The sequence below is a fragment of the Loxodonta africana genome, chromosome 13 (assembly GCF_030014295.1).
Source record: "Loxodonta africana isolate mLoxAfr1 chromosome 13, mLoxAfr1.hap2, whole genome shotgun sequence".
Classification (NCBI taxonomy): Eukaryota; Metazoa; Chordata; class Mammalia; order Proboscidea; family Elephantidae; genus Loxodonta; species Loxodonta africana.
In genome coordinates, this window is record NC_087354.1 from 15,636,814 (window position 1) to 16,790,246 (window position 1,153,433).

General features: G+C 43.1%; 3 protein-coding genes, 3 long non-coding RNA genes and 1 other non-coding gene across 9 annotated transcripts; 4 read left to right on the forward strand and 3 right to left on the reverse strand.

The window, feature by feature from the left end:
* The first annotated feature begins 22,838 nt into the window (after positions 1-22,838).
* LOC111751644 (U7 small nuclear RNA) lies at positions 22,839-22,900 on the forward strand. The gene has a single exon (XR_002786765.1). It is a non-coding gene; the product is annotated as a U7 small nuclear RNA (small nuclear RNA).
* Positions 22,901-42,576: 19,676 nt separating this feature from the next.
* LOC111751636 (uncharacterized) lies at positions 42,577-67,758 on the reverse strand. 2 transcript variants are annotated; one of them, XR_002786759.2, is made up of 4 exons: positions 66,703-67,758; positions 59,192-59,298; positions 44,568-44,737; positions 42,577-44,091 (listed from the first exon to the last, which is right to left on the reverse strand). It is a non-coding gene; the product is annotated as an uncharacterized LOC111751636 (long non-coding RNA). The 2 variants fall into 2 exon arrangements; XR_002786758.2 differs by lacking the exon at positions 42,577-44,091 and having other exon boundaries at positions 44,411-44,737.
* A 35,392-nt stretch (positions 67,759-103,150) lies between these two features.
* Positions 103,151-114,010, reverse strand: LOC111751608 (uncharacterized). 2 transcript variants are annotated; one of them, XR_010317357.1, is made up of 4 exons: positions 107,259-114,010; positions 106,619-106,807; positions 106,341-106,474; positions 103,151-104,047 (listed from the first exon to the last, which is right to left on the reverse strand). It is a non-coding gene; the product is annotated as an uncharacterized LOC111751608 (long non-coding RNA). The 2 variants fall into 2 exon arrangements; XR_002786725.2 differs by having other exon boundaries at positions 106,619-114,010.
* Positions 114,011-115,612: 1,602 nt separating this feature from the next.
* On the forward strand, positions 115,613-468,337 carry IGF1R (insulin like growth factor 1 receptor). Its single transcript, XM_010593853.3, has 22 exons — positions 115,613-115,743; positions 115,859-116,259; positions 178,661-179,206; positions 386,706-387,018; positions 395,442-395,590; positions 400,643-400,787; positions 412,162-412,376; positions 414,800-414,926; positions 416,522-416,760; positions 420,452-420,619; positions 420,795-420,999; positions 425,129-425,412; positions 426,714-426,850; positions 427,515-427,674; positions 433,022-433,127; positions 433,614-433,684; positions 439,040-439,269; positions 439,570-439,680; positions 443,485-443,644; positions 446,482-446,611; positions 451,913-452,047; positions 460,903-468,337. Exons 2-22 carry the CDS (start codon positions 116,166-116,168, stop codon positions 461,282-461,284), a joined length of 4,107 nt encoding a protein of 1,368 aa, XP_010592155.1. The 5' UTR covers positions 115,613-115,743; positions 115,859-116,165; the 3' UTR covers positions 461,285-468,337.
* A 103-nt stretch (positions 468,338-468,440) lies between these two features.
* On the reverse strand, positions 468,441-560,584 carry PGPEP1L (pyroglutamyl-peptidase I like). Its single transcript, XM_023553060.2, is given in 6 exon segments — positions 468,441-471,214; positions 471,216-471,369; positions 473,034-473,260; positions 474,108-474,230; positions 508,746-508,798; positions 559,978-560,584. Coding segments are annotated over 6 exon segments (726 nt in total). The 5' UTR covers positions 560,030-560,584; the 3' UTR covers positions 468,441-471,097.
* LOC135227252 (uncharacterized) lies at positions 523,786-534,977 on the forward strand. The gene is made up of 3 exons (XR_010317358.1): positions 523,786-523,978; positions 524,101-524,172; positions 534,467-534,977. It is a non-coding gene; the product is annotated as an uncharacterized LOC135227252 (long non-coding RNA).
* FAM169B (Protein) lies at positions 549,079-671,141 on the forward strand. Its single transcript, XM_064267068.1, has 9 exons — positions 549,079-549,137; positions 609,772-609,905; positions 612,792-612,891; positions 636,235-636,320; positions 645,552-645,729; positions 655,719-655,901; positions 659,178-659,309; positions 664,898-664,989; positions 666,534-671,141. The coding sequence occupies exons 1-9, from the start codon at positions 549,107-549,109 to the stop codon at positions 666,618-666,620; spliced, it is 1,023 nt and encodes a 340-aa protein (XP_064123138.1). The 5' UTR covers positions 549,079-549,106; the 3' UTR covers positions 666,621-671,141.
* Positions 671,142-1,153,433: the final 482,292 nt, after the last annotated feature.

Sequence of the window (1,153,433 nt, forward strand, 5' to 3'; positions counted from 1 at the left end):
TGTTTCTTCATGTTGCCAGTGAAGTTCTATTGTTTCTGTGACAATTATTAATGTATGTAATATATTCAGTCCTATCGCATACAGATAGACACAGAGATGTGGAGTTGACAGCACACTGAAATAATTGCTCACTCACTTGGTTACCTTTCAAAATTGTAGCACCATTGTTCCCTTGGGCTAATCACTTAAGTGTTAAGACACCTTTTTTTTCTTAATCAAGTTAATTTTATTTGTTTCTTTTTTATCCCCTCCCCTTTTTTTATTGTGCTTTAGGTGAAAGTTTATAGCTCAAATTAATTTCTCATTAAAAATTTATGCATATTGTTTTGTGACATTGGTAAGACACATTTTCTTTTTAATCAGGGAACATACTGAGAACCTGTATGTGCCAGGACCAATGCCAGGTGTCGGACATGCAAAGGGAAGTAAGGGGAGGTCCTTGCCTCCGGGAGAATCTGGTGATGGTGGTAAAATGTGAGCAGACCTGATCCATGGCAGCCCTGTGGTAGGAAGAAGTGCCAGGGAAGCCAGAGGAGGGGCAGCTGATCAGCTTTGGGAGGTCAGGATGGCTTCCCAAAGTAGATGGCACCTCAGCTGAGTGTCACAGAAAAAAAAATTGGCACTAGTTAGAAGAATAGGCCAATCAGTTAAGGTGGTGCTTGAAGCCCTCTTTACATAAGTTAGGCTCTTGTTTATCTGCAAATGACAAAGTTCATTTCTCTCTCAGATAAACAAAGACCAGAGGCGATTTGGAGTCCCTGGGTGGCACAAATGGCTAAGTGCTCGACTGCTAGCTGAAAGTTTGGTGGTTTGAACCCACCCAGAAGTGCATTGGGAGACAGGCCTGACTATCTGCTTCTGAAAGGTCACAGCCTTGAAATCCCTATGGAGCAAGTCTACTCTGCCCACATGGGGTCGCCATCAGTCAGAATCGACCTGATGGCAATTGATAACCACAACAACGTGGAGTCAGCCCACCACTCGTCTGCAAGTTTGTCATACTGTGGTGGCTTGCATGTTGCTCTGATGCTGGAAGCTATGCCATTGGTATTTTAAATACCAACAGGGTCACCCATGATAGGCAGGTTTTGGTGGAGCTTCCAGACTAAAACAGACTAGGGAGAAAGGCCTGGTGATCTACTTCTAAAAATTAACCAATGAAAACTCTATGGATTACAACAGAATATTATTTGATATAGTGTTGGAAGATGAGCTCTCTAGGTTGGAAGTCACTCAAAATGCACAGTGGCTACGACAATGGACTAAAGCATACCAATGATAATGATGATGGCACGAGGACCAGGCAACATTTCGTTCTGTTGCCATGAATTGGAACAGCAACTAACAACAATAACGCATGGTATCAGCAACCAACCTCCTCCTACCTTGTTGCACTGCCATGCATGACTTCCGTTCCTCACATCACCTCTTGGTCCAGGATGGTTGCAGGAGCTCCAGCCATGAAAGCCTCATTCAAGACAGCAGGAATGTGAAAGGAAAGGAAGGAAGGACTTCTCCTTTTAGGAAGGCCTCCCACTATGCAATACTTTTCTACTGACTAAAACTTACCACTTTGTCCCACATAGCTGCAAGGGATGCTGGAGAATGAGGTCTTTTAACTGCATTGCAATATCTCCAGGTAAAAGTCAGGTTGTTACTAAGGAAGAAAAGGAGATGCTGGGAAGCTACTAGCTGTTTCTGCAATACTAGTGATTGTGGGTGGAGAGCAGGCTGTGTGAGCAAGGAGGGAAGGAGAACTTATCTTGTTTTAGGGAATAGATAAAGTAGGTCAATTTTGTTTATAATTTGGTTTGCCAAGAGATAAGGCTAAAGAACAAGCAAATTCTAGGTCATGGGAGGTCTTGTAAGCTGGAGTTTCATCCCAAGAGCCATGGGCAGCCATAGAAGGAATTTCATCACTGAGGCAGAGGGAAAGATGCGCTAGGAGGTGAGGCAGGGACAGGGTAGATTAACCAGTAAGCAAGGTATGCACGGGCTTAATTGTGTTTATTACTAATCTGTAGTGAACAATGTCAAAGATGTGGTGAAGATGTGCACTACCGATTAGTAAGTAAGCACAAGTAAGCCCGTGCATACCTTGCTTATTGGGTAATCCATCCCGCGGGGGCATCATTAGGTGGCAATCACAGCATTTCAAGAGATACTATGACAGCCTGACCCAGGTAATGGCTTCAGGGATGGGGAAATGTGGTCAGACTCAAAAGATACTGAAGAGGTAGAACTGGTCAGATGTGGAGAGCAACTGGATAGAGGTGGTGAGAGAGAAGTGACTGAAGATGGCAGACAGCCAGGCCACTGGGCAGGTATGACACCATTCACTGAGATAACACAGGATGCTAGAGACGTTTTGGTGGAGAAGCGAGCTGGGGTTTGGACATTTTGTGCCAAACATTATATCTATGCACAGATATCTGGTTGAATGGTTTATTTTTCTAAATTTTATTAATTTTTTTGTTGTTGTTGAGAATATACACAGCAAAGCTACACCAGTTCAACAGTTTCTACATGTACCATTTAGTGATATTGATTACATCCTTCAAGTTGTGCAAATATTCTCACCGTCTTTTTCTGAGTTGTTCCTCCCTCGTCAATATAAACTTACTGCCCGTAAGGTTCCTATCTAATCTTTCGAGTTGCTGTTGTCAACTTGATGCCATATAGATAGTTCTTAAAGGAGCATAATGCTGAAGGCAGACCTTTTTTACTAGTTAAGGTAAACTATTGCTCAGTTTTAAGATGAATTCCAGATATATTTTTGGTTTAAAGTTTAAAGATTATCTCAGGGCAATAGTTTCAGGAGTTCATCTACCCTCCATGGCTCCAGAAAGTCTAGAGTCTATGAGAATTTTAAATTCTGTTCTACATTTTCTCCTTTTTGGTCAGGATTCTTCTTCTTTGGAATCTTCGATCAAAATGTTCAGTGATGGTCAAAACCAAAAAACCAAACCCATTGTTGTTGAGTAGATTCTGACTCATAGTGACTCTATAGGACAGAGTATAACTGCCCCACAGAGTTTCCAAGGAGAGGCTGGTAGATTCGAACTGCTGACCTTTTGGTTAGCAGTGGAGCTCTTAATCACTATGCTGCCACAGCTCCTTCAGTAATGGTAGTTAGGCACTATCCAGCTCTTCTGGTCCCGTGGCCAAGGAGGCAGTTGTTCATGGAGGTAATTAGCCACACATTCCATATCCTCCTCCTATTCCTGACTCTCCCTCTTCCACTGTTGCTCCAAGTGAATAGAGACCAATTATTGTGCCTTGGATGGCTGCTTGCAAGCTTTTAAGAACCCATACCCTACACAATGAACTAGGAGGTAGAAAAGAAGCAGTAAACAGGTTATTAGGCCGATTGATTGGGATCCGCTGATGCACTTTTATTTAGAAACTTCATTGAAGTATAATTTATATATCATAAAATTCACCTATTTTAAGTACATAATCTCATGAGTTTTGTAAATTTATATTTGCTTTTATCTAACCATTATCCAGTTCTGGAGCACTTCCACCACCCTAGAACTTTCCCTTACACACATTTATAGTCAATACCTGCTCCCACCCCTAGCTCCAGGGAATCACTGACTTGCTTTCTATAGGATCCATTTTTTAAAGAGTAAATTTAATGAAATGATTAGTGCAGTGGTTTTCTGGTGGGAAGGGTGGGACGTGATCCCCCAGAAGCATCTACAAAAATCACCTAGGGGGCTTTTTCAGAGGACAAACCTGTCCCACGCCCCATCAAGGGCCATGCTCCCTCTCTCCCTCCATCCCTCCCCTATAGTGAACCACTATTAGAGTTGGGGATAAACTATTTTCTTCAAGTATATAAGCAAGAAAATGCTAGAAAACCCCGGAGTTTGTGGGTTTGGGATAACTTGCTTGGTAGGTATTAAATTTTGTTGCTTTCAGCCAGATGTTTTGGTGATTATCTAGAGCTCAGATTTGGTCCCAAATAAGGATAAGATGGAGCTCTGGTGGTGCAGTGGTGAAGAGCTCAGTTGCTAACCAAAAGGTCAGCAGTTTGAATCCACCAGCCACTCCTTGGAAACCCTATGGGGCAGTTCTACTCTGCTATGTGTTGGAATGGACTTGACACCAATGGGTTTTTAAGGATAAGATGGTGCTCAAAAGCACTTTTTGAATAATATAATAGCTTTTTGAGACCACGCTTATGTTTTCCCAGTGAGAGTCTCAGTAGTCCTGAGGTACTAACCCTATAGCCACTCCTTTGGTAATAGTTTTCAAGTACAGCACAGCAATTTACAAACCCAAAGGGTGACCCAGCCTCTCTTGGTACTCTAACCCTACCTTACAGTTGCAAATGATTCCCCATGTAAACACAGACAGATGACTCCTTTTTGGTGGCAGTGCAGCCCCACAGAATGGTGTGCTGACAACATTGGATTGAGTGTCCCCAGTTTTCTGCAGGAAGACTGTTCGATCAGGAACACATTTTCTTAGTACTTGACTTTAAGCTTATTATAGCCATCTCACGTTCTCTCTCAGGCTCTATTTCAATTTTCTCTATCTTGAGTAATGTTAAGATTTCTTAATTAGTTACTAATACCATCAATGATAGGAAGCCTAAGACTAGTGCTTAAGAGATGAAAATTATAAGGCACTTTTTTCTCTGCTCCCTTAATTATCTCAAAGCATGAAGGATTCAACGTGGCTTTTGGATGAGACCATAGCTCTAACACGTTTCCATTCCTCAAAGTGACTTCTCCACTGTTTTAACCTCCCCTGATTTTTCTGCCACTAATTTTAAGTGATATTAAGGACTGTAGCATCCAGAAACATAAAAACCGTCATACCCAACATCCTCTAAATTCAGCTTTCCTCCTAGCAAGCAGCACTGGCATTGCAGCTCATTAAAATCAATGCACAGCTTCTCTGGGAAAGGTGGCAAAAGGAGGTTCCCATGCATTCCTTCATTCCACATATATTTTGGGGGCACCTAATAAGTGCCAGGAGCAGTGGCAGCTCAGCGGTAGAATTCTTGCCTTCCATGTGGGAGACCCTGGTTTGATTCCTGGTCACATACCTAAAGGGCAGCCACCACCCATCTGTCAGTGGAAGCTTGAGTGTTGCTAGACTGCTGAACAAGTTTCAGCAGGGCTTCCAGACTTAGACTAGGAAGAAAGGCCTGGACATCTACTTCTGAAAAAATCAGTCATGAAAACCCTATGAATCACAATGATCTGATGTGCAACTGATCATGGGAATGGAGCAGGACGGGGCAGCATTTCCTACCATTGTGCATGGCGTCGCCATGAAGTGGGGGCCGACTCGGCAGCTGCTAACAACAACCACACTATGTACCAGGACTTGTACTAGGCTCGGGGGTACAGCAAAGGTAGCTGCTTTCTTGGGCTTACATCCTGGCAAGAAATACACAATAAATAAGCAAAAAACCCAAAGTAGGAAGTGAAGGAAATAGACTGACGTGTAGGTGAGTGGCTTAGGGATCACCCTTGCTTAGAAGGGTGATCAGGAAAGGCCTTTGCTAGAGGGAAACTCACACAGAGCCCCAGAGAAGAGAAAGAGGCAGCTAAGGTCAGGAGGAGGACCATTCTAGAAAGAGGGCTCAGGAGGGAGGTGACTTGGCACCCTTGGGAGAGGCACAGAGGGAAGGCGGGGTGTTTGCAGAAGAGCCATCTAGGGAGAAAGGAGTGTGCTATGTGACCCCACTACTGGGTGGGACCCAGATCATGTCACCTTGCAGACTATGGCACAACATGTGAGCTCTGTTCTAAGGGCCAGAGACAGCCACTAAGTCATTGGAGGGCTTCCTCCAGCTGCTGAGCGAAGGAGGAGGCAGGGAGGCAGGTTAGGAAGCTATTGCATAATGAGGGGAGAGGTGGCTGTGGCTCTGACCTGGATGGCGATGATGGAGGTGGTGAGAAGTACTGGGACCGGAACTATTTTCTGGAATCAGAGCACTGGCATGCAGGGAGGGACAGAACGGGATGTGAGGAAAGAGAGGAGTCAAACGTGACTCCAAAGTTGCATTTGGGCAACTGCATGGATGGTGATATATGACTGTGTTTTCTGGAGTGAGAGGGGGCTGCTGTGGAGAATGTGGGGTATCGATAGTTCTGTTTTGAATGTATAACGTCTGAGATGTCCATTCATTCATACATTAACTCATTCATTCATCTCTCTTAGCAGGCACACTCTGTTCCGGACCTCAAGCGTGTTCGTGGGGGGATCATAAAAATAAACAAGCCAGAGGCCCTGTTTTCAGGATAGTCCTAGTCTAGGAGACCAGGCAGACATAAAGGAAAAGGGTTGTTATTCAGGGTGATCGGTGATATCGTAGAGGCGTGTCGAGGGGAGTTACTGCAGTTGGGAGTTGGGGGAGTGACAGCAGTGGGTGAGTTTGCCAATAAGGGGTTTCCCCTGGGCACTGGGGCTGGGAGCTGTGGGGTCAATGGTTCAGCCCGGCAGGGAGGACTGCGAGGGGTGTGACCCCCGAGAGGAGCCATAGAACAACAGTGGCTACAGTATTTCTGGTGAACCTGGACCAAACTGAGATATTAGCATGTACTGGATAATATTGATTTTAGAAATCGTTGTATGGACAAATATACCATGTTGCATGGCCAAAAATAAGAATCATGGAAAGGAAAGTGTGTTTTCATTAGTATTTTTGGAGATTTCCCTCCACATATGGATGGGCATAGAGAGGTTAAGGAATTCGCCCACTATCACTCCAGTGATAAGAGTGCCAAGCCAGGATCCAACTCCGGGAGACCTGTCTCCACAGCCCAATCTTGTCCCCACCCCCATGCATCATCGTGGAAAGGTTAGCAAGTGAAAATGAGGACATTGCGGAACCGTGTTCAGCATGGTCATGATCCCAATTACGTTTATAGGGGGAAAAAGACATTTACCTACAAATATATATTCATGTAAAAACCAAAAAACCCGTTGCTATTGAGTCGGTTCCGATTCATAGCAACCCTGTAAGACAGAGTAGAACTGCCCCATAGAGTTTCCAAGGAGCAGTTGGTAGACTTGAACTGCCGGCCTTTTTGGTTAGCAGTTGTAGCTCTTACCCACTGTGCCACCAGGGCTATATATATTTATGTATACATCTCTATTATATATGCATAGAATTTTTCTAGGAGGATTGAAAAAATTAACAGTGGTCACCTTTGGGGAGATAGACTAGAGCTGGAGGGAGAGAACACATTTATTTTCAATTTTATATCCTTCTGCTTGAAATTTTTGAAAAGTGACTTAGGTATTAACTTACCATAAAATGTTAAAAGTAAGCAGTCTGGGAGGGGGCACAGCAGTATTCTGGCCTACCTTGCTGACCACCTGTTCCACCTTTGTAGAATTTTTAGGATACTGGATCATTTTCCCTCCGAAGTCTGTACTTGGGTACTTAGGACAGTCCCTTCCGAAAGCTCAGCTTTCGAAAATCTCATTCCCGAATCGTCTTGCTTGCACCTCGCACCAAGCTCTGTTGCTCTCAGTGTGGAGCCCAAGGTCCAGAGAAGTCATCAAATTGCTTCATTATCCTCTCAGGAGGAAAGTTCGCTGTTGTTTTATCCTATGGAATTGAACACAGGCCAGGGATGTTTTAGGGGTAGAAGCCCCATCTATCAGGTGATCCTGGATGAGCAGGGATGACTAGTGAGTACAGATACCCGAAGTGGTGCACCTCCACACGATAAAGAGGGAAAGAAGGAATTGAAGTTCACACATTTTTCTACCTTATTTGCCTGACACCATCTCAGTGTGATAAATACCTTAACTATGGATGTGATAAAAAGGTTTTACCATAGTACCGAATCCATTCAATTGCTTTTGCCTTCCAGGTCCATTCAGTTGAGAAAAATTCTGAGTTTAAGTCTGAGCTCTGCAGAAAAGAGGAATTGATGATAGATTAGTGATGTCTGCCACAGGCAAGGTGTAGATAATCAAAGTATATACGCCAGGCAGTCTCATCCCTGCTTTAGTTCAGTTCTGCCTTTGGCATTCTCCTCAGATGAGATGAGTAATTCAGATTTTCCCAGGTGATATTTATCTCGTTATTCCCACTCCACTCTTAGCACTTGTTTCATGCTTCTGGGACCACGGCCTGCCTTGTGTCTGAATTAGTCACAAGTGTGTTTGTCTCTCTCCCTAACTCATTGCTCCTGAGGACAGGAGCCACGTCATATTCTCACTCCTCCCTTTCTCCTTCCCTCCCTTCTTTCCTTTCTCCTCTCTATCTCATTTTTATGTGCAACTGTCACCACTATCAATTTCCAAATTTTTCTGTTACCCTTAACAGCAGTTCAGTGCCCCCTCATGTCATATTCACGTTTCTGTACTCTCATGAAATCCTACACACAGTAGGCACAAAAAAGAACATTTGTGGAGTTGAACTAGATGGAACTAACTTGGCGGGGGGTGGGGGCGTCCTGAGACACAAGCAACCAGAGAGTCCTGAGAAACACAGCCAGTGGAGGAGGGGAGATGCTGGGAAAAGGGAGGGGTCGACCCAAAGCTTCAGTTGGAAAGACATTTCTATTTCATTTACTGTCCTTCCTATTAGTTTTCTATGGTTGCTGTAACATATCACCACCAACTGGCGGCTTAAAGCAACTGGGATTTATTGTCTCACCATTCTGCAGGTTAGGAAAAAATCAAGGTTCCTCCTGGAAACTATGAGAGAACTCTGTATCTTTGCCTTTTCCAGTTTCTACAGGCCATCCGCATCCTTTGGCTCATGTCCCCCTTCCATCTTCAAAGCCAGCAATGTAGCATCTTCAAAACTCTTTATGATTCTCTCCTTCTAAATGCCTCTTCTATTTTTAAGGATGGTTGTGGTCCCTGGATGGTACAAATGGTTAACTGTTAACACACTTAGATGCTAACTGAAAGGTTAGAGGTCTGAGTTGACCCAGAGGCACCTCGGAAGAAAGGCCTGGTGATGTCCTTCCAAAAAAGCAGCCATTGAAAATCATATGGAGCATAGTTCTATCCTAACACACATGGGGTTACCATGAGTCGGAGTTGGCTCGATGGCGCTGGTACTGGTTATAACATTGAGCCCATCTGGATAATCCAGGATGGTCTCCTGATTTCAAGGTCAGCTGATAATCGATCTTAATTCCGTCTGCATTCTTAATTTCCCTTTGCCCTGTATGGTAACTTATTCATAAGTTCCAGGGATTAGGATGCGGACATCTTTACCAAAAACTAAACCCGTTGCCATCAAGTCAATTCCAGCTCACAGCAACCCTGTAGGACAGAGTAGAACTGCCCCAGAGGGTTTCCAAGGAGCGGCTGGTGGATTTGAACTGCTGACCTTTTGGTTTGCAGGTGTTATTCTATGTATCACATCTTTAAATAAACTTACGGACACGTCTGAACCCACAACAGGTGGAGCTGGAAAATTTCACCTAGCTCACTACGGTCAGGGAGAGCCATATGGCACCAGGGGCATGGTAACCCATTACCCATTGCCGTTCAATTCTGACTCATAGCGACCCTGTAGGGGCATGGTAAGACGGCCATTAAACCCTGTCCACCGTGGTGGCTATGGAGACAGTATCACCCAAGCTTCGAAGTCCTCACTGGATGCTTTCAGCTTCTTTATAGCTTATGAATTGTCCAGTCTGGGAAACTCACAAGGGAGATTGAGCTTTCCTGGGGACCCCCCAGGAGTCTTTCCTCCCCTTCGAAGATTCTCCTCTTTCTTCCATTCCTGCTTTGGGATCTCAAGCAAAACCTGTCCAATGAACTTGGAAAATTTTCATGACAAGACCCTCCTCCACCAGACACATATACTTTCAGCTTTCAGTGCCTGAAAGTAAGGACCCGGAGGTAAGGAATTACAAAAGACTACTGGCTTGGAAATAGGGTAGGCAAGGACAAACACAAAGAAGGAAACATACATTAATACCTCAAAAATGTCTCAAGCCACACCTTTTGCCCGGTGTTGCCTGGGCCGTCTTGGCACCATAAATGCCTCATGGCAACACTGCCTGGGGCTGCTTTCTTCGTCTAGGCTGCCCAGCCCTGGGCAGGCAGCAGCCACAACGGTGCCCAGGCGAGGCCAGGCACGACAGAGCATCCCCCAGGAGCTGAGCATGTTTGCAGCCCTGGCACGGAGGCCGCCCCGCGTGTGAAGAGTGGCCTGTTCAGAGAGGAACGCCCGGAAGGATTGATGGAGGGCCAGCCCTGAAATAGAGCAGTCATTAAGGAGAGGCGGCAGCCGTTGGAAGCGGGAATATTTAGTAATGACCTGGGCGCAAACATTGGTCAGGGAGGGCCTTCCTAGAATGTGCTGTTTTCTATTTGCTTTGTGGGGGAGGAGCGTCTGCTGCCTTTTTTTGGAAAGCAGGGATAAAAATATGCGAATTTAGTGCTTATGAGAGGCAGAGAAGAGCCCTGGAAACAAACTTCCTTAATTTGGCCCTCAAGGCACAAGCATGTAGCTGAGTCCTGGGGAGAAGTCACAGGGTGGATGGGCCCTGGAGACCCCTCAGGTAAATCATGCCCCCAGAACCAGTGAGAGAGACTTCCAGTGTTTTCATCTAGCCTGCACTTCATTTCACCTCCAAGACCAGCAAGACAAGCTGTCACCCTTTCTCTTTTAGGTCTTTACCTCAGAGTCTAAGGCTTGGACTGAGACCATTTCCACACCTGCTTCTTAAAGCATTCACAAACTCTTCCTGAAACTTTCATTACCTTTTTGCTTTGACTTTCACTAGGCATTGGTAACTGCCTCAGAAACAATTTCCCTAGTAAATTCCTGAAATTGGAAGCCCCAAGCTGTGAAAATGTGTTTATGTCTGCCCAGCACCCCTTTCTTTGGGGAACAACCTCCCTCATCTATGTGGTTCTGCTGGTCTGTTGATTATGGGACTCTATCTCCTTCCAAAAAGATGGGCACATAACCCAGAGGAACACAGTGATTCTTCAGTGGTAAACACATGACCTAGGCCTGGCCAATCAGAGGACCACTCCCTCTGGACTCAGTGATTGGTCTAGGATGAGCACATGATCCAAGCAACGGCAAAGAGAGCTCCTTTGAGGGATCCATACACAGAAATTTAGAAAGAGGTGTGCTTTCTGCAAGGAGCCTGGGTGGTGCAAGCAGTTTGCAATTGGCTACTAACCTAAAGGTTGGTGGTTCAAACCTACCCAATGGCTCTGCAGAAGATACACCTTGCGAACTGCTTCCGTAAAGATCACAGTCAGGAAAACCCTATGGAGTAGTTCTACTCCGACACACATGGGGTTGTCATGAGTCAAAATTGAATTGATGGCAGTGGGTTTGGGGGTATTAACCTGGGCCACCTTATCTGGCCACAGGAGGTAGTCCGTCTAGAGAAGGAGAGAATGGAACCATGGCACAAGAGAAGCAGAATGGAGACAGGGAGGGCAGAGGGACCTGAAGTCAGCATCTGCGCCCTGGGCTTCTTTGATGGGTGAGCTGAGAAATTCCCTTTTCATGTTAAAGCTCTTTGGAGATAGGTTTTTATCACTTGCAACCTAATGTGCCCTAGTGCATTTGGAAAATGCAGTTTTAAAAATGGAAAGACGTTTTGTATATCCAAATGACCATTTGAAATATTATTTTCTCAGTTTCTTTTCTTCACTCACAATGGCTCATTGGTCTTGTGTGTAACTAATTCAAAGGCCACCAAGACATCCTCATCTGTCCTTTCCCACTGAGAAACAGGCCACTTGTTCTTGCCCCAGCTTGCACCTGCAGGACCTCATCCCAGCCCTTTTGGCCAGTATATCCGGTGGAGGAGCAGCTTAAAGGAGCCACTCTGTTGCTGGTGGTTAAATGCCCATCACGAGAATGAAAGTGTATGTGATGGGTGTGTGCCCTGATGCTTTCAGGCTGCCCCGGAATGGTGTGAAGCAAGGGAAGTTAGTCAGCTGGGAGGCAGAATGGTGTAGCACTTCAGGGTGTGGTCTCTGGAGCCAGAATAACAGTGGTCCAATCCCAGGTCTACCACTTAACAATTGAGTAAGCTGGGACCAGTTACCTGAGCTTCTGTGCCTCAACAACCCCATCTGTTAAATGGGCTGGTCATCACATCTCACCCATAGGGCTGGGCTGGGGATTCGATGAGTTATTCTTGTTGCTAACTGAACCCCAGAGTGGCCCAGACTCTTACAAAATCTTTCATAAAATTCTAGTTCAGGCTCAGCCCTCTCCTAACTGTGTAACTTTGGTGAGTCCCTTAATGTCTCTAAGCCCAGTTTTCCTGCCTGAGAACAGAAGAGAATCATGACACCTTCCCCTACAGGAAAGTGTGAGGACTAGTGAAACAGTGCTTGTCAAATGCTTGGCACATAGTAAGTACTCAGTACACATCAGCTATCACAGTGACGATCACACACACTCACATGCATGTACATACATGCATACATGCATGCAACATGTGCACGCACACGTGTGTAGACATATACACCCATGCATGCAACATGTGTACACACATACGTGTACACACACACACGTGCACACAAATACCTTGCTTCTGAGGCCTCTGCCTTTTCATGGACAAGAGGTGATTGCTGTCACAGTTGGTTCCAATATTTTCTGTTAGTTTATTACCTATTTTAATTCAAATGGAATACCCTGATGCCTTGCACTAAGGGTTGTTTCCTTGTGCTGTTTTCACACAACACTCTCCATTTTTCTAGGTCAGGAAATTCATTTCCTTGAAGCCTTACTGTCCTTAAAAAGGTCTATTTTTGAAGAGTTTGATTATATTATTGTGTAGATATAAATCAATTTAACTTATTTTCATCCAACTGGCTTGACAGTAGTCATGTTTCACCATTAACTAACTTTTTGATCTGATATATATTTGATAATATGAGACATTGCATAGTTTAAAATGTACTATCCTTATCCTAACTTTTCTGAGTAGTGCACGCAGTTTGCAATTGACTACTAAGATGTGCGTCTGGGTTGTATCTCCTCACCATACCTATTCAATCTGTATGCTGAGCAAATAATCCCAGAAGCTGGACTCTATGAAGAAGAATGGGGCATTAGGATTGGAGGAAGACTCATTAACAACCTGCGTTATGCAGATGACACAACCTTGCTTGCTGAAAGTGAAGGGGACTTTAAGCACTTACTGATGAAGACCAAAGACCACAGCCTTCAGTATGTCTCACACCTCAACATAAAGAAAACAAAAATCTTCACAACTGGACCAATAAGCAACATCATGATAAACAGGGAAAAGACTGAAGTTGTCAAGGATTTCGTTTTACTTGGATCCACAATCAACACCCATGGAAGCAGCAGTCAAGAAATCAAAAGATGTGTTGCATTGGGTAAATCTGCTGCAAAAGACCTCTTCAAAGTGTTAAAAAGCAAATACGTCACTTTAAGGAATAAGGTGCCCCTGACCCAAGTCATGGTGTTTTCAACCATCTCATATGCATGCAAAAGCTGGACAATGAGTAAGGAAGACTGAAGAAGAATTGACACCTTTGAATTGTGGTGTTGGCGAAGAATATTGAATATACCATGGACTGCCAAAAGAGCAATAAATCTGCCTTTGAAGAAGTACAGCCAGAATGCTCCTTAGTAGAGAGGGTGGTGAGACTTTGTCTCACATACTTTGGACATGCTATCAGGAGGGATCAATCCCTAGAAAAATGACATCATGCTTGGTAAGGCAGAGAGTCAGTGAAAAAGAGGAAGACCTTCAATGAGATGTATTGACACAGTGGCTGCAACAATGAGCTCAAGCATAACAACGATCATGAGGATGGTGCAGGACTGGGCAGCGTTTGTTCTGTTGTACATAGGGTTGCTGCGAGTCAGAACTGACTCGATGGCACCTAACAACACAACCACCTAAACTAAAAGTTGGCAGTTTGAATCCACCCAGCAGCACTGTGGAAAAAAGTCCCAGCAATCTGCTTCCGTAAAGATTACAACCAAGAAAACCCTACCGAGCAGTTCTACTTTGAAACAATGGGGTCGCCATGAGTCAGAATCGACTCGACAGCAAAGGGTTTTTGCTTGTCATTACTCTAAGGTGATTTGGCATAGCACACTTCATCCTCTCTGTCAGAGAAATGCTAACCCTCTGGAAACAAACAATTATCAAGCTTTTATTTCTTTTTAAGATTTTTTTTTTTTTGCATTCTTCAGGCGAAAGTATACGGCTCAAGTTAATTTCTCATTCAAAAATTTAAACACATACTGTTTTGTGACATTGGTTGCAACCCCCACAGTGTGACAACACACTCCCCTTTCCACACCAGGTTCCCTGTGCCCATTTGTCCAGTTGTTGTCCCTTCCTTTGGACAGATGTTGCCCATGTGATCTTGGATATTTGATTGAACTAAGAAGGACTTTCCTCACGTGTGTTATTGTTTGTTTTATAGGCCTGTCTAATCTTTGTCTGAAAAGTGGGCTTTGGGAATGGATTCAATTCTGGGTTAGCAGAGTGTCCAGGGGCCATAGCCTCAGGGGTTCCTCCAGTCTCTGTCGTACCAGTAAGTCTGGTCTTCTCTCGTGAATTTGAATTCTGTTCTATCTTTTTCTTCTGCTTTGTCCGGAACTCTCTGTTGTGATCTCTGTCAGAGCAGTCGTTAGTGGTAGCCGGGCACCATCTAATTCTTCTGGTCTCAGGTTGGTGGAGTCTCTTGTTCATGTGGTCCTTAATCCTTTGGGCTACTATTTTCCTTGTGTCTTTGGTTTTCTTAATTCTTCTTTGCTCCGGATGGGATGGGACCAATAGATTTATCTTACATGGCCACTCACAAGCTTTTAAGGCCCCAGATGCTACTGACCAAAGTGCGATGCAGAATATTTTCTTTATGAACTGTGCTATGCCAATTGACCTAGATGTCCCCCGAGACTATGGTCCCCAGCCCCAGCCCCAACTACTTGGTCCCTCATAGTGTTTGAATGTGTCTAGGAAACTTCCATGCTTTTGCTTTGGTCCAGTTGTGCTGACTTCCCCTGTATTGTGTGTTGCCTTCCCTTCATTAAAGTTAACGCTTGTCTACTGTCTAGTTAGTGATTTCCCCTCCCTGCTTTCCTCACCCTCCTAACCTTCAAAGAATGCTTTTTTCTGTATGTAAACCTTTTCCTTAGTTTCTTACAATAGTGGTCTCATATAATATTTGTCCTTTTGTGATTGACTTATTTCACTCAATGTAAAACCCCCCAAATTCATCCATGTTGTGAGGTGTTTCGAGGATTCATCATTGTTCTTTATCGTTGTGTAGTATTCCATTGTGCGTACCATAATTTTTTTATTCATTCATCTGTTGATGGACATTTAGGTTGTTTTCATCTTTTTGCTATTTCGAATAACGATGCAATGAACTAAGCTTTATTTTTTAAAGAACACCAATAGGCTTTTTAGTACTCCTAAAGCCAAAACCAAACAAATACTGACATATTCAATATTTGTGGTTACATAACAGAAACATGCCTGCTAACCATTTTTTCAAGGACAAAAAATATGGGGAATTGGTAGAAGCAACAATGTTTCTAAACCATCTCAAGTGAGAGGATAGGAAATCATAGTGTAAAATAGCCCTGCCAAAGGATGGAGAGAGAAATCCGTGGAGAAGGAAATGTCGGCAGGCAGGACACCGGTGCTGGCTAGAGCTCCTGCGGCACAGAGGAACCCTCTGCAGATCTGCCCTCAGGCTTTATGGGCAGGTGACTGGGAGTGAATGAAAATGCCATTCATATGAGCCTTTTCAGTGCCCAGGTCAATGAGCCGTGGTGTAACCACAGACGGACAGCCACCTGTGAGACGAAACATAAATCCAGGGTACTGCCAGAATGTTCCACCAAGGGATTGGGCAGCCACCGCACACGTCCTGAAGTAGCCATGTGTTGTATTCTAAGTTTTCCTTATCGATGCCAAATGTTTTGGCCCTCCAGCGTTCCGTTCAGCATGCTGTCCTAATCTGCCTTGTGTTTCCTTCTTGTGTCTATATTTTCTCTCCCCAGCCTGGCTAAGAGGCAGGACTGGGCAGTAAAACCAGCCCAAGTTTGAAAACCAACAAACTGGACTGTGAATCCCAGCTGAGAGCCTTAACCACCGGGAAGAACTGAACACATGCTTACTGTCTATACATTTGTCAGTTTTACATTTAACACCCCTTCTGGGCCTCAATTTCCTCCTTTATAAAATAATAGTGGAGTTGTTGCTAGTTACCTTCGAGTTGGCTTTGTCTAGGCTCCAACTCATAACAATAGTTTAACAGAATGAATGTTGCCCCGTCCTGCACCATTCTCAGGGTCATTGGTATGCTTGAGTCCATTTTTATGGCTATTGTGTCAATCCATCTCATGGAGAGTTTCCCTTGTTTTCGCTGACCCTCTGCTCACCAATCATGATGTCCATTGCTAGCAATTGGTCAGTTGTGTCAGGTGCTGTTGGTCTGGTACTTGCCTTGTAGGTTTATTGTGAGGTTTAAGTGAGGTAACCCAGAGATGACATGAAGGCTGGCACATATTAGCTATCATTATTTGTGAAGTCCCTGGGTAGTGCAAATGGTTAATGTGCTTGGCTGTTAACTGAAAGTTTAGAGGTTTGAGTCCACCCTGAGGCACCCCTGAAGAAAGGCCTGGAGATCTGCTTCTGAAAAATCAACCATTGCTCTGACACACATGGAATCTCCGTGAGTCAGAATTGACCCAATGGCAACTGGTTTATCATTATTTGTTTTCTTTATTATTATCACTGGAAGAAAAGAGTTGCCTTCAAAGATTTCAAATGCCCTACTTTGAACAATAGCCACTCAATGACTAGCTTCTTGTATGATGATAAAAAGCAAGCCTCATTACCTTATGGCCTCATGTCATTACAACCCCGTATCATCTATAGGACATGACACCTCTTAAGTCTGAGGACAACAAGGGATAAGGCAAATACCAGTTCAGTGTTTCCACCTAGCAGCATAAAAAAGATGGAGAAGGAGGGACATATATGTGAGAGGTTCTATTTAAAATAAATTTTACTATCCTTATCCCATATTCTCCCCGTGTCATTTGGTCGGTAGTTTCAAACAGAAATTCCCTGGAAGTTCTTTTGATTACTTTGTTGCCCATTGGAATTCCATCACAGGATGTGTGCAGGCCCCTGCTTGATTTCCTCTTGGGGCCTCTTCAGCATACCTGTTGTGTGACATGAACCTGGCCCATTAGGCACTTATATTCCTCTGGCTACAGTGACTGGTTCATGGATGGGCACGTGGCCCAAACCAGGCCAATCAGAGAATCAGTTCCAGACTTTTCTGGAATATTGTAATACAGAGTTTGCAGAGACAGGAGGATATAAGCCTGGTGCTGCCAGCAGCCATCTTGACCTCAGGAAGGGGAGCCTGCTGAGGGTGGATACCACCTAGAAGGTGGGCTGAGATATGGAGAAACAAGGAGACCCAGTCCTGCTGATATAGTTTGAACCCCTAGTTCCAGCAAACCTGAAAATTTCTTTGAGAGCCAAAGGGGGGCACATCTGAATCTTGAGTGATTGTAGTCTCAATGTTTGATTTCATTTTAGTCATGAATTTTAATTCCAACTAATATTGAGTGGAAGCGTCCAAGTTTTAGGTGTAACTGACACGTTGAATGGACATGATGTTTGGGATACAATCAAAATACAACTTTATTTTTTCTATCCCACTGTTTCTTCAAAATTTATCCAGGAGCATAACTTAGATAGGATCCCTGGGCTGTGCAAACAGTTAATGTGCTTGACTGCTAGCCAGAAGGTTGGAGGCGTGAGTCCACCCGAGGTGCTTCAGAAGAAAGGCCCTGGTGACCCACAGAAAAATCAGCCCCTGAAAATCCTATGGAGCATAATTCTACACGGATACACAGGGGGTCACCATGAGTTGGAGTTGCCTCAACAGCAACGGCTTATTTTTATAACTTAGGTTGGCCCCATGCCTTTCTGTTCACTCTTCAGTCACTTTTAATCACAGATTAAACGCATCTAGGCCAAGACACTAGTCAACGTTGTAATTGTCATTCAAAGCTAAGACTTCTCCCCTTCAGGCAGCTAAGGGCAAGGTGACTACACATCCAGGTTTGCCTAGTTCATTTCTGTTGTCCTGGTGTTCTGCCCTTGTTAGCATTTTTTCCGATTTACTATTTTTAATGAAGTATTATTAGTGATAGTTGCATTAAGATAAGCCAGGGTGAGTTTGGTAGGTCTTAACTTGGTCATTTTAGTTCTTCCAGGGTCCCTACTAGACCCATGTGAGGCTCGTACAATGAATGTATGTACAATACACATACGCAATGTGAGAACTGAAAGATGAGTGAAATTGCCAACTCGGTCCAGACTTAACATAACCAACACCATCCTCTCAGGGACAGCATGCAGATGGTGGCTGGTAGAAAAAAGTGCTCACACGTGAGCAGTTCGGGACAGCTGGGTCCTTCAAGTCTCAAATGGTAGTGGGAAAATAATCAATGCTGCTGGGTTAACTGGCCACTTGGTGTACCACAAGCCATGCCATGGCCCGAGCTGAGTCACGAAGCTGCCAGGCTTCCAGTTGGCAGAGTCAGCAGAAGTGGGGAAATCATAGGTTAGGTGTGAACAAAATATGTGCTTAAAATAGGAGCTGAGAAATCCTGCTAGAGGGTTCTGAGAGACAAGTCTAAAAATTCTTTTTATGATGGTATTGTCACTTATTATATGGTGTAAATATACAACTATTATTAATTGATGATGTTTTTTGTTTTGTAATAAACATTTTCAGGCAGCAATTATCTCAGAAGCAATACCAGTACATGTTTGATGAAATATTAAGTACTGTATTTCCATTCCTTAAGGAATTTGATGATGAATATATAACTTGCACAAAATGTCAACATTTGCCATCCACTAGAGGCTCTTTTAGGGGCTCTAGTGGAGCCCCAGTGGCACAGTGGTTAAGAGCTTGGCTGCTAACCAAAAGGCCAGTACTTTGAATTCACCAGCCGCTCCTTGGAAACCCTATGGGGGCTGTTCTACTGTCCTATAGGGTCGCTATGAGTCAGAATCAACTTGGCAATGGTTTTTTTTAAAAAAAAAAAACGGGTTTAGGGGCTCTAGCAATATCATTGTCCACATGAAAACCGAAAGACACCAATCTGATGAAAAAAAGCACTAATATCTATTGTATTTAAGGCATGCAACTGCAGAAGGAATGTTTACGTGTCAGTCTGTGAAACATGACTTTTCATTTAGATCAAACGTCTTTCTTCTTAAACTAATTTGCTGACTTCCAAGCCTGCATTTTCTTTTGCACACCAGTGAAATGATAGCTGTTAATGTATTAGCTCCATCAGCAGAAGAATTTAGCAAACAGTTACGTGATGCAACATCAGAGGCTTCAAACTGAAAGCCAGTTAATTCTAATAATAATTTAAGATTTTCATCCAAGTCATGGAATCAGAGTTTTTTGAAGTTCACTTTGTCAACAGTGAAATGTCTGACATTATGCGGATACTTTTGCAAACCCAGATAAGAAGTTCAACATTGAGGATAAAATGGTTTGTACAGCGATAATAGGATTATAAATTTTGGTATAGTATTGTGATAAAAACATTGTCATTTCTAAATTGAAGAATTTATGGAGCAGAAATGTACTTGGAATTGATTTTGATGCACAGTTAATTTATAACCAGGTCTAAACAAGCTGAGATATTTTATTATTCAAAATAGAAGCCATGGTTATTAAAAATAGAAATATATGTATATTATATACAGGTAATTGAACTACAAAATTTTTGCAACCAAGTTTACATGTGAGTACAAAAACAAATTTCAGCTTGGTACTAAGTACTTAAGTATTTTTGCTGTCTGCCATCAGTACAATTTTAGAAATGTTAGAGCCTTGGAGGAAATATTTTGAGAATCAATCAAAATATCCTATAATAGGATTAAATATTTCTGAAGATGCATCCTTTAAATGCTGGTTGCACTTTGGTCTTTTTTTTTTGTTTGTTTAATAATTCTTGACAAAAAAAAAAAAAAAGCCTCCATGAATTCTCCCATGTTACTGAGTGAGACAATGCTGTCATTTGCTGGTAGATCATTGTTTAGAAATTTCAAGGAACAGAATTTCAAAAGCTAGAAGGAGTCATAAGAACTCTATTATAAAAAAAATATCTTTTTTTATAATATTGACATACAGGTTTTCCAAGTAAGATGTCACTGAAAAAAAAAAAAAAGAATAACAGCTAAAAATAATATGGAATTACTGCTGAGGCACATAAATGAGTAGAGACTTGCTAGATTATAGAAAAATCTGAATTTAAAATTATCATAATTTATCATTGCTGCCACCTGAGATATAATCATTAATATATGTATATTTTATTATCAACATAAATGATTTTTAGTAAGTGTTATGGTAGCTGGTAACTTAATTGCTTGTACAAAGAATTTGGAAATCATCTTTTCTAAAAAAGGTTTTTGAGTTGAAGAACATACAAAATTGAAATAACATGAATAAGAAACAACTAACTTGATAAGTATAGGTAGTTTCATATTTGTCTCTTCTTGTGTTCATTCTAAATGCTTCAAGCATACCACATTTCTAGCTTTTCATTAACAAATAGTACACGTATTGTTTTGTGATGTTGGTTACCAACCCCACATAACATGTCAACACTCTCTTCTCAACCTTGGGTTACCTATTAACTAGCTTTCCTTTTCTATCTTTTTGCTATTGTGAACAGTGCTGCAGTGAACACGGGTGTGTATATGTCTATTCATGTGATGACTCTTATTTCTCTAGGATATATTCCTAGAAGTGGGATTGCTGAATCACATATTTCTGTTTCTAACTTTCTAAGGAAATGTCACATCGTTTCCCAAAATGGTTATATCATTTTGCATTCCCACCAGCAGTGTGTAAGAGTTCCAATCTCTCTGTAGCCTCGCCAACATTTGTTATTTCCTGTTTTTTTAGCTATCTCATAGTGGTTTTTATTTGCATTTCTCTTATGGCTAGTGATTGCGAGCATTTCCTCATGTGTCTGTTAGCCACTTGAATGTCTTCTTTGGTAAAGTGTCTGTTCATTTTCTTTGCCCATTTTTTAATTGGATTATTTGTCTTTTTGTTTTAGAGGTGTTGGATTTTCCTATAGATTTTAGAAATTAGACCTTTGTCTGATTTGTAATAGCCAAATTTTTTTTTTCCCAGACTGTAGGTTCTCTTTTTACTCTTTTGGTGAATTCTTTTGATGAGCTTAAGCACTTAATTTTTAGAAGATCCCACTTATTTAGCTTATCTTTTGGAGTTTATGTGTTGTTAGTTATGGTTCATATCCTGTTAATGCCATATATTAGGGCCTCTAGCATTGGTCCTATTTTTTCTTCTATGATCATTGTAGTTTTGGGGTTTATATTTGGGTCTTTGATCCATTTTGAATTAGTTTTTGTATATGCTGTGAGGTATGGGTTCTGTTTCATTTTTTTGCAGATAGACATCCAGTTTTACCAGCACCATTTGTCAAAAAGATTGTCTTTTCCCCATTTGATGGACTTTGGGCTCCTGTGGAAGATCAGGTGACCATAGGTGGTTAGATTTACATCTGGGTTCTCAATTCTGTTCCATCGATCAATATATCTGTCATTGTACCAGTGCCAGGCTGTTCAGACTACTGTAGCTGTACAGTAGTTTCTGAGGTTCAGGTAGTTCAAGTCCTCCTACTTTATTCTTCTTCTTCAATAGAGCTTTGCTTATCTGGGGCTTCTTCCCTTTCCATATAAAGTTAATGATTAGTTTTTCCATCTTTTTAGAGAATGCAGTTGGCATTTGGATTGGGATTGCATTGTATTTGTAGATTGCTTTGGGCAGAATTGACATTTTCACCATGTCGAGTCTACCTATCCACGAGCATTGTATGCTTTTCCATTTATGTAGATCTCTTTTGGTTTCTTGCAGTAGGGTGCTGTAGTTTTCTTTGTATGGGTCTTATACATCCCTGGTTAGATTATTCCTAAGTATTTTATTTGTTTAGGGCCTATTATAAATGGTATTGTTTTCCTGATTTCCTTTTCATCGTCCTCTCTATTGGTGTATAGGGAGCCATTTCGGTCGTATTTTGTTCAAAATATATTCAATTGGAAATATCCAATCAAATATTCAATGACTGGAGCAACATAAGATACCAAATTTTGAAGTTTTTTAGTAAATTGCCATTACTGAAAACAAAGTTTGCATACAGGAACATATTATTTCCCACAAAAGCAAGGGATGAATAGAACGTATTAAAATAACTGATTTACGAGATTTAACTTTGAAATTCTGTAATTGTGCTTTGGAATATCCTGACTCGTGGAAAGAATCTTTTGCTGGGGCTCCTATTTTTCATTTGATGTTTAGTATTATTTTCAGTAACAAAATGAAATGAAATTGAAAAGGACTAAATTTTACGGCATCTAAGTTTGATGGAACATTGGAATCATCCATGGAAACAATTTATTAGATGGGTTTTGTCTTGGGCAAATATTTGTCAAGGAAAAGTTCTCTGGGTGGATGCGAAATGACCATACCTGTGAAAATATTTTGTCTAAAATATTTGCACATTTTAAATATTGAAAAATTAAATACTATTTAACAGAATTTTCTCTGAAGTTACCAGGTACCTCAGCATCTGCAGAGAGAGTATTTTATAATTAAAATTATTATGGCCTACAGAGAAAATTCAATTGAGGATGTCACAAATTTCAAATTTATTTTAAAATGTGTCTTTGAAGATGACTACAAAAAAGTTTATTTAAAAAAATAAGATCACATTTTAAAAATATGTGATTAGAGCAGATAAGACTAAGAAATTGATAAAAGTATGTGACTATGAGTGTTGCAGCTCTTTCAGAATTTGTCTAGCAGGTTTTCTGGTTCTTTCTGGAAGACTCGCCTAACCCCTTCCTGCAAAAAAAGTATATGGCAATGTACCAAGGTGAGTTATTCTGCTTATGTTGGTTTTTTTTTTTAATGCTCAGATAATCAACATAGGGGAGTTTTTATCTTTTCCTTTCATATACATATGTATATATATATTTTAAAATAAATAATTATATTTAAAAATTTTTTAATAGAGCTATTTTACAGGTCCACCAATATAATAAAGCCAACTATTAGCCAATAAATAGTCCAAAAAGCATATAATTTTACTTGTGTTTAACGCCCCTTTTCACTCTCAAAAGTGTCCTTGTTTAGACCGTCAGTCATATGTGATCATACCAACAAAGGCCTGGAAGACAGGAGAAGAGGATGTGGTTCACTTCTATCTGTTCCATTTCCAGCCTTCTCCTCCTGCATTGGCTAAAGAAGAGGGGGATAAGAAAGTCTTCATCCAACTTGATGTTTTGAGCTCTCTAGGTCTGGAAGATGTTTGAAATGGACTCTTTCATGGGCACTTTAATGAGCTCTTTGAAGATTCCCTTGCTTTGGGAACATCCACTGAAGATCCCAAAAAGTGGACAAGCTCCCCTCCTGGCTTCCCACTGGTACCATATTTTTTCCCTTCTGACTTTGGCTATTAGAGTCATGTCATTCTTCCAGGTGGTCCTCTTAGACTTAGGGCAGGACTTAAAATAGCTCTAGGAACAGCTCAAATACCCACCACTGGGGACTGGTTGAATAAACTGTGGTACCTGCACACAATGAAGCATGACTATCATGTGGAGGTAAAGAAGAATGATGGAGCTCTCTGTATAGAGATATAAGACAATCTTTTGATATGCTAAGTGAAAAATGCAAGACAGACAACAAAATTTGAAGAATTTTCCTTTTTGTGTAGTAAAGGGGAGAAGGAATTAAAAAATATATTTATTTGCTTTTAGTTTCAAAAAGAAATAATGGAAAGATAAATCAAAAACAATTCACCCCGCTGCCACCAGCACTGACATCTCTGACAGGGATCACAACAGAGAGTCCCAGACAGAACAGGAGAAAAATATAGAACAGAATTCAAATTGATGAAAAAAGACCAGACTTACTGGTCTGACAGAGACTGGAGGAACCCCCAAGACTATGACTTCTGGACACCCTGCTAACTTAGAACTGAAACCACTTCTGTAGCCCACTTTTCAAAGATTAGACAAGCCTATAAAACAAACAATAACACACATGAGGAAAGTGCTTCCTGGCTCAATCAAATATCTGAGACCATATGGGCAGCTCCTGCCCAAAAGCAAGATGAAAAAGCAGGAAGGGACAGTAACTGGATGAATGGACACAGGGAACCCTTGGTAGAAAGGTAGAGTGTGCTGTCACATTGTGGAGATTGCAACCAATGTCACAAAATAATATGTGTATAAATTTTTGAATGAGAAATTAACTTGAGCTGTAAACTTTCACCTAAATCACAATAAATAAATAAATCCACCAACACATAAAAAAAAATTCAAATGGTTTTCTATGGAAGAAGGGAGAGAGGAGGGTGGAAGTGAAAATATGAATGGACCTTGGTATAGAGTTACTATTTTAGAACCAAAATATGTGTTTATTTTACGTACTTTTAAAACAAAGTTAAGTCAAATGGGTGAAAACAAGCCCCACAACTTTGAAAACTGATGGAAATGATGAAACCTACCTGTTTGTTGTGTTGATAGCATAACCATATAAAGAAAGAAATTACTCCAAGAGATTTTAAAGCATGATTCTACATGCCAGTGAGATATAACCTAAGGACCAAAAAGAACCATTAAGAAATCGTAACCTGCATTCAATAGCCTTATTGTTAATAGTAAAATCGGTATTTTATTTTGGAACTGTATTGTAATATAGGTAATTATGTTAATGTTGTTAAGCTGAAACCCGTTGCCGTGGAGTCAATTCTGACTCTTAGTGACCCTATAGGATAGAGTAGAACTGCCCTAGAGTTTCCTAGGACCACCTGGTAGATTCGAACTGCTGACTTTCTGGTTAGCAGCCATAGCACTTAACTACTATGGCAGCCAGAGTTTCTGGATTAATGTCGTTAGGAACGAAGATTTTCAACAGAAAAGTATACAGCAAAAGATGTTAAGAATTTAGTAATTTTAAACTGGATTTGGAAATGCAACTATGAGCTTATGATTTTGTTTTTCTTCAAAATGTGTTTACTAGCTCTGTCCACAGAAAAGGCTTGGAAGCAACAATGATGACCCAGTAGCACGAACATCTCTAGTGTCCTGACTGTCATCTCTAAATGCCGCTTCTCATGGTAAGGAACCAGAGCTCATCAGAAAAATGGTTGATTCCAGGTCAGAACCAGGAAATGTACAAGATTTTCCTGGAACATCACATGCCAAAAAGCAAGGAAATGCTCAAAGCCTAATGTTGTCATGTCAAAAGACTCAAGAGCCCATTTGAAGGCATTCCCACCAGCCACATTTAGGACAATTTGCAAGCGTCAAGGAATAATGACTGTGATTGATAAAAACTTAATGAATAAAAATTTATCAATGTGTAAGCAAAAATTTATGGGTACCAGAAAAGGAAGTTTTTCTTTACAGAAAAGTGTCAGCTGACAAATGGAGATAGAGTTGTAAAACTAGAAAATCGCCATTTCGTAAACCCCAGTTTAAGAGCTGATTCAGGCAAGGATCTTCAATGGCTGGCAAAGCCATTAAGTGAAAAGTTTTTGGGATACTGGATATTTTCACAGTATCAAAGCATCACTCTAAGGATTACTTACTAACTGCAAAGGAGAAAAGATATCTTTATAGTAGAGAGTTCTGGGGGTGACCATCTTAAATGATCAAGTTTAACATTACCAACTGTGGTAATGTCAGATGCTGTCTGCTATTTCATATGCCCTCTGTTCTTGTCAGGTGCCATCAAGCCAGTTCCGACTCACAGCGACCCTATGCACAACAGCACCAAACACTGCCCAGTCCTGCGCCACCCTCACAATCCTTGTTATGCTTGAGTTCCTTGTTGCAGGCACTGTGTCAATCCATCTTGTTGAGGGTCTTCCTGTCTTTCACTGATCTCTGCTTTACCATGCATAATGTCCTTCTCCAGGGACTGGTCCCTTCTGACAACATGTCCAAAGTATGTGAGACGTAGTCTCTCATCCTTTCTTCTGAGGAGCATTCTGGCTGTACTTCTTCCAAGTCAAATTCGTTTGTTCTTTTGGCAGTTCGTGGCATATTCAATATTCTTCGCCAACACCATAATTCAAAGGCATCTGTTCTTCTCCCTTATTCCGTATTCATTGTCCAGTTTTCACATGTGTACGAGGTGATTGAAAACACCATGGCTTGGGTCAGGCGTAGATACACTGCTACAGCCAATTCTGAATGATCTTCAGCAAAATTTTACTTGCATGTGATATTAATGACACTGTTCAATAATCTCCACATTTAGTTGGATCACCTTTCTTGGGAATAGGCATAAATATGGATCTCCTCCAGTCAGTTGGCCAGGTAGCTGTCTTCCAAATTTCTTGGCACAGACGAGTGAGCACCTCCAGCGCTGCATCCGTTTGTTGAAACATCTCAATTGGTATTCCGTCAATTCCTGGAGACTGGTTTTTTGCCAATGCCTTCAGTGCAGCTTGGATCTCTTCCTTCAGTACCATTGGTTCTTGACTGTATGCTACCTCCTGAAATGACTGAATGTCAACCGATTGTTTTTGGTACAGTGACTTTGTGTATTCTTTCCTTCTTCATTTGAGGCTTTCTGCATTGTTCAGTATTTTGCCCATAAAATTCTTCACTACTGTAACTTGAGGCTTGAATTTTTTTCTTCAGTTCTTTCAGCTTGATAAATGCTGAGCAAGTTCTTCCCTTTTGATTTTCTAACTCCAGGTCTTTGCACATGTTATTATAATACTTTACTTTGTCTTCTCAAGCCGCCCTTTGAAATCTTCTGTTCATCTCTTTTACTTCATCGTTCCTTCTGTTTGCTTTAGTTCCTCTAAGTTCAAGAGCAAGTTTCAGAGTCTCTTCTGACATCCATTTTGATCTTTCTTTCTTTTCTGTCTTTTTAATGACCTCTTGCTTTCTTCATGTATGATGTCCTTGATGTCATCCCACAACTCATCTGCTCTTTGGTCATTAGTGTTCAGAGTCAAATCTATTCTTGAGATGGTCTCTAAATTCAGGTGGGATATATTCAAGGTCGTACTTTGGCTCTCGTGGACTTGTTGTAATTTTCTTCAGCTTCAATGTGAACTTGCATATAAACAATTGGTGGTCTGTTCCGCAGTTGGAACTGATAAGATTTGTTCTGACTGATAAGATTGAGATTTCTATCATCTCTTTCCACATGTAGACGATCTGATTCCTGTATTCCACCTGCCAAGGTCCATGTGTATAGTCTCTGTGTTGGTGAAAAAGGATGTTTGCAATGAAGAAGTCAGTCTTCTATCATGCAATCTGCAGCATTGTTTCTATCACCAAGGCCATATTTTTCAACTACCAATCCTTGTTTCCAACTTTTGCATTCCAATCACCAGTAATTATCAGTGCATGCTGATTGCATGTTTGATCAATTTCAGACTGCAGAAGCTGGTAAAAATCTTCAGTTTCTTCATTTTTGTCCCTAGCAGTTAGTGTGTAAATTTGAATAATAGTCACCTCAGTATCTATAGTTTCATCTTTAAATACCATTTCCTATTAAAAGGAATCAGAAATCCTTAGACAAATGTCCAGTTCCAAGAAGAATCTATAACTTGTACCAGAAAACAAGGAAGCCACCAAAGTCTACTGGGTTCATGTTAAAAGAAGACAGGTACCACCTTGAAGAGGCTCTCGCTGGCCAAAATTGACAGTCTGCGCAACAATAACAATAACACTGCAAAGAATTGAAACCCATCAAGTAAGTTAAAAGTCAATGAGGTCATGTTTTTTTTTTTTTTTCCTTATCACGATTACCACTAGCATTGCTAAACACTAACTCATTACTCTAAAACTTGATAAAGACAAAGAATCATGCATTTATATAGTCTTTCTTTTATGAAATTTATTTCAAAGCTATTAAATAGTTTATGATGGTAGTATCTTCTTTATAGATGTATTCCAGCTAATAAACGAAGAAGGCATGATGGAAGTATCACTGCTTTGCATCCTCTGATGAAATAATGGATCTAGGCAACGAATCAATAGCTACTAAATACACAATGTGAGATGCTGATGCGGGACTTTATAATGATGGACTGGGCTGACGGCACCTGACCCCACTGGTCAATCATAACATCAAAGAGACAACCAGACATAATGGACCTCTTAAAGTGATGCACCAGGAGGTACACAGTGCCACCTATCCAGTATTCTTGCCAAAATACTGAGCCTGAATCTGATTAAGTCTTGATAACTAACCTTCAGTTTACAGGAAATATAGGGGGCAGGGGAACATGCTAGAATGATATGAGCGTAGTCAGCAAGATCCAGAACGTGGGAACCTCTACAGACAAATCCCAGTTTCAAAAAATGAGTTTAAATTAAAAACAGTGCTTCAAACCACGTTTGTTCTGGTTTGAACCCCTGCTAAGAATTTGCATTTCTAACAACTTTCCTACTGAGAATCTGCATTTCTAACAGGTTCACAGAAGGTTATACATAAGAATCACCTGGGAATCTTGTTAAAATGTAGATTCTGATTTAGTAGATCTGGGATGGAAATGCAAATTCTCAGCAGGGGGTTGAAGTAGAACAAAGCCCTGGTTAAAAATAGTAGAGAGCAGGATGAGCGCATAGATTCAAAATGTCTAAGGAGACACAGCACCTAATGTAATGTGTGGACCTTGTTTGGATCCTGATTCAACCAAAACCATTGGGGGGAGGGAAAAAAAGTTATCACTGAGTCTTTTTTTTTTTTTTTTTTTGTACTTTAGATGAAGTTTTACGGAACAAACTAGTTTCTCATTAAACAGTTAGTACACATAGTGTTTTATGACATTGGTTAACAACCCCACAACATGTGAACGCTCTCCCTTCTCGACCTTGGGTTCCCTATTATCAGCTTTCCTGTCCCCTCCTGCCTTCTAGTCCTTGACCCTGGGCTGGTGTGCCTCTTTAGCCTTGTTTTTGTTTTATGGGCCTGTCTAATCTCTGGCTGAAGGGTGAACCTCAGGAGTGACTTCATTACTGAGCTAAAAGGGTGTCCAGGGGCCGTGTTCTTGGGGTTTCTCCAGTCTCTGTGAGGCCAGTAAGTCTGGGTTTTTTTTGTTGTTGTTGTTAGAATTTTGTTCTACATTTTTTTCCAGCTCTGCCTGGGACCCTCTATTGTGATTGACCCCTGTCAGAGCAGTCAGTGGTGGTAACCAGGCACCATCTAGCTGTACTGGACTCAGTCTGGTGCAGGCCATAGTAGATGTGGCCCATCAGTCCTTTGGACTAAAATTTCCCTTGTATGTTTAGTTTTCTTCATTCTTCCTTGCTCCCGAATGGGTGAGACCAGTGGAGTATCTTAGATGGCTGCTCACAAGCTTTTAAGATCCCAGACACTACTCACCAAAGTAGAATGTAGAACATTTTATTCATAAACTGTGTTATGCCAATTGAGCTAGGTGTGCCCCGAGGCCATGGTCCCCACAACCCTCAGCCCAGCAATTCAGTCCCTCAGGGAGTTTGGATGTGTCTATGGAGCTTCCATGACCTTGCCTTGTACAAGTTGTGCTGGCTTCCCCAGTATTGTGTACTGTCTTACCACTTCACCAACGTTACCACTTATTTATTTTCTATTTAGTATTTTTCCATCCTCATCCCTCCCCTCCCTCGTAACCATCAAAATTTGTTTCCTTTTGTGTGTAAACATTTTAATGAGTTTTTACAGTAGTGATCTCATACAATATTTGTCCTTTCATGATTGACTTATTTCACTCAGCATAATGCCCTCTAGATTCATCCATGTTGTGAGATGCTTCTCAGATTCATCATTGTTCTTTATTGGTGCATAGTACTCCATTGTGTGTATGTACTACAGTTTGTTTATCCATTCATCTGTTGATGGGCATCTAGGTTGTTTCCGTCTTTTTGCTGTTGTTAACTATGCTGTAATGAACATGGGTGTGCATATGCCTATTTGTGTGATGACTCTTATCTCTCTAGGATATATTCGTAGGAGTGGAATTGCTGGATCCCATGGTATTTCTAGTTCTAGCTTTCTAAGGAAGCGCCACATCATTTTCCAAAATGGTTGTATCATTTTGTATTCCCACCAGCAGTGTATAAGAGTTCCGATCTCCCCACAGCCTCTCCAACATTTGTTATTTCCTGTTTTTTTGACTCGAGCCAGTAATTCAAGGGTGAGGTGGTGTCTCATTGTGGTTTTGATTTGCATTTCTCTAGTGGCTAGTGATTGTGAGCATTTCCTCATGTGTCAGTTAGCCACTTGAATGTCTTCTTTGGTGAAGTGTCCATTCATTACATTTGCCCATTTTTTAATTGGATTATTTCTGTTTTTTGTTGTAGAGGTGTTGGATTTTCCTGTAGATTTTAGGGATTAGACCTTTGTCTGATTTGTAATAACCAAATTTTTTTTTCCCAGTCTGTAGGTTCTCTGTTTATCCTTTTGGTGAAGTTTTTCATTAGCATAAGTGTTTAATTTTTAGAAGATCCCAGTTACCTAGTTTATCTTCTGGAGTTTGTGTGTTGTTGATTATGGTTTGTATTCTGTTAACACCATGTATTAGGGCCTCTAGCATTGATCCTATGAACTTTATGGAAACCCTGGTGGCATAGTGGTTAAGTGCTACGGCTGCTAACGAAAAGGTCAGCAGTTCGAATCCGCCAGGGGCTCCTTGGAAATCCTATGGGGCAGTTCTACTCTGTCCTGTAGGGTTGCTATGAGTCAGAATTGACTCGATGACAATGGGTTTGGTTTTTAGGTTTTATGAACCTTATAGTTTTTGGCTTCGTGTTTAAGTCTTTGATCTATTTTGAGTTATTTTTTGTGTATTGTGTGAGGTATGGGTCCTGTTTCGTTTTTTTTTGCAGATGGATATACAGTTTTGCCAGCACCATTTGTTAAAAAGACTCTTTTCCTCATCTGATGGACTTTGGGCCCTCATAGAAGATCAAGTGACTATAGGTGGTTGGGTTTATATCTGGGTTCTCAATTCTGTTCCATTGGTAAATGTATCTGTCATTGTACCAGTACCAAGCTGTTTTGACTACAATAGTTGTATAGCAGTCTCTGAGGTCAGATAGTGCAATTCCTCCTACTTTATTCTTCTTCTTCAATAGTGCTTTACTTATCAGGACCCCTTCCCTTTCCATATAAAGTTAATGATTAGTTTTTCCGTCTTTTTAGAGAATGCTGTTGGCATTTGGATCAGAATTGCACTGTATTTGTAAATTTCTTTGGGTAGAATTGACATTTTCACAATGTTGAGTCTACCTATCCATGAGCATGGTACACATTTCCATTTATGTAGATCTCTTTTGGTTTCTTGCAGTAGGGTGCTGTAGTTTTCTTTGTATAGGTCTTATACATCCCTGGTTAGATTTATTCCTAAGTATTTTATTTTTTTAGAGACTATTGTAAATGCTATTGTTTTCCTGGTTTTCTTTGTTGGTGTATAGGAATCCTACTGATTTTTTGTATGTTTACCTTGTATCCTGCCACTCTGCTGAAACTTTCTATTAGTTCCAGTAGTTCTCTTGTGGAGTCTTTTGGGTTTTCTGTGTATAGTATCGTATCATCTGCAGATGGGGTAAGTTTAACTTCTTCATTACCAATTTGGATGCCCTTTATTTCTTTTTCTTGCCTTATTGCTCTAGCTAGGACTTCCAGCACAATATTAAATAGGAGTGGTGATAAAGGGCATCCTTGTCTTGTTCCTGTTCTAAAGGGGAATATTTTCAGCCTCTCTCCATTAAGAAGAATGTTGGTCATTGGTTTTATATAGATGCGCTTTGTTATGTTGAGAAATTCCCTTCTGTACCTATTTTATTGAGAATTTTTACCAGGAATCAGTATCGGACTTTGTTGAATGCCTTTTCTGGATCAATTGAGATGATCGTGTGATTCTTTTCTTTCCTTTTATTTATGCAGTGGATTACATTGATTGATTTTCTAATGCTGAACTCCCCTTGCATACCTGGTATGAATCCTATTTAATCATGGTGTATTATTTTTTCTTTATGTGATGCTGAATTCTACTGGCTATAATTTTGTTGAGAATTTTTGCATCTATATTCAGGAGAGATATTCATCTGTAATTTTCTTTTTTTGTGGTGTCTTTGCCCGTTTTTGGTATCAGCGTTGTGCTGGCTTCATAGAATGAATTTGGAAGTATCACTTCCTTTTCTATGTTCTGAAATAGTTTTAGTAGTACTGGTGTAGGTTCTTCTCTGAATGTTTGGTAGAATTCTCCAGTGAAACCATCTGGGCCAGAGGTTTTTTTGTTGTTGCTGTTGGGAGGGTTTTTTTTTTTTTTTTTTTTTACCTTTTCGATCTCTTGTTATGGGTCTGTTCAGATTTTCGCCATCACTTTGTGTTAGTTTGGGTAGGTAATGTGCTTCTAGACATTTGTCCATTTCCTCTAGGTTTTCAAATTTGTTAGAGTATCAGTTGAATTGATTTTTTGAATTGATGTTGACTCACGGCCACTCCATGTGTGTCAGAATAGAACTGTGCTGCAGGGGGTTTTCAATGGCTGATTTTTCAGAAGTGGGTTTCCAGGCCTTTCTTCAAGGTACCTCTGGGTGAACTCCAGCCTCCAACCTTTCAGTTAGCACCTGAGTGTGTTAACTGTTTGCACCGCCCAGGGATTCATTGGAGAAAAGGAGATAATCAGGGAAATCTGAATACTGACTGATATTATGGAATTGTCGTTTCCTGTTAGGTGTGTTATTGGTGTGGCGGTTAGGTTAAAAAAAAATTCTTGTCAGTTAGAATAATGAAATATATTTATAGGTAGAATGACACAATGTCTGAGTTTATTTTCAAATATTCTGCGAAAGAAAGAAAAAGAGAGAGGGACAGAGAGATAGAGGAATGGAGGGAAGTAGGGAGGCCACAAAGAGAGAGAGGTGATGAGCAGATTAAGATGAACAAGATTTGCAAAGTTTTGATGATGACTGAAGCTGAGTGGTGGGTACCGGGGAGCAGGGAGGATTCATTATACTGTTTTCTTGAAATAAAAATTAAATTTTTGGCTTGTTCTCTTTCTCACAAGGTCTACATCTTGTTCAAGGAAAATTACCCTCTTGAATCCTTTGCCCTGACAAGCCCTGGGGTTGCAGGCCTGTCCCAGAACACCTGTCCTTATCCTACAATCTACTTCACTTTTCTCAGGAGTGGGTAAAGGTTCAGTGATCTCAGTACTCCAACTCCCCATGACACTTATTTTGAGATTTTCCCAAGATTTTGACCTCCTCACTCAAGGCAGGGAGGGATGGAGCAGAACTAAGAGCATGGCAGCAGCTCTATCAGGAGAAATGCCCTCAGAAATCTATCTCCACTATTTGTTGTTGTTGTTGTTGGCTGCCCTTGAGTTAGATCCCAACTCATGGCAACCCCATGCACAACAGAACAAAACACAGCCTGGTCCTGCGCCACCTTCACAGTCATTGGTATGCTCTAGTCCATTGTTGTGGCCACTGTGCATTCTGAGTGCCTTCTAACCTAGGGGGCCTCATCTTCTAGCACCATACTGGACAATTTTCTGTTGTGATCCATGGTATTTTCATTGGCTAGTTTTTGGAAGTAGATCATCAGGCCTTTCTCCCTAGTTTGTCTTGGTCTGGAAACTTCACTGAAACCTGTCCATCATGGATGACCCTATTGGTATTTAAAATCATGATGACAGAGCTTCCAGCATCACAGCAGCATGCAAGTCACCACAGTATGACAAACTGACAGATGGGTAGTGGAGTTTGGGTTTAGTCTAAGAAAAGTTCTTCTAAATCTTACAGATCATATGTAAAATAAATTTGATGGAACTTTCCCCAAATCTGACCATAATCTCTCAAATGTACATGATATTACCAATAATGAGTTATAAAGCTTTGAAGAAAACATTTCAAAACTATCAGTAAAAAAAATAAAATTTCATCAACCAGTGCTAGAATAGGTGTTGTCTTTCTATAGTTCTACACAGAACATCTATTACAAAAATTTTACCGTATGAGAATGTGATCAACAAGTATGCAAAAAAAAAAAAATGTTCTAGAGGTATTCAGAAAATTAATTAATAAAAATATTATGCTACATTTTGTAGGGGGATTTTATGTTGTGGCATTCCCAACTTCAAAAAATTTAAAATCTGTTGTCATTTATTTCCTCATTCTAAATACTCACTTTTGCATCTAACTTTATATTTGTAAGTTTGTGCTTTTTTCGTCAAAAGGACCCTCACTTATACAACTTCAAGTTCTATAAGATAGAATCCCCCAGGTATGCCTTACTAGAATCCCAAGACTAGGTGGAGTTCTCTTGCTAATGCCACAAAGGCCCCTCATGTTTTTGCTTGACAGCTCTTACTGTGGTTTGCAGTTACATTTTCAGGGTGAAAATTTGATTGACATTTACCTCCCTCCCTACCTACCCCTAAGCTCTATGAGAACAAGAACCACTTCTCGTTTTGCTCCCAATTACATTCCCAGTGCTCAGCACAGTGCCAGGTGCAGTAAATGCTCAATAAATGTTTGTTGACTGACTGAATTAATTAATATATAAATATGACTTCTCTCCTTATCAACATCAAGCCATCTGTTACTCCATCATTTCTGATTGTGCCATTTTTGTAGTTTCACTTGGAGATCTGAATTTTGAAGTTAGTAAAATATTGTCTTGGCATGTTTTCTAGGCATTAGCTGTCTCTATATATTTATTTTTTAAAAGACAGTTCATCATAAAGCTTTGTTTTATATCTACAAAATGTTATACTCCAGTAAGACTTCTACTTTGTTAGTTAAAAAGAAACACTATTCTTTTTAGTCTTCTCAAAAAATGTGTATTATATCCTGCATGTGGCAAGCTTTCTATGCTTTCATAACTTGTGCTATAAATTTCCCTGAAATACTATCTTCTTGTATGAAAATTAAATACATCAGACGAGTCATTCAGAAAGCTGAAGGACTTTCAGGAAGTGTGGTGTGTAGGGAGCCTGGGGTAGTCCCAGCAATGTATGTCAGGTTGACCAGAAAACCACACTCTAAAATAGGGGGAGTAGAATTCCCATATAGGGTTGTTGTGAGTCAGAATTGACTTGACGGCACCTAACAACAACAACAACATACTTGCCAGGGTGGTTCTGAGGATGCTTTGTTTGAACGTGTTTTGAAAATTGTGCAAATGTTAGCAGTTCTACTCCTCCTCCCCTTCCTTCTTCTTCCTCATTGCGATGGTTTACCAAGGTTTTGACTTGGCTAAATTGTGTAACGTACACAAACTCAATGTATTTACAGGAAAAATCTTGAAGAAATAGAATTTTGGATATTTATTTCTTTTATTACAACACATAATGAAAACCATCTTTTCATTTAAATGAATTTTTTTCTGTTGTAAAACAAAGTTATGATAATTTTGTATATACTATAGTTCAATTTTTTTTAATTGGAAGTTTTTAGGAATAATTTTCCCAAAACAATAATCCTCTTATTTCATTTTATAGAATCCACTGACAGTTTATTCTTTACTAACTTTATCTGACGGGGAGGTTTGATTTCTTCCAATACCAGTGTCTTTTGATGTCTAGTATCTCATGAGGTAGAATATAGAATTGTTTTCTCAATGATAAAACACGCTTTTGTTGAAAAGACTTGGAATATAAATATCAGTCTTGTCCCATTGTAAACAGTAGTAGGGGTACAATGTATGTATGAATGCTTGAAAGCAAGGAAGCCCCATATCGACTCTCTTAACCTAATGTCAACAAGAAAAGGTTTTAAAATGCTCCTTTTTAAAAATTGAAAATAAATACAATAACATGAATTTGACCCAAGACATTTCTGTTCAGCTCTGAGTTTGCTTATCCACCATTACTCATTACTCATAATCATTAATCGTTACTCATAAAACCTCCCAGGGTTGGAGTCATTGACAGACACCAAACAATACCTAAGATTCCCTCCTCTCTTACTGAAAACTATCACAAAAATACAAATATTTTACTGTTACTGTATTTTTTTCTGAAATGAGGCAATAAGTAGAGGAGACGTTTCTTCCTCTTTACCCCTTGTCGTGGATTGAATTGTGTCCCCCCCCAAAATATGTGTCAGCTTGGCTAGGCCATGATTCCCCGTGTTGTGTGGTCATCCTCCATTTTGTGATCTGATATGATTATCCTACGTGTCGTAAATCCTAGCCTCTATGCCTGTGGTTATAAACCTATTTGGGAGTGAGATACCCATTATGTTAATGAGTCAGGACACAACTTAATCTACAGGATGAGGTTTTATCTTGAGTCAATCTCTTTAAAAAGCATTGGATGAGTAATCTCAATTACTTCCTGTTAGTTGCTGTCCAGCTGGGTCTGACTCATGGTGATATTACGTATATTGTTGTTGTGAGTTGCTGTTGAGTCAATTCCAACTCCTGGTGATTGCGTGTGTGCAGAGTAGGGTTTTCAAGGCTGTGACTTTTCAGAAGCAGATCACTAGGCCTGTCTTCTGAGGCGCCTTTGTGTGGGCTTGAATACCAACCTTTCAGCTAGTAGTTGAGGACTTAAACATTTTTGCCACTCAAGGACTCTGATATTATGTATATGCCAGGTCCTATACCATCCTCACAATCAATGGTATGTTTGAGTCCATTGTTGTAGGTATTTTGACAATCCATTTCAGTGAGGGTTTCCCTCTACTTTATGGCCTTGGAAACCCTATGACGCAATTCTACTCCATACTACAGGTTCACTATGAGTCGGAATCAACTCTACAGCAGTGGGTGTTTTTCTGTTTTATCAACCATGATGCTTTTTTCTAGTGTTGAGTCTTTCCTGGTGACATGTTCAAAATAAGCTACCCAAAGTCTCACATCGTTGCTTCTAAGGAACATTCTTTTTGTATCTCTTCTAAGACAGGTTTGTTTGTTCTTCCGGCAGTCCATGGTCTATGCAATATTCTTCACCAACACCACAATTCAATTGCATCTGTTCTTCTTTTGTCTTCCTTTTCCATTGTCCAGCTTTCACAGCCATGCGAGGTGATAGAAAAGGCCATAGCTTGGGTCTGGTGAACACTAGCCATCAAAGTGACATCTTTGCTCTTTGACACTTTTAAGAGGTCTTTTGCAGCAGATTTTCCCGATGCAATACATCCGTTAATTTCTTGACTGCTGCTTCCATGGGCATGGATTGTTGATCCGAGTAGAATGAAATCTTTGACAACTTCAATTTTTTCTCCATTTATACAGTTGTGAGGATTTTTGTTTTCTTCATGTTCAGGCATAGCCCATTTTGAAGTGTGTAGTCTTTGACCTTCGTTAGTAAGTAGGTCAAGTCGTCTTGATTTTTGGCAAGCAAGGTTGTGTCATCTGCATATCGTAGGTTGTTAATGAGTCTTCCTCCAATCCTGATGTCACACTCTTCTTCATATAGTCCAGCTTCTCAGCTGATTTGTTCAGCATACAGATTGAATAAATTAGGTGGAAGGATATAACCCTGCCACATATCTTTTCCAATTTTAAACCATGCATTATCGCCTTATTCTATTTACTAACGACTGACTTTGGATCCATGTACAAGTTCCACATGAGCAAAATTAAGTGTTCTGGAATTCCCATTCTTAATGCTATCCATAATTTGTTATGATTCACATAGCTGAATGCTTTCAGGTAGGGGATGAAACACAGGTAAACATCTTTCTGATATTCTCTGCTTTCAGCCAAGGTCCATCTGACATCAGCAATTATATCCCTTGTCTCATGTCGCACTCTGAATCTGGCTTGAACTTCTGGCAGTTCCTTGTCATTTTATGCCTGCAGTTGCTTCACATAATTTAAACCCCAGGTGTGTTACTTATCCACATTCTCACAGACATTTGATATTATCATTAAAGCAGCAACAAACTTATAGGCAAAAAATTACTATTATTTTAATTTGTCTCTTTGACAGTGAGTTTGAATGTTGAAAATATATATTCATTGATAATTCATATATATATATATATATATATATTTTTTAATTGGGAATCACCTTTCCACGTCTACTAAGGCAAAGACTTGTCTTCTACTTATTGATTTGCGTGAATGAGCCTAGTTTTTGCAAATGGCAACAGAAGACAAATTTCCAGGGAAGCAGAACAGGCAGGTTGGTGATGGGCAGATTGTTTGTTACACTGCAAGAATACCGTTCCCTTCCTTGGCTAAAACACTCACTGAGCATGAAAGTACATTCAGCCATGGTGATCTGCCACTACACTGCTAAACCATTATAACCACTCCCTCACTCCCTGGCATTTCAATGGGAAATCTGAGGAATAGGGTCCAGCTCTCACTTCCTCCAGACAGACCCCTTGCAAGGGCCCATGGCATTTCCAAGGGCACTGCTCTGGCCCGTGACCACATTTCTGTCAGGAACACTTCTCTGTGATCTGGTCCCAGGGAGGGGTGGGAATGTCCCTTCTTGCATACGTTGCCATAGAGCACATGGTGTCAGACAAGCCCCACCATGTACCAGCTGGATGACCCTGGTAGCATTGAAGCTGCCTTTCCAGGGCAGCCTCAATGACCTCAACTGCAGAATAGAAATATTGTAGCAGCCAGGTCATTGAGTTGTGGTGAGTAACAAATCAGCTAAGACAGCTAAAGCCCTTTGTGTAACACACAAGAAAAAAAAAAAAAAACAGTTGCCATTCAGTTGATTCAGGCTCATGGCGACCCCATGTGTTTCAAAGTAGAATTGTGTTCTGTAGGGTTTTCTATGGCTGATTTTTCAGAAGCTGATTGCCAAGCCTTTCTCTGGAGGCACCTCTGGGTGGGCTCAAACTGACAACCTTTTTTCAGTCTGCTCCACCCAGGGGCTCACAGCATGTATTAAATGTTTAATAAATCTTCCAGCTGCAGGGAGTTTTCTTACTGATTTATAAGAAAACCTTTCTATTTTAGAAATAGCAGCCAACTAAATTTCCAGGATGACTTAACTAGCTGGTTGGTTGCTGACGATCCAATTATAGGTTCAAATGCCAATAATATCATACTCCTTTCTTGAATGAAACATTCATCAAGCACCAAAAGTGTTATTATCTCTACTATTTCTCTGTAAGACTGGCAGATGGGGAGAATGAAAGCACGTAGAGGGAAGAGGGAAGTGGGCTATGCTGAGTCCCACTTGGCACCATTTTGGCGAGGTAAGGAGCCCTGGCAGTGCAATGGTTAAGCACTCAGCTGCTAACCGAAAGCTTGGCAGTTTGAACCCACCCAGCTGCTCCTCCAGATGAAAACCTGGCAATCTGCTGTCCTAAAGGTTATAGTCTAGGAAATCCTATAGAGCAGCTCTACTCTGTCGCATGGGTTGCTGTGAGTCGGAAATCAACTAGAAGGCAAGCAACAACAACAGGGTCAGGTAATACCCTACCCACGCACCCACAAACAACCCCTGCCACCTTCTCAGGGTGGATAATCCCGGTCAGCCTCATCACTAAGCTGCACTTCATTCTCTTCTCCTGAAAAGGTACACAAAATGCTGATCCATTGGGTGCAAAAGGCCTTCTGTGCCTCCAGTCTGACCCGATGTTGACTCTTACCCAACGTGGCAGAGCTGAAGCCACGTGGAAAACATAAATGGAGCCCACATCCCCTGCAGAAAGGCTCGCTGCAGCCAGGCAGCTGGCCAGGACAGCTTGTTGCTGGAGGATGTACGTGCCACTGAGGATTGCAAGGAATTCGAGTTGTTCCACGCTCTGCCTCTCCGGCGAAACGATTTCTACTTGTTCCCTGCCTTACGAGCTCGCTCAGTTATGTGAAGTGGTGGTACCCCTTCCCGGCACAATTGACAACACTAATAAAAATAGAGAACGTATTTTTAAAACCTACAGCAGATTGTCATGGCAATAAATAATTGTATCACGTAGCTGTCATAGCAACAAAGTCTGGGTAACAGAGACAAATCAAGCCTATATGGAATTTTTCTAAATTTAGGTTACTTGAAAAGAGTTAAAATAGTCGATAGTCCTAGGGAAGTACATTTATTAAAAAAAAAAAAAAGACCAAATCCTTAACATTTATTGGAAAATATTTTTTAATCATTTTTAAAAATCTGGAGTACTTATTGTTGTAGCTCTCCATTCAGTGTATATTATAAAACTGGATGTCCTTTTTTGTCCATAACATATATTCTTAAGGCCATTCATGTGCAATGAAAGAGTGAAGAGGATTCTCTTTCGCTCTCTCTCCCTCTGATTCTCTCTCTCTTCTTCAAAAGTAATTTCTGAGTCAGTCCATCATAACTCTTCTGCTCTCCCATGGCAGCTAATAACAAAATATTAGTGGAATAAAAAGTTACAGTAGCTAAACACCATACCAAACTGATAGCTAGTTCCCATATTCTTGACTTCATTTTTTTTTTTTTTTAAAGCATTACTTCATGATACCCGGTGTGTCCTTAAGAGCTACAAACTACTGGAGCAGACTATAATTGCTGTATTTTCACTTTTTGGTAAGGTCCTTTGATGAATGTAAGTTTTTAGTTTTTATGAGGCACCATTTATTTATTTTGTCTTTTGCTGTTTGTGCTTCTGTTATTATATTGGATAATCCATTGTTCAAAGCTAGGCCTGACAGCATCATATGGTTTTCATTTGCTGATTTTCAGAAGCAGACCACGAGCCTTTCTTCCTAGTCCATCTCAGTCTGGAAACTGCACCGAAACCTGTTCAGCTTCATAGTAATACGCAAGCTGCCACTGACAGATGGGTGGTAGTTGCGCATGAAGTGCACTGGCGGGGAACTGAACCTGAGTGTCCTGCATGGAAGGTGAGAATTCTACCACTGAGCTGCCACTGCCCCCATAAACATAAGTACCGTATTTTTATGGAAATAATGCACGCATTATACATTTTTTTGCCAACCTCGCAACCCCTACACACATTATTTTCCTAGGTGCACTATGCACGGTATGTGTGGTGCATTACCTGTGAAAAATATGGTAATAAGTATTATAAATGAGTGCCTCTAATAATATTACTTTTTTAATATGTTCCTTTATAATCGTTTTCATGACTTATTTTTTTCAGGCAAACCTTTTTTAAAGGTAACTGTCAAAGAGTGAACAGACTCTGGCTTTAGACAGAGTGGGGGAGATGTTGTCAGGTGTTACAGTGCTCACCCCACTGTTGGCCACTGGTTTCCTGCCTGGTTCTGGAGCAAGCAGGACTTTCTAGAAAGCAGGAGGCAAATCTATACCTCTGTGTGGCCCTAGTTCTACACCAAAAACCTACCTGATGGCTGAAAATAAAGGTCTGTTGGAGAAACCTGTGAAGGAATTAGAGAGATTACTGGACCAAATCTGTTTGTATAAATAAGATGTGCAACAGGCCCAGGATAGAAGGTCACCTCCGTGAGGATCCCTGCCCAGAACTGAGCTAGGACCACTCTTTACAGGCTTGTTTTTCTCTTGTGTCAGCTCTATGCAGGCACAAGTGTTAACTCAATGTGCTTGGAGAGGGAAAACTTATTTTCAGGTGTGGTAGCTTCTTCTTTTCTACTTAATAGAGGATTCTTTTTCACCTTTATTCTCTGGGGTTTTGTTTGTTTGTTTCATTTTGTTTTGTGTTTAAGAGAATTTAAATGCCATCAAAGAACAATCCAACTTTTTGATAATACTTTATAAGCAAGTCATGCCTTTTAAAGTTATACACCCATAGAAAGTTACTGTGAGTGGGAAAAATACTTCACCAAACGCATTAAATATGCATGGCCCTGTCCTCATTGTAAAATCTAATTTCATAGAATTACCACCCCACTTACATAGGACATGAATTTTAAAATATACTTCTAAAGAAAGAAGGAAAAAATAAAATAAAATTAACAGATGTTATTTCTAAGTGATGGTCCTAGGGATGATTTTTATTTTCCTCTTCATATTTTGTCACATTCCTATAACTTATATTTTATCTGGAAAAAGAACATTCTGTAGGAGAAATCAAATTCATCTTCACTTATATCAATTGCCCTGCTGTAATTAGAAATCAAATTGAGATGATGGAGCTCGGTCAGATGAATCCTGTGACCCCCTTCAGCTTTTAGATCCTCTGGGTACAGTTTCCACAACTATCCATGCCAAATGGGAAGAGGTGGGAGAGATAAAATCATCCCATTTATCCCCTTCATTATTATATTTATTGTTTTGGTGTTATCATTAATAGTATCATTACGTTGTATGTCATATTTTTAAACCCTTTCAATTGTTTTTTTACCCATTTTACAGGAAATGAGACTGAGTCACAGGATGTAAATGACTTGTCTCCAGCCCATTCCCCCCTCCCCATCCTATTCAGTTTACTGTAACCACTCCTCATTCTGTCTTTCTAGGAAATCCAAAGCCATTTAGGGCTGACACTGACTTGTGTGTGTGTGAGATGGCAGCAAATTTATCTTCCTAATCATGTGTTGCTTGGGCTAACAGAAAAATCGGCTTGCATTCTCTGTGCATTTGACAACTGCAAAGTAGAGAGCATTTTGTGATGGGGGAAGCTAGCTGGAGATTCAAACTTGGCCATGTTAAAAAAAAAAAAAAAAGAGGAAAAACTTTTGTGGCAAACATGACCAAGAGTTTAATATCTTTATTATTATCGAGCTTACACAACACTAAAACCCCAGAGATAAAATGGGCTGTGTTTTCTATTAATGAGAAAACTAAATATTTCTAGCCAAAAATATAGAAGTGTTTTGCCCAACAATATCATTTTGCTCAAGCCAGCTAGTAATTAAATAAATTCAATTTAAACCAAAATGGAGAGAGACACCTTTTAAAATAAGCATTTGGAAATATAAAATCAATATACTTAATCTTGAAAATTACTATTTTTTTGAAAATCAATTTATCAATATATATTAAGAGCCATCAAAATGCCGAAAGCCTTTAACCCAGTGATTCTACAATTTAAGGCAACAATTATATATACGGACAATACAAAGAGACATTTGTGAGATGTACAAGGGCTATCTGGCAATGTGGAAAGATGATCCTGATAAAATGTTCACTACGAGTCCAGCCCAAACCAAAGCCATTGCCGTCGAGTCATAGTGACCCTATAGGACACAGTAGAACTGTCCCCATAGAGTTTCCAAGGAGCACCTAGTAGATTCACACTGCCGAACTTTTGGTTAGCAGCCGTAGTTCTTAACCACTACGCCACCAGGGTTTCCTCACTAGGAGAAAGAGTACGAAATTGCATGTATATTAAAATTACTACCATAAAAAAGTAAATAAGGGGACATGATGGAGAAGAAAGATACCAGCATAACAGTGACTGTGGATTTTTTATGTGTTTTACACTTTTTTTTTTTCTCCAATAGTGATTGTGGGGATTTTTTTCCTCCTCTTTTAGTTTTGATTATTTCCATCTCTTTCTCTTTTCCATGCTTTAATGACATGTGTGGGAGATCAGCCCCTGGGAAGCCCAATGTGGGTCTGCCCCACCAGGAATGAGGGGTGAATAGACCAGTCAGCCCTCTAGGTTGAAGGACAGTTAAGTGTCACCCTAGAAAACAATAGGAATGGTCAAAGGTTTTACATAGAAGGACTTCTTTTTTTTTGTATGCATTTTTATCATCAGGTCTACAGGATCTCTGAAATGCCTTAACTCAATTGCTGCTTAAGGACTTCTATAGAAGGTAATTCTGAGAATTATCTCTTTGAATGGAATTTCTCTGTCTTGTACAATGATAGCTGAAAATGTTGTCTGGGTCACTCTATTGCCCTTTTACAAGGATCCATGTGATAAATGAGTCTGATACAGGAGTCTGAGTTTAGTTCTAGGAAAAATTTTACAGAAGTAGCCTAATTTTCATGTTCACTTCTTTAAACAACAGCAACACTGTAGCCCAATCGCAAGGAGAAATTTTTTTCTCTGTTATCCAGGAGTCGCCAGGGAGCCTGGAGCCAAAGCCAGTGCCTATTTGACTCTTATCAGCTCTGAGCATCTCTGTCTTCTGTTTCCTGCAGGTTATCTGCGCCCTGCGGTTTTAATGCTTTGATGTTTTATCTTGAAGTTTTCTCAGAAGTAGCTAGGAACAAAAATTGAAAATAAACAAACGAATACAGGGTTTTTTACTATAAAAACAAAGCATACTAATTGTGCTTTATAAAGATACAAACAATCTAAAAGAGTAGAAAATGAGAAAAGCAAAGTGTCCCTCCATCCAATCCCAGTCTAGAGGCAATCACCTCAGCTTGGAGTATATCCTTTCAGATCTATGAATAGACAAAAAAAAAAGTTTCTTTTTTCTTCCTAAAACAAAAGGAACATACTGAAAATATTTGTTTTAAACACTGAGTTTAATGTAGTCTTGAAAAGTTAAACTTTTTTTTTTAATTTATGCTTTTTAAAAACAGACCATAACATTGCAGGTGTACATGATTCGTTACCATGCCCACTGCACAGGTGAGGCACGCCAAGATTCAAGTGTGTTTTCCAAAAATCAAATAATTGTGTTCTGTGTGACAGACAGGCTAAAATTTTACACATAGATTAAGAAATTACCCTTCAATCCAAATATTTAATCAAACTCCTCTTGAAGAATCTGAGCCGCTTAGATTTGCAAATTCAGATAAAAACTTCCGCAAAACATAGGCTTGGGCAGCCTTCGTGGCTGGTGAGCTTGATTGTTGCGTGTTTGGCTTTTGTCTTTGTCTCTGGTAGGAAGGCACCTTCTGTGAAGAAAAGCAATGATTTCTAGAGACTGCTTTGGGTCAGTTTTATTGTTCACCCTCTTTTCACAGATGCTGTCTTAACAGGGGAACCCTGGTGGCACAGTGCTTAAGAGCTCGGCTGCTAAATCAAAAGGTTAGCAGTTCAAATCCACCAGCCGCTCCTTAGAAACCCCATGGGGCCGTTCTACTCTGTCCTATAGGGTCGCTATGAGTCGGAATCCACTTGATGGCAACGGGTTATTCTTCACAGGAACCGCTAACTGACTCCTGGAAAAGAGTGGTCACAGACTCTACAAACTTTTTTAAATTATGTTAAGTATATATATAACAAAAGCGTTTGCCATTTCAACATCTTTCACAGGTACAATTCAGTGACATCGATTACATTCATCATGCCGTGCAAGCATTACCACTGTTTGTTTCCAGATTTTTCCACTACACTTACCAGAAGCTCAGTGTCCCCCAAGCAAAGATTCTCTCTCTTCCCCTCTCTGGTCATCACTAATAATCTCATTAGTATCCATACATTTGCCTATTATAGCTATTTCATATAAATAGGATCATATAATATTTGTCCTTTTGTGCCTGGCTTCTTTCACTCAGCATTATGTTTTCAAGGTTCATCCACGCCATAGCACGTATCACTACTTCGTTTCCTTTATGGCTGAATAATATTCCATTGGATGTATGTATGAGTTTTAAACCTTTTTTTAGTGACAAGGAAGTGACATTATTAATAATGATTTTGGTTGATGTAGAAGATATAGAGACAGCTGGAATATACATTACACTTCACACTATGAAATTTGGAGTCACAGTTGAAAGCTTAAGGAAATTTTTTTTTTTTTAATTAAGCTCAGAAATATAATAAAGCTATCACAGGGTTTTTTTTTTTTTTTTTTTTACAGGGTTACATAAATGTTAATAAATAAAATGACCTGAAATTATTACAGTTCTTTCCAGAGATATTAAAGGGGATTTTAAATCAGAGATAATTGATATTCCTATGTTTGTTTGTTTGTTTGTTTGTTTTTACATTTAACAGTGATAAGAAAATAATATATCTACAATTTGTCAAAAATGGGTAACTGTCTTATTACGAATTAATGAAAATAGAAAAACATGAGTTTGGTTGCATTGTCTAAATGACTTTTGATGCTTTAAAATCCCTTTCAATAAAAAGTGAAGGTGTTATCCCCGTTAAAAATAAAAAATGATTTATTCAACAGTCCATTATTCCATCTGCAAAAGCAAGCTAAAAAAGTCTACATCACTTACAAAAGAGGCAGTTCATTTATTTAAACGGCTATATTCTTTTAAGGTAGTTATTCAATGTAATAATCTAAAATTTTATCTGAAGACTGGCTGGACATATTGCATCAGGTGACTAAAGGATAGGGTTATGATACTGTATTTACTCACAGGAAAAAACAATCATAGAAAATCAAGAGTGTATATATATATATATATATATATATATATATATATAAAGGCAAACAATGTTCATTTTAAGTATCCAGGTGGTCACTACAAAATTTTTTATGTGGCACCAACTCTCTTCTTCACTTGATGGTCATGTTAGTTTTAGGTAATAACTGGGAAGTACCCTGCCATGATTCAGAGAAACTTACCCCAAACCACAAAATCCAAAAACGCACACACACATCTTAAAAACAAAGCTTTCTTTCAACTTTTTGTATAAGGAGGATTTCAAAAATACATTTGATTTTTTGTTTTTAGTTCAGCATGAATTTCACTCTTAAAAAATTGCATCATCTTAGAGTGAATGGTTAAACAAACTGGTACATCCATAACATGTAATACTGTTAAGCAATAAAAAGGAAGGAGCTATTGGTACATAAAACTTGCATGGACCCCAAGGAAATTATGCTGAGTTTAAAAAAAAAAAAATCCCCAAAGGTTATATTCTGTATGATTCTATTCATATAACATTCCTGAAATGCAAAATTAAAGAAATGGAGAAGAGACTGGTAGTTGTTATGGGTTAAGAAGGAGGCTGAGGGCAGGAAGGAGGCAGGCAGGACTATAAAAGGGCAGCATGCAGTATTTCATGGTGGGGAACTGTTCTGTATCTTGACTGTGGCAGTAGATATAGAAACTTATGGATGTAAATAAAACTGCAGAGAAGCCAGTTCTGAAAGACGTTCAGCCTTCACTGAAGCCATATTCGTGACCATTCCAAAAAAAGGAGATCGAACAGAATACAGAAATTTTTGAACAATAGCATTAATAGCCCATGCTAGTAAAATTTTGCTTAAGATAATTCAAAAACAACTGCAGCCATATTTCAACAGGGAACTGCCAGAAGTTCAAGCCACAACAGAAGAGGACATAAAATGCAGGATATCATTACTGATGTCAAATGAATCTTGGTCAAAAGAATAGCAGAGAGATGTTTTCTTGATTACAAGAAGGCATTAGACTGTGTGGATCATAACAAATTACGGATAACATTAAAAAAATAAGAATTGCAAAACACTTAATGGTGCTCATGTAGAACCTGTACATGGATCAAGAGACAGTCATTTGAACAGAGCAAGGGGATACTGTGTGTTTCCAGGTTAGAAAAGGTGTGTAGCACAGTTGTATCTTTTCACTTTACTTATTCAATCTGTATGCTGACCAAATAACCTTTGAATCTGGACTATATGAAGAAGAATGCGGCATCAGGATTGGAGAAAGACTCATTAACAACCTGCAATATGCAGATGATGCAACCTCATTTGCTGAAAATGAAGACAATTTGAAGCACTTACTGATGAAGGTCAAAGACTAGTGTTCAGTATGTTACACTTGAACATGAAGAAAATTAAAATCCTCTCAACCAGACTGATAAACAATGTCATTATAAATGAAGAAGATACTGAAGCTGTCAAAGACTTCATTCTATTTGGATCAACCATCAATGTCTTTGGAAGCAGTAGTTAAGAAATCAAAGGAAAGAGGTGGGGCCAAGAAGACAAACTAGCCAGAAGCTTCTGCTGAGCCCTCTTACAACAAAGATCCCCCCCAAAAAAACAAGTGAATCGATTATATATATGACAAGCTAGAAACCCTGAGCATCAAAGGCAAAATTAAGAAATCAGTTTGAGTGACGGGGGAGGGAGAGACAGTGCAGACACAGTGACGAGTTGCTGATCCCACAAAGCGCCTCAGCTCCAAATCCTTGGCGCCATTCTTTGGTGTGACTGTGGCAGGGCTAATGGTGGTTCCCTGAGACACCGCAGCTTCAGCAAAAGAAGGCAAGCACAGTGGTGCACCCCTGACACTGTGGCATGTCTACAACAGGGATGGCTGCAGAGTTTAGGAAGAGGCTGCTTCAGTGAAAGAAAGCAACTGAAGTGCCAGCACCCCGACCCCCTGGTGTGATGGTCGCAGAACTGGCAGTGGAGTTTAGGACACAGCTGCTTCATTGAAAGAAAGCAAGCACAGGACACAGCCCTAACCTCCTGGGGCAATCTTGGTGGGGATGTAACCAGCACATACAGGCTACACAAGCCTCTGGAATCTATGATAAAACAACGCTCTTGACACAAGTGATTTTGTCTAATTTACCACTCGCAGGTCTAACAGCTCCTCTTTTGAAAGAACTCTCTCCTATCTATCTGATCCCTCCCCCCCTCTGCCCCAGCCAGCTTCATTAACAATTGATTTCCCTGGGCCTAAAATAGAATCTACTGTGCTCCCTGAGCCATTCTCCTGGCCTGGGAGAAGGAACAAAATAACAAACAGGGGGAAAAGTACTCTACAGACCCCGCTGATCTGGAAGTTCAGAGCAGAAGCAGCTCCAGTCCAGGCATAAGCGATCCACAGACTTTGTCTTCACCCCTGCATAGGTACAGGTGGCCCTGTTACAGCGTATAGGATCTGGCTGTTATATTGCAAGGGTGAATCTGTTTGAGGTCTGACTGTAATTACTTCATCTGTGTGGTAGAGGGGCAGGCTTTGGAGGTCTGATACCACTCTGCCTATTAAAGAGGGCCTTCACCACCCACAGCAGGGGCCTGAGGACTGTAGGCTCCATCCATGCCACCTAGTCACCTGTGAAAGGATAGTGGTGCCTACCAGTCCTTACAGGTATAAGCACTGGGTGCCTAAGGTACAGCTGCAGAGCCTACCCACCAGAGTGCTCTAGAAAACAGAGATGCTCCTTCCTCACTGACACTTGGGGGAAAGCTGTCAGCCCCTGCCTTCCTCAGAGTGTGAACCCCTGCCACTACCAGAAACCAGTGCATACATCCATCACCACTGCTCCTCTAAGATAGTAGGTGAGAGCCTACACCACACACTAGGTGACCAATTATCAGGACACCTGAGCTGAATCTATACAACAATAATGAAAGGATTCCCAGGCTCATATACCTGGTAACAGCTCTAGCCATCTGGTAACAGGACATTAGTGCTTCAAAGGCTCCACTACCCAAGTTAGCTCACTCAAGTAGCCTATTTGGCTATATCAAAACAAAACAAAGTAAGAAACTGGGACACAGTGAGCAAACATAAAATGAATTAATACAATAACTTATAGATGGCTTGGAGACAATAGTCAATATTAAATCACATAATGAAGCGGACCATGATTGCTTCAACAAACTCCCAAAACAGAGAATCAAGGACTCCCCCAGATGAAGATGTGTTCCTGGAATTACCAGGTGTAGAATACGAAAGATTAACATACAGAACACTTCAAGACATCAGGAACGAGGTCAGGCAAAAAACAGAAAAAGCAAAGGAATGCACAGATAAAGCAGTTGAAGAAATTAAAAAGATTATTCAAGAACATAGTGAAAAATTTAATAAACTGCAAGAATCCATAGAGAGATAGCATTCAGAAGATTAAACAATAAAATTACAGCATTAGACAACTCAACATAAAGTCAGAAGAGCAGAATTGAGGAACTGGAATGCAGAACCTGTGAGATTGGAGATAAATCACTTGTCACCAATATATCTGAAGAAAAATCAGATAAAAGAATTAAAAAAAAAAAATGAAGAAACCCTAAGAATCACGTGGGACTCTATCAAGAAGACTAACTTGTGAGTGATTGGAATGCCAGAACAGGGAGTGCTAATAGCAAATACAGAGAGAATTGATGAAGATTTATTGGCAGAAAACTTCCCTGATATCATGAAAGATGAAAGGATATTGATCCAAGATGCTCACCGAACCCCATAGAAGGTAGATCTCAAAAGAAATTTACCAAGACATAGTATCATCAAACTTACCAAAACCAAAGATAAAGAGAAAACTTTAAGAGCAGCCAGGGATAAGCAAAAAATCACCTACAAAGGAGAATCAATAAGAATAAATTCGGACTACCTGGCAGAAACCATGCAGGCAAGAAGGCAGTAGGATGACATATATAAAGCATTGAAGGAGAAAAACTGCCAGCCAAGAATCATATATCCAGCAAAACTGTCTCTCAAATTTGAAGGTGATATTAAGACATTTACAGATAAACAGAAGCTTTGGGAATTTGTAAAAACCAAACCAAAACTACAGGAAATACTAAAGGGAATTCTCTGGATAGAAAATCAATAATATCAGATATCAACCCGACACAGTACAGGGCATCCAGATATCAATTAGGATAGGGAAATCACGAAAATAAATCAAGATAAAAAAAAAAAAACACTCGAAACAGGGTATCAGTGATGTCATTATGTAAAGGATGACAGTAGTCAATAAAGAGGGACTAAAAAAGTAGGCATAGATCTTCCATATGGAGGGGAAATCAAGGCAATATAGGGAGATACAAGTTAGGTTTAAACTTAGAAAAACAGGAGTAAATATCAAGGTAACCACAAAGAAGACTAACAATCCTACACTTCAAAATAAAAAGCAAGATAAACCTAAAGACTCAGGAAAAAACAAATTCAACCAAAATGAAAAAGAGGAACATACAATTTATGAACAAAAAACTTCTCAGCACAAAAAAGCAAGTGGAAAAATGAAACTGTCAACAACACATAACAAAGGCATCAAAATGACAGCACTAAATTCATACCTATCTATAATCACACTGAATGTAAATGGACTAAATGCACCAATAAAGAGACAGAGAGTGACAGAATGGGTAAAAAAACATGATCTGGCTATGTGCTGCCTTCAAAGGATGGAAAAAAATATATCAAGCAAACAACAATCAAATAAGAGCAGGAATGACTAGACTAATTTCTGACAAAACAGACTTCAAATGTAAATCTACCACAAAGGATAAGGAAGGACAGCAAATAATGATCAAAGGGACAATATACCAGGAGGATATAACCATATTAAATATTTATACACCCAACAGCAGGGCTTCAAGATACATAAAACAAACTCTAACAGCACTGAAAAATGAGATAGACAACTCCACAATAATGGCAGGAGACTTCAACACACCACTTTCGGTGAAGGACAGGACATCCAGAAAGAAGCTCAATAAAGACACGGAAGAGCTAAATGCCACAATCAACCAACTTGACCTCACAGACATATACAGAACACTCCACCTAACAGCAGCCAAGTATCTTTTTTTTCCAAGGCACATGGAACATTCTCTAGGATAAAACTCTCACTCACTGCCGTCCCGTATTCTCTAGGATAGACCACATATTAGGCCATAAAGCAAGCCTTAACAGAATCCAAAACACTGAAATATTACAATGCATCTTCTCTGTCCATAAGGCCATAAAAGTAGAAGTTAATAACAGAAAAGGCAGGGAAAAGAAATCAAACACTTGGAAACTGAACTATACTCTGCTCAAAAAAGACTGGGTTATAAAAGACATCAAGATGGAATAAAGAAATTCATAGAATCAAATGAGAATGAAAACACTTCCTATCAGAACCTTTGGGACACATCGAAAGCAAGGCTCAGCGGTCAATTTGTATCAATAAATGCACACATCCAAAAAGAAAAAAGGGCCAAAATCAAAGAATTATCCCTACAGCTTGAACAAATAAAAAGAGAGCAGCAAAAGAAACCTTCAGGTACCAGAAAAAAACAAATAAAAATTAGAGCAGAATTAAATGAAATAGAAAACAGAAAAACAATTGAAAGAGTTAACAAGACCAAAAGCTTGTTCTTTGAAAAGATTAACAAAATCGATAAACCATTGGCCACACTGACAAAGAAAAACAGGAGATGAAGCAAATAATTTGAATAAGAAAAGAGATGAGCGATATCATGATAGACCCAACTGAAATGAAAAGAATCATAACAGAGTACTATGAAAAGTTGTACTCTCACAAATTTGAAAACCTAGAGGAAATGGACAAATTTCTAGAAACACACTACCTACCTAAACTAACACAGAGACAGAACAACTAAATAAACCTATAACAAAAGAAGAGATTGAAAAAGTAATCAAAAAACTCCCAATGAAAAAAAGCCCTGGCCCTAATGGCTTCACTGGAAGAATTCTACCAAGCTTTGAGGGAAGAGTTAACACCACTACTAGTAAAGGTATTTTAGAGCATAGAAAAGGACGGAATACTCTCCAACTCATTCTATGAAGCCAGCATAACCCTGATCCAAAACCAGGTAAGACTCCACAAAAAAAGAAAACTACTGGGCAATATCCCCCATGAACTTAGATGCAAAAATCCTCAACAAAATTCTAGCCAATAGAATTCAACAACATATTGAAAAAATAATTCATCACGACCAAGTGGAATTCATACCAGGTATGCAGGGATGGTTCAACATTAGGAAAACAATCAATATAATCCATCACATAACTAAAACAAAAGACAAGAACCACATGATCTTATCAGTTGATGCAGAAAAGGCATTTGACAAAGTCCAACACCCATTCATGATAAAAACTCTCAGCAAAAGAGGAACAGAAGGAAAATTTCCTAAACATTATAAAGGGCATTTACACAAAGCCAACAGCAACATCATCCTAAATGGAGAGAGATTGAAACCATTCCCACTGAGAACTGGAACCAGTTCTCTTATTCAACATTGTGCTGGAGGTCCTAGCCAGAGATATATATTAAAAAAAAAAAAAAAAAAAAAAGGAGGCCCTAGCCAGAGCTATAAGGCTAGATAAAGAAATAAAGTGCATCCAAATTGGCAAAGAAGAAATAAAAGTATCTCTGTTCGCAGATGACATGACCTTACACACAGAGAAACCTAAAGAATCCTTAAGAAAACTACTGAAACTAATAGAAGAGTTCACAAGAGTTTCAGGATACAAGATAAACATACATAAATCATTTGGATTCCTCTACATCAACAAAGACAGCCACGAAGAGGAAATCACCAAATCAATACCATTTACAATAGCCCCTAAGAAGATAAAGTACTTAGGAATAAATCTAACCAGAGACATAAAAGGCCTAAACAAAGAAAACTCAAGATGCTACTGCAAGAAACCAAAAGAGACCTTCATAAGTGGAAAAACATACCTGGCTTATAGATAGGAAGACTCAATACTGTAAAACGTCTATTCTGCCCAAAGCAATCTATAGGTACAATGGAATCCTGATCCAACTATCAGTGACATTTTTTAATGAGATGGAGAAACAAATCACCAACTTCATATGGAAAGGAAAGAGGCCCTGGGTAAGTAAAAGCATTACTGAAAAAGAAGAACAAAGTGAGAGACCTCACACTACCTGACTTTAGAAAATATTATACCGCCGTGGTAGTCAAAATAGCCTGGTACTGGTACAACAACAATATACACAGACCAATGGAACAGAATTGAGAATCCAGACATAAATCCATCCAGGTATGAGCAACTGATATTTGACAAAGGCCCAAAGTCTGTTAAATGGGGAAAAGACAGTCTCTTTAACAAATGGTGCTGGCAGAACTGGATATCCATCTGCAGAAAAATGAAACAAGACCCATACCTCACACCATGCACAAAAACTAACTCAAAATGGATCAAAGACCTAAATATAAAATCTAAAACAAAAAAGTTCATGCAAGAAAAAATAGGAACAACACTAGGAGGCCTAATACATGGCATAAACAGTATACAAAGTATTAGTAGAACTGCAAAAACAGCAAAAGGGAAAATTAGGTAACTGGGAGCTCCTAAAAGTCAAACACCTATGCTTATCCAAAGACTTCACCAAAAGAGTAAAAAGATTACCTACAGATTGGGAAAAAGTTTTTAGCTATGACATCTCCGATCAGCGGCTGATCTCTAAAATCTACATATTACTGCAAAAACTGAACAACAAAAAGATAACCCAATTTAAAAATGGGCAAAGGATATGAACAGGCACTTCAGTAAAGAAGACATTCAGGTATCTAACAGATACATGAGGAAATGCTCACGTTCATTAGCCATTAGAGAAATGCAAATCAAAACTACAATGAGATTCCATCTCACTCCAGCAAGGCTGGCATTAATCCAAAAAACACAAAATAGTAAATGTTGGAGAGGTTGTGGAGAGACTGGAACACTTACACGCTGCTGGTGGGAATGTAAAATGGTACAACCACTTTGGAAATCGATTTGGTGCTTCCTTAAAAAGCTAGAAATAGAACTACCATATGATCCAGCAATCTCACTGCTTGGAATATATTCTGGAGAAGAGCCTTTACATGAACAGATATATGCACACCCATGCTTATTGCAGCACTGTTTATAATAGCAAAAAGATGGAAGCAACTAAGGTGCCCATCAATGGATGAGTGGATAAATAAATTATGGTATAGTCACACAATAGAATACTATGCATTGATAAAGAACAACGATGAATCTGTGAAATATTTCAATAACATGGAGGAACCTGGAAGGCATTACGCTGAGTGAAATTAGTCAGTTGCAAAAGGACAAATATTGTATGAGACCACTATTATAAGAACTCAAGAAACACTTTAAACAGAGAAAATATTCTTTGATGGTTAGAAGAAGGGGGAGGGAGAGAGGGAAGGAGAGGGGAATTCACTAATTAGATGGTAGACAAGAACTAATTTAGGTGAAGGGATGGACAACACACAATACAGGAGAGGTCAGCACAACTGGACTAAACCAAAAGCAAAGAAATTTCCTGAATAAACCAAACACTTCAAAGGCCAGAGTAGCAGGGACAGGGGTTTGGGGACCATGGTTTCAGGGGACATCTAGGTCGATTGCCGTAATAAAAACCATTAAGAAAACATTCTGCATCCCATTTTGGAGAGTGGCATCTGGGGTCTTAAATGCTAGCAAGTGGCCATATAAGATGTAAGAATTGGTCTTAACCCTCCTGGAGCAAAGGAGAATGAGGAACACCAAAGACGCAAGGTAAGTGTGAGCACGAGAGTCAGAGGGGGCCACAGAAATCAGAAACTACATCAGCCTGAGACCAGAAGAACTAGATCGTGTCTGGCTACAAGCAATGACTGCCATGACAGGAACCACAACAGAGAATCCCTGAAGGAGCAGGAGAGCAGCGGGATGTAGACCCCAAATTCTTGTAAAAAGACCAGACTTAATGGTCTGACTGAGACCAGAGGGACCCCAGAGGTCATGGTACCCAGACCTTCTGTTAGCCCAAAAAAAAAAAAAAATTTTTTTTTTTAGGAATTATTCTTGAGGCTAACTCTTCAGACAGGGATTGGACTGGACTACAAGACAGAAAATGATACTGGTAAGGAGTGGGCTTCTTGGGTCAAGTAGACACATGAGACTATCTGCGCAGCTCCTGTCTGGAGGGGAGATGGGGAGGCCGAGGGGGACAGAAGCTGGCTGAATGGACACGGACACAGAGGGTGGAGAGAAGGAATGTGCTGTCTCATTACAAGGAGAGAAACTAGGAGTATATAGCAAGGTGTATATAAGGTTTTGTATGAGAGACTGACTTGATTTGTAAACTTTCACTTAAAGCACAATAAAAATTAAAAAAAAAAAAGAAATCAAAGGACATATTATATTGGTAAAATCTGCTGCAAAAGACCTCTGTTAAAAAGCAAAGAAATGTCACTTTGATGACTAAGATGCACCTGAGCCAAGCCATGGTCTTTTTGATCTCCTTATTCTGGGTTTTATATCCATATGAAAACTGGACAATAACAAAAGGAAAAGGATCGATACATTCAAATCGTGGTGTTGGTGAAGAATATTGGATATACCATGACTGCCAGAAGAACAAATCAGACTTAGAGAAAATAGAACCAGAACATTCCTTAGAAGCAAGGATGGTGAGTCTTTGGCTTACTTACTTTGGATACGAAAAGGACATCATGTTTGGTAGTGAGTTAGTGAAAACAGGGAAACCCTCAACGAAATAGATTGACACAGTGCTTGTGACAATGGACTCAAACACACCAAGGATCATGGAGATGGCACAGGGCCAGGCAATATTTCGTTCGGTTATACGTAAAGCTGCCGTGAGTCAGAACCATCTCGACGGCAACTAAAACAACAACAAATACATACACACATGTACACACACACACAAATGTGTACAAGTAAAACTGGGGAAATCTGAAGAGAATTGATAGATTGCATCAATGTCAATATCCTGGTTGTGATAGTGTACTTCAGTTTTGTAAGGTGTTATCACTGAGGGAAACTGGAGAAAGGGCTCAAGGGGTCTCTCAATATTATTTCTTACAACTGCATGGGAATCTACAATTACCTCAAAATTAAAAGTTCAATTTAAAAAGAAAAATACAGTGTTTTAGAATCGTGCCTCCTAACCTGAATTAAAACGTGTTTCCTCTTCGAATATGAATATCAGGAAGACATGCTAGTGAAATACATAACATCCCCACGTGCCCTGCATCCTTCACTGGAGCTGAAGACACACAAAATGGATCTGAATAGGCTTTCATCCTTTGAAGCAAAACAATTCCAACCCATGAGAACTCCAGAAAACATTCAGAAGCCCCAGGTCCCAATAGAGTTCCCCCTAGTCCCAATAGAGGTTCAGTGACATCCTTTCAGATACTCTAGAACAAAGTTTGAATCTTCTTGGTATCAAGTATAAAAATATCAAGCTTCAAAAAGCACACGTTTCAGAGATTACATCAGCCTGGGACCAGAAGAACTAGATGGTGCCTGGCTACAACCAATGACTGCCCTGGCACAGAGCACAACAGAGAATCCCTGAAGGAGCAGGAGACCAGTGTGACGCAGACCCCACATTCTCATAAAAAGACCAGACTTAATGGTTTCACTGAGACTAGAGGGACCCGGAGGTCATGGTTTGATATAGTGCTGGAAGGTGAGCCCACTAGGTTGGAAACCAAAACCAAATCCATTGCTGTCTAGTCGATTCTGTCTCATAGTGACCCTGTAGGACAGAGCAGAACTGCCCCATAGGGTTTCCAAGGAGTGGCTGGTAGATTTAAACTAAACCATTCGGTTAGCAGCCGAGCTCTTAACCACTGTGCCACCAAGTCTCCACTGTGTTGGAAGGAACCCAAAATACACAGTGGCTGCAACAATGAACTCAAGCATACCAGTGATCATGAAGATAGTGCAAGACTAGACAATGTTTTGTTTGTTGTACCTGGGGACACCATGATTCAGAACCGACTTTACGGCAACCAACAGCAACAACAATTTGGACTAGGTCCAAGGAAACAATCCTTTGAAAGGCCCTACAAAATGTGGCTCTGAGCTTCCTGTTGGGAAGATCTCTTTGGTCCTCCTTGCCAAGCTTCAAAACTACATTGTAAGTCTCCAAACCAGCTGGTCTGGCAGGAGAAACTGTTAACAACTGCTCTAGAAAGAAACAGCTCTTGCTGTTTCTAAAGTCAAATGTTTTGGCCATCAACACACTTAATGGTTCTCCTAATTCATCTCTTTCTCTGCCAGAACCTGTCCAATTCTTGGCCCTGGTTCGGTTTTCACTGTCGTTTACTTGTGTTCTTTCCTACTTCCTCCTGCTTTCATCTCACAGAAAGCATGCCTATTTCTCTTTATCCTTTCCCCTCCAAGTCTGTTTAGCCACGCATCTCCATAGCCACTAATTCAACAGGTCTCTCCAGGGAGGGTGTCCCCACCTCTGCCACCTTGTCATAGATGTAGCCTAGGAGCATGATGTCCTGTTGTTGTTGTTGTAGGGGATGAGCTACTAAAGCTGCTGACGCAAAGAGAGCTGCTGAGATCCTTGCAGACAAGTTGATGCAAGAATTGTTAACATTCTCATCTGTTCGGAGCAGGCGTGGTATACACTCCATGAGAGTGATACTTACAGGTTGTCTCCCAGCAAAGCCAGGGTGAATTCAGATCTTCGAGCACTTTAAACAATAATTCCAGGGCACTTTGTCATAGGTTATATAACATAGTTTTGAAGCTTTCCTGTCTTTGATCTGCCTGCCCTGAGAGTTTTGGCACATTAAAAAACATTCCCCTCTTGGTGGTATTTCATATGAGTTGGGGGGAGGTTCCTACTCTGTTCTCTTCGTGATTCAGACTCAGCCCTGCCTGAGGTAAGGTGTGAAGATACTCACTGTTCTCCAGGCTCTATCACCTCACTGCTCGTGTGTGGGTCTCCATGGTTCCATTAGAAAGGTGGCAGTTAATAGGGGCCACCCAGCCAGTGATGGGCATACCCTCCTGGGGGGCAGGGCTGGCCACTCCTCCACCATCTGGTTAAAGAGGTTCCTCTCCCTTCTGTGTTTCCCCACCCCATCCGTGGTCCACCTTGTGGCAGACCAGATGTAGCAGAGAGAGACCCAGGTCAGCAAGCTAGGCAGCAGAGGGGCTTACTCTGGGAGGCAGCTGGATCCAGAATCGCCTTTCTAGTCCAGGTTTAGATCTAGACTGGAAGTCCAGTCCCTATTCACCTGATTGACATACAGCTTGGATTCCATCCAGCTCTTTCTTAAAGGCTTTCTGACTGGGTGGCCCCCATCCTCCATCACCTCTACTCTCCCTGCTAGTCCCCTTGGGTTTCATGAGAAAGGGCCTGGGCAATTGATTATATTGTATTTCCTAGCTCTGTTTTCAGCTCTTATACTCACAACATTGTAAAAGAAAACAAAATTTAAAATGGAAGTTAATTCTGATAAAATTTTGTGCATTGTAGGGCTAGGCATTTTGATGACAAGACAGACACAAAGAGTGGTCATCTGGGGCCTCTGGGACCTAATTAAGGCAGTCCACGTGGAAGGAAGCATTGGCTTCCAGCCAAGTCAACCCACTCAGGGAAGTCACTCTTCGTTTTTCAGGTCTCATTTTCTCCTTTTGGAAAACAGGACATTGAAACGCTGATTTCTGAGGTTGCTTTCAGCGCTAACCTCCTATGATTCTAAGATAACGTAAATGAATGCACTGGAAGAAGGTTAAAAGGTAGTTCCTGGGAAATTCAATACCATGTAAAAAGAATGAGCAAATCCATGCATTAAAAGAAAACTGAAATTAGATTTCCATATGAATGATCCACCTATCTGAATATTCGCATCTAAGAACTAAGTTAAAAGCTCCATGGGGAAGCAAAAGTCATCACAACATGGAAGATGGACTAATGAAGTGATCACTTACAGTATTTATTCTCACATGGACATCCATAATGGTAACACCTACGTGAGCCCATCACGTCCATGCTGCTATAGGTCGTCCCTCTCTGATGGCAACAGTGCTGCAAATACCTAAAACACAAAACAAACAAAAACAAATTGACCACAAAGTGAAGCTATGAATTGTAAAAAAAGTGCTGCAAAAGTCAGCCCTGATGTTAAAAATGAAAAATCATAGTATTCTATCATTCTAGGATGGTTTTGGCAAACTGAAGCCCTACCACCAAAAACTATAGTTCAGTCATTCTTTGCTCTGAATATCTGACTTGGTTGCTGTTGTTACCAAGGACATTAACTAGATAATCAATTTTGGAGTAATCTTTTAGTTATTTTTTGGTATTAAGTCCCAATTAAACTTGTGCTCCTCCCGCACCATTATTCACTATAAAATTTGGTTCCTTTTTAAAGTGAATTCATTTTAAGAGATGTCCTCGTACCCCGGGATCAATCCTCAGGCAATGACCCACCCACTGCTATCGGGTTGATTCGGATTCATAGCGACCATATGGGACCGAATAGAACTGCCCTATAGGGTTTCCAAGGCTGGAATCTTTACAGAAACAGACTGCCACATCTTTCTTCATTGTGGCAGCTGGTGGGTTTGAACTACCAACCTTTCACTTAGCAGCCAAGTGCTTTACCCACTGTACCACCAGGGGTCCTTAAGAACCCCCTAAACTTACTAAAGAAGACCAAGAGAGTGTGTCAATTTAGAAATAGTGGTAGATAAGCCCAAAGGAAACTCCAGGTACAATGAACCACCCAAACCTCAGTCCAGGATATCAGTGCAAAAGGGGCTTGGGGCTGCAGTCCCCTGGGAAGAGGCTCTAGGGAACTTGTCCTAAATTCTGTTTGGATAACAATAGGTATCTCTTATTGAGAGTTTCCTTTACCTCACATTTCACATATACCATCTCTTTTAATCCGCACAACAAACGTATAAACCCCAGTTTTACAGACCAGGAAACCAGCATGGAGCTGTCCCAAATCCATACATTTTCAAAGGGGCTGGGAGCATTGGCGTTTCAGCGACAGAGTCCTCACCTCCCATGCTCGAGACCTGGGTTTGACTCCTGGCCAGTGAGCCTCATGTGCAGCCACCACCTGCCTGTCAGTTATCATGCTGAACCAACCATTCCAAGGGAAAAAGATGTGGTATTTTGCATCCATAAAAATTACAGCCTTGGAAACCCTATGGGGCAGTTCTACTCTGTCCTATGGGGTCACTATGAGTCAGAATCAATACATCATTTTGTTTTGTTTTGTTTTTGGTTGATGATGCCGAACAGGTTTCAGCAGAGCTTCCGGACTAAGACTTGGAAGAAGGGCCTTGAAGACCAGCCAATGAAAACGCTATGGATCACAACAACCTGATCCATACCCAATTGTGGGGATGGCACAGGACTGGGCAGTGTTTTGTTCCTTTGTGCATGGGGTTGCCATGAGTCGGGAGCCAGCTCAATGACAACTACAACTGTAATAGGCTCAGGGAGCTGTACACCAGGCAGTCTGGCTCCAGAGCCCTCGTACATTTAGGCCAGAGGTTCTTTAACTACATTGATCCAGCTAGAGGTGGGGTTGGTCCTCTTGAAGGTTCCCGCGCAGCCAGGAGGAGAAACGTTGGCTTACTGCAGCACCTCTCTAGCCATAACACACACACACATCCTGGGAGATCTTGTTAAAATGCAGATTCTGGTTCAGAGCTCTGAAGATTCTGAGATCCTGTAGTTCCACTAAACTTCTAGGAGAAGCTGATGCTACTGGTCCCTGGACCACACCTAGAGGAGCAACTTAGAAGGCCTTTCCATTTGGGTTGGGTTTGAAGGGGCTGATAGAAGTTCTGTGCAAGCTAAAGCCCCGCCTGTTCTATAAGCCACCCTAGGTGGCCAGGAACCCTTGAAAACTCACCCACAGCAAATTTTCCACAAGTGTCCTACCTCACTTCAAGGGGCAGCGGAAATAAAGGAAAAGTTTGTCTTCCATTGTCTTGAGACACAGAAATGCCAATTTGACATAAGTAGGAATGAGTCCCTGGGTGGTGCAAACGGTAAACACACTCGGCTGCTAACCCAAATGGAGGCTTGAGTTCAGCCAGAGGAGCCTCAGAAGAAAGGCTTGGGAGTCTACTTCCAAAAAATCAGTCAGTGAGAACTCTGTGGATCTCAGTTCTACTCTGATACACATGACACATGGGGTCACTATGAGTTGGTGTCAGAGTTGGCTCGATGGCAACCGGTTTAGGAATGAAGAGGAAAAATCACCTGGTGACGCCATCCCCAGCTCCTCTCAAGGCTATTGTGGGCTTTATCATCAACCTGAAGAGCCGCCTACCATTACCCAGATTGAAGAAACTCTGTCGGTTCCGGACTTCAAGGACAAACTCTATTTTCCAAAAGGGAGCCTGAGATCTCTTTTCTTCTGGAGCACCCAGCTCGGTACCAATGGCAAAAGAATGGATGCACTCCAAACTGGTGCCTGTGAAAGACCAAAAACCCTTTGAGAAGCATTCCAACCTCCTCCTCTTAGCTCCTGCTGCCCTCAAATCAGCCTTGTCTCCCTTGACGCACATGTTGCTGCTATTAAATAACTATTGTTTAAAAGTAACTGAATACATTGTGTACAGAGAGATACAGTCATTACCAGATGGACCTGACATCTAAACACTACAAACAAGCACCAAACAGACACATTGAGTAAGCATGTGCGCAAGTGAGTTACATAAGGCTAGAGTAGACGATGAGTCACAAGGACTGCAAGATGTTGATTGTCATGACGATATCTGTGGAAAGAAGCTTTGTGGTTTGACTTCAAAGTGGACATTAAGGGCAGTTGTATACGTTTGAGAGCTGATGAGACAAAGCTTAAATGCTGGGAGCTCAAACCATTTGGCTTTCACCGCTTTCAGAAGGATACGTGCATATGCACGTGTGTGCATGTATACCTGTGTGCATGCCTGTGCGTGTACAGGCCTGTGTGTGTGTGTGCACATGCATGCATGTATTTGTGTGTGTGAATCTGCATATGCATGTGTGTGTGTGTTTAAAAGGGGGTGATGGTATGTAGAGAAATTGGAACCCTCATTTATTGCTGGTGGAAAACAGTGTGGAAGTTCCTCAAAAATTTAAACATAGAATTTCCATACCAAACCAAACCATTTGCCGTTGAATGGATTCTGACTCCCAGCGAGCCTTATAGGACAGGGTAGAACTGCCCTATACGGTTTCCAAGGACTGGCTGCTGACCCTTTGGTTAGTAGCCAAGCTCTTAACCACTGTGCCACCAGGGCTGTATATATGACCCAGCAATTCCACTCTTGACTATTGTCTTAGGCTGGATCTCTAGAGAAGCAAAACAAGTAAAGCATATATATACACACACACACATACACAGAGATTTATATCAAGGAATTGGCTCAAGCAGTTGTAGAGGCTAGAACATCCCAAGTCAGCAGGTCAGGATAGAGGCTCCTCCTGATGCACATAGCTGCAGGGACTGATGAACCCAAGACTGGCAGGTCGGAGAGCAGGACTCTTGCTCACAGGCTGCAAAGATCAACAGATCCCAAGATTGGCAGGCAAGACCTCAGGTAAGCTGCTAGCTCAAGTCCCAAGAACCAGCGGTCAGACAAACAGCAGCCAGCTGCAGGATCCAGAACAAGCAAAAGTCCACAAGCCTTTCCAGAATATCCGCTTATGTTCAAAGCAGGCCACATGCCCAAGGAAGCTCCCTTTCAACTGACTGGCTGCTCACAGCAGATCTCATCATGGAGGTGATCACATAACATCAACTTTCATCACGGAAGTGATCACACCATCATATGACTGTCAAACGACTGAGAATCATGGCCCAGCCAAGATGACGCACAACCTTAACCATCCCAGGTATATACCCAAAAGACTTTAAAGCAGAGACTTAAACAGATACTATACACCAATGTTCACGGAGGCTTCATTCACAATAGCCAAAAGGTGGAAGCAAACCAAGTGTTCATCAACGGATGAATGGAATATTATCCAGCCATAAAAAATGAAGTTTGTTACACGCTATGACATAGATGAAATTTGAGATGAAATTTGAAAGCTGGATGAAATAATTTGGACACAAAAGGACAAGTACTGTATGATCCCGTTGATATGAAATACCTAGTATAGGGTGATGCATAGAGACAAAAGTAGATTAGTGGTTACCATAGGCTAGGGGCAGGGAGGAATGGGGACCTATCTTATTAGATGATCTTATTCCAGCCTGACAACTCTTTTTAGTACGATTATCATAATCACCATCCCTACTTGACAGATGAGGATAGCGAGGTAAAATCGTTGCCCAGGGGCACACAGCCAGTAAGTTATTGTTAAATGGGCGCTGAGTTTCTGTTTGGGGTGATGAAAAAGTTGTGGAAACAAATAGTGGTCAAGGTTGCACAGCATTATGAGTCTGATCAATGCCAGTGAACTGTACACTCAAAAATAGTTAAAAGGGCAAAATTTTGTTAGATGTATTTTACCACAATATTTTTTTAAAGGGGGAATGATGGAGAGGGTGTTGTCCTTCCCTTATGCCGAATTCTATCTGGAGCTGCATTCCACAGTTGCAGCATCTGTGCCATGATGCTATGTTGCTTACCTACAGCAAGCCCTCAAATACCCTTCTGTGTTTGGAAAGGGGCCAAGGAGAAGAGCAGCATTGCACACCACCCTGAAAACTTCCCACCTGGGTGGGAAGAAGGCTTCTCTCTCTAGAGGGTGCACCGGGAATGGTTTTTATTTGTGTTTGTTTTATTTGTTTTTGCTGTTTTGTTGTTTTAGTTGGAAGGCTTGTGAAGCCCTAGTAGCTGGCAGGACATCAGAAGTGAACCTGTGGTTTGGAGCCTCAGTCATTGCTGACACCCAGCCTGGTGCTCCCCAGTCCCACAGCTGCTGCCTCGCCAAACTGTCACCATTTTCAGTACTGGGATCCTTTTTCTGGAAGCCTCAGCCCGAGTCACCTTACTTTAATGAACTGCCCCTCAGCCACCCCCGGCCTCGTCAGTTAACTTTCTTAGGGACCCTCTCCCCTCCCAAAACCTTCCCAGAGCAGAACCAACAATTCATGTGGACGAGGGAGCCCACTGTTCTGAGCCCTCTAAATGCAGAAAATTAAGAACAGGAATAATACAGTTTCCAGAGAAATGTCTGGGAATGCCTTCAGGGAAGCTAATGGCATCTGAAAGGAAAAGTTAGGACCCTCTGGATTCTCAATAGCCCTGTGAAATCAAACATACATTTAAAAGGAATCCTAACATCTGCCAGCCATTGCTAAATCCAAAATTCTCACAGAGATGACATTTTGCTCCAAAAGATTCCAGTCGACATTTAAAGACATTTCTTAAAAAAAAAAGCTACTTAAATATCTGATGTGTGAAAAGCACTACATTAAATCTGCAGTCTCTAATTGGAACTTCCATTGAGCCCAGCTTTGTCAACAAGCTTTATGTTGAAATGTGTGCAAATATACAGACTCTTAGTGAACACACAGAGCATGTGTAGCTGAAGAGATTTATGAAAATATATCACATATAATTCCATAAAACAACAATTTCTCAGGCAAAAGAAAAAAAAAAAACACAGTTCAAGGTAAATTTTTGAAGAGTTTTAAAACTGTAGATAAGAGTTGGCTTTGTGAAAAGGCACTCGCCTCTGTTTGTCTTGTCCAGAGAGGCTGGTGTTTGGCCATCACAGGTTAATTTGTATAACTGGTGTATTTCCCACCGACTGTGCACTCCATAGTCTGGGAGGTGGGTGTGTCTGTTTTGTTCATTCCTACCTCCCCAGCACCCAGCTCAACACGTGGCAGCACAGGGAGGTTCTATAAGCTTTTGTTGAATCAATGAATTCAGACCTAACTGCTAAGAAAGTCCACCCACTGCATTAAGAAAAGAAAACAAAACAAAAAAAAGCATTACAGCTATCAAATGGATTTATTTAATTCTGCCCCCAGAAGAGCATTCGTTTAGCTGGAAGTTTCAGCTCTGGTTGAATATGCACATTTTAGGCATAAGGTTGTTGTTAGTTGCCTTTAAATCGGCTCCTACACATATATAACCTGTAGGACAGAACAAACGTGTATAACAGAGCAAACGTTGCCCAGTCCTGCGCCATCTTCAAGATCACTGGTACATCGGAGTCCACTGTTATGGCTATGGTCTTAATCTGTCTAGCTGAAGGTTTTCTTTGTTTTCATTGGCCCTCTGCTTTACCAAACATGATGTCCTTTTCTAGTGATTGGTCTTTCTGATGACATTTCCAAAATAAGCCAGCCAAAGTCTCACCATCCTTGCTTCTAAGGAGCATTCTGGTTGTATTTCTCCTAAGAGTGGTAGAACTGCCCCACAGGGTTTCCAAGAAGTGCCTGGTGGATTCAAACTGACAACCTTTTGGTTAGCAGCTGTACTTTTAACCTCTATGCCACGAGGATCACCTTATTTGATTCTGACAACCCCTTTTTAGGTAGATAAAATTATCATCATCACCATCCCTGTTTTGTAGATGAGCACGGTGAGATGAAATTGTCACCCCAGGTCACACTGCCAGCAAGTGATACAGCCAGAATTCAAGCCCAAGCGTCTGGCTCCCACCATACAGCCCCACCCCCAGGCTTAATTGCTGTAGACGCTGTTCTGCACATCCTTAACTGGACAAGAATCCTTTCAACCCTGGAGTAGGGGAGGAGCTGAAAGAAAAGCTTTTGGATCATAAAAACAAACTGCTTCCCCCAAATTATATGTTTTGAATTTAAAAGCCAAAGCTACCAGACGAGAGACTGGGCTTCCAAATCAGACCTTGTTGTGTTAGCTGTTGTGAAGTCCCCCTGACTCATGGCGACCCTGACTCATGGTGACCCCATGCACAATGAAACAAAACGCCGCCCCGTTCTGCACCATTCCCATGATTTGTTGCAAATGAGACAGTGATTATCGACAGGGTTTTCACTGGCTGAATTTTGGAAGTAAATCACCAAACCCTTCTCCCTGGTCTGTCTTAGTCTGGAAGCTCCACCGAAGCCTGTTCAGCATCATGGTGACACACCAGCTTCCACTGACAGATGGATGGTGGCCGTGCATGAGTTGCACTGACTGGGACTCAAACCTGGGTCTCCTGCATGAAAGGTGTGAACCACCACTGCCCTCAAATCAGGACCTTCTGGGCTCAGTCCGAGCTCAAAAACTGTAACTTTGAACATCTGAAAAAGCATCTGTCTCCTAGAGATGATGCACAGAACCTCCAGCACATAGTAGGTGCACGACTAGTGATGGCTAAGTTCATTTTATATCATTCAAATGCAGAGAGTCCTGGGCAAAGCCCATGGCTCGTAGCAGGTCCTTGGTGTGCATTTCTTCCCTCTCCTCCTTCTATCTTCATCTACCCTCGTGGAGGAGTATGGATTTTACATCTGTATCATTGAGATAAAAGATACTTATTGACAAATAATTACACTTACCAACAGGAAGCAGAGAGCAGAGCGTGGGCTTCAGGGTCCACATAAATGCAGATAGCAGGGATGCGATAACATCCACCCTGCAAATATTTGGTGCCTAAGTGCTGGGGCTGCAAAACAAACCGCTCCTATTTATAGCTGCGGGTAGACAGCCGGCAGGCTTTGCAACTGCGCTTTCCCCTAGCTGCTCAGGATGAATGGGGGTTTCAGACCAGTCCCAAGTTGCTAACAACAATCCGCACCAAGTTTTAGGTTTAACATTTCCAGAGTTCCCATGTCATGAACTAAATATGTGAAGTTCAAAAAAACTGGAATAGATTTAATTCCCAGAAGAAACCAGGACCTTTTGGAAGTAACTGAGAACCTGGGATGCCTATAATTCATACGCATGTGCAGAAGAGAGCCTGAAGTATGAAGGTATATCTGAGGCCTCCTTAAAAAAAAGAAAAAAACTAGTTAAATACAATTCTGAGAACAAGCAGGTCCCTATACTCCTTGAGCTGTATGTTGTAATTGGGCATACAGGTATGTTTACAGAGGCTGGACTCACGGAGGAGTTTCTGAATAAAAGACTGAAAAAAAATCTCAATGGGAAATGCTGCCTCCCCACCTCCCACCCCTCCTCTGTCTCTCTGTCTGCACACACACACACACACACACACACACACATATACACAGCCCCACCAGCGCTTTCGTCCTCAAGATTGCCACCTTCTGTGGGTGGTCCCTACCCAAAATATGTGCTGTTTGGGGTTCTCCTGCTAGGAAGCTCCCCATTCCTCTCTCCTGGCCTCTGGTCTACTTTCTGTCCATCATTTTTACTTGCACTTTCTCTCAGCTGGAGCCCTTTCCTGACTTATACTGACAGTCTGGAACCCTACAAATTCCAAGCTGCCGTACATTGCCCACAGTAAGCACATACTGTGGTATTTAATTTTTTCTCAACCTACAAAAATATTTCCTTAAAAACAATGGTAACAAGAACTTGGCTACATTTTGCAAAGAGAAATACTGAAGGGGCCAAGGAAAACGTCAATAAAAGCTCGAGGAGAGCATACATACCAGTCCTTTTACATACAGTTGTAGTTCCTTACAAAACCTTTGCCTCCGTAACTTTGCGTATTAGAACACTGAAGGCCAGCGGTCACAGATCACTTTGAAATAGCAGTCAGCATGCAGGAATTGCAGAAAGGTCTATAATTTGAATTGTTTCAGGCTTCTTCTTTATTTAATACTATCTCGTTGTCAAGAAAACAAAAAGATAACTCACCAAACAAGAGAAAATATTGACAAGTCATGTATTTGCTAAAGGACTGCTATCGAGACTATACAGCCGATCCTCGTTACCTGCTGATCCCGTATTTGTGACTTCACCTACTTGCTAACATTTATTTGTCACTCCCAAATCAAACTCATGGCACTTTCACAGTTATTGGTAGACAGGCACACAACAGTGAAAGTTTTCAGTTGCCCAAGGCACACATCCCCAGCTGAGGTTGAACAAGGGGGTGGTCTGCCGGCTTTTATTCAGCTCTCATACTGTAAACAAGTGTCCTTTTCACAGTCCACTTAGATTTTCATGTGTTTTCCCACATTTTTTTTTTGGTGCTTTTTGTAGGTGATTTCATTGTTTAAAATGGACCCCAAACATAGTGCCAAAGTGCTTTCTAGTGTTCTTAAGGGCAAGAAGGCTGTAATGTGCCTTATGGAGAAAATATGTATCAGATAAGCTTCACCAGCGTAAATGATAGCACTGTTGGCCATTGAGTTCAATGTTAATGACTCAACAATATATATTCAATAAATTGTCTTTAAACAAAAGCACACATAAAACAAGGTTATACATTTAGCAGTTGATGAAAATGTTGTAATCAGAGGCTTGCAAGAAGCTAACTTTGTATTTCTTCCAGGAGCCATAATTCAGTATTTGCTAGTTAAGTGTTTGCAGCAACTTTATAGAACATTACAGTGAATATCAAGAATCGACTGTATAAAGAACTCTTACAATTCAATAATAAAAAACCAAATGTTGTTATTGTCAGGTCCGATGAGTTGGTTCCAACTCACAGCAACTCCATGTACAACAGAATGAAATACCCTCACAGTCCTTGCTACCGTTGAGCCCATTGTTGCAGCCACTGTGTCAATCCATCTTACTGGTCTTCCTCTTTTTTGCTTACCCTCTACTTTATCAAGCATGATGTCCTTCTTCAGAGACTGGTCCCTTCTGATAACATGTCCAAATTATGTAACGTGAAGTTTTGACATTCTCCCTTCCAAGGAGCTTTCTGGCTGTACTTCTTCGTAGACAGATTTGTTTGATCTTCTGGCAGTTCATGGTATATTCGATATTCTTCAATAACATCATAATCCAAAGGCATCAATTCTTCCTCAGTCTTCCTCACTCATTGTCCAACTTTCTCATGCATATGAGGCAATCGAAAAGGCCATGGCTTGGATCAGGTGCGCCTTAGTCCTCAAAGTGACATCTTTGCTTTTTTAACACTTTAAAGAGGTCTTTTGCAACAGATTTGCCCAGTGCGATACATCATTTGATTTCTTGACTGCCACTTCCATGGATGTTGACTGTGGATTCAAGTAAAAAGAAATGCTTGACAACTTCAATCTTGTTGTCCATTTAGCAGGATGTTGCTCGTTGATCCATTTGTGAGGATTTTTGTTTTCTTTATGTTGAGGTGTAATCCATACTGAAGGGTGTAGCCCTTGATCTTCATCAGTAAGTGCTTCAAGTCTTCTTCACTTTAAGCAGCAAGGTTGTGTCATCTGCATATCGCATGTTGTTAATCAGCCTTCCTCCAGTCCTGATGCCTCGCTCTTCTCCATGTAGTCGCCCTTCTCAGATTATTTGCTGTCTTAGTTATCTGGTGCTACAGTAACAGAAATACCACAAGCAGATGGCTTCAACAAACAAAAGTTTATTCTCTCACAGTCTAGTAGGCTAGAAGTACAAATTCAGTGTATCAGCTTTCTCTCTCTGTCAGCTCTGGAGAAAGATCCTTGTCATCAAACTTTCCCTGGACTAGGAGCTTCTGAGAGCAGGAATTCCAGGTCCCAGGGATGCACTCCGCTCCCAGCACTACTTTCTTGGTGGTATGAGGTCCCCATGTTTCTCTGCTTGCTTCTCTCTTTTATATCTCAAAAGATTTTGACTTAAGACACAACCTATTCTTGTAGATTGAGTTCTGTCTCACTAACATAACTGCTGCTGATTCCACCTCAGTAACATCATAGAGGTAGGATTTACAACACAAAGGAAAATCACATCAGATGACAAAACGGTGGACAATCACACAATACTGGAAAACTAGCCAAGTTGACACACATTTTTGCGGGACATGATTCATTCCATGACACTTACTTAGCATACAGACTGAATAGGTATGGTGAAAGGATACAACTTTGATTCACACCTTTTCTGAGTTTAAACCAAGCAGTATTCTCTTCCTCTGTTCGAATGACTGCCTCTTGGTTTACTTACAGGTGCCTTATGAGCACAATTAAGTGTTCTGGAATTCCCATTGTTATGATCCACAAAGTTGAATGCCTTTGCATAGTCAATAAAGCACTTTCTGGTATTATCTGCTTTCAGCCAAGATCCATCTGACATCAACAATGATATCCCTCATTCCACATCCTCTTCTGAATCTGGCTTGACTTTCTGGCAGTTCCCCGTCAATGTACTGCTGCAACCACTTTTTAATTATCTTTAGCAAGATTTTACTTGCATACGATATTAATGACATTGTTCCATAATTTCTGCATTCTATTGGATCACCTTTCTTTGGAATGGGCACAAATATAGATCTCTTCCAGTTGATTGGCCATGTAGCTGTCTTCCAAATGTCTTGGCATAGACTAGTGAGTGCTGGAAGCATTGCATTCGTTTGTAGAAACATCTCAGTTGGTATTCCATCAATTCCTGGAGCCTTGTTTTTTGCCAATGTCTTTTTTTTTTTTTCTTCAGTGCAGCTTGTACTTCTTCCTTCAATACCATCAATTCTTTATCATATGCTACCTCCTGAAATGGTCGAATATTGACCAATTCTTTTTGATACAGTGACTCTTCCACCTTCTTTTGATGCTTCCTGAGTCATTCAATATTTTGCCCAAAGAATCCTTCAAAATTACAACTTGAGGCTTGAATTTTTTCTTCAGTTCTTTCAGCTTAAGAAATGCCACATCTATGCTTCCCTTTTGGTTTTCTAACTCCAGGTCTTTGCACATTTCACTGTTTATACTTTACTTTGTCTTCTCGATCTGCCCTTCGGAATCTTCTGTTCAGCTCTTTTGCTTCATCATTTCTTCCTTTTGCTGTAGACACTCTATGTTCAAGAGCAACTTTCAGAGTCTTTTCTGACATCCATTTTGGTCTTTTATTTCTTTCCTGTCTTTTTAATGAGCTTTTGCATTCTTCATGTACGATGTCCTTGATGTCATTCCACAACTCATCTGTTCTTCTGTCATTAGTGTTCAATGCATCAAACCTGTTGACATGGTCTCTAAATTCAGGTGGGATATACTCAAAGTTGTACTTTGGCTTTTTTGGACTTGTTTTCATTTTCTTCAGTTTCAACTTGAACTTGCATATGAACAATCGATGGTCTGTTTCTCAGCCAACCCCTGGTCTTCTAACTGATGATCTTGAGCTTCTCCACAGATGCAGTTGATTTGATTCTTGTGTATTCCATCTGGAGAGGCTTATGTGTATGGTTGCCATTTATGTTGTTGAAAAAAGGTATTTCCAATGAATAATAACTCATTGGTCTTGCAAAATTTTTTCATAAGATCTCTGGCATCATTTTTACCATCACAGCCATATTTTCCAGCTCTGATCCTTCTTTTTTCCAACTTTTGCATTCCAATCACCAGTAATTATCAATGCAACTTGATTGCATGTTTGATCAATTTCAGATTGAAGAAGTTGATAAAAATCTTTAATTTCTTCATCTTTGGCATTAGTGGTTGGTGTGTAAATTGAATAATAGTTGTATTAACCAATCTTACTTGTACATGTACGGATATTATCCTATCACTGACAGTATTGTATTTCAGGATAGATCTGAAATGTTCTTTTTAACAATGAATGTGACACCAGCCCTATTCAATTTGTCATTCCCAGAATAGTAGGCCATATGATTGTCCAATTCAAAATGGCCAATACCAGTTCATTTTAGCTCACTCATGTCTGGGATATCAATCTTCCAACGTTCCACTTCATTTTTGACAGTTTCTAATTTTCCTAGATTCATACTTTGTACATTCCATGTTCCAATTACTAATGGATATTTGTAGCCATTTCTTCTCATTTTCAGTTGTGCCACATCAGCAAATGAAGGCCCCAAAAGCTTGACTCCATCCAAGTCATTAAGGTCAACTCTACTTTGAGGAAGCAGCTCTTCCTGAGTCATATTTTGAGTGCCCCCCAACCTGAGGGGCTCATCTGCTGGCACTATATCAGACAATGTTCTGCTGCTATTCATAGGGTTGCCACTGCCCAATTTTTTCAGAAGCAGATTGCCACATCCTTCTTTCCAGTCCATCTTAGCCTGGAAGCTCTGCTATAACCTGTCCACCGTAAGTAACTCTGCTGGCATTTGAAATACCAGTAGCATAGCTTCCAGCATTACAGCATTATGCAAGCCACTGCAGTATGACAAACTGACAGACAAGTGGTGAAAACACACACACACAAATAACACGATTGAAAAATGGGCAAACGATTTGAAGACATTTGTTTCAAAGAAGATACACGATGGCCGATAAGCACGTGAGAGATGCTCAACATAATTAGGCATTAGGGAAATACAAATCCAAAGTGCTGTAAGATATCACTTCATATCCTCTGCAATGGCTATGATAAAAAAACAAGTGTTGGCAAAAATGTGGAGAAATTAGAACCCTCATACTTTGCTGTAGGAATGTAAAATGGTGAATCTTTAACCTCAAAAAGTTAAACATAGCATTACTATATGACCCAGAAATTCTACTCCTAGATACATACCCAAGAGAAATGAAAATGTATGTTTACAAAAACACTTGTATATGAATGTTTATAGCAGCACTATTTATAAGAGCCAGAAAGTGGGAGCAACCCAGATGTCCATCAACTGATGAATGGAGAAATAAAATGTAATTATTTCCTTACAACAGAAAGTTATTCAGCCAAAAAAGGAATGAAGTTCTGATACATGCTACAACATGGATGAATCTTCAAAACAGGACAAGAAAAGTCAGACTCAAAAGGCTACATATTGTATGATTCAATTTATATGAAATGTCTCAAACAGGAAAATCTATAGAGACAGAAGATAGATTAGTGTGTTACTAGGAGCTGGCAGGGAGGGAAGTGGATAGTGACTGCTAATGGGTACAGGTTTTCTTTTTGGGGTGATAAAAATGTTTTAAAATTAGATCATGGTGATGGTCACACAACTCTATGAACATAACACCACTGAATTTTATGCTTTAAATGGATGAATTTTATGACATGTGAGTTATATCTCAATTGAGATGTTTTTTAAAATAAAATAAATACCTTGTTAAAATTTCTGGAACTCTGTGCTAAAATTTTTAATTTATCATCTTGTTCATAATACACCTCAGTACACCTATTAGACTATTTCTATCCTTACTGGTTAAAAAAAAAAAAAAAGTTTTCACATTAGCATTTGAAAAAAATGACAATGCAAAGAGTTAAACTTTTCCACTTTTTTCATATAAGTACTAGGAAATGGCATCATGCCAGCAGCAGAACTGGTTTTTTTTGGAGAGCAGAGAAGGGTATACTTTTTAAGGTCTTTCCAGCTGAAGAATGTTTAGCATTTTTTAAAAAATAATTCTTTTGAAAATCAGAAACACCACCTAACTGTTTTTCCAAAGCTGTAAAATCAACACACCTTAATAATTACTTTTGACCACCCATTTATCAGTTTGTCATACTGTGGTGGCTTGTGTGTTGCTATGCCACCAGTATGTCAAATACCAGCAGGGTCATCCATGGTGGGCAGGTTTAACAAAGCTTCCAGAATAAGACAGACTAGAAAGAAAGACCTGGAGATCTACTTCTGAAAATTAGCCAATGAAAACCTTATAGATCACAACAGAACATTGTCCAACAGAGTGCTAGAAGATGAGCTCCCTAGGTTGAAAGGCACTCAGAACACAGCAGCTGCAACAGTGGACTTGAGCACCCTAAGGATAGTGAAGACTGCAGGACCTGGCAACCTCTCGCTCTGTTGTACATGGAGTGGGGGGGGGGGGGGCGCGGTTCACCATGAATCACAGTTGACTAGACTGCGGCTGGTCTACAAGTCAGAGAATTGTGTGGAGCTTTTTGAAGATTGGGGGACTAGAATTTTCCCAGAAGGGAATTCAAATAATGAGATTGGAGCTGGTATGGGAGTCAAAACAGCGGGTATTTTGCACAGAAAACACCAGCTCTTCACTCTCCCCAGAATGCACCTGCCTCTCCACTCATCAGTTAATCCTGACCCTCACTGCCAGGCTCTGTTTAAAACTTTCCTGCTCGAGAGCCTTCCCTGAGCACACCCACCACCCCTAGGTAGGACCAGCTGGCTGCACCTCTCTCCCTAGTTCTATGGAGTCTCCCATCTCCTCTTCTCCCTGCCCTCACTGTGCTGGGCCATCATCACTAGTCTTTCCCTTGACCAGGCTATTCTGGAGAGCAGAGGCTGACCCAGGCATTATCCTTGTGTCCCCAGCTTCTAGCACTATGCCCAGCACATGGCCACCTCCCAACAAATGTTTGCTGAGTGAAAAACCAACTGTATCTTTGGTACCTGATAGTAATTCCAGACGGGAAAGGCCACCATTGAAATAGTTTCTTCTTTGTGTTTTCTGTTTGCTTTAACATCATCTCATTTCCTTTGTCCTCATTGGGGCCTGTCTGGTCCCTGGCCAGAGACTTGACCCCTTGGCTGTGGTTGTTCAGATGAATCAGAGAATAAAAATGTGTCAGGACCTAGGGGGACCCAAAAATCACCTGATCTAACCCCTTACTTTTATAGATGAGAAAACAGGACCCTATCTTCAGATTCCAGCCCAGTGTTCTTAGTTATAACCTGTTATGTATGAAGATAGATGGTTACTGGGTAGAACGGCTCCTAGAATTGCATGAAGTGACAGTAAGATGGCCAGCTGTCGAGGCAGGAGACCTGGACTTGAGTCACAGCTCCTCTACAGCTTTGGGCAAGTCAAGTAAATTTTCAGCCTCAGTCTCACCATCTAGGAAACGGACATGAATTTTGATGATTATTATATTTCATCACAAGACTATTGTGAGACATTTTATCTGAAGGCTCTTTGAAACTGGTCATCATCTGATAAATGTTAGTTATTGTTATTTTCAGTAAATCCAGGGCTCTTTGAGAAGGGAGGGTGTCTATTGCAGTTTGCCAGTAAAGCCTCTATGAGTGTTATAAATGCAGAAAGAAGATAAAGATGGGAAACCTGAGAATGTGCAGGACTGCCGGGTTTATAAAGCCTTCCTTAGGACATGCTGGACTCACATATGCTGTGAGGTTGTCAGGTGTTGGCTGATCTGGTTGAGTAAAAGCCCAGGGCAATGGGATGTGGCATGTTGGGGCCACTGGTGTGATTCTTCCCACACCCTCTTGGCCCAGGCTCAGATTTCTGGCTCATCCCAGAGGGAGGGAGGTGTCCGTTGCCTTACTGCCTGCCTGCAATGCTGTGACTTGGGTGTGTTTGTATCCTTGGAGAACACAGGATAGGATAGCCCTAGGTTGTTGCATATTAGCAAAAGGTTTTCAAGGATGAATTGTACAAACCAGGATTGCACGTGTCAAGAGAACTAAGTCAAACAAGTTGAGATTGACTCAGAAGGCTGCAAAACTGACTCAGGCCCTGGACGTAATCTTAGACTCGTTCTAGCTCGTTCCTCCAGAAGCAGGTGCCGGCTTCCTGGGCATTCTCAACATGATCATCTGTGCCTACCATTTACCTTCCTTCAGCCAGCTTTTTCTGCCCAGCTGCAAAGAGAAAAATAATGCCCCCTCCCCACCTCACTTTGGGGGACAACTGAGTGAGGAAACAGGAGCAGTTGTGAGGTCATGGCCACAGGATGCTGGCGTGGCCCTCTATCCCCACGGCTCACTTGTTTGGAGAGTATAGAAACTCATCATACGACTCAGGCTCTGCCACTTGGCACCTGATTTTACATTTTCTCCCCTAAAGGAATTGCAAATAATTTTCAACCTCACACCATTCATAAATTACCAGGTTCAATGGCTGAGACAATATGGTAAGTTTTGGAGTTTTATCCCCTATCATAAGGAGCCCTAGTGGCACAGTGCTTAAGTGCTTGGCTGCTAACCGAAAGATCGGCAGTTCAAACCCACCAGCCACTTCACAGGAGAAAGATGTGGCGTCTGCTTCCATACAGATTACAACCTTGGAAACCCTATGGGGCAGTCCTACTCTGCCCTTTAGGGTTAGGGTTGCTATAAGTTTTTAAATTTCCTGTCATTTCAGTGTTCTTACAGTCTCGCTTTTTTGACTTAAACTCTCTTTTAATTTTACATCGTGGCAAAACTCAGAGGTGACCACAGAGAATGTTTGCAGCCAGGTCTTCCCTTGCTCTGCATCCTGCTAGCAGAACCAAAGTTGAACACTGTCTCTATTCTACTTCCCATATCACCGTTTATAACCATTTCCTCCAAATGCTAAAACAATATATGCTCAAGACATGCATTTATTCATTTACCAACGTATTTATCAGGTACCCACTCTGAGCCAAGCACTGTTCCAGGCCCTGGGGAAACACTAGTGAGCTAAAGAGACAAACACCCCTGCCCTTTGTACCCCAGCGTTCACCGCAGCACTGCTCACAATGGCCAAAGGTGGACACCAGACCAATTAGATTAGCGTTTCAGGAGGAGAGGCCCAGGCATTGACGTTTAAGCTCCACAGCTGTTCCAATGGGCAACCAGGCTGGGGACCTGGCTCAGAGTTTTTCGAAATGAGTCCGTCTAGATGGGCATATGAATTGAGTTGTGGTATATAGGCTGCTTTTGCAATTCCAATTTCGGGGGACATGGCTGTCAGCAGGTTTGTTTTTAAGATCATGGGTGTTTAATACAAGTCTGAAAGCATAGCAACCAAAATGTTACTAAACCAAATCCATTGCCATCACGTTGATTCCTATCATGAGGACTGCATGTGTGTCAGAGCAGACCTGTGCTCCGTAGGGTTTTCAGTGGCGGATTTTTCCAGTCGATCACCAGGCTTTTCTTCTGTGGTTCTTCTGGGTGGACCCCAACCTCCAATCTTTTGATTAGTAGCTAAGTGCAAATCCTCTGCACCACCTAGGGACCTTTCAAAATGTTACTAGAGATTAGAAATCAGGTTAGTGCTCACAGTTTGGGGTGGGTGATGACTAGAAGGGGCACCATCTGGGTGCTAGTGACACTGGTGTGTTCAGTTTGCAAAAATTCTTGGAGTCGTACATTGGCGGTGTGTGCACTTTACTGGGGGGGTTGTATTCTGATAAAAGTTCTAAAAATTATACACACACATAAAAAACTGCCACAGAAGTAAGGATAGTTACCTTTCAGGTGGTGAGCTTTCAAGTAATTTAGGCTTTTTCTTCTGCATTTTTCTGCATTGTTTGAATATTTTGCACTGACTAGGTATCGTTTTAAAAAATATGTATTTATTTAAAAGAAAGTTAATAAGGAAGATAGGGCACAGAAAGAGAGAGAAGAGGGAGAGATATTTTATCATTTATCAGCAGGGTTTTGTTGGTGTCTCATGTTTAAGCACATAGGTCCAGTGGTAGCGTTCTCATCTTCCGCTCAAGAGACCTGGGATCAATGCCCAGGCAATGTACTTTATGTGCAACCACCCTCCAACCGTCAGTGGAGGCTTGCATGTTGCTATGATGCTGAACAGGTTTCAGCAGAGCTTCCAGACTAAGACAGACTAGGAAGAAAGACCCAGTGACCTACTTCTGAAAATCAGCCAGTGAAAACCCTGTGGATCACAACAGTCAGATCCGTCACTGAGCACAGAGATGGTGCAGGACCGGGCAGCGTTTTGTTCTGTTGTGCATGGGGTTGCCATGAGTCAGGGGCTGACCTGACAGCAGTTACGCACAACCACAATTTGATTGCTTCTTATTGCAGGCCGTTGCAGGCCGTTGCCTAGCAAGTGGTGAAGCCCAGTCCCCGTTAATGACCTTCAACTCTCTTCTCGAATGTCTCACCTAAGTCCTGAGATCCAACCTCAGCTCTCAGCCTTAGAACAGTGGCTCCTTGGATCTTTTCTGTACCCGTGTAAGGTCCTTGTCCCATTTTAAGCAAGAGCAGAGGGATGCTCACTGCAGGCATCTGCCCAGGTGTCTCCCTTAGGGATCGGTTACGGGGCCGGGGAAGTCCAGGCACAAGTTACAACAGGGGAGGTCTATGATGTGTGGAACTATATCACCCCATCGGGCATACACCTGCGCTTCCGGGATTTCATTTGGCTAGTTTCATAAATGCAAAATGAATTTTCCTTCTTAAACTTCATGCCCCATCAGAAGAATCCCTCTGCTAGATAGAGGAGGGAAAGGAGCAGGTGCTAACTAGCCACCAAGGTCATCTGACAGCATGAAAAATGTAGCAGTGATCACCTCAGATGTAGAGAAAGTGCTCCGGAACAATTTTAATTAACTCTTTTTGGGGGCTACTTAGTGAATGATTGATTGATTGGTGGAGGAGGACAAAAGCGCCGTAGTTTCATTACTATCCATCCCATTTTAGTTGGATGATGAAACAAACAGAAAACTGTAATTGTTCTCCAGTCCAGAATTCTATAGGCGAGGAGCATTATAGACAGCACAGGAAATTTAAGACACGAAAAATGGAGGTGAGGTTTGGCCTTGAATAGGATTATAAACTAAAAAAAAAAAAAAAAAAGTAGTGGCACCATTGAGCATTGCCCTGTTAGCAGTGACCAGATTCCCATTTCAGGGAGAATTACCCACAGCTGTGTCAACAGAGGTTCTGCACTCCCTGCCCCCCAGTCTGACCGCCCAAAACATTTTGAGAAATAGGTGGAAAAATCCCCCTGCCCAATTCGAGCATGGCTATGGGCTTCTCCTGGCTCCTTCAGAGTCAGAATCAAACCAGGTGAAAAGAACCTGGGCTCCCATCTCCCAGCACCTACTCAGAAGGCTGTATAAGGTGAGTAGAGAGGGTGGAGCCTGCAGGGTTAGGATCCCCAACTCCCAACCCCTGCAAAGCATGCTCTGAGAAAATGAGCGCTGTGCAGAGGCAGGTTTCTTTGTATGCATGCGCTTGGTTTCCGTGGCTGAACTTACTGTGCCCACTAGGATCTTACCATCTCTTTCCTACTTGGGTGAGTGCACAGGGGAAAACACCAGATTAACAGAGGACCCGAGTTCAAGTGCAGGCTCTGTGATTGACCACTTATGTTACCTTGAGCAAGTTTGAGCCTTGAGTCCCTTACTTCTGAAATGGGGACAACATTTGGGGATGATATTTTTTCTCTGAAGCTGTTGGGAGGGTTCTATGAGCTAGGACAAGTGAGAGTACCTTAGAGTCTGTAAACCACCATATAGTAAAGCATGGTTTGCTGGGAATGTGTTCTAATTCCCTGTTAACCCGTCTTCTATTCTCCACCTGGAATTCCTCAGTGGCGCAAACAGTTAACACATTTGGCTGCTAACGGGAAGGCTGGAGATCTAAGTCCACCCAGAGGCACCTCAGAAGAAAGGCTTGGTGATCTACTTCTGAAAATGCAATCATCGAAAACCCTACGGATCACAGTTCTACTGTGACACACATGGGGTCATCATGAGTTGGAGACAATGGGATGGCAACTGGTTTTGTTTAATCCAGCCCTGGCTACCATCTTCCTGGCACTCCTTCTGACTCAGGGGGTTTGCTCAGGGTGAAGATTAGCTTGACTGGGCTTGGAGGATGAGAGAGAAGGGGCTGAATAGTGTGTTTTTATACTTATTTATCTCATCACATTGGAATGTCAGCCCCATGGAAGCAGTAGTTCACTGTCTGCTGTGTTCAGTGCAGTTTCCCAGTCTCTAGAACAATGCCTTTATCAATATTAACAACATATGGAAGGTTTGTTGAATATTTGTATGTATGTATCTGCTGAATGAGTGAAAAGATGCTCATCAGCACACTCCCAGCAAGGAGAAATGCCCGGGACACAATGGCCTGGAGGACAGCACGGAGAGCTCTACCCCAGCTTGGCTCAAAGGTCCCAGCACGCCACCATAACACTCAGACTTCAGGCTTCAGTGCTGCCAGTGCCTCCACGGTGTGCAACCTTAGATAGATAGATAATCCGCTCTCTAGTCAACTCCAACTTATGGTGAACTTGTATACAACAGAACAGAATGTCATCTGGTCCTGCATCAGCCTCAAAACCACTGGCATATTTGAGTACATAGTTGTGGCTAATGTGCCAAGCAATCTCACCAAGGCTCTCCCTTACCTTTGCTGGCCTTCTACTTTACCAAACATGGCGTCCTTCTCTAGTGATTGATCCCTCCTGATGGTGTGTCCAAAGCAAGTGAGTCAGATAATGTTCTGTTGTGATCTATAAGGTTTTCATTGGCTAATTTTTACAAGTAGATCTCCAGGCCTTTCTTCCTAGTCTGCCTTAGTCTGGAAGCTCCACTGAAACCTGTCCACCATGGGTGACTCTGCTGGTATTTGAAATATCAGTGGCATAGCTTCCAGCATTACAGCAACACACAAGCCACCAAAGTACCACAAACTGACAGGTGGGTGGTAGGTGTGCAGCCCTAAGGCCCTATCAGTCTTTGGGGTTGCTCTCCCCTCACTGTTGGACTAAGCTAGAATGCTATGCTTTACATTTGTTCTCATCAAAATCTCCCCAAAGCTTCCATAGCTCTCCCTAGGAAACTTCCTGCTATCTTAATAGTTTTTTATTCTATGTGAAATATCTAAAGCCTATTAAAAAAAAAATTCCATTGGTCCCAAACCCACTTTACATTGTTGGGAAAATTTCCCCTGCTGGGAAGCTGTAAGGGCTGGAAGTTCCATAAGGCATGTCTTTGAGTGGAAGCTCTACCTACAAAGTAAAGAGTGAATTATCCTGGGATTTCCGTCATTCCTTAGGGAGCCAGATATATTGGGTCTAGTAGGGAAGTGGGAAGGTATTTCCAGTGCCTGGTAAATGCCCATCCCATTTTAGTTGGATGATGAAACAAACAGAAAACTGTAATTGTTCTCCAGTCCAGAATTCTATAGGCGAGGAGCATTATAGACAGCACAGGAAATTTAAGATACGAAAAATGGAGGTGAGGTTTGGCCTTGAATAGGATTAGCTAGGAGGCTACCTGCTGGAAATCACAAGACAAGGGGCAACCATGAGAAAAGTCCCAGACCAGAGGGAAAGAAAACGCAACCAACCAATTGGGGACTGGAGTTCAGATGTCAACGAATCAGAAGGGCAGAACTTCACCTTGCTTCCTTTTTCCACTTGCCCAGCTTTCCTGAATCTTCCTGCCTTCTGAACTTTATTTCTGAGTGCGTGCTACCCTTTTAGTCTTGTACATTTGAATGTTCTGAGGAGCTCATTCCTCACCGGTGTTAGTACTTGCGTTATAGGCTTGCCTATTGTTTGGCTGAAAGGTGATCTCTGGGAATGGGTTCAATGTCAATACATAAAATATGACAACATTAAAACAAAAAAAGAGGGACTAAAAAATGTAGTCATAGATCTTTCATATGGAGAGGAAGTCCAGGCGATATAAAGAAATGAAAGACTGGCTTAAACTTAGAAAAATAGGGGTAAATATTAAGGTAATCACAAAGGAAACTAACAATCCTATACATTAAATTAAAAACAAGAAAAACATAAAGACTCAGCAAATACAAAATCAGCAACAATGAAAAAAGTGAAAAGAAAATACATAAAGAAAAACAACTCAGCACAGAAAATTAAGTGGAACAAAGAAACTGTCAACCACACACAAAAAAAGATATCAAAATGACAGCACTAAACTCATAGTTCAGTGAGTCACAGTCAACTCATAGTTTATCAATAATTACGCTGAATGTAAATGGACTAAATGGACCAATAAAGAGACAGAGAGTGGCCGAATGGATTAAAAGAATATGATCTGTCTATATGCTGCCTACAAGAGACACACCTTGGACTTAAAGACACAAACAAACTAAAACTCAGAGAATGGAAAAAAATGTATTAAGCAAACAACAATCAAAAAAGACCAGGAGTGGCAATATAAATCTCTGACAAAATAGACTTTAAAGTAAAATCCACCACAAAGAATAAGGAAAACCACAAAGAATAAGGAAGGACACTATATACTGATTAAAAGCTCAAAACACCAGGAGGACACAACCATAAGTATTTGTGTACCCAACGACAGGGCTGCACAATACATAAAACAAATCCTAACAGCATTGAAAAGAGAGATAGACAGCTCCACAACAAAAGTAGACTTCAACCCACCACTTTTGGTGAAAGACAGAACATCCAGAAAGCTCAGTAAAGACACGGAAGATCTAAATGCTACAATCAACTATAGCGATCTCATAGACATATACAGAAGACTCTACCCAACAGCAGCCAAGTATACTTTCTTTTCCAATGCATGTGGAACATTCTCCAGAATGGGAGTGGGTTCAGTTCCAAGTTTGAAAGTCGTCTAAGGACCACAGTCTCAGGGGTTCCTCTGGTCTCTTTCAGACCAGTAAGTCTTTTTTTTTTTTTTTTTTTTTTTATGTATTTAAGTTTTGTTCTGCATTTTTCTCCCACTCTGCGTGGGACCCTCGATTGTGATCCCAATCAGAGCAGTTGCTAGTGGTAGCCTTGCAGCATGTAGTTCTTCTGGTCTCAGGCTACAGTAGGCTGTGATTTGTGTGGTCCATTAGTCCTCTGGACTCATCATTTTCTTCAGTCTTTCGTTTTCTTTGTTCTTCTTTGCTCTGGACAGGGAGAGACCAATAGATGTATCTTAGATGGCCACTCCCAAGCTTTTAAGACCCTAGTCTGTACTCACCAAAATAGGATGTAGATTATATTATGCCAGTTGACCTAGATGTCCCCATGTTCTAGCCTTCAAGCCCAGTAACTCAACCCTTGAGGTGTTTGGTTATGGCTAAGAAGTTTTCATGGCTATGCCCCCTGTGTGCTCTATTATATTCATGGATATATTTGCAATACATGCAAATATGTTTGTAGAAACATCCACTGCCAGATCTATATATGCACATGGGTGTATTCCCATACGCCATCCCCCATCTGTTCAGCTTACATATCTACTTAGGTACCCACTTGTAAATTATTGTTTGTTTTTACTGTTGTTGCGGGATTGTATGTATAGTATTATTTACCATGTTGTCTTTTACCTTTGCATACCTCTCAGTGTCTTCCTTTCCCTTGGTCATATTTTGCTGACTTTCCCTTGGTCATGTTTTGCTGACTTTCCCTTGGTCATATTTTGCTGACTTTCCCTATATTGTGTATTTTCTTTCCTTTCACCAAAGTTAACACATGTCTACTATCTAGCTGGTGATTTTTCCCCCCTTCCTCTCCCATCCCTGGTGACTATCAAAGAATATTTCTTTCTGTATGTACACCTTTTTTTTAATTAATTTTTTTTGTGCTTTAAGAGAAAGTTTACAAATCAAGTCAGTCTCTCATACAAAAATTTATACACTCCTAATTGCTCTCCCTCTAATGAGACAGCACACTCCTTCCTTCCACTCTCTCTCCTCATGTCCCTTCAGGCAGCTTCTGACCCCCTCTGCCCTCTCATCTCCCCTCCAGACAGGAGATGCCAACACAGTCTCCTGTGTCTATTTGATCCAAGAAGCCCATTCTCCACCAGTATCATTTTCCATCCCATATTCCAGTCCAATCCCTATCTGAAGAGTTAACCCCAGGAATGGTTCCTGTCGTAGGCTAACAGAAGGTCCGGGGACCATGACCTCCAAGGTCCTTCTAGTTCCAGTCTGACCATTAAGTCTGGTCTTTTTATGAGAATTTGGGGTCTGCGTCCCACTGCTCTCCTGCTCCCTCAGAGGTTCTCTGTTTTGTTCCCTGTCAGGGAAGCCATCAGTTGTGGCTGGGCACCATCTAGTTCTTCAGGTGGCTGGCTGATGTAGTCTCTGGTTTATGTGGTCCTTTCTGTCTCTTAGGCTCATAATTACGTTGTGTCTTTGGTGTTCTTCAAGCTTCCTTGCTCCAGGTGGGTTGAGACCAACTGATGCATCTCAGATGGCCACTTGCCAGTGTGTAAACCTTTTCTTGACTTTTTATAATAGTGGTCTCATACAATATTTGTCCTTTTGTGATTGACGTCTTTCACTCAGTATAACACCCTCCAGGTTCATCCATGTTGTGAGATGTTTCGCAGGTTCATCGTTGTTCTTTAACTTTGTGTAGTACTCCACTGTGAAATGTACCATAGTTTGTTAATCCATTCGTTAATGGGTACTTAGGTTTTTTCCTTTTTTTTTTGCTATTGTGAGTAATGATGCAATGAACATGGGTATGCATATGTCTATTTCCATCCCAGCTCTTACTTCTCTAGGATATATGCTGTCATGGATTGAATTATGTTCCCTGAAAAACATGTATATCAATTTGGCTAGGCTATGATTCCCAGTACTGTGTGGTTGTCCTTCATTTTGTGATTGTAATTTTATGTTAAAGAGGATTAGGGTAGGATTGTAACACCCTTACTAAGGTCACATCCTTGATCCAATGTAAAGTGAGTTTCCCTGGGGTGTGGCCTGCATCATCTTTTATCTTACAAGACAGAAAAGGGAAGCAAGCAGAGAGTGGGGGACTTCATACCACCAAGAAAGCAGTGCCAGGAGCAGAGCACATCCTTTGGACCTGGGGCTCCTTTGCAGAGAAGCTCCTAGTCCAGGGGAAGATGGATAACAAGGACCCTCCTCCAGAGCCAACAGAAAGGGAAAGCCTTGCCCTGGAGCTGTTGCCCTGAATTTGGATTTGTGGCCTACTAGACTGTGAGAGAATAAATTTCTCTTTGTTAAAGCCGTCCGCTTGTGGTATTTCTGTTATAGTAGCACTAGATGACTAAGACGTATACCTAGCAGTAGTATTGCTGGATCATATGGTAATTTTTATTTCTAGCTTTTTAAGGAAGTGCTGTACTATTTCCACAGTGGCTGTACAATTTTACTTTCCCACCAGCAGTACATGAAATTTCCAGTCTCCCCACAGCCTCATCAGCATTTGTTTTCTGTTTTTTGTTTTTTTTTTTCAATCAGTTCCATTGTTGTCAGTATGAGATCGTATCTCATTGTAGTTTTGATTTGCGACTCTCTAATGACTGGGCAATGGCTAAAGATTGTGAGCATTTCTCCATGTATTTGTTGGCCTCCTTCGTGTCTTCTTTGGTGAATTGTCTGTTCATGCCCTTTGCCCATTTTTTAATTGGGTTGTTTATCTTTTTGTTGTTGAGGTCTTGAAGTTTTCTAAAAATTTTGAGATTAGTCTCTTGTCAGATACACCATTGCCAAAAAAGTTTTTTTCCCAGCCTGTAGTTTCTCTTTTTTACTCTTCTGGAAAAGTCTTTTGATGCATATAAGTATTTATTTTTTAGAAGGTCTCAGTTATCTAGTTTCTCTCCTGCTGTTTGTGCATTATTAGTTACGTTGATAGTCTACTTATGCCATAAGTTAGAGCCCTTAGGTTTCTGGATGTTTTCTGGACCCAGAGACAAAGAGAGGAGGAAACCCGGCTCCAACAAGGGCTGTGAGCGCCCAGCACATGTGTGTGTAGCCTGAGCCCATGGAGCACTTTCTTCCCTTTTAAAGTCCAAACAAGCCTGTTATGCTGTCAAGGTCAGCTAGAGAGAATCAACTGAACCCCAGTAAGGAGGAAAAAACTGGAAGGGAGCCCACCAGGACATCTCCCCCTCCCAAGCTGGGAGACAGCCCCTCAGCCAGCATTTTCCAAAGTGGTCCTGAGAACCAGGGTACTCTGGGGTGTGGGCAGCCGTTTCTGAAATAAAAGGTTTCAAGATCAAAGCAGAGAAGTGGGTGTTACCATAGGACTTCTCAGTACCGTTTCTACCTGCAGCAGGCTGGATAGTGGACCCCAGAAATAGCCAGGTCCAAATTCCTACAACCTGTCAATGTTACCTTATATGATCAAAGGGTCTTTGTAGGCATGATTGAGTTCAGGATCTTGAGATGGGGAGATTATTTTGGATTACCTGGAAGAGCTCTAAATGCAATCATAAATGTCCTTGTCAGTGGGTGGCGGAATGAGATTACACACAGACGGAAGAGGAGAAAACATACACACAGAAGAGGCCATGTGACCACGGAGGCAGAAGCTGGAGTGATGCGGTCACAAGCCAAAAAATGCAGCAGCCACGGGAAGCTGGAAGAGTCAAGGAATAGGTCCTCCGCTAGAGCCTCCAGATGCCTTGATTTCAGCTCAGTGAAACTGATGTTGCACTTTTGGCTTTTAGAAATGTGAGTGAATATGTATTGTTTTAAGCCACCAAATTTGTGGTAATTTGTTACACCAGCCATGGGCAACTAATAAACCACCAAAAGCAAGCCCACTGCCGTCAAGTCGATTCCTATTCACAGTGGTCCTTTAGGACAGAGTAGAACTGCCCCATAGGGCTTCCAAGGCGGGAATCTTTAGGAAAGCAGACTGCCACATCTTCCCCTGCAGAGTAGCGGGCAGGTTTGAACCACCGACCTTTCAGTTAGCAGCTAAGTGCTTAACCACTGTACCACCAGGGCTCCTCCGGAAAATAACTAAGAAACTAATAAGACGATGCTAATTTAAATCCAAATTATAAAATTTCTGAAGGATTAGAGACCCAGTCTGATTTGTCTCCTGTTTAATCTCTACTCCCTAAATAATATTGGTCCTTGGTACATGCTAAATACACACTGGTGAGATAAGTGTTGAATGTACGTGGGTCCCCAAGGAGAAGGTGCTGTTTGTGGTGATTCTCAAACTTCTTTGCTAACAGAACACTTTTCAAGAACCATCTCTTGGTATAAGGATTGCTCATTTTGGGAAACACTGCATCTTTGAAAAGATTTTGGGGGGTGTTTTAAATGGTGGATTTCGCATAGTCCTGGTTCGTTAACTAGTAACCATTGCTTCTCATCCTTGGAATGCCCAGCACTTTGCAACGTGTCCCGTTTTTAGGAGGTAATGGGAAATGCTGCGGCTGTTGGTGCTCAGCTTATGAGGAAAAATGTTTATGGGAGTGAATGGCTCTGATCACACATTTGTATTAACAAAAAACGGGATGCTTTGAAAATGTTTAAATGCTACCCAGGCACTATTAATAGCTCCTCCGTTTAAAAGGAGAGACAGTCAGAAATGGCATGCTTGCTCAGCTTTGCAGTAATAACACTATTTATTGCAGGGATACAAATAGTAATGCTAGAAATATTTAGCAGTGGCCTCCAGCTTCCCTTTCACAGTGCCTGCTAACGCAGTATTTTGTGTGTCAACTGCAAATTATCAATTACAGTTCTCCTGGAGGGGCCAGCTCCCTTTCTTCTAGAGGGCCACTGGCAGCATATGCAAGAATGAGAGAAGCCCTCACTCTCTTTGCCTTCCCTGACGTTTTATTTTAGGATTTAAAAAGAAAATGCACACAGATGCTGCTCAGATTTTTGGGGATTGTGAGGTGGTGAGACAGGGCCTCTAGTGGGTGCAGCTCTTTCACCCTGGGACCAGAGACCCAGTGGCGGTTCGCGTTGCGCCCAGTACGCATGTTGTTTTATATTTATTCACCAGATGCACTGCTGGGAAGACCAAGAATTACAGGGGGCAACTGAGAATAAGTCAATGGAAGAGGCTGGGGCGGGTAATGAGGGCAGGTGGGTGGGGAGGTGGGATGAGGGTGGTGGGGAGCTGGTAATAGTAGTGATGAAACCATTTCAAGTCTCTGCTTAAGAACAATACTTTCTTCTTGTTGTTGTTCAAAGTGCTTGTTCTTTCCCCAAGAAAAGGTAACTATATTGGCAAATTCTAAGAAGTTCTGTAAGAGGGGAAATTTCATACCCAGATGGAAATATGTTACCGAGAAGCAGACAGAAATTATATTTAAGTGATTAGTAATAAAAGGTCAAATTCAGAAATCACAAGGTGGCTACGGGAAAAAGAGGTTTTTTAACTTTAAGACCACAGGACTTGGAGAGTGAAATACATTCTCGTGTAAGCCTCTGTGTGAATAATAGCCAACATACAACTAATTTCCTAAATGTGAAGATAACTCATACCCCACTTTCTCACTTCATCATTCTGACTCCAGCCACCCACGTGGCACTCTCTTTCTCTGACCCTGAACACCTAGAGCTGGATGTCCACAAGTTAGGACTCTATCCCAGCTCCTGCCACAGGGGCAGCTTAACCAGTAAGGAAGGTACACACTGGCATACGTTAAGCAAGATATGCGTGGGCTTATTTGTGTTTATTTACTAATCTGTTGTGCTCAATTTCACATGGTTTTCACCACATCAAAGCTGTGGTGAAAACAGGTGAAATTGTGCACAACAGATTAGTAACTGAGCACAAGTAAGCCCGTGGGTACCTTGCTTATTGGTAATCTGTTCCTGCCCTGTCAAAGAAACAAATGCCAGACTCTCTGCTGGCTCTCACTACTCCTGGTGGTTTTGATAATTTGCTAGAATAACTCACAGAACTCACAGAGGCTATTACCTATGCTTGCAGTTACCTGTTTATTACACTCAGAAAGGATACAGATACAAGCGTAGAGACGCATAAGGCAAGGTCTAGAAAAGGTCCCAGTAAGAGGCTTCCTTTGTCCCCAGGGGTGTGCCACACCCTCTCCGAAGCATGGATGTTCTCATCAATCCCAGAACCCCCAAAGAGAGAGCTCCAAGGTCCAGAGTCCTATGATTGGAGCCTTAATGCATAGTTATGATTGATCCAATCAACGCATATGCATGACTGCATCATGCCCCCTCCCTTTCTAGGTATTATTGCCAGGGTCTGTGTAGCCTCTACTTATTTATAAGTGTTTAAATGTAGCCTAGCTGCTTTAGGAAGACAAAGAGCACCTTGAGTGCTCAGGCGAATTTTCTAAAACCAGCGATAAAAAGCCAAACTCAGTTCTTTGTCCCACAAGCTCCCTCTCCAATAAAGTCAAGGATATTTAGCTATGTTTTGTTACCAATGTCAGTTATAGTAATGGACAATATTTGTTGTTTCACACCACCGTAGTTTGCATTTGTTTCCAGTTCTTTTAGTAAAGCCAGGTCGTTTGGAAAGAACAATGTTCTGAGTAGATGATGGAGCAAGGGGTTTTGCAGGGTAACTTCTCTCTGTTAAGACCATGAAGATGCCAATGAAAATATCAGTGCCTTAGTTACCTAGTGCTGCCATAACAAAAATGCCACAAGCGGGTGGCTATAAAGAACAAAAATTTATTTTCTCACAGTTCTGGAGGCTACAAGTCCACATCAGGATCTCAGCTAAGTCAACTCCTTCCTTGTTGGTAGCCTTGGCGTTCCTTGATGTTCCTTGGCTCGTAGACAATCCTCATATGCCATCTGTCTTCCCCTGTGTGTGTCTGTCTGTCTATTCTGTTCTTTTTACAGCTTAGCGGTGATTTGATGTATGATCCACCCTACTCTAATTGATGTGGCTGCATTAATATAACAAAAGAAAATTCACAGTTCTAAACAGGGTCATATTTACAGGTATAGGGTTAGGATTTCAATACTCATTTTGTTTGTTTGTTTGTTTTGAGGGGGTGGGGAGAGATGATTCAACTCCTAACAATCAGGAATCTAGAAACTCCTGAGTGGATATGTAAAACCTCAAGAGAGAAAGAAATCAGCCCTTTTTAGGGGCTACATACCAAGAAAGAAGAGCAAATACTCTAAAAGTAATGAAAACCATATTGAGTACACACTATTAATAGCAGGGAAACCCCTAAAATTACTGTCCCTTTTCCTAAAAAGAACAACTGCAAGAATCACTATCAGAACATAGATGACCCTCATTCTCAAATAAAAAGGAGTGGGACAGAACAAACATTGAGCCTGCTGGGGTTTTAAAAAACATAAAATGTAGTGATGGCTTCAACAGAACAATTTTGAACACTCTGCAAACAGTAAAAAAAAGAAAAGAAAAGAAAAAAGACAATGCTTCAGAATATTGAATCAATAAAACAAAGGACAAACTGGAAAATTAGGTGTAAGATAAAAGATTAAATCCTTCCTGGATATCACTAAAGAAAACAATGTGAGGGACTCCACAGTGAAAGCCTGGTTTTCCAAACCTTTAAGCAAGGCAGAGTGTAGCAAGAGGTCAATGTTAGCCATTGCTGATGCCGTTATTCCTGAGGAAATGGAATATATCAGTGCTCCAGTACCCTAATCTAAGCTATATGCAAGTAAAGTTGCCAGAATTGGTTAAAGAACTTAGACTAGAAGCTGACACACAGTGGAGTGTGTACACATGATTCCATAGGCATTTAAAATATTCCACATCTCACTCCAAAAAAAGAATCTAAGCTGAGCAGGGCAGTTACATAACTGACAAACTGGAAAGAAAGAAAGAATTAGACCAATCAATACATAAATGAAAGGAGGCACTGGGATGGCGGGACTGTCACCAACGTTGGCTCGTGTGACCACTCTCAGCAACTCTTTGAGTATCTCCATTTTTTTAGAAGACACAACAGCCAGTGGTAGAGCTAAAGTTTTAATTATAAACTCCAGGCTCATCCCAGCAAGGGCCCATGGAGTCTGACAATCACAGAAAGGCAGCTAACTAGTAACTCTAAACTTAGTTTTCTACTGAAAACAGAGAACACAGACATGTCGTCTAGGTGCTAAGTGTGAAATGGATATAAGCCGTCAGCGTAAGTTTTTACCTGTGCAATCCACGTTCTCTTATACAAAGTGTACAAAAGAGGGGTGATTTCCTGCTTGTAAAAAGTGCTTTAGATTCAAATGAGATCAAATCTAGCAGTTGAGACGGTACCTTCCCTAAGGCCATGGAAAATTATCTACAGGAAAAAAAAAAAAGGGAGGAAGTAGGGAATACTCATAGATTGGCCATCAGATTGGATAGCAGAAAACCCTGCAGAAACTCCTTAGCCATACACCCCACTTCCAAACAGTATTTGCAGAGTTACGACAATAAACCATCAGCATGAGTGACAGGAAACTGTAAAATAAAAAATTAAGTTAAAAAAAACCCAAAAAACCTCAGATATATAAGCTATGACGAAGAGAAAACGAAAAGAAAGAAAGTATAAATTCAATGGTGCAAAATTCTAAGTATCTTGCTTTTTCTCAAGTTACTACTCTATATTTATAAAACTTCCAATATTTGCTTCACATTTCTTTTCAGAACTAAACGAAATAAAAGAAGCTTAAATATGATACCTTCCCAAGCAAACAAAATATATATACCAAAAAACAAACAAACAAACAAAAATAGAATATGGTCAGAATGTTGTAAATACAATATTGTAAGAATATATGTCAATGGGTCAAATTTTCCTATTTTTTAAAAAGCGTTTCAGGTTGGTTTAAGTCGAAAAAAACAAGAATATTCTATTTAAAGGAAAAAGACAAATAGGTGTGGAAAGAGGACAAATAATTAGTTTGACCAGATCATATCTATCAAACATATTATGATATTAAAGGGAAATATAAAGCAAAAAGAGTTCAGCACCAGAAGTTAATTTATTATATAATGATAAGAGGCAAAATAATCAATGAAAACAAAAAACATTAAATTTACATGACCTAACACACATTGCAACAAAGTACATAAAAGACACTTAGAGTTGCAAGATTAAATTGCAAGATTATCTCTACTAAGGTATTTTAAAACATTCATATCCTGAAATCGAGAGGAACAGAATTGTAGCAGAAATCTTTATTCCATCCTGAGAACTATACAGATAAAGGAAAAAAATAAATAATTTTCAAAACTGAGCAGTACTATTAAGAAGGTTGAATGAGCAATTTTATGGTGAGAATTAAAGAGAAACGCAGAATATGGAAAACCTTTAGAGAAAAAAATTACAAATATTTTCGATTAAAAAAAAGACACCAAAAATTATACACACTACATTATATAGTCTCACTGTATAATGTATATACATTTTAAAGTATAAAGTTAATACTTCATTGTAAACAAACAAAAAGTAACTAATTCCAATGAAACAAAGATTCTATCACCTGGTCAGAGAAGAAATTTAAAATATAATAATAAACCATATTTACCTATCAAATCTTTGAACTTAAAGAAAAAGGCATGTTTAGAGAAAACTTATTGATTTAAATGTTTTTATTAACAAGGAAAATAAATTTTTAAAAACTAAAAATATTCTTTAAAATTCTTGAAAAAGAACCAAGCAAAAACCTTAAGGAAAAAAATACATGCAGAAGTAAACAAATCGGAAAAGAAAGATTCAGTAAAATACTAAAACAGATATTTTACTTTGAAAAGACAAGAAAATTGGACTTACCGACAAATTTAACGACAATACAATAAAGAAAAAATTTAAAAACCAATAAAAAGAGGTGAAAGTCATTAGACAATATGTGGCTTACTTACAACTATGATGCATTTGGACATTTAAGTAAAATGATGATTTTACAAAAGCTGCAGGATTAAAAATGATACACAAAAAGGCTAAGAATGTGAGTAGACCAGTAGCTAGAAGAAATTGAAATGGTTACCTGAGAAACTTGTTTCCCCTGCCACAATGAGTTAGCTGGAAATTTTTTCAAAATTTCAAACAAAAACTAACTTTAGCTCAGAAAACTTTTTCGTACTAAATAGTTCTTAGAATTCTAACAGGCAGATATGATCATGCTCTTAAAACCTGGTAACACAACAATTTATCTCCAGCCAAAACTCTTATAAATGTGAAAATACATGTAAATAGAATATGACCCTATTTTTAAAGAATAGTTTACTATAAACAGGTACGGGTTGTCATAGTAATATGTTTAGTTTCATTCGAATAAAGCTATGAATAAAGTACACAATTTAAATAAATTGAAGAATAAAATGTATATGATCTTCTAGGTAGGAATAGGAAAATAATTCGTTAACATGATAAAACCTACTAGGCTGTAATAGAGAAACTTTTGAGGCATTCCATTTACAAGCAGATAAAAACAAAGATTTTTTTTGTTCTTAAAATCACCTAGCGTAGCTTTGTAAATTCTTGTCCTCATAACAAGGCAACAAAATGCACCAGAGAATCAAGGTTATAAAAGAAGAAACATTATCTGAAGTGTAGCCTGAAAAAACTAAGAATTCCAACTAAAAGTATTAGAAATAAAGAGTTCAGGAAAGAACTCAGGCGAATGCTAAATCCACAAAAATTATCGGTATTTCTAGCAAAAACTGCAAGTAACTGGTAATTGGTTTGAGATGATCCCATTCATAATACTGACAAAAATTTTATAATATTCAAGAATTACCCTAACTTGAAACATGCAATTAAAAAAATTAATTAAATAAATTTTAAAAAAAAACAAAACATTGAAAGGAGACAAAGAAAGACAAGCAACTTTACTCCATGGGGTGACTGAATATAAAAAATAACATATTTTCCCACATATTAATTTTTAGGTGTGCTTTACTTTCAACTAAACCTAAACAAATACTTATACAATCTGATTAAAATCATCCGAAAATTATATCTTTAAAATGAATAGGTTCAAATGGCAAATACAATTTTTAAAGCTTTTTCCTCATTATAAAATACCACAAACAAATAAAATAAAATTTATGTTTGTTGAAAACATTTAGAAAACACAGAGAAGTGTAAATAAGAACGTAAGTCACTTAGGATCCCTCTATGCTATCAGCAGTTTTCTGTTTAGCCTTAAAGACCTGAAATATTATTTGTGAGGCACAGTGTGAAACAGATTCCACTAATAAACAGTAATCTATGGTTTTGGTTTCAACGACAACAAAAATAATAATAATAAAACAGAAACAAATTTAAACATCATAATGTAGCAGTAGATTACCATGTATAAGAATCTGGTAGATAATGAAAAAATAAAAAGCAAATGGAGAACTAATAATTATTGAATGAGTGCTTTGGGATACTTGGAAATCAGAATAATTAAAAAAAAAAATTAACTTAGAGCTAGACCTCAAACCCATTACCACAATAAACAGCGAGTAGGTGAAACAGTTAGATGATAATAATAATAACAGGAAAACCAGGAAAAAACAGAGTAGAACTATGTATGAATATGATTTTCTGATTATTGAAGCAACAGAAAAGGCAGGTTGATATAACTGGACTTCTAAAAAACATGAAAGAATAGTGAACAATAATTGAAATAAATGATAGGTAAATGCTTACTACCTAGAATAGGTAAAGAATTTATACAAATTCATTAGAACAAGATCAAACACGAAATAGTCAAGAGACAAATGTTAAAAGAAAAACCCTAGTAGGAAACCAGCATCCAGGAAAACCACCACCTTTTTCTAGTATTTAAAGACATTCAAATTGAATCAATTCATTACCATTTCACACCTATTAAATTTACTTTAAGTAAGTAAAGAAAATTACAAAATTCACTACTGGCAGGGCATTGGGGAAACAGAGGACTTGTTGATAACCCTGAAAATTGGTGCTTCTGAAAAGAAATCTGACAATGCATATCACAAATCAAAAAAGAAAAAAAAATGTTCCTCCCAGAAAAATTTGCTTCTCAGAATTTATCTTAATGAAATTAATTTAAAAGGAAAAAAATTATACACAAAAGATCATTATAAGAGTATTGCTCAAAATTTCAAGCACTGAAAACAATTGTGTAGAAAAGGAGAATTGTAAAGGTTGAAATTAACTACCCCAATGGGATATTCAAGACTGGTTGGGCAGTCTACCACATTTCATAGGATATTGTTTAATAAAAGAAATGTTCTGAAAATAAGACAGTTTAAAAGCTACTTCTTTTAAAAATAATTTAAAAGATGATTCAGATGCATTGGAAAATATGTAAAAATAATTAAAAAGGGGGAAAAGTCAGGAAATAAGTACATGAAAATATGTAAAAACATAAAGATGGTGTGAAGTTAATAAACATGGATAAAATTTTTAAAAAGCCTTGAAGTAGTATAAATAGTTGAATGATTTAGTCAGAAAATGTGAACATTGTTTTAAAAGTATTTTATTAATAAATAGAATGAAACTCATAGGTTAAAAAATAGAAAAGGAAAAGAAACAATGTACCTTAAAACTCCCACTACTGCAAACATAGCCTGCTTTCTGGTATGCAGTTTTTAAATTACACCTTAGCAAGACCACATACTGGACTAAAAAGTAGATTTACTCCATTTGGGGGACAAAGCAAAAGAAAAGTATTTTAGATCTGGGACCTCTGCCACTTGTCTCATTCATTTCCTAGGAACCTTGTTACTTGAGCAAAAATGCTCAGAGAAGAACTGTGGGTTGTTCAAGCAATCTGAAGCCAACTCTCTTGATTTATTGGTGTTTATAATGTGCCAGTGTCTATAGTGTTATCCATGGTATGAAGTAATATGATATTAGCTTAAATATCTTTATATTCTGTTTAAAAAGTAAAAACAAAAAAAAAGCACCATCCTTCCACTCTCTCTTATTGATCTAATGTGTGTGTGTGTGTGCGTGTGTGTTATTCCAGGAGGCTATGGGAAAGTGTAGGGGTCCTCTGGTCTTCTTGCTTGCCCAGCCAAAGGAGTCTCTGAGGACAAGGACCATGTGAGTTTCATCTCCCTATGACAGCCCAACCCAGTGCAGCAACTGTATATACTGCTATTGATGAAAATAACCAAATGAAACAAAATACTAAGATAATTAGAAAGGGAAATGATGAATTAGAAGGATAGACTAGCTAGCAGTAAAACAAAAAAGAATGTAAACTCTATTTGGACTCCTGAAGAAAATTTACCCTAAACTATTTATTTTAAAAACATTTTCTAAGCCATTTATTATTTAAGATACCACTTGGCAATTTTCATCCTTAGATCATCTACAATACTAACTACCATCACCACGTTTCCGCACATTTTAACCCCTTTCTTTCAGAAAGGGAAAACAAAACCCTTTCTTAAATTCTTTTCAGAAGAAACCATTTGAATGTAAACCCTTGTAGCAGTTACTTCTTTCTAAACTTTGCACCTTGACATGACGTTCACATCAAAAACCAAATCCATAGCTGCCGAGTTGATCCCGACTCACAGCGACCCTATAGGACAGAGTACAACTGCTCCATGGAGTTTCCAAGGACTGGGTGGTGGATTTGAACTGCCTAATTTTTGGTTAGTAGCCGTAGCTTGACGTAGCTCTTAATCACCATGCCACCAGTGCTCATTCACATCTGAGGGTCGTATTTCTGGAAGAATAGCTCAGGAGGCTGTGGTGAAGAGCAATGAGGCGTGAGCTCTGAAGCTTTGAGGGTAAGTTCCTGCTTTGTCCAGCTGGTGTGGCTATAAACCAGCCACTTCCCCTTCCCGAGCCTCAGAGTCCACACATGTAAAATAGGGTAATAATGATGTTGAAGACCCTAGGTGGTGCAAATGGTAATGCGCTAGGTTGCTAATCAAAAGGTTGGAGGTCCAAGTCCACCCCAAGCATGTTGGAACAAAGTCCTAGCGAGCTACTTCTGCAAAATTAGCCATTGAAAACCCTATGGAGCACAGTTCTGCTCTGACACACATGGGGTTGCCATGAATTGGAGTCAACTCCTTGGCAGCTAGTTTGGTTTGGGTTAGTAATTATGGCAATGCCTGTACTACCAATTTCACACATTAGTTCTAAGACACAAAGAAAATTTAAACTGGATAACATATGTAAATGTTAAGGTGCTATTACAAACCCAAGCTATTCATTTATAATACCAGAAGACAATATTTCCTGTATTTAAAACTCTAAATACTGTTCAAGGAATTGAGTACGTATAAAAGGTACCATCTTTACGTAAAGAATTCGGTCTGCCCATCCCACCCAGCCCCTCATGCCTTGCCTCCCAAGCCTGGGCCATCTGGTGCATCAGCAGCCCTGCCAGCCCTCCACATCCGTTCACTCTCAGCTTGCCTCCTAACCAGATCCCACCATCAGCATTGTCTCAGTCAGCATTCTGTGGTGCTGACATCCCCCAGACTCCCTCGGAGCTTACGTTATAAGAACTTACCAAGCCTGCCCGTTTGTGGGTTGCATTTGCACCTATGCTTTTTTTTCTCCCTTCGGGCCCTCACTGCTCCACTCGTGGCCCATGGAGGTTGACTAGATATAGATTGTGACAAATGAACGGGTCTGTCCTTGAGGAAGTGAGAGAGGGAAGTATTTTGTGACAAAGAGGATGGCAGGAGCAAAGGCAGAGAGGCTGGGAGATGCTGCTCAGCCCATGGGTGTGGCTGGAGGGGACTCGCATGGCAGAACAAGGACACCAGGTGTTACCTGCTAACAATGGGAGCCCTAAGGGTTTAGACCAGAGAGCAGAGTCTGTCCTTAGCAAAAAAAAAAAAAAAAAAAATGACCAAACCTCTATTGATTCCTTTTTTTAGTTTATAAAAGTTATCTTTTTCTTTTCTTTTCTAAGCCAGTACTATTGTTAGTTCAGTGTCATTACATTTCTATGGAATTCATTCTTATCAATTTGGAAGAGATTTTAGAAAATGGAATGCTGAGTATTGGTGGGAATGCAACAAATTCTCACACATGACTGCTGAAAATGTAAGTAAAAGTTTCTGCAGGACAAATTAATAGTATATCTCTATTAAGATATTTTAAGACACTCATATTCTTTGATCCAGTAATTATTCTTTGAGGAATTTATCCTAAGGAAATAATCAAGTGCTCACAAACGGCATGTATTAGGATGTTCACTACAAAGTTATTTAAAATTGAAAAGAATTAAAAATAATTTACATACCCAACAAGATAGAGCTGAATAAATTAAGGTACACCCATAAGGCTGGATTCTATTTATTGTTACAATATGAAGTGAGAAAAGCATGATACTGCATGGTGTAATCCTACGTGTATGTGTGCATCTGTATACACGTGACTAGAAGGAAACAAACAAAAACCAGCTTATTAATCTCGTGTTATCACTACGTGGTGAAAAAGCAGGTGGTTTTAAATGTATTATGTTTTGTAAGTTTTCCAAGCTTTCTGTAGTAAGTATTCGTTGCCTTTTTATCAGAAGAAAATAACATTTTAAATTTCAGTGTGATTCATCTTCCAAGGCTATCAGAAGAGGCAGATCGCTGTCCATATCTATTTGTTGTAAAAATTGAATACCTCCAAACGTTCTATGCTTGACACGTGCCCACATCAGCTGGAAACATAGGCCAAATTTAGAAAAAGTCAATATAAATTTAATTTATCCAAATATCTGTAAGGGCTCCACGTATGCCAAGCATTTCAGGGCTAGAAGCTAAAAGAAGCTTTGTGATCGGTAACTCTTTTTGGAATGTTTCAAGTTGCAAAATCACCCCTTAGAAAACCGCATCATTTACTTTATTGCAATCTTTTGCCAACATTTAGATCTTTTCCTCACATTTCCACACGCTAAATTTCCAGTTCCAGGCAAACTCCGAATATTTTCTTTTAGGATTTAGGTGTCTGGTTTTTTTTTTTTTCTTTTATTAGAATGTCACTTTTTAAGTTTAGTCTGAAATTCGATTCTGCTAAGTTTAAAGAGCTTTCTCTTAGGTAACTTGTCAGAAAAGTATGATGAATTACTTATGACCTGAATATTTAAAAATGAGAATCATGGAATTTAATAAAATAAATTTTTTTTCTCTTGGGCTTAAGACACCTTCAAAGGATACAATTCAAATATGATGTTTAACCTTCCTAAGTGTTTTCCACAAAATCCTTTTTTTTTTTTTTTTATGTTAATCTAGCAAAAGAAGTAAGTCTGACCAACAATGGGCAGGACAGGGGACATCCCTTTTTGTCTGCTTTGAAAACTCTTGTACATACAGAGAAGGTTCTATAAATAAGAGAATGTGTGGATAGGAAAATAAGAATATTTAGGAGCATTTTGGTTTCAGACTTTTCTAGTTGTACAACCTAATTGTATAATCGAAAATTGCAGGGACCTAGGAGAAAAATTTAATCCTATATGTTTTATGTTGGGCAGACCTGTAATAAACAGGCCTATACAGAGTGGAGACTTTGAGGGTGGAACAAAAAAATCGAAATTTAATAGACAAAGGATTCATATCTAGAATATATGAAGGATTTCTATAAATCAGTAAGAAACAACAAAGAATTAAAGCTTAAAAACTGGCAATGGGTTGAACTGGCAATACTCAGAAGAGGAAAGGGAAATTGCCAGTAAGTATATGTTCGCCCTCACCAGTAATTAAAACAAACAAAAAACAAACCTGTTGCCATCGAGTTGATTCTGGCTCATAGTGACCCTGTAGGACAGAGTAGAACTGCCCCATAGGGTTTCCATGGCTGCAATCTTTACAGAAGCAGACTGTCAGGTCCTTCTCCTGTGGAGCGGCTGGTGAATTTGAACTGACAACCTCTCGGTTAGTGGCCAGTCATGTCACCACCATGCCACTAGAGCTCCTTCTATTAGTAATTAGGAAATGCCTATGAAAGCAACCACAAGAGGTCATTTTATACCTACCATATTGATTAAAAAAAAAAAAAAGAAAAAAGTCTAACAACATGAGGTCTTAACTGAAAGATAATTTGGCACAATTGAGAGTAGTTGAAACTGTACATGCCCGGGACCCAGCAGTAATTCTCCTGGGTGTCTACCTAGAGAAACCCTACACAGGCACTCAAGGAGACAAGAACACGCATTTCTGTGATAACAGGACTTAACAGGAAAGCTTATGTGTTCCTGAAGAAATCTGGCTTTGTACAAAATCCTCTGCTAAAAATAGCAAGGCTGGGGGGGGGGAAGAATTGGAGCAGACCACTCAAAATCTAAGGAACTTCATCACCTAAACACTAACAAAAACAAAAATACATATTAAAAATTCCTGACCAAGAAAAAAAAAATACAGTACAGTTAAACCACTGCTGGCGTTTGGATCTCACAACCCAGGTGCTCACCCATCGCAGCCTTCTTCCTTGGACAGGTAGGTGTGGGTAAGCAACCAGCTCTAATAGACACATTTCCATTAAAATTTCAGATGTGGTCCTGGGATAACCTTCTTCATTAGTTCATTGTTTTAATATGGAGGCGGGGTGTGGGTGTTTCCAATGTCTTTATATGTATATCCCACAAAAATATTTTATTAGATTTTTGGTGAAAGTGTACACAATTTCTTAGTCTTTGTCATCTGCACTGGCAGCATTGTTAGATTAACAGTGGGAAGTTTAGCATTTTTGAAGCTGCTAAACCTGTCACAATTTGCTCCAAAGAAAGTTTTGTAAATGTTTTCACCTTCCGGTCTTTATTTATTGCTAAAGCTTTTCACCTTTAATCGCTTCAAAGCAGTAACATGCTGGGAAAAGTCACATATGAGCCAACACGACTTCCATGTTCTACCAACATCCTTCCCCTATTTACCAACTGTGTATTAGGTAATTTGTACACAAGAAACCTGAATTGTAGCAGACCAGGGAGTATGAGGATGTCCATTGCAGCATTATTATAGAGAAAAGTTGAGCACAGGAACCCTAGTTGCCCCTCAGGATTTGAATATACCATGTTTTACTGATCCATGGAGATATTGTCCTCAGATATTACATAGTATCTAAAACAAATGAACTAGATATGTATGTATCGACATGAAAATATCTTGGGAACATGAATTTCCTTTCGGGTAAATTTTAAAAACTCATATGAAACAATACTAAGGAATATATGCAGTAAGAGGAGAAAAATACAGTTCAGAAAGCTAGATACCCAGAGAATGATCATAGTTTTCTCTGCAGTGGCCAGGGAAAGGAGCAAAGGGAATTTCTACTTTATCTGTTACATTTTATTTCTTTTGAACAAAGATCTAAAGCAAAAAGTGGAAAATATTTTCACTTGCTAATCCTGGCTCATGGGTAATGTGCCTCTTTAATATTTTACTCCATTTTTTTTTTTTTTGGTATTAAAATTTTTCCAGTTAAAAAAGTAGGAATTTAACTCAGTTTGGCAGACATGTACTGAATGGCTGATAAGTGTGACCATGCCTCTAGGTGACACCGGTGGAGGAAATCAGGCACAAATTCTGCCTAAGAATCATTTGCACTGAGTGGAGGCGCTAAATAGAGTGTGAGGGTATGGAGAAGGAAAATTGAATTCTGCCTCTAGGGACTCAGGGCTGCTCCTTTCTGGAAGGCATGAAGGCAAAGGTAGTCAAAGTGGAGGGAACGGCATGAGCAGGGAACAGAAGGGGGAACTGCAAGGAGGCAAGTACATAATAGGTACTATGGCGTGCCTTAGCAGGACATCGGTGGTTCAGTGGTAGAATTCTCGCCTCCCATGCAGGAGACCTGGGTTCGATTCCTGGCCAATGTGCTTCATGAACAGCCCCCCCAGTACCCATCTGTCAATGGAGGCTTGCGTGTTGCTACGATGCTAAACAGGTTTCAGCTGAGATTCTGGACTAAGATAGATTAGGAAGGAAGGCCTGGTGATGTACTTCCAAAAATTAGCCCAGTAGCACCTATAGATCACAACAGTTCTATCTACAACCAATCACGGGGGTGGCACAGGACAGGGCAGCCTTTTGTTCCATTGTACATGGGATTGTCATGAGTCTGGGGCCAACTCTGCAATAATACAAAAACAACATGACATGTCTTAATGTGGTTAGAACCTTGGAGAAGAGGTGGAAGGAGAAGATAACCAACAGTAAATGAGGTCTTTTCACAAATAATATACAACATCAATCTATTTTGCTGCTCATCTAAGGAATTATTAAAATTACCTTGACTGTAAGTGCCTATGAGCTGTGACAGGTTCCGGGGACAGATTTTCTTCTGGGACTGGGCATGTGATAGTGTCTAGCAAGGGTTAGTGGAGTAAATGAGTGAATAGGGGTCAACAGTGTTCAAAATATAAGAATAGAAATGGAAGAGGGCTATGGCGACCTGAATATATCAGCACACACATTTTCTTCTCAGACATGGCGCTCTTTGAGGAATGCCATGTTCTACAAATACAGGAGTTAATTGATTTTCTTCTTATTAATTTCTAAGTGAAAACCCAAGGAAATTAGACAAAGAAACCCAATGAAACAAATATAAGTAGCACAAGTTAAATGCTATTCTAATAAGACAGGATCAGATTTCTCCCATGGAAAGAAGTTAACTTTGCTCTGCCAAATAAATTCATTTTGTAAACAGTACAAAAAAGGTTCATTGTTGGAAGAAGACTTTTTTTTTTCTTTAAACACAAGCTGTATAACCTTGGGACCATCTCTTATCCTCTCCCCGTGCTTCAGTTTCCACATCTATTAAAAAGGATGTGATGACAAAGACCACTTCTGTCAGTTGAGAAGGGAGATGGTAGACCGAGCACAATGCCTGTTCCCGAGCAAGCACTCATAAAAGGCATGTTCTGTTCCTTCTCTTCTAGAAGAGTCTATGTCTCTGCAAGCAATATCTTTGGTGCACTCATTACAAGTTGTTCTAATCCATTCATTAAAGTAAAATTTCATTACAATGTGTCATTCTGATAAGAATTATTTTTAGAATTTTGAAAATAGTGGCCACAGCCCCTTTAAAAGTTTCTGCATTTCAAATACTCCCCCATTTTCTTTTAACACAAGGACAATGAACGTGGGGTTCAACAAATGTCCACAGAGGGCTAAGAGGTCCATAAACTCTGGAAATTGCTCACAAAATTGTGTGTTTGAATAGAGACAAATATTTCCAGAAAGAGGGTCCGTATCTTTTATCTGATGACCCTGCCCCACTTCCGCTGAAATCTTATGTTGTTTATCTCCTACTATGGTACAGCTTTGCAAATATATACAAAATTGAAAATAACCTGCTTGTCCTTATGGTAATTAAAAAAAGAAGGAGAGAAATGGGCGAGGGGTATGGTGATCTGAACACATCAGCACACACGTTTTCTTCGCAGATGGGCGATTTTCCCGTGGGCGGAGGAGGGCAGCCTTTGAGGATTATGCAGAGAACAAATGCGACAGGATTTCCTCGAGTCTGGTGGTGGGATTATAGCAGCTCTCAGAGTCGGCTCTAAAGCGAGGGCCTTGGCGGCTCTGTCTTTAGGGAGCCATAGGAACCCCACGACCCTAGGATGCGAGGCCACATGGGAAGTGTGCAGGACAAGCCAGTTTGAAGCCCCCACTGACCTGAGACTTCCTCCCCCGACACTTACTCTCTGCCTCCCACCCCCTCCTCCCTCCAGCACACGTTCTCCTTTTTGGGGATCTTGTAACAAACAGGCAGTGGGTTTTAAACTTTTTTTTTTTTTTTTTAAGTAATGGAATCATTTTTTCCAAATGAACTACTGAGCCAAAATCCAATCTATAAAACAGCTTGAAGCAGAGCCAACCTGGAGTTTGGGCAGGGGAACTGGTCATGTCTTTAAGACTTCTTTCTACCCCCTCCCAGCCTGGGCAGAACTTTGCAGCCCTCTTCCAAATTCCTGGAACACCACAGAGGAACCCTTGGTGGAAGGAAACAAAGCAGTCGTTGGTCACCATCCCTGTCAGGGTAATTGATCACAGACAACAGAATCCAATTCTAGGCACCTTGATTCGATTAGTTAAAGCATTTCCCTGCAGCTTTTATTTTTCTTCTTTTAAAAAAATTATAAATTGAACCATTAAGTAAATGGATGGCAGATGGTGGGATCCAGGTTTCTCACTGTGGGAGTGGGAATTTACAGACAAGAACATAGAATAGGCTAGAACCATCTACATGGAACTGGATTAGAGTTGGAGACATCAGAATGAGCTCATGTTTAGCTTCATATGAACTGTATAAAAAAAAACTGTATAGTTGGTTTAATATATATCAAACCATCAGTGAGATGGATTGACAAGGTGGCTGCAACAATGGGCTGAAGCACACTAATGATTGTGAAGATTGTGCAATGTTTCATTCTGTTGTACATAGGGTCACATTGAGTTGAAGCAACCCAACCACACCTAACAACAACAAACATATATCAGTGTACTGGAACCACTTGCCGTTGAGTTGATCCTAATCCGTATGTTTCAGAGTAGAACTGTGCTCTACAGGGTTTTCAATGGCTGATTTTTCAGAAGTAGATCATTAGGCCATTCTTTCGAGGCACCTCTGGGTGGACTCCAAACTCCAAATTTTGGGGACCAGGGCTCCTTGAAGAAATAGTTGATTTGAGGACTAGAACAGGAAATACAAAAGATGAGCATGGAACATTTTATAGCGCCAAGAAGTGCTTAAAAAAGAAAAAATCCCACAATGATGGGCTATATCACAGAAATATAAAGCCAACTGAAAGAGCTCTCAATGGCCAAAGCCAGAACATATGAGCAAAAGAACATAGAAAGTAGTTTTGGATTATAACACAAAGTATGAAATAAATACCCATGAGTCTATAATGATATAAATAATTGATTAAATAAACCAATAAATGAGTGAGAATAGATAAATCTCCTGTGCAGATTTCCAAATGATTTATATTGGTATTCCACCCTTAAGGGAGCCTACCTCTCCACTCCTTAAATGTGCGCTGTGGATGGTGGCTTTCTTTTGAAGAATACAGTAAGAAAAGAGAGGGGAAAAGAAGAGTAACGTTACAGTGGAGAAATCTGACAAACACTATCTCAAGCCAGGTGGCCAAGGTCAACACCAACAGTGATAAGTCATACTGATAAACATGTTCCCTTGATATGAAGTAATGAGAATGTCACTTTACTTCTGTGGTCTTCATTGTCAGAACACATTACCACAGTCTAGTCATGAGAGAAAAACATAAGGCAAATTTCAGTTGAGGAATATTCTGCAAAACACCTGACCAGTAATCCTCAAAACTGTCAAGGTCATAAAAAGCTAGGAAAGTCTGAGAAACTGCCACAGTCAAGAGGAGTCCAAGGAGACAAGAAATCTAAACGTGATGTGGTATCCTGGATGGGATCCCAGGAGAAAAGGAATATTAGGGGAAACTGAGGAAATATGAATTTAATAATTATGTATCAGTATTTGTTCATTAATTGTGACAAATGTACCATACTAACGTAAGAAGTGAATAACAAGGGAAACTGGGCGGGGGGAGGAAGGCTGTGTATAGAGACTCTGTATTGTCTTTGCAATAATTCTGTAAATCTAAAACCATTCTAAAATAAAAACCTTATTTTAAAAAAGACGAATAAAAAAAAACTATGAAATAGTTAAAAAAACCAAAACCCACTGCCATCCAGTCCAAGTACAGCAGATAATGTAACAGACACACAGGCACTCCCCACCTAGGTTTAACAAATGTTAACATTTTGTTAGCAATAAAGTCAAAGCTACTCTATCCTTTTGTAAAGGAGCCCTGGTGGTGACTGGGTAAGCTCTTGGCTGCTAACCAAAAGGTTGGCGTTTGGAACCCACCAGCCACTCCACAGAGAAAGATGTGGGAGACAGTGGCAGTCTGCTTCTGTGAAGATGACAGCCTTGGAAAGTCTATGGGGGCAGTTCTACTCTGTGCTATCGGGTTGCTATGAGTCAGAATCAAGTTGATGGCAAGGGATTTTTGCCTTGCCATTGTTATTCCCAGGGATAACAACGTCTGAGGTGGTTGTTTATCATTCCTACGCACATTTGATGCTTTGCTACATATGTATCTATCTGTTAACAATACATACTACTTGTTTTTGTGTTAATAGTTACATAAATGGTAGCACACGGTTGTGTAATTTTTGCAAATTGGTCTTTCACACTGTGTTACTTTTTAAATTTATCTGCGCTGATTCCCTTAAATCTAATTCACTCATTTTAACTGGTGTGTGGTATTCTATTGTATGAATAAACCAATATTCATTCTTCTCCAGGGGGGCAATTAGACTGTTTCCAGTTACTCACTATTGTAAACAGTGTTCCAGTGAACATTCTCGGGAGCGTCTCATGGTGCACATGTTAAGAGTTTTTAGTATATACTCTTTATGAGTAAAATTGTTGGGTTGCAGGTATGTGTATCTTTAACCTTATGGGTATTACCAAATTGCTCTTCAGGGTGGATGTATTAATCTATCTTTCACTCGTGCTGTGAACAGTTGGTACTGTCCAATTCTTAATTTTGCCAGTCTGGTTGCTGAGTATATTTTCATATTCATGGAGCATTCTGATTTCTTCTTCTGTGAATTGCCTGTTCATAGCTATTGCCACCTTTTTTTGTACTTACAATTTTATTACTGAAAACATATTTAATTCATTAAAAAAGCAACAGAAGGTTCTCAGATATTTTAACCCAGTGGTGTACTGGAGTTAGCCCACAAGGGCTCCCAAAAGCCGATTGTACACATCTTTTCAGAATTGTGTGTTCAGCGACCTCACGTTGGTAGCTTAAATTGTCCATGGTGGGAATATTTACACAACATGAATTGGCAAACTCTACAAATCAATGCTCTCCTTTCTCCCCACCCTGAGAGCCCATTGTTGAACATTTACCAGACAATACTATCCTAAACCTCACCTTGGTTCCCTCTTGCCTCAGCCATCTCCCACAATATATCTGGTTTGACAGCAATAATTGATCTCTTAACTCGACATTTCAGGCTTTTGGAAGTGGGCCTTGAGCTTCTTTCAGGAGCTATTTCGTCGGAGTTTCTAGGATATAAGATAAATTCAATATCCTATTGAAATAACGCACCTTCAACTTTAAAGCTGATCACCATTCATTTAAAGCAAAGCCAGGCGCCTTCAGCAGCCCGACAGACACAGTGATCCAAGACAGAAGTGGAATCCACGTACCTGTGATCCCGGGACTGGAAGAAACCTCAGAGATTACCCTGTCATCCTCTCCATCATCCCAGCATGTCTCTGGACAGTTTCCGCAGTTGTGGATTCTGTTTCTACATGGACATTTCAGTGACGGAGAGCTCTCCCTGAGTACAAGGCAGTGCTCCAAGCAGACTGCAAGGTAGTGCTAAGTACTTGCTCCTATTGGCGAAGACGAAAACTTTTGAAAAAGAGCTGAAATCTGTCTTCCTTCCTGTTGGTCTAGTTCTACCTGTTGGAGTCGTATGAATCAAGCCCAATTGTGATTTTTCAGGTGCTGGAAACTAGAAGTCATATAACCCTCTCAAGACCGAATTATTTTTTGCTTTGAAACTTTTTGTTTATACCAAGTGTTTTTCTTAATAGAAGCATGCTGAATCACTGAGTGTTGTTGAATTTTGGGTAGGTACTATGAATTTTTTTTTTTTCTTGGCCTCTCCCACAAGCTTACCCTTAGAGCCCAGAGGAACATACATTGTCTCACTAATTCTCCCATCCTGAGTCCACTGGGACATATGTGTCCCTCCAAAATTTTCAAAATTTCTATTTTGCCTACCAAAAATGCACATACCTCATAAAACTCCCTCTAGAAACAGTAATTTGTGGCACATACCTATTTTTTCAGTTTCAAACAACCATAAAGCCCCCTGTCTTGAAGCAGCGTGCACTATCAGTGGGAAAGCAGCTTCCCAATGAACCTGAGAGATAGAAAGTATTGGTGAGCAATTGTACATTCCACTGGCCATGAAAAGGTTTAACGCTTCCCTTCCTGGTAGGGCAAACTAGTTTCTTTTTCTGTTGTCTTTTCCATTTCTCATGGGGTGTAGTACCAGCTGCTTTCCTGTTCTGGTGCCTGCATCAGTATTCTGTCCTCTGGTTGGTCAATAGTTTTCCAAGGACAAATGCAAATGAACTTTGGTTCACCAGATGAGGTATCCGCACCACAGAGTAGCAGTCATCTGCATAATTTCAAGATCTTGCTTGTTCCTAACCTGTCTGTGAGGCCAGACACAGAATTTGTTGCTAGTAGAAAGCCTGGCACATCAAAGTTTCTAAATAAATATTTGCTGAATAAATGTACAAACATATTCTACAGAATAAGGTTCCACTAGAGCTTAATATGCACTTGTGGTTCGGTGGTACAGTCCTTGTCTTCCATGTGGGAGATGTGGGCTTTACTCCTGGCCAATGCACCTCAGTGGAGACTTGTGTGTTGCTAAGATGCTGAACAGGTTTCAGCAGAGCTTCTAAACTCAGATGGACTAGGAGGAAATGCCTGGTGACCTACTTCTGAAAACCAGGCGATGAAAACCCAATGGATCACAATTGTTCACCTGCAGCTGATCGTGGGGATGGTGCAGGACTGGGTAGCATTTCTTTCTGTTGTACACGGGGTTGTTACGAGTTGGGGGCTGACTCAGCGGCAGCTAAGAACAATAATAACAGAACTTAATATTCCAAAAAGAACATTTTGCAGAAACATTCCCCCTGATCAGTTGCGAGATGAGCGCCTTTGTTGATGATCTGTGGCCCCTTCTCCCTGCCATGGTGATGTTTCTACTTGTCTTTCCACACTCTTATTCTTAGGAAAATAAATATGAGAATTCAGCACTGCTAAAAAAAATGTGTACTTCTCTAAGAAACCCTAACGTGTGAAAAATATGCATTAATAAAACAAATTATGAAGCGATTATTCCCTGAGCTTGACTGCTACTGCCTGTGCGTTGATTTATAGACTATTAACTACTAGACAGAGAGGGCAGAGTTAGGAGACCAAACAAACCAAACTCGTTGCCATCAAGTTGATTGTGATTCATAGTGACCTTATAAAGCTATAAAGGTAAGAAACATATAGCTAAAGTATGAGGTCCCAAAGTACCACCTGTCAATTAAAAACTAAACAAATGAGGAATCATGGCATTTTAGAGCAGGAAGGTCTACTCCAACAGGGTCATTTTGCAGAGGAGAAAACAGAGGCGAAGTGACCTGCAGAAAGTCACACAGCTTTGCCGAGTGGGGCAGGGCAGGGCAGACATGTACTGCTGATAAAACATCTCAGAGCAGGTGACATTCATCAGAGGGAACAGAAATTTTGATTTAACTCCACTTTTTTTTTTCAGGTGTATCCATGATGCATTTCAAAAATGAAGAGGCATCATTTCGCACTCTCTGCCAGGCAGAGATCCTTACTATTGACACGTTTGAAAAGTAATTACGTGGAAGACTTAAAAGGGCACACCCATCTCAGAGACGGACCACCAGGAATGACAAGTGACACAGCAGAGGCACTATTACAGCGTTCCCTGTTGTCATTTGCCATCAAATCAGCTCCAGCTCATAGCAACCTTACGTATAACAGAAGAAAATGTTGCCTGCTTGTGTGCCATCCTCATAATCGTCACTATGTTTCAGCCTATTGTTGCAACCACTGTGTCAATCCATTTCCTTTAGGCTCTTCCTCTCTTTTGCTGACCCTCTACTTCACCAACCATGGTGTTCTTCCCCAGCGATTGGTGCCTCCCGATGATGAGTCCAAAGTAAGCAAGGTGAAGTCCTGACATCCTCACTTTTAAGGAGCATTGTTGTTGTATTTCTTCTAAGACTGATTTGTTTGTTCTTCTGGCACTTAATAGTACAGTCATATTCTTAATCAATACCAACAAATCAAATGCCAGCACTCCTAACAGTACTTAATGACCATGTGGGGGAGTCCAGCATGCCCACCCTTAAAGCACTGGCACAGGCTCATGCCCGTCTGTGGAGGCCCATGCCCAGAGCATTGGTGCAGAGATGGGAAGCTTCCAGTCTGCACCTTGAGTCTATAGAGGTCCCAAGCATGCTTGTTACTCCGGGATAAGGCCTGGGTTTTCCAAGGACTTCCCTTATTGATGTTTTGCTGAACACGGTGCTGAAAGTAGTCACAAAAGACATCAATCTGGCTATTTCTGCCCAAATGCTCTCAGAAACCTCCACATTGCTTCTGAAGTATCCGGGAGGAATGTCAGCATTTTGGCCCTGTGAGCTGTCTATCTCTGCAGAGCTAGTTTCTTCTCAAGCTGAGTGTACACAGATCTCAAGGAGATAGAGACTCACATTGTTTGTGGCTATGTTGGACTGGAGCCAACTCGTGCATCACTCGTGTCTTGTCTGCTCCTGGACTGCACTCGTGGAAACCTCTTCTTTGGCACCTTGCACAGCTAAAGCCTCTTGCAGGGCACCTGAGGCAGATACACCTCTGAAAAGTCCATCCTTCTAAAGACACAGCTGCGGATGGGAAGCTTGGAGGAGAGCATCTCTACTACATACACTCACGTAAGAAAAAATGAGAAGAATTACGTTACAGTTTATTCGAACAGCTGCAACATTTCTAAGTTACATAATGCACTCTTCAATTTTTATTTTTTTGAGATATGATATGTGCCCATTTCAAGGGTATAGTTCTGTGTTTTTGATAAATACATACACAAATATAGCCAACGGAAACCCTGGTGGCGTAGCGCCTAAGAGCTATGGCTGCTAACCAAGAGATCAGCAGTTCGAATCTACCAGGCGCTCCTTGGAGACCCCATGGGGCAGTTCTACTCTGTCCTATAGGGTCACTAGGAGTTGGAAGCAACTCTACAGCAAAGGGTTTTTTTTTTTTTTTTTTAGTTTGGCCAACACACCAATTGAGATGTGTTGTTGTTAGGTGCTGTTAAGTGGATTCTGACCCAGAGCAACCCTGTGTGACAGAGTAGAAATGCCCCGAAGGTTTTTTTTTTAATCTCTACAGCAGTAGAACACCAGGTTTCTCTCCCTCAGAGCCACTGAGTGGGTTTGAACCACCAACCTTTCAGTTAGCAGCCAAGCGTTTAACCATGGCTCCACCAGAGCTCCTTAATCAAGATACAGAGCATTGCAAAAAATAAAAAAAGATACAGAGCATTGCCATCATCCTAGAACGTTCTCTGTTCTTCTCTGTGCCTAGTCACCTCCCTCTGCCTCTGCCAGAGGTAATCATGGTTCTGGTTTCTAGCTCACAGGTCCGTTTTGCCTGTTCTTGAATTTCATGTAAATGGCCTAATACAATGTGTACTATTTGGTGTCAGATTTCTTTCACTCAGAATCATGCTTTTGAGACTCATACATGTTTTTGGATGTGTTACTAGTTTGTCCCTCTTTATCGATAAACAGTATCATATTGAATGGCTACGTCGAAATTTGTTTGTCCTTTTTCCCTTTGATGTACATTTCGGTTGTTTCCAGTTTTTTGCTGTTATGAATAAAGCAGCTATGGACATTCCCATACAGATATTTTTGTGGATATATGTTTTCATTTCTTTTGGGTAAATACCTAGGGGTTGAACTGCTAGGTCATAAGTTTAACATTATAGGAAACTGCCACGTAGTTTACGTGTTGTTATTATTAGGTGCCCTCAAGTCAGTTCCAACTCATAGTGAACCTATGTACAACAGAACGAAACATTGCCTGGTCTCGTGCCATCCTCACAATCTTTGCCCATTGTCGCAGCCATTGTGTCAATCCATCTCTTTGAGGCTCTTCCTTTCTTTCACTGATCCTCTACTTTACCAAGCATAATGTCATTCCCCAGGGACTGGTCCCTCCTGATCCAAAAAAAGACCAAACCCAGTGCTGTCAAGTCGATTCCCACTCATAGCGACCCTATAGGACAAAAGCAGAACTGCCCCATAGAGTTTCCAAGGAGCGCATGGCAGATTTGAACTGCCGACCCTTTGGTTAGCAGCCGTAGCACTTAACCACTGCATCATCAGGGTTTCCTCCCTCCTGATAACATGTCCAAATTACACGAGACGAAATCTTGCTACCCTCGCTTCCAAGGAGCATTCTGGCTGTACTTCTTCCAAGACAGATTTGTTTGTTCTTATGTAATGCACTCTTAATTAATTAACTCAATTACCTATGAAGTCAATAATTATTTTAAAATTTTTTGTTCCGCTATTTGTTTGTGTCTTAAATTGCATTGATATGATATGGATACACATTCTTCTCAAATGTATCCTTAAGGAAAAGATCTAGATTAAGTGTTTATCACTCCAGTAGTTCTCCAACGCTTCCAAGCTTATTTCTACAAACAGCTTGGAATCTGGAAGAATCATCAGAAAACTGGGATGATCTCTTTCATGAATCTCTTATTTTTCTTTGTCTTCTTTAATATTTTATACTTCCAAATATGTATAGCATATGTGTTAGTTATAAAGCAAAGTAATTAAAACAAAATCTATAAATTCACTATCCCCAAGAATGAGAGCTTTTCCAAGATCATTGTTTATGGCCATGGGCTTTTCCTGTCTCCTCCTCCCAGAGTCAGCTGCGATCCTGAATTTTGGGTCCTTCATTCACCCTCTTGCTGGAACAAAACAAACAAAAATTTATCACATATTTAATTTCCTTGCTTAAAAATTTTTTTATCATATATTTTTAGTTTTGTTTGTTTTTGAGGTTTATAAAATGCCATTTAGAATGTTCTGGAACTTGCCTATTTCACTCAACATTGTGTTCCATGTTGTGTGTAGCTTGTAGTCTATTAGTTTTTCATGATGAGTAACACTCCATTCTGGGAGTATATCACAATATTATCACTTGTCATTTAGTTGTTTCTCATATTTTTACTTGATACGTGTTACAGTTTGGGAGAGTCTGGTATGTTTAGAAAGATAATTTCAGATAAGCAGAGTTTTTAAGAAATGAAAACAAGTAACCTGTTTCTGTTCCAAAAGTGGGGGCATCAATAAGACATTTGGGGAAAATTGTGAAAAACAAAAAGTGTGATGCATTGTTAATGCAGTCATAAAGCAAAGATTACAATTAAATTTTTTCTATGTGATTTTTTAATCCAAGGTTTAAAAAAGAAGTTTGACTTCGGTAGGTAGAGCATAACTGAAGAAATAAAAATCACCCTCTTTGTTCATGTGGTCAAATTAGTTTGCATTTTCAACCAAAATTTTTTGCCACCTTCATTTTGATTTTTCCCTAAAATCCTAAGTTATATAAAATATACTAAAATACTAAGCTAAATACACTTTCTAAAATACCTTAATCCTATTGATTTCCCACTACTTCAAGAAAACAGATAATTTTTAAAATTCACAAATGAAAAATTGTTTTGAATAAAAAAAACTAAACCCTACAATTTAGCTAACTGCATGCATTTCTCTTTATATTCCTCCTTATGTTCTTAGAAATAATTCATTAGGCACTAAAAATATATTATGTAGGAATTAAAGGTTTTATATTAGCCTTTAAAAAGTAGGCTCTAAAATTTGTTGTAATTTACAAGTATCTATTAAAAATTCTGGGCACTAAATATAATAAGCACATAATATTGATATTGCTTTACATCTAACACCAAAGTGGATTTATAGGTATGAAGATCAACCTCAAGCTGAAAATCTCTGAAGAAATATTTAGAAATTAGCAGCATAAATTCTAATTATTCAGTTTATAATTTTAATTGATATATGCCAAATTTAAGTTTCTTTTTTATGATTATATTTCTTTGTTAAAATCCAGGAACACCTAACACTAAAATATTTTATTTAAAAATTAACTTGAATTTCAAATAAACAAAACAATCTCAAATGAATAACTCTCTTAAATAAAAAAAGGTTTATTTCCCTTCTATACAACTGACTTGCTGAATTGAACGAAAAATTTCCAAGAGGAAGAATGATCTAGGGAATAAATATAGTGAAAAATAAGGCTAAGTTTCCGTTATGATAGCTTTTGGTTTGTTTTCAGCTCTTAACAATTTCAAAATTAACATGAATGACAGGATGCATAACGTCACGCGGAAACCTTTTACAATTAGAGTCATAGAAAAAACCCACCTTTCCTTTAGAACAAACCCCCTTACCCAACCGTGATTGCTTTTGAGACAAAACACTTCTAGTGGATCTAGACATTCACAACTCTTTTATTAGCCATCTCCTTCTTATTTATTATTGACACCAATTAGCCTGAGTCATGAGCGGGCCACATTAAAGGCGACACGTGGTCCAATCCCTGTTTTTAAAAGTCCACGCATTTCAAACTCTTCCTCCTGCCAGGGCTGCGCTGTCCCCCTCTGAGGACCTGGGCTCCGCAGCAGTTATTCATTAGATGGCAGTGGTAGGGCAGTCTCGCCTCGGAAAAACCTCTCCTCTCCTCCAGAAAACCACGGAGGCGACTTGGAGTTGGTGCTGGTACCTAGTCACTTACGTAGCAAATCGAGCAAGAGAGACGTGCCCAGGAGGACCGGAGGCAGGTGCGGGTGAGTGTCCGCAGCGGCCAGGGATCCTGCCGGGCGTGTGCGGCTTGGTCCTGGGTCCCGACCGGAGCCCGGAGACGCACCCCGGCCCGGCAGCTCCACTCCCGGGACCCCTCGGTCACGCCCCCCAGCCCCTGGGCCCCGCAGCCCCGAGCCGCCGCGCGCCCCGGGCGCTCCTGGCAGCCGCCCACGTGGTGGAGCCCGGAGAAGCGCGAGGCCGCGGGGAGCGTTCGGGCCGAGAGGCCGCGCTCGCGCGACCCGGCCCGCCGTCCCCTAGGCGGACCCCCAGCTCGGGCCCCCGCGTTTCCTCCCCCGGAGGGAGGGAGGAGGCGACACGGCGCCGGCCGGCCCTCCCTGGTGCCCGCCGCGCCCCCTGGCGGCCGCCGCGGGACGCGCCCTGGGCACGCGGAGCCGCCTGTCGGGGCCCCCCTTCCCGGCTCCGGGTCAGCGGCGGGCGGCGGGCCCGCTCCCCTCGCGCCCCCGGCCGAGCCGCCGGGGCCGCGCCCTTGCACCGCAGCCGCTCGCGGACCCCGAAACTCCGGCCTCCCCGGCCACGACGTCGCGACCGTCCCCATCATTGCGTGAAAGTGTCCGCCGTAGTAGCGCGGGGTCCCCTTTCTGCCAGGTGTGCCCCCTCCCGCCCCGTTGGGCTTTGGAGCCCACTGCGAAAAAATGCCGCATGCACGCACTTATTTATTTATTTTGCAACAGCTGCAAGAAACAATGAAGCTTTTCAAGAACCGGGAAACGCGCTTTCCAGCCGCGCCGTTGTTGTTTTCAATGAAGCTCTCCGGGCCCCGCGCGCCCCGCCCACCGCGCCCCCTCCCCTGCGCTCGGCTCGGCGCCCGGCTCCCCCTCGGCTGGGCAGGGGCCGGCGCCGGGGGCATTGTTTTTGGAATCCTGCGGGAGGGGAGGGCGCGTGCGGGGTAGCCGGCGCAGTGCGGGTGGGGGCCAGAGCGTGTGCGCGCGCGCGCGTGTTTGTGTGTATGTGTGTGCGCGCGCGCGTGTGTGCCGGCGCGGGAGGGGGCGGGGGCGGTGCCTTGCCAACTGGCGCCCCACGCCCCGGCTCCGCTCCGCACGTCCCGGGATCCCGGGCTCCGGCTCTTGGCGCGTGCCGCTTGGGCCGGGCCCTCGGCGCGTCGCGGCTGCGGCTGTGGGCGCTCCAGTGTGCGCGCGGGCGCGTGTGCACGGCTCTGGCGGCGCGAGCGAGCCCCCAGTGTGTGGCAGCGGCGGCGGCAGCGGCGCGGCGAGGCTGAGGCTCTTGTTTACCAGCGTTAACTCCGCTGAGCGGAAAAAAAAAAAAAAAAGGGGGAAAAACCCCGAGGAGAAGCGAGCGCACCAGGCGAACTCGAGAGAGGGCGAGCGAGCTAGAGGGACGCTGCCAGCGAGCCTGCCCCGGCGCCCGCGGCCGGCGCCCGCAGACCCTTTGCCCCGCTCCCGGACCCCCTCCCGCGCCCTCCACGCCCCTCCTTGGCGAGGGGAGCCCACGGCGCGCCGCGCGCCGCAGCTTTGACCTTCAGCGAGCCGGAGCCCCCCGCGCGCAGGGCGGGGGCGAGGGGCGGGGGCCGGCGCGGGGCCCGGGCGGCGCGGCGGGAGTGCTGAGCGCCTCGCGGCCGGCCCGCCGCTTTGTGTGTGTCCTGGATTTGGGAAGGAGCTTGTGGCGGCGGCGGCGGCGGCGGCGGTGGCGCTGAGGGAGGAGGCGGCGGCGAGCGAGCCCGGCGGAGGAGGAGGAGGAGAAGGAGGAGGAGGGGGACGTCTCATTCATTTCTGCTCTGCATTTCTGCCCCTCGCCGGCCTCTCCGCGACCCGGACTTGGGGGAAGATTGCGAAGTGCGTCGCGCCCTCCCGCCGCGGGGGCTCGGGCGTCGGGCAGCTCCCGCTCTGCCTCGGGTTGGGTTGGTTTTTCCTCGCCAAGACTCATTTGGGCTTTCCCCTCTCTTTGCAGTTTTCCCCTTTCTGCCTCTGGGTTTGAAAATGGAGGCCGACGACGCCGACATCCCGGCCCGGCGCGCCTCGGGTTCCCGACTCCACCGAGCCCTGGGCCGCGGCTGCCGGCGCTAAGGGGCCGCGCGAACCCCGCGCCGCCGACCGCAACCCGCGCGGCTCTCACGGCCGGCGCCTCCTTCGGATTCTTGTTTCCTTCGCCCTGGTTTTCGGAGGAGGGAGCGAAGACTGAGTTGGCGACTTTTATTTTTCTTCCCCCTCCCCCTTTTTATTTTTGAGTGAGGGGAGTTTCGTCCCAAATCAAAGGAATGAAGTCTGGCTCCGGAGAAGGGTCCCCGACCTCGCTGTGGGGGCTCTTGTTCCTCTCCGCGGCGCTCTCGCTCTGGCCGACGAGTGGAGAAAGTGAGTATGGGCCCCGCCGCCCGCGGCCACTGCGGGAACTTTTCCTCCGAGGGGCTGCGCCCTGTTTGCGAAACCCGAGTTGCCACCGTCGCAGCTGTCGGCCCCCGGGCCCGGGAGCGGCCGGGCGGGGCGCGGAGGGCCCAGCCGGAGCGGCCCCGGGGCTGAGCTTGGGAGTTTGGAGCCCGCGGGCCCTGGCTCAGCGCATCCCGCTCGGGAAGAGCCTCGTGGCTTTCCCGTTCGCCGTCCCAAGAGTCCTGCCCCGCGAGCCCGGCTGCTCCGCAGCGCTCACTCTGCGGCGGCCTGCTGGCTGGGCCAGGCGCGGGGCTCCTTGGGGAAGTTAGAGCGAGGCCAGCCCCACGCTCCTCGGGGTCCGCCTCCAGCACCTCGCCCTTCCCGGCGCGCGGGGCCGCTCCGCACACAGCGCTGGCCCCGCGCGGCGCGCAGGCAGCGGTGAGAGCGTCGGCGGCCGCACCGCACCCTCGTTGCTGGAGCCGACGCGGGGGCCGGTGGCCAGGAGCGGGGAGCCGCCCGGCCCGCTGGGTGCAAGTTGCCCTGGAGGGAGAGGTGCCCCGCGCGGAGCCCCGCAGCCCGAGAGCGTGTTTCCAAACATCCCGGGGCTGCGCAGCGTGGCTTCCCATCCCTCAATGTGCTTCGCCCATTGGGCGTTTCTGATCCCTCAAGTAGCTCTCTGGTGGTGTGCGCGCCTAGGGTTCCTGGCCTTTGCCGGCACTTCGCCCGCTTCGCGGCGGGTTACCTGCCCGGAATGATCTGCCCCTGGCGTCCCCGACGCGGCCGGTTTTGGGGGGACGTTCCTGCCTCGCCCCAGGCCAGACCTTTGGCAAGTGCGGGGTCGGGTCTCTCATCAACCAGACCCTTTCGGGAAGCGCGTAGGTGCCCCAGTTCAGAGGGTTCTAGGACCTTCTCCCAGTTTCTACCCTGGTCTGGGCGCCTTCTCTCCTCCGGGGGGCTGGGCTGGGGGCTAGGGTAGCATCCGAGTGAACGTTCGCGGGTGCTGTGGTCGGAGCCGACGTGCGTATCTACAGGCAAGCTCTCGACCCGGAGGGTAGCAGCCCCCACAGGGCCCCCGGCGAGAGGTGTCCTGTGCTGTCATTTCAGAAGCGCCAGGATCGGCATGTGTGGTTGCGGGGGGGGGGGGTGTTTTGCCAGCGCCGAGCCCTGGCCTCCGTTTTGTTGTGGCCAGAGTTGTGCTGCGCCCCCGCCCCCCGGCTGCCCTGCACTTCCTTTGTACTTAGTTAATAAGCGGTATCGGTCCACACGCGCTATCGCTTGCAACTTGATAGCTTTTGTTTTGGTAGTGTCGGGTAGGGTTAGAGAATCGCGGTGAGAGAGAGAAGGAGCGAGAACTTAGAGCCGCACGGTGTGTGGAGGGAGGAGGAGGAGAGAGTTTTATTCTTCTCAAAGAAGTCAAGTGGCTTAGGGTACGCTCGAGATGGTAGGGTGGATGGGTAATTTGAAGACGATTAGAAGTTGAAATGCAGTCGCAGAGCTGCGGCTGAGAACGGTGAGGGCGTGCTGGTGAGTAATGGTTGCTCAGGGTATGCAGGTGGTGCCGATTAACTTTGAAAGATCACGACTGAACCTTGAAGAGTGAGAGGGAGAAGCGGGAGGCTGGGGGCAGGGGGGGGGTGCCTGGCCCCATCAAAAGGGCAGTTCATCGAGGTGGTTTCTATAAACAAACCCTTCTCAAACGTCTTCTGAGAAACGAGTTCCCGCTGGAGTAGGAGCGAGTCTTTATGGAATTAGCGTGTTTACTGCAGAGTTGCTGGAAGACACAGATGGGGTCCGGGACCTTCCACGAGTCTGCACCCCTCTGCTCTTTGTCTTCCGAACTTTCAGTATGCTGGATTGGGCGAAAGCCTCCCGGCCCCTTGTACTTCGTTTAGGTGGTGTTGGGGGTGGGGGGGGGCGGAACTGGAAAGGGTTTCTAGCTTTTAAAAGCTAAGACAGGAGAGCTAATCTATGCTAATATGGCATGCCATTGAACTGTGTAGTTTCTCTAATTTTATTTTTTAGTGTTAGTAAGTTCTGAAAAGTCAAAATAGCAGTGATGGCCTCGTTTCTCCCAAGCAGGAGTCTGGCATTTTAAAATAGGATGACTTGTTTGGAGCTGTGTTCATAAAAATACTCTTTGTAAAAAGCAGTTCTTTCTAGTGAAAACAGGGAGGAGGAGAAGAGGCATATTAATGTATGTTTATCATTTCCTGACACCAAAGCGTTTCCCAAATATCCCTATAAAATGGCTGGTTCCTTAACACTTGGTGGATGGCCAGAAGGCACCCCAGATCCCGGCTCTGGCTTGTTGAGGTCCTGACTCTGTACCTGCCCCTCCCTGCATCTCTCTCTATAGTTCTGAGGATTAAATGGTGTGCTCAGTGTGAACACACGGTCGGTTTTCAGTTGGAAAGGAGCTAGTGAGAAATAAGTTACAGATGAGGGCATTCTCTTGGCCGTTGTCTAATACGGTGATGAAGATCAGGGTGTTTTCTGTAGAGAGGTAGGGGACATAAGGATTAGCGTCTCCTCTGCCAGCGTGAGAGCAACAGGATGGGTTTTTTCCCCCTTAAGTTTGAAAATATAGAAGTTTTTCAAGCAAAGGAAGTTATATGGACCGGTTTGTATATCAAAATAACGTGGACAGAGCATCTAAATAAGGGAGGCTTGGGAGCTATGAGTTAATAGCGGAATAATCTGATGGCTCCTTTTTTTCCCCTTAAGATTAACATTCACTTCCCATTTACGTAGCCATTTCATCAAAAGGACTGAGGGGATTCAGCCATCTCTCCCCCAACCCCCCGCCGCCCCGTGATAATATCTTATTGTCAGAGAAACATAGGTATGTGAAACGTTGGTGTTTAAAGAAGTTAGTGTTTTCCTATCAGAAGGGGAACCCAGAATAAGAATTTTTAAAAGTCTAAATAGCAAATTATAGTTTAGACTTTCTAGAGAGAAATGCAAGGATATGGTATTTTGAGGAGAAGTGGGGTATAGGTCAAGGTTCCAAGTTTCAAAGGTCATACGTTTGATTTTTCAAAAGGGTTGGAAAAGTCCAACCTTGAGAAACATGCCAAGGTTGAATGGATGAACCATAAAAACATGGTGCTAACTGAGAGAAGGCAGTCACAAAAGATCACATGTGGTATGATTCCATTTACTGTGTGGAGTGTCCAGAATAGGCACGTCCGTAAAGACAAAGTAGCTTAGTGGTTGCCAGGGGCTGGGAGACGAAGGAATGGGGAACGACTGCTAATGGGTACAGGATTTCTTCTGGGGTGAGGAAATATTCTAAAATTAGATTGCGGTGATGGTTGCACCGCTCTAAATATATCAAATATACTACAAAACATGACTTTAATGTATATCTCAATAAAGCCATGTTTTGTTTTATTTTGTTTTTAAAGAAATATGTGAAGGTTGAAACGAACGCATTGTGCTACCTTGAATGCAGAAGGTAGGCTAAAATTAAGTAAATTTGCCCTGCAGGTTGCTGTCTGTCTCTCTTTTTTAATGTATGGGGTTTTTCTGATCCGTGAAGTCCAGCAATACACAAAACTGGTCATTGACACTCTGGCAGTAGGGATTCAGTGCCTTGGTAGAAATGGACAAGCAGGCGAAAAGGACCTTGGTTATGCATAGCTCGAGTTAAGGAGTGAGTTAAAAAACACGAGTGCTAGTGAAAGTCAGATTTGTTACAGTAAAATCCTCAACTGAATATGAAATGGCGTTGGTCTGTTCAAGATAAAGTTTGGCTTTAGGAGCTGACTCTAGATGGCTGTTTGTATTTCCAGTTTTCTTACTTATGTTCGCCAACAAAGAAATAATGTTTTATGACGATAAAGAATTTCCACTGTTTTTTGATATTCTGTATTAACCACAAGTGGTAGTAAAGACCCAGGATGAACTGTTCATTTTAACGCAGGTTTTTTTTTTTTCTTTTTTTTTCTCCCTTTGTTGCTTATTTTATTTTTTAAATGGCTCCAGGATCTGAGTGGGAAAAGGAATCTTTCTAGGATATCGTAGTTGTTTCAGGCTTACAAGTGACTTAAAAAAAAAAAATGAAAATTTCTTATGGAGCAAAAGATTTAAAGTATGGCGAAGACATTTTCTTTTTCACTATTGAGCCTTTATCCAAAATTTTATCTTGGTGCTCAAGTAGGAAAAGACCTAGAGAATAACTGTTGTTTACATTTGTTTTTGGTCTTTGTCTAAGGCTTAGTTCACTAAAAAAGTGTTTCCTGCCCTTCCTATTGTTGAAAGATCAGGACAGTAATGAAAATCAACTGTGTCATTTTTACTGACTGTCTCAGAGCTTTGCCAGGGGAAGCCCTCAAGGGAGAATAGTGTCGTTTTTAACCTGGGTTTTGTTTTATAAGCACGTCTTGCAGGAAGCAGCTGAATCCAGCCAGCACATACTGGGCGCCTACTGTATGAAAGGTGGGTCCTGTATAGGCAATGTTTGAGCTTACCAAGAAAGACGACTTTTCTTTTGCCCTTATGGCATCTCATATACTCCTGTTTGGAACCCTGGTGGCGCAGTGGTTAAGAGCTCGGCAGTTCGAATCCACCAGCCACTGCTTGGAAACACTATGGGGCAGTTCTACACTGTCCTTTAAGGTCGTTATGAGTCGAAATTGACTCAAGGGCAACAGGCTTGGCTTGGGCAGGAAACAAAGTTGCTTGACAGTTCAGATCTTTTTCAGAGTCAGTATAGGAAACACAGTTTTCACATCCCCAACGAGCAGCGCGCCATCTTTTAAAGGCTCTTTAAAAAGCATTTCTGTAAACTTAAAACGAAGTAAACTACCGTTGATCCTTGGAGAGCTTGTTCTTCGCCATTCTTGTGTTATTGATACTTTCCCTTGAATTGGAACGTCACTGCAGGCCATGACATACAGGAGACATTTGTCCATCTTGATCAGCAGCACTGCCTTCTAACATTGGTTATGACAGTTGTGGTTTAAAATGTGCTCTGGTGTAGCCTACCTCCACGCCAAAACTTTAGGAGTCCGAAGTGTATACACGAACGTTGCAGGGGGCGTTTTGAGTTGATGGGACTTATTTCAAAAGCTTTCTGGTGTTACGCATCGCTTAGTTACTTAGCTTTCTGGAGATCGTAAGGAAACTCATACCTTTAAGAATTTGTATAATTTAAAATAACTTGCTTGTTTCAAAAGTGTGAGAGGTACCAGTGAGATCGAGGGGTTAATAAAATCCTAAGGGTTTTTTCTTGTAAAACGTCCAAGCCCTGTTTTGTTTTCAAAACTCATTTAGAAGTCACCCCTAGTTCACAGGAGAGGCATTTGTGCCCCCAAGCCAGCTTGCTTCGATGCTACTTTTCTTAGCCAGCTCACAACAGGTGCCGTGAGCCCCAGAGACGAGCTCCTCTCAATTGTACTAAATATGTCGTAGTTGCATACATGCTTGGGGTCTAGTGGCTAGATTTCTCTGGAATGTTCCGAAGGAAAAATCTCAACACTTTAAAGACAGCAATGTGAATAATGAATGATGTACTCTGACCTCTCTTGTTAGGCATGAAATTATCAAGAGGACACTCTCCAATTATTAAAGATGTGATTTGGCTAAAACTTAGGAGTGTGTGTGTGTGTGAACAAGCCTGATGTTTGTGGGCATTGAGACCTGTGGACATTTTGGGAGCATAACTGATTTTCAGTATTTGGAAAGATTAAAACTTTTAAATATGTAAACATCCTTTCTCACCCGCCCTTCCCCCCCTCCCCATCTGTAAAGTAGTTGATTGGTTCTGAGGACAGAGCATTATGTTTTGCATAAAATGGCTGGTAAGCTAAGGTTAGGTTGTTATCTCAATAGATGCATGTTCCCTTAGCATGAATGAAGTTTCTCTTCTAAAATTGCTTTGGTTTTGTTTGTCTCAAAATATTAACTATATCTTTGAGACTTTTGGACTTTTGAAGGTTAAGTTTTTCTGTTTTTAAATGGCTAATTTTACTATGTTTGAAAGTCCCAGATACAAACTGAAGATTTCCCTATTTCTTTTTCACTTTACTATGGCTCCTGAAGTTAGTTTTAAACTCTTGGCAATACGGATATTTCTGTATTTGAATTGAGAAATTGTTTTCTTCTCTCTGTTTTCTTCCTTAATAAATATATGTTGAGTATTTATTGGGGTCAATTCTTCAGGCTTAAAAATTATTTCTAATGCTATAAAATATTTTGTAAGTTTTAAAGATGTGAATCAAACTATAGAGATTACTTGCAGTGCTTATTTAAAATACTAAAGAAACAAAACTAGCAAACAAGCCTTTCATTTTTTTTTAACCTTTTCCTGGCTTGGACGTATAGAAATTTCAAACTTATATATTCAGATTTTACTAAGACTCAACAGAAAGTGATTTTTTTTTAATGAACGCCTGTGATTGCAACAACCTTTACGATGTTTCGTTGCTATTATATATGACTTGGAAAAAGTAAGCATGGACTGCCTTTATTCTCATATTTATCCTCTCCCTGGCTAAAGCTGCTGATGGTTTAGTTTATAAAGACACGTGTTGGGGGAATGTGTCCATGAGCTAAGTGACTGCCCCTGGTATGATGGCTGGTGTCCTGAAGTCCACACTTTCTTACTGAAATAAATCCGGCTAGCTATGTTTTTTTAGCTCTGTAGGGACAGCGTGCAGACCTGTGAGCGGTGCCATCCTGTACCGCAAAGATAGCTCTGCTTACTTTGAATGTGTGCATTGTAATAGGCTGGGCGTCTGTCTTTTTTTTTTTTTTTTTCTTCCTTAAAGCATATATATTTTAAAGACTTTAGGAAGTATTATATTACTAGTCCAGAATTGCTGCGGAGAGTTGAAATGAACTTTAGTCTTCTATCTCACTCTTCATCATCTTAACCCCTTGATAAAACAGCCTTCTACTTCAGTAATAGCTATGATAATGCAATTTGTTCAGAATGATGTGTGTATGTATCTCCATCCATCCGACTGTCCGTCTATCGGTCGGTCCATCCATCCATCCACCCATCCATCCAAATGCGGACAGTTTTGAATGCAGGCTTGTGATGTCCATTATTGTTGCTATTTGTACAATTTTGTTGGGCCACGTTCTTTTAACATGGTGCCAGCTTTCTCTGTACCGGCCTTGTGGACTTGGTTGTCAGTTTGGTAGCTCAGGTGTGCACACTGCTTTTTAAATTACACTTGACGTGGGAGAGCAAATATATTTTGACAGTCTTAAAGCATAAATGGTTTTACAAAGCAGAACTTCTAAGTTCTCCTGAGAGATTTTGAATGTTTAACTTCAGCTTGTCCTCCCCTGTAAAATATAGTCAGTGTTTTGCCTCAATAAAATTGATTATGGGAAATACATCTTTGACTACATGAAGGAGATATCACCAATTTGAGTTAGGCAAATTTTAGATAATAGTACTTGCAAGGAACAGAAGTCTGAAAATTGGGGAGAGAGGCGTCGCGTATAACAGTTTCTCCCAAATGAGCAGTATCAGAGCGGTCTTTACCAACTTCTCGAGGGAGATGCTGTGGAAAAGGTAGGAAGGATGCCATGAAAGACCAGCCAGGAGAAAGGTGAGTGGTCGGTGACCCAGCTAGCTCTGTCAGCTTGCAAACAGTCTTCTGACTCGTTAGAGATGAATTGTGTTTAGATTGTAAAATCCTCATCGATTGTGCTCATATTTATCAGTTCTTTCCCAAGTCTGTTCTCTCGCCTAATTTTCCTGGGTCTCACGGTACCAGAGCAGTACATGCTTTCAGACTCAGGACGTGAAGGAGAAGCACAGCTTGCTGCGAAGGCACGCAGACAGAGGGAGGTTTCCTGTGCCAGTTTTCTGTGATTCTGTGGACGATGAGTACATGGCGTATGTTAGGTCACTATGTAGTATAGTTTAATCACAGGAAATTCGGTTTTTATCATAGCCCTGGTCGCTGAGGTGACGTATTTGGAATTTTCCTTCTTACCTGCACCTCAATAAGGTTTTTTAGCAACAAAGGTTTGGTCAGGGTGGACATTCTAGTTAAATTTCAGTTTTTCAAACCATCCTTTTCTGGGGAGCCTGGTTAATCGAATGTTTCCTTTCTGCCTCACGGAGTCCCTTGAGAATGTTCTAATTTGCTGTGTTTCTGGCTCCACCTGGGTCCCACCTTGGTCCAGCCTACACCTGTGTTAGCTCTTTGGTTAGATGCTCAGTTGGTATCTAAACTGGCCTTTCACACTCCTGTGCAGTTCCTCTGCCTTGATGGAGAAAGAGTTGCCAGCCCCAGATTCTCAAAATTGTGTGTCATTGTGGTCTAAGAATCAAGCGCAAGACTCCTAATGCTGGGCTGTAATGCTTCTTCATTTGACTTTGCTGTAGGCATCCAGTGTTAATTTCCAGGACCTGCCGGTGCCTGTGTTTTAGCTCTGTGGTAGGTAAGCCCTGCCGTTCCTGTCTCTATGCTCTCACTCCCACTGTTTCTGTGCCCGGGAATGCCTACTCATTGCTTTGCTACCCATGGACTCCAGTGGAAAGTGTTCCTCTAGAGCATAGCAAAGTAACCTAGTTCTGTTCCTCCTTAGCTTCCAGTTAGTTCTTTGGTTTTGAGCAAGTTACTTCACTTTTTCTGAGTCTTAACAGAAATCGTAAAGGCTTAAAAAAAAAAATGGGGGGATTTCTTCTTTTTTGACAAAACAACATTAAACGTTTTCTAAAATATTTAGAAAACTATATTCAGTTGTACAAACGAAGCTGTAACTGAAGCTGGAGCACGAAATCAGTTGATTTCTTTTTCCTCCAATACCTTTCTGTGGTTTTAGTAGATTTGAGATACATACCATCCTTTAAGTTCTAACTCAGATTCCTTGTCCTTCCTAAAGCTTTCCCTGTCGTCCTAGCTTCTGTAGCCCTGATTTCCTTCTCCCTACTCCTTTTGTATCATAAATGCTACCATGCTGGTTAACAGTGATATGTTTTGTCTTGTTCTTTGGCTTTTGTCACTTTAAGAGGCTGTAGAGGGCTGCGGAGGAGTCCCCGCGTGGTATAAATTGTTAATGTGCCGAGCCGCTATAAGCAAAGGGTTGGAGGTTTGAGTCTACCCAGAGGCACATTGGGAGAGAGGTCTGGTGATCTCCTTCTGAAAAATCAGCCATTGAAAACCCTGTGGAGCACAGTACTACTCTGACACACACGGTTCGTCATGAGTTGGAGTCAACTTGATGGGCAAGTGGTAGAGGAGAGTGGAGCTAATGCCTGGTTTAATCTCAGCTTCTTGGTGGCTGAGGTAGCAGGCAGATTATTTCATTGTCATGTGCCTCAGCTTCTTCATCTGTGGGGTCATGATTGTCTAATAGGGCCTGACTCATACATTTATTCATAAATGTAGAATGAGTTAATACACTTTTTTTTTTTTTTTAAAGTGCTTAGAGGAAACCCTGGTGGTGTAGTGGTTAAGTGCTATCGCTGCAAACCAAAGGGTCGGCAGTTGGAATCCACCAGGCGCTCCTTGGAAACTCTATGGGGCGGTTCTACTCTGTCCTATAGGGTCTCTATGAGTCAGAATTGACTCGATGGCACTTGGTTTTGGTTCAAGTGCTTAGAACAGTAAGCCTTCAGATTTTAGCTGCTCCTGATCTTACAGATGTGACAAACTTGAACAGAGACGTTCTTTGGTTAGTGCCAGAAGTAGAGGTCACATTTGAGATTTGACTGGCCTTGTCATTTGTGTGACACAGAGCCTGGCGCTTAGTAGGTGCTCCATAGGTGTTTGGTCTGTAATAAAACTTTGTTTCGCACAGGTGTTTCACAAGAAGATTACGTTTTACTTGTTAAACACAGCTGTGTGGCATTACCTTTTGCAGTAAAGCAATGGCCAGCCCTTGCAGTTCACCTCTCATTTCAGAGAGCTGTTTATTATGTTTTCTCCATTAATCTCTTCATTTGTCAGTTTCTACTGGTGTTTCAGAAGTGTCCAGGGCGCACTTTGGCCACCTCACCAATGTGTAGGCGCCATCTAGTGGTCAGAAAGAAAATGCAGCCTCTTATATGGCTGAATTTTGTGTTAAGGGTGGAAATTGGAGCTCTGGTGGTGCAGTGGTTAAGAGCTCAGCTGCTAACTAGCAGCTCCTTGGAAATCCTATGAGGCAGTTCTGCTCTGTCCTATAAGAGTTGCTATGAGTCGGGATCGACTTGACAGCAACGGGTTCGGTTTTGGTTTGAGGATAGAAATCAGGGCTTCAGACCTTTCGTTCTGGCTTGAACCCCTGCAGAGAATTTGCATTTTTAACAAGTTCTCAGGTGATGCTAATGATGCTGACCAGTTGTGAGAACCACTAGTAGAGCCAAAACCAACCTGCTGCCACGGAGTTGATTCCAACTCATAGCTGCCCTGTAGGACGGTAGAACTGCCCCATAGGGTTTCCAAGGCTGTAAATCTTTCCGGAAGCAGACTGCCACATTTTTCTCCGGGGAGCTGCTGGTGGGTTCGAACCGCTGGCCTTTCGGTTAGCAGCCGAGCACTTTAACCGTTACACCACCGGGGCTCCTCCTAGTAGAGCAGTGGTTCTCAAAACTTATTATCCATAAAAATCACCTGGGGAATCTTGTTAAACTGTAGATTCTGATTCAGGGTATCTGGGGTGAAGGCAGATTCTCTGCAGGGGCTCCTACTGGGACAAACTGGTTTGAAGCCCTGATGGAAACAAGAGATTTTCCTCTCTAGATCTTGCTTTCTGGCTTAGTCCCACTTGAAGGAAAATGTGGAGACTTGAGGCTTCTGTACAAATTGTTGGGATCTGGTTTTGGATTAAAGTTGCTCTACTGTGCCCATGAGCTAGTGTGAGAAATTTCGTGTCTTCGTGAATGTTGTGAACAGACATAGTTCAGCTCTTTAGCAGAGCTTTCAGATGTCTTCACAGGACTTTAGTAAGCGAACTATTCTAACATACAGGCATTTCTTTTCAGATTAGAAGTGAAGAACTCCTGGTTCATTTTGGAAAACAAAGCGTGATTCACCTTCCATCGCTCCATCTTAATGCGTGTTAACACTTTAATTATCATGCTTGTGCGTCTCTTTTTGGGCTGTTTTACGTAGTGAAGATGCTTCAGAGCCAGAAGTCCTAATAGAAAATGAAAACAGCTTCCGTTACTGGTGTCAGGCCCTCCTTGGCTGCGTTTCGTTAGCTGTTTTTCTGTATTTGGTTTCGAATCTCATTGGTGTTTTCAGAATTCACTTTCTCATTTTCTTGGTGAGACCATACTACTTCATGTATAGGTGATTAGTCACTTTTCTGTTACAAATGTTCTAAACCTGTTTCCCTGTGATTGCCTTCTATGATTTTTAATTTAGAAATCGTCTGTCTGGCTATCTGAGAGAGGGCGTCAGCCCACCTTCCTCCCAGACCTTCTGAGCGACTCCGGCTGTTTCCGCAGCACGTGGAACTCCCTCGGGTTGCTGGCTTGGCAGGCAGGTGGAGGTCCTGGGATGACAATGTCTGCCTGCTGGCAGACTCCTTTGAGAGTTAGCTACACTTCCACCCTTTCTGGTAGCCTTGCTTCTGCATGGGTGGTGGTTGCTCCAAGCACAGCACCTCTCTTTACAGCTCTCTTAGCACGATGCCCCTGTATGTTTTCCTCCATGGGACGGCGACAGGCATGGTCTCTTGGCCATCTTTGAGTCCCCAGAATGTGGACCTGTGCCTGGTGCATAAGAGGAGCTCACGAAATGAAAGCCTTCTTAAATTAATGCACTTTTCACCTCGAAGCTCTGTTTGTATACAACAGATGTAATTATTTTTATCTACTCATTGTAACTCTACCAGCTGAAACATTTTATCACGGCACTTACTATTAGGTGTAACTCGAAAGGAAGACGTTGTCTTTAAAATTATTATTTCATTAGGCTTCTTACATATTCAGGTAAATAAAAACAATTACTGCTTCTAGAATGGTTGCTTGTGAGTCTTGCCTTGCGTCCAGCCTGCCACAGCCCCACAGAGACCCTGTTTCATTAAGTTCCCAGTGGACATGATTTAATGAATAATTCATCAGCATCCCCTTGCATTCATAGTGTGCTTTACACCATTGTGGAGGCTGGTGCCTGATAGAAAGGTGGCACCTTCAGGCGGGGCTTTGCTTGTCCCGGTCTGCGGGCAAACTTGGGGTTAAGGGGGTCAGACTTCTCTGCCACCGCTGACTGCCTGCTCTCAGCGGCAAGTGGGACAGGGCAGTTTCTCATGGCCCTTCAGCTCGCATCTCAGACACATGGTAGAGGTTGGGGCTCTTAGGAACATCTGGTTGGAACTAGCAGAACCACCGTGAACAGAAGTTTGCTTTTGTCTGTTGCATTGTTGCTTGGCGAGGGCAGTAAACTTTGTCTTGAATCCTAGCAGGGGCAGTAGCCAGGTCTGAAAGGGCTCCCTTCTCTAGCCCTTTAGGAGCAAACAATCTAAATTGGCCCCTTAGTGTGTGGCCTCTGACTCCAGGCATCGCAGAAGAGGCTCTGAAGGGAACAGGGTAAGTGAGTGCCAAGTACACAGGCATGGCCCTGGCCCTCAGTATCTCATGGTGGGGCCATCATAGAAGGTGGAGCCTGCTCCTGCTTCTGACACGAGAAAGTTTGCCTAGGAGGGTATAATGTGGACTTCTGAACTTAATTAGCACCTAAGAAATTATCGTTAAAAGCTATGATGCTCCCGAGGAGAATTGCGAGATGTGATGTTTCCTACAGAAAATGTAAACGTAATCATTTGAACCTGGCATGTTAATTTCAAGTGCAGCCTGTGAAAAAGCGTCTTGTAAAAATCCTCATATGAGTGTTGAGCAGGGTAGATGTGCACCTGCCAGATGAGCCGGGACAAGACAGGACCTTGGCCGCCTTTCATCTGTGCTTTCCGTGGGGGTGGGGTGCGTATGGGCAACACTCCCTCTGAAGGTGGCTTCTCTGGGATGAGAACTACCTCTCCTGTCCCCCTCAGCCTCCCTGTCAAAGAGGCAAAGGGAGCTACAAGCCTCAGTATCTTCACCTGTAATTTGGAATAGTACTGCTCTGGCCAGGGATGGGGTCCCCTGCTGGCTCAGTGGTTAAGAGCTTGGCTGCTAACCAAAAGGTCAGCAGTTCCAGGCCACCAGCCACTCCTTGGAAACCCTACGGGGCAGTTCTGCTGTATCCTATGGGGTCATTATGAGTTGGAATCCACTCGATGGCAACAGGTTTGGTTTTTTGGTTTGCCCAGTGATGAGGAGTCCTGGGTGGTGTAAACAGCTAAGCGCTCAGCTACTAACCAAACAAGTTGGCAGTTTGAACCCACCCAGAGGAAGAAAGCCTAGTGATCTGCTTGGAAAAGGTCACAGCCTTGAAAACTCTGTGGAGCAGTTACACTCTGTACACATGGGGCTGAGATTAGTCAGAACTGAGCTCTGCGGTAACTGGTCTGGAGCCCCGGTGGCACAGTGCTTAAGAGCTTGGCTGCTATCAGAAAGTCAGCAGCTTGAATTTACTAGCTCCTCCTTGGAAACCCCATGGGGCATTTCTTCTCTGTCCTGTAGGGTCGCTATGAGTTGGAATTGACTCAACGGCAGCGGGTTTGGTTTTGGTTTTTTGGCTTGGCCAGGGATGATGGGAGGATTGGCAATAATGTATCTAAAGTGTCCAGCAGAGCCGGCCAATAGAAAGCACCCCACACATGGATGCTTTGACCATTTTGCACCCCTCTCTCTCTCTGGGGCTCCTGCAACCCCCCCCCCCGCCACGACTGGGGCATAGTCATCACTCATGGAGTGACTTCGTTTTCCATATTGACAATCAAGTTTGAATCCTGGAAGTTCGAGCTTGAGCCCAGCGATTGGAACCACCAATCAGGCTGGCCCAGGTGGATCCTAACATTCAAGGTCATCTCCTCACAGAGGAGGAGGAGGAGGGTGGGAGCGGAACAGTGGGGCGAGGACCAAGCTTTGCTTGCCATTCAAAGCTTTGAGGGCTTCCAGTGGCCTCAGGTCTGTGGGAAGCATAGGAAAAAAACGAGTGATTTTTTTTTTTTTTTTCTCCTTGGGGAGCTTGCTGTCTAGTTGGGAAAATCTAAGTACAGGTGAACAGTAACAAGTGGTATGTATTCAGTGCTAAATTATGTGTGGGCTGTAGGGGGCGGAGTCTTTAAGCTACTGTATAGCTCAAGCCAGCTTTCTAGAAGATGTTTGACTTCTGTGTGCCCTGTATATTTGACTTGCAAAGTCCAAGGAAACAGCACCATTGGTGGCCCAGAGGAAGACTGCGTGGTGTGTGGGTAGCAGCGAGGGTGCCTGCGTGACAGAGCGGAGAGTGGGTGTCAGAGCCAGAGGGGCACCAGGAGAATGAACTTGACAGGTAGAGACATGAGCTTTGAAAACCGTATGAGCACTGGGGACTGCTCTGGTCCCTTGATGTGGTTGGGATTGGGGAGGATCTGAGATAGGAGCCCTGGGTGTGAACCAGTGAGGGCATAGATGAGGAGGTGATGAGGGGCCAAGGGAGCAGGAGGTGACAGGACCCTGTTTGGCCTGGATGTAGGATGAGGGGATGACCGGTGAGACCAGGGTCTTCAGTGTGATGGCTAGGTTGCTGGAGGAGCTAGTGACCAAGGCTCGGGGTGGGGGGGGGCCACAGTCTAGATAGATGGTAAGGCAGAAGCAGCATGGCCCTAGGATTGGCTGGAGAACAGGGACAGGAGCACGGGGCAACCCCTCAAGAAAGCTCCTGGCACCTTGTAGATACTGCGCGGGGAGACCTAGGAGGAGTGAACTTCCAGTGCAGCAGTTTGCATAGCATAACCGTTTAGAAACAGCAACATTCGACCTTTTCTCCCCCTTGAGCTGGACTTCAGAGAAACTCCCATGGAGAGTGAACCTCTGACCTTTGTTAGAGACAGGTAAGGTCTAGGACCAGTGCACACCTGTGGGTGCAGTAGGTACTTCAAACTTAAAAGTGAAAACAAGACCTTTTCACGTGAGCATCCTTAGCGTTCATTTGCTGGGAGTTCATTTGATTACAACTTGGAAACCTAATCTGGATTAGTGATGACCCTTGTTTCCTTCTGCACTGGGTCCGGTGGCCCCAAGCTGGTGGTGGGATGGGGTGTCCCAGGGCCTTGGCTGGCCTGTCTGAGGCTGCCCTGCAGTGCTGGCCAGCCTTGAAGGGGCTATTTCTAGCCCTCTACCCCCATAGGAGCCCAGAGGAAAGATTTGTTTCCAAGAGGGTGCCAACATTGTGTCTAGGTGTGGGATTTGCTAACTGGTACCTTTAGCTTGTGTTGATTTGTGTTTAAATTGACTGGGAACATTGTAGTTCTTGATGAGAAGCAACTGCCCATTCTTAGTCCAGGGTCAGTGCTACTAGGTGGAAGCTGCCTGTTTTGCAACTGTATCTGTTTGTTTTCACTCAACAAGTAACATTAAAAAAAACAGTAATGCAAGATGCTTCGTAGGAGGGTGATATCGTTTGGCCTGTGGGCTTTTGTCTTATTTTCCTACCACCAGGACAGTGAATTCTAAATTTTAAATCATTCTCCACCTGTCCTAGCATGTAGAGCCTAAGCGTTCACACAATATCAGTTTCCCCCAATTGGAAAGGAAACCTCCTGCCTGGTGCCATACAACTTTTTCCCTGGTCTTGTTCGGTGGTCATGATTCTCTTTTTAATTTTTTCAAATACACTTTATTTTTCAGGGCAGTCTTGCTTTACAGAAAAATTGTGCAGGAATTATGGAGAGTTCCCATTTCCCCCCACTCTCCTCCCCCAACACAGTTTCTGCTATTATGAACATATTGCATTCCTGTGGTATATTGGTTATAATTGAGGTACCAGTATGGATACAATATTATCATTACCTGAAGTCTGAAGTTTAATTAGGGGTCAGTCTTTGTGTCGCCCAGTCCTGTGAGTTCTAACAAAGGCATAATGTCATCTGTCCACCTTTACAGTATCCTGCAGAATAGTGTCACTGCCCTAAACATGCACAGTGCTGCACCTATTCACCTCTGCCCCTTTGGGTTCCCTTTTAAGCTGTCAGTTAGAGCCCAGAGACTCTCAGGAGAGGCTCCTATTGGCTGTGCCTGGGCATGTTCAACCTTTCTGCCCTGCTTCCTCCTGGTAAAATGGGAGATAGTAACAGTGCCCATCTCAGGGTTGCTGCAAGTATTTCATGAGCTAATACAGGTAAACCGCTTAGAACATAGCGCGTGCCATCAGCACTCGGAGTTAGCTAGTGTTGTTAAGGATGGAGGAAGTAACGCTGGGAGTTGTTTATTATGAGTTTGTTCCATTAAGTTGGTTGAGTAAGTGGTTTGGACTCAAAACACATTTCCCTTGGAAACACCACCAAAGGTGATAGACTCCACACCAGCAGGACTAAGCCTGAATTCTGGGTCCTGGGAAGCAGAAGTCCCATTGGGGCAGAGCAAAAGGGTAGTTTGTCTCACTTTCCTAGAGGAAGACTCTCCAACAAAATAGTTAAAAAAAAAAAAAAAAAAGCAGTACCCTCCTGGATGTTGATAGATTTTGATGTTCTGCTCTTAGCTACATTCACTGTTTCTGACCTTTAGTTTTAGACTCTAGCTTCATTTTATGTCAAGTTTCACAAACACCATGTAGAGCTTTTTCTTCTCTGGGGAAGAAACACACCTGCCTACCTTTGCTACCCCTCTCTCCTTCCTGACCCAGCTGCTGTGCCTCTGGTAGGGGGATGGGGACTCAGGTCTCCTTCCTGAGCCCTTGGCCTCACAGTGAATTGTTTGGATTACAGGCATCCTGTTAAGAAGGTGGATGTATGGGGCGACGAATGGCAGGAACTGTTCCTTCTCATACTAGGTGCCCTATGTAAATTCGTCCACTCTCTACCTGCCTGAAAGGGAGGCAGGGCTTCTGGGGAAGAGCCCGACAGGGATGTTCAGGGGACAGGAGACCTGTAAAGCATGAATCTAACTGACCAGAAAACAAGAATATTTTAGAGAGTGGGGAAGATTGAGAGCCTGTGGCCCTTGTGAGCAGCCCAGATGGTGCAGTGGTTAAGCTCAGCTGCTACCTGAAAGATCAGTGGTTCAAACTCACAGGCCGCTATGCAGGAGGACGATGTGGCAGTCTCCTTCCTTAAAGATTTACAGCTTTGAAAATCCTATGGGGCAGTTCTACTTCATGTAGTAGGGCTGCTGTGAGCGGAATCAGTCTTTTTTTTTTTAATGAGTTGGAATGGGGTTTTTGGTGACTCTTGTACCTTGAGGGCTGCTCACAGGGACAAGAGTCCTGAGAGACTGGGCCCCTTGCCTGCAGAAGGGGGCTCAGCTGGGGTGCAGGCAGCCAGCTGCAGATATGTGGCCTGATTTGTAAAAATTAAAGAATAAAATTTGTTGTGGTAAATACACGTATCACAAAATATTTGCCATTCTGGCTATTCTTAAGTATATAATTCAGTGCCATTAATTCCATTCACCATGTTGTACAACCATCACCGCTGCCCGTTTCCAAATGTTTTTCATCCCCCCCAAACAGAAACTGAGTGCCCCGTAAGCATTAGCTTCCTATTCCCTCCTCCCCCAGCCCTCGGTAACCACGGGTAGACTTCTGTGTGTCTGCCCATTGATCCTACACAATCTGTCCCTTCATTTTGACTGATTTTACCCAGCAGCATGTTTTCCAGGTACACGCATGTCATAGCATGTACCAGAACTTCGTTTCTCTTTATGGCTGAATAATATTGATGAGTAAACATTTTGCTGGAGAGTCTTCCTCTAGGATAGCGAGACTAAACTACCCTCTTGCTCTGCCCCCTTTGATGGCATGGGATTTCTGCTTCCCAGGACCCGGAATTCAGGCTTAGTGCTGCTGGTTTGGAGTCTGTCACCTTTGGTAGTGTTTCCAAGGGAGATGTATTTTGAGCGTAAACCACTTAACCAACTTAATGGAACAAACTCATAAGTGACAGCGCTCTTTATCTTTTGTGATACGAGCTCTCTCAAAAGGAGGAGTTGATTCCTTTGGTTTAAAACATACGCCTTTATTGATTTCCTGTGAGTGTGTACTTGTGGGATGGTGGGGGGTGGGGGGAGGACGATTCTGGAAGCCCAGTCCCTGCCCATGGAGACCAGCCCTGAGGAGCTGAACAGAGGGGTGAGTGCCTTTGAGGTATTGCAGGTGCCAGGGGAACGTGGTGGAGGAAGTGTGAGGTCAGGGGAGGCTTCACAAGAAACTGTGGATTTGAGCCGAGTCACGAGGGATGGGTTTGTTTTCTATAATGAGCAAGTGGAGCAGATAATGTTTTCCTTTCAAGGAAGGCAAGTCAGGAGTCAAACTCTCGTGCCATCATCGTCACAAATGAAATTTATTGCTAATCAGCCATGTGATGTGTAATTGCTTTTTCATTTTCTTATTTTTCCAGAAGAGAGATTTGTTTAGATATTTGGTTCCCTCACTGATTATATTGGAAGTTGTTCGTTTGTTTTGACAGCTCAATTCTTTATTGCAAGCTGACTCCCTGGTTACATAATGAGCCCTGAAGGAGAGAGCTTGACCTCTGCAGGCAAGAATCTGAGCATCTCAAAATCAGAAAGGAGCCAGGCCTTCCACTTTACAGATGAGCAAACGGAGGCTCTGAGGGCTGTGCCACTTGGGGGCTGCCTGTCTTCATCCCTGCGGACACACTCTGGGGCCAGTTCTTTGTACCAAGCTGTCACCCACTCTTTTAACCAGGCACCAAGGCTTTAGTCCTGGACCTGCTGGATTACAAACAAGATAGCCAGGTGGCGAGGTCTATTGGGGGCCTTACAAGAGAGGTGCCTCCCTAGCCCTGCCCATGGGAGCAGCTCTTCCTGGTCTGGGACTTGCAGCAGGAGGCTTGCTGCTGGCTGGTGATCTGTGTTGCAAGTTGGACTGTGGTTTTCCTTGCAGTGGGTGGGTTTTTTGTTTTTTTTTTTTAATCTTTACAGAAGCAGATCTTTAGGCCTTTCTTCAGTGGTGCTGCTGGGTGGGTTCGAACCACCAACCTTTTGGTTAGTAGCGCAAAAACCGTTTATGCTACCCAGGACCAAGCTTTGTCCAGATGCTTGAAATATGCAATTCATCTTCTGTGCACCCTGTTGCTTTTCTTGAAGCGAATGCTGTTTAAGTAACACAAAATTATTGGGGAATATCACATGATTCTGTTTTCTTCGTTTGCAAGATACCCATTGCCGTCAAATCGATTCCAACTCATAGCGACCCTATAGGACAGAGTAGAACTGCCCTATAGGGTTTCCAAGGAGTGGCTGGCTGGTGGATTCAAACTGCCAACCTTGCAGTTACCAGCCAGGTTCTTAATCACTGTACCACCAGGGCTTCCATTTGCAAGATAATACCTTCTTTTAAAGTTTTCAGAAGCTACGTAGAGAAAAATTATACTCCAGGACAGCTTAACTTTCATTTTTTGAAAACTCAGTTCCTGGTAAGTATTATATCACCCCTAAATTTTTTTTTTTTCCCTACCTTGGTGAGCACACACCTATTTTAATCCAATCGAAAGTAGTTCTTCTTTACAGTTCCCTGGGACTGCTTGGTAAAGCTGACACTGTTGTCACTGGGGGTGGAGCGGGGTTTTGATGGGAAGACAGACTAGCCCAGCAGCAGCCCACTTCAGAGTGTCTAACTGTGCTTCCCTCCCAGCAAATCCAGAAGGCAGGGCAGGTGACTGTTAATTGTTTACAAGCATTCATTGTTTACAAGTCATGCTTGCTATTTTAAATCTGACCCTGCTATTATGTTGTTTTGTTTTTGTTCACAGCTGAGTTTTAAGCGGGGTGGAATTGAATGGTGAGTCACTCCCATGACGGTAAAATCAGTATCGATCAAGCTTTCCTGCTAATCCTGTAAGCAGTTTAGAGACAGATGAGACGGTCTTAGGGTTTCTGCCAGCATGGAGCCCTGAGCAGGGCGAGGCTTCCTGAGAACTCCGTTAGCCCCTTTTATCCGCTCATCTGAAATCTTCAAGGGGCATTTAATGTGCTTCTTGGAACCTCAGCTGTCTGAGAATGCGGAGTGTTTAAACGAAGGGGATAAAAGCCCCTGAGAGTTTTCTGCGCCCTCCCTTTCTCCCTGAACTCCACCCTGGTTTCTCTTTTGAACTTCTGTGAAGGAGTGTGTCAGCTATTTGCGGGGGATTCACGATCCTTTTTTCCCACTGTGGGCTCTGAATTGAAGGCGAGTTTGTTACCAGTTTCTTTTCTTTGTCAGAAAGTTGCACCCAGGTTGATATACACAGGGCTGCTGTGAATTCTTATTGATGGCATCTGAGAGAAAGGTTGAGGGTGGGATATATCTGGACACTGAGCAGGGACGGATGGCATCTGAGAGAAAGGTTGAGGGTGGGATATCTCCAGACACTGAGCAGGGACGGATGGCATCTGAGAGAAGGGTTGAGGGTGGGAAATCTCCGGACACTGAGCAGGGACGGATGGCATCTGAGAGAAGGGTTGAGGGTGGGATATCTCCGGACACTGAGCAGGGAAGGATGGCATCTGAGAGAAGGGTTGAGGGTGGGATATCTCCGGACACTGAGCAGGGACGGATGGCATCTGAGAGAAGGGTTGAGGGTGGGATATCTCTGGACACTGAGCAAGGATGGATGGCATCTGAGAGAAGGATTGAGGGTGGGATATCTCTGGACACTGAGCGGGGACGTCAAGATCCTCCACTTCTTGGCTCTGGGAATCCAGGCCGCTGACTCCTGTTAAGGCAGTGGGTGAAGCACCCACACCTACCTTCCTTCCTTCCTCTCACAGCCTTGCCAGGTAGGGATGGAGGGTGAGGGGTGCCCGCCCAGGGCTGCGCAGCCAACTCTGTCTTCAGCTCGCTGGTTCCGGTGTTGGCCGCTTGGTGAGGAAGCCACACAAGGCACGGAGGGCCGTTCTGCTCCTGGCAGGGGTCCTGTTCACTCAGCTCGGCCTTCTCCCTGATGCCAAGCCTGCCCAGGGCGCCGATGAGAGCATGGGCTGAGAATGTCACTTGGATTCCGCTGCAGTGGGCAGCAGGGGCGGCGGGGGGGAGGTGTTTGGTTTTGCTTTTTCCAGAGCAGAGGAGGCCAGCGGGGCAGACCAGGGGCCTGTGTGTGGGGGGGGGGGTGGGGCAGAGCTGGGTGGAGAGACTTTGCCTTAGGAGGGGTTGCAGAGAGACAGTTCTTAACTGGCTGGCTGGGGGCCTGGTGGGAGGTGAGTGAGGCTTGTAAAATTCAGCCCCTGCCTCAGGCAGAGTTTATGGTGTAGCTGAGGTGAGGTATACACAGCTGCTGGAGTAGGGCCGGAGTGAGACTAGTAAGTGCGGGGTAGGAAAGGAGACCGTGGAAATTGAGGAAGAGCTCTTTCCTCCTGGCATGATCCGGAGTCGGGAGATGCTTGGAGGAGCCGAAGTTTTTTTTACCAGATTGGAGGTTGGGCACTGCAGTCAGGGATGGGGCTTGAAGCAAGGCTGGAGAGGAAAGATTGGGTAGTAGTCGGGGATGAAGCTGGGGACAAATTGGGGACAGATTTTTTTAGAGATCAGGCTGGAGTCCTTGGATAGTGCAAATGGTTCACATGCTCACCTGCTAACTGAAAGGTTGGAGGTTCAAGTCCACCCAGAGGTGCCTCAGAAGAAGGGCCTGGCAATCTACTTCCAGAAAATAAGCCACTGGAAACCCTATGGAGCATGGTTCTACTCTGACACACGCGGAGTCATCATGAGTTGGAGTCGAATTGATGGCAGCTGGGTTTTAGAGGCCAGCTAGGGACTGTGGTTGTTTCCTGACTGAAAGCAAGAAGAATCTATTTGAGACTGGTTCTCCCGTTCATACTCAGTGAAAGCAACATAGTAGAGGTTACTGGTCTTTGTGAAAGGTCCCAGAGCCTTTGTGGTGGTGAGTGCGTAGAGGAGGGTATGGAGAATGGGCTGGTCCCAGGGGACACGAGTAGCATCCAAGTGGGCTGTCTTTCATCGTGGGAGATCCCCTTGGTAGGAAGCCAGAAAAGACCTCCCAAGTTACTGCAACTCCTGTAAGTACGTAAATAGAAACACCTTTTGTATTTCCTTCTGTTTTCTTTTGCTTTCCACCTCGGACAACTATAGTTTAAACCTGTCATCTAAATGACCTGCTAATAGAGGTGGTATGTCTGACGGAGAATGACTGGAAATATTTTACAGGCCCTGGTAGCTTTCAGGTGTTCGGATTGTGAGGACTTGAGGATGGAAAGAAGTTTCCGATTGCGTTGTTCCTTTTTGGAAGGCGGATGATGGTGCGCTCTTTTTCTTTGCTCAGCACGATGTGCCTTCCCACTGTTTGTTGGGTGTCTCGCGTTGATGCACGTTTGGTTTTTCTGAGAGCAAGCCCTGCACGGGGACTGGAGCTCCACTGGAAACCAGGGAGCTAAAAACGGAGCCCTCCCCTCAGCCTGCAGGTCTGAAAGCATTTTTGTTGGGTGGGCCTTTGTATTTTCTCAGACTTTGCAGAATTTTTTTTTTTTTTTAATCAGGTATGGTCTTCCCTGAAACCAAAAGCGACCCTTGTTTTTAATCCACAGGAGGGCGTTTCGAGATGTGAAATATTTAGGGTCCTGCATCTATTCCAGGTTCAACACTGGGATGGAAAGGGAAGGCTGAAGGCAGCTCTAGAAAGCAAACATGGGAGCAGGCTTCATCTGTGGAAACCATGAGCGCCCACCCCCTGCTCCTTAGGAGCCTTGTAAACAAAACCCCATTTGTAGAGAGCCAGATTCCTGCTGAGCCTTTAATTATGGGGCAGGTATTTGTGGTGGTTGGGGCTTAAAGCCAGAGGCGAGGGGCTTACTTGCTGGTTCCTTTTCCCTGGCCCTTCTCAAGTCTCAGCTCTTAGGATTCAGAAAATATTGCAAAATGCCTAAGATTGCTGAAATTCCTGACCTTGGAGACTTGAAGACATAAAAGAGCCAGGGTGTCAGGCTGGTCACTTCGCATCAGCCATTACCCACTTCCTGATTCATAGCTTCCAGGATTTGTATTGCCTTCAGACTCTTTTTTTTTTCTCTCTCATTTAAAAGCAGCCATTGAAAGAAAAAATAAATAGCAAAATCTCTGTCCCAGAAGGTCTACTTCCTGTTGTATTATTGAGCTCTGAAAAATGGCTTTGCAAGTTGAGGCCCTTGTTTGGGCTATTTCAAAGGAGTTCTTGAGATCTTTTTGTTTGGACAGGCTGTCTGAAGGCGATAAGTTAAAAGAGCTGTGGCTTAATCAGCACAGAGGTGCCAAGACTAAATTTTAGGTTCGTTCTGAAAAAAAAAAATTTTTTTTTTTTTTCTTAGCTTTATGGTGTGTATATGAATATAATCCAAGTGGCAGTGAGCTGCTTGGTCAAGGTACGCAGACCGTTCCAACAACGCCAGTTGTTTCCCTCTTAATGTTTCATGTTGATTTTACAAGACTTGTTCAGATACAAATTACATTTTGTGAATATAAAAGAGTTGGGAATATTTATGATTTCTGCAACAAGGGAGAAAGATCCAAAGTCGTAAAGCAAGTGATGGGATGGCAGACATCAACCCTTTTCGTTAAATAAAATTCATGCTTCCAGGCCACCCATTTTATTCCTCCTATTTGAAAATTCAGCCTAATTTGTGACGAAAGTCAAAATTTGAGAAATACAAATCTTTGACAACATTAGCTTTGAGGGGTGCTGGCTTGGCGACTCAGGTGGTCCTGATTAAGCTAATGCTCGTTCCAGCATCATTTGATCTGTGGGAAATGGATTTGTTATGTTTTGTTTGTTTTGTGTGTGTCTGCCTGTGTGTGTGTTTTTGCAAATCCAAGTGCCTAAAAAGTTGAGCCAGGGTATCTCATGATGCGTGATCTTGGCTTCACAAGGATTAACACAAACATATCTGGGTGGAATTCCCAATGCCCAGCTCCTATTGTGTAGCTTGCTGACTTTCCTAGGAGAAGCAGGGCTGTGTTAACAGCCAGGAACATCGTAAAGTGCTGTTTTCTTTCTTCCCTGGGGTTCCTGTAGGGTCCCCTTTGGTACTCACGTGGGTTTTTGAAACACAGGTTGAGCAGCCAGCCTTCTGGAGGACTCTTCCCTGCACACACCTCCCCTCAGTGGCCAGCTTAACTAGTTGCTGTCAGGTTGACTCCGACTCACGGTGACCGCATGTGCTCCATAGGGTTTTCATGGCTGTGACCTTTCAAAAGCAGATTGCCAGGCCCTTCTTCAGAGGTGCCTCTTGTTGGATTCAAACTGCCAACCTTTATGGTTAATAGCAGAGCACCTAACCATTTGCACCACCCAGGCACTCGATCCAGTGGCTGACTAGAGGCCATCAAGTGAATAGAAGACTATCTTTCTGACTCTGGTTTGTCTTCCTTCAGCTGCCCATCCACTGGGGAAGAAAAGCTGTCCTAGCGGTAGTTTTTGGGGGGCTCTTTAAACAATAGCAAATTGGGAAGAAGACTCAGATCCCTGGTTGGTGACTTTCTAGTTTTATTTAGCAGAAACACCTTTAACTCTTATAGCCTTAGAGATCATCTTTGAAAACACCTTTGTAACGGCTGGACTCTCCCTTGCCAGGTACGTGCTCTGTAATTACAGTCAGACTCTCCTGGGCTCACCTTTGGCTTGTGAAGAAATCTTTTCAATTTCTATTGGTAGTATAGAGCTCCTGGGAGCTGGTACTGTGAATGAGAAGATGAGGTGACTGCTAACTTTTTTGGGCCACTCTTGATTATGCACAACAGTTGATGTGCACTTTCCAGATAAGCACTCCTCTGTGTCAGGCTCTGGGCTAATAATCAGTCTTGTGTGTTGCATGTTGCAGGCCAGCCTCTTTTTCTCTCTGTAAATCTAAACAGCTGCCATTGAGTTGATGCCGACTCACGGTAGCCCCAAGTGTAGGCTCTTTTTCCTCCTCATTCGGTCAACTTTCCACTGTGGATGCAATGTCTCTAAAAAATATTTGGACAGACTCTAGAGCCGTGTTCCTCTTGTACAGTGAAGACTCTCTGGAGAGCTTAAACGGGCTTCAAGGGAAGAGTGAATAGGTGATGCCTTCTGGATGGTCAAACCATGAATGCTTTCTGTAGGTTGTAGAAAATACGTATGTTTAAAAGGAAGGTCACGGTCTCAGCTTTATGGGAGAGTAGATCTTAGACATCTTGTTTCAAAATAGGTTCCTGTAAACCGAATCCAGTTCTTTCACTGAAACAGGATTTGTTATTAAATCATAATTAGAAATGCCAAAAAGGGCAAAACTCTAATGTCATTTCTGCTTTAACTTAAAATTTTGGAAAGAGAAACTAAGGTCTGTGAAAGCAAGAACCATGTTCACCATTGGACCCGCAGTACCTGGTACACGGCAGGGGTCCTGTCGGTGTTAAATAAACAGAAGTCCAGAGAGTTCCCAGGTGATAGGCAAGATTGCACCTCAGGGCTTCCTGCCTTCTTCCAGTGGCTGCACTCCCCAGCACAGCCCATGGCCTCCTGTGTACCAGGTCTACCAAGCGGATTCCAGTAGCCCAGTATTGAGTCTACGATCAAGGTAATGATTTCATGTAGTCAGCATACTTAAAGGTCATGTGCAGCCGTGATCAACAGTGAGTCTTTACTAGGGGCAAATTTGCCTGCCGCCTTACGCTACAATTATTACATTTGCTGCTGCTTTTTCAAGTTATAAAAGTAATAAATGGTTATGATGGGGGAAATTAGAGAATATAGTTAGGAATAAAGGAAAATAAAAACCGTCCTTAGTCAGTCAGTCCAGAGATAATCATTGTTAACATTTTGTTGTATTTTCCTGAGGTCTTTTTTTCCCCTAAGCTTGTGTCTGTGTATTTTAACAATTTCAATCGTTATGTTAGCGTATGGTTTTTTACTATAAGTATTATATATTATACTATATATACAGTTTTTTTATCATTGTTTTCCCACTTTGTATGACATTGTGAATTTTTGTCTGTTAAGTTATATTTTTATCATTCAGAATATAGTCTTTGATGAAATAATTAACATAATTATTCTGTAACTGCTAAATTTAAGCAGTATACAAATTTTGCCACTAAAAATAATGTGATAAAAATCATTTTATACTAACAGTATACAGAACATTAGTAACAATGCAGAAGAGAAACCAGATAACTGAGTGCTCCTAAAAATCAAACACCTATGCTCATCCAAAGACTTCACCAAAAGAGTACAAACTGGGAAAAGGTTTTTAGCTATGACATTTCCGAAGAGCGTCTGATCTCTAAAATCCACATGATACTGCAAAAACTCAACAACAAAAAGACAAATAACCCAATTAAAAAATGGGCAAAGGATATGAACAGACACTACACTAAAGAAGACATTCAGGTGACTAACAGATACATTAGGAAATGCTCACGATCATAAGCCATTAGAGAAATGCTAATCAAAACTACAATGAGATTCCATCTCACTCCAACAAGGCTGGCATTAATCCAAAAAAAAAAACTAATAAATGTTGGAGATGTTGTGGAGAGACTGGAACACTTACACACTGCTGGCGGGAATGTAAAATGGTACGACCACTTTGGAAATTGATTTGGGACTTCCTTAAAAAACCAGAAATAGAACTACCATACAATCCAGCAATCCCACTCCTTGGAATATATCCTAGAGAAGTAAGAGCCTTTACATGAGCAGGTATATGCACACCCATGTTCATTGCAGCACTTTTCAATAGCAAAAACATGGAAGCAACCAAGGTGCCCATCAACAGATGAATGGATGAATAAATTATGGTATATTCATGCATTGCAATACTACACATTGATAAAGAGCAATGATGAATCCGTGAAACATTTCATAACATGGAGGAATCTGGAAGGCATTATGCTGAGTGAAATTAGTCAGTTGCAAAAGGACAAAGATTGTATGAGACCACTATTATAGTACCTGGAGAAATAGTTTAAACAGAATATTCTTTGATGGTTACGAGAGGGGGGAGGGAGGAAGGGAGAGGGTTTTCACTAATTAGATTGTAGATAAGAACTATTTTAGGTGAAGGAAAAGACAACACAATACAGGACAGGTCAGTACAACTGGACTAAACCAAAAGCAAAGCAGTTTCCTGAATAAATGGAATGCTTCGAAGGCCATTGTAGCAGGGGCACGGGTTTGGGGACCATGGTTTCAGGGGACATCTGAGTCAACTGGCATAATAGAATTTATTAAGAAAACATTCTGCATCCCACTTCGGAGAGCGGTGTTGGGTCTTAAATGCTGGCAAGCGGCCATCTAAGATGTATCAATTGGTCTCAACCTACCTGGAGCAAAGGAAAATGAAGAACACCAAGGACACAAGGTAATTATAGCCCAAGAGGCAGAAAGGGCCACATAAAGCAGAGACTACATTAGCTTGAGACCAGAGAACGAGATGGTGCCTAGCTACAACTGATGACTGCCCTGACAGGAAACACAACAGAGAACCCCTGAGGAAGCAGGACGGCAGTGGGATTCAGACACCAAATTCTTATAAAAAGACCAGACTTAATGGTCTAACTGAGACTAGAACGACCCTGGAGGTCATGGCCCCCAGTCCTTCTGTTGGCCCAAGACAGGAACCATTCCCAAAGCCAACTCTTCAGACAGGGATTGGACTGGACTATGTTTTTTTATGGCATAGAAATGATACTGGGGAAGAATGAGCTGCTTAGATCAGGTAGATACCTGAGACAATGTTGGTATCTCCTATCTGAAGGGGAGATGAGAGGGTGGGGGGGTCAGAAGCTGGCCGGGTGGACACGATAAGATTGAGAGTGGAGGGAAGGAGTGTGCTGTCTCATTAGGGGGAGAGCAATTAGGAGTATATAGGAAGGTGTTTATAAGTTTTTGTATGCAAGTCTGACTTGATTTGTAAACTTTCACTTAAAGCACAATAAAAAAAAAATCCTTTTATACTACTGTTGACATGCCATTGTGATTATTTCTTTGGGTTAAAAGAAAACAAACCAAACCCATTGCCGTAGGGTCGATTCTGACTCATAGCAACCCTATAGGTCAGAGTAGAACTACCCCATAGGGTTTCCAAGGAGCGCCTGTGGATTCGAACTGCTGACCTTTTGGTTAGCAGCTGAACTGTTAACCACTATACCACCAGGATTTCCTTCTGTGGGGTAGATTCCTAAAAGTTGGAAGTGTGAAATACTAAGAAATTCATATGTGTGAATGCTTATGATGCTGAGCAAATACTGCCAAATTGCTTCCCAGAAAAATTCTAGTTTATTCTCCCAGCAGCACTGCATGTCACACTGACTGTTCACCAGTATTGAGCATTGTCTGATTCTTGGTAATTTAAAAAAAAAAAAAATTTTTTTAGCATTAAAAAATTGTATCTCACTGCAACAATTGGTCTCAACCCACCTGGAGCAAAGGAAAATGAAGAACACCAAAGACACAAGGAAAATATGAACCCAAGAGACAGAAAGGGCCACATAAACCAGAGACTCCATCAGCCTGAGACCGGAAGAACTAGATGGTGCCCAGCTACCACCAGCGACTGCCCTGACAGGGAACACATCAGAGAATCCCTGATGGAGCTGGAGAAAAGTGGGATGCAGACCTCAAATTCTAGTAAAAAAAGACCAGACTTAATGGTCCGAGACTAGAGGGACCCCAGAGGTCATGGCCCCTGGGCTCTGTGTTAGCCCAAAATTAAACCATTCCCAAAGCCAACTCTTTTTAGACAAAGATTTTTTTTTTATAAGACATAAAATGATACTGATGAGGAATGTCCTTCTTAGCTCATGGGACTATGTGGGCAGCTCCTGTCTGGAGGCGAGATAAGGCAGAGGGGGAGAAGAGCTGGTTGAATGGACAGGGGAAATACAGGGCAGAGAGAAGGAGTGTGCTATTGCATTATAGGGAGAGCACCTAGGGTCACATAACACGTGTGTAAGTTTTTGTATGAGAAGCTGTCTTGATTTGTAAATTTTCACTTAAAGCACAATAAAAGAAATATTTCTACAGAAAAATTGTCTCACAATTACAAAAATATATCTCACTTTTTAAAAATTATTGGTAGGATCTTTTTCTCATTTTTTGCTTTGGTTATCAATGCATTCTTCTAAATTTGTATTGGCACTTTATATTGTAAAGATTTTGTCCTGTGTATTTCAAATGTTTTCCCTGGATTGGTGTTCACTGTTAATTTTTTGACTTGTTGAGTTGTGCAGTTTTTCATTTTAAATAGTCTCTTTAGTCTTTGTAGAGCCCTAGTGGTGCAGTGGTTAAGAGCTCAGCTGCCAACTGAAAGACTGGCAGTTCATATCCACCAGCAGCTCCTTGGAAACCCTATGAGGCAGTTCTACTCTGTCCTATAGGGTCACTATGAGTCAGAATTGACTTGATGGCAACTGGTTTGGTTTGGTTTTTGGTTTTAGTCTTTAGTTCTCTTGCCTAGAAAATTTATAGTCATGTCAGAATCAGTTAAATATAATCACTCATGTTAACTTCGGATTTAGGTTTTATTTGTTTAATTTAACTCTTTAGTGTTTTTAAAATTTGTCTTGTATTTAAATGAAGTGTGATACTTCTCCTCCCCACCCCCCGCATTGATTATTCAAGTTTCCCAACACTGTGCAGTTTTACTTTTTCATCATTGGTTTGTAATGCTTCTTTTACCATCATGTAATAATCTTGTACATTATAGGGTCTGTTTTAGAGCTGGAGTCCTTTGGCACAGTGGTTAAAGTGCTTGGCTGCTAACCAGGAGGTCAGTGGTTCAAACCCACCAGCTACTCCAAGAGAGAAAGGTGTGACATAATCATGTTTCCGTAAAAATTTTTTTTCTGCAAGTGGCCTTCTCTACCACCTTCCAGAATCCACCGAATTTTGATTGTGATTGTTAATAAATCAATTTGGGGAGAAATGACATTTCCAAACATTTGGGTTTCTTTCTTAAGGGCATGTCCGGTTGCTGCATTTATTCAGCTTTCATTTATCTAAAGTCAGTTGTATTTTCCATAGTAGAGGTTGTAGACTTTTGCTTTTGGGTTATTCCCAGGTAATTAACACTTTTTTTGTTCTTCTTGTGGAGGAAATCTATTCCTCATTATATGTTTTAACTGATGATTGGTTGTATGTGAGGAAAGCTGTGGGATTTTGTATATTTACCTTGTACCAACCCAATTAGTTACTTGTTCTTGTTAGTTATACTAATTTTTCAGTTGATTGTCCTGATTTTTTGTGCAGAGACTCATTGATTACAAATAAGAATACTTTTATTTCCATTTTTCCGGTGATTACACGTCTTAAGTCTGTTTAAGATGTGTATTATTTAGGTATGCAAATGGCTGCAAGGAACAGGAAACCTGCCTAATAAAGGCTTAATTAAACAGTCAAGGCCTGGTTTTTCTCAGATGCTGGGAAGTCTGGAGGGGAGGAGGGCCTGGAGCACCCAGATTCCTTTTGGCTTCTGATTCTCCATCCTTAGCATATTGCTTTTGTCCTCATGGTCACAAAATGGCCCCTGTACTTGCAGGCATCACATGTATGTTTCAGGTAGGAAGAAGGGGAAAGGGACAAAGGCAAAGGGCAGAATGGCATGCCAGCAAGCCCTGCTCAGCAAACTGCCCCTCCACTCTTACTGGCTGGAACTGAGCTCCCTGGCCACCTCTTGCTTAGCAGGTGGAAGATGACTAGTGGGCTGGTCTTGGGGGTTCGGTCAGCCAAGTTGGGCGGCCCAAGGTGTGTATGCCACAAGGTTTTGTTGCATTGGCTAGTATGTCCAGATGGTATTAAATGCTGATTACGGGCATATTTTTCTTTCTTGCCTATATTAATGGTAATACCTTTCATGTTTCTCAGTATGTATGATATCTTTTGGTTTTAAGAAAGGTTTTTATCATGTTGAATAATTATCTGTCTAATTTCTGGGGGTGATTTATTAGGGATGGGTGTTGAATACAGGAGATGTTGTTTTGAGATCCATTTAGATTCTAAATTTGTTGTTGTACCTGTTAATGTGATGAAGGAGTGTTGTTGTTAGGTGCTGTCAACTTGATTTCAACTCAAAGCAGCTTTATATGCAACAGAACGAAACACTGTCCGGTCCTGCACCATCCTCGCAATCGTTGCTATGTTTGAGCCCATTGTTGCAGCCACTGTGTCCATCTCATTGAGGGTCTTCCTTTTTTTTTTTTTTTTTGCTGATCCCCTACCTTACCAAGCATGATGTCTTTCTCTAGGGACTGGTCTCTCCCAATAACATGTCCAAAACCAAACCAAACTACCTAATATCAATCCCTGCCCCAATTCCTGGGATAGACTGTGTTTGGTTGTAGTGGGTGGGTGACTGTTTAAATTTGTAGTTATAATTTGGTTTGTTCACATTATATTTAAATTTTTTCAACTGTAATTTTAAGTGGGATGGTTTTATGGTTTTCTTTATATGTTGTCTTTTCTAAACTTTGATAACAAGATTTTGCTAGCTTTGTAAAATGAATTGACTTTACTCTTTACCTTCGTCTCTGGAACAGTTTATGTAGTGGGGCAATAAACTGTCTTTTGAAGACTTGAGAGAACTCACTTGTTAAACAGTTGGAGGTTGTCACTTTTAAAAACGAATAGTTCTTTAAAAAGAGCTTTAAAAAATCCTTCTGTGGGTGTTGGTCTGTTCCGGGTTTCTGGTTCTTTTTGAATCAGTTTTGACAATTTACAAATCTCCAACAAATCAATTTCTTCACATTTAAAAATGATGTCTCAGTTGTATATATTATTTTCTTTATGGTGTTTATTTCCTAGGTATCTGTTTTCTCTTTTTTCAGCTGCTTTTCCCTTTTATTCTTGATTAGATCTGCCCGAGCTTTCCTCATTTTGTGGCCTGTTCCCCCCCACCCCCCGCAGGTATCCGGGATTAGTTACTTCCTTCTCTGATCTCCCATTGTTATCTCCTCTTGAGTGGGCCCCTGATTTATGGCAACCAACAAAACGCTGCCTAGTCGTGCGCCATCTCCACGATCAAGTGCAGATTGGACTGTTAGGAAAACCATGGGGTTTTCACTGGCTGATTTTCAGAAGTAGATCACCAGGCCTTTCTTTTTAGTCCTTGTTAGTCTGGAAGCTCCACAGAAACCTGTTCAGCATCATAGCACCCTGCAAGCCTCTAGCTGGTAGATGGGTGGAGGCTGCGCATAAGGTGTATTGGCTGGGAATTGAACCCAGATTTTCCATATGGAAGGCAAGAATTTTACCACCAAACCACCAATGCCTCATTCCCAAGGGTAGTCCCTGAATAAGTCTCTTAAGTTGATGTAGTGCTATCGTTTGCTGAGTATTTGGGGAGCCACAGAAGGTACGTTGGCTGGCCTCTGATGGTTCCTGGCTGCAGGATGGTAGCCGACTTGGGACACCAGCACCCTGGGGTAGTTGTATGTGAGGCAAGCCTTGGAACACCCTAAGTGTCTCATGCTGCCACCTCAGGGCTTTTCTTGGAGGTGCTGTGTCCTCCCCTTTACCTCACTGGAGCATCTTGGTCCAAGCATTGGTAAAGGTCAGTCTGGCTCAGTTAATAGATTTAATTGGAATATCCTGTTCATATCTCTGCCTTAAGACCTACATCAGACTGATAATTGAATTTAGGATCTTTCTCTGATGCCATTTGAATTACTGTTTGGGACATTTGACCATGAGGAGACTTGTTATTCCACGTGGATGGGGAAGAACTGCCATGATTTCTGTTGGGTCATGTGAAGTCAATTTGGAATTGTGATGGAGTCTTGTACACTTCACCTGGAGCCAGGTAATCGTCTGTGTCGAGTGGAGAATAGTCAGGAACGAGTACACCAGCATCAGGGTTGTCAGGCCCACTGTCTGTCTAGGAGCAAGAGAGATGAATCAAGGATAGGGTTTGGTCATTCTCTTCCCAGGAGGGCCCAGACAATGACGCATCACCTCTTGGCCTCTGTTTGACTTAGAAGACCTAAACGTGGAGATTTTCCAACTTTTTAGACTTGGTTTGAGTTCTCCCTTTTGTGTGTGTCTGGGAGAGAGGGATTTAAGCCTTATTTCTAGCCCAATCTTCTTGGCTAGGATGCTTTAGAACCTGTCTTAGCTTTTATCTCAGGATAGTTCAGGTACCTCCTAACTTTTCTCCTCCAGACCAAGTATCATGCTAGAAAGCATTCGGTGGTGATCTTTTTTGAAACGAATTTGAGTAATCTTGCATCTATCAAATAGTACTAGGATTCTTTCATCCACTAAAGCTGTCTGAGCTGGGAAAATTCCAGAAGAAAGACTAGGGCCTCTGTTTGTTTTGGTTATGGTATTCCTGTTCGGTGAACTGGTGTTCCACTTAGGGCCTGGAGAGACCTTCACAACTGAGGAAACTTACCTGTGCTCATGGGTGATTTTTTCACGAGGAAAAGCGTCAAATGTAATTATAAGAGGAACCTCTTTGTTTAAATGGTTAGTTTAGAAATGTCGGTTTTATTGAAGAACTTGTCTACATTTTTTGCATTCTCAGAGGCCCAGAAACAAATATCTTTGTCTCGGTTGCTTTTTAAATTTATAGTTAATGTCTTATTTGGTTCTCAAATGTGATGAGTGGTTATACTTTTTGTGCCACGCATTGTTCTCTGAGTTGGTTCTTGGGCGTCATTCCTCTCCATGAAGTTGATTAACCCTTTCGTGTCAGCAGCCACCCTACCATGAATACACTGCTAGTTATACTGACCACATGGTAATGGGAAGATTTGACTCTCTCTCTCCCCTCTGTTATTATGGGGGTTCTTTAGGAGCAGGGAACCTATTGTTTCCCCAATGTCTGACGAAGTACCTGGCACTTAGTAGCCATTCATTAGAACAGGTGGCGTTGGATTGATATCACAAGGGGAAGAAGAGGCCCCTGGATAGTGCAGATGGTAATGTGGTCATTCAGTAACCAAAAGGTTGAAGGTTTGAGTCTACCCTGAGGTGCCTTGGAATAAAGGCCTGGCGGTCTAGTTCTGAAAACTTAGCTAATGCAAACCCTGTGAAGCGCAGTTTACTCTGGCACACATAGAGTCTCTGTGAATCAAAGTCAACTCCATGGAACTGCTTCTTGTTTTGTTTTATTTTAGAAAGCATCTATCCAGTTTGATTGTGTGACTTCAAAAGGAGTTAATGCCTCTTCATGGATACACCTCAGTGACTTTTCAAGTGATCCACCCGTTTCTTTAGGATTCAAAGAGCAAAGTGTGTTCCGTTGAGCAGACTGAGTCTTTGACAATCTGATGTTATCCAGTTTTGTTAAGCCTCCTCTATAGTCCTCTTGACGGGTGGGGAAGTTGGTGGAAAGTCCCCTGGGTTTGTAAAGGGATGTGAGCTTGTCTGGGCACTTCCCAGTTAGGTGACAGCTTGTTTACTGCTGATGGTTTTTAAGGGATGAGGTCACCTCAGCTTAGTTTAATACACAACAGTTTTGTTTGTTGAGGAAATCGTTGCTTCTTGAAGTTTTGAAGATGTTGGGGACCTTACGCTTTGCAATCAAGCGAGTGTCCTCTTACATAAGTGCCTCTGACAAGCCGATTTCACAAGCACATCTCATCAGTCACAGTTGGATGACAAGGTTTATTGTTTAAAGTTTGTATTTTTTTGAAGATGGGAAAGGAAGCTTTTATATGGAAACCAAATGGTTTCAGAGGCCAGGAAATGGCATGAAGACATGGGTGGTTGGAAATCTGAACGTAATTCCCCATTCTTCTTAGTCTCTGCTGATCACTGGGAGACTGAGATAGTTGTGAATTGAACTCTTGTTCAAAATGTTTGAAATGTAGCGAAATGCGAGTGCCGTGATGACCTGGCCGGTTTAGGTCCCTGGGATGGTCCTAGAGGCCGTGGAGGCTGCTCTCTGCAGTGTCTTCACCAGCTGGGCCTCTGAGCCGAGCCACGTAATGGTGACCATTCTGAGACCTCCTTGCCCATCCCTCAGCCAGTTGTGAAATCACTTTGGATGTGTTGACAGCCTCAAAAAGTCACAACTTAAAAAAAAAAAAAAAGGTCAGATAAAGAAAAAGGTAAGGAAATGATATCCTGGTGAGACAACTTCTGCCTAAAAAATAAAAGCTTCTAAGACATAAATTCCGTGTTATAAACAACTTGTAATTTTCATAGTCTTCCGTTTTAGCTCCAGCAGCCTCTATGATAGATCTTAAATGTGTTTATCACAGCTGGAAAAATGTTTTACTGTCACCCTGCTTTATCACAATATGCCACCTCCTCTGGCTGTGTCTTACAACCGTAGATCTTCTTTTTTGGTTTTATGCTTTTTAATGAGGGCGGGAGGGGCAGATGAATATAAATGATACCTAGAAATTGCAACAGAAAAAAAAAAAAATGTATTCGGCCAGTCCTCTTTCCAGGTTATAGCTAGACGCCTGTTGGCAGCCTCCACACTGTGGTTTATTGAATAAGAACTTAATGCTTAGCACAGGCCTCAGTGAGGATCTTCTTATGGCCTTTTCTGCGTGTTCTGCAAACGAAACTGCAGCCTGTCCAGATGAGGAGGGGGAACTCTATTTCCTTCATTTGTAAAGGGAGTGAATCTGGCTATTGGGATGCTGCAGCTCAAGGAGTCAGAGGCAAGTGCAGCCACGGGGAGACCTGCCATTGGTGAGAGGAATGTGTGTGGGCCTTGGCCTTGGCCAGTCTGGGCTGGAATCCCATCCAGTGCTAATATTTACTGACTGTGATTTGGGGCAAATGATTTAGCCCCCCTGAGCATCAGGTGTCTGGGAAACCTTGTGAGGAGTTGGGCCCCAGGTTACCAGTTAAACCAGTTGCCGTTGAGTTAACTCTGACTCACGGTCACCCCATGTGTGTCAGAGTAGAGTTGTGCTCCACAGGGTTTTCAATGGCCGATTTTTAGGAAGTAGATCACTAGACCTTTCTTTTGAGGTACCTTGAACCGTCAACTTGAACTTGAACCACCAACTTTTTGGTTAACAGCCAAGTGCTTAACCATCTGCACCACCCAGGAATGTCCATATACATTTCTTCTCCCTCTTGTTCCCTCAACTGAAGATCCCTCCCTGGGCTTTTCTGAGCGCAGATTTCACTCTGCCACTCTGCACGTAATTGAGTGGTATCTGTTAACATAATTTCAAAATTGAAAATTCATTTTAATCCCATCTTAGGCAAAGTTTAATAGAGGGAAATCAGTTTTATGGGCCAAAGTCATGTAACAGTGCTAAGTGGAAACCGATTTTAGATTGTCTTAGTTGTTCAGTTTCTCTGCCATCCCATCAGGAAGCATGCTGCTTTGGTGGCAGGATGGAGGGTGCGTTACAGAGCGTTAGACCAGAGGCCTAGGCCCCAGGCGTGTGCTGTGTGGTACCCAGGGAAGCAGTGGTGGTGGCTGCCTGAACCAGGATGTGGCATAGATGCTGTAGAATCCCAGTGATGTCATTGTTAATGGCCAAATGGACTAAGGAATAAAGTTTTCAAAAGTTTCTAGCTGTGGGACATGCTTTCTCTTTTTGCTGTCATATTTTGGCTTTGTCATCCCTGTCTCTGATGGAAGGTGGAAGTCACTTATTTTTTCAGCTGGGAGTGAAGCCCCTCATGATCACTGCCCCTGGTTGGAGCTGTGACTTGAGTGTTGCTTTACCCGAAACCTTTTGCCTGTGGGCGTTGCAGTAGATGATACCTGTGCCCTGTGGTTTGCAGCCTGAAAGGAGGCTGTTGGAAGGGTGTTTGGGTCCCAGTGGCTGAGGACCTCTGTGTGGCTGCTGTGCTATCTGAGGAAGGACACTGTGGCTGCCCACGGGCTTCCTAGTGTGTTCTCTGGAGATCAGAACTTGGATTCTTGTTTCATGGGTAGATGCTGGGTTTTGGGTTGTGGATCCCAGGGTTGGCCCAAGTTCATAGTAACAGCTCCCTGGCTCACTACACAGATTTTTACCTGCCTCTGTGTGTGATAATGTCAGTTTATCACTTCACGTACGTATCATCGTGTGGCGTTAGTGCATATGAGGATAACGCTAGAATCCTTTTATTCACGGTCGAGGCTAACCTCTGCTGGGTGTGCTGCATTTTTTTCTAGAAAAATCTCTGCTCTGGCAACATGAGACCAGGGCTCTGGTTTCCTCCCTGCCACCAGCTAGTGGGGGAATTTTGAAAAAGTCACCTTATCTCTCTCAACCTCAGCTTATTCATCTGTAAAATGGTATTACAGATGCTGAAAGCTCAAGACAGGTTCATGACTCAGGAGACCTGTAGAGGGATTCAGAGGACCCCTTGAAATTGCGTGCAAACTCTGTATTTCCTTTTTTGGAGAGAGGGCCCAGCTCGTATCACAGTTTCCTAGAGACCCAGGCCCTAAGGAAGAAACAGTGTTTAGTTTCGGAGGGCTGCCTCTCACCTCCCTTTCGTCGGTGTCTGCCTGTTCTCGGCCTGTCCCATGGCCAGGTGTTTTCGTGCCTTCCTTCTCTCCGAGAGGGTGGCAGCTCTGCCTTGCCCAGATGTTAAGATCGAGTAAGCAGAAGCTCAGTCACTGTGAAATCAAATCACTCTGCAAAATCAATGGTAGTGAGATTAGGTCACTTGATCTTAAAAGCAGCGTGGGATCGCAGCTTTTCATCTCCATTATGCTGTGTTCTCCCCCTAGATAGTCCAGTCTTTGGTTTTTTGTTTTGGTGTCCTTTTCAAGGAGAAGCAGTTTGTCCTGTGTCTCCTTTGCCTAAAGGTTGACCTAGAGACCTTGATGGGGGGGCCGTTGGTGGAGCTTGCTCAAGGTGTTGCCCAGGTCCCACCCCACCCCCTGGCCTCTACCCTGCTCCCTGACATCCCACGAACACCTTTTTTTTATTTCCCCATAACTTGCTGTCTACCTGCTATGGTGCTGTGGGTGGGCTACGGGTTAGGTGTCAAAGGCAGGGACCACGATGAGCAGAAGGCGGCAGATGTGGGGTGCTCTTGACCAGGAATGAATGAGCCTTGACCCTGCTTGTAGGGGTGCTGCCTCTGTGTGAGTGGAGGGATGGGATATTCCACTCTTGTGGGGATTTGAAGCTTTTGTTCAGATATTTTTTCTCCTCTGCAGATGACTTCATTTTAATCGCATACGTTGAGCTTTATTCCATGGCAGGTCCCTGAGAAGCCTGGTTCAGACAGCTTCTGAGCATGGTGGCTCTGTCTGCGGAATGCAGAGGAGGCTGTGGATGTAGCTGAGGTTCTCTGCGACTCCCCGCTTCCCCTGTGCATGACAGCAAGGGCCGGCCGCCTGCTTGTCTGCACATTGGGAGTGGGCACTGTCTCCCGCAGGGGCAGGTCCGTTCCCCGATGGGATGACGGTCTGTTCTGTGTGTTTCCCTGCTGTCAAGGGTAGGATTCTTAGTGGCTGCCCTGCATTATCCTAGAGAGGGGGAATGGAAGAGTGTGTGTTACCGAGGGTTATGACAGGGCCAGTTGGTAGTACCTGTGTCATTTCTGGTCACTCTTTGGAAATGTGTCAATTATCTGGTGCAAAGGAGCATTTGAGTTTATCCCATTACACTTAATTGCCACTTACGTCTCAGGGTTTTCTTCTAGCACATTTGTTCTCGTCTGTATGGTGTATTGTGCTGCTGACTTCTAAACAAACGAATGCAGCTTGTGCTGGGGTGTAAGGCTGCGGGAAAACTAAACCCGAGGGTGATCAGAGGGACGAACAGATCCTCAAAGACCCCTGCACATTATTTATTCACAGGCACCGTTATGAGCACCCCTTTAATTCTCCACAGCAGTTCATCGTGTGGGCACTCATGTACCCCTTCCCCAGTGAGAATCAGGCTCGGGGGTGGGGGGCTCAGGGACCCCCACATTATACCTCCGTTTGGCTTCATGAGTGTCTGCTGCCTTCCTGGATTGACGCAGTCATGGGTAGCCTGGCTTTCCACCCTTCTCTTGGGACCTCAGCCTGCAGCGTTCTTGGAAGGCCCAGGGGAAAAGGGGGTGACCACATTCGAAGTAGGGGGGATATCAACACTGGCAGCTGCTGTTTGGTGTCTTGTGCTTCACTGAGTGAGTGGTTTGCTTTAAAGGCACAGGTTGCTCGTGCTTATCAGAGTTCTCCATATACTTGAGCATTATGTTGATCTCAACCTGAACTTGTAAAGAAAGAAAAAGATTTTCTTCTCAATTGCTGTGATAGAACGTACAGGTATTTTTTTTTTTTTTTTGGTGAGGCTGTACCTCTCTTAATGTTTGATGTGAGTATCGGTATCAAATAATGTATTGTTGAGGTCAGGGAGGCTGGCTTATTTCTGGCTTCTAGGGGAAAGTTTGAACTCTTCTAACTGTTACAAATAGCCATTCATGGTAGGAAAACTACATTTGAATGTCAAGATAAAGCTGGGCGTATGATTTAATAGAAACACAAGGAAGGATGAGCAGCTCTTGTCTGATGGAGCTGAAGTCCTGTGTTCCAAGTCTGTGAGATCCATCTCTGTCCTCCAAAGAAAACATCATATGTGCAGGAAGAGTTCTGTCGTTGGACTAGGTTGTGTTTTTCTCTTTATTTTTTTTCCCATGGGCTGTGAACAGAAACAAGAGCTGGGCATTCTGCAGTGAGTTAGCTTGTGGAAGCAGTATATGCTTTGCAGTGGAATGCAAGGTCTAGTACAATAGCAGTTTCCCCAGGAAGTCAGTGTTTTGTCCCTTGCATGTAGACTGGGAGCCATCTGTAAAACTCTGGACAGGGTTCCTTTGTTGTCTCCCTGGAGGACCTCAGGGCATTGTACTGGACAAGCAGCCTAGCCTTGGAGTCTTTAAAGAGGGGTCCACACTGGCCAGGTGACTCCAGGGTGCAGGATGGTTGGGAGAGCCCCTTCCAGTCAAACACGCACTCGGCTGCAGTCTTCTCTGGAGCACCCTTGTCAGCCTTGAGGTGTCTCCAAAGAGGAATTTTCTTCACCAGACTGTGTACAGCAGCCTGGATTTAAGGTCCAGCTCTGATCAATGTGTGATCCCAAGTAGGTCATTTGGCCTGTTTTGACCCTCGGTATAATAATTTCCTAAGGCTGCTGGAACAAACAAGTAGTTTATAAAAACATAAATTCACTCTCTCAGTTCTGAGCACTAGAAGGCCACATCAGTCCGTTGATTCCTTCTGAGGGCTCTGGTGACAGCAAGTGAGCCTTGGTGTTCCTTGTCACTTCAGTCCCTGTCTCTACCTTCATGTAGCTGTCTTCCCCCAGTGTCCTTGTATCTCTTCTGCTTTATAAGACAACACTCATTGGCTTAGAGCCCACCCAACTCCAGTAAGACCTCATGTTAACCTAACCAATAGCCTCTTCATTGACCCTGTTTCCAAACAAGGTCACAGTCACATTCACAGGTACTGGCGGCTAGGACTCTAGCATATCTTTTGGGGAACATAAGATAAGGAGCTCTGGTGGTACACTAGTTAAGTGCTCGGCTGTTAACCGAAAGGTCGGTGGTTCAAACTCACGAGCGGCTCCAAGGAGAAAAGATGTGGCCATCTGCTTCCGTAAAGATTTACAGCCTTGGAAACCCTGTGGGGCAGTTCTGCTGTGTCCTGTGGGTTCACTATGAGTCAGAATTGACTCGACGGCAGTGGGTTTAGTTGGGGTTTTGTTAGCTGTAAAACAGGGCAAATACCATCCCTGAAGAGTTATCAGCAGTACCTGCTTTTAAAATCTCTTGATGTGTACAGCTCCACAAAAATTGTTATGACCTCTGTAGGCTGTCCATTCTGTTTTCAGAAAACACCTCCTACTGTGTATTCTTAGCTGGAACCCAAACCCTTCTCCCTGTGTGGGTGCTGGTTCTTTGACCCAGTGCCCCAACAGGGCCACTTAGAACCTGACCAGCCCTCCTCCCTGTGAATACTCCTATAATTGATTTCTGCAGCCACTCTTTATGAGATAGGATTTCAGGGTCCCTCTCTTTCCTGGCTGTCACTTGGGTGTTCCCCCACTGGAGTCAGAAATAAGCTCAGTTCTTGGGGGTGGCCCCTTACTGTACTTAAATCTCCCTTAGTACAGTCTAAGACCGCCTGACTTTTTTTTTTTTTTTTGGCAGCCACAACACCCCATCATCACATAGAGAAATTATATCCAATTAAATCTCCAAAGTCTTTTTCACACCTCCTACATTCATGCATTTCTTTTTTTTGCACCCAAGTGTCCAAATAACATTATTTCCTCTCTATTGCAGCTTCAATCTGTTGATCTTTTTAGCTCTCAACTCTCTCATTTAATGCATTTGCCATCCCTCCTGGAGACTGGTCGTTCTTTTATTAGATAAGCATTTTTATCTGTGCCACCGTTCCAGGAGTTGGAAAAAATGCTGAAACAGGGCACAGAAAGAGCCGAGCGGCCTTGCACTAGAGACCTTCCTCGGGCCATTTCTTACTCGCTTTTAAGGGTGAATTGTGCATTTGCCAAGCTGTACAAATGTAGTTCATGTTTCTTCACCTTGTCGACAAAGATACGATGAGATTTTAGAAGGCACTGTCGACAAGTCTTGTATCCCTGCAATCTACCAATTAAAAAAAAAATATGCCTGGGGGGAACACTCAAAAATCCCAAGTCATTGTGGTTTATGGTTATGACTCTGGCTTTACTTTGGGGGCAGCTTTTTTCTTCTATTTCTTCTTTAATAATACTCTTAGAGTGCAGGTGAAGGAATGTTACCTCCACATGGCTGGGTGCTGGGCTGTGATTAGCTGTTACAGAGAGCAGAGAGGGACTGAGGTGCTGGGGAGGAAGGTGTTTAAATGGTCCCTCTTGGGGAGCCGAGACTGGAAGCCCAGGGTTTGGACATCCTTTCCTGGCAGGATGCAGGGGTGGAGAACCCCTTAGTGCAGAGGGTCAGTGGTCTTACTTAAAATCACTGCGAGCGTCTGTAGAGAAATCACGGATATGCGGGTTGGTCTCCAGGTGCTCGGGGAGCACAAAATGGAAAAGGTCCTCCTTGGGAGGAGAGGAGAATCTGGAGGTGCTACAACAGAGCAGTTAGTAAATGTGGAAGTCATTGAAGATAAAAAGGCCTTTGCAAGAGTAGGAGCAGTTACTTAAGGGAAGGCAGGGCTTGGGGGGACAGGCTGGAGCAGTGACGACCCAGCCTTCTCATGTCTCCTCCACAAGATCCTAACAGAGGAGAGCTAGGCTGAGGTACAGATAGACCTGCTTTAAGAAAACAGTATGTGAACCCCCCCCGCATTAGAAAATGGCTAGAGTAGGGTGATAATTCTGCCCCTGAGTCACATCAGAGGGTGAGGTTCAGCCCCAGTTTAGTTTGTACAGTTGGTTTGCATGTGGTTGGTAGTACCTCCTTGCTGCATATTGAGGTGCATGTGGGTACCGACCTGCCTGCCTGCGGGGCCAAGTGCCCGGAGTCCGTTTCCCTGGGGAGTCTGTGCAGGACCCTTTCTAGGCACCCCTTCCTGTTTGTGTCCTGTCGTCTCTGGCTGTGCAGGGCATGTGCTCCAGCTGCACTGCCCTGGGTTATGTTTCTCCTCATGCCTGGCCGATGCTTCCTCTGTCTGTGGCAGAACTGGGGCCAAACCTGCTTTCCTTCCAGTCTTGATGTCTCCTGGGTCCTTGGTGGTGGACGGCCATGTGGCCTGTCTCCAGCTGCCTGTTTACACTGGTTGACCCACACGAGGGGCAGGATTAAATAATAGCCAATATTTTTCCCTATACTTTTATTTGAGCACTAGACACTGCTCCCATGGCCATTTTGAAGCTCCATCTTTATGAGATACTCGTGCTCAGGACCCTCCACTGGCTGTGGTGTGGATGCTGGGCCCTGCATGCTGCTGAGGTTTTCCCCCTGGTTTTTAGTGCCTTCTATGCTAGGCCTTCCTGTGCCCTTCCTGGCCATGCCTCACCTCTTCCTGCTCCCCCTAGGTCACTACCTCTCCTTTCTTCTCTACTGTGAGTCTCTGCCCTCCAAGGCCCAGCTCTATGCAGCCCTTTGAAGAGTACCTCTTTCTCTGAGCTCCAGCTTTGTGGGTGTTCAGTGGGTGCTCAATTGTTGGGGTAACCCCCTCTCTGGGTGTCGGTGTCTTGAGATCTAGTGTCCTGTCATACTTTGTATCCCCCTCCCCATAGTAGGCAGGTGTTGATTTAGTTGGCATCCAGTAGGAGCGGTTACCTGTGTCTGGATCTGCATCGGCGCGTGATGTTCACCTTGTCCATGATGTCCATTCTGGGTCATTGGACATGGAGTGGGGTAGGTCTTAGGGCCCATCAAGAAGAAACCGCGTGAAAGAAGGACTTTATTGTTTTTGTTGCCTATTGAATTCCTGGCACCAGGAAAGTGTGTAGCACATGGTAGGTGCTCTGTAAATATTTGTTGGAGGAATGAATGTCATCCCAAATCTGCATTTGAATTGCAAGGAAACTGAGGCACAGGGTGATGAAGTGACTAACCTCAGGCCGTGTGGTGGGTGGTTAGTGATGGAACTGAGACTTACCTGGTCCTTGAGTCCTAACACAGAGTCTTCGGGTGGTGCAAGCAGTTAACCTGCTCGGTTACTAACTGAAAGGTTGAAGGTTCAGGTCCACCCAGCGGTGACTTGGAAGAAAGGCCTGATGATCTATTTTGGAAAAACCAGCCATTGAGAACCCTGTGGAGCACAGTTCTACTCTGGCATATATAGGGTGCCATGAGTTGGAGTTAACTCTATGGCAACTGGGTTTTGAGTCCTAACTCAGTATGCTTCCTCTCTAGAAAGCCCCTGAGGCAAATAAAAAGCCTCCACTGTTCAAGGGTCTGGTATGTTAACACCCTCCCATTAAGATTCACACTGCCTGTAGGGGAACAGGTGAATGGGGTTTCTCCACTGTCTATCATCAGCTTGATACAGGTAACCAGCTAGTTGAGAGAAAGAGTAAATAAAGGTCACTTTTTTTTTTTTTTTTTAAGGAAACTGGGACACCTTGGTGGTGTGGTGGTTAAGAGCTACAGCTGCTAAACAAAAGGTTGGCAGTTCAGATCCACCAGGCACTCCTTGGAAGCTCTATGGGGCAGTTCTACTTTGTCCTATAGGGTCACTATGAGTTAGAATTGACTTGATGGCAGAGGGTTTCATTTGGTTTTTTGGGAAGAAAACTGGACCATTGTAGGGCAAAGTTAAATTCTTCTTTAACGAGGAGGTAAACTTCACTATAACAGGTATGCTGTGACATGTGCTACAAAACTAAGCCAGTGGGAGAAGAACAAGCACAGAACGACTTCTGTCTTAGAACACTTGCCTGGTCCAGAGCAGAAAATCAAAAATCATGAGACAGGAGGGTGTATCCAAGATGGCAGAATAGCCAGATGCTTCCTGCAGTCACTCTTACAACAAAGACCTGAAAAAACAAGTGAAACGATTATGACAAGCTAGGTGCCCTGAACGTCAAAGGCAAAGTTAGAAAATGGACTGAGCGGCAGGGGGAGGGAGAGACAGTTCAGAAGCAGAGAGAAGTTACTGGACCTGAATTGCCAGGAACCCTCAGGCACCATTCCCGGGAGCGGCTGCAGTGGGCTGGTACCAGCGTTTGGTCGCAGTTTCCTCAGGGAGAAGCAGCCAGCCACACAGCCTCCTCACACCTGGAACCAGAGAAGAACGGAGCTCTTGGTAAAAGCTAACTACTTGTGTATATTTTACCACGCCCCAGCCCCTAAGCCAGCTTTGGTGGCTGTTGATTCCCCTGGGCCTGAGATAGGCCGCGTTGAGTGCCTGGAGCCATCCTCCGGGCCTTGGAATAGGAATAAATTCATAACTGGGGGAAAAGATAATTTGCCAGCTCCACTAACCAGGGGAGCTCAGGACACAAGCAGCTCCTGTCCAGGCATAAACGATCCATGGACTTTGAATACCTTTTCCCCCTGCATGGACCTGTGTGGGCCTATTTCAGGAGAATAGGACCTTGTTGGCAGACTACAACTGTGTCAGCTGTGCAGTGAAGAGTTGGGTGTTTGACACCGCTTTGCATATTAAATAGGGTCCTCATCTACCCACATCAGTGTCGTAAGGACTGGTGGCTCCACGCAGGTCACCCAGGCACCAGCGATGGGTCCAGGGATAACTGGTACCTCCCGGTCCTTAAAAACAAAAGCATTGGGTACCCATGGTCCATCTGCAGAACCCACCCACCTGTACACTCCAGGGAACAGGGACACGCTTTCCTCACAGACATTCGGGGGATGGTTCTCAGCCCCCTGCCTTGTTCAGAGCATGATGCCCTGCAGCAACCAGATACCAGTACCTACAATCACCCCTGCCCCTCTAAGACTGTAGGACAGAGCCTGTACCACACACTGTCTGATGATCAGCTACCTGGACACCTGAGCTGAATTCATACAAGAAAAGTGAATGGACTCCTAGACTGATATACCTGGTAACAGCTCTAGCCATCTGGTGACAGGATGTCAGAGGTCCAAAGGCGAAAATAATCAAGCTAGCTCACTCAAGCAACCCATTTGGGCATATAAAAACAAAACAAAGCAAGAAGCTACAGCACAATAAGCAAACATAAAATAAACTCATACAATAACTTATATGAAGACAACAGTCTATATCGAGTCACATAAAAAAGCAGACCATGATCGCCTTAGCAAACTCTCAAAACAAAGAATCAAGGGATCTTCTGGATGAGGTGCCATCCTGGAATTACTGGATGTAAAATTCCAAAGATTAATATACAGAACTCTTCAAGATATCAGGAACGAAATTAGGAAGGAGGTCAGGCAATATGCAGAACAAGCCAAGGAACACCGAGATAAAGTAGTTGAAGAAATTAAAAAGGTTATTCAGGAACATAATGAAAAATGAGCCGCAAGAATCCATAGAGAGACAGCAATCAGAAATTCAGAAGGTTAATAATAAAATTACAGATTTAGACAACTCAGGAGAAAGTCAGAGGAGCAGAATTGAGCAAGTGGAAGACAGAATTGGTGAGCTTGAAGATAAAGCACTTGGCACCAATATAGTTGAAGAAAAATCAGATAATAAAAAAAAGGAAGAAAACTTAAGAATCATGTGGGACTCTATCAAGAGAAGTAGCCTACAAGTGTTTGAAGTACCAGAACAGGGAGGGATAACAGAAAATACAGAGAATTGTTGAAGATTTGTTGGCAGAAAACGTCCCTGATGTTGGGAAAGATGAGAAGATATCTATCCAAGATGCTTGTCGAACTCCACATAAGGTAGATTATAAAAGAAAGTCACCAAGACATATTATAGTCAAACTTGCCAAAACCAAAGATAGAGTATTAAGACCAGCTAGGGATAAACAAAAAATCACCTACAAAGGAGAGTCAATAAGAATAAGCTCGGACTACTCGGCAGAAACCATGCAGGCAAGAAGGCAATGGGATAACTTATATAAAGCATTGAAGGAAAAAATTGCCATCCAAGAATCATATCTCCAGCAAAACTGTTTCTCAAATATGAAGGTGAAATTAGGACATTCCAGATAAACAGAAGTTTAGGGAATTTGTAAAAACCAAACCAAAACTAGAAGAAATACTAAAGGGAGTTCTTTGGTTAGAAGATCAATAATATTAGGTATAAACCCAAGACTAGAACACTGGACGGAGCAATCAGATGTCAACCCAGACAGGGAAATTACAAAAATAAATCAAGATGAAAAAATGCTCACAAAAGGGAAACAGGGATGTTGTTATGTAAAAGAAGACAACATTAAAATAAAGAGGGACTAAGAAATGTAGTCATAGATCTTTCATATGAAGAGGAAGACAAGGCGATATAAAGAAATAAAAGTTAGGTTTGAACTTAGAAAAATAGGAGTAAATATTAAGGTAAACACAAAGGAGATTGACTATCCTACTCATCAAAATAAAATACAACAAAAAAATGGAGACTCAGCAGAAACAAAATCAACAACAAAGAGTAAGAGGAAAAGAAGATATATAAACTACTCAGCACAAAAAATTAAGTGGGAAAAAAACTGTCAACAACACACAAAAAAAGACATCAAAACAACAGCACTAAACTCATACCGATCTATAATTATGCTGAATGTAAATGGACTCAAAGCACTAATGAAGAAACAGAGAGTGGCAGAATGGATTAAAAAAAAACATGATCCGTGTATATGTTGCCTAGAAGAGGCACACCTTAGACTTAGAAACACAAACAAACTAAAACTCAAAGGATGGAAAAAAAATATCAAACAGCAATCAAAAAAGAGCAGGAGTGGCAATATTAACTTCTGATAAAACAGACTTTAAATCCACTGCAAAGGACAAGGAAGGATAGTATGTAATGATTAAAGAGACAGTATACCAGGAGGATATAACCATATTAAATATTTATGCACCCAATGACAGGGCTGCAAGATACATAAAACAAACTCTAACAGCATTGAGAAGTGAGATAGACAGCTCCACAATAATAGTAGGAGACTTCAACACAGCACTTTCGATGAAGGACAGGACATCCAGAAAGAAGTTCAATAAAGACACGGAAGATCTAAATGCTACAGTCAACCAGCTTGACCTCATAGACATGTACAGAACACTCCACCTAACAGCAGCCAAATAAACTTTCTTTTCTAGTGCACATGGAACATTCTCTAGAATAGACCACATATTAGGTCATAAAGCCAGCCTTAGCAGAATCTGAAACATGGAAATATTACAAAGCATCTTCTCTGACCATAAGGCCATGAAGATGGAAATCAATAACAGAAAAAGCAGGGAAAAGAAATCAAACACTTGAAAACTGACCAATATCCTACCCAAAAAAGACTGGATTATAGAAGACGTTAAGGATGGAATAAAGAAACTCATGGAATCCAGTGAGAATGAAAACACTTCCTATCAGAACCTTTGGGACACAGCAAAAGTAGTGCTCAGAGGCCAATTTATATCAATAAATGCACACATCCGAAAAGAAGAAAGGGCCAAAATCAAAGAATTATCCCTACAACTTGAACAAATAGAGAGCAACAAAAGAAACCCACAGGCACCAGAAGAAAAACAAATAATAAAAATTAGAGCAGCATTAAGTGAAATAGAAAACAGAAAAACAGTTGAAAGAGTTAACAAGACCAAAGGCTGGTTCTTTGAAGAAATTAACAAAATCGATAAACCATTGACCAAACTGACAAAAGAAAAACAGGAGAGGAAGCAAATAACCCAAATAAGAAATGAGATGGCCATTATTACAACAGACGCAACTAAAATTAAAAGAATCATATCAGATTACTATGAAAAACTGTACTCAAAACAAATTTGAAAACCTAGAAGAAATGAGTGAGTTCCTAGAAACACACTCCGTACCTAAACTAACATAAACAGAGGTATAACAAGTAAATAGACCCATAACAAAAGAAGAGATTAAAAAGGTAACCAAAAAACTCCCAACAAAAAAAAGCCCTGGCCCGGAGAGCTTCACTGCAGAGTTCTACCAAACTTTTGGAGAAGAATTAACACCACTACTGCTAAAGGTGTTTTAGAGCATAGAAAAGAATCAATAATCTCAAACTCGTTCTATGAAGCCAGCATGTCCCTGATACCAAAACCAGGTAAAGACTGCACAAAAAAAATTACAGACCTAATACACTCATGAACTTACATGCAAAAATCCTGAAAATTCTAGCCAATACAATTCAAGAACATATCAAAAAGGTAATTCACCATGACCAAGTGGGATTCATACTAGGTATGCAGGGATGGTTCAACGTTAGAAAAACAATGCAATCCATCATATAAATAAAACAAACGACAAGAATCACATGATTTTATCAATTGATGCAGAAAAGGCATTTGACAAGTTCAACACCCATTCGTGATAAAAACTCTCGCAAAATAGGAATAGAAGGGAAATTCCTCAACATAATAAAGGGGTTTTGAACAAAACCAACAGCTAACATCATCCTAAATGGAGAGAGTCTGAAAGCATTCCCATTGAGATCGGAAACCAGACAAGGTTGCCCTTTATCACCACTCTTACTCAACATTGTGCTGGAGGTCCTCGCCAGAGCAATTAGGCTAGATAAAGAAGTAAAGGGCATCCAGATTGGTAAGGGAAAAGTAGAAGTATCTCTGTTTGCAGATGACATGATCTAATACATAGAAAACTCTAAAAAAATCCTCAAGAAAACTACTGAAACTGATAGAAGAGTTCAGCAGAGTATCGGGATACAAGATAAACATAGAAAAATCAGTTGGATTCCTCTACACCAACAAAAAGAACATCGAGGAGGAAATCACCAAATCAATGCCATTTACAGTAGCCCCCAAGAAGATAAAATACTTAGGAATAAATCTTACCAGAGATGTAAAAGACTTGTACAAAGAAAACTGCAGTACACTTCTCCCAGGAATCAGAAGAGACATAACTGGAAGAACATACTTTGCTTGTGGATAGGAAGACTTAACATTATAAAAATGTCCATTCTACCAAAAGCGACCTGTACATTCAATGCAATTCTGATTCAAATCTCAACGACATTCTTTAATGAGATGGAGAAACAAATTATCAACTTCATATGGAAGGAAAAGAGGCCCCGGATAAATAAGGCATTACTGAAAAAGAACAAAGTGGGAGGCCTTATTTTACCTGATTTTAGAACCTATTATACTGCCACAGTAGTCAAAACAGCCTGGTACTGGTTCAACAACAGATACATGGACCAATGGAACAGAATTGAGAATCCAGACATAAATCCATCCACATATGAGCAGCTGTTACTTGACAAAGGCCCAAAGTCAGTTAAATGGGGAAAAGATAGTCTGTTTAACCAATGGTGCTGGCATAACTGGATGTCCATTTGCAAAAAATGAAACAAGACCCATACCTCACACCATGCAGAAAAACTAGCTCAAAATGGATCAAAGACCTAAAGATAAAATCTAAAACGATAAAGATCATGGAAGAAAAAATAGGGACAATGTTAGGAGCCCTAATACATGGCATAAACAGTATACAAAACATTACTAACAGTGCAGAAGAGAAAGTAGATAACTAGGAGCTCCTAAAAATCAAACACCTATGCTCATCCAAAGACTTCACCAGAAGAGTAAAAAGACTACCTACAGACTGGGAAAAAGTTTTTAGCTATGACATTTCTGATCAGTGCCTGATCTCTAAAATCTACATGATACTGCAGAAACTCAACTGCAGAAAGACAAATAACCCAATTAAAAAATGGGCAAAAGATATGAATAGACACTTCACTAAAGAAGACATTCAGGTTGCTAACATATATATGACACAGTGTTCACGATCACTAGCCATTAGAGAAATGCACATCAAAACAACAATGAGATTTCATCTCACTCCAACAAGGCTGGCATTAATCCAAAAAACACAAAATAAATGTTGGACAGGCTGTGGAGAGATTGGAACACTTATACACTGCTGGTGGGAATGTAAAATGGTAGAACCACTTTGCAAATAGATTTGGCGCTTCCTTAAAAAGCTAGAAATAGAACTACCATAAAAAAAAAAAAAAAAGATCCAGCAATCCCACTCCTCGGAATATGTCCTAGAGAAATAAGAGCCTTTACAGGAACAGATATATGCACACCCATGTTTATTGCAGCACTGTTTACAATAGCAAAAGATGGAAGGAACCAAGGTGCCCATTAACAGATGAATGGATAAATAAATTATGGTATATTCACACAATTGAATACTACACATTGATAAAGAACAGTGAGGAATCTGTGAAACATTTCATAACATGAAGGAACCTGGAAGGCATTATGCTGAGTGAAATTAGTTGCAAAAGGACAAATATTTTATAAGACCACTATTATAGGAACATGAGAAATAGTTTAAACTGAGTAGAAAATATTCTTTATTGGTTACGCAAGGGGGTAGGGAGGGAGGGTGGGAGCGGGGCATTCACTAATTAGATAGTAGATAAGAACCACTTTAGGTGAAGGGAAAGACAGTAAATACAGGGGAGGTCAGCACAATTGGACTAAACCAAAAGCAAAGAAGTTTCCTGAATAAACTGAATGCTTCGAAGGCCAGTGTGGCAGGGGCAGGGGTCTGGGGACCATGGTTTCAGGTGACATCTAAGTCAATTGGCATAAATAAAATCTATTAAAACATTCTGCATCCCACTTTGAAGAGTAACATCTGGGGTCTTAAACGCTAGCAAGCAGCCATCTAAGATGCATTAATTGGTCTCAACCCACGTGGATCAAAGGAGAATGAAGAACACCAAGGACACAAGGCGATTACAAGCCCAAGAGACAGAAGGGGCTACATGAACCAGAGACTACATCATCCTGAGACCAGAAGAAGTAGATGGTGCCCAGGTGCAACCAATGACTGCCCTGACAGGGAACACAACAGAGAACCTCTGAGGGAGCAGGAGAGCAGTGGGATGCAGAACACAAATTCTCTTAAAAAGACCAGACTTAATGGTGTGACTGAGACCAGAAGGGCCGCAGTGGTCATGGCCCCCAGACCTTCTGTTTGCCCAGGACAGGAGCCGTTCCCGAAGCCAGCTGTTCAGACATGGATTGGACTAGACAATGGGTTGGAGAGGGATGCTGGTGAGGAGTGAGCTGCTCAGATCAGGTGGACACTTGAGACTATGTTGGCATCTCCTGCCTGGAGGGGAGATGAGTGGGTAGATGGGGTTAGAAGCTGGCGAAATGGACATGAAAAGGGAGAGTGGAGGGAGACAGCGTGCTGTCTCATTAGGGGGAGAGTAACTGGGAGTGTGTGGCAAGGTGTATATGGGTTTTTGTGTGAGAGACTGACTTTGATTTGTAAACTTTGACTTAAAGCACGATAAAAATCATATTAAAAAAAATTCCTCTTCCCACCTTGGAGAGTGGCTTCTGGGGTCTTAATTGCTGGCAAACAGCTATCTAAGATGCATTAATGGTCTCAGCCCACCTGGAGTAAAAGAGAATGAAGAACCCAAAGACACAAGGTAATTATGAGCCCAAGAGACAGAAACTAAAAACCAAACCAAATCCAGTGCCGTCGATTCAATTCCGACTCATAGCGACCCTATAGGACAGAGTAGAACTGCCCCATAGAGTTTCCAAGGAGTGCCTGGTGGATTTGAACTGCTGACTCTTTGGTTCGTAGCCGTAGCACTTAACCACTACACCACCAGGGTTTCCAAGGGACAGAAAGGACTACATAAACCAGAGACTACATCGGCCTGAGACCAGAAGAACTAGGTGGTGCCTGGCTACAACTAATGACTGCCCTGACAGGGAACACAACAGAGATCCCCTGATGGAACAGGAGAGCAGTGAGATGCAGACCCCAAATTGTTGTAAAAGGACCAGACTTAATGAGACTAGAAGGACTGTGGAGGTCATGGTCCCCAGACCTTCCATTAGCCCAAGACAGGAAACTGTCCCAAAGGCAACTGGCCAGACAGGGACTGGAGTGGACTATGGGATAGAAAATGATACTGTTTGTTGATGAGTGTGATTCTTGGGTTAAGTAGACACGTGAGACTATGTTGGCATCTCATGTCTGGGGGGGAGATGAGAGGGCAGAGGGGGTCAGAAGCTGGCTGAATGGACATGAAAATAGAGAGTGGAGGGAAGGAGTGTGCTGTCTCATCAGGGGGAGAGCAACTAGGAGTATATACCAAGGGGTGTATAAATTTTTGTATGAGGCTGACCTGATTTGTAAACTTTCATTTAAAGCACAGTAAAAATTAAACAACAACAACAACAAAAACATCATGAGACAGGAGGAGAAGGGCAGAATGGATCCCATTTGCTTGTCAGGCTGCAGCCATACGGACCTTGCGGGCTGCCTGGTGCCATTCTGGCCCTTCCTGGCTCTCCCTGTGCTCCCCCTCAGTGCCTGGCCCACAGCATCGTCCTCTGCTGCAAGAAATTCCACGTCTTGAGGTTCAGAGGGCTGGCTGCTGTGCGTCCATTGGGCCTCTGGAGTGGGGATGAGGTACTTGAGTGACATGCAGTGACCACCCCTGGGGTCCCTTCCACTGAGGCGAAGGTCTTGTGCATGACATAGGCTTCTAGAGGGTTCCAGCAATCTGAGTGTGTGGTTGGATTGGTGTGGAACCCAGGGAATACAGTCCTGTATGCTGCTTCATCAGCAGTCAACTATCTGTCTAAATGCAAATAATTTGAAGTGATTAGATGCTCTTCAAGAGCTTAAAAAAAAAAAAAAAAATCACAGGGCAGTGGTAGTTCAGTGCTAGAATTCTCACCTTTCATGTGGGAGAACTGGGTTCAATTCCTGGCCAGTGCACTTTATGCGCGGGTACTACCATCTGTCCGTGGGGGCTTGAGTGTTGTTATGATGCTGAACAGGTTTCAGCAAAGTGTTCAGCATGTGCTGAGCTAGGAAGAAAAGCCTGGTAATCTACTTCTGCAGATCAGCCAGTGAAAACCCTGTGAATCACAACAGTCCAGTTCCATTGCGTGTGGAGTCGCCATGAGTCGGGGGTGAATGGTGACGGCAGCTAACAACAGCAGAGAGAGTGCTGGACTTCTGGATATTTGCAGATCAGAAAGGAATTTGGAGACACTGTCAGAGTGGGTGAAGTTTTTATGAAGATCCGTGAACACAGTTGATGCTGTTCTGCTAAAGTGGATAAAGCTTTGTTCTGACCCACGCTGTTTGGCTAGAGGTGTGTTAAGTGGAGGGGACGGAGGGGCTTGGTTCCCTGCAGTGTTTGCGTTAATTCCTGGCAAAGTTTCCATTTAATTGGCATGGCAGGGTGTAAACACCTCACCGTCTTTGTCAAGTCTTCCCTGTGTTGTAGTGCTCAGCTGTATGTTTCTGGTCTTCAGGATTACGTTTTATGGAGTTTTGTGGAGCATATATGGAGTTTTAGATGATTTTTATGTGTAAAATAGAGACCGACCTCTTTTGTAGGACAGTGAAGAACCATTTGCAAAGTGGAAAGTTATACTTAATTTTTAATCTCTAGTCTCGAAGTGGGAAAACCTGGTGGCGTAGTAGTTAAGAGCTATGGCTGCTAACCAAAAGGCTGACAGTTCGAATTCACCAGGCGCTCCTTGGAAACCCTATGGGACAGTTCTGCCCTGTCCTATAGGACTGCAATGAGTTGGAATCGACTTGACAGCAACGGGTTTGGTTTTTGGTTTAGTCTCAGAGTCATGTGCGTAAGGGAATCCTTCCATTATCACAGTTGTCCTTTTTTATTGACTATGTCAAGTGGCCCAGACTGCTGTCTGGGTGAAATATAAATGCACATATACAATGTAAACACATCCTCTTTGACACATGAAGATAAAAGATTTAACATAAATTGTGTCTGTTTACACTTACACAGAAAACCCTACTATAACGAACTCTCCAGAATCTGTAGTGTTTGTTATCATAACACTGCCTTTTTTTTCATCCTGATCTCTGGCTTTCTGGTTAGTTGCAGTAACCTGCTTAGGGTAGAGGACCAAAGGAAACCCACACCTGTCTCTTCTTGTGTGTGGAGGACGGAGGACAAGGGGAAAGGGGTGCAAATTCACCAGCCATGGGAGGACTTGGTCTCCACCCCGTGTTTTTTAGCCTGTGCTGTTTCATGTATGGTTTTTAATGGGTTGCTTGGGGGTTTTCTGGGAGAATGAAGATCAAATTAAGCAATATAGATGCACAGGCTTTAACTGCACCACGCTGCAAGTATCGGTGGGTGGGCAGGGATGGTAGTGCCAAGTGACGGGGTGTTAAGGGTTATTTTCTAGTACAGTGGTTCTCACAGCATGGTGTCCAGACCAGCACCTGGGAACTTAGAAAACAAACTCTTGGGCCCCAGCCCTCTGTTTTACTGGGCCCTCCAGGTGATTCCAATGTGTGTGCAAGTTTTGAACACTGTCCTAGTGCTAACAAAATAAAGTTGAACTTCTGAGCACTTGTCTCAGTCTGCTTTCAGGCAGCTGTCCCGCTATTGCTCTTCTCTCCCTGCCACACAGGCTGCACCCCTGGGGTTCCCCTGAACTGCAGCCAGTCTGTCTCTCACCTCCAGCTGCCTCCCAGGCGTGGGTGCCTCCTCCTGCCTGCAGCACCCCTGGTCATTGCCGCTCATCCTCAGACTGCCATTGGGGGTCCCCTCTTTTGGAAAGCCTTCTGGACCTTCCAGAGCTAGGCAGTCATGGGTTCCTCATTGCATCCCCAGAGCCCTGTCCAGAGATCTACGAAAGCTTGTATTTCATTGACTTTGCCACTTGCTGGAGAGGCAGTGGTTCTCTCTCCATTGTGCGGAGTTCAGCTAAATATTAACCCTCTCCTAACCTCTTTACTCACGTTGACCTTAACTTTCACAGAAAATCAGCAAGTGGTAGGGACTAAAGAAAGTTTTTGAGTATGAAGTTATTGGTTTCAAAGAATCCATTTTAAGAGAAGTGAAGAACTCTTATGGTGGACACTGGCTGAGACACAGTGGGCTCATTCTGTAAAGCCCAAGGATCTTTGTTACACTGGATTTTGCTATGTGAACTGGGGATGATGACAAGTTCACAGATGTGTTTCACCTTGGCTGTGTGTTTACAGCCCAGCAGTAGCCTAATGCTAATCATGTGTTTAGCCCCTTTTATTCCAACTATAAGCTAAGACTGTCCTGTGTTTTTTAATAAAAATCTATCAGGTTTGAAGAAATTTTAATTATGTAGATGACTGTGTCTCATACTCTTTAATGGAAGTGGTGACAGGAGAGTAATCAGTGTTTGTGCTACTTTTTCCCCCATTTTTGCATATTAGTAATTGGTTTGGGGGAGCAAGTGGGTAGGTATTTTCATTAATATTTCATTTATGTAGCAACCTTGCCTAGAGCTTTATTACTTTCAACAGGAGTAGAAAAGCATTTGTTTGATCCTATGACAGCTTCTCAAGGGTGGAGTTCTATGGGGCAGCCCATTTCACAGGTGAGGACGATGAGGCTGAGACAGGATGTGCTCTGTTAAGGGCAAAAAACCAAACAAAAAGAAAACACTGCCATTGAATTGATTCTGATCCATAGTGACCCCATAGGGTTTCCGAGGCTGTGAATCTCTATGGAAGCAGACTGCCACATCTTTCTACCATGAAGCTGCCAGTGGTTTTGAACCGCCAACCTTTCAGGCAGGAGTTTAAGGGCAGGAGCTGGTAAATGGTGCTGCTGGAACATGGACCCGACTCATCCTGCTTTTTCTTTTTTCAGAGTTATATAATCAGGGAAGAACAGCTATTAGAAAAGGACATCATATCTGGTAAAGCAGAGGGTCAACAAAAAGGAGGGAAACCCTCCATAAGCTGGACTGACACAGTGGCTGTAACAGTGGGCTCAAGCATACCAAAGATTGTGAGGGTGGCACAGGACAGGCGGTGTTTCGTTCTGTTACTCATAAGATCACCACGAGTGGCGGCAACTCAACGGCGGCTAACAACAGCAACAACAAAGGTTGTATTTAAGGCAGAGCATATGAAAAACATTTAATTGCATTTCTTTATATCCCTTCGGAATACTTAGACACACAGCCTTTTGGTCGTTTTCTCAGCCAAATGCTGTCATTAGTTTTTCTCATATTAGCAGTTCTTAGGGGTTTGTTTTCCAAATATATGTAGTTTGTTTTTGCCATTCACTTAAATTCTTGGAGGAGAAATTCTGCCTTTTGATCTCTTTAAATACTGAGAAGTTTTTGGAGAACAGTGTTCCTTTCAACTGAAGCACTGTATGGAAAATAGTATCTTTCGGGAGGGAGTCCTCCACAGGCCCTCGCCAGCCTCCATGGTGGCCTGGCTTGGGTACCAGGCCTTCCCTCTCCCTCCTCCCATTCTTCCTGGTGTTCCCTGTGTTGGCGGCTGTCCACTCGTTTTGGTTTTGTGCTGCTGTTCTCTGGCTTACCGTGGCACATGGTGGGAACCATTGCAGAGGCCCCAACCCTACTGACCCGCCCCGTCCTTCTACTTTCCTTCATTTCCATAAACTTCTTTACAGGCCAGCCTGGGATTTCACATTCTAAGGCCTTCCTGAAAGGTTTTGGGTTTTTTGGATCATGCTGAAATTGGTTGCTTTTAAGAGGAAGAAATGGTGTTTTGCAGTTTCCTCCTAATCATCAGTGAGGAATAGCAGGGCACGTCTCCCTTCTAGTGCCCTGTCCAAGCCAGCTCCCTTCGTTCCCTGGTTATTTCACGGCACACGTGGAGGCTGCTGCGTTTTCGCTTTCCTGTGTGCGGCTTGTGTGCTTTGAACATCGTGTAGCGTTCACTGTCCAGCTTGGTTTTCCTTTTTCTGTTTCTATCACTAAACACTCCAGAGACCAACTGTCTCACTCCCAGACTCCCGAATGGCTGGCTGCTGGGCTCTGCCTCACACTTGGTGGCTGGGGCTTGCCTTCAGGAGTAAGTGGGTAGTTCTTCTGACTTTTTTTTTTTTCTATAAATGGGGAAAAGTGTCAAGTGTGGAGGCTGCTGTTTCATCCCAAGGAGTGGCTGTCCCGGCTGTGCAGCGGGCTGTATGCAGGCCTTGGACGGGACCCCACAGGAAAGCAGATTCTTCCTTAGTGTCTGCATTTTGATTGAGATGTAAACGTTTAGACAAACTTTGATTATGAGTCTCCGTGCTCATTTATTGGGTGCTGAATGTATGTGGTATGTTGGAAATGATAGCAAATAGTCAGTGGCTAACCCAAGCAGAATGCAATGGTGGAGCCCATTCTACTGCAGCTGTATACAAACTTGGGCAGGTGAATATACTTCATTTCTAATGCCATTGGAGGAGTAAGAATTCTTAGGCTGGGCAGAGGAAAAAAGAAAAGTACTCCCCCCCCTCAAAAAAAAAGACTTGTCATGTGAGTCATTGACCTGAAGTGGGGTGAGGACATGATTTGGAGAATGCTCCCGTAGCACATACCTGATTGAGACCTTGGTCCCTCCATTCCTCTTTAGGTGAACTTAACTCAAGAGGGGAAACCAAGGTCCTGGGCTCACCTTGGCCCACAGTCAGGCTGCAGGTGTTTGAGGGAGTTGCTTTGTGCCCAGGAGATGGAACAGAAAGTAGTGTACAGGGCCACTGCTCCCAGGGCATGAGCCTCGGTGGGAGATCACAGACAGTAGCCACGAGGCTAAGTGCATCCTTTCAGGTACTGACACTTTTCAGATACAACAAGTGCTAAGAAAAAGATGAAATAGAGAAATGAGAGACAGAGAGGGGGAGAGGGAGAGGAAGGGAACTTGGGGGACCAGTAGGGGGACTGCTGACTCTAGGGTATCTGGGCAAAGTGTCTCTGAGGAGGTGGAATTTGAACTGAGACCTGGATGATAAGGAGGCAGCCATGTGAAGGGGGAGTATCCCAGGCAGAGGGTATGAGAGGAAGGAGTAGGTATGTCGGAGGTTAGTGTCCAGAGTGTGCTGAGCAAGGAGAAGGTGCTGGGAGATGAAGTAGATGTAGGCAGGGATGGGCTCCTATAGAGCCTTGTAGCCTGGGCAAGGAGATTGGGTTTTATTTTGAGTGTCCTAGGAAGGCACTGGGTCACCAATGCCCCCTTCCCCCAGGGAATGATAAGATCTGATTTATGCTTTACAAAGATCACTCTGGCTCCTGGGTCAGGGATGGACTCAGAGGCTTCATCATGGTTAGGCTGCTGTTGTAGTCCAGGCTGGAGATGACAGTGGCTCAGATCATAGATGAGAGTTGGAGTAGTGGGGACAGACAGACATGAAATTCACTCATTCAGCATGTGTGGCTGGTGGGTCTGACATGCACCAAGGACTGTTTTAGGCACTGGGGAGAGAGGTAGGTAGGTAGGTTGATAGATAGATAGATAGCCACCTGCCTGCCGTGGAATTGGCTCCAACTCATGGTGACCCATGCACATTAGAACAAAATGTTGCCTGGTCCTGGTCATCCTCAGGATTGCCAGCATGTTTGAGTCCATCACTGTGGCTGTTGTGCCAATCCATCTCTCCAAGGGTCTCCTTTGTCCTCGCTGGCCCCCTACTTCACCAAACATGATGTCTTCCTCCAGCGATTGATCCCTCCTGATGACATGTCCAAAGCAGGAGAGTAGGACATTGTTCTGTTGTGATCCATAAGGCTTTCATTGGCTAATTTCTGGAAGTAGATCACCAGGCCTTTCCTTCTAGTCTCTTTCAGTCTGGAAGCTCTACTGAAACCTGCCTACCATAGGTGACCCTGCTGGTATTTGAAATATCGGGGTCATAGCTTCACAGCAACATGCAAGCCACCACAGTAGAGCAAGCTGACAGACAAGTGGTAGGGGGTATGTATAGTAGTGAAGTAAATGAAAATAATTCTCTGTCCTCATGGTGCTGAAATTGTGTTGGAAGCAGTCAGAGCAGGAAGGAAGGCAGAGCTAGGTCTTGAGAAGGGTATATGTGCACTGGGAAGGAAGTGAATGGGATGAAGAAGTAGGGGCATGATTATGTGAAGATCAACAAAGATTTCAAAAGACTTGGAGGCCAGAGCCAAGAGGACTTGTTGCTGGATTGAATGTGTGTGGTGTGAAAGAGAGAAGGATCAAGAATGACTCTTAAATTGTTGGCATGAGTTGGCATGAGTAATTCAGAGAATGGGGGTACCGTTTACCAAGATATGGAAGCTCTAGAGGAAGAAGTTTTGGGGAAGGAGACGAGTTATTAGACACTTAAGTACAAGAGGCAGATGGATGTACAATGCCAAAGCTCAGAGGATCTGGGCCGGTGACGTGTATTTGAGAACCATCCGGTGTACGGGTGGCACAGGAAGCCACAAGTCTGGGTGAGGTCATGGAGAATGAGGAGAAGGCTGAGGATAGTCACCAACGTTGGAGTTTGGGTAGCAGAGGAGATGTGGTCAGTGCACGTGTGGAAGCGTAGAGAAGGAGGAGATGTCAAATAACTGGAAGGGTCAAGTAAGACAAGGGCAGGCAGATGTCACTGGCTTTGAGAGTGTCATTGGGGATTCAGCTAAGAGTTATTCAGTGTCATGGTAGGGCCAGAGGCTCACTCAGAGTGGGTTGGAGATATCAGGAAGTAAGGACTCTGAGAGCTGGGACTTCTGACAGACCTTATGTGGAGTTTTGCTATGAAAGGACTGCTGTCTGTCGTACATGATATTATATGAATGCTTTGACTTCTCCAAATCTATGTCCTCACCTTCAAAATGGCAGTTATGTTACCTAGCTTATTGTTGAGAGCATCTCATGAGGCTAAACAAAATGACGCATCAGTGCTTCTGGCACAGCCTCTGTCTGGCACGTGGATGTCCCGAGAGTGCTGGTTTCTCCCATGCTCTATCTCAGGGGCTTCATTTCTCATCAGCAAATGAGGCATTGGACCAAACGAAGTTTCACTTTCTAGGTTCTCAGGCTTTGCCCACTCCTCAGCCCTAGCACCATCTGCTGTCACTCGCCCCCACCACTGCTTCACTCCCATCCATTGCTTTAACCCCCAGCTGGATGCTTCTCCTTTCTCTCATCTACTCTGCTTTGATCCTGCCCTGCCCTTTGGCCCCTGGATTAATCCCCTGAAGGACCAGCCTGGGCTTCTCTCCCACTCGAGAGCCTTCAGTGGGCCTCCTTCCTGATCTGGGCACACGTGATCCTCTGTGATTTGGCCTCTAGCAGACTCCTTTCCTCTGTTCTTCTCTATGTCCCTGAACCATCAGATTTGCTCTTCCTTGGGTGTATTTTTTTCTGCCTTGTCTCTGGCCTGTGGAACATTCTACCCAGTTTTAAATATCGTCCATCTTTTAAGAGCCAGCTCATGTACAAAGCTCCCCGCAGCGCTGTAACAGAAAGGACCTTGACCCTGCACGAAACTCTTGTCTGTCTTGCCTAATTCAGTTACACATCTAGAGGGGACTTGCTAGTCTACCTACTAGTGGACCCTGGTGTGTGCACATCGCTACACACCTCCTGCCTCACCTGCCAGCTGTTTACAATGGGTCATCTCTCCTGGCCCTCATTGTCAGGTTCCTTAGAGTGTGGGCCCTGCTTCTTTGCATCCCTCATTGTGCCATACATATTGGGTGCTTAACCAATTAATGAACTACATCAATCAGAAGACCTAACTGTCTGGGAAGCTTTAATAGTGAGTCTGGAGATTATTATATCCTAAGAAGTGACAGTAACAAAGGGTTTTATGTGTCTGGAATTTAAAAAATAAAACCAAATACACCAGTTTTATGAAAAACTTTAAAATCTGCAAAGGCATTGGCCCAGCAGTTCCATTTTTAGGGAATAATACTATAAAAATCGTCTTTCGTATCTGCTGAGAATGATCATTGAAGTAAATTTGCAGTGTGAAAACCTTGGGATAACCTAAATGTCCAAAAATAGGGGATTGGTTTAAAAAAAGAAAAGAACTTGGGGTACATATTTAGGCCCTAAAATTATTATCAGCTTTTTCTAAGGATTATATAGAACATTTATTGACCCAGTAAACTGTTCATACTAAGTGAAGGAAATAAGTTTGAAAACATACTATTGTCTGATTTCATTTACATTAAAATATCTACAGAGAAAGAATAATGGGTGTAGGCAGTGTTAACAGTGATTATATTTGGATGTCGAGATTATTGCTTGTTCTTACTATGTTTTTGGTATCTATTGCCTAATGTTTCTACAGGAAGCATGGCTTCCTTGTTTAATAAAACTTTATTAAAATTAGAATTGTATACCTCTTTGATTCATATGGAAACCCTGGTGGCATAGTGGTTAAGAGCTAGGACGGCTAACCATAAAGGTCAACAGTTCGAATCTACCAGGCAGTCCTTGGAAACCCTGTGGGGCAGTTCCTCTGTGTCCTATATGGTTGCTGTGAGTCAGTATCAACCTAATGGTGACAGGTTTGGTTTTTTTGATTCATATAAATCACATTAAAAAAAAAAATCTTTGCTGTCTAATTAGCTTTTCTATCTTACTGTTGATTTAACCTTTATGCAGAGTTGGGGAGAACCCAAGGCCACCTGGTCCATGTCAAAGGGTAGCAGAAAACATGGGACGTGTTCCTTTGTGTCCCCACTTTTCTGGTCCCAGTGACTGGTCTCCAGTGTAGACGCGATTGCTTGATGTCCTTCAGGATGATTGTAGCAATTGGTTGATGGCTACTTAAGTAGACTGCAGAGTTTTGTCCAGGGACACCAGTCCTGCACCATGACGGTTGGGATGCTCAAGTCCATGGCTGCAGCCACTGTGTATTTTGAGTGCCTTCATCTTCCAGCAGTGTTTCAGGCAATAGTCTGTTGTGCTCCATAGGATTTTCATTGGCTAATTTTAGAAAGTACATCACCAGGCCTTTCTTCCTAGTCTCATTTAGTTTGGAAGCTCTGCTGACACCTGTCCACCATGGGTGACCACGCTGGTAGTTGAAATACTGGTGGCAGAGCTTCCAGCACCACAGCAATGTACAAGCGACCACAATGCGACAGAGAGATGGGTGGTGGAATAATAATAATATATAGGTTTCTTAAAAATTGGCCATGTTGTGGGTTTGAAAATCCTTGTAACAATGATTTCCTTTTAACTGAGACATGTCTCACCTTGTCCTCTTCTCTCCCTCAGTCTGCGGGCCAGGCATCGACATCCGCAATGACTACCAGCAGCTGAGGCGCCTGGAGAACTGCACGGTGATCGAGGGCTACCTGCACATCCTGCTCATCTCCAAGGCGGAGGACTACCGCAGCTACCGCTTCCCCAAGCTCACCGTCATCACTGAGTACTTGCTGCTCTTCCGCGTGGCCGGCCTCGAGAGTCTCGGCGACCTCTTCCCGAACCTCACGGTCATCCGCGGCTGGAAGCTCTTCTACAACTATGCCCTGGTCATCTTCGAGATGACCAACCTCAAGGATATTGGGCTTTACAACCTGAGGAACATTACTCGGGGGGCCATCAGGATTGAAAAGAATGCTGACCTCTGCTACCTCTCCACTGTGGACTGGTCCCTGATCCTGGATGCTGTGTCCAATAACTACATCGTGGGCAACAAACCCCCGAAGGAGTGTGGGGACCTGTGTCCGGGAACGATGGAGGAGAAGCCATTGTGTGAGAAGACCACCATTAACAATGAGTACAACTACCGCTGCTGGACCACCAACCGCTGCCAGAAAAGTAAGAATCCTGCTGACTGTGGCTTTCCTTCCGCTCCTCTTCCTTCCTGTCTGCTCTCCCTTGCCCTCCTCCTCTTCTGCATGCCTGTGCTCCCTGGGTGGGGTGTGGTTGTATTGCATTGAGGACCTGGCACCCCGGCCGTGGAGCGGCTGTTCCCAGTGGGTGCCTTGGCTTTCTTTTGCACTTGGGAACTCATGGAATGCCAGGTGGTGGCATGGCCGAAGGCCACATGGCTGCTTTCAAAACATTAAAGTCATATGTTATAGTAGTTCACTGCGCTGCTGGGCAAGAAACTTGTGGACCTTCAGCTTTGAATTCCTGATGAGAAAGGTGGCCTGTTGTTCTTGGAAGTCCGTCAGCCTTGGCAGCCGGGGCCTGGTTAGGTAGCAATTCTTTCATCCTTTGCATGACAGGGTATTGTTTTGGTACTGCCAGACTTCCTCAGCATGAGTGTACTCGGGGTGTGTTTGAAAAAAGGAAAAGTCGACAGCTAATTCATGTCCTGTGAAAGTGGTGGCCTCGGCCCCGCCCTTGGCGTTTAATGGCGACGTTAGGACACTCAGGCATTCTGGTTTATTCTAGAGCACCTGCCAGGTGGGAGAGTCTGAACCAGCCTCCAGGCATCCTAGCACCTTGTTCTGGCTGAGCTTCCAGGTAGCTGCTTAGCAGGGTGCATTTTAGACTCCCAGGCTCTGTTTCCTTACATTATACCTCTTTAAGAAGGAGTTGTAAAAATCATGTAACATCATTTATATGAAAGAAGGTTGAAGGATGCTCACCGCTCTTGGGGAAGGTGGTGGTATGCTGAAGCTTCTCCTGAATTATATGGGAATATGCCTATTTTTCCCTTCGGTATAACTGAAATTGCCTTAATGGAATCAACATCTTCAGAGCCAAGTTCTATGGTATTAAAATGTGACTCGGGGCCTTGGCCTTATTGCTTTCAGCCATGTTTAGGAGTCTTGGCCAGGAAGGTTCCCCCCCGATTGGAAGTCAGTATGGTAGCTATAAATAGGTATTATTTAACGTTGGCCCAGTTACAAGGCCAAGAAGCCCGTGTGCTCTAGCCAGTCTTGAGGAGCCAAGAAATCCCAAATTGGTAGGCTTGCCTGCCCCGTGAAGTGTGTAAGGTAAACAGATGGAAAGCCAGGCCCCACAGGCAGCATTGTTCTAATTCCCCCAGCCAGTGCTGAAGCAGGAAAGGGGTGCTTGCTTTAACCCCGCATGTCTTTCTACCCTCTGTGCTACTGTTCAATCCGTACATACGTGAACATCTGATAAGGGAAGGGGGTCCCACTGGCTGCAACCAGCGCCTTGTTGAGCCGAGAACTCAATCAGGCTGTTTCCTAAAACCGCTCTTGGCTAGAGGCGGCAGAAGGTACTGTACCAGAGTCGTGTTTATGATTGCTTAAAGGTCACTCACTGGTTTGAGAAAACAACTAAATGCATCTTTAAAGTAGTCTTGAAAATACATATATATTTTTTACTTTAAAAGAAAAAACCTCAGCCATCAAGGGAGGCAGGATGGTGCAGTGGAAAGGTGTTGGATGCAGTGATCAGAGGGCTGGGCGACTGGGGCCGAGTCAGCCCCTCTGTGCCATAGTTGGGCATCTTGAAGTGTTCCGAGGACGGCCTCATATTCTCCCTTAGTGTGATCCAATGTGTGCATGGAAGTGTTTGGAAAGCTTATAAGCTCTGTACAAAAAACAGAGTGCTATTTAGAAAGCCCTGGTGGCACAGTGCTTGAGAGGTTGGCAGTTCAAATCCACCAGCCACTCCTTGGAGACCCTTTGGGGCAGTTTTACACTGTCCTACAGGGTCGTTCTGAGTTGGAATTGACTCGACGGCAACAGGTTGTTTTTTTTTTTAATTAGAAAATCTTTAGTGGGCACTTGATTCAGTAGACACTTAATTTGGTCACACTGGAATTTTTGGCTGTTTTCGGACTTGTTGAAGAAGCCCAAAGGAGGGATGAGGCCTGAGTGAGTTCTGGGTCCAAGTCTGGTACCCAGGATTGGAAATGAGCACGTAATTTAAGTTGCCTGACCCTCAGTTTTTGCATCTGCAAAATGGGATAGATACTGTCTTCCTCATAGGGTTGTTGGAAGATTCGAAGGGGCAAGAGGAAAAGAACCACGAAAAAGTAACGTGGCTTAGAAATTGGGCTCCAGTGCTGGTGTGGCTGGTGCTGACAAGCCCCTGGGCTGGCTGCTCGCTTTCCCAAGACTGCGCTCTGCAGTCTTCTCCTTGGCCAGTGGTCTCAGTCCTGATGATGTTTTTTATGGTGTCACGATACAGTACGTACTGTAACTGGTAACAGCGTACAGAGAAATTGTCTTCCCTTCACCTGGTCCTGAAAACTTAGGCCCGGGCAGGTTTCTTAGCAGTTTTCTAGTTGAACCTGGACTCTTGCCCTTTGCAGACATCCCTTTAAACTTGTGCTGTCCAGCGTGGTGGCCACCAGCCACATATGGCTGTGAAGTATTGCAATGTGGCCTGACCAAACTGAGACCTGCTATAAGTGTTAATAGACACCCTGGATTTCAAAGGCTAAGTGTGAACAAAAAAATGCATTATCTCATTAACTTTTTTTTTAAAATATTGATGGCATGTTGAAATGATAATATTTTGGATATATTAGATTAATTTTCACTTAAAAAATTTTTTTAATATGGTTACTGGAAAATTTTAAATTACAAATGTAACTTGCATTCTTCTGTTGAAGAGCGCTACGTTAGATTTTTCATCCTGAGGCCATGAGTTCGTTTTCCTGGCTGACCACTGCAGTGCTGTGATATTCTTACACGTCGGTGCCAGGTGAAGGGCACAGAATCCAGTCAGAATGTCTACCTTGAGTTCCACGTAAGCATCGAGGTAGCCATTTCAAAGGTTACGTACAGAAGAATCTTGCGCAGACATTCTTCAGACCGGCTATGGAAGGTGGAAGAATGTCTACAAAGATACTCAAATCAAGGGTTCGTGTGCAGTCTTTGACATATTGGAGAAACACTCAGCTATGTAGTACCGATACACAGTTCTTACCTGACACTGTCATTTTAAACCCCCTCTTTTATTTAATGTGACTTTGCAGTGGCAGGTAGCTTCACAGACAGCCGCATTAAGGAAATTACTGCTTCATGGGTTCTCTGCACAGTTCCATATTCCTTAGTTCATTCTTACAATTTGAGGAGAGATTTTATTCAGGGTTGAATTATTCATAAAACAGAATTGACCTTTAAAAAGTTGCGCGCAGCTTTTCCGTCCCGCACGAGCTTAGCTGTTTGGTGCCCTTCTGACGTTGACAGGGTCGATGGTTCCACCTCACCTCCTGATCTCTCCTCTTCGGCTTTTCTTGCTCCTTTTCTCCTGACCAGTCTTTAATAGCATGTAGTTCAGAGCTCCAGCCTAGTTTCTCTTCTCACTTTCCTTGTGCCCTAGAACCTCTTAACCACATGTTGTCCCACCTGCATCCAGCTTCCATATAGCCTTTCCAGCCAGACCTCTGTGCGTAGCCACACCACCCTTGGGTTTTCATCTGTGGTGGTCTTCCCTGTCTCTTCGCTGCTAACCTGTTGTTTCCCTGCAGTCCCTCTCTGGGTCGGTAGCACTTTTGTTTCCTTAGTTCCCATGTCAGGAACTTGGGTGGCATTTGAACTGTTCTTTCTTCAAGTGGACACTGAGTCCTTCCATCCTAAATGTTTCTGCCGTCTCTCAGCTCTGTCGTCCTTGCCTGTCCCCACTGCCCACTCAGGTAGTGGCACTGCCTCCTCCCCAGCCACCCTGCTGAGCCCTGCCTGCCCTGCTTTTCTACCTTGGCCTCAGTGATCTTCCCAGCACTCTGACCAATAGCCAACCAGTACCCAGATGCTGTCAAGTTGTCTCCAATTCATGGCGACCCCATGTGTGTCAGAGTAGAACTGTGCTCCAAAGGGTTTCCAAGGGCCCATTTTTAGACATAGATTGCCAGGCCTTTCTTCCAAGGTGCCTCTGCGTGGACTCCAACCTCCAACCTTTTGGTTAGTAGCTGAGCATGGAAACCATTTATACCTCCCAAGGACTGCTGACCAGCATGCTCACCTACCTGAGGTTCTGCAATAGGGCCCTATAGGTGAGCACCTTGGTACACCATGAAGCTCCTTGGTCTCCTTCCACCCTACCCCATGAGACCTTTGCTCCTGGACTCCACACCCATGCACCTGGCCTCCTCCTGCGCTGTCCCAGCCTGCCGGGGCACTCTTCACTGACTCGTTGGCTGCCACTCATTGCACTCGCCTTACCCTTCCAGGCTGGACTCCAGCAGTGCTTCCTCTACTGTCCCCACCCCAAGGACTTTGTGTCTCCTTGCAGCCCCTGGTGGGAGGTGCTTTTTGAAATACATTGTAAATTCTGGGTGTACCCTCTATCTCCTGGAGAGCATAGCTGTCGCACTGGGGGGTAAGCGTAGCACCTCTTTCGTGAGGGATTTAGTGTCAGGAAGATACATCCCTCCCCACATCCCCCACCCCCACCTGGAGCAGAGAGCACTGTGTAGCAGTTCTTGGCGAGCCAGAAGAGCCTGGGATTATGAAATACGGATGTTTCCCCTGTCATTTTCACGGTCATTGCTTCTGATGAGCATTGTCACCAAAGCCATCTCCAGCGCTTAATTGGCAGAGGCGGTCACCCATGGATGGTAGCTGTTTCCTCTCCTGCTATTGTCGAAACGACTCAAGGCCAAAGATTATGGAGAAGTATGAATGTTATCCCAAAAGTTGAAGCGTGGCCTGTGCAGCTGTTCATAGCTGGTGTGGAGCTGTTTGTTGGAGGCCCACTGTGCCAGGAAGGGGACAGAGAGGAGGCCGTCCTCTGAAGCACCTGTGGGTTTCTTACTTCCCAGGGTATTTGCTTTGGCGGTACACGGTGTATGTTTGCCATAGGGTTCTCCAGGACTCAATTTCAGGTATAGACACCCCCCCAAAAAAAAAGCAACCCCCAACCGTACTGCTAAACTTAGTCTCTGAGTACTTTTTAAGCTATCAGGACGAACAGTTCGTGGTCTGTGCACATCACTGATTGTGTGTGAGAAGGCCAGGTCTTTGCCAGGAAACCCATGACTGTGACCAGCCTGGCTATGTTGGAAGCGGACTTTGCTGGTGGGTGCAGTTTTATGTCGATTAAAAGGGCATTGACTGAGAACAGTGGTCCCGGGGTTTGTTGCATTTCATATTGCCTTCAGAATGAGAAACCAGGAAAATAGCAGATGGGAGCCTTCGGGTGAGAAGGCAGTAAATGGCTCCCTTTATTGACAAAAGGAAAACATTTTACTGCTATCTGACTGATGGGACCACAGACTTAGATTGAAGGCAGGTGGTGGAAAAAAGAAAATCCTACTTTTTTTTTTTTTAACCTTCAGGTTCTTGTTTTCTTGTTTATCAGAAGCGCTCTTGAGGGCAGTACGGGTGTGTGGGGTGGGATTATTTCCGTCTCAGTTTCCTATAGGTTGGTACGTCCAGCCCTCCAGGTCAAGGTGGGTGACTTGTTAATCAAAAAATTCTGTGGCTGTCGAGTTGATTTCAAGTTATAGTGACCCCACGTGTTACAGAGTAGATTTGCCCCACAGGGTTTTCTTGGCTGTAATCTTTATGGAAACAGATCTCCAGGCCTTGCTTCCACAGTGTGCTGGGTGGGTTCCAGCGGGCAACCTTTAGGTTACTAGTAGAGTGCAAACATTATGCACCACCCAGGAAGCTCTCGGGGACTTGTTGAGCATTTGTACACCAACTGCTGGTTTGTGGGGCACATTCACTGCCCTGAACCCCCACTGGCTCGATGTGCCTTGTTTCATGTTAACACCTTTTTAAAGAAAAAAAAAAAAAAAAAACGGAAGATGCCTGTGAGGACCCGGGACGTTTCTTTCTTTCTGTTAAATGCTGTGTGGTCTGCAGCCAGGCTCCTCCTGCGCACCTGGCCCTCCAGACTGCCAGATGTGGTTCTGATATGGGTGTGCCCACAGGAGAAGAGCGCTTTTGAAGGTGGGTCCCAGAGCTCTCGGGAGGAGCTGGCCTTCCTCCCCTGGAAGGCCCCTGCTCTGGTCAGCTGCTCCCAGTGTGGGGGTGATCTTTATTTAGAAGGGCTCACGTGCCCCCAGCCTCCTTTCTCTGCCTTTTATAGTCAGGCACGGAGATGACATTCTGTCCTCCCGATTGCTGACCGATGTTACCAAGATGGTGAAGCAGTTGGCGTGCATGTTCCTTTGGGACGTCCCTTAGCCAGCCCTATTGCCCTGTTGCTTAGCTGCCTGTATCTCCTTCCTGAATGATTTTGTTCTTGTCTCATTGTCATTTAATTGAGATGTCACTCTTCTGATCCCCCTTCAGAAGCTTTTTTAAAAATTTTAAATAGGGATGTCATCTTAGAGACGACATAGATTTCAGAATGACCCTCCTAGGGTGAATTTTATAATTCTAGATATTTGGAAAATATTTGTAGTACCAGTTAAGCCTATTTGTAAGATCATTCTGGTTTCTTGCTATTCCTAAAAGTCTCTTTCTTTGGTGCATTCATGTTTCTGCAGGACTTCAGGTTTGGTCTGGTTATAAACCCTGCTGAGAATTTGCATTTCTAGCAAGTTCCCAGGCGATGCTAATACTGCTGGTTAGGGACCAATTCTGAGAACCACTAGTAGAGCAGTGGTTCTCAAAATTTATTAGACATAAGGAGCCCTGGTGGTGCAGTGGTGAAAAGCTCAGCTGCTAACCAAAAGGTCTGAAGTTCAAATCTACCAGCCCGTCCTTGGAAACCCGATGGGGCAGTTCTCCTCTGTCCTATAGGGTTGCTATGAGTGGGAATCCACTCAGTGGCAATGTTTCTTTCTTTTTTTTTAAGAATCACCTGGGGATCTTGTTAAAATGTAGTTTCAGGTTCAGTGTATCTGGGATGGAAATGTCAACTTCTCAGCCAGGGTTTGAACCGGTTCAGAGCCCTGCATTTCTGTTGTGCTTTTATCATGTGTGACATTGTCTACAAGAGGAAGGCATGACACAGAGTGTGTGGACCTCTGGCTAATCTTTTCTTGGATTGTGTTGCTCAACTCGAATTTATAGGGTGGTTCAAACGTTAAGTTTGGCTAGTGGTGGAGTTGGACGCACACCTCCTTCTAAAGGCATATGGTGAGAATCAGGGATATAAAAGACAGTGCCTCGGATCACCATCCTAGGGTGCAGTGCTCCCCTGACTTTGAGGAAGCGAGTGACAGGTAGAGCAAGGCATTCCAAGGAGGTGGGTGGGCAGGCAAGGGACACACAGGATACTCGACAGAACAGTAAAGGCTGAGGTATGCTGACAACTGTTAGAAGCTCCTGGAGCCTGGGAAACCACCTTCCTTGAGGAAGTTTGCCTACAAACCAGCTCCCATGGTGCCATGATCACCATCCTAATCTAAAGGCATGAGGGGGGTGTGTGGGGATGACAGGCCTGGTCTGGGGGCTTGGGCAGCTGGGTTCAGCTCTGCCTTTCCCAAGGGCGTTGTCAAACCACTTTTTTGCTCTGTGCCTCAATTCCCTTTCTCTGAACTAGAAGGCTTGTGTGGGATGACTTCTGATACTTCCTCAAGCTCAGAAAATCAGGGATTTACCAAAATCATCTCTGCAACCCCTGCATAGCTCTGATGGACCTGTGTTTGGACGGTTTGATGTTTTTTGCTCGTCTGTTTGTGTCCATGTGGGTTGGTCTCTCTCTTTCTTTTGATTTATTATACTCAAACAAGGTATATCTATCCTTTAAAATTTTCGTAACCTGTGAAATGGCATAGAGACCACCTTGCATAACTTGTGTATAAGAATTTTAGAGATACTTTGTGTGGAAGAAGAACTCCAGATGGAAATCCTAAATCGAGACCATTCCAGGTTCTGGTCTGTATCTGCGGCTCACACGTGACTTTGAGCTGGACACGAGAGCAAGAGCGGAGGCTTCTTCCTGTTCCAAATGGCTCAGCCTCGCTGTCTTTGGGAAAGTAGCTCACGGCGAAGTGTCAGTGACCAGTTCTTTCTGGTTCGAGCCCCTGCTGAGAATTTGCATTTCCATCCCAGATACACCGAATCAGAATCTTACGTATAATAACTAAGAGTCTTACGTATAATGAATTTTGAGAACCACTCCTCTATTACTGGTTCTCAGAATTAGTCCTAACCAGTGGTATTAGCATTGCCTGGGAAGCTTATTAGAAATGCAAATTCTCAGCAGAGGTTAGAAGCCCTGCTTTGGAGTTGCAGTTTCCTTGTGAGCCTGACAGGCTTCTTGTTGGGCAGTTCAGCCTCTTTCAGGTTTCGTCTTCCATCTTGGAAACAGGGATGGTGTGCCCTGTCGATGGTAGAGGGGGTCAGAGATAGTACCGGATAGGTTGCCCAGCATGTGGTAGGTTCTTGGTAATGGCAGCAGCCGCTGCTTTTTTTTAAAATTAAACAAAGCTATCTAAGACTTATGCTCAGAACCAAAAAACCAAAAACCAAACCCAGTGCTGTAGAGTCGATTCCGGCTTGTGGCGACCCTATATGACAGAGGAGAACTGCCCCATAGAATTTCCAGGGAGCACCTGGCAGATTTGAACTGCTGACCCTTTGGTTGGCAGCTGTAGCACTTAACCACTATGCCACCAGGGTTTCCCTACACTCAGAAACCATCTAAAATTCTCAATGTTAGGCTGGATTGACTATGTATGTTTACTTCCATATCTTAAATGGTCTTTCTCTATTGCTTTTTCTAAATTGCAAAAATTCAGTTATCATAAATAGCAGGATATAGTTTAGGAGTGGTTCTTTCTTATTTAGTCCAAATTGTTCACATTATTGTGTCTCTAGATAAGCCATATCTTTAAAGAACATTCAGTAAGGTACGTAAGTCTGTATCCGGGTGCTGGTGGGGCCTCTGTAGTTACATGCAAACTCTATTTATTTGGTTATCAAACTAGAAATTTATTTGGCTTGCGAGCTTAGTATTTGAAAGAATTTAAGAGCTATAAACAGATTCTTATTTGATACTGACATTAAGCATTATCTTTTTACAGGTTTTTTTTTGTGTGTGTGTGTGGACAGCATTGAAGCGGTTACACAGTAGGCAGAATTTTTGGTGAAGATAACAATATTTTTATTTGTGAAAACTGCAGGTCCTACTTAGTAAAGGTAGCAAACCATCTACCCCAGGTCGAAACATGCACCCTACTTCTTCTGTCTTTTGGAAAATACTAGTGCTCTGTGTGTGTGTGTGCATGTGTGTGTTTGCATCTGTTGTGTATTATTTGTGTGTGTGTCTCTGTTTATGTCTGTATATGTGTTATTTGTATCTTTGTATGTGTATGTATATATCCTTAAGTGTGTATTTTGTGTGTGTGTGTGTGTGTGTGTGTATTCTACTTCACCCCCCACCCAGCCTCCTCTCCTGTTTTGTTTCATTTCCCCCCCTCACCCCCATTGCAGGGAACACACACTCTCTGTCCTCCCTTCCACCTTCCTTCCGTTCCAGGGGATCAGGTGGGTGGGAGAATGTTGTGTAGGAATGCCAGGCCTTCTCCCGGAAGCCAGGCTTCTGTTTAATCTCATTATTGAACAGAAGTTGCTTTTTGTTTCTTTGTCTTGGTCACAAACAACAACCCTGTCCTCTCTGTTTTCTTTGTGCCGTTTTTCACGGAATCCACGTGGGCTGGGAGCAGAGGCAGTGTGTTTGGGGTTTCTGAGTGGCTTGGTACTTGCAGCCTAGTTTAGAAAAACTGTGCAGATGGACCCAAGGCGGAGCTGCCTCGAGTTGGGTTTTGAAAATCGTAATAGCTTGGATACATTTGTGAGGTTGTAGTGGCTGGAGCCCATGCAGGCAGGTCCATGGCTGTGGTCTGAGGCTCCCGGGGCCATTGTGCTGTCTGTGTTCGAGGGCGGGGAGGAGGGGCCCAGCCATGACACCCATACATACATCTGCCCTTGGCAGCACATCTATGGACTGAGACGGCCGTTCTGGATTTCCAGATAAATGCAAAGTGCTGGGATGGTTTTTAGCAGCTGCCGAGACCAGGGAGTCAGGCTCAGTAGTAAAAAGGGGAGGAAAAAAAAAGAAGATTGGGAAGCAAATAGCCTATGATACAAAAGAGGCAATTGGTATTATTAGAAACACTTCCTGAGCAGCGCTCCTGTTTGAGCTGGGATTTTTTTTCAAAAGGTATTAGTGGTTATGTGGAGACAGATGGGAATGAGTCCAGTCCCTAGTTCTCGCTTTGTCCCTGGGGCGGTGCCTGGCGTGATGTTTTCCATTGTGATTTCTGGACCTCGAAATGGCCATTTATGCTTTGCCTAGTAGGTGATATTATTAGGTTCTTAGACTACTCAGATAAGATGTACTTTAAAAAATCTGCTGCTGCTGAGTCGATCGTGACTCATAGCGACCCTGTAGGACAGGGTAGAACTGCCCCATAGGGTTTCCAAGGCTGTAATCTTTATGAAAGCAGATTGCCACATCTTTCTCCCACGGAGCAGCTGGTGGGTTTGAACCACCGACCTTTTGGTTACCAGCTGAGTGCTTAACCACTGTGCTACCAGGGCTCCTTCAGATAGGATGCAGGGGATATACTTTTGTTCTCTTCCTCAGTGAATTTGAAATGATTGGATTATTTCGTAATACGTTGATACTTTTAGAAGCTTTGGAATACAAGCTGTGTCAGACAAGCTTTAAAACAGGTTTTAAGCAAAGTTGCGGAAAATGTACCACAGGCTTTCTGTTACTTGAGAGTTGGAGGAGCTGAGGTGCAGGAGGGTGTGTCTGGGACTCCCTCTTTGCAGTTCCACACGCAGGACGCAGGCTCAGTCTAGGCAGCAAGGTGTCGTCTTCTACCGTCACTGGCTCTCCTGCCCCTCCTCCTACTGCCCCCATCCCCTCCTTCTCCATCCTTTATGACCACCGTGGCAATCAGGATTCAGAGGGACTTGACGTCATAGTCGCTCGTGAATGGAATCCTGAGACTGTCATTTTCTCAGAAGAACGCTTCTTAGCTCCACAAATATTTGTTTTTTTAAAAATTCCTTGGAGAAGTCACTGTATGCCAGAAGTAGGTGATGAGGAGGAGGGAGGGGCCTTCTGGGTGTGCTTTTAAGCAAAGCAGCATCTATGAATAGACTTGATCAAGCAGCAGAAGCTGACTTCACAGAGATTTGTTTTGCAGAATGAATTTGATATTGGTTTTACTGCTGGCCATACCATCATGGCAGCTGTAGTTGGCTCGCTGTGCCCTCTGCCCATTACAATGCAGAGCAAGCGTTCAGGCTTCGGCCACAGGTTCCCTGAACTTCATGTTGATATGCTGGGACATAGAGGTTACTTCAGACCCTCCACTTGATTTGGTCCCACTGGAAACCTTGTGCTGTTTATTTGGATAACTGCGACTCTGGTCCTGAAAATACCGCCAATCTTGTTGGGCAGTGTAAAAAAAAAAAAAAAAAAAATCCAGTGCCGTAAAGTCAGCCCTTACTGCAACTCTTGGTGACCCCATGTGTGTCAGGGTAGAACTGTGCTCTGTAGGGTTTTCAATGGCTGATATTTTTTGTGGAACTGGGTCACCAGGTCTTTCTTCCGAGGCATCTGAGTGGACCTGAACTGCCCACCTTTCAGCTAGCAGCTGGGCATGTCAACCATTTGCACCCTAGTGTTTTATGTGTTTGCACTAGTGGTTGTCCTAATCATGGGAAGCCTCAGAGTACAGACAACGAGCAGCTGAAGAGGCGTGAGAGGGGATTATGTGGTCATCAGGGAGAGACAGTATTCCGGATGGTGTTCAGATGCCACTTCAGCTGATAAATAAAAGGCAAATGACTTGTGAATGGTTTCATGTGAACTAGGTCAAATTCTTTTTTTTTTTTTTTTGCAAACAAGCATGGTGTATGTTGTGCGTTTTTGGAAGTATAAAGCCTCAATTCCACATGGCAGGTTCCCAGCCTCCTGTAACTTCACTCTCAGAGTTCCCCCAATATGATTTGGACTCCTCTGGGTTTGGGGTACAAGGCCTTCCTGATTTTGTTCCTGCCCTTCTCTACAGTGTCACCTTCCTCCTACAACTTCCTTGCCCTCCTCACGCTTTTCCCCTAGCACCACCTTCCACCTAGAGGGCTGCTCTTCTCTCTCAGCTTGGCCAACTTGATTTCTTCTTTGGGGCCCAGATTAAATGTCACCATCTTCATGGATCTTGACCCTTCCCACAAAATTGTCCTCCCTTCTTTTATGCTATGAATTTCTCACTCCAGAAGCCACACCCCTAAGTGGGAGTATTTGTTTGCATGTTCCTGTCTTTGAGGGCAGGAACCTGTCTTAATTACCTTGCTAGCCTTAGTGTCTTAACAGAATATCTGGTCCTTACTAGGCAACCATGAGGTCTCAGGGGGTGGTGCGAAAGGTTAGCGCTCTTGGCTGCTAGCTGAATGGTTGGAGGTTCGTGTCTACCCAGAAGTGCCTTGGAAGAAAGACCTGGCAATCTATATCCAAAAAAACCAGCCATTGAAAACCCTATGGAGCACAGTTCTACTCTGGCACACATGGGGTCGCCATGAGTCAAAATCGAGTCCGTGGCAACTGGTTTTAGTAGGCAGCAGGGAATGAGGGAATGAATGATACAGACCAGGAGCCTTCAACTTTTCCTTTTCTGAGTATGTGTGTGTTCCTCTCCCTGTGCCACCATCTCTTGCCTTTCTCCTTCTCTGAGTGGTTACAGAGGTGGAAATTTAGGCATCTTGAAGTTTGTTTCTGGCACTTAAAATATTTTTTCAAGGTAAATTGCCAACTTTCATTTTCATGAAAACAAAATGACCCAGATGATGAACCATTTTGAAAAAGAAATGAGACTTTGCTGTAGTTAGGGAACCCATTGCTGTAGTTAGGGCACCCTTGCTGTAGTTGGGGCACCCTTGCTGTAGTTAGGGTACATGATGGTTATAGACTTGCAGGAGAGTAGTACAAGAAACACGTATACTAGATACACTATATTTCTGATCCATTTGGAATTCACTCTATGTTTAATATGGTCTCTTAGCTATTTATTTAGACTAAATTATCAAAGTCTCCATAATATATCGAAATCATAGAATTAAAATGGTTTTCCTTGAGTGCTAGTAGGGTGATGAAGCCAGATCTTAGATTTTCTTAGTTGGCTTACAATGTTCCAAGTACCTTTATTTTACATCCAGTTTTTGACATGGGGATGTTTCCTTAAAAACCTGTAACTTCACAGTTAATTTTGCTCCCAAAAGGTCCCTCTCAGAGGTAGTTATAGACCTTGAAGTCAGGAATGACTTGGATAAGATGGAAAAATATGGATCCATTTATAGTTGCATGAGCATGTATTCTCCCAAAGCCTTGATGACTGTGATATCAGCCTGGCCCAGGGGTAGTTCTGGGGGATGCGCCCCAGGGCTCTATTCTGACCCAGCCTTTATCGTGCAGCACTGAAATAAAGACCTGGTGAGGCATTTGTCCAGGTTGGGAGGCTGCACTGCTGGGAGGAATAACACTGGAGTCCCTTGTAGAAGCTGCAGCCTAGCCGAGCCAGGCGGAGAGGCAAGTGGCTTGGATAGTCACGTGGTGGTAAGGTTAAGGGGCAGCCCAGCCTCAGGATCAGATGGAACGGGCCCTTGCTCCTCTCTGCCTCATGCATGTTGTTAAAATGCATGGTGTTAGATAAACCCAAAAACCAAACCCACTGCCGTCGAGTAGATTCCAACTCCTAGCGACCCAACAGGACAGAGTGGAACTGCCCCACAGAGGTTCCAAGGAGTGCCTGGTGGATCCAAACTGCCGACCTCTTGGGTAGCAGCCGTAGCACTTAACCACTATGCCACCAGGGTGTTAGATAGCAACTGTTAAGTACAGCCTTATCCTAACCTAGGTTTTGTGGAGACCAGAATGCTGATTCTTCATTCTGCTGCTGTTAATATCCAAGAACCATTGTGGTCATTAACGAACCCTTTATTTAGCTTGTGCTCTCTGCCAGGCATACGAGGACACACAAGACTCTCAGGTCCATTTAGAGATAGATCTCGAGTGTCATTCAGTGGGATTAGGGGCAAAGATCATTAAAGAATAGCATTTAGTTTATTCTGTTTGTGTGAAAATTATGTATACATAATCATCATTGTTCATTGCAGAGACCTCTCATCTGACCCTCCCCCATGACAGCTTAGCTGAATGGCCCGAAGCCAGCCACTTACCCTCCTGGCTCCTTGATTTCCTCATGTTTTGAACTAAGTGAACTCTAATTCCCTTCCAGCTCCGAGATTCAGTGATGGGGACTGTGGATGGATCCATTGGCTCTGGCTTTCCATAGACTTTACTAGAGACTGAAAACAGACATTCTACCTGGCAATGGTGTGAAGTGGTCGACCTCTTCAGGATGGGCCCTGTGCGCCCTTGGGTGGCGCAGACGGTTAAGCGCTTGGGTATTAACCAAAAGTCTGGCAGCTTAAATCCACCTCGAGGCACCTTGGAAGAAAGGTCTAGTGATCTGCTTCTGAAAGGTCACAGCCATCGATAACCCTATGAAGTGCTGTTAACTCTGACGTACCCAGAATCAACTTGATGTCAACTGGTAACTGGCATGTTTAGGGACAGGATCCAAGTGTCATAGAAGGGTAGGCTGTGGACTCCCAGGAGGTGGCTGTCATTCATGAACTCCATTTTGCTCATGGAGGAGCAGCAGATGTAGAATAGGAGGCACCTGGAGCGTCTCAGTGGAAGGGTAGAAATAAAAGTGATTGGAGGAAGGAGTTGAGAGAAGGCAATTCACGCAGGATTTGTGTTAGGTCTTGTATTTTTGAAGTGTCTTTCTGATCTGGCTTTCGCTGTTACCAAAGTGAATTATTCATAAGCACTTAGGAGAAACACCGGTGTAATTCAATTACACTGAGCGAATTTAAATTCATTTAAATCATTCTTTTTAGCTAAAGTAAGCTTTCCCTCATCCAGAATCTGAGCAACCCAGAAGCCCTACAAGAGTGTCCTCTATCATGGGTACAACTGACATCTACTGTGATACTACAGAGATCTGAAGGACCCTAGAGTGGTTTTTGAGTGATCAAGGAGAAGTTAAAGACCTTTCTAAGTAGTGTGAATGTTGGGTGCTTTGGTAATTGGTAGTCTAGGCTTGGTGTGCACGCGTGTGAGTGTCAGCTGGAGCAAACATGAACCCATAAGGCCATATGCTTCTTGGTCTCAACTTGAACATCATCCATTTGTCCTTTAAAGCTTGACTCAAGGCTATTCTCTGGAGTCTGCCAGGGTCTCCCTTATTGAGGGCAAACCCCTCCAAGGTGCTCATATGCTTTTATGGCATCATCCCATGTTGTTATTGGTCTGGGATCATTACTTCTCTCTGCCCTGTATCGTAGTTTCAGAATATCTTGTTTACTTGACATTGGTCTCTCTCCCCAAATAGGTGGTATACCACTTGTGGTATAGGACTTGTGCCCTGTTTATAATTTTTTGTTCTCTATCCACACAGCCAGCAGAAGGCCAGGGGAGGAGACCTGTGAAAACTCATCTCACAAATGGGCTTGACCCTACATAGTGTCTGTGTGGCTCGGCTCTATAATGATTGGGAGGGTAGGTAAAAGGATGAGAGACCTCTAGGATACAGAGTTCAACGAAGCACCCCCTTCTCAGGGTGGGTGCAAGTATGAATGTGAGCCACCCATAAATTGGTGCCACCCAGGCACCAATCTTGCCACACTCCAGTCTCGGCCCTGATAGGTACAGAAATTTAAAAAAGGGATTTGTGAAATATTTTTGGATGATCAAAATGACCCCCAGTTCTAGCTTGAATAAATAAATCAACTAAATCACAGAGTTGAAGAGCACTTGAATGAGTGAGAGAGAGAGAGAGAATATGAGCATATATATGGTTTGGAGGAGTTCTGAACTTTCAGTGAGTTATAAATTACTTAGGGTCTCATGCTTCTCCCTAACATTCTCGTTACTATCAATCTAGTGTCATGAATGAAGTACAGAAGAACAGATTAGTGCGTATCATTTGTGTGGTAAGAGAGAATGTTGAAGAGGTTTGAATTATACTAGGTAACATCTAAGTTAGGTCTCCAGGTATGTGTGCAGGTTTTCACACTTGTCACTTGGCCAGGAAAGAAGAAAAGGAAGCAGAGTTTGCGTTGTACCCATCAATCAGCCGATTGGGTGCCCACTATTGTGAAAGCCCGTTGTGCTAGGCAAAAAAAAAAAACCATATGAGATGACAAAAACTTATGATTTTGCTGGTGAGATAACACATGAGCCTAACAAAATGAGTCAATGTATGCTGTGTAAGGAGGCACTCCACAGATTTTGCCAAAAGAGAAGTAGAGGCAGCTTCTGCCAGGAGCTCAGAAGAGGGTGAGTTCTGTGTTTACAGCTTTGCACTGAGATTCTTTGGCTAACGTGAAATGGAGGCCTTTCGTTAATAGTGTCCACACTTGCTTGGTACTGTTTGCCCAGTATTGTATACACGGCCCTCAACTCGTGAATGGGTTGTACTCCAGAACTTTGCAAGACGTTTGGAATGTGGAGTATATTAGTTCATAAAAACAGAGGTCTGAATGGTGGTTGAAGTGGCTGAGGTCCCAGGCCAGCCCCCTCCCCCGCATGTTCGGCTTAGGTATTATTTATACTTAACTACTGTCCACTATAGGGTCGCTATGAGTTGGAATCAACTCAGCGGCAGCGGGTTTGGTTTTTTCTTTGGTTTTACTGTCCGCAGCGTTGTTCCTATGGGTAAAAAGTCTTGCTGAGCTCCTCCGCAGGGCAGTGTTTTCGGCTCTCTGATGGATGGGGCAGGGGTGGTTGTGGGAAGCTGGTAGCTTCCATTTGTGTTGCTGTTAGCCGCTGTGGAGCCAGCTCCCCACTTACAGGGACCTCATGCACAATGGGAGGAAATGCTGCCCGGTCCTGTGTCATCCCTGTGAATGGTTGGGGATCAGACTGTTGTGATCTATAGGGTTTTCACTGGCTGCTTTTCAGAAGCATATCACCAACCCTTTCTTCCTAGTCTGTCTTAGTCTGGAAGCATCAGTCCCCAAAAAACCCCATTGCTGTCGAGTCGGTTTCGACTCATAGCAACCCTATAAGACAGAGTAGAACTGCCCCATAGAGTTTCCAAGGAGCACCTGGTAGATTCGAACTGCTGACCGTTTGGTTAGCAGCTGTAGCACTTCACCACTACGCCACCAGGGTTTCCGTCAATAGTTAACAAGCAGTCCTCCAGTGACATATGGGTGGTCGCTGTGCTTGAGGGGCATCGGCTGGAATCGAACCCCGGTCTCGTGCATGGAAGGCGAGAATTCTCCCACTGAACCACTGCTGCCTCCTGTTAAAAGATGACCTCTCTGAGTGCTTAGCACTCCGCAGATGTTCAGGATTGGGGGAACAAAGAAGTTGCCTTTGAAGGGGTCTTTAGGCATGCAGGAATAGGATCTTGGACTCAGAACTCCTTGCGTTTTGCTTGCCTGGGTAGGAGGTTCAGTGTCAAATCTGGAACATCTCCACCAGGTGTTGGAGGAGGTAAAAAGTAGGTGTGATTTTTGCCCTGGAAGGACTTGTGCTAGTTTCTGAATGGGTGGTTCATTACATTTACTCTCCTGTCATGATTTTTATGAAGTGTGGACTTGTGGTACGCTTCTGGGTAAACTTCCTGCCCTACCACCAGGGCCACTGAGAAAGCTTTATAACATGAGATCAGGAACGTGTCCACCAGTGTCTGAAACCAGAATATGCGGAATATATTTTAGTTTCCTCTCCTTGCTGCTCTGAATCTGTAGTGTGGGGGCGCTGACTTAAGCTTTTTATAACTTTTCTTATTGAGAACCGTTCTCCGGAGTTGTCTGCAAGAACAGAGGGATTCCAGACACCCTCCTCCCTCTCTCGGTGTCTTTTCTGTCCTCCAGTCAAAGAAAAACTCAGTGTATGATCTCTGCTTAGAGAAATATTAAATCTATTCTAAGTACGCAGGCGTGAATGGGCAAAGGAAGGTTTTGTGGCAAAGAGGATCTGCTGAAACAAATAAGTAATGTAAATGGGCAGAAAGAAATATTGAATTGATTACCTCTTTTAGCTCCTGGGACTTAAAGTGAAGATAAAGCAGTGGAAAAAGGTCATTTGAAGTAATGGAAAGATGAGGGAGTTTCAAAGCTGACTGGAATTTTTCTGCTTCTTCCTAGAGAGAGTTGGATTACAGAACGCGAAAGTGAAGATGTTTGAGTAGGGCAGTTCCATCTGGTGTGGATGGATCGAGATCCTGCTTTCTGACCAATCTCTTAAAGCAGAAGAAACTGAAATCCCAGACCTGGGAGATACTGAACAACAGCCCATTAATCTCGTGTCAGATGCTTTCATTTAGCATCATGGGAAGACTTGCAATATCTACATTTTGAAGCCATTTAGATTTTTTTTTTAAATGCATATGCTTACCTTTTTTGTTGTCGTTTTGTTTATTAAATGGGGCAATAAGTTAATGCTGAGTGGATTTTATTCTCTTGTGTGGTGTAGTATGCTCAGAAGCTTAAGGTTTCCCAGAATTTTTTTTATGGTAGTGAGAGCAAATTTAATTAGTAGGTTGGAAACGCTTTGGAGCAGTTTAAGCCGATATGCAGTTAATCGTATCAGTGATTAATATTTTGAGAAAATGGAAAGAATTGAACAAATTTCATCTAAGATTTTTTTTCTTATTATCTAACCAGTTAACCAAATGACACCGAGTTGACCCAACTCATGGCAACCCATGTGTGTCAGAGTGGAAGTGTTTGTATTCTGTAGGATTTTCAATGGCTGATTTTTCAGAAGTAGGTCACCAGGTCTTTCCTTCTGAGGTGCCTCTGGGTAGGCTTGAACCACCAACCTTTTGGTTAGGGGTGGATTGTGTTCATTGTTTTTGTCACCCAGGCTCTCTTATCATCTAAGGTGAGGATAAATGAGTAAATTTTTGAACTAAGACTAAAGCAAACTACAGCAGCTTCCTCTATAAAATTATTCCATTAGTATCTCGATCTTCTATGAACCAAGAACCTATGTGCCTGGAAAATTGACTTTTAAGAAGACTCAACTTTTTGATGTTCACATTAAGGAAATTTTAGATGTGGGCCTCAGAGATAGCATTTTCCTGGCAGGGGAGTGGAGTGGCTGTCTCTTTGGGTGCCTTGCTGGCACTGACACTGTGAAGCAGTGGCTACAAGTGGGGATAAAGAAGCCAGTTCAGGGAAAAGCCATGATCTGTGGCTTTCAAACCTGGCTTAGTTCAGGAGTCCCTTTTCCAGTAACCTCTGCAAGACCTCTCATTTGTATGCCCGTTGTCATTGTAAATAACACTATCACTATGAACCTCTCCCTGGGCCAAAGCTTCATTTTCTGATTAAGCTGGCCTTGGTAACAGACCCTCTTGTGAGTTTTCCTTGTTTCTAATGGTATGCTTGACTGGCGGTGGGTCTTTCAGCTTGGAGGCCTGAGATAGAGAAAATAGAGCTTTGTGGCTCCAGTGCACTTTGCCTTTGTAGGGAATCTTGTCTGGCTTAGGAAGTGAGAAGAGGGTTTTCCTGATTCACCGAAGGCTTTCTGTGTAAGGAGAGAGAAGACAACAGGAGGCTGGCCCCACGCCTCCTTGTCACTGGGAAGCAGGACCCTTCACACCTGTCCAGTGTCTACGGATTTGGTTATGCAAGTGTGTGCTGCCATGAAAACAAAGGAAAAGGCAGTAGACCTGGAAGTTCACTTGTGACTTCGTATCTGGGCACACTTTTGCATCCCCTGCTTATCCCTCCAGAAAAAGCCACAGAAGAGTTAGCATTGAAAATGACTGTAGTCCATCCTCTGAGATTCTATGTGGGGAAACTGCAGCTTGGAAAAGACCTGGATGATTTAGCTAAGGCCATGCCCTCAGCTCCGAGGGCCAAGCCTGGACCAGAACCTAGGACATCCATTGGTCCGCTGTCTCCTGTTAGGCTGGTATCATCCTTCCCTTCACGTCCAGTCCATTTTCTAATCGCAAGGGCTAATGAGGAAGGTGAGCAAGTACAGTAAGCTACGATAGTATTTTGTGAAAGATGCCAAGTGGTCGTCTGACTGTAGAAACAGAGCGAGGGCATCTTATTAGGTGAAAGTCTTTGACTTTTCTTCTAGTACTACTCCTTATGCAATTCACTGCTTTTTTGGAGAGGAGAAAAAAATCCACATTTAATCTCTAGATATTTAATAATGTTGACAGAAGGGCATTTTTGCAAATCTGTGGTTAAAGCTCTTTAAAACTCTTTTGAAGATTCCCCATAAGTTTTGGAATTTTGCAAATTAGAGCCCCAGTTCCCCCTTACCCCAGTGATTCTGCAAGTCCAGCAGCGAGCTAGACCCATTGGACACCGGAGTGTGGAGGGGGGTTATAGCAGGATCAGGTGGGAGATGGGTTCTTTTGCTTCCTATTCCTGCATGGGTGAACTGACATGAGTCCCCTTCTGGATTCCAATGGCAATTAATCCCTTAGAAAGAGTGTGCTATGATCATGACTGGCATTTATTAAGCGATCACCTAGGGCTCCCTTATCGTCTAAGGTGATAATAAAGGAGTAAACTATGGTTAAGAGCTTGGCTGCTAACCAAAAGGCTGGCAGTTCGAATTCACCAGGCACTCCTTGGAAACCCTACAGGGCGGTTCTATGGGGTCGCTATGAGTTGGAATCGACTCGACACAACAGTGGTTTTTTTTTAATGGGCCAGGTAGGTGCCTCTCAGGTATTCTCATTTAAACTTCATCACAGCCTGTAGGGTAGATGTGATTATGTATTCCCTTTTTGTAGACGGGAAAACGCACATACAGAGACCTTGCCTAAGGGACCACGCAGCTATGAAGTAACCGGCCAGAATTCACACCTACTTTCCTCTGATTCCATAGCTCCTTACCCCTCCCCATCCCACCACACCGTTTCCCAGGGACCCCGCACGAACACACACCGAGCAATGACTTGGTGGCTTGTCTTACCCTGGAGAAGATGAGACGCTGTGTTTCCCCAGTTCCTTAAGATGTCTTGCTCTAGCCAAGCAGATTTTATATCTTTGGGGCTTTAGCACCACATCTCCTAAATGTGGAGTAAACGTGTGTCTGTTAGCTGAGTTTCTCTCATATTCTCCTTCTTTCTCTCTCTTCTTCCTCTCTCTCTCCCTTGACATGATCAGAGAAAATCTATGACTCGCCGGACAAAAATGGAAGAGTAACATAAGCACAGTCAAATTAAAGATGCTTAATTATCAAACACCTTGTTTCTGAGTTTTAATACTTTGCTTTTGTCTGAGTCTTTAAGTTATTTTTCCCCTAGGCAAGATCGGAGGAATTATTTTCATGTGGGGCGCCAAACTTTGATGCTGATCAGTGATCAGGTGCCTTTGTTTGGCCGATTTATAACCAGGAGGCCTCTTTCTCTTTAAAACCCTTCTTCATCTTGTAAAAACACCTTTAAACGGGCGGAGGCTTGAGCTCTGATAAATGGCAGGTTGTGGTAAAGGAAGAAAGGGATGTGGCTTACAGTCAACTTTTTATTCTTTTATAAAAAATCTAACAGTCACACCAGGACTAAAATGTAAAGTGTCAGGAAATGATTTATTGAAATCAGATCTCGGACTGCTGATTTTACCGTGAGTTAGGTGACTGAAAAAATAATTTAGCCATGTGGCCTTACATTTTAGTTTTTCTTGTATTTATTGGGCAAACCGAACTTGTGGTTGCATGCCCAGGGTTTAATTCTGCCTCCCTTTTTGGGCAAACCAGAAGCATTTCCTTGGAGTCTTGGATCAAGACGTGAAAGCACTCATGTGACTCGGCGTTAGGAAACCAGTTTGCCGCTGAGTTAACTCTGACTCCGGGTGACCTCGTGCGTGTCTGAGTGGAACTCTGCTCCACAGGATTTTCAGTGGCTAAGTTTTTGGACGTAGATTGCCAAGGCTTTCTTCTGAGGCTCCTTCGCGTGGACTCCAGCCTCTCTCTTTTTGGTTAACAACCCAGTTGGTTAACGTTTGTACCACTCAGGGACTCCTCAGCTTTAGACTCCCTCCACACAGCAGTCCCCAGCTGCTTCCGCAAGGCCTTGTGTGGTAGCACTGGGCTTTTTTTCACCTGTGCTCAGGTAGGAGGCTGCTTCTGGCTCGGGTGGCTTTCTGAGTGGAGTTTGTATCTTCACCGTCTGGACAGTAGAAGTGACCCCCCCCCCCCGCCCGCCTCCTGTGCACCCTGAAGGGCTTGAGGGTGGAAGCACAAGTTTACTTGGGGCGATGGGCTTTCACCCTGTCCCTGCTAGGGTGGGGTCACCTTGGCCAGGATGTGTGCAGGCTTATTCAGGGCAATGGTGGCAGGATCAGATGGGGGAACCAAGGCCCTAATGCTCGCCGCCCTCGTCACCTTGTCACCCCGAAGGAATGTGGGCCAGGCAGGCAGGTAGTGAGCGCCAAGGGTTCTCCTCTAAGTTATGTTGCCAAATCCCGTCCCCACCCCTTTGCTTTATCCCATCAGAGAACAAAGGAACAGGAAGCATAGCCATTTTTATTGTTGAAGATTAAGTATTAATTTTTTAATAAGTGCTGGTGTGTTACACAGTCTTTGACCTATAAACACACCTACAACTATTGAGATACAAGTTTTGGTGAAAAGTTATATGTCTGAAGAGAAACCCAGCCTATTATTTAGTCTTTGTCCATCATAAGTTCTTCTTTCTACCTGCCAGTGGCTGGCTGGGTCGTGTACCAGGTGTGAACAGCCAGGTACACTGGCATCAGCCTGGGCTGGAGAGGCCTGGGCTCCCTCCTTCCCTGCTTCCAGAGCCTGCTGCGATGAGGGATGGCCTTGCTAGCTCTGACTGCCAGCCAGTGGGACTGACTTGGCATTTCCACCGCTGCCAGCCCCTCCGCAGTGCTCTGCTCGGTTGCCTTGAGCAGCTCTGATGGCACCTGCCCAGAGAGCAGTGATCAGCTGCAGGCATTGGGGGCAGATTTCTTTGAAATGGGATATGTTGTCTGAGTCGGTCACTTAGCCGTTTTAACCTGGCCCAGGGGAGACCCCTGTTCTACTGCCTGGTGCCTCTGTGAACAGCCAGGCCCCCGCCCTCCCGCATCCTAGCTGTCCAGCTGATTCTGCCCTCTCCATGAAAGCCAGCTACTAGGTGAGACCCCAAGGGGTTGATGGTCTCCCTTTCTCTGCTACAAGGTTTTTTCTTTTAATTGCGGTAAATATATAAGTAATAAAACACTTGGCATTTCAACAGTCTTCACACGTCCAATTCTGTAACATTACTCATTTTCATCATGTTGTTGAGCTGTCACCCTGATCTGTTCCCTGATTTTTCCATCACTCATCACAGAAGCTCAGTGTCCCCTAAGTGTTACGTCCTCCCCCCCGCCCCCCGGCCTCCGTCCACCCGAGAACCTCTAATAAACTTTGGTCTCTGTACATTGGCCTCTTCTAGATATTTCATGTAAGTCTGCCACATTTTTTAAGTGGCTTCCTGTTTTGTGTGTGTCAATAAAGTACTTTGTCAGGAGCCCTGGTGGCACAGTAGTTAAAGTGCGTGGTTGCTAACTAAAAGATTGGTGGTTCAAACCCACCAGCTTCTCCGAGAAAGATGTGGCAGTTCGTTTCTGTAAGGATCACAGCCTTGGAAGCCTAATGGGGCGGTTCTACTCTGTCCCGTAGGATCTCTATGAGTCAAGATCGACTCAAGGGCGATGGGTTAAAGCTCTTTATAAAAAAAAAAAAAAGTGTAGAATCGGAGCCCTGGTGGTGCAGTGGTTAAGAGCTCAGGCTGCTAACGAAAAGGTCAGCAGTTTGAATCCACCAGCTGCTCCTTGGAAACCCTTTGGGGCAGTTCTGCTCTGTCCTGTAAGGTCACTATGAGTTGGAATCGACTGATGGCACACAGCAACAACAATTTGTAGAATCAGACGGATCTGGCTTAACATCTTGGCTCTGTTCCCTTCTGGCTGTGACACCTTGGGTCAAGACAGTGTACCTCTAAGGCTCTTCATCTGTAAAATGGTGACACTAGCTCCCTCCAAAGTGGTTGTGAGGACTAAATGATGTTTGTGCAACGTGCTTAGCACAGAGCTGCACGCTTGGCAGTTTCTCTACTAAATACCAGCTGAGACTATATAATATTCTTGTATTTCTATAGGTCTAATTGTTAAAGGATGAAAGGATTACAAAATAGGCACGAAATATTGCATATTGGATTGCTTCTGATGTATACATTTTCCGAAGGGTAGATTCTCACTGTACAGCCATTTAGATCTTGGTATGCTGATATAATGAAGTGAGAGAAAGTGCGGAGTATCGTGTAAAACGTGACTCTTCAGGTATAACTGTAAAAGGAGCATATATGCTGGTATGACCATTAAAAAGTGTTTCAGAAGGAATGCCGGAGAGTAATAAGCACTTACTTTTGTGGAACGGGGCTGGAGATGCAGGGTGACCTTCAGGACTCACCTTGGGCTCTTTCTTGGTTCCGTTTGGATTTTCTAGCCATGTGCTTGTATTGCTTTTATTTTTTTTGAAGGTCAACAGGTGTTATCTGGGCAATAGGGTTATGATCCATTTTCTGTTTTCTTCATTACGCTACTTGGCATTAAAACAGCAACAGCTTAATGTATTTCTTTAAAGCTGACTTTTCCACCTCTGGTTATCCTACAGTAAGAGCAGGCTCTGGGTGAGGTCTAAGTAATGCCCAGCTGCCTGGGCACATGACTGTGGGCCTCCTTGTCCTTCCCATTGAGAACTGAGCTTTCTGAGGAGGAGCCTGTGACACGCTTCATGTTCTGTAAGAGCCCGAATAGTAGGCCCTGGCAGGGGCTTGCCCTCACCAGCCAGCTGCCATGCCCTGGCCTGCCTTGGTCTAGAACGCCCTGGGGACCACAGGAGTGAGGAGTGAGTGAGTGAGTGTGTATGTCTTTCCTTGGTAGTTGGCCTTGAAACTGCAATGTGTTTTGGCAGGCTTGGTCAGGTTTTCCCAGTGGAATAGTTAGAAAGCGCAATCCTCACTTGTAACACCCTGTTTCTGCAGGTCCATGATATAGTAATTAAAATTTATGGGATCACAAGGGTCCATTTCAGGGGCATCTGGTCTGACGGTTCAGTTAAAAGCAAAATTTGTTGCAGTGGTTCCCTTAATTCCTTAAATTATGGTTATTTGTAAATTCACCCATCTGGATGCTTGTGTTGAATGTTCTATTGATGAAAGAGGCAAGCCTACAGAAAGGACAGAACATTTAAGAACCAGGGAGCCCGGTTTCTAATGCCCGCGTGTAGCACTGCGTGTGAGTTATTATCTTGCCAGGTCACCTCACCTCTTTGGGAAATGAATGTGCTGTACCAGGTCAGTAATTTTCTAACTTTTTTGACCAGACCCACAGTAAGACATAAATTTACATCATGACACAGGAGAAAATAGGCATTTAACTGAAATAAAGAGTTTCCAAAGCTCTTCCGATCTGAAACAACGCTCACCCTTACTGCCTGTGTATACTAGAGTGTTTTCTTATTCTATTCTAGTGCTACTAAGAGATGCATTAAGTTGATTTTGAGACCTACCGGTAGGTTGCAACTACTGGTTTGAAAGCATATTATTAAGGTCTTTTCCAGCTCTGAATGGGAGTGCATTGGCTGTGAGCCAAAAAAACCAAAGTCACTGCCGTCGAGTCAATTCTGACTCATAGCAACCCTGTAGGACAGAGTAGAACTGCCCCATGGGGTTCCCAAGGAGCACCTGGGGGATTCAAACTGCTGACCTTTTGGTTAGCAGCTGTAGCTCTTAACTACTACGCCACCAGGGTTTCCATTGAGAGAGGACCAAATACTAGTACATACTGAATGGGCCTTCGAGGCCAACCTGTTGGTTACTAACGAAAATGGTGAGCAGAATGGGATTACTTGTTTCGTAATGGCTACCACTGACTTAAAGAGACTGAGGAATCTAATAATCTGAGTATATATTCCAAATAATAAAAACCGTGTGCTGTTGAGTCAGTTTCTAACTCATAGTGACCCCATGTGTATCCGAGTAGAACTGTGTACTGTGGGGTTTTCAGTGGCTGATTTTTGGGAAGTAGATAGCCAGGTCTTTCTTCCAAGGTACCTGTGTGTAGACTGGAACCTCCAGCCTTTGGGTAGCAGCCGAGTGTGTTAATGGCTTTCACCACCCAGGGGCTCTTTCCCAGGAATAGGATCTATTTTATGTCCATGCAGCATTTTTGAATATTTGAAATCTGCTTTGTCTTGGATAATTTAAATCAATTCCCATTTTATAAAATAAAGTCAGTTATTGAAGTGACAGACATAATGGCATTTTTTAAACCTCTCTGTTTTGCCGTTAAATACACACAAAAAAATTACAGCATGTGATCTCCTAGTCAGTGTCATCACCAGCAGGTTATTTACTAAAGACTTTTTCTTATAAGAGAGCCTGATGCAGAGGGCTGGTAGGTCAGATTTCAGTGCATAGGATGTACACAACCCTATTAGCTAACTAAGTCCTAGGAAGGCTTTTTTAGGGATTTGGAATCATTGGACAATTTGAAAATAACTTGATTTGTTCTCAAAGGCCCTGCTAGTCCATAACTGTTATATTCTGGTGCCTGGTAACTTTGAGGGCCATTTTGAAATGTTACCATAGTGATAATTCTTTTGGAATCTAAAGTCATTAAAAGTGATATGGCTAACTCTGGGCTGTGTTGCTATAAAAATAGGTGTCATGGGATGTGTGAATCCTTTTTTCAACATTATAGTTTATACCAGAAGGAACGTTTCAGTCGAGCCCTGGACATTTTTAGGGGCTAGTTGCTTTCCTGGCTTTTTTTTTCTTCTCTACCTAAATCATCTATCCATGTAATCATTAACCCCTAAGAATGAATGGCATCTTAGTTAGAAATGGTTCAGTTTTCTCCTCATTTGACTTCAGTTATTTTGCCCTTTGATTCCAGTGAATTTTTCAAAAGTTGTATTATGACAAAAGATGAATCATCATTGACATTGCTTCCATAGATTTATTTGATTAAACACCATCTGATGTTCCTGGGTTCTGTGGACGGGAGTTACTGCATCTCACCCACAGCTCTGGAGTCTCTTCTGGAAGGCCTGGATGTTGGCAGCAGATTGTGTTCTGAGGATACTTCAGTGGGTAGTACACTGTTTCAGCTTTCTGCTGCCCTTTCTCCTTCTGAGCCGTGAGGTAAACAATTAGAAGAGTCTATATTAGTTCCTTCTCCAGTTTGAGGAATACAGGTTGTTGTTGTTGTTGTCGTTAGGTGCCATCATGTCGGTTCTGACTCACAGTAAGTGACCTTATGTACAAGAGAACAAAACACTGCCCTGTCCGGCAGCATCCTCACAATTGTTGCTGTGTTTGAGCCCATTGTTGCAGCCACTGTGTCAGTCCATCTCCTTGAGGGCCGCCTTCTTTCTTTGCTGATCCTCTACTTTACTAAGTATGATGTCCTTCACCAGGGACTGGTCCCTCCTGATAACTTGTCCAAAGTACATAAGACGAAGTCTCGCCATCCTCACTTCTAAGGGGCATTCTGGCTATACTTCTTCTAAGGTAGATTCGTTCATTCTTCTGGCAGTCCTTGGTATATTCAGTATTTGGAACACAGGTTGGAGACTTACAAGTAAGTGATTAACCGGCTGGTCCAGGGCATGAAGTGGGCTTGGGAAATGCAGTTAGCAATGGCAGCTACAGCCTGTGTCTTCACAGTTGTGCTGTTAGGCTCTAGGTGTTGATGGGAGGGACTGGCACTGGGGAAAGCCTGACTTCACTTAGGCAAGTGGGTGTTTTTAGACCAGTTGCATTTATTTCATAGACACAGCCTTTACCTCCAAACTCTTATCACTGAGCTTGCAGCATTCATATTCAGCAAATGTTTCCAGATCTCTGGCCTCTGCCAAGTGCTGAGCTGGGCTCTGGAAATCCAAAGGTGCCTAAGACATGGTCACTTCCCTGGAGGAGCCTCAGCCTAGTGGGGAGACTGATGCGTCAGCACACCACGTAGCACTGTGGCCCGCACTTTACTAGGCCTGTGGGTGACACCCTGTAGGAGCTGGGAGGAAGGAGCAGATGGGAGTGGAAGGGTCAGAGAGGGGCCGCCATATGAGCAGGGCCTCAGAGGATGCAGAGAAGCCTGCCCAGAACAGAGCTTGCAGGTTGTGGGGGGACCATTTTATGAACTGAGGCAAAGGATAATTCCATAGAGACAGATGGCCTCCAAGAGTTTGGATGGGAAGGCTGGTAGAGACCCAGTTGTGGTGGCCCCTGTCTGCTTCTCCTGAGGAGATTGGCCCTGACTTGGGGGGTGGGGTGGTTGTGAAGCAGGAGAAAGCGCTACACAAATCTGTGTCTCATAAAGGTTCTCTGATTGTCATTTGGAAGATGGTTTTGGGAAGAGAGAGAAGCTGGCAGAGCTGGTGCGTAGGGGTGGCTGCAACCGCAGTGGAGAATGAATGAAGAAAAGGGATCTCAGAGACATTTTGGAGATAGATTTAACAGGACCTGGGAGTGGATGGGGTTGTCTCTGTGTGGTGCGGATGGTTAAGCACTCGGCTACTAAAAGGTTGGGAGTTTAAATCTACCCAGAGGCTCCTTGGAAGAAGTCCTGGTGACCTACTTCCGAAAGATTACAGCCATTGAAAACCCTGTGGACACAGTTTTACCCTGACACACGGGGGGCCACCATGAGTTGGCGTCGACTAGTTTGGGGGTGAACAGAGCTAATGGGGAAGGTAGAAGAAAAGCAAAGAGCTGAAGGGTGACTAAGGACTAAGTGGAGAAGCTGGTTGATCACTGAGGCCATTGATGAGGATAGGGAATGATAGAGGATGGAAGGGATGAGAGAGAAGATGGTTTCGTGGTTGAGTTTGAGGTACTTGTAGCATGAACAAGTAGAGCTGGTTTAGGAGTTTTTGGAAATTCTCACCTGGCTGGAGAGAGAGAGAGAGAGGACTGGACAGATGCACCTCATCCCTGTGCTTTGGAGAGGTTGTGGGGAGTGGGTGGAGTAGAACCCTCCCCGCACCTTGGGCCCGTGTTTCAGTGTAGATGTTGTTCTTTTGAATGCTATGTATAAGAAGAAGGAGCTGATACACGAGGACAGTGGTGACTCAGTGGTAGAACTCTCACCCTCTATGCGAGAGACCCTGTTTGATTTTCGGGCAATGCACCTCACGTGCAGCCGCCGCCCTTCTGTCAGTCGAGGCTTGTGTGTTGCTGTGATGCTAAACAAGTTTCACTGAAGCTTCCAAAGACAGACTAGGAAGAAAGGCCTGGCGATCTACTTCCAAAAATCAGCCAATGGAAACCCTGTGGATCACAAGGGTGAAGAGCAGCTAACAACAACAGTAACAGTCTTAGTGGAGGCAAGTACAGCAAAGCTACTTGAAAAGGAGGAGAAATGATGGACCCAGCAAAATTTTTACATGAGTTGGCTTTGAAACACAGGACTTCTTGCAAGCTCCTTCTGTTCCACAGTCAACAAGATGAGGGACCTGCAATAGTCTACTGAAAGGATCTTTGGGAGGCAAAGCCTAGGGATTAGTCTTGTTTGCCCCTGCTCATCTCTTCCTTCCCGTTTCTCGCAAGTCGCATGTCTTGATAATTCACTGCATTTGATCTACTAACAGGCAGGGCCATAACGGGCTGATATTACACACCCTGAACGTCCTTTTACAGGCAGACTGCAGTCGTCACAGAATGGTTTCCCTAGTGGTAGGTAACATTAGGCTGCCTTGTGGGACCTTCAAACGGGTCATATCTGTCCAACTCTTAGATGTAAAAGACTGGGCATCAAATTCATATAAACTGTACTTCTATTTCCATTTGAATTCTCTGTTCTACTGTAAATTTCTTTGAGCTGTATATTTTCCACCTTGGCATCACGTAATGGGAAGTTGACTTTGGCTTTGTAACTGGACATACTAACAGGTATTCTCAGTTAGTCATAGTGCTCACTACTATTAACCTAAAGCCCTGGGACGTGCATTTTTTAATTCAACCTTTTTTTTTTTTTTAATTTTGAAAATTGTCAGCTGTAAATGCATCCTCTTTTATTTAAAGTAGGTCAGCCTCAATCAGGTCTCAGCATCTCCTTTCCTGTTGTTTTTTTCTTCAAATAAAACGTACACGGAGGAGGTAGCTTGTTTCTGTCCTTTGGTTGCCCGGAAGGCTATAGCATCCACGTACCTGGAGGCTTCAGAGTGGTGGCATTAACTTTACAGTAAAGTAACTGACCCCAGACCTTGGTCACTCCAAGCTTAGTCAAGCGCTCAGAGAGCAACTTAGAATGTAAACAGAGGTGTTAGCTTGCTAAATAAGGGAGAGCTCTGGACTAATTGGTCACCACCATCCTGAACATTAACTGCTCTTTGAACTTCAGTGTTGGTGCCAGGCAGCCAGTTGTATGACCTTTGAATGCCTCCCTGAGTTTCAGGAAGGACTAAAATACAGAGCCTTCCTATTTCTGATGACTTTTGGGGAGCCTGGACATCACTTCCTTCTAGATGGGACATTTGGTTTGTTTAGTTTTATTTTTGATCTGAATTAGGTATCTGCCATCTATGTCAAGATAAATTTGTAGGTTAAACTTAAAAAAAAAATATATTATGCTGCCTATATGTAAAAACTGGTCCAGAAGGGTTATAGCACTCTACTTCCAGTTTCCTATGTTCTTGAACAAAAAAAGTCATGGCAGCAATATCCGTCCTTGTCTTGGCTTCCTGGTAATGATGGGAAATTCTGAAATGCCCCAGTGGCAGTACTGATTGGATCGTAGCTGGGGTTCACCCAAGGGTTCCAAATTTGGGGAACATGAAGGTAGTTGCTCACTGAAGGGTTCTCGTCCTCAGGGGCTCCTGCAGCATGAGGGGTGGTGAGCACCCCTAATTCAGGCACTCCCTGTTCCTTCAAGGCTAGGGGAGGCTTTGTGACATTGTTGGAAATATCCCCATTTTAATTTCCAAGTGGAAAAAAAAATTCAACTGTTTTATGGGAAATGGGGCATTTTGAGCTAACTTATCGGAAAAGTCCAGGGGTGCACAGGCTTTAGGAGGACCTCCGGAGACTGTGTCCTGTGACTCTGTGTGCCTCCATATTGGCTTCATTCTAAGGATTCATGTGGTAGCAAAATCATTGCCGGCAGCTTTAGCCCTACATCCCCTACACTTCAGGTTCAATGCAAAAGGTACAAATGCAGTTTAACACGGCCCTCTGCTGTGATGGGGCAGCAGCCCCTTCCCTCTGCCCGTCAGTGCATTCCAGAGAAATGATGCTTTGATTGGCCAGCCCAAGTCACTGGGTCGCCCAGCCTGATTGAGGAAGAGGAGGGACAAGGTAGTACCTCAGAACATTTGGACGTTCTAATCAGAAGAAACAAACAAAAAACTGAAAACAAAAAGCCAGTTGCCATCCAGTCGATTCTGACTCATGGAGGCCCCATGTGTTTCAGAGTAGGACTGTGCTCCATAGGAACTTCAGTGGCTGATTTTTTGGAAGTAGATCACTAGGCCCTTCTTCTGAGTCATCTCTGGGTAGACTTGAACCTCCAACCTTTTGGTTAGCAGCTGAGGGTGTTAACCAGTTGTACTACCCAGGAACTGATCAGAAGAAACCCAAAACCAAGCCTGTTGCTGTCGAGTGGATTCTGACTCATAGAGACCCTATAAGACACAGTAGAACTGCCCCATAGAGTTTTCAAGGGAGCACCTGGTGGATTCGGACTGCTGACTTTTTTGTTAGCAGCTGTAGCTCTTAACGCCACCAGGGTTTCCATCAGAAGAAAGGAGGTAGCAAAACAACAAACACTCACCGTAGATAGGCAGTACAGGATTTATGGAAATATACTTGGAGGTGCTTCCAAGGGTGAACACATGGGGAAAGTGTCAGCTTTGGTGTATTTCTCTTAATGACACTGTGTCATTTGCATGAGACACTTATTCTAGGGCACAAGAAGCAACCACTATCTTGGCCCACATACAGCCTCTCACTTCTCTCTCCACCTGTCTAAGTCACCTCCTCACTCCACTCACAGCTTTTTGCCCTGGAAGAGTCTCGTGCCATTGCTCTATTGTCAGGATTGTATTGAGCAGGCACATCAAATTAAAAACTTCTGGGATTGCTCACCAAAATGGTTTCCTGTACAGTCCTTCCCTGAGGGGGGATAACAAGTAGTTATCCCTCCATTTTGTTGCTCTGTCATCTTTAGTAAAAAGGAAAGAAAAAAAAAATGCAACCAAGAGAGGAGGTGCAGCCAGCTGCCTGAAGAGTGGAGATGATGGGAGAAGATATTGTGATTACGTTAATCCATATCCTGTTAGTTCGCTTTGCTTCTGTTGCTGCTGCTGGTGAAGTTACTAATGTGAACTAATTACATTTGCTCTGAAAAGCCAGCGTTTTTAATGCATCTCAGCAAGAAAGGTTAATATTATCAATTTAACAGCATGAATGAAACATTGTGTGTATTGGACTTGTACTGTCCTAAAACCTGGATCATAAAAACCCAGTGGCTTCTTTTGTAACTCACCGAATAAACAGCTACTGGTGAGATGTAGGTAATGCTTTCTTCTCCTCTTTTAAGTTTTACGAGGGTGATAGGCAGTCAGCAATAGGTACCGTCTGCTTACAGGCTGATCAGATAACTGTGTGTGACATAGTAGACCATGTTAAAGAGGTACTCCTCTTTTCAAAAGCGTTGCAAGGGTTCTACCTATATTTTCCTAGTCAGTGGGGTATTTTTAAAGAGAAAAACAGATACCTCACCCAAAAAGGGTAACAGATTCTCTGCTTTAAAAGCATCTGTGAATTACCAAGAAGAGCAGCAACAGTGGACTCAAATATACCAAGATTGTGAAGGTCGTTCAGGACTGGGCAGTTTTTTGTTCTGTTATACATGGGGTCGCCATAGTTGGAGCTGACTTGATGGTAACTAACAACAACAACAAAGTGGCACGAGATGCCTTAAAAAGTCATTTCTCTGGAACAGACCCAGCCCCTGAAGACAGTGCTTTGGAGAGTGGGATCTTTGGGGCAGGATGCCTCATCTGCAGGGACTTAAAAGGCAGAGACTCTTGCCCACACACGTGGTGGCTGCAGTATCTCTTATCGTTAATCATTTCCTGCTTTGGCATGTCTCAGTCAGCAGTAAACAAGGAGGAACGGAGCAGCAGCGGCCACTGTGTGCCTCCATCGTCTTGGGAACCACAGCGTGGCATTCTCCCTGGGGCAGGGTGTCAGTTTTTGGCTGATGACATTTGGATGGCCAGTTGTCTCCTTGATGTCTTTCAGTGTAGAGATTAGAAACTGAGAGAGGATTTAGAACTCAGGAGTTTGTTCTCTCGAGAACATGACTTGTCTCCTGCCCGAGAGTGCTCAAGTAAGTTGATAAAAATAGCAGCTAGAAATACTCTTTGGGATGGGACTCATCCAAAAGGGTGGGCTGAGTCACAGTAAATGCCAGTCGTCCTCAGGTAAATTTTTCAATTGAGATTTCTCAAAAAGAAGTATTTAATTTTAAGAAGAAAAATCAAGCATTTGTCCTCTGCCTTCTCTTCCCATTTCCCCTTTCTGCCCATCTCACACACACACACACACACACACACACACACACACACGCTACAGGAGAGAATAGTGGAATGGAGTGGGCAGAGGACAGGGAGATATCTGTGAGGAGGTACAAATGGAGGAAGGTTGGAATGTTCTGGAACCTTCTGGAATCTCTCTCAGTCTCAAGCCAGCCCTTCAGGACTTGTGCCATTTGTGCTGCATTGACAGGGAAAGGCACACTCAAGCTTTGACGTTTGTGGGAAGAGCACCTGGATCTAGGCCTGTCAGACATTGCTTGTGAGACCTGTTGCTGCGTGGTTTGGACGATGGCTCTAGGCAGGCTCTTTCCTTGGGCCGCAGTCATCACTGCAGGTTTTTCTGTGGTGCTTCATCATGCTCATGTGTCTAGATTAAAACCCTGTGACAGTATACCTGTTTCATATATAAATTTGTTCAGCTTGTAGAGGTTCGAACCCACTCAGAGGCACCTTGGAAGAAAGGCCTAGCAGTCTACTTCTGAAAAACCAGCCAGTGAAAACCCTGTGGAGCACAGTTCTAGTCTGACACAAATGAAATCTCCAGGAGTTGGTATAACTCAGTGGCAACGGGTTGGTTTGTTGTAGATGCCCTAGGCCCTTGTCTCAGGCATTCAGTGTCTGTGGCAGATGCCGTTGCTAGGCGAGGGTGCGTATCCATCCTTGCCACCGGATACCACAAGGCTGACCCTCCACGCTGGGCGCAGGATCCAGGCCTGGTAAATATCTTTGTGTGAAAGGGAGAAGCTCTATTTATGGGGTGAGTTTGGTCTTTTTTTTTTTTTAAGTTCCAGAACAAATTGATATCTGAGCTAGAAAACTGCCCCATTTAATTTTAGCCCTAACTCATGTATTGCTTGGCAGTTGTATCTGAGCCTGGGGTCTAAGTCCCAGACCGTGTGCAGTCAGAATTCGGGTGGATAAATCCCAGTTTCATTTTCAGGTGAATTTCTCTATTAAGTTTATAGAAGACCAGAATAACCCGAAGTTCCAGTTTGTGCTGGAATACCTAAGGATGACCCCCCTTCTGTTGGATTCCATTTTACTGTTTGCAGTCCATTTTCTCCACATGCTCAGGGCTGCTGGGAGATCAGGGGAGTGTGCGGAGAAAAGGAATTCTGAGGCCTGGAATCTGAATTCAGGGCTTGGCTCTAGGGGATGAGCCTCCTTTGTTTCTTTCAGCTTCTAGTAGCTGCCTGGAGTCCTTGGTCTTCATGCATGTTGACCTGCATGTTCCCCCATGTGTGTCTGTGTTTCTATGCCCCTTTATAAGACCCCACTCTGAAGGGATTATGTATACAACCCACCCTACTCCATATGACCTCGTTAACATAACAAGAGAAACTCTTTCCAAACAGGATCACCTTCATAGAACTATAGTTAAGACTTCAACATATATTTTTTGGAGACAGTTCAATCCATAACACTGATATACTGGAACACTAGCAAACAGAGTAACAAAACTCAGAGCTCTAAACAGTGTTTTATTCTAGTTAACAATGTTTAAGTTTACATTACTTTTTAAAATAGTGTTTTATTGTATTTTCAGTGAAAGTTTACGTAGCAAATTAGATTTCTGCGTAACAGTTTCTGTGCAGATTGTTCAGTGACATTGGTTATGTTTTCCACAATGTATCAATGCTCTCATGATTTCTGTTCTGCTTGTTCTATTTCCAGTTATCTGGTTTCCCTGCCCCCTTACCTCCCCATCTTTGCTTTAGAGAAATTGTTGACCTTTTGATCTCATATAGATGATTTTTTAAAGGAGCACAGTACTCATGAGTAATATTCTTTATTTTATGAGCACATCAGTTATTTAGCTACAAGGTGACCTTAGGGAATAGTTTCGGTTCAAGGTTTAAAGAGTATCTTAGGGCCATAATCTCGGGGAGTACTCTAGTCTCAAGTGGTTGGTAGGCCTGGACTTTTCAAGAACTTGAGTTCTGGTCCAGATTTTCCTCCCATTCTATCAGGATCCATCTCTGGTGGCCCAGATCAGAATGTTTGGTGATGGTAGCCAGGCACCATCTAGTTTTTCTGGTCTCAGGATAGATGAGGCTGTGGTTCGGGTAGACTATTAGACCTGTAAACTAGTTTCTTCTGTATAACATTTTGCAACATTTACCAAAAACATCCTTTGTTCTTGTGTGCTTCTAAGTGACATCATTTACCCTGGTCAAGCTGTGACTGCTTCAGTCACTATATGTGTTATTTTTCCCATCACCAAAAAAAAAAAACAAGTATTGTTTTTTACCATCTAGAGAAGGAGCCCTGGTGGTGCAGTGGTTAAGTGCTTGACTTCTAACTGGAAGGTTGGTGGTTTGAGCCTGTGAGCCACTCTGCAGGAGAGAGATGTGCTGTTTGCTTCCATAAAGATTTACAGCCTTGGAAACCCTGTAGGGCGATTCTACTCTTTCTTACAGTGTTACTATGAGTCGGAATCAACTCGATGGCAGTGGTTTTAGTTTGGGTTACTATTTGGATATTGAGTCTCCCTTCCCCCATCCAACTCTGGTAACCACCAATGAACGTTGGTTTCTGCGTGTGTACCTATTTTTGTCTTTTTGTAAAAGATCATACAATATTTTTTGTTTTATAATTGACTTATTTCACTTAGCATAGTGTCTCCCAGATTCATCCACATTGTAAGATATTTTGAGGATTGATCATTATTCTTTATTGCTGTGTAGTAGTATTCCATTGGATGTATGTACCATGTTTTGTTTATCCATTCATCCATTGATGGGCACTTAGGTTGTTTCCATCACTTTGCTGTTGTGAATAGTGCTGCAGTAAACATAAGTGTGCATATGTCTGTTCGTATCTCTTCTATTAGACCTCTAGGGTGTATAATTAGAAGTGGGATTGCTGGATCATAAGGTACTCTTGAGGAGGCGCCGTCTTGTTTTCCATGGTGTTTGTACCATTTTACAATCCCACCAGCAGTGGCTAAGAGTTCCAATCTCCCCGCATCCTCACCAGCGTTTGTTGTTTTCTGTTTTTTTAGTCAGTGCCATTTTAGCAGGGATGAGATGGGTATCTCATTATAGTTTTGATTTGCATCTCTTTAGTGGTGGTGCAGGAAACCCTGGTGGCGTAGTGGTTAAGAGCTACGACTGTTAACCAAAAGGTCAGCAGTTCGAATCTACCAGGCATTCCTTGGAAACTACGGAGCAGTCCTGTAGGGTCACTATGAATTGGAATCAACTTGACGGCAGTGAGTTTTTTTTTTTTTTTTTTTTGAGGGTGGTGGTGCAGTGATTAAGAGCTCAAGCTGCAAACGAAAAGGTCAGTTTGAATCCACCAACCACTCCTTGGAAACCCTATGGGGCCCTTCTGCTTTGCCCTATAGGGTCACTTTGAGTCAGAATCAACTCGATGGTGATGGGTTAATGGCTCATGTTCCCAAGCATCTTTTCTTGTACTTGTTGGCCACTTGAATATTTTCTTTGGTGAAGTGTGTGTTCATATCCGTTACCCATGTTTTAATTGGGTTGTTTCTTTTTTGTTGTTCAGTTGTTGAAGTTTTCTATATATTTTAGAGACTAGGCCCTTACAGATATGTCATTCCTGAAGAGTTTTTCCCAGTCTGTAGGTTGTCTTTTTACTCTTTTGATAAAGTCTTTTGATGAGCATTAAGAAAAAAAAACAAAAAAAACCTGTTGTCATTGAGTTGATTCTGACTCATAGCGACCCTGTAGGATGGAGTAGAACTGCCCCATAGAGTTTCCAAGGAGTGCCTGGTGGGTTTGAACTGCTGACCTTTTGGTTAGCAGCCATAGCTCTTAACCGCTACGCCACCAGGGTTTCCACTGATGAGCATAGTATCCAGTTTTTTGTGAGGTTCCAGTTATCTAGTTTATCTTCTGCTGTTTGTGCATTTGTAGTTCTGTTTGCTAATCAATTAAAAAAAAATTAGTTCTCATAGTTTTGTCCCTGGGTTTTTTTTGAAGAACTTTATAGTTTTAGGTTTAACGTTTAGGCCTATGATCCACTTCGAGTTAGTTTTTGTGTATGGTGTGAGGAATGGGTAGTTTACATTATGTTTAAAAAGTATTGTAACTTTGTGAGAAGAACATGCAGTTTTTATGCTTTTACTTTGCTGTCTGGGGTCTGCAATCCTTGCATTTTAGACAGATGTCGCTTTCGTCAATACTTGACTCAGGAACTGTGCAGAGCCTCCAGGGAACGGTGGTGGTTGAACTTGATGGTTGTTTTGTGAAATTTAGGATTCTCATGCCACATTATCTGGGTGATGTGTCGAAGGTCTAGTGTGAGAGAACCTACTGCCTTCATGTTTTCACAGCCTTCCTGGTGGCTCTTACACATATTTATTCTTTTTAGTCTTTTCATCATTTTCTTCAAAGTAATACTTTGGAGTTCTTTGCAAAGTCAAAGTTATAACTGTGGATATTTATCACTGACAAAATTGTAAATTGACAGGACATTATACCCTTTGGTACCAAACGGCAACTCTTCAGTGACTGATCAGACAGTCTCTTAAAGATGTTTCTTGTAAGCCCGCACTACCTACACAAGATAATTACGAAAGAAGAAAATAGCCTGTGATTCATGTAATTGGTGTCGCTGAATTGTACATGTAAAAAATGTCAAATTGGTAAATGTGTTACGTATATATTTTACGACAATAAAAAAATGATGCCTTAACTATAATATTATCATCACAGCAGGAGTCAATCTGAAAGGACGGCTGGGAGTCCTGTGACTGTGCAGGATCTGTCTTCGTCCCCTCTGCTGGGGGCGTTTGCAAAAGAGAAGGGGTAGCAGGTCTGAAAGGAACACTGATGTGGGCCACAGAATAACCCTGAGGAGAACATCCTTAGGTTCTGTCACTTTCTCCTTAAATTATTTCAGCGCATTATTTATTGGAAAGTGAAAGCATTAAGGCTAAATGTCCTATTAAGTTTCGGGTTAACTATCTTAATGTTTTAAAATGCATTTGCATTTCTACACTTGCTTTGTGTGTGGCGTGGTTTTGCCCTAATTTACCCACCTGTGTACGGAGCCCCAGTGGTGCAGCGATTAAGAGCTAGGGCTGCTAACCAGAAGGTCAGCAGTTTGAATCTATCAGCTTCTTCTTGCAAACCTTATGGAGCAGTTCTCCTCTGACCTCCAGGGTCACTCTGAGTTGGAATTGACCCAACGGCAACGGGTTTAGTTTTGGTTTAGTGCGTGATTAATTCACCGTGGGACACACGTGACTTTATGACCTTCCTTTCCAGTGTTTCCGTTAGAGAATCTCATGGCTGTGGTTAATAAGATGATAAATGGGACCAAGAGTAAATACAGGCTGAAAAAAAAACATTTAACAGGTCAAGGATCTGAAGCTTTTAAGAAGGAAAAAAAAAAAGTAAACAAGAAGCCTAAACAACGCCCAAACGTAGCATTGAAGCACAAGTTTCAGCAGTCACTGTACCCTTGCCGCCACATCACACTAAAAGGGTCTCGTGGTTAGTTCTGTATGACATAGGGTATCAGTGTGTCTCAGCAAAGTAGGATTTCTCTTTTTGAAGGACAAAAATAAAGGGAAATGTTTTATGTAGAGATCTCTTATTTACGATAAATACGTGGCTTGCCATATCTATAGGACAAAGACAAGGTGTGTAGTGTTTTGAGGCAGGATAAAGGAGGGTATTAAACTGTCTGTGTTGATCCTTGCATTAGGGCTGCACGTGTGAAAACATACTAGAATTCACATGGTTCTAACAAAGTGGTTGAAGTAGGAAATACTTCTTTGTGTTCCTTGGCATTCCCCAGGTTCCCCTTGCCTGACCTGTGGCCCTACCCCCACCCCTCAGTTAATGAATCTGGGTTGGTTTTTTAAAGGGATAGAGTCAAATTTAATTATCTAAGGAAACCCCACTTCATCACAAGTATAGGATCCCATGAAGGGGAGTCTTTCTGGCCAGCAGATCTTCATTGAGTGCATTCATGGTTCACAAGATACTTCAGTAAAAAGACCAGACTTAAGGTCTGACTGAGACTAGAAGGACCCCGGTAGTCATGGCCCCCAGACCTTCTGTTGGCCCAGGACAGGAACCATTCCCGAAGCCAACTCTTCAGACATGGATTGGACTGGACAATGGGTTGGAGAGGGACGCTGGTAAAGAGTGAGCTTCTCAGATCAGGTGGACACATGAGACTATATTGGCATCTCCTGCCTGGAGGAGAGATGAGAGGGTGGAGGGGGTTAGAAGATGGCAAAATGGATATGAAAAGAGAGAGTGGAGGGAGAGAGCGGGCTGTCTCATTAGAGGGAGAGCAATTGGGAATATGTAGTAAGGTGTATATGGGTTTTTGTGTGAGAGACTGACTTGATTTGCAAACTTTCACTTAAAGCACAATAAAAATTAAAAAACAAAAAAATATCCTTCCAGAGTAGAATTATCAAAGGATGATGTCTTAGGCATCTAGTGCTGCTGTAACAGATACTACCAGTGGATGGCTTTAACAAACAGAAATTTATTTGGTCACAGTCAAGTAGGCTAGAAGTCCAAGTTCAGTGTGTCAGCTCCAGAAGATGGCTTTCTGGAGGGAGAGCTTTGTCATCAGTCTTCCGCTGGCCAAGGAGCTTCTCAGGCGCAGGGACCCCAGGTCCAAAGAACATACGTTGCTTCCAGTGCTGCTTTCCTGGTGGTATGAGATCCCCCACTCTCTGCTTGCTTCCCTTTCCTTTTATCTCTTGTAAGATAAAAGGTGGTGCGGGCCACGCCCCTGGGGAATTCTCTTTACATTGAATCAGGGATGTGGCCTGAGCAAGGATGTTACATCCCACCCTAATCCTCTTTAACCACAGGCAGAGATTATGATTTGTAACACACAGGAAAATCACAAAATGGCGGACAACCACGCAATACTGGAAATCATGGGCTAACCAAGTTGACACATATTTTGGGCGGGACACAGTTCAATCAATGACAGATAATATTTAATAATTCTTACAATTTTACTTCAAAAGTTTTAGCTCTATACATTTCAATCTAATGTCACATTTCTGAACTTGATATTTTAGAAGAACTATTTTGGGTAAGTTGTTAGCAAGAAATTCTGTATTGACATGTCCATTTTCCTTTCCATTAAGCTGTCTCCTTTGCATGTTTTTTGATATGGCTTAAATATAGTTTTCCTGAGCATTTTGTATCACTGGAAATCTGTGCATTCTGAAAAACTCTTGGATTTTTGATCTATGTCATTTCCTGAAACTCTTACATTCTAGATATAGAAGAGGCCTTCTTCAGAAGTAAGTAAATACTTCCTTTTAGGATAAGATTTGCCGTTCAGTCTTGCCGCCTGATTTGCTCATTTCATTCTTTACAGGGCAGTGGGAGGCTGCATAATGCCTTTTTTATACCAGTGATTAAGAGCTCGGCTGCTAATCAAAAGGTTGGCAGTTCGAATCTACCAGCTGCTCTTTGGAAACCCTATGGGGCAGTTAAGCTCTGTCCTGTAGGGTCCATGTGAGTTGGAATCAACTTGATGGCAACGGTTTTGGTTTTTTTTCTTTTTGGTGACCCAGAGGGTGGAGCCTCTGGGTGGTATAAATGGTTAAGTGCTCAGCTGTTAATTGAAAAATTGGAGGTGCGAGTCCACCCAGAGGCACCTTGGAAGAAAGGTCTGGTGATCTATTTCCAAAAAAATCAGTCATTGAAAACGCTTTGGAGAAAAGTTCTACTCTGATGCAGGTGCGGTCGCCATCAGTTGGAATTGACTCAGAGCACCTGGCTTACCCAGAAGGTCATGTTGAAAAATAGCAGACTGTCAGCAAAAATACCCCCCACCCCTACTGAGAATACATTGCCAAGCCCTTCTAGCTCCCTGAGGGGTGCTTTAGGCTCGCATGTCCACGTGTTGGAGAGCAAACGGGTGCTCGCATACGACCAGTGCGGGTCCATGGCTGCCTCACATGACTGACATTCTGCCCCTTTTGAAGCACCGTCGTCCTGCTGAGACTAGAGCACCTCACAGAGTTGTTGGATTTCCTCAGGAGAGACTGGGGAAGATCATAAAAATAAAGAAATAAAACCAAGGTTTGGTCCAAAATTTTCTTTCAATAAATAGGTTTAAAGAGATACCTCTGTTTTTCTCTTCCTACATACAGATTTTTATGTAGTTGTTAATAAAACTGTTCATGTTTATTTGCCTAAATTTCTATGTTCTTTGTGTGTGTGTATGCCTGTGTCTGTGTATGTTTGTATTTGTATATAAAGAGATAGAAAAAAAATTTGACTCTAACTCATGGTGATCCCACGAGTGTTGGAGTAGAACTGTGCTCCAAAGGCTTTTCAGTGGCTGATTTTTTTTTTTTTTTAAAGTAGATCACCAGGCCTTCCTTCTGAGGTGTCTCTGGGTAGACTCGAACATCCAGCCTTTTGGTTAGCAGCTGAGTGCAGTAACTGTGTGCACCAGCCAGGGACTCCAGAGAGATAGACATTTATACATATCTCCAAGATATATAGGTATAGATCCAAGTGAGACTTTTTCACCGTGTTTGAAAGGATTGAGATGCCTAGTTTACGGTAATCTCCAGGTGATATCAAGTGAACGGGAGGCAGAAGTCTTGAGGGGGTGTGAGGCAGGGAACTGTCCTTGGAACACCGAGACCGTAAAGGCTGGGCACTGAAATGGTTCATTCTACATTCAGCTGGGCGTGGAAGAAGTCTGTCTAAAGCCCTCTGCTCTTCTTCCTGAGGAGTGTCTAGCCCTCCCACGTGCATGTTCTGTTAAATGTCAGTTCAGCACTGGACCAGGCTTGGAGTATGGACAACATGAAGCCAGGTCTAAAGCAGATCAGTTTGTGGGTAAACTAGGAATATAACGTTTTTTCCAAATTTCAAATAATAATTTGAAACTAAATCCAGCAGAACTAGTGCCTCTCTTGGGCATCGTGAAAGCTAGCAGAGACGGTGAGTAGCTCATACTGGCTGAGATGTAAAATGCTCAAAGGGAAGGTGGGACTGGGGGGGCTCATGGAGAATATGCAGGCCAAGTGGCCCTGACACTGTTGAGGTTTTTGTAAAACTTTCTGGAATGATTAAAATAATGAGGGGCGCATTAACCAGTAAGCAAAGTAGGCACGGGCTTACTTGGGTTTACTTACTAATCTATAGTGCACAGTGCCACATGGGTTTCACCGCATCTTGGATGAAACTATGCACTACAGATTAGTAAGTAAGCACAAGTAAGCCTGTGCTTACCTTGGTTATTGGGTAATCCGTCCCTGAAAATGTAGAGTTAACTCTAGGCAGATAACTCTGCCATTATGGTAATATAAGATTTGCTGAAATTCAAATTTTAAATATAATTTTTTTTTTCCCAAAAAGGAGCCATTTCGTCATTTATTTCAGTTCCATCATTTTGTATTGTTTGTAAGTAATAGTGTTTTCACTTGTTACAAAGCTGACTCACCTGAGTGGAATTCCACTGATAATGAATTGCTCTTCTGGGTAACTTCCCTTAAAGAAATCTATTCAGTTCATCATGATTTTATAGTAAGTAGGTAACGTTTTAGATCTTTTTCTTCTTTTACCACCCCTCCTGCCAGTGACTAGCATTTCATGCTCTGCCTTTTGAAGATAAAGTACAAATCTGATGCACGTAAACCTAAGGAAGGTAAGATGGAAACGCGCTGCTGCTTCTGTAATTTGCTGCTGGTACAATTTATAAACATAAACACGGTAAACTGTTTTCATGACAGACGCATATCATCAGGTTCTTAACCCACGCCTCTGAGGTAACTGGGACTTTCCTGCCATTTGGAATTGGGCAGCCAATGATTGATTCATCTATTCTTTCACTGGGTCCTTTATTAGTTAGACATACACATTTCACACCTACTGAGCACCGACGAGTCGTTTGCGTTCGTTGGCACCTCCCTTCATGGACTGTTGGGAGACATATTAATCAATACAGTGCATGTGACCAGTGCAAAGAAATAGAAAATTGCATCTGTTGTTAGTGCCACAAAGGCGAGGCGTGGTGCTGTGAGGCCGAGAGGGGATGGAAGAATACTGAGCGGAAGGAAGTTATGTGCAAAGGGCCTGTGGTAGGAACGGACAGGTGGGATTGGGGAAGAAGATGGGTGTCCAGTGGGTAGAAGCCTGACCATGCAGGGCCCCAGAAGCCATGTTGGGGCGTGGCGCAGGAGCAATGGGAAATGAATGTAGAATATGAAGTAGATGTGGAGTGCGTGTGTGTGACTGTATCAGGGTAGCTATCTAATGACTCTTTTAGCTCAGTAAAATTTAATATTAGTCTGGTGTTTTCGGGGTTGGATGCATTTATTTTAATGATTAGTTCTTTTTCCAGTAACAAATGAAGTAGGGAGAGTATAGTGCCCAATATAGTGTGGGAAGACGAGCCCCGTAGGTTAGAAGGCACTCAAAATACACAGCGGTTGCAGCAATGGACTTGAGCATACCAGCAATCGTGAAAATGGCACAAGACTGGGCAGTGTTTCCTTCTGCTGTGCGTGGGGTTGCCATCAGTTGGAGCTGAGCCCGATGCCAGCTAACAGAGAGGGGAAGTTAAATGTTCTTCAAGTAAAGCCACAGTATGTGGCTGATGTACCAGACTGAGCTTTCTACTAGATTACAGAGGTTAGTTCTTGTTTGTTATACTCTTGGTAGTAGGAATAGTAGTCATGCATTTATTGTAACATGGCAGTCGTCACCCTTTACTGGGGTGCGTGCCTGTACCCTCACTGCACCAAGCGGTTGCTTATGTGACCCCCGTGTGATCCCAAGGGCAGCCCTGTGTGGTCTGTGTGGCATCACGGGCCACCTGCCACAGGTGAGAACCTGGGAGGGCAGTGTCAGGACCTCCCAAGTGGCAGAGCCATCTCTCCCTCCTGCATCCCTGCCCCCTTCTATTTCACCTCTCACTTGAAATCAGAGAGAAAATTGGAAATTGGCCTGCATGGGGGCTTTACCAGGGCAGGAGCTGTATCCTTCTCTCTGGTATTGTTAGAGTGTCCTGAAGATAAAGAAGAAAAAAAAAAATCTTTGAGGAATTGCAGATGCCGTGTGAAAGATGGCAGGCTGAAACTCCTGGCAGTCATTCAGACTCATCTGTGAAGAAACTTCTGTGCTGTCTTTCTTCCCTCTTTTGGGGCTAAAGCTGCTCTGAGATCTGAAAAGTTTGTCAACAATCTCTCTTGTTAAGACTTTGGAGGAACGAGCGCTCTCCTACTTTGCTTTTGGGGGCGTAGTCAATCCAACCCTCCCAGAAGGCAGTTTGGCAGTATCTATCAAAGTTATAAAGACACGAACCTTTGACCCAGAAGTCTCATTTCTGGGAATTTATCCTACGAATACACCTGTACACACACAGAATGACAAGGGTACAAGGTCATTTATTGCAGCATGGTTTGTGATAGGTTATAGATTGGAAACCACCCAAATGTCCTGCAGGAGGGGCCTGATTAATAAACTAGGATAATAGTCCCAGCATGCTTTGCAGCTGAAAAAATCAGGAGGGCACTCTGTTTTGTACAAATGATCTATAGGATTTTAAGTGAAGAAGGCAGGGCATACTTCTTTTTGTAAAATTAAGGAGGAAAAAATAAGATATTTGCATTTGCTTGTGTTTGTACAGACCAGCATGAGAAGGAAGCCCAGGAAAATAATCAACATGATTGATAACACACAAGGGCAGGTGGGAGCAAAACTAGGTGGGACCAGGGATGGGAGCAGCGCATCTCAGTGAACATCTGTGTAGTCGTTTTTAAAGCTTTGTGCTCATATTATGTCTTAAAGCTTGTTTTAAAAACTCCTGGGCTCTCTCCTGCCCAGTGCAGGGGACTTTGGCAGTCCCTCTAGGTCAGTCTGAGGGGACAGTCCCTGAGACCAGCTCCGCTGGGTCCAGGGCATTCCATACACTTTCAGGAGAACCAAGTGTGTGGTGACAATCCACACCATTTGGATGGATTTATTTTTATGTAGCTGAATATGCCATTAAGTTACTCCAGGTTGTCCTGGGATGTTTCTCAGAGAAATCCCCTGGCAGCCCTTGCTCCATGCATGCTTCTCCCACAATCACTTCCGTCTTTCTGAAATTACACACGCCAGCAGAGGGCTCCTTGAGTGGTGCAAAGAGTTAGCTCGCATGGCTGCTAACGGAAAGGTTGGAAGCTCGAGTCCACCCACAGGCCTCTCAGAGAAAGTCCTGGTGATCTCCTTCCAAAAATCGAACCATTGAAGACCCTGTGGACACACACGGGGTTGCCACGAGTCAGAGCTGACTTAACAGCAACTGGTAGTAGAGGGGAAGCTAGCGTATTTCCCTAGCTTGCAGTCAGAGATATTTCCAGATGATGTGTTTCTCCTTCTACTTGCCATCATTGACTTCGTAAGGTCTGCTCTTTAGATATGCCCCACGTGTTTTCAAAGAAGTTGCTTTTTGGTTGTTTCGTTTTGCTTCTAATTCGGGAGTCGAGGTCCTAGGTGCGTATGGTAAGGACTTCAAAGGGCCAAATGGGTGTGTCTTATTAGGCTTTCCTTTGAACTTCTTCTTGGCACTGAGGGATATCGGTGTTTTCACTAATTAGCGTTGGTGAATAAACTCTTTGAACATGGGTTTAGAGCTGTGTTGTTCTCACACAATGTCTTGAGTTGACCCTATGCTCTTTTGATGAACGAACTTGTAATTCATCAGGTTCATGGGTCACTGTGATTAATTTTTCAAACTATCAGCTATTTAACTCTAGTGGCAAATGTTCAGGAAACCCTGTAAATTCAGTGTAATGTAAATTCAAGCTGGTGATTCCAGCCGTTTATCGTTCAGATCATAGCTCTGTCAGTTCCCATGTTTACACCCTTTTCCTACTCAATTTGTAATCAGAGAGGAGACGCCATGTTTGGTGCTACGGCAGTTAATTGAACGTGGGTGATTTTGTACCTTAGATTCTCTCTCACGGGTAATCTCGTAAGAAGGGGTGCAAGTGTGAGAACTATATGGTGTGGTTCCTGGAGGACAGTTGATAGTGCATTAGAAGGGCATTTGGGATTAAAAAAATTCAAAAGCTTTCCCAAAGTGTAACCCCTGTTCAGGCAAATTGATTGGTAGATTGTCACTCTGTGATTGCGACTACTTGGAGAGTCCATAAATTCTGCTGTCTCTCTTAGGAGCTAGAGAGCGACAATAATATAGCCCGATGCGGGATGGCTGTGTGGCAGCACTTGGTTGGTACTGGTGTCATAGCTTGTAGGGAAAATGACTCCTTCCTTAGTCCCTCTTGAAAATATCACCCATCACGTTAGCCTTAGTAGCAAAATGTTTCAGCTATACTTTTGAGGGGGATGGTTTCATTAAGCCAAAGATTTTTTAAATATGTTTGGAGGACAACAATGTTTACCTGTTAAATGATTCTAAAACTAAAAATAATCTTCCATTTTTATTTCCCATTTGCTTATTGCTGTCAGAGAGTGATCCCTGTATGACCAAAGTATGCTTTCAAATTTATTGATATATCTACAGCTTGTCTTTGCTTTTACCCACTAGGTTAATTTCTTACCAGTTTTATGTAAAATGAAAATGTGTGCAAATCATTTTTTTCCTATCGATTTTCATTGTAAAACCTGAAACCTGCAGGGTCTGAAGCAAACACTAGCCGTGATTGCTAATAGTCACTTGTAGAACAACTAACTTGCCATTTTCTGCATTCAGGATGCTTCAAAAATTTTTAAGTAGAGTTAGTCCGTTGCCACTTACTCTGTATGCTGCTATCTTCATTACAAACATTTAGCTAATTACTTCTTGTTGCTGCTGTTTGTTTGTTTGAGCCATTCTTGCTCCACTCCCAGGACTTGATTTTCAGCAGCTACAATGATTGTACCAGCAGTTATTGAAGAGTCAGAGAGGGCTGCTTTTGAAGCTGCATGCAGGCTGGGCTGGCACAGTGTGTATTGTAGTTGGCGTACGCCTCACGGACTCGATGTGGAGAGTCAGAGGGGTTGCTTGCTGTAGGGCTGGGGTCGAGAGAAAGCCATCTGAATGCATCTGTTTTCTTTTCATTAGTGAAGTGCTTCCGGTTGGCCTGTTATGCAACAAGTATTTATTGTCCCTAGAGATACTGTTGCCTGTTTCCCCCTGTTAGCTTCAAAAATTTAGGTGGAGTTAATGTAACATTGTAAGTGAACAGCTTATTTACCACCTCTCTGAAGCTGTATCTTCGTCTTTGATCTGGGACTACTACTACCACCAGTCTAACTGGCTGAGATCCTGCAGGTTGACACCCTTTTGAGTGCCAAGTACCACACACTGGGAGCCAGTAACTGAGAAGTTGATTTTAATGACGCTGTGGTTCCATTTTTAGGTTCATTTATGATGGGGGAGAGGTGCTGATGCGTTAGCTTGGGTTTCTCTCTTCTTTGTTGACACCCTCCTTATTAATTAATGTTTTATAAACTTCATACCAGTACCCAGTAGGAGCCACAGAGTAAGTCCTGTTATAATTTGCTGTTGTTGGTGGTGGTGGTTCCCGTCGATTCCAACTCACGATGACCCCATGTGTGCAGAATAGAGCTTCTTCATAAGGTTTTCAGCAGTGTGACCTTTCAGAAGCAGATCTCCAGGACTGCCTTGAGGCCCCACGGGGTGGGTGTGAACCACCAGCCTTTTGGTTAGTAGTCCTGCACTTGACCATTTGCACCACCCAGAACCCTTTAATATACCTATTTGGGTTTTTGTGCTTAATATGTCGTAGAGAGCCAAGGAAGAATGCCCTGTTTTTTGGTGCAGAGGTAGAAGTCAAAGCTGTACCTTAAATATTTGTATTTCTGTTTGTTCTTGGTGACACAGAGTGATTCAGGGCATTCTGACATTTAATGGAGTTAAACATTGTGGCTTTTGGGGAATACGTTTAGCAGGTAATCTGAGAACTAGATATTTGGTAACACAGCTGAGACATTTCTTCAGGATTAATTTCTCAAGCACCTCTTGCCCACCTTGCCTTTGATTTTTATTTTTCTATGTTTCCTTTAGCAACTGTGGCCTCATTTGTTATTTAATAATGAATGGTTACAAATTGTTTTTGTGTTTTGTAATTAGAATGTGATAGCAGTCATCTACCAGATGAGCTGACATTGTAATGACATGAAGTCAGTAACAATTATGCCTAACAGGAAAATTAATTATGTAATCCTATCATTCCACATTTCACATTTCACCTAGGAGATTAGATTTGGCTGTTACTAGGCTGCTCCAGGCAGGTGACAGCATGGTGTACCTCTCATTTTTCTGGATAGACTTGTTAACCGTAATGTTCATTGTGTCCCCCTGGGAAAATCATTTGATCAATTTAGATTTCTAAAATAAATATTTTCAGGCCTTTTGATTTTGTGCTGAAAACAAAAAAATATAGAATCTCTTCTGTTCAGGGCTTTTAATTCTCCTGGTTTGGCACTAAACAAAGAGATTGGCTCGATTCCTATCAGCATGGGCCACCCCTTCTTCTCCCCTTTCCTTACCTGCGAGGGACACTGAGTCGTGAGAGTCAACTGTTGGCGTACAGCAGTACCATTTTGACTCCAGCAGCAGTTCTTACCTTTCGTATTCAGTTGCCTGGGGCATGGTGCCCCTTTCCTCACCCGCCAACATGAGGAACCCATTCCTTGGGCACCTGTGGCAGGGACTAGACCAGCTGAGGGGGCCTCATCAGGTGACATTGGAGCATCTCACCTGGCCTCCCCTGGGGACCCTGGCCTGGGCAGACCTACTCCTCTGCTCTCGTTGCTCCCTTGAGCCCTGAAACTTTCTGAGTCCTGGCAAGGACGGACCTTCCAGGCCAGGGTGCACTCTGTGTGAGGAAGGGACCCTGGAATTGCTCTTCTCACCTTGCAGGTGCAAAGACTGATGATCTGAGATGTTGAGAGTTTTGTCCAAGGGCAGCAGGAGGACCGCAGCTCCAGTCTTCTGAGCCAGGTCTGCTCTTCTTTCCATCAGACCAATTGCTGCCCGGTTGATTCTGACTCGTGGTGACCCTGTGTGTGTCAGAGTAGAACTACGCTCCATAGGGTTTCCAGTGGATGATTTTCAGAAGTAGATCTCCAGGCCTTTCTTCCCAAGGTACCTCTGGGTAGACTTGAAGCTCCAATCTTTCAGTTAGCAGCTGGTAACCATTTGCAGCACCCACGGGCTCCTCTTTCAATCATATCTTGTTTTTATTTTTAAATTGCCAAAAGCCACTCAGCATATAGGAATAAAAATCTGTTTCAAAGATTAAAAAAATGGAAAAAACAGCAAACAGCACAGCAAAGCCCTCTGGAACTCCATCAGTGTGAACCAACCAGAAAAACCAAACCAGTTGCCATTGAGTGGATGCTGACTCATAGGAAGGAATCCTATAGGACAGAGTAGAACTGCCCTATAGGGTTTCCATGGAGCTGCCAGTGGATTCGAACTGCTGAACTTTTGGTTAGCAGCGCTGTGCCACCAGGGCTCCCAACTAGTGATTAGATATATAATATTAAATTTACATTGATATTTGGAAATGATACATAATTAAATTTGAACCAAAATGTATTAATTTCAATCAATATGAAGTATTGAGGAAGAAAAACCTAAAATAGTAGTGAGACAACCGCTTGGATAAGATGAAGGTCTGTATTTGGAGCTGGAGAATTAAGTAAATTTTGATATAAATTCCTGCTGTTAAAGGAAACGTGGGTTTTTTTTTTTTTTTCCCTAAGAGTCTATTTACAAAGTTAATTGGATTTTACGTAAGAGAAGAAACTTTTGAATCGTTTCACTTAGTTTTGGCTTTCTTTTTAACCCAGTTTATCATCTGGGATGGAGTTGGGAAGAATTCCCTGTTGGCCAAACCATGGTAAATTTGTTTCTTGTGGGTGGTTTTCTCTTCTTTTTTTAATAATATTATTGGGATCATGAAACAAGTGTCTTGGAAAACATGAGATACACAGATGTGAGCTTGGAGATCTCTCTTGCACGTAAGTTTTTTGTGTATTAAGGGATACTTTCAGTGTAAGCTGAGATGGCTCTCCTTTTCACCCTTGACTTGTGTCTTCCTTGCAAGGAGCTTCCTTACCAGACTTTCTCTGCCCTGCCTCCTCCTCCTCTGAATCTGTGTCTTGACAGCTCGATGCTTGCCTTTCTCAAAGCCAGCCTATTTCTTGGTGAAGCCCTGATTTCCTTTCTCTGAAATTTAAATGGATGTTAAACACGTAAGTTCCCTGTTGATACTTTGTCCTTTTCCTTCTTTGGTTCTTAATTTATATTATCTTACAGAACGGGATTAGTATCAGGACTGGAAGATGACCAGGTCTCACACTCTCCCCTTTACTTTTTCTCTTTTGCTTTTAATAACCCTTAATTAATCCAGGCAGCTTGGAAGCAATAACTGTGGCTCTTATTGAGGTTTTCTCTGCATTTCCATCTGGAGGGGAACCTGATGAGTCTTTGGAAGCAGAGGGTGGCTGGCGTTGCCTTTGTCTTTTTCTCAGCATCCAAGAGTCTTAAGTGGGCTTCTCCAGGAAACCCCTGGCCACTGCTCACAGTTTGCTTGTAAGTATTTGAGAAAAACTGCTGCTTTTGAGATACCAGTCCAGAAGTCGAAGGCAGGGGCTGTGACTGTGATCCGCTCCAGCAGGACAGCTAAAGACAACCAGCATTTTCAGGTCACCTTTGATTGACTTGCCCTGCCAGCACAGTAACAGTGAAAAGGAGTTCACACAAAACCTTGACTGTATTTGGAAGTAGCCAAAGCCGTGGTTAGGTACTGCCAGGCAGTCCTTGGAAACCCACAGAGGGGAGAGACGTTGGCTTAATTCCTTCTGTGCTTATTTTTGAGCACTAATAATGACTGGTTTTCCAGGCTAGGTATAAACATTTAATCCGTATAACAAGCCACTGAGCAGTAGGAGTTACTATCCCCATCTTACAGATGGAGAAACAGAGTCTCAGAGAGACTAAGTAACTTGTTACTAAGTGAAGGCAGGCTTGAAATCTCGGTTGATCTGATGCCACCTGTTGCAACATGTACTCCCTTCTTACCTTTGCAAGAAGTAAAAATCCGTAGAAAAGTCTCTTTAATTTTGTGTGCCTAGAAGGTATTTTGTGCCATCAAACTTCGGTCTCTTTAAATTTCTCTTTAACAAAATAAAAGCAATTAAAAATTAATGTGAGTGAAAAATAGAAGATAAGCTGTATTTTTATGCAAATAATGCACATTATATGTTTTTGTCCACTGCACCTTCCTCCGTTGAGGTTGGCCCAAAAAAAAAAAAAAAGTATCACATGTGTTATTTGTGTAAAAATACTACACACACGTATATATAGTTTACAGTTTTTATAAAATGGGATCATGCTCTACATATAGTATTTTGTGGTTTTTTGTTTATTTTTCTTAAGTATGGATATCACTTTAGGTCAATAAGAGTTAAAATTACAGCACTTTATAGTATGGACCATAATTTAGTTATCCATTTCATGTTGATTCCCAGTCATATTGCTTCTTGTTTTGTTTGTCTTTGCTTTTCTTTCTTTCTGTGGTTTGTTTTGCCACTGAAACAGGATAGCGTTAAACTTCCTTGTATGCACGTACATCCACCCTTGTTTGTTTGCTGGCATTTTTGTTTCTGAGGACAAGATCATTGCTGTCTTATTCTTGATTTTAATGAAGATGTGTTTTCACATTGAATATGTTTGTTGAATGTAATTTACCGTATTTAAGTAATTGCAGCCCAGTCATTCATGTTTTAGTTTTTATTGGAAGAAGCTGATAAATTTTATTAATCACCTCTTTGGCATGGTATAGTTGTGAGTTTTGCCTTTATTTTGTGGCATAATAAACTACGATGATTAGATTTCCAAATATTGAATCATCTTTGTATTCCTGGAATAAACCCTAGTTTATTATGGTGTGGTATTTTTTGATATGTTACTAAACTTGTTTTTATTTAATTTTTGTAACTGCAGGCTTGGAATGGTTCTATAGTTTTCTTATTTGCACTGTATCAGATATTGTTAGTAGGAGTATGTTTTGAAAATGATTTAGGAAAAATTTCTTCAGTTTCTGTGGTCTGGAAACATTTATATTATATAGGAAATAATCTCATTTTTAAAGATTAAAGAGAAATCAACTGGAAAACCATCTGGGCTTGCTTTCTGCTCCCACCTCCCCATAACCTTTTAAAATGGAAGCTCTTTAGTTTTCCAGACTGTTTTACAGTTGTTCTATTCAACTGTGTTCCTCTTGGTTTTCATATTTCTACTTTGCTAGGAAATGGTTTATTTTACGTAAAGTTTAAGTTTATTGCACGAAGTTATACATAATATTTTAATTTTTTGGGTATTCATGGTATTCATTTCAAATGCATATTTTTGCTTTTGTTTCTTTTTCTCCTTAATTGAGCTTGTTAGAGGTTTACGTATTTTATTCTCTTCAAAAAACTAGGTATTTTATATTCATCTTATTTTCTAATTTAATTTCCGTATTTAATCATCATTTTCCCCTTTCACTACTTTTTTTTTTTGAGTTTATTAAGTTGAATGCCTGTCTCATTTGCTTTTCAGTCCTCTTAAAATAATAGCATTTAAGGCTATAATTTTCTTTGAGAAGAGCTTTAGCTATATATGCCTTTGGTTTTAGGGAATTAATCTCGATTTTGTTATTTTCTGGATGGTTGGTAATTAAAATACTTACCTGATCTTTGATTCTGGGATTATTAGGAAGTATTTACCTGCTCTTTGATTCTGGGATTATTAGGAAGTGTCACTGAATTTTTCTTTCGCTCCTCTTTTGATATTTTGTTCTGATCTATGAATGTACCTCTGAAATTTCTTAGGGAATTTATTAAGGTTTACTTACATGATCTATTTTTAAATGTTCCACGGGCATTAAAACAATTCTTATTTGTAATACAAAGGCTTACTTTCTGTATTTAGTAAATCAAACCTACTGATAGTGTTATATTCATATCCCCCAAATTCATGTTGTTTTTTCCTTAACTGTCAAGTTGAGGTATGTTAAAGTAACCCAGAACCCAGGGCCGTCGAGATGATTCCGACTCATAGCGACCCTATAGGATAGAGTAGAACTGCCCCATAGAGTTTCCAAGGAGCACCTGGCGGATTTGAACTGCCGACCCTTTGGTTAGCAGCTGTAGCACTTAACCACTACGCCACCAGGGTTTCCATGTGTTAAAGTATCTTTCATCATTTTTAAACTTTCATGTTTCTAAGAACTTTTGTGTAGTATAATCACCTGCTGTTTTGTTTGATGTATACAGATATGTAATTCTTGTATTTGCCTCATAGTTTCTAAATTTATCTTAATATTCCTCTTTGTCCAGTTTAATGCTTATGGTCTCCAGTTCTTTGTTTGATTTTCGTACTGCCCATCTTAATTTTTTTTTAATTTGCATTTGCCTGGTATTTTAACCTTTCTTTGTTACTTTGTTTTGAGTAAGTTTTTTTTTTTTAGTAGAATTTGACTTTTTAACCTAATACTGAAGTGTTTGTATTTAATAGGAGAAATGCAACTATCTATCTTAATTGCGATAACAGTTATTTAGCTTTATTGCTTTCATCTTATTCATTGGTTGCCACTGATCTTTGCTTTATTTTTCTCAATTCTGTTTCCCCGTTGTTAATTCGAAAGTTGTTTTACTTTCCAGTCCTGCTAGTACCTAACAGTTGGAAGTAAATCTGTATTTATTTACTAGCATACCATCATTAAATACGATTCTTCCACCAGGTTGTGTGCTTGCCGAATCTTCTGGCATTCCTCTCACTCTCTCTGCATCACCTGGCTCTGTCCTCCAAGGCTGTTATCTTTTCATTGATGAATTCCATGTTCTTAGTCCTTTCTTTGATGCCCACATTTCTTCTACTTAATCCTTCACAACATTAATTTGTTGCTGAGGAGTCATCGTTCTTTCCTCCGTTGAAATTGAAAATTTTTCAATTTTTTCTTTTTTTTTTAGATTCCGGAAAGTTTTTAGATGCTAACTGCATCTCCATGTGTGTTCTCATTGCTTTTCTGTTAAAGTTCTTTTCTGTCTTTTCTGTTAATTCTATGTCAGGAGGTGTTGTCTCTTGCAGTTCAGCTTGATCTCCCGCCTTCAGGTTCCTGAGTCTTCTTCAGGGAGTCATGATTATTCTTTGCCTACTTATGCTTGTGGTCGCCCTCAGGTCATGTGTCAATGTCACTCAAACAGTGACATATAAGCAGGTGGTAGGTTACAGAAGTCAGGAAATGGATTCTCCGCTGCTAAGTTGCTCAGCTCCAGGTCTCACCAAGCCACAAGCGGAAACCCTCATTCGCCTTTGCTTTCTGGTGGGTCAGTGGAATGAGCATCTCCACTTTAGATGGGCCCTCAGCTGCAGTGACTGTGGAGAACCATGCCTGCTCTCTCTCCTGAGGCTTTGGGGACACTCAGGACCTCAGGTACCCCACCCCAGACCCTGCCTGAAAGCCCTTTAGATTGTTGGGCCGTAGCTCCAGAGTGGATGCTGGGAGGCAGGCAGGATCAAGTACATGTTCTCAGGCCATCATCTTCCCCGTAAAAAAGGTGTTAAAGTAAAGTTTTATTTGTGGTATGGTGGTATATAAGTAAAAGTAAGATATGCGTCCCTGCGTTTTGAAGCAGGTCTAAGACTGATGATACCTCGACGGGGCTGATTGGCACTTAGTTTAACTGCAGGAAATGAGGATCGTATGTAAAGCTAGCACAGTACAGTATGTTTCTCTTATAGGAAGGACTCTATTTCTTACCCTTATCCCCAGCAGCCTCCCCTCACATCACTCAGTAAAGGGAACAACAAACGTGTCAGAATAGAACTATGTTCCATAGAGTTTTCAGTGGCTGAATTTTTGGAAGTAGATCACCAAGCCGTTCTTCCCAGGTGCCTTTGTGTGGACACGAACCTCCAACTTTTTGATTAGCAGCCAGATGCATTCACGGTTTGCACCAAGTAGGAATTCCCTGTGGGAATGATACATCCTATCAATAGGGTAATCTCTGTCAATAACATCAATTATATGCCTATAGGTATACACACACACACAGGTGGCATTTCCTGTTTTCACAGCTGGAAAACATGAGGCAAAATGCCTAACCTTCGTGGCCCAAACGTGAAGGTGTTAGTATCGGCGTTGCAGCGCGGATGTCTGTGGCTTGTGTTCGAGGTCTATTTATATAAAGTGGCACCAGGGTGTGCCAGAAAGTACTGCAGCACTAGACTAGGGCTGTGTATGTTTAATTTTAAAGGAAGTCTTGTCTTTGGAGTTACTTAGTGTGTTTTCCCATTTTTCAATATCTTGAGTAAGTGTGTCTCTGTGGATCAGTTGAATTTAGGAAATACCTTCCCCGGCATCACAGGAGAAGGGCCCAGGTGGGTGGTCTGTTTGACGAACACATGTATTATTTCAGCAAGGCACTGTAGACATACTTTCATGTCCTTGCAAAATTTCCAGTGCAAGTAAGAACCTGGAAATTGTTGCTTTTTTGTCTGTGTCAGATGATTTCTTAACCATGTCTATACTGAATACAGACTTTTTATTTTCAGGTTTTGTGAGGATCTGGAGCAATAGGTCAGATAAGAGGAAGATAGTGCAGGCAGTTTTAGTTCCTTGGGCACGTGTCTTGTTTAGAATTTCTCTGTGTATTAGGGCTAGAAGTGCCTGCAGCCTGCTAATGAAAGGCAGCGGCCACCTAAGCTTCGACCACAGTGGGTCTTGCAGAGTTACTTAATGTTGCTAGCTTTGAATGCTGCAGATGGCTGAGCTGACCGCCCCACAGCACTTCGAGGTTTGCTTCTTCAGATTGACCAGCAGGTAGGGCCACTGCCTTTGCCGCCACATTTTGCTTGGTTATCGTGAGATGGCACCATTGTTTTTCTCTTTTCTAATGAAGCATTAGGTCCGTTTACATCGTGAAGGATGCAGTAATTATTGCAGCCATGGCACTTTGCCTAAGTCATCTTGAGAACTGAATGCAGAATCTTTTTAATAGCCCCATAATGGTCTCTTGAAGTGTTACAGATTTTTGTAATGATAGCAGTAATACAAGTGCTGTTATTTACTGTGCGACTTGGGCATTTTGACCGTTTGCGTGGGTACTTCTGCATCTCCCGGTGAGCTGAGTGTGGATCACTGTGGACAGGTGCGTGCTGGCTTCTGCAGTGGGTGGCCTGCCAGGTCTCTCGGGCAGGAGGAGGAGGCTAGATTCTCACTGTCTTGTGGTGATTGCATGGTGCCTGGTCCAGTTCTCTACGTCGGAGGTCTGAGGACCTTCGTCTTTGGCACGATGGAGATTTTGTTTTGGGAACTCCAGGTCACTGCCCAGCATGGAGAGTGTTATGTAAGAAGTTACATGTCTTGTGCTTTTTGATTACCCATCATTTGATACAGACCAAACAGAGAACAAGTCCAGTGACCAAAAAGGAAAAGGAACTGTTGCTCAACTCTCTTCTTGGCTGGTGTCATTTGCTTTTTGATGTCTAGTTTATTTAACTGTTTTAAAGTGACATGTATTCTGAACAACCTCTTCCTGCCAAATGCAAAACCAGCTAGAGAGGCACTCAGCACAGAGCTGTGTGGGTCTGTGCCCTCCTGCTAGAGTCTGGGCCAGAGCACCACCTGGCCTCCGAGCCATTGGCTGGGATGACCAGCCCTGTTGTGGGGACTCTGGCTCTGTGTCTAGGGTAACCCTGGCCAAGCCTTCCAGAATGTTCTCCTGTGCATGGTCTGCAAGAGCATGTGGACGTTTGCATGTCTGTTCTTGGCTCACATTGGCTTTGATGGCCTGAGGTCTCATGGGAACCACATCATGCCACCCACTCGGTTGGGCCTGTCTGTCTCTGCATAGCTCTCAAGAGCTCCATGTAGCATCCTAAATAAGTTTCAGGGACAGAAGGCAGAGAGAGAGAGAAAGAAAACAATCATAGCCACACCGAGAAAGGAAAGAGCTGCAAAGTCAGGAAGGGAGGGAGGATAGAAACGGAAGGAGTAACGTTCAGTACAACTGTGCAAGTAGTGAAATAATTTCAGTGTAGTGGTTCACAGAGAACATAAACAAAACAAACAACAACAACAAAAACCAGCTGCCTTCAAGTTGACGCTGACTCACGGCACCCCCATGTATGTCAGAGCAGAACTGTGTTCATCGGGTTTTCAGTGACTAATATTTTGCAGGCGGATCACCAGCCCTTTCTTCTGAGGGTCCTCTGGGTAGATTCAAACTGCCAGTCTTTTGGTTAGTAATCAAGTGCTTAACTCTTTCCATCACACAGGATCCTTAAGAGAAGAACGTAGGCAAAGGTTAAAACCTCATAACCTGACTTGTGGCTTGCCTGAGACTGGCTACAGTGGTTTTAGTTGGCCAGAGCTACCAAAACAGATTGGACGCGCCCTCTCTCAGGCTGGGAGAGCCCATTTGAAAGCCTACACCTCTGTGGGAACTTGCTCTTCCCCCCTGAGGTTTGAGACAGGCTCTCTAATCACATTTCCATCAAGCAGCCCAATGATCTCACCTGCTTGGTGGTACCTTTGCCCCAGCCAGAAATGCCTGCCCTTCTGGGGGTGTCTCCAAATTCTTCCCTTCCTTCAGGTTGCATTCAGTCCCTAACTCCTCCATGATGGATTGTTGGTGGCTTCACTCATTCAAAAAACATTCAGTGATCACCTGTTACCTGCCAGATTCTGTGTTAGGTACAGGGAGTGGGGGGCGGGGGGCGGTGCGTACAGTGATGAACAAGTCACCATTCCTGCCTTCAGGGAGCATACAGTCTGGTGGAAGAAACAGACAAGCTGACATCTTAATTATAGAGACTTTTCTTGTTGTTTGTTTTATCAGCTAGTCTTGGCTTCCTAACCCTTATTCCCATTTTTGGAGCATGTATGATGTTTAAGCTTTTCAGTATAGGAACTGCAACATGGATTTTCCCACCCCCTGTAATGACGATGTCACCGACTTGGTCCAACCACAACAGTAATTACTGCGTGTGTAGAGCGACCATTGCTTACATTTGTATAAAGAAACACTGGAAGGGTAGACAAGAGACTACTAAAAGTGGTCACCTCTAAAATGTGTACCTGTTTATATCCTTGTGATTTGTGAACATTACGAATATGTCACCTATTCTAAAAATGTTTTAATTTTTTAAAAACTACGTTCAAAAATGAATATATTCCTAAGGTTTTGTTTTGTTTTTTTCTTTTTCCCTCTCTCTTACGGACATCAGATTCAACTAAATTTAATGTTTGAATCTGATCTCTATAACAGTAAAGGTAAATTTAGTTAACTGTTTCTAATAGAAAAAGGGAACATTCGAGAGAAAATCCAAACCAATGTATTGTGTATAAATGCAGGCTTTGTTAAGCTCTTCTTAGTTAATATTACATTTTCTCCGGTGGTAACCTTACATAGGCTAGCTCAGGAAGTATTTTCTGTTTTTCTCAGTCTAACGTTGTTTTTCTGTAAGTGTTTTTTAGATGCTTCCCCATTTTGTTGTATTAATTTTTGGAGTTGTGCTTCAGGATATGGATTAAGTGCCGCGAATAATCATTAAAAGCAAATATTCTGAGAGCTCTGGTTTGTTTCAGTGTAGTGGTTCACAGAGAACATAAAACCAACAACAACAGAAACCAGCTGCCTTCAGGTTGGCCCTGACTCACGGCACCCCCAAGTATGTCAGAGCAGAACTGTGTTCATCGGGTTTTCAGTGACTGATTTTTGCAGGTGGATGACCAGACGTTTCTTCCGAGTCTCCTCTGGGTAGACTCTGTGTTTTCAGCAACAGTTGACTTTGTACAGCTGAGGTGGCTGGGACCACTGTGGTCATTTGAGAACAAAGAATTCTGTTCCTTGTTATCCTGGTGTGGAGCCAGGTGGCCTTCCCCCACCCACCTACCCAGCTACCTACCTGTCCTTGGGGGTCTGTGGGGGATTGTAAACCGTGAGAATGCAGAGCATGCATAGAATCCTGGAAGGCTGTAGGGTTCCTGTAGAAACCTCTCCTGAGAGGTTGGTTTAGCTCAAGTTGTCGTCTTAAGTTTTGGTACAGATTCACTTGTTAAAACTGGATTTAGTGGTTTTAACCACTTTCGTGCCTTCGTTTGGGCTGCTTGACCTTGAAAGCACCTTAACGAAACCAGTTGCCCTTGAGTCAACACTGAGTCATGGCTACCCCATGTGTGTCAGAGTAGAACCATGCTGATTTTTTTAGAAGTAGATTGCCAGGCCTTTCTTCCGAGTCACGTCTGGGTGGATCTGAACTCCCAACCTTTGGGTTAGCAGCCGAGCATGGAAAGCACCTTAGAGACCACCTAATTATATACTGATGAAAACTTTGTCCTTAAGGGTGGTCGACCACCCAGATATTCCCAGTAAATGCCATGCACTTCTAACTGGCCCTGCAGCTGTGATGTGTCTTACTGGTATGACCCCATTAACATTGATATGGCATTCATAGAGAGTGGGTCTTGTTTTTAAAGCGTTCTTTGCCACTGTGGTTACTTGGGAGCAGCTGCCGGTGCAGGGCCTGAGAGCTCTGTGTCTTGTTCCTGTGCCAGGTAGGGTTACATACTTTAGTTTTTCCATTCTTCTGAAGAAAATAAATGTTGTTCGTGGGAAAACTTGGCATTGCATGTGATTCCTTCTTGTGGCTGCTATATTAGCAATAAATAGATACTCAGTTTGCATTTTTAACACCCCTTCTTCCCTCAGCCCACACTTCTTCACTACAGAGTTAGCTTTTCGTTACTTAGTAAAGCTTTTAATTACAGAAGGCTTCTGTGTCTTTACTGGGATATAACTTTTTTTCCTTATTAACTAGAAGAAGTCACGAAAAATATTGCAATTTATAGTGGACTGGAGGACTAGTTACAAGTAAGCTTCTCCCTGCCCCCCCCCGCCCCCGACGTTATCACAAGACAAGGAAAAAAGGGTACTTTTGGAAGTAAAAAATAAGTGATTCATTTGCTAAAATCATTAACTTACATGAGTAACGTTACATGGAATGTTGGTCTAGTGTTTGGAGCAAAGGAATTTCATACAGGGGAATGCTGGGGACTTCTCCTGAATAAGGGAAGTTAGATTTCATTACAGACAGAGGCTTTCAGCACAGAGAAAGGGGAGCACTTTACAGATAGTGTGAAGATTTCACAGAGAGTAAAATAATGGCGAATACTAAACCAGTTTAAAGAACTTGTAGGATGTATTTTTAATGACACTAAGTGCTTGAATGGTAATTCCTTATACCATGGTGCTAATATATCCAGTTGTCGTTGAAGCAGTTTCGGCTCATGGTGACTCTGTGTGTGTCGGAGTAGAACCGTGTTCCTTAGGGTTTTCAATGGCTCGCTTTTTGGAAGTAGATCGCCAGCCCTTTCTTCTGACGAGCCTCTGAGTGGGCTCCAACCTCCAGCCTTTTAATTAGCAGCCGAGTATGTTAACTCTTGAACCACCCAGGGAACCCTCAGCTAGTACAGTGCAGGTTTAGTGCCACCGATATGCCTGTGTGGCTTTGGAGCCACTGGTAGCCTGCGTTAGACTTCCTTTCTCACCTAGCTGGTGGAAGATTTCCTTTCCATTGCATAAACTCAGGACTTCAGATCTCAGTCTTTGTTCTGGAATGGACATGTCAGTATATCTGTCAGTCTGCCCCTCTCTCTTTCTGAAACTAAGCAATCATGTCGGCACTTCTTATCACAAAGATATGGTAAGAGTTAAAACAGTAGAAAGTAAAGCACTTCCAAGAGAAAAAAAATTTTTTTAATTACTAGATAACTTGTGTTTCTATGCTTTAGGTTAATCTTATGTTAATTTAGGATGGCTAGTGATCTGCCATTGCAGAGGAGTCTCTGGGTGGTGCAAGCAGTTAATGTGCTAAGATGCTAACTAAAAAGTTGGAGGTTCTAGTCCACCCAGAGGTGCCTCAGAAGAAAGGCCTGGCAATCTACCTCAAAACAAACCAGCCATTGACAAGGCCATGTAGCTCCATAGACATCAAAACTCCCTGAGGGACCAAATTGCTGGGCTGAGGGCTCTAGGGACCATGGTCTCAGAGAACATCTCACTCCATTAGCATAACAATTTATAAAGAAAATGTTCTACATTCTACTTTGGTGAGTAACATCTGGGGTCTTAAAAGCCTGTGAGCAACTATCTAGAACACTCCACTCGTCTCGCCCCTTCGGGAGCAAGGAAGAATGAAGAAAACTAAAGACACAAGGGAAAGCTTAGTCCAAAGGACTAATGGACCACATCTACCACGGCCTCCGCCAGACTGAGTCAAGTACAATTAGATGGTGCCTGTCTACCACCACTGACTGCTCTGACAGGGATCACAATAGACAGTCCCGGGCAGAGCTGGAGAAAAATGTAGAACAAAATTCTAACTCAAAAAGAAAGACCAGACTTCCTGGCCTGACAGAGACTGGAGAAACCCTGAGAGTATGGCCCCTGGATACCTTTTCAGCTCAATAACGAGGCCACTCCTGAGGTTCACCCTTCAGCCAAGGATTGAAGAGGCCTGTGGAACAAAACAAGACTAAAGGGGCGCACCAGCCCTGGGGCAGGGACTGGAAAGTAGGAGGGAACAGGAAAGCTGGTAATAGGGGAATCCAGGGTTGAGACAGGAGAGTGTTGACATGTTGTGGGGTTGTTAACCAATGTCATACAACAATGTGTATACTGTTTGATTAGAAACTTGTTCTGTAAACCTTCATCTAAAGTTCAATAAAAAATAGAGAACAGGTTAAAAAAAAATGAATTGAGGACTTTACTCTTAAAAAAAAAAAGGAAGGAATTAATTTAGTTATGGTTTGATCATATGCAACTTCTACATTTATTCTTCTGTTCTTCCTAAATGTTTTACAAACAGCAACATTACTTATATAATATAAATATTGAGATCATATAGAAAATAAAATACTCCAGTTTTATTTAGATACCCCCCCCCCAAAAAAAAAAAAGAAAAACAAAGAACCCAAAGCAGCCATTGAAAACCCTGTGGAGCACAGTTCTCCTCAGACGTACATGGAGTTGCCATGAGTCAGAACAGACAACACGGGAACTGGTACTAGTATGGATGCAGGATGTTCTTCCATAATATGAAAGCTCACTGCTTTTCAGCCAGCATGTATTCATCATCAGCTGTGAGCCAGACACTGCCTTCAAGGACTGCCTGCAAGATGCTCCCGGTCCCTCAGGGGTCGGGGATGACAAATGGGTATGTCATGTGGTGGGCATACTGATGGGACACACAGGAGAGAGTTTCCGGGGCTGGTCTGCACTGTGGCTTGGGAAAGCCTCCCAGAGGTGGAGACGGGGCACCAGGCTCGGGCAGGAGGGAGAAGGGTATTCTGTGTAGAGTGTGGGGGAAGCTGCATGCCCAGTGAAAGGGGCTGGACTGGAAGGTGAGGTGAGACCACAGGTGGCTCAGAGGCTTTAGTGTCTAGCAGAGTGGTTGGATGCCATTCTTCAGGCATCAGAGTACCTGGGAGGGGCTTTCCATTGAAACAGAATCTCCCCAATTCGTGAATTGTAAAGCTTGCATGATTTCTGTAACAATAATCTTGTCCATCGCCTAAGCGATGAATTTCATTCTGCACGCTTTCCAGATTGATTTTGCTGTGCACAAGTCCATACTACCAAATGTCTTTGTTCTTCTGATGCCCATCGTCACTTTTCTGATTACTGTTTTTATACTGTAATAAACTAAAGATTAAAATTCCAGTTTTATGAATGGTTAACAAGGAGAACATTTATCCATTGAAAGATTAAATAGTGATTCCTTTCTATATTTTCAGAGTCATTCTTAATATACCTGGAGGCTGTGAGTAGTAGAGTTGGGACCAGATATCTAATTTTTTGATTATGTAACTCTCTGTGGATCTATAAGGACCTGCCATTATATCCTTGAAGTCCCCTTTTAATCCTCGTAAAGATTTTACAATGTGAGGCTCTGTCAAGTTGATGACGTTATTGGGGGTGGTGTGAAACGGCCCTCTCGATTGATTCTTGTAGTGGTTAGAAGTATTACCACCTGAAACTGGTTTGTCTTGATCATCTTGTATCTAAAATCCTGTGCTAAGTCAGTTACTTTATTAATTCAAGTTACTTTATCAATTCAAGGAGCCCTGGTGGTGCAGCGGTTATGCACTTGACTGCTAACTGAAGGGTCAGTGGTTTTAACCCACCAGTTGCTCCATGGGAGAAAGATGCAACAACCTGCTTCTGTAAAGATTACAGCCTTGGTCTCCAGGATAGACCACATCTTAGGCCACAAAGCAACCCTGAACAAACTCCAAAACATTAAGATAATGCAAAGCATCTTCTCTGATCACAACATCATAAAAGTAGAACTTAATAACAAGAAGAGCAAGGAAAAAAAAATCAAATACATGGAAACTGAATAACACCTTGCTTAAAAACCACTAGGTAATAGAAGAAATCAAAACGGAATAAAAAAAATTCCTAGAATCAAATGAGAATGAAAACATGTCTTACCGAAACCTTTGGGACATAGCAAAGGCAATGCTCATAGGTCAGTTTATAGCAATAGATGCACACATCAAAAAAGAAGAAAGGGACAAAATCAAAACATTAGTTATACAACTCAAACAAATAGAAGAGAACAGCAAAAGAAGTCCACATGCACCAGAAGAAAGGAAATTATAAAGACCAGGGTGGAAATAAATGAAATAGAGAATAGAAAAACAGTAGAAAGAATCAACAAAACCAAAAGTTGGTTCTTTGAAAGGAAGGATCGACAAAATCAATAAACTATCGGCCAAATTGACAAAAGAAAAGCAGGAGAGGATGCAGATAAGCCAAATAAGAAATGAAATGGGGAACAATACAGCAGAGCCAACTGAAATAAAAAGGATCATAACAGAGTATTATGAAAAAGTAAATTCCAACAAATTTGAAAACCTAGAAGAAATGGATAAATTTTTAGAAACACACTACCTACCTAAACTAGGACAAACTGAGGTTGAAAATCTGAACAGACTCATAACAAGAGATGAGATTGAAAAGATAATGATAATAATAATAAAAAAAACTCTGAACAAAAAGAAGCCCTGGCCCAGATGGTGTCACTGGAAAATTCTACCAAATATTCAGAAAAGAGCTTATACCAGTACTACTCAAACTGTTTCGGAACACAGAAAAGGAGGGGATACTTCTGAATTCATTCTATGAATCCAGCATAACCCTGATACCAAAACCAGGCAAAGACACCACCAAAAAAAAAAAAAGAAGAAAGAAAAGAAAAAAAAAAATGACAGACCAGTATCTCTCATGAAAATGGATGCAAAAATTCTCAACAAAATTCTAACCAATAGAATTCAGCATCATAGAAAGAAAAAAAATACACCCCGACCAAGTGGGATTCATACCAGGTATGCAAGGGTGGTACATGAGAAAATCAACCAACGTAATCCACCACATAAATAAAAGAATCACATGATCATCTCAAGTGACGCAGAAAAGGTGTTTGATAAAGTCCAACACCCATTCCTGATAAAAACTGTCAATAAAATAGGTGTAGAAGGGAGATTCCTCAACACGATAAAGGGCATCTATACAAAACCAACAGCCAACATCATTCTTAATGGAGAGAGGCTGAAAACATTCCCCCTGAGAACAAGACAAGGATGCCCTTTATCACCACTCCTATTTAACATTGTGCTGGAAGTCCTAGCTAGAGCAGTAAGGCAAGAAAAAGAAATAAAGGGCATCCAAATTGGTAATGCAGAAGTAAAACTGTCCCTATTTGCAGATAATATGATACTGTACATAGAGAACCCACAGGACTCCACAAGAAAACCACTGGAAGTAATAGAAAGATTGAACAGAGTCGCAGGATACAAGATAAACATATAAAAATCAGTTGAATTCCTATACACCAATAAAGAGAACTACAAAAGGGCATCAGGAAAGGAACACTATTTATAATAGCCCCTAAAATAATAAAATACTTGGAATAAATCTAACCAGGGACGTACAAGAGCTATATGAAGAAAACTGTAAAGCTGTACTGCAGGAAACCAAACAAGACCTACATAAATGGAAAAACATACCATGCTCATGGATAGGTAGACTTAACATTGTGAAAATGTCAATTCTACCCAAAGCAGTCCCGATCCAAATACCAACAGCATTCTTTAACGAGATGGAAAAACTAAGTGTTAACTTTATATGGAAAGGAAGGAGGCCCCAGATAAGTAAAGCACTCTTGAAGAAAAAGAATAAAGTTGGAGGACTTGCACTACCTGACCTCAGAACCTAGTATACAGCTACAGTAGTCAAAACAGCCTGGTATTGGTGCAACAACAGACACATTGATCAGTGGAACAGAATCAAGAATTCAGATGTAAATCCACCCACCTACTGTCACCTGATCTTCAACAAAGGCCTAAAGTCCATTAAATGGGGAAGAGACAGTCTTTTAACAAATGGTGCTGGCAAAACTTGATGTTCATCTGTAAAAAAATGAAACAGGACCCGTAACTCACACCACACACAAAAACTAATTCAAAACGTATCAAAGACTTAAGTATAAATCCAAAAACTATAAAGATCCTTGAAGAAAAAATAGGGTCAATGCTGGAGGCCCTAATACACAGCATGAACAGTATACAAACCATAACTAAAAATACAGAAACACCAGAAGATAAGCTAGATAACTGGGATCTTCTAAAAATTAAACACATGCTCATCAAAAGACTTCACCAAAAGAGTAAAAAAAGGAACCTACAGACTTGGAAAAATAATTTTGGCTATGACAAATCTGAGAGAGTTCTAATCTCTAAAATCTATAGGAAAATCCAACACCTCTACAACAAAAAGACAAATAATCCAATTAAAAAATGAGCAAAGGCAATGAGACACTTCACCAAAGAAGACATTCAGGCGGCTAACAGACACATGAGGAAATGCTCGTGATCATTAGCCATTAAAAAAAAATTAGAGAAGTGCAAATCAAAACAATAATGAGATACCATCTCACCCCAACATTACTGGCATGAATCAAATAAACAGAGCATAACAATTATTGGAGAGGCTGCAGGGAGGTTGAAACTTATGCACTGCTGGTGGAAATGTGAAATGGTACAACCATTTTGGAAAATGAACACACCGCTTCTTTAAAAAGCTTGAAATAGAAATACCATATGATTCAGCAATCCCACTCCTAGTAATGTATCCTAGAGACATAAGAGCCATTACACGAATAGACATATACACACCTATGTTAACGGCAGCATTATTCACAGTAGCAAAAAGATGGAAACAGTATAAGTGCCCGTCAGCAGATGAATGGATAAACAAATATGGTAGATACACACAATGGAATACTATGAAATGATAAAGAACAATGATGCATCTGGGAAACATCTCACAACATGGGTGAATCTGGAGGGCATTATGCTGAGTGAAATAAGTCAGTCACAAAAGGACAAATATTGTATCAGACCACTATTATAAAAACTCATGAGGAGGTTTACATACATACAGAAACAATCTTTGGTGGTTACTACGGAGGAGAAACTTGGGGAGGAAAAACACTAACTAGACCATAGAGAAGTCGTAACTTTGGTGAAGAGTAGGACCATACACAATACTGGGAAAGTCAGAACAACTTGACCAGGAAAAGGTCATGGAAGCTTCCTAGACACATCCAAACTCCCTGAGGGATGAATTACTGGACTCGGGGTTGGGGACCATGGTCTTGGGAGATGTGTAGCTCAATTGACATAACGTAGTTTATAAAGAAAATGTTCTACATCTTACTTTGGTGAGTAGTGTTTGGGGTCTTAAAAGCTTGTGAGCGGCCATCTGAGATAATCCATGGGTCCCATCCCATCTGGAGCAAGGGAGAAAGAAGAAAACCAAAGACACAAAGAAAAGATTAGTCTGAAGGACTAATGGACTACCAGTACCACAGCCTCCACCAGACTGAGTCCAGAACAACTAGATGGTGCCTGGTACCACCACTGACTGCTCTGACAGGGATCATAATAGAAGGCCCTGGACAGAACGGGAGAAAAATGTAGAACAAAATTCTAACTCACCAAAAAAAAAAAAAAAACCAGACTTACCAGTCTGACAAAGACTGGAGAAACCCTGAGAGCATGGCCTCCGAAAACCTTTTTACCTCAGTACTGAAATCACTCCTGAGGTCCATTTTTCAGCCAAAGATTAGACAGGCCCATAAAACAAAATGAGACTAAATGGTCAAGGTCGGGAAGGCAGGAGGAGACAAGAAAGCTGGTAACGGGGAACCCAGATTTGAGAAGGGGAGAGTGTTGACACCTTGTGGAGTTGGCAACCAATGTCAGAAAACAGTGTCTTAATTGTTTAATAGGAACTAATTTGCTCTGTAAACTTTCATCTAAAGTACAATAAAAAAATAATTGGAGAAAAAAAAGATGACAGCCTTGGAAACCCTATGGGGCAGTTGTACTCTGTCCTGTAGGGTGCTATGAGTCGGAATCAACTCAGCAGCAGTGGGTGTATTAATTCAGTTACTTTATTAATTCAGTAGGAGGTTACTTAAGCAAGTGACACATTTATAATTCTGTATGTAGAAAAACTGCAGCTCATCTAGCCAGCCACATTATCACAGGCACATCCTTTGTCATCGTGGGGTTCCGACTGGATTGCTGTTGACTTCTTCCTTTTTCACTTGGTTGTCCACATTCCCAGGACTGCCCCAGGAGCTAGTAGGAATCCGTGGTTCATCACCAGTTGCCCTGGAGTCCATTCAGACTCACAGCGACCATTCAGAACCGAGTAGACCTGCGTCATAGAGTTTCCAGGGCTGCGAATCCTTCAGGAGCCTGACTGCCACAGCCTTCTCCCTCAGAGGAGCTGGTGCGTTCAAACCACAGACGTTTTGGTTACTAGCTGAGTACTTAATCGCTGTGCCACCAGGGCTCCTGCCGTGGTTCCTTGGAAATCCTTTATCATGTGTGTTTTTCTTTGTGTTCTCTGGGTCATTAGTTATCAGTAGTTACTTCTTACTCACAGGTGTCAGATTCTTCCTGTAATCTCTTAATCAGTGAGTGCACTAGGGGGTGAGTCATCACTGCGTTATTATTTTTAATAGTTTGGGTTAGTTCTGTGTTATTGCACTTCTCATATCTTTTCTGAGCACAGCTTTTCTGTTCCATTTTTCTTGTCTGGGCAGGCTCTCATTCCTGCCGGCCTAGCTCTGTGCTGTGGTCCTATTTGGGGTGTGTGGTTGTCAGGGTGCTTCTGTAGTGCAGGAATGAAGGGTTCGTTGATACGGAAGGCATGATTACACTTACCTGGTTGGGCTTGAGCTGCATTATTTCCCACCTCTTCATCAAATGTTGAAAATTTGAGACCAAAAGTTTCATTTTTCCCCTTTAAAAGCTATTTTAAAATTAAAATGTAACTGGGTAAAAGATTTTATTAATGTTTGAAATAAGCCAGAGGTTTTTTTTTTTTTTTAATTATTGTGGACATTCAACAGTTTGGAAGTGTGGTGATCTTGTATGTAGGTCTCTTGCCTTGGGTTAGTTTTAGAAATGATGTAATTTCTAAATTTCATGAAAATATATTGTTGTTATTAGCTGCTGTCGATTCATGGCGGTCCCATGCACAAAGGAACGGAAAGTTGCCCAGTCCTGTAGCATCCCCACACTCGGTTGCGGATCAGACTTAAAATAGGATGGGAATGGAGAAGAGTGCAGGAGGACAGGACTTTCCACTGGAGCCCATGTTGTTTTGTCTCAGTTGCTAGGCGCCCACCTCCTGCTGGTGCTGTTATGGTAGGGGAGATGTTGGGAACACTATGCCTGACTTATCTCCAAAGTCACAGCCTTAGCATTGTTCGAATATTTGTGTATTTGTGTGGGGGTGATGTTTTCCTGAGAATGTTGCTAAATAATAGAAATTCCTAGAGTTCCTCATTCTACAGACTATATAGCCAAGTGGTATGGATCTTCTAGTAATGAGGCGAAGCTTAGATAAAATTCAAGTTAATAGGAAGACAGTCTTTTAGAGTTAGTCCTTGGGTGGCCCAAACGGTTATGTGCTGGGTGACTAACTGGAAGGTTGGTGGTTCCAACTCACCCCAAGGTGATATGCAGGAAAGACCTGATGATCTGCTTCTAAAAGATCACAGCCTTGAAAACCCTATGGAACATAGTTCTACTTTGACACACATGGAGTCCCCAAGAGTTAAAACTGACGCTGTGGCAACTGGTTACTGTTCTAGACTACACTGCTAGAGAAAATGGCAGCAAATGAAAAGCCACTCTCTACGGGTTCTGCCCTCATTTTCACACCAACCTGCAGAACCCCGAGTGAATTCACTGGCCCAGCAAGTTGGGCCGAGGTCTCCTGATCTCTTCTCTCCACTGAGATTTTGTTGTAACTTTGATTTTCGATACATAGTCTCTCAAAAGAAAATATTTATTGGGTGTCCTTGCTACACTGTGGCGTTGTACTGAAACTGAACCCATTGCCGTGGAGTTGATCCCGGCTCATAGCTGCCCTGTAGCTGCCCAGGGGAACTGCCCCATAGCGTTTCCAAGGAGTGCCTGGTGGATTCAAACTGCCAGCCTTTTGGTTAGCAGCCGTAGCACTTGACCACTATGCCACAGGGTTTCCTGGCACTGTACTAGAGGTATCAAATATTAACATAAAAGTGCACGACCGTAGCCCCCTCAGAGTTTACATATTAATACATTTAGAATATGTGAAATGTGAACCCACTTATTATTTGTTTCAAAAAGCTTACTCGTTATTTTAGCTTTTGATACAGAATCTGTGTATGAAAAGAATTAGCAACAACTTTAAACAGTTTTAATTACCTATTTTTCTCAGTTTTGTGAAAATTTTTAAACAAAAAGACTTCCTCTTTTCTTTGTGAGCGAATAGCACCAAGAGCAACATTTTCCTGCCTTTATGGTATACATCTTGTAGCAGATTTGTCCACAACGGGGGATACGCTTTGAATTTTGTTGTTTGAATCACTTAAACCCTTCAAAGTGTTGCCAAGCTCGCCTATTTTTGTTCCAAGTGTAAGGTGTCAGAAAATGAATGGAAATTAACTCATATTCTCACCTTTTCAGCTGACTTCCATCTCTTCTTTTTCTGTAAAAGTTCACATCACTGTGTGTCCAGGCCTGCTTAAAAAAAAAATTCTAGAGACCCTTTAAACCTTAGATCTGGTGACAGCACTGTGTGTGTGCAGGGATAAAGACACGATGTCATCATCTCTTCCTTTTAGACCTGGTAAAAAAATGTATTAAACGTATCAGGTGCTCGCAGAATCACAGCATGTCATGCCGCTTGTAATTAAAACTGAAGCCCAAATTGAATAATAATTTTTTTATTGATTGCTGGCATTTGTGAAAAAGCTTTAATTAGACCAGGATACGAAGGGAAGAACTTCTTGGTACTTTCATTAGCCATTGCTGACATGCTGTTTTCTGTGTCTCATTTTGCTTAGGAACTTAGGGTTCTCTTCCACCTTCTTACAAATGTGTCAGTAGCCCTACTTCTCTGCTTATTAGCCATAGCTGGTGGGTTTTTTTTTTTTTTTCCTCCCCCATAGCTGGTGTGTTTTTGTATTTGTTTTTTTGGCTTAGAAATGTATGCTCAAGGATTTTTCCAGGTGAAATTTCTTTAAAGCAGTATTTGAGATTTTCTTTCCCCTTGTGTTGTGGGCTGTTCCCATGACTGTTAATCTCCCATCTCTCAGCCTCTCTATGGTCTGCAGGTTGCTTCCCTGCTCTTTGTACATCACTAGGTGCAAGTGGGCTGCTGGCTGTGAGAGTCAGAGACAGCTGCCTGCACCCTCTTCCCAGCCCTGCCCTGGCTCTGCCTGCTGGCCAGTCCTAACTTGGCACTCCTTTCAGATGTAGATTCCTGGGTGTCTACCATTTCAAGGTGACCTCCAAGTTTGGAGGTGATCATAATGGCCTTGGGCTGACTGAATGTCTCTGCTGAAATTTCAATTTAGGAGAAAGAGGGGTTGAGCATAGATTTTTACCTTTGATCTAAGAAATCAAAGGAAAGTTTTGGGGTGTGAGGAGTCCATGAATCCCTCAATATCATGTTCAGAGTTTGCCCGTATGCATTTTTCTGGGCAAAATGGTCCCCCTTGGCCATTAGATTCCCAGAGATATTTTTGACCCCTAAACCTTTAGAGAACCCCTGGTGGTATGGTGGCTAAGAGCTCAAGCAGCTAACCAAAAGGTCAGCAGTTTGAATCCACCAGCCACTCCTTAGAAACCTTATGGGGTAGTTCTGCTCTGTCCTATAGGATTGCCGTAAGTTGGAATCGACTCAACAGCAATGGGTCTTAAATCTTTAGAAATTACCAGTTAATAAGAAGGTCTGAGTTGGGTATTATTGTTTATTCCCTTTAACCGGGTATTAGAACACTCAAAGTTGAAGAATGGCTGCTTGTGGCCAGATCCCATGAATAGAGTTTTGAGTGGGGATTGCAAGTGAGACTTGGATCATCTTTGTGTGATGAAGTACAGCTTGTAATCTAATGGGGTCTTCAGAGCTGGGAAGTTGGTTGTAGTACTGCTGTTTCTGTTTACTCCTCCCTCCGTCCCTCCGATCTGTCTGTCCATCCGTGCGTCCGTCCATCCATCCATCCATCCATCCAAGATTAGAAAGATGACCAAGATACAGACCCTGATGCTCTGGTTTTCCTAATATGTGGTAGAAGAATTTGTATTAGTTCACTGAAAAACAGTGATAATTAGGATTCATAGGTGTTTTCTCTGAATGCTGTCCTGTTTGCCCATCTTGCCCTCTCTCCCTATCCCCACTGTGTGTTGTTTCTCGAGGGTTCCCAAAGTGCTGTGACTAGAGTAGCCCCATGTGTGCCTGCACCCACCCATGCCGGGGTACGCACAGAGGAAAGAGGGACGTGCACAGGATTTTAACTAGTCAGCTGAGAAGTCTTATAGTGAAACCCGGGAAATGGTAATATTGAGGATGAGGCCCTGGATCCAGCACAATGTTTTCCGGACCAGAACACGTCCTGAGAGGAAGAATACATCCCAGGGCTTGACCAGGGCTTGAGTTTCCCTCTCTGGGCCACTTCTTAACCACTGCGCCACCAGGGCTCTTACCTTCTGCCGTTCATCTGTGAAGAAGCACCAACACACGCAAGAGATGTGGCCTTTGTTTCAGAATGAACATTTTTCAGTGATGGAGGAGAGCAGAAATCTTAAGGGCAGGGTAAAGTCAGGGTTCTTTGCTTATTTGCTTCATTACTGGCAATTGTTCTAAAGCCCTTGGTGTTCTTTGTTTACTAGGAGTGCACTTATCAAGTTACTTATGTTCAAAGCTCGCCTGCCCTCCCTTCCTCCCTCCCTCCTTGACTTCTCCTACTCCACTGACAGTTTTTTTTTAAGTAGGCAGGAAAGCATTTCATTTTTTATCAGTATGAGAATAGCTGAAGTGTCCACCCTCTTGTGTGTTCACGGCAGCTTAGGTGAAGAGAGACCCATTTGCACAGTAGAGTTCACAGCCCCCAACATTCTTATGTTCTTTATAAACATCCCGAGGTCCCCTCCGTTGAATCAAACCCTCAACCTCTGGGGAGGGGGGGAAACCCATAGAATTTTACTTTAACTAAAAGCATGAATATTTATCTTTAAGATATGGCCCTGCTGCATCTGTGGAAATATTTGAAATTTTCTGAAAACATGAAACAGATGTTCATCGACAGGAAATTTTCTGACTTTAAAAGTTGTGAAATAAATTTTATATCCACTTGATTACAAAGCGCTAGTTTAGATTTTGAAATATTTCTTACAGTTGATTGACGAATAATTTCTAGCCTGTGGAAAAGAGGAACTTTTTAAAAGTGGCTGATGTATTTGCTATGGCATATATATATTTTTTTAATTGACCGCTCATGATGTGGTAGGCTGTGTTCCCTGGAATTAATATTGCACGGTCTGTTCTGCGCAGAAGGAAGGTTTGTGAAGAATTAGAATGAAGGAAAACTTCAAAAGGTAATTTTCTGGAGCTCAAGGGGAGGGGAAAGGGGAATAGGAGCAGCAGTTCCAGCGTGGTCTTTGTATTTCCATGGCAGACAGATAAAGGTGGGACCACAGCATGCTGATCACAGGATCGAGTTTGATTTTGAGTAGGGGGGGGTTGGTGGTGGTGGTAGAGGGGTTGCTGAAAGACAAGTGGTTATAGTCATTCTTGCCCCTCCAGGTAGAGCACTGTGCTCCTGGATTCAAACAGCTCTTTATCATATAAGTTATGAATAAATGGATTTATGTTCTAGCCTCAGAATTACATAATCTTTTCTCATATTTACACGCTGCTGTTTGCTGAAGTTAAGTAACTTGTTATGATCCATATCTCAGGTCATTTGTGGCCAAGTATAGATAAGAGAATTAGAGAATTGTTTCCATTGTCAGGGCTTGCGTCATTTTCTTCTCTGACGAGAGTACCCCAGTACTCCCCCCCACATTAGATAAGTATCTCATGTTTCAGAAGTTCTCTCCCGACCCCACCCAAATCTCCAGACCCACTGTCGCTTCAGGGAATGTCGGGAGCAGTGCAAAGCTTGAGATGAAGAGTGACTGCCATTTTCCTGAAAGATGGACGTGGTTGCTGTTGGCTTGAAAGTCCAACTATCTAAAAATACAATTAGAGACAATCAAGGCATCTGTGAACTCTAACTTGATCATAGGAAACCAGTCCATTTCCTAACTGGGAGCAAAGGACAAAAGTTAACCTGTTAGATACTTAATTACTCCAGTCAATCAATGCTCAAGTATGTGAAATTTTGGCACGGTTAACTTGGAGTAATGGTGTTACTGAAGCCATGAGGTGCTTTAAGGGAATGCATCAGCAACCATTTCTTCTTGATCATAGTTCTCAGATTTTCCTTTGGGGACCACCTTATCTCCACTGTGTAGCACCATATATTTGGGGTGAGCTTAATCCTAAACTTGGCATATGCTAATCAGAGCATCTGCCCTTACCCAAGGATGCTATCGCTCAGGCCTAGGCTGATCAGACCTTTGATGATTCTGTAAGGCGTGCTCACCCTGGGTGTGAATAAGGATATGCATATTTGAAGTTGTCTTATGATCAGGAGGGAAGCCAACATGAGAACAAAGCCAACCGGGAGGGTGGGACCAGAAACCAAAACACCAAACCTATTGGGATCACATCAGTTTTGATTCATGGCAACCCCATGTGTTACAGTGTGGAACTGCTCCATTGGGTTTTCTTGGCTGTAATCTTCACTCAGGCAGATTGCCAGGCCTTTCTTCTGTGGTGCCGCTAGGTGGGTCTGAACTGCCAACCTTTAGGTTAGTAGTTGAGTACACACTGTGCCACCCAGGACCTGAGAGAGGGACAGGACTGGACAGTCTCTGAAAAACAGAGCAGAAGCCCAGAGTGAACTATGCCTGAAACCCACCCTATTTCTGCATTTTTCAGTTTTGAGCAAATCCCCTTTATTGTGTAATCTGTTCTAATCAATTATTTTTATTACTTGTTCTATGTCAATAGTTCAGAAATAGCTGAAGATCTCAGCTATGGGTTAGATAAAATACTATGAAAAAAAGAGAGGATCTTAAAGAGGAGTGTCAGGGGAGGCACTGGCTGAAGTTTTATGAGACATCCTTCAGTCCTTTCTAGTCAGAGTAAGTTCTTTCCGTTCCAAGTCTTCTGTGTTAGAAACGTTGCCTGTCAAGTCTCCTCGTTGTGATTGAGGCTGTGTAAAAGTGGATTCTGCTGGTCTAAATTCGGGGTCAAAATACAAGGCAGAGATAGAAAAGTGGGGAATATCTGCAAATGTCCACACAAAGGATTGCAGACTTTGTTTACAGCTCATCACACAAGAGCTAGTATATGTGTTCAGGCATGGGGAGTGTAGAGCTAGGCCCTGGAGTCCAGGTTTTGAATTGACAGTTGCCTCTGTAAGAGAAGATGCACTCAGCTGGTTGTGGGCTATAGCTCAGGGAGCCTGTGGGTCCAGTCTCACATGCTCATTTTACAGATTAGGAACCTGGGACCAAACTCACACAGCTAGCCAGGCTGTCCTGGGTTCAAATCCTGGCTGCAGTTAGTGGTGGGTGGACTGGACATATTACTAAACTGCCATAGCTCCGGATTCCTCGAAGGAAAATAGGGTTGATGATAACTGAGGTGGTTTGCACCCAACCCTTCGCAGCATGCCAGACCCACAGGAACACTGGCTGCACAACCATTCCCACTCTGTCCCAGCCACACTTCAGTCCTGGAGCCCCCCTCACACAGGACCCATCCCAGCCACCTCCTCTAGCCCCCTCATCCACTGTAATGTGCCTCTCAGGTGCCAGCCTGTCTGTTTTAACCGTCTCAGGTCAGAAAGAAGACTCGCACTTGTGTGCACGTTATAATCACCCAGGGATCTTTTGAAAATTACAAAACTCAGGCTAACCCCCCAGCCCCCCAAACTGAACCACCGTTTCTGGGGGTGGGACAAGGCATCGGTATCTTTAAAGCCCCCAGGAAAGACCAGTCTTTCGAAAAGGACATCATAGTTGGTGAAGTAGAGGGTCAGTGAGATGGATTTACACAATAGCCACACAGTGACCATGAAGATGGCGCTGGACCAGGCGAAGTTTCATTCTGTTATACATAAGGTCGCCATGCGTCGTTGCCGACTGGATGGCAGCAAACAACAACAGGTGAATACGGTGTGCAAACAAGTGTGAGAGCTGATGCCCCAGACAACGTCCTGCTCCCTCAGTATCAGTCTGGGTCTTCTGCCACCTCCGGCACCACAGTTTTACCACCAATGTAATGTCCCCAGCCCACTTGTGGGCCAAGTCTTTGTGGAGGGTTCTTGGGGCTCCTTTGAGGCTGTGGAAGAGAGCAGCACTGGGATTAGGGGAGAGCTGTGTGCACTCAGCCCAACTGAAGCTGGCTGTGCCGGTAGTGTGACCAAGGGCCACCGTGTTCCTCTAATGTGGATCCCAGTCCCCTGGAGGGCTTGTGGCCACTCAGATGCAGGGCCCCATCCCAGTGCTCCTGAGGCAGCAGGTCTCGTGTGGAGGTGCTGAGAACTTGCATTTCTATCAAGATCCCAGGTGATGCTGCTGCTGCTGCTGCTGCTGCTGCTGGTCAGAGAGCTCTTTGAGAACCACTGGCCTAAAGAACAAATCTTTGCATAATGGGGATGTGTGTTGTGGGAGGAAGAGAACCGAGAGTTGGGAGAGTGTTTGCTTAATTACATTGCCGAGTGTTTGCCAAGTGCTCAGTCTTCTCTCTGGCTTTAATCATACATAGACTTTGTAAATCACATGTAATTGCACATCCTTTAAGCAGCTTCGGACCGACTTTGGTTTTCTCTCTATGGCGATTTTTCCCTAAACTCATGAAGGGATAGGTGGGGGCAGAGGGTGAGTGGGCAAGAGTGATTTTCTTTCTTTAAAAAATAAACCTCTTAATTATTAGTAGAGTTGCATTCCAAGTCCTTGATTTCATAAGCTTTATGTTTAAGAGCCTCTTCAGACACCCCCCCCCCCCACCTCAGTGGAGTTGCGGGTCTCTGTGAGGGCAGACCTGGTAACCTAGTCATTACTGCAGGTCTGCCCTCCCTGCCTTCACCTGGGCCGCTGTGAGAAAGGGTGTGGTCTGTCTTGTCTTAAGCATGTTTTCAAAGTGGTTGTTTGGTCTATGTCTGGATGTTACTCCCCAGATAAACCCCAAAGGGACCCATATGTTAAGATGCTTGTGACCTTGAATGGTCTTCCCGGAGGGGTGGCTTGACTGGTCCTCTTGTCGTCTCAGGTACGTGTCAAGCCTGCCGTTGTTTCAGCGCAGGACACAGGTGCTTAGGAAAATTCCTTACCGAAGGGCTTTTGGGATTTACAAGTTCTTGTTTTTGTGACCTTGTGTGGTTTCTGGTTTCACAGGAGCCTTTGTTTCTGGGCTGCAGTCAGCCTTGCCTTATAATCACGGGGCGCCAGGGAGGGCTGCGGTCTGTTTCCTGGGGTGTGCTCAGATACCGTGTCAGTCCCCGTGTGTTCCCTCAGTGGCCGGGCAGGGGGCGGGGGAGGAGCAGCACACACAATTGCTAATCACAGCCTTCATTTAAATTTTGCACTTTCCCCAGATGGAGAGTCGCCTTTGAGACACTCAGTGGGGTTTGTTTTAAATGGGCCATCCCTTAGATTCCTGTGACCCTGGAAGGTGGTGGGGTAAGCGTGTGTGCTTGCCAAATTGACAGGTTAGGTGTTATTATCAGAGGGATGGAACTTGCCTTGAATTGTATTTCGGGGTTTGGGGGAGACAGTTTGGGGGGGCAAGGGAGGCTCTTAAGAAATCAAGTGTTAGTTAAGGATGTGGCCTTATGACCTTTATCAAAAGCCTTTAGTACCCTAAGAACGGTGACCAAAGGGGGGTCTCAGGTGCTGGGGACTCTGGGGTCCTAGGATGCACATCTTAGTTATGGGAAGACCAGCTAAGGAGTCGTGCACCTGGGGGAGACCGTATGAAGTCATCTAAGGGACAGGCAGACTGTGTAGCGGCCTGGGGTGGGAGTGGGCACGAGGGCCGGACTGGCACCCCTGGACAGCTACAGGAGGGAGTAGCCTAAGAAAAAGAGCAGCACACAGGCTCGAGATCGAGTCTGCAGGCACTCACCCTGGACATGGAGAAAAATAGCTAGGGGCAGAGGACTTTGCTCTAAAAAGCAGCACATGTTAGCTTTAAGGTTCTCAAACATGGATCATGACAGTGAGCCCTAGATGAGTGGTTTGATAATGGGCCGATAGGGGAGGAGGAAGTAGAAACTCCAGGTATAAGGACCATAAATGCCATTTTGTTATTTGGGGGATGTGTGTGTGGGGCAGGGAGAGGTGACAGATATTGTCATTATAGAGTACCTACCACATGCCATGTGCAGTATTCGGCAGTGACAGTGCAGAGCTTAATGAAAGCAGGCTCTGGGCTAAGGTGGAGGGGGAAACAGGGCAGAAATGGGTGATTAAACTTTTGAGGACCAACTCTACTTGAGGGCCACTGAAGGCTTCACAGAAGAGGTGACATCTGCGCTTGGCCTTGAGTCAAAGTCCTGCTCTGTGGTGCCTTGTTTTCCCAGCAGTAATGGGAAAACGAGAAGCTGGAAGGCTTGTTGAGCGCCTTTCTTGACTTCAGTTTTATTATATGGAAAAAAATCAAGTGTCCAGACTCCTTTTGTTTCTTTCTCACAATCCTTGGCATTAAGCTATGGACTTAGTTTATGGTGACTCATTTTATTTCCATTACTCAGGGCCTCTATTCATTTTGGAGGTTATAAACTCCCAATCCCCCATCCCCATTTCATAGATGAGAAAACGGAGACCCAGAGAGGGCTGTGATTTGCAATTGGCCGAACAGTGCAGAACCCCACAAGGAAGGGCCTCATGGGGGGTGGTGGGGGGGGAGGGAATGGGAGGACTCTGGGTCAGGTGGCCATACCACACAGCTGTGTGACCCTGGGCAGATCCCCTCCCTTGACCCCTGAGTCTGTTCCATCTAAGTAAGGAGGAAGGACTGCTCCCCTCCAGCCCTAATGGCATTCTCTTCCACCTGCTGCTCTGAGCCACACGGGCACCTAGCAGGAACCTGATGCTGGCCTTGAGTGGGAGCTGGTGGATCACATGTGGTAGCTCTGGCGGTGACCTTTCCTGAGTGACTTCCACTGCCTGATTCCTGTAGAGAACCTGGAAGTTAGCATGTGGGTAGCTCTCTGTCTTTTGAAAACAATGGAAAAACCCCACCAGCTCAAAAACCAGCTGTCTTTCTGCTGATGAATAGACAGCAAACCCTGAAGAGTAGCTTGTTGTAAGTGTGCTGGGAGTGCATAATACATTTTAAATGTGATTAAAAATTATGTATAATTCTTACACACTAGCATCGCTGTCAGATGATTGAGCGTGAGAGCCTTCGGTGCTGTGTGCTAGGTACGAAGAGGTCGCATCAGTTCAACGCTCAGTACATCCACTTTGTTCAAGAACGATGTATTCAAGGTCAGTGTATTTTGGCTGTGCTGCAGAGTTCTAGAAACTCCCAAGAGAATAAGTTTTTCGTCTGTTACATAATCCAGCAGAAGTGACTGTGTAGCAGCAACCTCATGTTTAATAATGACTTCAAAAATACAACTGATTCTAAAATTCAGCTTGTTAAAAGTTTAGCTTTTTTTTTTTTTTTTAATTCCTCTTATGGGTTAGGGTTCTCTTTGTTTATTTAAGAAATACTTAGTACTACTTTGTGCCAGGTACCCTTCTAAGCACTTTACAAATGCTAATTAATCCTCAGCCTCACTAGATAAGTATTTTTATTCCCATTTTCCAGATGAGGAAACTGAGGCACAGAGTGGTTAAAGTAAGTTGCTCAAGTTACAATGCTAGTTAGTAGTTTTGATTACTTTTTCAAGCTTCAGATAACCACTGTGAAATTTTACTATCTTGAACTACACAGTTCAAAATCTCTTATGAGGCCAAACTTCCATCAACCAATACTTTTCTCTTGAGTCAAATATGAATAACACAGTAGCACTTGACTCCAGCTTGTTTTCTGGAGGAGGACAGCATCCTGGGTGCCGAGGCAGGGACTCTGGTACCACAACCCCCTGGTGGAGGGAACATGAGAATAGGCTGCCCGTCAATGTCCCTGTGGATTCAGGGGCTCGTCCTTCACACCAGAGTGGTGGTGGCTGTGGTGGACCAGGGTGAAGGTGGACAGAGAGGACCCAAGCAAGGAAAGGTTAGCGATGAATTAATTAAGCAGCAGAGTTTTCCTGTCAGACATCAGTGGGCAAGTCTGTGTTGGGACCTGGAACTCCCTGTTCTCTTGTGGCCTCAGATACACTCACTGAATCTCTGGCTTGGGGGTGTCCAGCTACTGTAGTGTCCTGCATGCACCCCTATGAGGGCTGTTTTGTGGGGGAGCCCTGGACCTGAGGGCAACCTCCTGGTGGAGGTGTAGCCAGCTTTACTTGTTAGACACACTTCCCTCAGACAATTGCACTGTACCTCTTCAGAGTTGAAGACCAAAGGAGGAGCCGGGTTGACCTTTATCTATGTAAAATAACAGACATTTGTATTTATGGAATATTTATCTCTGTGTGTCAGATACTTTTCAAAGTGCTTTGCAATGCATTATCTCATTTACTATTTCTTGGTAGTGTAGGTTAATATAGTAAATAAGATTATAAGCTGACTATGTAAATTATTTGATAAAACTCTTTAGTACCTTGAAGAGTTTTATAATCTCCTATTTGCAGATGAAATTAACATACTAATTACCAATCATTTTTCACGATTCACTCAGACAGGCCACCTCCTTAAGGTTTTAGATGGATAACTTAATTGAATTGCTTAATGTATTTGGAAGTAATAAAACTGCATTTCTTTTTAATTATATAATCCAGATAACAAGGAAGTATGCAGGACACATTTATGGAAAATCTACGGCATTTTACTGAGCAAAATATAAAAAAAAATTTAAATGATGTGAAATGCCATTTTTCTTCCTAGGTGAGAAGCTAGAATGTAATCAGTGCCAATCTTTCCCAAATTGATTTATAATTTGAAAACAATTTCGGTGCTTTTGGCATAGTGGCTAAGAGCTATGGCTGCTAACCAGAAGGTCGGCAGTTTGAATCCACCAGGTGCTCCTCGGAAGCTCTGTGGGCCGGTTCTACTCTGTCCTGCAGGGGTGCTGTGAGTCGGAATTGACTCAATGGCAAGGAGTCTGATATTTGGTTTGTTGGTTGGTTTGGAGCTGGATTCAGTGATTTTAAAGCTTATTTTGAAACTTTAATAGGTGAAACTAGCTTAAAATCTTTTGGGGGAAAAGAGGAGAATGAATAAGAGGGTGTGAAGGTGATTTATCTGATCATTTTTGTTAAAATTAAATGCCCCGCCCCCCTGAGTTACTCATGCTTTATGTCGAATCATATTTAAATTCATTAGATTTTACCTTCTACGGGAAACTGCCAGATAATCGGTGAAGCCTGTGCTTATGATGTGAGTAACTCCATTTCTCGGATTTCAGTTTAGATTTATTTCAATGGGACTTTTGTAAAGTGGTACTTGACTTTATTTTTGCTATTTATCCAATGTCTTTTGAATAGAAATATTGAATTACCTCATTTAATCTTTTTTCTAAAGCAGAGTTTAGACTGTAGGGCAAATATGTAAAGTACTTCCAGCTTTAATATACCTCATAGATTTTATAAATCCTATTTACATATTCAGGTGCCATCTGCTTATATGTAGAGTGCTGGCCTCCTGTCATTGTGAAGTCCTGTCCTCAGGGACTTAACTTGGACCACACTGGGGTATTGCAAAGGTAAGGGAATCAAGTTTCACCATTTCTCAGACTGAAATCCACCAACCATCCCTTCACACGCTGCCCTAAACAAGCTTCCACGGCCAAGTGAAAGGCTGAGTACCTTATTCCCCTCCTGTTTATGCTTTTAACAGCATTTCCTGAACCTATTTGAGCAAAGAACATTCCTGTTAGCATGTAGGGTTCCTTGAAGGAGTTGAGTTTGTGAGTCACTGGTCTAGTCACTTTTAAAGAAAGAACAACTCAGTGACAGATTTGGATAAAAACCATGAATATGTGTATTCTGGGTAGATATGAAAGGAAGGAAATTCTTTTACCCAGTTTAATTAAGTGGAAAACAAATTCTTACTGTAATCACAATTGACTGGTAGAAATCTAAATTTGTTGTGTGTTTTGTTTGAATTTTCTTTTAATGATGAGAATATCTTTTTTCAAAGTACAGAGCATGAAGTTATTCTTCCTTCACTCATTGGAGTCACCGTCTCCCTCCTTAATTCCTCAGTACAAATAATTTTGAAAATATTCTATTTCTATTCATTTACATCATATATGCACATATTCAAATATAGGGTTTTAAAGGCTTCGGTAGATCATTCTTTTGCACTGTTCTATACCTTTTTTCAGTTTATTTACCTTAATTATCATCAACTGTCAGTACATGTAGATGTACTTTGTGATTTTTAATGATTGTGTAGTTCTAAATGATGGACACAATTTCTAATTACTCTAAATTAGACATTTAGGTGGTTTCTCATTTTTTTAGTATTACAAACAGCTCTGCAATAAACATGTCTTAGTCTACATTCTTTTAGTTCAAAATAGTCTTGTTCAATAATCGAGTAAGAAATTCTTTTGTGCTCATTATCGCGATTGCTTGTTTTTGAGCTTTTCCTTGTTTTCACAGTATATCATTCTAAACTATCATAACCAAAATAGTCCTTTTGCTAAGAATGTGTTTTAGCTTAAAGATGGGATTTCTAAATAGAGACTTTAAAATTAACCTCGTGGGAGCTGTGGACTCCCTGATGAAGTGGTAACGCACAGGCTGAATACATTTTACATCTGGATAGCCGACATCAGAAATGGTGAGGTCTGCCAGGAGCTATACGCTCGTTTTACTAGGCAGCTGGAGGATGGAAAGTTAACTTATTTGTTGTTGGGAGACTATTTTTCCATATCTTCTCAAACTTTTTATTTTGAGATAATTGTAGATTCATATGGACCTGTAAGAAATAATGCAGACTGATTCCATGTACGCTTTATCCAGTGTCCCCCGGTGGTAACACCTTGCGAAATGTAGTACAGTGTCACAACCGGGATGTTGACATTGATACCTTCAACAAGGGACCTTCATGTTGGTGCTCTTGTTCTTTTATAATCCCACCTGCTTCCCTCCCACCCCTTCCTTAGCCCCTGGAACCACTAATGTGTTCTCCATCTGTCTTAATTTTGTCATTTCAAAACTTTTCTATAAAGGGAATCATACAGTATGTAACCTTTTGGAATTGGCTTTATTCACTCAAAATAATTGTGTGGAGATTCATCAAGGTTGTTGCAACAAGTACTTTGTTCCTTTTCTAGCTGAGTAGTGTTCTGTGGTATGGATGTACCACGGTTAATTTAACCATTCACCTGCCAAAGGATAGCTAAGGTTGTTTCCAGTTTTTGTTTTCGACAGATAAAGCTATGTACAGGTTTTTGTGTGAAAGTCAGTTGTCATTTCTCTGGGATAAATGCCCAGGAGCAGAACTGCTGGGTCATATGGTAGTGCCATGTTTAGTTCTTTAAGAAATGGCTAACGTGTTTTCCAGAGTGTCTATTATTTTACGTTCCCACCAGCAATGTATGAGTGGTTCAGTTTCCCTATATCCTTGCCAGGATTTGGTGTTGTCACTGTTTATTATCTTAGTCATTCTAATAGGGGTATAGTGATATCCCAATATCCCATTGTGGTTTTAATCTACATTTTCCTGTGAGTTGAAATCTACAGCAATGGGTCGTTTTTAATGGTCGATAATGTTGACCATCTTCTCATGTGCTTGTTATCTGTATATCCTCTTCAGTGAAGTGTCTCTTCATTGTCTATTCTCTAATTGAATCTTTTTTTTTTTTTTTTTTACTGCTATGTTTTGAGAGTTTTTTTTTTTTTTTTAAATATAATCTAGATACTAACCCTTTGAAATCAGTTGGGCATATTTGTGTGGGCCTGTTTCTGGGTTCTCTATTTGTTGCATTGCTGTATGTGTCTATTCCTCTCTCAATAGCTGCAGTCTTAATTACTGTAGCTATAAGTCTTGAGGAGGCCCTGGTGACATAGTGGTTAAGTGCTACGGCTACTAACTAAAAGGTCGGCAGTTCAGATCCACCAGGTGCTCCTTGGAAACTCTATGGGGCAGTTCTTCTCTGTCTTATAGGGTTGCTATGAGTCGAAATCAACTCAACAGCAATGGGTTTGGTTTTTTTTTTTAATAAGTGTTGAAGTTGGGTAGACTGTTTAGCTTTGTTTTTCTTCAGAATTGTTTAAGCTCTTCTAGATTCTTTGCCTTTCCTTATAAATTTTAGAATAACTTTGTCTATACCTACAAAAAGCCTTGGTGGATTTTTGATAGGAATTGTGTTAAACCTGTGTATCAGTTTCGGGAGAATCAGCACCTTTTCTGTGTTGTGCCTTTCAATCCATGAACACAGTGTGTGTCTTTCCATTTACTTAGTTTTTCTCTGATCAACATTTTGTGGTTTTTAGCATAGGAGTCCTGTACGTATGTTGTTACATTTACACCTAAGTATTTAAATGTTGCGAGTGATTATAAATGGTATTGTATTTAATTTTGTTGTCTACAGGGTCATTGCTACTATACAGAAATGTAACTGCTAGTATATACAAATACAAATAGAAATATGATTTTATATATTCATCTGTATTCTGTATTCATGCAACCTTGCTGAACTCACCGGTCTTAGGAGTTTTTTTTTTAAATAGATTTCTTGAGATTTTCTATGTAGACAATCATGTGATTTGCAAATAGGAACAGTTCTGTTTCTTTGTGATCTGTATTTCTTTGGTTCCCTCTTCCTGCCTTACTGAGCTGACTGAATAAGGATGAGGAGAGTGAACACCCTTGTCTTGTTCACTGTCTTAGAAGAAATCCCATTTTTTTTTTTTAACCTTAACCTGAAGGAAAACCTTATCTTTCTTAAAGATAGAATAGAATTTTTTTTATTTGAATGTATTTTCCCGTACTAGATAGTACCAGCAAATGCCTGCATCACTCTAGATTAATTTTAATCTAGAGGAATTAGGATATGCGGGGTGTATGTAAACTCCTGTTATTTGTATTAGACGCCAGTTGATTAATTTGTGGAGCATCCATCCAGATGCTATTTCTAAGAAAGGGTGTCTGTCAAAAAGTGAGTTTATGTATGTTTTATGCTACTGTATGTAAAATTCCTCCTTTCTTCCTAGTATGGTTTAGAAGTTATTTATGTATTATGGCACATACAGTTTTTGATTGGGAAATCACGTAAATAAAAATTTTACATGTGAAAGTCATTCTCCAATTTGGGATTAGCTAAAGTTTGGTACAGAGACCTGGCATCCTTCTCTTGGTGGCAGTAAACAGAGCGAACACCTAGGAGAACCCTCTGCATTTGGGGAGTAAAGGGTAACTGAAGAATCTTTTTTTTTTTTTTTTTTCCTTTCACTGCTAGAAAAAATAGTATCGGGACAAGGTATCAACCTAGGTGCTCAGAGTTGGCCAAAATAAAATTTTCCTGCTAAACAGTTCAGGCCACGTCATCTCAGACTTGACCGCATGCCTTAGGTTAGGATCTGGTTTGTGGGTCCGCTTTACTGCAGACATTCTAATTCTAATAATTTATCATTTAAAACTGGGCCCTAGTTTGACAACTTGGGTTCAACCAGGAAGAATATGAGCCTGCGTGTGTCTAGAAGGGGACAGCAGTTGAACAGGAGAGTAGCTCCGAGTAGCTTGCCATTGTATAATTACAATTCTAAAATGCATTTTTGCAACCCAAATTTGACTTGATTGGTTAGTGCCTTAGAGTAATTAACCTCCAACTCGTCCAGGCAACATCTTGTTCCAAGGAATTGAATCTGATTTTCTAATGTATATCTAGTTTGTACCACAGATTGATTGTACCCAGTCAGGTGTTTGTAGATTCTTTTTTTTTTTTACATGTAGACCAGTTTATTAGTCATAGACACACAGCCTGGGGAGGAAGTCCCTGCACACCTGCAGAGCCACGGGGGGATTGCACTCCGGCCCAGGGTGAAACAGTGGGGCTTGGGAGGCAGGCTGGGTGATGTCGAAAGGGTGCGTTCCCCCGTTCCACAGGAGGATGTGATTGTAGGATATCACAAAAAACGTTTCAAAAGATGATTCATGAGTTCATCAGCTTCACTACTGAGAAGCTTCTTGGTGTCCTCCGTGACCTTCCCATACACGGGTTCTTCCTTAACAACTCTTGACTCTCTGGTTCTGAATCTGCTTCAAGCCAACTTTCATGAAGTCCTCCAGGTTTCGGGCCAATTTGTGCAACTGATCTTCATCAAATGCTTAAACAACTCTGAGTTCCCCAACCAGGAGGACCAGTTGTAACAAGGGTGCCAGGCAGTAGAGGTGATCCACGGTGCCGAGAACCACCATCTTCTCAGGTGGGGGCAAATAGAAACTCTTCCAGAATTCCAGCACGTTCTCCTGGTCTGCATAAACAGTCGCTATGAAACCGCAGATTTTCCACTGGAGATTTCCAGGGAGGTTGTTCAGTAACTCTTCAGTCCTGTTGTTTTGCTGGGACAAACCAGCTGTATGGGGCGGTGTGGGGCCGGGAAATGCAGCTCCAGTCCTAGTTCCAGCCGCTAGCTGGTGTTTTTGTTTTTTTGGTAGATTCTTTTTGACACGAGCTTTTTTATCTTTCTTTCTATCAGATGTCACGGTTCCCTTTCCCCCGGTAGCATGTGAAAGTAGTTGTATATGCCCTGAATTTGTGAACATCAACTAACAGAATCATTAGAAAATACTCACTGATTACAATGCCAGGCAGTCCAGAATTAGAATTATATAATAACTCCCATTTAGAGGGGCAGTCACATTTACATTTGAATGATAACAATAATAGGAGGCAGTTTTATCCATTCACAGGGACATGGGCTTTGGAATCCAACAGACTTTGTGGCTCTGAGGGGTTATATAACTTGTCCAGAATCCTCATTAGTACACGGGGAATAAAAAAATAATACTTTCCTGGATATTTTGAGGATTGAATGAGCTCATGTGTGTAAAGCAGCCCAGTTTGTTGTTGTTATATCATTAATGTTAATACCCAGTAGCCTGTGTTGTTTCCCCTGGAGCTCCCTCTGGCACAAATGCCCCCACCCCCAGGGCACCCTGGCCCCAGACAGTGAGGGAAAAAGGCAAGAGGTGTGGCCAAGTGAGATGCCAGTAATGGATCTACATTGTAAATCTGGAATGTAGCTATTGGGTTTCCTTAAAACAAAGCACACCTGCGTGACCGTTAGCTGGAGCGCAGGGTGGTCTGGATCCCATGAAAGCATTACTGGTGTTGGCTGTCTAATCCAATTATGAATGGTTCCACAGCACCCAGCCTTCCAGCTGCTGCCCCTCGCCCCTGCAGACCCTGCCTTTCTCACCCTTCCTTTCCGGCGCTTGGTCTGTGGCCACCCCCGAAGTCACGTGCTCCTGTGGGCTTCAGCAGACAGCCTCAGTAATCCCAGGCGTCAAAAGCAAGTTGCCAAGGTCTAGAGATGAGGATTAGGTTTCCCGGCAGGTTGACCTCAGTACAGGTTTTGTTTGTGTCAGTCATTTGGGGCTAACACATGTTTGAAGCCAGGAGGTTTAGAGCAAGGTGAGGGAAAGCTGAAGGTATGACATGATTTCCTGGGCTCATCGAACTCAGAACAGAATAATTACCATTGTTGCAAACTGCCCTGACTCTATGGCTTGTTAACCAGGGAGTTAAACGTTTTTAAAAAATGAAAAAGACAAAGGTCTAGACCTTTCTTACCAGATCATCCACTTGAAAGAAAGCCCCTTGGTGCAGGAAAAAGCAGTTACTTGGATTAGGAAGAGCTAGGTCTTCACCTCGTGGAGCTGCCCTTGCGCCACTTTCCAGCTTTGTGAGATACTTGTTTTGTGCTCGGTCGTATATTTGAGGACTTCTGGAAGAATAAAGATTTATATGCCTATTCCAGTCTTTTCATATGTTATAAGGGAACCAAGGAACGTTGGTGAATTCTGTATTGACTCTTCAATACAATGGAAATATATACCTGTGTCATTTATCTCTGTTGGGAAACAAAGCTCAGGTATGCATATATATTGTCACTGACAGAGCTTGTGTGAGTGGTTTGGGGAGGACATTGTAGTCCGGACGTAACCAGTCCATGTCCCCGGTCACAAGACGATGAAGCAGGTGCACACGCTATTGAAGAGGACTCGGGACTGGAGAGTGACAGATCCTTTCCTGACATGTGACCGCTGTCCATGCTTTGTCGCCATCCTAACCTTTCCTTTGGTCGTTGAGAACTGATCCTGACGTAGGCATTCCTTACGTCCCTCACCCACTTGAGAGTATTGCTCAGAGCCTGGGTTCGGGATTGAAATGACACTATTTCTGGTTGTTGATGACAACATTCACTAAGCTCTCAGTGCAGTTTGAATATCCATGAGAGTGCCCTGCATCCATCAGCACCCTTTAATCATTGGTCATGAGACTTGGGCCCCTGCAGGCTGGGATTGGGGTGCGGAGGAGCTGGGAAGAGCTGCTCTGCCCTGGCTTCTGGGAAGGATTCCAGGCACAGCAGTGGGACTGCAGCCTGTTGAGGTTGCGCAGGTTCCTCCATTATCCTTCCTCTCCTAGATCCATCTGGTCCACAGAGCAGAGTGAAGCCACCCTCCATTCTACTCTTTGCCAGCATGACTTTCTTACATTAGGGACTTGGGTACGAGGTGCCCCCCACCCGAACCCTCCCAAATAAAATGCCATCAAACAAACCCAAGAAAACTCACAGTCTCAAAACCACCCACTTCAAGTTTGTGAAATCGGGCTAAATCCAGGAGAAGACACTGGAGTCTGAGCAAATGTAAACTGATTAAAGAGAGATTTGTTTGCTTTTCATATCTAAATAATAAGTTATATAACCCCCCAGTCTTTTGCTAGAGCCCCTGAGATCTTGGATAATGAATATGAAATATATTATTTTTATTGCTTCTGAAAAAGAGGGCCCTGCCCCCACCCTTGGCCCAGGTATATTTCTAACTTCAATGGGTTCTGTACTGGAAGTACTCTGCAGAGGCTTTGAGTATCCTCACATCAGAGGGAAAGAATTGGAGTACTCAGCTGGAAGTTTCTGGTGGGCATCTGTGTTTGCTTTTTGAATGGGTTTCATATACTTTTATAGATGTGCTTGGAGGTCATCAGAGGCCTGACGACATTTAATTTGAAGCCTGGAAAAGGGGGTAGAAGAGAAGTGGGGGAGATTTTCAGGACACTCTCTGTGAGGGAGAGTGGGGTTTTCAGTTTGTACACGAGGCAAACTGAAAATGACATTTTCCTCATGATCTATAGGTGGCATTACAATGGTAGGTTGAGATTGTGTGTGTGTGAGAGAGAGAGAAGGACACTGACTCTGTGGTAGCTGGAATTAGTGGTGATTGCTGATTTAGGAGACCCTGGGTGATGCAAACAGCTAACACACTTGGCTTCTAACCAAAAGGCTGGTGGTTCAGATCCACCCAGAGGTACCTCTGAAGAAAGATCCGGGAGATCTGCTTCTAAAAATCAGCCACTGAAATCCCTACAGAGGACAGTTCTACTCTGACACACATGGGGTTGCCATGAATCAGAATCGATTTGATGTTTTTTTTTTTTTCTGGTCTCCAGAATGCTGGAGTGACCCACATATTATATTGAGGGGCTTTGTGCAGTAGCTTCCCTTGTGAGCAAATGCTTGATACTCTCTGAATAGATAGATTTTAGTTTGAAAGTTTCAGGTGATGTGCCACTTCCAAAGTTAGAAAGAAATCTGCTCACCAACAGGGACGCTCTGGTTGCCCTAATTCGAGGCTTCCAAGTGCATAGACATGTCAGGTGTCAGATGAACAGGTGTGGGGGTCTCTCCTCAGGTGGAGGGCAGAGACAGGGCATGTCTCTTCAGTTTCTGAGTCATGAATTGGGACCAGGGGAAAATCAAAGAAAGAGTTGTCATGATGTCTTCTTCTAAGTCACAGACTCCCTTTCTCGTCTCTGAGCCCTGTCACTTATCCACGGCGCTTCTTCCTCAGAAGTACCAGTTTCTGATTACCTATCAAGTACTTGGAGCGCAGGTGGAACAGTGGTTAAAGTGCTTAGTTGCTAACCTAGAGGTCAGCAATTTGAACCCACCAGCCGCTCCAAGGGAGAAAGATGTGGCAGCCTGCATCCATAAAGATTACAGCCTTGGGAACCCAATGGGGGCAGTTCTACCCTGTCCTATAGGGTCACTATGAGTCGGCATCAACTCGATGACAGTGGGTTTTGGTTTATCAAGTATTTGTCTACCGTTAAAGGGTTTTGAAGGCATTTGTCTAATACAAGGAGCCCTACTGGCGCAGTGGTTAAGGGCTCAGCTGCTAACCAGAAGGTCAATGGTTTGAACCCACCAGCCACTCCGAGGGAGAAAGATGTGGCCTGGAGATCTGCTTCTGAAAAACCAGCCACTGAAATCCCTACAGAGGACAGTTCTACTCTGACACACATGGGGTTGTCTCCGAGGGAGAAAGATGTGGCAGTCTGCTTCCACAAAGATTTACAGCCTTGGAAACCCTATGAGGCAGATCTACTCTGACCTGTAGGGTCGTTACGTGGGAATTGACTCGATGGCATGGTTTTGGGTTTGTCTAATATGAGTCTGTGTCTATCAGGGCAAGCACTTCCCTGATTGCGTGTCAGTAAAGATAACAGCTGCAGTTTGTGTAGTTTTTCCAAACTGTTATCTTTACTGCTGGCCTTGATGGCAGCTCCGTGAGGATATCCCTATTGTGCTGAGCACTGAGAGCTTGGGGAGTGTGGAGAGGGGCTGTCTTCTTCCCTGCCTTTGGCCGTGTCCTAGCCCCGGGGAGGGGATTCAGCCCGAGGGTCCAGGCTGCTCAGATGCAGCTCCAGTCATCTCTTAGAAGACCAACTTTCTTGCTCCTTTTTCTTTTTCTCCTGCTGCTTTCCTTGATTTTCAGGCGTTTATCCCTGTGGTCTCTCAACAGTTACTTCCAGCATCTACTTCCAGCGATTAAGGCAAATAAAGCATTTTTGTGTCCGGTAGTCAGTTAAACATTAATTTCTCTGACTTTTAACTTAAAACTAGTTTTTCACTGGCTTTTTTCCCCCCCAACTTTTTGACGCCAGATCATGCTTACAATAGGAAGGAACAGGTGGGCCCCTAGGTTAGTTTTCCCCTTCACTTTCCTGCACGTTTACCTTTCTGTGAAATGGAAAGACAAACCAACTCCGATCACGATTGCCAACTTTTTCCTTTGCACATAGTAGTTATATTATTTCTAGGTTATGCCTTCTTTCTTTATCTTTGAAAAGGAAAAAAAAAAAACCTGACACTGTTTACGAGAACTCATTGTTCTGCTTTCGTACAATGGTGTCTGTGAGACTTTCCTCCAGTTGAAGCCATGGGGGGTGATAAGGTTTGGTGTCAACTGGCTAGCCTGGTTTTCTGTTTTGTTTCTTAAGACAAAAACCCCACAATTTTAATGTACACCACAATAATTTTCATTCCTATGTATGTAGTAGTTTGTTTCTCAGGAAAACATCACAATCCCAGCTCCAGTGACCAAGCACTGGCTTTTCTTTCTCCTTTTCTCTGCTCACCTCCCCCCTGCCCTTAACTTCAGTCCTGCCCTGGGGGGAAGAGGCTGCCTTTTGTTTCAAAATGTTGTACCTTACAGAGAAGGTGATGTGCCATTCCTTAAACATAATTAGATGGAACAGTGACTTTTGAAGTGGACCTTTCAAATCATGCCGTTGAACTTGTTTTTCTTTTGAGGAAGGCCTTTTCAAATTGGATGATGATCTTACAGGTTAATAAGGAAAAAAAATTAACAGGCAGTGCAGGGCATGTGTTCTTAAATTCTTTGACCTGGGTGAGTACCCCCGGGGCTTGATGGGTGTCTGGGGGAAAGCGCCGTTGGAGGAAAATGGTCAGAGAAGGAGTTACTGGAGCTCAGAGAGAAAGGTGTGCTGGGAAGTTGACTTCTGGTGCTGAAATAATGCTGCTATGAAGACCTTGTGGGTCTGGCTGCTCTTGTAGGCTTTTGCACCATTTGTCAAATGTAACTAATATTACCCTGGATTCTTATTAAAAAAAAAAATTTTTTTTTTTTTATCTTGAAAGACTTCAGGTAGCAACAACTGACTTTGTGTTTTTCTCTTTCATAAGTGATTTTTTAAAACTTATTAAAGACTTTACTTTTGTGTTCAGTTTTACTCATAAAAGATGAAGTTGAGAGTGGTGATCTGTTAAAGTAAAATTATTGTTAATGACCAATTACCATGTAACATGTGACTCTTAGCTCTGAAAGAGGAAAGTTTCCCAGCTCCAAGCACCCATCAGTCTTACAGGTTGACAAGTTATTTTACTCTCTGATAAGAAGAAAAATATAAGGATGAACCTTGAAAACGGTGCGCCAACTGAAAGAAGCTAGTCACGAGACCACATATTGGATAACTCCATTTTAAGTTGTAAATTGGTGAAAATCCTGTGCGACCAATAAGGGCTGAGCATATTTTAGTAAATAAGTTATAGTGCTATAAAAAAAAAAAAAAAGTGCTATAGTGTGATAAAATTCCCAGGTACTGTTCTTTTTTTGTGTGATATAGTTAACGACATGCATAATCATTGTGTTGCATGGCAACTATGCACAAATAGAAGATAGTACATGTAGGGTTCCTATTGTTTTAGACAAACACAAACGGAGTTTCAGGGTCTAATTAGGGAAGGGGCTAATTAGAGGAGAGAAGAAGAAAAGTTGGCGGTGTGGAAATCTGTTCTCAAATCCTCTGTGCATAATCTAGGTATCTGTCCTAACCTGCCAAGGCGTAAGGCCGAAGGGTTGGACAGGGTGGTTAGGTTTATACAATTACCACCCTTCCCAGCACCAACCAGGTTGTTAAGAGAAAAAATTATTTTTACTTCCCTGTTACCTTTTTTTTTCTTTTGTTACCTTAAATGGAAACCCTGGTGGCGTAGAGGTTAACTGCTACGGCCGCTAACCAAAGGATCGGCAGTTCAAATCTGCCAGGCGCTCCTTGGAAACTCTATGGGGCAGTTGCACTCTGTCCTGTAGGGTTTGCTATGAGTTGGAATTGACTTGATGGCACTGGGTTTTTTTATTACCTTAAAAATTCTACTTCACGTAGAATGCATGAATCAGATTGCCTTTCTAACATTTAGGTTTAAGGTGTGAATGGCTAAGAGGTCTCTTCTCTCAGCAAACCCCTCCCCCACTTAGTTGCTAATGGAAATAAGTATTTAATTGGCAGGATATCGTAAGTGTAGTGATGAGATCTGAAGTGTGTGTGTATGTCTGTGTATACACACACACATTTAAACACACCTAGACTCAGTGAGGAAACCCTGGTGGCGTAGTGGTTAAGTGCTGCGGCTGCAAACCAAAGGATTGGCAGTTCAGATCCACCAGGTGCTCCTTGGAAACTCTTTGGGGCAGTTCTACTCCATCCTATAGGGTCGCTATGAGTCGGAATTGACTTGATGGCACTGGGTTTGGTTTTGGTTTTGGTTAGTCTCAGTGAGAAGGGGAGGCAGCTGACACCCACACACCTTAGCATTTATAAGGTGAAGACAAGGATTTCAGAATGTAATTCATCTTTGGGAATTTAGAAGGCAAATGATCAAAATCTAATTTTAAAATGGCTTTTTGATTTCATATCTGTTTATTTGCCTGGAAAAAGACTTTTAAGATAAAAGCTATCAATGTATGGCCATTATCTTCAAAGGATAAATTCTGGTAGGTGGGTGTTACTACCCAGGTTAAGAGCTGGTCCAAATTGTGGGGTCACTGTCTCTCTATATGTATATACTTATATATATATATACACACACACATGCGCGCATTTAAAGTTTAATCTTTTTTTATTAACATCCCTAGGTTGAAAAAATTTTTTTTTAGGTTGAGATGGGAGGGAGGGAGGTAGGCCAAACTCTCAAAACCGCTTAATTATTGGCTGCTTCCTTGAGTTTGCTGTATTTTGCTTTTCGAAGAGTTAGCTTTAGTTTCTGAATATTTTGTGCCTGAACAAAATTTTTGTTTTTGATTTTCAATAATAGCTAATATGTTGTTGAGGCTTGCTTCCTGGGAGAGTCCAAATACAGATGTGAGTTCAGCAGGCTTCTTAACTGGATGTTACTATATGCTGAAGCTCTGTAAATGTGTGTAGCTTTGTCGACCAAAGTGTATCGCTTTATTGATTTTTCTTCTCCTGAAAAGCTGTGGCCTGTGCTATGCTGATACAAAGGCCAGCCTTTCCCCCACGGCCCCCGCGAGAGAACCTCTGGGGTGTGTGCCGTTAGGTATTACTGTTTGCAGAATCGCCCTGAATTCCTGTGCACCTGATCATCAAGCCCTGTCAAGGTTCAAGCTTATATAAAGTGTCTTTGTCAAAAAGAAGAGGTGTTTATTCAACAGATCCAGTTGAGTACTTGACGATGTGAGGATTACCAAATACCAGAATGTCTCCCCTTCATAAAAGGGAAGCGGGTACTTAAAAATAAAATAAAATCTTGTATTGTCAATAAGCAAATCCATTTTAAAAGCATTTTGAACATTAGTGATGGAAATGGAGGCCTTCTGACGTTTCAGGGTTTACTGAGAGTTTCTATGTAATCATCAAATGCTCCTGTTACTGTTATCACCGTCGTATGATGGCCTTGCCCTGCCCTTTAAGGCAAGGGCTCAGGTTACTCCTGGTTTTAACTGCAGTCAGGGTACATTTTTTCTTTCCAAAAGAAAAGAGCCTGGATCCTAGTGCCTTTTTATACTCAAACAGGAAGAGAGGCTAGCCTCTTCAAGGGACAGTGTAGATATTGTTATTTTGAAAGAAATATTAGTAAATGTGTCATATTACCCCTTGCTAAATATTTATAACCTAGAATGTGTACTCTGATGCATCATATTTTATGAGAGAAATATCCTTTGCCTCAAATCTCTTCAACTGTATGGATACCCAACTGTAATTTGCACCCAGAGATCTGCAGAACAAAAAAGACTATATTAAGAACTTTTTATTTCAGCAAAGATGAAACTCCATCCCCAAAAGGAACCCCTTTGAATCTTTGGGATTCTTAAAAGGTAGAAATGCATGGGTTCACCCCCTTGCAAGAGGTTAAATAGCTTCATTTTTGCAAACAGGCATAAAGTGAGGGGGATTTTAGATGTAAGTTTTTATTTGTGAGAGGAAGCAAGGTGTACAACGATCGGTTACCTGATCGTGGGACTCACGTGGCAGCCATTACAAGTGTCCCATGTTCCCGTCAAGGAAGGGAATGCTCTGTGAACATGGTGCTGCCCTCTGCGTTCAGATCTGTCACTGAAAGACATCGTTCAACAGCTGTGGGTTTGTAAGTCATCACACACAGCGTACTTTTCTCTAGCTCGTTTAGGAAAACCAGCCGAGACTTCTGCAGTGTTGGATTCATGGCCATAGTTTTTATTAGATGGCTCTCAGAGGTACTCTCCAGGTGGACATTGATTTCATGCCAGGTGTCTGAGATGATTTTCCCTAAAAATGTACAGGCGTATACTATACATTCTGTATGACAGGGTGGATGTTGTCCACGGTGGTGCTCAGATAGATGGTGTGTGAGAAGGAAAAGACGAGATGAGAGGAGGAAAACTGGGCCTCCCATACTGCTCTGTTGACAGCTTAGTGATTCCCTAGGATGGACCTATTATTGTTTTTATTTACAAAATAGGCTTGAAAATTAATGAGTAAACAAACTGTCTCCATCAGACAAGTGGCGCATTCCGATTTGGCTGTGCTAAGTTCCATTTCCAAAGTAATGAACTCAAAAGCACTTCTTTGGACTACTGCAGGCTGCCGTACAGATGTTTGCTGGTGCCTGAAATCAGTCATGAATTTCAAAGTGGAATAATTTCAGAGCCCTTCATGTACAGTAGTTTGGAAAACACTTGAAATGCCTAGTAATCTTAATTTACTGCAAGCTGTCTAACCAGAAAAGGGACCTTGTGGTTCCTTTGGAGTCCAGGGATGGTACAAATAGTTAACGCACTTGGCTCCTAATTGAAAGGGTCAAGGTTCACGCCCAGCCAGTGGTACCATAGGAGAAAGGCCTGGATATCTACTTCTGTGGAAAACCTCAAGGAGCACAGTTCTACTCTGACATCCATGGGGTCGCCATGAGTTGGAGCCAACTCAGCAGCAGCTGCTTAGTGTCTTCCTTTAAGCAAGAGTCCCTTGCCTCTCAGCCCTCTCCAACTTTGGCTTGAGTCTTCAGTCTGTTTTGTAGGCATCAGCATTCACACTGTGTAATCTTTGACCTTCTCCCCATCTTCCAAGCTATGATTTGATCGTTAACCTTTGCATTGCTGTGAATTTGGACCAGAAGGCACGAATCCTCCCAGCTCTTTGACCTTACTTACCCTTGTTATGTGTCTGCTCAAGGAAGAAGCAGGATTCGCTGATGTATAAATACTGAAATGTGAAAATTAGTAAGATTTAACCTTCAAATCCAGAAGCAGAATAAATGGGAAAATAAAGAATAGAGTACAGTTCTAATAGAATACTGTTCTAATAGTCATAGATTCTGTTTAGGAAGTAGCGAAAAGATAAGTTTTTCTTCAACTAAAGTTTAAAAAGAGTGAGATGGGAGGAGAGTGGGAAAGGGAAACCTTATTAAGAAAACTCATTTGAACTTGCATACTGTATTATTTTAGCTTTTGCATTGTAGACTTGGATTGTTGTTGTTGTGTGCCGTCGAGTCCATTCCGACTCATAGTGACTGTGTAGGACAGAGTAGAACTGCCCTGTAGGGTTTCCAAGGAGCAGCTGGTGGATTCAAACTGCCAACCTTCTGGTTAACATCTGAATTCTTAACCACCTTGCCACCAGGGCTCCACAAACTTGGATTAGTCATATTTTTGTTTTTAAATATATTCATATGTATTACTAACTTAAAATTCTGAAAGTGCACAAACTATTAGAATTATTGTTTCTTGAAGAAATTATCTAGTTTTAGTATGCACATCATACAAATGCTGTTTCCTGAGAGCTCTAGATGTGCTGCCATGCCAAATATTTGTGGGTAATTCCTTCTGTGTTGTCCACGCTTTCTTCCTAATTGTGCGAAACACCTATTTAAATTACCTTTGGCGAAGAAAATAACCAAACCACCATGACAGCATACTTTCCGAATATCCAAAAAATATCGACATATGAAAATTCAGAGCCTGCTCCGCTCAAACAGTTTGCCCCATCTCTGTCTTCTGAGGGCAGACTGGTACCCCCGCACGGCCCTGTGCCCAGCACGATGACCTCTGGGGAGGCACAAAGGAAGCGGCATCTCTGTAGCAGGAGGGCATCGGGCCTTGGACACAGACTGTGTGGACAAAGCCCTTCATTGGGCACTGTGCTGGGGAGCCCATGGCCTGTAGTAAAGGCTGGTCAGTGGTAGATTTTGTGTGGTCCTAGGAAGGCCAGGGGGTCAGGAGAATAATAGACGTGTCTGGAGGGGGTCTGTGTGTGCCGTGTGCGTGTGCCCATAGATACATTCTTGCATGCTGAGGGTGATTTTGAGTGAGTGTTGGTGAGTTGTTTGTTTGGGATTTGTTGTGAGAGCCCCACTTCTCACCCTTGGGAGAATTACAGTCAAACCAAGGGAGTCATCTGCCAGCAGTGTTGGAAAAGAGAGAACTTGTGGTAGGTGAGTGCTTCATCAAATGCCTGCTGTGAGCCCCTAAGGCCTGCAGGCCTCTTCCTGAGCTGGGAACAGAAGGGAGGAAGGTCTTGTGATCCTGGTTTTTGCATTCCAGTGCAGACACTTTCTCTGCTTTGCCCATGTAGGGTGGGTCCTAAACCTAATCACTTCTGAGTTATGTACAGAGCAGATTAGACACAGAGATTCAGGCACACACAGGGGAAAGACAGATATCATGTGACCATCCTCTACAAGCCAAACAACCAAGGAACACCTGCAACTACCTATAAGGAAGAATCCACAGGTCCTAGACTCTGATTTAGACTTTTAGCCTCCTGAACTGTGAGACAATAAATTTCTGTACTTTAAAGCCACGCATTCGTGGTATTTCTGTTCCAGTGGGAGTTGGTAACTAAGACATCTATCCAATAGGGTGACCTTGCCAGTGCCTCTCAACTCTGCGTCCGTGATTGTTGGATCAGGCACAGTTGTGACATAAATCCAGAATCCCTGAGTGGAGCAAACGATTAAGCACTCAACTACTAGCCAAAGGTTTGAACCCACCCAGAGGTGACTCAGAAGACAGGCCTGGTGATCTGCTTCTGAAAGGTCACGGCCTTGGAAACCCTATATAGCCGTTCGACTCTGCACGCATGTGGTTGCCATGAGTCAGGGTCACTCCATGGCAGCTGAGAACAACAATAACAACAGCATATGATTTAATTTACTTAATGCTTATGTCTGTGGTTTATACTCCCCCCTGACACACCCACCCCCCCATACACACTAGAAGAGCAGCTTTACAAGGGCAAGAATCTTATCTTGTATTTTTCTTATTCTCTCTTGTAGCCCCTGGACCCAGAGCAGAGCCTGGCGCAAAGCAGAGGCTCAGTAAATATTGGGGATTATGTCGTCACACTGGATTTGTATAGCTTCCCATTTAGGAATCCTGTTTGAGTTTTGAGAGTGCATCTTGCCTTACAAGCCAGGATCGTGATCTCCTGGGGTGACTGAGTCGTCTCCATCTGGTGTGCAGGGATCACACTCTGATGGTCTGATGGCTCCCGACTCTGCCCTTTGCAGGGTGGGAAAGCTCTGTGTACACAGAGTCACACTTGGGGTCACTGGCTTCCCCGTGGTCACGATCGCAGCCCCGTTAAATGTCACAGCTGCTTTTTCAGTCGCCTTGTGGGCTGATTTTCCTCTTGAAGGAAGTCACCTGATGTTTTCGCTGTGTAGGAGATGCGCGCAGGGCTGCAGGAGCTGGGCATTAGTAGGCCAGCCCCGTCGGCAGCGCGTTTCCCGGGCAGGCCTGATGACTGCTTTAAAGCCCAGTCAGGGGGAAGGTAACCCTGACGCCGGCTGTTTGGACAGTTCCCGCCGCCTGGGGATCCTTGGCTGTGGGGAAGGTTGTTTATCTGTGGTGACAGATGTTGGACAGTTATTTAGTAACTTAGATTTGTTTTCTTCAGTGCACCAGCTATTGCTCCATTCTGAGCGCTTCAGTCAGGGAGAGGAGCACGTTGTTGATCAGGTGGGGAGTTTCAGGTGTGCCATTGAAAGAGAACCTTCAGAGTACATGTCAACGGGTAAGATGCAGCCGGCATAGCCCTTCTCCCAAATCCTTGTGTTCATTTTTTAAAAAGAATGTCAGTATATGTGCCACCTTTTACTCAACAAATAAGCATGTCTGGCATGGTCGTAGCCACTGGGGATACGTAGACAAACAAAGGCAAGCCCTCACACTCTAACAGGAGAAACAGACAATGAATAAGCAAACAAACAAGAATGTCGGGCAGGGCTAAGTACTGTGAAGGAACAAATACAGAATAGCTGGTGAGGGCTGGGACTTTACATTGGGTTCTCAGAGAAGGCCCTTCTGACAGGTGGGGGCAGGGGGGACATTTGCTCTGAGAGTTGAATAGAAAGGACTCAGCCATGAGAAGATGTGGACAGGTAGCATTCAAGGGAAGGAGCCGGAAGTGGAAAGGACCTCATGTGGGTAGGATCTCAGGGCAGGATTCTTATTCACTCCCTATTGGTGGAGCACTTGCTATGTAGGAGTCCCTGAGTGGCACAAAGGGCTAATGTGCTCAGCTGCTAACCAAAAGGTTGGGGGTTCAAGTCCACCCAGAGGTGCCCTGGAAGACAGGCCTGGCAGTCTACTTCTGAAAAATCAGGCATTGAAAAACCCTATAGAGCACGGTTCTATTCTGACACACATTGAGTCATCATGAGTCAGAATTGATTTGGCGGTAACTGGTTTGTTAAAAACCTTGATTCAATTATGTGTACCCTAGTGTGTATTTTATTGTTCCTTTAGAGAAGTTATGGTGTCTTTGGGTAACTATGCCTACACCCGAAGGCTTAAGAAACATATTAGTTTCCCTGTCGTCTAGAATGTGACCCAGCCAGAGCTGGACTCACAAGGACCCACAAGGACACGTCAGCTGGGCCCTGAGGTATAAAGACAATAGCTAGGACAATCTTGGGAACATCTTTTAGGGAACCTTTCACATAGATCATAAACAGCACAAAATACCTACATACTTTCCACTCTTATCTTTTTTTATTAGCATTTAAGTGAATAATAAGATTTGTTGGACCAATGAAGCCTCTCCACTCATTACAGAAACCTGTACCAATAATTAAGGAAGACAACTCAAAATGTAGAATCATGGTGACTTGGCAGTTTTTAGCCAATCTGGGAAAAGGTGAAGCTTTCAATGGTTTTGCCCACGGTAACATTGATACGTATACTGGTCATTCTTGGATTCAGGCAGACATGGCTGGGGCTGCATGCTTGCCTCTTTCCTACTTTGTTTTGTCTCTGAATATATGCTGACTAAAACTTTCTTTTTGCTTTCTAAAAAAAAAGGAAGAAACATGTTGGTGATCAAAACAAAACAAAAAAACCAAACCTGTTGCCGTTGAGTCGATTCCAACTCATAGTGACCCCAGAGGACAGAGTAAAACTGCCCCAAATGGTTTCCAAGGAGTGCCTGATGGGTTCGGACTGCCAACCCTTTGGTCAGCAGCCATAGCTCTTAACCACTACCCTACCAGGGTTTCCTGTTGGTGATCAGCAGGAGATAATTTGGGAGTGGGACCAGAGACACTAAGCCTATATCCATTATATAATGCATGTACCCCCTTCTCTTGTGGGCACCTCAAAAATGATCATGGATATATTTTCTTTACCTGTAAAATACCTTACGTGCACGGAAAACTCACAGGTACAGGGGAACTTTGAAAGGATGACAGGAAGGTTGGAGACAAGGAAAATAAAACTGCTCTGGGTTCCTAGTTGGAGCAGCTTGAAGGCATGGGGTAATCTCTTTAAAAAACGTGGCATAATTTCTATAGGAGTTGTCTGTTTTGCCATTAGCTTGTTCCCTTGACATTTTTGCCGTTGAAGAGGGTGTCCAATTATTGCGATTTAATCACAGAACAGGTATTTCACAAGATGCATTTGGTATCTCCATAGTATTTTCTTTTTTCTTTGTCCTTGGGTAGAGGTGTGGGGACTGGCGGCGGGGAGGGGCAGAAAGTGCGTACAGATTAAGGTTTACGCTCAAGGGCAGCACAGAGGGCTTCTGTCACAGTCCAGATTCTTGGGGGAGAGTGTGGAGGGACCTCATCAATCCTGGTCCCCTCTACTGATGAGGAAGATAAGATTTTGGAGGGGTTGTGTTGCTAAAGTTAATGCGTTCTAGAAGCATAACAATTTTTTTCCCCATATGAGATTCTGAAGCCCTATTTATGTTCTTAGGAGTCCTGGTGGCCCCAGTGGTTAAGAGCTACGGTGACCTACGGCTGCTTACCGTAAAGGTTGGCAGTTTGGATCCACCAGCAGCTCCTTGGAAACCCTATGGGGCAGTTCTATTCAGTCCTGTAAGGTCGCGATGAGTTGGAATTGACTCCACAGCAACGGGTTTGTATTTATGTTCACAAGAGTTGAGAGGGGAACACCAAATACCATGGATTGCCTTGTCTCTGGAGAGAATTTATATCTCAGCTCACTGGAAGACAACCCTGTTCTTATTCAATTCTTTCATTAAAACCATTCCTGGTAAATGAGAACATGCCCTTGTGTTCAGGCCCTGGTTTTCTGAAGGGGTGCTGAGTCTCAAAGATTTGATAGCCTCCCATTTGTTGATCATAGTGGCTGCTGAAGCTCCTGAGCTACTTCGTGCTCTAGCAGAGCTTGTTCGCTTGCAAAAGTCAGTCTCCCTGGGTTGGCTGTGGCTGGGAAGGGTGGCCACGGAAAAGGATAATTTTTGTCAAGAAACAGCTAATTGTTGCTATTTTTCCCCCTTAAATTTGAAAAATAATATTAAGAGTAAAAGTTATGCCTTAACTTCTCTGCTGCCTTGCGTGGGTTTAAAAGCTTAGGGATGGTAATATGAATTTAAAAGTGGGCAATTAAATGATTCCATCTCTTTGGCCCAGTTTGACAGTTTTAAAATAAACCGGCAGCCCCCATTTTACCAAAGAAGAACTTTTGATTAAAAAAAAATAAAGATGACAGGGAGGTGAACTATAGGCTGTGTGACTCAGCAGACGGGAATGACTTTAATAACATGCTGGGTGTTCACATCACGACTGCCGCTGACACACGGCCCTGCAAAATGCTCCCCCAGCCCCGGCCTGTTAGGGTAACAGACCGGGAGCCCAGAGAGGAAGCAGCGAACTTCCCACAAGAGGGCAAGCGAGGCGGCAGGGATCTGCCCCGTTCTCTTTGTTTCCCTTGTTCTCTGTCTCCAGAATGCGGACACTGCCCGGCCTGCTTCCTGCAGCTGTTGGGGCCAAGCAGCTTTTTATGAATGAGGCCCCAGAAGGGGGAGGAGAGGGCTTGTGTTACACCAGCCGTTGGGTAATACATTTCATTCACTCCCAGCCATCTAGCTAAGGGTTGATTTTAAAGGATATTGTTGATTTTTGGCAATTTGGGTCAGACTTCTTTTTCCCCTGTATAACTGTCGATAAGTTGGAACGCGAAGCATGTGAGTTAATTTCTTTGAGTGTTTGCTCCTTTAGTTGGGGGAAATAGTAGAAGAGGCAGAGGCTCTGTCACCCTCCCCAGGCCATCCACCTAAGAAGAAATGAGATGGGGCCCCTCGACCAGGCCTGCAGAACTCTGTGCAGCCCCTGACAGCTGACCTTGTGCCAGAAGGTGACTTTTACCTGGAGTCTCCTCAGGTTGCCATGTGTATCCTCTCCGTCCTGCTGATGGCAAGTGACCCTGTATTTGTGGCCCTGGAGGCCCATTGTTGTGACCATGGAAAACTGGATTGGAAGCTTGGTGACAATGCTGACCCGCCTCTCTGCCACCGCTTCCTCTGGGAGCAGAATGAAGAGGGCAGGCATTGTCTTGGGCATAAATGAGCCTCTATCAAAACAAACACCCAGAGAGAGGGGCAGCCGGGTTCCAGGCTGTGTGTGCCCCGGCCGCAGGCCTGCTCTGCACAATGGATGCTTTCAGGCCCGGAAGAGGCCTTTCCTTGATGACCGTCCTGGGCATTGGGCACAAACCACCCCTCACTCAAAACAAAGCCAGCCCCAAACTGACTGGCTTTTGCACCATCCTCTGACGGTGACTTCTCCAGTCAGAAATGCTGGGTTTGTGTCCTTGAGTGCTTTTTCGGAGATGAGAGTTACCCTTCTGGACCATCGTAACTATCATATATATGGAATATAATTCTGTTTTAACGTTCTGCCGAAGAGGCTAAGGCACTCCTTCCTCCAAGGTAAATAAAAATAGGGTTGTTGTTAGCTGTGGTCCAGTCGGCCCCTGACTCCTGACAGCCCCATGCACAGCAGAACAAAGTGCTGCCTGGTCCTGTACCGTCCCCGTGGATCTAATATGGATCAGACTGTTGTGATCCATAGGGTTTTCATGGGCTGATTTTTGGAAGTGGATCGTCCGGCCGTTCTTCCTAGTCCATCTTAGTCTGGAAGCTTCGCCAAAGCCTGTTCAGCATCACAGCAACGTGCATGGGGTACATTAACTGGGAATGGGACCTGCGTCTCCTGCATGGAAGGCAAGAGTTGTACCAGTGAACCACCACTGCCCTCATGAGAATAGGGTTAGAGAGCACGAAGCATGTGTTTCTGCTCCAGTCAAATGACCACTTACTTGTATGTTTATTAACCAAGAGGTGGCAGGGATTGCATTCATTCCTGAGCAGGGATTCTGGGATCCTTGACTCCAGGCTCTGGCTTTTGAATGGTAGCCCCCTCCCTTCATTGCTAGCAGCAGCCAGGTGTTTGAAGACATCTAATTCTGACATCACGTACAAAGGATCTCCAAGTGAGGCATAGGCTGACATTGTTCATTTGCTCTCCATGTTGTGATGTTGTATAAACACAACTGGTAATAACCGTAAAGCACCATTTCCCAGCATAGTGTGGGTGTTTGCCATTATATACCAGTCACCAGTCTGTGCAGCAGATCCGACTTTACTCGGGGCCCTGGTTACTCTCCTGTGTGGCATCATGTTTCCTGTTACCACAGCGTGGCCCCTCCCATCCTTGAATGTGACATCTGGGCTGTTTTAAGGATGGGCAATAGGAGCTGGTATTTCTTACCATAAAAGGAAAGGCAGAATTGATTGATGGTCACTTCATGGCAGTCACACCAAAGAATGGTATGAGAAGGGAATAGATGAAGACTTGATACAAACAACTGGTCTTGCATCCTTATTGTTGTGCCTGTCTTTTTGGCTGATAGACAACAGGGTGCTACTAGGTCCAAGGTCCTGGAAGTCTTGATTAAAGCCACATGGTGGGTGCCAGCTCCAAGGTGCAGCCAGTGCTTGGGCTTTGGGGTTGGTTCCTGATGAGAAGAAAGGGTGAAGCCTTGCAGGGCGTGGCTGGCAGGCTCTAAGACGGACTCTCTTCCCTGCCTCATGGCTGACCACAGCTGGCTGGGCGCTGGGGAGACTCGACGGGCTTCAGAATTTAAGGAGGGAAAAGGGTCAGAGGAGGGTTGCAGTAAGAAACGAAAGGAGAAACAGGAAAGAGCTGTCATAAAAGGAGAGCAAAGGAAATATTTCAGGAAGGGGAACGGTCATGGCAGGAGGCTGAGGCGCTCTCTTAGGTGACTTACTCAGTAGAGAGCAGAACCTGCGTGGCCGGGAGCCCTGCGCCAGCAGAGGCAGCAGATGCAGGCTTCACTTTCTGAAAGACTGGCGGAAAGTAAAAGTGGGGAGATGAAGCAGAATTGAGGAAGGCGTTTGCTTTTGTTTCTTTTGGGGGTGGGGCTTGAGGAAGGGGGATTTGTGTGTGTACGTTGTTTTAAAATTAAAATGTTTAAGCCATTTTTGTAGACTGACAAAACACAGAATGTAGGTAGCAGAGAGAAAATGGACAGGGCAGGTCCTTGAGGAGGCTGGGAAGGGATATGGTCAAGAACACAAGTGTGCATGTGTGTGAGGGATGACTCTTGAGAGGAAGAACAGTTGCTTATCTAAGAAGGGGAGGAAGGGGAAGAGAAGGAGGGAAGTGAATGAAGCGCCCTTTGCATCTTGTTCTCTTCGAGCCAGGCTGTGACTAGGCCACCTCGGAGTTGGGAGTGGCCAGCAGGCCCTGCTGGAGAGGAACACAGAGAGAGCCGTGGCTGCCCACACACTGTGTCAATTATGGCCAAACGACAGCAATTCAGAGCTACTCAGAGGATCCATTTGAGCCTGGATAACCTGTGCTTATGACGAATTTGACAAACCCGGTTTGCATTTTCCCCCAGCAATCCAAGAAGAGTCAAAGTGGATGACTTAGGGCCATCTTCTCAGAAATCCTACCCCAGGGTACATTTCATTTCTAGAATCAGTTCACGGTTGCTGTCGAGTTGACTCCAACTCATGGCAACCCCACGTGTTTCAGAGTAGAACTGGGCTCCGTAGGGTTTTCAGTGGCTGATATTTTATGGAAGTAGGTTGCCAGGCTTTTCTTCTAAGGTTCCTCTGGATGGGCTTGAACGATTTATACCACCCAGGGACTCCAGAAACATCCGAGAGTGGCTCCAGTAGGAAGAGCTGTAAGGTGGGGTGGGGATGGGGGTGTTGGCAGAGTGAAATCAGGAGAGCCAGAATTTGTTAGGATCAATAGCAACTTTATGGAGCCGAGTTTATATAAGCTTTGAAAGGTTAGGTTCTCTTGTGTGTATAAATTCACATTTAAAAAATGCGTTCCTTTGTAGCTGCAGTGTCTCTGTACCTGAAGACATTTACATGTGCATTTTATTTGTGGAGCATCATTGAGGAGCCCTGGTGGTGCAGTGGCTAAGAGGTTGGCTGCTAACCGGAAGGCTGACATTTCAAATCCACCAGCCGTTCCTTGGAACCCTGTGGGGGCAGTTCTGCTCTGTCCTACAGGGTCAGTATGAATCGGAATCGACTCGACGGCAACAATTTTTTTTTTTTTTTTAGCATCATTGGAACAGAAGTTTTTTTTGCTTGAGTTGATTTTCCAAGTAATTGAAGCTTACTGCTCAGAGCACGATATTTAGATTTTTTTCTCTTCGTTGTTATTGATTCTCAGCACTTTGCTGTCTTAAATAATAGATCATTTTCTCGGTAACCCAGAACTCCCTTATGAAATCTGATGCCTCAGAATCTCTTTGCTCTGATTTACCTAAAATTAAGTGCCTGTAGACATCTACTCATGTTTGTGTTTAGTACGTTGCTTGTATTCTCCCTGTATCCTGGGATCATAAATTCCAATCTTAAACTATCTCTATCTAAGTGAAATAGGTAACTTTTTTTTTTTTTAGTTGCCAGTGGTGTTCCATGAAGTTCAGAGGATTTTTTGTGATTGCTGTTAAGTTGGCATCAGCTTCCAAGTGTTTTATGGTTGAGTTACTAGAATACTGTCCATCAGATACATGGAGCATTACTGTCAGCATGTGTTTAGACATAAACTGCAAGTGGGAAAGATTTAAAAGTTCATGGTCTTAGATTTCTAAAACCAATTCTGTTTACATGATTGTGTTTTTCTCTCATATGTCGGTGATCTTTAGTGAGTCAGACCCCCTAAGCATTTTTGGTTCCTTTATCTTACTTTCCCTACACGTAACCCCTTCGTGTTTTCCCGGATAGGAACTGTGCTACCGCCAACAAAAAGTCAGTGTCATATGTAATGTTCTATTGGTAATTGTTTGTTCCCATTTTAAGTTGACACAGAGCTGATGACTTTTTAATTGTCGCTGACTTGAAATACAATGAAAAAGTGGCTTCCTGCAGCTTTTTGTGTTTTTAAAACTGGATTCAGTAACTTGAAAGTAATTAAAAATGTCCAGCTCTCGGTAATATATTTATATTCCACAGTCACAGCTTAATCAAGCAGTGCTTATGCCTGATAGCTCGATGGAACGCAGAACTTGGAGGAAACAAACAGCGTGTTTTATTACATTATTGTTTATTTCGAGAAATTAAAAAAAAAAGTGTTGCTTCACTCTGTGGTTCTAGAATGACAGGTGTGACTAGTTGGGGCATTCTCCTACCATTTTCCAAGATAACCTTCCATTTCTCAGTAGTGTTATATGTAGCTGGCTTTCTGAGGGTTGGTTTGGGATTAAGGCAAGGAATTTAGGGGGCCCAAGTGGAGGAACCCAGCCCATTTCTTCTTAAGAGAAGGACGATAGCTGGCATGTTGAATCAGCACTGAGAACACAGAGGACGAGGGTATATTCCAGGTTATGGAAAGGGGGGAGTAACCCTGAAGAGGAAGGAGGTGGGGGGTACACGGGCTTACAGGACATATGTGTGAATGTGATTGTTCGTTGCTAACAACAGTGCTAAGACCATCATAGACACCCAACAGTGCTAAGACCATCATAGACACCCAGAAAATAATTGGTAATCCACTTTTTCAAAGATATAGTGAACTGGCAAGGATTTTTAAAGAAATGGTGGATTCTCGCCAATAGAAAATACGGGATCATCATTTGCCAAAGTTTGAACTTATCGTTCTATTCAAGGACGTTCTCTTCATGGGTGGCTTTCTACTTAAGGGTTTCATGGAGATGAAATAATTCTTGAGGTATTAGTGATGCACTGCTGGGGAATCTCATAGGTATGCGGGTTAAATTTAATTTCAAGGTATTCCTGTTTAAACTTTCTGCTGTTGGAGTTGGCAGTCTCAGTAGGTGAAAAGTTAAAAGAAATCCTGATGAGTCTTGTTCTCCGCCTCTCTCCACCCTCCAAAAAAAAAAAAGCTGATTGTCATTTTAGGTGAAATGTGTCTTATCTTTCACAGAGCGAATGTTTCTCTAGGGCTGTTTTCCTTGAAGTATGTACTTCCCGCCCCTGTATTTGGGCACAGCAACAAGACCAGACTACTTCCAAATGGCACACTGCATTTTAATAGGCTTCTCACCCGTCCCCTCCAGAAGGTGCCAGAGTGTTTATCTGTTACCTTTTTTGTGTGTATGTGATTGATGCAAGACACTCAAGAATGCGTTGTAACTACCCCCCATCGCCTTTACTACCCCTGAATTCAGCTCCTCTGCAGCATTTATCTTAGCTGTCCTGAAGGTAACAAGTTCCTTCGTGGGGTAAATGGCTAATGCGCTCGCCTGCTAACCAAAAGGTCGGAAGTTCCAGTCCACCCCAACATGCCTCAGAAGAAAGGCCTGGCAGTCTTCTTCTGAAAATTAGCCAGTGAAAACCCTGTGGATCACAGGGGTTCCATCCCATTGTGCACGGGGTTGGGGTGGATCAGGGGCCAACACCAGGGCAGCTGACAACAACAGCTTCTGTGTGATGTTTAAGCTGACGCAGGTGGACCAGCACAGGGTCCGATCACAACCCTCACTCCTCATGGGCCACCTCAGCTGGGGTCGTAGCCATGGAAATACCACCCCTTCCTTCCCCGTTTTTTTCTTCTTTGGGGAGAACAAAAAGGCACCTTTATTTCGTCATATGAGGAAATGGATTCACTTGGTGCTTCTTGCTGCCAAGATTGCTCCTCCCCTTTTTGCTTGATAGGACCTAAAATATTTGAAAGTCTGGTTGAATGACAGCAGCCTGTCTATGTAATCAGCTTGTGTAGGAATAAATATTAAATAAACACCTTCTAACAGGTGTTATCAAGACTCCTACGGAAATTCTCTCACAGTGTTCTCAGGATGTGAAAAGAAAAGCTGACTCCCAGGGATACCTCCTAGGCATCCATCCTGTGGGCCCTCTTGTTGAAAGCTAAGAGTGGTACGGTGGCTGAGAACATGCATTCTCTGCCTCACTTTCTGGCATTAGTAAAAGCAAGGTAGGAGATAGCCAGGGGTGTGTACATACCACTCTCCGCCCAGGGCATCCGCAGGATATTGACTCAAGAGTTTTGGGGCACAACTGACTCTGAACCTGATGTTATATATAGTATCATACAACTTGAAAAAATACAATACCTGATACCATGTGTTCTTGGTGCAGCTGGTTGACACACTCAACTGATAACAAAAAGGTTGGAGGTTCAAGTCCACCCAGAGGCGCCTCAGAAGAGAGGCCTGGTGATCTACTTCTGAAAAATCAGCTATTGAAAACCCTGTGGAGCAGAGTTCTTCTCTGACACACATCGGGTCACCATCAGTCCGAGCAACTCCGTGGCAACTGGTTCTAGGCATTAAAGACAGAGCTGCTTTACTCACCTCTGGGCCTCCCCAGCTCATTGCACTGTGGCTGGCTCAATACCATGCTTTTTTAGTTGTAGCATTGCGGAACTTTTATAAATCCAAGTAACTTGGAAGTAGTTGTCACATTTTTAGAAGCTGAAAACATATCAATCCTAGAGCTCAGGTTCCTCTAAGTGGGATGTCCAGTGCAGCCTGCGTCCTGGATGTATTAATAGATGAAGCAGATCATGGGCACAGATGACAGATTCTTTGTCCCCCAGGACTGCCCTTGGTGTGGATGTTGGTAGTAAATGTGTAGGGTCTGGGCAGCTTTCTAGGGACTTTTTTGTTGTGCAGCACCCTGCAATAAATGTGTTCCTTTGTGATATCTGCGGTATTTGGGTTGTACTGAGCTTGGTAGAGTTAAATTTAGATTCTCAGCATATTTTAGGGTGGAATGCATCCTCTGAGACGGTGGGTAGGGCAGGGGTTAAGAGCATCCATGTGGCTGCCTGGTGGGGTTCCATCCTGTCTCTGCCATTTACTGCATGAAACCCATACAAGTTACACAATTTCTCTGGGCCTCTGTCTTCTCCTCTGTAAGACAGGTTAGTACCCACGTTGGGGGATTGTTTGTTGTGAGATTTAAATGACCTAGTCCACGTGAGGAGCTCACGGCAGTGCCTGAATGGTAGGAAAATGCCATCGCATAAATGTTAGCCGTCGTCACTTTTGTCAACATCATGGCTGGCCTCACCTCATGCTTGCTTTCTAACAGTGAGATTTTCTCTCAGAGGAAAGGAAGCCTCTGTGTTTTTACACAGTGTAAATGTAGAAGAAGCAATAGCTACTGTGTGATACAGTAACTCCCCACACAAAGTAGTCAGTGTGAATATTTGATCCATGAGCTGTAGTTACAAACATTGCCTTACGATTAGAAGATTCTCTCCAGGTACCACCAGTGGACGTTATTTTTGGTTGGCTGAGGGGCCGCTTCTGTGCAATAAAGAAGTTGTGAGATCAAAGACTTTGAGCACACGATGTCCAGGAAGGGTGCTCAGGACAGTGTGGCTTGGGGGAGAATGATGTTGGCACGTTCCTTAGAACAACCAAAGGGAAAGTCTCATTTTTTGGTGTAAAATACATTAATATTAAAAATAATTCTAAAGTAATAAGATATTGGGATATCAGTTAGCCACTAATTAAATAACTATAGCTTCATAGCCTCTCATTAATCTCAAAACCTAAAATTGAAAGATTTTCATTTTTGTTGCCAATATTTTAATCACCTTTTTAAAACCTCCCTCAGAAAATGTTTGCAGTTTTGGGAAAAAAACTAAATAAACAAAAAACAAACGCACTGCCGTTGAGTCAATTCTGACTCATAGCAACCCTATAGTACAGAGTAGAACTACCCCGTGGGGTTTCCAAGGAGTGGCTGGTGAGTTCAAACTGCCAACCTTTTGGTTAACAGATGAGCTCTTAGCCCCTGCGCCACCAGGGCTTCAGTTTTGGGATAAACCGTGGGTAGTTATTTCACTTTGATTTTTAGTCTTGCCTGTGTGGTGGTTTTGCATTGATGGCACCGTGGGTGTGAGGTGACGATTATTCAGTGACCTGGGATCCCCATGTGTAGCCGTGTCATCATCAACATGCGGGGACTTAGAAAGCAGATTAGTTTCATATACATCTAATGAGAACACACTCTAGGACTTTTTGCTTTTTGGTGCTGGGGTCGAGATGATGACTGTGACATGGTCCTCACCCTTGCAGTGCTTAGAGTCACCTGGAGCCTAGAGTCCATGCAGGGAAGGACAAGCATATTGTTGAAAGATTCCTATCAGATATTTAAAATATGAGGCTGTTCAAGATGCTCACCTACAATCCTGAGTATTTTCGTCCCTCAAGGTACCATGTCGGTATGATGTTTTGGTGTGGAAAATAAAGCTCACCACAGTGCACATGAATTCCAGGTTTTCTCTGAGACCCTTTGGCATTGCACAGGTGCCCTTGCTCTGACCTTGACTCTCCCCTGGCAGCTCTGGGATAGAGGCAACCTCAGGGTATGACAGGGGATGCCAGCCTGGCCAGCAGCACTTCAGGGTGCTGGAAGCTTGTAGTAGCCTTTTCCTAGGCAATCCAGACTGGGCTTCTTTAGCTCAGGGCCTTGGGAGCCTGGACTGGTTTGCTTCTTCTAAGGTAAGTCTGGGAGAGGAGCCATGAAATCGGTGTGAGCTCTGCTGCTTCCCAAGTTCTGCCGGCTCAAGAGGCCTGCCTAGTGCCAAGGGTTTGGGCATTTGGGAGCGTTGCCTGGCCTGCCGGGCAAGAAACGTGAACCACCGCAGTGAACTGGCAGTGAATTAACAGGCTCTTTAACTGCCATTTTTTCCCCACTTCATGTTTTTATAAAGCCGCTGAGTAGACACCAGATTATAAATCCTGTGCAAATAGTCTTAGAGTTTCTGGATTCAACCCCAGAGAAGACTGGTTTGGGTTTTGAGGAATACTTAAAGAAAATGTTTGGTGGTTATAATTTCCAATGTAAAGTGCTGCACAAGGGCTCGGCAGTGAGGCCAGAGAGGACCTGTGTGGACTCAGCTACTTCGGAAGCAAGTTGTTCCAGTGGGTTTCCCACCTTCCATCCTAGTTGCTAAAATTATGTTTTATTTTGCTAATGAAATGGGAGCCTCCCACCTCTACCACGGGGTCCAGGTGGGAAAAGGACAGGTACACACGGGAGCAGCCACAGGCTTGGCACGGGTTTGGTACAGGTGCTCCATACTGAGGGACAGCAGCATGACCCCAAGAGATCCTTGCTCTGGGTTTTTTTTTTTAAGTGGAAACCCTGGTGGTGCAGTGGTTAAGTGCTGTGGCTGCTAACCAAAAGGTTGGCAGTTTGAATCTACCAGGCACTCCTTGGAAGCTCTACGGGGCAGTTCTGCGGTGTCCTGCAGGGTCGCTATGAGTTGGAATCCACTCAGTGGCAATGGGCTTAAGTGAAGGTAAGTCATGAGAGCAATGCTGAGTCTTTTTTTGTTTGTTTGTTTCAGTAAAGGCTGCAACACACCCCAGTCTTGGGAAATGGGGCCCAGCATATCCAACCTTATGGTGGACGGAATGGGGGTGGAGGTATTTTTTTCCCCTGCATCCCTAAGGAATCTGACTAGTCCACTGATCTCTGCTTTCTGAGAGTGAGTGGTTAGGTTGGTGGTTTGTTTAATGTGTGCATTATATAAACCTTGTGCTAGAACTTGGCTGTACTCCCGGTTACCATACCTAGTAAAGCTAGCATGGACATATTTCAGCTCTGTACGTGCCTCCCCCCATTGTTCTAAAGCCCTGCTATTTCAAGGTGAAAAGTCAGCATTTTTAATTTTAGCATCTTTAGATAAATTATCTTGGGAAAAGAGGACTCATTGAACATGTATTTATGTATATGGGCATGCCTTTATACCCTATACATGTTGTTTTTGTTGTGTCCCATCAAGTTGGTTCCAACTCACAGCGACCCCATGTGACACAATAGAACTGCCCCATAGGGTTTCCCAGGCTGTAATCCTTACAGGAGCAGATCACTAGGTCTTTTCTCCCACTGAGCAGCTGGTAGGTTCAAACCGTTGATCTTTCAACATTTTGGTTAGCAGCGGAGCACTTAACCCTTGCGCCACCAGGGTTTCTACCCTCTATATAACCTGTTGCTGTCAAGTTGATTCCAATTCATAGCCCCATAGGGTTCCCAAGGAGTACCTGGTGGATTCAAACTGCCGACCTTTTGGTTAGCAGCTGTAGCCCTTAAATAGTGCGCCGCCAGGGTATCTACCCTATATATAAAAAAGGGGACCTTAATGAGCAACTCTCATGTAATATCAAAGGCTCTAAATTATTTTCAGTGTTTTCAAGGTTAGCAAGGTATAGTCCACTCTACCAAATCTGTTCTGCCACCCGCTTTTGTAAATAAAGTTTTTTTGGAACACACTCACTCATTCGTTTATATGTTGCCTGTGGCTGCTCTCACGCTGCAATGGCTGAGTTGAGTATTTGGGACAGACATCCTTTAGCTTGCAAAACCTTTTTATAGAAAAGTTTGCTGACCACTAGTGTAGTTGGCAGAGGGCTGGCTAGTTTCTACTTGAACACCTTCATACTAAGAATCTCATCATCTTATGAAGGAACTCATTCCATTTTCAGGCAACTTAAATAGAGAGTTAGAAAATTCTGCTTTTATAGAAATAAACGAAACCCTACTTCCCTAAAGCATGTATATGTTGGTTCAGTTTGTAGCACATGAACCATGAAAAATTCTGTACCCGCTGAATAGTTTTGTCTTCAGATTAAACATTTCCAATTCTTTTACCCATCTTTATTTCAGAGTTTTTAATTTCCACCCGATAAATTCTAGTTTAATGAACCTCTAAACCATGTCACTGAGAATTTAAAAGTCAGTTGGATGTAACTAGTAGAAACTAGACCGTGACTGTTGACTGCCTTTACTTTGGATGCTGTGGTTCTAGGGGAGAACTGAGGATGACCGGTGTATCGCCTTCCGTGGGGTCCTCTTGCATGGCTGACTCACGGACATGAGCCTGCGAAGCTCCTTGAACTCTCTAACTCTGCCAGCTGTGAGCCGTGTTGCAACCGTTACTCTGCTTACATTGTTGTTATCCTTTTACAGCTTTTCAAAACTTTGTTATGTAAGGTTTGGGTCATCTTTCCAAATTTAATCTTTTTATGTCATATTTTTTTTAGGTTAACGAATTTACTCTTGCTCCCACCTTTATCTTTGAATTTGATATGTCTGGGCTTCTGTTTGAGGCATTGTCCTTGGTCTTATTACTGGATAATTCTACATGGACTTGGCCCCAAACAAGCTATCTTTACAATTGTCATGAAACGTACTATTGTTGACAGACGACTGACACTCCCACTATCTTACAGCCATAGATGCACATCCTTTCTCTTACCTTGTTCCAATCTTCAGCTTAAAGCGGTGATTTAAATGGCTTTTCCAAATGATTGTGGATTGCTTGCCTACATCTTGTTGAGAAATCAAGATTAAAGTTTAAAATATATTTTGGTTAAGTTACTCTTACTGGCATGTAGGCAGTCAAGAAATATAGCTATATATTGCATTGAGAAAATCTACTCCAAAAGACGCCTTTGAAGTGTTAAAAAGCAAAGCTGTCACTTTGACAACTAAGGTGCGCCCGACCCAAACCATGTTTCTTCAGTTGCCTCGTACGCATGTGAAAGCTGGACAATGAAAAGGGAAGACTGAAGAAGAGTTGGCATATTTGAATGGTGGTGTTGGTGAAGAATATTGAGTACACTGTGGACTTCTATAAAAGAGCAAACAAATCAGTTTTGGAGGAAGTACAGCCATACTGCTCCTTAGAAGTGAGGATGGTGAGACTTCATCTTACTTACTTTGGACACATCATCAGGAAAGACCAGTTGCTAGAAAAGGACGTCATGGTTGGTAAAGCAGAGGGTCAGCAAAACAAGGGAAATCCTCAGTGAGATGGATTGATGCAATAGCTGCCATTATAGGCTCAAACATACCAACAATTAGGAGGATGGTGCAGGACTGGGCAGTGCTCCATTCTGTTATACATAAGGTCACCAAGAGTCGAAGACAACTCAGCAGCAGCATTCAGATGTTCTCATCATCCCCCTTGACTTGCTGAGGGTTACTACCTGGAGCCATGGAAAGTTAGACGTAACTGACTTTGCCCTACCTTTGAGCTAATCGAGAAGCTAATGAGGTTGAGGGAAATTTACAGGCTGCAGAGTGGTTCCTTATGACTGAGCTCTGAGACTTTAGAAGAGGTGTAGATGAGCCGGAGTACTCAGAGTTACCTTCTCATTTTTTGTGGGTTGAAGATACATGAACCTCCTGCATCATTATGGCGCCATATTTTGAAAAATACAATGAATTTTAACAACATAGCTCAATCCATTGGAACAAAGGCTCAGAATAGAGATTCTGCCTACCATACTGAAAACTCACTGCCGTAGAGTTAGTTCCGATTCGTAGCAACCCTGTAGGACAAAGTAGAACTGCCTCAGAGCGTTTCCAAGGAGCAGCTGGTGGATTCGAACTGCTGACCTTTTGGTTTGCAGCTGAGATCTTAACCACTGCACCGCCAGGGCTCCCTGTCTCCTGTAGTATATGCTTTTTACTTTCAGTGCAGAAGGCCAAGCAAATGCAAAAGCATCTCTCAAACATTTTCTAAATCAGAAGATAACTGGACTATGGGAGCTGGTGAATAAACCAGCGTCTCCTACTAAGCTTTATAACAAATGAAGCACATGACTGTGAATTGCTTGCCTCACTAGATCATGTCAGAAACTGGTACCTCCCAGTCCTTACAACCAAAAACTTTGGGTGCCCATGGTCCCTCTGCAGAACCCACCCACCAGCACGCTCTAGGGAACAGAGACGCATTTTCCTCAGAGACACTTGGAGGTCGGCTCTCAGCCCCCTGCCTCGTTCAGAGCGTGACCCCCTGCTGCAATCAGATACCGGTATATATGCCAATCACCCCTGCCCCTCTAAGACTGTAGGACAGAGCTTGTACCACACACTTGATGATCAGCTAACTGGAGACCTGAGCTGAATTCATAGAAGAAAACTGAGTGGACTCCGAGACTGATACAACTGGTAACAGCTCTAGCCAGCTGGGGACAGGACACCAGAGCTCCAAAGGCGAAAACAGTCAAGCTAGTTCACTCAAGCAACCCAGAGGGGTATACCAAAACAAAACAAAGCAAGCAGCTACGACACAGTAAGCAAGCGTAAACTAATACAATAAATTATAGATGGCTCAGAGACAACAGTCAATATCAAGTCACATAAAGAAACAGACCATGATCACCTCAACAGGCTCTCAGAACAAAGAATCCAGGGATCTTCTAGATGAAAGTGCATTCCTGGAATTACCAGATGCAGAATACAAAAGTTTGATATACAGAACCCTTCAAGACATCAGGAAGGAAATGAGGCAATACGCAGAACAAGCCAAAGAACACACAGATAAAGCAACTGAAGAAATTAGAAAGATAATTCAGGAACATAATGAAAAGTTTAATAAGCTGGAAAAATCCATAGACAGACAGCAATCAGAAATTCAGAAGATTAACAACAAAATTACAGAATTAGACAACTCAATAGAAAGTCAGAGGAACAGAATTGAGCAAGTAGAAGTCAGAATTTCTGAACTTGAAGATAAATCACTTGGCACTAATATATTCGAAGAACAATCACATAAAAGAATTAAAAAAAATGAAGAAACCTTAAGAATCATGTGGGACTCTATCAAGAGAAATAACCTACAAGTGACTGGAGTACCAGAACAGGGAGGGATGACAGAAAATACAGAGAGAATTGTGGAAGATTTTTTGGCAGAAAACTTCCCTGATATTGTGAAAGATAAGAAGATATCTATCAAAGATGCTCATCGAGCTCCACATGAGGTAGATGTTAAAAGAAAGTCACCAAGATATATTATAATCAGACTTGCCCAAACCAAAGGTAGAGAATTATAAGAGCAGCGAGGGATAAATGAAAAGTCACCTACAAAGGAGAGCCAATAAGAATAAGCTCAGACTACTCGGCAGAAACCATGCAGGCAAGAAGGCAATGGGATGACATATTTAAAAAATTGGAGGAAAAATTTGCCTGCCAAGAATCATATGTCCATCAAAACTGTCTCTTAAATATGAAGGTGAAATTAAGACATTTCCAGATAAACACATGTTTAGGGAATTCATAAAAGCCAAACGAAAATGACAAGAAATACTAAAGGGAGTTCTTTGGTTAGAAAATCAATCATATCAGGTAGCAACCTAAGACTAGAACGCTGGGCAGAGCAACCAGAAGTCAACCCAGAGAGGGAAATCCAAAAAAACAAAGCACGATTAAAAAAAAAAAAAAAAAGGCCCAACACAGGGTAACGGCGATGTTGTTATATAAAAGAAGATAACATTAAAATAATAAAGAGGGACTAAGAAATGTAATCATACACCTTCCATATGGAGAGGAAGATATGGCGATACAAAGAAATAAAAGTTAGTTTTAAATTTAGAAAAATAGGGGTAAATAATAACGTAACCACAAAGGAGACAAACTATCCTACTCATCAAAATAAAATACAAGGGAAAAATACAGACTCAGCAGAAACAAAATCAACAACAACAAATATAAGGAAAGGACAATAGATAAAGAAAATCTACTCAGTACATAAAATCAAGTGGGGAAAAAGAACTGTCAACAACACAGAAAAAAGACATCCAAATGATAGCACTAAATTCATACCTATCCATAATTACCCTGAATGTAAATGGACTAAATGCACCAATAAAGAGACAGAGAATGGCAGAATGGATTAAAAAACAAGATCCGTCTATATGCTGCCTACAAGAGACACACCTTAGACTTAGAGACACAAACAAACTAAAACTCAAAGGATGAAAAAATATATATCAAGCACACAACAATCAAAAGAGAGCAGGAGTGGCAATATTAGTTTTTTTTTCAATATTAATTTTTGGCAAAATAGACTTTAAAGTTAAATCCAGCATAAAGGATAAGGAAGGACACTATATCATGATTAAAGGGACAATGCACCAAGAAGATATAACCATATTAAATATTTATGCACCCAATGACAGGGCTGCAAGATATATAAAACAAACTATTTTTTTATCAGCATTGAAAAGTGAGGTAGACAGCTCCACAATAATAGTAGGAGACTTCAACACACCACTTTTGGTAAAGGACAGGACATCCAGAAAGAAGTTCAATAAAGACACGGAAGATCTAAATGCCACAATAAACCAACTTGACCTCGTAGACATATACAGAACACTCCACCCAACAGCAGCCAAGTATACTTTCTTTTCTAGTGCACATGGAACATTCTCTAGAATAGACCACGTATTAGGGCACAAAGCAAGCCTTAGCAGAATCCAAAACATTGAAATATTACAAAGCATCTTCTCTGACCATAAGGCCATAAAAGTGGAAATCAATAACAGGAAAAACAGGGAAAAGAAATCAAACACTTGAAAACTGAACAACACCCTGCTCAAAAAAGACTGGATTATAGAAGACATTAAGGATGAAATAAAGAAATTCAGAGAATCCAATGAGAATTAAAACATTTTCTATCACAACCTTTGGGCCACAGCAAAAGCGGTGCTCAGAGGCCAATTTATATCAATAAATGCACACATCCAAGAAGAAGAAAGGGCCAAAATCAAAGAACTATCCCTGCAACTGGAACAAATAGGAAGACGGCAACAAAAGAAACCCACAGGCACCAGAAGAAAAAAAATTAATAAAAATTAGAGCTGAACTAAATGAAATAGAAAACAGAAAAATAATTGAAAGAATTAATGACCAAAACCTGGTTTTTTGAAAAAATCAACAAAATTGATAAACCACTGGCCAAACTGACAAAAGAAAAACAGGAGAGGAAGCAAATAACCCGAATAAGAAATGAGAGGGGTAATACTACAACAGACCCAACTGAAATGAAAAGAATCATATCAGATTACTATGAAAAACTATACTTAAACAAATTTGAAAACCTAGAAGAAATGGGTGAATTCCTAGAAAGACACTACCTACCTAAACTAATGCAAACAGAGGTAGAACAACTAAATAGACCCATAACAAAAGAAGGGATTGAAAAGGTAATCAAAAAACTCCCAACAAAAAAAAAGCCCTGGCCTGTACGGCTTCACTGCAGAGTTCTACCAAACTTTTGGGTAAGAGTTAACACCACTACTACTAAAGGTATTTCAGAGCATAGTAAAGTACGGAATACTACCAAACTCATTCTATGAAGGCAGCATATCCCTGATACCAAAACCAGGTAAAGACACCACAAGAAAAGAAAATTATAGACCTATATCCCTCATGAATGTAGATGCAAAAATCCTCAACAAAATTCTAGCCAATAGAATTCAACAACATATCAAAAAAATAAGTCACTGTGACCAAGTGGGATTCATACCAGGTATGCAGGGATGGTTCAACATGAGAAAAACAATTAATGTAATCCACCATATAAATAAAACAAAAGACAAGAATCACATGATTTTATCAGTTGTTGCAGAAAAGGCATTTGACGAAGTTCAGCATTCATTCATGATAAAAAAAACTCTCAGCAAAATAGGAATAGAAGGAAAATTCCCCGACATAATAAAGGGCATTTATACAAAGCCAGCAGCCAACATCACCCTAAATGGAGAGAGCCTGAAAGCATTCCCACTGAGATCGGGAACCAGACAAGGATGCCCTTTATCACCACTCTTATTCAACATTGTGCTGGAAGTCCTAGCCAGAGCAATTAGGCTAGATAAAGAAATAAAGGTCATCAAGATTGGCAAGAAAGAAGTCAAAGTATCTCTATCTGCAGATGACATGATCTTATACACAGAAAACCCTAAAGAATCCTCCAGAAAACTACTGAAACTAGTAGAAGAGTTCTGCAGAATATCAGGATACAAGATAAACATACAAAAATCAGTTGGATTCCTCTACGCCAACAAAAAGAACATTGAAGAGGGAATCACCAAATCAATGCCATTTACAGTAGCCCCCAAGAAGATAAAATACTTAGGAATAAATCTTACCAGAGATGTAAAAGACTTATACAAAGAAAACTGCAGTACTCTTCTGCAAGAAACCAAAAGAGACTGACGTAAATGGAAGAACATACCTTGCTCGTGGATAGGAAGACTTAACATTATAAAAATGTCTGTTCTACCAAAAGTGATCTATACATTTAATGCAATTCCGATCCAGATCCCAATGATATTCTTTAATGACATGGAGAAACAAATCACCAACTTCATATGGAAGGGAAAGAGGCCCCAGATAAATAAGGCATTACTGAAAAAGAAGAACAAAGTGGGGGGCCTTACTTTACCTGATTTTAGAACCTTTTATACTGCCACGGTAGTCAAAACAGCCTGGTACTGGTACAGCAGCAGATACATGGACCAATGGAACAGAATTGAGAATCCAGACGTAAATCTGTCCACATATGAGCAGTTGATATTTGACAAAGGCCCCAAAACAGTTAAATGGGGAAAAGACAGTCTTTTTAACAAATGGTGCTGGCACAACTGGATATCCATCTGCAGAAAAATGAAACAAGACCCATACCTCACTCCATGCACAAAAACTAACTCAAAATGGATCAAAGACCTAAATATAAAATCTAAAATGATAAAGATCATGGAAGAAAAAATAGGGACAACGTTAGGAGCCCTAATACATGGCATAAACAGTATATAAAACATTATAAAGAATGTAGAAGAAAAACTAGATAACTAAAAAAAAAAGGAGCTCCTAAAAATCATACACCTATGTTTATCCAAAGAGTTCAGCAAAAGAGTAAAAAGACTACCTACAGTCTGGGAAAAAGTTTTTAGCTATGACATTTCTGATCAGTGCCTGATCTCTAAAATCTACATGATACTGCAAAAACTCAACTGCAAAAAGACAAATAACCCAATTAAAAAATGGGCTAAAGATATGAACAGACACTTCCCTAAAGAAGACATTCAGGTAGCTAACATATATATGAGGAAGTGTTGACCGTCATTAGCCATTAGAGAAATGCAGATCAAAACAACAATGAGATTTCATCTCACTCCAGCAAGGCTGGCATTAATCAAAAAAACACAAAATAATAAATGTTGGAGAGACTGGAGAGATTGGAACACTTATACACTGCTGGTGGGAATGTCAAATGGCAGAACCACTTTGGAAATCAATTTGGCTCTTCCTTAAAAAGGTAGGAAAAGAACTACCATAGGATCCAGCAATCCCACTCCTCAGGATATATCCTAGAGAAATAAGAGCCTTTACCCGAACAGATATGTGCACACCCATATTTATTGCAGCACTGTTTATAATAGCAAAAAGACGGAAGCAACCAAGGTGCCCATCAATGGATGAATGGATAAATTATGGTATATTCACACAATGGAGTACTACGCATATATAAAAAACAGTGAGGAATCTGTGAAACATTTCATAATGTGGGGGAACCTGGATGGCATTATGCTGAGTGAAATTAGTCAGTTGCAAAAGCAGAAATATTGCATAAGACCACTATTATAAGAACTTGAGAAATAGCTTAAACTGAGAAAAAAAACACTCGTTTGTGGTTACTTGAGGGGGGAGGGAGGGAGGGTGGGAGAGGGGTATTCACTAATTAGATAGTAGATAAGAACTACTTTAGGTGAAGGGAAAGACAGCACACAATACAGGGGAGGTCAGCACAATTGGACTAAACCAAAAGCAAAGAAGTTTCCTGAATAAACTGAATGCTTCGAAGGCCAGCGTAGCAGGGGCAGGGCTCTGGGGACCATGGTTTCAGGGGACATCCAAGTCAATTGGCATAATAAAATCTATTAAGAAAACATTCTGCATCCCACTTTGAAGATTGGCGTCTGGGGTCTTAAACAGTAGCAAGCAGCCGTCTAAGATGCATCAATTGGTCTCAACCCACCTGGATCAAAGAAGAATGAAGAACACCAAGGACACAAGGCGATTACGAGCCCAAGAGACAGAAAGGGCCAAATGAACCAGAGACTGCATCAGCCTGAGACCAGAAGAATGAGATGGTGCCCGGCTACAAGCGATGAGTGCCCTGACAGGGAACACAATGAAGATGTAGACCCCAGATTCTCATAAGACCAGACTTAATGGTCTGACTGTGACTGGAAGGACCCCGGTGGTCATGGCCCCGAGACCTTCTTTTGGCCCAGGATAGGAAACATTCCTGAAGCCAACTGTTCAGACAGGGATTGGACTGGACAATGGGTTGGAGAGGGATGCTGGTGAGGAGTGAGCTGCTTGGATCAGGTGGACCCTTGAGACTATGTTGGCATCTCCTGCCTGGAGGGGAGATGAGAGGGTGGAGGGGGTTAGAAGCTGGCGAAATGGACACGAAAAGAGAGAGTGGAGGGAGAGAGCTGGCTGTCTCATTAGGGGGAGAGTAAGTGGGAGTGTGTAGCAAGGTGTATATGGGTTTTTGTGTGAGAGACTGACTGGATTTGTAATCTTTCACTTAAAGCACAATAAAAATAAAGAAATTAATATTAAACTTTAAAATACATTTTGGCTAAGTTACTTTTACTGGCATGAATGATAAATCAGTTCCAAACAACACATTATTGTGCAGCTAGAGGTCCTTTTTATGCCCAGGGTAACACTGGTCTCTATTGCTTTATATGGTTTGTTTATATTGTTTTAAAAGCAAACATATGTATACTCCCAAAATGGCCATCAGGGGGATGATTCGTGTCTTGGCTATTTGTTACTCCATTCATTTGACTTTGTATGTCTTCTTACAAGCAAAATTCTAAGAGCAAAAGGGGTAGAAAATGGAAGACCATAAAATGGCGGTGGTGGTGGTGGAGGGGATCTTCCTGCGTCTAAAGTTGGTGGCTTCTGACTGGGAGAATGGCCGTTGCGAATTAGTAGAAATATGAAGAAGTCTTCTTAGCTACCTTAATGGAAGTATCATAACCGGCAAATAAGGACATTTCTGGCTGAGGTGTTTTCATGGACCTGTGGAGGAAAATCAAACTTAAATTCTGAAAAGAAACTTAATGCTTTCTTTTTTCAAGCACAAAAGAATGTGTTTTCCAGATAGCAGCTCTGAAAAAAAAGTGATGAGTTTTATCCTTCAGATGTTTTTTACCAATAAAAATAATTGGTCTCACAAAAGTGTCTGCATTCATTTTAAGTCTTCTTCATTCTGAAACTAGCGTGAAGGTACAAGATAGAGAAGCAGGAACATTTTAAAAAGTTAATTATTACAATTTAAAATCACATTTGAAATTAATACCCAGACCCGGTTGCCTCTGAGTTGATCCTGACTTGTGATGACCCATGTGCCAGGGTAGAACTCTGCGCCCCAGGGTGTTCAGTGGCTGAATTTTGGTTTTTCAGACGTGGATCACCAGGCCTTTATTCTGAGGCACCTGTGGGTGGACTCAAACGGGCAACCTTTTGGTTAGCAGCCAAGTGCAGTAACCATTTACACCACTCAGGGACTCCTTGAAAGTTAATAAAACGTTTAAAAGAAATCACCAGCATAAAATTGTGTAACTCGGGTTTTTGAGCAAATGGCCTTCTGGCAAAAGAAGAACTTTCTGTGTGAGGTTGAAAGGCAACAGAAAATTTGGGAAACAATGGCTGTTCTCTTCAGTGGGAGTTATTCCTTTCCCTTGTGGGGACAGCCTCTTCCTGTTGCTCCCTTGATGCACATGCAGGGGTGCAGTGAAGCGGTTGGAGACACGGGGTGGAGAGGGTACCCATCGTCCTGCCCTGCAGAGGCCGTGTGAAAGGAGGGCTTTGTGTGCTCTGGGCTGGGCTCGGGGCAGGCAGGGCACAATCAGGCTATTGTTTGTTTGGGAAAAGCTACGGCATCCTGTTGCAATTATTTATGGAAGAAAATATTTGATGTTTTTGGAAGAGATCGGATAGGGGGCATAAGAGAGGGAAGAGAGGGAGGCTGGGTTTACCTCTTGTCCTGTCCACTCCAAATCTCCTGGTGTGTAGGAAGGGGGCCCACACAGGCCAAAGCAGAGAATTTTACTTGACTCCATGTGCCTGAGCATTACCGGCGACAAAACATAACACATCTCTGGCTTTGGTCCTGGGAACGAGAGGGAATCACCTCACTCCACATAAGGAAGAAGTGGAGCACTTTGTTGTTTTCGCCTTCCAGCTCCTACACCCCCCTTTTGGCGTTTTCAGTGTATTGTTGCCCACACCCTGCTCTGCCGTGGGTCAAGTCTGAATGTGCCGTATTGATTCTCAACTATTTATTATTGGGAAAGACCAAAACATTTGCTGTACTTCTTCTCCCCCTCCATTTCCATTTATATAGTTGAACACTCTTTCGCACTGAATTGGGGCTTCCTCCCAGGGGGAGTTCCCACACGCCTCTTCCCCGGGTATCTCATGGTCTGTCCTTTTGACCTCTCCAGCTTCTCTTTCCTGATCCTTCCTCACTTTGAGCCCCAGGTTCTAATGCTTCCAGTCCTCTTGCCTGGCTCACTTCATCTCCTTGGATACATCTTTCTCTTTCTCCTATGGTGTTGATCACACTCTCCTCCCTCAGTGGTTTCCGGAGGCTTCTCTGAAAACTGTAGCACGTGTGTCACCGTTGTTCACCTGTGTATCTGTGAGTCCAGGCAGAGCAGAGCTCTCAGCAGCCAGCCCTCCTCAGGACTCTCCTAGAAACTCCAAAACAACTCCAAGAGCTATTTGGCACCTCTCACATAGTAGTTGTTCTTAGCCGCTCATGTTTAAGAAGCCATGCAAACTTGCCTTGCCCCATAACCCACCCTACCCACCCCAGCTCAGGTGGAGTTGCTCTCCCTACATGGTGACGCCATGCACAATGGAAAGTAAACACTGCCCAGTCCACGTGATTGGTTGCAGCTCAGACTGTTGTGATCTATAGGGCTTTCGCTGGCTGATTTTCAGTAGATTGCCAGGCCTTTCTTCCTTGTCCGTTTTAGCCTGGAAACTCCATTGAAACCTATTCAGCGTCGTAGCAACATCCAAGCCTCCACTGGCAATTTGGAGGTGGCTGCACACAAGGTGCATTGGCCAGGAACTGAACGGAGGTCTCCCACATGGAAGGCAAAAACCCTACCACCGAACCACAGCTGCCCCCTTGCACTACGAGGCAGCTGGGAATTCAAGAGTTTCCTGTGCCTGCGTACATTTTCCTTCATGGAATCACTGTCCTTCACACTGCCTCGTGTGTCCAAATCTCACTTTACAAAAAGCTGGTAATTCAAGAGGCCCTGCCTGTATTGAACGCAGCAGAAAGACCAAGTGTCACTCCTGGTTGTCCGGCCACTCCCCATAAGCTCACCTTTTCCTTCTTTGCTGCCATGACTTGTCTTCGGTTTCTTTAGACAGCTCAAAGTTGAGCCCTGAGAAGTTGCCTGTAGGTCTTAGTCTGTGGCTGCAGGTGATAACCATTGAGGACTTCCCCTCACGGCTTCTCTGTACTCGGATGATTCTTCCTGCTGTGCAAGGGGCAGGCCCATGTTTGAACATAACCTTGAGCCTTGATATGCTCCATGGAGGAAGAGAATACGGGTAACTCCCCACTGTGCCCATTGCAGGTAAGTTCCTTGGTCCTCAGGGCAATGAGATTGGCACCAACTTTCCTTGGGTAGCCTGAGCTGGGGGGTGAGGTGAGTTGTGGGGCAAGGCATGTTTGCATGGCTCCTTAAGCAGACCGGCTAGTTTAAATTCGAGACCCATGAAGGCAGGCCCGTTCACCTGTTTATTTGAACAGATCTTAACCACCTACCCTGTGTCTTGTCTGTTGACACAGCAGTGAGCAAGACAATACATTCTCACATTCTGTACCCGGGAGGAAGACTGGCAATCAGCAAACAGTATGCTGGTGAGGATGTCTAGGAAGGAAATACAGAACAGGGTCCTCTAGCCAAGAGTGCAGGAGTGCTGGGTGGCGCCTGTGTGCTTGAGGGGAACGAGAGCACGAGGCCGTGAGGTGGGGACAGACTGATGACCCTTGAGGCTGCAACTTGGCAGATTAGGGAAACTGAGTCACATGCAGAGCGGTTGTCAAGGGCCAGATCAGGGAGGGACTGTGGTCCCTGGCAACAGTGCGCATTTTTACCCGAAGTGCAGGGGGAAGCCGGTGGTGGATTAGAAGCCGAACAGTGGCATACACTGCTTTCTGTCTTACAATAATCTTTCTAGCTGCTGTGTGGAGAACAGGCCAGGATGAGGGGAGGAAAGTGAGGGTGGAAAGCAGGGAGACTGGCTAGGAAGCTGTGGAAATAATTCAGTTAGAAATGATGGTGGCTGGGACCAGAGCAGGGTTTCTCACCTTGTGCTATCGGTGTGTTGAGCTGGATAATTCTTCCTTGTGTGTGTGTGTGGGGGGGGGAGGGTGCTGTCCTGTGTGTTGTTTGACATTTAGCAGCATCCCTGGCCTCTATCGCCTACATGCTAGTAGCAACCCCCTCCCCCAAGATGTGACAATAAAAAATGTCTCCAGACATTGCCAGATGTTCCATGGGGGGCAGAATCACCCCCAGTTGAGAAGAACTGGACAAGAGTGATAGTGATTGGTAGTGGATAGATTTAAGATTATTTGAGGACTTCTAAAATATAGAATGTGGGGAATGGATGGAACAAAACAATTCAAATTTTTCCCTTTATGCTGATGAAACATTTGGCAACGGATATTGGTGATGGGGAAACCCTGGTGGTGTAGTGGTTAAGTGCTACGGCAGCTAACTAAAGTGTGGGCAGCTTGAATCCGCCAGGCGCTCTTGGAAACTCTATGGCCCAGTTCTGTTCTGTCCAGTAGGGTTGCTATGAGTCGGGATCGACTTGATGGCATGGGGTTTGGTTTGGTTTTGGTATTGGTGATGGTTGTACACCGTGATTGATGTAATTGGTGTCGCTGAATTGGGTATGTGAAAAATGTTGGCAAATGTCATGCCATCGATATTTTTACAATTAAAGAAAAAAAAAAAATGAATGTAAGATGACTCTCAGACTCTTGGTGTGGAGAGAATGTGGATGGACGTACCAGCTCATGTGCAGGAAGAAGGAGCGAGGAGACGTGTGGTGGAGAAGCTGAGGAGCAGGGGGCTCTGTGTGGCCTATTAAGACTGAAATGCCCCTTAGGCTCCAGATGGGGTTAAGGAGACAGTCGGCTGTAGGTGTATGGGGCTCAGTGGATGAGATAAATGTTGGGGGGGCATCTGCCTGTAGCTGCCGTCTGAGGAAGGAGAGCACCTAGGACAGTGGTTTTCAGACTTGTTGGTCTCGGAACCCCTTCGTTGTGCTTGTGTGCCCTTGAGTCGGCTCTGACTCATAGGGACCCCAGAGGACAGAGTAGAACTGCCCTGTAGTGTTTCCTAGGCTGTTATCTTTACAGGAGCATGCCAGGTCTTTTTTCCTGCAGTTGGTGGGTTTGCTGTTGCAAATCATTGGGGACTCTGAAGAGCTTTTGTTGTCGTGCATTGTGTCTATTGATATTTGCCATATAAGGAATTAATAGAGAACAATTTGAAAATATTAATTCATTTAAAATAATAATAAACCCATTACATGTTAATATATTTTTGTGGGGAAAAACTATACTTCCCAAAACAAGCAAACAGAGTAGTGAGAAGAATGGCATCATCTTACACATTTGAGACTTTGTCTCATGTCTGGCTCGATAGAAGGCGGCTAAATCCTCATACCTGCTTCTGCGCTCAGTCTGCTGAGAGTCAATCGGCAAATCATGCCTTAGTAATAGTGTGAAAGAAGTTTGATCTGCTGGACCACCTGAAAGGCTCTTAGGACCCTCAGGGACCCCTGGGCCACCCTTGGAGAACTCCAGGGATACAGTTCCCCAAATTTTATTCTGCTGAGAGTGTGGGTGAGGCTCAGATCGCTCGCTCTTCACAGGTAATGAGTTCCACGCCACAAACAGATACTTGAGAATTTGGTGCCCTCTTACTAAGAGTTGCGAAAGCCTCTTTTATAGAAGTGTAATTCCAACTTTTCTCTCTGGGGACTCAGGAGACGTAGGTACTTCCGTATCACAAAAACGTATCCTGAACAGCAGAGGATTCCAAGAACACGGGGGAAAACTTTTCATTATTTTGATGATGACTGAGTTACCTGGCTGGTGAAAAGAGTCATCTTTTTTCTTTTTTTTAATTGTACTTTAGGTGAAGGTTTACAGAACTAACTAGTTTCTCATTAAACAGCACACATATTGTTTTATGACATTGGTTAACAACCCATGACTTACCAGCACTCTCCCTTCTCAACCTTGGGTTCCCTAGTACCAGCTTTCCTGTCCCTTCCTGCCTTCTCATCTTTCCCCCGGGGCTGGACCCCTTTAGTGGAAAGAGTCATCTTTTTTAAGCAATGCAATGAAAATAATTATTTTTAGAGGAAATATTTTCTGAAGTATATTTCACAGTGCTTGCATTGAAGAGGATATAATGAACGTAATCGAACCTTTTCTCAATCCATGCTCAAGGTTATCACTGTGAAAATAACTCCATTGTGTGGTGAGATGACGAGGGATGCTCTCAGGTGCGTGGGGCAGTGTTTTTCACCTGTGGTAATTGAGCCACCCTTTTTAAAAGATGAAAGACACATTTACTGACCCTAAGTGTCACTATAAAATGACTTTAATATGAGGATAGTTAAATACCTACAACCAGAAAACTAGGCATAAACTTGGCTATGCTTATAGATCTTTTTACAACTATAAATTAAATATTTACAAGTTAAATGCAGATGAAACAAAAAAATTCAAAACATAAATTTAATGGCATTGGTGATATTTTGCCGAAACTTAATCACCACTCAAAATGTGAATAAACTACTGACCTAAACCAAAAACCAAACCAAACCCAGTGCCATCAAGTAGATTCCAACTCATAGCGACCCTATAGGACAGAGGAGAACTGCCCCATAGAGTTTCCAAGGAGCGCCTGGCAGATTGAAACTGCTGACCCTTTGGTTAGCAGCCATAGCACTTAACCACTACGCCACCAGGGTTTCCTGATAATGGAATGCCTTTCCTTGCTCTTTGAATTGACTTTTCTCTTAAAGTATTACAAAGCCTCAATTCACACAGAGTAAGTCTCTGTGTGGTGCAGATGGTTAACATGCTCCACTGCTAACCTAAAGGTTGGAGGTTCAAGTCTACCCAGAAATAAAACTACTTCAGAAAAATCAGCCATTGAGTCAGCCTTGGCTTTTCGACTCTGACACACCATGAGTTGGAATTGATTCAGCGGCAGCTGGTTACTGGGACCATGACCTAATTTGGTCTTCACTTGGTATGTCAGTGCATATTTATACATTAAATGCACCTTTTGTTTTTGGTGTACAATAGCCAGAGTAATACAGTTTGTTTCCTCTGTGTGTTTTGTGCACTAGGTTATAAGGTTAAATAGATGAACTGGGAAGGAAGGAAGGCAGGCAAAATGAAAGCAAAACAAATCAGAAATGGTTATGGAGAACCATCAAAAATATGCAGAACAACTTCTGGTGTGAGAAGCACCACTACAGTGTGCTAAATGGCCTGTGAGTGCCTGGCTTTTGAATTCTTGTGTTGGCTTTTATAGTTGTCTTTTTTTTGCATCCCTCATTTTGTCCCTTGGTTTTGCTACATTCATCATCACTGCCTTTAAAAGAGGCAGATACCTAGAATTGGCTGCTTCTGGTCTACTTTGAGCTTGGATCTTAAGTATTAACCTTGCTAAAAGTATATACAAAGTAACATTAAGTAGACCATGAATGTAGATGAGTAAAACAGAATCACGCGTACGTAGTTACCAGATCCCTTCTTTGCTGGATTTTAAGTTTGTAGCCATTTTATGAGGGTGGGGAAGGGGAAAGGGTGGTTTACCAGCCTGTTGACTTATGGGTAGGAGAGGTACATAATCCTCTGAAATGTACTGTCATGGATTGAATTGTGTCCCCCCCCCCCCCCAGAATATCTGTCAACTTGGCTGGGTCCTGATTCCTAGTATTGAATGATTGTCTACCATTTTGTCGTTTGCTGTGATTTCCCTCTGTGTTGTAAATGCTATCACTATGATATAATGAGATGGATTAGTGGCAGTTATATTGATGAGACCTACAAGATTAGGTAGTGTCTGAGGCCAGTCTCTTTTGAGATATAAAAGAGAGACTCGAGCAGAGACATGGGGACCTTATACCATCAAGAATGAAGAACAGGAGTGCATGCCCTTTGGACCCAGGGTCCCTTTGCTGAGAAGCTTCTTCACCAGGGGAAGATTGATGACAAGGACCTTCCTCCAGAGGCAAGAAGAGAAAGCCTTCCTCTGGAGCCAATACCCTGAATTTGAACTTGTAGTCTACTAGATGGTGAGAGAATAAATTTCTCTTTGTTGAAGACATCCACTTGTGGTATTTCTGTTATAGCAGCACTGGATGACTAAGACATGCACCTTTTTTTTTTTTTTCTTTTTTATTACAGTATGGCCTCTCTTCCACAGATGATGATACCAAGGCAGGACATTGTTAGTGGTAAAGATGGAACTGATTTATTAATGAAAATAGACTTCAACTTACTAGGCCATTCCTGTGATAACATAGTTGCTTGATTTGATATTTGCAAGGAGCTTCAGGCATAGGATGCCTGGGGCTAACGAGCCAAGACTTGAGGTGTGAAAGGGTCTAAGGGAATTATCTTTGGGCAACAGCGCAAGGAGGACCACCCATGTATTCATGCACACGTGTGCACGAATACACACATACATGCTTGTATTCATGGTTGCGTGTTGATTCTGACTCCAGGCAAGCTCACACCCCTTCACAAGTAGTTATACCACAGAGGCTGAGGTTGAAGTGCTGGAAATATTTGCAGACTCTGTTGCAAATATGAACTGTGCTATAAATAATAATTGACTGGCGTGTCTGGGCAGAGCCAATCAGTGAAATGACAAGAAAAGAGAGGTTAGGCCTCAAAAAGGTAGAAAATGTTCTTTGTCTTTGCAGAGACACAGTAAAGCATTGAATCTCCCTCAAATAGTTACCTGGTGAGAGCTGCACAGACAGATCAGCCCTGAGAGTGAGGACCTTCCTGAGGCCCTGCCTTCCTGCCGGTCTGCATGGAGTGCAGCGATCCCGTGTTGTGGCCAACCCTGCACCCGCCCATGCAGGCACAGGCAGAGCTCCCCTGAGTGTGGGCACTCATTCCTTGGTATTATCTCTGGCAGGGGGCAAGTGGGTGCAAGGTTGGGGTGAGGGCATCTTTTCAGTTTTGAGGTGGCTATGTATGTTTGGTTAATGTCACTACATTTCCTGCAGGATGATTTAGTGCTAGAGTGATAGTAGTTCCTCTTTTGCAAGATCCCAGTGAGAATGTACCTAACTTAGAACATAAAATGCGTTTTGACCCGTTGGTATCCAGAAGTTGGCCTAACCCCGTGCTGGTGAGCCACTGGGCTTCTCAGTTGGTTTGGGTTTATAAATCCTGTGAAGTTTTTTTGTTTTGTTTTTAACCCAAACCTCTTGGGAAGCTTTTTCCTTTGAACTGAGTGTAAGAAATTAATAATGTCGCACTGGGTGCTTAGACTATATATTTTGTGACTTCTGTGATAACTCACTCTCTGGAAGATGGAAAAATCAGACTGTTCCATTTTCCAAATCAGAAAGAAATTGCCCCAACTTCTGGTGGTCTCATCGTTAAAGTAGAAGTAGTAGAGTTAGGTGAAACAAATGAAAACTAGTTATTTCGGAGAAAGAGAGGTAGTTTTTTACTAAGCTAGAAAGATTCTGAGTTTTAGACAGGGCTTTGAACCGGTTCAGTCACAGCTGAGAGAAACAAGGCGGCGCTTCAGACTGGTTCAGTCAGGGCCAAAGGAAACAATGATAGCTTACTTGTTGCAAAGCAACCAGATATCTTGCCGCTGTTGGCTTTTGACTCGAGTAGTAACAGGCAGTGGTGCCCCATTCAAAGATGGCTGCCGACCACCCTGCTTTGAAGGCGTGTCACTCTCCACAGTCCTGCCAATAATCCAGTCTCCCGCATCAGGCCCCTGAAAGTTTCCTGAAGTGGAGGATTGGCTTATTGGCTCCTGAAGGTTTCCTGATGCGGAAGATTTGATTATTGGCAGGACTGTGAAGAGCGACTCAGCATTCAAAGTGGTGCAGTTGGCCACCATCTTTGAGCAAGGCACTACTGCCTCTTTCCTATACTGTCAGAGGTGTACACGAAAGAGATTTGGTTGTGATGCAACGCTCACGCTGCGCTCGTTTCCATCGGCCGTGACTGAGCCTGTTAAGAACCCCCTTGAAACCCTGGTTTTAGAAGTGTGAATGATTTAAATGAGGCTCCAGCGTAGGATTGCATGTGGTTTCCATTTTACAGTTTTCAAGCTTTAAGACAAACTTTCAGGATGTTTATTTAAGTCGATCAGTTTTAACTTACTAAAGGCTTAGTAGCAACCTTTTACGCCTCTTCCTGTTCGCTTCCGTATGCTGTGAAGAAGTTAATGCACCCTTTCGGTATTGATTAAAACGTTTATTTTCCTAGTTCTCCTGATATAGACCGGGCTGAGAAAAAAAAGGACATTTGGCACTTCATGACCATCTAAGACATCCTTCTTCCTCTCTCTTTATCTTCTAAGACAACCTGGTCCTGTGAGACCCTAAAGCCCCTGAAAAGGGGGAAACTGAAATACAAACAAAATTGTATAATAAAGTGATGTCACTCTGAACCAATAGGAAGAGTTGGTATCATGTGTCTGACAGCTACTTCAAATACCCACACAAGAAAAAAAGAGTAATGGCTTAAGCCATTCTTTGCCTTCTCTCCCCCTCACCCCCGCCCATAACCATCAGCTGACTGCTAGAGAACAGATGTGGAACAGTGATTCCACCAGGCCTAGTCATACGTGAAGGATGCATCTTAACAGTTAGTAGGTTTTTGCAAAGCATTAAGACGAATTCAAAATTTCCTTTAGTTTTTTGCCCTACCAGCATGGCAAAACCCATTTCTTATTGAGTAAGAAATGGGAATGTGATCAGGTGTGATTCCATTGGAGGTACTGAACCTAGGCAGGGCTCATCTATATGGGGCTCATCTGTGGGCACATTTCAGGGGAACAGAGCCATGATCTTAAACTAACATTTCGTGAGCTTAAAAGTAATAACTTCTTGGTTTCATTATCACAGAGGCTTCTGCATAGCCTCCACACATTTTTTGTTTGTGATCCAGTACTTAAAACTCTCCCAGAAAGTCAGCACAACCTAGCTAAGGCAAAGGCAGACACTTAAAGGAACACAAGTTAAAAAAAAAAAAAGAGGCAAACAGTAAATACTGTAGCATATACAATCCTACAACAGCAGTAAGAACAATAACTTCCAAGCAGATACATATGTTAAATAGGAAAAGAGGGGCGTATAGGAGTGTATCCACATACACATATAAGTTGTTGTTAGGTGCCATCGAGTCAATTCTGACGCATAGCGGCCCTGTGTACAATAGAATGAAACGCTGCCTGGTCCTGCACAATCCTCACAATTCTTGCTATATCTGAGCCCATTGTTGCAGCCAGTGTGTCAGTCTATTTTGTCGAGGGTCTTCCTCCTTTTCACTGGACCTTCTACCTTACCAACTGTGATGTCCGTTTCCAGGGACTGGTCCCTCCTTGATAACATGTCCAAAGTATGTGAAATAAAGTCTTTCCATCCTTGTTTCCAAGGAGTACTCTGGCTGTACTTCTTCCAAGACAGTCTTGTTAGTTTTTCGGGCAGTTCATGGCATACTCATTATTCTACGCCAGCACGATAATTCAGAGGCATCACTTTTTCTTTAGTCTTCCTTAGTCATTGTCCAGCTTTCACATGCGTATGAGGCAATTGAAAATACAGTGGCTTGACTCAGGCGCACCTTAGTCTTCAAGGTGACATCTTTGCTTTTCAAAATTTAAAGAGGTCTTTTGCAGCAGATTTGCCCAGTGCAGTCTATCCCCTGATTCCTTGACTGCTGCTTCCATGGGCATTTATTGTGGATCCAAGTAAAATGAAATCCTTGACAACCTCAGCCTTTTCTGCATTTATCGTGATGTTGCTTATTGGTCCAGTTGTGAGGGATTTTGTTTTCTTTATGTTGAGGTGTAATCCATACTGAAAGCTGTGGCCTTTGGTGTTCATCAGTAAATGCTTCAAGTCCTCTTCACTTTCAGCAAGCAAGGTTATGTCATCTGCATATCATAGATTGTTAATGAGTCTTCCACCAATCCTGATGCTCTATTCTTCGTCATACAGTTCAGTTTTTCGGATTATTTGCTCACCATACAGATTGAATAAGTGTGGTGAACGTATATAACTCTGACACACACCTTTCTTGGTTTTAAACCACGAAGTATCTGCTTGTTCTGTTCAAATAGCTGCCTCTTGGTCTATGTACAGGTTCCACATGAGCACAATTAAGTGTTCTGGAATTCCTGTTGTTCACAATGTTATCCATAATTTGTTACGACCCACACAGTCAAATGATTTTGCATAGTCAATAAAACACAGGTAAACATCTTTCTGGTATTCTCTGCTTTCAGCCAAGATCCATCTGACATCAGCAGATACTCTCATTTCATGTCCTCTTCTGAATCCTGCTTGAATTTCTGGCAGCTCCCTGTCCATGTCTGCTGTAATCATTTTTGAGTTATCTTTAGCAAAATTTTACTTGGATGTGATATTAATGATATTGTTCAATAATTTCCGTGTTCTGTTGGATCACCTTTGTTTGGAATTGGTGCAGATATGAATCTCTTCCAGTCAGTTGGCCTAGGTAGCTGTCTTCCAAATTTCTTGGCATAGACAAGTGAGCACCTCCAGGGCTGCATCTGTTTGTTGGAACATCTCAATTGGTATTCCACCAGTTCCTGGAGCCTTGTTTTTCACCAGTGCCTTCAGTGCAGCTTGGACTTCTTCCTTCAGTACCATAAGTTCTTGATCAGATGATACCTCCTGAAATGATTGAACATTGACTAATTCTTTTTGGTATGATGACTGTATTCTTTCCATCTTCTTTTGATACTCCCTGTGCCATTCAATATTTTGTCCATAGAATCCTTTAATATTGCAACTCGAGGCATGAATTTTTCTTCAGTTCTTCAGTTCTTTCAGCTTGAAAAATTCTAACTGTATGTTCGTCCCCTTTGGTTGACGTGCCGGGTCTTCGTGCACATCATTACAGTACTTTGTGTTCTCGAGCCACCCTTTGAAATTTTCTGTTCATCTCTTTTATATCCTCATTTCTTTTACTTCCTCATTTATAGGTTAGGCTGCGGATGTTTTTACATATGTACTTGTATGTACAGCATGTATATTCATACATATAATGGAGCACAAAGGGGGCACAGTCATAGAAGCTTCTTAGACATATCCAGACACCTTGAGGGACTGAGTTACTGGGGCTGAGGGCTGGGGACCATGGTTTTGGAGGACATCTAAGTCAATTGGTATGACATAGTTCATAAACAAAATGTTCTACGTCATACTTTGGTGAGTAGCTTCTGGGATCCCATCCCACCCAGAGCAAAGGAGAATGAAGAAAACCAAAGACACAAAGAAAATATTAGCCCAAAGGACTAATGGACCACGTGAGCCACAGCCTCCACCAGCCTGAGCCCAGAAGAACTAAATGGTTACCACCGTGACCAGTGGCTCTGGCAGGGATCACAATAGAGGGTCCTGGACAGGGCAGGAGAAAAACGTAGAACAAAATTCAGATTCACAGAGACTGGAGGAATCCCCAAGACTATGGCCTGCTAATTTAGAACTGAAGCTACTCCTGAAGTCCACCTTTCAGCCAAAGATTGGACAGGCCTATCAAAGAGTTAACACACCTGAGGAACATGCTTCTTAGTTCAATCAAGTATTGAGATCAATTGGGCAACCCCTGCCCAAAAGCAAAGCCAAGAAGGGACAGGAAAAACTGGACGAATGGACAAGGGGAAGGGGGAGAGTGCTGACACATTGCGGGGATTGCAACCCATGTCACAAAACAATTTGTGTATAAGTTTTTGAAAGAGAGTTTACTTTGTGCTGTAAACTTCTACCCAAAGGGGAAAAAAAAAATCTATCTCAGAAAATACTTCTTGCTCTGAACTACCCTGGTTTATAGAAGGAAAACAACCACCACAAAAAAATGAACTTGGTTAATTACGACTTTAAGGGATATTGGTGGGGGAGGGGGGAGGGACTAACCATCCTAAAACCAAGCAGCATTATTTTTGGAATTGTGTTGACTTTTTATCACTCTGTCATTTGTGAATGATGTAGTTCAGACAAAATGGAAATGAGTGATGTTTCTCTTTGAAAACATTTGCGGAGCCTTCATTCAGATGTGGAAGGTAGCATTCGCACACTGTGGTGACTCTCAGACTGAGCAGTTGGCTGCAGCCCAGTTATGGTGAAACATCTTGACTGTTAGCAGTGCCCTGTAGTCCCAGATGGAAGAGAGCAAATGACCATGCCAGTGGGCACACACCTTTCTCCCTTCGTTCTTCCCCATCAGTATCAGCTGGCTCATTGTAATTAGGCAGAACTCGGAATTTTCCTCCCTGCCAATTTCCATCATTTCTTTCTGGAAGCAACACTTATGTTGCCTTTCACTCTTTCAGTCCCAGCATCTCTACCCTAATGCAGCCTCCTGGTTGGTCTCCTCACTTTCAGTTTTTCCTACCCTCTAACGCATCGTGGACCCTGGTGGCGCCGTGGTTAAGAGCTCAACCGCTGACCAAAAAATCTGCAGTTTGAATCCACTGCTGCTCCTCGGAAACCCTATGGGGTAGTTCTACTCTGTCCTGTAGGGTCTCTAAGAGTCGGAATCGACTCGATGCCCATGGGTTCGATTCGGTTTTTTAATGCATCCTATAAATTACTGCCAGACTATTTGATGTAAAATGCTGTTTTGGTTAAGACACTCACCTGCTTGAAATCATCTTGGCTTCATATCATCTGTGATGTGAAGTCCAACCTGTTCAGTTTTGCTTTTCCACAGATACCTAGGCTTACCTTTTGCTGCTCCCCAGAAACATGGGCCGCTAAACTGGTTCCTTTAAGGTTCTGCTAAAATGTTCTGTCCTTGCCTCCCACCCCATGCCTCCTCCCCCTTGACTGGAATTTCTTCCCGTGCTGCAGATTAACCCATGTTTGCCTTTTGCTTTCCTTGGTGGCCACTGACCCTTGCCCCCTAGGTAAGGGCTATTTTTTTCTGAGCACTTTATTGTGGTGTAGTCTGCAGTCAAGGTCCCTAGGTGGTGCAAACCAGCATATGCTTGGCTATTAACCTAAAGGCTGGTGGTTCGAACTCTCCCAGTGGTACTGTGGAAGAAGAGGCGTGGCAGTCTGCTTCCATTATGATTATAGCCAAGAAAACCCTATGGAGTAGCTCTGCTATGAAACAGGTGGAGTCACCATGAATCAGAACACCAGCAGCCTGCAGTCACTCCACCAAGACTTAATCATACACTGTACTGTTTTGTTCTTTAATTTCACAAACAACGTAGCCTGGAAGACAGCCTAGTGATGCATATACTGGCCAACTCTATGGGTCTCTAGGGGTCAATGAGATCCTGCAGCATTTATCAGCTGTGTGGCTCTCAGCATCAGTTCCTACATCTTTCAAATGGGATAATAGTCTCCACCTCTCAGAAATGTCGTGGGGATGAATGGTATAATATATGCCTGTGGCATGTGATAACCGAACCAGTTGCCATTCTGTTGATTCCCACTTGTGGCGACTCCAAGTGTATCAGAGTAGAACTGTGCTCCACAGAGTTTTCAATGGCTGATTTTTTGGAATTAGATCACCAGGCCTTTTTCTGAGGAGCTTCTGGACGGACTCCAACCACCAACCTTTCGGTTAGCAGCTGAGCACGTAAACTGTCTGCACCACCCAGGGACTATGGCATGTACTAAGTGCCCCTTAAAGCAACCGGTCGTGATGAACTCCTTGAAATCATGGATCCCCAAATCCCTTCCTGGGTCTGGACTCCTGCGTATTGCAGGAGTTCAATAAATATGTGTTGGTTTTGATGCTCGCTGGCATGCCCTGAAAGAACCCAAACATTGAAAAACCAACCCAACGGTGACAGCAGTGCCTGGAGTTCTATTTGACAATTTCTTCAGGGATTGAACTTCCTGAATGTAAGAGACTAAATGATAGAATATGTAAGCTGTATTCTTTTACTGTACACACTGTCCATGTTGCAACTTAAATTAAACATTTTTGGAAAGCAATGTAAAAAAGTGATTTACTGCCCTATAATTGCTTTCCTGAAAGCAAAAGGATATTTATTTGAGCTGCCATGTAAGATGCAGCTACTGTAATTTATCGTTGAAGGGTATTTCCAAAGTATTTGGAGTGACCAAAGCTTAAGTGTACTACTAAGTGTAACTATTCCAGAGGAAGACATATTTAGGCTGTAAATCCGTAGCCTTCCTTTGGAATTTGTTTTTCTTCTTCTCTGCCAGGTATATGAAGGTTTTAAGTCCTCAGGCCTCAGCAGGAGGAGATTTAAGGTTCCGAGAGTATGTTTGTACCTCTTTTCAATTTTCTATTGTTTATCAATGACATATATAAATGCTTTAGGGAAGTGTTTACTCTGACATTACCCACTTTAGCTCGGTGTGGTTGTCTGGCAACCAGTGTGATAAAGACAGAAGGAAGTACTGTATTTTGCCACTGACAAGTGTATCTCCAAAGTGCTAGAGCATCTGAATAGGCAGTGAAATATTGAGAGTTGCTCCCAGGGCCACGTGCTCTCTGTGACGTGTGACAGTCTGAGGGGTTTGTCATCAGTCTGGCCATAGAATGCACAGGATTACACTTTCGTCATATCATTTGAAACACTCCCCTTAGAAGAAAGAGCAAGGCGATAGTTTACATTAAAGCCTAAAGTGCTATGTTATTGAGATTTGAGTCTGAGTACCTAGAATAAGCCACTTTCTGTTAGAGATTGGTTAGCTAAACGTTTTCAATCTAACCTGCCTCTACTATCCCCCAAACAAAATCAGAGAAGAAAAAACAAACATGATAGTGAAATTCAATGCCAGCATTTTCGCCCCTCTGTTTAGGGATTTCAGAGAGAAGGATTCTTAGGGAAAATGCTGACCACATTGACGTGGGCATTCGTAGCCACCCTAGGAACCTGTGAAGGACTTCCATTATTGTGTCACAGACTGTTGTTAACACAGGGTTTGCATACATACCTCAAGACGCAGTTCCATGAAGATGCCATCTCATCCAGATTACCTAGTTTCCTGTAAGTGATGTTTAATGAACCGGAGAGGAAGTAGTTATGGGAAAAGAGCCAGAGCTAGATCTCATTCCAGTGCTTACAACCGTCAGACTTGGTGAACCAAGTGTGAGCTGGTTTAGGCCATTTACTACTTTGTAAATAGCCTTCTAAACCAACTCAACACTTATCTGATTAAATGTGGTCATTTAAACTGCTAGTAACAATCAGAAGGAAAAACAATTCTTATTGTGGACAGTCAGGGTTGAAAAGACATCTTCTTCTCCCACTCACTGCCAGTGTACCTGTTGAAGGCTGATTGGTCAGATACTGAGTTTTCACTGTTAGTACTAAGCCTCCAAAGTTCTTTGGGGGAAATGATTAGAGAAAAGCTCAGAGATCGGGAGAAAGCTCAGCCCAACATGGGATGCTTTAGCATATGGACCCACATGCCCCTTGGTGTCGTCACTCCACCACATTTTTGAATGAATAAGAATCTCCTGTTTTTAACACAACCCATTGCTGTCAAGTAGGTTCCCACTCATAATGACCCTATAGGACAGAGTAGAACTGCCTGTTTCGAAGGCTGTAAATCTTTATGGAAGCAGACTGCCACATCTTTCTCCCATGTAGTGGCTTGTGGGTTTGAACCGCCGATCTTTCAGTTAACAGCTGAGAGCTTTACCCACTGCATAGGCAGGACACCTTGAAAGGAGTTAGTTCTAATGTTGTTCCCAGCCGCCTATCTGCTTGGGCTTAAACGGTTCACAGTTAAACTTTAGCTGCAGAAAGGACTGTTAGTAACTTTTCTTTGGTTCCCAATTCATTGGACTGCAGCCAGAAATCTGAAAAGGCTGCCAGGGCCCTCCTGCCCAGCTATGGAAGACCCAGGGCTTTTGCCAAAGCCGTTGTGACTGACCAGGGATGGTTTGGCCTTGGTTGCAAAGGGGGCCAAACCAAACCAAACCTGTTGCCATCGAGTAGAGTCCGACTCCTAGTGACCCCATAGGACAGAGTATAAATGCCTCATAGGGTTTCCAAGGAGCACCTGGTGGATTCGAACTGCCGACCTTTTGGTTAGCAGCCGAGCTCTTAACCACCTTGCCACCAGGGCTCCACAAAGAGGGCCAAACCAAACCTGTTGCCATCGAGTCAATTCCAACTCATAGCTACCCTATAGGACAGAGTAGAACTGCCCCATAGGGTTTCCAAGGAGCACCTGGTGAATTTGAACTGCTGACCCTTTGGTTAGCAGCTGTAGCACTTCGGCGTAGTGCTTAAGTACTTAAACACTACACCACCAGGGTTTCCGACACAAAGAGGGCAAAAAATAAATAAATAAATAAAATGACTCCTTTGTGGCTTCGTCTTGTTATACTTCTGACTAGGTGGATTCCAGTTGGTAGATGGGAGCCAAGGGGGAGGAGGGGAAGTGGAGTGTCTTTTGAGTCACATTCCCATTGATCTTCAGTTCCAGTGCTTGGCCCATGTGGCTTTTGCATCCCAACTTCTCTGCAAAGTGATTAATGATCTGTGAAAAAGCATTTACAAGGAAGAGTAGGATCTACCTATAAAAGAGTCTGGCAATGAGTATTTTTTTAATACGTATTTATCCCAATGAATTTGCTTTGCAAATTTTTTTTCTTCTTCCCTTCCTATTTTAAATTTTTTATTTTTTTAACCTAGGAAATGCCTAGTACATATTGTTTAGGGCTTTTGTTCGCCTATACTACCCTTGTGTATCTCAGAATTGACCAAAGAATCCTTTATGTCAACTCGATGTTGGAACTACTTGAAAACAACTACTTTTAAGCCCTCAGAAGCACTTAGTTACAATTGTTGGGCTAATTACACATTATTCTTATTCATTGAAACCAGTCGGGAGGGCTTCTTAAGATACTGCTTCTTGGTATTATACACCCTTCTTGTTATAAGTCCTGACAAGTAGAAAAACTTCATTAATTTAAAAATAATCTCCAATTCAGACACTTACTCAAGCTAGCCATTTGACCAGCAAGCCCAGCTTACGGAGCGTTTTCCCACATTTGATGTGCTTAGTGGGAGAAGCGTATTTTTGCCAGTTGCCCTGTGTGTTACTGTGTTCCGTGCCGACGTCCCTGTACCTTCTCGCCTTTAGCGTCAACCGTAGCGAGATAATGTGATGCTAAGTAACAGATTTGATTGAATTGCTCTGCGATTTCTCTGCAGCAATAACTGCTATTACCTTAAAAAAAAAAAAGCCTTGAATTTTTTTTTTCCTTGATCCGGGTGTTATGCAAATAGGTCACTAGACCGTTTGGAGGTTACAGATGGCAAACAATGACTCCACCTTTAAGAAGGCATTTGCAAGCCTCTTGGTGTGAGTCTGCAGGGGAGTGGTAGCGCCTTTGCTTCGGTTTGTATAATAATTTTAACGTTTCTATTTAGCATTCGTGGTTCTCTGCATAAAAGCAAGAGAACACTGTAGCTCCCCGGAGAAGCAGGCCCCCGCTGTTTGAGGACAGTCTGTGACTTGCAATCTTTTAATATGCAATATGCAGTAATTACGACCTTGAAAAACGGGTGGCTCTAATACGGGCGTTAGTTGACTTGAAAAATGTTTAATGCACGGATGCCAGAGACCAGATCATTTCAGATGAACCAGAATTGTCCACTGTTGTTGCTGTGTTTTGAGCACAGTGTTTTTAGTGAAACCTGATGCCCACTCTTTTGCTCACATGCCTTTTTTTAATTGGAAAATTGTTTATTTATGAAAATAACTGAATGAGGAAAACAGTATAATTGAATTTAAGGGGCAATTCTGTTGCAGCCCTTGAGTGGTACAGTTAAGCACTCAGCTGCTAACCCAGAGGTTGGAGGTTCAAGCTCACACAGAGGTGCCTCCGAAGAAAAGCCTGGTGATCTACTTCTGAAAAATCAGCCACTGAAAACCCTGCGGAGCACAGCTCTACTCTGATGCCCATGGGGCGACGGCGACTCAGAGTTGACTCCGTGACATGACTCCATATGCTTGTAACTAATTGCTTATCCAGTGTCCACCAGAAAGATGGTTTCCTGATTCGGAGACACCGGGGCAGGGTAGTCCTTTGATGTCTTGTTTATTTTTTTCCCAGTGTTTCCTGGCCTGGGACACCCTTTCCTTCTCTTTGGCAAGATGAAGTTCGAACTAACTTTTGAGCCCAGTTAAGCCTCACCCTTCAGGGGTGGTGCCCTTCCCATCCACCTGGACTTGGCTCCAAGTTTCTGAAGCCACGTTCATGTCTCCTTTGCCAGGTTCTTCCTCCTTCCTGATCTGACTGGGCAGCTCCCTCGCTGGGCCGGGCGGGAGGGGAAGAGTCTTCCCAGAGAGCTCTTGCCCACCATCATGGGGTCAGCCGTCGCTGCCTCACAGAGGTTCCACCTGGACCTGTTTTTCCAAGCTTCCCAGTAGACGCGTGCACTGGGGAAGCCTTCTGTCATCTCACATTCAAAATGTAAAAATCCCAACTCATTGGTTCTCGGAGCCTGTCCGCATTCTGGACCGCACGGTGGTTACTGGGCTCAGCTCAAAACTATGAACTCTGCCGTCAGTTACTAAGTTCTGCTGATTATTTTCTACTTAAAAAGGTCTCTTTCATTTGTCCCACACCTGTCCTACCCTAGGATTTCTACGGTATCCTAAATGACCTTCCTACGTTCAGTTTCTCCCCACCTGAATCCATCTTGCCTCCACCTACCAATTTAACACTCCTTTGCATAAACTCTGCCCAGCTGTGAGTGTCCTTCAGCACTACCAGCTCTAGAACCCAGACCCTGCTTTCTGCCTTACGTACCCCTGACTCTTGGCAACTCCACGTGCAACGGGAGTGAAATGAGTGGAGGCGGGTTAGACTGTTGTGATCCATAGGGTTTCACTGGCTGATTCTTGGAAATAGATTGCCAGGCCTTTCTTCCTAGTCCCTCTTAATCTGGAAGCTCTGCTGAAACCTGTTCAGCATCCCAGCAACACAGGAGCCTCCACTGTCAGGTGGGCAGTGGCCGTGCATGGGGAGCGTTGTCTGGGAATGAAGCCAGGCCTCCCACATGGAAGGTAAGAATTCTACCACTACCCCTCCATCCCCCAGCACTCTACTTCTATTTAATCGTATTACTACACACAGGTTCTGTTTTGTGCCCAAGAAGATTGTAAACTAGATTATGTCTTAAAACACTGGAAGGTAAACACATGTCTTAAAACACCCCTGCAGCCCTAGCTACACTCATGGGTGCAGGACTCACAGGTGTCTTATTCATCTCGAGCACCTGGCACATTCTAGGAGCTTCTTACATATTTAAATGAATAAGGGAAGGAGAGAGACTGGGAAGGAAAATTTATAAAACTTTCCACTATTAGGCTATCTCTTAGGTGTTTGACCTCCTTGCATGTTGGATTTTTTGAGCCTTGGTCTAGGCATTTTATTCCTACTCAAAAAGCCTGAAAGTTTAAGGCTAATCCTTTTACCGATGTATGTTGACACATCTCTGAATATGAATTAACTTCTGAAATCTTGATTGCCTTTCTTGAGTGCACAGTTTTCACTAGAAAAGCAAATTTAAGTTAGGTGGGATGCCTAATGAAGTTCCAGGCACCTTTCTCTTCTCTTTTAAGATACAGTTAATTACCTTATGCTAAATGGAAATATAAGAATTGGCTTTCTAAACTGTGTTTGCTTGCTGTGTCTATTAAAAAAAAAATTGATGGAATATAAGCCATGGTTTACAAGATTTCTGGCACATTCACTGGGTCCCTGTTGCTCAAAGCTTGTGAAACCGATTTCTTATTGCAAATAGTTCTGTTATCAATTTAATGGCTTCAGATCCTAAGCTGTCTGTATCTGTGATAGTAGTTGCATTTATTCATGGCCTTGCCTGGGCACCTGAATGCTCAACTAGAGCTGTAGGCTTAGATCTGGCCGTGCTTATTGGGAAGAGATGGCAGGAACGGCCTTACAGGCCTTCCCTCCGATTTAAAACTGTCAGAGACAAGCCAGTCGGCCACTTTGTGTGGAAGCGTTCATTGGTGCCCTCCCCTGAAACTCAGTGAAATAATGCAGTGTGGTGGATTGTAAAAACCAAAAACCCATTGCTGTCAAGTTGATTCTGACCCATATAGACCCTATAGCACACAGCGGAACTTGCCAGGGTTTCCAAGGCTGTCTTTACAGAAACAGACTGCCACGTCTTTCTAACGTGGAGTGGATGGTGGGTTCGAACTACAGACCTTTTGGTTAGCGCCAAGCACTTAACCACTGCGGCACCATGGATCTCCTTGTGGTGGATCATGCTAGGGATAAACACAAAGAACAAAACCTTGGTTCTTGTCTCAGCTCTACTTAGCTCTAGCCCCAACTTCTGGTGTGCTATGATTCAACTCACTTGACTCTTTCCTACCTTCCTCTCCTCAGTTGTCAAACAAAGGGTTTGGACCAGATAACCTCTGTGTTCCCACCTAGAAAATTTAAGAGCCACCATTTATGGCTGTGCCATACTCTCTGTTCTAGACCTTTTATTATTTCTAAGAGCCCTGTTAAGTGAGGTGATTTTATCCCCAGTGTTACAGAAGATGACAAGGACGGTTCTTAGTACAGTAATGAATTGGCTGGTTGAGTCAGTCCTAGTGATTGATCAGGTCGACCTGATCAGGTCCAGCCTCCAAGTGAGTTTACAAGGAAACAGCTTTCTGTTTTTGTTCCAAGCAAACAGCTAGAGCACTGTATTTGAATCAGCTGTTTTGTGGAAGTAATTGATTCTCTCTTGTGGTAATACCTCTGGAATTTCATGTGAATGACTTGACAATGGTTCGGTTTTTGAATGACCGGTTGACAGCTGTAGTCCAAAATCTTCCAGAAATCACACAAGGACTTTCTGGAGAGAGTGGGAGTATGAAGGGCCATATCACTTCCAAAAGAATATTTGGGGCAATTAGAAGCTGTTAGGAAATGTCACCTAACAGTAACACAGATTCCCAACCTTATAGTGTCACAGAGATCATTAATCTTGCATGCTTTTGACGTGAAGACTATTTTTGAGGTTTTAAAAAGAAAAATTTTAAAAGCTTAAACTTGTTTGTTAGCTTGTTTTTTTTTTTTTTTTTGGAAGTGCTTTGGGGCCCGTAATCTAACCTGTTTCTCATAAACATGCTAACTTGAGGCAGCCAAAAGAAAAAATCATGCTTACGTAGTTGGGGTCCTCAAATGAACTTATGTGTCAGATCATGATAACGCTAATAATTACTTGAATTATCCTTGTTGAGAAAGAGTATGCACGCTGCATAGAGGAGTTTTATTTATACGGCCAGATGTCTGCTGGGCTGTGAAGACTCTGTAAGTGCCATCTCCTAAAACCCTTCTTTACCCTTACAAAGCACCCTTCTTAACCTCCCCCTCCCCAGGAAATGAACCCATTTTGTCTCCATAGCATGTGACAGTTTGTGTCATAGTTACTTGTTCACAGCTTGGTCTTTGGCTTGATTGTGGCTTTTTAAGTGCAGAAACTGACTTTTATTTATCTTTGTGTTCCCAGCATCACCATGGTGCCTGGCACGTAGTAGGGCCTTGTATTTGTTGACAGTAGAAACATCAGGAGGAATCACTTCTTCGGATGCTGACAGCTGCCATCTATGTTTAGGGGGGAAATGCTCTTAAGACAATGGAGGCATTAAACGCTCCAGCTTCAACAATATAATCTGCACTTTTATCATCTGAATCATCTCACTAAATAATGAGTTGCTAGTGAAAATTCTTACGTTCGCATTTTTTCACGTTCAGTTCATGCCTCATTCACTACTTATTTCTACCAGAATGGACACATGAGGTCAATGACAATAAGGCTCCAGTCCCATTGGGACAAAAAAGCTAGTTGGAAAGACACTAGACTTGGGATTGCCAGAAATACCTGAAGATAATGCAGTTACTGGTGGGTGGAGGGGGTTTCTGAGCGTCTTCACCTTTGCAGATCTGTGTAACAGCTCTGAAAGACAGAGCATCACAGGGTGAGCTGGGCAAAGCAATCCTGGATGGTTCTGTTGGCTCAAGCGTTGGAGATCAAGGGCACCACCCTGTACGTGGACTTGGAGCAGAGTGAGAAAGGCAAAGAAGAGTTTTAATTGGAAGGTGGCATTTGGGACATCCTCATAAACTGGCAGACACAAACATAGCTATATAAATCCAACCCCTGCCTTCAGGGTGCATGCTGTTACTTTTGCTTCGGCTGTTGTCACTGTTAACGGTGGTGTTGGGGATTTTGGGGGGTGGCAGGGGCATACCCAGATGCTTGTCTGTGATTGTAAGAGGGAGACTGTGGAGCTGTTTTATAATCTTTTGTTGAGCTGAATACCACTGTGATCCTTTGCCAAAGGTAACTCAGCTTTTTTTAGGCGGCCAGGGCAAGAGAAAACACACCATGTACAATCACACATACATACATTAGCGGTGCTGCTGAGAGGGGCTTTAAGTAGGAAATGCCTAATACAACTGTTGCTTTTATGTGTAGGTAACAGGAGGAAACCCTGGGGGCGTAGTGCTTAAGTAGTATGGCTGCTACCCAAGAGATCGGCAGTTCGAATCCTCCAGGCGCTTCTTGGAAACTCTGTGGGGCAGTTCTACTCTGTCCTAGAGGGTTGCTATGAGTGGAATCAACTCAATGGCAGTGAGTTTTTTGGTTTTAACAGGTAGAACTGTTGTTATTGTTGTTAGGTGCCGTCGAGTCGACTCCGACTCATAGTGACCCTATGCACAACAGAACGAAACACTGCCCAGTCCTGTGCCATCCTTACAATCGTTGTTATGCTTGAGCTCATTGTTGCAGCCACTGTGCCAATCCTCAAACCTCATTGAGGGCCTTCCCTTTTTCTGCTGACCCTGTACTCTGCCAAACATGATGTCCTTCTCCAGGGACTGATCCCTCCTGACAACATGTCCAAAGTATGTAAGACGCAGTCTCGCCATCCTTGCTTCTAAGGAGCATTCTGGTCGTACTTTTTCTAAGATGGATTTGTTCGTTCTTTTGGCAGTCCATGGTATAGTCAATATTCTTCGCCAACACCACAGTTCAAAGGCGTCAACTCTTCTTTGGTCTTCGTTATTCATTGTCCAGCTTTCACATGCGTATCAGGCAATTGAAAACACCATGGCTTGGGTCAGGCACACCTTAGTCCTTAGAGTGACATCTTTGCTCTTCAACACTTTGAAGAGGTCCTTTGCAGTAGATTTGCCCAATGCAATGCGTCTTTTGATTTCTTGACTGCTGCTTCCATGGCTGTTGATTGTGGATCCAAGTAAAATGAAATCCTGGACGACTTCAATCTTTTCTCCATTTATCATGACGTTGCTCATTGGTCCAGTTGTGAGGATTTTTGTTTTCTTTATGTTGAGGTGTAATCCACACTGAAGGCTGTGGTCTTTGATCTTCATTAGTAAGTGCTTCAAGTCCCCTTCGCTTTCAGCAAGCAAGGTTGTGTCATCTGCGTAACGCAGGTTGTTAATGAACAGGTAGAACTAAAAAAAAAACCTGTCGGTAATTCTTAGCAACCTATTGACGAACTGAAAGCACTCATCTTTTTTTTTTCCATTCTTCCCCTTTCGAACAAAAGTTTTGGAAGCTGGGAAAGGGGAGGCTTTAATTGTGCCTTTAAAGTGGACGTTTCTTCCAGGAAGACTGGTTCCTCTCAGCCATGGGTAAGTAGACTTTCATAGTTGTTTAAAACTGTTTTGTTCACACCAAGAGTCAACCTAGGGCAAGGAGGATGAACTCTCTTTGGTGTAGGAAAATGAGATTTTTGGCATAACAGGTTAAAGAGTGGGAAAATGCTGCAGTTCCTGGAAACGAGCGACATTAGCCTAGTCTCTGTGGGGGTCACATAGGAGTTGAAGCTGGAGTCGGGATGGCCGCATTAGATGTGGTTGGGATCGAGAAAGGACTCTGGTTCCCAAGTCCCCTCTGCACCTAATTTCTGTGAAAGGAAGCCCTTGCCTTGGGGTCTGCATTCATTCTGTTAGGCCTGCATGTTCTACAAAGCCAAGTTCTGAATAGGAGTGTTTGTGTTGGACTGTAGCCAAATTACTGAAGTATCGTCAAGGGAGAATTGCCCGTGGAAGGGGCAGGAGACAGGCATAGGGTGGTAACATGGACTGTGACGCTGGTGTATTTTGAATTTTAAAATTTCTCAATAACTTCTCTTCCTTCAGTGTCAGTGCAATTTCTTTTTTCACGTTCTCCCTTCACTCCCATTCCAATTTGAATTTCAACTGTGTCATATCAGTGGTACCGACGGTTATAAGATCCATCAAGTGAAGAAAACCTGAAGAGCTAGAACCCAAACCAGTGACTTGGTAGTGAAGATGAGCCAGAGGCATTTTTTTTTTTTTTTGAAATAATTTTAACCTTACAAAAAAACAGAAAAGGCAGCACAAAGAGTTTCTGTAACGTCACCCAGCTTTCCCTGATGTTTAACGTCTTACATAACCGGAGTACAATGATCAAAACCAAGAAATTAACATTGTTGCAATGCTGTTAGCTACAGACTTCCTTTGGGTTTCGCCAGTGTTTTTGTCCCTAGTGCCCTTTTTTAGTTGCAGGATCCCTCATTGCCTTTGTCTATTATGTCTACTTCCTCTCCCGCAATCTCTCACAGTTCCCCATCTTTTCTTGTTTTCCGTGACCTTGACACGTTTGAAGATTGCTGTTGTTAGGTGCTGTCGAGTCAATTCCAACTCACAGTGACCCTGTGTACAACAGAATGAAACGCTGCTCCGGTCCCGCGCTATCCTCACAATCCTTGTTAGGCTTGAGCCCATTGTTGCAGCCACCGTGTCAGTCCACCTTGTTGAGGGCCTTCCTCTTTTTCGCTGACCCTCTACTTTACCAAGCGTGATGTCCTTCTCCAGGGACTGACCAGTAAATAAAGATTACTAGTCAGTTATTTTGCAGACTGCCCCTCAATTTGGATTTCTCTGATGTTTCTCATAATTAGACCAAGTTTATACCTTTCCAGTAAGAATACCACAGGAATGATGAGTCCTTCTCAGCACAGCGTATCATGGGGCACACGATGTCAATATGTCTCATGGCTGGTGATATTAACCTTGACCACTTGGTTCAGGTGGTGTCCGTCAGGTTTGTCCACTGTAAATCCACTACTTTGCCCTGTGTAACTAATGTCTTGGGGGAGATAGTTTCTGACTGTACAAATATCCTGTTTCTCGTCATACTTTCTCTCACTAATTTTGGCATTCTTTGGCAGATGTACCTGCAACAGTTTTACAGCGGTGTTCTAGCAGAGATTTTCTGTTTCCTTCTACGCTGATTAGTTGGGATTTTTCTGTAAGGAAGAGCTGCCCCTTCTCCCATGAACGGTGTCTTTCATCATACTTTTCTCCAAGTGACTTTCTGTGTGGCTGAGGGTGATCTGGAGCCCTGGTGGCACAATGGTTGAGAGCTTGGCTGCTAACCAAAAGGTCGGCAGTTCAAATCCACCAGCCGCTCCTTGGAAGCCCTGAGGGGCAGTTCTGTTCTGTCCTGTAGGGTCGCTATGAGTTGTAATTGACTTGAGGAGCCTGGGTTTGTTTTTTTGTTTTTGCTTTTGAGGGTGGTTTTTAAAGAATAGAGATATCTTTTAAATGCTGAACGGACAGCAATCTACTGAATCCCAGGAATGCCTTCTTCCCCTGGCATCTATGAGTTGCCTTTGTCAGTTTTCATTTGGATCTATTGGATTTCCAGGCCTGTTGGAACATTTTCAAAGTTGTTTTCATAGCTGGAACATCTCTCTCAGAATGGCTTATTTCAGTTACTTTACAGAGAGATTTTATTTAGTAAGACATTATAGAACATGTTTTGGGTTCACTTTTATTGAAAAGACTTTAGGTTTTCTACTTTTATTTAGCCTTTTCATTTTCGGTCACTAGTGATCTAGGATATTATCCAGGCCCTTTGCTTTTTCATCCATCTGCCAATGGACTGTTGCTCTGCTTGTCAGCACCTTCATCAGAGGGTTGGAAGATCAATGAATTAAATGATCTATATCATTTGAGTTTTATCAGGAAACCAAAAACCAAACCCATTGCCGTCAAGTCAATTCCCACTCATAGGGACCCTATAGGACAGAGTAGAACTGCTCCATAGGGTTTCCAAGGAATAGCTGGTGGATTTGAACTGTTGACCTTTTAGTTAGCGGCCACTGTGCTACCAGGGCTCCTGTATCAGAAGTGCTAGCTAAAGATTAAGAAGGGAGGAAGTTGATATTATTGGCTAAAAGGAGTTTCTGAGATTATCTGTAGATTCAATTAGCCATGCACTTGGGCCTGAAATATGACAGATTTTCAGAAGGTGGCTGTACTGCAATGCGATAATAGAGATGATTTGCCATATATTCTACCAAATAATGATAGCGGTATGTTATTAAAGTGCAGCTGCTAGAATTGGGGAGTCAAGGTAGAGTCCTCCGCAGGCCTTGGCAGCCAAACTTACTATATTTAGAAAGATGGAAATGAAAATGCCCTCTGCATCTTGCATGTCAAGCAATGCAAACTAACATGAGGGCCATGTTAGGAACTAAAAGTATTTGAGGACTTCTGGAGTATGGATATTTAAGGGATGGGGCGGTAGGGATGTCTAAAATGGCTTCTTTGAATTCTAAACTAGCTGTTGTTTAGAAGGTCGATGGCAGCTTATTTGTAGGGGGCAAGGCTTCCAAAGGACTGGGTGAGGCCTGTGTCCCTGCAGCACAGGGCCCCTCATGTTCTCGCCCATAAAGACCTTCCAGGCTGATCTGATCACTGTGGTACTCTTGCCACACTAACCTCTACTTATTCGGAGCTTCCAGTACCCAGAGCATCCCTTTAGCACCCAGAAGTGGAACGTAAGACAAATAAGCCTTAGGGCAGATGGCTGTAGCCTGGGGGAGGTGCTTGGGCTCCTTGTGACAGCCTGAGGCTCTGTCCTCCAGCCCCTGCTACTCTGCTTTGTGACCACTCAGCAGACCCTGGAAAAATACAAGAATCTATTCCTCAGCATTTATCAAAGAAACCAGGCTCCTGGTTTTGCTGAGAGAATTTCAGTTGTCCCAATCCTAATCAAACCCCAACTCCTGACCAGGCCATCAAGGACAAGGGAACTGGAGGACAGACTAAGGGTGACGAGGTGACAAGGGTTTCACAGGCTGCACTACCAGCCAAGCTCTAGCTCGTTAGGCACCAAAAGAATATTATAGAGAGAAAGAGGGAGTCATTACTGGGGGGAGCACTGAGCTTCTGTTAAGGATGACGGAAAATTTTGGGAACAGACAATAGTGATAGTTGCATAACACAATGAACATAATGTCACTGAATTGTATGTGTAAAAAGCTGAAATGGCAAATTTTTTGTTTTATGTATGTGTATACACACACACACATATATATATACCCATCATAATAAAAATTTAAGTTAAAAGAATATTATAATAATAGCTGATAATACTTAATTTATGCCAGGTATTATTCTGTGCACTTGACACCTACTAACTCAGTTTTCACATAAATACAATATTATCCCTACTTTAGAGATGAGAAAAGGGAGGCAGAGATAGGTTAAGTAACTTGCTCAAGCGAGCACGAGCTAATCAATGGCAGACTTGGGACTTCACCCCAATCAATCTGGCTTCAGAATTCAGACGCTTAGACCCTACTCTGTATTGCCTATTGTTAGAACCATCCCCTTCACCCCAACACAACGCTCCCCTGAATTTAGCTGGATGAATCAGATGGCTGGAAATGACAGCTCAGCCCTGTGTCCTCAGACTACAATGTTGGGTTCAGACACCACTCAGACTTCACATTGTCTGCTAGTTTTGGGTAGAAGAAGAAGAAATGTTCAGAGAGAGACACAGCCTTTCTTTATCACAAGATTGTTCAGGTCATCCCTGCCTTATGATGGGATCCCGTTCTGACGACGCCACTGTAAGTTGGTTCTGACATAAGTTGAATACCTCATTTTTTTTTAGTTTTTGTTGTTGCCTTTTATTATCAGTAACTTCATAAATCCAATCTTTATTGTTCTTTGGGAGTTGGAAGCATTACATATAAACTCACAGATGCTAAAGATGGGCTGTACCAAAAAAAAAAAGAACACGCAGTCCTAAGTGCAGTTCGTCATAACTCGAATACGAGGTAAATGGGGCACTACCTGTGTGCACCTTCTAGATATAGTGGTAACAGCAGTGCCCTGAATGGTGGAGGTGGCGGTGGTAGACGAAATACAGCAATGCCCAGATCCTTGTTTCCCTGTTAATTACAGGTCTGAGAAAGCCATGCTTCATTCGTTCATTAAACAGACGTCTCTCAACCAGCTCTGCAGTGCTGGTGGTGGTATCCAGGACACTCCACATGCCCCTTCTTCCAGCCAGCCACGCTCCATGTGGCATGGGGCTCATCTCCCTCGCCGCTTCCATATGCTGCTTTCACTGGGGCCTCTGCCACATCACGACTGGATGAATGTCTTTGCACAAATGGTCCCTGGTCTTCATTTCCTTCTGGAAGGAAAATCATTTGCCTGCTGTTATTTTGTCTGTAACCTTAAGAAAACTAATGGTACGATCCAGGCTTTTTACCATCTTATTTACCTTGCATTTATTGTTTTTCAAGTCCCTTCTGAAAACTCAGTTGTTCCATGAAGGTTTGACATGGTCCTAGTGATTAGCTTTTGCCCACATAAATCACTCTCCTCTTGTAGTTTTAATTGCATGTTCTGTTCTTTCCGCCCTTCCTGGACATCACTGCTAGGCAGACTATCAGCCCCTCCGCAGGATGGGGGCATTGTAGCGGGGTGTACTCACCGAGCCTGGCACACCCAATGTGAGAGCCCTTGTTGATGCAAGATACTGTAAAAACGGTGTATGCTGTTATCTTAACGTGCTGCTTTCTGTGGTGGCAAAATAAGCTTTTTATAGTGCCCTGTTTCTTCCTGTATAATCTAAACCAATGGAAAAAGGTGAGTGAGTAACCTTTAGAAGAAAAGTGAAGGTAGGGGAGAAAATGTACTGGAGGCCTTGCTTTACCAGTAAGTTGTTTTTAAAAGGTGTGTGTGTGTATTTTGAAAAATAATCTTACTGCCATCATAATGATGTTACCTAGTGCATTTCTACAGGAAGCCCTGGTGGCGTAGTGGTTAAGTGCTACGGCTGCTAACCAAAAGGTCAGCAGTTTGAATCCGCTAGGCGCTCCTTGGAAACTCCGAGGGCACTGGGTAGAGCATTTCTACAAGCTCTCAAGAAAGCTGGATTCCCTGGATAATGCAAACGTTAATGTGCTTGACTGCTAACCAAAAGGCTGGAGGTTTGAGTCCACCCAGAGGCACCTTGGAAGAAAGGCCTAGCAATCTACTTCCAAAAAACCAGCCATTGGAAACCCTATAGAGTACAGTACTACTCAGACGCACGAGTTGCCGTGAGCCAGAGTCAACTCAGCAGCATCTAATATCAAGAGAGCTAGTTCCTGGGGGTAGAGGGAAACCGAGACACTGGAGCCTCATACTAGGATGTACTGATATGTCTCCGACCCCAATGAGACGAGTTCACCCTTGTTCAAAGAAAATTATTGTGATTTCTGCCAGCCCTTTCAGTATTGAATCAAATGGGGTCTCTGTCCACTTGGCTCTACAGCTTCCCGTTTTCTGGCTCTGTGTTTATCCTGGAAATCATAGGGGGGGAGTTTGAGTTGATTTGTCTTTTCTGGTCACTCTTCCGATGTTTAGCAAACACTCTGGGTGTTGAGTGGCTTCAAAATAAAGAAACAGACAACTTGTGGGAGCATTTAGAAAGTGAGTTTGAGAAATGAGCTGCTTCTCTGTGAATGGGAGCTTATGTTTCCCTTTGCCATTGCCCTGGACACCCACTGCTGGGGCAGAGCTGTGGGCTGTTCTCTGCCTTGACACATGCGGGCCTCCCCTCTGCTGTGCTCCTCCATTTAAGAAGAAGTTCATCTGCTCCTTGACAGGTTCTGGAGGAGGGGGTTCTCCACCTACATTCCAGCATATTCTCTTCTACAGTGTTTGCTTCCCGAGGAGAACTGTTACTGTTTCTGTCATCCAGGAAAGGAGCGATTCCGGGCATCTTCTTTCTAGATAAACTTCTTGCCACCACTCCTTTAGAAGAAATATTCTGTGTGTTTTGCTATGTTTTGTTTATTCATTCCTGTAGGCAGGAGTAACAAAATTCCCCAATATAATAGCTAAAATGGCCTCCCTGGAAAATTCCAGAACAAACCCCTTAATCTCTGTCCCTAGAGAGAAGTAGAAGCAGGTGACACGCTTTCCTGGCAGGTCCCGTATCCACCACTTTTGTACAATCTAAACTTAGAAAACTTATGCTATATACGTTCTTTTTTTTAATTTGAAAGCAGAAGAGCCTTCCTTGTTAAACCTAATTTTACTCTAAGGGGCCAAGAGAAAAACAATCTATTGTCCCATAGAGGTCAAGGCTGTCCTCAACAATGGGACCATTGTGTGGTTGTAATTCCGTTTGTGGGTCAGGGGGAATGTTTATAAAAACAAACTTTTTGAAAACAGAGACAGTGAAAGGGTTTGTTTACCTGACACTCTGAACGTAATGTCCCTCTTTTGCCGGAAGAATAATGAAATGCAGAGTTGTAATTAGAAAAGGTTGATGTAACTGATGGGTTAGCAACCTCTGTTGGAGGTTGTCTTTTTCTCCTGTTCAGGACAGTCAAGCAGCCGTTTTTCTGAAGCCAAAATCAGAACCGTCAGTGGAAGGCAGAAACAGGCCTCAGGAGACACTGTCTTTTGGCAAAGAAAGACAAAAATCCTTGTTCTCTCGGCCAGTGTGTGTAGTATGTGTGTAACGTTTTAAAGAACAATTTTGAAATGAACTCTTAGAATGAAACACTGTGCAGGCATTCCACTGTGAACCTAAGATTTTCAAACTTGAAATACAGTCATAAAAATGTCTTGTTCGCTTTGAAAATCAACTGGACGGCGGTGGGTTTGGTTTTATCTCAGTCTGGGAGTGAACATTTGTGGGAAAATATATAGAAACTGAATGTACTTTTTATTAGCAAATGGCTATCTACTGATCCATTTATATTTATCTATCTGGAGCCCTGGTGGCATAGTGGTTAAGAGCTCAGTGGCTAACCAAAAAGGTCGGCTGTTCAAATCCACCAGCTGCTCCTTGGAAACCCTATGGGGCAGTTCTACTCTGTCCTTCAGGGCTGCTATGAGTTGGAATTGACTGGACGGCATTTTTTTTTTTTTTTTTTAATTATCTGTCTGAAATGTGATGAATGGGTTTTTAAGTTTTCTTTTTGTTATTAGGTTTAGAATTTAATTTTAGAAGGTGCAAGTTAAACGCCCTCCTTCTTGCACCGGTAAGGCGCGTCTTTTGTTTGCTCACTCTCTGTCATGCGTCTTCTTGTGTGATTTTGGTTACTGAAAATTCCCCTACCATTCTTTTATTCTTTAGCCTGTGAAGCTGTATTTCAAGACCCCAAACTGCTATTTATTTTTGTTCAAAATCTGCATGCTAGGCTTTTTCTTTTTTGCATCTTGTATTTTTCCCAAAAATTGGAATATTGGCACTTCACTGGTGTTATTGAAATTCTCACCTGATGCTGCAGTATGTTCTCTTAGCAGCATTGTCGAGGCTGGATAAATTCACGCTAAAGGATTAGCGCTGTCAGACCACCAGCATGAGGGTCTGCCATATGGGTGCTGCGTGCTGAGTGCAGCCCTGGAGGTTACAGAAAGAGGACAGCACATTTTTCTTGTTTATATTTCTCTTTCATTGGTTTACAGTCTTGCCAGTTCTGGGTTGCATTGAAAAGGCAATTTCCCATGTACAGAATAGACAGTTTAAAATCATTTTCAAAGCTCTTGTTTAGCACTCACTTGCCCTAAGTAAGATAGGATACCTAGCATCTTAGCTGCCTAGTGCTGCTATAACACAAATACCACAAGTGAGTGGCTTTAAAGAAAAGGCATTTGCTAACCAAAAGGTTGGAGGTTCAAGTACAGTTGGAGGAGCCTCAGAAGAAAGACCTGGCAATCTGATTCTCACAATTTTGGAGGCCAAAAGTCCAAATCAGGTTCTCACCCGCCTAGATTCCATCCTTGTTGGTAGCCCCGGGTGTTCCTTGGCTCCTTAGCTTATAGACCATCCTCACGTGGCACCTGTGTTCCCCTGTGTGTGTTTGCTTCTGGTTCTAGTCTGCTTTCTGTAACTCAGAAGTGATTACGTTTTGGATCCACTTTACACTGGCGTGACCTCAACTGATTGATTAGATTGCATCCACAGGTGTAGAGGTTATAATTCCAACACATACGTGGGGAAACACAACTCAGCCCGTAGCACCCTGCTCTTCTTCCTTCTTAACCTGACCGTGATGCACAGCCCTTCAAGAAGAAAAACTTAGCCATTTGAGGTTTCTTTTGCTCCCAGCGAGCAAAGCAGGAGAAATTCACTACCGGTTAGTCTTCAGGGCTTTCTTTATAGTGGGATTGTTTTTTAATTGTATGGTAAGTAATAGTATATTAAATTAACACTTGCTAGAGGAGAAACTAAATCTCGATAGAGAATTCCGTTCAGGTCGGCAGTGCGTTTTCATACTAGTGGTGGGAAAACTCCATTCTCACCAGCAGCTGAAACATATAATTCTGCAGACATTCCTGTGAACCGTGCGTGTGCGGTTGCTTCCCTTTGCTTGTTTGTCTTCCGAGCAGATGGGCTTGTTTGCTTTTTGCTTAAACATTAATCAAAAATCAATTTATGGCTATGTAAGTGGCATTAGATAATTCTCATTCCGACTACAGTAAATAATATCTATTTGTTCGTGTTAGATAAGTCTGGGTGGCGGTGAAATGTAAAATAGAATTACATGAGATCTGACATATGGCTCTATGTTTTATAAATTCATGCTTTCATGCATGTGGGAGGAGAAGTAATTGAGCTTATTGACAAAAGGAAAAGCCAAGGAAATTCCAGAGGAAGAACAGGATTCTAAGTCTAAATAAATTTGGAAGATGAAGAGAAAAGGATAATTTAGTTAAATCTTTATGGCAGATCATCCCAATTTATATATTGAGATAAGAACCATAAGAAAAGGCACATTTTTATGTATTCCAAAGATATTTTTACACTTCTTCTGCTAACAACAACGACAAATGCATGTGGGCATCGGAGCGGGGGCATGCCACACCATAGAGCTGAATACATTTTTTCCTAATCTTCTGGCAGAAATGTCTATTTGTAAATATATCGCTTAAGCTAGTCATGTTTGCTCAAATATAACTGACATTTCCTCGAGATTAGAAAACAGACAGTTAAGTTTTCCTGAGTAATTCGTGAACGATTTGATAATGGTTATAATTTGAAATATCTAGAAAAAGTGAAAGATTACTGACATTGTCATAAATGCTCTTTTTTTCCCCCACAGATCTAGGTCTCTTAAAACAGAAAACTGTTTTAAATTAATCAATGGGAACCTTTCCGTTCTTCCCTAAGATTCATTTAGCTTTGAAAAGGCCAGAAGTTTAATGAAATTTGTAAATGCCGGCCTTTCCCTCCTCCTGTTGAGAATTAGCTTCAGCTATAATTATATTTGCATTGTTTAAAATAGTAGTAATTTTACAGCCAGACCTCTGAGATAGCTGAGAAACGTAAAAACCAAGCTTGAAGACATCATCAGGCACCTTTGATACCCTCTCCACGTACCACAGGTGCAGTGGTGGTTGAGTGGTAGAATGCTTGCCTTCCAGGGGGAGACCCAGGTTCAGGTACCAGCCAACGCACTTAACGGGCAGCCAACGCGTCTGATTCCCACTTGATGGTGGGGATGACCCAGAACCAGGCAGCATTTTGTCCTGTTGTGCGTGGCATTGCCATGAAGTCAGTGCTGACTTGTTGGCAGCTAATAACCACAGCCACAGCACACCACATGCTGGCACCACCAAAGGGCTTCACATGATGTATTGACCCAGAAGGATCTGGTCAGTGTCCAGAACTTTGCAAACTCTTTTTGTACCTTGTGGACAGTAGGAGCTCAATAACTGACGGCAGGGAGAATAATAAACGTGCTTCTGATGCTTTGGTCAGTGTATTTTATTAACAGAGTAAAGATGCTGACTTTGCCTGTGAATTGTGCCCCTGCACTTAACTTTCCATTGAACATGATTTGGGATCAGATCTGCGATGATAACCTTTGAGGAGCTTGGTATATGTGCAGTTTGGAAATTGAGTCAGTCTGTCTCTCTCTTGCAACCCTTGCTGTCACTTGAGATGAGGCTTTGAAGCACTTTACTTGCAATTGATTGGCAACTTTCTCTCCTCCTCCTAGCACTGTGGCTGAATCATCTCTCGCTTCCATCAATTTCCTGAACGCCTCACATAGCGCTCGTGGTGGGGAAATTACAGTGATTAGAGCTCCAACTCTTGTTTGCCCATAAGTGTTCCAAAGTAGTATTTAAAAAAAGAAAAAAAAAAACCTCTTCTGAGCTATTCTCTCATCTCATAGTAGATACAGTGCACATTAAACATAGCCTATTAATTGACTACATTTTTTATACTATAAAATCGAATTGGCAGCTTTACAAAATAAAAGGTTAGAGGTGTGAGCTTGATTAGACTCAGAATTTGCAAGTTACCTTGGGTTGCCTTGCCTTTCATATTTTTGCTCTTTTGTTACCTGGCTGCCGTCAGTGGTTATTTTCATTTCACCTTTTGTTTTTCTAAGAGAGAGGTTGATAATTTTCAGGGCTTCTCTGATACCAGCTGGAGGAAAGAAACTCCCTTTGATGATATATATTCCTCCCCACCATCTTCTTTGACATTAATATCAAAAGTTTGCTCTTTCAAATGGCTTATAAAAATTTAAAATTACACCAGTTTCATAAGCCATGCATAAAAAGCAGACTTCTACACGTGCTGAAAATCCATTTATATTTTATGTTGTTTAGCGAGTTTTAACATCTTCAGTTAATTTTTTGTGCTTCTGCTGGCTGTGTCACTGAAGAAGCTATCGCAGGTTTCCTTGGAAACATTGATGCTTCCCTGGGCTATGATGGTTAACATCCTTGGCTGGTAACCCAAAGGTGGATGGCTCGAATGCACCCAGAAGGGCCTCAGAAGAAAGGCCTGGAGATCTACTGGTGAAAACTCTGCCATTGAAAATCTTAAGAAGACTAGTTCTACTCTGATACGCATGGGGTCACCATGAATTAGAGTTGACTTGATGATAACTGGTTGGCCTATGACCGCGGGAGAAGGTGCCACAGCCTGGCCTTACTAAATTTGGAAGTAATCAACGAGACAGGAGAGAATTTGAGAGTAATGTAGTTAGATGTAATTGATCTTTACTTTCATGCATACAACTTAAACTGCAGAGGAAGATATTTAAGGTCAGGAAAAGTTTCAGTTCTATTCCCAGCAGCACCTCTAAAGAGTTAGGTGACTTTGGGCAGGTCTGTTCTTCTGTGTCGTTAGCCATACCACACAGTGGTGATACCAGAAACGCTGTTCAGTCTCTGGTTGATGGAGCCGGGTTTCTCAGAGGCCTCTCTGTAGGGCCTGCCGAGTGGAACAAAAGGCAGCACTGCTGTGCTCAGGGACCCAGTTCAGCCGCAGCAACACTGCTCCTCTTACCCTGACTTACAAAAAAAAAAAAAAAAAGATTTGAAAGCTATTGGGTAACTCCTCCATCCCCACCCAAGATTAACGTTAACAGTCTAATCAATCACTGTTATCAAGGTAAATTCCACAAACACCTTCTAGGGATATTTTGAAACAAATGCATTGAATATACTCTTGTTGACGTGGCATAAATCAAGTTAAGCCTTGGCCCAGGAACTGTGTGCATGGTTGCCAATTACTACATCTCATTGTAAGACAAAGGTAAAACAATTCATTGTTGAAAGGAGCCATCAATATAGGCACAGAAGCACCAGAGGTACCATGCTGCCCAAACCACACCAGCTCCTTGATCCTGAACCAATGAAGAGGGCCCTCGCTGGACTGATAAGCTAAGAGTGTTGGATAGTGTATGACCAAGGAAAGGAGAAAGGCTTTGGAGTCAGTAACCAAAAAAACCAAACCAGCTGGTGTCCAGTTGACTTCAGCTCGTGGAACTCCCATGTGTGTCAGTAGAACTGTATTCCATAGGGTTTTCAACAGCTGACTTTGTTTGCTTTTTGTTGAGCTTTGGGTAAAAGTTTTCAGTGCAAAGTAGTATTGCGTCAGCACTTTTTTCCTTCCTCGTTACACCCTGGATTCCCTATGTCCATTCCTCCAGTTTTTCCTGGCCCTTCCTGCCTTGTTGTCTTTCTTTTGGGAAGGAGTTGCCCCTTTGGTCTTGTATATTTGACTAAACTAAGAAGCACGTTGCTCATGGTACTATTGTTTGTTTTATAGACCTGTCTAATCTTTGGCTGAAAGGGGCAGCTTCAGTTCTGAGTTAGCACGGTGTCCGGGGGCCATAGTTTCAGGGGTTCCTCCAGTCTCTGTCAGACCAGTAAGTCTGGCCTTTTTTAATGAATTTGAATTTTGCTCTACATTTTTCTCCTGCTCTGTCCAGGATTCTGTGTTGTGATCCCTGTCAGTTTTTGGTGGAACCATCTAGTTCTTCTGGGCCCAGGCTGGTGGAGGCTGTGGTTCATGTGGTCTGTTAGTCCTTTGGACTAATATTTTCCTTGTGTTTTTGTTTTTCTTCATTCTCCTTTGCTCCGGATGGGATGGGACTAATAGATGTATCTTAGATGGGCATTCGAAAGCTTTTAAGACCTCAGATGCTTCTCACCAAAGTAGAATGTAGAAGATGTTCTTTATAAACTATGTTATGTCAGTTGGCTCCTGAGATGTCCCCCAAGAATATGGCCCTCAGCCCCAGTAAGTCTGTCCCTTAAGGTGTTTGGATATGTCTAGGAAGCGTCTATGGTGTTGCCTTGGTTAAGTTGTGCTGACTTCCCTTATATTGTGTATCGACTTTCTGTTCACCAAAGTTAACACTTTGTCTACTATCTGGTTAATTATTTCCCCTTCCCTCCTGTCTCCTCCCTCATAACCATCCAAGATTTTTTTTTCTGTGTGTAAACCTTTTCTTGGGTTTTATGATAGTAGTCTCATACAATATTCGTACTTTTGTCATTGACTTATTTCATTCAGCATAATGCCCTCCAGATTCATCCATGTTGTACGATGTTTCATGGATTCATTGTTGTTCTTTATCGTTACGTAGTATTCCATTGTATGTATGTACTACAATTTGTTTATCCATTCATCTGTTGACGGGCACTTAGGTTGTTTCCATCTTTTTGCTATTGTGAATAATGTTGCAATAAATGTGGGTGTGCATGTGTGTATTCATGTGATGGTTCTTATTTCTCTAGGATATATTCCTAGAAGTAGGATTGCTGGATCGTATGGTATTTCTATTTCTGGCTTTTTAAGGAAGCGCTGTATCATTTTCCATAGTGGTTATACCAATTTGCATTCCCATCAGCAGTGCATAAGGACTTCAGTCTCCCTGCAACCTCTCCCACATTTGTCATTTTCTGTTTTTCTTTTTATTAGTGCTGGTAATGTTGGTATCTTATTGTAGTTTTGATTTGTATTTCTCAAATGGCTGATGATCATGAGCATTTCCTCATGCGTCTGTTAGCTGCCTGGATGTCTTCATTGGTGAAGTGTCTATTCAGATCCTTTGCCCATTTTTTAATTGCACTGTTTGTCTTTTTGTTGAGCTGTTGAAGTCCTCCATAGATTTTAGAGATAAGACCATTGTCAGATACGTTGTAGCCAAAGTTTTTCTCCCAGTCTGTAGGTTCTCTTTTTACTCTTTTGGCCAATGGCTGATCTTTTGGCAGTGAATCGCCAGGGTTTTCCTCCAGGGCACCTCTGGGTGGACTTGAACCTCCAACCTTTTGGTTAGCAGCCAAGCACATTAATCCATTTGTTCGACCCAGAGGCTCCCCAGAGTGAAATAAACCTGCCTAAATTTGGATCTGGTTTCTACCACTTATTTACATCAGGTGTTATGTCTCTGAGCATTAGTTTACATTTATGTAAAATGGAAATAATAATACCTGCCACCCAGAATGGACACGAGGAGTAAATTTAACCAGGTCGACTGTGTAAGTTCCCAGCATGCAGTGAATGCTCGCTTATGTCCACAGAAGGTTGGAGGACTTCTAAACTTGAAGAAGCTAACCTCTGAGATACATTTGAGTTGAGTTTTATATGATTTGAGGCCTCTCTACTTTGGATTACAGGGTTGTCTGGTCCTACATTATGTGAGGATTTTATTCCTTCCTCTTTCCCCAAAATTTGATAAACACCTTTCTCGCAGGTTGGGTTCTCCAGCAGGCAGAATCTGAGATGAAGTTAAGAATGCACAAGCTTATTTAGGAGTAACACGTGTGAAAGGAGGCCAGGAGTAAGATGATGGGAGGGAAGGAGGTAGCCTTCAGACCAGGATGCTGATCTGACAAAGGCTCTGCCAGCCTGAGGGGAGCCCAGAGCCAAGACTGTCGAGTAGAGGAGTCCCTTGTTGGACAGAAACATCCAGGCCCATGTACCATCACCATGTTCAGTTATTAGCCAGGAGCTGCCCTAAGGAAAGTGTGACCTCAGTCGAGAACTGAAGTGGACCCTAGAAGAGCAGAAGTAGAGGTCGTCAGCAAATGACGCCCCGGGGGTGGGCAGCCAGTTCTTTCTGAAAGGGGATCAGAGCCCTGCAGCTCTGTGCCTGCCACAGCCTCCATGTTTAAAGTGTGGCTTCAAATCAGTTCTGCCCAGTTCAGTTATGGCTGACAAAGTGAAACTCAAATGGACCCAAATTTTTAAAATGTGAGCGAACCGGTACAGGAAAAATTATAGGTCGAAGCCCTCCCAGAAACTTACCTCCCTCTTAGTAAACAAGGGCAGTGTGCACATTGCATAGCAACCAAATCTCCTTGACTGGCAGAGTCGGAAACAGCGGTGCCCTGCTCAGAGATGGCAACTGACCAGGCTGCTTTGAATGTGTGCCTTTCTCCACAGTCCTGGCAATAATCCAACCTGCATCAGCCTCAGAAGGGCTCACTGCGCCTCTTGCAACTCCCCCATTCCAGGGCTTTGACCTGTAATTTTTTCCATTCTGGTTATTGTTCCACTTCACCCAAATTTAAAAAATTCAGGTTTGTTCTACCTTCTCTTTGTCAGCCATGACTGAACTGGTTTGAATCAGTTCAAAGCCCAGGTTTAATAGTTGGAACCTCTAGACTTGATGAGTATGTCTGGATGTGTTTTATTATCCTTAAAGGAGCATGTAGCTATGAAAGAGGAAACTTGTTCTTTGCTTGTGAGATACCGGCCGAACCTTGTAATGATCAGAAATGCAGTCCATCATCAGTAGGTTGTGTGTTCACAATGAGGTGCCAATCTCTTTATGAATTTGACCTGGTTTAGATAGATGCATTGCTAATATGGTTAGCCTGGTGGTTTGAGTCCACCCAGAAGCTCCTCGGAAGAAAGGCCTGGTGATCTCCTTCTGGAACATCAGCCCTTGGAAACCCTGTGGATGGAGCACAGTTCTGCTGTGACACACACGGAGTCACCGTGCGTTGGAGTCAACGTGGTAGCAGCTGGTTGAATATGGTCAGCCTGGCCAAGACAGGACCCTCTTCAAGAACCCACGAAGGCCTGAAGTCAGATTTTCATAAATGTGAGACCCATCCTTAAATTTTTTCCTGCTTCTTCCCCTAAAAAAAAGCCTCTCTGAATTCGTTGGTTTGGAAGCGTGAGGAACACCATCTTCTTTTTGCCAGAATCTGGCCTTAGTCATTCAGGTAATACGCCCCTACGCTTATTGCGTGAATACCAACGCTTGATTAGGATCTCAACCTTTTTTTTTTTTTATTATTGTTAAGAATTTTTAACTTTGATTTTTCCCCCTTCCCATTGTATTCTTCTAAAAGCACAGAATAGAATGTCCTCTGCTAGAAATAACATCAACAGAGCTGCCATAATACAACCCTACGATATGCAAATAACTTTTTAGAAGCTATGATAGAAGAAAAGACTATGAAAACAAAAAGGGAAAACAGCTAAGAATTAACAAGAAAACTCTAAAATACTATTAAAAGATACAAAAGACAACTTTAACATATGGAAAAACACACCATATTACTAGATAGGAATAATCAGTATTATTGTGTAGTTAATTCTCCCTGAGGTAATCTGTAAATTTAATATCCAAATACCAAGATTTTTGTTTACATAAACAGACTAATTCTGAAGCGATCACGAAAAACAAAAAGGTACAGCCAAGAGAACACTGAACAAGAGCAAGGAGTTGGGCCTTATATGTATTGAAATATTCCATACCAAAAACCAAACCCACTGCCATCGAGTCAGTTTGTGCGTTGAAATATTCCACGTTGTTGTTGTTAGGTGCCATTGAGTCAGCTCCGACTCATAGCAACCCTGTGTGCAATAGAAGGAAAACACTGCCTGGTCCTGCGCCATTCTCACATTGTTATGCTTGAGCCCATTGTTGCAGCCACTGTGTCAGTCCATCTCTTTGAGGGTCTTCCTCTTTTCCACGTACCTTCTACTTTGTCAAGCATGATGCCCCTCTCATAGAGCCTAAATAATTACAACAACGAGGTGCCAGTGCATGAATGGACACACTCATGGAACAGAATAGATAATCCAAATATAGATGCAAGAACATACAGAAATTTTGTGTTTATATAAAGTTGCCATCACAAACCAGTGGGATAAAGATAGACTATTTATGTACTTAATGGTATTGGGGCAACAGGTACCATCTGGAAAAGAAACACAAGTGTGCCTATATATTTTATCATACTGTAAAAAAAAAAATTTTTTTCTTATGCTACGTTAAACTCTAAATGGGTCCAGAATAAAAATGAAAACAACAAAACTATACCAGTATGAGAGAGTACACGTGGAGTTTCTTTATAACTCTGGAGTAGGGAAGGGCTTTCTAGTTTTTACTCAAAAAACCAGAAAAGAGAACTTTTGTAAAAATTGAATAAATTTTTTAAAATCTGCATAGCCCAAAACCGTAGGCAAAGACATGCCAAAATGGGGAAGATATTTGTAACTCCTGTAGACAAGGAGCAATCTCCCTAATTAAAAAACAACAGAGCTCCTAGCATCGAGAAGGAAAAGGCTAACAACTGAGTAGGATTGGAGTTGAAAGATTGAGCAGACAGTTCACAGAAGAGGAAACACAAATAGCTATTAAACATGCTAAAAAAAAGTTTAATCTCACTCAGAATTGCAAACTGAAACTATACCAAAATACCATGTTTTTACCTGTCGTATTGGAAAAATTCCAACACTGTGGGCAAACCTGTGGGAAAACAGCCCCACGCTGTGGGGAGGACTAAATGGTCCAGTACCTGTGGAGGGGAATTTGATAGTTCCTGTCGGGTTGTCAATGGCCATACCCTTTGACTCAGCTTTGTGGAGCATTTACACCCTACAGCTACTCGTGTGAAATTACAAGTGTGCAAAGTTATTCATTGTAGCATTATTTGAAGTTGCAAGATAGAAAATAATGCAAATACTCATCAATAAAGAATGGACAAATAAATTAGGACCATAAAACAGATAAACAAGTCCCAAACTTGTCTGCTTATTAGAATCACTCAGGGATTCTTTAAAATTCCAAAACTCGGGTCATATCCCAGACCAATTAAATCAGTTTTTGGGGTGACAGATATTTTTGAAGCTCCCCAAATGATTCCAAAGGCAGACAATCTTGGGAATTACTGAATTAGGGTTTACCCGTACAGTGGAATATTATTTAGTTGTTAAAATTGAATGAAGAAGTTTTTCCTTTGCTATATGGAGAGATTGCCAAGATAGGTTTTAAATGAAAAAAAATTACATGTAGAACAGTGTGTACAGAGATGACTATTTGTGTAAAAAGGGGGAAGTAAAAATATCTGTATTTGCCTCTCTGTGAAAAAAATACTGAAAACGGAGTGGGGGAGAGAAGATTCTGTGCCGTATCATATATACCAAATATACCCATACACTTATAATTAATTAATTTTAATTATAAATATATATTTTTAAATTTCTGTAACAGTAAAGTTATTACCTATACCAAAATTTTTTAATTAAAAAATAAGTACCTGTAATAAGCAGCTTAAAGCTGTTTTTTAATTACTGAGAGGGCCAACTTTGTGAATGATTTTATCCTTTCTTGCCATTAATCTGTGTCCGTTTGGGACTGCAGATGGGATGACACCACCGTGCCAGGGCAGAGCATTGAGCAGGCCTCACAGACAGAGGCCACCAGCTGGGGAGCCCTGGGATTTTCAGGACACCTGTGTGTCCTCGGATCCAGTGAGGCAGACAGATAGGGCATAGTCTGGTCTTCCTGAGAAATACAGTGTGTCAGACTGAGGGTCCCTAATGCAGCAAAGCCCTGCTAAAAGACAGTCTAGGAAGGAGATGTCCTTCTCTAGTAATTGGCCTTTCCTGATGACGTGTTCAAAGTAAGCAAACTAAAGTCTCACCATCCTTGTTTGTTCTGGTTATATTTCCTCTAAGACTGATTTGCTTGTTCTTCTCGGAGTCCATGGTATATTCAGTATTCTTTACCAACACCACATTCAAACGCATAAATTCTTCTGTCTTCATTTTTCATTTTCCGGCTTTCGCATACATAGGAGGCAATTGAAAGGACTAAGGCTTGGGGGATCATAGTCATCAAAGTGACATCTTTGCTTTTTAAGACCTTAAAGATATCTTTTACAACAAACGGATTTGCCCAATGCAACACGTCATTTGATTTCTTGACTGTTGCTTCCGTAGGCATTGATTGTTGATCCAAGTAGAATAAAATCCTGACGACTTCATTTATCGTGATGTTATTTATCAGTTCAGTTGTGAGGATTTTAATGTCTGGTAGAGTGTCAGAGAAAATGAGGGAAACCCCGAATGAGATTGGCCCGACACAACAGCTGCAACGATGGACTCAGACATACCAACGATCATGAAGATGGTACCAGACTGGGCGGTGGTTCATTCTGTTACACATAAGGTTGCCTTGAGTTGGAGCTGACTTGACAGCAACTCACAGCAACAACAACAGGAAGAATAACAGCTAGATTTCATGAAGAAAATAAAGCAGAGCTATGTGGTCATGGCTGATAGGTGATAGTGGTGGGAGAGTGGCATCAAGGGTCTCTTAGAGGAAATGACATTTGAGCTGAGACCTGAGGGATAAGAGGGAACCAGCCACTCCCAGATATAGAAGAGAGCTTCGGGCAGAGGGACCAGAGAGACCACGTGGCTGGGGAAAAGCTGGAAACATGGTGCTGCTCCCGTGGCTGTAGACTGGAATGTTTTCGTTCTGTAGACATATGGGTGGCATCTCCTCATAGATTTACCATTCAGCCCGTGGTGTTTCACTGGTTCTTCCAGCAAACACATAGGTGCCAGCAGAGGCAAGCTGTAGGTATGCCCTGGTGAGAGAGTAGCTGATGGAAGGAGGCCCCTCTGAGATGCTCTGAGGGGACAGGGGAATGGGTTGCAGCTTGTGGAGAGTAGTGGAAGGAGATGATTTTTAGGCAGAACAGGAATTTTCCAAATGGAGAAGGCAGAAAAGGGCATAACTGGCAGAGGGAACAGCGTAAGCAAGAACAATTGTATGTGTGCAGGGAACCACTGAAAAGATGGGTAGGGCCAATCTGCAAGGGCCTCAGCATCAGGCTGGAGACGGATTTTAGCAGGGGGCAATGGGAGCTATTGTGGAGAATGTGGTTGAGAGGGGAGAACATGATAGCAAAGAGAAAGTTAGGACAGTGGAATTGATGTGGAGGGAGGAGATGAGGACTGAGTCCAAAAGTTTGGCAAATGTAGAGTGAGTGTTGTGGGCCTGTGCCTCTTACAGAGACACAGATCAGAATGTAGCAGTGTCTTTGCCTTCAAGAAGTTCTGGGTCTAGTGAGGTGGTGTATGAATAACTTCAAATACAAGAATCAGCACAAAGCCACTTTCTGTGAAGGGGAGGTCAAGTATATCTCAGATTTCCACATTATCCAAGCTGCTATACCACTCCACTTCTGACATGGGCCACACTCTGCTTCTCTTCTGGGTTCAACAGTCTGCTGTAGTGGCCACACAGAACTCACAGACCATACTTACAGTGAACTTGGGATCAGGATCAAGAAACATGTAAACAAAGTCTCTTTTAGCACAGACAGCTCTCTCAGCTCCTCTGGGCCACGCAGGCCTCCTCTCAAGCCCCTCGGGACAGGCTCCTCTTGGCCCTGCCATCTCTTACTACCTAGTCTGCTGCAGGGCCCCTTCCAGGCCTATAGCCACCAGCTCTGCCACTAGGCCCCTTCTGGGCCTCTCACTGTCTTCAGTGCTACAGCCCTTGACCCATGTCATAGCTCTTTTAGGAGGTTGCTTGCCTCCCCTCTTCTCTCTTCCTTCTGCTTCCCACTGCTTCTCTTCTTTCTGACTCTGAAACCTCTATGGGGTTGGCTGCTTATATATACAAACTCGTGGTCAATTTCAAGGCATGGCCCTCCCAACAGGGCCACAAACTGGCCAATCCCCTCTTGGTAGGCCATAGACACTTCATTTGCATAGTCTATTGACCAGTCCCTGCAAGGCACATACCAGTCACAGGGCAGGCTGTAGCTGAGGACCAGACAAAAAGTTTCAAACCACGGTTGTTTACAGCTTACCCAGGAAATGTCAACCAGCCTGGACAAAGGTAACAAACCCTCTGGTATAGGAAACTAGGGCTTAGGGGAAATTTTCTCAAGCTGTTTTTCCAAAGAACCAAGGCATAAGGCTATTTAAAGGAACTCATTTCACCACAGGTGGACCTATGTCATCTATGACATTCACGTAACTATTACTGAAACAGATTTCAAAGCATTTCTGCAGAGGTGAGCGGCAGGGAGAGCTGCGGAGAATAGTGGCGTCACCCAGGACAGATGGGGGTGAGGCCTAGAAAACAGGAATGATCTGAGTGAAGGGTGTGTGTGGTCATGTAGGGTCCTGTGACAAGAGGCTGGAGGGGCTGAAGGGTGGGGCATTTGGAGGGTGGATAAGGCTGTGCCCACATGTGGGCTGGGACCAGGCTGAAAGGGCCAGACTGTCCTAACAGAAGTGGTGACAGGTGGGGATGAGGGTTTCTTGGGCCTGCGTTGGGCGAGGCTGGATTGTGTCAGCAGACCCCTGAGGCTGGTGAGACAGAGGGTCCTCATGTGGCCAGTTCACCCCAGGTTGCTTCTGATCAAGGAGAACTTTGTACCCGTTAGGTTTTAAGTGTGGGTAGCCTGGCTGTGTGGCTTACTTCGGAGTGTAGCCACAGAGTCAAGAGACATGGGGATTCCTCTGGGGGTGCAGCCTCCCTGTTCCTTCTTCTAGCCTTCCCTGCCCTCGACCAGCACACCGAGGGGTCTCTAAGGAGTCTCAGCTCTGGAAGGTGGTTTATGTAGACATGGGAGGTGGCGGTGCATATCCTGGAGGCAGCCCAGGGCTGCCCAGCTTGGGGAGGCGGGGCAGCACCTCCGTGCTAGAAGGTTAGAGGGCTGCTTGCTAAGGTATTGTGACCATGGTGAGGCCAGAGGAGGAGTGGATTGTGATTCAAGTCCAGCAGATGGGGAATTACCATCTAAGTCCTGAGTGAACTACACCCCCTATGGAAAACACGCTTTAACTGCTTCTTGCTTCTCAAGCGAGCTTAATACCACCATCTCAATTTCTTTTTATGTATGTTTCTGAACTCAGGCACCTCTGCCTGCAATCACAGCTCTAGAAACTTGCGATGAGGTCTAAGGCGACATGCGATTCACCCCGTGCCATTAATGGCGTATTATATGTGAGTAAGAAAACAGTTTTTACTGCAGGAATTTGATACAACTTCTAAAAAGATAGAACTAATAATTACTTTGAGAAGGGGGCAGCAGGGCGGACGATCAACCAAATTGGATATCACTCCCTTTGGAGAGTTTTAAGAATAAGGATAAGCACAGAATTATGGAAAAAAAAAAAAAAAAACCTTTGCGGTTTTCCACAGAACAAAAATGATGGGAGGCTGCAAGTCAGCAGTTCTCGCTCGGGGCTCGAAAGGACGCCCACTTGTGTTTGCATTTTGGCGCGACCCTTCCTCTCCTCACCCTGGGTGGGTTTCTTTTGTCTCGGGCGCTCCCCACTCTCCCTGTCGGGGGAGAGAGAGCAGGCATCCCGCGCCCTCCCGCAGCTCTGGACCAAGGTTGTTTACTACTTTCTACTCCGACTAACACGCCAATCACGAGGGCCCGCCCTCCGTGCTGCCCAATCCGCTCGTTGGGAAAGTCCACCTTTCCGTGTGGCGCAAGCGGTGACTGGCTGCGAGAAGTGTCAGTCAAGCGGGCATCCCGCAAGGATGCAGCAGGAGTATTAAGAGCGCGATCACCAGAGCGGAGGAGGAGTAACCTTCCCCATAAACAAGATGTGGGCCCCCCCAATAAAGCAGGGGGCGGGGAGCAGCAGCACGGCCCAGCCCGGGGCCCCAGCCGAGCGGGGCTGCGCAGAGTCGGGGAATCCCTCCCTCCCTCCCTCCCTGCGCCCGCCCGCCCGCCCGCCGCTGCTGCAGTTGTAAACACGTTTCCCTCCATGTCTGTTTTCCGTTCTCTCTAACAGTGGCCATTACAGTTGGCTGTTTACAAAAATCCTCCAGGCTAGTAACATCTACCACTGCCTGCCTGCACTCCCCTGGCCTCCCTGCCCTGATTTTGGCCTTGTTCCTTTTCTCTTCTGGTAAACAGAGTATAGGAGGCTGCTGGTTTTCTTTTATTGATCTCCATGTGGGAAAAGTCATGCTTTGTCAACATGCACCATTTTCTACCTCTGTCGTGCTTCCTCGTTACACTGCGTGGATGGGCTAGGTTGATTCTGATTAGTAATGCTGCAGCTGAAAACAGAAGCAGCCCTTGAAGGAATGGGTGTTTCGTTGTTGTTGTTGTTACTGCTGCTGTTGTTTTGGGTCGCATCACATGCTATTTTATAATTCTGCGTTTTCTTCCAAGATCAGCCTTGAATGCTTTGCATATTCGTAGGTTCGAGATGCTACGTCCCCACCCCCGCCTTTTCTTTTTGTTTTGTTTTGTTTTTTAGGAAAGGCAGCATTGTGTGGAGCTGAATGTTTTTCTACCTTCCTCTGTGATCAGAATCAGGTTTCCCGTTCCCAGCAGTACAATGTGGTTGTATTCAGTGTGATGGGGCGTAGTGGACATGAATTATTTGCGACGCGGCTGCCTGGAAGATGCGGAGCGGAGTTTACGTGGCCTGGAGCAGCTCCGGAGTCTGAGGCTGCTCTGTTACATGGCCTCCAAGCAGGAAGCGCCTGCAAAATGGCAAAATACAGCATGTGGCATTCAGTTCAAAAAGGCCCTTTTTCAAGCACTGTTACTCCAGATGATACTCAGTTTTATTTAGTTTTTCTTTTAAAAAGAAAGGGAAAAATAGTCTATGAAGATGGCTTATTTTGGATGTTTTGCGCGAAGCTGAACTACAGATAGGATTATTAGCCTCATCAACATAAAAATGATTTTAAGGTTCTGGTTTCCCAAGTGGAGGTTCTGCCTCCCTCGTGTTTTTGAAACGCCCTGATAGACGGAGAAGGCAGCCGCTTTTGAGTTTGTAGGAAATTGTAGCTACGTATAATGGGGCTGCCTCTGGCCACAGGGCTGGAGGGAGCCTTTGGCGTCCTCAGCCCTTTCTGTCCCTTGATGTTGATTTCTTCAGTGATGGAGTAGAAGGGAGGGCATGCGGAAAATGAAAAGGTGAGGAATGGTGCGTGGTGGCCAGGATTGGCAAGAGCAGCTTCCAGACGTACTTAAGCCCCAGGAAACATGTTCTATTGCAGGTTAGCCACACCATTTAATTTGAATCTCTCTCTCTCTCACCACACCATTTAATTTGAATCTCTCTCTCTCTCACTCACTGTCTCTCGCTCTTCCTTCTCTTCCAGTTGTCTATTCATACTCTCCCCCTAGCAGCCTCTACATTGCCAGCAGGTCACGTCTGAATAACCAAAGTGTGGTTACTCTGCTGGATAATGCCAAAACTAAGGTATATGATAGTACTATTGTTAGAACAAATTCATCTTTTGCTTCGTGTGTTAAGAAAAATGGTTCTTGTGTATACTGTGGTGGTTTGGGCAGTTGATATTGTTAGATGCCCTTGAACCGACGTGGTAAACCCATTGCCATCAGAACCGACGTGGTAGGAGTACATAAATGAGCGGGCCAGGGCTGGTTCAGTGGTCTGCTCCTGGCACGATCATACCACCTCATGAATTTACAGACTGAACAGTTGAGGGAGGGCAGAAAGACACCAGTGAGGTATGCTGTGATGGTGCGTGCTCAGCTTCTGTCCTTATCAACAGTGTCATCTGGGTTAGTGATTTCCCTCCCTGAGCCTCAGTGTTGCTCTGTGTGAGATGGGTGCAGTGATGTCTATGCAGTGTTGGGAGGACTGAATGGAATGCTTTGGCGGTGTGCCTGACACTCTGCTGGCCGTGGAGGGGTTCCAGACCTTGGACATACCCTCTGCTCTTCAATAAATCAACTCCCCGTTGTTCTTCTGTGGCCTTTCACAGGAGCCCCCTACTTGTTCACAGTGGTGTGCGGAGCTCATCCTTTGCTGGGTTTCTGTGGCACCTGCTCCTCTTTGGCCAGGTCAGCCTGTTCATTTTTCCATGCCAGCAGCCCCTGCAGTGCCAGTAAGTCACGTCTGAATAACCAAAGCATGTTACTCGGCTGGGTAACGCCAGGGCAGGCGGGTCTGAGAGCCAAGTGGCTTTCTCCTGCTCAGATAAGTGGAGGAAACCCAAGAGCCCAGGCTGCTTTGCTCCTTTGTGACTTGAGACAAGCCATTCGTGTTGACTAACACACTGAATCTTCCAAAATCGTGACCTTAATCCCCACCACCACCCCAGTGTTCAGTAACCATCACTGGTTCCCCTTTGCCACATGACACAGCCCAGGTGTCTTGGCCTGGCTTTGACTTCCATGTGACCTGGCTTTAGCCTTTGCCTCCATGGTCCACAACAGACTGCTAAAGGCTCCTGTGACCACAGGATACACAGGGCCCCTGTCTCTGTCCTGTACTGTCTTTCCAGGTCTTGACTGGCATCCCAATATGCCAGACCTCCCCAGTTCCCAGGACTCCATCTCAGGCCACCCCTCCACTAGCTCCTAGTCCTTTCGTGTGAGTCTTCCTCCCTTGAGGGCCATCATTGTGGTCTTGTGGTGTGTCCTCTGGGGGTCCCGTGCTTGTCTGTAACAGGAGCTTGGGGTAGTTTCTGTGTGTTTCTCCGCCAGGGTGAAAGGCAGTCCTACATATGGCATGATGGGCTGTGGAGCTGGGTAGACCTGCACTTCCATCTCCATCTGTCACTCTTACCTGAGCACCAACACCTTGGGCAAATCGTTGACCCTTGGAGCTTCTTAACCTGTAGAAAGGAGCAATCATACCTATCCCTTGGGGTAATTGTGAAGATTAACCATGCTTGGCATTGTGTTTGCACTTAATAGGTACTCAGTAAATGTTAGTAGCTATTGTAAGCATTGCTTTTTTATCACCTGTAAATGGATTAAATGGGTAATAACCTACTTAATAGGACTGCTGAGAGAATAAGTGAGAATTATGTATAGTCACTAGGGGCTTAATATGTATTGGTTTACCTTTCCTCCATAATGACCAGTTACCACACTGGTTACCAGTTGCTGTCGAGTCAGTTCTGACTCGCGGTGCCGCGTGTGTTTCAAACTAAAACCGTGCTCTGTAGGTTTCAATGGCCGAGTTTTCGGAAGTAGATCACGAGGCCTTCCTTCTGAGGTGCTCAGGGTGGGCACAAACCTCCAACCTTTCCATTGGCAGCCAATGCATTAACTGTTTGCCCCACTCTTATTGTAATTTTGTACTCCCCACATGGCAAGCCCTCAATAAGTATTTGTTAAACTAAGAATTAGTTCTTTCTGTATATAAATTTAGGACTCATCGCTTTGCCAATATTGATTTTTATCAAAATGCATACTTACAGGTCAGACTTCTGGAAACCATCATCTGAAAGAACCGGACCAAATGGGAAAGTGTGACCCTTGAAGCAGAGTTGTTTGACCGACACCTGGGGCACAATGGGTCCTTACTAAATTACTGTCAAGTGTGTTTTCAAAATAATGGGGTAATTGAGTGGAAGTTCTGAGTAGCAAGAAAAAAGGTAATGCTTGAAGTGCCGCCGTCGTTCCCTACCCCCTCTCCCCCGCCCCCAATGCCCTGCAGTGGATGATTTGAAGAGGCCAGCCAGCCGGCCAGGTGGCCTGTGATCTCCCTGTCACTGTTGGAGGGTGGTGGGGTCACTGAGCTCTGCTGTAACCTAGAGGGGATCTTCCCTAAGGCCAGATGTCCCTGAGTCTTCGGGACTGTTGAGTCTTCTCAGCAAACCTTTGTGGAATGCCTGCAGGCTAGGTGCTCAGGCAGGAGTTAAAAAGAAGCACAGCAGTGCCCTTCCTTAAAGGAGTGTCCAGGACCATTGTAGCCTTCCTGACCCAAGCAGGAATTGTCCCAGAAGGCAGTTATTACAGCATGGCCCATCGTCCTCACCAGGGGAGCTTTCCCAACTATACTTCTGTACCAAAACCAAACCAAACCTACTACTGTTGATTCGATTCTGGCTCGTAGTGACCCCACAGGGCTTCCAAGGCTGTAAATCTTTAGAGAAAAAGACTGCCACATCTTTCCCCAGCAGAGTGGCTGATGGGTTTGAACCGCCGAACTTTTGGTTAGCAGTCGAGTGCTTTAACCACTGCACCACTAGGACTCTTTCATGGACCGTGGGATATATATGCAAGTGTAATATCTTCGGCCCCTGGAGGTTTATTGGCAGGCATTTGAGCCACTTCAGTATGTCCTGGCGTGGTGGCAGACACGTGCACCTGTGTAAAAGACAGGGTGGTTGGTCTGTGCCACATTTGAGTGTTGAGAGCCATTCATGTGAGGGGATGCCTCTTGGAGGAGGGATTGTGTAAAGCTTTTGTGTCTTTTGGCTTGTGTACAGTGAGATAAGGCTTGCAGGTATGTTTACCGTTTCCTTTGTGTTATTGGGAAGATACAGGTACCAGCATTTGGAAATATTCAACTAAATGAGCTTTGGGGCGAAAACAGTTTGTGATGTACTTCCTGGGCCATGGGACCAACATGTCCTGTGTGTGTGGTGTGCTGCAGGGAACGTGGGACCGGTATGGCCCACTCTAAATCAAACTGATAACAGTCACGTGCGGCAAGTACAACGTTTATTATTTTATGTGTATTTTTGTTCATTTTTTGAAAGCTGTGTAAGATATTTCATGGCTAAAGTGTAACCAGGAAGTTTTGGCTCAGGCGATGCGCCATGGGACCGTATGTCCCATGTGTGGGCTGTGCTTCATAGAATATGAGGCTGATATGTCCCACTGGCATTTGGCACCCCATTTTTTCAAATGATAAAAAACTACCAACAAACAATGATTCAGCATCCACTCCATTCGTGAAAAAACATGGTATCACCAAAAAATTCCTGAAGAAATAATTTATCCATGAAAGGTTTATCATTCTGTACCGAGGCAGAACCGGTAAGCAAGGTACACATGGGCTTAATTGTGTTTACTTAGTAATCTTTAGTGCACAATTTCACATGGGTTTCACCACATCTTTGACTTGGTGAAAAGCAGGTGAAATTGTACACTGCAGATAAGTACGTAAACACAAGTAAACCCGTTGGTACCTTGCTTACTGGGTAATCCGTCCCGGCTTCTATAGCTTTGTGACTTTGGACAAGTCACTCACTTTCCTTGTGACTTAGTTTCCTTCGTAGAGAGAATATCAATGTGGGAGTAGATGAAATTACCTATGTAAAATGCTTAGCACTGGGCCCGCCTCGTAACTGCAATGAATCGATAACTCTTCTACTGCTATGGCATGGATACTCTGCTTGTTGGAAGGAGCCATTGCCCAGTATGGAAGATACGGAACTGTAGCATGCAAATGGGGATGAATCAGCCTGCTGAGTTATTTTAAGTTTGCATTTGAAAATAAAGGGTGGATTGCTATCCAAATATAAAGAATTGGATCCAGGCTCTAAAAGGATGTTTGCTGTTCTTTAGCAAAATACCATTCTTCTTAAGTTTCATTCAATCATTCCACAAAAATGTGAGCATCTGTTTTGTCCCAGGCACTGTGCTTGGTGAGTGGTGTACAACAGCAAGCAGAACACTTGCTTTCTGCTCTCACAGAGCTGACAGTTCGGCAGGGAATGTAGACCTTAAATAAATGTTTAAGTGTGATAATGGTCATATAGGGGAAGCCCTCGGGGCTACCTGCCATGTGTATTAATATTTACATGTATCTTGGAAAGGTCTCTCCATCCAAAAATAACAATTGGCCCTTTTGCTTGCAAATAAGTTCTTTCCCTGTAAGCAATAGAAATCCTATTCAAGTTTTGGGTGGGGGGGGGGCCGGTTCTGTTGCTAGGGGAGAGAGAGGTTTTACAATTGAAAGTAAACTGAAGATGATGCTGTAGAGAGACTTCTGTGTTGGATTGTGCCTGAGAGATGCTCAGAAAAAGCAGTTGCGTCCAAATGGGAAGATGAGTACTTTAAGGGGGCTCCATAGTTCAGGTAAATCATTTTGAGTCCATCTTGTAAAAAACTGTAAATACTGCAGCTCACAGCTGTGTTCTCCCACCTAGTCCAGCCCTATTCTCTGGAACTTACTGCAGTGATGGAAAGGCTCTGTGTCTACTGTCCATTAAGGGACCCCATGTGGGCTGCGTGCAGTGTTGCTAGTGCTACTGAGGAACTGCATTTCTGCTTTTATTTAATTTGAATTTAAATCACCACCATGCAGATCTAGACAGAAGATTAACTGACAAAAGTCTTTCCTCTTAAAATATGTTTATTTTGTAAGAGTCGCTAAGACCTGTATGTTTCATTTTTCCTGTCATATTTAGGGATATTAAAGAGGGTATACAAAATTTTGTAAAGGTAACACAATTAGACCAGTTAGCTAATTGTACCTATTTGCTGGAGGTGATGGTGTTGATCACTGGCAAATACTAAATACTTCTAAAGACCTGGGAACTGTAAGTCATCTCCTATAACTGAATGTCATTGGGTTAAAGTGTTGTGGAAAATGGCTGAGAGAAAACCAAGAAAGTCTTGATGGTTATACCAAGTATATTTTACCCAGCTATTGATTAATGGAGATTCAGAAGCTTTTGTTCTTGTCAAAATAAGCTGGATGTTGAAAATTTTGAAATGAAATTGGAACTCTGATTTGAGTTTAAGTCTTTAGATGGGCTGATTTTTATTTCTTCTTTTGGTTCATTTGTGTGTTTCTCCCTGCTTTGTTGTCTCATCAGGTTTGAAGAATAAAGCCTAGCTGGTCAGTTTCAATTTTATTTAAATTCATTTTGTCTTCATTCCTTCTAATCTGCTGCAGTCCTGTGATATATTGGGATCAGAGTGCTCCAGGGAAACATTGAAATATAAAAAACATTTTCATGAAAACATTTCCACTTATATTTAATTTTTCTTCTCAATAGAAAAATATTTCCAACTTAATCCTCCCTCCGCCCTCTTGAAATGAATTGCATGCTTTAGAAATAACATCAATCCACCCAAATACAGAAGGACATCCTCAACCATTTAACGTAGATACAAAGGTTCAGAGAGCCCTGGGCTGCAGAGGCACAGATTCTGCCTTTCAAGACCCTGATAAATGTGGGTGCTGGGCCGTCTGTCCCCGCATCGAGCATAGACCTAACCAGCGCAGAACTTAGCTCAGGGCCTGCCACAGACAAATCTTTCTCCTTCTTAAACATCATCCTTATCATCACTGTCATCCGAGTTTTATTTTGAACAACTTGCAAGTATCTGCCAAGGCTAGTAGATGTTGAAACTTACTCTTTGCAAACCTTACCTGACATTTGGGACCAGCTATACCAGAATGTGTTTGAACACGCTGTGGAGGGCTCCCAGCTGCCTGAGGGAAGCGAAGGGAAGCAAGCCCCTCTGAGGGGCAGAATTCCCCCCTCACTCTACCCTTTTATTTTGTTGTTGTTGTTCCTTGGTAACCTCGTTCAGCTTACTCGGAAGCCCAGGCTCAGGGGAAGGTGAACCTCTCTTCCAAGGAAAGAGTAAGAATTTATAAAGAAAAAAGTGATCCAACCTAGAAATAATACATCTAGTTTGAAAGCTACTGTGATATCATTCCAGTTACAAAGTCTGTGTATATTGGGGTCTGTGTAAAAAACTAACACACTTAACCTGCATAAAGGAGTCTCTGGGTGGCACAAATGTTAAGCACTTGACCATTAACTGAAAGGTTGGAAGTTCAAGACCACCCAGAGGCATCTTAGAAGACAGACCTGGCAATCTACGAGTTCCATTCTCAAGTGTGTCCTTAAATCGAATTTGTACATAAGTCAGAAGGTTAGATACTGTTCATACCTTACATGAGTTAATTAAATGTTTGTCTTAGTATATAGTGTACCTTTCTTTGCATAAAAAAAAATTAAACACTTTCAGATACACTAAAACATTTCTAATGTAATAATACAGTAATGTTCAATGCATGTTGCAAAGTAGCACCCATTTGTTATTACAAACTATTATATGTACCTCAAATTTTTAATGTAAGAATAGGCTTTACAGAGCTTGGTTCATAAATTAAGTCAGACATCTGTAATCTAGAACTGCCTGTACTTTTCTGAAAAATCAGCCTTTAAAAACCCTGTGAAGCCTAATTCTACTCTGACGCACACGGAGTCTCCATGAGTCAGAGGAGACCAGAAGACAACTGGTTTTGGTTACCTGCATAATAGGGAACAATACACTGGTCCTGCAAATTTCATTTAATTTTTGCAGTGATTTGAGGTAGATTCTACCAACAGTGATTCACAGATGAGCAAAGGGAGGCTCAGGAAGATAAATTGTCCAAGGTCACGTAGCAGGTAGGTAGGTGGTAGAGGCAGGGTAGGAACCCAGGTGTACCTGATCTGCAAATATGTGCTTTTCCTTGGCTCTGTTGCATCTACAGTCCTTGCACTCAGACATTTGGGACATTTTCTATTGTTTTCCCCCAAGAAGTAGCCCCTTAAAACTACAGTTTCCAGTTGGTCAGCTTTGTCCTCAAGAGTGAAAAGAAACTCTTGGGTTTCTAAAACACTAAGAAGATGAAAACTAACTTTATTGTATGTGGAGTTTCTGGCTTCATTATGGTATTTTGTGATCTTGTGGCTTTTTCAAGCAGTATTGAAATATCTAGGTTTTTTTTTCCTTCTGAAAAATGGAGTCACTTTTTAAAACGCAAATGACATTTGTAAATGTGATGATGAAATATATAGTGACAGTTTTAGGTAGGATGTCATAGTCTACACAGGACAATGCATGTGTGTTAGAACTGACGTCCTCAACAAGGAGAAAGAGCTGGAAAATTCAGGAATTGTAGTTTGGTTAGCTTTTTGTGTTCTTATGCAGGCCTTGGTCATAGGTACTGGTTCTTATTGACTAATCTTTGACTCCTAAGTATATGATGGAAGACTTATGAAATGTCACAGTGTTTCTGAACCCTAAGGCCAATTTCAGTTGCTCTACCCAAAAATGAACACAGCACACAGCACTGAGCCCAGAAGTCTCAGTGTGCCCGTGTGAATTCTCCTGGTAGATCTTGAGTATTTTAGATACTTCCTAGACTGTGAACTCAATGAGGAAAGGCGTCAGTGTCTTTCAAAACAGCCTAGTGTGGTCAGTAAATATTTGTTGACTGAAAGAATGAGCAGTGAAGTACAGTAAAACCTTAGGGTTACCTGAGACTGTTGCACCACTTCTGTACAGTGTCATGATGGAAATGTTGCCAACATGTATTATGTACTTCTTTGCTTCTTACTCTACTGAATATAATTTAATAATTTCTGGCCAACTCAGGGACGTCCGTGAGCATAAATTGTGCTATGCATAATATAGCGAGACCCTTCAGGCCGAGTGGGAGGTAGCTTGCCCAATACTGAATATTTATTTCTTGTGCTTTTTGTATTCTTATTATCTGGTTTTATCATTTTTATGTCTCCATTTCTGTTTAATAGACTTATTGCAGAAAGAAGAGAAAGCTGTCTCAATCAGCTCCTCTGTAGGTGATTGTTTGCTCCTGCTTCTTTGCTCTGGGTACTTTGCAAACAGATTTCCAAGCTTGTTAGAATCGTGGGTAAGAGTAGGCAGTAAATGAAATCTAGCTTTCTTTTGGTCCTTGTCTATACCCCAGAAATATGCATTAGCCGGACAGTTGGGCTCTGGAGGGGTGAGGCATCAGTCCATGAGAAGTTTTTTCACCTCCTTTCCTCCCCTCATCAGTCTCCATCCATATCTGTACATGTATGTGTATATCTGTCTCTCCCTGCCCTCTGTGCGCGCACACACACACACACACGCATGCACGCACGGATAGTTGCTGGAGTCAATTAAATGAATATAACACATTTACCCACCCTGAAGCCTGACTCAGTGGTCAAAAACCATCTTCAAAATGCATGCGGTCTGCGCTGCTGCATCCTAGACAATCCCTCGGCACCTAGTTTAATGACATAGTATGTCAGAAGGGCCCCCTTGTACCTTACTCTTAGATAAATATACCTGAAGGAGCTCTTCTCATAAGCTTGCCCTTCAGGGAGCTCCCCGCTCCTGTCTCTCGGCCGCTTCAGCCCAGCTAGGTAGGCTTCTTCTCATACCCCCAAGGAGTGGCACTTGTGTTCCTGGTGCTCATCCTCCCTTGCCCAGTTTTTAAGCACTCCTTGGGAGCCCTGGTGGTGAAGTGGTTAAGTGCTTGACTGACAATCAAAAGGTTGGCAGTTTGAATCCCCAGCCGCTCCTTGGAAACCCTATGGAGGAACTCTATTCTGTCTTATAGGGTCGCTGTGAGCCAGAATCGACTCAACAGCACAGGTTTGGCTTGGGTTTTGGTTTCTCCAGGAATCCCACGTTAAGCCCTCCTTCTGGTGGCGCACTGGCCTTCCATCTTCCATACCACCGTACTCCCCTCCCTTGTTGCAGCCTTTGCACTTACCTTATTTGATTTTGGAGGCAACATGGTATAACAGAGCATGGATCCTGGAGTGAGGCCGTCCTGAACCCACATCGCACCTTCACCTCGCCCTGGATCTCTGACCCTTGGCAAGGGATTTAACCAGAAAGGCCTAGCAAAGTTCCAGGTGCACACCTGGCCTGTTGGTAATACTGCCTGTATGTGGTCTCTTTACCTAAACCAGCTGCTGTCCGGTTGATTCCAACTCCTGGTGACCTGTGTATGTTGGAGTAGAACTAGATCCTGTAGGGTTTTTAGTGGCTGATTTTTTGGAAGTGCATCACCAGGCCTTTCTTCCGCGGCATCTCTGGTTGGACTAGAGCCTCCCACCTTTCGGTTAGCAGCCCAATATGCTAACCGTTTGCACCACCAGGGGCTCCCCCGTTACCTAAACCCAAAACCCATTGCTGTCGAGTCGATTCTGACTCATAGGGACCCTGTAGCACGGAGTAGAACTGCCCCATGTGTTTCTAAGGAGCAGCGGGTGGATTCGAACTGCTGACATCTTGGTTAGCAGCCAAATGCTTAACCACTGCACCACCAGGGCTCTGCCTTTACATAAGAGGGTGGTAAATTCCTTGACAGCAGAATTGTCATTTTGTTGTTCTTGTTGTTGCATCCCCCATGCTGCTGGGAACACCAGAGTAAAAATGGTAGCTTTTGTACATTAATTTTTGGCCCCAATTTTCCATTATTCCCCAGTGAGGATCATTTCATTTGAGGCTAGTATCTGAAAAGCAGCAGATCAAGCTTTTTAGATGAGGCTTTAGGGAAGCCCTGACACACTCTTTGTGTTGCCTTCGCTACCACACAGTGGTAGATCCGGAAAGTGTAGAGCCTGTGATGCTGGGACATTGCTGCTTGTGCAGGAAGATTTGTCATTGAAATAATTTGGTCTGCTTTATGCTTAACATGTAGAGAGCAGAAGCATCTGTCATCTGCAGCTGATGAGAGACTAGCATGTATGTCCGAGTTGAAAAATATGGTAATCACTACACTTAAGCAAAAAGACCGTTGTTTAAACGTCCAAGGATCCAGGAGAATCATATGCAATTTTTTTGAGGCTGAAGGTCCGTTTTGTTGTTTCTGTTTGCATTTTTCAATCATCTTCCCACTTCTGCCTTTTCAAACGGTGAGCCTAAGATAAAGTAAATGTGAGGCAATGTGTCAGAAAGGAAGGCGCCCTCAACCTGGATGCCTGAGTAACCTCCAAGCAGCTGATATTTCTCTGAGTATCACCTGTAAAACGTAGAGATTTGCATTATCTCTAAATTAGGGGTTTACCTGATCTGTGCAATTCTGTCAGTGACATCCTCATGGGGAGATGTTAGTAACTCAGGTACAAGTGGGAGGAACACAGAGTTAAATATGCCATTCAAAGTGAGGTTTATGAGATTACCAACGATAGGCACGCATGCTTGTAACTCAAGGGCACTTTTTAATTTAGCTGATGATCATGCTATAAGTTGCCTTCTTTTCCTTATGTACTTTCTTCTTCTTTTTTTTTTTTTTACATTCTGTAACTTCTACATTTGAAATAATTTCCAACTTACAAAAAAAGTTTACCAAAAGAATACCAAGAGCTCCCACATGCCCTTCACTCAGCTTCCCCAAATGTTAACATCTTACATAATCATAGTACAGCTATTAAAACCGTGACACCAACAGTGATACCACATTGTTAACTAATCTCCAGACCTTATTCCAATTTCACCAGCTTTACCACTGGTCCCAGATCCAAGAGAAGATTCCATTTTGCATTTGTTGTTGTACCTTCTGGCTTTGCTCCATCTGGGACATTTTCCTCAGTCTCTCACGGCCTTCACACTTTCAAAGAGCGTGGGCCAGTATTTAGTAGAATGTCCTTCAATTTGAGTTTGTGTATGTTTCATCATGATTAAATTCAGGTTACGCATTTTAGCAAGACATTCTTCTGTGTGCTTAGTATAGAGACAAGAGTTGCCCACATATTTTATTTCTAGTGATGTTAACTTTCATCAGCTGGTTAAGATAGTCTCTGTGGTTCCTCCATTGTCACTACTATTTTCACCTTTGTAATTAGGAAGCAGCTTTTGGGGGAGGTTACTTGAGACCACCTCTAAAACATCAAGTTCATTACTTTCACCCACTAATTTTAACATTATTACTTTGGGGTCTGCCAAATGGTGGTTTTCTGTTTCCATTTTCTACACTTACTAATTGGATCTCTACTCTCAGGACTTTATGTATCTTTTTTTATTATTATTTTTATTGAGGGACATAAAGCTTTTGAAATGGCTGTGGTGGTTCCACTTTTATCTGGGAGGACAATTGTAAGTGATAGGAAGCAGAAAAATAAGCAGATGTCTAAGAAATCCCAAATATGAATGCTATTTGAAATATCCTTGCCATTTTCCCCTCTTTGGAGGAGGTGAAGGACAAGGGAGGAGTTGGAATTGCCAAAAAAAGTCCCGTTGGTTTTAGCCCTGGCCACAAGTTTTTCTTGCTTTTGAGGACTCAAAAGAGAGAACAGGGCTGGAGAACCCAGTATGAAGCACAGCCCTGAATGATTTAGGAGGGTTTACCTAACAACAAAAACTTAATTCATACTATGAAATTCTCTCTGAGCCTTTTTTTTTTTTAAACTGTAATTGAAAGTGCTCGAGAGGTAGTTTCCGTCCTTAAAATACATTATCAGTGACACTGCAAAGGTTCTGGAGGGTTTCCTTCTATTTAATTAAATTTCAACAGTCTGAATCAAAATTTTCGTGAAGAAAACAACTCTGAATTTTCCACCGGTAAAAGAGTAAAATAATTATCTGTTCTGAAGAGAGTATTTTTTTTTTTAATTGGGCGGTTTTATTCGTTGACGTTAATCCTACAAATGTGATCTTTTACGTTCTTTTTATCTGTACTTTCAAAGCGTTAAGACGTATTTATGCTCCTCAATCCTAATATTTTATCAGATCTCATCTATGTTTGGTAGAAGTGTAAATGGTTACTTTTAATATCCTGTACTTTATACCAGTTTGTAATTTTATTAAAGCACTCAGACAAGATCACTCTAGGTCCACGGAGCCTTCTGCGGCCCCCGATTTTCCTCACTGATATTTATAACTCCTCAGAAATGAAATTCGAGTAGTTTAAAATGCAGTCGGGATCGACTGAAGGCGATTTGTTTCTTACTGGTTTAAGCTAGAAAGGAAAAAACGAATCTCGCACATCTCAAACTATGGACGCTTAAAGCTATAGACCGTCAGGACACTCATATTTGCTGAAACGAGGAGGAATTTTGATGGCCGAGTTATTAGTCTTAGCTTGTACGTTAAGTATATGTCGCTTTTAAACGCGTGGCTACGTGGAATCCGCATCGAGGATTATTTCTTTTTGCTTGGTAATTTCTTGGTGAATGATTTTAGCGTTGGCTGCAGAACTGAACGGAGGCAGGCAACGTTTATTTGTTTGTTACTTCCGGACCCTGAGGCTGAAGTCGGAGCGAGCCCCAGTGTCCCCTTTAAAACTACTGCACGTGTCCGTGCGGACGCGCGTTCCCAAACGCTGGCGCCATCCCTCGTGCTGCGCGGCGCCGGAGGCGGGGCTCGGTGCGCGTGTCCGCGGGAGGCGGGGCGGACGCGACACACGTGACCGCCGGCCACGCCCGCCGCCGCCTGGCGGGTCCCGGGAGCTGGGCGCTGGCGTGGGGCGCGGGAGGTGGAGGGGAGACAGCGGCGCGGGTTCGGGTGTGGCGGCCCGGTTTTGGAAGACGTTCCCATCCTGACTTTGGGTGGTTTTTTTCTTTTTTTTGGTAATTCCTTAACTTCGCAATAGCTAAGAATGAATCGAGTTTCGCAAGACTGTCCAAACATGTCCTCTGAACATACCAGGGGTTGAGATTCCCCTCCCTAAATACGGGCTGGGCCATACGGGATCCCACAGCCACGCCATTTTCCTCGGAACATGTGGGCTTGGGTCTCCTGAGTGTTGACGGTCCCTTTTACACGGAAAACGTAAAGTCCTTCCAACTATTTCACCGCAAACGCTCGTTTCTTCTTAAAGATAAATTTCGTTGGGACAGAAAGCGAGCAGTCCTAAATCGTTAAGGGGACGGCGCGTTACCACTTTCACTCGGGAGGTCGAGTAACTTATCCCGGTGGCGCGAGTTGCTAACGTCCGTGCAAGCGTTGTACAAATTGAACTGAAAGTGAAAGACCCAGATGTGTTTGTCAGGGTCCGGGCAGGCATCCCCAGCTGCAGTCGCCCCGGGAAGTTGGGGTTTCCCCAGTGCCCCGTGCTGCGCCCCAGCCACTCCGGGAGAGCCCGGCCTCCGCCGAACGGCGGCGCATACCATCCACGGGGAGACGTGCCGGGCCGCACCCCACCCCCAGCCACACACGTAGCGCCTCATGTCCTTGCAGTGTCCTTCCTGCGGGTAGATGCACGGAGCCCTGGTTGCGCAACGGTTAAGCGCGTGACTGTAACCAAAAGGGCGGTTGAGTGGAGAAGGACCCGGTGATCTGATCCCGGAAAGATTATAGCCTTGAAAACTCCATGGGGCAAATCTGCCCCGTCACATGGGGTCCATACTAGTTGGAATCCACTTCTCGGAATTTGAAGACGGAAACGCCAACAACGCACACTCATTTTTTCCCATTCCGCGTGAGAATTTAAAGTCCTTTTCCGTTTACTTTCCGTTCACTTTCATGAAAATGCTATAAAGCAAGAAGTTTATTAACGGAGACCCCAGTGGATAGGCAATTTGTTGAAAAGAAAGTCTGGAAAGAGTGAATTTCATTTCAAACATCAGAAACACTCTTGTTATTAATAACTTTAAAAATGAGAATCCAACTTCTGATAAATTATTTCAGAGGAGTAGGTAGTTCTGGGGAGCAGGCGTGTGGTAGGTAATCCTGTGTCTGGTCATCAATTATCTTGATTTCCTTGTATCAGTTCCAGAAAATCAGAATATTCATGAGCTTTCTGGTCTGACTCAGACCTTCAGGAGCCATGAAATTTTCCTCTTGTGACGAGAGTAAATGCTGGCCGGACATTTTGGCAGCTTCATGCAGTGCAGAAATAGATAAGCGCAAGAGCTTGGTGATGCCCACTTGTTTGATCCCGTCTTGCTTTTTTAATTCGTGCCGGTTAAAAGTTTCATAGCTATTGAACGTGTGATCCTTTTTAGAATTCACTGGATACAATTAGGACACGCTGTTTTTTGCAGCTTTGTTTAGAACAATGACTGGGCTTTTTGTTTTTCACTCTGTCTGGCCACGCAGCATTGCCACACTTTTTAAAAAATTCCTGCAGCACTGAGCATGAGCCGGCTTTTCAGCCCTCCTCTTCTTTTGTGATGGGGAGCAGAAAAGGAGGCAGACACCAGTGGCGCCTCTCACAATGGGGATTTGTTTGTTTATTTTTTAATTTAATGGAGGGATTGTAAACAGTTTAACATTTTCTCGTACCGGGACTGAAAGACAAAAAAGGAAGAGTCATTAGCTTGTTCTAAACAATTTCAGGGAGGGATGACCCATAGAGGTATTAACTTTGGACCACAACAGAGCCTCCTCCTGAACCTTGTTCTGTGATTTTTTTTTTTTTTTAAGGAGGTTTGATGAAAGGGTATTGTAGAAAAGACAAAATGCAGAGAGTGAATTTTTAAGAATTTTGAGTCGGGTATTAGTAAAAGGTGACGGTTTAGAATTTTCTGCTGAAATATATGGCTCTGCGAATCTCCCCGGCCCCCCCACCCCCCAGCATTGCTGCCCTGGCCATCCTGCCTTGCACGCGCCCTTCCATTCCGTGGTCCTCTCAGCTGGAAATGTCTTGCCCTCCTGAGTCGTACCTCTGATGACACGAATGTGCGTTTTACCTTGAATTGTGATCTGGGTCTGCATCTCATCTCCAGCAGCAGACTGCAAGGCCTTGTGCTTTTCTGTGAGCCCTCGGGCACCCGGCATGTCTTACAGACAAGTGCAGTCAGGTGTTAAATGAACAAATACTTAATTCCTAAGAACTTACAAAAAGAAAAAGCCCTTCGAATTAGTACTTTAAAAAGCCGCGGTGATTAAGCATTATGTCTGGCATAATGCTAAATCTGCGCTCTACCAAATTGCCTGAATTATGGCATTCGAAGTAAAAACAATTGAGAAATCTTTTAAATTAGGTTAAGCATGGTAGTAAAGCTTCCACTTTTTATGAAAGCCAAATTCTTTGCTTTTTGGTCCTTTGGGATAACCCAAAATGGCCCTGACAAGCCTTCATGTCTGCAAATCAGCCTTATGTCATCTTCGGCCAGCCGAACTGCCAGGGGTCAGTACTTGCCCTGTGATTATTAGCTCTGTCTCCCTGGGCAAGCAGCGGTCTCTCTGATCCTAAGTCTTCTCATCAGGGAAATAATGCCAATTCCCTTCCTGCTGAGTGGGTCGGGAGAATCGCAGGAAAACTCTCTGACATGTACAGGTGCACTCTATAGCATGCTGGGTGAGAACATCAACCCTAGAGTCAGATCACCTGGATTTGCATGCCAGCTCTGCCTCCCATGAGCAGTGTGGTTCTGAACAAGTATCTCTCTCGCTGTCTCTCTTTGTATGTGTGTGCCTGCCTCCGGCCCTGGTTAAGAAGAAAGGAAAATAGCAGGAGCTCCCTCTCCAGGTTGTTGCGGAGATTAAATCAGGCAGTACATGCCAAGCTCCTAGCACATGTAGCAATGAGTGCCCCATAAATGGGAGCGAGTCCCTCCTGGCAATAACGTAAACAGTAATTGGGCTCTTCCCTTCTTGTGCCTTCAGCATTTACTCATTCTGAGCCCTTGAAAGAGAGAATTATTTTCATTACAAAGGTTTTAGTCTGTCCAAAAGCCAGTGTAAAGGATCACAGATCTGAAGGAGGGCTGTGGCTTGTTGTTAGGTCTGATGATTTTTTGGTTATTCTCGGGGAAAATTAGCAAAGAAATACAGAAGACTGAAGGTCGCTTCAGTCCTCATCACCTAAAAGTGGCTTCTCTGGCTGTTGTCATTTTTTTCGTTTTTTTTTTTTTTTTTTTAGGAGGGGTTAGGGAGTGTAATTTTTCACATTACTTTTGTCATCAGCTATTCATTTAATAAAAACTTACTTTCAAAGTGTAGAAAATTACTAAATTCTGCAGGAAACTCTTTTGTTACTTGTTTTACATTTGTATGTTACCTAATTCCAAAGAGAATCTGAGGTGGCTTTGCAGAAGAAACATGAGTGACATAGGGCTTTTTAGAGTTAGCCAGATGACCACACCACGCCACAGAGAGATTTTCCTTCCCGGAATCTGGTTCCTCTGGGGTTCTTAGCAGCCAAGGCAAAAAGAGGTTTGCTTTTGCAAAGTTTGCGTAAGTAATAACCAAGGGTTAAATTAACACCTGACTTGTGTGTGAGGAGCCCTGGTGACGCAGTGGTTAAGCTCAACTGCTAATCGAAAGGCAGTGGTTCGAACCCACCAGCCGCTCTGAGGGAGAAAGATGTGGCAGTCTGCTTCCATAAAGATGTACAGCCAAGGGAACCTGAAGGGGTTGTTCTGATCCCTCCTATACGGTTGCTATGAGTCAGGATTATCTCAGTGCCAATGGGTATATTTGTGTGTAGGGGGCAGTGGCGGTTTAGTGGTAGAATTCTCGCCCTCCATGCAGAAAACCCAGGTTCGATTCCCTGCCAGTGCACCTCAAGTGCAGCCATTACCCTCTGTCAGTGGAGGCTGTGTGTTGCCATGGTGCTGAACAGGTTTCACTGGGGCTTCCAGACTAACGTGAATTGGGAAGAAAGGACTGGCAATCTACTTCTGAAAAATCAGCCAATGAAAGCCCAATGGATCACAATGGTCCAATCTCATTGTGCTTGGAGTCACCATGAATCAGAGACTGACTCGATGGCAGCTGACACCAACAATGTATTTGTGTGTAAGACTCTGTGGAAGGAGCTGTAGGGCAAATAAAAACGCAAGGAATGCCCTCAAAAAGCTTGCAGTTTAATAGGAACCATACGTGCATATCATTGAGTCCTCGAACTACTATACACTGAGCACCCAGGTTCTGGGAGCACAGGTCTGAGAGACAGATCGGCGTCCTGCCCCAGCGCAGGGTCCAGTCTAGCGGAAGACAAAGAGGGCCACTAAACACGAAAATGAGCCCTCAATGGTAACTGTGGTCAGTGCTTTAAAGGGAATGGAGAGGATGTCCTGATATAAAATGAGAGGGTAGCAGGGAGGGCACCTACCCCAAGGCTGGTCAAGAGAGGCTCCCAGAGTTGAGGACAGCCAGGTTCAGCACTTCAGGCTGAGAAGGCAGGTCCCAGAAGGAGGAGTTGTAAGCCAGGCAGAGGGAAGAAACAGCAGGTGTGTAGGTCCAGAGTCAGGAAAAGGGTGTGCCTCCTTCAAGAAAGGGAAAGGAGGCAATGTGGTTGGAGCCATGGCCAGGCAAGCAAGAAGTGTGTGTGTATGCATGTGTGTGCGTGAAGGTCAGTAAGTTACCTCCCCTGTGTGTCCCCTGTGCAGCCTGGAGTACCCTGGATACAAATTCCCTGCTGTATCCTAGCACCCAGCAGGGCCTGCACCAGGGAATCACTGAGTGGATGTGTGAATGCATGTGACTTGCTACAGGCCCAGAGGGGGGAGTGGTGGGAGGGTGGTTGGCACACTGGACGTCCTTACTCCTGTCACCGAAGCCCTGAGTGATGGGGTCAGGATAAAGGAGTGCCCTCAGGCGCTGGCATCAGGGATTATTTCTGTGAAGCAACACCAGAAGGTTCTGGAAGGCAGAGGTGCAGGGAGATGGTCTGACAGTTTTCCAGCCTGCTGGCCATCCTTCTCATCTCCACAAGGAGGAGCTAGCCATGGGCTGCCTGTGGACAAAGACAGTGGGTTCCCCTCGCCTCCCAAACAGCCTGCATTGTTCGTGGGTGCAACTCGGAGGTCTGGCCCCTGGATCCTGGAAGAGAGTGGATTCCATTGACCTTGAAAATCTTTAATAGCATATATTTTTACTCAGCCCTCAAGAAGCTCTTGTGGAACTCCTAATTTTGAGTAGCTTCTGCCTAAACCTGTTAGCAGCAGCCAGTTAGAGCCCTTTGGATGGAATTCTGTAGCACCACCCATTTATTTGAGCGTTGAGGAATGTCTTTTCCAAACGTTGACATCACCACAGTGTTTACCCTTACCCTCTCCATCTCAGCCCAGTAATTAACAACAAGGGAGACCCTTCTTCGCCTATCTTTACTGGTTGTAGGGATTTTTCATTGTCATAGAGGAAGGAGCTCATATATATTTCATTGTAGTGGAGGGAAAGTCTTCATTTACTCCACTAAAAGTCAAATAAAGTTATTTAGGAGCAAATGGTACTGGGAGTTATTTGTTTGTTTTTTGAATCTCCAGGTAAAGTCTTCTGAAACAAGATTTTTTCCTTCACTAAAAGTAGTTTACTTCCTATTGAAAGTTTAGCTTTTATGTCTGTGAAAGCTTTCTTGGAAGGCTTTGGAAAGTATAAGCTACCCATAGGCTCAGCAAAACCCCTCAGTCTCTACCTGCATCATGGAGGCCCTTCAAAATAGAATATGACCTACAGGGAACCTTCGAATGCTGTTGTCTTGGGTAAGTTAGTGACCACCATGCACAGAATGAAGATTATTTAGGGGCAAGTGGATTTAAGAACAGTACTGAGAAACTGGAATTAGAAAGCCAGGTTGATCTGAAATTTATAACATTTTGATTTGTTTGAGTGGAGATGGAATTTAAACTATTCTAGGATTTTGTCCTTTGGTTTTCTTTTCCTTTTTTTTTTTTCCTCAGCCACATAACCTTACCCCCAAAATGAAATCTTGCGTGGGTCTCTAATATAGGAAACTGATGAAAGGTAAGGCCCTCGGACTGCCCTTTACCTCCTTCCCAGCACATTCTGACCCATAGGCCCCTGGGGCAGGGATTAGCTAGAGATCACGGGTCACAGAATGGACTGCTCATCTGTTCTGTCCCATTTACAGCAGGACTAGAACCCCAGGACCTTAAATCCAGCCTGTTGTTGCTGTTGTTGTTTTTACCTGCCGTGGAGTCGGCCCCCAACTCATGGCATCGTCTACAAAATGAATAAAACACTGCCTGGTCGAGCGCTATCCCTGTGACCAGATGCAGTACAGACCGTTGTGATCCTTAGGGTCCTCGCTGGCTGATTTTTGGGAGTAGCTCTCCCAGCCTTTTTCCCTACTCTATCTCAGCCTGGGAGCTCCGCTGAAACCTGTTCAGCGCCACAGCAATACAAGGCACATTGGTCGGGAATTGAACTCATGTCTTCCACATGGAAGGAGAGAATTCTGCCACTGAACCACCATTGGTAGCTCAGGTTTACAGAGCATGTACCATATACCAGGAGACGTACTCATTGCGTGTATATGCGCTGCCACGTTTCAGCTTGCACCTGTAGCACAGGTGGTGTTATTTATCACATACCTATACCAAGGAAGCAGAGTTCTTTGCCACACAGCAGCCAGTGAGTGACAAAACTGGGATATAAACTTATTTTGCCTGACCCCACAGTCCAAGCTCTTCTCTAATCTTAAAACTGCCTGTTCTCTCATGCTCCGTCTCTTAAATGGAGAATGAACTTAAGCGTCTTAAGATCCTCAACACTGAATCTCCTGAAAACCAGTTGTGAAAAAGTAGACAGACAGACAAACATGACTTGGCCCCTTAAAAATGTGGTCAAGCTGGCACATAAATGGGCGTAGGCTGCTTCTAAATTGTTGCTTTAAATTCTGCCAGGATAGCTCTGGGGTGGTAGTTTTGTTTGCTTTCTAATATATTTTTGACACTATCTGTGTGCAAAAGGATGCTCTCATGTGCCATTGTGTCCCTCCTCACTGAGGGCAACCCAGGGCTGTGAGGGAGCACACTAAGGGACGTGCACCTGGAAGGCAGGACTGCCCTGGCAGGAGGGGGAATAGCAATGCCAGAGGGCTGGTATATTCTAAAATGGAGTGTCTCTCAAAGACGTACGGACACATGTTATAGGTAACGTAAGACACAGCAGTGTTTTTTCCTATTCTTTGTTTGTGTTTTCATTGATACTTGTTTCAAAAATATTTCCCGTAAGATCAAGTTAAAGGGTTATCCCTAGATAAATAGGTTTGTATTCTTGACATCCATCATCATCTAGTGTGAAGATAGAGGTGGGAAACCCCAAATTAAAGGAAACAAGATCGCTGCCTTCTTTCTCTTGACTGCTTTTGGTGTGTACCAATTTGCGGACTGTATCTGGAGTCCCCAGGTAGTGCAAAGGATGAACACATTTGAGTGTTAACCAAAAGGTTGGAAGTCTGAGTCTACCCAGACATGTCTTGGAAGAAAGGCCTGGCAATCTACTTCCCCCAAAATCAGCCATCAACTGTACTCTATGGAGTACAGTTCTACTTCGACACACATGGCGTTGCCATGCGTGGGGTTACCTTGACGGCAGCTGGTTTGTATGCACCTAAAATGCAAAAGCCTACGCAGGGCCAAAGACCTGCACCCATTGAACCTCTGCTCCTGTACGCACCAGAAGACTTGATGGTGATCCAGAATTTGAAAATATTGGATTGGGGTACTCTTATTTCTTTAAACACCTGGCTAATTTAATAAAAAGTGTTTACAGTTCGTTTTTTCTGGCAGTGGGTTTTCTATGTAGGTGGTAGAGATTTCCTGTAAGTTTTGCAGGTCCTGGGGCAAGGAGAGTTGCGATATGTACCCTCTGTGGTCATAGTAACATGAAGAGCAATTTCTTCATCACTGTTGGTACCACGTGTGTAGGTGGGTGCTAGATATTGCAGAGGGTGTCTTTTGAACCCCTAGACTAGTGCAGGTTCACTGGTTTGTTAATACAAATTAATAAGAATGATGTTTTTAGGAATTCTAAATATTGAGTCTTAGAGAAAGAGAATCTTTTCCCTAAATGTGGCTCCATAGGAATTGCTGTCTACAATACCTCGTGGATGAAACGGATATTTGGAGCATGACTGAGCTTATTAAGAGTCCTGGGGCACTTCCTCTGCTGGCTTTTAGAAATTTCAAAGGATGGGGCGGGGGAGGGAGCAATTGTGGGCATGTGATGTAGTGAGGGCAGGAGGATGGAAGTAACAGGTTCAAAACATATCCTCTGGGCTCCTGCCAGTGCCTGCGTGGGCTGAGAATGTTAATTCTGGAAGATGAGGTCTTGCCATCTGAGGAAGAGGAGAGAGTGGACTTGGGGGAAAGTTTAGCCTGCATTTCCTTAGACCAGAAGTATGGCGGAGGAAGGGGCAAACGCAATTGGGGAAAAATGCATTTAATGGGCAGTTTCTAAATTGGAAAATGGAAAAATAAATCCATTTCAAAATTTCCAACAGTATTAAAGGCTGTTTTGAGTTGCTTATTGAAAGAGATCGTGCCTATTAAAGTTGGGAGATGCAGCTCTTTGCCGGGGAGAAGAAGGGTTGGGGACATGGTAGTGTGACAAGAGCTCTGGGCTTTTAGGCTAGAGACCCGCGTGCTTGCCCTAGCGCTTTTGCCCGTGGTGTGACTTGCAGAGTCAACTCACTGGCTTCACTCTGGCTGCCAGCTGAAGACACCACCGGCTTCCAGTGCTGGGGTTGCTTTGAGCTCCAGAATGTGATGACTCCATCCTTTCGGCATTCGTCTCATTTCAAAGATGTGCCGCGGCTCAGCGATGAAGCAAGGCAGAATAAAGCAGCCCAGGCTGGGAGTGGGTGTGCAGCCCCCTCCCCATCCCCGGGCCTTAGATGAAAAGTCTGCTGGGTGAGGGGGACCAAGAAGCCTTGTCTCCTTCAGAGAACTCTGCTTAACAAGCGCTGCACAGTCTGGCTGGGGCTGCTGTTCACAAACGCTGACTTCAGCCTTCACCCTGGGTTTCAGGTCACTCTGATTGTTTGCAAAACATGTTATTTTTTTGTCACTTGCCAGTACTTGTTCTCCCTGTGAGTAAAACGCAAACACATCCTGAGAGACGCTGTGCGCTGGCGTGCAGTGCCGTGGCTTCCTCGTCCTGGCCTCCCAGGCTGTTTGCTGCATGGGGATGCTCTGTGAATGCCGGAGACCACGGCTGTTTTGACAGAAGAGTTGAATTTCAAGGAAATTGCTACATAGCTTATTCTTTTGCAGAAGAAAAACAAAAAAAAGATAATGTGAAGGTTTTCAGATCCTTGTTTTCAGGTTACTCAAGGTTAGGATTTTGGATACAATTTTCAAAGAAGGGATTTATGCTTGAGGTCCTCCCTCCCCACTCCCCTTTTCTTAAAATGACCTGGCTGGCCTTTGTTGGACAGTGTTCAGGGAAAAGGTTAAGAATTTGATTGGGGAAGCACAACCATGTGTTCTAAAAGTTGCTGTCCCCGGCTGCTTTCACTTAGCAATTTACCTTACACACTCTCATGGTACATCGACCATGTGGTTCATGGGCGCGATCCTGGGCGTATCCGTGTTATGGGGCCCCATTTTATATTTATGCACTTTTTGTGCAAATTACTTCTGTCTTCAAGCCAAGGATGGAATGAAAGCATGATCTGTGGATATGGTTTCCAAGCTTGGGGTCTCGTTTATGCTTTGTCTTCTACAGCTGCTCCTGCCAGTTTTTAATAAAGTTATTCCTGAGTGTCAAGTTCTTGTCTCTCAAAGCATCTTCCTTTGAACCCAGAAAATCAGGCTGTATTATCTATCAGGAAATGTTTGGTAGGCAATTAAGTGAATGTGGGGTGGGGTGAGGGCTGCTCAAACTGGAAGGGAAAAAGACCCCCCTCTTCCACATCTCCCAGTACCATGTCGGGGCCGACCTTCAGTCGGCACAGAGGGGCTAGGTAACATGCAGGGTTACAGGGCAACTGTGAGGGTTGGTGACACGCTTCACACCACACGGACCTGATGGGAAAGCCCTTAAACTTCCCATTCTACTTCTCAGGGGAACAGTAGCTTTGTCATACTTTTCTTCAATTTCCGAATAATGTTGGGCGGGCCTGCAGCAGTATAATTCACCTTATAATTTGGATAATGCTCTGGGAGAACCCTAAAACTGGAAAATCATACTAGATTTTTGATGGTTCAGAGATCAAATAAAAATTTACTGTCAAACATTTCCTAATTAACTTGAAAAAACAGAAGGTGCCCATGAGCCCACCTCCAGCGTTTGGGACCTGACAGCTACTGAGGATCTGTGTATTTACAACTGAAGCACACACTTCCAGCTGCTACTTCTCTGATGCCTGTGTTGGCTCTTCAGGTGGTCAGTTAAACCCAACTATACCTGTCATTTTAAGGAGCCCTGGTGGCACAGTGGCTCAAGCAATCAACTGCTAACCAAATGAACCGAAAGGTCAACAGTTAGAAACCACCAGCGGCTCCACGGGCGAAAGATGTGGCAGTCTGCTTTTGTAGAGATTTACAGCCTTGGAAACCCTATGAGGTCGCTGTGAATCTGCATCAACTCAGCGGCAGTGGGTTCATACCTGTCATTTACAACAGTCAGTCAGTCAGTACCTCAGCAAATGTCGGTGGGTCGTTAGTTGCTGTCGAATCAACTCGTGGCAACCCCATGTGTGCCGAGTACATAGGGTTGTCAAGGCTGTGACCTGTCAGAAACAGATTACCAGGCCTGTCTTCTGAGGCGCCTCTGGGTAAGTTCAAGCTGCCAACCTTTCAGTTACTAGTTGAGTGTTTAACTATTTGCGCCACCCAGGAAGCTACCACCTCATCTGTTGGGAGCAGGGGAGGTCGGTGGGAGGAAAAGGCTTAAATTTTGAAATCCTTTAGTCAGCCTTTCCCAAATATAGAGTTGGGGTGCCTTCCCCGAGGTCAAAACGAGGAAACGATCGTGTCCAGCGTGGTTGGGTTGGTAGTGCCAAGATAGGATTTTTAGCACTTTTTAACATATCCTGGCAAGGTCGATACATTCTTATCAAGTGGACTGCCCTACCTACCACTGCCACTGCCTCCACCACCCACAAAAATAAAAGTGAAGCAAAACAAGATACGAACCAATAGGATTCTACAGAATTGGCAGGAAAGTGTTTTTTGTTGTTTAAATACTAGACTTTACGAAGACATTCCAATGATGATGGTTCTACCCATGTATGTTTTTCTGAAGTACATTTGAATCATCAGATAGTTTAAATATAAATTGCACGCATTGTTTCGTGTAGCTGTTCTGTGGTCCCATTCTCTAAAAACCGGTTCTCATAAGATTTGTGTGGTCATTCTGTTAACCAGAATGTGCGATTCTCTGGGACACCCCATTCTCCCAGCCATCCTGGGTAACAGAGTTTACTGTACTTTAAACGTCTGGCTGATGTTTCGTGGTTTTTACACAGTAGTAAAAGTGCTTTCACTTCAGGAGATGGAGCAATCAGATATGATAATGGAAAAGAACGATGTGCATTCTAGTATGAGATATGCTCTAAAATAAATGTTTACAAGTCCAAAAGTATGTCATCAGGAAGTAACAAAAGCAAAGGAGAGAAGACGCTGGAAAATAATAAGTGAACAGGCTTTTAAAGGTGACTGAGCCAGGCTCTCTGGGTTTAGTTAATTACCCCCCGCCCCCCCAAAAAAGAAAGAAAAGAACCTCTAAAGCATTTTTTCTGAAGCTACAACACTATGTATAAAAAGCATATACTTCTTTAAGAGTCCAAACAAATTTAAATGCACAGTCAAAATTTAAGATCCCAAGAAGAAAATGGCCCAGAGGTGGTTAAGAGGTGATACACGTGGCCAAGAAATCCAGGAAAGGAGCGTCTAACCTCAGCGGTGGCCACAGAATTAAGAGGTGATACGTCTTTACCCTTTGGACATTAGCAAAGGCAGATAAGCAGGGGTACGAGCCATTTTTTCCTTCCTTTTACAGAGATTTGACACTCTTAGGGCTGTATCAAAGCCTGTACTATATAGTGTCTAGAAGCATTTTTCAAAAGAGGGATTCCGAAAGTGTTTTCATAAAACCGTGAGGTCATGGAATAGGTGCGTATCTTCCTAAAGAGGCAGCTTTGGGGGAGCTGTTTTTATACGCATATTCAGCACCTGTGAAGACGCTTCCTGTTCATGATGCAGATATGTGTACAGGTGTACGCATAAAATCTAAATTCCATAAAAAATTCCGTAGGTACTGTCAAAAGCTGCCCTCTCAGACATCTTGTGCATTTGCCACCGTTTGCTGGTAAACGATTCTGCTGTTGGTAATAAAACGTTCTCACTGTATGCTGTTGTATGAACAGGAGTTTTCCTACACGTGCTATGTTCCGTGAAGTCATCTAAATTATTTTCAGTTGCCGCCGAGTAGATTCTGACTCATGGCCACCCCACGTGTCAGAGTAGAACTGTGCTCCATAGGGTTTTCAATGGCTGATTTTTTGGAAGTAGATCGATCACCAGACTCTTCTTGTGAGTCACCTCTGGGTAGACTTGAACCAACTTTTCAGTTAGCAGCTGAGCACGTTAACCATTTGCATCACCCAGAGGCTCCCATTTAAATGAAGCTGATGTAAACGCTTGTGTGAGTGGAGAAGCGTTTTGTATGGGTATGGTGAAGCATTGCATCTTTTTGGAGTAGCAGTTTCTACCCAGATAAAATTGAGAAGGTGATGTGTGTAGCCACAGTTGTAGGGCATTGAGCTTTGAATGGATGTGTGCAGTGGACAATGTGTCAAGTGCATTAATAACTTTGGTTAATGCCAGTCAGGCAAGTAATTGCCCAGAAATGGGCGCTAACGTCAGTTCTGAGAGATGCTGCTAAAGCCACCAAAGCTGGAGGCCTCTCCTTCTGCATTTGGCCTCCACTCGGACAAAACAGCCCCCAGTTAGTCCCTATGGGATACAGGCCTGCCTTGTTAGGAAAGCAGCAACATTTAGGGGCACACAATACCTTACATAACTCTGTGTACAGTAAGAGAGCGGAGCTTGGGCTGTAAGCACGAACAACCAGACAAGTTATAAATATAGAGTACTCTCTCAATTCCACTTTAGTTAGTCATGGAGGGACAGTGTGAGTTTTATAAACTTATAAGGAATATACAAACAGTTCCAAATTTAAAATAACTTGGAATAATTTTTAAGTGTGTGAAAAGATTGTTTTCCACTTTGCCTGTTTGAGCATCTGTGACAGGCAATACTAAGTGATTGGTGTCTTCATGTGCGCATGTCTGTTGGTCACAGCGCTGGGGGGGGAGAATTTCAGAAGAGTCACTCATTCTGCAATTATTTTTCTCTTCTGTTTTGAGTCTCTGGGTGGTACAAACAGTAAAAGTGCTTGGCTGCTAATGGAAAGGCTGGAAGTTCAAGGCCCCCCAGAGGTACCTGGGAAGAAATGCCTGGCTGTCTGCTTCTGGAAAATCAGCCGTTGAAAACCCTGTGAGGCACAGTGACACTCATGAGATTGCCATGAGTCGGAGTCAACTCAACAGCAACTGGGTTTTCTTTTTTGAGAAAGACTGTAAGAGAGGTGAAGGAGAGGGGTGCGTTGTGTGTAAGGGAGACTGTTGTGTGTGAGACACTGTGTGTGTTCACATGTGGAAGAAACCCACCTCGCACTGGCCTCACCACAGCTGGTTGGAGCGGCGCAGATCCTGCCTGGACACCCAGAATGTTTGCCACCCTTGCCCTCCATCTTTAAACTTGTCTGCCTTTCTGGAGGGGACAGGAAAGCTGGTAACAGGGAACCCAAGGTCGAGAGGGGAGAGTGTCGACATGGCATGGGGTTGGCAACCAATGTCACAAAACAGTATGTGTATTAATTGTTTAACGAGAAACTAATTTGTCCTGTAAGCCTTCATCTGAAGTACAGTTTACAAAAAAAGCTGTCCGGCTTTCCCAAATCTGTCTGTAAGCTTTGAATATGAGTTTTAGAAGAAAGAATTTGTTGGACAACTTTCAAGTATGTTAGGATAGTTTTTCTTTATGAAAGAATAGTCTGTAGATAGCACAGGAGTGGGAGGTCAGATTCTTCCCCTTCCATAATACCTGACTTCATTCATTCTCTTTTCCACTCACTTCCTTCGGTGCTGCAGTTTTTAGCTGTTGCAGGATTAAAGAATTAGAGAAAAAAATCAAAAAGCTAATGTCTTCCGAAGCTGAATGCCACACTTGAGCCCTAAAACGTACATATGCCACCTAAAGTAAGTCCACCACATTTTACTGGCACCTTAGTTTGTCAGGCCTTTATATATAGATCAGGGTCATTGGCATACTGTACCCTCCACCACGGGAGCAGACAACATGCAGCCACAGAGCACAGAAAAGCTGCACAGAATCAGTGACTTTTCCATAAGGTCACCGTTCCTCATTTTTTTCTTTATACCAAAACAATAGCAGCCTTTAGTCAATTCGATAAAGCTTTCAAGTCCATTTCTTCCCGTTGAATAAATCAGAATGTGACTAGATTCTAGGGTCCAAATGGGCCTCTCCGCCAACTTCCAACTCACGTCCCTTTGACTTCACTACACAATAAGAGAAGGGATACAGGGTTAATTTTGCCACCTGTGGATCATGAAAGTCAACATTTATGAGGGAAGATAAAAAAAAAAAAGAATGAAGTCTGGATATATACACAACTGGATGAACCTTGAAAACTTTATGCTCAGTGAAAGAAGTGAGACACGAAAGGCCACCTGCTGTGTGGCTCCATTTATACGAAATGTCTAGAATAGAGACAGAGACAGAAAGTAGCTTAGAGGTTGCCTAGGACTGGGAGTGACTGCTGATGGAATCGGGATCTCTTCTGTGGTGATGTTTGTACAAACCGTGAGTATGCCGAAAGCCTTCAAATTGTGCACTCTCAATGGGTGGCTTGTGTGGTACGTAAATCCTATCTAAGTAAAGACTGTTAGAACAAAAAATTATGAAGGAAGAAAAAGATTTCATAACCCAAAGCATCCTAAACCAACAGCTCAGCTGGAGAAGGACTTCTGAACTGGCTTTTGTTCCTCACTTGGCCTTTGGTGTTAATTGTCGTTTCCTGCATTTTATCTTTGGATTGATGGCTTCCTTTTGTTTATGCTTACTGAGTAATTCCGGAAATCTTTATTTAATAATGATACTATGTGTGACTTCCTTCCCTCTAGTTTCTTGGTTGCCGTTTTGAGGGGTTTGTTCTTGTTTTCTGAATATTCTGGCCAGCTTTGTTTTTTGGTTCCTAAGACACAAATGATCCGATGGGCATTGTTAGAAAGCAGTTAATTTATTTTGCTTATTAATGAAATGTTCACAGCTGCATACTCAACTTCTTGGCTCACCTTTATGCTAGACAGTGAGCGTCTGCTTGGACCTCGGGTATCTCCAGGAGCCTTGATTGTATTTGTTTGTATACCGGACCCAGGAGAGGGTACACAATGAGGCTGCTGCTTCTCTGTGTCTGAGCTCTTGGTCTTGCTGAACCATATGAATTGCTGAAGGGGATGAACTCTTGGTATCTAATCTCATTAGACTTGTTTGGGTGGAACTGGTCCTCTGGGTCATCAAGTCTCTTTGGGCCTTGGTGGCTGGTTTCCTGATAGCACTTTCACTGGTCGTTTATACATCATTACATTTGCCCTACGGAATGAGCCGTAACTAAGTGCCGTACCCGAGAAGGGCTGCCTCTTCAATCTTGAAATTTAGCAGTGCAGTTAAACCTGCCAAGACTGAGCTTTGCAGGTTTGTGCTGGGAAAATGCCCTTGAGGGTTCCGCTTGCTATAACTGAGGAAGTAAAGAAGGTTCAAGGGGCACGTACATATTACGTCCTTCATATAACCTGGGACTTGACCCTTTTCCAGAGTGTCATGTTTCATGGGTTTTGTCCTTCAGACTGAATGATACGCCAGGAAAAAGAGGTGCTAGGACTTGTGATTTATTTCTTCCTGGCAGATATGCATGCTTAAAAAGAAAAGCAACATGGGAGGAGATCCGACAGCCCCTTCCTTTCAGACAGCAGAGATGGCTGAAACAGCCGCCATCTTGGAACAGCGTGGGCGAATCGGGTGTGATAGGCAGGCAGAGCTGGAAGCCCCTTCCCCTGGAAAGACATCCTGATTACCTTTTGCTGGGCCCTCTGGAATTTCACTGCTCAGCCTAAGTGGGGGTAAGCCTTTTGAAGGCTGAGTTCTCTACCTGCCATGTCTTCAGGATGTAGTCTAAGGGTTGGTGACAAGGCTGATGGATTTAATGGTCAGAAGGAGCATTTCTAGTTGTCTTACAGTAGACAAGTGTGCTCTCGAGAGCCTCCAAGAATGTCCACAGCATGGGTGGACTTCTGGGTGTACTGGGGAGACCCCAGTGAGTCAACTGACCCTTCTCTCCTCCGTTTTCTCTCCCCAAAGTATCTGCTGGAGTCAACTCTTTTTGCAAGGCAAGAGAACCACAACATTTCTCTGGACAAGGTGTCTCCCTGGTGCACTTTGGAGTTGAAGCTCACCCCCCTGGACTTAGAGCAGTTAACTTTATGTGCAGTAAAACCCAACACACCAAATCTGTTGCTGCTGAGTCGATTTTGACTCATAGCGACCCTATAGGATAGAGTAGAGCTTCCCCCTAGGGTTTCCAAGGATCTGCTGGTAGATTTGAACTGCCAACCTTTTGGTTGGCAGCCATAACTCTTACCCACTGTGCTGCCAGGGCTCCTTATGTACAATGATACATGCCTTTTAGGAAGGTCACCACTTTCTTTGAGAATACCGGTGCTTCACTTCAGGTAAGCTCAGGAATAACTATGATGTCACTCAACTAGGTTGTATTTTGATTCAGAAGGTTTACCTTACTTAAACATGCAAATAAATTAGCTCTGTCCTTTAGAAATTATTTGGGATACACAAAATAAAGAGAAAAGAACATTTGCCATCAAGTAGATTATGCTTCATGGCGATCCCACGTGTGTCAGAGTAGAACTGTGCTCTGTAGGATTTTCACTGGCTGATTTGTCAAAAGTAGATTGCCAGGCCTTTCTTTCAAGGTGCCTCTGAGTGGGTTCAGACTGCCAACGTTTTGCCTAGTAGCCGAGAGCTTAAAAAGTTGTTTGAACTTTTTGAAACTGTGTGGCTAAGTGACCCCTCTCGGTCTTTTTGTTCCTTGTGAAGAGGCGGGTTCTTCCCTTTGCTCTTCCAGCAGAGTACTTTATTAGCATGGATCTTTAAAAGTGGTTTCTCTGAGGAAAAAAAACTTAGAAGAACTTACTGGCAAGAACGAAAGCAAATTTTTAAAAATCCTAGAAGGAATTTAATAAATACAAGGACTACGGGAAAGGAGAGAATTAAAGGCTGATGTGTGTGACTTTTTTTCCTCTCTCCAAACTGAAGAAAATGAGTTTTTAAAAGCAGTGCCTCATTTTTATGTGATTGCAACCCTTTTAGTGGTCGATGGGGGACATGTTAGCTTTTCCAACAGTTTAGATGTGCTTTTGTTTTTATTGCTAGTCATTGTAAGAATTCCAGCAGAATAGAAAGAGCTTGTAGGCAAAATCAAGTTCCTTTTTACCTCGGAATCTTTGTTAGTGTGTAGCAGCTTCAGTTTTCCTCTTGTCTTATTTTTAAAGGCAGTACTGCCTTCAATCACTCTAGGGCTGCCCCTCGTTCATGGAAGCAGGGAAGGGGTTCCCTTCCCTTCCCCCGCAGTGCCGTCATCGGAAATTTGGTTGCTATGCTGAATTTTAAGTTTTGGCACTCATGTTCGGCAGCCATTCATCTGCTGGCGAGACACACTGCCCGGGGCTTTTCAAGAAATCCCTTAATAGTCCTGAACACTAATAATATTTATATACATTGAGATGAGACAGAATTTACAGCAGGCTTCTGGGGTTGGCTCCAGGACTCCCTAATCCCAAACTTCCTCATGCACCCCTGTCTGCTGCATCCCAGAATCCTGTCAGGCTCCTGCCTCAGCAAGGTGGGCCCCGGCTCCCCTGCTGCAGCTGCCTCCTCTTGATGAAGTGTTTGCTTTAGTAAACAAATCACTCCTCTCGCTGCTCTTCTCGCCCTCTCCCCTGGTGTACCCCCTTTTTGTCCCCCATGGGTGTTTGCTGTGTGTCGGTGCCTAGTTTGCATCGTGTAACATACAGGACCCCTTTATCTGTGGTGTCTGTAAGAGGAATTGTTCTGTCTATAAAGAAAATGATGTTACCTAATTTAAGCCTGAAGGCGGCGGTGGGTCAGTGGTCGAATTCTCGTCTTCCACACGGGAGACCCAGGTCCAGTTTCCGGCCAGTGCGCCTCATGTTCAGCCACCGCCCATCCATCAGTGGAGTCTTTCGTGTTGCTGTGATGCTAAACAGGTTTCAGGGGAACTTTCAGACCAAGAAGAACTAAGAAGAAATACCTGGTCATCTCCTTCTGAAAATCAACCAGTGAAGACTCTGTGGGTCACAATGGTCTAGTCTGTCACCAATCATGGGGATGGCCCAGGACCAGGCAGCGTTTTGTTCCTTTGTGTGTGGGGTCGCCATGAGTTGGAGGCTAACTTGACGGCAGCTAACTACAAGGATTTAAGCTTTAGTGGTATTCCTTCACAAGTAGCCCCCACCACTGAAATAAAACCCTATGTCCCTGCCCTGTGTATTGGTTGGGGCATGAGCTGATGGCCATGCATCTCCGTTTAAACACCCCTTTGAGGGTCTAAATGGGATCACTGCCCTCCTCCCGATTATAGGTATGTTTGAGCCTGTTGCAGCCACTGCGTCAGTCCATCTCATTGAAGGTTTTCTTTTCTCTGATCCTTTACTTTACCAAGCATGATGTCCTCCAGAAATCGGCCCCTCCTGATAACATGTCCAAAGTATGTGAGACAAAGTCTTGCTATCCTCTCTTCTAAGGAGCATCCTGAATATACTTCCTCCGAGACAGATTTGTTCATTCTTCTGGCAATCCGTGGTATATTCAGCATTCTTTACCAGCACCATAATTCAAAATGTGTCAGTTCTTCTTTGGTCTTCCTTGTTCGTGGTCCAGTTTTCACATGCATGTAAGGCAGCTGCAAAGACCATGGCTTGGGTCAGACCCACCTTAGTCATGAAAATGACATCTTTGCTTTCTAAGATTTTAAAGCGGTCTTTTGTAACAAATGTGTCCTTTATGAGTAGATTAGTTTTGGGAAATAGCGAGAAGTGGTTTGTTCTGGTGAACAGAATCAATTAATAGGATGAGGATGTGATATAAACCCAAAAGAATGGTTTTCTTCTTGGCTTATACATACCTGTGAAGTTGTGTCTTAGTTGGGATTGGTTCAGTGACATGTAACAAGTAACTGTCATTTAAAGAAGAGAAATTTATTTCTCTCACACGCAAACAAGTCTGGAAGTAAGCAGCCCAGGGTTGTCCTTGGTGGCCCCACAGTCATGAGGGACCCAAGCTCCTTTTATCATGCTCCACCATTCTTATTGTGCTGCCTTATGGTCTAAGGTAGCTGCTTGAGCTCCAGACATTACTCCTACTTTCAAGCCAGCAAGAAAGAGGAAGGGCATGCTTTTCTATTTTAAAGAGCCGTCTAGAGAGTTCCATGCAAAAAGTTTGCTTATATCTCATTGGCCAGAACTTCAGTCACATGGCCACTTCTAGCTACAAGGGAGGCTAGGAGATGTAATATCTAGGTGGATGGCAATATAATATGTCTCACCAAAAATCAAGGTTATGTTACTTAAAAAGAATAAATAATAAAGACAATCTCTTGTCTCCGTCAAAGAATAATTTCAAAGGAGAAAGTTGCAGAATGTTGTCGAGCTGTCATTATCATGAGATTGTTCTCTTCCAAGATGACACCGTCTATCGAATGTCCACCCTCTGATATCTGTGTTTAAACTCACCTGCTTACAGTGAAGCAGGGATTCTTGGACACAGCTAGTGGGAGCGTAAGTTGGTGCAAATGTTCCAGAGGACAGTTGGTCCTGCAAGAATCAGCTCTGGAAATTTATCCTGATGAAATAATTAAGGATGCTCCTGAAGAGTGCAGTCCTGATGTAACAATGAAAAGTTGGGGGTAGAGGAAGTGGTTAAGAGTAGGAGACTGGCTCTAATTGAGGATGTATTGGACAATGGGACGCAAAGCAGCTGTTAAATGATAGTGGGATTCACAACATATTCAAAGCAAAAAGAAGGAAAAGGCTTTCAGAATGACCTGACCCTTTTTTGTGGATACTTATATTTACACATGCTTGCACATGCATGGGGAAGGGACTTGGGAGGGTCCACACGAAGTTATTGATGAGAGGCCATTTCTGGTCAGGTAGCCTGCGTATTCTTTATATCCTCGTCCTACTGGCGATGGTTTTTTTTACTGGTGATCTCTGATTTTTTTCGAGCAGGTATCTTTAAGAAAAAGCAATAGTAGAATCTTCACTAAGTAATGCATATTAGAGTCAAAGTATACATATTTAAATAATTCTGTGTTGTTTTCCAACTCAGAAAATATACGAAATGTATAATGCAAGCCAGATCACATGTTTTGTTAATTTGTGCTTTATTTGTGTGGAAGGCCAACAGCCCATACAGTGTGATCATTAAAGCATTGTGATGAAAATAGATGCCAGCTCATCTGACCGGGAGATGAATTGTGGCTCTGTCATTATAAGATACTGCTTTCACTTAACTTTAGCAGGAGGGGCTCAGAGGAGAGGGCTTCTAATGTCATGTGGTTCTCGTGGCTTATAGACAACTGGACCCACCCACTTTCTTTCTTTTTGGGAACCAGGTTGAATCAAATAAAAATGCAAGCATGTTCGTTTTCCCTGCATGAGGAAAAATAACTTCTCTTCCCTTTAAAAAAATTTTTTTTAATTAATTTTTATTGTGCTTTAAGTGAAAATTTACAAATCAGGTCAGCCTCTCGTACAAAAATTTATATGCACTTTGCTCCCACCAAAAACACCTTGCTATACGCTCCTAATTGCTCTCCCTCTAATGAGATAGCACAGTTCTTCCCTCCACTCTCTCTGCTCATGTCCATTTGGGTAGCTTCTGGCCCCCTCTGTCCTCTCATCTCCCCTCCGGACAGGAGATGCCAGCATAGTCTCATGTGTCCACTTGATCCAAGAACCTTGTTCTTCACCAGTATCATTTTCCATCCCCTATTCCAGTCCAATCCCTGTCTGAAGAGTTAGCTTTGGGATTGGTCCCTGTCTTGGGCTAACAGAAGGTCTGGGGACCATGGCCTCCGGGGTCCCTCCAGTCCCAGTCTGACCATTAAGTCTGGTCTTTTTATGAGAATTTGGGGTCTGTATCCCACTGCTCTCCTGCTCCCCCAGGGTTTCTCTGTTGAGTTACCTGTCAGGGCAGTCATTGGTTGTGGCCAGGCACCATCTAGCTCTTCTGGTCTTTTAGTACTTTCTTGTACTAAAAGAATAACCATCAGGTATGGTAACGTCTCCGTGATAATACATTAGGATATATAAAGAAGTTGGTAGTTAATATCATTGCTTGTTTCTCATTGGGTGAAAACCTTTGGTACGTTACCACAAGCAGACACAAATTCTGTAAAACCGTTTTATAGGCCCTAGAACCGTATTCTCTTTACTATATTGTAGTTTCATCGTTCTTAAAATAAAGCAGAATTTCTGCATACTAAAGCTTATGAAGAGATTTCAGTAAGGAACATGTTTGAGATGCAGAATGAGAAAAGCATTATATGCTTTTTGAAAAGTAATAATAAACCATTGTTCATGTAAGACTTACACATTATCACCTATTTCTCAAGCAACCCGCTAATGTGAACATGATTACCCCCATTTTAAAGACAAGAAAAGAGAGAATCAAGGTCAAAGAAGCAAATAACTTGTCCCAGGCCAAAGAATGAATAAGTGGAAGAGCCTGGACTTTAAACCCTGGCCTTCTGACTCGGCATAGGGTCTGTGGTACTGTCATCATCAAGTCTAAGAGGAATGAAGGGCACAGGGATTGTCCTTTTGGGATTGCAAGGAGTTGTTGGTTTTTCTTTGTATGTTCAACGGAGCAATCTGATGCTGGTGATAGTGAAGACCCAGAACCTGCTGGGCGGCCTGGGAACCCTGCCAGTCTAACCGTCTCCCCTCTGTCCCCAGTGTGCCCGAGTGCCTGCGGAAAGCGAGCGTGCACCGAGAACAACGAGTGCTGCCATGCCGAGTGCCTGGGCAGCTGCAGCGCACCCGACAACGCCACGGCCTGCGTCGCCTGCCGCCACTACTACTACGCAGGCATCTGCGTGCCCACCTGCCCACCCAACACCTACAAGTTTGAGGGCTGGCGCTGCGTGGACCGGGACTTCTGCGCCAACATCCCCAATGCTGAGAGCAACGACGCCGAGGGCTTCGTCATCCACGATGGGGAGTGCATGCAGGAGTGCCCATCGGGGTTCATCCGGAACGGGACCCAGAGGTCAGTCACCGGGGCTGCAGACGGCTTCCCCGCCAGCAGTCACCTGTCCTGGTCATTCTGGTGACTCCAGTTCTGTCTGGGTGGGACCATCAGGAGGTAATGGCTGGTGGGTCCTTTTGAGAGGGCTAGCATAGCTGGTAGTTCAGTGGTGGAATTCTCGCCTTTGATGCAGGAGACCCAGGTTCGATTCCCAGGCAGTGTACTTCATGCAGAGCCATCACCCATCTGTCAGTGACAGTTTGTGTGTTGTCAGAATGCTCGATGCTGAACTGATTCCAGGGGAACATTCAGACTAAGATGGACTAGAAAGAAAGGCCTGGAGATCTCTTTCTGAAAATCAGCCATCAGAAACACCTATGGAGTATAATTTTATTCTGACACACATGGGGTCTCTGTGTGTCACAATCAACTCTGTGGCCAAAAAAAAAGAAAAGAACTCACTGTGGAAGCAAAAGAAGCAGAGGTTTGGGGTTGCTGTGTCTCTCTTCTAGAGCAGAGCAGAGCAAAGAACTTTTAAGAAAGGTTAGTTCAGCCACAAGGGGCCAGATGTCTCCTTTATGACCAGCACCTTGGGACCCTCATGTTTTGGGCTCTTCAAAATAAAACTGTTCCCGAATATAAAATACCATTAGACAAGCACACATGAATTTTGAATATGATATGGGACTTACCTGACTTTTGCTGCAGTCTGTTTCAGGTAAGTCTTTATAAAAGGGGCTTTGTTTCTGGTGTAATCTTTGAAAATGTTGCTCCTGCCACAGGCTTACCTTCAAATCTGCCATCAAAGATAAAACTCACTGTTGTGCACAATATTACATATACAACAGGAGTCCCCAGGTGGTGCAGGTGGTTAAGTGCTCAGCTACTAGCTGAAAGGTTGGTGCCACCTAGAGACACCTCAGAAGACAGGCCTGGCAAACTTCTTCTGAAAGGTCACGGCCTTGAAAACCGCATGGTGGTTCTGCTCTGCACACAGGGTCACCATGAGTCAGAATCGACTCAGTGGCAAATAATAACAACAAGATATGCAGCGGCTTTCTGCCTGTTAAAATTTCTGTAACTATTATGACAGAAAAATAATTAAATACTTTAAAATGATAGATTAGCCAAGGATTCCAGTGAGCTGTCAAGTATACATACCCAAAAAAGTGTACCACGTTTTATTCTGTTGGTGGCCTTAAAACAAAAAGGTCTTTACCACTGCACACCTTGGGCCCCGTGGTGGTGTCTGGAACTGAGTCAAGGCTCGGCCACATTCAGATGTTGTATTCCTCCTGAGAGTGGGATGGGGACAGGGTAGCTGGTCCATGAACTTGGTGTGATAGTGTCTTTCTCCTGTGGGTCCGTTTCCTCTGATGTTTGGAGGCGTTCAGTCCTCAGAGTCGTGGGCAGAGTGGAAACGCTGTGCGTTTGGACAGTGCTCTGTTGTTCCTTCTGTGATGGTGCTGCCCTCAAAGAATTGAGCCATTTTCTTCCAGCCCATTCTTGGAGTCTGTTCTAAGCTATAGATCTACCTTTCCTGTTTTAAAATACAGCACCATCAGGGAGTAATCCCTGTCTCAGCCTTTAAGGCCTATTTGACACTTCTTTATTTATTTGTTTATACTATTCATACCCTCTCTGTTCCTGGATGGATTTGAGGAAGCCTAATTTATAAACATGTAATCAGAGGCCTTCCTTAGAAAAACGCTTAAGTGCTAGATTATTCCTAGACACTTTAAGAAAGGTGGCTTGGTTTAAAAATTGTATATTAAAAATTGGTGGGAGGAGTCTAAACCTACACATACCTTACAACCCAGCTATTTCACTTCTGTGCTGGTGGTTCAGTGATAGAATTCTCACCTTACATGTGGAAGACCCAAGTTCGATTCCTGGCCAGTGTACCTCATGCACGGCTATTACCCATCTGTCAGTGGAATTTGCATGAAAACTTGCAAATCATGTACAAAAATCTGTACATGATTGTTCATAGTGGCTTATTTATAATAGCCCCAAACTGGAAGCAATTCAGATGTCCTACAATGGGTAAATGATTAAACAAAACCTGGTTGCAGAAAAATAGGGTAGAGATGGAGTCTGACTTCCTCTCTCTTCACAAGGGGGAAAGAGAATCAAGGTCAACAGCCCCCAAGGCTGATTCCTGTGAGGCGGAGCTCAGACATGCCTCCTCTCTCCGCCATCTTTACCATTTCTGACACCAACTGTCCCTGCCACAGCACTCCCTGCTTCTTTGCTGGGTTTGATAACCTGGCCACCCACAACTAACAGACATTACTTACGATTATGGGGTTTATTAGGGAAGTAACAGTTATAATTCAGACTCAAGAACACTCAGAATATAGTTCTTCCATCAGGACAGACTCTTCCCAGCCATGCTTGCAGGCACACCTCTCCCTGGCCCTCAGTCTTAGCCCAGAAAAGCACTCAGCTTTCTCTCTCCCTGGGATGGGAAGCCCACCATGCCATCTCCTGCTGCTGAATCGCTGTTGCCACCACTTCGCACCATCTTCAGGGTTACAGCTCGATCACTCCGTCTTCTGCTTCCAGGAGCTTCTCAGCGTAGGGATCCCAGGTCCAAAGGACTTGCTGGCTCCTGGCTGTTCTTCCTGGGTAGTGGTGGAGTCTTCTCTCCTCCCACCTCTGGGTGGCTCATTTCAAACCCAGCAGGATGGCAAAACTGACCAGTCCCATTGATGGGCCGCAATTATACTATCGCATAGTCCCGCCCAGTCACTTGGATGGGAGTTACAAGACTATGGCTAGGAAGAACATAAAAGTGATCCGTCGCACTGCAAGCCACCCTCCGTCTTTTCTAGCCATGGTTCCTTCGTATTTGGAGGATAACTTTCCCCTCTCAAGCACTTTAATTGTCCGAAACAGTCAGTAACAATTAGTCCTTCAACAGAGAAAGATTCCACCAAAAAAAAAAAAAAAAAAACCAAACCCACTGCCGTTGAGTCAATTCCAACTCATAGCAACCCTGTAGGACAGAGTAGTACTGCCCCATAGAGTTTCCAAGGAGCGTCTGGCGGATTTGAACTGCCAGCCTCTTGGTTAGCAGCCGTAGCACTTAACCACCATGCCACCAGAGTTTCCAAGGAGTCTGCAGGGTGATGTTATTCAGGTATCATCCATTCAGGTCTGCTATGAGTGTCCATCTGATGTGGTATGTTTTCCAAAGGTCATCTCGGCTTCACCCTTCCTGGTATCTGATAAATATATAATTGAGAGAAGGTTATTCCCTTCCTCTGAATCTCATGAGGCATCAGCATAGCAAAACCTTTAAGGGACTTTAGGTTCAGCCACTGTACTCAAGCCCAGCTGTACCTCCCCCTTAGTCCACTCTTTGACACTTAGGGCTCCAACAATTACAGTTTTTACAATCCCAGTTAACTCTGTTAATAACCAGTACTCACAATGAATCATATAATCCTATCAACATCTTCCCCCACCCTTTCTTCCCCAGACCCATTAGGAAAAAAGGAAACTATTCAGTGGGGATTCTGCCTTGCCCCCCTCATCTAATGTGAGCACACTCATGAAAGTGTGTAAAGCCACTTCATGCCTTTGTCTCCCCCGTTTACATAGTCAGTGTTTTAGTTGCACATCACTATCAAACTAGTACTGAGGAGACAAGCATGTTCCTGGTCTTGAAGAATCTTCTCTTCTCATTGGAACTTTGAGTATCTGCATCCATAAGCAAAGTCCTGTCCAGAGCAAGCCATCAAATTGTAGCAGTTTACACCAGCTCACCATGTCAAACATCTTTCTCTTCATTGGGTCGGGTTCTGGTCAGCTCATCCCTAGCCATCCAAGCTAGGTCACAATGGGTAGCAGCCTTAGGTTCGAGAGTTTACACACACCTCCCAGCACTTGGGACAGTCCCTTCACACTGTCATCCCTGTCCCCCGTGGGGTAGGTCAGTGGGTTCCACCCATAAACATAGGAGTCCACATAACTCCCTTTACTTCTGACTAGCCAGCCCTTCCTCTCACTCTCTCATCCCTAGCCCCCATAGGCTGGGTCCATAGGTAGCGCTGGAACATGTCCAAACTCAGCCCATCTCTTTATTTGCTGTACTTCTCTTACTTCCATTCATTGAGTGGACCCAGGTGGTTACCACAAGTGAGCAGGCCAAGCTGTCTACTTGCTGGCTCCCTTTAAATTCCAGTCCTGGAAGGGGGTTCCTTCCAATGGGCAGTGATTTTTCCTGCCTAGATGCATCCAACAGCAAACTACTTGCTGGAAATTCAAAAAGCAAAAGTCACTTTTTGTTTTGGCAGGTCCTTCATTCAAATGCAGATCTTCCGTCCTCTCAGCAGTTCTAGGTGGTTCTGCATGTCTTTTCAAATGCAAAATCCGGGTGGGGCTCATGTTTGTGACCTAAGCAAGCACTCTATACATAAGGCTACTGGCTTGAAACAAAAGCCTGTGTTTCCCCTGGGCAAATTCTAGTTCCCCTTTTAGCATATCCAATCAAGTATTGGCTGACGGCAGAGTTACATGCTGTCTATAATCTGTAATACCCAGTATTCATTTCTTTCATTTAGGTCTGTTTTTACAACACTAGCTAGGAGAAACATTCAGTATCCATAGTACATTCAATTAGACACATAATCCTAAACTCATTACTTTATTTTTTCTTATTGTACTTTAGACGAAGTTTTACAGAACTAGCTTTTTTTTGAACAATTAGTACACATACTGTTTTGTGACATTGGTTGCCACCTCCATGACATGTCAACACTCTCCCCTTCTTGACTTTGGGTTTCCTATTAGCAGCTTTCCTGTCCCTTCCTGCCTTTTCATCCTTGCCCTTGGGCTGGTTTGCCCGTTTAGTCTTGTTTTGTTTTATGGGCCTGTCTAATCTTTGGCTTTGAAGGATAAACCTTAGGAGTGACTTCAGTACTGAGCTAATAGGGTGTCCAGGGGCCGTACTCTCAGGGTTTCTCCAGTCTTTGTCAGACCAGTAAGTCTGGTCTTTGTGTGTGTGTGTGAGAGAGAGTTAGAATTTCATTCTGTATTTTTCTCTAGCTCTGTCCAGGACCCTGTATCGTGATTCCTGTCAGACCACTCGGCAATGGTAGCCAGGCATCATCTAGTTGTGCTGGACTCAGTCTGGTGGAGGCTGTAGTACTTGTGGTCCATTAGACATTTGGGCTAATCTTTCCCTTGTCTTTGGTTTTCTTCATTCTCCCATGGTCCAGATGGGGTGAGACCAGTAGAGTATCTTAGATGGCCACTCACAAGCTTTTAAGACCCAGACACTACTCACCAAAGTAGGATATAGAACATTTTCTTTATAGACTGTGTTAGCCAGTTGAGGTAGATGTTCCCCAAGACCGTGGTCCCCACAGCCTCAGCCCACTAATTTGGTTCCTCAGGGAGTTTGGATGTGTCTGTGGACCTTCCATGACCTTGCCTTGGACAAGTTGTGCTGGCTTCCTCAGCAAACACATAACCCTTTTAAAAATATTCCAGTTTTGTCTTCTCTTCTTAACTATCTTCCCATTCATATGCATATGGCCTTGGGCCTCTGCCTGGGTGGAACCAGTAGACCCTGGTCCCCCTATCAATCATCCTGCTTATCTGGCCTGGCTTTTGTCCCAGGCCACTCCAAGTGGGGCTTTTCTCCCCTCAGCTGCAACATAACCTTCCCTTCAGCCATTACAGGCAACAGCAACCGAAGCAGCCACCCAAGAATCAAAAGCTTCACCTCCTGAGCCTCTTTGCTCTTTCTCTTACAAAGTCCGTGCTCTCATGAGTCTGGAGCCATTGCAAAGAATCTCGCTTCTGACACCAACTCTAAAAACAGCGTAGAGGCAGAGTCTGACCTCCTCTCTCTTCATAAGGGGGAAGGAGAATCAAGATCAACAGCCCAAGGCTGATTCCTATGAGGTAGAGGTCAGTCGTGGCTCTTCTTTCTGCCATCTTTACCAATTCTGACACCAAATGTCCCTCCCACGACACACCTCTACTTCTCTACTGGGTTTGATAATTCATTGCAATGGCCACACAGAACTCACAGACAATACTCTTGATTATTGGGGTTATTATGGAAGTAACAGTTACAGTTCAGGCACAGGAACACTCAGTATACAGTTCTTCCATCAGGACAGTCTCTTCCAGTCGTGCTCACAGTCGTGTCTCTCCCTGGCCCTAGGCCTCTGCCTAAACGTACTCAGCTTTCTCTCTCCATGGGATGGGAAACCCACCACGCCATCTCCTGCTGCCAGGTCTCTGCTGCCACCACTTCTCACCATGTTTAGGGTTACAGCTCACTCTCTCCCTCTCTGTCTCCTGCTTCCGAGAGCTTCTCAGCACAGGGATCCCGGGTCCAAGGGACATGCTGGCTCCTGGCTGTTCTTCCTTGGTAGCAGTGGGCTCTTCTTTCTTTCCCACCTCTGAAGTGGCTCATTTTAAACCCAGCAGGATGGCAAAACTGACCAATCCCTTTGGTGGGCCACAATTACCCTATTACAGTCCCATCCAGTCACTTGGGTGGCAGTTACAAGACCATGGCTAAAAAGGACCCAAAAGTGATCCATTGCATGGTACTGATACCACACCACTGAGTATTACTTGGCAGTAAGAAAGAATGAATTATTTATGCACGTAACAACATGAAGGGGTCTCAAGGACATTATACTGAGTAAAAAAGTCAGTCTCAGAAAGTCTCATTCTATGTTATTCCATTTATATAACATTCTTGAGATAAAATTATAGAGATGGAGAACAGGCTAGTGGTTGCCAGGGGTAGGGATAGAGGAAGGGAGGTGTGACTGTGAAGGGGTGGCATGAGGGAGGTCTCTGTGGTGATGGAAGAATTGTGTCTTGGTTTCCCTGGGGGTTACACAGATCTACAGTGTGACAAACAACAGAACTCTGCACACACATTGTACCAGTGTCGACTCCCTGGTTTTAGTGATTGTATTATCGTTATATAAGATGTAAACTTTGGAGGAAACTGGGTGAAGGGTACGTGGGACCTCTCTGCACTTCCTTCCAACTTCCTGTGAATCTGTAATTATTTCAAAATAAAAAGCTTTTAAAAAGGGAGGTTGGGGGGATAATATGGGCATGTTGATAAATTAGAAACAATAGAAGACCAAAACACAGAGCTGAAGGGAAGTTGCTACCCACCTCGAAATGTGGATGCTGAGTATGGTGTCCAAGGTAGGAGGACTCTGTGCTCCACTGGGAGGCCCAGGTCTTGCTGGACTCTATGGAACCTTGCCTCTCATTCTCCCAACATGAAATAAGAAAATACCAGGGCAATTTTCTTAAGTAAAGCAAAACAAAACCCTGCATCTTTGGCTTAATTATGCAACAAAAGTTCTAAAGGGAAAAAATAGACTCTAATGAAAAGAGCTGTAACTGACACTATTTTCCTGAATGTCCTTTATCTTTATGAGGTTTTAAAAGATCATTTAAGAACAATAATGTAAATTTATTGACTTCCAACTCACCATCCTGTTACACATCCCATCAGGTTGTAGTATTTATTTTGTTTAGAAATTGACCCAATTTTCTGATTCTTGTTCTGTGTACAAGCTGTAGAGCCCACAGGTTCAGCAGCCCTGAGTGGGTTAGCATCTTGTTCCCTGTTTCCTAAGTGACAGTAGAGAGCAGGAGAAGTGCCAGCCCCTCCTCTGCACTTAACTCATGTGCCACTCAACCATCCTTGACTTTTGGTGGCTTGTGGCATATTGAGGATAACATGTGAAATAGGAGCCTATTACAAAGTAATGGAAATTCCTTGCTTTTATTGTGTATGCCGAGAAAACAACATTTGGATCAATTTACAAGTTTCTGCAAAACACTGTCAAGAAATAATTTCAGTTGTGCTTTAGCAAGAAAATCAGGGATCTCTGCTGTACCACATGCCTTTGGAATCCGTCACTGAGCTTTGCTGGGCACTGATTGCCGGGGTTGGACTCCTGTTAGTGGCAGAGACACTGCCATCCCTTTGCGGTCCCTGTTGACTCTCCCAGCAGAGGCCACGCCATCCAAAAAGCAGTTCTGTTCTCCTTGGGAGCCCCCAGGGCTTCCTCTCCGTGAGGCTGTTTCTCCCACATGGAACCATCTGGCTCCCCAGTCAACAGCCTATGATACACACATGCCTCAAGGATGCATCATGGATTTTGTCCGGAAACAAGCAACAGGCTTTTCCTTTGTAGGCACTTTCACCGTTTGGTTGCAGCATGAGTGGATTATCCCAGGTGGGCTTGGGGAGGAGATATTCTGTGATCACCTGAAAGCCTTCAGACTAATTGCAAACTAGCTGCCTTTTTTTTTTTTTTTAACAACCTGTACTGTGAAAACAGCAATGAAAATAAGAGCATAAACTTAACAAATTTTTCAGATGCAAGGAGGCAGACTCAATTCTCTGTGTGTTTTGTTTGGTTCTTTCTCTCCCACAGCATGTACTGTATCCCTTGCGAAGGTCCTTGCCCCAAAGTCTGTGAGGAAGAGAAGAAAACAAAGACCATTGATTCTGTGACTTCTGCACAAATGCTGCAAGGATGCACCATCTTCAAGGGCAACTTGCTCATCAATATTCGACGAGGCAGTAAGTGTTCTGTCCGCTGGGAGAGATGGCTGGGTCTCTTGGTTTTCTTTTGTTGCTGCTTCCTTGTCTGTGAGTCACAACTAAAATATGGGCCTAGAAAAACAATGGTACATAAACCCCATGCACAAGGCTTCTCCTTTGAGTTTCCCTCAAAGATTTAAAAAGAAAAAAAGTTTTGAAAGACAAGACTGTCTTTCTTAGCGATCGGCACAGAGTTTATACCGGTAAAGAGGGCCATCCCTCCTTTCTGGTAGTCACATCTTAATGTAGGAGACACCCGTCCCGGTGCATACAAACCGCAGAAGAGACCAATGGATCAGAGGTACGACTCGCGGAGCAGACTCCCACTGTAGCCAGATCCAAACATCTTTTAGTACAAAGAGTTTTGGTTAGCACTTAAGTTGATTGAGATGATTGAGTAAAGGAAAGAGATTAGTGGTAGCACTTTAAAGGTCTTGTGAAGTCCAAAAGAGTGTTTGAGCTCCACATTTATATCTGAGAATGTGAGGTTCACAAGTATGTGCCATCTTGTACTTGAGACTGAGTCTCACCCCTGTAGGATCCACCACTATTTACAGCAGACGGAATTCCTGGTAAGTTGCTTCTGAACTGCGTTTGTGCGAATCATTTCCCATTGACTTCTTATTCTGTGATATTTTCCCTGCCAAACTTTAATTGACAAGGGCTTCAAATACTGTTGCCTTCAATTCTCTGCCACTGGGACTGCCAAGATACTGATAGTTTCACAAGCTAGAATAAATACAGTAAGAACACCTCGAAGTTGAAAGGGAATTTCTTTATAAATCCTTTTGTGAAGAAATTTCTTTTATGGTTTTTTAAAAAAGAAATGACCAATGTATCTATCCTCTGAAATTTGCTTTTTCTTAATAATTTTTTTATATGAGTGAATTACCTTCTAATGGTTTGCAGATGACAGAAACAAGTATTTGCTTGGTTCTTTTGAGTTTTTCTGATATCCTTGGTTTTTCTTAATGCCCCCTACACCTCCACAAGGGAGGTAATTTTGCTTCCACACAGCTAGAACTTCTTACCTTCAAAATATTTCTAAAGTTTTATTCTTTAGCTTTTACTATGTTTCTTGATTTATTCTTGATTTTCTCATTCCTTAGACCATACCTTTTAAGTATCCAATCCTTTTTCATCCTCCTATCCTGAAGCTTGCTCTTGAATGTCGAGCAGCTAAAGCAAAAGGAAGAAATGATGAAGTAAAAGAACTGAATAGAAGATTTCAAAGGGTGGCTTGAGAAGACAAAGTATTATAATGACATTTTCAAAGAGCTGGAGATAGAAAACCAAAAGGGAGAAACACACTCAGTGTTTCTCAAGCTGAGAGAACTAAAGAAAAAATTGAAGCCTCAAGTTGCAATAGTGAAGGATCCTATGGGGAAAATATTAATGCAGGAAGCATCAAAAGAAGATGGAAGGAATACACAGAATCGTTATACCAGAAAGAATTAGTTGACATCCAACCATTTAAAGAGGTAACATATGATCAGAAACTGATGGTACTGAAGAAAGAAGTCCAAGCTGCACTGAAGGCATTGGCGAAAAACAAGGCTACAGGAATGGACGGAATATCAATTGAGATGTTTCAACAAACAGAATCAGCACTGAATGCTCACTTGTCTATGCCAAGAAATATGGAAGGCAGTTTCCTGGCCAACTGACTGGAAGAGATCCATATTTATGCCTATTCCCAAGAAAGGTGATCCAACCAAATGTGGAAATTATTAGGAACAATATCATTAATATCACATGCAAGCAAAATTTTGCTGAAGATTGTTCAAAATTGGCTGCAGCAGTATATCGACAGGGAACTGCCAGAAATTGAGGCCAGATTCAGAAGAGGACGTGGAACCAGGGATATCATTGCTGATGTCAGAGGGATCTTGGCTGAAAGCAGAGAATACCAGAAAGATGTTTACCTGTGTTTTATTGACTATACGGAGGCATTCAACTGTGTGGATCATAAAAAATTGTGGATAACATTGCAAAGAATGGGGATCCCAAAACACTTAATTGTACTCATGAGGAACTGTATTGTACATAGATCAAAAGGCAGTTGTTTGGACAGAACAAGGGGATAATGGTTTAAAATCAGGAATGGTGTGCCTCAGGGTTGTATCCTTTCACCATACCTACTCAATCTGTGTGCTGAGCACAAATAATCCAAGAAGCTGGACTGTATGAAGAAGAACGGGGCATCAGGATTGGAGGAAGACTGATTAACAACCTGCGTTATGCAGATGACACAACCTTGCTTGCTGAAAGTGAAGAGGACTTTAAGTACTTACTGATGAAGATCAAAGACCACAGTCTTCAATATGGATCACACCTCAACATAAAGAAAACAGAAATCCTCACAACTGGACCAGTAAACAACATCATGATAAATGGAGAGAAGATTAAGTTGTCAAGGATTTCATTTTACTTGGATCCACAATCAACACACATGGAAGCAGCAGTCAGGAAATCAAAAGATACATTGCATTGGGCAGATCTGCTGCAAAGGACCTCTCTAAAGTGTTGAAAAGCCAAGATGTCACCTTGAAGACTAAGGTGAGTCTGACCCAAGCCATGGTATTTTCGGTCGCATCATAGGCACGTGAAAGCTGGACAGTAAATAAGGAAGACAGAAGAAGAATTGATGCCTTTGAATTGTGGTGTTGTCGAAGATATTGAATATGCTATGGACTGCCAAAAGAACAAACCAAATCTGTCTTGGAGGAAGTACACCCAGAATGCTCCATAGAAGAAAGGATGGCGGGACTGCGTCTTACATACTTCAGACGTGTTGTCAGGAGGGGTCAGTCCCTGGAGAAGCACATCATGCTTGGTAAAGTACAGGGTCAGTGGAAAAGAGAAAGACCCTCAACAAGATGCATTGACACAGTGGCTGCAACAGTGGGTTCAAGCATACCACCAATTATAAGGATGACACAGGACCAGGCAGTGTTCTGTTGTGTTATGCATGGGGTCGCTACAACAACAATCCTGAAGAGAAAAACTTAATCCATGTCCTGACGCATGCCACAACATGGATGAAACCTTGAATATGTTATACTGAGAAAAATAAACCAGTCGAAAAAGGACAAGTACTGTATGATCTCACTTATATGAAATAAGCAGATGTACAGAAACCAAAGATTATTAGTGGTTATCAGGGGTAGGAAGGAGGGGAAAAGGGGGAATTTTTGCTTAGGGGACATTGATTTTATGTTAATAGTGGTGAAATGATTTGGAAAATGATAGCAGTAATGGTTGTGCAAAATGGAGGATGTAGTCAGTGTTAGTGAATTATGTAGTAATTGCTGAATTGGTGAATGTTTTGTTGTACATATTTTCACCACAATAAAAAAATAATAATCCATGAATTTAATCCATGGAGAAGTGTAATTTGAGGAGAAATTGGTACATATTTATGCGTGACGATGAAATGTGTCTTCAGTATATGTACAATATAGGAAATCAGTCAGATTTAGGATGATGGGACAGCTCACGGAAAGGCCTTGCCCCATCCTTGGCTAAAATGCTTGTATCCTGCCCTAAAATTAAAGAGCTCTTCCTTGAAACATCAACTGCAAACAATCTTTAGTCTTTATACCTTGAGTTTCTCCTCGATTTCTCATGGAAGGCCATTAAACTATACATTAAGTATAGGGCCTTATGTACAGAGAAGAACTTGCTCCATAGGGTTTTCAAGGCAGTGTCCTTTTGGAAGCAGGTCTTCAGGTCTTCAGACCACCAGTTTTTTGATTAACCACCTTTTAACCATTTGCGCCACCTGGGGACTCCATGAACCTCCAGAAAAAGAGCCTTTTTTTTTTTTTTTTCCAATTCAAAGTCAAATACAACCTTCTATTAAGTAAACCATCATGAATTAGATACAGTAAAACCCCATTGATTGAATCACACTCAATTCATTATTATATTTATTATAATTTTGGCCTAAGTTGAACTGAAGTTTACTTTTTTTTTATTGACTGTGAGAAAAAGGTAGGCTCAATAAGGTTAAGAGAAATAGTGGTTTATTGTAGATCAATTGTTTTTTTCTTATGCATTAGCAACGATTTTTCCAACCCTTTTCTGATTATGAAACTAATACAGGCGCATTAGAGAAAACCTAGAAACACAGAAACGAGTTCTTTAGGTCACCTACAGATAGCCATTGTTAACATTTTGGTGTGTTTTCTTCCAGTCTTAGTAAGACGGAATCTTTAAATATAGATTCCTGTATCTTAGGAACTAGAATTCAAAGGCGGCAATGGGAGTTGGTAATGAGACCGAGAAAGCGTTTATTTAGCCATGCCCTTGAACTGTGGGGGCAGTGCTGTCTGTTGACAGAGTGTGTTAAAAGACGTCCCCTGGATTTGTCAGCCCTCACTAATTGGCAGTCTGGTATTTATGATTTTGCGTTCTGTTCATCAGCCTGGGAAGCTGCAGCACCTAGTCCTGTAGAAACTGCCTCTCAGGCCTTACCTGGGAGTGGTTGTGGAAGGAAGGCCAGCCCTAGGGAAGTGCCTTTTTGGGAAAAGAAAAGTCCTGAACATCTCAGCCTGCCCTACCCAAACAAGACCTGCCACTTAATTGTTCTCCAGAGGTGTATTTTAAAAACAAACCATGAAAACACTATGCTGAGTAAAGTAAGCCAGTCACAAAAGGACAAATATTGGGTGATCCCACTTCGATGAAATACCTAGAATAGGCAAATGCATAGAGACCAAAGTTTATGAGTGGTCACCGGGGTGGGCGGGGGAAGGGAGACAAGGTGGTGTCGTTGCTTGGAGGACACTGAGCTTCTGGTAATAATTTAGGGTGATAGGGAAATTTGGAAACAGATAGTAACGGTGGTTGAACAGCTTGATGAACATAATGAATAACGGTGAATTGTACACGTGGAGATTGTTGAAGTGGTAAATGTTTTGTTTCATATCTGTTTACCACAATTAAAAAAAAAACAAAAAAAAACCCCCGAAGTGTGTCACCCTTAGGCTAAGTGAGCTGGTAGTAACACTGCCCCTCTTTGTTTAGATAACATTGCCTCGGAGCTGGAGAACTTCATGGGTCTCATCGAGGTTGTGACGGGCTACGTGAAGATCCGCCATTCCCACGCCTTGGTCTCCCTGTCTTTCCTGAAAAATCTCCGCCAGATTTTAGGGGAGGAGCAGCTAGAAGGGTAAGGACTCCCAGTTTCATGAGCTGGCATTCTCGTTTTACAGAACAGGTAGTGTGCCTGTAAAATCTGGGTTACTAGGGTATTAACCTTTTTTTTCTTTTTAACAGAAGGGAGATGTGCTGGTCAGGCCGGTGCCGCCTGGGTCAGGCCCCACCTTGCCTGAGGGTCCACCTCCTTGCCAACAGTCATGATGCCCTGTCTTTAGGATATTGCTGTTTTGGAAAATAAGGATGTTTTCACTCTTACTGTGTCATGACCCATCAGCCAAGGGTTGCACGTCTGACTTGGGGGCTCTTCCAGCCAGGAAGTCTATCCAATATGCTTAGCTCACAGAGAAATCATCATCCCATGACCCGTATCTGCCTTGGATACTGGACTCGACTCTAAAAGTCATTCCAGCTTTGCAAAATACATTGGAACACGAGATCTGGAGACTCATGAACAGTTCGTTTTGTTACAAAGAAGTCTTGATTTACGAATTTGTTTTCATTGATTAGCTTATAGGATTTGCACTACTGATGGGATTTTTGCCTCCTGCAGGGACGTGCTGTGTGATAGGAGTTTTAAAGTAACTGTTGGCTTTTCACTGGAGGCTAGATAGAAACCTGTGCATACTGCTCGCATACTTTCTTCCTGGGAGTCAGCCCGGGTGTACCTTTGCATATATGTTTTTCTCTTATATCCGCCCTTTTAAATACAGCTCATGCCTGGCTTTAAGCTAACACTTTGAGATAAGAGGCAACTCATCTATTAATGAGTGAATTCCTTATAAAGTGAATTTAGGGAAGTAATTTAGGGGGAAAAAGGAGATGGGAAGGTCATGGGAAGGGTTGTCCTTGCTGATTCTTGGCCCCAACCGGATAAAGTTAACCGTTTAAAGGTTTCTGTACAGCTGCCCAGTTTTTCTCAGGCTAACTCTTAGGCAGTCTTAAATTTTTAAATTCCACCATCTCATATGGCTGAAGAGAGAGGAAAGCTCTTCCTTCTGTCTTTGAAAAGCTCAGTATCCTCCCTACTGGGAGCACTGATTCTTTAGAAAAACATCTTTCTTTTTTAATTGTGCTTTACACGAAGGTTTACAGAACAAACTAGTTTCTTATTAAACAGTTAATACACATATTGTTTTGTGACATTGGTGGCCAACCCCATGATGTGTCAACACTTTCCCCTTCTCAGCCTTGAGTTCCCCATTACCTGACCCCTCCTCCCTTCACATCCTTGCCCCTTGGCTGGTGTGCCCCTTTAGTCTCATTTTGTCTTATGGACCTGTCTAATCTTTGGCTAAAGGGTGAACCTTAGGAGTGACTTCCCTACTGAGTCAAAGCGGTGTCCAGGGACCATACTCTCGGCATTTCTCCAGTCCCTGTCAGATGAATAAATCTGGTCTTTTTTTGTGAGTTTGAATTTTGTTCTACATTTGTCTTCAGTTCTGTCCAGGACCCTCAGTTGTGATCCCTGTCAGAGCAGTCAGTGGTAGCTGGATACCATGTAGTTGTGCTGGACTCAGTCTGGTGGAGGCTGTGGTAGTTGTGGTCCATTAATTATTTGGACTAATCTTTCCCTCGTGTCTTCGGTTTTCTTCATTCTCCCTTGCTCCAGAGGGGGCGGGGCAGGTGGAGTATCTTAGATGGCTGCTCACAAGCTTTTAATACTCCAGACGCTACTCACTGAAGTAGGATGTAGAACATTTTCTTTATAAACTATGTATGGTAGTTGAGCTAGATTTCCCCTGAGACCATGGTACCCAGCCCTCAGCCCAGTAATTTGTTCTCTCAGGGAGTTTGGGTGTGTCTCTGAAGCTTCCATAACCTTTCCTTGGTCAAGTTGTGCTGACTTCCCCAGTATTGTGTACTATCTTACCCTTCACCAACATTACCACTTATCTGTTATCCATTTAGTGAAGAAAACTTTTCTTGTTGCAGATCCAGGAAGGCTACCCCTGTGCCCAGCCCAGAGTGACTCTGGTCACCTGTGTGGCAAGGCAATTTGAGGTGGTGCTTAGTGATTATTGTATCAAGTATTTACATGAACTGTAGCTTGGCTTTTTCCTCCAAGTGGTGTTTGTGTTTATGGAATCCCCCACGTCAGGAAGCACTTTTTCTGTGGCAGATGGGGATTTTTCACCTTTCCTGCTGGTTAGACACTTTTTTTTACTCAGTCTGAGCAGTTGATAGACAGGTGAAAAGTGAGAGGAGAGTTTCATTCATTCTTATTAACAATTACCTTTTAGTTGTGTGTTGACTACAAGTATATGTGCCTAAAGATAGTTGAAAATTAAATCCAGATTTTTATTTGCAAGAATGTTGTTGGTGTATTCCTTATTGTCTAAACTTTTATAAATCCTGAAGTATCAGTGGGATCTTTTTAAGGATTCATGTTGTTGCTCAGGTGTCTTGGGGGGTTTCACAGGTAAGTTCCCAGGCCTCTGCCCGGCTGTTAGTGTTGGAGGTGGGAGCAGAGGGCAAAGGGGCCTCAGGTTTTCACAACGTGCTGCTCATCGATAGCCCTGTGGAAGGGCTTCCAGCCTTTGACTCCCGCCTGCTCCTTCTCAGAGACTTGGTCCTTCTATAGCTGGGGCTCTAGAGAATCTTGCCTTTCTTTTTATTTATTAAAATATTCTATTGTGTGTTTGGAGAAAATGTACCTGACAAATTAGGTTCTCATTTAACAATTTCTCTACATACTACTCAGTGACATTGGTTACACTTTTCACAGCGTGTTGGCACTCTCATTCGTATCCATCCATGTAACAACACACATATTTTTAGGTTACTCTTGCTGTTGTTGCAAAATCGTACATGTTGTGGCTTTTCCCAAAACCATGCCTTCTTCTTGCGTGCTTCTTAGTGTCATCTTTTACCTTGGTCAAGTTGTGGAGATTTCACCCTTACTCGGTATTGCCTTACCCGTCATCACAATTAACGAAAATGTTTCCCCTTCCTGCTTCCTCCCATCCCTGGTAACCACCAAAGAATGTTGCTTTCTGCACATGTACCTATTCTTGTCTTTTTATAATAGTGAGATCATACAGTATTTGTCTTTTTGTGATTGACTTATTTCACTCAGCATAATGTTCTCCAGGAGCCCTGGTGGCACAGTGGGTAAGTGATAGAGCTGCTGACCAAAAGGTCTGCAGGTTAAATCCACCAGCCACTCCTTGGAAGCCCTATGGGGCAGCTGTACTGTGTCATTTAGGGTTCCTATGGGTCAAAATCAACTCGACAGCAACAGGTTTGGTTTGTTTTGGTTTTTAATGTCCTCCAGGTTTGTCCATGTTGTAATGTGTCTTGAGAATTTATCATTATTTTTTATGGCTGCATAGTATTCTACTGTGTGTACCTACCACAGTTTGCTTATTCACTCGTCTGCTGATAGGCAGTTAGATTGTTTCTATCTTTTTGCTATTGTGAATAATGCTGCAGTGAACACTGGTGTGCATATATCTGTTCATGTCAGTAGTTTTAGTTCTGTAGGAGTGGAATTGCTGGATCATAGGGTATTTCTATTTCTAGTTTTTTGAGGAAGCACCATACCTTTTCCCGTAATTGTTGAAGCAATTTACAATCCTACCAGCAGTGGAGCAGGGTTCCAGTCTCTCCCCAACCTTGCCAGCATTTGTTGTTTGCTGTTTTTTTTTTTTTTTTGATCAGCGTCATTATTACAGGGGTGAGATGGTATTTCATTGTGGTTTTGATTTGCATCTCTCTGGCTAATGTTCAAAAGCATCTTTTCATATGTTTATTGGCTGCTTGAATGTCCTCTTTGGTGAAATGTTTGTTCATGTCCTTTTAATTGGGTTGTTTGTCTTTTTGTTGTTGAGTTTTCTATATAATTTAGAGATAAGACCCTTACCAGATATATCATTTCCAAAGATTTTTTTTCTCAATCTGTAGGTTCTGTTTTTACTCTTTTGATAAAGTCTTTTGATGAGCATAAGTATTTAATTTTTAGGAGCTCTCAGTTATCTGACTTGTTTTCTGTTGGCTCATGCATTTGTGGTTGTGTTTGGTAACCTATTACTGAAAATAATTAGGTCTCATAGTTTTGTCCGTGTATTATCTTTGAGGAACTTTATAGTTTTAGCTTTAACATGTAGGTCTTTGATCCATTTTGAGTTATTTTTTGTGTATGATATTAGGTTTGGATCCTGTTTCATTTTTCTGCATGTGGATATCCAGTTTTGCCAGCACCATTTGTTAAAGAGACTGCTAATGGACTTTGACTCCTTGTCGAAAATATCGGCTGCCTATTTTTATATAGATGGGTGGATTTATCTCTCGGCTCTCAGTTCTACTCCCTTGGCCTATGTGTCTATCATTGAACCAGTACCAGGCTGTTTTGATTACTGTAGCTCTATAGTATGTTTTGAAATTGGGGAGTGTGAGGCCTCCCACTTTGCTTTTCTTCTTCAATATTGCTTTAGCTATTCAGGGCCTCTTTCCTTTCCTTATGAAGTTGGTGATAATGTTTTTCCATTTCAGTAAAGAATTTTATTGGGGATCTTGCTGTTCTTAATGGGAGTTGGGGGTCTCTCACCTGTGACCAAAAAAAGTGCAGCTCAGCCTCACTGTGATTAACTCCACAGGAGCTAATTTCTTGTGTGGCCAGTAGCAATAACTGCTTTCTTTGACTCAGGAACAGTTAGCTCCTGCCCATTTACCTGCTCCCTGCCCGCCTTAAGAAGGGAAGAGAGGAAAGGAAGATGATAAGTAGATAAATGTGGAGAGCACAAAGCAGAACTTGCAAAGTACCAGGAGGGAAATATAAGGAACATGCCATGGGCATGAAGGAGAGTCACCTATCTGATTGAGAAGACCAGAGAGGCTTCTGAGAAGAGGTGGCCTCTGAGGTGGGCCTTGAAGGGTTTACAGAAACACTCAGAAAGCAAAGGGTGAAAAAGGGCAGTTCAGGGAAGGGCAGCAGATACAAAGGCAATGAGTCGGGGCATCCTGGGTTTGGCAGATACTGCTGGAGAGGTTAAGTGGCATTAGGATTACGTAAGGTGTTATGCATCCAGGTGTGAAGGTTATAATCTGGGTAGGCAGTGGAACGTATTCGAGGTTTTTGAGTTGAGGAGCGTTAGCGGAGCTGTCTGCAAGTTTAATTTGTGTGTGCTTTGGGTTTAATCCAAGGTAACTTTTATCGCAGTGGTTCTCAAACTTTGCTACACATTAGAATCAACTGAGGAGCTTTTAAAAAATCCTGATGCCCGGATTGTGTCCTGTCCCAGTTAAAGCAGAATGGCCAGGGGTGCGACCCAGGCATCAGTCTCTTTTTTCTAAAGATTCCTAGGTGGCTTCAGTGTGCGGGAAAACTTGGGAACCACTGCTTTATTTCTTCTCACATACCTGTCCCAAAGCACCTTCCTTTTTTTTCCCTGTACGTAAACATTCTCTCATCACGCTGCTGCCTTCAGTGTGCCATTTTCCTTGAGCCTCTGTTATAGCCGGTGAGAACATAAATAGGATGAAAATAGGCTCAATAGGACAAAAGTTTTTCATCTTTTATTTGATGGAGAGCAAAAAAATTCAAAGTGTGGAGATCCTTCACTTACCTGACAACCTCTGCTTTTCAGTGTGTCACTGGGACCCGCCCCAAGAAGTCTCCTGAGCAGCCAGATTACTGGTGTCAGGGCCAGCACATGGAGTCCAAGCATGTTACCTAGGGGAATGAGGCAGTGGTGGATCGGTGGTAGACTTCTCGCCTTCCATGAGGGAGACCCAAGTTTGATTCCCAGCCAGTGTACCTCATGCCCAGCTACCTACCACCTGTCTGTCATTGGAGGCTTGTGTGCTGTTACAATGCTGAATAGGTTTCAGCAGAGCTTCCAGACTAAGACAGACTAGGAAGAAAGGCCTGGCGATCTTCTGAAAATCAGCCAATGACAACCCTGTGGACCTGGAGAGTCAGATCCACAACCCATTATGGGGATGGCACGGGATTGGACAACGTTGTGTTCAGTCATGCATGAGTCTGGGGCCAACTCGATGGCACCTAACAACAACAACAGTGCCCTCTGCTTCTCAGTCAGAGCCAATTACCTTCACATCACTCTCAGTTTGAGCCGATTTTAGAGTCTGACTTCTGAACTGGCCGCATGTAGGCAGCATCACAACAGAGCAGAGCCAGGGGGGTCCACTGAAGATGGGGACGCAGGCAGCACCAGGCAGCCTTCCGTTTGCCTGGAAGAGCCCAGACAGCCCAGCTGCCCTTGAGGGCATTGCCCACTTCAGGCAATTTGACTTATTTCCAGGGTCATGACCTTGTACAGTAAGATAACCAGGATGGTTCTGCTGTGTGCAAAAGAAATGGATTTCATAATCCAGGTGTATGAGATTTCTATAAAATGGCTCATTTTTAAGCACTTGAATAAGAGTATTTCAGGTGTCTGTAAAACTTCCGTATTTGGAAAACCTTATTTTCTGATGATATCCGATAAATAAAGATTCAAAATTCAAATTCTTTGGTGCTACCAAGGACTGTTGCCCTAAAATAGGTGGAGGCGGTAGGTTAGGAGAATGGAAATTCTCAGATTCACACAAGTACCTCTGTGCTCGTGACTCCACCACTGGGCCTTATAATGCTCTCTGTTTCACTCCACTTTCCTGTGGCTCAAAGACTGGGAAAATGTGTCCACACAAGACTCGTATGCAGATGTTCACAGCAGTATAATTCATAATAGCCTGCTTTCCCCCTCCCTCCCCGAAATACCCACTGGGAACAATCCAAATGGCTATCAGTAGATGAATGGATAAACAAAACGTGGTGCAGTGGAATACTAAAAAACCAAAAACCAAACCCACTGCCGTCGAGTCGATTCTGACTCATAGCAACTACTCAACAATAAAAAGGATTCAACTACAGATCCATGTAACAACACGGGCAAACTGCAGAAACATGCTGAGTGAACACTGCCAGACACAAGGCTACATGTTATATGATCCCATTAATATGTAATTTCTAGAAAAGGCAAACACTGTGGAGACAAAAAGCAGAACAGTGGTAGCTGTGGGTGGGAGCAGGGATTGACCACAAATGGACATGAGGGAACTTTTGGGGTGATGGGCATGTTCTAAAACTGGGGGGTTGTAGGTGGACAGCTGTGTAAATTTACGGGAGCTCATGGAACTGTGCAGTAGGTAAGTTGTACTGCAGTAAAGGTGTTACATTTTCCGAGTATCTGCAAGGCACTTGTGCTGTTGCACTTGCTGAACCCCAAGATGGCCTAAGTATTGGACTTACAGGGGTTGTGTAAACCAGCCCATTTGCAGATTGGATGAAGGAGCACCTCTGCAAAGGGCCAGATCCTTCCTGAAGAGTCCTGTGAGGCTGGAGACAGCACCGTGTGCTGGGCTCTGATGCCCCCTAGAGACGGCCATGAAGAGAGGCCATTTCTCCTCCGAGAAATGAAAGGGGGTGTCTGATTGGTTGTGTATTTGCACATTTTTTCTCAGTATGTCAGGGCTCTAATACGTCTGCCCGGGCTGGAAAGAGGGGAATGTCCCTCCCACATCCTCAGTCTGGAGACCTTGGCCTCAGCCCATGTCCAGGGGACAGGGCTTTCCTGTTCTCTGGGACTTTGTTGCAAGGGACTTTGACACTTCAGAGAGCAATTCCCCCACACATTTGTGAGGTGGTTTTAAGTTCATAGTATCCTTCTATATTACCTCGTTCACGTCTTCATGCTGGCGTGAGGCCGGAAGAACAGGAAACCTCTCCAGTTTGCAGTTGAGAAACTCCAAACCAGAAGTCACTTCAGAGCTTTGCCATAGAGTTGTTGCTTAGGAGATGGCAAAGGTGAGGCCCAAACCCTGAACACCCAAAGGTAATGTTCCCAACCCTGTACCTAGGGTTGTCTTTTGAGTACCATTCAAATCAGTAGTAGTTACAACGACTCTTTTCTTCCCCACGGACTCTTTTCTTCCCCACCTTCCTGCCTTTTGTTGGAGCAGGTGGGGCGATGGTGGTGTTGACAAACAAGAGGTAAGACAGCCACCAATAGAACGAGTAAGTGCATAACACATGGCATTTAGAATATCAATACAAATCATATACACATGTCCTCCAGGAGACAACTCTTCTGAAAGAAGGGGGAGCCTAACCCAAGTGTGTCCTCTCACCTGGAGATCTGTCTGTAGGTTGGCAGGTGGGGCCTACCCAAGTATAGACACAAAACAGCAATAAATAAGTTTTTAAAAATATTTTTTGAATGTAAAGGCAATGAACTTAGAAACAATTTGGAAATAACATTTAATGAGTAATTTATTCAAATAACTATTTCATCCAGGAAACAATGGAAATTTAAGGCACGTGTATTTTGAAGATGTGCAGACCAGTCTCTATCCTTAGGCCATGACTTCGTTCTCACCTGACCATGGAAGGAATGTGGGGGGAGCCGGCCCCAAGCTGGGGTATGAAACACAAGGACAGTATTGACAGGCATCGCATGGATGGCTTGATTATTATTTTGATGAGGGTCTCCTTTTTATTTTTCTTTAGCTTTCACAGCCTCTATAATGCGTGGGTTTTATTAATATTGGTATCCTGGCTTCCAGCCTTCTTGATGTTGTAAAAAATGTTTGTGTTTACTGTGAAGAGATAATCTTGCCTTTGAAAGTGATTAATCAAATACATGGCGTTTCAGTGTGCCTGCCATTCATTTGTCACGTTGCTAATGTATAATTCAGGCTTCCCCCGTGGGGAGAGGGGTGTGTGGCTCAGAAGCCATTCAGGTGCAAATTCATGCCTTGCTAGTGAAATTAGTTAGGAGGAGCCTCACCCTGGCTGAGACGGAAGTTTGACCAGAGGGAGCCACCTCGGCACAGTGGTTAAGCTCTTGGGTGCCACCTGAAAGGTTGGCAGTTGGAACCCACCAACACTCCATGGGAGAAAGATGTGACAGTCTGTTTCTGGAGAGATTTACAGCCTTGGAAGCCTTGTGGGGCAGTTCTACTCTGTCCAATAGGGTCACTGTGAGTCGGAATTGACTTGATAGCAATGGGGAGATGGGTTTTCCTGGTCCAGAGATTTCTTCACCAGCAAGGAGATTTGGTTCCATGAGGCTAACTCAGGTGCCCAGGGGAAGCCAGACATATTGAGGGTGCTGTCAGACCTGCAGAGCCTTCTTCAGAGCCAGGAAGATTCTGCAGACACGAATGTGGCCTGGTGATGACATGGTTGACGTCAAATCAACTGTGACTCATGATGACTCCGACTCATGACCCATGTTTGTATCATAGGAGGCATCTGTTTCCACCTCCAACCCTCTTTTTCAGCTCCTCAACTGCACTGATGCCCCTTACCCGGCAGTGAGAGAGAGGAGAAATGGACGGGTCTGGCCCAGGGACATAGATCTGACCATGCCTGTCCCAGAGCTTCCTCCTGGACACAGGGCCTTTGTTGCATATACCGTGTCTGGATTCATGTGGATACCACCTTAAGTTGCAAGTTCTTAACACTCTGTTTGGTGACTGTTAACACGTGAAGATACTTAAAGGAGGGTTTGTGTGGAGCCTGGACTGGAATGGAGGAGCTGTTTTTGGCTGTGCTTGTTGGTTCACTGAACCCTTTACAGTCAGGACTCCAGCCTCCCCTACCCCCATCGCAACCATCCCTACCACCATCACCTCCCCCACCACCACTCCCATCTACCCCGCCCCCCACCATCACCCAGCACGTGTGGGGCTGGGGAACCCAGTGCCTGGGAGGTGTTGGACTCCAGGCTGACTGGGCGGATTCTGCCTCAGCTCTATCATTCCTTTTGGGCAAGAGAGTCATTAGCAGGCTCACTTGTTAGCTGCTCAAACCCCTTTTCCTACAAATGACTGAAGTGGGCGTCAGAGCACACTGAGCGCCCTCCGCGCCTGTGTGGCTCATCAGTGAGCCTCTGCTCCTGGATCCCGTCTCTGCCCCCCGTCTGACAGGGACAGTCTCTGCGACTTCCCAGAGAAATGCCACAGTCTGCTTGGCAGCGTTCTAACTGGGTCTCAAGCTCCAGCCTAAATGCGTGTGGGCCGAGGGCTGGACAGGTGCTTAGGGGTCCCCGCGTGGGGGTAAAGAGGACATTCTCCAGAGAGGTGTCCTGACGGCCGTGTCATCCAGGGCAGACGGGCTTTGGGGTGACAGTCCTGGCTCTGTAAAGGGGCTGGGCTCCTTCTGTACTGTGTGTTTGTGTGTTGGATCTGTGCATAAATCTCAAAAACAGTTCTAAGTGCTGTGCTAACTGCTAAACTCAGTTGCCTACATAAGGCATGTGAATGTGTCTCAGAAAGACACTGAGGCTAGGGAGCAGGAGGGCGAGGGGGTATTTGAGGGAGGTGGAAGCAGAACCTAGTGCACAGAGGACTCGGACTGCAGCCTGGTGCTGCCACCTTGCTCCCCAGGGAGCCAGAGAGGAAGGTGCGCTGCTGTGTGTGCTCGCCTCCCCGGAGTGGAAATCCCTGGTACCAGGGGAGCCTGCTTAGATGCTGCCTGCTTCCATCTCCCCTCTGGTGGACCCTGGGTGTGCTGCTGCCTGGTTACTCTCTGGGGCAGGAGCTGGGTCTGCCTGGTCAGCTTTGGGCCTCCAGAACCTTACCCACCCACCCCCCCTCCACCCCGTGTTCAGTACCCCTGACAGCAGTGGTTCTCAAAGTCCAGTCCTTGGACCAGCAATATGAGCATCACCTGGGAACCCACCCTAGACCTGCCGAATGAGAATCTCTGCTTTCCAGGTGATGCACTGCACACTTAAGCTTTGAGGACCTCTGCGTAAGACACGGTGGCTGTTGCCTGGACAGGTGGCCCACGGAGACTGCCACCCTGGGCTGTTTCTCACCCCCATGTCTTCTCCAGGGCCCCAAGCTGGGGCTTTGCAGGGTGGGGCGAGGTAGGAGGAGTGAGCAGGCCCACGGCTGGTCCACTGTGAGTCTGTCTCCCTGTCCTGTCCTGCCTGCTGTTTCACCGTACCCTCCTGATTAGGCACGGATGTGATTTACTCCCGAGGATAATAGGAGACTTTCCACAGCAAATATGTAAGCCGTTCTGGTTGGGTAGCAGCGCGTGTCTGTTCTCCCAGGTCCCCCTCACAAGCACATTGTACATGCTCTGAGAAAAATAACCCAAGGCAGTTCTAGGGAATGAATCGAGTAACATCCTCCAACTTGGGAAGCATTATTTTTGGTAACAGAGATCGTAAAATTAGTGTACTCTTGATTTCAATATGCTGTCCTTGAACCAGTTGGTTGCCACTGTTAACAGTAACTTTCCCTCGTTATAGAGTGTTAATAGCTAAGTTGATGATTGGCAAGAGGACCACGTTATGGAGCCGCGTGCTGAGGAGGGGCTGGGTCCATGGGAAAGGTGAGTGCACTGATGTCCTTTTCTTTTCTTCTAGGAATTACTCCTTCTACGTCCTGGACAACCAGAACCTGCAGCAGCTGTGGGACTGGGACCACCGCAACCTGACAATCAAAGCAGGGAAAATGTACTTCGCTTTTAATCCCAAGTTGTGCGTTTCCGAAATTTACCGCATGGAGGAAGTGACAGGGACTAAAGGGCGCCAGAGCAAAGGGGACATAAACACAAGGAACAACGGAGAAAGAGCCTCTTGTGAGTGGATGGTGCGACAGTTACAGACCTGTGTAAAATGGCGACTTCATGGGTTTCCCTGCTTGTTTTACTGGGGGAGGGGGGCACACAACGCCACCTTCACTAGCCCTCTGCTCCTGCATATATATCCCTGAAACCAATAGTGGGGCAGGTTCATGACACTTTCATATTTGCAGATATTCCTTAGCATCTCTCTGAGTGTGGTAAACGTTTATAAACAGGTTCTCACTCCGATTTTAAAGGGGTGTTTACAGCATACAGGTAGTAACTGTCTCTTTATATACTGGCATACCGTTAGATTACTTTTCGAAGAGCCAGCCCTCTCCTGTCCTGAGAGTGAACTCACTGGGCCCTCACTGTCCCTTCAATGTCCCCCAGAGTGCCAGTGGGAAGGGGCAAGAGGGGGCCCAGCTACCAGCACAGCCCATGTAGGCCAGCAGGTTCCCATCCCTTGGACAGAGCTTTCACCCCAACACAGGAAAGGTGGAGGGACCCGGCACCTCTGAGGTGATCTTGCTTTTAAAATTTATAACCTGGTATCTATTATACAACTTTTACTCTCGTATCTGAGAGATAAAAGTACATTCCTCTCCTAACCCTGTATATAAAACTGGATTCTGTTGTTGTGGGTCTGCAGAGTTAAAATTTTTTTTCTCCCTCCACCATTGGCTTTTAATAAGGAAAAAAAATGAGAAAAAGTAGGGTGATTTAAATAATCAAGGGTGATTTGCACACATATACACAAAGAGGAAGTGAATCTGTACAACTATTAGCGTTTGGGTTGGTTTTCTGGTGTCTGGATTTACCTGGTAGACACCTAAGTTGCTCAGAAAGTGTTTTAGAGCAAAGACAGCGAGTGCAAAGCTGGAGGGCGTCTTTACCTCCTTGGACCCCAGTGCTTGTTCTTTTCCCCTATCCCACCTGCTAAAGTCCCTGGCACGCTGCCCTTTCAAACCATGGCAAAAGGTAGATGCATCAGAGGGTTTTCAAAGAGCTTTTGTCCTTAGGGTAAGCCAGTCTGACCTATCAGATCATGAATATAGCAGCCACTTGTTTTCCTTTAAAAGCAAAGTCATGGTTTTCTTTCTAAATAACATTTCACTGGGAACCCTGGAACATTTTCCTGATCTTCATGAGCATTTGAAACCCTAGAGTCTTCCTGTTTGGGACTGCCTTTAGTCTCTCAGCCTCACCCCGTGCGTGGAGTGGGATCAGGCAAATATGGGGGTGGAAGACAACCTGTAGGAGGGCCTGGGATCTCCCTGAGGACAGGCAGTTGGGTCTCCCATCAGTAATTCTGCCCTGCTTCTCCTTGTAGATTGAATCTGGTCCAGAAACAAGAGGGCAGGGGGCAAGTTCCCTGTCGGGCCTCATCTGGGAAGGCTTCCTCCCATAGAGATGAGATGGTTCCGCAGGGCATTGTTCCTGTCCATGCTGAATCCATTTCTCATGTGTCAGTGCTAGCTGGAGGCCTCAAAGAAGTTCCTGTGTCCTTCCAGTTTGTTACCGAGTTTAGACGAAGGGAAGATCCCTTCCGCAGCACTCTTGTCTATTATCTGTCCTTGGTAAAGGTTGTCCAAGAGCAGGCAGCTCCATAACTCCAAGACAGGTGTCACTATCTCTAAGAAGATTGAGCCTGGCTTAAGGGTTTACTCTCACCTTACCTGGGCCTTTTGGGTAGCCAGTATCTCAGGGACCAAGAAGAAAGATAAGGCCACCTTACCCACTGAAGTGGGCCTTGTCTTTCAGGTTAGGAAACTCTCAGCAGGTCCACTGCCAATCCTCTGGGCAAGTAGCCACTGCATTTTGATGGCACTAAACCAACGTAGGAGCCCTGCGTGGTACACATGGTTAATGAGCTTGGTGGTAACCAAAATGTCAACAGTTTGAATCCACCAGCAGTTCCTTGGAAACCCTATGGGGCAAGTCTACTCTGTCTTATAGGATTGCTGTGAGACAGAATCAACTCAACAGCAATGTGTTTGGTTTTTGGTTAAACCAGCATAGGAGTCCCTGGGTGGTACAAATGGTTAATGAGCTCAGCTGCTAACCAAAAGGTTGGAGGTTTGAGTCCACTCAGAGGTACCTCGGAAGAAAAGTCTAGTGGTCTGCTTCCAAAACATCAGCTGTTGAAAACCCTGTGGAGCACAGTTCTACTCTGACCCACAGGGAGTCACCATGATTCGGGGTCTTCTTGACAGCAGCTCTTTTTTTGTGAACAACATACCGAACCCATTGACGCTATCTGCATAATAAGGTATACGGGTTCTTGTAGAAATAAGAAAATCACCTAGGAAAAGGACTTAAGGGGTACAACCGGCCTTGGAGAAGAGGGAAATGGTGCCCGGACAGGTGACTTTTCAGAGAGACAGGAAGGAAAATGGCATTGACAATTGTCCCTGACAGCTGTACCTCTGCCCCAGGTGAAAGCGATGTGCTGCATTTCACCTCCACCACCACGTGGAAGAATCGGATTATCATCACCTGGCACCGCTACCGGCCCCCTGACTACAGGGATCTCATCAGCTTCACTGTGTACTATAAGGAAGCGTGAGTTTCTGCGTTTGGTGACGCCATTCTGTTGGTAGGGCTGGGAGTGGGTCAAGTCCCTCCTGTGACGGTCCTTCACATTAGCTGAATGGAGGAGGCGGGGAGTCAGCTGTCCCAGGGAGAATGGTGCTGAGTGCCCTTGCTTCACCCTCTGGTGGTGTCCTGCTGGCTGACCTGTGATGGTCATCATGACCAGTGACCACCACAAATGGAAAAGTGTTAACGTGAGGCCTTTCATTCTTTAGTGGCTAATTAGAGATGTTTGAATAAAATAAACACAAAGGGGAAAGGCTTGCTTTCCAGAGAATTGGGTTAGTCCAAACTTTTATAACCGTGGCAGTAAAAATGTTGTTCCACCCTTCATGCTCTCCACCGCTACTCCAGGAATTCCCCGCAGAATGCATGGCACCCTGAGTAACCCAAGGGTTGCTCCATGGTCTTATTTCTGCCATTCTGTCTGTGGAGCCCTCCAGACAAGGGAGAGGAAATGGAGACTAACCGACCATCGTGCCTGGGACCTTCCATGGCTTCTCCCAAAGCCTCCAGGGAGGCTCTTCTCGTGCCATCAGATAATATTCACTTGCTGAAACAGACCGCAGCTCCTTTTAGTCTCCCTCCACTTTTCTTGGCACCCAGTATCCAGGTGTTTCCCCGAGTCTACTTAGTCCTCCCCTTACTCAAGTCATATCTTAATGCCGTGGGTCTTTTCCCAAGGTGCTTGGCTTCTGCAGAGCAGGGACAGGACTCACCAGTGGTGGCAGCTTCTACTCTTATCCCCCTGCTGGAGCTGGGGCCCTGGGGAGGGGTCATAACCAATGAGAAGAGGGGTTAGGATTACTAGGCATTCGGTCTTCATATGTATGGGACCCACTCATGGCCTCCCATCATGTCGGCAGCCAGGTTCTGTTCATGTCTATTTCAGGACCCCATGCCCAACAACAGTCCAGCGCTTTCATCTGATAGATGTGGAATTCCTACCCAACCATGCATGTGTGCAAAACACTGTTCTCTCTCTCTGATAGTCTTACCAATGCTTGGCAATGTCAGCTAGTAATTTTGTTCAAGAGGTGATGATAGTTTCTGAGACAGCCTGGAAAAAAAATATTTGAATATTATAAGATACTTAAGCATCAGAAATTGTTAATGAAAAAATTAGATATTATAAGCTGCTTCTGTTTTTCTGTGGGGAAGTCATTTCTCTCCAAAAGTTATACTTTATCAATATATGATGTTTGCATTGCTTGCCCTTGCTTTTTCTTAATGGTGAAAAATGACCTTAAAATACCACAATAGCAAGAGAGGAAAATAACCTTTGTGTATATTGCTAAGAAAAAACATATTATATTATCAACCCCAGTAACTATAGAATTTGCTTTTCCTGAGGCAGAGTATTCGATTCTGTAGGGCATAACTGTGGTGAAACCAGGAGTGGAGTTGCTAAATTTTGTTCTTCTATAAAAATCTAATTGATTATTTGTTTTATTTAGAACTCCCACTATAGAAAGTGTGACATGGTAGGCCACTAGGGGAGGTTTTTGAGAGCTCTGAGGTCTGTGCCCTGGAGCATTCTCTGAGCTTTATTGACTGTCTTCCAGCCCCTTTAAAAACGTGACGGAGTATGACGGGCAGGACGCCTGTGGCTCCAACAGCTGGAACATGGTGGACGTGGACCTCCCCACCAACAAGGACATCGAGCCAGGCATTTTACTGCACGGACTGAAGCCCTGGACTCAGTACGCCGTTTACGTCAAGGCAGTGACTCTCACCATGGTGGAGAACGACCACATCCGCGGGGCCAAGAGTGAAATCTTATACATTCGCACCAATGCATCAGGTATCCAGGCAGTAGACCAGCCCCCGCATCCCACACTACTTCTTTAGCTCGCTTTACTTGCTTACTGTAGGATATAGTTGTAAGGCTAGCAATGAAATGTGCCTATTGACTTTCTTTGCCCTGGGCCATTCTGTCTTTTATATGTCACTCATGTAAATATGCAGTGCAGTTATTATTAGCTGCTGCTTAGTCATTCCGAGTCATGGTGACCCTGTGTACAACAGAACCAAATGTCTAGCCCTGCGTCATCCTCACAGTCGCCAACGTGTTCAAGTTTATCAGTGTGGCTTTTGTGCCAGTCCATCTCACTGAGGGTCTCCCACATCCTTGCTGGCCCTCTCTTTCCCCAAACATGATGTCCTCTAGTGATTGATCCCTCCTGATGACGTGTCCAAAGCAAGTGAGTCAGGTAATATTCTCTCGTGGGCCATAAAGTTTTCATTGACTAATTTTCTGAAGTAGATCTCTAAGCCTTTCTTCCTAGTCTGTCTGAATCTGGAAGCTGTCCTTGAAACCTTGAAACTTACTACTGCTCCAGACCCAGCCCCAGAGCTGTGGCCATGCTGATAAACCAGCATGAAGTACCAGCATCACAGGAGCACGGAAGCCATCACTGTATGACAAACTGACAGATGAGTTGTGGGAATATGTAAAACTTTCTCTTATTCTTTTTCCCACTTCTAACAGCCATTTTCTGGACTTTCATGCCATTTTCTGGACTTGGTTCCATCTTCTGTCATCTCTCTGTCTGCTCTGTGCTGATGAGCCCTGGTCCTTCAGGTACTTGGTTGGTTTTACTGGAAGGCCTGGCCAGGACACAGCTCACTATGGTGGCCCTTTTAAATATTTCAACCTCTGAGAGTTGAAACCATGATGTTCAGTGTTCCCATTACCTCACATGGCTCATTGGTTTTTCAACTTCATTCTGTAGTCTCTGAAATTCCCCAGGGATAGACAGAAGTGGAAAACTACAGACATAATATGTTGTGAATATTCAAAGCATTCACTGATGAAAATGTCCCTCCTTCTCCCTTTATCTTCATTTTCTAAACCACTTCATTTATCATTTCCAGAATCTGGAAACAATAAAAATAAACATTTGTGAATAGTTTCCAAGTATATAAAGACCAGTTTAGAAGTTCATATTGGAAAATGCACTTCATTTTTTAAAGACACCAATGAACATTCTTTGACCCAAAGCCATTGTTATAATGGGTGGAGTGTTACAAAACAACCGTAAGTCAGAACAAAATAAGTTAAATGGCAGAGAGGGTGAGAAAAAGACGGTTGTGGGGAAAACTGCTCACGCATGCCTGCCTCCTCCCCTCTTCAGTCAAGTCAGTGACCATAAAGTGTGTGTAGAAAGAAGAACGGCGCAGGCTTTCTGTCCTGCAGGTGGGCTGGGTGGTATAGCAGAGGCACGGATGTAGCAAGGTAAGTCGTTCACCATAAACATCGGAAGTAACACTTCCCAGCCATTCACCATAGCAAGTTTGGGAAAAGTAGAAATCTCTCTTTCTTATGGCAAATTCTTAAGAAATCTGTTTCCTTTCCCCAAAGACAGAAAACCAAACACTGTATAAATTGAGTTAATTCCCTACATCTTAGCCTGCCCTTACAAGTGGTGAGAACAGCCAGTAGAGCCAATATGCCTCTGCTATTTTGTGGCACCCGTCATTGAATTGTGTAGGGATAAGCCATTTGTTTTTCAATACTAAGTTTTGGAAACCTTAATGTGGCCAGCATCTGGTGGTTGTGTTTACTCTGAAAAACCTAGCGTTAGTCACATTTTTCTCCCATTTTTAAAGGTGCTTAGAACGTTGCGTGTATTATATACTTTAAAGCATCTTTAAGTGGCTTGCCCCCTCAGGTTGAATGAAAACGTTGTTTAAGTGGCCTAGGGTGACGGTGCCTCTTAGGCTTTGGAAAAATCAAAATCAGTGCTTTTTTTTTTTTTTTTTTTTGGTGAATCCAAAGGAGAACAAGATTTCAGTGGTACTGGGATGCATTTAAGGGAACCTCGTGGCACAGTGGTTATAGCAGTCAAATGCTAACCAAAAGGGTGGTGGTTCGAAACCCCAGCGACTCCTCAGGGGAAAGATGTGGCAGTCTGCTTCGGTAGAGATTTACAGCCTTGGAAACGCTGTGAGGTTGCTGTGAGTTGGAATCGACTGGACGGCAGTGGGTTTCATTTTTTCTTGAGGGGTGGGGTGCATTTGGAGGTCCTGGGTGGTGCAGACAGTTAATGTGCTCTATTATTAACTGAAGGTTTGAAGGTTTAAGTCCACCCAGAGGCGCCTCACCGGAAAGGCCTGGCAAGATACTTCTGAAAATCAGCCATTGAAAACCCTGTGGAGCACATGGCTGTACACTGACACACGTGGGGTTGCCACAAACCGGAGTCAACTTGACGGCATCTGCTTTGGGATACACTTGCCCTTTATTCACACGACAGCTGTGCGGGGTGGGTTCAGAGCAGTAGTGAGTGAGTCACGCTCACCAGGTTACGATGCGTTGCCTCTAAATCAGTATTCTTTTTGCTGGAGATAGAGCCTGTTTTTGAAGTCAGGGCTTAGGTCTGTCTGGATTTCCAGACTGCTTTTCATAGTCATGTATTAAGCATTCCATTCAAGCATGTGTATAGAATTGGTGGATTTCCATGCCCTTTGCATCACTTTCTCGTCCCTATTCCTCTTGCACACACACATGAACACGCGTGCACATGTGCACACACATGCGCACGCGAGCACACCTTCTCTTCTGCCCCTTTTCTGCATGCCACCCTTACATTTTGGCTTCTTGCCATTTTTATCAGAGAGTCAAAATCTCAGATGAAAAGCAAGCCAGTCAATTTTGCCATTTGTTAAGACTGCTGAGATGAAACGTTTTGGAAAATGGCAGTTGTGATCAATAAGAACAATTCGATGTTTGAGTTAGCTGTCGCTTTTAAGTCATCTGTTCCCACCCTGGTTGTGCCTCCACAACTGTTTGCGTTTGCAACTCTGAAATGTTTCTTTTCCCAGGGATTCCCTGAGAATACACATTATAAAGAAGAATGTTGGCGTTTAAATTAACACTATTTCAGTTTTCATTTTGCGTTTTTGTGTTCATTGTGATCTTCTTATTCAGGTCAAACCTGCAGCTTTTTGTGAGTTTGCATTGAGTGTCACTAAAAAACCATGAAGGTCTTCACTTCATATAAAAATTTCTTAATTTAACAAAACTTCACTTACTTCCCATAATGTTAGCAGCAGTTTATTTCTCATCCCAAAAATAACAGCTAAGAGAGAAAATTCTTGTAGTAAAGAACAACCTTCTTCTGCACTCACACACACACACACACACACACAGTACATACACACCCACACACCATACACCACGCACACACACATTTTGCAAATTTATATGACCAGGCTTTTCCAGTTTTTACCTAACAAATTAGTGCTGTGGACTAGTGAATTACTAAGATATAAATATAAAAATTTTAACAGTTCAAAATGTTTCTTTTCATGCCTCAATTATGCTATATTAATATGGGTTTTATTCATTTAGGGAAGTCAGATGTGGCTTAGAGTGTCAGCTGGCTTTGGGGAGACGTGTGTCAAGTGGTATGAGGATTAACAGGCCAGGCTGACAACCTGGATTTCAGATTCACTCCATTTCCTAAAACACACTTCATTCTTCTTGCCAGTTCCTTCCATCCCCCTGGATGTTCTTTCAGCATCAAACTCCTCTTCTCAATTGATTGTGAAGTGGAACCCACCCTCCCTGCCAAACGGTAACCTGAGCTACTACATAGTGAGGTGGCAGCGGCAGCCTCAGGACAGCTACCTTTACCGGCACAATTACTGCTCCAAAGGTAAGGATGCTCACCCCATTGTTTGAGAATTTCAGAGCAGCCCCCGACATTAAGAATAACCAGTGAATCCCTTAGTTAGAAACCAGCTCCAGCCTCCAGTAAAGGTGCTGAGAGCTGTTATTTTTCTCACAAGCACGCATGACTATTCTCACTTTGCCTTCTCCTCTCCGAGAAGACAAAATCCCTATCAGGAAGTACGCCGACGGCACCATCGATGTTGAGGAGGTGACAGAGAATCCCAAGACCGAGGTGTGTGGTGGAGAGAAAGGGCCTTGCTGCGCCTGCCCCAAAACTGAGGCTGAGAAGCAGGCCGAGAAGGAGGAGGCCGAGTACCGGAAGGTCTTTGAGAATTTCCTGCACAACTCCATCTTCGTGCCCAGGTACCATTATCTTCTGAGAAAGCATGTAGACGGTGCTTCTCTGGTTGGTCCCATTGCTACTCTCCTCCCCCTCCCCCCGCCTGTCCCCTGGGTAGTTTTAGGTGAATAGGTATGGCCAGAAGAGTGAGCCACAGGATGTCACATTGATTTGGTCACATGGAGTTACTGTGAAAGCCTGTTACCCCTGAGGGAAAGCGGTCAGGGTTCCTTTTATTGGGGTCACTGGTTTGAGAGGTCACATAGTCACCTATAGAGGGCCAGCCACTCACCTTTGTGAGGCAGGAAGACAGGAAAACAGCTAGGGAGTCCTAAATTACTGCCCACAGTAACGGCAACCACTGAGTGGGCGAGCAGAGATCTGAGCCCAACTCTGCCCTCTCTGTTTCTCCCTACCACCTCGTCTTGGCAGAGAACGGTTGAAGGAAGAGAGAAAAAATCAGGATAGGTTTTGAAAGGGGCCAACTTCAACTTGGGAAGCAGGGTAGAAGGCAGCCTACCAACGCACAGCAGCTTCTGCCTCCAGGTACCCTATCTGCCACCGTTTTCCAGTCTCAGTGTCTGCCACATGGGGATGGAGGTGGGGGCAAGTTCACAGAGCAGCCCAGCTCTGTCTGGGAAAGCAGACGGTGAGTGCGGTGGTAGACCATGGTCCCATTGCTTCTTGAAAGATCATAGTCCGGAGATTGGAAACAGCCTCGTGCCTCAAGTATAGACAGAGGAAATCAATTCAAAGCCAGCATCGTACCTATGTGCTCCCAGTTGCACCATCCCCAAATGCAGGAGCAGCCAGCAGCCTCCAGCATGCTGCCACCCAGCCGTGTCCTCTTCCACTGTGATTGCTCCTCCTCCTCACCACAGCTTGTCCTGAGAGGGCCCAGGAAGCCTGTACCAGTAAAAACCAGTAGATTCTGATTCATGATAACCTCATGTGTGTCAGAGTAGAACTGTGCTGTGTAGGCTTTTCAGTGGCTGATTTTTCAGTAGTAGATTGCCCGGCCTTTCTTTTGAGGCACCTCTGGATAGACTCAGACCTCTAGCCTTTTGATTAGCAGGTAACTGTTGGTGCTACCAGGGCACTGCCTGCAAGCTGGAGTGGCTATTTACGCTGTACTTACTTCACCCTTAAAGGCTTTAAGTGGTAATAACAAATGGTTTTTAAAATTTTTTTGGTTTGGTGGTTCTGTTTTTTTTTTTTTTGTCAAGTGACCTTTCTGAAATTTCCGTAATGCTTCTGAAGCCAGCAGTCTTAATTTGAAAAGTCAGTAAAACGAGAAAGACATTTTAGAATGGGAGATGGTATTTTCTTTTTCAGTATTAATCTTGTCATTGTGTAGTAGCTCTCTTCCCCTCCTTGCCTGTCTAGCAGTTGAAACCAGTAGGACTTTGAGGGTATAGAACCCACTATGGGGCCTCCCGACCACCCCACTGGGTTATTTGATGTCTGTGTCTCCAGTCTGTCGGTAGTTCAGGGGCCGATGTTTCTGGGTGGCACAAACAGCTTGCATTTGACTACTCACCTAAAGGTTGGTGGTCCAGACCTACCCAGCAGTACCACGGAAGAAAGCCCTGCCCATGTGCTTTCATTAAGGTTGCAGTTTAAAAAAACAAAAAACCTGTGGAACACATCCACTCTGTAACACACGCGGTCACCATGAGTCTGAGTCAACTCTGCAGCAAGAGATTTGTTTCTGGGGGTTTTGGTTTAAATTTTAGCCCAGGTATTCCGGATTTTATGTGTGGTTCCTAGACTCAGAAAGTTCTAGAACTGGAAAAGGGTTCAAAGATGTTTGAAAACTGAAATTCAGAGAGGTATGACCTCTTCAAGACCCTAATTAATTCACAGTCACTGTGGGACTTGGCCCTAAATTCCCATACACCATAGCTCTTTCCCCTTCATTGCATTGCTTACTAACACAGTCCACTCCCCCCAGGTCAGTAGAGGGCTCATGGGTGGCAGTGCCTCTTGCTGCCAAAAAGGGTGTCCCAGACAGGCTGGACAGAAAGTCAGCTGCTTATTCTTCTTCCAGGCTGTTTGGTTACCTTAATGCTTATCCCACCAACCTGCCAGAGGTTCAGGGAGGTGAGTCCTCGGGGTCAGAGAAGGTAGAAAGGTTTTAATAGCTTTCAGTTTGTAGTTGTAAGGCAATACCTTTTTTCTCATTAGATGGAGAGCCTAAGATCAGGTGATGCGAAGGCAAAGTTGTGGGTGACACACACGATTTATGCACGGTTATGCCGTTGGTGAAAGTTTTCATCCAGCCTTGCAGGCCTGATCCCACACACCTACAAAGTTCTAAAGATCCCTGGGTGGTGCAAATGATTTGCACTTGTCTACTCACCAGAAGGTTGGTGGTTCAAACCCACCCAGTGGCAGCAGAGAAGACCTGGTGATCTGTGTCAGTAAAGATCACAGCCAAGAAGATCCTATGGAGCAGTTCTACTCTGTAACACATGGGGTTGCCATGAATTGGAATTGACTTGACAGCGTGGGTTTGGTTTGGTTTTCTAAGACAAGCTCAGCTTGCTCTTACCTCTTTTTATTTGATGTATATAAATACCATATCTTGCTCCATGGTCAGAGGCCACAATTTTATAACTTAATATTTTATTTTATGCCTCCCACAGAGGGAAATGGAGTGCTGGTGGCACAGTGGTTAAGAGCTAGGCTGTAACCAAAAGGTTGTCAGTTCAAAGCCACCAGCCACTCCTTAGAAAGCCTATGGGGCAGTTCTACCCTGTCCTTACAGGGTCGCAATGGGTCGGTATCGACTCAAGGGCAACAGGACAGACGGGAACTGTAAGTTATTTACTGCTGACTGATACAAATGGTACAGACAGACGTGGGAGGGGCAGGGAGAATAAATCAGAGTACTCATTTTTCCCTTACAGTCTGAGGCCCTCGTAAGTTCCAGGGAAAAGGAGTGTGCAGATGACAGAATGACTGAGTCACAATGGAGGGCTTTCTCTCACACAGCAAAATTGTCTGAAAATGGTTTTTATTCATTCTAAGAACAATTTATTTTGAGGCTAGAACCAGTTAACGTTAGATTTAGCACGCTGTGTGTTGTGCGGTACATCCACTCTGTTTTGAAGTAAAATGAAAGCTAGAGTTTGGAAAGTTGCTTTGTGACGTTGATTTTTGGTGGTGAATGCCTTCCGTTTACTGTTGCCTTTATTTTTTAAGCAACATAGTTTGGTTTAACTAGCTGAAACATGGAAGACATGGAGAAGTGAAGGGTTTTCCAACAGCAGTAGGTGGTATCATGGGGTGGGAGTGGGGAAGTTGGTGTGCTATTTGCTGTTGGCCACCCCATTTGGCAATGTAGCTGTTTACAAAAGATTACTTAAGGGCCATTCTGTTTATCTCAGACTTTGTCTTCCTGTTTGATGCTCTGTGGTGCCTTCCCTCCCCAGTCCTTCACTTGATGTCAGCAGTAACAACTATGCAATCCCCAGAAGTGTGGTGTTCATAAATAAATAAGAAACTATTGAGCGGACTTAATGGTGTCATTCCAGTTAAATGGGAGAGAGGTTTTCATACAGTAGTATTTTGTAGGGGATTAAAGCTAAGCAACTTCTAACTTCCAGCTGTAACCAGGTATGTGTGTTGTGTTGATTTGAAGGGAAGGCAGGAAATAAGTTACGGTGTGTGTCCAAAAAAAGGTCTCCCTAGCAATAAATGTGGTGTCTTAAGTTCTTCCCTTCAGGGTGGGTTGGCTGGCTTGGAGGGTGTGAGGACGGATAGTTTGTCAGCCTCATTTCCTAACCTCCATGCCCCTCCCCAGAATTGTGAACACATGCCCTGACCTTGGGGTTTTCCCTCTGTTGGAGTGGGCACATCTGTGTTGGGACATCACCCTGCCCTGGCCGGTTTATGCTGTGGGTGGGGCCTAGCATGTCACTGCACAGAGGTGGTGACTGTTTCTGCCGGGGATGCATGGGTCGAGCAGCCTGCACTCTCCCCAGACGCCCGGCTTCCGCTTTCCGGGACTTTCCCTTCTAGACAAATAAGGGCCAGTAGGAAGCCTGCTGGTAGTCAGCCGCTTTCTCTCTGTAACTTTTGTCCACGTCACAGAAAAGACAAAATAAATAGAAGTACTTAAGAACCCAGTTTCCCTTTTTCTTGCAGACCTGAGAGGAAGCGGAGGGATGTCATGCAAGTTGCCAACCCCACCATGTCCAGCCGGAGCAGGAACACTACGATGGCAGATACCTACAACGTCACAGACCCAGAAGAGCTCGAGACGGAGTTCCCATTCTTTGAGAGCAGAGTGGATAACAAGGAGAGAACCGTCATTTCCAACCTGCGACCTTTCACACTGTACCGCATCGATATTCACAGCTGCAATCACGAGGCTGAGAAGCTGGGCTGCAGCGCCTCCAACTTCGTCTTTGCAAGGACCATGCCAGCAGGTATGGCATAATCCAGCTCACCCCGCTCCTGACTCCCTCACAGCCTCACAGTGGGAAAGATAGCATTGTGTGGACAGAGTCTGACACCCAGGGCAATGACACAGTCTCAGTCCTGCTTGCTTACAAATGTGTGATCCTTGGTAGGCAGCACGGTAAACCAGCAGCCCAGGGACCACAGCCTGTGCTCTCATGGTGGCATTGCTCCTGTGGTGGCATTGCTGTGGTGACACTGCTCCCGTGGTGGCATTGCTCCTGTGGTGACATTGCTCCCTTGGTGGCTTTGCTCCGGTGGTGACAGTGCTCCCATGGTGGCATCACTCCTATGGTGGCATTGCTTCCATGGTGGTGCTCCTGTGGTGACACTGCTCCTGTGGTGACGTTCCCATGGTGACGTTGTTCCTGTGGTGACACTGCTCCTGTGGTGGCATTTCTCCCGTGGTGACCCTGCTCCTTTGGCGGTACTGCTCCCATGGTGGCTCCTGTGGTGACACTGCTCCTGTGGTGACATTGTTCCCATGGTGACACTGCTCCTTTGGTGGCATTGTTTCTGTGGTGACACTGCTCCTGTGGTGGCATTTCTCCCATGGTGACCCTGCTCCTTTGGTGGTACTGCTCCCGGAGTGACACTGCTCCTATAGTGGCACTGCTCCCGTGGTGACACTGCTCCCGTGGCGACACTGCTCCTGTGGTGGCACTGCTCCCGTGGTGGCACTGCTCCCGTGGCGACACTGCTCCTGTAGTGGCACTGCTCCTGTAGTGGCACTGCTCCCGTGGCGACACTGCTCCCGTGGCGGCACTGCTCCTGTGGTGGCACTGCTCCCGCGGTGACATTACATCTGTGGTGACACTGCTCCTGTGGTGGCACTACTGTGGTGGTATTGCTCCTGTGGTGACGTTGCATTCACAGGGACATTGCTCCTGTGCCATGCTCTCCATAGAAAGCAGTGTGCTCACCTCCAAGGTCAACTTTCCTGGTTCTCCTTGGTTCACACGGTGTATTCACCTGTCCATTTTCCGATTGTGCACAGGTAGATTGGTCTAGACCTTCCAGAATTCTCACAGATTTAGTGAAGTCCCCAGGAAAACTGGTTTGACTCAGAGTGACCATTGCTCCTGTGTCAGTGTTGTCTAGAGAAGCAGAACCAGCGAGATATGTAGGTACAGATACATACATACATACATACGCGGAGAAAGAGAGAGCGATTGCTGTGTGGGCATCCAGCTTGCACAGTTAGCCTGTGTTGGTCTCCCTCCTTGGGGACCCGAATCTGGCTTTCCCACTTTTGTGAATTGTTTTCCAGAAGGAGCAGATGACATTCCTGGGCCAGTGACCTGGGAGTCAAGGCCTGAAAACTCCATCTTTCTAAAGTGGCCAGAACCAGAGAATCCCAATGGATTGATCCTAATGTATGAAATAAAATATGGATCACAAGTCGAGGTAAGACTGGGGCAGTCGTCCAGGTTTGGGTGTGTATCTATCACAGTTTAAGGCATATGTTACATTACAATACAGCTTACATCCTGGCTAACTGAGACTTAAAAAAAAAAATTAATTAATGTGGTAAATCAATGAGGGTTTAGACCTTTCTCCCAACTTAGCATTCTAAGAGGAATATAACAGGAGGAGTGGTATAAATGGTTCATGTGCTTGGCTGCTAACCGAAAGGTTGGCAGTTCAGGTCCACCCAGAGGCACCTTGGGAGAAAGCCTAGTAACCTTCTTCCAAAAAAACAAGCCATCGAAAACCCTGTGGAGCTGAGTAATACTCTGACATACAAGGCGTTGCCATGAGTCGGAGTCAACTCCAAGGCAGCTGGTTTATGCAGGGAGAAGGACTTGGTCTTACCCTCAAGGAGCTGCCTATTTAATTGCAGAAAATGACCTTTCCACATATGCTGTTTTAATAACTTTTAATCCTTCTAGAATTCTTTTTGTTTACAAAAAAGTTTTGGTTAAAACTTGGGTGTGCTTAAGGTGACTGGAGGACTGCGTGTCAACACTTGCTTTCTTCCCTTTGAGTGAAGCTATGGTACGGTGAGCTTTGGTGGAAGCACAGATTGCTCACATGTGGGGGGCATTGACGTGTATTCTACTTCCCCCAGGATCAGCGGGAGTGTGTTTCCAGACAGGAGTACCGGAAGTATGGAGGGGCCAAGCTTAACCGGCTAAACCCAGGGAACTACACAGCCCGGATTCAGGCCACTTCCCTTTCTGGGAACGGGTCGTGGACAGAGCCTGTGTTCTTCTACGTACCGACCAAAAGTAAGCTTTGGGTAGGGCACTGCGTGGTAAAGCCAGAAGCAGGTTGGGCTGGGATTCGGGAAGCCTGGGTTGTGACTTTCTTATTTTTGGATTTTCTGTTCAGTGTTGGCTGGCATTCAGAAAGGTCACACTAAGGGTAAGGGGGGGTCATTCTCAGGCTGGGGGATGCTGAACTTTGAGCACCTACCTCATCTTACAGCTGGGGCATGGGTCTGCGCCGTAGTTTGAGATGATTCAGCCACTGTAGAGTCGGCAAGAGACCTTTGCTTTCAACTTAGATGATTTCTAAGCCATTTTACAAAGCATTGAATTGACCATACCACCTCCTCTGCCTTATCAGTCATGCTGGTTTGGACTTGAGGACTTAGAATCCTAGAAGTTGGGGGGAAAAAAAAAAACTTATGGATCATCTAGTCCAGCCTGCTTCCAGGGCAGAAATCTCTACAACAGCACCTCGGCAAATACAGTGTTCACAGGTAACTACAGATACTGGGTCATGTTATGAGCTTATGCTCAAACCATTGACAAGACAGATGTTTTTTAGACCATTCTGAATGATGATTTCACATTCTAACACTGAATCTTGTAAAATGTATAAGCACAACAGTGGCCACATCCTGGTGATTTGATCAAGAAAAGTTAGTATTTTACTGGGTGAAATATACGTTCCTCATTATTTCCATAATGAGTTTTCATTATTTCCTATTAGAAACTCAACTTTTTAGATTATTTCGTGTTTAGATAATGGGATCAAATTTGGCATAACACTGTTACTTACTGTACCCCACAAAAATGCCTGCCCTTGAAGAGTGGTGGTACTTTGGGGTCTAGTGGACAGCTCCCACTGGACTGGTCCTTTGTGGTATCTGCTTTTGTACTGCTCTGATTTGGAATCTAGCTTAAAAGAAGGAATCAACAGATCCAGTAGCCCACCTGGTCAGCACCTAATATCCTAAGAAGTGCAGATATTTGAAAATCCTAGGAGTGACAGTTATCAAAAGAAGTCTGGGCATATGTAGAACTGCAAACCTTGAGACCACATTTTATGTGCCTGTGCCTGTGCGTGTGCCTGCTTTCAGGTTACAGTGGTAAACAGGTGCTCAGTGGATAGCTTCATGGATAAGAATCGGCATGAATCCAATCCCCAAAATGTGGAGGTTGGTCCTGTCCCTACTTCCCACCTTTCAGTCATTACTGACACCAGTCACCCACATAGCACACTGTGTCTCTGACACACACACTGTCCACCAGGGCTAGGACAGGTCTTACAGGTAAAAATGACTCTGCCCTTTAGATTGATGAATAGGCAGACACTAGCCACAAGTTCAGGAGTCTACATGACACCCTCACTTTCACCTGCTGGCTTCTCCTTTGAGTTCCATAAGTCACTGGAACAACTCACAGAACTCACAGGAAGTGTAATATACTTAGAATTATGGATCTGTTACAGTAAAAGGATGTAAATCAGGATCATCGTAAGGGAGAGATGCATAGGTGAGGTCTGGGAGGGTTTCCAATGTGGAGCTTCTATGCCTCATAGAGGGCACATCAGCCTCCCTTCACCAACCAGGAAGCTCTTCCAGCCTCTGTGTCCAGAGCTTTTATCAGCCAATCATGTTTGAGCCTCCTTGCATATGTATGATAGGCTGAATCATGACTACTGAGGTTAGTTGACATTGGTCTCCAAGGTGAATCTTTTCTGGTCTGGCCAGCCCCTACTTGTTAGCACACATCCTCAAGTCTGGTCTGGAGGTTTTAGATAAAGGCACTTCAGTTACTCCCGGGGTTATTTCACAGATACCAAGGAAAAAAGCCACCTTATTTTGGATTAAGCTAAATTCTTTACCCCACAGGTCTTAGGCAGGTAATTCAGCTATTAAAATAGCGTGAATTCTCCCATTTAAGCCACTGAACCTATTCTCACCAGTGGGCCTAGTCTAGTGCCTGGAACATTCGTAATATTCATACAGCCCTACTCAGAATAATGACTTGCCCTGTCTCTGCCATCTGGCTCTGTATGTCAGTCTCCTAGCAATAGGGCCTGGATTTGGAGGTCTTGCCTTTGGGCTATGTTCTTTGAAATAGCAGGCTTGGCTTCTGGGGTCGAGTGAACTTGGCTTGTCTTCAGAAATGGCATCTTCTGTGGCTGCTCCCTTTTTAACCTTGTGAGTGCTAGGATACCCATGGACAATCCAAGAGCCCCTCTGATGGAGTTTTTCCAGCAGAAGTTGGCATGCACCACAGGGAAATTAAATCGGCATGTCTGCTTTGCTGTTGGGAAGTTTTTCCTCATGTCAAACAAGACTCTCTCCTGGTACAGTTTACTCTCATTTCCTCTTGTTTAATCCTCAGAGGAGGTGGAAGCTTTGGAAGCTCTCTGGCAACTGCCCTCCTTTTAGAAACCCTTCATGGGCTTGAATACTATTAAATTACCCTTCAGACATCTCTTCTTCAGACTAAATAATCTCAGGTCTTTTGGCCTTCTCTTGTAGTCCAATCCCATAGACCAATTTTCTAGCCATTTAATCATTTTGTTCTTCTTTGGATATGTTCCAATTTCTCCATATCCCTGTTAAAATGTGAAACTTAAAAAGAACACAGTACAACCTGACCAGTAGTATAAGTGATACAAATGTAAGAAATAGTCCTCAGGGGAAAAAACGAACATCTGCTAGCTTCCCAGTGGTGTTGGTAACTTGTGAGTATTTTCAGGAATTGGAAAATAGGAGACCGCATCTATTTTGAGAGATGTTTAATAAAAATACCTTAAATTAAAAATGAAAATAGCTCCAATGGCCTTTAAAAATAATAATGGCTTGTAGTGGTAGACTACTTATCAATGGATGACTTAAAATAGATACAACGTGGTCTCCAGTGAGTTCCAAGCCCATTTTCACTTAAGCATCTCTACGTGGATGTCCCATAAGATGTCCCTCAAGTTCCTCATGTACACAACCAAAATCACAGTTGCTACCCTCAAAACATCTCTCTCTCTCTCTCCTATGTTCCTTAGCTAAATTAATGACTCACATAATCTACTCTTTACCAAAGCCTGGAGCTTCACAGGCATCCGTAACTTTTCTTTCTTTGCAACCACCCCATTTCTTTTCAAACCCAGGTCCCATTGATTCTGCCTTTTAAGTATTTCTTCAGTCCATCGTCTCCTTGGCCATCAATACAGCCTGAGCTCAGAGCCTCCAGGTAGCCTGCTTCACGTGCAATGTATGAGCTGTGGGTATAGGAAGCCTGGGTTCCCATCCCAGGTGTGACTTAACCGAGCTCCCTGTGTCACCTTGTGAGCCTTCTCTTCCATGGCTGTAGAAAGGGAGCAGCAATTTCTTCATGAGGTCTGAACTGGGTGGTATAGAACAATGCTTAGCTCCCCCAGCACTGCTGAGGGCATGGCAGGTACCCCTCCAGACTGCCCCAGCACAGCCACCTCTGTGGTACCCAAGTTAGATCCACTCACTCCTGGGCTTGAAAGCTCTCACTGGCTCCTTTTAATCCGTAGAACAGAGTTAAAATTGCTTAGCATGCACAAGGCACCTTGTGAGCCAGCCCTAACTTCTCTCCAGTATCATTTCCAAGTCATTCCTTTGCTTGGGAAGCTCTTTGTCCCCAAGGAAAGCATGTCTTTTTCCTTTAAGACACAGGCTAAATGAATTCTTTGGGATGCTTCTTTTGACTCCTTTCTTTCCTTCTGCCTTCTCTGCATCCACACCATCTGTGCAGTCCACTGTTCTAGTTGTTAAGTTACCTACTGACTTACTGATTTTCGTGTCTGGCATATTTACAGGGTGTGATTCATCATCTCCAGTGCCCAGCCTAGCATCTGTCATATAAGTGCTTGGTGAGGGTAATGAGTAAGTGCTGCAGAGGGCGCAGTGTCTCATACCTATAACTAGATCGTAACGTCTGGGGAGAATTCAGAGCAGCTTTGGCACAGAGTGCTGTCTTAGTCTCCTAGGGCTACCATAACAAAGTACCACAAACTGGGCGACTTAGGAAGAAGAGAAATTCTTCGTCTCACAGTTCTAGGGGTTCAGAGTACCTGCCCTGTTGATCTTTCTGAGAGCCCTAAAGGAGAATCTGTTCCATGCTTCTCTCCTAGCTTCTGATTATGGCTGGCAACCTTTGACGTTCCTAGACTTGTAGATGCGTCACTACAAATCTCTACCTCCATCTTCACATGGCCATCTTCCCTCTTTGTGTCCCTGTGCCTCTTGTATTTTATAAGGACACCACTCAGATTGGATTCTTGTTGTTAGCTGCCATCGAGTCAGCTTTGGTTCATGGTGACCTTATGTATAGTAGAAGAAAACGTTGCCCAGTCCTGTGCCATCTCCCAAAAAACCAAACTCATTGCCATCAAGTCAGTTCTGACTCATGGTGACCCTATAAGACAAAGTAAAGCTGCCCCATAGGATTTCCAACGACCCTATATGACAGAGTAGAACTGCCCCATAGAGTTTCCAGGGAGTGCCTAGTGAATTCGAACTGCCAACATTTTGGTTAACAGCTGAGCTCTAAACCACTGCACCACCAGGGCTTTGTGCCATCTCCATGATCTTTGATGTATTTGAACCCATTGTTGAGGCTGTTGTCAAGCCATCTCATTGAGAGTTTCCTCATTTTTGCCAACCTTCTACTTTACCAAACATCGTGTTCTTTTCTAGCAATTGGTCTTTCCTTATGATGTATCCAAAGTAAGCAGGACAAAGTCTCACCATCCTCTATTCTAAGGAGCATTCCAGTTGCACAGTTTGGATTAGGACCCACCGTACTCCAGCAGACCTCCTATTAACTGATAACATCTTCAAAGACCCTTTTTCCAAACAAGGTCGAATTCACAGGAACAAGGGTTATGTCATCCACATAATCTTTTTTGGAAGACACGGCCTAATCTATAACAGGTACTATCCAGCCTTTTGTTTTTTCTAATTGTGGAGCTGTCTTAAGACAGGAAGGTCAGTATGGCTTGAATATGGCTTCAGCTCTCTCTATATAACAATTTCTGTTCATTTATCTTAACAAGTGTGTGGACTTCCATTAACCAGTCACAACTGCACACAAAGATTATTCTACTTCAGTCCATTATTTGAACTATTATGTCAAAATACACTGAACTTTAAGAAATGAGTATATTTCTTGGTCTCCACTTATTTAATTTTTTTTTTCAAATACCTTAGATTTTAAGTAATGTTTATCTTTAGGAATTCCTAATTAATGGCAGTTCAATAAAGGAATATTCCAGGAATATTTTTTCATACTTTCAACTGAATATAAAAAATGAAAGGAACAGGTTGTTCACCTGGTGACATCTTGTCATTTTCCCTTGTTTCTGCAGTAAGACCGTATGAAAACTTCATCCATCTGATCATCTCCGTGCCCGTGGCTGCCCTGTTGATAGTGGGAGGGCTGGTTATAATGCTATACGTCTTCCACAGGAAGAGGTGAGTACCTTGGTGAAACATGAAGTCATGTTTTGTGGCTAAGTGGTTTGATAATTTGAACTGGAGTTGAGGTAATCTTCTTGAGGACTTTGAGAAATTTTATACATTGGAAAACCAGATTGGGACAGACCTTCCTCCTTCCCAGTTGCTCTTATCACACAGGTACTGTTCCTTACGTTAAGCTTTGCCAAACTTGATATTTGAGTCCTCTGAACCAAATAAGCCTTTTTGTTTCCAGTGAAGTAAAGAAACTAAAGGTTCTTAAAAAGCCCTAATCTGAGAGCACGGAAGGGGCTAAAGGCATGTTAGCACATGTCTGCTGGCCCAGCTGGGCCTGAACCGTCCATGTCGATAAGAGGTGTGATAAGCAGTGAAGTTACCTCACTCAACCAAAACCAATCAAACCGATGTCGCCAAGATGCAAGTGTATACAGGAATGTGTAGATAGGGTTTTTTCTTTAACTTCCATTTTATCCTTTCTGACAGAAATAACAGCAGGCTGGGGAATGGAGTGCTGTACGCCTCTGTGAACCCAGAATACTTCAGCGCAGCTGACGGTAAGCTTCCCAGCTACATTCACTGCCTGGGGGGCCCAGATGGGGAGCTTTCGTGAGTGTTGCTAATTTAGGGGATGTAGTTGGCATTGTCGAGGTACCTTTGGCCTCAGATCTGGCTTCATTAACACTTTCTTTTTTTTTTTTTAAATCAAAGTTTTTAGCAGTTCACTGAATATGCCAAAAATTCTGGAACGGTATGGTATGCCCCAAGGAAAAACAGGCTTCAGAGAAGGAGGAGGCCCACACTAACTGATTTACTTAATTGCTTAAGATTTTATGCTAGAATGCAAAAAGCTGTCTACTTGTAAACATCTAGTCAGAGAACACTCTTGAACGTAGAGTAGCTAAAGCAAACAGAGGAAATAATGACGTAAAAGAGCTGAACAGAAGATTTAAAGGCCAGCTTCAGAAGACAGAGTGAAGTATTATAATGGAAGTATACAAAGACCTGGAGTTAGAAAACCAGAAGGGAAGAACATGCTCGGCATTTCTCAAGCTGAAAGAACTGAAGGAAAAATTCAACCTTCAAGTTGCAGTATTGAAGAATTCTGTGGGCAAAATACTGAACGATGCAGGAAGCATTGAAAGAAAATGGAAGGAATACAGAGTCACTGTACCAAAAAGAATTGGTTGATGTCCAGTCATTTCAGGAGGTAGCATATGATCAAGCTGCACTGAGGACACTGGCAAAAAACAAGGCTTTAGGAACTGACAGAATACCAATTAAGATGTTTCAACAAATGGATGCAGCACTGGAAGCACTCACTTGTCTATGCCAAGAAATTTGGAAGACAGCTTACCTGGCCAACCAACTGGAAGAGATCCAAGTACATCCCCATTCCAAAGAAAGGTGATCCAACAGAATGCAGAAATTATTGAACAATATCATTAACACTACATGCAAGTAAAATTTTGCCAAAGATAATTAAAAAATGGTTTGCAGCAGTATATCCACAGGGAACTGCCAAAAATTCAGGCCGGTTTCAGAAGAGGACGTGGAACCAGGGATATCATTGCTGATGTCAGATGGATCCTGGCTGAGAGCAGAGAATACCAGAAGGATGTTTACCTGTGCCTGTGTTTTATTGACTGTGCAAAGGCATTCAACTATGTGGATCATAACAAATTCTGAATAACATTTTGAAGATGGGAATTCCAGAACACTTAAAATCAGGGAAGGTGTGTGTCAGGGTTGTACCCTTTCCCCATACTTACTCAGTTGGTATGCTGAGCAGATAATCTGAGAAGCTGAACTATATTAAGAAGGATGTGACATTAGGATTGGAGGAAGGCTTATTAATCTGCAATGTGCAGATGACACACTCTTGCTTGCTGAGAGCAAAGAGGACTTCAAGCACTTACTGATGAAGATCAAAGACTACAGCCTTCAGTATGGATTACACCTCAGCATAAGAAAACAAAAATTCTCACAACTGGACCGGTAAGCAACACCATGATTAATGGAGAAAATATTGAAGTTGTCAAGGATTTCTTTTTTACTTAGATCCATTATCAGTGCACATGGAAGCAGCAGTCAAAAAATCAAACAACATATTGCATTAAGCAAATCTGCCAAAGACCTCTCTAAAGTGTTAAAAAGCAAAGATGTCACACTGAGGACTAAGGTGTGCCTGACTCAAGCCATGGTATTTTCAGTTGCCTCAAGATGCATGTGAAAACTGGACGATGAATAAGGAAGACCAAAGAAGAATTGATGCTTTTGAATTAATGGTGTTGGTGAAGAATATTGAATATATTATGGACTTCCAGAAGAACAAACAAATCTATCTTGGAAGAAGTACAGCTAGGATGCTCCTTAGAAGGGAGGATGGCGAGACTTCGTTGTAATGTAATTTTGCCAAACATGATGTCCTTCTCTAGGAACTGGTCCCTCCTGATAAATGTCCAAATTACATACTTGGGTCACACCATTTGTACGCTCAGGACCATTCACACTCCCTTCAGTAATAACTAATGAAGGCAATTTAGTGAAACAGCTTCAAGAAGTTGACTTGAAAGTTGAGTCATACTCAGTAAAAACAATGCCTTTTTGCTCTCTTTTCTTCCTTGTCTGCTTGAGTCCAAACCTTTTAAGTAAGGGGGGGTTGGTCTGTAGCTCTAGGGATATTAGCTACAGTTAACTGGCACCCTGCTAGGGGCTTTTACAAACATAATTCCATTCAATCCTTATATGCCCGTAAAGTGGATTTTCTTATGAGGCTCAGAGAAGAAACTCGCTCAGGATCCCATAGCTAGTTATTTGAGAACCCAGGGTTAGAACCCGGTCCCTGGCTCTTTCTGCTGCATCTTGTGGCCAGTGTGATGTAGTCACCGTGGGAAAGAGTTGTGAGGTCCTCAGGGCAGGGCAGTGAAGCTGGCCCACAGGGGGCATGGATCAGGTTTGTCAAATGCATAAAATAAGTACATGAAATTGGAGGTGTGTGTTTAGAAAAAGTATTTGCTTCCTTCTTGCTTCAGGAGAAGAGCAACTAGGTATGCCCGCCCACTGCCGTTGAGTAATTCCAGTTCATAGAGACCCTATAGGACACCGTAAACCTGCCCTATAGGGTTTTCAAGGGTGTAATGTTTACGGAAACAGATTGCCACATCTTTCTCTCGTGGAGCAACTAGGGGTTCGAGCCGCCAACCTTTCAGTAGCAGCTGAGTGCTTAATCACTGCACCACCAGGGCTCCTTAAGTAGACCTGCAGTAGATGTGAAATAAAGCAAGACGCGTGATTATTCTAATTGATTATCCTGATCAAATGAGAATATATAAGAAAAGCACTATATCAGTGTGTGAGGTTTTATGCTGGGTTCTTTAAACATTTCTAATTCAATCATGTTTATGAGAAAGCCCATCAAAAGCAGCCTCCTGTAAATGAGAATCAGGTACAAATAGTGACGTTATTCCTATTTCCATAAAGGTCTCCGAAAGTTGTGTTTTTATATAGGCAAATACATATATAGCTGTGTATGTGTATAAGGCATAGAAAACATTCTGGAAGGATAGACACCAGAGTTACAAGAAAACTTACTAAGAAACTGTTTCCCTTTTTTTAAAAATACCAAGAAGAGATGTATTCGTTGTTCATATAAGTACTAGCTTAAAAAAGAAAGGGATCAAGTGAGGGAAGGAGTTCGTCGCACCGATAATGGGGATTTATAGGGAAAATGCAAGGCCACCCCTTCCCCTTCTCTGTCAGGGTGGGATCCAGTTAAAGCTGTTCTAGAGAATCGGCTCAGCTTTGAAATGAGGTGCAGAGAGTTGGCATTTGTAGCTCTGACTGTGATTTGTCCAGGAAGTTTAGGGAAAGCATTGATAAAAAAAAAAATCAGCTTCTCTAATGAGGATTTGAATTCAAATGTTGTGTCTTTCCAGAGATGCTTTTATAATCTGTCTCGATCCATCTTTAAAAAACAAATTTATTGTCACCCAGGCCAATGAGTGGGGACACTGTAACCTCATTTGACCTTAATTTATTCAGCTGTTTTGACAAACCATATAGCCAGTTTCCTTAAGGAGTGACTAAGTGACACCGCAGTTCTAAAGTGCTTAAAAAACTTCCCCAAAAGCTAATCTGCATGTCACCAGTCTCTGGAGTACACGGAAAATCCCCTCCAGGAAAGTGCTGATAACACTGTGCAGGTAAACCTCAGCTGCTGGCGGAGCTGCGGCCTTCTGGTGAAAGCGGGAGCTGTCGAAGTGAATTCTGAGAGAAGATTTGAGATTATCGACTTCAGGGACCACCCAAGGAATGAATTTGATTGGTTTTAACTCCCTTGTTTTATGCCATATGACATAGTCAATTCTGATGAAAAACAAGCCTGAACGTTCAGAGATGGATGGATACAGACAGCATCCTTTTATACTTTCTGAGGGGTGTTGTAAAGAGTCTTAACTACTGGGTTGTCTTGCGGGCTTACCCTTGTAAGCAAGCATTGGCCTCTTTTTCAAAGGTGCAAACCTTCTAAGCTATACACGGACGGTAGAGTTTTATTGGTGAAATTTCTAAATACATATGTACTATGAAATACATAGTATATGTGAAAGAAAATTTGAGATTGACGTGTAGTCCATATTGGACACCCCCAAGAGGTGTAAATTGGTGGTGGCTTCTGGGCCTGGTTTATAAACGTCTTCATAAATAGTGAAGTCCTTTAAGGCTTTGCTTAGATGTAAATACTTGGGGTGTGGTGGTGGTAGCAGTAGAGTTGTCAGCCCTCTGCTTCTCTCCCATCCAGGGCAGTCCTGTGGACAACATCCGAAAGTGAAAAAGCAAACACAAGGGCAGTCCCAGGTGCCCAGTCTGACTGCATTTCTGAGCCAGGGCCCTTTCTCTGCTCGTCAGTGTTTCTCTCTGGCCGCTAAGACTCCCTTCAGGGCCAGCAGCTCAGTTACTCCAGCACCTCACTAGAGCCCCAGGGGTCTCTGGCAAGACCAGGGGGCCCTTTGTCTAGACTAGAGCACCGCTACCCAGTAGAAACATAATGCAAGCCACAGAAGTAACTTTGAATTTTCCAGTAGCCACGTTAAAGTAAAAAGAAACAGGTGAAATAAATTTTAATGATAAATTTATTTAACCCAGTGTATTTTATCGAAATACTGTCATTACAACTTGTAATCGGTATATAAATTATTTTGTGTGTATGTGCTGAGTCCTTGAAATCCACTCCATATTTATACTTAGAACACATCTCAAAATGGATTGGCCGTATTTCAAGTGTTCAATAGCCATCTGTGGCAAGTGGCTGTCATATTGGAAGCTCAGGTCTAGAGTTAGAGAATCCTAACACCTGCTTTGGATTTACTCAGAAAGTAGCTCACATGCCTGCCCCCACCCCCATGGCACTGACCATTTCCGTCATCTAGAATGAAAACTTCCCTCTTTTCCTGTCCCCCCTCTTTTCTGATTTGGGTTTTAATCTATTGATGAATATAGGTAAAATCCAAACCTTCTAGGATCCTGGTTGACCATTTCATCCTGTGGTTAACTGGTTTTTCTTAAGTTACGGTTTGTTTCAGTGATGCAGGGGGTGGGAGGGGTCACTGCTTTCTATTCTAGCCTAGACCTCTTTGCTTCTTCCTGGTTCTTACATGCTGTTAGTGTCCTCGAACTATCTGGGAGTTCTCCAAGGTTTGAATTTCCATTATTTGACAGTACAGTTGTCTTGTCAAATCCGTAGCATTTGGGAGAATTTTAGGGCAAGCTGTGTCACGGTCTCCTGATAGTCACTTTAGTGGGTTTTAGGAAATGGCACCTTGTATCCTTAGGCCCAGAGCTCCCTGCAAAAGCTTGTCTGTTTCAGGGCTCGTTTCTATACCTGTTTCCAATTCCCGTTTCTTCTTCTCCAGTGTATGTCCCAGATGAGTGGGAAGTGGCCCGAGAGAAGATCACTATGAGCCGAGAGCTTGGGCAGGGGTCGTTTGGAATGGTGTATGAAGGAGTTGCCAAGGGTGTCGTCAAAGATGAGCCTGAAACCAGGGTGGCCATTAAAACGGTGAATGAGGCTGCGAGCATGCGAGAAAGGATTGAATTTCTCAACGAGGCTTCAGTGATGAAGGAGTTCAATTGTCACCATGTGGTAAGAAAAGGTCCCTGAAAAGCCAAAGTCTGACACAGGGAAAACGCTGCCCCAGAGCCTCCCAGCGCATCCATGGCCTCACTGCAGGCTTGGTGTGTCTCCCTCTCTCTTGTGTGTAGTTCCCCCATCCTCTCACTGTTGCCCGCGGACACCTGTGTGCACAATGCTTCCAGCCCCTTCAGCCCTCGCAAGCTGGGCTCTACTCATGGCCCCCAGGTCCCACACCACACAGAGAACAGTGGGGCAGGGGAACAGCACAGGCAACCCTCAGCCTCTGAGTCCTTCTCTTTTTGGTTCCAGGTGCGGTTGTTGGGCGTGGTGTCCCAGGGCCAGCCAACGCTGGTCATCATGGAACTGATGACACGGGGGGATCTCAAAAGTTACCTCAGGTCTCTGAGGCCAGAAATGGAGGTCAGTTTTTATTTTAACCAACTTCACACGTTATCTTGCCCGTTCTCTTCCCTTTAGAACCCCCCTACAGGAAAATATCATGTCTGTAAATCAAGTTTTCATCATTGTTTCTCGCGGTGTGCTTAATAACAGCTGCTTTACATAAAGGATTTTCCCCAACTGGAGGTAGCTCTTGATCTTTTGCAAGAGGTACTCAGCATTCCTGAAATACTCAAACACCCCATGTCTTTGTTATTGCATCCTCTCTCCCTCCACTTATGCCCCCTAATCTTTCCCTAACATCTACCTCCCAGACCCACGACAGCCGCTCTTCCTCCATGAAGCATTTCCTGATCCCCTGGGGCAGGAGCAGCCATCTCCTCTGCTAACTTGTCAGCGCACTTCTCTCATCTCCTAGCGCTTTTCTCTTGTGGCTCTGTGTGTGCATTTCCTGCCTGCCCTATTTTGTTCAGCATTTCATCCCAGACACAGCATGTGATTCAGGCCCATGTTCGTGGCAGACATTCTTTCAATAAACATTAGGTTGACTCAATTCTTGCCCTTAATTCTTGGCTGCCTCTGGGAAATTTCTGGAGTGATTCTCCATCCAGCTCTGCACACAAGACATCCATTTATTCACGAGCAAGCCCGCCCCCACCCCCGCCATGCACACACACGCACAGACATACACACCACCTCCCCACCTGGTCAGCCAGGAAGCTCAAATTCTCAAACTCTGCATCCACCTTTCAAGTTGGATCTCAAGTCAGTGCCTTGCTTGCACTGTTGAGTGGTAATCCCCTCAGCGACACCATCTCTGCTTAGTCCAGTAAAAATAGCAGTTTGAGGTATGCATGTCAAATTCTAGACCTGCGAAAGTCCTGTGTGATTTTTTTATTAGTCACTGTATGTCTCCACTTCTGTAGCATGAACCTACAAGCCAGGGAGGCGTGACTTCTAGTGACTTAATTCTAAGGAAAAACTGGTAGATAAATGTTTAGAAATAGTACCAGCAACAACCGCCTTTTCATTTGCCTGCCTCGGTGGGTCTACAGTCCTCCCTTTGGCCCTGACTTTGCTGCTTGTTGGATAAGCATTGTGTCTGCTTGCACTCCCAAGAAGTTGTAATTTCCCTTTCTCTACTCCTTTTCAATTTCTGTATCCTTTCTCTTTTTTAACATAAGTCTGTTCTGTTTTCCTCTTTAAATTTTCAACTTAATCACCTCCCAAGTAGCAGCTCCTTGCTTTAACTCATGAGTGCCTGTTCATGCAGGGCCTCTTATGTTGACCGCAGGTGATGTTTGTGGTCATGTACAGGCTACGAGGCCGAGTGTGGACTGAGGCCCGAGTGGGGCGGCTCACAGCCTCTCTATCGGCTCTGCTGGCAGTGGTCCCAGCTCCTGGGGAGTTAGTGCCCTTTCCTGGCTTGTTCTGGTAATTCACCAGCCAGCACAGAAGAGAAAAGGCTGGATTGCCAGGTGTTAGAGACAGGGTGGTATACATCTTAACAGCGTCATCTGAGGCACCTCGGAGAAGCGTGAAGCACTTGCTGCTCCCTCCTGCCCCAACTTTGGGCGCAGAAAAAAAAACCCAGAAAACTCGGTCTTCATTCTGGCTCTGCCACTAGCTGCCTCAGTCCTTGGGTAGGTCAGGTCCCTGGGCCTCAGTTTCCTCCTGCATAAAGTAAGAGGCTTGGACAAGATGATTGCTGAAGTCCTTTTCAGATCTCAGATTCGCTTTAGATTGGTCAGATAGGGACCTTTTCTATCTCAAGCCAAGTACAAAAATGTGCATTCCTGCAGTCCCATGATACTCTCTTTGGCCCACCTTAAGTTAGGGTGTGCTTACAGAGGTCACTAAGTGCCTACATGTCTTAAGTAGCTCTAATCAAATTAAGGGTTTCTGCCCTCTGAGACGTCTGAAAGAGGGGTAGCATTACAGTGTGAACTGAGAGAATGTCAGCCCTGTCTCCCAAGTACTTAAAATAAGCTCCTTTTGTTGATTCTGTTTTTCAAGTTAATTATGAAGGACGATTTCATAGTGAACACCTGTACTTAAAACTCAAATACTTAAGTATTAGGAGCATATGCTTAACATTTCACCTGCAAATTTCCTAGCGTTCTCTGCATACTTAAAGCCCTGAGAAAGGTTAGAAGGAAATGTTAGGTCCTGAGGGAAAATAAGCATACAAAAGCAAGGCTCCCAGATAAAAGAAAGTAGTGATTTAAGCCTCACCCTCAGGGTGATGTAGCTTCTCCAGATAACTTAGTGGAATCAAACCAAAAAAAAAAAAAACAGTTGCTGTCAAGTTAATTCTGACTTACGGCGACCCCATGTGTGTCAGAGTAGAACTGTGCTCCATAGGGTTTTCAATGGCTGATTTTTCAGAAGTAGATCACCAGGCTTTTCTTCCAAGGCACCTCTAGGTGGCCTTGAACCTCCAACCTTTAGGTTAGCAGCTGAGCACATTAACCGTTTGCACCATGCAGGGACACACCTCAGTGATAAATATTTTAAATCACCGGAGTCTTGATAGTCTCTTCAGAGTTAAAATGTGTGTCAAGTCCTGGGAAGCCACCTAGTAATCGTTGGAGAGTTGCTATACTGCTTCTAGAAGGTGGCTGTCAGTGGAAACTAGCACCTCCCCGGGCGATGGCCCTGAGCATGGACCCCTGGACCAGGGGCCATTGGGCACTCTGTAAAGTGGTCCCAGGCCACCTCCCAGTGGTGGCCCCATCGTGATCCCCAGATGGAAGAGCCTAGGCAGTCCTGTCCCAATGCCCAGGCATGCTCTTCTGGGGCCCACAGAGTTCGAGCTAGGATGGGGACACGTCGGAGCTGTCAGAGAGATGGCTTTGCGTGTGTTGTATGAGATGCCTTGTGGTCGGGGAAACCAGGTAAAATCTACTCTAGCAACATAAGCAAGAAGCAGTCAGCATCTAGTCTCTCCGGTAGTGATAGGTTTTGCATTCTTTTTAGGATGGAGAGACTTTGGCAAATGTTTAATAGACAACTTTTTTCCAACTGGATTTATTATTTGCAGATAATTCTTTACAATTCCAAAGCAAGTATATTGCCCACCTCTGCAAAGAGGAAATTCCTATCCGTATTAGTCTTCACAGTTTCACCTTGGGCTCCCTCAGTGATAAGATTCAGCTGGCCTTAAAATAATGGTCGAGTGCTGATTTTCCGCAGGGCCCTGGGAAAATAGTCATCCAAGGGATGACCCATCGCAAGGTGAAAAAAAATTAATCTTGTGTCTTCACGCATTAAAAAAAAAGTTGAAGGGAAAGAAAAAAATAATTTGTCACAATGCTTATATGAGGAAACACACAGCGTCCCAGTAAAACATACACAGAAAACACATTTGCGTATTTCCATACCACATGCGTTTAAAACCATGGAAATGTGCGCTCCTTCCTTTACCTGTACTTTGATTATGGGGGGCAAAAAGGAACATGCAAACTAATAGGAATTTGAGCACCCAGGAAACCTTAATATCAAAAACTGCTTCTTTCACTTTAAAATAATTTTTGTCCTACCCGAAATAGAACATGCTGGTCCCAAGGAGCACTAATTGGTGTTTCTGTCTGCAGCTCTGTGTGATGTGGCCTGGAGCAAGCACATGACTTCACCACTAAGCAGATGCTATGGTCTCCATAATCATATGTTCCCTTCTGAGCAAGTTCTGATTTCTTAGCAGAATGACCCATGGTGCTCAGATTGAACAAAAATGGGCTTATAGATTCTGAAAGAACTTGGGATGGAGAAGATTCTTAAATTCTCATGTGAGGTTTTTTGTTGTTGTTGTTTAATCTCCAACAGAATAATCCAGCCCTAGCACCTCCAAGCCTAAGCAAGATGATTCAGATGGCGGGCGAGATTGCGGATGGCATGGCATACCTCAACGCTAACAAGTTCGTTCACAGAGACCTGGCCGCCCGGAACTGCATGGTGGCTGAAGACTTCACAGTCAAAATCGGAGGTGTGTCCTTGGCTTTCCAGGTCTGAGCAAGGCCCCACACCGCACATGTTTGTGGGACCGTGTTGGCATTAACCTCGCCCTAGAGAGGGTTTTCAGTGTATTGCTTGAGCGCAAAGGCTTGCTCTTGGAAACTGATTGTCTCCAGCTGACAGTCAAGCACAGACCCAACGGGGCTGGCTAGAATCCTGACCGCACATATTGGCATGGTCTTCCAGGTCGTGGGCAAGGACAGGCCTGGGCTTTGGACCCTGCAGGCTCCACTCCTGGCTCCTGAGGCATCTGTTGGGAGAATATTTGGTTATATGCAGAAATAATCCAGACAAATAAAAGGCACTAGCCAAACTATCTGCCTTCCTGTCAACTTTCCTAGCTTATAGGGAGCATTGCCCCCAACCCGGGAGTTCTGAGTTTTCTAAGAGGTGAGGGACCCTAACAGTGAAGCCCTTGCACAGAGCAAGACAGTGACAGGGACAGAGTTACTGAGTTTTACACACACGGCTGGTCAGCCTCAAAGCTCTCAGAAGGGGAGTTTCTGCCCAGCGGTTAGAAATTTAGTTCTGCCTTTCAGTGTGTGTTTTGGTCTTTAGTTTGCCTGTGGAAACACACAGCATCAGGGTGCTCAGGAAACCACCTGCTTTTACTAGGACCCTCATCTTTGCACTGTGATCTGCTGGTTCAGAAAAATACCAAATTTTCATCCTGAGAAACTGCGGGGAAAAGTTTATATGCCAAGAAACCTATTGAAAATTAACCTGTTTGTCTGGCTCTAGAACTACTTGTTCTGGAATTGTTCACCTTCCTTTCGCAGGATTGCTTTTTCCTTTAGTAATACTTTGTGAATGAAATGTCTGCTCCTATAGCGAACAATGAGTATCCTTTCAAGAATGACTTCCAAAGAAGAGGTGAACGTCCCGACTTTTTTGCACCTGGTGGATTGAAACTGCTGAACCTTTTGCTTAGCAGCCATAGCTCTTAACCACTGTGCCACCAGGGTTTCCTTTCATTTGTAGGAGCTCCAGCTATTGAGAGGAAGCCACGTGGCTAGGTTGTCAGCTGTTACTCATTCAGGATCCACAGTGTATCCCTAGGTTTGGCTCCCTAGGTTCTGCACACTAGGTGCCCCTTAAAGCCCACCTTGGCCGAGGGAAGAGCCTTAGAGAAGTGGGTGGGACAGGAGCTGCTGGCCTGCCCTGGAGTTCTCAGGGAGGAGCTGCTCTGACCACCACCTGCCCTCTCCTCTCCCTGGGGATTCAGATGGTTTCCGCAAGATACCAGTCATCTTACCTTCCCCAGCCAGAGGAAGGCAGAGGCTGGGGACTCAGGTGAGCCTGAACTCTAATCTCTGTTCTGCCGTTAGCAGATGGAGAGACTTCGGGCAAGAGCCTTAAGTCCTGTGAGCCTTAGTTTCTTTCTCTCTGAAATGGGGGTGCTAATATAACCGGTTGCATGAGGTGGCTGGAAGGACCTGGTGCAGGAAAGTGCCAAGCACACACTGGGAGGTGGCCTATCCTCAGTAAATGCTAGTTGTTCTCCTCCTCTGCTTCTACCTCCTCCCTACCATTGTCCTGGCACGTGGCAGGAGCTCGGTCCACGCATCAGTGTGAGCCGTTTCTCTGCCACGTGCCATGTTAAGCCCAAATCAGCAGAACTGTGTTTGCTCTCTGTGGGTCGTAGTTACAGCAACATTTTCTTTTTTTTCTTCCTAGAATTTTAGATTTTTGTGTGTATGTTTAGGAGGAGACCGTTTGCTTGTCTCCTGAATTTTTTTTTTCCCCCTTTTTGTGCAAGTAAAGCGAAATCCTGCCATTTGCATGTCACTGAGTTAATTCTGAGGTAAGATGTTAGCGGTTCAGTTTTATATCTCTGCACTGGGGCTCGAAACTGTTTTTCCACTGCCCAGTGTTCATGGATTACAAATGAAGATAAGCCATTCTCCTGGAGGCAGTGTGATGGTCCTCAGTACGGTACAAGCAGATTATGTTGGTCAGCGTCCAGGGAATTTTGTTCTCCATGTTTGCTTTTGTCATCTTACCTCTTGTGGCATAGTTAAAGAGACAAGAATGAACATTTGAAAAAGCAGAACAGCCCTCTCCCCTGGCAAGGAGAATAGCAGAGTCCGTGTAAGAAACAGCTGTACCTTTGAGTGGAAAATAAAAATCTTGGAAAGAAGCAATGATTGAGGATTATAAAGCAAGGCTGCCATCAAACATAATTATGTGACATCTTATAGACGCATCAAAAATGGGAGAAATTTTCAGAAAAGGTTGGAAGTGTTACGTTGAAAAACGTTACAGAATAATAGCTTCAGGGGCCTAGTAAATAGCATGTCTTAGGCATCTTATGTGTCACTTTTCCGTCGTGAATCATTATTCTCGTTATTTTCCCCCTTCGTAAGCAGCGAAACTACTTCCTTTGCTCTGGCAATGGGGCATTGCCACCAAGTGAGTACGAGCCTACACCCTTCTGTTAATTTTCTCAGATTTTAAAACCAAGAATAAATGACTCTTGGCCCTCGCAGTGCAGAATTTCCTGATAAATGGGGGGACTCAATCATCTTAAAAGCACAAAGGAATCACTCCTTTAAAGGAGTCAGATTAGAAATGTATGAAAGAGCAGAGATTTCTTGGCATTTGCTTATCATGTGACTAACCATCCCCGGCTATTTCCACCTTAGAACATTGCAATCGTTAATACTGGGGCTCCTGAAAGTGGAGCCTTCTGCGTCTCGCCCTGGAACACAGTGTGGGGTCGTCTTCTGCGGCAGAGATGGTACATCTTTGCTTCTCCGCAAGAGCTGCTGGAACAGTTAACTCCGGTGCTTTCTCTCTGCCTTACAGATTTTGGCATGACGAGAGATATTTATGAGACAGACTATTACCGGAAAGGAGGGAAAGGGCTGCTGCCTGTGCGCTGGATGTCTCCCGAGTCGCTCAAGGATGGAGTCTTCACCACGCATTCTGACGTCTGGTAATGACAGACTTTTCCTGCCGTGCAAGCCCATTACCCTCCAGCTTCCACAAGTCCCAGTGGCCCAGTCTTTTGTTTCTCTGTTGTCTGTTCTCACCCATTGCCAGCTTTTGTTAAGTATCATGTGGGCCATACTCCTTCATCCTTAAAGTATTCCTATTGCCAGTGGGCTAGCTAAGAACAGAGGACTAAGGGACCAACATTTCTTCCGATCCTTAGCAGCTATCCTTTCTGCTCATTAAGTGGCTAAGAGCCATTGAAATAGAACACCACATCATGGTCCCAAGAGTCATCATGCCAGAGCTCTCCACTTCTCTCTGCTTCTCCCCCTGCCTGCCTGCTCTCCCTTCTCCCCTCTCTCAGTACATAGATACTACGTACTCCCATAATTTAACCTTCAGATTACAGACAGTCCTTTATTTGGGCCCAAAGCTTATGAGTCTTGATTGTGTTTTCCTGTTGGTTCCATCGGTTGTTTGTCCTCTTCCAATGGGCATTCTCAGTTGTTGGCCCAGGGATGGTAGGGGAAGCCAGATATTTCCCTTAGTAATAAAAGTGTCTTGAGGTAGAAGCTCATCATCTGAGGAAGCAGAGGATTCTCACTAGTATTATTTATTGCAATTCCTCAGCAACTTTGTGGAGAGGTGGTCAAGTTCTGAAGTGTGACTGGGGTTCTTGGCAGCCACGCCTAGCTTCTAGAACATCAACTAGCTTCTTGGCCTTCCTCTCGAGAGATCCCATTGCTGATGTGTTATAGAGATGGTAGTTGTTTACTCCAACTGTCTGGATGACCACATGGAGGAACTATTTAAATAGTGATCAACATCATTTTTTTTTTTAACCTCATGAACCTTTCACAGTTCAAGGGCCTTGGATCTTATTTTGCAGACAGGTGCAAATTGGAAATAGAATTTGAATATGACCCAGCAAAACCTGATTGCTTCTTGAGCTCTAGTAGATTTGTTTTGCGAGATGGTTTTCTTTTTCCCTGTCACACCAGCGAGCACTGCACCATTTTTAATGGTGGAGATGACAAGGGAGAGGACCAGCTTGGGCGTAAGCATACATCTGTTTAGGCACCATCCCTCCAAAAGCTTTGAGGTCATCATACAGTACAATGAAAGAGAAATCTGTAAGTCACAGAACACAGAGGTAGGGTAGGAAGATAAAACTAGAATTGTTAATATCTACAGGCTGATTTTACCCAAATTCTGGTAAGCAGCTATTGCTACCAACAGTAACAAAGAGACATGTAGCGTGTTCAGTGACTACACCACCATAATGAACCAATAAGAAAAACACAAATCAGCGAGAGGAGGCATTTGGTACTCATTCTATCGTTCAAGCATTGACAGCACGTTACTTTTGTTTTGTTTTTTTTTTTAACCTAGGAGACTAACAGGAAGGGGCCAGGATCTGGTGTATATGAAAGGTTTCTCAGCCATCCTGGCACTAAAGTGAAGCCGTCCCTTTTGAAGGAATGGAAATCATTATATTAAATAGCCCAAAAGAATCACTCCTACTAGTTAGAATCTAGAAAGACAAAGAATTTTCTTTGGCCTTGTAGAAGAGGCCAGAGAGTCTTAGGATTGGAAGGTCTCTCTGAGGTCAGGTCCAATCCCTGTATCCCATCTACAGTGGGGTGTTGAGCTTCTGCTCAGCTCTTTCCAGGGACTGCATGTTCACTCCCTCACAAAGACAGACCACCCTAATTCTCAAGACATTCTTGTTCTTAGCAAGTCTTCCTCATGTTATGGTCAAGTCGTCTTCTCTCTGACACCCCTTCTCTCTGTAGTAGAATTGCACATCTTGCTGGTTTTTGATGAGACAAGTCTTCAAGGCGCCCCCAAGGCCATGGTCTCTTTTCTCTGGGATGAACATCTCCAGATTGTCCTGCTGTCACCCGAGCCTTTATTCCTAGGCCTTTGGGTCCTGTGGTCACTTCTCCTCCACTGTTCCCTCATAGCTCCACATCCTTCTGAAATGGCTGGTTTGGGTTAGAAGACACAGATGTGCCCCCTTGGTCTGGAGGAAACCAGGGAAAGGACTGGGGAATTGTAACCCACAGCTTAAAGCTGTGTCCCCTCTCTGAGCATCTGGATCGCCCTACGGATATGCCTTCATTTCTTGACTTACTAAGAACCTTTCCAAACCGTCAAATCCAGGGCTAGTTGCACCCTCTTAGAATAATTTGCTTCTTTAGTGGCTAATTAACATCAGTGGGGAATGGGGATTCCTTTGTAGGTATCGATTTGCTGGCAGATGGGACATTCACCTTCCAGGTGTGGGGAAGTGTATTGAGGGAGACTCAAACCAAGTTGTCCATGATTTGGGAGAAACAATCCCAGCGTTTGTAATTAGAAAATCCTCCACATGGAGATATTTACCTAATGTTTAAAGAATAAACCTGTCCACAAAATTCAAGATTTAATTTTATATGATGGTACTAATAGTCAGTGCCACATAGAAAACACTTGCTTTGAAGAACATGGAGGTGTTACCTCTTTCTCAGTACCTCCGACTGGTTGTGTGGACTTAGTCAAATCTCAGGGCTCCCCTGGGCTTTGGTTGCTCCATCTGTAAAGTGAGGTTTATTGAGGGATGTCTGCGTTCCTTTCTAGTTCTGCGGTGCCTTCATAGACATTTAAATGGCTCCTCGTGAGAACTGGTGATGCCAGGGAGGAACCTTGGTGTTAGGTATAGATGTCTGGCCTCCATTGCTTGGGGCACAAAAGGAACTGGACTCAACCTGGGCATGCTTAGCTGTTAAGGATGACCATGGAGTCTAGCAATTAACTAGACCTTACCAACAGGTGATACATCAGGCAAGAGATGTTTGGGGAAAGCTTTTCTAGTTTCACTGTACAAGCATTGATGGGAGGCTGGTCTGTTGCCTCCTGTATAAGTTCATGCATGTACACTTGAGGACCTGGTGTGGACCAGGCACAGTGCTCAATGTATGGGAGATGCAGGGATGAGTAGACACAGTTCCTGCACCTGTAAGTGGGAATGCAGTCTTCGGGAAAAGAGAAAGTAACCCTGAAAGGGTGGTTTCACGGAAGCTTTCCCAGAAGAGATGACGCCATGGAGGCGCCGTGGAGTATGAGATGGCTTGTGAAATGGAGAAAGAGAATTTCTGGCAATAGGGATGCTGAGGAGACACATGGCGGTGGGAAGTGCCAGCGTGTGGAGGACGGTGAGATTTCCTCAAGGGGATTAGGTTGAAGAGAGGGCAAGTAAGGCCTTGGGTATTGTGTTGGGTATTTTGGACTTATGCTACAGGCTCTGGAAAGACTTTTAAGGTTTCTGAGTAAGGGAGTGACCAATGTGTTTGAAGAAGTTCAGTTTAGTTACAGTGTAAGGATGTATTGAATGAGATGTCGGAGCCAAAAAAGAGAAACGCTGTAGGCCAGGAGAAGAGGCCCACTGGAGCCATCAGGAGTAAGGAAGGGCTGGAGAAATGAGCGGAAGGGACCACACCTCAGTCTTGGTGGGCCTCTGAGGAAGCCGGAGAAAGTGAAGGGGCAAGGACAGCCCAGGTTGACTGCTCAGGTGGATTGGGACTTCACTGACTGCAGTAGAAGCAGGAGGAAGAACCGGGTTGCAAGAGAGAGCTCGGTTTGAGACACGTTGAATTTGTGGATAAGCAAGTAACCTGAAGCAGGAAATATAGCAGTCGAGACTGAGAGGATTAACATGGGAGCCACCCAGCAACAAGCAGGTGCTTGGAAGCAGGTGGCACAGCCAGGGGAAGGGTGTGGAGCAAGGGGAGAAAGTGAACCACATCCTCAGATTGCTTCTCAGACCCAGCCTGAAGTCAGTAAAGGAGGAAAGCTCGTCATTTCTTGTGCCCTGTCTCAGACCGGCAGAATTGGGGCAGACTTTGGAATGCCAACATCTTTGGAGAAGCCCTGTTGCCCTGTGCCCAGGCCTTTTGTATCGGGGCCGTGTCCTCTGGGTCTTCAGCTTTTCCCGATCTCCCGTGCCATGTAAAGACTATTTCTTGGTTACTGGAAGTTAATAAGGTCCTCGGGTGGGTAAGCCCTCTTGGATTGCTAAGATCCTATTTATGTCTAACATCTGCTTTTAGTATCAAATTTGTACAAAAACCTTTTGTTTATGGAAAGTAGCTGAAGCAGCAAATAAAACATTCTGATAGAGAGTCAGAGGCCCTTGGGGCCAAGATCCCAAGATCTCTGGGTAGGAAGCACCCTGTCCTGAGTTTTTGGGTGAGGCTTTGCCAGCACCCCTTGCCTGTGATGGGTCCACTAAGAAGTCCCTGGGGCCACCTGATAATGAGTAAGTAATGAGTAGCTTGCTGTATTCAGTGGAATAAACTAGACCCGAAGGCAAATAGACCAGGGAGCATTTGTGAGTGACCAGGGTTTGCTCTGGGAAGGCCCCTGGATTTCGCAGAGTCTAGCGTTGCCTTATTTAACATCTGTCTGAAATACCAGCGTGTGCATACTATCAGTTTACATTTGCTTCCCGGTAGCTCGATCCTCAGAACTGACAGGCAAAAGCCGCACGTGTGGTAGAGCTCTCACTGCCCGGCCGGTGATCTGATTCCACGGCTGCCCCGTTTTCTCCTTTAGGCCGCGCTCTGGGCTTAGGGATTCTTCGTGTCTGTGACATCCCCCACCAGCCCGTGCAGCCCACTGAGACTCCCTGGCCGCTCGCAGGCCAGCAGCACTCAGGATCCCTGTAGAGCTTCTCTACATTCCAAGGCACAGCCCCCACCCCAGGCCCATGAAATCAGAACTTCTGTTGGGGGCCCAGGCCTCAGTATGTTTGAAAAGATCCCCAGGAGGTTGTCACATGCAGCCAGTGCTGAGATCATCTGATGGTCAGAATCACCTGGGGAGCTTGTTAAAGAGAAGAGATGGTCCCAGGCGTCATGTGAGGCACCAAATCAATGTCCAGGCAGCAACCTGGCAATCTGCAGTGTATTATTCTTGGGAAGCAAGTTTGGGAAGCTGTGCCCTGCTGGTGAAATGATTGGGGCTAGGCCGTGAGCTCAGTGTGCCCTGGGCCCAAAGCAAAGATCAGGGACTTCTTGACTATGCAGCTGAGCTTCAGCTCCCCAATTGTGCAATGAGGGCTGTATTTACAGCAAACAGCAGAGCAACAGATGAGGGCACTGTTAATGCATTTAGCCCCGCACCCGGTGTGTGGTCTCTGATGGGGTCAGTCACAACAGTGAAGACATGTTTGCAGTGCCCAGGTCAGAGGAGGCTGGAAGGGGAGGGGTGTGGTCTGTCCATCCCTTTCCCAGCTGTTTACTCTGTCTTCTCTCTGTAGGTCCTTCGGGGTGGTCCTCTGGGAGATCGCCACATTGGCCGAGCAGCCATACCAGGGCTTATCCAACGAGCAAGTCCTTCGCTTTGTCATGGAAGGCGGACTTCTGGACAAGCCAGACAACTGCCCAGACATGCTGTACGTATCTTGTGCCCCTCAGCTCTCCGTCGGGTCCTCAGATAACCATGTTCCCGCGTTACATGAAATGAGTCATTCCGGGAGCAAATCCAGTTGCAGCAGGGACTGGGCTGGTTGGGAGCAGTTTAGAAGGGGGGTTATCTTGACAGAAGGAAGCTGTCACCGTAATCCACCCCTTATTCCTCAATCTTTTAGTTATGATTTGCACTTTGCACTGTGGTTTCTCTGGCCAGATGTTCCTCTTAGGTCACGTTCAAGAATCTCCCCAGCCTTCCGCAGGCCTGAGGGAACCACCACAGTTGGTGCACACAAGGCTTTATGGTCAGGAATCCTTCATGGACCGTGCAGGGTAAACCTCAGACCTCTTCCCATGGACATTGCCAACATACTGCCACTGCTGCGGTGGCCCTCAAGGTTTCTCTTCTGTTAAGTGTTTATAAAAATCGTAAAGTGACATGCTCTCCAGGGCTCCAGTCGGTGGCCCGTGTGGACCTGGAACATGATCTAGCTGACCCCCCTGCAGACATGTCCCTGGGTACACACAGCTGTGGGGGCTGGAAATTTCTCTCTTCGAACCACTTTCTTGAAGGAAAACCTTACCACTTTTAGTTCCTGAGATTTGTCAGAGAATAAGAATGTCCATGAGGTCTCATGGTCATGGTGGCTCAGCATTCTGAGGAAAAGACCCTCTTTTGGTGGAGAGCTTGCTCTGGTGCCAGGGAATAGCGTTTTGCCGGAAATTGGAACTCCTGAAGGTGAACAGGCCTCCTTGTCTTTCTTCGTCAGAGGGCCGTGAAGGTGCTCTGCGCTGGGATCATCATGTGCAGGGCAAGCACAGTTGGAAGCGGTGGGCTTTTTTGACATGTACATTAGACAGGCTTCGGAGATTCTTCTGGATCCCAGGAGGTGATCTTGAAGGTAGGCTACCACTAGGACCTCCAGACCAATTTATGAGTTTTCCAGGAGTACCTTTCAGGACAGTGTCCGCGGCACCGACACACAGGAATTCTTGGGCTGCTTTTAGCTCTACGTAGAAGATATCTAGCCAGATCTACCCACCCACCTGTCCCCCTGCCTCGAGTGACCACTGACTCCTGCTGGGGCCCACGGTGGTGGAATGACTTGCAAATATGAGTCAGACATGCATGTCAGGCGAGTACAGGAGCAACTGACCCCAGCAGCCACGGGTCAGGAACGCAGGCCCAGGTGTGCAGAGTGTCTGCTCAGGGTCTGAAGAGGCTGAAACCAAGGAGTCAGCTGGGGCTGCAGTCACATCTCAGGCTCAGGGTCCTCTCCCAAGCTCATTCAGGTTATTGGTAGAATTTAGTTCCTTGTTTAAGACTGAGGTCCTCATTTGCTTGCTGGTTCTTTCCCAGCTCTAGAGACTGCTGTCAGGGCCTTGACAGAGATCCCCTTCCATAGACCCTCTTACAACACAGCAGCTTACTTAAAGGTGTGTAGAAGAATCTCTCTGCAACTTTTCAGGTTCTTCAACTGATTAAGCCGGACCCACCCAGGAACATCTCTCTTTTGATGAGCCCAACTGCCATCTATTAATAACCTAATTAAAAGAGTGAAATACCATCGTACATACAAGTCCAACCCACACTTAAGAGGAGGGATTATACAGGACAGGTACAGCAAGGGCAGGAGTCCTCACGGCCGTCCTAGAATTCTGGCTGCCGCAGTCTCCCAAGCAGGAACCATAGATGGTAGTTGTGTAGCAAGCCAAGGTTTTGTTTTTGTTTTTATTTTTTATTTCAAAGCACTTTTGAGTGTTGCTACCAAGACTGAATCCCTGAGCTCCATATGGAGGTGGTGGGCCTTGTTCTCCTGACTCTGGCCGTGATTCTGAAGGGAATACGGGGCGAGGGAGAGTCAATGGAGCACCCCTGTGCCTCAGGAGTATATTATCTAGGCATTATGTTCATTGGCTGCTGCTTCTGAACAGTTGTTCAGCCGAAGCCTGTTCTATCCCATGGCCAGTTTGCATGGAATTAAAAAAGTGGGCTGGGAGAAGATGCCAGCAGATGTCACACAGGGAAAGCATCATGCCCACATTGGCTAGCGTACATGGGAGATGCTCCTTATCTCAGCAGGAGCCTGGTCTAGGAAAGCAGCATGTACCTGGGCCTGGAGGAGCAGTCTGGGCAGGCCACCAAGGCCAGAAGGCTCCATTTTCCAGAGGGGCGTGCATATGGGCAGAGGAGCTTTGGGTTCTCTCTGCTTGCCTGTATTGGCTACTTATTGCAACATAATAAATTACTCTGAAACCTGACAGTTAAAACAACCATAAACATTTGTTATCTCACAGAATTTCTGAAGGTCAGAAATTCAGAAGGTCCTGGTTCGAAGTCTCTCGTGAGGTTTCAGTCTAGTTATCTGCTGGGGCTGCAGTCATCTGAAGGCTTGACTGGGACTGGTGGACCCACTTCCAGGGTGGCACATGCACATGGTTCCACGCCACTGAGGCCTTAGTTCCTACGTGGACCTTTCCATAGCGCTGAGGGAGTGTCTGTATGACATGGCAGCTGGCTCTTCCAGAGCGGGGCTCGGCAGACTTTCTCTAAAGGACCAGATAGTAAATAGTTTCAGGTCTGCAGACCACATGGTCTCTCAGCTCTACTGTTGTAGCGTAAACGCAGCCATAGACATGACGTAGCTGTGGCTGCCCTCTAATGGAACTTTATTTTTGGTTACCAAAATTTGAATTTCAGCTCATTTTCATGTGTCATGAAATACTGTGATTTTTATTCAACCATTTGCAAATGGGAAAACTATTCTTAGTTCACAGACCTTCCACAAGCAAGCAGAAGTCTGGATGTGGCCCCCAGGTCCCAGTTTTACTACCCTGTCCTAGAGTCAGTGACCCGAGAGCAGAGCAGAAGCTGCAGTGTCGTTTATGACCCAGCCTCCAAGTCACACTCCACCTCCTCCCTCACCTGTGGGTTATGGGGTCAGCCCTATTCTAAGTGGAAGGGGATTACCCAGGGGTGTGACTACCAGGAGGTGAGACCACTGGGGGGGTCTTGGAAGCTGGCTCATACCCCTCACCCCCTTTTCCTCACAGCTGACTGTCTGCTCTCCACTTTGAACACTGCAGCCACTGTATTCTTACCAGCCTGTTAGGAGAAAAATCTTCTTTTAGAGCCAAAATATAAGAAAGGCAGTATGAGGTCTGCTGCCCACTGAATTTGCATAAAGGCATGTGAGGCCAGAATAGAGGGATCCTAGCATCAGTGGCGTTCTGGCAAGCTGAGAAACAGCCCTGGAGAGCAGGTGTGAGTTTCGTTCCTGTGGGTGGAGGTGGGGCAGAGAGCGGTATTGTCTGTGTGCTGTCTCATTTGACTCTGTAAACATTGTCTCTGAGAAACTTGTGAGGCTGCTGAAGTTGATCCGCCCCCAGAGGACTGGTGTTTTGGTATTAACTGAATATACCTGGGAAGTAGCCCATCTGCCCTGGGAAAGGCAGGATACTTCCTGTTCCCAGCAGAGTGACAAGGAAATTTACATGGAGAGCTTACTCTTGGATATTACATGTTTGATTCAGGAGGCTTTTTCTGCTTTGCCATCCAGAACCCCCTTGGCAAATTTTTCTCCTTTCTGAGAAAAGGCCCCGAGCACTGGTGGTGCAGTGGTTAAGCACTCAGCTGCAAACCAGGTCAGTGGTTTGAACCCACCAGCTGCTCCGTGGCAGAAAGATGTGGCAGTCTTTTTCCATCAAGATGTTACAGACTCATAAACTCTCTGGGTCAGTTTTGCTCTGTCCTGTAGGGTTGCTGTAAGTTGGAATTGACTCGACGGCAGTGGGTTTGGATTTGGGTTAAGAAAAGACCAAAGTGAAAGGAGGCCAACTGGTTTCCAAGGAGTGCCTGTGTTGTCCTGAGTGTATAGATGAACTTAGGTAAGGAGGAAGTACTCCAGGAGAGGGATTCTTTCGTTACCAGAAATGAAAGAATGGGCCAAGTTGATTCCCCTCCCATCCCCCGTTACCGTCCAGTGGATTCCTACTCATAGCGACCCTATAGGACAGAGTAGAACTACCCAATAGGGCTTCTAAGGAGCAGCTGGGGGATTTGAACTGCCAACCTTTTGGTTAACAGCCAGGCTCCTAACCACTGAGTAGACGAAACTAGGGCTTTGAACCAGTTTGTCCAGATTCAAACTCTTGCTGATAATTTGCATTTCCGTCCTAGATATACCGAATCCAAATCTACATTTTACCAGGTGATTTTTATGTATAGCAAGTTTTGAGAACCTCTACCCTACTAGTGGTTCTCAGAATTGGTCCCTAACCAACAGCATTAGCATCGCCTGGGAACTTCTTAGAAATGTACATTCTCAGCAGGGCTTCCAAGCCCTGAAGGACACCCTGGGAGGTGCCTGAAATGTCTGCAGGGAGCACTTACCTGTGGGAGAGAAACTGCTTCAGTGATAAGGTTCCAGAGGCCTAAAGGAGGACCCTAGGGAAACGTGGGGGGCAGAGAGGCTGCTGAGGGGTTCCAGCGCAGCACCAGAAGAACCTCAGCTGTTGAGGGATGCCTACAAGGGAAACAGGTTGCGTTGGGAGCAGCCAAATCCCTGCCCCCACTCCCTGTCACAGAATGCTCAGGCCGAGCTGAGGGCTTCGTACGTAGCCCAAGGCACAGAATATCAGGTCTCTGAGGCTCGGTTTGAATTCAGTCAGCAAGTATCACAGAATCAGATTCAGGCTGTGGTGTGCCGGTGGGTCCACAATATAATTTGACAACCAGGCCCATCCCTGAAACCCTCTCACACTCCTAGCACAATACTTTGCCCCAAATGGTATTGAGCCCGTCTGGGTACGTGCCAATGGCTGACGTCTGGAAGATGAGTAAGGATGGTCCTGGCTTTCACAAAGTCTGGCAGAGTAAGAGGAACCGGCCCGAAAGCTACAGACAGGGTAAGGCTAGCGCAGGGGTGTAATCTAACCCTTAACAGCTCCAGCAAAGCGGCCGTTTGTCCTGCTGGTAAAACTTCCCCAACTCCGCTGGTCAGGACTCCTGCCAGCAAAGGCTTCAGTATGCAGAATTCAGGAAAGATTTGGCAATTTTTAGCCCAAAGAGTCGTCAACTCATAGATGAGTTTGAAATAAACTCAGTTAGAATCCAATTGTTTATGCAGTTTTCAAAACATGTTTTTTTTTCCTGTCGCTGATTAAGGTCCTCACGTTGCTGGGAATTCCTGGGCTGGTTTTGTGGGAATCAAGTGCTTGAGTGGGGTCTAATCAGGCAGTAACGGCCACTTCCTGCCCAATTGGCCCTGGGACGAGCTTTCCCATGGTAAACAGGCCCTGCATGTGAGCTTGGCCTGGACACAGAGTGACCCGGGGTGTGGAGGAGGAGCACGCCCAGCCCCCTAGGTCCTTTCTGGAATCAGGTCTCTCTGTTATGAGTTTCATCACCTGCACTGAGGCTGTGCTAACGGTGAACAGCAGGAATGCTTTGATATTGAGCTGCCGGTGTACACCTCGGCCTGCTGGTCTCCTGCACAGATCACAGCCTGTCCGGTTCACACCGCCGCACCAGGACCAGAGGGCAGAGAGCAGTGTGGGAATTGGGGGTCCTCTGTGTGTCTAGGATGGAAGGGCCAGTGCAGGAGCCCCTCCTTTCTACACCCTTGACCATCACTCAGCCTCCTGAAGTGACGAATGTCTCATGTTAAGATGCTGCACAGCTGGGACAGGAATCCAGTCACTTCTTGGTTCTACCCCAGCTGAAGGGCTGGGTGCTCACATCCTCTGTGTGTAGGGAGCCTCGATAGCACAGAGCGGCTCAGGATGCACCAGAGCTGACTAGTTATTTTAAAAAATGTGCTTTTATAAAGAAGAGTTTTATCAGCTCATAAATCATTTAGAGTCTGCTGGGAAGTTTTCCTGTTGAGACAGTGTAAACAGGGTCTCGAATCCCACAGAGTAAAAAAAAAAACCTCCTTTTATGGGCAGCACTGAAAAGGGCTGTGAATCTGGAATGGTTTAAAAGAGGCATCACGTGGCTTGTTTGTGTTGATGTCACCACATCGCTCCTCTGTCCGTGGCACCTCCATAGTCCCCCCTGGGCCACAAGGGCCCAGAGCCAGGGCACAGCACGTGTCCTTGGCCCAGCTGTGCTTCTATTCAGGGAGAAGCCAGTCAGCCAGAGGAAATTGCAGCAGAGCAACAGAGAGGGATTTCATGTGTTTATGGCCCATTTAAAGAAAAAAAAAATTGTCCTTTTTCTTAGAGAGTGATGGGGGGGTACGGGCAGGCAGGCGGGCTTATTTGCCACCTGACCACAGGGAAACAACAACAAACTAGGTACCAGTCTATCAGTGCAGACTCTGGCAACATCTGGGAAGGTCTCCTGGCAGGACCATGGCTATTCATTTAGTTTGAGAGAAAATTCATTTTTCTAAGGAAGGTGGAGATCAAAGTGTAGCCATGTTGTTTGACAGAGAGCTCCAGCCCAGCTCCACCCCTCACTAGTTTTGTAACCTTGGGCAGAGTATTTGATCTTTTGGTGCTTCTGTTTTCTCATCTGTAGAATGGGAATAATAATAGTACCCTCTTTACAGACTTGGGAGGATTCAGGTGGCTCACATACATGAAACTCTGACTGCCCGACAGACTTAGCACTACCATTGCTCACATGAAACACATGCTGGCTCCTCCTGTTGTGCTTAGCTGGTAGCCTTGGTACGGGGTGTCGGGGGAGCTTGGTTGGGAGGGGGAAAGAACTAGTCAGCCTTCATGTTTTGGCTTCTTTTTCCCCTAGAGCAGGAGTCAGCAAACTTTTTCCGTAAAGGGCCAGACAGTAAATATTTCAGGCTTGCGGCCCATATGGTTTCTCCCACAACTACTCAACTCACAGTTGTAGCTTGAAAAAAAGCCAAACCTGTTGTGTTGATTCTGACTCATGGCGACCCTATAGGACAGCGTAGAACTGCCCAATAGGGTCTCCAAGGAGCAGAGGGTGGATCTGAACTGCCGACCTTTTCGTTAGCAGCTGAGCTCTTAACTGCTGTGCCACCCGGGCCTGTGTAGCTTGAAAGCAGCCCCTAAACAATGGGCATGGCTGTTCCAATAAAACCGTATTTACAGAAACAGGTAGTAGGCTAGGGTTGGCCCCAGCTGTAGTTTGTTGACCCCTGAGGTAGAATACTGAATCTGGATGGATCTCCCTCCTGCTCATTCCCACCCTTCCTCTCAAGGTCATGTGCTCCTCCACCTGACATTGACTTGATACATCTTCTAAGGTAGTCTGGCCAGGTCTGCATATACTTCTTCTCTCCAGGCAAGCTTCCATGCTCAGTGGGCTTCTGTTACATCCTATTTCTCCCGTTGGAATTTTCCCTGGCACCATATGTAAGCAGTGGTCTGTTGGCCAAGTGGTCATTGTGACAGAAGGCTGGATGCCAGTTTGGGGTACTGTGAGCTTCCTGGATATGTGGACTTCCATTGGGCCATTTTTATTGAAAAGCATCTCTTTAGCCAGAATTTTTTAAACAAAACAAAGAGTAAAATTTTCTGGAGAGAACAGAGGTGGAAGGGAAGGCTCTTTGTTTGCAAGCTTACATGAAAGGAGACCGGAGACTGCTGGCCTGGAACCATGGCTCCCTCCGCACTCTGGGCCCAGCCTGGATGCTGCTCCTGCACCTTTTTTGCTTCGAAGACCTTTTTAGCTGTGTTTGTGCACGCTAGGTTACTAAGAAGCATCCCCTTCTTCTGCAGCCATTCTGAACTCATTAAAACCTTGGCATTTCCTGGGTCCGGGCAGCTGGCTGCACCAGCACAGCGTTCCTGCTTTCTTCCGTGTGGCCTCCTACTCTCGTGAGGGGTCAGTCCCATTGCTGGGAAGACTCCCCTCCAGCCCACGTGACTCTGTGAAGGCTTCACAAAGGTGCCACTATGACCCAGCTGACAAGACCAGAGCACAGCATGGCTTTATTCCCTGCTCCTTGCCTGTCCCTTGCTGGGTAGAGGAGACCCTTCCACAGGTTCTCCATCTCTGGCCTCAGGTCTGCACTGAGACACTAATTCTGCTCCATTCGCCTGGGTCATGGGCCCAGGTTCTGCCTTGGGGGGACCTTGGAGCAAGCAGCCTCAGCCCCCAGGTGCTAAATTGAGACCGCAGACTTGGAACACAAGGTCCTTCTGTTTTGCAGCTATGCCACCTTGCAATGCCTGCACCCTTGGGTTCTCAGCCAGTGATATCCCTGCTACCATGAGGAAGCTTGGAAATAGTAGAGGTGGGATCAAAAGAGAGACTGCTGTCAGGAAAGTTGTGATTGCCTCATCTACCTTAGTGAGAAACTTGAAGTTGCCTGCATTCAAATTCTTGAAATCACGTTTGAACCGGTGGCTGCACGAGATGCTTCAGATAGAAAGCTAGTTATCTTTATTTTTACTTCTTAGCACTGTCACCTTAAATAATCCATGTAATAACAACCTAGATTGGACTTCCTCAAAAGAGTGTACATTTTCTGCCACTGTGGGTCAGAGGTCACGGACCAGTAAGTGGGATGTGAACTGTCAGACAGGAGAAGCGGAAGGCTACGTAGGCCATCAGGAGAGGCCAGAGCCTTCAGGAGAGGCCAGAGCCTTCAGGAGAGGCGGCAGTTGATTTTCACTGACCTCACTGCACATGTGTCTGGGGCGGAGGCCGCAGCAGGTGGGCTGGGCCACTCGGCCCCCGACCCCTTTTCAGGCCCCGACCCCTTTTCAGGCCCCGACCCCTTTTCAGGCCCCGACCCCTTTTCAGGCCCCGACCCCTTTTCAGGCCCCGACCCCTTTTCAGCCCCGACCCCTTTTCAGCCCCGACCCCTTTTCAGCCCGGCCCGTCTCTGTCTCCCCTCAGGTTTGAGCTGATGCGCATGTGCTGGCAGTACAACCCCAAGATGAGGCCCTCCTTCCTGGAGATCATCGGCAGCGTCAAGGACGAGATGGAGCCCGGCTTCCGGGAGGTCTCCTTCTACTACAGCGAGGAGAACAAGCCGCCCGAGCCGGAGGAGCTGGACCTGGAGCCGGAGAACATGGAGAGTGTCCCCCTGGACCCCTCCGCCTCCTCGTCCTCCCTGCCGCTGCCCGACAGACACTCGGGACACAAGGCTGAGAACGGCCCGGGTCCCGGTGTGCTGGTTCTCCGAGCCAGCTTCGACGAGAGACAGCCTTACGCGCACATGAACGGGGGACGCAAGAACGAGAGGGCCTTGCCCCTGCCCCAGTCTTCAACCTGCTGATCCTTGGATCCCGAAACCCGTGCAAACCGTAATGTGTGTGTGCACGCTCGGCGGTGGGGTGGGGGGAGGAAGAGAGGACGTTTTCACAATATATTCAAAAGCCTCCTGTACCTCAGTGGATCTTCAGAACTGCCATTGCTGCCCGCAGGAGACAGCTTCTCTTCAGTAAACACATTTGGGATGTTCGTTTTTTCAGTATGCAAGCAGCTTTTTATTTCCCTAACCAAACCCTCCAACTGACATGGGCCTTTAAGAACCTTAAAGACAACACGTAACAGCAACAGAGCACTTGAGAACCCATCCTCCTCGCTCTTTCCCTGTCTCTTTTTTTCATGTCTCTCTCTGACGTATTTCTCTTTTTCTCTGCTTCATAGTGGAAACACATTCGCCACAAGTCCAGCCGTGACACCCTTTTTACCAGATTGAGGAAATGGCTGTCCAGGTGGTTTGCAGTACCCCTCTCAGCTCCTGCCTCACGCTGTAGGTCTTTATAAAAACCAGTTGGGACTGAATTTTTTAACTGTCTCTTTAACCTTTTGAGGGACTTACGAAACTTAAAAAGGGCCATCATTCATCCAAGCGTGTTAACCATTTTAACGCTGCCAAATTTTACCAAAATCTAGAACTTTCTCCCTCACAGCACCTGCACTTAATTTCGTATTTCCTGAGGCATGGAGAGAGCATGGTATTTAGTTACTCCATTTAAGAGAAATATTGGTGATGCCCTCTATCTGAGCACTCCGTGGTGTTCTTTTAAGTCTCACATTCACAGTGATCTAATAGCTTTTGGCTAGCTAAGTGTTTGGGGGAACTAGAGAAAAATGGGACGTCCTGTCAGTGGAGGTGGGGAGAAGCTGAACTGGCTTCCCTGCTCCGCTTCCCAGAATGGGCCCTGAGAGCCTGAGACACAAGCTCTGAGCAAAAGTCATCCTCGTGGCACTCTCCCCGCCCCGCCCCTCCCAGCCCCAAGGACACAGAGGGGAAGGGGTTTCCAGGGACTCAGCCCAGTCCTTCATGCAGGTTTGCAAGGAAAAAAACATTCAGACACCACCACCACAATACGAAGACAAGCAGTACATGGAGTCAAGCATTCTGAGCTTTGTTGACGTTTTCTCTGTCACTAGGACTTCTTCATGGGTCTCACAGTTCTATGTCAGACCGTGAAACATTTGCATACACATCGTCTTTAATGTCACTTTTATAACTTTTTTACGGTTCAGATATTCATCTATACGTCTGTACAGAAAAAAAAAAAAAGCTGCTATTTTTTTTGTTCTTTATCTTTGTGGATTTAATCTATGAAAACCTTCAGGTCTACCCTTCCTCCCTTTCTGCTCACTCCAAGAAACTTCTTATGCTTTGTACTAGAGTGCGTGACTTCCTTCCTCTTTTCCCAGTAATTGATACTCACGTAACATCATTTGCCATGAACTGTTTGATGCCTTTTATAAACACGTCCTCCCCTCCCCACTCCCCTGCCCTATTAGTTGTTTTCTAACCTGTAGGCTCTGTGGGCACGAGGTTGGTGAGGGAGAAGGGTTGGGGGAAGACCAACCGGAGCCCGCCCTGCCCGGGGGGCCTGGCCTGGTTGGCAGAGCCCCCCTCTTTCCTTAGCTGGCCCTCACACAGCATCCGAGTCTGTTACAGTACAAGACATGATACAAACTCAGGTCAGAAAAAAAAAAGGTTCAGTCTTTTGCACATCCTTGTTCAGTGTTTCTATCCACCATCATTGCAAAGTCTCACCTTCGCTTTCCCTTGCCTTTGTTCTGGTCGTGACACGCATATATATATTTTTTTAATTCTTGGGTACAACAGCAGTTTTAACTGCAGACACTAGGCATTTAGGTTCCTATTTTTTTAAGTGGATATTTAACCCTTCCATCCCGTGAGAAACAGCTGCTGAGTCCAAGGGTGTAGCTGAGTGTGGTCCAGCAGGCCCCCCTGTGGCTTTTGTCCCCACCCTCACCAAACCGACCTACCTGTCTTCAGAGTCAGAAACTCCCACGGGCCAGGCCGTTCTTGGCGCTGGCAGGAGACTGAGCCCAGGCTCCCCAGGCTCCAGGACAGCAGCCTCAGGGGGGTTGGCGGGACCCCTCCCTTTGGCTGTGGAGCGCCAGGTCGGGGCAGAGTAACATCAGAGGGGCCGAGGAGCTCTGAGCTTACTCCCAGGGGACCAGATCCCTGGCCCATAGCTCTCTCCCTCAGCCAGGAATCCAAGTCCTCGGAGTCGGGGTTTTGTTGTGTTTTGTTTTTAGCACTTCTCACCAGAGTGATGACAGCACAAGGGTTGCTTCTGGGATCGAAATATTTAAATTATGAGGAAGAAGAAAGCTAAAATATGATGAGTGCTAGTTGTGACTGGAGAGTAAACACAGAAGAGAAGGCTTATAGTGCTTTTTTACTTGTCAGTAATTGCAGTCCCACTATTCTCTCTAGCCTCTGTCCCAGAATTTTCCCCTTTAAAAAAAATAAGAAAAAAAAGTTAATTAAGAAGGTATTATATGTAGGCATTTTCTTTTAATTTATTTTGTGACACCAGTTTTAGTCACTGGAGAGAAGCCCCATTGTGAATCTGTACTGAGAAAAGGGTTTTTGCGTGTGTGTTTAAGATGGGACAGTATTTTAATTTTATTTTTCAAACATTTATCTACCTCACTCTTATTTTTTTATATGCATATATATAAAAAAGAATACATCTCACATTTCTCAGCACCTGACAATATGCCATTGATACTGGTAACCTCATCCACGCCACAGGCCACACACACCAGGTGACGAGGGGAGAGGCCAGGCTGTATTCCGGGGTCAAAGCAGCACTCCAGCTCATCTCTCCACTCATTTCCAAACAGCTTGCCTTTTTCTGAGATGGCTTGTTTTGGTTGCTTTTGTTCCTTTTTTCAACTTGGTGAGAGGTGGCAAGGTGTTTGGTTTTCCTTCTCCCAACCCAGCGGCCCCAAGAGCTCAGGGCTCTCGGCACTCCGCAGTGAGGCCCATGAGACTGCGGCTCAAAGCAGGGAGGCCATCCCGGGCTGTATTTGAAACAAAGGACTTCATGCAGATTGAATGATGAACAAGTTTCCTCATGGAAAGAGCAGTTGTGTTCCGGGTTTTGAGGACAGCAAAGGGGATGCCAATGGTGGCAGGTCTGTCTGTTAGAATCCCATGTGCAAGTGGGCAGTGTTTGGGGTTCCCCCTCACAGCTGTTCCTCATGCACCCTGGGCCAGGACCTGCAGCACAGCAGGGACATGCTGCTGTATTTGGTACACTCAGCGGGACACCCATGTAGGCAGTATGAGAGCACGGACCGCCCACTCTTTGATGGGAGAACACAGAGGTTCCTGGCCAAAAAGCCAATCTGATAATGTACTGAGGAGAAAAAAGGCCCCTTCTCCCTCTCCAGACTGTCCTCTCAACTTCACCCTCACCTCCTCCCCCTGGGGAGAACAGAGAGGGCCGGTGGTCTCATGGAGCCTCCTACCACGGCTCTGTCCTGCTGCTCACAGAGGTGGAGGGTGCTCTTATAGCCCCTGGGGATTGGATCTGGAAAACATGCTGGCTGGTTCTCCCAAAGCCTGGATGTTCCTTAAAATCCCAGTCCTGCAGTTAAGCTCAGGAGCATTTTCCCTCCTGCAAAAAACACTACCCTCCGTTCCCAAGTCCCCTGGGATCTCAAGGTAATTGAGAAATAGTTTGATCAGGGTTTCTTTTCACACTCTCGGTGACCCCTCGGAATAGTGACCTCTCCTCTCTTTTGCACATACCTACCGGTTTCCACAACTGGATTTCTGCAGATCATTCAGCTGGTTATAAGGGTTTTATTTAAACTGTCCGAGTTGTTGGTGTCATTTTGTTTTTGTTTTATGTAGGTGGTTTTTCTCTAAGTAGGAAGAATACACTAACAGTATAGTGCCCATCATAATAAATGCTAGAAACACTTAAAGAAAATTTTGCTTGCGTGATGGTGCAGTCGTTTTACTGGACCAAATCACCACCCTGACTACACCAAGGCATCATCTCCTCACAGTTCTAGCCTACCTTTATGCTGATTTTCCCACCTCTTCTTGATTTTTCTCTTTTGTATGCTCCAAATAATTTTATAAATCTGAGTTGTGGCATCTTTCCATGCAACCTCCTTCTGCCAGCAGATCACACTGCTTGAAATGACGTGAACCACTGAGGCCCATCATTGAATTGATGCGAGCATGAAAACATTACCACCCACGGCCCTGCTCTGAGGTGGCAGGAGCCGGAGACATTGTTGAACTTCAACTGGGTGAGACCTAGGCCACCCCTGGTCTCCCGTATGTGATGGCAGGATGCTGACATTTGACATGCCATTGGAATGAGCTTCCTCCTTGGAAGATACAAGACAGCATTCACTGGCCTCCCCTCCAGCTTATTTCTTATGACTCTGAAAAACATATCAATGGTAGGAAAAGTGGCTTAGCAAAAAAGAAAAGTGGTTATTGTGGAACTACCAAATGGCAGAATGCTTGGTACGAAGGGGTGTGTTTCAGTTGGGATGACAAATTTTTGAGCTAAGTATGCTGCCAAATTCTAGGCCAGTTTGTTCCACCAAAGCCTCTTTCTCAGCAGCTCGCCTCTGTCTGCCGGTGGTTGTACTCCATGCGGGCTGCCGTGGTCCCAAGGCCACACTGAGCTCAGACCAGTGAGAGGCCAGGGTGCCCGGTCCAAGGTCTGCAGCTGCCACTGTGGGGTCCTCCCAGGGCAGCCAGACGGTATTGAAGGTGACTCCTTTCTAAAACAATGGCACCTTCCAGTTGACAGTAACATGCCATGCTATGCCTTGGCCCATTCTAGCATTGCATTTAAAGTTTAGGGTTTGTTCTCTTTTGTTAATGTTACTTTTGTGTCTGTCAGCTGTTTTTCATTGTCTGGGCTAAGCAGCATTGGAGATAAAGACTAGAGATCCACTCCTTAAGCACCAGTGATGAAAGTCAAACTTTGCTAACTCCACTCTGAAGTAGGTGGTGGTACAAATGAGAACTTCAGGAGACGATGTTGCTTAGATTGAACCTCTGATGCCAGAGATGCTGAAGATACAGACCTTGGACAGGCCAGAGTGTTGCCCGTTGGCCTCCCGTTCAGACGACTAGTCACTCATTTGGAGAAAAAGCAAATGTTCCTTGATGGTGGAATGATCAGGTGGTAGGAAACCACTGTAACAGGGACTGTGTGTGACATGAAGAGAAGAATTGTGAGAAGGGTACAGGGCTCCGAAGAAGTGTGGGCGATGTTTTGAACTTGATGGTTTCTGAAGGCAGCAGACCACATCAAGGCTCAACACTCACCGATGGGCATTTGGTTAAATAAACTCAACATCCTACGTTAGAAACTGTTATCGAGGAGTTAAGTCAAATTGTCCAAGAATATGAATATCGCACTTGTCAGCTGTCAGTTCTGGGGCATAACTTTAGGGTTTTGCTTTGTTTTTGCAAGAACATAACGATCACTCATTTGTCTGTCCACGTTTGTACGTCTGCATCCCTTTGGTAAGCATTGTTTTAATTAGTCACTCATTAGCATTTTCAATAGGGCTCTTAAGTCCAGTAGATTACGGGTAGTCAGTTGACGAAGATCTGGTTTACAAGAACTAATTAAATGTTTCATTGCATTTTTGTAAGAACATAGAATAATTTTATAAAATGTTTGTAGTTTATAATTGCCGAAAATAATTTAAAGACACCTTTTTTTCTCTGTGTGCAAATGTGTGTTTGTGATCCATTTTTTTTTTTTTTTTTTCTGGGACACCTATTTCCTAGCTAGCTTTACAGTATGCCAAAAAAAAATTTTTTTTTTCCCTGACCCAAGCTGTGGTTCACCCCCTTTCTCCCATGCTTTGTGCCCTAGTTTATAACAAAGGAATGATGATTTTAAAAAGTAGTTCTGTATCTTCAGTATCTTGGTCTTCTAGAACCTTCTGGTTGGAAAGGGGATCATCTTTTACTGGTCATTTCCCTTCGGAGTGTAGCTACTCTAACGGACTGAAAGAACCTCATTGGCCATGCAGACAGCAGAGGTGTTGCAGCCCAGCGGGGCACATGCATTGTTCAGCATCCCATTTGGTTTGGTTGTTGAAATTGTTGTGCAATGCCATAGAGATGGCACACAGAGACAGTTTTCACAGTGATCACACAGCATACAGACTTATCTCAAGAAAGATAATTCTGATGCACACGGGCCATTTGCTTACATGCCTCATACCATGATTAATGCTTTGTTACAAGGAAGAGACCCTATTTTTTTTTTAATGCAGAACACCGAAGATACATGTTTCCAGTACAAAAGGAGTCCTTGCTAATAAAAACTATACACACACACACACAAAAAAAAATGTTCAAGTTTGACTCCATTTCCTCTGGCTCCCAATAGATTGTTGGCCATGTCTACAACTTCACAAACTTCCCATCACTGGAAACTTCTGGACGTTTTCCACTAAGTAGAAGAAAGGTCCAGAAACAATTTGTTTTTAACTTTTCAATTGGAGGTTTGACGTTGCGTAGACACTTCCCCAGGTGGATAGATGCCTGGTGAAAACACCTGTCTGCTTTCTAAACCAGTGAGGTTGAGATGAGAGGATTGCCAGAGTTTGTCTACCTCTGGGATAAAAATCAAACCAGAAGGTGCGATGGAATGGATGCATCGCAAATAATGCATTTTCTGAGTTTTCTTGTTTAAATAACGTTTTTTAAGGAAAAAAAGGCAAAAAAATTTAAAAAAGGTAATCACATGGCCAATTTGTTACATAAAATGATTTTCTGTGTATAAATTATTCCTAAAAAAAATTCCTGTGTTTATATAAAAAATCAGTAGATGAAAAAAATTTCAAAATGTTTTTGTATATTCTGTTGTAAGAATTTATTCCTGTTATTGCGATATACTCTGAATCTTTACATGATTGAAAAAAAAAAAACTTTGTCTATTTTGAATGGCTGAAGCTAAGGCAACTTTAGTTTCTCTTACTCTGCTTTTTTCTAGTAGTTAAAAGTACTACATGATTTAAGTTAAATAAAAGAATTCTGTATGTATTTTTTGTCTCCAATTTTGTCTCCCTCACCTCCCTCCGCTCTTACTTTACGGAAGAGTCACCACACTTCAGCGAAGGGAAGCTGAGCTTTGTGGGGCACATGTGTTCACACGTCACCGGGAAGCGTTGTGTGAGAAGGCTTTGCTGATTGCTGACAGCTGAACCTCCTCAGCATGCAAATTGCTGGTGAAGAGCGGAAAGCTATTCTATTTCTCACTATTAAAGCAGCTAAAAGAAAATCTGAATACATAAAATACAGGAATCTGTGCTTCATTTTTGACTGATTTGTAGACTTTTTTCTTATGCGTTCCGCTGACACAAGTCAGGCCAAGGCAGGTTTCATCTGGGTGACTCTGGGGCAAAGGACTTTACTCTTCACATTTCCACTTCCTTGTTGGTACCTCCCAGCTAACCTGCCTACCGCCAGGCGTGCAGGTGAGGACCGATGTGGCAGGACATGTTGCTGGAGGCGTTTGAAAATGTTCCTTTCTAGCTGATGATTGGAGATCTGGGCCCAACAGCCCAGGCACAGTTACGGTGGAGAATGTAATTGTACCGTCAAAGGAAACAAGCTGTAAATGTTCTAGAATCAGACCAGAGGTACATAAATATAACATCAGGAGAACAAGCTGATCATTTCACTAAAATATGATCATGGGACGTTATACTCCAGTCACAAAACCAGGTCTTTGGATGAAGGGCTAACTAGCCAAGTGTAGGCAGTAGAAACAAAGCAAAGGCCATGGTTACCTAAGACCTGAGGAGTCACAAGTACCTGGACTTGAAAACAAAAGGCTCTTCCAAAAGAGGATGCTCATACCTGGTGTTGCCCAGGTTTTTGCTCACCACTGTCACTTGAGTGCCTGGCACGCAGGACCTTCACCAGATGATTGCTGACTAAAGGAAGGCTCGCTTCAGAGGCTGGGATTTCTGGGCTGCTGGCAGGTGGGCACAGGGAAGCCAGAGGGGTGAGCCCACTCGGCTGGACGGGTTGACGCTGCGCTTCCCAGGTGCCAAAGTGCACGCTTCACTTGTCCTGTTCAGTCAGAGGAAACAGCAGTTTCTTAAAAGGCAACTGCTGGGTCATTAGAAGCATTAGACACCCCTCCCCCCCATCCCCCATGTCAAGACCACAAACCCAGCAAGGCGATGTCCTTATTTGGCCACACAGGTCCAGCTACAAGTCCATACTCGGTAAGGTGTGTATTTTGTAGTGTACTATTGTCACTAAAAGCATTTCAAGTCCCTTATTGAATGTTCATACCCACCCTGCAAAGGAAGGATTTTTATGACTGTTTTATAGATGAGCAAACCATAAAGACATCCCCAAGCCCCCCAAGCTATTAAATAACCAAACTAGCTTTGCTTCTAATACCAGATTTTATGGTTGGGGCTTTTAAACGCACTCAGAAATGCCGAGGATCAGCCACAAATAAACAGGCCCCCTGGATGTTGCCGGGGGAGGCCGTGCCATTGCACAGACCAGGAGGTGACGGGGCCTTCGGGGGTTCTCCCAAGTGGAGCCCTAGAGGCCAGAGAGGAGGGGATGATGGGCAAGCTCATCAAGGGGGAGCTCTGGGGCTCCCAACCAGATAACATCTACAGGTTGTTCAAACGTGCCTGGCATGTCGCCAAGCACCCTAACATGCTGGAGCACCGTCAGGGGCCCGCTGCTACTGGTGTCCCGGGGCAGCAGCTGCAGCAAGGGGGCGGGGGGCCTGGGCAGCTGCCATCGGCCTACGAGGGGCCTACAAGGGCAGAAGGAACTGCGCATTGAACATCTGTGTGGTGGTGGTACCTGTGTGTGCTGGCCAGCACCACCCACCCACCTGCTGGCTTTGATCTGCTGCAGTGTCACCTGGATCTGTTTGTCAAATGATCCAGTTTTAATTCAGAGGAGGTCCTACCCAAAGTATTCCAAGGGCACAGATGCTCTGGAGACCTAGCAGAGGCCTTCAAGGCTTGTCTACTTCCTTTGTGGTGTGGATGTATCTGTGCACGAAATGACTTCTTTAAAATGTAATTAAGTTGAAAAAGTGCTCGTCGTGAGCATTGAAACATAACAAAAAATTTCCCAGCGCTTAACCACTTCACCCCCTTCCTCCAAAACCACTGTTGCCAATAGGGCTCCCTATAGACCATGGCGCCCAGAAAACACTGGACACATAAACTCGCTGTGAGCAGCTTGGCACGAGGCCCAACGTGCTGTCGGAGAGGCAAGATGAGGGATGTAAAGATGGGGGTTCTGTTTTTTAAGTTAGGGAAAACACTGACCACAGCAGAGAAGCTAAGCCCTACTGTGAACCTTGGCTTTTTGCACCAACTTTGGCTTAAACACTAGAGACTCAGTGGCCAGAAGCTGCCCAGGATACCCAGAGGCATGAACTTGGGGGCCGAAAACGGGGCACCCCAGGGGGTAGCTACACCTGTGCTTCCCAGTAACCAGGAGCCTGTGGATGAACCCACCCTGCAAGGGCCTGCAGAACAGGTTTGCGGGCCCAGCAGTCCGGGTAGGATCACACAGGCCCATTGCATTGTGTTTTGGGAGTAAAAAAATTACTAAGATTTCATTTTATTGTCACGAAAACCATAACTGAAAGCTACTTAATTCCTTGTGAAATGTCTGCCTTTCAGAGTGTTCTGTCTTCTGACAATAAAATAACCCTTTGTGATTTCATTTGGCCTAATTCAGAATTTTTTCCTCTGTATAAACTGTTTTATAAGCAATTTTTTTTAAAGCCTCTCAAAACACAGTTGAGCTCTACACACAGTATTGAAACATTTCATTTTCTAGAAAGAATCTGAGCCCCAAGTGGTTCCCCTTGGCTCGAAGCACCAGGGTAGAGTTTTCTGCAAGCCAGGCTTTGAGCTCGGGCTTTCGCCACCTCCTCCAGCAGCTCCTGGACAAGGGCTTGCAAGGCTTTTCCCAGCAGGCCGGCCGGGAGCCGAGGTGATAACGGTGGGACGTGGATGAGCACTGCGCGCCCATTTCCATGATGCAGCGACAGGTAGTAGGTGTAATCACAGACATATCTGCAACCAGACGAAATGCTACGTTACTCCCAGGACCAGCCTCTAACAGCCATGAAATGGAAGCATAAGAGACAATGCAACATCAACAACACATGTGGAGGCAAGCCTGCCATGGGGAGCCTTGACTGAGTTTTGTTCTTTGGCCCTAGGAAGAACATGGTGCTGGGAATGCGTGAGGAACGACTGGCTCATGGACCAGCAAGTGGCCCAGCTGGGGGCGGGGGGAGGACCAGATTTCCAATCAACTTGGGGTCGCCATGAATCAGAACTGATTTCAATGGTAACTAACAACAAGAAGTCCCAAGAATACCTTTACCACAGTGAACCCCTCTCTTGTCACCACTGAATCATTTATTATTTCATTCATTCATTGGGGGGAAGAGAAATTGCCTACTGAGGTCAGTGTTTGAAGAAACAAAGGTAAATTAATCTTTTATCGACAGTTAAATCAGTATAGCCAACTCACAATTTCGGTAAAAAAACAAACAAAAAATCCACAAAATAATATGTTGTTGTTCCAAAAAAACCAACACCAAACCCGTTGCCGTCGAGTCGATTCCGACTCATAGTGACCCTACAGGACAGAGGAGAACTGCCCCACAGAGTTTCCAAGGAGCACCTGGTGGATTTGAGCTGCTGACCCTTTGGTTAGCAGCTGTAGCACTTAACCACTATGCCACCAGGGCTTCCGTGTTGTTGTTAGGTGCTATCAAATCAGTTCCGACACACAGTGACCCTATGTCCAACAGAATAAAACACTGCCTGGTCTGCATCATCCTCACAATCATAATGTTTGAGCCCACTGTCGCAGCCACTGTGTCAGGTCATCTTGTTCAGGGTCTTCCTCTTTTTCTCCGCCCCTTCACTTTACCAAGCATGATGTCCTTCTCTAAGGACTAGTCTGTCCTGGTAATATGTCCAAAGTATGTAAGACGAAGTCTCAACATCCTCATTTCCAAGGAGCATTCTGGCTGTACTTCTTCCAAGGCAGATTTGTTTGTTCTTCTGGCAGTCCATGGTATATTCAATATTCTTCACCAGCACCACAGTTCAAAGGCATCAATTCTTCTTTGGTCTTCCTTATTCCCTGTCCAGCTTTCACATGCATATGAAGTGATTGAAAATAGCATGGCTTGGGTCAGCTGCACCTTAGTCCTCAAAGTGACATTTTTGCTTTTCAACACTTTAAAGAGGTCTCTTGCAGCAGATTTGCCCAATGCAATTCGTCTTTTATTTCCTGACTGCTGCTTCCAGGGGCTCTGATTGTGGATCCAAGTAAAATGAAATCCTTGACAACTTCAGCCTTTTCTCTGTTTATCATTATGTTGTTTATTGGTCCAATTGTGAGTATACTCCATACTGAAGGCTGTAGTCTTTGATCTTCATCAGTAAAAAATTTAGTGGCTGTCAAAGCATGGCTTCCTATCTCTTCCATGTCCCTGCACCAAAGGCCCAAAGGCTGTGGGGGGAGTGGAAGGGGACGGGGCCAAGTCTGGAGACCAGACTGGGGGCGCGGTTTGAGCTCCAGGCCCAGCTGGACAGCGAGGGGTGGCCCTCTTCCCGGGGTGGGGAGGGGGTAACATGGGACGTTGGGGCTTGGCCAGAGGACCCTGGGGGCCTTTCTTTTCCCTGCCTGCTCAGAGACCGACACCCACAGAACGTACCTGCCCGCGTCTCGGGAAAAGATCACCTCGATGCCTTCCAGCGCAACACGCCGGCAGACGGCCCTCACGCTGACCTCCGACAGGATCACTTCCGGGCCACCAGGCAGGCACACGCCCCCCTCTGGCCGGAAGCCCCGGATGTCCGCCTGCCGGTAGCCTGTGTTCTTGCCACACTGTTCCAGAACGATCGCCTTCGCGCAGGAGTCCACGCCCACGTGCACGGCGAGCTATTGAAACAGAGGCGACAGCGCGGGAGATGAGAGAAACGGAGGCCATCTATGGTCATCAGATGTCACAGAAAGGCCGGACCCGCGAGAGCCCAGCTCAAGGGGCAAACGTTTCAAACCCCAAGTCCAGCGCGAAACCCCATCCCCTGCCCGTTTCCCCTAATCGGGCTGGAACAGAAAACAACAGGTCTCTTTTTTTAGCTGACTAGATACCCGTGTTGCATCTAAATTTAAATACTTTCATATTTTAAAGTCCTCTTACACGGTAATGTATTCCCTTTTTTCGGGGAGGCGGGCTGGTATCTAAGACTACCACGGGAGAAGCTCAGCGTTTCGCTGGAGCCTTACATCTATTTTAATGAAACTTTAATGAAGGAAGTTAGTAACAGCCTAATAAAATCCTGTTAGAGCTGTTTTTTTTTTTTTTTTTTTTTTTGAAAAATAGCTGTTGCTTATTTTATCAAAATATTTGGGGCATTGTCTTAGCAACTTGGTGATGTATGTTTTATTGCCTTCATCGTCTGTTTTTTTTTTTTTTTATGTTTGTATTGTTGTATAGTAACTATATTCAAAAGATAAAATTAGAGCGCACTGAAGATGGGTCCACCCCGTGTGAGCCTCGACCTTCGGCTCTCACAGATCCTCACCTCAGGTCCCATTTCGACAGTAGGACACAGAACAGGACCTGGAAGGGCCTACTCTGTGAGGAGGAAACTCTCTGAGGCCTGACTGGGACGGGGGTGCGCTTCAGCCATCAAACCCTAGAGTCAGGATGCTGGGGTTTCACGGCCCTGGGGCTCCACCACCTCCTGGGCTGCCACCTCCCTGCCTCCCCACTTGTCGTTACGTGTGGTTGAAGATCTTCCCAGATTCTGGTAACCCTCTGCGCGGCCTCCCTGTAATCCACTGGCAGCTGAAGTGTCCGCAGCTCCAGCTCCGTGTCACCCCCCAGGCCCAGCTTGGAGAGCACCTGGAGAACAAAGCAGGTAGCCTGAGCTCATGGGGGCAGGGAATATCTCTGAAAACTCAACACTTGGGCTCATCCACTCACTCGCAGGGGTCTTCTGTGGCCTGGGCCTGGACCTGTCCTCAAGGAGCTTACGCTGGGGGAGGGCCCCACAGAGCACACCCACTGCGGGCCCAGTAAGGCAAGTGCCCATGCAGCTGCTTCTGTTGAGGTGGGGAGGTCCCAGAGGCATGGCTGACCTAGTTTTGGGGTCAGGATACAATTCCCACAGGGGATTTGGGTGAGCTCTAAGGGACAGATGTCGGTCAGCCAGATGAAGGAGTTGAGGGAGGGTACGGCCGGCAGAGGAATCATAAAGGTGAAGGTCTTGGGGAGCACAAGAGCTGGAGGCCTTTGGGAAGGCCATTTGGTGTGACATGGCACTCTCATGGAGTCCCTGGGTGGCACAAAAGGTTAAGTTCTTGAGCACTAGCCCAAAGGTTGGCAGTTTGAACTCTCCCGGAGCACCTCAGAAGACAGCCCTGGCAATCTGCTTCCAAACCCTATGGAGCATTTCTACTCTGCACACATGGGGTGCCATGAGCCAGACTCTACGCCATGGCAATTAACAACAACCCATAGTCTGGGTGGGGCTGAAGCGTGTGTCCTGCACATCAAGAACAAGGCATTTAACACCTGGCTCTGATCTGGGCACCAACTGCATGTAGCACCCCCAAGCAGGTCCCTGGGGGCACAAAGAGTTTGCCCTGGACTATTAATCTTATTATTGGTGGTTGGAATCCACCCCCTCCCCCCCGCTACCAGGAGTGCTGAATGCAAGGGCATGCTGGGAGCAGAATCTAGAGGAGTCTGTGGAAGCCAGATTGGGGGCGTAGCTAGAGTTTGGACTTAATCCTTAGGGCGGTGGGGACCCACTGGAGGATTTCACACAAGGAACTAATGATGAGTCAGAGCTGACTTGGCCAAGGGGAGTGGAGAAGGAGGAGGCGGAGGTGGGCTGGAGGAAATCATGGGTGGATTTTGAATGTGCTGAATTTGAAGTATCTGAGGCGAGCTGGTCCCTCCGCACTGTGTCTCTGGAGCTCGTGGAGAGGCTTCTGGGAAACTCTGGCATGTTGGTTAGCACAGTTCCCATGACCACCTCCTGCTTTTTTTGAAGAAGTCAGTGCTGAGACCAGCCTCCCAGTTTGGGGCCTTGAATGATGTTCATTTGCCTGATGCTGTTGGTGGGAGGTAGAAAGGGGGGCCAGGGGCGTGCAGGGCAGCAGCCCTTCCCTCAGCTGGAAGGATGAGGAAGAACCTGGCTGAGTGACCAGGTGGACTTCCCACAGGCCAGTCAGACCAAGAGGGCTCCAGCCAAGCCTGAGTACCAGGGTCTTGTGATGCTGTCCTGGGCCCTGTCCTGAGGGGACGAGTGAGGCTGGACATTGGCTGCACAAGACCCCAAACTTCCGGGATTCTCACAGTTCAGGGAGTGGGAGGTGGAAGCCGTCCCGATGAGGTCCCCTTCAGCTCTGTCATGAGCGTGAGCAGGCCCTGGCTTGGTCTCGCGGTGGCTTCTCAGTACCTGAGAATTTGTCAAGAACTAGCTCTTCTCCTCAGAGGGGTCCTCATGGGATCTTATGCCTGGCTCTGAACAAAAGCTGCAGAGAAGCCCCAGAACCAAACAGGGGGACCTGGGAATCTGCCTTGAAGACTTGCCCTGTTCAGTTGTCAGTGGAAACATCGGTTAACTACACCCCATAAACCCATGAGAAAGCAACGTCCACAGGATGGAAACTTCCACCGAGCGGCGCCTCCTCCTCACGTAAGGATGCATGTCTGCTCTCAGCTGGGCACACATATGAAGCAGAGGCAAGCCAGGTCACGGTGCGAGCCCCTTTCGGCTCCCACTATAGATCTTGCTTTCCAACCCACCATGAGCCGGCTGAGAGAGGAGGGAAAAGACAGAGGTGCTCTGACATCTCATGGAAGACCTTCCAGCGGCTGCGTGGGTTTGGGGAACCCCTCTAAGGCGGTGCTTTCCAGAAGGCTGATGGCATCCCCCTGTGCTGAGCAGAAGGTGCTGGGCAGCTGCAGTGTTTATGGAGCTGGGCGGGGTGGAAGATGTTTTAGATTGGACTTCATGTGCCTGTGTTTTTCACTTCTCTGAAAGGTCCTGTCCGGGAGGTTACAGGGTCCTGCTTATGCAGTTTATGTTGTGGTAGCTTGTGTGTTGCTATGATGCTGGAAGCTATGCCACCAGTATTTCAAAATACAGTAGGGTCAACCATAGTGGACAGGTTTCAGGGCAGCTTCCAGACTAATACAGACTAGGAAGAAAGGCCTGGTGATCTACTTCCAAAAATCAGCCAGGGAAAAACCTATGAATCACAACAGAATATTGTCCAATGTAGTGCTGGGAGATGAGCCCCTTAGACTGGAAGGCCCTCGAAATACACAGTGGCCGTAAGACTGGACTCAAGCTTACCAACAGTTGTAAAGATGGTGCAGGACCAAGCAACACTTAGTTCTGTCGTACATGGGGTCACTGTGAGTCAGAGGCGACTTGACGGCAGCTAACAACAACTTAGGCTTGTCACGTGCTTTCTTTTCACCTTCTCGAATCGGTGCTCACGCACACATCCGTAGAGACTGATGTTAGAATCTGCCATCAGAGCAGGGGTGGCCTTGGAGCGCCTGGTTGGGGGGTCCTCCGTAACCAATCACATCAATATTTCAGCACCGAACGCGGGAGACGCGCTTTAGGTGGAAAAAAAACAGATGTCCCACCTTACCTCACATCAGGTCGGCCACTTTTTGCCTCCAAATGAGTTACAAAAAACTTACACATTTGTCTAGATTTCTGGATATCAGAATTGCAGGGAAGGCAGTGTGGACTGGTGCACATTTGAACTGGTTCCTGTATTGCCTTGCAGTTATTCTCCAGTATCTTCCTGGGTGCATTTTGCCTTCGTAGCTAGAAAGTCATCCTTGTCACAGAAACTCACACGCACTTCGTCACACACACTCACATGCTAATGCATACTTATGCACAGATACACAGACATACACAAGACACAGTCTTACACAGACTCAGTCACATTCACACATACACACACACATTCCCACACTATCACACATAGTCTGAGTCACTCATACAGTAGATATGCATACACACTGAGACACACACACACAAACAGACACTCATATACAGGCTCGGTCACATACACACTGAGACACACACAGTTGCTGGTCACAGGCCTTTTACCCTATCCACCACTGAAGACAAAAGACTTTTTTACCAAAATAACTCTGAGCTGGTGGTCATCACTAGTCTAAGCTTGGCGAGGGAAGAGCACAGGGCAAAAGGGGCACCTGCAGGGCCAGACCCCAACTGTAGTGCAGGGAAAGGCACGGGCTGTGCGTCAGAAAGACCTGGGTTTGAGTCCTGGCTCAACTGTCTTTCACTGGATAAACCTGGGCCTGTTATTTAACCTTGATGTGCCTCAGTTTTCTCATCTGTGAAATGGGGATAATTAAAAGGTAGAGGGGTTCTAACGAATATTAGGTGAGATGATACACAAAAAGTGCCCAGCACAGTGCTTGGGACATATTGGAGGCTGTATAAGGAAGGGGTCAGTGTTTATAATTAGCCCTTATTAACTCGAGAAGCTCGTGCAAAAGGTTTTATTAGAAGTGACATGTACTGGGATTTGATAAGCCTGTCTACCAGAAGCAGTCTGTGAAACATGTGCACAAGCAGACGGCAGGACGCTGTTTGCCCCTCCCGCTTTGCCAAGGGGGCTGGTTGTTGAGCAGACCTAGAGAGAGTCGGAGTCTCGTGTTTTCCAAGCTGGCACACTTCCTCAGCTAGAATCACAGAGTCTTTTTTGCTAAAAAGGGGAGGGATAGACCCTGGTATAATCTGCCACGCTCCCAAAGTGAAACCCAGGGTATTGCTGGAGCTGGAGGGGTGACTGGGCCCAGCAGGGTGCTGTGGGGCCATGCCGGCTCATTAAAAAAAAGTGTATCATGCTGTTTAGTTGATTCTGACTCATGGTGACCCCATGTGTTACAGAGTAGAACTGCTCCATGGGATTTTCTTGCCTGTAAACTTATAGAAGTAGATCGTCAGGCCTTTCGTTTGTGGTACCGCTGGGTAGGTTCAAACCGCCAACCTTTAGGTTAGTAGTTGAGCACAAACTGCATCACCCAGGGGCCTTTGCTGGCCTGTGACCCCTAGGAAAAGCCTGAACCAGCAGTCACAGAGAGGGTCCTGGGGACACAACGGGGTTCGCCTTCTCCCTCTTCCTCTCTCCCATGTCTTCTGGCCTCCATGGCGTCAGTCGCCAAGGACACATGGCAGTTTAACAAAGGAACTGGAGGAAGGAAAAAGACACCAGTTGCTTTCTGAATTTTTCAAACCCAGCAAGACTGTGGCACCAGCTGGTGTTGAACAACAGTTGCTGTTTTTCTGAGATCTGATTCTTCCATCACCAGTGATAATTCAGGGCTAGCACCCACGCATGCATGAATGCATTCCTTCATTCAGTCATTCGGGAAAAGCTCACCAAGCACCTGAAATGCCATCGTCTGCTCAGGGCTTGGGGTGGCCTGGAGGGTCTCACAGGAGATGCAGAATACAAGCAGAAAGGGCTGAGGGGGCTCTGGTTAGAAGAAGGTGCTGGGCCCAGCTGGGCTGTGTGATCCTGAGGGTAGGGCCCTCTTCTTCCACTCACTGCTTTGTGAGTTTAGGGCAACTGTGGACACTCTCCGAGCGTCAGTTTCCACATCTGTGAAATGGAGTAATAGTACCTTCCTCATAGGATTGATGTGGGGGTTAAGCCTGAGAGGGCTGCACAGAGGAGGCACTGCAGCCTGGGCCTCGAAGGACTAGCAGGAGTTTGCTGTGGGGAGGGCCGTTCTATGGAGCAGAAATGGTGAGGCTTGGAGGTGTGTGCAAAGACCTTCCTCCTTCCCTTCCCTTCTTCTCCTGCCTCCCTTCCCAACCTCTCCCCTCTCCTCCCTCCCTCTCTCTTTTCCTTCTTACCTTCCTCCCTTCCTTTTCTTTTTTCTTTTCTTCCTTCCTCCCTGCCTCCCTCTCTCCTGCCCTCCCTTTCTTCCTTTCTTCTTTTGCTTATTTATTCATTCAGTTACCATATGTGCTTGGCTCTGGCTGAGGTTCAGGGTGTGCGTGTATGTGTGTGTGTTTGTATGTGTGTGCACACAAGAGTGGTGGTGACAATAGAAGAGAGAGAAATAATGAATTGGGTCTTCATATGCTGGATTGAAAGGGGCCTGTGACCACCAGGTGGTAACTGAGATCCAGGTCTGGGGTCTAACACCCCCTGGTCTGTGCACCCCACTTGAATGGAGACAGTAAAGCCAGGGCAGGGAAGGGGCTCACCAGGCAGAAGGAAGAAACATTACAGAGAGCAGAAGAGGCCTGACAGACGGAAGTGGTTGAATCGATTACAGGGTGGTCATCGATGGAGTATGACAGAGCCATTACAAATGATTTTTCAAAGAATTCATTGACATGAGGAAACCCCTGGGAGGGAATCAGTACCGCAGTCAGGAAGCCAGGCTCTGTGTCCCGCAGCCATGCACAGAAATGGACATGGACCGGAATGGCCAGCCCTTACTGGGAGAATGAGGGGTGAGTCTTTTACTTCTTCCTTAGACTTCACCGGATTTTTACAATGGACATGTATGTATTATTTTTTGGGTTCTAAAAGAAGAGCTTAATAATAGGTTAGCAGTCATACTAGCTGGCTCTGGAGACCCTGTGTGCAGGTACCATGCCAAGCACCTCACCGTAGACCTCCTGAGCAGGTGCTAACAATATCCGCATTTTACAGATGAGGAAACTGAGGCCCAGAGAGGGCAAGTTTAAAAAAAGAGAGGAGTTCCAGGGAGCAGCCACAAAGGAGATGTTTCCCTGACAGTGGGTGTCAACCACCAGGGCTGACCAGTGCCTTCACAAGTGGTTTCAGAAAGCCTGGGATTTTTTGAAGTCACTCTCTTTTCCTTAATGATTCCAAGTCCCATTCTTCATATCTGATGCTTGTCCCAGCCCACTTCCACTATCCTTTAAGTCATTCCCCGAAACTGTGTGTCATTCTTGGCTGAAAAACCCAGGCATGAAAAACAGTGGCCCTGCAATTCCTAATCCTCGACCTGGAGCACTGGATCGTGTGTTCCTTTCAGTAAAAGATTCTAGCACACTCATGTGTGTGTGCAGTGCAAACGGCTAACTTGCTTAGCAGCTAACTGAAAGGTTGGAGGTTCAAGTCCACCAAGAGGTGCCCCAGAAGAAAGGCCTGGTGATTAGCCCTTGAAAACCCTGTTGGGCAAGTTCTACTCTGACACACATCACACATGGGTCACCATGAGTCAGGGTCAACGCCATGTCAACTGGCAGTGTACACACACACGCACGCACACACGTACACACCATCATTAGTGCGTCAAGGCTCAGTATACACTTGAGGTGGGCTTCCTTGTTAATGACGGCAGATGTAAACCTGTGCTTTAAATGGCTTCTTTAATCCCTCCCTTTTTGGGGGGTCAACTTCCTATCAGATTGTCACAGCTTTACACAACAATGCTGCTGATGAAGAACTCATGGGAGGAGTAGAAGTGTCAATTCAGCAGTTTTCTCATTGTTTGCTCGGCTCTTCTGTATTATTGGTGTTATCTTCTATCCGTGGGTTTTTTGCAGATCATTTTTGCAAGGATTCCTTGATCATAATTTGAGGATTAAAACCCAGTGCCGTCGAGTCGATTCTGACTCATAGTGGCCCTATAGCACAGAGCAGAGCTGCCCCGTAGAGTTTCCAAGGAGCGCCTGGCAGATAATTTAAGGATTAGTTTAATTAAAACTGGATACTATAACCCTGAAACTCATTAACTGGGCTGCAATACTTTGTGACAGCTCACAAGCAAATCAAGTGAGGGTACCTCTCCGTCATTCCCATGCGTCTCCCCCAGCTGAACCCTCACCCCCCCCCCAGCCCAGGGACCACCAACACACAACACGTGGTGCAGAGCCAATGTCTGTGCAGCCATGAATGCTTGGTCAAGATTAATTTCTTATTTTCATAGACTAAAATTAAAATTGAATGGAAATCCTGATATTTGCATCGTTTACTCCACTTTGGTTGAAGCCGTGGTGGTTCCTGGGTAGAATTCTCCCCTTCCACATGGGAGACTTGGGTTTGCTTCTCAGCCAATGCACCTCAAGCACAGACACCACCCATCAGTGGAGCCTTGTGTGTTGCTGTGACACTGAACAGGTTTCAGTGCAGCTTCTAGACTAAGACAGACTGGGAAGAAAGGTCTGGCAATGTACTTCCGAAAATCAGTCGATAAAAACCCTATGGACCAGAGGCAGAGCCAACATGGCACTATAGACAGAAGTACCACACCGTCCCTCCACAACAAAGACCCCAAAAACTAAGTAAAACAGAGAAACACATCAGTCCTGGAAACCTAAGCATCAAATGAAGAGATAAAGAACTCAACCAAGTACCAAATGGAATAAGAAACTGACAGAGGACAGAGTGCTAGGAGAGATACGAGCTGAGATTCCCTATCAGTTAATGCAGCACGGATTCGTTGTCTTGGACTCCTGTCCGAGATCAGCGGAAACAGAGTACTGGAAAGCAGCTTCACCGAGCTCCCAGCAGGAGACAGAGCACCCAGTAGCCAGCAATACATTCTTTCCCATCCCCCACCTTTCTTCCCCCCTGCTCAGCCTCCTCTACATCCCAGCAGGCTGAGGTTGCTTGGGTGGATGAGAGGCACTGGCTCTGTGACACTTGGATTCACCCTGCCACACCAGTCAGCTCCTTCGGTGCCATTTCATTGTTGCTGGTGTCGTTTCTTCAGGCTCTTTTGGTTTCTTTCCTGCCTCTCACCTCTTCCCCCTCCTTTCTCTTGGACACCTGGTTCTGTGTGCCATCTTTGCTTCTTCTTGACAGGCTGTGAAGCACTCCTCAGCTGGGGAACTGCTTCCCCGGTCCATATCACCACGCTGGTGGGATCCCCGGGGTCTTTTTTGTGGGATCCCCAGGGTCTTTTTTGTTTTGTCTGTCTTTTCATGGCTTGGGAGCCCCTTCTAGCCAGGCTGTACTGTGTGGCTTCAGAGCCCCTTCCCCAGTCTGCACAGCTGCATTGGTGGGATCCCTGGGGACGTTTCTTTTTTTTTTCTTTTTTCCTTTCTGTCTTTTTTTCCTTTCTCAGTTTCTCATCTCTCTACTTACCTTCTTTTCCTATCTCCTGAATACCTGGTGTTGTGTGCCATCTCTGCCCTTTCTAGCCGAGCTGTATTGTGCAGCTTGGGAGCCACTTCCCTGGTCTGCCCAGCTGCGCCAGTGGGATCCCTGGGGGCCTTTCTTTCTTTATTTTATTTTCTCTTTTCCTTTTTTTCTCATTATTCAGTTTCTCATCTCTCTCTGCTTTTCTTCTTTTCCTCTCCCCTGAACACCTGGTTCTGTATGCCATCTCCACCCCTTCTAGATGGGTCATGCCCTGAGGCCTGGGAGCCACTTCCCCGGTTGACAGATCCCGGGGGCATTTTTTAAATGTATTTCTTTTTCTCTTTTTGCTTTTTTTCATTTCTCAGTTTCTTGTCTCTCCACTACAAAAGCAAGCTCCCTCAGCACATTTCTTTCTTTTGGCTCCTGTTTCTCTCTCCTCTCTCTCTTCTTTCCCATACCCATCTTAGCTCCACACATCACAGTCTCCCTCCTCCCTCCTGCGTACCTGCACCGTGCACTGACCATTACACCCCCGAGCACCAAAGGCATGGCCTACCAGAATCTGCCCTCACTGACCCCTTGACACCCTGTTGGCCCCAGTATATGCCACAAATAACCCATCCCAGTCCCTCCACTTCCACTGTACCTGCCCTGCTGTGCCATAGCTGAGTGACTGGCCCTCCCCATTGGACAAGGAGGTGAGAAGTATTGTGCCCACAGATGAGCAAACAACAAAGAACACACAGCCAGCCTGCTCAGACATGACCAAATAAAACAAAAAAGCATGACAAAACAAACAAATCTACAATCAACAAATGAAGAAAATAACTACTTAATGTCCCAAAGACAGCAGACAATATCAAAACATATTAAAAAAAAAAAAAAAGGACAGAGTGGTTCTAGTAGAGGTCCAAATTAAGACACCAGATGACTTTCCAGTAGAAGAAAAGGCACTAAAACTACCTGATATGAAATTCAAATCTCTAATATTCAGAGCTATCCAAGAGTTGAAGCAAAAAGCAAAAATAGACAAATTCATGGAAAAGGCAGACAAATTCATGGAAAATACACACAAAAAATGGAAGAATTCAGGAAAATAATACAGGAACAAAATGTCAAAATAAATTCATAACTAGAAATCATACAAAAACAACAATTAGAAATCCAAAAGATAAACAAGATTTCAGAAATGGACAGTCATAGAAGGTCTGAGGAACCGATTTGAAACAATAGAAGACAGAATCAGTGAAATTGAAAACAAATACTTGGATACAATTGTGTTTGAGGAAAAATTCGAAAAATAACAAAGAAACCCTGACAGTTATGTGGAATACAATCAAAACCAAAAATTTGCAAGTGATCGAAGTTCCAGAACAGGGAGAGAAAACAGAAAACACAGAGAGGATCATTGAAGAATTGCTGACAGAAAAATTCCCTAATATCATGAAAGATAAAAAGCTGGCCACCCAAGAAGCTCAATGAACCCCACATAAGATAGACCCCAAAAGGAAGTCACCAAGGCATATCATAATCACGCTCACTAAAACCAAAGACAAAAAAAGAATCCTGAGACCACCTTGAGAAAAACAAAAAGTAACATAGAGAGGGGAAACAAGACTAAGCTCTGATTACTTGGCAGAAACCATGCAAGCAAGAAGGCAATGGGATGATATATATAAAACATTGAAAGAAAAAAATTGACAACCAGGAATAATATATCCTGCAAAACTCTCATTCAAATATATTAGGACATTTCCAGATGAACAGAAGTTAAGGGAATATGTAAAAACCAAACCAAAGTTATAAGAATTATAAAAGGGAGTCCTTTGGTTTGAGAACAAACAACATCAGATGACAGCCTGAATCAAAGATGCAAGATCACACCAGTGAGATACCAACCTAGGAAATGAACTCTCAATGACTATTCAAAACCAAAAGATTTACAACAAGGAGCCAGAAAGGTTAATCTGTAAATAAGAATGTCAGAACAATAAAAGAGGGAATAAATGGTGTAGGTATAGAACTTTCTAATGGAGAGGAAGACAAGCCGATACCAAGTAATAATAGACTGGTTCAAACTTAGGAAAATAAAGGTAAATTTCAAGGTAACCACAAAGAAAGTTAACAAACCTACTCATCAAAATAAAGAAGAAAAACATAAAGTCTCAGTAAAAACAAAATCTACAAAAACAAAAGAAATGGAAAAAAAAATCCACAAAGAAAAAGAATTCAGCACAGGAGAGTAAGAGGAACAAAGAAAATATGAGCACCACAAAAAAAAAGCACTACAAAATTACAGGAATAAACTCTCACCTATCAATAATTGCACTGAATGTAAATAGCCTAAATGCAACCATAAGGAGACAGAAAGGGACAGAATGGATTAAAAAAAAAAAAAAGCTCCATCAATATGCTGTCTACAAGAGACACACCTTAGAAGCAAAGACGTAAATTTATTAAAAATCAAAGGATGGAAAAATATATATCAAACAAGTACCAAAAAAAGAGTAGGAGTGGCAATACTAATCTCAGATAAAATAGACTTTAAAATAAAATCCACCATAAAAGACAAAGAAGGGCACTATATAATGATTAAAGGGCTGATCTATCATGAAGACATAACTATAATAAAATACCTACACACCCAATGTCAGGGCTCCAAAATATATAAAACAAACTCTAACAGCACTGAAAGGAGAAATTGACAGTTCCACTATAGTAGTAGGAGACTTCAACACACTACTCTTGGTAAAGGACAGGACATCTAGAAAGAAACTCAACAAAGATACAGAAAATCTAAAGCACACAGTCACCAACTTGATCTCATAGACATATATAGAACACTCCATCCACATGGAACGTTCTCCAGAATAGGCCACATCTTTGGACAAAAAGCAACCCTCAACAAAATCCAAAACATTGAGATAATACAAAGTATCTTCTCTGACCACAACACCATCAAAGTAGAAATTAACAACAAGAAGAGCAAGGAAAAAAATGAATTACATGGAAACTGAATAACACCCTGCTGAAAATCCACTGGGTAATAGAAAAAATCAGAAATGGAATTAAAAAATTCCTAGAATCAAATGAGAATGAGAACACACCATACCAAAACCTCAGGGACACAGCAAAGGCAGTCCTCACAGGTCAATTTATAGCAATAGATGCACATATCAAAAAAGAAGAAAGGCACACCCACATTTATTGCAGTTCTGTTTACAATAGCAAAAAGATGGAAGCAACCAAGGTGCCCATCAACGGATGAATGGATAAATAAATTATGGTATAGTCACACAATGGAATACTACACAATGATAAAGAACAGCGAGGAATCTGTGAAACATTTCATAACATGGAGGAACCTGGAAGGCAGTATGCTGAGTGAAATTAATCAGTTGCAAAAGGAGAAATATTGTATAAGACCACGATTATAAGAATTTGAGAAATAGTTTAAACTGAGAAGAAAACATTCTTTCATGGTTATGAGAGGGGGAAGGGAGGGAGGGTGGGAGAGGGGTATTCACTAATTAGATAGTAGATAAGAACTACTTTAGGTGAAGGGAAAGACAGCACACAATACAGGGGAGGTCAGCACAATTGGACTAAACCAAAAGCAAAGAAGTTTCCTGAATAAATGGAATGCTTCAAAGGCCACCATAGCAGGAGCAGGGGTCTGGAGACCATGGTTTCAGGGGACATCTAAGTCAATTGGCATAATAAAATCTATTAAGAAAACATTCTGCATTCCACTTTGAAGAGTGGCGTCTGGGGTCTTAAACGCTAGCAAGCGGCCATCTAAGATGCATCAATTGGTCTCAACCCACATGGATCAAAGGAGAATGAAGAACACCAAGGACAAAAGGCAATTACAAGCCCAAGAAACAGAAAGGGCCACATGAACCAGTGACTACATTATCCTGAGACCAGATGAACTAGATGGTGCCTGACTACAACTGATGACTGCCCTGACAGGGAACACAACAGAGAACCTCTGAGGAAGCAGGAGACCAGTGGGATGCAGACCCCAAATTCTCGTAAGACCAGACTTAATGATCTGACTGAGACTGGAAGGACACCAGTGGTTATGGCCCCCAGACCTTCTGTTGGCCCAGGACAGGAACCATTCCCAAAGCCAACTGTTCAGACATGGATTGGACTGGACCATGGGTTGGAGAGGGATGCTGGTGGGGAGTGAGCTTCTTGGATCAGGTGGACCCTTGAGACTGTGTTGGCATCTCCTGCCTGGAGGGGAGATGAGAGGGTGGAGGGGGTTAGAAGCTGGCTAAATGGACATGAAAAGAGAGAGTGGAGGGAGAGAACAGGCTGTCTCATTAGCGGGAGAGTAATTGGGAGTGTGTAGCAAGGTGTATAAGGGTTTTTGTGTGAAAGACTGATGTGATTTGTAAACTTTTACTTAAAGCACAATAAAAATTATTTGAAAAAAAAAGGAGGGACAAAATCAAAACATTAACTACACAACTTGAACAAATAGAACAGTAAAAGGAGCCCACAACCACTAGAAGAAGAAATAATAAAGATTAGAGCAGAAATAAATGAAACAGAGACTAGAAAAACAATAAAAAGAATCAACAAAACCAAAAGTTGGTTCTTTGAAAGGATCAACAAAATCGACAAACCACTGGCCAAACTGACAAAAGAAAAACAGGAGAGGATTGAAAGAACCCAAATAAGAAATGAAATGGGGGACATTACAACAGGCACAACTGAAATAAAAGGGATCATAACAGAGAATTATGAAAAACTATACTCCAACAAATTTGAAAACCTAGAGGAAATGGACAAATTTCTAGAAACACACTATCTACCCAAACTAGCACAAAATGATGTTGAAAATCTGAACATAACCATAAAAAGAGAAGAGCTTGAAAAGGTAATAAAAATTTTAAAAACTCCCAACAACAACAACAAAAAAAGCCCTGGCCCAGATGGCTTCACTGGAGAATTCTACCAAACATTCAGAGAAGAACTTATACCAGTACTACTCAAACTATTTTAGAACATAGAAAAGAAGGGATACTTCTGAATTCATTCTGTGAAGCTAGCATAACCCTGATACCAAAACCAGGCAAAGACACCACAAAAAAAAAAAAAAGAAAATTACAGACCAATATCTCTCCTGAATATAGATGCAAAAATTCTCAAAAAAATTCTAGCCAATAGAATTCAGAATCATATCAAAAAATAATACACCACCACCAAGTAGGATTCATGCCAGGTATGCAAGGATAGTTCAACATTAGAAAATCAATGTAATCCACCACATAAATAAAAGAATCACATGATCATCTCAATTGATGCAGGAAAAGCATTTGACAAAGTCCAACACCCATTCCTGATAAAAACTCTCAATAAAATAGGTATAGAAGGGACATTCCTCAACATAATAAAGGACATCTAATCAAAACCATTACCCAACATCATTTTTAATGGAGAGAGGCTGAAAATATTCCCCTTGAGAACATGAATAAGACAAGGATGCCCTTTATCACCACTCCTACTTAACATTGTGCTGGAAGTCCTAGCTAGAGCAATAAGGCAAGAAAAAGAAATAAAGGGCATCCAAATTGGTAACAAAGAAGTTAAACTGTCCTTATTAGCAGATGCTATGATACTATACATAAAAATAGAAAACCCAAAATACTCCACGAGAAAACTACTGGAAGTAATAGAAGGATTCAGCAAAATAGCAGAATACAAGATAAATATACAAAAATAAGTTGGATTCCTATACAAAAATAAAGAGAATGATGAAAAAGAAATCATGAAAAAATACCATTTATAATAGCCCATAAAAAAATAAAATACTCAGGAATAAATCTAACCAGGGATGTAAAAGACCTATACAAAGAAAACTACAAAACACTACTGCTAGAAACCAAAAGAGGTCTACATAAATGAAAAAAACACACCATGCTCATGGATAGGTAGACTCAATGTTGTGAAAATGACAGTTCTACACAATGCAACTTACAAACATAATGCAATTCCGGTCCAAATACCAACAACATTCTTTAAGGAGATGGAAGAACTAATCATTAACTTTATATGGAAAGGGAAGAAGCCCGGGATAAGTAAAGCACTATTGAAGAAGAAGAATAAAGTAGGAGGACCTGCACTACCTGACCTCAGAACCTACTATACAGCTATTGTACAGCTATTGCAGTCAAAACAGCCTAGTACTGGTACAACGACAGATACATTGACCAACGGAACAGAATTGAGAACCCAGATGTAAATCTGTCCACCTATGGTCACCTGATCTTCAACAAGGGCCCAAAGTCCATCAAATGGGAAAAAGACAGTCTTTTTAACAAATGGTGCTGGCAAAACTGTATGTCCATCTGCAAAAAAATGAAATAGGACCCATACGTCACACCATACACACAAACTAGTTCAAAATAGATCAAAGACCTAAATATAATGCCAAAAACTATAAAGGTCATAGAAGAAAAAAATAGAATAAATGCTAGAGGCCCTAATACATGGCATTAACAGGATAAAATCACAACTAACTGTACACAAGCTCTAGAGGATAAACTAGATAACTGGGATCTTCTAAAAATTAAACACTGTGCTCATCAAAAGACTTCACCAAAAGGGTGAAAACAAAACCTACAGGCTGAGAAAAAAATTTTTGGCTATTACGAATCTGACAAAAGCCTAATCTCTAAAATCTACAAGAAAATCCAACACTTCTACAAAAGAGACAAATAATCCAATTAAAAAATGGGCAAAGGATATGAACAGACACTTCACCAAAGAAGACATTCAAGCGGCTAACAGACACATGAGGAAATGCTTGCAATCACTAGACATTAGAGAAATGCAAATCAAAACCACAATAAGACACCATCTCACCCTGGCATTACTGGCATGAATAATAAAAAAAAAAAAAAAAAAAAAAACAGAAAATAACAAATGTTGGAGAGGCTGTGGGGAGAGTGGAATTCTTATCCACTGCTGGTGGGAATGCAAAATGATAAAACCATTTCAGAAAACAATATGGTGCCTCCTTAGAAAGCTAGAAATAGAAATACCATATGATCTAGCAGTCCCACTCCTAGGAATATAAAAAGAAATAAGAGCCGTCACACAAATAGACATGTGCACACCCATGTTCACTGCAGCATTGTTCACAATAGCAAAAAGATGGAAACAACCTAGATGCCCATCAAAAGATGAATGGATAAACAAACTATGGTACATACACACAATGGAGTACTATGCAATGATAAACAACAATGATGAATCTGCCAAGCATCTCACAACATGGATGAATTTGAAGGGCATTATGCTGAGTGAAATAAGTCAATCACAAAAGGACAAATATTGTATGAGACCACTTCTATAAAAATTCATGAGAAGCAGTACACACAAAAATAAGCAATCTTTGACAGTTAAGGGGGGGAGGGATGGGGATGGAAAAGCACTAAATAGACAATAGGTAAGTGGTAAAGCTGGTGAACGGTAAGACAGTACACAATACTGGGGAAGCCAGCACAACTTGTCCAAGGCAAGGTCATGGAAGCTCCATAAGACATATCCAAACTCCCTTAGGGACTGAATTACTGGGCTGAGGGCTGTGGGGACCATGGTCTCAGGGAACATCTAGTTCAATTGGTATAACATAGTTTATAAAGAAAACATTCTACATTCTACTTTGGTGAGTAGCATCTGGGGTCTTAAAAGCCTGTGAGTGGCCATCTAGGATACTTGACTGGACTCACCCCTTGGGAAGCAAGGAAGATTGAAGAAAATTAAAGATACAAGGAAAAGATTAGTCCAGAGGACTAATGGACCACAACTACCATGGCCTCCACCGGACTGAGCCCAGTACAACTAGATGGTACCTGGCTACCACCACTGACTGCTCTGACAGAGACCGCAATAGAGGATCCCCGACAGAGTTGGAGAAAAATGTAGAACAAAATTCTAACAACAACAACAAAAAAAGTCCAGACTTACTGGCCTGACAGAGACTGGAAAAAACAAACAGAGACTGGAGAAATCCTGAAAATATGGCCGTCGGACATCCTTTTAGCTCAGTAATGAAGTCACTCCTGAGGTTCACCCTTCAGCCAAAGATTAGACAGATCCATAAAACAAAATGAGGCTAAAGGACACACCACCCCAGGGGCAAGGACTAGAAGGTAGGAGGGGACAGGAAAGCTGGTAATAGGGAACCCAAGGTCGAGAAGGGAGAGTGTTGACATGTTGTGGGGTTGTTAAACAATGTCAAAACAATATGTCTACTACCTGTTTAATAAGAAGCTAGTTTGTTCTGTAAATCTTCAATTAAAAAAAAAGAAAGAAAGAAAGGAAACCCTATGGATCACAATGGTTCAACTGCAACCGATCATGGGGATGGTACGGAACCTGGCAGCATTTCATTTCATTGTGTATGGGGTCACAATGAGGAGGGGCTGCCTTGACTGCAGCTAACCACCACCACAACTTTGGAAATGATTTAGGGTTCTCAAGGCAGTGTTGATGGAGAGTAGAAAGGCCTGGAGAATGAGGAGTAGGGGGCCTGCACACCTTCCTCCTAGGAGACTGCAGGTATCTCTGGGGCCCTGGCTTCCCCTTTAGAATCATTTCTCCCTCCTTCCTCCTCCAGCTTTTGGTCCAAGCAGGAAAGAAGGAAGTTTCCTTTGTTTTCATTTGTTCGTTCATTCAGTATTTTTCAAGCCATGCCTTTTGCTTGCACTGGGTTACCCTGTGGGTACCAGAGATGGGAAATGCCCGAAAAGGTGAATGCTGTCAGAGGAGACACAGAACACAGGAGATTTGGGACACCAGGGCCAAGTTGGAGGCTGCACCACCTCTTAGGAGTTAGGAGAACAGGCTCGAGCCTGGTGGGTGCAAGCTTGAATCCAGGTTTGCTCTCAGTCACACTTTGTGTGATGTTGGGCAAGTGACTTCAGCTCCAAGAGTCTTGGGTATTGTTATGGATTGAATTGTGTCCCCCTAAAGTATGTGTCAACGTGGCTAGGCCACAGTCCTCAGTATTATGTAATTATCCTACATTTTTGTGATCTGATGTAATTATCCTCCATTTTGGGACCTGATATAATTATCTTATGTGTTGTAAATGCTAACCTCTATGATGTTAATGAGGCAGAATTAGAAGCGGTTTTGTTAACAAGGCAGGACACAAACTACAGGATTAGGTTGTATCTTAAGTCAATCTCTTTTGAGATGTAAAAGAGATTAAAAAAGCAAGCAGAAATGGAGGGACCTCATGCCACCAAGAAAGAAGAGCCGGGAGCAGAGCTCATCCTCTGGACACAGGGCCTCTGCGCTGAGAACCTCCTAGACCCAGGGGAAGACTGATGCCAAGACACATGGAGATCTCCAAGGAACGCCAGGCCTACAGATGTTGAAAGGAGACAAGGACCTTCCCCCAGAACAACAGAGAGAGCAAGCCTTCCCCTAGAGCTGGTGCCCTGAATTTGGACTCCTAGCCTCCTAAACTGTGAGAGAATACATTTCTGTTTGCTTAAGTCACCCACATGTGGTATTTCTGTTATAGCAGCACTAGGTAACTAAGATAGGTATCTCATCTGTAAAACTGATAGTGGCCTTATAGTGGCTCTCTGCGGGTGACGTTGTCCTCTAGAGGGTGCTTGAACATATGTGGAGTGCTTTTTACCGTTTAGAGGAAGGGTACTAGAAATTAATGCCCCAGAAGTAGAGGTGCTAAAAACTCTTTGGTGTACAACGTGCTTTAAAATACCACACTATGCACACAATGGTCTCAGAATAACAATGTGAAAAGTACCCCAACAATACAATGGCTGAGAAGTTTATGATATTTTTGGAGGTTGTTCTTTTTCGGTCTTTAGAGTATTATAACTTAAAACCACTTTTAATAATTTCTCTCCATGTGGTTATGTCACTAACTGAATACACTGTTAGGTTCAATTTTTCATTTTACTTTCAATTTTTATGGATTGTTTTCTCAAATACTTAATTTTCTTTTATTAGCATGTAAAATAGTTTATATGGTTCTAAAGTTGAATCTGGAGTTCCCAGGTGGTACAAACGGTTAAATGCCTGACTACTAGCCAAAAGGTTGGCGGTTCGAACTCACCTGGAGGCGTCTCAGAAGACAGATCTAGTGATCTGCTTCCAAAAGTTCACAGCCTTGAAAATCCTATGGAGCAGTTCTACTCCGCACACGTGGGGTCGCCATGAGTCAGAACTGACTTGAGGGCACTACCAATAATAATAAACTTAAACCTACAAAGCAGTCTTATTCAGAGAAGTCTAGCCCCTACCCCTCTCCTCTCCATACTATTTTCCTCCCTGAAGAGGAAACCACTGTTTATTTATTTTTTTATTTTACCCTCAATTTTTTATTATCGTTTGCAAATATGTAATATAATTTGACCCCCCTTTCTTAGGTCTGGAAACCCTGGTGTTGTTGTGATTAAAAGTTCAGCTGCTAACCAAAAGGTCAGCAGTTTGAATCCAACAGGCCCTCCTTGGAAACCCTATGGGGCAGTTCTACTCTGTCCTATAGGGTTGCTAGGAGTCAGAATTGACTCATCTGCAATGTGTTTGGCTTCTTTTTTTTTTTCAAGTCCAGGTCCCTGGGTGGTGCAAATGGTTTGCTCTCAGCTACTGGCCTCAGTTGGCAGTTTGAACCCATTCAGTGGCTCCACGGAAGAAAGACCTGGCAGTCTGCTCCCATAAAGTTTGTTACCCACAGAGTTGATTCCAGCTTACACACCCCATGGCAGAGACCAAGCTCTCAGTGGAACAGAGCAAGCGTCCTCTGCGGCTCAGACTCGGCGTGGACACTGCTCCGTAGGGTTTTCAATGGCTGGTTTTTCTAAAGTAGATTGCCAGGCCTTTCTTCTGAGGTTCCTTTGGATGGACTCGAACCGCCTTTCAGTTAGCAGCTGAGCATGTAAACTGCACCATCCAGGGACTCCTCTCTATGTTTAAAAAAAAAAAAAAAAAACACCATTGCTGTCTAGTTGATCCCGACTCCTAGCAACCCTGTGGGACAGGGTAAAACCACCCCATAGGGTTTCCTAGTGGATTCAAACTACCGACCTTTTGGTTAGCAGCCAAACACTTAACCACTGCACCACCAGGGTCTATCTCTATGCCTAAAAGCTATTTATGTTTTCAGGATATTCCCTTCTTACCTACGTTTATCATAAATTTACCTAACTTTACCAGCTGCATTTGGCCTGTGAAAACTGGACAGGACTAAGTGGGGAAAAGAAAGGATGGGAGGGAATCTCCCTCTGTCTAGCCAAAGAATAGCAGTGGGGAGTCTGCCACATTCAGGGATCAAACCAGAAAAGGAGATGGGCAGAGGCTGCTGCTAGAATCGGACACTTTGGCAATTATTAGCCTCTCCATACATCTCCAGTGTTTTCTGTTCCAAGAAGAATGTCACATCTAATGGTCTGCCAACAGTGACCCTAGCTCCTAGAAGCCCAGCTCGCCATCTGCAGCTGAGCAGAAGGATCGCTCACACCAGGGACAGAGCTGGACGCTGCCCCCAGGCCTGTCGAGGCTTCAGGTCTCCCCTGAAGCTCAGAAATGGGGGTTAATCGGACCCTCTAAATGCTTAACAAACAACTCAGAAACAAAGGTTAGGGAAGGCTGTTCAGGCACAAGTTGGGCTCCTGGGGAGGGAGGTGGGGCTGGACTCGTTTAATCTCACAGTTCTTCTTTCCATTGCTTTAAATTGCTCTCTGAGTATCAGTTTCCCCCACACTTGCTAAACAGCAGAGAAGTGCTCGGTCTGCCCCACTGGAAGCCTAGTCTGTGCCACAGGATGGAAATCCACCTGCATTCCATTTGGCACATATGATTTTTTTCCGCAATTAATGACAGAGCAGAACAATCAACCCAAAGCAATCTCACCCCAGAACGTTCATTTGCAGTCCTAGCTTCTAATAACCTGGGGGCTCTTAGGGAAAAGAACCAGGGTCTGGAAAGCCCCCCATACATACCTGCCACCTCCAGTGTCATCACCTCCCACTCTCCATCTGTCTCCCAGGCTCGGTGTAAGGGTTCCACCTTGAACTCCCAGAGCCTGGGGCCCCCAAGGACTCTTTACCGGGTGCCCTCTGTCTCCAACACTTCGAGATGCCAGCTTCTCCCTGCTGTTCAGTCTCAGCTGAAATGTCACATCCTCAGAGGGCCTTCCCAGCCCACTTCAGCTAAAGAGTTCCTGAGTCATTCTCCACCACGTCACCCCAGTCTATTTTCTTCGTGGCCTTTATCACTGACATTTTCTTGTTTAGTTTCTACTTGTGGACTGTTTGCCCACAGCAGAAAGCCAGCACCACAGAGCCGAAGTTTTGTGTGGCTCTTCACTGCAGGGTCCCCACACCATAAACAGTACCTGGCACACAGTAGGTGTGCTGCAATGTTGTTGCATGAACGAGGGAGTGGTCAGCCTGTCTCTGAACTGTGTTCCCACAAATCCTGAATGACAGATGCTTCACTGCGACTCATCTAGATTTCAAAAGGATTGTTTCAAACAAGTCTCTGGGTGGCGTAAATGGTTAACACGCTCTCTGCTAACCCAAAGTCTGGCGGTTTGAGTCCACTCAGAAGTACCTTGGAAATAATGCCTGGTGATCTGCTTTCAAAAGGTCACAGCCTTGAAAACTCTATAGAGTGTACTTCTAGTCTGACACACATAAGTTCTCCATGAGTCGGAGTCAATTCCGTGGCAATGCTTTACTTTATTTCATGCAAAACACAGAAATAACTCTGTGCCCTGAAACTTCTGGAATTTTAAGACAATGGTCCCAATCACCTACACCTGAACTCTTCATTGACAAAAAGTAACTCGTGGGGCACACACTGAAGAGAGAGAACCAGAAGTCTTTGTTGGCCACACTGGGGGAGGGTGGCATTTATATTTTATTTTCGGAGTTTATTTTTCAAAACTGGATGTGGGAGATATTTTTGCCTGTGCATTTATTGGTCGTGATTATAGTCAAGCTACAGCACTTGAGATTCACATCTGTGAAAAGGCTTGGAAAAAATATTCAAGCATACAGATGTAACACATTATTATTGATGTTATTTCCAGCGCCTCAAAAAAGGCCGGTTAGGAAACTGAAAGAAACGGAGTTAATGACACTTTTCTACTCCCTTCAGTGCCCTCTGCCTTGATTTAATAGCATTTATATTAACAATGTGATGCTAATAAAATTGACAAAGGTTTTAAAAATCATAACACCCAGCGCTGGGGCGTGTCTGAAGCGGTAACGTTCACTGTCACTCACTGCCATTGAAGGTAACCTTACAACCTGTGGAAGCTGCTCTCCGAGCTGGCTCCCCAGTGAACCACACCTTCCACTATACACACCCTTGTGTAGTCTTCTCCCACACTGAGTCTGGGCTGGCCTGTGACTCATTTTAGCCAGCTGAATCCAGCCAGTTCTGGGCCCAAGCCTTAAGTAGGCCTGACAGCTTCTGTGTCAGGCGACTCTTCTGGAAAGACCTATGGCAAGGTCACCTGGCGAGGGGGAGAGGCATGCTGTCTTAGCTCCCTGTCAAGCTCATAACTCCAGCCCCAGCCTCCATCTTACTGCAACCCCACGAGAAACCCAAGCAAGACTAGCTGAACAACTGCCCAGTTGAGCTCGGTCGATCTGCAGAGCCAGGAGAGAGAATAAAATGGTGGCTGTTTAACACTGCTAAGTTTTGGGCAGCTTGTTTTCCAGGCTTGATAACAGGCACAGAACCTGAGAAGGAAGATTCGGGGAATGCACTATACTCATGATTCTTTTTAGGTGGGGAATTATAATGTTTTTCTTTCTGGGTTCTGGAGGTCTCATGTAACTGCTAACTTGTAATCGGAAAAAAAAGCAACACACATTGCTGTAAGTAAGACTGATGTTCTTTGCTTCCTCAGGAATGCAGAGTCTTGTCAACGATGATATGCATTCGACAAGCATTAATTTTGCCCCTACTGTGTGCTGGAATACACTCTGTGTGCTGAGTGGTGCAAGCAAGTAAGTCCTCAGCTACTAACCAAATGGTTGGCAGTGCATTGGAAGAAAAGCCCAGTGATCTGCTTCTGTACAGATTACAGCCATTGAAATCCCTACGGGGCAGTTGTACTCTGACACACTGGGTTGTCATGAGTCAGGATTGACTGGACAGCAACCAGTTTTGTTTTGTTCTATTTTTATGTGCTAGGCTTGTGTTCAGTGCTGGAGACCAAGTGGAGACCAGGACAGATGAGAGAAGGGAAGGGGCAGATACAGAGAGCGTTTCCATGGGGGAGGGAAAGTAGCAAGTTCAGTGGCAAATGTGGACAGAAGTAAAGATTTGTGGACTTTACCATCACCCTCCCCCAGGTCAGTCCCCCTTCATGTTCCTCCCCACCAATTTTTTTGATGACTCAAAAGTACAGACCGGAAAAAGACTGCAAGCACAGTGAGTCACTGAGTTTCTTTGGGCTGATGTGCCATCTGCTAGACAGGGCTAGTAATTAAGTAGGGATCTTAACTAAGCTTACTCTTTTCAGTGTTTAAAAGCCTTCTAGAGCTCTATGGAGTAAGAGCTAGAAGCCATTTTCTCAGGTGAGACCAGGACCTAGAGCGCCACCTTCAGGGGCATGAGGGCCTCTGCAGGTTTGGGAATCTCAGAAGTGGCATCCCTAATACAGTGCTGACATGTTTCAAGATATGTAACATGCTCTGGAGTCCCTGGGTAGCACAAATGATTAAATGCTCAGCTACTAACTGAAAGGTTGGCATTTTGAATCCACCCAGAGGCACCTTGGAAGAAAGGCCTGGCAATCTACTTCCAAAAAAATCAGCCATTGAAAACCCTATAGAGCACAGTTCTACTCTGACACACATGGGGTCACCGTGAGTTGGAGTGGCTCAGTGGCAACTGGTTGGGTGTTTTTTTTGGTTTTTTTTTTGCTTTAACATGCTTCCAATGTGAGTAACTATGAAGGTGGAGGTGAGAAACGACATGCTCAATAGCCACCCATTCTTGTTTGTTCCCCAAAAAGCCTTGTCCCTCCCTAGAATAAAAAAAAAAAAATTTTTTTTTTTTTTCTCCCTAGAATGAAACAGAACAAAGGGTTGTCCTTGGAATCACAGTTCAAATCAGACGTTCCCGCTGCCCTGAGCTAACCTGCATGATTTCAGGGTCACCCTTGTTTGCGTACTTTTCTCGAATGTTAGACTTTGAGTACTGTAGGATAGAGATCCATTACACTGGTGGCAGCACAAATACTGCCCTAATGCCCTCGAGATTCTGGCCCAGACTCTACAAAAATCCCGATAAACAGGTCAGAGTGCTTCCCATGCCAATAAAATGCGTAACCCAGAAAGGACATGCTGTGTTCCCACACATCGAAGACCCAAAGATTGAGTGCCCAGCATCCATGGTACGAACCATCAGCAAAGCAAAAGCACTGTCCGACTACAACACAGTGTAAGATTCAACTGACTCTAAGATTTAGCCTGACCTCAAAGATGCCAAAACGTAAAAAAAAGAAAGAAAGCCCTTGGAATCAGTGAAACATGGTGGATGATGTGAATGAGGCCAGAAGGATACACAGATATGCACAGGCCTATATATACACAAAAAGGAGCTTAGTCATTTAAAAAATCATGAGAATGCCCAGGTGAGTCTAACTTTCAATACAGTCAAGCACGTGGCCATGGTAAATGAGTGGTGGGAAATGAACTCTGAAATTGTGGGTTTCCCTTGCAGCAGAGCAGGGCCAGCGATGGGGAGGCATCACCCCGAGATAGGAAAGGGAGTGGGAAGGGCTTCAGAAGAGGGTGGATCTTCCAAAGGAGATGAGCTGTCTTGGTCATCTAGTGCTGCTATAACAGAAATACCACAAGTGGATGGCTTTAACGAAGGGAAATTTATTCTCTCACAGTCTAGTAGGCTACAAGTCCAAGTTCAGGGCATCAGCTCCAGGGGAAGCCTTTCTCTGTTGGCTCTGGGGGAAAGGCCTTGTCATCCATCTTCCCTTGATCTGGGAGCATCTCAGTGCAGGAACCTCAGGTCCCAAGGACATGCTCTGCTCCTGGCACTGCTTTCTTGGTGGTATGAGGTCCCCCTGTCTCTCTGCTCACTTCTCTCTTTTAATATTTCAAAGAGATTGGTTTAAGACCTTATCTAATCTTGTAGACCTCATCGATATAACTGCCACTAATCCACCTTATAACATCATAGTGATAGGATTTACAACACATAGGGAAATCACATCAGATGACAAAAAGGTAAACAATCATACAAGGGAATCATGACCTAGCCAAGTTGACAGATATTTTTGGGGAACACAATTCAATCCATGACACAATCCATAACCCACATATCCCCAGGATCATACTTACCCAAATAAGTAAGTAAATAAATAGCGGGGAAGAGACGAATCTCCAGTGCAGGCGAATTCCAAATAATTTATGTAGATATTCTGCCCCCAAGGAGGTGGCACATAACTTCCTACTTCTTAAGTGTGACCCATGCAAACTGACTTCTTTCCAAAGAGTATAGTATGAAAGGGGAGAAAAAAGAGTAACTTCACAGTGGAGAAACCTGACAAACATGACCTTGGCCAGGTGACCAAGGTCGACACTCACAGTGATAAGTCATGTTGAGATCATGTAGCCTTGATATGATGTAATGAGAATGGCATTCACTTCTGTGGTCTTCCTCTTGGAAAACAATAATCCAAGTCTCATCACGAGAGAAATATCAGACAAGTCGCAGCTGAGGGACATCTACAAACACCCGACCAGTCTTCCTCAGAACAGACAAGGTCATCAACAGCAAGGAAAGTCTGAGAAGCTGTCACAGCCAGGAGGAGCATAAAAAGACATGACAACTGTGTGTAATGCCACACCCTGAATACGATTCTCGGTCAGAAAAAGGAAGTTAGGTAAAAACTAAGGGAATCTGAATAAAGTCTGAACTTTAGTTAACGCTAACATATCATATCTGTTCATTAATCATGACAAAAGCACTATACTTACGCAAGATGTTAATAATAGGGAAACTGGGTGTGGGGTATGTAAGAACTCACCATATTATTTTTGCAACTTCCTTGTAATGTAATTCTATCTTTTAAATAAAATTTTATTTTTAAAAAAACAAGATGGAGGGTCTGCTCTGCGCTGGTGCTCTGGAGGAAGTCACCCCCAAAACCAAACCTGTTGTCATCGAGTCGATTCCGACTCATACCAACCCTCTAGGACAGAGTAGAACTGCCCTGTAGGGTTTCCAAGGAGCACCTGGTGGATTCGAACTGCCAGACTTTTGTTTAGCAGCCTTAGCTCTTAACCACTACACCACCAGGGCTTCTGGAGGAAGTCAAGGACACTGAATTTTCCGGGGGTAGGATGTAGGGACCCAAAGTAAGGCCCTAGAGAAGAGCTGGTGTCATTTTGAAAGATCTGTCTCTTTCTCCAGTTTTTCTGGTTTATAATCTTATAAATATGGAAGTCAGGAAAAAGACCTGGAAATCTACTTCTGAAAGGTCAAAAAAACAAACAAAAAAACCAAGCCAGTTGCCGTCAAGTCAACTCCAGCTCATGGCGACCGCATGTGTGTCAGAGGAGAACTGGGCTCCACAGGGTTTTCAAAGGCTGATTTTTCAGAAGTAGATTGTCAGGCATGTCCTCTGAGGCACCTCTGGGTGAATTTGAACTACCAATTCCGAAAGGCCACAGCCATTGAAAACCCTATGTAGTGCAGTTCTACTCTGAAACACATGGGGTCGCCATGAGTCGGAATTGACTCAATGGCAACTGGTTTGGTTTTTTGGTTTTTTAATGTGGGAATGGATTTAGAGTTTAGCGAGAAGTAAACATTTGGCACACTTGTCTATGAATAGCAAGCTTTTCCCCAAATGAGCAGACTAAATGCATTGCCCTGCAAGTTCAGTAAGAGCAAGGTGTTCGTGGGGAGCTCTGGGAAACCATAGCCAACACTCTTCATGAACGTGGACAACGGTGCCCCTGCCACCCAGGTGTGGGTTTTCTTTTTGTTCACTTTTATCCTCTGTAGCTTCCTGCGCAGGCTGCAGCTATAGGAGCGAGCCCTCTGCCTAGGGCCCAGGCTCTTGGTCATGGGCTCACATATACACCCATATTCTTGTTGAGTCCTGTGGCATTTCAAAATAAGAATGCAGGGACAGTTATATTTCGTGCTGTCATAGGACCAGCACGAACTAGGTACGGTGATATGGATACTTCTCTTTCCATCAGTAAGATGGGATCCAATGACAAAGTCTTATCAGATTGAAGAAAGAGGTGTAAGCAATCACAGGAAAGGACTCAAACGAATTTGAATGATCCAGCCTTGGAGGTCAATGCCCAGACAACCCAACTAAGTGGTTGTGCAGGAAGCAGTTGGTGCAAAGCTGGATGCTCTCAGAGGTGAGGTCCCTGTAGTCAACACAGAGACATAAGGGGGCCTGTTCATCCTCACCCTGGTGATTTTCATTCATGTTTCCCTACATTAATCAAGAAAACAAAACCCACCCTGGACTAGAATGGAAGAATATCTGTCATATATACCCATACCCACTGCCGTCGAGTAGATTCCGACTCAAATATAGATGTCTCTATTTACCTGAGTTCGAGAAAGCTTTTATCTTGGGATTTGGTACGAAGAATAGAGGCCCTCTTAGGAAAGAAAATAAGGATACACCAAAAGAAACGATTTGCTTTTTGCTTGGAGAGGTATGCAGTTACCTGTCCGTCCCTGAGTGTGCCTGGCAGGACCCAGCCTTCATCTTAGAGCATTGTTCACCTTGGTGCTTCTTTTAGTTTCCTGATTCACTGGCTTTTATTCTCTTGTTATTATTATTATTACAAGCAAGATGTAAGAAAAGCATGGGGGCATCTTGTCTCTGGAATGAATAGAAATTATTCTGTATATCAAGTCTATTAAATCTAGCACGAGCTCCTGCCCTCTTGGCCACCCAGGCTGGATGTATTTTAAGTGCAATTATATCATTTCTTGGTGCAGCAGTCACAGGATGTGTGTTACAAAATAATTGTTTTATTTGCTGCATTTTCAGGCTCAGGAGCGTCTGTAAAATCTAAGAACACAATTTCTTGTGAAAGAACACGAAACAATACTGGCTCAAAATTAGAGCAGTCCAAAACCAGTATCCGGTATCCAAATGAAAACCAAAAAAACCAAACCCAATGGCATCGAGTTGATTCCAACTCATAGTGACCCTATAGGACAGAGTAGGGCTGCCCCATAGGGTTTCCAAGGAACAGCTGGTGGATTCGAACTGTCGACCTTTTGGTTAACCACTGTCTTAGTCATCTAATACTGCTGTAACAGAAATACCACAAGTGGTTGGCTTTAACAAACAAAAGTTTATTCTCTCACAGTCTGATAGACTAGAAGTCCAAATTCAGGGCATCTGCTCCAGGGGAAGGCTTTCTCTGTCTGCTCTGGAGGAAGGTCCTAGTCATCAATCTTCCTCTCTACTAGGACTTTATCCACGCAGGAATCCCGGGTCCAAAGGACGTGCTCTGCTCCTGGCACTGCTTTCTTGGTGGTATGAGGTGCCCCTGTCTCTCTGCTTGCTTCTCTCTTTTATATCTCAGAAGAGATTGGCTCAAGACACAATCCAATTTTGCAGATTGAGTCCTGCCTCATTAACCTAACTGCCGCCTATGTCACCTCATTAACATCAGAGAGGTAGGATTTACAACACATAGGAAAATCACATCAGATGACAAAATGGTGGACAATCACACAATACTGGGAATCGTGGCCTAGCCAAATTGACACACATATTTTTGGGGGACACAATTCAATCCATGACAGCAGCCGAGCTCTTAACCACTGGGCCACCAATGAGGGTGTCCCCAAATCAGGGAACAACGATGCAGCTGTTGCAGAAGCACGTGTGACTGGAGAGGGCAGGCCGCCCACCACAGGCTGGCACAGTGTTAAACGTTTGGCACTCACTGCTGGTAAACAGCATGGGGGCACTATTCTGGGTGTTTTAAGAAATGCCCCTTCTCATTGTGGACTTTTAGTATTTGCATGTTTTTTTCCTGTATTTTCCATCCTTTTTTAACACTCTTTTCCCATTTAAGAACAACAAAAACTGTAATCAAGTTGCTATTTATTAATAGTTTACCTCTCTTGGAGGCTGAATGCTGTGAGTGTAGGTAGAACTGAACATTCTTCTCCTCGCTCTTTGTAATTCCATGCATTTTCCATACATTTCACTTTCAATGCCTGGCATGGAGTAAGTGCTCCCTCACCTGTTCCCAGAGCTGACCCCACAGCTATATAACGACTCAGAAGGATGTAAAGGAACCAGCGTGAGCCTTTGCCTTATACAGCCACTTAGATGACACATCTACAATAGACGCTCTGTTGGCTGTATGTTGGCACTTCCAGTGGATACTACCAGTGTGGTCCCAAACCAGAATCAGAAAGTTTAACACCAATCGTGGTCTCCAGACATGCTAGTGGAGGACATGTGTTATAGATTGAATTGTGTCCCTCCCAAAAAATAAGCATTGAAATCCTGGCCCCTATATCTATAAATGCAGTGAATAAGAGCTCGGCTGCTAACCAAAAGGTCCACAGTTTGAATCCACCAGCTGCTCCTTGGAAACCCTATGGGGCAGTTCTACTCTGCCCTATAGGGTCGCTATGAGTTGGAATGAACTTGATGGCAATGGGTGTGGTTTGGTTATACCTATAAATAAGGAGTCCTGGTGGCACAGTGGTTAAACAGCTCAGCTGCTAACTGAAAGGTCTATGGTTCAAACCCACCAGCTGCTCTGAGAGACTGTGGCTGTCTGCTTCCATAAAGATTACAGTTTGGGAAACCCTCTGGGGCAGTTCTACTCTGTCTTATTGGGTTGCTATGAGTTGGAATCAACTTCACAGCAATGCGTTTGGGCTTGATTTGGGCGTACCTGTAAATAGAATCTTGTTGGGAAACAGGGCCTTTTTTGTTATGCTAACGTAACAAAGTAGGATTGATTCTAAATCTAATCACTTTGAGCTATAAAAAGAGCAGAATGGACACAGAAATACACGCAGGGAGAAGAGGATGTCAGTGCATCTGCAAGGATTGCTGGCAGGTACTAGAAATTGAAATAGACAAGGAAAGACCTCCCCCTAAAGCTACATCCTGACCCTGGACTTCTAGCCTCCTGAACGGTGAGAAAATAGATTTCTGTTCTTTAAAGCCACTCACTTGTGGTATTTGTGTTACAGCAGCACTAAGTTACTAACATGACATGGAATGACCCAGAATGGCCTAGGAAGAGAGAATTGGTCCTGCGGATTGATAGCAAAGAGAGCCTCCAAAGAGGTTGGAAGTGACTGTGCCTCATGGGAAAGCCACAGAGAAGGGGAAAGTACAAGCCCAAAATTTCTAGGAGAGATCAATGGAGAAATCTAGCTGGGGTGGCAGGGGACACCAGATCAGGAGACTGCTGTGCCAGACTCCATTCTTTGTAGTGCTCCTTGTAGTCATCAACTGTTAGTGATGTTTCTGTTCTGGTAACAACCTCGTGGTCCACGGTGGGCAAGAAGAGTGCGGCCCAGTGCCTAGCCCATATCTCTGCACTGGCCAGAGAGCCACGAAGAGGGAGTATGAGCTCATGGAAGAGGGCAAGCCATGGTGTGATGAACTTAAGGCTGAGGTATTTGAATGAAATCCTTCGCTCACCCTTGGGTCACGTGGTATTGGGTCTTGATATTTCTTCACTCTGGTTGTATCTGCCATCAAGTTGGCCCCAACTCATGGTGACCCCATGTACAATGGAACAAAATGCTGTCCAGTCCTATGCCCTCCTCATGACGGGTTGCAGATTGGACCATTATGATCCATAGGATTTCCGTTGGCTGATTTTTCAGAAGTATATTACCAGGCCTTTTTCCTAGTCCGTCTTAGCCTGGAAGCCCTACTGAAACCTGTTCAGCACCATAGCAACACACAAGCCTCCACTGACAGACAGGTGGTGGCTACGCACAAAGTGCCTTGGCTGTGAATTGAACCTGAATCTCCCTCATGGAATGGACTCAGTGGCAATGGGTTTGGTTTGTTTTTTGTTTGTTTTTTTCCTCCCTTGGAAGGTGAGAATTCTACCACTGAATGACCACTGCCCTCTTCTTTACTTCTAGAAAGTTTAAAAGCCATTATTGTCCTGGAAGTGGCCCTTTTTCTTTGAACAGGTGTTGTCTGTCCCCAAGGGAAGAGCCAGGCGAAAGGGCTGAGCATGGACTTTACTTACTCAGATCCCCTGAGACTGGAATCCAGGCACGGCCACTTCTTGGCATGTGCCCTCAGGCAAATTAATCAATCTCTCCCAGCATCCATTTCCTCTTCTGTAAAATGGGAATAATAATATCTACTTCTCTGGATTGCAGAAAGAATTCAGTGAGCTACTCGCAGCATCTGGTATGGTACCCAGTACATGGTTAAAAAAAAAAAACCCAAACCCATTGCCACTGAGTTGATTCTGACTCATAGCGACCCTATAGGACAGAGTAAAACTGCCCCGTAGAGTTTCCAAGGAGCGCCTGGTGGATTCGAACTGCCAACCTTTTGGTTAGCAGCCATAGCAATTAAACACTATGCTACCAGGGTTTCCAGTACATGGTAGTTTCTATGATTTGTTCCAGAATTTCTATGAGCATCTATTTCTACGATTATTTCCAGAAGTTAGCCAATCCTCCATTGCTGCTCCCACCATGCTGCCTCTTAGGGGTGGAGTCTCCTGTCTCTTCAGCTGCTCTTTTAGGTCCCTTCCTTCCACACATCCTCCAGAGTGATACTAACCTCTTCCTCCTCAGACTCCCATAGTACAGCACTTTTTGGAATCTGCTTGAGGTTATTATTTTATTGATGGGCCATCTCCTCTCTCTAGACAGGAATCCCTAAGAATATGTTTCAATAGTCTGTGTGCTCCACATTAGGCACTGGAGAAATGTATGTTGAGCCGAAAAAGAGTTGGGTTAACTTTTTATATTCACATGGTCATTTTTCATTTCTATGAACATCCATTATCTGTATCCCTTTCCTCTGGAGAAATCCCTGATATTTGAGTCCTGGTGAAAGACATAGCCTGGCTCCCATCACAAAAAACTGAGAAGGGCAGAAAGGCTCTGTTGCAGATGGAGGAGGATCACATGACCTAGGATCACCCAATCAGGTGCACTCACCCTCGACTTTGAATTATGAGCAAAACTCTTTGATACAAGCAAAATCTAGTTTCCAAAAGCCTCCAGAACTGTGAGAGAATAAATTTCTGTTCTTTAAAGCCACCCACTTGTGGTATTTCTGTTATGGCAGGCAGCACTAGGTAACTAAGATACCATATAATTCACCCATTTAAAGTAAACAATTCGATGGTTTTTAGTATATTCAAAGAGTTGTACAACCATCACCACAATTAATTTTAGAGCATTTTCATCATCCCAAAAAGAAACCTATATGCTTTAGCAATAACTCCCCATTTTTTCCCAGCCCCTCCCCAATTCCAGCTCTAAAAATAAAACCATTACCATCCAGTTGGTTCCGACTTATAGCAACCCTGTAGCCTTAGGCAACCACTGATTTACTTTCTGTCTCAGTAGATCTGCCTGGACTGAACATTCATCCAAATGGAATCATACAATATGTGGTCTTGTGTGAATGGCTTCTTTCACTTACAGTGGCGTCACTAGGGTTGGTGTCATCACCCAGTGCGGTAACTGATGGTGTCCTCCCCCCCCCCCAACAAGCCAGCCTTGGGTGGGCAGACTGCCTGGAGAACCCCCCCATGTCGGGTGGAGCGCCTCCCGCCCTGCCTGCCCCTGTGCAGGGCCCAAGCGCTACGCTCAGCGGTCTTTCACTCTCGGTCTTGCCCCCGCAGCTCCCCTACAGCTCTTCCCCTCTCCCATCGGCCAAGGCAGAGACCCTCCTCTCTGCCAATGGTGGGCGCTGTGGCCCAGCCACCCACACCCTGACTGGTGGTTGATGGGGGTGGGGTTGGGGGGGTGTGGGAGTAGGATGGGGTAGGGGTTGGCAGGTGTGGGATTGGTGGTAGAGAGGTGGGAAGGTGATGAATTACCACTGGCTGACGGGTAACACCAACGCTAGTAACGCCACTGCCTAGGCTGCCCCCTCCACCAGCAGCACCAGCCCATCTGCCCATTTGCAGACCCTGGGGTCATTTTGGTGTCACCCCTCTGACAGTGTCAGGGGGTGTGGTCCGCACCCCTCCCCCCCACACAGCCCCTAGTGACACCTCTGCCTGAAGAGAAGTGTTGCGTATTCCTTTGCTGGGAGTCAGGCGTACTAGGACACAGGATCTCCCTTCAAGGGTCTGGTTTAAAGTAAACCATGGGTCATCTCTCCTCCTATTGCTGATAGTGGAATTTTCCCTCAGGCACCTGCATTTTGTGTGTATGCTAACCATCCACTCCCCTCAGGATGCAGTTCTTGGCATGTATGTATGTTGATATGTATGCATGTTTGCTTCTTGGAAGTTTCCTTTACCTTTTGCTTGCTCAGCAACACATAAAAGTTTTATCTTATCTGGTTGATCTGCAGATGAAGGGCCCCCCAGAGCATCTAGTTTGCCATTTTTCTACCCCTTCCTGGAAGCCCCTGGCCTGCTTTTGTTTTTGGCCTGGTTTTTCAGCCTCATTGGTGAATCTTGAGCCTCTTGCTCCTCACTTATCGACATGGTTATGTTCCAAAGACAGGTTAGTATGTGAAAATGGAGGGTGACCACATCAGATCACAAAATGGAGGATGACTACGTCATTACATAACTGCCAGATCATATCATTACATAATTGCCAAACCACTGAGAATCGTGGCCCAGCCAAGTTGATACATGGCCTTAACCATCACAGCCAGCGTTACTCTCACTTCACACTTTTTCATTTGTTACTGCCAGACGTACATCGACAATGAGCAAAATAGTCCAATAGTATATTTTTTTACTGTGCTGTAAATCTGAAATACCGGGTAAGTGTGGCTTAGGTGTAATCCTCTCAATTAATCCACTTCCTGTGTGAATCTGCCAAAGTTGGTTTCTGTTTGCCTGCAGCTAAGAACCTACCTGATAGAATAGCCTTCTAGTAACATAAGTGCTGGGCTACTAACCCAAAAGTTTGGTAGTTCAAACCCACCCAGAGACACCTCTGAAGTAAGGCCTGATAATCTGCTTCTGAAAGTTCACGGCCTTGAAAACCTATGGCGTGCGTTTCTACTCCGCACACTTGGGGTCACCATGAGCAGGAACTGACCCAAGGGCAGCTAACAACAACAATACAGTAATTCTTTTTTGAGCAGTACATTTTACAGAGTTCTAAGGGCTTTATGTGTACTAACTTCCATGGTCTCACCACCTCCCCATTTTATGGATAAGGAAACTAAGGCACAGAAACTGAGGACTCAGGTGGCTTGCCCTGAGTCCCACAGTTTACAACTGTTGGAGCTGGGAGGTGAATCCAGGAGTCTGGTTCTTTTCCATGAAGGATTCATGGTAATCTGAGTGGCAGAGAAAGGCCTGCTTTCTACCACCAGTTACCTTCTACTCAAGGGGATCCCATGTGTGTCAGAGTAGAACTGTGATCCAACAGATTCACGACATTGAGGGTCAAATGTGGATAGACAGTGGACTCTGTGTCTGAGCTGGCGACATCAGGCAGTTGCCTCAAGAAAGAGACATGGGTCAGCTCTACTAATGACGCCCATACCTTTCTCACGTGCTGTCTGAGGATGTACTTTCTCCTGGTTGGCTACTTTCTTAGAAATAAAGGTGCGTTGTTTATAGTAATACCATTTATTAAGCATTTACTGCACCATGCTCAGTGCTTTAAGTACTTATCTTTTTTAATCCTCAGAACAACACTGTGACATCACTACTATTATTGCTCCATTTTAGGCTGAGGAACCAGAGGCCGGGGAGTAACAGAAGGGGTGGGGACTGGAACCCAGTTCACATGACAGCAGAGCCTGCCTGGGGCACCCCTCCATCCTTCTTCGAGTGTTCGTTTAGTCTCCGTTCTTCACCACACAGGCAGAAGGCCGTGTGGAGGGAGGCAAGTCACGAGTCATGAGTCACGTGCCCCAAGGACCAAAGAACAGACATTCTCCCAGGGCCCACATGCTTGTTTTTCTCCCTCCCCAGGGATCAGGTTACCAAGGTGACTGCATGCTGAAGCTTGTCAGCAACCTTGGAGGGAACCAGCTGGGCCCTGAGCTGTGAGGCTGGGCCTGGACGGGCTTTACCTTCACTGCTTCCCAGCTAGGATTCACCAGGTGCTGCCGGAAGGGTCCAAAACCTGAAACCAAAGAGATCCCAGTTTGCCTAGGCCTTGAAGAGGCCTCCTCTTTTGGGCTCCCCTTCTGGGCCTCCCCTTCTGGGCGTGCCCGACAGGAATCTCTTGCTGCTCCCTGGGCCATTATGAGCCCTAGTGAACTCCAAAAAAGAAAAAAATTGCCATCAAGTTCACACTGACTGATGGCAACCCCATGTGTCAGAGTAGAACTGTGCTCTCTAGTGTTTTCAAGGCTGCAACCTTTTGAAAGCAGATCTCAAAGTGCCTCTGGATGGGTTCAAACCACCAAACTTTTGGTTACTCATCAAGCTCTTAAACAAGGATTCTTTAGCAAACTCCACAAGTCCTTATTCTGAGACATGCAACCTTGCCAAACTGGGAGCATTTTCAGAGACCTTTTCTTGTATGAGGCATTGCAGGGGAGCCAAAAGGGACATGGTGCTGACCCACTGCCAAGCTAGGAGGGCTTGAGCACGTGTGTGCACAAATGACCAGCTAACTTTTGTGCTTTGTAGAGAACCCAGAAATAGAGCTACACAAATACGCTCAAGTGATGGTTGACAAAGGTACAAAAGCAGTTCAATAGAGGAAGGATAGTCTTTTCAACAAATGGTGCTGGAACAGTTGGACATCAAAAGGCAAAAAAATGAACCTTGACCTAAGTCTCATACTTTATACAAAAATTACCTTAAAATGTATCATGGAGTTAAGTGTAAAATGTACTACTATACATACATATAAAGATATATATGTATGTATGTGTGTGTGTGTGTGTTGTTAGGTGCTGTTGAGTCAGTTCCGACTCATAGCGACCCTATGCACAACAGAATGAAACACTGCCCGGTCCTGTGCCATCCTTACGAACGTTGTTACACTTGGAATCCTTGTTGCACCCACAGTGTCAATCCACCTCGTTGAGGGTCTTCCTCTTTTCTGCTGACCCTGTACTTTGCCAAGCATGATGTCCTTCTCCAGGGACTGATCCCTCCTGACAACATGTCCAAAGTGTATAAGATGCAGTCTCGCCATCCTTGCTTCTAAGGAGCATTCTGGTTGCACTTCTTCTAAGACAGATTTGTTCTTTCTTTTGGCAGTCCATGGTATATTCAATATTCTTCGCCAACACCACAATTCAAAGGGGTCATCTCTTCTTCCGTCTTCCTTATTCATTGTCCAGCTTTCACATGCATATGAGGCAATTGAAAAGATCATGGCTTGGGTCAGGCGCACCTTAGTCTTCAAAGTGACATCTTTGCTTTTCAGCACTTTAAAGAGGTCCTCTGCAGCAGCTTTACCCAATGCAATGCATCGTTTGATTTCTTGGCTGCTGCTTCCATGGCTGTTGATTGTGGATCTAAGTAAAAAGAAATCCTTGACAACTTCAATCTTTTCTCTGTTTATCATGATGTTGCCTATTGGTCCAGTTGTGAGGACTTCTGTTTTCTTTATGTTGAGGTGCAATCCATACTGAAGGCTGTGGTCTCTGATCTTCATTAGTAAGTGGTTCAAGTCCTCTTCACTTTCAGCAAGCAAGGTTGTGTCATCTGCAAAATGCAGGTTGTTAATGAGTCTTCCTCCAATCCTGATGCCCCGTTCTTCTTCATATAGTCCAGATTCTCAGATTATTTGCTTAGCATACAGATTAAATAGGTATGGTGAAAGGATACTATCATGATGTACACCTTTCCTGACTTTAAACTACTCAGTATCCCCTTGTTTTGTCCGAACAACTGCCTCTTGATCTATGTAAAGTTTCCACTGAGCACAATTAAGTTTTCTGGAATTCCCATTCTTCACAATATTATCCATAATTTGTTATGATCCATCCAGTCGAGTGCCTTGCATAGTCAGTAAAACACAGGGAAACATCCTTCTGGTATTCTCTACTTTCAGCCAGGATCCATCTGACATCAGCAGTGATATCCCTGGTTCCACATCCTCTTCTGAAACCGGCCTGAATTTCTGGCAGTACCCTGTCGATATACTGCTGCAGCTGTTTTTGAATGATCTTCAGCAAAATTTTGCTTCCGTGTGATATTAATGATATTGTTCTATAATTTCCGTATTCAGTTGGATCACTGTCCTTGGGAATAGGCACAAATATGGATCTCTTCCAGTTAGTTGACCAGGATGCTGTCTCCATATTTCTTGGCATAGACGAGTGAGCACCTCCAGTGCTGCATCCATTTGTTGAAACATCTCAACTGATGTTCCATCAATTCCTGGAGACTTGTTTTTCGCCAATGCCTTCAGAGCAGCTTGGACTTCTTCCTTTAGTACCATTGGTTCCTGACCATATGCCACCTCTTGAAATGGTTGAACATCAACTAATTCTTTTTGGAATAATGACTCTGTGTATTTCTTCCATCTTCTTTTGATGCTTGCTGCTTCATTTAATATTTTCCCCACAGAATCCTTCACTATTGCGACTCGAGGCTTGAATTTTTTCCTCAATTCTTTCAGCTTGAGAAACGCCAAGCGTGTTCTTTGCTTTTGGTTTTCTATCTCCAGCATTTTGCACATGTCATTATAATACTTTGTCTTCTTGAGCTGCCGTTTGAAATCTTCCGTTCAGTTCTTTTACGTCATCATTTCTTCCTTTTGCTTTAGCTGCTCGACGTTCACAAGCAAGTTTCCGAGTCTCCTCTGACATCCATCTTGCACTTTTCTTTCTTTCCTGTCTTTTCAATGGCCTCTTGCTTTCTTCATATATGATGTCTCTGATGTCATTCCACAACTTGTCTGGTCTCCAGTCACTAATGTTCAGTGCATCAAATCTATTCTGGAGATGGTCTCTGAGTTCAGGGAGGATAAACTCAAGGTTATACTTTGGCTCTCATGGACTTGCTCTGATTTTCTTCAATTTCAGCTTGAACTTGCATATGAGCAATTGATGGTCTGTTCCACAGTTGGCCCCTGGCCTTCTTCTGACTGATGACACTGAGCTTTTCCATCGTCTCTTTCCACAGATGTAGTCAGTTTGATTCCTGTGTGTTCCATCTGGAGAGGTCCATGTGTATAATTCCCGTTTATGTTGGTGAAAGAAGCTATTTGCAATGAAGAAGTCGTTGGTCTTGCAAAATTCTATCATTCGATCTCCGGCACTGTTTCCATCACCAAGGCCATATTTTCCAACTATCGATCCTCTTCTTTGTTTCCAACTTTCGCGTTCTAATCACCAGTAATTATCAATGCATCCTGATTGCATGTTCGATCACTTTCAGACTGCAGGAGCTGATAAAAATCTCCTTTTCCTTCATCTTTGGCCTTAGTGGTTGGTGCATAAATTTGAATAATAGTCCTTTAACTGGTCTTCCTTGTAGGCATATAGATATTATCCTATCACTGACAGTGTTGTACTTCCAGATAGATCTTGAAATGTTCTTTTTGACCATGAATGCAATACCTTTCCTCTTCAAGTTGTCATTCCCAGCGTAGTAGACTATATGATTGTCTGATTCAAAATGGCCAATACCAGTCCATCTCAGCTCACTAATGCCTAGGATATCAATGTTTATGCATTCTATTTCATTTTTGATGATTTCTTATTTTCCTAGATTCATGCTTCATACATTCCAGGTTCAGATTATTAATAACGTTAATTATTAATGTTTGCAGCTGTTTCTTCTCATTTTGAGTTGTGCCACATCAGCAAATAAAGGTCCCAAAAGCTTTATTCCATCCACATCATTAAGGTCGACTCTACTTTGAGGAGGCAGCTCTTCCCCAGTCATCTTTTGAGTGCCTTCCAACCTGAGGGACTCATCTTCCAGTACTATATCAGACAATGTTCCGCTGCTATTCGTAAGGTTTTCACTGGCTAATGCTTTTCAGAAGTAGACTGCCAGTTCTTTCTTCCTAGTCTGTCTTAGTCTGGAAGTTCAGCTGAAACCTGTCCTCCATGGGTGACCCTGCTGGTGTCTGAATACTGGTGGCATAGCTTCCAGCATCACAGTAACATGCAAGCCCCCACAGTATGACAAACTGACAGACATGTGGTGGATATATATATAAAACCAAAAAGCCAAACCTGTTGCCGTCAAGTTGATTCGGACTCATAGTGACCCTACTGGACAGAGTAGAATGTCTCCATAGGATTTCCAAGGAGCGACTGGAAGATTTGAACTGCTGACCTTTTGGTTAGCAGCAGAACTCTTAAACACTGTGCCACCGGGGCTCTGTATATATATATATATATATATATATATATATATATGGAGAAAATCTTGGACCTAGAACTTTGCAAGGAGTTCTTAGACTTGCCACCAAAAGTACAATCTATAAAAGGAAAAATTGGTAAATTGGACCTCATCAAAATTAAAAACATTTGCTCTGTGAAAAATAACTTTGTTAAGAGGATGAAAAGGCAAGCTACAAATGGATAAAATATTTGCAAATCACGTATCTGACAAAGGCCTTGTCTGTAGAGTATATGAAGAACTCTCAAAACTCAACAATTGAGCAAATAATCCAATTAGAAAATGGGCAAAAAACGTGAAGAGACATTTCATGAAAGAGGATACACAGATGGCAAACCAGCACATAAAAGATGGTCAACGTCATTAGCCATTAGGGAAAAGCAATTAAAACCACAATGACAGATCACTATACAACTATCAGAGTGGTTAAATGACAAACACTGATAACACCAATCACGAATAAGGATGCGGAGAAACTGGATCACGCATGTGTGGCTTGTGGGGATGTGAAATGATAGATCCACTCTGGGAATAGTTCCTCAGTTTCTTTTAAAACAGAGAAATTAATATTTATTTTCAGACAGGAGCTTATACACAGAAGTTCATAACAGCTTTATTTGTAACAGCCAAAACCAAGAAAAACCCAGATGTCCTTCAATGGATGAATGGTTAAACTAACTGTGGTTCGTCATACCATGGAATACTACTCAGCAATAAAAAGGAAAGAAAAAAGTAGAAACAACCCAAAGGTACATTAAGCTAAATAAGTCAGAACCAAAAGTGCAAATATTGCATGATCCCACTCATGGAATATCTAGAATAGGCAAATGCCTAGATAGTCATATCGTAGATTAGTGGTCACCAGGGGCTGGGGAGTGGGGGGCGAAATGGAGAGTTGTAGCTTAGTAGGTACAGTTTCTGTCTGGGGTGATGAACAATTTTTGGAAAAGTGGTATAGTTGTACAATATTGTGAATATAATGCTACTGAATCGCGCAATTAAAACTGATTAAAATGACAAATTTTAGCATAATAAATGAATGACAAAAACAATAAATAAAGGCTCTCTAACCCCAGTCTTGGCCAAAGGGCTAAAGTAATTCTTGCTGAGAAAAATCAAAGCTCACTGCAAGGGAAACGTTGGTGCTGGTGAATACTGAGCTGTAATCCCCTCTACAAACCTCGCCAGCGCCATTCAAAGCTTCCAGTGTGTGTGTATCTGTGTGTGTGAAAAATAAAAATAACTCAAATGTCCATCAACTGATGAATGGATCAAAAAATTGTGCTATATCCATACAATGGAACATTGTTTGGCAGTAAAAAGAGATAAATTACTGGTACATGCTATAATGTGGATGGACCTTAAAATCAAGTTAAGCCAAAGAAGCCAGTCACTAAAGACCACATATCTTATGATTCCAATTATATGAAATGCCCAGAAAAGGCAAATCTATACAGACAGAAAGTAGATTAGTGGTTTGCCTAGGGCTGAGGGAGGATGGGGGCACTGGGGAGTGACTGCTAAAGGAAATCAAAACAAAACAGAAAAACCAGTTGGGTTGATTCCAACTCATAGAGACCCTATAGGACAGAGTAGGACTGCCCCATAGAGTTTCCAAAGCTGTAAACCTTTATAGAAGTAGACTGCCACATCTTTTCTCCCACAGAGTGGCTGGTGGGTTCTAGCTGCCGACCTTTTGGTTGGCAGCTGAGCACTTTAACCGTTGTGCCACCAGGACTCCTGCTAAGGGCATTAGAGTTCCTTTTTGGGGATCGAAAATGTCCTAAAATTGATTGTGGCAATGGATATATGACTCTATGAATATGTGAAAAGCCACTGGATTCTACACTTTAAATGGGTAAACTATATGATATATGAAGGGGCCCTGGTGGAGGAGTGGTTAAATGCTTGGCTGCTAACAGAAAGGTCAGCAGTTCAGAGAAATTATACTTCCATTAAGTTGCTAAAAAATGCTTTTAAAGAAGCTATTGATCCATTCACAAACTTGGATGTGCCTCAAAGGAATCATCACACTGAGTGGAAAAAAAAAATCTCAAAAGGCTGTATACTGCATGTATATAATATTTGTAAAATAATATAATTATAGAGACAAGGAACAGATTAATGGCTGCCAGGAGTTTGAGATGAAGGGAGGGGGTGAGCATAGCTATAAAGGGGTAGTGCTAGGGAGTCCTTATAGTGATGGTGATATGTCAAGTTACACATCTTGACCGTGGTTATACGGAGCTGTACATGTAATAAAACTGCATAAAGTTGCACATACACATACATACACACAAGTGCATGTATAACTGGTGAAATCTGAACAAGCTGTATGGATTGTACCAATGTCAATTTCCTGGTTTTGATGTTAAAAATACTAACATTACATCAAAAGAAGATGGAAGAACTAGATGGTGCCCGGCTACAACCGATGACTGCCCTGACAGGGAACACAACAGAGAACCCCTCCCTGAGGGAGCAGGAGAGCAGTGGGATGCAGACCCCAAATTCTCATAAGACCACACTTAATGATCTGACTGAGACTGGAAGGACACCAGTGGTCATGGCCCCAAGACCTTCTGATGGCCCAGGACAGGAACCATTCCCGAAGCCAACTCTTCAGACATGGATTGGACCAGACAATGGGTTGGAGAGGAATGCTGGTGAGGAGTGAGCTTCTTGGATCAGGTGGACACTTGAGACAATGTTGGCATCTCCTGCCTGGAGGGGAGATGAGAGGGTGGAGGGGGTTAGAAGCTGGCAAAATGGACACGAAAAGAGAGAGTGGAGGGAGAGAGTGGGCTGTCTCATTAGGGGGAGAGCAATTGGGAGTGTGTAGCAAGATGTATATGGGTTTTTGTGTGAGAGACTGACTTGATTTGTAAGCTTTCACTTAAAGCACAATAAAAATTATTAAAAAAAGAAGAAGAAAATGGAAGGAATACACAGAGTCACTGTACCAAAAAGAATTGGCTGACATTCAACCACTTCAGGAGATAGCATATGATCAAGAACCCATGGTGTTGAAGAAAGAAGTCCAAGCTGCTCTGAAAAAGAAAAAAATTTTTTTTTTTTTTTTAGGCACTGGTGAAAAACAAGGCTCCAGGAACTGATGGAATATCAGTTGAGATGTTTCAATTGATGCAGCCCTGGAGGTGCTCACTCGTCTATGCCAAGAAATTCGGAAGACACCTACCTGGCCAACTGACTAGAAGAGCTCCACATAAATGCCCATTCCAAAGAAACGTGATTCAACAGAATGCAGAAATCATAGAACAATATCATTAATACGGCACACAAGTAAAATTTTGCTGAAGATCGTTCAAAAGTGGCTGCAGCAGTATATTGACAGGGAACTGCCAGAAATTTAAGCCGGATTCAGAAGAGGATGTGGAATGAAGGATATCATTGATGACGTCAGGTGGATCCCGGTTGAAAGCAGAGAATACCAGAAAGACGTTTACCTGTGTTGTATTGACTGTGTAAAAGTCAATTGACTGTGTGGATTATAACAAATTATGGATAACATTTCGAAGAATGGGAATTCCAGAACACTTAATTGTGCTCATGTGGAACCTGTATATAGACCAAGAGGCAGTTGTTTGAACAGAACAAAGGGATACTGTATGGTTTAAAAACAGGAAAGGTGTGCATCATGGTTGTACCCTTGCATAAGGCTTATTCAATCTGTATCCTGAACAAATAAACTGAGAAGCTAGACTGTATGAAAAAGAATGCAGTATCAGGATTGACAGAAGACTCGTTAACAACCCATAATATGCAGATGACACAACCTTGCTTGCTGAAAGTGAAAAGGACTTGAAGCACTTACTGATGAAAATCAAAGACCACAGCCTTCAGTATGGATTACCCCTCAACATAAAGAAAACAGAAGTCCTTACGACTGGACCAATAAGCAACATCATGATAAACGGAGAAAAGATTGAAGTTGTCAAGGATTTCATTTTACTTGGATTCACAATCAATGCCCATGGAAGCAGCAGTCAAAAAATCGAATGACATATTGCACTGGGCAAATCTGCTGCAAAAAAGACCTCTCTAAACTGTTAAAAAGCAAAGATGTCACTTTGAGTACTAAGGTGAGCCTGACCCAAGCCATGGTATTTTCAATTGCCTCATATGCATGTGAAAGCTGAACAGTGAATAAGGAAGACTGAATAAGAATTGATGCCTTTGAATTATGGCGTTGGCAAAGAATATTGACCATGCCATGGACTGCCAGAAGAATGAGCTAATCTGTCATGGAAGAAGTACAGCCAGAATGCTCCTTAGAAGCAAGGACGGCAAGACTTCATCTCATGTACTTTGGTCATATTATCAGGAGGGACCAGTCCCTGGAAAAGGACGTCATGCTTGGTAAGGCAGAGGGTCAGTGAAAAAGAGAAAGACCCTCAAAAAGATGGATTGACACAGTGGCTTCAACAGTGTGCTCAAGCATAACAAATGATTGTGAGGATGGCACAGGACTGGGCAGTATTTTGTCCTGTTGTACATAGGGTCGCTATGAGTCGGTACGGACTTGATGGCACCCAACAACAACAACACTGGGGGAGACTGGGTGAAGGGTACAGAGGGCTCCCTGTACGTTTCTTTGCAACTTCCTTGATTCTGTAATTATTTCAAAATAAAAAGTTTTAAAAAACGTGTGCTTTGGTCTGGTGCTTCTCAAACTCTAATAAGCACATGTATCTTGTTAAAATGCAGCATCTGATTCTGTTGGTCCGGGGTGGTACTGGAGATTCTGCGCTTCTAACAAACTCCTGGTGGAGCAGCTGCTGCTGGCCTGCATCTTTGAATGACTAGAGCAGTTCAGCGAGGGGAGAAAGTACGTGGGTAGGGAGGGGTTGAGGAAGCCTGGAGGAGGTGGGGTGAGCCAGGGCTTCATGGAGGGGGGAGGCAGAGTGACTGGAGAGGGTAGGGCACCTGCTATCAATGGGGGTGGCTCTGGGTGAGGGGAGCCCTTAGGGAGGAGGCTGGCCCGACTAGAGGAGGCCTCATCTGGGAAGGAGCAAGAGACAGGGCTGCCGGACAAGGTTTTTTGATGAAAGGGCTAGTCCCTTGAACTGCGAACACTTGTTTGTGTTGTACATTATTTCATAGTTTAAGTGGAATGAAGAATCTTAAAAATGGCAATTAACTAGAATTTTGTTTTGGGGATGACAGCAAACCCCCTCTGGGACAAGCTTGGGAAAAGTTTCCTGCTGGCCTGAGAAGAAGCTACATCTCAGGGCTCTATCACCTTCTGAGTGTTCCAACTGTTCATTTCTATGCCCCCACACCATGGAGTGGCCCCTCCAAAGCTCAGGTCACAGCCAGGCCTGGGGGGGCGGGGCGGCAGTTGGGAGTGATCAAAAGAATTCAGCCTTTGGGGTCCGGCTTCTGCTTTTGAATCTCAGGCCTAACACTTACCACTGCATGACCTTGAGCAAGTTACTTAGCCTCAGTGCCTTGGTTTTTTCATCTGTAAAATGGGGCTAATCATAGTAATCTAATAAGTCCTATGCATGTGAAAGCTGGACGATGAAAAAGGAAGACTGAAAAAGAATTGATACATTCGAATTCTGCTGTTGACGAAGAATATTGAATATACCATGGACTGTCAGAAGAACAAACAAATCTGTCCAGGAGAAAGTACAGCCAGAACACTCCTTAGAAGCAAGGATGGCAAGACTTTGTTTCATTTACTTTGGACTTGTCATCAGGAGAGACCAATCGCTGGAGAAGGACATAACACTTGATAAAATAGAGGGTCAGCAGAAAAGAGGGCGACCCTCAGTTTTGAGGTGGATTGACACAGCGGCTGCAACAATGGGCTCAAATGTAGCAATGATTGATTGCGAGGATGGCGCAGGCCCGGGCAGTGTTTCCTTCTGTTGTACACAGGGTCACCACGAGTAGGAACCAACTCAAGGGCACCTAACAACAATAGGGTAGTCATGAGGACTAAGTGAATGAATGAAGCGGAGCACTTAGATAGTGCCTGGGCCTAGGAAGCGGTGTGCATGCTCCCCTTCATTGTTATTAGAGTTACCTGGCTTCCAGGATAGGCTTATGGGTTAAACGATACTACCTACGGAAAGTGCTGGGCTGTTTCTGGAATGAGGAGGCGCTCAGCAAAGGAGTCCTTTTTCACTGTCTGCTCCATGTGGGGTGGGATGATTCGGCTCTGGTCTGATGCTGCCCTGATTCAAGCTCATCGCTTGATGCCACTCTTTCTCAGTTTCAAAGCCCTTTGGAAAAAATTCCTGGGCCCTGTGCACAGCAGTCAGGGGCATCTTCTCCTCACTTTTCATGAGGCATTTATACCTACCTGTCTTTTTCTGGAGTCCCTGGTTGTACAGCTAATGTGCTAATGTGCTTGGCTGCTAACCCAAAGGTTGAAGGTTTGAGTCCATCCAGAGGTACCTCAGGAGAAAGGTCTGGAGATCTACTTCTGAAAAATCAGCCATTGTAAACCCTATGGAGCGCAATTCTACTCTGACACACACGGGGTTGCCATTAGCTGCAATTGACTGGATGGCAAGTGGTTTTTCTTTTTCTATCTCTTTCCCCAAAAAGAGAGAGGCCTAATGTAAATGGGATGGGTTAACTAGGAGGACGAAGGAGATACGGGGGGCCTCATTTGTTCCTCTCTTCCTGAGGGCCCAAGCTCAGGATTCACAGGTCCCTGCCTGATCCCTGTGGGGGAGGGTAGCCACTGTCAGATGGGTCTGTGCCAGCTGGGTACTCACTGGGCTGTTAGGAAAGCACTGGGCTGCAGACCCAGGTGGCATTCTCCAACTCAGCCTTCTCTGTAATACAGCTGAGGCTTTGAGCCCCGTCTATCTGATCACTATGACAGGTTTCTCAATTACTACAAATTCTGAAATGGGGAAAAACATTGAATTTGTGATTAAATATCAACCTCTGAAACCCCAGCTCCCCAAATCTCAGACCTTTAGAGTAGGAGCCAGTTCTGGAGAGGGCTGTGCCTCTGCAGTTCCTGAATGTTTGGGTCTAGAAACACTAACCAAGACCAAAACCAAAGGAGTTGCCTTTGAGACGATTCTGACTCATGGCGACCCCATGTGTGTCGGAGCAGGGCTTCGAACCAGTTCATTCCAGTTCGAACGCCTGCCAAGAATCTGCATTTCCACCCCAGATACACTGAATCAGAATCTACGTTTTAACACGATTCCTAGGTAATTCTATAAGAATCTATACTTTAACACGATTACTTGTGGACCATGCTGAAATGTAGATTCTGACTGAGTATATCTGGGGTAGAAATGCAAATTCTCAGTAGGAGTTTGAGCCAGAATGAACCAGTTGGAAGCCCTGTATCACAGTAGAACTGTGCTCCATAGAGTTTTGAAGGCTGTGACCTTTTGGAAGCAGGTCACCAGGCCTTTCTTCCGAGGCACCCCTGGGGGAGTTCAAACCACCAATGTTTCAGTTAATAGCCAAGCACTTAATCATTTGCACCACCCAGCAACTCCAGGGTTGGCTTTTGAGTGGGTGAAACTTCCTCAGGGATGCAAAAATGTTGGCCAGGATGTCCCCGGGCCCCAGCGGTATCTCTGACTTTGACCGAATCATAAAGAATAAATAAGACTGCAGCTGCCACTGGGAGCAGCCAGCAAGAAAAGAACAGTTTTAGAAAATACTAAGGTTTAGGAAAGACCTGAGAAGCCAGAGAACTTTTGGGGTGATTGTAGGGATAATAAAAACGTGAGTGACCCACAAAAAAAACTCTCTTCTGCGTTAGAATCATTTTCAGATCAGCAAAGATTATCTCTTCTCTGTTTTAAATTAGGGAAAGCAACTAGGGAAGGTTTGAAGCTCTCATTTTGCAGGGTAAACTCTTACTTTAAACTTGGCAAGCCCCTCAAGTGGAACTTGCAAAAGCAGCTGGAGACAGTTTCTCGTGGAGTCAAGAGGGGCCTTCCGAGGAGTAAAGGAGCCTGGTGGTGCAGTCGTTAAGTGCTGCGCTACTAACCAAAAGGTTGATGGTTCAAATCTACCAGGTCCTCCGCGGGAGAAAGATGTGGCAGTCTGTCTGCCCCGTAAAGACTTATAGACTTGGAAACCCATGGGGCAATTCTACTCTGTCCTATAGGGTCGCTATGAGTTAGAATCCATTTGACGGCAATGGGTTTGGTTTTGCTGTTGGAGGGACACAGGTTCTCTCAGTCTTTCATTGGTATTGCTGGTGCTAGCCAGAACACCTTGGTCGTGAGGCTGTTGGCCAGAGCCCTCATCCTTTCACTGTCTGTCTATATGTCGATTGTTTTGACGCAATTTATACACAAAGTAAATCCACTTAAATGGCAAGAATGCCCCTGGTAGCTGCAGAGCATTTTAGTAAAGGAAGGCTGCACTCCGGAAGCCACCGGGCGTGCCCAGGTCGAGGCTGATGATCAGGTCCCCCATCAAACAATCTCGAGTCAAACGGCAGGCCGACAGTACAAAGGCAGGGTCAGGGTGGCTCTGAGGCTGCCCTGGGGCTTCGGCACCCATATTTCTCTGGTGACAAGATTTCCGTGGGTAGGAACACAGTTTCCCTTGGAATTGAAGAGCGATTTGAATCGCTGAATTGCTATACCCAAAATAACAAATGAGAGCAAGGTAGGTAAAGGATCTGCAAGATAACTTTGTTTTTCCTCCAGATGGTCAAGAGACATCTGATTATAGACTGAAAATATGAAAACAGGTAACCTTCTATTTTCCATGCCTTGCATCTTCTCTATTTCCTTCATCCAACACAATTAAAGACACTGAAAATAGGTCAGATATGTCCAACTAAAAACAGCAAGAGGAAGAGCTTTGTGCAGAAGCCGAGACTTGCAGGGACCAGCTGTGGCAATGACACGGTGGCACACACGTAGCTGGTGCTGACTTTGGATGCGGTGGTGAAAGCTGGGGACTGGGTGGTTACCATTCCTTTGGGGCCAACCTTTTGAAGTTCAGAGTCTCCCTGAGTAGCTGAAGCCCCCAGTCTCAGGACAGGGTCTGTGTATTCCTTTGGGTGTTGTAGAAATGGGCTGGGTGAGTCTCAGGAAGCGCATGTCCTTTCTGGGCCCCCAGCTCGCCCTTCCTTGCTATGCAGGGTACCGCAATGGATGCTGTTGTACATTGCATTGTGCCCCCTCGAAAGACTGGCTGAAACCCTAACCACTGTACCTGTGAATGTGACCTCATTTGGAAATAGTGGTTTGAAGATGTTATCAGTTAACATGAAGTCACACTGGAGTAGGGTGGGCCTGAATCCAATATGAGTGGTATGCTAGAGAGACAGACAGAGGGGAAGCACCATGAGGTGACAGAGCTGTGCTGCAGCTGCAAGCCAAGGAAAGGAATGCTTGAGGCTTCCAGACACTGACAGAGACAAGAAAGGATCTTCCTCTACAGCCTTTAGAGACAGCAAGGTCCTGCTGACACCCTGAACACAAACTCCCAGCCACCGGAACTGTGAGACAATAAATTTCTGTTTTTTTTAAAAGCCACCCACTCTAAAAAGACCAGGCTTAATGGTCTGACTGGAAACCCTGGTGGCATAGTGGTTAAGTGCTACGGCTGCTAACCAAGAGATTGGCAGTTCAAATCCGCTAGGCACCTCTTGGAAACTCTATGGGGGCAGTTCTACTCTGTCCTGTAGGGTCGCTACGAGTCGGAGTCGACTTGATGGCAGTGGGTTTGGTTTGGTTTTGGTTTTAATGGTCTGACTGAGACTGGAGGGACCGCTGATGGTCATGGTCCCTAGACCCTTTGTTAGCTCAGTATTGGAACTGTTCCCGAAGCCAACTCTCCAGTCAGGGATTGGACTAGACTGTAAGATACACAATGATGCTGGTGAGGAGTGAGCTTATTGGCTCAAGTAGACACTTGAGACTATGTGGGCAGCTCCTGTCTGGTGGCAAGATCAGAAGGAAGAGGGGGACAGTTGCTGGTTGAATGGACACGGGAATACAAGGTAGAGAGGAGTGTGCAGTCTCATTGGGGGAGGAGCAGCTAGGAGTACACAGCAAGGTGTGTATAACTTTTTGTATGAGAGGCTGACTTGATTTGTAAACTTTCACCTAAAGCACAATAAAAAAAAAAAAAAAAGAACTCACCCACTCTGTGGCAGCCCTAGGAAACTAATTTAGGAACCATGTGCTCCCCCTCAACCCCAGGCTTCCTGACAGCAGGGGGCAGTCTGGGCTTTCTCTCCGATGGGCTGAAGGACCAGGTCTGCACCTAAGCCACATATGGGCACGTAATCGTATGTCATTCAAGAGTTATTTGGAAGCAGAAGCAGAGAAGCCTCCCTGTCCCCACCTGATTTTAATAGGCACAGCAGGAAGTTCGCGTCCATCTGGAGTTATTACCACTGCCAGTTGCCACTCTTTTTCCCCCTCAGGGAACTGTTTATGACCAGCATGAGGCAATGCACATTCCTAGTCAGGCTAAAAGCAGCAGCAGGAGAAAGCAGAAGGATATACTCTTACCAGTCACCACCACGCAGCTGGGATGGGAATCCATGAAACCAAAGTGGGGACCGATGTCTGTGCCTCCCTGGGGCTGGCAGCACAATGGCAGCATGGACACTGGGCACACTGGGCACCCCTTCGGCCTGGCCCTGGGCCCAGCCTCGGGCCTGGCTCCTATGGGGGTGGGAGTGCCCCACTGGCTTGGCTGCAGTCCTCCGCAGATACTGGGAGCAGGGGAGCACCGTGTCCCTTGATAGCTGAAATAGCCTGCTCCGGTCGCAGAGTCTGTCGTCAACAGACAAGTGGCTGGGCAGAGTGTCACCAGAGACTTTCTTGTCACCTGGATCTGGTTCAGTTTGTCGCTCAGTATGGTGACGCACAGGTTGAGTGACCAACTGTCCTGGTTTACACGGGACTGAAGATTTCCAGGGCCAAGGATTTCAGTGCTCAAACCCTATAGTCCCTGCTAACTTCTTAGTTGTCCAGGGGCGAATTATCCATTAAGCAGGGTAAGCACTGTGCTTACCTTGCTTACCAGATCATCTGTAGTGAACAATTTCACATTTTTCCACCACATCAAAGATTTTGCTTCTAGGTGTGGCTGAAATCTGTCTCTCTCCCAACCCCACAGCACCTTCCTACAGAATCGAAGCCTCTTTTCAAATTTACAATCCCTGACAGGGGTGGATGACCTAGTAACATGGTAAGTACGGGCTTACTTGTGCTTACTTACTATGCTGTAGTGAACAATTTCAAATGGGTTCACTATAGAATATCTGCTTACCTTGCCTACTGCGCTACTGGCCCTGCACCCACTAAATGTTAGTCGCTATTTTTTTTTTTTATTGTTTTAACTTCTCACCTCTGCAGGCTTTCCTCCACCTTTCTGGTTGTGTTCAAGTGGCTGAAAGAGCTAACATTTTGAGCTATTTTCTCAATTGAAGATACTGCTTTATACAACATCTTGATCTTTCAGAAAACACTATTTAAAGAAAAAAACAAAAAACTTTTTTTTTTAATTAAATGTACTATTTGAAAAGATGTCTAATGAGAGGTGCAAAAAATAATATTCTTTCTCCTTTTGGGTGTAACCACATGAAACTCAATCCTGGAGAAGCTCAGAGAGCTTCCCAAATGCTGTGCAGCTTCTAGAAATTTCAGTGGAAGGCACGACCACATGGCTCAGTCTACTTAATTGGTCCCCTGATTAAAAAAAAGAAAAAGTCTACTCCCTTAATTGTGATCATTGCCAAGGACTAGACTCCTCCTGGTGCCTTTCGGTGACTCTGAACCAAGGGCATTCCCTTTAATTGGCCCCTGGTGTGGCTACAGGCTTATTTACAACTGAGAACAGGAGTGAAGTAGCATTGCCCCCTTCCCCCCCACACACACACTGGCCTCCCACTACCTGCCCTGGGGAGCTGGCCCACCTTGTTTTGAGAGGGTGGCAGAGGGCTTTGCACTCGGCTAGGAGTGCCATATTTTGAGGTTAAACTAGGCAATTAAAAATTTCAAGTTTGAAAGCTGTTACTCAGATTCCCATACTCCCTTAGGCATTTGTTGGTGTTGTCTCAACTCCCTTTGGTGAACAGTTCCCCAGGTTCAGGTCACTTACTTGGTCTTTCTATCTGGAGGGCTTTGCATTCCCATCACAGGTAAACCAGGAGATTGGGCCATTACACAATACCTCATGTTTGTAAAGTGGTTGCAGCTAAGGTCAAAATCTGCTATCACTGTTAACTGGAAAGGTCTTAGAGTCAGAGTGTTAATTGATGTTAATTAGCATGCCCAAAGAAAATAGACTCTTCAACTACTAAGATTGCTGGATTTAATCCTGCTACTTTTCTGACTGGAAAGTTCCAATTTTTATTGTTTGTTTCAGGATTTGACCTGAACCTCTCTTATCTTAACTTAAACTGCAATTTGTCCTGGAGTTTTCACTTTCCCATAATTCACTTATTTTCCATGTTCTGAAGTTAATAAAAGAAAACAATTGATGTAAGATATTTTTACTTAGTCCCAGTGACATGTCTACTATTGTATTCATCCTAACCCCCAAAAACACATTCCCAGTTTCTAAAATGAAAACAACTCAGAGAAGTATGGATTCTGAGGTCTGACATCTGTACTTTTATTTCTTTTTCCATTGTAAAAACAAATGGTCTCTAACCATTGCTGATGTCAAACACAATCTTTAGGCTGATGAAATACAGTAAGCCTGAGAACAGATAAGGCAACCAAAGGGAGATGTTTTATTTAACCAAGAGCATAGCGATCTTCCTTACAAGTTAGATTCCCAAGAGGAAAATATTTGTAATCATATTTGACTCTGGGATTAAGAGGGCAAGGTGTGACCCTCTTACTGAACCAGAAAGTAAGCAACAGTGCACACGTGTTCTCACCAGGGACACCAAGTGTGTTTGCCAAGATCACAATATTCCAAGACCTAAAATATTTTGAGATTTGAATCAAACATAAAACTTTGTGAGATATGTTTTAAATTTCTTATTGGCAAGTTGTGGTTTCCTGCTTAAGCAAGAAAAAGGATTAAAGGGGTTTATTTATTGTGTCTGACACAAACAGCTCTTACAACACAACACATTTGTACACTCCACGTAAATGAAATTTAATCAGTTTTGTCGAATTCCCTTTAGAAGCTTGGGAAAGGAATCAAAATGAATCAACCAATGAGAAGCATTTATGATTAAAACAAAACAAACTCTCCTATATTTCAAACATCATTATTTCCAGAATCAACTACTTAGCTCTACTGTAAAACATTCAGCCCTTAGCCAAACTGCCTATTGTCAAAGTGCTATTGGTTTTTCCAAAAATGCTACCCTATCAAGGCAGCATTTGGTGCTTATCCAGTTAACCAGTTGCCCTCAAGTTGATTCTGACCCAAGGTCAGAGTAGAATTGTGTTCCATACGGTTTTCAATAGCTGGTTTTTTGCAAGTAGATTGCTAGGTCTTTTTTCTGAGATGCCTATGGGTGGACTTGAACCATCAACCTTTTGTTAGTAAATGAGCAAGTTAAGGTTTGTAACAACCCAGGGACTCCTGTGTGTTAAACTAGACCAGCATTCTGAGTAGATGCGGCGGCAAGAATTTTTATTTTCAAAATTATAGTATTTATGATTTTTACTACTTTTGAATTAACTCACTGAATCATTTATCAATTAATATTTTTTCTCATTTGAGAAGAACAAATGGTTTAATTTTCCACCTACTATATGTAATGCTCCATATGAAGTATGAATCTATGAAAATTGGAAGTTGTCAAAACTGAAATGGAACACAAAACATCGATAGCCTAGGTATTGTGGAGCTGAAATGGACTGGTATTGGCCATTTTGAATCGGACAATCATGTGGTCTACTATTACTGGGAATGACATATTGAAGAGGAATGGTGTCACATTCATAGTCAAAAAGGACATTTGAAGACCTATCCTGAAGTACAATGCTGTCAGTGATAAGATAATATCCACATGCCTACAAGGAACGAACTAATTTGACTGTTATTCAGATTATCACACCAGCCGTTAAGGCCAAAGATGAAGAAATTGAAGATTTTTTACCAACTTCTACAGTTTGAAATTGATCAAGCATGCAATCAAGATGCATTGATAATTACTGATGATTGGAACACAGAAGTTGTAAACAGAGAAGAAGAACTGGTAGTTGGGAAAATATGACCTTGGTGATAGAAACGATGCCAGAGATCACATGATAGAATTTTGCAAGACCAATGACACAAATTCCTTCTTCAGCAACATAAGCAGCGATTATACACATGGACCTTGCTGGAAGGAATCAAATTGACTACACTTGTGGAAACAGAGGTTGGAGAAGCTCCATATCAGCAGTCAGCATGGAACAGACAATCAATTGCTCATATGCAAGTTCGAGTTGAAGCTGAAGAAAATTAGAACAAGTCCACGAGAGCCAAAGTATGATTTGAGTATATCCCCCCTGAATTTAGAGACCATCTGAAGAACACTTGATACATTGAATGCTAATGACCAAAGACCAGACGAGTTGTGGGGTGACATCAAGGACATCAAACATGAAGAAAGGAAGAGGTCATTAAAAAGACAGGAAACAAAAAATGGATGTCAGAAGAGACTCTGAAAGTTGCTCTTGAACATAGAGTACCTAAAAGCAAATGGAAGAAATGAAGTAAAAGAGTGAAACAGAATTTCAAAGGACGGCTGGAGAAAACAAAGTACTACAGTGAAATGTGCAAAGACCTGGAATTGGAAAATCAAAAGGAAAGAACACGCTTGGCATTTCTCAAGCTGAAAGAACCAAAGGAAAAATTCAAGCCTTGAGTTGCAATATTGAAGGATTCTATAGGCAAAATATTGAACGATGAAGAAAGCATCAAAAGAAGATAGAAGGAATACACAGTCACTGTACCAAAAAGAATTGGTTGGCATTCAGCCATTTCAGGAGGTAGCATATGATCAAGAAGCAAGGGTATAGAAGGAAGAAGTCCAAGATGCACCGAAGGCATAGGCAAAAAACAAGGCTCCAGGAATTGACGAAATACCATTTGAGATATTTCAACAAATGAATACAACCCTGGAAGCACCCACTTGTCTATTGCCAAGAAATTTGGAAGGCTGCTACTTGGCCAGCTAACTGGAAGAGATCCATGCTTGCACCTATCCCAAAGAAAGGTGATCCAACAAAATAAAGAAATTATCGAATAATATCATTAATATCGCATGGAAGTAAAATTTGGCTGAAGATAATTCAAAAATGGTTGCAGCAATACATTGACAGGGAACTAGCAAATCGGATTTAGAAGAAGACGTGGAATAAGGGATATCATTGCTGATGTCAGGTGGATCTTGGCTAAAAGCAGAGAATACCAGAAAGATGTTCCTCTATGTATTATTGACCCTGCAAAGGCATTCAACTGTATAGATCGTAACAGTTATGGATAACATTGCAAAGAATAGGAATTCCAGAACACTTAATTGTGCTTGTGAGAAACCTGTACATAGACCATTGAGGCAGTGGTTTGAACAGAATAAGAGGATACTGTTTCTAGCTTTTTAAGATGTGGTGTCAGGGTTCTAACCTTTCACCATAACTATTCAATCTGTATGCTGAACAAATAATCAGAGAAACTGGACTATATGAAGAAGAATGGGGCATCAGGATTGAAGGAAGACTCATTAACAACCTATGATATGCAGATGAAACAACATTGATCAAGGAAAGAAAAGAGGACTTGAAACACCTACCGATGAAGATCAAAGATGACAGCTTTCAGTACAGATTACAACTCAACAAAAAGAAAACAAAAATCCTCAGAACTGGACCAGTACGCAACATCATGATAAATGGAGAAAAGATTGAAGTTGTCAAGGATTTCATTTCACTTGGATCCACAATCAATGCTTATGGAAGCAAGAGTCAGGAAATCAAATGAGACATTGCTTTGGACAAATCGTCTGCAAAAGAATTCTTTAAAGTGTTAAAAAAAAAAAAAAAAGCAAAGATGTCACTTTGAGACCCAAGCCATGGTATTTTCAATTGCCTCATATGCATGCAAAAATTGGACAATGAATAAGGAAGACCAAAGAAGGATTGATATATTTGCATTATGGTGTTGGTGAAGAATATTGAATGTACCGTGGACTGCTGAAAGAATGAACAAGTTTGTCTTCGAGGAAGTACAGCCAGAGTGCTCCTTAGAAATAAAGATGGCGATATTTCATCTCATATACCTTGGACATGTTAACTGCAGTCCCTGAAGAAGGACATTATGCTTGGTAGGGTAGAGGGTATCAAAAAATTGGAAGACCCTCTACTGCACTGCTGGTAGGAATGCAAAATGGTACAGCCATTTTGGAAAACGATATAGTGCTTCCTTCAAAAGCTAGAAATAGAAATACCATACGATCCAGCAGTCCCACCACTAGGAATATATCCTAAAGAAATAAGTGCTGTCACATGAATAGACATATGCACAACCATGTTCATTGCAACATTATTCGCAACAGCAAAAAGACGGAAACAACCTAAGTGCCCATCAACAGATGAATGGATAAACAAACTGTGGTACAGACACACAATGGAATACTACAAAATGATAAAGAACAATGATGAATCCGCGAAACATCTCACAACATGGATGAATCTGGAGGGTATTATACTGAGTGAAATAAGTCAATCACAAAAGGACAAATATTGTATGAGACCACTATTATAAAAATACATAAAACTGTTTCCACACAGAAAGAAACAATCTTTGAGGGAAGACGGAGGTGGGGAGGGAAAAACACTAGCTAGAGAGTAGGTAAGTGGTAACTTTGGTGAAGCGTAAGACAGTATACCATACTGGGGAAGTCAGCACAACTTGACCAGGAAAAAGTGATAGAAGCTTTACAGACACGTCCAAATGCCCTTAGGGACTGAGTTACTGGGCTGAAGGCTGGGGACCATTGCCTGGGGAGGGGTGGGGGGCATCTAGCTCAACTGGCATTATATAGTCTATAAAGAAAATGTTCTACATCCAGCTGTGGCGAGTAGAATCTAAGGTCTTAAAAGCCTGTGAGCAGCCATCTAAGATATATCTACTGGTCCCAATCCTGCTGGAGCAAAAGAGAATGAAGAAAACCAAAGACACAAGGGAAAGATTAGTTCAAAGGACTAATGAACCACAACTACCACAACCTCCACCAGACTGAGCCCAGAACAACTAGTTGGTGCCTAGTTACCACCACCAACTGATCTGGCAGGAATCACAATACAGGGTCCTAGACAGAGCAGGAGAAAAGTGTAGAACAAATTCAAATTCACACACACACAAAAACCAAAACCAGGCTTGCTCATCTGACAGAGACCGGAGAAACCCTGAGGATACGGCCCCCAGACACCCTTTTAACTCCGTAGTGAAGTCACTCCTGAGGTTCATCCTTCAGCCAAAGATTAAACAGGTCTATATATATATTTTTTTTTTATAGGGCACTGGGTTTTTTTTTATATAGGGCCAACAGAGCCCTGATAGTGCAGTGGTTAAACATTCAGCTGCTAACCAAAAGGCTGGCAGTTCAAATCCACCAGCTGCTCCTTGGAAACCCTAGGGGGCATTTCTGCTCCAGCCTATAGGGTCGTTATGAGTCAAAATTGGGTTTTGATTTGGTATAGGGCCAACAATAACACACACGAGGAATGTGCTTCATAGTTCAATCATGTGTACGAGATGAATGGGCACACCAGCCCACAAGCAAAGATGAGAAGGCAGGAAGGGACAGAAAAATTGGACGGATGAAAACAAGGAACCTCGGGTGGAGAAGGGGAGAGTGTTGACACATCACAGGGTTGGCAACCAATGTCACAAAACAATTTGTGTATTATTCCTCAATGAGAAGCTAATTTGCTCTGTAAACTTTCACCTAAAGAACAATACAAAAAAAAAAAAGAAGAAGAAAAATAGATCCCCAAGGAGATGGACTGACACAGTGGCTGCAACAATGGGCTCAAACATAGCAATGATTGTGAGTATGGCACAGGACTGTGCGGTGTTTTGTAGTGTTGTACACAGAGTCACTGTGAATCAGAACTGATTCAACAGCACCTAACAGCAACAACGATGAATGTGTAGTTGAAAAGCCCTGTTGGCATGGTGTTTAAGCACTCAGCTACTAACCAAAAGGCTGGTGATTCAAACCTATCAGCTCTCCGTGGAAGAAAGATGTGGCAATTTTCTTCCATAAAGATTAAAACCTTGAAAAAAAAAAAGATTAAAACCTTGGAAACCCTATGGGGCAGTTCTACTCTTCCTATAGGGTCACTTTGAGTGAGAATAGATAGCACACAACAACAACAATAGCATGGGTAATTGCTAGTTGTACTAGGATTTGGTTCCAGCACCGAGGTAAGTAAGGATCCAGAAGCTGTACTTCATTTTCTTGGAAGTGTGAGATACTATATATTCATATTATTTGCCTTTGTACCTATAGGGCCGCTGTGAGTCGAAGTCAACTTGACAGCAGTGGGTTTTTTGTACTAAACCATACCTCTCAACATATAAGCATTTTCTTATTTAAAAGTTAAAAAAATTTGAGACTCTTATTCTGAAACAACCATTTCAAACAGTTTTTAAACAATCAGGAAACTAGTATTTTAGAGAGCACATTAAAACACTGAAATGATCTTCAGCATTCCATGGAAAACTGGTATAGAAGATACTGGTCTTTATAACTTCACCTATGAATTAGGAATTAACAGCTTGAAAATTACTGTTTTGAAATTTATGGCAGTCTTCCATGATACTTTCTATGAGAAGGTAACATTTTCCCTGCATTTTATAGGATAAAGATTTGCCTATAATTTTCTTTTGTTTTATTTATGTATTTACTTAAGTTTTGCTATATCTTGAACTTTTTGGTTTTTAGTGTTTGTTTTAGGACTACATCTTCTTAGCTGAAAAGCAACAACTGTTGCACCAGGAATTTGTTTATTCATTAGAATCCAGTAGCTTGCTTGCTCTATTGTTTAAATGCTGGATTTTGTTTTCAAGTTTCGCAAATACCTTGAGAGTGACTAGAACAGTTGTGTTCTTTATGATGAGGAAATTCCTGTGTTGATAAGTGAGGCCAGATGGAGGACACTGCAGAGCACTTAACACCCTCCCAGAATGGAAGGGAGAACCATACTGAAAACATACTCCAGGCTCCCAGTACATACTTTATGTAAAATTTCTCTTCTCCTGATTAGGGCCAAGGGCAATTTTGGTGTCTAAAGTGGATACTAAGTGGTTGAGGAGGTTTCAGAAAGCCTTTTTTTTTAAGAAATGCAAGAACTTATTTGCAGATGATCCGAATTGACCCAGAAAATCTGTAATACTCAGCCTTAAAAACAATTGAACCTCGTAAAAGTGGACTAGATGTGAAATTTGAATATACTCAGGCTAATATTTTGCTGTACATCAGCAATAACTGATTAGAAAATGTAATTAGAGAAAAGAAACAGCCCACTCATAATATCCATAAAATATCTAGGAATAAACCTACCAAGAAATGTATGAGATCCGTGAGTCAGAATCAACTCAATGGCAACTAAAAACAACAAAAAATCAAAGAAGAAAATCCCATATGATGTTAGAAGTGAAAGAAAAAGAGTTTTGTTGAGGAATAATACAGCTGGAGCTGGATAGCACTAAGTAAAAAATAAAAACACTCCACAGTTCAAGCGGAGAAAGGGGTCTACATATCTAGAGAACAAAGGAAAGTTTGGGGTTAATGATTGATTACAGATAAGATCAGCTTCAGTTTGAAGTCCTTTGAAATGTAAAGGTCAGCTATTTAGCTAGGAAGAAGTGAAAGAACCTTCTGGGTGAATGGAACCAGCTGGCTCAGTTATACATCATGGGAGTCATGAAAACATTTTTCCCAAGAACAAATTGTTTACGTCTTGACACATTCTTCCCTTGGACAAATGGTTTACATCCTGACCTTTTACTTACTGAGAATGCATGTTGGCCCCATCCCCCCAGTTTGAAACTTTTTCATTACATTTTCCCCTTTTGATCAAGTCTGTACTAGGGGGCACTGATCAGCCACAATGGAGTAGCCTTTCTTGCTCAAGGAATTTGTTTTCTTGAGGAGCTTTGGTTAATAAAAATTATTTTCTTCACCTTGTTGAGCTAATAGGCCTCATCTTCTGGGTGAGTAGGTTTTGTGGGGAACATCTTAATGGTCAAGGCCACATTCAAGGAACATTTCTCAGTCAGGACAGAATGATAGAAGTCAAGATGAAACATACCCAGAAAGGCAAAAGGGAGGTGATTAAACACCATGATCATTGGTGAAAGCCTGTGAAACCAGCATGATTTTATGTGAAGGGTCAAACGGTTTTGAAGTACAACACTTCATGCATAAAATGCATTGAACTAAAACAAAACAACCTTTTATAATTATAGTAGTAGAAATGATGAGGAATATAAAGATCTTAAAATAAAGTAGCAATTTTCCCACTATCCACCCAAGAGGAAAATCAGTTACATTATCAGTTAGAAAAAGAACAGGATTATTTAGGTGAGGTACTACACTTTGCACATGATTAACATGGAGTGTAATATTGGCACTATTGTCAGGAATATAGACACAGCAATCAGATTTTATTATGGCACCATTACCTCCTTGGGCTGCAATAAGAGAATCAAGGACCATTCTATTTTGTAGTACTGCTTTTCTCATCATTGCCATTTCAGTATTGATCTTGTGAAACCCATGGCCACTGTCATTTAGGGCATTTTATATATATTTGTTTAACATTTCTAATTGTGCCACAACATCTTCAAGTCCTATCTGAGGTGCAAATACTGCCACTAAATGATCAAACCATTGAGCTCTTATGGGTGTATTGGCTGGTAAAGGGAGTTTAGTTAAAATATATCTTTGAGTCCAGCTCAGGCCCAGAGTGCAACTCCCAGTCCAGTCCATTGAAAGCCAGAGCCAAAGGTTGGATCCACATAACCAAAAGGTGCCATTGCAGGCTACCCAATAGATACCTGAGTGTCTTAGCCAGTCAGTGGTGAACCAACCAGTAGCTTATAAGGTTATAACTGATGCACATTCAGACATTGCAAGCCTTCTCATAGGTCTGGTAACAGTGGGGTGTTCATATGATTATGGTTAGATTGTTCCCAGCAAACGGAAGCAGCATGACTTAGCCCCCCTGCTTGGGGAGAACCAGATGAATCTATCCCATAGTTGTTGCTATGGGCCTACAATATGAAGATTACTGTTTGTGGGTGTCATGGATTGAATTGTGTCCCCCCAAAAATATGTGTCAACTTGGTTAGGCCTTGATTCCCAGTATTGTATGATTGTTCTCCATTTTGTGATTGTAATTTTATGTTAAGAGGATTAGAGTGATATTGTAACACCACCCTTACTCAGGTCACGCCTGTAATCTAGTGTAAAATGAGTTTCTCTGGGGTGTGGCCTGTACCACCTTTTATCTCTCAAAAGATGAAAATGAAGCAAGCAGAGAGTTGGGGACCTCACACGACCAAGAAAGCAGCACCAGGAGCAAAGCATGTCTTTTGGACACAGGGTCCCTGGCCTGAAGAGCTCCTTGAGCAAGGGAAGATTGAGGACAAGGACCTTCCTCCAGAGCCAACAGAGACAGAAAGACTTCCTCTGGAGCCGACACCCTGAATTTGTGCTTGTAACCTACTAGACTGTGAGAAAATAAATTTCTCTTTGTTAAAGCCATACACTTGTGGTATTTCTATTATAGTAGTACTAGATAACTAAGACAGTGGGTTTAGAAGATTCTTTAGCTAGCCCTTCTTGTGCAATTTTATTTAGTAAAGTGCAGGTTGTGTTAAGAATAAAGATTAAATTATGGCCTGGGCTTTGTTCAGATCAAAAAAGAGGCCATTTATCAATGGAAAATCTAGTAATAGTGATTTTCCATAGTAATAAACTGTTTCTTTATTGTTCCTGTATCCGTAAATCAAGAGTGCCCAATCAGATCCCCATAGTGGAGAGATCCACCAGGGAAGGACAGACTGGCTTGAGGCTGAGAGGTCACCATATATCCAACAATCAAGCTAGCTAAAATGGTGAGCATAAACATCTGCCCAATCTAGGGATACATTAGTGGAGGCATGATTGGTGAGGAGAACTAGTATGGTCCTTTTCAATGAGGTTCTAGTGAGTCTTTTTTCTAGTGTCTCTTTCAATACACTTAGTCTCCTGTGGCAAAGTTAGGCAAACTTCGGGAATCTAGTTTCTGTTTGTCAAAAGCTTTTCTGACCTGTGAAAGATTTTCTTTAGAATACTGGATTAAAGATTGACAATGCTTTAGTAATTCAGGTTGAAAAATATTAGGATCAGTGTAGGCAATGTAAGGAAGGACGATGGGTCTCCTAGTAATTATTTCATAGGGGGGTAAGTTTGTGAGATCCAGTGGTGTGAGCCTCAGATTTAAGAGAACCCAAGAGAAGAACCTTAGTCCAGAATGCATTTAAAGTCCCACCAAGCTTAGATATATGGGTCTTTATTATCCCACTAGTTCTCTCTACTAAGCCAGAAGACTGAGGATGATAGGGGCAGTGTAGCCTTTGATAAATGTGGAAAACTCGACATAGCTCACGAATGACTTGACTGATAAAATAAGTTCCCTGATCACTACAAAAAGTTTTTGGTGCTTCCCAGGTGGGTATGATGTTTTCAAGGAATTTCTTTGCTACAAAGCCTGCAGTAGCTCTACAGCAAGAGGAGCCTTTTGCCCAATGTGAAAAATCTACAAATCATTAGTAGTACATATTTATAACCATTAGAGGGTGGTAGCTGAATAAAATCTAGCTGCCATTCAAGCATAGGCCTGGAAGGTAAAGGGTCTTGTCCAGTTAGGACTTTAAGTTGTTTCCCAGGGTTGTAGTGAGGGCAAATACAGGAAAGAGTGGCAACATATTTGGCAGTCTTGAAAAATTTTACCCACCAATATTTTTCTAAGGTCTCAATCATTTTTTCTCATCCCATGTGGGAGCCTTCACGTAAGGCTTGCATCACAGAAACATATAGGAAGTTGAGTAAGACAGTTTTTTTTTTCTTTTTTAAAAAATCAGACCCAGTCCATAATTTAGTGGCAGGATCTTGGTAAGAGTCTCCCCTCTTCCATGCCTTAATTTCATCTGTTTGGGCTAATTTTTGGTGTTTTAAAAGTTTTTCTAAAGTTAATTCATGAAAGTTGGAGTTCTCAATAGACAAATTTGGGGAGTGCCTTTATTTATCACAAGTGCAGAAATAAATTGCAAGGCAGGTTGTCTGGCTGCCATATCAACAAGATTATTTCCACCAATTTCTTCAGTTTGGGGTACGGCTTTTGGTTGGTGAGCTTGTATTTTTATTACAGCAATTTCAGAGGGGAGTAATAGAGCATCTAGAAGATCTGCTGTTAAAGCTCCATTTTTTTAATGGCATTTCAGGAAGATGTTAAAAATATCCTCTGTTTCCATAAATGTCAAAATCATACGCAATTACAAAATAATACCTGCTATCCAGGAAACCCTGGTGGCATAGTGGTTAAGTGCTATGGCTGCTAACCAAAGGGTTGGCAGTTCGAATCCGCAGGTGCTCCTTGGAAAGTTCTACTCTGTCCTATAGGGTTGCTATGAGTTGGAATAGACTCGACGGTGCTGGGTTTGGTTTTTCGTTTGATCCATAAGAGCATTAACAGATTTTCCTGAAGCAATTCTACAAGCTCTAATGGGGGTAATTAATTCAGTTTGTTGAGCTAAAGTGGCTTCAGGGAGAACGTGGCTTTCAAGGACTTCAGTAGAAATCATAACATTGTATCTAGCTTGATAGTGAGGGCTAGCAGGATTAGGTTTTAATCGGAACTATCCATGAAAAAAAAAAAAAACTAAATCAGGATTAATTAAAGGGATCTCTTTTAAGTCTTTTTGACGGGTTAAAAATTGCTCAGTCAAGTCTAGGAAGTTATGTGTAGGATAGTTGCTGGATGTAAACAGGCCATGGAATGTAGTCTAATGTTAGATGAAGCCAGCAGGAGAACTTCATAGGAGGTGAGCCTACTGGCAGAAAGATATTGTGTCAAGTCAGAATTAAGTAAAGCATACACAGCACCATATCTGCTGTTTTTTTCCACTAGTTTGCCAGTAGCAGCCACAGCTCTGAGGCAGGGAGGGTATTCTCTGGCTACCACCTCAAGCTGTAGGCTATAATAGCCTACAGGTCTCTGTTGTCTTCCATGTTTTTGAGTTAGTACACCTAAAGCATTGCCAGATACTTCATGTACAAATAAGGAAAAATCTATGTGGTAATTAGGAAAACCTAGAATGGGCAAGTTCATTAAAACCCCTTTTTAACTGAACTATGGCCTGTCAATCTTCTGGTGCAATTTGGAATGAAGCCAGTCAGAGGTTTTTAAATATCTGTATAAAGGTTGAGCCAAGAAAGAAAATTTGGAAATACACGTTTGACGACAGCTGCAGAGTCCTAGAAACCCATTTAGCTGTTTCTTTGTTCCAGGTATAGGAAAGACATGAATAGCTTCTTTTTGTTTAGGATCACTAGAGATGCCTTGTGCAGAAATGAAGTGGATCAAACATTTAACAGAAGGTTGAGCCAATTGTAATTTTTCTCTGGATACTTTATGTCCACCAACAGCCAGATGTTTTAATAAAGTATGCAGTTATCAAGGCAGGCTTGCTGGGAGGTTTTGATGTAATGGTTTTTTTTTTGTTTGTTTGTTTTGTTTTTTGGAAAAGCAGAGCTCAGATGAAGTGTTATCAGAGGAGTAGGTGAGCAAATCCATCTCATTGAGGGTCTTCCTCTTTTTTGCTGACCCTCTACCTTACCAAGCATGATGTCCTTCGCCAGGAACTGGTCCCTCCTGATAATACGGATATAAAGAGGTTGCAGCCAGCAAGGAAGCAGAATAGGTGGCAGCAGCCAGCAGGGCAGCAGAAATATTATCTGGAATTTGACTTTGTAATTCTTTATTCTGCTTAGTTAATTTAGAGACAGTATCCTACAGGGAAGCAATTTTACTATCTTGATGTTTCTTAGAGGCCTCAATCTACCTATCAAAATAGGCATCCCACTGGGATTGTTTAATCTGGGAGCCTGAGTTCTTTTACTGCACAGAAAAGTTAACTTAGATCAAAATAACCCCAAAGTGGCCAATGATTTTCCTAACTATTTCAAGTGAGGTTATGTCAGACAGACAAGAACATGCACTATAAGGGACCATAATACTTATTCACGTAATGAGCAGGAGTCCCAGAAAGTGACTCTAAATCTCCTTTAGACATGGAATTCCCCATTTTATAATAACAATAAGAACAAAACAAACTTTTAATTGCAAGAATCAAAACAAATCCACAATAAAACTCAAAGAGCTATCAATGCAAAGGAATGGAACTTGGATTTAAGAGTTTCCCTATCTTAGATGGTTCCTGAGAAGTTACAAAAGTGGATAGCCCAAATGGTTTATCAGGTACTCTGCCCAAGTCTGTATGCCTTGGGGATTGTGAAAGATAATGCACCTTCAAAGTCCCGCTTTTGACACCAGAAATGTCAAAGATGAAAGTCTCACACTCTGTTAGGAGTGAAAGAAAAAGAGTTTTGAGGAATGATATTGTTCGAGCTGGGCAGCACTAAGTAAAAAATACAAAGCACTCTGCAGTTCAAGTAGAGAGATGGGTCTACGTACATAGAAACCAAGAGAAAGATAGGGGTTAATGACTGATTATAGATAAGATCATCTTCACCTGGAACTCCTTTAAAATGTAAAGGTAAGCTATTTGGCTAAGAAGTAGTGAAAATACTCCCTGCGTGAATGGCACCAGCCAGCTTGGTTATACGTTGTGAGAGTCATGAACACATTTTGCCTGGGAACAAACTGCTTACATCTTGACACATTCTTTTCATGAACGAATGGTTTACATTCTGACCTTTTGCCTCATGGGAATGCACGTTGGCCCCATTATTCTTACATCTCCTGTTGGAAACTTTTCCTTTTACAAACAAAACAACAAACAACATAGAACTTTGGCAAAAAGACATATAAATAACGTTTATTTCATTACTTGATGGGGAGATTCAAACCTTTAAAGATGTTAATGATCTGTAAATTCATGTTAAAGGGTAGATGAATCTTAGTCAAACCCCAATATCCTTAGCTGGTTTTAATATTAATGACCTAATATTTAATATCTAATATCCCTGATGGATATTAAGTATATGATTAACCTATGGTAATGAAAATAGTGTGTTATTTTTGTAGAAATAATTAAATGGTCAATAACATAATGTATATAAGAATTTAATATATGATAAAGAAGATATTTCAAATTAATCAGGGAAGAATAGACTATTAACGGTGCAGGAACAATTGAATATAGTTAGATTCATTCTTTACACCATATGAAGAGATAAATTCTAGTGGGATTGAATATTCATATGTAAAAGCCAAAACAATAAAAATATTCAAAGTAAATTCAAAGTAATTTAATTTCTAATTTTGGGGTAGGTTCAGCCTACTCAAGCAAGACAGAAAAGCCAAAAAATATAAAGGAAAAAAAGAAGTATTTGACTACGGAATGACTTTGGGAACAAGAATTCCCAAGCATGAGAAAGAGGGAACTTTTCAGTCTATAATTCTTCAGTTTTCTTTTTAAGGAACATATGTTCAGATGCTGTGTGAGTAATCTAAAAAGCAGCACATAAACTTTTAAAAAATGCAATAAGCCTTGAAGGTGTATGTTTTACAGCAGACACTAAAGGGAAAGCAGAGAATAAAGGAGAGGAGAACGGAAAAGTAGAACAGAAAGAGTAGATTTAGAGGCCCCAAAAGAGATTTGTTCCCACCTAGGGGCCTTTGCACTTGCCGTAACTTTTGCAGTCTCCCCTTCCCACATGCTTAGCTATGTCACTTTCCCCAGGTTTTTGCTCAAATATCACCCTTTAAATGAGGCTTATTTTGATCACTTTATTTAAAATTATGCCTCCCTCTCCATCCCTTTCTCTGTTTTATATTTTTTTTCTTAGCTTTTTCTGAAATACTGTTATGTTTTCATAAATTTTTGTAGTCTTTCGCCTAGTAGCCCTGGTGGTGGAGTGATTAAGTGCTTGGGTGCTAACCAAAAGGTAAGTGGTTCAAACCGACCAGCTGCTCTGAGAAAGAAAGATGTGGCAGTATGCTTCTATAAAGACTACAGCCTTCAAAACCCTACGGGAATTTCTACTCTGTCATATGTGGCTCCTATGAGTCAGAATTCACTTGATGGCACCCAACAACAGCAGCATTTCTGTGTGGGTGGTGCAAACAGTTAACACGTTCAGCTGCAAATTGAAAAGTTGGAAGTTTGAGTTCACCCAGAGGTGCCTTGGAAGAAAGGCCTGGTGATCTACTTCCAAAAAATCAGCCACTGAAAACCCTGTGGAGCACAGTTCTACTCTGACACATATGGGGACTCCTTCGCAACTAGTTTTATCTCCTGCTCACTAGAATGTACCCCAAAACAACTATCAGTTTGTCATACTGTGCAGGCTTGCATGTTACCGTGATGCTGGAAGCTATGCCACTGGTATTCAGATACCAGCAGGGTCACCCTTGGTGGACAAGTTTCAACAGAGCTTTCTAGACTAAGACAGACCAGGAAGAAGGACCTCATGGTCTACTTCTGTAAAGAATTAGCCGCTGAAAACCTTATGAATAGCAGCAGAGCATTTTCTGATATAGTGCCAGAAGATGAGCCCCTCAGGTTGGAAGGTACTTAAAAGATGATTGGGGAAGAACTGCCTCCTCCAAGTAGAGTCCACCTTAATGATGCAGATGGAGTTAAGCTTTCAGGACCTTCATTTACTGTTGTGACATGACTCAAAATGAGAAGAAACAGCTGCAAACATCCATTAATAATTGGAATGTGGAATGTACAAAGTACAAATCCAGGAAAATTGGAAATTGTCAAAAATGAAATGGAACGCATAAACATCGATATCCTAGGCATTAGTGAGCTGAAGTGGACTGATATTGACAATTTTGTATCAGACAATCATATGGTCTACTATTCCGGGAATGAAAACTTGAAGAGGAATGGTGTTGCACTCATTGTCAAAAAGAACATTTCAAGATCTCCCCTGAAGTACAATGAATATCCATACAACTACAAGGAACATCAGCTAATGTGACTATTATTCAAATTTATCCACCAACCACTGAGGCCAAAGACGAAGAAATTGAGGATTTTACCAACTTCTGCAGACTGAAATTGATCGAACATGCAATCAGGTTGCATCGATAATTACTAATGATTGGAATGCAAAAGTTGGCAACAAAGAAGAAGGATCGGTAGTTGGAAAACATGGCCTTGGTGATAGAAATAATGCCAGAGATTGCATGATAGGATTTTGCAAGACCAACGACTTCTTCATTGCAAATACCAACATAAACGGTGACTATACACATGGATCAACCAGATGGAATACACAGGGATCAAATCAACTACATCTGTGGAAAGAGACAATGGAAAAGCTCAATATCATCTGTCAGAACAAGGCCATGGGCCAACTGCGGAACAGATCATCAACTGCTCATATGCAAGTTCAAGTTGAAACTCAAGAAAATTAGAACAAGTCCACGAGAGCCAAATACGACCTTGATCATATCCTACCTGAATTTAGAGACCGTCTCAAGAATAGATTTGACATGTTGAATACTCGACGGCACTGGGTTTGCTTTTTTTGAACACTAATGACTGAAGACCAGAGGAGTTGTGGAATGACATCAAGGATACCACACATGAAGAAAGAAAGAGGTCATTAAAAAAGACAAGAAAGGAAGAAAAGACCAAAACGGATGTCAGGAGAGACTCCGAAACTTGCTCTTGAATGTCAAGCAGCTAAAGCAAAAGGAAGAAACGGTGAAGTAAAAGAGATGATCAGAAGATTTCAAGGGGTGCCTCAAGAAGACAAAGTAAAGTATTATGGTGACATGTGCAAAGACGTGGAGATACAAATCTGAAAAGGAAGAACATGCTCGCATTTCTCAAGCTGAAAGAACTGAAGAAAAATTTCAAGCCTCATGCTGCAATATTGAAGCATTCTACTGGGAAAATATTAAATGACACATGAAGCATCAAAAGAGGATGGAAGTGGCGGAGCCAAGATGGTGAAATAGATGCTTCTGGCAAGCCCTCTTTACAACAAAGACCAAAAAAACAAGTGAAACGAGTATATTTGTGACAAGCTGGGAGTCCTGAGCATCAAAGGCAAGCTTAGACAATGAACTGAGGGACAGGGGAAGGAGGAGACCGTTCAGAAGTGGAGAGGAGTTACCGGACCTGAAACACGGGGAGCCCTCAGGCACCATTCCCAGAGTAACGGCAGTGGCGGGCTGGTCCTAGCGTTCAGCCGCAGCTTCCTCAGGGAGACGCAGCCAGCTGCGCAGCCTACTCACACCTCTGGAACCTGAGTAGAACAGAGCTGTCAGCAAAAGCTAAGTACTTGTGTATATTTTCCTGTGCCCCCCCCCCCCCCGCAAGCGGCTGAATCTCCGGGCCTGAGATAGACCCTGGTGAGCACCTAGAGCCATCCTTCTGGCCTTGGGGAAGGAAAAAATTTGCAACTGGGGGGAAAGATTATTTGCTAGCTCCATTAACCAGGCGAGCTCAGGACAGAAGCGACTCCTGTCCAGGCATAAACCATCCACGGACCTTGAGCACCTTTTCCTTCTCCATGGACCTGTGTGGGCCTATTTCCGGAAAATAGGCCCTTGTTGGCAGACTCCAACTATTTCAGCTGTGTGGTGGAGAGATGGGTGTTTGATGTTTGACATTGCTTTGCCTATTAAACAAGGTCCTCACCTACTCACATCAGGGACCGAAGGACTGGAAGCTCCACTCAGGTCACCCAGCCACCTGCGACAGGGGTCCAAAGATAACTGGTACCTCCTAGTCCTTACAACCGAAAACTTTGGGTGCCCATGGTCCCTTTGCAGAAACCACCCACCAGCATGCTCTAGGGAACAGAGATGCGTTTTCTTCAGAGACACTTGGGGGTCGGTTCTCAGCCCCCTGCCTTGTTCAGAGCATGACTCGCTGCTGCAATCAGATACCCGTATATACATCAAGCACCCCCAGCTCTCTAAGACTGTAGGACAGAGCCTGTGCCACACACTTGATGATCAGCTACCTGGAAACCTGAGCTGAATTCATAAAAGAAAACTGAATGGACTCCTAGACTGATATACCTGATATACCTCTAGCCAGCTGGGGACAGGACATTTCCAAAGGTGAAAATAATCAAGCTAGCTCACTCAAGCAACCCATAGGGGTATATCAAAACAAAACAAAGCAAGCAGCTATGACACAGTAAGCAAGCATAAACTAATACAATAACTTATAGATGGCTTGGAGACAACAGTCAATATCAAGTCACATAAAGAAACAGACCATGATCACCTCAACAGGCTCTCAAAACAAAGAACCCAGAGATCTTCTAGATGAAAGTGCATTCCTGGAATTACCAGATGCAGAATACAAAAGTTTAATATACAGAACCCTTCAAGACATCAGGAAGGAAATGAAGCAATACACAGAACAAGCCAAGGAACACACAGATAAAGCAACTGAAGAAATTGGAAAGATTATTCAGGAACATGATGAAAAGTTTAATAAGCTGGAAAGATCCATAGACAGACAGCAATCAGAAATTCAGAAGATTAACAATAAAATTACAGAAGTAGACAACTCAATAGAAAGTCAGAGGAACAGAATTGAGCAAGTAGAAGCTAGAATTTCTGAACTCAAAGATAAATCACCGGGCACTCATACATTTGAAGAAAAATCAGATAAAAGAATAAAAAAAAATGAAGAAACCTTGAGAATCATGTGGGACTCTATCAAAAGGGATAACCTACGAGTGATTGGAGTACCAGAACAGGGAGGGATAACAGAAAATACAGAGAAAATTGTTGAAAATTCGTTGGCAGAAAACTTTCCTGATATTGTGAAAGATAAGAAGATATCTATCCAAGACGCTGATTGAACTCCACATAAGGTAGATGTTAAAAGAAAGTCACCAAGACATATTATAATCACACTTGCCAAAACCAAAGATAAAAAGAGAATTATAAGAGCAGCGAGGGATAAATGAAAAGTCACCTACAAAGGAGAGCCAATAAGAATAAGCTCGGAGTACTCGGCAGAAACCATGAAGACAAGAAGGCAATGGAATGACATATTTAAAAAATTGAAGGCAAAAAATTGCCTGCCAAGAATCATCTATCCAGCAAAACTGTCTTTTAAATATGAAGGTGAAATTAAGACATTTCCTGATAAACACAAGTTAGGGAATTTGTAAAAATCAAACCAAAACTACAAGAAATACTAAAGGGAGTTCTTTGGTTAGAAAATCAATAATATCAGGTATCAACCCAAGACTAGAACACTGGGCAGAGCAATCAGAAGCCAACCCAGACAGGGAAATCCAAAAAAAACAAAGCAAGATTATACAAAAAAAAAAAAAAAAAAAGCCCAAAACAGGGTAACAGTGATGTTACTATATAAAAGAAGACAACGTTAAAATAATAAAGAGGGACTAAGAAATGTAATCATATACCTTCCATATGGAAAGGAAGATATGGTGATACAAAGAAATAAAAGTTAGGTTTAAATTTAGAAAAATGAGGTGAATAATAAGGTAACCACAAAGGAGACAAACTATCCTACTCATCAAAATAAAATACAGCAGAAAAATACGGACTCAGCAGAAAGAAAATTAACGACAACAAATACAAATATTGCATAAGATCACTGTTATAATAACTTGAGAAATAGTTTAAACTGAGAAGAAAACATTCTTTTGTGGTTACGAGAGGGGGGAGGGGCATTCACAAATTAGACACTAGATAAGAACTACTTTAGGTGAAGGGAAAGACAGCACACAATACAGGGGAGGTCAACACAATTGGACTAAACCAAAAGCAAAGAAGTTTCCTGAATAAACTGAATGGTTCGAAGGCCAGCGTAGCAGGGGCAGGGGTCTGGGGACCATGGTTTCAGGGACATCTAAGTCAATTGGCATAATAAAATCTATTAAGAAAACATCCTGCGTCCCACTTTGAAGAGTGGCGTCTGGGGTCTTAAACGCTAGCAAGCAGTCATCTAAGATGCATGAATTGGTCTCAACCCACCTGGATCAAAGGAGAATGAAGAACACCAAGGACACAGGGCGATTACAAACCCAAGAGACAGAAAGGGCCACATGAACCAGAGACTACATCATCCTGAGACCAGATGAACTAGATGGTGCCTGGCTACAACCGATGACTGCCCTGACAGGGAACACAACAGAGAACCCCTGAGAGAGCAGGACAGCAGTGGGATGCAGACCCCAAATTCTCATAAGACCAGACTTAATGGTCTGACTGAGACTAGAAGGACCCCGGTGGTTATGGCCCCCAGACCTTCTGTTGGCCCAGGACAGGAACCATTCCCGAAGCCAACTCTTCAGACATGGATTGGACTGGACAATGGAATGGAGAGGGATGCTGGTGAGGAGTGAGCTTCTTGGATCAGGTGGACACTTGAGACTACGTTGGCATCTCCTGCCTGGAGGGGAGATGAGAGGGTGGAGGGGGTTAGAAGCTGGCGAAATGGACACGAAAAGAGAGAGTGGAGGGAGAGAGCGGGCTGTCTCATTAGGGGGAGAGTAATTGGGACTGTGTAGCAAGGTGTAGAATGCTCCTTAGAGGCAAGCATGGAGAAACTGCATCTTACATACTTTGGACATGTTGTCAGGAGGGATCAGTCCCTGGAGAAGAACATCATGTTTGGCAGAGTACAGGGTCAGCAGAAAAGAGGAAGACTCTCAAAGAGGTGGATTGACACAGTGGCTGCAACAATGCCGATACTGCCCTGTGTTATGGCATTCAGGAACACTTAACTCCTCCAGTTCCTTTGTCCTCATTCAACACGTATTTCTCAGGCTCCTACCATGCGCCTGGCACTGTTCTAGATACCAGGGTTTCAGCAGTGAACAAATCAAAAAAACCCTGCCTAGAAAGGTTACTTTCTAATTATTGTTGTTAGGTGCTTTCTAGTCAGTTCCAACTCATAGCAACCCCATAAACAACAGAATGAATCACTGCCTGGTCCTGCGCCATCCTCACAATTGTTGTTATTCTTGAGCCTATTGTCCTAGCCACCGTGTGGATCCATTTTATTGAGGGTCTTCCTCTTTTTTGATGACCTGTGAATGTGACCTTGTTTGGAAATAGGGTCTTTGAAGATGTTATCAGTTAGGTTAACAAGAAGTCATCCTGGAGCTGAGTGGGTCCTAATTCCATCTGAGTGGTGCCCTTATGTAAAAGGAGAAGAGACACAGATACAGGGAGACAGAGGAAGGATGCCATGGGGTCCTGCAGCTGCCGGCCCAGGAACTTTTGGAGCTACCAGAAGCGAGGAGAGAGGTGTGGAATAGGTTGTTCCTCAAAGCCTCAGAAGGAATCAATGTGTTCTACACCCTGATCTTGAACTCCCTGCCTCCATAACTGTCAGAAAATAAGTTTTTGTTTGTTAAAACCACCCAGTGTGTAGTATTTGGAGCCCTGGTGGCACAGTAGTTAAGTGTTTGGCTGCTATTGAAAAGGTTGGTTGTTTGAATCCACCAGCAGCTCCTTGGAAACCCCATGGGGCAGTTCTGTCCTTACGGGGTCACTATGAGTTGAAATCAACTCGATGGCAATGGGTTTTTTGTTTTTGTTTTAGTACATGATATTTAGTTACGGTGGCTCTAGGAAATGAATACAAGGCAGTCCAGAAGGGCAGACTTCAGAACTGTCAACGAGAAAGGTGAGGTGAAAGCCCCTGACCACAGGCCCTTGGGTTCAAAGGCCTTTGGTATTTTAAAACCACCCCTCCTCCCCTGTAAAAATACCTTGAAACAAGCCAAGAAGAGGAAATACCAGAGAAACAATTGCTTCTTGCTAAATTTTCCTATTTCAAACGAGTATCAGCTTGAACATTTAATAAATAATAAATAATGGTGTTAGCTATCAGCAAGAATGGGGACAATACCGTAAGTAGTTGGAAAAATCTGAAAGACTTCGCAGTGGCCATAAAGATTACTGGGTGTCCTGGCTTATGTGTGTCTTTCACCGCCCTTGAGCTACTTCTTCAACTGTGTAAATTGTGGAAATGGGATAATGCAAAGGATTCATGTCCACAAAGATGCAAATAATTTGTGTCCTGTCGAGTTGCAACTGGCTATTGGTGGATATTGAGCAATTCTGCATGTATTTGTAAATTGATTTCACTATTCCACGTGTGTAAGGTTTTCATTCCTCTTCGAACCAGTTGTAACATTTTACTGGTATCTCATAAATTTACAAGTGCAATAGAAAATCCTTGACATATGCTCATTAGTATTTTTTCCTTTAAAAAGCCTCCTTGAACACAGTTCATCTCAAAAGTTCTCTAGAGAACCCTGGGAATGCCCATGGTTAACACTGGCTGTGATTTTACACATTCCCGCCCCTGGCCTGGCCACCCTTGTCCTCACCAGAGGAGAAGGGAAGTGGGAGAAGGCACTGATTGGAGTGGGGTGAGGTGGGTGAGGTGGGTGGGTGAGGGGAGGTGAGCCCCTCTAGTTGATCCATGGAGACCTCGCATGTGTCAGAGTAGGACTATGCCCCATAGGGTTTTCTTTCTTTCTTCCTTTTTCTTTAGGTGAAGGTTTAGAAAGCAAATTAGTTTCCCATTCTATAGTTTATACACAGATTTTTCTGTGGTGTTGGTTGCAGTCCCCACAGTGTGTCAGCACTCTCCCCATTACCACCCCTGAGTTCCCCATTTCCATTCATTGGGGTTTTCTGCCTCTTCCAGCCTTCTCATCTTTGCTTTTGGGCAGATGTTGCCCTTTTGGTCTCATATAGATGATTGTTCTAAGGAGTACTTTCCTCACGGGTGTTACTATTTATTATACAGGGCTGTTTATAATTTGGCTGAAAGGTGATCTCCAGGAGGGGCTTCAGTTCCAAGTTAGAAGGATGTCTAAGTGCCATAGTCTCGGGATTCCTCCAGTCTCTCTCAGACCAGTAAATCTCATCTTTTTTATGAATTTGAATTTTGGTCTACATTTTTTGCGCACTCTAACTGGGACCTTCTATTTGTAGTAGCCTGGACCCATCTAGTTCCTCTGGGCTCAGGCTAGTGGAGGCTCTGGTTCCTGTGGTCCATTAGGCCTTTGGTCTAATTTTTTCCCTGAGTCTGGTTTTCTTTAATCTCCTTTGCTCCAGACAGAAAGAGACCAGTAGTTGTATCTTAGATGGCCGCTGGCTGGCTTTTAAGACCCAGATGCTACTCACCAATGTAGGACATAGAACATTGTCTTTATGAACTGTGTTTTGCCAATTGACCTAGATGTCCCCTAAGACTATGGTCCTTAGCCTTTAAGCCCAGTAACTCAGTCCTGTGAGGTGTTTGGTTGTATCTAGGATGTTTCATGACTATGCTCCCTGTGTGCTCTATTATATATCCCCATAGGGTTTTCAATCACCGATTTCGGGGAAGTAGATGCCAGGTCTTTCTTCCAAGACGCCACTGGATGGACCCACTAAAGTTTTCTAGAAAAACTCAAGGGGATCGATAAATGCTCCTCCAGAACCCGGCGGAAAGGCTGGGGGATGGAGCTTTGTAAACACTTTGAGGAGCCAGGCAGGCGTCCTTAGCAGAGAAGACTAAGGCAGGGACCTGATGTGGTGGGGAAGGGGTCCTCTGGGACAGGTGGAGAGGGGGCGGGGCCGACCCCCAGGGATAGGCTGGGCGGGGCTGGGAGGGGGCGGGGCCGGGGCGGGGCCTGACCCCGGTAAGAAAGGGAAGGCGGTGCCGGGGGCGGTGAAAGGGCGGGGCGGGCGGTGCTGGGGCGGGGTGGGGCGGTGCCGGGGCGGGGCCTGACCCTGGTGTGAAGGGCAGGGCGGGGCGGGGCGGTGACGGGGCGGGGCGAAGCGGGCGCGGGGCGGGGCGGACCGGGGGCGTGTCAGGGCGGGGCGGGGCGGTGCAGGGGCGGGGCCTGACCCTGGTGGGTAGGGCGGGGCGGGGCGGGGCGGGGCGCCGCTGCCAGAGCACCAGCATGGACGCCGAGGCCGCCCGGGGAGCCGCAGGTAAAGACAACCGTGCCGCCCGCCGCCTGCCCTTTTCGCTGTCGCCACGCGGCCCCTCCCCGCCTCTCGGGTTTCAGCGGCTCGGCCGTCGGAAAACTCCGGGTCCAGCGCCGTAAACTCAGACCGTAAACCGCGCGCAGCAGCCAGGAGAGCTTTCCGGGATCGGAGCCCAGGCGCCGCGAGCCGCGCACCTGTCGTCCCCCGGGGACCGGCTGGGCAGGCGGGCGGGAGGGCAGCCGGGTCGTCGGTGCAGGACTGGGGGTTCGCGCGCTCACCGCCCGGAAGGGCCACCCTGAGAAGGGTCCAGACCCGGGCAAACGGGAAGGGGGAAGAAGTGACCAGGGAGCCCGAGGAGAAGCTGCAAGGCTGGAGCTCCCTCCCCGCGCCTCCTGGCCGTCCCGGGGCCGCCGGGGCCGCTGACCTGGGCTTGCTCCCTGCCTTGCCGGAGCCCTGGAGACCTCTGTGAAGTGGGACCGCGCAGTGGGGGCGGATTCAGTATAGCATCTCCCGTTATGTCGGGAGCCCTTTCTGCCGCCCCTCCCAAACGGCCTGGGCTCGGACGGCGTGCGGAGGGTCCCTGGGGCGGGGGTGCCAGCCCCGGTCCTCGCTCGATGAGCGTCGGATTTGTCGCCCCGGTGGATCTGAGCGCCTGCTGCTTCCGCGGCCCCAGACGGTGCCATCCCTGGCCCTTGTCCCGGGAGCATCAGGCAAAGCGGGCTTGATTCTAAATCTGAGAGGACATGGGGCAAAAACCCAGTTTACGAATCTGAAAGAAAGCACGTGGGACAAAACCCCAGAGGGGCCCCGCAAAGGAGGGAGTGTCTGACAGAAGGGGCTGAGGGGTTAGGTGCTGAGAACGTGCCTGCTTCCCGCCTTCATCCCCCATTCCTCCCATGGACTTTCAGCACCGCAGAAAGGGGTCTGGTTCCCGAGGGAGGAAGGCTCGCGGTCAGGTTCCCCTGTCCCCACAAGTCCAGTCCGCCCTGCGAGGCGCCCTGGTCACAAGTCGCCAGCCCTGCCACCACAAGCAGCCAGACTCTGTAAGTCCGCACATCTCTGTCAGGGAAAATGAAATCGTTTCGAGGCTGCTTTGCCTTTTATTGGAAGCCACACCGCTAATTACTTGCCTTTATGACCTGAAGGGTTAAAGCCTGTGACTAGGTTTTCATTTTCCTCCCAACACCAGGTGAGTGGACACAGAGTTATGGAAGCCACTAACCAGCCATTTGGATTAGTTAGATTCCTCTGGAGTCCCTGGGTGGTGCAAACTGTTAACCTGCTCTGTTGCTAACAGAGAGGTTGGAGGTTTCAGTCCACCTAGAGGCACCTTGGAAGAAAGACCTGGTGATCTACTTCTGAGAAATCAGCTATTAAAAATCCTATGGAACATAGTTCTGTTCTGACACACACATGTCATTGCCATGAGTCTGGAGGGCAACTGGTTAGATTCCTCATGAAAGCTTTAGTCTAGTGTTTGAGGAATTTGTCTTTGTTTTTGGAGGAAATTTGTCTTTATTTTTTCCTTGATACTTTATAGAAAGTATTCGTAACTGTGGATATACCCCTTTTCCGTCCAGTCAATTCTGACTCATAGCAACCATTTAGGATAGAATAGAACTGCCCTATAGGGTTTCCAAGGAGTGACTGGTGGATTCAAACTGCCAGACTTTTGGTTAACAGCTTAAGGGACTTGCTCTTTTAATCTCATCTTCCTCATCTGTGAAATGGAGATGGTTTTGCCCACTTAGGGATTTATTGTACAGAAATGTATATACTTCAAACACTTAGCAAGTCTATACACAGAAGTGCTCAGCCTAAGCTCTTGCCCTCCTTCCCCTCTGCTGGAAGTGATACCATGAGTCAGAGGGTCCCTTCCGATTATTGCCTCGGATCTGTGCTTATTCTACCCAGCCCCATTCCATCTTTTTTTTTTTTTGCCTCATTCTGTTTTAATGGAAAAAGTAATGGTAATTTCATCTTCTGGAAAAGCATAGTTGGCTTAAAATGGTTTAAGGATTTTCCTCTTTTTATTTCAACATTTGCTGTGGCTCTGATGATCACTGATGGCCCAGATGACACACAGCAGTTGCACATTAATCATTCCCACATGTGCTAGATGGTAATGGATTGAATTTTTGAATAGCTGAACTATTGCCCAAGCTCTGATAGCACATTTCCATAATGGCCTTGAGCAAAACATGTCTACTGGGGAGTCCTTTTTTCTTGAGCAGGGAAGCAGTAAACTAAGAATTGCCTTTCTGATAAGGCCGTAGCTTAGTTTCCCCCACAGTTCCAGCGAAAGGGCGTCTAGCTGTGGTTCTGTGTGTGGATGAAGCCCCTCAACGTTGGTGTGTCTGGTTGGGGGGTGCTACCTAATGGGGCTTCAGGGGTACACCTAAAAAACCAGTTGCCATTGAGTCAGTTCCAACTCACGGAGAACCCATGTGTGTCAGAGTAGAACAGTGCTCCATGGGGTTTTCAACGGCCGATTTTTCAGAAGTAGATTGCCAGGTCTTTCTTCTCAGGCACCTCTGGCTGGGCTTGAACCTCTAACTTTTTAGTTAGCAGCTAAGCGTTTAATCATCTGTGCCATCCAGGGGGTCCAGGGAGGGGGGCTACACCCATTGTTGTGTGTCGTTGAGTCGATTCTAAATCATTGCGACCCTATATGACACAGTGGAACTACCCGATAGGGTTTCCAACAGAATCCAGAAATTATCGAACAATATCATTAATATCTCACACAAGTAAAATTTTGTTAAAAGTTATTTAAAAGTGGTTGCAGCAGTATATTAACAGGGAACTGCCAGAAATTCAAGCCTGATTCAGAAGAGAGCATGGAACAAGGGATATCACTGCTGATGCAAATGAGTCCTGGCTAAATACAGAGAATACCAGAAAGATGTTTGCCTGTGGTTTATTGACTATGCCAAGTCATTCAACTATGTGGAGAAGATTGTGGACGTGGGAATTCCAGAACACTTAACTGTGCTCATGGGGAACCTGTACATCGACCAAGAGACAGTCGTTCAAACAGAACAAGGTGATGCTGTGTGGTTTAAAGTAAGGGAAAGTGTGCATCAGGGTTGTATCCTTTCACCATACCTATTCATGTTGAATAAATAATCTAGAAACTGGACTACATGAAGAAGAGTGGGACATCAGGGTTGGAGGAAGACTCAGGAACAACCTGTGATATGCAGATGACACAACCCCTCTTGCTGAAAGTGAAGAGGACTTGAAGCACTTACTAATGAAGATAAAAGACTACAGCCTTCAGTAAGGATTACATCCCAACATAAAGGAAGCAAAAATCCTCACAACTGGACAATAAGCAACATCATGATAAACGGAGAAAAGATTGAAGTTGTAAAGAATTTCACTTTACTTGGATCCACAATTAACGCCCATGGAAGCAGCAGTCAAGAAATCAAATGATGTATTATTGCATTAGGCAAATCTTCTGCAGGAAACCTCTTTAAAGTGTTGAAAAGCAAAGATGTCACTTTAAGGACTAAGGTGCATCTGACCCAGGCCATGGTGTTTTAAATTGCTTAATATGCATGTGAAAGCTGGACGGTGAATAAGGAAGACAGAGGAAGAATTGATGCCTTGAATTTAAGGTGTTCCTGAAGCATACTGAATATGGCATGGACTGCCAGAAGAACAAACAAATCTGGCTTGGAAGAAGCACAGCCAGAATGCTCATTAGAAATGAGGATGGCAAGACTTTGTCTCACATACTTTGGACATGTTATCAGGAGGGACCAGTCCGTGGAGAAGGACATCATGCTTGGTAAAGTAGAAAGTCAGCAAAAAAGAGGAAGACCCTTCGTGAGATGAATTGACAGAGTGGTTACAACAATGGGCCCAAGTATAACAATGATTGTGAGGATGGCGCAGGACCGGGCAGTGTTTCGTTCTGTTGTACATGGGGTTGATATGAGTCAGAACCAACTTGACAGCACCTAACAACAACAGTTTTTACAGGCCCTGGTGATAGAATGGTTATGCTTTCGGCTGCCAGCTAAGAAGTTCAGCGGTTTGAGCCCACCAACCACTTGGGGAGAGAAGACCTAGAGATCTGCTCCTATAAAGATTACAGCCTAAGGAAAGCCTGGTGGGTTTTCATAGGGTCGCTGTGAGTTGAAATCCACTCGTTGGCACACACCAAGAACAATAACAATCTTTATGGGAGAAGATTGCCATGTTGTTTCTCCCACGGAGCAGCTGGTGGGTTTGAACTGCCGACTTTTCAGTTAGCAGCTGAGTGCTTAACCATCTGTGCCACCCAGGGCCTCCAGGAGGGAGGATACACCTACACCCCATGAATTCAAGTCTTCTTGACATGCCCCCGGGGAGAGTCAGTCTTTCTCTTCTTTCTCTCTCTCTCTGTAGTTCAGTGAGTGTGTATGTGTTTTTTAATTTCCCCAGAGATGAAGAGCTTCTTAAGTTCCACTAAAACATCTGCTGCTGTCATTCCAGCTTGGAGTGCAGTGGAAAAAAACAAAGTCGGACATGGCTAGCTTGTGTCCCAGTTCAATCCTTCCCTCATCCTTTACCTTGAGCTTCCCTAATCTGTAAAACAGGCCTTTGACCTGCCTTGTAAGGAATAAAAGGAGCCCTGATGATGCAGCGGTTAAGCGCTTGGCTGCTAATGAAGATTGGGAGTTTGAAGCCTCCAGCTGCTCGGAGGGAGAAAGATGAGGCAATATGCTTCTGTAAAGATTACAGCCTTGGAAGCCCTATAGGGCAGTTCTACTTTAACCTATAGGGTCTTTATGAGTCAGAATTGACTCGACGGCAATGTGTTTGGTTTTTGGTTTTGTGAGGAATAAACGAATCCTGGTGTACATGAGCCGACTGCTGGGCTCACCGCTTCCTTCTCTTTCTCCTCCTGTAGTTAAATTTACAAAGAAGGCTCCCCCTCCCTTCTGTTTGCATACAAAACTGAAGTATTTGTGATAATTGTCTATGCTGTGGTCTTCATTTAGGAAGTTGGTGTAGTGTTTCAATTTAGAAAAGTTAGATGTTTAGAAATTTGCAGTAGCCATAAAACAGAGAGGGCCAATAGACAAGTAAGCTAGTGAGCACAGTGGAAAGTCAAAGCCGATACACAACTGGAGTTTGAGTCCTGGGACAATGGTTATACCTGTAAAAGCACCCACTCTTAGGAGGTGGAAAACCTGATGTGATCTAGATAGAGTGATTTCAGAATGTTTTAGGACAGTCCTCCTGCTGGAGATACGAAAGATTTGGAAACAGTAATTCCAGAATGTGGCAGGGATTCAAACGGAAAAGCCTAGAAAGGTTAGTGCCTACACCAGAGCTCACTGGGCACCAGTTACTGAGTGAAGGGAGCAGAGAAGGAGGAAGCTTGGAGAGGGCTCCCTTGGGAGATGGGAGGAGAAAAGGAGCTAGGGTGGAGGCAGGAGGCTCAAAGAGGGAAGAGGAGAACCAGGCTTTGAGACAGGGAGGTCAAAGGAGGAGTGGCCAGAAAGGCAAGATGACTGTGGGCAGGGCCTGGCGCTCAAGGACACTGAAGCAGGCACAGTCATGAGGGGCCCAGAAGGGAGAGGCCACAGGAAGGGCTGTCTGCATGTGGTGGCACACTGAACAGGGCCAGGCCCAGCTGCTGTTTCTAAAGGGCTCCCAGGGACAAGAGTAGGGGGAGGGTGGAGCTTGAGGTGATGGTGAGGGTGAAGGAAGGTGGCTTTTTCTCATGTGTTTTTGGATGGAAGAGATTTGAATACATTTTTGGCAAATCAACCCTTGTGTGGCATTTTACAATATGCCACGTACTGTACTGGGAGCTTTCCAAGCATCACCTGATTTGATCCTCCTGACAGATAATAAACAGAAATGCCGTTATTATCCCCATTTTACTGGTAAGGAAACTGAGTCACAGAGGTGAAATAACTTGCCCAAGGCCACCTGGCTAGTAAGTGGCAGTGCTGGGATTCAAATGGGGGTTGCTGGTGGCAATGGTCTGTCTCTGCAGAGAAAGGAACCTGTCGTGAGGACAAGGTTAAGAGTGGTGACCCCCCAAACAGTGGAGGCTCAGAAAGGATATAATCCATGAGCTAGCTCCTAAAGGGTCTGCTTTCTCAAAGGCATCCTCATAGAGACATAAAACTTAAAAAAAAATCAAACATGCATCAGCTGTTTGGGATTTTTTTCAAGTCCAAGGTATAGCAGTGCCCCCTAGGGGAACATGGAGTTGGCGAGCCTGAGGATCTCCATTCTGGGGAGCAGAGCAGCATTGGGTGACAGTGGGTCGGTCAGGCTTGGCCATGCAGGGTGGGTATAACAGGTTGCTTTTGGTGTGGCCTTTCTAGCCATGGTCTTGTAACCCACACCCAAGTGATTGCGCGGGACTGTGTGATAGGGTAATTGTGGCCCACCAAGGGGCTGGTCAGTTTTGCCGTCCCACTGGGCTTGAAATGAGCCACCCCAGAGGCAGGAAAGAGAAGAGCCCACCACCATCAAGGAAGGAGAGACCCGCAGGAGAGACCTGCAGGGGACGGCACAGTGGGCTTCCCGGCCCGTGGAGCAAGAAAGCTGAGGGCCAGAGAGAAGCCTACACCTGACCCATGAATTTGGGACTTGTCAGCCTTCTGCATGAGCCATTTCCTTTATACCGTTGATGACTTCTGGGAGATGTTGCAGTGACTTAGGGAACCCAAAGACGGGAGGGAGAGTGCTGAGGGGAGAGGGAGTAGTTGGTGTTAGAGCTGATGGAGTGATAGAGTGGCTTGGAAAAGTTCGACTTTTAGGACATCTTTAACCTCTGCCTAATAGCAACCAGCCTTGTGCTGATCCTTCCTAAAAGAAATTATTCATTTACAGGGTGTCAATTACTGCCATGGGCTTTCTTCCTACTCAACCAGATGCCAATCTCTCTGAGGGCAGGACCCTTTTTGACCCCACCCCTTTGCCCCCCTGCCCCCCAGCTTGCACACTCCTGGCACGTGTAGGAGCAACATGAGTGTTGAATGGACAAATCGTTTCCTTTAAGATACTGTGAAGACCCTTGTTGGTTTTGTGGCTGTGAGAAGGATAGCTGGGAGGAAGTTTTCTGCAGATTGGGGTTATCAGGATGTCCCTGACCAGGGCCCTGGTCAGCCCATCCTCTGGGATGTCTTTCCAGGGGTCCCCGTCATCCTCCAGCATAGGCATTTTGTATACCCCTCTTCTGTCTGGTTGTGATTCCTTGGCATATCCTGGTATAGAGTCAGTGTCATGCCTACCACCAGTAGTTGTTGTTCGGTCATGTTCCTAGACACCAACGGCTGTGCTGTATCTGTATTAACTGGGATCTCAACTGCATAAGGCCGGCACCGAAGATCTTTGGTATCCGGAAGATTGGGTCTTGCCATGGTCTGGCGGGACAGAGTGAATGACAGGCCGGTGAGAGGGCTGTGGGCACTGAGGTGTTGTCTTTCTGACCTTTGAAACCCTAGTCTGGTGACTGGCTGACTGGCCTTTGCTCTCTGGCTTCCTGACAGCAGCTGGCCCCAGCCTCTGATGACATCCTTATTTGTGGCTCAGCCCAGAGAAGTTCAGGCAACTCCAGAGGATTGGAAAAAACGGCCATGTTTTCTGCTGTGTTTGGCTGTATAGAAAGAAACTTCAGGGCAAAATTCAAACGCTGTAGTCAGGTGTCAGCCCCTGGTGTCCTGTGATTTAACATCAAGATTGCTGGGGGCAGTTGCAGCTGAATGACTCTTGGTAGCATCTGAAGGTCTGAGGCCTTTGAATAATGCCTATTAGGATGCAACAGCAGTGGTTTAGGGATACCAGGCCTTTCAGTGGGCCGACCCTCTGTTGTAGGTTTTCTTTTCCAAGGCCCAGCATGCTTATGTGGGGGCAGGGCTCACAGCTTATATAAAACCTGAGGCCACTGTCTGTTGAAATCCAGGCTGGCTCTCCTAACCCCCTCCTGGTCTGATCTCCTTTGTTTCTCCCCTGTCTGTTCTCTGGCCCACAGGGCTGCTCACATCAAACCCTTTGCAATTCCTATCCCAGGGACTGCAGCTTCATTCTGCTCCCAGGAGGATCCCCTTAAACCAATGTCCATTGACCCTTAGGAGTCTCTGGGTGGGGCAAGTGGTTAAGCACTTGGCTACTAACCCAAAGGTTGGTGGTTAGGACCTACCCAGGGGTGCCTCTGGCAATCTGCTTCTGGAAGGTCATGGCCATGGAAGCTTACGGAGCAGTTCTGTTCTGACACATTTGGGTTTGCCATGAGTCGGAATTGACTGCGTGGCTTTTTTTTATTGACCTGTCAAGGCACAGGAACCATTTTGCTGCTTCTCTGCTCCTCCAAAGCAGCCACAGGGTCCACTGGGAACCACCCGAAGGGTGAGGGTTGTGGGCCTGGGGAGGGCACCTTGAGCTGAGCTCTCGCCTAGAGCAGAGGAGAGCGCCCATTGATACGGGGTGCAGGGGCACTCAAGGCCCAAACACTCCTGGACTGCATGGGTTTCCCTGACTTGCAGAAATTAAGATAAAAGCGTTTTTATTGGAAACCGAGTCGCTAATCACCACCTGCCTGTTCGGTCAGGAGAAAGAGAAAGCTGGCTTCATTTCCTCATTGCGTTTGGCTAAAATAAACCCTAATGAAAGTCCCTGACTATTTCATCCACTGCTGAGTGCTTGCAGAGTCTATGTTGCAGAGACTTCCCCATGCCAAAAACCTTCCCCCAAGTCCACTGTCCACATCCACTCCCTGGCCCCATAAATTGTACGCTAGTCGAATGATATTTAGGAGGTTATTTTTGGTGTGTGTATGCATGTGAGTCGAGCTATACAGTGCCCAGACACAGAATTGTAGTTGGTGGTTGTGTCGAGCTTTATGTTTTCCAAGAAGTGATTTGTGTAATGCATGGGTGCTGCCTACATTTGGGCTATTAGAACATCTTGAAAAAATTTTTTTTCAAGTTTCAAGTTTTGTGAAAAGCAAACCCATTGCCGTTGAGTCTATTCCAACTCATAGCGACCCTATAGAGTAGAACTGCCCCACAGGGTTTTCAAGGCTATAAATCTTTACAGAAGCAGACTGCCGCATCTTCCTCCTGTAGAGCTGCTGTTGGGTTCGAACTGCTGACCTTTCGGTTAGCAGCCGAGCTCTTAACCACTGCACCATCAGGGCTCCTCCTTATAAAAGGAAACGTACTGCTTTATTTGTGTTCTCCCCACTCCCCGATAAAATACATGCATACCAAAAAAATACTTGTAAAGACACAAATAAAACAAAATCTGATCCTTCATAAAAGCATAGTCTAGTTAATGACTGTGAATGGATATCTTTTTTTTTTTTAATCATAGCAAGTCAATATGATTATTGACATATCATCAGCCTCATCTCTGCCTCTCAAATATACTCTCAGTGGCTTTTTGGGGTGGCATATTAATGGTAGTCTGATAACGGTGGCAGCTATTGTTTCTCATAGGTACTGCTCAGTGATCCACACATACTATTTTTTAATCCTCAGAGTAACTCTGTCAACTCATCAGAATTATTCTCCTTTTGCAGCTGAGAGAGAATCAGAGAGGTTGGGTTGCTTGCTCAAGATCGCTCAGCTTGTGGTAAGAGAAATGCAGATTTGAACCCAGGACTATCAGATGTCAAGCTCTGATTTGATGAGATTTTTCTCCAGGTCCCTGGAACAATAGTCCAGCTGGAGAAAAACTTTTCAGATGTTCAGCCTAAATTGTGTTTCTTTTTGTTTTATGAACGCCTCTTTTTTAGGTCCACCTTTATGATTCAGATGTCCCTGGGTGGAGCAGCTGGTTAAGTGCTTAGCTGCTAACTGAAAGGCTAGTTGTTCAGTCCACCAGGGGCACCTGGGAAGAAAGACCTGGAGACCTACTTCTGAAAAATCAGCCACTGAAAACCCTTTGGAGCACACTTCTACTCTGACACACGTGAGAGTCACCATAAGACAGGGTTTGAAATATAGTTCCTACTCTGTTTCCGCCCTATTTCCTGAAGTTGTTTTCTTTGCAGAGACTTCTTGAACTAGGTAACAAAAAAAACAGCCACCTGCTAGCTAGAATCTGCTGAAACAGGTCCTGCCCTCCACCTTAACACTCCAGATAACCTTTAGCTCATTAACTGCCTCGTGCATGTAAATTCTCCGCCCATGGGTGAAGAGCTAACATGCTAATGAACAAAAATGGCTGACTTCCTCCTGCTAGGGGAATCAAACACAGGCCTTAAAAAAAGGCTTACTCAAAAACGCTCTGTACCTGCACCTGCGCCATTTTGTGTTTTGAAACTGATCCTGCCAGTATAAACCAGCCTCAACAAGCTGCCTGCAAGGCAGGTTTGGAAGGCACTTAGCCCCGACTGCCTCCTTACTTGGCCAGTCAGTAAAGTTGCCTTTCCTTCTCCCCAGCTCGTTCTTTGCTTTTGTCCCCTATGGAGTCGTGCCGAGTAGAACCCAGAGTTCGCCACAACAGCCATGGGTCAGCATCAACTTGCCGGCCACTGATTACTCCTTAGTTGTTTTACTATCGTCTCCATTATTCTTCTTTGAGGTTTTTGGGTAATAATAAAGTTCTTTCCAATTCTGTATCATTATACCCTCCCCCATGTGTTTGCATTGTTTTTAATACAGCTCTGATTATAACTTTCCTCCCAGTCTACCATTCTACTTAGACCTTTAATTCTTTAATTCTTTCCTTAAGCATAATGTTCTCTGACAGGAATATAATCACGACTTTTCATCTCTTTATTATTATTATTTCTAACTTCCCCTAATGTGCTCAGACAATGTCTCATTTTCTTCACTTACTGGATCAACTAATGTGATAAAAAGAGGAGCCTACTTACCTGGGCGCCTGTGGATTAGACTCTGTGCCAAGGGCCTGTGGGCTTTCCTCATTCTGGAACCCTGGCAGTAAAAGTCACTTCTATACTTTTAAATGGTTCCAAGCAAATATGAGGCTCTGAGAGATCCTGCTTTCACCTTCCTTCTTTCTGTGTACAGTTCTGTAAGAGAACTTAACCACAGTGCCCCCTCCCTGCCCACTGCCCCTCCTAAGGGAGTTCAGCCTCTCTCCAGCCCCTGCCAGTGGAGGTGAAGCCTTCCTCTGACCTCAGACCTGAGCAAGAGGAGATTGGAGCTGAGGCAGGGGACAGTGGAGGAGGTAAGGCAGTGCCAAGGACCTCTGGGCTGTAATGTAGCTAGTGTCCCTCCTGGTAAGGCCACTGTAGCCATCAGAGTCCCTGATTGTGGATTTCTGGAATATACCCACCAGCTCTCCTATTGCCTCCACAACTTAATGTACCTGGCCTGAGTCTCCTAAGAGTGTTGGGGTCTTCCATCTTTTTGGCAGGTGTAATAAAATGGAAAGTGTGTTAAATGGCAGCCGGGGTTCTGAGCCTGGTTCTGCCACTCACTTGCCTGGGAACCTGACAAAGTCAAATTCACTGGCCTCAGTTCCTCTTTCTGTGTGAGACAGTCTTGGCCCAGATCATCACCTCTCAGACTGTTCTGAGGCTCCCTAGGGTTCTGCAGAGGGTGGGGCTTGTGGGGGTGGAAGGAGTCTATTTTACATAAGGGTGTTTTACATTGTTTTTTGATAAAAGGGTTTTTTTATGACCATAAACAAAAACAAAAAACAAAAACCTCCTGGACTGAAGGCTGTCTAAGAGATACCTCTAAAATTTATGCTGAGTGCTGAATTGGTAGAATGTTCTAGTGTCATGCTTTTGCAAGTATATAGTCAGGTATCTCCACCTTCTTCTTTTTACCTAGGATAATGTTTGTATTGAAAATATTCAAGTAGTGGAAATTATTTCTCCAAGGTTCAGGATATGGCTTTGAGGTCTTTGTTGGCATTGTTTTCTGATCTTTGTAGAAAGCTTGATGTGTGTGGAAATGGTTCCCTCAACAGGACACTACACTCCCTGGTGGTGGACCAGTTTTCTTAACCCTCATCCTCTGCAGTGGCTTTGTGAAACATGCAGAGGTTGTCTGCTCCTCCCTTCTTTCTCAGCTACACCCTCCCTGGACTTCTGTGCCTCCCCACCTGTCATGGATTGAATTATGTCCCCCTTAAAAATCTGTGTTTCAACTGGGTTAGGCCATGTGTGGTTGTCCTCCATTTTGTGATTATAATTTTATGTTGAGAGGATTAGGGTGGGATTTTAACACCACCCTTACTCAGGTCACCTCCCTAATCCAAGGTAAAGGGAGTTTCCCTGGGGTGTGGCCTGCACCACCTTTTCCCTCTCAAGAGATAAAAGGAAAGGGAAGTAAGCAGAGAGTTGGGGACCTCACACCACCAAGAAAGCAGCACGAGGAGCAGAGCGTGTCCTTTGGGCCTGGCGTCCCTGCGCCTGAGAAGCTCCTCAGCCATGGGAAGATTGAGGACAAGGACCTTCTTCCAGAGCTGACAGAGAGAGAAAACCTTCCCCTGGAGCCTACGTCCTGAATTTAGACTTGTAACATACTAGATTGTGAGAAAATAAGTTTCTCTCTGTTAAAGCTATCCACTTGTGGTATTATGTTACGGCAGCACTAGATAACTAAGACACCACCCTTTGGGCTTTCCTGACTAGTCTTCTCTAGTATCTTCTCCCTTTCCCAGGCTGCCACAGATCTTTGCATCCAGGACCCCTCCATCACTCTCATGGCTTTAACGGGCTCCTCTCCAGATCTCTAGCCTTGCCCTCTCTCCAGAGCCCTGCTCTGACTTTTCTAAAGCCTGCTGGAGACTGCCACCACTCAAGAGCTACCCTTTTTTCAGGGCTTAGCTGGTGTCAGGCATTGGGCCAAGGACTGTTTGAAGCTTATCTCATAAAATTCTGACCCTTCTGTGGGGTGAGTGTTATTACTATCACCCCAATTTATTGCTATTACTAAAAATGCTTTTAAAAAATTCTTGAATAATCCCTTGGGGCATGTTCAAGAATTTACTAGATAATACCACAATTCTTTTACTAGATGATGCCAACTTATTTTCCACAGTGGTTGCACTAGTCATACTTCCACTGGCAGTATACATGGGCATTATGGGTTGAATTGTGTCCCCCCAAAATATGTGTTGTAAATCCTAACCTCTGGTGGTGTAGTGGTTAAGAGTTCAACTGCTAACCAAAAGTTTGGCAGTTCAAATCTACCAGCCGCTCCTTGGAAACCCTATGGGGCAGTTCTACTCTGTTCTATAGGGTTGCTATGAGCTGGAATTGACTTGATGGCAATGGATTTTTTGCTTATGCCTGTGGTTATGATCCCTTTTGGGAATGAGTTTTCCATTATGTTAATGAGACAATATTAGCGTGAGGTGTATCTTGAGTCAAACTCTTACAAGAGATAAAAGGGGAGAGGGGCAAGCAGAGATGGGGGAAGAGAGATAACAAACCACGTGAAGATTGCTGAGGAACAGAAGCTCAGAAGAGACAAGGACCTTCCTCTAAAGCTGATGGAAAGAGAAAGCCTTCCTCTAGAGTTGGCACCTTGAATTCAGCCTTCTAGCCTCCTAAACTGTAAGAATATAAGTTTCTGTTTGTCAAAGCCACCCATTTGTATTATTTCTATTATAGCAGCACTACATAACCAAGACAGAATTTGGTACCAAGAGTGGGGTGCTGCTCTAACAGATACCTAAAATGTGGAAGCAGTTTTGGACTTGGGTAATGGATAGAGGCTGGAAAAGTTTTAAGGTGCTTAATAGTAAAACCCTAGATTTCCTTGCAGAGACGGTTGGTAGAATTATGGACATCAAAGGCGATTCTGATGAGGGCTCAGAAGGAAGTGAGGAGAGCTATAACGCCTCTATCATCTTAGAGAATACATATGGAGCCAGCAACAGAATGTTGCTAGAAATGTGGAGGTTAAGTGTGCATCTGGTGAGGCTTTAAAGGACATGATGAACATGTCATTGGACAATGGAGGAAGAGTGATGCTTTTTATGCAGTGGCAAAGAACTTGTCTGAATTATGTTCAAATGTTTGGTGGAAGGTAGAATTTGTAAGTGATGAACTTAGATTCTGATGGATGAGATTTCTAAGTAAGATCTTTTTTTTTTTTTTAATTAATTTTTATTAAGCTTCAAGTGAACATTTACCATTCCAATTAGTCTGTCACATGTAGGTTTACATACATCATACTCCCTTCTCCCACTTGCTCTCCCCCTATTGAGTCAGCCCTTTCAGTCTCTCGTTTTGTGCCAATTTTGCCATCTTCCCTCTCTCTCTATCTTCCCATCCCCCCTCCAGTCAAGAGTTGCCAACACACTCTCCAGTGTCCACCTAATTTAATTAGCTCACTCTTCATCAGCATCTCTCTCCCCCCCGCTGACCAGTCCTTTTCATGCCTGATGAGTTGTCTTCAGGGATGGTTCCTGTCCTGTGCCATCAGAAGTTCTGGGGAGCATTGTCTCTGGGATTCCTCTAGTCACATTCATATCATTAGGTATGGGCTTTTTATGAGAATTTGGTGTCTGTATCCCATTGGCCTCCTGCTCCCTCAGGAGTTGTCTGTTATGCTCCCTAGCAGGGCAGACATCGATTGTGGCTGGGCACCAACTAGTTCTTCTGGTCTCAGGATAATGTAGGTCTCTGGTTCCTGTGGCCCTTTCTGTCTCTTGGGTTCTTAGTGGTCGTGTGGCCTTGGTGTTCTTCCTTTGCCTTTGCTCCAGGTGGGTTGAGACCAATTGATGTATCTTAGATGGCCGCTTGTTGGCATTTAGGACCCCAGGTGCCACAATTCAAAGTGGGATGCAGAATGTTTTCATAATAGAATTATTGTGCCCTTTGACTTAGAAGTCTCCTCAGACCATGTTCCCCAGACCCCAGCCCCTGCTCCGCTGACCTTTGAAGCTTTCATTTTATCCTGGAAACCTCTTTGCTTTTAGTCCAGTCCAATTAGGCTGACCTTCCTTGTATTGTGTGTTGTCTTTCCCTTCACCCAAAGCAGTTCTTATCTACTGATTGATCAATAAAAAACCCTCTCCCTCCCTCCCCCCTTTGTAACCACAAAAGTATGTGTTCTTCTCAGGTTTTTCTGTTTCTCAAGATCTTATAATAGTGGTCTTATACAGTATTTGTCCTTTTGCCTCTGACTCATTTCGCTCAGCATAATGTCTTCCAGATTCCTCCATGTTATGAAATGTTTCAGAGATTCGTCTCTGTTCTTTATCGGTGCGTAGTATTCCATTGTGTGAATATACCACAATTTATTTACCCATTCATCCATTGACGGACACTTGGTTGCTTCCAGCTTTTTGCTGTTGTAAACAGAGCTGAAATAAACAAGGGTGTGCATATGTCTGTTTGTGTGAAGGCTCTTGTATCTCTAGGGTATATTCCAAGGAGTGGGATTTCTGGGTTGTATGGTAGTTCTATTTCTAACTGTTTAAGATAACGCCAGATGGATTTCCAAAGTGGTTGTACCATTTTACAATCCCACCAGCAGTGTATGAGAGTTCCAATCTCTCCGCAGCCTCTCCAACATTTATTATTTTGTGTTTTTTGGATTAATGCCAGTCTAGTTGGTGTGAGATGGAATCTCATCGTAGTTTTAATTTGCATTTCTCTAATGGCTAATGATCGGGAGCATTTTCTCATGTATCTGTTGGCTGCCTGAATATCTTCTTTAGTGAAATGTGTGTTCATATCCTTTGCCCATTTCTTGATTGGGTTGCTTGTCTTTTTGTGGTTGAGTTTTGACAGAATCATGTAGATTTTAGAGATCAGGCGCTGGTCTGAGATGTCATAGCTGAATATTCTTTCCCAGTCTGTAGGTGGTCTTTTTACTCTTTTGGTGAAGTCTTTAGATGAGCATAGGTGTTTGATTTTTAGGAGCTCCCAGTTATCGGGTTTCTCTTCGTCATTTTTGGTAATGTTTTGTATTCTGTTTATGCCCTGTATTAGGGCTTCTAGGGTTGTCCCTATTTTTTCTTCCATGATCTTTATCGTTTTAGTCTTTATGTTTAGGTCTTTGATCCACTTGGAGTTAGTTTTTGTGCATGGTGTGAGGTATGGGTCCTGATTCATTCTTTTGCAAATGGATATCCAGTTATGCCAGCACCATTCGTTAAAAAGACTATCATTTCCCCAATTGACTGACACTGGTCCTTTGTCAAATATCAGCTGCTCATACATGGATGGATTTATATCTGGGTTCTCAATTCTGTTCCATTGGTCTATGTGCCTGTTGTTGTACCAGTACCAGGCTGTTTTGACTACTGTAGCTGTATAATAGGTTCTGAAATCAGGTAGAGTGAGGCCTCCCACTTTCTTCTTCTTTTTCAGTAATGCTTTGCTTATCCGGGGGTTCTTTCCCTTCCATATGAAATTAGTGATTTGTTTCTCTATCCCCTTAAAATATGACATTGGTATTTGGATTGGAAGTGCATTATATGTATAGATGGCTTTTGGTAGAATAGACATTTTTACTATGTTAAGTCTTCCTATCCATGAGCAGGGTATGTTCTTCCACTTAAGTATGTCCTTTTGAATTTCTTGTAGCAGAGTTTTATAGTTTTCTTTGTATAGGTCTTTTACATCCTTGGTAAGATTTATTCCTAAGTATTTTATCTTCTTGGGGGCTACTGTGAATGGTATTGATTTGGTTATTTCCTCTTCGGTGTTCTTTTTGTTGATGTAGAGGAATCCAAGTGATTTTTGTATGTTTATTTTATAACCTGAGACTCTTCCAAACTCTTCTATTAGTTTCAGTAGTTTTCTGGAGGATTCCTTAGGGTTTTGCATGTATACGATCATGTCATCTGCAAATAGTGATAGCTTTACTTCCTCCTTGCCAATCTGGATACCCTTTATTTGTTTGTCTAGCCTAATTGCCCTGGCTAGGACTTCAAGTACGATGTTGAATAAGAGTGGTGATAAAGGGCATCCTTGTCTGGTTCCCGTTCTCAGGGGAAATGCTTTCAGGTTCTCTCCATTTAGAGTGATATTGGCTGTTGGCTTTGCATAGATGCCCTTTATTATGTTGAGGAATTTTCCTTCAATTCCTGTTTTGGTAAGAGTTTTTATTATAAATGGGTGTTGAACTTTGTCAAATGCCTTTTCTGCATCTATTGATAAGATCACGTGGTTTTTATCTTTTGTTTTATTTATGTGATGGATTACATTAATGGTTTTTCTGATATTAAACCAGCCTTGCATACCTGGTATAAATCCCACTTGATCAGGGTGAATTATTTTTTTGATGTGTTGTTGGATTCTATTGGCTAGAATTTTGTTGAGGATTTTTGCATCTATGTTCATGAGGGATATAGGTCTAAAATTTTCTTTTTTTGTAATGTCTTTACCTGGTTTTGGTATCAGGGAGATGGTAGCTTCATAGAATGAGTTGGGTAGTATTCCGTCTTGTTCTATGCTTTGAAATACCTTCAGTAGTAGTGGTGTTAAGTCTTCTCTGAAGGTTTGGTAGAACTCTGCAGTGAAGCCGTCTGGGCCAGGACTTTTTTTTGTTGGGAGTTTTTTGATTACCGTTTCAATCTCTTTTTTTGTTATGGGTCTATTTAGTTGTTCTACTTCTGAATGTGTTAGTTTAGGTAGGTAGTATTTTTCGAAGAATTTATCCATTTCTTCTAGGTTTTCAAATTTGTTAGAGTACAATTTTACGTAGTAATCTGAAATGATTCTTTTAATTTCATTTGGCTCTGTTGTGATGTGGTCCTTCTCGTTTCTTATTCGGGTTATTTGTTTCCTTTCTTGTTTTCCTTTAGTCAGTCTAGCCAATGGTTTATCAATTTTGTTAATTTTTTCAAAAAACCAGCTTTTGGCTTTGTTAATTTTTTCAATTGTTTTTCTGTTCTCTAATTCATTTAGTTCAGCTCTAATTTTTATTATTTGTTTTCTTCTGGTGCCTGATGGGTTCTTTTGTTGCTCACTTTCTATTTGTTCAAGTTGTAGGGACAGTTCTCTGATTTTGGCTCTTTCTTCTTTTTGTATGTGTGCATTTATCGATATAAATTGGCCTCTGAGCACTGCTTTTGCTGTGTCCCAGAGGTTTTGATAGGAAGTATTTTCATTCTCGTTGCTTTCTAAGAATTTCCTTATTCCCTCCTTGATGTCTTCTATAACCCAGTCTTTTTTCAGGAGGGTAATGTTCATTTTCCAAGTATTTGATTTCTTTTCCCTAGTTTTTCTGTTATTGATTTCTAGCTTCATTGCCTTGTGGTCTGAGAAGATGCTTTGTAATATTTTGATGTTTTGGATTCTACCAAGATTTGTTTTGTGACCTAATATGTGGTCTATTCTAGAGAATGTTCCATGTGCACTAGAAAAAAAAGTATATTTTGCAGCAGTTGGGTGGAGAGTTCTGTTTAAGTCTATGAGGTCAAGTTGGTTGATTGTTGTAAGTAGGTCTTCCATGTCTCTATTGAGCTTCTTACTGGATGTCCTGTCCTTCTCCGAAAGTGGTGTGTTGAAGTCCCCTACTATAAATGTGGAGGTGTCTATCTCACTTTTCAATTCTGTTAAAATTTGATTTATGTATCTTGCAGCCCTGTCATTGGGTGCATAAATATTTAATATGGTTATATCTTCCTGATCAATTGTCCCTTTTATCATTATATAGTGTCCTTCTTTATCCTTTGTGGCGGATTTAAGTCTAAAGTCTATTTTGTCAGAAATTAATATTGCTACTCCTCTTCTTTTTTGCTTATTATTTGCTTGATATATTTTTTTCCATCCTTTGAGTTTTAGTTTGTTTGTGTCTCTTAAGTCTAAGGTGTGTCTCTCGTAGACAGCTTATAGATGGATTGTGTTTCTTTATCCAGTCCGTGACTCTCTGTCTCCTTATTGGTGCATTTAGTCCATTTACATTCAGCGTAATTATAGATAAATAAGTTTTTAGTGCTGTCATTTTGATGCCTTTTCATGTGTGTTGTTGGCCTTTTCATTTTTCCACATACTTTTTTGTGCTGAGACTTTTTCTTAGTAGATTGTGAGATCCTCATTTTCATAATGTTTAACTTTATGTTTGTTGAGTCGTTACGTTTTTCTTGAGTTATGGAATTGATATTCCTTTTTGTGGTTACCTTATTATTTACCCCTATTTTTCTAAGTAAAAACCTAACTTGTATCGTTCTATATCGCCTTGTATCACTCTCCATCTGGCAGTTCAATGCCTCCTATATTTAGTCCCTCTTTTTGATTATTGTGATCATTTATCTATTGATTTCCATGATCTCCTGTTATGTGTATTGTTTTGTTTATTTATTTATTTTTTAGAATTAATCTTACTTTGTTTGTTTTTGTGCTTTCCCTATTTGAGTTGCGTTGATATCAGGATGTTCTGTTTTGTGACCTTGTATTCTGCTGGTACCTGATATTATTGGTCATCAGGCCAAACAATCTCCTTAAGCATTTCTTGCAGTCTTGGTTTAGTTTTTGCAAATTCTCTAAACTTGTGTTTATCTGTAAATATCTTAATTTCTCCTTCATATTTCAGAGAGAGTTTTGCTGGATATATGATCCTTGGTTGGCAGTTTTTCTCCTTCAGTGTTCTGTATACGTCGTCCTATTCCCTTCTTGCCTGCATGGTTTCTGCTGAGTAGTCTGAACTTATTCTTATTGATTCTCCCTTGAAGGAAACCTTTCTTTTCTCCCTGGCTGCTTTTAAAATTTTCTGTTTGTCTTTGGTTTTGGCAAGTTTGATGATAATATGTCTTGGTGTTTTTCTTTTTGGATCAATCTTAAATGGGGTTCGATGAGCATCTTGGATAGATATCCTTTCGTCTTTCATGATGTCAGGGAAGTTTTCTGTCAGGAGTTCTTCAAGTATTTTCTCTGTGTTTTCTGTCCCCCCTCCCTGTGCTGGGACTCCAATCACTCACAAGTTATCCTTCTTGATAGAGTCCCACATGATTCTTAGGGTTTCTTCATTTTTTTAAATTCTTTTATCTGATTTTTTTTCAGCTATGTTGGAGTTGATTCCCTGGTCCTCCAGAAGTCCCAGTCTACATTCTAATTGCTCGAGTCTGCTCCTCTGACTTTCTATTGCATTGTCTAATTCTGTAATTTTATTGTTAATCTTTTGGATTTCTACATGCTGTCTCTCTATGGATTCTTGCAACTTATTAATTTTTCCACTCTGTTCTTGAATAACCTTTTTGAGTTCTTCAACAGTTTTATCAATGTGTTCCTTGGCTTTTTCTGCAGTTATCCTAATTTCATTTGTGATATCTTTAAGCATTCTGTAAATTAGTTTTTTATATTCTGTATCTGATAATTCCAGGATTGTATCTTCATTTGGGAAAGATTTTGATTCTTTTGTTTGGGGGGTTGGAGAAGCTGTCATGGTCTGTTTCTTTATGTGGTTTGATATGGACTGCTGTCTCCGAGCCATCACCGGGAAACTAGATTTTCCAGGTAATCAGCTAAAAAAAAATGCAGTCAGATCCCTATCTGAAATTCTCCTTCTGGCTTAGGGTATTCGAATGTTAATGGAGCCGCCTGGGGAGGGTGGGGGAGGGATCAGAGAGCTAGGTGTGTAGCACCACAGAATATAGAGCTGATCCCCGCGTTCACGCTCCGCCTCCGTCCGCCAGAATCCCGGCAGGACGGCTCCCCAGCTGGGATGCTACTCTCTCCGCTCCAAGATCAGTCACTTCCTCCCGGGGATTTCTCCCTCTGGTGCGCTGCACCGCTCGCATGAACTGAGTGGGCGTGGCCCTCACGAACAGCTGGGCCCGCCCCTGGGGTCTATTCAGGGGAATGTGCTCACACCCAGCTCGCTCTCGCCAAGATCCCCGCAGGATGGCTCCCCGGCTGGGACGCTGCTCTCCCCACTCCAAGACCAGTCACTTCCTCCCGGGGATTTCTCTCTCTGGTGTGCCGCACCGCTTGTGTGAACTGGGTGGGCGTGGCCCTCACGGACAGCTGGGCTCGCACCCGGGGTCTATTCAGCGGAATGCGCTCACACCTGGCCTGCTCTCGCCAAGATCCCAGCGGGACGGCTCCCCGGCTGGGATGCTGCTCTCCCTGCTCCAAGACCGGTCACTTCCTCCCGGGGATTTCTCCCTCCGGTGCACCGCACCGCTCGCGCGAACTGGGTGGACGTGGCCCTCACGAACGTCTGGGCGCCCCCCCCGGGTCACTTTAGGGAAATATAGGTGATCGCTACGCTTGCGCCTCTCCCCCCTCCCGCCAAACTCCCGGCGGGACGGCTCCCCGGCTGGGACGATGCTCTCCCCGCTCCAAGATCAGTCACTGCCTCCCGGGTGTTTCTCCCACCGGCTGCGCCGCTACGCCGCCCGCGCCAACCAGCTAGACTTCCTCCCGGGATGGGTTCGGTGGGGGTAGGGTGGGCCACTTGTCTGTGCCGTTTGCCCCCCTGGGCTCTGCCCCAGCCCGGGCTCCGAAGGTCACCTGCCTGGTATGCTGGCTCTTAGTTCTGAAAACGGTCGCTGTCTGCCCGTATTTGTTCGTTCTCCCTCTCTAAGTCTGTGTTTGTTGTTCAGAGTTCGTAGATAGTTATATATGTGATCGATTCACTTGTTTTTCCGAGTCTTTGTTGCAAGAGGGATCCGCGGTAGCGTCCACCTAGTCCGCCATCTTGGCCCCGCTCTAAGTAAGATCTTAAAGGGGCTGTGTGGTTTCTCCTTGCTGCTTATAGTAAAATGTGAGAGGAAATAGATGGACTTAAAAATGAACTGTGCAAAATGAAAACAGAACTTAAAGATCTGAAAGCTTCTATTGTACCAACTAAGGATATGTGTCCTAGAATTTTCACCAAGGACATGACTACACAGTCTTTTATTAAAGAGCTTAAGCCTATAACTGATGGATCTAACCAACTACTGCGGCAGAAAACCCATCAGGTTAGACTGAAGGGGTCAGAGACAGGACAAAAGGAAAGAAAATGACCTGCTTCTTGGAATTCTACAGGCAGGAAACAGGCCAAAGGAGCTATATCTGTTGTCCTCCAAGAAAAGAAAAGAACCATCCATGGAGCAGCTTGGAGATTAACAGAACTGTTGGAAGGAGCACAGGAAACAGGACCTTCTCAGTTTCAATGGGTGGGCCACGGTCTCCTGGATCTCAAAATGTGGGGTCACAGTGTCCTAGGTTTTTCAGAGTCAGCTCTTTGCTAAGTTGATTCTGCTGCCCAAAGCTGAGGGGGTGGGGCTGCCATGCCCAAGAGGCAGAAGAAGGGGCCTGCTGGGGTTGAGGGGGTGGGGTCACTACTCAGACAGATTAGGAGAATGGGGCCACCCAAAGCTGAGGGGACAGAGTTGCTATCCAAGTGGGCCTAGACAGCAAAACTGGCGTCCATCCAGAATCCAGAGGGATGGTCAGCACCACAGTCTAGAGGGCACAGCCATTGCCTAGACGGTCCCAAAGAACAGAGGATTATTTTCATAACTTGAGAGCTAACGTAACTTGTTCTGCTGGGTTTTGGGCTTGCTGGTTGCCTCTTATCCCTTCTTTCTCTACAATTTCTCTTGTTTCTATTAGAAATGTCTACCTTGTACCTGTCCCACCATTGTACTTTGGAAACAGATAACTTGTAATCTAGATTTCACAGGTTCACAGATGAAGATGAATTTTGTCCAGGATGGAATATGCCTAAAGTCTCACCCATATTTGATTTAAATGGTTCAGAAGATGAGACTTTGGACTTGGAGTTAATTTAAGACATTTGGGATGGTGTGATGGACTGAATATGTTTCATGTGTGGGAAGGACATGAATTTTGGGGGGCCAAAGGGTGGAATGTTATAGATTGAATTGTGTCCTCCCAGAACACGTGTCGTAAATCGTAACCTCTGTGCCTTTGGTGGAGCCCTGGTGGCGTAGTGGTTAAGAGTCTGTCTGCTAATCAAAGGGTTGGGAGTTTGAAGCCGGCGGGGGGCGGGGGCGGGGGGCAGTTCTTCTCTGTTCTATAACGTTGCTATAAATCAGAATCAACTCAATGGCAGTGGATTTGGTTTTTTGTTTTACTCCTTTGGTTATAATCCCATTTGGGAATGAGTTTTCTGTCATGTTAATGAGGTAAGATTAGTGTAGGGTGTGTCTTGAGTCCAAAGTCTTACAAGAGATAAAAGGAGAGAGAAGCAAGCAGAGAGGGATGAAGAGAGATGCCAAGCCATATGAAGATTGCCCAGGAGCAGAAGCTTAGAAGAGACAAGGACCTTCCTCCAGAGCCAACAGAGAGAGAAAGCCTTCCCTGAGAGCAGGCACCCTGAATTCAGACTTCTAGCCTCCTAAACTGTGAGAAAATAAATTTCTGTTTTTTAAAGCCCCCCGTTTGTGGTATTTCTGTTATAGCAGCACTAGATAACTAAGGCAGTGGGCTTCTATTGCTCCACAGCCTTACCAACCCTCTTTACTATAAGGCTTTTAAATTTTCCCTAATCTGGTGGGTATGCAATTGTTTCTCCTTGAAGTTTTAATTTGCATTCTCCTGACTACTAATAAAGCTGGTCATCTTTTTGTAATTATTAATACTTATTAAAACTAATAAATAAAAGGTGGCCATTAACGTTTCTCCTTCTGTGGAGTTCTTGTTAAAGATTTTCTGTTTGTATGTGTATGTGTGTGTGCCTGTTGTTCTATTGGTTTGCTTGTCCCTTACTTCTGATTTGTAGTAATTTTTTATATAGCCTGGATGCTAATCTTTGTCCAGTTATATGTATTGCAGATACTTCTTCCCAGTTTTGGCTTGTCATTTCACTCTTTTTATGGTATTTTTGGGGGAGCAAAACTTCATATTTTTATCTTATCTATTTTTTCCTTTATGGTATACATTTTGGGTCTTGTGTAAGAAATCTTTCTCTGCTTTGGGAAAGATATAATAATGTTTTAACATATATTCACAATGAAAACTCTTAGCAAATTAGTAACAGAACCTGTCCTGTGTATTTTTCTAAAAGTTGTGGAGTGTTGCCTTCCATAATCAAATCTTTAATCCATATGGAAATGATATTTAGGTATGGTGTGAGGTAAAGATCCACTTGCATTTTTTTCCCCAAATGAAACATTTGTCCCAGCATCACATATTGCAAAGTTGGATCGTTTTCCACGGCTTTGAGGAGTCTCCTCTGTTATAAATTAGGTGGCTGTGTCTGGGTCTTCAGCCATGTTCCACTGGTCTGTTGTGGTAGTAATGCACAGTTTTAATTGCTCTAGCTTTATATTAAATCTTGATAGAGGGTAGGGTAAGTACTCATGTGTGGTTCTTTTTAGGCAACAGCTTGGCTATTCCAGCTTCTTTGTTTTTTATATAAATTTTAGAATCATTTTGTCAAGGGGTTTTGATTGGAATTGCATAAAATGTATGGATCAGTTTCAGGAGAAATGACATCTTTTCTGAGTGTTTCTGATCATGAACAAATATGTCCAATTATTTAGATCTTTTGTAATGTCTTTCAATCAATAACTTAATTTTGTTAAATTTATTCCTAAGTACTTAATATTTTTATTGCTATTATATATATGTATATATTTGGTTTTTAACTTTTTTGGAACAGTTTGGGACTGGAATATAGAAATGCAATTTGTGTATTGATCTTATGTCTAACAACTGCACTGTGTCTTATGAATTCTAATAACTTATAGATTCTTTTGGGTAGATAATCTTCATCTTTGAATACTAACAGTTCTTTTCTTCTCCCCTGTCAATTGTTATGCTTTGTATTTCTTTTCTTTCTCTCTCTTTCTGTCTTACTTTGCAGCTAGGACCTGCAGTGTAGTGTTGAATAGATGCAGTGTTCACAGGCGTCCTTGCCCTACTCTGGACTTTAAAGGGAGTGCTTTTGATGTTTAACTATTGAGTAAAATGTCTGCTGTTTTTTTTTTTTTTAACAGGTAGATATTTTTTAACAGGTTCTATTCCTAGTTTGCTAAGAGAGTTTAGTGTGAATATATGAATATTATTAAAAGCTTTTACTGTGCTTATTAAATTCATATGGTTTTTCATCTCTAATCTGTTAATGTGGTGGAATTAGATTTATAAAATTTTAAATGTTAAACGAACCGTGAATTCCTGGTATAATCTCAGTTTGGGATCTTCTAACATGTCATTTGATTGTTAAGATGGTGGCATTATTCAGTGTACCACCAAGAAAGAAAACACTGCCAGTTAAGCAGACACAGCGTCACCGCCCTTACCTTGTTTATCAAAATCGCCCTTCTGAATTTATCGAGATATAGGTTTTTATCATATATCCTTCTTCTGCATACATTAAGGGGAAAATATAAGCAAAATAAATTGGTTTAGGTATTCCTTAAACTTCACATTCAGGTTCTGACTCCTGTGAATTTGTTTCAATACAGAGCTGTCGATGTTCGTGGTTGACGTTTGTGACGTTTTCCCACACAGTGTTCTCCACAGCCTCAACAGCAGCTTTTTAGTGTGTTGCTGTTGTCTCTGGCTTTTCCTCTCAGCTGCTTGTACCATTTTCCTTAAGTATTGATGTTGGCATTTTCTCGATTTTCCAGATATTATCAGCAGAAGACATTCAGACAGCATCCGGGATTCATATTCCTTCCTCAGATGGTCCTTAAATGGTTTGCTGACTAGATTATGAGGGGTTGGATTCATTCCTCTGCAGCAGCAGCCACTCTGTGACTGTTTTATAAGCTGCATCCTGATTTCAGAGACAGTAAAATGTGAAAAAAGTGTGCATTTTAGGGTTGTTTGAATATGGCATCCTTCTAACGTACGTTTTTCAGAAGCTTTTTCCATCTGAATTCAGGACTCTAATTTGTTATTACTGGCTGTAATTTTTTTTTGTCTTGGCTGAGTTTTGGTGTTAGGGCTGAATTTATCTCATAAAATGAGTTGACCAGTGTTATCCTCTTTCCAAGAATTTTGAAAGATTAGATTGAAATGATCTGTTCCATCTGACTGCAATGTTTGAACTTACCTGTAACTCTGAAGTATTTTCTTTGTGGGATGATATTAAACTACTGATTCAATTTCTCTAATGGTTGTGGGATCATTTTGGTCTGATTTCTACAACTTATTTTGCTTATATTTTATTTTTATGTGTCAAAAGGATATATGATAAAAATGTATATCTTAATAAATTTAGAAGAGCTATTTTAATAAGTAATTACAAGTCCTAAGACATTGTATTACTTTAATTGGCAGTGTTCTTTTCTTTGTTGGTGGTGCATTGAATAATGTACTTTCTTCTTGAATTTATAATATTCTAGGGTTTTGCTCCATTTCATATGTTTCCTGATTTATTGGTGCAAATTGTTCAAAACATCTTTTAATCTCTACTGCATCGATAATCATACATTGCCTGGGCATGCCCTTTTCCATATTTTTATCTTGCCGTGTCCTCATATTTTAGGCCTGTCCTTTGTGAACAACTTAAGCAAGTTGGATGCTAGGAAATATTGAACCTAAACTGTACCTACGACTTGAACAAATAGAAAGTGAGGAACAAAAGAATCCATCAGGCACCAGAAGAAAACAAATAATAAAAATTAGAGCTGAACTAAATGAATTAGAGAACGGAAAAACAATTGAAAGAATTAACAAAGCCAAAAGCTGGTTCTTTGAAAAAATTAACAAAATTGATAAACCATTGGCCAGACTGACTAAAGAAATACGGGAAAGGAAACAAATAACCTGAATAAGAAACGAGATGGGCCACATCACAACAGATCCAACTGAAATTAAAAGAATCATATCAGATTATTAAGAAAAATTGTACTCTAACAAATTTGCAAACCTAGAAGAAATGGATGAATTCCTAGAAAAACACTGCCTCCCTAAACTAACACAATCAGAAGTGGAACAACTAAATAGACCCATAACAAAAAAAGATATTGAAAAGTAATCAAAAAACTCCCAACAAAAAAAAGCCCTGGCCCCAACAGCTTTACTGCAGAGTTCTACCAAACTTTCAGAGAAAAGTTAACACCACTACTACTAAAGGTATTTCAGAGCATAGAAAAGGATGGAATACTACCTAACTCATTCTATGAAGCCACCATCTCCCTGATACCAAAACCAGGTAAAGACACCACAAAAAAGAAAATTACAGACCTATATCCCTCATGAACATAGATGCAAAAATCCTCAACAAAATTCTAGCCAATAGAATTCAACAACATATCAAAAAAATAATCCACCATGACCAAGTGGGATTTATGCCAGATATGCAAGGCTGGTTTAATATCAGAAAAACCATTAATGTAATCCACCATATAAATAAAACAAAAGACAAAAACCACACGATCTTATCAATTGATGCAGAAAAGGCATTTGACAAAGTCTAACACCGATTTTAAAAAAAAAAAAAAAAAAAAAACACCGATTTATGATAAAAACTCTCAGCAAAATAGGAATTGAAGGAAAATTCCTCAACATAATAAAGGGCATCTATACAAAGCCAACAGCCAACATCACTCTAAATGGAGAGAGCCTGAAAGCATTTCCCTTGAGAACAGGAACCAGACAAGGATGCCCTTTATCACCGCTCTTATTCAACATTGTGCTAGAGGTCCTAGCCAGAGCAGTTAGGCTAGACAAAGAAATAAAAGGCATCCAGATTGTCAAGGAGGAAGTAAAATTATCTCTATTTGCAGATGCCATGATCTTATACACAGAAAACCTAAGGAATCCTCCAGAAAACGACTGAAACTAATAGAAGAGTTTGGCAGAGTCTCAGGTTATAAGATAAACATGCAAAAATCACTTGGATTCCTCTACATCAACAAAAAGAACAACAAAGAGGAAATCACCAAATCAATACCATTCACAGTAGCCCCCAAGAAGATAAAATACTTAGGAATAAACCTTACCAAAGATGTAAAAGACCTATACAAAGAAAACTACGAAGTACTAGTGCAAGAAACTAAAAGGGACCTACTTAAGAGGAAAAACATACCTTGCTCATGGATAGGAAGACTTAACATAGTAAAAATGTCTATTCTACCAAAAGCCATCTACACATACAATGCACTTCTGATCCAAATTCCAATGACATTTTTTAATGTGATGGAGAAACAAATCACCAACTTCATATGGAAGGGAAAGAAGCCTTGGATAAGTAAAGCATTACTGAAAAAGAAGAAGAAAGTGGGAGGCCTCACTCTACCTGATTTTAGAGCATATTATACAGCCACAGTAGTCAAAACAGCCTGGTACTGGTACAACAACAGGCACATAGACCAATGGAACAGAATTGAGAACCCAGATATAAATCCATCCACGTATGAGCAGCTGATATTTGACAAAGGACCAGTGTCAGTTAATTGGGGAAAAGATAGTCTTTTTAACAAATGGTGCTGGCATAACTGGATATCCATTTGCAAAAAAATGAAACAGGACCCATACCTCACACCATGCACAAAACTAACTCCAAGTGGATCAAAGACCTAAACATAAAGACTAAAATGATAAAGATCATGGAGGAAAAAATAGGGACAACGTTAGGAGCCCTAATACAAGGCATAAACAGAATACAAAACATTACCAAAAATGACGAAGAGAAACCAGATAACTGGGAGCTCGTAAAAATCAAACACCTATGCTCATCTGAAGACTTCACCAAAAGAGTAAAAAGACCACCTACAGACTGGGAAAGAATTTTCAGCTATGACATCTCCGATCAGTGCCTGATCTCTAAAATCTGTATGATTCTGTTAAAACTTAACTACAAAAAGACAAACAACCCAGTCAAAAAGTGGGCAAAGGATATGAACACGCACTTCAATAAAGAAGATATTCAGGCAGCTAACAGATACATGAGAAAATGCTCTCGATCATTAGCCATTAGAGAAATGCAAATTAAAACTATGATGAGATTCCATCTCACTCCAACAAGGCTGGCATTAATCCAAAAAACACAAAATAATAAATGTTGGAGATGCTGCGGAGAGATTGGAACTCTTATTATACACTGCTGGTGGGAATGTAAAGTGGTACAACCACTTTGGAAATCTATCTGGCGTTTTCTTAAAAACTTAGAAATAGAACTACCATACAACCCAGAAATCCCACTCCTTGGAATATACCCTAGAGAAATAAGAGCCTTTACACGAACAGATATATGCACACCCATGTTTATTGCAGCTCTGTTTACAATAGTAAAAAGCTGGAAGCAACCAAGGTGTCCAACAATGGATGAATGGTTAAATAAATTATGGTATATTCACACAATGGAATACTACGCATCGATAAAGAACAGTGACGAATCTGTGAAACATTTCATAACATAGAGGAACCTGGAAGGCATTATGCTGAGTGAAATTAGTTAGAGGCAAAAGGACAATTATAGTATAAGACCACTATTATAAGATCTTGAGAAATAGTATAAACTGAGAAGAACACATACTTTTGTGGTTATGGGGGGGAGGGAGAGAGGGTGGGGGCGGGTTATTTACTGAGTAGTTAGATAAGAACTACTTTAGGTGAAGGGAAGGACAATACTCCATACACGGAAGGTCAGCTCAACTTGACTGGACCAAAAGCAAAGAAGTTTCCGGGATAAAATGAATGCTTCAAAGGTCAGTGGAGCAAGGGTGGGGCTTTGGGGACTATGGCTTAAGGGGACTTCTAAGTCAATTGGCAAAATAATTCTATTATGAAAACATTCTGCATCCCACTTTGAAATGTGGCATCTGGGGTCTTAAATGCTAACAACTGGCCATCTAAGATGCATCAATTGGTCTCAACCCACCTGGATCAAAGGAGAACGAAGAACACCAAGGTCACACGATAACTATGAGCCCAAGAGACAGAAAGGGCCACATGAACCAGAGACTTACATCATCCTGAGACCAGAAGAACTAGATGGTGCCCAGCCACAACCGATGACTGCCCTGACAGGGAGCACAACAGAGAACCCCTGAGGGAGCAGGAGATCAGTGGGGTGCAGACCCCAAATTCTCATAAAAAGACCAGATTTAATGGTCTGACTGCAACTAGAGGAATCCCAGCGGTCATGGTCCCCAAACCTTCTGTTGGCCCAGGACAGGAACCATTCTCGAAGACAACTCATCAGACATGGAAGGGACTGGACAATGGGTTGGAGAGAGATGCTGAAGAAGAGTGAGCTACTTGTATCAGGTGGACATTTGAGACTGTGTTGGCATCTCCAGTCTGGAGGGGAGATAGGATGGTAGAGAGGGTTAGAAACTGGCAAAATTGTCACGAAAGGAGAGACTGGAAGGAGGGAGTGTGCTGACACATTGGGGGGAGAGTAAGTGGGAGTATGGAGTAAGGTGTATATAAGCTTATATGTGACAGACTGACTTGATTTGTAAACTTTCACTTAAAGCACAATAAAAATTATTTAAAAAAATTGAACTTAGCAATCTTTTAAGCTTTAAAGATTAATCTGTTTATGTTGATTATAAGTTCTGCCATGTTTCTACAATAACGTTTTACACTTTTCATTTGTCTCTCTTTTCTTATTTTAAGGTTTCTGAGATGGGTTCTCTAGAAGAGCAAAACCAGTGAGTTGTATATATGCATACATAGTGAGAGAGGAAGAGACGGAGGGAGGGGGAGAGAGAGAGAGACACAAAGATAGTTAAGAAAATGGCTCACACTGTTATGGAGGCTGGCAAGTCCCAAATCTGTGGGTCAAACATCAGGCTGGGGGCTTTTCTTGACTCACTGTGTTGCAGCAGCAGACAAACCCAAAATCGCAGGTCAGGTGGAAGGTTGCGGGCTCACGGGTTTGCTGGAGCTGGCACATCCCAAAATCCGCAGATCAGGCGGCAGGCTACCGACTCTCATCACAAGAACTGGAGGTCAGAGGATGATGAGTTGAATGCTGGAACGAGAGTGAGTGAGCTTTGCCAGAACGTCCATATATATTGGATGCAGGCCACACTGCCAAGGAAACGTCCCTTACATCAGATCACAAAACGGAGGATAATTTCATAATACTGAGAATCGTGGCCTAGCAACGTTAACACATAATATTAACCATCACAATTTATTTGCATCTATTCTTTTAAATTGAATGAGATTTCACCTCCTCACTCCTACCCCAATTTCACTTTTTATCTCTACTAGTTTATGAGTCAGAATCGACTCAACGGCATTGGGTAGTTTGGAAATTAATATCTGTTTCTATTCTTTTAGGGGATAACTTAGAAATTTTAATAAAAATTCATGCTTACATCCAATTCATTCTGAAATTAATTAAAATTTTTTTCTAGGATAATATATAATCTTCAGAATGTTTTCACGACTTATGCACTATTTCTATGCAGCATTTTCGTTCTATCTTGATTTATTTTAGCACCTCAAATTAGATGTTTTTGTTTTGTACGGTCAGTGTTGGCTTAGTTTTTAATCCATATGTTTTTCATTTTCTTTGCTTCCACTTGTATCAGCTCTTCTGGGGTCATTTTTCTTCTGCTTGATGTGCATCCTTTAGAAATACCTGTAGTGAGAATCTACTGGTATTTACATAAACTCCTGTAGGTTTTTCTTCCCTAAAGTTTTCTTTATTTCACCCACATTCTTGAAAGTTACATTTGCTGAATGTAGAATGAAAGTTGTTTTCCCATAGCACTTTAATAATGGTATTCCACTGTCTTCTAGCTTCCATAGATGTTATTGAGAAGGTAGCAGACAATCTAATTATCATTCCCTTGGAAGGATTTGTCTTTTCTTGCTGACTGCTTTTATGGTCATCTTTTTTTATTCATCGTTTTACAGTTTTACCAGTGTGTTTAGCTGGGGATTTTAGTTATTTTCCCTGCTTTGGAGATAGGTGGCTTTCATTAATTCTGAAAAAAAAGGAGAGAAAAAAAAAAAAGCACCATTATTTCTGCAAATATTGGTTCTTCCTTATTCTGCAGTCTCCTTATGGAACTTTAACTAGGTTGTTACTGGATCTTGTCACTCTATTCTCTGTCTCTCTTAATATACTTTTCATATTTTCGATCTGTCCTATGCTGCATTCTGGATAATTTCTTCAAATATATTTTTCCATTCATTGACTGTTTAAGACGTTTATTTTTTAAAAGAAGTTCTACATTTTTTCCTCTTCTGAATATTTTGGTCAATTTAAAAAATCTTGTCTCTTTAAATTCCCTCTTTTTAAAAAAACATTTTATTTTTGTTGCTGTTGAGAATATACACAGCAAAACATACACCAGTTCAATAGTTTCTACATGTAAAATTCAGTGATATTGATTACATTCTTTGAGCTGTGTAACCATTCTTACCCTGCTTTTCTGAGTTGTTCCTTCCCCATTAATATAAACTCACTGCCACTTAGGCTTCCTATCTAATCTTTTGAGTTGCTGTTGTCAATTTGATCCCATATGAATAAATCTTAAAAGAGCATAGTGTTCAAGGCAGACATTCTTTACTAGTTAAGCTAAGCTATTGTTTGGTTTTAAGAAAACATCAGGGAGAATCTTTTGGTTTAAAGTTTAAAGATTATATTAGCGTAATAGTTTTGGGGGTTCATCTAGCCTGCATGGCTCTAGAAAATGTGGATTCCATGAAAATTTGAATTTCTGTTGTGTATTTCCCCCCTTTTGATCAGGTTAGTCTACAGAATCTTTGATCAAAATGCTCAATAATGGTAGCCGGGCACCATCCAGTTCTTCTGGTTTCATGGCAAAGGGGTCATTTAGTTGTCCATGGAGACAATTAGCCACACATTCCATATCCTTACTCTATTTCTGATTCTCCTTCTTCTTCTGTTGCTCCAGGAATAGGATCAATTATTGTACCTTGGATGGTGGCTTGCAAGCTTTTAGGACCCTAGGCACTATCTAACAAACTAGGAGGTAAAATAGAAGTGATAAATGTGTTATTAGGCTGATTAACTGGGATGTCGCATGAAACCATGACCCTAAACCTCCGAAGCAAGGAACTAAATCCCATGAGGTGTTTGGTTGTACATAAGCGGCCACAGTAGCTACTCTTTTTTTTTTGTCATTGTAAATGTATCTATCACACAGCTCTTGTAAATTTAAGTTTTTATAGGGGTACGACTTACTGATTTAAATTCCCTCTTAAATAAAATATTTAATATGGTTATTTTCTGTATCCACCACCCATCTGTCAGTTTGCTGTACTTTGTTGGCTTGTATGTTGCTGCGACACTGGAAGCTTTGCCACCATTATTTGGAATACCAGCAGGGTCACCCTTGGTGGACAGGTTTCAGCAGAACTTCCAGATAAGACAGACTAGGAAGGAAGACCTGGCAGCCTACTTCTGAAAAAATTGGCTGATGAAAACTTTATGAGTATCAGTGAAACATTGTCTGATATAGTGCTGGAAGATGAGCCCCTCAGGTTGGAAGGCACTTAAAATATGACTGAGGAAAAGCTGCCTCCTCAAAGTAGATATGACCTTAATGACGTGGATGGAGTCAAGCTTTTGGGACCTTCATTTGCTGGTGTGGCATAACTCAAAATGAGAAGAAATAGCTGCAAACATCCATTAATAATGAGACCATGGAATATACATAGTATGAATTTTGGAAAATTGGTAATTGTCAGAAATGAAATGGAATGCATAAAAATCTATATCCTAGGCATTGGTGAGCTGAAATGGACTCATATTGGCATTTTGAATCAGACAAGCATATGGTCTGCTTTGCCAGGAATGACAAATAGAAGAGGAATGGCATTGTTTTCATTGTCAAAAACAACATTTCAAGATATCATGAAGTACAGCACTCTCAGTGACAGAATACTATCCATACACCTACAAGGAAGACCAGTTAATACTACTATGGTTCAAATTTATGCACCAACCACTAAGGCCACAGATGAGGCAATTGAAGATTTTTACCAACCTCTGCAGTCTGAAATTGATCAAACATGCAATCAGGATGTATTGATAATTACTGGTGATTGGGATGTGAAAAGTAGAAACAAGAAGAAGGATCGTTAGTTGGAAAGTATAGCCTTGGTGATAAAAACAATGCTGGAAATTGCATGATAGAATTTTGCAAGACCAATGACTTGTTCATTGCAAATACATTTTTTCAACAATATAAATGGTGACTGTACACATAGACCTCACCGGATAGAAAACACAGGAATCAAGTCAAATACATCCGGGGAAAGAGACATTGGAAAAGCTCAATATCATCTGTCAGAACAAGTCCAGAGGCTGACTGTGGCTAATATGTAAGTTCAAGTTGAAGCTGAAGAAAATTAAAACAAGTCCACTAGAGCCAAATATGATCTTGAGTATATCATACCTGAATTTGGAGACCATGTCAAGAATAGATATGACACGTTGAACACTAATGACCATAAACCAGATGAGTTGTGGGAAACAAAAGGTAATTAAAAAGACAGGAAAAAAAAAAAAAAAGGATGTCAGAAGAGACTCTGAAACTTGCTTTTGAATTTAGAGTAGTTAAAAAAAAAATTTTTTTTTTTTAAAGCGAATGGAAGAAATGATGAAGTAAAAGAGCTAAACAAAAGATTTCAAAGGGCAGCTCAAGAAGACAAAGTAAAATAGTATAATGAAATGTACTAAGACCTGGAGTTAGGAAACCAAAAGGGAAGAACACGCTTGGTATTTCTCAAGCTGAAGGAACTGAAGAAAAATTCAAGCCTCAAGTTGCAATTTCGAAGGATTCTATTGGGAAAATTTTTGAATGATGTAGGAAGCATCAAAAGGAGATGGAAGGAATACACAGAGTCACTGTAACACAGTGAATCTGGTCAATGTTCAGCCATTTCAAGAGGTAGCATATGATTACAAACTGATGGTATTGAAGGAAGAAGTCCAAGCTGCACTGGAGGCACTGACGAAAAACAAGCCTCCAGGAATTGACAGAATACCAATTGAGATGTTTCAGCAAAAGGATGCAGCACTGGAGGGGTTCACTTGTCTATGCCAAGAGATCTGGAAGATAGCTTCCTGGCCAACCTAATGGGAGAGATCCTTATCTGTGCCATTTCAAAGAAAGTTGATTCAACTACGGAACAATATCTTTAATATCTCAAAGAAATTTTTTTTTTTTTTTTTTAATATCACACACAAGTAAAATTTTGCTGAAGATCATTCAAAAGCAGATGCAGCAGTACGTCAACAGAGAACTGCCAGAAATTCAAGCTGGATTCAGAAGAGGACATGGAAGGAGGGATATCATTGCTGATGTCAGATGGATCCTGGCTGAAAGCAGAGAATACCAGAAGGATGTTTACCTATGTTTTATTGACTGTGCAAAGGCATTCAACTGTGTGGATCATAACAAATTATGGGTAATATTTTGAAAAATGGGAATTCCAGAACACTTAATAGTGCTCATGTGGCACCTGTACATAGACCAAGAGGCAGTTGTTCAAACAGCGAGGGAATACTGCATGGGTTAAAATTCAGAAAGGCGTACATCAGGGTTGTATCCTTTTACCATCCTTATTCAATTTGTATGCTGAGCAAATAATCCAAGAATCTGGAATATATGAAGAATAATGGGGCATCAGGATTGGTGGAAGACTCATTAACCACCTGTGATATGCAGATGACACAACCTTTCTTGCCGAAAGTGAAGAAGACTTGAAGCACTTACTGATGAAGATCAAAGACTACAGCCCTTGGTACGGATTGCTTGTCAACATAGAGAAAACAAAAACCCGCACAACTGGACCAATAAGCAGCATCATGATAAACGGAGAAAAGATTGAAGTTGTCAAGGATTTCATTTTACTTGGATCCACAATCAATGCCTGTGGAAGCAGCAGTCAAGAAATCAAACATGAATTGCATTGGCCAAATCTGCTGTAAAAGATCTCTTTTAAAGTGTTAAAAAGCAAAGATGTCACTTTGAGGACTAAGGTGTGCCTGATCCAAGCTGTGATATTTTCAGTCACCTCATGTGCATGCGAAAGCTGGGCACTGAATAAGGAAGACTGAAGAAGAATTGATGCTTTTGCATTATGATGTTGGTGAAGAATATTGAATATACCATAGACTGCCAGAAGTATGAACAAGTTTGTCTTGGAAGAAGTATGGGCAGACTGGTCCTTGGAAGCGAGGATGGTGAGACTATTATCTCTGTTATCAGGAGGGACCAGTCCCCCGAGAAGGACATCATATTTGGTAAGTTAGAGGGTCAATGAAAAAGAGGAAGGCCTTCAAGCAGATGGATTGACGAAATGACTGCAACAATGGCTCAAGTGTAGCAACGATTGGGAGGATGGCGTGAGTTTGAAACTACCAATGGCTTTGGGGGAGAAAGATGTGACAGTCCACTTCTGTAGCGATTTATAGCCTTGGAAACTCTATGGGGTCGTTATGAGTCTGAATCAACTCAATGGTGGGTTTTTTTTTTTTTTTTTATGCCAGGAAGGAGCCCTGGTGGTCCATTGGTTAAGCACTTGGCTGCTAACCAAAAGGTCAGTGGTTCAAATTCAGCAGCCGCTCCTTGGGAGAAAGATGTGATAATCTGCTTCTCTAAGGATTCGCAGCCTTGGAACCCTATGGTGCAGTTCTACTCTGTCCTATGGGGTCGACTCAGTGGCATACAACAAAAACATTATCTTAGGAGGAGCCCCTGGGTGGCACAAATGGTTAAATGCTGAACTACTAACTGAAAAATTAGCTGTTTAAACCCACCCAGAGGCACCTCAAAAGAAAGGCCTGGCAATCTACTTCCAAAAGTTCATAGCCTTGAAAACCCTATGGAGCACATTCTACTCTACAACACAAGGGTTGCCATGAGTTAGAATGGACAAACCAGTTAGTTTTGGTTTTTATTATCCTACAGCCACTTAAATTTCATTTCATTTTTTTTTAGTTTGGGATACACAGGTACTGAGGATCTGAACTTGCATTGTTTAGATGGTTGCTCATTTAGAATAGGCTTTTAAGACCCCAGATGCTCTCTATGAGAGGTAGCCAGTCACAATCTGTTTATTGGTGGTCACTTACTTTGACAAGCCTTTAAGACCCTGGTTGCTATCGTGCAGATAGCCGGGTACCACCACTGATGTCTTTGCCATGCCATAGGTTGGACTTCTGCTTCTGTGATCTTTTAAGAAGGGGTGTGTAACAGCAGGGCTGAATTAATAGGAATACTGGGCAGAAAGGGTCATCGGCCAAGGTAAAGAGCCAAACTATTCTCTAAAGAATTGCTATTTCTTCAAAATACATGATCTTTTGCATAGCAAGTAGTATAGCATTGTGAGTACAAGCATTTGGAAAACATTTCATAAAACATTTGATTAATCTTAAAACAATTATTACAGTGATTAAGAGAATTAATTCAGTTTGTAAAATTGAGCATAGCCAAGAGTCAATTCCAGTAGGTAGCCAACATCAAGAAAAGGGGAATTAGACATAGCGGGTAGTTGTAGCCATGTAGCTTTCTGGTGGACCTGTTTAAGATCTTGTTCTACTTTTCCTGATTTATTTATCCAAATAAAACAAGTGGCATTAGCAATTGCACAAGCTCCACCTTGGTCTAGAAGAAAATCAAGGGAAATTCTATTATCCAACACAATTTTAACAAGAGAGTTTAAAGATTTTTGTTGGACTTCTATGCTATTGGCTAGTTCATTTGCTATTTGGAGCTTAGTAGCAAATTGCAAATTGATTTTTTCAAGTTCAGGGATACCCTCAAGGAAAAAGTCACCAGAGAAATGTCCATCTGTCCCTGGATCTGTCCATTATAGAATTTTCATAATTTGTTTTATCTTGGGAAGGAGGTTCAGATCATTGGTCCAAGGTACACTTTCATTATTAGAGGGAAGACTTAGAGGAACCCCTAAAAAGCCAAGTGTACATTGACCTGCCTTTTTTAAACCATCTAGGTATGATAATGCCCAAGCATAAGGTTCATTATTTGGTTTTGGGCTTTTTTTAGCAGAGTATTTTGATCCCCTACATAAAATATATATTCATGAGGAGCACAGATTGTACTATTTCCCGTGTCATTTTGTGGAGAAAGGATTGTTTGGTTGACTTTTTCAAGTCAGTCATCAGTCAAAGAGTTATTACAAATAGATAACCTATTGCCATCGAGTCAAATGTGACTCATAGTGACCCTGTAGAACATGGTAGAGCTACCCCATAGAATTTCCAAGGAGTGGCTGGTGGATTCAAACTACCAATCTTTTGGTTAGCAGCCAAACTCTTAACCACTGAAACACCAGGGCTCCTACAAATAGATAGCCCCCAATGTGTAAGGTGGTAAATGTTATGACAGAATGGTGGCTTTTCTTTGGTACTGTTGCAAGGTCCTTGTATAAGGATTTGAAGGTACCTCGGATTCCTTGGGCATATGAGCGATCAATCAAGTACATGGGTAAAGCTTCCCTGTATTTTTGGTGCAGTTTTTCAAACTTTCCTTTGTATCATTGACTTAAGGGTGTTGAGTTAAATTGAAACACAGCACCTGGGGACTTGTTAATAATTATGGAGGGTGCCACAACCTGACGCATATAGCTCATTTAAAGGAAATAATTAGGATTTACAATAGAATCAGATACAGAGCTATAAACACAGGTATAGCTAAAGAGTCTGAATTAGCATGCCCAGATTTTAGGATTTGATGGCAAACCCAACAGACTGCTGGCACTAGCTACAGACTGAGCTAACATAACAAAGGTATTATCATGCTAGCATCAGCAAGAGTCATGATATACAGTAAGCGAATACTTAAGAAGGGCTTCATAGTGTAAGGATACTAATTAAAAAGTAATACAATAAGGAAAATAACAACAACAACAACAAGTTATGATAAAGAAAGCTTCTCCTTCAGTTACTTGCAAGAAAAAAAAGAGGATATTAAAACAAGGGATAATACCAAAAGTGTGTAATAAGGCAACAACCATAAGAATACCAGTAATCAGGAAACAAAGCCCCAAAACTTGAGCAGGTTGCTTGAAATCTTGTTCTGTGATCTTGGGAAGAGCCGTCCACTTCGATGTTGTCTGCTTTTGATCACAATGGCATTTGATCTTCAGTTTAAGTTGTTCAGTAGGTTTAACAGCCCAGGCAGGGGCTTTGGCCTTCTTTAACTAAGAAAGGTGGATCCAAGTTTAAATTCCCTGTTGGCACAAGGGTTAGTGAGAAGGACCATATATAATTGTTCCAGTGAGGCTTCAAGGAATCTTTTAATTGGTATCTCTTCCAATATACATAGTCACCTGGTTCAATAGTAGGTAATTTTTGTGTTTCTAAAAATTGGATATTAAAAGCTTTTTTGACCCATGATAAGTGCTCTTTAGAGTACTGAATCGAAGACTGACAGTATTCCAATGAATCAGGTTGAAATAAATTAGAATCAGTATAAACCAAAAAACTAAACTCACTGCCATTGGGTTGGTTCTGACTCATAGTGACCCAAAAGACAAGAGTAGAACTGCCCCATAGGGTTTCTAAGTCTGTAATCTTTACAGAAGCAGACTGCCACATCTTTCTCCCATGGAGCGGCTGGTGGGTTTGAGCCACTGACCTTTTGGTTAGCAGCTGAGTGCTTAAACACTGTGCCACCAGGGCTCCCAAAAATCAGGATAGGTTGAGAAATAAGGAAGGGCCATAGGCCTTCCAGTAGTAATTGCATGTGGAATTAATTTATGTGGCCCAAATGGAGTGGACCTCAAATTAGCCAGAAATCTTGGCTAATTTGGTTTTATTATACCGTTAGTTCTTTCTACATGCCCAGAAATTGCAGATGGTAAGGACAATGAAGTCTTTGATAAGTAAGAAAAAAATATTACATATTTCTTTAATTGTCCAGTAAAATAAGTTCCCCTGTCGCTGCAAAGAAATGTTGGTGCTCCCCAAGTAGGGATTATGTTTTCAAGAAGTTTTTTCAGCTATGAAGGTTGCAGTAGCACAGCAACTAGGGAAAGCTTCTACCCAATGCAAAAATATGCAAATCATCACTAATACATATTTGTAACCATTTTAAGGTAAGAGCTGAATAAAATCTAATTGCCATTCAAGTGTAGGTCCTGAAGGTAATGGGTATTTTACAGGTGAAACTTTAAAAGGTTTGCCTGGGTTATAATGGGAACAAATAGAGCAATGAGAAGCAACATGGTTGGTGGCCTAAAAATTGTCCTTTTCCAGTATTTCTTCAAAATTTCAATTATTTTGTCTCATCCTAATTGGGATCATTCATGAAGAGCTTTCAACATAGGGACGTGAAATGATTTAGGTAAGATAAGCTTCTGATCAGGCCTTAACCATAATTTGGTTGTAGGATCCTGAGAATAATCTGCTTTCTTTCATTTTTCAGTTTCCTCAGTTTTAGCTAATTGTTGATTTTTTAAATTAATTTTTCTAAAGTTAACTCATTAGGATTATGATTATTTATGAACAAATCAGGGGAATCTCCATTTCTGTTTTCATTAGGGCTAAGAAAACTTAAGAGGAGACTTGTTTCGCTGCTTTATGAGCAAGATTTTTCCCACTTATCTTTGCAGTCTGAGGAACTCCTTTAGGTTGATGAGCCTGTATCTTTAAAATAGCAATTTCAGAAGGCAGTAAAAAAGCATCTAAGAAGTCTGCTACTAAGGCTCCATTTTTTATGGCAGTTCCAGAAGGGATTAGAAATCCTGTTTCCATAACAGGCCAAAATCATGCGTAACACTGAAGGCATAATTAGAATCTGTGTAAACATTCATGGACCTCCTGTTAGCAAGTTTGCAGGCTCTAGTAAGAGCAATCATAGAGTAGCTATGAGTTGGAATCAACTCAATGGCAATTTTTTTTTTTTTTTTGTAAGAGCAATTAATTCAACTTGTTGGGCCAAAGTAGCTTCAGGAAGGGCTTGACTTTCAAGAACCTCAGTAGAGGTTGTGATGGCATACCCAGCCTGATAGCGAGAGCTAGTAAGGTCAGGTTTCAAATAGGAGCCATCGACAAATGGAATTAAATCTGGATTAGCCAAAGGAGTTTCTCTTAAATGTTTTCAGGGAGTTAAAACCTGTTCAGTTAAATTTAAGCAATCATGTGTTGGGTAATCTTTATTGTTAATTTCTGGAAGGAGGGTGGTGGGATTTAAACAAGCCACAGAATATAGTTTAATATTAGGTGCAGCCAGAAGGAGCACTTCATAGAAAGTGAGTTGACTAGTGGAAAGCTGTTGGGCCAAAGCAGAGTTAAGGGTTCCAGATGTTGCATGGGGAACATAAACATTTAGAAAATTTCCCAGCACTGCATCTGCAGTGCTTTCAACTAGTTTGGCTGTGGCAGGAACCCTTTAGCTAAATGGTCAGGCTACAGACTGTAGTAGCCTATTGGCCTCTGATGTTCTCTATGCTTCCGGGTTAAAACACCTAGAGCTTTTCCAGAGACTTCATGTACAAATGGGAAAATCCAGGTGACAGTTAGGAAAGCCTAGTATGGGTGCGTTTGCTAAAGCTTCTTTCAGTTTAGTTATAGATTCCTGATCCTCTGGTGTAATTTGGAAAGAATCTGGTTCTGAGGTTTTCAAATATTTATATACGGGCTGACCTAACAAGGAAAAATTAGGAATCCAAGTTCTACAGTAGCTGCAAAGCCCCAGAAACCCACACAATTATTTCTTAGTTTTAGGAATAGGAAAAGCAAAAATAGCTTCTTTTTGCTTCAGATCAATAGAAATGCTTTCTGCAGAAATTACCTTACCTAAATACTTAACAGAAGGCTAGGCCAATTGTACTTTTCTGCTAGAAGCTTTATGGCCTCTGGTGGACAGATATTTTAATAAGATTATACTGTCATCAATGCAGGCTTGCTGGGAGTTTGAGAATATTAATAAACCATCTGCATATTATAATAATTTGGATCCATTTTTGTATTGTAAAGGTTGTAAATCAGCATGAAGTATTTGAGAAAAGTAAGTGGGAGGTTCAGTGAAACTCTGGGGCATTAGAGTTCAGGTAAATTGTTGGTTGTCCCAGGTGAAAGCAAACAAACATTGGCTCTCAGAGTGGACAGATATACTGAAAAAGGTGCTACAAAGATCAATAACAGTAAAGTGTGTAGCATCTGGAGGGACATTACAAAGGAATAAGTGATGATTTGGGACTACTGGAAATCCAGGAATAACAACATGGTTAATAGCCTTAAATCCTGTACAAATTTCCAGCCTGGATTTCCTGATTTCTTAACAGGGAGTACAGGGGTGTTACAAGAGCTGATGCAGGAAACAATCCTTTAGAAAGGAAGTCCTGAATAATAAGGGCTAGCCCTTGTTTAGCTTCTCATTTATGGGGGTATTAAGGGAGTCTCAATAAAGGCTTAGAAATATTTACCTGAACTTTAATGAGTTCTGCTGATAAAACTTGTCCTTCATATGTAGATGTTGTGGCCCATAAGGTTTCAGAAATTAATGAAAAAAGGTCAGAGGGAAGTGGGTTAGAGGGTATTAAATTGTCTTTGTGCATGACTAATGTCTGCAAACAGCAAGCAACTTCTTTCCCTTGAATTAGTTCTGATTAAAATCCCTCATTTGAGATTTTTTGGGCGTCTGACAGGTTTAATAATATTTCTCCTTTTTCTGAAGATTGTAAATAGCAGGCCCATTTAAACAAAAAAGGTTTCAGCTCAACAAATTAACAGGTGTGTCAGGGCTAAGCAGAAAGGAACATAAATCTTCATTAGGAGCAAAGGATATCAGAACAGGTTTTGAGTGAATTAAAGTCTGTTCCCAGTTTATAACCCTCACAACTTTTTAAGTTTTTGTACTCTGGGGCAGGGACTTTTGTAAACATGTAGGGTTAGTGGCAGAGAGTGTAACATCAGTGTCAGTTAGAAATATGCAAGGTTTTTCATTCATGTACATGGTAGTATGTCCTTGTGGGTTAAGTGCCACCATAGGAAAAGTCCCTGTTGTGTCCCCAGAGCCCCTTCATTCCATATTTGATTGAAGGGTCTCTGGCTTAAGCTGTTTCTTTTTGTTGTTCTTTAACTTCTAACAATCCTTTCTCCAATGCCTAGGTTTCTTGCACTAATTGCAAGGCCCTTAATGCCTCCAAAGGGCCTGGATTTACTTGGTTGGTTAGGAGATTTCAGTTGTCGTAAGTGTAAGGCCCTTAACTTATTTGCTTTGGAAATTTGTTTAGGTTTCCAAGGTCTGAGAGAGTTCGTGAGCTAAATTGGCCAGCTCAGTAATGGGAACTGCTTTCCAACTTAGTTGATGCCTTTTTACTACTGCTGAGAGTTCAGGTTTGAGGTCAGATGTGAATACTGCATTAAAAACTCCTGGAGCCCCAGGGGATGATGGATCAATTCTGGAATGTTCAGCAAACCTCTGAAATAATCTAGTCTGGTAATCATAAACATTTTTGTCTTTGTTTTGTATACAAGAGTGAATTGCTTTCCAATCTATTATTGGGGAAAAGCCTTTGGAATGGTCTCTAGCAATCTTTTACTAATAGCTCGAGACTCTTCTAATAATTGGGAGGCTGTTTTATCTAGGTCTAGAACTAAACTGTCTTTGGGATTTATTCATTTAGCCTGTTCTAACCACAATTGGGCCTCCCCTGGCCTTTGTTCTAACCACAATTGGGCCTCCCCTGGCCTGGTGATTATATGGAGTAGTTGATACAAATCATGGGATCTAGGCTGGTAAGCCTCAACAAGAATTCTAAATTCATCAGCAGACTTGTAAGGATCCTCCCTCAGTTTTGGGAAACCTGTAGCAATTTTATGTAATTCTCAATGAGTCCAAGGATTAAAAGTAATGTGGGGAGGATCCTCAATGTCCATGCTGGAACAGATTTTAAAAGGCATTTCAGAAATAGGCTTTTTTGTCCCCAGTAGGTTCTTTAGGGAAAAAGGGAAGTTCAGACAAAGCGTTAGTAGAGGAACATTTAGCAGCATCAGAGGGGTAAGGATGCATAGAAGGATACACAGGAGAGGTGGCTGTCAAAGGAGCAGATGGTCCTGGGACAGCTTGGGCAGTTGGAACAGAAATCTGGAATTGCAATTCCTTATTTTGCTTAGTCAATTTAGAAACATTATCTTGTAAGGAAGTGATTTTACTCTCATTGTGTCTCTTAGAGGCTTCAAAATACCAATTAAAAAAAGCATCTGATTGTTTCTTCTTAATTTAGGAGCCTTTCTTTTTTAATTTACTGCACAGAAAACTCAATTTAGATAATTCAAAAGAACAAGAAAAGCCACATACTTTCCAGACTGTCCTTAGTGAGATGATGCCAAGCAGATAGGTACAAATAGGCAGCAGAGCCATAGTGCTTGTCCGTATTTAATAGACAGGAGTCACGGAAGGGAATTCCATGTTGTCCCTAGATACAGTATTTCCCATTTGCAAAGAAGATTCGAGTTTGTTCGAAGTTTAGGACTCTCAGACTCAAGAAAATCCTGATGGGGGATGCTGCAGGGTTTGGACAGTGTATGGATTGAACCAATATGTTCCTTTCATTGTGTGGGTTTTTGCTTGCAGTCCACAGGCAGCCTGTCTTGTTATCTAGTGCTGCTATAACAGAAATACCACAAGTGAATGTCTTCAACAAACATCAGTTTATTCACTCAGAGTCTAGTAGGTTAGAAGTCCAAATTCAGGGTGTCAGCTCCAGGGGAAGGCTTCCTTTCTCTGTCAGCTTTGGAGGAAGGTCCTGCTCATCAGTCTTCCCCTGGACTAGGAGCTTCTCTGTGCATGGATCCCAGGTCCAAAGGATGCGCTCTGCTCCTGGCACTTCTTTCTTGGTAGTGTGAAGTCCCCCACTCTCTGCTTGCTTCCCTTTCCTTTTATCTGTTGTAAGATAAAAGGTGCTGCAGGCCACACTCCAGTGAAACTCCCTTTACATTGGATCAGGGATGTGACCTTAGTAAGGGTGTTACAATCCCACCCCAATCCTCTTTAACATAAAATTGGAATCACAAAATGGAGTACAACCACACGATACTGGAAACCATGGCCTAGCCAAGTTGACACATATTTTTGGGTGACACAGTTCAATCCATGACACAGCCTAATGCTCTGGCCTGTCTCACAACCTAGCTTATCCTGTCACAGGAGTCTTTATGGCAGGTGACAGCCCTATCAGCTTTTACTGGCTGTCCCATGCCCTTGGTTTTCTTTGTGGCTCATGGAGCCTGAGATACCACAAACTCAAAAGCTTCTAGGACAGTAAATAGTCCAGAACCTCACATTGCTGCTAGTAATGAAGGCAAAATTTGGCAAAAATTCTTACAAGACAAGAATGAAAACAGACAAGGCAAAATGAAATAGACGAGGACAAAATGAAGCTAGAGTACTTCAATAGGTCTGAAAGTGCTCAACACAAGAAAGCAGAGGTTGAAGTTCAAGAGATTATTTACCTTGTGGTGACTCCTGAGAAGTTTGTGGAATGGTGAGCCCAAACACCCTTGCTTTGGTACTGCAGCCAAATCCTTGAGTCCTTGACGGATTGCGGCAAAATCCCACTTCTGACACCAGGAAATGTCATACAGCAAATTGGATCGTCTGTTAAAATGAAAGCAAAGAGATTTATTGAAGGAACAGTGTGATCTGGATCGGGCAGCACTTGATGAGAATTCACTAAAATACTCCAGTGAAAGGAATTTTTCACAGAGTTTAAGTACAGAAAATCCAGGAACTTATAGGAAAAAAACTCTGATTGGCTGACATTTACAAAATTATGATTTAACAGGCACTAGACATTTGCAAGCTCTCTTAACCATTGTTTTGTTAATCGTAGAGTTTGAGTCAGCTAACTTCTTGTTAATCTTTGGATATTTGGGGGTACAACCTGAGTGAATGCTGTGAGAGGAAGGGAAGAAAGGGGAGGGAGGAGAGCTCAAAAGCTTCCTGAGGTGTTCTGGCTAGCTCACTTTTGAAAATCAACTAAGAATGAGCAGTAAACAGCAAAAATGGAGTCTGGCCTACATCTTTGGCAGAAACCTCTCCTTATGCCAGGCCCCTAGATTTTTAGGGCTCCTTCATGTTTCTATATATTTGCTTATTTCATAAAAGTGAGATCATACAATATTTGTCCTTTTGCAACAGACTTAATTTCACTTAGCGTGACGTTTTCTAGGTTCATTCATGTCGTGGCATTCATCAAGACCTCATTTCTCTTTATGGCTGGGCTACCTTTCTTTGGAATGTGGCTCAGCTGGACAGTGGGCAGAGGTGGACATTGTGGTCCTGTGACACAGGTGCTGTGATTGCCTCCCTGCAGGTAGCTCATGTAGACCTCACCAGCCTTGTTACATATCCCCTTTGGAATTAATACCTCTTTACACTTCTTGCAGGTTTTTCAAAATTGTTGTTAAAAATTATGAACATTTGTTGTGTTTTACATCCAAAATAACTTCTTCAGGGCAGCAGCCAGATCTTCAGTACATTTTAAGCAATGCTATGCCAAATGATGGGAGTTCCTAGGTGGTGCAAATGGTTAAACACTGGACTGCTAGCCAAAAGTTTGGTGGTTTGAAGCCACCCAGAGGCATCTCAGAAGATAGGCTTGGCGATCTGCTTCCTAAAGGTCACAGCTTTGAAAACCCTATGGTGTACAGTCTACTCTGCATACATGGAGTTGCCATGAGTCAGAACCCACTGCAGCACAACTAACAAGAATATGCTGAGTACTAGCAGTGATTTGTTGGTGGTGTGTGGTGTAGGGGTGTTAACTTGTTATAAATTAGTAAGTAGGTGAGGCAGTGAGGGCTTTGCTGGAAATCTGGAGCTCTGGGTTTGAGTCCCAGCCCCACTACTGATTAAATTTCTGTTTTCAACTCTATTTCCACATCTGAAAATTGAGGATAATGGTATCTACTAACTTCATAGGACTGATGCAAGTTTCAAACAAGATAGAATTGTGAAAACCTTTTGTAAGCTGGAAAACACCATTGCCAAATGTAAGGTTTAAAAGGATACATTTTAAAAATATTTTATTGTGGTAAAATATATATAACAAAAAATTGCCATTTTAACCATTTTTAAGTGTACCGTTCAGTGACATTAATTACACATACAGCCATTACTACTATCTATTTCCAAAAGCTTTTCATCACCCCAAAAGAGAAACTCAGTCTCCCTTAAGCAATAACTCTCCAATCCCCATTTCCCTACCCCCTCAGCCGCTGGTAACCACTAATTAACTTTTGTCTCTATACACTTGACTGTTCTGTATAGTTCATATAAGTGAGATTATACAGTATTTATCCCTTTGTTCTGAGTAATTTAAAACATATTTTTATATGAGAACATATTACTATTTTTCTAATGCCTTTTTCTCCCCATTGAGAAACTTTCTCTCTAGAAGCCAGAATCCAAAATGCCTTTCATTTTTCTTCAATTGAAAACTCAACTGGTATTAACCTTGGTACAAATATGAGTATTTTGCATGTACTTCTTCATTTGCTTTTTGGTTTTATGCAGCTGGGTCCAGTGCCCTTTTAAAAATGTAGTTTTCTTGATGAAGTGTATTCGGTTTAGTGTTTTCAGTTATTCAGAGTAACAGCATTTTCCCTAAATCAATCATCTTGTAGGTTTAAGATAAACCCATTCATCTCCATCCATTCTTCAAGGGCAGAAGTCCTGTGGTGAGTCTAAGTGCTTAAACAGCGTGCACCAACTTCTAGAACTGGGTTATGGGGACCAAGGACCAGCATTTTCTCAGTTCCTCTCATTGCTTCCTGTAGAGCTGATCTTTCCAAATATAAACCCATTTCTCCCCCTCTGAGTTTTTATTATTTGCAATGTAATAGATCAACATAAAAAAAAACAAAAAACTAAAAGCGTTGCCGTTGAGTCGATTCAGACTCATAGCAACCCTATAGGACAGATTAGAACTGCCCCACAGAGTTTCCAAGAAGCAGCTGGTGGATTTGAACTGCCGACCTTTTGGTTAGCAGCCCGTAGCTCTTAACCACTGTGCCAGCAGGGCTCCAGATCAACATATAGGTATGTGATTTTTGGATGAAACGTTATAAAGTCCATTAGCAGCCCCAAGTTTTAAGTAACTTGTGAGAAATGTTATTCTGTGACTAACGGGTGAAAGCGTTACAGTGATGAGGGATTATTTTTCTTCTTCCTGTTGTATGCTGTGTGGTTCTGGGCTCCGGTTCCATGTTGGACTGGTATCCCACCACAGCATTTCCCACCAGCTTCAGCGTCACCACGTGTTATTATGGTGGTACTGATGCTGGGGCTCGGTGTTTTTAAAAGTTCTTGGTCAATTAAATTCAGGATATGAAAAGTTGGGTTCTCCGTGTTCTCCTATACATGTGCCAAAGCCTACTTCCTTTCTAGTGAAGGTTAGCAAATAGGGTGCCGTAATGATGATTATGCGTAATGGAGTAGCTCAAGTTCAGGGGCAAGGAAAGCCTGAGCTTCCTGCAGTTGTCCAACACAAGGCCCCCCCCCCTTCAGTTACCATTCATAAGGAAGTGGATATTGGAGAAGTTCCTTCCTCCTGTCTGCCGTAAATAAACCGGTTGCCCTAAAGTCGACTCATGGGGATCCCATTGTGTGTCAGTGTAGAAATATGCTCCACAGAATTTTCTTTTCTAAAAATTTTTATTGTGCTTTAAGTGAAAGTTTACAAATCAAGTCTGTCTCTCATACTAAACCTTATATACACCTTGGCACTGGGTTTTTTTTTTTTATATACTCCTAGTTGCTGTTCCCCTGAGACAGCACACTCCTTCTCTCCACCCTGTGTTTCCGTGTCCATAAAGCCAGCTTCTGTTCCCTTCTGCCTTCATATCTCCCTGCCAGACAGGAAATGCCCGGATAGTCTCATGTGTCTACTTGATCCAAGAAGCCCACTCCTAACCAGTATCATTTTCTGTCTTGCAGTCCAGTCCAATCCCTGTGTGAAGAGTTGGCTTTGAAAATGGTTCCTGCCTTGGGCAAACAGAAGGTCTGTTTCCATGAAGTCCGGGATCCCTCTGGTCTCAGTCAGAGCATTAAGGATGGTCTTTTTACTAAAATTTGGGGTCTGCTTCCCACTGCTCTCCTGCTCCTTCAGGGATTCTCTGTTACGCTCCCTGTCATGGCAGTCATCGGTTGTAACTGGGTACGATGTAGTTCTTCTGGTCTCAGGCAGATGTAGTCTTTCATTTATGTGGCCCATTCTGACTCTTGGGCTCATACTTACCTTGTGTCTTTGGTGTTCTGCATTCTCATTTGCTCCAGGAAGGTTGAGACCAATTGTTGCATCTTAGATGGCCGCTTGCTAGTGTTTAAGACCCCAGACGCCACTCTCCAAAATGGGATGCAGAATGTTTTCTTTATAGTTTTTATCATGCCAATTGACCTAGATGTCCCCTGAAACCATGGTCCCCAAAGCCCCGCCCCTGCTACTCTGTCCTTTGAAGTGTTTGGTTTATTCAGGAAACTTCTTTGCTTTTGGTAGTCCAGTTGTGCTGACCTCTCCTGTATTGTGTGTTGTCCATCCCTTCACTTAAATTAGTTCTTGTCTGCTATCTAATTAGTGAATCCCCCTCTCCCTTCCTTTCTCCCTCCCCCTGTTGTAAACATCAAAGAATATTTTCTTTTCTGTTTAGACTGTTTCTTGAGTTCTCATAATAGTGGTCTCATACAATATTTGTCCTTTTGCAACTGACTAATTTGTCCTTTTGCAACTGACTAATGTCACTCAGCGTAATGCCTTCCAGGTTCCTCCATGTTATGAAATGTTTCACAGATTGATCATTGTTCTTTATCAATGCATAATATTCCGCCATGTGAATATACCATAATTTATTTATCCATTTGTCTGTTGATGGGCATCTTTGTTGCTTCCATCTTTTTGCTATTGTAAACAGTGCTGCAGTGAACATGGGTGTGCATATATCTGTTTGTGTGACGACTCTTACTTCTCTGGGATATGTTCCAAGGAGTGGGATTGCTGGATCGCATGGTAGTTCTATTTTTGGCTCTTTGAGGAAGTGCCAAATCGATTTCCAAAGTGGTTGTACCATTTTACATTCCCACCAGCAGTGTATAAGCGTTCTAGTCTCTCCATAACCTCTCTAACAGTTATTATTCTGTGTTTTTTAGATTAATGCCAGCCTTTTTGGAGTGAGATGGAATCTCATTGTAGTTTTGATTTGCATTTCTCTAATGGCTAATGAACACGAGCATTTCCTCATATATCTGTTAGCTACCTGAATGTCTTCTTTTGTGAAGTGTCTATTCATATCTTTTACCCATTTTTTAATTCAGTTATTTGTCTTTTTGTTGTTGAGTTTTTGCAGTCTCATGTAGATTTTAGAGATAGCCACTGATCAGAGATGTCATAGCTAAAAACTTTTTCCCAGTCTGTAGGTAGTCTTTTTACTCTTTTGATGAGGTCTTTGGATCAGCATAGGTGTTTGACTTTTTTAGGAGCTCCCGGTTATCTAGTTTCTCTTTTGCTGTTCTTGCAGTTTAGTAATGTTTTGTATACTGTTTATGCCATGTATTAGGGCTCCTAGTGTTGTTCCTATTTTTTCTTCCATGAACTTTATCCTTTTAGATTTTATATTTAGGTCTTTGATCCATTTTGAGTTAGTTTTTGTGCGTGGTGTGAGGGATGGGTCTTGGTTCATTTTTTTGTAGATGGATATCTAGTTATGCCAGGACCGTTTGTTAAAGAGACTATCTTTTCCCCATTTAACAGACTTCGGGCCATTGTCAAATATCAGTTACTCCTATGTCGATGGATTTATGTCTGGATTCTCAATTCTGTTCCATTGGTCTATGTATCTGTTGCTGTACCAGTACCAGGCTGTTTTGACCACTGTGGCAGTATAATAGGTTCCAAAATCAGGTAGAGCGAGGCCTCCCACTTTGTTCTTCTTTTTCAGTGATGCTTTACTTATCTGGGGCCTCTTTCCCTCCATAGGAAGCTGGTGATTTGTTTCTACCTCTGATTAAAAAATGTCACTGGTATTTGGATCGGGATTGCATTGTATCTATAGATCACTTTGGGCAGAATAGACATTTTTACAATGTTGAGTCTTCCCATCCATGAGCAAAGTATGTTTTTCCACTTATGAAGGTCTCTTTTGGTTTCTTGCAGTAGCATCTTGTAGTTTTCTTTCTACAGGTCTTTTACGTCTCTGGTTAGATTTATTTCTAAGTACTTTATCTTTTTAGGGGCTATTGTAAATGGTATCGATTTGGTGATTTCCTCTTCGTGGCTCTCTTCGTTATTGTAGAGGAATCCAAATGATTTATGTATGTTTATCTTGTATCCTGAAACTCTGCTGAACTCTTCTATTAGTTTTAGTAGTTTTCTGGAGGATTCCTTAGGGTTTTCAGTGTATAAGATCATGTCATCTGCAAATAGAGATACTTTTACTTCTTTGCCAATTTGGATGCCCTTTATTTCTTTATCTGGCCTTATAGCTCTGGCTAGGACTGCCAGCACAATGTTGAATAAGAGTAGTGATAAAGGGCATCCTTGTCTGGTTCCTGTGTGCAGTGGGAATGGTTTCAGTCTCTCTCCTTTTAGGATGATGTTGCTGTTGGCTTTGTATAAATGCCGTTTATAATGTTTAGGAATTTTATTTCTATTCCTATTTTGCTGAGAGTTTTTATCATGAATGGGTGTTGGACTTTGTCAAATGCCTCTTCTGCATCAATTAATAAGATCATGTGGTTCTTGTCTTTTGTTTTATCTATGTGATGGATTACATTGATCGGTTTTTTAATGTTGAACCATCCCTGCATACCTGGTATGAATCCCACTTGGTCGTGGTGAGTTATTTCTTTGATATGTTGTTGAATTCTATTGCCTAGAATTTTCTTGAGGATTTTTTGCATTTTTCATGAGGGATATTAGCCTGTAATTTTCTTTTTTTTTTGTGGTATCTTTACCTAGTTTTGGTATCAGGGATATTCTGGCTTTATAGAATGAGTTTGGGAGTATTCTACCCTTTTCTATGCTCTGAAATACCTTTAGTAGTAGTGGTGTTAACTTTTCTGTGAAAGTTTGGTAGAATTCTCCAGTAAAGCTGTCAGGGCCGGGGCTTTTCTTTGTGGGAAGTTTTTTGATTACTTTTTCAATCTCTTCTTTTGTTATAGGTTTATTTAGTTTTTCTGTCTCTGTTTGTATTAGCTTAGGTAGGTAGTGTGTTTCTAGAAATTGGTCCATTTCCTCTAGGTTTTCAAATTTGTTAGAGTACAACTTTTCATATACTGTGTTATGATTCTTTTAATGTCAGTTGGGTCTGTTGTGATATTGCCCATCTCGTTTCTTATTTGGATTATTTGCTTCAGCTCCTGTTTTTCTTTTGCCATTCTGGCCAATGGCTTGTTGATTTTGTTAATCTTTTCAAAGAACCAGCTTTTGGTCTTGTTAACTCTTTCGATTGTTTTTCTGTTTTCTATTTCATTTAATTCTGATCCAATTTTTATTAATTGCTTTCTTCTGGTGCCTGAAGTTTTCTTTTGTTGCTTTCTTTATATTTATTCAAGTTGTAGGGTTAATCCTTTGGTTTTGGCCCTTCTTTTTGTATGTGTGCATTTATTGATATAAATTGACCTCTGAGCACTGCTTTCACCGTGTCCCACAGATTCTGATAGGAAGTGTTTTCATTCTTATTGGATTCTCTGAATTTCTTTATTCCGTCCTTGATGTCTTCTAAAACCCAGTTGTTTTTGAGCAGGGTATTGTTCAGTTTCCAAGTGTTTGATTTCTTTTCCCTGCTTTTTCTGTTATTGACTTCTACTTTTATGGCCTTATGGTCAGAGAAGATGCTTTGTAATATTTCGATGTTTTGGATTCTGTTAAGGCTTGCTTTATGGCTTTATATGTGTTTTCTTCTAGAGAATGCTCCATGTGCATTGGAAAAGAAAGTATACTTGGCTGCTGTTAGGTGGAGTATTCTGTATATGTCTATGATGTCAAGTTGGTTAATTGTGACATTTAGCTCTTCTGTGTCTTTATTGAGCTTCTTTTTTGGGTGTTCTGTCCTTCACTGAAAGTGGTGTGTTAAAGTCTCCTACTATTATTGTGGCAATGTCTATCTCACTTTGCAGTGCTGTTGGAGTTTGTTTTATGTATCTTGAAGCCCTGTTGTTGAGTGCATAAATATTTAATATGGTAATATCTACCTGGTATATTGTCCCTTTAATCATTATATAGTGTCTTTCCTTATCCTTTGTGGTAGATTTAAGCTTGATGTCTGTTTTGTCAGAAACTCGTATAGCCACTCCTGCTCTTTTTTGATTGTTGTTTGCTTGATATATTTTTTTCCATTCTTTGAATTTTAGTTTGTTTGTGTCTTTAAGTCTAAGGTGCGTCTCTTGTAGGCAGCATATAGCTGGATTGTGTGTTTTTATCCATTCTGCCACTCTCTGTGTCTTTACTGGTGCATTTAGTCCATTTACATTCATCATAATTATAGATAGGTATGAGTTTTATGAGTTTAGTGCTGTCATTTTGATGCCTTTTTGTGTGTGTGTTGTTGACAGTTTCATTTTTCCACTTTTTTGTGCTGAGAAGTTTTTCTTTGTGAATTGTGTGTTCCTCTTTTTCATTGTGGTTGAATTCGTTTTTGCTGAATCTTTATGTTTATCTTGTCTTTATTTTGAAGTTTACGATTGTTAGTCTTCTGTGTGGTTACCTTGATATTCACCCCTATTTTTCTAAGTTTAAACCTAACATGCATCTACATATATCACCTTGATTTCCTCTCCATATGGAAGATTTATGCCTACTTTATTTAGTCCCTCTTTATTGATTACTGTCATCTTTTACATAATGACATCACTGATTTCCTGTTTTGACCTTTTTTTTTTTTTTTTTTAAATCTTGATTTATTTTTATGATTTCCCTCTCTGAGTTGATATCTGGTTGCTCTGTTCTGTGTTCTAGTGTTGGGTTGATATCTGATATTATTGATTTTCTACTCAGAGAATTCCCTTTAGTATTTCTTGTCGTTTTGGTTTGGTTTTTGAAAATTCGCAAAGCTTCTGTTTATCTGTAAATGTCTTAATTTCGCCTTCATATTTGAGAGACAGTTTTGCTGGATATATGATTCTTGGCTGGCAGTTTTTCTCCTTCAGTGCTTTATATGTGTCATCCCATTGCCTTCTTGCCTGCATGGTTTCTGCTGAGTAGTCCAAACTTATTGATTCTCCTTTGTCAGTGACTTTTTGCTTATCCCTGGCTGCTCTTAAAATTTTCTCTTTATTTTTGGTTTTTGCAAGTTTGATGGTAATATGTCTTGGTGACTTTCTTTTGGGATCTACCTTGTATGGGTTTCGATGAGTATCTTGGGTAGATATTCTTTCATCTTTCATGCTATCAGGGAAGTTTTCTGTCAGCAAACCTTCAACAATTCTCTCTGTATTTTCTGTTATCCCTCCCTGTTCTGGTATTCCAATCGCTTGAAAGTTATTCTTCTTGATAGAGTCCCCCATGATTCTTAGGCTTTCTTCATTTTTAAAAAATTGTTTATCTGAGTTTTCTTCAAATATATTGGTACCATGCAATTTATCTTCAGTCTCACAAATTCTGCATTCCAGTTCTTCAAATATGCTCCTCTGACTTTCTATTGAATTGTCTAATTCTCTACAGGATTTTCAATGGCTGATTTTTGGAAGTAGATTTCCAGACCTTTCTTTGATACACCTGTGGATGGACTTGAACCTCCAAATCTCCAACCTTTTGGTTAACAGCTGAATGAGCTAACTGTCTACACCACCCAGTGACCTGCCCCAAATTGGGGGTCACATTTGTCCTGAAATGTTACACCTCTTTGAAAGGAAAAGGAACAGTATGTTTTAGTCAGTATGAGTCAAAATCGCCTCAGTGGCAATGGGTTTCTTGTCCTTTTGAGCGATTCAGGGCAAAAAAGTAGTTTGACCCTTGTATCATTTGCCTAAAAGTAAGAGGCACCAATGCTTGGACTAGCAGCCTTTCGTATTAAAAGCAATTAGGATTACATAAAATTTTGTGTGGGTGGTACAGAAAATCATTTGCCTATTTCACCATCTTAGATTTGGGACAGATGATTTATTCTCAGCCCAGGCAATGACAAGTTGCGAGTTGGCTAGTATGAAATATGTCGTAATGGAGCCACAGGCCCCTTGTCAATTACTGGGTAATAAAAACTTCACTGCAGCAGCCACTGCAGGCCTTCTGTGGCGCTTCCCTCTGTACACTGACAATTTTGCTCATCTGCTCAAAAAATTGTAACATATTCTACACGCTGTCTTCCAACTTTTTTTTCTTTTAATTCTTTGCTAAGAATATTTTGGCAATAAGATTCTCTTCAGAAAAAACAACAAAAATATCCAAGTGTTTATTTTCTTCCCCTTCTGTTCTCTGCTTCTCTATGTAGAGGGGGGCCGCCTTCCCTTGTGGGGGCGTCCTCTGGCTCTGACCTTGGGCTCCAGACACTTGTCTGTTTTCTGTCTGATAGTCATCAATCTGCCTGCCCTGGCATTATTTCAATGCACTATTCCCCAAATTGTTAGCTGTCAATTAGTGTTCTGGAACAAGGGGTACCTAGTTAAATACGTTTGGGAAATAAATACGGGGTGGAGCACGTTCCACTGTGCAGAAGCTCTAGATGCCTGAATTGCTGCTAGCCATGCAGAACTTCATGCAGCCATGTTGGAGGGGCATAGATCTCATGCCCCAGTTGCTGTTGAGTTGACTGCGACTCACGGGAACCCCCTCTGGTGTCAGAGTATAACTGTCCTCCGTAGAGTTATCAATGGCTGATTTTTCAGAAGTAGATCACCAGGCCTTTCTTTCCAGGCACCTCAGGACTTGAACCTCCAACTTTTCAGTTAGCAGTGAAGTGCTTAACTGCTTGAGCCACCCAGGAACGGATAGCATGCCATCCTTTTCTAAACTGGCACCAGTTTAGAAACTGATCTTGTTTCCCAGGACACACAGGGAACACTGGTGTCTCAGTTACTGAGTACTGCTGGAACAAAAAAATGCCTCAAATGAGTGGCTTTAAAGAATAGGAATTTTATTTTCTCACAGTTCAGGAGGCTAGAAGTCCAAATTCAGGGAGTGGCTCCAGAAGCTGGTCTTTCTTTGTCAATTTCAGCTTCTAGTTGTTGTTGTTAGTTGCCATCAGGTGGAGTCTGACTCCTGGTGACCCCACGTGTGTAGAGTAGGACTGTGCTCCATAGAGTTTTCAAGGCTGTGACCTTTCAGAAGCAGACTGCCAGGCCTGTCTTCCGAGGTGCCTCTGGGTGGGTTCTAACCGCCAGCCTTTTGGCTAGAGGTCAAGTGCTTAACTAGTTGTACCACTCAGGGATGACTTAGCTTCGCTTCCAGCAATCCTTGGCATTCCTCGGCTTGTAGATGCGACTGCCATGTGTGACTGTCTTCATATGGTCTCTTTCCCCTGTGTATATATCTCTGTGTCTATTCTACTCTTTATGTAAGACACTGCTGAAAAGGGATTAGATTAGAACCCATCCTATTCTGGTATGGCCCCATTAACATAACAAAAGAAAGCCCCTGTTACCAAACAAGGTCACATATACAGGTATAGGGACTAGGACCTCAACATATTTTTTGGGGGGACACACTTTAATCTGTAACAACTGGTATGATACAAGGAACGTTGTAGTGATATGTATACAAACCTTAGATTCTCCGACACTGAATCAGTGCCAGGTACCACCTCACACAGTGATGGGTGTACCTCACCGAATACAACAGCACCATTTCTTTTTTCTTAAACATAATCATACTTTAAGTTAAAAATAACTCTCAGTTTTAAGGTATCCTGGGGTGAATGCTTTGGAGACTCTGGGCAAAGTTTGTGTTTGTGAATACTGAGCTTTCGTAAAGCATGCAGCTCCGGGGCTTGGACTGTGTGGTGATGCCCTAGGATTCAGGCGCTCTTAACTCCTGCTCCTGAATTCTTAGAGGCTGAGATGGCATTTGGAAGCCTCTTGCTTTTACAGACCATCCCACCCCTGAGGGTATGCAGAACACCCAGGTTCAGAATCCCACAGAAACTTTCAGCATAGAGTTTCCCTGTCTTATTCGAGGTCCTCAGAAAAGGGATGAGGGAGTCTTGTTTCTGGTTAGAAGGGAATCCCTGTGCTCCCTTCTAAGCTTGGAATTAGTCTCTTAAACCTTCCCTGCTCTGGATTTCTTCTATAAGGGTTTCTTCCACAATAAGTTCCTTTTAGAGGAAAACTGTTTATGAAGAAAAACAAAAACAAACAAACAAAAGCGTACACACTTATGTGAAAAATAAAAGCAAAACGAAAACCAAAACACTAAAATTGCACAGGACATATCTACTCTTAACCATTTCTTAAAAACAAAAGTGAAATATTACTATATTGTTTTCTTAAATTCTTTTTATTATTCTGGGCAAGAATTGTTCTTACTGTAATTTAATGAGCGTACACATTATTAAAAAATCAAGTGATTACAGCCAGCCTTGCCAATGACTTAATGCTGTGCCTGTAGTTACTGCCGGGAGGAAGCTTTCAGGAAAGTCCGTTCTTAGGAGCACGGCTAGTAAAATTTTAAATATCTTCACAAACGTTTCTAATAGTCCCATGTGAGAAAAAATTGAGCTGTTAAAATGAAAGCATTTTCCTAATGTTTACGGTGATGTGTTTGGAGAGAATATTCTGCAAGTGATACTGAATCAATGCTTAAGTCCAGAGCATTGACCGCTTTCAAAGTCTTCATTATTTGCCATTGCTGTTTACATAGGAACCACTGGTAAAGCCCTCAAGCAGTAGGTCTTGCCAGGCAGTGGCTCCCAGCCAGTGGGCATAGGGCTACATGCAGCCCTAAGACTTCAGAGCTTTGACACAAAGATCTTGAATGATTTCAGAATTTTCCCAAGAAGAATGCTTTAAAATGCACCTATTTTTGTTTTTAGGGTGGCAATGCGAATGTGTGCTTAAAGGCGATTCTTAGATGCGTAGTTGGTTTGGGGATTTCAATTTCTTTACAGTCTGCGGTGAATTATAATTTCAACTGTGTGCCTGTTTCATAAAAGCATTTTACATTGTACTGAAAAGATGACATTCTTTTGGCTTTGGGAAAATATTTCCTGTTCAGTTCAAGCCATTAAAGCCTGTTAGCATTTCCCATCCGGAACCCCGGGCCTCGGTCTGCCTTCCATCGGCAGGCCTGCGCCTCCCTCGCCTGCGTGCGCAAAGCGCCAGAGACGTGTCTACTTCTCCCAGGGCCCTGGCACTGCCCCATGCGGCTGGGGGCGGGAGTGGGTAGGAGGGAAGGTTTGGAAGGAAAGCGGGGGTGGGGAACCCAGTGGGCTTCGTTCTTTCAGGACGGAGGTCTTTCTAATGGGAGGGGGCCAGTCTTCCTTCTGGACTGGGGAGGGGGACTTTGAGGTCGCAGAGGGGCTCTTCCTTTTTTTCTGAGGTTGTGCAGGGGTCTATCCTTCCTGGGGCAGGAGGACGCTGGATGTCCCTTTCCCTCTCCCGCCTTAAACAGCCCCTGTTTTCACTCTCCCCCAATTTCCCAGAAGGCCAACCCAGCCTTCTGTGGAGGAAGAAAGCTGCCGAACTTTTCCCATGGGGAATTACCCCCAGAGGGAAGATAAATAATGAGAACAAAAAAGGCTGGAGAATCGCCTGGGTTCAGGTGCGCCCCTGCCCGCAGCGGGGACCCTCCTTTTACATTGAAGTGCCTGTGGAACGTTATTTTGTGACTGTTAACACTCGCCACCGCCCCACTCTCCCAGGGCGTTTGCCGTGGTTGCGGGTCGGGGAGGACGAAGCTGTGCCGCCCGGGCCAGGCCCTCTCCTGCAGGCACAGCCACTGCGTTCTGGTTCTCGTGGCCTCAGTGCTGCGAGGACCCTGCAGGCACACCCCTGCACCACGGGCCAGCAGGGCTTAGGTGTCCTGGGAATACTGTCTTCGGAATTCTTTCAGGGTCTGCCACTCCAGGTGGCTTAACCTGGAGAGGAAGAGATTTTACGGTCTGGAAGGAGCAAAACACATTTATTGCATTTGTCTTGAACACACGTGACCAGAACCCACTGCCAGGCAACCCTTGGCAGCCTGCGGGAACCAGGCTGGAGCTGCCCTGAGCCCCGAGAGTGCCAAGCCTCCTGACCTGGTGGCCTTGGGCGAGGCTTTGTGTCCCTGAAACACACTGCTCCCCAGCTCTGAAGTCCATAGTGTCCTCCCAGTCCACTTGTGACAAGGGGAATTGCAAGGGGCCAAGTTCAGCTTCTCCTCTGACTCTGCAAAGTCCCTGGAGCAGATTAGTAGCCCAGATCTGGCAAACATCTTTTCCAAAACAACAGAGAGTCAACATGGAAGTCAGGTCTCTACCTTGCCCTTTAAGATGGTGTTTCTGGGGATGCCTAGTAAAGGCAGCTAATGAAGCTGGTTCCCAGCCAAGGCCGCAGTATGCGTGAGTGCCCCTGGGCTGAAGCAGCCCTCTTTCCAGTTTGTTTTTCGTAATTTATATGAACATGCACAGTACCTTTTTTTTTTTAAATATATATGTAATTTACTTTTTTGTTGCTGAGAATATACACCAATTTGACAATCTGTACATGTACAATTCAGTGACATTGATTGCATTCTCCAAGTTGTGCAACCCACAGGACCTTTTTCATACCTGTGGGAAACCGCTTGGCCAATTATAAGAAACGATCGGCAGTTTCGAAGGAGAACTCAGCTGAATCACTACCCAAATCTACAAAGTGCTCAGTGTGGAGCAGATACGGGGATGAGTCTGTCGGGTGGGAGTGTGGAGAGGAGGGGAGCTGTGTACTAACCATACCCTGAGGCGCTCTTTGTTTATAGATGGGAGGCTGAGGGTGACCTTGCCCCCAAGAGTTTAGGTGTGTAAATTATCGGCCCCACAGGGCAGGGAAGATGGGGAAGTTGTATTAATTCCTATCTTATGCTTGGCTGAAATTTGAATCCAGAACTCAGTGACTGCCCCCACCCCAAAGCCCTTGTCTTTTGGGGCTTAAGGAACGCTTCCCAGGAATTCTGGTCTTTGAGAAGGCTTTTTGGGATGGTGAGGCTGAGGCAGGAGGCGCCTGGAGCAGAGTCTAGGAGCACGTTGGGTGCTGCAGGGGAGCCTTGGTAGAATCCGCTTGTAGAGACCCCATATGACAGAGTACAACTACCCCACAGGGTTTTCTAAGTCGTAATTGTTACAGGAGCAGATCACCAGCTCTTTCTCCCACAAAGCTACTGAGTGGGTTTGAACTGCCAACATTTTGGTTAGCAGCCAAGCACTTAACTGTTGCATTACCAGAAAAAATTACCAGGGTTCCTTTTAATTTCTAGAAGCCTCAGTAAAATGGCCTCTATAAAACAGAGTTAAGGATGGACTCAGGGAGGTGGAGTGGGGTGGGGTTGGAGCAGTAAGCAGCCTGCTGGCATTGGAGCCCAGGGAACCTTCCTGCTGTTGTTATTTTAATTGCTGGCAGCAGAGGTGGAGGATGGGTGAGAGGGGTAGAGGCAGGAGGTTGTTAGCAGATGCTGAGGTCCTGAACTGAGTTAGGGACCACTGGAGGGACTTGACACAGGCTGAGTCAGTCTTGGTGACCCTTTTGAAGTGGTGTCTGAGTGAGGAGCCAGCATTCAGGTTTCAGTCCACCTGAACAGCCCAATATGCAGCAGGGGAGGCCTATAGGGACAGCCTGGGGGCCAAGCTCGACCAGTGGGAGGGGCTGCTTGGTTCACGTGGTGAGAAGGAGCCTTCCTTTCCTGGGATGTACATGTGTGAGATAAGTGTTCGCTTTGAGCATTTCATTTTTTAATCTTCAAGACATAATTGACTTTTCCTTTAACAAAAGAAAGACTAAAACTAATGTCATTTCTTGTCTTTTATCCCTATAGTGGGCAGCTACCCAGTAGATATTCTGGAAGATGACCCAGAAGGGTTGCTGGAAGCAGCCCTGGCTTACTATGCCACACTTGGGGACGGAGCTGGTCCCTCACAAGAGGTTTTCTCACTTCCCTCTGGGGAACAGGTATGTGACGCCTTCCTTGCTGGTGAAGAGCTCTTATTAGAGAGTAGAATGTTAGTGAAAGAACACTATAGATTCAAAACACAACAACAACAACAAACAGCAGCAACCTTCTGGCATGAATACTAGAATAATCCTACCTTGGGAAGCAAAAGGAATCCAGGATTGGGATTTTGGAATCCTGAATGTGAGCCCATCTCTGCCCCTAACCACTCCTGTGTGCCTGAGCAAGGCAGTACGCCAGACAGCCGGGGGATGAATACCACAGCTACTACCTGGGTGACTTTGAGCAAGTTTCTTAACCTCTCTGGGTCTTGGTATTCTTGTCTCTAAAATCAGGACAATAACAACACTTAGCTCATAGGGTTGCTATGAGAATGAAATGAGACACTGTATGCAAGTAATACCTGGCTGGGTCTCCGTTTCCCCATTTGTAAAATGAGGGGAATTTGCCTCTGGCTTCTGAAGCTTGATTTGGTTTTAAATTTTGTGATTTGGAATGAAGTTATTATCAGTAGCAGTCTTTAGCACTGATAAAATTGTAGGGAGAGATGAAAACGTTTATCTGTTAAGGAGGTAGGATTGTGGATGAAAATTTAAAATTGTGTTACTCTGTTACTTTTAAGACCCCCTTTTTTTGCAGTAAGTAAAGAGAATATGTGAAACTTGGGCTGTGCTTAAATTCACTTTTCATGCAAATTTGAAGCTGATCTATTGAAAGAGACAAGATTTTCTTGTTATAAATTTTAAAAATTTAAAATTTCACTTGTACCAGAAATCATTGCTATCTGGCAGGCAAATTTGGCTGAGGAAGAGAGGGTTGCCTTTCACGGCGCTGAAGTTGTTCCAGAGTTAATTAGAACAATGGCGTGTGCAGTTTGTAGTGTGGCTGCCTTGTGATTTTGAAGGCGCTAGCTCGAAGTCATTCCCAAAAGAATCCAGTTCCCCTGGATGACTTTGACATTGTTGATCTAGAGAGAAGTTGCTGTCCTCACAGCTTCTGGTGGCCCCTAGTGGCAGAAACCAGAAAAGGAAGACCACTCGGTAATGTTTAGGCAGGAGGCTTGCCCTGACTGGCTCTTAGGGAGCGGTAGGGCTGGGGGGCTGCAGGGTTGGATGGGGGGTGGGGAATGCCAGGTGATTTGAGAAGTGTGGCGAAATATGAGTTAGCCCTGAAGTACTTTAAAGATATCTCAGTTGTCTGCTTTTATTTCACACACATTTATGGATTACATTATTTTAAAACAAATAGGTAGTATGCTCAGTGAATGAATAATTTTAGTGTTATTAACAAAAATAAAATACGATGGTTGCTAAAATTAAGTTGTTTCAATGTGATAGAAATGCTGAAATGATTTTATGTCTATTCTCTTCAACTCCTAGAAACTGAAAGTCTTATGAAAACGATCATTTGGCCTCCTACCATTTTATTGGCTAACGTACCCTGAAGGTTGAATTAGTCCAGTTTGGAGTGGTATTGGACCATCTCGTTGCTTTTAACAGTTTTAACTATTCTTTTTGAATCCAGAGAAATTTTTTGACAACCAAAAAAAAAAAAAAAAAAAGATTGAGATGTTGTTTTGGGGTAATCCCATGACATTACTCCGGTACTTCTGAAAGTCTTTTCATAATTTACTGTTTTCCAGTCTTGAGATTGTCCCGTCACATTCCAAATACCACAGTATGTGGTCATTGTGTAATATTTGGGAAGTATAGCACAGGACAGAGAAAATAAAGTCGCCCATGGCTAACCACTGTAGGCATCATGTACTTCCCATTGATTTGTATTTCTGTGCATACTTTTTTAACACAGGTGAGACAGTACTCGGAATACAATGTTCTCTATAATAAACATCTTTCCGTGTTGATACAATCGTTTGTAAATATTATTTTTCATGGCCTGGTGACGGCCGTCTCGTGAATGAACCGTGCCTCGCGAAACCACTGCAGAAGGAGCAGTGCAGGGACATTTTATTACCGAAGCACCATGACAGTCATGGATCTTGGGACTGGTGAGGAAAGAGTTCTCCGAAACTGTGGAGGCCTGCTGCAAACTTTTATAAGCAGCCTGCCTGCCTAGCTTAGCTGACACGTTCTTTCCTCATTTTCTTACACTTTCCTCAGTTTTCAAAACAGACTTTGTAAGGGAATGTGTTGACCTTTTGCTTTGGGACCTGGTAGCGGTGGGTTTCATGGCCACGGAGAGGGCTTTGGATGTGAGTGCTCCAGAAAAGAATCTGGAGTGATCCCGTGTTAGAGACCTGAACTTGCTGCTCCGTGTTCCTGTGGAGGCCACAGTTAAGATAACAGGGCCTGGGGCTGATGGAGCCAGGGCCAGGTATACAGGGCTCAGAGAGGGTATGGATTCTTGAGACTGCTGGCAGGGACCCGAGCCAGGGCAGCCTGAGCGCAGTGGCCTCCTGGCGCAGGCAGGCACATCCAGGGCTGTCTGTGGAGTGTCCCTGGGGCCCTGAGAGGACAGTGGAGGCCAACATGGCAGGCACTGGGCCTGAGGTGGGCTGTAGGCTGTGAGGCCAAGGGAGTTAGGGTCGAGAAGACTTCTGTGGTGGGAAGTATACAGGATGGTGAGATCCGAAGGGTGTTTCACCTGTAGAATAGGTATTCGTCAATATGAAGATAGATGGACAGGTCAATGAGGGAAAGAGAAGGTTTGCTGGGTGGGAGATGGGGAAGGACCTTTGTCAAAAATCCCTCTCAGAGTGGCTAAGGTTTCCATTAAAAAAAAAAAAAAAGTTTGTTGCTCATGTCCTGTCAGAGCAACCTCTGTGTCACAGTGTTTGTTCAATGTGCTGATTAATTCCAAGTAATTTCCTGTGCTCTTTATTATGACGGAAGAACAAAAGGCTTATTTTATGATTTTTTTTTTAGGTTAAACTTGAAGCTTCGTCTGTTTGCTTTTGCACTGTACACCGTGATGAACCTCAGCATAAGATACTGGTTTTAGTTAATCCGCAGGACACAAAGACAGGTTGGTGCTTACTGATGGATTTTCAAAAGAGAAAGCCTGATTCAATTGTGTACAGTGAGTGGAATCCAATATCAAGGAAAAAAGGTGGTTGCACTCTTAGGCTGAACTTAGAAGAACATCAAGGCAGGACTGATTTTTTTTTTTCCTCAGCTTTTAGCGATCCCGTGGAGCCCTAGTGGCATAGCGGTTAAGAGCTTGGCTGCTAACCAAAAGGTTGGCAGTTCGAAGCTACCAGCTGCACTTCGGAAGCCCTGTGGGGCAGCTCTACTCTGTCCTACAGGGTTGCTATGAGTCAGACGTGACTCAACGGTGATGGGCTTGGTGTTTGGTTTGTTAGGGGTCCAATAGTGCATCACTATTTCTGCCCGTTGACACATACACTGATTTTTGTATTGAAGACACTAGATACCCTCTCACCCACGGTAACCATGTTCAGAGGTGTTTTTGAGGGTAGCTCTTGCTGTTCTTCCGAGCAACGTGTGTTCTGGGGGAGCACTTAACTTGGAGTCTGACAGGGACCAGTCTTACCCCCAACATTCAGATGAGGAAATGAGACCCAGAACAGTCAAGGAACCTGCCGGTAGCCCCACAGCTAGGGCACAGTAGGGATTTTAGTAGGGATTTTGCTTGGTGACGACTAGGTAGGGATTTTGTTCCTGGTGCTGAAGATTAGGTGATCTGTGACTCATTTGTTCTTCCTCTGTGTTATGAGAAGGCCATTTTGGACAGGCTTCCATTCCTTGGCACGAGTCCTCCTGAGAAGAGGCTTGGCCCATGCTCAGTTGCTGACGGGGCAGCAGGTCTGCGGGCCGTTAGCAGTGGGAGGCAAGGTAGGGAGGAAGAGAAGGTTCTAGCCCGCCAGTCCCCATGAGCCCCGGGAACCAGAGCACCCTCTGGTGAACCTCAAGCAAAGCGCCTGTCCCTGACCTCACGGGATTCTCAATTTAAATTCCGTCCTATTAGAAATGTTCTCCATGGTTATACTTTTCTGTGTTTTCTAGATTTCCTACAATGAACAAATGTATACTTTCTTAAAAAAGAATGTTAAGAAATCCTTAATGAATCGGCCCTCCTTAAATGAAGTGATAGCTGGTGACATTTTGGGGTTATACCGAAAAAAAAAACAAAACCCAAACCTGTTGCTGTTGAGTCTGTTCCCACTCATAGTGACCCTATAGGACTGAGTAGAACTGTCATGTAGGGTTTCCAAGGAGCGGCTGGTGGATTTGAACTGCCGACCTTTTGTTTAGCAGCCGAATCCTTAAACACAGTGCCACCCATGGTAGTAGGAAAACATTAGGAAACTTTATTTAAAGTGCTGTTATACATAAGGAAAGGCCCATACTGAGATTTCTTGGAGCTTATGAATATTTATTATACTGCATTCTTGCAGTTATAGGCTGTTAAATATAATTTGCAAAGGGGGTGCTCCTTCAGCTCCCCACCTCCCTGGTAGGAAGATGGACACGGCTCTCACCTGTGTGTTGGCGTGGGGTTCTTACTCAGAGGACGCCCTGCTCACTTGATGTCACCAAGCCCAAGGTGGACATTCTTGGGGAGAGCTGTTCACACTTAAGATTGTCCTTAATGTCTTTCTTGTTGCTAAATATGCAACATGAGTATGCTTAGCTAGCTGCTGGGATTTTTTGGCTTGTTGTCAAAGCCTCCTCTTTGCTCCAAGGTTGGGGGTGGCTGAGCTTTGTGTAAGAGCTTTCAGGTCAAGGTTGAGGACGTCTCCTATCTCTGTCTAGCTAAGTCGTGGTAGCCCCAGGCCTTTGACTTTGCCCAGAGTCTGTGATGAGCTTGTGACCATGTTAGCGAAAGTAATGAGGTGTGCCAGCAGGTGGTCCTCAGTGATTATCAAAAATGTGGAAAATATCATGTGTTGATTTTAAAAGAAAATGTCCACGTATCAGCAGGTCCACCACCACCTTTTAGACATTTAACAAAATTCTGGTCAGAGGTCTTTAACTACAATTTGCATAATGTAAACATATAATGCAGACATAGACACATATGAGTGATTCTTATAAATTTCTTTCCCATTTATCTTGGACTTAATTTTTTGTTGTTTCCAAGAATGTACTATAATAAATAATCATAAACTCCAAGGAATCTCGGTATGGACTTTTCCTTATGTATAACAGCACTTTAAATAAAGTTTCCAAATGTTTTCCTGCTGCCACTAGCTCTATCGTGGTTGCTGTGATTTTGTGTGATTTCAAAAAAGTACTCAGGTGTTAACAGCATCTCAGGCTTTTTGATTCAGTATGTAAAGCATATGGGGGCATTTTCCCAAATGTATTGCACATATACCGAGCGTGTCTGTAGTTTGAATCGTGTGGACTCCGCAGCAGCCCGTGGCATAAAGGACGCTCTTCATAGCTTTGACAAGTGTGTCCCCTCCCCCTTCTGCTTAAAACTGTGACCTACAGAGCTCTATCACTGATTCCTTTGTCGTTTTCTTCTAGAAGTTAGCTTTGTGAAGGTTGTGTGTGTTCGTGTGTATGTGTGTGTGTTTACAAAGAAGCTAAAAGAATTAGAAGTTATTTGGTAAGCCATGTGTATGAGTTAATTACCGATAAGCTGGTCGGATCCATCACAATAACTTCCAATAACCCCGTGAGCAAATGAAAAACATCCTGGAGTTGAGTTCCCCAGTGGCAGGGAGATAACGTTGGCTGCAATCTGCTGTGCCTCAGCCTCCTAGGGCTCCCATAACAAATTACCACAAAGTTGGTGGCTTTAAAGGACAGAAATGGATTGCCTCACAGTTCTGGAAGCCGGAAGTCCAAATCAGGGTCTTGGCTGTGCCAATTCCTTCTGACAGCTCCCGGGGGATACTGCGAGGTGCCTCTCTCCTAGCTTCTGGTGGCTGCCTGCCATCCTTGGCGTTCCTTTGCTGTTTGTAGACGTATCTTCATGTGGTGCCTTCACCTGTGTGACTCTGTCTCCGTGTCTGTTCTCCTCATTTATAAGACACCGTTAAAAGGGGAAACTCTAGTGACGTAGTGCTTAAGTGCTATGGCTGCTAACCAAAGGGTCGGTAGTTCAAATCTGCCAGGCGCTCCTTGGAAACTCTATGGGGCAGTTCTACTCTGTCCTATAGGGTCGCTATGAGTCGGAATCGGCTCGACACCACGGGTTGGGTGGGTTGTTAAGAAGGGATTGAGGAGCCCTGGCAGACAGTGGTTAAGCAGTTGCTGCTAACTCTTCCTGGGTAGAGGCTGGTGTAAGTCACCTGGGGGGTGTGGCTGGAGGCTTCCAGGAACCTTCCTCTTTGGGGTTGCCTCTCTACCTCTGAAGGGCCTTATCTTTTATTTCCCCGTATTTCATTATTCTTCTTATTTGCTAATTATTAATTGATCTCACACCTTTATACCATTATCACCACATTTGCTGTCAAGTTGATTCCGAATCGTGGTGACCCCGTGTGTTTCAGAGTAAAACTGTGCTCCATAAAGCTTTTTTTTTTAAATTAATTTTTATAGTGTTTTAAGGGAAAGTTTACAAATCAGGTCAGTCTTTCATACAAAAATTTACATACACCTTGCTGTATACTCCTAATTGCTTTCCCCCTAATGAGACAGCACACTCCTTCCCTCTACTCTCTCTCCTCGTGTGCATTTGGGCAGCTTCTGACCCCCTCTGCCCTCTCATCTCCCCTCCAGACCGGAGATACCAACATAGTCTCATTTGTCTACTTGACCCAAAAAGCTCACTCCTCACCAGTATCATTTTCCATCCCGTATTCCATCCCATATTCCAGTCTGAAGAGTTGGCTTTGGGAATGGTTCCTGTGTTGGGCTAACAGAAAGTCAGGGGGCCATGACCTCTGGGGTCCTTCTAGTCCCAGTCTGACCATTAAGCCTGGTCTTTTTTACGAGAATTTGGGGTCTGCATCCCACTGCTCTCCTGCTCCCTCAGGGGTTCTCTGTTGTGTTCCCTCTCAGGGCAGTCATGGGTTGTAGCCAGGCACCATCTAGTTCTTCTGGTCTCAGGCTGATATAGTGTCTGGTTTATGTGGCCCTTTCTGTCTCTTAGGCTCATAATTACCTTGTGTCTTTGGTGTTCTTCATTCTTCCTTGCTCCAGATGGGTCCATAAGGCTTTCAATGGCAGTTTTTTTAAGAAGCTGATTTCCAGACCTTTCTTCTGAGGTACCTCAACGATGAAAAATTAAGCCCTCTCATCGAAAAGTTGTGATTTTTGGATCTCCTGTATTAAATCATGACCACTTACCCTAGTATTAAGATTCCCATCAACTGTGGCCCTTTACTTTTCTGATTTCCTCCTGTGCCCTGTGGGGGATGAGCCTGGACTTTGGCACCTGATAGAACTGACTTTGGATCCTGGCTCTGCCAACTTACTGGGCAACCTAGATAAGTTATTTATCCTCTCGGAGCATCACTCTTGTCATTTACAAAAGAGAGAGGATATCTTACCTACTTTACAGGGTAGTTGTAAAAATGAAATGGTATGAGGCAGGTCATTTGATGCTTTGGAACAACCAGGGCAGATGGTAGACATGAAATTGGCAGGACCCCCTTCTCCTTCCACCATGGCACACCTTTGCTTCTTCTTCCTCTAGGTCTTTGTATGTGTCCTAGAAGCACTGAATTTTAGAGCTGGAGACCTTCTTGTTAACTTCTGGCTGAACTTTGGGCGCTGGAATTACTGCCCCAGCAAACTCTGCTTGTATGTATCAGGGATGAGAATGTAACATCGCGCGAGACAATCTAGCTTGTTTTTGAACCACCCTAATAGAAAGTTGTTCCTTATCCTAGTCCAAAATCCTCACTGGATAGATGCCATACAGTCAGTCCAAAAGCTTTAACTGATCAAGACTGGGCTGCAGAGGGTGTGGCACAGTGGTTGGGCAGCCCGAGAGTAGAGGTGACCTGGGGCTGTGTCAGTGGACGGATAATGGCCCAGCTCAGTTATAGCTCAGTTCTCTTTGGTGCTGCTCAGCCCACGTCTGTAGCAAACTAGAGCTTATCCGTGGAGAGCAACTGGGACGGTGAGAGAGCTTGAAACCATTTCAGTGACACTTGAGGAACCAGGTCCTCTTTAGCTTTAGGGAAGGGATGATGTAGGGCTCCTGGCTGAAAGTGTGTTTAGATCATTAGGTCCAGTGTTTTCCAAGATAATTTCAAGTGATATGTCTGGATTTCAGAAGGAAATCGTAAATATCTCAAGGAAAAGTTTTCTGTTTTCTGCATGTTGTCCTTATTAGCTGCTGTTGAGTTGGCCTCAAACTCGTGGTGAGCCCGTGCACAAAGAAATGAAATGCTGCCTGGTCTGCACCATCCCCATAATCAGTTGTGGGTTGGACTGTTGTGATCTGTAGGTTTTTTTTTTTTAAGACGTGTAGGGGTTTTATTGGCTGAGTTTTAGAATAGCTAAGCCTTTCTTTCTAGTTTGTCTTAGCCTGGAAGCTCACTGAACCCTGTTCAGCGTCATAGCAACATGCAAGCCTCCACTGACAGAGGGGTGGTGGCTGCATCTGAGGTGCGTTGGCTGGGAATTGAACCTGGGTCTCCTGCACGGAAAATGGGAATTCTACCACTAAGCCACCAATGCCTCCCAGTTTCTTGCTAATATGTCTTTAATGCTTTTCTAACACTTGTTAACCTCCTCTTTTTTTAATGAAAACATAACAGGCTTCCCAGCTGAGTGCCTCTAACTTGAATTTAATGTTTTGTCTTTGTAAGATTTATTTTCATAATTATAGCAACTGATGCTTCATTTATGATAGGGCCCGTCAGACTACAGGTGGTGACCGGAGATGCCAAAATCAGGGATCATGGCCTTTCTATCTTGGGAGAGCCTGTTCTTTCTTGGGACCACTCCAACTGCTGGAGCATTCTTCATAAGGAGTCCAAACAACGTGCCCATGAGTCTCTGCATTGCCTACGCCCCACTGGGACATCTGGGCAGGTGGCTGAGGCTCTTTCACAGGACAACTTTCCATAGGCCTGGGGATGGCTGCCGTATCTCCTGAGTGGTTGTTCTTAGGTCACACATCTCTCATTCTCCAACTGTCCCTCCTGTGATGTGGGTGCCAGAGCTCATCCCATCGAGATCCTTCTGTTAGAGCAGGGATTTTTGTAGAACATGGTGCCTGGAACCTGGATCGTGGGTGCAGTAATGGAAAGAACCTAGGTTTTGGAGTCAGGTAGACATGGGTGTAAATCCTGGCTCTGGCCCTTGTGAACTGTGGCCTGGGTTATTTATCTTCTCTGAGCTTCATTTTCCTGCCTTGCTTCTCAGAGGTGTGGCCTGTGGCAAAGCAGCATGGCAACCCCAGGGAGCTTGTTAGACCAGTGGGGGCTTGAGCCTTCCCCAGATCTGGTGAGTCAGAATCTGTATTTTACAAGAGTCCAGATGACCTGTCTGCATTTATAGTCTAAGAAGCTCATGTGTAAAAAACTGTGAGATTTAGAGTGGTGGAAACGTGAGTGTCTTCATTTCTCTTTTTGGACTGGACGTTCTGCTTCTACAAGGCTTGCCTCAGTGTACCTTGGCATTTCAGTAGAACAAAGACAAAGCCCACTCACCTCCTGGGGTTGTGCCCGGCCCCCAGGCTTTTCACACAAGCTTGTTAGTAAGACACAGTTCCCTCTTTCTAAATCTGTGTAGTTGATGTTTCGAACCTAAAGATAAACCCTTTCTCCCTCCTTGCCTCTCTCTCACCTCGCTCTTTCCTTACCTCTCTCCCTCCCTTCCTAATCTATTTTTATTGAGATATAATTCATGTGATCGTTAAGGTTGTGTGTCCACTTGGCTGACCATGATTCTCAGTGGTTTGGCAGTTATGATGTAGTTCGGCAGTCATATGATGATGTGATCAGCACCACGATGAAATTTGATATAACGTGATCACGTCCATGATGGGATCTGCTGTGAGTAGCCAGTCAGTTGAAAGGGAGTTTCCTTTGTGGTGTGGCCTGCATCAAATATGTAAATGGACTTTGTAGCAAGACTTCTGGGCTTTGCTTACTCTGGATCCTGCAGCTGGCTTCTGTTTGGCTGACCTCTTGGAACTTGAGCTAGCAGCTTACCTGTGGTCTTGCCTGCCCATCTTGGGTTCTCCAGCCCTTGTGGCTATGTGAATCAGGAGAATGCTCCAACCTGATCTGTGGATTTGGTACGTTCCAGCCTCTACAACCACATGAGCCATTTCCTTTATATCAATTTCTCTATGTAGATATTTGTACGCTTTACTGGTTTGGCTTTTTTAGAGAAGCCAGCTTAAGATATTTGGTACTGAGAGTGGTTCTAGAGAAGCAGAATTGTAAATGTGAGTTTTTTAAAATTGATTCTCAAGTCTGGTTAGTCTTAAAGATGTTGACTACTCTGCTTCCAGTAGTGGAGAGGGCATTGCTGATCCATGACGTGAGGTGGCAATAGAAATACGCAAAATATTACCACCAATAAATCAGGTATTGGTGAAAGGTGAGGTTCTGGGTGATTGTATGTTTGATGCCTTTCTACAATTTTGCCGTAATGAGAATTATAAGGAAATTGGTTGGTTCGTCCTACTTTCGATAAACAAATTGGTAAAAAAAAGAAATGAGCTCAGGGCTTCAGAGTCAAAGCTCAAGAGCTGCGTAAATGACCTCAAAATTTCCACTTGTGCCTTGAAAGAAAGCCGTATTTCTTGTAATAACAGAGCTTATATTGGTGAAAACCAATCCCAGAGTCTTATTGTGAGTGGCTGAATTAAAATGCCAACTCAGTTACCAACCTTGGGAGGTGTCTGAAGTTAAAGTGAGGGCATTGATTGGGATCCTGAAACTTTGGATGGGGACCTATGGGCAGCTAACCAGGAAGCTGGGGACATTGAGTGCCTAAATTCTGTCAAATCACTCTTGCCAGCAGAACCAGCCCTCTCACTTCCATCTGAAGAGATTATGCCATCTTCATCTGCTAAGTTACTCTACCCTGTAAAACCATTAACCTTTCTACCTCCATCTAATGAGGTTAACTCAGCTGTGTCTAAAGAGCCTTTGTCTGAGTCATTGCCTGGGGCATCCTCTAAGGCAGATGCTTTGTAAGACAATGCTGAGTTTTCTCAAAACACTTCGTACAACTAGACTTAAGTCCCAGCTAGCCCCAAAAGATGAACTACAAATTGTGACCCGGGGGAGGTATGCTACACTCCGAAAGAACTGCTTGACTTTTCCAATATGTAGCAACAGAAACCTGGAGAATATGTGTGGGAATGGCTATTAAGGGTGTGAGATAATGGTGCATTGAATATAAAGATGGATCAGTCTGAGTTTATTGATGGGTTCTTCATTCAGTGTTTCAGCTCGAGAAGTTAGGAAAAGATCTAATAGTTTTTTTGGTTGGGTTGCCGAAGCATGGATTATGACGTGGCCTATACTAAATCAAGTTGAAGTACCAGACCTGCCTTGGTATACTGTAGAAGGTATTCAGAGGCTTAGGGAAATTGACATGCTAGAGTGGATTTATCAGGTTAGACCCACAGACCCATACATGGAGTGCCCAGAGGATCCATGTTTTGCCACAACAATGAACAAATTTGTGAAGGAAGCCCCACTATCCTTGAAGACTGCTGTGATTGCTATTTTATGTAAGTCACATTTGACAGTGGGAACTGCCCTGCCTGAATTAAGGCACCTAACTGCAAGGGGGTTGATTGGATCCTGTGGTGGTAGGGGCCAAGTGGTGGCACTCAATCGACAAAGACAAGATGAGCGTGGTTACCATAATGGACAGTGAAATCAAAGCAGGAATCAGAATAGTCCAACTCCTATGGACTTGTGGTGTTGGCTACTTAGTCATCGTGTCCCTAGAAGTGAAATAAATAGGAAATCTACTAAATATTTACTTGATCTGTATAAGAGGATGATTCCTGGGTTAAGTGAACAGCAGTCTAACTCTAATGGCAGAGCAAAGAATCATAGTCCCTCAGTCAACTCCCAGACTTAAGCGAGTTTAAAGACCCACAACCCCTTGAATGAAGGGAGGCTGGGTGCCCTTGATGAAGGACTTCAAAACACTGCCAAAAACTTATACTGTTAATCTTCCTCCAAAGAGATCTATAGCCTTTTATGAGAGTGATTGTACTTCAGAGAAAAGGAAATAATCAGACTTTTTGGGGATTACTGGATACTGGATCTGAACTGACATTAATTCCAGGAGACCCAAAACATCACTGTGGCCCACCAGTCAGAGTGGGGGCATATGGAGGTCAGGTTATTAATGGAGTCTTAGTTCATGTCTGTCTCACAGTAGGTCCAGTGGGTCCCTGAACCTATCCTGTAGTGATTTCCCTAGTTCCAGAATGCATAACTGGAATAGATATACTCAGCAACTGGCAGGGCCCCTACATTGGATCTCTGACAAACGGAATAAGGGCTATTATGGTAGGAAAAGCCAAGTGGAAGCCATTAGAACTGCCACTACCTAGGGAAATAGTAAACAAAAAGCAATACCGCATTCCTGGAGGGATTGCAGAGATTACTGCCACCATCAAGGACTTGAAGGATTCAGGGGTGGTGATTCCTACCACATCCCCATTCAACTCACCTATTTGGCCTGTGCAAGAAACAGATGGATCTTAGAGAATGATGGTGGATTATTGAAAAATTAACCAGGTGGTGACTCTAACTGCAGCTGCTGTTCCACATGTGGTTTCATTGGTGGGCAAATTAACACATCTCCTGGCACCTGGTACGCAGCTATTGAGCTGGCCAATGCCTTTTTCTCCATACCTGTTTTGAAGGACCACCAGAAGCAGTTTGCCTTCAGCTGGCAAGGCCAGCAATACATCTTCAGTTGCCTACCTCAGAGCTACATCAACTCTCCAGCTGTATGTCATAATTTAGTCTGCAGGGACCTTGATTGCCTTTCCCTTCCACAAGATGTCACACCGGTCCATTACATTGATGACATTGTGCTAATTGGACCTAGTAAGGAAGAAGTATCAATGACTCTGTACTTCTTGGTAAAATATTTGCATGCTAGAGGATGGGAAACTGATCCCACAAAAATTCAGGTGCCTTCCACCTCTGCAAAATTTCTAGGGGTTCAGTGGTATGGGGCATGTTGAGATATCCTTCTAAAGTGAAGGATAAATTATTGCATCTGGCCCCTCCCACAACTAAAAAGGAGGCACAATGCCTAGTGGGCCTCTTTGGATTTTGGAGGCAACATATTCCTCATTTGGGTGTGCTACTCCAGCCTATTTATCAAGTGACTTGAAAAGCTGCTAGTTTTGGCTGGGGTCCAGAACAAGAGAAGGCTCTGCAACAGGTTCAGGCTGCAGTGCAAGCTGCTCTGCCCCTTGAGCCATATGATCCGGCTGATACACTGGTGCTTGAAGTGTTAGTGGCAGATAGAGATGCTGTTTGGAGTCTTTTGCAGGTCCTTGTTGGTGAATCACGGTGTAGACCCTTAGGGTTCTGGAGCAAAGCCCTGCCATCCTCTGTGGAGAACTACTCCCCTTTTGAGAAACAGCTTTTGGCTTGTTACTGGGCCTTAATAGAAAGTGAAAGTTTAACCATGAGACATCATGTCACTATACAGCCTGAGCTGCCTGTCATGAACTGTCTGACCCACAGAGTCATAAAGTTGTATGTGCACAGCAGCACTCCACCATTAACTGGAAGCAGTATATACGAGATCAGGCCCGAGCAGTACGTTGCATGAGGAAGTGGCCCAAATGCCCATGGTCCCCACTCTTGTCACATTACCTTCCCTTTCCCCATCTGCACCTATGGCCTCATGGGGAGTTTTTTATGATCAGTTGACTGAGGAAGAGAAAACTCATGCCTGGTTTACAGATGGTTCTGCTCGATATGCAGTCACCACTCAAAAGTGGACAGTGGCAGCATTACAGCCCCTTTCTGGGACCTCCCTGAAGGACAGTGGTGAAGGGAAATCCTCCCAATGGGAAGAATTTTGAGCAGTACACCTGATTGTTCACTTTGCTTGGGTGGAGAAATGGCCAGATGTGAGAGTGTATACTGGTTCATGGGCTGTGGCCAATGGTTTGGCTGGATGGCCAGGGACTTGGAAGGAACATGATTAGAAAATTGGAGACAAGGAGGTATGGAAGACCTCTCTAAATGGGCCAAAGAAGTGAAGATATTTGTGTCCTATGTGAATGCTTACCAAAGGATGACCTCAGCAGAGGAGAGTTTTAACAACCAAGTGATTAGGGCAATATGTTCTGTGGAAACCAGTCATCGTCTTTCCCCAGCCACTCCCATCATTGCTCAGTGGGCTCATGAATAAAGTGGCCATGGTGGCAGGAATGGAGGTTATTTGTGGGCTTGGCAACATGGACTTCCACTCACCAAGTCTGACTTGGCTACAGCCACTGCTGAGTGCCCAATCTGCCAGCAGAGAGACCAACACTAGGTCCCCGATATGGTACCATCCCTCGAGGTGATCAGCCAGCAACCTGGTGGCAAGTTGGTTACATTAGACCACTTCCATCTTGGAAAGGGCAGTGGTTTGTTCTTATTGGAATAAACAGTTACTCTGGATATGGATTTGCCTTCCCTGCATGCAATGCTTCTGCCAAAACTACCATCCATGGACTTACTGAATGTCTTATCCACTGTCATTTTATCCCACACAACATTGCCTCAGATCAAGGAACTCACTTTACAGCAAATGAAGTGTGACGATGAGCCCACGCTCATGGAATTCACTGGTCTTACCATGTTTCCTATCATTCCGAAGCAGCTGGCTTGATAGAACGATGGAATGGCCTCTTAAAGACACAATTATGGTGCCAGCTAGGTGGCAATACCTTGCAGGGTTGGGGCAGTGTTCTTCAGGAGACTATGTGCTCTAAACCAACGTCCGATATATGGTGCTGCTTCTCCCATACCCACGATTCGTGGGTCGAGGAATCAAGGGGTGGAAATGGGAGTGGCACCACTGACTATTAGTGCTTGTGACCTACACGCAAGATTTTTGCTTCCTGTCCCCATGACCCTATGATCTGTGGATCTAAAGGTCTTAGTTCCAAAGGGAGGAATGCTTCCATCTGGAGACACACCTGTGATTCCATTGAATTGGAAGTTAAGAATGCCATCTGGATGCTTTGGCCTCCTTATACTTCTGAATCAGCAGGCAAAGAAGGGAGTTACCATACTGGCTGATGTGATTGATCCTGATTACCAAGAGAACATCAGATTCATATTACATAATGGAGGTAAAGAAGAGTATGTCTGAAATGCAGGAAACCCCTTCGGGCGTCTCTTAGTACTACAATGCCCTGTGATTAAAGTCCGTGGAAAACTACAGCAACCCAATTCTAACATGACTACTAATGGCCCAGACCCTTGGCGAATGAAGGTTTGGGTCACCCCTCCAGGCAGAGAACCAAGACCAGCTGAGGAGCTTGCTGAGGGCAATGGGAATACGGGAATGGGTTGTGGAAGAAGGTAGCTCTAAATACCAGTTATGACCAAGTGATCAGTTGCAGAAATGAGGACTGTAATTGTTGTGTTTTTGCCTTATATGTATGCATCAAATATTTTTGTTTTCTTCACTTATAAAATATAAGAAGTAAATAGGGCTTTTGCATATTTGGTTGTATGTGTGTTGGTTGTATCATGTTAGGCACAAGTATGACTTTATAATTGTCTTTATTCAGAGATTATATTTGGTTTAAGGAGATTTGTACAGGTGCCAAATTAACAAGGGTGGACAGTGATTGTTAACGTTATATGTCAGCTTGGCTGGGCCGTGATTCACAGTGGTTTGGCAGTTATGATGTAGTTTGGCAGTTATACGATGATGTGATCATTTCCATGATGAGATTTGATATAATGTGATCACCTCCGTGATGGGATCTGCCAGTCAGTTGAAAGGGTATTTCCTTGGGAGTGCAGCCTGCATCGAATATGTAAGTGGACTTTCTAGCAAGATTTGTGGGCTTTTGCTCTCTCTGGATCCTGCAGCTGGCACCTGTCTGACTTTTGGTTCTTGAGACTTAAGCTAGCAGCTTACTTGTGGTCTTGCCTCCTGATCTTGGGATTCATAGGTCTTCACAGCCTGTGAGCAAGAGCCCTGCTCTCTGACCTGCTGATCTTGGGTCCGCCAGCCCCTGTGGCTACGTGAATCAGGAGAAGCTTCCAGCCAGACCCATGGATTTGGGATGTTCCACCCTGCACAAACTCATGACCCGTTTCCTTTATATAAATCTCTCTCTGTAGATATTTATATGCTTTACTGGTTTTGTGTCTCTAGAGAACCCAGCCTAAGACAATTCAAATACCATACAATTCACCCACGTAAAGTGTTCAGTTCAGTGGTTTTCACTATATTCACAGTTGTGCAACCGTCTATTTGTAGCATGTTTCAGAACTTCACTCCTTTTTATGCCCTATAATATTCCATTGCATGGATAATACCACATTTTGTTTATCCATTCACCAGTTAATGGACATATTGGTCATTTTTACTTTTTGCTGCTATTACTATTACTGCTGTGAACATTGATGCAAACATTTTTGTGTGGACCTGTGTTCAGTTTTCTTGAGTATATAGCTAGGAGTGGCATTGCTGGGTCATATGGTAAGTCTATGTGTGACTTTTCAAGTTGCTGCCAGACTGTTTTCCAATGTGGCTGTACCATTTTGCATTCCCACCAGCAGTGTGTAAGGGTTCCGATTTCTCCCTCGTTTTGGCCAGGCGTGGTGGTGCTGCCAACAATGCTGGGTCATTTAGGGAGAGCATTATGGGGTGAAGGCCACCTGAGCTCGTGTCTGGGAGACATCAGAGGCAGCAAATAAGGCTCGCAGTTGGAAGAGGGGTCTGCAACTGGGTCATCAGCTGAGATGGGGACCTAGGTGCAGCTCCCTGGGGGGCACATCCCTTTGTCATTGCTCACTGGCTACTAGTCATCTCTGAGGTCATCCCCCGTGTTAACCCTTTGAGGGGAGGACTCAGCCACTTTGATCTCCTGCTCTGCTGGAACGTGGAGGGTCCGGCACCCCAGTGGGTATGGGTAAATCCTCGTTAGCTCTCTGCACAGGAGAGACAGAACCTGGAGTGGGAGTCGGTGAGGCCGAGAAGAGACACAGAAAGCAGGATACATAGGGACAAGGAGGACTGAAGAAATGTTTTTTGCAGTTATTGCCACGTGTTGACTTCCCCGATTAGAACATCCGTCCCCCAAGCCCGCTCCCAGGACATTTTGTGACCAAGGAAAACACTCACCCTTCAAATTGCTGTTAATTTGTTTACAGATTCTGGTGATTGCATGTCATGTGCACCCTGTGGACAACAAGCAGGGAATCGAAAAATGATGAGTTTTTCCTGGAAAAACATGCCCATTATAGGCCTGAAATGACGGCGAGAGCCAAGGCAAACATTCAGATGAAACTGGAGCTGCTCTGTAGCCCCGGCCTCCTCAGTGGCTGTTGTGGGTGGGGATTGCAACATGGTGGGCCCCCGGCCAGACCCTCTCTCGGCCAGATTTGGGGCAGGTGGATGGGCAGGAGGGGTGGGAGGGCGGAGAGTTAGGGCATCTCCAAGGGGCTCAGAGAGCTTCCTCATAACAGGGGGAGCCATTTCTTGGGGCTATCCTCATCCCTGTTAAGGCTTCCTGGATTTCAGGTGGGGGGCCAGAAGGAAGGGGGAGCTGTGAATTTCCAGCTCGCAGAAGGGACCCAGCTGTAGCAGCTCCTTGGGTCCCCAAGAGGTGTGGGTGCCCTGTTGGATGGGAAGGATGAGGTTAAACCCATCTCTGTTTAGCAGATGAACCTGTCAGCTTGACTCAATGACTGGGGCATATACTGAGTATATTTAAATCTCTCCAGTAAAAAACACTACCACCCGTCTGTCACTTTATTATACTGTGATGGCTTGTGTGTTGTTGTGATGCTGGAAGCTATGTCGCCTGTATTTCAAATACTAGCAGGGTCACCTATGATGGAAAGGTTTCAGCGGAGCTTCCAGACTAAGACAAACTAGGAAGAAAGTCCTGATGATCTGTTTCCAAAACTAAGCCAATGAAAACCCTTATCTTGCCTACTCTGGATGTGTCAACAAGAAAGACCAGTTTCTCGAGAAGAACATCATGTTTGGTAAAGTGGCGGGCCAGCACAGGCAAAGGGGATGCTCAGTGAGATTGACCGACACAATAGCCGCGACAATGGACTGAACCACGCTGATGGTCGTGAAGATGGCACAGACCTGGCAATGTTTGTTCTGTTACACGTAAGGTCACCATGAGCCGGAGATCTGGCTGACCTCGTAGAGGCTGGGTTTTAGCATGTGGTGGAGTGCTTGCAGTCTTCTGGCTGTGACATACAGAGAACCCGCAGACTCCTAAACACCAAGGGCCCACAGCGGAGGCTCCCTGAGCCCACCTGGGCAGCACTGATTAGCAGGTACTCTGTTTGCATGTGAACACACCTCCTGCCACCCCGCCAACATCCTGTCACTCTCTTTATGTTTAAGCCTGGCCTTGCTTTCGGGATAATGCAGAGGTAAGTTCCAGGCCACGGCAGCTCAGGCCATCCCACACTCAGCACTGTGGAGTCACATAAATAGGTTTGACAGTTTGGGTGAAAATAGCTCTGGCCAGAACCTCAGGCTCTGTTTAAATATGTGCTTTTCTGGGCAGCTGAGGTGCCCTGACGGCATAGATACAGGGCTAGCATATGGAGGCCCCCGCTTCTCTATACACACAACCCAAAGGAGCTGAGTGCTGGAAATGGAGAGAGGTTTGTTTTCCTTGGGCTATTAGGGGTGCAGACTGAAGACCTCTTCCCAGGGACAGGAATGTGTTTTGGGAACGCGTGTTGGCTATTGTTTGGGGTTTGCTTCTTTGTTTCCTGCTAATTTGTGGCACATTACTGTGAGCTGGATATAAACTTAGGAGAAAGCAGTGGCGCACAAACAAAGGCAAGTAATTCTTACCAAGGGAGGTGTGGTATTTGGAAAATGGGGCACTCCAAGAGAAATGTTCCCTGTGTCAAGGATGAAGCCATTGTCCTGAGGGGAAGGGAGCCTCTTCGAGGTACAGTGAAGGTTTTGCCCCTGGAGTGTGGACTGTTTGGATCTCTCTGCTTCCCCCAAACCCTGAGAAACTTGCTGAGCTCGCCTTAGTTTAGCCCATATTTAAGATTCCTTTCCTGGGTATATAGTCCCTGGGTGGTGCAAAGGGTTAATGTGCTCAGCTACGAACTGAAAGGTTGGAGGTTCGAGTCCACCCAGAGGTGTCTCAGAAGGACGGCCTGGTGATCTACTTTAGAAAAATCAGCCGTTGAAAACCCTGTGGAGCACAGTTCTCCTCTGACACACGTGGGGCTGCCATGAATTGGAATCAACTTGATGGCAGCTGGTTTGGTTTTATTCTTGGGTAGGGGAGACCCTGAGTCATACAAATGGTTAATGTGCTTAGCTACTAACCAAAAGGTTAGAGGTTTGAATCCACCCAGAGGTGCCTCAGAAGAAGGCCCTGGTGATACATTTCCAAAAAACCTGTGACTGCAAACCCCATGGAGCAGAGTTCTCCTCTGATGTACGTAGGGTTACTGTGAGTTGGAGGCGATGGCAACAGGTTCTGGTTTCCCAGATGTACTAGTTTTGGTGTGGATGTCTTTGCTCCTAACACCTTGCAGTCCAGCTGTACCCAGGATCCAGGCCCTTGTCTCTCCCCTCTTTTCCTTGACTTAAAACCTAGACACTTGAAAACAAAATCACTTAGGGCAAAAAAGGCCTGAGAAACACAGAGAGGCTGATGCAAAGATACTGCAAACCAGATGTTTCCTTCTCCGTGGCAGAGAGGCACCCGAGTTCACCGGGCATCTGGGGAAGTGTTTTCCTGTAAGGAAGACATCCGTATGGGGCTGGTAGCCCGGGTAATGCGATGTGACAGTTGCCACATCAATGTGTGGATTTTTCCCCTCCCCTTCAATTATTGACCAGCACAGTCTACGTTGCATAAAAGTCTTGCAGTTCCTTGGAATGTGTTTATGTGCTGTCCTCTGCCAGAACGTTCCAGCATTTTTTCCCTACATGTATTTTGCTTTTGGGAAGATGGCCTGTCACTTTGGTTTAACTGGGCTCTTTTTTTGTGGAGCTACATATTTCTTAGGTTTGTAATGAGGCAGTGGTGGCTTGGACTTCGGGGGAGCACCGGGGATGGAGTGGGGAGCAGCGCAGGGGGCAGCATGGGAACTTGGGCCCCTGCAGTTGTGATTGAAGGATAAACCATGGGCCAGTGCATGGAAAATGTGGTTAATTTGAGCAGGGGAGACAGGTGTGTGTGATACGTCTCCTTCGTTGGTCTCCGTGGTGGCACCAGGCAGTGGCCTTCTTTCCCTCCTCAGCTCCAGGCTGTGCATCCAGCTGCTCCAGGCTGTGTGTCCAGCTTCCTGCTGGCCACCTTCACCTTGCTATCTCCAACAGGCAGTTCAGAACCGGAAACTTTAAGCCTCCTCCTCATCCTTGCTTCCTCTTGTAAAGGCAACTTCATCCGTCCACTCAAGCTCAACCCTTGGCTGTCCATTCGCCCTTCTGCCTTCCAGTTCCTGTTGCCGTTGAGTTGACCCCAGCTCACGGCAACCCCCTGTGTGTCAGAGTGGAGCTGTACTCCACAGGGCTTTCAATGGCTGGTTTTTAAGAAGTACATGAGCAGGACTTTCTTTCCAGACACTTCTGGGTGGATTCAAACCTCCATCCTTTTGGTTAGCAGTCGAGTTCATTAACCATTTGCTCCACCCAGGGACTCGTAGCTGGCTTTTTCTGCCTCCTGCTTTCTTTCTCCTCACCAGCATGTGCCTGCAGTTCCACTCTTCCTGGTTCTTAGCTGGACCACCACAGCCTCCCATTGCCCTCCCTGCCCCTGGCCTCACCCACCCTGACCCATTGTCCACACTGAAGGGGCGAGCCTTCTTTTTATTTTAAAATAGACTTCATTATTTTTTTTTTTTAGAGCAGTTTTAGGTTTACAGAAAAATTGTGCAGTAAGTACAAAGTCCCTGGATGCCTCCTCTCCCCGCACATCGTTTCTCCTGTTATCACTTCCTGCATTTGTTACAGTCGATATCGATGTGTTATTGTTATCAAAGTCCATAGTTTACATTAGGATTCACTTTTGGGGTTGTACAGTCTGATGGATTGTTTTTTATTGTTGTAAAAATGTATATAGCACAACATTTATCAATTCAACATTTTTTAAAATTTTATTTTGTTGTCGTTGAGAATGTATGCAGCAAAACATACACCAGCTTGACAGTTTCTACGTGTACCATTTGGTGACACTGATCACATTCTTTGAGTTGTGCAGCCATTCTCATGCTCCTTTTCTGAGCTGCTCCTCCTCCATTAACATAAACTTCCTAAGGTTCCTATCCAGCCTTTCGAGTAGCTGTTGTCGCTTTGATTCCGTATAACCAAAAACCAAACCCAGTGCCGTCGAGTTGATTCTGACTCATAGCGACCCTATACATAGTTCTTAAAAGAGCTTAATGCTCAAGGCAGACATTTTTTACTAGTTCAGCTGGACTATTGTCTGGTTTTAAACTCACCATGTTTTAGGTGCACAGTTTACTGATATCAGTTACATTCATCATGTTGGGCCACCACAGGGTGCTCCTTCTTTTAAAATAACTATTTTTATTTGTTTGTTTTTAAATTTCAGAAGCACTAATTCCTTCCACCTAGGGATAACCACTGTTCTCTTTCTAAAACACATCTTTGATCCTCACTTACCTTGACTCTCCCAGCGATTCATCAGGAAGCCCACGTTCCTCTACCTGTCCCTGGAGTGGCCCTGGCGGCTGGAGCCCTGTGTCCCTGGCTGGCCACCATCTTCTGGCCCAGTCCTGGTCTCGGGACTCTGCCCCCAGCCATCCCATACAGCCCCTGGACTGGTTTGTGACAGTAACTCACTGCTGTTGGGGTCCTTGTCATGGGGTATGGTCATGACCTGGGGGGTTATCACTGCCCCAATGGGCTGTGCCTTTTGTCCTGGTGCCCTGGTGCTGAGTCCTGGCCTTAGTATTTGCTGAAGAGGTGGCAGCCCCCTCTCCCCTGCAGTGTAAAAACAAACACTTTGGTTAGATCCTCCCTTGCTGGCCTCCTTCCTTGTCACCTCTTTCTTTCTGCCACCCTCTGCCCCTGGCTGTGCCCCAGCTCTCCCCCAGCTCTGCCCCTGGCTGTGCCCTGGCTCTCCCCCAGCTCTGCCCCTGATCTCTCTGTCCTTCTTCCCCTAAAGCATAGAGTCAGAGTAGGGCCTTTGGAACCAGTGAGGCCTGGGCCCACCCCAAATCCCCATGCTGCTGTTTCCAAGCGCATGATTTTGAATAAGCTCTTAACCACCTGAGCCTCACCTCAACAGCAGAATCCTCTGTGGCAACCTTCAGATGAGACATCGCAATTGGCATTGGACCTGACCCTCGGCGGGGCTCCATGTGTGTTGCTGTGGTTAATGTCACTATTTTAAAAGTCATCCCTGCACTCCCCTCCCCCGAAACACTCAGAGCCCACCCCTTGTGTACAGGGCAAGGCCCTCAAGCCCCCTCTCTTCTGCTCCAGCCATACTGCATTCCTGTCCTCTTCCTGGCATGCCACAGTCACACACACTGCCATCACTGTGCACACGGCCACCTCCCCACCTGGGGTCTCTTTCTTTCCTTGGTCGGGTCACATGCACTCTTCAGGCTTAGTGTTGGGCACCTTCTTGAAGACTCCACTGATCCCTCAATGAAAATGCCTTGCTTCTGCCTCAGCAGCCCCATGGCACAGGCCTGGTTCTACTTCTTGTCATAGGCATCATCTCTTCCTCTGGGTTGTAGTGTCTTAAGCCAGGGCTTCAGTCTAATTCACTGAGTGGATTTGTCATGTGCTTTGCACATAATAGTTACATAGAATGTGGGTTTAGTAAGCAACATGTGCTACGGCATTGTGGCCCCTGCAACATACTGTGTACAAGGCAGGTAAGAAGCCATACCAGGGGTGGAGGTACAGGCACACGTGCCACCATCTTCTCCTGGATGCTGGGAATGCATCACAGAGCTCCTCCTGGCTGGGGTTGTCTGTGCCTCAAAATCCCTCTCTACAGTGCCCCTGGTGACCACAGCCCATCCTTGGTGACAGATGACAGCCAGCTCTCCCCAGCTCCTACCGTGGGGAAAACCACACGTAACTTGTTCAGAATGGTTTCTTGTTTACTATTTACTTTTAAGGCCCTACCCATGTTTTTGCATGTTCAGCTGGAAAAGGGTTTAGCTCCTTTGAGAAATGATAGGCAAGACACAGGTTGGAAAGCTTGCTGGGAGGTCCTGGCTGGTTGAAGTTTAATCAGACTTGGAGGCAGTGCTGGGCATTGGTAGGATAGGTGAGGAACACGGCAGCCAGCTTAAGGTTCCTTGATAGGAAAATGAACAGTCATGAGAAAATGTAGGGTGTAGGCACATATGCCCATTTGAGGGAACAGACAGGATGAGAATAATCAAAGTGTGAAGGAAAGACAGGTATTTCTGTGCAAAACAGAGCAGAAAAGACCATTTGGAGATGGAGCTCCTGAGGAAAAATGGGAGTGGTAAGAAGTAGTTTTCATCTTCTCACTCACAAAAGCCAACAAATAAAGTGTTTTTCATGTTTCTTTGAACTCTCAGAGCAACTCTTGAAGCAGGTGGAGAAAGTTTCTAGAAACCACTGAAAAGCTTGAAACACCTTAGGAAAAGCAGTTAGCTCAAACCATGGTGAGTAACAATTGGTGTTGGCTTAGGCAGAATTTCTCACCTAATCTGCATAATGACCAGGTGAGAGGACAATGGTTCCATTGCATAGGTAGGAGAATCAAGGCTAGGGAGGTGGAATAAGGTCATGCAGCTAGTAATTGGAGGAGCCAGGATTTGAACCCTGCCATATTCTTTTCCCTGCACCAGGTATACAGGGTTGTATCTAAGATGCTTTATTTTGTCTTGCCCTCCATTGACTCTCAATCTGGTGAATGAATGAAGCTGATGTTTTGTTTGGGTGGTGTTTGCAGCCCCATCTCTTCCCTCATCTGATCCTTGCCCCAGCTTTCTGGGACGCCCTGAGTGTAGCCTTGGACTAGTAGGACCCTGTGCCTCTGTTCATGGGTCACCCTGCTTGCAGTGCCCTGGCCTCATCGCTGCCTGTTGATGTCTTACCTGGCCAGTGGAGCTCCCTGGGGACACTTTCCCAATGCCCTTCAGCTAATCTCATGACCCTTTGGTCTGAGTTTGATTCTGGCCCCTTGCATGCCTTGCCCTGTACTGCAGCAGCTTTTTTTAGCTCTCTCCTCTTCCATGGGTTGCAGACTCCCAGGGACAGGGTGGGGGCTTATTCGTCAGCCTCTTTGAGCCCAGGAGAGTGCTGTTGACGAAGTCAGGAGACTTGGCCAGGATAGCTGAGTTAGCTAATGATGATGAGCCTCTGATGGGTCCAGACCTCTGGGATTTAGCTCTAGGGACCTCACCCTCTTGTTTGGGGAATCTAGGAGTGTCACAGAATCAAATCTGTGACTTACATCTTTCTGGGGGTCCACATCACCTGTCACTCAATGGGAGAAGGAAACTGGCGTGGTGAGGTAGGCTCCTCACAATGCCTTGTTGATAGCTATCACCACTGCACAGCCGTCTGTCCAAGTCTAGTCTCCTCTCACACCCTGGCCAGTGGAGGTCCAGAGGATATGGAGTCATCTTTTTTAAAAATGTAAATATTGTACTTTACATTTTCCAGCCCTGGGAGTGGAGTGCACTGGCTGCAGGGTCTCAGAAGTGATGCCCTGCGTTGCTCAGCACCCGCCAGTCCCCTGGGATCCGTCATTTGTCCTCGCTGAGCTGGGTGCAACCTCTCCAAGGAGTCTGCCACCATTTCTCCCTCCTGCTTCCTCTTGACAGGGTCACAGGCTTCACTGATCCAAGGCTCCTCCTCTCCAGAAGACTGCTGCTGCTTTCCAAGAGCTGATTTTGAGGACAGTGCATTATAGGCTTGTTAAATGCGATTGGACTTCACTTTCATTGTTATGTGCACTTAGCAGCCCAAGATTCATTTCGGGAAAAAAAAAAAATTTCAGTCTATTTTGTGAGAACTTATGTGACTAATTAATGCCCTGCAGTGTGCTGTGAAACTGTACGGCACCCCACAAACACCAAATCCTAACACCCTTCCCGTTTGAAGGAATACGCCATATTAGTACATTGAACATCTTTTGATTCACCTTATTAAACAGGAAAATAATCCTTTCTGGCTGTATAAACCTCCTCTAAGTTCTAGTATGCACCATTCTGAAGATGAGTAAGTTGAATAAATGAAGTCAGATGCCAAGCTTTTAATTGGCCCTTCTCTCCCCGTGAGCTCTACCAATTTTGGAACGGTTGTCTGAGGCGATGTAATTAACCACTGACAAGATGCTGACGCAGTGGAGGAGAGACTCTTGGTTTTTGGCAAAGAAGGGCTGTCTATGCAGGGGTAATGCATAGTTACTGGCCAATGTCATTGCAACATGGTCTTCACAAAGTTTTCTACTAAAATTCCTCAGATAGCAAAGAAGAATGAAGAAGGGATGGTGAGTTAACCTGAATGGCCCAGAAAATTTGTTTTAAAGCCTCGAGCCTTATATTCAATTAGCCAGGCGACTTTTGTTTTCTACTCCACGTTTACATTTTCCTCCAAATATTTTAAGTAAAAGGGTTTGACTGGGAAGGCACCTCATTTTATTCTGTGGCTTCTGGAGCCCTTGGGCTCAGATACACAGTGCTTCAGAAGCAGGGGTATTAAAAAAAATAATAAGATTCCAGAAAACAATCAAAGTGACATTGGTTTATAAAATGTCATGCTGTCAAGTGTTGGTATATAACCCTTTTTTGCCCAAGAAAATTGGTACATATTTTGCTTTGTAGTCAATAGTGAGTCATTTATAAAGACGTGGGAAGCCTTGTTCAGGGGACAGTGGTCACTCTGTCCTAGTCAGTGATCTCAGAAAACATTGGTTCTTAAATAAATATCGTGAATCATTCTGATTCAAACCTCTGCTGAGAATTTGCATTTCTAACAAGTTCCCAGGTTATCTTGCTGGGTGACCTTACTCAGCGTTGGTTCGCTGCTACTGGTTAGGGATCACTTCTGAGAACTACTAGTAGAGCAGTGATTCTCAAAATTTATTATACGTAAGAATCGCCTGGGGATCTCCTTAAAATGTAGATTCTGATTCAGTATATCTGGGGTAGAAATGCGAATTCTGGGCCTTTGAAGCCCGGAACCTTCCCTTTGTCCCTCATCAGAGGCTCCATGCAGTTTAAACTGCCCTCTAGCGGCCGGCTTGCTGTGTGCACCTCATCATTTTCTCTTGGCTTTTCCTTAGTTGTGGCTGTGTACATAAAGGGATCCTGGTGGCCCACTGAAGATGTGTTGAGGACCTCTGATCCTGCAAGAGAGGGTCTGATGAAGGTGAGTGATGTGGTTGTTTATTTTTAAGACATTGAGTTTTTGTCTGTTACCATTTTTAAGTGTACACTTCAGTGGCATTAATTATATTCACCATGTTGTACAGCCATCACCACAATTTCCAAAACTTTTTCATCATCCAGACAGAAACTCAGTGCCCTTCAGCAGTAATTCCCTTTTCCCCACCTCCCAGCCTCTGGAACTACTAATAAACTTGTATCTCTATGCGTATTCTAGATACCTTGTTAAGTGGGATCAGACAGTACTCGGCCTTTTGTATCTGACTTATTCACTCAGCATGTTTTCAGGGTTCATCCATGTCATAGCTTGCATCAGGAATTCATTTCTCTTCATGGCTGAGTAGTATTCCATCGTATGCATATACCAAATTTTGTTTATCCATTCGTCTGTTGACGAACACTTGGGTTGTTTCCACCTTTTGGCTGTTGTGAATAATGCTGCAATGAACAGTGGTGTACAAGTATCTGTTTAAGTCACTGCTTTCAAGTCTCTTGGGTATATACCTAGGAGCGGAATGGCTGGGTCATATGGCATTTCTCTGTTTAACTTTTTGAGGAACTGCCAAGATGTTTTCCACAGTGGCTGTACCATCTTACATTCCCACCAACAATGAGTGAAGTTTCCAGTTTTTCCACATCCTCACTGACACTTTTATTTTCTATTTTTTGATACTAGCCATCCTAGTGGGTATGTCCAGACAGGCCCTCTGGGCTGAGCCTTGGCTGAACTATCTTCCTCACTTCTGCCCGTTTCTGTTTGATTGGCATATTTGCCTTAATACCGTGGGTAGGAAGAAAGATAAAGTTTCCTTGCAGTGTTGAGTTGGTGGGTCTGTCCATAGCTATCTGGAGTACTGCTTGGTACCCTTTATGGGAATCTTTAAATACTGAGTGAAATATCAGTACTCTTTTAAATTCAGTTTGGAGAATAAGTTGATAATCCCGTTTTGTTTCTATTGAAAAATTAAAAAAAAAAAGCAACCTCACAAATTCAGTTTTTTTTTTTTTGACATCTACTTTATTGAGATATATTTCACATACCATAAAGTCCTCCTCTTTAAGAGTAAAATTCTGTGATTGTTTTAGTACCTTCTCCAGGTTGTACATTGATCACCACTATCTTATTCCAGACCTCTTTCACCGCCCCCCCAAAAAAACCCGATTAGCAGTCACGAGCTCCCCTCCTCAGCCAACCCCCACCCCAACAGCCTCTGGAAACCATGAGCCTTCTTTCTGTCTCTATATATGTGCCTGTTCTGGATATTTCATATAATGGAAAATGAAGTAATGTTTTCAAAGGCCATCCATGTTGTAGCACGTAGCAGCACTTCATTCATTTTTATTGCTGAATAACATTCCGTGGTAGGAATGCACCACATTTTATTTAGAGATTCATCAGCTGATTGATGTTTGAGTTGTTTTCTACTTTTTGGGTGTTTAGTGTTACTAAGAACATTTGTGTACAAGTTTTTGTGTGGGCATATGTTTTCCAGTTCTCTTCGGTTTATAAGGTCAAAGTAGGATTACTGGGTCATATGGTAGTTTAATATTTTACATTTTCAGAAGCTGTCAAACTGTTCTCCAAAGTGGCTGCACCATTGTGCTTCGCTGCCAGCATCGGATGAGGGTTTCAGTTTCTCCCCATCCCAGACAGCACTTGTTACTGTCTGTCTTTTTGACGCTCTGCTATCCCAGTAGGTGAAGAGTGGTATCCGTTTGTGGTTTTTCTTTGCACTTTTCTGACAGGTAATGGTGCTGAGAAGCATTTTATGTGCTTATTGACCCTTGTGTATCTTCTCGGGAGAAATGTCCTTCAAATCTTTTGCCTATTTAAAAAAATTGGGTTATTCCTGTTTTTATTGTTGCATCGTAGTTCTTTATATGTTCTAGATTCCAGTTGCCATGGAGTCAATTCCAACTCATGGGGACCCCATGTGTGTCAGAGTGGAACTGTGCTCCACAGGGTTTTCAGTGGCTGAGTTTTTGGAAGTAGATGGCCAGACCTTTTTTCTGGGACCCTCTAGGTGAACGTGAGATTCTTGGTTAGCAGCTGAGTATGTCACCTGATTATGCCACTCAGGGACTCCATGTTCAGATATCCCTTATCAGATATGTGACATGCAAATATATTTATATATATATTTTGATTCTCTGGGTTGTCTTTCACAGTCTGGTTTTAACTGCCTTGAGAGGTGTTATTCTGAAAAAGTTTTTCTTCTGGGAAATTAACTGTGTCTGGAGATTTCTCAAATAACCATGATGTACTCAGTCATGGTGCCTGATGTACCCATTTGTGTTGTCATCCCATCCTTTTGCCACAGGTGGGCCAGGTGGTATTTCGTGGTTGGGTGTTCTGAGTGCTAGGAAGAATCTGGCTCACTCTTTAAATACCCCTTTTAGAACAAGGTGGTCACTTTCTCCATGTGTCATCTCTTTTAAGTATAGATGAGAAAACCCCCCTTCCATTTTTTGAAAGTGTGGTCCATGTTGTAAACAGAAAGAAAACAAAACAAAAAAACTAAACCTGTTGCCATTGAGTCGATTCCGACTGATAGTGACCCTATAAGACAGACTGGAACTGCCCCATAGGGTTTCCAAGGAGTGGCTGGTGGATTCGAAATGCTGACGTTTTGGTTAGCAGCCAAGCTCCAAATGACCGTGCCAACAGGAAGAAACATGGATGTTATTTCCTTTTAATGAACCGTGTTTTAATGATCTACACTACCGTGGCTATATATGGGGGTTTTCATTTCTCCTTCCATTTGTAGAACTTTGGATCTTTTTTTTTCTTCTTTTAATTACATTTTGTTCCTGAGCCAGTTCTTCTTCACAAATTACCAAAAAAAAGCTTTCTTAATGTTCTTTTTGTTTACATAATTAGTGATCCTAGTTCAGGGATTAGAACTGGATTGTGGTTTTGGGTTTTCAGAAACATTTCTAACTCAAAATCACATGGAGCACGTTTTTTTCCTCCTTAATGAAATTGGACAAATTAAGTACATTTTCTTCTCTTTTTTCTCCTGCCAGTTTTGTTTGGATATTTCCCTTCTGCCAGATGCAATCTGCTTTTCTCTTCTGGCTTTCTTCTGCACTTTTTGGATTTGTAAGTTGAAAAATACAACCTCCCACATTATACTGATCAAGTTTTATGACCAACTAGGAAACCCTGGTGGTGTACTGGTTAAGTGCTACGGCTGCTAACCAAAGAGTCGGCAGTTCGAATCCGCCAGGCGCTCCTTGGAAACTCTATGGGGCGGTTCTACTCTGTCCTATACGGTCGCTATGAGTTGGAATCAACTCGATGGCAATGGGTGGGTGATGTGAGATACAGGATTCTAGCGGCTGCTCAGAGCTGAGCTGGTGTGGTTTTCACAAATCTTTTTCTCATCTAAGATATGAAGTTGAAATATTTTACATTCTGGGCCAATTAATAAGTTTGTTGGCACGGAAGACTTTGTGCCATTTGCCCAGGTGCCGCAAGCTGCTTGATTTTTATTATCAGAGCCTTTGAAAACACATAAGTGTTTTAGGGACCACACTGGTGAGTTTCTCCCTTGTCTAGAGGAGGAAACCAAGCTTCAGATAGATTATGCGTTGCTGAGGAGCACCTAGCAAACCCAGGCCAAGAACCCACAGCTACATATAATAATAACGATGGTGATTATAATCATTATTGTTATTACTTAAGGTCAAGTATTAAATATAAAACCAATTGTTAATACTTGTATTGAACTTCCAATTTCCAAAGTCTCAATGGTCATGAATGAAGATGCAGAAGGGAACTGAGGGTTGGGCCCAAGCAGGCATGCCAGCCCTGGACTCAGTGGCCCCCGGAGCTGCTGTTTCCAGCTTGTGTCCCACACAGCCCTCACCCAGCTGTCTCGAGGTCTATTTAGAATGAGGCAGAGAAATCAGTAAGTGTAATCACTTGCCCTCTTTGAGCTTTGTTTTCCTCACCCGTAAACAGCAGTCCCTGCCCTGCAGACCTCTCCTGGGGGTGGTAAGAATCAAAGGGTGGCATGTGGGTCAACATCACCACCCAGCTAAGGGTGTTGCTGATCTTGCGACCATCACATAGCAGTGTGGTTGGAGTGAAATCCAATGCAACCATAGTGAAATCCAATTGTAAATAGCTGATGGGTTTCATCTCATACCCCATGTTGTAGTGGCTGCTTGTGGCTGTCTGGGGGACTCTCTTTAGGTGGATTCTGAAACCATGTCCAGGCTGAGCCAGCTAGAGTGTGGTTAGGGTTGGCAATTTTTAAAAAAAATTTTTATTGTGCTTTAATTGAAAGTTCACAAATCAAGTCAGTCTCTCACACAAAAAACTTATATACACCTTGCTACATACTCCCAGTTGCTCTCCCCCTAATGAGATAGCCCGCTCCCTCCCTCCACTCTCTCTTTTCGTGTCCATTTGCCAGCTTCTAACCCCCTCTACCCTCTTATCTCCCCTCCAGGCAGGAGATGCCAACATAGTCTCAAGTGTCCACCTGATCCAAGAAGCTCCCTCCTCACCAGCATCCCTCTCCATCCCATTGACCAGTCCAATCCCTGTCTGAAGAGTTGGCTTTGGGAATGGTTTCTGTCCTGGGCCAACAGAAGGCCCGGGGGCCATGACCACCAGGGTCCTTCTAGTCTCAGTCAGACCATTAAGTCTGGTCTTTTTACAAAAATATGGGGTCTGCATCCCACTGCTCTCCTGCACCCTCAAGGGTTCTCTGTTGTGTTCCCTGTCAGGGCAGTTATCGGTTGTAGGCGGGCACCATCTAGTTCTTCTGGTCTCAGACTGATATAGTATCTCTGGTTTATGTGGCCCTTTCTGTCTCTTGGGCTCGTAATTACCTTGTGTCTTTGGTGTTCTTCACTCTCCTTTGGTCCAGGTGGGTTGAGACCAATTGATGCATCTTAGGTGGCCCCTTGCTAGCATTTAAGACCCCAGATGCCACTCTTCAAAGTGGATGCAGAATGTTTTCTTAATAGATTTTATTATGCGAATTGACTTGGATGTCCCCTGAAACCATGGTTCCCAGATCCCTGCCCCTGCTACGCTGGCCTTTGAAGCATTCAGTTTATTCAGGAAGCTTCTTTGTTTTTGGTTTAGTCCAGTTGTGCTGACCTCGCATATACTGTGTGTTGTCTTTCCCATCGCCTAAAGTAGTTCTTATCTACTATCTAATTAGTGAATACCTATTTCCCACCCTCCCTACCTCCCCTCTCTTGTAACCATCAAAGAATATTCTCTTCTCTGTTTAAACTATTTTTCCAGTTCTTATAATAGTGGTCTCATACAATATTTGTCCTTTTGCAACTGACTAACTTCACTCAGCATAATGCCTTCCAGATTCCTCCATGTTATGAAATGTTTTACAGATTCATCAGTGTTCTTTATCGATGCATAGTATTCCATTGTGTGAATATACCATAATTTATTTCTCCATTCATCCATTGATGGGCACCTTGGTTGCTTCCATCTTTTTGCTGTTGTAAACAGTGCTGCGATAAACATGGGTGTGCATATATCTGTTTGTGTGAAGGCTCTTATTTCTCTAGGATATATTCCAAGGAATGGGACTGCTGGATCCTATGGTAGTTCTATTCCTAGCTTTTTAAGGAAGCACCAAATCGATTTCCAAAGTGGTAGTACCATTTTACATTCCCACCAGCAGTGTAGAAGTGTTCCAGTCTCTCCACAACCTCTCCAGCATTTATTATTTTGTGTTTTTTGGATTAATGCCAGCCTTGTTGGAATGAGATGGATGAGTTGGCAATTTTGAAATGACTTTATATGTGCGCTGCCATTGTTAAAAAAAAAAAATTAGCTGCCATCAAGTTGGCTCCCGATTCATGGTGACCCTACATACAATGGGAACAGACCAGGGTTTTCACTGATTGATTTTCAGAAGTAGGTCACCAGGCTTTTCTTCCCAGTCTGTTTTAGTTTGGAAACTTCACTGAAACCTGAATGGCATCATAGCAACACGCAAGCTTCCACTACTAGACAAGAGTGGTCGCTGCACATGGAGTGCATTGGCTCGCAAATGAACCTGGGTGTCCTACATGGAAAGGAAGAATTCTACCATGGAACCATCACTGCTCCCTGGAATGTGGTTTGATTAGCTATGCCTGCTGGGGGTGAAGCAGTGGGAAGCCTTTGTTTATGCTATGTGTTTGCCATCCGTCGTTATCGTTAGGTGCCGTCGAGTCGGTTCCGACTCATAGCGACCCTATGCACAACAGAACGAAACATTGCCCGGTCCTGCGCCGTCCTTACAATCGTTGTTATGCTTGAGCTCGTTGTTGCAGCCACTGTGTCAGTCCACTTTGTTGAGGGTCTTCCTCTTTTCCGCTGACCCTGTACTCTGCCAAGCATGACGTCCTTCTCCAGGGACTGATCCCTCCTGACAACATGTCCAAAGTGTATAAGATGCAGTCTCGCCATCCTTGCCTCTAAGGGGCATTCTGGTTGTACTTCTTCTAAGACAGATTTGTTCGTTCTTTTGGCAGTCCATGGTATATTCAATATTCTTTGCCAACACCACAATTCAAAGGCGTCAACTCTTGTTTGGTCTTCGTTATTCATTGTCCAGCTTTCACATGCATATGATGCAATTGAAAATACCATGGCTTGGGTCAGGAGCACCTTAGTCTTCAAGGTGACATCTTTGCTCTTCAACACTTTGAAGAGGTCCTTTGCAGCAGATTTCCCCGATGCAATGTGTCTTTTGATTTCTTGACTGCTGCTTCCATGGGTGTTGATTGTGGATCCAGGTAAAATGAAATCCTTGACAACTTCAATCTTTTCTCCGTTTATCATGATGTCGCTCATTGGTGAGGATTTTTGTTTTCTTTATGTTGAGGTGTAATCCATACTGAACACTGTGGTCTTTGATCTTCATTCGTAAGTGCTTCAAGTCCTCTTCACTTTCAGCAAGCAAGGTTGTGTCATCTGCATAACGCAGGTTGTTAATGAGTCTTCCTCCAATCTTGATGCCCCGTTCTTCTTCACATAGCCCAGCTTCTTGTATTATTTGTTCAGCATACAGATTAAATAGGTATGGTGAAAGAATACAACCCTGATGCACACCTTTCCTGACTTTAAACCGATCAGTATCCCCTTGTTCTGTCTGAACAACTGCCTCTCGATCTATGTAAAAGTTCCTCATGAGCACAATTAAGTGTTCTGGAATTCCCATTCTTCGCAGTGTTATCCATAGTTTGTTATGATCCACAGAGTCAAATGCCTTTGCATAGTCAATAAAACACAGGTAAACATCCTTCTGGTATTCTCTGCTTTCAGCCAGGATCCATCTGACATCAGCAATGATATCCCTGGTTCCACGTCCTCTTCTGAAACCGGCCTGAATTTCTGGCAGTTCCCCGTCGATATATTGCTGCAGCTGTTTTTGAATGATCTTCAGCAGAATTTTGCTTGTGTGTGATATTAATGATATTGTTCTATAATTTCCACATTCGGTTGGATCACCTTTCTTGGGAATAGGCATAAATATGGATCTCTTCCAATCAGTTGGCCAGAAAGCTGTCTTCCATATTTCTTGGCATAGACGAGTGAGCACCTCCAGCGCTGCATCTGTTTGTTGAAACAGGTCAATTGATATTCCATCGATTCCTGGAGCCTTGTTTTTCACCAGTGCCTTCAGAGCAGCTTGGACTTCTTCCTTCAGTACCATCGGTTCCTGATCATATGCCACCTCTTGAAATGGTTGAATATCGATTAATTCTTTTTGGTATAATGACTCTGTGTATTCCTCCCATCTTCTTTTGATGCTTCCTGCGTCATTTAATATTTTCCCCATGGAATCCTTCACTATTGCAACTGGAGGCTTGAATTTTTTCTTCAGTTCTTTCAGCTTGAGAAATGCCAAGCGTGTTCTTCCCTTTTGGTTTTCCATCTCCAGCTCTTTGCACATTCATTGCCAACCGTAGGCAATACAAATAGAGAGGATTTTTTTTTATGTTGGTGAAAATATACTCAACCAAAATATACACCATTTGAACAATTTCTACATGTAGAATTCAGTGACACTGATTACATTCTTCAAGTTGTGCCACCATTCTTGCTATCCTTTTCCAAATTATTCTATTACTCTTAACATAAACCTCCTGCCCCTAAGCTTCCCATCTCACCTTTCCAGTTGCTGTTGTCAATTTGATCTCACATTGATATTTCTTTAAATGAGCACAAGGCTTAAAGCAGACGTACTTTACTAATTAAGATAAACTACTTTATTTTTTATTTTTTTCCTTCAAAGAAGACTTCAGGGGAGAGTTTTGGTTTAAGATTTAAAATTTAAAGATTATCTCAGGACTAATTTTGGGGGTTTATCCCACCTCCATGGCTCTAGAAAATCTGGATTCCATTATAAATTTGAAATTCTGCTCTACATTTTCCCCTCTTTTGATCAGGATTCTGTTATAGAATCTTTGATCAAAACGTTCAGTAATGGTAGCTGGGCACCATCCAGTTCTGGTCTCACGGCAAAAGAGGTAGTTGTTCATGGAGACAACCAGACACACAAATGCAGAGGATTTTAACAGGCAGGAGCATGAAGTCATTTTGACTTCTTGAGGATATCTGTATTAAAGCTTCAGTATCTGTGCGGGTTTGACTTTGACCACAATGCAATCTTCTCACTTGTGATAGCTTTGGTATGGACAAGAGAGGGTTCCATCTGGCAGCCTCAGAACCCAGTGGGCCGTGATTCCCAAGCATTCTCTGAGATTATAACTCCAGTGTGTGCTCAAACCTGTCACAACTCATTAAGATTAGTTGCTTTGATGTATAATTCTATCTCCCCATTTATTTACTCTCCTTCTGAGTGCCAGGACTTCACTGTCGTTAAACACGTCCAGCAAATGGTGTGCCCTGGTCTCTTGGAGTTAACTTCTTGCTTTATTAGCATGGTTTTTTGTACTCTGTAGACTTCCATTCCATGACTGTGGCCCTTGGGGCCCAGGAGCCTTCTCTGGCACTGCCCCTTACTCCAGGAGGCCACATTGGTGGGAAGGTCAGTGGAATGAAAACCCGGTTAGAAACTATGATTCACATTTTGGCTCTTGAGCCCAAAAAGAATCATATGATGGTGGAGCACATACCTGGCCCCAGTGGTTGGTTCCAAACACAAAATTTATTGTGTCTGATTTTCTTCTCTGGTTTGACTTAGTTCTTCCTTCCTTTTTTTTTTCTTCAAAGGTTCAGTCATTTGGGGAAAGGATTATACTTTTTATTCTAAATGTCATTATTTTTGGAAGATTGGAGAGAAATCTGGATGCCGATGACATGTTTTTTTTACCTCACTCTGTGAAGGAGCAAGCTAAAATTTTGTGGAGAAATGGAGCGGCTGTTGGATTTTACACAACTAAAACGAAAGGTAACAGACACTCTGTGGCTCAGGACCACCGCCATTTCAGGACCTGGGGGGCATGGGGTTGGGGGGTTCCCTCTCTAGATGTCTGCCTACCTCGAGGACTCTCTCAGCCCATTATTTGCAGAGAATCTTCTGGCACCATGAAGTACCACTAATTAAGCTATCATGTAAATAAACTCAAGGTATGGATTTCATTTCTACCACACTTTTCATCTTAATGGCAAACAGGGTGAAAACCAGGCCTCTCTGATTCCCAGGCATTTGCCATGTCCCCGTTAAAATACTTGTTACAGTTAACAGTGTAAGATGACTTTATAATCACAGTGCTTTTCATTTCTTTTCTTTAATGTCACCAATTAGCTGTCAGAAAAAAATACCATTGCTAATAGTTGACATGTGGCGTGAAAGCACACAGATGCCAAGATTTATAGACATTACCTCAGAAGAGAGGGAGTTGGGCCACAAGGTTAGGTGAAAAGACGGTGACTTATTTTTAGGGACTGTCATGAGCAGGAAATATGGAACGAGCACCATTATGCCAAAGGGACTGGTCTCCTCTTTAAAGTTTTCTTTAATCATCAACATCTCTGACCCAATGATCCCAGCCTCATCATTTGGTTCTTATAAAGGTCTAAATTTTAGCAAAAGTAAAACTTCTTGTTAAATCACCCTGGATGTACTGTTGCCTAAGCTCCATGTTTTGTCAGGGGATCAAGAGGCTGATTTGGGTTTTGTGCTCACATCGTGTGTATGTTCCACCTGTCCAGGATGGAATAACTCTGGATTTTTCACTTTTTCCCCTCAATGTGACATCACCAGTTCCCCATCCAGACAATCCCTTTAGTTAATTATTTGTCGAGCTCAGTCACAGCTCAGTGCCTGTGTCTTTTGGCAAGTTTTCGCTCCTTTTATCATGAGAGCTATTTGTCCTCTGATTTTGATGTACTGTTTCACTTATTTGCGTGGTCGTGTTCTTTAGTCATTGCTTTTAGATAGGCCAAGGCACCTGGAGGATACTTAAAATGAAAGGGTTCGCTTTGCAATTCCTCTTTCTTCGGCGACTCATTAGTTGCCATTTTCTGCCAAATGGCTGGTCTTAATTCTGTAGCACAATCATTTGTGCCACACAGTTGATGTTAGTTGCCATCAAGTTGGCTCCAACTCATGGTGACCCCATGTATGAGACCGAAATGTTTCCTGGTTCTGCTCCATCTTTAAGATTGTTGGAATGCTCAAGTCTATTGTTGCAGTCGAACGAAATGTTTCCTGGTTCTGCTCCATCTTTAAGATCGTTGGAATGCTCAAGTCTATTGTTGCAGTCACTCTGTGTTTTGAGTGGCTTCCAACCAAGGGGGCTCATCTTCCATGCTATATCAGCCAATATTCTCTTGTGATCCGTAAGGTTTTTTATTTTTTTTGGTCAATTCAACTTTTGACAGGTGTACAACTTATTGATGGCAAATAATCAACTATGAGCCCTACCCTTAATCAATGTGATTTTTCCATCACTATAAATTTAAACTCAGTACTCCATAAGCAATAACCCCTCGTTTTCTAGTCCTCCTCACGCCTGGTAGCCACTAAGAAACTTTAGGTTCTATATATTTGCCTGTTCTTGTTTTTTATGTAAGTGAGACCATACAATATTTGTCCTTTTGTCATTTACTTACTTTGCTCAGCATAGTGTCTTCAAGCTCCATTCATATTGTAGCATGTATCAAGACTTCATTTCTCCTACTGGCTGTGTAGTATTCCACTGTATATATATGTACCACATTTTGTTTATCCGTTCACCTAGTGATGGGCATTTAGGTTATTTCCACCTTTTGGCTATTATGAATAGTGCTGCAGTAAACATTGGTGTACAAGTCTGTTTGAGTCTTTGCTTTCAAGTCTTTCGGGTATATACCTAGGAGTGGAATTGCTGGGTCATATGGTAGTTCTATTTTTGGTTTTTTGAAGAACTGCCACACTGTTTTCCACAATGGCTGTACCATTTTGCATTCCCACCAGCAATAGATAAGGGTTTCAATTTGTCCACATCCTTGCCAACATTTGTTATTTTCCTTTTTTTTTTTTTTGTCTTGGTCATCCTGGTGGGAGTGAAATGGTATATCACTGTTTTTGATTTGCAGCTCTCTGATGTCCAGGTGGCACAGTGGTTAAGAGCTTGGCTGCTAACCAAAGAGTTAGCAGTGTGAATCCACCAGCCGCTCCTTGGGAACCCTAGGAGAAAGTTCTACTCTGTCCTATAGGGTCGCTATGAGTCGCTATCAGTGGGAATCGACTCAGTGGCAATGGGTATGGATGTCTAATGATGCTGAACATCTTTTCATGTGTTTGGTGGCCATTTTAATGTCCTCTTCAGTGAAATGTCTATTTAAATCCTTTGCCCTTTTTACGATTGGGTTATTTGTCATTTTGTTAAGTTAAGTTTTATGTATATTTTGGTTATTAGATTTTTATTGGATATATAATTTCTGAAGATATTCTCTTGATGAACAATAAAGTCTCATTTATTTATTTTGTTGTTTGCTGTTTGTGCTTTTATTGTTTTATTAGATAATCAAGTGTTAAAAGCTAAGTGGGATAGCATTGCCCCTACATTTTCTTCTAAGAATTTTATGATTTTAGTTTTCATATTTAGGTCCTTAATTCATTTTGAATTTGTTCTTGTGTGTGGTGCGAGGCATAGATCCTGTTTCATTTTTCTGCATGTGGAAATCCAATTTTCCCAACATCATTTATTGAAAAGACACTTCTTTCCTCATGGAATGGACTTAGCACTCTTTTCAAGAATCTGTTGACTATAGATGTGTGAGTTTATTTCCACACTCAGTTCTCTTCCATTGTTTCTATGTGTCTGTTGTTTATACCAGTACCAGGCTGTTTTGATTACTGTAGCTGTATAATATGTTTTAAAATCAGGAAATGTGAGTCCTCCTACTTTGTTCTTCTCATTCAACATTGCTTTAGCTATTTGGGTCCTCTTGCCATTCCATATAGAGTTGACGATTGGTTTTTCTATTTCTTTAAAGAAGGCTATTGGAATTTTAATTGGGATTGTATTGAATTATAGATAGCTTTGGGTAGTATTGACATCTTAATAATACTAAGTCTTCCAGTCCATGAACACAGAACATCTTTCCATTTATGTACGTCTTCTTTAACCTCTTTCAGCAGTGTTTTACAGTTTTTATTGTATAAGTCCTTCACATCCCTGGTTAGATTTATTCCTAGATATTTTATTCTCTTAGATGCTATTGTAAATGGAATTGTTTCTCTAACTTCCCTTTTAGATTTCTCATTGCTGGTGTATAGAAATCTAACTGATTTTTGTTTGTTGATGTTCTACCCTACAACTTTGCTAATTTCATCTATTAGTTCTAGAAGTTTTCTTGTGGACTTTTTGGGATTTTCTATCATGTCATCTAAAGATAGAGATAATTTTACTTCTCTTCTAATCTGGGTGCTTTTTTTTTCTTGTCTTATTGCTCTGGCTAGGACTTCTAATACAATATTGAGTAGAGGTGGTAAGAGTGGGCACCCTTGTCTTGTTCCTATTTCAAGGGGAAAGCTCTCAGTCTTTCTCCATTGAGTATAATGTTAGCTATTGGCTTGCGATCCATAGGTTTTCCACAGCTAATTTTTGGAAGCAGATTGCTTTCTTCCTAGCCTGTCTTAGTCTGGAAGCTCTGCTGAGACCTGTCCACCATGGGTGACCCTGGTAGTATAGCTTCCAGCATCATAGCAACACACAAGCCACGATAGTATGACATAGTGATAGACAACTGGTGGTTTGTTCCTTAGATATCCTACTAATAGTAACAAAAACTATTAACAGGTTTTGACTTGATGAATGAGAATCAGAGCCATGGGGCAGAAAGACCTTGGCCTTGGCAAGTCCTGCTATTACTCCTGAGCAGTGTTTCCAGCACCTTTGGAGATGAAGCAGCCATTGCCTGTGGCTGCCTTGTTCTTCCTAGGGCAGGCTCAGAGCATTGGAGTGGAAGGAGGGCCTTCCGGCATTAAGCTGCGTCAGGTCAGACTGTTTTTAGGTGCTGTCAACTAGATTCCAACTCATAGTGACCCTATAGGACAGGGTAGACCTGCCCCATAGGGTTTCTAAGAAGTGGCTGATGGGTTTGAACTGCCAACCTTTTGCTTAGCAGCTGTCATAGATTGAATTGTTTCCCCCCAAAATATCTGTCAACTTAACTGGGCCATGAGTCCCAGTATTATGTGATTATCCACCATTTTATGTGATTTCCCTGTGTGTTGTAGATCCTATCACTACGCTGTAATAAAATGGATTAGTGGCAGTTATATCGATGAGACCTACAAGATTGATAGTGTCTTAAGCCAGTCTCTTTTGAGATATAAAAGAAGCCAGCAGAGAGACATGGGGATGTCACACCACCAAGAAAGCAGTGCCTGAAAGCAGTGCCGGGGGCAGAGTGCATCCTTTGGCCCTGGGGTCCCTGCTTAAAGAAGGTCCTAGTCTGGGGAAAGATTGTTGAGAAGGCTGGCAGAGAGAAAATGCCTTCCCCTGGAGCTGATGCCCTGAATTTGGACTTCTAGGCTACTAGCCTAGTAGAGAAAATAAACTTCTCTTTGTAAAAGCCATCCACTTGTGGTATTTCTGTTATAGCAGCACTAGATGACTAAGACAGCAGCTGAGCTCTTAACTACTATGCCACCAGGGCTTCCAGGTCAGACTAGGTGTTTGAATTTCTACTCCTTCATTTCTGATGAATTCCATGTATTTGGTGGAAAGCTCTGAAGCAGCTTACTAGGTCCTGTCTTTTTTATCACTGAATTGATTTTTTAAGTGGCAATTGACTGTTGGTTACTCAGCAATTGAATTGTTTTTAAAAGTATCAAACTGTAGAAAATTAAGTAAGAAAGTAAATATTTTCTTCAGGTATACATTGCCATTTTTTTTTAATTTGTCACTGCCTATTGTGCTGGGTATTGCTGGGTTGGAAACCCTGGTGGCATAGTGGTTAAGTGCTACGGCTGCTAACCAAACGGTCGGCGATTTGAATCCGCCAGGAGCTCCTTGGAAACTCTGTGGGGCAGTTCTACTCCTTCCTGTAGGGTTGCTATGAGTTGGAATCGACTTGATGGCCCTGGGTTTGGTTTTTTTTTTAATTGCTGGATTAGCTTATTTTGGCGAGACAAAATAAAATATTTCTATGGAGTCATTATATATATGTTTGTTTTCCATGTTTGTTCCTTTGTTGCTGGAATTATCTCAGTAGAATTTTTTTTAAACAATGTGCTACTGTTTTTTTAAAAAGCAGCTTTATTTGAGCTCTAATTTGCATGGCGTGATATTTACCCATCCTAAGTGTATTAGTTCACTGATTTTAAGAAAGTTTATAGAGTTATGCAGCTATCACTACAAGCTAGTTTTAGGACACTTCCATCATCCTAGAAGGTTTCCTTGTGCTTGTCTGCAGTCACTCCCTCTGCACCATCCTGCCCCAGGCAATGAATGATGAATTTTCTGTCTCTGAGACTTGCTTTTTCTGGATATTAAACAAAACTGTAAATATGTAGTCTTTTGTGTCTGACTTTTGTCACTTACTGTAATATTTTTGTTTAGTGCCAAAGTTGTTGCATATATCAGTGACTTGTTTTTTATTGATGAGTACTACCCATTGTATTGAAGAAAAAATTCAAGCCTTGAGCTGCAGTATTGAAGGATTCTGTGGGGAAAATATTAAGCAACACAGGAAGCATCAAAAGAAGGTAGAAGGAATGCACAGAGTCACTGTACCAAAGAGAATTGGTTGACATTCAGCCATTTCAGGAGGTAGCATATGATCAAGAACCAATGCTACTGAAGGAAGAGTTCCAAGCCACACTGAATTCATTGGCAAAAAAAAAGCCCCAGGAATCGACCAATTGAGATGTTTTAACAAAAAAATACAGTGCTGGAAATGCTTACTTATCTATGCCAAGAAATTTGGAAGACAGCCACCTGGTCAACCATGGAAGAGATCCATATTTATGCCTATTCCTAAGAAAGATGATCCAACCAAATGCAGAAATTATCAAACAATATCATTAATATCACAGGCAAGTAAAATTTTGGTGAAGATCATTCAAAAGCGGCTGCAGTAGTATATCGACAGGAAACTACCAGAAATGCAAGCCAGATTCAGAAGAGGACACGGAACCAGGGCTGTCATCGTTGATGTCAGATGGATCCTGGCTGAAAGCAGAGAATACCAGAAAGATGTTTACCTGTGTTTTATTGACTATGCAAAAGCATTCGACTGTGTGAATCATAATGAATTCTGGATAAATTGCAAAGAATGGGAATTCCAGAACACTTAATTGTGCTTATGAGGAACCTGTACATAGATCAAGAGGCAGTCATTCGAACAGAACAAGGGGATACTGCGTGGTTTAAAGTCAGGAAATGTGTACATCACAGTTGTATCCTTTTACGTACCTATTCAGTCTATATGCTGAGCAAATAATCTGAGAAGCTGGACTATATGAAGAGGAACGGGGCGTCAGGATTGGAGGAAGACTGATTAACAACCTGCATTATGCAGATACCACCTTGCTTGCTGAAAGTGAAGAGGGCTTGAAGCATTTAAATCCTTCAGTATGGATTACACCTCAACATAAAGAAAACAAAAATGCTCTCAATTGGACCAATAAGCAACATCATGATAAATGGAGAAAAGATCGAAGTTGTCAAGGATTTCATTGTACTTGGATCCACAATTAATGTCCATGAAAGCGGCAGTCAAGAAATCAAAAGATGCATTGCACTGGGCAAACTTGCTGCAAAATACCTCTTTAAAGTGTTTAAAAGCAAAGATATCACCTTGAAGACTAAAGTGTGCCTGACTCAAGACATGGTATTTTCAACTGCCTCATATAAAGACTTGATGCCTTTGAATTGTGGTGTTGGAGAAGAATATTGAGTATACCATGGACGGCCAAAAGAACAAACAAATCTGTCTTGGAAGAAGTACAACCAGAATGCTCCTTAGAAGTAAGGATGGCGAGACTACATCTTACATACTTTGAGCATGTTATCAGGAGGGGTCAGTCCCTGGAGAAGGACATCATGGTTGGTAAGGTAGAGGGTCAGTGAAAAAGAGGGAGACCCTCAAGGAGATGGATTGACACAGTAGCTTCAACAATGGGCTGAAGCGTAACAAGGACTGTGAGGGTGGTGCAGGACCGGGCAGTGTTTCATTCTGTTGTATGTAGGGTCACTATGAGTCAGAACCAACTTGACGATATCTAACAACAACAACAACCCATTGTGTGGATGTACCACAGATTGTTTATCCATTCACCGGTTGATAGATATTGAGTTATTTCCAGATTTTGGCATTTTGAATAAAGCTACAAGTTTTTCTGTAGACACCTCCTTTATATATCTTGGGTAAATATGGTTAACGTGCTTGTCTTCTAATTGAAAGGCTGGCATTTTGAGTCAACCCAAAGGCACCTAGGAGAAAGGCCTGTGCTGGGAGAGTGCCTGAGCTGAGGCCTTGGGCTCAGAATTTTCTCTGATAGGAGGCTGGGAGTTGGGTCTCTCTGTCTCGCCCAGTCCTGTCTTCTCATCAGGAAGTTTCCTCCTGCTCTGAGCCCATAATAACTTTCTCTGTCCCTATGACTATTTAATTGTGCTAAAGGAATTAATCTAATAGCTAGCAGGGGAAGAAATGTTCTTTCTGACCATTCACCCATGGTCATGGGACTGCCATCGTCTTTGAACACAGCTTGGCAATAGGATGGTCAGGCCAGGTGCAGCCGAACAAAGGCCCCTACTTCTTAACCCCTTTTCCTCGTTCCTGCGCACTCTGAGGTGTAAAACTCCTAGACCTCAACGCCTCCTGGCCCTTTGCCGGCAATGTATACTTGGAGCCTCACCTGCACAGAAGCGAGTTCCTGTGTCAACTCACCCGGGGTGGGGGTCTGAGGGAAGCTGACCCCCTGATGAGCCTTACCCCATTCGTTTGCATCCTAACTACTATGTAAGTAAGTAAAAGCTTCTAATCTCGCCACTGGGTAATGCCAATTAATTATGGAGGTCTCCCTCTCTGAGCCCATTTTTCACTGAGGCTCATCACAGCCTGGCGATCTACTTCTGAAAAATTAGCCATCGAAAACTCCATAAAGTTTCTGCTCTGACACACGTGGGATCTCCGTGAGTCGGAATACACTGGTAGTGTTCCTTGGGTGATGCACAGGGTTAAGTGCTCAGCTGCTAACTGAAAGTTTGGTTTTTTGAATTCACCCAGAGGTGCCTTGGAAGAAAAGCCTGGTGATCTACTTACAAAAAGTCAGCCACTGAAAACCCTGTGGAGCACAGTTCTCTGACACACATGGGGTTGCCATAAGCTGGAATTGACTCAACAGCAACTGGTTTGGGTTTGGTTCTTAAAAATACTTTAGAGTAAGATTGCTGAGTCCTATGGGAAGTATAACTTTTCAAAAAACTATTACATAGTTTTTCAGGCAGATGTACCATTTTACACGGATACCAGCTATATATGAGAGTTCTGGTTACCCCATATCCTTGCCAATACTTGGTATTGTCAGTCTTTTTAATTTTTACCACCCTACACTGTGAAGGGAGATCCTGGTGGTGTAGTGGTTAAGTTCTGTGGCTGCTAACCCAGAGGTCAACAGTTCGAATCTGCCAGGTGCTCCCTGGAAACTCTATGGGGCAGTTCTACTCTGTCCTATAGGGTTGCTATGAGTTGGAATCAACTCAATGACAGTGGCTTTTTTTTTTTTTTTTTTTTGGTTACACTGTGAAGTGGAATCTCATTTTGGTTTTAATTTTCATTTCCCTAATTTTGAGTGATGTTTATCATCTTTTCATGTGCTTATTTGATGGCCATATGTCTTCTTTGGTGAAATGTCTGTTCAGATCTTTTTGCCCATTTTTTGTTGGGTTGTTAATTTTCTTAGTATTGAGCTTTGAGAGTTATTTATATATTCTGGGTACCAGTTCCTTATCAGATATATGTTTTAAAAATATTTTAAGCTTGGTAACTTTTTTTCAAAGTGCAGAAGTTTAAAAATTTTAAACCGCAGTTGTGTGCATCTTTGCAATTCTGCCTGGCTGCGTAGAATCTGAATCTTTTTTTGGTTTGGGAAGTTATCCACCGTGTGAATCCTGGAAGGGACGAGAACACCCTTTCCTGCAGGAGCTAAATACGATCTGTACGGCTTGCCCTGGCCTCTGTGGCATCTGGGGCCTGGGCGCCTGTGCACTTTGGAAGTGAGCCAGGTGAGGCAGTAGGCTCCTTTTGCAGCTGACGTTCTGGTTAGGGTGACGACAAAGGCCATGGGCTGCAAGGTTAAGTTCCTGTTGCAGAAGTGGCCACTGTGCTGGTGTTGACGCTGGCTGCAGTGAAGTTAGGCTTATGGTGGGGAAGTGGTGGGATGCCACCTCGTGCTCCCCTGCAGCAGGGTCACCAATGTTTGATGGGGAGTAGGACCTGGTGCTGCATCTCTTTGGGGTCCGTGCACTTTGCCATAATTGGACAGAGTGAGCCCTTGTTAGAGTGACTAAACAAGTCCGCAGCCTTGAGGTGCTGCGTTAGTCTCCCAGTCCACTTGTCCCCCCGCCCCACCATTAACCTTTGCAGGAAGAGCTTTGATGTTGTCCAGACACACTTTGTTGGCTTCAAGGGTCTCTGTGAACTGACTGCAGAGAAGGGAGGGACCTGAGGGGTCTGGGTGGGAGAGCAGCCTTATGGGGTACCTGGGATCCTTTTCTGTATATGGAGTTGTCTAGTGGCTGGCCTGTAGCTGTTAATAGCAAGTTTTTTTTTAAATGACCCTTCAGCTGGAGGACTGGTGGTTTGGAAGGATCTGCTATTTCATCTCCAGTCGTGTAGCTTGTGAAGCACACCGCAGGATCCCAGGTGGAAGGGTTCGTGGGGCCATGGTGGGTGGGCAGCAGGCCCAGGGACGTTGCACGTCTCTTTTCCCCGCAGGCAGCCTGTGTGGCAACGGTAGCGCAGCGCGCTATGTGCTGCCGGTCTTCGATACCGTCTTCGTCCGGCGGCAGCACCGTCGCCAAGGTCTGGGGATGGCCCTGCTGCAGGACTTCTGTGAGACCTTCCGAGAGGACGAGGCCCTGGGAGTCAGTTGGCCCATTTCTTCCGCCATGTTCCAAGGTACAAGCACGGTGTCGGCGCGTGTGGGTGACGGTGACCGATGACGGGTGCGCGTTCCGGCGGCTCTGGGGGTGCCGTGGAGCCTGTGGGCCCAGCCCCGCGCACGACCTGCAGGCGGGTTTGCTTCCTCTTGAAAAATCTTTTCTTGCTTCAGCCCAAAGACTTTATGTTTGATCACGGGAGGCGAACCTTTCCCAACTTGGGAAATAATTGGATTTAGAAATAATAAAAAGCAAACAATGTCAGAGAAGCAGAACCCAGAGAAGGGCTGCTGCGCTGCAGACTGCTTGCTGCAGGGGCCCTGGACGCTGGGACCTTTCAGTGGAAGCTGGTAGTTCCTACTTCAGCCTTTGGACTGGGAGCCGCTGGAGAGCCTGGAGCTGGAGGGAAGGCGGGAGCGACAGACAGGGCGCCTGAGCAGCTGCGTGCGGGCCGCACCAGCCGGCTCCTCCCTCCTCCTTGCTCTCCTAGCCCTGGCCAGAAGTTTCAAGTCCTGGAGGCAAGGTCTTACCCGTCCTTCCCAGAGAAAGATTAGGACGCTCTCGTGTTAAATTTCACAAGGGTGGGAGATTCTTGAGAGCGTCCCTCCGGGACTGCTTACCCTGTCTTAGGGTTCTCCTGAGAAACAGACCCAATGAGATGTATGTGCGTGTGTATACATAATGTACATATGTGTGTGTATGTAATATATATGTATATTATGTGTGTATGTTGTATATATAATGTGTGTAAGCACATGTGTGTGTATGTAATATAGTGTGTATGTAATATTACATATAAAACATGTATAGAACATATATATTATATATATAACATGTATGTAATATATATGTGTGAGGAGCCCTGGTGGTACAGTGGTTAAGAGCTCGGCTGTTAACAAAAAGGTTGGCAGTTCCAATCCACCAGCCACTCCTTGGAAACCCTTTGGGGCAGTTCTGCTCTATCTTATAGGGTCGCTATGAGTCGGAATCAACTCTGTGGCAATGGGTTTGGTTTGGTTTGGGTATGTGCTATATATGTATATTTTGTGTGTATGTAATATATATGTGTGTGTATGTAATGTATATAGACGTATATGTAATATATATATTATATGTGTGTACATATACATATAATTTGTATGTATATGTGTGTGTATGTTATATATATATAGTATGTATTATTTTATATATATATAAAGAGAGAGAAAGAAATAGATACTGATTTTATGGGTTGGCTCACGTGATTGTGGGCACTAGCAAGTCCAAAATCCTTAGGTCAGGTGACAGGTTGGAAACTCTGGCAGTCTTGAGTCTGAGATTGGTGGAGCAGGTGGTGGGTGAGAAATTCAGGCAGGATGTCTATGACACAGTCTTGAGGCAGAATCTTTCTCCCTTGGGAAACTCTGGATCAGGCCCACCTACATTATGGAGAATAACCTACTTTCTTCCTTAAGGCCACTGGTTTTAAATATCTTCACAGCAACATCTAGACTAGAGTTTGACCAAACGCCTGGGTACCACAGCCAGGCCAAGGTTACACATAAAATTAACCTTTATATTCCATGAAACACACCCACCCCACATGGGGCCCAGCCTCGTTTCTTTTAGTAAGAGGTTTTGGGACCCTTAGTTTTCAGTCTCCGGTGTCCTTGTGGTATGAGGAAAATAATGGAAAGGGGAGAAAAGTTAAGAAGGCAAAGAAACTTCTACTACTCTGAAGTCATGAAGAACAGTGGGTGAAAACATATTTCCCTCACATGGGTTTAGTTATTTCTGTGTCTTTTGAAACTTTATTATTCTATGCTGAAATTCCTGCAATTACTGTGAAGACCACTGGCTTGGGCTCCCTACACTGGGCAGCTCACCTGGGGGCGTCGGGGGTCCCAGGCCCAGGGTGGTAGCTGTTCTGTTCACACCCTCCTCCGGCCAGTCTCTTCTCCTCACTTCACTTCTGAGACCCTCATTGGAGTGAGCAGGCCCCAGTGCAATACCTCAGGCTTTTAGGTTCTCTTGTTGTGGGAGTTTCCCCAAGGGGGCTGGGAGCTGCTGCTGGTTGGTGCTGCGTGTGGAGACCCCTTGCAGGGGTCCTGGGGATCTCGGCCGCCCCACCTCTGAGGGGGCTGGTGCTAAATCACACCTCTTCTCTCTGGGGTGTCAGCGGCCCAGCTGGGGGCCCTGGGGCTTTGAGCTTTTTCCTCAGCAGCCGCTGACCATGCCTGGGTATGAAGGGTGAACAGGCAGAGTATGGGACGAGGCAGGCGTGCCCAGGCGTGTCTGATGCCAAGCTTCATTAGCAGGTTGGCATTTATTGAGCATAGCCCTTCCTTTCCTCCTGGCAGAGGGGCTCCTGCTGGGCTCCACCCTGTAGCGCTCTCTTTCAACCACACCCCACGCCACAGGGCAGGAATCCACAGGCCCAAGAGCAAATGCTCACACAGGGTGTAGCAGCTCCCCCTAAACTAGGCTCAGGGTGATCAGGACCCAGGATTCCTCCAGTAGCTGCTCTCTTGGGGTGGACCATACCTTGTGTGCACAGCCCCAGACCCAGGCCCAGCCATCGCTGGGTGTGGATGGTGTCCGCATTTGTGTGCACAGGGCCCCTTGAGGTATGGGGAAGAGCTGGGGGCGGCAGGGGACTGGGGGTGGACCTCTGCTGGGGGCCAGCTCTCTTCCCCCAGCCACATTCTGGTGCCAAACCCCCAGGAATCCAAGCATTCTAAATCTGAAACTGGTGTTCCCTGTTGTTATGAAGTTATATTTGTCAGGATAGGCGAGCAGAGCCTATGATGGCTCACCCTCTGCTGGCTTGGTTGAGACCTTTGCAATGCTTGGAGTTGTGCTTGGTGGGCTTCCAGCTGCACTCCGGGTCCTGAAAGTGTTGGGAGAGGCCTCATGGTGGCCCAGGGACCAGAGCAGGGCCCAGCCGCAGGGAAGTGGCCCAGTCAGCGGGACCCATGGCACTGTCACATGGAAGTTCTTGCCCCGTGGCATGGCAGAAGAGTCTACAGCATTGGAAGCTCTGTAGTGAAGGATCCCTGGAAGAGGAGCGGGGGAGTGGGGGGGTGGGGGGGCGGGAGAGGTGTTGTGGACGTGGCGGGAGGTGATGGTGGCGGGGAGGATGGGGTGCTCACAGCAGTGGGGAGCGGGATGGTGTGCGCGTGGTGTGATTGGAGCCAGGAACTGGGCCAGGGAATGCTACAGGAAGAACCCAAGTGGGCTGGTGTCAGGTCAGAAAGGAGCAGTGGCCTCATGGGACCTGGGTACTCCCTCACTCACAGATGCACCCTGCTCTCAGTCTGTAGGAAGTTCCTGCTGGCCTGTCCGGAGGAGCGGGGGCGTCTGTGGGAGGTAGAGCCCCCGGGAGCCTGGGGCCAGCGAGTCAACATCTGGCTCAAGATTCAGCTTCAGCAGTGCCGACTTCCAGAATGTGAGTAGGAGGGAAAAAGTGCACATTGGTCTAGTTCTTCCTGATTAACGTGCTTGGCTGCTGACTGAAAGGTTGGAGGCTCAAGTCCACCCAGAGGTACCTTGGAACAAAGGCCTGGTAATCCACTTCTGAAAAAGCAGCAGTTGAAAACCCTGTGGAGCACAGTTCTACTGTGACATACATGGGGGCACCACGACTCAGCGCCACCTTCACGGCAACTGGCGTTGCTGCAGGAACAAAGGAGGGAGTGTGATCCGGGGGGCGGGGGGGCAGGGGCTCTTCTCCAGTCCCATCCTGAAGGAACCCTGCCTGCTATGCTCAAAAAGATCTCCCCCACTTTAGCCATTAGAAGCTCTTTGGGGGTAAGGCACCCCTTTTACAATTAGAATGGGTCATTGAAACCTAAGAACATTAATTTCTTCTGTAAGCTGAAGATTTGCTGAAAACATTACTTCCAAGAGGTAAAACATGTACTTGGTTAAAAGTTCAGAAAACACCAAAGGCTTAACATGACGACCAGGGAGAGGATGCAGGCATGCCAATGGCAGCGTAGGGTCACCCTCTGCAGCGTGCGGCCTTGTCCTTTCTCGTGGTAGCATCTTACGATGCTGTGTTTGTGTGACTGTTTATTAGGCAGCCCCTGTTGATAGACATCACGCTGCTGTAAATATTTGGTTGTTGCAGACAGTGCCTCGATAAGCTTGTTAGTGGGGCCCTGATGGGAGGCTTTTGCTGAGGAAGGAGAAAAGGGCCTCAGTGGGTGTCCCAAGGGAGGCAGGGGTGGCAGGTCCTTCAGACAGCCAGAGGGACTGCAGGGCATGAGACACACTTGTCTCTGGGTTTTCAGGTTGCCTCTTGACCCTGTTCTTTCCCTTTCTCCCAGGTGGGGGAATATTGCAGGATGCCATCCTTTCTCAGAGCTCAGAGTTACAGACGGGGTGGGGACCAGGCTGGGCAGGGTCTTGGAGTTATAGACCTGGTGGGGGTTGGGCCATGCAGGGTCTTGGACCTACAGATGGGGTGGGGGCTGGGCAGTGCAGGGGCTCAGAGTTACATATGTATGGGGACCAGGCTGGGCAGGGGCTCAGAGTTATAGACTGGGGTAGTGCCTAGGCAGTGCGGGGGCTCAGAGTTACAGATGGGGTGGGGGCCAGGCTGGGCAGGGGCTCAGAGTTATAGACTAGGGTGGGGGCCAGGCTGGGCAAGGGCTCGGAGTTACAGACGGGGTGGGGACCAGGCTGGGCAGGGGCTCAGAGTTATAGACGGGGATGGGGGCTGGGCAGTGCGGGGGCTCAGAGTCACAGATGGGGTGGGGGCCAGGCTGGGCAGGGGTTCAGAGTTACAGACCAGTAGCTGGTCCTGGCTGGTGAGGCCTCCAGCCTGCAGGACCTGCATGTGGGTGGGAGACATGGAGGCTCTCAATTTAAACGAACTGTCCCTGGTCAAGGCGTTGGCCCCTTTCCCTTCCTGGACTCAGAGCTTCTGTCAGCATGGAGTGCCATTCCTGTGGCTGCAGAGAGCTCATTAGGGGCTGATGGGCCGCCAAGGTGCTGGGTTTTCTCTCCACGTGGGCAGCGGCTTTACCTTCAGGTGGTGACAGGAAGAGTGCCTTAGAGCTTATGGATGATAATAGGGACAAGTTTTACCTCTGTGCTGCCTTTCAGCTGGAAGGGCTTGATGGACCTTTACAGGTACTAATGGGGTGACTGGGTACCCGGGAAGGGGGCTGTGGTGAGGCTGCTACTGGGCCCCTAATGAGGCTGTTAAATGACTTGCCCTGTGGCATCGTGAGCTGGAAGTAAGGGAAGCGGTCCCCTTGGCTCTTCACCGGGCTGACTGCAGACCAGCGGTGTGGGGTGGGTTAGAGATGCTTCACAAACAGCCTCCCATACATCCTGTGTCCATGCCTGGACATTGCGGTTCCCTGGCTGAGAGTGGAAAAAGAAAATGGACTGCCCATCAGAATGTGAAATGGCACAGGCTGGAGGAGGTGAGCAGGGCGAGGGCATTCTCGCATAATTGGGGAGACCATTTCCTACAGAGAAAATTCCACTGGGGGTTATTTCAAGAGCTAGGAGTTGGTGTGGTGTAGCCTGGTTGGAGGGAACTGAGCTGCAAATCAGACACCAGACCTGTCACTTTAACTGGCTCTGAGATTCTCCACCGCTGACTTTAAAACTGCAAGATGAGGGGACATTTACAGAGAATGTTCCAGAAGCATGCTTGAGTCCTTTGAAGAAAGAAGGGGCATTGTTATAGTTAGGATATAATTAGATTACTAAAACCCTCTAGTTAAAAAAAATAAAATTGAAGTTCTGGCCTTTTCACTGCCTTTGTACATCAGGTCTGGTTCCAGCTTCACCCACACCTTCTGTCTCCCCCAGCACCCACAGTCAGGATTTTAAATCACTCAGGAAGGTTTTCAGCCAACCACCTTCATCTTGTAGGGACTGTGTCAGTTAATGCTGAGATTTCAGGTTTTTCGCCAATTTCGGGAGCGGGGGCTGTGAGTACAACCGCAGACTAGCCCCAGTGCTCTGTGGTTTCCCAGTTTCTTATCTGTTTCTCTATGGAAATCAGCAAGTTTTAGCGGATTAGAACTTCCCACAGGTCACCAAACAATGAAGATTCTCGAACCTCTCCCCTGGAAGGCAACACTGTTGTTGGTGTTAGCTGCCATGGAACTGGCCCCTGACTCATGGGGACCCCATGCACAACAGGATCAGACTGTTGTGATCCATAGGGTTTTCATCCGCTGATTTTTGTAAGTGGATTGCCAGGCCTTTCTTCCTAGTCTGTTTTAGTCTGGAAGCACCATTGGAACCTGTTTAGTATCACAGCAACATGCAAGCCTCCACTGACAGACAGGTGGTGGCTGCACGTGAGGCGTATTGGCTGGGAATTGAACCTTGGTCTACAACATGGTAGGCAAGAATTCTGAGCCACCAATGCCCTTACTAGGCTACTTAATTTAATCTTCCTCTTTAATTAGGCAGGTATTCTTAGAGTTGCTATCTTGAATTTTTCTGTTTTTCAGGTTCTATCTCTGTCCCTTAATTTCTGACTGATGTCTTAGAGGTTGCCTATGATCTCAGGTGCTGCAGAAAGAGAAGTGTAAATGAGCCCAGAGCTGCAGCTCACTTTTCACAGTCTAAGCTCAGGCTGTTAAGGCCTGGGCATTTTATAGCATTTCCAAGGGAAACTGGCCTGCTCTCCTTTCAAACGTTTTGGAAACTTATTCTTAAGGCAGTGTCATTTGTGGACTAGATCTTTTCAAGTTGGCCTGATCCTGGCTGTTGATAACATCTGTGGCTTACAATGGTCCTGGAAATACTTACACGGTTATTCAGGCCATTTGAGAGAAGCAGTTTGTGGGAAGTTTCTCTTCTTCCTACACTCAGTTGCCCGTGAAGCTTTTGCAACCTGAGCGATGGAATCATAATTCCGCCTGACGTGGTTTTCCAGCCAGCTAGCACGTGCTTCCAGTTTCTTTACTGGGGAAGATGAAATTGAATAGGCCAACAGTGAAATGTTCTTTTGCAAAAATGTTGATGGGGGCAGTAAATAACTGCACAGTATTTAAAAAAAAAAAACAACTTATTTCCTTCTCATTTACAGAGGTCACAGTTGGGATTTCTTTTTGGGTAGATTTTTAATAGATTTCATTGTCATCCACAGAGAACACACTTCTTCCATTTACATTTAATTTTTAAGACCAGATGGACCAGACATAAATGTGAAAAATTTGAGATGGAGAGGTGGAACCATTTTTTAAAACAGTCAGGTGCTTAGCTAACAGCAGTCCTAACCTTGCTTCAGCTTGTTCTGGTGGGTTGGAGCAAGAACAATTTTACAGTGGTGCTATATGCTGGGAAGTGCCCAGAGCACACCACCATATTGGATGTGTCTTTGGCAGAGCTTCGAACCAGTTTGAGCTGGTTCAGCCATGGCCAACAAAGCAAAACTGGAAAAGACCTAAATTTTTACAGTGTGAGTGATCTGGAATGATAAGCAGAACGGGAAAAATTATGGGTCAAGCGCCGGAATGGCAGACTCGGGAGGGCATAGTGAACCCTTTCAGGAGCCTGATTGGATTATTGGCAGGCTGCGGAGAGTGGCACACAATCAAAGCAGCGCAGTTGGCTGCCATCTTTGAACAGGTATGTCTCTTCCCAACTCCACTCAAAATAGGACAGGCAAGAGATTTGGTTGCGATGCAACGCATATGCTGCCCTTGTTTTCTAAGAGGGAAATTAGGTTTCTAGCAGGGCTTTGACCTGTAATTATTCCCATTCTGGTTATCCTGTCGGTTCACCCAAATTTTAAAAATTCAGGCCCGTTCTGTTTGCACTTCCTCTGCCATGACTGAACCAGGAAGAACTGGTTTGAAGCCCTGGTTTTTGGGCTAATGCTGCTCTTTGAAAGGTTGTGGGGCTCCCTCTAGTGGTCATCATGGTCTACTGCATCCCTGGATGGTAACGTGGGTGTTTACTTTCTTCCTACTTGTGTGATTGGTTCTCAGATACTTGTGCCTCCAGATTAGCTCATTCACTTTTAAATTTTACTGACCCTTCATTGGTTACGAATAAAATACAGATAAGCCTTTGATAGTTTTAGCATGTGTCAGTCCATAACACATAAATATATAGTTTCACACATTAGGGAAGGTGGGAAAATTGATAGTGGCTTACCTACTGCATTCACTCATTCACTAATTTATTTGTTCATTCATTCATTCATCTGATAATTGTTATTGGAGCATGCGCTGTGTGTGGCACTTCTGTGGTGTTCACAGTGGTGAACAAGGCTCACCAAGTCTCTGAGCTCATTTACGAATTTACATCCTTGTGAAGAAAAGGGCACGGGCATCCACTGCTGTGTCGTATAAAAATTTTACCTGTCGGAGAGATCTACCATGTGCCAATATTTGTAAGTGCTTACCATTAGATGTTGCCAAACCAAGGGTCTAGCTAATTTATATGATTTTGCAAATAAACTTCAAAATGGAAGTTAATTATATAGAAGACATTTTTCTTTATTAAAACTAAAAAAGTGTTACATTTATATTTTCAGCTCTAACAGAAAAACGTGCGTGCTTTTCTCTAGGAATCTGAAATCCCCCTCTGCATTTGTGCGCACGCATGAGCACACATATGACACATAAGTACACAAGGCACACGTGCACACACAAGTACACAGACACCTGTCCCCACCTGTATTTTGGGGGTGGGGTGGTCAGGGGCACGTAGGACGGGAAAGCCATCCCTTTCCAAGGTGGTACTAATTCGGTAGGAGGGGGAGGGAGGTCTCTGATGGATTAAGAACACCAACCGACGAGCAAAGAGGACAGCCTAGTTCTGGAACTAGAGACTGACCCCATTAAATGCCAGGATGATCAGACAATCAGATCAGAACCCCAGCTCAGAAACGCCGGAGCAGAAATGGGAGGGCATTGTGGTAGATGTCCTAGTGCAGGAGGAGACAGTGGAGTTGGGTCTGGTGATAAACGCCCTCATGTTAACGAACCCGTCCCCTCCCTCTGGGAGCCACCCCTTTGCTAACCTTGCTCTCTCACTGGGGGAGGGCAGCACAGCCAGGTCACTCAGAGGACGGGAGCGACGGTGGGCGGAGCTCTCAGGACGATGGACCCGGACTACCTGGTGATGGAGAAGGCAGCAAGGTGCGGTGATGAGTTTGTCGTTTCACGAGCTGCTTTTCTGTCTTAGTAATCACGCTGTCCTTGTTCAGAGAAGCGGGGGTCTAGACCCGCAGCTTTGTAAACAATGCGGCTGTGGGCACATTCATGGGCTGCCAATTTGTGCTCCTAATCTCTTTGTCTTCTGTCGGCATGAGGAAAGGCCATCGTGATCAGACTTTTCATGGCCCTCTCCTGTAAGCTAGACAAGCTCAGACTAAGCCAAGACGAGACAGGCCACATGGAAGTCAGCTGTCGTAACCTTGCATCCTTGAGGAAGTATTGAAAAATCCGAATTTCAAATTCTGCAGTGGACCAGAATCTTCCAAGTGAAACAAAAGCAAGACAAATTTGTCTTTCCTCCCCTCCCCTGCCCCTCAAGCCCAGATTGCTAGAAAATGGAGGATGGCAATAGGCTGTCCTATAATCCAGAGTGATTGTAGAGTGGAGTTGTGGGGAAGGATGGTTACTGAGTATTTCCCCGTGGTGTGTTACCACTCAGTACTTTATAAGATTTTCACATGGTCTGAATCTACAAGAGCTTCTCTGGAGCCCACCCAGGCACTTCCCGGCACATGGTAACCATGATGATAACACTTCTCTGACACAGAGGGCCAGGACCCCAAAAGGGTCAATAATCATTTTAGACCCCAACACTTAACAACTGCACATCACGGGGAATGCTGCTTGTTTTGTGAGGTAGAATGTTCTGGAATAAAAGATTCAACATCAGAGGCATAAATGTACCAGTCAGTGCCGGCTGGTTTCAAAAATCTTGGTGTCTGAGGAATCCCTGGGTGGCGCAAACATTTAACATGCTCAGCTGCTAACCAAAAGGCTGGAAATTCAAATCCACTGAGAAGTGCTGCAGAAGAAAGCCTTGGAGATCCACTTCTGAAAAAACAGCCATCGAAAACCCTATGGAGCACAGTTCTACTCTGATGCCATGGGTCAGAATCGGCTCAACGGCGTCTGCTTTCCCTCGGCGTCTGACCTTGGCCCTATCCCTCTGGCAGAGGAGAATGTTCATTTTCTTTGGTTCACAGTGGGAAGATGGGCTAACTCCAGCCAGACCCTCCTAGACCATTGAATAGAGAGCTGTCAAACTTTCCCTCTTCCACCAACTACTCACTTTCCTCTTAAGCCTCGAAGGCTGTTACAGGAAGCAGGAGATGTCTGGTGTCCCTTGTAACGCAAAGCCCATGGGTGCATGCCTAGGGAAATCTATGCCTTCAAGGCTAATAGACCGATAGTCAAAGTGGTGCTTCCTTGCCTTGCTCTTTCTAGATCTCCCTGGGCTTGGCTGCCCTTCGGGTCCGCTAGCAAATATGTGTCGGGAGCTCCTTATGTACAGAGTGTGGTTTCCCCCGGACCCTGGGGTGTGTGACCCTGGCTCCCACTTTGAATCTCAGCACACCATACAGGGACAGGCTGGGCATCCCGTGGGATGTGAACATTGAACCCTGGGCTGAGGGCTTCCTGTGACCACATGTAATTGGAATGCTTTCCTGATTCTTTTTTGACTTCAGGGGAGGATTCTTGGAGAAGAAATGGAAAACACGAAGAATGACCAAGATGGTGGAGCGAAGAAGGAAGAGGGGAGGCAGGGCCTGTGAGGCCCACGGAGGCCTGCCAGGGGCCCTGTCAGGCATAGCTGGGGAGAAAGGAGGCCAAGAGGACAGCAGAGGAGGCTGAGCCAGTGGGAGAGATGGGGTGGGAGTGCATACAGTCCAGCTCTTAGTCCTCCAGGGGGAGATCTGGGCTGTGTTGGGAGGCCTGTCCTGAGCTCTAGGGTGTCAGGCTTGGGGGCCACCTCTGTCACCCTCACTTTGTGACTGTGAACCAGCCTCACATCCTTGCTGTGCCTTCTTTGTGATCTGTGAGGAGACAGTGACCACACAGGCTGTGTCACCTCACCTGCTTTTGTGTGAGCTCAGGTAAGAGAACGCCTGAGAAAGTGCTTTGTTAAGCACAGAGAGCTATACAGGTGTAAGCAATTATGCTCCAGAGCTGATCGTTGGCAGTTCCAACAGGCTTCAGAAGCTCCTTCATTAAAGCTCATATGGCTTCTATTACTTAGGATAAATCCACGAACACTGCACTGGGACTACGCGAATGTCATTCTAAATATATCTCTTTCCTTTGTATAAGTAAGTGCGGAGAGAAGCACCACGCCTCTTTCATTTGACCAGGGAATCCCGTTTCAGGGTGGCACAAGCCAACCCTGTATAACTGTGATAGCACAGGCACCAGAGAGGTGTCTGTGGGGACACTTTCCTTGACCAGCAAGCTCCAGCTAGCCTCAGACTCTGACGGGAGCTTCCCGAGGGTCAGGGCCGGATGGAGCCCCAAGTGTGCCTCACACTCCTCTGACCTGGTATGTAGGAAGCACTCAGTGTGTGCTCCAGGCTGGCTCTAGGATCTCAGCCATCACCTAATTTAGATGGGAAGTCACTGGATGCGAATTTGGTTGGTGGTCCTTCTAGCATATTGGTGGCCATGAGTGGAAAAGCTTATGCTAATAAATGTAAGTAAAAACCATAGCATGCCTTGAATGCGACATCTGGTCTACCCCTTCTCAGATACATACAGAGCTATGCTTGGCGCTGCCTCTGGGAATGTAGAGCTGAAAAGACAAAGATCCTGCACTCCAGCCCCATTGTTGACAGGCAAGGCTTATCTCCCTCAGTGCTGAGGTAGAGCTCACACTGCTTTGTGTAAGGAGTTGGAGTGTTCCCCACCTCCAAACAAGGGGTGGTGCTTTCTCTGGAATTGGGCCCAGCCTCACTAGTGTTCAGAAAAATTATTCCTCGAGAAAACTGTTCAGATCTCTTGAGACAGGCAACTCTCTCCCTCTCTCCTATCCATGTATCTATCCATCCCCCCATCTCTTTACTCATTCATCCATCCAGCATCCATCCATCCATCCATCCATCCATCCATCCATCCATCCATCCATCCATCCATCCATCCATCCATCCATCCATCCATCCATCCATCCACATCTGTCCATCTTCCTATCTGTTTATTTCCCCATCCATCTATTCATCTCCCCAACTTTTCCTCATCCACTGTTCACTCACTCTGTGCTGGGCACTGGGGATAGATAAGTAAGGTGTGGTTGCTGGCCTCAGGGAAACTGTTCTCTCTGGAGGGGCTTCTTCTGGAGTGTTCCACTGGAGTTTTTGTCTCATTTCCATCCATTACAAAAAGGGAAGTGTCCAGTTCGATAGAAATACAATTAGAGAGCTCCATGTGGTGAAGTCACGCAGTCCCCCTGTGCATGTGGGTGGGCTGTGAAGGAGGCAGAGGGGGACTGACGTCTGCAGCTGAGAGGGTGCTCTGAGTATCATGTCAGACGTGACTTTTAGCACGTAACGTAGGTGTGCACTGTGAACGTTGTACTATTTGAGATGAATAGTTGGTCCTTTGTCTTTACATGAAAATTAACTGATGAAAGTATCTCAGGTTTGATGAAGGTAATGCTCAATAAAAAAGTCCTCCCAAGGAAGAAAGCCTGATGTGCTGGTGGAAGCTCGGCCAGGGCATAAAAACCAACCACTCAGAGTCCGAAGGAAATAGTCCGGAGCTCAGAGCAAGCCCTCCTCCAGCAATAGCACACCCTGTGTCGGGTCTGAGGCTGTGTTCAGGGCACCCTTCCATGCAATGTGACAGGGAATGGGGGGTGAGGTGTGTGTTCATGTGTGTGTATGTGTCACTTCATTAAATCAGTTTTGTTTATTATTTAGTTCCTCTATGTTCTTGCCTATTCGATTTTTAATAACTCTATCGAGATGAAATTTACAAACCTTAAAACTTATCCATTTAAAGTATATAATTTAATGGCTTTTAGTATATTTTCAAAGTATCCAACCATTATCGCAATCAATACCCCCAAAGAAACTCTGTACCCATTAGCAGCCACTCCCTTCCTCTCGCCCCTGGCAACCGGTAATTTACTTTCTGTCTCTATGGATTTGCATATTCTGGACATGCCATAGAAATGAAATCATGTGATATGTGGTCTTTTGCATTTGGCTTCTTTCACTCAGCATGATGTTTTCAAAGGTTCATTCATGTTGCAGCATGTATCAGGACTACTTTCCTTTTTTATGACTCAGTAATATTCCATTGTATGGAAAACACATTTTGTTTAGTTAGTGGATACTTGGATTGATGCTGGTTTTTGCCTATTAGTAATAACACTGCTATGAACATCTGTGCACAAGTTTTTGTGAGGACCTATGTTTTCATTTCTTTTGTTCGTATACCTAGGAGTGGAATTTCTGGGTTGTGTGATTTCTTAGTCATCTGGTGCTGCTGTAACAGAAATAGCACAAGTGGATGGCCTTAACAAAGAGAAGTTTATTCTCTCACAGTCTAGTAGGCTAGAAGTCCGAATTCAGGGCGTCAGCTTCAGGGGAAGCCTTTCTCTCTCTGTTGGAGCTGGAAGAAGGCCCTTGTCATCAGTCTTCGCTTGGTCTGGGAGCATCTCAGGGCAGGAACCTCAGGCCCAAAGGATACGCTGTGCTCCAAAAACCGTTGCCGTCGAGTCGATTCCAACTCATAGCGACCCTACAGGACAGAGTAGAACTGCCCCATAGAGTTTCCAAGGAGTGCCTGCTGGATTTGAATTGCCGACATCTTGGTTAGCAGCCGTAGCACTTAACCACTACGCCACCAGGGTTTCCATGCTGTGCACCAGGCGCTGCTTTCTTGGTGGTATGAGGTCCATTTTCCTTTTTATCTCTTGAGAGAGAAAAGGTGGTGCAGGCCCCGCCCCAGGGAAATTCCCTTTGCATTAGATCAGGGGTGTGACCTGGGTAAAGGTGTTACAATCCCACCCTAATCGTCTTTAACATAAAATTGCAATCACAAAATGGAGGACAATCACACAATACTGGGAATCATGGCCTAACCAAGTTGATACATGCTTTGGGGGGACACTATTCAATCCATGATATGTGGTAACTCTGTGCTTAACATTTTGAGAAAATGTTAAATTATTTTACAAAGCGAATGTACCGTTTTACATTCCTTCTAGCAACGTATGAGGGTTCTAATTTCTGCCCATACCAGATAACATTTGTTATTGTCTCTCTTTCTGGTTATAGCCATTCTAGTGGGTGTGAGGTGATACCTCATTGTGTATGTGTTTTTAAATAGTATTTTATTGTGTTTTCTGTGAAGGTGATATTGGTTACATTCTTCACAATTCGTAAACATTCTCATTATTTCCCTTCTGGTTCTTCCATTTCCATTAATCTAGTTTTCCTGCCCTCTTACATTCTTATCTTTGTTTTATAGTAATTGTTGATCATTTGGTCTTATATACATAATTTTTTAAAGGAGCGCAGTACCTTTGGGTGATATTCTTTATTTTGTGAGCCAATCTGTTATTTAGCTACAAGGTGACCTCAGGGGTTGGTTTCAGTTCAAGGTCTAAAGAGCGTCTCAGGGCAATAGTCATTATCTAGTTCTGGTCTCAGGGTAGACAAGGCCATGGTTTGTGTAGATTGCTAGTCCTGTAGACTAGTTTCTTCTCTGAGTCTTTGGTTTCCTTCTTTCTCTTTTGTCCTGGATGAGTCTAGACTAACAGTTGTATCTTAAATGGCTGCTCTCAAGTTTTTTTTTTTTATTAATTTTTATTGAGGTTCAAGTGAATGTTTACAAATCAAGTCAGTCTGTCACATATAAGTTTATATACACCTTACTCCATACTCCCACTTTCTCTCCCCCTAATGAGTCAGTCCTTCCAGTCTCTCCTTTCGTGACAATTTTGCCAGCTTCCAACCTTCTCTACCCTCCCATCCCCCCTCCAGACAGGAGATACCAACACAGTCTCAACTGCCCACCTGATACAAATAGCTCACTCTTCATCAGCATCTCTCTCCTACCCACTGTCCAGTCCCTTCCACGTCTGATGAGTTGTCTTTGGGAATGGTTCCTGTCCTGGGTCAACAGAAGGTTTGGGGACCGTGACTGCCGGGATTCCTCTATTCTCCTTCAGACCATTAAGTATGGTCTTTTTGTGAGAATTTGGGGTCTGCATCCCACTGATCTCCTGCTCCCTCAGGGGTTCTCTGTCGCGCTCCCTGTCAGGGCAGTCATCGGTTGTGGCCGGGCACCAACTAGTTCTTCTGGTCTCGGGATGATGTAAGTCTCTGGTTCATGTGGCCCTTTCTGTCTCTTGGGCTCATAGTTATCGTGTGACCTTGGTGTTCTTCATTCTCCTTTGATCCAGGTGGGTTGGGACCAATTGATGCATCTTAAATGGCTGCTTATTAGCATTTAAGACCCCAGACGCCACATTTCAAAGTGGGATGCAGAATGTTTTCATAATAGATTTTGCCAATTGACTTAGAAGTCTCCTTAAACCATGGTCTCCAAACCCCTGCTCTTGCTCCGCTGACCTTTGAAGCATTCATTTTATTCCGGAAACTTCTTTGCTTTTGGTTCAGTCCAGTTGAGCTGGCCTTCCATGTATTGAGTATTGTCCTTCCCTTCATCTAAAGTAGTTCTTATCTACTAACTAATCAGTAAAAAACCCTCTCCCACCCTCCCTCCCTCCCCCCCGTAACCACAGAAGTATGTGTTCTTCTCAGTTTATACTATTTCTCAAGATCTTATAATAGTGGTCTTATACAATACTTGTCCTTTTGCCTCTGACTAATTTCGCTCAGCATAATGCCTTCCAGGTTCCTCCATGTTATGAAATGTTTCACAGATTCGTCACTGTTCTTTATTGATGCGTAATATTCCATTGTGTGAATATACCACAATTTATTTAACCATTCATCCATTGATGGACACCTTGGTTGCTTCCAGCTTTTTGCTGTTGTAAACACAGCTGCAATAAACATGGGTGTGCATATATCTGTTTGTGTGAAGGCTCTTATTTCTCTAGGGTATATTCCGAGGAGTGGGATTTCTGGGTTGTATGGTAGTTCTATTTCTAACTGTTTAAGATAACGCCAGATAGATTTCCTACTCTCAAATTTTTAAGACCCCAGACACTACTCGCCAAGTTAGGATGTAGAATATAAATATAAACTTTATGCACTATATTATGCCAATTGATGAAGATGTCCCACAAGACTATGGTCCTAATCCTTCACACTCAGGAAACCTGTCCCACAAATTGTTTGGTTATGTCTAAGAAGCGTCTGTAACTCTGCCCCCATGTGTTTTATTATATATGTGAATTCATTGTATTTTTGATTTGCTCCTCAACATAAAGAAAACAAAAATCCTCACAACTGGACCAATGAGCAATATCATGATAAACGGAGAAAAGATTGAAGTTGATAGGATTTCATTTTACTTGGATCCACAATTAACAGCCATGGAAGCAGCAGTCAAGAAATCAAAAGACACATTGCATTGGGCAAATCTGCTGCAAAGGACCTCTTCGAAGTGTTGAAGAGCAAAGATGTCGCCCCGAAGACTAAGGTGCGCCTGACCCAAGCCATGGTATTTTCAATCACATCATATGCATATGAAAGCTGGACAATGAATAAGAAAGACCGAAGAAGGGTTGACGCCTTTGAATTGTGGTGTTGGTGAAGCATATTGAACATATCATGGACTGCCAAAAGAAAGAACAAATCTGTCTTAGAAGTACGACCAGAATGCTCCTTAGAAGCAAGGATGGTGAGACTGCGTCTTACATACTTTGGACATGTTGTCAGGAGAGATCAGTCCCTGGAGAAGGACATCATGCTTGGCAGAGTACAGGGTCAGCGGAAAAGAGGAAGACCCTCAACGAGGTGGACTGACACAGTGGCTGCAACAACGAGCTCAAGCATAACAACGATTGTAAGGATGGCTCAGGACCGGGCAATGTTTCATTCTGTTGTGCATAGGGTCGCTATGAGTCGGAACCAACTCGACGGCACCTAACAACAATGAGTAATGATGTTGAGCATCTTCTCGTGTACTTATTGGCCATTTTTGTCTCTTCTTTAGATAAATGTCTGTTTAAATTCTTTATTAATTTCTTAATTGAGTCATCTTGTCTTTTTATTACTGAGTTGTAGGAGTTCTTTATACACTCTGGATACAAATTCCTTATAAGATATTAAAAAAAAAATCAGCTGCTGTCAAGTCGCTTCCAACTCATGGCAACCCCTTGTATCTCAGAGTATAACTGTGCTCCATAAGGTTTTCAAGGCTGTGACCTTTTGAAAACAGATCTCCAGGCCTTTCTTCTGAGGCATCTCTGGGTGGTTTGAACTGCCAACCTTCCAGTTAGCAGCTGAGTGCTTAACTCTTTGCATCACTCAAGGATTATTTACAAATATTTTCTCCCATTCTGTGGGTTATCTTTTCACCTTTTTTTTTTTTTAACTTTATTGTAATTTAGGTGAAAGTTTACAGCACAAATTAGTTTCTCATTCAAAATTTATACACAAATTGTTTTGTGACATTGGTTGCAATCCCTGTGATGTGTCAGCGCTCTCCCCCCTTTCTACCCTGGGGTTCCCTGTGTCCATTTGTCCAGTTTTCCTGTCCCTTCCTGCCTTCTTGTCGTTGCTCTTGGGCAGGTGTTGCCCATTTGGTCTCATATACTCGATCGAAGAAGCATGTTCCTCACGTGTTACTGTTTGTTTTAGAGGCCTGTCTAATCTTTGGCTGAAAGGTGGACTTCAGGAGTGGGTTCAGTTCTGAGTCAGCAGAGTGTCCAGAGGCCATGATCTCAGGGGTTCCCCCAGTCTCTGTCAGACCAATAAGTCTGGTATTTTTTTTTGGAATTTGAATTTTGTTCTACATTTTCCTTCTGCTCTGTTCGGGACCCTCTATTGTGATCCCTGTCAGAGAGGTTGATGGTGGTAGCCGGGCACCATCTAGTTCTTCTGGGATCAGGCTGGTGGAGGCTGTATTTCATGGGGTCCATTAGTCCTTTGAAATAATATTTTCCTTGTTTCTTTGGCTTTCTTCATTTTCCTTTGCTCCAGATGGGACAACACCAATAGATGTATCTTAGATGGCTGCTCACAAGCTTTTAAGACCCTAGATGCAACTCTCCAAAGTAGGATATAGAACATTATCTTTATGAACTGTGTTATGCCAATTGACTTAGATGTCCCCTGAGACTGTAGTCCCCAGCCCTTAGCCCCAGTAACTTGGTCCCTCCAGGTGTTTGGAGGTGTCTAGGAAGCTTCCATGACTTTGCCTTGATCAAGTTGTGCTGACTTCCCCAATATTGTGTTTTCACTTTTTTTTTCTTAATAGATTTTATTATGCCAGTTGACTTAGATGTCCCCTGAAACCATGATCCCCAAACCCTTGCCTCTGCTACACTGGCCTTTGAAGCATTCAGTTTATTCAGGAAACTGCTTTTGGTTTAGTCTGGTTGTGCTGACCTCCCCTGTATTGTGTGCTGTCTTTCCCTTCACCTAAAGTAGTTCTTATCTACTATCTAATTAGTGAATACCCTTTCCCCACCCTCCCTCCCTCCCCCCTCTCGTAACCGCAAAAGAATGTTTTCTTCTAAATTTAAACTATTACTCAAGTTCTTATAATAATGGTCTTATACAATATTTGTCCTTTTGCAACTGACTAATTTCACTCAGCATAATGCCTTCCAGGTTCCTCCATGTTATTGAAATGTTTCACAGATTCTTCACTGTTCTTTATCGATGCATAGTAATCCATTGTGTGAATATACCATAATGTATTTATCCATTCATCCATTGATGGGCACTTTGGTTGCTTCCATCTTTTTGCTATTGTAAACAGTGCTGCAATAAACATGGGTGTGCATATATCTGTTTGTGTAAAGGCTCTTATTTCTCTAGGATATATTCTGAGGAGCGGGATTACTGGGTCATATGGTAGCTCTGTTTCTAGCTTTTTAAGGAAGTGCCAAATTGATTTCCAAAGTGGTTGTACCATTTGACATTCCCGCCAACAGTGTGTAAGTGTTCCAGTCTCTCCACAGCCTCTCCAGCATTTATTATTTTGTGTTTTTTGGATTAATGCCAGCCTTGTTGGAGTGAGATGAAATCTCATTGTAGTTTTGATCTGCATTTCTCTAATGGCTAATGATTGTGAACATTTCCTCGCGTATCTGTTAGCAACCTGAATGTCTTCTTTAGTGAAATGTCTATTCATATCTTTTGCCTATTTTTTAATTGGGTTATTTGCCATTTTGTAGTTGAGTTTTCGCACTATCATGTAGATTTTAGAGATCAGGCACTGATCAGAAATGTCATAGCTAAAAACTTTTTCCCAGTCTGTAGGTAGTCTTTTTGCTCTTTTGGTGAAGTCTTTGGATGAGCATAGGTGTTTGATTTTTAGGAGCTCCCAGTTATCTAGTTTTTCTTCTGCATTCTTAATAATGTTTTCTATACCGTTTATGCCATGTATTAGGGCTCCTAACATTGTCCCTATTTTTTCTTCAATGATCTTTATCTTTTTAGATTTTATACTTAGGTCTTTGATCCATTTTGAGTTAGTTTTTGTGCATGGTGTGAGGTATCGGTCTTGTTTCATTTTTTTGCAGATGGATATCCAGTTATGCCAGCACCATTTGTTAAAAAGACTGTCTTTTCCCAATTTAACTGTTTTGGGACCTTTGTCAAATATCGACTGCTCATATGTGGATGGATTTATGTCTGGATTCTCAATTCTATTCCATTGGTCCATGTATCTGTTGTTGTACCAGTACCAGGCTGTTTTGACTACTGTGGTGGTATAGTAGGTTCTAAACTCAGGTAAAGTAAGGCCTCCCACTTTGTTCTTCTTTTTCAGTAATGCCTCATTTATCCGGACCTCTTTCCCTTCCGTATGAAGTGGGTGATTTGTTTCCCCATCTCATTAAAGAATGTTTTTGGGATTTGGATCGGAAGTGCATTAAATGTATAGATCGCTTTTGGTAGAATAGACATTTTTATAATGTTAAGTCTTCCTATCCACGAGCAAGGTATGTTCTTCCACTTATGTAAGTCTCTTTTGGTTTCTTGCAGAAGTGTACTGTAGTTTTCTTTGTATAAGTCTTTTACATCTCTGGTCAGATTTATTCCTAAGTATTTTATCTTCTTGGGGGCTACTGTAAATGGCATTGATTTGATGATTTCCTCTTCGACGTTCTTTTTGTTGGTGTAGAGGAATCCAGCTGATTTTTGTATGTTTATCTTGTATCCCGATACTCTGCTGAACTCTTCTATTAGTTTCAGTAGTTTTCTGGAGGATTCCTTAGGGTTTTCTGTGTATAAGATCATGGCATCTGCAAATAGAGATACTTTTACTTCTTCCTTGTGAATCTGGATGCCCTTTATTTCTCTATCTAGCCTAATTGCTCTGGCTAGGACCTCCAACACAGTGTTGAATAAGAGCAGTGACAAAGGGCATCCTTGTCTGGTTCCCGATCTCAATGGGAATGTTTTCAGACTCTCTCCATTTAGGGTGATGTTGGCTGTTGGCTTTGTATAAATGCCCTTTATTATGTTGAGGAATTTTCCTTCTATTCCTATTTTGCTGAGAGTTTTTATCATGAATGGGCGTTGGACTTTGTCAAATGCCTTTTCTGCATCAATTGATAAAATCATGTGATTCTTTTGTTTTATTTATGTGATGGATTACATTAATTGTTTTTCTAATGTTGAACCATCCCTGCATACCTGGTATGAATCCCACTTGGTCATGGTGAATTATTTCTTTGATATGTTGTTGAATTCTATTGGCTAGAATTTTGTTGAGGATTTTTGCATCTATGTTCATGAGGGATATAGGTCTATAATTTTCTTTTCTTGTGATGTCTTTACCAGGTTTTGGTATCAAGGCTTTGGTGGCTTGATAGAATGAGTATGGTATTCCGTCCTTTTCTATGCTCTGAAATACCTTTAGTAGTGGTGGTGTTAACTCTTCTCTGAAAGTTTGGTAGAACTCTGCAGTGAAGCCATCCGGACCAGGGTTTTTTTTTTTTTGTTGAGAGTTTTTTGATTACCTTTTCAATCTCTTCTTTTGTTATGGGTCTATTTAGTTGTTCTACCTCTGTTTGTGTTAGTTTAGGTAGGTAGTGTGTTTCTAGGAATTCATCCATTTCTTCTAGGTTTTCAAATTTGTTAGAGTACAATTTCTCATAGTAATCTGATATGATTCTTTTAATTTCAGTTGGCTCTGTTGTAATATCACCCATCTCATTTCTTATTCAGGCCATTTGCTTCTTCTCCTGTTTTTCTTTTGTCAGTTTGGCCAGTGGTTTATCAATTTTGTTGATTTTTTCAAAAAACCAGCTTTTGGTCTTGTTAATTCTTTCAATTGTTTTTCTATTTCATTTAGCTCTGCTCTAATTTTTATTGTTTATTTTCTTCTGGTGCCTGTGGGTCTCTTTTGTTGCTCTCTTTCTATTTGTTCAAGTTGTAGGGATAATTGTTTGATTTTGGCCCTTTCTTCTTTTTGGATGTGTGCATTTATTGATATAAACTGGCCTCTGAGCACCGCTTTTGCTGTGTCCCAATGGTTCTGATAGGATGTGTTTTTATTCTCATTGGATTCTCTGAATTTCTTTATTCCATCCTTAATGTCTTCTATAATCCAATCTTTTTTGAGCAGGGTATTGTTCGGTTTCCAAGTTTTTGATTTCTTTTCCCTGCTTTTCCTGTTATTGATTTCCACTTTTACGGCCTTATGGTCAGAGAAGATGTTTTGTAATATCTCAGTGTTTTGGATTCTGCTAAGGCTTGCTTTATGAGCTAATATGTGGTCTATTCTAGAGAATATTCCATGTGTGCTAGAAATGAAAGTATATACTTGGTTGCTGTTGGTTGGACTGTTCTGTATATGTCTATGAGGTTGATTTGGTTGATTGTGGCATTTAGATATTCCATGTCTTTATTGAGCTTCCTTGTGGATGTCCTGTCCTTCACCGAAAGTGGTGTGTTTAAGTCTCCTACTATTATTGTGGAGCTGTCTATCTCTCTTTTCAATGCTGTTAGAGTTTGTTTTATGTATCTTGCAGCCCTGTCATTGGGTGCATAAATATTTAATATGGTTATATCTTCTTGGTGTATTGTCCCTTTAATCATTATATAATGTCCTTCCTTTTCTGATGGATTTAACTTTAAGTTTGTTTTGTCAGAAATTAATATTGCCACTCCTGCTCTTTTTTGATTGTTGTGTGCTTGATATATTTTTTCCATCCTTTGAATTTTAGTTTGTTTGTGTCTCTAAGTCTAAGGTGTGTCTGTTGTAGGCAGCATATAGACAGATCTTGTTTTTTAATCCATTCTGCCAGTCTCTGTCCCTTTATTGGTGCATTTAGCCCATTTACCTTCAGGATAATTATGGATAGGTATGAATTTAGTGCTATCATTTTGATGTCTTTTTTTGTGTGTTGTTGACAGTTTCTTTTTCTCACTTAATTTTATGTGCTGAGTAGATTGTGTATTATCCTTTCGTCATATTTGTTGTTGTTGATTTTGTTTCTCCTGAGCCTCTATTTTTTTCTTGTGTTTTATTTTGATGAGTAGGATAGTTTGTCTTGTTTGTGGTTACCTTATTATTTACCCCTATTTTTCTAAATTTATACCTAACTTTTATTTCTTTGTATCACCGTATCTTCTTCTCCATATGGAAGGTGTATGATTATGTTTCTCCCTGTTTATTATTTTAATGTTGTCTTCTTTTGTATAATAACATCACTGTTACCCTGTTTTGATCTTTTGTTTTTTTTATAATCTTGCTTTGGTTTTTTGGATTTCCCTGTCTGGGGTACTTTCTGATTACTCTGCCCAGTGTTCTAGTCTTGAGTTGATACCTGATATTATTGATTTTGTAACCAAAGAACTCCCTTTAGTATTTCTTGTAGTTTTGGTTTGGTTTTTACAAATTCCCTAAACTTGTGTTTATCTGGAAATGTCTTAATTTCACCTTCATATTTAAGAGACAGTTTTGCTGGATATATGATTCTTGGCAGGCATTTTTTTTCCTTCAGTTTTTTAAATATGTCATCCCATTGCCTTCTGGCCTGCATGGTTTCTGCCGAGTAGTCCGAGCTTATTCTTATTGGCTGTCCTTTGTAGGTGACTTTTCATTTATCCCTCGCTGCTCTTATAATTCTCTTTTTATCTTTGGTTTTGGCAAGTGTGATTATAATATGTCTTGGTGACTTTCTTTTAAGATCTACCTTATGTGGAGTTCGATGAGCATCTTGGATAGATATCTTCTCATCTTTCACAATATCAGGGAAGTTTTCTGCCAACAAATCTTCCACAATTCTCTCTGTATTTTCTGTTATCCCTCCCTGTTCTGGTACTCCAATCACTCGTAGGCTATTCCTCTTGATAGAGTCCCACATGATTCTTAAGATACCATTTTTTTAAATTGCTTTATCTGATTTTTCTTCAAATATATGAGTGCAAAGTGATTTATCTTCAAGTTCAGAAATTCTAGCTTCTACTTGCTCAATTCTGCTCCTCTGACTTTCTATTGAGTTGTCTACTTCTGTAATTTTGTTGTTAAACTTCTGAATTTCTGATTGCTCTCTGTCTATGGATTTTTCCAGCTTATTAAACTTTTCATTATGTTCCTGAGTAATCTTTCTAATTTCTTCAGTTGCTTTATCTGTGTGTTCTTTGGCTTGTTCTGCATATTGCCTCATTTCCCTCCTGATGTCTTGAAGGGTTCTGTATATTAAACTTTTGTATTCTGCATCTGGTAATTCCAGGAATGCACTTTCATCTAGAAGATCCCTGGATTCTTTGTTTTGAGAGCCTGTTGAGGTGATCGTGGTCTGTTTCTTTATGTGACTTGATATTGACTGTTGTCTCCGAGCCATCTATAAGTTATTGTATTAGCTTATGCGTGCTTACTGTGTTGTAGCTGCTTGCTTTGTTTTGTTTTGGTATACCCAAACCAAAAGTTTGCTTGAGTGAGCTAGCTTGATTATTTTCACCTTTGGAGCTCTGACGTCCTGTCCCCAGCTGGCTAGAGCTGTTATCAGGTGTATCAGTGTAGGAGTCCATTCAGTTTTCTTTTATGAATTCAGCCCAGGTTTACAGGTAGCTAGCTGATCATCAAGTGTGTGGTACAAGCTCTGTCCTACAGTCTTAGAGGGGCATGGGTGGTTGGTGTATATACCGGTATCTGATTGCAGCAGGGGGTCACACTCTGAACAAAGCAGGGGCCTGAGAACCGACCCCTGAGTGTCTCTGAGGAAAGCGTGTCCCAGTTCCCTAGAGCATGCGGGTGGGTGGGTTCTGCATTCGGACCATGGGCACCCAATGTTTTTGGTTGTAAGGACTGGGAGGCACCAGTTATCTTTGGACCCCTGTCATAGGTGGCTGGGTGACCTGAGTGGAGCTACCAGTCCTTATGTCCCTGATGTCGGTAGGTGAGGACCTTGTTTAATAGTCAAAGCTATCTCAAACATCAAACACCCACCTCTCCACTGCACAGCTGAAATGGTTGGAGTCTGCCAACAAGGGTCTGTTCTCCCGAAATAGGCCCACACAGGTCCATGCAGAAGGGAAAGGTGCTCAAAGTCCATGGACGGTTTATGCTTGGACAGGAGTCACTTCTGTCCTGAGCTCCCCCGGTTAGTGGATCTAGCAAATTATCTTTTCCTCCAATTGCAATTTTTTTCCTTCCCCAAGGTCGGGAGGATGGAAGCTCCGTTGAAACCTGTCCAGATAATCACTACCTGCTGGTATTTGAAATACTGATGGCATACCTGTGATGCATCACAGCAACATGCAAGTCACCAGAGTATGACAAACTGACAGGTGGTAGAATAATCAGTTACGTGTAATTGTAAAGGAGCTATGAAAGTCAGCATAAATTACATTCACATAAGATAATAAAGAAATACTGTAAGGAATACAACTTAAATGCAACAAGGTTCATCCAAGTAGTAGCATGTATCAGTATGTTGTTTTTATTGCTGCATGATGTTTCACTGTGAGGAAACCACATTTTGTTTATTCATTCATTAGTCGATGGATACTTGGATTGATTCTAGTGTTTGGCTATTTGGTGGAAGTTACATACTTTTCTGGTTAAACTAGTGTTAACAGCATTGCTTAGCTACACCTTCATTTTCCTTATCCTGGTTATTCTGCACCCCTGACCTCTCACAAAAAGGTGTGTCAGACTGAAAGAATTGAAAACAGGTGTTTGAATTCGAATGTTCATAGGAGCACTATTCGCAGTAGTCAAAGATAGAAACAACCGAGATGTTCATCAATAGATGAACGGATGTGCAAAATACGGTCTATCCATATGATGGAATGTTATTCAGACACACAAAAAAATGAAGTTCTGGTACATGCTGTGACATGGATCGACCTTGAAAACGTGCTGAGTGAAAGAAGCCAGACGCGAAGGACTACATATTGTACGATTCTGTTTATATAAGAATGTCCGGGATAAGCAAACCTATAGAGACAGGAAGTTACCAGGGGCCGGGGGAGGGGAGAATGGGACGTGGCCACCAACGAGTGTGGGATTTCTTTTGATAAAAATGCCTTGCAAGTTGATAGGGGTGGTGGTTGTACAACATCGTGAATGTACTAAATGTTGCTGAATTGTTCACTTTAAAATGATACGTGAATTTTACCTCAGAAAAAAAAAGCATGTAAAATTTGAGGATGAAGCGGGGGTAGGTAGCTGTGTAGTTAGGAAAGGATACCTAATAGTTTACCACTGTATTTTGAAATGAAGAAAATATTTCATATTGTTTCTATGTAGAAAATAAAATTCCATAGAATTCTCAGTTTGAGAAACATTGTACTTTCCAGAAACTTTTATTCCTCTCCTATGATGCCTGAGGAGCCTTGGTCGTGCAGTGGTTAAGAGCTCGGCTGCTAACCAAGGGTTTGGCAGTTCCAATCTACCAGGCGCCCCTTAGAAAACCTGTGGGGCAGTTATACTTTGTCTCGTTGGGTCGCTGTGAGTCAGAATCGACTCAGTGGCAGTCGGTTTGTTTTCTTTTTGGTGTGATGCCCGTGGGTGCTGAGATTCAGTGACTGTGGAGGTCTCTGGGGAGCCAGCAAGCAGCGCCCCAGCTCTCTCCTACCCCCCTCCCATCTTCCTGGAGCTGCTGCTGGCCACAGGGCTAGGTTCACAGTGGGCCTAGGGCTTTTGCTGTCAGAGACCCAAACTCGGGAGCTGGGCCTAGGGCTTTCAGTGTCAGAAACCCAAACTCGGGAGCCCTGTCTCACCTCCTTGACCGTGCTCACCTTGTCAGCCATTTCTGGCCATCCCCTAAAATGATTTTATGCTTCTTCTTTCCTGGACGTTTCAGACCCCATTTGAGCCGAAGAAAACAGGTATCAACAACGTGTGATTTCAACGATGATTTTTATCCCACGCACTTTTTGCTGTGGACCGAAGCCTGGATTGGAGAGTGATCCAGAGATCCTACATCTTAGGTGTTGGTGCCTTGACTCAGCTGACTCAGGCAGTCACGTTCCTGCCCCTGAAAAGCTGACCCTTTAGGGACAGAGTTCTCTTTGCCCACTCCCCAGCCCCATCCTCCAGGCATCTTGTGTAGATGGTGGTGTTCAGAGTCCCTCAACTCTTGGTGATGGGTCAGGAGGCCTGCAGAGAGGGCTCCCTTCCATGGTCCCTCCTTTGGGGCCTGTTTGACAGGGGACACACAGCGTTTTGAGTCCAAAGAGCTGGCCCAGTGTTTTTGACAGCTCGTGTCGGGCAAGTCACTTGCGTCGGCCTTAGCTATAAAGCCAGTCTCACAGTCTCCTAAGAGGGTTCCGTGGATAGTGCCCAGGATACTAGCACCAGTTGCCATCGCATCGACCCCGACTCATGGTGACCCCAAGTGTGTCAGAGTGCAACTGTGATTCACAGGGTTTTCAGTGGCTGATTTTTCAGAAGTAGATTGCCAGGCCTTTCCTCTGAGGTGTCTCTGAGTGGACTCAAACCTCCAGCCTTTTGGTTAGCAGCCATGTGATTGAGCACATTATCCATTTGCACCCCCAGGGACTCCAGTGCCAAGGATAGTACTTTAGTCTAGCACAGTGCTACATGCAGCAGTGATATTGTACTTGATTTAGTCTTGGTACAGTTCATGCTCAGGTGTGCAAAATTAGAGCTCGATTTGCTACAACTGAGCTTTATCATGAGTGCCCTTTCTGGCTGATGGCACAGAACATTGTGTAGTTGATTCCAGATGTCTTCCAACCTAACCTCACTCCACACAGGATTTTCTTTGGTGCCTCTTTCTTCCTGGGATCAGCTCTCAGCTATGGGCTTGCCCATGTGGTGGCCTTGATGAGGAGACAGTGTCTGTCCTGCCCACATCTATCATGGACCATTGCCCAGTCAAGATCGCTGAGCTGCCCACGTTCCTCACTGGCGTCCTGTCTGCAGCCATGCTGGCCTCTGCTGATGCTTCCCTGGCCCCAACCAGGAGATGGTGCTGGGGCCTGCAGTTCCCTCTTGGCTTCCTCGCTGCTCCCAGCCACGTGGGAAATCACACATCTGTTCCCGCTGGGGACAGCAGGCTTTGCTGTGCAGCTGGCCTGACCCCCGCTACGTGGTCCTCCACTGTGCTCCAGGGCTTGGCTGCTCTTTGGAGCCTTTCATTCTCCCTGAACTCAAGGTCGGAATCAGGGCACCCCTATCTCCTGCTCTGGAGTCCCCAAGTCTATGTTGTTGTTAGGTGCCGTCAAGTTGGTTCTGACTCATAGGTACCCTATGTACAAGAGAACCAAACATTGCCTGATACTGAACCATTCTCAAAATCATTGTTATGTTTAAGGCCATTGTTGTAGCCACTGTGTCAGTCCATCTCACTGAGGGTCTTCCTCTTTTTGCTGACCCTCTACCAACCATGATGTCCTGCTCCAGGAACTGATCCCTCCTGGTAACATGTCTAAAGTATGTAAGACGTAGTCTCACCATCCTTGCTTCTAAAGAGCATTCTGGTTGTACTTCTTCCAAGACAGATTGGTTCGTTCTTCTGGCTGTCCATGGTATATTCAATATTCTTCGCCAACACCACGTACAAAGGTGTCAGTTCTTCTTTGGTCTTCCTTATTCCTTGTCCAGCTTTCGCATGCATATGAGGCTGTTGAAAATGGCTTGGGTCAGGTTCACCTTAGTCTTCAAGGTGACATCTTTACTTTTCAACACTTTAAAAGGTCTTTTGCTGAAGATTTGCCCAATGCAATGCATCTTTTGATTCCCTGACTGCTACTTCCATGGGTGTTGATTGTGGATCCAAGTGAAATGAAATCCTTGACAACTTCAGTCTTTTCTCCATTTATCATGATGTTGCTTATTGGTCCAGTTGTGAGGACTTTTATTTTCTTCATGTTGAGGTGTAATATATACTGGAGGCTGTGGTCTTTGATCTTCATCAGTAAGTGCTTCAAGTCCTCTTCACTTTCAGCCAGGAAGGTTGTGTCATCTGTACAATACATGTTGTTAACGAGTCTTCCTCCAATCCTGACGCCCCTTTCTTCTTCATATAGTCCAACTTCTTGGATTATCTGCTTAGCATACAGATTGAATAGGTATGGTAAAATGATATAACCCTGATGCACACATTTCCTGACTTTAAACCATGCAGTATGCTCTTGTTCTGTTCAAATGACTGCCTCTTGATCTATGTACAGGTTCCTCATGAGCACAATTAAGTGTTCTGGAATTCCCATTCTTTGTAGCGTTATCCATAATTTGTTATGATCCACACAGTTGAAGGCTTTTGCATAGTCAATAAAACACAGCTGAACATCTTTCTGGTGTTCTCTGCTTTCAGCCAGGCTCCATCTGACAACAGCAATGATATCCCTGGTTCCGTGTCCTCTTCTGAACCTGGCTTGCATTTCTGGTATTTTCCTGCCAATATACTGCTGCAGTCGCTTTTGAATGATCTTCAGGAAAATTTTACTTGCATGTGATATTAATGATATTGTTTGATGATTTCAGCATTTGCTTGGATCACCTTTCTTGGGAATAGGCATAAGTATGGATCTCTTCCAGTTGGTTGGCCAGGTAGCTGTCTTCCAAATTTCTTGGCGTAGACGAGTGAGCACCTGCAGCACTGCATCTGTTTGTTGAAACATCTCAATTGGTATTCCGTCAATTCCTGGAGCCTTGTTTTTTGCCAATGCCTTCAGTGCAACTTGGACTTCTTCCTTCAATACCATTGGTTCTTGATCATATGCTACCTTCTGAAATGGTTGAATGTCGACCAATTCTTTTTGGTACAGTGACACAGTGTATTCCTTCTGTCTTCTTTTGATGCTTCCAGCATTGTTTAATATTTTCCCCATAGAATCCTTCAGTATTGCAATGGGAGCCTTGAATTTTTTCTTCAGTTCTTTTAGCTTGAGAACTGCTGAGTGTGATCTTGCCTTTTGGTTTCCTGTCTCCGGGTCTTTGCACTTGTCATTATAATACTTTGCCTTCTTGAGCCGCCCTTTGGAATCTTTGTTCAGTTCTTTTACTTCATCATTTCTTCCTTTTGCTTTAGCTGCTTGGTGTGTGAGAGCAAGTATCAGAGTCTCTTCTGATATCCATTTTGGTCTTTTCTTTCTTTCTTCTCTTTTTAATGACGTCTTTCTTCACGTACGATGTCCTTGATGTCATTCCACAACTCCTCTGGTCTTCAGTCATTAGTGTTCAACACGTCAAATTGATTTTTGAGGTGGTTTCTAAATTCAAGCAGGATATATTCAGGTCTCTGTAGAAGTTTTTTTCATTCCCCTCTGGCCCCTGCCCATTGAGTGTGGCATCTTAACCTTCAAAGCCACTAACTGGACATGTATTCAGCTTCCTTTGCTGACACCTGTGTTACTGTACTTGGCACAGAGCCAATCTTGGTCTCACCCTCCCCTGAGGTAGAACACGGGCTTGTCAGTCACCCTGCTGAAGCGAGTGACCCCTCTTTTTTCTACTTCTTAGCCCCTTGGGCAGCTTCAGGTCACATTCTTGTGGGTGTCTAATCTTCTGGGAGATAGCACTGGGCCCTGTAGGTTCCCTCTCTGTTGATGGCGGGGTAGGTAAGCATGTCTCTCTCACCAGCCTCGTGCACAGCCTGAAATTCCACTGTTAGAAACGTTCTCCTTTGGGCACGACAATGAACTTGAGCAGCAGACCAACAATCATGAAGATGGTACAGGCCCGGGCGACATTTCCTTCTGTTGTGCATGGGGTCGCCGTGAGTTGGAGCTAACTCCACAGCAACTAACAGCAGCAATGCGAGCTTCCGTCCCAGGACCAAGAAGAGCAGGGTCTCGTTCCAGCCTGGGCCTGGGGCAGCCACTCCCCTTCTGGCACCTCCGTGTCTTCATTGGTGAAACAAAAGGGTTGAGCCCAGGTTTGCAAACTGGCGGCTCAGGGATTCAAAGGAGTTTACCGAGGAGATTTGTTTGGACCCAGAAGCTGCTGCCCTTCCGGCCATGGCCTGTCCCCACCGTGCTCTGGCCTTTGTCACTCATCTGCACTTGTTCGTTGGCCCTGGAGCCAATTACACTTGTATCGTATCCCCTCGTGGTCGGCTGAGTCATGGCTTCCCCAAACACATCCATGTCTGAATGCCCAGAACCTGTGAATATGTTTCCTTACACGGTAAAGGGGACTTTACAGATGAGATTAAGGATTTTGAGATGACGAGATGATCCTGGATTACCCAGGTAGCCCCGTGTGCTCACAAGGGTCTTCATGAGAGGGAGGCAGAGGGAGATGTGACCATAGAAGAGGAGTGTCAGAGGGACGCAGTGTGAGAACAACTCGTCCAGCCATTGCTGGCTTTGAAGAGGCAGGAAGGGGCCATGAGTCAAGGAATGCAGCCTCTAGAAGCTGGAAAAGGCGAGGAAACAGAGCCTCTAAGAGCCTCCAGAAGAAAACAGTCCTCCCAACACCTTGATTTTAGCCCGGCAAAACCCATGTTGAACTGACTACTGACCTCCGGAACTGTAAGATAATAAATCTGAGTTATGTTAGGTCATTGTATTTATTATAAAAGTAATAAGAAACTATCACACCCCTAGACCTGTGTTTCTCAATAGGGCAGCTTTGCACCCCCTGGGTGCCATGTCTGGAGGCAATTTTGTTTGTCACAACTGCGGGGGAGAGTATTAACAGGTATCTAGAGGCTCAAGGCCAGGGATGCTGGTAAGAATCTGCAGTGCACAGGACAGGCTCCCAAAACAAAGTATTATCCAGACCAAAATGTCAGTAGTGCTGAGGCTGAGAAACCCTGCCCTAGACTAACCATTCCCTTTAGCTTTCAAATTCTCCATGTCTGCAGGTTGAGTCAATTTCAACCTTCTTTGAATTAGGGGCTCCAGAGTGACCTGAGAGCAGGCAGGCCCCAAGGAGGCATCAGCGAAGGGTCTGGAGCCACGGCCTCCTTTATACTGCTGTTTACGGAGTGCCTGCTCTGTGCTGGTCACAGTTCCTACACAGTCCTGGGAACACTGGGGCAGTGTCCAGCTTGGAGACAGGCAGGGCTCAGGGAAGCCTGCCGTGGCTGAGCCTCACAAGATGACCAGAGGACACCAGGCCCATGCTTGGGTATACTTAGCATCTTGGACCTTTGGACTGCCTTGACTGGTAAGAAAGTTCTTCCTCGTTTAGAGGAGGCTGAGGCTCATGGCAGTCCCTGGATGGTGCACATGGTCTAAGTGCTTGGCTGCTAACTGAAAGACTGGAGGTTCAAGTCTACCCAGAGGCCCCTCAGAAGAAAGGCCTGGTGATCCACTTGCAAAAAATCAGCCTTTAAAAACCTGATGGAGCGCAGTTCTGCTCTGACACGTGGGGCTGCCGTGAGCTGGAATTGACTCGAGGGCCACTGGTTTGATTTCAGGTTGGAGGCTCAAGGCATAGCCCAAGAAATGCCCTGGAGGAGACGCAGACCCAGGCAGCAAAATTAGAACTGATTTTCCTCTAACTGGGCTTAATCTCTATCTTGATCCCTCATTCTGACTGATAGCAGAAAAAGCAATCTTAAAACAGACTTGCAGGCAGCATGTTGCTGTTAGGTGTCATTGAGTCAATTCTGACTCAAGCAAACATGTGTGACAGAGTAGAACTGCCCCACAGGGTTTTCTAGGTTGTAATCTTTATGAGAGCAGAGCCGCTGGGTGAGTTCAAACTGCCAGCCTTTTTGGTTTGCAGCCAAACACTTAAGCCTTGCTTGTTGCTTGACCAGGGCTCCTCTCCCATCATACCTGGGCTGTTTTCCAAGCATAATACCCACTGCGGCCACACGATGGCAGTCTTGCACAAACCAAAGCCCAGTTTGAGAAGGCTCTGAGGTCCTAAGTCAGTTTCCAGGCCATTGAGACCTGCCTCCTTCCTGCCACAGTGGTGAAGGGTCTTGCCCAGGCATCTTCAACTGCAGCTATAAACTGTGCTTTACAAATGGGAGAGCAGCACTGACTGCTCACACAGTCCCTATCCCTCTGCCCATATATCTCCCTTGATGCAAACAGCCACAGCCTGTTTCAATATGGACCTATGGTTGCTGTCCCCTGCCCCAAATTCCAGTGATGTAATGAAACAGATGATACAATTGAGATTTGTTTTTAAAAGCTGCTCGAGAATCTCCCTCTCTCTTTTAAGGAAAAAGTGCTTGGCTTTCGTTGTGGGAATCCAGGAGTGCAAAGAGAACCCAAATATTTCTTCATTAATCCCATAGGCTTGCCAACAAAAAAAGACACAGAGTCCCACATCCACTAAAATGCACCCTGCCTCCCTTTGTCACTAGTTAAAGTGGGAGAGCTTTCTGAGACCCGCCTCCTCCCTGATCCCTCTGGGACTGAGTGTTTTGACAAAGCTTCGGGGAAAGGGAAGGAATGAAAAAATGTAAACACACACCCGGAGACCCGGGTTCGATTCCCGGCCAATGCACCTCGTGGGCAGCCATCACCCATCTGTCGGTGGAGGCTTGCGTGCTGCTATGATGCTGAACCAGCTTCAGTGGAGCTTCCAGACTAAGACGGATGAGGAAGAAAGGCCTGGAGATCTACTTCCAAAACTCCAAACAAAAAAAACCCACTGCTGTTGAGTCGATTCCAACTCATAGCGACCCTATAGGACAGAGTAGAACCGCCCCATAGAGTTTCCAAGGAGTGCCTGGTGGATCTGAACTGCTGACCTCTTGGTTAGTAGCTGTAGTACTCAGCAACTATGCCACCAGGGTTTCCTTCCAAAACTCAGCCAATGAAAACCCTATGGTCTGATCACGGGGATGGTGCGGGACCAGCAGTGTTTCATTCTGTTGTACACGGGGTCAGCAGAGTCGGGGGCCACTCAAGGGCAGCTAACAACAACACGGCCACCATGCACATCTGCAGTGAGGGTGTGGGGGCAAAGGTCAGTACCTGGCTCTCTTCCACTGAGGTTTGCAGTTGGCATCCCTCCCAACAGTGACTGAAGGCAGAGATGGGGAGGTCATTTGTTTGCGTCCTGGGGAGCAGTGTGAAGGGGGTTCACTTTTGAAGGTGACTCCCAGGACAGGACCTTTTCAGTGCAAAATTCACTGTTAGAGTTTGATGGAATTTTGTTTTTCTTATTCAACGTGTTTCCCCTTCTGTGGACCACTGTGGGGGGCGGGGGAGGGAGGTGCATTTACTGCCCAGGCTCCCCAGGGATGAACGCCGGGGGGGCCCTTCTCTGCCACCCTTTCCACCCTCTCGGGGCTGCCACCCCTTTGGCACCCTCTTTTGTTTTTTTTATTTTGATGGTGTGGGGAGTAGATTCAGAAGACACAGGACCACGGACCTGGAGACATGTCATTGTCCAACACTAATTTCGGCTCCCCTCTGTTCTGTGTTATAAATTTGGCCCCATTTTCAACTTCAGATTTCTGATGTGCTGCTTTGCATTTTCCTCTCAGCAGCAGCATCCCAAATATTTGGGGGCCAGTTTTGCTCATTTGTAAAATGGAAAGAGTGTCCCCCTCATAGCACTCACCGGGAAGCTTAAGGTAAATGCCCACTACCCCAGGGATGCCAGATTCCTGGTGGGGAGGCTGGAAACGGTGTGGAGATGGATCTGGGCACTGGGAAGAGGGAAGGGAGGGAGCAAGGACATGGGACAGAAAACAGCCCTCCCCCCGCCCCCTCCATGGAGGTAGACTGGATGGGGTAAGGGGAGCTGAGCCTGGCCATCCCTGGTTTGGGTTGGGGTGGGAGGGGTGACTGATGCCCTTCTGGCTGCTTGCTCTCTCCCAGTTAAGCCAGGCAGGGTCTGGTAATCGAGGTGCCCAGGACCCTCCCAGCCACAGTGCCCCCATTGCCTCTGCAGTGAAGACTTGAGGGCAGTGGGCTCTGGGCTCTAGGTTCTAATGACCATTATAGAACCCCTTCTCGCATCCTTCCACCCACCCACCCATCCATCCATTCCACACACCTGGAGCTGGATGGTGTGCTGAGGGCTAGGACATACTCATGAGCATGGCACACATGGCCCATGACCTCTTGGAACTTTCTAGCCATAGTGAGCGGCAGCCCCTTCAAGAAACAATGATGGCAACAGAGGCAGGGGTGTCCCATCCAGAGCTGGGGCAGCTTCCTGGAGCAGTGCTGCCCCAGGAGATGCTGGGGGAGCAGGAGTTACCAAGGTAAAGGGGGTGGGGTGGGGTGAGTTGTGGGGAAGGGACTGGGCTAGCAGCACAGCCAGTCTGCACCAAGGCTGGGAGTCCACATCTGTGCCTCTATGCTGGGCCAGGATGCTGGGCCTGGACTTTGCCCAGCATGGTTGGAAGCAGGGCCCTCGGCTGTGACCTCTGTGTGCCCCATCCTGCTTCCATGGGCCGCTTCATCTCTTTCATCCTTGTCTCAACCATTAGCACACCAACATGGTAGTTGGAAAATGGCTGATGATGGAACTAACTGTTTTGGGGGAAATGAGCTCAGAGGGAGTGATGGATGTTGCTCTTGGGGAGAACCATCCGTCCACAGCTCATTTGCTTCCAAGGGCCAAATGCTGTGGGCATTCGTGAGTGGATTGGAGGAGGGGATTCCTGAGAAGGAGGAGGGGTTCTGCTGAGAGAGAGAGAGATCTGTGGGACCAGCTACCGGAATTGTTGGCTCTTGGACTCTGCAATGATGCTAATGGAGTGGCCCAGAAGCAAAGGGTCCACTTGAGGATGTCCTCAGCTTGTAAGATCCCTGAAGATTGATACAGTTGGGCCTGGTGGGTATCCACTGAAAGACTGCAGAGATAGAAAGGACCCTCGGGAGAACTAGGACATTGTCAGTCTGGTGTGGCCTTGGTGTGATGTGGTGCCTCGTGGACAGCCCTTGAGGTCGAGTAGGGGCATAACCCAGGTTAGGAAGGCAGAGACCAGAGGACAGCGAAGCGGTGCAGAGCTGGGGTTCCAGGTAGCTCTGAGTCTCTAAGGTGGGAACAGGCAACCCTTGCCTTTAATGGTTTATATCTTGCTGCATACTTCTACTTCCCCAACCCCTCACACTACCCCAGAAGTATCCCACAATATTTTGGCACATATACTTCTAGACCTTGTTCTTAAAAAGTAAAGCATTATACATCATACTTGTAATCCTAGTGTACGTGCAATTTTTATTCCAGCTTTTAAAAAAAATTTGGGCGCTATCTTGGTGATTTGACCCTAATCTTCTTAACTATCATATTTAAGTCTTGGCTGCTAACTGAAAGGTTGGCAGTTCAAACCCACAAGTGGCAACTCAGGAGAAAGATATGATGGTCTGCCTCCGTAAAGATTACAGCCTTAGAAACCCTATGGGCCGGTTCTACTCTGTCCTATAGGGTAACTGCGAGTTGGAATCTACTCCATGACAATGGGTTTAGTTTAGTTTAAGTAAATGTACTCTGGTTTATATAACCCCTTTCCTCGTGTTGAGCGTTTAGGCTGCTTTCTGTGTTTTGGCTATTATAAAAAGCAGTCTGCAAAATGTAGAGATTTTACCCAAAGAGTGAGGGTAGGGGAAATATTTTTAGATGGGGAAGAATTTCTGAACTCTCAAGTCTCTCCTTCAGAAAACCAGCCCTCATGGGACTCTGTTTTCTTGGCAGAAACCCTGGCTTTGCGGTGTCTGGAACCCTACCCCACTTTAGCATCTCCCTGCCTCTTACCCCATTCACAGGGTAGTCACAGTTTCCACTACAATTCGTGCTGAAGCTGGGAAGCAGGGAGCAGCACCCCCTCCTGGCTGCCCCCACTCACCAGCATTGGGAGGGGAGTCGGAAGGGAACCAAAACTCAGCCACTGAGCAGATCTCAGAAACAGCGTAGAGATGTACCAAGTGCAAGAGAAAAGGGCAGCAGGCTGTGACCTGGTTCCTGGCAGGCATGACAGGTTCTCTACTGCTTTCTAAGAAATATGAAATTGTGCGTGTGTGTGTGTGTGTGTGTGTGAGTCCCTGGGTGGAGCAAACAGTTAATACACTGGGCTGTTAATCAAAAGGTTGGTGGTGCAAGTCCACCCAGAGGCAGCTCGGAAGAAAGGCCTGGTAGGTCTAATGCTGAAATATTAGCTATTGGGAACCCTGTGGAGTACAGCTCTGCTTTGACATGTGTGGCTGCCATGAGTTGGAATTGACTAGAATTGAATTTATATCTGTGCATCTATGTATGCATGTGTGTATCTATGTATGTATGTTTCTATCTGTCTATCTATGGCAGCCACATAAGGGTTTCACCATCCCCATGATGGCAATCTTGGAGCTTCTGGGATGAGGGTGGGGTGGGGGACTGTCCTAGGCTGCTTGGGTGACCTGGTCCCTGGTTTCTGTCCCTGGTTTCAGGATGACCACAATGTGGTCCAATGTGTGCCATCACCCAGGGGAGAAAATGTCCTCATGTCCACATAGCCATACCACAAAGACTCTAGATCGTTCCAGAGTGAGGGGTCAGGAACCTTAATTGACATTGTTTAATTGGGGTGGGAATAATCTTGGAGGAGTAAGATAGAACACAGTACCAGGGATCAGGGACCATGATTCAGCCTGTGTCTGCCCCCAGCTGGGGTTTGAAGTGGGAAGACTACGATCCTTGGGCTGGCTAACGGATAAGTTGACCCTGAGCCTGTTAACTTTGTTCCTGCATGTATACTTTTTTTTTTTTTTGTCATGGGATAATTCATAATCTAACAGTTCCAGGGTACATGCAAATCACTTTTTCCTTTGATCTATATAGGATCACTATGAGTCGGAATCAACTCGACAGCAACGGGTTTTTGGTTTTATGTTGCATATTAGGAGCCACGTCAACTGATGCCCAGTTCTTGAGTTAATAGGGCAGGTATAAACAGTAGCACAGGGATAAGCAATTTTGAAGGGAGCTTGGGTGATACAAGCAGCTTGCCACTGGCTGCTAATGTAAGGGTTGGTCGTTTGAATCCATCCAGCAGCTCCGTGGGAGAAAGGCCTTGTGGTCTACCTCCTAAAAGATTACAGCCAAGAAAACCTGTGGAGCAGTTCTACTGTGTAACACATGGGTCAACAATAACAGGCAGTGCTGTGGGTCCCAGTGGAAAGGTCTCAGAGCAATGCTCACTTCTGACTGGCAGAATGCATACATAGGCTGATTGTCAGAGTCCCACGTGCCTGAGACTGCAGGTTGAGGAAACCACCTGTCTTAGTTATCTAGTGCTGTTATAACAGAAATACCACAAGTGGATGGCTTTAACAAATAGAAAAGTGTTCTTTCACAGTTTAGGAGGCTAGAAGTCCAAATTCGGGGTGCCAGCTCCAGGGGAAGGCTTTCTCTCTCTGTCAGCTCTGGGGGAAGGTCTTTGTCATCAATCTTGCCCTGGTTTAGGACCTTCTCAGAGAAGGGACCCTGGGTTCAAAGGATGTGCTCTGATCCTGGCTCTCCTTGCTTGGTGGTAATGAGGTCCGTCTCCTCTCTGCTTGATTCTTTTGTATCTCAAAAGAGATCGACTCAAGATACAACCTAATCCTGTAGATTGTGTCCTGCCTCATCAACATAACTGCCTCTAGCCCTGCCTCATCCACATTATAGAGATTACGATTTACAACACATAGGATAATTACATCAGATCACGAAACGGTGGACAACCACACAATACTGGGAATCATGGCTGTCTTAGGCTGGGTTCTCTAGAGAAGGAAAATCAGTAAAGCATATAAATATATATATAGAGAGAGATCTATATCAAGAAAATGTCTCACATAGTTGTAGAGGTTGTAACTTCCCAAGTCTGTGGGTTAGGATAAAGGCTTCTCCTGATTTATGTAGCTGCAGAGGCTAGTGAACCCAAGATCAGCAGGTTGGAGAGCAGGGCTCTTGCTCACAGGCTGTGCAGATCGGTGAATCCTAAGATCGGCAGACAAGACTGCAGGTAAGCTGCTAGTTCAAGTCCCAAGAACCAGAGATCAGATGAACAGGAGCCAGCTGCAGGATCCAGGACAGCAGAAGCCCCCTAGCCCTGCCAGAACGTCCACTCGCAGTGCATGCAGGCCACATGCCCAAGGAAACTCCCTTTCAACTGATCGGCTGCTCACAGCAGATCCCATCATGGAGGTGATCATGTATCGAATATCAACAAAGAAGCGATCACAACATTATATGACTGCCAAAACACTGAGAATCGTGGCCCAGCCAGGTTGACACACAATCTTAACCCATCACAATGGCCTAGCCAAGTTGATACACATTTTGGGGGGACACAATTCAACTCATAACATCACCCTCTGGTGAAATCATGGTGATGTACCCAGAAATGCTATAAGTACAAGTCTACCTCTCAAGATGGTGGAAATCCACCAACATCTATACTGTGGAGATGACCTGTACCGTGCATTTCCTGAACGTGGGTGGGTAGGATGTCTGGACACTGGATGAGGGCCAATGGCCTTTGCAGTTTCAGCCAGGCTTGGGGACTCTATCTCCGGTGGATCCCAGCCTGCTGGGGGTGGGCAGAGCTGGGGGTGGACAAGACAGCCCAGTGTTAAGCTGTATTGTATCCTCTCTCCCAGGTCTCCCCAGCTCCTCCCAGAAGACCTCAAAGAGTTGTCAGACTGAGGCCCTGGGTTCTGCCAGTGTAGCCACAGCAAGACAAGCGTGGACCAGCAGAAACAAACAAAAAAACCAAACCCAGTGCCATCGACTCAATTCTGACTCATAGCAACTCTATACTGTAGGACAGAGTAGAACTGCCCATAGAGTTTCCAAGGAGCACCTGGCAGATTCAAACTGCCAACCCTTTGGTTAGCATCCGTAGCACTTAACCACTAAGCCACCAGGGTTTCCGTGGACCAGCAGAGCTTTCCAGTTATGAGGAAGCAGTTCGGCCTAAGTACTAGGCTTGAGTAGTGGTTCTCGAAGTGCATTCGCGGACCAGCAGCTCCTGCATCACCTGAGAACTGGACAGAAATGCAGACCCTTAGTCCTGCTGAATGAACCTCAGGGGGCGGCCCAGGCGTTTTAAAGAGCCCTTCAGGCGCCCTGGATGCTCGCTCATGCCTGAGAACCTCTGGGCTTGAGGAAGGAAAGGGAGGTGAACCTCTAGGAACCTCATGTGCCCCCAGTAGGCACCTTCCCGCCCCAGGAGGAGGCAAAGAATGCGAGTTAGGGTACAGCCTTGGGGTCTCCCCAAGAACAGTCCTTCCCTGCCTTTGGAGACAGCCTGACCGCGCGGGCACTGCTCAGGAGGCGCGGGGCGTGCGGGCTCCAGCCACCGCAGACAGACCCAGGACCCGCGGCGCCGCGCACCGGGTCACCGGGCCGGGAACCCCGGGAACCTGGGTCCAGCGTCCTCATCAACACGCAAGCCGAATAGGCCAACCCCCTGTAAGCGTTTTGGCCTTTCCTTCTCTTAATGAGGTGGCAGCAACAGGTAATGGTGTTATTAAAGACGCTGTGAAGCCGAGTTAATGCGACGTGACCACGGACCAGGTGGGATCACGTTTTCCCGGTGATGGAAGACCCCTGGTCACCGACCACGGAGCGCCGCAGCCACCCCGCATGGCCACTAGATGGCGCTGTTGCACCGTCCTGCCGGCGCCCGGCTTCCCCATCTCCCACCGAAGTCCCGGCCGGGAAATAACGTGCCATTGTGAGCAGAGGCCTATTTCACTAAAGATGTCCAGGAAATGATATGCAGCCAGGAGGCTTCGACTGGAGGGAACACTGGCTGTGGGACTGGAGCTGGAAAGCACTTTAGGGCTTTACACGTCTCCCTCGACCCCAGCCCCAAGCCCCTTGGGGTAGCAGAGTTCCGGTCTCAGGCCCTAATAATATCAGTGGGAAGGAGGCACGCTCATAAAAGTGGCCACAGGCTGTTTTCTTCCCACAGAAAGCCTCTAACTTGACTGCATCTCCTTTGTTCTCTTGTGTACCTGTGCACCGTCCACAGAGGACAGGGAGTAACAGGAAAAATACCACAGGTTGGCACAGGCCCTACAGAAGGCCCCGGAGAAAGAACAGTGCACAGTGTGAGGGCGACAGGCTTGGGCATGCGAACAAGTCGGCGGGTCACACACTGGCACAGTGGGTGGGAGCAGCCTAGGGAAGCAGGCCCAGCCTGGACTGGGCTCAGGGCCCACCCGGTGCTGGGCACGTGACAGGGCGGGTGTGCTGGGCATCAGAGGGGTCAATTCCAGTGACGTGCAGAAGGTGGTGGTCCCCTTGGAGGATAAGGACACAATATAGTAATAAACCCATCAGCACCAATGAGGATGACACCCTCACCGTGGGCCCAGCACTGTTCTAAAAGAATTAGCTCACCTAATTCTCACGTGCTGGTGAAAAATATTGAATATACCATGGACTGCCAGAAGAACAAACAAACCTGTCTTGGAAGAAGTACAGGCAGAATGTTCCTTAGAAGAGAGGATGGCGAGACTTCGTCTTGTGTACTTTGGACTTGTTATCAAGAGGGACCAGTCCCTGGAGAACGACATCCTGCTTGGCAAAGTAGAGGGTCAGTGAAAAAGAGGAAGACCCTTAATGAGACGGATTGACACAGTGGCTGCAACAATGGGCTCGAGCGTGACAAGGATTGTGAGGGTGGTGCAGGACCCAGCAGTGTTCCATTCTGTTGATGGCTGTGAGTTGGAACTGACTCAATGGCACCTAACAACAACAATCCTCACAGCACCTATGAGGGAGGGACTGTTGTTGCCCCCAGTTTACAGGTGAGGAATGGAGGCCCAGGCGGGTGGAGTCAGGCCACACAGACAGGAGGGGCAGAGGCAGGATTCAAACCAGGCTGTCTGATTCCAGAGTCTCCTGGCCCTTCAGGTAAACCAGTTACCATCGTTCCCATGTATGGTGACCCCATGTATGTCAGAGTAGTGCTCCATGGCTGATTTTTTGGAAGTAGATCGCCAAGCCTTTCTTGGAGGTGCCTCTGGGTGGATTGAACCTCCAATCTTTTGGTTAGCAGCAGAGCGAGTTAACTGTTTACACCTTCCTGTGACTCCTATGCCCTGAAGTTGGATGTGCAAAACCCCAACACCAGAGCGGCCTCTTGGAAACCTCCCCTGAGCTGTGGTATTCTGACTCAGGGGGCTGCCCCTGCTTGGGCCCTTCTTGGGCTTCACCTCTCCTCACTGGCGTCAGGGTCCAGTCAGTCCCTTGGTCCCAGTGTTCGGCTCGAGGCCTCACGTCCTCACCTGGAGCAGCTCCATATGCCTGTGGCTGCCTGAAGAAATGATATCTGCTTCCAAAGGGCAGGGATTTGATTCCACTGAGAAGGTTCGAAAGGAAGCGCTCAGGCCTGGAGACTTCAGAGGCATCAGCGAGGGCTGCATCTTTAGAATCAGGCTCTCTCTCTAGGAGAGACACTGTTCCACAGCTGACGGGTGCTGAGACCAGTGAGGGCAAGTGGGAGACTGGGGGGCTCCAGCCAGTGCTCGGGTGTGTGGATCAGGATCACAGGGGAGACAAGCATGGAGGTCTCAGTGAGCAAATTGGCACCCCCTTCACCTCATGACTCAAGCGCTGACACCTGCAGTTGTCCTTGTCCCCCTTGCCTCTCAATCCATGGTGAATCCAGTAACAAGACCTGACAGGGCCACCCAGTGGCCCTCAGGCTGCCTGGCTTCTCATGCTCCCTCAGCTCTTGGGCTTTCCTGACACACCAATCTAATTTAGGTTCCCATTTTACATTCTTTTATCTTTTTGAACATCTCCTTTCTAGCTCTGAACAGTTTTTGATGGTTAATTTACTTATGTGACTCCTGGTTTGTTGTCTGCCTCTGCCTCCAGTCTGAAAGGTCCAAGGCAGTCGATTTTGCTTACCCCTGTGTGAGGGCCTAAGGAACATAGTGGGTATTTGAGAAAATTAGAATGTGTCTTCTGATGGGCCACACATTGGGGACACCCTGCTTGAACACCACTTTGCTGCTGGCAGTTGCTCAGAGATCAGCTTTATTTAAAAAGACAAAAAAACCTTTTAATTTGGAATTAATTTCAGATTTACTAAAGTTACAAAAATAAAAATAAATAAAAATAGTACAAGGAACATCCACTCAGATCTGCTGTGTGTGTGTGTGTGCGCATGTAATATTTTCCCTCAACTATTGCTGAGTAAGTTATATATATCATGGCCTTTTACCCCCATTATGAATTAAAAAAAAAAAACAACCCACTGCCATCGAGTCCCCCAAAATATGTGTTGTAAATCCTAACCTTTATGCCTGTGGCTAGAAAACCCTGGTGGTGTAGTGGTTAAGTGCTAGAGCTGCTAACCAAGGTTGGTCGGCAGTTTGAATCCACCAGGGGCTCCTTGGAAACTCTATGGGGTAGTTCTACTCTGTCCTATAGGGTCGCTATGAGTCAGAATCTACTCGATGGCACTGGGTTTGGTTTTGGTTTTGGATGCCTGTGGCTATAATCCCATTTGGGAATGGACTGTCTTTGTTATGTTAATGAGACAGGATTACTGTAGGGTGTATTTTAAATCCGTCTCTTTTGAGATTAAACAAGCAAGTGAAAGAAGCAGAGTTGGGGGAGGAGAGATGCCAAGCCACAAGGAGATCGCCCAGGAGCAGAAGCTCAGAAGAAGCAAGGACTTTTCTCCAGAGCCTACAGAGAGATAAAGCTTCTCCTAGAGCTGGCACCTTGAATTCACACTTCTAGCCTCCTAAACCGTGAGAAAATAAATTTCTGTTAAAGCCACCTGCTTGTGGTATTTCTGTTACAGCGGCACTAGGTAACTAAAAAAAAAAACTAAGACAACCCCTAAATACTTCAAGGAGTATTTCCTGAGAATGAAAAAAAACCCCTTACCTGATCACAATGCAGTTATGAACTCCATAAATCTCCATGGATGCAACGCTTTGACCTAATCTGCCGCCCATTTTCCAATTTTGTCATTTGCTCTAAAAATGTCCCTCCCAGCCTTTCCCAGCACCCCCCCGCAACCCCCAGGATCCAGTCTAGGGCCAGGTATTGTGTTTAGTTTGTTGTTTCTCTTTAGACACCTTTAATCTGAAACATTTCCACAGCATTTCCTTGTCTTTTATGACATTGACATTTTTCAAGAATACAGTGCCTCCACTTATTTTTCTTTTTAACAGAATGTTCTTTATTTTGCATTTGTTGTTACCCTGTAGTTATACTGGGACCCAAGATAGTTGATATTGTCCTTCTCAGCGTGTCATATCTGGAGGCAGGCTTTAAAGTCGGAACCTTTTCCAAGTGCCTGCTCATAGCTCAAGTTGTTTGTGTCTCTTTGCCACCACAGGTTCTCTTTCAATGCGGGCTCTGAAGAAAATTTTCTTCTTCTCAGCTGTGGTTGAAAGACCTTAATAAGCCTCCTGGCTTGAGGCAGGAAGGCCCGGCTTCAGGCGTGAGTGATTGCTGGAGGTTCCCACGCTTTCCAAATGCCATTTCACTCTGTACTCGCTGCCAGGCCACACTATAAAATCCTCCCCCAGCAGCAGATTGTGTTGGGAACAATCCACCTCTTCAATCCTTGGGGGTTTTGCTGCATAGTTCTAGAAGCCCCCCCAATGTGCATAAGCCACACGTGGGGTTGGAGGCGATGGGTGGATGGCTCCCTTGTCCTTTGGGGGTAGCCTGTCTGGACTGGAGTCCTGCTAAAATGTGATCTGACACCAGAAGCTACTGCTGGAGATGACCCAATAACCAAGTGTCACGGGGGGAGGGCTGTGGAAAGCTGGCTGGGGGAGGGGCGCAAGGAGACCTGGGGTTGTAGTAAAAGTGACTTCCCCGTTTGTATGCATTCTTTTCTGCGTGGCCCTCGCTGATGCCAAGAAAGAAAAAAGACACATCTTTTTGCAAGTTTTGAAGTGTCCATTGGAGGAGTTCCCGGGTGGTGCAGATGGTTACACATTTGGCTGGTAACTGATAAGTTGGAGGGTCCAGTTCCCCCAGAGGTACCTCAGAAGAAAGGCCTGGCAATCTATTTCCAAAACAAACAAACAAACAAACAAACAAACAAACCCAGCCATTGAAAACTCTATGGCACACAGATCTACTCTGACACACCTATGGTCCCGTGAGTTGGAATCGACTGGACAGATTTTTTTTTTTGGCTTAAAGTGTCCATTGAAAAGGCAGCCTGGGGAGTTGGAAAGAGAACCAGCATTTGAGCACTGGGTTCAAAGCTTGGCTTTACCTCTGACTGGTGTGAGGACTTAACCCTCTTTTTAGAGGTTGACCAGAGAGTTCAGGGCAACTAGAGAGAGCGGGGAAAGTTCATAGTGAAGGTAGAGAGGAGTGTGCGTAACGGGCCTTGCTTTACTCCGTGCACTGCTGGTGTGGCCTTCTCTCCCTCCCATCTCCTGCCTGTCCCCTCTGTCCCTAGAGGAGGGGGAGGGGCTGGAAGTGCCACCAGGACCCAGCCCACGTGGGTGGGGGAATCTAAGGATGCTGCCAACCTGGCCCTTTTGATAAACTCCTCAGGTGTGGCATCTTCCAGCCCCTTGTAGGATGGGAGATCCCACCCAACAAGGCTGTGCCCTGTTCCTGGTAAGCCCTTGCATGCCTTGATTGTGCCATAGAAAGCATGCCACAGTCAATGTACCTGATGAGACTGTAGAAAGGCTGGACTTCTCATTTGGGTATTTTCAGCATTACAGACAGTGCTGGCTGACGCCTTGTCAACAGCCTCTCTTTAATCCATTTCTTGCTCAATGGGTCTGTCATGGTGGTCACAGGAGATGCCTGCGTGGGAGGGGCTGGGGTGCCCAGGGAGAGGACTGGGTCCTGTGAGCAGGGGCAGCTGTCTGGCTCTGCACTGCACAGTGTTCCATCGGAGTTTGTGTTCTCTCATGTGGCAATTTGGAAAAAAAAAAAAAAGGGGAGTGAAAAACAGAAAGACCACTCTGGAATGCAAGAGTTCAGAACTCACCGGGTTTTGTTTGCATCTGAAAAGGAAACCATCCCGGGCCACCAGCCCCAGTGCTGAGCAGGAGAGTCACCACCTTTATGTAAGAGTTCTTGTGTGTGTACATACGTACAGGTGTGTGTACCTGTGTGTGTATATGTGCAGAGGGTGGGGCGCTCAGACCATGTGGGCTCAAGGGAAGAGAGTCAGCATCAACGCAGTAGGCCACCTGTGGGCCCAAGGGCATGCACCTTGGGGTGGGGTCGGATGACACTCCTTCCAGTGGCTGACGAAGGTGGTGGGGCTGTGATGAGGGTGGTGCTGCCTGGCGTGCAGGAGGGGCATCTGACTGGATACTAACAGCTGCGGTTTGGATTGGTAAAATTTTAGAGGGAGAGGAAGAGTCTCGGACAGAGAGACGACGGTGCGTCTGTCGAGCCCAAATTAGTGATGCCCCTCCCTTCAGTCATCAGAGAATGTCCTCTTCCCCTCTCTTCCATACCTACTGTGAAGTAGTCACTGTGGGTTAGGCCTTGGGGACACAACAGTGAGCAAGAAAAGGCCCAGTGCCTGCCCCTGCGGAGTGTATAATCTAGGCAGGGAGTTCTGAACCTTGGCATTGTTGACATTTTGGGTCAGCTAGTTCTTCGTTGGAAACCCTGGTGGCGCAGTTGTTAAGAGCTATGGCTGCTAATCAAAAGGCCAGCAGTTTGAATCCACCAGGCACTCCTTAGAAAGTCTGTTGGCGGTTCTCCTCTGTTCTGTAGGGTCACTATGAGTCGCACAGTGGTTAAAGCGATCGACTGCTAATGTAAAGGTCAATAGTTAGAACCACCAGAGGCTCTGTAAGAGAAAGATGTGGCAATATGCTTTCATAGAGATTTACAGCCTTGGAAACCCTGTGGGGTCACTATGAGTTGGAATCAACTTGACCACAGTGGATTGGGTTTTGGTTAGTTCTTTGTTCAGAAGAGTCTCATATATTGTAGGGTGCTGGGCAGCATTCCTGGCTCCTACCCACTAGATGGCAGTAGCACTCCCTACCCCAACTGTAACAACCAATTATGTCTCCAGACTTTGCCCAATGTCCCCCGGGGCAAAATTATCCCTAGTTGAGAACCACTCATGCAGAGGAAGAAACAGACAACTAAATAATACAGAAGTAAACCCTGGTGGCATAATGGGTAAGTGCTACAGCTGCTAACCAAAGGGTCAGCAGTTCAAATCCACCAGGTGCTCCTTGGAAACTCTATGGGGCAGTTCTACTCTGTCCTATAGGGTTGCTATGAGTCGAAATAGACTCAACGGCACTGAGAGAGTTTGTAAATAATACGACATCTATATTAATAGAATGCAGCATTGATAGCATGGTAAATCCTAGAAGGGGGTTTATTATCTCACATAGTTTCTGAGTTTCAGGGGTCTTTGCCTTGCTCCCAGAGTCTAGAGCAGTGGGACACAGGGTAGGTGCTGAGAAAGGAATTGATCACCAGTTTTTATCAGTTGACGTCGAGTCAGCTCTGACTTATGGTGACCCCATGTGTGTCACAGGAAAACTGTGCTCCATAAAGTTTCGGTGGCTGATTTTCTGGAAGTAGACCACTAGATCTTTCGTCCAAGGTACCCCTGGGTGGACTCAAACCTCCAGCCTTTTGGTTAGGAGCTCAGTGTATTAACTCTTCACACCACCCAAGCCAAAAACCAGTTGCCATCAAGTCGTTTTCTATTCATGGCGACTCTGTGTGTCAGGGTACAGCTGCACTCCATAGGGTTTTCAAGGCCTTTCTTCCAAGGTGCATCTGGGTGGGTTCGAACCGCCAGACTTTGGGTTAGTAGCAGATTGCTTAACCGTTTGCATCACCCAGGCACTCCTTTTATACCACCCAGGGATTCCTAATTGACCACAGGCCCCTAAATAAAACCCCGTCAAGGACTTGTCTTATTGAATTGTCATGGGTGCTCTTAACTGGCATCATACAAAAAAAGTAGGTGGAGGTTCCAGTGAATAAAACAAAGAATAAAATCTCTCCCTCCTTGTTCTATTTAGGCCTCTCCTTCACCTTGAAAAAACTGCGGTGTAGGAGGGTAAGTTCATGGGGCAGCAGGCTTACAATCTGAAGCTTCTCTACTTTTCGAGCAAGCATCAAATTCCCTTAGTGTGTCTAGGGCCGTTTGAAGGGGAGGAAAAGAAGAGTGTGCAGATGGGTTTCCTTGCGCCTGATCCAGGGAGGCCAGCCTCAGATTTTGCCAAATGTTTGGCTGGATCTGGCACTTGGCAAAGGCACGTGCCTCTACTGCCTGTCACATCCAACAGATAGAGACCATCTGATACAAGAGTCCTTCACAGAAGATGCTGTCAACACCCCCTGCTTGTTCCTCTCCTTGCCCAGCTGAGTTCCTCGCTCTCTGCTCAGCTCCAAAGTGTTGATGGGGCAATCCTGCAGTTTTTTCAATTTTATCTCAGCTGGGAATTCTGAAGGGGTGGCTGTGTGCGCACATGCCCACATGCTTGTGAGCTAGTGTCTTGGTAAAAACCTACTCTTTTAAAGTGCTACAAGATGCTGCTGGGAGGGGCCGTATCTTGCTCCTTTGACCTCCGAAAGAGGCTTTGTATAGGCTTCAATTTCCTCAGATACCTGGGAGTAATTATAAGCATTTTAGGAAACCAAACATCAAAATGGAAACTTTTAGTGTTACAAGACATGTGTTGCCCATTTCCATGATTGACTTCACAAGATTGGAAAGTTTCCTAAATGAAACTTTTATGAGAAGCCATTTTTGAGATTGTTTTCTTTAAGAGGAAAAATGTTCTAAATACCAGCACTAACAATGGTGAGGAGGTTGATGTTTATGTTGGCAGTGACAGGTCCACTTAATTTCCATTTCCAAAGGCGTTTAGGTCCCTTCCAGCCATGCAGGCTGCAAGCCTTGCAGTAATCTTCACAGTCATCCTTTCCTACACTTCTCATGGTCAGTTACAAACACCCAGGCTTCCCATCTGCTGTCAGACTCGAACATTCTCCTCCTTTCTGTTCCTGTCAGCTTTGTTCAGCCCCTAATTGTGTCTTTCCTAACTTGGCAAGTATGTTAACAGCTCTCCTCCCTCCCTTTGTTTTATCATTCATCTCACAACCCTTCCCTGAGCATCCCATTGTATTAGTTATCTGTTGCTGTGTAGCAAATTACCTCAAAATACAGCAACTAAAAACAGCAAGCGTTTATGATCTCACACAGTTCCTGAGATCAGGAATTCGGGAACATGATAGCTGGGTGATTCTAGCTCAGGATCTCTCATGAATTTGCAGTCAAGATATCAGCTGGAGCTGTAGTCATCTGAAGACTTGACTGGAGCCGGAGGATCTACTTGAACGTGGTGCACTCCCATGGCTATTGGCGGGAGGCCTCAGTTTCTCACCACATGGACCTCTCCATCACGCTGCATGAGGGCCTCCATGACATGGCAGCTGGAATTCCCAGAGCAGATGATCCAAAAGAGAGAGCCAGGAGGAGGATGCAATGCCTTTAAGACCTAGTCTTAGAAATCAGACACCATTTCTCCCCCTATATTTTATTTGTTAGAAGCCAGCCCAAACTAAAGGGGAAGGGAATAGGTTCCATCTTTTGAAGGGAGGAATGTTGAAGAATTTAACATCTTTCAAAATCACTATTTCCTTTTGTGAATGTTACTGCCTGTGTCTTCAGGGCTTTAGTCCGTTAGACTCTTCCATGTTGGGTTACGCAGTCTAGATACACAAGCTGCCAGGACAAGTTGCCCAGTCCTGCTGGTTTGTTGCTCAAAAGGCTTTAAGGACCACCTCTTGCCTGTAGGGTTCCAAACCTCAAGACCCCTGACCTTTCTGGCCCTATCTCCTACTACCCCCTGAGGACAGTCTAACTTCTGGCCCTCCCAGATGATCTGCTCTTTTCTATCCCCATCCTGTGCTCCCCACCCTTGTGCCTCCACTGACTCAATCTTACTCCTAACTCTGACTTCTACCTTACCCTAATTTCAATCACCATGCCCTGCTGATGCTACCTTCTCATCTTATTTCACAAATTAATCATCACCTGCCCCTCTCTCCTCCTCCGACTCCAGGCCAGGGTCATGGTCTCTCTAGAACCCCTGAGGGAATCTCCCCTCTGGGTTCTCTCTCTCCATTTTTGCCTCCTTCTCCACCAACTTCTGGAGATACAGTTGGCCCGCAATTCATCTAAATTACAAATCCGATGACGTCCACTCCTTGCTTAAAATCCTTCCCTGGCTTTCCGCCAAGAGCTGGAGAAAGTCCAGCTTCTTACTGTGGTACACAAGACCCTCTGTGACTGGCACCCTGCCTGCTTCTCCAGGCTTTTCTCAAGACGCACACGTCTTGTTTTTGCAACACCACACCCCTTACTGTTTCTGTCACGCCAGGCAGTGTCCCACCTTTCTGCCTTGTTCGTGTTTCTCTTTCTCAGGTGGGATGAAGAACCGATTAGAAAAGAAGCAGCACAATGGGGGTCCATGTGAATGAAAGACCCAAGAACCCAAAGATGTCTTGCAGAGCACTAAACTTTCCAACTGGCCAGGAATGGTGGCCCCCAGTCAATTTTATGTAGGTCTCAGAGGATGGGGGTAAAAGATAGATTCCAAACCACCATGCTAATTAAACTTCCTAATGATTCGACCTGGAAACTGAGGTCCTTTCCTGAGTCCCCCTGTAAGCCTGGCAGAGCCAGGAGGTAATGCTGCTGCTAACTATTCATGACCATACCTGGCAAAGGAATATGCCCAGAGGAAGTTCTGCTTTGCTGTTTATTTTGAAACTCACTTCCAAATAAGGACCAAGAAGCGCTTTCTCACCCCATGTGGGAATCCACATTTTCAGAGGGTTTCCATCCTATCGATGTTGAACACAGGCAACACTGTGGTATGATGTGAATGCCCAATTAGTACAAATTGCTGTTGTTAGCTGCTGTTGAGTTGGCCTCAACTCATGTGACCCCACGCACAACAGAACAAAATGCTGCCCGGTCCTGTGCCATCCCCATAATGGGTTGTGGATTGCACTATTAGGATCCATAGGGTTTTCGTAGGCTGAGTTTTTGGAAGCAGGTCCCTAGGCCTTTCTTCCAGTCTGTCTTAGTCTGGAAGCTCCTCTGAAATCGGTTCAGCATCACGGCAACACACAGGCCTCCACTGACATGAGTGGTGGCTGTGCTTGAAGCGCATTGGCTGAGAATCGAACCCGGGGCTCCTGCGTGGAAGGTGAAAATTCTACCACTGAACCCCACTGCCCCCTTTGGGGACGTTAGCACTGCCACGTTCTCTGTATTCATTAATTCATATGTTCTAGTAGGCTTTACTGAGAGTCTCTAAGGGACTGGGCATTGTTTGGAGCTGGGATCAGGCATGGAGTGGACATGATCTCTGCCCTCAACGGCTCACAGCCTCGGGGGGAAAGAAGTACACACACACACACACACACACACACACACTCTCTCTCTGTCACAGAACATTTTACAATTCTGCCTGGGGAAATATGGACACGTTGAGTATGGGGTGTGTCAGGGCTGGCTTCCTGAACAAGGTGATACCAGATATATCACCAAAAACCAGAGGTTTTTGTCTTCTGGTGGTCTTTGAGACAACTGTTTGCACCCCCCACCCCGCATTCCACTAAATCCACAGCCTAAGGGGCTGTGGCATCATCATCGGCCATGATTGTTCTGTTTCTGAAGGTCACAGTACCAATGGAGTGTACATCCCCTCTGTGTCCCTGACCCATCTTAGAGCCATCATCTCCCAAATCTCTTGCTGAGAATGTCCGACAGCCCCTTCTTCAAGTCAGGTACACACCAGCTCTTTGGGGGCATAAATAGATTTTCCCCAAGTTTGGCCTGTCACTGGTTATTAATGGCTTGGGTGGTTTGCAGAACTATCAGGCAGGAAAAATGAACAAAAGCCTCTGATTATGTGCTTCTAAGAAGGTTGGAGTAATTTGAACAGAAACGGCTTTGCAGCCCAGGAAAAAAAAAAAAATGTAATTCTCGTGTATGAAAAGTGTGAACCAGAGTTGCCATGTTCACTTCTTGTTTTTAAAGCCCCCACAGGCCAAGTCACATATCTGGGTCAGAAGGTCTATTGATTACCTGTCAGGCCCTGAGGTGTGGGTAATCAATAACGCTAACATACAGGAAAGGTGGCCTTGAATGGAGAAATCCCATCACGTTGACCACCCGTATCTTCTGGTCCATAAGTGCTTTTCAGGGAAGCAAAACTCCTTCAACTCTGCCCACAATCGCTCCCAATCCTGGTAATGTTCCTACAAGCAAAGGCTTTGGAAATACCACCCGGTCAATGAGCCAAAGGCAGGTTGTTCTCTTGGTCTCTCAGCCCTAAAGCAACCACAGAGCAAGCAAAGATCTAGGAAAGAGATGAAACAAGGGCATTCCAACAGGAGGATTCTGGAAGAATAGAGACGAAGAGTGATTTTGTCAGGAGGTCCCTAGGACCATAACCTTGACCTTTTATTAATGTTTAATCAGGTACTTAGAACAAAACACTTTTAAAAAATACTGAAAATCCATACGACTGATGAAGGCCCCGGTGATGGAGGAGGCTGATTTTCCCTTCAGCTTATGAAGCTCTCCCCACCCCCCTGCCCATGAATGACTTACTTTCTGGAAAGAGGTGCTACACAGGACAAGTTGTGGCTTTCTTATTGTGTCTCTGCAAAGGTGGTCTGGTCCAACATTTGTGCTGAGAAGAGCTGATGTCCTTGGAGCCTTGGAGCCACCTACCAAGCATCCAGTCCTCCTTTCCTACCAATTATTGTTGAGTTGACCCCGAACCATGGTGACCCCTAGTGTGTCAGAGTAGAACTATGCTCCACACAGTTTTCAATGGCAGATTTTCAGAAGCAGACTGCCGGGTCTTTCTTCCAAGGTGACTCCAGGTGGGCTTGAATTTCTAACCTTTCAGTTAGCAGTTGAGGGCATTAACTGTTTGTACCACCCCCTCGTGGGGACGGAGCCTAACAAAGCCACACAGTGTTTCATTGACACCTGACAATTCCTCTTGCAAGAGAGGTGTTATCTTTTCCCTTCTATGGGTGGGGAAATGGGAGCTTCTGGAACTTTAATGAGCAAGACCCCTCAGCTTGTGAGTGATGAGGGGTATGAACAGAAGAGCAGAGTGTGCAACAGGGCTAGTGTTTCTCATCTGCCTTTCTCCACACGGTCTGTGGTATGTCCTAGACCACCCTTCCCCCCACAACTACCTGAATTTCCTTCCCTTTCAAGACTCAAGGAAATGGCTGCGCCTAGAAACCCCTTCCTACCCCTCCCAGTCCAGGCTGGAGTTCCTTCTTTGCGCTCATGTAGCATTCAGAGCCTCCCCCTGTCTTTGCCCCATCACCTTTATTGTCACTTCCTCTTGACTGCTGAGTCTTTCAGGAGAATTGTGGCCATGTTGTATTCAGCTTTATGCCCAGGCTCTTACTGTAAATGGGGGCTGAGGGCACGAATGGCAGGCTGGAGTTGGGGAGGCAAACAGATACCACCTGACCTCAATGTTGTAGGTGTGGGTTCCTAAGAACCTGTGTTGCATTTTTGCATGTGTGTGTGAGTGTGTGTGTGTGTGAGTGTGCGTGAGAGAAGGAGGAAGAGAGACAGCATATGTTACTCTGTAATGTGTTCTACATGTGTGTGGTCACAAAGACCATCGACAACGTCTGCAACGTGGTGCAAGCATTTCATGATTCAGTCAAATGGGGGCTGCCTATGCAGGTAACATGAAAGGCTGGTGACTGACCAGCAGCAACATGAGACTGGGGCCAGCAGGCAGGGGGGCGGGGGGGAAGGGGGGAGGGAAGGGAGGGACAGTGCCCAGCAGGGGGCAGCGAAGTGCAGTCCCCACAGCATAGAAGCACTAGGTGAGGTTCTGCCCCTGCGTCTAGACTGAGCTTGTACGAGGTGAGCTGTCCCAGGTGAAGGCCAAGTCAAGGGTTGAGGGTTCGGAATTCATTAAGGACAAACTTCTATAGATGAGGAAGATGGTCAAACAGACTGGAATCTGCCCACTGGCTGCAGGCTCCCAGCCTCACCCCGCTTGTTCTAACAATGGCTGTCCTGTTGAGGGTTGGCTGGCCTTGGTGGATAGTTCCAGAACTGTGGGAAACAGCATAGTTCTGACAAGCATTATGCCTTTTTCAGGTGCTTCCATCTCCAGACAATTAAAATTATGAGTTCGGGATCCCTCAGGCATGGACAATTTGGTCTCACTTTATAATTTCCTGGGATCATATTTGTATGGTTCATTTGACCACCCTGAGGAAGGCTTCAGTGGCCTCTGACTAAATGTCTCACATTCTGCATGAGATGGAATCCTGGACTTTCCCTGGGGAGGAGCGAGAGCTGGAGCTCTTTATGACTCAGGAGTGTATGGTGATGGGGGCACTTCTGAGTTAATGCACCCAGCTTCCCACCGTGCCCTCTCTGTACCCATTAGCAGACATGTGATGGTGGACGGTGCCTCGGTGCTGGAGCCAGAGACTGTGGGCGCTGAGTGTGTGGCCCCTCAGGTTCTGTCATTGATTGTCCCCATAGTTGTCATGAGAAACAAATGAGATGACAACGTGTCTGACCAAATAGTAAGAGCTCCATAAATGGAACTTTCCTTCTCCATCTACTCTGCGAGTTCGTGGTCACAAAACTAAGAGAAAGAAGTGACCTGACTGTTTTGGGACTCACACATGGGATGTTGGATGCTGTTATAGTAGTCGTTAGGCACCTCCTCCACAGAGAGCCTCACAGCATTCACAGGACTCCCTTGGGAGTCAGTCCTCATCCCATTATTCAGGGGAGCACATGAGGTCCCGCCTGGGGACCTCCTGATATCGTGGCACTGGAAGCAAACCTACCCCTGTGAGCCCTGGTTGGGTGAGAGGACTTGGGCACCCACACTGTGCCCACCTTAGAGACCTGAAGGGAGCTAATGATGGCAAACATATCTTGAAGACCTGCCAGTAGTACAATGCTATTGACTTGTTAGGTGATGTCAGCATTTGGGCGTGGCCGGCCTTAACTAATGTCATGGTGGAACTGCTAAAGCATCTGTGACACTTACGATGAGTCTGATCACTAGAAGTTTCCTTGTGCTGATTCCCTGGCACCAAAGCTCCATCTCAACACGGGTGGGAACTGTCCCCAAGGAAGTGTAACAAAAGCGCTGAGAGACCACCAGCAGACCCAGCTGAGACCCTGCTTTTTGCTCGTGCAGCTTGGGGTCCAGGCACGAGGGCATTCCTGTGGTTTATCCTCACACCACTTCCTCCTGCTTGGCCAGCTCTCCTCCCGGCACTGCGGATTCATCCTTCCCCGCCCGGTGCAGTCATTTTCTTTACAGCCTGGGTCCAATCACCTAGAAACAAGAACACTATGACTAATTATAAAATCATTATATGATTAAACTCAATTAACTTCAAATAACCCTTGAAATTTGCTTAATGTCAGCCCTTGGCCCTGCTTGAACTGATAAATATTGCTCACCTTTGAAATTCTGATGAGAGGAGCTGATTAGAGTGAGGTACCTGGTGCTTTGCTGGGCCAAATGCCGCGTCTCCGATGCGGGGGCAAGAAATGGTGCCAGGTGCTGAGGACCAAGTGCCTGGTCTTGGGCCCTGCATGCAGGTAAGAGTAGGGTTTGGGGAGACGTGGAGATGGGATTAGGTGAGCAACGTCTGGGCTGGGCATCAGTCCATTAGTTGCTGGCGGGGGACCATGAGGGACCCTTCACTTCAGCTCTGACAAGTTTATTCAAACCTTTGACTTTGGACTTGGTACTTTTTGCCCTTTGCTTAACTTGGCCACCTGATCCCCACATAGTGCCATTTGGGGTGCCACCATGGCACCTCATGGGGGAAGGAAACTTGTTAGTCTTAAAGAAGGTCAGCCTGGAGCCCTGAGGTCAGACACTCCTCCGTCTAATTCTGAATAGAAGTATGGAGGGTTGAGACGGTGATTAAGGCTGGCAGCCACCAGAATTTCAGTGGTGACTAAATGTTTAGAAGACCTGTGTAAGAATTGCCTTAGTGCTCTGTGCCCTGGTTTCCTCGTCTGTAAAATGGGAATGGTAATCGTATCTACCTCACAGAGTTGTGAGAATTAATTTAATTAATAACTTAAAACTGCCTGGCAAAGACAGAGCACCAAGTAGGTGCTAGTGGTTGTCTAAATTTTCTATTGCTGCCTAACACATTTCCACAGATGTAGTGGCTTACAACCACGCCTGTTTATTAGCTCACATCTCCATAGGTCGGAAGTCCTGGCACAGTGTGGCTGGGCTTTCGGCCCAGGGTCTCCCAGGAAGTCAGCCAGGCTGAGTTCCTTTTTGGAGGTTTGGGGGAAGGATCTTTCAAGCTCCTTCAGATTTTTGGTCTGTTGGAGTACAGGTGAGACATACCTTCTCTTCGATGCTCTTCCTTGGGTTGGAAGTGATAGAAGACTGACTCAGGGGCAGATTATCCAATAGGCAAGGTAAGCACAGTGCTTACCTTGCTTACCAGATCGTATGTAGTGAACAATTCCACATTTTTTTCATCACATCTAAGATTCTGCTTGTATGTGTGGCTGGCATCTGTCTCTCTCCCAACCCCACAGCACGATTCTACAGAATTAAAGCCTCTTTTCAAATTTACAATCCCTGACGGGGCAGATGACCCAGTAAGCAAGGTAAGCACAGGCTTACTTGTGCTGACTTACTAATCTGTAGTGAACAATTTCACACGGTTTTTTTTTTTCACCACATCCCAAGATTGTGAGCCAATACCTTAAAATCCAAAATCCACAGACCTGGCAGTGGGCTGGGAACTCTGACAGGATTTCTACGTTGCAGCCTTGAGGCAGAATTCTTTCTCCCCCGGAAACCTCAGCTTTCGCTCTTAAGACCTTCAGCTGGTTGGATGAGGCGCACCCACGTTATTGACGTTGATCTCCTTTACTTCAAGTCACCTGGTTATGAAGGTTAATGACATCTACAAAATACCTTCACAGCAGCATCTAGACCAGTGTGTGCTCAAACAACTGGGTGCCACACCTGTTGAGACAAAAAAATCAACCCTCACAGGTGTTTTGATGATCCTTTCTCCACATCTGCTCTTTTTCTCTCTACAGAACAATGGTCTCCCATCCCTCAGTCACCAAGGTGGGAAATCTCATGGCTATTCTTCTTATCACTTCCACAGATAGCCAACTAGTCACCAAGGGCCACTGATTCTACCTGTGAATATCTGCTTCATTTGTACTTTTAGTCCTCAGGCTTTAATAATTTCTTGGTTATTTTCGAAGTTGCTTAACTGGTATCCTTACTTCCAATTTAACCTTCTCTTTCTCTTCTGAGATGTCTTCCCCAAACATAGCTCACTTCATGCCACTTCTCTGCTTCCATCATTTCACATTCTGGCCACCAATTACCTCTTTACTTCGTCTTTCCCACCACCACCTTGTCTGTCCCCCGTAACTTCACTCCAGGGCCACCTACCTGGTGGAGTCTTCTCCAGTCTCCTCCAGCTGATTTGGACAAGCACAATTTGGGGATGGACTTAAAATGTAGCTCTGTTTTCTCCCTAGTGTCCCTTCTCCATGAGGGACTTTCCTGCTTGCCTGGGCTCCACGGCTTTACTGGTCATATTTAGGCAACAGGAAGTCCTGAGAGTTTGGCTGCTAACAGAAAGTGTGGAGGCTCCTGTCCACCCAGAAGCACCTCGGACACACACGGGGTCACCATGAGTTGGAATTGACTCAGCAGCAACTGGTTTCCACCATACACCTATCAGTTCGTCATACTCAGGTAGCTTGTGTGTCGCTGTGGTGCTGGAAGCTATGCCATTGGTATTTCAAGTACCAATAGGGTCATTCACAGTGGACAGGTTTCAGTGGAGCTTCCAAGACTAAGACAGACTAGGAAGAAAGGACTGGTGATCTAGTTCCAAAAATTATCCAAAGAAAACCCTATGGATCACAACAGAATATTGTCTGATATAGTGTTGGAAGAGGAGCCCCCTCCTCCGCCCTGGTTGGAAGGCATTCTAAATACAAGGGGAATCCTCCGTGAGAAGGATTGACACAATAGTCACAACTCAAGCATACCAATGGTCACGAAGATGGTGCAGAACCATGCAACGTTTCATTCTGTTACGCATAAGGTCCCCATGAGTTGCAGCCAACTTGGTGACAACTAACGACAACAGCTTCTTTAAGAGCAAGCTTCTTATTTATTTATTGTACTTTAGATGAAGGTTTACAGAACAAACTAGCTTCTCATTAAACAGTACATATATTGCTTTATGACACTGGTTAACAACTTCACGACATGTTAACGCTCTCCCTTCTCAAACTTGGGTGTTCCCTATTTCCAGCTTTCCTGTCCCCTCCTACCCTCTAGTCCTTGTCCCTGGGCTAGTGTGCCCCTTTAGTCTTGTTTTGTCATATGGGTCTGTCTAATCTTTGGCTAAAAGGTGAACCTCCGGGGTGACTTCATTACTGAGCTAAAAGGGTGTTTAGGGGCCGTACTGTTGGGGTTTCTCCAGTCTCTGTCAGGCCAGTAAGTGTCATCTTCTTTTTTGAGTTAGAATTTTGTTCTACATTTTTCTCCAGCTCTGTCTGGGACCCTCTATTGTGATCTCTGTCAGAGCAGTCAGTGGTGGTAGCTGAGCACCACCTGGTTGTACTGGACTCAGTCTGGTAGAGGCCGTGGTAGTTGTGATCTATTAGTCCTTTGGACTAATCTTCTGTTTGTGTCTTTAGTTTTCTTCATTTTCCCTTGCTCCTGAAGGGGTGAGACCAGTAGAGCATCTTAGATGGCTGTAAGAGTCCCCATCCAGTGATGTTAATGCCCAGTCTGCATACTATTCACAACGTGGCATCTGATTACAGTTAACATCACTATCTCCCAGGCTGGGGCCAGCTTCAGGAGAGCTGCTGCCCTGTAGTAGGGCGTGTGGTCAGCTGGCTCACTTTCCTGTCTCTCCTCCCCAGCTCATGAGTTCTGTTCCCCTCAAGGTTAGAGCTGGGAGGGCGAAGGGCAAGAAAGAGGGACCGCTTTAGTGAATGAGTGCTACTGCCAGGTGATGTTTGCTCTTTGGGCCTGGCATTTCCCCAGAGCCACCGCTCCTTCTTTAGCATATCGCTGAGCTTGTGGATCCTTCAGAGGCCCCCCGACACCTGGCCCTGCTTCCTGTGACCTTGTGAAGGGGGCAGTGCTCTGCTCCAGCTGGCAGCTCGTGTCTCTCCTCAGACTTGGTTTCTCCACCTACACAGGCCATGTCACGGTCATACTTTGAAAACTGTCCCTGGGACAAGCTCCCACCTGTGATCCCATTTTGGGTCCCTGCCTCACCTGCGGAGGGGAAGCAGCAGTGGCTTTCACAGCCTTGGCTCTGGCCTCCCTCCTTCAGTCCCTCAGGTGTGGGTCAGACAAGGTGCTTGGGCCCTCAAGTCCAGGGCACTGGCCCAGTTTCCCAGCAGTCTGCTTGGAGCCCCTCTTTGAGGGAGAGCAAACAAGTTGTGAGGTCAGCCCCTGAGGTCAAGTTATCTCAGCAGTCTGCACGCACTCCTTGTGGTCTCTGACCCTCTCTTGCCTTTCCTCAGGTGTCTTCTGTTTGTGCCTGGCCTCTTTTATAAGTTTGAGTCCACCTGGACTTATTGCCGTGTGCTGGCCCTGTCTTGTGGTTCAGCTTCTCAAGAAAGACTATAACTGGTTTCAGCAGACTTCAGAATGGCTGCCTTTATACTCAGGATCAGGTATCTGCCCTACTCCCATTCAGCTGTGACCAGGGCCACAAGACCGCCCCGTCCAAAAAACAGCCAGGGAAGCCACAGGCCAGACCAAGCTGGGCAGGTACCCAGAGAAGGTCTCCCATAGCCTGGGGCTAGATTTTACTTTTCCTTATAGCCCCTGGTGCCTAACCCATTAAAAAAAACCCATTACTTAGCATAAAATAAGTACTCAGCTTACCAGTGAGAAAAATGCATTTCTTAAGAAAGGCACAGTGTGTTCTTTCTTTTCTATTTCCCCCTAGCGCCTTGCAGCATGTTTTATATGATCGGATGCTTAATAAATATTGTTGACTGATTCACTGGGAAAAAAGCAGTCAGAACATGCCTTCTGGAAATGCCCAATAAGCCCCATTACTCCTTTTTGCAGTCAATTGTCGTGGAACGGGCCTTTTGGCATTAATCCCGAAAGGACAGTAAACAAAGATGGCTGTATAATTTTATTGTCTGAGCCTCTATCAAAGCGGGCGTCCTCGCCTCTATCCGCATCTCTGCCTCATTGCATCTGGGTTCACCCCTCGTACAGCTGTTGGATCACCCTAATAGCCCCTGGATCTTCATTTTTGAACAATCATGTTTACTTCTGAAATAATTGAATCCACGGGGACACAAAGGCTGTAGAACACTTTATAACATTTGCTGTGAAAAAGGGGGAAATAAAGAATTTCCTTTGATGGCTTTTAGTTCAGGGGACACAATAGATCAGAGTTGTCTTTATCTACTTATGTGGTTGTGATTAAATGCTGGGGAAAGATAGCCTCAGACATAAAATCCAGAGGGCACTTCTGGCAAAGCCAGCTTGGTTTAATTTGGATGTTAAACATTTGCCGGAAGGGCCAAGCACTGAAGGCCTCTACCTTTTGTCCTTTGAGTGAAACTAGCTAAAATCAAGAGGAGATAATCAGGAGCCCCAACCTGGGGTACACTTCAGTGATGAGAGGGTCAGAGGTCCCAGTATTATAGGAAACGTACATTCCTGTTCTGGGGCTCTGAGAAAAAAAACTCAAAATGTGGGTTATTTCACTACGTAAAAGGCAGCTTCCAAAAAATTCTTGCTCCTGGAAGAGAGGTACCTTATTTAAGACTGATTAAGTTAGAACAATCTCGCAAAAAGTTCTCTATGCAAAGGCCCAAAGTTAGTTAAATGGGGAAAAGACAGTCTCTTTAACAAATGGTGCTGGCATAACTGGGTATCCATATGCAAAAAAATGAAACAAGACCCATACCTCACACCATGCACAAAAACTAACTCAAAATGGATCAAAGATGTAAATATAAAATCTAAAACGATAAAGATCATTGAAGAAAAAATAGAGACAATGCTAGGAGCCCTAATACATGGCATAACAGTACACAAAACATTACTAACAATGCAGAAGAGAAACTAGATAACTGGGAGCTCCTAAAAGTCAAACACATATGCTCCTCCAAAGACTTCACCAAAAGAGTAAAAAGATTACCTACAGACTGGGAAAAAGTTTTTAGCTATGACATTTCCAGTCAGCATCTGATCTCTAAAATCTACATGATACTGCAAAAACTCAACTACAAAAAGACAAATAACCCAACTAAAAAATAGGCAAAGGATATGAACAGGCACTTCACTAAAGAAGACATTCAGGTAGCTAACAGATACATGAGGAAATGCTCACGACAATTAGCCATTAGAGAAATGCAAATCAAAACTACGATGAGATTCCATCTCACCCCAACAAGGCTAGTATTAATCCAAAAAACACAATAAATGTTGGAGAGGCTGTGGAAAGATTGAAACACTTATACACTGCTGGTGGAAATGTCAAATGGTACAACCACTTTGGAAATTGATTTGGTGCTTCCTTAAAAAGCCAGAAATAGAACTACCATAAGAATCAGCAATCCCACTCCTTGAAATATATCCTAGAGAAATAAGAGCCTTTACATGAACGGATATATGCATACCAATGTTCATTGCAGCGCCGTTTACAATAGCAAAAAGATGGAAGCAACCAAGGTGCCCATCAACGGATAAATGGATAAATAAATTATGGTATATTCACACAATGGAATACTATGCATTGATAAAGAACAATAATGAGTCTGTGAAACATTTCATAACATGGAGGAATCTGGAAGGCATTATGCTGAGTGAAATTAGTCAGTTGCAAAAGGACAAATATTGTATGAGACCACTATTATAAGAACTCGAAAAATGGTTTAAACAGAGAAGAAAATATTCTTTGATGGTTACGAGAGTGGGGAGGGAGGGAGGGAGAAGGGCTTTCACTAATTAGGTAGTAGGTAAAAATTATTTTAGGTGAAGGGAAAGACAACACACGATACAGGAGAGGTCAGCACAACTGGACTAAACCAAAAGCAAAGAAGTTTCCTGAATAAACTGAACACGTTGAAGGCCAGCGTAGCAGGGGCAGGGGCTTGGGGACCATGGTTTCAGGGGACATCTAAGTCAATCGGCATAATAAAATCTATTAAGAAAACATTCTGCATCCCACTTTGGAAAGTGACATCTGGGGTCTTAAATGCTAGCAAGTGGCCATCTAAGAAGCATCAACCGGTCTCAACCCACCTGGACCAAAGGAGAATGAAGAACACCAAAGACACAAGGTAATTATGAGCCCAAGAGACGGAAAGGGCCACATAAACCAGAGACTACATCAGCCTGAGACCAGAAGAACTAGATGGTGCCTGGCTACAACCGATGACTGCCCTGACAGGGAACATAACAGAGGACCCCTGAGGGAGCAGGAGAGCAGTGGGATGCAGACCCCAAATTCTTGTATAAAGACCAGACTTAGTGGTCAGACAGACTAGAAGGACCACAGAGGTCATGGTCTCTAGACCTTCTGTTAGCCCAAGACAGGAACCATTCCCAAAGCCAACTCTTCCGACAGGGATTGGACTGGACTATAGGACAGAAAATGATACTGGTTAAGAGTGAGCTCCTTGTATCAAGTAGACACATGAGACACTGTGGACAGCTCCTGTCTGGAAAAGAGAGGAGATGGCAGAGCGAAGCAGAAGCTGGCCGAATGGGCACGACAATACAGAGTGGAGGCAAGAAGTGTGCTGTCTCATTAGAGGGAGAGCAACTATGAGTATATGTTGTTGTTGTTAGGTGCCTTCGAGTTGGTTTCAACTCATAGTGACCCTATGCACAACAGAATGAAACACTGCCCAGTCCTGCACCATCCTTACAATCATTGTTATGCTTGAGTTCATTGTTGAAGCCACTGTGTCAATCCACCTCGTTAAGGGTCTTCCTCTTTTCCACTGACCCTGTACTCTGCCAAGCATGATGTCCTTCTAACAACATGTCCAAAGTGTGTAAGATGCAGTCTTGCCATCCTTGCTTCTAAGGAGCATTCTGGTTGTACTCCTTCTAAGACAGATTTGTTCGTTCTTTTGGCAGTCCATGGTATATTCAATATTCTTTGCCAACACCACAATTCAAAGGTGTCAATTCTTCTTCGGTCTTCCTTATTCATTGTCCAGCTTTCACATGCATATGATGTGATTGAAAATACCACGGCTTGGGTCAGGCGCACCTTAGTCTTCAAGGTGACACCTTTGCTCTTCAACACTTTAGAGAGGTCCTTTGCAACAGATTTACCCAATGCAATGCGTCTTTAAATTTCTTGACTGCTGCTTCCATGGCTGTTGATTGTGGATCCAAGTAAAATGAAATCCTTGACAACGTCAATCTTTTCTCCGTTTGTCATGATGTTACCCCTTGGTCCAGTTGTGATGATTTTTGTTTTCTTCCTGTTGAGGTGTAATCCATACTGAAGGCTGTGGTCTTTGATCTTCATTAGTAAGTGCTTCAAGTCCTCTTCACTTTCAGCAAGGAAAGTTGTGTCATCTGCATAATGCAGCTTGTTTATGAGTCTTTCTCCAATCCTGATGCCCCATTCTTCTTCATATAGTCCAGCTTCTCGTGTTATTTGCTCAGCATACAACTTGAACAAGCATAGTAAAAGAATACAACCCTGATGCACACCTTTCCTGACTTTAAACCAATCCGTATCCCCTTGTTCTGTCTGAAGGAGTATATAGCAAGGTATATATAAGTTTTTGTATGAGATACAGACTTGGTTTGTAAACTTTCACTTAAAGCACAATAAAAATTAAAAAAAAAAAAATTCTGTCTGCAATTTCCTCAACCTACAAGTCAACATTGTAGCAAAGGAACAGTGTGGAGCAATGTCTCTGGGGAGGGCCTGCCCAGGTCGTGTGTCCTGTACTGATCTCCAGGAGAGGGTGGGCATTGGTTGGCTTCCAGCCCTCAGGGAGCAAACTGTTGGATTCCTGCAGAGAATTTTGACCTCTGGGGGCTCTAGCAGTTTGGTTTGTGAGGTTCACACCCACCAAAAACAAAAAACGAAACCCATTGCTGTCAAGTCAGTTCTGACTCACAGGACCCTTTATTTCTACCTTGGTACCTCTCCTTGATGGCAAGGCATTTGGTTTTTGGTTTTTGGCCTCACCAGTACCAGAGGCAGCAGGGGTTCAGTGGTACTGCCTTCCATAAGGGAAATCTGGATTGGATTACCAGCCAATGCCCCTCAACTGGAGCCAGCACCTGTCTGTCAGAGGAGGCTTGTGTGTTGCTCTGACACTGAACAGGTTTCAGAGAAACTTACAGACTAAGAGGCAGTGGGAAGAAAGGCATCGGGATCTACTGAAAATCAGCCAATAAAACCCTATGGATCACAACAGTCCTATCTACCTGTTATGGGGATGGCATAGGATGGGGCAGCATTTCTTTCTGTTGCGTATGGGGCTGCCATGAGTCAGGGCGGAATCAATGGCTGCTAACAACTTCAGCGGTAATACACAAAGCACTGTGATCACTCCAACAGAGGCGCCATAGGGGAGGCTCACCATGAATAAGCATCAGGGCGCCGCACCAAACCATGCCTTTAAGCATAGAGAGAAATTTGCATCACACTGAGGAACCAATATGCCTTAATTATTGTTAACCCAAATATGACATTTAAATAGGTAAGATTTAAGAAATTATACTTTTCTCTTCAGCTTTCCTTATTGACTAGCTGTAGTTTATAGGAGTAACTGGAAATTACTCTATAAGAGAACTCTTTATTGACTCAAATGTAAGCATTAGCCGGTTTTAGTGTACACACAGTCTTAAAATAAGCTCAGCAATTAGAATATGACTTAAGTAATGGTATCCTTTATTTACCAGTTGTACTGGGGGATAAATGTGAAGGAAATAGGTAAACTGGAGTCAGATCATAAATTGAAAACAAAACAAGACAGAACCACACACACAAACTCTTACTTCAAAATGGGAATCGATAAGGTTTTAAAGGAATGAGTCTCCACTCCCAGGGCCTCTGGATTTGTAGGCGTGGTCTTAGAGATTGGGCATTTGAGCCACAGAGAAATATTCTAACATAAAAGCCAGAGTATGTTTAAAGACGTAGTACTTAGGAGTTTTAAGGTCCCTTTTTTTTTTTTAGGTGGTACAAATGGTTTGTGCTTGACTGCTAATCTAATGGTTGGTGGTTTGAACCCACCCAGTAGCTCTGTGGAAGAAAGGCCTGGTGACCTGCTTCTGTAAAGATTACAGCCAAGAAAACCCTATGGAGCTGAGTTCTACTCTGTAACACATGGTATCACCATGAGTTAGGACCAACTCAATGGCAACTAACAGCAACAACTTAGGAGTTTTAAAGCATGAGATAAAATCTGCCAAGGAATTTTGCAACGGAGAACCTCCACGCTCTAAACTTGAACTTGTAGGTCCTGTAGAAACAGCAGTCAGTTTCCATAAGGGTTGTCTCCTGGAATTCCTTTTATTCTACATTTTAGTGTTGCAACCTAGGATGACCATATAGTTTATTGTTCCAACACGGCCACTTCTGAGAGTGAAAAAACAAAAAGCAAAAAACAAAGCAAACCCATTGCCGTCAAGCTGATTCTGACTCATAACGACCCGGTAGGACAGAGTAGAACTGCCCTGTAGGGTTTCCGAGGAGCAGCTGGTGAATTCAAACTGCCAACCTTTTGGTTAGCAGCCGAATGTTTAACTGCCGCACCATCAGGGCTCCTTGAGAGAGAAAGGGGACACTATTAAAAATTAAGCCGGGCCCACAGGCATCAGGAGCGTCCTCGCTTGAAGCCAGACACCATGACGTCATGACCTCTTCTTCCTTTGGCTCATTCTCATCGTCCTTGTGTTTGCTTCAGGTGCTCTCTGAAATATCGCTATGGGTTTAAATTTTGTCAAGCGGCAGTACTAAGGTGGGGACGTTCCCAAGATACACCTGGAAGGCAGGAGAGCTCAGTAGTTAAGGAATGTGCACTGCAGTTACACAGTCCTGGATTTGTACTAAGGTGGGGACGTTCCCAAGATGCCTCTGGAAGGCAGGAGAGCCCGGTAGTTAGGGATGTACACTGAGCTACACAATCCTGGATTTGAATCTTAACGTCACCCCTATGAGCTCTGGGACCAAAGGCAAGTGATTTAACTTCATGTGCCTTGATTTTCTGCCTCTGTAAAGTGGGATTGCTAGCAGGGTTAAAGAACATGAGAACCCACTTAGCAGTGCTTCACTGCATATAGTGAGCTATCTATAGCTGTAGCTATTGTAATGTTATTATTAAAAGTTTTAAAATGATGAATTTAATTAAGCTTCAGAACAGAACAAGACCCTTAGAGTCTGATATCCCCAAGGACTGAGCTTTGTGAGAGACTGGCTGGGTTAAAAGAAAGTACTAAAGTTGAAAAGATCCCATTGTACTTTATTAAATGTGAAAACTGCTTTTCACTGGGAAGAAGTGCTTTGGAGGGTGCATCTAGGAAAGGCCTGGAGAACCACGGCTTCCTGAACTGTCTCAGGTCTCTGGCCAGGCTCTGCCTGCCTTTGCCTTGGTGACGGCTGTGTCCTGTAACGGCTATGTGCTCTGTAATGGCCATGTGCTTTGTAATGGCCACTGTGCAGTTGGTGATGCCCGTTCTCCTGCTCCCCGAATCCTTACTGGACCCACGCGAACAAGGTAGCACAGCCTCCTTTCCTGAATGAGGAAATTGGGGCTCACTCAGGACACAGAGCCAGCCAGGGGCATAGCAGGGAATGACCAGGTCTTATGGCATGAAGGAGCCCTGGTGCTGCAGTGGTTAAGAGCTCGGCTGCTAACCAAAAGATTGGCAGTTAGACTCCATCAGGCACTCCTTGGAAACTCTATGGGGGCAGTTCTACTCTGTCCTGTAGGGTTGTTATGAGTTGGAATTGACCCGACAGCAATGGGTTAGGTTAGGTATGACATGAAGCTGGGGATCCTTCCTGCTGTACCGCCCAGTCACCTTCTCTGAATTTAGCACAGCAAAATCAGAACAGCTGCAAGGATAGGCTTCCTGCCAGATACAGATGTTGAACACACATATGGAATCATACTTTAATGTAAAAGATACACATTGCCTTGGTTGGCATGTCTGGTAGCTGATATAATGTGTGTGTGTGTGACAGTGTGAATGCATGAATGCACAAACACACGCATGTGTGTGCATGCCCACTGCAGAGTTAGGGGTACAGAACCATGTAAGACCTCCAGGTGTGCGTCTGGGTATGCATGGTCATGTGTGCCCACGATGGGGTTGACTGAACAAAGTGACGCTCTGCACATGTGTGGTTTGCTGCCCAGCATCTTTATTTCTCAACCACTTGATTTCAAACTTGGAAAGGCTGCACTTGATGTTGAAAGTGAAGTTCACACCATGCAGGGTATTTTAAAACCAAGCCTCTGATGCCTGAAGTGTGAAAAAACATCTTTTGAATTCATTTTGTGTGTACTGAAGGCTGGGAAAGTTTTTCTTAACTGATCAACACAGAAGAGAACAGAAGGCTTTGGCAGAATGATGGTGCTGTGAGGACGAGGGTTTGTGACATTGTAGGAAGCACGTAGAAGTGGCCCTGGACATGCTGGCCATAAGATGGTCTCGTTTAAATAATGTCTTGGCAGAAAAACGGCTTAAATGTTCAATGATAGGAATAATCTTTTGAGAAAAGATTACTCAAATCTAATAAATAATAATAGACTTATTTGAATTTTAAAAATTCATTTATTTATACAAATAAGTTTTGAGGCTCACAGAACAAAAGAATACGAGAGACAGTTGGGGAAATCAGGATCAAAGGAAGTAAGGGCGGCAAAATTATAAAGACGAGCAGGCATGTTATCTCACGTAATTGTTTACCCCATGCTCAGTCCATTTGAATGCTCCGCTGGACTGGCTATGACCTTCTCAAGCTGTCTCCCAATTTGAGGCTCTTCCTACCCCATTTTCCTTCCTTCCCCTTCTTCTTTCTCAGGTATCAGACCTGTATGGCAATCTGAAGGTTCTCCCTGCCTGTTTCTGTTCCCTCCTCCCTTTATCTTCCACAGCTATCACCCCGGTACCCACTGCCCATCTGTCACCTTGTACTGTGGTGGCTTGTGTTGCTGTGATGCTGGAAGCTATGCCACCAGTGTTTCAAATACCAGCAGGGTCACCCATGGTGGACAGATTTCAGTGGAGCTTCCAGACTAAGACAGACTAGTAAGAAAAGCCTGGTGATCTGCTTCCAAAAATTAGCCAATGAAAACCCTATGGATCACAACAGAATATTGTCCAATGTAGTGATGGAAGATGAGCTCCCTAGGTTGGAGCTCAAAATACACAGTGGCTGCAACAGTGGACTCAAGCATGCCAACTATCATGAAGATGGCACAGGACAGGGTAGGGTTTCATTCTGTTACGTATAAGGTAGCCATGAGTTGGAGCTGACTCGATGACAGCTAACAACAACAACAACACCCCCGAGAAATCTGCACTTCAAACTCCAGTTTGGCCTCTGTTTCCTGGAGGACCCAACTGACACATGTGCGTGTAAACCACCCAGGATTCTTGTTAAAATGCAGATTCTGGTTCAGTAGGTCTGGGATGGGGCCTGTGATTCTCCATTTCTAACTAGCTCCCAGAAGAGGCTGGTCTGTGACCTACACTTTGAGTAGCAAGACACTCATGAAAGGGGCAGTGTGAGAAAGAGATTGTAGGGGCCTAACGTCCTGGGTATTGTAGCATTGTTTCTCCATGGCTTGCATAGTTAGCTCTTGCATACCCCAGTGATTTTGTGATTTGTAGTTTGTTTCCTTCCTTCCCTCTCCCATTCTCCATGATTCTATAAAGTTTAAAATTAACCTACGTTCCTCCTGAATAAGCAGAACAACGATCAATAAGATCTGGGATGAGACAAACAGATAATGGGGGCCCATCTTGTGACTGAAACCAGGATGGCATCAGAGGACCTCTAAAGAATACCCACAGAAGGTCAACATGTCTGAAATGTGGTCAACATACCCCCCCTCAAAGGGAACTGCCATTCTCTAGATTAAGCCTAAGCCCTGACCCTGTGAAACCTTCCGGTCGGTCTCCAGCAGACAGACAGGCTTTGGAGGAGCCCATTCCCCTCTGTTGGCTGTATACCGCTGTATAATAAAGCCCTCTTGCTGCTTACCTCACCCTGTCTCAGTATTGGCCTTGCAGCAGGCAACGTGAATCCGTGTTTTGTGGTGTATTTCCAACAAGAGTAGACGCATCGAGGGGTAAAAGGATTCGTGTCTGATTCATTTTGCTCCCCTGCCCCCACCATGTGTCCTTCATAGCACAGTGCCTTTCTCATGGAAGGAGCTAGAAGGTGACAGTTAAAGAAGGAAATCAGGGGTAGGCGCCCTTGCTCAGGAGATCTTACAGTGAATAAACTCTGTGTTTGCAAAAGTCAAGCCTGATCTTATATGGGCTTCCACTCTAAAGATGAATATTTAGAGTTAGGGCAGCTCAGAAAAGAAATCATTGAAGCTAACCATTAGAAATCCCAGTGTCCCCAGTTGGGAAGGAGGCATTAGCCACAGCTTCAATGCTGTGGAGGCAACACAGATGGGGGGACCTCACGGGCATCTTCCCCAGCCCTTGGACCTTCCAGGCTTCAGCCACCACACAAAGCTAGATAGTATGGCACCAAGACTCGCGGCCTCCTTGCTTCTTCTATTCCTCTAGAACAGAGGTTGGCAAATTTTTTCTGTAAGTTTGCTATCTGCCAGATAGTAAATATTTTAGGCTTTGTGGGCCATAAGGTCTCTGTCACACCTTCTCCACTCTGCCATTTTAGCAAGAAAGCAGCCCTAAACAAAAATGAGTGAACACGGCTATGTGCCAATAAAACTTTATTTACAAAACCGGATGGTGGGCTGGGTTTGGCCTCTGGACTGTAATTTGCTGACAGCTTCTCTAGAACTGTTTGTGTCAGTAGAAGCAAACAGGGTCTACTCTGAGAAGAGCACTTTCCTACTGATCTCTCATTTAATAGTACTCACAGAGAGAGGGCTTTGCCCCATTTGGTAGATGAGAACACTGAGGCTCCCCAGCATCATCAGCTAAGTTGCCCAGGGCCACACAGCTGGTAAGCGACATAAGTGGGATTCAAATCCAAGTCTACTGAGTCAGAATCCAGTGTTCTTCTTATGCCATGATTTCCTTGATTTTGCCTTAGAGTAGGGACACGCGACACCCGGTGTGCCAGGGTAGGGTTGCTCCATCTGGCTCTACTGGAATTGAAACCAGTCCCACTTGAAACTAAATTCCAGTAAACCGTTTCTGCTACCCAAGCCTTCCGCCGAGGACTAGGCCGTCTGTATACTACAGTGCATTACCTGGTAACATGTGGTAACTAGACCGGATTTTCTACAACAGGCCTTTGTGCACAAGCAAGTAAAAACACTGATACAAAAAAAAAAAAATAACCTTATCACAAATTAAAGAACAATCTTTAGAAAATCACTGAAATGTAAGGTTAATTGGAGCCAGAAATGTCAAATTAATGCAGCAATGCACTGGGGAGGCTGCCCTGGCCTTTGTGTGCAGTATCGGCGCACACGGTGGAGGGAAGCAAAGAGCGGCATAATAGGATTTTAGGGAGTCCCCTGTCATATTAAACAAGCTTTGCAATTAATTTCTTGTTGCAATGTTATTTTCACTGGCCTATATTTTCTTTGACCTCTCACATTTCTTAAGCTACCAATGTGATGCAAGTGGGATTTGGGACTGAAATGAAAACACACACACACACACACACACACACATACACACATACACACAGAAAACTGTTTTGACTCAAAATCTCTGTAAATGTGACAGAACTGCAGCAGGTGGGTGAGTGGCCAGAGCATCCTTGGGGTGAATTGGGGTTCAGAGGTAGTTCAGTGGGAAGACACTGGCCTGGGAATGGGGGACCTGCCTTATGCTGTTCTACCCCTTTATCCCAGCCCCTTTCAAAACCCTCTTAGGTTCCATCTTGGAGGACAGGCTGAGGAGACCCAAGAGGAGGGCAGTGGACTTCCAGGCCAAGTGCTTTCATTCACTGAACACAAAATACAGAACAAGCACCTTTTAAAAACACCTTATTTAATCTTCTTAAACCCTGCGAGGTATGTTCTATAATTATTGCCATTGACAGATGGGGAAATGGGGCACAGAATAGCTATGTGACTGACCATGATCACACAGGTAGTGACCACCCCAGGCTGGGACTTGAACCCAGGCCTTCCTGATCCTAGGGCCTATTTCATTGCTGTGTCATACTTTCCCCTTCTCAGGGTGGTACCAAAGTGGCCCTGGAGGGCATGCAGGCCACATGATCACAATCAATTAAAAGGGCCAGCACTGCCGAGTGGCTGAAAAGGGGGCACGTGGGGCATTCCTCTGTGGTTATGAAACAGTCTGGGTACCAGTAGTGGTGGTGTTTACACGAATCTATTCATGAGATCAAACTGCACACACACACACACGGATGAATAAAAACCGGTGCAAAATGAATACGCTTTTTACCCTACTTGACAGTACTGTACTAAGGTCAGTTTCCTGGTTTTGAGATTGTACTACTGTTATGTACAAGGCCGCCTTTGGGGGAGGCTGGGGAAAGGTCCATAGGGCTCAGCACTATTCTTACAACTTCCTGTGCGTATGTTATTTCAAAACAGAAAGTTAAAAAAAAATACATGCGCATTAAAAAAACAAACAAAAAGTAGATCAGTTATTAAAAGGGTGTCGTATTGTGCAATGTCAGGTGAGGATGTCAGCAGAGCAGCTTCCAAGGTCTCCTTAGTTATCAAAGACCCCTCCTTACTCTTTTGGAGAAAATGCCAAATGCTTTTTTGTTGTTGTTGTTGTTTACAAAAAAATGATCTGATTTCGGTAATGCTCTAAGGAGGTGAGGTTAGTGCTTTGTGTTTCATAATCTGTTTCTTTGAGGCACTGGAGAGCCTGGGTTCTGCATCTGCCACACCGGCATATAGTGCTTGGTAGATATGGCTGAATGAGTGGCTCTGGTGTTCAGGGCATTCTACTCACTTGCCTCCACCGCTATAGAGTGCAGACAAGAGATGGTGTGGAGGAAGAGGCATGAGGACCACAGCATCTCACACCCCTGGTCTCAGGGCTGACTCAGGACTGTGAAGGTGTGAGGGGCTGTCCCCTACAGCGAGGCAGTGATTCATGCTTCAGTGGGAGTTCCAGAGAGGAGTAAATTGTTAACAGGGTTGGTTGCTAACCAAATGTTTGGAGATTTGAGTCCACCCAGAGGTGCTTAGAAGGAGGGCCTGGTGATTTATTTTAAAAAAAAGCTATTGAAAACTCTGTGGAGTACAGTTTTACTCACATGGAAATGCCATGAATTGGAATCAACTCGATGTCAACTGGTTTTTTTTGTGCGCTTAAAAGCAGACTCGGAAAAACAGAGGAAGCACTAGGAGCTTTCAGTTGTTTTGTTCCACATCCAAAGTTCTTCTCAATTTTTACAGCTCTTTCCCCATTTTTGTCCTTCCAACAGTGCCCTGGGCTGGTGCCTCTCCTCTATCCCCTGTCCTACCCAAGGCTTGTCTTTCTACTGGCAACGTGTGTCTTAATGACATTCAGCTCTTCAGTTTGTGTGTTTGTCTCCAGTGCTGGGCCTCGAGTTCCCTGTCCATCCACCTTTGGATTTATCACGCTGTATGCTAAAGGGGTTACCCATAAGAGATCATGGTCTTTGAGAGTGCAAAGACCTCCCCAGGATTTCTGAAAATTCTTCTAAATGTAGGAAACTTGCCTTTTCACAGTGATGGTGTCCACCTGGATCCTGTGTCTGGACATGTTGCTCTCATTACTCTGGACCAGGGTGAAGCCCACCTCAGTTGAACACATACACAAAGGAGAGAGCTGGAGAATGGGTGGAGTCTGGGAGGAGCTTACAGAATCAATGCACAAAATTCCGTAGACAGACCCCACCTCCTGGGATTCCACTGATGCAATGGCCGTCATCTCCTCACTTCACCCCACCTTATGGGCTCCTCTCTCCCCCCTCACTTCCCTGTCCTTCTGTGTTTTCCTCTGCCCCCTTTCCCACTCTGGGGCAGACCTGGTTTGCTCCCTCTTATTTCCCATTGAGCAGTGTCCTCAGGGTTTAACCTTCTGTTCTGGAAAGTTTATAAAAAGCTTTTCCCAGGCCAAGGAAGTTTCTCCCCGAAGAAGCGTTTAGAGACCATTTCTTAGTTGTAATAGTTAACTCTCAATATTGTTAGTTGAGTGAATCATTGAGCAGTCTGGTACTCAGTACTGTGGTACCCAGAGTTTACCCAGAGTACTCTGCACTCTGCCACTCAGGGTACTCAGTACTCTGGTTTGGGAAGGAGCCGTTATGCAATTTTTTTGAAATAGAAAAAGCCAAGGGAAGAATCATATGTCTTGCTATGATGCTTAAGGTTCTGTGTCAACTTGGTTATGTGTTGTGATTCTCAGTGGTTTGGCAGTATGCAACAATGTAGTTTGGCAATTATGTAATGATGTAGTTTGACAGTTTTGTGATGATGTAGTTTGACAGTTATGTGATGATGTAATTTGGCAGTATGTAATGGTGTAGTCATCCTTCATGATGTGATCTGATGTGATCAGCCAATCAGTTGTAATGGGAGTTTCCTTGGGGGTGTGGCCTGCACCCAATATATATATGGATGCTCTGGCAAAGCTAGCTTGCTCTGGATCCTGCATGTGGCTTGTCATCATCTGACCTCTGGTTCTTGGGACTTGAGCCACCTGCCTGCTGTCTTCCCTGCTGATTTTGGGATTTATTGGCTTCTGCAGCCTGTAAGCCAGCAGATCTCTCTCTCTATATACATATACAGGTCCCTGGTGGTACAGTGACTAACAGCTTGGCTGCTAACCAAAAGTCCGGCAGTTGAACACACTGGCCGCTCCTTGGAAACTCTATGCGGCAGTTGTATTCTGTCCTATAGGGTTGCTATGAGTCAGAATTGAAATGACAGCAATGGAGTTTTTGGTATATATATATGTAAATATATATGTATATATATTTACACCTCGCTGGTTTTACTTCTCCGGAGAACCCAGCCTAAGACACTTGCTGTACCATGATCACAATGATCTTGAGTGGTAGGTATTATGATTGCATTTTATTGATGAAGAAATGGAGGCTCAGACACGTGTCCCCTGTCATGCAGTTATTAAGCCAGCCAGTATGGACTCATTCATCTAATGACAAGTCTTTGTATTTTCACCTACACCATTCTGCATTCTAAGTGAAACAAAGCTATATGGAGCAGAGGATGCGAATGTGTGATGTCCTGTCTTTGAAATGAAAGGAGGTGAGTTCCCAGGTTCTCAGCTTGCAGATTCTAGCAGGTGTCTATGTTGGGGTTTTTGAGGATCAAGTTGTTATTTGTAAAATAGCCAAACTGCTAAAAAATAAGATGCATTCTAGTATTGGGATTAATTATTGCAAGGCACACAGCATTTAAATGAGAGACAAAGTAATACATTAAGTTTGCTGCCTGGAGTTTCATGGTAAAGAATACACATAACTGAAAATTCTTCGGACAAACGCAGGGTAGGGAATTTGAAGGGCCTGATACATTTTAAAGGTAGAAGCATAAAACCTGAGTATCATTGCTAAAATGTGCTATAGCTTTCTTGAAAAACCTTGATTCCTGGAAGTGTTGGAATGCCTTCCACCCAACATCAGAAGTTCTTGTTACGGGGTCCAGCCTCAGCTGTATATCACACTGTGTCAAAGCGATCACAACTGCGTTCATCCTCTGCCAGTCTAATTTGGAATAAAATGTCATTAAGTTAGAAATGTCACTCAGGAGACATGTATGGCTTTTGAAGGGTCACTTTCAACAGTGCAATCTGGGAAAATAAGACCGCTCCCTGCACTGTAAGCAATGCAACTCGCAGGACAGCCTTGGACAAGGGCAGATTGGAGCACTGGCTTCCCTCTCTGTCAAAGGAAGACAGTGAGGTTTGGGTTGCGTCTATTTTAATTCTTGCCACGACCATGTAAGACAGTTGTTGTTTTCTGCACTTTGCTACCGAGGAAACTGAGATGCAGAAGGATTAATGAGCTTTTTGAGGGTCACAAACTAGTCGACGAAACAGCCCGGCTTGATCCCATGTTCTGATAAATCCGGTTCTCATTCCTGCACTCTAGGCTGAACTTTCTTAGTTGGTTTTTCAGGACAAATGATAAAGTCAGAAATGAAAAATTCTGGCTTCATTACAAACCCCAGAAATATGTCTTCCATATTGTCTTTGTTTCTTAGTGCTGCTATAACAGCAATACCACAAGTAGGTGGCTTTAACAAACAGAAATCTATCGTCTCACAGTTTAGGAGGTCAGAAGTCCGATTTCAGGGCACTGGTTCTAGGGGAAGGCTTTCTCTCTCTGTCAGCTCTAGGAGAAGGTCCTTGTCTCTTTTCAGCTTTTGTTCCTTGGTCCCTTGGTGATCTTCATAAGGCCTAGCATCCGTCTTCCCCCATCTGTGCTGGCTCACTTCTGTGCCTCATCTGCCCTTTATACTTCGGAAGTGATTGGCTTAAAACACAGCCTGCACTGACATGGTCTCATTAACACAACAAAGGAAGCCCTATTCCCAAATGGGATTACGTCCACAGGTTTAGGTGTTAGGATTTACAACACATATTTTTGAGGGACACAATTAAATCCATGACAGAATTCAATCCATAACACACATTTTGGTGTACATGCACACACACACACATATATACATACATACATATATATGTACAGGCGGTATCATCCCAGGATTACGAATGAGGTCCATTCCTAAATCTGCCTTTAAGTTGAATTGGTACTTAAGTTGGAACAGTTAGGTGTGGTTCATATCTAATGTCAGTTAGCCAAATGTTTGTCTTACTATATAGTATATAGTGTACCTTTCAATGTATAAAAAACATTAAAGAAACACTTCCAGATACACTAAAACATCTTTAACATAATAATACAGTAATAATAATAATAATGGCTTGATGTTCATTGCAAAGTAGTGCCCATTTGTTATTATGAACCATTGTACGTACCTCGAATTTTTAATATAATAGGCTTTACAGGGGTTGGTTTGTAACTACGGGTTGTATGTAAGTTGGGTGTTCATAACCCGAGTACTGCCTGTATATATATGGCACAGGACCAAGCAGTGTTTTGCTCTGTTGTACATGGGGTCGCTATGAGTTGAAACTGACTCGACAGCACCTAAAAACAGCATATACTTATTTATACACAGACATGGTTGTTATTGCTAGCTCCTGGTGGGTTTGAACCATCAACCCTTCCTTTAGCAGCCAAATGCTTAACCATTGCACCACTGGGGCTCCTTATTTAATATGTCTCGCGAAAATTAAAGGAACCCCGGTGGCGTGCTGGTTAAGTGCTCAGTTGGTAACTGAAAGGTTGGTGGTTGGAACCCAGTCACTCCTTGGGAGAAAGATGTGACAGCCTGCTTCTGTAAAAATTATAGCCTTGGAAACCCTCTGGGGAAGTTCTACTCTGTTCTGTAGGGTTACCATGAGTCATTGCCACTTGATGGCAATGGGTTTAGTTTTTTTGGGTTTTAGGAGACTTAATAATCTTGGCTATGTGAAGTAATTTTTGGAAAATGTTAATTTCTTCCATGAAATGTTCAGTTGTTGAAAATCCAACCAAACTGAGGGATAAGTTTCAGGTGTTTAGCCAGCTCAGTGGTTCATGATCTCTTAGGAGACAAGAGATGAGACAAGTGTGCAGAGGTGACATATTTCCAGAACTCTGGACTCCATTGAGAATTAGAATTCAAAGGTATCTTTCAACCTTTCTTCTCTTTCCCCTACCCCAGCTGTTGGCACTTTCAGAATGCTGACAAGGTCGGGAGGGTTCTGAAAGTTGGGGAGGATTAGTTGTAGTATGGGTAAACACGTAATTGGCTCTGCCGACCAGGTGGCCAGTTGGTGTACCACTGGATTGCAGTGGAATAAGGATCAACATTACAGTTAAACATTTGCACGTGTATCTCAATGCCTATGAGAGATTGTTCCTGCCAAATAGAAGTCTGGTTGAGCCTTCAAAATAACTTGGCATCCAACATGTATTAATATTTTAGAAAGCAGCTAACACTTGGTGCTGCATATTCAGTTTTACTAAGGTGTTTTTTTTAAACACCGCCACCACAGTGTGTGGGTAGAATACTATTGTAAGGTCCAGAGAATCAAGGGTTATGATCATATCTTTACAATGTCCAAAAGCAAGTAGAAAGAAAGAAAAAAGACTTCCATCAGTCAACTGGTTGTTTTATCTAAAGGATGTAAAAAAAAATTAACTTGACAGATATAGTGCTTGAGCTAATGTTTTGTTGCCTCAGAGTATGGAGACAGACACCTCAGAAGATTGTCCTGGCTATTTGCTTCTGAAAGGTCATAGCCTTGGAGCAGTTCTACTCAGCACATGTGGGGCCGCCATGAGTTGGAACTGACTTGACGGCAGCTAACAACAACAACAGCTTCTAGACGTGGGGCACTGGGGGTTCAGTGGTGGAATTCTCACCTTCCATGGGGGATACCTGGGTTGAACTCCCAGCCAATGTACCTCAGGTACAACCACCACTGTCTGTTGGCTTTGTGTGTTGCTATGATGCTGTACAGGCTTCATTGGAGCTTCCAGACTAAGATGGAGTAGGAAGGAAGGCCTAGTGATTTACTTCTGAAAATCAGCCAGTGAAAACCTGTGGATGATCCTGGTCTGATGTGCAACAGATCCCGGGGATGGCACAGGACTGAACAGTGTTTTGTTCTCTTGTGCCTGGGCTTGCCATGAATCTGGAGCCTACCTGATGGTAGCTAACAACAACAATCTTCTAGACATTGTGGCAGGCACTGGGAATATTGAGATCATTTAGACTCGATTCGTGACCTTGAGAAGTTTGTGATCGAGGGGAAGCGACAGGCGTGGAGACACAAAGCTAGAGGACTGAAGGGTTCAGGGCTGTGAGCTCCTAGAATAGGAGCATCTTCCGCCACACCCTGATGGGTTGACTGACTTTGCTCTGATTTTCCAGGACCAGGGTGTTTGTTTTGCCTTTTCTTCTCTGAAAAACAAGCACTGTCCTTCCTTCATTGCTGCGGCCAGCTTTTCTTCTGCCTGCATAAGAGGTGACATGAGTGAGGGGAAACTGGATTGGGAAAAAATTCCACGAGAAGGGAAAAGAGCCAAGAACAGAGAGACTGAATTTAGAATTCTGCAGCTGTACTTTAAGCTTGTTTCCAAACCCCATTTTATTTATAGAGACAGTTCAGTAGAGATTGGAGGAAGGCAAGGACCTTGACTTAGTTTTTGTTCAGCCCATGAGGTCAGAGCTAACACCTAAACTAGTGGATTCCAACTCATGGTGACCCCATGTGTTACAAAGTAGAACTCTGCTCCATAGGGTTTTCTTGGCTGTAATTGTCCAAAAGCAGATTGACAGGTCTTTCTTTGGCAGCACCGCTGGATGGGTTCAAAGCGCCAACCTTTACGTTAGTAGTTTCATGCACACTGTTTGTGCCACCCAGGGACCTTGAGCCGACACTTGGAGGTGTTGAATAAACATTGTTGGGTTGATGTGGCATCTGGGCTTACGGGAAATCTCTTATACTCTGTCTACTTGGTGCTGTTTCAGGAGAACATTTTGGAATTTCTTTGACCACCATTTGGTCAAAGGTTTCCAAATGATGGTGTACCTTGTCCTCAGGGAGTAGTGCCAAGGAGAAGCATGCTCTGCTGCCCCCGCTCAGCAAGATTATCATCTCAGACTTGGCGCACATTCCTTTGGCATGTTTTTGTAATCAGGCTGGTTACCAAGCCCCTGCTTCCTGCTGACCCCCTCTCAGTGGGAAGGGGGAGCTGCAGCTGCACCCACAGCCAGCCCCTCTGACAGCTGCTCAGACGTTTGTGCTCCAGCGTCTGCGGTGCCTCTTGGCCCAAACACCCCACGGCAAGGGCTCCTGGAACCCAAGCCTAATGTGACCCTGAGACCTGTAGGTTCCTTGGAGCCATGCCCTGGCACTCTGTGTCACAGTGGCAGGTACGCCGACAGGATGGAGGAACCACAGATGGACCCCAGGCCCATGCCGAAGCAAGAGAGTGACCTGAACGGAGAAGAAAATGTAAAAACGGCTGTGTGCTGGAGAGGGATTCTGCTGGCTTACCCACCGGGCTCCCGCTGAGCACAGTTGTAATTGGAATGTACTCTTTGTCAAGTTTATTGGGTCCTGGAGCAACTTGTTACTGAACTGGTCAATTAATCTTTTTTTTTTTTTTCTTTTTAATGAGTTAGGGGATTTCCTTTAGCAGAAAATCACCAGGAAGCATGACCAAATGCCCAGAGCTCAGGGAAAGGCTGGCTCCTTCTAGAAAATTCTGTTCAACAATTAAAGAAAAAAAAATGGAAGCCTCCTGCTACAGGTGGCAAATTGGGCCAATCTGGGAGCCAAAGAGGAAGGATTTGTCCTGCACTGAGGTGACCCGCAGGGAGATCACCACAAAACACGATTACTCACGGGGCGGCTGTTTGAGGACGCTGAGATAAAGCCATTGCGTCTCCCCGCTGAGAGACAAATGATTTCTATTTAAAAAGCTGCTTGTTTCTTGTACCAACTCCCAGTGTAGCAATAATTAATGATATCAGAAGGTTAAGAAAGACCTTCTGCTGGAATCCCTCTGCTCCAGGCATGAAATTGGATTAAAATGAAGATAAACTTAGACAGCGAATCTGTTGAGGAAATCAGTAATTATGTGGAAATGCATAAATTCTGAGCTATTCAAGTGAGTCAGGTCAAGGCTCTGACCATACCTGGTGCTCTGCTCACTGTGTTTCGGGCTTTTGGGGCTTGGTGGACATGAACTGTCAGAAAGCAAACCAAACCCAGTGCTGTTGAGTTGATTCCAACCTATAGCGACCTCATAGGACAGAACAAAACTGCCCCAGAGGGTTTCCAAGGCTGTAAATCTTTAAGGAAGCAGACTGCCACATCTTTCTCCCAAGGAGAAGTTGGTGGGTTCAAATTGCTGATCTTTTCGTTAGTGTTAAACGCTTTAACCCTCGCACCACCAAGGTTCCTGAACTGTCAAAAGGAACCCTAAATAGGGGCCTTGCACCTCCCTTAGTCGTGTCTCTAAAACCAAACAAAACCAAACCCAGTGCCATCGAGTTGATTCCGACTCATAAACCCAGTGCCATCAAGTCGATTCCGACTCATAGCGACCCTATAGGATAGCGACCCTATATATTACGGATACTAACCAAAGGGTCGGCAGTTCGAATCCGCCAGGTGCTCCTTGGAAACTTTATGGGGCAGTTCTACTCTGTTCAATAGGGTCGCTATGAGTCGCTATGAGTCCTGTCTCTAGATTAAAAGAAAAAGTCTTTTCCCAAATTGAAATTCTGCCAGCCCTTTCGATGTACTCTGCAGCCAATACTGTTAGCTACTCAATGGCAACGGGTTTGGGTTTTTTGGTCTGATATCTGTTTTCCCTTCTTCTTTATTAACAGAACTCAGAGTGTTTTCTGGAGGACCATGTACAAACCAAAAGACATAGTTTTCCCAACAGTCTTGCAGTTGGGGTGGCACCTGGGACATGGTCTGACCAGTGAAATGTAAGCGGACATCTACTGGTGTAGCTTCTGGGAAAGTGATTTTGTCCTGATGGAAGGCACTGGATTAGCCAGTATGTCCTTCTTGTCCTTGCCTCCACACTCCCCTCCATCCCTTTCCCTGCCTGGAACAGAGTGGGAGGGCTGGAGGTTGAGCAGCCATTTTGTAACCATGTTGTTAGTTTTCACCAAGCTGGCTCCGACTCATGGTGACCCATGTACCATAGGAGGACGTGTTGCCTGGTCCTGCTCCATCTTCAGGCTCATTGGTATGCTCAAGTATATTTGTTGTGGCCACTGTGTATTTTCAGTGCCTTCCATAAGGTTTTCATTGGCTAATTTTTGGAAGTAGGTTGCCAGACCTTTCTTCCTAGTCTGTCTTAGTCTGAAAGCTCCACTGAAACCTGTCCACCATGGGTAACCCTGCTGGTATTAGAAATACTGGTGGGATAGCTTCCAGCATCACAACAACATGCAAGCCACCACGGTAGGACAAACTGACAAACGGGAGGTGGTTCATAACTGTAGGGATAAAATTTCTGTCCTAAGGATGGTGGAGCAGGCAGTTAGAAATTTCCTCAGGATTTCCTTGGGCAAGTGGGAAGGAAAAGGCCCTGTCATCAGGTACCTAAATTGATCAAAACCCAAGCCATATACTTTAGGTTTAGAATGAAATCCTTTTTCTGATTTCAGGTGTCGATCCAACAGATGGTCTAATCATGGCTTATGACAGCGCCGTTTGGAATGACTCAGCGTGCAGGCTTCCGGGGCCTCCCTTGAGGGAGCAGACATGTCTACTGTGTGGCCACTGGGTGGGTGAGCCAGGCCAGGGCATGGGAAGATAGAGGAGGGGGTGTTGGTGGCCTCCTGTGTGAGTGGCTGAGGGACAGACCTGGCTATTTCGGTTCCCTCTGAACTTCTTGGTCACTCTTGGTGTGTCACTTGTCTGCTTCTAGGGCCTCCGTCAGTTCCCTTCCCTCCCAAATCTGAGTTGAACAGGAGGCATCCTATCAGTTCCTTTTGGACTGATAGAAAAAAAAAAAAAAATTGTCCCTCTACTGTAGTTATCCAAAAGCCACTGTCTAGAACGAGAGGACCAGACCTCCACATCCCCAGTTTTCCTCCATCCTAGGATACCACTTTTTGGATCCAGGTAAAGCTGGACCCTAGGTGGTGCAAACAGTTTGTGCTTGACTAGTAACCTAGAGGTTGGTGCGTTGAACCCGCCCAGCAGCACCGTGGAAGAAAAGGCCTGGCCACCTGCTTTCATAAAGATCACAGTCAAGAAAACCCTATGGAGCACAGTTCTACTCTGCACACATAGGGTAAGAATTGACTCGATGGCAACTAACAAAAACAATAAAGCTGGACTAGGGGATGTTTCCTCTCCTCCAAGGCACCCTCTGTGGAAGTCCCCCCACAGTCTATCATCTGGGGCAGGGTTGCACCTCTGCTGTACCTCTGTTTGGGATGTGGTTGCTGTGCTCAGACCTTGGAGGCTGGGATGCAGGGGCTGTGTGCTAAGCAGGCTCTTCTGGATTCAGGAGGGAATAGCTTTGAGGCTGGATCCCTTTTGCTAAACATCTCTTCCATCAGCAGAAATCACCAGCTCTCCCACACTTTCTGGGTCACATTATCAAAGTTCTTCCTTGGCAGGAGGGCCTGGGGATTTGCTCTTTAATCACGTAAATCCCACACTTCCGTACATTGTTCCAATCAGTCCTCATACAAACCCATGAGATAGTTTTTTTAAGATTCATTTCACATATGAGGAAAATGAGGCTTCAAGAGGGCCAGTATCTGGGCCAAGATGACAAAGTTCATTTATGGCAGAGCTGGGACTGAATTCAGTAGGTCTTTCTTCCTTCTCCCCACCTCCCACCACCTCTCCAGATATTTCTTCCTTGGTGGAAACTCCAGGCACCCCCAGAACCGTTGGCAGAGCTGAGTGTAACCAGCATATCCAGTTTTCTACTCCATCCCGGGCACATAGCTACACTACTTTTTTCTAAGTCTTGTTTCTCTTGGATGGTACTGTGAATTCTGGCCAATGATGTGGGCAGAAGTGATTTTTGCTACTTTCAGTCCTGGCCCCTAAAACATCCTGGGAGATGCTGACTCTTTGAATGCGGAGAATCCAGAGGGATTTTGAGAAGGTCCAGTGGTAGAGCCATGAGATGAAATGGGTTGAGATATTCTTAGAATAGAGCTGCCCAACTTGTATTGGTCTGTGTGATGGTTAATATTATATGTCAACTTGGCTAGGTCATGATTATGATTGTCCTCCATTTTGTGGTATTGTGTAATTATCCTCCATTTTATGTGTTGTAAATCCTAAACCTGTGTATGTTCATGAGGCGGAATTAGTGCGGGGTGTATCTTGAGTCACACCCTTAAGAAAGGGTGTGACTCAGGTCAGCATTACTCAAGTCATACCCTTACTCAAGTCACACCCATACTCAAGTCACCACTTTACTCAAGTATCTGATGTAAGGGGAGTTTCCTCGAGGGTATGACCTACATCCAAAATATATGGATGCTCTGGAAAAGCTCACTCTTGCTCTGGATCCAGCATCCAGCTCGTCATCTGACCTCCAGTTCTTGGGACTTGAGCCAGCAGCCTGCCATCTGATCTGCCAATTCTGGGATTCACCAGCTTTAGCAGCCCTATGGGCTGGCAGACTACCTTCTGACCTGCTGATTTTGAATTCATCAGCCCCTGCAAACATGTGAGTGAGGAGAAGTTTTCAGCCTGACACCTGACCCATGGATTTGGGACATGCCAGACTATACAGCCACATGAGCCATTTCCTTGAGATAAATTTCTCTTTATATAATGAAACCCTGGTGGCATAGTGGTTAAAAGCTATGGCTGTCAACCAAAAGATCAGCTGTTTGAATCCACCAGGCACTCCATGGAAACCCTATGGGGCAGTTCTATTCTGTCATTTAGGGTCACTATTTTTTTATGAGTCAGAATTGGCTTGATGGCAATGGGTTTTTTGGTTTTGGTATATTTATATATATACACTTCACTGGTTTTCTTCTCTAGAGAACCCAGCATAAGGCATTTGCTACTGAGAGTGGTTCTAGAGAAACAAAATTGTAAGGATGAGTTTTCTAAATCGGTTCTCAAGTCTGGCTAGTCTTAAAGGTGCTAATAACTGCCTCCAGTAATAAAGAGGGAACTGCTAATCCATGGCATGAGGTAGTAATAGAAATATACAAAATATCACCATAAATAGATCAAATGTTTCTGAGAAAGGCTCCAGGTGATTGCATGTTGGATACTTTTCTACAATTTTGTCAGAGTGAGAAGTATAAGGAAGCTGGTTGGTTGGTCCTAATTTCACTAGAAAAAGTGGTGAAAGAAAGAGATGAGCTCAGGGTTTCAAAGTCACAGCTCAAGGCTGCATAAAATACCTGAAAGTCGTCACTTGTGTCCTGAAATAAAGTTTTATTTTTTATAGTAACAGAGCTGATATTGCTGAAAACCAAACTTGGAGTCTTGTTGTAAGAATTGCTGAATTACAATGCCAATTGAATTCCCAACCTTGAATTGTATCTGAACTTAAAGTGAGGACTTTGATTGGGAAGAAATGGGATCCTGAAACTTGGGGTGGGGACTTATGGGCAGATTTTCAGGAAGCTGGTGTCACCAGACCCCTAAATTCTGCTGAATCACTCCTCCCAACAGCACCCCCCCATCTGAAGAGATTACTCAATCTTCGTCTGCTAAGTCACCCTCATCAGGAAAACCATTATCCCTTCCATCCCCATTTGATGAGATTGACCCAGCAGTTTCTGAAGCTGAGATATCACCTGGGGTGGCATCTGGGGTGTTCCCTGGGGCATCACCTGAGACAGATGCCTTACAAGATATTACTGAATGTTACCAGGACCCACCCCCACCACCCATTTTTGGCTCTAGACCTGTAACTATACTTAAGTCCCAGTGAGCCTGCATGGTGAAGTGCAAAGTGTGACCCAGGAGGATATATGCTACACTCTAAAAGACCTGCTTGACTTTTCTAATATGTATAAACAGATACCTGGGGAATATGTGTGGGAATGGCTATTAAGTGTGTGAGATAATGGTGTAAGAAACATAAAGTTGGATCAGTCTGAGTTTATTGATGTGGGTCCATTAAGCACAGATCCTTCATTCAATGTTTCAGCTCGAGTGGTTAGAAAAGGATCTATTTGGTTGGTTCACTGAAGCATGGATTAAGCAGTGGCCTACACTAACTCAAGGTGAAGTGCCAGATCTGCCTTGGTATGCTGTAGAAGAAGGTATCCAAAGGCTCAAACAACAGCTACAATGGGGTCAATTGGACACTGTAGTGGTAGGGGCAAAGACAACGTGGGTATGGTTATCGTAATAGACAGCAGAGTCAAAGCAGTAATCAGAATAGTCTGACTTGTATGAACCTATGGCACTGGCTACTTAGTCACGGTGACCCTAGCAATGAAATAGACGGGAAGTCTACTGAATATTTACTTGATCTGTAGAAGCAGAAGAATTCTAGTTTAAGTGAACAGCAGTCTAACTTGAATTGCCAGAATAGAGAGTCACGGCCCCTCAGTCAATCCCCAAACCTGAGCCACTTCACAGATCCACAACTCCTGGAATGAAGGGGAGGCCAAGTCCTCTTGAGGAAGGATCCCATTGCACTGCCAAAAATTTATGCTATTAATTATTCTCCCAGCCTTCTCCAAAGGGAGATACAGTCTTTTGTGAGAGTGACTACTCAGTGGGGAAAAGGAAATAATAAGACCCTTTGGGGATTACTGGATACTGGCTTTGAAGTGACACTAATTTCAGGAGACCCAAAGCATCACTGTGTTCCACCAGTCAGAGTGGTGGCATACGGAGGTCTGGTTATTAATGGAGTCTTAGCTCAGGTCTGTCTCACAGTGGGTCCGGTGGATTCCTGAATCCATCCTGTAGGGATTTCCCCAGTCCCAGAGTGCATAATTGGAATAGATATACTCAGTAACTGGCAGAACCCCTACACTGAATCCCTGACATGTGAAGTAAGGGCTATCATGATAGGAAAAGCTAAGTGGACACCATTAGAACTGCCTCCACCTAGGAAAATAGTAAGCCACAAGCGATACCACATTCCTGGAGGGACTGCAGAGATTAATGCCACCATCAGCGTCTTGAAGGATGCAGAGGTAGTGACTCCCATTGGATCTCCATTCAACACGCCTATAGGACTGCTCATAAAACATATGTGTCTTGGAGAATTACAGTGGATTATTGTAAATTTAACCAGGTTGTGACTCCAATTGCAGCTGCTGTTCCCGTTGTGGTTTCATTGCTTGAGCAAATTAACACATCTCCTGGCACCTGGTATGCAGCTATTGAGCTGGCCAATGCCTTTTTCTCCATACCTATTTCGAAGGACCACCAGAAGCAGTTTGCCTTCAGCTGGCAAGGCCAGCAACACACCTTCAGTGTCCTGCCTAAGGAATATGTCAACTCTCTAGCCCTATGTCATAATTTAGTTGTCAGGGACCTTGTTCACCTTCCCTTCCACAGGATATCACACTGGTCCATCACATTGATGACATTATGCTGATTGAACCTACTAAGGAAGAAGTATCAATGTCTCTAGACTTATTGGTGATACATTTGCATGCAAGAAGGTGGGAAAATAATCCAAGAAAAATTCAGAAACCTCCCACCTCAGTGAAATTTCTAGGAGTACAGTGGTATAGGGCATGTTGAGATATTTCTTCTAAAGAGAAGGATAAGTTATTACATCTGGCCCCTCTTACAACTAAAAAGGAGATACAACACTTGATAGGCCTCTTTGGATTTTGAATGCCTCATCTGGGTGTGCTACTCCAGCCTTTTTATCAAGTGACTCAAAAAGCTGCTAGTTTTGAGTGGAGCCCAGAACAAAAGAAGGACCTGCAACAGGCTCAGGCTGCTGCCAAGCTGCCCTGCCACTGGGGCCATATGATCCAGCTGATCCAATGGTGCCTGTAGTGTCAGTGGCAGATAGAGATGCTGTTTGGAGTCAGGTCCCTATTGGAGAATCACAGTGCAGACCTTTGAGATTCTGGAGCAAAGCCCTGCCATCCTCTGCAGTTAACTCTTCTCCTTTTGTGAGCCAGCTTTTGGCTTGTTACTGCACCCCAGTAAAGACTGAACGCTTAACCATGGGGCACCAAGTCACCATGCATACCTTTGATGGCCTGGGCAGTTTTATGGGTGTTCTTAAAATGGATCCAAAGATTTGAACCTCTTGATTTGCATGATTTTGTGGGATTTTCTGGGTCAAGTGAGTAGCAAACCATTTTGCAAGATCACCTCAGGCCATACAGGGAGAGGACAATTAATCCATTTATTTTTAAAAAAGATTTCTTATGTTTATGAAGACACCCAGTGGGGTGATACAAATGGTTAACACACTCAGCTGCTAACGAATGGTTGGAGGTTCAAGCCTACCCAGAGGCACCGTGGAAGAAAGACCAGGAGATCTGCTTTTGAAAAATCAGTCATTGAAAACCCTACAGACTCAGTTCTACTATGGAATACCTGGGGTCACAATGAGTTGAAATTGACTTGATAGCAACTAGTTTTTTTTAATGTTTATTAAAGAATTAACATTTCATTAGGATTCTAGGACTTGGCTGCTGTTTTGCTTCATCTTTTATTCTCTGTTTTAGTTAAAATACACTTTCTAACACTTTTTTCCCAAAGGCAGGTTGGTCTATGCTATCAGGATTGTCATAAGTAAAAAGTACCGTAACTGTAGAACATTTAGTTATTGTTTATGATCATAGGAGAAGGCATCCCTGCTTCTCTCTCAGCAGTAGACTGCTGACACTTGAGAGCAGACATGGAATTTAGAATAAATGGCCCTCTCGGTGAACGCAGCAGTTTCACTCCCCACCTCGTCTGTGATGGCTTCCGTTTGGAGAAAGCTTCATAGCTCCTTGGTTCTTCCTTTTCATTACATTTTAACTCGGCTTCTTCTAACATCATCGGAAGGGGCCAGAGTTGGCAGCTTTTACGTTATGTACCCAAAGAAATATTCTAGAGGTCTATTAATTCTCAACCACTTCAGCTGGCAAACGCAAAGCCTGGAGACAAATGAGTTTGGCGAGCGGCCCAGCTGTCAAACGGGCTCCTGTTCATTAGCGAGGACCCACCTTTTGTGCTGTGATGCAGTTCTACTTTGCAGATGGTTTCTTAATCCGAGTTGGTGGACGGCTTTGGGAGCTCAGGGTTATTACTCAACTCACTCAAGCAGCACCTCAGAGACACTGAGCCATGTATACAAGGGAGCCAGAACTGAGGGTCTTTGTCGAAGGGCCTCGATTATTCTGTTTTAACATTGTTTTTATTCCTGACTCACAAAGTTTGCATTACATTTCCATTGTTGGGAAAATATGAACCCAGAAAAATGCCTTTCTCTTCCCTTTGGGCCAGGAAATCACATCCTCACTCTTGTCATGTGTACTTCTGTGCCGGCCGGCCAACAGGGTCTCCGTTATCTTAGCTGCTCTGTCGCTCTTTTCCAGCCGCCTTGGTCTCTGCCTGGGGCTCCCACTGGCAAGCTAGAAAAGTCAGAAAAGGTTTTCTGGATGTTCTGTCTCTTCTCTGCCCCCTTCTCCTGCTTCTTTTTTGTCTTCTTCTAGAAAATTATTTTTATTCTCTTATTACAAAATTAAGCTAGGTTTCCTGTAAAAAAACTGTAAAAGATATGTGCGGAGAAGACGCCTGGAGTGATTTTAAACTGGGATTCAGACAAGACAGTGCCTGACCAACTGTCTTATCTCCATCCTGCCCTCACCCACCCCTGCCAATCTACTTATGGGAATTTACTTTTTGCTTTTTGCAGGGGAAAGGGAAGGAGGTTTGCAAAGAGAGAAGAGACACTGTAAACCAGAGCATTTTAATCACAAGGCTGCCAAAACCAACCTGGCCTTCCTTCCATGGACTGCTGCTTTTGGATCCCACTTACATTCCTTGACCATCTTATAAATCGGTAGTTTGCAAGGTGTGGCCCAAGGACCCAAGGACCCAAGGACCCAAGGACCCAAGGAACCAAGGACCCAAGGACCCAAGGCTAGATGTTAAAGAGATTTGCAAAATGAGAAACCATGTCCTCTTCTGATTTTTTTGAGAATCGTTATTTTCATTAACTGTGTCATATAATATACATTATATAAATATAATCTATGACCCACTGCCGTCGAGTCAATTCGGACTCATAGCGACCCTACAGGACAGAGTAGAACTGCCCCACAGGGTTTCCAAGGAGCTCCTGGCAGATTTGAACTTCTGGCCTTTTGGTTAGTGGCTGTAGCACTTAACTGCTACACCACCAGGGTTTCCAATATAATCTATATAACATGTTTATACAAATACATAAAAATAATATATGCCATTAAAATACATTATTTATGTTAACATGTAATAGTTTGTTGTTACTTTTAGATAAATGAATAAGTATTTTAATATATCTCAGTTTTCATTTTTAATACAGTAAATATTGATATATATATTTTTCTATAAATAATTATTTTCATTTTTATTAATTTTTTTATTGTACTTTAGATGAAGATTCACAGAACAAACTAGTTTCTCATTAAATAGGACACATATTGTTTTATCACCAGCTTTCCTGTCCCCCTCCTGCCTTCTAGTCCTTGCCCCTGGGCTGTTGTGCCCCTTTAGTCTCATTTTGTTTTATGGGCCTGTCTAATCTTTGGCTGAAGGGTGAACCTCAGCAGTGACTTCACTACTGAGCTAAAAGGGTGTTTGGGAACCATATTCTCAGGGTTTCTGCAGTCAGAGCACTCTGGGGTGGTAGCCGATCACCATCTAGCTGTACTGGACTCAGTCTGGTGGAGGCTGTGGTAGATGTGGTCCATTAGTCCTTTGGGCTAATCTTTCCCTTGTATCTTTAGTTTTCTTCATTATCCCTTGCTCCTGAAGGGGTGAGGCCAGTGGTGTATCTTAGATGGCCACTTACGTGCTTTTAAGGCCCCAGACGCTACTCACTAAAGTAGAATGTAGAACATTTTCTTTATAAACTGTGTTATGCCAATTGAGCTGGATGTTTCCCAAGACCATGGTCCCCACAGCCCTCAGCCCAGCAATTCAGTCCCTCAGGGAGTTTGGATGTGTCTATGGAGCTTCCATGACCTTGTCTTGGACAGGTTGTGTGGGCTTCCCCAGTATTGTGTACTGTCTTACCCTTCACTAAAGTTATGGTAGATATTTTTAACACAGTGAATATTGATAACTATAACTCACATAAGTGAAAGTTTTTTGGGGTTGTTGTAAGATTTAACTGTGTAAAAGGGTCCTGAGACCAAACAGTTTGAGACTATCTCAGATTATCTTTTCTAGTGTACCAGCAAGTATTTTCGTGGCTCGAAAGTAATGATTGTTTGGAAGCATCCATCAACTGTTAACCAACTGTAGACAGGGAAATAAGCAATGAAGTTTTCAAACAATGGAATGCTATACAGCAATGAAAATGAACAAACTAAAGCTAGAAACAATTGCACTTTGAGTAAAAGAACCCAGGCTTGGGCGAATGCATGTTATAGGTTCAAAAACTGGTGAAAATAAGCTATAATGTTTGGGGATGCATGCATAGGTGGTAAAAGTATAAAGAAAAACAAGGAGATGATTACCTTGAAAGTGAGGATTGTGTTTGCCTTACTGGGGTGGGTGAGGATTGTAACGGGGAGGGATATGTGGGAGATTCTTAGAGCTGGCTGTGCTTAACTTGTATACAGTGGGCTTTATGCACTTCTCTGTATGTGGGTTAGCGTCCTGGGGTGGTTCAAATGCTTAATCTACTTGGCTGCTAACCAGAGGTTGGAGGTTCTAGTCTACCCAGAGGCTTCTCAGAAGAAAGGCCTGGCTACTTCCAAAAAATCAGCCATTAAAAATCCTATGGAACACAGTTCTACTCTGACACACATGGGGTCGCCATACATCAGAGTTGACATGATGGCAAGTGGTTATTATTGTTATTTTTTTTAGTTTTCATTTTGTTAACCCATTTAATGCTCAGAACAAGCCACACAGTGAGCAGTGTTGATCCTTACCTGGCAGAGAGGGGAACTGAGGCTAAGACTGGATAAGAATATTTTTCCCAATGTCCCCCAGAGACCAGGTAGCTGAGCAAGGTTCCCACCAGGCCTGTCTGCCTCTGCCCAGCCCTACCACCCTCCCATGGTCCTGTTGCTTCTTGGCCACCTCTGGAGAAACCTTGGGCCCCCTAAAGATAGCGGCTTGCGTCTGAGAAAGTCCACCCAGAGGCACCTCAAAAGAAAGGGCTGGTGATCTACTTTCAAGAAATCTGTTACTGAAAACCCTACGGAGCAGAGTTCTACGCTGGCGCACAAGGGGTCACCATGACTGAGTCAACCTGAGGGCAATTTTTTTTTTTTTTTTTTAGCGGCTGCCTGTCCCTAAGCTCTTAGGATCCCTGTAATCTGGTGGACTATGAGCTGGCGTCTGCTAGGAGAGGGAAGGGTGGGGAGAGGACAGCACCAGGGGCCTCCCAGACACCCCTCTCAGTGGGGATGGAAAAAGCAAAGAACTGGGTTCTGTGTGTGACAACGATCACCTAATGGTAAGAGTTCCTTCTGGCAATTGATTCTACCTTCAAGCATTTTAGACATTGCTCATACAACTAAAATGTTACAAATGTGATCTTAACATCTTTCTACTTGTCTCTCACCAATCATTTACAAAATGGACCCACGTAGGTTCTCTTTCATCCGCCAGGACTAGGGCAGAGCATATTCAGATAAATTAAATTTTACAATTAAGAGTTGCAGATTGACCATACACACTTCAGTAATTTTTAAAGACATCGACTGCAGGAGTACGTGCTTGATGTACAAACCTCACGGAACTGAACGTCCTTCTGTCGATGAGGTCTCAGGAGTCTTAGGGCCTCAGGGTCATATAGGAGCAGCATGTGCTGTGGACTGGGAGAGGCGCAGGGCTCTAAGCCATGGTTTAGTTCAAGGGATTTTGATTCGTACTCTGTAGGATCCTGTAAGCAATGAAAGATTTAAACTTGGCCTTCATGCTTTTAATACACTGGAATTCTGGAAAAGGTTTGTTGGAAAAATTCACTGTTAAAAACCCATCTGAACGGTGAGGAAACTGAGGCCCATTGTGGTATACAGTCCTACAGCTATTATGTGGCAGATTTGGGACTAGAACGCAGGGCCTTGGGGCTTCTCTGTGTTTTCTACTACACAGCATAGCTGTCATGCTAGTTGACAGAACATTCTGATTGCTGGCATGGCTGCTAAACCAACTTCACTGTAATAAAGAATAACTATAAAATTTTTATTAGTCTTTAAAAAAAATGTCCCTTTTAATTGGAGAATTTGACATGGACATTCTGTTGGCTGGAAGGAGCCTAAGGCAACATAAAGTAATTGTCTTCTCTCATTAGAAGAGTTCAGAAGCACATTTGAGGATCATTGTCAGTTGTTGAAAAATATTCATTTCTTTCTGGAATAATTTTGAAGTAAAAAGGTGGAAAATAATCCAACAGTTAATGGCATGCAATCAATACCAAATAGGAAGAGCATAATACTGTTTTTAGACCTTTTATTTATTCACCTTCCCCACCTTTTTTGTCATTATCTGACAGGACTCATTGACAGGTAGATGCTAACACGAATGGTTTGGAACTTCTGGGAGAGTGGAAGCCAGTCCAGAAATCCTGTGTAGGCTGATTCTCTTGTGACAGTTTGGGCATGTGGACACCCACAAGGTCAATCAGTCAGTGAGATTTACCTTGTTAGACCAAGATCATGCTGAATCCACCTCCTAGCTAAAACCTATGCGTGATGGTCTGAGCCCTACTGCGGGCAATTACAAAGGCTTTGCCTGGCAGGCCTCTGGGGGAAGCTGCCTTGCTGCACCAGACTGGGTGGGTGTACAGCCAGCACACGGCTGACTCTGAAGGGAGCTCCTCAAGGACTCAGGCCCTCTGGCTGCCCGTACACATTCCGTATCTGCACATACGTTTTCCATGTGCTAGCCCAGGTACCTCCGTATCAGGGAAAGAGGAGAAAACTTGAAGATACTTTTCCCTACTCGGGCTCATACTCAGTACTTTTCCACTCCTGGCCCTTCACCCTCTCCTTCCCCTTTTGTTCAGGGCTTTCTCAGCATTGAGATGGTCCTCACATCTGTGCTGATCCATTTAACCCTTACCTGGCACCATTCCATGGGGAAAAATGTATACATTTATAGGTATACGTGTATGCACAAGCAAATAGATAAATATACTTATATGTAATGACATTTGTTTGTATCCACATTTATATTTTAAAAGGCAGGGTGAAATGTATGGTAAGATAAGGGCCAGGATGATAGTCTGAGACTAGAGGGTGAGAATGGAGGAAGAGTTGGTGTGAGCATCAATTATTTTTATTTTCTTTTACAACTTCGGATTTTCCACTCGTTTCAGTGAATAATCTGTATTATATTTTTAATTTCTTCAAAGTAACACATGCACATTGTTAAGATCTAATAATACCAAAAGATTTACTGTAAAAAAAGAGGCCCTGCTCCCTTCTACCCTACGCCTCTTCTTCCCGCAGGTGATCACTTTTTATTATTTCAGCTGTCTCTTCTGGCCGTTACGTTCATGTTTCTAAATAATATGCTTCTAGTATTCTTTCTTGGCTTATCTATATTAAACTTTGTCCATTGTCTTCATGGTGTTATAGAGGAATATTTAGCTTTCGTCTTTTCTGTATGGTTATACTGTGTCGTACAGTCCTTCCCTGACTCTGGGTGACTCCACACACAACGGACCAACACGCTGCCTGGTCCTGCACCATTTCCACGATCAGTTGCAGATTCATCTGTCCATAGACCCTTCTTCCTAGACTTTCTTCCTAGTCTTAGTCTGGAAGCTCTGCTGAAACCTGTCCAACATTATAGCAACACGCAAGCCTCCCCTGACATGTGGTGGCTGCGCGTGAGATGCATCGTTCAGGAACTGAACTGCTGTTGCTGTTAGGTGTTGTCGAGTCGATTTTGACTCATAGCAACCCCACGTGGCAGGGTAGAACTGCCCCATAGGGTTCCCTAGGCTGTAATTTTTATAGGAGCGGATCACCAGGTCCTTCTCCTTCAGAGCTACTGGGTAGGTTTGAACTGCCAACCTTTCAGCAGCTGAGTGCTTAACCATTGCGCCCCCCAGGGCTCCTTATATACAAATCTGTATGTAAAACCCATTGCTGTCAAGTTGTTTTAAGTCACAGCGACCCTGTAGGACCCCATAGGCTTTCCAAGGCTGTAATCTTTAAGGAAGCAGTGGCTGGTGGGTTCAAACTGCTGACCTTTCACTTAGCAGCTGAGTGCTTAACCACTGTGCCACCAGGGCTCCTTATGTGAGTGCGTCTGTCCGTCTACCTATTTATCTATCAAGAATCCCTGGGTGGTGCAAACAGTTAACACGCTTGCTATTAACCTAAAGGTTGGTGGTTTGAGTCCACCCAGAGGTGCCTTGGAAGAAAGGCCTAGCAATTAACTTCCAAAATATCAGCCACTGAAGGCCCCGTGGAGCACAGTTCCACTCTGACGCACATGGGGTCATCATGAGTCAGAATCGAGTAGGTGGCAGCTGGCTTGATTTTGGTGTAAGAATATACACATGGAACCATGTTTAAGAAGTAAAGCATCGGTGTCTTTTTCTTTTTAATTAAAAAATTCTAAAATTGATGTTGAATATTGAATCAAAATTCTTGCAACGTTTACAAAGATGATCATATGACTTTTTTCTCTTTATATAGTTATAATAAAAATGTTAATAGGTATACAACTATTGTATCGCCTTTGCAGTGCTGATAGGAAGCCTTAAAAAAAACCTAGTCATAAATGTATCTTTTTTTAATATGCTACTAGATTATGTTTGCTTATATTTTATTTAGTATTTTTGCACTGATATTCACAGGCGAGATTTTTGTGCACAGTTTGGGTGTTTTATCTTGCTTCTTTTTCCATGCCCTGTTAACAGTGTACATCACAATGATGTCACCAGTTCCTTAAATGTTTGGTAGAATTTAGCTGGGAAACTGTGTGCGTATGTCACTTTTTGACAGATTTTCTTATTTTTTAAATAAAAATTTCTCTTTGGATTTTTTTTCCTCCAAACTTAGTGAGTTTATGTAGCTTAATGCTTTTCTAGAAAATCATCTGTTTTACTTGAATTACAAATTTATGAGTTGACCAAACTAGTCTCATGGTTCTTTCATTTTCCTCTATATCTATAGTTTTCCCGTTTTTATTTTTACGGGTATTTTTATTCTTTCTCTTTTTTTCCTGACTAGCTAGTTATACAATATTTACAAATTATTTTTTTTTTAACACAAAACAGCTCTTAGATTTGTTTCTACCACCTCCTGCTTCCCAGATCATTTAATTCTGCTCTTAATTCCTTCTTGTGATTTATTTATTTATTTTGTTATTTCTAACTTCTCTAGCTGGATGCTTAAATCATTTATTTTAATTCTTTCTTATCTACTAATGTTAGTGCTTAAGGCTATGATTTTTTCTCATGGGACTGTTTTAGCTGTAGCCCATGGATTCTGTAATATAGTTTTATTATTATTATTTCGGTATTGTGGCCCCAAAATAACACACATAAGCATCTAGCCCCTGGGGAGAATGAATTTATTCTACGTAGATGCAGCCACACTCTACAGACGCCTTAGAACAAGTGGGGACACCTGCTTGCCATTTTGCCACTGTCCCTATCCCCCACCTCCCCATTATTCCCCATAATGAGCCTTGATGTTGGGGCCTATTACTGAGCTTGTGTTGAGGTTTTCCTCATAGTAATAACTACAGAAAACCAGCTAGTTTAATAAATTGGTTTATTGAATGAGCTGGCCTTGGAAGGGGGAACTTATAAGACAGCTTATGTATCATCACTGTTCCCCATTAGACTCCTTTCCCGGACTCATTCTTTTTGTCCCTGGATGAATCTTCGGCTGGACATGAAAGCTTTCTGGTACATCTTAGATAATAAGTTTTGTTGTTGTTGTATGCCACCACGTCAATTCCGAGTCATAGAGACCTTATATGACAGGGTAAAACTTCCCCGTAGCGTTCCCTAGGTTGCTCTGAGTCAGAATCAACTTGATGGCAACGGGTTTAATTTTTTTTGGTAATCTTTATGGGAGTAGATTGCCAGGTCTTTTCTTCCTCAGAGCTGCTGGTGTGTTCAACCTCCGATCTTTTGATTAGCAGCTGAGAACTTAATCATCGCACCACCAGAGCTCCTTATAAGGAGTTTAATTTAGTCTAATAATCACATCACTTTAACCTTCTTCCTCTCTCAGGAGCCTGCATCCCAGGCCTCCAGCCTGCAGTGGTGGGGCGAGGCTGGTCAGCTGGTTCATTGTTCCCCTTCCTGGAACATCAGCTCCCAGTAGCTGGCTGCTGCTGCAAACTCTTGCAGGTCAGGAGCGGGGACCAGGGGACAGGGCGCAGTCTAATGCAGCTGGAACAGTTGGAAACTGCTGATGTTGGTGTCCTCTGGCTGAGCTGACCCCTTTGCAGTTCCCAAATGAGAACTCTGCCTGTAGCCCCGCTGCTTTTGACCCCTCTTCAACCCCTGGGCTTCTATAGTGTCTCATCCTCTTCCAGTTGGTACTTTTGGGCAACATATCTTTTTGAATGGCCCTAGATATCTTGCTTTTGTGGGATCTGTATCTAGTTCTCTGGGAAACAAACACCTTTATTCTATACACTTCCTGCTTAACTAATTCCCTCTATCTGTTAAATATAACTGGTGTGGCTTTAGTATCCAGGGTGCATTGGGTTGGGGCAAGAAAGGAGGCTGGGGTGGGTGACTGGAGGTTTCCGTAGGGATCCAGGGGAAGGAGATGGCTAACTGTCCAGGAGACCTTGCCCCCGGCCAGTGCTCCAAAGAAGCTGAGCAGGCTCCTGTCTGTTTGCTATGCTCATTACGCCGTCCTTCCTGGTGGCCTGCCAGCAGCACCATCTTCCTCTTGGTGTGAGGGCATGCAGACCCAGAGAGCTTTGGTGTGACTCCCGGCTCCATCGGTTATTAGCCTGGTGTGTTCTTGGACAAGTCAATTAACCTCTTGTGCCTCAGTTTGCTCATTTGTGAAATGGCAATAATAATATTACAGGGTTTTATGAGAGTATGAATTGGCTTATAAGCAGAGGAAATAGTCATTGAATAGTCACATTGTTTTAAGTCACAGCTTCAGCACATTTCCACAGAAAGAGGGATGTATTGATTTTTGTTTGGGACTCAGGGGACCCCTCAAACATTCATCCTGCACCAACTTACAATTTATACCTTAGAGGGGGTGATTTTAAGAGACGCCTCCTGATCTCATCCGGTATATACCAATGTAATTAAATTCCAGAGTGTCTCACTGTCTACCTTCTATATTGTTCTTTACTTCTAAATAGTCAGCGAAGTCCACGCATTCTGGATCTATAAAATTGAACAAAGTAATTTTTCTCTAGAAGAGGGTTTTAGCCAGGCAGATGATCACGAAACATCCTGGATGACTTTGATCATGGGGAGAAGTGAAGCCAGGAAGGTGACATCTCCTAGAACTGGGGCTCAGAAGGGGATGGGCTGAGTCCTACTAAAGATTGCCAAGATCTGGAGCCTAGGGTTAGGAAGGGGCCTGAAGCAGATCTTAGTAGCAAAAGATTCTCCATCCTTCTCTCTCTCTTATTCTTTATTCTTATATCCATCCATCCATCTTGCTTGCCTGCCTGCCATCTGTTTGTCCATCAGCCTATCCATCTTTCATGAATGTTGGCAGATCATTTTCATCTACCAAGCAAGTTAGAGTTGATTTATTTGTTAATTTGATGGGTTATTCAATGGAATGGACCAAATCGATAGTTTTAGTTAACACATTGTCTTAATTAAAAAAAAAAAAACTTTTTTTTGTTTTTTTTTGAGTAGGGTCCGTCTTTGTACTTGGTTCCAGTTTTGATACGTGGTTCATTCTTAACATTTATTATCATGAATAGGTACTTGTTATTAATGAAGATAGAGCACATATGTATATTCCATGCTCTAGTGGATTCCTGATAGCTGCCATACAGTCCTGTGTTCCTATAGGCACAGAATCCTATGCTTCTTTTTCTCAAGGCCAGAAGGAAAAGAAGCTTCCTTTGGTGTTGATTGGATCCATAAAATGGAGCACATGGGAAAAGCACATTGCTCCCATTACTATCTTCGCTAAATTGGGTGCAGAATCCTCTTATTTCATAAGGCCTTCAGTGCTGATTTAAAAAAAAAAAAAAAACTTTTCTCTTTCATTTACGATAGGTGCCTCAGGCGTCCATTATATGATAGGTGCTTAATAAATAATATAATAATAGTTATTATTATGGAGCAGAAATCTGCTGATCCTTTCAGATGAATGGAACCTCGGCACTCTTTTCTGTTATGTAGGAGGGGGTCTTTGTTTTCACACCTCATGTTTGTGGCTTTTTATTTCAATGCCTCAGCATTTCATTTATCCGCATGTCTCAGGATCTATGGTTATTACTGCATCTCTCTTTCTGTCTCCTCCGTATTTCCAAGGTTCAAATTCTTTGCTTTCCAAATTCCAAGGGTTCAAGTAACAACACAGATACGATGCCATAATCAATTGATGCCTCAGTAAATAAGGCAGGCACTGGATGAAACTCTGTATGTGATTAGACACATTGTGTGTCTGGATTTTTCTCACTTGAAAGATTTTTGATTGGTTTCTTCTTTATCACTTTGAGAAATAATATAAAATGTGATTTCTACAGAATCTGCCTGCGTAATCTGGGCTGTGTTCCCAGAACTGTTTTTATTTAGCATCGCTGTATTTGGGTGATGAGATGTGTATGCCACGGCAATAGGCTTTTCAAGTTATACTACATTCAGGAAGGATATTAAACCTCTTCTAGTATTATTGTTTTGGGGGCATTGTGCCACGCATTTTGCTTTAAACCTTATATAAAGTATTTTCGATGGAAAAGATTTCAATAAGGATGACACATTTCATAAAAGGAATATAATTTAACCTTTTACTCATGACTCAAAGTTATTATCAACCTGAGTCGTAGAGCATTGCAGTGTCCCCACACTATATCTCTCCAGGCTACCTTCTGGACTTCCATTTTGTTTTTTCTGTCTCCTCCTGCAGCCCAAGCCTGCTAAATATTTCTCTCTGCTGCTCTTTCTCTGCCTCTAGAGTTCCCCTCCCTACATCCTACATTCATCGTGTGAACTTTGAATCTACTTTGAGATGGAAAAATATATAATCAATACTGTTGGGATTGTATGTTAAATAAGAATCAATAAGCTAGGAATTAGGCATTAGGTTCCATGTGGGTACTCAAGTCCATGGGCTAAAGCTCTGGACTAAGAGTTGCCGGGTAACACTGGGCAATAATTTCGTAGGACCTCAGTCTACCCTGCTGTAAAATGATGGAGTTAGGCTATAGGACCTCCAGTCTTAACATTTATGAGTCTCTCAAAGGCAGCCTTTATGTTTTTACCCTATGGCAGGGATGTTGACCCCTTGGGTGCCATTTTTGTTTACCTCTAGATTTTTCTGTATTCTCAAGGTGGCCCGCTGGATGTTCCCTCTCAGGTGAGCTTCATCATTAAGTGACTTCTCAGTGTCTGTTGGACTTTCCAGTTGCGACTGGTTTCGGGAGATACTAAAATTTATTTATATCCCTAGAGAAGGTTTATGGTTTTTCCCTTAGAGCACCTATCTTTATCATGTTTTAATACTTATGGACTTTTATTTCTGGAAATGAGAATTATTTTTTCTTCTCCTTCCCAACTTCCTGTGCAGGCCCAGGTCCTTGGCGGTAGCTGTCCCTTCTTCTCTCAAATGAGTGTCATTGCTGTACCTGCCTTTAATAGCACAGCGCCCCCGTCTGCACCGGAGTGATCCGACAGGAGGAATGTCTCTGACCCCTGGCTGTGAGGACAAGGACTTCGTTTTAGTTGTGTTTGTATCCTCAACACTTAGCACATGCTTAGTGTAACCTGATTCAATGAATGGATTAGAACTGATGATAGCAAGAGGCAGCCCAGTGGTGAAGGGGTGGACTGGAAAGGCAATGGGGTATACAAAGACTGACTTTGATACTCTAGAATCATAAAGACTTGACTTGGAGCCTTATTCCCCTGCCCCAGCCCATGGTTGTACTAGTGGTTTTGTACACCCATGAAGGGAAGCTCCCAGTGTCTGTCTGTGTGTAGGCCTCTGTAATCTCTGCCTCAGGGGACCAAATGTCTCATTTATACCTTTTATTTAAGTGTAATTATTAGAGCTCCCCTTTCACTCTTCAGGGAATCTAGTTTGGGCAGTAGAATACATGGCTCCCTTCCCTCCACTGAGCCTTGCCTTACTTTCGCCTTTGAGTTCACCCTGACCCTCCTGCCCCCGTGAGAAGCGGGGAGGAGGAAATGATGGAGTGGTGCCTGGGTTTTCATCAAGAGGCAGAGACGGGCTCTCTGACCACGTGCTCTGCTGCTTGAGTTGCCTTCTGTGAGCTCCCCTGGTTACTCAAACCTGATTTATAAGATTATTTCAGTAGGAAGAATATATCTCCATGGTAAGCAAACTTTAAAAAAGATTTTTTTGAATAAAGTTTTTCAGCAAAACTGTTGCCAATGGGAGGTGGACAGCTTATGTGTGGTATTTTGTCTCGAGTTTGGGTACCATTTGGGTTTCTAAAGACCACCTATGTTGTGTTGGCCAGGACTTAGGAATTCTAGAAGGAAAAATCCCCACAACTACAAGGTCCATCTGTGAAGAAGACCAGTGGCATTATTACAGGGGTGTGGGGGGTGTGGACTGCACTGGGTGACACTGTCAGAGGGGGGTGACACCAAAATGACTGCCTATAAAACTTTTGTGCGGTGTTTCAGCAGAAATTTATTACCTTTAATAAAAATATCCCTGCAGTTAGTTATAACAACAACAACAAAATTATTCCTAAGCCCAGTTTACATGTATCAGTATAACTGCAAGGCTAAAACTCTATGCTAACTTACTTTTTGAATCTTCTAATGTGCTCCAGAAACCCTAGTGGTGTAGTGGTTAAGTGCTATGCCTGCTAACCAAAAGATCGGCAGTTCGAATCTACCAGGAGCTCCTTGGAAACCCTATGGGGCAGTTCTACCCTGTCCTGGAGGGTCGCTATGAGTCGAAATTGACTCAGCAGCAATGGCTTTGGTTTTGGTTTTTGGTTTACTGTGCTCCAGTCAGAGCTGTTATTATTACCCAATTATGATGCTTCGAATCACATGGTATTGTCTGCACATGCTACAAGCAACTGCTTTTGATTTACTTCCTGCTGGCATTTTTATAATCACCAATTTTGTTAAAATTTTCTGGTATTTTAGCTACAATATTGTGGTAATTAGCATGGGGTAGGGGTGACATCATGAGTTACCACACTGGGTGACACCAACCCTAGTGATGTCACTAAAGAAGAGAAGTTTGGTTAAAAAAAAAAAAGAAGAAGAAAAATGCAAAAATTCAGAAAAATAATTCAAGAAATAGCTAATCGTAATAACCTCTGATTACATTGTACTTTTATAGTTTGTAAGCAATTTTCTAAGCAGTACCTGTCGAATCTTCGCACAAATCTTGTGAAGCACACTTTCCTATTCCAGTTTGCAGAGGAGTCAACTGAGGTTCTGTGAGATCATGGAATCATTTGCACTCCTCGGCATATTTCCAAGAGAAATGACTGACAGACGTGCACAAGAATATTCATAGCTGCTTTTCTCGTAATCATCCAAAATTGGACACATGCCAAAGACTCATCCTCGGGAGAATGGATAAACATCATGTTACACAGCAAAACAACACGAGCTGCTGATGCACCAGAGCATGGATGGATCTCAAAGATGTACGATGAATGACGGAGGCGAGACCCAGAGGCGACCTTACTGTATGATTCGATTTATGTGAAGTTCAAGAACTGCAGAGCTGATGTTCGTAACAGAAACGAAATTAGGGTTTACCTTTGTGAAGATGGTTATTGACCAGGAGGAGCATGAGGGAGCCTGCTGGGGTGCTGGGAATATCCTGTAGTACTTGATCTTGGCGGTGATTACAAAGATATAGATATACGTAAAAATCCACTGAGCTTGGAGTCAACACTGTGTGCTACCCATTCTGCCCACTGCGGGACCTAGGTTCTCTTTCCCCCAGCTTCTGGCAATGTTGACTTCAGACAACAATCAGCCGAGTCTATCTCTAGGTCTTACCCTCGGCTCTAGAGAGCATCATTGCCTAAGGTTATACCCTTCCTGTGTGTAACTAGACTCTAATGTCTGGTCAGGGGAGTAAACACCTGACCTTGTGCCAATGCATGAACTCGGCAGGACCCTTCTACTTCTGGAGCTCCAGAAACCAGCTAAGTTCTTTGTCATGACTGCGTTGCATCCAGCCCCTCTCTCTGTCCAATGTTGCTTCTTTCAACACCCACAGGCAAGTTAGGCTACATAATTTGCAGTGCCCAGTGCAAGATGACAATATGACACCCTTTGTTCATAAATTATGAAGAATCTCAAAATGGTGACAGAAAAGCGTGAAGCCAAGCACAGGTGCTTCTAAGCCCAGGTCCCAGTGTGACATGCCCATGAGGCCATCTCTGCCCCCTGATGTCAGTCTTTGGAGCGCTCTCTCATATGATACCAGCACACAAATTGCCATCTCGGAGCCTGCTTCCCACATCATAGTCTATAATCATGCCAGGCTTTTTTTTTTTTACTGCTCTGATAACTTAATTATTTAATTGTACTTTAGATGAAGATTTACAGAACAAACTAGCTTCTCATTAAACAGTTAGTACCCATATTGTTTTATGACATTGGTCAACAACTCCACTACATGTCAGTACTCTCCCTTCTCGAGAGTACTACTAACTTTCCTGTCCCCTCCTGCTTCTCATCCTTGCCCCTGGGCTGGTTTGTCCCTTTAGTCTCATTTTGTTTTATGGGCCTGTCTAATCTTTGGATGAAGGGCGAACCTCAGCAGTGACTTCATTACTGATAATCGTGCTAGACTTCTAAAGGGACAAGCTGCAGGCACTACTCAAGCATACCATTGTTTCGTGTGGAATCATTTTCTTATGCTGTATGTTTTATTCGGTAATTTTGGGTCTCACACTCACTGAACAACAAGGGGAGGGTAGGTACCCGCTAGAAAAAGTTATTTCTCAGCTTTGACTTTCAAATTAGATTTTTGGTTTGATAATATTGTCATTGTTGAAGGAAAAAGGATTTCTAAATTTTTTTAAATGCATCTAGGACAAATCTTGAAGGCTTCAGATCACATAGATTTTCTATGATGTGAAAAAGTATGCCTTCACATATGAAGGCTATGATCAGGCTTATTGCCCAGGAAGAAGGAGGACATGGCATAGAAGGGAAAAGCCCAATCCTGCCTCTTCTTGTGTAGTGGAGCGTGGAATCAAGAAGGCACAGAGTCGCAGAACAAAGGACAGCACCTTAGAAACATCCAGATAGGTAAAGGGAAGAGTCTCACAAGAGATGGGGTTAATGGCCTGTTTGCCTCCTCATCCCCTAAGGAAGTGCCTGCTCCCTGTCACTTCCAATATGACATAGGTTGATTACGAAGCAGTGTTGGCAGGAGGGGGCTAGATCGGTAAACTTGAGGTTGGCCTGAACATGGCAGAGCGTGGAATTCAGAGGTCCCCCTGTGCCCTGGTGATGGGATATGAAAGTATGCTGGGTGTGCAGGTGTGATGGATGTGCAGGTGTGCTGGGTGTGCAGGTGTGTGCTGTGTGTGCAGGTGTGATGGACATGCAGGTGTGATGGATGTGCAGGTATACTGGGTGTGCAGGTGTGCTAGACGTGCAGGTGTGATGGATGTGCAGGTGTGCTGGGTGTGCAGGTGTGTTAGATGTGCAGGTGTGTCTGGTGTGCAGGTGTGTCTGGTGTGCAGGTGTGCAGGTGTGATGGAGGTACAGGTGTGATGGGTGTGCAAGTGTCTTGGGTGTGCAGGTGTGCTGGGTGTGCAGGTATACTGGGTATGCAGGTGTGCTGGGTGTGCAGATGTGATGGATGTGGAGGTGCTGGGTGTGCAGGCATGCTGGGTGTGCAGGTGTGTTGGATGTGCAGGAGTGCTGGGTGTGCAGGTGTGACGAGCCAGTGGCTGAGACTTTCAGACTGGTGGCAGCTGACCCTAGTCATGGACTCTAGTGGTGAGTTCATCATGTTAAGGACAAAAAGCCACGGGAGACCACTGGTACTTTGGTAATCAGCCATCCAGCTGCTCTGCAGCAGAGACCAAGGAAAATCCAGAGGACACTGCATATCTTTGGATTGCCCCTGTTTCTCTGCCTCATGGGTGTGAAGACCCAGTGAACTCCCCTCACATCTGTAGGTATCACCTTAGGGAAGAGGGTGAGTGTTTGACTGAGAAGACAGAGTCAACACAAAAGGCTCCTTACCTGGGGGTTGGGCTTTGTGTAGACTGGCCGTCTAGACTATTCAAACCTGGAGAGACAGGAGAATGGTTAATTGGCACATGTAAGTTTTCCCACTGCTCAGGGAGAAAAAAAATATATATATGAAATGCATTTTCTCTGCACATTTGGGATTCTGAGTGTAGTGACCTAGTGTAACCACACCAGGTATTAACGCATTTACTTTAATCTAACTTTAGTTAAGATATATGCTATATTAAATTCCCCTCAGTGGAATTTTGAGTTTCTGTTTGGTTGTCATGCTGCTGTTATGGTTTCTAAAAATGGTTGTGTCCACATGGCAGAGGGGCGCTACAAGTTTTTCCAGATTTTTTTTTTGCCGTTTGAAGAGAAAATGCCTAGGTGTAGTGATTTAAAAAATTTTTTTTTATTCTTCTTGGTGTTCTCTGAGTTCCCTGAATCTATGGTTTGGTATCTGTTATTAATTTTGATAAGTTCTCAGCCATTATTACTTCAAAGATTTCTTATACTCCATTCTCTTTTTTTGGTATTCCAATTATGTGTGTGTTACACTTTTTGAAGTTGTCCCACAGCTCTTGGATGTTCTGTTTTTTTGATTATTTTTTCTTTTTGCATTTCAGTTTGGGAAGTTTCTATTGACCAATCTTCAAGCCTACTGTTTGATTCTTTCCTGGCCATGTCAAGTCTACTGATGTGCCCATCAAAGGCATTCTTCATATCCATCAGAGTGTTAATGTTGTTGTTGTTTTCTTTTTTGGTATGTGTTCATCTTTATTTGGAATATCCAGAAAGAATCAGATTTGGATTCTTATGGGTAGAAAGTTAAAACATGAGGCCACCCTTCCAGATGTAAAAATAACTCCCCTCAAAGAGAAAAATATTTATACTTATATCAACATAGGATAAACTTAAAAAACGATTTGCCATTGAGTCAACTCTGACTCATGGCCACTCCCTACGTGTCAGAATAAAATTGTGCTCCGTAGGGTTCTCAGTGGGTGATTTTTTGGAAGAAGATTGCCTGATCTTTCTTCTGAGGTGGCTCGGAGTGGACTTGAACCCCCAGCCTTTTGGTTAGTAGCCAAAAGTGTAAACCATTTGCACCACTGAAGGATTCAAGAGTGAACTCACCAAGCATGAAATTTAAAGGCAGAAACCTTAAAGGAAAGATATATATGTTGTAGCAACTTAATTCTTGTAATTTTTTTTTTATTATTTCTAGCATTTCCTTTTGGCTTTTCCTCAGAATTCCCAACTCTCTGTTACATTATCCATCTGTTTTTGCACGTTGTATACTTCTTCCATCAGAATGCTTAATGTAGTAATCGTAGTTATTTTAAATTCTGTTTGACAATTCAAGCATCTGTGTCATATCTGTGTCTTGTTCTGGTCCTTGCTTTGTATCTTTAGCATGTATTTTTCTTGCCTTTTGACATGCCTTATGATTTTCTGTTTAAAGCTGGACATATTTTACTGGGTAATAGGAACTGAGGTAAATGGGCCTTTGATAAGAAGTTTTATGTTAATCTGGCTAGAAGTTGTGCTGTGTTTCATGTTTGCTGTAGCTGTAGGTGTCAGAGTCTTCTTACTTCTCCAGTGTCCTTGTTTTTGTCTCCTCTCTTGACTTTGGGCTTCCCTAAGTTATCCTCCTCAGAGAGAGTCTGTGTCTTGCAGCTCTTACAGCTGTAATTCACTGTAGTTACAATGGAGTCCAGTTGGTGTAGTGGTAAGGTGTGAGGAGGAGAAGTGCTCTATAATCTTATGATTACATCTCAGTCTTTTAGTAGGTCTGTGCCTCTGAGCTGTGACTTTCCCGTGTGTTTCTGTAGTGATATAGCTTATTTTCTCTCCTCCCCTTTAGGTGATCCAGGAAGGATAGAGGAGCCTGGAGATGGAGAAACGTCCTTTCCCCAGGTGGTAAGGCTCTGGTAAAGTTCTTCCCGTGGAGAGTAGGCCTTTGTTATGGAGATGCTTGGCATGTATTTTATAAAAATTATTCTTCTCCTTCCTCTGTCAGAGCCATAAGGGATTATATCTTGGCTATTCATGCTGAGAATCTGATGTGGTTCCTAAAGGTAAAACTCATGGAAATATGGGGGCCTCCTGAGACTGTGTCTTTCAAGCTCAGGCTAGTTCACACTCAGCCTACAGCAGTTCTTCAAAATTACCATTTATGTGTTTCTACCGGTTTATGGCTCCAGTGGCTTCTGCTGTAGGCAATCAGACCTTGATTGTGAGTCTCTGGATTCAGTTGTCTCTCCAGGTTTCAGCATGTTGATTTGCCCCGCAACCTCAGTTTTTCTATGAGTCCAAGAAAAGTCATTGGTTTTCAGTTTGTTCAGCTTTTTCTTGTTGTAAAGATGGGAGTGGTGGCTTCCAAGTTCTTTTTGTGTCAGAGCTGAAACTCAAAGTATGTATGACTCTGAACTGTCTTAAATAGTGAACTGCTGAAGCCCAGAAACTGGGTGCATCAGCATTCTGTCTAGAGTAGCCTGTGGGCAACACACACAACTTGTCTCAATCCATTCAGTTGCTTTCAATCTGGGTTACTGATCTTAAAAACTCATGGAGCTTTTAACATATTTAGCTGCCTTGCTCTATCCATGAAGATTCTGAGTCAGTGGTTGATGTAAGACCAAAGCATCTGTATGTATAGAAAGCTCCCAAGGTGATTCTAGTAGACACGCAGTAGAGGACTCTGGATGATGGCTACAAACCCAACACATCTCATGTAGAAATTGGAAAATGTTTGGGCTTCTTTTCCCTAGTTCATCTCCCCTGCCCAGACGCCCCCAGCAAATTGGATCGCCTAGGGTTGGGAGAACCAAAGAGGTAAGTTCCAGAACTTACAAATGAAATAAATATAGTCGTGTAATAGTCAGGTTCCTATCAAGTTTACAGAGAAAGAGAAACCATACTAGGTATTTCAGTAGTGATACTTTAATATGGTAAATTAGTTAAACAAGTGTTGGAGGGTTGAGAGAGTGAAACAAGAACTCTGAAGTAACACGGAGGAGCAACTGCAAGAAGCAGCTATCAGAACCTAGGGTTATCAGAACCAAGGAGCTCGGAAGAGGGACCCTACAAAGCTGGAACTTAGACTTTGGAGGAGGGGGTGCACCTGGCTATTGATAGAACTCGAGGAGCTGCTAGGAGGTGGGACTCAGGGAGAAGTTATGGCCTGGCTGATGCTGCTAGTTCTGGGAGTGCCGAAACGCTGGAGGCTGGAATCAACTCTGCAATAGGGTGAAGTGGCCAGGCTGAGGCATCATTGATGAGGACAATGAAGGACCCAGTCTTTCCTTCTGCCTCCAGCCCTGAACTCCCCCTCTATCACCCTCTATTGGCAGAGTCAATAGGAGCAGCTGGCAAAGGAGGAATGGGGTTTGTAGAGTGTCAGCCCCAGCAATGTAAAGTAGAGTATAGAAGGGTAGGTTAGGAGCTGAGAGGCAATAGCATAAGTTGCTTTCAGAGAGTTATAGCTGCTAATCCAACACACAACATACGAGATCTCAGGCCCACAAAGTCACCGTAAAGAAAGTGAATATCTCCAAGGATATTCCAAGGACTGGAAGTTGAGTTGAATTTATTTACTTTAGGGAGGCCAGTCAGTACCAGAGGCTTAGAGAAAGGGGCTTGTGTTGGAGGCAGATTTTAGCTGGTCCTATTTGACTTTGTCATAAATTTATTGGGTTGCGAGTGACAGAAAGCTACCTGAACAAAACAGAAGAATTTCCTGTAAAGACGAGAGAGTATCTGAGGAAACTGAAGGACAGTGTGTAGCAGGGAGAGTGTCATGGATTGAACTGTGTCCCCCAGTATCATGTGGTTGTCCTCCATTTTGTGATATGATGTAATTATGTCCTGTAAATTCCAGTCCCTATGTCTGCGGTTATGGTCCCATTTGGGAGGGAGTTGTCTGTTATGTTAATGAGGCATGATGAGGTTATGTTAATGAGGATTAGGGTGGGGTGCATCATCCTTACTTAAGTCACCACCCTTACTCGGTCCACAGCCCTGATCTGATGTAAGAGTTTCCCTGGAGTGCGATCTGTATCACCTTTTATCTTACGAAAGATAAAAGGAGAGAGAAGGGAGAGGAGAGAGAGGGACCTCCCACCACCAAGAAAGAACAGCCAGGAGCAGAGTGCGTCTTTTGGCCCCGGGGTCCCTGTGCTAAGAAGCTCCTACACCCAGGGGAAGATGGATGCCAAGACACAAGGAGATCTCCAAGGAACACCAGGCCCACAGATGTTGAAAGGAGGCAAGGACCTTCATCCTAAACTGTGAAATGACAAAGAGAGAAAGCCTTTCGCTAGAGCTGGCTCCTTGAATTCAGACTTCTAACCTCCTAAACTGTGAGATAATAAATTTCTGTTTGTTAAAGCCAGCTATTTGTGGTATTTTTGTTATAGCAGCAGTAGATAACTAAGACAGAGGGAATCACTTCTCAGGGTGTTGGAACTGTTGCCTGGACAGCAGGAGTTTAGGGAGATGCCCTTTGCCAAAGTTCTTCCCATGGTGGGGAAGGGTGTTTCAAGGTACTTCAGCAGAGTTATACTCTTCAGATCTGATACGTATCTTAGTTCTCATTTCATGTTCTTAAAAACCCCTTTTAATTGAAATTTATTTTCTATTTTCTCCCTCAGACAGTTGTGGTTCAGTGGTAGAGTTCTCCCCTTTCATGCAGGACACCTGGGTTCGATTCCTGGCCAATGCACCTGCACAGCCACTACTTGTCTGTCAGTGGGGGTTTGTGTGTTATTATGGTGCTAAACACGTTTCAGTGCAGCTCCCAGACTAAGACAGACTAAAAAGAAAGGCCTGGTCACCTACTTCCGAAAAGCAGTCATTGAAATTCCTCTGATCCGTAACTAATTATGGGGAGACCTCAGGACTGGGCAACATTTTGTTCCATTGTATATGGGATTGCCATGAGCCGGGGTCATCTCGACAGCAGCTAACAGCAACAACAACATTCTCTCCCACAGGGAGATAATTTGCTGGCCATTCCCAAGCAAACAGCCCAGTTTGCCAACACCAACACAATTAATCCATAGGAATTGGGGTTATACATCAGTCTCTCTTAATTTGATTATGGTGAGTCTGCCCATGAGGCACGAATCTCTCTATGGGCTGAAAAAATTAGAACTCTGTGCCTTTAAGGCTGAAGACTATGATACTGTTCTGTGGCAGATTTTCTAAAGGCTGTGCTACCCCGTTCTCTCCTGGCAATGCTACAAACTTACAACGTATCTTTCTCATTAACAAGAAAAGTTTTTATAGATTTAATTATTACTTAAGTCTAGGAAGGAAGAAGGGATTTTGAAATATTTCTGTAGTTGTCTCTCTTTTTTTAAATGTCTCTAATTCCAGATTTTGATTTTACTCATATTTGGTGTCTTAAGGGCAAGAGGAACAATTCCATAATCTACTGTGAGATGCCTGGTTCTCCAGGGGCCTTTCTTGGTTAAATGGGGGTAACATCGTTAACTGTGGTGTCTCCAAACAGAAGTGCTCATTTAAGCATGTTGCTCTTATTAGCTGTATAATGAACAAAAGAAGTCAGGGAGTGCGGCTGTTCCACCGTAAGAAAGAAGCTTGTCTATGGTAAGTTCCACATTTGGTCTTAAAGTCCTTCTGAGGAGGAACACAGAGCCAGACTGCAGCTATGCCACGTTCTCGGACCACCATTGCTTCCCTGTGCCCTTGACTGTGCTGCCTCAGTTCTGGGGAGGATGGAGCTCTCCCCCAGGTAGCCTCCAATTGTATTCAGTCCTGTTGGAGTAAAATCACATCACATCACACCCATTGGAATCACATCAGACGAACATCAAGTTCAACGGTATGAGCTCCTTACTAGAGAGAAATGATCATTTCAGTGGTATTGTTGGGGAAGAGGAAGGCTCATCACTGGAAGATATGTAGGACGCGTCTTTGTTTCTCTGCTCATCGGGCATGCTGTTGTTTACACATGCCATCGTGTGCTGATGTGAGAGGCAGTAAAGTGAGGGGTTAGAATAAGGGCCCTAGAGGCAAACTTTCAGGGGTCACATCCTGGCTCTATCATCTATTGGCTCCGTTACCTTGGGCGAATGTAACTTAATTGTGCTGTGACTCAGTTTCCCACATCTCTAAAATGGTACTGATGATCATAGCTACCTCTTAAGGTTAGAATAGTGCTGGCACATGGTAAGTTCTCATATGTGTTAGGTACTGTCATGATTACTGTTACTGTAATAATAAGCTACTTAAGGGATTTTCAAGGGCAACATTGGCTCCACGTGATTTTTCCAGTCCTTGCTGTCTTGACCACCAGCCAGGCTGCCAGTTTCTTTGTAAATTTCACAGGGCTTTCTTGCAGAAAGCAGAGCCTGTAAGAATCCTCCACCAGGAGCTTCTCTAAAGCAGGCCTCTCAGGGGGCCCAAGAATTATGGTCTTCTTCCAGCTCAGTAGGAAGGAAGGCTACATCCCAACCCAGGCCCCCTGGCCCCCTGGTTGCTAAGCTAACCTTGATGGAAACTTCCAGGAAAGCGTTTCTGCAGAGTAATCCATAAAGCGTGGCCTAGAGCTATATTAAACCTACAAAAAATCAACCTCCAACAGTGAGAACCAGTTTTATATGATAAAGTAGTAATTACATTTTCTAGTGGTTGTTGAACGTATTTTGTAATCTATAGGGAATATATTTCATAGCTCCCGGGAGCCCTCCCAACTCCCCCACTTGTCATTTCAAGCTTTAAGTAGAACACAGAAAAGCAGGAGAGCAATCTCGAGGTACATTAGCCTTTGAGGAGCTCAAGATATGCAATGCCAATGTGATTAGCCTGTGTTTAGCTAGCCCGCTGCTTCTGCTGCTGTTTCTCCCCAGCAACGAAGGTGAAATACCGCACAGGCTACAAGTTGGACTCCTCCAACCCAAATTTCTTTTTTAAAATAGGATCATATCTTTCAGGTTCCATGTGAAGTGCTAGCATTTTCTGTTTCCTCGTGAAGGCTATTTTTCTGGTAAAAAGTTTTTAGTAGTAGGTCCTTCGCAAAGTCCTTAGAGGGGTTTATGGAGATATGTAGTGGCCATGGTCTAATACTCTTTATAAAAGGGTAGTTGCCTGATTGGAGACAAACTATGCTCTTTGTCCTGTTTATCTGTGGAACCTGGTTGGGGCTTCCAAGGCAAGAGTTCCTGGATGTAAGCTTGAACCTCAGTTACAATATTTAACAGTTTTTCTGAAGAAAGAACAGTGTCCCCTCCTTTTGTGTACCTCTGCAAACCATGAAGCAAATGCTCTTGGCCCAGATACTGGGGTATGGAAAAGATGGGAGGTAGAAAGACAACGTTGTTGTTGTTTTGTGCTGTTGAGTCAATTCTGAGTCCTAGTGACACTGTATAACCCCACAGTGGTTTCTAGGCTGTAATCTTACAGAGGTGGATCACGAGGCCTTTTCCCCAAGAAGTGTCTGAGTGGGTTTGACCCACCAACAGACAATGGAAATGCAGCATTTAGTCCTCCTTTTTAGTGCTGGGGAGTCCCTGGGTGGTGCAAACAGTTAACATGCTAGGCCGTAAACTGAAAAGTCGTCAGTTCGAGGTGAAGAAGCCTGGTTATCTACTCCTGAAAAATCAGCCATTGAAAACACTACAGAGCACAGTTCTCCTCTGATACACATGGAGCTGCTCTGAGTTGGAGCTGACTGGATGACAACGGATTTGCTGGTTTCTGGAGGGTTGGCTCAGTGTTGGGCTGGCAAGTGTCTCTATTATCTCAAGGTGAGACTATCTGGCTGCTGTTTAGCATGAGGTCGTAAAGCTTATTTTCTCCTTCAAAAATATGCACTGGATCCCAAAGATTTCTATTCAAAATATTAGCTCACACGAATACTCTATGTAAACCATGACATGTTAAGTTGTAAGAGACTGAAATAAATATACACACAGTGCATGTTTATACATGATGCTTGCATGCATGTATTCACATGCACGTGTGTGTGTATGTGTGTGTGCGCGCGTGTGTGTGAAACTTGCCCCAGTGTCACACTTGATTTTGTGTGTGTGTTTCATTAAAGGAGCACTGATTCAGAGCCAGGGCTATTATTTTCAGTGACTTGCAGCCCTCGGGGGCAGCCGTGAAATGGAAAAGAGCAGGGCGGTCTGCTCTCCAGGCGATGTTCACTGCCTCTGAAAGGTCATGTCATGTTTCCTGGCAATTGACTCGATGGGTTTGGATTCTACGACATAAGGTCGGCCGTTTCCACTCTGCCTGGGTTTCCTGGGGAACGCGCCTTCCGGTTGTTTTCACATTGACCTCATTACCCGCCCAGTGATGAGTCTGGCAAGTCCTTGCTGTGGCCACTGTGGGCTCCTGGCCCCTTGGTCCCTGCAGACCCCGAAGACCCTGCACCTCTGGCCAGGAAAATGGGCTGGATGCCCTTCTCCCTGAGCTCCGGAAAGCCTGACCTCCCACGAAGGCTGGATTAAGGCATATGAGGGCCTGAGACACTGATAATCTGTGGTGTCCGCTCCTCTATTTACTCAGGCATTCGAAGGGCATATGTGAGTTATATACATTTAAAAAAAAACAACCTGTGGCCGTCGAGCGGATTCGGACTCGTAACGGCCCTATAGGACAGAGTAGAACTGCCCCATAGGGTGGATTTCAGCTGCTGACTGACAGCCTGAGCTCTTAATCACTGCATCACCAGGGCTCCGAGGTGTATATATACATGTATATATACATATGCGCGTATGTCTTAGCTATCCATGGTGTAACTTCTTTTTAAACGCGACTATAATATTTTTTATAATATTAGTGATTGAACACAAAAGCAGAGTGTGCCATTTTAGTGCAATGAGATGAACTGGCTTATAAAATTTTTAGTGAATGTGGGGTATTAAGAGTTTTACTATATATCACATTTTCTACAAAAAGAATATTCCACAACAAAGCAAATGAGCCAGTGAACTTAGTTCTCAAAATGGACCTGAGACCTGTTATCTATTAATATAATCTGTCCTTGCCCATGGGACAAAACCATAGGAGATAGATGTCAATGAAGGTGTTGAAGTGGTAGGGCCTCATAGCTTAAACAACCTTTGGCGTGGGCGCCCTTGTGACCCTGCATGAACTTTATTTCCACCTGGCACATTCTCACACACTGCTATTATGCTATTAATTTCATTTAGTGCTCTGCCAGTTCCTTTCCACTGTGGCGCTCACTTTTCCTTGTGTCCTGTCTGCTTGGCATCTATGGGTCTTTGCTTTGGACAACGGGTGCCCCTGTTTTGTTGATGCCCTAAGCACACGCTAACTTTGCTCCTTGGTTAATCCATCCCTGTTCCTCACCTCACACAGCAAAACTCCCGTCTCCAGTGCTTGTGTCTGAACAAGATTCCCGGAGTGTGAGGACTTGGTGAAGGGAGCCAGGACTATTTCTGTCACTCCCGGAAGGGCGGGGAGTGAAGAGGAAAAGGGAATGAAGACACACTAGTCCCCAGTCTCAGCTCGTCAATGTATAGAGGGGGCCAGTCAAGACCACTATAAAATTCCCTGGCTCCTTTTCAGAGTGAATATTTTTTGATCAGCTCTGGAAGCTCGTTTTGAGCCTTGAGAAAGTAATTTTCTTGAATCTACCACCACTTCTACATGTCCTGCCTACTGAAGTTTCTCCTATGCACTTTCAAGCGACATGTAGTACTTGTGAAAATAAGATTTTTGCTCCAGGCCTGGGAATTAGACTCATCAAGGCTAAAATGTTCAATGAACTCCAAGTTTTATTTCTCCGAACTATTGAGGAAGTGGAGCAGAGAGTGTCTCTCTGTTGGATCCTACACTGTCAAGTAGAGCAAGAAGGGGCTGGGCTTTGGGCTCCTCACCACCGGAGTCTCCCTCACTTGTGTTGTCCTTGGGCGAGTTACTTGAAACCTCAGAGCCTGTCAAATGGAGATCCTATTCCCTACTCTTATTATGATGAGGCGGTGATGGTTCAGTGGTAGAATTCTTACCTTCCATGTAAAAGTCCTGGGTTCAATTCCCGGCCAACGCATCTTACCCGGCAGCCACCACCTGTCTATCAGTGGAGGCTCGTGTATTGCTGTGATGCTGAACAGGTTTCAGTGGAGTTTTCAGACTAAGATGGATCAGGAAGAAAGGCCTGGTGATCGGTCCACTTCAGCCAAGGAAAACTCTATGAATCACCACGGTGGTCCTGTCTGCACCTGATCGTGGGGTGCAGGACCGTGCATCATTTTGTTCTGTTGTGAGTGGGGTCACCACGAACCATACTGACTTGATGGTGGCCAAAACCAGCAACCCTTATTATGAGGACTAAATGAGATTATGCTCAGGGAGTACTTAACCAAGGCTAATTTGAATCAGTTAAATCCATGTTTCTGGTTTTTGCTCCAGGACCATTTCATTGACCAGGGTCTGGCCAGTTACGTCTTGCAGCTCAAAGAGGGAAGCCTAAAGTCTGACTCGGAGGGAAAGAAAATTGTGAACCATGAAGGTCAATCAGGCAGTGGGGTAATTTTGTAAGGAAGCTGTCAAGGCACTAGGACTAGAGATATTCTAGGCGAAATTGGATGTAATACTTAGGGAAAGGGTATGAGACCTTTTGCCCTTGTGTATGAGTCTGAAGGAGATGACCCAGCAGCCAGTCTACAAATAAAGTGCTTTTTGGTTATCTTAGATTTTGGGCACTTTGGGAATGGTGGGAAGTGTCAGGCATTTTGAAAGTGATAATACAAAAAGCATTGCAGTGAAATAAAAACCTGGTGTTTCTCGTCTCCACAAAAACTATTTCAAATGCAAGGCCCATTCTAAAATGTAAATCTGGTCATGTCCCTTGCTCTATTAGAGGGACTAGGCTACTTTCTACCCAAAGGCTTAAGGGTTGAACACAATAGAAGCTCAGTTTTGCTCCACAGTTAATCTGAGGCAGCTCTTCCTGGTAGGTGGTACGCTTTCTTCCACATGGTGACTCAAGAACCGAAGCTCTTTTGTCTTGTGGTTCTATCATCCCCTACGCCCACATCATCCTCTGTATGAGCTGGTGACAGGGGAAAGGATGTGTGGGAGGGACAGCCACTTCTTAAGAATGTTGGCCAGAAAAGACACCATCCCTTCTTTTCACTTCCATTGGCTATAACCCAATCACATGACTACACCTAAGAGCAAGGGAGGCTGGGAAATGGGATCAGCTGGGTGCCCAGGAAGAAGAGAAGGAGGTGTGCTAGGTGAGCAGCCTATAGTCCCACCACACTTCTCTTCTTAACATCCTTCAATAGATCCTCCCCTGCCCTGAGATTGGAAGGCATTGCTCAGTGGGATCTCATGATGAGTGACTTACATGGCCTGTAGAGGAGTCCTCATGAAAACTGACTACTGATATCCATGCAAGCGGGAGGAGTAATGCCAGAGCCAAGGCCCTGAATGGACAGCTTGCATTCACCTGACTTGACCCAAAAGCATACCACTGACACCAGACAGAGCAAAGTTACAATCTTCTTTGAGAAACAAACGGAAACTATGGAACCTTCTCCCCATGCATATAAAACCAGTTGCTGTTGAGTCAGCTCTGACTCCTGGTGACCCCATGTGTGTCAGACCCCCATGAGTTCCACTGGATTTTTAATGGCTGATTTTTCAGAAGTAGGTTGCCAGGTCTTTTCTCTGAGGCACCCCTAGGTGGACTTGAACCCCCAACGTTTCTGTTAGAAGCAGAGGCATGTTAACCATTTGCACCACCCAGAGACTACCCCTATGCTTATAGCTGCACCCCAATTCTGCTTTCAGGTTTAGGGGATTGACAGATGCAATTAATGGCACCTGTGATCTGGAGGCACGCAGAGATTTTTCTCTGACAAGGCACAAGTGTAGGAAGCAGTGTTTTCACGGAGAGCTACTGCAGCTTTGGGCGGCCTGGAGAGGACAAGGAGCGGTGCTAGGGACCAATTTTAATGCCAACACCCTTAGGACTGGTTGCCTGAGGACGTACAGAGTTCTCAAATGGCACTCGGCACACCACGGGGAGCTGAGCTGTTTTCTCCAAAGGTGCTGTTAACAAGGCCCTGTTTGATGGCCACCTTCTGACCTGTGATGACTATCATGGCTCCCCAACCAGGAGGCTAGGCGGACTTGTATGTAGAAGGTGGCAAATTCCTAGGGCCCGATTCCAGAGAACCATGTGTAGGTGTTATAATTAGCTGCTTCCTGCCAAAGCTCCACAAAGAAGCTACAGTTCTCAGGACACAGCCCTCTGGAACCCTGTAAGAATGGTTTGCAGGCCAAATGATACTCATCCGTAAGCTGTTTAATTACCCGAGCCGTATATTTAACTACCCCAGACTAGCTGGTCCAAATTTTACAGAGAATCAGATGGGAGGGGCGATTAAGAGCTAAAGGGGCTCTAGCCACCAGGCAGAGTCCCACAGAGCTGAAACCTAGGCTGATCTGCTCTACAGACAAGTCAGAGGGAAGCAAGGTTGCAGTTTCCTTTTCTATTCCTTTCCCCTCGAGACCAACAAATGTGTCGGGAAGTGACCAGAGACATGTGAAGCTGGGAAGGCAAAGGTTGACACTGAGTACATGTCACATGGTTCAGTGTCTAAGCAGGTTCTCCTGTCCCCTCTGTGGGGAAGTTAAGGCATTAGATTGTTTAAGGTACAAAACCCTCTTTAATATTCTGCTTTCTGCCAAGTATTCCCTGTCTATCCCAGCTATGACATGAACCAACAAACATGTTCACTTCTAGGGGAGAATGATGCTTACTAACGATCCAGGGAACTGCTTGGGTTATGATTGCTAATGGCACACACGACCTCCTTCACCCACCCATTCCCCATCAGCAAGGCAATGGGGGATTACTGTGCATTTTACAGTATAGTAGAGATTCCTGTTGAAGATGCCATTATGTGGTCCGCCTCCAAGATGTTTAGAGATGGAGTTGTTGGATAAGCAATTGCTCAGAGTTATGTGGAGATTTGTGAAATGTATTTCCCTCACCTAGTCCATTTGTCAATGCGTAGATACAGCTGCTGCCTCTCCGTGTTGAGGACCACAGTCCCTTGTGGTTTTGGAGTTTGAAAATTGCCTCTGTCCTTGTTTGCCTTCTCCTTAGACTGGAGTCTGCCCAAAGACTGTTTTTGGGCAAATGCAAATGTGTCCATAAAATTCAGTGGTTGTCAAGTCAACAGTGACCCATGTGTGTCAGAGTACTACTGCGCTCCATAGGGCTTTCAATGGCTGATTTTTTTGGAGTTGATCACCAGGCCGTTCTTCTGAGGTTACTCTGGGTGGATTTGAACAGCCAACCTCTCGGTTAGCGGCCTACTGTGCTAATCATTTGTACCACCCATTAGATGAGAAAATTCAGGGCAGAAATCAAGTATTGTATAAAATCTGATGCATTTTTCTTTGGGAATTTTGGGTGTGAACAGGGCATGGGAGGAACTGAGTAACGATAATTTTCTCTCCCAACCTTGCAAAGCATACAGTGAGTGTGTGTGTGCGTGTGTGAGAGAGAAAGACGACAGAGAGAGAGAGAGGAGGGAGAAGATTGGGTGACAGTCATTTGAACTGAGCTTTATTAATTTTATTTATGTGAAATAAAACTATATTTCCTTTTCATACTATTGAAATAATGCTTCAATGACCATCTTCCCGCTAGCGACTTTTTCCCTTCTTCTGAATTTTTTCCTCAATAATAACGTTTATACATGGGAATATTTGGTCAAAGGACGTGGGTTATGTTTTGAATTTTTGATATATAGCCAACTTATTTTTCCAGAAGAACTATGCTAATTTATATCATCACCAGCTAATAATGAATTTATCAGTCTTGCCGTAACCTTAGTACTCTTGGATTTTTGCCTCAGTCTTTCATCCATTTAATAGGTGTCAGTGGTGCTTATTATTATTTCGCTTACCCTTGTTTTATTTCTTGTTGTTGTTGCCGTCGAGTTGATTCAAACTCATGGTGACTCCATGTGTGCAGAGTAGAACGGTGCTCTGTAGGGTTTTCAGAAGCAGATCGCCGGGCCTGCCTTCCAGTGCGCCTCTGGGTGGGTTTGAACCACTAACCTTTCAGCCAGTAGTTGAGTGCTTAACCACTTGCGCTACCCAGGGACTCCATTGATATCTTTCCATGTGCTTGTTCGCTCTTTGTATTTTTTGGTGAATATTTAAATATGACTTTCATCCATTATGCTATATAGCATACTTTTCCATTTGAAGGTGAAGTCTAACATTGGCAGTTGTGTTCAAATCTGTAGCACGTGTATCCCCTGTACCCTTGCATCAAATTGTTGGGATAATGTATTTGAGAGTACTTTGGAAAATCCTGAGCATTATGTATATGCAAAGTGATCTTATATTCTTAACATAAAATTATAGATTTAGTTAAAAATATAAGTGTAAATATATTTTGGGGAGAAATGACTTGATAGGAATTCATGTGCAAAAGACCTGGATATGTTAGATGATCACAAACTCAGTAAGAGATAATGGTAGGACACAATTACTGAAGAGGCTAATATGAAACAAGGGACCCCTAACTGGCACAAATGATTAAGCACTTGATTGTTAGGCAAAAGGTTGGTGGTTTGAACCTACCCAGAGGTGTCGTGGAAGGCAGGCTTGGTGACCTGCTTCTGAAAAGTCACGGCCTTGAAAACCCTATGGAGCAGTTCTACTCTGAACACATGGGGTTGCCTTGAGTTGGAATTGAATCGATGGCAACTAACAACAAAAATATGAAATACAATTTATGCTTGAATATAGGGTGGTTTTTTCCCCCAACTTACCCATCAGAAAAGAGAAAGCCACCTTCTATTCAAGATCCTTTGATATTCTAGGAAACAAAAAAACTTACCATTTTTGGAAGACATAGTAGCCTGAGAATACATCAGTCGATGTTAGTTTTGATGTTTACAGAGGCTCCTTGATAGAATCGGTTAAAAAAAAAAAAAAAAGAAACAGAGAAATTTAACATCAATTTAGTGATTATTCCTGAGGGTAGGAGCTCACAATTTAAATGCTGAATATTGATTTTAAAAAGTCCTTTAGAAATTACCTGACAAAGCCAACCAGTAAGGGGTTATACTCTGGAAGTTACGGATAGAAACCCGTGAGACAAATTTTAAAAGTCCAACTGCCTAACGTTATGCAAATAGCATTTGTGGCCGGGAAGAAGATCGTCAGTGAAAGCACCGCACACGGATTTAAAAAGTGTTATATTCCTCAAACTACAATTACAACTACATGAAACAATATGGATGAATCTCACAAACATAATATTGGTCAGAAGGAGCTAGACACAAAGAAGCACTTGCATAAGATTCCAAAATAGGCACCTCTAACCTACTGTGTTAAGGAGCCCTGGAGGCGCAACAGTTAAGCGCTCAGCTCCTAACCAAAAGGTTGGGAGTTCGAACCCACTCAGCTGCTATGTGGGAGAAAGACCTGGTGATTTATTCCCGCAGAGATTACAGCCAAAAACTGCAGGAAAAGAGCCTGGTGGAGCACTGATAAAGCACTTGGCTGCTAACTGAAAGGTCGGCTGTTCGAACCCACCAGCTGCTCTACGGGAGAAAGATGTGGCAGTTGGCTTCTAGAAAGATTTGCAGCCTTAGAAACCCTGTAGGGCAGTTCTACCCTGCCCTACAGGGTTGCTATGAGTCGGACTCGACTCGATAGCAATGAGTTTTGGCTTGGGTTACACGGCATGGGGCAGTTCTCTTCTTTCACATGGGGTCACTGTGAGTCGAAAATTCACTCTAAGGCATCTGAGAATAACAACCACCTACTTGTGTTTTTTTTACTGTGTTAGAAGGCAGGATAGTAGCCACCCTCTGAAAGGGGTAAGCAAGGCGCTTCCAGGAGCTGGGGGTATGATGGGTGCTAGAAGGTGCAGACTTCATGCAAAGCCAATAAGTCAAACACGAATAATTTGTGCATATTTCTGTATACATGTTATACTTCAGTGAAACGTCTTAAAAACACTGCCTTTTCGACAGCCTAGAGGTAAATGTGATGGGCTCTGGAAAACTGTTTTACCTGATGCCAAAGGTGACGCTAGTGACAGCGATGAAGATGTCAAAGATGCAAAGGAAGAGTTTGAATAATTTTTTTAAATGAAATGTATGTAGGAAAGAAAGACCATGCTTCTAAATTAATATATTATATTAGAATATGTGATTCAGAATAAGTGTGTAATTTAATTCCTAAAATAAATTAAAATTTTAAACTAAACATCTATTTCATCTAAATCCCCCAATTACATGTTCAAGTTGACCATATGTTTTGTAGAATTGTCTCATTGAGAAACTGTAGCATCACCTTATTTTGGGGACTTCTTTGAGGGGACTCTCTGGGTCTGCTAACGGTTAATCCTAACAGAAAAGCTGGAGTTCGAGTTCACCTAGAGACAGCTGGGAAGAAAGGCCTGAAGATCCATTTAAAAAAAAAAACAAAACTAGCCATTGAAATCCCTGTGGAGCGCAGTTCAACTCTGACACACTTGGGGTTGCTATGAGTTGGAGCCAACTTGACAGTAAATGGTGGTGATTTTGAGGAGTTTGACCTCATCCCCTGTGTGTTCAGTTGCAGGTACTGTTTTAAGAGGGAGGCTACATGGTGAAGCCAGCCCATAAAAGCGTGACTGGAGTATTGAGAAATTTGGAGAGCATTCTGGGAGGAAGGGCTGACGGTGGCTAAACAGAGGTAAGAGAAGACTTGGGGTAAATATGGCTACGACACCAGAAGGACTGTCATATGGAAAGACGAAGCTACCTTACAAGTGGCTCCAGAAAATGGAGCCAGGATGCGGGAGCGAAGGGCCCACTTCAAATCATCACTAGGATGAGTTTCGTAATAATTGGAGCTCTTTAGAAATGAGTTGTGCTGCCTTCAAATTAGTCTTCTAGAAGATTCAAGTAGCTGGGTAATGACAGTGAAATGTGAGAGCCGGACTTGGTGGGACTGCCTAGTTTGTCTGGGTCTCGCAAGTTTTCTGCCTTTGACAGGGTGTAGTCTGACTGCTTTTTTTATCGCTCTTTTCAGTGGAAATTATTTGAGTTTTCCTTCTCTGACATGTTTTGGCCTCACACAGGTTCTGACTTAGGCAAATTTCACTCTATTTGTACTGTATTTGTTAAATATACTTGTAGAATTTGTTGTGTCCCTTTAATGGATTAGCTCAGCTTTTAAAATTTCTCCCAACCGAGAGATCATGATCTCATGGTAGCTTTCTTTGCTCTTTTTACCTGGCCAGTCCTGTGTCTGCAAAATTTGGGAGGTGGAGAGTTAAGACTGTGAAGTGACCCACACCACAGGGTCAAATCATTTCGGGACCAATCCCGGGCCAGCATTATCTGGTTTGAATCTTGGCAAGGATCAAATGAACAAAAACAACTGTTGTTTCCATTTTTAGTTTTTCTAGGTCAAAATTCTAAACTGCTGATATGTTTTGTTTAGCCCACAGAGTTAAAAAAAAAAAAATTAATTGCTAATGTTTACAAATCAGGTTTTTCAGAGATGATTCCAGGGTTCTGTTTTTTTTTTTTTTTTTCTGGAAAAAATAATGGGCAGGTTTGCTGGACCCCATTCACGCAGGCAACAAGGAGTCCACATGGCTATTGCTCCCTTTACATGGAGCTACAGATGTTGCTTCTGGGTTCTTAGGCCCCACACAGCTGCTTCCCTCACTCATTCACGTTGTCTGCTGCTTGGCCCCCAATTCTTTCCTGTTTGCCAGCCCTGGTTGTAAGACAATAGATTTTCTTTTGTTTTGCTTTTGGCTTTTATTTTAATGCGTTTGAGCCAATAAAAAGATAATGGGAGTCTTATTGTTAAAGCTACAAAAAAATCTGCATCTTTCTAAAAAACAATGGTTTTCAAGTTTCTCTGGACTTTTTATACTTCTTGTGGGCCTTGTCAACAGCAATTGTATTCCAGTATTGATGGGTGGCATTTATTCTGTGAAGGCAATGTGTCTTCTCTGCTCTCCCTCTATTTACTCATCTTCCCTTGTAATTTAAAGCTTAATTAAGCCATCTTTTAGACATAATTCTAGTTGACTTTAAAAAGGAGTTAAGTTTACAGTGATCAAGCCACAGCAATGAAAAATTAAAGTCAAATGCTTGTTAATCAACTCTACATTCTATGTAAAAGTGGCCCTACGAAGAATTGGTATCGTATCTGCTAACTTGTCTTTCAAGGTAAATACGGAATGTTGTTGTTCTTGGCAATTTAATTACTTTGTTCCTCAGTTTCTTCACCTGTAAAGTAGGGTTAATACAGTAATAAGCACCTGGTAGCACCGTGGTTAAGAGCTACGGTGCACTGAGGCTGTTAACCAAAAGGTCGACAGTTCGAATCCACCAGCCGCTCCTTGGAAACCCTGTGGAGTGGTTCTACTTTGTCCTATAGGGTCGCTATGAGTTGGAATCGACTCGATGGCAACAGGTTACAGGTTTAAGCAACTCATGGGGTAATTTTGTGGATTGAATGAACTCATGTGGGAAAGTTCTTCCCTCAGTGTCTGGCAGAAAGAAGGCTCTCAATAAATATTTATCGTGATGAAGGAATAATCTAAACTTCAAATTGCCTAAAATATACTGTAGAGCTAGAAATCTCAAAATATTTACTGTGGTATTGAATTGACAACCCTTTCGATTACCTTAGCTGCCTTTGTATTTGGTGGGATTGGTAAAGTTCATGCCTTGCAGTGCTCACCTCCCAGTTCTCCTGCACTGACCTGGGGTTCAGGCACCTAGAACGATCACTCTCCCAGTAGCTCCTGTAAGCTGAGTGTGGTCTCTTGAGACTGGGGTCTTCTAAGAAATGACAGTAGTTTTATTATTTTTTAAATCTAGGACATCCGTCGAGGTAATTGTCTTCAAAAATGAAAACACAAACAAATGATATGCTGAAAGCCTCTCTTAGGTACTTCCCTGTGGCAGGTAGCCTCTGAGATGGCCCCCAGTAAGCCACAACTCTTGGTACTCACACCCTTGTGCAATCCTTTTCCCTTGGGCTGAGTGTAGTGATTCCTTCCTAGTGATTTAAAAAAAAAAGTTGCTTTTGAGTCAATTCTGACTCATGGTGACTGCATGTGGATCAGATTAGAACTGTACAATTAAAATACTGCAAAAATGATAGATTGTCACTTCTGGGAGTAGATTATAGAAAGACTCTGGCTTTTGTCTTGTTTACCCTCTTGCTCTCCTGCTTGCTTAAAATGAAGAAGCCAACTGCTGAGTTGTAAGCTGGTCTATGGAGAGGACCATGTGGCAAGGGAGTGAGGGAGGCTTCTGACTAACAGCCAGCAAAGAACTGACACCCTCAGTGCAACAGCTCAAAGTGGGTCCATCCCCAGTTGAGCCTTGAGATGAGATCCCAGACCTTGCTGACTCCTTGGTTACAGCGTTGTGAGAGACCCTGGGAGGTAGGCGTCCACCTAAACCACACCTGGGTTCCTGACCTACAGAAACAGACAGTACTGTTTGGTTGTATCCAGCTGCTGAGTTTTGGGATAATATTTTTATACAGCAACAGATATCTAATATACTTCCCTATCCTTTTTTCTTTTGGAAACCCCCTAGCCAATAATGTTGCAGAAATATCTTTCAGATGGTGGATTGGAAGATGGATTATGGTTGGTTTTGAACAGCTTTACGACTGTTAAGAAGTTCATGTGAGTTTTGATGCATAAAATGATATTTTGTTCCCTTTAAGGCATTCTTATTTTCTCACTCTTAGTATTTTCTTTTCAAGTTAGTGTAAGATAAATATAGTTTGTAGGTTTTAGTTTTCATAGTTCTTTTTAAACAAAGCACACATCTATCCATTGTTATCTGAAGACCAACGAGGAGAAGTTAATGGAAGCTCTGTTTAGGTTTGCCTTAATTACACGTTAGGTATATTTTCCCCAAATTGAGGCTATATCAAATTAATGAAGGATTGAGCTATTATAATGTTACTTGTGGAGAATATATATATTTTTAATATGAACACTCAACCCTAAAGTTATTTATTTATTTTTTTTGTAAGTTATTGTTTTGGAATGTGATTTTTCTTGGAGCCAAGCCCACTGGTAGTGGTAAAGTCTGCACCTGTAAATATTCTCCCTAGAAGCTAATTTCACGTAGTGACCAATTGTTTCTCTGTGGATAAGCTCAATTATAAATTACAATAGAATTGACTTTTTCATAGCATCCCTTACTCTCTAACTATCTTAAGGTCCTTTGTGGATTGTAAGGTAATTACAGTGCTCACAGGACAGTTTCACAATTGTGTACAAGAACACAGGCTCTCCTCTATGTTCGAGAAGGGCTCATTCCCAGCCGGGAACATTAAGTTGGATTTTATTGAGACTGGGGATTGTTGGCCCAGACAGCTGGGTGATCCCTCTGCTATTTTGAAAAGTGTCCTGGGATCTTTAATTTCCACCTGGACACTCAGGGAGGTGAGAGAATGACCCCAGGCTGGCTATTCCATGTGTGGGTCAGAGCTTGACTACAACAGCCTCCACTCTCTGGGCCTAAAGGTGTCAGCACTGGGTGTGATCTGGTGTTTCACTCAGGGTCTTGAACCATGCAACCTCCCACCCCAGAGGTGAGATGTTCAATATGGGCAATTATACTGTTTCTTAATTATTTTTACTGAATCCCAACTGTATTCAAATGGTTGGCTCTCTCCTATGCAAGTTCAGATGGTGGCCTAGAAAGTTCTCAGACAGCTCTTTCATTAGAATATTTTAATTGGTCTGTACATGATGTTCTGTTGTTGTTGCTTTTTAAAAATATATGTATTTTTTTCTTTCTAGGATGCAGTTCATGTACTACAGTTCTGACAAACACTCAAGGTTATTTGGTCGCTTGGCACTGTTTTCTTTTGGCTTATCCAAAATAGAGCCTTTCCGTCTTACTCCGCTTGTTCTTTTTCATCTGTTACCTTGGCACTGCCGACTGGACTCGGTGATCAAATGATTACTGGGTCTTTTGCACCTCACCTTGAGAGGATTTGGCATGAAAAGGTGCTAATTAAGCCAACGGTGTTGGCCGTGTTGTCGATGTTGGCTGCAGGGAGCGAAAGAGCTGGGTTAGTGGGAACGTGTGTGTATTCGTTTTCAGCTGTTTGAGGAATTGTTACCGTGAGAATTGGTTCAGAGTTTATGCTGTTGTTGCCATTGAATTGGCTCCAACTCATGACGACCTTATAAACACAACAGATTCTTAAAACTCCCTATGGGGTTGACTCCAAGACAACTCAAAGGTAGTTTGTCGTTTAACTAGGTGCCCTTCAGCTGTTCAGTTTGTGCTAATCTTTACATACGCTGGGTTTGAATATTTTCTGCATCTAAGGAGAAACAAGTACCTTCAAAGAACAGCGGTTATCATCTCCCCGCACCTTGCCCTGTAGGTATTTGTTAGCTGCTGTCGAGCTGATTCCAACTCACGGTGACTCCATGTGTTTCAGAGTAGAACTGTGCTCCCTACGATTTCCAAGGCTATGACCTTTCAGAAGCAGATCACCAGGCTTGCCTTCCAAGGTGCTTCTGGGTGGGTTTGAACTGCCAACCTTTTGGGCAGTAGTTAAGCGCTTAACTGTTCACACCATCCAGGGATTAGAGATGGTGATTAACAAATTTTGGAGCGGTAGAAAGTGCTGTTTCATCAGTATCTAAAATGTGAAATGAATTCGTTCCATGCGTGGACTTGTGACCGCCACACTTTCTTCCAGGGAATTTGTTCCCAGGCACTGACTGCATTTCCTCGGTAGCTAAAGGAAGCTTTGCTTCCACACCTTTTAACATAACTGGTAGGTTTCCACAAATTTCTATAGTGTACCTCTTGATATCTTTCATATCTCAATGTAAATTCCGTACCATGAATCTATGAAATTTTTCTTTTACCTAGGGTGAGACTGTACTTTTTCTGGCATGGAGCCCTGGTGGCATAGTGGTAAAGAGTTCAGGCTGCTAATCAAAAGGTGGGCAGTTTGAATCCACCAGCTGCTCCTTGGAAACCCTATGGGGCAGTTCTACTCTTTTGTATAGGGGCACTGAGTCGGAATCAAATCAGTGAGTCGGAATGAAATCCGCGGCAATGAGCTTGGTTTTTTTTTTCTGGAATACGTTTCGTCTGTTTACATGCATTACTTTTTTCTTGCTGTGGGGAAAAAAATCACCGAGGCAGTCTACATATATGATTTCCTTCAAGTGAGTTGGGATAGGAGCATTCTTATCTCTGAATGCCTCCTGAAGGCCTGGAACATTGCCTTACACAGAGTGGGCATCAACTCTGTCCAACACTCAAATGAATTTTTTTTTTTTTACCTAACCGCATTCACAGTTTGGGGCATTAAAAACCAAACCAAACAAAAACCATTGCCATTGGGTTGATTCTGACTCATGGCGACCCCATGTGTTGTAGAGTAGAACAGCTCCATAGGGTCTTCTTCCCCGTAACCTTTACAGAAGTAGATTGCCAGGTCTTCTCTTCCGTGGTGCTGCTGGGTGAGTTTTAACCACCAACGTTTCGGATATTAGCTGAGCACAAACACACCCCCCCAGGGACCTATAAATTTCTGGCGACAACTAACCGTGGAATCACCTTAAGAATGTTTATTCAAGGCATGGTAATTTTAGATTTAAGGGACTCAAAGACCTAGTTCTGCTTGAGCTTAATGCCATTTTTTATGGACGACTGGTAGCAGCTTTTAGAAAATTGATGGGAAAACTTCAGCTGTGAATGTCATCCGGAAAATCTCTGTCTTCAGCAAGCAAGCAAGCAAAAACACTGTTCTGAGGGACCCTGAGAGGAGGGTTGCTCTTTTATCTCTCACCTAGAGCAGATGGGTACTTCAAAGTCTCTTAAGAGGTTGGTCTCTATGAAACGGGGAAGGACCGAAGTGCCAGCCACTTGGTCACGCAGAGGGACAGAGAGGAAGTGTGGAGCTTACTGGAGGCCCACTCAGGCTAATGAATGACAGCTGAAACAAGACGTTTCACCCACGCTACTTTTATTGCAGAAACCATAACAACCTTGTGAAAATTCAAGGGAAAAGAAAAGCACCTTCTTTAAGCTGAGCGAGGGGGTGCAGGAGGCGGAGCCATAAAGAGTGGTTTAAGATGTCTAGCTAGAACATTTCAGTGTAGTCCCTGAGGCTTTACCTAGCCTTGTCAGTGTCCCAACACCTTGTCCAGGCTGACAGCCTTAGTAATTGATGGGGTGGTGGTGGTGTCTTTTCTGCAAACACATTACAGTGGGGGGAGCGGGGGATACTCCAGCCCTGTCCGCTCTGCGGCCTGGCACAAGGGACCCCAAGGCGGCAGATACAGGGCCGGGTGCTGTCACAGGGACGCCGGGATCGATTCTGTCAATCAGGTGGCCCAGCGACTGTCAGGCTCCCAGACCTTTAACCTGCTCCTTGGAGTCATTAGAACTCCCAAATCTCTTTGCAGCCCTTTTCTATTAGACACATACTCCCATGTTTTGATTTTTAGCTCCCAAAGTCATTTTTTTTATAATTACCTGCATTGAACCACAGTTACCATCTGTGGGCTGCGAGCACGTCAATGATTTATTAGTCCTGGTTTCTAGCCGTGCAGAGCGGCGTGGGATTGATCTGCCTGCTGACACACGCAGCAGACCCGGCAGGGCTGGGTGGTCAATGTCAGGATGAAGCTTTCTGTGTGGCAGGCGGGCACGTGGGGACCCAGGACTTGGGGTTTAGCTGGTAGAGTGTGACATTGCAAAAGCGGAGGCTTTAAGTCAGGGTGGGGGGCGTCAGGTGGAAAAAAGCAAGGAGGAGCAGCCCAGGACTTTGTGCTTTAAGTAGACAGGAAAACTGTTTGTGAGAAGTGGAGGTCAAGGGTTCCACTCACATCCTTGTGGATAATGCTCTGGGTTTCTTTAGTCCCCACCACCTGTAGGTGTGGAAGGGCTTCACTGTGAATTGGCCAGTCATGGGTGGGTGGGTGGGGTTATACTCAGTTTACACTGAGATCAGGGTTGTCTGCCAAGAAAATAATTTCCCATGGATTGACATTATGCTGTGTTATGGATTGAATTGTGTCCCCGCAAAACATGTGTTGGAACCCCTATATCTGTGGGCACGATCTAATCTAATGTAGTATAATCATGGTTCTCGATGCAATCGAATGTAATGTAACCAAGCAGTTGAGGTCATGCTCTGGGAGGGTGAATCCTAAACCTAATCATGTGTGAGTTATATAAGGAGCAGCAGAGACGCAGAGACACGCCGACCAGGAAAGGCAGACACTACCTGATCATGACGATGGAGCCAGGTGCATCTAAAAGCTCAGGGACTCAAGAACTGCTGGCTACTGGAAGCTGAAATGAGGAGCCTTGGTGGCTCAGCAGTTAAGTGCTTGGCTGCTAATCCAAAGGTCAGTGGTTATAACCCACCAGCCTCTCCTCTGGAGAAAGATGTGGCAGCGTGGTTCCGTAGAGATTACAGCCTTGGAAACCCTACCAGGCAGTTCCACCCTGTCCAATAGGGTGCTATGAGTCAGAATCGACTTGACAGCAACAGGTTTGATTTTTGGGGGTTAGAAACTGAGATAGACAAAGGAGGGCCTCCCCTTAGAGAAACCAGAACAAACTAAACCCAGTGCCGTCGAGTCAATTCCGACTCATAGCGACCCTATAGAACAGAGTAGAACTGCCCCATAGAATTTCTAAGGAAGCGCCTGGCGGATTCAAACTGCTGACCCTTTTGTTAGCAGCCATTGCACTTAACCACTACGCCACCAGGGTTTCCTTCCCCTTAGAGACGACACACCCTGAATTAGGACTTCTAGCTTCCTACACTATAAGAAAATAAATTTCTGTTCTTTAAAGCCTCTCTATTGTGATATTTCTGCTACTGCAGCACTAGGAGACCAAGACATGCTCTTCGGGCTCAATTCTCTTTAGACTGGTTTTCGGATTGCAGTTTGGCCCATGGATGCACCCCCTTTGAGGATCCCCTGCCCTCCCACCCAGATGCCGATGACCAGACACTAGCCTCAGTGCTTGGCAGTGGGTGTGTTGGGCAAACAGTGGCTCCTTTCTTTCACATCTTATTTCCTCCTCCTCTCATTTCCTGCCCCAAACTGTAGCACCGAGACTGATCCAAAATGCTTGGGAGGTGGAGAAAATAATGTGGGGAGCAGGACAGGGCTGCAGGGTGACTTTGTGGGCCCTTCATCCACAAAAATATTGAAAATTGCTTTTTGTGGTTCCTATGGCTTTGCCTATTCTAGATGTTTCCTATAGTGGGATCGTACAATATTTGTCCCTTTGGATCTGACTTATCTCACTCAGCATGATGCTTTCAAGGTTCGTCTATGTTGTAGCATGTATCAGAACTTTGTTTCTTTTTATAACTGAATGATATTTCATGGTATGTGTATGTTGGCGGTTGTTGTGTGCCGTTGAGTTGATTCCAACTCGTAGTGATCCTGTCAGGGCAAAGTAGCACTGCCCCATAGGATTTTCTAGGCTGTAATCTTTATGGGAGCAGATTGCCAGGTCTTTTCTCCCATGAAGTGGCTGGTGGGTTCAAATATCCTACCTTTCAGTTAGCAGCCAAGTGCATAAACATTGCACCACCGGCGCAGTGTGTATAAAACCCAAAACAAAATAAGATAAAAATGAACCAGTTGTTGCTGAGTCAATTCCGAGTAGAACTGCCCCACAGGGTTTCCAAGGGGCGGCTGGTGGATTTAAACTGCTGACCTTTTGGTTAGCAGCAATAGCTCTTAACCACTGTGCCACCAGGGCTCTGTAGTATGTTTATACCACATTTTGTTTATCCATCCATCAGCTGATGGACACTTGAGCTGTCCCCACCTTTTGGCCATTGTGAATAGTGCTACAATGAACGTTGCTGTACAAGCATTTGTTCAAGTCCCTTCTTTCAAGTCAAAATACCCAGGAGTGGAATCACTGGGTCATATGGTAGGTGTGTGTTTAACTTTTTGAGGAAACAAAGTCATGTCCGTATGTGTCCACACCTCTCTTCTTCCACATTTTCTTTGAATGTATGGGCTTTTCTAGGGCTCTTAGTCTCATATACTTTCTTTCCAGGATTTTCCACTGTCTTCGACCCACTACTTGAAGGCATTTTCACTTAATGACGTAGGGAAGATGTAGCAATAAAGCACTTGGCACTTAAGCAATGTTTAAATTGAAATCAGTGAGTGAGCATGGTAGGTCCCATGATTACAGGGCAGCTACATTCTACAGATGGATTACCTTTACTTTTTATAGTGGGCTTTTGATTCGAATAGTGAATTTTCAGTAAATATTTTTTGCAAAGCTTTATAACCGATAACCTATTGTCAGACAAGGCATACTTGTAGTATCTACCTCTTAGGGCTGTTGAAAGGATTAAACAAGTTCAGCGCTTAGGATGGTGCCTGGCACACGGCAAGTGCTTTCAAGGGTTTGCTGTCATTACTGTTTGAGGCAGTTGTGGTTCAGGGGGAGAACTAGGATTTCTGGCTAATGTACCTCACGTACAGCTGCAACCAGTTGTCAGGGGGGGCTCGTGTGTCAGCTATGATGCTGAACAGGTTTCAGGAGCTTCCAGACTAAGATGGACTCGGAAGATGACCTACTGAAAATTAACCAATGACACCCTATGGATCACAACGGTCCAAACTGCAATGGATCACGGGAATGATGCAGGATCAGGCAACATTTCCTTCCACTGTGCATTGGGTCGCCATAAGTCAGGGACCAATTTGATGGCACTAACAAAAAATAATTACTACTATTTCTTGACAGGTTCCAAGTGCCTTTTCCTGGTTTGATGACATTTTCATCGTTTGATATTTCCTCTTCTGAATATATTTCCTGAATTTGCTACCTGGTGTCATGGACTGAATAGTATCCCCCCAAAACATGTGTCAGCTTGGTTAGGCCATGATTCCCGGTATTATGTAATTGTCCTCCATTTTGTGATCTGATGTAATTTTCCTATGTATTGTAAATCCTAACCTCTGTCTGTGGTTCACGAAGCAAGATTAGGTTATGCTAAAGAGAATTAGTGTGGGATGCAACACCTTTACTCAGGTCACAGTCCTGATTCAATGTAAGAGGAGTTTCCCTGGGGTGTGGCCTGCAGCACCTTTTATCTTAGATTAAAAGAGAGGGAAGCAGGCAGGCAGATAGGGACCTCACTGCCAACAAGCAAAAAGAGTCCTGAGCAGAGCACATCCTTTGGACCAGGGGTCCCTGCACTGAGAAGCTCCTACACCAGGGGGAGATTGACGACAAGGACCTTCCCCCAGAACCAACACAGACAGAAAGCTTTCCCCTGGAGCTGGCACCTGAATTTGGACTTCTAGCCTCCTAGACTGTGAGGGAATAAATTTCTGTTAAAGCCATCCACTTGCGGTATTTCTGTTATAGCAGCAAGAGAAATGACTGAGGCACATACACACGGAAAATATATTTTTGTTATATTGTTTTATCATTGTATCTTATAAAATAACTACATTATATCTATAAGAAAACTCTGTCCCAGTTTGGTGAAAAGAAATCAATCTTTTCCCTTCCCCCATTAAAATTCAAGAATTAGTATCTTTTAGTAAATTTTGTCACACCCATCAGAATAGCCCTCACCTTCTTTCTCAACCTCTTTTCCTTTGTTTCCCATGAGCCACTTTGAAGCTTTCTTGGATCCTCCATGGGCTATTCCCTACGGTGGTTTCCCATATACTATGTACTAGCTGCGATGTTTGTACTAACCTTAGAATCCTTGCACTCAAGAACTTTATCTTGTTTTTCTTTGCATTGCCAATACCAAAGTACAGTATGTGTATAACAAATACCCACTCAATAGGTGAATTGTTGAAAGTCCTGCCAACAGCACAAGCTCCTTGGAGGAAGTGTGAGAACTTAGGTGCATGGGGAACCTATTTTCCAAACTAAGTTTGACAGGTAGGCGCAGATTTATGGATGGTGCTATAGAATGGTTTATACTGGGTTTTTCCCTTCACAGGATCTTGTTTGTACGATGCCAGAAGTATTAGTATCTCAGGTACCATGGGCCTTCAATAAGAAAATTGCTGAATAATTGAATACATACCAATGTGTAAGTGAATATATGCCACAATGTTTACCACCATATCCTCCTGCTTTCTAAAGAAGGCATTATTCTCATAGCTCTGAGGTGTCATATTTAATTTTGTGAGTCACATGGGTGGGCTCCTTAAATCATTCAGAGAGAGAGAGCGAGAGAGCACAAGAAAGCATGTGTTTCTGGCTGCTGTCTAGGGTCCTTGCTATATGAGGTAAGAGACCACTTCTTGTAGTCATTTCAATGCCAAGAGACACCTGCTAATCCTTTGCATTCGGTTCCATTAACATCTTGTGTGTTACAAGCATGAGTACAGAATCCAAGAGTGGGAGGTTTTGTGGGTGGGGCTATATTTGTGATGTGCGTAGAGATCAGCACGAAGCTGCTGAGATAGGACACCAGCCACTGGTGTCTTCAGGATCGTATCATTCCTATGTACCACCACCCTCAAAGCAGCTTGAATGGCTGCAAACAAGGTTCTCTTCTGTTATTCTCATTCGGCATCATATGTGGGAACGTACCATAGGGATTATCAGAGAGGATCCGAGGGAGCTTCAAAGTGACTAATGGGAGACAGAGAAAAGAGGTAGGGAAAGAAGACGAGGAAAACGCCAATCAAGAGAAAAAAAATAAGGTTCACTTTTTTGAGGAAGTTGGGCCAGGGGCTACATTGGGTCTCTGGGCTTTTAATGTGCAAAGGGGCTGATAGGTACCTGAAAGGTCTCTGTGTAGTCTGAGAAGAGTCCAGGGGGTCAGAAGTGGAAGAGTTGCTGAGTGGACACTAGAAGGATGGACAGAGAACCTCCCAGAAGCAACTCTCTTACATAGCCAGGAAGGCCATCCTGGAGAGCAGACACTTTCTGAGTTGATGTGAATATAGTGTTTCTGTACACAAGATTTGTTCATGTTAAGCCTGAGTTAGCAACGCTCGCAAGATATGTGTGGGCTAAGAGATATCTCTGAGTCCAACATACGGTAACTCACTGCTGTCAAGCGGATTTCGACTCATGGGAAGCCAGTGTATCATGGATTAGAAATACTCCACAGGGGTTTCTTGGCTGTAATCTGTGTGGAAGCAGATAACCAGGCCTTTGTTCTGTGGAGCCACTGGGTGGGTTTGAACACCACCGTTTAGGCTGGTAGTTGAGCACAAACTGTTCGTGCCACCCAGGGACCTTCCAACACACACCAGACAAGTTAACTTCACGTGAAGGGCCCAGATCAAGAATTCTATGAATCATTACGTGATAGTGAAGGAGAAGAGAATAGATGGTGAAGTGTATACATGGTGAAGAGAGTTATTTTTTCACAGAATGCTGGGAAAATAGGGGGTGAATTTTGGACTTTATTTCACAACATTTTAGCGAGCTGGTAAATATTTGAATTGAAAACTATAACATTATTTTGGGTCAGGTTTGTGCAAAGCAGCAATAAAACATTTCACTGGACTAAAGGAACTGGGTGGACAGAGCTCTAAGGTTCCTCCCCTCTGGCCTTGCCACCTTCTTGCTTCACTAGATTATTTCTGCAAATGGTGTGGGAAGAATCAAAATTTTGGAATATAGATTCTTAATGCGTAGAGAGAAAAAGACATGTGGGGAGAATGCACGCAAGCCAGTTAGAACTTAAGTAAAAAAATAAGACATGAACTAAAGACTAACATCAGGAATGATGTCTGGATTTTAAATTTCTTGATTTAAAATGATTATCGCACCACTGCCACCTGCAGGTCAGAAAAGGTATTAGATTAAAGTGCTGTCAGTGAGGGACCTTGTCTTGATCAGAGAGAATGACAGAACTGCTTCTTATGGTTATTTTTATGTATAATGAGTCTTTCACCTGAGAAAAGCTTATTTATTCATTGATATATTTTTTATTTATCTAAGTTTTTTATTTGTTTTTCTTCTGCCAAGATAATGTTAACCTAAAATTAACATTTTATATTTTTAAAAGAATGCAGAGTTGTAGAAAACTTGGAAAATATAGAAAAATATAAGGATTATGCTTTATCTATTTTCTTCATGTGAAAATATTTTGAAAAACAAAATAAAATTGAGATTGGAATTATATCTAATACTTTGTCACATCCATTTCTTTGCTTAATTTTTATCTTTTCATCATGAAATAATTGGTATACTTTTAAAAAAAAAGGTACCCCAAAATACAGAGTACAACAGACATCCAGGAAGCCATTGTCCAGATATAACCTATTTTAACCTTTTGCTACATGTTTGCTTTAGGATTTTTCTTTAAAGAAGATAAGAGTTTACAGGTACAGATGAAATTCACTGCTATTCCCTCTCTCCTCATCAAATTCCTCGGAAGAAACCACTATCTTACAATTGATATGTAACATTTTTGTGTTTTTGTGCTTTTACTTTACATGTCAATATCTCTAAAAAATATGGTATTTTTTAATGCATTTCAAATGGTACACAGTTGAGTGACACTCTATTCTTTTTTAAACATCATTTTTTCACTGAACATTATGTTTATGAGACTTATTAATGTTTATATTTGTAGATCTAGTAGATTCATTTTAGCTGAATTAAGAAAGATCCGACCCGGAACAGCAATTTTTAACTGGGAAGTTTAATCCGTTTACATTTATTGTGAATATGTTCAGATGTATTTCTACCACATTTTTTTCTCATCTATTGATCATACTTTGTTTTAAACATATTTTTGTTTCTTATTAGAGACTGAGTATTTTTTTAAATTATTTTTTCTCATCCACTCTTTGGAAGTTATACATTCTGTTTCTATTCTACCCTTAAATTTTTACTGTGCCTATTTGACTTAAGTCTTATTGGTTCCCTTCATCTGAAGAGTACAAAAGGGCCTTAGAATGTTTTAAATTCCTTTCACATTTCTCTATATGTCATATTTTCTAGGATTTTAATTCCTTATTGTTTTAGACTCCCCATATTATCCACCACCATCATTATCATCATATAACAATCAATGTTTACTTAGATTTGCCCACATGTTCAGTTGTTAATTTTTAAAAAAATTTTGCTTATCATTGTTTTTGTTTTTACTTGTGAGTCAAAATTTTTTCTTACTGAAAAAAAAATTTTTTTTTTGTATTTTTTTTCAGTAAAGGTGTATAGAGGTAAATTCTGTCTTTGATCAGAAAAGTCTTTTTTCATTCTCATTCTTGAATGGGAATTTAGTTGGGTACTAGAGTTATTTTTTCTTAACACATTGGAAACTCCATGTTCTTCTGACCTCTTATATTTCTTCCCTTCATGTCCCTAAACTTTTTTTTTGGATAATTTCCTTTGATCTGACTTCTGATTCACTTTTTTTTTTATATCCAACTAATCTGCTTTTTAATCAGTCCTGTGAGGTTTTTATTTCAATGACTATATATTTTTCGATTTTAGAAGTCATATTTGTTTGTTTTTAATTCGTCCGATCCCCCATCCCCAGCAGTGCTATTACTGCCGTATGGTTTCTAGTGTGTCCTGTATTTCTGAGTATTTAACTGAGAGAGGAGTGTTAAAGTCTCCAATTATAACTTCAGATCTGTCTATTTCTAACTTTGGTTCTGTCAATTATTTCTGAAGCTGTTATTAGATGTATTCACACTTATGACTGCTAAGACTTTCTGATGAATTTACCCTTTTATTATCGTGAAATGTCTCTCTGATAACTCCCCTTGTGTTAAAGTCTACTTTGTCTGATATTAATGTAACCACACCAAGTTTTTAAATAATTAATGTTATGATTTAACTTTTTTCATTGTTATCCATACTTTTAACCTATCTATGTCAATATATTTAAAATGAGTCTCTTGTAAACATCATATACTGTAGCTAGGTCTAGCTTTGTTACATAGTCTGACAATGACTGCCTTTTAATTGGCGTGTTTAGTTAATTTACAGTAAATATAATTACTGATATGATTAGATTGTGTCTTTTTGTCCCACTTGTCCTTTATTTCTTTGTTCTTGCTTTCTTGCCTTTTTTGGAATAAGTACTTTTTAAAGTATCCACTTTACCTCTTCTGTTGGCCTTTTAGTTATAACTCTTTGTTTTATACTTTTAGTGGTTGCATATGTATCACAATATACATCCTTGAATTATTACGGGATACACACAACACCGCGAATTAGTATTACAGTATTCATGTGTAATAGAAGAACCTGATGCACATACTTTTAGTTACCCCATCCTTTGTGCTACTGCTGTCATACTTTTTTAATTTCATATTTGTAATACAGCCTATAATACATTGCTATTATTTTTATTTTAAACAGGGAATTACTTTCTAGGGAAATTAAGAAATGATAAAATATAGTTTTAAAAGTATTTATCCATGTATTAATTTTCTTTATGTTCTTTAATCCTTTCTGTAGATCTGAGTTTTCATCTGGTATTATTTTTGTCTTCAGCCTTATGAACTTTCTAAGGTATTTTAAATAAGCACAATAATTATCCTCAAAGATATCGGTAAATCAAGCAGAATCAAGAAGTTATGAAATGGAACATGTAGAAAATTTAGGTATGAAAAAATGTATAGTTGAAGTATGAACACAATTAATGGCATGAAGAGCAGACTAGATACTGCCATACAATGAACTTATGAGCCTGAGATGACTTAAGGAGCACTTCTAGAATAAAGAAAGAAAGAAAGAAAAAAAGAAATAGAAAATGAAAAAGAAAAATCTGGGGATATGAAAGATCGAAAGAAAAGTGCCAACAGCAGGATAATAAAGATTCAGTAATAGAAGATTAAAACAAAGTAAATAAACAAACACACAAAAAAGAGGGGGAAATATTTGAAGAAATAATGATTAAAATATTTTTCCAAATTAAATATAAAAAACCTTCTGTTGACAAGGCTCATGAAGTTCCAAAGTGGCTAGAGAGTACAGTTTAAGAGCATCAAAGACAAAGGGAAAATTTATAAAAGTTCTAGAGGAAAGAAACATCTTTAAAGATACGAGAATTAGATTGATACTAGATAGCTCAGATATGTTTGCACCCTGGATGCAAAATATATTGGAGTAAAAACTATAGAGTATTGAAAGAAAACAACTGTGAAACTGTAATTTTATATCTGGCAAGATTGTCAGTGTGAGGATTCCATAAAAGTACTCTCTGGTATACAGGGACTCTGAAGTTTGCCTTGCAAAACGTTCTTGGGAGGAGGTGGTCGTTTGGACAGCCAATGGGCTATGGTTCTCCTCCCTTCCCCACCCTCCCACTGCCCCACCCCCCCAAGCTAGTATCTCCAGGCCTCAGGAACAAACCACTACCACCCTCAAGGCCTGATGTTCTGTCCAGAAAACTAGCAAGGCTAAAGAGGTACAATTCTCCATCTGACCATACTTAGTCCTGGGTGGTCAGGCCAGAATATGATTGTGTGGAGCCCTGGTGGCACAGTGATTAAAGCAATGGGCTGCTAACTAAAAGGTCGGTAGTTCTAAACCACCAGTGGCTCCATGGGAGAAAGGTGTGGCAGTCTGCTTCCGTAGATATTTACAACCTTGGAAACCCTATGGGGTCGCTGAGTGGGAATCAACTTGATGGCAGTGAGTGCTCCATGAAGTGAGTCACATAGCCCCTGGAATATAAAACTGGGTGGTAGAAGGACTTCCTTGTCCCTCACCTACTGTGCAAAGTGGGGGCACATGTAGAAGTATCTCCATCTCTGCCTGGACAGCTTTCCAAGCCAGGGGGACCACTCACCATAGACCTGTTCCTATTGTTTGTTGTCTGTTTTCTGTGAGTAATTAAATGGCTTTCATTTGCTAACACTTTGTGGCTCATGTGTGTGGCCTGATCAGACTAGAAGGTTGTAGCACCCCTAGAGAAGTTGATGCTACTCGTTGGCGTCCTCATCCTAGTAGTCTTGGAGCTGCTTGAGGTCTTAGGACTGCCTCTTAGATAACCTGCATATGTAACACACTCCTGTAAAAATATCCTTGGAGAAAGTAATTTGTAAGAAGAGGAACCAAGAGCATGGCTAGAAGAGATATAGGAAATGAGGATAATCGAATAACCTATTAAAGTTTATTGTTGTCTTAAAAAAACAAGAATATCCCCTCCCACACACAGATAAAAGGAAAACAAAAGGTCTCACTCAGACTAAAACACTAGATGATAACAATATCAGGAGGGTTGTGTCTCTGCGGAGATGAAAGAAAAGTGAGAGTGTGAGAAAATACTTGACTGGTTCAGGGGAAGTTATAAAATATGGATATATTTAATAAATTAACAATAAAATATACACAAATAGATACATATTAACATAACCAAACAGATTAAAGGCATGACTTAAAATTATAGACAAAAATCTAGCCTTCTAATGAAAATCAGGAAAGGAGAAAAAAATGCAAAGGCACATTAAATGTAAAATAGAGTATAAAATGGAAGAAATGTTTCCCAATATAATGGTAATTAAAATATATGTAAATGGATTAAAACTAACCAACCAAAAAAACAAAGCTTTTCATATTAGATTAAATGAATAAATAAACAAAAAACACAGGACTATATTGTATTCAAGAGACATACTTACAAGATCCGAAATAAATACGAAAGGTTGAAAGACAAAAAAATGGGGAAAAGGCCAAGGAAATATGAACCTGAGAAAAGTGGAGTAGTAATTTTAATATCAACAAAATTGAATTCAAGGCAAAGAAGAAAAAACAAGAGGGACATATATACTGAAAAAGGAACAATATGGTCTCAAGCCATATAAAATCTCAATATGGCAGAAATGCAGTGAAAAATAAGCGAGTCAACAATTTTAACACTCTTAGAAACGGATATACCAAGGAGACAAATGAGCAAAGATGTAGGAGGTCTGAATAATACAACTGACCAATACGGGGTATTACAGTTTATTAAATTTCTGTCAATTTGACAGGTGAAAAATTCTACCTCATTTATTTTAATTTGGGTTTAAAATTATTATTGAAGTTGGGTATTTTTTCATTGGTTTATTGTACATTTCTGATCACATATGAATTATTTCTTCATGTTATTGGAGTGTTTGTTCTTTATTAAGTTGTAAGGGCTCTATTAAAGTTATTAAATGCATATTTGGTATATATGTTAAAATATTATTTTTAGATTTATCATTTGCCTTTTAATTTTACTTATTTATTGTGAGCTTATTTTCGGTTTTAATGTTTGTATACACTATATTGTATAAAAAGGTCCCTGGGTAATGCAAACCATTTGTGCTCAACTATTAACTGAAAGACTGGAGGTTTGAAACCACCCTGTGGCACTGGAGAAGCAAGGCCTGGAGATCTGCTTCCATAAAGATTACAGCCAAGAAAATCCTATAGAGCATTTCTACTCTGTAACACATGGGGTTGGGTTGCCATGAGTCAGAAAATTTTTTTTTGGAAAGATCAATTTTTGGAAAGGATAAAAGAATGGAAAGATGAAAGAATAGGGTAGTGATGGGATCAAAATGCGGAAGAAGATACAAAGGCCCAAGGCCGGCTGAAAATTAGCATAAAGCGATTAAATGAGGTTTATTCCCTGTTGTCATCTTAATCGTGACAGTGATATTTCTGACATCCAATTATAAAGTTGTGAAATATATATGTATACATATATACATGTGTATATATGCATAGAATATATATCCTATAGGACAGAGTAGAACTGCCATATAGGGTTTCCAGTGAGCTGCTGGTGGATTCCAACTGCTGGCCTTTTGGTTAGCAGCTGTAGCTCTTAACCACTGTGCCACCAGGAGTCTAGATAGATAGATAGATAGATAGATAGATAGATAGATAGATAGACTATCTATATACATGAAATGTATATATATAAATAAAAAACCCTGTTGCCTTTGAGTCAATTCTGACTCAGTGACCCTATAGGACAGGGCAGAACTGCCTTATAAGGTTTGCAAGGGGTGCCTGATGAATCTGAACTGCTGGCCTTTTGGTTAGCAGCTGTAGCGCTTAACCACTGTGCCACCCGGGTTTCCATATATATAAATAGAATATATATATATATACACACTCTAACCTTTGCTCTGATTTTGTGTGATGATCGTGAGCTGCTCTCAAAGTTGCACGCAGTGAGTACCTGTCAGAAGAATGCACGACACTGAAATTGAAAGACAGAATTGGATCAAATACCAGCCGTATTCTCTTAAACTTGAACTATACATACTCTCTTTTTCCTTGACTATCTGGGCTGGTGGAATAGGATGCTAGTCAAATATACTTGGCTTTTTAATTTTTTTTTGTGCTTTGGGTGAAAGTTTACAAATCAGGCCAGTCTCTCATACAAAAATTTATATACACCTTGGGCTGGGCATGTACTCCTAGTTGCTCTCTCTCTAATGAGACAGCACACTCTTTGCCTCCACTCTCTCTTTTCGTGTCCATTCGGCCAGCTTCTGACCTATACTGCCCTCTCATCTCCCCTCCAGACAGGAGCTGCCCACATAGTCTCATGTGTCTACTTGATCCAAGAAGCTCACTCTTCACCAGTAACATTTTCTATTCCATAGTTCAGTCCAATCCCTGTCTGAAGAGTTGGCTTTGGGAATGGTTTCTGTCTTGGGCTAACAGAAGGTCTGGGGACCATGACCTCCGGGGTTCTTCTAGTCTCAGTCAGACCATTAAGTCTGGTCTTTTTTACGAAAATATGGGGTCTGCATCCCACTGGTCTCCTGCTCCCTCAGGGGTTCTCTGTCATGTTCCCTGTCAGGGCAGTCATTGGTTGTAGCCGGGCACCATCTAGTTCTTCTGGCCTCAGGTTGATGTAGTCACTGGTTTATGTGGCCCTTTCTGTCTCTTGGGCTCATAATTACCTTGTGTCTTTGGTGTTCTTCATTCTCCTTTGCTCCAGGTGGGTTGAGACTGATTGATGCATCTTAGATGGCTGCTTGCTAGTGTTTAAGACCCCAGACACCACTCTCCGAAGTGGGATGCAGAATATTTTCTTAATAGATTTTATTATGCCAATTGACCTAGATGTCCCCTGAAACCATGTCCCCCAAACCCCCCCCTGCTATGCTGGCCTTCGCAGCATTCAGTTTATTTAGGAAACTTCTTTTGCTTTTGATTTAGTCCAGTTGTGCCGACCTCTCCTGTATTGTGTGTTGTCTTTCCCTTCACCTAAAATAGTTCTTGTCTACTATCTAATTAATGAATACCCCTCCCTTCTTCTCTCCCTCCCTCCCCAATCTCATAACCATCAAAGAATATTTTTCTTCTCTGTTTAAACTATTTTCCAAGTTCTTATAATAGTGATCTCATACAATATTTGTCCTTTTGCAACCGACTAATTTCACTCAGCACAATGCCTTCCAGATTCCTCGATGTTATGAAATGTTTCACGGATTCATCATTGTTCTTTATCGATGAGTAGTATTCCACCGTGTGAATGCACCATAATTTATTTGTTTATCCATTCATCCGTTGATAGGCACCTTGATTTCTTCCATCTTTTTGCTATTGTAAACAGTGCTGCAATGAACATGGGTGTGCATATATCTGTTCATGTAAAGGCTCTTATTTATCTAGGATATATTCTAAGAAGGGGAATTGCTGGGTAATATGGTAGATCTATTTCTAGCTTTTTAAGGAAGCACCAAATCAATTTCCAAAGTGGTTGTACCATTTTACATTCCCACCAGCAGTGTATAAGTGTTCCAGCCTCTCCACAGCCTCTCCAACATTTATTATTTTGTGTTTTTTGGATTAATGGCAGCCTGGCTGGAGTGAGATGGAATCTCATTGTAGCTTCGATTTGCATTTCTCTAATGGCTAATGATCATGAGCATTTCTTCATGTATCTGGTAACTACCTGAATGTCTTCTTTAGTGAAGTGCCTATTCATATCCTTTGCCCATTTTTTAATTGGGTTATTTGTCTTTTTGTAGTTGAGTTTTTGCAGTATCTTGTAGATTTTAGAGATCAGATGCTGACTGGAAATGTCATAGCTAAAAACTTTTTCCCAGTCTGTAGGTAATCTTTTTACTCTTTTGGTGAAGTCTTTGGAGGGGCATAGGTTTTTAACTTTTAGAAGCTCCCAGTTATCTAGTTTCTCTTCTGCATTGTTAGTAATGTTTTGTTTACTGTTTATGCCATGTATAAGGGCTCCTAACATTGTCCCTATTTTTTCTTCCATGATCTTTATCGTTTTAGATTTTATATTTAGGTCTTTGATCCATTTTGAGTTAGTTTTTGTGCATGATGTGAGGTATGGGTCTTGTTTCATTTTTTTGCATATGGATATCCAGTTATGTCAGCACCATTTGTTAAAGAGACTGTCTTTTCCCCATTTAACGGACTTTGGGCCTTTGTCAAATATCAGCTGTTCATATGTGGATGGATTTATGTCTGGGTTCTCGATTCTGTTCTGTTGATCTATGTATCTGTTGTTGTGCCAGTACCAGGTTGTTTTGACTACTGTGCCTGTATAATTGTTATCTCTCCCTGTTCTGGTACTCCAGTCACTTGTAGGTTATTTCTCTTGATAGAATCTCACATGATCCGTAGGGTTTCTTCATTTTTTAAAATTCTTTTATCTGATTTTTCTTCAAATATTGATGCTAAGTGCTTTACCTTCAGTCTCACCAATTCTGCCTTCCACTTCCTCAATTCTGCTCCTCTGACTTTCTATTGAGTTGCCTAATTCTATAATTTTATTGTTAATCTTCTGAATTTCTGATTGCTGTCTCTGTACGGATTGTTGCAGTTTATTGAAATTTTCATTATGTTCTTGAATAACCTTTTTAATTTCTTCAACTGCTTTATCTGTGTGTTCCTTGGCTTGTTCTTTGTATTGCCTGATCTCCTTCCTGATATCTTGAAGAGTTCTGTATGTTCATCTTTTGTATTTGTATTCTACGTCTGGTAATTCCAGGAAGGCACTTTCATCCAGAAGATCCCTTGATTCTTTGTTTTGAGAGCTTGTTGAAGTGATCATGTTCTGCTTCTTTATGTGATTTGATATTGATTGTTGTCTCTGAGCCATCTATAAATTATTGTATTAGTTTATTTTATGTTTGCTTACTGTATCCTAGCTTCTTGCTTCTTTTTTTTGTTTTGATATGCCCAAATGGGTTGCTTGAGTGAGCTAGCATGATTATTTTCCCCTTTGAAGCTCTAATGTCCTGTCACCAGATGGCTAGAGCTGTTATCAGGTATATCAGCCTAGGAGTCCATTCACTTTTCTTGCATGGATTCAGCTCAGGTGTCCAGGTAGTTGGTCATCAAGTATGTGGTACAGGTTCTGTTCTACAGTCTTAGAGGGGCAGGGGTGATAGGTGTAGGTACCAGTATCTAGTTGCAGCAGGGGATCATGCTGTGAACAAGGTAGGGATCTGAGAATCATCTCCCAAGTGTCTCTGAGGAAAGTGTGTCCTTGTTCCCTGGAGCGTACAGGTGGGTGGGTTCTGCAGACGGACCACGGGCACTCAATGCTTTTGGTTCTAAGGACTGGGAGGTACCAGTTACCCTGGGAACCCCATTGTGGGTGGCTGGGTAACCTGACTGGATCCACCAGTCCTTAGGCTCCTGATGTGAGTAGGTGAGGACCCTGTTTAATAGGCAAAGTGGTGTCAAACATCAAACACCCACCTCCTCACCACACAGCTGAAACAGTTCAGTCTATTAACAAGGGCCTATTCTCCTGAAATAGGCCCACACAGGTCAATGCAGGGGGGAAAGGTATTCAAAGTCCATGGACCGTTTATGCCTGGACAGGGACCACTTCTGTCCTGAGCTCCCCCTTGTTAGTGGAGCTGACAGATTATCTTTTCCCCCAATTGTGAATTTATTCTTTCTCCAAGGCCAGGAGAATGGCTCAGGGTGCTCAGTAGGACCTATCTCAGGCCCAGGGAAATCAACAGCCACTGAAGCTGGCTTGGGGGTGGGGGGCATGGTAAAAATATATGCAAGTATTTAGCTTTTGACAAAAGTGCCATTCTTCTTTGGTTCCGGAGGTGTGAGAAGGCTGTATGGCTGGGTGTTTCTCCCTGAGGAAACTGCAGCTGAACACTACCACTAGCCCACTGCCGTCGCTCCCAGGAATGGTGCCTGAGGGTTCCCAGGGATTCAGGTCTGGCAACTCCTTTCAGCTGCTGAACCATCTCTCCTTTCCCCTGCTGCTCAGCCTGTTTTGTAACTGCCTGTGATGTTCAGGGCTCCTAGCTTGTCATAAATATAATCGTTTAACTTGTTTTTTCAGGTCTTTGTTGTAAGGGGGATCACTGGAAGCATCTGACTACTCTGTTATCTTGGCCCTGCCTCCCCAAAATGTATTTGTTTTGAGAAGCAAATAGGTGAAGAGACTAAGTTTTATGTGATATTTAGAGATGTCTTTTACTTCCTCTCTCCCTCTCTTTTAATGTCCTCTGCCATTTCCTATTTGAAGAAAGCTCTTGTCTTTTCATGACTGGAGGCGTGCTTGTGAGGATGGAGACATTAACTGACTCTGTATTCTGGACGTTGCTTCTGTGGTCCCGGGCCAGTGGAGATTGTATTTCGACTGCCTCATTGTGGATTGGGCAGATCCTGGGATGAGCTGAAGCAATCTGAGCAGAATATTCGAGTCTCATCAGCAATTCCTTTCACTGCTCTGCACAAAGGAGTCTCCTTTAAAATACTCACACTAGACACATTTAGATCATAGAATTGCAGGTTAGCTTGGAATGCTCTTTAGAAATTGAATCATCCAGCCCTGTAATTTTCCAGATGAGGAAATGGGGTCCAGAGTGAGGGGTGATTTGTAATGCAATACTCTCTGGCTTGTCCTTCAGACAGTGACTAATTTGAGTTCTGGGACGATAAAAGCACCTTTATAAATGCAAAAACAATCCATACACAGTCACAATAAGCAATGGTGTCTCTCCTCAGAATCAGGGCACAACCTTGTAATCTGCAGGTGCACTGAGCTGGGAGTGGGAAACTGAGCTTCTAGTCTTGTATGGCCATCTCCAGAGAATGACCGGGAATTCATTTATGACAAGCAGTGTTCCCTACGCTTCCTCCCACTCTGAATTTCCCATGTCTTGGTTCCTACCTGGCGAGACTGGTGGTGGTTTGCAGAGCAGAGCCTGGGTGGCTATCTTGTGCCTGGACTTTACACAGGGGCCTTTGCTACAGACCGTATTGTTCTGTGCAGCAATATTACCAGGAATAAGAGCCAGAACGCTGGGCCCCATCTTCTCCCACCTCCCTCGTGGTCACTGAGGGTCTGAGACATGAAGTCCCTGATCCCTGGGAGTACAAAGGCCCCCTTCCTCCCATGTCTCTGTGGCTGACCCTAATGTAACTGATAATGTCAGAAAAAAAGGGTTTTCATGAAATAGAAAAATTCATGTACCTTCAACCTGGATCTTGTTGCTGTCTGTGTATTTAGACGTACATTTCAAGTCACTTTTGTTACCTGTGAGCTGGAAAATTGCAGCTGGGGTTAGGTCACAGGAGTTGGGTTAAAATCCTCTTTGAGGGCAATTGAGTGTAAAACCCAGTCCAATTTGCTTGGCCCCAGGTAATGTTTCTTCAACGTGATTTCGCCGATGATAAACAACTAGTATTTTAAAGCATGGGAATGTGGAAATTAAAAAAAAAAATTTTTTTTTTAATGGAACACTCATTCACTCAGCTGTTCTTAAGCTCCTACTGTGTGACCAGTTTATGACTTACCGTGTCGTTTCTATGAAAGTACAAGTTTCTGCAGTCACTGTTGATTCATCGTCAGTGTTACTACCTGTTGCTATCTCTTTTCCGTAGTTCACAAATTCATTGATCCACAGAATGTTGGATGAGAAACAGGTATCCTCTACTGTTTTTAGGGTGAGGTTCTCTGATCACTTGCATCTATATTTGCAGGAATGCTTATTACAAAAATGCAACTTACCAGGATTCACCCAGACCTACAGGATTAGAAATTCTGGGGGGTGGAACCTATCTTTTTTGTAAACACCTCAGGTGAATTTATGAACACTAAAGTCTGAGAGTGACCGCAAGTCAGTGCTGCTTGGCTTCTTCGTTATTGGATGGAGAGGGATTTCATTATGTATGAAGAAATGCAGAAAAGGAGGTTAAGTGGCCTGCTAAAGGTCACAGAATCAGTTAATGGGTAGTTGTAACATACAACACCCAAGGAGTCGAAGGGTAAAGTGATATAAATCTGTGAGTCTCTCTGAGGCTTCAGGTCAAATGCCTACTATTTGCAAGTCATAAAAAAAAAAAAAAATCACTTAATAAAATGCAATACTGCTCTCAGTCAAAAGTTCATTGCACGGGGTGAAGAATTGGGCGCTATTTCTGGAGCCTTTGTCTCTCTCTGTGTGGCTCTTGGGGCAGCCAGCATTAGTGTCTGAAAGCTGGTTCCAATCCCAGCCCTTTGTCCCAGCAAGCTCCCCAGCCCCTCAGAGCTCTAGTGACATTGCTTGTAACACAGAAACTGTAGTGCTTCCAGGAGTAAAGTGGAGGGTCAGCTGAAATGAGGGAAACCCTCAATGAGATGGATTGACACAATAGCCTCGACAATGGATTCGTGGATAGCAAAGATCACGGAGATGGGGCAGGACCGGGCAATGTTTTGGTCTCTTGTACGTAAGGTCACGATGAGTCAAAGACAACTCCGTGGCAACTTACAATAATAATGCCCTCCCGGAAAGAGAGCAGGTAGTCTTTGCAGCTTCCACTGGAGGTCTTGGGAACTCTGTGGAGGTTTAAGCCGTAGTTAAAAATTCCTTTGGAATAACCTGTTCGGGAAGACTATTACCATCGGGATGATGACCCGTCTTCCTTATCTCACACTGTAAATACTGTGTGGAGGCGGTGTCCGACCTCCCCTAACTTCACAAAGAGAATCAGGATCAACTGCCCAAGGCTGACTCCTGTGAGGCAGAGGTCAGACATGCCTTTTCTCTCTGCCGTCTTTACCAATTCTGACAGCAACCGTCCCTCCCACGGCACTCTCTACTTCTCTGCTGGGTTTTATAACCCACTGCAACGGCCGCACAAAGCTCACAGACAATACTGACGATTATGGGGTTCATCAGGGAAGAAACAACTATAATTCAGGCTCAGAAACACTCAGGATGCAGTTCTTCCATTGGGACAGCCTACTGCCCGCCCTGCTCACCGACACACCTCTCCCTGGTCCTCAGCCCCTGCCCAGAGCCACTCAGCTTTCTCTCTCTGTGGACCCGGAAGCAACCGTATTATCTGTTCCTGGGCCTCTGCGGCCGGCTCTCGCTGTCTTCAGTGTTACTGCTCTCTCTCCGTCTTTCTGTATTTCTGTCTCCTGGTTCCAGGAGCTTCTCAGTGCAGGGATCCCAGGTCCAAAGGACATGCTGGCTCCTGGCTGCTCTGCCTTAGTGGTGGTGGGATCCTTTCTTTTCCACCTCTGGGGTGGCTCATTTCAAGCCCAGCAGGATGGCAAAACAGATCAATCCCTTTGGTAAGCCACAATTACCCTATCACACAGTCCTTAAAAACCAAACCAAACCCGTTGCCGTCGAGTTGATTCTGACTCGCGGTGAACCTATCGGACAGAGTAGAACTGTCCCATAGAGTTTCCAAGGAATGCCTGGTGAATTTGAACTGCTGACTTTTTGGTTAGCAGCCATAGCTCTTAACCACTGTACTACCAGGGTTTCCACACAGTCCTTGGGTGGGAGTTATAAGACCATAGCTAAAAAGGCCACACAAAAGTGATCCATCACAATGCACCCACCCTTTTCTGTTTATTTTTTTAAAATTTTATAGTAATAACTTTATACAGCCTATGATCTCCCTTGGGGAGTGGGGAGAGAGCTGGAAGGAGGCAACCCAGGGGTGGGGTTAGTTCAGTATTGAGACTTTGCCACCCTCTGAGGTTAAGATACTATGTGCAACCTGCACTGGTCCCTGGGGACCCCTCTCTTCCCATAAAAAACCAAAAACCAAACCCAGTGCTGTCGAGTCATTTCTGACTCATAGTGACCCTAGAGGACAGAGTAGAACTGCCCCATAGAGTTTCCATGGAGCGCCTGGTGGATTTGAACCGCTGACTCATTGGTTAGCAGCTGTAGCACTTAACCACTAACCACCACGGCTTTCTTCTCTTCCCATACTGCCATTCAAATGAATACAGAATCAGTGGCCAAACCTAAGCCTTTCCAGAAATAGAAAATAAAATGAAATATGCATTTAGGTAGAACTTGCACTTTATTTAAAAAAGAAGAAAGGTTTTGTAAAGCGTCCTAACTCTAACTCCATTGCCGTTAAATGGATTTCGACATATAGCAACCCTACAGGACAGAGTAGAACTGCCCCATAGGGTTTCCAAGAAGCACCTTGTGGATTCAAACTGCTGACCTTTTGGTTAGCAGCCAAACTCTTAACCACTACACCACCAGGCTTTACTTGTAAAGCCTAGTATACCCAAATAGAAATAATTCTTGCTGAAGTAATAGACTCTAAGGGGTCCTTCTTGCCTTCCTTACTCACTGTGTACTCCAAAGCCATGTCCGGCAAAATTAGGCAGGTCTATCCATCTGCAGGGGGTAATGGTGGTTCAGTGGTAGAATTCTCACCTCTTATGCTAGAAATCCTAGTTTGATTCCCGGCTAATGTACTTCATGTGCAGCCACCACCTCTCTGTCGGTAGAGTCTTGCATGTTGGTATGATGCCGAACAGGATTTACCAGAGCTTCCGGACTAAGACAGACTAGGAAGAAAGGCCTGGTGATCTATTTCTGGAAACCAGTCATTGGAAAACCTATGGAGCACAACAGTACAATCTGCAACTAATCTTGGGGATATGGCTCAAGACCGGGCAGCAGCTCATTCTGTTGTTGCCGTAAGTTGGGGGCTACCTTGGTGACATCTAACAACAACAACGCCCACTGGCATTTGCCTGTGTACCATGCACATACATGCAGTGGGGCCTTAATGGGAGCTTCTGGTTCCTCCTGTCTCTAAGGAGCATGCATCTCAAAGGAGCAGGCTTGTTCTGGCCCCACTGCTTCCCCCTTCAGGTTCTGTTGGTTCTTTCCGTGGGTTTCGTGCTGTACTGGGTGGAAGCAGGCTCCAGAAATAGCACCCCATTTTCGTTTCCCACCCCGTTCAATGATTGAAGCAGGGGCCATATTGTTTCTTTGGTAAGTCTATGCTTGAACTTATTCAAAGGTCCGAGTCTGGAGTCTTTTTCCTGGGGCTCACAAGGAGGCACACCTTCTTCCCGAAGTTCTCTGAGAAATGCCAGACTCTAATTAGTTATTAATAACCTACCCGGCATTGCAGCTCTGTGTCCTGGTTGCCAGATCAGTGTTTTGGCCTCTGGAATTCTCTGCTGGACTGTGGTAAAGGGAGAATTAACACAACACAAAACCAACACCCAACCGTGATTTCTTTACTCACTAAGATGTGGCAGAAAACTTACGAAACAGATGAGCTAAAGGTAGAGAGGAACCTTCCACAATCTCATTACAGAATAGAAACGTCAACGTTCTGGCCTGCATCACATGGGACCTTGTCAAACCTGCCCCCTGGTAATCTCCTTTTTCCACTGAACAAGATACCTTGAGCATATTTTCATGTCGTTGTCTTATGTTTTAACAATAAGTTAAGTAAGTTAGTACATGATTGTATGGGACTTCTATACATGTCTGACTTCAGTTGGACACAGCGATTGTTTTTGGAATCACAAACAGCTTTGGGATGAACACCCTTTTGGCTGCCATCCTTGATTTTGGAAAGGCTGCTTTCAATGTCTTTCGGGTTTTATCTTGTCTGAGCTGAAAACAGATTTCTCCATCAGTCAGAAGTGACAGTGTCATGGTGTTCCTTGGACACCATGGAGTTATCTTCCCAGCTGTCCCAGCTCAGGGGTGTCTTGCTTTCCTCTTCCCAGTTCACCTTCAAAACAACACTTCCTGGTCCTCAGGGACTCCTCACTATCCAGAGTGGGGAGGTAGGAGGAGCAAGGAATTTGTTTGGGGGAGGATGGAGTGGACTCATCTACCAACTGGAGATTCGGTAACATGATCCATCCACACATGGGTGAAACTTGGCTCAGGATTTGGCTTTGCCTTTTTGTAACTAAATTCCGTTTCTAATCTGTGGCCCAAGCTCAAGGCTGACCCAGCTCCACATTCTTGCTCTGAGGAAGGAGATGATCCTGCTCCTCAGGGTATGGAGGGGCCCACAGCACTCAGGACCACATCTTCCTTCCCATTGTTCTATTTCTCTGTGAGCCCCTCCACTTCTCAGTACCACAGGCATTGATGACTCAAGGAGAAGCCACAGGACTGGCAATCACTCAAGTGGATTTCGAGATGAAATGGATTACGATTGGCTGCGTGTATAGTCGGTCTTCAGTGGCCTCCCTTGGGTTTCCTAAGTGAAAGATAGGCTCATCAGCAGACAGGAGACATTTTCTGTACCTTTTGGACTTGCTTTTTCTTCTTTAGTTAATTATAAATGCTTTCCCACCTTTCCAACATCAAACCCTGCTTACTGTCTACACTCTGGCACAGAGAGGCGATTTCAGCACGGAACACAACAGTGGTTCCCACAGAACACCAGCGCACACCTGCCCCTGCCCCTGCAGTTTGGTTTTCACAATTTCCACGCCCGTGGTGCGATTCCCTGCAGGAAACAATCTCAGTCATGGTTTGGCTCCAAGGTCTTAAATGACCAGAGGAAGTTGCTGGGTCCTTGGGAGTCAGTGATGAGAGCCCACGGGGTTGTTCGGGGCCACTTACTAGAGTCCACTTGTGCTCTGTGTTTTATCTCTCGCTTTTTAAGGGTAGGTGTGTGCTATCAAGATGGCCTCCTCAACAATAAATATAAGGCATTGCAAACATTTTTGTACCTTTTGATCCAGCAATTCAGTTTAGAAGAAATTGCTATTAAGGAATTGATTGAAGATTGCCAAATAAGTATTTTCAAATATGGTTGAGGTTGTGCTGTAACACTGCAATAGAGAGAGGGAGAGAAGCAAAAATAAAAGGAAATGGAAATGTCCAACTAAACGGGATTGATTAAGGAACTCATGGCAAACCAGAGCAACCATTAGTAATCATGCTGTTAAGATTATTTCTTTACGTGGGAGATGTTCAGAATAATGCTGAGGGCAAAAAGCAGGAGACAAAACAGCCAGTGTAATTTGATACCATTTTGCTACATGGATAGACTTGGTGGACATGTGCCAATATGTCGGCATTTGTTGGAACTGGCTGGGAGCATTTTTTCTTTTTGTGCCTTTCTATTGTTATTATTTTTGAGGGGTAGGTTTTCAGCTGGTGTGATTAATGAGACCCAAACAATAATGCTTATGCAAATATATTCATAGCGAGAATAATGGTGGTGCCTTAGCTAGCATTTTTAATTTATAGGGTGAAGATCGGCCATTCTCTACTTTTCTTAACATAAAACAGAGAGCTATTTGATGTGTCATACTCTTGTAGAGGCTTTAACTTTTTCAGAGTGCACACATCTTTGCTATTTTACTTTGTTCTTATAGCCTCACCCTTCAAGTGAGAAACAAGGAGATGAAGGAATTCATTAAAACTAACGCGAGCATGTTTCCCGAGCCTGTTGGATGGACACATGACGTGGTCTTTGGAGTCTGAGAGTACTGATGCGGAATATAGGTCAGAATGTTCGAGATCAGGGTTGTCTGGGAAAAGCAGTGTGGTCACTCCTCTCCTAGTGGCCTGGGTTTCTCTCCAGCCATCCAGGGATGAGGCTGCTAGAAGCCAGCTCCTGCCCCATCTCCTGCAGCTGGCTCTGGACAGTATAGCTGAAAATTCTCATACCTCAGAAGAGAAGGTGCCAGTGGCAGGGACAGCTGGAAGGAAAAGGGTTTGAACAGAAGGTTTCTTCTGAAATCATTCCTGCAACACACGAATGTATGCGTGCCCACAGACAAATGTGCTTGCACACGTTCACACACACACATGCACACATGCACTTGTACACACACATACACACATGCACAGGCATACACATGTACACAAGTGCACTCACACAGACACACTCACATACACATGCACGCATGCACACGCGGTCTGACACAGACAGAGCTGCATGGAGTGGGCTTGGATTCGATGCAGCGGGATGGGGGCAGCCTAGAGGGGTGCTGTCCCCCAGGAAGGAGGTAGGCAGACGGCTCACAGAGGAGGAGAGCGTGAAGCTGTGACACAGACCACAGAAGCCTGAGGAGAAGGAGGAAAATTCCCAGAAAAACGTTGGGATGAAACTGCGTCTTTCTTATTCTTAATCAGGGCTTCTTGGTTGGGAGTGGGGAGAAACATCATTCTGGAGACACTTTTAAAGGGCTTTCTTTGCTGTAAACGCCACTGAGAGAGAGTAGTGATCAAGGGATGGCCTGATTTTCTAGAGCTTCTGCTCTCCCTGCACAGGGTGGCCAGGGACAGCGAGGATGCAGGTGAGCCCAGCAGGGCGGTATCTTCAGGGGCGGGGGTGCTGGGAGCTGGAGTAGCACCCAGGGCTCCCTTGGAGCCAGCAAAGAGAAGGGAGACGGAGGAGAGGGGTCTGCAAGCCTAGGACGGGACCTCGCCCCAGCAGAGCTCATGATGACCAATGCTTCAGAGCCAGTGGGTGGCCTGTCAGTGGGTGCCAGGTGATGGGGCTCCCCTGGGCACCGTGGAAGTGAGCATGGCCCTGGCCAAGTGAAACCAGCCACTAATGTGCACCCAACTCTTTTTATTTTCCTCTCTCCCTAGCTCCCAGGTGCTCCCAGAGACACCTGGTACCTTTGGGCTTTTTTGCCCCTTCCCTTTGGTTGGGATCAGCTTCGACGTCATTCACACCACGGGATGACTCTACAATCAGCATTTCTCTTTCTGTTTTAGCAACTATGTGGAATGGGTTGGAGGTGGATTGCAGGGAGGAGAAGTACCCCAACTGCTGGCAGGGTGTGTTCAGGATGAGACTGGATGAGTGCAAGGAATAGAGCAGGATGGCAAATGCTGCTGTCCGAGGGAGCCACACCTGGCTGCGGGCACAGGGGAACCAGGGGCTGGAGTGTGGAGCCAAGTGTATATACCCTGTCTAAGGGGCAGGGGTACAGCAGTGAACACAACAGACAAGTGGCCCTGCTTTTGCCAAGCCTTCACTCTAGTGGGGGAGGCAAACAATAACAATCTGCATAATAAGTAAATCCTATGGTATGCTAGGTGACAGGTGGTACAGTGAGAAAAGGGAGGGGATAGAGAGCTCATGGAGGTGGAGGGAGCTGCAGTTTTAAATGGTTTGGTGAAGTCATGTGTGATCTGGAAGGTGGCATCTGAGCAAGGCTTAAAGGAGATGAGAGCTACAGCTGCTAACCAAAAGGTCAGCAGTTCGAATGCACCAGCCACAATCTGGAAACCCCGTAGCTCAGTTCTACTCTGTCCTATGGGGTCGCTATGAATTAGAATCTACTCAAGGGCAATGGGTTTGGTTTAGTTTTAAAGTTGAGGAAGGAGTGAGTTATGCGTGTACCTGAATGCCTTCCCACCTAGGGTGCTCCTTTTCTAGTTCTGTATGGGATGATGTTCTGTGGTGATCCATAGGGTTTTCATTGGCTAATTTTCAGAAGTAGATCACCAGGCCTTCTTCCTAGTCTGTCTTAGTCTGGAAGCTCTGCTGAAACCAGTCCACCATAGGTGACCCTGCTGGTATTTGAAATATTGGTGACATAGCTTCCAGCATCATTCAAGCCACAACAGCACAACAAACTAACAAAACACATTACATAGTAAATAAAAAACACCATGACAAATTGAAAAACTGCAGAAGGGAAAAGCTTTATATTTTAGTACCTTTAACAGCACTTTTTCTTGCCTCTTAAACTAGGGGCCCCTTTTCCTTATCATCTGCGCTGGGCCCCACAAATTATGTAGCCAGCCCTGACCAACACAACTGGTGGGCAGCAAAGACCATCCCCTCACCACGACTCCAAGTCCCATAAAACCTGAGCAGAAGGACGAGACTGACCCTGGTCCAAAGAGTTTCCACTGCGGCTTCCCCACTTTGATTTTCAATGAACTAGGAAAAGAATTATAAAAACATTCCACAAACTTCAGGTTCAGGCAGGGGTCGAAGCTGTACCCATTCTCTTTAATAAGGCATTTAACTGCCATTAGGTCAGAGAGAAGGAGCCCTGGTGACAGTGATTAAGCCCTCGGCTGCTCATCGATAGGTCAGTAGTTTGAATCTACCAGCCGCTCGGGAGAAAGATGTGGCAGTTTACTTCCGTAAATATTATAGCCTTGGAAACCCTATGCGGCAGTTTTACTTTATCTTTAGGGTCTCTGTGAGTCAAAATCAACTTGATAGCCATGGGTTTGGTTTGGTTTTTTGGTTTAGGTCAGAGGGTACCATAAGACAGGCATACTTAAAAAAATAATAATTCACCCTTCAACACATAATGAAAAGAAAAAGAAAACCAGACTTTCACTTAGTTCTTTAAACCCTTTGGAAATTTCCGTGGCGGGAGTTTAGAACAATCTCTAACCGGAGGTGATTTAAATACGGAACAAACAGAAAGGGTCACGTCTATAACGTTCCACATTATGAAGGGTTCCTGGGAACTCTTCATTTTTCCCCCAACCCATGCCACGGTCCAATCTTTGAGTGGTTAAGCTGGATAAAATGTTAATTTTTGACAAGATATTCTTAAACAAAAACAAAACTCAAAAAAAAAAAACCAAACAAAAAAACCTCTCCTTTTAACACTAGAGGTCACTCTGCGACTGTGTATGAGAAACGGGCGCCCTGGGGCTGGGGAAGGTCAGCGCAGCTAATCTGTATAAATTGCTGAACCAAGAGCCAAATTTGTACCTAATTACCGGTGGCTTTGATGCGGTCCCACTCCTATTAAAAGTTTTCCTCTTTCCTACAGAACTGTGGATGCTGTGACTTGTCTATCTCAGCCTGAGCCCTAATATTTCACAGCTAAGCAGTCGCCATTCAGGCGCTGTAAGGAGAAGGCCTATGTCCCGCCTCCAGATTTTGTTGATGTCCCTTATTCAGGTGGAGAAAAGCACCTGCCACTTGTGTTTCAAAATGGTGATAACTTGGTTTGTTATTTCTTTATGAGATGGAGGTAGCTTTACTACGAGAGTGGATATGAGCCACAGAGCCCACAGAGCCAATCAGATTGGGTGGAAATAATTTTCAAAAATGTTCAGAGTCTCTCTTTCTGTTTTTGGAGACACATAATACTAGCTTTCCATTCAGTGTATGGAATAGTATTATTTGTATCTGCTGGGGCCAAGGTTGGTGACCTGAACCTCAAAATGTCGTATCAATCGGAATTAAAATTCCAACCTCGGTACGTCCAGAAGATTTCATTTTCCTTTGGTTTGTGCCCTTTCAGAATAACCCATGTTATTTCTGATTTGGATGCCTGAAACTTTAAATACTTGTCCCTACGGTAATTTATGTGGAGTTTTAGGTAAAAATGCTTCATTTCATTAATGATGCCTCATTGCTGGCATTTGGTCTGTGGCTGGTGGGACATGTGAGGGGCCTTGCGAGCTCACTTTTCAGTGAGAGTCGGTTTCTATCACAAATGCCAAACTGAAGGAGAAATCCTGGGTAGGGCGGAAGCGTGGCTCTCTCCGTGGCTTCACAGGATGCAGATGACAATTTGCAGCAGAGATGGGCAATGCACAGGAAACACAGGACTTCTTTTCTAGGGGTGCCAGCTCATGCCAATGACATGTTATAGTGCCTCCATGTTGGCTGCCTCTGCTTGTGAGGAGTTGGCCTCCCCGGTGTCGTGCTGAGCACCAAACTCTTGCAGACCAGAGGTTATGCTCATCAAATGGAGCTGACATGCCTGCCTGGGTCCACTTTCTCACCTCCCAGGGTATCCACGTGGAGAAACACCTTCGCTGTGGCAAGCCAGACACCTCTGTGGACTGAACTCAGAGGCACCGCGATCGCATCAGCGCCCTGACCCCTCTGTGTCCAGGCCTGCATTGGATTTGTGGTGCTTAGATTTAGAGCACTCAAGGCGGCTGAGATCATTACGCTCTGTAAGGAGATAACACAAGTATGCTATGGTCACTTATCTCGGCTCCTAACCCGCCTGCCAACCATCGATTTCCAATTTTGATTTGCAAGGTGCTGAATGGAGCTGATCAATTGAACAGCACTGATGCAGCTCCAACATTCCCATAATCTATACTGTCAGCGGGCTTCCGTCCTGATGTCCTCATCTGACCTGGTCATACGGGCTGCTTGGCCTGGGAAATGAAAGGAGGCGTGGGAGGCCTTTATTCTGGGAGCGTGTCAGCTTTAGCCCTGCCACTCTGGGGGCAGCCGTGGGGGCGGCTCTTTCAGTCCAGTACTCTTCTGCTAATGTTTGCTAATGCACAGGCCTGCGTTCCCCTGCTTGGATTGAAATTAAAAGCCCTAATTAGTCTCCTGTTTTCTAGCAGCCTGCAAAAACACCGTTTACGGAGGAACTGTTTAGAAAGCAGGTTTTTACTTAATAAACAGTGATCAATCGAATTGATTAAGCATGAAAGCATTCCCACGGAGCCTGTGGGTGGCACTTGTTAACAATTGTGATTCCCGTGTGCAGGGCGATTACCCAGCTGCCTATAGGCTCTTACCCAGCTCTTTTCGCTTCATAGAAGTGGAAGTGGAAGGCGTGGGGGTGTAAGCAGCAAGCGACAACCCTTTTTTGGCTGGGACTGTGTCTGAATCAGCCTTTGTCCCCAGCATGCCTTTGCAATATCTCTATCAATTGTGGCCGTTTACTAGGCACTCACAGGCATTTCTGTAAACGTTGCATCTGTTTTTTCAGTAATTCACACAGTAATTAGATCCTCTCATGCTGGCTTTGTGGCTTTGCATAAACCCTAAGTGTTTGGAGCTGCCTGCCTGTCACTTAGTGCTGCACTCTGCAAGGCGTATTACCACCGAGTTCCCTCTGTTCGCTAAAACTGCAGCTAGAGACAACAGGAGAGCTTCCTGGCAGCGTTCACCAACTAGCTGCCTGGAAGGGAGAGGAGAAGATGCACACCAAGCTGGTGTCTTCAGGCAAGCGCCCCCGTCGCCTTGTCACAGTACCTGGAGCTGCAGTTGGAGACTATGCCCAGGAGCAGCAGGGGGCGGGCCATTCTCCATGTGGCAGAGGAGACAGGCACAAAGAGGGGGACAGCTGCTGATGCTGCGGCTGATTTGGGCAGGGTTCTGAGCCTTTCTGGGCTTTACTTTACCAAATTACCAAAAGTACAGAAGAGCAACACAGTGTGTTGTACGTGGCCTGGATTCAGTAAGAGCTGGGGAGAAGTTCTGGGAAATGCGTGCCAGTATGTGGTTAGAATGCCTTTTGTGCCTTCTGTACTGTCCCTGGTCAGTGGGGAGCTGCCAGAGACCTGCATGATTGGTCACTCCTGGCTGGAGTTACCGCTTGCAGCCTCTAGTGGTTGATATGTGCTCTCCACAGATGCAGACGCTCCACCTGGTTCACCGTCTCTGTAAGTTGCCATGCTCAAGGCATTGCCTGGGCCTCAGCTCCAGAGGGCTTCGTTGGTCTGAGGAAGGGACCCAGGCATTGGTGTGTTTTGCAATCACCCCAGGTGATTCTCATGTAAAACCAGGGTGAACAACTGATATAAACCAAAGAAAGTCAGAGCCCCGCATGGACGAAGGTAAACCATAGACATTTGGCTTTGAAATGTATTTATTATTATTTTTTTTTACATAACATTTACCTATGAAAAGTGCTAATCTAAAAATTTCCAAACGTCTGGGCAGATCCTGAAGGTAGACTGGCCTAACAGCCATTCTTGGCCCTTCTCTCTTGTTACCTTCTACTATAGAGACAGAAAAAACTAAGTAAGTATGTGATTTATCAGTCTTTCTCAACGTAGTAGGTTGTCATGTGACATAGATCTAGTTAATACAATGTAACACCCACTGTTGGGTGTTTCTGGGAAAGCCTTTTTAGAACTTTTTCCCCCGTGCTTTGTTTTATATGTATGTATCTCATCACAATAAAAATTAAAAAAAAGAAAAGAGATAGATGTGGAAGATCGCCACCCACTACTCTCATCTTCTTGCCTTGAATGCAGATGCAATGTCTGGAACTCAGGCAGCTAACTTGCAACCATGAGGGTGAGGCTAAGAGGAAAGGAGAGACCCTGGCTCAATTACGATAAACCAACCCCAGCAGCCATCTGTCTCTGCACTTTTTATTTTAGAGGAAAAACAAGCCTTTACTTGTTGAAGCCACTGTTAGGTTATCTGTTACTTGCAGGCAAACAATTCCTAACAAATACACGTTTTCAAATGAAACATCACAGTGAAGGCCTGGCTAGAAGGAAGATGAGAAGAAAAACACGGTTCTATGGAGTGTCTACAATGGGCCAGCCGCTGGGCTTTCACATGTATGCTTTCCAGCGATATCAAAGACATTGTCATCATTATTACAATTTGCAGCTGGAACTGAAGCTGAGTAATTTTCCCTGGCTTAAACAACCAGTTTACTGTGAAGGGTCAATTATTAATCCAAGAATCAACTTTCCAGCAAGTTGTATCTGTCTGCAGAGTCCATACCTTTTCTTCATATGTTTTTTTCTGTTTCTTATTGTTTGTGATGAGTAGATGCTGTTGCCCTGCAGTGGGGTGGGGTTGGGGGTGGGGGTGGGCAGAGGGATAGTGAATCCATTGAAGCTGGCGGAGCCCAAAGGTGGTGTATACGGAAGGCCACGGTGCTATCCAGTGACTCCAAGGAGAATATGGCACTTCCAAGAGGCAGAAGCGTGAACTACTTCCCTCTCCCCATAGCACAGAGAGCAATAACAGTGGCCCAGAGAGGTCTCAGCCAGCCAAGATACAGGGCTGGCCTCTGGAGTCAGAGAGAGAAGGACAGAGAGGTGCAGCCTCATGAAACCCCTCCCAGGGACAGAATGTCTGGGAGGGAAGGGAAGCAAATCTCTCTTTAAGGTGAATGTTGACTTTAAAAAAGGCAAAGACTGAAGATCCTGTAACATGGTAGGTGAATTGAGAAACAATATCCCATCCAGGCCTGCACCAAGAGAAGGGGATCTGTCTCGGTGTTTCATGGCAGGGATGGAGACCTGCCAATGGAAACTCGCTGAATGTTGCGCATCTCAATGCTTATATTCATGTAGCTGAAAGCACAGCCTTTCATCACAGATTGTGGGGTCAACCATTCCCCATCAATCCTTATCTTCTTCCTATAGCCCAGTTGTGGACTGAATAGTGCCCCCTCATCCAATATGTGTTGGAAGACTAACCTCTATGCCTGTAGATGTAAGCCTGTTTAAGAATGGGATTTTCTTTGTTATGTTATTGAGGCCATAGAAGTGGAGGGTGTGTCCTAAACCTGATCATTTCTGAGCTGTAAACAGAGCAGACTAGACACAGGAGCAAGCATAAACATAGGAAGACATGGGTGTCATGTGAAGATTGTCCGGAAACCCTAGAATGCTGGAAAAGACAAAGCTCTTCCCCCAGAGCCCACAGAGGGAGAGCTTCCCCTAGAGCTGGTGCCCTGAGTTTGAACTTCTAGCCTCCTAAACTGGGAGAAAATTAATTTCTGTTCTTTAAAGCCACCCACTTGTGGTATTTCTATTATAGCAGTGTTAGGAAACTAAGACAGCCCTAAGTTAAAGACTCTTTCCCCCCGTATGGCTAGGTGAATAGAGGCTTTGGGTGGCTCTGACATAGAGGACTGGGGTGCTCAGAAGGGGCCCCAGTTGGGCACGTGTGCCATACTCAGCCTTCCGTCCGAGTCATGATAACTGGGCCTCGGGTCCCCTCTCTGCGGTGGAGCTAACGGCCCCTCCTCTAAGTTCCCTGTATCGGCTGGTTCACACCTTCCCGGGCTGGATAGATCATTAAGAGAATTGGTTTACAAGGCTCTTGCTGAGCTGTTGGCTGTGGGAGAGAAAGTAAACAGACGCTAGATAGAGCTGTAACATATGATGTTATATCCAATGCTTAATGAGGCCAGGAAAAACAGGAAAGCGAGATTAGCCGCAGATAAATGAACATGCCTTGTGTAGAATCGAGAGCTGACTGTATTATATCTGATTTAGTTCTAGACACAGCAGATGTTGGTGTCAGTTATTGCAAAGTAGTTCTAACTAATCTCTTCATTGAATTCCTCTCATTGACTGAAATGAATTAAACAGTGCTATTTTGTTTCCAAGACTATAAAAGTCTAACAGTTTCAGGTAGAAAATATACAGAAGACTAAAATAGAAAATTTAAATGACCAGTAATCCCACCACCAACAGTAATTAACTATAGAAAGCATTTACAAGTGCTTGCTACGTGCCATGTACTATCTAGAACCCTTCTTCTATTACTGGGTTCATCAAACCCTCTATGGAGTTGGGATAACTAGCAACCACTTGCTAACTCTAAGAAAACTGAGGCACAGGGAGGAGAAATAACTTTTCCAATGTCACACACTTAGAAGTGGCAGGGTCAGGAGTCAGCCCCAGAAGTTTGGCACTGGAGTCCCTGGGTGGCGCAAATGGCTGCTAGCCGAAAGGTGGGTGGCTCAAACCCACCCAGAGGCACCCTAAGAGAGAGGCCTGGCAATCTACTTCCAAAAGGTGACAGTCATGACAACCCAATGGAGCACAGTTCTACTCTGACACACACAGGGTCTCCATGAGTCAGAATCGACTTGGTAGCAAACGGGGCTGGTGGTCTGTTTTGATTCCGGAAGCTGCATTTTTAACCATGAAACTCTACTACCTCTGAGGGAAATCATTGCTAATGTTTCTCTTTTTCCCTTTGAAAATCATGCAAATATTATATGTACTTACAAATTTGTGACCATATTCATACATTGTTTCAAAATCTACTTTGTCATGTAATTTTATATATTGTTATTATAAACAAGTCTTTGATGACTGCATAGTACTTCTTTATATAGAGGTATACCAGGATATTTTTTTAAATTAGTTGCCTAACCTTAAGCACGTATGCTCTTTCCAGGTGCAGCTGGTTCATTGATAAATAATGCCGAGTTGAAAACCAGTTTTGTGCATACACCCCTACGTGAATACTGATTATTTCCTTAAGGTAAATTCCTAGAAGTAAAATCGTTGCTGCCAAGTCCGTGTCAACTCGTGGTGACTTTATGTGCAACAGAATGAAAAGTTATCTGGTCCTGCACCATCTTCATGATCACTGACATGTCTGAGGCCATTGTTGCAGCCGTCACGCGTACCTTCTAACCTAGAGAGCTCATCGTCCAGTACTATAAACCAGTTGCCACTGAGTCAATTCTGACTCATGACGATCCCATGTGTGTCAGAGGAGAACTGTGCTCCATAGGGTTTTCAATGGCTGATTTTTTTTCAGAAGTAGATGGCCAGACATTTCTTACTAGCCTGGAAGCTCCATTGAAACCTGTCCACTATGGGTGACTCTGATGGTATTTGAAATACCAGTGGCATAGAGTCCAGCATCATAGCAACGAGCAATCCACCACAGTATGATAAACTGATAGACAGATGGTGGAGAAGTAAAGTTACCGGGCAAAAATTATGGGCAGTTGTAAGGTTCTTGATATTACACAGATTTGTTCACAGATTTAGCTTGGTGATTCGTTTTGACCATGGTGATGAAATGAATGGACCAGTTTCAAATCTGTAGTTGTAATTATAACTCTGCCCTTAGCTGTGTGACAAAACGCACCAAGAGCTGAAAAACAAGTCACTCAGTGGCTCTAATGAGCCCATAAGCACCGTGGTGGACTCTGGTCCCTCACAGCTCCGTGTTCATAACCCTCAGCTGTACGTCCTCCCTGTGGACTGTGAGCTGGGAGGGTCACTCATGGATCACTTGTTCGCTGATCACCTTCCCTGGGCCAGGCACATGGGGGCCGGGCCACCTGTCCTCACCTGTATCCGGCACCTTGATGAAAGAAGGAAGAAAAGCCTTTCCCTCTTGTTCACTTCATGTTCTCATGCGCAGCTTTAAAACTCTCCCAGCTGCCTCCTCCTGAGATGGAAACAGAGGCTCACACCAGGCAAGTGTGACAGTGTATCCAACTGTACTGGGCTGAAGAGTGTCCTCTCCCCACCCCCTCACCCCAAATTCATGTCCACTCAGAACCTGTGAATGTGACCTTATTTGGAAATAGGGTCTTTGCAGACGTAATTAGTGGGGTGAGGCCATACTGAATTATGGTGAGTCCTAATCCAGTCCTTAGAAGAAGAGGGCTACTTGGACACAGAGACAGAGACTCAGAGGGGAGATGGCCATGTGAAGAAGGAGACAGAGATTGCAGTGATGGGTGTACAAGCCAAGGAACTCCTGGGGTTGCCAGAAGCTGGAAGAAGCAAGGAAAGATCTCCTCCTAGAGGCTTCAGAGGGAGCATGGCCCTGCTGACACACCTTGATTTTGGACTTCCAGCATCCAGAACTTTGGGAGAATAAATGTGTTGTTATAAGCCACCACTTTTGTGGTACTTTGTTACAGCAGCCTTGGGAAACTGATGCACCAGTCCTTGGGAAAAAATCTTGAAAAGTTGGTTCTGCATTGTCATCCCATTTTACAGATAAAGAAGCTGAGGCATAGAGAAGTTCCATACTTGTCCTTGGCTACACTTCTAGTGAGCAGTAGATGTGGAATTTGAATACACACCTGCTTAATTCTCAAGGCTCTATTCCCTCCACTTCACCTTTTACGAGGGAAGGGAGAAGTTTAGAGGTCAGCACTAGCCCTGACTCCCACAGGGTCCATGTGGCCTATGCCCATCCTGAGCCATGCTGAGAATGGGACTGGCATTCGTGGTTGTGCCTCTGGGTTGATGTGGTGGATCCAAAAGTCCTGGTGGAGGGAAAGGAACTTTGTGGTTGCACCAACTACAAGGCCATGAGGAGTCTTGAGAATTATTCCCCCTGGGCAACGCTTCACCCAGTTGCTTCTGGTGAAAATCATCTCACCTTATTTCTTCTTATCAAAAAAGTGAGTTTTGTTGTTTTAATCAATATAACAAAAGTCTAATTTCTATATTATATAAAGAGTACCCACAAATAAACAAGATGGAGACAAATAACCCAACCTAAAAATGGACAAAGAATATGAACAAGCAATTTACAGAAGAAACAAAACAAAAAAACTCAAACCTATTGCTGTCAAGTTGATTCTGGTAGCAACCCTATGGGACAGAGCAGAGCTGCCCCATAGGGTTTCCAAAGAGTGGCTGATGGATTTGAGCTGCTGACCTTTTGTTTAGCAGCTGAGTTCTTAACCACTGTACCACCAGGGCTCCAAATAAACCATGCAAATAGGATCAAATTTACCAGCAATCAGGAATATGCAAGGTAAAGTAATACACTTTTTGTTGGTGCTATTTTAGCCAAATGGTTTTCACGACATAGTTTCCACCAGGAATCTGAGGGCTCCCTTGCTCTTCCATCTGTTCGTTTGGTAGCTTTGGAGCCCTCTCTATACACCAGGCCTGGTTCTCGGCAGCACTGAGAATCCCGAGGAGATGAGGAGGAGGCCCCTTCCTCCAGGATCCCCCAGTTTATCGGGGAGACAGTCTTGGAAATCACTCACTCTTGTGCAAAGCAGAACTGGGTCCTGGCACTGTGAATAAAATGGTCTGGGCAGGAGACAAAGGGACAATAGATTCTAAGAGAAGTAATTTCTCTCAGATGTTGAGTGACAGTGAGAAAGCTCTGAGGGAGGATAGTTTTTGGGAAAAAAAGAACAAAAAACAACTTTAGAAAATTGTGAACAGAAATATATTACTATAGTAGCTGCCACTGAATAGACTCCAACTCCTGGTGACCCCTTGTGTCGGAGTAGAACTGAGCTGATTTTTTGGAAGCAGGTTGCCAGGCCTCTCTTCCTAGGTACCTCTGGGTAGATTGAACCTTCAACCTTTCGGGTAGCAGCCAAGTGCATTAACTCTGTGCACCAGCTTGGGTTGTTGTTGTTGTTAGGTGCCATCGAGTCTGTTCCAACTCGTAGTGACCCTATGTATAACAGAATGAAACACTGCCTGGTTCGGTGCCTGCCATCCTCACAATCACTGCTACATTTGAGACCATTGTTGTAGGCCACTGTGTCAATCCATCTCGTTGAGGGTCTTCCTCTTTTTTGCTGACCCTCTACTTTACCAAACATGATGTTCTTCTCCAGGGACTGGTCCCTCCTGATAACATATCCAAAGTGCATGAGACAGAGTCTCACCATCCTCACGTCTAAGGAGCGTTCTGGCTGTACTTCTTCCAAGATATGTTTGCTCGCTCTCCTGGTAGTCCATGGCATATTCAGTATTCTTCACCATCACCATAGTTCAGAGGCATCAATTTTTCTTTGGTCTTCCTTTTTCATTGCCCAGCCTTCCCACGCGCATGAGGTGATTGAAAATACCATGGCTTGGGTCAGGCTCTCCTTAGTCCTCAAAGTGACATCTTTTCTTTTTAACACTTTAAAGAGGTCTTTTGCAGCAGATTTGCCCAATGCAGTACACCGTTGGATTTCTTGATTGCTGCTTCCATGGGTGTTGATTGTGGATCCAGGTAAAATGCAATCCTTGACAACTTCAGTCTTTTCTCTGTTTATCATGATGTTGCTTATTGGTCCAGTTGTGAGGATTTTTGTTTTCTTTATGTTAATGTGTAATCCATACTGAAGGCTGTAATCTTTAATCTTCATCAGTAAGTGCTTCAAGTCCTCTTTGCTTTCAGCAAGCATGGTTTTGTCATCTGCATATTGCAGGTTTACGATGAGTCTTCCTCCAATCCTGATGCCCAGTACTTCTTCATATAGTCCGGCTTCTTATATTATTTGCTCAACGTACAGATTAAGTGTGGTGAAAAATACAACCCTGACACACACCTTTCCTGATTTTAAACCACACAGTGTCCCCTTGTTCTGTTCGAATGACTTCCTCTTGGTTTATGTACAGGTTCCACATGAGTTCAATTAAGTGTTTTGAAATTCCCAGTCTTCTCAATGTTATTCATAATTTGTTATGGTCCACACAGTTGAATGCCTTTGCATAGTCAATAAAATATAAGCAAACATCTTTCTGATATTCTCTGCTTTCAGCCAAGATCCATCTGACATCAGCAATGATATCCCTTGTTCCATGTTCTCATCTAAATTTGGCTTTAAATTCTAGCAGTTTCCTGTTGATATACATTGCAACTGTTTCTGAGTTACCTTCAGCAAAATTTTTCTTGCATGTGATATTAATAATATTATTCTATAATGTCCACATTATGTTGATTCAGTTTTCTTTGGAGTGGGCACAAACATGGACCCCTTCCAGTTGGTTGGCTGGGTAGCTGTCTTCCAAATTTCTTTTCATAGACAAGTGAGTGCCTTGAGCCTTGCATCTCTTTGTTGAAACATCTCAATTGGTATTCTGTCAGTTCCTGGGGCCTTGTTTTTTTCCAATGCCTTCAGCGGAGCTTGGACTTCTTCATTAGATACCTTCAGTTCTGGATAGTGTGCTACCTCCTGAAATGATTGAACATTGACCAATTCATTTTGGTGTGATGACTCCGTGTATTCCTTTCATCTTCTTTTGATGCTTCCTACATCATTCAGTATTTTGCCCATATTGTTGTCAGGTGCCATTGAGTCAGTTCCAACTCATAGTGGCCTTATGTACTACGGAAGGAAACACTGCCCGATCCTGCGCCATTCTCACAATCATTGTTACGCTTGAGCCCATTGTTACAGCCACTGTGTCAATCCAGCTCTTTGAGGGTCTTTCTCTTTTTTGCTGACCCCCTACATTACCGAGCGTGATATCCTTCTCTAGGGACTGATCCCTCCTGATAACATGTCTGAGGTATGTGAGATGTAGTCTCACCATCTTTGCTTCTGAGGAGCATTCTGGTTGTATTTCTTCCAATACAGATTTGTTCATTCTTTTGGCAGTCCGTGGTATATTCAATATTCTTTGTCAACACCATAATTCAAAGGCATCAATTCTTCTTCAGTCTTCGTTATTCATTGTCCAGCTTTTGCATGCATATAAGGCTTTTGAAAAGACTAGCTTGCCCATAGGATCCTTAAATATTGCAACTTGAGGCTTGAATTTTTTCTTCAATTCTTTTAGCTTGAGAAATGCCAAGTGTGTTCTTCCCTTTTGGTTTTCTAACTCCAGATCTTTGCATATTTCATTAAATTATTTTGTCTTCTCGAGCTGCCCTTTGAAATCTTCTGTTCAGCTCTTTTACTTCACCATTTCTTCCATTCGCTTTAGCTACTCTTTGATTAAGGGCAAATTTCAGAGTCTCTTGTGACATCCATTTTGGTCTTTTCTTTCTTTCCTGCCTTTTAAATGACCTTTTGGTTTCTTCATGTATGATGTCTTTGATATTAACCCACAACTCGTCTGGTCTTTGGTCATCAGTGTTGAATACATCAAATGGTCTCTAAATTCAGGTGGGATATACTGAAGGTTGTAATTTGGCTGTCGTGGACTAGTTTTAATTTTCTTCAACTTCAACTTGAACTTGCGTATGAGCAACTGATGGTGTGTCCTGCTGGGTAGAGCAAGCTAAAATAATTATCAGGGTCAAGTCGGCCTGCCTCTTCACCCTCCACCAAAAAAGCAATGAATGGCAAGAAATTTAAATCACAACTGATCATCTTTAGAAAGCAGATTCATTTTACTTTCTTTCTGACCATCAGCAAAAAAGAGGGGAACAAAAGTAGGGAAACAGAAAACCGTAATAAAAAGAATTGATTTTTCTCTCTTTCATGCCAGCAGCCTTTGCAGAGCCTGCCATCATTTGTACTGAGCTTTTCTTTTCTTTTTTTTCCTCTGAAGCGCATCAGGATAACACTTCTGAAAATAATTATGTTCTTAACAGCCCCATGCAGACTAGAAGCTGGGATGCTGCATGGGAGTCAGAGAGCAGTGCCTCTGAGCCTCTGAATTCAGATGGCTCCAAGGGACACACAGGCGCCCACTTGGGCAGGCAGAGAGGAGCACCAGCTTCCATAACGGGGTCCCCCAGGCTAGCGAGCCATGGGGAAGTGGCCAGAGGCAGAGACATGTGGCCTTGTGACCACCTATTATGGTCTGAAATTTGTCCCCCCAAAGATATGCTGAAGTTCTAACAACACCTGTACCCGTGAATGTGACCCTGATTGGAAATAAGGTCTTTGAAGATGCTAACAGTTAATACGAGGTCATACTGGAGTAGGGTGGGTCCTAATCCCGTCTGAATGGTATCGTAATAAAAGAGAAGAGACGCACAGGTAGACATACAGTATGGCCATGTGATAAAGGAGGCAGAGACTGTAGAAGGCAGAGCTCCAAGCCAAAGAATGCCAAGGATTGCTGAGAGCCACCAGGAGATAGGAGGAAAGTGTAGAACAGGTCCTTCCTCAGAGTCCTCGGAAGGAACCAATATGACTGAGACACTGATTTGAATGTGTAGCCTCCAGGAATGTGAAACAATACATTTTGGTTCTTATAAGCCACCGAGCGTGTGGTAATTTACTGTGGCAAGGCACCACTGGGACCTGGTGATGCAGTGATTAAGTGCTTGGCTGCTAACAGAAAGGTTGGCAGTTCAAACCTAACCAGCAGCTCTGCTTCTGTAAAGATTACAGCCAAGAAAACCCAGTGGGGGCAGTTCTACTCTGTCACATGGGGTTGCTGTAAGTCAGAATTTACTTTTTGGCACCCAACAAAAACCATTAGGAAACTAATATACCAGAGATGCCATTCCTGGGGAGGGGGGGGGGCGGGCTCTGTTTGGGAGAATAGGAGTAGAGGCCTCTGAGAGCGGCCAGCATCCCCAGCCTGGGCTGCAGCACACCATGGGGACTCTGACTCTGTGGCCATCCCAAAGGCCCAGCGCTCCGTCCCCCAGCCACACACCTGCCGGGCACAGAAAAACTGCCAGAGAAATCCGAAGGGGCCAGTGGTTTGTCCCTCCTCCCTCTGCCTTGCATGTTTCAGAGTGCGTTTTTGCCCATGAGACTGTACTGTGAATCTGCAGGTGAGGGGAAGAACATAAATGACAGAGCGGTTCTCCTGAGTCCAATGGCTACTGGATATGGGGAGCCATGTTGTTTCTAAGAAAAATTCACAAATGCACTTGGGACAAAGAAGGCAGGGAGGTCCCCCTTTGTTGGGCTCTGGGACTGAGGAGCAATATACCCGCACAATGGGCTTCTGTGATGCCTGGGAGGAGCTCTGTGGCTGTGGGGTCAATAATTTGCAAATTAAGAAGGATTTACATGATAAATTATAACTGTAGTATTTTCAAAAGAAGACACCAGAGTCTTTCAGATCAGAAGAGTTTTTAAAGTACAGTCCATTTTCACACTCCCCACTTTAAGGGCTCCTCTGGGTTGGACCCAACCATTCAGGTTTTAACAATTCCATGTCTCAGTTGTATGTTTAAACATTAGAAAGCTCTGTTGTAAATCACCTCCCTCCTGTGGCAACCTACTCCATCGGATGAGAAGCCTTGGTTATAAATCAGGATCAAACCAGGCACCGTGTTACACCCCGCCCCATTAAAAAAAATAAAAGTTTTGAGACTTTGTAATTATAAGAAGTAATGCTCCTTGCAGACAATTTTTAACAATAAAGGAAAGTATAATGAATTTGTGAAAACCACCCATAATCCCGCCGCTGAAAGGCAGCTAAAGGTTGCATTCCACGTCTCTCTCCCTTTTTTTAAAACAGTGTAGCTGTGGCTATAACAGCCTTTATACTGAATGAACCAGGAGGAATGGAGGTTCATGTACTCTAGTGTGTTTTGCAGGTTTTCTCCCTAAGATGACTTGAGAGCTCGGTGCCACTAACCTGCTACAGGATGGAAATGGCGTGATATGGACTTTTCGTTTCCAGGAAGAGCCCTCCTGCCTCTCAAACAAACTTACTGACTGTGAGTAGGAGGCCCTCCTCTGTCGTTACCCAAATGCAGGGCTCTCTGGGGTGCACACATCTCTGCTGCGGTCCACTCACAGCAGGAGAGCCAGGTGCAGTCCTTCCCAAGTGGGCACCCTCTCACTGGAAGGCTCCCTAGCCCTGCTTTGTTGTTGTTGTTGTTAGCTGCCGGTGAGTCGGTGCCTGACTCATGGCGACCCCGCATACAATAGAACAAAACACTGCATGGTCCTGTGTCATCCTCACGATCATTGGCATGCTGGAGTCCATTGTTGTGACCTCTGTATTTTGAGGGTCTTCCAACCTAGAGGCTCATCCTCCAGCACTCTATCGAACAATATCCTCTTGTGATCCATAGGACTTTCACTGGTTAATTTTCAGAAGTGGATTGTCAGGCCTTTCTTCCTTGTCTGTCTTAATCTGGAAGCTTCTATGAAATCCGTCCACCATGGATACCCTGCTAGTATTTGAAATGTTGGTGGCATAGCTTTCAACATCTCAGCAACAAGGAAGCCACTACAGTGCTGCTTTAGTGGTATTCATGTCATTAATTTTTACCCACCGTTTTGTTGTCCATCCATTTGCTGTTGTCTGTGGCCTCTACTAGAGTATACACTTCATGACAGCAGGGACTTACTCACTGTAGTAGCCCCCACACCCGGCACAGAGATCTGCACCTGGACTGGAGGCCCAAGTAAACAGCGTGATGGGGGTGCTGATTGTCGTGAGAAGGTGTGATTCACTCTTTGGTTTGAGAGAACAAGATTGCCATTGACAGCAGTGGGCAAGCACATGTCCCCTCTCATCCTGACGTGTGACCTCCTGACTGGCATGGACCTTGCCACATGGGGTTCCAGGACTGTTCAGAACAGGTCCTTAGGGAAAACCGAGCAAATTTTCTTATTGGTGATGTCTCAACTGTGGGCAATATTGCCCCCAAGGGTCACTGGCAATGTCTAGAGGCATTTCTGATTGTCATGAATGGGGGGACGGGGGAGAGTACTAGTGACATTTAGTGGGTAGAGGCCAGGGATGCTGCTAACATCCTACAGTGCACAGGATAGCCCCCACAACAAAGATTTACCTGGTGCAAATGTCAACAGTGCTACAGTCAAGAAACCCTGGCTGAAGTCTCCTCTTTTTTTAGGGGTAACTCTATGGTGGCAGTTCTACTCTGTCCTATAGGGTCGCTATGAGTTGGAATCGACTCGACGGCAACAGCTTTTTTTTTTTAATGAATAGGTTGTGTTTGTCTGTTTTTTGCTTATGAATAGGTAGCATTGCCCAAATGCAGGGCTCTCTGGGGGTGGACACATCTCCAGGGGTACACTCAAGGTTCTTGAGTCGCCATGGGAAGTAAGGGCCCATCAGGCAGAAGAAGAAACAGGGGTGAAAACCCTGTGATGAGGGAGTAGGCTGTTTTCAGGGAATTTAATACAGGAAAGGAAATGAAGAAAAATGACTTTTAAGTTAGATAGCTCATAGATTCGTGCGTGTTACATTTACTCTTCACAAAGAACCTTTGAGGTGGGTGTTATTATCCCCATTTACAGATGAGAAACTGAGGCTCGGAGAGGTTAAGCAACCTGTGCAGTTGTACAAGGGGCAAATCTGAGCACATCTCTGTCTTGTTTCAAAGCCCATACCATTTCCACTAGACACACTGCTGCGCCCGAGTGGAAGGGTGCTGGTCACATCCTGAGGAGCACCCCAAGGAAGCATATTCGATGAGGGAGAATGTTTTCAGGAAGGATGATGCAAGTAGCTTTTTCCATTTTAAGACCTATTTTAGAAACTGAAATTTGGACCAGGGGGAGGTTGAAGTTTCCCTTTGCATCTTTAAAGAAAAGATTTGAACTGTGTAAACAAGCCTATAGGGTGGGCAGAGTCAACTCTTTAAGGTAACTGACATTTTTAAAGCAGTGATTGCTGGCTAAAGCATTGCGGGGCCTCAGATTGTAATCTTCTCACTATTACTTAGTTGTGTGACCTAGAAGGTAAGAATGCCCCTAGCACTCTGCATTCATGAAGGGGTAATGTCCCCATCTGAGCCAGCACCTTCCGCCTTCAGCAAATGCTTATTCAGCACCTGCTTTGTGACTGATGCTGCCCAAGGTCCTGGGATGCCCTAATAAGACACATTGGCCTGACAAATTTCATAGTCTCCTTAAGGCTTGGTGTAAAATAAAAGAAGTTATAATACCATGTGTGAAGTGCTGCAACTGAGGGGTGGATATGGTGATAGCAGATTGCAGAGGGGACAATAGGAGCCCTGCTTGGGGAATAAGAGCAGAGAAAGTATCCCTGAGGAATGTGGGTTGATTTGGGTTTTGAAGGATAAGTAGAAGTTTCTTGAGTGGACAGGGGAAATAAGGGTCCATCTGAGAGAAGACGCAACAGAGGTAAAAGCCTCATCACGAGAGAAACATGTTTTCAGGGGACAGTGAACAGAGTAGTCCCCTTTTATCTGCTTATCCCCTCTTATCTACGTTCCAAGACCTTCCATGGATGCCTGCAACCTTGGATAGTACTGAACAATATAATACAATGATTTGTCCTATACATATATACCTATGATAAAGTTTAATTCATAAATTAGGCACAGTAAGAGATTAGCAACAATAATAATAAAATAGAAAATTATAGTAATACACTGTAATAAAAGTTATGTGACTGACGGAGTGAGACGGCATGAGATTTCATCAAGCTATGTACTCATTTAACATTTTTGAACCACGGTTGACCACCCGTAACTGAAACCTTGGAAAGTGATACTGAGGATGGGTTGGGGACTACTGTTTTTATTTATGGACAAGTATTTGAGCTCCTACTGTGTGCCAGGCACAGTGAGGAATAACAGAGACACATAATTAAGATGATACAGAGTGTTACAAGTGTTATAAACAAACAGAACAGGGTCATTTAATAGAGAAAAAGGAGGATTGGAAAAGGGGGGCATTTGAATCAAAACCGAAGTGGCTAGAATGAGCCCGTTATGTGACCTGAGCATTCCTGAGCTAGAATTTTCCCTTCTCTTGCCCTGTGCCCCAGCCTCAAAGCATTTGAGGCAGTGAAGCCCCCGCCTCAGTTGTTGATACCCCTGGGCCAATGGTACCCAGGACATAGGAGAAGGTCCCAGGGAAGGAGCTAGGCCCTGCTTCTCCATCTTTTCTGCTGGTCGATAGGGAATGAGAGGTACATCCTAGTGGAGACAGCAACTTGACAACTCCCTGGAGCAGCTCCTTGAGGGGAGCATCCCATAAGTCATAAGACTCTGGCTGCATCTCCGATGAAGGCTCTGCTGAGAGGAGTCCACCACTGAGGGTATGTGCAACCCAGGATTTCAGAAAATGCAGCATCATCTAGAAAGCACAGACCCACTCTGGCACTGGACCAGACGTTTCTAAAAGGAAGTCTGGAATCTCATGGGAAGAACACGGGAGGAGAGCAGGAAGGGGCTGTGTGCCCAGCGGGGGCTCCAGGTAACACGGGCAGTTGGGGTTTGTGCGGAGGCAGGATCGTTGGGGTCATCACAGCACAGTCTGCATTATCCAGGGTGGCCTTGTCATTGGTGGAGGCAGCAGGTGGACCAGGCTGAGGAGAGCTGAGCAAGGCAAGGGGGTCAGCAGCCAGAGCCCCAAGGATCCAGTTTGGCTGCCATCCAGGGTGAGTGTGGGGAGAAGTGAGAGGGCCAGAAAACAGGGAGGGTCTTGTGAGCAGTCGTGATGTAGACCTGGGGTTTCCCCTGCATGTGAACAGAAAGCACCCGCTGGTATTGGGTGGGGAAGGATGCAGCCGATTTGTCCTTTAGAAAGATTCTATCTGGAGATAGCTCAGGGGATGACTGGAGAGATGACGCACTAACTAGTCAGCAGATCCTGTCATAGATGATGAGGTCAGAACCACGTGGAACCTCAGGTTTCTGATGTGGGCCAAGAAAGTGAGTGGTGGTACTGTTGTCAGATAGAGAAGGTGGGTGAGAAGCTGGTCTACATAGGGGAGACATGTGGGTTCCATTTTGAAGATGCTGAGTGCAGATATCCAGGCTATTGTTGTTGTTAGCTGCTGTCAAGTTGGCTCTGGTAAATGACGACCCCAGGTACAACAGAAGGAAACCTTGCCTGGTCCTGTGCCATCTTCATAATCATTGGTATGCATGAGTACCTTGTTGCAGCCACTGGGTGTTCTGAGTGTCTTCCAGTCTAGAGGGGTGATATTCCAACAGTATATCAGATCATATATTGTGATGCATAGGGTCTTCACTGGCTAATTTTTAGAAGTAGATCATCAGGCCTTTCTTCCTAGTCTGCCTTAGTCTGGAAGCTCCACTAAAACCTGTCCACCATGGGTGACCCTGCTGGTATTTGAAATACTGGTGGCAGAGCTTCCAGCATCATAGCAACATATAAACCACCACAATGCAAGAAACTGGAAATTCAGGTACAAGGCTTAGGAGGCCTGGGATATTGTAGACGAACTGGGAATGTGTCACTGACACCTTGGACATGGGGAAGAGCGAGAGGCAGCAGACAGAATCCTGGCAGAGCTCTACATTAAATGGGTGGACAGAGGAAAAGGATTCCATGGAGGAGACTGGGAAGGGATAGCTCAGGAGGTAGAAGGAGAATCTGTGTGAGTGGAGCTTTGGGCACTGTCAGTTTGCTAGGACTGCTGTAACAAAGTATGACAAAGTGGGTGGCTTATAAGAACAGAAATTTATTACCTCACAGTTCTGAAGCCTGGGAGTTTGAGATCAGGGTGTTTGCCGTGTTGCTTCCTTCTGAGGCCCTGAGGGAGCCTCTATTCCCTGTCTTTCTCCTACCTTCTGGTAGCTCCAGGCTTTCTGTGGCTATAGCACAACGTCATCCTCACATGAAGCACTTGCTGTCTGCCTCTCTGTTTTTTTTTTTTTTTTTTTAATATATATATATATATTTTACAAGAACTGCACTTTGATGGGATTAGGACCCACCCTACTCAGGTGTGACCTCCTGTAAACCTAACTGATAACATATTCAAAGACCCTATTTCTAAACAAGGTATATCCCTAGGTACAAGGGGGTAGGGCTTCAGTGTATCTTTTTTGGGGGACACAATTCGATCCACAACAGACACTAACAAAAATCGTGACACCATCCACAAGGAAGGTGTGTTTCTTTTTCATGAAGAAATTGGAGCTCAGAGAGTTAAGTGATTCCCAGGAGGTCATCAGCTTGTCAGCAGCAGAGCTGCCTCCTGGCAGGTCTCAGCAACCCCAGAGCAAGGGCAGAGCCATTAGCCACGGGGCCAGATTTAGATTCATTTGACAGGCTCATAAGGTTCACGTTCACAAGAGTTATGCATTTTTTCTTTTTCATATCAGATTAACATTGGTTTTTTATTAGCAGGAATATAAATCCATTGCAGAGATTTTGGAAAAGAGCAGAAAGAGAAAAAATCAGCCATGATCCCACCCTGTTAACACAGTCACTATTAGTGTTGTGGTGTGACTGTTGTGATCGTGTTGGTTTTTTCCGATTTCTGTTCTGATTTTTTTAATCTAATATGATAACCACTTGTTCAGGTTTCCACAGTCTCCATAACCATCCTTTTGAGTGGTCACATTGTAATGCATCAAGTGAATATGCCATTTACTAATCTGAACATTCTCCAATTCTGAACACTTAGGTTATTTTCTTTTTTCCTCACTGCTGTTTTGTGTAATATTATTGCACTGTATTGAACATTTTTCTGAATTTAAGATTATTTCCTCATGAAAGTTTCACAGTTAATATTTTTATTGCCCTTAATACATACTGCCAAATTGCTTTATGAGAAGGCTGTACAAGTAATTCTCCAGTAAATGTGTGAGTAGAGATGTGTAGTGTTTCACTCTGGAATTCTTCACTGGAATCACTCAGCCCAGTGAGATGGAAGTCAGAGGTTTTGTCTTCCACTGGAGAGAAGAACACCACTTCCTGGCTGCAGTGTGGCTCCAGAGCATTACACAGAAAGGCATGTGGAAATTGAGACAAGCCTAAGTTGATATTTCAACGGAAGCTTCATTATCAATTGGGCAATCTGTAAAGGGATGAAGGAGGTCAAAATGGAGGGGGGTGCGTTTGGGGGTGGATGGCAGAAAGAAAAATTCCTGACAATGGGAAGACAAGAGACGATGAAGCAGTGATGGGAAATGGACTCAAGTGGGAACCCCAAAGGATGCTCTTGGCCCATCCTTGAACTCTTCAGAGAAGTCACCACTGGAGACTTTCCAATGAGTACCCTTTAGATTCTTCAGGGGCTAATTTATGGGACTAGTTGAAGAGCCTGCCAGAACTCCTGGGAACTGTGGAATTCTAAAGGGGCTCTCCCATCCTCTCTCCCTGCGGCCTGTGGAGTGCTGGGACCCAGCCAGACCACTGCTAATGAGCCCTGTGCTAGCATCCTGGGTCCAGGATACACGTGCGTATTTCCAGCTAAAAAGGGGCTAAATGCCACTCTTCTGTGTGCACATTCTTATCTCTTTGGACCCCTGAGGTCCTCAGAAAGACAACAGTCATAGAAGAGTGGTGGGAAGGGGTGCACACTGGTTTCGGTTAGGTGTGATGTGGCAGCAATATCTAAACTTTACTCCACAGCCAAGGAGAAAAGGGGATAGTGATTCCCTGGTTCTTGTTCTTTAAACATTCCTTGACAGACCAGCACAGATATTAGTGGTTGGGAAATGCTTTTAAGTACAACTGACCTTCTGTGTGTTTCTTAATTCTGAAAGGTTCAGATAAGGGCTCTGGATTCCCAAGGGACTGAAGGAACAAACACCACACAATTGGAGCTTTCTAGAGAAGCCTTAAGACAACAAAGCACTCATTAATGAAAGAAATATACTGTGGCAGTCACCTTTATTTTTGTTTAGTCTTTAGACAGGGTTAGAATGAAAGGAGTTATGTGGTGGGGGAGAAAGGCCTACATCCATTTAACTTTCCGTATACTGTGGGTATAATTACCTGTAAGTGTAATTACAGCGAAGACAAATGGCATTTTTAGCTGTGGTCTTAAAGAGGCGAGTTAATTTCTGACTTTGACCAGAACTATGTTAATTAGCCTTGGCTCTCCCTCTCTGAGTAGAAGTTCCTCACCCAGGACTAGCCTGGCTTGCCTTTTCTGTATCTTTGAGTAATGAAAGGACGCTGCGTGCCAACCAAATCAGGGCTGCTGTACTAATAAGGCAACTTTCCTGTCCATTTATCATCAATTAAAGGTGCAGGAGTTTGTAAAGTAACCCCACCTTCGGCCCGGCCGTCCAGAACAGCTCCTCATTTATTTTCTGCGTGGCTTCAGTTGGAGTGAGACCCAGCTTGCGGTGCAGAGGTGACAGGCAGCATGAAAAAGTACACTAATTGAGACATCTCCAGGGAGAAATATAAGAAAACTGAAAAGGTAATTAGAATGAGAGGGTTTCAAGCTGAGTAAGGAAAATCAAATGGGGTGCGTATTAGGGGCTGTTACAAATGGGAAGGAGGGACCTCAGAAAGGGAAAGAAAAGAGAAATGGATCTTAGAAGAGAAGGTACCCTTTTAACACTTCAGTGAATGAGTGGAGAGAGAAAGCAATCTCCCGGGTCAGGTGTATGGGCTTTTAAGAAGGTGGCAGGCATGCAGACTGCAAGACAAGGCTAATAGGGAAATGACCAGCAACTCGCCAGGGCTTAAATGGAGGCTAATGTTTTGGGGAGAGGAAAATGCTGGATCCCTAAAAGAGAATTTTGTTCTAAAATTTAAACGTGATTTCCAGTGCTTCCATTTTCTGTGCAGAAGTGGGGAGAGAAATGGGGAGGTAAATTATAAGATTTCCATGATTCCAAGACAGAATGTTCTTCTGCTTCTCTCACTGTGACCATTACCAGCACTTGGACCCCCCTGAAGATGCTCCCTCGTTGTACACCACGGGTCTTCATCCTCGTAGACCAGAAGGTAGCAGAGATGGACCAACTTTCCTGGAACCTCATGCCTTGCCTATGACTTGATGAGCATGGGTACATGTTTTTTTTTTTTTTTTTGTTAGGGATTTGGATGCCAATTGATCATTTTCTTCATAAAATATTGATTTTCAGAAACCGGACCCAAAAGTGCTATTGTAAGAAATTCTCCTCTGAGTGTTGAGAATGGTTTCGAGTGGCCAGTTTCAATCTCAACTTAATGGATAAGCCCCAATCATTGCCCACCCAGCACAGAACTTAGAGAATGCTACAGCTGGCTGGACTTGGTCCGACTCTCTTGTCCAGCTGATGAGGTCTTGAGGTCTGAGAATGATGGGATGGAGAAGCATGGAGCCTCCAAGCTGGAAGAGGGAGAAACTGTCTTTGTCTCCTAGAGTTGCTATAACAACATATCACAAAGTGGGGGGCTTTAACGGACAGAAATTATCTCTCAGTTCTGGAGGCTAGAGGTCCAAATCAGGATATCTGCCATGTTGATTCCTTCAGAAGGCTAAAAGATAGGAACTGTTCTGGGCCTCTCTCCTAAATTCTAATGGCAGCCAGCAATCTTTGGCGTTCCTTTGCTGCTTGTAGGTGTATCTTCACATGGTGTCTTTTCCTGCGTGGCTCTGTCTCTGTGTCTGCCTTCTTTTATACGACGCCAGTCATATACAATTAGGACCCAGCCTACTCCAGCGTGACCTTATTAGCTTAACTGTGAATATCTTCCAAAAAAGACCCTATTCCCCCTAACAAGGTGACATTCACAGGTAAATGGGTGAGGACTTCAATATATCTTTTTGGGAAACACAGTTCAGTCCATAACACCAGCCAACACCGGATCCCTTGCTGAGTGGCTGTGAAGATTAAGGTTGAAAACTTTCATCAAAAGGGAGTATCATGAGGTTGTCCATTCAGCCGCTGCACACCTTTGCTTCTCTCTGCAGAGTAGACATGCCCTTTGCCATGTAAAAGTCCTTCAGATACTTGCATCCAACAGCCATAATTTCCCTAAGTCTCATCTCCGGGCTAAATGCGCTCCATTCGTTTAACTGTTTCTAGTAGGACGTGCTTTCTAGTTCCTTCATCACTTCAGCGCCATCTTGGTGTGGGACCCAGCACGAACCCTGGTATGTGGTCTGACTGGTGCAAAAGGGGCATGTCTGTGACCTCCTTTGTCATAGAAAATATATGTCTTTCGACACATCTCGAGACCACCGTGCTTTCTTGGCAACTACATTGCACTAATAATTATAATCAATTTCTATGAACTAGTAGTTGAGAGCTGTGATGTGCCAGGTACTGGGGATAGAGTGGTGAACAAGACAGATATGGCCATTGCTTGTATGGAGTGTACGGTCTGGTGAGGGGAAGATTCACATTGATGGTGCAGTCACAGGGGTGAGTGTTAGAAAAGGAGGGCCTGGAGAGTTATGGGCTATAGAATCTGGAGCTGGAATCTGGTTCAGTGGGTGCTGGAAGCCTCCCTGAGGAAGCCGTGTTCAAGCTAAGACTCAAATGCTGTGTAGGTGCTCGCCTGGTGAAGCAAGGGTGGGAGTGAGTCATGGGGAGTGTTACTGTGCAAAGTCCCACAGGTGAGGAGGGCATGGAATATCTTATGATGGAAAGGAGTCCTGTGTGACTGGACCCAATAGTAACAGGCAAGAACGTTAAGATGAGGCCACAGAGCTGGAACCTACCCAGTCTTGAAGAATCTGCGAGTTTAGACAAGGCCTCTGCCTTCTGCTAAGGCCAGTGGGAAGCCCTTTTAAGCAGGGAAATGGCGTGATTACATTTTTAGCTTACTCACACCAGAAATCCCCGCGTCTTTTTCACATGTCCTGTTGGGAAATCCCATTCTTTCCTTCACTGCCTTCCTAGAGTTGTCCCCTAGGCTTTTTCACATTTAAGTGAATAATTTTGTGTTTATTCATATTTTAAGCCTTCTCATACACAATTATGGAGCTCTGGTGGTGTAACAGTTAAGTACTCAGCTGCTCACTAAAAGGTTGATGGTTCAAACTCATGCAGATGGTCTGTGGGACAAAGAACTGGCAATCAGCTTCTGTAAAGATTACAGCTTAGAAAACCCTGTGAGGCAGTTCTACTCCTTCACACAGGGTCGCTCTGACTTGAAATTGACTCGATGGCCCCTAGTAACGGCAAAAAACATAAACAATTATGACAGTTTACATGGACATTTCTTTTCACATTTTTATTCTATATTCTGATATATATTTTCTTCCTTCCAGCTCCTCTCAATTTTGCTCAGTGTGCCTCCTCAGGCTCATTCCAGGTTGGTGAAGGTTTTGAACAGGGTACAGCCCTGTGGCACAAATTGTCTTCTGGGCTGATCTTAAATCAGCATGCATTGGGTTGGTGTTTAAACCTCTCTGGAGTCCTCCTAATTGTACTAACATCCAGCCTACCTGTCTTTGTCTTCCCATCATCTCCAAGAGTACTGCCCCCTTTAGGAACACGGAGAAAGCTTTAGAGGGAAAGCCTGGAGAAAGCTTTAGTGGGAAAGCCTGCAGAAAATTAGGAAATCTCCCCAGAGGACTAGGCCTTAATTGGAACCCTTTCTGGCAAAGGTTCCATTCTGGTGACATTAAAATACTGACTCTGCTGTCAGCTGGTCCAAATGCTTGTTTTTGTCCACACCTGAAGCAATTTAGGACTTTATAATTATTGCTACAGAAAACAGACTAAATTCCACTCAATAAATGTTGAGCTGGCAAATGTTGGACCTCAAAGTTCTAATGCCATGTGGGCTGGTTTTGTTTTTAACTGCCAGCCGCTCCTCAGGTCCAGTCGCCAGTGTGGCCTGAGTTCTCTCCCAGTACTCTGCAGAGCAGCATCTTGGCAGCCCTTTAGATGGGTTAGTCCATCAGCTTTCAGTCTTCCGAGTTTTCTGTCTCTCAGGTGCCTCTGAGTCTGAATGCGCACTGTTTCTTCCTGGTGCTTTGCGCGCCCGTCGTGGGGAAGTTTTAGGGGAATTCTCTCTGCCTGCAATTACACACCAATTTTCCCCAGCGTTTAGGTGCTGCTGTACATTCCTGAAACCCAAAGTGTCTTGCTTTCCTCCTGTGTGCACTTTTTGCAAATGCCTCTGTCACCTTCATCCTTGGCTCCCAGGGCTTGCTGTTGGAGCTCCACCACGATGCTGGGAAGGCTTCTGTCCAGCGTGAGCCTAGGATCCCTTGCAGAAATACCCAGTGGAGCAACTCCCTCAGACACACCTGCCGCCTGAGTTTTGGTGGCCCTGGCTCCGCTTCTCCCACTGCCTTATCAAACATTGTCCAGGTGGCATCAGAAGCTAGGCTCTTTCACCTTTTGGCACCTGTTTTGAGGGGGCTACGCATTTCTGGATTGCAACTGCTAATTAGCATGCTTTCCTGTTAGTAACCTTCGCCGTGGCCTGACAAATCCGACTGATCACACAGAAAGAGTTATGAAGGCAGCACGTTTGACTGAAAGTGGGGCATTTTATAAAGGCACGAAGACATGGCCCTAGGAAGGCTGAAAATGAAAAATGAGCTCCACTTGGATAGCACAGCGCTGAGTTAGCTAATTATAGTGCTTTTATATCTGTGTTTGATCATGGTTAAAAAAAGCTCTCCCTTCCCCCAACACACACACAAAGGCAGGCAAAACCCTATCAAACAAGTTTCTCTTTGAATTCAAAATTACTCTGGGGGGCAGGGAGGTTTCTGAATCACAAATGAAAATTTCAACATCAAAGGGATTTTTCTCTCCTTCTTTAAAAAAAAAAAAATTTTTTTTTTTTTCTTTTAAGGAAAGAAGAGCTTTTTCTTCCCAACTACGTAGGAAGGGAAAAACGTATAGATTTGAAAGCCAGTTCTCACCAGGGCAGTAAGACAGTGGACAGGACCAAATTCCAGTGTGCTAACAAGTCCGAACGTTTCTCTGCTGGGATGGAATGTGACCCTGGAAAAGAGACTGATTCCAAGGGAAAGCATGCTTCCTCAGGAAGCCGTGAGGGGTGCAAACAAGTGCTTGGCTACTAATTGAAAGGTTGGTGGTTCAAATCCACCCGGAGGTGCCTCAGAAGAAAGGCCTGGTGATTTACTTCCCCAAAATTAGCCACTGAAAACCCTATGGAGCACAGTTCTGATCTGACCCACGTAGGGTCGCCGTGAATCAGAACTGACTCGGTAGTAACTTTTTTCCCTTTTTAAATACCTGGTCTTAATACGGGTCTGGGACTAGGTGGGAGTTTTCCCTGCACCGAGTGCGCACAGACATCAATTTCTCATGGACTGCTGAGTATACAGAAGGGACACTGAATACCCAAAACGATGGACTCTGGGCTTGCCTCAGAATTTACTCTTTAGAGAAGGATTGGTGCAGGACGACTTAAAAATGACAGCAAACTTTGAAAAATAAAAAAGGTCTCTGTGCTACAGTATTTGGGTCTGAACGGATGATCAATTTCCAAAAGTGCCATGTAGTCACAAATGGAGGAAATATGTCCATTTTATTAATGAGTAAAAATGATTGCATTCCCTTCTCAGGTTGTGTTTTGGTGATCCGTCATCTCGGCAATCGTGTTTTCACAGTCTCTACTATACCTTTCTTCTTCGTTTTTTTCCTTTTGATTTCTGGGATTTAACTCATGCCAATAACTAAAGTCGAGCAACCTATGTAGTGCCCTCATGCATATGCTTTCCTTTGGTTCTCACAAAAATCTTATAATACCAGGAGATGTTAGCTCCCACGTCGTTAACCCAGAACGTAGCAAACTATGAAACACCTACAGCTAACATCACAATTCAGACCGAGTGCTTTCTCCTTAAGATGGAAATAAGGCAAGGACCTCTGCTCTCACCACTCCTATGAACACAGGCAACCGGAACCAGCGGCTATGGAGTTGATTCTCACTTCCTATGTGTGTGAGTCGAACTGTGCTACATAGGTTTTTCAGATGTAGATTGCAAAGCCTTTCTACTGAGATGCCTCTGGGTGGACTCAAACCTTCAACTAAGCGCGTTGAGCACTTACACTGGCCCGGGACTCTGTTTACCACAGGCGGTGGTTATTAGTAGCCACACGTTGAATTTCTGCAGGATGTCAGGAAATGTGCTTTCCATTGTGTTATTTTGTGTAATCCTCTCAACACCATGGTGAGAAGGCTATTTCCCCCACACCAAGTCTACCCTGCCATCAACTTGACGGCACCTAAGAACAACAACAGAGAGCCTTGTCCAGAGTTGCAGAGCGACTGAATGTTGGAGCAGGTACTTGGCACCATGGCCATATGTCCACTCCAAAGCAGGAGCACTTTTCACCGTCTTGCAGAAAGCCACCTCTGTTTGTCTTAGAAATGAGGATTCTGAGAGGGCACGTGACCAGCCTGAGAGAGGAGGGAGTGGGGCCAGGATGTGACTTCATGGAAGACATGCTTTTCTGGGTTTCTTTCCACTTGCCAGTCATAGGCCAGACTGGTGTTAGATCTTCAAAGTTTTCATAAATTTGGAAATCCTGCCCGCCGGGAAAAATGCGATTTTCTTCCCTTTCCGGTGAAAAACAAATTCCAACTGGGAAATTAAAAAAAATTAAAAAAAAATCTGACGCAGCACTTATACTTCGTTGCTGTTTGCTGCTGTTGAGTCAGCATCTGACCATGGCGACCCCACGCGCAACGGAGCCAAACACCACGCAGTCCTGTACTGTCTCTGTGGCTGGGTGAGGATCAGACCCTTGTGATCCACAGGGTTTTCACTGGCTGATTTTCCCACGTAGATCCCCAGGCCTTTCTTCCTAGCCTGTCTTAGCTAGAAGCTTTGCTGAAACCTGTTCAGCATCTTGGCAACATGCAAGCTTCCACTGTCAGATGGTGGTGGCTGTGCTTGAGGTACATTGGCCAGGACTCAAACTCAGATCTCACCCATGGAAGGAAAGGCTTCTACCACTGAACCCCCATGGCCTCCCCTTACGGGAACTATGCCCTTTAAATCTCTGGGGCCACTTGAATGTATCGTCTGGTTTTTCTTATGAAAATATGTTGCTCATTAAGTTAAGTAGACTAGGATAGTTTAGTATATGTGATAGTTCACATTTACTGATGATTTTCATTTTCTGAAGTTATAAATTAAATTATGTGAGACACTGGCATAAAGCTGAGAGTAGAAAACGCCATCAAAACTGGACTAAAACAAAGCTGTGGTTCTATGTTGCAGGGCTGGGTGAGTTGCTCCGTCCAGATTCCCAGCTGGACCACAGGCCAAGAAATCACACAGACATCTCCCCAAGTCAGCATACAACATTATTGCCATCCACAGTGGGGGCTGCTCCTTCTCCACCCATTCCTAGGTGGTGGGGTGCAGGAGGGAAGAAGGGAGATGATGGGGAAAGGGTTTCTGCTTCTTCCTAGCACCACTTCCGTTTTAAGCTTGAGAGGTGTGGCCACAAGGGGTCCAGGTGAGGAGGGGCAAGGAATATCCCACCCGGAGTTTTCAGGCAGAGATGCCTTCTGCGTAAGGGAGCTCACTATCTCATGATTTTCTGTTACATCAGACCATGGGGGCAGAATGGCATTCAATGTTAACATGTAATTCCAGCCACTGAAAACAATTGAACTTGGGGAAAATAAGGCTCCTGGATGTGTGTACACGGACTCTGCAACTCTGAACACATTTTAACATTTAATATTTCTGGGTTTTTCTGTCAAATTGATTGGCTACTTTTCTTCTTTAGTTTTATTATCTGCCCTTGTTAGCAAACAAGCATTAGCGTATTTCAAATGCTTAAGAACATTTGATAGATAAACGCATTACATCTAAAAATTATTAATGTTTTGAAGCAGCAAAAATAGTTAGGCAATAAAACTGTTCATAGCCTGTGTATGTGTTTCCCTTTCATTTCAATTCCTGGTTATAATATTATTACTGATAAAATTATAATACTCCACAGCATGATAATTTATCACACATCTGTCAGTTTGTGAAGCTGACCAGATGGCAACTATCAACAACAACAACAACGACAGCATGATTATAACTCTAAAATGTTGTTTTGTTGTTGGGAGCCATTGAGTTGCTTCCGACTCATAGCAACCCTACATACAACAGAAGGAAACACTGCCCGGTCCTTCCCATCCTCACATTGTTGTTATGCTTGAGCCCATTGTTGTAGCCACTGTGTCATTCCATCTCATTAGGGTCTTCCTCTTTTTTGCTGGCCCTCTACTTTACCAAGCATGATGTCCTTCTGCAGGGACTGATCCCTCCTGATAACATGTCCAAAGTATGTGAGACATAGTCTCACCATTCTTGCTTCTAAGGAGCATTCTGGCTGTACTTCTTCCAAGACAGATTTGTTCGTTCTTCTGGCAGTCCATGGTATGGTATATTCAGTATTCCTTGCCAACACCACAACTCAAAGGTGTTAATTCTTCTTCGGTCTTCCTTATTCATTGTCCAGCTTTCACATGCATATGATGCGATTGAAAATACCATGGCTTGGATTGGGTGCACCTTGGTCTTCAAGATGACATCTTTGCTTTTCAACACTTTAAAGAAGTCTTTTGCAGCAGATTTGCTCAATGCAATGCATTTTTTGATTTCTTGACTGCTGCTTCTATGGATGGAAACTCTGGTGGCATAGTGGTTAAGGGCTACAACTGCTAACCAAAAGGCTGGCAGTTCGAATCCACCAGGCACTCCTTGGAAACTCTATGGGGCAGTTTTACTCTGTCCTGTAGGGTTGCTATGAGTTGGAATCCACTCAACAGCAATGGTCAGGAGGCAGGAGAGAGGAGGCGGGGCTTACATGGGTGTTGATTGTGGATCCAAGTAAAATGAAATCCTTGACAACATCAATCTTTTCTCCATTTATCATGATGTTGCTTATTGGTCCAGTTGTGAGGATTTTTGTTCTCTTTATGTTGAGGTGTAATTCATACTGAAGGCTGTGGTCTTTGATCTCCATTAATAAGTGCTTCAAGTCCTCTTCACTTTCAGCAAACAAGGTTGTGTCATCTGCAAAATGCAGGTTGTTAATGAGTCTTCCTCCAATCCTGACGAGGAGTTCTTCTCTTTTATTAAGAAACTGTCCTTGTACAGGACTGAAATCTGTTTTTTAAAGTTAAAAAAATTTTTTTTAATGATGAGAATTCCTGGAGGTGATTTAACTGTGACTTGTCCCTCTTGCCCAGCCCTTTAATGGTATATCGCAATTACTTGTTTCAAACTAGAAGTGTTGGGAAATATTTCACTATTTGGAGTCAAGTAATCAAAGCACTTAGATGATTGTCCTGTTCATTTTTTCTCTAGATGTGGAAACTTTTGGATGAATACAGATATTTTAAGGGGCACACTTGGGTATTTCATCAACTTCAAAGAATAAGATCTTGATTTTAATGTGAAAAAGAAGAGTTGTTATTTGTTGATGTGTTTTTCAATTCATCTTTCCAGATGACCAGATTCCTTTTTCTCAGGGAGTCCTCCTCTGATAAGCTTCATGAAGAGAAGCCTTCTGGGGTGGGAGTGGGGATGAGGGTCATGCTCAGAGGAAAGGAGTCAGGGAGATGGGAGGGGAGGAGAAGCTAACATTTTTACATGAGTCATCTCTGAGCTGAATTCCTGTAAGACACCATGGTTAGTTCCTAAAGGAACTCTGAAAGGACCCTGAGGTTGCAAAGCTTTAGAGATTGTGTGGGCATACCATTTGTAGGTGGTGAGGCTGGGCTTCACCCTCAGATCCGTCGAACATCCCAGCTCATTCCCTCACTGCCACAAACTGTAGTTTTTACCCAAGCGCATTGACCCCAGAGCATATTAATAATAATTAGGCATAATTATTTAAGAACATTAATATTCTTATTACCTATAGCCCCTATTCCATCCCTTCCACAAATCTGCTTTTCAATAAGCTCATATGCCTATAATTGCTAATGTTAACAACATTATCAACGACTTTTTACTTGACATTTTCTTTTGTGCATTTAATATGTGCTATAAAAAAAAATTTTTTTTTTTTTTTAAGACTTTACACGTATAATGCCATTTATTCCCACAACAATTCTCCAAATTATATACAATTTACAAATACGGGGAGTGAGGTTTCTGAGAGGTTAAAGAACCTGCTCAAGGTCACACAGTTAGTTGCAGACTGGAATCCAGGGCTCTATGATTCTAAAGCCTTATTCTTAATCATTATATTTCACTATCAGCGATAAGAAGGAGCCCTGGTGGCACAGTGGTTAAGCGTGACTGCTAACCAAGAAATTGGCTGTAAGGACTCAGGCTATAAACAGACCAAAATTCCATTTTGTTTTCTGATATGTCACAATAAAAATCTCTTTATTGCAGAAGACTTTCATGAAAGTTGTTACACTACAACAGATTGGTGCAGTGATCAGGGTGTTTGCCAGCGAATTCCTTCTCAGATCTCCAGCAGACCTGGACTACTTTTTGGTGTCACAGCAGATCCAGTGTATTCCGCTTCTGACACCCCACATCCCCTTCAGAGATCCTCCGACTGAAGTAAGTGCTATCGAGGCATGATCTTTATTGCCTTTCTGAATAATAGGAAATATTATCGAGACATACTTTCTGTTAAAAAACTGGTTTGGCAACTTTTGTTTGAAGCTTCATTTTGAGATTTTTGTTTGAGAGCTCCATCTGGAGATATTTTGGTAAAACTGCAGTTCTTAATTTTATGATTGTGGTTTGTTTCTGTTTTTTATCTCCTGTTCTTTTCTGTGTTAGCTAACAAAAGAACATGGGAAATAACAATAACAAGACTGACAAAAAACAAACAAACAAAAAAACCCATCCGGGGCCCCTGCTGCCTACATGGTTTGAAACTTTGGTGCCGCTGCTGGTCAGTATCTAGACAAATGGCAAAATTGCACTAAGGACAGTGAGGTTGAACAGTGACCCTTATGGGGAAGTTTTGAATTAGCTAAAATATTATATTTGAGATGTAAACTAGAAAGTCAAGTGTCAAGTCAAGTCAAAGCAACTGCAGTGGGAAATTTTTTATAGTTGGTGTTTTGAGACATCTCAGCATCAACATCATGATGAATTTACCTCTGTACAGGAAGTAGTGTCTAAGCAAGTGAAACAAATTCAAACATTGCAAAAAGGGTTGGAAGGCAGTACGACATTGGATTCAGACAAATCATTGCCTTCTGTCTTAGGCTGGGTTCCTAGAGAAGCAAAACCTGTAAAGCATATATATATATAGAGAGAGAGAGAGAGAGAGAGAGAGAGGGAGGGAGGGAGGAAGGGAGGGAGGGAGAGAGAGAGACATCAAGGAAGCAGCTCACATGATTGGAGAGGCTGGAACATCCCAAGCCTGTGAATAAGGATAGACGTTTCTCCTGATTCACATAGCTGCAGGGGCTGGTGAACCCAAGATTGGCAGGTCGGAGAGCAGGATGAATCCCAAGATTCGCAGGTAAGATGCTAGCTCAAGTCCCAAGAACTGGAGGTCAGACAAACAAGAGGCAGCTGCAGGATGCAGAACCAGTCAAAAGCCTTCACAAGGTGAGCAGGAAAGAAGTAGGTGGTGGAGTGTGGAGCGATGAAGGCTGAGGGGACAGTAAGCTGCTACAGGCGGTGCCATGGCTGGTACCACTCAGCAGATTCCATCAGGGGGGTGATCACATATCAGATTTCAACAGGGAAGTGGTCACAATATTATACAACTGCCAAAACACTGAGAATCATTGCCCAGCCAAGCTGACACACAATCTTAACCATCACACCTTCCAAACTCTATTCAGACTTAGAGAATTCAGCTGTATCTGAAATGCCGTTTGCTAGGTCAGAAGATGTTGGGCCCGCCATGACACTGGTAGTTAAACAAAGCGCTGAAGGCGGGTACCCTGAGGTCTCTGTCCACCCACGGTCTAAGGCTGAACTTAGAGCTATTGTAAAAGAGTTCCTTGATCCAAGGGAAAATTCTCACAAATTTATTCATGAATTTAGGATATTAGCTGAAACTTATGAGCCCAGGGCCACTAATATCTATAATTTAATAAACATGCTGTTAGGTCCCAGTGATGTCCATTGGTGAATGGAAGCAGCAAAATGGGTAGACCCTGAAAAACTTTAAGTGTCCCTATTGCTGCCTCAGGTACATCTGTTAAAACACAAACTAAGAAATTAATAGGAGAACTTACAGACTGTTTCTTCAAAGTTTTCCCTCCAAAAATCGATCAGGCAAAATTACAAGCTTGCAATCAAGAAAAAGATAAATCTATAGATAATTATAGAGATAGGTTAACTAAAATGTTTCTAAAACATTTAGGGTTAAAAATTACTGACAAAGGACCTAAGTCACCTTTAACTCACTATCTGTAGGAGGACTGAATCCTGAATTAGCCCAAATGGTAAAAAAGCATCAATTAAATTGGGAAAATATTGATACTTCTGAATTATCCACTTTAGCCTATAAATTAAACCAGACTTTGGAAGAGCAAAAGAAAGAGGCTGAGAAAAAACAAAAGAAAAATTAGTGACTCTCCAGTTGCAGTAACTACAGAAACCTATGGGAGAAAAGCCAAAGCAAGGGAATTCTCACAACAATAACACTGCTCTCATGGTCTGTAACTATTGCAAGAAATATGGTCACTTTAAAATGGATTGTTTTCAGCTTAAGAATAAACAAAAGGTGACTTCTTCAGTGCCACCTTAGAAAGATCAATGTGACTATGCTCCAGGGAGCTTATAGAGGCTTTGGCAGTAGTCCCCTTGTCCCAACAGGGAAAAACAATGCTCCAAGTAAATGGGGAGCTTTGTACCTTCCTTGTGTACATGCGTGTGACACTGTCAACAATCAACTCTACGAGAGTGAAAATGTCTCTTCCCTGGAGTACTCAGACTTCTTATGTCGTAGGGCTTTCCAATGAGGAACAAATTTTAACCCATTCTTTACCCATACCAGTTTCTTCAAGGCCATAGAAGACTTCAACCCATTTTTACTAAGTGATAGTACTCCTGTAAATTTGTTAGGGTGTGACTTTCTTTCCAAATTGAAATGCCATATTCAGCTTACAGATGCAGGGGATATATTACTCAATTTCCCTGACATTGAAAATGAAAATAAGACCTAGATGACTGAGATAAAGGAACCCCCCCTTTTTTTTTTATTACAAGGTCTTTTGGTATCAGAGGACAAGGATGTCCTGCCCTTAGAAAAAAAGACTCAAACTATTAATCAAATACCATCGCAGTCATGGGCATCCTTGTGGATCGATGCTGGCCGCATTCTATACACTGAACTTACTAAAGTGCAAATAGATTCCACTAAACAGTTACCTAAAGTAGCTCAATACCCTTTAAAACCTGAAGCAAAGGAAGGACTGAAACTTATCATTCAAGATTTTTTAGACAAGGGATTAATGGTTTCATGTACTAGCCCTTGCAATACCCCAATATTTCCTGTCAGAAAACTGAATAACCACTGTTGGCAATTTGTATGAGATCTTAGAGCTATTAACTGCATTGTTATCCCTCGAACCCCCGTTGTTCCAAATCCCCATTTGCTATTAGCCCAAATTCCATCAGACGCTGTGTGGCTTACAGTCATTGAACTCTGTAGTGCTTTTTTCAGTATTCTGGTTCATCCAGACAACCAATTTTTGTTTACTTTCGTGTGAGATAATCAACAATATTCTTGGGCAGTCTCGCCCCAGGGATTCACTGAGAGATGCATCTACTTTTCCCAGATTTTACATGCTGACTTCTTGCCTTTATAGTTTGAATGTAAATCTGTGTTACTCCAATATGTTGATGATCTCTTAGTCTGTTCTAACACCAAGCAGGTAAACATACAGGATAGTCTTCTGTTATTACATCATCTGGCTGTTAGAGGGCATACGGCATTCAATTTGCCCTTCTGTAAGTAAAATATTTGGCTTATTTAATCTCAGAAGAAGGAATATTTATTGACCCAAAACAGAAAGAAACTATCTTTTCCTACCCTATACTTACAACAAAGAAACAGTTAAGGGGATTTTTAGGAGTGTGTGGATATTGTAGAACTTGGATAAAAAATTTCTCTTTGTTGGCACAACCTCTTTATATATATCACAAGAGTAATATCTCTGAACTTTTTGAGCTGTCTGTGGAAGCTGCGCAATCCATAACTAAATTAAAAGAATCTCTAGCTCACACTCCAGTTCTTGAATTCCCTGTTTTTTAAATTTCTCTCTTTTCCTTTCTGAAAGACAAGGGAATGCCTTAGGAGTCTTAATGCAGAAGCATGGAAACAGGCAGAGACCTGTAGGGTACAACAGTATACAGTTAGATCCAGTAGCCAGAGCTTATCCTCCAAGTCTTTGAGTGGTTATAGTCACTGCTGAATTAGTAGAAACAACAGCTGATATGGTATTGGGAAATAACGTGGATATATATGTTCCTCATGCAGTTTCTGGTGTCTTAAATTCTATTCTAGCCCAATGCCTTTCTGCTAACTGACTAACTTCATATGAAGCTCTTTTCCCAGTTGCCCTCAACCTTAGATTAAAACCTTAGATTAGGGACCTTAAATCCAGCTACCTTCATGTCTGCTCCCAATGATAATGACATGATTAGACCAATCTTTATCTCCTGGAATAGATCTGCAAGAAACTCTGCTCTCCAACACTTTATTTGTACTGTTTGTAGATGGCTCTTCCCTAAAACCTGAAACTTCTAGTTATGTCACGGCGGATACACCGTCACTACTGTGGTAGAGGTATTGGAAAGTGGACCCTTTCCTAATTCCGACTTCCTCAGGACAACCCATAAAGAATGGTACTTTAGTGGCTGATTTACTGGAAGCTCTCTTATTACTTTCTGAAACAGCAGTAATAAAAATACAAGCTCACCAACCCAAATGGGGCCTCCAAACAGAGGAAGTAAAGGGAAGTAGATTGGCTGACAAAGTTGTTAAACTGGCTGCTCAGACCCCCCATTCAGGAATATTTAGTCTCATCAACTGAGCAAAATAGGAGCACAACTCATTTTAAGGGAATTAGCACAGGCTTCCCCCCAAATTCAAGACTGAAGAATTAAAGGTCTTCCCCCTCCTTTTGTTAACTCCTAATCACCATTCATAACCTACCCATGTTTTCAAATAATAAAATAACATCAATAGTTAGCTCCAGAAGAAAAGGTATTTAGCTCTTAAGAGAGTGCTATCTATACGCCACTACCCAAATATTGAAAGGGGCTGGAAACAGACTAGTAATACCTCAAGATCTCCACCTTAAATTATTATTAACTTCTCTATTTGAAATCAAATCTATATGGGAAGATTTTGTTGCCTTTTTAGATCAAAATTTCTGGGAAAATATTAAGGCAGCACCCCATTATCTATACAAAGCAGGAAGTGGACTAGTGTTAGAATTTAGACTAATGTTAATGGCTGGAGGAACTGAAAATAAAAGGTATCACCCCCGTATACATTTTTTGAATGAGACCAATGCCAGATTTGTTATAACAGAAAAAATACATTTACTTGAACCTTGGGTTGAGGATCCAGGGAAACAGGGGGAAGGAAAATGGCATAGACTGTCATTACATCAAAAAACTGCCCCTTCCTACAAACAAGATCAATGGAAACCAACAAACAGGATTGTGGATGAAATCAAATAATCAGTATGTACTCCCTAAGAATTTACACATCCCAGTGGCTACTAGCTTTCTTTAAGAGATCATTTAGTATGGGATAAGACAGTACAAAGAATGAAGAAATACTAGTTGGGTAGCTTTTGGAGGGCTGCAGATAAGCTTGTGAGACAATGCCCAACTTGTGCTGAATTTAATCCAGCAGAAGCACTCAGATCCCCTGTTGGCAGATACCCTTTTCCTACTGGACCTATTTTCAAATGGCAAAAAACAAAAAAAGGCAAATGGGTTTTATTCAGTTAACTCTGTCATAAGGATATAAATATGTATTGGCCATAATTGGTAGATATTCTCAGTGGATAGAGGTTTTTTGTTGTAGGAATACCATTGCCACCTTTGGGTCAAAGAAGCTTTTAGAAAACCGAATTCCTACTTGGAGTACTCCAAGAATTCTCTGTAGTGATTGAGGAACTCATTTTACTGGGCAAGTAGTAACTGCTATATGCAAAATTTTTCCCATCCTACAGTGCTTGCACTGTCCATATCATCCCCAATCTTCAGGACCTTGGCAAAGAACCAGATGGTATCCAGTAAAAACCAGACCATGAATTTAAAGTGCCTGCATGGCTGCCATCTAGGAGCCCAGCAAAGTCCAGGTATCATCTTGTGGTCATTGACATACTTACAGTAATCAGTGATCAAAAGGAGGGATTGATAAAGGGCTAGCCTTAGCACAGCAGGCCATAACCGCAAAAGGTCAGCTTATTTCTCAGAATATGAAAAGCTTAAAACAATAGGAAGCTACATCAAAAGAGTAGGACAGTGTCCTAACTGGTTCAATGGACGGTGGATGTGTATACCAAAACTAAACTACAACTTATCCCAGGAAGCTAAAGATCTGTCCAATATCACATGTAGCCCACATAACAACAACAAAAAAACAACCATCATATGACAGACTCGAGACCCCTGAGCCAAGAGACCAAATTGCTAGAAAAGAAAAAAAAGAAAAGGTTACTAAGTCATGATCTTAGTTCTTTGTCTTTACTTTAAGCAGTCAGAGTCTGTAAGTAATTACTCATAGGTATGTGTTCCAAAGATTATAAAAGGTATGTTGAAAGACCATTACTCAAAATGAATTAGCACCTGTCAAAATTGTATTAAAGCAAGCCAAAAATGAAGAAATAAATAAATAAATAGTACTGCTTTGGATTTTGGTCTGTTTATAGCCTGAGTGCTTACAGCCAATTTTGTTTTTTGATATGTCACAATAAATATCTCTTTGTTGCAGGAGGCTTTGGTAAAAGTTGTTTCACTACAAACCAAACCAAACCAAACTTGTTGCCATCAAGCCTATTCTGACTCATAGGAACACAATAGGAAAGAGTAGAACTGTCCCGTAGGGTTTCCAAGGCTGTAAATCTTTACAGAAGCAGACTGCTACATCTTTCTCCCCCTAAGCAACTGGTAGTTCGAACCGCCAACCTTTTGGTTAGCAGTCGAGCACTTAACCAAGACACCACCAAGTGACCTTGGACACTCTGTGGGGCCCTTCTACTCTGTCCTAAAGGGTTGCTATGAGTCAGAATTGACAGCAACAGGTTTTCTTTTTTTTTTGTATAGGGTCTCTATGAGTTGGAATCGACAAGATGGCAGTGGGTTTATTAATGATAAAGGGTCTTTTTTTTCTCTGATGAAAAGAATTTAATGAATAGGTTAGTTTTTTTTTTTTTTTTTTTAATATACCAAGGGAGGGGCAGGGGTGCTCTCAATTGATGCCTGCAGAAGTGGCAGGACAGGGCTGAAGCTCAAGGTGGTGAGGAACTTTCAGCCTCTGATCATGCCAGAGGAGGGGCTGGCATTCCTAATCATTCAGTGTCACATCTCCAAGGCCCAAAGGAAAGGTCTTCTCTCAGTCTGATGCTCCCTTGCTAGATCATGAGCGCTGTCCCAGAGTGCTCCTGGTAAACCTCCTGCAGCTCCTCCTTTCTCCATGAGTTTCTCTAGTAAACGCTGTTCCAGAAGGCTTGTTGTGTGTGTACGCCTGAACATTTCTCCCGTTTTCCCACAATCCACTGCAATACAACATGAAATCCCTCTGAGTCAGCTGGTGTAGATCTAAGTTCTTTGAAAAATTTACGAGGATTTCAAACATAAACAAGAGGTAGAACAGTGTGTATTCACCATGAAGCTTCACAATGATTGATCATTCATGGCCAGTTTTGCCTCATTTATATCCATTCTCCCTCCTCAATGATTATTTTGAAGGAAATCTCAGACATTATATTATTTCTTCTATAAAATAATGACATATGCAAAGACCTGGAGTTAGAAAACCAAAAGGGAACAAAACATTCAGCATTTCTCAAGCTGAAAGAACTGAAGTAAATATTCAAGCCTCGAGTTGCAATAGTGTTCTATTGACAAAATACTGAATGATGCAGGGAGCATCAAAAGAAGATGGAAAGAGTCACTGTACCAAAAAGAATTTGTCACTGTTCAACCATTTTAGGAGGTATCATATGATCAAAAACCGATGGTACTGAAGGAAGAAGTCCAAGTTGTGCTGAAGGCATTGGCGAAAAACAAGGCTCCAAGAATTGAAGGAATACCAGTTGAGATGTTTCAACAAATGGATGCAGCTCTGGAAGGACTCAGTTGTCTATGCCAAGAGATATGGAAGACAGCTACTTGGCCAATCGACTGGAAGAGATCCGTATTTATACCTTTTCCAAAGAAAGGTGATCCAAATGAATGTGGAAGTTATCAAACAATATCATTAATATCACATGCAAGAAAAATTTTGCAGAATATCATTGAAAAGTGGTTGCAGCAGTATATTGACAGGAAACTGCTATAAATTCAAGCCGGATTCAGAGAATGATATTGAACAAGGGATATCATTGGTGATGTCAGATGGATTCTGGCTAAAAGCAGATAATACCAGAAAGATGTTTACCTGTATTTTATTGACTATGCAAAGGCATTGGGCTGTGTGGATCATAACAAATTATGGATAACATTGTGAAGAACGGGAATTCCAGAACACTTAATCATGCTCATGAGGAATCTGCGTAGATCAAGAGGCAGCCTTTTCAAATTAACAAGGGGACACTGCGTGGTTTAAAGTCAGGAAAGGTGTGCTTTAGGGTTGTATCCTTTCACCATATATATTCAGTCTGTATGCTGAGCAAATAATCTGAGAAGCTGGACTATATGGACAAGAATGGGGCATCAGGATTGGAGGAAGACTGATTAACAACCTGTGATATGCAGATGACACAACCTTGTTTGCTGAAAGCGAAGAAGACTTGAATCACATACTGATGAAGATAAAAGACTACAGCCTTCAAGTATGGATTACACCTCAACATAAAGAAAACAAAAATCCTCACAACAGTAGAATTATGATTTTAATTCTAATGTTTCCATTTGACTCTTTATTGTAGTTTCTATCATCTCTCTGCTGAAGTTTCCCATCTGTTTATGTATGTTGTACATATTTTCTGTTAGATACATTAACATTTTCAAGTCCAGTGGTTCTAATACCTGGTCTTATTGGTTACTTTAGTGCTTGGAAATAGTTTGTGTTTTATTATTTTTGTACGACTTGTAATTTTTTACTGAATACTGGACACTGTATGTTGATGAACAGTAGATTCTGAGGTAATAGCTGGACTTCTCCAATGCTGTCTGAATCTGCGTCACAGCCTTTCTCCTCCTTGATCGTTTGTTGTATTCCCAACACTCTGCTTGGCAGGAGCCCCACTCTGGTGGAGGAGACAAACCTGAAAGCAGGCAGATACATTATTGTGTGGTGAGCTACATTATTGTGAGGAGGTGGGTGTAACTGTGTCCCCAAAGATGAGAATAAGTTTGCTGTCTTAGTTATCTAGTGCTGCTATAACCGAAATACAAGTGGATGGCTTTAACAAACAGAAATTTATTCTCTCACAGTTTAAGAGGCTAGAAGTCTGAATTCAGGGTACCAGCTCCAGGGGAAGGCTTTCTCTCTCTGTAGGCTCTAGGGGAATGTCCTCATCGTTAATCTTCCCCTAGTCCAGGAGCTTCTCAGCACAGGGACCCCATTTCCAAAGGACTTGCTCCACTCGTGGCTCTTCTTGCTTGGTGGTAATAAGGTCCCTCTCCTCTCTGCTCGATTCTCTTTTTATATCTCAAATTAAAATCAGGAAAGTAGTGCGTTAGGGTTGTATTTTTTCACCATACTTATTCGATCTGTATGCTGAGCAAATAATCAGAGGAGCTGGACTATATGAAGAACAGGCATCAGGATTGGAGGAAGACTCATTAACAACCTGTGATATGCGGATGACACAACCTTGTTTGATGAAAGTGAAGAGGACTTGAAGTATTTACTGATGAAGATCAAAGACTGCAGCCTTCTGTATGGATTCCCCTCAACATAAGGAAAACAAAAATCCTCACAACTGGGCCAATAAGCAATATCATAATAAATAGTGAAAATACTGAAGTCAAGGATTTCATTTTACTTGGATCTATAATCAATGCCCATGGAAGCAGCAGTCAAGAAATCCAACAACGTATTTATTGCATTGGGAAAATTTACTGCAAAAGGCCTCTTGGAAGGGTTAAAAAGCAAAGACGTCATTTTGAGGATTAAAGTGTGCCTGTGATATTTTCAATCGCCTCACATGCATTCGAAACCTGAACAATGAATAAGGAAGACTGAAGAAGAATTGATGCCTTTGAATTATAGTGTTTGGAAAGAATATTGAATATACCATAGACTTCAAGAAGAATGAACAAGTCTGTCTTGGAAGAAGTACAGCCAGAGTGCACCTTGGAAGTGAGGATGGCGAAACTTCATCTCAGGTACTTTGGACGTGTTGCAGAAGAGACCAGTCCCTGGAGAAGGACATCATGCTTGGTAAGGTAGAGGGTCAACAAAAAAGAGAAAGACCCTCAAGGAGATGGATTGACACAGTGGCTGCTATAATGGGCTCCAATATAACAATGATTATGAGGGTGGCTCAGGACCTGGCAGTGTTTCATTCTGCTATACATTGAGAGGGTCGTTATGAGTTGAACTGACTCAACGGCACGTAACAACCTTTCAACAGCAAAAATTGTCCACAACTCATCTGTCGATTTGTCATATTGTGGTGGCTTGCATGTTGCTGTGATGCAGGAAGCTATGTCAGTGGTCTTTCAAATACCAGCAGGGTCAAACATGGTAGACAGGTTTCAGCAGTTTTCAAACTAAGACAGACTAGGAAGAAAGACCTGGCAGTCTACTTTCAAAACTTAGCCATTGAAAATCTTATGGATCACAACAGAACATTGTCTGAATTGCTTGTTATGAACACGTCATCAGGAAGGATTAGTCACTAGGGGAGGACATCGTGCTGTCGAAGTAGAGAACCAGTGAAGGCCAGGCACACCCTTGTTGAGATGGATTGGCAATATAGCCTCAATGATGGACTTGAACATGCAGACTATCATGAGAATGACGCAGGACAGGACAGGACAACATTTTGTTCTGTTGTATATAAGGTCACCATGAGTTGACTTGACCCAACAGCAACTTACAACAACGAAAAACGTTGTAAAGTCACACGATATCTTAGACAGCGATCTCCAAGCTGGCGGTGCACACTCCTGGTCACTGGCTGTTGTCCAGGGAGCTCACAATTACGGAGAGTTCTCGGGGAACCTATCTCTAAATCCTCAAATTCCAGGCATGTGGTTTCCAAAAATGGTTTTGCTTGAAAGAAAAAAGTCCACATTCACAATATCCCGTCTCTAACTGCACTGCAGAAAGGCACACCCCTCACCTCCTCACATACCGCTTTAATGCATAGGCTAGGATGTGAAAACTCTCATGGTTTCAAATAAAAAGATAAACGGAAACAATCAGGCTACGTTAAACACACTGCATTCCCAGGGTTCTCCGGCTTACACTTATTTTTCTTGAGTGTCAGAAATAGGGTAGTATTTTGCCTATGTTAAGATGTTCGAAATTCAGAAGAGCAGAAACTACTTAAGATAGTCATGCCATTCTTTTACAAATAACAGAAATGTTTGTGGACTGCTAAAATTTTCAAGATGCATTGTATAGTGTCAATAGATATAAAATTTTAGATTTCATAAACTTTATTTGATAAGGCAATTCAAACTTATTTTTAGTTTCAATACAATGAAATGTTGTGTATATATATATAAATAAAATTAAATATAAATAAAAAAATGAAATATTAGGAAGAAAGCCCTGGCAATCTACTTCTGAAAATCAGCCAGTGAAAATCCTATGGATCACAATGGTCCGATCCACATCAGATCCTGGAGGTGGTGCTGGACTGGACAGCATGTGGTTTAGTTGTACATGGGGTCTCCTTGAGTTGGGGGCTGATTTGACAGAGGCTTATAGCAATAACAAAATATAATTTTATTCATTCAATCTAATGAAATAGATAGTCCATTTATAGTCAATCCTCTTCCTATCAGCCTCGTATGAGAGGTCCAGTTGCTGAAATTAGACTTAGCCAGTAAAGAAGGGGCTGGGATTCCAACGAAGACCCAATCAAGACCACACAGCCCTTTTCTTGGCCTTGTAGGTGTGACTTCTGACACGTCAGTGGGTGTTTTTTTTTTCATCTGTGGATTGTGCGTATGGCTAATACCCCACCCTCCCCGCCACAGAGCACCAAGAAGGGGAAGGCCTGGGGTCCAACTCTCTCTGCTTGGCCCATATTACTTAGTGCTGCATCTGTGGGGGCTCCATGGTCTCTTTTAGAAGCCATTTTAGAAGCTGAGAGGATTTTTCCCAGACTAAAATAGCTCTCTGATAGTAGTGATGATTTCAATACTTAAAAGTGATACTTTGCCCAAACTTTCCCCAAAAGACTCTCCTGAGCTCTGAATCTTTCTTGATTTCAAGGGACTCTACTTTCTGGATACTGATGCCTATGCTCACGATTTCCTTTTCCTTGTATTTTGACAGTTGAACTCAAGTATTTTCGGGTCTAGGAAGGAAGGATAAGGAGACCCCTGGAGCTGTCTTCCACAGGGACAGGAGTTTAACAGCATTGAAGGCAAATGCTGGGTCTGTTTTGAGTAGTATAGGGTTGCTGTGAGTCAAAATTGACTTGATGGCAACTGAGTTTGTTTTTTTTTGTTTGTTTGTTTTGGTTCAGGGCCTTTCCTTACTCCTCCTTGATTTAGTAGAAGAATAAAAGGCAGAGGACTAATGCTTCGGGAGAAGAGTAAGTACTGGTTTGCTTACTTCCCTACCCCAGGGAAGTCATTAGGTGCCGTTGAGTCGGTTCTGACTCATAGAGACCTATGTACAACAGAACTAAACACTGCTCTGCCCTGTGCCATCCACACAATCCTTACTATGTTTGAGCACATTGTTGAAGCCACTATGTCAATCCATCGCATTGAGAATCTTACTCTTTTTTGCTGACCCTCTACTTTACCAAACACTATGTCCTTCTCCAAGGACTAGTCCCTCCTGATAACATGTCCAAAGTAAGCGAGATGAAATCTCACCATCCTTGCTTCTAAGCAGTATTCTGGCTGTACTTCTTCCAAAACAGATTAGTTCCCTCTTTTGGCAGTCCATAGTATATTAAATATTCCTTGCCAATGCCAGAATTCAAAGGGATCAATTCTTCTTTGGTCTTCCTTATTCATTGTCCAGCTTTTGCAGGCACACAAGATTGAAAATACCATCGCTTTTGTCAGGCACACCTTAGTCCTCAAGGTGACATCTTTGCTTTTTGACGCTTTAAAGGGGTCTTTTGCAGCAGATTTTCCCAGTGCAATAATACACTGTCTGATTTCTTGACTGCTGCTTCCATGGGTGTTGATTGTGATCCAAGTAAAATGAAATCCTTGACAAAGTGGATCTTTTCTCCGTTTATCATGATGTTGCTTATTTGCTCACTTATAAGGATTTTTGTTTCCTTTGTGTTGATGTGTAATCCATACTAAAGGCTGCAGTCTTTGATCTTCATCGTTAAGTGCTCCAAGTCCTTGTTGCTTTCAGCAAGAAAGGTCGGGTCATCTGCATTTCGCAGGTTGCTAATGAATCTTCCTCCAGTACTGATGCCTTGTTCTTCTTCATATAATCCATCGTCTCAAATTATTTGCTGAGCGTACTGATTGAATAAATATGGTGAAAGGATACAACCCTGACACACACCTTTCCCGATTTTAAACCAGGCAGTATCCCCTTGTTCTGTTTGAATGACTGCTTCTTAGTCTATGTACAGGTTCCACATGAGCACAATTAAGTGTTTTGGAACCGTTCTTTGCCATGTTACCCATAATTTGTTACGATCCACACAGTCAAATGCTTTTGCATAGTTGGTAAAACAGGTAAACATCTTTCTGGTATTTTCTGCTTTCAGCCAAGATCCATCTGACATCATGTCCTCTTATGAATCCAGTTTGAATTTCTGACAGTTCCTTGTCGATATACTGCTGCAACCATTTTTGAATGATATGCAGTATAAACCTTAAGGATAGCAGTGGAACCACCCCAGGTAGTGGCTCCAAAAGCTGGTGGTGCCGTGCCAGCACTTCATCCCTTCCTGCTTAGCCCTTCCCTGTACTGGGGAGGATGGTGTTTATCCTGCTTGAGTGCTTAGTTTCCCCCACGGAGCATGCTATGCCTCTGGCTTGAAAGTGACTGATGTCCTTCTAGACCCCATAGGCATCCGCTGTCGTTCCAACGCAGGAAAAAAAGTGCATGTGTACATGGGGAGTTGTGTGAAAAAAACATGTTTTTTTTTAAAAATTTATCAGAATGAGGTGGAAGGAAAGGGGGAAAACATAGGTGTGAGTACTGAGTATCTGTGACAAATACACTGCTTAAATTTTAACAGTGAAAGGATTCTTCATTGAGAATGAATTGTTCATTCAGTTACTGAACGCATGCTGAGTTGTGCTGGCTTTGGAATATGCAAAGATGGAGAAACTAGAGTGCCCACCTATGTATGATTTGCAATCTTGCAAGTAATACCCATCCCTGCCAAAAAAAAAAGAAAACACTGAAAAACAAACAAACAAACAAACCAGTTACCATCGAGGTTGGTTTTGACTCATGGAAACCCCAGGTGTGTCAAAGTAGAACTGCGCTCCGTAGGGTTTTCAGCGGCTGATTTTTTCGAAGTAGATGTTCAGGTCTTTTTCCAAGGTGTCTCTGGGCATACTCAAGCCTCCAGCTTTTTGGTTATCAGTGAGCAAATTAACCATTTGTACCACTTAGGGACTTCTGAAAATACATGTGTGTAAACAAAGAAATATTACAATGTCATTTGAGATGAAACGTAGCTGGGGTGGGGATACTGCATAAATGAACAGCCCTGTCCCAGAGGAAAGTAGTTTTATAAAGACAGTGACATTTGGGTGGGTCTTCAAAGGGGTGTTTAGCATCATGATTAAGGCCCAGCCCTGAAAGGGGCTTCTTCCCACCACCTCCAGCTTTGTGACCTTGAGCCATGCCCATACCTGTGAATGGGCATAGTAACAGCACCATAGTATTGTGTGAGGATTAAATGAAATGCTGCTCACAAGGTGCTTAAGATAGAGCTGTGCACAGAGGAAAATACTCCTCAAAGTGTGATCTATTATCAAGGTCCTTCCTATTGTTGTTGTTGTTGTTGAAGAATTAAGTAGGAATTTGTCAGTCAGAGAGAGGAGGGAATTAGACGATTGGATCACTTATTGATACTGTCCTTTGTACATATAAGCTGCCTTTGTAATAATGTAGTAAGATCATTCCTTACTAGTGGAAAGGGTGCTCTTAGTCATATGCATTTGAATTGTGGTATTGGCAAAGAATATTGAATATACAATGGACTACCGGAAGAACAAACAAATCAGCCTTAGAAGAAGTACAGCCAGAATGCTCCTTAGAAGCAAGGATGGCAAGACTTTGTCTCCCTTACTTTGGACACGTCTTCATGAGGGACCAATTGCTGGAGGAGGATATCATGTTTGGTAAAGTAGAAGGTCAGCAAAAAGAGGGAGACCCTCAATGAGATGGACTGATGCAACGGCTGCAACAGTGGGCTCAAACATACCAACAATTGTGAGAATGGCATGGAACCAGGCCATGTTTAGTTCTGTTATATGTAAGTTCTCTATGAGTCAGAGTTGACTCAATGGCAACAATTAACAACAGCTTAACACAAAATATGTTAGTTAAAGTACTTCTATCTTGCCTGGGCTGATTCTCTACCCTCACCTACCCCCTTGCATTCAGATTGGCTACCAATAAGAATAATTTCTATGCTTTGAGTCCTACTTTTAGAGATGACACAGTACCCTCTGTTTTGCCCCTGGCCTTTCTATCTTGTCTACCAGCTTTGCCTGGCTTTCACCCCAGGGGCTTTGGCAACTCTACCTTTTGAGCCTTGACCACGGAAATTCTTCTAGCTTGGACCCTTTCAGCTGCCCAAAAGGAGTAACCTTGATCAGCTGTTACCCTCTGAGCGTTCTGGGCAGCACACCAGGCCTCTCCCACCCCCTGGGCCAGCCCACACCTCCAATCCCAGGTGTGATCATTGGCATCCAAATGGCATAATTTCTTTCGACAGTGCTTAAAGCAAGTCACCTCCTGAATTGGTCTAAACAGGTTCTTTTGAGGAGATGAAATAGTGCCTGCTCCCCAATAAAACCTTAACTCGATATGAATTATTTTTGCCACAAATAAAATTATTGGACTAGCAGAGGGGGAAGGCAGACCTTTTGATCCTCTGCTGAACACCCCTTGGCAATGCTGACTTTTGGATTGAATTCTGGGCAGGTTAGCTCCAACTGTTTGAGTGGAATGCCAGTGGGCCGAAGGCTACAAGAGGTATCCCTGCAGACTGCCAAACCTGGGAACCTGGCTCCTTGCCAGGTGGGAAAGTTTGAATAGCTTGATGCAAAGTGATATCCATCATAAACAACAACAACAACAAAAAGAACCCGTTGCCACCGAGTCAATTCCAACTCATAGCAACACTGTAGAACAGAGTAGAACTTCCCCATAGGGTTCCTAGGAGCAGCTGGTGAATTTGAACTGCCGACCTTTTGGTTAGCAGCCAAACACTTAACCACTGCACCACCAGGGCCCTGATACCCATCTTAGGGGAAAAAATATTCGAAAATAGAAGGTGAGTGAATTTGAGCATTAGAAGGGACTTCAGAAATCTTCAAGTCTGCCCTGCATCACCTGGAATGAAAAGCATCGTAGTCTTTATATATGAAGGAACGTATGTATCCATTCTTAGTATTCCAGTAAGATTTCTTAGTTCTTTGACCATCTATAGTGGAAAAAAAAAAACGAGTTAAAAACATATGCTCTGATAAGCGCACTACTTACAGATTATACTCCAATGCCTGGTAGAGCATTTTCACAGAGAAAAATCTAACGGTGACAGAAATAGAAATCTTTTAAAGTTACATAAAAAGTCCGTGCACAAAGTTGGTGATTACATATGTAGAAGGGGTTCCTAGTGAAGCAGCGACATGATTAATTCCAGCGAGAACAAAGTGAACGTGGGCCCAGGCTTCCTCTTTCGAATGCTGGCTGTGAATTACAGCCCCACCTGGTGAGTGTGCAGTCAAGAGGGCACGGTACCTGCTACCCCTTCCATCCATAGCTGTTTAATAACTCAAGCCCATTAATTGCAGAGGAGGACGACACGTTCTAGGTGCCCTACAGCAAAGCCACACGTGTTGCCACTTGAAAAAGTGGGCATAAGTATAGGTCTACAGCAAAAGAATTGGGGATGTAAACTTTTTTGGGGGGAAACACATACCCCTAGAAAGGAGTCCTGGTGGTGCAGCAGTTAAGTGCTCGGCTGCTAACAGAAAGGTTGATGGTTTGAACCCACCCAATGACTCTGTAGGAGAAAGACCTGGTGATCTGCTCCCATAAAGATTACAGCCTAGAAAACGCTATGGGGCAGTTCTACTCTGTCCTATAGGACGGCTATGAGTTGGAATTGACTTGACGGCACCTAACAACAGTAATAACAACCCTTTAGGAGGGTTAGGCTGGTTGAAAAGTGGCTAAACAAACAGCACTCGCTGAACATTGTCAGTCAAGTGTCTTGCAGCATTAGCTGTTTATGTCACTGACATATTCTGAAGGGTCTATAGGGGCTTTTTCAGAAGTCAGGACCTCAATGTAAAATACAAGCACTGATTCTGATATTTCCCTTGATAACAGTGCTTGACGGTATTGGGGTCGAGAGTCAGTAAAGGGTCATTGGCTGCTGTAATGCTCACTGTCACCAGTAATAAGTACAAAGGACTTGCTTTAAAAGCTGGCTTATAAAACTTTAAGGAAACTTGGATTGCTTAAGTGAACTTGCAAGGCTCTGAGGGGAGCCAAACAAGCCTTAGTTGTCTACTTATATTAATTTCACAGAGTTTAAAGGGTCAAGAAAGGCGGTCAGTGATGCTTATTAATTTATGAAAGACAGACTCTTGTCTCTCTTGCTATCTCTCTTTGACAATTCTGCTTTTCCTTTTAGAAAATTTATTATAAATTAAACCTTACCAGACAAGGGTGTCCTAAAGGATTAAGTTTAAAGTTCATAGTTGGACTAAGAGGATCCAAAGATGCTGTGTCCTTTTGCTGGCATAATTTCATTTAAAGTGGTGCTCAAACAATAGAATTGTGTAGTGGACATAAAACATGAGAAAAAAAAGCAATTAGAGGCATACCACAGTCAGTCAAGGATAAGGATTTTTTTAGAAAGATGAAAATCACTTGCTTCTAAAGATTTTTTTCTTCTTTCCCCAAGGAATAATGGCTTGTAACAGAGGCATCTTCTTGAACTAAATGGATGCATGGTTCCTGTTAAGATGGAAGTGTTTGTGTGTCATAGCAATATCTCAAAACATGTATAACTGCTGAGGCCAAACAAGGAGGAGGAGTGAGAAAAGGAAAATGGAACATTGCCATAGAAACCAAAGCCAATCTTACTGGTGGGAAGGTTCACTGTTGGTAGACTTGCTTTTGGGTAAAGAGGGAAGGCCATAATCATGCAAAGTCAAGCATTTGAAAATGCATCACCTAATTTAGTTCTCAGGAAAGGTTTTGAAATACTGTAGATGATTTTTCCCATTTTACAGATGAGGACATTGAGGCTTAGAGAAATCAATACATTTTCTGACGTTGTACAGCTAGTAATTGCCTGATAAATAGTGGGCAATAAATGGGCTTCCCAAAACCAATGGGTGAGGTTGAGGATCAAGACTGCTATGCCAGACTCTCCTTTTAGGAGGTCTTTTTGAGCAACACATCCCAGGGAGGGAGTATGTGTGCAAAAGCCCTGACTGAGGGAGGGAAATCAGGCCAACTTGGCTGCAGTGCCCTGGGCATGCAAGACTAGGCTGGAAAGGTAGCAGGCTGACATGCAGGGTCAAGCAGGCTAGTAATTTGATTTTTATTCCAGAAGCAGTGGAAGACATTTGGAGGTTTGAGCAGGGGAACACTCAGATTTGCAGGCCTGTGATTTTAGGAAACAGAAACCCTGGGGGCACCTTGGTTAAGCGCTTGGGTGCTAACTGAAAGATTAGTGGTTTGAATCCACCAGCTGCTCCTCGGGAGGAAGATGTGACAGTCTGCTTCTGTAAAGACTACAGCCTTGGAAACCCTATTGGGCAGTTCTCCCCTGCCCTATAGGGTCCCTATGAGTGAGGCAATGGATGATTTTTAAAGGTTTTGCTGAGAGACTGCCACCTGCTGGTCGGATGGAGTAGCTGGCAACAGACTGTAGTTCCTGTGGAGAGTGTCTTGAAAAAGCCAGATAAAATATAAAAATCACCTATCTGAGGGCAGCAGAGAGCTGCTGAGGCAAAGAGAATTAGAGGGATAAAGACTCTGGGAAATCTGACTTCAGTAGCCTCCTTTAGATTGAGGGCATTTGCTGGTTCCAGGTACAAGCAAGAGGCTGAATATCCAGGATTTGTGATATTGAAAGCTATTACAGAGGAAAAGAAAAACCAGTAGAGTTTTTGGCAGAGACTCGTGGGGCCTAAAACGTGGACCTAGATTTTCCTTCAGGACGATTGCTGAATTCTGAGGCTACCTGAAGTGGGAATTAAAATTCTAAGTAGAAATCCTCTGAAAAGCAGAGTTTTTAGCAGTCTTTACAGTCTCAAGAGACGAAGATTAGAATTTGGGACCCACCGTGGGGAGGTGGGCCTTACCCAAGCCATGGTGTTTTCAGTTGCCTCATTTGCCCTTGAAAACTGGACAATGAATAAGGAAGACCAAAGAGGAATTGACACCTTTGAATTGTGGCCTTGGTAAATAATACTGAATATACCATGGACTGCCAAAAGAATGACTAAATCTGTCTTGGAAGAGGTACAGCCAGAATGCTGTTTAGAGGCAAAGATGACAGGACTACATCTCATATACTTTGGACATGTTATCAGGAGGGATCAGTTCCCTGGAGAAGGACATCATGCTTGGTAAAGTAGAGGGACAGCGAAAAAGCAGAAGACCCTCGATGAGATGGATTGACACAGTGGCTGCAACAATGGGCTCAAGCATAACAATGATTGTAAGGATGGAATGGGGCTGGGCAGTGTTTCACTCTGTTGTACATGGGGTCACTATGAGCTGAAACCAACCTGATGGCACCTAACAACAACAGCACTGGAAGGGAGGATCCCTGGGTGGTGAAAACAGTTTGGGCTTGAATATTAACCAAAAGTTGACAGTTTGAATCCACGCACTGGTGCCGTGGAAGAAAAGGCCTAGAGATCTACTTCAGGGCAACCACGGCCATTGAAAACCTTACAGACGAGTTCTACCCTGAAACACGTGGGATCTCCGTGAGTCAGATTCTACTTGATGGCAAAGGGTTTTTGGTTTGTGGGGAGGGGGCCCAGTGAGTGTCAGATGAAAATCCTAGAAAGCTGCACCATAAAATAAGAGCCAACTGGGGATAGATTGAACCCTACATTGACTGCGACAGGGCCTTGATACATCATAAAAAATCAGTTGCTCCATTGGGTTTTCAATGGCTGAATTTTTGGAAGTAGATTGCCAGACCTTTCTTCTAAGGTGCATCTGGGTGAATTTGAATCTCCAGTCTTTGAGTTAGCAGCTGAATGCTTTAACCAATTTTACCACCCAGAGACGCCTAATATGTCATAGCCCCTGATTAAATTCAAGTAATCAAGTATTACCCTATCTCCTTAAAGAAGGGAAGGATAAATTATCCGTGTAAGAAAATAACATCATCTGGGGTTTCTATAAGTTTTATAAACAATATCCATTAAATACACACTTACTAGACATGCCAAACACAGGACCACATGACCGAAAAGCAAGAGAAAAACAAAGGAAATAGACCCACAGATAATTCAGTTTACAGGAGATAATTAACAAAGACTTTAAAATAACCCTGATATAAGTATTCAAGTTTTGAGGGACATTCCAATCAGTTTGCCTAGTATTGTTTGTACTTCTATTCTACTTCTTAGTTCATACCATAGTGCCTGGGGTCTTACAAGCTAGCAAATGGCCATCCAAAATACTACAATAGATCTCCATTCACCTGGAGCATCAGAGAAAGAAGGAGAGCCAGGTACTAGAGGAGAAAATGGATTGTGTGTCTGGTTACCTCCATGAACAAGTGCCTCCTTTGCCATGAGACCAAAACTGGATGGTACCCAGCTACCATTACTGATAGTTTTGATGAAAGATTCTATAGAAGAATCTTGATCAAAAGAGGGAAGAATGTGGAACAGAATTTCAAATTCTCGAGATAATCCAGACTTTCTGGAGCCATCGTGACTGGAAAAGCACCCAAAACTATTGCCCTGAGATAATTTTTAAACTTTAAACCTTAAATGAAAGTTATCCTTGAGGTCTTCTTCAAGCCAAAAAATAGTTTGTTTTAATAAGTAAAGGTTGTCTGTCTTGAGAATTGTGCTGTTTTAAAGAATTATCTATGTAAATTCAAATTGACAACAGCAAATCAAAAGGTTAGATGAGAAGGTCAGGGGGCAGTGAGTTTAAGGCCATGAGAGTAGAACAATCTGGTGAAGGATGGCAAGAGTGTTTGTGTAACTTGAAGAATGTAGCCAATGTCGCTGAGCTGTGCATGTACAAACTGAGATGATGCGTGACTGTGTACATTTGCATAAAAAAATGCTATAAGTAATACTCCAAAATGTGAGTGTGGTGATTGCCCTCAGATAACCAGGCCACGTGTGACCTTTTACTTCTATCATTCTAAACAATCTATATTTTATGACCATGTCTTGTTTTTATAATGGAAAAACAAATAGTAAGCAATTTAAAAACTAAAACAAGTTGCAATTATAAAAAAAAAAAAAAAAACAAGAGGTGGGGTCAAGATGGTGGAGTAGTCAGATGGTTCCTGTGGTCCCTCTTATAACAAAGACCCAAAAAAACAAGTGAATTGATTATATATGACAATCCAGGAGCCCTGAACATCAAAGACAAAGTTGAGGAGTCTGACTGAGTGGCAAGAGGAGTAGAGACAGTTCAGAAGCAATGAGGATTTGCCAGACCTGACCTGGCCAACACCCTGCAGGCTGTATTGGCTGGAGGCAGGGAGGTAGGCTCAGGCAAGCAGTAGTGCACAGGACGTGTTTTCCACATCAGGAGAAAGCTAGCAGTGGAGAGTCTGCTCAAGCCTCTGGAACCAGGGAGAAGCGGCACTGAATAGGTGAAAGTTAAGTACAAGCCTCTAACCTACCACACGGGATCAAAAAAACCCTTCCGTCCTCTGGGAAGTACATCTCTCCCATTTGCCTGCCCCCTCCCCACTTTGCTCCAGGTCCCAGTCTGGCTTCAGCAATTGCTGCATGCCCTGGGCTGAAAGTAGGAGCTGTTGAGTGCTCAAAGCCATTTTCCCGGCTTTGGAAAAAGAGGGAACAAATTAACAAACAGGAAAAAATAATCTGCCAGCTCTCCTAAACCAGGAACTCAGGGCAGGAACAGTCCCTTTGCCTAGGCACACGCACAAGGGGTTCACAGACTTCAAATGCTTTTCACTCCTGCCTAGATCTATGTGGGCCCAATTCAATAGTGCAGGCCCTCATTCCACAGTACAACAGGGTATATACCTGAAGCCTATTTTCAATGGCAACAGCTAAGGGGGAGTGGCAAGTTCATGACATTTGACACTGCCTTTCCCATAAAGCAGGGCCCTCACCTATCCACATCAGGGGCCTGAGAACTGGCGGCTCCACCCACTCTACCTGGCCACCTGCGACAGGGGACTGAGAAAAAGTAGTGCCTTCCAGTCCTTATAGCCAACAGCATTGGGTACCTAAAGTCCAGCTGCAAAATCCACCCACCTATGCACTCTAGGGAACAGGGACACACATCCCCCCTAGGCACTCAGGGGAAGCTGTCAGCCCCCTGCCTTGCTCAGCACGTGATCCCCTACTGCAGCCAGATACCTGTACCTACTCCAATCAACCTTGCTCATCCAGGACTGTAGGTGAGAGCCTGCATCACACACTCAGTGACCGACAACCTGGACAGCTGAGCTGAATCCACACAAGAAAAGTAAATGGACTCATGGGCTCACATACCTAGCAACAGCTCTAACCACCTGGTGCCAGGCCGTGAGAGCTTCAAAGGCACCAATAATCAAAGTAGCTCACACGATCAGCCTATTTGGGCATATCAAAACAAAACAAAAAAGAATCTAGGACACAGTAAGCAAATATAAAATAACTAAATATAATAAGTTATTGATGGCTTGGAGACAACAAAAGCTTAATATACAGAGGTCTTCAAGAGACCAGGAAGGAGACCAGACAAAACACAGACCAAGCCAAGGAACACACAGACAAAACAACAGATGAACTTAAGAAGGTTATACAAGAGCATAATGACAAATTTAACAGACTGCAAGGATCACAGACAGCAAACATAAATCAAAAAGATTAACAATAAAATTTCAGAATTAGACAACTCAGTAGAAAGTCACAGGAGGAGAATTGAGGCAATGGAAGTCAGAAGTAGTGAGATTGAAGATAACGCACTTGACACCAACTTATTTGAGGAAAAATCAGATAAAAGAATTTAAAAAATGAAGAAACTCTGAGAATTATGTGGGACTCTATCAAGAGGAATAACCTATGAGTCATTGGAGTACCAGAACGGGGTGGGGGTGGGGAAGTAACAGAAAATACAGAGAGAATTGTTTAAGACTTGTTGGCAGAAAATTTCTCTGATATCATGAAAGACAAGAAGATATCTATCCAAGAAGCTCATCGAACCCCACAAGGGGTAGATCCCAAAAGAAAGTCAGCAAGACATATTAAATCAAACTTGCTAAAACCAAAGATAAAGACCGAATTTTAAGAATGGCTACAGATAAATGAAAAGTCATCTACAAAGGAGACTACTCAGCAGAAACCATGCAGGCAAGAAGGCAATGGGATGACATATATAAAGCCTTGAGGGAAAAAATTTGCCAGCCCAAGAATTATATATCCAGCAAAGCTGTCTCTCAAATATGATGGCCAAATTAGGGCATTTCCAGATAAACAGATGTTAAGAAATTTGTAAAAACCAAACCAAAGTTACAAGAAATACCAAAGGGAGTCTTCCGGTTAGAAAATCAATAACATCAGATAACAACCCAAGACTAGGACACAGGACAGAACAACCAGATATCAACCCAGGTAGGGAAGTTACAAAAATAAATCAAAGCTAAAACACTGAAAATAGGGAAACAGAGACATCAATAAGTAAAAGATGATAACATTAAAACAAAAAAGAGGGATTAAATAATGTAGTCGTAGAACTTTCATATGGAGAGGAAGTCAAGGTGTGTATCAAGAGATAAAAGATTGGTTTAAACTTAGAAAAATGGAGGTAAATATTAAGGTAACCACAAAGGAACATAACAATCCTACACATCAAAATTAAAAAAAAAAAAGATGAAAAATAAAAAGACTCAGTAAATACAAAATCAACAACGAAAAGAAAATATATAAAGAAAAATGACTTAGAGCGTAAAATTAAGTGGGACAAAGAAACTGTCAACAACACATGAAAAAAATACATCAAAATGACAGCACTAACTCATACCTATCAGTAATTACACTGACTGTAAATGGACTAAATGCACCAATAAAGAGACAGAGTAGCAGAGTGGACAAAGAAACATGATTTGTCTATATGCTACCTACAAGAGACACACCTTAGGTTTAAAGACACAAACTAAAACTCAAAGGATGGAAAAAATATATCAAGCAGACAACAATCAAAAAAGAGCAGGAGTGGCAATATTAATCTCTGGCAAAATAGACTTTAAAGCAAAATCCAGCACAAAGGATAAGGAAGAACATATTACCACTAAAGGGTCAACACACCAGGAGGACATAACCATAACAAATATTTACGCACCCAACAACAGGGCTCCAAAATATATAAAACAAACTCTAACAGCATTGAAAAGAGAAATAGACAGCTCCACAATAACAGTAGAAAACTTCAACACACTGCTTTCCGTGAAGGACGGAACATCCAGAAAGAAGCTCAATAAAGACAAGGAAGATCTAAATGCAAAAATCAACCAACTCGATCTCATAGAACAACTTGATCTCATATAAAGAAAACTCCACCCAACAGCAGCCATGCGTGCTTTCTTTTCCAACGCACATGGAACTATCTCCAGAATAAAGCACATATTAGGCTACAAAGCAAGCCTTAACAGAATCCAAAACACCAAAATAGTACAAAGCAACTTTTCTGACCAAAAAGTCATGAAAGTTGAAATCAATAACAGAAAAAGTACAGAAAAAAAAATGAAATACATGGCAACTGAACAACACCTTGCTCAAAAACCTACTGAGTTATAGAAGAGATTAAGGACGGAATAAAGAAATTCAGAAAATCAAATGAGAATGAAAACACATCCTACCAGAACCTTTGGGACACAGCAAAAGCAGTGCTCAGAGGCCAATTTATTGCAATAAATGCCCACATCCAAAAAGAAGAAAGGGCCAAATCAAAGCATTAACCCTTCAACTCATACAGAGAGCAGCAGAAGAAGCTCTCAGGCACAAGAAGAAAGCAAATAATAAAAACTAGAGCAGAAATAAATGAAATAGAGAATAGGGAAACAGTTGAAAGAGTTAACAAGATCAAAATCTGGTTCTTTGAAAAGATCTACGAAATTGATAAACCATTTGCCAAACTGACAAAAGAAAAACAGGAAAGGAAGCAAATAACTTGGATAAGAGATGAGATGAGTGATATCAAAAGAGACCCAAGTGAAATCAGGAGAATAGTAACAGAATACTATGAAAAACTGTACTCCAACAAATTTGAAAACCTAGAGGAAATGAACAAATTTCTAGAAACACACTACCTGACTAAACTACCACACACAGAGGTAGAATAACTAAATAGATGTGGGGGCTGAGTGGAAGATGGTGATCCCTGGTGTTTCAATTACGCTTGCCTAAAATACAGCTTCTCAACACAGAACTAGGGAAGGGGAGGAAAAATTCTGGGAGCCTGCTCTGCTTGGGTGAAACTGTCCTCGACTGAGATCTGGGGGTAGAGAGAGCCCCGTCTTATCGGCTGCGTCCAGCGGGAGTAAATCTTCTGTCGCTGAGTAGGGAGGTGGAGAAGGAGAACTTTGTGGATCAAATGCCAAAATGCCATAACCTCTCACTCTTCTTAACGAGATTTAGTAGATTTTCTTGAATAAATGTTTCTCCATTTGCTGCGTGCCCTTAGGAAAATTCTAGATACTTAACTGGTTGTTTTTAATAATTTCTCTCGGTTACGGTTATTTTGCTTAGGAGAAGTTCAGTGTCACTCTCTAGGCTCTGTTCCAGAAGTGCTTCTCATTTTCCTGTGTTTTTTTGACATGTTTCCAGGCCTGGAACAATTTGAGCAGGAAAAAGGGGGAGTTTTCATACAAATTTATGCCATTTGTGAGTGATTATAAAAGACTTTGTTCAGAGAGTTAGAAAATGGGCTCCTATATGCACCTTCCACACCCCCACTCCATCTAGTTGGTTTAAAAAATTTGCTTTCTTCTTATCTTTATCTTCTAAACTGTAGGTGACTGACCCAAAGCTGGAGCTCTCACAAGAGCTCTTGAGAGACTTTAACAGTAGGTCCCCAAGACAGAGGTCCCTGCCGTCCAGTCTACACTGTCACCCACAAGTTTTCTTATCAAGGAGGGTGTCTGCCAGATCTCCGGGACCCTTCCTCTTCTGGCTCAAAGATATCCCTATCAGCAGGTCCTGCCTCTCTTCCCACCCAAGAGTCAATACAGAGGCGTTATAGTTGCCAGAAAAATTCTCTGTTATTCTTTTTCTTATCTGGCCCTCTGGAGAAAAAACAAAAAGGGTTTTGGGCAACTGTGGAGTAATGAGAAAACGAAGCCGGAGGGCCCTGGTATAAATCCTGGTTCCAGCACCTTCTAGTTGTGTGACTGTGGGCAGGCTAGTCTTTCTGAGACTCTTTTCTCACGATAAAATGTGTGTAATTCCTACTCCTAGGGGCGCAAGGATTAGATGAGATCGTTTATGTGAAATGTCTGGGTATATAAACAAAGTTTGATAAATACTGACTGTAATGCCGCCACACACACCCATGCATAATCATGCAATATTAACAAAGATCAACTGAACTTTAAAATCCCCATTAGAGTCCATCAACAGATAATGGAGAAACAAAATGTAATACATATACATATATATGTATATGACTGGACAGGAATGGGTTTTATGTATGTATTATTCAGCCATAAAGAACAGTGAAGTTCTTATATACGCTATGATGTGAAAACATTATCTTAAGTGAAATCAGTCAGACACAAAAGGACTAATACTGTATAATCCCACTTACATGAAATACTGGAATAGGCAAATGCATAGAACAGAAAGCTTCTTAGTGGTCTCCAGTGGCTGGGGTGGGGAAGGGGGAGTTATTGCTGAAAGAGTACAGAGTTTCTGTTTGGGATGATCAAAAATTTTGGAAATGGATAGTGGTGATGGTTGCACGACATTGTGACTGTGCCACTGAATTGTACACTTAAAAATGGCTGAAATGACAAACTTTTTGATATACTTATTTTATTATGATAAAACTAAAAAAAAAAAAAAACCCTCATTGAAGGAATCTCCATCATCTCCTTTGGTAAATCACTTTGATGTAGATCACCTTCGGCCAGATAGTGTCTAACATTTAACAGTAAATTAATTGTTCTTACTGGGCCTAACGACCATTTTTATCCAGATTTAGGAGAAAAAAAAAAGTTTTTTTTTTATAGTCTAGATATTCAAGTGAATGCATTATTGCCATGAGGCATCGACACTGGTGTTAGCAGACAGAACACTTACTGATCAGAAATGTTAATTTTTGTAGATATTAAGCTTCACATAACTAAAAAAATTTAGGAGTCAAAGTATAATTTACAGGCAACTGTTCTTATGTATTAGGACACACTAGAAGTTTAGCTTGGCCAAGTAACTAATGGAACATTTGATAAGTTACCAAATTTTGAAAGGCACACCACAGAGAAAACAACAAATGCAGGATTTACATTTTTCAGCCTGACCAACTATAAATTTGGATTAAGTGGAGAAATAGGGGGCTGATTTAAGGATTTTATTTTGAATATTTAGAGCAAAGTTTCCACCTCAAACCCATTAGATTATGGAATAGTTACCCCAGGGGGATGTTCAAAAGACTCACTTATTGCGGCAATGGGTATTTCATTGCATCAGTTCTTGGAGAATAAAAGTCAGCATTGGGTATCGATAACATGAATCTAATTTTAAACTCATATGGCAATAGTTTGAATCTGTACTCTTCTTAGACTTTTCAAAGTGAATTTTTACACAGTTTGGCACTTTTCAGTAATTTTCCAAAAATATTTAGGTCAGACTGGATCGCGAAGGAGTTATGGATTAGGCAAGGAGCAAGCAAAATTATCTACAAAAAGGAAAGATGATAGAAAGAGGGATAGAAAAGAGGAGGGAGGAAAAGAATGAGGAGAAAGGAGGAAAGAGCAGGAGAATGGTATAGTGGAAAGAGCAGTCTTGGTGATACACACATTGAAGTTTAAATCTTGGCTCTGTCACTCACCAGCTGTGTGACTTGGATGAGTTACTCAACTTCTCTGACGTCCAGTGGGCACATCTTTAAATGGGAACACAAACAGCCACCTCCCAGTGTTATCAGGATCAAACACTATGCAGGCAGACGGAATCTGACCCAGGAAGAATCAACGAAGAGATGTACAGATGATTAAACCAAAAACCAGTCGCTGTCGAGTCAATCCCGACTCATCATAGCAACCCTATAGGACAGAGTAGCAACTGACCCATAAAGTTTCTGAGGAGCGCCCAGTGGATTTGAACTGCCAGTCTTTTGATTAGCAGTCATAGCACTTAACCACTATGCCACCAGGGTTTACTATCTGCATGTGTGTAACTTGTACTGTAAAAGAATATGATCACTGTGAACATGGATGTGCGTGAACGCCTAGTGTGAACGAACAATTTGGGAGATTTTGGAGGGGGTGAGGCTTGTCCACTAACAGAGGTAAAGAGAGGGTGTTTAGCATTCCAGGATAAATAAAAAAAGATACATATTTTTTTGCTTGGTGCCATCTCTGTAAGGACTTGAGCTAAGGACCATCCCCCTCTGTTTAATACAGATGATGTGTCTGGTATACAGATGTAATGTTGTAAAGAATCTGGCTTTGCCCAACAAGAGACCTGGCCTATGCCCCCAAGTGATGGCAGGTAACCTCTGAAAAAAAGCCAAAAACCAAACCTGTTGCCATTGAGTCAATTCTGACTCATAGTGACTCCACAGGACAGAGTAGAACTGCCCCACAGGGTTTCCAAGGAGCACCTGGTGGATTTGAACTGCTGACCTTTTGGTTAGTAGCCATAGCTGTTAACCACTACACCACCAGGGTTTCCAGGTAACCTCTAAACCTTGGAATTTCCTGAGCGATAGAAGTGTCTTTGTTATTCATGGTAGATCCTTTGGACCATACCAGGTAATTTATGCTTATAAGGTGACTTATGGTGGGCCACTGGAGTGGTATCAGCTCAGCCTCTGGGGAGGGGGAATTGGAGACTGAGTTCAACCACATGGGCAATCAATCATTCAATTATGGCTACGTAATAAACCTGTTGCTGCCAAGTTGATTCAGACTCATAGTGATCCTATAGGGCACGGTAGAACTGTCCTCTAGGGTTTCCAAGGAATGGCTGGTGGATTCAAACTGCCGACATTTTGGTTAGCAGATGAGCTCTTAACAATTCCACCACCAGGGCTCTATGGCTACATAATGAACCTCCAATAAAAGCTCTGGAACTGAAATTCAGGAATGCTTCTCAGGTTGGCAATAGTCCACGGGTATTGTCACACATCAGTTCCAGGAGGGACAACAGAAGCTTTGCATTTGGAACCCGCTAGAATCTGCCCTATGTGTCTCCTCCCTTGGCTGGTTCTAATGTATCCTTTCTGTGTAATAAAACATAACCATAAGTATAACAGCCTTCAGCGAGTTCTTCTAATTAATTGTCAAAACTAGAAGTAGTTTCAGGAACCCCTGAGCCTGCAGTTGGTGTCAGAAATCTTGGGCAGATTTAGTAGTCTGAAGGATTGTGCCCTCACCCACAGTTTGGATAACTCTGCTTAAATGTTGATAAATGTATTTTACTATTCATTCTACCATGTTTGGTTGTTCTTTCCCAATGTTAAATAATTCCAAGCAGGTGGCTAAAAAGGAAGACAAGACAGTGTTGGATCCATTGTGGCTAAGTGTACAAGGGTTCTGTCTTCAGATGATGGACAGTTGGAGGCACCGTCTCCACTTACTCCTTTCTGTCTGGGAAGCAGGGGTGATGGAAAGAAAAGTATAGGGTCTGGGGCCAGGCAGACCTGGGATTAAGTCCTGGTTCCTCCATTTACAGCTGTGTTATCAAAGTTCCAATTCTGAAAAGTGAGATAATACCATGCTTTCTGTTTGCTTCTTCCTGATCTTTACTTTTTAACCTTGGCTTTTGATATTTTCTAATAGATTTAGCCATGGCATTTGGCCCCGCTTACTTGATATGGGTCTAACTGGTAGACTGGAGACTTCATCGCTCACCCATTGCCTACCCCCATTACCTCCAACCCCAATGGAGCTTAATGGAAGGGCCTGAGTTTTCCTCACGACAACTACTATCATCACTATCAACGAGTTCCTGTTAGCTGGGTCCATCTCATGATGGTCACTTCCTCCTGAGGGGTGCTAATGTTAGCACAACTGCTCAGTAATTCTGTGAAATGATGGAGATGTTTGCCCTCTTGCTCCCTCTCCTGGGACTTCAATTCTACTTCCCTGTTTATCCTGCTTGTGATATGTCACCACACGTACAGGCTTTTCCTGAATAGGCCTTCTGCTCTCTTTCCAGTCCTGGGCTGGGAAGCACACAAAGAAATCCCAAGGTTCTCTTCCAGTCTCTCCATGCTAGAGTCTGTACATCAGCCCAACCACTCAGTTTTTTTTCTTGAGGTTCTGCCCTGGCCCCTCTTGACTCTTCTAAGAACAAGTCTCTCCCTACCTGGAAAATAGTTCTACTTCAAGAGTTTTGGCAACCCAAATGCTACTTCCCTGCAAAGGACCCCAAATGGCTCCCTTTGCAATTCCTTTGCTCTTCTCGTAAATTTCCCACCACCAAATACTATGGTGCATTCCCTTAAGAGAGAGTAGGAGGGATCATTGGGTCCATCCTGGCCACCTCCCACCTATGAAGTCCTTTGCTGTTGTGTGTCCACTGCTGATCTCTTCCAGTGGAGGAGAAGGGAGGTTGGGGCTGGAGATGGTGCATCCAATCATGGAAGAAAAAGGACCAGCCATAGGTACCAAAGGATGTGGTGGTTCTCACGGTCCTGTTTCCAGACCAACCCACTCAGCTTGTCTCAGCTCAAATGTGTAATAACAATACATGGTGAAGGGAAGGACCATACTTATGGAGCATGAATGCATGCCAGGGCTTTTATGCATTATTTCCTTTAAAAAAAACACATTTGCCATTGAGTCATCTTTGACTCATAGTGCTCCTATGTGTGTCAGAGTAAAACTGTGCTCCATAGGAATTTAAATGGCTGATTTTTCAGAAGTAGATCATTAGGTCTTTCTTCTGAGGTGCCTCTGGGCAGACTTGAACTGCCAACCTTTCATAAGCAGCTGAGCACATTAACTCTTTGTACTACCCAGGGACTCCATTATCTCCTTCAGTTCTCAAAAAGGCCTTCATGGGATCTATTATGTCCCTATTTCAAACGATTTCCTCAAAATTGCACACTGAGTTCTCAAGATCATCTGGCTCCAAGGCCTGGGCCTGTCTGCTAACACTCACTGTGTCCCATCTGACAAAATACTGACACAGATTATCCTATGTTGCCCCAAACAGGACCCTGAGGAAGGAGTCAGGGAAGGCATTTTACACATGCAAAAACTGAGGCTCCAAAGCTAGGTGGGAGAGCTGGGCCATGGAACTGGGTCTTCTAACTGCAAGACCACCGAACTGTCAGATGGAAGGAAAGTGAGAGTGCAACTTTTTTTATTATCCTAGAAGCAGAATAGAACCTTGAGGGACAAACCCTTAGGTGAATAGAGAGGATGCATGAGCCCCTAATTGGAGCTGTTCAACAAGGTCCACTGTTATCCTGGTGAGATATGGTGAGGGAGTTAAGTGGGGCGCTCAGTCTGCAGTGGTGGGAAGTTGGCCAAGCCAAGCTTCAAGGCCAACTCTAAGTGCCTGTGACTCTGTGGTTCCAGAAGCTTCTACTTCTTTTCACAGAATTATAGATCATTCTACACTAAAGCCAAGACCCAAGATTTCTTGCCTGAGCATTCCAGTTGCCTCACTATTGCAAGCTTGGAGGATGGAGACCATAAATAATTCAACTACTACTCTCTGGTGTGGATCACCCAAGAATTCCAAGCAATTTTCTGCATTTGGCAACAACTTCTCTGCTCTGTGTGTTGTGATTTCGATTGCAATCCTTATCACAGGGAATCCACTATTTTGTTGAAAAGCCTCATTGATTTTCTAAATTTGAAAAATACTGCCCGGGAAAGCACAACCCCACATCCCCTTATAGCCTAGAGAAAAATGCATGTCACTATTAGCTGGTAATATTTTCCTTAAATCTACCCCCTTCTCAGCTCCATGCCTACAACTCAATGCTCCAAGACCAGGCGTGTGTTTCTCCAGTGAAATTGCGGTTAATGGTCCAACATATTTACATTTATGCCCTAAATCCAAAGAGCCACAAAACTTTATTTCTCCTTTTGTAGTTTCAATATTTAATTAGTGATGAAGCACCAGAAACCTGTAGGGAACAAATATCCCATTATTTTTTAAGTTATGTTATATTTACAACCCATTTCCACCTGCTCCCTTTGTCTCCACCTGTCTCTGCTCTACAAAGATTAGTCTCCGCCATCCCCTCAGGAATACAGCTGTGTCATCATATACGGTGGCATCCTAATATTTCATACTAAGCTTTAAACCAATTAGGAACAACTACTGACTGTGCTGACTCATGGGAAGAGAAAGGGATAATGTGTCCTTCAGGTAATGAACTTCTTTGGGGACTTGACACATATTTCATTTTTTAGCACTGTTGGTTTTTCCCTTGTCACATTTCCGTGGATGTGGCTTCTTTTTGCTTCACTGCACTAGGAGGATTATGCAGGAATTAATATTTGTGAAGTAACCAAGCTTATATGAATAGCTTCAGGAATTGGACTGATGCATGGTAAGAATATTGGGCCAACCTCGAGGCCTCAGGGAAGCACCAGAGAGTTCAGGCAAGTGTGGCTCAAGTGAAATGTGTCCCTGAGGGGACTGCTGGGCACTTCATATACTTTAATCTCCCTCCAGTTCAGTGGTTCTCAAATGCTGGCGTGCATCAGGATCGCCTGAGGGGCTGGTGAAACCACACTGCTGGGCCGTCAAGCCCTGAGTCATTGACTCAGTAGGTCTGGGGTGGGGCCTGACAAATTCCCAGGTGATGTTGACATTGCTGATCTGGGGACCACATTTGGAGAACCGCTGCTTTTGAGAGAGGGTGCCATGATTTGACCCCTTTGCCAGATGTGTAAGGATTCATTGAACGCAAATACAAGCCGAGGTCAAATATACTATTGTGGATTACATCAGGGGTCACAAACAGGGGCTTCATGGGTGCTGTAAGTGACGTAAGTGAATGAGGGTGGCCCGGTGGGAAGACCACCGGGAGTGGTGGAGCCCATTGGGATGAGGAGAGCTCAGGCCCCTTCGAAATGAGCAACCTCAGCTGAGCTCCAGTTAATTGTGGTATGTGGGAACCAGAATGTTTGGTTTTACAAGAAAAGCCCCCAATCCAGGTCTTTTAAACGTGAAATTTCACCATTTCAAATGGAGGCTCTATAAAATGACAAGAAACACTGTGTGGGCAATAGCTACAGTGGCCCTTGGCTTACCTTTTGGCAACCTCTGGCCTAAACAAATCTACCAACCACTTTTCCTTCCAGAAGGCCTAAAAGTTTTGACAACATGTGTAGACTTTTCTTTAGGGTTGCGACTTGCCCATGGGTCCCAAGTCCCTGCCTAGGCTTGTGTAGTAGAAGCCTAAAATGGGGGGCTGGTTGAAGCCAGGGAAGTGCTGGGTCAAAACCCCACTGCACAACTAGAAAGGGGTCCATGAACCAATTATGTGGGATAAATATGACTTGCTTTGACCAGAGAGAAGGACCCTAGCCCACGATGGAGGTTGGATCTAGAGCAATTTCTGTGTTTATGTTAAAACAAAACAAAACTCAAAACCAAACCTATTGCTATCGAGTTGATTCTGATTCATAGCAACCCTAAAGGACAGAGTAGATCTGCCTTATAAGGTTTCCAAGGAGTGGATAGTGGATTCAAACTGCCAACGTTTTGGTTAGAAGCTGAGCTCTTAACTACCACGCTACCAGGGCTCCGTGTATGTTGGGGCGGCAGAAATAGCTTCCTCTGTAGCAAGTGTCTTCACCGTGAGACAGAAGAGGGGCAAGGCCCAGGCAACTTGGCAGCATCCCCTTTGAGGCAGGTAATTGTTCTGGGAGCTGTCATTTAATCCTCATGGCAACATGACGAGGTTATTATTACCATTTTGCAGAAGATGAAACTGAAGGTCTGAGTGGCTTCCCAGTCAGTAAGTGGCTGAGCTGGAACCTGAAACTGGGTCAGGTCATGTAATAAGAAGGCAAATGACTTACCACCCTAGACTCTGGATAACCACACCTCTACCCCTTTGCCTGGGAATATAGTATGAAAAATAATGAAAAAATCATAGCTTTTATTTATTTTTTATGACCCAAAATTTTATAAAGGGAATTTGGCTTCATATTTGTGCAAATTCCTACATAGTTAAGAGTTTTCTTGATTAGCATAAAAATGACTCCAGTGGAAATTTCTTGCCAGCTCAACTAACCTGTGTTGGAATAGGATGTTACGGAAATCTGCTATACCGCACAGAGTCCACGCCAGAGCCATTACCGTTCCCAAGTATGAACAGGGCAGGTCTTAATTCTTGGACCAAGATTTCTTTGCTCCGCTAAATTCAATTCATGTTAGAGCTATTAAGAGGTCTTTTTAGTGCCTAGTCTGAAATTATTCCCTTTTAAAATTTTCCCGTTACATAGGATTACAGTCTTTTGGAAAATGAATTGCGTTTGGTGGTGGTGGTTGGGGTGTCTGTTATTTTAATATTACCTTACTATGTGGATTGATTAATCAGTGTTGGAGAACCATTCAGCGCTAAGCTAGAGTACAAGTAAATAGACATGTGCTCTATGCCTAACTCCTGCCTCCATAAAAACTCCTTAGAAATGGAGATGGTAACAGCCAGGGGGTAGTAATGCCTGAGCCCAAGAGCAGGGAAGGTGTAAGTGAAGCCCTTGATATTCATCTGGTACTCATTGCAATAGCATCAATCTCAACCAATTCTCCTGGTATTCATGTAGATGGTCTGCATTTAATACATACCGCCGGTGGAATTTCCTTGTAATCGAGCACTAAATGATAGCCACTTAAGCTAAAGTGGTTCCAGGATTTTGTGTAATAAATGGGCTTTAGTAGAACAGGAGACCGCAGATTCATAGCACAGTCTCTATTAGAGTCTTCATGCTCTAATTGTCATTGACTGTCTTTACTGTATTATTTCCAGACAGCCCATAATTTCCCCAACTGAACAAATGATGATTTGTGAGTGGATTAAGACACTGGGTTATGTGGTGCTATTGATTTTTTTTTTTTAATTGCTCTTGTTTCGCGAACTGTCTTTTAAAATCATGTGATTCCTCTCTGTTGGTGCCGTTATTCATGGCTAGTGAATTGCGAGGGGGTGACGTGTGTAGTGACAACGATAGCAAAAATTCACTGTGTGCCTTCTATGTACTAAACGGCTTGTTGACATGAATGCTTAACATTCTTCATCTCATTGGAGCCTCATGACGGTGAGGAAGGTCCAATTATCATTGGTATTTTGGTCAGGTGATGTGGGCATCAGAGGTTCAGTACTTTGTATGGGGTCATATAGCTAGAAAAGGTCAGAGTTGGGATTTGAATTCGTAATAGCCTACCTTCAGGCCTCAAACTCTGTGCTTTCAATCATTCCTTTGAATGGGTTGTGTGCTGTTAATAGACACCTGACTTCCCTGGATGGTGCAAATGATTAACACATTCAGCTGCTAACAGAAAGTTCGGAGGTTCGAGTCTACCTAGAGGTGACTTGGAAGAAAGACCTGGTGATCTAAATCCGAGAAGTCAACCACTGAAGCCCCTGTGGAACACAGTTTTACTTTGACACACGTGGGGCCATCATGAGTTGGCATTAACTGGGCAGCGACTAGTTAGATGGAACAAACTGTTGGATTCCTGGACTGGTGAGAATTTCTTGGGTTCCTTTGTTGCAAGCCGGATAGATTTGTTAAGGTAATGAAGACACTAAGAAATAGTGTTTTATTTTTTGTTTTTTTTTCTTAAGCTTGGGGATGGTGGAAAGCTGATATTTAAGAGGGAAAATCTGTCTGGAATGAGAGAGAGAATGATTCCATTAAGCAGATAATGAGTACAACCAATAAACTGCAATTACTGTATTTACATGAAAGAAGCTTTACCAGAAATGAAGTTGTGGCTGGTTAATCCTGGGTTAGAGCACCTGGCTGTTAGTCCTGAGGTTGAGAGTCTGTGTGGTTCACAATTCTCTTGTAGCCCAAGCTGAATGTTCTGGAAGGTCTCATGGGAAAGGTCTGCCCCAGCCTTGACACTAACCAGTTGATGACCTTGACCAAGCATGTTGACTTCTCTCCTCTGCAAAATGAAGGGATTTGTTGAGTTAAAGACTTTAAGGCATTTAAGTATTTAAAAAAAAAAAAAACAAAAAACTGATTCAGAGCCCTTACATAGAGAACATCCTCAGCTGAGGTAGGCACTACCTCCTCCCCATCCCAGCCTGGAAGATGTTCTTGGATCTCCTTGTCCCAGCTCAGATCCCCAAAGTCTAGAAAACCTCTGCACTAGCTTCCCCTGCAGACCCTTGCCAACTCAAACTTCTATACTTGCTATATCTGGATATAGAACATATCCAGAGAAATTCATCTGCTTTAATTTTATAAATATTGGGGATTGAGTCATTGATTAGTTTTCCTCTGCTGTGGTAGGTCCTAGACAGCTTAGGGTGAAACTGGTGGCTTACCTGGGGTAGTGCTATGGGACACTAAAACATGTGTTTTGGATTAGCCATATTTTATGTCCCCATCATTTCATTTTTCTTTCTATCCTACTTCTAAAAAAAAACCTGTTAACTTTGAGTTGACTCAACTCATCGTGACCACACAGGAAAGAGTAGAACTGTCCCATAGGGTTTCCAAGGAGTGGCCGGTGGATTCGAACTGCTGATTAGCAGCCGTAGCTCTTAACCACTGCGCCACCAGGGCTCCATCCTACTTCTAGTACATGTAACTGTGTATTTTATTCAATTCTGCAAGCCACTTAAAATTTTTCTTTCGAGCAAGCTAGATTAGGAAACCAACCAAACAACAAACAACAAAGTTGTCCCCATCATTCCTGATTCCATGTACAATATGGGTCGTTAGCGTCTACGAATCCTACAGCTTGGGGCACTTAACTCTTTCAGTCTCAGTTTTCTTCACCTATAAACTAGGACTGTGATAGTAGCTATTTCACAGTGTTTGTATGAGAAATGAGGAAGCTGATGTAAAATATTTAGTTCAGTGCCTAGCATATAGTCAGCCTCAATAAATTAATTTTCCTATCATTATAATTTTTTATTTCCCTAGCAGGACTTGTAGTCCGATATGAGAGAAAACACATAAATTGTTAAACAAAATAAGTCCAAAATCTGAGTATCAGTTTTGGCCTCATTTTACTGGGTTTCTGTTGAAGGCCAGTGAAGGAAATGAAGAATGGAACAACGCATTAATGAATACTTTTTGTATGATGAACCCTGGGCTAGATACACAGGATACAGGAATGATTATGATACTGTATTTGCCTTTGGAGAGCATCTTAGCTTCCTAGTGCTGCTGTAACAGAAATACCACAGTGGATGGCTTTAAAAACAGAAATTTATTTTCTCACAGTTCTGGAGGCTAAAAATTAAAATGAGGGTCTCTGTCTCGTCAATTCCTTCCTTTTTGGTAGCTCTGGGCATTCCTTGGTTCCTTGCCTTGTAGACTATCCTCACATACTCTTCCCCCATGTGTGTGCTTGTCTCTGTGTCTGATCTGCTTTTTTTATAACTCAGAAGTGATTAGATTTAGAACCCAGCCTACTCAGGTCTAACCTAATTAACATAAAAAAGAAAACCCTGTTTCCAAACAGGATTAAGTGCAGAGGTCAGGATTCCAACACATATTTTGGAGGGACATAATTTATTTATTTTTTTGTTGTACTTTAGATGAAGGTTTACAGAACAAACTAGTTTCTCATTAAACAGTTAGTATACATATTGTTTTATGACATTGGTTAAAAAGCCCATGACATGTCAATACTCTCCCTTCTCGACCTTGGATTCCCTATTACCACCTTTCCTGTCCCTTCTTGCCTTCTAGTCCTTGCTCCTGGGCTGGTGTGCCCCTTTAGTCTCATTTTGTTTTATGCGCTTGTCTAATTTTTGGGTGAAGGGTGAACCTCGGCAGTGACTTCATTACTGAGCTAAAAGAGTGTCTGGGGGCTATACCCTCAGGGTTTCTCCAGTCTCTGTCAGGCCAGCAGGTCTGGTCTTTTTTTCTTAGTCAAAATTTTGTTCTGCATTTTTCTCCAGCTCTATCCAGGACCCTCTACTGTGATCCTTGTCAGAGCAGTCTGTAGTGGTAGTCTGGCACCATCTAGCTGTACTGGACTCAGTCTGTAGAGGCCATAGTAGATGTGGCCCTTTAGTCCTTTGACTAATCTTTCCCTTGTATCTTTACTTTTCTTCATTCTTCCTTGCTCCCAAAGGAGTGAGACCAGTGGAGTATCTTAGATGACCACATACAGGCTTTTAAGACCTCAGATGCTACTCGCGAAATTAGAATGTATAATATTTTCTTTATAAGCTTGTTGTTGTTGTTAGGTGCCATCGAGTTGGTTCCAACTCTAGTGACCCTATATGCACAACAGAACAAAACACTTCCTGGTCCTGCGCCATCCTTACAATCGTTGTTATGCTTGAGCTCATTGTTGCAGCCACTGCGTCAATCCACCTCGTTGAGGGTCTTCCTCTTTTCCGCTGACCCTGTACTTTGCCAAGCATGATGTTCTTCTCCAGGGACTGATCCCTTCTGACAACATGTCCAAAGTATGTAAGACGCAGTCTTGCCATCTTTGCTTCTAAGGAGCATTCTGTTTGTACTTCTTCTAAGACAGATTTGTTTGTTTTTTTGGCAGTCTGTGGTATATTCAATATTCTTTGCCAACACCACAATTCAAAGGCGTCAATTTTTCTTTGGTCTTCCTTATTCATTGTCCAGCTTTCACATGCATATGATGTGATTGAAAATACCATGGCTTGGGTCAGGCTCAACCTAGTCTTCAAGGTGATATTTTTGCTCTTCAACACTTTGGAGAGGTCCTTTGCAGCAGATTTACCCAATGCAATGCGTCTTTTGATTTCTTGACTGCTGCTTCCATGGCTGTTGATTGTGGATCCAAGTCAAATGAAATCCTTGACAACTTCAATCTTTTCTCCATTTATTGTGATGTTGCCCCTTGGTCCAGTTGTGAGGACTTTTGTTTTCTTTATGTTGAGGTGCAATCCATACCGAAGGCTGTGGTCTTTGATTTTCATTAATAAGTGCTTCAAGTCCTTTTCACTTTCAGCAAGTGAGGTTGTGTCATCTGCATAACGCAGGTTGTTTATGAGTCTTCCTCCAATCCTGATGCCCCATTCTTCTTCTTATAGTCCAGCTTCTTGTATTATTTACTCAGCATACAGATTGAATCGGTATGGTGAAAGAATACAACCCTGACGCTCATCTTTCCTGACTTTAAACCAATCAGTATCCCCTTGTTCTGTGTGAACAACTGCCTCTCAATCTATGTAAAGGTTCCTCTTGAGCACAATTAAGTGTTCTGGAATTCCCATTCTTCGCAGTGTTATCCATAGTTTGTCATGATCCATACAGTCAAATGTTATCCATAGTTTGTCATGATCCACACAGTTGAATGCCTTTGCATAGTCAATAAAACACAGGTAAACATCCTTCTGGTATTCTCTGCTTTCAGCCAGGATCCATCTGACATCAGCAATGATATCCCTGATTCCACATCCTCTTCTGAAATGGGTCTGAATTTCTGGCAGTTCCCTGTCGATATACTGCTGCAGCGTTTTTGAATGATCTTCAGCAAAATTTTGCTTGTGTGTGATATTAATGATGTTGTTCTATAATTTCCACATTTGGCTGGATCACCTTTCTTGGGAATAAGCATAAATATGGATCTCTTCCAGTCAGTTGGCCAGGAAGATGTCTTCCATATTTCTTGGCCTAGACGAGTGAGTACTTCCAGCGCTGCGTCTGTTTGTTGAAACATCTCAAGTGATATTCCATCAATTCCTGGAGCCTTGCTTTTTGCCAGTGCCTTCAGAGCAGCTTGGACTTCTTCCTTCAGTACGATCAGTTCCTGATAATATACTACCTCTTGAAATGGTTGAACATTGACTAATTCTTTTTGGTACAATGACTCTGCGTATTCCTTCCATCTTCTTTTGATGCTTCCTGCGTCGTTTAATATTTTCCCCATAGGATCCTTCACTATTGCAATTTGAGGCTTTATAACATAGCTATGATATGCCAATTGAGCTAGTGTTCCTTGAGGCCATGGTTCTCACAGCCCTTGGAGGGACACAATTTAATCCATAACAGGGAGTTTACAAAACCTAGCTGGAGAGAAGAAATGTTGATAAATAAAATGGATATTGTATAATACATACCTTAATCCCAGCAAGATTAAGATTTTAGAGGGCTTAAACTCTGAAAAGAATATGATTTTCTCCCATCTTTCCCTCCCATAATAATTCTGAATGGAATCAACACTAAACCATAAAATAGCATAACGAAGGCCAACCAAGCTCTGATATTTTCTGGTATGACTATATTGATACTATTATGAAATCCAGTTATCAATGAAATGTTTTTGGAGCTTGCTTTCCTGTTGACTTATGTTCATGAGGAGACCCTGGTGGAGTAGTGTCTAAGTGCTAACCAAAAGGTTGGCAGTTCAAATCCATCAGGCGCTCCTTGGAAACTCTATGGGGCAGTTCTACTCTGTCCTATAGGATCACTACAAGTCGAAACTGATTCTAAGGCAACAGGTTTGTTATTCTGGATTTTATGTTCATGCTGGTTGTGCCCCTTGGCTATGCAGCACTGATCCTGGTGGACCTGAGTTCAAAGGGCCATGCGAATTCTGGAGCCTGCTTGGCTATGATATTAAAAGCTGAAGCTCTGTTTCTCTTGTGTATACTTGCTCATCCTTTAACTTCCTGATGTCTCATCCACAGAGGACTTTCTGTATAAGTCAGCAGTCTTGTTACTTCCTGAAGCATCATTACTTCCTCCCTAGGGTGGTTCTTTTCTCAGACATTTCTCTGTTCTGGGCCAGCACCATGCAGAACATTGAAGTAGAAACACTTTGCTTTGATAACTTTTGGGATTCTCCTCTATCTTATGACTAAAATTATTTAAAATTATCTCATATATTAAAAATTGTTGTTTTAAAGTTGCTTCAAATGCACACACTTTTTTTTATACTAAATAGATAATGGCTTTTGGGAGCAGGCACCATATTGCTCTTCGCTCACTTCCTCGGTTCATTCCCACCCAGGACACTCTGCTAGGTACTGGGGACGAAAAGATAAATGGATACAGAATTCCTGACCCTGAGAAGTTTATAGTCTGTCGGAGTGATTTAACCCCTGGAGAGCTCTGTGAGCGAAGTGAGGTAGCAGAAAGGAGGGGTGACACATTCTGCCCTGGAAACTGGGGACGCTTTTACAAGAACTCAAATGAGGAGTTCTCCAGTCAGAGAAGATGTGTGTGTGTGTGTGTGTGTGTGTGCGCGTGGTGTTGTGCTAGTGTTCTGGGGGTGCGTGGTTGTGTGTGTGCGTGGTTGTGTGTGTGCGTGGTGTTGTGTGGGTAGTGTGGTGTGTGTGTGGTTATGTGTGTGTTGTGGGAGATATGGTGTGTGTGTGTTTGTATGTTTTAGGAGGATTGTACGAGTTTGTGTGGTGAGTTTTGTGTGTGTCATGTGGGTGTCTTGTGTGTGTGCTGTGGAGAAGTTTTGAGGGAGTTGTGGGGGGTTGTGGATATGTGTGTGTGGGTTGTACTTGTGAGGGGGTTTCTGTTGTGTGTATGCATTTATGTGAATGGAAGGTTATGGATGTGTTTTGGGGGGATTGTGAAAGTGTTGTATGTGGCAGCACTGTGAAGGTAATTTTGTTATTTATTTTTTTTTTGAGGAAGTTGTGTCTGTGTGGGGTGGAATTGTGAGTATTTGTTTTAGGGAGGTTGTGAGGGGGTTGAATGTGTGTGTGTGTGTCCATGTGGTTGTGTGAGTGTATGTGTTATGGAGTTGTGACAGTGTGTGGGGAGTGTGTGTGTGTGTGTTGTGGGAGTTGTATGTGTGAGGAGGTAGGGGTTGTGTGTGTGTGTGTGTGTGTGTGTGAGGTGTTGGTGTGCATGAGGGTTTCCATTTAAGTTGGAGGGAGTACACATGGCAGGAATATGGAGCAGTGAAAAACACAGTTCATTGGAAGGTGGCGAATTACTAAGAGTGGAAGCTGGAAAAGCTGGGTTAGGTCCATTCGAGTTGGTGCCTTGCCAAGGAGTTTGGGCTTCTCCTGTTAAGTTATGAAGTCAGAAAGATGCACACTAGGTCCTCAGCCAACCATTGCTGAAGAGTTACAGGAAACCAATGAATCCTTCGAACATTAGGGGGAGGCTGCCACTGCCATTTAAGTCCCCATGGTGAGGAAAAGGCAGTTCTTTATTGTTAATGCCAGCACCTCAGATAATATCCTTTTTATCTCTGCTCATAATGGTAATGTAGATAAATTCCATAAATCAAATCTCAGCAGTAAAAAGGTTAATAAGTTTACGCTGTATAATTGAAAGCCATATTGGTGATTAAAAGGATTTTATACATCAGTTTTCTGGGTCACCAACTAATTATTTTCAATGGCCAGTCATAAAACACAGCACCATGGCTGGCTAGACCCTGCAAACTGTCAGATGTTAAATAGTGTAGAAAAGTACTTGAGCAAGTTACCTTAAGTTGGTTGGTCTTTTCCCTTGGGACGTGAAACCATTGAAATCTCTGCTCTTTGTTTTATGCCAAGTTTACATGATACTTTGGAGTCTTCTACCAAAAGTAAGGAAGCTAGGCTGTCCTCCCAAGTGGAAAGAACACATCAAACTCCTGGGACCCCTGGGGTAGGGGTGATCATTAACACTTAATGCATTTGGCCGTACTGATATTAGAGCGGCTTCTCTTAAAACAGGACCATGGCTCACAAAATTGGTCATCCTTACTTAGAATGAAAGATTTGTAAAGGAAGAGGGACATGTGTGCCACGGAACCAATTAACATTTATTGAGCCCCTAGAAAGTTCAGGAAACAGTGCTATGCCATTTAAATCCACTAGAGGACACCATGCCTCTGAATCTGCCAGCTGCTCCTTGGAAGCCCTGTGGGACAGTTCTACTCTGTCCTATAGGGTCGCTATGAGTTGGAATCAACTTGACAGCAACTGGTTTAGTTTTTGGTTTTAGAGGATACTAGAAGTCCTTGGGTAGTGCAAACAGCATGCCTAGCTGCTAGCCGAAATGTTGGTGGTTCAAATCCACCCAGAGGTACCTTAGAAGAAAAGCCCGGTGATTTACTTCCAAAAAATCAGCCATTGAAAACCTGTGGAGCACAGGCCTACTCTGATACACATATGGTCTCCATGAGTTTGAATCAATTTGATGGCAACGGGTTTGGGTTTTTGGTTTTTAGAGGACAGTGATATATGTATGGCTCAGTGGTTAGATGCTATGGCTGCTAACCAGAAGGTTGGCAGTTTGAATCCACCAGCTGCTCCTTGAAAACCCTGTGGGGCAGTTCTGCTCCACCTATAGGATTGCTATGAGTGGGAGTCGACTCACGGCAATTTTTTTTTTTTTAATGTATGCATTGTCATCCCTAGGTTAGTGGTGGGAAAACCTAGGCTTAGAAAGTAAGGATGATCTGCCGAAGGTCACAGCTGCTAAGCATTCAAGTTTGGGTCTCTCTGACTGCAACTCAAGCGATTTCCACTATTATTTATTTTTAACTTCTGGTTTCTTGGAGTGGTGTCTGAAAGCACAACAACAACAAAGATAAAACCTTTATGGGTTGGTGGTAAAATTGAGAACTTGATTTAGGATCTTGGGTGGTGGAAGCAAGTCTGCTGCATTGCATAGAACACTGTAAATGGTGCCCCTTTGAGTAGTGCAAGGTGGTTGGTTTCCCAGCTTGGAGGCAGCGTAACGTAGGCGGAAGTGAGATGGGAGGAGTCAATGGGGTCGGAACATTCGTTTCAACCCCCTGTATTCTTCCTTACGAGAGGACCTGATTTGTCACTTAGCCAAAATGCCATCACCTCTAGTGTTTATTCAGCAGAAATATGTTTATATCAGTAAAGAAACATTACTGTATTTTTAAGTATGAATAAGTGGGCTTAAATCCAGAAGAACTACTACATATGGTGGCCAATATCTTTTCTTTGACACTTGAGTATGTATGATTTTGCCCCATTATGAAGGAGAGAAATTAAGGTTGGAAACCTTTTTGTTTCTCTAAAATTTCTTTTTTTAATAGTTTTCTGATATTACCTTGCAAAATAGGCACTGTGTTAGGGTGTATGTGTGTGTGCGTGTGTGTGTGTGCAGAAGCAGGGATTGGGAGAATTTGTAAAACCATTCTACTGGAGTTCTTCAAAGTCTGATGGTAATAATAGTTGAATCCAAAAGTGTGAACCACTCAGTTATTTTCTTCCAAGGCAAATGATTTGCAGATGAAATAAAGAATGAAAATTGGAAGGTGAATGCTGTTGTCTTGGCTGCAGTTGAGTCTTGTAAAGAATAGCCAAGAACACCCAGGATTGCGGTGACTGGCTTAAAAAGGTATTTGACAAGGATGTTAATCAAACCAGCAAATAAAAGAGAAACTCTGAAGATGGCACTGAGATTGGGCACTCCCAGAATCTATGTCGTCTTGGTAATTAAGCCCAGGTGCTTTCTTTTCTTGGAATCCAGCAGTAGGGAGGACTGACCCATCTGACATTTCACTATCCCATCTGCCATCAGGCGGGATGTGAAATGTATGAGCAGCCTCCGTTGGTTCTCAGAAGAAGGAGACATGATTAGCTCAATAACGCAGGGGAAGACTCAGAAATGTTCACGGAGAAAAGGTGAATGAGTCTCCTTTGGGTCAGAGCAGAGATACTCGCCTCGCAGGGAAAAGTTGGGCTTCTCACGTTACAGGGATGTTTCCTCACGTCTTCGTCACAAGAGAGTTCCAAAGATGGAAACTCTTGTAACTGCTCAGCCATATTTTAGAAAGAAATATTGGGGGTAGGGTGGGGAGAGGGGGGTGAAGAATAGAGGGGTGGACTTGAAAGAGAAGAAAGAAAAGGGAGAGAACAACAAATATATTTCCATTAGTATGAAAACAAATGTGCTTCAGATGGCTCGAGGCACAAGTGACATTTATCTTTAATGGGAAGTATATTTTGAATAAAGCCCAGCAACCTCATCCAGCATCCTTTTCCTGACATGCCTTAACAATGTGCATCAGGGCATTTGTGACTTATGCGGGGATGGCAGACAAGAGCCGAGTTGGGAGCAAGGGCTTATCTGTGTCCAGGAGAGCAGGCCTGGGCACCGGGGGATGGCCGAGTTTTGTGCACAGCGAGAGGTGTAGGGCAGCCAACTCTGCAACCCACCACCCATGATTTCCATGGTGGATGGCCTCTGAGAGGGAAAATCCATCTCTGTCATATGCTTGTCCATTGCTGGCTGCTAGTTTTCACCTGATTAAGGAGCTGGGTAGAAAGTAAGGCGGAAGGAGACCAGGGAGTTTACTTGCCATGGGAAGTAATGCGGAGCCCTGGTGGTGGAGTGTTTAAGAGTTTATCTGCTAACCAAATGTTGGCAGTTTGAATTCACCAGATGCTCCTTGGAAACCCTATGGGGCAGTTCCACTCTGTCCCATAGGATCACTATAGGGTCACAATGATTTGGAATTGACTTGACTGCAGCAGGTTTGGGTCTTTTTTTTTTTTTTTTCCCAGGGTTGGGGAAGGCTGTAAAAATGATGTGCATCTGATCTGGCCTATTCTTTCCCTGGTCTCTGGGTGGCACAGACAATCAGCTGGTAATCTAAAGATTGTCAGTTAGAACCCACTCAGAGAGACAGAGGAAGAAAGGCCTGACAATATGCTACCGTAAAGATTAAAAAAAAAAAAAATACAGCCAAGAAAAACTTATGGAGCACAGTTCTACACTGTAACACGTGCCATCTCCATGAGTCAAAATCCATTCGATGGCATTGGGTTTATTCTTTCCCTCCAGGGCCAGGGGCTTCCCTGGCAGGGTTTTCCTATCTCTATGGCAACGGGTAATGGGTATCCTTTCCTTAACCCAAATTTTTATGCCCTGTTTCCCATTCTCAGCTCATCTGATGAATAAAACCGCTCTGGTATGAAAATGCCTAACAACGGATTTATCTGTTATTATCAGGGCACAGGCTGAGGCTTCAACAGAGCCTGTTGGGAAATAGTTGCCAGATCCAAGGAAAGGCTTGAAAGGGAGAATTTCAGACACGCTTCCAGGCAGAGCAGGGACTAGGCACTCACCTTAGGCATAAGATATAAGAGGGAGTCAAAAAAACTCAGTGATTAAGATAATACTTTAACGTGGTATTTTAAAAATCAGTATTAATGCAAAAATACATGATGAACAAAATATCAAAAATTGAAAAACAGGATCCATGGTCTGGGGTTAGGGTGAAGCGAGTGAGGTAATCACTCTCAGGGCAGTGCAACTGTGAGGCTGGAGCTTGTCTTTATTTAAATGTTATTTTGTTCACGTGGCCTTGGGGAATGTTAGGCCACCGGTGGGCCAGTGCCTGCTGCTCCAGCTCTAGACCCAACCCCTGCTGTAGCCCAGCTGATTCTCTTCCTGAATCCGTCTTGTATCTTTACAATAAGGTAATGATATTTACCTTTTCCTTAAACTGGGCCGAATGTGCTTCCGTCTCTCACAACCAATAGTCCCTGACTGAGGCAGAAATAAATGTTCATCTCTCTCCCTTCCAACTTTGCAGAGTCCTTCTGTGTTGTTGTTGTTGTTAGGTGCCCTCGAGTCGGTTCCGACTCCTAGCGACCCTATGCACAACAGAACGAAAGAACCCTTCCATAGAATCATGAAATCTTTTCGTCCAGATCAAGCCTTCTGTTTCAAATTGTAGAGAGCAATTTTATAATAGAAAGGGAGTTTCTTTTTAAATATGTTACCTCTAGTCCTGGAAACCCTGGTGGCATAGTGGTTAAGTGCTACAGCTGCTAACCAAAGGGTCGGCAGTTCAAATCCACCAGGCGCTCCTTGGAAACTCTATGGGGCAGTTCTACTCTGTCCTACAGGGTCGCTATGAGTCGGAATCGACTCCACGGCACTGGGTTTGGTTGGTTTTTACCTCTAATCCTATCACTGTTATTCAACTGTTTTCATTTTTACCTGGTCCCTTAGAAGATGTGGTCATAGCTTTACATAGTCACAATCATAGCAAACACAGAATTTTGAATTCTGCTCTTTTTAGTGAACTTTGTATGCCAAGTAGTTTTCACGTTGTTACATGTCTTTGGTTCTAGGCTGCTGTACTGAATTTATATTCCATATTTTACTTATTCAGTCCCATATTGTTGGACTTATAAACTGTCTCCAATTTTTCCATATTGTAGATAATGTAGAAATGAATGCGTCAATTTCCATAGATTTCATTTCTTCATTTATTTCTTTATATTCTGTTCACAGAAGTCTGATTTCTGAGCCAGTCTATTGTTATGCATAATATATAATTTACATTGCTATGCAATTCTCAATAGCATTTAGAATCTACAGTGAAAACAATAGAATTTGAACCAAATGGAATTTTATATATACGCTGCCTCGTTTCAGATTTAAATGGAGTTGAAGGTAGTATTAACCTTCACCATGTGATTTATGAGATCCTTTATGATATCATATACATATCTTATATATAAACAAAAAGTTTGCCATTTAAATACTTTTAAGTGTACAGTTAGTGACATTCATTAATCCCATTTGTCATGCTTTGCTGTTGCCACCTCTATCCACTTCTGGTAGTTTTTCATCACCCCAGAAACTCAGTGCCTCTTCAGTGATAACCGCCCCCATAACTACTAATAAAGTTTTGTCTCTATGCATTTGTCTATGCTAGATATTTTTATAGAAGTGGGATAATACAATATTTATCCTTTTGTGTCTGACTTGTTTCATTCAGCAGAATGTTTTCACTCAGCAGTCTCATCCGTATTCTTTAGTATGGCCTACTAATACCGGACTGACGTTCCAAGGACTGTCCCCAAGTTCTCGTCTTCCATCCTACTAGGACTAGGACTCCCCACTATCATTAACTGACTCAGACTTTATTTCTCTTAGCTCAGTTCTCCAGAAAATATTTTACGGGCTCCATCTTGCCTATGGATTTGTTCTCTTGGGGTTAGACTCGTAGCCTTGTCCTTTCCAAAGTGGCTGAAGTGCAATGCCAAAGAAGGAGACATTGTTTGAACAGGCAGCCCAAACAATCTTTCCTACAACTCAGCATCTTTTTTTTTTTTTTTTTTGGCCCGATACCATGGTACACACAGGGTCCTTCAGGAAAAAATTTAGGAAGTAGAATTTAGGTGTTTTGATGGAGAAGCTTTAAAGAACTTTGGGCACTGGTAAGGGACCCAACAAGGGATGCTGAGGCACCCAAAGACTAGCAACAGTTGGGAGTTGTGGTCAGTGGGGAATAAAGTAGAAAATGGAGGAAATAGTGCTACCGACCACCACTCATCTGTCAGTTTGCCATACTGTAATGGCTTGTGTGTTGCTGGAAGTACGCTGCCAGTATTTTAAATACCTGCAGGGTTACCCATGGTGGACAGATTTCAGTGGAGCTTCCAGACTAAAACAGACTAGGAAGAAAGACCTGGCAATCTACTACCAAAAATTAGCTAATGCTAACCTCATGGATCACAACAGAACATTGTCTGACTTGCTTGCTTTGGGCATGCCATCAGGAAGGATCTATCACTGGAGGAGGACATCATGTTTGGTGAGGTAGAGGACCAGAGAGGGTGAGGAAAACCCTCAGTGAGATGGATTGGCACGATAGCTGCCATGATGAATTCCAACATGCCAGTGATCGTGAGGATGATGCAGGACGGGGCAATGTGTCCTTCTGTTATACATAAAGTCACCATGAGTTGGAGTTGACTTGATGGCAACTAAAAACAACAGGTGTTACAGAGGTTCGTGAGAACTGGAGCCCAAGAGGAGGGGTCTATTGACAAAGCTGCAGCCGTGGGGAGGGTACAGACACTCAGGGATGCTGTGCTGAAGCGGGGAGAACATGGGGGAGAAATCAGCCCTACCGCTCTCTCTGACTACCCCCCATTTCTTCCTGGCTTCCCATTGGCCAAACCCACAGGGAATTCAGCAAACAAAGAGGTGGGGATGTGCTTTGTAAGGATCAGTCCCCTGGGGCCCAGAACAGAGAAGAGCAGAGAATAGGTTTGGGGGTAAAAAGGAAAATATCAGCAACTATTTTTTCTCTCTTCTTGTCTAATATTTATAACAGTCCCAGTTTATGGTTGAGGAAACTGAGGTAACTTGACAGCTGTTTTGAATCTTTGCTGAAATAAACTAGTTGATCAAGAAATAAACACGCTAGTGGTCACAGAGCTAGTGTGCTACTGTTTGATCCCAAAGATAGTGACAACGGGTGACACTATGTAGCAAGATTAAATGTCAGGCACTTTTCTATAACAGTCACAATCATTATTAGTTCCTTGGATCCTCACAAGGGTACTAGGGCATAAGCACCACCATGCGCCTCATTTTTCTGACAAGGAATGGAGTTTTAGGGAAGTTAAATAATTTGCTCCAATTCACACAGTGATGGGGCCAGAGGTCAAACTCAGCTCTGAATCCAGAGTCTGAACTAACCAGTTGCCACGGAGTTGCCCCTGACTCATAGCGACGCCATGTGTGGCAGAGTAGAACTGCACTCCATAGGGTTTTCAATGGCTGATTCTTCAGAAGAAGATGACCAGACCTTCTTTCTGAGGTGCCTCTGGGTGAACTTGAACCTTCAACCTTTCAGTTAGCAGCCCAGCACATTAGCCATTTGCGCCACTCAGTCATTTCACCGTACAGGGCCTTTTCCTGATGTCTCACTGGAGTGTCTGTGGAGAACAGAACAATGCTATTTAACGTGGGTGTCCAGTCACAGACCAGCCAATCCAGTTTCCTCTGAGAGTGCCAGGCTCAGGGGCTCCACTTTCAGGAGGCTCTTGATAGGTATTGACAGTCAGGGGATTTCTTCTTCTATGGAATAATAATGATAACAAATTACATTTTTCCTTATCCTTGGAATAAGTCAGCAATGTAGGTGTTGTCCTCATCTTACACATGGGGTAAGTCAGGTCCAGAGAGGTGGGCGACTCACCAAGCTCACAGGGCACTAAGTCAGCCAAAACTGGAAGTCGCTCTTCTCTTTAATTCACGTGTCACCCTTTCTCATCCACTCTCTAATAATTAAAATCTTGAAAAGAAACCTAATAATTTGTTTCAAAGAGTTGGCATAGCTCCAATATAGTGCTTCTTTGATAGTCTTCACCTCCTCATGCAGTCACAAGCATGGAAAGCTTCCCGTCTCTTCCGTCCTCTGTTGTTGGAACAGGGTATTGGACTGTTATGGATTGAATTGTGTCCCTCACAAAAATATCTTGAAGTCCTAACCCCTGGTACCTGGGAATGTGACGTTATTTGGAAATAGGAGTCTTTGTAGATGTCAGTTAACATGAGGTCATATTGGAGCAGGGTGAGCCCCAATTAAATATGAGTGGTGTCCTTATAAAAGAGAAGAGACAGACAGAGGGAAGAAGGCCATTTGACGATGGAGTCTTCCTGCAGCTGGAAGTCCAGGAATGCTTGGGGGGTACCAGAAGCTGGGAGAGCTCTTCTTCCAGAGCCTTCAGAGGGAGCACAGCACTGCTGTCACCTTGAATTAAGACTTCTCGCCTTCCAAAACTGTGAGATAATAAACTTCTGTCGTTTTGAACCACCCACGTCATGGCACTTCGTTGTGGAAGCTCTAGGAAAATAATTCATTGGCCCAAGTGAATGAAAGAGTGAATGAGTGAATGAATAAATAAATACATACATAAGCATATACCTTCTCATTTGGACTCTGTGAAGCCCATAATTTAAACTTTTTGTTTTGTCATTAAAAGCCTAGGATATTTAATTGCTCCCATTTTACTAAAAATCAGGTTGTTGAAAAAATTAAAGCTACATGATTTCATTTTAGCTTTTCTTGTGCATTGGAGGTTGCCTTGACCAGCCTTTCCAATGGTGGGGACTGAAAAAGCCTACAGTGAGTATTTAATAGATATATTTATATGGTGTAATGGGTGCTGGACAAAACCCACAAGTGGTGTGATCTGAGAAATGGATGTTAGGTTTTGTGAATTAATGGGGCTTTTTTTTTTGCAGCTCATCTAGTGAATGGTGCTTGGGATGCCCATTCCAGCGTTTTGACTTGGCCTTCTTGACTGAGAAATGGTCCACATTTGGCAGGGAAGGCTGTCCTCTTAAATGAGCCTTTGAGATTTGGGATTTGAAATGAGGTTTGGGAAGGCATATATGGAACTGGGATGGAATTATGGAACCTGCTCTGCCAACCACATCACCTGAGCCAGTCCTGGTGGTCAGTAGCTGTTGTTGCTAGCTGCTGTCTAGATGGCCCCCAACTCATGGAAATCCCATGCAGCACAGAGCAGAAAACTGCCTGGTCCTGCACCATCCCCATGATTGGACCATTCTGATCCATAGGGTTTTCACTGGCTGATTTTTGGAAGTAGATCACTAGCCCTTTCTTCCTAGTCCATCTTAGTCTGTAAGCTCCACTGACACCTGTTGAACATCATAGCAACACACAAGCTTCCACAGACAGACGTGGTGGATGCAAGGAGGTGCACTGATCTGGAGTCAAACCTGGGTCTTCCACAGGGAAGGCAAGAATTGGACACGAAACCATCAATGCCCCCTGTTGTTAGCTGGGTAAGTATTATTACCAGAGCAGCATTTCTTTGACTTTAGTGTGCGTTCAGATCACTTGGGGATCTTATAAAAATGCAAACTTTTTATTTGATAAGGATGGACTGGGGCCTGAGATCCTTCATTTCTTACAAGTCCCCAGGTGATGCTTTGGGTAGCCAAGTCCTGAGATCTACGTTTATCTTATTGCTGTAGCATCTCATGATTAGGCCAGTAATCTGCAAATAGTTTTATCAGGGGCAGGGTAGATCTTACACAAGAGCATTTGATGACATGGAAGTCATTGTCTTTGTACTCATCTTGGCGTCATTGTTGTTGTTGCTACCATTTGTTGAAGATCTCAATCAGGGCAAATGTTTGTAAGCACCAGAAACTCATTCAAAGAGGCTCAAATAAAAAGAAAGCATATTGTAAGACAATAACTTTTGTAGACAAATCTTTTAGAACCTAATTACAACCCCATGGGGATCAGCTAAAAAAAGCACTTTCTCCACTTTTGTTTCTTGCTGCACGTCTTCTCATTCAACTGCTTGCACACAGCCCGTCAAATCTGCCTGATAACGGGACAGCGGTGGCCCTAGAGACCAAGTCTGCCTAACCTAGCAGCTTTTCCACTCATGGCTGACTCCATCTCTGAAGTTCCAATTTCAAATTCCTAGCATCCCATTGTCCTCAAATCATTTCGCGGTCCAGCCAGAGAAGGGTACAGCCAGGATGACATGGCCCAGAGCTGCCAGGGCTGAGGGCTAAGATGGCTGAGTGAGTAGGGAGGCAAAATGGCCTGTGTCTACTATGTTGTTGTTAGGTGCAGTTCAGTTGACTCCAACTCATAGCGATCCTGTAGGAGAGAGTAGAATTGCCGCATAGGATTTCCAAGGGGCGGCTGGTGGATTTGAACTGCCAACCTCTTGGTTAGCAGCTAAGCTCTTAACCACCATGCCACCAGGGCTCGGTATCTACTACTAAAAAAAAAAAAAGAAAACCCATTGCCATCAAATCTATTCCGACTCTTAGTGACTCTTTAAGATAGTGTAGAACCGCCCCATATGGTTTCCAAGGAGCGCCTGGTGGATTTGAGCTGCCAGCCTTTTGGTTAGCAGTCATAGCTCTTAACCACTATACTACCAGGGTTTCCACTATAGGAAGGCATTATTAGCATTTTCCTATTTAATGGATGAGGCAGAGAGGCTCAGAGACGTCCTAGCTCACTCAGCAGTTAAGTGGTTGAACTGGAATTTAGAGCCATACATTTTTCCTGTCCTTGTCCATGGACTTTCCATCCCATACACTTCTCTTTGTGAATTGATGGGCTCCAGCAAGAACTCCTGCAGCCTGTATCCCTGTATCCCCGACCCTCCCCCCCACCCCCATTTGAGAGAGTGCTTCCTCCCTTTAAACACTTCTTGCCTCAGGAGAATTACACATACCATCTCTTGGGAAGGTGGAGTTGACCCTTCTCTCAGGCTCCTCACAGCTAGGACCTGGTATGTCTACCCTGTGGTTTCAGTTATATGGGAGACCGTGAAGGAACCAGAAGCTTTAGGGTTTATCACTTTCTGGACCTCAGTCCTGGGATGGTCTACCATGACTCCATTGCTCCTAGGTAGTCATCAAGCACCATGTCCTACTTCTTCCCAGCAACAGCCTGGGTGTCTCCCACTCTCCCTGCCCTCCGTCTGCTGGCTTGAGGACTGATTGATCTACATTTCCTGTACCCACCCTGCCTGGGCCTCTGCAGACCAGGGGCAATGTCCTAAGTAAACATTGCCTCCTTATGAGCTTCCCAATGTCCATTCTACCAGAGCCTCATCACTGTGCTTCTGTGGGGTTGGAAATTTAGGGTCAAAACTGCCCATCCAGCTGTCTGTTTGGTCCGTCTGGATCCCCCTCTGAAGCTCTGCCTGTGTCTCCAGTGCATGTTTCACTCCTGTGGGCTATTAGACCACACCCTGCTGCCCCACTGGTCTCCTGTTGCCAGAGAAGGACGTCAGGCAGAATGGAGATTGAGCCAGCTGGCAGGAGATGAAAGGAGCCCACCAGGTCCATAGACAGCCTTGGCTGGATTGACAATGTTGCCTGAGGTCTTTCTTGATCCAGGTCTCTTTCATGATGCAAAACCAGTTGCTCTTCCTCCAAGTTGAAGGTATTCCGTGTGTTGACGAGAGCACTGTAGTGATGCTATCACTTGTCAGGAGAGCACAGGCCTTCCTTAGGGCAGATTTGGAGGACGAAGGAAGAAGGAACTGCCCAGAGTCAGAGAGAAGTGCTGCTAACCAGAGCCCGATATCTGCCCCGCTGAGAGCTATAGAGGCCACTGTCGGGGGCCGAGGGTTGGTGTGGCCCTGACAGCTCCAGCCTGGGGCAGGCACCGTGACACAGTCAGGCAAGATGGACAGTCAATCAGGCAGGACTGCCTGTTAAACTCAGAATTCCTGAAAGGGTCCCCAGCAAGGGGGTTAAGGTAGATGGTGGCCCGCAGCTCACCTTGTAGCCGCCAGCTGTAAAAGGCCTTCTCAGTGATTGTTCTCACTGGGCAGGACCCAGTCTTCACTGAAATGGTGATATGGCCTTCTCTGTCGTGGCCTGGCTGAGGGGCTGGACAAGAGGAACTTCTTCTAGGAGGACCAGTCCTGGAGCCCAGTGCTGCCGTCATCGGCATTCCCACACTCACCCTTTATTTTCTATAGCATGTTATTGTTAGCCGCCATTTAGTCAGCTCTGACTCAAAGCGACTTTATATATAACAGAATAGAACGTTGCCTGGCACTTCGTCATCCTCATGATTGCCAGCATATTCAAGTTCATCACTGTGGCTATTGTGCCAACCGCTCTCACCGAGGGTCTTTCTCACCGAGGGTCTTCCTCACCCTCCATGACCCTCCGCTTCACGAAACATGGTGTCTTCCTCTAGAGACTGAACCCTCCTGATGACCTGTCCAAAACAAGTGATTCAGACTATGTTCTTTTGGGACCCGTAAGGTTTTCAGTGACTAATTTTTGGGAGTAGATTGCCAGGCCTTTCTTCCTAGACTGTCCTAGCCTGGAAGATCTGCCGAAACCTGTCTACTATGGGTGGCCCTGCTGGTATTTGAAATAGCTTCCAGCATCACAGCCACAAACTGTTTACTCTGTTCTTTTCCTTTATAGAACTCATCCCCGCTTTTAACTAGATATTTAATAGTTGGCATGTTAACTGTGAGTCTGCTGTGTTTGATTGTGAGCCCGCCGATGACAGGAATTGGGTCAGTGTGCGGTACTCTAGAATTAACTGTGTGTCCAACACAGAGTAAATACTCACAAATCTTTGCTGAGTGGAGGGAAGACTGCTCTCTGACCAAAGTGGCAGTGTCCCTTGGACCAAATGATGGAGTGACAGGAGCATTCAGCCATCAGGTAGATTTTGTTTCTGGTTGGGTAAGGGGTAAGAGATTGATGCTTATGGGTGGATTTTGACCCGAAAATGGGAAGTGAAAAGATCACAGAGAAAGTGGTGTGGAAATGCTTTGTCACCTGTGACTTGAGCTTGGTGTTAAGAAGTTAGACTTGGACCTTGGGTAAACATTGTCCAGATCTCCACCATCTTGCTTTCCCTCTTTCAGTGTTAATGTCCCTACCTGCAACCAAACCAGTCACCATGGAGTCAACTTCGTCTCATGGCAACTTCATGTATGACAGAGTAGAATTGTGCTCCATAGGGTTTTCAATGGCTGCTTTCTTGAAAGTAAATCACCAGGCCTTTCAAAACAGCTCTGGGTGGACTCAAACTGCTAACCTTTCAGTTAATAGGAGAGCCTGTTAACCATTTGCACCACCGGGGACCCACCTATAGCAGAGCAGGAATAACATATGTACCGTTAGGGATATTGTGGGATTAATTGAAATAGCTCCAAGCACAGTGCCTGATACACAGCTATTTTTATTACTTCATTACTAATTAAAAAAATTATAAAAGTGAGATTATTATTATGGGAAGGCGGTACATGATAGTATAATGGAAAACCTATAAAATTTGGAATCTGAAAACCATGGTTTTGTATCGCAGGTATGAACCTACAGCTATGAAATTTTGGATGTCTCTCTTAACTTTTCTGAACCCATTTAAAAAATCAGTTCTTGCTTCGTGGAGATGGGGAAGATTAAATGAGATAATTCATGGTGATACATTCAGTAAAAATGAAAGCCATTTTGGTTTGGTTAGGGTTAAAAAAAAAAAAAGAAAGCCCACAAGAGGAAAATTTAGCACCTTTCTACTTTTAAGTTTCACTGAACATTTAAAGTTTTTATGGGTAATGAGGAAAGGCATTTTGCCACTTGAAGCTAAGGTGTGATTCAAATTACAGGACAGCAGAGTCCATTTCCAAAGTGGTGCTTAGTAAGTTACAAACACTACAAACATATATATCCTGCCCCATAGGATTTCCAAGACTGTAAATCTTTACGGATGCAGACTGCCACATCTGTCTCCTGTGGAGTGGCTGGTGGATTCAAACCACTGACTTTTCTGTTAGCAGCTAAGTTCTTAATTAATGCACCACCAGGGCTCCTTAAGCCCATGATAATCACTGATAAACATTGGTCTCTATGCATTTACCTTTTTAGATATTTCATGTAAGTGGGATCATATGATACTTGTCCTTTTGTGTCTGTCTTGGTTCACTCAGAATATGTTCTCAAGGGTCATGTATGTCTTAGTGTGTATCAGGACCTCGTTTCTCTTTATGGCTAAATAGCATTCCATTATGTGTATATACAGCATGTTGTCAATCCATTCGTCTGTATAGATACCTGGATTGTTTCTACCTTTTGGCTATTGTGAATAATGCTGCAATGGACATTAGCGCACAGAAGGCTTTTTTACAGGATACTGAGCAGAGGGGAGAAAAAACTGACAGACTTGAAAGCTCAGTGGTAATTACCCTTGCATGTCAGCTCACAGCGTAACCTGGTCCACTTTTCCCTTGAAATTCTTCTCCTTTGTGCCTTACTAACAGCTTTAGTACACTTTTCCTTGAATGGACTCCAGGTCACATAACTCCCTAAGCTCCCACTTTGGCAGGGACACCTATATAGGATATGGATTGGCAGGTGCCCGTAAGGGCCAGCCGAAATGGGTGAATTCTGGTGTTTGTATTCAAAACACTCTATGGGGCCGCAGGTGAGGCCTTGGCATTCATACCGTTTTAACCTAAGCATTGCCTTAGCACTTTGCTCTGTGTTGGCTGGAGAGGGGGAACAATGAACAGGTTTCAGTGTGGACCATTTTATCGATTTTTGCAAGGCTTTTGTTGTGAGAGCTGTAGACAGCCTCTGTTTCCCAAAGGATAAGAACAAACAAATAGAATCACTCCATTATTTAATAGGAAAGGAGAAGGAGTGTTATTGACACACAAATTAAAGAGAAAAAGATCCTATAGACTTACGGCCCATGAACTAATGAATACCTGTGGGTCATGCCATGAGAACGTGTCAATCTACACTCCCTTTCTTCTTGGAAGCAATGTCTTCTTGCCCACGGCATAAATATCTAGTTAATCTGATTAATAATTCAAAAGATTTTTTTATAGGAGTGCTGAATTATCTTGTTTGATTTCTTTTTAATCATTGGTCAAATTAGCCAGATAATCACCTAATTGATGCTTCTCACTTCACAATTAGACCCAACTTGAATGTAGAACAAATTAAAAATGTTTTCCCCCGCCAATTAGAAAAGAAAGCAGCACTTACCCACTTCCTGTTGAATTCATCACAGCCTATGAACAGTGGTCCAGAAAAGCCGGTGGTGAGGGACAAACTCGACAAGAAAGTTTTTGTGTTCTTTTGTCATTTATCATAAACCTATCTCCATAGAGGCGAAGTGGCCTGGTTGGTTCAACTACCATTAAAATGCCTTAAAGAATTAATAATAAAATTTCCCCATTTATACATCTCTCCGACTGTACGGAAGGAGATGGAAGAAGGATTAGTTCTTAAACTCACCGGAGCAACCTCTTCTCGCCTTAAAGTCAAGCAAATCCGAGTTGACTTCGCCCATAAATTCAAGAACAAAAAGTTATAAATTGAACATGTGAAGGACATTGCCTCCTGTAAAGTGATGTTTCCTTGCTGTAATGGATTTTGCTGTGGCAGGGAGTCAGAAAAAAGCTGTCTTAACTAAATCTTTGAGTGATTATGCATTTTTTCCCTATTCATACAAGAGAGATTCATCACCCCAATTTGTCAAGCTGGCGAAGTTCCAATTAATTACACCCGGTGAACCTCCGCCTGCGTTATGCCAGTGTCAAGCCTAATCTAGTGCCTCATTTGCTGGCGCCCCAATGAAGAGGTATCAGAGGTGGTGTTCCTCCTGGCACTTACTGTGATGGATGTCCCGCACCGGGCTTGTGGCAGAGCCAGGCTGGGGCCGCGTCTCTCCTCCAAGCCCGAGGACTCACGTCTTTTGTACTAATTTGAGGGCTCATCTGTATAGTGGATGTTGTTGTAAAGTCTATTCTTCATGGCTAGGCTGAAGGCTTTCTCTGTTTAAATGTCTATGCAGGTCCTACATTTCTGTCAGATTTGTCCTTGCGAAACAAGGAAAAAGGAGGCAACTTGTCCTCAGACTGAGTTTTTGAGCTCTTTAGTGGCTGATGTGTGCTGCAGGAGAAATTCCCATGTATACCTGGGTGTACTGAAGGCTTTCACAAATTTCCCTGTTTGTATATGGTTATACATATATGTCTCCATATAGTTTATAGATAATGCTGTGTTCTTCTGACTGGGGTGACTTTGCTTTCATACTGTTCATTTCTCAGGCAATAGGCTGCTAACAAACCTTATTTACTGGGCAGCGTGAAGCCCTCTGGGTTTTGACATGCTTTCTCTGGTGCATGCATGAAGTAATGTTGGAAGAGAGACTAGAGCCCCGTGAAATGCCAAGGGCTATCTTGGCATAACGCATCTTCAAATCAAATATTTTTATCCCTTCTTAGGATGGGAAACATGACTTAGAGAAGTTAAATGACTTGCCTGAAGTTGTACAACTAATAAGCTGTAGAGATGAGATTTGAACCACAGTCTTTCAGATTATCCACCTCCAGCCTGTCAGTGTGTCATATTGTGGTGGTTTGTGCGATGCTGTGATGCTGGAAGCTGTGGCACTAATAGAGTCTCCTGTGGTGGCCAGGTTTCAGTAGAGTTTCCAGACTAAGACGGACTAGAAAGAATTGCCTGGTGATCTATTCCTGACAATTAGCCAATGAAAACCTTATGGATTACAACCGAACATTATTTGATTCACTTGTCTTGGACATGCCATCAGGAGGGATCAATTGCTAGAGGGGGACATCATGTTTAGTGAAGTAGAGGTCCAGTGAGGGCGAGGGAGACAGTAGGTGAGGCAGATTGGCACGATAGTTGCAGTGACGGACTCGAACATGCTGGTGAATGTAAGGATATCGAAATGTGGGCAATATGTTGTTCTGTTGTAAATAAGGTTGTTATGAGTCAGAGTCAACTTGATGGTAGCTGTCTATCTGTCTATCTACCTGCCTGTCTACCTGTCTATCTACCTATCTACCTGTCTACCTATCTACCTACCTACCTGTCTACCTACCTACCTGTCTGTCTACCTACCTGTCTGTCTGTCTATCTGTCTGTCTATCTATCTATCTATGTAATCTATCTATCTATCTCTATCTTTCAGATTACAAGGTCTGAGCTCTTTCTAGGACCCTAGGTTATTTCTCTCCTTTCCCTGTTCACACTGCGTCTTGGCCCACCACCCTCACTGTCTGTCCTCTTCCACCCACAATCTAACTTGTAAACTGCAGCCAGAGCCTTCGGCAACCTGCCACGTGAGTCAGGTTTGCAGGGTTGCAGAGCTCCATGACCCTGTCCTATTTCTGGGGTGGCCTCTGCACTGGTCCATGGGACTAGCAGGCACGAGGCGTTTTGGGACTAAAGCTTGGACATGTTCCAGATTTCAAGAAGATAGTCTCCTTCTTTCTCTCTCTCTGTCAGCCTCCCACCCATACCAGTCACCACCCCTCTGCCCCCTACTCTAAGCTTTGGATGGAACATCACATGCACAGCACGGAGTCTGTACCTAGGATGGCCAATGAAGGGCTGCATGATGGCATCCAGAAGTGCTGGGAAATTGGCTCCACACGGAGTGAACCTTGGCCCAAGGGAAATGAGAGATGGGAGGAAGCCAAACAGATACAGACCCCCTACCTTTCTGTTTGCTTGCATGGACCTCTCTGAGATGTGGTTCCTCCTTGCTTCCCTTACAGTGAAGTCCCACACGCTAAGTGAACATATCTGCTGGGTGACAGACTGTGTCTCTGTGGCTCACAGTGAATGAGTGGCCAGATAGCAACACACAGCAACATCTTCTTGCATCTTTCTGTGCTTGCTTCTTTTGTAGACCACCTTCATTTTCAAAACAAAGTGTTAGCACCTCATTCCTTGCCTCAGGTCCTGAGATAGGGATACAGGGGCAAGAGGAGCAAGGCTGACTTCTCATCCTTGTGACCTACATGGAAGAGACTGTGGAAGGGATTGTCGTGTTTTGGAAAGAATCAAGTTGCATTAAAGATCAACTTTTAATTTAAATAAGACTCCAAATGCATTAATATTCAGCATTTACATTCCTTCCTGATTCTTAAATATAATGCGTTCTACAGTTATCAAAAGCATATGGTGCTTTTCGGCAGCATTTTATATACAACTTGTTCAACAGAAGGTGCCGGCATCCCAATATGTTTTGCTTAGTTTTGGCTTTAACCATTGTGATGAAAGAATTCAAGTGCAACAATGTCATCTTTTTCAATGTAGATGGAGATGCTGCCAAAGGGTGCCTCATAAACCAAGGAAAGGGAAGGGAATTTATTCTTTCTTTCATTGAACTAGTATTTAGCGTGTTTTTATCACTACAAAAGTTCTGTACCAAGCTTAGTGAGAACTATATGGATGAAATCAGTCAGAGATGTTGTTTTTAGAGAACTTTCAGTCTAATAAAATACTTCTTCGAAGGATGGTGGCAATATTCTTATTGGAGGAGGTAGGGCTAAGGTTTTGCTGATATATACCTGTGGTGCTATATTGATTGTTAAAATACTGTAATAATTTCATACTTGTTGGTAACTATGCATTTTTCTAAGCCTCTCCACTCCTGGTCTTCTTGACCTTTCCATCATGATTCAGCAAATGAAGCAGTAATGCTTGTTAAGTCAGGGCATTCTGAAACCTGCTTCCATCACTATGGCCAGTGTCTGTTCTGATTGCTTGTAGCCCATGCTTCACCTATTGTTCAATGTATTGAATGTATTTCCTGAATGGAGTGATGCTGTACCCATTTTTATTGAGATAATCTATATCCTTACTGTTAAAGTCTCCAGCTATGATTGTGGGTTTGTTTTCTTTCTCTCTTTAATTATATCAGTTTTTGTATCATGTATTTGAGACTCTGTTAATAGGTGCATACTCATTTTTTTATTGTGCTTTAGATGAAGGTTTACAGAGCATATTGATTTCTTATTAAACAATTAATTCACGTAGTGTTCTGTGATGTTGGTTGCCAACTCCATCACATGTCAATACTTTCCCCTTCTCAGCTTTGGATTCCCCATTTCCATTTGTCTGGCTTTCCTGTTCCCTCCTGCCTTCTCATCCTTGCCCCTGGGCCGGTGTACCCGTTTTGTCTCGTATACGTGGTTGAACTATGTGTATTATTGTTTATGTATTATGGGTCTGTCTAATCTTTGGCTGAAGGGCGAACCTCAGGAGTGACTTTAGTGCTGAGTTAAAAGGGTGTCCAGGGGCCATACTCTCAGAGTTTCTCCAGTGTCTGTCAGACCAGTAACTCTGGTCTTTTTTTGTGAGTTAGAATTTTGTTCTACTTTTTTGTCCAGCTCTGTCCACTACACTCTATTGAGCAGTTGATGGTGGCAAGCAGGCACTATATACTTGTGTTGGACTCAATCTGGTAGAGGCTGTGGTAGTTGTGGTCCATTAGTCCTTTGAACTAATCTTTACCTTGTGTCTTTGGTTTTCTTCATTCTCCCTTACTCCAGACAGGGTGGGATCAGTGGAGTATTTTAGATGATCACTCACAAGCTTTTAAGACCTCAGACACTACTCACTAAAGTACGATGTAGAACATTTTCTTTATAAACTATGTTATGCCAATTGATCTAGATGTCCTCTGAGGCCATGGTCCCCAGCCCTCAGCCCAGTAATTTGGTCCCTTAGGGAGTTTGGATGTGTCTATGAAGCTTCTATGACCTTGCCTTGGTCAAGTTGTATTGGCTTCCCCAGTATTGTATACTGTCTTACCCGTCACCAAATTTACCGCTTATCTTTTGTCTAGTTAGTGTTGTTCCCTCCCCACCACTCCCTTCCCTCATAACCATCAAAGATTGCTTCTGTGTGTAAACCTTTCCATGAGTTTTTATAATAGTGGTCTCATACAGTATTTGTCCTTTTGTGATTGACTTATTTCACTCAGCATAGTGCCCTCCAGATTCATCCACGTTGGGAGACGTTTTGCAGGTTTATCATTGTTCTTCATTGTTGTGTAGCATAGGTGCATACTTATTTAGAATTGCTCTGTTCTCCCGATGGATTGACTCATGCTTACTGTAGCATGTCCTTCTTTATCTCTCGGTAATACTCTTTATCTAGAAGTTTCTTTTGTCCGATGTTAGCTATAGCCACACCTGCTTTCTTATGCATAGTTTTCATAATATGTTTTTTTATATCCTTTTATTTTTAACCTATCTCTGGTTTTGCATTTAAAGTTCTTCTTTTGTAGATAGCATGTAAGCAGGCCTTGCTTTTTTTGATCCAGTCTGAAGATCTCTGGCTTTTAATTGAAACTGTTAGTTTACTTACATTTAATGTAATTGTTGATACGGTTGGATTTAGTCCAGTATTTTGATATCTGTTTTCTACTTGTTACATTTGTTTTTTGTTCCTCTGATCTTCCTTTCTTGCCTTATTTAGGCTATCAAATATTTTTTAGTATTTCATTTTAATTCCTGTATTAGCTTTTCATGAGTCAGAATTGACTTGATGGCAATGGGTTTGGTTTTTTATTAGCTTTTCAGTTCTTAGTATTTTTATTTTTAGTTTTTGCTCTTGGAATTATAATATGAATCATTACCTTATCACAGTCTAGTTAATGTTCTTATTATACCACTTTGTATAAAATATAAGATCCTTGGAACAGTATAATTTTACTTATCCTCCTCCCTCACCCATTGTGCTATTGTTACCATATATATTTTATATCTCGATACATTATAAAATAAAAAAATTCAAGCCTTGAGTTGCAATATTAAAGGATTCTATGGGGAAGATACTAAGTGACACAGGAAGCATCAAAAGGAGGTGGAAGGAATACACAGAGATACTGTACAAACCAATGACACTGAAGGAAGAGGTCTAAGCTGCACTGAAGGCACTGGTGAAAAACACGTCTGCAGGAACTGATGGCATACCAATTGAGATGTTTTGACAAGCAGATGCAGTGCTGAAAGTACTCACTTGTGTATGCCAAGAAATCTGGAAGACAGCTACCTGGTCAACCAACCAAAAGAAATCCATACTTGCACCCATTCCAAAGAAAGGTGAGCAACACAATGTGGGAATTTTCAAACAATAGCACTGGGTTGGGTATCACTAATATCACACACAAATAAAATTTTGCTGAAGATCGTTCAAAAGCAGTACATTGAAGCTGTACATTGACAGAGAACTACAAGAAATTCAAGCTGGATTCAGAAGAGGATGTGTAAAGAGGGATATTATTGCTGATGTCAGATGGTTCTTGGCTGAAAGCAGAAAATACCAGGAAGATATTTACCTGTATTTTGTTGACTATGCAAAGGCATTTAACTCTGTGGATCATAACAAATTATGGATAACATTGTGAACAATGGGAATTCCAGAACACTTAATTATGCTCATGAGGCACCTGTACACAGATCGAGAGGCAGTTGTTTGGACAGAACAAGGGGACAATGGGTGGTTTACAGCCAGGTAAAGTGTGCGTAAGGGTTGTATCCTTTCATCCTTATTTATTTAATCAGTATGCTAAGCAAATAATCCATGAAGCTGGACTATATGAAGAAAATGAGGCATCAGGATTGCAGGAAGGCTCATTAACAATCTGCAATATGCAGATGACACAATCTTGCTTGCTGAAAGTGAAGAGGACTTGAAGCAATTACTGATGAAGATCAAAGACTACATCCTTCGGTATGGATTACACCTCAACATAAAGAAAGAAATCCTCACAACTGGACCAATGAGCAATATCATGATAAATGCAGAAATATTGACGTTGTAAAGAATTTCATTTTCCATGCTGTCCATGGAAGCAGCAGTCAAGAAATCAAAGGATGCATTGCATTGGGCAAATCTGCTGCAAAAGGTCTCTTTAAAGTGTTAAAAAGCAAAGATGTCACTTCAAGGACTAAAGTGCGCCTGACCATGGTGTTTTCAATCACTTCATATGCATGTGAAAGCTAACAATGAATAAGGAAAACTGAAGAAGAATTGATGCCTTTGAATTATGGTGTTGGTGAAGAATATTGAATATGCTATGGACTGCCAAAAGAATGAACAAATCTATCTTGGAAGTGGTACATACAGCCATAATGTTCATTAGAAGCAAAGATGGCAAGACTACTTCTCGCATACTTTGGACATGTTGTCAGGAAGGATCAGTCCCTAGATACGAATATCATGTTTTGTCAGTGCAAAAGAAGAGAATCCTCAAGGAGATGGATAGACACAGTGGCTGCAACAGTGGGCTCAAGCATAGCAAGTTTTTTGAGGATGGCACAGGACTGGGCATTGTTTTGTTCCATTGCACATCGGCTAGCTGTGAGTCAGAACTGACTCGATGGCAGTTAACAACAGCAACAACATACATTATGAATTCCAAAGTACAACATTATGTTTACGAACAAAACACCCCCCCCCCCACTGTTGAGTTGATCCTGACTCATAGTAACTCTGCAGGACACAGGAGACCTGTCCCATAGGGTTTCTCAGGCTGTAAATCTTCTACAGAAGCAGACTACCACATCTTTTTCCCTTTGAGTGGCTGGTGGGTTCAAACCACTGAACTTCAGGTTAAGAGCTGAGTGTTTTAGTCACTGCACCACCAGAACTCCTGTATACATATGAGTCCTGTATATATGAATATGTATATCTAAAACCAGACTTGCTGCTGTTGAGTTGATTCTGACTCATACCAACCCTATAGAACAGAGTAGAACTCCCTATAGGGTTTCCAAGGAGAGGCTGGTAGATTTGAACTGCTGAACTTTCAGTCAGTAGCCGAGTTCTTAACCACTGCACCACCAGGGCTCCGTGTATACACACACACACACGTATATAAAACCCAGTGCCATCGAGTCAATTCTGACTCATAGTGATCCTATAGGACAGAGTAGATCTGCCCCATAGAGTTTCCAAGGAGCACCTGACGGATTCAAACTGCCAACCCTTTGGTTTGCAGCTGTAGCACTTAACCCACCAAAAAAAACCCCAAAATAATCAAATTCGTTGCAGTCCAGTTGATTCTGATTCATAGCGACCCTGTAGAACAGAGTAGAGCTGCTCCATGGGGTTTCCAAGGAACAGCTGGTGGATTCCAATTGCTGACATTTTGGTTAGTAGCCAAACTCTTAACCACTGTACCATGAGGGCATGTATGTATAAATATATATATATATGTGCTGGAAACCCTGGTCGCGTAGTGGTTAAGTGCTACAGCTGCTAACCAAAGCGTTGGCAGTTCAAATCTGCCAGGCACTCCTCGGAAACTCTACAAGGCAGTTCTACTCTGTCCTATAGGGTCGCTAGGAGTCAAAATTGACTCAACGGCACTGGGTTTGGTTTTTTGGTTTTGGTTTTATATATATGTATATATGTATGTATATTTGACTTTAAGCAGTAAGTTGCCTTAGGAGGAAATTAAGAGCACACAAAAGATAAATATACTCATCTATGTTTATCCATGTGTTTATTATTATTTCTTCATTATTTCCTATGAATCCAAGTTTCCATCTAGAGTCATTTCATTCTGGCCTGAAGAACATCTTTTGGCATTTCTTGTAATGCAACTCTGTATGCATGTGGATTTCACCCAGGGTGGCTGTAGTTTCTGCCTGCTTTTGGCTGCTTAAATAAAAATAAAAACAATTTTTTTTTTTTTTTTAAATAGTGGTAAGTATTTTGTTCACAATTAATGATTGTTATCTGGGGAAGAATTAATCCAATAGAAGCTATCCTGCCATTACTGAACAGAGCTTACTGTACCCCTTTAACACATGATTTAGAGACCTCTGGACTTTATTTGTTAAGAAAGGTCAGGCTTATTTGGTGATGACGTGTTTGGCCAAAGCAGCAAAGAGCTGATCCAAACAATAGGCTGAAGAAATAAGTCACTCTAAATGTCAGGCAGTGGGAATGAAGCCACGTTTATGAAAGCCCTTGGATATAGTTCAGACCTCAGAGTTCTGACCGCAGTCTTCCTAGAGGCCTTGGTGCCCTGCCTTCTTAGAGTCTTAACTGGAAGGGATAAATGTGTCTGAAATGACTGACCTTGTATTTCAGGTGATACGTCATCTACAGGGGTCCAGCCCTTGCGCCATAGTGATCAGCATGATAGAACTGGGAGACTGTTGACTGGTTTCTGCCTACAGATGCATTTTACTCAGCGTCTAAAATATTTGAAAGTTTATTTTTAAATTTGGAAGATTTCACATAAAATTGTGGATTTCTAGCTTCTCTTGAGAAATTAGAAACCTCATAAACCTGAGGACCTGAATCCCAAATGGTGCTATCAGGCAGAGGTGACTGACTTTCCCCTATGCCCTCTTCTCCTCCTCTAGTAGGCTGAAAAGTGGACCACAAACGATATCTACTTACTAAGGCCTGGAGCTTTTGACTGTTACTTTACACAGCAAAAACCAAAGGGACGGGGGTGGGGGAGGAGTCTTTGCAGATGTGATTAAATTAAGGATCCTGAGGTGGAGAGGTTATCCTGGATAGTCTCTAACCAAACCAAACCAAACCAAACCAAACCAAACCAAACCAAACCAAACCAAACCAAACCAAACCAAACCAAACCAAACCAAACCAAACCAAACCAAACCAAACCAAACCAAACCAAACCAAACTCTTTACCACTGAGTCGATTCCGACTCTTAGTGACCCTACAGGACAGAGTAGAACTGCCTTATAGGATTTCCAAGCCTTTTAATCTTTATGGAAGCAGACTGCCACATCTTTCTCCTGATAATCCCTGGTGGGTTCTAAATGCTATCACATGTATCCTTATAAGAGGGAGGCAGAGGAAGGTCATATACACACAAAGGGAAAGGCCTTGTGAAGACAGAACAAAGAGAGATCTGAAAGTTCTGACCCTGAAGATTAGAGTGATGAGAACATAAGCCAAGAAATGCCAGGAACCACCAGAATCTGGAAGATACAAGGAATAAATTCTCCCCTAGATCCTCCAGAAGAAATGCAGCCCTGCCAACACCTTGATTTTGGCTCAGTGACACGGATTTTAGACTTCTGATTGCCAGAACTGTGAAAGAATAAATTTCTACTGTGTTATGCCAGAAAAATTTGTGGTAATTTGTTATAGTTGTCACGGGAAACTAATAGGACCCCACCATGAGACTTATGCTCTTTAGTTCTCCATGGACTTCCTGTCCTGATTCACTCACCAACATTGTCCTGCTGGTCCCTGAGGTTAAGAATAAGGAATTAGAATACAAAAAAAAAAAAAAAAAAATTTTTTTTTTTTTTTTTTTTTACCCAGAGGTGTATCCCGGGGTGATCTAGAAAGTGAACCAAGGTTATTTATACATTTGCATTTCACATCGGGGAAGAGATTAGACATGAGGGTCAAAGCACACTCTGCTTTTGCCTCTTTAAGGCCAAATTAAATCTTCTCTGAAGGAAATGTGAATACGGAGAATTCAGTCACAGTGAAGAAGTCTCTCGTATTCATTGATGAAGACTCTAAATTCCAACCTGAATAAGTGGCATTTAAACTTCTTTACGTAGATACATTTATGCGCATTTGATAGAGGACTTCTACCTTTAAGTCATAGCAGAGACCAAATTTTCTGGATGTGTTTTCAACCCCTGAAAGTAAACTCAAAAGCCAGTTGCCATGGAGTCTACTCTAACTCATGGTGACCCAGTGTGTGTCAGAGTAGAACTGTGCTCCACAGGATTTTCGATGGCTGTTGTTTTGGCAGTAGATCCCCAGGTCTGTCCTCCGAGGCACCTCTGGGTGCACTTGAACCTCTAACCTTTTAGTTAGCAGCTGAGTGTTTTAACAGTTTGCACTTTCAGGGACTCCCCTGACAAATAAAGCTTAATGTGTATAACTGTCGTCTCTTTCCAGAGATGGCGAGGCTCTAGAGTGTCCTGGAAAGATACAGGTAAAATGCAAATTCATCTCGCTGCGACAATGATCAGACACACTGGGAAACGTTTTGTCTCTTTACCTTTCTGGAATCTCTCCTTTTTTGGTGATCGCATTGCATTTTGGTAATACCAAGGTGACTTCAGATTCAAACACTTTGACTTTGCAAGCTAGATTCCATGGTCACGGCCAGGGGCCAGCCCTTTGGTGTTGAGCAGAAGCACAGGAATAAAAAATAACACATGGAGAAGGAAAATGTATCCAAGCAGGGAGCCTGCTTGTGGTCAATAGTGAAGGGTGGAGTTCATGGTCTAGTATGAGAAGAGATTAAACTTGTGCTGTGTGCTCTGCAAGGAGAAGAAAAAAACCCTTCGAATTCTGCTGGGGTGGCACAAATGGCAATCTGGCAATGTGGATAGACACTCTATTTCATTTTATCCTCTTTGGAGATTCGAAGGAAAAAAAAAAAACCCTCCTCTGATGATAGGAAATTAGAAAAGACAAGAGGAATGGGATCTCTGCCCCAAATCCATCCTTTTAGATTAATGCTCACTAATGGATATTAAAACATGGTAGATTAATGAAAGCCTGATAGACCAAGCAGCTGGAAAAACACACTTTCTTTTGACAGCCAGGCAGTCAAGAGATGCCCAGGGATTAAAGAGCAATTCAGATTAAATTACCCTCTCTATTATGGCATCCTTCTCTTGGTCCATCACGAGATGGAGCAAAGGGGCAAAGAGATGCCGTGATCACCAGAGGTCATTTGTTCAAGCTGTACTTTGCTACCATAGAGGTAAGTGGTGCATTCAGATTTTCCACGCTGGCAGGTTAAACACACAGGTCAGCAGGAGGCAGATGCTGGAGTTTTGGGTATGTGCGTTTAGTTAGGACTCCCTGGGTGTACAAATGGTTTAGGTGCTTGGCTGCTAATGAAAAGGTTGGAGGTTTGAGTCCACCCAGAGGAACCTTGGGAGAAAAGCCTGGTGATCTACTTCTGAAAAAAATCAGGCATTAAAAACTCTATGAAGCACACGTCTACTCTGACACCTCTGGAGATGCCATGAGTTAGAGTTAACACCAACTGATCTGTCTTCATAAGTGCTAACTTCCCTTTAGCTTTGGGCTTTAGGAAAATCTAAGTTAAATTATGGTGAGCTATCTTTATCCCTATACAGTGACAAAGTCTGCAGGAACGGAAATATTCCAGTAAAATTACGCTGCAGTAGTGGAATACAACCTGCCCTTTGTGTCTCTTCCATTTCTGCCTTTGGCATCCATCCTTGAGAATAAATGTAATCACTGCCCTTTATTCCCATAACATTTGAAAGTTGAGGGTGTCATCCTTAATTTGTCTCCTCTGCCTTTAAGGCTTAGTGGGATAACCACTAGTGGTTGGGACCCACTCAGTAGCTCTGTGGGAGAAAGACCTGGAGATCTGCTTCCATAATGATTACAGCCAAGTTCTACCTCCCAGTTTGTTGTGTAGTGCCTGGAGTCTTTAAAACTTGCAAGCCACCATCAAAGTCCCAACAATTGGTCTCTATTCACCTGGAGCAACAGAGGAAGAAGGACAGTCAGGCAGGAATAGAAGGAGGATATGGAATGTGTGGCTAATTGCCTCCATGAACCACTATCTCCTTTGCCATGAGACACAAAGGATTGGATGATGCCCAGCTACCATTACTGAAAATTTTGACCAAAGATTCCATAGAAGAATCCTGACCAAAAGGGGGAAAATGTAGGACAAAATTTCAAATTCTCATGGACTGTAGACTTTCTGGAGCCATGGAGGGTGTCTGAACCCCTGAAACGATTGCCCTGAAATAATCTTTAAACTTTAAACCAAAAATATCCCCTAAAGTCATCTTAAAACCAAGCAGTAGTTTAAAACTAGTAAAAAAAATCTGCCTTGAGGATTATGCTCTTTTAAGAACTATCTATACAGGATCAAATGGACAACAGAAACTCAAAAGGTTAGATAGGAACTTTATGGGGCAGTAAGTTTATGTTAGTGAGGGAGGAACAACTCAGAAAAGGAGGGTGAGAATGATTGTGTAACTCAAAGAATGTAATTAGTGTCACTAAATTGTACATGTGGAAACTGTTGAATTGGTGTATATTGTGCTCAACAATAACGACAAAATAAATAAAATTTAGAAAAAAAAGGAACTAGGTTAAAAAAAAAAAAAAAAGATTACAGCCAAGAAAATCCTGTGAGGTAGTTCTAGTCTGTCACATGGGGTAGTTATGAGTTGAAATTGACTCAATGGCACCTAACAACAACAAAAATAATCCGAAAAAGAGGGGTTTCTTTTGCAAGTTTATGAAAAATTATCCATAATCCTTAGTTTGAAACCTAGTGAATGCAAGCCTTGAGGCTATTATTTTTTTAATTGTGCTTTAAGTGAAAGTTTACAGTCCAAATTAGTTTCTCATGCGAAAATTTATTTACACATTGTTGTGTGACCCTAGTTGTTCTCCCTATAGTGTGACAGCACACTCCTCCTTTCCACCTTGGGTTTTCCATGTCCCTTTTTGCCTTTTTGCCTTCTCACCTCCAGACAGGAGCTTCCCATTTAGTCTCACGTATTTTTTTTTTAATCTGTTTAACCTAATAAGCACTTGCTTCATGAGTATCATTTTATGTCTTATACTCCAGTCTAATCTTTGTCTGAAGAGTTGGCTTTGGGAATGGTTTCAGTTCCGGGCTAACAGAGAGTCTGAGAGCCATGTCCTCTGGGGTCCTTCCAGTCTCAGACAGACCATTTAGTCTGGTCTTTTTACTAGAATTTGAGTTCTGTACCCCACTTTTCTCATGCTCTGTCAGGGACTCTCTGTTGTGTTCTCTGTCAGGACAGTCATTGGCAGTAGCTGGGCACCATCTAGTTCTTCTGGTCTCAGGCTGTTGGAGTCTCTGGTTTATGTGGCCCTTTCTGTCTCTTGGGCTAATGTTTTCCTTGTGTCCTTGGTGTCCTTCATTCTCTTTTGCTTGAGGTGGGTTGAGACCAATTGATACATCTTAGATGGCCACTTGGTAGCTTTTAAGACCCCAGACACCATTCACCGAAGTGGGATGCAGAACATTTTGTTAATAAACTTTGGTACGCCAGTTGACCTAGATGTCCCCTGAAATCATGGTCCCCAGACCCCTGACCCTTCTACTCTGTTCCTTGAAATGTTTTGTTGTATTCAGGAAACTTGTTAGCTTTGGTTTAGTCCAGTTGTGCTGAATTCCCTTGTGTGTTGTCCGTCCCTTCACCGAAGATAATTCTTGTTTACTACCTAGTTAGTGAATACCCCTCTCCCTCCCTCCCCACCCTCGTAACCATCAAAGAATGTTTTCTTCTGTTTAAACCTTTTCTTGAGTTCTTATAATAGTGGTCTCATACAATATTTGACCTTTTGCAACCGACTAATTTCACTCAGTATAATGCCTTCCAGACTGATTCATGTCATGAGATGTTTTGAGGATTCATCATCGTTCTTTATTGTTGCATGGTAGTCCATTGTGTGAATATACCATAATTTGTGTATCCATTTGTCCATTGATGGGCACCTAGGTTGTTTCTATCTTTTTGCTACCGTGATCAGCACTATATATATTTCAAGGAGTGGGATTGCTGGATCTTTTGGTACTTCTATTTCTAACTTTTTAAGGAAGCACCACATCGATTTCCAAAGTGGTTGCACCATTTTACGTTCCCACCAACAGTGTGTAAATGTTCCAGTCTCTCCACAACCTCTCCAACATTTATTATTTTGTGTTTTTTTGGATTAATGCTAGCCTTGTTGGGGTGAGATGGTATCTCATTGTAGTTTTGATTCGCATTTCTCTAATGGCTAATGATCATGAGCATTTCCTCATGTATCTGGTAGCTGCCTGAATGTCTTCTTTGGTGACGTGCCTGTTCATATCCTTTGCCCATTTTTAATTGGGTTATTTGTCTTTTCGTTGTTGAGGTTTTGCAATATCTTGTAGATTTTAGAAATTAGATGCTGATCGATTTGTCATAGCCCCAAATTTTTTATGTCTGTAGGTTGTCTTTTTTGAGGCCATTTTTTAATAAGTTATTTTGAATCGTGAGACTGAGAACCATATATCCTTGCATCAAAGATTTTAAGGCGTAAAAGAAAAGGAAATAGCATTTGTTGAGTAATTGTTGAGTACCCTGTGCTTCATGTGCATTATCTCATTTAATCCTCAGGATTATGCAATGAAATGGGTATTATTATCTCCACCTCACAGGTTAGAACATGGAGCCTTGGCAAGGTTAAATAACTTGGCTAAGTTCTGTTAGTATGTATTATTTCTAATTCAAAAGCTCATGGTTTCATAATCATGGCCGATAGGGTATTTTGGTTTGCTTTTTTCTTCCACCAATCTTTACTGAATGAGTAATGCAACCAAACTATTTCTTAAAGAATCTGCACTGTGCAAGTACACAGCTCAAATGGAGTTAATGAGATGATTAGATTTCTACTGGGAAGAGCAGTGACCCCAGTGCTAACCACCACTGATACCACTCTTGTCAGGGGCTTCACATTAACTCACTTGCTCTCACCGGGCTCCAGATGAGAAATGTCACTCATTCTCATAAGCAGTTTTGTGGTTCTCTTGTGTAGATGTTGGAGTCCTGGTGGCACATTGATTAAGAGCTTGGCTGCTAACCAAAAGGCCGGCAGTTTGAATCCACCAGCCACTCCTCGGAAACCCTGTGGGGCAGGTTCTACTCTGTCCCATAGGTTTGTCATGAGTTGGAATTGACTTGATGGGAAGGTTTTTTTTGGCTTTGTGTAGATGGTAGAGCATCTACCATCCTTTCTTGCAAGGTTCTGGGACAGCTACCATTACCATGCAATTATTTTTCCAGCACAGTGTGTTATCTATAACTACTTCCCACCAAGTTTGGAGATTATTAGGTTTATTTGCTTGTTTTGCACTTTTAAATATCTGTATAACATAACACCATATTGGACAGTATTCTCTTGTGATCTGTAAGGTTTTTATTGGCTTATTTTCAGAAGTAGATAGCCAGGCTTTCCTTCCCAATCCATGCTAGTCTGGAAGCTCCATTGAAATCCGTCCACCATGGGTGACATAGCTTCCAGCTATTTGCAATACTGGTGACATAGCTTCTAGCATCATAGCAACATGCAAGCCAGCACAATATGACAAACTGACAGACAGGTGGTGGACAGTTTGTCTAGGATAGTTTGTCTGGATTTCAAACTGGTTATGCCAGAGCGTCGTCAGATTGCACCATAGAGGTGGTGGGGTGTTCAGCACCATTCTCACAAGAAGGGCCCTATTTTTATCCATTATTTTATAATACGATTTTTCTATTGGGGCTAATGAGTAAGTTTTGATTATAGAAACAAAAACAGAAGAAAAACTTCTGGTACTAAAGTTTGAAAGTCACTGATGTTAGATAAAGTTCCTGATGGCTTTATGATCAGAACAAACATGAGTTGGACAGGAAGGTGTTGATGTTATGTACAAAAGATGATAAATCTGGAGTAGAAGGCAAGGCTAGTATATTGTTAGGATATATACTAGGGAAAATAGTTATGGGGATTCCAAATTCAGTCCTGACTTTGTGTGTTTGGCAGGGAGTTGTAAACAAATATGCAATGCTTATCTGACTTTAGGATAGTCTCAGAGAAGAAAGACTGAGTAATGGTGCCCTCTGAGAGGTGGGGCTAGGGGTGATTCAGCTAACTGGGATGCAAAATCAAGTGATGTGGGTTTTAGAAAGAGCGGTGGACGAGAAGACAGGAGACATGGGTTTAGTACAGCAGTTGCACCCATATGTGGTAATGAGTAGGTCTGCCTGGTACAGGTACTGGGGTCAAAGTAATGATATTGGTGAGTGTCTAAAAAATTCTGATATTTTAAGCTCAGTTGCTACTGTTTTGATGGAGATGCAGGTGTGTGGAGGGAATGGAGAGAGTTGTCCAGGAGGTGGGAGAGAAGAGTGAAGGATGAGTGAAGCTGGAAAAGGGACTAATGCCTGATTATTTCCTTCTATTGTTGCTTTCTTCTTCTTTCCCTGCAAGTTAGCTATATGGTAAGAATTTTGGTGCATTCCATTTCACGAGAGGATTCACTCTCTCTGTGATCTAAACACCCAAATGGCTCCGTCCTTTGCTTGGAGTGATTCCAACGACCAACAGAAGCCATCTACAGAACCTCAGTAGTCTGCAGAAATTACCCCTTTTCAGAAGACAGAAATGGGGGCCCATCAACCTGATCTTTGGCTTTGCCAGCAAAGGGTATCTGAGCTGGCCAACTCACTTGTGGACACTCACGTTTGGCAACAGTCCTGAAGAGGGGAGTCTTGGAGAGCTTTTTATGAGGACACAGGGCATTCATAGACATAAAAAGCAGGAGAAATGCTTGTTAGTTATGGGGAAGGTGAAAGGCTTGGAAAACTGATTGGCGTAGCAGTGTGGTCAGATGGAAATGAAAGCTCAGAAGCATAATCGTTAATTGGGCGCTTACCTACTAATTTGAGCTTGGATGTCAGCAGTCCTGCACTTCATTTCAAACCCAGGGTCAGATTTTAATGCTACATCATAAATTACGTAAAGGCACAACACTAACAATTAGGTAATTATGGAGACCCATGCTGTTGCAATTTAACTGGCCAAGTTCAGGGCAAACATGACAGGAATCCTGCTTAACCCTCGGACTGCTGGCAGTTTTTCTTTCCCTAGAAAGACAAATGAATCCTTAAGATGATGCTGTTGGATGGTTTTCAAAGCCTATGGGTTAAATAATTTCTTTCCAATAGCTGAATTCATCAGATGACCTAAGCTGACTCAGAAGAAATATTAGAGAAGTGTTAATTATATCTTAGAAAATCCAGTCTTTAGATCCACACCAACTAAATCACTTGGGGGGAGGCTAGGTTCCAGCTAAATTTTAAGCTGAAGTGTAAAATCAAAGATTATTTTTACAATGGTGAGACTTTCTGTAGATGGAATGTGTTCTTTTCCAGGTTCCCTACATTAATATATAAATCAAAACAGAAGATCTGGGGTCAGTACTTTATTACCATTGCATTCTTGCTGGCAAACTGGGGGCTGATCCAATTGATGAAGTTGTCTTCATGACCAGAGTGGATTGTCAAGGCTGTGCTAGTGCTTCTGTGTTTCCCTCCCTCCCTCGCCTCTCTTCCCTCCCTTCCTCCCTCCCTTCCTTCCTTCACTGGTTTACTGACAAGTCTAAAGCACTTCTATATGCTAGGTATGGGGGATAAAGGAGTCACAAGATACGTATCTTAACATCATTCTGACTTCCTGGTGGAGTCAGAAGACTTGTGGAGGCTCAGCCCACATTATCGTGTTGTAGGTATTATTTCCGGGAGAGTTTTGTCTTCGCTGTTGGAAGGTAGGAAACCCTGGGGGTGTAGTGGTTAAGAGTTATAGCTGCTATCCAAAAGGTCAGCAGTTCAAATCCACCAGGTGCTCCCTTGGAAACCCTCTGAGGCAGCTCCCCTCTGTCCTTTAGGGCCACTATGAGTTGGAATCGACTCAATAGCAATGGGTTTGGTTTTTTTTTTTTGGTTGGAAGGTGAGGCCTTATAAAGTCAAGAGCCATGTCTAGTGATTTCTTCATCGCCACGGCCCCAGAACAAGGAGGGGTACATTTGAAGAAACAGACAAGCCCAAGAGTCTAGCCTAAAGAATGAATACTTTTTGTCCAGAATAGAAAAAGAAAATTGATGGATAGTTTAATTTTGACAATGATGAGACTTTCTGTCGATGTATACATTTTGTAAACTGAGAATGTCTGACAAATGAAGTACTATTTTAACTAATTTTCCAAAATAATATCAAAAAACTGAATTCTAGCATGGAAATAGCTAGCTGTTACATACGGATCAGCTTTATTTTTACCTTCTTATTCCAAAAAAAGACACATGTGACCAGCCAAGGTTTATACAATTGAGATAGCATGAGGGATCATGAACTTTCAGGATGGGAAGCTGGATATTATTTTACGTGTTAGAAAGTGCATTTCTTCCCTGAGGCCTTGGGATATTGGATCATAGATTGGGAAGGATATCCTCCAAGAAGATGGCCATAACACAAAGTCTGTGAAAGAAGGGGAACTAAGGCTGAAAACCTCGATAGAGCTTGCCAACCTGGCATTGAGGACATGCCTCAGGGGAAACTGCTGTGTGTGTGAGTGTGGTGCATATGTCTATGTGTGTTCATTTGTGTGTGTGTGTGTTTGTGTGCATGTCTGTGTGTTTGTGTGTGAGTCAGTGTACATCTGTGTGTGTCTACATCTCTGTGTGTCTGTGTGTGTACCTGTGTCTCTCTGTATGTGTATCTGTGTGTGTATCTCTGTGTGTGTGTGTGTGAATAGAGCTATATATCTCCAGAACTGCATAGGGGCAGGGAGGATTAGAACCAAGCCTACTTTTGCTGAGTAAGTGATGGTGCTGTAAGATCCGTCCTCCACATGCTTTCTTCAGTTCGTGGCGAGCAGCCCAGGTTCCCAAGTTAGGTGGTGGCACGTGACAGACATCACAGAGCCTCTGGAGTGGACAAGGGCAGTGCCGGTTGAAGAGAAAGGGACTCCTGATGGTCAGAGCACTCTCTTTTGCAGGAACATTGTTAGGTCTGAGCTTGCTGGCAAACTGGTTCATGATCCAATTGATGAAGGTGTTTTCTTGAAAGCACTCCTGGATTTCTGAGATTTGTCACAGGAGGGAGGATCCTAGAGAGGGGAGAAAGACAATATTCCTGTGTAAGGTGAGATACGGCCTGAGACTCATTTAGTGTGAATATTAAAAGAATCCCTCCAATTTAATCTCCAAGTGGGTTGTCTTAGTCATATATAGATGAGGAAACTGGAGCCTGGCTAGGATAGAGAGAACAAGGAAGCTTTAGATCACACAAACAAAAATGAATTATCTCAACAAATAGAGCTAACTTTTTTTTTTTTTTGCGGTAATATTACACAAAAAGAGAAATACAGTATCTACTAAAATAATTCTTATGCACACACACACACAAAAATGACATCTGACAGACCGTCATCTTAATGATTTCCCTTGGCCAAAGTCCTTTTCATTCCCTCACCTTTTTGTCCTTCCAACTCCCTTTCCCCAAATGTATGGGCCAATTCAGGAACAAAATTCAATAAACCTAACACATTTCATAAACTGTCTTCAGCTTGAAATGCCTTTGAACTCTTTTCAGTGAATATTGATTCTGATAGATGTGCCTTGCTGACAAGAATTTTCTTCAAAAAAGAGCTAGTGGGAATTTTGCTAGTGGTTGGGATTGATATAATTTTTTTCTTAAGTTCACAAAGATATCTGGTAGTCCAACCTTGAAAGTTCCTTTATAGCAAGTTACTTAATGTATCCATTTATATTAATAAGTCACCTTCTGAGACTCTGAATTCATCTGATCTCTCCTAAGCACTGCCTTGGCAGGGAAGTAGGCTATAGTTATGTCTTAGGCTGGGTTCTCTAGAGAACCAAAACCAGTGAAATATATACACACATACACATAAAGAGAGAGATTTATCTCAAGAAAATGGCTCATGCTGTTGTAGAGCCTGGCAAGTCCTAGGTCTGTGGGTCAGGCATCAAGCTGGAGACTTCTGATTTACATAGTTGCAGGAGCTGATGAACCTAAGACAGGCTGGTCAGACAGCAGGCCACTGGCTCACAGGCTGCAAAGGCTGAAGAATTCAAGATCAGCAGGGAAGAAGGTAGGCTGCTGGCTCACAGGTTGCAGAGGTTGATGGATACCAAGATCAGCAGGCATTATGGCGGGCGGCTGGCCCAAATCCCAAGAATTGGAGATCAGATGATGATGAGCCAGATGCAGGATCCAGAGCAAGCAAGCAAGTTTTGCCAGAACATCCATATATGTATTGAATGCAGGCCACACCCCAGAAGAAACTATCATTACAACTGATTGACTGATCACATCAGCTCGTATCATGGAGGATGACTATGTATCATTACATAAGTGCCAAATTACATCATTATATAGCTGCCAAACTATATCGTTACATAACTGCCAAACCACTGCACTAAGATGACACACAGCCTTAACCATCACAGCCTACCTCTTTTCAACTAGGCACCTGAACATGCCTGATTAAACCATACATAAACCCTAAATAAAGACAATTACAAAGTCATACTTGTACCCAACATGCTACAACTAACATGCATACAACAGAAGAAGTACTAGCCCCATTTAAACCATATATTTTATGAGTGAAGAACACAAAAATATTTGATGCACACATACAAGGAAGAAATATTCATAACAATTATAGTCCTGATTTCTACAACTGGTCACATAGTTGTAACTGGTATTTAGAACTACCTTCTTCCACCACCCATTCCATATTCCCTTTACTCTCAGCAAGCACCTCAGCTGACCTGGTTCTTTGCCTGGTGGTGTGACCCAAACCTTCATTCCCAAAGGATCTGGGCCATTAGTCGTCATGTTGGAATTGGGTTGCTGTAGTTTTCCACTGACTTTAATCACAGTGCATGGTAGTTCTCAGAGATAACCTAAGGGATCTCCTGTATTCCAGACAAATTCTTTTTTACCTCCATTATGTAATGTAAACCTGATTTCTTCTTGGTAATCAGGGTCAATCACCCTAAGTTCGTATGGTAACTCCTTTCTTTGCTTGTTGATTCAGAGGCATGAGGAGCCAAAAGTGGCTGTGTGACATTCTTAAATTCCAGTTCAATGGAATCCGTGTTATGTCTCCTGGTGGGAGCATTCCTCCTTTTGAAACTAAGACCTTTAGACCTGCAGAGCATAGGGTCACAAGGGCAGAAAGCAAAAATTTCGCAACTGGGTTACTAGGGGTAATAGCGAATGGTGCCACTCCCATCTACACCCCTTGATTCCTGTAATCGTGAATCCTGGCTATGCGAGAAACAGCACCATATGTTGGACACTGGTTTAGAGCATATACAGCCTCCTGGAGAACATTGCCCCAACCCTACAAAGTGTTGCCACCTAGCTGGTACTGTAATTGTGTCTTTAGAAGGCCATTCTATTGTTCTACAAGCCAGTTGCTTCAGGATGCTAGGGAACATGGTAAAAAAAAAAAGCTGGTACTGTAATTGTGTCTTTAGAAGGCCATTCTATTGTTCTACAAGCCAGTTGCTTCAGGGTGCTAGGGAACATGGTAAGACCAGTAAATTCCATGAGCATGGGCCCATTGCTGTACTTAATTTGCTGTGAAGTGAGTCCTATGATCTGAGGTGATGCTGTGTGGGATACTGTGACAGTGGATAAGGCATTCTGTGAGTCTACAGATGGTAGTTTGGGCAGAAACGTTGCATGTAGGGGAGGCAAATCCATATCCACAGCCCCTGTCCCAGTAAGAAGGAAACACTGCCCTTTCCATGATGGAAGTGGTTCGATGTAATCAATCTGCCACCAGGTTACTGGCTGATCACCTTGAGGAATACTGCCACATCAGAACTCAATGTTGATCTCTGCTGCTGGCAGATTGGGCATTAAGCAGTAGCTGTAGCCAAACTGGCCTTTGTGAGTGGATGTCCATGTTGCTGAGCCCATGCATAACCTCCTTCCCTACAACCATAGCCACTTTGTTCTTGAGTCCATTGGGCAATGACAAGAGTAGCTGGGGAAAGGGGATGACTGGTTTTGACAGAATCCTATCCACTTGATTGTTAAAATCCTCCTCTGCTGAGGTCACCCTTTGGTGAATATTCACTTAAACAAAAATATTTCCACTTCTTTGGCCCATTCAGAGAGGTCTATCCACATACCTCTTCCCCAGACCTCTTTGTCACCAATTTTCCAGCCATGTCCTTTCCAAGTTCGTGACCATCCAGCCAGACCATTGGCCACAGCCCATGAATCAGTATATAATTGCACATCTGGCCATTTCACCTTCCAAGGAAAGTGAAAAACCAGGTGCACTGCTCGAAGTTCTGCCCATCGGGAGATTTAACTTCACCACTGTTCTTCAGGGAAGTCCCAGAAAGGGACTGCAGTGTTGCTGCTGTCCAGTTTTGAGTGGAGACTGCATATTGCACAGAACCATCTGTGCCTTAGGCTGGGTTCTCCAGAGAAGCAAAACCAGTGAAACGTCTACGTGTGTGTGTATGTATATATATGTGTATATATAAATACACACACACACACACACACACATATATATATAGCGTTAGTCATCTAGTGCTCTTATAACAGAAATACCACAAGTGGGTGGCTTTAACAAGAGAAATTTATTTCCTCATAGTAAAGTAGGCTAAAAGTCCAAATTCAGGGTGTCAGCTCCAGGAGACAGCTTTCTCTCTCTGTCGGCTCTGGAGAAAGATCTTTCTCATCAATCTTCTGGACTAGGAGCTTCTCTGCACAGGAACCCTGGGTCTAAAGGACATACTCTGGTCCCGGTGCTTATTTCTTGGTGGTATGAGGTACCCCTGTCTCTCTGCTTGCTTCTTTCTTTTATATCTCAAGAGAGTGCCTCAAGACACAATCCAATCCTGTAGGTTGAGTCCTGCTTCACTAACACAACTGCTGCCTCTCCTCCCTCATTAACATCATAGAAGCAGGATTTACAACATAATAGGAAAATCACACAATATCTGGAATCATGGCCCAGCCCAATTGATACACACATTTTTGGGGGGACATACTTCAATCCATGACATATATGGAGAGAGAGAGAGACAGAGAGAGAGAAATTTATATCAAGAAAATGGCTCATGCAGTCATAGACCTTGGAAAGTCCCAAGTCTCTAGATCAGGCTGGAGCCTTCTCCAGACTCACGTACCTGCAGTGCTGGGGAACCCAAGATTGGCAAGCAAGCTGCTTGCTCAAGTCCCAAGAACCAGAGGTCAGATGAAGAGGAGCCAGCTGCAGCATCCAGATCGAGCAACCCCCCCCCATCCTTGTATTGGATGCAGGCCACCTGTATTGGATGCAGGCAGCATCTCCAATCCTTTCAACTGATTGGCTATTCACAGTAGATCCCACCTTGGAAGGGACCACATTATATCAGATCTCATCATGGAGGTGATTGCATCATTATACGATTGTCAAACAACATCATAACTGCCAAACCACTGAGAATCATGGCCCAGCCAAGTTGACACACAACCTTAATGATCACAACCTGTAAACCAGGTACATGTTTTCTCTTCCTCAGCCAACTGGTCATAAGGAACTTCCCATGAGGCCATAGGTGCAGACTAGGAGAGAGCAGGTAATGTAACAGGAGTGGAGACTATGGACATTTGGGCTACTTCCTCATGCTACTTACTGTGCCTTCTGGTTCTGTTCAAGCCTGATCTCGTATATACCATTTCCACTTAATGATGGAGTGCTGCTATGCATGTCCAACTTTTGACACTCAGTTCACGATGGCCATCTCAGGCTGCATGGTAACTTGGTGGCCCATGGTTAAGTGTACAGTCTCTTTTAAGGCCCATGTGATGGTTAAGATTGTGTGTCAGCTTGGCTGGGCCATGATTCTCAGTGTTTATATGTGATCACCCCCATGATGGGATCTGCTATGAGTAGCTAATCAGTTGAAAGGGAGTTTCCTTGGGCATGCGGCCTGCATCCAAATGTAAGTGAACGTTCTGGCTTTTGTCTGTTCTGGATCTCTGGATCTTACAGCTAGCTCCTCTTTGTCTGATCTCCGATTCTTAGAACTTGAGATAGCAGCTTACCTGGTGATCTTGGGATTTGATGATATTCACAGCCTATGAGCAAGAGCCCTGCTCTCTGCCCTGCTGATCTTGGGTTTGCCAGCCCCTGCGGCTACATGAATCAGGAGAAGCCTCTATTCTGATCCATGAACTTGGGATATTTCAATCAAGTGAGCCATTTCCTTGATATAAATATCTCTCTCTATGTATTTATATGCTTTACTGGTTTTGCTTCTCTAGAGAACCCAGCCTAAGACAGCCCAGTAACAAGCCAAAAGCTGCTTCTCAAAAGGAGTGTAGTTACTTGCAGAAGATGGCAGGGCTGTACTCCAAAATCCTAAGGGTCTGCACTGTGATTAACAAATAGAAGCCTGCCAAAGACGCCAAATAGCATTTCTATCTTCCACTGACACTTCAAGCACCATTGGATCAGCTGGATCATACGGTCTAAGTGTCAGAGCAATTTGCACGGCAGCCTGAATCTATTGCAGAACCTACTCTTATTCTGAGCCCCACTCAAAACTAGTAGCTTTTCAAGTCACTTGATAAATAGGCTGGATAAGCACAGCCAAATGAGGGACATGTTGCCTCCAAAATCCAAAGAGGCCCCCAGGCATTGTGCCTCCTTTTTAATTGTAGGAGTAGCCAGATGTAACAACCTACCCTTCACTTTAGAAGGAATACCTTGACATTCCCCACACCACTGGACTCTTGGAAATTTCACTGAGGTGGATGGCACCTGAATTTTTTGTGGCATTAATTTCCCACTCTCTAGCACACATATATTTTACCAATAAGCCCAAAGTCATTGATGCGTTTTCCTTACCAGGTCCAATTGGCATAATAGATCAACGTAATGGGCCAGTGAGATGTCTTATGGAAGGGAAAGATGATCAAGGTCCCTGTGGACTAAATTATGACATAGGGCTGGACAGTTGATATACCTCTGAGGTAGGACAGTGAAGGTGTTTTGCTGTCCTTTCCTGCTGAAGGCAAACTGCTTCTGGTGTTCCTTAAAAAAAAAAAAAAAAAAACATAGAAAAAGGCATTGGCCAGATCAATAGCTGCATACCAGGTACCAGGAGATGTGTTAATTTACTCAAGCAAGTAGACTACATGGAAACCCTGGTGGTATAGTGGTTAAGTGCTATGACTGCTAGCCAAAGGGTCAGCAGTTCAGATCCACCAGGCGCTCCTTGGAAACTCTGTGGGGCAGTTCTACTCTGTCCTATAGGGTCGCTATGAGTTGGAATTGACTCAACGGCCCTGGGGCACTGGGTAAGTAGACCACATCGGGAACAGCAGCTGCAATTGGAGTCATCAGCTGGTTAAAATTACAATAACCCACTATCATGCTCCAAGATCCATCTGTTTTTTGCATATGCCAAATAGGTAAATTGAATGGGGATGTGGTGGGAATTACCACCCCTGCATTCTTCAAGTCCTTAATGGTGGCAGTAATCTCTGCAATCCCTCCATGAATATGTAGTCCAGCTTCTCAGGTTGTTTGCTTAGCATACAGACTGAATAAGTAGGATACAACACCCGCCCCCTCCACCTTTCCTGATTTTAAAACATTGCAGTATTTCTTATTCTGTTTGAATGACTGTCTCCCGGTCTATGTACAGGTTCCCTATGAGCACAGTTAAGTGTTTACTATAATCCACAATTTGTTATAATCCACACAGTCAAATCCTTTGCATAGTCAATAAACACAGGTGAACATCTTTCTGGTGCTCTCTGCTTTCAGCTTTTCCAGCCAATTGGCCAGGTAGCTGTCTTCCAAATTTGTTGGTGTAGATGAGTGGGTGCTTCCGGTGTTGCACCATTTGTTGAAACATCTCAATTGGTATTCTGTCAATTCCTGTTACCTTGTTTTTCACCAATGCCTTCAGTGCATCTAAGACTTCTTCCTTCAGTACCATCCTTTCTTAATCATATGCTATCTCCTGAAATGGTTGAATGTCAATCAAATCTTCTTGGTGCAGCGACTCTGGGTATTTCTTCCATCTTTTTTTGATGCTTCCTGCATCATTCAATATTTTGCCCATAGATTCCTTCAATATTGCAACTTGGGCTTAAATTTTTCTTCAGTTCTTTCAGCTTGAGAAATGCCAAATGTGTTCTCTTTTGGTTTTCTGACTCCTGGTGTTGCACATTTCATTAGAATACTTCATCTTCTTGAGCTGCTCTTTGAAAACTGTTCAGCTCTTCTGTTTGCTTTAGCCACTCTAAGTTCAAGAGCAAGTTTCAGAGTCTCTTTTGACATCCATTTTGGTCTTTTCTTTCTCTCCTATTTTTTTAATGACCTTTACTTTCTTCATGTATGATGTCCTTGATGCCATCCCCTAACTCGTCTGGTCTTCGGTCATTAGTGTTCAGTGCCTTAAATGTGTTCTTAAGAAGATCTCTAAATTAAGGTGGGGTATACTCAAGGTCATACTTTGGCTCTCATGGACTTGTTTTAATTTTATTCAAATTCAAGTTGAATGTGCATATAAGCAATTGATGGTCTGTTCCTCAATCAGCCCTTTGCCTTGTTCTGGCTCATGCTTCGAGCTTCTCCAGTGTCTTTTTCCACAGATGTAGTCAGTTTGACTCCTGTATATTCCATCCGGTGTAGTCCATGTGTATAGTCACTATCTGTGTTGTTGAAAAAAGGTATTTTCAATTAATAAGTTGTTGGTCTTGCAAAATTCCATCATATGATCTCCCACGTTGTTTCTATCAACCAAGACCACATTTTCCAACTATTGATCCTTCTTCGTTTCCAACTTTAGCATTCCAATTACCAGTAATTATCAATGCATCTTAACTGCTTGTTTGATAAATTTCAGATTGCAGAAGTTGGTAAAAATCTTTAATTTCTTGATCTTTGGCTTTAATGGTTGGTGCGTAAATTTGAATAATAAGTGTATTAACTGGTCTTTGTTATAGGTGTTTGGATATTATCCTATCACTGACAGTGTTGTCCTTCAGGATGTATCTTGCAATTTTCTTTTTGACTATGGTTGTGATGCCATTCCTCTTCAGTTTGTCATTCTGGCCATAGTAGACTATATGGTTATCTGATTTAAAATGGCCAGTTCCAGTTCATTTCAGCTCACTAATGCCTAGGGTATCCATCTTTATACATTTAATTTTCAACAACTTTCAATTTTTAGATTCATACTTTGTACATTCCATGTTCCGATTATTCATAGATATTTGCAGCATTTCTTTTTTCTCACTTTGTGTCCTGCCACGTCAGCAAATGAAGGTCCGGAAAGCTTTACTCCATCCACAACATTAAGGTCAATTCTCTTTTGAGGAGGCAGCTCTTCCCCAGTCATATTTCGAGTGCCTTCCAACCTGAGAGGCCTCATTTTCCAGCATTAAATCAAACATCTTCCACTGCTACTCATAAGGTTTTTCACTTGCCAATTTTTTTAGAAGTAGAATACCTGGTCATTCTTCCCAGTCTTTCTTAGTCTGGAAGCTCCTCTGAAACCTGTTCACCACGGGTGACCCTGCTGGTATTTAAAGTACCAGTGGCATAGCTTCTAGCATCACAGCAACACATAAGCCACCTCACTATGACAAACTGACAGATGAGTGGTGGAATCATATGGCAGTCTTATATTCTAATTAAAAAAAAAGTGCCAATATGTTTTCCAGAACGCTCATACAATTTTACACGTCCACTAGCAGTGCATGAGAATCCAGGTTTCTCCACACCTTTTCCAAGGATTAGTATGGTCACACAATAGCTGCAACAATGGACTCATATATGCCAACAATCATGAAGAGGGCACAGATGCTGGCAACATTTCATTCTGTTATATACAAGGTCACCACAAGTCTCAGCCAACCTGACAGAAACTTGCAACAACAATTGGGTTTTTCTGTGTTACCTCAGAGGCCACACTTAATTTAAAAAGAATATTGTTGCTGTGTTAGGTGCTGTTGACTCGGTTCCAACTTGTAGTGACCCTATGTACAGCATAACTAAATACTGCCCGGTCCTGCGCCATCCCCACAACGGTTGCTATGTTTGAGTCCATTGTTGCAGCCGCTGTGTCAATCCATCTCAATGAGAGTCTTCCCCTTGGGTCTAGGGAAATTATAATTTTCAAAGATCATGTGAAGTTCAAGTTGGTTAAAAGAGAATCAAACAGCTCTAATATTATGATTTTTTTCCCTGAAGTTCAAGGTGTTATTTAAGTTACTCTTTTGTCTTCTTTGGTGTCATTTTGTGCAAGTAAGAGTGGAAGGAGAAAGACTAGAAAAAGGAATCAAACTAGCACATTTTCCCCTCCTCAGGACATGAACCACATCTCTATTTTCCTCCTCCCCTTCTCACTCTGGGAGAAAGTATAGCAATGCATATTGTTCTCCACCTTGGTTTATGCTTTTAGTAACATAGTTTGTAGTCTCTTCCACTGCGTCTGTCCAGGATGTCATTTTTTGTAGCAGTGGCATGGCATTCTATTGTGTGGATGGACCATTGTTTATGTAACCCATCTTCCAAAGACGGTCGTTTAGGGAAATTCTATGCTTTTGCCTTTGAAGATAATGCTACAATGTGAATATATTTATTCATGTACCTTGGAGCAAATATCAGGATAACTTTCCAGAAATATATGTTATTGGGTCAAAAGGCACATACATCTAAAATTTTGGTGGTGGTGGTAGTGGTCATTAAGGTGCCCTCAAATCTATTTTTGACTGATAGTGGCCTCATGTGACAGAGTTGAACTTGTCCATAGGGTTTTCTAGGCTTTAATTTTTTCTGGAGCAGGTCACCAGGTCTTTCTCCCACAGAGTGGCTGGGTGGGTTATAACTGCCAACTTTTCAGTTAGCAGTCAAGCACTTAATCATTGTGACACCAAGGCTCCTTAAAATATCAGGAATAATTTTTAGAAATACGCATTATTGAGTCAAAGGAAATGTGGATTTAAAATTTTGATGGATATTGCCATATTATCTTCAAAGATTTGGCAGTGATTTGGGAGGCTGGCTAGGTATGGGAATCACTATTACAAAGACACCTTGAGACAGAACTTGACCAAGTGGAACTCTTTCAGATAGTAAGCAGAAGGAGAGAAACACTGGATAAGAGGACATAGAAAGAAGAAGGTCGGGGTGGCTGTTCAAGCCAAAACTGGTTGGCCGTGGCTGTGTGTGTTTGTGTGTGTGTACACACACATGCATGCACAGAGTAGTTATGTAGTTATGTAGAGTGGATATGGGCATCAGATGTCAAGATGGACTAGTTGGTTTTCAAACCCCTTTTGAGTATCTGGAGCCCTGGTGGTGTAGTGGTTAAAAGCTTGGCTGCTAACCAAAAGGTCAGCAGTTCAAATCCAACAGCTGCTCTTTGAAAACCTTATGGGGCAGTTCTACTCTGTCCTATAGGATCACTGTAAGTCAGAATGGATGCAATAGGTTTTTTTTTTTTTTCTGAGTGTCTGAGATACTGATTTAAAGAATAAGCCAAAGTAGAGAAAATCATAATTTAAGATACAAGTTTTTTTTTGACTGAGTTGCCCAAATCTAGACTGCACCAGAGACCAACTTTAGTGTAACAACACATTATTTATTCATTATTTTATTGAATATGTATGGAGTGTGCTACTGTAAGGCAGATACCTGGACTAGAGCTGCAAGAGACAGGTGGACAAGGTCTCTTGTCTGTATGGAGCACATACAAGGCTCAGTGGTAACATACAGACAAAGCAAAAAGAAGAAAACAAACCAGTTGCTGGGGAGCTAATTCTGACTATAGCAATCCCACGTGTGTCAGAGGAGAACTCTGCTCCGTAAGGTTTTCAGTGGCTGACTTTTGGAAGCAGATTACCAGGCTTTCTTCTGAGGCACCCCTGAGCAGACTTGAATATTCCACCTTTTGGGTTTCAGCCAAGCACTTACTCCTTTGCACCACCTAGAGACTCCCATAGTCAAGGCAAAAGCAAGGGGCTGTAAAAAGCATGTGTAATGGTAGGGCACAGCAGGAGAGCAACACCCAGTATAGGAGACAGTGTTTAGGCTGAAGGTCCAGCAAGAGTAAGCATTTTCTGAGTACAGGTGAATTCCTTGTGGGGGCAGGCAGAGAATTTCAGGTAGAAACCCAGGAAGTTCACGGAACTGAAAAGTGTATGGGGTGGACATTTGGAGTATGGAGCATGCAGGGCAGGTGGGGGAAAGCAACTACAGACAAGGTTAGAGAGGCAGGCCAGGCACAGGTGGAAACAACCTTGAAGAGTGTGTCAAGGCATTGGGGATTTATTCCAAGAACTATGAGATCTGAAGGGTTTTGAGTAAGAGAGTGACACGTTAAGATCTGTATTTTATCAAACTCGCTGTAGTGCAGGGAGGTGTTTTAGGGAAGGGTTCCTCAGTCTCAGCACTACTGACATTTTGGTCTGGATATTTCATTGTTGTGGGGTCTGTCCTGTGCATTGTAAGATGTTTAGCAGCATCCCTGGCCTCTGCCATTACAGGTAGCTCCCGACTTATATCTGAGTTACAACAAACTGTACCTTCAACCGTCTTTTTTTTTTTTTTTTTCACTTACATAAAGTGCGTATACCCAGAGAACAGAGAGTGCTGATGTTGAAGTTTATGTGTAATATTTCCAACCCCTAAAGATAAATAAAGATCATAATTATAAAGATACAGATAATAAAAGGCAATAATAATGAAAACTAAAAAAAAAAAGAGGTTTTTGACTTACTGTCAGAACTGACTTATGATGGAGTCGTCAGAATGGAACCTCATTGTAAGTCATGGACAACCCGTAGTTGCCAGTGGCACTGTACCTGCAGAAGACAGCCAAAAATGTCCCCAGACATGATCAAATGTCCCCTGGGGGAAACAATTGCCCCTGGTTGAGAACCATTGTTTTAGGGAATGAGAGAAAATAATGACCTGAACTAAATGGAAGATGATGGCAGAAGTGCGGATCGGAATGTAACAGGTAGAATTGATGATCTTGGTTGAGTTTGAGATCTTGGCAGTTTAGGTATGGAGTGGAAGGATGAAGCTCAGTTTTGGGGATTTGGCAAATATATGGGTGGTGGTGTGATTCCTGAGCTGTGGGACATAAGAATGGTATTCAAGGGAATATGATGAATTACATTTTGGAAACACTGAGTTTGAAATGCCGTGGAGACATCCAGTGGGAATGAGTCTAAGGTTCAGGTGTATCTTGCAAGGATTTTGAGTGGGGGGTTGGGATTTGAAAGCTACTGTCCCGTAGCTCTTGAGGCCTGATGGTGCAGTGGTGAAGCACTCAACTGCTAACCAAAAGGTTGGCATTTTGAATCCACCAGCTTCTCCACAGGAGAAAGATGTGGCAGTCTGCTTCTGTAAAGATTTCTAGCTTTGGAAACCCTATGGGGCAGGCGGTTCTACTCTGTTCTACAGGGTTGCTATGAATTGACTTGATGGCAGTGGGTTTGGGTTCTTTTTTTTTTTTTGGCCCCATAGCTGATTGTTGAAATAATGCCCCTTCCAGCCCCACTAATAGCATTATGGAATTGCTTGTCTTGGGTGCCCAAGTGTTTATGGCATTATGCTAGGCATTGTATGTGGAAATGTGTGGCATATTCCAGATGCTCAAAGTTCCTCAGCCATTTACCAGGCCCACCTCACTGAACAACGTTCCACATGGCTTCCCATCTAAAGAGGGGCGGCCTCTTCAAGGCTGACCTTTCCTGCTCTAGGCAGCTAAAGTGCTTCTTAAGTGACGGCTGAATGGTCGAAGCCATTACTCTAACTGTAATTTGTAATGGCTCTCTAACACTTCAGAGAGAGCTGGGGTTCCTTGGGATGAAAGGTGACTTTTAAAAGTCAGTAATTATACTTCCAGAGAAAATGTGTCTTAGGCACGGCGCATAACTATCGCATGCAGCGCATCCAAGAATTCACTCCTGGACTGGGCTTATATTAATCATAGTTTCAATGCCCAGGGAACATGTTCTTAGTAGTTAACCATCCTCTTCCCCCCTCCTTAAAATGTGGGCCTTGTAATCAAAAGAAAGACATACCCTTAACTATAGCAGGGCTACAGTACTAAATAAAGAATTATAGTTATTATACGTGGACTTCATACTGAGCAGGGTCAAGTTATAACACATCTGGTAACCTCCATTAAAGAATTGAGTTATGTTCAGCTTGTGTTTTAATTAGCCTGTGATAAACAAAGATCAAAGGCCATTCTGCTCTGGTGGTTTTTATATTTATGACCGCCTTCACCTGCACTTATACCTGGGTTTACGAAGTGTAAAAAAGTGAAGAGTTCTAGTTTCCTTGTCTAGGCCATTCACTATAATAGATCAGTTAGGAGACTGTATTTCTGAACCAGCCAGATGTTTACAGCAGCCTGAAAAGCTGGTGGGCTGCTTGGTTTACAGAAATGTTTGGGACGAACACAACCTAATTTCCCATGCAAGGGATTGGTACAAATGCGTCTGGATTTTTCAGGTTCCTTCATAATTTATGAAAATGTATCAGAACAGTGGGGTTTGGAAAAAGTAATTTGTTGCCTACGGAGTTGAGAACTAAATAAAACCTTGTCTTCCTCAATGATGAGTAAAGTTATAGGAGCCAATGAGAAAACATTTTTATAGCAGAGGACATTGAGCCAAGAAAGACATCTGGCCCAGATAAATACTGAGCTGATTTATGTGAAAGGCTCTAAGAAATTTTGCTATAAAATCTTCTGCTGAACTTTGATGATCCTCCAAGTCTTTTCCAGCTCTATGAATCTCACGTACAGATTAACTTAGGTATTGTACTTTCAAGATTATCTGATCGTTTCACTTGTTGGGCTGTAAACTTGGCCTGAGTAAGCTTTCTGGAGTGACCCCTGTTGGTTTCTGCCTTCTTGAAAAGCTCACCACCTCCTTCCTTGACGTTCATAAGGGTGATTCTGTGCCTGCTCCTGGGACAGGTCTTGACTTACGGATTTAGCTCCACTTCTATTTTCTTCCTTTTGACCACTTTTTTCTTTTTCCATTTTTTAAAAACTTCTGTTTTGAAGTATATCATACCTGCAGAAAAATGTGCAAGTGTCAAAGTGAGCATCCCTGCAACCACCACCCAGGTCAAGCAGTACAACATTACCAGCACCCTAGGGGCTTCCCTAGAGGTCCCTCCCAATCACTATCCCTGCTTGTTCATCCAAGTAACATCCTGATCACCAACACTGATGGATTAGTTTCATCTGTTTTTAAGGTTTGTATTAATAGACTTAAACAAAATGTGTTCTTTTGTGGCTGATTTCTTCCACTCAACATTATATTTGTGAGATTCATTCATTCATGTTGTTGCATACAGTTGTAGTTTATTTTTATTGCTGTGTTATATGAACGTATCTGTTATAGATTACATGTGTCTGCCAAGATAGCTGAAGTCCTAACCCTTGATAACTGTGAATATAACCTTGTTTGGAAATAGGGTCTTTGAAGATACTATCGATTAAGTTAAAATGAGTCATACTAAAACTATAGACCAATACCTCTTACGAATATAGATGAAAAAATCCTCAACAAAATACTAGTGAACAGAATCCAACAGCACATTAAGAGAAATCAGGAAAGAGACAAGGGTGCCTGCTCTCATTAAAAAACTTCTGTTTAATATTGTATTAGAAGTCCTGGCCACAGCAATAAGACAAGAAAAAGAAATAAACGGTATGCAGATTGGGAAGGAAGTAAAATTATCAGTATTCATGGATGATATGATTCTATACATAGAAGACCCCCAAAAGTCCGCCAGAAAACTACTAGAGCTAGTAGAGGAATTTAGCAAAGTTTCAGTGTACAATGTCAACAAATAAAAATCAGTTAAGTTCTATACACCAGCAATGAGAAATCTGAAAGGAAATGAGGGAAACAATTCCATTTACAACAACATCTAAGAGAATAAAAAAGCTAGGAATAAATATAACCAGAGATGTGAAGGACTTACACAATGAAAACTATAAAACACTGCTGAAAGAGATTAAAGAAGAACTAAATAAATGGAATGATGTTTCATGTTCATGGATTGGAAAACTTAAAATTGTTAAGATATCATTGCTACTCAAAGTGACTTGTTGATTCAACACAATCCCAATCAAAATTCCAACAGCCTTCTTCACAGAAGTAGAATAAACAATCCTCAACTTTATATAGGATGACAAGAGGCCCCAAATAGCTAAAACACATTTCCTGATTTTAAAACATACAATACAGTTACAGCAATCAAAACAGCCCGAGACTGGCATAAAAACAGACAGATAGACCAATGGAATAGAATTGAAAGTTTAGAAATAAAGCCACAAATCTATGGTCAACTGATTTTTGACAAGAGTGCTAAGTCCATTTGGGGGGGGAAAGAAAGGTCTCTTCAATAAATGGTACTGGGAAAACTGGATTTCCACATGCAGAAAAATGAAACAGAATCCATGCCTCACACCACACACCATATACAAAAGCAAATTCAAAATGGATTATGGACCTAAATGTGCAAACTAAAACCATAAAATTCTTCAAAGTACAAGCAGTATGCTGTCAGGCCTAGCTTTCAACGAGGAATTATCTAATATAATAACAAAAGCACAAATAGAAAAAGGCAAAATAAATTGAACCTCATAAAAATTAAAAACTTTCATTCATCAAAAGACTTTACCAAAAAAAATGAAAAGACAAGCAACCAACTGGGAGAATATCTTTGGAAATCATGTATCTGACAAGAATCTAATAGCCAAAATATATATAAAACTTTGACAACTTAACAACAAAAAGACAACCCAATCATAAAATGGGCAAAGAACTTGAATAGACAGTTCACCAAAAAGGAATTTCAAATGGCCACCAAATAATGAAAAGATGCTCAACATCCTTAGTCATCAGAGAGATGCAAATCAAAACCACAATGAGATACCATTTCGCTCCCACTAGGATGGGTAAGGAAACCCTGATGATGTAGTGGTTAAGAGCTACACCGAAAGGTCGGCAGTTCAAATCCACCAGGCACTCCATGGAAACTGTATGGGGCAGTTCTACTCTGTCGTACAGAGTTGCTATGAGTTGTAACCGACTTGACAGCAACGGGTTTTTTGGTTTAGGATGGCTAAGATTAAAAAAAAAAAACAACAAACGAAAAACCAATGTTGGCGAGGATGTGGGGAAATTGGAAACTTTATCCATTGCTGGCAGGAATGCAAAATGGTAGAGCTGTTGTGAAAAACAATGTGGTGGTTCCTCAAAAAACTAAAAAAAAAAAAAGAATACCGTTAAAAAAAAAAACCACACTGCTGTCTCATAGCAAGCAACCCTACAGAACTACCATATGACCCAACAATTTCACTCCTAAGTATATACTCAAAAGACTTGAAAGCAGAGACTCGAACAGAGATTTGTACACCAATGTTCATTGCAGCACTATTCACAATAGCAAAAAGGTGGAAACAACCTAAATGCCCATCAATGGATGAATGGATAAACAAAATGGGGTACATACATACACTGGAATACTACCAGCCAGTAGGAGAAATGAAGTCTTGATGCATGCTAAAGTATGGGTGAAGCTTGAAGACATTATGCAGAGAGAAGTAAGCCAATTACAGAAGAACAAATATTGCATGACTTCACTTGTATAAAAAGATAAGAAAAGGCAAATATACGGAGACTAAAGTTTATCAGTGGTTACCAGGGGTAGGAGAAAAGGGGGAAAGAGTGACAAATGGTGATGGAAAATCACATCGATTAAGGGTAGAGTTTCATAGCTGATTATTGTAATTGCTGTCAATAAGTTGTACACCTGTAAAAAGTTGAATTGGCAAACGTTGTGTGATAGGTATATTTACAACAATGACAAAAAGAAAGAAAGAAAGAATAGCTCCTGAAGCTGCTTATGTACAACCAAACATCTCATGGGATTTGGTTCCTTGGTTTGGAGGTTTAGGGTCATGGCTTCATGGGACATCCCAGTTAATTGGCCTAATATTGTGCTTATTGCTTCTGCTGTATTTTGTAGTTCACTGTGTAGAGCCTGGGGTCTTAAAAGCTTACAGCAACTACCTGAGACACAATAATTGGTGTCTATTCACCCGGACAAACAGAGGAAGAAGGAGAGTCAGGCAGGAATAGAAAGAGAAGATGGAATGAGTGGCTAATTGCCTCCATGAACAACTGCCTCCTTTGCCATGACACCAGAAGAACTGGATGGTGCCCGACTACCACTATGGAACATTTTGATCAACTATTCCATAGAAGAATCCTGACTGAAAGGGGGAAAATGCAGAATGCAATTTTAAATTTTCATGGCCTCTAGACTTCCTGGAGCCATGGAGGGTGGATTAACACCTGAAACTACTGCCCTGAGATAATCTTCAAACCTTAAACCAAAAATATCCCCTGAAGTCACTTTAAAACTGAGTAATAGTTTTGCATAGCTAGTAAAAAAGGGTCTGCCTTGAGTATTATGCTCTTTTAAGAACTGTATACATAGGATCAAATTGACAACAGCAACTTGAAAGATTAGATAGGATCCTTAGATGGGAGTAAGTTTATGTTAATGTGGAACAACTCAGAAAAGAACGGTGAGAATGGTTGCACAATTCGAAGAATGCAAACAGTGTCACTAAATTCTACATGTAGAAACTGTTGAGTTGGTGTATATTTTGCTGTGTATATTCTCAACAACAATAAGAAAATAAATGACACTTAGAAAAAAAATGAGTCTTACTAAAACAGGATGGGTCCTAATCCAATCTGAGTGATTCCTTATCAAAGGGAAGAGAAAAGAGAGGCGGGGGAGGGATGATCATGGGATGAAGGAGCTGGGCTGCAGCTGCAAGCCAAGGAACAGCTGGGGCTAGCAGAGAACAGGAGAGAGAAGGAAGCCTCTTCTCCTAGAGCCTTCAGAAGGAGTGTGGCTCAGCTGACACGTTGATTTGAACTTGTAGACTCTTGAACAACAAGACAATAAATTTCTGTTCTTATAAGCCAACAAATTTGTGGTATTTTGTTATGGCAGCCTGAGGAAACTAATACAATACCCAGATTTATTTATTCCCTTAACCGTTAATGGAAATTTGGGCGAGTCCATTTTAGAACTACTTTGAATAAAGAAAGGGGCACTTTTGTACATGCCATTTGGCAGCAAATGCAAACATTTGTCTTGTGATCTGACCTCTAACAAAGAATTCAACTTTTTTAGAATCTGCTTCCTTCTCTTTGACAGATGTGAATGAAGTCAGCTTTGATATACCCCTTAATTGTTTCCACTACGCCGTCTGTGAAATATTGTAAATGAATGTGTTGTCATCCACAGTCTCACAGGGTTTTCTCTTTGTTTCCTCTATACAAGGCAGGTGTTCACAGCAAGCTCCCCGACATAGGGGAATCATGTTGAATCCTTCCTTTAGAACAGGGGTTCTCGTGGTGAGGTCCCCAGACCTGTAGCATCGGCATCACGTGGGAACTTGTTCCAGTTTGCTGAGTTATTTCTGACTCATGACAACTGTGTGTGTGTCCGAGTAGAACTGCACTCTACAGGGTTTTCAGTGGCCGATTTGTGGAAGTAGATCACCAGGACTTTCTTCCAAGGTGCCTCTTGGAGGACTCAAACCTCCAACTTTTGGTTAGCAGCTGAGCATGTAAACCTTTTGCACCGCCCAGGGACTCTAGGGACTTGTTAAGAAGGCCAGTTTTCAGGCCTTTCCTCAGACCTGCTGCATCAGAAACCCTGGATTGGGGAACATAACTCTACTGTTTTAACAGGCCCACTCAAGTTTGAGAACCAATGTTTTAGTCTATTCTCCATTCCCCCACCCCATTCTTCCTCAGCTTCTACCACAGTGGGAGACACTTGGTAGGAAATTTGTTCACTCATTTAGTATCTATTCATTCCACCAACACTTTCTGGGACCTGCTAAGTGCTGCGCGACAGCGTGCTGAGCATCAAAGATACGAAGATGTGGTGGAGATGGTACTTGCCCTTAGGGAGCTCGAGGTCAGCAAATGGATGTAAAGTAACATGCTGGATGGTCATGGACATAAAAGTAAGGGAGAGATCAACTCTCCTGGAGAGGCCAGGGAATATTTCATTCGGCGAGTGAGCCTTGTACTCAAATCTATGTTCAGCTGAATCATTGCATGATACACCTCAGGTGAGAACTAGTTAATGCTTGCAGATTGCTAGTAGCTCCTTAGATGGGAAAGTACATAATGGTATCACATCTGAAACCCAGGTGCCTGGAACTCAGTAGACTGCCATTAAATATGTGTTGAATTTATGAATGAACAGTTAGTTTTGTCTACGCTTTTTTTCTTTTCCCCTGAATCATTCATTCACCATGCACTTATTGAGTAGCTGCTGTATAACAGGAGCTCTGCTAGATGCTGAGTTAATAAGGTCAGTGGAAATAGACATAACAACCATTGCTGCGGAGTGAATTCTGACTCATGGCAACCCCGTGTGCAGCTGAGTATTACTGTGCTCTGTAGGGTCTTTGATGGCTGGTTTTTTGGAAGTACATTACCAGGCTTTTCTTCTGTGGTGCCTCTGGGTGGACTTGAACCTCCAACCTTTCAGTTATCAACCGAGCACATTAACTATTTGTACCATCCGGGGAGTATAGAAGGGCAATGGAAATAGATACAACTCCTACACGTCCTGAGACTAGTAGTTGAAGTCACTAAGGTGAAGTATTGGAAGGGCAGAGGTATGTCTATAATGGTGTTTTGAATTCTTAGCAAGTTGCCAGCAATCAGTTTGAATGTTTCTAATTGGCCAGGTCAGTGTAAATGGTAGTGGGGCTGAAACAGTCCTGCTTGTTTGATCTTCTTGATCTGGGAAAGTGTTACGTAAAGAAACAATCAACTCAGTTCTTTATGGGAGGTTTGTGGGGTGAAAAAACCCTATTTTGCTGCAGAGAAGCACTTACACAGCCTTGGTGTGGTTGTCTCCCTCTCTCCGTCCTCAACATTTTCATCTTGTAGTGGACAGTTTTTTGGTTTTTGTGTGGAAGTAGAAATAGGAATTCCGCAACAACATAAGTGAGCTTCTATTTATAAATACAGCATTTCCAGCCTGGTGAGGGGAATGGTACATTAAAGGCAAACCCACAGATCTCATTAGAAGCTTGCAGCTGAAGTTGCCTGTGATGGAAGATGACCCAGCCAGTGAGGAGAAGCCAAGTGCTCCTTGCTCCTGTTGTCAGCCAAATGCATAAGGAGTGGCTAGAGGGAGCAGTAGTGGTTCAGTGGTAGAATTCTCGCCTTCCTTGCAGGAGACCGGGTTTCGATTCCTAGTCAATGCCCTTCAAGTGTGGCCACTGCCTGTTTGTCAGTGGAGGCTTGTGTGTTGTTATGATGCTGAACAGGTTTCACATGGATTTCCAGACTAAGATGCACTAGGAAGAAGGGCCTTGTGATCTACATCCAAAAATCAGTCAATGAAACCTGTGTGGATCACAGCGGTCTGATGTGCGACCAACCATGGGTACGATGCAGGTCCGGGCAGCGTTTTGTCTGGTTGTGCACAGGGTCACCGTGAGTCGAGGCCTAACGGATGGCAGCTAGCAACAACGTAGTTCTGTAACGGAACTCTCATACAGAGCTTGCTAGCCCTTTCTAGAGAATAGCTATTAAGGGTGAATACCCACCTGAACTGTCTAAAAGATTCCAATTAATGCTATTGTGGCCTGTCAAGTAGTACAATTTTTCTGGGGTAAACCAGAACAAAAGTTATTGAAGCATAAGAAAGGAGTAATGCCAGAAATGAACTTCTGCTATTTTGAAGCCCATTTGTTGCTGGCAGTTGCGTGCATGGATTAAAGGCGGGGGCGGGGAGGCGGGCTAGAAGCTCAGTTAGAAGCTCCTGTTGTGAGCTCTGTCATCTGGGTGCAACTTTTTCGCTTGAGCTATTCCTACGCCACAACAATTTCTGACTCTGTTGTCCTCAGAGCAGGCTGTGCATTTAAACACACACTAATGTATCCGGATTGTTAGACTAGACTCTTGGACAGAGCGATTAGGTCCATCTAAGCCTCCAGACAACCTCTTTTCCCTGCAAAGCTTATGCCCTGCTGGAACTGCCCAGAGATGCAGATGTGAAGTTCATTAAGAGAGACTGAACTGCATCTATATTTAAAGCATCTGTAGTCCCAGGACACAGAGGTAAACTGATGGTATGTTATTCTTAGTGGGTTTGCAATATGAAAGGTCAAAAATTGCCATCTCTTTCCTACAATCCTGATCCTGTAATTCAGTGCCTTTTTTTTTTTTTAATCTGACCTCCTTCTACGTTTAAAAAAACACCATCAACGCTGTGCAAGTTTACTTTAAAAAAAAAAAAAAATCAATATTCTCCCTTGCACAAGCTTATGTCCTGGGGGGATGAACTACAGGAATCGTAGTTAAATTGCTGCTAGTCTGTCTGTGTGCTAGAAAAGGTCAATATTTTTCTAGCGAGAAAGCCCTCTGCTTTCCTCTTGGGAGTTGAGAGAATGCAACAGTGGTAAATTATTAGATTTTGTGCCCAAGTGATTGGAAGGGCTAATAATGGGCTCATTCAATGGTAATGCCCCTCTTCTACTCGCTCTCTTTCCTCTCACTTCTCACACCCTCTACTTAGAAAAGGTTTCCTTTGATTCCGGTCACTCATGTGTCCCTGCAGAGCTGCCCTGCAAGGACTTCCCCACCCTCCAACTCAGTAACATAGGATGCCCATTCCAGAGGATATCTATGAAGAATTCCCATCTAAAATATCACTGTTTCAGTCAGGATAGGTTGGGTTATGCTGAGGTAACAACAACAAAAAGTCTCAGTTACTTAAAAGCACTAAAGTTTAATTCCTGCTCATACTCTATGTCCACTGCAGTTCAGCAGGGGCTGCTGCTCATTGGAGCTATTCAGAGACCCACACTGAAGGTGGCCCCATCACAACACTTGCATCTACAACCACCACAGCAATGAAAAAGGAGTAAGGTGAGTAGTGCCTCATTCTCAAAGCTCCTGCCTGCAACTGACACATATCACTCCTGCTTGACAAAAGCAAGATGCATAACATATCTACCTTCCATGTGCCCAGAAGAGAGAGAGAACTGGAATGTTTGTGAAAAGCCCTAATGACCACTGTGGCCGTCAACCCAACATATTTTAAAGTTGGAAATGATCTGAAAGGCTATCTCCTCTGGATTCTTCTCCAAAGAAGACATCTTTTCTACAAAATTCTGCCCCTTCCCCAGCCCTGGTGGCGCAGTGGTTAAGAGCTATGGCTGCTAACTGAGAGGATGGTGGTTCGAATCCACTAGCTGCTCCTTGGAAACCCTGTGGGGGCAGTTCTACTCTGTCCTATAGGGCTGCTATGAGTCAAAATTGACTCGATAGCAATGGGTTTGGTTTTGATTTGGTTCCTCATGCTCAGTCTCTGCTGGGGCACTGCTGGTGAGGAGGAAGACTCATCACTCCTCAAAGTAGCCATTTTGTTTTTGGACAACTGTCCTGTAGTTAAAGCCTCTTAAAGCCTGAGCACCAGGAACCTTTGGCCTGGCCTCGTTCTGTGTTCTCTGGCTGCATGACCCTGGATATGTAACTTTACCTAGCTGAGTCTCTATTTCCCCATCTTTAAAATGGGAGTAATACTACCCTTATTCAAAGTTGAAGTGGGGATTAGATGAAATGAAATACATCCATAAACCAAAAACCAAATTCATTGCCACTGAGGGGATCCCGACTTGTTGTGACCCTATAGAGCTCCTATATAGCTGGCTTATCATTAAAAACAAAGAAGTGTTGGTTGTCTTCTTCTTGCTCCTACATAGGTTGCTGTGGAATTGGATGTGATGATATATATAGAAGTGTTCTGCAAATTGTAGGTGGTAAAAATGTTAGTTAAGTGGTTATGGACACAATTCAAAACGTACAACAGTAGTTGGAAAGAAGTGGCTATGGAAAGTTTTGGAAATCTGGTGGCATAAATCAGACATTTATTTACTTAAAAATAGGTGGACTTTTATGTTTCTCGATGCCTGGAAATCCCCCCCCCCCATTTGCTTACTGTGAATTATTCTTTATGTCTCAGCTTCCCACCAGTCTTCATTGCTAAAAGTGGGCCATAGTTACCCAAATCTTGCCATTTGCCACATGGAATCGCACACAACTTTAAGTACCTTGATGGCAGGGACTATTTTGGAATACCACTGTATCCCCTCATGCCTGTACGAATGAATGAAGAGTAATATATATAAAGTGCCTATCACAATACCTGATGCTTAGTGGGTCCTCGAAAACTGCGTGCTGTTCTTCCTTCCCCTTGGGTAATCGTGGAGGGAAATGGAGTCTCAAGTTCTCATTGCTTAGGCTCAACATGCTGAGCAAAATTCAAGAGCATGTTGCTTGTCAATGTCTTTCGTAAAATATTACCATCATTTCAGACGAACGGCTCATTGGACATCTGGCTATTCTCTGTGAGTTAAGAAGATCTAGCAAAGCCATGGCTATTTAAAGCATGGCTAAAGGTGTTCAAGAACATCAGGTAAGCAGAAACCACAATGGGGTCAAGAGAATGCCATAGAGGTAGGGAGCAAATCTCTTTGTTTCTTTCTTTTAATATGAATTGATGTAAATCGTACTTCACTTTGGAGATGTTTTGTTGATGAATGTAAAATTTAAAAACTCTACTAGTGAATTGGACAATGAATCTGGAGAGTTACTCAGAGTTGCCACTTCTCTGGCAATCCACCACTTGTCTGCCAGTTTGTCATACTGTGGTGGTTTTCCTGTTGCTGTGATGTTGGAAGCTATGCCACTGGTATTTTAAATGTCAGTAGGGTCACCCATGGTGGACAAGTTTCAGTGAAGCTTCCAGACTGGGAAGAATGACCTGGTGATCTACTTCTGAAAAAAATTGACCAGTGAAAAAATATGAATAGCAGCAGAACATTGTCTGATACAGTGCCAGAAGATGAGCCCCTCAGGTTGGAAGGCACTCAAAATATAGCTGGGGAAGAGCTGCCTCCTCAAAGTAGAGTCTGCCTTAATGACATGGATGGAGTCAAGCTTTCAGGACTTATATTTGCTCTTATGGGATGACTCAAAAAGAGAAGAAATAGCTGCAAACATCCATTAGTAATTGCAAAGTGGAATGCACAAAGTAAGAATCTAAGAGCAATAGTAGTTGTCAAAAATGAAACAGAATGTTTGAAGATCGATATCCTAGGCATTAGTGAACTGAAATGTACTGTACTGGCCATTTTGAGTCAGGAAATGATATGGTCTACTATGCTGGGAAGGACAAATTGAAGAAAAATGGTGTGGTATTCATTGTCAAAAAGAACATTTCAAGATCTATCCTAAAATACAACACTGTCAGTGATAGGATAATATCCATATGCCTGCAAGGAAGGCCAGTTAATATGACTATTATTCTAATTTGTGCACTGACCACTAATGCCAAAGATGAAGAAATTGGAGATTTTTATCAGCTTCTGCTGTCTGAACTTGATCAAACATTCAATCAAGATGTATTTGTAATTACTGGTGATTGGAATGCTGAAGTTGGAAACAAAGAAGAAGGATCAGTAGTTGGAAAATACGGCCTTGGTGACAGAAATGATGCCAGAGATCAAATGATAGAATTCTGCAAGACCAATGCCCTATTCATTGGAAATACCTTTTTTCAACAACACGAATAGTGACTATACATGGGGATCTTGCTGGATGGAACACACAGGAATCAAATCAACTACATCTGTGGAAAGAGATGAAAGAGAAGCTCAATATATTAGTCAGAACAAGGCCGGGGTTGGCTTCAGAATAGACTATCAATTGCTCATATGCAAGTTCAACTTCAAACTGAAGAAAATTAAAATGAGTCCACTAGAGTCACAGTAGGACCTTGAGTATATCCCACCTGAATTTAGAGACCATCTCAAGTATACATTTTATTCATTGAACACTAATGACTGAAGACAAGATGAGTTGTGGGATGACAATAAGGATATCATACATGAAGAAACTAAAAGGTCATTCAAAAATCAGGAAAGAAAGAAAAGACCAAAATGGACTCAGAAGAGACTCTGAAACTTGCTTTCGAATATAGAGTAGCTAAAGTGAACAGAAGAAATGATGAAGTAAAAGAGGATTTCAAAGGGCAGCTCGAGAAGACAAAGTATTCTAATGAAATATGCAAAGACCTGGAGTTAGAAAACCAAAAGGGAAGAACACACTCAGCATTTCTCAAGCTGAAAGAAACTGAAGAAAAAAATTCAAGCCTTGAGTTTCAGTACTGAAGGATTATATGTGCAAAAATATTGAATGATACAGGAAGCCTCAAAGGAAGATGGAAGAGTTACCTAGAGTCACTGTAGCAAAAAGATTTGGTTGACATTCAACCATTTCAGGAGGTAGCATATGATCAAGAAGTCCAAGCTGCGCTGAAGGCGTTGGTGAAAAACAAAATGAACCCACTGAGGTCGAGTCAATTCTGACTCATACCAACCCTATAAGACAGAGTAGAGCTGCTCCATAGGGTTTCCAAAGAGCAGCTGGTGGATTTGAACTGCTGACCATTTGGTTAGCAGCCAAGTTCTTAACCACTGTACCACCAGGCCTCCAGTGAAAAACAAGTCTCCAGGAATTAATGGAATACCAACTGAGATGTTTCAACAAATGGATGCAATGCTGGAAGTGCTTACTCATCTATGCCAAGAAATTCAGAAGACAGCTACCTGGCCAACCATATTTGTGTCCATTCCAAAGAAAGACCATCCAACAGAATGTGGAAATTATCAGACAATAGCATTAATATCACATGCACAAAAAATTTTGCTGAAGATAATTCAAAAAATCGTTGTAGTACTACATAGACAGGGAACTGCTAGAAATTCAAGCTGGATTCAGAAGGGGTCGTGGAACAAGGACAATCATTGCGAATGTCAGTTGGATCTTGGCTGAAAGCAGAGAATATCAGAAAGATGTTTGCCTGTGTTTTATTTGCTATGCAGAAGCATTAAACTGTGTGGATTATAACAAATTATGAGTAACATTGTGAAGAATGAGAATTCCAGAACACTTAATTGTGCTCATGTGAAACCTGTACATAGACCAAGAGGCAGTCATTTAAAAGGAACGAAGAGATACTGCATGGTTTCAAATCAGGAAAGGTGTGTGTCAGGGCTATACCCTTTCACCATACTTATTCAATTTGTATGGTGAGCAAATAATCTCAGAAGCTGGAGTACGTGAAGCATATGGCATCAGGACTTGTGGAAGACTCATTAACAACCTGTGATATGCAAATGAGAGAACTGTGCTTGCTAAAAGTGAAGAGGACTTGAAACATTTACTGATGAAGATCGAAGACTACAACCTTCAGTATGTATATATTACACCTCAACATAAAGAGAACAAAAATCCTTAAAAATGGACCAGTAAGTAACATCATGATAAACGGAGAAAAGAGTGAAGTTGTCAAGGATTTCATTTCACTCGGATGCACAATCAATGCCCATGGAAGCAGCAGTTGAGAAATCAAACGACGTATTGCATTGGGCAAATCTGCTGCAAAAGACCTCTTTAAAGCCTTGAAAAGCAAAGATGTCACTTTGAGAATCAAGGTGCACCTGACCTAAGCCATGGCATTTTCCATTGCCTCAGATGCATGCAAAGCTGGACAATAAATGAAGAAGACTGAAGAAGAATTGATGCCTTTTAGTTATGGTTTTGGCAAAGAATATTGAATATATCATGGACTGCCAGAAGAACTAACATATCCGTCTTGAAAGAAGCACAGCCAGAGTGCTCCTTGGGAGGGTGGCGAGACTTCTCTTAAGTACTTTGGACAAGTTATTAGGAGGGACCAGTCCCTGGAGAAGGACATCATGCTTGGCAAAGTAGAGAGTCATAGCAATGATTGTGAGGATGGAGTAGGAACAGGCAGTGTTTTGTTCTGTATTGTACATATGGTCCCCAGGAGTTGCAACTGACTCGACGACACCTAACAACAGCAAAAACAAAGCAAGGGGTCAGTGAAAAAGAGGAAGACCCTCCATGAGATGGGCTGACACAGTGGATGCAACAATGGGCTCAAATGGAGCAACGATTGTGAGGATGGCACAGGACTGGGCAGTGTTTCATTTTGTTGCACTTAGGGTCACTAAGAGTTGAAACCAACTGGACAGCACCTAACAATAACAACAGAAAACAGAAGATACAAACCCAGTTCAATAAATTAGCTCTGGTGTCTCAGAGGTTAAAGTGCTTGGCTGCTAACCAAAGAGTCGGTTGTTAGAATCCACCAGCTGCTCTGTGGGAGACAGATGTGGCAGTCTGTTTCAGTAAAGATTTACAGACTTGGAAATCCAGTAGGGTCACTATGAGTAGGAATCTACTTGACGACAGTGGGATTTTTTTGGTTTACATTATCAGCAGCGGGCAGTGGTGGTTCAGTTGTAGAATTCTTGCCTTCCATGCAGGAGAACCAGGTTGATTCTGGGCCAGTACAGCTCATGGTCAGCTACCACCTATGTTTCAGTAGAAACTACTTGTATGCTGCTATGATGCCGAAAAGGTCTCAGTGGAGCTTGAAAACCCTATGGGTCATAATGGTCCAATCCTCAACCAATCATGGGGATGGTGCAGGACCAGGCAGCCTTTTGTTCTGTTGTGAATGAGATCACCATGAGATGGGGTCTGACTTGATGGCAGTTAACAACAATGGCATATTGTTAGCACCGGGAGATACCCTAAGATTGTCGAGTCCAACCCTCTCATTTTCCAGATGACGGAACTGAAGTCCAAAGAGGTCACAAAAATTCAAATTTGGAAATAGTGTTTTAGACATTGGTTCAGATTCCCTTAATTCTTTTTTTTTTATTTAATTTTTTATGTTGTTGGGAATATACACAGCAAAATATACACCAATTCAACTGTTTCTACAGGTACAATTCAGTGACATTGATTACATTCTTCAAGTTGTGCAACCATTCTCACCCTCCTTGTTCCTCGCTTGTTAACATGAACTCACTGCCCCCCAATGTTCCTATCTAATCTTTTGAGCTGCTGCTGTCACTTTGATCCCATATAGGTAGTTCTTAAAGAGCACAATGCTGAAGGCAGACATTTTTTTACTAGTTAAGCTAAATTACTCTTTGGTTTTAAGAATGCATTAGGGGATATTTTTGGTTTAATGTTTAAAGATTATCTTGGCAATAGCTTCAGGGGTTCATCCAGCCACCATGGCTCCAATTCGTTTAATTTTTAATTAAAAACTGGTTGAAAATCCTCGACCAGCTTAATAATACACTGAAGAGTGGCTTCCATTGGTGGCGACTCTGGGCTGCTCAGACTTTCTTCCATCTGGTTGTTGGGTCAGGAAGGGGGCTCAACAAATCCTCTCCTCAGGAGATGGTGACACAAGAGAGACAATGCCTTCCTAAGGCTCCTTTGAACTTTCTTGTTCACCTTTGTTACCTGCTTGAGCTCCAATCTGCCTTGCTCTGTTCAGATTTACAAACATTTTAGATTCCTGATTTTGATCAAGAGGTAATTAGCTGGAGTGGTCATTAGCTGGAACCAACTCGATGGCAATTAGCAACGACAGCTTGTTAGGTTGCTCAAAATAAATTTATAGGCTGTGCTACACCAGTTTGAATATCAATACACAGCCTTCACTCCACAGCACCTAGGATGATGCATGTATTGGAGACTTGGTTTTTCTGTGCCTTCCTAAGATGTTAGCCCCTTCCCTGTTGGTCATGATTAATATGACTGTTGCTTAATTGAACAGCATCTGATGCATGGCAAGGCATTTAATAAGTGCTCAGCAAATTCGGGTTGAGTGGCTTACTTGCTGGATAAAATGTCCAAAAGGTCAGTACCTCAAAGTGAACCCGCACAAGGCACAGTAAGCTCAGGTTTCATTGGATCAGATTAAAAGTTTCCAGGACTACGAATTAAAACCAGTAGTGTGCTGGTAGAAAGGCCCTGATTTGTAATCTTTGCCAACTGCTGTGGTGTAAATATTTCTACCATTGGCTGATTTCAAGCTACTAATGTGACATCCCTGGTCCACAGTTGGGAGGAGATTGCCGTCCTCCAGCACACTGCTGACTAGCCTTCTACTTTTCAAGGTGGATAGATCAGCAGGGTACTGGTGCTGCAGTGATTGCAATCAAGGTTGGGTACACTCTGAGGATTTGGATAACCTAATCTGTGGCTGCATTAAACCATCCTAGGGGGTTGGACAAGTATTACAAAGTTCTTGATCCTCCTAGCCATGAAACATTTTTACTGATCATACTTAATCCTATTTAATTCTGTTTCAGTTACCCTGACAAGTCAGTGTGGTACCTCGGACCTCAGAATAAACAACTAGATGCTTATTAGAGAAAGCTGCCTACACTCTGCACTGAAATAGCTGGTTGAAATGTAAAGAAAAAAAAGATCAGTTACCTCAGCTCTGTGATATCATATGAAAAGCCAACAGTAGCTTTGTTGAACTCAAGTAGATAAACTTAAAAAATCAAATTAAGTCCGACTGGTCAGAGTACATGAAAGCAACCATATGGGTCTCATTAAAACCATGGAAATCACCCATGCTGCTTGCCTTTACTTTTACATTCACTGATGAGCAAACATGCTTAGGCGTGATAAACCCACTAGAGGCTTGTTTCAGAGCATGGATAGTAGAGTCAGACGGACCTGGATTCAAGACCTACCATTGTGACCTTTCACCTCTCTAAGCCTCAGAGTGCTCATCTATAAAGTGGGTATAATAAAAATACCTCTTAGGGCACTTGTGAGGGTTAAATGGAAGAATGCTTCTAAAGCATTTAGCATATTCAAAGTCCTAATTGCAGAATTGGTGATGACTAAGGATTCTGTATGAATAACCAAAAAGGAAGATAGAAAAAGAATTGATGCCTTCAAACTGTGGTGTTGCTGAAGAATACTGAATATATCAGGGACTGCCGGAAGAATGAACAAATCAGTCTTATAAAAAATACAACCAGAATGCTCCCTAGAAGTGAGGATGCTGAGACTTTGACTTACCTACTTTGGACACTTCATCAGGAAAGACCAATCACTAGAAAAGGGCATCATGCTGGTAAAGCAGAGAATAAGCGAAAATGAGGGAAACCCTCAATGAGATAATAGCCACAACAATGGACTCAAACATGTCAACAATCACGAAGATGGCATAGGACTGGGTAATGCTTCATTCCGTTATACATAAGGTTGCCGTAAGTCAAAGCCAACTGGATGGCAACTAACAACAACAACACCAAGGATGCTGCAAAGCCTCTATAATGCTGGAAGCTTTGTGATATTTTTCTACTTAGCTCTGCTTTGGTACTTTATCACTGAACTGACTATTTATGTTTGTGAAGCAAAGTCTATTATCTGAATTGATGCGTATAATAATCCTATGATTCAGAGAGTTATCGAATCTATTGCTGCCTAATAAGTGAAGGTGCTCACCACATGCTGTATAAATGGTAGAGCTAGGATCGCTCATTCAGTGCCCTTTCTGCCGTCCCTGTTTATGCTAAGGGTGACCTGTGCTGTCTGAGAATGTAGGATTTTCACAGAAGAGAGACTGGTTAAGCCTCACTTTCCCAGGGGCCAAAGCGGCAGCTCTTCAAGGAAGGTACTGCACTTTCAGACTTGGTTTGTCATTTGAGAATGCTTGGCAGGGTAGAACAAGAACAAGTTGCCTCAGAGGGTCGATTAATATTTGTCAGTGTGGTTAAGAGTTGGTTACCATTACTCTTCCCTTGACATGTACTTTTCTTCCATTTGTTCCACATTGTTCACAACCTACAATTGTGGCATCTTCTTGTTTACAGTTCCAATACCTAATTTGATTATTATGTTACTCAATCTTATATAGGGAAGTTTGTATTAGAGCTACTGACCCATAGGAAAAATCAAATCAGCTTAGAACACAATTAAAAGGCAACTCACGCTGTGGATGGTAACTTCCTTCTAAAGAGTACAGTATAAAAGGGAGAGGGGAAGTGACTTTGCAGTGCAGGAACCTGGCAAACACTGACTGCCTCAAGGTCAACATCATGTCTGTATCAACAGGAATAAATCATAATGATAATATTTATCTTTGGTGTGATGTGATGAAAATGGCATTTTACCTTTGTGGTCTTCCTCCTAAAAATTCATGACCTCAGCCTAATCATGAGAAAAACATCAGACAAATCCCAAAGAGGAACATTCTACAAAATACTTGGAGAGTACTTCTCAAAACTGACAAGGTCATCAACATCATGGAAAGTCTGAAAAACTGTCAAAGCCAAGAGGAGCCTAAAAAGACATAGCAATACAAATGTACTGTGGCATCTGGAATGGATTCTGGGACAGAGAAGCGACATTAGTAAAAACTAAGGAAATTTGAATAAAGTGTAGACTTTAGTTAATAATAACGTATCACTATTGGTTCATTAATTTTGACAAATGTGTATGATAATAATCGGGGAATCTGAGTATAGGGTATATAGGAATACTCTGTACTATCCTAATTTCTCTTTAAATCTACAGCTATGCTAAAATAAAACATTTATTAAAAATAAGCAACTCAGTCTAGATATTTATTTATTTATTTAGTTTTGAGAATAAAATTAAAAGTAATAATAAAACCAAAAAACCAAACCCGTTGCCGTCAAGTCGATTCCAACCCACAGCAACCCTAGAGGACAGAGTAGAACTGTCCCATAGGGTTTCCAAGGAGTGGCTGGTAGATTTGAATAGCTGACCTTTTGGTTAACAGCTGTGTCACTTAACCATTGTACCACCAGGGCTCCAAAAATAATAATAATGAGTATAAAACTATTCAAAGAGTTTTTTTCTCAGTTGCCAAGTCAACTTCAACTCCTGGCCACCCACGAATGTCAGAGTAGAACTGTGTTCTATAGGGTTTTCAATGACTAATTTTTTTGGAAGTAGATTGCCAGGACTTATAGAATTTACAGCGTAACTCCTGATTAAATTCTATGGTCATAAAATGAAGAGAAAATGAAGAGATTTGTAGAAGAGACAGCAAGAGCAGGAAACTGAGACCGTTGCTGGGTTACAGAAGAAATGAGAGACAAACAGACAGAAGGACCTGGCCACAGAGGGAGAAATCAAACCAAGCAAAGAACAGAGGCTCAGAAGCCAATTCAAACACAAAAGAGAGAAGCGTACACAGTTATAAAGAAAACAAGACTTTCAGTAAAAATGTCCCCACCTTGTGCCTGCTCCGATCTCGCTGCTTGAGCCCTGGGCACACCCGTTGCCTTTTTACAACAGTAGTCAAAAGCCTCACTGACTGTGATGCTCTGGGTTCTATGACCTAGGGGTCAGAAGTTCTTCATTTCTGCATCATATAAACCAAAAAAACCCAAACCAAACCCTTTGCCATGGGGTCAATTCCGACTCATAGAGACTCTATAGGACAGAGTAGAACTGCCCTGTAGTGTTTCCACGGAACACCGGGTAGATTTGAACTGCCGAACTTTTGGTTAGCAGCTGACCTCTTAACCACTATGCTACCAGGGTTTCCATAAATCCAAAGCAAACCAAACCCATTGCTGTCAAGTTGATTGTGACTCATAGCGACCCTAAAGGACAGAGTAGAGCTGCTCCACACGATTTCCAAGAAGCACCTGGTGGAATTGAACTGCTAATCTTTTGGCTAGTAGCCATAGTTTCCCTAAGCCCTTTAAATATAACACTTTGTAAATATAATCATGAAAAATTTTAATTTGAATAAATGTGAATTGCAACAACTTCGTAATGAAAATAACAGTAAATGAGAATCTCAGATGCTGTCTACCAAATTTTGTGGGAAATAAAGAATGAGCGTTCTAGTGCTACCAAAACAAACAAAAGGCCTACTTCGATAACATTGCGAAGAATGAGAATTCCATAACACTTAAGTGTGCTCGTGGGGAACCTGTACATAGACCAAGAGGGGGTCATTCAAACAGAACAAGGGGATACTGCATGGTTTAAAGTCAGGAAAGATGTGTATCAGGGTTGTATCCTTTCACCATACTTATTCAATCTTATGCTGAGCAAATAATCTGAAACTAGACTGTATGAAGAAGAACATGGCATCAGGATAGGAGGAAGACTCATTAACAACCTGCATTATGCAGATGAAAAACCTTGCTTGCTGAAAGCAAAGAGAACTTGAAGCACTTATTGATGAAGATCAAAGATAACAGCCTTCAGTATGGATTATGCCTCAACACAAAGAAAATGAAAATCCTCAAGACTGAACCAATAAGTAACATCATGATAAATGGAGAAACTACTGAAGCTGTCAAGGATTTAATTTATTTGGATCTGCAATCAACGTCCATGGAAGCAGCAGCAGTCAAGGAAATCAAACGACTTTCTGCGTTGGGAAAATCTGCTGCAAAAGACCTCTTTAAAGTGTTAGAAACCAAAGATGTCACTTTGAGGGCTAAGATGCGCCTGACCCAAGCCATGGTATTTTCAAATGCCTCATATGCTTGTGAAGGCTGAACAAGAAGACTGAAGAAGAATTTATGCCTTTGAGTTACGGTGTTCGTGAAGAATATTGAATATACCATCGACTGACAGAAGAATGAACAAATCTGTCTTAGAAAAAGTATAGCCAGAATGCTCATTAAAAGCAAGGATGAGACTTTGTCTCACATTCTTTGGACATGTTATCATGAGGGACCAGTCCATGGAGAAGGACATCATGCTTGGTAAAGCAGACAGAGAGTCAGCAAAAAAAAGGAAAGCTCTCAACAAGATGGATTGACACAATGACTACAACAATGGGCTCAAGCATAACAACAACTGTGAAGGTGGCACAGGACCGGGTAGTGTTTCTGTCTGTTGTACATAGGGTCTCTATGAGTCAGAACCAACTCAATGGCACCTAACAAAAACGACATATTTTCTTTCACTGAGTTTTTTTTTTTATTTTCCTGGAGTATATTTTCAAGTAATTTTAAAAATGTGTGTTTTGTATGTTGAAAAAAATTCATTTTAATTTTTCTTTTTTTATTGTACTTTAGATGAAGGTTTACAGAACAAACCAGTTTCTCATTAAACAGTTAGTACACTTACTGTTTTACGACACCGGTCAACAACCCCACGACATGTTAACACTCTCTCTTCTCGAACTTGGGTTCCCTATTACCAGCTTTCCTGTCCCCTCCTGCCTTCGAGTCCTTGCCCCTGGGCTGGTGTGCCCCTTTAGTCTCATTTTGTTTCATGGGCCTGTCTAATCTTTGGCTGAAGTGTGAACCTCAGGAGTGACTTCATTACTGAGCTAAAAAGGTGTCTGGGGGCCATACTCTCAGATGAAAATAAAATTCAAGATTTAGAGTAATTTACTTTTGTAATTCTTCATGTACATCTCAATTATTTTCTAGCAGTTAATTTTTCTGATGATAAGTCTGTTGCCTATTTGATTCTTGTTCCTTTGTAATGAACTATTTTTTCCCTCTCTTGATAGCCTCTGTCCTGACATTCCGAAATTTCTTTACAGTTTTTCATTTATCCTGTTTAGGATTCAATGGGATCTTTCAGTTAGGAGATTCATGTTTCTTTGTTAACTTCAAATAAATTTTTCATTAATTTGCTCCTCTCTTAAAAGAGGTGGCTATTGAGCCTCTATATTGCTTTTTTTCTCTCTCATAATTTCCTTTTCTTTACCTTTTTGGATCTAATTTATGAAGATTTGTTTAAGTTTATATTCCAGTCTGTTTATTTTACTAAACTCAGCCATTTATTTTTAATTTCCAAGAACTCACTTGACCCTTTAGTAATCCTACATTTGCTTTATGGATTCAGTAAGTGAGGGCTTTTTCTGGGGATACTAACAGCTACCTTCTGCTTCCTGATATCTTCTTTCCTCTGTGGTTAAATGTTATATTTGTTCGTCTTGGTTTTTCTCTTGCATGCCACTGGTTTTGTTCATATATCCACTGATTCTTGGCCACCTGTTCATATTTATGCAAGAAAAAAAATGGGTAAATGCAATCGGCTGGCATAAATTTTCTGTGACTTTGAACACCTCTGTTCCTATACACAGGCCAGTGTGACAAAAGGCCAGCTTCTTCATGGGGCTTGTGGGCTGGAAGCAGGCAGGTTGGCAGGCAGGCTGGCGCCTCCTCTGCCATGTACTCTCATGCTGCAACATGGGGCTTTACAACGGACAGGGGGCGGTGGTAGCTTTCTTGTCTTCCGTTCAGGAAACCTGGGTTTGATTACCAGTTAATGTACCTCATGCTTGGGTATCGCTATGATGATGCAGAGGTTTCAGTGGAGCTTCCAGAATCAGACCAGAAAGAAACACCTGGCAATCTCCTTCTGAAATTCAATACTTCTGGACCACTCTACGGATCACAATGGTCTGGTCCACAACCAATCATAGGGATGGCGCAGGACAGAGATGCATTTTATACCGTTGTGCATCGGGTCACCGTAAGTCAGAGCCCACTTAAGGGCAGCTTAAAGCAACAATGGAAGAGCCTCACCTACCCTAGCAGCCCTCATTCTTTGCTAATTGTTCATTCATTTGCTATTGGGGTTCAGTCCCCTGGTTTTAGACAGGAGGTAAAAAGTCCTGCTTCAGTGGCCTAGAAATTGAGCAGAAACGTAGCAGAGTTTGAGGAAGGGCACTAATCTAGCCTCCCCCAACTCTGCCCCTTCCTTCTCGTGCTCTTTGAGTCTCTCCATGTCAGGAAACACGGCCCTCCCTTTCCTCCAGTCTTCTCTGTACTTACGGTGATAGATGGCATCTTCCGCTGTCATTTCTGTATCGATACCTAATTTAACCAGTCTAACTGCTGTCTCCTAGAGGGTATTTTTTTCTCTCAGTTCACTTTTTTGTCTAAAATTTATTTTATTGTTGTTGTTCAGAATATACACAGCAAAACATAAACCAATTCGTTTCTACGTGTACAATTTAGTGACATTGATTATGTTCTTTGAATTGTGCAACCATTCTCACCCTCCTTTTCTGAGTTTTTCCCCCTTCATTAACATAAGCTCATTGCCTGGAAATTATTGAACAATGTCATTAATATCATATGCAAATAAAATTTTGCTGAAGATCATTCATAAACAGTTGCAGCAGTATATTGGCAGGGAGCTGCCAGAAATTCAAGTTGAATTCAGAAGAGGATGAGGAGTGAGGGATATCATTGCTGATACCAGATGGATCCTGGCTGAAAGCAGAGAATACCAGAAAGATGTTTACCTGTGTTTTATTGACTATGCAAAGGCATTTGCTTGTGTGCATCCTAACAAATTATGGATAACATTGCGAAGAAGAGGAATTCCAGAATGCTTAATTATGCTCATGAGGAAACTGTACATAGACCAAGAGGCAGTCCTTCGAACAGAACAAAGGGATACCACGTGGTTTGAAATCAGGAACAGTGTGCATCAGGGTTGTATCCTTTCACCATACTTATTCAGTCTGTATGCTGAGCAAAGAATCTGAGAAGCTGCACTATATGAAGAAGAATCTGGGATCAGGATTGGAGGAAGACTCATTAACAACTTGCAATATGCAGATGGCACAATCCTACCCAAGATGGACTGCTACTTCATTCTGGATTCTATGGTTGGGATTAATTGCTATGACTCTCCTTGGACAGTGACTGAGAAAATGGAAAATGAGTTAATTGAATAGTGTAATCAAGAAAAAAATTCTTATTTTACAGTGCTTAAAAGGGTAGGTTTAATTCCCATACCACCATTCCCTATGTTTAGAGGCCTAGTGCACATTTCTTAAAGTCTCCATGGCTTTCTTTCCTCATCCATGCCATAAAGGAAAATAATAGTACCTCACTCAAGGGAATGGTGTGAGAAATAAAAGAAGACCCAGTGCCTGGCACATAGTGAACCCTCAACAAATGTTTGCTCTATGATAAGTGTCTTCAGCAATGGGGTCTTCAATATATTTGTTGAAAATGTTCAGGGTTAAGTCCAATATAAAGGTTGTTTATAGCTCCATCTCAACAGAGAATCATACACATTTGATGTGAAACATGCTATATAGGTGATTGACATCACAGGTTAAGCAAAAACAAGAATAGAAGGGACCTTAGAGTCTCTCCTATGCAACTACCTCATTTCGCCAATGAGGAAACTGTGGCCCAGAGGTCAGAGTCAGTGACATAGTAACAGAGCCCTGATCTGCGGCAGGTCTCCTGATTCTCCATAAAAAGAGGTGAAGGGCATTGTTTAGGTCTTCTCATTTAATCCTCTAACAAAAAGATACTTTTACTGTGTCTGTCTTATGGAGAGAAAGCACAGGCTCAGAGAGGTCGAATACAGTGGAGGAGTGGCTTACCTGTGGCATAGTTCCAAAGTCAGCATGAAAAGTGAAAACTGCATACAGCCAAGTCACCCTGAAATCTCTCCAGGGAATGGCTACAGTGGAGCCCAACATACAGACAGTCAATAACGCAGCCGAACACGTTTTCCTTCCAGAACTGGAATAAACTATCATTCCTTCAACCGAGCACCAGGTAAAGCAATTGACCTGCAATTAGAGGGAAACGATGTATGAACAAATGAAGAACTTTTGCCACAAAAACTGCCTGGGTGTGAAGAGGAACCTAAGAGCTAGCTAGGGATAGGACAGTCCCATGGTCTATCACCCTTTTATTCTGGGCAATCCCTTACTGAGTGAAATGGTTGCTAGAGTCCCTTCCCAGGTTTAAATTTTCTTTCCCTTTCACAGATTCCTGGTGAAGTTAAGCTAGCATAGGCTGTAGCCCCATTGTTATCAGAGCAAGACACACGGCTGTTAGGTAGGAGAGTCGGGGACGTGCACCCCTATTCCAAGGATCAAGCTCTTTTCAGGGACTCCTCCCTACTGTCCCAACAGGGTCCATGGGTCTACAGTTGACCAGGTGAGGCTAATTTAGTTGGGGTTGACATTCAATGCACGTGGCTTCTGTTTTCTGGTATAAATCTCTAGCTGTTTTATGGACCAATAATGTCTAACACGTACACGAACTCTTTTGCTATTTGGTAATTACCACTGACCTCTTTCTTGGACTTGTCTCTATAAAAAGGCAACCTCTTTGGGGTAGAACCACCACTCTCTTTTCTCAAAGGCTGTAGGTGGAATAAGCAAGTTCTTAATTAGCCAGCCTGCGCTGGGAAGCAAGTGTGAGATTTTCAGGTCAGCATTTCATGGAGGGGCGATCAGGGGAGGTGATACATTCACTTTGATTAAAGAGCTATGATGAATCAAGATGAAATTGACATTTAATCTCTTTCAGACTGAACTAGCTTGCAGACCAAACTTAAAGGCGAATTGCCCTCTTTTTTGGTTTGGGGGAAGCGGGGAGGTACTCATGATAGAAATGGTGAACCCAAAATAAAACTTTTCCAGAATTTATTTCTCAAATCACTGATGTTTAATTAAACATGGATTCGTGTAACGATTTAGTAGAATTACAAGTCTCCCACTTTTTTGTCCCAACCTCATAAAAAATAAAAATAAAAAATACTCCCAGCATTCAAAAGTACTTTAAATCCATGCGCTTCTGCCTTTAGCTGGGGAACTCCACTCAAAACTGGCCCCGGACCACTTCCCAAGCTCCGCATTTATTGCCAGTGGAAAAATTATCCTTCCTCTTTTTTTTTTGAACTGTTAGATAGCAACACATTTATAGTAATAACGCGCTTTGAAAGCTACCATGAAATGTGTGATTTTCTTCCTAAACTGACACCCGTCTTCAGAAAAATAAAAAATAAAAAGGAAACAGCTTCAAGCGATAATTGTCTTTTCTTTGACTGCCAAAAGTGAAACGAAAAAAGGAAAACAGTAAGTCGCCAGTTAGTACACTAGAACGCTGTTAATTACTCTTGGAAATACGCACACTTATATTGACCTGAAAAGTCTCCCAGGTGGAGGGACACACAGCGGCAGGGAACCCTTATGTTCCAGTTGGTATGGACTTGGGACCAGCTAGCTCAGGGAGAGGGCCGGCGAGGAGCGCTTGGGAGAAGTAGCAGCCTTCTATCAGTAGATGGGAGTAGAGCCCCACGGATGGAGCCGGCTGCTGTGAAACCGGTCTGAGAGGGTGTCCCCAAACCTACGCTTGCATGCTTGCTCCTTTTGGTGTTACAGCAGGGAAGAAAAGAAAGACGTGGAGGTGGTGAATTAGAAAATATGGACTTCGAAATCCATGTCACACTAAGGCACAGGAGATCATGGGGGTTGTTGCTGGTATTTACCGTTGATGCCGACTCCTGGTGACTCCAGGGGTGCAAACTAGAACTGCGCTCTATGGGGTTTTCAAGGCTGTGACCTTTAGGAAGCAGATCGCCAGGCCTCTCTCCTAAGGGTCCTTTTGGTGTGTTTGAACAGCTAACCTCTGAACGACAGTGGAGTGCTTAACCTTTGCGCCACCCAGGGGCTCCTATCACAGGGGTAATGCAGTGAAATTCCAGAAGCTGTACTTCCTGCCGAGCTGTACATTTCATCTTGAACCTCATTAATTTGGTTAAAAAACCAGTTGCAATAGAGTCGATTCCAACTCACGGCGACCCTCTGTGGTCAGAGCAGAATTGTACTGCACAGGGCTTTCAGTGGCTGATTTTTTAAGTGCGGATAGCCAGGTCTCTATTCCAAGATGCTTCTGGGTGGAACTGAACCTCCAACCTTTTGGTTAGCAGTCGAGTGCATTAATTGTTTGGACCACCTAGGGACTCCTTAACTTGGTTAAAAAAAAACAAAAACAAACAACCCAGTGCCTTCGAGTCATTAGGAGATGATAAAATTATTATTTTCAGTTTTATAACTATTCTCCATGTATTCTCTCACTCTCCCTTTCCTTCTGCTTTTCTTATTCTCGCCCTCTTTTCTCTGTGTCTATAATTCCTTTCATAGCCATCATATATACATATGTATATATATATTTTGTAGTGGGGTGCAGTATAATTAAAGAAAAAATTCTAAACCAACTTTCCTTTTTTCCTTCCTTCCTTCCTGCCTGCCTGCCTTCCTTCCTCCCTGCCTGCCTTCCTTCCTTCCTCCCTTCCATCCTGCCTTCCTTCCTCCCTCCTTTTCTCCTTCCCTGCCTCCCTTCCTTTCCTCCCTTCCTTCCTTCCTTTCATCTCCATTCCTCATTTCCATTTCCTCCCTCTACCCCTCCCTCACAGACAACCACACTAAGGTATAATATATATATCCATTTATTAGCATGTGTTCTTGGAAAATATATATTGTTGTTTGCGAACATGTTTTCTAATTAACAGAAATGGTATTATGCTATTGACCTCATTCTCTTTTTTTCTTTCTTTTGCCACTCAGTACTATGTTCCAAATATCTATTCACGTTGCTGTGTGTACTTTCAGTCTCCTGCTTCTAGTCACTGCAGAATAGCCTATCTACCACATTGTGGTTTTTCATTCCCCAGGAATGGACATCTAAATCACCTACAACTTTCCACGTCACAACAATGCTTCGATGGACACTCTTATCCCTGTCTTCTTTCGGACTTGTGTGAGGTTCTGTGCAATACATACCTAAGAGTGCGATTGCTGTTAATTAGATGGCCACCAGAAGTGGCATGTTGTTAGCTGCTGTCAGGTCCTTGGAACCGGACTCAATGCACCCCCTTGTGTGCAGAGTGCTACATATGGTTTTCAAGGCTGTGACCTTTCGGAAGCAGATTACCAGGCCTTCTTCCGAGGTGACTCTGGGTGGGTTTGAACTGTAAATTCTTCTGCTAGTAGCGGAGTGCTTAACTGTTTGTGCCACCCTCTAACTCCAACCAAAAGTACCTCGCTCTATATCACTATATCCCTGACTTGCCTTATCTGGAGAGAAAAGTCCTCTCCATTTATTTGGATTTTTTTTATATTCCTTACTGGAGCCTCGAAATGTTCTTCACAGAAATTTTGTGAATCAATGAACAATCTCAGTGACGCGAATAACTTATCTGTTGTATTTTCTTGGTTATGAACATATTGCCTATAAATAATGACAGTTTAGCTCTTTATCGTTCCACTTCTTATCTGTGTATTATCTCTTCAAACATGGTCTAGGATGTTCAGTACTAAGTTAAACAGCTGTAGTAACAATAGGAATTCTTGCCTTGTTTCCAGTCTAAAGGAAATGTCTAAAGTTTTTCCATTAATTATAATGTTTACTATAAGTTTTTGGAATGTATTTTTTAAATCAAGATAAGGAAGTTCTTTCTATTTCTATTGTGCTAAGACGCATTTTCTGTCTCTAGTGAGAAACTCATAACATTTTTTTTCTTTGGTCTTTTAATGTGGTATATCGCATCGATAGATTTCCCTGTGTTGAAATATCCTTACATTCCTGGGTGGGAGGTTCTTTTGGTGATAACAAAGCTGAAAGACTTGTGAAGAGGTCCATTAGCATTAAATTTCTCTGGCATATTGTGGTAGTATATTTTGGAAATTTTATGTATTTATTTATGTCTTTATTCAATTAATATTTCTTTTGATATATTGTGCATTAGGCCTTGGATATATGTTTTCCATTTTACCAATAAAGACTGTTTTCAGTTGAGAGACCTGGCTCTAAAGTAGCAGTGGTTTCCACTGGTTGTGAAGTGGTTAAGAGCTCAGCTGCTAAACAAAAGGTCGGCAGTTGGAACCCACCAGCGGCTCCCTGGAAACCCAACGATGAAGTTATACTCTGTCCTATAGGGTCTCTATGAGTTGGAGTCAACTCAACGGCAACAGGTTTTTTTTTTTTTTTTTTTTTTTAATTAAGTCCACAGCATGGCCAGTTATCATTAAAGAGGTGATGGAGGAGTAACAAGATCTCTGTTGACTTTTGGCTAAGCCATAAAATGTTGTCACTTCTGCCCTTTGGGACCTGTTTGGGATACCCAGCAAGTAAAGTGGGAAGTAGGAGCTGAATAAACCACTGTGTGCATGAGTTGGGCTTCCAGTCAGTTTTATAACTGATATTGTATAGATTTAGCTGATTTATTAAGCAGATTTAAAAAATACTGGACCTACTTGTGTGTGGCTCAGTTACTTTAGGTGTAAACCAATTGGAATGATGAGCAAGTACTTGGAAAAATAAGTATTTTTAAACCCCTCCTGAAAATTATCAAAGCAGTGGGCATGTAACTCATTGCAGCCAATTATTTTTTCTGAGAAAATTTCTAAGCCTCGTACATACTGTGTGCTTAAAGGAAGAAAGGACACATTCTCAAGAAGCTTCCAGCTTTGAATATGTGCAATGAGCTGTAGATGCAAATTGCAAATAGTCACCTGCACACAACCGAGTATTGGATGGGATATGGCCAAGGGGGTCTTCATACTGAAAACAGGTTTGGGAGTGAATAACAATTAGGGTACCTGAGATGAAGTAACTGGATTATCTGATTTCTCCTCTCACCTGATGGATACACAAATAATATGTCTGCACAATGAGAGCCATACCCGTGGCGCCTCTCTCCTGCATCTGTATGCTGCAAATGTGTGCATGTGTATGAGTTTATGCCAAATCACACAGACTTTATTTTCCTGCAGTGAGATCTCTGTTCCTCCAGAACAAAAAGAAAAATGGCTTCTTCATTGTGATGGCCTCTGTAACATTCCCATGAAGTTACCTGGTAGTTTTATGTGACCTGTTGTTAAAGCCAGGGACAGAGATGAGGAATTGGCTATTAAAGGGGGTTGTTAGAGGAGCTTCTGCCATGCAGTGGGGTATGTACTACACTCAGCAGGGGCCGCTTTATTATGTCTAACTGTAATATTTGCCTGTGTGTGTCTCCTACCCAGCATTTCAGCCATTGAGTTCATTTCAGCCGCTCCTCCATTATGAGACTGCTAAGTACAGGCTAGATTCTAATTCTATGTGAGAATCTCTTTTAGGAATTAACATCTTGACCAGTATTATTCCAGATTTCCATATGAGCTGAATTAAACTACTGGAAAATTTTTTTCATAATGATTTGTGCCTGTTCTTTCCATTTCCACTTTACAATGGTTACAGCTCGGAGAAAACCTGGCCTAGTCTGGAAGGCAGGGTGCAGGGGAATCAGGAAAGGTTTCCTGGAGAGATCACCTTATGCCCCAGTCTTTGAGGAGGAACTAGGGTTGGCCTAGTGAAGGAGGGGTGAGTGTGCCCTAAGCAGAGGGAGTAGCAAGAGTAAGTACTTTAAGGTGTGAAAGCAGATGGCATATCTGAGGACATGCAGGTAACACAGTACAGTGGCAGGATGGGAGATAGGGGAGTGTGGGTAAAATGGGGCACACAGACCATGATCGTAATTTAAACTTTTATCTCCATTGCCTTGAGAAGCTGTGGCAGTGTTTCGACCAAACCTTTGTACACTCTTTGCCTTTGTAGTTTTCTTGTCCCATGGATCTTCCTGGTTGAATTCTCTCTTTATAGTACATTAGCATAAGGTCAATTTTCCAGGGTAAAAAATACATCCAAACTTGTGGCATTTTTAATACTTTAAGTTAGAATCTTCCCTCCTTCTCTCGTCATCTTACTTAGACATTCTCCTGCAATAAAAAAAAAAAAACAAAAAAAACCCAGTGCCATCGAGTCGATCCCGACTCATAGCGACCTTATAGAACAGAGTAGAACTTCCCCACAGAGTTTCCAAGGAGCACTTGGCGGATTCGAACTGCCGACCCTTTGGTTAGCAGCCGTAGCACTTAAACACTATGCCACCACAGTTTCCTTCTCCTGCAATCCCGCTGCCAATAGCACCCTTAAATGAAACTAATAAAGAAATAACTGCTTCTTTGAACCTAGGTTAACCATTTGTCGAAGGCACAGGGCTTTAAAATCCTGTATTACTAAAGTTGCTGTTTTCAGTTGAATTCTTGAAACCAATAGTCGTTCTGGTGGTGAAATGCCATGTGAGTGCCACTAAAAGAGCTAACTCTGGGGGGAAAGGAACAGGTTTTGCCTTTGGACTTTATGCCGACTCACATTTTCTATCCAAGGAAGGAGAGTATATATGACTTAGATTCATGGTCATGGACCAACTGTTAATTTTGATCCATTTGACTTCTTATATTTTATGAGGTATGGTAATAAAATGGAAAGAACATTGCTTAAAAAAGCACTGGGTTCTTGGCAGGTAGAGAATAGGGAAAGGAAAGCCAACATTAACTGAATACCTGCTATGGGCCAAAGACTATGAGAGGTGCTTCAGAAGCACCCCATTCTGTCTTTACTGCAATCTTGTGAGGAATATGTTATCTTCCCTCACCTCTAGCTAAGGAAACTGAGAGTCAAGGAACTCGCTTAAAGTTAAACAAGATGGTGGGTCAGGTAGTCTGATTCCAAAGTGCACAATCTTCCTATCACACTAAGCAGAATAATAGATAAACAGATAGAAAGAAAGAACGAGAGAGAGAGAGAAAGAAGGAAAGAAAGATAGGTAGGTAGATAGATAGATAGGCGGATGGACATAGATAGCTGTCATAGGGTTGATTCTGGTTCATGGCAACCTTAATACATCACAACAAAATATTGCCTGGTCCTGCTTCTTCCTCCCAACAGCAACCATGTTCAAGTCCATTGTTGAGGTTATTGTACCAATCCATCTCACCAAGGATCTCCCTTGCCCTCTACTTCAGCACACATATGTGCTCCTCTAGTGACTGATCTTGCCTGATGACGTGTCCAAAGCAAGGAACTGGACAACGTTCTGTTGTGATCCATAAGGTTTTCATTGGCTAATTTTTGGAAATAGACCATTAGGCCTTTCTTCCTAGTCTGTCTTAGTCTGGAAGCTTCACTGAAACCTGCCCACCGTGGATGACCCTGCTGGTATTTGAGATACTGGTGGCATAGCTTCCAGAATCACAGCAACATGCAAGCCACCGCAGTACGATAAAGTGACAGATTGATCGGTGGTGGAAGATAAATGATAGTGGTGCTTTTTTCCTTTTCTAAATTTTTTTCTGACTAATTTTGAAAAAGATACAAGTAGAATAAAACATTAAATATTCCTTGAAGACCAGGATTTTGTATTATTTATTTTTGACACCCTAAAGCCCAGCATAGAGTCTGGCACCTAGTGGCAGGGAATATTTACTATATGTTTTAGAGGAAGGAGAAGAAAGAGAAGGAGAAAGGTAAAAGATGGAGAAAAGTAAAAGTGAGGAAGGAAGTCACAGAGAGAGAAAAAGAGGGAAGGAGAGAAAGAAGGAAAGAGAGTAAAAGGGTAAGACCCAAATAAGAGAGAAGGACATACTATATTTTTACACAAATAGCACGCATATTCTATGTTTTTTTTTTTTGCCAACCCTCCCCCGTGAGGTATTTTCATAAGTACGCTATGCTAATTTTTTACATGTTGCTCTAAAAAGTTAGCATAGTGCACGAATGACCAAAAAACTTAGAACATTCACATTATTTGAGTAAAAATTTGGTAATTAAACCAAAAAATCAGAAGCTATAAGAAAGCCACTGCAACTGAGCGCACAGCTTGATGAGGCACTTCCTGCTGGCTGCTGGAATTGAAATCAGATGTCTGCCTTCATTTTTGAGCCAAGACCAGGAAACCACCACCAGGGTTTCCAAGGCATAGAAGATATAAAAAGACCTACAATGTATGAGATGAAAAATACAGTGTATAGGATAACCATAAGATTAAACATTGCAGAAGAAAAGATTCTTGAAGTTGAAGACAGCAATAGAAATATAGAAACTATTCAAAATGAAACACTGAAAGAAAAGACTCAAAAAAAAAGAACATCAGTGAGTTTTGGGACAACTTCGAGTGGTAAATATACATGTACTTATAGAGAAGAGAGACGGTGAAGACAGAAAAATGTTGGAAGAAATAATGGCCCCAAATTTTCCAAATTTGATGAAAACTATAAACCTAAATATCCAAGAATCTCAACAAACCCCAAGCAGAAGAAACATGAATAAAATTACACCAAGGCACATCATAATCAAGTTGCTGAACACAAGTGATACAGAAAAAAATCCTAAAAGCAAGTAGAAAAAAAAGAGCTTATATACTTTGGAACAAAGAATGACAGATGATGTCTCATAAGAATGACAGCTGATTTTTATATTAGAAACAATACAAGTGAGAGGACAGTGGAGCAGCATCTTTAAAGCACTGAAAGAAAAACCTGTCAAGTCAGCAAAACAGCTTTCAAAAATGAAGATGAAATGAAACCTTTTTCAGATATACCCAGTACCCAGCGCTGTCTCGTCGATTCCGACTCATAGCGACCTTATATATATAAGATATAAAAAAAAAAGTTAAAAGAATTCATCACCAGCAGACCTTCACTACAAGAAATGTTAAAGGATATCCTTGAGGTAGAAGGAAAATAATATCAGATGGAAACCCGTGGCCACACAAAGGATCGAAAAAGGTCTGGAAGTGATAAGTGAGTAAAGACAAAAGACTTTCTTTTTCTTATTATTTAAATCTATTTACAAAATAATTGACTAAAGAAAAAAACTAAAAAAATATATTCTGGGGTATATAACATATGTAATAAGTAAAATGTATGACAATAACACAAATAGAGAACTGGAAGTATACTGTCATATACTATACATGCAGGAAAATAATAAAAAGATATACCATGTTAACACTAATTTAAAAAAAGAAAAAAAGTTGGAGTGGATGTAGTAATAGAAGACAAAGTAGATTCCAGAGCAAAAACATACATATATTATCAGAGGTAAAGGATTGTTGTTGTTGTTAGGTGCCGTTGAGTCTCCTGACTCATAGTGACCCTACACACAACAGAATGAAACACTGCCTGGTCCTGTGCCATCCTTACAATCGTTGTTATGCTTGAGCTCATTGTTACAGCCACTGTGTCAATCCACCTTGCTGAGGGTCCTCCTCTTTTCTGCTGACCCTGTACTTTGCCAAGCATGATGTCCTTCTCCAGGGACTGATCTCTCCTGACAACATGTCCAAAGTATGCAAGATGCAGTCTCGCCATCCTTGCCTCTAAGGAGCATTCTGGCAGCACTTCTTCCAAGACAGATTTGTTCGTACTTTTGGCAGTCCATGGTATATTCAATATTCTTCGCCAACACCACAATTCAAAGGCGTCAACTCTTCTTCAGTCTTTCTTATGCACTGCCCAGCTTTCACATGCATATGATGTAATTGAAGATACCATGGCTTGGGTCAGGTGCACCTTAGTCTTCAGGGTGACATCTTTGCTCTTCAACACTTTGAAGAGGTCCTTTGCAGCAGATTCGCCCAGTGCAATGCGTCTTTTGATTTCTTGACTGCTGCTTCCATGGCTGTTGATTGTGGATCCAAGTAAAATGAAATCCTTGACAACTTCAATCTTTTCTCCATTTATCATGATGTTGCTCATTGGTCCAATTGTGAGGATTTTTGTTTTCTTCCTGTTGAGGTGTAATCCATGCTGAAGGCTGTGGTCTTTGATCTTCACTAGTAAGTGCTTCAAGTTCTTTTCACTTTCAGCAAGCAAGGTTGTGTCTTCTGCATAACACAGGTTGTTAATGAGTCTTCCTCCAATCCTGAAGCCCCGTTCTTCTTCATATAGTCCAGGTTCTCGTATTATTTGTTCAGCATACAGATTAAATAGGTATGGTGAAAGAATACAACCCTGATGCACACCTTTCCTGACTTTAAACCAATCAGTATCCTCTTATTCTGTCCGAACAACTGCCTCTTGATCTATGTAAAGGTTCCTCATGAGCACAATTAAGTGTTCTGGAATTCCCATTCTTCGCAGTGTTATCCATAGTTTGTTATGATGCACACAGTCGAATGCCTTTGCATAGTCAATAAAGCACAGGTAAACATCCTTCTGGTATTCTCTGCTTTCAGCCAGGATCCATCTGACATTAGCAATGATATCCCTGGTTCCACATCCTCTTCTGAAACTGGCCTGAATTTCTGGCAGTTCCCTGTCGATACACTGCTGCAGCAGTTTTGAATGATCTTCAGCAAAATTTTGCTTGCGCGTGATGTTAATGATATTGTTCTATAATTTCCACATTCGGTTGGATCACCTTTCTTGGGAATAGGCATAAATATGGATCTCTTCCAGTCAGTTGGCCAGGAAGCTGTCTTCCATATTTCTGGCATAGACGAGTGAGCACCTCCAGTGCTGCACCTGTTTGTTGAGACACCTCAATTGATATTCCATCAATTCCTGGAGCCTTGTTTTTTGCCAGTGCCTTCAGAGCAGCTTGGACTTCTTCCTTCAGTACGATTGGTTCCTGATCATATGCCACCTCTTGAAATGGTTGAATATCGATTAATTCTTTTTGGTATAATGACTCTGTGTATTCCTTCCATCTTCTTTTTTTTTTTTTTTATTAACTTTTATTGAGCTTCAAGCGAATGTTTACAAATCAAGTCAGTCTGTCACATATAAGTTTACTTACATCTTACTCCGTACTCCCACTTGCTCTCCCCCTAACGAGTCAGCCCTTCCAGTCTCTCCTTTCGTGACAATTTTGCCAGCTTCCCGCTCTCTCTATCCTCCCATCCCCCCTCCAGACAGAAGATGCCAACACAGTCTCAAGTGTCCACCTGATATAATTAGCTCACTCTTCATCAGCATCTCTCTCCCACCCACTGTCCAGTCTCTTTCATGTCTGATGAGTTGTCTTCGGGGATGGTTCCTGTCCCGTGCCAACAGAAGGTCTGGGGACCATGGCCGACGGGATTCCTCTAGTCTCAGTCAGACCATTAAGTATGGTCTTTTTATGAGAATTTGGGGTCTGCATCCCACTGATCTCCTGCTCCCTCAGGGGTTCTCTGTTGTGCTCCCTGTCAGGGCAGTCATCGATTGTGGCCGGGCACCATCTAGTTCTTCTGGTCTCAGGATAATGTAGGTCTCTGGTTCATGTGGCCCTTTCTGTCTCTTGGGCTCTTAGTTGTCGTGTGACCTTGGTGTTCTTCATTCTCCTTTGCTCCAGGTGAGTTGAGACCAATTGCTGCATCTTAGATGGCCGCTTGTTAGCATTTAAGACCCCAGATGCCACATTTCAAAGTGGGATGCAGAATGTTTTCATAATAGAATTATTTTGCCAATTGATTTAGAAGTCCCCTTAAACCATGGTCCCCAAACCCCTGCCCTTGCTCCGCTGACCTTTGAAGCATTCATTTTATCCCGGAAACTTCTTTGCTTTTGGTCCAGTCCAATTGAGCTGACCTTCCATGTATTGAGTGTTGTCTTTCCCTTCACCTAAAGCAGTTCTTAGCTACTAATTAATCAATAAAAAACCCTCTCCCTCCCTCCCTCGCCCCCCCCCTTCGTAACCACAAAAGTATGTGTTCTTCTCAGTTTTTACTATTTCTCAAGATCTTATAATAGTGGTCTTATACAATATTTGTCCTTTTGCCTCTGACTAATTTCGCTCAGCATAATGCCTTCCAGGTTCCTCCATGTTATGAAATGTTTCAGAGATTCGTCACTGTTCTTTATCGATGCGTAGTATTCCATTGTGTGAATATACCACAATTTATTTACCCATTCATCCGTTGATGGACACCTTGGTTGCTTCCAGCTTTTTGTTATTGTAAACAGAGCTGCAATAAACATGGGTGTGCATATATCTATTTGTGCGAAGGCTCTTGTTTCTCTAGGGTATATTCCGAGGAGTGGGATTTCTGGGTTGTATGGTAGTTCTATTTCTAACTGTTTAAGATAACGCCAGATAGATTTCCAAAGTGGTTGTACCATTTTACATTCCCACCAGCAGTGTATAAGAGTTCCTATCTCTCCGCAGCCTCTCCAACATATATTGTTTTGTGTTTTTTGGATTAATGCCAGCCTTGTTGGAGTGAGATGGAATCTCATCGTAGTTTTAATTTGCATTTCTCTAATGGCTAATGATTGAGAGCATTTTCTCATGTATCTGTTAGCTGCCTGAATATCTTCTTTAGTGAAGTGTGTGTTCATATCCTTTGCCCACTTCTTGATTGGGTTGTTTGTCTTTTTGTGGTTGAGTTTTGACAGAATCATGTAGATTTTAGAGATCAGGCGCTGGTCGGAGATGTCATAGCTGAAAATTCTTTCCCAGTCTGTAGGTGGTCTTTTTACTCTTTTGGTGAAGTCTTTAGATGAGCATAGGTGTTTGATTTTTAGGAGCTCCCAGTTATCGGGTTTCTCTTCATCATTTTTGGTAATGTTTTGTATTCTGTTTATGCCTTGTATTAGGGCTCCTAGAGTTGTCCCTATTTTTTCTTCCATGATCTTTATCGTTTTAGTCTTTATGTTTAGGTCTTTGATCCACTTGGAGTTAGTTTTTGTGCATGGTGTGAGGTATGGGTCCTGTTTCATTTTTTTGCAAATGGATATCCAGTTATGCCAGCACCATTTGTTAAAAAGACTATCTTTTCCCCAATTAACTGACACTGGGCCTTTGTCAAATATCAGCTGCTCATACGTGGATGGATTTATATCTGGGTTCTCAATTCTGTTCCGTTGGTCTATGTGCCTGTTGTTGTACCAGTACCAGGTTGTTTTGACTATTGTGGCTGTATAATAGGTTCTGAAATCAGGTAGAGTGAGGCCTCCCACTTTCTTCTTCTTTTTCAGTAATGCTTTGCTTATCCGAGGCTTCTTTCCCTTCCTTATGAAATTGGTGATTTGTTTCTCTATCACCTTAAAAAATGACATTGGAATTTGGATCGAAGTGTGTTATATGTATAGATGGCTTTTGGTAGAATAGACATTTTTACTATGTTAAGTCTTCCTATCCATGAGCAAGGTATGTTTTTCCACTTAAGTATGTCCTTTTTAATTTCTTGTAGTAGAGCTTTGTAGTTTTCTTTGTATAGGTCTTTTACATCCTTGGTAAGATTTATTCCTCAGTATTTTATCTTCTTGGTGGCTACTGTGAATAGTATTGATTTGGTTATTTCCTCTTTGGTGTTCTTTTTGTTGATGTAGAGGAATCCAAGTGATTTTTGTATGTTTATTTTATAACCTGAGACTCTGCCAAACTCTTCTATTAGTTTCAGTAGTTTTCTGGAGGATTCCTTAGGGTTTCTGTGTATAAGATCATGTCATCTGCAAATAGGGAAAATTTTACTTCCTCCTTGCCAATCCGGATGCCTTTTATTTCTTTGTCTAGCCTAATTGCCCTGGCTAGGACTTCTAGCACGATGTTGAATAAGAGCGGTGATAAAGGGCTTCCTTGTCTGGTTCCCGTTCTCAAGGGAAATGCTTTCAGGTTCTCTCCATTTAGAGTGATATTGGCTGTTGGCTTTGCATAGATGCCCTTTATTATGTTGAGGAATTTTCCTTCAATTCCTATTTTGGTGAGAGTTTTTATCATAAATGGGTGTTAGACTTTGTCAAATGCCTTTTCTGCATCAATTGATAAGATCATGTGGTTTTTGTCTTTTGTTTTATTTATGTGATGGATTACATTAATGGTTTTTCTGATATTAAACCAGCCTTGCATACCTGGTATAAATCCCACTTGATCATGGTGAATTATTTTTTTGATGTGTTGTTGGATTCTATTGGCTAGAATTTTGTTGAGGATTTTTGCATCTATGTTCATGAGGGATATAGGTCTATAATTTTCTTTTTTTGTAATGCCTTTACCTGGTTTTGGTATCAGGGAGATGGTGGCTTCATAGAATGAGTTGGGTAGTATTCCGTCTTTTTCTATACTTTGAAATACCTTCAGTAGTAGTGGGGTTAACTCTTCTCTGAAAGTTTGGTAGAACTCTGCAGTGAAGCCGTCCGGATCAGGGCTTTTTTTTGTTGGGAGTTTTTTGATTACCGTTTCAATCTCTTTTTTGTTATGGGTCTATTTAGTTGTTCTACTTCTGATTGTGTTAGTTTAGGTAGGTAGTGTTTTTCCAGGAATTCATCCATTTCTTTTAGGTTTGCAAATTTGTTAGAGTACAATTTTTCATAATAATCTGATATGATTCTTTTAATTTCAGTTGGGTCTGTTGTGATGTGGCCCATCTCGTTTCTTATTCGGGTTATTTGTTTCCTTTCCTGTATTTCTTTAGTCAGTCTGACCAATGGTTTATCAATTTTGTTAATTTTTTCAAAGAACCAGCTTTTGGCTTTGTTAATTCTTTCAATTGTTTTTCTGTTCTCTAACTCATTTAGTTCAGCTCTAATTTTTATTATTTGTTTTCTTCTGGTGCCTGTTGGATTCTTTTGTTGCTCACTTTCTATTTGTTCAAGTTGTAGGGACAGTTCTCTGATTTTGGCTCTTTCTTCTTTTTGTATGTGTGCATTTATCGATATAAATTGGCCTCTGAGCACTGCTTTTGCTGTGTCCCAGAGGTTTTGATAGGAAGTATTTTCATTCTCGTTGCATTCTATGAATTTCCTTATTCCCTCCTTGATGTCTTCTATAACTCAGTCTTTTTTCAGGAGGGTATTGTTCATTTTCCAAGTATTTGATTTCTTTTCCCTAGTTTTTCTGTTATTGTTTTGTAGTTTTATTGCCTTGTGGTCTGAGAAGATGCTTTGTAATATTTTGATGTTTTGGACTCTGCAAAGGTTTGTTTTATGACCTAATATGTGGTCTGTTCTAGAGAATGTTCCATGTGTGCTGGAAAAAAAAAAAAAGTATATTTTGCAGCAGTTGGGTGGAGAGTTCTGTATAAGTCTATGAGGTCAAGTTGGTTGATTGTTGTAATTAGGTCTTCCGTGTCTCTATTGAGCTTCTTACTGGATGTCCTGTCCTTCTCCGAAAGTGGTGTGTTGAAGTCTCCTACTATAATTGTGGAGGTGTCTATCTCACTTTTCAATTCTGTTAAAATTTGATTTATGTATCTTGCAGCCCTGTCATTGGGTGCATATATTAATATGGTTATGTCTTCCTGATCAATTGTCCCTTTTATCATTATGTAGTGTCCTTGTTTATCCTTTGTTGTGGATTTAAGTCTAAAGTCTATTTTGTCAGAAATTAATATTGCTAATCCTCTTCTTTTTTGCTTATTGTTTGCTTGATATATTTTTTTCCAGCCTTTGAGTTTTAGTTTGTTTGTGTCTCTAAGTCTAAGGTATGTCTCTTGTAGGCAGCATATAGATGGGTCGTGTTTCTTTATCCAGTCCGAGACTCTCTGTCTCTTAATTGGTGCATTTAGTCCATTCACATTCAGCATAATTATAGATAAATAAGTGTTTAGTGTTGTCATTTTGATGCCTTTTTATGTGTGTTGTTGACAATTTCATTTTTCCACATACTTTTTTGTGCTGAGACTTTTTCTTATTAAATTGTGAGATCCTCATTTTCGTAGTGTTTGACTTCATGTTTGTTGAGTCGTTACGTTTTTCTTGGCTTTTATCTTGAGTTATGGAGTTGTTATACCTCTTTGTGGTTACCTTATTATTTACCCCTATTTTTCTAAGTAAAAACCTAACTTGTATTGTTCTATATCGCCTTGTATCACTCTCCATATGGCAGTTCTGTGCCTCCTGTATTTAGTCCCTCTTTTTGATTATTGTGATCTTTTACATATTGACTTCGGTGATTCCCTGTTATGAGTATTTTTTTTTTTAATTAATCTTAATTTGTTTTTGTGATTTCCCTATTTGAGTTGATATCAGGATGTTCTGTTTTGTGACCTTGTGTTGTGCTGGTATCTGATATTATTGGTTTTCTGCCCAAACAATATCCTTTAGTATTTCTTGTAGCTTTGGTTTGGTTTTTGCAAATTCTCTAAACTTATGTTTATCTGTAAATATCTTAATTTCGCCTTCATATTTCAGAGAGAGTTTTGCTGGATATATGATCCTTGGCTGGCAGTTTTTCTCCTTCAGTGCTCTGTATACGTCGTCCCATTCCCTTCTTGCCTGCATGGTTTCTGCTGAGTAGTCTGAACTTATTCTTATTGATTCTCCCTTGAAGGAAACCTTTCTTTTCTCCCTGGCTGCTTTTAAAATTTTCTGTTCGTCTTTGGTTTTGGCGAGTTTGAAGATAATATGTCTTGGTGTTTTTCTTTTTGGATCAATCTTAAATGGGGTTTGATGAGCATCTTGGATAGATATCCTTTCGTCTTTCATGATGTCAGGGAAGTTTTGTGTTAGGAGTTCTTCAACTATTTTCTCTGTGTTTTCTGTCTTCCCGCCCTGTTCTGGGACTCCAATCATACGCAAATTATCCTTCTTGATAGAGTCCCACATGATTCTTAGGGTTTCTTCATTTTTTTAAATTCTTTTATCTGATTTTTTTTCAGCTATGTTGGTGTTGATTCCCTGGTCCTCCAGATGTCCCAGTCTGCATTCTAATTGCTCGAGTCTGCTCCTCTGACTTCCTATTGCATTGTCTAATTCTGTAATTTTATTGTTAATCTTTTGGATTTCTACATGCTGTCTCTCTATGGATTCTTGCAACTTATTAATTTTTCCACTATGTTCTTGAATAATCTTTTTGAGTTCTTCAACAGTTTTATCAGTGTGTTCCTTGGCTTTTTCTGCAGTTTGCCTTATTTCGTTTGTGATGTCTTTAAGCATTCTGTAAATTAGTTTTTTATATTCTGTATCTGATAATTCCAGGATTGTATCTTCATTTGGGAAAAATTTTGATTCTTTTGTTTGGGGGGTTGGAGAAGCTGTCATGGTCTGCTTCTTTATGTGGTTTGATATGGATTGTTGTCTCCGAGCCATCACTGGGAAACTAGTTTTTCCAGAAAATCCGCTAAAAACAAATGCAGTCAGATCCCTATCAGAATTGCCTTTGGATTATAACCGCCACCTTGTTCCCTGTAAGGATGAAAGTCTGAGATTTGGATCATATATGCTTGGCTGTAGCTGGTTCTGTGTTTTTAGTCCAATTAGGGGTGGATTTTTGGTCTCTGGTTTTTTTTTTTGTTGTTGTTGTTCCTTGTCTCAGGCCGAAAGAGTGGGTTAGGAAAAGACCAAAAGGAAAAAAAAAGGGGGGAAAGCAAAGCCGCCACGGAGCCGGAGCAGTTCTCCCTGTGGCTCAGGCAATTCCAATGTTAATGAAGCCGCCTGGGAAGGGTGGGGGAGGGATCAGAGAGATAGGAGAGTAGCACCTCAGAATATAGCCAGAGTTGCTTGTCTTGCTTGGAATGACTATTATATCTGAGATTCCCGCGGGGCGTGTCGCCTATGTGTGCTGGCTGTGTGGAGATTGCCCCTGGGGGTCTGGCCCTCTGAAGCCACCCGCTGCCAGCGTCAAGGTTCCCCTGCTGGGACGCTTTACTCCCGGCTCCAAAATCAGTCGCTGCCTCCCAGGGACTTCTCCTCCCGCCAGCCAAATCGCCGCGCCGCCGCCGCGGACCAGCTGGGCCCCCTCCCGGGGTTAGTTCAGGGGAGTGGAGCAGCTCTCCGTGCTTGTGCTGTGCCAGCGCCCAGTCAAAATCCCGGCGGGACGGTTCCTCAGCGGACGCTGCTTTCCCAGCTCCAAGACCAGTCACTGCCTCCCGGGGACTTCTCCCACCGGCTGCGTCGCCACGCTGCCCACGGGAACTGGCTGGGCCCCCTCCCGGGGTGAGTTCGGGGGGTAGGGCTGGGCCCCTTGTTTGCGCCCTCAGCTCCCCTGGGCTCTGCCCTAAATTGGGCATCAAAGGTTACCTGACTGGGACGCTGGCTCCAGGCTCCAAAAACAATCGCTGCTTCCCTGTATTTGTTCATTTTCCGTCTCTAAATCTGTGTTTGTTGTTCAGGGTTCATAGATTGTTATGTACTTGATCGATTCACTTGTTTTTCGGAGTCTTTGTTGCAAAAGGGATCCGAGGTAGCATCTAGGTCCGCCATCTTGGCCCCCCCTTCCATCTTCTTTTGATGCTTCCTGCATCATTTAATATTTTCCCCATAGAATCCTTCACTATTGCAACTCGAGGCTTGAATTTTTTCTTCAGTTCTTTCAGCTTGAGAAACTCCAAGCATGTTCTTCCCTTTTGGTTTTCCATTTCCAGTTCTTTGCACATGTCATTATAATACTTTACTTTGTCTTCTCGAGAGGCCCTTTGAAATCTTCTCTTCAGTTCTTTTACTTCATCAATTCTTCCTTTGGCTTTAGATGCTCAATGCTCAAGAGCAAGTTTCAGAGTCTCCTCTGACATCCATCTTGGTCTTTTCTTTCTTTCCTGTCTTTTCAGTGACCTCTTGCTTTCTTCATGGATGATGTCCTTGATGTCATTCCACAACTCGTCTGGTATTCAGTCACTAGTGTTCAATGAGTCAAATCTGTTCTTCAGATGGTCTCTAAATTCAGGTGGATTATACTCAAGGTCATATTTTGGCTCTCGTGGACTTGCTCTGATTTTCTTCAGTTTCAGCTTGAACTTGCACGAGCAATTGATGGTCTGTTCCACAGTCGGCCCCTGGCCTTGTTCTGACTGATGATATTGAGCTTTTCCATCATCTCTTTCCACAGATGTAGTCAATTTGATTGCGTGTATTCCATCTGGCGAGGTCCATGTGTATAGTCGCAGTTTACGTTGGTGAAAGAAGGTATTTGCAATGAAGAATTCATTGGTCTTGCAAAATTCTATCATTCGATCTCTGGCATTTTTTTCTATCACCAAGGCCATATTTTCCAACTACTGATCCTTCTTCTTTGTTTCCAACTTTCGCATTCCAATCACCAGTAATTATCAATGCATCTTGATTGCATGTTCGATCAATTTCAGACTGTAGCAGCTGATAAAAATCTTCTATTTCTTCATCTTTGGCCCTAGTGGTTGGTGCATAAATTTGAATAACAGTCATATTAACTGGTCTTCCTTGTAGGTGTATGGATATTATTCTATCACTGACAGCGTTGTACTTCAGGATAGATCTTGAAACGTTCTTTTTGACGATGAATGCAACACCATTCCTCTTTGAGTTGTCATTCCCAGCATAGTAGACTATATGATTGTCCGATTCAAAATGGCCAATACCAGTCCATTTCAGCTAACTAACTCCTACGATATCGATGTTTATGTGTTCCATTTTATTTTTGATGATTTCCAATTTTCCTAGATTCATACTTTGTACATCCCAGGTTCCGATTATTAATGGATGTTTACAGCTGTTTCTTCTCATTTTGAACTGTGCCACATCAGCAAATAAAAGTCCCAAAAGCTTTATTCTGTCCACATCATTAAGGTTGACTCTACTTTGAGGAGGCAGCTCTTCCCCAGTCATCTTTTGAGTGCCTTCCAACCTGGGGGGCTCATCTTCCAGCACTATATCAGACAATGTTCCACTGCTATTCATAAGGTTTTCACTGGCTAATGATTTTTAGAAGTAGACTGCCAGGTCCTTCTTCCTAGTCTGTCTTAGTCTGGAAGCTCAGCTGAAACCTGTCCTCCATGGGTGACCCTGCTGGTATCTGAATACTGGTGGCATAGCTTCCAGCATCACAGCAACACACAAGCCCCCACAGTACGACAAACTGACAGACACGTGGGGAGATAAAGTATGGATTCATAATAATAAAGACACAACAATCCTAAGTGTCTATGCACCTAATAACAGAGTTTCAAAATGCATCAAGACCAGACCATCAGAGGGTTGTTTCCTTGAGCCATGGGCAATACTGTCATCCCTGAACTGCACTCTTGGACAATAACCTTGTGGTTTTCTGAGGGCATCACTGGGAACAGCTCTTTGAACTTTACTGCTTGAATTCCTCTAAGAATGTTGTTGAGAACTTTGTTCATTATACAACACATGGTTGATCTTTTGGAGAGGATCTGAACAGGAAGTTCTCTCTGGCCACAGTATCTGAAAATCCATGAGTTCTTAAAATCATATTAATGTAAATTTATTAAATGCTTACTGTGGATCAGAAACCATTTTTAGTGCTTTATGTGTATTATCTCATTTAATCCTCCCACGTCCTGTCAAGTAGATACAATTGTTTTCCTCATTTGAGGGATGGGCTATTTCTTTTTTTGCCTTCATGAAACTACGATTCTTGTGAATTTGGAGGATTATAGCCCCTCCTGCTTCTTCCTACAGAGCATTGCAGCTTGCATCTGTTTTGCATACTGGGATTCTTTTGAAAATTTCAATTTCACTTGAATGATAAGTCCCAAAGCTTATTAAAAAAAAAAAAAAAAGACTGAAATCAATATTTCGAAGGAAGGAGTGGTTCTAAGATCTTGCTGGTCAGGAGTATGAACTGAGCGTACTGTGTCCACGCGGGATCCACTTTGGTGAGCAAATGCCAAGGCCTAGGTAAGAACTATGAAGAAACATGTAACTTTTTGATAAAGCATAAATTAATTTACATAGGGTTATTAGGGGTATTGTTTTGACTGTTGATCCAAGTATATGGTACCAGCTGCTTTCTGTGTATTTTCCCTTTCAGTTAGTGTAAGCTGATTAAGCAAAATAGACTATAATCAATACACAACTCAGTTCTGGCCTCAGTTCCCAATTCCTCTTCCCTAGGGAAAAGGAAAACAACCAGGACACGTGCCCGTTGTGTCCTGTCTGGATCCTCTCATTCATCAGGCTGTGGGTTATCATCGCAGAGAGTGCTCTATGTCTAGGTCAGCAGCTGCTCTCGGGCCAGGCTTTAACTAGGACCTCCTCATTGACCGTTTCCTCCGATCACTTATCTCCTCCACGGCAGAGAATTTAGGAAGTTGCCTCTGCCTCCCAAAACCAAAAACCTATTGCCATTGAGTTAATATCAACTCATGGAGACCCCATGTGTTACAGAGTAGAACTGTTTCATAGGGTTTTCTTGGCTGTAATCTTTACTGAAGCAGATCCAATGGGTAGGTTTGAACCACCAACCTTTAGGTTAGTAGCCAGACACAAACCATCCCTGCCTCCCAAGGAGTCTGAAAAAAAGGACTACTGACGCTTTTATTAATTACTTAGGATGGGCATTGATTTCTCTCTGCTTGAGTGGTACCACCTCTTCCTCTCCTGTAGCTGCATTTGAGGCTCACCATGGCATTGGTGAGTCTTTGTAGCCCCTGGAATTTTGGCAGGAAGAGTAACTTCAGGAATGTGTCAGATCTAAAAAGAGAGAAGCATCCATTGCACTGAAGCTCTTCATTCATTAATTCACATATATTTATTGAGCCTCTATGATCAGCCACCAATTCTCTGTCAGTGTGTTGTACTGTGGTGGTCTGTGTATATCTCTGATGCTGGAAGCTATGCCACCAGTATTTCAAATGCCAGTAGGATCACCCACAGTGGACAAGTTTCAATGGAGCTTCCAGACTAAGACATACTAGGAAGAAAGGACTGGTGATCTACTTCTGTAAATTAGGCAATGTAAACCTTATTGATCACAACAGAATGTTTTTTAACTCACATTGTCAGGAGGGATCAGTTACTGGAGGAGGACATCATATTTGGTGAAGCAGAGGGCCAATGAGGGCATGGGAGGCCCTCCCTGAGATGGAATGGCATAATAGCTATAGTGATGGACTCGAACACATTAGCAATTGTGAGGATGACACAAGACCAGGCAACGTTTTGTTCTGTTGGAGTGGAGCTTACAGCAGCTGTCTGTATCTATCTGTCTTTCTATCTATGTCTATCCATCCATCCCTTCCTCCACCTTCCCACCTACCCACCCATCCACCCATCCACCTCTCCATCTATCCATTATCTATCTATCTATCTATCTATCTATCTATCTATCTATCTATCTATCTATCTATCTATCTATCTATCTATCATCTATCTATCCTCTCTCTCTCTATCAATCTACCTACCTACCTATCATCTATCTGTCTGTCTACCTACCTATCATCTATCTATCTATCTGTCTGTCTGTCTGTCTATCTATCTATCTGTCTGTCTACTTATCTATCTACCTACCTACCTGTCTATCATCTATCTATTTATCTGTCTATGACATTGTGCCAGGGAAAAAAGGCTGAACTCAACAGCAAGGCCACTCCTCCACAAGGTATAGGGTGAAGGGGGTGATGACGGTAGTGAGGGGGAGCTCTAGACTGCTCCTTGTAGATGCCTCAGGTAATTTCTCCTGTGGATGCAGCCTCCTAAAGATTTTTCTGTCTACTTATCCCCATTGTCCTGTAAGTTACAAATCACTTTATAAAACACAAAAATTACATACCACTGGAACTTAAATAGAAGTGGCAATCTACATGGATCAAATTTGCTTTGAAATATTTTGTTTGGCTCATGTGGTATTTATTCATTTTTCATTCAAATGACTTTAGACAGGCCACAAACTATACAATGTGCCACAAGCCCTACCACTGTCTATGTTGTCATACACCTGATTTTTTTTTCTTATTTGCCTTCCCTAACTGCACCCTGTAGATATTTCCATCTGAAACTTCTAGCCAATAACCTGCAACAGATGGGACTAAGACAAGTAAAACTATTGAAATACTGGAAAATTCCAAATGGAGGATTCATTGATTTAGTAAATATCTGTTTAATACCTATCGAGTGTCTACTGTGTGCCAGAGTCTATGCTTTAAGTACAATTTTGTTTTAGAGAAAAATAATATCATGTGGTAACTGAGCTAAACTATAAAAGTAACATAGAAGAGGGTTCTGCTAACTCTTCATTGGGTATCTAGGGAATGTTTCACAGAGAATGATAAATGATTTGGGGCTTGTTTGTCAGGAAGGCATTTTATAATATGTATTTTACAACTCATGACAGGGTTTTAAGTAAGAAAGTGATATGAACAAGGTAAAATGAGAACAATGATAGCAATAGTAGGAGAATTAGAGAAGGTCAAGGCTAAAGACAGAGTTGTCCATTGAATAATTTAGGATGAAACTGAAGATAGAGGACCTTCTGGAGTATATGTGTGCGGGTAGTGGTACCTGATCAAAAGCCTAAAGATTGCAATGAGCACAGCAAGTGCCCAGGGCTAGAAAGACTGCAACCTGGGGAGTGGTTATGTCTGAAGAACTGGGAAATAACAGTGGGTGGGTCTCCGGGTCTTGGGAACCTCACAAAGGAGTGTGAGCCATTTTCTGAATTTCTTTTCACAGCCCAGTCTCTGGAAGCACTGTTGCTTTCTCACAGGCTTAAACTCTCTGAGTTCCCTTTGATTCCTCTATAGCATCACCTCATATTAACCATATTTGAGACAATTCAAGCCCTATTGACTCTACTTTTAGACTATATCTGGAATATGGCCACTCTTCCCCACTTCCACCAGTGTCCCATCATCAAGACTCCACTGTCTGTTGTCTAAGGCAAGTTCCCTAGGACTGGGTCCCTGCCCCTTCTTCACAAGACTGTTCCTTGTGCATAGCACATGGTCACTCAGTGCTTGCATCTGTTGGCAGGTGATGAGCTGGTGACCTTGAGAGATACATGGCTAATAGGAAAAGTAATAGCTAAGTTCAGCTAGCTAAGTTTCTACTCTACGAGTTTTCATATTAGAGAAAGAAGTGAGGTGGGTTGAGGGAGAGCAAGAAAAACTACTACAGTTAGGGAACTGCATTGCTATTGGTGCTGGTTGTCAGCGAGTCCCTCATAGCTGTCCCACCTAAACACACAAGTTATAGAACTTTGCTGTCTAGTCTGTGATCTGTAGCTACATGTGGCTATTAAAATTAAACTAAATTAAATTAAAAATTCAGTCCCTCAGCCACACTAGCTACATTTCAAGTGCTCAGTGGGGCTAGTGGTCACTGTATTGAACAACACAGATACACAACGTTTCCATCATTGCAGAAAGTTCTCTTGGTCGTTGCTGATCTAGAATCAAGAGTCAAGGTCAAAACTGTGTTTGATCTGGCAAGGGCTTGATCTACAGTATAGAAAAAGTTCATGGGCAGGGTGTCTAGCCCATGGTTACCCAAATTACAAGAATCAAGACTGAAGGTGGTCTGGGCAGATTAATGTGGTCAGTGGAAGACAAATACCAGAATCAGGTCTGCCCTTGATGGGGGCATGTCACAGCCCTAATCACTCAAGCTGGGAGCCTGAAAAAGAAGACAGAAGCCAAGGGGAGCCAGATAGCACCCAGGCAAACAGATACCAGCCTTGGGAGTAGGAGATTTTTCTTGAGAAATGGAGAAGAGAGCATAGCTGATCTGTGCCCACTGGTGGCTGGTCTTCTCTCTGTGCAGCTTGTAGGACTGGACCAAGTAGGCACCAACATGTGCTTCCCTCTTCATCTCTGTGAAGCCTCCCTTATATGAGGGCAAGACATTTACTATTTCCCCATAGATCTAAAATCTAAATTCTAGGAAACACAGGTAGTTCCCTTGTGGTTTACCCGTGCTCTGTTGAGATTGTTTTATGGCTTCTTATACATTAATATTGTCCTGGCCACTTTTATGCTGTAATGCGGCCATCTTCGTTTCTCAGATGAGAACTGTGAAGCTCAAAGAGATGAGTAACCAGCCTGAGGTCACAGACCAGGTACCTGGTTGGAGCTAGGACTCACACTCAGACTGTGATTCCAAGTCCAGTCTTTATTCCACTAGACAGTGGTTGCCCTCCAAGACACAAAGGTCATTATTTGTGATTCAACTTTTCTATCTATTATTTCTGAGAACACAGGAGGTTACATTTCAGGCATTATTCTTTCTTTCTATGAGTAATTCTCCTAGGTGGGATGAACTTCCATCTACCGATTTAAGAGCTTTGTAATTCAATAAAGAGCAGGGTTACACTAAAATAACTCCCTTGAACTTTGTTGGCTACTCTTGTAGGACACGTGCTACTTTCTACTTTGAATTAAGAGTAATTTTCTTACAGCTCTTATTTCTGCTTCGAGACTTGTTGAGGACAGATACTGTGTCTTCGTCATATCTGATTCCCCACAGGGCCCAGCATAAGTGTTACGTGAAGTAGTATAAAGCAAGCTGCTGACTGTCCCTGGTATCTAAAACCTTCCCCCAACACCTGTGTAGGTCAGTGGGCAAGACTGCCACTTAAGCTCTAATGTACTCACAATTTTAGATGGAAAAGAACAACCCCATTGATTCTTGTTCAGGGGGTCATTGGGGAATGCTCCAAACTGAGCATTCGTAGCCTGGTCTGCTGTGTCTGGTTATCACAGTGGTTGAGGATGGAACATCGGATTTGACCAAACGATTCAATGTGGTAATGGGAGTGGTCTTAAAAACCTGCCAGCCTCAGTTTCTTAGAGCTGCTGTAACAAACTCTCACACACTGGGTGGCTTACAAGGACAGATATCTATTGTATCACACTTCCGGAGTCTAGAATTTCAAATCCAAAGTGTTACCGGCTCCATGGCCTCTCTCTGTCTGCTTTAGAGGAAGATCCTTCCTTGTCTCTTTGGGTTTCTGGTACCCCAGGTGTTTCTTGGCCTTCCTTGGTTTGTAGCTGCATCTTCACATGACCATCTTTTTCTGTGTGTCTCCCTGTGTTTATTTTCCTTTTTATAAGGACAGCACTCAGATTGGATTAGGAGCCACACTACTGCAATATGACCTCATGTTGACATAACTAATAACATCCTCAAAGACCCTATTTCCGAACAAGGTCATATTCCCAGGTATCGGGGATAGGACTGCAGCATATTTTAGGGTGAACACAATTCAGTCCATACCTAGCCTGTTAGTGGCAGGTCCATCTATTTTCATCATCTTCAGCATCCCCCTCACAACTAGTCTCACTGTTCAACTTGACTCCTGTAAATCGTGGGTCATTTAGACCCGATTTCAATGAAAATGTCTATGGCTCTGATGGCTTTAGAGGTAAGTAGCATTTGTTGAACATCTGCCACCTGCCAGGCTCCATGTAAAACCCTAAGGCCCATGTGAACTCATTTTACTCTGGGAGGTATGTTATATCCATTTTTTTTTAAATAAGGAGGTCTAAGAGGTAAGAGTGGTAGAACAGGACAAAAATCCAGAACACCTGACTTTAATTTTAATATTTGAGTTTTGGACACTTATTTTTTAAAGCACACTCAGTATGAGAAAATGAAGTCTGACTCCTTTGTCACAGCAGCAGCCGTGGCGTTGCTGTCTCTATTCTACAGGTGAGCATCCTGAGGTGAGGCCAGGGAGGAGACTCCCTGCTTGAGGTTATGCACCTGGGATTAGCAGGTCCAGGATTAAAACTTCCATCTTTTTGGCCCCAAAGACTAGACTTGCTGCACTGCACAGCTCTAATTCCAAGGCTGAATAAGCTCTTAGATAAAAGACAGTCTCGTTAAAAAAAAACATTTCATTGTTGTTGTTCAGAATATACACAACAAAACATACGCCAATTCAACCGTTTCTACATGTACAATTCAGTGACATTGATTACACTCTCCGGGTTGTGCAACCATTCTCACCTTCATTGTCTGAGTTGTTTTTTCCCCATTAACATCAACTCACTGCCTCCTAAGTTTCCTATCTTAAAGAGAGCTTTTGTCTTTTGGAAGTGGAATTTTCGATTTTACACATTGTTCTCATGGCCTGGTGGCATAGTGGTTAAAAGCCTGGCTGCTAATAAAAAGGTTGGCAGTTCGAATCCACCAGCTGCTCCTTGGAAATGCTATGGATTCTACTCTGTCCTATAGGGTTGCCATGAGTTGGAATTGACTGGATGGCAACAAGTTTGGTTTCTCATGGCCTAAGCCTTTGGTGAGTTCCTCAGAGTTGACTCATTTCCACTTGATCTGTGCCCAAATGCAATGCATTGACTCTAGAACATTGCCTCTCAGGCACTGGGGTGGGAGTTGACAGGACTCTTGTGTGGTCCTGAGAAACCTAGTTCTGTTTCTACCTCCTATGAACAGAGTGACCTGGAGAAATTCCTTTATCTGGTTGCTGTCAGTTTTCTCATCTGTAAACCCAAAGCCGGGGCCCGGTGATGGTTCTGTGGTAGAATTCTGGTTCAACTCCTGGCCAATACACCTTACGTGCAGCCACCATCCGTCAGTAGAGGCTTGTGTGTTGCTGTGATACCGAACAGGTTTCAGCAGGGCTTCCAGACTAAGACTAGGAAGAAAGGACTGGTGGTTTACTTCTGAAAATCAGCCAATGAAAACCCTGTGGATCACGAAAGTCTCATCCCATTGTCCACGGGGTCCCTATGAATAAGGGGCCAACTCAGTGGAGGCTAACAACAACAAACCTGGGGCCTACGCCAGATAGTCTTCAAGGTTCTTTCCTGTTTAGAAAGCATTTACAATATTACTCGCTAGTGTCTTCACGGAAGCCCTGGTGGCATAGTGGTTTAGTGGCTGCTAACCAAAAGGTCGGCAGTTCAAATCTATGAGGTGCTCCTTGAAAACTCCATGGGGCAGTTCTACTCTGTCCTATGGGGTGGCTATGAGTCGGAATCAACTGGACAACAAAGGGTTTGTTGTTGTCTTTTTTTTGGTTTTAGGGTCTCCACAGCCACAGTAAACCATAATCTGCATGTCATAGTGGCATTCTTCTTTACTATCCGGGTTCTTTTTGCAGTCTCAATAGTGTGACATCAATAGTGGCTCTTTCTTTAAGAACAGCTGTCAAATCTGCAGTCTTGAACAAGATTTCCACCAGCCACAACGAAGAGAGATTTATATTTTAAACCAATTGCCTGTCCCATTAAAAAGAATGAATACAGCGTTGGGTAGCCCCACATGAAATACTGATAAGCCAGATTAACTGTTCAAAAGTACATCACAAAGTCACTCCTGTTTAATCATGAAGCAGGAAAAGGGACGGCTGTAGCATTTGCAAAGCAGGAGCTGACACCAAGCATATTTGAACACCATGAGATATGGTATCACTGGGGATAGGGAGTGAGTTTAGTTAATAATGAATGGCATATCCCAGAAAATACCATTACACAGTGTTCAGGGCCTAAGAATGATGACATAATTATTAGGAGACTGGGAGATTAAGATATAATTTAAAAAAACATGACAGGGGAGGGTGTAATTGGGGAGACAAAATACACAGGAAGTTTGTAATTTACATGTCAAAATACCTTTTTCATGTTTTGATTGGATTAGACGCTGCCTCTTCACTCCATTTATCCTGGCTTCAATTAGAGGCAGCTGAAATGACATCTCACGTTCATATTCTTGACACTGCAGCTCATGGGCACTTTCTAATTCTAACCGACAAGAAGGGGGAAAGGGAACCTCTGTTTTGCCTTCATCATGTACTTTTTACTTAACCCCTAATTTGTTTCTAAATGAACCTGTCACTGTAACTCACTTGGTTCTGCCCACGGGCTGGAGGCCCCAAGGCTGGTGGAAGCCCCCTTCTTTACTTGACATGCTCCCACCCCACAGGCTTGCTGGAAGACTCTAAAGCTGAAAAGGGCCGGAAGCAAAGCAGGAGGTCTGCATTTCATTCTGAACCAGATAGGAGGAAGGATACATGTTGAGGAGCCCCAGTGACACGGTCAGCATCATCTTGTTAGTGGACTGTGCGACATTCAAGTACAACCTCTCCAGACCAGGGGACATGGGTGGCACCACTACCAGTTGCCATTAGTTGACTCCTATTTATGGAGACTCGATGTGTGTCTGAGTAGAACTGTGCTCCACAGGGTTTTCAATGGCTGATTTTTTGGAAGTAGATTGCCCGGACTTTCTTCTGAGGTTCCTCTAGGTGGGCTTGAACCTCCGACCTTTGGGTTAGTAGCCAAACACGTTAATGGTTTGCACCACCCAGGGACTCCATGGGTGGCAAACACTCCCCTTATTTTCCTTCCTTCTTTTCTTACTGACTTTCACCTGGAGACATTCCACACGCGTTCAGCGGGGTAAATCCTAAGGTTTTTCTGTTTGCCTTGGTTCCCTGGTAACTTCTTCTCTCACAGACCTGACAGTCCAAGTGATTCTCTCACTCACCTGACAAGCATCAGTGAAACATTTAAGTTGATTATTTTTCACTCTAGAGAGTCACATACGTACCAACCTGAAGGCGTTAAACACCCAGCTGGCCATGATAATTACCTGCAAGATGATAGAGACCATTCTAGTCCCATCTACTTGATGTAAGAGCCTATGCTTCGCTTTTATCATCTTGACATTTTTCTTTGCATTGGGTGCACTGATGCTGCCAGAAGGAGGTGCATTTTAGCTGATATTGACAGCAAGGAGCCCATTAAGACCTTATATATTGTGGATGACTGATAAGCACAGGCCTTTCCATTATTATTAAGTGTTTGGCTGCAGCTTTAAAGAGCAAAGGTTGGCTAAAATAAACATGAGGCCAAACAAATGCCATCTGGTAGAAGTGACTGGTTTTTCCCTACCAGCTGTTCCCTCAGTTACCACCCTTGTTTGCTGACTCTTGCTCAGTCGTGATTCATCTGGACCCCTGAGTGGTTGATTTGAGAAAGCTCTTCAGATGATTAGAACAAATGGAGTTATCATAGGCACGTTGCTCAGTATCTCGGGGAGGCAGGTGAGTGTAGATGTTCTGACACCTTAGTTTTGAATCCCCTCCTGCCATTTACTAATTGCGCTAACTTGAATTAGACACTTATCCTCTGTGAGCCTCAGTTTTCTCATCTGTAAAATGGGGATAACAGTGCTTACCTTTCACTGTTTAAGTAAGGATTAAGTGGAATCAAGGATGTTAAATGCTTGACAGGGACCTTAGTCTAGCGAAATACAATTACTCAACAAACATTAAACCAACTGCCTTAGCTGTTATTTATTTTTTGGTTTTCAGCCACGTTTTCTCACCATTCCTGCTCAGCTGTTTACTCAGTGAGCTCCCTATATGGTCACCGGCTTCATCCCTGGTCCAATGGACAGCCTCTAGCAGATGGCTTCTGTTTTGTTAATCAGTACCCTTCTTCAAGTGCTCTTACAGACTGAGCTGAGTACTCCCAAAATATGTGTTGAATTCCTGATCCTTTGTACCTGTGGATGTAATTCAGTTTAGAAATAGGGCTTTCTTTTGTTATGTTAATGAGTCATACCAGAGTAGGGTGGATCCTAAACCTAGTTATATCTGAGTTATAAAAAGACTAGATTAGACACAGAGACATACACAGGGGAAGACAGACCCCGTGTGAAAATTGTCTACAAGCCAAAGGACACCAAGGAACCAAGGAACGCCCTGGCATACTGATAAGGAAGGAATCAACACAGCAGAGACCCTGATTTGGACTTTCAGCCTCCAGAACTGAGACAATAAATTTCTGTTCTAAAACCACCCACCTGTGGTATATGTGTCACAGCAGCACCAGGTGATTGAGACACGTGCCCATGGATACGACCTATTTATTGGCCTCTTGTCCTACCAGGGAGCCAGGTCCATACTTATGTCACGGTGGTACGATAAGTGGATTCCTAGAGAAAATGGTATCAATTGAAGAAACTATAGCAATATTGCATTAAACCTGTCTTTGGTCACTTTTCCTGAAATTGCTATGTCCAGCTGAGAAGGTAGAGGGGTTTGCAATACTTGGGGTGCACAGATAGTCTAGTGCACCGGAATTCACACACCTGCCCGACAGCTTGGCTCCTCAGTGAGGAGGAGTCACAATACTTGGATGCACATATACGCCAGTGTTTCAGAGAACTCACACACCTGCCCATGGCCAATAGGAGAGAAAAGAGATGCCCGAGGACTGGCCCTGAAAGCAAACTTTTTAACCCTCAGCTTGGGAGTCAGTGCTGAGTCCCACTACCCTCCAGGTGCCCTGCCTTTGACCAAAGTGGAAAGAGGTCCGATCCTTCAGCTCGATGAGGTGTCTGAGGTTGCATGATACACGTCCTGGTTTCCTGGGTAGAAATACAGGAGAGCCAGCCTCACCATCAGCTAGGGTGTGACCAGAAAGGGGATTGCCCATTCTGGAGATGTGTATATTATATGATTAACAAAGAGCAAGGAGCCTCCTTCTGGAATTTTTGTTAAAACGAAACCAGTAACCTTTCTGTGTTAGGTCGTCATCGTATTGGTCGTATCCATAAAGCATGGTGAGGCTTACAAAGCACTTGAACACATTATGTATTCCCCTTTGACTCTCACAACAAAACTGTGAGGAAGATAACAGAGGAATTGTCCCACTTTAGAGATGGTAAAATCGAGGCTCGTCAAGAAAGAGTGTCTTTCATGAGAAGGAGAAACCTAGGGTTCCTGAATCCAAATTCAGGGGCCCTTTTTTTTTTCCCATTAAATTGGAGTCCCTGTGTGGTACAAACGGTTAAGCACTTGACTGCTAACAAAAAGGTCGGTGGTCCAAACCCTCCCAGACGTGTCTGTAAAGAATGACCTGGTGATCTACTTCCAGAATGTTGTAGCCTTGAAAGCCCTGCGGAGCACAGCTCTGTTCTGCAACTTACGGGATTGCCGTGAGTCAGAACTCACTCGACGGCAACTGGTTTGGATTTTTGGTTTTCCATTAAATCATGCCTTGCAACCTAAATCAGACTTTTTGCACTTCTCCAATATCTCATTCAGGCCTCAGAGGTTTCCTTAAAACTAGAAATCATCCAGCTCCAAATCTGGCTTAAAGCAAAAGCCCACTAAAGCTCGAAGGCGTCTTGGAGATGGGTTTGACTCTTTCTGAAAATTGAACGAAAGCTCAAGACCGCCTTGGTTGTCTGAGTTTGTGTGTATATGTACCTTTTCTTTTTTAACTAGAATAGGTCATCCAATTATAACCCACTGTTGATTCTAGTAGATTTCAAAATGCTCAACACGGTGGAGGTGTCTGCTAGTTTTATGGAAAATTTTGAATACTGTGAGCACTCAGAGTCATTTTGGTTTATTGTATCAGAAAATGCATTGATGGAAAAAACTCAGTTAAGGAAAGACTGCACAAAAATCGAGGACAATCCTCTCATTCTTTGTTAGACACTTGTTTAGAATAATTTACTTAAATCTATCTACTTGGTGTTCTACAAAAGCCCTGGGCACGAAGCTTTTGCGTTCCTTGAAGGTAATTCGTGTATTTATTTTGGAAACCACATCAGGTTAGATGTGGAATCAGTATGCAGCTCCTGTTAATCCCCTCACCCAGGTGAGGACACCAACGCTTGAGGTTTGTGTCACATGTTCACAGGGTTTTGAAGGGCTGGAGTCAGAATCTGAACTCAGGACTAAAACCCTGTGATGAGGGTCTGTCTCCTCTACCCCTCCGCCTCCAGTGCAAAACTTCTGACAAGGGTTGCATGTTAAGTCTCTTTGCATTAACCTTGGGACAGGTGGTGAAAGGGCATGGGAAGGCAGAGAGAAGGGGGTCCCCAATATGGCTTATGAAGGATCTCAGCAGTGCTTCTTCCTATCAACTCATGTTTTTTCCCCCTTTTGAAAGAGAAGAAAACGTGAGGAAAAGACAGACTAAAAGGAATGGAAGGTTAAACTGGACTAAAATTGTCCATGTTAGAGCTATAGCCCTCTCCTACTCTCTTCCTTCCATTTGTAGCCAAACCACTAGAGAAATTCATACATACATCATTAACTCCTGGCAGCTGCCTACTTTAACTCTGCCCAAATTCCAGTTCTTACTCTTCAAATGGTCTTTGTTTACACCAGAGAAATTACACTAGAGCAGGTAATACATCCGAGCATCATTTCCGATTGACTCATAGCCCTGTCAACAATTTCCTGTGTCTTCAATGTGCAGCTTGGCTCAAAATTATTGAAAGGAACAAATGGTACACGACTAAGATTGTTTGGGTGACTCTGCAATGACAGCAGAGGTGTGTGGCACGGTGTCTGGAGAAAAAGGCAAGATCCATTCTCTAGATCCAAGAGGATGGCTGAAGCATGCCAATCTCATTGAACAGACTACGGGGATGTTTGTTTAGATTCATTTATTTTGTTTTAAAATTATTAACATATGTAATTTTTTCAGAAAGCAAAGAATCAAAGGAACAGTTAACTCACTTCTATTACTTTAAATTCTGTTCTGTCATGATTCAATTAAATAAAAACTGGAGCACCTACTGCTTGATTTCCAATACTGTCTCTGTTTTATCTGCATTCGCTCCCTACAGGATTTCATTGTGTGCCATTGTTTAAGTATCATCTCTGTGCTGGAGACTCATAGCTTTTATCTCAGGTCTGCCGGCTCCTGGGAGCTCCAAACTCTTATCTAACTGTCTACTTGACATCCCCACTGGGTCTACGTCTATAGTCATCTTTGATGAAACAGGGCCCAAACAAAACTGTTTCTCCATCCCTCCACCTCCATCTCCTCTGTCCGGCTAGTCTAGTAAAACAGCCCTTTCATCGATTCTTTTGTTCACTTAAAAACCCAAGAGTCGTCATTTTATTCCACTAATTACCTCACTTTAATTCATCAACATGCTCTGTTTCTTTGGCCTTCAAAAATTGTGATTCCACTTCATTGTGTTGCTTCTGCCACAGTCCTGGCCCAGCTGCCCTCCTCTCTCTTCTGGCTTGTCTGTAACAGCCTCCTCACTGGACCTTTCGTTCCCTGTTGCCCATCTTCCCCCTCTACTGTCTCGTCTCGACTCAGCAGCCCAGGGGAGCTTTGTAATACGCAAATCATAACATGCCATCCCTTGCTTACAATGCTCCAGGGGGCCCCCACCAACTCATATTGTTGCTGTTAGTTGCCATTGAGTCTGTTCTGACTCATGGTGACTCCATGTACAACAGAACAAAATGTTTCCTGGTCCCACACCATCTTCATGATCATCTGCATGCTTGAGTCCATTGTTATGGCTACTGTAGTGCTCCCAACCCAGGGGCTTATCTTTCAGCACTAGGCCAGATGATTTTCTGTCGTGAGCCACAGGCTTGCGTTGGCTAATTTTTGGAAGTAGATTGCCAGGCCTTTCTTTCTAGTCTGTCTTAGTCTGGAAGCTCCACTGAAACCTATCCGCTATGGGTGACTCTGCTGGTGCTTGAAATATCAGTGGCATGTCTTCCAGCATCACAGCAACACTAAAAAAACCACCTTAAAATGAAGGGTAGTGATACAAAGTTGTAACAATACCCAGATACCTTTCTCTGACTTCCTTATTGGCCCCTCCTAAGTGGGCCCTGGCTGACATTCCTGAGCTCATCTCACACCCCTCCCCATCCTCAGTGTGCCACAGCCACTTGGCTGCTCTGTACCTACTATAGTTCCTTCAACCCACTTTGGGTGCTCCCACCTCAAGGCCTTTGCATTTGTAGTTTGCTCTGCCTGGAACATTCTATTGCATAATCTTTTGCAAGTTGACTCCTAGTCATTGAGATCTCAGCTAATTTCCCTGAACACCAATCTAAAAGGCTCTTGTGTCTCTTGTACTATGAGTTTTATCACTTCTATCACACTTATCTCCATCTAAAATTATCTTATTTATTAATTTTTTCTTCTTTTTTCACTGTCTAGCTCCCAATAGCATGTGAGGAACCATGTTTACCTTGTTCATCCTTGAATCCCCTCTGAATCCTGATGGCCAGTCTTACATCTTATACCCAGATCCTCCCAACAACTTTCACCTTCTGAGTTATTTTAAAGCACGTCCTAGACATCAGCTGATTTTGTCTGTCATATTTGAGGATGTCTCTCTAAAAGATTAGGCTTATTATATACATATATATCATACTATCATCTCACCTACAAATTAACAATATTATTAAATACCCAGTCAGTCAGTCGTCAGTGTTCCAGGTGTTCCAGACGGCCTCATGATTCTTTACAGTGTCTTTGTTTGAATTAGGATTGAAATTATACTCTCATTGCAATTATCTATATGCCTTTAATTCACTTTTACTCTACAGGCTCTCTTTCTCTTCTTGCAGTTCATTTAATGAAGAAACCAGGTTGTTTGTCCTGCAGAATTTTCCACAATCTGAATCAGTCTGGAGTTTGCTGATTGCATCCTTGAAGGTTTCTTTATATGTTGTCCTGGCTGTATTTCCTGTAAACTCATAGTTAGATTTAAGAAATTAATAAGATTCAGGTTTTATGTGTTTGTTTTTTCATAAGACCAATCTGTAGGTGGTGTTGGTGCCTCTATCCAGAGGAGCCTCCTGTTTGCTTGGCTCTTTTTCTGCAATGCTAGCAGCAATTGCTGATCACTGTCTTGATCCTTTATTGCTTTGGGGTTGTAAAATGCTGATAGTTTCATTCTGTCATTCCTCTTCATTAATGGGCTAGAATATGTCTATAAGGAGAAACTTCCCTTTATTAGTTAGTTGTTTACCCAGTGGTATGGTTTTACAGGAAAGACAGAATAAATGTGTGATTCTTTCTCTTTACTTGCCAGTTTTCAAAATAATGAGTTAGTTTGCTATGTTCAAAGCATAACTACTTTTTTTAAACTTGATGTCATTATGAAACACATTTGAAGTCTTTCAGTTCATTGCGATTGTTATTTTCATTGATACATGAACGTGGTAATCCACTGAGCATGATTGTCCTGCGAACTGAAGATCACTTGTAGCATTGGCTACATGTAACCACACCGTGGTACCTGAGAAGCGTTCAGTGCAACAGCTTAACTCCTTCTGGCTCATCTCATCATTTAAAATCAATATTCAAAAAACAGAGGGAAAACACAGTTGATTTTTAAAGGGCAAAATGAAAGAACTCCGTACATCAGGTAAGGAAGTTGGTTTCTATTTTGATGCTACAACATGAATTTCAATGCTAGTATTCATTTGGCTTCCAAACCAAACAATACATAATTTGGCATTTAGCATTTTTTTGTATCAATAAACTATGCTTTAAAAATGTACCCTTCCAACACATACTTTTGTGGTTACGAGGGGGGGAGGAAGGGAGGGTGGGAGAGGGTTTTTTTCCTGATTAATTAGTAGCTAAGTATTGCTTTAGGTGAAGGGAAGGACAATACTCAATACATGGAAGGTCAGCTCAACTGGACTGGACCAAAAGCAGTTTCCGGGATAAACTGAATGCTTCAAAGGTCAGCAGAGCAATGGCGGGGGTTTGGGGACCATGGTTTAAGGGGACTTCTAAGTCAATTGGCAAAATAATTCTATTATGAAAACATTCTGCATCCCACTTTGAAATGTGGCATCTGGGGTCTTAAATGCTAACAAGCGGCCAACTAAGATGCATCAATTGGTCTCAACCCACGTGGATCAAAGGAGAATGAAGAACACCAAGGTCACACGATAACTATGAGCCCAAGAGACAGAAAGCGCCACATGAACCAGAGACCTACATCATCCTGAGACCAGAAGAACTAATTGGTGCCCGGCCACAACCGATGACTGCCCTGACAGGGAGCGCAACAGAGAACCCCTGAGGGAGCAGGAGATCAGTGGGATGCAGACCCCTAATTCTCACAAAAAGACCATACTTAATGGTCTGACTGAGACTAGAGGAATCCCGGCGGTCCTGGTCCCCAAACCTTCTGTTGGCCCAGGACGGGAACCATTCCCAAAGACAACTCATCAGACATGGAAGGGACTGGACAGTGGGTAGGAGAGAGATGCTGATGAAGAGTGAGCTATTTGTGTCAGGTGGACACTTGAGACTGTGTTGGCATCTCCTGTCTGGAGGGGGGATGGGAGGATAGAGAGAGCGGGAAGCTGGCAAAATTGTCACGAAAGGAGAGACTGGAAGGGCTGACTCACTAGGGCGAGAGCAAGTGGGAGTACGGAGTAAGGTGTATATAAACTTATATGTGACAGTCTGACTTGATTTGTAAAAGTTCACTCGAAGCTCAATAAAAGTTAATTAAAAAAAAAATGCACCCTTCCTTAGTTCTCAGGATCTTTTAAGTGAGTTTTTCTGTCCTCTCTACTTCACATTGTGTGATGGTGCCATGATGTTTTAAAAATATTATTGTGAAATGTATAGATAGAAGTGTACAAATGTATATGCATAGTTGTAAGCCAGGAGTCCATCATTAAGGTTAAGAAACAAAATGTTACTGGTTCCTTGAGAGCCTCCTGGTACATCCTATCCTGAGTGCTTTCCTCGCTTCCTTCCTGTTTCCCCAAATTTGTGCCTATCATTCCTTTGTATTTCTACCACCTAGATACGTATCCATAAGGTAGAGAGCCAACAAAAATGAGGGAAACCCTCAATGAGATGAATTGACACATAGCTGCAATAATGGACTCAAACATACCAGCAAACATGAAGATGGCACAGGACTGGGCAACGTTTCATTCTGTTATACATAAGCTGGAGCCCACTTTGTGGCAGCTAACAACTACAATGACATATATCCCAAAATGATACACTGTTTGATTTTGAATACCTATGTAGCAAATACAAAGCCAGTTATGCAAGGAAAAGGCAACATTGCTGTTATTACAAGGTGGCTCCCAGGAGATGATAAGCTAAACACAGCTTTTGGTTCATAGGATGGCTTCACCTCCTTTCGGAAAAAACCAAAACCCTTTTCCATTGAGTCAGTTCAGACTCATGGCACCCCCAAGTGTTACAGGGTAGAACTGCTCCATAGGATTTTATTGCCTGTAATCTTTATGAAAGACTTTTCTTTAGGGCTGCTGGGAAGGTTCGAACCACCAACCTTTAGGTTAATAGTCAAGCACAAACTGCTTGCACCACCCATGGAGCTAATGGTTAAGCCCTGGGCTACTAACTGAAAGACTGGTGATTGTAACCCACCTAGAGGTACCTTCAAAGAAAGTCCTGGTGATCTGCTTCTGAAAGGCCACGGCCATGGAAACCCTATGGAGCAGTTCTGCTCTGCACACAGCTTGACGACAACTAGTTCACCACCTTCAGGGGTTTACAAAAGCCTCTTCTGGGAAAGTCAGTAGCCAAGGCCTTGAGTAAATGCACAATTACTGACTATTGAGACTCAATCATGAAGAAACTCAAGGATGAACGAATATCACCCAGAGGTGCTGGACTTCGAGATGGATGCCATAACTGGCAAGCCTTTGGGTTGTCCAACTTTTGGGGTGAAGTGAGTGTGATTGGGGTTGTATGTCAGAGAGTTGCATTACATTAATCAGGAAGTGTTTTTGACCTTTAGAATTTAAGTTTGGTAAGAAGAACACAGATGGATGTAGGAAAGCTGAAGAGTTGGACTCTAGGTAACAACTGTTAGTATTTTTGTCCCCCCAGCATCTAAATGCCGTTTCTATGTTTTGGAGACTCTCTGCTTTATGAGTCTGGATGGAAGGCAGAGACCCACTCCAGCTATAGAAACTGAAACATCAGAACTTGATTCCCAGACTCTCTTTATAGGGAACAGTTCCCGAAAAGTGAGTGGTGCAAACAGTTTACACACTTGGGTGCTTACCAATGTTTGAGTCTACCCAGAGGCACCTCAGAAGAAAGGCCTGGCAATCTACTTCTAAAAATCATCCATTGAAAACCCTATGAGGCACAGTTGTACTCTAACACACATGGGGTTGCCAATAGTTGGGGTCAACTTGACGGCAACTGGTATTGGTACTTTTCAGGGAGAGTAGTGGCATGTGACATTGGCTCTGCTAATCATACACACGCATGCAAGATGCTGACTCAGGAATTAGGATTCAAAGAAGCAGGACTTCTTGGGATTTATTTTGGTGAGAATGATGGCCACTGCCGCAGGTAAATCAGTTTCCAAAACTAGTAGTGGTAACTGTTTCATTAACGGGATCCCAAGCTCACCTCCAACGTATCATCGGTGCAGGCAGTACGGTGTGACTCTGAATAAGACATGTTCTGTGGTTTGGGTTTAGATATTCTTTCTGGCCATGTAGCTTCCTACAGTGGCTCCTTGAACTACCCAAAATCATTAGATAAATTCGTTTTTTGCTTAAATTAGGTGGAACTGGTTTCTCTTGCTTGCAACTAACAAGCTGGTTTATACATGCAAATGGGCGCCATTTAATAGCCCTCTGGTATTACAGGAAGCTAGTATCATTGCTAGGGATTTAATTTCCGTGTTGATTACTGGTCACATGCTTTTAATCAAGTAAGTCAACAGGCATGTTTATGAAAAACCACAGGGCTTTCTTATTAGATTGGAAATTAGAAATCAACACACCTAGTGTTCATCCCACACTTCGCTATTGGCTGTGGTTTTAAAGCCAATGCTTTCAAAGTAGAGGAAGGGGTTTGCCACCGTGACAACAGTGCTCAGTGGTCGTACCGCTAAAGCATGTTTGTGGTCTCAGTAGATGGTGAGATCACCAAACGGGTCACCAGGCTGCAGATGTCTTTTGAGCCAAAGTGTTGGCTGTGGTTTCCAGCATGGCCATAACAGAGATACGTGGACTGCCATCATGTGTGACTTCACATGTGTTCATATGTTGGGGGAAAAGAGAAGAGCAGGCAACCTTGTCTGAGTACACTCAGGATACCACATTAACAGATGGAAAAGCCAGTTGGGATTTGAGAATAACAGTTGGATTTTAAAATAAAGCTTGGCCTTGTGCGTGGCCATCTAAGACACTTCACTGGTCTCACCCCACCAGTAACAAGGGAGAATGAAGAAAATCAAAGACACAAGGGAAAGATTAGTCCAAAGCTAATGGACCACAACTACCACAGCCTCCACCAGACTGAGTCCAGCACAACTAGATGGTGCCTGGCTACCACCACTGACTGCTCTGACAGGGATCACAATAGAGGGTCCTGGACAGAGCTGGAGAAAAATGTAGAACAAAATACTAACTCACAAAAAAAGACCAGACTTACTGGTCTGACAGAGACTGGAGAAATCCTCAGAGTATGGCCCCCGGGCACCCTTTTTGGTCAGTAATGAAGTCACTCCTGAGGTTTACCCTTCAGACAAAGATTAGACAAGCCCATAAAATAAAACAAGACTAAAGGAACACACCCACCCATGGGCAAGGACTAGAAGGCAGGACGGAACAGGAAAGCTGGTAATAGGGACCCCAAGGTCAAGAAGGGAGAGTGTTCATATGTTGTGTGTGGTTGGTAACCAATGTCATAAACCAGTACGTGTATGTGTACTACCTGTTTAATGAGAAGCTAGTTTGTTCTGTAAACCTCATCTAAAGTACAATAACTACAGAAACAAAAAAACCTTATCAAATGTCAATATACTGTAAAAACAAATAAATAAAAGGTTGGCTTTTCTACTCAGTTTCCACAAGTACTTGAAGTTTTGAGGTAATGGAAATTAGTCAAGCTGGCAAGTGGACAGAAAAGGGGCACTGAAAAATATATGCCCTTGTTGCTGTGGAACTAACCAGAGCCTATTTACGGCATCCCTGCTTGGGGGTCTTGGTCTGGTGCTGGGAGAACACCGAGGGTGATGTGTGATGTGTGGCCAGCAACCTATGCTCCATGCAGGCTGCGTGTGTCTGTGTGTCGTATGTGTCTCTCTGCGTGTGTCTGTTTGCGTATCGTATGTGTGTATGTGTCTCTGTGTGTATATCTCTCTGTGTGTGTGTGGTGTGTGTGTGTGTGTTTGTGTGTATGTGTGAGAGAGAGAGAAATACAGAATATGTGTATTTCTGGTTAGCCAGACCAGTGGAGCCCAACTTTTGGCTACATTATTTGTCCTACTTCCTCCCCTTAGGTATTCCTAGCTGATTCTGAGCCCTGTTATTAGGACTTCCTGTTAGACGTCAAATTTTTTGCACCAGTTTTCACACTCCCACTTCAGAAGCACACTTCATCCTTAAGTTCTTTGATTCCTAACTTATATTCTAACAAGAAGGCGCTGCACTAACTCACTAGTAAATTACTTAGATTTCAGTTGGAAAAGAAATTAAAAGGCCATCTAGTACACCACCACGTTTTACCCAGTGATGCTTGGGTAGGAGTGAAAGGGCAGTAAGCGCTGAGGCTTTCTGTGGAAAGGTGCGCAATATTCTGACTTACATGGAGAGTCGGGTTCTGCCTCCTACAGGCTCAACCAAGCTGAGGTAGGACGATTGTGTAGCTCTGGAGTGTCCTTACTAAATCCAAGCTATGCTTCTTGAGAAAGTGCTGCTTCGTGCATTAGCCCTGATGGCATAATTCTCCAAGGCTGACCAATAAAGCAACCAAGGATGCAGGGTCCTCTGAGATCTGGCACCAACTTGTCTTTGGGAGTTACCTCCCGTCACTGTCCACTCACATGACCAGACCAGTTGCTGTCAAGTCCACTCTGACTCATGATGACCCCACGCTTGCCAGGGTAGAGCTGTGCTCCAAAGGGTTTTTAATGGCTGATTTTTCTGAAAGTAGATCATCAGGCCTTTCTTCTGAGGTACCTCTGGGTGGATTCGAACCACCAACCTTTTGGTTACCAGCTGAACACATTAACCGTTCGTACCATGCAGGGCCTCCATATCACTCATTATGTGCTCAAACCAAACCACAGGACTTGTCAATTTCCAACTTCTCTCTGTCTCCATGCCCCCTTTCTCATGCCATTTCTGAAGGATCCAGCCTCTAATCTTGGCCTTGAACAAAACCCACACTTTCCTCAGTGTATGCTTGGGCTCCCATCTCTGCCATCATGTAGGCTTTATAGTCAGAAACCCCACCTAAAAATCACAGTGAAGTCGTCACTTCTGCTCCTGACTCGGATACCGCAGCTGGTGCTGCCTGTGTCATTGATTCTGGAACCATGGACACTGTTGCCTCCAGAAAGTGGATGTAGCTGCTGTCACTGCAACACTCTTAACAGCTTTGGTTGTGCAAGTCCCCACTGTTCTGCGGCACTTCCGTCCTGGTCAAAGTCCAGGTCCTGGGTCTGCACGCTCATGCAAGGGAGGCTGGAGTATCTGGGAGACAAGCTCTGCCTGACAAGGAAGGAGATTGCCAAATATAGGAAGTGTGTTCAAAGTCTGCTTGGCTGAAGAGAATGACAAGTGTTGGCCAAGAGTGTTTGAAATAACTGTGGACGGATATGCAACGGACATTGTGTTCAGGTTGTATACTTTTTACCATTTAAATTTCACGGCAACCCTGTAAGCTAAGCCTGATTAGCCTCTGGAGTCCCTGGGTGCTGAAAACACTGAAAGGCTGGAGGTTTGAGTCTACCCAGAGGGGTCTTGGAAGAAGTCCTGGTGATCTGATTCCGAAAGGTTGTTGTAGCCATGAAAACCCCCTGGAGCAGAGTTATACTCTGACACACACGGGGTTGCCATGAATTAGAATCAACTCAGTGGCAAATGGTTGGCTGGTTGGGCCCATTAGATGTCTGCAGAAGGATTCTGGAGCACCCTCCTAGTTGATCCAGAGATCACAACTCTAGTCAAAGAAGAGCCAGCTGAGAAATCGGCCCTCTGGAGCTAAGCGTCCTGTTCACGCTTGGGCTTCGAAGGTTCTTGCTGGAACGATTGCCGTCACTGAGTCGCCTCATCCTCTGACACTCAGGGACCCCTTCTCCAGGAAGCTTTCCCTTACCATTGCCCACAGCTCAACCCTTTGCTGAATTTGGTGCCTGTATCCACCAAGATGGAGTCCCTGGTTGGTGTAAATGGTTAGCATGCTTGACTGCTAACCAAAAAGTTGGAGGTTCAAGTCTACCCAGAGGTACCTTGGAAGAAAGGCCAGGAGATCTACTTCCAACAAATCAGCCATTGAAACTGCTATGGAGCACAGTTCTACTCTGAGACACATGGGGTTTCCAGGTGGCAATTTGATGGCAATTTTTTTTTTTTTTAACTAGCCAGAATAGGCTACGTAACAAATATTTGTGGTTAACCAATATTCCCAACATCCCAGTGGCTTAAAACAACACTTTTTTCATGCTCAGGCTTACAATGCATGCCCATTGCTGGTAGGCTGGAGGTTTTCTTCCAAGTTGCCCTCACTCTAAGACCCTGATGGGGCCTCTATCTCTGTACTGTCAGATGGCTGAGGCAAACCCTGCTCTTAGAGCTCTTGCTGGTGAGTGACACATGCCGCTTCCACTCCCATTTCGTTGCAAAACAAGTCCTCGAACCGTGCAACCTCAAGAGAACAGGGAAGCTGGATTCTGCCATGTGCAGCTGGGGGGTAACTAGAAGTCTTTGGTGAGCTGCTTGAATGACCCACAGTGGCCCTTTTCTGTGCTTTGAATGTCCTGGGCGTGTAGCTATCACAGGCCTTTACATATTGTCTTGAGTTATCTTCCTGTGTATCAAGTCCTCCATTGGCCCATAGTCCCCTGAGAGCAGGCATTGTGCTGTTCTCACCTCTGTATTCCCAGTCTAGAAAGTGGAGGAAGTCTTGCCCAATCCTAGACATAATTTTTAAACATAGTATTTAAGAGCTCTTCCCCCAGCAGCATCTTCAGACTTTTCCGGGGGGTTCCAGGTTACCTGAGTCCATTCTCCTCAGGCCCTGGTGAGGGCAGTCTAGTGGTCTGAACTCTCAAGGTCAAGGACAGCTTATCTCCCCCATTCCGGGTAAAGCTATGTTTTTATCCGGACCCTAGGAGCTTGCCCTCATTTTCCTCAGAGGATAGGAAGGTAACGGAGAGCAGAATCATTTGAGCAATGCAAGTTCTATGGGTGTCAAACACCCACAAACCCGTCACATCTGGACCTCAGGATGTTATTGTCTGCCTGCGCTTCCCCCCCTCACCAGGTTCCACCCCGTGGCCCAATGGCCCCCAGTGCCTGATTGCAAAGAAAGCTTTATCCCTGTGAGAATAGCACTGTCCCAGAGCATGGCCTGCCTTTAGTCACTGCCCGTCCCAGAGAGGAAACACCTACAGTCTGTGTGGGGCACGTGGGTCAGTCAACCATGCCCTCAGCCAGGAGAGAACCGCCTGCTGCAACTGCCTGCCAGCTCTTCCCCTCCAGACCCAGAGGCTATGGATGGGCCAGCTGGTAGACCCACTGAGCTGGTGAACTTGGCCTAGCAGCTTCTCCAGCAGATGTTTGTCCTCAGGTGGGGAGTGTTTCCTGGATGCCTCTCTCACCTCTAAAATACAAATGCCAGAAAGCAGGAGAGTACTAGACCCCTGAGCAGTGCCAGGAAGTGCTGAACTGAAAGCTGGATCTTGCCCGTTAACTAGAGCCTCTGCAGAAAAAAACCAAAGGGCCTGAGGGAAAGGAAATAAAGCGTACCTGAGAAATTTCATTTGGCAGGTTTCTTGGGGATGAAGATGGTCCAGAGAAAATATTCCCAGGAATTAAAAGAGGCTGTACAACGTTCATCGTATCAGTGATGATGCTTTTTTTTTCTCTTTATTTCCGCCTTCAGTTCATATTCTGACAGCTTCCCTCATTGTCTTAAATATGGGTTGCCAGAGTCAATTAAATATGCAAGAGGAGCAGTGTACATTTTGGGGGAAAGTAATTATTGTTACACCTTTGAGCAGCTTAATGAATACATTAATAAACGATCCTTCGCCATGTTTTTCTCCTAATAGTCATCGAAATTTTTGTGAACCTACAGCACAATGCATAACATTTCCTTACAACGTTTGGTTAAAAAAAAAATCAATGCATACCTAAGTTATTTGTGTCAAAACTCATTTATTTTCACAATAACACAGACTGTCAAACCTTGACATCCTGCTAATAACATCCATTGCATTTGCATATTATTCAAATATTTCCTTTTATGAAATGGAGGCCGTTCCTCATACAGCCCTGAGCTCCATGCGGTGCGCGTCTGCACATTAGCTCAGTTCACACAGCTAGAGAAGGGTTACCTGTGGCAACTAATTATGCCACACTTCACGCATATTAATGAGTCCTGTGAGCAGCGATTCTCTGTTCTGCGGAGAGGAAAAACAATTCCAGCCTAAATGGGAAACAAATTAGAATGCCAGGGAGATAGAGAACAGTTTTTGATAGTTTCCCATTTTTGATGTGCCTGGGTGTATTAGTTTTCTATGGCTGCTGTAACAAATTGCCATAGTCTTAGTGGCTTAGAATACACACTACTTTACAGTTCTGGAGGTCACAAGTCCTGCCTGGGTATCTGTAGGCTAAAATCAAGATGTTAGCAGGGCTGAGTTCTTTTCTAGAGGCTCAAGTGGATAAAACCTTTTCCAGCTTCCAGAGGCCTCTCTTTGGTCCCTGAATGTAGCCCCCACATTTCAGAACCAGCAAAAGAGTGTTGAATCTTTCTCATGCTGCTATCCCTCTCTGCCCACAGCCAGGAATGGCTCTCCACTTTAAAGTGATCAAAGGCTCTGGGTTCATGTGATTACACTGGGCCTACCTGGATAATCCAGGATACTCTGTCCATTGCAGGGTCCTTGACTTACATCTGCAAAGTCCCTCTTGCCATGTGTGGGTTAACTTTACCCACAGATGTCGGTCTTTGTCATTGGTTCCTGAGAAGTCACTTCTAAAACCTTGAAATTCCCCCAGTGACTCAAGTGTCTTGGATGAGACCTCCAGGCCACACTTGAGGTAGTTATAACTCAGTTGGGGGATCATGAGGCCAGAAAGACCCACCCCATTATATCAGCCAACCTCAGGGGAGGAGGGACTGAAGGTTAAGTTCAATCAATCATGCCTAGGTAATGAGGCCCCAGTAAAGGCTAGGGACACAGAAGCTCCATGATCTTCTTGGTTGGCAACAGACATCAATACATGTGGGAGGGTAGCACGTCCCTTTTTGGAACATAGAAGCTCCATGTTGGGAACCCTCCCAGACCTCACCTTATGTCTTTCTTCATTTGTAACCTTTTTGCTACAATAAGACTAAATCATAACATGTTCTGTGAGGTCTGTGAGTTGTTCTAGCAAATTATTGAACTCAAGGGAGTCGTGGGAGCCAGCAGACCAGAAGGGAGGGAGAACCCTGGAGAGCGCTGAGCTTATGGCTCTCATCTTAAGGGCATAAAGGAAACCCCCAAATCTGTGACCAGCAGGTCAGAAGTGAGGGTGTCTGTCACAGGGACTCCCAAGCTTGCTGCTGGCATCTGAGGCCTTCGAAGCCTTGGCAGTCTGGAGGACGGTGCCCTTCCACTTGTGTCACCTGACTAGCTCCAGGTGGTTAGGGTCAGAGGAAGAAGTGCTGCACCTGCAGCTCGTGTCAGAAGTAAAACAGAGGGAAATAGAACTGGTAATAAATTGGTTAGGAGTAATCAACACACTTGGTGTCAGAGACGAGGGATTGATTTTTTCAAGCGCCGTGTGGTAACAGAGTCACGGGCTCTGGGGATTCATATGTAGACATCTTTGGGAGCCATGATTCTGCCAGCTGTACTAGATCTTTTCTATCTAACGGTCCTTGAGGAGGGGATGTATCTCAAATTTCTTCAGGGGTTAGTTAATGGTTTCTCTTTTTCTACTTTCCCTCACTGATCGTTCATCCACTTCCTTCTCTTCTACCTCCAGATCATCTTCTTTACCTTCTTTGTTCTTTCCTCCTCATCCCACTCTTCCTCTGTCTCTGCCTGTTTTTCTTTTTTAGTTTTCCTTATTTTCCAGTAGAACCCACAACACCCCGTTTGAATTAACAGTCCTTGCTGAGCACCTACTCTGTCCTTGGTTCTGTGCTTCATCCTATCTGCATCTTCTGCTTTTAAAGCTAATGCGGTAGCTTCAATAGCCTCACTGCATTTCAGCCTAAATGCATTGATCATTCCCATGTGTAAGAGGCAGAGCATCAGGACTACAGACGTGGGGGATGGGACAGGAGTGGATGCATTGCCCACACCACCTTGACGCAGCCCTGGTCGATGCAGACTTGCTTCAGAGGTCTAGAATGATGACTTTATGCATCATTTGGCTGAGGGTTTTCTCTGGAGGAAATGGAGGGAAGGGGAAAGTCCCAAGGAACTAATGCACCGTGGGCAGCCCTCAGCCCATGAGGGATAGAAGTTGGTGCAGAAACATCCTGCTTTCTCAAGCTCAATGGGACAATTCAGGGGCCTGTTCTTCACAAACTCCTAAGGGTCCAGCTTGAGTCCCCAGTTGACTGCAGTGGTGATCCCCTCTGTTCCCTCCCCGATCCCATTCCTGACACCCCTCACAGTGCTTCTTAGGCTCACATCTCAGATAAACCATAAGCACCCCAATTCTTGTCTCAGGGTCTATTTTGGGCCAGTTGCTGTCAAGTCGATTCTGACTCATGGAGACCCCATGTGTGTCAGAGTAGAACTGTACATACAGGGTTTTCACTGCTGACTTTTCAGAAGTAGATTGACAGGCCTTTCTTCCAAGGTGTCTCTGGGTAGACTTGAACTGCCAAATTTTCAGTTAGCAGTTGTCTTAGTTACCTAGTGCTCCTATAAAAGAAGTACCACAAGTGGATGGCTTTAACAGACAGTTCAGGGGGGTAGAGGTCTGAATTCAGAGCTCCAGCTGTAGGGAAAGGCTTTCTCTGTCGACTCTAGAAGAAAGTCCTTGTCTCTGCAGCTTCTGTTTCCTGGTTCCTTGGAGATCTTCATGTGTCTTAGCATCTATCTTATCCTAGCTCTCTCTCTGCTCGCTTGTTTCATCTCTTTGTATATCTCAAAAGAGATTGTCTTAAGACACCCTACACTAATCCTGCCTCATTAACACAACGGACAGCCCATTCCCAAATGGGATTATAACCACAGGCATAGAGGTTAGGATTCACAATACATATTTTGGGGGGACATGATGCAATCCATAACAGCAGTCAAGGGAGTTAACCATTTGTGCCACTCAGGGACATCCCAAAGGCAACAGCATACCCAATTTCAGGGCTGGAGACGATGAAGGAGAGACACATTAAACAAGGGTTGTGTGAACAGTGCTGTGGGGCCTAGAAAAGGGAGGCCCTGCACAAATGTGTTGCCCTCCCCTATCCTTTGCCCCTTTCACTTTGGAGTCTTTACGAAGGCAATAGTTCCTTTCCTTCCCTTGTTATTTAAAAAATGTTCCCACTTTGGAACTATTGTGGAAGACCTGGCTACCTTGCATGGCAAAGGCCTCCTACACCAAGGAACAGAAGGTAAGAAATGAGGATGAGGAGGTCAGGCCAGTGGCTGGCCTGGCCTCACACCAGGGGGAACTGAGCTGGAAGGGCCAAAGCAGGGCCAGGACTTTTCGCGTGAAAAATGCATGAAGCATTTTCTAGGCAGAAATCCCTTACCTTCGCTCACTGACATTGTGCCTGCCTGCTTCTCCTGGGGATGGTTTTCTCTTCCAGCCCCAGGTGCAGTTTCTAGCTGTGACATTGACTCTCTGACCTGGCAGGAGAAAGCCAGACTGCCCACTGTGCCCCGGAGGCTGTTCCTGAGCCCCTAGGAGTCTGCCCACAAGAAATGCCTACAGCAGGAGCCTTTAGTTTAGGTAGCCACAGCTGCCTTTTAAGTAATCATAGCCATATCAAATTGAGAGGCTAATCTGGTTTCAGAAGTATGGCCAGATTCCTGTTTAATATTCCATCACAATTGTCAGGGTCTTGAATCTATAGCAATCATCTCAAAGCAAGGTAGAACGTATTACCTAGAAAGTCATAAATACAGGTTTCCCACACTAGCGCAGGCACCTAACTTGGCCGATGATACAGGAGCTGCCAGCATCATTGCAGAAACCATGACCAAAACCAAAGAAGTCAGAGGCTTTCTTCTTTAACTTTTTATCTTGATGTAATTTCAAATTTATACAGAAGTTACAGAAATAATACGCGGAACTGTATACCATTCACCTAGACCCTCCACTCTTGGTTAACATTTATGAACCATTTGTGAGAACTTTCTAGGACAGGATCCCAGTCACCCAGCATGTATTTCCTGAATACCAATCTATTCACCTACATAACTTTCTTGCTTTGGGTGAAGGTACATGTAAGGTGCCTGAGAGGAACTTACCTTTTCAGGAGGAGGTGTGAAATCAATCCATTTTAGTGGAATTCACATCTTTTGGGCCACTGCTATTTGAATTCCCTTTCAAATTCGCTTGAGCCAGAAAAAGACCTAAACTGCATGGTTGCTCAAAATGGCAACAACAAGAAAGCTTAGAGCAGAGATTCTTTGGGGCAGGTGGCGGGGGGGGGGGGGGCGGAGAGGAAGCAAACTTCCTCAAGGGGGCAAATATCAGAACGGGTGGAGGAGGGACACATTTACAGCTTGGAAAAAAAAAATCAGAATTACAAGGTGCTTATAAATTTTTTTTTTTTTTTTATAACACCAATACGAATTTAAGTTTCTTCACTGATGGGATATGAAAGCCATTCCAGAACTTTGGGATTGAGTTTTTATATTTATTAAAAAAATGGCAAAAGTTTAAAAGAGATTGTAAAAGCCTTTGGGGATGAGATGTAAGGAAAGGTCAAAACTTCCTAAGATGATTTCCAAAGTTAGGAACAAGAAGTAAATGGAAAAGAGACACTTCAAAGAGAAGTAGACAATGGAATGGGCCTGGGGCAAGCAGATAATGAAATTCTTCCAGACTCAGACTCAGGAAGGGAGATAGCCTGTTCTCACCCTACTCCCATGCCCAAGAAACCCATGATGTTTATGTGAAGAGGTCTCTTGTTCAGGTGGAGGTTCAGGTGGGCTGGGGTGGGGGGAGCAATATTATCTAAACTCATTTATTTATTCAACAAATATTACTGAGGACCTACTATGCCAGCCATTGAAAACTCTGCAGAGTTTCTACTCTGACACACATGGAGTTGCCATGAGTCAGAATCATCTGGAAGGCAACTGGTCTGGTTTTGGTTACCATGCCCCAACATGGTGCCTGCTCTGGCCTGGGGAGTATATTGATTAGTGAGGCAAATGGAGCGGTTACATCTGTGGTGGGAAAGATGGGTACTTGTCAACCAGTACTGTGTGGTGCATGATGAGAGGGAAAGGACAGGGATCTGGGGAGGAGGAAGTCACAGAAGCCAGTCCTAAGAGGGTTAAGCTGAGGCTTGGAGGATGTAAAGAAGTTGTCTAAACGCAGGGTAGAGGGATGTTCTAAGCAAAGTGAAGAGCCCAAGCAGAGATTCAGACAAGAGGACACATGAGACATTCAGAGAATGAAAATAAGTGTGGCTATGGCTTAGACACCTGGAGAGAGTGTGGCAGGAGGTGGGCTAGGGAGACAAGCAGGGCCTCATTCAGCAAGGGCCTCATATGCCATGCCAAGGAATTTAGACTTGATTCCCAGGGTAATTGGAGCCCACTAGTCAGGGAATTGATGGATTAACAATAGCTAACATTTACCAGGAGTCCCTGGATGGCACAAATGGTTAATATATCTGGCTGCTAACAGAAAGCTTGGATTGAAGGTTTGACTCCATCCAGAGGTACCTCAGAAATAAAGCCTGGTAAACTACTTCCAAAAAATCAGCCACTGAAAACCCTGTGAAGCACAGTTGTACTCTAACACACAGTGAGTCATCATGAATTAGAGCCAACTCGATGGTAATTGGTATTGGTAAATATTTACCAAAGGAGTCCTGGTGGCACAGTGGTTGAGTGCTCAGTTGCTAACCAAAAGGTTTGTGGTTAAAATCCACCAGCCACTCTGCGGGAGAAAGATGTGGTAGTCTGCTTCCGTAAAGATTATAGCCTTGGAAACCCTATGGGAAAGTTCTACTCTGTCCTATAGGGTCGCTATGAGTTGGAATTGACGACAATAGGTTTTTAAAAATATTTACTGAGCATTTGAAATGTGCGAAGCTCTTTGCTGGTCACATCCATTGTTTTCCTATTTGTCCTGTAACCACCATGTAGTTGGAACGGTGACGCTGGTTTGGAAGATAAATTGTTCCCCTTAGTTTGGAATAATTATTATCCCTGTTTTGCATATAAACAAACTAAGGCTCAAAGATTTAGAGTAATTTGCCCAAGTTCACATGACTATTAAATGGTAGAGGTAGGATTTGGCTGTGAGTCTTTGTGCCATGAACGACCATTGATTAAAACCCATTTTTATACTATTCCCCTTGATTAGATTTTTCTTTAAAAATACTGCCCTGGCTGCAGAGTGGGGAATGGAGAGGAGCCGGAGAAAACTAGAAGCAAGGAGACAGTTGAGGGCTTGTATGCAACCACTAAGGGCTGGTGGTGGGCCAGAGTAAAATGGGTATAATAATGCCTACCACCAAGGATTGGTGTAATCATCAAATGAAAGTTCCTTTAAAACTACAACGTGCTATATAAATGCTGTGTGTTTGGTATTTATCCATTCTAGAACACCAGAGAATTTAGATTTCTGTTTCTTTTGGCTATTGTACTACACGAGAAGTTAGTGTTAGCATATAAAATATTTTACAGCATATATTACTGAAAATAAAACATACATATAGAGAACTACACAACAGCAGTTATGAACATCATCATAATTACTACCCCTTCAAGAAATTCAACATCCCAGATGCCCCACCCATTTGCCCCATCCTTCTCTCAGCCCCAATTTTCTGCCCACAAAAGAAACTGTTATCCTGACTTTTACAGAAATCATTGCCTCGTGTTGTTTCTTTATAGTTTTATTACCCAAATATTCATCCCCAAACGTGAGGATACAGTCTTGCCCTTTAAAATGTTATGATTTGTTTTTTAAGACTCTTTTAATCCACCTTTTCTTTTCCTTACACTTTCTCTGGTAAAGGACTTGGCTTATTTGACCTGCAGAGATTCTAACCCTCAGGATTTTGCTGATGGCACATTCATGGTGCCACTCAACATGGCCCTCCTTGCTTCTCTGGATTTCCTGCACACAGGCAGCTGGATCCAGACGCTGACTTGGACTTAAGTTAGATCCCTTTGGCAAGACTAACACACGGTCCTGTCTTCTTTCACGGGCTGTGTATGAGCCTGGTGTCTCTTTCTTATGGTGCGAGCAGCCATTGGTGCTCAATGCCTAGCTAGGTCCATTGCTTCATAGGGGACTACAAAATAGTGATATTCTAATTTTATAATATCTTTGTTATTTGTTATTTGAGCTTCTTTTATAAAGAGATGCTTGCCTCATCTACCATTTGGTTGCTCAGAGGTGTGTTTCATATGGAAAACACAAGGTAAACACTTGATTCTTTCCCTTTGTTTACCTGTTCTCAGACTAATGGGTTGGTTCCCTATCATCCTCTGAATGTGATCAGTTTGTTCCCCTCTTCCCTCAATGTCATTACTGATAAGTTCAATCTGTTGAAATTTTTCAATTGTTATCCTTACTGAAGCTCAAATTGCCCCATCTTTGGCCACTAGGCACCTTTTCTAGTTCCTTCCCATGTTAGCTTTTAAAGTAAAGAAGGTTCTTGTTATCAAACAGATTGACACCTGGATTAGTCAGGGTTCTCTAGATAAACAGAATCAACAGGAGGTATATATGTATATATATATATATATATATATATATATATACACAAAAAAACATACATGTATATATGTACATATATAATGTTTTCATGTGACTGTGTATAATGAATATAATGTTTTTATATGATTTTATATAAAATCTTATAAATACGTTGTTATCTACCATCAAGTTGGCCCCCAATTCATAGTGACCCCATGCACAGCAGAACGAAATGCTACCTGGACCTATGCCATTCCCATGATTGGTTGCAGATCAGGCCATTTTCTGATTTTCATTGCCTATCAAGTTTCATTGCTTGTCAGTTTGCCTGATTTTTGGAAGTAGACTGTCAGGCCTTTCTCCCTAGTCTGTCTCAGTCTGGAAGCTCCACTAAAACTTGTTCACCATCATGGCAACACGCAAGCCTCCAGTGACGGATGGGTGGTGGCTGAGGATGAGGTGCCTTGACTGGGAATCAACCCGGTCTCCCACATCAAAGGCAAGAATTCTACCACTGAACCACTAACGCCACAGAGAGAGAGAGATTTTTTTAAGAAATTGGCTCATGTGATTGTGGGGGTTGGCAAGTCCATGATCCACAGGCCAGGCGGGCTAGAAACTCAGGCAGGATGTCTGCTCCAGTCTTGAGGCAGAATCCGTCTCCTTTTGGAGAGGTTATCATTCCTCCTATAGTCTTCATGGTTGGAAAATGACTTTTTAATTAAGCAGTGGAAGCTTGATTGCATTTTCATTACTGAGCAGGACTGGTAGTAGTTATTATTACTAAATAAATTTTACTCTGGAAACAACAACAGGAATAATGGTGGCTACCATTTATTGGGAGTCCCTGGGTAATGCAAATGGTTAACATACACTGCTGCTAACCAAAAGGTTAGAGGTTCAAGTCCGCCCAGAGGAGCCTCAGAAGAAAAGCCTGGTGATCTTCTTCTGAAAAATCAGCCTTGAAAAGTTTATGGAGCACAGTTCTACTCTGACAGCGTGGGGTTGCCGTAAGTCAGAGTCGACTTGATGGCAACTGGTAACTGGTATCATTTATTGAAAAGCCTACATTATTCCAGTCAATAATCAATAACTGTCCTACTCAGAATGGAGTCCTGTCCCAAATGCTAGCTGACTTGCCTGGGAGACAACATGGTGACTTGGGAAGCATGTGTGCTGCGGACCAGACTAACCAGGGTTTGAATCGCAGCATTGTCACCAACTAGCTGTGTGACTTAAGCAAGTGCCTCACTTCTCTGAATGTCTGGGTCTTCTTCTATAAAAGGATAAATTCAGGCTGATAGGGTTGTTAGGAAGAATGACATATAATGTGGGTATGCACCTCATTCAGTGCCTAGCACGCAGTTAGGGCTCAAAGGTTAGTTGCTTTGCTGCATGACACTCTGCAGACCTCTCTCTGGGCCTTCTGGACTGTGCTGTGGGGGGTGAGGGGCAGGGCTGGGCCCCTGCCTGGGGGTTGTCTTCACCAGGACCACAAGCACTATGGCATTGCTTACCACATGTTTGTGAGAATTTCTGCTGCCTGGAATCTCCTGTTGTGTAGCCCCCTCTCATGCCCTATGCCTGACTCGACTGACTCCTTTATTATTGACTCTGTGGGGGCATTGATGGTTCAGTGGCAGAATTCTTGCCTTCCATGCAGGACACCTGGGTTTGATTCCTGGTCAATGTACCTCGTGAACAGCCACCACCCGTCTGTCAACGGAGGCCTGCATGTTGCTATGATGCTGAATAGGTTTCGGTGGAGCTTCTAGGATAAGACGGGCTAGGAAGGGAGGCCTGGTGATCTATTTCTGAAAATCAGCCAAAGAAAACCTTATGGATCACAATGGTCCGATTCACAACCAATCGTGGGGATGATGCATGACCTGGCAGTGTTTTGTTCCATCACGCATGGGTTCATCATGATTTGGGGACCGACTCAACGGGAGCTAACAACAGCAACATTAGGGCCTCTGACCTCAAGCAACCTTGAGCTTATAAAACTCTGAGATCTTCTTCCTTGTCCACCTGAGTTAAGGAGAAACATGGGTTTTAGCGAAATATGTAAAAAGTGCATGGAAGTGCATCCTGGGCTACTAGGGCTCTGAGCACTCTGTCACGCAAGTTTGCTGGCCACTGAGGCCTCATTCATGGCTGTCCAAGTGGGCTTCAGACCTGCATGGCTCAGACCGGATCTAGGGCTCATGCTGGTGATGGGACTGGGACACAACTTGCTGGCTGGCTGACATTGCTTCTGAATTACGGATGCTAACAGCCACCACCCTCCAATTCATTCTCTAATCCTTATGTGAACATCCTCTGAAGAATGATGAAGCCTGGAGGGCTTGTGGGAATTAAAGAGAAGAGAATCAGTTATGTTATTATCTGATTTTTTTTCCTTCAATTTGAGACTTTAAAATAGTCATGTTTTATGTGGGCTGAGCTGCAGAAATGGCTAAATGTTTTAATGTTTTGGCACGTGACTCTCTGAAAGAGTGCGCCACAAATTAGATCACAATTTCTGTCTTTCGTCTTCCATTGTCATTGATTCCGAGTTTTTTTTTTTTTTTTATAGAACCAGTCCCTTCCTCTCTCATGCCCATCACCACTGCCCCGGGTCAGACCTCACCACATCTTACCTAGATACTTCAACTGCTCCCTTCTTCATCGGTCTCTTCCTATCTTCAACCGTTCTGTGTCCATCCTAGAAACCCTTGCCAGGGTGGTCTTCCCAAAACCCAAATCTGGTCATATTATTCCATTGTTTAAAATTGTTCCGGCACTCCCCACTACCTTAGTCGGTGGCCTCTAGATAGAATCACCAGGTCAACATTTATTTATAATATTAATTTTGGAAGTCTCTTCTCTGGGACAGGAGCTCTAAGTTGGCTACTACCCTCACTGTTCTTTTCTACATTCTACACGTCTTTGTAACTTACCTGACCCCTATTGGAACTTGAGATTGCAAGCCCTACCTGCCATATCAGGGCTTATATTACCTGCCCTCTGCCTGATTTTTCGGCATCATCTTTACCATTCCCATTTGCCTATTAAACCACAGAAAGTTCCTGAATATGCTATGCTTTCTTTAGCCATCAAGCCTTTCCATACGTTGTTATTACTGCCTGAAGTGCTTTTTCTGCCTGTGTTTTCAGACTAATTCAAACTGTCATGTACTTTTCAAAGGTTTCTTTGACCTCTCTGATTGAATTGGCTACTCTTGCCTTTGAATTCTCCATATATTCTGTATTCATTTGTTCATTCAACAACGTACTTTGCATCTATAGGTATCAGGTGCTAAGAGAAGTATTGTGAATATGAAGATCTCTAAGGCCCAGGGGAAGCAATGGGTGGTAGACGTCTATAGGAGGAAGAATTGGTGTCCACTGAATAACTGATTGGTTATGGGAGGTGGGGGGGGGCAGGTGATGACAAGGACAAATACTAGTTTTCTGGACCACGGACAGGTGACAGTGCCAACTGCTGAAATAATAAATACAGGAGGGGAGGGAGAGCAGGTTTCAGGCAGAGACCAGAAGTTTACTTTTGAAGTTGTTAAGTTGTTGATTTTTACACCACCATGGGACAACTGAGTGCATTAGAGAACTGGAGCTCAGGGAGGGAGTGTGTGCTAGAGATGTGGGAGTCATTACTGGGGGGTGCAGGAGCTGAAGGAATGTTGGGTGACTACGGGAATGAGAAAGAGGCTAAGACCCAAGACAGAACTCTGGAGAACAGCTACAAAGGCAAAGAAAAAAGAGCTCCCCACCGTACTGCCCACTACCACCAAGGAGCCCAAGAAGGAATGATTAGAGAAGAAAAAGGAAAACCAGAAGGCAGCATGATGCCACAGGACTCAAGACCCACATGAGGATATAGCTCTACTATTGTTGTTGTTGTTTGGTGTCGTCAAGTCGATTTCAACTCATAGCGACCCTATGCGCAACAGAATGAAACACTGCCCGGTCCTGTGCCATCCTCACAATTGTTGCTGTGCTTGTGCCCACTGTTGCAGCCACTGTGTCAATCTATCTCGTTGAGGGTCTTCCTTTTTTTCACTGACCCTGTACTTTACCAAACATGATGTTCTTCTCCAGAGACTGATCTCTCCTTATCACATACCCAAAGTATGTTAGACAGTCTCTCCACCCTTGCTTCTAGGGAACATTCTGGTTGTACTTCTTCCAAGACAGATTTGTTTGTTCTTTTGGCAGTCCATGGTATATTCAATATTCTTCACCAACATCACAATTCAAAGGCGTCAGTTCTTCGGTCTTCATTACTCATTGTCCAGCTTTCAGATGTGTATGAGGTAATTGAAAATGCCATGCTTGGGTCAGGTACACCTTAGTCTTCAAGGTGACATCTTTGCTTTTCAACACTTTAAAGAGGTCTTTTGCAGCTGATTTGCCCAATGCAATGCATCTTTTGATTTTTTGACTACATCCGTGGGTGTTGATTGTGGATCCAATTTTAAAATGAAATCCTTAGCAACCTTAATCTTTTCTCCATTCATCATTATGTTGCTTATCGGTCCAGTTGTGAGGATGTTTGTTTTCTTATGTTGAGGTGTAATCCATATTGAAGGCTGTGGCCTTTGATCTCTACTAATGAACCCCAAATGATGTCATTTTGGGGTGGCCACATTCCACTACTGAGCTTACTTTAGATAATCTGGTAAGTTATTGTGCACAGGCTGCTAAGCCATCTATCTCCCTTCCAGGACTTCTGCGATTATTTTCCTGGGGCAGGGTCCTTAGGTGCAGGATTTTCCCCTGCTAAATTTCATCTGAAGAGGCCTGATCTATTGTTTTTGCCTGGCAATGCCAGTGGGGATCTGTCAGTGGTTATCCACTGCTCTCCCCTCCCCCATTCCATTCCATCCTGCTAAATTATCTATATGTATGAAGATCATACGTCATAAACAAAAATGGAAATGAAAGTAAAAATAAAAATATCCCAGAAGCTCCATAGTGGCCCACTAGAAATTTCCCTCCAGATGGCTGTGGCTCCTATCTTTGTATGCTTTCCATCTGATTATTAATCTACCAGTTAGCTGATATTTCCTCCAGTATAAATCCCAGAAGGGTGGGGAGGCTTGTTTCATTTCTTCTGTATACACTCGGTACCTAGCATAGTGCTTGGCACACATTGTTGTTTTTAGTTGCCATCAAGTCAGTTCCAACTCATGGTAACTCCATGTGTGCAGCGTTGAACTGCTCCATAGGGTTTTCAAGGCTGTGACCTTTTGGAAGCAGATTGCCAAGCTTGTCTACCGAGGCTCTTCTAGGTAGGTTTGAACCACCAACATCATGGCTAGTAGTGGGGCATTTAATCAATTGCACCACCCAGGGAGTCCTTGCATGGACATAGTAGAACTTTTAATTTTTGTAGAATGAATGAGTGAATAAAAGGCCCCTCTCCCCACTCCTTGCTAATCTTGCTCAGTCTATAATACAACAGGTTTATAATCCTATCAAAAAGAAATGGTGGATATCCACAAACAATTTTCCTACCTAGATAACAAAAGAAATTGCAAGGTTGGACTCAGTGAGCTTTAAAGAATTCTGTAGTGCAGTCCCTACATTTCACTCGTGATGAGACAAGCCCCCAACCTGAAAAATCAGATATCTAGGACTGAGAACTAATGTTATGGGGTTCAAAGTCATAGATGGCAATACTTCCTACTTGTTCTCATCTGCCATACATCCTATATCTCCAGAGTTGTTGCCATGGTCCTTAATTACACCATCACTCTCATTTTCCCATTCAGTAGGGAGGGCTTTTGTTAACTGAACCATCTTCCTGGGAAGCACACCTGGGGCTGGTGCTGTAGGTTTTGCTTGGCATCTCAAGAGACACTCATAAACAATACTCTTGATTTCAAGTCAGCTCCCAAGAATGTAAAAGGCTTGGCCAGTCATCATTAACAGGTCCTAATTAGAAGCTTAACATGTAGCTGCCTAGAATATATTTTTACCTTATGTCAAGGAGAACTAATGTTAAATCCTTGCACTAGGATACTCCTTGAGAGCCATCATTTTATTTAGTCCATGTGAGAAAGGTAACATAGGTAAGATAGGTACTATCCTACACTCCTTTTATAAATTAGGAAACTGAGGCTCTGAAAGGTTGGGGATTTGCCCAGTGTTCCTCGTTTCAGTCATCAACTGCAACAGAATTTATGCTCAAAACATAGTGGCATAAAACAACATCCATTTCATTATGCTCAGAAGTTTGTGGGTCAGGGATTCAGACAGAGTACAGTGAGTGGCTAGTCTTTGCACCACAGTGACTGAGGCCTAAGCTAGCTTGGCTCAAATGACTGGAGATGGCTGGACATTTTGTCTGGCTGTCTGGTAGATTCCTTGTTTCTTCTCCATATCATGTTTGCTGGTAGCGGAATATCCAAGATAGCTTTTGTCACTCACATGTACTTGGGCTGGTTTAGCATCACTCTGTCTCCATCCAATATCTCTACATGGCTAGCTTGGGCTCCCTGACTGCGTGGCAGCTTCAGAGTAGTTGAACCTTTTGCATGACATCTGGCTTCTCCCATGTTGGGGGTTGTAAAAGTCTGCAAAATGTCTTATGACCGGCCTCAGAAGTACTAGATTGTCACTTCTGCCATATTCTGTTGATCAAGCAAGTCACTAAAGCCAGCCAAAATGTGAATGGAGTGGAGTGAGACTTCACCTTTCAATGGCAGAGTAACAAAGAATTTCAACCATCCTTAATCTGCCACACTTGTATTTAGTAAGTGGCAAAGCTGGGACTTGGAGCCCAGATTTGCCTGACTTCAAAATCCTTACTCTTTTCCTAAACTGCATTGCCTCTGCCAGCATCTTGTGTGTGATGGCCACAGGATTCCTAATTATGAGCAGGACCCTGGGTCACCATGGGAATAGATGGGCAGCTGCAAGAGGGCTATGAGATGACACCCTATGAAGTGTCAGGGCAGGACAATGAAAAGGGCCAGTGCCAATGTCCTGCTGAGTATAAGGGACACCAATGTCATCGCTCATGCTGCAGGGGGCCTGGGACTTGAGAAAAGAGCAGTATTTCAGAAGTGAAGAGAAAATGCAAATGACCGATGTTAATGAGAAAGAAGAAGCCAGTTCCTTGAGGAAATAAAAAAGTAGAGAAAGAAAGTACACTGGAGAAGAGGTGGAGAGACCAAGTCTTACCCTGCGATCTCCTACAGCGAAAGTGGAGACACGCTGCTTGTCAGTCCTTCAAACAAGGAAAGCAAGGGCCTTGTTCTCCTGAGCCTTCTCTCCACCATCAGTCTTACCTCAGGGAATTAAACTTCATCAGAAGGACAATGCAGAGAGAGGCAAGAGACTACCTCATGAGCTCATTCATTTTGGCTTCTCCTACCTTCCATCTTTTTCTCTGGGAACTACTGGAATTAGTTGGAGAATTGAATGTAATTTTTAAAAAACTGATTAAACTATCAAATTCATAGCCTCCCTATGAGCAACTCTTTATAATTTTCTAGGGGTCCCTATCTGGATTCCAAAAGGAAGTCTCTTTTCTAATTGTTGACAGTAATAGTTTTATCCAATTAAAAACTCTGCTCTTAAAAGATGGCATTTACTTTCCACTGATGGAATCACTCCCTGAACCCTTGCAACCTGGGGAGGAGAGGGTGTAATAACACGAATGCTGGGCCTTGTTGGCTGCCTTCTGTTGGGCAATCCCTTTTTCTTACTAACAGATCTCCTTTTTGTTTGGAGGTAAATGTACCCATCTCCTGGGCATGGATCATGATTGGTGTCAGCCAGTTGGGGGTTCATTCCCTTGGCCACTGGTTATTCTAGAAGTGTTGCTGTTTTACAGGTAAATTTTTCCCCATAAAGGAAGAGAGCAGCACAAAAAGAAGGCACTTTTTTCTTCTGTCCTGTCTGTTTTGGATGATATTACGTGAACATGTGGCCTTGATTTTCTGCAGCCATCTTATGACCATGAATCGCATAATTGGTCCTGTCACAATCTGCCTTCAGAGTTCTGGTTTTCAAGCCGTTTCTAGTCAGGTATTTTGCTCCTTGAAACCAAAGACTGCCAACTGTGTATGCTTGATCATGGGGTCCAACTATCTAGCTTTTAAAGCCTGGCTTGGCTAGGGGGATGCATGGGATTCCCAACGCCCAGCTGGGTGCCCAGTACAGAGAAGGAACTCAGTGACTGTCCAATGGAGGCATAGAAGTTGACCTGAGACACATTTCCAAACACTTCTGGGTTTCAGTTTCCTAATCTATAAACTGAAGACGATAATACACACTTGGTTAGGTTGTTGACTGGACTAAGGCAATTAGTGAGTGCATATAACACAACGTATGGGCGCTCAGTATGTAGCATTTGTTATCAATCAGTTTCTGTGAGCTTTTCTCCTCTATGACCTCAATTTAAACCTCACTTCCCGGGAGGCAGAGGTGGGAGATGGGGGGGGCCCAGATTCCCCTTCCCTCTTAAGATTTCAAAAGGAGGAATGTGGCTAAGAATCACCCAGATTTACTGCTTTCTCTGAGAGTTGTTGTGTGCTATCAGAGTTGATTCTGACTCGTAGCAACCCTATAGGTCAGGGTAGGACTGTCCCATAGGCTTTCCAAGGAGCTGCTGGTGGATTTGAACTGCCAACCTTTTGGTTATCAGCCAAGCTCTTAACCACTGTGTTACCAGGCCTTCTGAGAGCAATGGACCTCTAATCCTAAGCCCAGGCCTTCTTTCCTGGCCTACCCTGTGGTGTGTGTGTGTGTGTGTGCGTGTGCGTGTGTGTGTGTGTGAGAGAGAGAGAGATGTTGGCAAAAATCCTCTGTCTGAGAAAAAAATTATGTTTTCCTATATTTTTTGCTTGTGTGGCACCACATTAGGCTTGAAAGGCATGGAATGGAAAGTGTTCTATGCTTCAACTCATAGGGGAGGCCAGAGTCCTTCAAAGGGGAAAAATAAAAAAATAAACTTGGGAAAAATATATGATCTTGGAAAATGATGTTCGCAAAGAAGGAACTTGCCCTCCTTGAACTGGAAAGGACTAAAGACAGGCTGATATCCTGATGGAAGGGCAGATGAAAGCGAGGGGCCCTGGGGAATCTCATGGGAAAGGCAGTGGGAGGGACCATGAGAGGCTGGGGGCTGGTGGGAGGCTGGGAGCAGGGGAGTGTCTCTGTGTGGGAAAGGATGCTGGAAACAGAGGCCTTTTGGGGGAGGAAGCTTAGAGGTCTGGCATTGTAACATTTCTAGGGCAGAAAGATTTATCCTGGTAAGTGGTTTGTATTACTTGGAGACAGATGTGGCCCTCCTTCAGCAGTGCACCTTGACCATCTGTTTTGCTTTCTCCGTAAATACGTCTCTCTGAATGCCGACAGGGAGATACTTGGAAATAAAGCAAACGAATATCTTCTATGGGCCTGAAAGTCTTAATTTATTACTAGCCTTTCAACCCAATGAAAATGACTTGCTTTATTAAAAACAGTTTGCTGAACAAATATGATAGATTATTATAATTATTGTACCTACTTTAAATAAAAATTACCAATGGATAGGCAAGTGTGCTGAGAATGTTTTCATATCTTTCTCTCTATGAAGGTGGAACCTAAGATGAAATCGCTTGGGGAGAGTTTCGTGTACAGTGGGGCTGTTTAAAAAAGTATGGAAATTTCAACTTGTTTAGCTAGCTGCTCTTTGGTGCTGTACTCAGTAAGCTTCTAGATGGGCTCTAAGAAGCTGCTAGGAAATTATTATGTTAGCTTCCTTGAGCTGCCATGACAAAGTACCACAACCTGGGTGGCTTAAAGCAACATAAATTTATTCTCTCACAGTTCTGGAGGCTAGAAGTATGAAATCAAGGCATAACATAGCTTATAAAGAAAATGTTCTACATTCTACATTGGTGAGTAGTGTCTGGGGTCTTAAAAGGTTTTGAGCAGCCATCTAAAATATTCCACTAGTCTCACCCTGTCTGAAGCAAGGGAGAATGAAGAAAACCAAAGACACAAAGGAGAGATTAGTCCAGAGGACTAACGGACCACAAGTACCACAGCCTCCACAGGCTGAGTCCGGCACAACTACAGGGTCCTGCACAGAGCTGGAGAAAAATGTAGAACAAAATTCTAACTCATAAGAAAAAAAAAAAGACCAGACTAATTGGTCTGACAGAGACTGAAGAAAGCCTGAGAGTATGACCCAGATACTGTTACAGCTCAGTAATGAAGTCACTTCTGAGGGTCACCCTTCAGCCAAGGATTAGACAGGACCATAAAACAAAATAATACTAAAGGGACACAGCAGCCCACGGGCAAGGGCTAGAGGGCAAGAGGGGACAGGAAAGCTGGTAATGTGGAATCCAAGTTCTAGAAGGGAAGAGTGTTGACATGTCGTGTGGTTGGCAACTAATGTCACAAAACAATATGTGTATTAATTGTTTAATGAGAACTAGTTTGCTCTGTAAACATTCATCTAAAGTACAAAAAAAAAAAAAAAGGAATTTAGGTATTAGCAGTGATATGCTCTCTCTGACTCAAATGGACAAAAGATTGAAGTTGTCAAGGATTTCATTTTACTTGGATCCACAATCAACAGCCACGGAAGCAGCAGTCAAGAAATCAAAAGACTCATTGCATTGGGTATATTTGTTGCAAAGGACCTCTTTAAAGTGTTGAAGAGCAAAGATGTCACCTTGAAGACTAAGGTGTGCCTGACCCAAGCCATGGTATTTTCAATCGCATCATATGCATGTGAAAGCTGGACAATGAATAAGGAAGACAGAAGAAGAATTGATGTCTTTGAATTGTGGTGTTGGAGAAGAATATTGAATATACCATGGACTGCCAAAAGAACAAACAAATCTGTCTTGGAAGAAGTACAACCAGAATGCTCCTTAGAAGCAAGGATGGTGAGACTGTGTCTTACATACTTTGGACATGTCGTTAGGAGGGATCAGTCCCTGGAGAAGGACATCAGGCTTGGCAAAGTACAGGGTCAGCAGAAAAGAGGAAGACCCTCAACGAGATGGATTGACACAGTGGCTGCAACAATGAGCTCAAGCATAACAACGATTGTAAGGATGGCGCAGGACCGGGCAGTGTTTCATTCTGTTGTGCATAGGGTCGCTATGAGTTGGAACTGACTCGATGGCACCTAACAACAACAACACCCTGAAGACATGATTTTTTTTTTTTTTTTAATATGCTGAGGTCTGAGAGGTGCTTCTCCTCTGGATCCTCATAGAGTGTGGGCCTTGCGAAGTGGACAAGAACACCAGCAGCATCCCCACAGAAAATAAAACAATGAGTATGGTTACAGGTTGAATTGTATCCTCCCGAAAGTCATAATCTCAGGTACCTGTGAATGTGACCTTGTTTAGAAATAGAATCTTTGCACAGATGGTTAGTTAACATGAGGTCATACTGGAGTAGGGTAGACCCTAATCCAATACGGCTGGTGAACCTACAAAGGAGGAGACGAGACAGCGAGGCACACAGACAAAAGAGGAAAGACAGCCATGTGGAGATGGAGAAAGAGATCAGACTTATGTTGCTACAAGCCAAGTTATGTTGCCTGGGACTACCAAAAGATACAAAAAGGCAAAGGAGAATTCCTCCCCTAGAGCCCTCAGAGAAAGCATAGCACTGCTAATACCTTGATTTCATATACATACATACATACATACATACATACATATATATATATATACACATACACACCAAAAACCAAACCCAGTGCTATCGAGTCAATTCCGACTCATAGCGACCCTATAGGACAGAGCAGAACTGCACCATAGAGTTTCCAGGGAGTGCCTGGCCAATTCGAACTGCTGGCCCTTTGGTTAGCAGCTGTAGCACTTAACCACTACGCCTCCAGGGTTTCATATATATATAATTTTTTTTTTTTCTTCTTCAGGGTGTAGGATATTTTTATCTTGCGGATTTTGTGAATCTTGGAAATGATCACATTTTCCTCTTTGTCACTGGTCACCGAAAAGCTTAGAATTCAGTTTGTGGCCTGTGTTTAAAAGATGTGTAGCACCTTCTGGTTCTTGGAAGTTTGGAGAAATCAAAGGCACCCACTACATGAAGTAGAAATGCTAGAACTGCCATGTCGAGGGGTGGCAAAAGGGATAAAAGGGCTCAGAGAACTAGGCCAGATGTAGGCCAGAAAACCCACCATCTTGCTATGCTCCAAGGGAGGGCCCAGAGGCTACTTTATTTATTAAAACAATAAGGAGCTCCCTTGTGAGAGGGCAGCAGTATTGTTGGGAAGCTCAATAGTAGCTGTTCTCTGTAGGCCATGGCAGATGGTAGATGCTGGTCCAGGAATGGCCTTCCTGATAGCAATGATCCAGGTGGTGTTTAAACATAAGAAACAAGATGTGCTCAACTATTTTAATGACCAGCAAGGCCAGAATAGAAGCCAGGGTGGGCCAAACAAGCAGTGAGCTGAGGAGGTGGTTAGTAGAACATGACAGCCCATAAGGTAAGATAAATTCACAACCTACAAGGGCTTTACTTAATCTATACACTAAAAATAAATACTAAATGGATGATCAAGAGGCTGAGGCAGCTACCTGTCGAGATTCCTTGCCTAGCTTCCAGACCCAAGCCAGTTATCTAACTGGAAACCTGCTGACTGAAGGAGAGCCTGGGTTCCCAGGATGAAGGACATGGTACCAGCACAGCAGGTACACATGATGATGATTCCCACAGAGCTTTCCCAAAGGGATCTACAGCCATTTACTCAGGAACTTACACTGAGGCCACCACGTGTCTGTCAGTTTGTCCTACTGAGGTGGCTTACATGGTGCTATGATGCTGGAAGCTATACCACTGGTACTTCAAATACTAGCGGAGTCACCCATGGTGGACAGGGTTTTGTGGTGCTTGCATACTAAGACAGACTCAGAAGAAAGGCCTGATGGTCTACTTTTGAAAATTAGCCCATGAAAACCCTATGGATCACAGCAGAGCATTGTCCTATATAGTGCTGGAAGATGAGCCCCCTAGGTTGGAAGACACTTAAAATATACAGTGGCCATAACGATGGACTCAAACATACCAACAATCATGAAAATGGTGCAGGACATTTTGTTCTGTTGTACATGGAGTTGCCATGGGTTGGAGCCAACCCAATGGTAATTAACAACAACATACACCAAGGAGAGGGAAATACCCAGACATTTCAGGGACTTCTGGGCACGGGGTCTGACTGGCATTGACGCCAGAATCCTGAGTGTGTTCTTGATCCCCACAGTTGAGTGGAAATATATGGGGTCAGGTAATAAATGGACTCTGAACCAGATCTGACTCACAATGGTACCATGGATCCATGAACCCTACTAATTGGTTATTTCCCCAGTTCCTGAATATATCTTTGGAATCACCATACCTGGAAGAGGGCAGAAACCCCATATTAGCTCCTTAGTCTGTGGGAGGCAAGTGGAAACATTTGAAATATCTCCCACCAGCATGGTAAATCAGAAACAACACCCACGTTTTAGGGAGAATGGCAGACATTAGACCTATGCAGCGTACCCCATCATATACCTATTTAATGCACCACCCCCATCTCTGCAATCCTGTGGATCACTACAAACCCAATCACATAATAGCCCAATTATAACCACTACATCAGATATGGGGTCTTTGCTAAAGCAGATTAACGTGACTTTGAGTACATGGTATGAGGCAATTGATCTAAAGCAACATCAGGCAACAGTATATACTTTCAGTCTTGCCCTGGCTATTTTACCTCTCCCATCCTCCAACATAATGTATCCTGAAAGGACCTGAACCATTTGGACACACCACAGAGCATTACATCGGTCCACAATGTCAATGACCTGGTGTTAACTGGACCTGATAAACAAGAAAGTACATTGGAGGCCTTGGTAAGACACATAACTCCAGAGGGTAGGAGCAAACCCTAATAAAATTCAAGATCTTACCAAACCAGTGAAGTTTGTAAGGATCCAGTGAGTGGTCTTAAGCATATTGTGACAACCCCTCCAAAGTAAAAAAACAATTATTGCATCTTGCACTTCTCACCACCGAAACAGAAGCACAATGCCTGGTAGGTCTCTGGGTCTTAGATGCAGCATACTCCTCACTTGAAATACTTATCTAATCCATTTACTGAGTGACTCAGAAGGCTGCCATCTCTGAGCAGAGTGCAGAACAGGAAAGGGCTGCAGCAGATTCCAGTTCAAACAGCTACATGGCCCCTATAGTACCAGTAGTAGGAAAAGATACCACATAGAGCTTATGGCAAGTCCCAGTAGGAGAATCATAAAATAGACACCTCAGGTTCTGAAGCAATGCCATGTCTTCTACGTCCAGGAATTATTGACCATTTGAAAAAGAGCTCCTGACGTGTTACTGGCCCTAGTAGTGATGGAGCAGTTACTACCGGATATAAAATCACCCAGTGGTCAGAACTTCCCACAATGTGCTGGGCTCTGTCAGACCCACTGAGTTGTAAGACGAAAGTGGTGCATCTTGGATTGGCCACAAGCAAGCCCAGAAGATGTAATTCAGCTGCACGAGCTGGTTTCCCAGGCTCCCAAAGCCATCGTGTTGTTGACCCCTGCTAACCCTTCAGCTCACACCTATGATTGTGAGTGGTAGGTAGGGTGGGAATCCTTAGGATCAGCCACCAGAAAAGGCAGACTGTTGAGCTCAGTTGTCAGATTGGGTTAGTTTGATATGTTAGTGCAAGTGAAAATGGACTACTGCTGTACTAGGCTCCAACCAGAGATCATCCTGAAAGATAACGGGAAGGGTAATCCATCCAGTGGCTAGCTTCCTGCAAGGCACTGAAGATGACCTCCCAACTGGAGGATTTCCCTTAAGTCTCATTGATAAGAACTGGATCACATGGGTGCTCCTATCTACAAGTAGGATTGGGAGCCTAGTCATCAGGCAAAGTGCAGTGGGATGGCTTTCCTTGGCCTGATGATCATGACTCACCCCCTGAGTGGTGCACATGGCCCCGATATAAAACCAAGGTCTTTAGCAAGAAAGTAGGGGGATGGCTAATCGGCTTGCAAATGCCAGGGTCTGCCACAGAGCTGCTGGTGGGATGCTCTGAGAGGGTGTGGTAATAGCTTTGTGGGGAAGGGTTTCCCTCCTTTATTCTTGTTTCCAAACTTCCTGATTCTGCTTCTGAAGTGAATATTACATTATCCATGATGTTGTATTACTGTAGTATTAATATCCTTTAATAGTGAACATTACATTATTGAGTTCTTATCATTCTTTTGTCACTGGATGGCGCAAATGGTTTGCACTCGACTACTAACCTAAATGTTGGTGGTTCAAACCCACCCAGTGGCACTGCAGAAGAATGGCCTGGAGATCTGCTTCCGTAAAGATTACAACAAAGAATATCCGGTGGAGCAGTTCTATTTTGTAACACTTGGCATTGCCATGATTTGCAATTGACTCGATGGCAACAGGTTTGGTTTGGTTTATCATCCCTTAGTAGTGACAACACCCCAGGAGATTGCAGCTGTATGTGCACATGTATGTAGGTGTTTTATCGATTTCATAGTGGCTTTCATGACGGCTAACCACTCAAAATGAACTTGAACATCACGAAGATGGAGCAGGGCCGGGCAACATTTCGTTCTGTTATAAATGAGGTTGCCATGAATCAGGGCAGATCTGATGACAACTAACAGTAACTATTTTTTTTTTTTTTTAACAGTAACTATTAGCTGAAAGGTATATATTGGTGTTGTTATTGATAAACTCTGATATGTGTGGGAAGAACCCCGGTGGCACAGATGGTTAAGTGCTAGGCTGCTAACTGAAAGGTTGGTGGTTTGAACCCACCCAGCCGCTCCTTGGGAGAAAAACCTGGTGATCTGCTTCTGTAAAGATTATAGTCAAGAAAATCCTATACAGCAGAACTGGTATGAGTTGAAGTCAACATGACGGCAGCTAACAACAACAAGAACAACATGATGTGTGGGACAGGAAGGAAACATTTTCATGACTGAGATTGTTCTGTTTCTTACCTATGATTTTCTCGAACTCAGTGCAATGCTTTTTTCTCTGCCTCTTCTCTTCTTTCTCTCTCCCCAGAGCTGTCCTATACTCCCTGGGTAGAAGCAGTCCTTCCTCTCCCTGAACTCATGGACCCTCAAAACTGACACCCTTACTGGGTTACTTACCATTCGCAGCTTAGTATGCTGGCTGCTGCAACATGGTGGGCTGCAAAGAGCACCAGATTTGGAGTCAAAAGACTGCAGCCAGAGCCCAGGCTCTGCCTTTGGTAGTGATGCTAGTTGCTGTGCCATTTCACCTCTCTAGGCCCCAGTTAAAAAACCTACTGCCATAGAGTCAATTCTGACTCCTAGCAACTCTATGGGACAGAGTAGAACTGCCCTATAAGGTTTCCAAGGCTATAAATCTTTAAGGAAGCAGACTGCCACGTCTTTCTCCTGCAGAGTGGCTAGTGGGTTCAAACTGTTGACCTTTTGATTAGCAGCTGAATGCTTTAACCACTGTGCCACCAGGGCTCCTTGATTCTCCTCAAGTGGATCCTAATCACTTGAGGTCAAATGTCTTGGTTTCCCCAGAAGCATCTATACAGTCTTATAAGCAGTTGGTCTCAGTAAATGCTTGTTGGTTGAGAACTACGATGTTAATAGTTGGGAGGAGATGATACTTTAAATGGATTGAATGGGATATGTTTAGAACTACTTCCTCAAAGGCATCCTGGCTGTGTTGCTATGGTGCATGGCTCTGGAGTTGGCCTTCCTCTCCCTACTCATTGACTTTGTAACTTTGGACAAGAAGCTTAAGTTTAATGAACTCAGGTTTGGGAGGTAAATGCCTCATGGACTGAATGGGATTATCTTCACCCTAGAATGAGTTAGGGGATCCTTGTCCGTACATTCACAGAACCCTGCCCCCAAGTCCACCTGACATTTATCACCCTGCATGGGTCAGCTCACTGGAGACACCCTGAGGGTTGGTGCCACAGCTTACTCATCCCTGGTGGCCAGGCCTCCTAAGAGAGCTCAACAACCATAGCTGACCTACAAAACATTCGCACCCTATCCATTTCTCCCCCTCCTATCGTCTTGTGCACCCTTGAAGCCTGTTCTCTAATTTGCCTGGAGATTCTGATGCCTCTTTCACCATCTTTTTATTTAAAATTTTAGACTCAATGAGCTCCTGTATTCATTTCAATTGATGAAACCCAAAACCAAGTGACCAGTGCATGATAGGAATATCTTCCCAGGGGCAAATGTCTATGCTTGATTTAGACTCAGCCTGGGTTAATGCAGCACCAGCTGGATGAAAAATGAAAATAAATAAATAAAAGGCTATTTCAAAATACCTAGACATTTGGTTTCATGCGAATGTAGCCAGGGTGCAGAGTGAGTTTTCCGGGACTCAGATGCCTCTGACCCTTTGTTCTGACAAAGGCCACTATTCGAGTCACTTGTGGCATTGTCTTCTCCAGTCTCTAAGTCTCCACTCACCTTTCCTAAGACCTATTTCCCTGCCCTTTAATCATTTTTATTGCTTTTCCCTGGACCATCTCCAAGTCTTGACATCTCTTAAAATGCAGAGGCCACAAACTGGGTTAGGAACACTAATCAGGAGGGGCACAATATGGAGTCCATTAGGAAGATTAATTCCTAGCTCTTGCATGTGCTGCTAATTCATTCCAGCTTTTAAAGGGATGCACAGGTGACCCCTCACAGAGAATGGCCCTCGATAACCCACGGGGCTTTCATGGCTGTGCAGCTCACAGGACTGCCAATCCACAGCTCAGACCTCCTTGGCTTGGCTTTGCTCCTGATCAGGCTACTTTATATTATCTTCATCTGCCTTGGGGAAAGCTCTTTTATTTTAAAGATTTGCCTTGAATTTAGCCTCAGGTTAAACCAAAAATCAAACCAGTTGGCGTTGAGTTGATTCTGCCCCATGGTGACCCCATGGGTTTCAGAGTAGAACTGTGTCCCATACAGTTCCCAATGGCTGTGATCTTTCAGAAGTAGATCACCAAGCCTGTCTTCCGAGGCACCTCTGGATGGATTCAAACCACCAACCTTTCGGTTAGTAGCCAAATGCTAAACTATTCATGCCACGCATGGACTCCTGTTACCACCCGTAAACTCTTCACTCCTTCATCAAGCTGTACAACAAAAACACTAAATGACCCTCCATGCCTGGCATGGGGGCCTGGAGAGCCAGGATGCAAGGTAGTAGTCTGCTCTGATTCTGTCTAGGGAATGCCATTGATGGGCTGAGCTAGTCCTGCACCAGCAGGCAGCCTCACCCTACACACATCCAGAAGCACCGCTGCAGGGATTGTGTTTGCCAGTCTAGTCAGGAGGACAAAGAGGGCCCCTTGACCTCAAAGGCTGGGATGGAACTTGCCACTGCAGATTTGTATTTGATACCAGGGTATATTACTACCAGTTGTAGTCAAGTCGATATTGACTCATGGTGACTCCATGTGTGCCAGAGTAGAACTGTGGTCCATAGGGTTTTCAATGGCTGGTTTTTTGGGCTTTCTTCCCAGGTGCTTCTGGGTGAACTTGAACTGCTAACCTTTTGGTTAGTAGCCCAGTATGTTAACCATTTGAACCGCCCAGGACTCTGCCACTGCAGATTTGTAAAAATCAAATGGCGCAAAGCCTGCACTTGGGTCTGTCTTATTTTAACATTTTGATGAAAGTAGAAAGCATGGGGCGGAATTGCTTCCTTTCATATCATACAGAGTTGTCTGCTAGGTAAACCCAACAATGCTGCGTGGATGGAGATAGGGGATTTTCTAAGTGGCTGCGTTGCATCCTGGGGAAAAACAGGTCAAGGATGAGCCTTTCCAACTCAGCGCTGTTGGATGCTGAATTTGAACTCAGAACCAAAAGGCTCAGTTCTCCCCAACTCCTACTGGCCTCGTGCCACCTGTGGGCTTTAGAGCCTTTCATTTGTTTTAAAAAGAGAATTTTGTGATATATATCTCTTAATGTTGTGAGGATCAAATAAGAAAGGGGATGCTATAGGGCTTTGTGAATGCTAAGACTCTACAGTAGGAAACAAAGATTATATAACAGTTCAGATTAGGTTTGGTAGCCTATAGGAGAACAAAGACCCTAAAAGTGACTATAAGTGGCTTAAACATGATACAGATATTCCACCCTCAGGCACAAATATGTGGTCCAGGGCAGGTACATATATCTATGAAGTCATCAGTTTCCCAGGCTGCTTCCTGTTCTGCTGTATGTGGTCCTCATTCTTATCGGCCAAGATGGCTTCTAGGACTCCAACCCTCTTCTATGCAGCCTAATAAAGGAAAGGGAGGAAAGGAGGACATGTGCCTTTCTAGTGAAGGGACTGCTCAAAAGTTGCACAAAACACCTGTATCTTCATCTTGTTGGGTAGCCATACTCAGTGGTGAAGGTGACTGACTAAAGTCAGTTAAGCAGGCTTCATAGTTGGTGTGAGGTTTGAGTCTCTAAGAGCTGTTTATTGTAGTGCCAGCCAAGAGCTCGTTGTTTATGGGATGCCTGATACTGAGGCACATTGTGTGAGATGCTGCTGTTGTCCATGGAGAGCCAGCCAAGGGCTTTCAGCAGCAGAATGATCTCATCAGACTTTAGAAAGATCCTTTTGGTAGCTGGTATGAAGGATGATGAGAGGGGGCCAAGATAGGTAATAAGGACACCTGATGAGGACACATGCCTGAATCTAAATCACATCTGTGACCTGGTCCCAACATTCTCTTCTCCAATCCACCTTCCAATCACTTCTCTCAGGAGAAAACCTCTTTCCCACATTGAACTCTTGGGGGATTTATTTACTTATCTTGCATGGATAGCGTATTATCTTCCACATTAGAGAACAGAATAATTGACGATGAACTTTTGTCTTATGCTGCAGTGGATTCAGTATAAACTAGTCTACCAGAGCATACCTTACATAGGGGCTTTGATCCATTCTTCTGAATAAATAGTGACCAACATAATGCAGATAGCGCCACACATGTGATAAGAGCTCAGGGAGAACACACAACCTTGAGTAACCTACTGGTCAAGATGCCTTTATAGAACAGGTTATACTTGGAGCCCTGGTGGTGCAGTGGCTAAGAGCTTGGCTGCTAATCAAAAGGTCGGTAGTTTGAATCCATCAGCCACTCTTTGGAAATCCTATGGGGCAGTTCTAGTCTGTCTTATAGGGTGGCTATGAGTTGGAATAGACTTTATGGCAATGGGTTTTTTTTTTTTTTGAGGGGGGTGAGTTTATACTTGAAGTAGACTTAGAAGGAGTGTAAGTTTTAGATGAAAAGAAGGAAGAGGCATGTGGAAAAACATTGAGCTAATGCTGGGGGCTGGAATGATCAGCATATGCTCAGTGAGCCAGCTGAACCAGAGCAGTGGCAATGTGATGAGTATTAGAGAAAACATGGCTGAATAAGTGAGTTGGGGCTAGATTATGAAGGGTCTCGAAGGTGAGACAAAGGAGTTGATTTCTTAAAACAGGTGGTTATCTCCAGCTGTGCTATAGCAGAATGGCTGGTGACTCATAGGCTGGTCCTCTGAGGTGTTCTGCCCAGAAAATTCAATATGGCAACCCACGTCAAACAGAGATGCCTGTCCAGCAAAGTCTACTTTCTCCTTATTGTAGGTGAATGGTTGGACTATGTTTCTGAACTTCTTTCCAAGTAGTTTTGTCATATGATCAAGTTCTTTCCAGTGAAATTTGAGCAGAAGTGAACTATGCTATGTCCAGGCCTTGCTCATGACCAGTTTAGACCTTACAGACAAGGACAACGCCCTAGGGCTTGACAGAAGATAGGAGAAATGAACTGGGACCCCCAAATGACCGTGGGGACAAGAATATAAACTTCAGATCAGAAACTGTACAAAATAGAGCTTTGGAGGCTGCAGATTACCACATAAATATAAAGTACTTATTTGATTTTAGGAACAAGTTTTTAAAATTGAGGTACAATTCATACATAATAAAATTAACCCTTTTAAAATATACAATTCAGCAATTTTTAATATATTCAGTATAAGCCGTTGCCGTCGAGTTGATTCCGACTCATAGCAACCCTATAGGACAGAGTAGAACTGCCCCATAGAGTTTCCAAGGAGCGCCTGGTGGATTTGAACTGCTGACCATTTTGGTTAGCAGCCCTAGCACTTAACCCCTACACCACCAGGGTTTCCATATTCAGTATACACACACACACACACACACACACACACACATACATATGCAACCATCATCATTATCCAATTCTGGAACATTTTCATTACCTACCAAAAAGAAACCCTGTACCCATTTGCAGTCACTCCACATTCCTCTCCTCTCCCCTGCCACTGTTAACTACCAATCTACTTTCTGTCTGTATGGATTTATCTATTCTGGACATTTCATATAAATGGAATCGTACAATGCATGGCCTTTTGTGTCAGGTTTTTTTTTTTTTTTTTTTTTTTTTTTAACTTAATGATGTTCTTAAAGTCCCTGAATGTTGTAACATGTATCTACTCTGTCTTATAGGGTAGCTATGAGTTGGAATAGATTTTATGGCAATGGGTTTTTTGACAGAAAAGGCATATGGAGAGAAAGTTAAGGTGATATGAAGAAATAAAAGATTGGTTTAAACTTAGAAGTAAGTAAGTAGATGTAAATATTAAAGTAGCCACAAAGGAAACTAACAAATCTCCCCATAAAAATAAAAAAGAAGAAAAACATAAAGACTTCAGCAAACACAAAATCAACGATAATGAAAATGATGAAAAGAAAATACATAAAGAAAAACAACTCAGCACAGAAAATTAAGTGAAACAAAGAAACTGTCAACACCATGCACACACATACACACACACAAACATCAAAGTGACACCACTAAACTCATACCTATCAATAATTACACTGAATGTAAATGGACTAAATGCACCAACAAAGAGGCAGAGAGTGTCAGAATGGATAAAAAAAAAACCTGATCTGTCAATATGCTGCCTACAAGAGACCTACCTTAGACTCAAAGACACAAACTAGAACTCAAAGGATGGAAAAAATATATATATATGTCGAGTAAACCATTGCCAAAAAAGAGCAGGAGTGGGAATATTAATCTCTGACAAAATAGACTTTAAAGCAAAATCCACCACAAAGGATAAAGAAGGACACCACATAGTGATTAAAGGGTCAATATGCCAGGAGGACATAACCATAATAAATATTTACACACACAACAATAAATATTTATACACACAACCATAGGGCTCCAAAATACATAAAACAAACTCTGACAGCATTGAAAAGAGAAATAGACAACTCCACGATAATAGTAGGAGACTTCAATACACCACTTTCAGTGAAGGACAGAACATCTAGTAAGAAGCTCAGTAAAGACATGAAAGATGCCACAATCAACCAGCTTGATCTCATAGACATATACAGAACACTCTACCCAACAGTAGCCAAGCACACTTTCTTTTCCAATGCACATGGAACATTCTCCAGAATAGACTAAGTATTAGGCCACAAAGTAAGCCTTAACAGAATCCAAAACATCAAAATATTACAGAACATCTTTTGTGACCATAAAGCCATAAAAGCAGAAATCAAAAACAGAAAAAGAAAGGAAAAAAAAAAAAAATCAAATACATGGAAACTGAACAACAGCTTGTTCAAAAACTACTGGGTTATAGCTGGAATTAAGGATGGAATCAAAAGAGAATGAAAACATTCTACTAGAACCTTTGAGACACAGCAAAAGCAGTGCTCGGAGTTCAATTTATAACAATAAATATACACATCCAAAAAGAAGAAAGGGCCAAGATCAAAACATTAACACTACAACTTGAATGAATAGAAAGCAGCAAACGAAGCCTGCGGGCACCAGAAGAAAGGAAAAAATAAAAATCAGAGAAGAAATAAATGAAATAGAGGTAGAAAAACAATTGAAAGAGTTAACAAGACCGAAAACTGGTTCTTCGAAAAGATCATCGAAATCGATAAACCATTGGCCAAACTGACAGAAGAAAAACTCAAGAGGAAGAAAATAACCCCCCCGCAAAAAAACTGAAATTAAAAGAATCATAACAGAATACTATGAAAAACTGTACTCCAAAAAACTTGAAAACCTAGAGGAAATGGATAAATTTCTAGAAACACACTACCTACCTAAACTAACACAAATGGAAGTAGAACAACTAAATAAATCTATAACAAAAGAAGAGATTGAAAAGGTAATTAAAAAACTCCCAGCAAAAAAAAAAAAAAAACCTGGCCCTGATGGCTTCACTGGAGAATTCTACGAAACTTTCAGAGAAGAGTTAACACCACTACTACTAAAGATATTTCAGAGCATAGAAAAGGATGGAATACTCTCAAACTCGTTCTTTGAAGCCAGCATATCCCTGATACCAAAATCAGGTAAAGACACCACAAAGAAAATTACAGACCTATATCCCTCATAAATATAGATACAAAAATCCTCAACAAAATTCTAGCCAATAGAATTCAACACTATATTAAAAAAAAAAAAAATTCACAAAGACCAAATGGGCTTCATACCAGGTATGCAGGGATGGCTCAACATTAGAAAAACAATCAATATAATCCATCACATAAATAAAACAAAAGACAAGAACCATATGATCTTATCAATTGGTGCAGAAAAGGCACTTGACAAAGTCCAACACCCATTCATGACAAAAACTCTCAGCAAAGTAGGAATAGAAGGGAAATTCCTCAACATAATAAAGGGTATTTATGCAAAGCCAACAGCCAACATCATCCTAAATGGAGAGAGTCTGAAGCATTCCCCTTGAGAACAGGAACCAGACAAGGATGCCCTTTGTCACCACTGTTATTCAACATTGTGCTGGAGGTCCTAGTCAGGGCAATAAGGCAAGAAAAAAGAAATAAAATGCATCCAAATTGGTAAGGAAGAAGTAAAAATATCCCTATTTGCAGATGATATGATCTTATACACAGAAAACTCCAAAGAATCCACAAGAAAACTACCGGAACTAACAGAAGATTTCAGCGAGGTATCAGGATACAAGATAAACATACAAAAATCAGTTGGATTCCTCTATACCTACAGAGAATTTTGTAAAGGAAATCACCAAATCAACACCATTTACAATAGCCCCCAAGAAGATAAAATACATAGGAGAATAAACGTAACCAGAGATGTAAAAACCTATAAAAAGAAAACTACATTACTGCAAGAAACCAAAAGAGACCACATAAATGGGTAAACATACCATGCTCATGGATAGGAAGACTCAATATTGTGAAATTTCTTGGCATAGATGAGTGAACACTTCCAGGGCTGCAACCCTTTGTTGAAACATCTCAATGGGTATTCCGTCAATTCCATTTCTTTAGGTCTCGTTTAATTTCTTTCAACAATGTTTGTAGTTCTCAGAGACTAAGTACTGCACTTCATATGTTAAGTTTATTCCTAAGTATTTTATTCTTTTGATACCACTGTGGAATATTTTTCTTAATTTCATTTTAGAATTGGCCATTGTTAGTGTATGGAAATACAACTGATTTTTGTATTTTGATCTTGTATCCTGCACCTTGCTGAGCTCCTTTTAGCTCTGATAAATTTTGGGGGGGAGGTATGGCTTCCTTAAGATTTTCTATATAGAAGATCACGTCATCTGCAAATAGAAATAGTTTTACTTCTTCCTTTCCAATCTGGATGCCTTTGTTTTCTTTTTCTTTTCTAGTTGCCCTGGGAAGAACCTGCAGTATAATTGTGAATAGAAGTTGTGAGAGAAACATCCTTACCTCGTCCTGATCTAAGGGGAAAAGCTTTCTGTCTTTCACCATTAAGTATCATATTTTTACTATATTTAAAAAAAAAAAAAAAAAAAAAACATAGCTCTGGGTATTTTTAGATGTCCTTTATCAGGAAGAGACAATTTCCTTCTATTCTTATTTTCATCATAAAAAGGGTATTGGATTTTTCTCAAATGCTTTTTCTGCATCTATTGAGGTGGTCATTGTGGCTTTTGTCCTTTATACTATTAAAGTCAGGTATTATATTGATTGATTTTCATATATCGAACCCCTCTTGTATTCCTTGGTTACACTTGTTCATGGTATATAATCCTTTTATGTGCTGCAGAATTCAGTACTAGTATTGTATTGAGGGTCTTTGCAGCTATATTAATGAAAGATATTGGTCTATAGTTTTATTTTCTTGTGAGGTCTTTGTCTGGTTTTATATCAGGTAATACTGGTCTCATAGCTGAGTTAGAAAATGTTCCTTCGTTTCTGTTTTTTGTTTTGGAAGAATTTGTGAAGGAGTGGTATTAGTTTTTCCTTAAATATTTGATAGAATACACCAGTGAAGGCATCTGGCCATGGGCTTTTTCTTTAACTAATTCTATCTCTGTACTTGCTATAAAAAAAACAAATCTGTTGCTCTCGAGTTGATTCCGACTCATAGCAACCCTATACAACAAAGTAGAACTGCCCCACAGGGTTTCCAAGGAGAGGCTGGTAGATTTGAACTGCCAACCTTTTCGTTAGCAGCCAGGCTCTTTACTGCACCACCAGGTCTCCTTACTTGCTATAAAAATAGGCCTATTCATAATTTTTATTTCTTCTTGAGTCATTTTCAATAGTTTGTGTCTTTCTAGGTATTTGCCCATTTTATATAGGTTCTCCAATTTTTTGGCATAAAATTTTTCATAGTATATCCTATAATCACCCCATTTTTTTCTGTGAGGTTAGCAATAATGTCCCGCTCTTTTATTCCTGACTTTAGTAAAGGTTTGTTAATTTTGTGATTATTTAAAAAAAAATGACTTTCGCTTTTTAAAATTTTCTTTTTTTTCTATTCTCTATTTCATTTATCTCCACTTTAATCTTTATTATTTCTCTTTGCTTTCTTTGGGTTTCATTTGCTCTTCTTTTTCTCATTTCTTAAAGTAGAAGTTTAGGTTATTGAGTTGAATCTTTTTTTTTACATCCGCCATTTTTCTATTTTCAATGTCTTAGGTCATTTTTGTTCTTCTACCCCATTCTTCCCTTTTTTTGTGTTAAATAGATTCTTTTCTATTGTTTTATTTTAACTGCACTGTTGTTCCCTTTACTGTATGTTCTTGAGTTATTTTCTTAGTGCTTGCCCTGGGAATACAGTTAACAACATAACAAGCTAGTGTGAGTTAATACCAACTTGATTATAATCCTATACACAAAAACTTTTCTGCTATGTAATTCCATTCTCCCCTCTTCTTTGTCTTGTTATTGTCATAAAAATTGCATCTTTACACATTTTGTGCCCTCCAACACAGATTTACAATGACTATGTAGATTTCTTGTAAATCAGATAGAAGAAAAAAGATTTATAAACAAAAATATATTTGTATTGTCTTTTATGTTTACTTATGTAGTTAACTTTACCAGTAGGCTTTATTACTTCATGTGGCTTTGAGTTCTTGCTAAGGTGATTTTATGTCAGCCCGAAGGACTCCATTTTGAATTTCTTATAGGACAAGTCTGCTAGTTATAAATTCTTTCAGTTTTTATTTGTCTGGCAATGTCTTGATTTTTCTTCATTTTTGATTCATAGCTTTGCTGGATATATAATTCTTGGCTGACAATTTTTTCTTTTTCTAGCACTTTGAATATGTCATCCTACTGTGTTTTGGCCTCCATGCTTTCTGATTATGAGTCAGTTTTAATAGTATTGAGTATACCTTGTATATGATTAACCTCTCTTTTTGCTTTCAAGTTTCTCTATTTGTCTTTGACCTTCAACGGTTTGATTTTGATGTGTCTAAGCATGAATCTCTTTTAGTTTACCTACTTGAATTTCCTTAAGTTTCTTGGATGTGTAGATTAATATTTTTAATCACATTTGGAAAGTTCTCAGCCATTATTTCTTCAAATTTTCTTTCTGCCCTTTCTTTCTGTCTTCTTCCCTGGGACTCTCACTATGCATATGTTGCTATGTTTGATGGTGTCCCACAGGTCACTGAGGCTCTGTTCATTTTCTTCTCTATCTGTTCTTCAGGCTGGATAATCTCAGTTGACCTGTCTTCAAGTTTGCTGATCCTTTCTTCTCTCTGATTAAATTTGTTATTGAGACCCTGTAGTGAAATTTTCATTTTAGTTAAGGCACTTTTCAATTCTGGAATTTCCATTTGGTTCTTTTTCTAAAAAAAATTATTTGTATCTCTCTATGAGAATGGTGGGCGATGAGCATTCTCTACTTGGCGAGATATCGTTTTCATACTTGTCTTTAGTTTTTTTAGACATAGCTTTCTTTAGCTCTTGGAATGTATTTAAAATAGCCGATTTACAGTTCTTGTAAGTTGAATGTCTGGCCTTCCTCAAGGACAGTGTCTATTGATTACTTTTTTCCTACTTTTTTGTTTCTCTGTATATCTCGTAATTTTTGTTGAAAACTTGACATTTTAAACAATAATATGTGACAACTCTTAAAATTAGTTGCTTTTTAGTGACTTTTCTGAACTAATATTGTAACACCTATATTGTTTATCATTTGTGGCCCTGAAGTCTTTACTTGGTTAGCTTAGTAGAGTAATTGATTAGAATTTTCCTTAGATGTTTAAAGCCAATAAATCTCCAAGTCAGGTCAAATACACACAGCCTTGCAAGTGGTGTCTTCCAGGGACCAACCAGACAGGTCAAACAATAACAGTTCTCTGGGAATCAGGCTTTGAAATAGCTCCGGTTTCATTCTGCTCCCTCTGATGGCTTGCAGTCTGCAACAGGAAGCTACTGCAGAGCTGGAGAGCAGGGAGAGGGACAAAGGCAAGTTAAAATGCCGCAAAGTTCACAGTTCTTACTGAAATTCAGCCATTTTTCTTGAATGGGTCCTCCCTGGGTTGTTGTGAACATTGGCTAATTCCAAAGTTCTGAAAAAAGTTGATTCTGACAATTTCCTCATTACTTTTATGTAGAACAAATTATTTGCAGGGCCTTATTCCACCTTTTTGCTGACATCACACACACAAACACACATATATACGATGAGTTAATGTGTGGTGAATCCTCATATGGGTGCACAGAGTAAGCATTCTGCAACCTTGAATTCTCCTTATGACCCTGTGCAGTTGATAGGCCAGCTTCTATTAAATCGACATGAAAAACTGATAGAATTGTTGTCCAAAGTCACAGAGTTAATAAGTGAGCGATTCAATCAACCTTGCAGTTGCAAGGATTAAACATAGTACAAGTAAAATTTCCAGTTTGTATTCAGTAAATGTTCATAAAATGGGAACCAATTCTGCAGATCATGGATCTAGTGTCTTCTTCACAGTGGGTGTATAGTACATGTTGTTGTTAGTTGCCACTGAGTTGGCTCTGATTCATGGCGATCCCATGTATAACAGAACAAAATATTGCCCTGTCCTGTGCCATCTTCATAATCATTGGTATGTTGAGTCCATTTTTGTGGCCACTGTGTATTTTGAGCACCTTCTAATCCAGGGGCTCATTGTCCACTACTGTACGAGACAAATTCCTTTGTGATCCACAGGGTTTTTGTCAGCTAATTTTCAGAAGTAGATAGCCAGGCCTTTCTTTTTAGTCCATCTTAGCCTGTAAGCTCCGCTGAAACCTGTCCACCATGAGTGACCCTGTCATTGTTTGAAATACTGGTGGCATAGCTCACAGCATCATAGTAACACGCAAGCCATCATAGTATGATAAACTTTCAGACGAGTGGTGGTATAGTACAGAGCTCATTAAATAATTAATTAATTATTTATTACTCTCTTTTAATGGATGAGTTTGTGTGTGTCTGAATTCAAATGTATCTTGCAGCTGGCATGAGGGTGTTGGTAAAACTTTGTTTCTGCCTGATACCTGGGTTCCGGCAGAGCTCCAAGACTCAGAAGCAGGATTCAGCCATGATGGGTCTTCAGGCATGGGTCATGGCTATATGGACGAGCAAGGTTAGCTGGACAGGAGGGCTCAGCACATTCTGACCTTTATCTTCAGTTTCTAAGACCTTTGGAGGGGAAAAGGGCAAGTGAAAGGTCTTACAAAGCACAGAGAATGGGATGAAAGCAGCCGATGAGAAGTGGCTAAAAATGGAACAGGTGGCCCACTTAAATACCAGCTGTGCATTATGGCCGATTTTACTGCCAGTTTATAATATCGTCCATGGCTATTTTACAATAGTTTTCTTTATTCCTGACGTTGCTGTAAATCTTGCTGTAAAATAGCTTCTAATGTGCCAGGAAGGCTATGAAATGGGAAACTTCAAGGATCAGTCCATTGCAGTGGAATGGAAAGGAGGTGGAAGATGCCCAAAGAGAGAATAAAGGAAAGCCACAGGGAGAAATTAGGCGACCAAATGTCTCATTATGTATCAGAATGTGTCCTCTCAAGTCAATTGAATTGCGAGCGAGAGCAGAGAGCACTTCCAGTATGGATCCACCAGGTGGCACCATTGAAAACATTTCTTACATACTCCTTTAAGTTACTTAGAGGAATTTAGTAAGCCTGTTATTTTTAAGAGGTGGGGACAATACTTGCTCATTTTGGGATGGCAAATATGTGAGTGTTTGTTATATTATCCTCTGTACTTTTCGTATGTTTCAATATTTGTGTGTGTGTGTGTGTGTGTGGTAGTTTTAAACAATAAAAGACCCTTTCTCAAGAGATACCTCAACTTGGCTAGATTTTGTAAAAGACAAGTTTGATCTAAACACTCACGTTTTAGGGATACATTTTTAAATCTGACTAATAATAATATATTTTATGTTTTCTTCCCACTTTTTCTTAGTTTGGGTCTACTAAGCCTATTCGTCTGTTTTTCTTTTCCTAAAGTTCTTGCCACTCTCCTGGCAGCTGGGTGCTGGCTTTGCCTCCACATGGTTTCTACCAGGGTCTGCTTTTGAGGCCTGGAATCCCAGGGAAGGCCATGATGGGTCTGGGCTCCTTTGGGGATATCCCCATGATTCTTAAACATACACAATAACACAGCAAAACAGAATGAGAGTCTAGGCTCTGGAGCTAAGGAAAGCTGGGTCCCTGACTGGTTTTTCCCATTACTACCTGGTGACGTAGTAGTTAAGAGCTATGTCTGCTAACAAAAAGGTCAGCAGTTAGAATCTACCAGGCGCTCTTTGGAAACTCTGTGGGGGCAGTTCTACCCTGTCGTATAGGGTCACTATGAGTTGGGATTAACTCGATAGCAATGGGTTTTTCTTTTCTTTTTTTGTTTAACTCACTCCCAGATGAGTTTTGTCTGACTAGTGCAATTTTTATACCTTAATTTGACCATGCTCCAGTTCTGCTGAGCAGTCAGTACCTTGTGTACTTGACCCTGGTCACTCAGTATGTACATTACCTGCCAGACTCAGAAAAGTATTTGAAATTGCAACCTTGGGCCACTCAAGTCCTAATTGGTTTCTTGCAAGAATTAAAGAACACAGTGCATGCAAAGTGCTTAGCATGGGCCTGACAAACAGTAGTGCTGAATGAGTGTAAGACAAAAGTTTTTAAAACTTACGTGTAGCAAACTCCACCACCCATCTGTCAGTTTGTTGTGTATTGGTGGCCTGGATGTTGCTGTGTAACTGGGAGGTCCGCCACCAGTATTTCACATGCCCACAGGGTCACCCATGGTGGAAGAGTATCAGTGGAGCTTCCAGACCAAGACAGACTAGGAAGAAAGATCTGGCAGGCTACTTCTGAAAATTAGCCAATGAAAACCCCATGGATCACAACAGAGAATTGTCCCATATAGTGCTGGAAGGTAAGCCCCGGGGTTAGAAGGCACTCCAAATACACAGTGACCGTAAAAATGGGCTCAAATATACCAATGATGGTTAGGTTGGTGCGGGACCGGGCAGTGTTTTGTTCTGTTTTACACGGAGTTGCCGTGAGTCCCAGCTGACTCAGCTGCAACTAACAACGTATTGCAAACTCATGTCTTTTCATCAGAAGCCGTAAGAAACTTCTTGTTGTCTTTCTTAGTAAGTTTTCTAAGAATCAGGAAAGCTCAGAGGAACTGGGATCTGAGATTTGGAGTTAATATCTGTTCATGCTGCTGGAAATGGCCTTGCCTCTCAGTGACGAGAGAGGCTGGCGTGGTTGACACTGAGCTCTGCAGAGTGTCTAGCATTCTCTGTGTGAGGTCAAAGGACTACCTGTGGATGGCATTGGCGATAGAGGGAGGCAGGCCCAGTGCCTGTCCCCCTCCCTGTGAAGGACGGGGACAGGCAGTAGACATAGCCCTGTGTGGCCCAGACACATACCGCTTCTGGTAAAAACAATGACAGTGGGTTAGAGATGCCTGGGGCCATTCTAATTCCCACTGTCCATTATCTGTAATTATTTCTGTAAGGAAGATTGACAGAAAGGTAGGGCGAGAGAAGGCATCGCTGAATAGTGATGCACAGATTTGATATTTTATCAGAATGGAGCCCTTGGTGGCTGTTTTTCTGGCAAGCTGGAGCTGACGGACAGGCTTAGTAACCTAGTAGCTTATCCCTCTCGTCAGGTAGTACCACAGCCCTGCAGGGAGCTGTTTAATGAGCTGAAGGCCCGACTCTTAGGTGCATAAACTCTGATGTGTGTGTATGTCACTTTGGCATGATTTGGACAGGGGTTGATGGACACTGTTTGAAGGCATGTCAGCTATCAGCCCCTTACCTACCTGACATGGGAGCCTCAAGTTCAACTTCAGTGGGGCCTGCAGGGCAGCCCAGCTGGGCCATCATTACAGCAGAGGGTCCAGGAACCTGAAGCAAGTGATCTGAGAATCTGGGGCAGGCTGGGGAGGGGAGAGCTCAGCAGTCAGGGTGAGTGTGTTGCATTTGTATACTCTTGGCTGCAGCAAACCAAGTCCTTGAGGACTCAAGTGGCCCAAGGTTGCAATTCCAGATGCTGTCCAAGCCCTGGTAGCTAACATACTACTCAGAGTGGCCAGGGTCAGGCACACAGGGTGGTGACTGGCCAGAGAACTGGAAGTTAAAGTATAAAAACTGCACTGATCAGACAAAACTCATCTGGCAGCCTAAACTTTGTCTACATCTTTTCCCTGGACTCCACAGGCAAGTATTTATGGAGGCTGACATGTACGCTACTCCCATGTTCCCTGTGTCGTTGAATCCTCCAGTTCCAGAGGGGACCTAGTCTCCTTTTTCACTTGACCCGTCTTTCATGGGAGTTGGTGGATTCCCAGACTCTCCTTAGTTGTTCCTGAGGAGAGTGTCCCAAAGCCTCTAGACCCTTCTCAGAGATAAATGCAAGTCTGCAGAGAAGGAGGGGAAGGGAAGTCCAGGGCTACCAACAAGGAAGAAATTGACATGGCTGAGACCCTTACTGGGACTTTTAGACCCCAGAACTGTGAGAAAATAAATTTCTGTACTTCAAGGCCACCTGCTTGTGATATTTGTGTTACAGCAGTACTGGGAAACTAAGACACCACCCATCTACCCGACTTGGATGTCTATCTTCTTTCCAAAGCCCTGGGGCTCTGCTGGGCCAGTTTGCTCTCCTCCCTCCATCTTCTAGCTTCCAAAAATCTGTTACTGTCTTCTCCACTGTTGTTCCCTCCCTCCTTTTCTTTGTCCTTGTTATTTTACCTCTTTAAAAATGCCTTCTCTGTCATTTCAGTAGCATTTTGGGAACCTAATCTTCAAGGTTCAACCACCAATCCCATGAGTTCATTTTGTAAGGATTCCCCTCAGAGTAACTTGTTTTATTGAAATTTGTCTTTTATTTTACAAGTGGAATGGAGAAGTTCTGGTTACCCAGGTCATCTAGGAGGTTATGCTCTGTCTATGGAGGGTTAATAGGAGTCTACGGGTGATGCGAATGGTTAAGCACTTTGCTACTAACTGAAAGGTTGGTGGTTGGAATCCACCCAGAGGTGCCTCAGAAAAAGGCCTGGCAATCGACTTTTGAAAGGTTATAACCATTGAAAACCCTATGGAGCCCAGTTCTACTCTGACACACATGGGGTCACCATTAGTCTGAATTGACTGGACAGCAAATGGTTAATGTGCCCCTTGGCATGTTGCTATTTCTTACCTGGCAGGCACAGCTCCTCCCTTCGCTGTTCCTGAGAAACTGCTGGGTTCTGAGGAAGCTTTTCTGAAAGAGCTGTAAACATTGCCATTTTCAACACCAACACTCCCTACCTTTCTTAATTAAAACAAAACAAAACCAGAAAACAAAACTTTAAACATTAAGATATTAACTATCAGTATTAAAATTGCTCTCTGATTTCACGATCATGAAGCAGACAGAATACGTTTACCAAAGGGATTATTTTTCGTACTTTAGGTACTACTCTATCTCTTTCAGGGTAGAATGGATTCATATAATCTGTCTTAAAAGATGAAATAATTTTATTCCTTTACATTACAAAGGGTGACACTTGGTTCCTTGTGACAATGGCACCCAGTCAAGTGGAACTTTGGCTGGTGCCTGTCACCTCCTCAGGTATAAGGCAAGAAGACTGAACCTTACAGGCCTGTAGATAGATGCAGAACTCAAGTTAATTTAGACAGTATCGTGCATAACCTGCCTATTCTTTCCCTAACCCCACACAGGAAAGACAGACACAAGCCACAAGCATGTTATTTCAGCTGCCAGAGTAATGAAATCGATACCAAGAGGTGGTAGGAATTCAGGACTACTGAAGACAAAGCGACTTAGCAGGGCATTTGAAGAGGTTAGTGTGTTTTTTCAAGTTCATATTTTAAAATTGAACAGCATCCAAATGGATTGTATAAAATGATTGTTTTGCAATTTATTGCCAATATTCTGGAAAGCCAAAATAGAAATTCCCAGTAAAAGCATACTCGTAAATGCAATGTACAAGACTATGAAAGTCTATCTGTCATTTCCTTTGTAGGTTCTACACCTACGTGAGTGCTATTTTCCCAGTGACTGACTTTAATCAAATTCTCCCATCTCTTTCTGACCTCTGTGAAACTGGCTTCATAACTGGGTTGGAAAGAGGAACATCTAATTAAGATCACATTCATACTTGAAATCTCTCTGCCCAGTGGGAAAAGATAATATTGTCACTCAGCATTTGGGGTGGATAATGATATTAAATGCTTTGCCCCAGAGGCACCATAGTTGAACCAGAGCCACGTCTGGATTCATAGAGGTGTTAGCGTCTTTGACGAGTGATGAGCTGGTCATACTCCTAGGGAGTCAATGACTGACTTGTTTGAGCTTTTCTTTACCATTTCCATTCTTCAGAAAACAAAATGTGAATAACCAGCTATGCTGGTACAGCTTAATAGATTTATTGAGGTTTATGTATTTGTATATCAGGTGTATCGAGGAATAAATTACATAGAGTAATCTTCACCCTTGTCTTAGGCTGGGTTCTCTAGAGAGGCAAAACCAGTGAAAAGTGTATATATATATATGGAAACCCTGGTAACATAGTGGTTAAGAGCTACAGCTGCAACCAAAAGGCTGGCAGTTGGAATCCAGCAGGTGCTCCTTGGAAACCATATGGGGCGGTTCTGCTCTGTCCTATAGGGTTGCTATGAGTCGGAATCAACTCAACGGCAACTCTTTTTATATATATCTATTTTTTTTTTTTTTATATAACTCCCTATGCATCTGTCAGTTTGTCCAACTGTGGTGGCTTACATGTTGTTGTGATTCTGGAAGCTATGCCACTGGTACACTGGTATTTCAAATATCAGCAGGGTCACCCATGGTGGGCAGGTTTCAGCTGTCTTATTCTTAAGACAGACTAGGAAGAAAGACCTGGCAGTCTACTTCTGAAAAAATTAGCCAGCGATAATCTTATGAATAGCAGCCAAGCCTTATCTGATACAGTGCAAGCCCAAGCTGAACTTAAGAAAATTAGAACAAGTCCATGAGAGCCAAGGTATGACCTTGAGTATATCCCACCTGAATTTAGAGACCATCTCAAAAATAGATTTGATGCATTGAACACTAATGACCAAAAAAAAAAAAAAAAAAAATTACCAAAGACCGGATGAATTGTGGAATGACATCATACATGAAGAAAACAAGAGGTCATTAAAAAGACAGGAAAGAAAGAAAAGACCAAAACGGATATCATAAGAGACTCTGAAACTTGCTCTTGAATGTAGAGTTGCTAAAACTAAAGAAGAAATGATGAAGTGAAAGAGCTGAACAGAAGATTTCAAAGGGCAATTCAAGAAGACAAAGTAAAGTATTCTGATGATATGGGCAAAGACTTGGAAATAGAAAACCAAAATGGAAGAACACGCTCAGCATTTCTCAAGCTGAAAGAACTCAAGAGAGAATTCAAGCCTCAAGTTGCAATACTGAAGGATTCTATGGGGAAAATATTAAATGATGCAGGAACCATCAAAAGAAGATGGAAGAAACACACAAAGTCACTGTACCAAAAAGAATAGGTCAACGTTCAAACTTTTCAGGTGGTAGTGTATGATCAAGAAGGAAGGAATTACTGAAGGAAGAAGTCCAAGCTGCACTGAAGGCACTGAAAAACAAGGCTCCAGGAATTGATGGAATACCAATTGACAGGTTTCAACAAATGGATACAACAGTAGAAGAGTAACAATTGTGAGGATGGCACAGGTTAGGGCAGGGTTTTGTTCTGTTGTACATAGGGTCTCTATGAGTCAGAACTCATACGGCACAACAACAACACACACACACACACACACACACACATATATATATATACAGAGAGAGATTTATCTCAAGGAAATGAGTCATGTGGTAGTAGAAGCTGGCCAGTCCCAACTTTGTGGGTCAGACATTAGGCTGGAGTATTCTCCTAACTCACATAGCTGCAGGGGCTGATGAACCCAAGATCAACAGGTCAGACAGCAGACCACTGGCTTACATACAGGCTGTGGAGGCCAGCGAATCCAAAGATCAGCAGGTAGGCTGCTAATTCAAGTACCAAGAACCAGAGGTCTAATAATGACGAGCTGCATGCAGGATGGAGATTAAAAGCCTTATTGAAATATCCATTCATATAGTGGAGGCATGCTACACCCCCCGGAAAACTCCCTTTCAACTGATTGGCTGCTCACAGCAGATCTCATCGTGGAATTGATTACATCACTTCTTAACTGCCAAATTATATCATTTCATAACTGCCAAACTATATCATAACTGCCAAACCAGAGAATAGTGGCTCATCCAAGTTGACACACAACCTTAACCACCACAACCCTTTTTTGGTGTACAGTTCTGTGAGTTTTGACAAATGCATACATTTGGGTTAACAATTACCACAGTCAAGATATAGAACATTTTCAACACTCCCCATAATTCCCTCTTGTCCCTTTGTAGTCAATCCCCATCCCCAGCCACTGGTAACCACTGATCTGATTTCTGTTCCTATAGTTGCCTTCCCAGAGTGCCATATAAATAACACCATACACCAGTATATGTAGTCTTTTGTATCCAACTCCTTTCACTTAGCATGATGCTTTTGAAATTCATCCATGTGTTTCAGAATCAGTAATTTCTTCTTGTTTCTGTTAAGCAGCATTTTATTGTACTGGATATACCACAATTTGTTTATCAGTTCACCAGTTGAGAGACATTTGCGTAATTTCAAATTTTTGACAAATTTAAATCAAGCATCTATGAATGTTAGCTTACAGGTCTTTGTGTGGATGTATGTTTTCATTTCTCTAGAATAAATAACCAGGAGTGGGGTTGCATGGTCACAAGGTAGGTGTATGTTTCCTTTTATAAGAAATCACCAAGCTGTTTTTCAAAGTAGCTGACCATTTTGCATCCTCGTTAGCACTAGGTGTATATGAGTTCTAGTTGCTCCACATATTAACTAGCTCTAGGCATTATCTTTTTTTTTTTTGGATTTTAATTCTAACCATTGTATTAAATCTGTCTTGATATCTCATTCCATTGGTTATGGTATTTCATTTGTATTTCCCTAATAATGTTGAACATATTTTTATATGCTTATTTCCCAAATGGAGTCCTGGTGGTCCAGTGGTTAAGAATTCAGCTGCTAACCAAAATGTCGGCAGTTCGAATCCATCAGCGGCTCCTTGGAAACCCTATGAAGCAGTTCTACTCTGTCCTATAGGATTGCTATGAGTCAAAATTGACTTGATGGCAATTTTTTGTTGTTGTTGTTTATTTCCCAAATATATCTCTTCTTTACAATGTCTTTTCAATTTTTTTTTGACCAGCTTCTAAGTTGTCTGGTTTATTTTCCTATTTTGAGTTCTGACAGGCCTTTATAGGTATTTGCTTTGCAACTATTTTCTCAAGTCTGTGCTTTGTTGAAAAAAAAATTATTATTATTTTAATATCTTGTTTTACAACTAGTAATACATGCCTACGGTTCAAAAGGTCTAAGAAAATACATGGATAAAAACAAGCTTCTTTCTCATGAATTCTATCAACAAAGTTCTCCTTCTGTTTTAGATTCCTAGTGCCGCTCCAACAGAAATTTCATAAATGGGTGCATTTAAGAACATAAATTTATTTTCTCACAATTTGGGGGGCTGAAGGTCCAAATCAGTGCCTTGGTCATGTAGGTTCCTTCCTTGTTGATAGCCCTGGACATTCCTTGGTTTCTTGGTTTGTAGACGACCCTCGTATGGCACCTGCCTGACCTGTGTGTGCATATCTCTGTGTCCATCTTGCCCTTCTTATAACTCAAAAGTGATTAAGTTTAGGGTCCACCCTTACTGGCATGACCTCAACTGATTAACTGACTTTATTACATTATATAGAAGGTGATCACATTACTTAGTCATCCAGTGTTGTTATAACAGAAATACCACAGGTGGATGGCTTTAACAAAGACAAATTAATTTTCTTATAGCCTAGTAGGCTAGAAGTCCAAATTCAGGGCTTCAGCTCCAGGGTAAGGATTTCTTTCTCTGCTGGCTCTGGAGGAAGGTCCTTGTCATCAATCTTCTCCTGGACTAGGAGCTTCTCTTCACGGGAAGCCCAGATCCAAAGGACAAGTTCTGCTCCTAGAGCTGCTTTCTTGGTGGTATGAGATCCCCAACTCTCTGCTTGCTTCTCTTTCCTTTTATCTCTTGTAAGACAAAAGGTGGTACAGACCACACCCCAGGGAAACTCCCCTTTCCCTTGGATCAGGGATGTGACCTGAGCAAGGGTGTTACATCCCACCCTAATTCTCTTTGACAAAAGGCAGAGATTATGATTTATAACACACAGGAAAATCACAAAATGGGGGACAACCACACAACACTGGGAGTCATGGCCTAACCAAGTTGACACATGTTTTGGGGGGACACAATTCAATCCATGACAGTTACCTTACATTATCTGTAAGGTAATTATATTACACTGCATTAGACTACATCTACAGGTATAGGGGTTAGAATTCCATAACACCTTTCCAAAGCAAGCACTGTTATGAGGTTTTTTGAAATGGGAAGGGAAAGAGTATTTCCCAGGAAATATTTTATATGTATAAAAATGTGCACATAGTCTCTTTTCCCTCAATACATGATAGCTTATTATACGCATTGTTCTGTGTCTTGCTCTTTTCATTTAGTAGTTCATCTTCGTGGTCTGTCATATCGTTTCATGAGAAGCATCTCCTTCTTAATGGCTGGATAATATTCCATTGCATGAATGTGCCATCATTTATGCAATTGTCCCCTATCAATTTCCAATATTTTGCTATTACATCTAGCAATGAATATCTTTGTGTGATAATACCTGAACCTGGAATTACTGAATTATAGAGTGTATGCATTTATAATGCTGGAAGTAGTTCTTGCCAAATTTCCATTTGTAGGGGCTAAAACAATATAAACCCCTATTAGCGGTGCATGAGAATGTCTGTTTCTCCACATCCTTTTCAACATATGTTTAAAATTTGTTCTTTGCCAATCTTGTAGTGAAAAATGGTGTTTTGAATTATATTTCTTTTGATATTAAGGAGCTATTAATACCTATTGTAGTTCCTTGTTTGGGAGCTGCATATTTATATCCTTTGCCCATTTTAGATTGGGTTGTTATTAATTTCCTATTTAGAGTTCTTAGAATATTAAGGAAACTAGCACTTTGCTTGTGCTATGAATTGAAAAAAGAAGTCTTTTTTTTTTTTTGAGTTACATAGTTGTCTTCTAACTACATTTATAGTTTTCTTTTTTTCCTTTGAAGAAAATTTTCACTTTTTTAAAATACAGCAGATCATGACTAAAGAGAGATTGCAAGCAGTGGAGCCAGCATGGTGCTACGGACAGAAGCACCACACCGTCCCTCCACAGCAAAGACTCAAAAACTACATAAAACAGAGCCAAACATCAATCCTGGAACCCTAAGCATCAAAGAGATAAAGAGCTCAGCCAAGCACCGAATGGAATAAGGAACTGACAGAGAACAGAGAGCAAGGAGAGATACATGCCGAGGTCCTCTATCAGCTAATGCAGCACAAATTCGCCATCTTGGACTCCTGTAAGAGATGAGTGGACAGGGAGTATGGGAAAGCAGCTTCACAGAGCACCCAGAAGGAGACACAGCACCCAGCAACCGGCAATATACACTTTCCCACCCCTCATCCTTCACCTCCTGCATGGCCTCCACAGCTACCTAGCTGGCTGCGCTTGCTCAGCCGGCTGGGAAATGCGGGGTCCGTGACACTTGGATTTGCCCTGCCTGAGATCAGTGATCAGTGGACAGGGAGTACAGGAAAGCAACTTCACAGAGCTCCCAGCAGGAGACAAGAGCACCTAGTAACCAGCAATATATGCTTTCCCACCCCCACCTTCCTCCTCCCACTCAGCTTCTGCTGCTTCGCACTGGCTGCAGTCTCTTGGCTGGGAGACACAAGCTCTGACCCCATGCTGCTTGTGCCATTTGGATTTGCCCCACCCACACTGGCCAGCTCCATCAGCACCATTTGTTTGTTGCTTTATCCCACTTCTTTTGGTTTCTTCCCTGACTCTCACCCACCTCCCCCTCCTTTCTCTGGCTTTGTGTGCCAGCTTTGCTTCTTCATGAAAGGCTGTGAAGCATTGCTCTGCTGAGGAACTGCTTCCTTGGCCCATGCCACCACGCTTGTGAGATCCCTGGGGCCATTTTTTTTTTTGTTGTTTGTTTTGTTTTGTTTGTTTGTTTTCTTCTTTTTTGCAGCTTGGGAGCCCCTTCTAGCCAGGCTCTACTGCTTGGCTTGGGAGCCACTTCCCTGGACTGCACAGCCACACTGGTGGGATTCCAGGGGGGTATTTCTTATTTTTTCCTTTTTATCTTTCTTCATTTCTCAGTTTCTCATCTCTCTATACTTACCTTCTTTTCCTGTCTCCTGAATACTTGGCACCATGTGGCTTCTTTGGCTCTTCTAGCCAGGCTGTACAGTGTGGCCTGGGACCCCCTTCCCCAGTCTTTGCAGCCACTCTGGTGGGATCCCTGCGGCTTTTCTTTTTCCTAATTTTTATTTCTTTTTGTTTTTTGATTTTTTTTCTTTTTGTTTTTCTCTATTTCTTGGTTTCTCATATCTCCACTCCAATGGGAAGCTCCCTTGGCACTCTTTTTGTTGTTTGTTTTTGGCTACTGTTTCTCTCTCCTCTTTCTCTTCCTTCCCATACACATATTAGCTCCACACATCACAACCTCCCCGCTCCTTCCTGCCTACCTGCACCGTGTGTTGAAAACCACACCCCCAGGCAGCACAGGCACAGCCTACTGGAACCTGTGCTGCACCGATTTCTGGTCTGCACTGCCAGCCCTAGTATGTGCCACAAACAACCCATTCCAGACCCTCTCCTTCAGCTGGACCTGCCCTGCTGCACCATAGCTGAAAGAATGGCCTTACCCAATGGACAAGAAGGTGAAAAGCATTGTGCCCACAGATGAGCAAACAACAAAGAATGCACAGCCTGCCTGTTCAAACATAACCAGATCAAACAAAAAAGCAGGATGAAACAAACAAATATACAATCAGTAAACAAAGAAAATTACTATTGAGTGTCCCAAAGACAGCAGACAATATCAAAACATAAAAAGGACAAGATGGTTCCAGTAGGCATCCAAAATAAAACACCAGATGACTTTCCAGTAGAAGAAAAGGCACTAGAACTACATGACAGGGAATTAAATTCTCTAATAGTCAGAGCTATCCAAGAGTTGAAGCAAAAAGCAATAAAAAGAATGAAAAAATAGACAAATCCATTGAAAAGGCAGGCAAATTCCCAGAAAACGCAGACAAAAAAAAAAAAAAGAAGCCTTCTGGAAAATAATTCAGGAACAAAATGCCAAAATAAATTCACAATTAGAAATCATACAGAAACAACAATTAGAAATCCAAAAGATAAACAAGATTTTAGAAATGGGCAGTGCCATAGAAGGGCTCAGGAGCAGGTTTGAAACAATGAAAGACAGGATCAATGAAATTGAAGACAAACAGTTGGATACAACTTTGAGGAAAAATCAGGAAAAAGAAGAAAAATGAAGAAACCCTGAGAATTATGTGGAATATGATCAAAAGCAAAAATGTGTGAGTGATTGGAGTTGCAGAACAGGGAAAGAAAATGGAAAACACAGACAGGATCATTGAAGAGTTGCTGACAGAAAACTTCCCTAATACCATGAAAGATGAAAACCTGACCATCCAGGAAGCTCAGTGAACCCCATATAGGATAGACCCCAAAAGAAAAACACCAAGGCATAATTGCACTCACTAAAATGAAAGACAAAGAAAGAATCCTGAAAGCAGCTTGAGAAAAATGAAAAGTCACATACAGAGGAGAAACAATAAGACTAAGCTCTGATTATTTGGCAGAAGCCATGCAGGTAAGAAGGCAATGGGATGAGATATATAAAACCTTGAAAGAAAAAAATTAGCCAACCAAGAATAATATACCCTGCAAAACTCTCCTTCAAATATGATGGCGGAATTAGGACATTTCCAGATAAACAAAAATTAAGGGAATATTTAAAAACCAAACCAACATATAAGAATTATTAAAGGGAGTCCTTCAGCTTGAGAACAAACAACATCAGATGACAGCCTGAATCTAGGACACAAGATCATACTAGCCAGATATCAACCTAGGAAATGAACTCTCAAGGACCACCCAAAACCAAAAGAATTACAACAAGGAACCAGAGAGGTAAATCTGTAAATGACAACAATGTCAGAACTATAAGAGAGGGAATAATGGCGTAGGTATAGAACTTTCTAATGGAGAAGAAAGCAAGGCAATACTGAGCAATAATAGAATGATTTCAAACCCAGGAAGATAAGGGTGAATTTCAAGGTAACCACAAAGTAAGTTAACAGACCTACTCATCAAAATAAAGAAGAAAAACATAAAATGTCAAAACCAAAAACCAAACCCATTGCTGTTGAGTCAATTCCGGCTCATAGTAACCCTATAGGACAGAGTAGAACTTCCCCATAGAGTTTCCAAGGACTGTCTGGTGGATGTGAGCTGCTGACGTTTTGGTTAGCGGACATAGCTCTTAACCACTATGCCACCAGGGTTTCCACATAAAGTGTCAGTAAACACAAAATCTACAAAAACAAAACAAAAGGAAAAAAAAATCCACAAACAAAAGGAATCCAGCACAGGAGAGTAAAAGGAACAAAGAAAATGTCAGCACCAGAAAAAAAAAAAGCACTACAAAATGACAGCAATAAACTCACACCTTTCCATAATTGCATTGAATGTAAATGGCCTAAATTCACCCATAAAGAGACATAGGGTGACAAAATGGATAAAAAAACAGGGTCCAACAATATGCTGTCTACAAGAGACACACTTTAGAAACAAAGATGTAAATTTATTAAAAATCAAAGAATAGAAAAAATATATCAAGCAAACAGCTACCAAAAAAAAAAAAGCAGGAGTGGCAACACTAATCTCAGATAACATAGACTTTAAAATGAAATCCAGCATAAAAGAAAAAGGAGGGCACTAAATAATGATTAAAGGGATGATTCAGCATGAAGACGTAACCATAATAAACATCTGCATACCCAATAACAGGGCTCCAAAATACATAAAAAAACTCTAACATCAACGAAATAAGAAATTGGCAGTTCCACAATAATAGTAGGAGACTTGAACCCACCAACCTTGGTAAAGGACAGAACATCTAGAAAGAAACTCAACAAAGATACAAAAGAGCTAAAGGGCACAAACAGCCAACTTGATCTCATAGACATATATAGAACACTCCACCCAATAGCTGCAAAGTACACATTCTTTTCCAATGCGCATGGAATGTTCTCCAGAATAGACCACATCACAGAGCAACCCTCAACAAAATCCAAACACTGAGATAATACAAAATATCTTCTCTGACCATAACACTATCAAGGTAGAAATTAACCAAAGGAAGAGAAAGGAAAAAAAATAATCAATTACATGGAAACTGAATAACACCCTGCTTAGAAACCACTGGGTAATAAAAGAAATCAGAGGTGGAATCAAAAAGTTCCCAGAATCAAACAAGAATAAAAATATATCATACCAAAACCTTTGAGACACAGCAAAGGCAGTGTTCCAAGGTCAATTTATAGCAATAGATGGACACATCAAAAAAGAAGAAAGGGACAAAATCAAAACATTAGCTATATAACTCAAAATAATACAAAAAGAACAGCAAAAAAAGCCCACAGCCACCAGAAGAAAGGAAATGATAAAGATCAGAGCAGAAATAAATGAAACAGAGAATAGAAAAACAATAGAAAGAATCGATAAACCCAAAAGTTGGTTCTTTTGAAGAATCAACAAAATTGACAAACCACTGGCAAACTGACAAAAGAAAAACAGGAAAGGTTACAAATAACCCAAATAACAAATGAAATGAGGGTCATTACGACAGGCCTAAGTGAAATAAAAGGATCATAACAGATTATTATGAAAAATTATACTCCAACAAATTTGAAAAGCTAGAGGAAATGGACAAATTTCTAGGAACACACTATTTACCCAAAAAAAAAAAAAAAAAAACTACCCAAACTAACACAAAATTAAGTTGAAAATCTGAACAGCACCATCACAAGAGATTGAAAAGGTAATAAAAACTTCCAACAACAACAAAAAAAAAGCCATGGCCCAAATGGCTTCACTGGAGAATTCTACCAAACATTTAGAGAAGAGCTTACACCAGTACTACTCAAGCTATTTCAGAACTTAGAAAAGGAAGCAATACTTCTGAATTCATTCTACAAAGCCAGCATAACCCTGATACCAAAACCAGGTAAAGACACCACAAAAAAGGAAAGAGAATTACAGCCCAATATCTCTCATGAATATAGATGGAAAAATTCTCAACAAAATATCAGCCAATAGAATTCAGCATCATATCAAAAAAAATAATAATAATACAGCACAACCAAGTAGGATTCATACCAAGTATGCAAGGATGGTTCAACATTAGAAAATCAATCAACATAATCCGCCACATAAATAAAAGGAAGGAAAAGAATCACATGATCATCTCAATCAATGCAGGAAAGGCATTCAACAAAGTCCAACACCCATTCCCGATAAAAACTCTAAATAAAATAGGTATAGAAAGGAAATTTCTCAAAATAATAAAGGGCATCTATGCAAAATCAACAGCCAACACTGTCCTTAATGCAGAGAGGCTGAAAACATTCCCCTTGAGAACAGGAACAAGACAAGGATGCCCTTTATCACCAAGCCTATTTAACATCATGCTGGAAGTCCTAGCTAGGACAATAAGACAAGAAACAGAAATAAAGGACATCCAAATTGGTAACAAAGAAAGTAAACTGTCCCTATTTGTGAATGATATGATATTATACATAGAAAACCCAAAAGACTCCATGAGTAAATTACTGGAACTAATAGAAAAATTCAGCAGAGTTGCAAGATACAAGATAAACATACAAAAATCAGTTGGATTCCTATACACCATAACAAGAACCATGAAAAGAAAATCATGAAAACAATATCATTTATAATAAAAATAAAAAATAGTGCTATCGAGTCATTTCCGGCCTCTAGAAAATAAAATACTTAGGAATAAATCTAACCAGGAATGTAAAAACCTGTACAAAGAAAATGACACAACACTACTGCAAGAAACCAAAGGAGATCTACATAAATGGAAAAACATACGATGTTCATGCATAGGTAGGCTCAACATTGTGAAAATGGCAATTCTACCCAAAGTGATTTACAAATAAAATGCAATCCTGGTCCAAATATTAACAACATCCTTTAAAGAGATGGAAAACCTAATCATTAACTTTATATGGAAAAGGAAGAAGCCCTGGATAAGTAAAGCACAATAGAAGAAGAATAAAGTAGGAGAACTCGCACTACCTGACCTCAGAACCTACTTACAGCTACAGTAGTCAAAACAGCCTGGTACTGGTACAACAACAGATACACTGACCAATGGAACAGAATTGAGAACCCAGAGGTAAATCTATTCACCTATGGTCACCTGATCTTCGACAAGGGCCCAAAGTCCATCAAATGGGGAAAAGACCGTCTTTTTAACAAATGGTGCTGGCAAAACTAGATGGCCATCTGCAAAAAAATGAAACAGGACCCATACCTCACACCATACGAAAAAATTCGAAATGGGTCAAAGACCTAAATATAAAGCCAAAAATTATAAAGTTCATAGAATAAAAATAGGATCAATGCTAGAGCCCCTACTGCACAGCATTAACAGGATACAAACCATAACCAGCAACACACAAACTCTAGAAGATAAGCAAGATAACCGGGATCTTCTAAAAATTAGGCACATACTCATCGAAAGTCTTCACCAAAAAAGTAAAAAAGAGAACCTATAGACTGGGAAAAAGTTTTTGGCTATTATGAACCAGGCAAAGGTCTAATCTCTAAAATCTACAGGAAAATCCAACACCTCTACAACGAAAAGACAAATAATCCAATTAAAAAAACAGACAAAGGAAATGAAAAGACATTCACAAAAGAAGAAGTTCAAGTGGCCAACAGACACATGAGGAAATGCTCACAATCACTAGCCATTAGAGAATGCAAATCAAAACCATAACAAGATACCATTTCACTCCAATATAACTGGCATAAATCAAAATAACAGGAAACGACAAATGTTGGAAAGGCTGTGGGGAGACCGAAACTCTTAGGCAATGCTGGTGGGAATGCTAAATGATACAACCATTTTGGAAAATGGTATGGTGCTTCCTTAGAAAGCTAGAAATAGAAATACCATATGACCCAGCAATCCCATTCCTAGGATCATATTCTAGAGAAATAAGAGTCATCACACGAATAGACATATGGACACTCTGTTCATTGCTGGTTGTTCACAACAGCAAAAAGATGGAAACAGCCTAGATGCCCATCAACAGAAGAATGGATAAACACTGTGGTACATACACACAATGGAGTATTATGCAACAATAAAGAACAATGATGAACCTTCAAAGCATCTCGTAACATGGATATGAATCTGGAGGGTATTATGCTGAGTGAAATAAGTCAATCACAAAAGGAGAAATATTGTATGAGACCATTACTGTAAAAACTCATGAAAAGGTTTACACACAAAAGGAAACAATTTTTGATGATTATGAGGGATGGTAGGGGTGGGGATGAAAAAACCACTAAATAGACAATGGATAAGTAGTAACTTTGGTGAAGGGTAAGACAGTGTACAATACTGGGGAAGCCAGCACGATTTGTTCAAGGCAAGGTCGTAGAAGCTCCATAAACATATTCAGACTCCCTGAAGGACTGAATTACTGGGCTGAGGGGACCATGGTCACAGGGACTATCTAGCTCAATTGGCATAACATAGTTTTTAAGGAAATGTTCTACATTCTACTTTGGTGAGTAGTGTCTGGGGTCCTTAAAAGCTTACGAGTGGCCATCTAAGATGGTCCACTGGTCTCACCCCTTCAGGAGCAAGGAAGAATGAAGAAAACTAAAGATACAAAGTAAAGATTAGTCCAAAGGACTAATGGACCATGTCTACCAAGGCCTCCACCAGACTGAGTTCAGTACAGCTAGATGGTGCCCGGCTACCGCTACTGACTGCTCTACCGGAATCACAACTGAGGGTTCTGGACAGTGCTGGATAAAAATGTGGAACAAAATTCAAACTCACAAACACAAAAAGGTCAGACTTGCTGGCCTGACAGAGACTGGAGAAACCCTAAGAGTATGGCCCCCAGACACCCTTGTAGCTTAGTAATGAAGTCACTCCCAAGGTTCACCCCTCAGCCAATAATTAGACAGGCCCATAATACCAAACGAGACTAAAGGGGCACACCAGCCCAGTAGCAGAGACTAGATGGCAGGAAGGGACAGAAAGCTGGTAATAGGGAACCCAAGGTCAAGAAGGGAGAGTGTTGACATGCCGTGGGGTCGTTGACCAATGCCATAAAACGATGCGTGTACTAAGTGTTTAATGAGAAACTAGGTTGTTCGGTAAACCTTCATCTAAAGTACAATCTAAAAAAAAAAAAAAAACAGAATTGGAAAGTTGGAAGGGAATTTCAAGATCTTTTTGTCCAGCTGTTCTTAAACTATGTGATAAGTTGGAGTGTCAAGATCAATTGTGAGATGTAATTTGTTCCTACTAATAATTAACATACTGTAAATGTTTTCGCACAAAAAAAGAGCAATTGCGCACTGATGTGTCTCAATCAACTGAGCATGTGATACAAGTAATTTATCAATAATAGAGTGGGTAAGCTCACAGTAAACAGGAGTGATTCACTGTCTGAACATTTGAGCAGACTGAACATAAGATCCTGAGTAATTTACTCTCGGGGTTCCGCTTTTTGAATGGGACAAGTGTGGACTGAGATAAGAATGGCATGCAGCCAGTCCACTGGGGCTTGCAATTCCATACGTGGGAGTGTTTGGCGCATGGAAACATTATCATGTGTGCTTTTACCGAAAAAGTTCTAGAACTCTTGGCTGGGTCTTAATAGGTAATTGATGCTGAGTAAGTCCCTGGGTGGTGCAAAGGGTTAATGTGCTATTCTGTTAACCGAAAGGTTGGGGGTTCAAGTCTACCCAGAGGCACCTGGTGATCTATTTCTGAAAAATCACCATTGAAAGTCCTATGGGGCACAGTTCTAGTCTGACACACGTGAGGTCCTCATGAGTTGAATTGACTCCATGGCAATTGGTTAATCACTTAGGAAATATACCAGTAAGCGAGGTCAGCCCTCAATGGACTGTTAGAGTTGGTGGGTGTGGGCTCCAGTTCAAGACAGCCCCCAGAGATACGAGAGTCAGGAGGGAGTGTTCTTCTTGGATTGGAAGGTGGGAGAGAAATCTTTGTGTTGGGGGCGGAATGAACTCTGGCATTGTGGGGAAGATTCAGTCCAGTAACCAGAACCAAAACCAAGCCCATTGCTGTCGAGTTGATTCCAACTCATATTGACTCTGCAAGACAGAGTAGAACTGCCGCATAGACTTTCCAAGGAGCTCCTGGTGGATTTGAACTGCTGATCTTTCGGTTAGCGGATGCAGCACTTAACCACTACACCACCAGAGTTCCCTTGGTCCAGTGGGGCAGGCATATTTCTTAAAGTGAAGAGCCGGAGAGAGAGAGCTTCAGTGTAGATGTACACAGGCTCTTTAGGAAATGCCTTATAGCCAGTTTACAGAAAACCAGTCTCACTTCCTCATAGTTAGTTGCACTTTGTTTTTCCTCAAACCGTTACTAAAATTATTTACCTCTGAATTTGTCTAAACGTGACTCAGCTCTGAAGAAGGTTTCAAAATGCTATGAGCATGACAGCATCCTTGTAATCAGGGTGAACCCCACCACCTGACATGTTGTCCTGCTTAGAAGTTCCCTGCTTGCTTAATCAAGGTGTGAAGAATAGGCCAGGTTTCCTAGAATGGGTCCAAGGCTGTTGCAAAGACATTGCTGAAGCTTCTTTGAATTAAGTTGTAATATATATACATATATTTTTTATGTGGCCAAATGTAGGGTAAAGCTTCCCCCCCCTCCCAATTTTCCCTTGGACATTAGGGAGTTGTTCTATATTCAAATCTTTAAAGATTCTCTCCTATTTCAGGGCAGTCTTTTAATTCCTCTATTCTGAACAATAATTATTGTCTAGGGAAGTCACATTAACTCACCTTAACTCACCTCAACCAATTCTAGACTGGGGTACTCATAGAGGTCACCAGAAAGGATCTATGAGACAGAAAGACAGAGGGAGAGAGAATAGTAATTATCCTTGGGGAGAAGACCTCGTGTTTTCAAGCATTGTTAATTGATTGATCTAAAATGCTTTGTCAGCTCACTGCAGAGGGCTGGGGAAAGACACTGGTCTAATGTGCTGATGAGTATTTTTGGCTTGAAACAAAACTTAGAGTGATCATATCACTTGCAGATTGAAAAAGGTCATATCTGACCTTAGATGGAAGGGAAGGTGACAACTCTGTAAAATGTCCTGTGATGATTCAAAAACAGGTTCCAGGGGTGCTGGAGAAATGGGTGCTGAGCATTTGAATGGCTTGAATAAAATTAGGCTATGAAATGCTTAGAGAGCAAAAGTGATCTTTCTGAAAGAATACATTATTCTGGGAACCATGAGATTTAAAGTTATTTACAAGCAACTGAACTGCCCGTGCAAATAACTTTTAGCCTCTTCTCTTCTGGAGCAAAATAAAGTGAAAAAAACAAGGGACTCAAGGGAGCAGTTAGTCTAAAGGACTAAAAGATCACATAAGCCACAGCTTACACGACACAGAGACCAGAAGAACTAGATGGTGCCCAGGTACCACTACCTACAGCTGTGACCGGGATCATAACAGAGGGTCCCAGACAGAGCAGGAGAAAAATGTAGAACAAAAAGACCAGACTTAGTGGTCTGACAGAGACTGGAGGAAATCCCGAGACTGGCCCTAAAACACCCTCTGACCTGGAACCGAAGTCCTTCCTGGATACACATTTCAGCCAAACAATAGACCAAAAAAAAACATTGCCTTCAAGCTGATTCTGACTCATAGTGACCTTACAAGACAGAGTAGAACTGCCCCGTAGAGTTTCCTAGGAGCAGCTGGTGAATTTGAACTGCTGACCTTTTGGTTAGCAAGCCAAGTTCTTAACCACTACACCACCAGGGCTCCAAAAACAAAAGATGGGAAACCCTGGTGGTGTAGTGGTTAAGTGCTACGGCTGCTAACCAAGAGGTCAGCAATTCAAATCCTCCAGGTGCTCCTTGGAAACTCCATGGGGCAGTTCTACTCTGTCCTATAGGGTCGCTACGAGTGGGAATCGACTCGGCGGCAGTGGGTGGGTTTTGGGCCCATAAAATAAACAATAACACCTGAGAGGAATGTGTTCCTTAGAACAGTCAATTACAGGAGATCAAAAGGACAACATCTGCCCAAAAGCAAAGATGAGAAGGCAGGAAGGGGTAGAAAATCCTGATGGAAGGAAATGGGGGACCCAGGTAGAAATAGGGAGAGTGCTGACACACTGAGGGGAATGCAACCAATGTCCTGAACACTTTATGTACAAACTATGGAATGGGAAGCTAATATGCTTGGTACACTGTCACCTAAAGCACGAGAAAAAAAAAAAAAAATCGTTTCACCTAAAACATTACAGGGTTGTTTGCATTAGTTAAGGTTGTTTTCTTAAAATCTTCACGTTGACGAAATGGAGACCTTCCTTATATTCAGGAGTTTAGTGTAAAAGGAAACGAAAGCAAGAGAAGTAGAAGAAGAAGGGAAATCCCGACTGGGTTCCTCATTGACAATCAGCCAAATGGAGCAAGAGTGGCTAATTCAGGAAAAGAACGTTTGATCACACCGCCTGGTGCCTGCCCGGTGCTCAGTAAATGTGCTCAGTAAATGGTAGATAACCCAAAAACCCAGTGATAGATGCGATAATCACCCTCCTCACCCAACTTAGGCTTTTTTTTTTTTTTTTTAATTTAATCATCTGTATAATGAATATAAAAACATATGTAAACATTCTGTTTGGTGACTTATATTTTGCTTACCTGTATGTCGTGAACATTTCCCTAGGACATTAGACAATCTTAAAGGTATTTTATAAAACTCAATTCATTTGGTGATTTACTGTCATAAAACTGTAATGAGTGGACTTAAAATGTTTCGTTCAGGTGAAGAAATTGAGAGAAAGCTCTGGCTGCCTCTATGTGAGGTCAAATACCTAGGTGTCTGTCTCAAAATGTGAAATTCAGGGGGCCAAATGAAATTTTCGCTTCTGCTACAGATGTTTAACAGGCGGCTGGTAGTCAGCTCTACTTGAGTGCCCATTTATCCAGTTACTGAAACAGCACCTTTCATCAAAGTATTTATAGTGGGGAGGAAAGGAGGTCAAAATATTTGGGAAAAGTTATAATCTCTGTTCATCGAGCAAAATCTACCCACGTAAGCGTTTCTAACGAGTATTCTGCAGAAAAACAAGTACTTTTAGAGAATGTTTGTAGGTATTATTTTTAGGGTTCAGGATGAATTTGGAACCGCTGTAGGGTCACTATGAGTTGGAATTGACTTGACGGCAAATTTTTTTTTTTTTTGGTAAGACTCAAATATAAGGAAAATCTTATTACTCTGTTTTCCAAAATCTAACTAAATCTGACTCCACGCCCTCATGCACCCGTGAGGTAAAACATTTAAGCGCAATTATTTTAGGGTGTTCTTCTTCCCATCTACCATGCAAAGATGCAGGGAACATCACAACCTTTGGGGAGGGCTCTCTGTGGACAAGGTCCCTGGGTGGCACAAACAGTTTGCAATTAACTACTAACCTAAAGATTGGCAGTTCGAACCCACTCAACAGCACCACAGAAGAAAGGCCTGGCGATTTACTTCCATAAAGATTACAGCCAAGAACACTCTGTGGAGCTGTTCTACTCTGTAGCGCATGGCGTCCCCATGAATTGAAATCGACTCAGTCCAAAATAGGAGCTCATCTTCAGCACTAAACCTGACAATATTCTATCATGAGCCATAGGGTTTTTGTAAGCTAATTTTCAGAAGTAGATTGCCAGGCCTTTCTTCCTAGTCTGTCTTAGTCTGGAATGGGCTAAGGGGTTTTGCGTTTCTCTGTGGTTGATGTACAATAAATTCCAGTGCAATGCTCATTTTCCAAACCAGCATGGCCCTGTTGGTCGGCAGCTTCTCATTTCCAGCCAGACCTGGCCATTGGACGCTTGCTTGAGGCTTAGATTCAGGTGTATATAGCCCATCCCTGTAAGCACACCACCTTCTCACTAACACCTGTCCTTTCCTCAGTACAGAAAGTCCAGACCATGGGGCCCTTCCTGTTTGGAAAATCTTCTTTCTTCCCCAGGGTCAACTGCTTCATCCCCTCTCTCCTCCAAACTTCAGAGTCCCTTCCAATTCTTGGACTAATTACTTATTTTATATACAAATATATTTGAACTTGGTCTTTGGTACAGGGAAAGCCCCAAGCCTCTGACTCAAAGACCCTGGATAAAGGCATAGCACTCTTATTTCACCCTTCTATACAGTCATGCAGGAGCCCTGGTGGCGCAGTGGTTAAGAATGGAGCTGCTAACCAAAAGGTCAACAGTTTGAATTCACCAGCCCTGTATGGGGCAGTTCTACTCTGTCTATAGGGTTGCTGCGAGTTGGAATCGACTCAATGGCAATGGGTTTTATAGTCATACAAGCAAAACGTAGCTCACTATCTCAATAATTACCTGGCCATCTTCCACAAAATAGGTGAGTGGATACTCAAGTCAAAAGAGGTTTGGAAAAATGGCGATTTATTTATGTTGTCATTTCTCACAACATTTAAGGTGCTTGAATGGGCTATACATCTCCATGTGAGAGCTGGGGATATGTCTCAAACTTAAACCACAGACCCTGTGTGCCCAAGTGCCTCAACCAAGTGATAATCCTTGGAGGTGACCCACATCTAAAAGGATCTCTGGTGTCCTCTTTGACGGGCTCTGTAGCTCCATCCACAAAGAGGACACATCCTCTGATTTCAGGTTTCGGGTAAAGTTTACAAAGTTTACTTCAGGTAAAATGAGGCTTCTGGGGACAGGCCTGGAGCTGGGGGCTACAGGACAGGCAAGGTCTACTACTTGCATGACATTAACCTCAATCTACAGTGTCCTCTGGGACCATATGGTCTACCCTTCTGGACTGCTGGAAACTTAGAGACTTCCGTTGAGAGACCGTAGGTGTGACAGGGCATTTGTCTTCATACAGAGCCCTTCCCTGGACCAGACTGCAGGGTGCTGGCCTTCCTAGTGACTGCACCAAGGCTGTGCTCGCAAACAGTGCCACATTGGCGAGCCCTCCTGTCCTGCTGCAGTTTAAGCCAAACCGAAAAAACAAAAAACAAGCCCATTGCTGTTGAGTCGATTCTGACTTATAGCGACCCTATAGAACAGAGTAGATCTACCCCATAGTGTTTCCAAGGAGCAGCTGGTGGATTCGAACTGCTGACCATTTGGTTAGCAGCTGAGCCAGGGGTCAGGGGGAGGGCGAAGGGCTGTGGATTCCACCTGAGAAACTGGAGACATTGTTGTGGGTTGAGAAAATGTAGGCTTTCATACCTACCACCTCTAAAGCAGTTGGTACCTAGGCCAAGAAGATGCCTCATTCACCTAAATGAGTGCTCCTCCATCTTAGGCTGGAGAGCAAAGTAGTCTGGGGCCACACGGATGCTCCTACTGGCATCTCCAGGATCAGCTGCATTGACCCCCTTGGATACAGCTCTGTTGTTTGGAACCCAGAACTCTGAACCAGCCTCACATTCCACTGGCTGAGTTAAGAGTGTGCTGCATCATCTTTGAAGACTCTGAGGGACCTCTACTTGTGAATATATGGGAATAAATGCAGAGACGTCCCTTGGACAAGTGGATTTGTCTTCAAGATATTGTTGTTGGTTATCATTGAATGGACCGCGACTCATGCCAACCCCATGTACAACACAAAATGTTGCCCCGTCCTGTGCCATCTTCATGATTGTAAATATGCTCAAGTCTATTGTGACCAATGTATATTTCGAGTGTCTTCCACACTAGGGGCTCATCTTTAGTGCTACATCGGACCCTATTCTATGGTAATCCATAGGGCTTTCAATGGCTTTTTTTCAGAAGTAGGTCACCAGGCCTTTCTTCCTAGTGGGTTTTATTCTGGAAGCTACACTGAAACCTGTTCACCATGATGACCCTGGTGGTATTTGAAATACTGGTGGTATAGCTTCCGGCATCTCAGCAACATGCAAACCACAGTGCGACAAACCGACACAGAGGTGGTATAGCACCGTGTAGTGAATCCTCGTTTTCCCTCTTGTAAGACGTCCCCTTCACACTCAGAAGCTTTTCTTTTATGGGTTATTTTGTCCCTAGACATGCAGAGATCTGTGTCATTTTGATCATTTGAAGAGTTAGAGCAATGCTTGGTACTAACTCTGTGCTGTAGTTTTCCCTGTCACTTGTTTTACTTTATTTCCTATTACTCTGAGTAAAATAGTTGTCTTATAGGTGTCATCTTACTCTTCCTCCACCATTTACAAAGTGGTGGCGACTGCATGCTCTAGCTAAAGATGATTTTGAAAGATTAAAATCAACTTTGGAAGCCCTTGTCTGTAAAGCGGAGTTTAGCATACATTGAACAAAGAAAATCCAAGAAAAATTTCAACTGGATGGGAAATCTGACCTCCCACCTCTGCAGATTTCTGCATGTCATCCAGCCCTGAAATTTTTTGCTGTCCAGTCCCTAAACACATTTACTGGAAATCGTCTTCTTCCAGCTGTCATTGAGTTGATCCCAATTTCATATCCAGACATGTTTTCCTTCAATTTCTTGTTTGAAACACTCCTCTTATCATATTGCCTCACCTTCTTGTCTAGAGGCTTCTGGCAAACCTCTAATTAGATCTGTTTGTGTCAGTGACCACCCAAGGGTCCCCAGGGAGCTGGGGTGAGGTTTTTCATTTGGTGAGTAGGAGACACAGGTTAGGAGTCCTTGGGTGGTGCAAATACTCACCGCACTTGGCTGTTAATCAAAAGGTTGGAGATTCGTGTCCGCCCAGAGGTGCCTCAGAAGAAAAGCCTGGTGATCTACTTCTGAAAAATGATCTGTTTAAAGCCCTGGGGAGCACAGTTTTACTCTGACACGTGTGGGGCCATTATTAGTCAGAACTGACTACACTGCAGCTGATTCTTGTTTTTTTAGACATAGATCTGGGCTTGAGGACAGACTACCTGAGTGTGGGCCTCAATCCTAATGACCTTGGGCAAATCAAGTCACCTCTCTAAGCCTCCCTCCATGCTTTTCCCCTGTAAGGTGTACATCACAGGATTGTTGTAAAGATTAGAAAATAATCCATCAAAATTGACGTAGCATAGTGCCTGTCCGCTAGGGGATACTGAGCGAATGCCAACTGCCTACCTACTTACGTAAAGTCCTTCAGTCTCAGTTTTCTGTGTATGAATTGGGGATCGTAATTTCTGCTCCCCAAGCTTCTCAGGAGTGTTATTAGAACCCAGTGTAAGTCCACCTGGGAAAGCGCTTTGCAGGGGTGTTTACAGCATCGCCCGCACTGTGTGACTCCTTAGTTTCTGAAATCTCACACACCTCACAGTACTTCAGCCAGACAGCTGTGTAAGAGCTCCTGCCGAGCGTGCTGCTGGAGCCTGGAACCTGGGTCTTTCCAAATTCCTCTGGTGGCCAAGGGCCTGTTGCCTGCACAGCTCTGGGCATTTTTTTGTGTCAAGCAAGGTAGAAGGTGATGAAAGCCAAGTGTGATGTGATAAACACACTTCCCTTTTTTGGCCTTGTTGATGTCTGCTTCTCTAGCAGTGCTTATTCTCCTTTCTTTGGGACCATGTGATTTCCGAGGTTTGGGCAGAAAGGGAGATGGGGTGGGGCCTTCAGTGCCCACAGGACCTGCTGTGGGAGGATGTGGAGTGTGGAGTAAACACACGTACACCCCTTGCTTCCCCTGATCACATCATCCTGGGGCGGGGGGTGGTTTCCAAAAGAGTGTCTTCACACATTGCTGGCTGTGAATTACCCGATTATAAGAAACTTACTCTTGGAGAATTGGTTTCCCATGTTTCGAATGGGGATAGCTATATCTCTGTGCGTTTGTTATTAGAATTAAATCTGAAAACGTGTGATGATGAGGTTGAAAGTCATTTTTGTAAACTATAAAATTAGGGCCCAGTTAACATGACTCATCATTGTGGTTACCCTGGCCACGGGCGGGAAGTGTAGCCGATGCAGCCTCTGCCTTTCTGTTTGCCTGGCTGAAATCCAGAGCTCTTTGTGGGCCAAGAAAACCTGGTTCTGAGAACCTGCCTTTGGGAAGCAAACTGTCTGTAGCTGACTAGTAACCGGGGGAGGAAAACAAAGTTTTACTGTGCTCTTTCTGCAATAGGGTGGGGTTGGGGCCCTGCTGTGGGAGATGCAGGGGGTGAGACATGCGAGGAGCCTGCAGGGTCCAGAGGGAGTTCTCCTAATGAATGTTCTGGCCATCTGCTGGGAGGAGCCTTTGACACCTGCAGACCACTGTGTTATGAACTTTGGCAAAGTCATTCTTGCATCTTGTGTCCATATTCGTATCTCAATCTACAGAGAAAGACAGGAATCTTACTGCCTGCCGAATGGTTCGCTAAACTATGAAATCAAATTACAGGTGATACAAAAAAGTGACATGAAACAGGAAAACATCAGAAATGAAGTTTCAGAGTACAGGGTTTGTCAGACTAAATCAGAGCTAAGCAATGCCTGATTCTCTCTTAGGGACCATGCTTGAAATTAAACGAATGCGCTTGCTGGTGTGTGTGGTTTCTTGTCGGAGCACTCTGATGTGTGAGGTGCGGAGGCCAAGGGGTGAGCATCCGAATGGAAATAGTAATTATTTTTTAGAGCAATGCCTTCTTGAGCTTCAAAGAAAGAGGCCTCTCTCTCTGCACATGCAAACATCAATTTGGGAGCTGAGGAAGGTAATTTTCACATGCAAATGCATAGGAGTTGAAATGAGCAGAGGCAAGGCAGACCATTAAAGGGATACCATCCTCCTTCTTGCCCAATACAAAGAAGCACAGGCTGGAGAAAAGCTCCTGGTTCTCCAACGAGAAAAGGCAGCAATTTACTGCATCTCTCTGTTTATGTCCCTTGAACGTGTCTCTGCTGCCATGGAGATCTCCACATGTTTCATTACTAATCGCCTTGGCAGAAAATAAGGGCAATCACTGTGGTGAAGTGCAAGTGTGGCTCTGGAACCCAACGTGACTTCAGATCAGAGTTTTCCTGCCTCCTGGTTGTGTGACCTCAGGAATATATCATGTAGTTTTCTCGAACTGGAGTTTCCTCATCACAGATGCCGTTAGCACCAATGGCTGCACACTGTGTGTAGTCTTTAGTGATACAAATCCCAGGCCACAAGCCCAAGTAAGAAGCAACAAACATCACTCTATTTCCAAAAATGCTAATTTCTTTTCTCATCTCTCATCCAACCCTTCTTTCAGGGCTCTCACTTCCCAAGTTGCACGAAGGCTCTGGGGTTTGTGGAAAGCTGTTGGCCACCTAGGTCTGCTGAGCACCTTCTGGGACTGACACTCTGTCATTCCAAGTCATCCTTGGGACACTTGAGCTTTTCTAAGTTTCCTGGGGCCTCATGAGCCTAGATAAACCCTCGGTCACTGGTTTGTGTGCCTGCGCTGTTGAGAAGCAAAATGGGCTCTTCCCCATCCCCCACCCATGTCTCTTGCTCACCGGCTTTGTGGAAATCCTTCTCCGTTTATGTTTCCAGTCAAGACACTGATATTTCTGAACCTCTCCCTAGTTTCCCTTGGGGACTAGGAAACAAATGCCAGGAGGCCCCGCACCAAACCCCATTGCTGTGGAGTCCAACTAACGGTGACTCTATAGGACAGAGTAGGACTGCATTACAGGGTTTCCAAGGAGGGCCTAGTGGATTCAAACTGCTGACCTTTTGGTTAGCAGTCATAGCTCTTAACCACTCCACTGCCAGGATTTCCAGCAGAAGGCTGATTTTGCCCTCTCAAGCTCCTCTGGCTGGGGGTGGGGGCAGGGGCTGTGAGCTCAGGCTGGTTATCTGCCAGACCAGGGGAGCAATGGGGGAAAAACAAGAAGAAATTAATACATTGCCATAACTGGGTGAGGAGTTGCTAGCATATATGATAAGGTTAGTTCTGCTGCTTCTCCCTCAACCCTGGATTTAAAGTTATAAGACTCCCCAGTCCCTTCTAACTCCGTGATTCCATGAGTCTAAAAAGAAAGGATCAGTGCACCCCTGCTTTGGATCACCAAAACCCCTACTTTGGGGACAGCAGCTTTGCATTTTCAAAAGTTTTAGTGTTGCCTTTTTCTTTGGATTAATGCAGACAATATTTTAAATGTCACGGTAATTCCAGGAAGGGCTATTGAGAAATACATCCCTGCAACTTTTTGTGGTTAGCCTAAAAATACCCAAGAGGGTTTCCAAAGAATATTGAAAAATCTGACCAGAGCACAAAGAACAGAAACCGAGTGAGAAAAAGTTGACCTTATGTCTGTGCAGGATCACAACAGTGTGGGCCAGCTGAATTGGTTCTTCTCCTTAGAGAGAGAGCATTCTGGTCCCTAACGCTTTGCCTTTCATAATCAGTAAAGTGATTGCCAACTGCCCAGGCCTGGAAATTGGTGAAGACACAGGGCATGCTAAAGCTAATTTTATCTTGTTCCAGAGGAATAAATGGTTAACTGTTTTTTTCTTTCTTTCTTTCTTTCAAATTCTTCCAACTCAAACCCTCCCGACGACAACTAACGTTGAGCTGCAGACTGCCTGCTCCTTGGTTTGACTGTTTAGAGCTCAGTACCAGTGAAGTTAGGCCCTCCTTGTCTGATTCAGTAAGGGTTGTTAAGACCAGCACAGAGGTTTCTGTTGTCTCACAAACAGGTCTGGTGGTAGAGGTGCCTCTTAGGGTGTAATTTAAGGTGCCAGAAACCTGGGCTGGACATCAGGTCACCAGGTTTTTAGTTGCAGCTCCAGCTCCAACCAGCTGTTAAGTGGGACAAACCATTCTCTGGCCCATTTTCTTATATGTAAAACAAAGAGCATTCAAATAGTTGCTGAAAGTCATTCAGGTCTCCTTTCAATGATTTTCCAATCAAAAGAACATGAAACAGGAGAAGATGGAGTAGACATGATTTTCCCTATTCTTTCTAAGTGCAGAGTCTCTGGGTGGTGCAAATGGTTGATACACTCAGCTGCTAACTGAAGGGTTAGAAGTTTAAGTCCACCCAGAAGAAAGGCCTGGTGATCTACTTCTGAAAACTTAGTCTTTGAAAACTCTGTGGAGCACAGTTCTACTCTGACACACATGGGGACACCATGAGTCAGAATTATCTTGATAGTAGCTGTTTTTCTGCTAAGTACAACTAAGTACCCTGGACATTATATGCAAAGCAAACACAACTTTAAAAGGTAGAGGAAAGAAGATAGATTAACTAAGGCTCTCAGGACTTGAGGAACAACATGGCAAAGAGTTTCCTAGGTTTTCTTTTTGCCTTATATATTCTATACGAAACCTGAAATTCAGAAACATCGATGGAACAGGCAAAAAAAAAAAAGCCCCAATTAAAGCCTTCTCTCTAACCAAAGGACCACAAAGGGGATAGCCTAGCAGGACAGAAAGCTTTTTGAAAATAACTGCTCTATTCCAACCAAACACCACAGAAAACACTGTGGCTTAACTCTCAACTACATCAATAAAGGCCAGTTGGGGAACCTGAACTTTCATCCTAAAGAGGATGCAATAAGGTACCCCAACAACCTCACCACAGTGGTCAAGTAAGGAGCCGTGACCTTTATACGTGCCAGCCAGTAATGATCCTCCACCCCATCAAGGCGTTAGCAGAGACCGTGTGGGATGCTTGAATACCAACCTCTACCAGCAGTAAGGAGGAGCCCTCCGTGACTTGGGTGTTGATCATGGCCTAGTGGGGAATCTGGCTTTTTACCTCCACCTGGCAGTAATAAAGTGGCTTCCACCCTTTCCTTGCAGTAGAGTCTGGGAAAGCGAGCTAAAGCAGAAGGTTTAAATAAGATTCAGAGTCTCAGAGCATAATACAAAAAATGCGTAAGTTTCAATTGAAAATCACTTATCATACCAAGAACCAGGAAGATCTCAAACTGAATTAAAAAAAAAAAAGTAGATGCCAACACCAAAATGACAGAGATGTTGGAATTATCTGACAAAGGTTTTTAAGAGACCATCATAAAATACTTCAATGAGCAATTAAAAACACCCTTGAAACAAATGAAAAAAATAAAGCTTTAGAAAAGAAATAGAAAATCTCAGCAAAGAAATATATAAAGAAGAACAAAATGGAAATTGTAGAACTAAAGAATACAATAACCAAAATAAAAATCTAAGTTGATGGGCTTAACAGCAGAATGGATAGGACAGAGCTAGAAGATGGAACAATAGAAATGATCCAATCTGACTAACAGAGGGAAAATAAACTAAAAATGAACAAAGCCTAAAGAACCGGTGGAACTATGACAGAAGATCAAACATTTGCATTACCAAGATCCTTCAAACAAAGAAGAAATAGAGTAGGGCTGAAAGAGTACTCAAAGAAGTAATGGCTGAAAACTCTTTAAATTTAGTGAGAGACATAAACCTTTGAATTCAAGAAGCCAAAAAAAAAAAAAAAAAGAAACCCAGAACAGAATAAACTTGAAGAAATCCACACCAAGACACATCCTAATTAAACATCTGAAAACTAAAAACAGAGAAGAAACTCTTGAAAGCAGCCAAAGAAAAATAACATCTTATATATAGGGGGGAAAGCAATGCGAATGACAGTGGAGTTTGCATCAAAAACCATGGAGGCCAGAAGGAAGTGACACAATATTTTTCAGGTGCTAAAAGGAAAAAAAAAAAGGTCAATCCAGAATTCTATAAACAGTGGAAATATCCTTCAGGAATAAAGGGAATATCAGGACATGTTTAGAAGGAAAATGAAGAGAATTTATCACCGGGAGACTTACTCTAAAAGAATGGCTAAAGCAAGTTGTCTAAAGAGAAAGAAAACAGTAAAAGAAGAAATTTGGAACATCAAGAAAGAAGAAAGAACACAGAAAGCAAATATGTAGGTAAACATGATAAGTTTTCCTTCTTCTCATGAATTTTCTAAATTATGTTTTATGGCTGATACAAAAATTATATACTGTTTGATATGGTTCTAAATGTATGTAGAGGAAATATTCAAAACAATGATATTTTAAATGGGGGAGAGTAAAGGGACATAATGGAAGAAAAGGTTGTTATACTTCCTTCAAACTGATAAAATTACACCACCAGTAGACTGTGATGTATAGAGAGAGAGAGAGAGACCAAAAACCAAACTCACTGCTGTTGATTCCAACTTCCAGTGACCCTATAGGACAGAGTTGAACTGCCCCATAGGACTTCCGAGGCTGTTATCTTTACAAAAGCAGACTGTCACATCTTTCTTCTGTGGACAAGCTGGTGAGTTCAAATCACCAACCTTTTGATTAGCAGCTGAGCCTTTAACTACTGCACCACCAGGGCTCCTATATATATACCTAGTTATTGTTCTTAGGTGCTGTTGTGTCAGTTCCAGTTGCTATTCATAGCAACCCTATGTACAACAGAATGAAACACTGCCTGGTCCTACACCATCCTCACAATCATTGCTATGCTTCAGCACATTGTTGCAGCCATTGTGTCAATCCATCTTATAGAGGGTCTTCTTTTTCTCTGACCCTTTACCTTATCAAGCATGATGTCCTTCTCCAGGGACTGGTCCCTCCTAATAATCTGTCCATATACCTAGAGAAACCATAAGAAAGCTACACAAAAAGAAACACTCAAAAACACTTCAGGTAAATCAAAATAGAATTCTAAAAATGTTTAAGTAAGCACAGAGCTACATGAAGACAGGAAAAAGAAAAGTGAAAACAGAAAGAACAAAAAATAAAACGGCAAACTTAAACTCTAATGTATCAATAATTACATTAAATGTAAATGGCCTAAATACAATAAGTAAAAGGCAGAAGTTGACAGAGTGGTTTAGAAACATGACCCAACTATAGACTGTCTATAAGAAACACACTTCAATACTACAACAAAACAAATTGGAAGTAAAAGAATGGTAAAAGACACAAACATTAATCAAAGGAAAGCAGGAGTGTCTATAGTAATAGCTGATAAATCAGATGTTAACACGAAGCAAATTACCAGAGACATGGAGGGACATTGTAGAATGATAAAACAGTTAATCCACAAAGAACGCAACAGAGCTGCAAAATATGCGAAACAAAAACTGATAGAACTGCGGATTGGCTGACTTGTTCCGAAGTGAACCTGGGGTAATTTATGTGTATATGACGGCAGTGGGTTTATATACATATATATATATATATATATATATATATGTATATACTTCCTATTTATTTACTAAAGCTTTCTGTATTTTCATTTGTTTCAAGGGCAATTTTATATTATAAATTATATAAAAGTGTATGGAGACACTCCAGGTTCTTTTATGTATTGGAATTCCTAAGGAGACCTTCAGCTTCTTTACTAGGTTTTCAATATGTAATATCTTACAGATTTCAGGGCTAATCTCTGACAACTCTGACATATGTAAGCTAACCTCAGCTAGTTACTTGAAAGCTGGATAATTTATACTGTACCTGCAAAGCCTCTCCCACCTGCAAGTTTCTCCCCTTCTCCAATGGGGGCCAAAAAAAGAAAGAAAGAAAGAAAATGTATCTTCTTCATTTGACTGGCATAAATTTTCTCAAAAGCCTACCAGTTAAAGCCTCTGAAAATGGTCCTAAAGGAAAACGGCAAATGAAGAAACGTCTATTCAAGGAAATCTACAGAAATTTGATATTAAAGGTGGAAATCTATGGTATTTGAACCAGGACTATACCCCCTCTCAGGTTAGCAATGTGGAGACTCCACTTCAGACTCTGGAAACAAGAACACAGGGCACCATCTCTCTCCACATCCCAGTTGAAGGGATTTCTTTCTGGGAGGGACGGGACTTCAGCACTTTTCATCCTGCCCCCAGTTGCCTGTTGCTGAGGCTCGGTCCCAGGTAAATGCAGTCAAGAGGTTGGGGCTTCCTTCTTCTGTGGAACCCCCACTCTGGAATGAGGCTGTATCATGCTAAGAATAATGGGATCACAATAACCCTTCCCTCAGGTTGTGAGGGAATCCTTCCATTCCAGGAGAAGCAAGCCAAGAGGATCTCTGGCTACTGTTCCACTTTCACTGAGTGCCCAGCTCCTAGAATGGGGGCAACACTCACAGAGAAACTTGCCATTGTTTTCATCCCCAGCTTCAGAGGCTTGGCTCAAAGATTTTGCCTGGATGGAGATGCAAGCCAAAAGGCGGATAGCTCCTAATGTCTTCCCAAGGGAACTGACATCATTTGCAACAGAGTGTGGAGAAGGTGAAACTTAAGAATGTTTTCAAAACAGTGGAAGTTATGGTGAAAGGAATTGGGATGAGATTCTTGGATTTAATGAAGATATAGCCTGAGCTGTAGGTTGGCTAGTTTGCAGGAGAGAACCAGGGGATAAGATAGCTGGGAGGAGCCCTGCTGGTGTCAGGACAAATATTAAACACTGATCTTATAAACTATTGTCTCTAAGGAGCCACCAGTGGATTTAATTATTTTGTAGAGGAATTTATGCCCCAGCTGACACTTAGTGGTCAGGGAAAAAGTAGTAGAGAGCCCTACAAGAACCACTGTCATCTTAAGGTGACAGTGGGCATATGCTGTGCCTCCCTGGGAAGCAACATCAGAGACTTAACACTATGAAGAGAAGGGTGTGTAGACTTCATTAAAATGATCTATCCAGTCAGTAAACAAATAAGCAGATAACAATAGCAAGCTCTGGGGTGGGACGGTATTCAGAGTTGCCACAATATGTTACCTAAATATCCAGTTCCAAAAATCTTATCAGGCATGCAAAGAAACAGGAAAATCTGATTTACTCACCGGAAAAAAAAGCAGGCATTAAATTGTCTTTGAAACTGACTGGATGCCAGAATTAACAAGAAAAGATTTCAAGGTAGTCATTATAAATGTGTTCACAGGACTAAAAGAAAATTTGATTAAAGAAGTAAAGACATGAAGACAATGTCTCCTCAAATATCAACAATGAGATAAAATTTTTTGGAAAGGAAATTCTAGAGTTGGAAAGTACAGTAACCAAAATTGAAAAAAAATTAGAAGGGTTCTGCAGTAGAGTTGAACTGGCAGAAGAAAGAATTAGCAAACTTGTATAGATCGATAGAGATTATGAAAGCTGAAAAACAGAAGAAAGAATGAAGAAAAATGCATAGAACCTCAGAGACATGTGGGATGCCATTAAGTGCACTAATATCTGCATTTTGTAAGTGCCAGAAAAAGACAGTGAAAGAAGAAAAAAATATTAGAAGAAACAATAGCTGAAAATGCCCTATATTTATTGAAAAACAATAACCTACACATCTAGGAAACTTAAACTCCAAGTAGAATAAACACAAAGAGACTCATGAACAAAACACATCATAGTAAAAATCCTGAAAATAAAAGACAAAGCAAAAATCTTGAAATCAGCAAGAAATAAATGACATGTCATTTACACAGGAATACCAATAAGATCAACAGATGACTTCTCAGATGAAATAATGGAAAGCCGGAAGGCGGTGGTAACATACTCAAAATGTTCAGTGAAAACAACTGTAAACCTAGAATTCTATATCCAGCAAAGCTATCATTCAAAAATGAAGGCAAAATAAAGACTTTCCAATACGAACAAAGACCGAAAGAATTAATTTCTATCAGACCAACTGTACAAGAAATACCAAAGAAAATTCTTCAGACTGGAAGCAGATAATTCAATTCATACAAACAAGTAGCACTAGTAAAGGTAATTAAATAATTATAAAAGACAATAATAATGCATATTTTCTCCTTTCTTCTCTTAACTGATTTAAAAAGCACTTGTATAAAATAATATGTGTATAATGTATTTTTGGCCTATAACATACAAATGTGATACATGTTTAATGTATTTGCCAATAACATCACAAAAAAGTGGGTGGGAGCAAAGTTGTAATGGGCTAAAGAAATGACAAATAGTAAAGTAATAACCACAATTTTAAGAGATGTAATGTAGATAACTACAGTGTCAGAAAAAGGGGGCAAAAGAAGTAGAGCTATAAAGAAGTAACTTGTCTATATATTACCGGAATTAAGCTAGTATAAATCCGAAGTTGATTCGGATAAGTTCTGAGGCATATTGTAATCCCTAGAGCAACCATTATAAAAAAAAAGTGAAAAATCATTAATGAAATTGAAATGCTAGACCAGAAAATATTCACTCAATGAAAAAGAAAACGGTAAAGGAGGAATAGAAGAACAGCAACAACAACAAAAAAAGAGATACATGGAAAACAAAAATAGAGGGCAGATGTAAATCAAGCCGTATCAACAAAAATATTAACTGTGAATGGGTTAACAACAATGGGACACCATTACACATCTATTAAAAAAAAAAAAGAAAACATTACCATCGAGTCTACTCCAACTCATAGTGAACCTATAGGGCAGAGTAGAACAGCCCCATAGAGTTTCCAGGGAGCACCTGGTGGATTTGAACTGCTGGCCCTTTGCTTAGCAGCTATAGCTCTTAACCACTATGCTATTAGGGTTTCCACACACTTATTGGAATGGCTAAAATCCAAAAAACTAAGAACACCAAATACTGGAGAGGACATGGAGCAACACAGACTCTCTCATTCATTGATGGTGGAAATGCAAAATGATACAGTCACTTTGGAAGATAGCCTGGTGGTTTCTTGTAAAGCTAAACACAGGCGTACCATATGACCTAGTGATCATGCTTCTAGGTATTTAATCAAATGAGGTGAAAATGTAGGGCCACATGAAAACCTAAACATGAATATGTACAGTAGATTTATTCATAACTGCCCAAAATTAAAAGCAACCAAGTTGCCCTTTTTTAAAATAATTTTTTATTGTGCTTTAAATGAAAGTTTATAAATCAAGTCAGTCTCTCATATAAAAATTTATATACACCTTGCTATATACTCCTTATTGCTCTCCTCCAATGAGACAGTCTGCTCCTTCCCTACACTCTCTCTTTCGTGTCCATTCCACAAGATTCTAACCCCCTCTTCTCTCTCATCTCCCCTCCATTTAGGAGATGCCAACATAGTCTCAAGTGTCTAATTGATCGAAGAAGCTCATTCTTCACCAGCATCTGTTTCTACCCCATTGTCCAGTCAGTTCAATCCCTGTCTGAAGAGTTGGCTTTGGGAATGGTTCCTGTCCTGGGCTAACAGAAGGTTTGGGGGCCATGTCCACTGGGGTCCTTCTAGTCTCAGTTAGACCATTAAGTCTGGTCTTTTTACGAGAGTTTGGGATCTGCATCCCACTGCTCTCCTGCTCCCTCAGGGGTTCTCTGTTGTGTTCCCTGTCAGGGCAGTCATCGGTTGTAGCTGGGCACGATCTAGTCCTTCTGGTCTCAAGCTGATGGAGTCTCTGGTTTATGTGGCCCTTTCTGTCTCTTGGGCTGATAATTACCTTGTGTCCTTGGTGTTCTTCATTCTCCTTTGTTGCATGTGGGTTGAGACCAATTGATACATCTTAGATGGTTGCTTGATAGCATTTAAGACCCCAGATGCTATTCTCCAAAGTGGGATGCAGAATGTTATCTTAATAGATTTTATTATGCCAATTCACGTAGATGTCCCCTGAAACCATGGTCCCCAAACCCTTGCCCCTACTACGCTGGCCTTCGAAGCATTCAGTTTACTCAGGAAACTTCTCTATTTTTGGTTTAGTCCAGTTGTGCTGACCTCGCCTGTATTATATGTTGTCTTTCCCTTCACCTAAAGTAGATCTTATCTACTATGTATTTAGTGAAAACTCCCTCCTTCCTTCCCTCCCTTCCCCCTCTCATAACCATCAAAGAATACTTTCTTCTCTGTTTAAACTATTTCTCGAGTTCTTATTAGTGGTCTTATACAATATTTGTCCTTTTGCAACTGACTAATTTCACTGCACAGTATGACAGTACTGTGCATGCTTGTGTGTTGCTGTGACGCTGGAAGCTATGCCACTGTTATTCAGATACCAGCAGGGTCACCCATGGAGGAGAGGTTTCAGCTGAGCTTCCAGACTAAGGCAGACTAGGAAGAAGGACCCGGCAGTCTACTTCTGAAAAGCATTAGCCAGTGAAAACCTATGAATTGCAGTGGAACATTGTCTGATATAGTGCTGGAAGATGAGCCCCCCAGGTTGGAAGGGGCTCAAAAGATGACTGGGGAACAGCTGTGTCCTCAAAGTAGAGTCGACCTTAATGATGTGGATGGAGTAAAGCTTTCGGGACCTTCATTTACTGATGTGGCACAACTCAAAATGAGAACAGCTGCAAACATCCATTAATAATTGGAACCTAGAATGTATGAATCTAGGAAAATTAGAAATTGTCAAAAATGAAATGGAACACATAAACATTGATGTCCTAGGCATTAGTGAACTGAAATGGACCGGTATTGGCCATTTTGAATTGGACAATCATATAGCCTACTATGCTGGGAACGACAACATGAAGAGGAATGGTGTTGCATTCATTGTCAAAAAGAACATTTCAAGATCTATCCTGAAGTACAACACTGTCAGTGATAGGATAACATTCATACGCCTACAGGGAAGACCAGTTAATACAACTATTATTCAAATATACTCACCAACCACTAGGGCCAAAGATGAAGAAATAGAAGATTTTATCAGCTGCTACAGTCTGAAATTGATCGAACATGCAATCAAGATGCATTGATAATTACTGGTGATTGGAATGCAAAAGATGGAAACAAAGAAGAAGGATCAGTAGTTGGAAGATACGGCCTTGGTGATAGAAACAATGCTGGAGATCGAATGATAGAACTTTGCAAGACCAACAACTTCTTCATTGCAAATACCTTCTTTCACCAACATCAACCGCAATTATATACATGGACCTCACCAGAAGGACCATGCAGAAATCAAATTGGCTACATCTGTGGAAAGAAACGATGGAAAAGCTCAATATCACCAGTCAGAACAAGGCCAGGGACCGACTGTGGAACAGACCATCAATTGCTCATATGCAAGTTTAAGCAGAAACTGAAAAAAATCAGAGCAAGTCCATGAGAGCCAAAATATGACCTTGAGTATATCCTACCTGAATTTAGAGACCATCTCAAGAAGAGATTTGACACAATGAACACTGGTGACTGAACATTGGATGAGTTGTGGAATGACATCAAAGATATCATACTTGGAGAAAGCAAGAGGTCATTGAAAAGACAGGAAAGAAAGAAAAGACCAAGATGGATGTCAGGGGAGACTCTGAAACTTGCTCTCGAACGTCAAGCAGCTAAAGCAAAAGAAAGAATTGATGAAGTTAAAACACTGAAAAGAAGATTTCAAAGGGCAGCTGGAGAAGACAAAGTATTATAATGACATGTGCAAAGCGCTGGAGATGGAAAACCAAAAGGGAAGAACACGCCCGGCGTTTCTCAAGCAGAAAGAACTGAAGAAAAAAATTCAAGTCTCGAGTTGCAATAGGGAAGGATTCTATGGAGAAAATATTTAACGATGCAGGAAGCATCAAAAGAAGATGGAAGGAATACACAGAGTCATTATACCAAAAAGCACTAGTCAATGTTCAACCATTTCAAGAGGTAGCATATAATTAGGATCCGATGACACTGAAGGAAGAAGTCCAAGCTGGTCTGAAGGCAATGGCGAAAACCAAGGCCCCAGAAATTGATGGAATATCAACTGAGATGTTTCAACAAACGGATGAAGAGCTGGAGGTGCTCACTCGTCTATGCCAAGAAATATGGAAGACAGCTTCCTGGCCAACTGACTGGAAGAGATCCGTATTTATGCCTGTTTTCAAGAAAGGTGATCCAACCGAATGTGGAAATATAGAAAAATATCATTAATATCACACACAAGCAAAATTTTGCTGAAGATCATTCAAAAACGGCTGTAGTAGTATATCAACAGGGAACTGCCAGAAATTCAGGCCAGTTTCAGAAGAGGATGTGGAACCAGGGATATCGTTGCTGATGTCGGATGGATACTGGCTAAAGCAGAGAATACCAGAAGGATGTTTTCCCGTGTTTTATTGACTATGCAAAGGCATTCGACTGTGTGCATCATAACAAACTATGGATAACATTACAAAAAATGACAATTCCAGAACACTTAATTGTTCTCATGAGGAACCTTTACATAGATCAGGAGGCAGTTGTTTGGAGAGAATAAGGGGGTACTGATTGGTTTAAAGTCAGGAAAGGTGTGCGGCAGGGTTGTATTCTTTCACCACACCTATTTAATCTGTATGCTGGGCAAATAACACGAGAAGCTGGACTATATGAAGAAGTACAGGGCATCAGGATTGGAGGAAGACTCATTAACAACCTGCATTATGCAGATGACACAACCTTGCTTGCTGAAAGTGAAAAGGACTTGAAGCACTTACTAATGAAGAGCAAAGACCACAGCCTTCCGTATGGATTGCACCTCAACATAAAGAAAACAAAATTCTCAGAAGTGGACCAATGAGCAACATCATGATAATCGGAGAAAAGATTGAAGTTGTCAAGGATTTCATTTTACTTGGATCCACAATCAACAGCCATGGAAGCAGCAGTCAAGAAATTTAAAGACGCATCGCATTGGGTAAATCTGCTGCAAAGGACCTCTTCAAACTGTCGAAGAGCAAAGATGTCACCCTGAAGACTAAGGTGCGCCTGACCCAAGCCATGGTATTTTCAATCATATCATATGCATGTGAAAGCTGAACAATGAATAAGGAAGTCCGAAGAAGAACTGATGCCTTTGAATTGCGGTGTTGGTGAAGAATATTGAATATACCATGGACTGTCAGAAGAACCAACAAATCCTTCCTGGAAGAAGTACAAGCAGAATGCTCCTCAGAAGGAAGGATGGCGAGACGGAGTCTTACATACTTTGGACATGTTGTCAGGAGGGATGAGTCCCTGGAGAAGGACATCATGCTTGGCAGAGTACAGGGTCAGCGGAAAAGAGGAAGTCCCTCGACGAGGTGGATTGACACAGTGGCTGCAACAATGAGCTCAAGCATAACAACGATTGTAAGGATGGCGCAGGACCAGGCAGTGTTTCGTTCTGTTGTACGTAGGGTTGCTATGAGTCGGAACAGACTGGATGGGACCTAACAACAACAACAACAATTTCTCTCAGAATAATGCCTTCCAGTTTCCTCCATGTTAAGAGCTGTTTCACAGATTCATCACTTTTCTTTATCAATGCATAGTATTCCATTGTGTAAATATACCATAATTTATTTATCCATTCATCCATTGATGGGCACCTTGGTTGTTTCCATCTTTTTGGTACTGTAAACAGTGCTGCAATGAACATGGGTGTGCATATATCTGTTCGTGTAAAGGCTCTTACTTCTCTAGGATATATTCCAAGGAGTGGATTGCTGGATCTTTTGGTACTTCCATTTCTAGCTTTTTAAGGAAGCCCCAAATCGATTTCCAAAGTGGTTGTACCATTTTACATTCCCATCAGCAGTGTAGAAGTGTTCCAGTTTTTCGACAACCTCTGCAACATTCGTTATTTTGTGTTTTTTGGATTAATGGCAGCCTTGTTGGAGTGAGATGGAATCTCATTGTAGTTTTAATTTGCATTTCTCTAATGGCTAGTGATCATGAGCATTTCCTCGTGTGTTTGTTAGCTTCCTGAATGTCTTTTTTTAGTGAAATGTATGTTCATAACTTTTGCCCATTTTTTAATTGGATTATTCATCTTTTGTAGTGGAGTTTTTGCAGTATCACGTAGATTTTAGAGATCAGGCGGTGATCAGAAATGTCATAGCTAAAAACTTTTTCCCAGTCTGTAGGTTATCTTTTTACTCTTTTGGTGAAGTCTTTGGATGAGCATAGGTGTTTAATTTTTGGGAGCTCCCAGTTATTTAGTTTTTCTTCTGCATTGTTAGTAATGTTTTGTATGCTGTTTATGCCATGTATTGGTGCTCCTAACATTGTCCCTCTTTTTCCTTCCATGACCTTTACCCTTTTAGATTTTATATTTATGTCTTTGATCCATTTTGAGTTGGTTTTTGTGAACAGTGTGAGGTATGGGTCTTGTTTCATTTTTTTGCAGATGGATATCCGGTTATGCCAGCACCATTTGTTAAAGAAACTGTCTTTTCCCCATTTAACAACTTTGGGCCTTTGTTGAAAACCAGCTGTTCATATGTGGATGGATTTATATCTGGATTCTCAATTGTGTTCCATTGGTCTATGTATCTGTTGTTGTACCAGTAGCAGGCTGTTTTGACTTCTGTGGCGGTATAATAGGTTCTAAAATCAGGCAGAGTGAGACCTCCCACTTTGTTCTTTTTTTTTAAGTAATGCTTCATTTATCCAGGGCCTCTTCCCTTCCATATGAAGTTGGTGATTCGTTTCTCCATCTCATTAAAAAATGTCATTGGAATTTGGTTTGGAATTACATTAAATCTATAGAGGGCTTTTGGTAGAATAGACATTTTTATAATGTTAAGTCTTCCTATCCATGAGCAAGGTATGTTTTTCCACTTATAGATCTCTTTTGGTTTCTTGGAGAAGTGTTTTGTAGTTTTTTTTTTTTTTTTGTATAAGTCTTTTAAATCTCTGGTAAGATTTATTCTTAAGTATTTTATCTTCCTGGGGGCTACTGTAAATGGTATTGATTTGGTGATTTCCTCTTTTATGTTCTTTTTTTTGGTGTAGAGGAATCCAACTGATTTTTGTATGTTTATCTTGTATCCTGAGAATCTGCTGAACTCTTCAATTAGGTTCAGTAGTTTTCTTGAGGATTCCTTAGGGTTTTCTGGGTATGAGATCATGTCGTCTGCAAATAGAGATACTTTTACTTCTTCCTTGCCAATCTGGATGCGCTTTATTTCTTCATCTAGCAGAATTGCTTTAGCTAGGACTTCCAGCACAATGTTGAATAGGAGTGGTGATAAAGGGCATCCTTGTCTGGTTCCCAATCACAAGGGGGAATCCTTTCAGGGTCTCTCCATTTAGGGTGATGTTGGCTGTTGGCTTTGTATAAATGCCCTTCATTATGTAGAGGAATTTTCCTTCTATTCCTTTTTTGCTGAGAGTTTTTATCATGAATGGGTGTTGAACTTTGTCAAATACCTTTTCTGCATCAATTGATAAAATCATGTGGTTCTTGTCTTTTGTTTTGTTTATATGATGGATTACATTGATTGTTTTTCTAATGTTGAACCATCCTTGCATACCTGGTTTGAATCCCACTTGGTTATGTTGAATTATTTTTTTGATAAGTTGTTGAATTCTATTGGCTAGAATTTTGTTGAGGATTTTTACATCTAAGTTCATGAGGGATATAGGTCTATAATTTTCTTTTCTTGTGGTGTCTTTACCCGGTTGTGGTATGAGGGATATGCTGGCTTCATAAAATGAGTTTGGAAGTATTCCATCCTTTTCTATGCTCTGAAACACCTTTAGTAGTAGTGGTGTTAACTGTTCTCTGAAAGTTTGGTAGAACTCTGCAGTGAAGCCGTCACGGACAGGGCTTTTGTTGTTGTTGGGAGTTTTTTGATTATCTTTTCAATCTCTTTTTTTGTTATGGATCTATTTAGTTGTTCTACGTCTGTGTTAGGTAGGTAGTGTGTTTCTAGGAATTCATCCATTTCTTTTAGGTTTTCAAATTTGTTAGAGTATACTTTTTCATAATTATCTGATATGATTCTTTTAATTTCAGTTGAGTCTGTTGTAATACTGCCCATCTCATTTCTTATTCCGGTTGTTTGCTTCCTCTCCTGTTTTTTCTTTTGTCAGTTTGGCCAGTGGTTTATCAATTTTGTTGATTTTTTCAAAAAACCAGCTTTTGGTCTTGTCAATTCTTTCAATTGTGTTTCTGTTTTCTATTTCATTTGATTCTGCTCTAATTTTTATTATTTGTTTTCTTCTGGTGCCTGAGGGTTTCTTTTGTTGCTCTCTTTCTATTTGTTCAAGTTGTAGGGATAATTCTTTGATATTGGCCCTTTCTGCTTTCTGTACGTGTGCATTTATTGAGATAGATTGACCTCTGAGCCCTGCTTTCCCTGTGTCCCAAAGGTTCTGATAGGAATTGTTTTTATTCTTATTGGATTCTCTGAATTTTTTTTTATTCCATCCTTAATGTCTTCTATAATCCAGTCTTTTTTGAGCAGGGTATTTTTTCTATTGTTCAGCTTCCAAGTGTTTGATTTCTTTTCCCTGCTTTTTCTGTTATTGATTTCTTCTTTCATGGCCTTATGGCCTGAGAAGATGCTTTGTAATATTTCAATGTTTTGGATTCTGCTAAAGTTTTATGATCTAACATGTGGTCTATTCTAGAGAATGTTCCATGTGCACTAGAAAAGAAAGTATACTTGGCTTCTGTTGGGTGGAGTGTTCTGTATATGCCTATGAGGTCATTTTGGTTGATTGTGGCATTTAGATCTTCCGTGTCTTTATTGAGCTTCTTTCTTGATGTCCTGTCCTTCACCGAAAGTGATGTGTTGAAGTCTCCTACTATTATTGTGGAGACTCTCACTCTTCAGTGCTGGTAGAGTTTGTTTTATGTATCTTGCAGCCCTGTCATTTGGTGCATAAATATTTAATATGGTATATCCTCCTGGTGTAAACCCAAACCAAAACCAAACCCAGTGCCATCGAGTCAATTCCGACTCATAACGACCCTATAGGACAGAGTAGAACTGCTCCATAGAGCTTCCAAGGAGCTCCTGACGGATTCGAACTGCCAGCCCTTTGGTTAGCAGCTGTTAATCTTTTTATACAGTGTCTTTCCTTATCCTTTGCTGTGGATTTAACTTTAAAGTCTATTTTGTCAGAAATTAGTATAGCCACTCCTGCTCTTTTTTATTATTGTTTGCTTGATATATATATATTTTTTCTAACCTTGGAGTTTTAGTTTGTTTGTGTCTCTAAGTCTAAGGTGTGTCTCTTGTAGGCAGCATATAGATAGACTGTGTTTTTTATCCTTTCTGCCACTCTCTGTCTCTTTATTGGTACATTTTGTCCATTACATTCAGCGTAGTTATGGATAGGTATGAATTTAGTGCTATCATTTTGGTTTCGTTTTTTGTGTATTGCTGACAGTTTCTTTTTCCCGCCTAATTTTATGTGCTGAGTAGATTGTCTTTATATATTGTCCTTTCCTCATATTTGTTATTGTTGTTGATTTTGTTTCTGCTGAGTCTCTATTTTTTTCTTGAATTTTATTTTGATGTGTAAGATAGTTTGTCTCCTTTGTGGTTACCTTATTATTTACCCCTATTTTTCTAAATTTATACCTAACTTTTATTTCTTTGTATCACCTTGTCTTCCTCTCCATATGAAAGATCTATGACTGCATTCCTTAAAAAAAAGTCCCTCTTTATTGTTTTAATGTTGTCTTCTTTTACATAATAACATCGTTGTTTCTCTGTTTTGAGAGTTTTTATGTTGGTTTATTTTTGTGATTTCCATGTCTCAGTTGACATCTTTATCTTTGCTTTTGGCAAGTTTGATTATAATACGTCTTGGTGACTTTCTTTTAAAACCTACCTTACGAGGAGTTCAACGAGCATCTTGGATAGATATCTTCTCATCTTTCAAGATATCAGGGAAGTATTCTGCCAAGAAATCTTCAACAATTCTCTTTGTATTTTCTGTTATCTTTCCCTGTTGTGGTACTCCAATCATTCATTGTTTGTTTCTCTTGATAGAGTCCCACATGAATCTTAAGGTCTCTTCATCTTTTAAAATCTTTTATCTGATTTTTCTTCAAATATATTGGTGCCAAGTACTTTATCTTCAAGTTCACAAATTCTGCCTTCCACTTGCTCAGTTCTACTCCTCTGACTTTCTACTGAGCTGTCTAATTCTGTAATTTTATGGTTAATCTTTTGAATTTCTGATTGCTGTCTGTCTGTGGATTTTTCCAGCTTATTAAATTTTTCATTATGTCCCTGAATAATCTTTCTAATTTCTTCAGTTGCTCTAACTGTGTGTTCCTTGGCTTGTTCTATGTATTGTCTCATTTCCTTCCTGATGTCTTGAAGGGTTCTGTATATTAATCTTTTGTATTCTGCCTCCAGTAATTCCAGGAAGGCACTTTCGTCTAGAAGATCCCTTGATTCTTTGTTTTCAGAGCTTGTTGAGGTGATCATGGTCTGTTTCTTTATGTGACCTGATAATGACTGATGTTTCCAAGCCATCTATGAGTGATTGTATTTTTTTATTTTATGTTTTCTTACTGTATTGTAGCTTCTTGCTTTATTTTGTTTGCATATGGTAAAATGGGTTACTTGAGTGAGGTAGATTGATTATTTTTGCCTTTGAAGCTCTGATGTCCTGTCCCCAGAGGGCTAGAGCTGTTTTCAGGTATGTAAGTCTAGGAGTTCATTCACTTTTCTTGTATGAATTCAGCTCAGGTGTCCAGGTAGCTGATCATCAAATATGTGGTACAGGCTCTGTCCTACAGTCTTAGAGGGGCAAGGGTGATTGGTGTAGGTACTGGCATCTGATTGCAGCAGGGGGTCATGGTCTGAACAAGGCAGGGAGCTGAGAATCATCCCCCAGGTGTCTCTGAGGAAAGTGTGTCCCTCTTCCCTAGAGCATACAGGTGGGTGGGTTCTGCAGAGGGACCATGGGCACCCAATGTTTTGTGTTGTAACACCTGGGAGGTACCAGTTATCCTCGGACCCATGTTGTGGGTGGTTGAGTGGCTTGAATAAGCCACCAGTCCTTAGGCCCCTGATGTGGGTAGGTGAAGACCCTGTTTGATAGGCAAAGCTGTGTCAAACATCAAACACCCACCTCTCCACTGCACAGCTGAAGCAGTTGCAGTCTGCCAACACGGGCCTATTCTCCTGAAATAGGCCCACACAGGTCCATGCAGGGGGGAAAGTTACTCAAAGTCCAAGGACCGTTTATGCCGGGACAGGAGCCACTTCTGTCCTGAGCTCCCCTGTTTAGTTGAGCTGGCAAATTATCTTTTCCCCCAATGGTGAATTTATTCCTTCTTCAGGGCCTGGAGAATGGATCTAGGTGGTCAACAGGGCCTATCTCAGACCCAGGGAAATGAACAGCTGCTGAAGCTGGCTTGAGAGCAGGGTGCACAGTAACATATACACAGGTACTTAGCTTTTGTGAAGAACTCCATTCTTTCCTGGTTCCGGAGGTGTGAGTAGGCTGAGTGGCTGGATGCTTCTCCCTGAAGAAACTGCAGCTGAATGCTAGTACCAGCCCACCACAGCTGCTCCTTGGAATGGTGCCTGAGGGTTCCCGGTAGCTCCTCTCTGCTTCTGAACCGTCTCTTCCTCCCTCTGCCTCTCAGTTCATTTTCTAACTTTGCCTTTGATGTTCAGGGCTCCTAGCTTTTCATAAATATACTCATTTCACTTGCTGTAAGAGCACTTGCCGGAAGAGTCTGTCTGTTCTGCCATCTTGGCTCCGCCTTCCCAAGTTGCCCGTTAGTAGGTGAATGGATAAACACACTGTGGTACATTCATACAATGGAATATTATTCAGTGATCAACATCAACGAGGTATCCCAGCCACAAAAAGACATGGAGGAACCTTCAATGCATGTTTGCAACTGGAAAAAGCCAGTCTGAAAAAGCGATATATGGTATGATTCAACTATATGAAATTCTAGAAAAAGTAAAAAGATACAAACAGTGAAAAGATTAGTGGGTGTGGCAAAATGAGTTTCTTTATGTGTCCTTTTGCCTTGGTTCTATGGAAAACAAACAAACAGTTTGGGAGATTTTTTCCCCTTAAGCCCTGAGGAGTAGTTACAGTTGCCTTTGATACAGTTTTCCTAGTTTGTTTGAGAAGACTGTAACTTTTGCCCAGGGAAGAAGCCAGTCCCTGCTGGCAAAAAATGGCAGTTATTATGCAAATAGTGGAACCACCTCTGGTCCAGGGAGGGGATTGGTCAGCTATTATGCAAATGGTGGCTTGAAAATCCACTCAATAGGATTGAGCCAATTGCCTATAAGGAGCCAATCCCACAGAGATGGTCAGAGGCAAGGAGAAGAGGCAAGGAGAGAAGAGAAGAGAAAAGCAGCAAAGAGAAAGAGAGAAGGCTGAGCACCTTTGAGCAAGCTTGCCAGTAGAGCTAAAAGTGCTATAATGCAGGTCAAGGGTTGTAACACTGAAGAAGACTGAAGGCTTGAGAGAGAAAGAAAGAGAGAGAGCGAGCACAGAGGCACGCACAGCCGAGAGGGAGGGGACGTGCATGCCTGAGAGAAGGGTTGTCCTAAAGGTGCTGGGAGGACACCTTTCCAAAGAAGGCCAAAAAGAGGATTATCCTTAGGGGGCATACACAGCCAAGAGTGTGCATGCCCAGCCAAAAGGAGGCCTGCAAAGCCAAGAGGGAGCATGTGTGGCCAACAGGAGGCACGCATGACTGAGAGGGGGCATGCTTGGCCTCCTGGCCTAAGGGTGCATACGGGGCCAAGACAAGGCCTGCACAGCCAAGAAGGGGCGTGCATGGCTGAGAGGAGGCCTGGCCTAAGGGGGCAAGCATGGCTTTGAGAGAGCTGAGAGATTTGTCTGACACTGTAGAAGGGAGGGATATGCTCTTCGCTATGGGGAGTCTTCCAGACCTTGCCTGTGTGCTTCCTGATACTGATCCTGTAGCCTGTTACTTCCCTAATGAACCATGTACCTGTAAGTATGATTTATGAATTCTGTGAGACGTTGTAACAAATTACTGAACCCGACAGAAGAGGAGAGCTGAGGAGAGGGAGAGTGGTTGACGTCAAAGAGGATGCAGTGGTGCGACAGCTGGGAGAAGGTGGACATTTGTGATATGTTTAATCTCTGCCTCCTAAGAACCAGCTTTGTGCTGATTCTTATACAATTAGTGCTTGTCAGGGGTTCAGGGGAGCAGAGAAGGAATGAATACGTGGATCACACGGCACAGGGCATTTTTAGGGCAGTGAAACCATTTGATATAATACTATAGTGGTGAACACATGACATTATGCATTTGTCAAAACCCATAGGACTCTACAACACAAATTGTGAATTATAATGTAAACTACAGACTTTTAGTGAGTAATAATGTTTCAATATCGGTTCTTCGATTTAACAAATGTACCACAGAAATGCAAGGTATTAATAATAGGAGCAACAGTGAGCAGAGGGAGGAAGATAGATGAGAACTCTCTGTACTTTCTGCACAATTTTCTGTAAATATAAAACTGCTCTAAAAATAACATACCATGAAATTTGAATGGATTAAAAAATCCAATCCAAAGACAGAGATTTTAAGACTGAATAAAAATACATGATCCAACTATATTATCTCTACAGGAAATACACTTTAGATTCCAAGACAAGTAATTTGAAAGTGAAAGGATGGAAACAGATATATCATGCAAACAGAAATCACAGGAAAGCTGGAGTAGCTGCACTGATACACGACTTCTATTCCACATTGTACTGGAGGTTCTAGTCAAGTCAATTGGGCAAAGAAAAGAAATAAAAGGCATCCAGATTGAAAAGGATGAAGTAAAACAATTTCAAACTGCAGATGACGTGATCGTGTGAATAGGAAACCCTAAGGAATCCATTAAAAAAATTATAAAAACTATTAGAACCAATAAACGAGTTCAGCATGTTGCAGCATACAGGATAATACACAAAAATCAATTACATTTCTACACTTAAAACCAACAACTGAAGAAAAAGTCCATTGACAATAAAGTCAAAAAGAATAAAATACTTAGAAATAAATTTAACAAAAGATGTGGAAAACTTATACTCTGAAAAACTACAAAGCATTACTGAAAGAAATTAAAGAAGATCTAAACATATGGAAAGAAACGCATGTTCTCCACTGTCAAAAATCCAGGCTAATTCACTCCTCCCTGCTCTGTGTGGCCTGCACATCCCAGGAAGAAGTGAATTTTGCTTCTACTTACTCTCCACAGCTTTCAGCCATTCCCCACCTACTGGGAGTCCCTGACATGGCCATATTAAAGTCTGAGAGGAAGAGGAGGGGAAGCCAGAGTGCTCAGTGAAAGGCAGTGTGTGATCTATGAGCAAGATAGCCTTTCCTAGGGAATATGTCTTCCTTAAGAAAGGCTGCTGACCTCAATGACTATCCAGCAATTAGTAAGTGTGGGGTGAGCTGTTATAGCTGTGCACTTCTGTAATGATTGTCCATGTCTTGAGGGAAGGGAAGAACCATTGGAACAGGAGGTTCAGCCATATCTTGAACAGTATCTGCCCCATTTTTTCCCCTTCCCTAGCCTATTTCTAAGTATGACTTGCTGTTTGTTCCTCTAAAAGTTAAAAGTTAACCAGTGTTTCCCCTAAGACCATGGAAAACCAAGTGATATCGATCTAAGCCTGTCAAATAGGACGATGTTCACCAGGATGGTGCCCATCACCCCCAGGGCTGATGGGATAATGGCAAGAAAAATCAACATGTTTGAGACGTGACCACAAAAGCCACACGGGAGAATGGACATTCCACAAGTTTCTAAAACCTATGTACCATTTTCCCTATAAAACCCCAGCTAGCCTCCAGTTTCTTGAGACAGGTTTAAAAGGAGATCATTCCCCTCTGTCTCCTATATATCAATTTGTAATAAAGTTCTTGCTACGCACCTCATCCCTGTTTCAAGAATTCGCTGTTTGTGGCAGGTGGCTCTAACTCGCCAATCTGTGGTAACACCGTTCCCTTCCCAAAGAATGGGATTATGACAGAATGAAACACATACTGTCTGCCCTGTACAAGGCCATGCTGCTGCCGCCCCACCCAGCCAGGCTTTTCCAAGTTCACAGGTGTCTACAGGTGTGGAAAGAGAGCTAACTCAGGACTATCCTACAGTAGGGAGCATGAAGGGCTTTCCCTTGTGCCCCAGATCTTCCTACATGACAGCCTTTACCATCCTGTCTCCACCCCTAATACTCCCACAAGAGTGTAAGCTCTCTGAAAAAATAACGCCCACTGTATCGTCTGTATCAAACTCTGTGTCCATAACATACTAGGTGATCAATAAATGTTAGCTATATGAATAAATAAAACTAATTTTTACCAACTCTTCAGTAGGACTGCTTTTTTGATTTCTGGGCTTTGCTTAAATCTTGAATATCCATTGCGTCTGCCTCACTCTACCATTTCCACCCTATAGCTGACTTCCCACGTGAGTATCATATCCAAAAATGAAGCATAAAAATGCCCATCTCTTTTAGAAGTTAAATCTTAGTCCTTACCAATAGGCAAGATTTTTCAGTCAATATGGAAGGAAGGAAGATTTAAGAAGATAAAAAATTATTGAACCTCCTCTGTGTGCTGAGCATTATGCTTTATGCTCAGCACACAGTGGAGGTTCAATAATTCATTGTTGTCTTAGTCATCTAGTGCTGCTATACCAGAATACCACGAGCGGGTGGCCTTAACAAAGAGAAATTTATTTCCTCACAGTCTAGTAGGCTAGAAGTCTAAATTCAGGGCTTCGGCTCCAGAGCAAGGCTTCCTCTCTCTGTGGGCTCTGGAGGAAGGTTCTTCTTGTCAATCTTCTCCTAGGCTAGGAGATTCTCCGCGCAGGAACTCTGGATCCAAAGGACACACTCTGCTCCTGGTGCTTCTTTTTTGGTGGTATGAGATCCCTGCTCTCTGCTTGCTTCCCTTTCCTTTTATCTCTTGTAAGATAAAAGGTGGTGCAAGAAGCTCTTTTTACATTGGATCAGGGATGTGACATTTCTAAGGGTGTTACAATCCCACCCTAATCCTCTTTAACATAAAATTACAATCACAAAATGAGGACAATCATACAATATTCGGAATCATGGCCTAATCAAGTTGGCAAATATTTTTGGAGGACACGATTCAGCCCATGACAAATGTCTTGTCTCTCCTTATGTGGACAGGCATTTTTATTTCCATTTTTTAGAGACGGAAACTAAAGTTCACAAAGATTAGCTCTTTTCCCAAGGCCACCTAGCAAGGGAGCAGAGACCAAGGTTTCGAGTAGAGGTCCGCCTAATTCCTAACCTCTTTCCTCCAGGGGCTGGAATATCACTTAAATTTTTGTGAAAATAATTTTAGCTTTAGGAGATAGATTAGACACTGTTTCCTTGACCTTTCCAATCTTCTGACAAGCCCAGAGTTAATCAGCTGAGTCAGAATTGATGACCTCAGGAATGCTTAAGCCCCAAATCATCTTCTGATGAAATGATAAAACGAGACTGCTAGGCTAATTAAGAAGTTTAAAAACATTATGCAAGTTCCAATATTGCCTTTGCTTCTGGCCCATCCCACACCTTCCCTAAATAAGAAAGCAACTAATTTGCAAAACCCTTGCTTCCTGGAAGCAGCTGTGAGCTTCATGGACATATATTAGCATAAAATTAATTCCTGTTGGGGAAGCATTATTACCACTCTTAATGAGGTTTAGGAAGTGACTAGTACCGTGTATGAAGGATTGTGGATACTATTCTTTTAAGTGCAGATAAAATGTGTATGAGAAACAATTTCCAAGACAAAGATTTATGTTTAGGAGATCAGGTGTTTATGACATCTTGTGTAAGGCAAATTTTTCTCAGTGATTCGAATCTTGGAATAATTTATGCCAGTGTAGATGGCTCTCTTTGGTATATTTCTATGTTTTCTTTTCAAGGAAAATTCTCTCTCCTTGGAAAACAGTTGACAACTCTAACCCCTTAAATTGAATGTTCTTTTCCTGAGCTATAATTCTTGCCATTTATTCCCATATATAATTTTAAATGGAAATGGAACACAAAAGTGAATCGCATATGGAAATCATTTATTCCAATTACAGAAAAATAACTACCATAACCCTATTACCTATAGATAAACATTGTTAATGGGGTTATATATCTTCTTTTAGGGTTTTTTGTTTGTTTGTTTTGTTATTCATATAACTTTGTTGGAAGCCCTGGTGGCATAGTGCTTAAGTGCTATGGCTGCTAACCAAAGGTTGGCAGTTCAAATTCACCAGGTGCTCCTTGGAAACTCTATGCTGCAGTTCTACTCTGTCCTATAGGGTGGCTGTCAGTTAGAATCAACTCCACAGTAATTTTTTTTTTTTAATATAGCTTTGTTAAAAATCACATAATATATCAAAATTTCTTCTTTTTTTCCTCCCATTTGTTATAGTAAAATAAATGCTTTTCCTCACTAGAAATTCTTTGTGAACATTATTTTAATGTTTTCATAGTATTGCACTGTACAGACTTACAATAATTTACTTAACCATTGCCTTAATGTTGGATTTCATAGTTGCTTCCAGTTTTTCACTATTATGAATAATGATCCACGCATATCATTGTATATGTTTCTTTATCTGCATTGTAATTTATTTTCTTTGTTTCCCTAGAAGTGAAAATACTTAGTAAAGGCAGATTTGGGGTAAATCTGAAATCCCAGCTAAATCTTGCTGAATATAACTGAATATAACTGCCAATCTAGAATTCTATATCCAGGAAAATATCCTTTAAAAATGAAAGAAAAATAAAGACATTTTCAGAAAAACCAAAACTTAAATGACTGCCTGCAGGCACATAGTAAAAAAATACAAAAACATTTCCTAGGAGAAAATTATCTCAGATGAAAACATGCAAATGCAAGAAATAAAGACAAATGGAAAACCTAAATATGTGGGTAAATCTAAATGAATATTGGTTACACAGAACAAAAGCAATTTAAACAATATGAAGAACAAATACTTTAAATTACGCAAAGATGGGAGGGAGTAACAGAATTAAAGTTTCTGAAGTTCTTACTTTACTGAGGAAGTTATCAAAACACTGATTTATATTAAAATCTAGCAAGTCAAGGAGGTGTGTTGCAATCTTTTGTGTACCATTAAGGGAAATAAAAAAAATCATAATTAAAAGGTAAAAGAGAAGGAACAGGAAAATAATTTTTAAAATTACTTAAGGGTTCAAAAAAATTGCAAGAACGGTACATAAAGAAACATAGAACAGGTGTGGTAGGTAATAGTAGAGAAAACCCCAAATATGCGAGCAATTATATTAAATGTAAGTGGACTAAATATTTAAATTAAAAGACAAAATTTCCCAAACTGAATAAAAAAAATAAAACAATAAACACCTTAGATATAAGGACACACACACAGACTGAAAGTGAAAACACCAATTAAAAGTAAGCTGATACAGTCATATCAGACAAAATAGACTTTAAGGCACATGAGATATTCCTGGAGATAGAAAGGGACACTTCATAATGATAAAAGGATCAATCTTTCAGAAAGATTTAATACTTCTCAATTTGTATATGGCTAATAATATAACATCAAAATAAATAAAGCAAACATTTCAGAATTAAAAGAAGAAATATATAAATTTACTATTGGGCTGATTTTAATGCTGCCTTCAGTTAACTGATGGAACAAAAATACAAAAACAAATCATTAAGGGTTTATAAAATTTGAACAACACAATTAACCAAGTATAACATTAGCTTCAGAATTCACATTTATTAGCAGTATATGGAATATTTAATGAAGCTGACTGTATAAAAAAAAATAAATCAAATCTCAAAAAATGTCCAAGTATTGAAATTATACAGTTAAATAAAGGTAGAAATAAACAATAAAAGTCTACCAGAAAACTGTCAAATATGTGGGAATTGAACAATATATCTAAACAATCGAAGAACAAAGAAGAAATTACAATGGAAATTATAGAATTTTTTAAACTAAATAAAAATGAAAATATGACACAGTAAAATGTGTGGGAGGCAGTTAAATCCATGCTTAGAGGGAAATGTTCATACATTTAAAAAGATAAGCTGAAGATCAAATCTATGTACCTGTATCAAGAAGTTTAAAAAGAGCACCAAGTTAAACCCCCCAAAAGAAGAATGGAGGTAATATTTATGAAAGCAGGAATAAGTCATATATAGAACCAATGTACAATGGAGAAAATTAACAGAGCTGAAAGCTGGTTCTTTGAAAAACTAAGAGTGATTAAGAGAAAAAGAGAAGACACATATTGCCAATATCAGGAATGTAGAAAGGAAATCATAGACTATGCAGACATTAACATAATGAACAAAAAAGGTAATGAGAGAGTATTGTGACCAACTTTATTTTAATAAATTTAAAATGTAAATGAAATGAGAAATTTCATAGAAAAACACAACTTACAAAAGTGAAAAGAAGAAAAAAAATCTGTGTAATCTTACATCTATTAAATAAATTGAATCTGTAATTAACAAAGTGCCCATTAAGAAAGTGGCCCAGATGGCTTCACTGATAAATTCTTCCAAACATTATAAGAATTTGATTTGATTTATGGCCCCGCATATGGTCAGTTTTATTAAATATTCTATGTACTGCTAAATAAAGCCAATCATACACAAACTTTTCCAGAAAGTAGTAGAACACTTTCATTTCATTTTATGAGACCCAACATTACCTAGATACTAAAACCTGACAAGAACATTTGCAAGAAAGGAAAATTATAAGCCAGTCTTATTAAAAAACAGAGATACAAAAATTCTAAATAAAACCTTATAAAAAGGAATCCAGCAATATTTAAAAAGGACAATATGTTACTTTGAATTGGGGTTTATTCCAAGAATGTAAAATTTATCTATCTTTTGAAATTTAATCAATGTGCTTCATCATACTGGAAAAATAAAGGAACTAAATCACATGACGATTGGTGATATTAATAGATAGAGAATAAACATTTGATGAAATCCATTATTCTTTGCTGATAAGAAAGCTTAGCAAATAGAAATAGAAACTTCCTATAGCTGATAATGAGAAGCCCCCCCCCCAAAAAAAATTTACACTTTATGGTGCAATATAGAAGGCATCTTCCCAAAGACTGGAAATGAGATAAGGTCTTTTATTCATTATTGTACTGGTTGTCTAGCTAGTGCAGTAAGGCAAGAAAATAAATAAAAAGTGTAAGGATAGAAAAAGAAATAAACAAATTTGCATTATTCTCAGACCACATGATTATGTAAGTAAAAATCTAAAGGCTTCACAGATAAATTATCACAATTAATAAGTAAATTTTTTTTATAAGGTAACTAGATAAAAGGTCAATATACAAAAATCTGTTATATTTCAATATACCAACAGCATACGAATAGAAAATGGAATTAAAAGTTATACCAATTACAATGGCATCAAAAGAAATTGCAGTACCTAAGAATAAATCTAACAAAATATCGGTATGGCCTCAATACTAATCACTATAAAACATTATTGAGAGAAAGAAGACCCGAATACATAGATGGATGTTTCATATTTGAGGGTTAAACCAATTGTGATCAAGTCTATTTCCAACTCACAACGACTCTATAGGACAGGGTAGAACTACCCCATAGGGTTTCCAAGATTGTAAATCTTCACAGAAGCAGGCTGACACATCTTTGTCCTGCGGAGCAGCTTGTGGATTCAAACCACTGACCTTTTTGGTCAGCAGCTGGGTACTTAACCACTGTGCCACCAGGACTCCATATGGGGGCTAGAACACAGTATTGTAAAGATGGCAATTATCCCCAATATGATCTATTGAATTCCATGTTGTTCCAATCTAAATAAAATCCTCTACTATTGTCCATAAGCCATCCTGTAATTTCCCTTCATAGTATTTAGCAAAATATCTTTGTATTTGATGTGGTAAGGAATGCAAGACGTAGTGGTTCTCTAAGCTGCAGCTATCTGAATCTTTACAGGGTTTCTCTCCTACAGTGTGCTAGCCATCTCTTGCTCACCTTGCCCAATTAGTATGATGTCATTGACGTAATGGATAATGTGGCTTCCTGTGGGATATCCAAAAGGTCCAGATTTTTTGGATTACATTATGATAGAGGATAAGAAAGTTAAAATAGCCTTGGAGGATAAACAATATTTGTTTTCTTTCTTCTGTGTGCATATATATTGTTTCTGATCCTACTTCTTGGATGGGATAGAAAGAACAAATTTGCCAGATCAGTGACCACACACTATATACCTGAGGCTACCACTTGGTTGAGCTTGAGGTCATCCAAAGTCCTTCTCTAGGATCTGTATGAGTTCTTCAGGAGGTAGACTAGTGAATTAAATGGAGATGTGTAGAAACCAGCATACCAGGATCCCTTAGAGTAGTACTAAAACCTGCTAAGGAGCCCTGGTGGCATAATAGTTAAGTGCTCGGCTACTAACTGGAAAGTCGGTGGTTTGAACCCACAAGCTGCTCCAGGGGGGAAAAGACCTGCCAATCTGCGCCTATAAAGATTTCAGCCTAGGAAACTATGGAGCAGTTCTACTCTGTCCTATAGGGTCACTATGAATAGGAATCATCTCAACAGCACACAATAACTGCAATCCCCCAACCCCGCCCATGAGGCATGATTCTATATTTAATATATTGTCCTGGCCAGGGTCACATGACCTTCCTCACTCTGCAAGCTTTTGTCCCACAGGCCAAGGACTCAATATGAGGGTCAGCCAACTGCCAAGTATATCAATCCCAAATACACATTTGCGGATTCAGTTGACATAGTATAAGCTGGACCTTGGCCAGAACTCCATTTGCTACCCGACCTTGATATAAACTTCCACTCTAACTGGTGTCCATGATGACACTTTGGGAATCAGTGTCAACCTGGGCCTGGATGTAGTCATTTTTCCTTGTACAGTTACTCAAGTTAAAGGCGGAAGGACTTTGCCGTAGTGTTGCAGGGTCATTGCCCTAGGGAACCAAGACATCTCTTCAGTCAACAGGATCTGGATCTGCAACTAGCTCAGTTCCAGAAACTGGGTAAGAGATTGTGACTTTTTATTGGGGTAACTGCCCTCAGTCTCCTGCTGATTCATTCTTTCTCTCATTTGAAGGCAGACCAAGAATAGCATAATCTTGGCTCAAAACCTGAAGTGGGTCCTGAAGGAGACAGAGGATCTTAGCTAACCACTGTCCTTGCAGCTGGGTGGTGAGTCCTTTCTTGAAGGGGGATCTGTGTGGTCTATTTCCATGGCTGCCAAAACCTAAAAATACAATTATTGTCATAAACTATGTATGCCCCAAATCTAATTTAGCAGAGGCAGGGATAAGGTCTTATGTAAAAGCCTAGATATTCTAGGTGTTCAGGAAAATCTTGGTAGAGATGAGCAAGAAAGCAAAGACTACACTGCAAGAGAGAATGATGGGTGGGAGTGAGTGGGGCTCCTGGCCTGGCTCCTCAGTGGATAAGGAAGGGAGGACTTGATTGCCACTGAGGTATATAAGCCAGAATGGATGCCGAAGCTCCAATGCCCCACTACCTTCTAGGCCTGGCAGTGAGAACTCTAGGCCTCCAGGGATGCACATGGGCAACGAAGGTAAACAGCAGGGGAAAAGTGAGCCAGGCCCTTTCTGGGAGCTAGTGTTTTATCCACATCCGCTTCCTCTTTCTGACAGTGTTAGCCTTCTGCAATCTGTTGTCTCTCCCTTCTCCTCATTCTGACAGCTGCAATCCTTTAAAACTAAGTCTGAAAACCAGCTCTGCCATTTGGACCAGTGTCTAAACCTCATGGGCCCCAAGTTTCCTATGAAAAATTGGGATAATAATGTCCATTTGGGTGAAGTAAATATTGCAAATGATAGGGCTCAGCACAGCCTGTGGCCTCTAAGGTGGTCGGTCAGTGTTGCCCACTTTGTGACCAGCAGTCTGTACCTTTCCTCCAACCCAGCTTCTGCCTCCAATCCACATTAGTTTCACCCATGTGGGTAGCCCTCCTTGTAAAATGTTGAGTAAGCAATTGGAAGTTTTCTCAAACCATCCAACTGCATGGCTCTGCTGAAATTAGTTGCCTTAAAGTCAAAATTTACACCCAAGAGTTCAATGTGTCTGGGGGACCAGGAGATGGCCTCTCCAGGGTTTAATTATGTGAAGAACTGGAGAGCCTCCCGGAAAACCCCCACAAACTAAACAAAGAAAGGAGGTGCATAAGGATGGCTGACTCAAGGACTTGTCCAAGGTGGGATGGGCATGGAGACAGGAATGCCTGTTGTGGAGCACCCCTCAGCATCGGGGTTCTGGCCAAAGAGAGAAAAAGGCTAAATAAAGAAGGGCTTACCCAGTTTCTAAGACCCTAGGAGCAAATGGAGTGTGGATTGTGAAACATGCCCCAAAGAGAGGAGGAGAGATGGACACAGGGCTGGGTCCTCCCTTGGACTAAGCATTAGCCAAAGAACAGTCCCAGCCACAAAACAAACCTGTGGGCTGCTGTTAGAAGGACATCTCCATCTCTGACCTGATGCCTTTAGGAGGTACCAGCATGGGACACATCCCCACAAGTATCCTGAGAAAGCCTGGGGTGGAGGAGTGAGTTCCCCTCTGTTGAGATGTCTCCTGGGCACTCCGGGAACTGGCTGCGGGGAAATTTGAAGGCACTGCAAGTCCTCCAGCTACAGCTGGAGCAGAGGTGGAAAACAGTGCTCTCTGTTCATGACCCCATTTGTATCCCCAGGCTGTTGTGTCCTGGAGGAACACAAGCACATGCAACGTTCTTGTCTTGTACTACTTTGGCCTAGATAGATAGCCCCTGTGACTGGCAACGTTGTCATGGTGATTGTGTAAGAAATAGCTGTCCGTGCTATTTTCCTCTCTTTAGTGGAGATTGAGAGATTAAGACTGTTCATATAGTAACATCAATTAGTGAAAAATAGACGTGGATTTCCGAGCTCCTTTGTGACATCTGTAATGGCAGAAGAAAACTCTGTGAGTGCACTTAGCATCCTGGGGTTTACCTAAGCAAATACATTCCCCATCCTTCCAGGGATTGCTAGCCAGACCCCCAGGGAAACCCATGGTTGTGGTGGGCTGGTGTTACCTCCTTTGTGGGTTATGTTGGGTGGATTTGATAATTCTGTTGGCTTCTGTCGTATCTCTTTGTTACTGAACTAAAACACAAAACAACTAAACCTGTTGTCTTCGAGTCGATTCTGACTCATAGTAACCCTATAGGACATAGTAGAACTGCCCCCATAGGGTTTCCAAGGAGCACCTGGTGCATTTGAACTGCCAACCTATTGGTTAGTAGCCATAGCTCTTAACCACTACGCCACCAGGTTTCGTATATGGCAAAGTAGAATTAAAATCATAGTTTCATAAGTGGGTGAACTGAAGGGCTGCAGTGAGAGTCAAGAGTGTCAAGGTGGATCCAAGATTGTCTCCCATTGCCAGTTCTCAGGTTTTCACTGTGTCAGGCAGAGCCAGCACACTACCTACCCCCATCACTGGGCATTGAGCTCCATCAGCAGGAATGTTGTGTCCACTTTTGTTTACCTTTGTATCCTCAGGGTCCAATACGGTGCCTGGCACATAGGAGATGTTCATTAAATATTTGCAGGACAAATAAATGAATAATAAAAATATTGCTTTGCTCTCAGAGCCCACTGTGGTCTCCAGGAAGGATAAACAGATGACTTCATTCATGTATTCGTTTACTCAGCCAATGAATATTTATCCAGTAGATAATATTTGCACCTAGCAGAGTGCCTTTCAGATACAAGGCACTCGATAATTATCTGTTAAATTACATCGTGTCAGGCATTGTGAAAATCCAAATAAACAATAAAACTCAACCCTCTCTATGAGTGTGTATGTAAATATTTCCCCTTCCCATCTGTCTACACACATGCACATATACACACACCCACACACACAAACATTTTGGAATCATTTCTTTGATTAGGGCAATGTCCAGGAAAATCTCATTTTAAAGAAATAAATTAGAATTTGGGTCAGTGCTGGTTCAGTGGTAGAATTCTCACTTTCCATGCAGAAGACCAGGGTTTGATTCACAGGCAATAAAGCTCACTCACAGCTACCATCCGTCTGTCAGTAGAGGTCTGCATGTTGCTCTGGTGCTAAATAGCTTTCCGTGGAGCTTCCAGACTAAGATGTACTAGGACGAAAGGCCTGGTGATCTACTTCAGGAAATCAGCCAATAAAAATCCCATGGATTACAACAGTCCAATCCTCAACTGACCATGGGGACTGGGCAGGATTCTGTTCTGTTGTGCATGAGGTTACCACAAGTCAGGGCCAAATTGGTGGCAGCTAACAACAACAACAAACTTAAAATTTAGAAATTAAATGTGTTAGATGCCTACCATGTGCTGACATTGAATTAGGAACAAGTTATAGACGGGCACCTTGTCTCGGTGTGTGCCACAGAATGGTTATATTGATCATAGAGGTGAGTTGCAAAAATTTGCTTAGAATGAGGCCAGTGTCCAGTAAGGACTGAGGAGTGCTTGTGGAAATACCTCCGTGCTCAGGTTGGCACAGAAGCCCTGAGTACTGAGTGATGGAGGAGGGCATGTGACTTCATAAAATCACGACAGTGAGGAAAGCTGGAGAGGGACTTCACGTGCCTTGCAATTTCTCGCTGAACCCAGACTCTAGCTTTTGGCAAATGGTGGCTTCCTCCCTTAGGCTCAGTGTTGGCCTGAGGAGCCATCTGTTTTGGGGCATGGAGAGGAGAAGACCAGCAAAGGTAAGAGAACACACTGAGGGGACACCAAGGCCCCAAGGACTGATTATTTATATGAAGTTAAAGGAAATGTGGAGCCAAAGATCAAATGTAGTTCTGAGGCTTCAGGGCTCAGTGACTAAAAGAACAGTGGGTCCCTTCACAGAGGTGAAGTGGTCAGAAGAATGGGCTCAGGCAGAGTTAGGGACAGCGGGACAGTGAGCTGCTTTGAAGACTGAATTTTAGCAGCAGCAGGACAGCATGGAATGGGTGTGTTGCTGGCAAGTGAAGAAGGGTCAGAGCTGGAGTGTAGATTGGGAACTCCTTTCTCTGAGGCTGATGCAAGGGAGTAGATAAGGCCACCAAAGAAAGAAGTGGGGGCAGAAAACTTACTTTAGAGGAGCTGAGAGTTTGGCAGGTGAGAGCTCAGAGGGCAGCCAGACAGCCCAGGTGCCTACAGCCCTGCCACTAGTGCAGAGCTCTCTGGCGAGTCCTTAAGCCCCGAGAGCCTGAGTGTCCACATCTGCAAAGGGTTGTTGTAAGATTTAAAACAAATACTGAAGGAAAATCACTTAGCACAGTTCCCGGCAAGTGGAAATTCATCAAAGATAGCTGTCCTTACTAGGGGGCCAACTGAAAAAGAGGCACAAATAAAAATGCGAAGACTGAGAGGTCAGAAAAGCATGGTGCCGGTTACACTGGTAGGAAATCTTTGTGATAAAAAATGAAAAAAAGTTGCAACTTCTAGATTAGAGAAATTAGCACCAGATTGGCTTTACCACCAGGTCTGTCCTCACAAGTAATGTAAACTTGAACAAGACCTTTCTACAACTCTATTTCCCTCACAGTAAAATGAGGTGTTGGACTTTTACTCTGACCAGCAGGAGAGAGACTGATCCAGCATTTTCAGCTACCAGGTACCCAGAAAGTGACAATCTTAGCACACTTTTGAGCCTCAGTTGATCCCATTGCTTCTTGAGTTCCGCTGGTCTCCAAGGCTGCCAGGAGAGGCCCTTTCCACCATGAGGCACAGCTGCTGGGCCCACTTCGAGTATCTCTAGATATCAGGCCAGTGGTTGGGCACTGCAACTAATTTAGGATTTCTGCTATCTTCATTTCAATTTAAATACATTATTAAAATTGAGAAGGAAAAAAACTCTTCGTACCAGCCTTATACCCATTGGGTATTAGTTTTATGATTTGCTCAGCTGTTGAGTTCAAATCTCCCAAATGTTTTGGCTCTCGTACCAAGGTCTATTTCTGGGCACAGCCCCCGTCCCCCCCAACCAAGTTCTAGCCAAAGATGCCAGAGGGAAATGGACTGAACAACCTCTGGGACCCTTTCTAGCCACATTATGGGCAGTTTTCAGATGGAGGCTGAAAAAAAGCTGAGGCAGTACAGGAAGAATAAAATCAGATTTTAATTGAATTGCCGCAATGTACTAGTAAGGCTAGTTAAGCATATAATTAATTGTTGTAACTATAGCAACAGGATTAGCTGGAACTATTAGGGCGGGCACCAGGGGCTCAATGAGAGACTCTTAAAAAGACAAGCAGAAAATAATTCATTCTCCTCCAGTGGTTCTCCAGAGAGCATCACACTCTTTAGCAACCCCAAATAAATCTATTTAATAATATTTCCTTAGATTCATGCAGCTTCTCTTATCCCAAAGGGCCCTGGGGTGCTGTGTAAGCCATGAACATAAATATAGATCTCAAATAACGTAGCAGGCCAGATTTTCCTAGTGCTTAACAACTCCCTGGCTGTCATTCTGTGCCTTTGGAAGCTCCAATACCTTCAGGCTACACGGAAGCAGTCATTTACTAAGTGGCATCCCCGCAGGACCAGGGCCTAAAGCACCACCAGGGTATAAACTCTGGTAGGGGAAGAGGCAGGCTCCAGAGCTAGTGTTTTTATTTATTTTTACTCTGCTTCATTCCAAAAAGGCTTCAAGGGATTTTACAAAATACACTCAATACAACAGGAAAAAGTAAACACACAAGAAAACGCAAGGAAGGGCAAGTAATAGTGAAAAAGAAACAACTGGATGATGGAAATGTTAACGCCGAAAACCAAACCAGTCGCCACTGAGTTGATTCTAGTTCCTGGCCACTGCATTTCACGTGTGTCAGAGTAAAACTGTGCTCCAAGGGGTTTGTAATGACTGATTTTTCAGAAGTAGATCTCTAGGCTCTTCTTCCAAGGCTTTTCTGGGCGGACTCAAACCTCCAACCTTTTGGTTAGCAGCCAAGTGCATTAACTATTTGCACCAATTAGGAAGTCCAAAAAACCGGTTACTGCTGAGTTGACCCTGACCCATGGCGACTCCGTGTGTGTCAAAGTCGACCTGTGCTCCTTAAGGTTTTCAATGGCTAACTTTTTGGAGGTAGACTGCCAGGCCTTTCTTCTGAGGTACCTCTGGGTGGACTTGAATCACCAAACTTTTGGTTATCAGCTGAGCAGATTAACCATTTGCACCATCCAGGGGCCCCAGTGTTAGTACCACCCACTGCCTTCAAGTCCATTCTGACTCATAGCCACCCTATAGGACAGAGTAGAACTGCCCCATAGAGTTTCCAAGGAGCACCTGGCAGATTCGAACTGCCGACCTCTTGGTTAGCAGCCATAGCACGTAACTGCTATACCACCAGGGTTTCCTAGTGTTAGTACAGGAAATGCATATAACAAGCTCCTACAGAGTTGTTGAAGGTGGGCAATATTGCTTCTGTCCTTTTTACTTAAAAAAACAAAAAAACAAAAAAACTCAAATGCGTTGCCATGGAGTTAATTCAAACTCACAACCTTACAGCACAGGGTAAAACTGTCCCATAGCGTTTCCAAGGAGCGGCTGGTGGATTCGAACTGCCCACATTTTTTGGTTAGCAGCCTGAGCTCTCAACCACTACGCCACCAGGGCTCCATCCTTTCTACTGACCAAGTCAAAGAAGAAAAACAGAATCAGCTGCAGGAAAAAGGCATATGGTGCTGTGCCCTGGAAGAAAGCTTTCCTTTGCCCATAGAGTAGAGAACCTTTAGCCACATCTCTACTGGAAAAAAGTAAAGGTGGGCCTGGCAAAGCCCCTTAGGGCACTTCCACCAAAGGAACCACTTAATCCTTTATTTAGCCAACAAATACTAATTGTCCATCTACTTTATTCCACACATTTACCCTTATGTGAAGAATAATTCAACTTCTGACACTTTCTGATATTTTGGCTTGATCTGTGTTTAAAATTCGGAGTCTTTGGAGCAGAGGCAGCAACTTGGTGGCCCATAGGACTGATAGAGCCCACAAACATGTTCTGTTGCCCATTGTGGAAGGTTTACGTTCAAATCCAGAGTTGCAGTTTCTCTGGAAAAATTGGAACACTTGCAACAGTGAGTCCACCTTCCCACTGTTGCTGAGCAGAGGCTGACCCCTCGGAGAGGACAACATTCTCTAGTGCCTATCAGACCCCACCATACACGATGACATATTTCCAGTAGCTTCTTTGCTTTATGCTACCTGCCTGGTAGGATTGGAGATTTTAAGCTCTGATCTAGAGGCTTGTCAACTGAATGCTCAGATTGCTTATTACAATGGGCACTTAGCAGTGGGTGTTCCCAGGCCACTGTTCTTTAAGTGTCTTCCATTGGGAAACCCTAGTGAAAGACTTTGCTTGATCTGTGCCTTTTCTAGATTGTCCACTCAACTCTTCCATGCTTATCTAAATCTTGTCCACTCTCCAAGCTCAACTGACGTCTACTTCCTCCATGAAGCCTTCTCCAAGTCTTCTTAGTTCTGTGATCTTCATGCTGCGACTATACAAGGACACTCCAAGAAGTGTGGACTTAGCTTACCAAACAAAAATTCCCCTTTTGTTGTACACTTTCCTCAAGTGGTCTTCCTGTGAATGGGTCTCTGTATTGTTGCTTCTTCTCTCCTACATCCCCTTCACAATCGGCCATATCCCACTTCACCCATATAGAATTCTATATGCTGCATAGCTCCAGGATGCAAAAACCTCAGAGGCACCAAACGAGGTAAACTTTGAACACTTGGTGTTGAGACAGCAGTTGTCTGCTGACACACCTTTTTTCAAGCAAGTCGATTGTAGTTCTTGGCTTTCAACATTTAAGAAGGGCCTAACTGAGTTGAAAGCTGTTGGATCATTAGAATAATTTTTGAAGAAAAATCCATGCAATTTTGGACATGTAATTCAGTTGGAGTTTAGAAAGTTGAGCAAATTACTATGACAATACTAATTTCATTCCCATATACTTATTTATGTAAACAGCATTATTCAGTGCTTACATCTATCAAAATAAAAAATAGGATTCCAATTGATATTAAATGTAATCTCATTCTAGCACTATGTAATAATCACCCATGAATGCATGAACAAATTGAAAAAAAGTACCATCCATTTTATTAACTATACTTTTCCAAAAAAACTTTGTGGATAATATTTATCTATCAATTATGTACTAGCAATAACTATAATGAAACACACCCCAGTAAGACTCTGTGGAGTGAGTGGAATATAGATATGAGATCAGGAAGAGCATGCTTGTGGGTCTTTTTTTTTTTTAGATTCACTTGTGTATTTTTTAAATGAATGATGTTGTTGATATTAGGTGCCATCAAGTCGGTTCTGACTCATAGCAGCCCTATATACAACAGAACAAAACACTGCCAGGCCCTGCACCATTCTCACAATTATTGTTACACTTGAGCCCATTGTTGCACCACTGTGTCAATCCATCTCATTGAGGGTCTTCCTCTTTTTTGCTAAACCTTCTACTTTACAAAGCACAATGTCATTCTCCAAGGACTAATCCCTCCTGATAACATATTCAAAGTATGTGAGATGTAGTCTCGTCATCCTTGATTCTAAGGAGCATTCTGGCTGTACTTCTTCGAAGACAGATTTGTTCATTCTTCTGGCAGTGCATGGTTTATTCAATATTCTTTGCCAACACCATAATTAAAAGACATCAATTCTTCAGTTTTCCTTATTCATTGTCCAGTTTTACACGTGTATGAGGCAATTGAAAACACCATGGCTTGGATCAGGTGCACCTTAGTCTTTAAAGTGACGTCTTTGCTTTTTAACACTTTCAAGAGGTCTTTTGGAGCAGATTTGCCCAATGCAATATGTTATTTGATTTCTGGACTGCTGCCTCCATGTGTTGATTGTGGGTCCAAATAAAATCGAATCCTTGACAACTTCAGTCTTTTCTCCGTTTATCATGATGTTGCTTATTGGTCCAGTTGTGAGGATTTATGTTTTCTTTATGTTGAGATATAATCCATACTGAAGACTGTAGTCTTTGATCTTCATCTGTAAGTACTTCAAGGCCTCTTCACTTTCAGCAAGCAAGGTTGTGTCATCTGCGTATTGCAGATTGTTAGTCTTCCTCCAATCCTGATGCCGTGTTCAAAATGAATGATGAATGCATCTAATCACCATCATATCTAGATTCCACTGGAGACATTCAAAATCAACATATAACAATCTGAGATTTAGAAGTCAATACCTACAATATAATGAAAAATGCATTCTTTGTAACTCCTTAAACTTATTTGGGCACATTCTAGAAGTCAAGTTACAAATGTGTCACTGAATATGTAGTCTTTCAAAGTTCTTTTTAAGGGCTCCCCAAACTAAATGATTTAAAGACCACTGTTTTAGTAATTAAGGAGCTCTGGTGGCACAGTGGTTAAAGCACTCTGCTGCTAAACAAAAGCTGGCAGTTCAAACCCACCAACTGCTCCACAGGAGAAAGATGTGGCAGTCTGCTTCCGTAAAAATATACAGCCTTGGAAACCCTATGGAGCAGTTAGTTCTACACTGTCCTATAAGGTTGCCATGAGTCCCAATCAACTTGATGGCAATGGGTTTTTTGTTTGTTTTGGTTTTGGGGTGGTGCAAATGGTTAAGCTCTTGGCTACTAACTCAAAACTTAGGTATTGAATCCACCTCAAAAGAACGGCCGGGCCATCAACTTCTGAAAGGTCATAGCCATTGACAACCCTATGGTGTGCAGTTCTACTCTGACACACATGGGGTCATCACGAGTCAGAATCAAATTCACAGAAACGGGTTTGGTTGTTTTAGTAATTACAGTTTCTTCTACTAATTTTATTCTTTGCCACAGACTTATGTACTCTTGTGTTATTTCTTTTTCATGGCTCTGTCTCTGGCTTCCACAATTATTAAGCACATATGCCTTGGAGTTCTTACAATCATTATCAATTAACTTAGTGTTAACCATGCCTTTGCTCTTTGCTTAGAACAGAAGATACAAAAATACAGGACACAGTTTTCCCCACTGAAGAATACAAATTTTATTTAAGGAACGATAACAAAAGCAAGATGACAGTAAAAATTACATCTTAAGATAGGCCACTACTTTATGTTTGAAGGTTATTTCTCCAATACTTCAACTAGTCAGAGCACGGCCAAAAAACCAGTAAATTAAAAAAAAAAAATTCTGACCACATCACTCTGGACTTTACTCAAGCTTATTCACTCATACTTTTAAAATAATATTAATTAGTTGTTCCTCTGTTGTCTCTATAAGGATGATATTAGAAGTAGAGGATTTTAAAGGTGACAAAAAAAAAATAATAATACTTCCTCTTTGTAAGGAGTGTGAAGTGTGTTCTTTTTCTTGATGCTGTTTGAACATTTTAATTAACTGGCTTTATTTTTAGAGCAGTTTTAGGTTTACAGAAAAATCGTGTAGAAAATACAGTGACTCCCCATACTGGACACTGTTTCTACTAGTAATAACACCTTAAATACCTGTGCCAAGGTTGTCATGAAAGACGAACCAATATTATTGGATTTGTAAGGTTATATGGGTTTTGATTAGGGCTGAGAACCAATTCATTCTGGTTAAAACTCCTGCTGAAAATCTGCATCTCTCTATCTTTTTTTCCTTAACTTTTTATTTTCCATTAGGTGAAACTTTACAAAGAGAAGTGTGTTCTTAACAGTAAGGGACCCCCTCCCCGCTCAAAAAAAAAAAACCAAACCAAATCCACTGCTGCTGAGTAGATTCTAGCTCATAGCGACCCTAAGGGACAGAGTGAAACCGCCACATAGAGTTTCCAAGGAACCTTATCCTAACCCTAACCCTAACCCTAACCCTAACCCTAACCCTAACCCTAACCCTAACCCTAACCCTAACCCTAACCCTAACCCTAACCCTAACCCTAACCCTAACCCTAACCCTAACCCTAACCCTAACCCTAACCCTAACCCTAACCCTAACCCTAACCCTAACCCTAACCCTAACCCTAACCCTAACAGTAAGACAGAAGATGGGAAAACTTCAATGAATGTAGAAAAGAAGTGCGAAGGCCAAGCATTCTGGGTCATATGGTGCAGACAAACTGAGATATTGCCCCATCCTACGCCATCCCCATGATTGCATGCAGATCAGAGCGTTGTGATCCATAGGGTTTTCAATGGCTAAATTTCGGGAGTAGTTTATCTTTCTTCCTAGTTCATCTTAGTCTAGAAGTTCTGCTGAAACCTGTTCAGCATCATATTAACACACAAGCCTTCACTGACAGGGAATCAAACTGGGGTTTCTGGCATGGAAAGTGAGAATTCTACCACTGAGCTGCCAAAGCCCACCTAGCACCACTTAGAGTAGAGCAAAGTCATGAGAACTAGCATTTCTTAGAATATTGGTTGGGTTTTAGAATAAATTCACTAGATTTAAATTACTCTGCTGACCAAGGCAAGAAAGTGTAAAATAATTTTAGAAATATTTCACTTGAAATTTTTTTAAATTTTAAAATTAAAATTGAGATGAAAAGCAAAAGGTTGAGTTTTAACTAGAAAATTATTGTAATGAAACTCCTCATTCCCCAATTATCACAAGAGCCTGTCCCATATTAGAGGTGGCGTAGGTTAAAGGCTCTCCCTTCCTACCTGACTTCAACCTGCAGGAGTGCTCAGTTCTCAGCTGAGCAGAGTTGAGCTGCTTCCATGCCTCCTGGCCAGGTGAGTGGAGAGCATGCTTGTAGGAAATTACCCTGCTGCTGTCTGAGACGGCAGAACAAAGGAAGAAGGCTGTTCTCACCCAACATAAGGCTAAAGCAGCTGTGTCAACACAGGTTGAAGCATGTGCAAGTTGTGAGCCTCAGACCGCAGTCGGCTGGTGGTCTGTGATGTGGTTTCTGTGACTGAAAACAAGTTCACTGCTCTGCTTGAGACACGACCATTTACCTCAGAGAGTCAAAGCAGAAGGGATTTGCCAGAGGCAAGCAAGTAGAGAGTTAGGCATCTCTGCAAATTAAAAAAAAAAAAGGAAGGAAGGAAGGAAGGAAGGAAGGAAGGAAGGAAGGAAGGAAGGAAGGAAGGAAGGAAGGAAGGAAGGAAGGAAGGAAGGAAGGAAGGAAGGAAGGAAGCTATTTCAAAAAGAAATTTCTTTTTCAGAAAGAAATTTTCAAAAAGTGATATATGATATGAAACACAGGATGCAAATAAAATCAATTAAGTCATACGTAATGATAAATACTGTTGACGTTTTGATATGTGGCCTTCACCAGTCCTTTTTTCCCCCTATGTTTATGTAGTAACTACCTAGCCGTGTGTATGTGCATATGCATAGTATTCATATTGTAATTTGCTTTTTTGCAGCTTAGCAATGCATTGCAGATATTCCTCCCTGTTGTTAAATATTCTGTATCATGTTATGAATGTCTACAGAGCATTCCAACAGAGTTAGGTCTCAGGAGTTATTGAACCAATCCCCTCTTATTGAACATTTGGTCGTTTCCTTTCTAATTTTGTTTTGACTTCATTGCTATCATAAAAAACTCAATGATAAAGAATGTGTGCTAATGAATAAGGTAGTTTTATTCTTGCTCCAAATTGTGGCTATATAGATCCTTGTGAATGGTAAACCATTTTCAATTGTTTGCAGTTTGGAGTTTCTTTTTCTGAAGATCCCCAAAGGATGGTTAGTTTCACCCCTTCTCTTCTATTAAGGTTGGCAGTAAAGAGAACTTGAGGAGAATTAAGATTGGAGATAGCCCCAGGAAGAGAAATCACGTTCATCCCTCTAAGGAACATGGGGGCAGTGGTGGTTCAATGGCAGAATTCTTGCCTTCATGCAGGAGACCCAAGTTCAATTCCCAGGCAGTGCACTTCATGCGCAGTCTGTCAGTGGGGGCTTGGGTGTTGCTATGATGCTGAACAAGTTCCTGTTGTACTGCCAGACTAAGATGTACCAGGAAGAAAGACCTGGCGATCTACTTCTAAAAAACCAGTGACTGAAAATGCTATGATCACAATGGTCTGATCGATAAAAAATCAAGGTGATGGTGCAGGATTGGGCAGCAAAAATAAATAAATAAATAAAAGGAAAAGAAGGCCATAGACAAGGACAAGTCGTTTGCAAGATATGAACGCACAACACATATAGAACATTTAAAAAATCAACAATAAAAAAAGATAAATCAGTCCAATAGAAAAACAGTCAAAGGGTACGAACAGGTAATTCATACCAGAATAAAACTTAAGTGGCCTATAAATACATGAAAAAAAAAAAAAAAAAAAACTCAACCACATTATAATCAGGGAATGCAAATTAAAAAAAAAATAGTAGGATACCATTTCACACTCATCAGATTGGCAAACATTGAAAACTCTTTAGTACTAAGTGTTGGTGAGGGTATGGAGAAACGGGAACTTACGTTTTTCAGGTTAGAAGGAAATTTTGTGCAACTATTTGGGAACACCGATTTAACCATGTTCAATAAAGATGAAACTGGGTATACCCCATGACTCAGCAATTTTATTTCTAGGACTATATGCTGGAGAAAATATAACATATGTGCCCAAGAAGGCATGCACAAGAATGTGCATGTCAGCTTTGTTTATAATAGTAAAAAATTGGAAACAACCTAAGTATTTATTAACAAGGAAATGGCAAACTAAACTGTAATATGCTCATGTAGTGACATATTACACAACAGAGAAAATAAATAAATGAGTCTATATACATCAACATGGATGATTCTCGTGTGCATATTACCAAATGAAAAAGTTTCAGGAGGATGTATTATGAACAATGTCATTTATATAATCTTCATGTGAATTTTGACTGAGCAAAATCATACTCAATATTGCTTAAGTATTCAGACAAATGTGGTAAAACTCTGAAGACATGCACAGATTTAATAGACAATCCTAAGGAGGGTGGGATGGAAAAACAGAGTACTTCCAACGTGTTGGTCAACATTTACTGTTTAAGCTGAGAGATAGATATTCTAGCATGTGTTGTATTATTCTCTGTATGTTTTTTGTACATCGGAAATATTTCGTGATAAGTTTTTAAAACCATAAAGTAATGACCATTAAGGGATAGTGGTCAGTTGATGAGTATCCTTCCTGCCAAGCATTTCATGTACAAGTAGAGGGGAAAAGTCTTCCCATGACCTGGAGAAGAAATCACCACCTAGTATCTCTAGAAGACCAAGAAGGCTGATTTCTGCACTTAAAAATTAATTTGAATCATGAGCTTTGAAGCATTTTTTTTTTTTTTAAGTTACCAGTTAAGCAAGTGCTTCTTCAAGTGATTCAGAAAAATCTGAAGAGCTTTTCTGAGAAAGAGAATTTTCTCCATGTCATGAGTCACCAAGTTCTGCTTGGAGATATTAGGAAATGCAGGCCAAAGTCCTGCTCAAAGGTTATTACTAATTGTTGTCCCTTAAATGTGAGTTCCCCTTTTATTTCTTAGGTATTTGGAATAATCTGATTGTTTTTTACTGTGGAGCCTGAGTTTGCTTGTGTTAACCCCCACCGGGCTTTTACAATCTAATTTAAATGAGTGGCCTTTGAAAATAAGAAGCTTTTAGCCAGTGAGAGCCAAGGTTTGTTTTTTGGAGGTGAAACTCCATCACGTCTCCAAATACGAAACCTTCTCAACCTCTTGACTCTCTTTGTGGTCAGTTGTAAAAGGAAGGGTTTGGGGTTGCCTGGAGGTCAGTAAGAGCTAGATCAGTCCTTCCTGAGGATGTCTGCTCACCAGCTATGGTGAGAGGACATGGCCTCCATAGTTGTGGGTTTAAATACTGACCTTACTAACTACATTGGAGCCCTGGTGGTGCAGTCGTTAAGAGCCCAGCTGCTAACCAAAAGGTCTGTAGTTCAAATCCAATAGCTGCTCCTTGGAAACCCTGTGGAACAGTTCTACTCTCCTAGAGGGCCACTATGAGTCAGAATTGACTCAGTGGCAACAGGTTTTTTTTTTTTTTTGGTTTTACTAACTACGTGGTTTGGAGATGAGTTACTTATCTGAGCCTGTGTTTTTTCATCTGTAAAATGATGTGTTTTGAACTAAATTAAATAATATCTGGTGCATTCAATGCCCACAAAAGATGGATGCTGGGATCACTAGCCAAATAAAGGCTACCAGAACCACTGAGACTAACTTTCTGAATCTCTTTTGAGAATTATAAAAGGAGTCCTTTTCAATTTACTCCTTATGGATTTACTATAAACGAACTTCTTGTTCACTGAAATATCTCCAGCAGATAGAGGACAATCTATGTACGAGAGGCCTCAACTACAGCACTATTTCCCGGAGTGTGGTGGTTTTTGAGAAAGTTTTTAGTAGTGCACAGTTTTACATGTTTAATGTAATGACATTGTTCATTTTTCATTAGACTTATCTATAGTTACTTTCTAGCATATGGCAATGTGAAGCATTTAGCTTGGCACACAGCAGGTCCTCGATAGGTGGTGGCTACGGTTATAAGTGATCTTTCCTCCCATCAACATGAATTCTTACAGATGGATCTCCACATGAAAAATACTTGAGTTTGCCTTTTAACTCAGAACTTAAGTCACTCCTGAAGTTCACCCTTCAGTCAAGATTAGATAGGTCTATAAAACAAACAATAACACACGTGAGGAACGTGCTTCTTGGTTCAGTCACGTATATGAGGCCAAAAGGGCAACACCTGCTCAAAAGCAATGATGATAAGGCAGAAAGGGACAGGAATAATGGATGAATGGAAATGGGGAATTGGAGTGTGCAAGGAGAGAGTGTTGACACATCATGGGGATTGCAGCCAATGTCACAAAACAATTTGTATATAAATTGTTGAATGAGGTACTAATTTATTCTGTAAAGTTCTCCCTAAAACACAATAAAAGAAAAAAAAATACTTGAGTTTGCATTGGAGGTTAGGGAATCAATTCCACTCAGTTTGGGGTTGTGGGGGGAATGCAGGCAAACACTCCCTCCCGTATTCTAAGATTTGAAGAAAAAAAAACAAGCACCTTCTCATAAAGAAGTCTGGATTGCAGGTCAGGAGACCTGAGATGGAGTTGTAACTCCCATGTGATAGCTCAGGCAAGCTGGTCAGGTCTCTGTCCTTAGCCCTCCTAGGGAGATCTTCAAAGCCTGTAAGGTCCATTGCTGGGTCCTGGCAGCTGATCTATGTGTTCCAAGTGCAGCCATCTGCGTTGTGTTTTCTTGTAAATGTGCCTCATTAGTATGGTCATCGGCTGCCTTCCACACACGCGGCCTCCTGGTGTTTGATGTAAGTATTGCATACACACATTTTCAGGAAGGAATGACCTTCTCTTTTACTTCCTGGATCCAGCAAAAGAATGACTCAGAAAGAAAGCTCACTTTGCACATTGCTAGACTGCGTTTTGGGGCTTTCCCTGACAAAAGAGAACAATGGAGTTTTGGCTGCTAAACACTGACATTCACCTGCATCATTCCCAGAAAAACTAGGTGGGTCCCCGTGAAATGACTTTCTGATATTGTAACAGCTGGGCACCAGCTCCTTCACTGTGAACCTATAAAGCGCCTGGTAGTCAAAGGAAGGGCACTTGATTTAAATAGTCAACTTTAATTCTAATTATTTCTCTCTGATGGTGAATTCTGAGATCCAATAACCCACTGTTTATCTACTTTCTTCTTCGAGAAAGGCAAGCTTGTGTTTACGTCAAGAAAGACAGTAGGCAATATCTTTCATCTCCATACATATTTATATTTCAAAATTTATCTTCCAATATACAAAACTGTATTTGGGAAACCAAAGTCAAGGTTCTTTATTGTAATAAGATATTCTAAGATGACTCAACTTCCTTTAGCATTTCTTAATGAGAGGTCAACAATCTTTTTCAAGGGAGCGTCTGCCTTTCTTAAGAAATCTATGGAGTAGGGAGAAATCCATATAGGAAATGAGGGAGAAGGGAAGGGTAGAGATGTTTTAGTGATTCTGGCTACTGGATAAATCTGGTTGCTGTATTATTTGTGACCCCTGGAGTGGTCTGAATCCATCCACTCAGGATTTTTCTCCAACTGTGGCCCAGCTGCTTAAAAATGAGAACCAACATTTTGTTTTTGACCAATTCTCTTCTTTCCACACTGTGTATTTTTCGTTTTGGTTGCTGAATAGGTTTGCTGAAAGAAAATCCCTCAGACATATTAACTCAAAGGATGCTTATTGTGACTGAGATGCTCCCTGGGTCAGCAAAGTCAGGGTTCTGCTTGTACCTTCACCAGACCTTCAGGGGCTCCCCAACATATTCCTCTTCTGTATGCTTCACAGCTGCTGCCATCTGACCCTAGAACTGGTCAGGGACTCAGAGGTCAAGCTCTCTAGGTGAGGACACACACTGGTCTACAATTCTTACTGCATAATCCCCTGCCATTTTTTTTTCCTGTGGATTGGCTTCCTAGTTTCTGCAGAGCTAGAAGGTTACTGTTCAGAATGACCCTGAGGAACATATTCAGCCTCCCATACAAGCATGTTATACAATTTATTCTTCAGTTAGTAGCAATCAAGGATGGATGCTGGAGTTGGCTCTTGGCTGACCTTTAGACAGCAGGGAAAGTCAGTATGTGGCCTCAGATATTGATGGCCTGAGTTTGGTGCCACATGTGTGAGGGAGAGAATAAAAACTGCATCCTTTTCATTTTATCTTTTGCTGAGATGATGTACGGTATACGTACTTATATCACAGTGGACTTTTCATCAGCACAGGCATTAAGAATGGCAGACAACAGCCTCTGTGTATGTGTATGTGTGTGTGTGTGAGATAAACATTGGTTGACCTGTGAACCTTGTCGTTTCCCATGTTTTTGCTTCATGAGCAAGTGCCTGTCAAATATCTATGGTGGAGAAACTATTTGCCAGTTCCTGATGAAGGTGAACATAGAATTACTATACCACTCAGCAATTTCACTCTTTAGTATAAAACCAAAAAAACCAAATCCAGTGCCATCGAGTCGATTCCAACTCATAGTGACCCTATAGGACAGAGTAGAACTGCCCCATAGATCAAGGAGTGCCTGGAGGATTTGAACTGCTGACCCTTTGGTTAACAGCCATAGCACTTAAACACTATGCCACCAGGGTTTCCTTCCTTGGTATACAACCAAGGAATTAAAAACAGATATTCAAACAACCCTTGAACATTAATGTTCATAGCAGCACTAGTTAAAAAAAAAGTTAGAATAGTCCAAATGTGGAAACAACCCAAATGTTCATCAACAGATGAATGAACAAAGTGAAGTATATACATAAAATGGAACACTATTCAGCCGTAAAAAAGGAATGACATCCACACAAATATAGCTAAGTGATATATGACAAAGGAGCAAAGGCAATTCAATGGAGAAAGGATAGTCTTTTCAACAAATGGTGCTGGGACAACTAAACATCCCCGTACACAAAAATGAATCTAGACACAGCTTACATCTTTCACAAAAATTAACTGAAAGTGGATCATAGGCCAAAATATAAGATGCAAAACTATACAACTTCTAGAAGATAACACTGGAGAAAATGTAGATTAACTTAAGTTTAGTAATGACTTCTTAGATACAACATCAAAAGCATAATACATTTAAAAAAATGTTAAGTTGGATTTCATTAAAACGAAAAAAACTTCTGCTATGCAAAATACACTATTAAGAGAATGAAAAGTCAAGCTACTGAGTGGGAGAAAATATTTGCAAAACACATATCTGATAAAGGACTTGTATCCAAAATATACAAAGAACTCTTAAAATTCAACAATAAGAAAACAAACAGCCAATTACAAAATGTACAAAAGATCCTAACAGACACCTCACCAAAGAAGATATACAGATGGAAAATGAGCATATGAGAAGATGCCCAACATCATATGTCACAAAAAAAACAAAAAACAAAAAAAACCCAGTGCCATGGAGTCATTAGAGAATTGCAAATTAAAACAACAATGTGAGCTGGTGGATTTGAACTGCTGACTTTTTAGTTAGCAGCAGAGCTCTTAACCACTTTGCCACCAGGCCTCCACACACCTGTTAGAATGTCTAAGATGCTAAAACCCAAGACACTGAGAACACCAGCTGGAGAGGATGTGGAGCAACACGAGCTCCCAGTTTTTGATGGTGGGAATGCAAAATGGCACTGCCACTTTGGAGGACAGTCTGGCAGTTTCTTATGAAGCTAAATATAAAAACAAACCAACAAAACTAGCAACAACAAAAAAACATTGCCATCAAGTTGATTCTGACTCATGGTGACCCCATGTTTTACAGAGTAGAACTGAGCTCCATAGGGTTTTCTTGGCTGTGGTCTTTACAGAAGGAGACCACTAGGCCTTTCTTTTGCGGTGCCACTGGGTGGGTTTGAACCATCAACCTTTTGGTTGGTAGATGGGCACAAACAGTTTGTACAACCCAGGGACAAGCTAAACATAGGCTTACCATATAATCCAGCAATTGCGATCTTAGGTATGTACCCAAATGAGTTGGAAATGTGTGTGTACACAAAAACCTGCACATGGATGTTTATAGCGGGTTTATTCCTAATTGCCAAAATTGGAAGTAACCAAGATGTTTTTCAATAGGTAAATGGATAAGCAACCTGTGTTATATAATGGAGCATTATTCAGTAATAAAAAGCAATGGGCTATTAAGCTCCAAAAAAGACGTGGAGGAAACTTAAATGTATACAGCTAAGTAAAAGAAAGCCTAAAAAACTACATACTGTATGGTTCTGATTATGACATTCCGGAAAAGGCAAAACTATAGAAACAGTAAAAAGATCAGTGGTTGCCAGGGGTTCAGGAGTAGGATGGAGGGTTGACAGGGTGGAGCACAGGGCATTCTGAGGGCAGTGGAACTATTCTGTATGATACTTTAATGGTGAACACATGATATTATCGTTTATCAAAACCTATAGGACTATACAACACAAAGAGTGAACCCTAATCTAAACTATGGACTTTAGTTAATATTAACATTTCCATATCGGTTCATCGGTTGCAAAAAATGTACTACACACATGCAACAGAAGATGTTAATAACAGGAGACACTGTGTGCAGGGGGAAGAGAAGTACAGGGAAGAATCCGTACTTTTTGAACAATTTTTCTACAAACTTAAATTTGTTCTAAGAAATAAAATCTATTTAAAAAAATGAAGTACTGATAGATGCTGCAACATGGATGAGCCTCTAAAGTATGTGCTAATTGACAGTAACCAGACACACAAGGTCATATACGATATGATTCCATTTAGGTGAAATATCCAGAGTAGGCAAATGCATCGAGACAGAAAATGGATAGTTGGGTGCCAGGGGCTGGGGGGCAGGGGGAGTGGTGAGTGACTGCCTAATGGGTATGCGGTTTCTTAATGGGGGTGATGAAATGTTTTGGGACTCAATAGAGGAGACTGCAACATAACATTGTGAATGTACTAAATGCCACAGTACACTTTAAAATGATTGATTTTATGTTTTGTGAATTTTACCTAAAAATAAATGTCTATGGTGGTATTACAGAATTCAAGAGCAGAGCCCGAAAAGTAGGGGAGGTGAATACATTTCTTGAATACTCCACACACGTACATATATGTGTAGATGTATATATAGAAGTTTGGATATTGGCCAGGTTTCTGGTACAATTATTTTCCTTTCCACCTTCTTTCTGAGTTTTCTTTCTACATTTTTATATAATGCCTTATTGTCTATATGATTTTAATTCAAGGAGTATAAGCCTTTGTAGAAGTGGGTAAGATAAAATTATAATTAAATGACTAATGTCGCTGGCACAAGTAAACACAATTTCTTATCCAACCTGGTTCCAAAAATAAAAGTTCATAACTCCATTGCTTTTCTGACTTAAAGTTGGATTTACCAAGTGTGAACAATTTACAAAATTATACAAGGTTTATGTTGTTTTTTTCTTCATAAGAAGTGGGTTTGTTGAGTTGTGCCTTTTCTGACATGTCAGTTTCATGTTGTTGTGACCAGAATCACCTCCAGTCATTTTGTCCCCTGGGATGTTATGAAACAATTCATGGCCCTCATTAACTCTGATGCTTTTTATTAGATGAAGCTATGAATTACATCCAGGGCTGGCCCTCTGGGGTGTTCCTGATTCTGTTTACACAAACCAAGGACGATGGGTCTAGCTCAGGCTGAGTCCAGGATACTATGATAAAATATTTATCTTCTGAAAATAAGGGTCTTTTCCTAAAATAAATAAAAAAAAATAGAGGCCAGAAACGAGCCTTTCCAATTGGGAGAGACCATTGTGGATCAGCACATTGACTACAATTGACAAAACTTGAATGCTTCAGAAGAGAGGTACTGCTTGATCTGGGTGTTGGCCTAATTTGGTGAGGAGGAAAGGTAAGTGCCATCTATTGAGCCCTTACAATGAGCCAAGCATATGCCATCTCATTAACCCTCACAAAACCTTGTAAAGAACAAAGCATTACCCCATTGTGGTAGGGGTGCTGTTAGCTAACTTATATATAAGAGATAAAACATTGCCTGGTTCTGTACCAACCCCAGGTGTAGAGATGAGTAAACCAATGTTTGCATCCTTATAAGCTTTGTACCACAAAGCAGAGGTCTTAGATTTGAAACCTGAAGCCGTGTACCATTCTAGATATGTCTAAATGACTTGATGTCTAAGCCCACCAAGGGCTGTCTGCTGGACAATGGGCCATGGTTGTAGGAATATCTCATGATGTCTGTCCTCTGACCATCTTCCACAGGAAACCCTATCAACTTAATATTTTATCTCAAGGGGAACAGTAGTGATAAAAAGAGAGGAGAAAAATGGAAAGGTCTAGGTCACTGAACCCCCAGGAAGCTATTCAGCAAATAAGGAAGCATCTTCAGAATGGCAGCGATGGCACTGGAGGTGGAGGTGGGAGTTGGAGGAATAGGTGCACCATTGTGTTAGCTTTGTAGAGGTACCATCAGTCTTCCCTAAGGGGGTGTCTTTCTCAAAATCCTATTGTGCCCTTGAGGCATGTTAGGAATTAAGAGTCACAAGATTCTTTTTTGGTCACTTCCATTGATGTCCATTATGATGGTCTTATATTTCACTTTGGAATAGAGCATCTATTGCCTTGGGACTCAGCCAAAATTAAAACGAAATAGTTCCATTTTAATACCTTGGAGTACGTATGTGAGTATTTATGTGGGTGTGTGTGTGATGATACTCTTCAAATGGATTACAGTGGTAATTTCTAGGGAGGAGAAATGAGATGGAGTAGTGGTCAAGAGAGACTTTAACGTTATTTGTATTGTTTGAATTTTTATCGTGACAATATATTTATGCATTACTTATGTAATTAACATAAATGAAATTAAATATACTGTAGCCAGTGCTGTTGGTTTTCTGCAACTTAATTTCCATCTGCCAATGAAATAAATCTGAAACCTTTCATTTGGGTTAATGGCCCAACTTAATGTGTTGCTCTGTTGGAAGGAAACCAAATTGTGGGGAACTATTTGGGGATCTGTTCTGTGGATTGCTCTTATGGTCACAGCACCTGTCTCTTGGTATTTGCTCTTTCAAGATATGTGCTCAGTGTATAATGTACACTTACTCTGGTACTTTGACTTCCTGGCCCTTGGCCAACCTAATGGCAAAGCCAGCAACTTCCTCTCTTGTGAACATGAGAGAGTACATAGATACCTGGTCCAATTCCAGCTTGAATCAAAGCCTGGGAAGCTTGGTGTTTATCCCAATGATGAGATTGAGATAGGCCTATGTTTGGATTCCCAAAATAAGCTGTATGACCACTTTTCCAGTTTGTAGGCAGCATCCTGGGAATGTGTTGGCAAAGGTGCAGTCATGAAATAAACAAGGTGATTCATCCAAAATGCATAATATGCCTTTCGCTGGAAGCGTAAAGGCAAGGCATGACAGTAGAGGCGTAAAGCCCCAGCCTTTTCCAGGTGTCTTTCCTCTGGGTAATTTCCCAAACTGCATTAATTATACCTTGATAATACCTGTGTAGTGTTTTGTAAACATTCAAAGTGCTTTCACATTGTCCTTCGCCCATTTTACATATTGAGTGCCCATAGTTGTTGATCCCTGGAGTCAAAGTAGAAAGAGACATTTCCCTCCCCCTTGGAAAGCTCAGCCTCTATCTAACTAAAGGAGGCAGACACCTGAGCCAACATTACCGTGTGAAAAGTGCCAGGAGCTGTGGGCAAGCAGAACAGGACATTGCAGAGAGGCGGAAAAGAGAAGTCCTGCTTTAGGAGGAGGAAATGGCACATGCAGAGCCACTAAGGCATGGGATTGCACCATGGGTTTAAAGAATATAAGTTATTGGGGGCAGAAGATTAGTTTAGTGAAGGTTCTGACCACATGCTAGTCTATGGAGGCTGAACCTAACCTGAAAGAATTGAAGACCATCTGATGAATTCTAATCAACGGAGGAGTTCGTGGGGGGTACAAATGGCTAATATACTCGTTTGCTCACTGAAAGGTTGGGAGCTTCAGATGATGTCTCAGAAGAAAGATCTGGTGATCTGCTTCCAGAAATCAGCCATTGAAAGCCTTACGAACACAGTTCAACTCTGACACACAAGGGGTGGCTGAGTCACAGACGGCTTGATGGCAACTGGGTTTTAACCAAGGGAGGATCCTGGACGTATGCACGCAGCACAGTGAGTAGTTGTTGGGAAGGCAACAACACTGGAGGCTAGGGGACCAATTAGGAAGGTATTTCGGAAATCTGCAGGAATGAAGGGCTGCTCTAAGACAAAGGTACCAACAAAGGAGAGATGAAAGGAATTGAAAGAGGTTAAGAAAGTAGCCTGTATAGAATTTGTGGATTTGTTGGATGTCGAGGAGACATGTAGAAGGGTGTCTTAGTTGCTGGCTCTGATGCCTGGATGGGTGGAGGTGACATTCACAAGGCAGATAAACCTGAAGGAGGATTAGGGTCAGGGGAGAATTGATAAGTACAATTTTAGAATATATACTCTCCCTTATTTTCCAACAAACATGAACTGACATGACAATATAAGAAAGTCTATCTTCTGGAGAGGATATTAGACCCCCGTGATAAACAGACTCATCCAAGGCCTCCACCTTAGTACCAGACAGGGGTCTAGAACAAGGTTTTCTTTTCTCTAGCCAGGGTTCCTTAGGTTGAAATGTGAAAGCAATGGTCCCTTGACTCTAAATCTACTTGTCTTGCATTAGAAGAAAGAGAAAGCACCAGCTGCACTTTGGGCAGAAGAAAGACTATCTTTCCACTTGATTCCTTTATTCAGCACACATCTATAAGCAGCACCTCTGTGCCAGACACTGTTCTAGGTACTGGGACTTGAGCTGTGAAAGTTCCACTGTTTCTCATGGAGCTTCCTCTCTAGGGTGTGAAGTCAGAAAATAAATAAGCAATGATACAAGTCAGAGGGCGGCAAGGGCTATGGAGAGAAGGTGGCGAGTGTTGGGGGAGAAGATGCTGCTCCATTCTATAGGGTTGTCAAGGAAGACCGCCTTGAAATCAGGTGATGTTGTGTGAAGGAAGTGAGGGAGTGTCATGTGCATATCTGGAGAGAATACTCCAGGATAATAAAACCACAAGTGCAAAGGCACTGAGTTGGGGAGGTATATGGAATATGGAGAAGGCCAGTGTGGTTCAAGCAGAGAGAGCAGGGAGAGAATGGTAGGAGGTGAGGTCAGAGAAGAAGTGGGAGATGAGTCATTTACACTTTTAGAGACCAATTGAAGGACTTTGGCTCCTGCTCTAATTGGACTGGAGCCATTGGACCGAACCACTTCAGAGCAATGACATGACCTGATTTACATTTTTAAAGGACCACACTCTGGCTGCAGGGAGGAGGAGAAGCAGGGTGACCAATTTAGAGACTATGACAATGAAGGTAAAAGATGTTGATGCCTAGGACTGGGGTGGCAGCAATAGGAGTTACGAGAAGTGGTCAAGTTCTGGATATTTTGAGGTTAGAGACAACAGGTTAGCTGACTGATTGGATATGGAATGTGAAACAAATAAAAAACCCAAAGATGGCTCCAAGGCTTTTTCCTGAACAATGCAAGGATGAAGTTGGCATTTACTTAGATGGTGAAGACTGAAAGGAACAGGTGTGGTGACTGGAGGGAAGTGTTTGTTTCTGGACATGTTAATTTGAGATGTCTATTAGGCAATAATTTCAAATTTGAAATACCAGTGGCATAGCTTCCAGCATCACAGCAACATGTAAGCCACTACAATGTGACAAACTCACAGATGTGTTTCTATGGGAAAAATATTAAATGACACAGAAAGCATCAAAAGAAGATGGAAGCAACACACAGAGTCACTGTACCAGAAAGACAGCAAAAGGAAGAAATGATGAAATAAAATAACAGAAAATTTCAAAGGGTGGCTAGAGAAGAAATCTTAGAGTATTATAATCACATGTGCAAAGAGCTGGAGATAGAAAATCAAAAGGCAAGAACACGCTCAGCATTTCTCAAGCTGAAAGAACTGAAGAAAAAATTCAAGCCTTGAGTTGCAATAGTGAAGGATTCTATGGGGAAAATATTAAACAACGCAGGAAGCATCAAAAGAAGACGGAAGGAATACCCAGAATTATCATACCAAAAAGAATGAATTAGCCGACGTTCAACCATTTCAAGAGGTAGCATATGATCACAAACCGATGGTACTGAAGAAGTCCAAGTTGCACTGAAGGCATTGGTGAAAAACAGGCTCCAGGAATTGATGAAATATCCACTGAGATATTTCAACAAATGGATGCAGTGCTGAAAGTATCCACTCATCTATACCAAGAAATTTGGAAGACAGCCACGTGGTCAACTGACTGGAAGAGATCCATATTTATGCCTATTCCCAAGAAAGGTGACCCAACTGAATGCAAAAATTATTGAACAATATCATTACTATCATACACCCACACACACACTGCCATCGAGTCGATTCCGACTCATAGCGACCCTATAGAACAGAGTAGAACTGCCCTGTAGAGTTTCCAAGGAGTACCTGGTGGATTCGAACTGCTGACCTTTTGCTTAGCAGCCTTAGCACTTAACCACTACGCCACCAGGGTTTCCAATATCACACAGCAAGCAAAATTTTGCTGAAGATCGTTTAAAAGCAGCTATAACAGTATGTCGACAGGGAACTGCCAGAAATTCAGGCTGGATTCAGAAGAAAACGTGGAACATGGGATATCATTGCTGATGTCACCTGGATCCTGGCTGAAAGCAGAGAATACCAGAAGGATGTTTACCTGTGTTTTATTGACTATGCAAAGGCATTCAACTGTGTGGATCATAACAAATTATGGATAACGTTGCGAAGAATGAGAATTCCAGAACACTTAACTGTGCTCATGAGGAACCTTTACATAGAGGCCAGTATTCAGACCAAGCAAGGGGATAGTGCAAGTTCTAAAGTCAGGAAAGATGTGTGTCATGGTTGTATCCTTTCACCACACCTGTTCAATCTGTATGCTGAGCAAATAATCCAAGAAGCTGGACTATATGAAGGAGACCAGGGCATCAGGATTGGAGGAAGACTTATTAATAAGCTGTTTTATGCAGATGACACAACCTTGCTTGCTGAAAGTGAAGAGGATTTAAAGCACTTACTGATGAAGATCAAAAACCACAGCCTTCAAGGATTACACCTCAACATAAAGAAAACAAAAATCCTCACAACTGGACCAACAAGCAACATCATGATGAACAGGGAAAAGATTGAAGTTGTCAAGAGTTTCATGTTACTTGGATCCACAATCAACACCCATGGAAGCAGCAGTTGAGAAATCAAAAGATGCATTGCATTGAGCAAATCTGCTGCAAAGGACCTCTTTAAAGTGTTGAAAGGCAAAGATGTCACCTTGAAGACTAAGGTGCGCCTGACCCAAGCCATGGTATTTTCAATTGCATCATATGCATGCGAAAAGCTGAACAATGAATAAGGAAGACTGAAGAAGAATTGACATCTTTGAATTGTGGTGTTGGTGAAGAATATTGAATATACCATGGACTGCCAAAAGAATGAACAAATCTGTCTTGGAAGAAGTACAACAAGGTTGCTCCTTAGAAACAAGGATGGCGAGGTTGTGTCTTACATACTTTGGACATGTTGTCAGGAGGGATCAGTCCCTGGAGAAGGACATCATGTTTGGTAAAGTACAGGGTCAGTAGAAAAGAGGAAGACCCTCAATGAGATGGATTGATGCAGTGGTTTCAACAATGGGCTCAAGAGTAACAATGATTGTGAGGATGGCCCAGGACTGGGCAGTGTTTTGTTCTGTGGTACATAGGGTCACTATGAGCTGAAACTGACTAGACGGCCCCTAACAACAACAATCTTTATGATGTCATCTTGAGGTCTAAGGTGCACCTGATCCAAGCCATGATGTTTTTAATCACCTCGTATGCATGTTAAAGCTGGACAATGAATAAGGAAGACAAAAGAAGAATTGATGCCTTTGAATTATGGTGTTGGTGAAAAGTATTGAGTTTACTGTGGACCGCCAGAAGAATGCACAGAAGTGTCTTGGAAGAAGTACAGCCAGAATGCTCCTCAGAAGCAAGGATGGAGAGACTTTTCCTCATGTACTTTGGACATGTTATCAGCAAGGACCAGTTCCTGGAGAACGACATCATGCTCGGTAAAGTAGGTGGTCAGCAGAAAAGAGGAAGACCCTCAAGGGCTACTGCACCACCAGGGCTTCTGGAGGAGAGGGACCCATTCTATCAAATGCTGCTGATTGATAGATCAAGTAACATAGAGACTGAAACTTGACCATTGGATTTAGTCCATGGGGGATGTCAGTGACCTTGGTGAGTACTATTTTGATGGAGTGGTGGGAAGAATAAGTATAGTGAGAGTAGAAGGTTTGGACACCAGAAGGACTGACAACCTTTTCAAGGAGTAATGTGAAAAAGGTGAGCAGAAAAATGGGGAAGTACATGAGGGTGGTGGGGTTAATTTAATTTTGTTTATTTTCTTTTCAGTGGGCAATATTACAGCATGTTTTACCCTGTTAGGACCCATCCTGAAGAGAAGGGAAAATTGGTCCTACAGGAGGGAGACCCTAGACCACGCATGCATTCAATTAATTACCGGTTGTCACTGAGCTGGTTCTGACTCGTGGAGACCTCATGTGTGTCAGAATAGAGCTGTGCTCTGTACGGTTTCCAAGGATGTGACCTTCTGGAAGTAGATTACCAGGCTTTTCTTCTGAGGTGCTTCTGGGTCAGGGTTTTGAACCAGTTCATTCCTGTTCAAACCCTTGCCGAGAATTCGCATTTCTAAGAAGTTCCCAGGAAGTTATACACAATAATCACCTGGGAATCTTGTTAAAATGTAGATTCTGATTCAGTATATCTGGGGTGGAAATGCAAATTCTCAGCAGAGAACTAGTTAGAAATGCAAATTCTTAGCAAGTTGGGAAGAAAAGCCTGGACAACTTAAAAGTTTATAAAATAACAGGTATTGGGGAGTCCTCTGAGGACAAGAAAATGCTGGATTCATACCTTGTACTTTACAGCAAAATGAATTCCAGGTGTATTAAAATTTAAATGTCAAAAAGTGAAATTGCAGAAGTATTAAAATAAACTGCAGAAGAAATTTAAAAAATAATCTTGGGGTATGGAAGTCCTTATTGAGTGTGGCACAAAAGCAAGAACTACAAAAAGAAAATATTGATAAATTGAACCTCATAAAAATAGAAATATTCACATAGCTAAAAGTAGTCAAAATACATTTAAAGGTGGGGGGAAGGTTGAGAACTCAAACCAAAACCAAACCAAACCCACTGCTGTGGAGTCGATTCCAACTCATAGGGACCCTGTGGGATGGAGTTGAACTGCCCCATAGGGTTTCCAAGGATATAAACATTTACAGATGGGAAACAGGCTGCCACATCTTTCTGCACTGAGCGGCTGGTGGGTTCAAAGCACATATTTTTGGTTAGCAGCTGAATGCTTTAACCACTGTACCACCAGGGATCCTCCGAGTACTCATAAGACAGATAAATAACTAATTTCCTAAATATAGTGTATTTTTATAAATCAGTAAAGACAAACAACCGAAAGGAAGAAACGAGGTGAGTTCACGGACAGACGTTACAAAGTGATGTGACTCATATGGCAGCTGGTATGGTGACATCTTTCAAAATCACAAAATTCACACCCTCTTCTCCCAGAAATTCCGTTATAGATATTTTGTCCTACAAATACACTTCTATATGTGTGAAATGATGTTTATGCATGGATATTTGTGGCAGGAATATCAGTAGGAGACCGGTGTTATAAATTTTGAAGCAGCTGTCCAAGGGAACACCATGCTGCCATTAAAAAGAAAAAGGCAACTCTTTATGTCCTTCGAGAGATCTCAAAGCTACATTGTTAGAAGATAGATCTGTAAGATACATTGTTAGATAGAAAAACCAGGATAGTTTTTATATCTAAGGGTAGTTATATCATATTCCACCTTTTGATCCAGAAGCAACACAGAAGTGAAAATGAATACCCAGCCATGCTGGAAAGCTGAGATGTGGCACAACAGGTCAGGACAGCGAGAAATCTCTGAAGCAATAAAGCACCAGAGGCGGGTACTAGCCACAAAGCACGGCAAAGTTGAGGACACACAGTCCCTGCGGGTGGAGAGGAGTTCTGGCAGAACTGAAGGCTAATCCCAATCTCAGAATTTAGGAGGCATGAAAAGAAGTAGGACTTACCTAGGCCATTTGTTGAAGGATTGTGGGAAAGCTGTTCTATTTTCCTGTCTTCAGAGAGGCCAGTGTAGATGTGTACCTTCAAGATAAGCCAAAGGCTCTGTTTTAGTCATCTAGTGCCACTGTAACAGAAATACCACACGTAGATGGCCTTAACAAAATTTATTCTCTCACAGTCTAGCAGGCTACAAATCCAAATTCAGGGTGTCGGCTCCAGGGGAAGGCTCTCTCTCTCTGTTGGCTTTAGAGGAAGGTCCCTGTCCTCAACCTTCACTGGTTGAGGAACTTCTCAGGTACAGGGACCCCATGTACAAAGGACAGGCTCTGCTCTTGGTTCTGCTTTCTTGGTGGTATGAGGCCCCCCAACTCTCTGGTTGCTTCCATTTCCTTTTATCTCTTGAGAGATAAAAGGTGGTGCAGTCCACACCCCAGGGAAATTCCCTTTACCTTGGATCAGGGAGGTGACCTGGGTGAGGGTGGTGTTACTATCCCATCCTAATCCTCTCAATATAAAATTACAATCACAAAATGGAGGACAACCACACAATACTAGGAATCATGGCCTAACCAGTTACACAAACTTTTGGGGAGACATAATTCAATCCATGACAGGCTCTCTTCACTTAGGCTGCTGACAGGTAATAGAATGGGACTTTCTAAATTGAAAGAAAGATATTGGTCAGTGAGGTAGAGCAGATATCATATACACTGATGAGATAACAGAGCCTTCCCATGGATGTGAAGACGTTAAAAGTACTACTATCAGTGCTGCTACTTAACATCATACTTAGCCCTGGCCAATGCAGTAAGTCAACTTTTTTAAATGTCATAATTATATACCGGAAGTAGACAACACTACCATAATTATAAGTGGGTTCTGACTGCGTAACGAATGCTTTTTGTATTTAATTACATTAAAGAACTTTCATACCAGCAAATCCTAACAGTTTTTCATTTGAAAGTCTTGGGATTTTTCTAAGCCGAGTAGCTATACACGGTGCTGAGACAAATTAGAAAATAGCATTAGACACCTGTTACTCAAGAGACGTGTCTCTGTTTCTCTGGCCCAGTCCCTGTCTCTCTCTCTCACTCATACAGAACACAAACACTCACACACACCTGCACAGAAATGTATTATTAGATGGATTAAAGTTCTAAATACAAAAGTCAAAGCCATAAAATTATTAGAAGGAAATTTGGAAGAACATATTTATATCTCAGAAGCCACAAAGGTAAAGACTGGTAGATTGATATAAAACTAGTAAAAACTTCTGAACTATCAAAAATCTAATGAACAAAGTGAATCAATTATTGGGGCCATCTAAGAACTGTGCATTCTGCTATGCTCTGAGTCATATTAATATTTTTAAAAATATGGTCTTTGACCCTAAAAGAATTTCAGGTACATGTGTAAGAGCTCAGTTTATCATATGGAGGTTGCTCCTGTTACAGAATGCTAATTATTAAAAAAAAAAAAAAAAAGATTCCATTGAAAATGTCTGTCCTAGATAATTGATGTCCTGTAGCTTAATGTAAATCCTATTTTCACCCCTTGTTTGCTGTGTAACCTTAAAAGGGTGCTAGAATCCACTGAGCCTTAGGCTCTTCATTTGTAAGATGGGGGTGATGATACCAGCTCTGCATTATTTTGGAAAGGATTAAGTGAGAAATGAACACAGTACATAAAAGAGGCTAACTAAATGTTTGCTACTTGGAGTGCTACCATCAAGGAGCTTGAATTTCAAACAGTGAGGAGACCAACAAGTAAAGAGTCACCTACAGAATTGTGAAAAAATCACCAGGAGAGAGGTAAGCACAGGTAGGGGTGACTTTCAAAATGCTTAACAAGTGGTTTGGCTTGGGTACCAGCCAATCCAAGCATACCCACCAGTGTGGTGTACAAGGTGCTGGTCCAGCCATCAACCCTTTAGTAGTTGGATCACAGGGAGGTGGGGATTTCCAGAAGGAAGAGGCCAAGGCAACTGGGACTCTGGAGAGGATTCTGGGAGGTAGCACAGTTGCTATTTCCAGCAGGTGCAGCAATAAATTATATTTTACCCACTGGATCGACCTTGCTAGTTGATTCCAGCTCTGTGGCAGCACAGAGGGGTCATTTAAGCTAGGCTGAGGTGAGGCAGAGAACGCTTTCTACAGGAAGAAACCAACTGGAAAGGAAAACTTTCAGTGGTAGTAAGTGAATTGAAACTGCCTCACCAAATTTTCCTCTTCCAAGTCAAATAGAAGGAGCAACAAAACAGTAAAAAAAATCACCATGAAGTTCTTAAAAAAAAAAAAAAAAAAAGTAACCAAATGAAGAAAGGGATTTATCTATAACCATGAAGTTCAAAGCCTGAGGGCCAAGGGAAGAAAAAAGAGGCCCAAAGAGCACAGAGAGACCCCTATAGGGTTGATTCTCAACCACCCTCCCCAGGCCTCGGAAGCCACACTGCTGAGCTGGAGAGCCCTGGAAATTCTTGCTGTGTACTCAGATCTCCAGAGAAAAGACGACATTCACGTCTTCTTTGTCTGATAGAGAAATACAAGTGATTGCTGAAAAGAAAGGAATGAAGCAGGGTATATGAGCAATAGAATGGCTCAGTTTGCCCAAGTTGAGGACTTCAGAGCTACACAAGGAATTGGGGGTATCCTGAAGAGAGTGGGGCCACCCCCTATTGTCACTCCCAACAAGACAACATGAATCCTGGTGTTGTTTGGTGCTGTTGATTGGCTTTTGTCTCATAACCACCCCACATGACAGAGTATAACCACCCTATAGGCTTTGCTTGGCTGCAATCTTTACAGAAGATTGGCAGGTCTTTCTCCGGTGGAGCCACTGGAAAAGGGCATTTGACAAATGTTTGGAGGGAGAGCAGTGCGTAGGCATTCTATAAAAAGAGAGAAAGGAAGGAAGAGATAAAAGCAGCTCAATGGGGCATCTCACCGCTCTAACTTTTGATCAGGGTCTAGAAAATCGGGTGGAGAATGAGCTATCCATTCATCTGTAAATTCTGCTCAGTGAGAAAATGGTGCTCCAAGGTTTATCAGGGCAAACAGAACGCCTGGTCAGAGCTGAGCAAACATGAGCCAGATGGAAAACCTGGCATGGCAACCAAGTCAACACACTTCAGATGAGACAGGACTAGGGGGTTGGGGGGGACAGGAGGATCATGGTGTGACAAACAGGAGAAAGCCAAACTAGGAGAAAACACTGAATGGAAGGGAATTCTTAGCACTTGTTTTATGCTACGGAGCAACATAATAAGAATGCAAACTCAGCGTAGCTCAAGATGAAAGGATAAAACACAGTGAAGTTAAAAAGAAGACATGCAGACCCAAGAACATAAACCAAAAACAATGTCATTACTGAACTCAAATATAAATGAGTTTAATAAGATGAAAAGACTGACTAAAGACTAGGGGAAAACACATTTGCAAATATACATGCCTGATGAAGGACTCGTGTCCAGAATATGTAAAGGATACTTGTTATACCACTGCCCACTGCTTTCGAGTTGATTCCGACTCATAGCGACCCTATAGGACAGAATAGAACTACCCCACGGAGCTTCCAAGGAGCGCCTGGCAGATTCGAACTGCTGACCTCTTGGCTAGCAGCCATAGTACTTAACCACTACACCACCAGGGTTTCCATACTTGTTATAGATAAACAAAATGTGTGTTGGGATCCTAACCCCTATGCCTGCGTATGTAATGTAATATAATACAATCAAATGTAATGTAATTACCCTGAAAAATGCAATCTAATGTAATGTGATCACTCAATTGTGGCATACCAGTGTATGGTGGATCCTAAACCTAATCACTTCTGAGTTATAAAAAGAGCCAAAGGACACAGAGACATAGTACAGACAGTAAGCAGATGAATCTACAAGCCCAGGAATCCAAGGATAGCTGGAAGAGACCAGAAACAAGGAGAGAGGCTCGCAGAAGAAATCAACATGGTTGAGACCCTAATTTGGACTTTTAGTCTCCAGAACTGTGAGGAAATAAATTTCTGTTCTTTGAAGTCACCCACTTGTAGTAGTTGTATTACGGTGGTACTAGAAAACTAAATTTTCCATACTTTGGACATGTTGTCAGAAGGGATCATTCCCTGTAGAGGGACATCAAGTACAGGGTCAGCGTAAAAGAGGAAGACCCTCAGCGAGATGGACTGACACAATGACTAAAACAATGGGCTCGAGCAAAACGATTGTGAGGATGGTGCAGGACTGGGCAGGGTACACAGGTTCGCTATGAGTCAGAATCAGCTCGACGGCACCTAAGAACAAGAACAGAAAACTAAGGTAATGGTCACGATACTCACAATCTCAGGAATAAGAAAATAATTTAACTTAATTTAAAAATAGGCAAAAGATTTACCGAAATAAAAGGAAAATCTACGTCCATACAAAAATCTACATGTGAATGTTTAAAGAGGTTTTATCTGCACTCACCAAAAATCAGACACAGCACAAACATCTGTCCGCTGGGGAACGGGTCAACAAACTGTGGTACACCATAAAATGCAGAAACAAAATAAGTAGGTAATAACAATGGCAAGAACCAAAAACTTCACTGTCAGGTTACGTCTGGCTCGTGGTGGCCCCATGTGTTAGAGGAGAACTGCTCTATAGGGTTATCTTGATCGTGATCTTTACTGAAGCAGATCACCGGGCCCTTCTTCTGTGGTGCCGCTGACCTGGTTCAAACTGCCAACCTTTAGGTTAGCAGCTGAGCGCAAGCTAGGGACCTAAAATAGAGTAGTACTCAGTAATGAAAAGGGACTGACTATGGATACACTCAACAACATGGATAAATCTCATAAAAGAAGCCAAAGTGTACGTACTGTCTGATTCTGGAAAAGGCAGGACGATAGGGATGGAAAGCAAACTAGTGGTTGCCAGGGACTGAGGGTGAAGTGTAGGCTAATGACAACGGGCCATGGGAAAATTTCAGAAGCTGATGGATTGTTCTATATACCTTGATAGTGGTGGTGGATGCATTATTTTTTGTAACTTGCAGAACTCTTCAATTTTTAGGGTAAATTTATGGTACATAAATTATGCTTTAATAAGAAAATAGACATTTTAACAAATAAATTAATTAGACACAGAACAGAGTTAAGAATAAATATCAAATTAGTGACGTGGAGAGGGTAACTAAGATATCACAGGAAATGCAGATGATAAAGGTAATGAGATTAAAATAGGAGAGAAACTAATATATTTGTATACAAATGATTCGATATACAATTAATTATTGTCTCTGAAACAACAATAAAATAACAAATAAAAAAAAAGATGTGTTCAGGTGTATAATACAATAACATGTTTCTGAAATAAGGAACAAGTAAGCATACTATACTTAAAAAAAAAAAATTGTTCTAGAAATCTTAATACTGAGACATATCCCAATAGAGCTATTGAGCTTTACTAAGGTTCTTTTTTATGAATCAAGGCAGAGAAGTAAATCTTTCCTACAAGGAAAAACTGACAGGCTGGCCTCAGATTTCTCCACAACAACATTCGGTCCTAGAGAAATATGAAATTCTAAGACAAATATGAGGAGCACTGGTGGCGCAGTGGTTAAGAGCTCGGCTGCTAACCAAAAGGTCTGCAGTTTGAATCTATCAGCTGCTCCTTGGAAAACCTGTGTGGCAGTTCTACTCTGTCCTGTAGGGTCACCATGAGGCATCAACTGAACAGCAATGGGTTTGGTGGCACAATGGTTAAGTGCTCCACTGCTAACCGATATGTTAGCCATTTGAACCTACCCAGTGGCTCTGCAAGAGAAAGATTTGGGGATTTCTTCCCGCAAAGATTATAGCTTAGTAAACCTTATGGGGCAGTTCTACTCTGTTACGTGGAGTCCATATGAGTTGAAATCAACTCAACAGCCCCTGACAACAACAGCAAGACAAACAGAGTCACTCCAAAACGTTATGTACAGTCAAGAAAATCTAAAGATAACAAGGAGACATTGTGAAACATGAAAGACCTCAGAAAATACATACCTGTGGACACTCTGAGAAATTAAAAGAAAATAAAATCCCTCTGGGTCAGTGATATCCAACTAATTAAGATATTTAAAAAAAAGTAAAGATGTCAAAAAGGGAGAAAAGTATTAAAAAAAATTGCAGTGAGCATTCAATCCATTTAAATAGAAAACTGTTCATAGCTTTGAGAAGTATAGTTACAGGTCACAATGTAAATATTTTCAACTTCAACTTCATAAGAAATAGTTTAAAATAACAAAAAATTGGGAAGTGTGAAGGACAGTTCTTGGCAGAAGTGCTAATAACCTCAATCTAAAACAGAAGTATGAATATTTTTAAAAATTGGTTCTAACTTTTATTTTCTTTCATCTTTTTTGTTAACTTTAGAGAGATCTTTTTGAAAATAATACTTCCTGTGGTTAAGAACCACTTATTTCAAGTTAAGTATCCCTTTAGTTGTATTTCATTTTCAAATTTAATTTGAATTCAAATCAAATTAAATACAGTAAGTTGAATAAAAAATAGAATCTATAGGAAGGTCCCATTTTTATAACAGTATTTCTGACTAGCTTGCTATCCCTCAGCTCTGTGCATCCATAGAAAGGTGCCTGGAGTAATGACAATCATATCTGACATTTACCATATGTCAAGCACAGTTCTCAGTGTTTTACACAGATTAACTCACGTACTCTCAGCCGTTTAGGGTAGGGACTTTCCTCATCATTTTCATTACAGATGGGGAAACAGAGGCACGGTGAAGGGTTCTGCTTGCAGACAGCATGAGGGAAGGAGGTGTGTCCTGAAGACGGACGGCCTGGCTCCGGAGTCCAGTTCTTTGCCAACATGCCCATTGCCGTCATGCTGGTGACCATTTCTAGGAGAATAATTTTTTTTTTTTGCTTTTATCTTTGTACAGACTTTTCCACATTGCTTGAATTCTTAAACTTGCTTAAATAAATACATGATTTTAAAAATCTTTAAGAATTGGAAGAAAGTATGAAATATGCCAAGATAGTAATAAACTTGAAGGTGGAAATATAGATGGCTCTTCTTTGCTTCTTTGAATTTGTCTATATAATACATTTTTTAAAAAAATATTAAAGTAATATAGGTGAACTAATTCAAAATAAGATTGCCTCCCTTTTAGGCAGGCAAGCCAACTAGCCATTTCTGTAGGAGTTTAATTTTTCTTTTAATTTTTATATTGATGGTACTTGATCCCTTGCCATTAATTCTTCCATGACTTCATTGCTTGGAAACATGTTTATTACCGCTTTTTTCTCAAAATGCAAGGAGGGTGCTGCTTTTAAAGACAGTGCAATACAGGTAGTTAAAGTGAAATAAAATTGAAAGGAAAATATGTTATTTTTAAATAATCATATTTGGAAGAACTAATGCAGGGTCTTCATAAACTTCACTATGGTGTTTTTTATACAGGGCTCTCTCACCAACTCTTCGTTACTCTCAACTAATCCCACTGAGAAAATTTGCCATGTACTCAAAGCAACTAGGAATTATGGCCCAAAACAAAAATTCTTGATTTTTAGAAGTAGTCAAATATTTTCTGGAACTTAGCTCTTAGTTAATATTTTCCCCTGTCTTCATACTGCTGACCCAATGAACTAAATTCAAAATCTGACATATTTTGGGTATCTACGAAGGCCCATATGAGCTTCTAATTAGGTGGGTATTAAATGCAAGGCAAGAGAACATAGCGGCAAAGAGATCAAGGCCTTGGGCCAGACTGCCTGGGAGCAAACCCAGCTGTCCAACTGTTATAGCTTCATGGCTTAGCTTCCACTACCACCGTCTGTGAGCTGGTAAGAATAGTTGGGCCTACACCATAGAGTCATTGAAAGAGTCAAATAATTTAACAAGGGCTGACATAGTAAACATCCCAACAATGCACTGTTACCCTTGTTATGTCCACTTTACAGAGAAGCGACTGACAGAGTGGCCAAGGGCCCAGTCTATTGCATCTCATCAACATGGGGTGGTTGGTCATAATCATTTAATGTTGTTACTTGTTGTTGAGTCATCTTCAACTCCTGGTGACCCCATGTACAACAGAACAAAACATTGCTCAATCCTGTGCCACCTTCATGTTTATTGGTATGTTGGAGTCTGTGTTGTGGCTGTTGTAATGCCTTCCAACCTAGGGAGCTCATCTCCCAGCAGTATATTGAAAAATGCTCTGTTGTGATCCATAAGGTTTTCATTGGCTAATTTTTGGAAGTAGATCGCCAGGCCTTTCTTCCTAGTCTCAGTCTGCAAGCTCCACTGACACCTGTGCACCATGGGTGACCCTGCTGGTATTTGAAACGCCAGTGGCAGAGCTTCCAGAATCACAGCAACATGCAAGACACCACAGTAGGACAAACTGACAGATGGGTGGTGGAATCACTTAATAGCTCCTGTGTATTCCTCTAGATCTTAAAACATTACTAACTTCTCTCAGAAAGGTCTATATACTGTGTGCTTAGTAATAATGCTACATATGTATATAAATAACTTATTTATATAAATAAAATGTATCATATATAAAAAAATGGCTGGAAAGAGTATCACTGAGTTTGGAAAGTACTGAGGGCATGAGTTGACCTAAAATATGGGCTATCCTGAAAGCCAGAAATTGCATCGAGGGGCTTGGGAGTCATTTCGGAGCAGCCAAACCTGAAGAAAAGAGTATCAAGTTTGCAGGTTGAGACTTGAGACAACTCTTCTCCAAATACAGCCTTTGGGGTATAATCAAAATTTCTCTTGGGTTTTTTCAAGGAGTGCCTCAAACGAGGAAGCATTTTTCCCACGTCCTGTCCAAGGATGCAGCCTGTGCTCTTATCTGAGTGGTTTTGAATGTCTGCTTCTCCACTTATATTAGCAAGTTCCTTACCTTTTCTGTAGCTCAGTTTCACTGTCTTTAACGTGGGGGAAATAATCGTGTTGTTGCTGCAGGACTCTGAAGACAGTGTATTGTTGTCAGCTGCAGTCAAGTCAGCCCTTCTTCATGGCAACCTCATGCACAGCGGGATGAAATGCTGTGATCAATAGGCTGAATTTATTGGCTGAATTTTGGAAGTATATTGCCAAGTCTTTCTTCCTAGTGATGAGAGTATAGTTAGTTAATAAACATAAACCTGAGATGATGCTTGGCACGTGTATGGGTCCAGAATATGTTAGCTATTATTATCATGTCTGTGAAAATTCACGATGCTTCCTGTCTACACTTTTTTCATACCTCACTTTTGGGATACTCAGAAAAAGAGCAAATTTGATTGACTTATCAAATTTTATATCGATTTTTAAAATTATGCAAATCTCTAAGATTCTGAATTCCATGAATGGAAGCCACCAGTTCCTTCCTTCCAATACCCTCATGACAAATGGAAAAGCTCAAAGTAAGAATGCAGCTGGTAAGCAGGAAATGGCAACTTTTCAATGATGACAGGAGGCTTCCTTAACGATTTAAAATGGCACCATTCTTGGTGATTCATTAAGTTCCTTCTCGCTCTGTCATGTCATTAACCCCTGGAATTTCTCGTTGTTTTGCAGAGTCAAGGCCTCTTGGTCTTCTGTTGACTGTCCCTGAGAAGCAAATTAAAAGAGGAACATTCTTCCTAAGCAGGGAGGTTTAGGCCATGTTATGGCACCAATGGTGGCACCATTGGTTAAGCATTCAGCTGCCAACCAAACCAAAATGTCGGCAGTTCGAATCCACCAGCCACTCCTCGTAAAAGCTATGGCACAGTTCTACTCTGTCCCATAGTGTCACTATGAGTCAGAATCGACTTAAGGGCAACCTTTTTTTTTTTTTTTTTATGGCACCACTGATTGGGCTAAACTGATGAGTCAAGCAAATTTTGGTTCAGATAACCAACTAATGTGATGATGATTCTTATTTTTTTACCTGAAGGAAGGGCAAGTGCTTTGTATAAAGTACTTTAGACTCCTCTTTGTGTTGTTGTCCCCATTTCTTTATCAAATTGACCAGATGCTGTCATTTTTCTTATACCCTATTGACCCTGGTTGACATAACTGTATACACTTGTTTCTTTTAAGTGTTCATTTTCCACTGAAATGGATTTAGAAACAAAAAAATTGGTCTCCTAGTGGCTAAGTGGTAAGAATAGAGACTGAAAGATAGAGTCAATGTGTCTTCCAAAAAACAAGTTATAGGGGGTTCCAGGATAGTTTCAAGAGCATAAGGTAAAGGAAAAAAGAGCTGAAAAGTGCTTAGAGTAATGTAGCCACATTGGCTGGTGAAAAGCCTGGCTTGGCTACCTTATCCCTCTTTAAGCACCAGGCCCAATGCTTGTGCATATGAAAAAGAGAGGTGGGGGGACAGATGGAGACAGAAGAAAAGAGAACTTTCCAGTTAAAGTTTTCCAAAAGGATGATTTGGGCAACTGATTATCACCCGACCAAAGGGTCGACACTCCTCACTTTAACTTTTTAGTTATGGAGATACTGATGGCAATCTCTACCTTGGGTCAAACATGGGCCTTCGTGCCTGCCCATCCTGAATGCGGGCAATGCCTTTATTGGCTGCTTGGCAATAGACCTTATGAGCAGATCATTCTCTCCCACACACCATTTGAGCTAACTTTTGTGGGTGAGTAATGGAGGTAGCTGGATTTGGTACAATTATAGGTTACTGAATGCTATATATCATGCCACCAGGACACTTACTTGAGCCCTTATTCAAGACCAAAACAAATTGATGCATCGGCTCCTGCCATTTAAAGTCCCATTGACAATGGTTTGCATCCAAGTGGATCCAAGTAGATTGGCTACATCTGTAATCTGGAATAGACTAGTACTCTAGCTGATCTTCATTCCTCTCGGCTTCCATTCAACCCACCTGCTACCATGTAATTTTAACAATACCCCAAATTGCAAATTTGACCTCACCTCCCTTTGCACTGACCTCTCTGTCTACTCTCTGGCCCCATATTTCACCATTCTCCACCCCATATGCTGTACCAAGCTACTGCTTCAGGTTTTCACACTTTTATTTACTATCTTGCCTCCACCTGGAATGCCCTTCCCACCAGCCCAGTTCTTACTCATCTTTCAACTATGAACTCAGGCATGACGCTTTCCAGGAAGATTTCCTTAAACTCCTGGGTTAATCCCCAGACATTCTGGACATTATTCCATACAGATTACATGTCCATTTTCCAGATGAAACAGTGAAATTCTCTTGGGCAGGGACCATGCCGTATTTATTTCTGAGTCCCTGACACCTAAAATAGTACCTGATACTTAGTAGATACTCAATGAGTGTTTGTTGAGCTGAACTGGTTTCTGATTTCCACAGCTCTAATAATACATTCTGATCAGATCCATGTCAATAGCCTCTCACTCTTCTGCTTATACAGCCTTTACCTTAGGGTGTGGCCAAATGGGACAGGGCCTGGATTCTAGGCTTGGGATGTTGTCAACGTGCCTCCTGGACACTACACCAGCACTGAGTGCAGCTCAGGTAGGTGAACCTTCTGCCCTTGAGAGCCTGAGCAGTGTATTTTAACATAGGATTTTGTAGCTGTCTGGCCATTTACAGAATGGTTTTCTGTTGCTCTGTTCATATTCGGTGTGGCCTCCTGGGCTTTCTGCCCATGTGGCATTTGATGTGAATATGTTGCTGCACACACTCAGCCCAAGACACACAGAGCCTTTTCAGAGGCTCCACCAGGCTGTGGTCAACAGCCTTTGAGTGTGAGCTGTGGCCAAGGTCTTCAAGAGACTGTGCCTGAGTGAGGGAAGTGGTAATAGAGATCCTCTGTCCCTCTGGCTTATGCCCACAGCCTCTTTTCTCCTTCTGTTTTCCACTTACGATGGGAAGTGAGGGGATATGGAGCACTCAGGCAGTTGCCCAGAGCAACTGTGTACAGACCACATTAGGAGGAGAACATTACATAATTTCTGGGTGTGAGCAGAAACCACCCGACCAGCCCAAAGGATGCCCTGGAAAGTAGTAAGGAAACTGCCTGTGCTCTCATGACTCCTGCACATAAATGCATGTGCACACACACACACACACACACACACACACACACACACACACATTTTTGGCAACTCCAATCCTAAATGAAGGTGTGTCCTTGGGGACAAAGGGTGGGGGCTGATAACTCTCCCATGACTAGCCCCTTAGGCAGCTAAAAGAATAATCTTTATCCACACTGGTCCTTTGTTGTAGGAACAAGGTGGAGCTGGTCATAGCTCAGGAAGGACTAGGCATGAGGTTAATTTCCAAATGACCCTTGTTCCAGGAGGTATATATATAGTCATCAAATCTCAAAGATTCTTTTGTCCTTGAATAAAAGATGACTAGCTAGGAGTGGAGGTGATGGAGGAAGCACAGGAGCGATAGAGATTTTCAGCAAAAGCAAAGACTTAATGGATTTTATCACTTAGTTGAGTTTCAGAAACATATTATTATGTTCTGTAGTTTGCGGAATTGTTTGGAATAATCCAGAACATTATTTGTACGGACTATTTGTTCCAAGATTTTCTTATAGTAGGCATTCCAGGGAGAAACCAGAGTGGTGCTTTGTTTCTCCTGCATTCAGAAGTAAGACTGGACCCAGTGTGGATTTTAAAATCCACAGCCTCAGACATGAGTAAAACTTTAGAATTGGGGCCAACATGCTGACATACTCCCACATACATGTGCTCAGGGCCTCACTCTATGTGTGCTTTTCCTGTGGACTTCACTATGTGAAGGTCGCTTCATAACCAGGGAAAGAGTTGACTCAACCTGGCAGATGCTATTTGGGGCCTTCAACCATCTAAAACTCCACTGAAGAAGAAACACTAAAAAAAAAAAAAAAAAAGCTTTATTGAAATATTACTTACATACCATAGAATTAAACAATTTAAAGTGTACAATTCAATAATTTTTAATATGTTCACAGATAATCACCACAATTTTAGAACATTTTCTTCACCTCAAAAAGAAACCCTGCACCTTTATCCCTCTCCTGACTCCCACAAGCCCTAGGCAACCACTAATCTACTTTCTATCTCTATAGGTTTCCCTATTTTGAATATTTTATATCAATGGAATCATATAACATGTGATCTTTTGTGACTGGCTTCTTTCACCTAACATAATGTTTTCAAGTCTCATCCATGTCGTAGTAGGTATTACAACTGGAAGAAAGAACTTACGTTTTATCACCCAAGCATGCCATTTAGAATAGTTAATACTTAAATTCTTCTTTCTTATGACTGTTTTTATCAGAAGAGAAGCTTTAGAGAGATGCTTTCTGTCATAATAAAATAGTAAGAAGCCAGTTTCTGTCAGTCACTCTTTCCTAAGGGAATTTCCCAGATGTCTCTTTCGGGGCAATGAATCTGTGTCTCTGTCTTTTGTCATGTGACCCTGGGCTTAGTGTAGTTGTGTTGCCTTATTTAGTTCAACAAAGACAGAGTGAATGTCCATTAAATCCTATTATACCTCATAGAGTGAATAGGTTAGGAAGAAATTGGTGGTGGATTGTTTTTACAATGGTAAAAATTGATTTTTAAGTTGCAGGCAAATTGTGTGTGTTATGGGACTGATGTGTGTTACCGACTCCCCAAACCTTTACAGTAAACCCCCTCATCCATGGGGGATACCTTCCAAGACCTTCTGTGTATGCCTGAAACCGTGGATCATACTGAATCTATATATACCATGATTTGCCTATACATACATACCTATGATAAAATTTATAAATTAAGCACAGTAAGAGATGAACAACAATAACTAATAATAAAATAGAACAATTATAACAATATACTGCAATAAAAGCTATGTGAATGACAGAGCAGGACAGAGTGAGATTTCATCATGTATTACTCATTTAAGATTTTTGAACCGAGTTTGACTGTGGCTAACCAAAGCTGTGGATAAGGGGAGCTACTGTACAGGCATATGTACCTGGACTCCTTCTGAGCAGCTTGGTTGGGGATTTTCACATCAGTCACAATTCTGTTGCCAGGGCTCCGAGCACTTTTGGAATTTCCTGAAAGCTCTGTGCCATGACTTAGGAGGCAGCTAAACTTTGGCTTTTGCAGAGCTGAATCTGGTGATCAAACTGAATCTATTACTGCAACATGAAAAATGAGGTTCTATTGAAAGGGTAATCGCATTGATTTCTGTGTATATTTTATAATCTGGTTCTGAAGATAATATCAAAATGAAACCGATTGCCATGGAGCCAATTCCAACCCGTGGCGACCACTTTGTGTCAGAGTAGAGCTGTGCCGCAAAGGGTGTTCAATGGCTGATTTTTTGGAAGAAGATCCTCAGGTCTTTCTTCCAAGATGCCTCTGGGTGGACATGAGCCTCCAACCTTTCAACCAGCAGCCAAACACGTATACTGTTTGCATCACCCAGGGACTCCAATTCCAAAAGAGGAGTTATGAAACTGTTTCTGAGTAATGTTAACATGACTGACCTGATAGTCTAACCTCCCAGATCACAGCACTTATTTGGATGTAATAGTCTGTATTTACACTATGTTTATTTGTTTTAGTTACCGTTATTTTTTCTCCCTTAGCAAATAAGCAACACACATTTTTTGAGTATCTGCCCTGGGCTCTTATGGTAAATGGAGAAAAGATTGAAGTTGTCAAGGGTTTCATTTTACTTGGATCCACAATCAACAGCCATGGAAGCAGCAGTCAAGAAATCAAAAAGCGAACTACGTTGGGTAAATCTGCTGCAAAGGCCCTCTTTAAAGTGCTGAATAGCAAAGATGTCACCTTGAAGACTAAGGTGTGCCTAACCCAAGCCATGGTATTTTCAATCACGTCATATGCATGTGAAAGCTGGATAGCGAATAAGGAAGACTGAAGAAGAATTGACGCCTTTGAATTGCGGTGTTGGCGAAGAATATTGAATATACCACGGACTGCCAAAAGAATGAACAAATCTGTCTTAGAAGAAGTACAATCAGAAAGCTCCTTAAAAGCAAGAATAGCGAGGCTGCATCTTACATACTTTGGACATGTTGTCAGGAGGGATCAGTCCCTGGAGAAAGACACCATGCTTGGCAGAGTACAGGGTCAGAGGAAAAGAGGAAGATCCTCAACAAGGTGGATTGACAGAGTGGCTGCAACAACGAGCTCAAGCATAACAACGATTGTAAGGATGGCTCAGGACCGGGCAGGATTTCGTTCTGTTGTGCATAGGGTCGCTATAGGTCGGTACTGACTGGACAGCACCTAACAACATAACAACAAGCCCAGAGCTCAGAAGTATGCTGAGCAGTAGGAATGCAAAGAGGGGGCATCACAGTCCTAGCCCTTCAGCAGCTCACTATCTTAGGAGAGCAACAGACACCAAAATATACAGGTTTTCCACTCTGTCTGAAAGTAGAGCATTCCTACAAAACCTTTCGTGAGCCACATGGTGTAAAATGAAGACACAATTACCATTCATTTACATGGGAAAAATTTTTGGATGTTCTCAGATCCAAAAAACAATCTACCAAATAACATATAAAACCTAAAATAACACTAAACCAAAAAACAAAAATACCCAAATCCATTGATGTCGACTTAATTCCAACTCATAGCAATCCTATAGGACAGAGTGGAACTGCCCCATAGTTTCCCAGGAGTGCCTGGTGGATTCAAACTGCCGACGTTTTGTTTAGCAGCTGTCGCTCTTAACCGCTAAGCCACCATGAATGATATGATAAATACATAGCCTATATAAAGTAGGAATAATGTATGCACAGTGCAGAGTCACTGGAATTAGGAAGACTGTGAACACGCTGGAAGGCTGAGAGGTGGTGGTGTGGTTGATTGTAGCCCTGGTGACCTAGCTGGCGATAGCACATGGGGCTCAGTTGATGGGCTGGGGCTCAAATCCCACAGAAGAGTGGGATTTATATTAACTGTGTGTGCTGAGGGGTACACAGGGATCAAGCTGAGGATGGAATCTCATGATGCATGGTACATTTATGTCTCACCAGGCATTTGATTGGATGTGGCTAAAAAACAAACAAACAAAAAAAACCCCATTACTGTCGAGTCAATTCCGACTCAGAGAACCTATAGGACAGAGCAGAAGAGCTCCGTAGGGTTTCCAAGGAGCAGCTGGTGGGTTAGAACAGCTGACCTTTTTGATTAGCAGCTGTAGCTTTTAACCACTGTACTACCAGGGCTCCTGGATGTGGTTGGGTAGTTCAATACGGGCAGAGGAGTTTGAAAGGAGGAGCTTGGTCAAGTCACTATGAAAAATAGGCAGCAAACATGGTGTTGACGTAGACACTTGTTTGCTCAGGAGTGAGAATGTGTGTGGCTCTCCTACAGAATGCTATTTTCACTTTTTGCCTTTTTTTGTAAAAGAAAAATCCTCTTTGGGTTTCTTTGGTTAGAGAAAATGGGTACTGATACAGGCCTTTTTTAAAAGCAAAATGATATAAAGCAAATTTTTGGAAAGCGGGGAATACCTGTATATTTGTGTACACAGGGCACCAATATGATCATGGAGGGTCTCCCTGCTTGGAGCTGAGAGGCTGGTGAGGGAGCCTCTAGTCTCCCTTCTTTGGAGTGGGCAGAAGGGCAGCAGTGGGGGGGGGGCAAGCCTCAGAAGGATTCACAGAGGAGGTGATGCTTGAATTAGATTGTTATTTGCCTAAACCAACAACCTGCCCATCCTGATAACAGCTATTCTATAGATACATATTCCAGATTCGCTCTCCAAATGTACAAAACTAAGCTGGAATGTATTCTGATGCCAAATGAAGTCACTATAGTGGGTTGAATGGTGGCTCCCCAAAAGATATGTCCATCTGTAACCTGTGAAAGTGACCTTATTTGGGGAGTCTTTGCAGATGTAATTAAGGATCTCAAGATGAGAAAAGAAGACACAAACACAGATGAGAAGACACAGACAGAAGAGGAAAGAGGGTACAGTGATGTAAAGACACAGAAACGCAGAGAGAGGAGAACACCATGTGAAGACAGAGGCAGAGATCGGGGTGATGCATCTACAAACCAAGGAACACAGCTGCACTAGGAAACTAAGGTGATGTCTAAACAAGTACTTAACAAAATCCGTCCAAAGGTCAATTTACTTCTGAGTGTGGAATTGTTGAGTTTTCCCCATTTCCCTGACTTCCTGAATATTTATACACACAATGAAAGTTGATGGATGGTTTGAAAATTAACAGATGCTCTGAGCAAAGCATCAGAGATTTCCCTGTCCTTGTGGATACCCTCCTGGGATTAGGGCTCCTGCACAACAAACATTTGCGTCTTTCCTTCTTCCCCTCACTGCCCTCCCATCACTCCCTGGCTAGACCTTAAACTAGAGGAAGAGTGAGAAGCTGCAAACCAAATGAGCTGGGAATGATGTCATATTGAAACCATCTGCAAAATTCCCAGTGCCTACTCCCAGCCCTTCCTGTAGAGCCATCCTTTCAGGTTCAGGCTCTTTGAGGAACTCATTTGTCAACACATATTTATTGAGCAAATGTTCTATTCCAGGCACAGCTCTGGGCACAGACAAAATCCCCACCCATATTTCCACCTGTTTCTCTGAGGTTCCCTCTCCCAGTGCCTACCTGACTGGAGTTGAGGATGGAGGAGCTAAAACTAGTGGTAACTGAGCCGCCACTATTAGCTCAGGCTTTCCTCACAGTAACCATGTAAAGAGGAAACATTTGGAGAGGTTAATAATTTGTTCCAGGTCACATAGGTATGAAATGGCAGAGTATGGCAAAGTCCATGCTTTTCCCCTGACATTCTTCTGCCACCTCAGAAGAACATAAAAAAAGTCAAGTTCTCTTATTCTAGACCCAGCCTTGTATTCCACTAAATTCAGTAATATGTCCCAATTTAGGAACTGTCCAGAATTTTAAGATCCATCAGATTTTAAGGATTGTTGCTGTGCTTGGCTCAAACCATTTTTAATTTCCATAGACAACAAAACAACACTAAGAGATATTTGAACTCTATTTTCTTTTGTTCTTTATCCTCACCAGGCAGCCACAGTCTATAACATCTCAGGGGTCATCTTCACAGATGGAAATTCTATAAGCAGATCTGAGTTGTAAGAACATAGGGCCCTGCTTATCTCCAGAATCGAGTCCCTGGGTAATGCAAAAGGTTACGCTAGGCTGCTAAATGAAAGTTTGGCGGTTCAAGTCTACCCAGAAGCACCTCTGAAGAAAGACTTGGTGATCTACTTCTGTCCTGTGTTCTAGTCTTGGGTTGTTATCTGATGTTGTTGATTTTCTAACTGGAGGACTCCCTTTAGTATTTCTTGTAATTTTGATTTGGCTTTTACAAATTCCCTAAACTTCTGTTTGTCTGGAAATGCCCTAATTTCACCATCTTATTCGAGAGACAGTTTTGCTGGATATATAATTCTTTGCTGGTAATCTTTTTCCTTCAAGGCTTTATACATGTCATCGAATTACCTTCTTGCATGCATGGTTACTGCTGAGTAGTCCAAGCTTAGTCTTGTTGACTCTCCTTTGTAGATGACTTTTTGTTTATCCCTAACCAAAAAACCAAACCTGTTGCCGTCGAGTCGATTCTGACTCATAGCAACCCTATAGGATAGAGTAGAACTGCCCCATAGAGTTTCCAAGGAGCACCTGGCAGATTCGAACTGCCGACCTTTAGGTTAGCAGTTGTAGCACTTAACCACTACACCACCAGGGTTTCCTGTTTATCCCTAGCTGCTCTTAAAATTCCCTCTTTATTGTTGGTTTTGGCAAGTTTGATTATAATATTTCTTGGTGACTTTCTTTTAGGATCTACCTTGTGTGAGGTTCAATGAGCATCTTGGATAGATATCTTCTCATCTTTCATGACATCAGGGAAGTTTTCTGCCAACAAATCTTCAACAATTCCTTCTGTATTTTCTGTTATCCCCCCTGTTCTGGATTCTAATCACTTGTAGGTTATTCCTCTTGATAGAGTCCCACATAATTCATAGGGTTTCTTCATTTTTTAAAGTTCTTTTATCTGATTTTTCTTCAAATATATTGTGTCAAATGTTTTATCTTCAATCTCACTAATTCTTACTTGCATTTCCTCAATTCTGCTCCTATTACTTTCTATTGAGCTGTTGAATTCTGAAATTTTGTTAATCTTTTGGATTTCTGTTTGCTGTCTCTCTATGGATTCTTGCAGCCTGTTAAATTTGTCATTATGCTCTTGTATAACCTTCTTAAGTTCCTCTATTTCTTTGTCTGTGCTTTCCTTGGCTTGTTCTGTATTTTGCCTGATCTCCTTCCTGATCTCTTGAAGAGCTCTGTATATTAATCTTTTGAATTCTATCTCCAGCAATTCTAAGAACTTATCTTTCTCCAGAAGGTTTCTTGACTCTTTGTTTTAGGTCCTTGATGAAGCCATCATGGTCTGCCTCTTTATGTGATTTGATATTGACTGTTGTTTCTGAGCTGTCAATAAGTTATTATGTTTATTTATTTTATGTTTGCTTACTGTGTCCAAATTTCTTGTTTTGTTTTGTTTTGATATGCCCAAATAGGCTGGTCATGTGAGCTAGTTTTATTATTGGCACCTTTGAAGCTCTCACATCCTGTCACCAGGTGGTTAGAACTGTTACTATGTGCTTAATAAGCCAAGGAGTCTGTTTACTTTTCTTATATGGATTAAGCTCAGGTGCCCAGGTAGTTGGTCACCATGTGTGTGGTGCAGGCTCTCATCTATAGTCCTAGACTGGCAGGGGTGATTGGAATAGGCACAGGTATCTGGCTGCAGTAGGGGGTCATGCGCTGAGCAAGGCAGGGGGCTGTTGGCTGCCCCTAAGTGTCTGGGCAGAAAGTGTGTCTCTGTTCCCTTGAGTGCATAGGTGGGTGGGTTTTGCAGCTGGACTACGGGCACCCAGGGCTGTTGGCTGTAAGGACTGGGAGGCAGCGCTTATTTTTGGACCCCTGCTGAGGGTGGCTAGGTTGCGTGGGTGGAGCCACCAGTCCTCAGGTCCCTGATGTAGGTAGGTGAGGACCCTGCTTAATGGGCAGAGCAATGTTAAATGTCACAAATCTGCCACTCCACCTTATAGCTGACACAGTTGAAAATAGGCTTCATGTATATACCCTGTTGTACTGTGCTAATGAAGGCCTACATCATTGAAATGGGCCCACATAGGCCTATGCAGGGGTGAAAGGCATTTAAAGTCCATGGACCCCTTATGCCTGTGTCTAGGCAAAGGAGCTGTGCTCGCCCTGAGTTCCCAGCTTAGGTGAGCTGAGAGATTATTTTTTTTCTGTTTGTTAATTTGTTCCCTCTTCACAGCCTGGAAAATGGCTCAGAGCATGTGATGGGTCCTATTTCTGGCCCAGGGGATGTGTTAATTGCTGAAGCCAGCCTAAGACCTGGTGCAGAATGGGTAGGGGACAGGTAAATGGGAGAGTGGTTCTTCCCAAAGGTCAATCTCTGTAGTAGGTTAGATGCATGTACTTATCTTTTGCCGATTGAGCACTGCTTTTCACTGGTTCTGGAGGCTTGAGTAGACTCTTCACTGCTTGGTCTCTCATAATGTGGAAAATGCCTCCAGAGCTCCACTGCTTGCCTCACTGCACATGCCAACTGATCCAGCCTACAGGGTGCTGGTTCACAGTGGGTCAGGCCTGGCAGCTCCTTGCTGCTTCTGAACGATTTCTCCCTCCCCTTTGCTACTCAGTCCAATTCCTCAAGTTCACCTTTGATGTTCAGGGCTCATATATCAGGATTATATATAGATTGCAATATATAGTTGATTCACTTGTTTTTTTGGGTCTTTGTTGTAGGAGGGACCACAGGAAGCGTCTGATTACTCCACATCTTGGCTCCACCTCCTGCAATCTGCTTCTGAAAAACCAGCCATTGAAAACCCTATGGAGCACAGTACTGCTGTAACAGACAGGCAATTGCCATGAGTTAGAATCGACTCAACAGCAACTGGTCCTGGTTATGTCCAGAACACAGCCGATTGTTTGCAGGCTTCCCTGCCCCTTCATAGGCTTCTTCTGAACTCTGCCAAGCTAGTTTTCACCTCAAAATCTTGTACCTGCTCATCTTATCATGAATATTCTCCCAGTTCACTGGTTCTCCCATGGCTGGATTTTCATCATTATTCCCATTTTTACTCAAATGCCTTCCTTTCAAAAAGGCCTTCCTTGGTTTTCATCGAAGTATCCCATCTCCAACCAGTCACTTTCTATCTCACCCATCTGTTCATTTCCTTCATATCATGAACCACTATTTGCAATGACATTCATTTATTTGTTCATTTGTTGATTGCCTGTCTTCTCCCAAGAGGCTGTAAGCTCCATGGTTGTTTTGGTCTCTGCAGCAACTAGAACAATACCTGACACGTACAAGGCATTTCATGGCTTTGAATGAGTAATGGGGCTCCAAAGGCCATGAGAAGAATTTTATTCCCACGCATTTGGCCTCCAGCCAGAAATGGCAGAGTTGGGGCAACAAGATGGGAAATAATAAAACCAAAACACCATTTTCAGGAAGCTTGGGAACAAAGTCACCTTTTAATTATCTAGCAATCCCCACTTGTTTCTTCCACACCTTATTTCTCATCCTAACTGAAGTCTGAATATGAGAAACTTCTCAGCTACCTTGACCAGATACTTTATGTTCATGGAGATCAATTTTCTCCATGAACTTAAAGATAAAATCAGTGTGGCATGATTTTTAAAATTAGAATCCATAGCTCATATAAATTCTATGCTATTCCTGCCATTTCTGTTTGTTACTCTGCTTGCCTTGTTAAAGACGTAAACTTGTTACAAGGGTGAAGTGGTTGGGAATTTGCTCAGGTTTCCTTCAGTTCCTTCTGTTGTGAAAGTCAAGCTTATCACCTTTCACAACGAGTAAGAGGTGCTTTAATGTTTGTTCTGTGTACCATGGAGCAAACCAAAGCTGGAATCCAGTCACCAGTGATAGGAAGATGTAGAGATAGAAAGTGACCTGAATTCTGAAAAACAACTGGAGAAAAGGAAGTCAGAGAACAAGCTGGCGTTCTTCCAAAACCTATTCATTGTGTGAATTCTTAGAAGATAGTATGGTACCCAGATATGGGGAGGAATGGCACACCAAACAATTACCCTACAGAGATCTGCAAGGGCAACAGCAAAAAATACATATCAGCTTGGCAAATAGAGTACAGATTTTAATCTTGGCTGACTATGTGTTTCTGCTTGTGTTGTTGTTTGTCGTTCTTGTGTTTGTTTTTTCTTCATTTATTTTTCTCTTTTTTGTAATAAAACATTTTCCATTTCAACATTTTTTATTATTGTTGACCTCTTACACTCTATGTAGAGAGCAGTTTAATAAAAGTCTTCTACTATACTCTAAAACTCCCCTCTAAGCAAAATCAACAACAGAAAGCCTTTCGACAACCTGAAAATCTGATAAACATTGTTTTTAGGTCATGGAAATGGAGTAGTAAAAAGACAAATATGGCCCATGTCCTCATGGAGGTGGAGAAATGGCCCTCCAAATCCTGAGGTTTGTAGCTAAGACTCCTCTCTGCAGGCCAACTGCCCTGCAGATTACATCCCAGTAGGAGAAAATGGGATATGGGCATTGAAAAGTTCTAACCCTTACATTCTTCTCAGTTATGGACCTCTACAGAGAAAATTTTCCCCCAATAATATCATGGTCAAGAAGTTCTTTGGTCAGAAATAAAATCTCAAAGTGAGATTTCTCAATGAAATGTTGAGAGGGTGAGTATTCTCTAGCCTTGAACATTACTGAAGATGCCTATTTTACGATTTCTCTTGCTTTGCCGACTGTGATGGTTAAGACTGTGTGTCAGCTTGCTTGGGCCATGATTCTCAGTGGTTTGGAAGTTATATGATGATGTACTCATCCTCTATTTTGTGATATAATATAATCACCTCCATGATATGATCCTATGTGATCAGCCAAACAGGTGTAAGGGGAGCTTCCTCGGGGGTGTGTCCTGTATCCTTTATATATGGACGTTCTGGCAAAGCTCACTGGCTTTTGCTCACTCTGAATCCTGCATCTGGCTTGTCGTCATCTGACCGTGGGCCTTGAGCCAACGGCCTGCCATATTGCCTGCCAATCTTGGGATTCTTTGGCTTCCACTGCTTGTGAGCTAACACCCTGTACCTTATCTGCTGATCTTTGATTTATCAGCCACCACAACCTGTGAGCCAGCAGGCTGCTGTCTAATCTGCCAATCTTGGGTTTGTCAGTCCCTGCAGCTATGTGAATCAGAACCAGGAGACTGGCGCAAGAAGGCTCAGGAGCCTACCCACAGAGCGAGAGAGCTGAGTGACTTCAGACTGGAGGCTTCTTGGCAGGGTGGGGTGCTTCTGGGCACTTGTTTGCAGAGCTGGGCTTGTCAACTCACAGAGAGAGCTGAGTGCCTTTAGGCTGAGGTTTACTGGCTGAGTGGGCTGCCTCTGGACACTTATCGATAGAGCTAAAGAGCTTTGTAACACTTGCCTGAGCAGGGTAGAGGCCAGGTCACCCCAAGAGGCCAAGGATCCAGGAAGCAGAAGTTGAAGAGTCAAGAAGCACAGGAAGCAGAGCTGCCTCAGTCTCAAAAAGTAGGGTCATGACCTCTGGGGTCTCAAAGGGTGGGGCCATAGTCTCCTAGGTTTCAAAGAGTCAGATCTTCACTAACTTGGTTCTGAAATGTGGGGCTGCATTCGTGAGTGCCAGGAGAATGGAGTCAAATCCGCTGCCCAAAGCTGAGGGGGCACGGCTGCAAAGCTCAAGAGGCAGAAGAACAGGCCCTGTTGGGGCCATGGGGTTGGGGTCTCTACTAAGTTGGACTAGAAGAATGGGGCCTTCCAAAGTTGAGGGAGCAGGGTTGCCATCCCAGTGGACCCAAAAGGTGGAGCTGAATCCAAGGGCAGAGGGGCCTCCACCCAGAATCCAGAGTGTGGAGGGCAGGGACATTGCCTAGATGGTCTCAGAGATGAGAAGATTGTTTTCAAGCCTTGAGAGCTAATAGAATTTGTTGTAAAAAAAAAAAAAAAAAAAAAATTTTTTTTTTTTTTTTTACTACTAGGCTTTTATTTGCTTGGTGCCCATTTTTCCTTCTTTCCCTCAATTTCTCCCATTTGTAATGGTAATGTCTAATTTGTGCCTGTTCTACCATTGTCCTTTGGAAGCAGATAACTTGTATTCTAGATTTCAAAGGTAAATAAAGAACAGCTGGAAACAGAGCACGTCTTTGGGATCCGAGGTCCCTGTGCTGAGAACCCTGTAGACCCAGGAAAGATTGATGCCAAGACGCATGGAGATCTCCAAGGAACACTGGGTCCACAGATATTGAAAGGAGACAAGGACTTTCCCCCAAAGTGAACAGATAGAGAAAGCCTTCCTTTAGAGCTGGGGCCCTGAATTTGGACTTGTAGCCTCCAAACTGTGAAAGAATAAATTTCCATTTGTTAAAGACATTCACCTGTGGTATTTCTGTTATAACCAACCAACCAACCCACTGTTGTTGAATCGATTCCAACTCATAGTGACCCTATAGGACAGAGCAGAACTGCCCCATAGAGTTTCCAAGGAGCACTTGGCGGATTTGAACTGCTGACCTCTTGGTTAGCAGCTGTAGTACTTAACCACTATGCCACCAGGGTTTCCATTTCTGTTATAGCAGCACTATATAACTAAGATGTCTATCAAGGATCTACGCTGAAACTTTCAAAAATTTTTCTTTTTAAATTTATAAGAGTAAGAGCATTTTAAAAATGTGAGGGCTGAAGAGCCATATAAATTATTCCTCGACAATTCCCATTTCTAGGAAAAACCTTTCAGATTCCAAAGAGATATTGTTTTGGACACTAAGGAGCCCGAGTGAAACAAGAGAGGTGAAAATGGTGTAGTAGAAGAAGTAAAGTTGGGGCTTGAAGGGATCTGGGTTCTACTCCTCGTGTGTCACATGTGTGATGCTGGGCCGCAACACCTCCCTGGGGCTCTGTGTCCTCTTGTCTAAAGTGGAAGGTGTTATTTGGGGGTCCCCTAAGGTCACCTCTAGAGCTCAGGTTCTATGAGTAAGGGAAAAAATGGCCCACACATACTACTGGATATTGATAAGTGGAAGATTCTTAGCGGACAAGCCATTCAATAAAAAAATAGTTTTCAGAGCCAGAAATACCATAATCATAGCTGACATTTGTCGAATGCTTACAGTGTGCCAGGCACTGGGCTAAGCCTTTCTATATGGAGTCTTCCCTTTAAATTTCCTGCTAACCCCATGACAAAAGTAGCATTGTAATCCTTATTTATTTATTTATTTTTACACGTAAGGAAACCGGTTCAGAAAAGTGGAAAAGTGATACCACTTGCCAAAGATGACAAAGCCGGAGATTGGCAGAGCCATGATTCAAGCTCAGGTTTTGAATCCAACTCCTAATTCTTCTGATGAGGCTCTTTTAGAAACTGCTTGCCTGCCTTGTGCACATCTGTAGGGAAGAACTGAGACCGCACCTCTCTCTAAGATTCTCACGTAGAGAGCAGCTTCATGAATCCATCCCACAGTGAGGGATTTCTTGTTGGCAAGCCAAGACACTACATTGCAGCTGATTCTCAATTGTATTTCACCACCCCCGAGGAACTGGTGATCTGACAGAGGAGTTCAGACGTCAGCCATAGCCCAGTGACTCACCTAATTGCAGGGACAGATTACCCAATAAGCAAAGTTCACATGGGCTTACTTGTATTTACTTACCTGTAGTACACAGTTTCACATCAGAGCTGTGGTGAAACTGTGCACTACAGATTAGTAAGTAAACACAATTAAGCCCATGCCTACCTTGAAGCCCTGGTGGTGCAGTGGTTAAGAGCTTGGCTGCTAGCCAAAAGGTAGGCTGTTCAAATCTACCAGCTGATCCTTGGAAACCCTACGGGGCAGTTCTCCTCTGTCCTAGAGGGTTGCTATGAGTTGGAATCAAAGTGATGGCAATGGGTTTGTTTTTTGGATAGTGTGGTTCTAATATTAAGAACGGTGGATTTTAGCGTGCATTTTTGGGTCCCATGACAGATTTTCCTCCTCTTCCAGATTCTAAGACTCTGCTTAGCAGCCTTAAATAGATGTGTGTGAGTTTTTGTGAAGATCAATTAATTGAAATTACCCCCTAATTTGGCCTAAAATAAGACATACTGTATGTTGATCAATTTCTCAGGATTGTATGCATGGGAATTCTTAAATCAGTTCTGGCTCTTGCATGATATGAAACCAAAGCATTTAGTGTTATTTTAACCTAAAAGGATGCTTTGGAGCCAGGCAATAGGGAGTTTTGACACCTGCATCAGTGTGAGGAGAGGCCAGACTGCCTTGGAATAATTGACAGGTGCTTTTGTAAACACCATCCAACCAATTTTCCTTACGCTTGCCAAAACAGGAGCAGACTTGTGAGATAGTTACAAAGGAGCTTAGGTTTTCCTAAGAAGCTCTGGATGGCCTCCTGCGCATTATCTCGAGCTGACTCAGTTCCTGGTGGTGCCAATGGCAGATATTAAGCAAGTCCTTCTGTTTACGAGCTGCTCAAGGTCAGGCAGGCTTGGTCTGACTAGCTTTGCAGTGTGCTGGTAAACACGTATATTTGGGTAAGACTGGCCTTGGGCCAAGCTGAGCTGCTTATCTCCAGGGGTGCTGACCTTCTGGGTCTCTGCTCCCAAATTCTCACCTGAGTTTGCCTTTCTTTTTCCTACTCCCTTCTCCATTCCTGACTCCCCACGGCAGGTGCTGTTTCCTACCTCATCTTGCCATGACTTGATGACCCTTCCTGGCCTATCATCCTTCTGACCTACACTCTCTGAACATTTTTGGTGTTTCCTGCTTACAAGTATTCCTCCATAGTGAAAAGCCTGAGGTCAGCATCTAGTTTCTTCTTCTGCTTTCCATACTGGCAGATATGGCTGAATGCAGAATCTCCCAGAATTTCCGGACTTGCCACAGATGTCTCCCTTGGAAAATCTGAATCAGAAAATTCGCGCAGTGTGCAGCAATGTCTACTTTTAACACATCTCCCAGGGGATCCTTGTGGCCAAGCAAGTTTGAGAAATAGCTAGAATCCCCATTGGCATGATAATAGCTAGTAATAGTGTTATTATTATTTTCTTCAAGTATATTTGCATTTCACATAATGGATCCTACATAAATGTTGAATGATTGGCTTCATGGGTGATTCTAGCAGTGTGTAGTGGCTGTGCATAAAAAGCTGAGAAAGACCTGGGTATTGACACATCCCAGAGTTTGCTGTCAAGTCAACTCTGACTCATGGTGACCCCATGTGTGTCAGAGTAGACCTGTGCTCCATAGGGTTTTCAATAGATGATGTTTTGAAAGTACGTTGCCAGATCTTTCTTCCGAATGCTTCTAGGTGGACTAGAACCCCCAGCCTTTTGGTTAGCAGCTGAGCACATTAACCATTTGCATCACCCAGGGACTCTGGAGTTTGACTAGGTCTTATAAAATGTATTTTGCTCGTCTTGGATTCACAAAGATGAGTTTCCAATCACGGCAATTTAACTATCTTGGAAGACAGAAAGGAAGAGATTTATGGTCAAGGGTCCATCCATTTTTTATGTAGAAAGCCTGTCCGAAGCACATCAAAATAAACTTTAAGAAGGTAGGGACCACTCCAGTGCTTGGCACATAGTAGGCTCTCAATGAAACAAATGGAATGAATGAGCATTGCACTTCAGTGATGGTGACTGTGGCAGTTCTTCTTCTTCCTGTCTACATATCCGTATATGCCCCTGGAGATGTTGGGAAGAGCTTGGCTGGAATCATAAGACTTGGGTGTAAACCTTGATTCCTCATGCAACATCTGGAAGACATTCGCTATTTGTGGGCTGCATGAGCTTCATCTTCAGGCCACCCTCTGAGGGCCAGTTGAGATAATGGACTTAAAGAGCCTCCCAGAGCCTGAATTGGTGTGAAGGATTATTATATCTCTCCTCTACTTTTTTTTTTTCTGCTTAGTCAGTCCAATATTCCACCCCATGTGACACAACCATGCCTTCTCAGTTTCATATTCCAGAGGTGGGCTCTGTTAGGAAGAGTCAGCGTCCAAGA

Bases quoted from the DNA above. Each gene is read 5' to 3' on its own strand.
- FAM169B (XM_064267068.1), top strand. From the start codon at position 549,107: ATGGACGCCGAGGCCGCCCGGGGAGCCGCAG. The intron at 612,892-636,234 runs GTTGGTGCTTAC...GCTTTTCCTTAG, and splicing joins TCCGCAGGACACAAAGACAG to TTGTGGCTGTGTACATAAAG. The intron at 655,902-659,177 runs GTACAAGCACGG...CCCTGCTCTCAG, and splicing joins TTCTTCCGCCATGTTCCAAG to TCTGTAGGAAGTTCCTGCTG.
- IGF1R (XM_010593853.3), top strand. From the start codon at position 116,166: ATGAAGTCTGGCTCCGGAGAAGGGTCCCCGACCTCGCTGTGGGGGCTC. The intron at 395,591-400,642 runs GTAAGTGTTCTG...CTCTTTGTTTAG, and splicing joins CATCAATATTCGACGAGGCA to ATAACATTGCCTCGGAGCTG. The intron at 414,927-416,521 runs GTGAGTTTCTGC...ACTGTCTTCCAG, and splicing joins ACTGTGTACTATAAGGAAGC to CCCCTTTAAAAACGTGACGG.